General features: G+C 32.7%; 2 protein-coding genes, 2 long non-coding RNA genes and 2 pseudogenes across 8 annotated transcripts; 3 read left to right on the plus strand and 3 right to left on the minus strand.

Annotated features, from left to right (window-relative positions):
• Nucleotides 1-194,282: 194,282 nt before the first annotated feature.
• SLC25A44 (solute carrier family 25 member 44) lies at nucleotides 194,283-195,876 on the minus strand. Its single transcript, XM_074268495.1, is given in 2 exon segments — nucleotides 194,283-195,549; nucleotides 195,551-195,876. Coding segments are annotated over 2 exon segments (912 nt in total). The 5' UTR covers nucleotides 195,808-195,876; the 3' UTR covers nucleotides 194,283-194,894.
• Nucleotides 195,817-208,522, plus strand: LOC141543906 (cap-specific mRNA (nucleoside-2'-O-)-methyltransferase 1-like; annotated as a pseudogene).
• A 35,116-nt stretch (nucleotides 208,523-243,638) lies between these two features.
• CACNA2D1 (calcium voltage-gated channel auxiliary subunit alpha2delta 1) lies at nucleotides 243,639-887,295 on the minus strand. Of its 4 annotated transcripts, none has more exons than XM_074268500.1 (39): nucleotides 886,640-887,295; nucleotides 771,847-771,928; nucleotides 741,159-741,275; nucleotides 560,358-560,417; nucleotides 498,172-498,216; nucleotides 462,859-462,988; nucleotides 388,509-388,640; nucleotides 372,819-372,888; nucleotides 370,996-371,046; nucleotides 368,724-368,823; nucleotides 352,085-352,243; nucleotides 347,792-347,896; nucleotides 326,243-326,321; nucleotides 324,649-324,698; nucleotides 321,110-321,199; nucleotides 314,318-314,395; nucleotides 313,021-313,095; nucleotides 310,640-310,714; nucleotides 300,533-300,589; nucleotides 298,239-298,310; nucleotides 292,250-292,311; nucleotides 285,820-285,896; nucleotides 284,497-284,517; nucleotides 283,714-283,774; nucleotides 279,487-279,584; nucleotides 273,264-273,351; nucleotides 272,900-272,962; nucleotides 271,745-271,848; nucleotides 271,090-271,176; nucleotides 269,653-269,720; nucleotides 268,914-268,952; nucleotides 266,637-266,708; nucleotides 265,690-265,842; nucleotides 265,480-265,532; nucleotides 262,889-262,944; nucleotides 261,929-262,058; nucleotides 257,439-257,548; nucleotides 256,286-256,368; nucleotides 243,639-247,933 (listed from the first exon to the last, which is right to left on the minus strand). In XM_074268500.1, the coding sequence occupies exons 1-39, from the start codon at nucleotides 886,732-886,734 to the stop codon at nucleotides 247,817-247,819; spliced, it is 3,264 nt and encodes a 1,087-aa protein (XP_074124601.1). In that variant the 5' UTR covers nucleotides 886,735-887,295; the 3' UTR covers nucleotides 243,639-247,816. The 4 variants fall into 4 exon arrangements, with proteins under 4 accessions (XP_074124601.1, XP_074124600.1, XP_074124603.1 ...); XM_074268499.1 differs by having other exon boundaries at nucleotides 300,533-300,604; nucleotides 886,640-887,294; XM_074268502.1 differs by lacking the exon at nucleotides 284,497-284,517.
• LOC141543386 (uncharacterized) lies at nucleotides 300,558-319,811 on the plus strand. Of its 2 annotated transcripts, XR_012482436.1 has the most exons (4): nucleotides 300,558-300,619; nucleotides 309,618-309,683; nucleotides 317,193-317,466; nucleotides 319,295-319,811. It is a non-coding gene; the product is annotated as an uncharacterized LOC141543386 (long non-coding RNA). The 2 variants fall into 2 exon arrangements; XR_012482435.1 differs by having other exon boundaries at nucleotides 317,193-319,811.
• Nucleotides 682,756-687,828, minus strand: LOC141543382 (trafficking protein particle complex subunit 2-like; annotated as a pseudogene).
• LOC141543384 (uncharacterized) lies at nucleotides 816,770-820,243 on the plus strand. Its single transcript, XR_012482434.1, has 4 exons — nucleotides 816,770-817,087; nucleotides 817,242-817,308; nucleotides 819,411-819,471; nucleotides 819,878-820,243. It is a non-coding gene; the product is annotated as an uncharacterized LOC141543384 (long non-coding RNA).
• Nucleotides 887,296-1,153,433: the final 266,138 nt, after the last annotated feature.

A 1,153,433-nucleotide genomic window follows, 5' to 3' on the forward strand; every position in this document is an offset into this window, starting at 1 on the left:
ATAGGAAATATCAAAAAAAAAAGTTGGAGGACAATTGATCTATGTGTTCTTAAAATCAAAACAAATTTTAAATAGATGATTTAGAATTTGGAAAACAAATTAGATCTATTATCTGGCCTATTGTATCATTTGTGCAAAACAACCATCATGGAGATAGCCAAATTAAATTATTTAGCCTAGCAGTTATATCTTCTATGTTTTGAGACCAAACCTTTTCAGAATCATTTTAAGTAGTGCTTCTCCAGGCTCAGAGAATGTGGATGTTCTGATGACACCCCCCTCCCCATATGTACAATCTTTGTATCTTTTTCTAATGTTATTTACTAAGCTTGGCATAATGTGTTACCCACTTCACTTCTCCAACAAAATTATTATTCATTCTTTTAAAGCACAATTCAAAACAGAAAGTCTTTTCTGATTCCAGCCACCTTTAAGTTTCATCTAACATAGCACTTTGTATCTTAGATATTTTCATTTATTATTTTACCTTAAAATTTTGAGTGCATACCTCAATCAACTGCAAGAGGATATTTCTTAATCAGGTATTTTCCCTGGTCATTTCCCTCTGGACTCAGTAGACTCTTAATGAAAGTCTACTTGAATTGAAACCAGATTAAGTGACTTTATATTCACAACCAGATTTTGCCACATATCCCAAAGAATGACTGTTATGGAACATTGTGGAATTTGTGGTGAGTTCTCTACACTTCTGAAGCAATACTGGGGGGGAAAGAACAGTAACTAATAAGAGAGAATAAAACAAGGAAGAGATTTATTTGTATTTCAAAATAGCAAAATTGAATTTTGTCACAAAATGAAGTCATGCCTATTTAAGCAGAAAGTCACTTCCTTGTATGCATTCTCTGATGTCAGTAAAATAAGAAAGTACTGACTCTTCAGAAAGTCCTTCTGAAGCTTCCTAAGAATAGACATTTAATCACCAAAGAACTGTTCTCTGATTTTTTTCTCTTCCCTTTCCCTTCTCTTCCCTCTCCCTTCTCTTCCCTCCCTCACCTCTTTCCCCTCCCTCTCTCCCTCCCTTACCTCTCTCTCTCCCCCTCACCTCTCTCCTTCCCCTCCCCTTCCCTTTCCACTCCCCTCCTCTCATCTTCTGTCTCTCTGTGCCCACCCCCCCTCGCCCCTTCTTTGTGCCCACCCCCCTCTTCCCCTTCTCTGTGTCTCTCCCCCCCATGTCTCTCTCCCCCCCATCTCTCTCCCCCCTCGTCTCCCCCTTTTTTCTCCCCCCCTCTTACCGTCTCTCCCCTCCCTCTCCCCTTTGTCTCTCTGTTTCTCTGTGTCTCTATTTTTCTGTGAGTGTGTCTCTTTATAGGTCTCTCTGTCTCTGTGTGTGTGTCTCTTTATAGGTCTCTCTGTCTCTGTGTGTGTGTCTCTGTCTCTGTGTATGTGTCTCTCTGTCTCTATGTGTCTGTATGTGTATCTCTATCTGCTTCTCTGTGTGTGTGTGTCTGTCTGTCTGTCTCTCCATGCATGTCTGTGTGTGTGTGTGTGCGTGCGTGCGTGCATTTCTGTATGTCTGTCTCTCTCTGTGTCTCTGTCTCTCCTTCTCTGTGCTTGTGTATGTCTGTCTATCTCTCTGTGTGTCTCTTTCTCCTCTCTCTGTCTTTCTCTCTCTTTTTCTTCTCTCCTTCCTCCCTTCTTGTGAGCATAAAAAAGATACATGTTGAAAAGTAATAAACAAATCTAGGAAATTCTAGGTATAACTGAACTCTATCATGCTGAATTTTCACTTTAATTTCAGTATTCTTTCCTGAGCCACAAGTGGCCTGTCTCTAAATCCAGGAGGGCCTAGTTAACTAACACTCATCACTCTGCACTTAAAACATAGCTTTTATGTATTTCCAGGTGTTAGCTGCTTTGTTAAAGCTGGAGTGCCCCCAGAGTTATAAAGCCCAAACACTCCACACCTGGTCTGTTAGGCACTGACATATTAGGGGAAAAGGCAAGAAGTTGGGTTAATCTAGGAATTTTCCTGAATCTAGAAATCAGCACTGAGAGTAAAAATAATAATAATAATAATAATAAATAATAATAGCAGAAAGTTGAAGAAATGTTTATCTTGAGGTATGTTTTTTTTTTTCCAAGTGACTGTTTAACCCATTTATTTTGCATCTTAAAAGCTATGTAATAAAGCTGGGTATTCCCTTTTAATGTATGTACATGTCCTGTGTTTATTGTGGTCTTGGGGATATCACAAGGGCAACTTCTTTTGCCAGATGGTAATCAATGACAGGGATTAAATTTCAGACTTACTTTTTAAAAGTTTCACCTGGGTACCCTCATTTAAAAAAAAAGTAGTATATAAATATTTAGAAAATGCCTGATACTCCCTCTTTATGAGAATATATAATTTAAAGTTCTTTTTGATGATCATTTTATCCCATATAAAACATAAATCTTGGTCAATTGAAAGTAAATTTTTTTCTTTTGCTTTGATGAGGCCCTATCATCTGTCCTTCATAAGAAGCTTACACTAAAGTTTCTAATCTATGACCTGATTCTTCTGATCCCAAATTACTCCATGATAATGTGGCTTCTTTAGAAGCCTCATTAACTCTTCCAGAACCATAGGCATAGGAATCTTGGTTTCCTAGCAAGTTAACACAAATCTTCACTCTGAAGTTTTTATTTTGTGATCAAACAAGTAGAGGAGCCAGTTTTATTGTCCTTTAAAGCAATGATTCTCAACTTTTCTTCTCAGTATGCCTATGTCCTTTGAAAAATTATTGAGGATCTGTCTGAGAGTTTTTGTTTATGTGAGTTATATTTATAGATATTTACCATATTAGAAATAATTCGTAGGCCCTCTAAAAGGGTTTCAGAGATGCCAAAGATTCTTGACCACATTTTGACCACACTGTTTTAAAGTACCTAAATGATAGCCCTGGGTATTTGCTTCATTTGTACAAGTATTTTGTAAATAATCATAATAATATTGTGAAATAGAAACAACAAAAAGCACAAAGTTACAAGGAATAAGCAGGAGTGGGAGACAGATGGAGCACCTTGTTCAATCTGTTCATCTGCTTCTAAATGGAGGGAGAAAAAACTAACAGTAGAGTGAGCCAAAATTTCTCCACCATATAATTCTACAAGAGAATTAGACTTACTGTATTGACTATGTGATGACATTCTGCAGAACACCCACTATGTAGAACATCAATCTACAGCTGTTCTTAAGCTACATTTTTTTGAGTTTTAAAAGTAAAAGTTAATAACCATTTTCTTAAAATTCAGCCTTTCTTATAAATAGGGTAAGTTAGTTAAAGTTTTAAAGCATGAAACCATCAAAGAATGTTACTTTATCGACTTTAGTTAAGTGGAGTATTTATTCTAACAACTGTTAGCCTTCAAAGAGGGTTGGTTTTGGTCCTGCCCCATCCATCTTTTTTCATTGAGATGAATGATCTATACATTTTTACTTCTAAGTTTACTCTGCATTGCTAGAATGAGTTACTCAAGTTTTTTTTTATTATTCTTTAAATTTTGAACATCATCAAATATTTATAGCCTTCAATATCTAAAAACACAAAACAAGGAAAATTTAAATGTTATACTTTTAGGAACAAGTTCATCAAAAAGGCAGAAACCTTTAAGCCACTAATTTAATTGAGAGAATATTAAAATTTAAAAGGTAGTGTTGTCCTTTCATTTATATCAGAGGTGTCAAATACCTGTAGTCATGCAACACTCAGCATATAGCCTGAGTAATTCTAGAACCAAATTAAATGTAATTGGGAAATATCTAACAACATAAATGAAAATATACTAAAACATAGATGACATTAATATTTGGCCATATCAATACATAGCTCTAAAGGATTCTTATGTACATTTAGTGTCCCCTTTTCTATTTGAGTTTGACACCACTGATTTATATAATAATATCAAGGAGCTATTCTGAGTATCCCTTGACAGCTTTCTAATAAACTCCATGCATATTGGGTAAGCTGATCATCCTGTTCAAGGAAGAAAAAGGCTTCAGTAATGTGTCGCCACGTTATAATTTTTTTTTTAGAGAAAATGAAGCATACCTGACTAAAAACAAAGAAAAAAAGGAGGTAGAGAATTGAAACCAGAGTCAATGCTTTCTCTTATGTTCTTTTTAGTTTTACAGTGATTTGTATGTAATTGTCTCTCTTCATTCTATATTTTAGGGACTAGAAGAGAGAGCAAAAAAGGAAAAAAGTGATTCCTTAGAACTATAGTCATCAATTAGATTATCTCAAAGAAGATGAATCTAAACTGAGAACAAAACACTCTGACATATCCAATACATTGATTAAAGAACATCCAAAGGAGCCCTCAAAAAGACAATATATAGCTTACTAAGTATACAACATACAGAAGCAAATAATTCTATGAGAGACCAAATACAAAGACTCAACTGCTAGGGTAAATATTCACTATTCACTAAAAACTGTTGGAAAAACTGGAAAGAAGTATTGCAAAAATTAGATTTAAACCAACAATCACATATTATAACAAATTTATTTTTTAAAAGTCTTTAGAGTCAGGGTGTGTAGGTTCAAATTTCTCACCAGATGACCTTGGGCAAAGTACTTAATATTTGCAGAGTTCATTTTCCTAATCTGCAAAATGAAGGTGTTGGATTAACTTTAAAATGACATGAAAATGGTTTCCAGGCCTAGGAAGCAAAAAACAGATTGTGGTAGTTTGTAAATCTGTCAGTTGATCTGATGGAAGCCATACCAGAAAGCTAGCCCAGCTCTAGGCAAAGGAGACAGACTGTGAAGGAGATAATAAAGACTTTGGGCTTTATTCCTGACTATTCTTGTGGTGATTATTCTGCTGAAACCAAGTCTCATTAAGAGGACCTCCAGAAAGCTAATCAGAACATTACATTTTGGCACCCAATGTGGGGCTAAGGACTCAGCAGTTCAACTGACACAATGGTGAGTTCAGTGGAGAAGTCCCATGATCCAGAAATAGGGTGAGTACAAAAATAGACAAGTAAAAAATTTCGGTAAGAGCTAAACTTATGTTTCAGCTGAAATGGGACAAATGCTTAGAAAAGAATCTTCCCCGCCCCAAGGGAAGTATGTAGAAAACATAGTTAGGTTAATAAAATAGCAAGGTTTGATTGTAACTTGGGAACAGATTGGTAGACTCTTAGAAACATTAGAATGCATGTCCCCTTGGTTCTCCAAGGAAGAAGAATTAGAGACATATATATGGAAACTAGTGGGGAGAGCAATTAATTGAATATTACAATGATAATGGTCCTGATTCAATTCCTAAAGAAACATTCTATATATACAACATAATACAATTGGCTTTAAGGAATTACATAAACATTAGAATAAAGAAAAAGTAGAAAGATCAGAAAATAGATGAAAAGCATGAAGAATTAGACAAGAAAAGAGTTAAGTACAGTACTGATGAAATTTAAAAGATGGATGACAAAGTAGCTGAAAAGTATGAAGAATTAGACAAGGAAGGAGGTAAGTATAGTGATACTTCACAGCAGGAGCCATTAGGGCATTTCCCATCTCATCACCCTCCCCCCTCAATTTCCCCTTTGTGAGTGGAGGGGGGAAGAGAGGGGAGGGACAGTGACACAATCAGCACTGCCCATGCAACAGTTTTGTCCATCCCCTATGACAAGATTACAAAAGGCACTAGTTAAAGCTAAAAAATGACAGGATATATCTGATTTAAGAATAAAAGCATAACTTGTGATTGAAGAATTTGATCTTCAGGTCAAGCCAGGAGAAGATACACTCCTTTTGATCTGGAAATCATCAAAGATCTGAAAAAGGATTGCACTCTTTATGGGGCTACATCGTCTTATGTTAAGATGGTATTAGAGAATTTGGCTTTTTGAAATTTTAACCCATAGTGACTGGAAATCTATAGCAAGGACATGTTTAGAACCTGGACAAAACTTGTTGTGGCTTTTGGAGTATAGTGAACTCCGTAGAACACAAGACCAACAAAATAGGCAAACTGGAGTTAATATACCAATCACCTTTGATCAACTAGCAGGTATAGGTCTTTATGCAGACACTTTAGCACAGATTAATTACCCTTTGACAGCATATGAGCAAACTGCTGCTGCTGCTATTAAAGCATGGGGCACCCTCCTAGGAAAACAAGATAGAAGGGAAGCCTTCATGAAAATAGAGCAAGGTCCAAATGAACCCTTTGCTGATTTTGTGTCATACAAACTATTGGTGAAAATGCAGCACCGGAATAATGATAAAACAACTTGCTAGAGAAAATGCTAATGAGGTTTGTAGAAGAATTATACTAAGACTACAAAAAGATGCAAAAATGCTCCTTTAGAGTAGTTCATAAGATACTTTGCCACAGTGGGCACAAATGCTTATTTATACCCAGGCTATGATGCAGAACAGGGGAATATAGGGTCCCTCTTGGCAAAGATTTCCAGAAAGACTCATCACTGCTTTCAATGTGGTAAAGGAGGGCATCTGAAAGCTCAATGTTAGCATAGAGATAGAGTGAGAAGACAGGGTGAGAGAACAAGACCCAAAAGCCTATGTCCAAAATGTAACAGAGGCTTCCATTGGGCATTAGAATGTAGATTGACTCAGGGAAATGGAAATTGAGACCCAGTTCTAGGGCCCCAGGGAAAAAACAGGTGGGTCATGATGGCAGCCAAAGTTACACCCAAAGAGTCTTTAGAAGTTCTATACTCAGACGTAATTAATCAGCCAAAAAGAAACCTGATGAGAAAAAAAATTCTCCCCAATTATAATTGGGGAGAATACAGGTTTAATAACCCAACAGAAGGGCAGTGTCCAGTGAAAGCAGCTCCAATATAATCTCCAGGTGATGAGGAGAGATCCCAAAAGTGGTGAATGGAAGGGACCAGATGGGTTAACTGGGGGAGAGGGTTTGCTTAAATCTCCACAGAGAAGGAATCAAATGGGTGCCATCAAGCCGTATTTGCCTTGTCCATTAAAGAGAGACAGAAAAAGAGAAAAAAATCTCAAAACAAAGGGGAAAACTCAAGAAATATTGGGTGGTTCCATCTCTGACTACATGTGCCACTGAAAAAACATGACTGTTAACCCAATGTGTATAATAATTGACTCATGACCATCAAAAATTGTTGATAAGACAGTTATAGAATTTCAAAATCTGCAGGAATCATTGGATTCCCTAATACATGATGAGACTATTGCAGGACTTCAAAACTTGCAGGAATCATTGAATACATACATATATATTTAATACTTAGCATGGTGATGTAATGGTTCTCTTAAGTTCACACATAATCAGTATGCTGTAATGATGTAATTACAATAAAGTATATAGGAGCCAAAAAGGACTAGAAGAGAAAGATACCATCTTCCATCATCCTTGTAGCTCTCCTGTCTCCTGCATTCCTCCTCTAAGACCAAGGCCCATCTGAAGGTCCCTCAGAAAGCTAACCCAGCCCTAAGCAAAGGAGACATATGAAGGAGATAGTAAAGACCCTGGACTTTATTCCTGACTATTCTTATGGTGATTATTCTGCTGAAACCAAGGTCCATTTGGAGACTTCCAGAAAGCTAGTCAGAACATTACAGAGCAAATCATTGTAGATTAAAACTTTACTGCTGGATAGTATTGGATTGTGGGTGAATGCTCATAATCTCTGATCCTGACATCTGGGTCCTGGTGGGAGAGGGGTTGTGCTTTAGGGCAGGTAGAAAGGAAGGCAAATGATGTATATATCCCTTATCCTATTGTCCTGATTCTGAGGAATGTAGCTGATGAGGAAGAAGAGGAGGAAGGAGAGAATTTAGGAAAGATAAAGAAAAGGAATCTCCTATAATTTCTACAAAATTACCAAACTGGTCATTCTGAGACCACTGTAGAACTGGGGAGATATGTAGAAACAGCCAGTAGGCCAGAAATTACCAATAATCTCTGAAGCGTTTAGATTTATTGATCTCCTAGAACTTCTATCAGTTTTTTTCTGAAATTACTATCTTTTGGTTTTCCTGCCTACCTGAATTTTCCTTTGTTGTTTCTTTATTCAAATCATACCCTACTTACTTCCTTGGTTTGTTTTGAAGCTCAGAAAAGTCAATGCATATATAAATTCTATGGAAACTATTAAGAATAGAGAAATAATTAGCCATGACTTTCAAGCTTTTAATCCAGAAATTGATGCAGGAATACAAATATACAAATATAATAATACTTTTCTCATTCTCAGCCATTTCTTATCAATATTTTATTTTAATTGTCCTGTTATTGTTAATCTTAATATAGGTGAATAAATGAAGAATATTGGGTCTGACAAAAAAGAATAATAAAGGATAGTACAATAATTCACTAGAGTTTAAAGCTAGGAAGTGAGTGAAAACCAAACATATAACATAGGATAATTAGATCAATGCCCAGAAGATGATTAGTTTTGTTTAAAGTGAACTTGGAATTTCAATACAAAGAGGTAAATAAAACTTTATAGATATAATTAAGACTTAAATAGTCTGGGACTCACAAATGAAATAAAGTAATGAAAATAATACAAAATGAAAGAAAAAAGCAAATAAATGTGTATATAGGTATATATATTATATATGTAATATATGTATACATATTTTATAGATCTGTATATGTGTTTATAAATATATTTCATTTTATATATTTATATACACCAGTGTGGAACTTCAAAAAAATATTTATAAAATAGCTAGTAAGTAGAGAATGACCAGCACAAAGATAAATATGAAACAGTCATTGCCTTTGGGGAGCTTATATTCTTTTGGGGAAAGGAATAATTGTGGAAAAGAGCATTTACATGAGGACAAGGAAAAAGAACTAGAAGTAATAATATTGTGAAAGTGTATTAGGGACTACCTTACCAACTAAAGGAAATAGAAATTATTTTCTTATTATAAAACTGAATTGTTGACAAGATAGAGAGGAGAGACTTTAACTAGAATTTTGTGAGAACTCATATTTTTGAGCCATAAAATCTGAGAAATCCTTGCTTCACTTTGCTGATAATTTTATTTTTTCAGTAAGAGAAAGTGATGAAAGACAGTGATCATCTGAATTTAAATTGAAGCACATGTAGTCATTTATTTTCAATATGGAAGATGTGAGATACTTGAGAGAAAGTGATCATATCATTATAAAATTTATGATTGACAAAGAGGGAAATTCTGGCCATATGTCAAATTCAAATAAAAACAATGGCCACTAAACCACACAAAAAGATCACTACAAGCCAAATATTTTCTTAGATAATCACATATCAATATTATCTATATATATAATATTATTATGTTCTTATTTGTTTTGTTAAATATTTCTCATTGAATTTTAATCAGTTCAGACCTCAGTTGAGAGTATTATGGACTACATGCTGCCCATGGACCACATGTTTGACAATTCTGGTCCAGAATATAACAAATATAAGAATATAAGAAAACAAATTTTTAAAGCTCAGAGAAAAACTAAATATGATGCCCTGATTTGAAATTCTGAAAGAGATTATAAACTAAGAGAGCTAAGTCTCTCTGAAATGATATTTGGATAGTACAATATCATCAGATTCCTATAGAGGAAAAAAGAGGAAGTATCTAAAATGATATGTACTTTCACAGAAGTAGAAATGACTTCAACTTAAGCCTTTCTTTGATGACCATTCATTCTATCAAATCCAATCCTTAAACATTTTTAAAAATACCTCCTGTATGTAAGGCATTTCTATTGGTAAAAAGAAAAAATAAAATAATCTCTTTCCTAATGGAGCTTACACTCTAATGTTCTGCTAGGGTTATCCAATATGTAAAAAAAAAAAAAGTAAGTATATGTGGAATAACATAAGAATAAAGGAAAAACCATTAACACGTAAGAGTATCAAGGAATCAGAGCATATCTTATCTATGGAAAACAACATCTAGACTAAGCCTTGAAGGACTATGGATTCTAAAAGAATGAGGTGGAAGAAGGAGTACATTCTAGGCATCAGTAACATAAGGAGGCAGAAAATAGCAGAACAATTTTTCTAGGATGTAGAGTGTGTAAAGGGGAATAATTTACAATAAGCCTAGAAATGTAGGCTGGAGCTTTTTTGTAAGTTTTAAATGAAGTCAAATAAATAAAAATTTATGAAGTGTCTCCTAATTTTGTTATTATTTCTTCAGTCATGTCTCACTTTTCATTAACCCCATGGATCATAGTATGCCAGGTCTTTCTTTCTTCCACTCTATCTTGAAGGCTGCCCAAATTATACATGTTGCTTCCATGATAGTATTTATCCATCTCAACCTCTGCCATTCTCTTTTCCTTTTGCCTTCAATCCTTCCCATCATCTTCTTATTGTGTGGTTAAAGTGGTTAAAATTTAGTTTCAGTATTAGACTTTCCAGTGACTAGTCTGAATTAATTCCTTTAAGTATTGACTGATTTGATCTCCTTGCTCTCAGAAGCCTTCTTCAGCATAATAAATCAATAGTGTTGATTCTGTGATGCTCAGTTTTTCTCACAGTCTGAGCCTTATGGCTATAATTTGCTACCAGAAAAGCCCTATCTCTGACTGTAAGAACCTCTATCATCAAGGTCATGTTTCTGCTTTTTAGTATGCTGTCCAAATTTGCCATAACTTTCTTTTCAGCAACAAGCATCTTAATTTCATGGTCTTTAAACCCAAGATTATTTCTTCCCCCTTCTATTTGCCAGGAAATAATTGGACTACTTGCCAGGATCTTAGCTTTGTTTTTGTTTTTGTTTGTTTGTTTGATGTTAAGCTTCAAGTCAGGTTTTCTGCTCTCCTCTTTTTATCCTCATCAACAGGATACTTCTTCACTCTCTGTGATTTGGGTGTTATTATCAGCATATCCTGAGATTGTTGATATTTCTTCCACCAACCTTAATTCTGGCATCTAAGGCATGGCATTTTGCATGATCTATACATGTACGTTAAATAAGATGACAGTATATAACCTTGTCATACTCATTTTCCTATTTCAAACTAATTACTAAATTCTAACTGTTGCTTATACAGATTCCTCAACAGACAAGATGATCTCGTATTCCCGTCTCTCTGAGGACTTGCCACATTATGTTGTGATTCACACAGTTGAAAATTTAATGTAGTCAATAAAAAAATGTTTGTTTGTTTGTTTTTTCCAAAACTCCTTTGCTTTTTCCATAATCCAGTGAGTATAGGCAATTTGGTCTCTAGTTCCTATACCTCTTCAAAAACCAGTTCCGCTTCTGGTAATTCTCACTTAACATATTGCTGAAGCCTAGTTTTCAGAAATTTAAGATTAATCTAACCAACATGTGAAATGAGTGCAATTGTTTGGTAATTTGAATATTTTAGGATCTTGCCCTTCTTTAGAGTTGCGATGCAACCTGACCTTTTCCAATCTGGTTGCCTCTATTGAGTTTTCCAAATTTATTATTGTATTGATTATAGAACTTTAGTAGCATTAACTTTTAGGATTTAAAATAGTTTAGCTGAAATTCCATAATCTCCACTAGTCTTATTGTTAGCAATGCTTCTTAAGGCCCACTTGATTTCATTCTCTATCATGTCTGGCTCTAGATTAATAGCTGCCATAGTGGTTATTAATGATGTTAAGACCATTCTTGCACAGTTCTTTTGTGTACTTTTGTCACTACTTAATCTCTTTTGCTTCTGTCAAGTCCACATCATTTTTGTGCCCATTTTTATCATGCCCATTTTTACATAAAATATTCTTTTGATGTCTGATTTTCTTGGAGAAATCTCTTGGTTTTCCCATGCTATTTTCTATTTCTTTGCATTGCTCATTTAAGAAAAACCTAGCTCTTATTATTATTCTCTGGAATTTGCATTGAAGTATGTCTTTCCCTTTCTCTTTCCCTTTTATTTTCCTGATTTCTTCAGCTATTTGTAAAGCCTCATCAGACAACCATTTTGTTTCCTTACTTTTTTTTGGAATTTTTTTGTTGTGCTTCCTGCACAATATTGCCAATGAGTCTCCATTGTTTTTCAAACACTCTACTAGATCTATTCCTTCAAATCTATTTATTGCCTCTACCTCATATTCACAAGAGGTATTTATTTAGGTCATACCTATATGGCCTAATAGTTTTCCCTTCTTCCTCCAATTTGTCTGCATTTTGTAATAAGAAACTCATAATTTGTGCCATAGTGAACGCCAGGTCTTGTTTTAACTAACTATATAGAGCTTCTGCATCATTAGCTGTAAATTACATCAGACTGATTTAGATTTTTACCATTTGGTGATGTCTATGTATAGAGTTTCCTTTTGGATTATTGAACAAGAGGCAATTACTAGGACAAATGAGTTAACTTGTCTAAATTAAACTTGTTTTGACTAAATTCCATTAATCTTTGACCTTGTTCATTTTGTATTTCAGAGCCTAACTTGTCTGTTATTCCAATTATCTTTTAATTTCTTACTTTAGCATTTCAATCTTTTAAAAATCTTATTTCTAGAAGATGTTATGGAACTGATCAACTCTGACCTCATGGGGAGCAGTGATTAGAGCACAGATTTGTGTTATTGTAACATTGTGTGGTTTGCCTTGATTAAAACAGTTTTCATTCTGTCATTTTTGAGACTATATTCTAGTACTGCTTTTCTCACCATTTTATTGATTATGAGGGCTATTCCTTTTCTTCTAAGGGATTCTTGCCTACAGTGGCACATGTAATGATCTGAATTAAATTCACCCATTCCCAATAAGATGTCAACATTTAATCTTTCCATCTCCTGTTTGACCACATCTAGCTTAGGTTCAGAGATCTTGCATTTCAGGTTCCTATGCAGTATTTTCTTTATAACATTGGACTTTACTTTCCTTACTGAGCTTCCTTCAGTTTTAATTCAGTTGTTTCATTAGTACTAGAGCTACCTCTAGTTTTCCTCTTCTCCAGTATCATATTGGACACTTTTAAATCTGATGGATTCATATTAAAATGTAATCTCTTTTATGATTGAGTTTTATCCATGAGGTTTTCTTGGAAAAGATAATGGATTAGTTTGCCATTTCCTTCTCCAGTGGATCCACTTTTTTTGGGGAAAAAAAAAAAAACTTCACTAAGACCTGGTCATCTTGGGTAACACTGCACATAAAGCTCATAGTTTCAGTGAGCTACATAAATCCTCTACCACAACAAGACAGTGATGAGGAAGAGGGAGGTAGGGGTTCTCTCTGTTTATTATCTCCCATTTATCCTGTATATAGTAGTATATTCATTTGTATGTCATCTTCCTCATTAGACTGTAAGTTTCTTGAAGGCAAGGACTGTCTTTTACCTCTTTTTGTGTCCCTAATAGTTAGAAATGAACAATTAGATGGTTCAGTGGATAGAGTGCTGCACTTGAAATCAGAAAGACATAAGTTCAAAGCTGACTTCAGACATTGCTAGCTCTATGATCCTGGACAAGTCATTTAACCCTGCTTACCTCAATTTCCTCTCTATAAATTGATATCTTTGCCTGAGAGAACCCAAATAGGGATTACAAAGAGTTGAACATGACTGAAATAATTGAACAACAAAAAACACAGTACAGTCCTTGGCACATAGTAGGCATTCAATAAATATTTATTGATTGATATGGCAGAGAAGCAATTACAAATAGTACAAATGGATATATAAAATTTCAAAAATGCTAATGTATTATTTGCTCATGTCTTTTTGTCTCTTTCCCAGATGCTTTCTTATTTCTACTTTTCTTCATGAACTCTGACTCAGAGCCACTGATTTCCTTGCTGTTCCTCAAACACTATATTCCATCTCTTGATTCCAAGAATTTTTAATGTAATGCCTGAAATGCTTTTCCTCCTCATCTCCCTCTGCTACCTTCCATTCCTTCTTTTGGGTCTAAAATCTCATCTTCTGAAAAAAGCCTAGTTTTCTTTAATCTCAGTGCCTTCCCCCTAAAACTACCCCAAATTAATCCTATGTGTGTCTTGGTGATACCTAATTTTTTGACTATAAGCACATTGGTAACAGAGATTATTTACAGGGTGGAGGTAGGAAGTGTCATTTTGTATACTCAGAACCTAGTATAATGTCTGGTTCCTGAGAAGGGTTTAGTAAATGCTAGTGTTAACAGTAATGCTACATGGTCTGATTAGGTTGTTACATGGGAGAGATTCAATGTGGGGTGAGTTAGTGAATTGGCAGTAATTTTTAAAAATAGTTGTCAGAGGAAAGCGCAAAAAGAAGGGAATATAAATAGGGCAATTCTGTTTGTATCTTGTTAAGATGCTTTAATTGTAATAATTTATTACAAGTATTGTCTTTTTTGATTTGACCTGAGTTCCAGTACCTTTTAGCATTGTTTTCACATGAAAATTGTTATAGCCATCACTTATATTATCCTTTTGGGATTGCTTTTTCTAGTATGCAAATTTCATGTGCTGGTTCCCCATGTTTCTTCAAATTCTTCATTTTCATCATTCCTTATGATGAAATAATTTGTTGCAAGATTCACCCCAATTACTGTTTAGATATGCAATATGAATGAAGAATAAAGAGTTAAGTATAATGCCAAGTTTATGAGCTAGGGAAATTGAAAGAAGGATTGAACCACTGACAGAGAGAAAGAATTCTGTTTAGAAGGGGGAAGATGGGGCAAAGAGAAATAATGAGCTCAGTTTGGGATTTATTTAGTTTAATATGCTTCTGAAATGCCCTGTTTGAAATGTCCACGTGGCAATTAACAAAAACTAAAATTCAGGAGAGAAATTGGGTTTGGACATGAATACCTGATGAATATATCCAGATATATAGATAGAGAAATAATCATAGAAATAGATGATATAAATGCCATCAACATAGAAGTGACAGTTAAATTCATGGGATCTAAGATTAGTAAGAAAAAGAGTTCAGGGCAAGAAGAGAAAAATGGACAGAACCCTTTGAGGTCACCCAATTAGAAAGTGTGATATGAATGAAGAACCCACAAAGGAGGCTGAAATCGAACCTTTCATGTAGAAAAAAAAAAGGACTAAGATAAAGCATATTTAAGGAAAAATGAATAACCATTTCAAATGCAACCTATAAGTTGAGAAACCTGGTCAAATAAGGAATGAGCAAATATTTGGCAATTAAAGAAATTATTATCTTTGGAGAGAGCAGCTTTGATTGCATGAGGAGGTCAAGAACCAGATATCAAGGTCTGATGAGAGAGTTAAAGGAAAGAAAGTAGATTCGATGAGAACAGGCAGTCTTTTCAAGGAGTTTGTCTGAAAAAAAGGAAGAGAGATAGAGAACTATATCTAAAGTGAGGAGCAAGGTCTAATGGAGGCTTTTAAAATTATTATTATTTCTTTTTTATTTTGGAACTATCTGGGCATTGTACAGTAGGGAAGAAACTAGTAGGCAGGGAAAAGTTGAAGTTTAGAGACAACAAAGAGGGAAAAATCAGTTGGAGAAAATGGGAGGGGATCAAGGATATTTAGAGAGGAAGTTACTAAGTAAAAGAGTTAGGCTAGCTCATTGTAAGAGACTAGGGGAAAGTTGGAGAGAGTGAGAAATGATGTCAAGTGATATTGAAATGAAGACAAAGAAAAGGGAGCATATGTTTAATGCTCTCAGTTTTTTTTTTTGTTTGTTTGTTTGTTTGTTTTGTTTTGTTTTGTTTTTTTCAGAAAGGTCAGAGGTAAAGTCCTCAACTGTGGAAGAGGAGAGGGAAAAAAAAGCAGATGGCAGAAAAGGACGCCAGTGCTATTGTCAGGGTTCTTAGGCTCTATCATCTTGAGCTGTCAAGGTCTGAAGAGAGATGATTGTTGAAATAGTAGTAGTTCTTTGATTGGCACATTAGCTCCTGTTTCTCATTGATGGTACCTTGATCCTATAGTTGGTCTTGCTTTTCTGATTGTTTGCATTAATTGTGTGTGTTTTTTTGTTTGTTTTGGGGTTTTTTGAGGATTCTGGAGGGAGGAGGGATGATTGGCCCATTCTCTCTAAGGATTTCTTTCCTGGTGATAAGAAACAGGGTAGAAATGGGATGAACAGAGTTGTAGCGGGTGCTATTCCTGGGGTTCTAGCTTACCTTGCTTTGGGAAGGACTGAATTCAAAAGCATCCTTAGAAACTTCCTAGCTGTGTCACTATAAAAATGGGGATTCTTGTAAAAAAAAATGGGGACACACATTATGTGCTTAACGCAGTGTCTGCCACATGGTAAGCACCATATAGATGTTAGCTATTAACTTGGTTGTGGTTGTAACTATCTCCCCATCTATAACAGTTGGTCAGTTATTGGTACTGAAGGAACTAAGGAGGGGTTAGTCCCATTCCCTATATGGATTGCTCCCCTCCATTATAGCTGTGGGGGTCAGAGTAGAAGCAAGACTGGGCATCAGAATATACCACTATTTTCAGGAGTCTTGGGCTTATATTGATGAGGTCCTGAGTAACTAAGTGTAGTTGGCAGAGGACTAAAATATTGATGTAATTACTCTTCAAAAAACTCTCTGAGGAAGGATACTGATGGGAATCAGTTTATCTCATAGTCCTACCTTCTGTGGAGGTTATAGATAGTTCCACTTTGCTATGTCTGGTCTGAAATCCAAGTTATGTCAAACCCCTAAGGTTAAATTTCCCCTATAAATCTGTCCATGGCTCATGCCATCTTTTTTGAATCCCTTTGGGTTATCCCCACCACAGTACTCTTTATTTTCCTCCTTCCCTTATGCCATAGGATGTCTGTCCTCTCATCCCCCACCATGAGTCTATTCTTTCTTCTACGGTGCTAAATCACTTTTTGGTTTTAGCCTGCCAGCTAAGGGCATACTCCAGCCTCATAGGGTGTTCTCTTTTTTTCTGGTTAATTGTGAGTTCTGCCAAAGAACATGTCTTTTCCATCATTAATTGTTAAAATCCCTTTCCTTGCTAATTAATGCTCTCCCAATACTATTTCATATTTATCATTTCTGGTGTCTGTTGAATCTCTTCATTTTGAACCTCTTCAAAATAAACCTACTTTTTTTTTTCTTTTTTTTTCCCCCCCTGAGGCTGGGGTTAAGTGACTTGCCCAGGGTCACACAGCTAGGAAGTGTTAAGTGTCTGAGATCATATTTGAACTCGGATCTCCCTGAATTCAAGGCTGGTGCTCTATCCACTGTGCCGCCTAGCTGCCCCTAAACCTACTTTTTTTCAAAGAGAATAGCCATTGTGAATTCTTCACATGATCAAACCCCAATATTTGGTGCCTATAATCTTATCATTTGGTGCAAGCTCCAAACACATTATTTGGAACTAGAAATTGTTCTCCTAAATCATATCAATGTGTCTGATTAGAGTTGCTGTTTGAGGTTGGCATATGTCATGGTAAATTTTCTCACACACACTTGTATGTATGCATGTATGTATATAAAACTCTTCTCTAGAATGTAAGATCTCTGAAAACAAGAACTTTTCCTTATACATTTTTTAGTTCTTTATAACAATGCGTTGCTTTGTATGTTTTAAGCATTCAAAAATCTTTTATCATTGAAAATTTCAGTCCTGTTTGTTTTTAATTTTGAAAATGTATTAAACATGATGTTTATGTTCTTTAACTATATAATGAAATTTGCCTCACCTTATATGAGTCTGGTTATCTTGACCAAATTATTTTTCTAAAAGATTTTTTTTGTACTTATTAACTTATTCAAGGAATCAGGAAAGAATACAGAAATTACACTTGACTGTACAGGAAGATTAACAAACAATAGTATTGTTTTGAAAGATAGAGAGATCAGTATCTTTCAAAGGGGAAGTTGCATAACTCTATAACTTTATCTCCTCAAATTCTACAATGGTAACAAGCTTGGCATTGCTCCAGAATGAAATTCATTTTATGCCCTAAAGCTACAAGGAGACTCCTCTGGGAAGCAGATGCCATGAAAAAATTGTTTATGACCAAAAAAGCTTTTACAAAATGAACAGAGCAATGCAGAAAATTGCCAAGTCATTTATTAAAAGAGGAACAAAGGGAACAGAAAAATACTAAGAGTAGTTGCAAAAAGTCTGACAAACACAGATGTCTTCTGCTGAAAACTCAGGCCACATCCTCTACATCTTGGGGGTGAAGAGTGGGTTTTAGTAAGTCTCTTTTTTTCCCTATGCCTCACTATGCTTTAGATGATTGCCTTATATACATGTTCCCTTATAAATATTAATTACATATATTACCCTAGTCTTGCACCTGTAATTGTCTAAATGGCATTTATTTTCATTTGCTTCTTCTCTGAGAGCGATGAAGTCTGAAAAAAACAGAAGAAATAATGATTTTCTAGTCATTGATTACTATTTACTTCAGATGTTGACTGGTGTAGTACCAGTAGCTTGGCAAAAGGAGATGTTAATGGTACTGTAGTACCAACCACTTGATTTGTTTGTAATGAAGTTTTTAAAATAATACCTTTCTGTGTTTTTTTTAACTGACATATGCTCCTAGTATGGTTATATTTTTTGTGAATATCTTCATCAGTAGAGCCTATCTTTCCTATAATGGAAAACTTTATACTTGATAGATATAATACCTATTAGATATATTTGCATTATAATAAAAAAAGTTTTCATTTTGTAATTAAACTCAATATATCTATATTACTAGTGCAATGTGGATATATTCACTGGGCCCAATTCAACCCATGAAAAGACATTTAATACTGACTTTCTATTAGGCATTAAGATCTTTTAATTTTCCCTTTCCTACTCCCCAGAGTGTGGGCATGTATAAATAAAAATCTCAGTTCAACTTAACATTAAAGTACTGTTCCACCTCCACACTAGCAGCCTTGTATACCTCTACATGCATCCACAAACTACGTTTATAACAACAGAATTAAACAACGTGTATTAACTACTCTTCCTTATCTTTACTTTCTTTTGATATTTTTCTTATTTTGAGAAAATTAGAATTGCATAATCAAAAGGTAATAAAAATTATTCATACTGAAAATAAAGAAAATGGCAAATTAACAAATATCTTTCAAGAATTGAATATATATAATATATCTATATGTGTATTTATATTTGTGTGTATATGTGTAATGCATGTGTAGACATATATACATATAAATATACATACATACATATATAAATGCTCAAATGGTGACTAGTGACACTTTTTCAGAATGAAAATAGTCCTACTGAATCAAGATGAAAATTAGAAACATGTATACTACATCATATTTTTTAAATTTTCTAATTTTCCCATTGTGACGTATTCTTTGATTTATAGCTTTATGCTTATATTAGCTCATAAATCCATACATTGAGAATGATAGTTTTACTTGATTTCTAAATTAAATTTTCACAATAACTGTTTTTCTAAGTTGAAATCCATTTATAAATTTAAGAAAAAAATTAAATATGTTATATACTGGAGAAAATATTTTGTGGTTGTGAAAAAAAACAAATGTGACAGAAGCTGCTGTGCCTCACACAAAGAAATCTTTGAAAGACAAATACACACCAAAAATTTAATTTTTAACAGGAGTAAGATTTAATCATGATATCTTTCATATCAAGAATGATTCCCAAATAATGTGTTTTATATTAACCAAATGACACCTTACACTTTTTTAAAAGCAGTCCAGCAACCCCTGATATTCATAATTCAAAAAATATAAGCAGACCTTTCAGACTTCACTGAATTTATTAAAATTTGGCAGAATGCCTGAAAAAAGTTTCAAAATGAAGTTTAAAATTGGAAAGAAAAATAACCTCTTAAAATGAACCAGCAGAACATATGTAGGTTGTGTCTATACTGGCGAAATAAAGCCCTTTTTGTGTTTATCTATCATCTAATACTTCTTCCTTTTTAAAATAAAATTTCTTTAAAGCAAATCTTCAAAATAGATTTATAGCACTATGTTTCTCTTCATTCTAGTAGATTTACCAAATTGTATACTCAATAGATACCAGGGAATTTTAGAATGAAGATAGTTGTCTGACGTTTAACAATATGATGCTCTTTAATGTTTTGATAGATTTTTTTTTATTATCCATAAGGTTAAATCCAAAACGTGATTGCTTATTTTACCATTTATCATGCTGACTTCCTTTAGCAAGACTCTCTTCTGTGTTTGATTAGAATGTGGAGGTGGCCCTGGATTCTTAGAGATTATGTAAGAATACTAGCTCTCTTAGGGCCTACCAAGTTGGAAAGATTTCTAGTACAGGCCCAGGAACAGACCATATCTGTTTTCCATGGGCCACCCTAAGTTCAGAAAGCTTCATCATCAGGCTGTCTACTGAGTGATGAAATTTTTTGGCTACTTTGACTTTCAAATATCATCTTCTACATCGTAGAATGGCTCTTAAAATGGGTTTGTGGAGTCAGTATCCACACTGATGAAATCATATGTTCTTTAACTATTAGATTATAGTTTAAATATAATTCATTCTAAAAATAAAAGGAAATGATAAATTTTAAGATATCTTTCATATATTAAGTTGGAATCTTATTATCACCTAGTTTTGCTCACTCATACTTCTATTTCATTTCATTTCAAAAAAGATTTATTGTGTACTGTTTGCAAGACAACATTCTTGATGCTACTGCTATAAAAATAAATATAAAACATATAAAGGACATCTGGAACATACATAGAACCCATCAACACTACCAGATGATGCAGTTGCCCACATGGCAAGAACTGAGATATCTACATTCTGAGCAGTTTTGGAATGAAATGGCCTTGCGGAAACTAGAACATGTGTAGAAATTCTATAACTTGTCTACTAACTACATGATAGATAGCTGTCTCCTTGACTGGCTGAAATTGTGGAACCAATAAATGGTGTTATTGGTTTTTAGTAAGCTTCAGCCTATCTCATCTCATTGGTCTGATCCAGGGCAAAGTTTTATGGCTTCCCCTCCTGCACCCCACTCCTAATCTGGGTCTCTGTCTGAGCAATAGTAGATGATACTAGGTGAAGCCCTTATCAGCCAACTAAAAGCTCTGTTAGTTCATATGATGGAACTATATGCTCCCCTTTGCTCTCAGATTCCTGCCATGGTTATTTTTTGCAGTCTGATAGATACTGGAACTTAACCCCATTCTTTTCTTGGGGCCAGAGACATACCTCTATTTTTTCTTCCAAATGCTCTCCTCAGAATGTTATCAAGAGTTTTCCTAACAAGTAACAGTACCTCTATATGCAGATCCATTTCTCAGTGTGCCCTGGATTTGTGACCCAGGATTGTAGAGTGAACCACAAAGCTATTACTTGGACCTTTTCCCTTCATGGTTTCCTGAGATAATTCTATTGGTCCTTACCATAGCTTTAGGATTTAAGTGTATCAAGACAAGAATCCACTTGTCCTGGTTCACAGCCTCTCTTTGGTCATTGGAGTGCTATACATGGCATACTCCTGACCTAACAGTTCCCCAGTATCCAATATCTATCTCCTTTTGCTCAGCTAGGATTGACAGTGACTTTTTTTCTGGTTTTCTCAAACAAAATTAGGTCTTATGCATTTTCTATATCTGTTTGAAGGGATTTGGTGGAGGATAGTTTAGTTATACTGCTTTGTCCACTTTACCTATCTTGGTTCTACCGGAAGCAAATTTTGGAGAGTCTTTAATGCTTTCAATTTTCATTCAAGTATCAGAAATAGATACTTTACTCAAAAAGAAATAGCAAGAAACTAATGATTTATAAGTAAAGGGGGGCTATAATCAGAAAAATTAATATGTGCAAAGACAGGATGTATTACAAAAAGTAAATACAAAGACTATAGAATGAAAACTGGGACATAAGAAGTCAAACATATAAGTCTGGATGAAGAGAAATAATATTCTGAAATAAAGTGATTACAACAAGAATAGGAATCAAAATATAGATATAGAATTGGATATAGATTTAAATTTTATTTTATTTTTAATTTATGAAAAAGCAAGCATTTCCATAACATAGAATAATAAAAATGATGATTGGACATGAAACTGCAAATGTATTCAATATAACTTGCTATTTGTTTAAATTATATAATAAAGTTAACCTATAAATTTCTTTTTTTTCCCTTTCTCCTTCCTACCCTAGAGATGACTATCATTAGACACAAATACGTGTGTATATACATACATATATACACATGTATATGTATATGTATGTATATTCATTTGCATATAGATATAAAAATTTGCTTCTATTTCTCAGTTATTTCTTTGAATGCAGATTTGTCTTTCTTCATGTGTACTTTATACTTAAATTTGGGTATTTACAATTGTCAAAATTACCTATTCCCTCAAAGTTGTTCTTAAAACAATGTTTCTTTTACTACATACAATGTTTTCTTGGTTCTGCTGATTTTACTCTGTTAATTTGTGCAAATTTTCCTATCTTTTCATGAGGTTAATGATCTCATCATTTTTAATTTTTCTTGCTATCTTTGTGCAAAGTTCTATGGCTTCTATTAAAGAAGTTTAAGTGATATTTTCTTAAATTTTGGTTCCCAATGCTCCAGATGCCCCATACTATTTATAGCTCCAGATGCTGTGATGGAGACTAGAGGACAGGAATTTTTAGAGATGTCAGACATAAATACAATTTAACAAAATATTTGTGTGACAAGGAAAACAGAATCCTAAATATTGGATATAATGTTTATTTCAACTCATTCATTTGTAAGTCCTTCTCCTAATGACCCTATGATAAAAAAAATTTTACTTAAAACATACTAGAAAAAAAATTAAAAATACATGAGGTCTATGTTAAATATTAGGATATCTTTTTACACTAGCAGATATGTTGAACATGAATTATAATTATATAAGCAACAAATAGAAAATTTTATCATAAAGAAAATTATTTTTGTCCTTGCTACTGAAAAAAAAAAAAACTAACTTCAAAATGACCTGTTTCTGTGAGATTTTGGAAAATAAATATATTGGCCAAAGACTATGATCCACAGTTTTATTTAAATATTAGTTTTATATGTTAATATGTGTATATACATATGTGTTGTGTTATATTTTTAGCTTGTAAATAAAGAGAAACCAGCAACATTATTTTTTTGGTCACTACAAATTTTTCCAAAATAATTTTGGCAAGGAAATTATTCCTACTTTTAAAAAATCTATATTACAAATACTTCAGAATAAAATCTAGTGAAATAAAAATTAATAATTAACAACACTTAAATAATATCCATTAAAATATGTATAAATTAAAGAAAAATAACAAATCTGTTTTTTTCTTCTCCTGAGATCTTCTCTGTCCAAATTATAGCATTGGAACTTGGGCTGTCCATAGGGATAGAGTAGATGATAGGTGATGGAGACAAGGAAGACTCACTTGTCTGCAGAACAAGCAACTCCAGAAGACATGGTTACTAATGACAAGTCTGTATACTTAATAGGGATATAAAGGCAACATAACAGCAAGCTTAAATGGGAATCTTGTCAATCAAGGGAGTGGCTTCACAGACTTCAATGGTGGGAAGCAGGTGTATGGAGAATGAGATCTGGGTTATCTGTCAATGGAAGTAGGCAGAGTTCCGTCAAGCAGGTAGCAGATGACAAATTTTAGAAGTTACAATTAATTACAATTAATGATACCTCAGTCATAAGAGAGAATGTAAGCTATACTGACTTCCCAGGAGAATTGATGGAAGTATTAAACAGAACATAGCACCAGTAGACATAGGTGAATAACCCTAAAACTTAGATATGATATAAACTGGATATGAGATTTTATAAGAGGACAGCAGCCAAGGTAACTTGTTAACAAGACATCATATGGATGTATGATTTCTATTATTATGCACTAATAAGTAGATTAACTTGCAGGGACTAAAGGTGGTTAAATAGCATTGAGGGGAAGAATACGAAGTAGGATGCCAAGTCAATCAGGACAATAACATCTTTTTCATTAAGTTTTATTCCTTTGTCTTACCATCCTATGTAAGCATTTCTCTTTACTCTAATTCAATGGATTTCATTTAGTCTAGGACATACATAAAGCTTAGTCTTTCAACTATCTCCCTTGGCCAAACCATACTAATCCAGTACTTCCTACACATGACAGCCCTTTAAATTATGAGGACATCTATTATGTCCACTCTAAATCTTCTCTTTTCCAGGCCAATCATAACTATTTCCTTTAACCAAACCTCTTAGGACATGGACTTAAGACCCTTCTCACTATGATAGTTACCCTCTGAAAATTCATCAAATAAATAATCTTCCTAAATTGCAGCACCCAGAAATTAACATAAAAGATCCAACAAGGGTAGTATATGTGGTATGATAGCTTCCTTATTCCTAGAAATGATACCCCTCTTAATGAAGCCCAAGATTGCTTTAGATTTTTTTTCAGTCACCTCATCACACATCTTTAATAAAGCTTGAATTCTATTAAAACACCCAGATTTTTTGTAGAGCAATTGCTTTCTACACGATTCTCACATCTTATAATTATGAATTGATTTTTTTTGTCTCAAAATACAAAGACTTGGGGCAGTTAGGTGGCACAGTGTATAGAGCATCAGCCTTGAATTCAGGAGGACCCGAGTTCAAATCTAGTCTCGGACACTTAACACTTCCTACCTGTGTGACCCTGGGCAAGTCACTTAACCCCAGCCTCAGCAAAAATAAATAAATATATAAATAAAAAGAATACAGAGACTTTAAATCTGTATTTGTTGAATTTCATAACTTCAGCCCAAATCTTTAGTCCAAACATGATAATCTCATGACCCTATGGTAGAATATGAATCACAAAACTCCAGTCTGGATCCTGAATTAGATTAAGATGTAACTGGGAAATATATAGCAAAATGAATAAAAATCCAGTGCAATATAATGTGTAGTTTTTTAAATCAATATGTGGCTACAAGGATGACCTGTTTCTATTTGAGTTTGACACCACTGCTCTAACTTAATAAAATTTTCTGATTATTGACTCAGTCATTCAGAATTTAGGCCAATCTTCCTATATTAAGAACTTTGTGGAGAGACTTACATGAACTGATGCTGAGTGAAATGAGCAGGAACAAGAGATCATTGTATACTTCAATAACAATACTATATGATGATCAATTCTGATGAATATGGCCATTTTCAACAATGAGATGAACCAAATCAGTTCCAATAGAGCAGTAATGAACTGAACCAGCTACACCCAGAGGAAGAACTCTGGGAGATGACTATGAACCACTACATAGAATTCCCAGTCCTTCTATTTTTGTTTGCCTGCATTTTGGATTTCCTTCACAAGCTAATTGTACACTATTTCAAAGTCTAATTCTTTTTGTATAGCAAAACAATTGTCTGAACATGTATACATATGTTGTATTTAATTTATACTTTAACATATTTAACATGTATTGGTCAACCTGCCATCTGGGGGAGGGAGGAGGGGAAAAATTGGAACAAAAGGTTTAGCATTATCAATGTTGTAAAATTACCCATGCATATATCTGGTAAATAAAAATTATTAAATAAAAAAAAAAGAACTTTGTGTTTTCTGCAAGTTTTATGAGCATACAATACATATCTTTATCTTGGTCATTGATTTAAAAAAAAAAAAAAAAAGTTAAACAGCACAGAGATAAACAGAACTATCCAGAATGTACTACTACATATCTCTTGCTGTATAAACATTGATCCAGCAACTGCTCTTTAAGTCTGACCATTCAAGCACTTCTGAATCTATCTGATTACATTATTTTCTGATCCATATTTCTCCAGCTGTTCCATAAGAATAGTTTGAGCTAATTTTATTAAGTCTTACTGAAATCTATCCACAACATTCTTATTACCTACTAGTTTAGTAATCCTGTCCAAAATGGAAATGAGATTAGTCCAGAATTACGATTATTGATCATGCCATTTTGATTCTTTATCTTCCCTGTCTTAATGTCCTCCAACTATCTCTTTCAATGAGCTATTCTAGAATTTTTTCAGGGAAATAAGTCAAGCTCACTAGCCTACATGTTTTTTGTTTATTTTTTGTTTGTTTTTTCCTGGTTATATATGTATATTCATTTTTTAAATATACACATTTCTTCATGAATCATGCTGGGAGAGAAATATCAAGACAAAAGGGGAAAACCACAAGAGAAAAACAACAGAAGAAAGAGGGGGAAAAAAGTGAACATAGTGTGTGTTGATTTACATTCATTCTCCATAGTTCTTTCTCTGGATGCAGATGATGTTTTCTATCCAAAGTCTATTGGGATTGCTTTGGATCACTAAATCACTGAGAAGAATCAAGTCTTTCATAATTGATCATATTGAGCATCACACAATCTTGCTGTTACTATGGAAAATGTATTCTTGGTTCTGCTTGTTTCATTCAGTTCGTGTAAACTTTCTATAGCCTATAGCTTTAAAATTTTTCTTTTTGGGTGTGTGTGTGTGTGTGTGTGTGTGTGTGTGTGTGTGTGTGTGTGTGTGTGTGTGTTTTAATAAAGATACTTTTCTTTTTTTCCAATTTTCTGGTATATCCTGATTTTATGTGATCTCTCAGATAGTATTTGGTATGACTCAACAGTCACAGTTCTTTAACAAGACAAAAAGACTCAACTCATTATTTTACATGAATTGAATTTATCAAGGTCTGCTAGATGTTTTCTTATTTGTGTCATCATACTTTCCACAAGGACTATGGAAACCCTTATTGGGGAACTTGTAGTTTCCTTGAGAAGACAAAATGTGTCTTATTCTATTCTCTACAGTATTGAGCATCTAATTAATCCTTAATAAATATTTACTGAATTTTCCTGTTGAATTAAAAATATAGTTAGTTTGTATCTTGTGCTATTAAGTAAAATATAGATTTAGAGCTTATTAGAAATAACTTTAGCCCATTGTTATTTGCCTATCATCTTGCTACATAGGAGGGAATTTGAAATCCTGTGCTTAACTCGATTCGGAAAGGACTTTAGATTCCAATAACAAAATGGGAGATATAAGGAGCAAAATAAAAGCATCTGATCTGAAGTCATTCTGTCACAAGCGTAGTCAAGCTGGAAGAGCTGGCTAGTGATGTAGACCATCTGTTTTCCTCCCTCTGCTCCTTTCATGTTATAAAAGAAGATTTAAAAAAAAAAGAATAATAAATACATTTAGTTGAACTATTTCACTATTACATTTTCTTTCTTGATTAAACCATTTTCTACATTCATTTTTATAAAGTCAATCCCAGTAAGAAGAATTGTATTGGTCAACAAACACACAATTAACTTGGTTTGTAGGAGCTTAGTTGCTCATGCCTCTTCTAAAAATCAGCTTGCCAATTTACCCATCATGTATTTTAATTTACCCAAAGAATGGTGAGCCTTGAAAGGATGAGCAATGCTTTGTATTTCTACCCGAGCTGAGAACATTGTGACATTTTTAACAAGACAAAATATATCTTTAGTTTGAAGCATAATGAAGTAACTTAAAAGTAATTTAATGTTTAATTTTTAATCACTGTTAAATACTGATTTTTTTCCCCTTTCAAAGAAACTTACACATTTTTTTTCTCTCTTCCCCTTCCTCCATTCTCCTCTTCTCCTTCTCTCTCTCTTTCTTTCCCCTCTTTGTCTATCTGTCTCTCTCTCTTACCTGCATCATTCTTATTATAATGTCATTGTTATCAGTTTAAAATTAGTATTATTTTGGACACAAGCAGCTAGATTAGTAGTAATAGTAATAAGAAGGATAAGACTAAAATTTATTTTACCTGGATAAAGAATTCCCAGATGAAGAAGCCAATTTCTTCTTTGTAATTTATAATCTTAGAGAGCTGCCTGGAATGTTAAGAGAGTAAGTGACTTGCCAAGTACCACATCCAGTCCCAGAGGTAAAACTTGAACACAGATCTTTATTTAAGGTTACTTCTCTACTCACTATATGACACTGCCTTTCATGATGATATGACATTGAGAAATAACACTAATACATTGCATATATGAAGGGTGTCCCAAAAGTCCTAGTTTAATCTTAGGCTACTGGAGCTTAAAACTGAACTGAATTGGAACACACTGTACATAATTTATATTTTTATTGCTTTCACACATGATGATCTTTGACTGCAACATTTCTATTTGTGATATGCAGACAACTTTACAATAGTAATATTTTATTAATAAAACCCTGTAAGGTAGAGAAGGTAAGATTTATACTTAAGATTTAAATATGCTGAAACTAAGCAAAAGAAAAAGTATGTGGATTAGTCAGTTACAAAATTGCAAAGCCATAACTAAAATCCAGTTGTTCTGATGTTTTCCCTAGTATTCTTCCCATTCTCCTGTACTGTCCCATTTGTACTAAGTGATATCATTGTCACCAAATCATTATTTCAAATGCACCTCTTGAGAAATTTGCACTTGGGGAAGATCTACTTATTGTCTAAGTGATATATTGTTGATTTCTGATTGCAATTTACCAAACTCATATTCCTCATAATGAGCTACTCTTCCAGAGGCCTAGGTTTATATAGCCAGGCTGTCAGACTAGATATTCTGTTATGTGACCATCAATCACAGTTCATTCCTAATTTTATTATGAATAATTTGGAATGAAAGATCTGACCTACTAAAATTTATCCTCTATTCTTTTCTTTTACAAATATGAGGTATGCACATGTAAATTTATTATCTATAGATACTCATAAAATATAGGCTGAAAATTTTGCTTGAATATAAATTATCTGTTCAGTTTTATTCTAAAGCTAACTTTACCTAAGTAACATTTCATTGCTACTACCTCAAGGGATCTATGCTGTGAAATTCTAATTTACTACTGGCAGAATGAGATTCCTCACTCCTTCACGTCTTGAAATTCATAGAGGGTTTTTTTAAATTAGATGCTCAGAGAAAAAGATGAATGGAATTTTCTTTAATGATTAAAGCTATGAAGAATATATATAGGAGAAGGATGGGGATGGTGAGAGGGACTGAACTTATTTCATTGATATAGTTAAAAAATTAGAGGATGAAAATACTTCTTCTACCAATGCAAACATTCACATTCTCAGAAATGAATGCTGATTTTTGGAAAAGTACCAGAAACACTGGGAGTTTTTGATGTTAGACGGCTACTTATTATACAATATTTATATTATGCCATAATATTATACAATATTTTCCCAAATCCAACAATATATAAAAAACATTGAGAAATATAATGATGTAAATCCCATGTTTTATCAGAATTTATATTCTCTGCCTAAGTTCATGAAGTATAGGAGCTTTAAAAAATTGTTGTGCTTAGTTTAATCAATCTTCTTTCCACTACATAAAGTTTTTTTTTAATGCAATTTTCATCTTAATTCCTTTCCAGTGAATCTCTCTCCTTTTAAACGAATTGTCTACTTCAAATAATTTCTTGGTTTTATAATGTCGCTTTCAAGGTGTTAAAATAACCAACATTCTTCTTTTAGTATTCCTTTAAGAAGACAACTTGGAAAGAGGTATAAAATGTACAACATTGAAATGGAAACTTTATATCTAATGATGTTAAATGCATAAAGAATATATTTGCAACTGTTTCATGCTTTTTGTGCAGCTTGTGAATGAGGGGCATGTGGCTTTTATTTGTATCTTTGTGCTTATGCTGCTATCAGGAAAAGCTAATAATATAAATCCCCATCAATTAAATAGTACCTAAAGGAGACCTTTGTGTTGAATTTGAAATCCACTTAAATATTCTAGGTTAGAAAATCTCTACCAGTACCAAATCATGAAATCAAAATGTAAGTAAAAGATCAAAGACTTTACACAGCTGGGAGTGGTGGCTGCTCAATTGACACCAGGCTTCTGAACTGAATGGTTAGCAAAACCATGTTTAATAATGGTGTTGAGTGTTGGTATCACCCTGAATAGTGTGGCTTTGGAAATTTTAAAAGAAAGACACAGAGAGGACAAAGGGGGAAAAGGAATAGAGAGAGGGAGAGGGGGAAGAGAACCACTCTGTGGAAAACATTTGTCTTTCAAAAATATTAATAATCATTTTATCAAGGAAAAAATAAAGCTCCTATAGCCAACAGATGAATTTTGCAGGAGTTTTCCAAATCTTTCCATAAAGTAAGACTTTTTGATTTTTGAGCACAATTACTGGGTACTATCAAGTAACCCTCAAATGACATCTTGACATGATATATATCATTAGCTCCTGTCTTTAAATCAGGTAGACAAGTTCCAAATCACTTCTCAAGGATCAAGAGTGAATCATGTCATAGTTATATAAGGTTGTTTTCTGCCTGGATTCTCCATTCATGGAAACATTTCAAAGAATATAGTGATATGTGTGAATAAAATTTCCTAGAATGAAAATATTATACAAAATAATAGTGTATTGGTCTCATATTTTTAAATTGTAGATTGTTCCCCCCTTTTCTTTATAGTGCCCTTTAGAGTCTGTCTAGAATACATCTGGTGTTTGTTCTCTTGAACTAAAAATAACTAGTAGACCACCAGTAATTTAAATTGTACCCTGTTCCAAGGATGTCTGACGTGTGGTCCCTTTGGAAGAACTAATGCAACAAACTGACTCTAAACCTGGAAATAAGGTTATGTAGACCAACAGAAGGATGCAATTAGCCAATATCAAGAATGTTACCTGCAAATTTCTTTCACAAATACTTGCTAATTACACTGGCAAACCACTCTCATGCAGTTGCACACAGTGAAATAATAATGGTTATGGTGTTTAATTTTCAATTTGATCTCTTATTTTCTGGAATTATAGGGGAAGGAAATGTCACATTATGCTAATGGTTACCAGGCTACTAAAGAACACACACATTCAAATTGTTTATTTCTTAAGGCTTCTTTCTTAACCATCATGATGCAGATTTCAGTATTCTTCATAATAAAGAAACATTTTAAAGATGTGAGGGTTTTTTTTTTTTTTTACCTTTCTCAAATTCCCATAGCTTATTTACTATTGCTAGTTTTATAAAATAACTTTTATTTTATAAAGTTGCAAAGTAGTTTTATAAAATACCCAGTAAAAATAAGAAAATATATAATGAAATCAAAGAATCATAGAAACGAAAGGCATTTTGGAAGTCATCAGATCTTGTACTGTCCCTTATCAACAAGGAAACTGAAACTCAATGAAACAAAGTAACTTAAATTGATGATTTATGAAAACTAAAAAAGATCACCCAATCCATTGTTTTTATTTTGTACATAAGGAAATTACATTTTAGACAGAGTTTAAGTGGCTTGCTCTAACTACACAGTTAGTTACAGCAAAGCTGGGAAAGTACAAGGTCACAACTAAAGAGCTAGCTGCAACAAATATACCCTGACCAATGCTCTTTCTTCTCCCATATGAAGTCTATTCAATGAAATGATCTTGAAATGTAAGATCTGTGCAATGGATAGGGTACCACTCCTGGAATCAGGAAGACCTGAGTTCAAATGTAACCACAGACACTAGTGATTCTGGGCAAGTCATTTACTCTCTTTGGTTCAGCATGCTTAACTATCTAAAAAATAAAGATAACAATAGCACCTATCTCTTAGGGCTGTTGTAAGTATCAATCAGATATTTGTAAATCACTTGGAATAGTGCTTGGAATATAATGGCTATTTAATAAATAATTGGTCCCTTCCCTTTTCCTATATCATCTGAAAATAAAAATTTAAAACCAAAACAATTAGAAGATCAAATTATGTCATGTTGATTTTATTTGTAAACTTTATTGCAGTCTTGCTTAGGGAAATGTAACCTTTATTAAATGGTTAAGATAGAAAAAATTAAATAAAACAAAAAACCTCTGCTAATTACATACTCTGAAGAGTATGTAATAATGATTTGTTGTATCTTGAAGGATTACATTTTTTGCTTTTAGTCCATCATAGTTTGTGATAAAAGGTTATAAATTAGAAAACTATGAAGATTTATTCATGTTTAACATCCTATTATATTTGATTCCACTAAGTTACATTTATGCAACTTTCTAATTCAACCTAGTGTCAGGAAAGAAAAAATTCTTAGTTGGAGATCCAATGACCTGCTTTCATATTCCAGTTATGACAGTATTTTGTGTAATCTTTGGTAGGAAGTACTCTTTTCTAGATCTCTTTCAACCCTATTTCCTATTCTCTAAAATAGGACCAATAATATTTACCCTACTTTCTTCTTAAAGGATTTCCTTTTATTATAGGGAAAGTTCTTAGTAACCTTTAAGTGCTATAGATAAATGAATTTGAGGTCAACTAAGTTTACAAAAATAATTTCATGACAAGAAAATAATTAACTTGGTCCATGGATAATGACTACACATTTTTTTTTTTTTGGATTTGTAAATCAAAGACTATTTGTGATACATAAGAAAATGAAGAAGTATGTTTTGGGCAGCAGTGTACTATAGTGGAAATATCATAATATTAAGACTCCACAACTAGTATATAAGAGTTGTGAGACCCTGGGCAAGTTATCTAAATTCCCTTTGTCCTTTGCAATTCTTTAACTAGAGGTGTTTAAACTTTTGTATGTCATGAACAATCTGTTCATTGGCAGTCATTTGCCAGTCTGGTGACACCTATGCATACCTCAAAAGTTTTAAATGCATAAAATAAAATAAATAGAATTAAAAGGAAAGTACAAGGGGCAGCTAGGTGGTGCAGTGGATAGAGCACCAGCCCTGAATTCAGGAGGACCCGAGTTCAAATGTGGTCTCAGACACTTAATACTTCCTAGCTGTGGGACCCTGGGCAAGTCACTTAACCCCAGCCTCAGGGGGAAAAAAAAAAAAAAAAAAAAAAAGGAAACTACATATTTTAATATGCAAAAGGCAGTTGTGTATGTAGAGAGACCTTATTTAGATGTTTGTGTATATGAATAAGAGTCAAGTGCTTTCAAAAGATCAAGGGAAATGACCTTTGAGAAAAGAACAAGAGATTTGATAATTAACAAGTTTTTGGTAACTTCAGAAAACAAAGTGTCTATTGAATTATGAAGTCAAAAGCCAGTTTTCAGATTGAAGAGATTGAAAAAGAAAGTGGAACCACCTAATATGCATGGTTTTCTCAACATGTTGAACTGAGGAGAGAAGAAATGTTGGACAATAGATAGTGAGGATGGTTAGATCAAATATGTTTTTTGGTTTTGTTTTGTTGTGGGTTTTTTTTTTTTTTTTTTTTTTTTTTTTTTAATATTGGGCATTTTCATAGGCATCAGAGAAGCACCCAGCATACTGGGTAGGTTGAAGATAATAATGGAAGCAATCTACTAGAGAAGGTAGTAGGAGATGAGATCAAGAATAAATATACACTATAACCATCAATTAGAAAATGGCTGGATAAGTTGTGGTATATGAATGTTATGGAATATTATTGTTCTATGAGAAATGACCAGGAGGATGAGTACAGAGAAGCTTGGAGAGACCTACATGAACTGATACTGAGTGAAATGAGCAGAACTAGGAGATCATTATACATTTCAACAACAATACTGTATGAGGATATATTCTGATGGAAATGGCTATTTTTGGCAATTGAGAGGATCCAATTCAGTTTCAATCGATCAGTGATGAACAGGACCAGCTACACCCAGAGAAAGATCACTGGGAAATGAATATGGACTGCTTGCATTTTTGTTTTTCTTCTCAAGTTATTTTTACCTTTTTAAATCTGATTTTTCTTGTTCAACAAGAGATCTGTATAAATATATAACATATATTGTATTTAAGATATACTTTAGCATGTTTCACATGTATGAGACTGCCTGTCATCTAGGGGAGGGCGTGGAGAGAAAGAAGGGAAAAGTTGGAACATAAGTAATTGCAAGAGTCAATGTTGAAAAATTACCCATGCTATAACAAATAAAAGCTATATTAAAAAAAAGAATAAATATATACTGACTGGTCTTGACAAAAAGAAGGGCCACCTCTTCATCTGAGACAGGAATGGAAAAAGACATAGTGGGGAAGTTATCTGATTGATGTGAGATGAGGAGGGGAAGAGAAGGAGCTCTTGTTGAATGGCTTAAATTTTTTCACTGAAATCTGAGGTGAAGGTCTTGGCTGACCTGAAATCATGGAGAAGAAAGTACTCCAAGAGACTTGAGGAGTCTCTTGTTGGATAACTTGTTAAGAAAATGGTATGCCAAATATACAGGGGAGAGGGCAAAGGGAAGGAAGACAAACTGAAAAATTGTCTTGTTGCACTGAAAGTCCAGTTTTGGATAACATGATTTTGTCATAGACCAAATCAGTATAGTTTGGTGATAAGAACACTGAAAAATAGTAGAAGTAATCCAAGATTAGGATTTGGGAAGAGCTGATTATCAATAGAAAAGAAGGGCAAGAAGGGATTGAGATTGGGGAAGGCAAGAAATGGCCTGGGGGGAAAGAAGGGGAATGAAGTATGGAAGGAATGGAAGGCACATTAAAGAACAAAGGAAAAGAATGGCACTAGAAAAGATAAGACATCAACAAAGATAAAATTATAAAAATATTATGATCAGATAAGGGAATTTCAAAATTCATGAACATGGTAGTAAAGAACTTGTGGTAATACGATCAAAGTTTTCATTGTGTCCTTAAGAAATATAAGAATGAATATGTAAGGAACTGGGAATTGAGTATTTGAGAGACCTTCAATATCTAATTTAAATACCCTCATGTAAAAACAGAAATTGGGGTATAAATTATGAACCAGGCCCAGAGGAAGAAAGGAAAATGTAGGTTGGTAATGACTGCCAAGATCTGGATTCAATAAATATTTGGATAATATTAACTTTAAAACAGAATATGTTACCGAATTATGGTGGTAGAAGGAGACTATGGAAATGACAACAGGGAGGAAGCAATAATCTGCTTCTCCTATTCTGACCATTAAATTTGAGGAATAAGAGTAAAGGGTGGCAAGGCAAGCACTTTGATCAAGAGAGCCCTAGATCTTAGTCAGATTTGGAAAATAGGAGTGAAAAAGGAAGTTTTATAGTTTGTTTGTTTGGTTTTTTTAAGTGTATTAATTATGGAGCAGGTATTTCAAAAGGTACTATTGGAGGTTTAGGTTGTGGGACTTTGGGAGCAAGGGTTTGAAATGGATGAAAGTAAGGGAGTGGATACTTAAAGATGACCTGTGGCATTTGTGCATCAGCTGCCCAGGATTCAGGATCAATAGAATGGGAAGTGATTGAGTAATAAAAGCACAGTATCACATATAGAGCGAGAGTAGTCCATTGAAGGAGGAAGGTAGTTAAATTATTTGAAGATCTCCTTCACGGTTCATCTCTGTACCCTGGTTTGTGATAATGTTCTGTGAGAGCTCAGGAAACTATATAATATAGACACCTGATAAATGCTTATGCAGAATAGAAAGAATCCAGCAGAACTATGGTCTAAGGAAACAGGAACCCATTATAGTGGTACAGTCTGGTGATAGTGTAAGGAAGGCCTATTGTTAGAGAAGGCACTAAAGACCAACAGAAGTCATGAGTAGAGGGGGTTGGGCCTGGGCCCAAATACCAAGAAACTGATAGAAATCATAAGATAGGTTCTATGATCTTGTCTCTGACTGGGCTGACAAGAAAGCTATATGAATTCATGTTAACTTAAAGAAAGGAGAAAGCCCAATCTTCTTTAGTTCTGCTTTTTAAGGAGCAGATAAAAAAAAATTATTAATAATGTTGGTAAAAGATTCCCTCTCAGTTTGTCTCTGTTCCCAGCTAGGAGAAAGCTTGGCACTTTTAACCAGGACTTGAACCCCAATGCTTCCTGTATCTCTGTATACAAAAAACCAAACAGTTTATCCCTTTTGCAGGCCCTGTTTGTAATTAAGAGGATAGATAGAGCATTTTTTTAAAGTTAAAATAGGCTAGATATTATCTATTATTAGATCTTTGTCCTGACTTTTAAAGGTATTGCTTAAAACAACAAATAAACAACTTGAGGGTGTGTGTGTGTGTGTGTGTGTGTGTGTGTGTGTGTGTGTGTGTGTGTGTGTCCATCCACTAAAACATATGTTAAACCACTCAAATTAAAATTTTCACCCTCAATCTAAGGGCCACTCCTTCAAAATTTCCCAAATGTCTTCCAGGAAAGACCCAAAGCAATGCTATCGCACTTCCAGATCACAAAATTCACAAGAGAACAAACTAGAGATTTTCACATTTCATTAACTTGCCAAAAAATTCTCTATAAAATAGGGATTATACTCCAGCCATAGAATAATTACAATTGAATCCACAGAACAGAAAAAAAAGAGAATATTGCCAAGGTAAGATCCTTGCACAGTAATAGTAGTGAAGACTTATTTGGGTATTTTTATTCTAAAGTTGGTAATCTTATTTTTACTTCCTTTGATAAACTACCATGGTAGTTTTTTTTTTTTTCTTTTTTCTGAGTCTGGGGTTAAGTGACTTGCCCGGGGTCACACAGCTAGGAAGTGTTAAGGTCTGAGACCACATTTGAACTCGGGTCCTCCTGAATTCAAGGCTGGTGCTCTATCCACTGCACCACCTAGCTGCCCCCAGTTTTTTCTACTATGGTAATTGAGTTTATTTATGCATGGAGAGTTATAAATTGTCATATATTCATTTTTTTCTGTCATGGATTTAATCCTTAAAATATTCACTCAGCACCATTCCTGTAATAACCTCCATGATTATGGAAAGGATTTACTAAATGATCCATGAGTTTGTACCTGAGATCTCTACTAAAATACCCTTTAGTTGCAGAGTTTACTGATATACTTCACTCCTGCCTCACCATTACCATTAATTCTTCCTAGCCACAGAAAGTTGGAGAGAAGAATTTATATTGCTTTCTACCAAGTTAAGACCTAAGTTAAGGACTCTTAAAGACATAGAGACTCTGCCTAGACTACACTTCAAATCATCCCCACTAAATATAGACAACTAAGTCAATATTAAATCTTGTAATTTATAGTGTTGCCCCAGGAGGAAGAGTCAGAAAGAAAATGGTATTAAAAAAAAAAAAATAGAAATTCCAAAGATTTCCAGAAGAAAGTTCAGAAAAAAATTCAGACTTTAAGGATGGAAATCAGGAGAGAGAGTTCAAATCTTCAAAAGAAAGATATATACTGAATCTTCAAAATAAAATTTTTAAATCTCTTAAAAATAGTATCAAGACAAAAAAAAAGAATCAAACATTATTGGATTATATATATATATATATGTGTGTGTGTGTGTGTGTGTGTATATATATATATGTGTATATATATATATATATATATATATATATATATATATATACACATATATATATATATTCATATATATATATATATGAAACAACAAGAAAAAATTCCAGAATGGGTCAAAAGAGAAATGAAATCCATGAGAGAAAAAAAAAATAAATATATGACAATTTATAACTCTCCATGCATAAAAAACTTAATTAGCATAATAGAAAAAAAGTGAATCCATGGCAGAGTTTATCAAAAGAATTAAAAATAGGATTACCAAATTTAGAATAAAAATCTCAAAATGAGGGGAAAAAATTAGTCAAAGGAAACCATAAGGCAACAGTATTAAAGGAATGGAAGAATGTATGATAAAGCATTTATTAAGCATGAATTATATTCTAGACACAACTATATCTCTAAATGTATAAATGCAAGCAAGATAATACATGGCACTAGAAGGACTTATATTCTCATAGGAAAAGGGAACACATAAAGGGAAGCTAAAAGTAGGAACAGCAAGGCCAGCATCTTGGGAAATAGCAAGAAAATGGAATAGAAATTTGGTTCTGGGAAAGGTAATGTGAAAGATTACCTATCAGTAATCAGGGGTTCCTGGTTTCTGTAGAAAATGGATGAGGGAAAGAAGCAGATTACACTGGAAATACACAGGAGGCGTGGTTTGTTAAGTGGGCAGGAAGTGATATGAAGGCCTTAATCCAGACAAGATAAGGCAAATCTCCATGGTCTTTATATAAGCCAAAGCCATGTGCTACAAAAATGTTTTTAATGTTCATTTATGGATCATAAGTTTACCTGAAGATCATGACAAATCTAATAGCATAAAAAAATTATATAAGAAAACCATCTAAGACTTCTGAATGGGAGAGCAGAAAGGAAGAACATTATTAGAGAATTTACAGATAATTTTCAGAATTTTTTTTTAAATGCTACAAACAAGACACATAAAAGTAAGTTTGACAATTCCATGACAACAAATTTAGTAACAGGCAAGAGATTTACAGAAATAGAATAAAGGAAATTAAGCTAAACTAAAGCTTTTCTTCACTCATTACTAGAAATCTCAGGAGGGAAAAAAAATAGTACATTTCAAAAAGCAATGAAGCTCAAACTGCAGCCCAAATGATATAATTTGCAAACCTGATTTAAATCAGAAAGGGGAAAAATGGTTATTCAACCATTAATAATTTTAGACAAAGGGAAAACAAACACAAGTTGAATATTTTACTACACATAGGACAAACAAAAACACCAGGTAATTTATTCAAAAATTAAGTAAAGAAATAAATTATCTAGTGTTTAAAGGGTTTTTTGTTTTGTTTTGTTTTGTTTTTTAAGAGAAAGAGAAAGGCTGCCCTATGGGTAAAAATAAGATCATCAAGAGGTTATGAATGTTGACCAAGTGCTAAAAATGTAAGGAAAACTTAAACAAATGGAAATAGGATGAAGGAATAAAACTGAAGTACCATGAATTAAGTCCTTCAATTTCTTTACAGGGGTTATATTCTGCTGGACAAAACTGTATTTTCAAAAATATGTTTAAAGGTTGAGATTGGAAGTAGAAGCCAGAATAGAAAGTTCAATCTTATCAAGTTCATGGGGGAAAAGTCCCATAGTTTCTCAGTAAAAAGATGGGATACTTAAATATGAGAGAAGGGGGTAGAAGGAAGAGATTAAATTTGAGTGAATAAAATTGTCTCTAACTCAAAGGAGGAATCCTCAGTGAAGAATATTCTCACAATAAAACATGTATATTCCTACATTGAGGGATGAAAACTTATGGTGAGAGCAGGAGGAAAGTGGTGATGGGGAAGTTTGACCCATCTTCTCTTTGAAAATGCTCTGCTGTCAACAACATTATTCTGGCTCAAAAAACTCAGGTGATCAGATTGAGGAAGGTCCAGAGTGCTGGATGAAAGAGACATAAAATTTGGGACACATTAATTTCTACCATGGAGCAATATGCTTGTAATAATGAGGAATTGCAAAAAAATAAATGATGAGAAAATATAAAAACATTAAGAGAAATTTGTCAAAAGAATGAGTTCAAAATCCATGTTTCATAAGCATTTAAGGATATAGCTCATAATCAGAGAACAAAATTTTAGTGGGGAAAAATAAAAGAAAATAAGTGAAGCACAAAAAAACCAAGCACTGAAAAAAACAAACAAACAAACAAACAAAAAAAAAACTACAAGGGGCAACTAGGTGGCTCAATGGATAGAGCACCAGCCCAGAAGTCGGGAATACCTGAGTTTAAATCTGGCCTCAGACACTTAACACTTCCTACCTGTGTGACCCTGGGCAAGTCACTTAACTCCAATTGCCTCAGGGAAAAAATAAAAAACCCCTACAAACCAAGAGGAAAGAATGCATAAGAGAAGGGATTTTAAACTAAACATTTGAAAAAGTAATCCTATTCTAAATTATCTTCAACAGATTGCCTCCTTTATCTTACCCTCATATTCATTCTCTCTTTGTCTCCTAGCTGTTTCTCTACTGCCTACAAATATGCCTATATATGCTTCATCCTAAAACAAAGCAAAACAACTTACTGGATCCATCCACCTCTAGTAGCTACTGTGCTATATATTTTCTCTCTCTCTCTTTTTTTTTTTTTTTTTTTTTTTTTTTTTTTTTTGGCTTAACTAACTCCTTGAAAAGACTTTTTTATAATTGTTGCCTCTAGTTACTTTCTAATTAAAAAAAACAACAGAACAACTCTCTACAGTCTGACTGACTTGTATCATTTAATTGAAACAGTTCTCTCCAAAGTTATCCGTGATCTTGTTATTGTCAGATCTAATGCCCTTGTTTCAATTTTCATTCTCACCTCTCTGTTACCTTTGACATTGTATATCACCCTCTCTTCCTTGATACTATCTTCTCTCTAGGTTTCTATGACATTCTATCCTACTTCCCATTCTACTTTTCTGACTACTAATCAGTCTCTTTTGCTTAATCTTCATTCATTTCACTCCCCCATCATCAGTTTCCTGCAGGACTCTGCTGTGGGGCCAATCTCCCTTTATACGATTTCAATTAGGTATCTCATAGTTTCAGTCATCTTTATGCTAGTGATTCTCAAATCTGCTTATCCAACCCTAAATTCCAGTCACTTTTCCAGTGCCTTATTGGATATCTCATATTGCATGTCCTTCAGACATCTTAAACTCATCATGCCCAAAACTAAACGCATTCTCTCTCCCCCCCACCCCAAAACAAAACAAAACAAAACAGCACTACTTCTAAACTTAATTTCAAGATATAGACAGTTTCCTAGTCACTAAAGTTTGCAAACTAGGTTTCATACACACCACCTTCCCTTGGTCCCCTCCTTCCCACCATGTCCAATCTATTGCCAAGTCCTGTCAATTTTACTTTGTTATCTTTCTGTATACTTCTTTTCTCTCCTTTGACATTGCCATAGCCAGGTGCAGGATCTCATTACCGCATGCCTGGACTACTGCAATGGCCTGATGATTGGCCTCCCTGCCACAAGTCTTTCCCTGCTTCATTTCATCATCCCCTCAACTGTCAAAATGATTTTTGTAAACATAGGTAATATCATATCACCCTCCTCCACAAAATCCACTGGCTGCCTATTGCTTCTGAGGTCAAAAATAAGACACTTATTTGACAAATATAAAACTTTATTCCACAAATTATACCTTCCCTACCCTTCCAGTTTTCTTATATCCTATTCTTTCTAAATAGTCTGTGAAACTGGCTTCCTTTGTTGTTCAGTTTCATCCCATTCTTCATGATCCCATTTAGGGTTTTTTTGGGAAAGATACTGGAATGGTTTGTCATTTCCTTTTCTAGACACATGAGGAAACAAGGTTAAGTGACTTGCCAAAGGTCACACAGCTAGTAAGTCTCTGAGTCTGGATTTGAATTTGGATCTCCCTGATTCCAGCCACAGTTCCTTATCCATTGTGATACCCAACTGCTTCCTTGATGTTCTTCAAACAATGCACATCATCTTCAGACTTTGGGCATTTTTGCTTGCTTTTCCCCATGCTTGAAATACTTTGGTAGCTTCTCCTCTGCTTTTGGCCTCCTTGGATTTCAAGTCCCAGCTAAAATCTCATTTTTTTAATGAGAAGCCATTAATGTTACTGCCTTCCTCTATTGATTATCTCCAATTTATTCTGTATATAACTTGTCTGATGCATTGTTTTTACCTATTAAACTCTGAACTCAATAAGAACACATAGTAGATATTTAATAAATATTTATAGACTGACAAAGAAAAGAGGGGAAAGGGGAAGAAATAAATAAAGAAAATAACAAGTCAAACACTAAAACCAGGAAAATAGCTCATAAATGAGAAGTGGGATGTAGGTCCCCCTCCAAAAAAAAAGCCTATAGAAATAGGGATGCATCAAAGTAGCTTAAACAAAACTAATTATAAAGACAAAGTAACATTCTTAAAAAATAAAGGAATTTTTTTTTAAATAACTAAAGCATTATTAAATAGACAAAAGCAAAAAACCTTCCATAAATGTAAATGTCAAAATGTTTAATAGGAATGAATAAATTAAATATGGGCAGAATGGATAATAAAACAAACCCCCACAATTTGATATTTATGAGAAACACATCTAATGAAGCAAAGATGGTGCATTGAATAGAGCACAGACCCTGAAATCAGGAGGACCTGAGTTCAAATGTGGCCTCAGATATTTAATATTCCCTAGTTGTGTGACCCTGGGCAAGTTACTTAAACCCAATTGCCTTAGTAAACACACACACACACACATAAAGCAAAGAACATAAGTAGAATTAAAATCAGAGGCTATAAAAAATGTATTCTCCATCAGGTAAATTCAATAATCTTGAGTTATAATAATACTATTATACAAAGCAAAAATAAAAATTGACAAAATTAATAGAAGTATCAGATGCAAAATGTTATTATTTTAAAATCAATATATTGTGTATCAAAATTCTTAAGGGAAAAAGAACTAAATTGGAAAAAAAAAATATATTTCAAACAGTGTAACAATAGACTTCATGTTCTTTTCTCAGAGTTGGATAATTCTAACAAAAAGATAAACCAAAAGGAAAGTGTTGAGCTGGACAAATTATTGGAGAATTTAGAGCCAACAGCTTTATGACATCTTCTGAATGGAACTATTAGAGATTATACATTATCAAAAAGTTTATTTATGAAGATAGATTATGTTTTAGGGTACAGATTATAGATGTGTTAAAAAGCATAAATACTGAATGCATAATTTAAAAACTATAATTCAATATAAACAGTAATAGAAAGTAAAAGATATAAAATAGGTACTCACTAATGAAATCCTAAACAGTATCTGGCAAAGAATAGATTATAGAAATAAACAAGATGAAGCTGAAGCAACTCTCACAGGCAAAATTATGTTGCTAGAATGTAGAGGAAGAAAACAGAAAAAAAATCAACTATGTAATTTAAAAATCAGAAAGTAAATACATAAACACCAAATAAACATAACAAAGGATATTCTGAAAATCAGAAAAAAAAAACATAATTTAAGATTGATAAAACCAAGAGGAATTTTTTTAAAAAACTAATAAAAATATAAATATTTAATCAATATGATTAAAAATAGAAAAGATATACTGTGTAGGGAAGGAGTGGGAAGAAGAGAGGGAGAAAATTTTGGAACACTTGGTTTTTCAAAGATGAATGTTGAAAACTATCTTTGCATATATTTTGTCACCATCTTTGCATTTTTTTGAAAATAAACAGCTATTATTTAAATAAAGAAATAATAGAAAAGGTAAAAGTCACACCAGCCTTTGAAGAAATAAAAAGAATTATTAGACACTACTATAATTGATAAAATGTCAACAAAATTGAGAATTCAAAAGTCATGAGGATTACCTACAAAAAATAAAAGAGTCAAATTAACAGAATATAAAACAATAATTTTAAATAATCTAATCGCAGAAAATATTGAATTAGCTATAAAGGAATTTTCAAAGAAAAAACTCTTTGTTTAAATAGCTTTACACAATTCTATCCATTTTTAAAGCACAATATATAAATTATACAATGTATTTTTTAAAAAAATAATATCATATTGCTTTAAAAACATTTTTTAATTTTTAATTTTAATTTTAATTTAATTCTAACTTCTCTCTCTTCACTCTCCCTTCCCTAAAACAGTTAACAAATGTATGTAGATTACACACATGTGGTAATGCAAAATATATTTCCATATTAGCTTAACAGCAGCTAGACAACAGCAAAAAAAAGAAAGTTAAAAGTATTACATTTCAATCTACATTCAGACTCCAACAGTTTTGTCTCTGGATGTGGATAACAATTTTCATCAGAAGTCCTTTGGAACTGTCTTGGATCAATGTATTTCTAAAAATAACTAAGTTATTCACAATTGATCATCATATAATATTACTATTATTATTATATTGTTCTCCTGATAACTGCATCAGTTTGTATAAATCTTTTCACGTTTTCATAGTTTGTTATGGCATTAAAGTATTTTGTCCCAATTACAAATCACAATATATAAAACTTATTCTTAAAAATTGAGACTGTTAGCATTTTGCTTAACTCTTTTTATGTGGTCCCAATACCTAATCAAGGAAGGAAAAAAAAAAAAAAAAAAAAAAAATCTATTGACCAATATTATCAGTACATCAGGATTTAAAAAAAAAAATTAAATTCTTAAGGGAAAGGCTATTTATTCTTTTAAAATATCATACATATTAGATTTAAATCAGGAATATAAGGATGTTTGGAAATTAGAGAAATAATTACCATAATTATTCATAATAAAAAACAAATATCAAAATATGTGACCATTTCAGTAGATAAAGAAAAAATCTTTTGAAAAAGTTCATCATTACTAAAGTTCTATGGGTAGAGCCAAGATGGTGGAGTAAAGCTAAAAAGTAACTCAAGTCTCCCAGTTTCCCTTGAAAACTCCATGAAATCAAGCCCCTGAACAGTCTGACAGAATGAAACCACTTTATATCTCAAAATAGATTGCAAAAATATCAAGAAAGATCAGTCTCACTGGGGTGAAAAGAGTGTTAAGCCCAGCTCAGATAGACCCTGGGAAAGCTGGTAAGATGGTCTTAATCACAGCAAATCAACAATTAATACCCTTAGTCCTGGCTCAGTAGAGGAGCAAATCAGTAGGGCAGCTTCCATTCCTAACTCAAGCAAACTCTAGGAAACCAACTAGTTTCCTGAAAAGAACAGGCAAAGGCTCTGCAAACCCCCCTGCAAACAGGTGGCCATTGTGCTTAAAGCCAAGGCTCAGAGCTGCACAGGAAGCTTTGGACAGTGTCTCATTTATCCCAGGAGCAGAGCTCAACCATAAAAGTAAAAAAAAGAGAGAGAGAGAGGAAATACCAAAAAAGAAAAGGAAAGAAAATGAGCAAGAAACAAAAAAGAACCTTGACCATAGAAAACTACATAGTGACAGGGCAGACCAAAATACAAACACAAACAATGTCTAAGAAAAAATCTCAGAGAGTGATATGAATTGATCTTAAGCCCTAAGAGGCTTCTTGGACATACTCATAAAAGGCTTCAGAAGGCAAATAAGAAAGAGAAAAGAAGAAATGAGAAAGGAAAAGAGGTATGCATGAAAGAGTCAATAGTTTGGAAAAGAAAGGAAAAAAATTGTTTGAAGAAAACAGCTAAAAAGTAGAATTAACCAAATGGAAAAAAGATACAAAAGTTAACTGAAAAAAATCACACATTAAAAACTAAAGCAGGACAAATGGAAGCTAATGATTCTGTGAGATACCAAAAATCAGTCAAACAAACTAAAAAATGAAAAAAAAAAAAATAGAAGAAAATGTGAAATACCTCATTAGAAAAAGAGCTGACCTGGAAAATAGATCCAGAAGAGACAATTTAAAATTTATTAGCCTACTTGAAGGCCATTACCAAAAAACTGTGCCTGGATAACATTCTACGTGTGATCATGAAGGAAAACTGCTCCGATATTCTAGAAACAGAGAAGGGAATACTTATTGAAAGAATCCATCAATCACTTTAAGAAAGAGATTCCCCAACACAAACATTGTTGTGAAACTCCAGAACAATCTCAAGAGAAAAATACTGTAAACTACCAGACAAGAACAATACAAATATCAAGGAATAATAGTCAGAATTACCTAAGACAGAGTCTATAATAAAGAATAGGAGGGCCTGCATACAATATTCCAGAAGGCAAAGGACATGGAGCTACAACCAAAAATTAACTACCCAGAGAGACTCAGCATCATCTTTTAGGGGAGTCAATAAAGTTTCAATGGAGTAAGAGACTTTCAATAATTTTTATTGGAAAAAAAAAACCCAGAACTAAACAAAAAATTTAATCTACAAACACAGGACTCAAGAGAACCATAGAAGCATAAACAGGGAAAAAATATTCATTATTTAAAGGTTAAACTGTTTACCTCACTGGATGAAAAAACAATATCTGTAACTTGAGAACTGTATCTGTCACAGAGGCAGACAGAGGGGAGTATCACATGGACTGAGGGTATAGTTATGAATGGACTCTGATGTGATAACATCAAAGAAAAAAGACATTAAGTAGTGGAAAAGGGTTTGTACTTAAAAAAGAGGAACTGGGAGGTATAATGGGACAATTAGTTCACATAAAAAGTGCAAAAGACTATTACAATGTAGAGAAAGCTGGGAGGGGGATGAGCATTGACTAAAGCTTGATCTCATCAGTTTTGACTTAGAGGGAATAACTTAATCATTCAGTTGGGTGTGGAAATCTATTTAACATTATAAAGAAATGGAAAGAGAAAGAAAAGGGAGGGACAGGATAGAAGAAAGGACAGAAACACTAGGGACAAAGGTAAGAGAAATGGGGAAAGGATGATAGAAGTTAAGGTAGTGAGTGGAGCAGGTTAAAAAATATATTAGTAAGAGAAAGGAGGAGGGATAATAGGAAATAAGGTAGTGGGAAGAGTGTAAAAAAACATAACTAAGAAGAAGGTGGAAAGGGAGAATACAAGTATATACATGGAAGAAAATAGGATGGAAAGAAATACAGAGCTGGTAATTATAACTGTGTATGTAAATGGGATGAACTCTATATAAATTATAAAATGGAAGTGAATAGCAGAGTGGATTAAAAAAACAGAATCCAAAAACACATTGTTTACAATAAACATATCTGACAAAGAGAAACACATACAGAGTAAAGGTACAAGGCTGGATCAAAATTGATTATGCTTCAGCAAAGTAAAAAAAAAAAAAAAAAATAGCAGGGGTAGCAATTCTGATCTCAGATAAAGCAAAAGTAAAAATAGACCTTATTAAAAGAGATAAGGAGGGGGCATCTAGGTGGTGCAGTGGATAGAGCACCAGCCTTGAATTTAGGAGGACCCAAGTTCAAATCTGGTCTCAGACACTTAACACTTTCTAGCTGTGTGACCCTGGGCAAGTCACTTAACCCCAGCCTCAGGAAAAAAAAAAAAAAGAGAGAGAGAGAGAGAGAGAGAGATAAGGAAGAAAAGTATAACTTGATAAAGAGTACTTTACATAATGAAGCAGTAATGATGCTAAATGAATATGCACCAAGTGGTAGAGTAGGCAAATTCCTAGAGAAAATTTTAAGCCAGTTACAGAAATAGATAGCAAAATTATACTAATGGGGGACTTCAACCTTCCCCTCTCCGAACCAGACAAATCTAAGCACAAAATAAATAAAACACAAACTAGGAAGGTTAATAAGATCTTAGAAAACCTAGATACAATAGATTTCTAAAGAAAATTGAATGAGAACAGAAAGGAGTGCACCATTTTTTGGCAGTACATGGCACCTACGCAAAAACTGTCTATGTATTAGAGCATAAAAACCTCTCAATCAAATGCAGAAAGGCAGAAATAGTAAATGCTTCCTTTTCAGACCACAATGCAATAAAAATTATATTTAATAAAGGGCCAGGGAAAGATAAACTAACAACGAATTGGAAATTAAGCTAATTCTAAAGAATACATGGGTTGAACAACAAATCACAGAAATAATTCATAATTTCATCCAAGACAATGACAATAATGAGACAACATATCAAAACTTACGTATTCAGTCAAAGTTCTTTGGGGAAATTTTCTATCTCTTTATAGCCACATGAATAAAACAAAGAAAGAGGAGATTGTTGAATTAGGCATACAACTAAAAAAGCTAGAAAAAAGCAAATTACAAAACCTCAATTAAATACCAAATTAGAAATTCTGAAACTCAAAGATTAATAAAATAGAAACTAAGAAAACTATTGAGCTAATAAATAAAACTAAGAGTTGGTTTTATGAAAAAAAAAAAAATAGATAAACCTTTGGTTAATTTGATCAGAAAAAGGAAAGGAAAAATCCAAATCACCAGCACCTAAAATGAAAAGGGTGAACTTATCGCCAATGAAAAAGCAATTAAAGCAATATTTAGGAGCTATTTTGCTCAGCTGTATGTCAGCAAGTCTGAAAATCTAACTGAAATGGGTGAATATTTATAAAAAAATATAAATTGTCCAGGTTACTAGAAGAGGAAATAAATTACTTAAATAGTCTCATTTTTAAAAAGGAAATTGAAGAAGTCATTACTGAACTCCCTAATTAAAAATCTCCAGGCCAGATGGATTCATAAGTGAATTCTATCAAATATTTAAACAATTAATTCCAATACTATGTAAACTACTTGGAAAAATAGGTAAAGAAGGACTCCTGCCAAATCCCTTCTATGACACAAATATGGCACTGATACCTAAACAAGGAAGAGCCAAAACAGAAAAAGAAAATTACAAATCAATCTTCTTAATGAATATTGATGCAAAAATTTAAAATAAAATATTAGTAAAGAAATTACAGCAATTTATCAGCAAGATAATACACTATAACCAAGTGAGATTTATACCAAGAATACAGGAAAATTATTACAATAATTAACCATATCAATAACAAAATCAACAAAAATCATATGATAATCTCAATAGATGCAGAAAAAGCTTTTTCAGTAACTTGGTACTTTATAAACTGTATAAATTGTCAGCATGTGAGTATGCACAATTGAGACAAATTATGGAACTAATATACTATTGTCATTGCAAAGGCATAATTGGAGATAAAAAAAAAAAAGAGGCAAGCAATCTGAGAATAAAAGATAGTACAGAGTTGTTGGTTACACAATAGATAGGAAGATAGGGAAAGGAGGACATTGTAGGAAATATAGAAGGGATGGCTGTGCTTAGAAGTGAATTTGTGGGAGGAATGTTCTATGAATTCTAGCTTAAATTTTAGCCCACTCTCCTCTCCCTCAACTCTGTATATTCCTCTATGAGTCACTACAATATTTGTGTCCCCTGAGATTTTAATGTGTCACAGATTTTCAGAGGATAGAGGGTAACTACAAAGCATTCCTCCCACTGAGTTCATTTCTGGCCACAGCATAGCCAGTGAGCAAATCATTCCCTTGCTTTCAGAATGGTAATTTGGAAATTGGGTCAATTCACTGTTGGTCCATGTCAAGCAAGTAACTAATCAGAGATATCCTTCCTCACCAAGCTCCACTGCTGAAGTTTTTGTAGACTGCTATAGAATCCCATCTCTTGGACTAAAGTTTTCTCTGACCTGAAACTCCTGAGATCATTCTATGATGTTCCTTCACCTAGGATTAAGGAATAAGAAACATAAAGTGGACAATTAAAAGTAACTATGCTTTCATGTCCACATATTGGACTGGGGGTGGGAGGTAGATGAGATGAGACTACCAGAAATATAGTCTGTTGCCTCTCTCTCTCCTACTGAGAGGCTTAGCATTTTTTGATCACTCACCACATGGGAATAGAGAATGAATTCCTTTGTTGAAGAATTTTGTATACACAATAAATTCTGGCTTAGCAACCAATTAAAAAAGATGGTTGATCAGCACACACAAAAATAGCAGGAAACAAATACACAATACCTCCATGGGCTCAAAATCAGGATTGCCTCTCCATTTCATGTGTCTAAAAGGCTTATAAAAAGAACAAGTACAGCAGGCATATTCAAAGAACTCAGCTTTTACTGAATGCTTCTCTCCCCTCACCAACATTCACCAACTAGCAATTTTTATTTGAGTAGAAATTAATAGAATCTTGAGGACAAGTCAAGTGATAATACTCCTAGACTTTGTGACAGGAAAAAAATGAGGAAAGTCAAAAGTCAGTCTCACATGCAATCAATTGATTTGAAGATAACAAGTTGCAAAGGATTTATCAGGGTTTCTTAATCTTTTCACATCTTGGAACCCTCTGGTTTTCTGATGAACCCCTACTCAAACTAAATGTTTTTACATAATCATAGATAATGCTAAATTTCAGTTAGAGTTTTGTGAAGAAAAAGTTGTATTTTTTTCCCCATCCATGTTTATGGCTCCTCACAAATCTATAGATTTGTGATACATAGGCTCCTATGGGTACTCTTGATTTTAGATTAAGCATACCTGGTTCAGGTAAGGAAAAGTGAGAAGCCACATATTAAAATTCTACAATATAAATATAACCAAGAGGGATGCAAATAATCAAAACTGTAATTTCAAAGATATAATGGGAAATAATTCTGATGTAAAAATATATTTCTTGAGAAAAAGGATTGCTCTGTTCATTTTATATTTATAGCCCCTAGCAGAGTGCCCAGAACCTAGAAGTCACTTAAAGGCTAATTAAAAATTGTATTGATTAGGAATTAGAAATAAACTTGTCCAAAGAGGCCATTATGAATGTATAGGAAGTATACCAAACAACTCTGACTTTAATAAAATATGCACAAATGATAGAAAGCAAGAGCAGATAATAGAAAAATATGTACAAATAGTACATTGCTGTTAAAATATTATTCTAAATCCTAGCATTCAGATTAAAAATTTTAGCTGATAAAGGTAAGAATAACAAAAAATTAGTTATGTGTATATATGTGTGTATGCACGTGCAAAGGAAAAGAGGAAGTTCAAAGAAGATTTTGCTATATAATACAATATAACTGACAGAAGAAGAATGGATCCAGATGCTTAATTCTAATTTTGCTTCTGTTTTCTCTGTCAAGAAGAACAAACTTTATATTGAAAAAAAGCAAACAAAAATTGTTAACAATGATTTGATACCTGAGATAAGTAAGAGCACCAAATGTTCCTGATTAATTCAAATCACTTACTGAAAGTCCTAGAAGATATCTATCTGTGATAACTATAACATAATGGAAAAATGGGAAATAGGCCACAGAATTGGAGGTGAGCAATGATACAATTTTCTAAAAAAGAATGATGAGAATGGAATATGCAAACTATAGCATAGTGAGCTTGGCTTACAATCTTGACAAAATTTTACATTGTATTGTTGAAAAGATAGTTACTTAATATTTTTTTGAATGGAGTGATCACAAAAAAGCCAATATAACCTCATCAAAAACCGATCATGCCAGACTAAAGTTTATTTCAATTTTTGGTAGGTTTTTATAAATTAGTATATCAAGAAAATTCTGTAGATAACTTAGCTGAATGTTAGCAAATAATTAAAAAAAAGACTTTTGTGTTATTCTCATGTTGAAAATGAAGAAATATAGGTTAGATAATAGCACAATTAAATTAATTAGATTTAGTTGAAGGGTCAAATCAGAAAAATAAGTTAATCATTGCTGAAGAGCAGTTTGGAAGAGGGTACCCAAGAGAATGCCTCAGGGATCTGTGGTTGATGCTGTGTTATTTAACATTCTTATCATCTACTTAGACAACGACATAAATGTCATTCTTGTCAAATTTGCAGATGACATAAAGCTGAGAGGGATATTTAATACAACAAAAAACAAAGTCAAGATTCAAAAATATCTTAACAGAGCATGGGATTGAATCTCATTAAACTCATGAGGCAAAAATATATTCTTACATTTGAGTCCAGAAATTCAAGATGGAGGAGGAAAAGTTACAAGACGATATAAAACAGATCTGTGAGTTTTATTGCCATGCAGGTTCATTGTAACTTGACAGTGTGATATGGTAATAGGGGAAATAATTGTGAGATTGTGTTATATTTAAGAAAGCATAGATATCAGAAATGAGGAAGTGATATTCCCTTTGTACTCTTCTTTGTTCATACCATAGGTATGTTTATTTTGAGGCACTTCAGATATATTATACACAAATTATTAGCAAGCTGGAGAATATCCAAGGGAAGGGATTCACCATGGTAATGGTCCTTATGTCCGTATGGTTAGCATGGTTGAAGGATGTTTAGCCTCTGAAGATAGAAACTGGTTCATTCTTTGCCTTTGTATTCCTATTGCCAAGCAGAATGGCTAGGACAAAGTAATTATTTAATAAATGCTTGCTGATTGATTGGTTAACATGATGGCTATTTTCTAATACATGAGTAGCTGTCATGGGAGAAAAACAGATTAGATTTATTCTGCTCCAGAGGATAGAATAAAGTGGGAGTTGGGGGTGAGGGAAATTTAGTCTTAATATTGGATGGGAGAGGAAACAAGTCCCTAACTATTAGAACTATGCAAAAATAGAATAAGATGTGTTGGCAAGTTATGGGTCTCTCCTCATTAGAGTTTGTTTTATTTTGTTGTTTTGTTTTGTTTGTTTGTTTGTTTTTTTTTAGCAGAGATTGAATGGCATTTGTCTTTTATGTTACATCGGATTTTTGTTTAGAGAACAGATTGAATTAGTGCTCTATATGGTTCCTTTTACCTCTAAAATTCTGTGATTTTGAAAAATTGTTTCCTGATATTCTGTTACTAGTAAGAAACAAAACCTCTGGGAGCAACAGCTGCTATTCCTTTTTTCTTCTAGTGGTCCCAGAGAGTAACACACCTTAGGCCCTAAACCTTTTGCCTTCCTAGTTGGCCATGAATGAATTGTTTGCCTTGTCCTTTCTTTCATTCCTGGATGTTTTCAAATCTAGAAATGAATAGAAATCTGCTTTTATCCTATTTTGCCCCATCTCCTCTCTCTCTAAAAGTTGGGAAGTCCATGGGTCCTGCTATTAAGGCAGATCCTGTTGGAATAAAAAAAATTAATCTATAATATATAATTATATATTTTTTAATGTTCATTCTATAATATATAATTATATATTTTTAATGTTCATTATAGTTGTTGATTCCATTTTCATTATTGTATATGACATAATTTTGATAGATTGATAAATATGTGAATTAATAATTCAAATGATAATCTATGTTCTGGGTAGGTCACTTTATACTCAATGTATATGTTTTGATCACAGAACTAATAACAAAATGTTCATATTCTCTTCTCATGCTGAATTTCAACTGCCTTTTGTAAACTGACAGCCAAACCCATAACAGATCATTTGAATTTGATTTGATTGTTAAGCCAATGGAATAAGACTGATGAAGAAAGAAGTCAGGAAGGAAAGAGAGGTGGAAATGTAATGAAAATAAATTAAATCAACAAGTTCAGTAAACAAGATGCTATTTCAGGGATCTGTTGGCAAGCTAGAGAAGGTTCTATTTTCTTGTCTCCACAACTTCTCTTGAACTGTGCTTCTCCCTAGAATACTTTTTTGGCTTACTGTGTATAGGCCCTCCCTTCCTCATTCCTTCTCTGTTGGGTCTGTTGGGATGGGTTTGTTGAGTAAACTGAGACAAGTCAAAATCTGTTTGATCTCCACCTGTCCATCTATTGTTCAGGTGATAAAAATGCTGAAAATATATATGCCTGCATAAGGAAAGGTGAATAAAACAGTGTTAATTTTATTTTCAATCAATTAATCAGCAGTTATTAAGAGCCTACTGTGTGCTGAACTCTACACTAGCACCTTCTGTCAGGTGTTTTAAAATGGGAGAATTTGTGTCTTATAAATGGTTTGCTTTCTATAAGGATATATATAAGATATAGGTGTGATTCTTTAGATGCTTGTAAATCTGTTCACCATAAAAGATTTTCACAATTCTGTTTCCCCCCCCACTCCTGTCTTCTTATATTTAAGGTCCTCTTACCCTTTTCTTTGTATTATAACTCTTCAGTGACACTCACTAATGATTAATGACTCACTGGCTCGTGCTGCCTTAGAACATGAAAGTCAGTGAAATACCTTTTCCCTGGGGGACAATTATTTCATGGAACAATATCCCATACCTGGTGTATTAAAATCTCAAAGGTTGCCTGTTAAAGCTGCAGTTGTAATTTGTGAAAAAGTCCAGAATGCCCAGTTTCAAACTGCTGGGATTTTTATGCCACAGTTTCAATTTACTCGAAAGAAATTGTTCTGCTTTTGTTTGCAGGACAGCATTTCCAAGAAATGGCAACAATTACAAACAGTTCAAATCCAGGCTGGACATAAGTTCCTGCTAAATCTGACTATGCCCAAATGGAAGCCATATGCTTTCTCCAAATTTTTTCTTAAAAATTTTGGGTGCAATTTGTCTGATTTATGACATATGAAAAATAAATGCAGAAAGAATCATGTAAAAAAAGCCCAACACTCAATTGATGGCCCTATGGGGACCAGATACAATTAAGAAAAGCATGCAGTGAATTTCTTAGGTCTATAATTACAAGACAATTTAGAAGCCTAAGGTATAATAAGTACTGTTACATGTAAATTGCCAGTTCCTAAAGAACTGGTTTTCTTTCCCCATATTTTGATACCTTCCTTTCCTACAACATATTTAGCACAGTTTTAAAAATTAAGAAAGAAAAAATTTAAACCAAATAATATTAAATGCATAAGTAAATTCACAGAAAGCTCTTAGCTTTGATGCTGGCTAAATGTTTTCTAACTACTTTATGTAAAGCTTAATAGAGAAAAGCAATTACTAAATCAATCTATCAATCAAGTATTTAGTGACAGGCTACTATGAATCCGACAATATATTGAAAGGAATACAGAATAAGTTGAAAGCACAGGCCTTACCACTGAGGTATTTACAAAGTTCTTTTTGTAATGACATAGTTTTAAGTAGGAGAAAGAATTCTGGACTTAGAATCAGGAGATATGTGAATTTTAATTTTGCATCTATTAATAGTTAATAGTGGTATGACCTTAGCCAAGTCATTTAATCTGCTTAAGCCTCAATTTCTTCATAAGGAAATCAGCTACATGGCATAGTGATAATGTTGGACTTGGAGTCAGGAAAACTCAAGTTCAATTTGATCTGGAACACTATACAGCTATGTGACCCTGGACAAATTATTTAATCTCTTCTATTTCCTCAACTGTAAAATTGGCATAATAATAGAAACCTAGCTGATGTGGTTATTGTGAGGGTCAAATAAGATAAATAGCATTCATAAATCTCTTAGTACTGTGATTGACAGACAGTAAGTACTTTAAAAATCTTTAGTCCATTTCGATTCCCCTCAGCTATAAAAGAGAATAGCAGTAGTAGCTATCTGCTTACATAAACCATGCAAGTAAACCCCTTTTCAAACTTTTAAAGTTATAAATGTCAGTTTTAATTAATTTAATTAACATAGTACAATTAATTCCTATAATTTTAAATATAGAATGAAAAACACACATAATAATAAAATGAAAATTAAATGCTAAATAGTCTTTTTTTTTTTTTTTTTTTTTTTTTAATTTAAAAGCCCCTTTCTACTATGTTAGCATTTGAAGCAGATGAGATCACTTCCCTTGGGTAGTTGGGATAGAGGATGGGATCAGAGATGGCTTTATGGAGGAGCTGAGATTTGAAGAAACAAAAATATTTGAAAAAATTGAGATGATGAAATAAATTGTTCCAAGAATATATGGCAACCAAGATAGAGTATAGTTCAGTTTAGTGTGAATGTAGTTTGTATGAAAGCAAGTATCCTCCAAAAAAACTTGTATAATCTTCACCCCCCATTCAGCTTCCATCTATTTTTCAGCCAATAGTTTCTGTCCCTACCAATGGCTCAAAAATAGGAATTTCTATTCTGGCATGCTGTTTGAAATGAATGGGATAGGGATCTGCAGTCCCCATGCTTGTTTAGTTCTGAAGGAAGAGTTAAGGACTACATGGTTTTGTTTGCCCCTTGAAGACAAAATCAGCAGCAGTGTATGGAAGTTTTAGAGATGTGACCTTTGTTTCATATGAAGAAAAACTTTGTAATAGAGCTATATCAAATGAGAAGGGAGGGCAGCTAGGTGCTACAGTAGATAGAGTACCTGGCCTGCTTAAGTTCAGATTTGGCCTCAGATGCTTAGTAGCTGGGAAAGTCATCTCACTCTGTCTCGGTTTCCTCATCTGTAAAATGAGATGGCAAAGGAAATGGGCAACAACTCCAATATCCCTTCCAAGAAAACCCCAAATGGGGACAGAAAAAGTCAGACTTCACTGAAAAAACAACAACAACGACAACAACAACAATAACTAAAAATCAATGAGAAGGGTTGCTCCATAGTTTTCAAGCAAAGGCTATATGATCATATAGTAGACATATTTCCTATTTAGATATAAGCTGCACTAAGTGAACTCTGTTGTCTGTCCTAATTTATTTTCCCATAAAATCCTGATGATAAATCATGTGAGGTTCTACAGTCCTATTAATTTCACACTTCAGGTAGATTTATTTTTAATAAAAAAAAAATGACAACAACAACAACAAAAAAATTATGTACTTGAAAATGAGTCTAATCAATATTTTGTTTCTATGGGAAAATGCATTCCAAGTTCCAAACAGCTATTCAGGCAATCTCCTACAGGATAACCTATTCAAATTTTGGTAATTGTCTGCACTTCTTTTAATTTGTCCTAAAACTTCTAAAGATTTTAGGTAGAATCTACCTCTAGGTCCAATGATTTTTGGATTTGTTAAACAAGTCAGTGTCATGTCTGGGCTAGCTCTCTGGAGGATCTGAGGAACAGCCTTGGTCTTAGTGGAGGAGTGAAATAGGTAGACCTCCAACAGCAGCCCTGCCTAAAAAAACAAAGTACTCAATTGTAATCCTAACTGTTGTAAGATATCTCTTCCCCATAGATTGATGGTGATTTTTTTTTTCAACTACAAAAGGAGTAAAACCTCTTGTTTCGCCTTCAAATATTCATCTCAAGGGGTAGTACTAACTTAAGCTGCTATTGATCCTCCTACACCAAACATGTAGGTGACTGCTATAATCTTTGGCCAGTGACTGGGCCAGTAAGCACCTCTAATGATTGTACGATCTTCACCTGTGTCTATGAACCCTTCCAATGGTACACCATTTACATAGATAATGAGCATAGGTCAATCAGCTGTAACACCTGCAGTCCAGAATATTCCTGGATTCTGTTGTTGGGAGTCAAAAATCTGAGCAAATATCACCAAATTGCCTATTAAGAGCCTGTATCAGTAAACTTGATGCTACTATTTCTTCTGGGTGAAAAGTCACATATTGTCTACTAGTATTAGTGACTGTGATATTATCTATACATTCCGCAGTTTCCCAAATCAGTGTGTGGATATACATTGTTTTGTAACACTCTCAGGAGGTGAAATGGTCAGTCTTTCTGTGCCTGGAGGGAAAGGATCCATAGGCCAGACAAGGACAAATTTTACCTCTCCAGGGCATATCTAGTAGTCCCAGCTGCATACAACTCTATTCTCCCCAGTTGAAATCCCTTCCCCTCAGGTTTTCTCCTCTGATTGATCATATTGGAGTACTGAACTTCTAGAGATTCTCTGGGTATAACGTCAGCTGCCAACATGCCCCAAGTGTTTTTTGCCTGGGGCTCTAGAGCTGAGCCCCCCTTTCCTGTTTCCCTGAGTCAATGTACATTCTGAGGCCCAGTGGAAGTCTCTCTTGCATTTTGGACATGGGGTTTTGGGTCTTGTTCTCCCATCCTGTTTTCTCACTCTGTCTCAATGCCAACACTGAGATTTCAAATGCCCTACTTTACCACATTGAAAGCATTGACAAGTCTCTCTTGAAGTCCTTTACCAAAAGGGACCCTGTCTTCCCATGTTCAGATCTTGAAAAGTCTACATCATGGCCTGGGTATAAAAGGTACCTGTGCCCAATGTGGCACAGAGTCTTATGATCTTCTCCAATGGAGAATCCTTGTATAGTCCTAGTATAATTCTTCTACAAACCTCATTAGCATTTTCTTTAACAAGTTGTCTTATCATAATTTCTGTTGTTACATTTTCACCAATAGTTCATATGACAGCTGTTTGCAAACGTCCCATGAAATCAGCAAAGGGTTCATTTGGATCTTGTGCTATTTTCATAAAGGCTTCCCCTCTATCTTGTCTTCCTGGGAAGGTGCCCCATGCTTTAATAGCAGCAGCAGCAGCAGCAATTTGCTCATATGCTATCAAAGGGTAATTAATCTGTGCTACAGTTCTGCATAAAGACCTACACATGTTAGTTGGTCAAAGGTGACAGATATATTAACTCCAGGTTCCTATTTTGTTGGTATTGTATTCTACAGACTTCACTATATTCAGAAAGCCACAACAAGTTTTGTCCAGTTGTAAACATGTCCTTGCTATATATTTCCAATTATTAGGGGTTAAAATTTCAAAAGCCAAATTCTCTAATATCATCTTACCATAAGACAATGTGCAAGCCTTTTTCAGATCTTTGATAATTTCCAAAATAAATAAAGTGTATTTTCTTTTTTCTTGACCTAAGGATCAAACTCTTCAATCACAGAGTATGCTTCTATTCTCAAATCAGATGTATCCTGTCCTTCCTCTTTAGCTTTAATTAGTTCCTTTTGTAATCTTGTCATAGGGGGTGCACAAAGCTGCTGCATAGGTGATGCTGATGGTGTCACTGCCCTTCCTCCTCCTCCTCCTCCTCCTCCCTCTACCCACAAAGACAAAATTGAGGGGGAAAGGTCAGGAGATAGGGAATGAATGCCCTAAAGGTACCTACTGGGGTATAACTGACCTATGAAAGTCTTTAAACTTATCCACATGATACTTAAGATCCAACTCTCTATGCCTTTCAGCTTCTTTATCAATACCATCCCCCTCCTCCTCTTTCTCCTCACACTTCCTTGTCTGGCTGTTCTCCTTAGAACTTTTCCTTTTTTTTAGAACTTGTGTGATTCTTTAAAGCCCATTGTATTATATTGTACATAAGGAATGTTTCTTTAGGAATTGAATCAGTATCCTTAGCTTCATAATATTTAATTAGTTGCTCTCCCACTAGTCCCCACATATCTGGTTCTAATTTTTCTTCCTTAGATAGCCAAGGAGACATACATTCTAACATATTTAAGAATCCAGGGGCAGCTAGGTGGCCCAGTGGATAGAGCACCAGCCCTGAATTCAGGAGGACCTGAGTTCAAATATGGTCTCAGACACTTAACACTTCCTAGCTGTGTGATCCTAGGCAAGTCACTTAACCCCAGCCTCAGGAAAAAAAAAAAAAAAAAAAAAAAAAAAAAAGAATCCAGTGATCTGCTTCTAAGTTAACAACAAATCTTGCTTCTATATTAACTTAACTATACATTCTGCATACTTCCCTTGGGGTGGAGGAGGCTCTTTTCTTAGTATTTGCCCCATTTGAGCTAAAAAAAAGAAAGTGACTAATTTAGCCCTTACCAAAGTTTCCTGCTTATCTGTTTTTATACTTACCTATTTCTGGGTCACAGGGACTTCTCCACTGAGCTTTACTATCCCATCAGTCAATCTGCTTTGTACCCTGTTTTGCAAGGCCCTGCATTTCTAGGGCCCTCTATTTGGCCACCAAAATGTAATGTCTTGGCTAGCTCTCTGCAGAATCTCAGGACCAGCCTTGGTCTTAGTGGAAGAATGAAGTAGGCAAAAGAGCCATCAGGAGGATGCTCAAAGATGGAGTGTGGTATCTGAAGTTTGGAGCCTGAAGTCTTCTCTGTATCTGTGGCTGAGAGCTGTGTCTGAGAGAGCCTTATGTATCTGAGACTCCCTTAAATACCTCACTATGATTATATCTCTACAGCACACTGAGCACACACAACCATTACATCACCATAAGTATCATACTGTCCTAGATTCAAGTATACCTCTTCAGAGTTCTGGCCCTCTACAAATAAGTCTTCTCCTTTCTATATTATTTGGTATATAGCTAAGTCCTGATTAGTACACATAATGAATCCCATAAAGTGCTGTATTTGATTTTTCATTATTCAAAGTTCTAATTATATGTAAAACATGGTATTTGTTCCAGCCCAATGGAACTATGCAATGAAAAGTCAAATAATTAGACTGCTTTACAGGATTCATTTTTCATATTTTGCATCTTCTTATACTTGTGTTCCTAAATTAAAGTTTCAATATTTCTAATTTATCTGCACACAGAATGCGACCCCTTTCTGTATTCACTTCTGTTCCCTAGTTTTTCTCTTTCCCCCCCAAAAAACCTCATAATATTCAACTTCTAGTGCTATAGATATTTTTCAGCTTTATCATATCATCATTATTAGTTATGAGGTATAACGACTGTAAGTGTCAAGAAAACAGGGCTGTTATTATTATTTGTTGTTGTGTCACTTTAGTCATATATCAATCTTCACCTTTTGGGGGATTTTCTTTTTTTCTTTTATTTTTTTAATAGTTTTTATTTACCAGATATATGTATGGATAAATTTTACAAGATTGACAATTGCCAAACCTTTTGTTCTAATTTTTCCCTCCTCCCCCCCCCTTCAGATGACAGGTTGACCAATACATGTTAAATATGATAGAGTATAAATTAAATACAATATATGTATACATGACCAAACAATTGTTTTGCTGTACAAAAAGAATCAGACTTTGAAATAGTGTACAATTAACCTGTGAAGGAAATCCAAAATGCAGGCGGACAAAATAAGAGGGATTGGGAATTCTATGTAGTGGTTCACAGTCATCTCCCAGAGTTCTTTCACTGGGTGTAGCTGGTTCGGTTCATTACTGCTCTATCGGAACTGATTTGGTTCATCTCATTGTTGAAAATGACCACATCCATCAGAATTGATCATCATACAGTATTGTTGTTGAAGTATACAATGATTTCCTGGTCCTGCTCATTTCACTCAGCATCAGTTCATGTAAGTCTCTCCAGGCCTTTCTGAAATCATCCTGTTGGTCATTTCTTACAGAACAATAACATTCTATAACATTCATATACCACATTTTATTCAGCCATTCTCCAATTGATGGGCATCCACATAGTTTCCAGTTTCTGGCCAACACAAAGAGGGCTGCCAAAAACATTCTTGCACATATAGGTTCCTTTCCCTTCTTTAAGATCTCTTTGAGATACAAACCCACTAGTAACACTGCTGGGTCAAAAGGTATGCACAGTTTGATTATTTTTTGAACATAGTTCCAAATTGCTCTCCAGAATGGCTGGATGTATTCACACTTCCACCAACAATGTATCAGTGTCCCTGTTTTCTTGGAGGATTTTCTTGGCCATATTCTTTTCCAACACATTTTACAGATGAGCAAACTGAGGCAGCCAGGATGAAGTGATTTGTCCAGAGTCACAAGCTAGTTAAGTGTCTGAAACCAGATTTGAACTGAAGTCCTCTACAACCAGTGGCTCTGTTCACTGAGACTCTATTCCAAAGGCAGTGGTCATATCTTATTTAAATTTGATATTTCTTTAAGTATTCAGAGGTATACTACATACAATAGATGTTTAATAAATCATTGTTATTGCTGTCATGTGTCAACCAGCATTGTAAACAGAATTTTACCATGTTTTGTATATCAAGATATTAAGGGGGCAGCTAGGTGGTGTAGTGAATAAAGCACCAGTCCTGAAGTCAGGGGTACCTGAGTTTAAATCTGGCCTCAGACATGTAACACTTTCTGGGCAAGTCACTTAACCCCAATTGCCTCATCAGTAAAAACAAAAACAAAACAAAGCAAAACAAACAAACAAACAAACAAACAAACAAACAAAAACAAACAAAAACAAACAAACAAACAACAACAAAAAAAAAAAACAACATGAAAGGTTATGGTTCAGTTTCTGTTTTCTTTTTCTGATAGTTCTTGGCCTTTCTTGGCCTTTAGGACCTCAGGAGTATGTTGGACCAGAATTATCAGGGAACAGTTATGGTAACTTCTCATCCTCTTTCCTGAATCATCATTGCCTTTTGGTTCAATGAAGATTAAAGGATTTTAAGTGTATAAATAGGCTTTTTGGCATGAAATTCAATGCTTTCTTTTTCTTGCCATGCAGATAAATGAGATCTTCTACAACTAAACTGAGTAATTAATATTTTGTAACCATTAAAGAGTATAGCGTTCCCTGAAAATAGATATTTCTATTTTCTCCTGTATCACTTAATTTTTGAATTTATTTATTTTGAATTTCTTTTTTTATTAACGGTTTTTATTTTCAAAACATATGAAGAGAGTTTTCAACATTCATCCTTGCAAAAACTTGAATTTTCCAAAATTTTCCCTCTCTTCCCTCTACTCTCTCCCCAGACAGCAAATAATCCAATGTAAATTAAGCATGTGCAATTCTATACATATTAACACAGTTATCATGCTGTCAGAGAAAAATCAAATCAAAAAGCAAAAAAAATGAGAAAAAATGCAAGCAAATAACAATAAAAAAGAGAAAATACTATATTGTGAGCTATACTCAGTCCTCACAGTCCTCTCTTTGGGTACAAATAGCTCTCTTCATCACAAGTCCACTGGAACTGACCTAGTTATCTTATAGTTGAAAAAAGCCACATCCATCAGAATTGAACATCCTATAATCTTGCCATTATTGTGTACAATGATCTCCTGGTTGTACTCACTTCTTTTAGAATCAGTTCATGTAACTCTCTCCAGCCTTTCTGAAATCATCCTGCTGATCGTTTCTTATAAAATAATATTCCATAACATTCATATAGCATAACTTATTCAACCATTCTCCAACTCATAGATATCTACTCAGTTTCCAGTTTCTTGCCACAAGAAGGGCTGCTACAAACATTTTTGCACATGTGGGTCCTTTTTCCTTTTGTATGATCTCTTTGTCATATAGGTCCAATAGAGATACTGCTGGATCAAAGGGTAGGCACAGTTTGATAGCACTTTGATCACAGTTCTAAATTGCTCTCTAAAATGATTGGATCAGAATTCTACCAACAATGTATTAGTGTCCCAGTTTTCTTACATCCCTTCCAACATACTTCATTATCTTTTCTTATTTCATTATCTTAGCCAGTCTAAAAGATGTATAGTGGTACCTCATAGTTGTCTTAATTTGCATTTCTCTGATCAATAGTCCCACATCACTTATAAAAAAAGTCCTGAGACTAATTTTTTGAGTTTCCCTATTTATGGTGCTTGACAAGAAGTTTACTTACTTTTACAAGTCCTTGAAAGTAGCACTAGTACTAAAGGAGAAAGTAAAAACTTAGAAGAGTGGGTGGATCAGACCAATTATTCACAGAAGTTGTTTGTCCTTCATTTTCAAAGAGGACCAATGAGGGTACTGTCTCTAGTAAACTGGATTTAAGAAAGGTAAAGGTCTTTGCAGAAAGCAAGGCAGTTCTAAGAAGACTGAGCAATTGATAATTGTAGATAATAGATCTTAATTCTCTTGGACTTTCCCCCTTTATATTACTTTTCATCCATCTGTCTGGCTACCTATCAGTTTATCTAACACACACATATATTTTTTTATATATACCCATATATACATTTACATAGATACACACATAAATGTACATATATGTGCATATGTGTATCTCTTTCTCTTTACTTCTTTCTGAAAGAAAGGATGACACAAACTGGGAAGGGGAAGGGATTACAGATAATATTACTTCATGCTTATAAGTAGATATTCAGGTCAGAGTCAAAATGGAAGAATAATTCCCTACAGTGAGGTCCTCCAAATATTCCTGTTTGCTGATAAAAGTATACTATTTATGTCAAATTCTAGATCACTGGAGAGTCTCCTAAATGTGATCCATAATATTAATATTATTTTAGTCTAATTATCTCCACAAGAAATCAGGAATAATTTATGAAATGCTTACTCTATGCTAAACTCTAGGGATATATAAGACAAAAAAGGTCTGTGCCCTCAAGAAGCATACTTTATAACGAAAGAGACGTTACATAAGTAGGTGTTCCCTCCAAATATATATATATATATATATATAGAGAGAGAGAGAGAGATGCACATATATGTATATTTGTGTATATACGTGTATATATGGGTATATACACATATGTATGTGTGTAGATAAATAGATTTATAGGTAGCCAGATAGATGGATGAAAAGTAATTTGAAGGGGGAAAGTCCAAGAGGATTAAGATCTATTATGTACATTATGCAATTGTTTGGATATCCTGTGAGCTCAGCCCAACAGAATATATAATATAAAATTGGACATTTAATAAAAATGGATATTGAAGTAGGCTAAAAAATAAATTTGAGGAAGTGAGGGGGCTGAATAGCAGTTAGGAAATTGTGTAATGCTTTTGATGACTAAAGGTTCTCTCTCAATTGAAAACAAATCTTTTTAATACCAATATTATTCTGACAATGCTTTGCGTCTGTGACTTGTGGAATATCATAATCTATGAAAAATAAAAGTTGTAGGCTACCTAATGGAGAAACATTGGAGGTCTAAATGTTGTTGCTCAAGCTGTGTTGATTCTCTGTGATCCCATTTAGGATTTTCTTGGCAGAGATATTGAAGTTGTCTGCCATTTCTTTCTGCAGCTCATTTTACAATTGAGGAAATTGAGTCAAACAGGGTTATGTGACTTGCCCAGAGTCCCATAGATAGTAAGTATGTAAAACCATATTTGAACTCAGGAAGATGAGTCTTCTTAACAACAAGCCCAGCACTTTACTGCAGCACCTATATAACAGTGGGTCTCAAAAAGATGCAACAAATGACCTGGGAAGAACTACCTATAAGCAGCATGATAGATATCATCAAAAAAGTTGTTTTAGGATTAATACCCTAACCCATTCCATCATGCATAGAAGGTTAGTTTTCCCTTAAAAGATATTGAGACATGATTTTAGACAAGGTTGACTCAGGGAATTAAGGGATTGTTGATGTAACTTCCTTGTTGTCTTTAGTACAAAAGCAGCAACAAGGAAAAGCAGGAAAAGCATCTTGAAGGAAACTTCAATCATTTGAATCAACTTGAGGTGTCCTTAATGCATATCCCTATTTGTTATTCTTCCATTGTTGTGGCTAAGTAAATCTCTTTTTGTTATGACCTATAAGTGTCCATCTTGTTTTAGTATCAGACCTAAACTACTAGGGGACTGGTCTATGTCAGACTAGAATAGAATTATATAAAAGTCAAATAGGGGTAGGACAGTCAAGTATATAAATAGTGAAAGATAACAGCTCCACAGCCTATATATTTCACTGGTTTTGACCTAAATTCAAGAAGCAGTTCTAGAAGCAATATGCTAATATGATGGGTAGACCCCCTGTTAAAAATTTATAGGAGTATATGAACTACAGTGCCATTTCTAAGTTGGGGCTAATGAGACTTTCCTGCCCCATCTCCAACATTTATCAACTAATGTTCTCTAAATAAATAGTTATGTAGTAAATATAATCCCCACATTACTAAAATCTAAAAACAAAATTCAACACATGATTGATGTATATTCCAATGAGATTTACTGAAGTATTTGAGTTACTGCAAAGATAAATTATAGCTCTCTGGATCTGAGATTGATAGTGCATGCTGGGAGTGGGAAAGCTTCCAATGACCCACTTGAGTATTTTACATGAAGAGCATACATTTTCAGTCCAATAGATTTTTCTATATACCAAGCTTTTTCCATGATGATACAAGTACCAAAAATCTTGTGATCTTCACACAATGACTTTAGCAACCATATGATATGAATTAGGAGTACTTCTGCTAATTAATCTAATTAATTAGCTCTACTAATGACTTAAGTTCTTATCAGTGAGCCATTCCCCACTCCTATCTCAACAAGTGTTCTTAAAATTCTAAGAACCATAATTGATCAAGTGTCTTGTCCCTGAATTTGTGTAAATGTGAATTTTTATTTTGGAAGAATAAATAGCTTACAAAAGAAACTGGTAAACCTATGCAACAAAATCTTTGCAAACTAGGATAGAACCTACAGAAACACATATCTTAATGAGATGACAAGAAATATTAGAACAATATAGAAGAAAATATAAGATTTTAAATATCAAAATAAACGATATTGTGATACAAGTCAAGAAGAAGGAATTTAAGAATCAATAGATTTAAGGAAGCTAGGTGCAGTGGAAAGAATACCATCCCTAAAGTTAGGAGAACCAGAGTTCAAATCTGGTATCAAACACTTACTAGGTATGCGATTTGGTACAAATCACATAACAAGAAGAGAAAAGAAGAGAAATAGTGTATATTCTAAAGTTCAATTTATTATAAAAATCCTGAATACTATTGTTCATAGAAATCATCAAGGAAAATGAACTATATCTATAGTACTAGAAAAAAAAAGTAGGAACAAAATCCATTTATCACATTTTAAAGGAACTTTCCAAAAGGAAAAGTTCCCAGAAAATTACAGACAAAATCCAGAACTTCCACATGAAAGATAAAAATACTTCAAGAATCCAAAAAGGAGTTAAAATCCCAATTAAAGTCACATAAGTCACAGTTGTTATATGAAATAAAAGGACATCTTGGAATAAAATAAATAAAAATAAAATAAAGAATAAAGTTTTCCAAAAGGAAAAACATATAGGCTTGCAAGCAAGAATAACATATCCTAAGAAGCTGAATATAAACGTTGAGAGGGAAATGAACTTTTAAAGCAATAAAGGCATTTCTGCTAAAAGCCCAAACCTGATATGAACTCTGAAGTACAAACACAAGAGTCTAGAAAAACCTGGAAGGTAAATTTATTTGAACAATAGGGAAAAGGCCATATGATGGAACAGATCAAATTTCCCTTCAAAACCTTTATGTTTTTAAAAGGTCTTGAGGGAGTTAAGTGGGAGGTCCTTCTCTGAAGGGCTTAGAATGATTTGAATGAAACTTTTTTTCTTTTTTTTTTTCATTTTTTACATCTTGCTTCATTTCTCTTAGGTTTGCCATTTGTTCAAGACATCCAGCAGTCTTATATAAAGGTACCAATAACTTGGGAGAAAAAAAATCTAAGATGTATTGTTTTACATAATTATCTTAATGATACTATAAAGCTGATGATTTCTAATGATTATCCTAAAATAATCTACTCAGCTTAAATGTTTATGACTGACCAGGAAATAATTTTGAAAGGAGCTACTATTTTCTTAAAACGGGAGGACAAATCTTTTTGCTGATATTAAAAGTAAAATTTAAAAAATCATTGTTGCATTTTTGATAAGTGAATGTATGAAGATACAAGTACCTATCCTTCAAAGAATACTATTAATTATTGACCAAAAAAAAGGAGTCAGAATAAGCAATACTTAATATAAATATTTCTTTTGATTAGGAAAAGAGTCTCCAAATATAAGGGTTTGACTTGCATTTTCAAAGACAATAAATAATAACAAAAACCACAATAATAACAAAGCTGATTTAATCCATCACTTAATATAAAAAAAAAAAAAAAAAAAAAAAAAAAAAGTAGTTCATACACCTAAAAGAGTCCCATCTATAAAAAAAATGTAATTTGTTTCCAGATGATACATCAGGGAACATATTATCCTTACAAATGTTTTTGTTTTATAATAACTATTTTTTGTAAATGACTAAAAACTACATGCTTAAGCAATAGCAATCAATTAGGACATGACTAAACAAATTATGTTATATAAATGTAATCAATTCATTGTGAATGAGAAAATCCTCATAAAGTTATCTTTTTTTTTCCCCTGAGGCAATTGGGGTTAAGTGACTTGCCCAGGGTCACACAGCTAGGAATTGTACACCACCTAGCTGCCCCTAAAGTTATTATTTTAACAATTTCACAAGTAGTGGGTATATTCACAGAAAGGGAGAGTAAATAAACTACATTTAAGATTAAACATTCTTGAATTTCACATTCAGTCAATCAACAATCAATCAACAAGCATTTATTAAGTACTTATTTATGTGGCAGTCATTGTACTAAGTTCTAGTAATATAAGGAAAGGCAAAATCAATTCTTTGCTCTCAAGGAGCTGTTGTTCTGTCAACTTTTAAACCACTGCAGACAAGAGGTATACAGAGCATTTGGAAAGAAATTTTAGAAAGAAGACATTAGTATCTAGGAAGACCAGGAAAAAGCCTATTACAAAAGCATATTTAAAAAAAAAAAAAAAAAAGGCCTACCTACTAAGAAGGTCAGGGAAAATAAGACAGATGAGGAAGGAAAAATATTCCAGATAATGCATTGGTTTTGTAAAATGATCTTTTTTTTATACAAAAAAGATCAATTCTCAGCTTAAATATATGTTGAATCAACTGGTCTATTGTCTTTTCTATTGGGCTAATCAAACTGTGATCAAGCAGATCTACTCTTTGGCAGTTTTATATAATTATTCAGCATCTGATTGTTATAACAGCTGCAAAGCCTAATCAATCTCCAAATGGTCAATTTGTTGGCAATAAATATACTTTAAAACTCATTTATTTTAAATTCCATAGGTGGAAAACTGCAAATGAGCCATTGCTAAGTAACACTATTCAAAAAAATAATAATAATAACATGTAGAATGTGCAGAGAGGCAGATTACTCTAAGGGAAAATCTAAGGGAAAAGTTAACAAAAGGTAGTTGAGGAAAGTAAGGTAACAAAAACATTACCTGTTCTAATCCACTGTCAGGGTGCCACAGGGACCATATTTAGTTTTTAGTTTCTCAACTGCCTCAATATAACTTCTCAGCTTTCTCTATATTTAAGAGCTATTTCATTTCACAGTAGAATCATTAATTTAAAATCAAGAGAATATATATAGATGACCGAGCACCCAAATACATAGTTATATAAGTATGTATATGAGGCTATTGAAAAATATTTTTTGCTAAATATCAAGTACATTTGTAGAAATTATCTTGTTAAATTATTTGAAAAAAATGTTCTTAAATAGAATTTGATTAAAATAAGCACTTTCTATTTACATATACAGTTCCATCTTTCTTTTTTTTTATATTTTTATGTTTATAAAATTTACTTAAAGATTTAGATTTAAAATATATATCTAGGAAGCATTTTATTATTTTGTTTTTTAGTTGAATTTTACGGAAGTATTTTTAAAATATAGAAAAGAAAAAAAAATTCCATTTTGGAAGAAAAATATCTTCTTTCTCAAAGGATATGAACAGACAATTCTCAGAGGAAGAAATTGAAACTATATCCACTCACATGAAAGAGTGTTCCAAATCACTACTGATCAGAGAAATGCAAATTAAGACCACTCTGAGATACCACTACACACCTGTCAGATTGGCTAAGATGACAGGAACAAATAATGATAAATGTTGGAGGGGATGTGGGGAAATTGGGACACTAATACATTGCTGGTGGAGTTGCGAAAGAATCCAGCCATTCTGGAGAGCAATCTGGAATTATGCCCAAAAAGTTATCAAACTGTGCATACCCTTTGACCCAGCAGTGCTACTACTGGGATTATATCCCAAAGAAATACTAAAGAGCGGAAAGAGACATATATGTGCCAAAATGTTTGTGGCAGCTCTTTTTGTTGTAGCTAGAAACTGGAAGATGAATGGATGTCCATCAGTTGGAGAATGGTTGGGTAAATTGTGGTATATGAAGGTTATGGAATATTATTGCTCTGTAAGAAATGACCAGCAGGAGGAATACAGAGAGGCCTGGAGAGACTTAAATCAACTGATGCTGAGTGAAATGAGCAGAACCAGAAGATCACTGTACACTTCAACAACAATACTGTATGAGAATGTATTCTGATGGAAGTGGAAATCTTCAACATAAAGAAGATCCAACTCACTTCCAGTTGATCAATGATGGACAGAGGTAGCTACACCCAGAGAAGAAACACTGGGAAGTGAATGTAAATTGTTAGCACTAATATCTGTCTGCCCAGGTTGCATGTACCTTAGGATTCTAATGTTTTATTGCGCAACAAGAAAATGATATTCACACACATGTATTGTACCTAGACTATATTGTAACACATATAAAATGTATGGGATTGCCTGTCATCGGGGGGAGGGAATAGAGGGAGGGGGGGTAATTTGGAAAAATAAATACAAGGGATAATATTATAAAAAAAATATATATATATAATAAAAAAAATTAAAAAAAAAAAAAAGAAAAATATCTTCTTTCTTTCAAGGAGCTACAGTTTATTGATGTGTTTATCACCTCCACAGCTGTATATTATCTGTCTAGGTCATATATTATGTCATATAATATATATATTATGTCATATAATATATAATATAGACATACAATATATGTCTATATTATCTGTCTAGGTCATATTTTCATCCTGTCCTCCATGTAATTTAATAAATACTTCATAAAGAATTTACCCAATTTTCTGGCAATCTTTGTCTAGTTCTCTTAATAGTGGATTCCAGTTCAATGTCAATATTTGACATTGGTCACCAGATAAATATCTCTTACATCACCAGCAGAAGGAAGCACCTGTATCTTAGAGATAGAGAATAATGCAATATATTTTTTTAAAAACACACACAATTATGAAGATGAATAGTTAGAAACAATTGAAAGATGGAAGTAACCCTGTATATTCTTTATTTCATTGCCTTTTATACTGTAAAATGTATATTATAAATGTTCATTTTAATCACCATATTGTCCATATATTTACTTAATACATTTATTTAAATTGACAAGATACTTTCAGAAGTATATTTCAGATTCAGTGATAAATTCCCTACTGTACCTACATATAGATGTTCACACAATTAGGAATTGGTACCAACTTCTTGCCCTTGCTATACAACAAGGCGACCACTTTGTCTAATTATACAGATTGTGGATGATGTCCATTGTACTACTTTTTACCCATGAATCATCATTTACTATACATTGTATCTACTTAAACCCACCAAACATCCCTCCATTTTACTTTTTCACACATGAAGTTCTATTCTCTAGAAAATTTAGTGGTGAATGATTTGCACACAAGTAGAATCACTCAAATGTTATTAGTGTTTCATTTATAAAGAATGATTTCACTTAGCTGGATTTCATGCCAAATTCTTTGAAGCCTTATTTTTCTTTCCTAGTAATTTTGCTGGTTTATTAAGTCACAGTGTTTTTTAACCATTTTTCATCTTTCTCTTTCCATTGTTCTTCACACCTTCCCATTTGCCACTTTTTCTGATCAGTGAAAATCTGGCCCAAACTATCATTTCATAAGTTACTAAAGCCATACTCAGTTCACTCCAGTCTCCACTCCTCATTCTCTAGATTTTTCCCACTTTATTATCACCAAACTTCTTACTCTGTGGATGATTCTATTCCTTGGCCCTCCATTCTTATCACTAGGTATCTAATCTGGATTACCATTTCAAAAAGGGCCTTTGATATACTCACTTCAATCCAGGCTCCAATCCTTACTTTTCAGGCTTTTCTACTACCTCTCTAGAAGCCTTGCTTTTAGACAGTTACTATTCTGACTTTTTTACCGTACCCCCAAATTCCCAGTTCTGTTTTATGTATTGTCTTTCCCCATTAGATTGCAAGCTCTTTGAAAATATGCACTCTATTTTTTTGCTTATATTTCTATCTTCAGAATTTATCCCAGTCCCTGGCACATAGCAGATTTGCAGTAAATACTTTATTTACCTATGTCTCCTCCTGCTTGAGTATGTCTGACAAATGGACTTATATTCTAAACAGGTGCTAAACTTTCCTGTCATGTCTTTGATGCCTGGAAGGAAATTGTTTGATAGCTAAGAAAATTTCTGATCATATTTTTGCCTCTTCTTTGTGGTAGTTTCATACTGGTCAAAATTTTATTAAAAAATATTTAAAAAATTGGATTATTATAAAATTATTTTATCCATTTCCAATTCTGTAGAATCAACAATTGCTTTAATTCAATTAGATTGGAGTCATTTTAATTTTATATATATATATTCTTTTATTCTTCTAATTTAATGTCATTTTCTCTAAGGAGTTTGACAGAAAGTTCAATCTGTAGAGACTCATTCCAGTAGTTATTTTCTGAAGAAAAAAAAAAAGTGTGATTTTTATTTGCTGCATATCATGTCCAATACTTTCTAACTCTCTTCTAAAAGAAAATAATCATTATCTGTGCTTGCTCCTGTATTTTGTAACATTTTTTATTAATGATGTGGATAAGGGTATCAATTGTGTCCTTATCAAATTTGTCTATGATATAAAGCTGGGGAGAATAACTAACACAATAAATGAAAGTATTCAAATTATGCCCATAGGCTGGAATAGTGGAAATATAAAAAGAACAAGATAAAAATTAATAGGAATATACAGAAAGACTTCCGGGTGGGTTAAAAAATAGAGGTAGCTATATATTAAGTAACTTGTTTGAAAAAGACCTGAGGGTCTTAGAGAAATGCAAATTCAATATGAGTGAGCAGCAGTGTCACATGGCTGGAAAAGCAGGAATAAAATCAATCTTATTATCTTAATGCTGTCCTTATCTGCTCATGTTTTCACCTCTAAACGAAAATAGTAAAAGCCTTGGTGTTTTGGGAAGTGGTGGTGGAGAGATAGGAAATGTTTTGGGACAAACATTATCAAGCTAGAGAGTGGCCAGATGAGAGTAAAAAAGAATGCTGAATTCCTTGAATTCATGCTATATCAGGATTGAAAATGGTTAAAGGAACTATGGATATTCACTCTAGGGGAAAAAAAGTCATTACTGGGGATTGGGAAATAGACTAGGATAGCCAAATCCAAATTTCTTATGTGGAAGAGAGATTAGATTTATTCTATTTAACCCTAGAAAGCAGAACTATGAGCAATAAATGGAATTTGCAATGGGACAAATTAAGTTTGATGTCAGTAAAAACTCCTTCAAAACTAGAGCACTTCAAAAGAGTTACCTTGAGTGATAGTTACTCTTCTCATATTGCAATGCTTGATATAAGAGTTGTTTGACAGCCTTTAGGTCAGTTAAGTTGTTGAGGATATTTTTATTCAAGTATGAACTGGCTTCTGAAATCCATTCTAAACCTGAGATTCTGTGACCCCACATTTTGTAGATATGAAGCTTCTCTTGATGAAGGAAGAAAGAACTCTTGATGACCAGAGATCTTAGCTTTAATCTCAATTCTATTAGCTTGGATGTATCACCTTAACTCTATTTTCTTATAAGGAAGTTTATTTTGATGGTCTCCATGGTTTCTTCCACGACTAACATTCTATGCATATTCAAAATAACCTGAAGATAATGTCATGACGTCATTGTTTGACCAAAATGGGAGAGTCCTGAACTTAATTTACAGTTGTTGAACAAAATTCCTGTTCTCCCTTCTTAGTGGAAAAAAAAAAAAATTATAGATGCTCTCACAAGAGTAAATCTAGTCTGTACAAACTAAAAAAGTCCTAAACTTAATTTATATTTAGTGAATACTCTTTGTAGAATAAAAGGAAAAACTACTAATATCATTAAAAGGAGGAAATTTAATCTATTGAGGAGTCAGTTTTGTTAGGAGAAAAGATCTTTCTTGAGAAACATTTAAAGTGAACTAGTAGGGCTCTGAATTCACTCTGGGCAGTCTGGAGAAATCATGTGATTAACAAGTTGAAAGTCTAAGCAGTGCATCATGGTGATTGCTTGCTGATGCAGCAGAGTTATTTTTAAGTGATATTTAATGGTTTGGGGTAGTCTATGGAAATAAAAATATAAAGAGAATTCCTCTTTTGATGACTAGTGAGGTTGCACTATCACAGAAGCATCATAAGATAACCTATACTTTTCAGATTTTAAACTTGTAGCTGTATGCCAGATATACTTTAAAACCCAGTTTATTAAGTCAATTTTTACACTGCCTGATTTTGTCTTTACTTTTTATTCAATTGAGTTGAAAAAGACCAGATTCATATTCAGAACTGTTAAGATGATAGCAATTAATAGAAAATTCTACCCAATCTTGATGCTAAGAATCATGGGAATTTATCTCAGCTAGCTAAATATTACTATGAGATGCTTTAAAAACAAAAAAACAAAAACAAAAAAAAAAAAAAACCTTACCTTAGCCCAGCAAAAGCAGAGTTATACTTAATTTTTAACACTCCCAAACATGTCCTCGGATAAAGATGCATAGAACCCAAGTATCTAATTGAAATATGGGTTCTTAACTGCTTGTGCCCCATTTATTGGCATGACTTACAAGTTTTATTCTCCTAAAACACACAGGAGAAAGTCTATCTCCTATACCTGAAAGGGAAAAAAAAAGAAGTAACATATTTTAAGATATTAATATGTTATCTTATTTTTATAATGAAGTGATGGCAATAAGTGAATAACAGGAAAATTTATTTTAGTGTATTTAGCAATTAGAATTTTAAAGTGGCCACAGAATATTTGTAACTATTTTGATCAAATATGCAGAATGATTTGAGAATGACATAATATTAAAGAAAATCAAAATTGGTTCCTTAATTGCCCAGATAACCCATATATATATACTATACATTTTTATCTTGAAAGGAATTCCTCCTTCTGTCAAATTGAAAATAATCATACTAAAATTAAAAGACTTTTAAGATTTAAAAATTGCTCCTATTCTGTCTCTTTTCTTCCTCTATGGTACACATGCAATATATAATCTGCTGCTGGACACTTAAAATTTTTCACAATATGGTGCCAAACCACCTCTCTAAACTTCATTATACACTGATTCCCTTCGTATCTCTATAATCCAGAAAAACTGGTCTTCTTACTGCTCCCACACATGGCATTTCATCTATATCTCCGTTCTTTTTTTTTTTCCTGAGGCAACTGGGGACAACTTAAGGGGTTAAGTGATCCTGACTTGCCCAAGGTCACAAAGCTAGAAAGTGTTAAGTATCTGAAACTGAATTTGAACTCAGGTCTTCCCGGATTTCAGGGCTGGTGTTCTATCCTGTGCACCACTTAGCCACCCCCAACTCTGTTCTTTTACAAAGGCTGTCTCCCATTTTGGAATATGCTCTTTTTTTAACCCCATTTTTTGGAAAATGTAAGGCAGTTCAAATGCCATTTCTTATGCTTCTTTTTCCTCATCTATTACTTCCTGACATTTTCTAATATTTAGTTACATGTACTTATATGTGCACATGTTATCTCACTTGATAAAATATAAATTCAGGACAGATACAGTTTATTTTTTGTCTTTGTATGCTCAGTAACTAACACAATTCTTGGAATATAACTGCTTAATAAATACTCTCTGATTGGGAAAAAAATCACACAGGAGAAATATTCATCCTCCACTCATTTCTTGATTCATTACTTGACTCTTCTCATTTCAAGACAAACAATTCTCAGCTATTGATTATAGACAACTGCATCAACAATGCAGTTGATAGAGTCTCCTGGTTTTATTTTCAGTATTTAAGAGAATGAATCCCAATTCTGTCATCTTCTAACTTTATGACCCCAAGCAAGTTTCTCCATCTGCAACTGGGATAATAATATTTTTTGATCTTCTTTGTAAGCAAAATGCTTTAGAAATTTTAAAGTGTAAAATCAATGAGAGGCATTAATATCTGTGTAATAAAGATAATACTTGTGTTACCTGTCTCATTGGTGTATTATTAAAAAACTGCTTGGTAAATTATAAAGCATCAAATAATTATGAATGTTATTTTCGTCTTCTAGCAGGCTGCTGTATCTTTGCAAAGTACTTAGGAAAGTATCAGAATAAGGCTGGTACAGAACAGAGGCTCAAATATGATCTGAACAGGATGAAAGAATGAACAAATGAATGAATAAAAAAAAATTTGAAGCATTTATTTTGGGCAAATATTTCTCAGAGAATACTAGGAAAAACTCACTCTAGCCTCCAAGTCCCTCCAATCATGATATTTCTAGCTAAAACAACCACAATATAAAATACAACAAAAACTCCATATAATTACAATGGAAGCCTAACATAGACACAGATATTTGAATTTCCACAATATATCATTTTATCTTAATAGAAGAGAGGCAGAGAGGCAAAGTAGACAGAGCAGTGGCTTGGAGGCCTAATATACTTGAGTTCAAATTCTTTCATTTATATTGATTGTGAGACTGTGTCTGAATCAATTAATTTTCAATGCTAAATCAACATGCCGACTTGCAGAAGTGTTTTTATACATTGGTAGAGAGCTTTTTCCTCATCTGGGCATTCCCTATTCCAGAAAAATTACAGATCTGGTCCCTATTCTTATAATGGGAGATCATATTATTGACTAATCCTATACATACACATAAATTTAGGGTAGCTGTTCCTGATAGGTAGTTAGCACAGTGAATAGAGATCTGGTCATTAAGTTGGGAAAACCTGAGTTCAAATGGAGACTCAGATGCTTATTAGTTCTATGACCCTGTATAAGTCATATAAACCTGGTTTCCTTAACCTATAAAATGTGGATAATAAATAGCAACTGTCTCCCAGGGTGGATATGAGGACCAGATAAGACAATATTTGTAAAGTGTTTAAAGTAGCGCCTGGTATATAGTAGGTATTTAATAAGTGCTTGTTTCTTTTCTTTCTTCCTTTTTTGCTTTCTTCATTGTTTGTGGATTTAATCAGTGGCAGATAAAATTCATTTGGTTATATGGATAATATATTCTAACACTTGAGAATATTTTCCAGCTTCTCTCATTAGTTTAGATTAGTCATGGGATAGTGTCTCTGTCAGTTTTCTAGGAAACATATTTCATGGTCTAATCAAACTCACCATTAACAATCTTCCCCTGGTCAGAAAGAGAGCTAATATAGTGTGATGAGAGAATGGTGGCTGGTGGCTAAACATAATTCCACAAGTCCACACATGTGGATTCTATTTTCAGTCCTTTGATTGATTGACTTTTGACTATGGGCAAGTCATTTTATCTTGCCATAACACTTTAGTCATCAACAAAATGGTGCCTGTCTCTAAAATACCTTGAAAAGATTCTGAAACATTTCAGAAATGCTGAAAGCAAGACAAGAAAAAAGTATTATCAGTCAACTCATAACTTTAAACTCTAATGTGAAAAACAACTTCTGGGGCATCTAGATGGCCCAGTGTATACAGCACTGGCCTTGGAGTCAGGAGGACCTGAATTCAAATCTGGCCTCAGATACTTCACTTACTACCCAATTATCTCACCAAAAAAAAAAAAAATAAATAATGACTTCTCATTTTGACTTGACAGCTATGTATTCTGAGATATACTATCCTCTCACAAGTTATGGTTATTATTTGGCAATTATATTCACATTTAATTAAGTTTGCGATTCTTTCTATACAAAGTCTCTCCATTATATGAGGAGATATTTGGTTCTTTCCTTTCTCTGAATTCCTACAAAGCTGTTATCATTTCTATAATGCAACATTTGATTAGACACAGCATTTAGGAGTAGAAAAAGCCTGGAGATAGAAGTTCTAGTTGTAACTATTTCAGAGTCAGCTTTGTGACTTCCGAGAAGTCCCTAGTTCTCTAGGTATCCATTGTCTGGCATTTAAAATGAGGGAGCTAGATTACCTATACAGTTTCTGTGGTCCTTTACAACTCTACAACCCTAAGAATGTTTTTTCCATTTTATAGATAAGAAAATGAGGCATTTGATTATTTGTTCTATTAATTGAGGGAAGGAAGATGAGCCAAAGTTTATAACAATAGCTCTTCACCTCAAATCAAATCAATTCAAACCCAATTCAATAGCACTTATTTAGTTCCTATTATATGCTGAACATTGTGCTTAAATGGTAAGTCTCTACCCTCATGGAGCTTATATTCTAATTAACAAGTTGGCACAGTAAGTAGATGTGTCACCTAGAATCAGGAGGACCTAAATTTAAATCCAGCCTCAGGGGCTTACTAGCTGTGTGATCCTGGGTGAATCAAGTCACTTGACTTTTGTGTGATTAACTCAGTTTCCTCATCTGCAAAATGGGAATAATAATACTATCTACTTCCCATAGTTGTTGTGAAAAATGAATTAAGTAATAATCATACAACACTTAGCACCAGTGCCTGGCACATGGTAAGTGTTATATGTTATTAATTATGGTAAGTGTTATATGTTATTAATTGTTATTAATGTTATTTTATTATTATTACTTCCTCTCTACCCCTTGATTACTTCATGTACAATAAGAATTAGCTTGACATAGTGACTATAGAGCTGTCCTCAAATCCAGGAATATTTGACTTCAAGTCTTTTCTCTAACACATTGTATTGTATGATTGTATAATTGTATGATTCTGGGCAAGTTATGTAATATCTTGGCACTTCAGGGAATTTTCTTATGGTTATAAAACCTAAGGCTCTTAGTGTAGTCTTAAACTGTAATAACTTAAATAGAGCCCTGAGAAATTACATAAGTACTTTTGGGAGCTTAAAATTGCACTCAGAATTTTGGTACACCCTGGGAAAGCTTCAGAAAAGACAACCACATTGGCAAAGGGAGTTTCTACATTTACAAGCTCCCTATTCCAGTGTGATCATAGGTTAAGTTCCTACTCCACATAGACAGAAATAGATTGATAGATTGATCAATATCTACAAATTTATATATAGATATAGATATGGTCCTTATTTTTATATATGTATATATACATATACATTATGTATGTGCATTGCATTATCCCAGCTAGATTATAAGTAGCTCCTCAAAGATAAGAACTGTTTCACCTTTTCCTTGGTATCCCTAGAGCTAGCAGAATGCCTAGTACATAGCTGGTATTTATGTGATTGAGAACAAGGAGATGTCCCAGGAAAAAACTGAAAAGAAGGGCATCATTTGCCATGATTTTTATATGACTCAGCTATGAGATACATGACTAGCTGTTATTCTTAATGCCTTACAATTTTGCTACCCCACTTTCGACCCATGTTCAAGTATTTTCATTTCTACCTTTGTAATGTCTCTTGTAAATATCCCCTCTCTCCTCTGATGTTATAGGCCCTCATTCCAATAAAGGCCCTCATCAGCTCTTGTATAGGCTCTTGCAGTAGCCTGCTGGATGTTCTCTGTGACTCAAGTCTCTCTCCACTCCAGTCCATCCATCACTCAGTTATCAAATTGACTTTTCTAAAACATAGAAATTACCATATTACATCCATTGCCATTAAGTGTAGCCCAGTGACTCTTTATTACCTTCAGGATCAAATAGAAAGTCCTCTATCTGACTTTCAAAGTCATATACAACCTGACCTTTTTTTACATTTCCTGTTTTCTTATGCCTTACTCCTATCCAGGTATTGTGTTGATCCAGTGACATTGACTTCCTTGCCTTTCTTGTCTGACACTCCATTTCATAATTCTGTGAATTTTTGTTGACTGTCTCTCAACCCTAGAATCTGATCCATCAAGTCATTCCCCAATTAATAAATGGTCAAAGGATATGAATAAACAATTTTCAGACCACAAAGTTAAAGCCATCTATAGTCATATGAAAAAATGCTCTAAATTATTATTGATTACAGAAATACAAATTCAAACAACTCTGAGGTACCACCTCACACCTCTCAGATTGGCTAAGGTGACAGGAAAAGATAACGATAAATATTGGAGAAAATGTGGGAACAAAGAGCCATCAAACTATGTATGCCCTTTGACATGTGCCCTTTGAGCAGTGCCATTACTGGGTCTGTATCCCAAGGAAATTATAAAGAAGGTAAAGAAGACCCACAAGTGCAAAAATGTAGCAGCTCTTTTCAAGGAAGCAAAGAATTGGAAAATGCCCATCAGTTAGGGAATAGCTGAATAAGTTGTGGTGTATAGAGATAATGGAATATTATTGTTCTGTAAGAAAAGATGAATAAGCTGATTTTAAAAAAGGGCTGGAAAAATTTACATAAACTGATGCTGAGCAAAATAAGCAGAATCAGAAATACATTGTACACAATAACAGCAAGAATGTGTGATGATCAACTATGAAAGACTTGATTCTTCTCAGTGGTTCAGTGATCCAAAGCAATCCCAATAGATTTTGGGCAGAAAATATCATCTGCATCCAGAAAAAAAGAATTATGAAAATTGAATGTAAATCAATACATGCTATGTTCACTTCTTTGTTCCTTTTGCTCTGATTTTCTCTCCCAACTTGATTCATACAGCAATATGTATTTTTTAAAAAGTTTATCCTGCCTCATCTCCATTTCTTTGTGACTTCTTTGGCAGCTTTAAATCTCACCTTGTGTAGGAATTTTTTCCGGTTTTCTTTACTCTTAGTGAATTCCCTCTGAGATTGCTCCCAACTTATCCTGTTTGCATTAAACTATGAGTTCCTTGAGAATAGGATCAGTTTTTTTTTCATCTTTCTTCATATTCCCAGCCCTTAGAACAAATCCTTGCACATAAGAGATCCTTAATGAGTGCTCATTGAATGACTAATAGGTTTTATAGGTCTGCTGTATCTCAGATTGTTTCCATTGACTATTTACTTAATCTGTCTTTATCATTTTCCCCTTCTGTAGAACTTATAGGCCCCTATCTCTCCTGAAGCATTTGAGAAATAATTTTATGTTAAGAGAAAGAGCATGATGGAAAATGAAAAACTGCAGGGATTGAGGAGGGAAGAATAGATTATTTCAAAGAAAAGTTTTAGTTCTAAGATTCCTTGATTCTATGATATTTGGATACAATGACAATATCTAAATTATACTTGGTCTTCTAGGTCAAAAGTGCCCCCCCAAAAATATCAATTATATGTCTTCTATTGATACTAACTCTTTAAAGATTTGTATTTGTTCCAGTACTTTCTATCACAAAAAAAAGTAATGCTTATGAATGTTAAAAGACTAAACAAAGCCTTGTCCAAATGATATTCTCAAGTACTCTGATTGTGAAAAATGGGGCAACATCAAGTATTCAAAGTCTTTAAGGATGTATAAAATATTTAAGGTTCAGGAAGTTCTTTGTAATCACTGGAGACTATGATGTAAAGAAGTCATGCTCCTAATATTTAAGTAAACTCAGGTTTAACAAAGTACTGAGGGTCCAGAAAGACCATTGAAATCAAAGCTTCTCAGCTTACCTAAGAATCTAACAAAAATTCTGGAATTTTTCACTTAACTGGGTATTTCTAGCTAGGTTCCATGACATCTTCTTTCTTAGAATGTTGTATGTGAGATTACAGTTTTCTAGGACAAATCTAACAAACTTGAGATGTTATTGTTTTAATTAAGAATAACAACAATCCGGGGGCGGAGCCAAGATGGCGGAGAAGAAACACGCTACTCAGTGAACGTCCTCACTCCCTCACAACCAATTAGATAAATTAAGTCTCAAAATTAGCTCAGGACTGATAGATACCACAAGGACTGGAAGCACGACTTACCAGCTGAAGAGAATCTGGAGTTTCAACAGGAAAGGTCAGTTCTCAGGGGAGGAATAAGAAAGACCAGCACAGACGGTGGGGTAGGGGCACACTGCGCCCATTGCGCTGGGAGGGGCTCTGGGATCAGAGAAGCCACTGAGGTAAAGGAATCTGGCACAGGCTGTTAGCTCTTCTCTGCTAATTATTTAGCAGTTCAGAAGAGAAAGCCAAAATATTTTAAAACTCAGATTAGATTCCCCCCCCCCCCACCCTGGGGCAGACTCGGCACCAGGGGGTGTGGCCTCAGCTACCTCCTGAGAATAGTTAAGAGACTGACAAGTGGGTGGATACGGCCCAAGGCAACACACACTGCCTAGCTTAGCTGGAGGGAGTGGAACTCAGCTCCAGGAAGTCCCAGAGAAGCGGAACCTTTGAACTAGGGACCGCGGTTTCTGGCAGACACTTCCAGTTTGAGCGCAGGGGCTTCTTACGTCACCTGCTGCAGACACCCACTCCCCACCCGGACACATAGCCTGGGCTTCCTGCAGTCTTCACTATTCTACGCCCTCGAAGCACAGCAGTGCTAATCACCTCTGAGGCACTTCCGGGGAGGGGGTGGGGAACTCTCTCCCAGAGCTCTCTCTTAGCGCGGGCGCAGGGGCCGCTGCATCCATCCGGTCTGGGAGGAAGCTGGTAAAGAAGTAAATAATTTCCTACCCCAGGGACAGACCCCAAAACATTTTTTAAGTATGAGCAAAAAAGCTAGAAAAACTATAGATTCCTTCTATACAGAGAAAGAGCGGGTATCCAACCCCGAGGAAGTTAACAGCAAAGATTCAGAAGATAACAACCTAAAGGGGAACGATTCCTGCCCCCCATCACATAACTCTCTCCTAGAAGAAGCTCTTAAGAAATTGAGGGAGATTGAAGAAAAATGGGGCAAGGAAAGGGAAGTTATGATAGAAAATAACAACGTCCTGAAATTGGAGTTGGAAAAAATAAAGAATTCACAGGAGATGCAGGGAAACAAAATTAGTGAATTAGAAAAGGTTAAAAAAACACAGGAAAGTAGGATTTCTGAATTGGAAAAGATAAAAAAGTCTCAAGAAAATAGAATTTCTGAATTGGAAAAAGAAAATAATTCTCATAAAAAAAAAATTAGGGAAATGGAAAAAAATTCAATAGAGCAAAATAATTCATTTAAAAACGAAATTGGGCATTTACAAAAAGAACTAAAAACTGTGAAAGAAGAAAATAACTCCTTAAAAGTCAGGATGGAACAAATAGAAATGAATGATTCACAGAGAACCCAAGAATCAGTCAAACAAAACAAAAAAAATGAGAAGCTGGAGAACAACGTCAAATACTTACTGGGAAAATCTATAGACCTGGAAAATAGATCTAGGAGAGATAATCTGCGGATTATTGGACTTCCAGAAAACTATGACCAAAAAAAGAGCCTAGATTCTATTTTACAGGAAATTATCAAAGAGAACTGTCCAGAGATAATAGAAACAGAAGGGAAAGTAGATGTGGAAAGAATTCATCGAACTCCTTCTGAAATAGACCCTAAAAAAAGAACACCACGGAATATTGTGGCTAAGCTGCAGAATTACCACACAAAGGAGAAAATCCTGCAAGCAGCTAGAAAAAAACAATTTAAATACCAAGGTGCCACAATAAGGGTCACCCAAGATCTGGCTGCCTCCACATTAAAAGATAGAAGGGCCTGGAACCTGATATTCCGTAAGGCAAAAGATCAAGGACTGCAACCAAGAATGAACTACCCAGCTAAGTTTAGCATCTTTTTCCACGGAAGAAGATGGTCATTCAATGAAACAGAGGAATTCTATATGTTTCTAAGAAAAAAACCAGACTTAAACAAAAAATTTGATCTACATCCACAAGACTGAAGAGAAACAGAAAAAGGTACACAGAACCCTTGAGAACTGTAACTCTGTTGTGGGTATATAAAAAATACTCAAGGATAATTTGATTTTACTGATATAAAAGAAAAAAAGGGGGGTGTAGTAAAGGGAAGGAGGTCGGTTCAGAAAAAGGGGAAGGAGTGATAAAAAGAGGGAAACTACATCCCAGGAAGAGACATAGAAAATACACCATATCTGAGGGAACTTAGTGAGGGGGAGAATCATTGTGTGAATCTTACTCTCATCAGAAGAGGCTCAAAGAGTAAATAATTAACATATTTGTTTTTCAGAGAATTTTCTCTCACCTCATTAAAAGGGGGGAGAGGAAAAGGGAAAAGGAAAAGGGGAATAAGTGAAGGGACTTGGAGGGAGGGGGGAGGGATCCTAAAAAAAAAAAAAAGAGGGAGGGTTGCGCGTCACAAGGGGGGTCTGTAAATTAAATATCGGGGAGGGGGATCAGGGGGGTCAAGGGAAAAAAGCATAATCTGGGGATAATACGATGGCAGGAAATACAGAATTAGTAATTTTAACTGTAAATGTAAATGGGATGAACGATCCCATCAAACGGAGACGGATAGTAGATTGGATCAAAAAGCAGAACCCTACAATATGTTGCCTACAGGAAACACACTTAAAGCAGGGAGATACATACAGAGTAAAGGTAAAAGGTTGGAACAGAGCTTATTATGCTTCAGGTAAAGCCAAAAAAGCAGGGGTAGCTATCCTTATCTCAGATCAAGCAAAAGCAGAAGTAGATCTCGTTAAAAAAGATAAGGAAGGAAACTATATCCTGCTGAAAGGTAGCATAAATAATGAAGCCATATCAATACTAAACATATATGCACCAAGTGGTATAGCATCTAACTTTCTAAAGGAAAAGTTAAGAGAACTGCAAGAAGAAATAGACAGTAAAACTATAATAGTGGGAGATCTCAACCTTGCACTCTCAGATTTAGACAAATCAAACCACAAAACAAACAAGAAAGAAATTAAAAAAGTAAATAGAACATTAGAAAAACTAGGTATGATAGACCTTTGGAGAAAACTGAATGGCAATAGGAAGGAATATACTTTCTTCTCAGCAGTTCATGGATCCTATACAAAAATTGACCATATACTAGGACATAAAGATCTCAAAATTAAATGTAGGAAGGCAGAAATAATAAATGCCTTCTTCTCAGATCACAATGCAATAAAAGCTACATTCAGTAAAAAGTTAGGGGTAAATAGACCAAAAAGTAATTGGAAACTGAATAATCTCATCTTAAAGAATGACTGGGTGAAAGAGCAAATTATAGAAACAATTAACAATTTCACCCAAGATAATGATAATGATGAGACATCATATCAAAATCTTTGGGATGCAGCTAAAGCGGTAATAAGGGGAAATTTTATATCTTTAGAGGCTTATTTGAAGAAAATTGAGAAAGAGAAGATTAACGAATTGGGCTTACAACTTAAAAGGCTAGAAAAAGACCAAATTATAAACCCCCAACCAAAAATTAAACTCGAAATACAAAAATTAAAAGGAGAAATCAATAAAATTGAAAGTAAAAAAACTATTGAATTAATAAATAAAACCAAGAGTTGGTTTTATGAAAAAGCCAATAAAATAGATAAACCTTTGGTAAATTTGATCAAAAAAAAGAAAGAGGAAAATCAAATTGATAGTCTTACAAATGAAAAGGGGGATCTTTCCACCAATGAAGAGGAAATTAGAGAAATAATAAGGAGTTACTTTGCCCAACTTTATGCCAATAAATTTGATAACTTAAGTGAAATGGATGACTTCCTCCAAAAATATAGGCTCCCTAGATTAACAGAGGAGGAGATAAATTGCTTAAATAGTCCCATTTCAGAAAAAGAAATAGAACAAGCTATTAATCAACTCCCCAGGAAAAAATCCCCAGGGCCAGATGGATTCACATGTGAATTCTACCAAACATTTAAAGAACAATTAGCCCCAATGTTATATAAATTATTTGAAAAAATAGGGGATGAAGGAGTCCTACCAAATTCCTTTTATGACACAGACATGGTACTGATACCTAAACCTGGTAGATCGAAAACTGAGAAAGAAAATTATAGACCAATCTCCTTAATGAATATTGATGCTAAAATCTTAAATAAGATATTAGCAAAAAGACTTCAGAAAATCATCTCCAAGATAATACACTATGATCAAGTAGGATTTATTCCAGGAATGCAGGGCTGGTTTAATATTAGGAAAACTATTAATATAATTGACCATATTAATAATCAAATTAATAAGAACCATATGATCATCTCAATAGATGCAGAAAAAGCATTTGACAAAATCCAACATCCATTCCTACTAAAAACTCTTGAGAGTATAGGAATAAACGGATTATTCCTTAGAATAATCAGGAGTATATATTTAAGACCGTCAGTAAGCATAATATGCAATAGAAATAAACTGCAACCTTTCCCAGTAAGATCAGGAGTGAAACAAGGTTGCCCACTATCACCATTACTATTCAATATAGTACTAGAAACGCTAGCCTCGGCAATAAGAGCCGAGAAAGAGATTCAAGGAATTAGAGTAGGAAATGAGGAAATTAAACTATCACTTTTTGCAGATGACATGATGGTATACTTAGAGAACCCCAAAGACTCTGCTAAAAAGCTACTAGAAATAATTCAAAATTTCAGCAAAGTGGCAGGATACAAAATAAATCCACATAAATCCTCGGCATTTTTATATATCACTAACAAAATGCAACAGCAAGAGATACAAAGAGAAATTCCATTCCAAACAAATGTTGATAGTATAAAATATTTGGGAATCCATCTACCAAAGAAAAGTCAGGAATTATATGAGAAAAATTACAAAACACTTGCCACAAAAATAAAATTAGATTTAAATAATTGGAAAGACATTCAGTGCTCTTGGATAGGCCGAGCGAATATAATAAAGATGACAATACTCCCCAAACTAATCTATTTATTTAGTGCTATACCAATCAGACTCCCAAGAAACTATTTTAATGACCTAGAAAAAATAACAACAAAATTCATATGGAAGAATAAAAGGTCAAGAATTGCAAGGGAACTAATGAAAAAAAACTCAGAGGAAGGTGGTCTAAGTGTACCTGATCTAAAGCTATATTATATAGCAGCAGTCACCAAAACCATTTGGTATTGGCTACGAAATAGACCGGTAGATCAGTGGAACAGATTAGATACAAAGGACAAAAAAGGGTACATCTATAGCAATCTAATCTTTGACAAACCCAAAGATTCCAGCATTAGGGATAAAAATTCATTATTCGGAAAAAACTGTTGGGAAAACTGGAAATTAGTATGGCAGAAATTAGATATGGATCCACACTTAACACCATATACCAAGATAAGATCAAAATGGGTCCATGATTTAGGCATAAAGAGGGAGATAATAAATAGATTAGAGGAACAGAGGATAATCTACCTCTCAGACTTGTGGAGGAGGAAGGAATTTATGACCAGAGGAGAACTAGAGATCATTATTGATCACAAAATAGAAGATTTTGATTACATCAAACTAAAAAGTTTCTGTACAAATAATACTAATGCAAACAAGATTAGAAGGGAAGTAACAAATTGGGAAAATATTTTTAAAAACAAAGGTTCTGACAAAGGTCTCATTTCCAAAATATATAGAGAACTGACCATAATTTATAAGAAACCAAACCATTCTCCAATTGATAAATGGTCAAAGGATATGAACAGACAATTCTCAGAGGAAGAAATTGAAACTATATCCACTCACATGAAAGAGTGTTCCAAATCACTACTGATCAGAGAAATGCAAATTAAGACCACTCTGAGATACCACTACACACCTGTCAGATTGGCTAAGATGACAGGAACAAATAATGACAAATGTTGGAGGGGATGTGGGGAAATTGGGACACTAATGCATTGCTGGTGGAGTTGTGAAAGAATCCAGCCATTCTGGAGAGCAATCTGGAATTATGCCCAAAAAGTTATCAAACTGTGCATACCCTTTGACCCAGCAGCGCTACTACTGGGATTATATCCCAAAGAAATACTAAAGAGCGGAAAGAGACATATATGTGCCAAAATGTTTGTGGCAGCTCTTTTTGTTGTAGCTAGAAACTGGAAGATGAATGGATGTCCATCAGTTGGAGAATGGTTGGGTAAATTGTGGTATATGAAAGTTATGGAATATTATTGCTCAGTAAGAAATGACCAGCAGGAGGAATACAGAGAGGGTTGGAGAGACTTAAATCAACTGATGCTGAGTGAAATGAGCAGAACCAGAAGATCACTGTATACTTCAACAACGATACTGTATGAGGATGTATTCTGATGGAAGTGGAAATCTTCAACATAAAGAAGATCCAACTCACTTCCAGTTGATCAATGATGGACAGAGGTAGATACACCCAGAGAAGAAACACTGGGAGGGGAATGTAAATTGTTAGCACTAATATCTGTCTGCCCAGGTTGCATATACCTTCGGATTCTAATGTTTATTGTGCAACAAGAAAATGATATTCACACACATGTATTTTACTTAGACTATATTGTAACACATGTAAAATGTATGGTATTGCCTGTCGTCGGGGGGAGGGAATAAGGGAGGGGGGGTAATTTGGAAAAATGAATACAAGGGATAATATTATAAAATATATATATATATAATAAAAAAAATTAAAAAAAAAAAAAAAAAAAAAAAAAAAAAGAATAACAACAATCCTCATCTCTGCCCCAAACTGCTAAAAACCATAATCATTGCTATTTTCCTCATTTTGTAAGGCTAGTTTTGCTAGTGAGGCAAAAATATAATTTTTGTTCATATGGCACTTAATTGTGAACAGCAATGGCTAAAGGATTTTAAAGGTCAACAGGTCCAGATGTTTGGTCATTAGTCACCACCATCTAAACCACCTTCAATATAATAAATATGGATAAAATAAGGAAACACTTCAGCCGTCAACAAGATTAGTGTTTGGGACTAATAAGACCCTGATTCTGCTTTTTAACTTTGTTAATGTTTAACCCTTCCAGGGCAGAGGATTTCACTTGAAGTAAATCTCTTCTCCCACATTGCTCTTATTTTCTGAAGTTTATATACATTCATTAATAGCACTTCCATTCACCAAAGAAGGGCAGCCAAGCTTTTAAGTATTTTAATACTTCGCATCACACTTCATATCTTTTTTTTTTTTTTTTTTTTTCCCCAAAACAACATCTTGGAATGTTTAAGAAGGTGGCTTTGTTGGATAGTCAAGTAATTGTCTGATAAAGTAGCCCATGTCTGTAGCTGTGAAACAACACATTTGAAGGAATTTATTAAGCCAATTATTGACCTATTCTGTAGGCCTCTGAATAGTAAGAAAATTATTTCAAGAATTTTTTCTCTCTTTTTTCTTTGTTTTGTTTTTGTTTTTCTGCTTAGTTTCTACATTGGCTGAAAATGAAACAACAAATAAAGAGATAGATTTCTAAAACTTGATGTCTCTAATCTGATAGGTTTCACAGTTAGGCTGTCTAACATTCCAACACAACTGATGGAAAAGTGAAATAATCAATCAGATAAGTGGGTGTATTGTTTAGCTAAAAGATGCCAAATAACCAGTTTGATTCTTTTTAACAGAATTCAACAGTTGCCTTGTCATTATGTAAACCCAGTCCAAGTCTAATCTACAATATCTGTTATTCCATATGTGCATAGAGGGAAGAGATTAGGTAGAGAGGACATAAATACTTGTGTTTTAATTTTGGATATGCAAAAAAACATATTTTTCTATTTTAGAATATTAATTCTTTGTCAGTTTTAAAAGGTAATGATTCCTTACTTGCTTCAGTAATTCAAAGGTTGAACCTGAAAGCATTAAAAAACAAAACAAACAAACAAACAAAAAAAAAAACCTTATAAATGTGTCACAAATCAACAGAAGTTAATTAGCAGCTCTGCCTATCTATTGCCCTATTTGGGAACCGATTCTCATATTTTGAATTTTCAGAAGACTTAATAAATATCTCCTTGATTTTCATATCTTTCATTATATCTCTCAGCTACAATATAATCTCTCTATTTCATACTGAAAGATTATTTTGATTGATAGAAGCCTGTAAAATGGAGGCTACCAAATTGCAGAAAACCCATTCTACTATGTTTATTTTTCTTCTGTTCAACATTATAGTTGAATAATACTATATTCAATCCCTCTGAGATTACTCCCAATTTATCTTATTTGTATTAAACTATGATCTTGAGAACAGGGTCATTTTTTCCATCTTTCTTCATATCCCCAGTCTTTAGAACACTAATTTGGAAGCAAAGTATTAAGTTTGAGGCTCGTATGGGTCACTTATTTTCACTGTATTTTACGGCCACAGACTATACCCGTGCCTTGTACAAATTTAAGCATAGGAACACATCAGCACAATGACCTCACTGCTATGAGGAAAAAAAAGTTTAAAAAAATAACTTAAACATTATGGGGATCTATAGAATCTAAACAGTAAGTAGGAATATCATAATATAACAAGGTAGCATTTTGACATTTTTCAGCTATTTTAAAGGCCCAACCTAGACAATACTAATTACAATCATTTATAGAAAAAAAAAAAAAAGTCTCTGAGATATTCGTCATCAATGGTAATTTGGTGATTCTCTTTTTTTCTTTGTAACATGTAGTTTCCTGTTTTTACAAAAAATAGGGATCTCATTATGGGCTGTGTCTCATGGCACTGTGCCTTCAGATGAAAAGCAATAAATTAAGTCAGTCATCTGGATGTTGTCTACATGATGCTAAACATCCAAATACTCACAAACATCCAGATAATTAACTACATTTTTCACTTTCAATCCAGATGTTTTGGTGTTGTATAACAAAAAGTTGTTGATCTCCTAAAATTCAGAAACCATATCCTATATTTTTTTCAGAGCTATTTCCCAAATGACATAAACAATACTTGTGTATAATATATGCATGTTATATGCACATTTCATGCAGCATATCATATTACACATAGACATATCCACATTTCAATTCAGATAAGGTTATCAGTGGTATTCATTTGCTATAGTTATAAATCTAAAAACAAGCTTTCCAAAGCTTGCATCTATCCTCATTTAATCTGGGAACATTGTCACAATTTATGTAATGTGCTGCTCTAAAGGTTAACAAGAAAACATCCAATTTCTTTTTTCAAATGTCAGCCAAACACTTTATAGATTTTTCCTCCGTCCCCTTCTGTAGCCCCCTTTAGTTAAATTAGTACAGCTGTCTGAAAGATCAGATTTAAAGCCTTCAAATGTTCTCTTGGTCTTAGAACAGATGCCTCAGGAGACTTGCCAGCTGAAAGGTAAGTTGGATTAGAGTAGCCTGTTTTCCAAGTACTTTGTATAAACAGAGCTGACAGGCACCAAAGCGAGGGCACAATTTGTCTATTAGAGGATCTATGGAACCTGAAGAGAGTACAAATTTTTACCCTCCAAGCATGAAATGGATTGACCAAGAAGCAATTCCAGACTTCACCAATGAACAAGGAAAAAAAAAAAAAAAGATACTTTACAGGGTGGCAGGTTTCTAACTGATGTGATTGAAGCATATGAAATAGGGTAAAGGTGTGAGGTTGAAAGCAATTAATGCATCAGTCTAAGAAGGACATCAGCCCGGGCCCAGCTCCCCAGTGGGAATATTTAGCAAATACTAAATCTCAGCACATGAAGGCTGGGATCTGGTTTCAGTTCACCACAAAAGCATTAATATCAATGGAAGCCGTCCTCATTGGTCAAGTAATGACTAGACATTGTGAAATCTGAGGCAGAGTAGTCTGCTTAGAGCATTTGAAGTAAGAACCGGCTTATAGAGTAATACTGCACCTGTTTATTTTTACCAAGTGAGAGTTTGGCAATTTTTTATTCCTTTCCAAGGACAACTGAATCTTTACTGTCATTTTCACAGAGTTGGACAGCACAAGTCCAATTTGTTAGGTATTACTCTATGGTTAACACACATGGAAAGTCCATATTGGCATTAGGCCTAGGTAAGCAAATACATTAAAAAATATGAACAAGGTGGGGGGAAAGTTAAATTTCTATTGTTCTAGTTTGGGGAGTATACTTTTAAAAAAGAGAGAAGAATAAGAAAAGGGAAAAATATCTTTTTAACACTTCTGAATTTTTGAACTTCTTTCATTTGGCACTCTCTATAATGTGTTTTTTAACAGTGTATTACACATAGCTGGAATTGAAAAAATGTTTCTTGAATAGAAAGTTTGAGAATCCAATGAACTTCTATATGAATAGTCTGAGTATGGATTTTTACTCCCATTTCTGGTGTGTGTGTTTTTTGGTTACATTTTGAGTTCTGAGCTGTCTCCTTCCTTCCTTCCCAACACCAAATTAGAGAAGACCAACATTTGAGAAGGATATATGAAACCAAGTAATATATATTTTGGTATATCTGTTCTTTCTTTAGAGGTAGATAGCATCTCCTACCATACTAGGTGCTTTGTAGTTAATTTAAATAGTCATATTATTTAGAATAATTTAGTCATTCATTTACTCCTCAAAGAAAATCACTGTTGTTATGTACAGGATTCCCTTGGTTCTATTCATTTTACTTTTAATTACTTCATGCAAATCTTTCCTTGTTTTTCTAAAATCAACCTGCTTGTTGTTTCTTATAGCATAGTAGTATTTCAGTGTATTTTTTTAATTTTTAGTTTTTCATACAGCTTGCAAATATTTGGACAATTAGGAGCTCTATCTTGACCATCATTTTATTTTCCTTTTAAATTACACCATAAGATTTTTGTATTAGCTACTTCTTCAAAAAGGATCATTTTATTTGAGTCAATACAAATATGATAATATTGGATGTATCATTCAAATGAAAGGAGTTTTGGGAACTTCTCTCCTTCATCATAAGACTTTCCATTCTTAAGTTATCCTATGCCTCATTCAAAGAGATAACAAATCTAAAGAGCTAGCCAAAGAAGCCCAATACACTTATCCATGAGTTTTAGTTTGTTTTTATCCTTCGTGGAATAACTATGATAAAACAAATTGGAAATATATTTGTATACTATCACAACCATACCTCATACCTACATTAAAAGCTTGACCAATATGGAAAATTAATAAAAACATTAAAAATCATTGACTTTCACATTCTTGGACTTATATGAATATTTGTAAATTAATTATTTTTATCATTTTCATTAAATATACTAAATTGTTATGTTTTTGTTAGGTTAAAATGGTAGGTATGAATTTTGCTATATTTTTATGGTCCTTAAGGATTACTTACTTCTTGGAGAAATGGAGACATGAAAAGTGATCTTCAACATTTATTAGCCAAGTCCAGAATCAATTAACAACTTATTTGAATTTCAGTATCTTTTTCTTTAAGAACGATATATAGAGAGGTAACCTTAAAATCACTAATATTGAGTATCTGAACACAGAACAATATCTTCAAATAAATAATTTTCTAAACTAATTTAGCCATGGGCTACATTTGTGCTTGAAATATGTCCATAGAACATAAAAATGCTTGCCTAGAGTTATGGAAATGTGGGATAACCTTAGGGTAAAGGAAGTTAATAAAATTTGGGAATAAGATAAAATTGTATCTTTCTTAACTAGAAGAAAAATGCATATATGATATATATAATGATACCAAAAATAGCTTTATATTTAATACTTTAGGGAGAACTATCACTAAAATGACAATTTTCTTAAAGAATTCCTATTTGTGTGTCATGAAATACCCCTCACAGAATACTATGAAGTTATAATTGCTTTCTTCTATTAGAAAATTAGCTCTCTGAGGGGTAACTAGATGGCACTGTCTATAGAGTACCAGCTCTGAAGTCAGGAGAACCTGAATTCAAATCTGTTCTCAAATAGTTAACATTTCCTAGCTGTGTGACCCTGGGCAAGTCATTTAACCCCAATTGCCTCAGTAGAAGGAAGGAAGGAAGGAAGGAAGGAAGGAAGGAAGGAAGGAAGGAAGGAAGGAAGGAAGGAAGGAAGGAAGGAAGGAAGGAAGGAAGGAAGGAAGGAAGGAAGGAAGAAAGGAAAGAAGGAAGGAAGGAAGAAAGGAAAGAAGGAAGGAAGGAAGGAAGGAAGGAAGGAAGGAAGGAAGGAAGGAAGGAAGGAAGGAAGGAAGGAAGGAAGGAAGGAAGAAAGGAAGGAAGGAAGGGAGGGAGGGAGGGAGGGAAAGGAGGGAGAAAGGAGTTCAGTAGGCATAAGATTTAAAAAATAATATTTGAGTGTGTAGAAAAAGAGTTTGAAAAATAATAGTTGATTTACTATTAATTTATTATTTGTTTATATTACTTAATTTACTATAGGTAAGTTTTACAGATAGGGATTAAAAATTATATTCTTCCTGAATCATATTACTACTTACCCACTTGTTGATAGTTTTGTGATTTTTTTTTTTCAATCAGGAAATAAGCAATATGCAGGAAAGGACAATTTGCCAGATAATTTCTCAATGATCTGAGAGATAATTTTAACAATCAATTAAAGAATAATATTTTTTGTCTGAAAAGATCTAGATAAGTTGAAGAGTATTTGAATGACTTTAAAGAAAAATTCATTTACTGAATATATTATAATACTATAAGAAGCATTGAAAAAATGAAAAAAGTGGAAAGTGGAAAAATGAAGAATTATGAAAATACTATTAAATGAATGGGCTCAAACATTTGACTTTTAAAAACAGATCAGTACACAGTTTCTATAAAGAAGTGATTGCCTCCTTTTTTGCATTCTGAGGGAAAAAAAAGAAAAAAAAATTAAATAGAATTTTAAAACTGTCAAAATGGAGGAAATAATAATTTATGTAAGAAACTAGCTGGTAGTTCCATGTGATTACAACAATTTATTCACCAAAATCTCTTCTCCATTAAAACCATGAAACTCCTTTGTTGCCATATGTAATTATCTGAAAAAAGAAAATTATTTAACAGATTGAAAGAAAACACAAAATTGTATTCAAGATTATTTGCCAACTTGAACATTTCTAGTATAGTCCCAGTCCAACTTTGAAAGATAAGAAAAAACACTGTACTACTGAAGATTTTGTTACTCATTTTTTACTACCTTATGGCTTCCTTTAATTTTGTCTCAGTTAAATAAAATAAATAAATAATTTAAGAATTATACAATATATAATTCTTGTTGTCTTTATCCAACACACAATCCATAGCACTTTTGTTTTCTTTCTACTTTGTAAATTAAATATATACCTCTGAGCTTAAAATGCAGTCTGGGTAATTAAAATAAAACTGACTAACTTCATATATAATGTGTGTGTATGTGTGTGTCTATATATACATATGCAGTTTTTGAATTCAATAAATTTCTTGAATGAGGATCAGACAAATTCAAGCTCCAGTATTAGTTAAGAAATCAATTGATATAATATGTATAAATCATTTTGCAAATCTTTAAACTATTTGCTATAACCATTAAAAATAATAAACTTGATCAAATTAGTAAAACAAAGAGAAAACTGAATCAACATGTCTTATTATGAAAAACTTATACCATTTATTTGGGTAATACTTATGTTGAAATGTATAATAATCCAGTCAGAGATAAGGTGAAACTTAATTTCTTGCTGTCTATAAAGGTGTACATATTTTGCATAAGTTTAATAATTTTAAAATTTCAAGAATGTTGACATTATTTAAGGGAATAAATTATTCCCTAATTTTTTCCCTTTTGTTCTTTTTTTCTTTAAAAACAATCTTATTTTTGAGGAGATCTGTGATTTAACTCACTTTATCCCTCTACTAATATGGATTCTAACTTCTATGTACTTTAATAAATAATCTGAGGTTACCTTAACCAGGATAGAGAAATCTCTGATATCCTATACCTGATAATGACTCTCTCCCAAAGTAGCTAGTCTGGTCCCCATGCCACAGACTTACAATCTGTTAACAAGCCTGGATATTCCTATCTGATGTAGCCACCAAAGTACAGAGCAATCTAAAGGGAGTCTGGAATCATCTAACTACTTTAAGTACTTTGTTGATGCTACTTGGTTCCAGTACAATGCTAAAAGAAATAAACTTGCCCTGCATGCATAGCTTGAGCTCGACTTCCACTCTGAATATATCTGAATTACTTATACATGTGACTTCCATCCTATTCTTCTGCATTGTCTCTATAGCTATCCCTTTAAAGTAAATGCTTTCCCCATTTTAAAGAAGAGAAAATGGAGGCACAGAAAGGGTAAGTGACTTGCCTGGAGTCACAAAGCTAAACTGTATCTGAGAAAGAATTTGAACTCAGATCTTCCTGATTCTAAGTTTTATACTCTATTTACTGAAACACCTACTTGCTCTTCAAGCAGTTAGCTACCTCACCTTAGTTATGTGGGACTCATATCAAGCCTTAAATAATCCCATACTCAGGATCCTGTTTCCCATTTATAATCTTCTTCCCTGGTAGTCATTCATCTTCTTCAATCAGAAAACATCAATGTCCTTATCTCTTATTCTTTTTGATAAGGATTTATTGATGCTGTTTGCTCTTACATATTCCCTATCATTTACCTCTACTTCTATACTGAGAAAAGGGTACCTCCATTAACCCTGAGATAACATACTTTCAATAATACAATATTAAAATAATACTTACAGAGCTTTTCCTTCTTTGGGTGGGGGAAGCCCACAGCATAATCCTTTTTATCCTAACTACCCCAAAGTATGCTAACAGAATTAAATAAAGTTGTGGGGAGCTTCTATATCATGTGTCTTGGGGATGAAAAGTCTATATATTAATATCTTCTACTAATGAAAGCAAATCAGCTTACTCCATACACCATTTCAAAACTTCTGCCTTATTTTCACAATATCATGACATCATAGATATAGAGCTGAAAGGAAACTTAGAGGCATCCTAACCCAAACTCTTACTTTGCAAATGAAGAAAGAAGTGAGATTTGAGTCTAAGTTCCCAGACTGTTTTTACTATGATGTTCCTTGTCCCCATCTGAAATCTTTCTAGCCTTTACATATCTTGTGATATATTTTCATAGCTTACAAGAACTCTCCCTCTATATCATAACAAAGTAATAAAATAGAATGTTTGTGAAGTCTCTATACAAAATAGTTTTAGCCATTGATTGGAATAATGTGAATTGTTTGAAAATATACATGGGAGCCATATTTTAAAAGGCTCAAATTTTAAACAACAAGTTGGAGCGTGTTATTTTGTCCTAGAGGCAGGAGTGTTTCATTGAACAGTCTTAAGTAGAAGAATACCTTAGACAAAGCCGTGTTCTGGAAAGATTATGTTGTCAACTGTGTGATAGATGTATTAGAGGGAGGAGAGAGTGTATCCATGAAGAACAATTACTGGAATAGCCCAAGGGAAAGGAGATTGGTTGATGATTATATGAGTGGAAAGAAGGGGATGATCTGATATATGTTATGTGTTGTATGAATAGAATGTATAAGATATGGCAACTTTATATTGAGGAGAAGGGAGAATCAGTTTCTGTTGATTTAGAAACTAAATATAGATAACAAAAAGAATGCTTTTAACTGATATGGAATTTAGAAGGAAGCAAGCTTAGGTTTTCACATGAGTTTGTACATATTAATTTTGAAAAGTCAGCCCATACATCTAAATAGAGGTGGTCAACAGGCAGTTGATTACAGACAATTAAAACTCAAAAAATGAATCTGAACTAAATATAGTTTTAGAAGCTATCTATTTAGAAATGATAAGTGAAATTAAAGCAATTTATCAGGCTGCCAAATTAGAGGGTGGAGAAAATTTTTTTAAATTGTCCCTTTGAGAGAAAAATATGAACCATGATCAATCCAAGGAGACTGTGTAATGGCAAAATGTCCAGGAAGAGAATATGAAAAGAAAGAAGTCATAAAAATCAAAGGAGATGAGATTTTCTGAAAGAAAGGGATGGACAGAAGTAATGAAGATTAAGAAGGATAGTACTGAGAAAAAAATTACCTTCACTAATGAAGAAATTGTTAACATTGATGAGAGTGATTTAATCAAGTATTGGGATCAGAAGAAAAATTGCAAGTAGCTGAGAAGTAAATGGGAGGTGAAGCAGCATCAGAAATAAGGATAGAATGTTGTTTTTTAAGAGTTTGGTGGGTAATAAGAAAACTTACTGCCACAGGGCATCCTTCTATCTTCCTCCTCTTGATTGCTCATATGGTTTGTCATATAGAAGTCTATAATGCTATTCCTCCCAATAACATGGAAACCATCAAATTTTACCAGATATGTAGCCTATTCTTTATCCTCTCATGTACCTTAGACCTTCCATCTCAATATTTTTTCCACATCTACACTTGATCTTACTATACATTCCTTCTGTACCATTCTCAACCCTTTGGTGAACCAGCTCAACTCTACACTGAATTCTAATCTTAAATTACTTGTTTCCTTGTTGTATTATCAATCACACCTTGCCAGATTTCAACCTTGGACTACTTCCAACATCTGCCACTTTATTCCTACTTTGTGCTACTGAACGGAGCTGGAAGAAGTCATGGAACCATGATGACTGATTCACTATGAATGTATGTTATCTCAACTGGGCTTTCTCTGTAGTAAAGGAATCTGTCAACAATCTAATCAATTCTCTTTTTCACTCACTATCCCAGCTGTTCCAAATCTTCCCATCTCTCCTCAAACTTCCCTGTGACCTCCTTTCATTCCCTGACATGACCCTCTCAGCCAAGGGTTTCACTTCATATAACATACTCTTTTCCAAGAGCCCATTTTTCCCTTTCTCCTCATCTGACATCTTCTTGATATCATCTTTGCTTTTACTCTCATTTCTAAAGAATGAGTCCCTTAGGAGATTTCTTCTCCTGTCTTCAACAGATTGCCTCAACTATTCTCCCTTCTTTTTCTCTAATTTTCTATCTCACCCTGTCTTTTAACTTCTCTACTATCCAAACACATATTCATGTTTCCCCTCATCCTTGAAAAGTCCTACTATTTCTTCTATATATGATAATATATACTCTCCCTTTCTCAGAGAAATTCTTGAAAGCTATTTACATTCAATGCTTCCATTTCCTTTTCTCCAATTTTCTTCTAAATTCTTTGCCATCTGTCTTACTCTATCTTCAGTCAACTTAAAAGTATTCCACCCTATTATTGTTCTGTAAGAAATGACCAACACAATGATTTCAGAAAGGCCTGGAGAGACTTACATGAGCTGATGCTGAGTGACATGAGCAGGACCAGGAGACTGTTATATACTTCAACAACAGTACTATATGATGATCAATTCTGATGGATGAGGTCCTTTCAACAATGAGATGAACCAAATCAATTCCAATAGAACAGTAATGAATTGAACCAACTACACCCAGCAAAAGAACTCTGGGAGATGACTATGAACCACTACATAGAATTCCCAATCCCTCTATTTTTGTCCGCCTGCATTTTGGACTTCCTTCACAAGCTAATTGTACACTATTTCAAAATCCGATTCTTTTTGTACAGCAAAACAAATGTTTGGACATGTATACATATATTGTATTTAATTTATCTACATTGCATATTATTCACTTTTTCCTCAAGATTACTGTCATCTCTTTGAGTTTTTGTGACACTACTGATTCTGATGATACTGTCTTGATTCTTTTCCCTGTCTCCTTTTTCTCATCTTGGTAATTCATCTTCTATATTCCAAACCCTGTTAGTATGCCCCTAAGGTTCTGTCCTGTACTCTCTCCTTTTTTTTTAAATCTAAGACTCTTATTCAGTCATTTCATTAGATCTCATGAGTTTAATTATCATGTCTATGCAAATTACCTTTACTAATGAAGAAATTGTTAACATTGATGAGAGTGATTTGTATGTATGATTTATATATTCAGCCTTAGTCTTGAGTTCTAGTCTCACATCAACTTCCTCTTGAACATTTTGTATTGGATGCCTCAAAATCAACATATTAAAAACATCTTATTATCTTTTTTACAACCCCCTCTTCTAGATTTCCTCTTTAATATATATATATATATATGTATATATATATATATTTCTAGTTTTACATTTACATTCTTTTTTTTTTTCTTTCTGAGGCTGGGGTTAAGTGACTTGCCCAGGGTCACGCAGCTAGTAAGTGTTAAGTGTCTGAGACCAGATTTGAACTCGGGTCCTCCTGAATTCAGGGCTGGTGCTCTATCCACTGTGCCACCTAGCTACCCCACATTCTTTTTTTTAAATACATTTTCTTATGAGTCATGTTGGAAGAGAAAAATAAGAACAAAAGGGAAAAATCATGAGAGAGAGAAAAAAAAAAAGAAAAAGAAAAAGAAAAACATAGCATATATTGATTTACATTCAGTATTCTATAGTTCTCTCTCCCTGGATGCAAATGGTGTTTTCCATCCAATGTTTATTGGGATTGCCTTGAATCATTTGAACCACAGAGAAGAACCAAGTATTTCTTGGTTGATCATCGCACATCTTTGTTATTGTGTACAATGTATTCCTGATTCTGCTTGTTTCACTCAATATCAGTTCATGTAAATCTTTCCAGGCCTTTCTAAAATCAACTTGTTCATAATTTTTTATAGAATAATAATATCCATTATTTCCATATACCATAGCATATTCAGCTATCCCTCAATTGATGGGTGTCGATCTTATAATTCTTTGCTACCACAAAAAGAGCTGCAACAAACATTTTTGCACATGTGGGTCCTTTTCCCTTTTTTATGAGCTCTTTGAGTTACAGACGTAGTAGTGGAATTGCTGGGTCAAGTTTAATATCCCTTTGGGCATAGTTTCAAATTGCCCTCCAGAATGGTAGGATCATTTCACAACTCCACCAGCAATGTATCAGTGTCCCAGTCATCCCACGTGCCCTCCAACTTTTATCATTATCTTTTCTTGTCATCTTAGCTAATCTGAGAGGTGTGAAGTAGTACCTCAGATTTATTTTAATTTTCATTTCTCTAATCAATAGTGATTTAAAATATTTTTTATTTGATTATAAATTGTTTAATCTCTTCATCTAAAAATTAGATTTTTTTTTTTTTTTTTTTACTATCTAGGGTCTTACCATCCTTCTGAGGTCAAACGTTTGTATAATCTGCATTCCTTACACTCATTCACCCCACATATCCCAGTCAATAGTTAAATCTTATTCTTTCTTTCTCTACAATATGTGTCAAATATGTGTGCCATATATGGCCCACTGAGGACATTTTATGCGGCCTGTCAGGTTATGGCAAATGGGCTGAAGGGCAGAGACAGAGTGTGAGGTTTTGTTTTAACTATAGTCCGGCTCTCCAACAGTCTGAGGGACAGTGAACTGGCACCCTATTTAAAAAGTTTGAGGACCACTGAGAATATTGCAAATGTCTCCTAATTGTTGTGTGTCAGATTTCTTCTTAATCCAATCTATTGTCCACACAGTCACCAAAATGATTTTGTTAAAATTCATATTTTACCATGTCAGTTTTCTCCCCCTCTCCACTATTCTTCCATGTTCAAAAAAAAAAAAAAAAAAAAAACCCTCTCCTGACTCCCTATGTCCTCTGGGATCAAATATAATCTTTTAAAGTCTCTTGTGATTAGTTCCCTTTCTATCTTGGAGTCTTCATATAAAATATTTTCTTCTACCAACCCTATAATCCAACTATTTTGTCCTGATTAACATTTCTTACCTGGGCTACTGTCTTTTTTGTTTCTGCCTTTCTCAATTCCATGCCTTATTCTCTAGACTTTTCCACCTTTTTATCAGTAGCATTCTCAACATGGAGATATATCTACACTGCAGTCCCCCTTTCTGATTGGTGAGTTCTTAGTTTAGACAGCCCATTTCATGAGGTCTCCAACCCATGCATTCTCAGTATAGATTTGGATCCATTCCCTGGACTTCTTCACCTTCTCACTAGCAGAATTGCCCCTGCTCCTCATTTTCTAGTTCTTTATGTATTATTTTTTTCCTTTTAGAATGTAAAGTCCTTGAGGGCATAGATCTTATTTTATCCTATTATTTGTATCCTTGACACAGTATAGTGTAACAGTAAGTGCTTAATAAATGCTCTACCATTCATCTCTCTATCTGTCTATCTATCTATCCATTTATATAATAATCCTTGATGATCTTCAAATTCAATTCATTTGCTGCCTTCTGAAGGAGGGTTTTTCTGCTGTCCACTTAATCTCATCATAGTTTCTTCCTTTCTAAGTTTATCTCTGATCTATTCTATGTATCTAATTATGTAAACCTGCTTTACCCATTAGAATATAAACTCATCAATCTATATAAACTTGAGATTTACTTTTTCTTTGAAGTCTCCCAAGTTTAATAAAATAAGGAAGGAGGGAGGGAACGGGTCTGTATTAAGTGCCATAAACATTTTACAGATATGTCATTTGATCATCACAATCCTTCTAATTGGATTAGGATTAGATTCTTGATATCAAGGTGGATAATATTTTGATCTACATTTCTGCTATGAGAAAATTGAGGCAGATGAAGATTAAGTGACTTGCCCAAAACAGCTATTTAGTGTTTGAGGAATTTCAAATTTCTTGAATCCAGGCTCAGTAGTCTATCCATTGGGCCAACGAGGGTCATGTTGTTAATATTTGGCTGTTTCAGTCCTGTTCAACTCTTTGTAACCCCATTTGGAGTTTTCTTGACAAAGATACTGGAGTGATTTGACATTTTCTTCTCCAGCTCATTTCACAGATGAGGAAACTGAAGTAAACAGCGTTAAGTGACTTGCCTAGAGTCATACAGCTAGTATCTGAGGCCAAATGAATCTTCCTAACATTTGGCCAGACACTCTATCCACTGCATTTTAATACATCTTGACTTATTGATTTTATTTGTTGATTGATTTGATAGTTGAAGATATGAAATCTCCAAGAAATAAAGTTTACATGTTTACATGTTTGCCATGAACATGGCAAAAAACATGTTCAAAGCCCATCATCCTCTGGTTCTTAAACTATGCTTCCAACTTTTTGGTTAAAAAGTGTTTGAGTAATTATCTTAATAACAACTAATATCAGTGAATCACAAAACTTAGGAGCTAGAAATGCCCTTGAAGTTTTTGAATTTTCATATTTACATTGTAGATTATCCATCATTTGAAATTCTAATTTTTTAGATTGTGAAAACTGAATTAGAAAGTGGAAGAAAAGTAGGAAGAGGAAAAGTTATAAAGAACTTTGAATGTCAAATGGGCTTTTTTTTTATTCTGCAAATAATAGGGAGCCACTGGAATTAATTCATTGACTTAATAATCATTCTTTTGAATGAATGCATTGTAAAAGTTTGATTCTGTCCCTTATTAGGTAGGCCTTGACTTCATATATAATTCAGAAACAAATTCATACATACATGTGTATGTATATGTGCATCTATATACATATACATGTATATATTTATCCATTTTTCTCAGTTATTTATATTCTCTCTTCAATTGTTTGAATAATTTTTGGTGATTAAGATTGATTTCATTTTCTATGTTTCAGACCCATTCCTTGATCTCACATTGTCATTGTCCACCTTTTTGTTTTAATATTTGGAATATATAGAGAAAAAAAAAAAAAAATCTTTTCCAGCATTTTTTTATCACAAAAAAATATATTCTGGCTTCCACAATAGATATTATTGCAAAAGATGTAGCTTTTGTTCAGAATGATATTTGGTGATGGAAACTTGTTCATAATTTATTCTCATCACTGAAAATATCTTTACCCCTTTAAGATCTTATAGTTAGATATTTTTGTTTGTTCTTCTGTGCCTTCAGTTTAAATTATTTCAAGATTTTTCAAATGTTCTTAAATAATGGTGTAATTTCCATTAAGGATGGAAATAAAAGTCATCTTGCTCATAAAAAAAAAAAAAATATTTGGAATATATAGTCCCCATTCCTCCATATTTGGAATACACATACATGCATACATATATATATGTATTTCCCTAATCTCTACCCATTACTAACACACAATCAAAGGTGCTACTTTCCTCTTTAAATACTCCTTAAGTACTTCGGATTAGTCCTTGTATTATTCAGATTTGTGTACTGGGTACATCACTCTTAGTAAAGTGAATCATTTCACATCAAGAGCTGTATTGTTCTTTCGATTTTTTTTGTCTCTAGTTCCACACATGGTAGCATGAACATAATAGGTACTTTATAAATTCTTTTGAAATAAGTGCACATAACCCAGTGAACAAAGAACAGAACATAAGATATCAAATAAACACAACAACAACAAAAAATAGATGTAAAGGGAAAACTGAATATGTGTCTCCTATGAACCAGGAAAACATCACAAAAGCAAGATATTAAAAATATCAATATGACATTTAGTTCAAAAAGTATTCATTAAATATCCATTATGGATAAGACACTGTATTAAATACTAGCTAGGCATTCACAGACTAAAAGGAAATGCTGCCTGCCTTCAAAACACTTATGTTCTGAAGGGGGCAGATAAATAAGTATAGAGTGATAACCAGATAAACAAATAAATAGATGAGACAGAAATAGTGAGACAGGAAAAAAAAAAAAAAAAAAAAAAAAAAGATCAAATGCTCTAGAAAAATCTGAATAGTGAAAAAACATTTTCAACTGACAGTCAAGAAAATCTATACAAAGGTGTCTATTTTGGGGGTCATTACATGAATGATATCACTAACTGAAGATTTTATGTTATTCTAATTCTGCAATTAAAAGAAAAAGGAAATATCTTTAGTGTGGAGTTAAAGTTTTCTATTTCAGTGTCTTACATAGAAATTTGGTAGACTTTAAAAAGAGAGATTTTAGTCTTTCATTACATTTCACTACACTAATAATCCAATGCATACTGAATAAGAACTTTATAAAAAATATGTAGCCTAATAACTTCATGGAGATTATAAATGACATAATGGAGATTATAAAGACATAATTCTATTTAATAATGAATTCATGGAGATTATAAATGGCATAATGGAGATTATAAAGACATAATTCTATTTAATAATGAATTCTAAGCTTGTGTCAAAAGAAAGCCACTGAATTGATTTTAGGAATGGCATTTTCTTTATTTATACACTTAATCAAATCAGTCATGCTATCATAATCATTCAGTAGCTAACTAATATAGACAGAAATCTAACATATAGATACTCATAAAAGTTAGAAATAGATCTTAGAGATCAACTGAACCAAACACCCCCCACCTCATTTTTAAACTACTGAAACAAAGAAATGGTTGCTAACCAAGATCACAGAACTAGATAATGAGATGGCTAGTCACAGAACCAGACCTCCTAACTTCTAGCCTGAAACCTTTTACTAAAAGTCTCACAAACACCTTCTTTAGGAACATTTGACTGTCCATTTTTCAATATGGCTTATTTTTTGTTTGTTTGTTTAGTTTTCATTGAAAAAATAGTGCTGGGTAACTCTAGATGAGTGATTTCAAATACAACTATACTATTCTGAAAAATTTGTGTCTGAATAGATTAAAATCAATTACAGCATTAATTTAATTTTAGAAAACTTCTTTTATTAAACAACTATTGGCTGGAGAGAATTGACTGTGAGCATTTATATCTTGGAAATCAACAAACAACAAATCAGGTCTTAATTTACTCTTTTGTAATTAATTAATTTTTGTCTGGGCTTAGAAAAATGGTGGAGGAAAATGTGAATCATTTGAATTAAACTTTACAGTGAGAACTAGGTAAATTTTTTTTTCCCTCCAGAAAGCTAGTTATTAAATAATTATCAGCATAGTGAACAAAAGCTTAGCTAGTAAAATGGAGATGGGAACAAAAATCACTTTTTTTTTTTTTTTTTTTTTTTTACATTTTAACATTTTTTTAACATTCAAACATATGATCAAAATGAAATTCTGTTCCCCACATCTGCATCTACAGGTTAGTCCCACCAAAAAAAATAAAAAATGCTTATTGCCATAGCACAACTTAATTGTAGCCAGATTTAATATTTTTAAACAAAACTTATTCTTATCTTTAATGGTTTGGGGATGGGCTGTTTATTTTTTCTGGAAATGGTTATAATAAATAAAAGGAAAGCCAAAGTTGTTAAAGATTATATGAAATGAATATGTGTTCTTAATTTTTTTTATCTTTGTGTCCTAAAGAACATGAAATGTTCCAGCACTCATGTTTACTGGAGTAGAGAATATTAAAATTCATATGCAAAGAAACTTTAAATCTATGTTACCCTAGTTGTATCTATAAGTGCAACAGAATCAGATAAAACAAAAAAATATCCACTGGGCTAGCATGGCATGGATTGTTTTTACAGCTGTCCTGTTACAGTAGATAAATTATAGAAACAGAGAGACAAATATTTGGTCCTAGTTTGATTCTTTATAGCTGAGCCTTCATTTCACACCCATACACACACACACACACACACACACACACACACACACACACACACACACACACATACACACCATATATATATATATATAAATAATATATATATATATATACACACATATATATGTGGTCATGTGATTCCCAAGATGATTATACAGAATTATACTGTTTATAATAATGTAATTACAGTATGTTGATATCATAAATTGTCATATTAGCATCACATAATAAATTAAATATATGGAGAGAAAGAGGGACTGTCCCTATAATTTCATGGCACAGGGAACTCCCAGCTGAGAAAGTCCCTCCTATTAATTAGACTTTTTCTTTGCCTAGAATATTTAGAAATAAAGTGAGTTGTCTAAGTTCACAAAGTCATTAGTCTCGGAAGTGGACCTTGGATACATATCTTCCTGATTTTGAATTCAGCTTTCTATCTACTATACCAAACTGGCTGTACATATTACATATGTGCATACACACACACACACACACACACACACACATACACACATGCACACACACAACCCCTCAGCACCTCAGGTTTTCATTATTGCAGTAGTTCACTGGCAGGTCTGTGTACCATCCTCCATTCAGCTACTAATGTGATTTTCCTAAAGTGCAAGTATCTTGTCAACAACACTCCCTCCCTGCCTCAGAAAACTCCAAGGGCTTCCTATTGCCTCCAGGAACAAATACAAAACACACTTTTTTGTTTCCTCTCAAAGCCGTTCATAATTTAGCTCCTTTCTACCTTTCCACTCTGCTTACACCTTACTCCCTGACACATCTTTGATCTAGTGATACTGCCTTCCTGATTGTCCTACAAACAGGACACTCCATCGCTCAGCTCTAGGCGTTTTCTCTGGCTGCTCCTCTTGCTGGTAAGACTCCTCTTCTCTGTTTTATTACTGACCTCCCTTTCATCCTTTTCTTGTTGTTATTGTTTGATCACATCCACTCTTCATGATCCCATTTAGAGTTTTCTTGGCAGACATACTGGAGTGGCTTGCCATTTCCTTCTCCAACTCATTTTACAGATGAGGAACTGAGGCAAACAGGGTTAAATGACTTACCCTGGTCCACAACTAGTAAGTGTGTGAGCCCAGATTTGAACTTAAAAAGATATGCTTCTTCTTGACTTCAGGTTGGGTACTTTATCCACTGCACTATTTAACTGTCCTCTGACTTTCTTTAAGCCCTGACTAAAAATCCCAATTTTAACAGGAAGCCTCTCCCAACTCCTCTTGATTCCACTGCCTTTCCTCTGTCAATTATTTCCTATTTGTCCTAAATACATCTTGTTTGCACATATTTGTTTCCTTGTTATCACCCCAGATAGAATAGACTGTAAGCTTCCTAAGAACAAGAAAGTCTTTTGTCTTTTTTTTTTTTTGTGCCCCCAGTTATTGGCACAGTGCCTGACCCATTGTTAGTACTTAATAAATGTTTACTGATTGATATGGGAATGCACATGGCTGGAAGAACTAGATTAAAATAGGTATAATACAGCTGAAATTGGATTCAGAATCTTCTTTCATATAACCTCTCTTTCTGTTCATCCTGCTTTTTCTTGTTATTTCCCCTCTTAGGAAATTGAGCTCCTTGAGAGCAGGAACTGTCTCATTTCTTTTTTTTAGGTATTCTTCCAGTTCTAGCATAGTGCTTGGCATATGTAAGCACTTAATAAATGATATTCCTTTTTCACTTATTCATTCATTAAAGGAGTTTATTCTGATGGAGAAACATTACATTTTGAAGAATGGTGCCTAGGTGGGATGAATGTTTTGGTACCAGAAGTCATAAAGTTGGTGAGTGATGTCACAGGGCAATTGATTGACAAGCTCTTTCTAGTGGTCTTGTCAGTATTGAATTGATCAATTGAACTTGTACTTGCAGGTTTGAGCATCCAAAGGGGAAACAGCTCTGTGGATGGCTATCCTGTGAATTATGGCTTGTAATTTCAGAAATGGGCTCTTCTTGAAGTCAGAGGCACTCTCTCTTTTCTCTATATATTCTCAACTTCAGATACAGTCAAGTTTTTGATCTCTATCTACTGACTTATCTAGGCAGCTATGTGGTAGAGTTGGATAGAGTGCCAGGCTTGGAGTCCAAAAGTTTCATCTTTTTGAGTCCAAATGTGGACTCAGATGATTACTAGCTGTTTGACCTGGGCAAGTCATTTAACTCTATCTCAGTTTCCTCATCTGTAAAATGAGTGGAGAACCATACCAGTATCTGCCAAGAAAACCCTAGCTCTTTCATAAGTATTTTTTAAGCTTCATAAAGTTTAAAACTAAAAGCATAATATGGTATAGAGAAAGAATTGGAATTGGATTTAGAGAAACTGAATTTGAAATCTGTTATTCAAGCAAATGTAGGCCCTCAAGCAAATGATTCAACTTTCTATTCTTTAATTTTCACATCAAAATGGAAGATGTTCGGCACTTAGTAAACACTCAACAAATGCTAGGGGCAGTTATATAGGAGAAGTCTCACACAGCTCAAAAAGGTATTGTTACCCATTCATTTGGACTCCCCCCCCCCCTTTTTCCACTTTTCTTCTTATGTCTTCTTCCTTGGTGAGATTTATTTGCTAATTGTTTTTTTAAGACTATAGTTTCTATTTTATTTGAATAAAATGAAGTCAGTTTGTTCTAAAGAGCATCTCTCTAAAACATCACTCTTAAAAGATTATCTCAGAGGCACCTCAATACCAGGAATTGTGAATTAAATGATATGCAAAACAAATGTATGGAAAAGCCCAAACATTATTTGTTAGAAGATTAGACAGAGTCTTAAGACTCTAATTTGGATTGTGGAAGTTTGTTTTCCTCCCACTGAAACAAAGATGATAACTAAAAGGAGATATAATAAATGTTTACACTTTAGTTTATCCTCTTTCTTTCTTCATTAACTTACTGTGGGTATTGCTCTTACAAGAGGCCAAAGTTCAGGGCTCTGTTTTTTAATTGCAGCTCACTCTTCTCTCCATCCAGGAGCATCAACTTTATCATTACTTGCAAGATTTATAGCTCTCCCTTCCTTCATCAGCTTGCTAATAGGCAGTTGTTGAATTCCCCTGAGTGTAACCTAGGAAATATGAGCATGGTGTAATTGCTACAGCTGGAATCGCATTCCACTTCAGAAGCTTCTTAACGGCATTCTCAGATGTGTGAATAATCCATTAGTGACCCAAGGGGATTACTCCCTGGCACCAATTTTACCTTTATGAGGAGGCCTGGGATGATGATACTTTCCCCTTCTCCAATTCAAGGGTGAGGAGAAACAAGGGGACCTGGAGTTGGTGAATTCCAAACCAGTAAAATTCTGAGAATAGAAAATGACTTTGTAAAGGAAGGATTTTAAAAGAAAAACTAGGGAATGTTGACTGAGGGGATATGTAAGTTTAATATTTGTAATCATTAAATAGCTGACTTTAAAAAAAATCACAAGCAATGAAGCTTAAGTAACATGATTTGATCTTCCTGTGTTTATGTGGATGACAATCGAGAGTAAGCAACACTGAACTTTCACTTCCTGTTCACTGTATCTAGGACAGACAATATTGTGAGGATGACTCAGTTGCTCCTGCAGCAACTGCTCTTTGAGGAAATTGCCTCCTGATTTCACCATCTCTCCCCTCTCTCTCCCTCTCTTTCTCCCTCTCTCTCTCTCCTTCTCCTTCTCTCTCCCCCTCCCCCCCCCTCTCTTCTTCTTCTTCTTCTTCTTCTTCTTCTTCTTCTTCTTCTTCTTCTTCTTCTTCTTCTTCTTCTTCTTCTTCTTCTTCTTCTTCTTCTTCTTCTTCTTCTTCTTCTTCTTCTTCTTCTTCTTCTTCTTCTTCTTCTCCTTCTCCTCCTCCTCCTCCTCCTCCTCCTCCTCCTCCTCCTCCTCCTCCTCCTCCTCCTCCTCCTCTCCTTCTTCTTTCCTCTCTCTTTCCTTCTCTTTCTCTTGTCTCTGCATGTGACTCTCTGTCTCTTCTGTATGTGTGTGTGTCTCTGTGTCTCTATTCCTTTCTGTCTCTTTCATCTCTCTCTGTCTGTCTCTATGTGTGTGACTCTCTGAGTTTCTCTCTCTCTCTCTGTGTCTGTTTGTCTGTCTTTCTCTTTCTCTTTCCCCCTTTCTTTCTGTCTATCCTAAGTCCTTACTGCTTTTCAACTTTGTTTTTGCAACTAACACCCTAAATAACTGTTCACCAAAAATTCCACAGAAAGAAATAATAAAAGTATTAACTTCACAACTTTGAAATATATGGAGAAAATATATGTATACATATTGCAGAAGGGAAACATCTGCCATAATGTTGATCACTTTTTAAACATAGGACCACAATTCTTTCATAAGCATTTTTTAAGCTTCACAAAGTTGAGAGCTAAAGGCATAATGTGGTATATATAGAGAAAAGAGAATTGGAATTTTGATACTTCTTGTAATATCTTACACAAATGATTTAACCTTCCTATTCTTTACTTTCTCATCTGTAAAATAGGGGAACAAGGGATTGAAGTGAATTTGGATTAGATGAAATACAAAATGCCTTCCATCACTTCTTTTACATAGACGGTGACTTAAAATTTTTTCTGCTTCTATTATTTCCAACATTGGACTCAAATCACTAAATCTTTTCAGTCTAATTTGGAAAATCATTACTCAACTGAAATCACTTTTTTCCAAAGATCAAATTGTTAGATGCTTTGGACTTATCTTAATCCTTGACATTCTTGAGCTCCATGAAGTCTTTGATACTAATGACCATTCTCTTTTTTTTCTTGCTTTTCAAGACACTTTTGTCTCTTAGTTCTCTTCCTGTCTGAATGGCTATTCTAAACCACTATCTTTCGATACTGAATCACACCACCTAATTGTGGCTATATCCCCAAACTCTGTCCTATCCATCTTTTCTTCTTTCTTGGTGACCTCATTACTTCTCATGACATTAATTATTATTTCTATAAATCACTTCCAGATCTGAACATCTATCACAAAACACTAAATGCCTTTGGACATTCCAAACTCAGTGTCCCATAGATATCTTATATTCAAAATATCCAAAATAGAATTCAGTATTTCCCCAAAAAATGCTTTCAAACTGCTCTATTATTGTTAAGGACATCCTTATCCTCATTCTAGTTATACATACCTTCAATCTCAGTGTTATCCTCAAATTCTTATATTTCTTCAGTCCACATATCTAATTAGTTGCCAAATCTTGTTATTTTGATGTCTACCATTCTATCTCTTCTGTCTCTACCAAAAGAATCACTATTCTGGTTCAGGCAAAAATCACCTTTTGACTAGACTATTGAAATAACCTAATAGTTTTAAGAGTCTAAGATATATTCTATGCTTCATACAGCTGCCAAAGAGATCTTCCTAAAACACAGATCCAACCATATCACACAGATATTCCAGTGACTTCCTATTACCAATAGGATCAAATACAAACTTCTCCTTTTGATATTTAGGGCATTTCACAATTTAATCCCAATCTATTATTCCAGACTGTATACTCATTACTGTCCTTTATGAACTCTACATTCCAATAATACTGAACATCTTCATATGCATATTCCAGTTCCATCTTAATGCCTTTTTGCTGGATTCTCTATTCCCATCCCCCCTCTGTCATATCTGAAAAGTATTCCTTCCTCATAGCCATCTCTTAAAATGCCTAGTTCAAGTGAAATGCTAACTTTTGTACTATAAACTTTTGTGTAAAGAAGCAACCAGAGTATTATTTATTAATGGATAGGTGTGCAGGGCAGCTAGTGGCACAGTGGATAGATCATCAGCTTTGAAATCAGGAGGATCTGAGTTCAAATCTGGTCTCAGACACTTAACACTTCCTGTGTGACTCTGAGCAAGTTACTTGGTTACCCCAATTGCCTCAGCAAAAAAAAAAAAAAAAAAGAAGGAAAAAAAGAAAGAAAGAAAGAAAGAAAGAAAGAAAGAAAGAAAGAAAGAGAAGGAAGGAAGGAAGGAAGGAAGGAAGGAAGGAAGGAAGGAAGGAAGGAAGGAAGGAAGGAAGGAAGGAAGGAAGGAAGGAAGGAAGGAAGGAAGGAAGGAAGGAAGGGAAAAAAGAATGAACAGGTGTGGGGAAAAGAAAATGAGAGAAAATTAATTCAGATTGAATATCACATTCTTGCTGCTAGGACACATAAGCAACAAGATTGAAGTGTATGTATTTTCTCTTGTCTGCACAACAAAAACATTAAGCAATCTAGAAAAAACAGAATGGCGAATATCACCAAAGAAACAAAAGAAAAAACAATACATTGGAAAAGTTTATATATATATATATATATATATATATATATATATATATATATATATATATATATATATTTATAAGTGGAAGACAGCCTACAGCAAGAAAATATGTTCAATATGCAAGCAAAATATACTGGTCTCAAAGACAAGATATAAAGAGATGAGTTAAGGATCTTAGGCCTTCCAGAAGAACATAGCAAGAGGAAAAAAACAAAATATCATGATGGAAGATTTAATAAAAGAACTGCCCAGTTGGATGCTGAAAATGAAATATCAAGGGAAAGAATTCATAAGTTGCCTTAAAAGAGAAAAAGAAAAAAAGATTGCAAATTCCAAGACACATAGTCAAATTTTAACAATCTCATTCAGAATCAAAGGCAGTATGAAATTAGGAAAAAATGTTTTCAAATACAAAAGAAATTAAAATAACACAAAACTATTCTATATCCAGGAAAAAATGTAGGAAGAAATGAAATAATGTGTTAGGAAAAGCAATAGAGCTTAGCATACAACTCATGATAATGTACATTGCAAATCTGAGTTTAACAATAAATGAAAAAAGATAAAAGTTTCAGTCATTAATAAAGATTTGAATCAATCTTAGAAAGAAAGGCAGAATCAAAGAAATTATTTGTTTCTTGAACATCCTCAAGGAAAAGAAATGAAGGTCTGAATAAGCTTAGTAGCTAAAGACAGCAACAACAGCAGAGTGAACGGACTGGTAAAGGGATGCTTGCTGATTGTACACAAAGAAACAGGGGTGAAAGTAGAACAGTGCATAGTTAATAAATAGCATGAAAAGGCAGGACTAGGGCTTCTGGAGAAAATCTGCCAATACCCCACCTCCGACAAATCAATATTTTGGAAAATGAAAGGAAGGAGAAGAGCAGGGAGGGTAGAGGGAAATGTGTTATGTGCCTGAGTCAAATTAAGGGCTAACAATAAGGAGAAGGGAATCCTGGTTGTAAGTAAGAGAAGGCCATATAAGGAAATGGATAAGAAGCAGGAAGGGAAGAAATAAAAAGTGGGAAGAAAAGAAGGAAGATACTAGAGTTTAGAGAGGTTAGAGAAGACTTCTTGTAGAAGGTGGGATTTAGTCTGGACATAAAGGAAAACAGAGAGCTCAGTAATCAAAGTAAAGAAGGGAGAATGTTCCATGAATAGGGAACCATCAGAGAAAATGGCTGGGGCAGAGAAACGGAGTGTCTTGTTAGTGGAATAGCCAGAAAGCAGTGTCACTGAATGGAAGCTGTGGTAAGGGATAAGAAGACTGGAAAGGTCGAAGGGGACTATATTATAAAGGGTTTTGAATCCTAAATAATGCATTTTGTATTTGCTCCTGGAAGCAATAGGAAGCTACTAGAGTTTATTGGGGGCAATTAGGTAATATAGTAAAGAGAGTGCTGGGCCTAAAGTCAGGAAGACTCATCTTCTTCAAATCTCTCTTCAATCACTTATTAGCTTGAGACTGGGCAAATCACTTAGCCCTGTTTGGCTCAGTCTCATCTGTAAAAATGAGCTAGAGGAGGAAATGACAAAGAACTCCACTATCTTTGTCCAAATGGGGTCATAAAAAGTCAGAAATGACTGCAATGATTGAACAATCTCAACAAGAGTTTATTGAGTAGGAGTGGGGTTGACATTATCACATCCAAACTTTATGAAAATCACTTTAATGGCTGAATGGATAATCGACTGGGGAGTCTGGAGGCAGGCAGACCTACCAGCAGACCACTGCAGCAATCAAAGTATAAGGTAAGGAGGGCTTATACTAGAATGTTGATAATGTCAAAGGAGAGAAAAGATTATACTTAAAAGATGTTGTAAAGGTGTAAAAAAAAAAAAAAAAAAAGTCAAAAAAAATTTAGGTACAGCCAAGATATTGACAATGTCATGAGAAATAATGAGAAATCCAGGATGACTTCTAGGTTGTGAGCCTGGTAGACTGGGAAAACAGTGCAATTGTATTGGCCTCTAAGGTAACAGGGAAGGTAAGAGGGATCAAGGACTTATAGGGAAATAAATATTCCTGTTTTAAACTTAATATATCTATTTTAAAATATCTATTGAGTTTAACATATCTATTGGACATCAGATTGAGATATCTGAAAGGCAGTTGGAGATGCAGTATTGGAAGTCAGCAGAAAGACTGGAGCCAGAAATGTAAATTTGAGAATCATCAATATAAAGGTGGCAATTACATTCATAGGAACTGATGAGATCACAAAGTAAAGTAATAAGAAGGCCCAGGACAGAATCCTGAGGGATACCTTCAGTTAAAGGGTATGATCTGAAGGAGAAGCCAGCAAAGGAAACCAAAAAGAAATAGTCAGGTAAAAAGAAAACTAGGAGAAAGTGATAAACCCAAAATCTATTGAGGGAGACTATCAAGGAAGAGTGATTGACAATGTTAAAAGTTGCAGATAATTAAAGACAATAAAGGTTGAGGGAAAAATCATTGAGTCTCATAGGTCATTAGATCATTAGAACCTTGGAGAGAGCAGTTTTACTGAAATGCTAAAATCAAGACAGATTATAAGTAATTAATAACAGAATGAGAGGAAAGAAAATAGGAAGAACCTACTGTAGATAGTTTTTTTTTTTCAAAATACAGAAAAGATGTGGGATGAGAGTTAGCAAAGAAGGAAGGATCAAATAAATTTCTTCAGGATATGCAAGACATGTACACATTTGAAGGCAGTAGGAAGGGAGACATTAGAGAAAGAGAGATTGAAAATAAGAGAGAATGGAGATGATGGATGGTGCAGTCTATTGAAAAAGGCAGTATAGAATGTAATTGCTTGAACAAATAGAGAGGTTAGCCTTGGTAAGAAATAAGGCTACTCCATCATGTGAAATAGGGGTGAGGGAGGAGAAAATGGAAGAAACTGCCTGTCTTAGGAAATGAGGAAGAAGAGAGAAAAGGAAGTTCATGGTGAATAGCCTTATTTTATTTTATTATTTTTTTTTCTGTAAAACAAGAGGCAAGGTTTTCAAATGAAAGTGGGGTGAGTAGGATTATAGAAGATTTGAAGAAAGACACAAAGGTTGGAAAATGGGATAGTAGGGTAATAAGGTAATTATTATAGGAATGCCAAGCAACAGTGAGGTTATGGAACCCATCGAGGTTATGTAACAAATTTGTGCTGGACCCAATTGGAATAGTTTAATGATTTTCTCTGCATTATTCAGCAGCACATGTTTAAATATATAGGTAATGAATGGTAGGAGTAATCCTAGGCTGACACACCACAATATAATAAAGGGGCTAGGGATTCAAGAGAAGAACACATGTAGAGTTGAATTGGTTCATTGAGGAATCAAAATAGGAAGAAGTAAATGATTACTTCAGGAGAAATGGAAGATAAGTGAAGGATTTAGGGAATGGAGGTCATGGTGAGAATAAAGACTAGAGTTATATAAGAGAAGGCAGAGTGAGGAGTGAATAGTCAATAGATTATGGTTGGATAAAGGGATTTCAAAATTCTTGAATATGGAGTTGTGATGGCAAATCAGAGGTATGAATATTTTTGTGTATTACTGAAATGGAATGGAGGAATAACTTATAGGAGGTAAGTAGGTTGAGGAATGAAGTGATTTTACATACACAGCACACATAGGTGGGTGTGTACACACACACATACCTCTCTGTATGTCTATTTATCTCTCTGAAGGAAATGGCAAACTCTTCCAGTATCTTTGCCAAGCAATCCCAAATAGTGTTATAGACACAACTAAAATGACTCAACAGCAATAATACACACACATATACACTAAAAAAAATAAAATAAAATAAAATTAACTCTACCTGTCTTTCAGGTAATATATAATATAATGTCTGTCTTCTAGTCCTTGTTGGTCTTTATATACTCTATTACAATTACATTATTACAGCACACTATGTCTGTGTGAACTTAGAGAACCATTACATCACCATGATAAGTACTAAGTATGTAAACTAAATAACCATTGTCTCATCAATTCCTCTGAGTTAACACCTTGTTTCAAGTATACTTCTCCAGAATTCTGGATCTCTACAATAATAAATACTTGTTTTTATTGGTAATTAAGTTCACAATAATTTTTTTCAATGTTTGAATTGGTTTTCACAATTGTACAATGCTTTAGCTGAAGCCATAGAAGGTTTGCTCTAGGTAACGACTATTATCAGATTTGTAGGATCTAGAGTAGAAAGGAACCTTAAAGCTTATCCAGTCTACCACCTTCATTTGATGAATAAGGAAAATAAGGTTCACAGATATTTAATGATTTGAGCCAGGTCATTCAGGAATTAAGTGACAGAGATAGGATCCCATCTGAGCTTACCTGAGTCAAATCCAGTGCTTGCTTCCTACTGCATTACAGTGTTATCTTGCTACTGTAGCCTGAGGAAAAAAAAATAATAAAATTGATTGTCATGACTTTTGCTACTTTCAGTTTTTTTAGTCATGTCTAACTCTGTATTACCCCATTTGGGGTATATGGTAGGTGTGGAAGAGGAATGAATTTATGACCAAAGAAGAACTAGAGACCATTATTGATCACAAAATTGAAAATTTTGATTATATCAAATTGAAAAGTTTTTGTATAAACAAAACTAATGCAGGCAAGATTAGAAGGGAAGCAATAAACTGGGAAAACATTTTTACAGTCAAAGGCTCTGATAAAGGCCTCATTTCCAAAATATATAGAGAATTGACTCTAATTTATAAGAAATTAAGCCATTCTCCAATTGATAAATGGTCAAAGGATATGAACAGACAATGAAGAAATTGAAACTATTTCTAGCCATATGAAAAGATGCTCCAAGTCCTTATTAATCAGAGAAATGCAAATTAAGACAACTCTGAGATACCACTACACACCTGTCATATTGGCTAGAATGACAGGGAAAGATAATGCGGAATGTTGGAGGGGATGTGGGAAAACTGGGACACTGATACATTGTTGGTGGAATCATGAACACATCCAGCCATTCCGGAGAGCAATTTGGAACTATGCTCAAAAAGTTATCAAACTGTGCATACCCTTTGATCTAGCAGTGTTACTACTGGGCTTATATCCCAAAGAGATTTTAAAGAAGGGAAAGGGACTTGTATGTGCAAGAATGTTTGTGGCAGCCCTCTTTGTAGTGGCCAGAAACTGGAAACTAAGTGGATGCCTGTCAATTGGAGAATGGCAGAATAAATTGTGGCATATGAATATTATGGAATATTATTGTTCTGTAAGAAATGACCATCAGGATGAGTACAGAAAGGCCTGGAGAGACTTACATGAACTGATGCTAAGTGAAGTGAGCAGGACCAGGAGATTATTATATACTTCAACAAGACTCAGAGAAAGGTTAAGTAACTTGACCATGATAAATAGGGTATATCTTTGCAATGGATTATGTTGACAAATACTGAAGTTTTTAGCAGTCAACAGATTCTTTGTTGTTTAGCAATTTCTTCAAAAATAATTTTATGTCATGTTTGCTATAATTATGTATTATGAGAAGACCAAAAGAGAATAAGGACAGTTTTACAACTTTTGTAAACTAAACAAAATTTTTAAAAAAATACATTACTGCCAAATAAAGGGTAAAGACAAATTTGTCTTCTTGTGAGAAAAATTTCATGACAGCTATTAATATTCTAATATATTTATGTACTCATTGATAAAAAGTATCTGACTTTATTGTTTTCTGTGGATCAATCTGAGGGGGGAAATATATTTACCTCTAAAGTTCTATTTCATTCTATCTTCTTGTTTTTTTAATTATTATTATTTGTTTTTAACACATTGCTTTATGAATCGTGTTGGGAGAGAAAAAATAGAGCAAAGGGAAAAACCATGGGAAAGGAAAAACAAACAAACAAAAAAGAAGGGAACAGAGCATGTGTTGGTTTACATTCAATCTTCATTGTTCTTTTTCTGAATGAAGATAATATTTTCTGTCCAAAGTCTTTGGGAATTGCTTTGAATCACTGAACCACTGAGAAGAACCAAGTATTTCATAGTTGATCATCATACATTCTTGGTATGGTATACAATATATTCCTGGTTCTGTTTGTTTCTCTCAGCATCAGTTCATGTAAATCTTTCCAGGGCTTTCTAAAATCAGCTTGTTCATCATTTTCATATAGAATTTATATAGAATAATAATATTCTTCATACACCACAGTTTATTCAGCCATTCTCCATTTGATAGGCATCTACTCATTTTCCAATTCTTTGCCATAACAAAAAGGGCTGCTGCAAATTTTTTTTTTTTTTTTTTTTTTCTGCACATGGGGGTCCTTTTTCTTCTTTTATGATTTCCTTGGGATACAGACTTAGTAGTGACACTGCTGGTTCAAAGGGTATGCAAAGTTTGAAAGCCCTTTGGGCATAGTTCCAGATTGCTCTCTAGAATAGTTGAATCATTTCATAACTTCACCAACAATGCATCAATATCCTAGTTTTCTCACATCCCTTCCAAAATTATCTTTTCCTGTTCATCTTAGCCAATCTGAAAGGTGTGAGATAGTACCTTAGATTTGTTTTAATTTACATTTCTCTCATACATAGTGATTTAGAGTATTTTTTCATATGATGAAATAGCCATTAATAGCCATTATAGATGACTTTAATGTTTTCATCTTAAAATTGTTCATATCCTTTGACCATATCAATTGTGAAATTATTTGTATTCTTATAAATTTGGCACAATACTTTATATCTTTTAGAAATAAGATCTTTATCAGAAACACCAGCTATAAAGAATTTTCCCCAATTTTGTACTTTCCCTTTTAATCTTGTTTTGTTAATTCAAAAACTTTTTATTTAATGTAATCAAAGTTGTCCATTTTGCCTTTCAAAATGTTCTCTAGTTCTTCTTTGGTCATAAATCCCTCCCTTCTCCAAAGATCTGATAGGTAAATTTTCCCTTGTTCTTCTAATTTGTTTATAGTATTATTTATGCCCAAATCAAGTACCTATTTTGAACTTATTTTGGTATGGGGTGTATTGCATCTTCTTATAAAAATATAAAAGCAAGATTACCAAATTTGTTTTTAAAATATTAAAATATTAGCAAAATATTGGCAAAATATTATTAAATTACTTCTCATTCTCATATAATAAATATCTTTTCCTGTCTTTGACAGGTTTCCATTAAATTTACCAGAATAAGATTGTCCTAAACTTATTTATGTAATGGACTATTAAATCCTTGCTGCTAGTGAAAGAAAATGTTTGACTGCCAACAAATTTCTCTGATAAGAGAATGATGTATTTCAGAGTCACTTCTCAAAGTGATTTTGTTAATTGATTTCTTTTAATTAGCTCCATCCTCACAGACTTTGTAAAGCAGCCTAAAGCATTTAGTTTTATCTTGAGGGAAAAAATTTCTATATCTTATGGGTAGCCACATTTACTATCAATTAAACATAGGTCCATTGTAAATATATAAGGCAATAAATCACAATATCCTCCTTAAATTTGTTCAGCTCATATTAATCTTCTCTTTCATCCGCAGTGGGAATTATGAACCTATAGTACTTTTAGACTACCCAGCTATTAGCCATAGCCTATGAAGAAAAAATAGAAAATTGATTTTTGAGGAATTATTCATATAGTATATCAATAAAATTTATAGCTATAAATGAATCACATGAATCTTGCTAAAAGAAGCATGTTGCTTATTTTTTTAAACTTCTGAAGATGTCTCTGTGCTTTGTTTATGCCTAAACTTTTAATTTCTAGTGCTCTTCTTGTATCATATTAGACATGTAGTGTTTATTAAAAAATATATATGAATATATATATTTTTGGGAAGGTGAGAAAGATGTTGAAATTTTCTATACCTTCAGTCCTGCAAAACTTATTGGACATTTAACATTGGATTTCATGTAGACATCTCCAACTCATCATGTCCCAGAACTGAAATTAATATATTTCCAAAAGAAAACCCAACCAAACAAACAAATCAAACCACTTTCCCCTTCCAATTTTCCCTTTTTCTGTGGAAGTCATCTATCATCCTTCCAGAATCCCAGATTCATAATCTCAGCATTATACTCAGCTCCTCATCCCTTACCCTATATATCTGATCACTTGTGATTAGTGATAGCTTCTTTTTTTTTTTATATTGTCAAGTTTTATGTTAAAAAAAAAAAAAAGTAGGCTCATATGATCCCAGACTCTTTAAGCTAGCTTTCTATACTGTTAAAATTTGGTTATATTGCATTCATCATTATTTCATGAATAGGAAAGATATAATTGTTGTAAAAGATGCTCAAAACAAACCCCTGAATTCTAGTTTTTCTTTTCTTTTTTTGTACTGATGCTATTTAACTATCCTTACATTAGGATCACAGATTTCATTTCTGTTGATGGGTTGAATAAACCTAAGCATATTTTAGATTCAGCAAATATCTCTATCTACTTTACAGACATTTTACATTAACCAGAATCCAGGTCACATTTTGCCACACCTCTTTTTCTTTTGATTCCCACTATCCAGACAAATATTTCCCTTTGCAGTAAAGTTCCCACTGAAGTCAAACAGAGCTCTTCATAGCAGAAGGAGAGACAGGCACTGAAAGAAATATACTATATGTTTCTCAACACATGCATATTTAAAAGGAAATGTAATCTGTGTGTCTCTGATCTCCTTACACGTAAACCATCAAAATTTTCTCTGGGGTGAGCTCCAAGAAATCTTTCCCCTCCCTTGGGAGTGGAGTCATTTTTAGCAGAGGGTATACCAACATTTATTCATAATCTTTTAACCAGTATATTTCATAGGCTGGGGAATTTTTTTGTTCCTAGTTTCTTGATAAACTCTGATTTTTTTTAAGGATGGGCATAAAATAGTGACTGATTTTGTCCCATTGTCAATTTTACTCTTTCATGTCCAATAAAGTATTTAATTCCATTGTAGAACTTAAGCAAAAAAAAAAAAAAATAGCATCATTGAGAGAAAAGTGTCTCTGAAATGACAAATTTATTTCAAAAACACTTGTAATACTCTCTTCTATCATTACATAGAGAAATGTATTTCATAGGCTTTATTAGTAGTGCTGTTATGTGAATACTTAGTCCTTTCTCGAAGCAAGGGAAACCATAGATACAAAGAAGTAGTAAAATTAATACTATTATGTAATCTATTATGTAGTTTAAAAGATATAAAAATTGTCTATGCAAAGTGCATTTGGGAAAAGAGGTTCTACTCTGAGGATAAGTAATTAAGAATGTGGATGGGGACAGACAAAGAAAGGAAGAGAAACAAAAGAAGGATATACAAATAAGGAACATATGGGAGCATAATATTACGGCAATGTTAGTGTTGTCCAGCAGATGTCACTACAGGGGAGGTTTGGATGAGGAGTACTTTTCTTCACCTGCTCTCCTCTTCTCCCCTCCTACCCACCCACTTTCTTGAAAAAGTCAGGAGAATTGACCTCACTTGTTAATCTACCCAACAGGGCAGGCTCAGGGTGTCATCTTCTATTGAGGTACCTATTCCTCCTAAACTTCACTCACCTCTAAGGGTGGAGGAAGATCCTGAATTCCCTTAAGGTAAAAACAATCATTTTGTTTGGACATTAGATTAATTCCTAAGGCTTTAGTTTGGGGGAAGAGGATCCAGTTCCCCATGCTTTTCTTTATTTTTTTTCTTTTTCTGCAAAGCCAAAAACACCTAAAGAAAAAAAACAGATTTTATATAAAATTCACAAAATATTCCACACCCCCAGGCAAGCTGTTCATTTCTATGCCAAGAAGGTGGTCTCCCAGCTAGTAGTTTAAATTTTAGCATCACTATTCACAGGCTCTCCCTCCCTGAACTCCTACTAATACACACATTTTATCACTCTAAAACAAAAACAAATTCAAGTATTCTTATCATTATAAAGTAAAGCTTTTTTTTTTTAAATGCAAGCAACTAGGAAGCAAAATTTAAAATAGCAAACAAACACTTTGTAATAAATCTTGCTACCTGTGGCATGTGTCAGTGAATCAGAAGAAGGAAATGAGTAAACATATGAGTAAAAAATTTCACAACTCATCCAGCAATTTCCCTGAGAAGCCATAATTTGGTCCTTCTGCTCTGTTCTTTTAATAGCCCAAGCTTGAAAGCCAAATAAAGAAAAAGACTAGAGTCATTGAGAAGTGACAAATTAGACTCATGGAAAGTTTCTCCCATTCACTGATATGCCTACTGCTACTCTTTCCTTCTGTAGCTTTTTTCTCTCACATCCTTCTATATTGAACAATCTGAAAAGTTAGCCTTTGAATTCCAATCCAATAGTAATATCTTCTCTTTCCAAACTTGAAAGAAATACAACTCCCAGGGTCCTTAACAAATTAGCTCCCACACAAGACCACCAATTCAAGTTTGAAAGGTCTATAACTTTTTGCTTAAGGGTTGAACACTTTGTTATAGGTTCTTTTCTTTTTCTTTTTTGCTTCCTGTTTTATATGGATCTCTTGAGAACAGTATGAAATAGAAAAATGTTTGTGAGCAATATCTTCCATGATGTCTCAGTCTGAAGAGCAATTGTTTTATGGCAGATTACATTTTCTATGAGATTAATTGCCATTCAATAGATATTTGGTAAGCATCTATTAGGGGCTTAGTTTTGTGCTAGGTACCTAAGATACAAAGACAAAATCAAAGTAAACCATTCTCTGAATTAGCTTATATATTATTGGATTAACAATTAACTATATATATTACAATAAAAATTGAGTCAAGAAAAAGCAGTCACAAGTGGAAAGATTCAGGAGATGAAGTTAATAGTTAAGTTTAGCCCTGAAAGATGACATTGATTCTGACAGGCCAAGATAAGGAAGGAAAGCATTCTATCTCATGTTTTGTTGTTGTTTGTTTGTTCTTAGTGAATTGGGTATATTCAGTCATTTCAAGCACATCCAACTCTTTCTTTGTGACCCCATTTGAGATTTTGTTAGCAAAGATTCTGGAGTGGTTTGCCATTTTCTTCTCCAGTTTATTCTCCAGATGAGGAAACTGATATAAATTGGATTAAGTGACTTGCCTAGAGTCACACAACAAGCATCTGAGGCCAAATTCAGACTCAAGAAGATGAATTTTATAACTCCAGGCCTGACTCTTTATCCAGTGTACATATCAGAAACAGACTATGGAAAATATATGGAGAAAGATCAGCAGTCAATCTTGATGAGAACAGTTTATGAAAGTGAATATTATATAACAGTAGATAGGAGCTACATTATTGAGTATCTTAAGTGTCAAGCTAAAGAATTTATATTTTATCTCAAACATGTTTTAGCTTTCATCCTTCCTACAAAGAAAAAAAGAAAGCTGTCATGATCTCATGAAATTTTATTTGCTATTATTTGCCTTATTAGTTTGTTGCAGATACTGTATAGCAATTTTCAAATGTTAGCATAGTAAGAATTACTTGACGAATAACAGGAAAAGAAAAAAAGATTTTGATTATATCCTATGACCTATTAGTTTGAAAATTGTTTTAAATACTGGTCTGAGGTAACAAATAGATACTGTTACATAATTCTATCATGCACAGTAGACCAATTCCCATGGACTTGAGTGGGCTGTCTGTAATGAATATACTTAATAAACATTGAAAACAAAGTTCATGATTGCTACATTTATTTCTCTATGTTTTTGTTATACTTTCAGATTAAATGTTGATATACTATTGGGAGATGCAAGATGGTGCAATGGAAAAATAACTAGCATCTCCACCAAGATGACTTAATTTCAAGTCTCATGGCTGACACCCATTGCATGTGTGATTCTGGAAAAATCAATTAACCTTTTGATGTACTGGCCAAAGGGTAAGATTAAAAATTGCAGTTACTTCAGTCACTTCAGTAATATCTAACTCTTTGTGATCCCATTTTGGTTTTCTTGGCAAAGACACTAGACTGGTTTGCCACTTCTTTCTCTAGCTCATTCAACAGATGTGAAAACTAAGGCAAACACAGATAAGTGACTTACCCAGGTTCACACATCTAATAAGTGTCTGAGATTGGATTTGACTTCATGAAGATGAATCGTCCTGATTTTAAAGGAACTCTATCCACTCCACTCTATCCACAGTGCTCTTATCTTCTATAGTACCTAGTTGTCCCTCAACCAAATTTGCAAAGAAGGTAGCTATTTGTATTGATAGATGAAATTCTTCAAGGTGTGCCTATGAAATCACAAGTGCAATTTATATCCCTTATGAAACTGTTTTGTGCGCAAGAGGTCAGGGAAATTTTATAAGCAGAGCAAATCACTGATGAGAAGGAGGTTGATGAGAACTGTGATATAAAATAGAACTGGTGATATTCATATGTTTGATTGGGTTTCTATAAACCTCAATGAGGCAGCTAATTGGTATAGTGGATAGAGCACCAGCCATGAAGTCAGGAGGACCTGAGTTCAAATGTAACCTCAGACACTTAATACTTAACACTTCCTGGCTGTGTGACCCTGGTCAAGTCAATTGCCTTAATTTAAAAAAAAAAAAAAAAAAAAAAAAAAGAATTCCTAAATAGTTATATGGAGCCACCAAATAGGAAAAAAAAAAAAAAAATTCTATTTCCTTATTTGGGAGAAAGGTTGGATTATATATATACTTCTCTCCTCCCCTGGAGCATAAGAATACACATAGCCTAGAGGAACAAAGAAAGCCCTTAATTCTGTTCCATGGCAGATATTCAAATATCAGTGATTCTAGAATAATTTTCTTATTGGCAAAAGTTAAAAATTAGAGTAAAGGATATTTTCTTATTGCTGATACTTCCTTATCTTTTTGATAAGGGAAAGAATATTTGGCAAACTGGAAAAGGTAAGACACATAAAATGATTAGGTGTAAGTTGAAACATTTCATCTAAATGTTAATTTTTTTTTTTCAGTTTTGCTGAATTTAATGCTTTTCTCCCCCTAATTATGATGGGAGGATTCTATAAAGAAAAATCTCCATGCAGTTCTAATTATCATCAATACTATGCATAGCAGATGTCATTAATTTTTCTCATAGGCTTCACTTGGATACACATAAGGATTGCATGTTTGGATGTTTCTTCATTATTTAAATGTTCTCTTTCTTCTGTCTGCACCTTAGAATGCTTGGTTTCTTCAGGATTCAGTTCAAATTCTACCTTCTGAAAGCTTGTCCCTTGTTCCCCCCGTTACTATCTCCACTCTAAAAGTATATTGTATTTACCTGATATGTTTCTATGTACATATACATTTTTATGGCTATATATAGTTTTATTTATTTTTTTATTAATAGTTTTTATTCACCAGATATATGCATGGATAATTTTACAACATTGACAATTGCCAACCCTTTTGTTCTAATTTTCCCCCTCCTTTCCCCCTCCCCCAGATGGCAGATTGACCAATACATGTTCAATAGTACATATAAATTTTAATCTTACTGAGGGCAGGGACTATTTAATTTGATCTTTATACTTCTCTCACTAAACACAGTGCCTTGCATTTTATAAGTCAAAGAGATGAGAATAAAATCACATATCTTCTGTCACCAAATTCAACACACTTTCCATCATACTGTGACCACAAGAACTAGATTAGCCCAAGTACTAAAACATAAAAGCCCCTATTTTTTAGACACAAGTTAAATTTGCTTTTCTGGACTACAAATAATCCTATTCAGTCTTAAAGCCTTGAAAGTTTCTGCTTCTATGAGGAACTGCTAACAATGCCTATATTAGCAGGCATTTACTACATATCTAATACAGGCTAAGTTACTCTTTATTAAGGCTCAATATTCTCATCTACAAATGAGAGTTTTGGACTAATACCTTTAAGCTCTCCATGGAGTCGTTAGAATGCTTTTGATGATTGACATGGAGTAAGAAAGATGTGACTTCAAGTACTGCCTCAAATCTGTTGAAATTCCCAGAATGCCTCTGGGGAGACAAATGATACAGAGAAGTATGTCCACATGCAAATGTAGTACAAGTTCTGGGAAGACCTGCCAAAGCAAAAATGCTTCAAGTACAGACCCAGGGATCAACTATGAGTTTGTTTTTCAAGAGCCAACCAATACAAATTCCAGAACTAAGGAGAATATATTTTGGCTATAGCTATTCATGAAAGTTCTCTAATATGACATAGAAGGGTTGTGCTCTGTGTAGATTAAAAGCATACCTCCTTAATTAAACCATATATCTTTTTTTTTTAACCATATATCTTTTAAAGTATTGACTTTTTTATTTCCAAAGGAATTGACAAGAAATACTTTTTGCATTGTGAATCTTCAATTCAATGTTACATTATCTCAAAGCCAAATATTTAATCTATCTCATTCTTGACAGTAATTTTATAATTCTGACAAATCTCCTTATTTACCTTCTAAAGATTCAAATATCCACCTGGCCCTAAGAACATTCCAGATGCAATGACCTCTTGGTGCTCTGTTTGCCTAGATTATATCTCTCCATCTGTTTTCCTTTTTTGCCTCCTGAATCGGAATCATGTGTTTCCTCAGGCTCTTTGGGTCAGCCACTATTTTTGTTTTTCATTTCCTACTGAAATAATAATGTGTGGTGCGTACTGACAGAAGTAAATAGAAAATTATGTAGAAATCCAACCACTTCAAAAAAAAAAAAATGTCTCATATCTCCCCACAAATATCGTCAGGCACTCACTTAGGCAGTAACTACCAGTCCAAATATCTGTAGTAAGAAGGTGTGATATACTTAATTACTAAGGACAACTCTTTTTTAAAATATCAACATTCTTCCAATGTTGATATATTGAATGCAAGTAATGGAATGCTTAAGCCTCTGAAGAATTGAAATTGATGATCACCCAAAGGGCAATAGAAAAGTAAGTTTTTGGCATGCACAAACTATAATACATTACTGACAAGGAATTATGAAGTAGGTGGAGTATAAAAAATGTCATCAAAGTAATATATGAGAGAAAAAAAGAGATAGAAGGTCCATAGAATGAGAGAAAAAGATAACATCATGATATCGAGAAAAAAAACAAAAAGATCCCATGATACTGTATGGAATCTTTTGATAACTTTGTGGGAAAACATAGACAAGAGTTGCATAAGTTGGGCAGACATAAGTGGTTATAGTTTTGAGGGTTAGGGAAACATTCTACAATAATTAGATCACAAATAATTTCAATAAAAATAACTGCAGGTGATATGGCTATAAGGTAGGTAGGTAACCAAAAAGTAAAGGATGAAGGAAAAACATGAATAAACTACAAATAAGCAAACAGGACATGAACAGATAAGAATATGTATATTTTATCTGCTATATCTGTATGTGTTTATACACACATACACACACACACACACACACACAAATAGAAGTAGTGCAGTGTATAGCACACAGAACCTGGATTCAGGAAGACCTGAGTTTAAATTTAGCCTCAGATACTTATTCTGTGATCCTCTAAAGGTGATATATTTCTATTTTCCTCATCTGTAAAATGAAGATAATAATAGAACTATTTCCCAGGATTGTTGTGAAAACCAAATGAGAAAATAATTGAGAGCTGCTTAGCACAGTGCCAGGGATGTTATAAATACTATATAAATGTTAGCTATTATTATCAAACATGTACACATTTTTATACATAGATACTAAAGTGCATACATATCAACGTATTATTTATTTACAGTAATATAGGCTTCATGTATTATATTTTGGATGTCCAATATAACCCTTCAGGCACTGCAATAATATAAGTAGCTTACACAGAACTGTGTCATGCCCTCTGTATACTTATGAAAAATCAGAATATCACTTTTCTATTAGACCCAAAGTGAGTATCCTTTATACTTTTGCTCTTTGGCTGGCACTTTACTCCAATCATCCCCTGGTTCCAACAAAGTCCCTATTGGTTGGGCCTGCATAAAAGCCAACCCCACCAAGTTTCTATCTTTAGAACAAACAAACATACAAAATAACTACCAGGAAAGAAATCTTTGCTGACCTGTGTTCCAAATAAACCTAATGGGTTTTATAAAGTTATTGTTCATTATTATAAAAATTAGTTCATTTATAATTCTAAAGCTTTCATCCTTTGGCTCAACCTTGATCCTCTCTATGTTGAGATTAGACAGGCAATAATTTTTTTTCTGAGTACATGATTTATTAAACATAGCAAAGTTATGATGAAACTTGAAAGTACTCTACTCTTGTAGAATACTAAGTCAATTGTAACTAATCCTATTCTTGATTACCTACTCTCATATTTGGAATTTGTGGGAAACATAACTAAGCCACCTGCTCCTTAAGGTTATGACTATAGGAGTTTCTGGGTTTAGGAGGAAACTCTGTCATCCAGGATCATAAGCACTGGAAAGTAGGAGAAGAGATAGCAAGACTGGAATAATTTCTCAATTTTCTCATTAGCCACTAATGTTTTCTAAAGCCAGGTCTTTCCAATGACTTTAAGTCTCTGAAAATTGGCTCCAATCAGCACCTCTGGTTTCCCCTTAATCAAGCTTTTCTGTTGCATTTCAGAGCTAGGTTGCTGCTATAGCTTTCCTACCTCTATGCCTCTATACCTAGCAAGACTCTCATGGGCTGAGCTGTTTATTTTCCAGGAATACCTGTGCTTAGAGAAAAAGGCAACTCATTCCCATTTCCTCTTTCATCCTTTACCATCCTTTACTTTCTCCCTCTTTGGGAACCAACATCGCCTCCTCCCAGAGTCTGTGGAAGCTTGGTCCACAGAAAGCTGATCAAAAGGTGAAAATATTTTACCTCCTACCATGCCTTAGTCATTCATAGTTCTATCTACAACCAACTGAGAAAGACACTTAGAAAAAAGTGACTCTTCACTGCTAAAGAGAGAACACTTAAATGGGCCACTAATGTTATGACAAAAATTCTGAAATAAGAATCATATGCATATAATTTTCTAATGCAGATATCCTACTTAGCCATATTTTTATGATGGCTTACCACTGATACTTACCTTGGTTTTACCAATGTAATGTAAACCTTGAGATATGGAAAATGTTGACGGTATGGGCCTGATGACAAACTATATAATTCATTTCTTAGAAAGATTATAACTGAATTTGTAGAGGCTTATCCTTGCTTCCTGGATTTTTGTTGTTGTCATTGTCATTGTGGTATTAGTGGTGGGATTTTCTTTTTGATGGAGAAACTCAGAAATTTGCAAAGAAACAAATCTTTATCTGTAGAATGGTAATGATCTCTATCCATGGAGGGTATACCTATAACCAATTAAAGTGATTTCTCTTTTGAAGTCATCCCAAATTCTTTTTAAAAAATTTAATGATAACTTTTTATTTTCAAAATATATGCAAAGATAGTTTTCAACATTCATCCTTTCAAAAGCTTGTATTTCAAATTTTTATTACCCCTTTTCCCAAGATAGCAAGTGATCCAATACAGATTAAACATGTGCAATTCTTCCAAACATATTTTACATTTATCATGCTGCACAAGAAAAATCAGATCAAAACAGGAAAAAAAATAAAAAAGCAAGCAAACAATAATTTAAAAAAAAGATGAAAATACTATGTTGTGGTCTGTTAGGATTATTACTAGGTGCTAAATTGGTTGTCTGGTACTTAACAATTCTCTAGCTCAAAGTTCATACCTTTAAAGGAGTTTAAAGGATTATTACTAGGTGCTAAGTAGGTTATCTCTAGATTGTAAACCAAACATACTCAAGCCACACCTCTAAAATGTACTGCACGATGCACTCAGGTGGGCATTAAAAGAAGTACCATAGTGGTGGTCATTCTGGGGACTAAGACTGAGGATGGGCCTTCCTCCCTGGCCTAGAAGCATCAGTTCACATGCTGAATTGTGGCCAAGAGCTGAGCAAAAGCTGCTTTAATGTGAGTCACTGTCTTCTGGCTTTGCAGGTTTCAGGTCACCTTCTTGGCCTCTAAGTCTTTCTTGGATTAGCTCAGAAATGGCTCTCTGTGTCTTCTCCAATTTTTCCAATTTTTTAGCTACATCTCTTTTTAAATCCCAATCTGGCTTTCTGGAAGCAAGGTTAGCCAAATCCACTTCCTCAATAATCGGCTCAGGCTTCGGGGCTTACTGGTCTTTGACTTTCTCTTCCACTGAGGCTGATTTAGCCTGAAGCACCTTCCTCTTTTGTTCCTCATCCTCAGGAACATAATTCTTCAGTTTGAGTTCCCTGTGTTTTTCACCTCCTCCTTCTTCTTTTAAAAGTTTACTTTTTGGTTCCTCATCTTCTTTATTCTTGCGCCCAGTCTTTTCTCTAAGCATGTTGAGCCACTCTTTCCACCGCAGAGCCTCTTCCTCCAGGTGTTCCACATCACGGATCGACACCACCATGTTGTTTTTCATTTAACTTCTGGTTGGGCACAGGATACCAAAGAGTGACCCCACATTGGGAGCCAAAATGTAATGTTCCATTTCTCTCTAGATTGTGATCATTCTCTGGGAGGAGATCTCTTGGGGAGCTTCTAGGGAAGCAGCCTTAGTTTTAGTTCCAGTACTAGTAATCCCCAAAATGCAGCCAGGAGTTAAAGTCCAGATCCTATATTGTGTCCTTCAAGTCTTGAATCTTTTCCTGTCAGAATGTCTACAGCCAGCTTCAGTCTCTAGCTCCCTCTGAATCCAATGTTTCCAGCCAGCTCAAAGGTAGATGTGGGAGTGAATCAGACTCTGCCTCCAAGAGAATAGGATTGTGGGTTTCCCAGAATTAAATCCTAGATGTGAATTTCCCGGAAGTCCATGAGCAGGATTTTCCTTTAGACTTGTAAATCTGCTGGACTTGCAAATCCACTGAATCCTGGCTCTCTGAATCTCCTTGAGTTTCCCTGAAGTTCTCCTGGGAAGTCTTCTCCTTGACCCAATCCAGATTGACTTCCCCACTTAATGTTGGCTCCTTACATTCTCCCAGAGAATGGGTTTGTGGGTACTGGGTACTCCATGGGCTTGTGGGAACTCTTTACAGAACCCATGAGCAAACTCCTTTAAAGGTGCCTTTAAAGGAGTTTGCTCATGGGTTCTGTAAGGAGTTTGAACTCCTTTAAAGGTGTGAACTCTGAGCTAGGGAATTGTTAAGTACCAGACAACCAACTTAGCAGTTAATTTGCATTTCTCTAATCAATAGTTATTTAGAGCCTTTTAAAAATATTTCTAGAAAAGTCATCCCAAAATTTAAGGTTTTTTTATAATTTTTCTCTCTAGGATCAAAGACAGAAAGCTAGGAGCAACCTCTAAAATCTAATCCAGTTTCTTCATTTTTATGAATGAGAAAATATCCCAAAAGATGATATGATTTATTATGAAAGTATAAAAATACAAGTATTCAACTATCTTTTTAAAATTTTAAAAGAATAACTTGTTTCTAGAATGTACATTTTCTAAAAAAATAATATATTGTTATTTTTTGATATATAGCTGATCACATAATTTGATAATTAGATATAACTATAGTCATCTATTGACGATTCCATTCAGAATTCACTTCCCTCTAAAAATGCATATCACAACCCATCTGTGCTTGCCTTTTCTGTGCACTTCTGATGCATGTTTTATATGTTTTAGTTTTTGTTTTGTTTTGTTTTTTATAAACTAGAGAATCTATACAATGTTCCCTCTTCAAGGAGATTTTCCATGTCTTCTCTCCCCCCCCCCCCCCATTATAATGAGACCAGTGGATCATTCTAACTATCTGCTGGTTGGATTCACAGAACAACCCATATGTTTGCAAAATTGAAACAACTTGAATTGTGGTTCTTGCACATCTGTTTTTGCACATTTCTTGCTTTTTTGATGTGATTGATGAAGGGAAACAAACTTGGATATAACCAGCCATTTACCTCTCTTCCTGAAACTTCTTCATAAAAATATTTGGAAAAAAATTACTGTATTTGCTACATTTCTGGTAATCTCCCAAAACATATTACTAAGGAACCATTTTTTTTTTTTTTAAATTCAGGGGAAACCGTTAAAGCACATACTAACATTTTCTTTAAACATGTGCTTATGTTATTAATGTCAAAATAATGGTGCATTCTCCTAAGAACAAGATGTTAACATTTTCAAATACGTCATAATCAAACTTTATTGCTTTTTTAGCAATGTTTTAATTTACAGTAATTTGAATCAGTTGCCTATTAAAGCACAATTTCAAACTCAACATTTATATACCCCAAATTTAAATAATGAATATTGTTATATCACTGTTAAAATAGCCTTTAAAGATTAGGTATTTTTGGAATATTAACTCAATGAGCAACAAATCATTAAAATTAATCATCTTTTTTTTTTTTTTTTTGGATCTGATCCTATGGTTTCACTGGTGTAGGGAATTCCTATTATGAGAGTTCCCTCTGCTAATATATACCTCCTACTTTTTTATAACAGTCTTAGAGAGATACTTGAGTCCACTGATCCACTTGCTCATTATTAGTGCAGATCAGAAGAAAGAGTTGAAACCAGATTTTCCTGAGTTTAAGGCCATGCTTCCTCTCTACTAAAGAAGACTCTGTATTTTGCATTTTTCTAGTTTACGTAATTCAATTTTACTACTATTTGTGGCTACAAGAGAAGAATTGGACCATGAACTCAGAAACAGATCTCATAGGCATATTTTCTAATCAAGCTGAATAAGGCTGGCCAATTCATATTGGACTGAGAAGGAAAATGATAAATTGAGGGTGGTACAGAGTTGAAAGACAAATAGGAGTAGTACAATGCTGGAAGAGGGATATGCAGAGTTAGGGAATAGACAGCTGTTGCTGTATAGATAGAAAAAAGACAAATAGATTGATAGATAAATGATATATCAAGAATTGGAAGGGATATCAGAGGTTATCTATTCCAGGTCTTAAATGTTTTCTACTTATGACTCCTTTTCCCCAGAGAAATTTTTACACAATACTGGGTATATAAAATATAAAATAGGTATATAAATCAAACATTTAATAATAATAGATCAATTTCATGATCTCTACCTTCAGTTATAAGATCTCACAGTTTTAGAAATTAGACTCTAGTCCATGCCTTTCATTTTAAGAAGAGGAAATTTAAGGAATTTAAATGACTTTCCCAAGGTGAAACAAATAGTAATTTTCAGAGGTGGGATTTGAATCAAGGTCCCATGATACTCCAAGTGCTGAGTCTGCTGTTTTTGTTAGACTGTGTTACCTCAGTGACATGCAAGTTGGTGGCTATAGTGACTTAGTTATGTTGGAAACATTCTAGGAACAAGTACTACAAATAGAACAGGAATTTTTCATTATTCTGACTAAAAAAGCATACTTTTCCATTGGAAAGAAAAATTCTCCTATACATATTTTCCAATAGCCAATTCTTCTGTTTCTTACAGTAAAATAAAGCTTTTTGCAAGTCAACAAAACAAGTCTAAGAGTGATTCTCTTTTAAAATCACATTTAATTTTATCATATGTCAGTTCTAAATTATTTACTTATAGTGTTTGTGGCAGTCCTCTTTGTGGTGGCCAGAAACTGGAAACTGAGTGGATGCCCATCAATTGGAGATTGACTGAATAAATTGTGGTATATGAATAGTATGGAATATTATTGTTCTGTAAGAAATGACCAACAGGATGATTTCAGAAAGGCCTGGAGAGACTTACATGAACTGATGCTGAGTGAAATGAGCAAGACCAGGAGATCATTACATACTTCAACAACAATACTGTATGATAATCAATTCTGATGGACGTGACCTTCTCCAACAATGAGATGAACCAAATCAGTTCCAATAGAGCAGTAATGAACTGAACCAGCTACACCCAGCAAAAGAGCTCTAGGAGATGACTATGAACCACTACATAGAATTTCCAATCCCTCTAATTTAGTCCACCTGCATTTTGGATTTCCTTCATAGGCTAAATGTATGCTATTTCAAAGTCCGATTCTCTTTGTTCAGCAAAACAAATGGTTGGTTGTGTATACATATATTGTATTTAATTTATACTCTAACATATTTAACATGTATTGGTCGACTTACTATCTGGGGGAGGGGGGGAAGGAGGGGAAAAATTGGAAAAAAAAAAAGTTTTGGCAATTGTCAACATTGTAAAATTACCCATGCAAATATCTGGTAAATAAAAACTATTATTATTATTTTAAAAAATAATAAAAAATAAAAATAAAAACAAACAAAAAAAACAAAATAAAATAAATTATTTACTTGTGCCTCATCATACAAGTATTCAAGTCAAATCCAAGTATGAAACAAATTAAATTGCTTTTCCCTATTACTTTCTTTTGATACCCTTATTTTTCTGTATCCTATTATTCTTATGTCACTCTCCAGTTATTTAAGATTTTCTATTGTGGTGCCCTACTAGGTTTGGAAAGTTCCTCCTATCTCTAAAATATTTTTTCTTCTTCTTTTCTGTCAAGAGTTGCATATCACATGCCACATTTCCTGATTAATTTGAACAATGGTGTTAATGAGAAAAAGCATTAGAATTTCATAATGCTTTAAGAAAAAATTGTACCAAAAATATATGCATGGATCCAAATAAGGAATGTTAAAAGACTGCCCCATCCCTTTCCTTTGCAGAAGTAGACTTATCAGTGAGGAATGTACATAGTTTTAGACTTCCTTCAATGTATTGATTGAAGTTTAATCCTGTAATTTATACTTAAGGAAACTTAACTAGAAGTAACTTGCTTCAAGGAAACCTAGCTATCTAGGTTTAGGAGTCTGAAATAGCCAGGAATCCACAAACCAACAATGATTCAAGGGAAAGGTGGCTTTTGGTTTTTTGTTTTCAAGTTTTATCCCACAGGAATGAGGGTTTTTAAAAATGTCTCAGAAATCAATTTGACTCTCACATAATTTTGTGGGCTCAAACTTAAGCTTTCTGTATCTCATCTAGGACACTATAATATAATACTGGAGTAAAATGTTAATCATTTGGATGAATTCAAAGAAAGGCAGATATAAATTATTTTTTTTAAAACCTAGATTGTAGAATATTTTAAAGAAATCAAATGTTATTGAGTACAAGTATTTGCAGAAATTGAAAATAATTACTAATATCTTTTTTTGGTCTAGAGCACTATTTTTATTGATGTAAGGAATATGTATTATGGAGACTTATTCCTATTTATATAGGCCAGGGTTTGCTCTGCAACAGACATCTAGAGTTCAAAAGGATCTTTGGGGATCATCTAAAACCCCTTCATTTTACACATGGGGAAACTAAGACCCAGAAATGTTTAGTACCTTAATCAAGAACATGTAAGTAGTAATTGACAGGGAAGAGTGCTCTGGGGATTCTTTCTTATTCTAGAGAGACTATTCTTTCCACTAAAACTCCCTGTCAAATCTTCATATTCTTGGAGTTTCTGGGGGCTCTGACTTAAGTGACTTGCTTATGGTCACACAGCTTATTTTGGTTGGAGGCAGGAATTAAACATTAGTCTTTTCTGCCTCTAAGGTTGGCCTTCTGTGCATTGTTATCCTGCTTCTTAGAGCTGTCCTAAAGAAACTTATTTCAAGAACTGAAAAAAAATATATACACAATACATAGATATGTGTGTATATATTCACACAAACACATGTGTATATTTAGATATAAGTAGCATGTCATTTTCTATATAAAGTAGATAGATTTACATTATTGATCAGAGAAATGCAAATTAAGACAACTGAGATACCACTATACACCTGTCAGATTGGCTAAGATGAGAGGAGAAAATAATGCTGAATGTTGGAGGGAATATGAGAAAACTGGGACACTGATATATTTTTGGTGGAATTGTGAATACATCCAGCCATTCTGGAGAGCAGTTTGGAACTATGCTCAAAAAGTTATCAGACTGTGCATACCCCTTGATCCAGCCGTGCTACTACCGGGCTTATATCCCAAAGAGATCTTAAAGAAGGTAAAGGGACCCATATGTGCAAAAATGTTTGTGGCAGCCCTCTTTGTAGTGGCTAGAAACTGGAAACTGAGTGGATGCCCATCAACTGGAGAATGGCTGAATAAATTTGGTATATGAATGTTATGGAATATTATTGTTCTGTAAGAAATGACCAGCAGGATGATTTCAGAGAGGCCTGGAGAGACTTACATGAACTGATGCTAAGTGAAACAAGCAGAATCAGATCATTATACACTTCAACAAGAATACTATATGATGGATGTGGCTCTCTTCCACAATGAGATGATCCAAATCAGTTCCAACTGTTCAGTAATGAAAAGAGCCAGCTATACCCAGCAAAAGAACTATGGGAAAATTGTGTGGACCACAACATAGCGTTTCCACTCTTTCTATTATTCCTGCTTACATTTTTGTTTTCCTTCTCAGATTATTTTTACCTTTTTTCTAAATCCGAATTTTCTTGTACATTAAGATAACTGTATAAATATGTGTATATATATATATATGTGTATATATACACATATATGTATGTATATATTATATTTAACATGTATTGGACTACCTGCTATCAAGGGGAGGGGATGGGGTGGAAGGAAAGTAAAAGTTGGAACAGAAGATTTTGTAAGAGTCAATGTTGAAAAATTATTCATGCATATGTTTTGTAAATAAAAAGCTATAATAAAAATAATAGATTTAACTTGACTGACAATGCTTAATTCTTTTCCAGGTTTTTACTATCAGCCCCATACCAATTTTCTTTTTATATTATTAATTTAAATGTAATTTTTTGTTCATCATCCTGATGTCATTAGTCCTCTTCAAGACCAATAATTTGCACTGCAAATAAACATTTACCTCAATGGTCCCTACTCGTGCAAAGGATAGAGTACTTGATCTGGAAGAACAGATTCCAAATCCATTTTCTAGAAAATATTAGTTTTGTGACCTTAAACAAGTTACTTAACCTCAATTTTCCTGTTTATTCCACCAAAATGGAGATACCATCTTTGGAGGATTTTTGCAAGGATCTGATGAGGTAATGTTTATAAAGCACTTACTATATGCTGGCATGAGGCTCTATAAAAGCTTACTACCTTCACTTTCCTTTCCATTCAATGTAACTCCAGTACAAAACAATAGATTTAATAGGTAAAGTTTACTGAACCACTGTAATCATTTTCACTGAGGGTATAGCACAATGGAAGGTAGGCTAAAAATTCAACATAACTATGGCAAGTCTATGGTGGTTTGTCAACACGTAAAAACATACATTCAAATGTGGCCTTAGTAGCTGTCTTCTAACTCAACCTCAATTCTGAAGTGTTTGAGAGTCATAGTTCATATTTGGTTTGAAAGAATTCAAAGAGATTCTCTTATAATCACAAAAAACTTTGTTAACATAAAAGCAAAATGGACCAAACTCTGAGAGACTCTAGTAATTAGTAAAAATTGGGAGAGCTTTAACTCCTGAAATTGTGGGCTTCAGTCAACAAGGCAGCCTAGTTGAAAAGAGCAAGGTACAGATAAGGTAGGAGCCAGGATGGATTTTGTTTTTGTTTTAGCAAAGTATTGTCTGTCAATCAGAGAAGGCGGCAGGATGTAATCAAGTGAAGAGACAAGATGGGGATCTCTCTCTCTCTCTCTCTCTCTCTCTCTCTCTCTCTCTCTCTCTCTCTCTCTGTCTGTCTCTCCTTTCTCTCTCTCTCTTAACTTTATAGGTGGGAACTTTTTCACTCCTAATTTTCTCAGTCGTAAGATCTTTTGCTCTTAGCACACTCTCCTATTTTTCTGGATTGGCATTATATGCCCCTGCCAACAATTAAAGATTTTTTTTCTAAGCTCCAACCCTTGCTAGGTTGCAGCTTCAAGTAAGACCTTTGGAATGATGGCTGGGGAATAAAATTCTGAATCAGGACATATTACATTGTTAAATTTCTTTTCTCTTATCAATTCCTGACTGTAGCAGGAAATGAGTTAAAATGAAAGATTGAACCTGTTTGAAAATTCCTTAACCACTTTAGAAGATCACTGCTCCTGATGTAATTTAGACTGATATTGGAGAATGGGAAAGTGGTTGAATTATTGTTAACATTTTTACTGTATTACTGCATCTAAATAATTTTACTGTTGCCTTTGCAGGTAGATTTGGTTATCTCTGAATGTAAGATCTTAAGAACTTATTGGGGTGAATTTCTGTTAATTTACTTGAAAGGGGTCATGTGTCTCCAATTAGAGTCTGACTTTCTAAAAGCTTCAACACCCCCACCCCCAACCCACTAAAGGTTGGGTGGGGTAGGATCACCCACTGATCTCTGCTAGCACCTAGTTAGCCTGGGATGAAGGTTAGCTGCCTTCCCTCCCCCCTGTCTCTTGGGAAATGAAGTGTGTGTGTGGGGGTAGGCCAGCCACGTGGAATCCCCACAAGCACTAAGTGGGTTCCAGCCTCCTTTCCACTGAGGCTTGGTTTAACAAAAGATTTCAAGAGATAGACCTGTCTTTAAGTTATTGGTCGATTTTTAAGATTTGTTAAAACTGGGATTCGTTAAAACTGTTTAACTATTGCTGTACATTTGAGGAAAACTTTAACTATTGCTGTATATTTGAAGGATTTTAGGAAATTTACTAGTCTGTTATGTATATTGATGTGGATTGTGATCCCTTTAAGAAACTAGTCCTTTTAGATGGATTTATTCCTTTCTGATTCCCAGCCCTTCCTAGCTATTGCATTATTAATTCAAGAAGCTAGGACCTTTGATTCACAAATCCTGGTCAAAAGCACCCTTTTGAATTCCAATAGGAGAACTGGGCTCTCCCAACCCCCATGGGATTGGAGCCAATTTGGGACTCCACCCACGGGTCCCTTTAACTAAATCTTTCATTATAAAAGAGCCAAGCTGGAGTCCTCTCTTTGCAGAGGTTCCAAACATGGCAATCTTACACCTAGCCTGCCAAGGATCTCTGCCCACTGGAACACTGTTTCCAGTGCCCTCTTTTCTCTACCTTCAACTTTACTAACTAGACTTTAACTTTACTTCCAAACTCCATAATAAACCTCTTTTATCAATCTAGGTTTTCAGGTCTGTAAATTCCTTGACAGGGGACTCTTGCACCACCACCAGACTTCATTTAACTCTGTATCCTTGTGCCGAATCCAAAGGGGTTACAGGGGAACTCTATTTGACTCCCACTATCCTGAACCTGCCACTAGATCTCAATTAAACCCTAATTTTATTTAGGTACCCCAATTCTAGATCTCATCATTTATGAATTTTGAGCATGGAATTGATACCCTAAAAGCATATTAGGGTTATGAGCCAGTGTCATGGGCTGTCTCAAAAGACATCAACCTCCAAATCAAGCGGCAAAGCTTTTTATTACACTAAGTTCTGATTAAATTCATAAAGAAGTTAGCTATAACAAGGGGAAATGCAAGTTCCCTAGAAGAGATGATAGTAACACTAGCCAAGTAGGGATTGCTGAGCAAATCCTAAAAGTGATTTAGCCTAAAGATGTTATTTTAGCAAGTAGACAAACCCCTAAAAAGAATATACTTATAAAAGTAGAGGCATTGATGACACACATATATATATATATATATATATATATATATATATATATATATATATATATGTAACAGGCTAACCATAAAAGGAGTTTAGTGAGAATGTACAGTATGAGTACATCTTTGTAGGGGAAATAAAACCTCAGGGGTTTGGTAACATAACTTGGTTTTCAAATTGAATACAGTCAACTGAGAGGTTATGATAATTTTGTTAATGCAAGGAATAAAAGGTTTATTTTAACAAAACATCCACTTAAAATAAAAAATCTTATCAGTTCTCCTCCTTGCTTTTCTCAAAGTATAGTTAATCTTCCAGATTATTTACAATGACTATTCAGATTTTCTCTTCTAAAGCCCACCTAGCAAGCTAGTATTTCATCATTCCCATCAACCACACATTTATAGTTCCTTTCTTGGAGTCCACTTTTCATCATCACTACTTATTACCTGTTTTGTCTCCTCCAATCCTTTCTACTCCTTCAAGTTGAAAGACAGTGACTACTGGACATATAAAAAATATAAATCAGACTCTCTAGGGTATAGATCTTACTTACACTGTCATTCCTGGATCTCTAGACCCAGAGCAGAATTTTCTCTTTACATTATTGTATCCATGAACTGATTTTCCCCCAGCATTCAAGAATTACTTTTTGAGTTTTGTCAGCATTCAGCCAGTTACTAGGTTTTATATTTTATACTATCTCAGGGCCCCTCCCTTCTGTTCCAACTGAAGCCAATTAAGTTCAAGCTTTCATTTTTTCCCAGTAATAATTTTTATAATGACCTCTGATCAGGTCTTCTTGACTTCATTCCATTTTCTTTTATTTGTTATTGTCTATTCTTGATACATAAGTATACTTCCCAAGATGATATTTCTCTTTTTTAAAAATTGTTTTGCTTGGTTTTTTTTTTTTTTTGTTGTTATACATGTACATTAATTTTTAAATACACATGTCTGTGAATTATGTTGAGGGAGACAGAACAAAAGGGGAAAACCACAAGACAAAAAAAATAGAAGAAAAAGAAAAAAAGTGAACATAGCAGATGTTGATTTATATTCATTCTCTATAGTTCTCTCTCTGGATGCATATGGAGTTTTCTATCCAATGTTTATTGGGATTATTTTGCATCACTCAACTGCTGAGAAGAATTAGGTCTTTCATAGTTGATCATAAAACAATCTTGCTATTACTGTGTACACTGTACTTCTGATTTTGCTTATTTCACTCGGGATCAGTTCGTGTAAATCTTTCCAGGCCTTTCTAAAATCAACTTGTTCATCATTTTTTATGGAACAATAATATTCCATTACTTTCATATATGGTAACTTATTTGGCCATACCCTAATTGATAGGCACAAGATGCTATTTTTCTTATTCATTTCCTACTGAATAAACTACTGACTGTAACGCAATCTACATGTCAAGCTTTTATCTTAATCTATTCTTCATACATTGTACATTCCAACCAAATTGGCTTATCTTCTCATCATTTTATCCATGGCAGAAATGGCTTTCTTTCACATTTTAGTCTATTGCTAACCTTTCATTCCTTCAAAGTCAAAATTGGATGCTAACTTTTCCTTGGAGCCTTTGATGACTCCCCAAGTGAAAGTAATTTCTTCCTCTTCATATATTTCATAGCATTTGTCTGAATCTCTTTTGGTACTTTTCATACTCTCCCTTACATTACAATTATGAATGTTCTTTCACCTCCACCTCCATACATACACACCATTACATTTATAATTGCCTTAAGTACAGAGAAAGTGTCATACTTATATCTCCAGAACTCAGCATAATGCTTTGCCTTTGGTATGTGCTTAATACATATTTCTTGAATTAATTGTTATAATGATTATACTTCAGTTTAATGCTATAGATATCAAATGTAAGCACATCTTAATCCCATAGTCTTTCCCATTAACTAGGAATTTTACCATGAAGTTGTCTGGAACCCAGGCCCCTAAGCATATTTGTTCTTTCTGCAAAGACTATAACTGACTACCCCAAAGCTGTTGTCTGAAAGGATTTATTAAACATTAATTCTAATTCACAATTTCCCTTTCGGCTGTAATTGACCTACAGGAAACTTGTAGGCACAGGTATTCCTTTGGGGATATATATTTCAAGAGTAAGTCAAGGGAGTGATTAAGCCACCTAAAAATAAAAGAATTAGTTTGTTTGAGAACCAGGAAATTGTAACCTAAAACTCTCTTGTGTCTTTGCTCTAATTTAATCCTAATTACATAGGTTATGTCCCTTTCAACAGCTTCTATATTTGACAAAATGCAAGGCCACCAAGGCTGGCTTCTTTGAAAGATGCAAATCTAGTTATGCTGCCAATGGCTTAATAGCAAGAAGCTTGCTTAAAGAAAAGGAAGGAATTTAAAAATACTTCAAAGGATCAAGCTACATCAATTAATGCAATAATATTTTTAATCCATAAGGCATAGTAAATATAGTAAAATGAAAATTTGTATATTGCAAAGTAAAATTTAAATCTGTTTATAATTGTTATTTGTATTTGAAATATATTTGCATGGACAAGAGAAATTATAGTGAATTATAATAATATTATGTTTAAAATATGTGCCAATTGACATATTGACCCTCATGTCAAAGTTCAAAAGTTTAATACATGTGAAGATAAGGGGATTGAAGAAGAAATAGAAGACTCAGGGTACCAGATTCGTAAGACTGTGATGATAATTGACACATTTCTTCACTTTCAAATTCACCTTCAAATTCTCCTGCCAGTCAATTAAAAGCAAATAAAGAAGAGAAAATTGTTGCACTTTGAGTCAGCAGAATGGGATTTAAATTCTGGTTCTAATATTGTCTTGATTACCCTAGACAAGTCCCTCACTTTCTAGAGGCAAGTTAGAGGACAGAAACATTTCTTTTTTTTTTTTAGAGAATTTTAAAATTTCTTTTTAGAGGCCAGAAACTATCTCTTGGCCTTGTTTCCTGGAAAACACTATATAAATCTGAGTTATTAGTCCTATTATATTATTATCACAGGAAATGCCACACATTGTTCTTATTCAATCTGAAATCATAATAAATAATTACTTATTCCTTAGTAGTTTGTATTCTACTCCTTCTAGCCATTCCAGATTCCAGATACCAAATGGGCTTTCAACATGCAAAATATAAATTTGGTTAAGTTCTTTAAGAATTATTTTGGATAATAGAATGCTGTAGTCAAAGAATTCATCAATTACTGCCAAAATTTTTGGAAATAGGAATTTCTCTTCTTGGTTAGGTTTTAGGTCTTAAAACAGCAAAGCCAGTCACCAGATGCACATTTAAAGGCTTTTCAAGATAGTAGAGGATCCAATATAAATTATAATCTGCCGGCATATCCTTTGAGAATTTAGGCTTACTTCCCCAATCCAGATTTTTAAAAAAATTCTAATTGCTGATTAGAGACTGGTTTCAATTATATGATCATAAGATAATAGATTTTGAGTTGGAAGAGACTTTCTAGTACAATGCCTTCATTTTAAAACTAAGGAAAATGAGGCTGAATAAAAGAAGTTAAATTACTTGTGTGGGATGATATAGCAAGTGTAAGAGTATATTGAATTCAGATCTTCTAAAATACAAACTTGACTTTATCCACTGTGCCACCTAGTTGTCTCATGGTGTACACAATTCTGTTCTATAACACATCCAAATGGCAATGATTATCTTTTACCTTCACTACCATTCCCTGCCTCTACTACACACATATAGCTTAGTAACATTTATTAAGGACCTACTATATGCCAAGTATCATGCTAAGTGCTGAGAAAACAAAAAAGAGGCAAAAGTATCTCAAGGAATACACAACCTAATGGGGAAGATAAAATTCAAACAATTATATACAGAGAAGTTACATACAAATAGGGCCATTAAGAGTTGGACATGACAGAAATGACTATACAACAAAAATTAAAGAGAGGAAAGTTTACTAGAAAAAAGTGGGGAAAGCTTCCTGTAGAATACAGGATTTTAGTTGGAAATTCAAGGAAAACAATTGTTCAGTTGTTTTCGGTCACGGCTGACTCTTCACAAACCCCCTTTTGGAGTTTTCTTGGCAAAGATACTAGCATGGTTTGCCATTTCTTTCTCCAGCTCATTTTATAGATGAGAAACAGAAGGAAACTGAGTTGTGACCAGCCTAGAGTCATATAGCTACTAAGGATCTGAGGCTAGATTTGAATTCAAGAAGAAGAAGAATCTTGGTTTCAAGATTCAGCACTTTATCCAATGGGCCATCTAGCTGCCCAGTTAAATCAGTAGGCATGGGTAAAGAGAAACTCAGCTATTTCTGTATCAGACACCACTACTTCAATAACCGTGGTAACAAATCTGAACATTATTTTCAACTCTCCACTCTGCAAGTTGTCAACTCTTATTGATTTAACCATTACAACTTCTCTTACATATCCTTTTCTCTTCACTCATAAACTGCCAAGCATTCAAACTCACAGAGTTTGCTACTACTACAGAGAGCACAATTCCAATTGGGCTGGTCATGTTGTTTGAAGGCTAAATGTATACTTATCTAAAAGGCTATTTTTAAGAAGAACTCACACAAGACAAGTGGTCAAATGGTGGTTAGAACAAGTGATACAAGGACACTCTTGTACTCTTGTTGAGTCATCAGGTATGAATTGTATCATCTCTGTAATATTCTGGCTTAGATAGTCTCTAATCCAAGCAAAGGAATTTTAATGAGATTTACATAAGGTGGGTCAAGCTCCCAGAAGGGTCATCAGTCCCACAAAGCAAGATAAGGATTTTTATAGAGTAAGTGGTGCTAACTACATCACAAGATGTTTAACATGGGGATGTTCTAAAGCCGGGGTTCTCAAACTATGGCCTTGGGCCAGATGCAGCTGGCTGAGGATGTTTATGCAGCCTACTGGGTTATGGCAAATGGGCTGAGGGGCGGAGACAGAGTGTGAATTTTTGTTTTTCTATAGTCTGGCCCTCCAATAGTCTGAGGGACAGTGAACTGGCCCCCTATTTAAAAAGTTTGAGGACCATTCTAAAGCCTTGGTGCAACTGCCCATATGGCTACCCAGAATGCACATAAAAAAGTCCATTTAGGGGGGCATCCATGTATATTAATGATATTATAAGTAGCATAAGTTCACCCAGGTTAACAAAGGGGAACTTCAGGCACAATGTAGGGGAAAAGACTTACAGAAGTTTATAGTCCAATGTCCTGTTCAGCATCCTATTGGTGCTTTCTTACTGGCTGGTTTCCATGGTAATCTAAACAAGATGATGTGATCACCAGGGCATGCTATCTGCTTGTTGCTACAGTGATTTCTGTAGGACTTAAAGCTGGGGGAAACAATAAAAATCAATTAAATCAATAAAACAATTTAAAAATTACTAACTCCCAAGGTCTCTCTGAAGAAGTATAGAACTGATTGCCTGACATGAAAGATCTGACAAAAGATATTCAGCATGGTGTGTTTGAATCAAAAAAATTCTAGGCTCTATGAACAAAATAGAATTGAAGTAATTCAAAAGGAAGATGAAATGCACAAATATGGAGAATTTACTCCATTGTTCACATAGACTATTTGTATCTTGGACTTTGATAGATCATTCTAAGCTCATATTGATCTGATCTGTCACAGTCAGACACAGAATAAATTGGCTTTTAGTGATGTCATTATGGTCTTTTTTGAGAATGGAAGACAACAATCAACCAAACAACTCCATAAAAATTCAGGTTCCTTTTACCTGGATTATTGCAGCAAACCCCTGTCTGCTGTCTTCCCCACACCAGTTCATCTCCTATTCATCTGTCAATTTGATATTTCTATCCTATCACTTCCCTGATCAAAAAGCTTCAGCATTGAAAATTCTAATCCAGATGTTTTCCAGAGATACCACATCAAGTAAAAAAATTCTACAAATATGCAAGAGGAAGCAGTTCAAATAGCAAGGAACCATAGACACAATTGAAAAGCAGTTTCTTCCATGAAGTATAAGAAATCATGGAATACAATATCCCAAAAGGCAAAAGAGACAAACCTAAAACAATTCTTGAAAAGATGAGTATAATCCTTCAGGGGAGAAATGATTCTGTAATAGATTTTCAAGCATTTCTGATAAAAAAAAAAAAAAAAAATAGACCAGAGATGAGTTGGGACTTTGAAATTAAAACACAAAATTCAAAAGAAACCTAGAAAGCTAAATTTATTTGGACAATTAAAAAGGCAAGTATGATGATAGCATATGAATGTTCTAAAATAAGGAAGAGAAAAATAATCCCTTTTGAAATTTATGTCTTCAAAGGGTAAAGGGTAAATTAAGCAAACAAATAAACAAACAATCTGAGTACATTGGTATTGTTTTGAGGATTTTATCTCTTAAATGGCAAAAGAAAAGAGAAAGTAAAAGGAATGCAGAATGGGGTAAAACTTGATTTTTCTTATAATTGTGGTATGTTAAGAGTTGTCATCATTGTTTGCCCTTCATTCTTGAAGATGACTGTGACATTAAGGAGATGATGCGAAAACATGCAAGTGAATTGGATCACTCTCACTTTATCCTCCTCCAGAGCCATGTGGATGTAGTAGCAAAATGTAGATCAGGGTGATTGGAGATGGCCCTGGATGCTTGGGAGACCTAAGCCTTTTTAAGGTAAAGTCTTTAACAAGTCTCAGTTTGACTAAGGCAACATCTAATCAGTGATGAGAGGTAGGTAAGAAATGACATATGGGAAGGGAAGGACCCTTAGGATTTCTGGCCAAAACAGAAGCAATTGCTAGGTGCATTTGCTCTGATCCAATAAGGGTCCAAACAATGGCCAAGTGGGGCTTAGTCTGGGAACTACTGTTGGCCAACCATGAAAAGCAGAGTGATTTGGGTTTAAAGCATGATCCTTAAAAAGAAATCTACAAAGAAAGAAAAATAGCTATGTTACCCAACTGGCAGAGCTTTCCTTCACTTATATAATGAGTGCAAACATCGAAAAGATTAGGGAAGAAGACATCAAATGAACCTCTTTTATTGAAACTGGACAGAAGACACTTAAACACACAGAAGTATACATGAACAGAGAAAGAAGTTGATGTAAAAATGCATCAAACTGAACTAGGAATCAAGTCGGTTGGAATGTGAAGAGGTAAGATAATACTGAGAATTTATAATTACAATTAGAACAAAATTCTTGACCTCAATTTTTTTTTTTCCTCAAATAGGTTTTAAAAGGAAAACAACATAAAAAGAAGTACAAAGAAGTAAAATCCTAGAGGTTCCAGGTCAGCTGGGAAAAAATAGAACTCATTGTGGCATGTGAAGGTAATGGAATTTGTTTTGCCAGGAAAAAGGTCAAAAGAAATATTTTCAGAGAATCTTAGGTAATATATAATAGTTTAGAATGAAATAAACAGACTCAGGAGAAAATTTATATGATCTCCACAACATAGTAAAGAAAAACAACTTAGATAAAAACTATGATCAATGCAATGATTTTTACCCCATGTCCAGAAGCACTAAGTTGAAGCATTTTACCCATCCATGGTCACATAATTTTCCATTCACAGTGTCACAGATTGACTCAAAGTGCAAAGAGAGATATAGCATTTTTGGTCATTGTATAGAGATATTTAATTTGATGATGCTTTTTTTTTTTTCTGAAACAATTGGGATTAAGTGATTTTCTCAGGGTCACACAGCTAGGAAGTATTAAGTGTCTGAGGTCATATTTGAACTTAGGTCCTCCTGACTTCAAGGCTGGTGCTCTATCCACTGCACCAACTAGCTGCCCCAGATGATGATTATTTTTTATAACTATTTGTTTGATTCTCTGTCTCTTTCTATCTCTATCTTTCTTTTTCTCTCTCTAAAGAAGATAGAGGAGGATGGTTAGGGGAAAGGAAGTCATTAATACTGCAATATCCATCCATTGAAACAGTTTTTAAATGCTATTTTTCTTTAATCCCCAGCATCTTCTAATACACTATCTTGCCTACATTACCAATGCTTATTAAATTGAACATTCTATAGTTATGTTCACATCTTACTTTAAACAACATAGAAGCAAAATGCATTAATTTTTGTTTTAAAATATGGAACATATGAAAGTTAAATGGAAGATATAATTTATAGCACAAGTGTACACACATTTCTCTCTGGCTCAGTCTCTACTTCTTTGTTTTATAACATCAATTATCAAGAAAAAATTATATTTTATAAAAATCACTTAAGAATTCTTTTGATATATTCTAAACAAATCCACATCAGTACCATAAGCAATGTGTGAACTACTTGTGGTTATCTTAAGAGATTAACTAAAATAACTGGAATAGATGAATATAATAGAATCTGAGTTCTTATTCATTATTGTTCTCTGAAAAGGAAGATAGAAGATTGGGATATTGTGATTTTATGGAGATAGGGGGCAGATTGTGCAATTTTAAGCTGGAAATAATCAACTTGCTACCAAAACATGGTACTAAAGTTACAAACTGAAATGTTGTTGGACATTCTTCCAACCCCTCTGAGGGGAACTGACTTTTTTTTTTCTTCCAACAAGGTAGCATGGAAATAATTGACAGAGCTGAAGAGTTATAAAACCATATTATGATCTCTTCAGTTCAATATTTCTTCCTGTGATTTGAAAATGCATACTTTTATGAGTGACTGCATGTGCATGCCTACAGATTATTTAATTCAGAGTAATATGACAGTTGTAAATGCTTATCATCTCAATTTGCAGTGACATAAAGCTGGGAGGGATAGTTAACATGTTGGATAACAGTAAGAATCCAAAAATATTTTGACTGGCTAGAGCATTGGTCCAAATATAATAAAAGTTGAGCTAAATAGAGCTAAATACAAATTCTATACTCTCTCTCTCCCTCCCTTCTTTCCTCCCTCCCTCTCTCCTTTCTCTCTTCCTCCTCCTCCTCCTCCTTTTTCTTCTTCTTCTTCTTCTTCTTCTTCTTCTTCTTCTTCTTCTTCTTCTTCTTCTTCTTCTTCTTCTTCTTCTTCTTCTTCTTCTTCTTCTTCTTCTTCTTCTTCTTCTTCTTCTTCTTCTTCTTCTTCTTCTTCTTCTTCTTCTTCTTCTTCTCTCTCTCTGTAAAAGCTGAGAGAGGTATGGTTTTAGTGGCTTGCAACATCAATATGGGTGTTCACTGTGATGTAGCAACCAAGAAAAAGCTCCTGCAATTTTAGGCTTCATTATGATATGCCAATGTCCAGGATCAGGGCAGTATCGGTCCTTTTATATTCTACCCTGCTCAGATGATGTGTGAAATATGATATTCAGTTTAAGAAATTACAGGAGTGGTAAGTGAAATCTTATGGGAATTAAATGAAATATCCTTTCTCTTAGAAATAGAACTATTATTTTGGTTAAATCTCCTAAAGCAAGCAATGGAATGAGAGTGGTGAAATCATGTTGTACCCATGTGGTGGCAGGTATTATGGCAGAAAGAAGTTGGGCCCCAGGACATGGTTTCTGGCAGACTAGAGATTTTAGTTAGATGCAGGTGCTTGAAGTTCTGTGAATAGTACTACAATCAGACCACCAGCCCCAGGTTTTAAATTGTACATTGGAGCCATAATTAAAGGGAGAAACTATTGGGAAGAAGGAGCCCATCTTCACTGCCAACACTCATAGCAATCGCTGACTATTTGCTATTGGGCAGATAAGATATTGAAACAATAGCACCCCAGGGAAGAATCTGGGAAGATGGTGGAGTACATCAGAAAATTCAAAGCTGTCCAGATTTCCCCCACAAACAAAATATAGACCCATGCATAACAAGTAAGACTTGGAGCAGAACAGGGGTTCTTCTGGAACAACCCAAAGAAAGATCCCAGGAATGAACCTTAGGTGGCATAAAACATAAACACTTCCAGATTAGATTTTCAGAAACAGCAAGGTGGGAGTACCTGGGTACTCAGGCCTCAGTCCTGAAACTAGAGGAATTTGGACCTACAGGACAGAATGGGGATTTAGGAATCTGATTCACACTGAAGGAACCACCCCTCTTAAGGAACACCAAGATCATTTTTGCTCCTGAAAAGTTGCCCTGGTGAGAAGGAACCAGTACTCCCAATGAGTTTAGAAGCAGTAAGGCAGGGATGCTTCTGGTTGTGGCAATTGAAGAAAGGTGGAGTTCTTGGTTTGATGTTCCTGGTCAGAGGGGAATACTGAAGTGAAGCTAGAGATATCATTATGTCCCTTTCTCTACCCCCCACACTTCTGCCCCCAGGATTAGAGGTGTTTACATTAATAAATTCTGAAAAAAAAGTGATCAGACAAAGAAAAAGGAACTCAATCATAGAAACTTACTATGGGAATAGGGAAGACTGGGGTTCATTTTCAGAGGTGGATATTAAAATTAAAAAAAAAAAAGCCTCTCCTCTTTCAAAAATAACTTTAAATAGCTATTTGCCCAGAAAAAAAAAAATTATAGAAGAACTCAAAAAAGACTTAAAAATCAAGTGAGAGTGGTACTAGCCCTGAAGTCAGGAGAACCTGAGTTCAAATCTGTCCTCAGACACTTAATACTTCCTAACTGTGTGACCTTGAACAAGTCTCTTAACCCCAATTGCCTTAGCAAAAAGAGAAAGGGAGAGAGAGAGAGAAAGAGATATTCAGGAAAAACTTTAAAAAAATAAAGAACCCTCCAAAAAAAAAAAAAAGAAAAACCCAAGAAGACTATGAAAAGAAAGTCAATCTACTAGAATAGGAGATATAAAATCTTAACAATAAAATAATTCTTTCAAAATTAGAAGCTAGTTGCAGAAAAAGCATTTGATAAAATCCAACATCCATTACTACTAAAAATGCTTGAGAGTATAGGAATAAATGGACTATTCCTTAAAATAATAAGGAGCATATATTTAAAACCTTCAGTAAACATCATATGTAATGGCGATAAACTAGAACCTTTCCCTATAAGATCAGGAGTGAAACAAGTTTGCCCACTATCACCATTACTATTCAATATAGTACTAGAAACTCTAGCCTCGGCAATAAGAGCCGTGAAAGAGATTCAAGGAATTAGAGTAGGAAATGAGGAAATCAAACTATCACTTTTTTCAGATGACATGATGATATACTTAGAGAACCCCAAAGACTCTGCTAAAAAGCTATTAGAAATAATTCAGAATTTTAGCAAAGTTGCGGGATACAAAATAAATCCACAGAAATCCTCAGGATTTTTATACATTACCAACACAATCCAACAGCAAGAGATACAAAGAGAAATTCCATTCAAAATAACGGTTGATAGTATAAAATATTTGGGAATATATCTACCAAAGGAGAGTCAGGAATTATATGAGCAAAATTACGAAACACTTGCCACAAAAATAAAGTCAGATTTAAATAATTGGAAAGACATTCAGTGCTCTTGGATAGGCCAAGCAAATATAATTAAGATGACAATATTCCCTAAACTAATCTATTTATTTAGTGCTATACCAATCAGGCTTCCAAGAAACTATTTAAATAACCTAGAAAAAATAACAACAGAATTCATATGGAACAACAAAAGGTCGAGAATTTCAAGGGAAGTAATGAAAAAAAAAATTAAATGAAGGTGGTCTAGCTGTACCTGATCTAGAACTATATTATAAAGCAACAGTCACCAAAACCATTTGGTATTGGCTAAGAAATAGACTAGTTGATCAGTGGCATAGGTTAGGTTCACAGGGCAAGATAGTGAATAAAAATAGCAATATAGTGTTTAACAAACCCAAAGATCCCAAATTTTGGGATAAGAATTCATTATTTAACAAAAACTGCTGGGAAAACTGGAAATTAGTATGGCAGAAACTAGTCATGGACCCACATTTAACACCACATACTAAGATTAGATCAAAATGGGTCCAAGATTTAGGCATAAAGAATGAAATCATAAATAAATTGGAGGAACATGGGATGGTTTACCTCTCAGACTTGTGGAGGAGGAAGGAGTTTGTGTCCAAGGGAGAACTAGAGACCATTATTGATCACAAAAATAGAACATTTTGATTACACCAAATTAAAAAGTTTCTGCACAAACAAAACTAATGCAAACAAGATTAGAAGGGAAGTAACAAATTGAGAAAACATTTTTACAGTTAAAGGTTCTGATAAAGGCCTCATCTCCAAAATATACAGAGAATTGACTTTAATTTATAAGAAATCAAGCCATTCTCCAATTGATAAATGGTCAAAGGATATGAACAGACAATTTTCAGATGATGAAATTAAAACTATTTCCGCTCATATGAAAGAGTGTTCCAAATCACTATTGATCAGAGAAATGCAAATTAAGACAACTCTGAGGTATCATTACACACCTGTCAGATTGGCTAAGATGACAGAAACAAATAACGATGAAGGTTGGAGGGGCTGTGGGAAAACTGGGACACTGATGCATTGTGGAGTTGTGAATGAATCCAACCATTCTGGAGAGCAATCTGGTATTATGCCCAAAAAGTTATCAAAATGTGCATACCCTTTGACCCAGCCATACTACTACTGGGCTTATATCCCAAGGAAATACTAAAGAAGGGAAAGGGACCTGTTATGTGCCAAAATGTTTGTGGCAGCCCTTTTCATAGTGGCTAGAAGCTGGAAGATGAATGGATGTCCATCAATTGGAGAATGGTTGGGTAAATTATGGTATATGAATGTTATGGAATATTATTGTTCTGTAAGAAACGACCAACAGGAGAAATACAGAGAGACTTGGAGAGACTTACATCAACTGATGCTAAGTGAAACGAGCAGAACCAGAAGATCATTATACACTTCAACAATGATACTGTAGGAGGATGTATGCTGATGGAAGTGGATATCTTCAACATAGAGAAGAGCTAATCCAATTCCAATTGATTAGTGATGGACAGAATCAGCTACATCCAGAAAAGGAACACTGGGAAATGAGTGTAAACTGTTATTTTTACCTTCTGAATCCAATTCTTCCTGGGCAACAAGAAATCCGGTTCTACACACATATATTGTATCTAGAATATACTGTAATATATTTAACATGTATAAGACTGCCTGCCATCTGGGGGAGGGGGTTGGGGGAGGAAGGGAAAAAATCTGAATAGAAGTAAGTGCAAGGGATAATGTTGTAAAAAAAGAAATGAGAGATGGAATGTATCTTATGTGCTTAGCAAATTATTTTGTATATAGTATATAATTAGAAATTATTTTAAATTCATCCATTTAAAATAAGATCCCTCCCCAATATGGAAGAAGGACAGTTTTTCCCTCTTTAGGGAAGTATGAGGGACTTCTGGGAGATGATATCATTCCAGTGCATTTGGTTGATTTCCCATTTCTAATTTTGTGGTTGGGAATAATAAGCTGGAGTTTGCCTGTTAGTAAAGTTCTAGATATTGGTTCTAGAGAAAGAGTAACACAGGGAACAACAAGAAAGAATATTACTAAAATGCTCATCTCTTTTGAACCAGAGATCCTGCTGCTATGTATACGACTTAAGGTCAAAGATAGTATAACAAGTGGCGGATAGATTTGTACTGCTTCCTTCCAACTCACTATAAATATGTTTAGTAAATATAGTAATTAAATATAAGTATAGATGAATCCTTGATTCTTTGGGGAATAGAAATAAACCCCTAGCTACTTCCCTCTGACCATGAGTGACTCAGTGACAAAGGACTGAGGTGTTTTGGAAATGAGGAAGTTTCAGTGTCCATTTGTGATACCTTTCTTGGCAAAGATACTTGAGGGGTTCACTATTTCTCTGCTTGTTTTATACATGAGGAAATAGAGGCAAACAGGATTCAGTTACTTGCCCAGAGTCATATAAATAGTAAGTTTGTAAGGTTGAATTTGAACTTAGGAAGATGAGTTTTCCTAACTCCAGGCCTACACTCTAACCATTATATCTCTTAGCCACCACAACATGTACATATGTATGTATATTCTCATACATATATTCTTAAATATTTCATAGTTTTGTCAGTTTTGTTGAATTGTTTCTCTATTTTCTTTTATGATTTTTTACAGGTTGGGACCCTCTGGGTAGGAGAGGGAGGAAGGATTTCAAGGAATAGTAGCAAATGAAAGTGATGAAAACCAAAGTATATCAATAATTTTAAAAAGTAAAATGAAAGGGTGTACTACTATAAAGGCTCCATCACATTCTTTCAGGCCTTAAATTCTGTGAAATGAGTCATTCTACATATTATGTCTCTTAGGCCTTTAACCATTTTGCAAAGTGCATTCAGTAAGAAATATTAAAAATTCTAGCCTGTTTATATTAATAAAAAATGCTGTTACCTATGAACTTCCATTGCTTGTGCAATCTTCAAAAAAATTATCCTTGGGGTGGAAATTTCTCATGCTTGATCACAGCCCAAAGATAATTTGGCCTTGGAAAATAAGAACAACATATCATTCATCTTTGAATAACTGTACGTAAAAATGAAAAAAAAAAATACACAGAGTTGAAATTTTCCATGTGTCTAATCCTCAATAAAGGAAGATTCTCCGGGTAATGGCCATTTGAAATATGTCCTGCAAACTACATTTTTAAGGAGGATGTGGATTCCTACTCTCTCCTCTTCTCAACCCCCCCACCGAAACAGACTCCACCTTTTCTTGCTAAACTTACACTTTCATCTTGCCAGAGGGGAAGACAATCAAGGTCACTCACTATTCCAAGTCTCATTTCCTGCTGAACAGAGCCCAGTAAATAACTTAACTCTACAAATTCTCAAAGTATAAGTGATGAGATCTAAGGGCCCAAACACACAATTATGTGTTTGTTATTGTGGTGTTATCTGGGCCTCTGCCACTGCCCTCTGGAACATAGAGGTCGCACCCCTTTTTGGACTTGAGAGCCAGAACTAAACACTGTGTAGGGGGACAATGTGGAATCCATTTCCCCTAAATTAAAGAAAGTCACAAAGATTGCTTGAGGGCATTAAATAAATTATTTACAGAAGGAAGTTTATGAAAATATAACTCTTTCCTTCTTCCACTAGAAGAGTGAGTAAAAAATAAAGGATATTTTAGAGTTGAGGAAACCATATAGCTTAATGAAACAGCATTAAACCTGGTATTAGTCTCTCTCTTCTACTTACTGGTTAGTGACCTTGGACAAATTACCATCTCTTTTTTCAAATTCCATAACTGTAAAGCTATATGATGGTATTTACACTACTTATTTCATAGATCTATTGTGTAATTGTGCATAAAAGCTATTGTATATAAAGTAAATAAAGTATATTGTCTATAAATTAAAGTGTTGTGTTGAGAGAAATTATTATTAATAACCAATGATTTGGGGAAATATAAAGTTCCTCTCTTTCTATAGTCCTTATTTCCTTCTCTTGAAGGACATTATTGATAATAAGATTGGATAAACTTGCTTAACAGTTTTGTTCAGACCCAATCCAAGTTAGGGAATCGTTGTACTCTATTAAAGTTTGGATGGGAACAAATTATTTGAATAGATTGCTCAAGGCTGGGGGTACCTTAGAAGTAAATGATGTAATGAAAGTCCATTATCTTAGATCCAGCACTTCATTAGACATTCATTGTCTTATTCATTTTTTTCTCAATAGTATTTTTTCTAATTACATTCCTTAAAATGCAATTTTTCCAATTGCTTTCCTTTGTATTACACTCCAATTCCAATTCCATTCATTTTTGTAAGATTTTGAGTTCCAGTTTTTTTTTCCGCCCTCCCTCATCAGCCCTCTCCCCAAGATAGAAAGCAATATGATATAGGTTATACATGTACAATCATTTTAAATATATTTCCATATTAGTCTTGCTGTGAAAGAACAATCAAGACAAAAAGGGAAAACCACATTTCTTTGTTAACCAATCAGAGTTGATTGCCATCCTCAGGAACACCCTTCTTCTAAGAACAGCTAACCTGTGAGCACAACTACTGTTTGTCCTTGGCATTCCAGTATGCCATTGACTTTTTATTAAAATTCTGGCATGATTAATAAAATGACTAATTACCCAGAAATTATGTCTCTTGTCATTTTTGAAATGTCATATTGTATAAAGCACTGTAGGTAAAGAATAGTAGTAGACAGAGAGCACAGAACACAGCAAGATCAAAAAGTGGCACTCACCTGGGGGGGGGGGTCCTAGAAGAAGAGTGTCTGGGAACTTCCTGTTTTAATTTAATATCCATGCTGACTAGTGATAAACACACTTATTATTCATCTATGTAGAGGAATAATCTAAATTATTTCTATATCATCACATAAGTAAAAAAAAAACAAAAAAACAAAAAAACAAAAAACAAAACTATTTTAGGGGCAGGTAGGTAGCACAGTGCAGGAAGACCTGAGTTAAAATCTGGCCTCAGACGCAACACTTTCTAGCTATGTGACCCTGGGCAAGTAACTTAACCCCAATTGCTTCAGCAAAAAAAACAAAAACAAAAACAAAAACAAAAAAAACACCACTATTGTATATAAGGTATTCTGTAAGTAACAACAACAACAAAACAATAAATGAAAGTAATAAAATCTCAGAGATGAAAAGATTTAAATTGCAAGCGGACAAATGTAGGCTAGTTGTCGAGTTTTTTGTTTGTTTGTTTGTTTGTTTGTTTGTTTTTCCTATTAGAAGCAGTTCAAAACAGGAATCCTCTACCTCTGCAAGTAGTAGACAATGTCTCCTTGGAAGGACAATTGGATAGTGCTGTGGCTGAGTTCAGGTCTATATGACCATATGAAGTCACTTAACCTCTGTTTGGCTCAGTCTCTTTTTCTGTAAAATGGGCATGATAATAGCATCTATCTTCCAAATTTTTTTTTTTTTTTTTTTTTTTTTGTGAAAGTCAAATGAAATAATAATTGTAAAGTATTAGTACAGTGCCTTGTAATATCGTGGGGGCTATCTAGCATTAGCTATGATGATGATGATGATGACTTCAAATACAATCTGAGTAAGCTCTTATAAAGTATGTTAAAATTAGGAATTCCTTTTGGCTTTTTTTTTTGGCTCAGAGGATCACGAGGTACCTTCCAAATATAAAAATAAAATAATTTTGTGGTGCAATGACATCCTGCTTAAGAAGTATAGATTGACGCAATTCTCAAAATTGAACCCTTGAGATGAAGTCACATTTGACCTGCATTTATTACAATTCTGTCAGTGTCTGATCTGTCTTGGAGACTGGTTATAATTCTCTTTGATACAGATCCTAGTACCCTAAATCTATCCTCTGCCACTAAACTAAAGAGAAAACAATGCTTCAACTTTCTATTGCCATTAAATATGTAGCTCTTACTTCCAGCTTCCTAAACTGTGGTTCTAAGTCTTATGTGTGGTTTTCATAACTGAATGTGGGGGTTGTGAAATTATTATATATTATCGGTAAATGTTTGATTTTTTGTCAATTTTATATCCATATACCTAGGGTCATGTAAAAATTTCTCATGCAAAAAGGATCATGAGTGGAAAAAGTTTATGAAGCCCTGCTCTAACTTAGAATCTTTTTTTTTTTTTTTTTTTTTTTTTTTTTTTTTTTTTTTTTAATATATATATCACCATTACCCCAAAGAACTGGATTTTAAAGCTTCCTCATCCCAGAACTGACGTTTACATGTCGGGCCCCAGGCCATGTTCTGTCAGCTATTGTCAAATTATTTGAGACCATTCCTTCATTCCTTCTGCAAGAACCAAGTAAAAGTAATAATAGTCTGCTAAGTTAAAAGAACAGACCATTTGGCTCCACATAGCCTCTAGTTTCTAAGAAGACTACAAAATTCTTTAGTTTTCTGCTAAATTCTACACATTCTTCATAGATGAGAAATCACTGCAAAAATCTAGGCTCTTTCCTTAGCAACTTCTCCAATTGTTATCCCAGAATCAAGGAATATAGGGCTATTAGATTTGAACTCTTATTAGAACTCTTTTTATTGAACTGTTATTAGATTTGAACTCTTCATAACTCTAAAACATATTATAATCATTTATCTGGAGTAGCATATATTGTAAAAACAAATATATACTTTTTATTTATTTCCTCTTCAGATTTTTTTTTTAACAGAAAGTCAAAAGTTAAAAAGTTAAATTACTAAATCCTGTTCATTAAGGTTAAATGCATGATTATGACTCTTTTTCAGTTAGTAAATTTTTTGTTCATATGAATAAATTACTTGTTCCATTCAAAATTTGTATTGTGCATACATTTTGAGATGATCCTAGCACCAAGAACCATAAATTAAATTATTCCAGGAGTGAGGGATAAGGACATTTAAAGGACCCTCCCACATGATGCAAAGTACATAGTTAAGTTTAGAGCCTCCAAAACATTGAGCTAACTCTGGCAATCTGTGCAGCAACTTTGTCATTTACATGGACATCCTTTCAAATTCAAATTCAAATCCCATTCAAAATTTCTCCACTTACTTTAGCCAATGGCTGAATGTAGTGCTAGTTGATATATATATGTATATCAGTCTTAGAGACTTCATTGATTGTATAGTCATCTGGAGGCAGTTAGGTGGTGCCATGGATAAAGCATCAGCCCTGAAGTCATGAGGACCTGAGTTCAAATCACTTACTACTCCCCAGCTGATCTTCATGTTAACTAGAATTAACTTTTTTTCTCCAAATTCTTTCTTTAAAGGATATTTATTGAATATATGTTTAATTGCATTGTAGTTGATAAATGATGCTCTTAATACTTTAGAGCTTTTGTATTTGTAAGATTTTTGCATATTATTATACAATCATTTTTCTGAAGATGTTATCAAGTGAGGAATACACATATTCTTTTCCATTTCCATCCATGAATCATTAGAATTCTAAGTTTCTTTTTCTACATTCCCTAGCATTTGGAGAATAGCTAAACCAGTTATGAATGTAAATATTCACTGTGCCATAAGATATAATCAATACAAAACAACATGGGAAGACATAAGAATGGAAGCAAAATGAAGTAAGGAAAACCAGGAAAACACCATGCACAATGACAAAAAAAATAAAATAAAATAAAAAAGAAAGAGCAGCTACAATAAAGCAATTTAAATAGAATGCTATAAATTTATAATGACCATGTTTATTCCACCCCAAAATAAGAGATGGGGATGCACCTCTGTCATTTTATAAAGAAGTAGATAAATAAATATGGGTATGAAGTTACCCATATAATATCACACATTTTCAAATTGCTGCTTAGCTTTGTTTTTTGGTTTGTTTTTGATTCTTTCTTATGAAGAATAGTTTTAGAGAAAGAGAATTTTGGTGGAATATATAGATTGTTTGAGGCCAGGCTTAACCTGATCTCAATATTAGGGCAAAATTACATACTTGCTAAATGATGTAAAATTGAATAAAGTATAAATTGATTTAACAATAGAGGATATTTGGCAAAAATGCAGAATTGATTCATTTGGGTGTAGCTGCTATACCTTATCATTTGCCATGGTGACATGACCGGTTATTGAAGTAAGTCAAGCAGTTTCTGATGTACTAGGCTTGATAACAATAGTGATTTGAATATTGGTCTTTTTTTTTTCTGAACTTTATTTTTTCCAACTAATAAGAATGTATTTTCTCTCTTTCTCACCTCACCCCATCTTTAGTTAAAAAAACAAAATCCTTGCACAGTCAAGCAAATATATAAATTAAGCAAAACAAATATCTATATTGGCTATGTCCAAAAATATGTTCATTTTAAATCTTGATTCTATCACCTCTCTGTCAGAATTTGGTTACCACGCTTTATCATCAGTTCTCCAGAGTTGTGGCTAATCATTCAAAGTTCCTGGTCTTTGTAATGCTGTTGCATAAATCTTTCTCCTGTTCAGCTCACTTCACTCTACATCAGTTTGTATAAATCCTTTTTCCTCTCTTCTTTGATATTTTATTTTTCTCAATTGCATGTAAAATATATTTTAAAAATATTTGTTTTTAAAACTTTGAGTTTCAGATTCTCTCCCTTCCTCCTCGTGAGAAAGCACATGTGAAATTATATTTCCACAAACATCATGTTGGGAAAGAAAACATAGATCTCTCCCTGCCCTCCCCCCCCACTCTCAAAAAATAAACTATACTTCAATCTGTATTCAGATACAATCAGTTCTTAATGTGGCCATAGCAAATATTTTGTTATAAATCTTTCAGAGTAGTCTCAGATCATTGTATTACTGAGAATAACGAAATCATTCACAACTGATCACCTCACAACATCTATACCAATTAATAGCTAACATAAAAATGAAAGCTAGCATTAATGTAGCATTTCCTGTGAGCCAGGTACATACTAAGTATTTTACAATTATTATCTCATTTGCTCCCCATAAAAATACTAATAAGTAGATGGTGAGTAAACTGAGGTAAATAAGGATAAAGTTAATAAATGTGTTAAGACTGAATTTGAAGTCAGGCCTTCCTTATTCCAGTCTTAGCACAGCCTAGTTGCCCCATTTAAGTTTCAAGGATGATTTTATTGCTACTTAAGGGAGAAATAGCCTACTTCAGTAGATTTTACTCCTACTGTATACCCTTATTCATTTATTTTTGCAGCACTTTGCAGATTAAGTGTATCCATTTAAGTGGATTTATAGATTACTTTTATCAAGTTTTAACTAAATTCAAATGCACAAAAAGGACTTTAAAAGATTCTTTCCAGGGGATAGCATTAAAAGTTAGTTGTCCCTGCCCTAGACCACTTAGTTGAAACTAATCAGGATACTCTAAGAAGAGCATACATATTTCTGTAAATCTTTGCATCAGTGTCCTAATCTAGTCAGCATATTGATAATGGAATTATTTTTGGCTGGTAGTTTTCTGTTGTGCATGTGTATAATTATTTCCCTTTAAAGCAGTCTATACTCCTTAAATAAATAAATAAAACCCTGAAGTCTTTCCAATATACATAGTAAAAGAGTTTTGTTTAATAAAATTCTGTAAGTCCTCCAATTGGTCTTTTCTCCATTATATAATTCTGTGAAATGTCCCTGTCAAAAAACAAACAAAAAACCAAAACTCTGGGATTTGAGGATAATAATAATAAATCAAGTACAAGTGATTTTCATAAAAATGGTAGAGCAGACATTTCTTCTATTTTTAATTCAAACTTTTTTTTTCCCAGACAAATTTTATATATACTTTAATGTGCATATTTTGTTTCTTACAATAGAATTTGAGGTCATTGAAAGAACAGATTTGGAGTAGATTTATTTATTTTTTTTTTATTTGTATTCAGAGTACCCAGAACATTGTCAGCCAAACATCAAGTACTAAATGAATACTTGGTTTTGGAGAGCATGATTAAAATGAAATATTCTCTGAATACTGAGAAAAAATAATGAAAATATATCTCAAGTAATATATGTATGGCTACACTTGTAAACATGTACACTTATAAACAAATTAATGCATTCATGCCTATACACACTATACACACATATATTCATATCATTTGTATGTATGTTTATATCAGGTATATTTACAGAAACATGTATCATGCTTGTTAAATTATTAATAGCAAACCAAAAATTTATTTTCCTTTCAATTAAAAAATACAAAAATGTCAATTCATTTAAATAGAGAAGAAAATAAAGAACTTATGCACTGATTTTCTTTCTGTTTCTCTCTCTCTGTCTCTGTCTCTTTCTCCCTCCTTCTATGTGTCTCTCTCCCTCCCTTCATTTTTTTTTTTTTATTATAGCTTTTTATTGACAGAACATATGCATGGGTAATTTTTCAACATTGTCCCTTGCAATCACTTCTGTTCCAACGTTTCCCTTCCTTCCCTCCCTCCAAACCCTCCCCTAGATGGCAGACAGTCTCTTACATGTTAAACATGTTAAAATATATCTTAAATACAATATATGTGTACACATCTATACAGTTCTCTTGTTTCACAAGAAAAATCATATTCAGAAAGGTAAAAATAACCTGGGAAGAAAAACAAAAATGCAAGTAGTCCACATGCATTTCCCAGTGTACTTTTTCTGAGTGTAGCTGGTTCTGTCCATCATTGATCAATTGGAACTGAATTGGATCTTCTCATTGTCAAAGATATCCACTTTAATCAGAATACATCCTCATACAGTATCATTGTTGAAGTTTATAATGATCTCCTAGTTCTGCTCATTTCACTTAGCATCAGTTTGTGTAAGTCTCTCCAAGCCTCTCTGTACTCATCCTGCTGGTCATTTTTTACAGAAAAATAATATTCTATAACATTCATATACTACAATTTACCCAACCATTCTTTAATTGATGAGTATTCATTCAACTTCCAGTTTCTAGCCACTACCAAAAAAAGGGCTGCTACAAACATTTTTGCACATACAGATACTTTTACATTCTTTAATATCTCTTTGGGATATAAGCCCAGTAGTAACATTGCTGGATCAAAGGGTATGCACAGTTTGATAACTTTTTGAGCATAGTTCCAAATTGTTCTCCAGAATGATTGGATCTGTTCACAACTCCACCAATAATGCATCAGTGTCCCAATTTTTCCACATCCCCTCCAACATTCACCATTATTTTTTACTGTCATCTTAGTCAATCTGACAGGTGTGTAGTGGTATCTCAGAGTTGTTTTAATTTGCATTTCTCTGATCAATAGTGATTTGGAGCACCCTTTCAAATGAGTAAAAATAGTTTCAATTTCATTATCTGAAAATTGTTTATATTCTTTCACCATTTTATCAGTTGGAGAATGGCTTGATTTTTTATAAATTAGAGTCAATTCTCTATGTTTTGGAAATGAGGCCTTTATCAGAACTTTTAACTGTAAAAATGTTTTCCCAGCTTATTGTTTCCCTTCTAATCTGGTTTGCATTAGTTTTGTTTGTACAAAAGCTTTTTTACTTGATATTATCAAAATTTTTAATTTTGTGATCAATAATGATCTCTAGTTCTTCTTTGGTCACAAAATCCTTCCTCCTCCAAAGACCTGAGAGCTAAACTATCTTATGTTCTTCTAATTTATTTATAATTTCATTCTTTATGCCTAAATCATGAACTCATTTTGATCTTATCTTTATGTACAGTGTAAAGTGTGGGTCCATGCATAGTTTCTGCCATACTAATTTCCAGTTTTCCCAGCAGTTTTTGTAAAATAGTGAATTCTTATCCCAAAATTTGGCATCTTTGGATTTGTCAAACACTAGATTGTTGTAGTTATTGACTCTTTTGTCCTGTGAACCTAACCTATTCCACTGATCAACTAGTCTGTTTCTTAGCCAATACCAAATGGTTTTGGTGACTGATGCTTTGTAATATAGTTTTAAATCAGGTACAGCTAGGTTTCCTTCGTTTGATTTTTTTTTTTTTCATTAGTTCCCTTGAAATTCTTGATCTTTTGTTCTTCCATATGAATTTTGTTGTTATTTTTTCTAGGTCATTAAAATAATTTCTTGGGAGTCTGATTGGTATAGCACTAAATAAATAGATTAGTTTAGGTAGTATTGCCATCTTTGTTATATTTGCTCAGCCTACCCAACAGCACTTAATATTTTTCCAATTGTTTAGATCTGACTTTATTTACATGGAAAGTGTTTTGTAGTTTTGTTCATAGAGCAGCTGGATTTCCTTTGGCAGATAGATTTCTCTTTGTATCTCTTGCTGTTGGATTTTGTTAGTGATATATAAAAATGCTGTGGATTTATGGGGATTTATTTTGTATCCTGCAACTTTGCTAAAGTTGTGAATTATTTCTAATAGCTTTTTAGTAGAATCTCTGGGGTTCTCTAAGTGTATTAACATATCATTTCCAAAGAGTGATAATTTGGTTTCCTCATTATCTACTCTAATTTTTAAAATTTCTTTTTCATCTCTTATTGCTAAAGCTAACATTTCTAAAACAATATTGAATAGTAAGTAATGATGATAGTGGGCAACCTTGTTTCATTCCTGATCTTATTGGGAATGGTTCCAGTTTATCCCCATTATATATGATGCTTACTGACAGTTTTGAATAGATGTTCCTGACTATTTTAAGGAAAATTCCATTAATTCCTATACTCTCAAGTGTTTTTAATAGGAATGGATGTTGGATTTTACCAAATGCTTTTTCTGCATCTATTGAGATGATCATATGGTTTTTGTTAATTTGGTTATTGATATAGTCAATTATGCTAATAGTTTTTCTAATATTGAACCAGCCCTGCATTCCTGGTATAAATCCTACTTGGTCATGGAGTATTATTCTGGAGATGATTTTCTGTAATCTTTTTGCTAATATTTTATTTAAGATTTTTGCATCAATATTCATTAGGGAGATGGATCCATAATTTTCTTTCTCTGTTTTCTGATTTAAGTATCAGTACCATGTCTATGTCATTAAAGGAATTTGGTAGGACTCCTTCAATCCTTATTTTTTCAAATAGTTTATATAGCATTGGAGTTAATTGGTCTTTAAATGTTTGGTAGAATTCACGTTTAAATCCATCTCATCCTGAGGATTTTTTCTTAGGAAGTTGATTAATAGCTTGTTCTATTTCTTTTTCTAAAATGGGACTGTTTAACCAATTTACTTCTTCCTCTATTAATCTGTGCAAGCTATATTTTTTAAGGTATTCTTCCATTTCATTTAAGTTATTGAATTTATTGGCATAAAGTTGGGCAAAGTAATTCCTATTTATTGTTCTAATTTCTTCTTCTCCCTTTTCATTTTTAAGACTAACAATTTTGTTTTCCTCTTTTCTTTTTCTGTCAAGTTCGATCATCTTTCAGTTGTAATCCTTCTCTGGGAGGAGGTTTCTTTTCTCTGTGAATCTTTTTCTCTGTCCTCTTCACTTGCGAATCCATGGGACGTCTTTTCCTTGATCCAATCCAGAACTCTCTTTCCAGATTCTAACTTCTTCTTTTATCCTCCCAGAGAATGGGCGTGGAATAATTCAGGGGCTTGTGGGAGAAATACTTCAACCAATGAACTTGCTCCTCTTAAACATTCCCCAGAAGTTCAAAGGGGTAAAACTCCCCTTAAAGGCCGGAACTAGAGAATTGTTAAGTACCGACTTAGCATTTAGTAAGAACCTAATATCTCGTTATCTCATTAGCACTTAGTAAGAACCTAACATGTTTCTAATCAAATTTAACAAGGGTTTATCTATTTTGTTGGTTTCTTCATAGAACCAACTCTTAGCTTTATTTATTAATTCAATAGTTTTGTTTGTTTGTTTGTTTTGTTTTGTTTTGTTTTTACTTTCAATTTTATTAATTTCTCTTTTTATTTTTAGAATTTCAAGTTTAGTGTTTAGGGGTTTTTAATTTGCTTTTTTTCTAGTTTTTTTTTTTTTTTTTTTTTTTTTTTTTAGTTGCAAGCCCAATTCATTGACCTCTTTCTCTATTTTATGCAAGTAGGCCTCTAGAGATATAAAATTTCCCCTTATTACTGTTTTGGCTGCATTCCACACATTTTGGTATGATATTTCATTATTGTCATTTTCTTGGGTGAAATTTTTAATTGTGCCTATGATTTATTGTTTCACCCAATCGTTCTTTAGGATGAGATTATTTAGTTTCCAATTATTTTTATTTTCCCCTGGCTTTTTATTGAATGTAATTTTCATTGCACTGTGATCTGAAAAGGATGCAATTGCTATTTCTGCCTTCTGCATTTGAATTTGAGGTTTTTATGTCCTAATATATGGTCAATTTTTGGGTAGGTTCCATGAACTGCTGAGAAGAAAGTGTACTCCTTTCTGTCTCCATTTAGTTTTCTCCAAAGATCTACCAGACCTAACTTTTCTAGTATTCTATTTACCTCTGATTTCTTTCTTATTTATTTTGTAGTTTGATTTATCTAATTCTGAGAGTGCAAGGTTGAGATCTCTCACTATTATAGTTTTGCTCTCCATTTCTTCTTGCAGTTCTCTTGAGTTCTCCTTTAAAAATTTAGGTGCTACACCACTTGTTGGATATATGTTTAATATTGATATTGCTTCATTATCTATGCTACTCTTTAGCAAGATATAGTGCCCTTCCTTATCTCTTTTAATTAGATTGATTTTTTGCTTTTGCTTGATCTGAGATCAGGATGGCTACCCCTGCTTTTCTGACTTCACCTGAAGCACAGTAGATTCTGCTCCAGTCTTTTACCTTTACTCTGTATGTATTGTCCTGCTTCAGGTGTGAACATCATACTGTAGGATTCTATCTTTTAATCCAGTCTGTTATCTGTTTCTGCTTTATGGGGGAATTTACCCTATTCACATTTATGGTTAAAATTATTAATTCTGGATTTACATGAACTGATTCTGAGTGAAATGAGCAGGACCAGAAGATCATTATATACTTCAACAGCAATACTATATGATGATCAATTCTAATGGACCTCTCCCTCTCCAACAATGAGATGAACCAAATCAGTTCCAATAGAGCAGTAATGAACTGAACCAGCTACACTCAGCAAAAGAACTCTGGGAGATGACTATGAACCACTATATAGAATTTCCAATCCCTCTAATTTTGTCTGCCTGCATTTTGGATTTCCTTCACTGGCTAAATGTACACTATTTCAAAGTTCGATTCTTTTTGTTCAGCAAAATAACTGTTTGGTCATGTATACAAATATTATATTTAATTTATACTGTAACATATTTAACATGTATCTACCTGCCATCGGGGGGGATAGGGGGAAGGAGGGGAAAAATTGCAGCAAATGGTTTGGCAATTGTCAATGTTGTAAAATTACCCATGCAAATATCTGGTAAATAAAAACTATTAAAAATTTTTAAAAAATTATTAATTCTGTATTTCCTGCCATCTTGTTAATCCCAGCTTATGCTTTTCTACTTTCCTTCCCCCTTCCCCTCCTCCCCAGTATTAAACTTGTGAGCACCACTTGCCTCACACAGCCCTCTATCTTTAGGATCCCTCTTCCCACCTTAGAGTTCCTCCCCTTTTCTTACCCCTTTTATTCACAATTTCTATATTTCCTTCTACTTAGCTTAGTCCTTCTCTTTTCACCTTTCCCGTCCTACTTTTCAATGAGATGGTAGAATTTTTCTGTAAATTGAATATGTCTAATGTTTTTCTCTTTAAGCCAATTCTGATGAGTGTAAGATGCATACTATCTTCATCCCCCTCCCTTCTTTCCCTCAAATATAATAGGTTTCCTTTGCCTCTTCATGAGATGTAGTACCCCCACTTTACCCTTTTTCTAGTATAATTTCCTTTCTACCTCTAGCTTCTTTTTTATATTATAACAGTAAAACCAAATTATACATGTATTCTTTATGTATACTCATGTCAGAAATATTGTTCCCAAGATTTATTTTTACCTTTTTATGTTTCTATTGAGTCCTATATTTGGAAATCAAACTTTTTGTTTAGTTCTGGTGTTTTCATCAGGAATCGATGAAATTTACCTGTTTCATTTAATGTCCATCTTCTTCTGTGGAAAAAAAATGCTAATTTTGGCTGGGTAAGTTATTCTTGACTGTACACCAAGTTCTTTAGCCTTCCAAAATATCAGATTCCAGGCCCTTCGATCCTTTAATGTGGACGCTGCTAGATTCTAAGTAATCCTTATTGTGGCTCCTCTGTATTTGAATTGTTTTGTTTTGTTTTGTTTTGTTTTGTTTTCCAGCTGCTTGTAGTATTTTCTCCTTGGTCTGAAATTACTGGAAGTTAGCCATAATATTTCTTGGAGTTTTGATTTTGTAATCTCTTTCACTAGGTGATCGATGAATTCTTTTAATGTCTATTTTACCCTCTGTTTCTATAACATCTGGACAGTTCTCTTTGATGACTTCCTGAAAAATATTGTCTAAGTTCTTTTTTTCATCATAATTTTTAGGAAGTCCAATAATTCTCAGATTATCTCTCCTAGATCTATTTTCCAGGTGTGTTGTTTTCCCAAGTAGGTATTTAACATTTTTTCAATTTTTTTTCATTTTTTTGGTTTTGCTTGACTGATTCTTGGTGTCTCCTAAAGTTATTCATTTCCATTTGTTCAATTCTGATTTTTAATGAATTATTTTTCTTTACTTTACTTCTTTTTGTAATTGTCCAATTGATTTTTTTAAATGAATTGTTTTTTCTATGGAATTTTTTTTTTTTTTTCATTTTGCCAATTTTATTTTTTAGAGAGCTATTTTCTTTTTTCCAGTTCACTAATTCTGTTTTTCAGGGAGTTGATTTCTTTATCCACTGTATCTTTTAAGGAGTAGGATAACTTATTCAGACCCTCTTGCCAAGCTTCCCTTTTCTTTCCCCATTTTTCTTCTAGTTCTCTTGTAAGAACTCTCTTGTAAGAGCCTTTTAAATTTCTTCTATGAGAGCCTTGTATGGTGGGGATCAGATCATCTCCCCCTTTAGGGTTTCATCTATAGATAATCTGTTTTTAGTCTCTTCAGGATTTGAAGTCTGCTCTCTCAGTATAGAAGCTATCTATCGTTAGAGCCTACATTAATTTTTTACTCATTTTGACAAAAAAGAAACAAGGAAAACAACAATAACAACAAAAAACAAAACCAAAAACACAAGTGTGGTCTGCTTTTTGGGCAGTATGGTATTACCAAGTTTCCTCTAAAGACAACAAGAAGTAGCAGTGAAACAGCAATGGGACAGCAATGACTGGGCTGAGTCTGCACAGTATTTGCTCTCTGAGAGTGTGCTGAGACACTCTGGGTGCTGGGTGGGTGTGGCCAGGTCTCAAAAGATTCTAGCATTTTGGGGTTATAGTCTTTACCCCCTGTGTTTATAGTTTCTCTGGTGATCTACTAGCTTGCTGCCAGAGCAAAGTAGCTCACACTGTGGTAAAGTTCTCCCAGCAAAATTTCTTCAGTGTTAGCTGCCTTCCATGCTCTTACTGCCTGCCTGAGGTTTCACCTAGTCTAATCATTCCCCACTCTCCCTCCCCCCAAGAAAAACAGACCTTTTCTGGCAAGTTTCCAGAATATCTTCTGTTGGTAATGTGTTGTACTCCCAATATTCATGGTTTTTTCTCAGTCAAGCACTAATTCCGAGGCTGTATCATGAAAGAAGTAACCTGAGGGAAAGGAAGAGCTTAGATAGATGGGTGTGGCCTCTCTGCCACTTTGGCTTTGCCCTTAGTTCAAACTCTTTGCCAGTCTCTTTCAAGTTGTCAAGCACCTACTATGTGTCAGGAATTATACTAAGTACCAATGATGAAAAGAAAGGTAAAAATAATTCTTTTTTCTCAAAGATATTCCAGTCAGGAGAGTGAAGTAAAAATAAGGATTGTCTAATCAGATGTATTATGAAGCTGGGCAGAAAAATGAAAATTATCAAAATTATTTGAAATATGGATTTAGCTACACTGCAATTACCTAAGCCCTTCATCCTAAATGTATATTGTATAGTAAGACACCTGCTAAAGATGTTTGGAAACCATCACTATTGGCTAGACAATAACAAATTAAGATTTTGTTGATGAAAAAAACTGTCATTTATAAAATTTCTTATATACGATATCCCAAAGTCTTTAGGAACTTTTAAGTAATAATAATTATGAAGGAAAAATGGTTTAATACTGTCTTAAGATTTTTAGAACATCCTGTATATGCATACTTTAACACTGAAACATTTTTCTAAAATATTAAAGTTTTTCTAAAGAAAACATTTCAGCTGGTCTTGAATCCATTTGTTAAAATATGTAAAAATAGAATGTAGCATTTTGTGAAAACATTTAATTGATTGAAAGGAAAATGAAAATTTGTTAGTCAAATTTTAACAAAAATCCTTCACAAATGATGGACAGCACTGAAAAATAAGATTCATGATTTAGTATAGCCAAGAAAGTATTAATTCCACTTGAATCTATCTATAGTTATAAGGCATCTTTTTAAGCTGACGGCCATTAAAACTAAACTAAAGTTAGAACTAGCCCTTTAAAATAATATGTCATAAAGTATTAAAACAAGAATTAAAAAAAAAAATAATGAAACATAGTCAGTCCCACTGCCCTTAGTAAAACATGTTATGATTTGTAGTTTATTTCATCTTTACCTCAAACTTTTAAATTTTAATGTGTCTTATATGGTATAAAATATTTTAGCATATGAACATAATTTGTAAATTAAAAAGCAAATTTATTGGAGAGTACATGCTCATTTTTTTGATCACAGTTGTTTGGAGATGTTTGGACCCATTTTGAGGTAGGGGCTTTAGTAACTGGAGTCATGCCAAATATGAATTGTTTGCCTTGTCTTCCTGGAAAAATGATCTCTTGAGAGAATGTCAAAGGAATCACCCTATTATATGAGTCTATAAAAAGGGTTTTCATCAAGGAAACAGGGCTCCTTCTCTACTTTTCTTACAGAGAGATTGGGAAAATGGGGCAGATAGGATTGGGGAGAATTATTGCCTTTGTGTAAAAAGAAGTAGTGAACTCTCTTGTTTACCTGGATGACTTGAGCAGAGAGCCTCTGCAAGCCTTAGAATCACTCAGAAGACAACCAACAAAAAACCTCAACTTCTCTGACTAGAAGGCTAGATTCCAGGATAATACTGCCCAGTATTTCCACTCTCTTTTAATTAAGAATTTGGGTTTCAGGAATGATTTTCATAAGAACATGTAGTTTCCATGTGCATACTCCACCATTGTATTAACTGTTGCCATTTCTTGGGCCAGAAATGTACACACTCTACCTTCTGAATTATTCTCAGAAAGGAGCAAACCAAAACCATCCTGGTTTAGACTTCTAATATCCAAACTTCTCTTCAGAAAAAGGGATTTTTCAGAGCATTGTGTCCCTTGGAAAGAGATGTGGCCCCTTAAAGCTAAGAGTGATGACATAGAGAAACAAAAGTCTCTGATACTTCTTCTTTTGCCCATCCCCATTACTATAGTAATTTGTATAGTTAGCTCCAAAGTATGTTTCTATTTAGGATGATATCTTGGGATATGTAGATTGTACATATGTAGAATGGGTGGCACTGCTTCTGGAGTGATGGGTAAGAGTGGGAGCTATGTAAAATACTGAGGAAAAGAAAGATTTGTGAGAATTTTAAGATTTCTATTTCAGGCACTCCAGAATTAAGTTCTTTTATGAAAGTTCTACACACCACAGTGCTGATTAGAGTTGGAGATTTCAAAATTTCAGGGGAAAAGATAGCTAGGTGGCACAGTACATGGTGTCAGTCCTGGAGTCAGGAATATTCATCTCCCTCAGTTCAAATCTGATTTCAGACAATTTTAGCTATGTTACTTTGTGCAAGTCATTTAACTGTTTGCCTCAATTTCTCATCTGTAAAATGAGCTGGAGAAGAAAATGGCAAATAATCCTAATATCTGCAAAGAAAATCCCAAACAGGGTCTGTATCTGACAGTCTCACATATAAATGACTGAAACAACTGAACAGGAGGCAGAAATTGAAATTATTGGAGAAGCTGAAAATTGTATCAATTGCTAACAGATTACTTAAAAGTCTTCTAATTTTTTCCTATATTTCTTTATGAAATCCTGTAACTCTTGCTTTTTGTTTTTTAGCATTTATTTTGATTGAGTGAATAAAGGTTGTCCTATACTGGGAAACATTTACTACTTTGTGTGTTTATATAGGACCTTAAAATCCTGTTACATTTATCAAATTTTACACATAAACTTTACATGGTAGAGTAAATGCTGGGCAGAGATAATAAAGGATCAAATAGAAAGTTAAGGTTCCCCCTTTAGATCAGATGTAGTCCACATGGGCCCAGAAACAGGCATAACCCTTACTTATTGAATGTATATATGATTCTTGAAATCTATTTTTGGAATTGTCCATCAACAAAACAGGCTATCTCCCAAAGCTCTCTAGCATTGAAAGTGTTCATTGAAAGTGAAGTCTGGGTGACTATTTAACAAAGATCTTGTAAGAAAAATCTTGCATGGTGTGAAAGATTGAATAAGAAGGACCTATATAAAAATCCTTCCAATTCTAAGATTCTGTGATTTTTATGAAATACTGTCAAAACAAGAAAAAAATCTGGCTGAATAAAATTCATAATTTGTACATATTGAAATCTAAGCCTAAGGCTATGTCTATATGACTGTGGGCAAATTGGATTAGATTTTTTTTTTTACCCCTTCTTAAATGAACTAGCTAGATTCCCTGTGGCTAATCTATAGAGCCGCACCATGTGGCTCGAAACAGGAAACACCTGTCTCACTGTAAGCACACAATGAACATGATCCTTGGCAAAACACATTTTTTTGGTCTAGATCCAATTTACCAAGAGGTCATTTAGATCGTGGATATTTCAACTTCTATTTCATGTCATCAATACTTAGCAATCATAGTGTACCTTGTATGAATTTGTCATTATATAGTCCCTGGAGGTTTTAAAACAATCATTGTTCCAAGGTCCTCTGGGAGCGAATTCTCAAATATCTGAAATTCAATGGAATCTAAAAACATAAAAATACCTTATTTTAACATGTTTTTTATAATCATAAGGATAATATAACTCAGCTTGAAAAATTAAGTGTGTCATTCTAGTTCTTTTTTTTTTTTTCTTTCAATATAATAACTAGGACCTTTCAAGCAGAGATTTTTGGCCACCCCTGTTGCCAAAGTCCCCAGGTAATTTTTAGTAGGAACCTGGTAAGGCCACCTTTACAATGAGAAAGCTCTATCTATGGCCACTAGAGAATTATCTCAGGAATTTTTCAAGATTGGAAGAATTTAAGGAAACCAGTGAGAAGGGAAAAATAACTTTTCATTTCCCATCTTAAAACTTTTGCAGTCTGATAGAGGAAGAAATGTGATGTTTTTGTTAAATGGTGATATATCAAGTCATTTAATTGGGTAAGTCATTTAAATTCTCTGGTCTTTTTTTTTTTTTTTTTTTTTTTTTTTTCATTTTAAAATCATGCCATTGTACTATGATCACTTAAAGTCTACTTCAGATCAAAAATAATATGATTCTGTGGAGAATTCAAACTCATATTTTCTTTGTGTCTGACCTTTTTCATAACCCCAAAATGGGTTGTCTTAAATTTAATATCATAATCAAGTCTCCATTTTTGAGTTATACAATTTTAAACACCATTCCACAAAGTCCTATTTATTATCTTGAGGTGTTGAGGAAGCCTTGGTTTCTTGAAAGCAATATTATCAAAGGTGGAAGCTTTGTCAGCTTACCACTATTATGAATGCTCACCAACTTTATCCTCCAAGAGCAAGGTCAGATACATTGCTTTTTGGAGTAAAGAAAAATAGGCCAGAAGGAGGGGACTTACCAGTTTTTCCAGGCTTGTATATTCTGTTGAGAATAATATATAGTCCCTCTTTGAGACTATAACTTTGTTCTCTAACCCAAAGTTTGAAGGAGATGGAGAAGTTGGAAAGAAAATAGGAGAGCCTGGAGAAGGAGAAGTAGTGATGATAAGTAAAGAGGAAATTGAATTTGGGAGCTTTTATTTGGGACTCATAAAGACTTCGTCACCTCTTAGGATGTTCCTTTTATGACAAAAGAATGCTGCTTGGTGGGGTTCATAAGAAGTTAATTCTTTAATTAATGAGTTGTCATTCATGTTTGCTATTTTATCATGACTTCTTCACATAAATATACATGGTTCATCTCAGACAATATTATAATTTACATTTATATATAAAATTTTAAATGCATTCAGAATATTTCACAGTGGGGGAAGGAGGGTGAGGAAGGTGATGATTCTAAAGGATTTTATTGCTGGAAACCTCTTTTCTCAGGCCCTTATGATTCATTAAAAAAAAAAAAAGTTCATCTGGCACAATATCATAAATTTTATAGATTTTATTTTACTTCTATTAACAATGTAGCTGAGCTCACTATATATATATATGTAAAAGAAAAACAAAAAAAAACAAACAAAAAAAACAACCAAACAACAAAAAACCCAAAACAGAGATTCTTAAAATTGCCCTTAGGAACTCCTTTTCTAGATAGACATATCTCTATTTTGGTGGAGTTGTATGAATACTTCTTTCCTGCCTGAGGCAGAGAGGTGGAGGTAAAGTCTAAGCATTTATATTCTGTGCTTCAGGCACAATATTGGGATTACAAATGAAAACAAATCAAAACTTTGGCTTTAAAATACAAATAGAAACCAAAAAAAAAAAAAAAAAAAAAAGTCCCTCCCCTCGAGAAGCTTACATTCTAATTGAGGAAGCCTATACGGAAAAAGAAGCTGGAATGAAGGCCTCAGCTAGTTGGGGGTGAAAAGATAGGATTGCTGCTATGGGGAAACCCGGAGATTGCTGGTCTTTGCTCTCCTTGGAAGTATGGAAGTAACCAATCTATTAGAAGGAGGAGCTTCAGTTGTGGAAAGCACTTCCACTCTGAATTGCGGCTCTCAAAAGCTCTTGCTGGATGAACTGTCTTCTGAGTCAAGATGGAGAGTCTAAAATGCACTCGGCTGATAAATGAAGTGGACAGAAAGGAGTGAGGTGAGCGGACTAGAGGACACAGTCCAGTCCCCATCTGGTTTTGGAGGAGAAAGGGTGGTCCAGGATTTTCTCACTGCCCTTTTCTAGTGTTTGAAAGAGAGAATGTTTGTCTACAGTCACTCAGCAAGCATTTTAAGCTTTATTTTATGTCAATGTATATGTGTTAAGTGTTGGAGATAAAATAGAACTTCTGTGAGTTGGATTTATATTATTTATATTATCTTAAATTTTATAATTCAATAATAACGCTACCTGTCTATGCATTTATATTTTTTAAAGCGTTTCCCCCATCCCCTTTTCATTGTTTATAGCAGACATTGCGGTCCATACATAGGCTACAAGGACAAAATTCAAATTGTCCTTAGCTTCAGGAAATGAAGTTTTCTTGGGGAAGTTAGCGTCTGTCCATATTAGTTCATACACGATATATTCAAAATGAATACAAGGTAAAAGTGAGACAAAGGCTGGGAGAATGTGGTAGTCAGCTGAACCGAATTATTACATTCAGTGTGTTCACCCCTAAGAAGTCAGCAAATACTACAAATCAGGCTCGATTTATTGTTTTGTTGATTGTCTATTTTTTTTTTTAATAAGATGGAAAATTTTTGACAACAGGACGCAGGTTAAATTTAGATGTGTATTCTATATGTGTAGAAACGAAAATAAATTTGTAGAGATCGTGAATTGTGGAGGGTAGCAGGACTAGGAGTGCTAAGGTCTTCCAGGTCTTAAAAAGTTTGAAAAGACTGAATTACCACCACTCTTGTTTTCTGCTCTCTCCATCCTAAGCCTCTAGTTAAACATTTATAGTCGTGACCCTTAAGGCAGGGCAGTCCTTTGGGAAGGCTTGAAGGATTAATAAAAGGTTTTGGCTGAGTTTTGAAGGTAAACCTTGAAGTCAGGCTGGATTGAGCTAAACTGCTTTGCCATTCCCCCTGGCAAGAGAGAAACAAATATTAAATTATTTTTCCCTTCTTGGTTTGCATTGCCAAAAAAAGATATTTGGGGCGGGATAAATCGAAACGGATAACTTTTAGGAAAAAAAAAAAAAAGCTCTTTATTTGTAATTAATCACTAAAAATGAATTACTGCAAGTATTGCACCTCTGAATTTTCTGTGAATATATAAATTCTTTATCGTCTGCATGATTTTAGTAAAGAAAAATTTATCTAGTAAAGGAATCCTATCTCTGACACTGGTTATCTTTGTGCTCCAGGCAATACTTTTTTTTTTTTTTTTTTTAATATAAATTAAATAACAGTTGCCAACTTTTGTTCAGTGCTTTCAGGAAACCAGGGCAGTTAGGGGACACTGGATTAAATGAAGTCAAGAAGCCCCAGATACTTATTAGCTCTGTTACCCTGGGCAAGTCACTTAATCCTTTTTGCCTCAATTTCCCCATCTGTAAAATAAGCTGGAGAAGGAAATGGCAAAACATGCTAGAAGAAAATGCCAGATGGGAACACAAAATCAATACAAGTGAACAACTTCCTGACTATCCACTTCGCCACCTAGCTCCCTTGATGGAATTTCCTACAATAAAGAGATCGCCTATCTCAATGGTATGTATACTCATCTGAATATAAGTTGATAGTTAAATCTGTCTTGCCTTTTACTACACAACTTACACTAAACAGAAAAATTAAAGTAGTGATTTTTGTCTAACTCATGGTTACTCATTCTTGCTATTTTAACCAGTAATTTAATATTTTACATGTCTTCATTCTCTTATAAAAGCCATCTGTGCTCCATTAAATGAGAATCCTCTTTCAGTGGAAGCTTCTAAAGGATTTTTTGTTTTGTTCCTCCTTCCTACCCTCCAAACAGAAAGGTTGAGAGTCAGAGATTGTTGAGGTGTGAATACCAAGGATAATGCTTTCTGTTGGGATGAAGTTTCCTGATATGTTCAAAGATAACCTCTAAATCATTCTTGACTCTTCCCTTCACCCCCATATCTAATCAGTTGTCAAGTTTACTTCTATAATTTTTTTTTCAATCCTGTCTTTATTCTTTTGCAACTACAAACCCAGTTTTGACCTTCAACATCTCTCAAATCAATCAATCAGTGAGCATTTGAATGTGTGTGTTCTAGGTTCCAGGGAAGTTGAGAAGAATGGGGTAATAAATCAGAAAAGACTTCATGTAAAAGATGGCATTTGAGTTTTGAAGGAAACAGAAAATTTTAAGAGATATAAATTAGTAGTTAAGGAGGGCTTCTAGAACTATGCTAAAGGGCCTTCTTGTCTCTAGCCTTTGTCCTCTGCCATCCATCTTCTAAGTAGCTGTTAATGAAATCTTTATAAGGTGCATATTTGACCATGTTGCTACACTGCTTTAATTTTCTACCTAGAGGCTCCATATTTTTTCTAGCATAAAGTTGGAAGTGTGGAGGGTGACAAAAATTTGGGTTGGACAATAAAGTTCACATGGCATCCTTAGAGAAGATGTCAATCCAGGGTATTTAAGGATATTCACAACCTGAGTACAACCAACTTTTCTTACTTTTTCATATTACTCCTTTTCATGAATTCTGTATTGTAGCCAAAATTCTATATTGTTCCTGAATTCAACATTCTATTTCCTTCTGCCACTATATGCTTGCTGAAGGTATATGCCAATCATTCATATGCAGGGATTTCCATTGGCTATTCCCCATTCTGACTTCCTTGCCTTTAACTCTTAGCTAAAATCCCTCCTCCAATCTTCCTTTTAAAAAAATACATTTTCTTGACCTGCTTAATGATATATCTTCCTTCTGTTCCAGAACTCCTATAGATTATATATAGTTGTCTGCAAGTTGTCTCTCCCCCATTAGACTGAGCAATTTGAGAACTGCAACTAAACTTTTTTTTTACCTTTCTTTGTATCCTGTTCTTAGCATAATGCATGGCACAGAGGTATTCAGCCATTTTTCAGTCATGTCCACCTCTTCATGACCCCATTTAGGATTTTCTTGGCAAATATATGGAAGTGGTTTTCCATTTCCTTCAGTTCTTTTTTCAGATGAGGATATTGAGGCAAACAAGATTAAATTACCCAGGGTCACACAGCTAGTAAGTGTCTGAGGTCGAATTTGAATTTGGGCAGATGAATTTGACTTGAGATTTTGCATTCTATCCACTACTCCATCTAGCTGTTCTTGGCATATAGTAGATATTTGATAAATGTTTATTGACTGATCTAGGTTTGTAATTTCACATTCATCTTTGATCTTTCCTTTCCCCCATATCTAATCAGTTGCCAAATCCTGTTGATTTGTACTCTATATCTTTTGATTTTGTCCATTTCTCTCAATCTCTAGTTTACCAGGTGCTGTGCGCCTAAGACCTGAACTATTGTAATATCATCCTACTTTTTCTTCCTTCCTCTTATCTTTTTCATCTCTAATCTGCCTTCCAATTGCCAAAATAACCTTCCAAAGGTATGTTTAACCCATCATGCTTCTACTCAAAAACTCGCAGGATTATTGTCTCTTGTAAATAAATATCAATATCCTCATTCTAGCATTTAAGGCTTTATACAATGTGACTGCAATCTAACTTTCCAAATTAATTTGACTTCAATTCCTTTGTGCATTCTGTTTTCCTGCCAAACTGGCCAACTAGCTGTTCCCTGAATTTAGAATTCCATTCTTCATTTTCTTGCATTTACCCAATTCATCTTCCATACTTGGAATTCAGTTTCTCTTCATCCTCAGATTAATTTTCCTACAAGGCTAATAAGCTGCAGTTCTTCTTTCTCAAAATAGCTTTTCCTAATCCTTGCTGCTGCTAATGATCTAGTTCTCCTTCAAACCAGAACACTTTGATCTCTCTCTTTTCTAGTCTTATCCTGAATAGGCTGTGGCTACCCAATAGAATATAAACTTATTTAGGAAAAGAACAATTTCAATTTTTTCTTTTTATTTTTATTTCCTTATATGTTAATGTTCTCAACAAATGCTTGTTAAATTCAATTCAATTGCATTCATATCCAGTTAAGTATACTGCTCCATTTTTTGAAGCCTGGACTCTTGACAATTTTGATATTCAGTAACACTAAACCAAGTGTTTCTTTGTAATTTTCCTTTCACTTAAGTCAGACAACTCTCAACAAATTTTCTCTCCCAACAATAGACCATAATCAATCTACTCTTTTTCCTCTTCTTCCAAGAGGATGGATTAGGCATGATGGGAAAGCAAATGTAATAATCCTGATCTAATGTTCTGCTGCTGTAGCATCATCTGTCTATAAGACATCTGGCCATTAGAAAATAAATTCTCACAGGCTCAAGGCTTAAGGCTTTTTTTTTTTTTTTTTTTTTTTTTTTTTAAATTCACTCATTCATGGCAAAATAAATTTGGAGGAGACAAGAGTAGGCTAGCATTAAAAATCAAGAGGATTTGATTTAACATTACATGATCAGTTTCCTCTGTAAAACTTTCCCCAGTTACCCAGCTGGAAATTTGGTCTGCCTTCTCAAATCTCACTTACTTTTTATTTATACCTCTCCTATCCACTTTTCCAATTCCAATATTATATTCTTATTTTATATCCAATCATATTCAAGGGATTTACTATATCATGAGCCCCTTGAGAGAAGAAACTATCTTATTTCATCTTTGCATCTCTCACAGTACATAGTAGGCATTTAATAAATGCCTATTTGATGAAGTGATTAGTTTATGAGCTAAGTGGTCCATAGGAATAGCTCATATTTTTCCCATTTCTTGATCATTTCTCCTGATAAGGCCAATTAATTATGACATCTGATAATCTACACATTAACTCCTTGGATGTGAGATAGCAATTTTATAATTTTTGCAATTCTTCCTTGTTAAAGACCATATTTATCATTGTAAAAAAAAATTAATACAAAGTGCCCTTAAGTCTCATAGAATTTTAGTGAGGCTTCCCAGAGGGATTGCAGAATCTTTGGACAGATTGATTTTTGTTGACACTTTTTTAATGGAAGAATCAAAATCACTATGGCTTTGAAGCCAAGAAAGTGGTATTAATCTTTGTGTAAATCTCTAATTTGTCCTACACCTGGAATACTGTGTTTTACATAGTTACTACACTTCAGGCAAAGTTAATGAAACTAGAGAACATTAGGGAGGCAACCAAAATGTAAATAGGAAGGGGGAGCTTCTGTGTGAAAGCTGATAAGAAAATGCTGCATTCTTGTATCTGGAACTGTAAGGTAAGCATAACCCCAGAATACTTGGAATCTAATTTGCCAAATATCCCAATTCTAGCACTATTGTGTCCAAAAGACCCAATGGGAATTATAACCATCTCCTGGCCAGCTCCTCCAAAGTAGCAAGCTGGAACCCTGGGACTAGCTGCAACTGACCATGTTGAAGGACCAGGAAAAGGCTTCTCTTTATTGTACTTGCTTAATAAGCCTCTTGCATATAAGCTGATACACCCGAACAGAATTAAAACCTCATTAACAGAAGCAGGGATGGGAACATGTTTAGGAGTAGCATGCAAGAGATGATATAACCCTAAGGAGAACTAACCAATACATTCTTTGGAATTAAGCATAAGTTTGCCTGCTTCTGTACCTTGTTCTGCCTTTTCCCACTAAACCTACTTCTGGCCAGATCCAATTCCTCTGAACTTTCTTCCAATAAAATTTTTTTCTAATCTAGCTTTTGAAGTCAGCTTGTTTCTAACAAACAGAAAAACAGTTCAAATATGCTGGAGCTGTAGTTAGAATCAATACAGAATTTATTAGCAGTTATTATAAAAGACCACAGGCCCTGCAATATTATATATTGACAATCAAAAAAAACTAGGTCTATGGCCAAAAATAATGTATCTAGCAAAATTAAGCCTAATATTGAAAGAAAAAAAGGAAATTCAGTGAACTCACAGATTTTCAAGATTTTTTCTCAAATCGGAATTCAATAGAAAATTTAATATATAAGAGCCAACATCAAAGACTAATTTCAAGAGACTCAGTAGGGACAAACTGTTTATGTTTATATTGTTTAAATATGTTTATACATGAAAATGTAAACTGTTTGTTTAAGATTGACATCAATAATTGTGTTGTCCAAGACAGATCGGGGCAGAGTTGAGTATGATCTGACTAAAAAGCAAAATTTCTAGGAAAAGGTAAAAATAGAAAAAATAGAAATTATACTCAATGAATGAGATGTAAAAGAACTGACCGAAGTATTAGCTGGGGGGGAAGGAGGGCAGGTGGTTCAGAAAATCTACTCGCATTAGGAATGGGTTAAATAGAAAACAATACACATGCCTGTAAGCACACACATACATACACACACACATTCACACACACACCCGCAGAAGGACTTAGCATCTTCCAAAATCTGTTAAAAAAAAAAACAGGGGAAGGAATAGGACAAAATGGGATATAGAAAAGGGTGTAGAGTTATGACAGTGAGACAAGGTATGTAGATTAATAGGGAAGGGCTAAAGAGGGAGAGAAAGAATGGCATAGGATAAGATGGAGTTTAGAAGATTAAAAATGGGAGTGGGATAAGATGTGTGGGTGAAAGGGAGGAAGAAGATAAGGGAGAATGAGGAAGAGGTTAAGTAATAGCAAGGCAAGTTGAGGAGTAGAACTAAAGTAGATGAATTAGCAAGATTAGGAAATATTCTTATTTCCTATAACATTTCTATAACAATGATAAGGAATAAAATTTATAAGGAAATAATAAGACTAGTAATCACTGCTCTTAGCAAAGTCAAACTTAAAGATTCAATCAAAAGAGAAATTGCATTGTTATTCATATTAATATTATTTTTGATGCATATCTGCATACAAGTATATGTGTATGTATATATGTTTAGATGTATATATCAATATATTTGTACATATGTGCATATAGATATATGTATGTGGGCAGGTGTGTATATGTATCTATCTATAAATATATCCTTATTTAACTATAGCCTGGGAATAAAAGAAAAAAAAAGACTAAAAAAGTACACAGCAAAGAACAAAAGAATAATGTACAAGAAAACAAAGATGGATAGTTATAAATGTCTTCTGTTATATCTGCTCTCTTAAATTGAAAATGTGTTTACAAATTTTGAATCCTTTCTGTCCTGTTGGGTGAGTGGTGTTTTTCCCCCCATATGTCTTTTTCAATTTTGTTTTTTCTTATTTTCTTATTTAAGTTTTAAATAATTTAAAATAGAAGGTAATTGGAAATTTTTAGTAAAATAAGTAAAAAATACAACATAATATAGATAATGTTTATTTGTTCTTGTTTTAAGTCAAAATACAGCCCGTAGGGATCCATTTGAGTTTGACACCACTAGTTTAGTTTGTTAAGCATATCCTTCGATAGGAATGTAAACCTGTTTTGATTCCTAGAGGGGTCATGGATTTTCTAGATGAGACTGCTATTAAAGATAGGCTTATAGGCCATCAATCTGGATTTATGAAAATTGGCTCAAAGCTATACAATTAGGCTTCACTAATGGCATGCTATCTGTAAGAAGGCAAATCCTTGATAGTACTTTCATAGGCATGCAAAGGCATAGAACATCTTCATCCCTTCCATGGAAGTTAATTTTCTGGCTTAATGTAACAAAACAAAATCTAATTAATTTTCCTTCCAACTCCAGTATTGCATGCTGAAGTCATAGTAGGTCATGTCGCTGAGACACCTTGCATAGTCTGAATCACTGTTTTCTCTCTTGGTCCTCCTCTTATTGATATGAAATCCAGGTATGGGCCTTCTTACCACCAAAAGCACTGAAATATTTTTCTCAGATTCAAATGGAAATTCTTCCAGGGCTGCTTTTATCCTAGGGAAGGTATTCTTAATCTAAAGCCTGGGAAACTTTATTTTTTTTCTTCAATAAATTTTTTCCCCCAATTAGATGTTAAAACAATTTAAAAACTTTTTTGAAGTTTTGAGTTCAAAATATTATTCCTCCCTTCTTTTTCCCTTAGATGGGAAAGCAACTTGATATAGTATATACATGTACAATCATGTAAAAACATTTCCATATTAGTCACTTTGTACAAGGTGACTCTCTACTAAGACAACGTCTAATCAAAAGTATGAAGGCCCATAATTATCTATTTCTTTGGTACTGTTTATCATTTTGCTGCAAGGATAAGGGAATATGAGTTGCTCTTTCACTAGTAGAATCAATACTTGCCAAAATATAGGTCATCAAATCACCAGAAAATTTATTGTTTTGGAGACTGGTATGACATATATACTTATTGTCATCACTGGAACAATCCTGATGGGCTTTTGAGATTGCAAACAACTTTACATCATTTAAAAGCAACATCATTTTCCAAGTGATAATGACCTATATATACATTGAGTAGCATGTTTGTATGTATGCTACTCGAAAACTACTGACCTAAAGGGCCTTAGTATATTTTGTTGTTCTACTTCTCACTTCTGAATCATCACTTAGATGATCTAGAAGTTTCAGTATTTGACATTCCTCTAGCTCGTAGGATAGCCTTCAACTCTCCTTACAAGCATCTGGGTTCACAAGACTCAAAAGCAGAACTGATTTATTTACAGGTCAAAGGAGAATTCATATTTGGTGTCATAAAAAATTTCAGCACCTGCCAGTAAGCAAACCTTTTTTGTAGGCCTGTAATGGTTTCAGTCACAATAGTTCCCTGAGTAGGTCTCCAGGAGGGCTCCTGACAGTTACTTTTTCATGTTGATATAAAATGCCATAACTCCTCTGGGTACCTGTACTTTGTCACTTCTCCACTAGCATTCAGCAGATTTCATAACTCCCTCCTTCCTTTTCTTCTTTGTTATTGTTGCTCTTTTTTTTTTTAAACCTTTATTGTCGGTACATTAGGTTATATAGTTTTCAGCTCTTTCTCGAGATAACACTTTTCACTTCTCCCAATCTCAGTATCCTGGTCCTTCTTATTGTCCTGCTTATCTAGATTTGCAGGACTCATGTTTTGCCATTCCCCTCAGTTCCCACCAGATGGTAATCATTACTTTTCTGTTTCTTTTTATTATCCAGCAGAGAGGGGAAAAATCAGAGTGATTTTATTTACTTGGAATTTTAATATAGTACATGACTAGAAACATGAAGAAAGAGTTCTGAGGCTTATAAAACAGCTTAGGTGAATGACTATGAGCTCAGTGGATTGAGAGGTGTGGCGTTACTAAAGGTAAGAGGACAAATATAATCTTTTTGATCATATTTTTGAAAGTACTACTTCAAAATTTAAATTTAAACACTTTTGTTTTATCTCACATTCATAATATTGGCAGAGATGATAAAACATATCAATAATAATTGTTGGAAAGATTATGGAAAGATAATACCACAGCAATACTGGTGGAATAGTAAATTAGTCCAATCATTCTAGAAACAATTGGACTTATGCCAAGGAAATTAAACTGACCCACTAGACAGCTACTAGACATATACTTCAAAGAGGTAAATTATATTTTAAAAAATGTTTCCTTTGTACCTAATTTGTTAAGAATAACCCTTTTTGAAGAAGCAAAGTCCTAGAAATGAAATCTATACTCATCAATCAGAAAATAAAAGTGAAAGTTGAGACTGAGAAATATGATTGCACACTTATAAATTGTGAGCAAGATTAGAGAATCTAGAGAAGCAATGGAAGACATATGAACTATTACATACTGAGGAAAATAAAACCAGTAAAACAGTATGCACAATGATTACACAATGTGAAAGTTTAACAACAAAAAAAATTGGAATTGATCACTCATGATAATGACCATATTTGGTTCATGGAAGAGATATGAGAAGCCATCTCTTTTTCTGTGTTCTTCAATTCTTTAAAGAGGTAGAAAGATATGGGTAGAGAATACTATATAATTATTTTTTTTTTCTGTGTATTTTTCTGAAATTTTTATCTCCCTTCTGTTCTTATGAAAGCTAACTCTTAGGGACACTGAAGAAAAATTGTTGGTATATGTAGCTTGGTATGAATGAGGATTAATTCAGATTAGGCCAATAGTTCAGGCCCAGATTGGAAGAAAATAAGATACTCACATACCATTTAACATTTAACAAAAAGAAGTGAGCCTAATATATCCTGGTAAGAATATTGAGCAAGAATTCAGCATCAATTCACTTAGGTAAACTGCCTATGAATTTACCATGGTGGTGGGTTCAGTCAACAAGGTGTGTCAAGATTGACTCTATTCCAATTCCTACAAATTTCTTGTTTGCTAGACTTTTACATTTAAGCAACCAGGAAGCTCCTTAAATGGTTTGTGCCTTAATAACTTGGGAAAATTGAATTTTGATTACAGTTTCATAGGGGGGAAATTGCTTAGTCTAAATGGAACAGATGTTATCAATCTAGAGATGTTATGAAAGCTACAGATATCAACAAAAATACATTTATATTTTACAAAAAAGAAACCTCATGTATACAATTTATTCTCATTGACTTGTACAAATATAGTGCTAGATATGGAAAATACAATGCTTAATGAAACAAAATGGGTCTGTTTGTTTTGAATGAATAAAAAGATTAATATTGATGAAATTAATCATTGTGCTAAATGCAGGGGCTAAGAATAGAAAAGGAAAGACAACTAATGTGGTGAATGCTTATCTATGGAGGGTCCCTTTGGTCTTGAAAAGTATTAAAGTGGTAAGTGGGAGTCAGATCCCATTGGCTTGAGACTGATTTGGCTCATGAAGGGCAAGACATCTTTAGCAAATAAGAATGTCCAAATAATAGGAACATGAATCATGCTCAACAAAAATCCTGGGTGTGAGTATTGTTTTGTTTTTGTTTCTACTTAATAGTGGTTTTTCTCAATTACATGTAAAGATAGTTTTCAAAATTAATTTTGAATGAGATTTTGAGTTTCAAATTTTTCTCCTTCTTTCCTCCCACCTCTCCAAGACAGGGAGAAATCTGATATAGGTTTTATATATATATATATATACACATATAAATATGTGTGTATATATATATATATATATATATATATATATATATGTATGTATGTATGTATGTATGTATGTATGTATTTGTATGTATCAATAATCAGTTTTGTTTTGAAAGAAGAATCAGGAAAAAAAGGAAAAACTGTAAGGAAGAAAAAAAATGAAAATAGGATACTTTGATCTGTATTCAGTCTCCATAGTTATTTCTCTGGACATAGATGGTATTTCCATCACAAGTCTTTTGGAATTCTCTTTGATCTCTATTTTGCTGAGATCTAAGTCTAACATAATTGTTCATTGTAGAGGGCTGGAACTCTGGAAAAGTATACCTGAAACTAGGATACTTACAACAGGGTGTTTACTCAGTGTGATTGATGAGATGTTTCTTTAGTTTACGTATGATTAGTATTTAGTATGGTGATGTAATGGTTCTATAGTTGACACATGCTCAGTGTGCTATAGTGGTGCAATTGTACTAAGGTATATAAAAGCTGAGAAGACTTGAAATAAGCAGACTTGAGAGAGATTCGAGTGATAGTATGCTTGAGCTTGATCTCAAACTCCAAAATCCAAAAAAAATCCTCAAGAAAACTAGTCCGGACATTATAGTTCATTACACAATGCTGCTGTTATTGTGTACAATTTTCTCCTGGTTCTTCTCACTTCACTCAACTTAAGTTCATTTAAATCTTTCCAGATTTTTCTGCCCACTCATCATTTCTTACAGAACAATAGTATTTCATTACATTCATATATACAACTTATTCCCAAATTGATGAATTTCCACTCAATTTCCAATTTTTTACTGCCACAAAAATAACTGCTACAGACATTTAGACATTTGAGCAATGTATAAAAATGAAAATAAAAAGAAGACAATTAAAAGGAGGGAAATATAATGGCTATGAAATGATCTTCAGTGGGAGGAAAAAACAAAAACCTTTTCATCATCAATGACTGTAGAGCCTCAACATTTAGACAATGCACAAGTGGGCCCTATTCCTTTTTTAAATCTCTTTGGAATACAGACCTTGTAGTGGCACCCGCTGGATCAAAGGATATGCACAGTTTGATAGTCCTTTGAACATAGTTCCAAATTGCTCTTTAGAGTAGTTGGATCAGTTCATAATTCCACCAATCATGTATTAGTGTCTGAATGAGTCCTGGAGAAATCAATAACTATCTATTCCTTGTTTTTTTTTGTTTTTTGTTTTTTTTCCCTGAGGCTGGGGTTAAGTGACTTGCCCAGGGTCACACAGCTAGGAGTGTTAAGTGTCTGAGACCAGATTTGAACTCAGGTCCTCCTGAATTCAAGGCTGGTGCTCTATCCACTGTGCCACCTAGCTGCCCCTATTCCTTGTTTAATAGTATTTTGTAGGAAGAATTTTGATACTAATATACAACATGTTGAGTTATCTGTGTAGTGCAACAGTCATTATCAAAAGATGTGAAATAATTCTAATGCATTTCTTGATTCTTTTGCATATTTAAATTTAAATTTTAATACTGGGTAGAATGATAACTCATCAACATTTATTGAATTCTTGCTGCATTTTTTCTCAGATACATAATCTTTGTTGTTTTTAAAATTTTATTGATGCTTTTTAATTTTTATGTCTTAATTGCTTTAGATTATCATTTAGATCTTCTGTCTGACCAGGGATGTTGACACATATGTATGATCTCTGCTACTGGAGACGATCACTTAAGTACTGCAACACATTAGAGTCAAAGTCAATAGAACAGCTTTGTTATGTTGAACACCAATATAATGACTGGTGGTGGAGCTGGATTGTAGTGGCAATAGTGGTGGTATATTTTCAGATCACCTAAGGAGAGATAGACTGCACTAGGTCTAAAACAGCATGTTAAAATTTCTATGCCGACCATCAGTGGATTGGGCTTCTGAATGGTTGTTGTACTTCCATCTTGGCTAGGAAAGGGAGGCCCAGTCTCAAAGATAAAAGAAAGAGGAAAATAAATAAAGAAAAACCCTCAAAAATGATATCTAACTTATTACCTCACTCTCAGTAATTCCCTTAAAGAAAAATAATCAAAGCCAATGAACACAATGATCATACATAATAGTACATTCAGGATTTTACAATCATACTTTCTCTTATCTCCAAGGAAAGAAGTTATGAGCATTTCCTTTTGAGCTAAGATTAGTTAGTCTTTAGCATCACACCATTTTGGGGGTTTATTTTACTATTCATCTAAATTATTGTAATAATTTAACATTTTCTTAGTCCTGCTTGTTTCATTCAGTATCAGTTTCTGTGTCTTTTCTTTTCTCATTTTTACTTTTTTTGTTGCAAATATTTCATCATAATTATTTTAATTTGGCCAACCATCTTTTATGTTAAGATTTGTAATTTTTTTCTTGAAAACTGTTGGTTCATATCCTTTGATCACTTGTCTTTTGGAGAATAACTCATAAAACAGTGAAATGTAAAGCTAAAGAAATCTTGACAAGAGACCCAACTAAGCAAGATATCTGAGTAATGTATGAAGATGAAAATAAAAAGAAGACAATTAAAAGGAGGGAAATATAATGGCTTTGAAAAGATCTTCATTGGGAAGAAAAAAACAAAACCTTTTCATCATCAATGACAGTAGAGCCTCAATATTTGGACATTGCAATCATAGTCCCAGAAGTGTTTGTGATGAAACTAGACATGGTATCAAAGAGAATAAAACATGGAAAAGCACCAGATTAGGTCAAGTAGATATATATGTTAGAGATTACAAATAGATGATATGTGTTTAGAGATTACACAGTTGAAGAACACTGAGGCATAAATTTACAAAGTATTTGAAGAAGGGGAAAACATAAAGGGTATGACACAATACCTTACACATTTATTCTCCCACACTATAATAAGATAATTGTGGGGAGTTAGTAACATACTAGGTCCTCCACAAACACTCTGTTGAGACACAGAAATATAGACCTTTTCCAGTGACATAAAGAAGCCCCTCTGGACTCCTTGACCCAAACAGGGAGTCCACAAAGAGGTGATGCAGCAAAACTAGTACATCAAAGTGACTTTGGGACATTCCAGGCATACAATTCAGTACTCCTTGATTGAGTCAAATGGAGCCAACTCAGGCTGAGTGTCTGAGCCCAACTTCAGAGTATCCTCAGGATTCTCTGGGCAAGTCCATCTCAGTAGATAGTAGAACTAATAAAGTATGTGGCCCAGTCACATGAGTACCTAAAATCACTACTAACCTAGCAGAGAGAGTAGCTTTGAAGCTTTGTATACAGGTTGTAGCTAGCATTGAGTTGTAGAAGAAAGATCCTGGACAAATTACAGTCTGAACAATCCTTAGATTTGTGATAAGAATCCAGCAAGGGAATGATCTCTAATGTCAGCACCAGAGGAGAGGGAGGATCTACTCCTAAGGTACAGCAAGGACCATTCTTGGGTTCTTGTGACGAAGAAAGGACTCTTAGAGCCTAGTGCTGAAGGAATTTCATCTGGCCCTGCCTACACCATTTATTTGCTGGACAGAGACCCAAACCTAAATCCTGACTTAGGAAAAATGCCAAACATCTTGTCCAAATACCTTGGTTTGAATGTAAGTAGGAGGGAAGGAAGGGAAATAAATCCATTTAAAGAGAACATATCCACCACAAATACAGATAAAGCCTCAGTAGGAAAAAAAAATGCCCTGGACATAGGGATTGCAGAAGTATCTATAATAAATGAAAGAAATATAGAATGATAATTTTCCCTTGCTTTTCTTTTTACCCAAGCTTTAATTCTTTTGCCTAATTTGAGGAGTAAAAAAAGAGAGTAGTAATTATAATTCAGATAATGTCTAGTAAATATAAACATTAAATAAAAGAATAAGTAGAATTATATTATCCTTAAAGGTGCCATAGGTGATGAATTAATGTCAATATAAATACATATTTATAAACCTATACATATATTGTGTATATTTATCTAATATATGCCCTCTTAAAAGAAAAAAAAAAATGGATTAACAGGAGGAATAGGGAATAAAACTATAGTAATGGGTATTCTTGATACTTCCCTTGTAGAGCTAGACAAATCAAACCAAAACATGAAAAACAAAAGTATCTAAATAGAATTTTAGAAGACTTAGTTATGATAGACCTTTACTATTTACTGAATGAGAGAAAAGCAGAAAAAAAATTACCATATCTTTTACTGATAATAATTCAACAAATAAGATGTTGGGTAATCCCCTAAAGGAGGAGTTTAAATGAAATTGAAGATCAAATTACATAGGACTAAGAATTGGTGGATCAATGAACAAACTATAGAAAGAAGAGAAAATGTCACCAAAAAATGTCATTAATGAGACAACACAGCAAAACTTAAGGGGATGCAGCTCAAGGAGTTCTAGAAGGAAAATTTATATTTATGAACAGTTCCATCCATGGTTAAAAAAAAAAAAAAAAAAAAAAAAAGGAGACATCAATGAATTGGTCATGCAATTAAAACACTTGAAAAACAAATAACAAATCTCCAAATATAACAGAATAGAATTTATGAAAATTATATAATTGAAATCAAAATGCTATTGAATTGATAATAAAATTTCAGGAAATTAAAAAAAAAATTATGACTACACCAGACAGCTTATTTTATTTTTAAAAAGAGATCATTGTATCAAAAAAGGAAAAAGCAAAACTTACAATTGAAAAGGAAATTAAGAAAGTTTTCAGAAACCATTTGCAAAATTACAGCTAACAAAACTGATGTCAAAGGAAAAAAAATGTAATGTGTATATAAATATAACATAATTATATAATAAAATTAATATATATAATATAAAATAATTATATAATAATATATAATGATAAATTAATATAGTATAATATAATATAATATAATATAAAAATGAAATGTGTATATAAATCATATATAAAATACTAAGGATAACAAAAAAGACATTGTTTTCAGTAACTAAATGTTAAAATACTTGTTACTTGAAAAATAAAAAAAATAATAAACTATTTTTAAAGGTAACTGAAAGAGTATTGAAAACTATAAACTTATCTGTTTACTTTTATTATAATACAAAATTAATATTAAACTCCTCAATCCACAAATTAAAATTACCTTAGTGATGGTTTTTTTAAGAAATCGGTGGACTTTCACTAGCTGTAATTTTTAGGAAACTTACCCAATTAGAGATATAGTTAGTACAAGATTCCAATCTATTCATTTAAAAATATTTTTACTATTTTAAAAATTTATTTAAAACAAATACAAAATAGAAAAAAATGTGCACAGCAGAACATAGGAGAGGATTCAAAATGTGAAACAAATTTTTACTTCAAAAATGCCTATATAATAATTATTATGAATTGTGTTCTGAGCTGTATCTTTTTTGGCTTCTTTATAGGTTATCTTTTGTTCTCTGGCATGAACTTTTTACTTTATTCTTTTTTTCCCCCTTTCTCCCCTCTCTCCCCAATTTCCACAAGAAGACTAAAACTAAGCACAGATATATTTATATAACACACACATTCACATACATCCACATACATATATAAGCATATATATCTAGAATCATATAATTATATTCACATATATTCATATACATTTATGTAAGGTCATATTATACTTATTTGTCCTTTGTTTTTCTGAAAGTAAATAACATCCTTCACAATTCCAAGTCTTTTCTTATTTTCTTAACTCTATCAACTCATCATTTACTCTAATGCAGCAATATTCCAACATTATGCTGTCTAGTTATTTTAAATAGCCCAAAACAATATTGATCAATATTATTGTAATCTAGAATAGTTTCCCTATTTTTCTCTTTTGATCAAATTTATTTTAGCTTTAACTTTGATATCACTGATTATTGCCCCTGATTTTTGTGTGTGTGTGTGTGTATGTGTGTGTGTGTGTGTGTGTGTGTGTGAGACAAATTCTATTCCTGATGATGATAATGGAATATGTCTCTTATTTCCTATTCTTGCTGACTCTTCTACTTTACTTTCTATCTTCTGCCTTCCCTTGCTATTACTTTACCAATTCCTCCCCCAAGAATCTCTCCTTATCATTCCTCCCTTTTCCTCCTATTGTATCCCATTCTGCTTAATTTATACAACCTTCTATTTTCCCTTTTTTATCCTGTTCTTTCCCCTTCTTTTTTTTACATTTAGAAGAATTTTATACCTTTCTTGATTATATATGTATTTTTCTTTTTCTTAACCCAACAGCCTTGATGTGAGGGTTCCAGAACTATCAGTCTTCTTTTCCCCAGTCTAATTCAATTTGTCAGTTCTTTTGCTTGCATTTCATTTGTAAAACATAATTATTCTTTTTACCTTTTTTCTGTAGTTTTGCTTTTTAGAATCACATCATATTTAGCTCTACTCCAATTTTTCTAACTACTCAGTCACTAATGACAGTTGTAAGCATATGGTTTATATTTCTAAATATAAAACATAAAAGGTTTGAAATTATTGACTCTCTTGTAATTAATCTTTGATATTTATGTTTTATTTCTCTTCGAGCTTATATATCATATTTTCTATTAAGTTAAGGTCTTATTTGCAACAAAATCCTAAAAGTTTGGCAATTCATTGATTGTCCCTTTTTGTTTTTTTTTCATTTGGATTATGTGTAACTTTATTAGGTATCATATTTTTGGCTGCAAATCCGGTTATTTTGCTCTTCAGTATATATATATATATATATATATATATATATATATATATATATATACGCATATATATTGTGTTCCAATACTTAATGGTCTTTAAACGTAGCTGCTGTCAGGTCTTGTATGATTTAATTGTGGCTATATTTGAATTGCTTTTTACTTGTTCTTATAGTGTTTTCTCCTTCACCTGGGGATTTTGGCTATAATGTTCCTGCAGGTTTTTTTTATAGGTTCTCTTTTAAGTGATCAGTGGTTTTGTTTTGCTTGTTTATTTATTTATTTTTAAATTTCTACTTCCTCTTCTTGTTCTAACACTCAGGACAATTATCTTTAATTATTTCTTGTGTTATTTTATAAAGATTCTTTTATTGATCAAAGCTTTCATATAGTATAATTATTCTTAGTTTTCTCTTGATCAGTCATTTTGCTTTTGAAATGTCTTACAATCTCCTAAAAAATTTTTTTTTCATTTTCTTATTGTTAGAAATAACACTTTTGATACTGAAAATCAGACACCAAGGAGAATTTATTAAAAAGAAGAATCTTAAGGAATCATCTTAACATTTCTAGTCAGAAGTGACGCCACTCCTCTTCAGAAAGAGAGAATATCACTTAATACTTCTGTGAATCCTAATCTTCCTTAATCTCTCACATTCTGAAAATCTCTTCTTCAGTATTATCCACTATCCTACACTACCTCAAAGCTTGCAACACTGTGGAAACTAAACTTTTCAGCATTTCTCATATTATATTTTGTTTTATTATTTATTGGTCTCATAATTTCATTGACTTCACTTTGACCAATTCTAATTTTATGGGAGTCATTTTCTTAAAATTCTGGACCTCTTTTTCTAATTGGTTGGCTTTTTTTATTATCTTGTTTTTCTTAGGTATTGATCTTATTATTTTTTAGCTTTTCTCCAATCTTTCTCATTTGATTTTTAAAGCCCTTTTTGAATTTTTCTATGAATTCTTTTGAGGTAGATAGCCATTTATAAATGTTATTCTTTGGGGAAGGAGAGGTATTTTTTATTTTGGTTCAATATCTTACTTTGAATAGCCTAGTTTTCTCTCGTCCCATAGTATTGGAAATACACTTATTATTGAAAATCAGATATCGAGGAAAATTTATTAAAGAAGAATCTTAAGGAATCATTTTAACAATTCTGGACAGAAATGGGTTCCACTCTTTGGGAAGAGAGAATGTTGAGCACAGAAGTAGGAGAAGCTTTATACGTGTTAGTTTGGCTCAGTTCCTTCAGAGACCAGACTGATCCATTTCCTTCATTATGACAATCTTTATAATATGGCCACTATGTGTTTCTCCTAAATATGTATAGACATGTTCCCTCTCTCTCATCATATATCCCATGTTTAAAAATGATGGACATCAATTGGAGAATGGTTGGGTAAACTATGGTATATGAATGTTATGGAATATTATTGTTCTATAAGAAATGACCAACAGGAGAAATACAGAGAGGCTTGGAGAGACTTACATCAACTGATGCTGAGTGAAACGAGCAGAACCAGAAGATCATTATACACTTCAACAATGATACTGTACGAGGATGTATGCTGATGGAAGTGGATTTCTTCAACATAGAGAAGAGCTAATCCAATTCCAATTGATTAATGATGGACAGAACCAGCTACATCCAGAAAAGGAACACTGGGAAATGAATGTAAACTGTTATTTCTACCTTCTGAATCCAATTCTTCCTGTGCAACAAAAAATTCGGTTCTACACACATATATTGTATCTAAATTATACTGTAATATATTTAACATATATAAGACTGCTTGCCATCTGGGGGAGGGGGTTGGGGGAGGAAGGGAAAAAATCTGAATAGAAGTAAGTGCAAGGGATAATGTAAAAAATTATCCATGCATATGTACTGTCAAAACTGTTATAATTATAAAATAAAATAAAAAATTAAAAAAAAAAATGATGGACATCTCCTAGTTAACCTATTAACTAGGTGCAATAGTGATCTGGTTAAATCTTATTGATCCCAACTAGTTTGGGCTGGATAGGTTATTATTTTAAGTTTATGATTTTCTCAAAACTACAAGACTGTCTGAATCCCCCTGTGCCTTTCTAGCTCCCAATTTGATTAACACTTCTATTGATCACTTAGTTGTTTTGTGGAATCTTTACCTTTCTTAACCTCTCATATTCTGAAAAACCTCTTGGTCAGTGGTACCCAGTATTCTAAACTACCTCATACGCTATGGAAATACTTTATAGAAATCCAACTTTTCAGTATTTCTCACAATAACTTTTTTTTTTTCAAACAATAAAAATGTTTAATTATATGACAAAGACTTCTTACAGTGCAACAGTGAAACCTGTTTTGAATAGTCACATTACATATCAGTATTAAATGGTCAAAGAGCAGTCTGAGTGCTGCTGTATCTTCTCGGCCCAGGCCCTCACAACAGGGCCACACGGTTCTCTGCCCTCCTCCCTTGAGAACTTTGCTAGAACAGATGAGTCAACCCCAAAACATTCCAGCCTTCCCCCCCACGCTACTCTGGAGGACATAAGCCAATAAGTCCCCTTCTCCCCTCCCACTGCTGGACTCTGGGTCTCAGTCCCTTTAATACACTGCCTTATCCTTTAAAAGTCAGGAACAGCAGTGTAGGACAAGAGGAAGTGAGGGGGAGGGGAGGACAAAAAAACAGCAAGACACAAGGCGCTTGTAGGGAGGGATGCACAAAAGAGGTGTGAGGGCAGCATGAACACCTCATGTTTTCATGGCATTTCTGCTCAGCTACACAGAGGAAGGGGCCTGAAATCAGTCTTTGCGGGACAGAGGCCTGCAAGGGCTTTATACTGATGATAAAGAACATGAAGTAATTCTTTTTCTATTGTGTGGGTCACTCCAAGCCTAAAGGTCCTATGGGTCAGAATGGGGGTGAGGGAGTGTTTTAAAGATGGAGTAAAGAGCCAGAGAAGAAAGCCCTCAACAAAGCATCGAAGAGGGAGGAATAAGAGAGTCTGACGTGAACAAGACAAACTTGTGAGGAAGACACAGCCACAGATATTGAAACCAGAGGTGATACAGAGAAAGTTAAATAGATGTTGTTTCCAGGGTACCTGGGTGGGGGGTGGGAAGGTATAGAGGACAAATATCAAAGTTGTTGTGAAGCTAGCACCCTTCAATAGAAAGGCATCCAAGTCTTTCCTGGGTGGGGAGAAGCAAGAGGTCCTACACAAAGCATCTATGCCAGGAATCAACTCAGTAGCCCCACTGGAAAATCAGCAAGGTTGAATCTAATTATTATTCACTATGTGTGAGTTGCAATGGGAAATGAAATAGTTCAATTTCCCAGGTTTTCAAAGGGTTTCAATAGGAAATCTTGGCAGTATCATGCTGGTAAAATGGTAAAATGGCTCTGAATGGAGATAAAGGAAAGATGCACCCTCTCCCCTTTTGAGAACCCCTTCCTGCTCCTCACTACCATTATCATACTTCTAGATTTAGTATCTGTGCTAACTTTTAATATTACAGGATAAGAGAAGATATTGGCTCAATGCCTTGTAAACATTCCTATCCTTCATCTGAGGTGTCAGTGGGAGACAGATCGAATCATTGATGGAAGAAATATATTGATGGCTGGAGATGTTCAGAGCTGAATGACCTGCCATGACAAGCTTTCCCCTCCTTTGTCTCAGCAAGTTTCTTCACTGTTTTCAAACCTTCTACATGATCAATCTAACTTTTCAGGGTGCTACTTTAGGCCTGTTCAGTTATGCAGGCATAGTACCCATTACAAAAAATACATGGGAAGCCAGGGGGAAAAACCAGTAGTCAAAGATGCTGCCTAAGACCTATTGGGGACTGAACTAAGGGAATACAAAGATCATAAGGAGCCAAAAGTGAGGTAAAATCTACATATTCCAACTGCTATGACAGATATGGATGGGGCTCTAGCTGCAGGAATGGTGTTCTAGCAGACTTAAAAAACAACAGGCTGGTTCACAATTTTTAACAAAAATAAAATTAATCCATATAGATTTTCTTCCCATTTTCTCATCCCAAACTATCAACTTCCCCAGAGAAAGAGGGAAGAATTCTCCAGACAATTAGAGGTTCTCTGCTGCTCCCTCCTTAGTGAGATGGGCACTCCCCCAATGGTGGAGGGAAAGATATTAGAGATTTTTGGCAGCGCCATCCTAAAAGAATTAAGAATCAACTGGCTTAAGAAAGGGGGCAAGGGCAGGAAATGACCGTGGTCCCTTGAAGGCTGTAAAAGCAGTCAAAGGGGAAAGAAGAGTGAAAAGCAATCTATGTACAGCCTAAGGATGGTGTTGGAAGGAGGCTGAGAAAGGTTCCCTAACTAGTCCCTTTTTAAAAAGGGATTGGCTAAGGATTAGAAAAGGAAGCCTGGATGAGGGGGTTCAGTTTGGCCAGAAAATTAAAAACAGCATGAGCTAAAGATCCAAGCTCAAAGGTTATTCGATTAGAGCAGTTTGATGTCCCTTTTCCAGGCAGCCAGTCCAACTGAGGACTGTGTGCATGGCCAGTGGAAGGTGTTGTCCCCTTTCTCTCCGTCTGTCTCTTCAGGGCATGGCAGGCTTCTCTCCCCACCACCCATTACCAGTGTCCGGAGCCCACCAGTTCTGGCCTAAGACTGAACTTCTTAAGACTCTCATAGCCTATTACTACAACCATGGTGGAGGGTGTGGCTGCAATGATTCTGGCTGAGAGAACTTTCATGAAGCCCCAGGGCCCCTCCTTTGCCAACAGCTGCTTTAAAGTCAAGATGATTGAGCTCTTGCCCTCCACCTGTACTCTGGCTCGGACAATGTCCATTGGGTTGGTGATGACTGAGGCGGAGGCTGCAGCCAGGGGCCCAGAAATGGCTTGGAAGATTATGTGGGGGCAGTCGTTAGGACAGATATGGGAAAGCTGTTCTGCATAAAAGTGGTAGAAGGGCCACCATAAAGCACTATTGGATATGTAGGTGAGTAGAAAAGCCACATAACCTCGGTAGAAGCCCCATATTTCATCAGCTCACAGGATCTGCTGAATGATATACTTGGTTTGGCCAAAGGCCACTATTCCCCTGCCCTCTGCACTCTGATACACCTGGAAGTGGCCCATGGTCTCGCCCTTGTGCTGCATCATCAGTTGCTGGGAGACCACATCAATGGGCACTGTTATGCTCTGGGCCACCTATGAGGCTGAGCTACCAGCCACTAGGAACTTCACTGTGTTGCTCTGGCTGTACTTTGACACAAACCTTCGGGCCAGAGACCAGGATGAGTGTGTTGACCAAGAAGCCCTGATAGAAGCCCAACACCCCATCTGTCTGCAGAATCTTCACAAAGGCATCAAAGGTTCCTTGATACAGACTCTTGCCCTTCTGTACCTGGAGCCATGTGCCGATGAGGGCAAAGGGGTAGACGCTGATTCGGATCATCATGGTCATCGCCAAACCAAAGACATAGAACTTCTTGTCCAGATGTTCCCACTCAATGATTGGGATGTTGCGTTTATCCTCCATAGTGCTGTAATGCCTTCCGAGCCCCAAATGGCCCTGTGGACAATACCGGCACTCCGCGCGGGCCGGGGCTCCTACAGTGCTGATCCTGCCCTAGCTTCAGTTCTCGGTGAGCGGATTTCAGTGGCATCTTCCTCCATATGGGTCCGGCTCCCCAAGCTACTGGAGCTGGAAGTCCACAATAACTTTTTGTGGTTAAGTTTTCTCCTTTGCCTGCTCACTTATTTATTATCTTATTTATTTATTTATTTGTTTGTTTGTTTGTTTGTTTGTTTGTTTGCTTGTTTGTTTGTTTGTTTTTAATAGCAGATGGTTAGTATAATTATCTGTAGTCATGAAGTATGGAGGATAGGGCCTCTGAACTCAAGTCTTCTTTCACTTCTTCCCTCTGTCTTCCTGTAAATGGTCTACTATTCTGCATCCCTGCCCCATTGTTCATAAATGCCAAGCAATATTTAAAACAGGGGAGATATGTGCTTGGCATTTATTGGCATTTAATTATCTGAAGAAACTGCTTTGCAGATCATAACTAACCAATAAACTATAGGCTCAACATTTATAAATATGCCCAGGTATCTAAGTTTTCCTTTTCAGAGTGAATTATTTGAGAAATACTTTCTTAGACCAAAGTCTTACTTTAAACTTGAAGGGAAAATGTACTTTGAATATAGTTCTGTTTTTTTTTTTTTTAATTTGTTTTGTTTTGTTTTGCTGAGGCAGTTGGGGTTAAGTGACTTGCCCAGGGTCACACAGCTAGAAGTGTTAAGTGTTTGAAACCAGACTTGAACTCGGGTCCACCTAATTTCAGGATTGGTGCTCTATGCACTGTGCCATCTAGCTGCCCCAATAGTTCTGTTTTTTGACTAAGGTTTGTTAGGCTACATTTGGATTGGAATCTAAGGAACCAAAAAATTTAATTTGGAATCTAATTTCAAAACAAGAATAAGAAACCACTTGCAATTCCAGTTATTTTCTTTATTTTATTCCTCAGTAACAATAATTCCCTATAGACTTGCCTGAATCAATCTCTCCTATTAGTTAAATAATTAATTGATTTAAGTGGGAAGAAATCAGAAAAATAAATACATACATATGTGTTAGTGCTTCCCCATTATTAGTTTTCATTATTTCATTATTTTAATATATAAATATAAAATAATATATAATATTAAATATTAAAAAAATATATTACATATGTTGTTCAATCATGTCTGACTTTGCTCCCATTTAGGATTTTTCTTGGCAAAGGAACTGGAGTGGTTTGCTATTCTCTTCAGCCTATTTTATAGATGAGGAACTGAGGCAATCAAGTTTAAATGTTTTGCCCAGAATCACATGGCTATTAAGTAAATGAGACCAGATTTGAGCTCATGAAGATTAGTATTCCTTATTCCAAGACCAGTGTACTATACACTATACCACTTAGCTATTAATAATATATAAACATATATTAATTAAACAATACATAATTAGTTTTTATATATTCATATATATGTAGCATATACTGTATTTGTGTATATATCTATGTATATTGAATTTGCCATAGGTTTTGTCTAAAGTTATAGCTTTATGTTAAAATGACCATATACTGTATGAGAGTAACATGCTCAGCATTTTTTATCATTTGGTTCCCAATATAGCATAAGAAATTGATTGATTTCACTAACATGTTTGTAAATTTTTTCCATCATGTTAAAGTTCATCTTTTCAATATTCTTCAGGATGATTAGACAATTACCCATATGTTTTCTTTTTCTTTTTTTCTTTTTTTTATTATAGCTTTTTATTTACAAGATGTGTATGGGTAATTTTTCAGCATTGACAATTGCAAAATCTTTTGTTCCAATTTTTCCCCTCCTTCCCCCCACCCCTTTCCCCAGATGGCAGGTTGACCAATACATGTTAAATATGTTAAAGTATAAATTAAATACAATATATGTATACATATCCATACAGTTATTTTGCTGAACAAAAAGAATTGGACTTTGAAATAGTGTACAATTAGCCTGTGAAGGAAATAAAAAATGCAAGTGGACAAAAATGGAGGGATTGGGAATTCTATGTAGTGGTTCCTAGTCATCTCCCAGAGTTCTTTAGCTGGTTCAATTCATTACTGCTCTATTGGAACTGATTTGGTTCATTTCATTGTTAAAGAGGGCCACATTCATCAGAATTTATTATCATATAGTATTGTTTTTGAAGTATACTCTGATGTTTTCAAGCATGTCTGGAAAAGATATGAAGCAATCTGAATTCCCTTGATTATACTAAATTATATTACTAATTTCTTAGTATGATATTTGGGGAATTATACACATATATACAAATATACAAACATACGTGCATGCACATACATATATTTATGTATATACATATGAAAAAAAGTGAATTTTTACATGTTATTTAAAGATAGCTTAGGCAGTTAGGTGGTTCAGTGGATAGAGAGGTAGGCCTGGAGTCTGAAAGATGCATTTTCAAATCTGACATCATATATTTACTAATTATATGGACAAGTCACATAATATCTATTTGTCCCGTTATCCTCTGTAGAGGGGTACAGTCAGTGGGGAAACTCTGGGTAAGATATAAGACTCTTCAGCCCGGAGGGAACATGCTAACAATGGTATGACAACCTGTGTTGAGATTGAAGCAGAGTGATACCAGGTGGCAAACTACATACAATAGCAAGTTGTTTATGTGGTTCCACGTGCTCATTATTGTGAGGAGCCCCCAACTTGGGGGCTCTAGAAAGCAGGACTCAACAGTCTTCTTCTGTAACATGGTAATAATAATAAAATCAACTTCCCAGGGCTGTTAAATGAGATAATACTTGTAAAGCACTTGGCTTCTTAGACATTTTCTAAAATGTTTAAAAGAGAGTAGCCATACTCCTTGAATTTTCCAGTTTGATCTCTCTGCTTCTAGTCTTAAAAATTCCTTCCTTGAGTGGTCTATCCATGGAATATGTTAATTCCATGAATTAATACTTTTTAAAAAAAATTCAAGTGAAGTGATTTTAAAATTTGTTTTATTAATACAAATAAAATTATTAATTATTATATTATTTTTAGTTTTTGATTTTCAAAACATGCATAGATAATTTTCAATATTGACCCTGTGTTCCAAATTTTTTCTCTCCCTACCCTCCACCTCTCCTTAGATGGCAAGTAATCCAATATATGCTAAACATATACAATTCTTCTTTACATATTTCCCTTTACATATTTACCATGCTGCACAAGAAAAATCAGATCAAAAGGAAAAAAAAATGAGAAAGAAAACAAAATGCAAGCAAATAACAGCAAAAAGAGTGACAATACTCTGTTGTGATCTATACTCAGTTCCCACAGTTCTTTCTCTTGGGTGTAGATGGCTCTCTTCATCACAAGATCATTGGAACTGGCCTGCATCATCTCATTGTTGAAAACAGTAAGGCTTAATTCTTTAAGGCTGTTTTCTATCCCTACCTCTTACTGTACTGTAAGAGATTGCCTTTTCTTTACAAGTCCTCCTTCTAACATATATTCCCTTGGTTGTATGCTTCTCTTTTATGGCAACTGAATATGAAATATGTTCATAGGTGAAAAAGAAACTTCAAAATAAAAACAAAATACAATTCTGTCAATATTTCATGGTTAACTCATATGTAAACGCTATAAACAGAGTATGAGACTCTAAAACATAAAAAAGAGTCTGTAATATAAATTAAATATTTTCCTGTATTCTAGTAGAAATCAATCTCCTTACTTAAAATTCATTTTAAAGTGAACATGGGCAATAAATTGACTTCATCCTGTTAGAGGCTGGTAAATAAATGGCTTCATGTGATACCATATGAAAGCAAAACTGAGTGTGACATACTGATGTATTGTTAACTTAAACATTTTACAAGTAATTTTCCAAACTGCGTTGGTGGCCTAGAGCCAAATTCTGTACTTTAGGCAAACAAAAATCTCGTCCATTTCAATGGATGCTCTGGATTTGGTGGTTTGTCCGCTGGAGAAAAGTTTAATGTGTTTTCATTTCTTTAACCATTAATATGCTATAGGACAGCTAGAAAATGTAAAAAGACCTCTTTTGTGAATAACAGGCTTACTCTACCTCCTCTATCAAGACAAATGCAGTTTATACTAGCCACAAATAATAAAATCCAATTTTTCAGCTAAAATGTACACATCAGTCATAGAAAGTCAGCCATCTGGTTGAAAAGCTAGGGGCAAAACATTGGCCAAAAATATGTTTTTTGGTAAAAGGGGAAAAATGAGTGTTTTTATTTTCTTATTTAAAATATTGCTCTTCCAAATGATAATTTCCCCAAAGCCCATGAATATACCATACATCTAAAATAACACAAGTGAATTATGTCTCTGTGAATAATTCCATTTTCAATAAATTAAGGATGAAAATGGAAATAGTTGTTAGAATCCATACTACAAACAGAGAACTATTAATTTTTTAGATAAAATGAGAATATTGCACTAAGAAGGAATCTTCTTATGTCTGTGATTTATAGTCAATTACAGATTAGTTCAAAGATGTTTGAAGAAAAACCTTTGCCTTCCCTCTGGTCATTTTATTTTATTTTATTTTATTTTTTATTAAAGTTTTTTATTTACACACATATGCATGGGTAATTTTTCAACATTGATCCTTGCAAAACCTTTTGTTCCAATTTTCCCCCTCCTTCCACCACCCCTCTCCCTTAGCTCATAGATAGCCTAATACATAGCTTAAATATGTTAAAATATATGTTAAATCCAATATATGTATACATATTTATATGGTTATCTTGCTGCACAAGAAGAATTATATCCAGAAGGGAAAAAAAAAAACTGGGAAAGAAAACAAAAATGCAAGCAAACAATAACAGAAAGAATGAAAATACTATGTGGTGGTCTACACTCAACTCCCATGGTCCTTTCTTTCTTTGGGTGTAGATAGCTCTCTTCAACAATTAACAATTGGAATTGGTTTGAATCATCTCATTGTTGAAAAGAACCTCATCCATCAGAATTGATCATCATATAGTCTTGTTGCAGTGTGTAATGTAATCTCTTGGCTCCATTCATTTCACTTAGCATCAGTTCATGTAAGTCTCTCCATGCCTCTCTGAAATCATCCTGTTGGTCTTTTCTTATACAATAATATTCCATAACATTCATATATCTGGTCATTTTTAAAAATCCATTTCCTGTAAAATTTTTTTCTATAGGTCCATGTCCATCCCACACTTTTGTGTATATCATTTGCCCCCAGGAACAGTTTCCCCTTCTGAGGCAAAATGAGTATAATTTTTAAGCACTAAAACTCACTGGGTCCTTTTATAGAGTATCTCTCCCCTGCCTCATTTCACCACCAAAACAAGATTTTTCTCCCTTTCTTTTTCCTCATTTCAGTCCCTCTGCCTCCTTGTCCTGTCTCCTATAAGCTATCTTCTTCCTCAAGAAACTACTGAAGATATGTTCACTTCATAATTATTGATCTGATTAGATTATATAACGTTTTCCTTTTTTCCCTCCCTTCTCCTCTCTTTTGTGCACATTTCCATGCCACAGTTCATTCTTGCAAAAACAAATGAACAAAATTCACTGATTTACCTATAGGTGGAGTGTTTTGATTTAGTACATTACTTCAGATGGATTTCTCTACCATGACTAATGGATGACTTTTTATTTCACCAGTTGTTTTCTCATGTACATTTCAAAAGAATTTTGAGGCAATTGGAGTTAAGTGACTTGCCCACAGTCACACAACTAGAAAGTATTAAGTGTGTAAGGCCAGATTTGAACTCAGGTACTTCTGACTTCAGGGCTGGTGCTCCAACCACTGTGCCACCTAACTTCCCCTAAAAAGAAATTTCTTAACAGTTTCTGTTGTTATTTTCTTCATATTGTTTTTCTTGGTTGCTATTTTTGTTTATCTTTCTGGTATTTCTGTTGTATAGGATGTTAGAGAGGCAAATAATAGTGACTTGGTGCAGCCCTTAGGAATATTGTAATAATTACCTTCAGGCTACCTTGTCCTGTGGAAAATGCAATAGAAACTCCAATAGTTGTAGAATCCCCAGTACTCAGAGGTGGAGTGGATAAAGCACTAGACCTGGAGTTAGGTGAATCTGAGTTCAAATCCAGTTTCAGGCACTAGTTGTATGATACTGGGTAAGTCATTTTTCCCTTTTGCCTCAGTTTCTTTATTTGTAAAATGAGCAGGAGAAGAAAATAGCAAACAATTCCAGTGTTTCTGTCAAGAAAACACCAAATAGGGTCATGGAGATGTTGAAATGACAATACCAACACCCTGGCCATTTGTAAAACTCTTATTACTCAGTGGAATTGTTAAATGTAAACATTATTTGTTTGGAGTTGACAACCTTGAGTTTTTGTTTTTGTTATTTTTTTGTTTGTTTGTTTGTTTTGTTTTGTTTTCTTTTTCCTGAAGGAAATCTATGGGATTAAAAAAAAATTATGGCCATTTTGTTTTCTGTGTTTTGAAGTTATTCAACTTAGTTTCTATCCAGAAGTCCTGATCTAATTACTCCAGAAGCAGGTTGGTCCTAGGGTATGTATGGCAGGGGGTGGGCAATGACAAAATGATTAAATCTACTAAACCCATTTCCTTTAGGAATTTCCCCTCTTCCTTACAGATCCACATGGGGAGCTGACTACAAGTACAATTCCTATTTTAACTTCCTTTAAAGGGACAAAAGTTTGTCTCTATGTGGACTTAATAACATTCAATTTGGACCTTAAAATTAAATCATCTAAATCTCCCCAGCTTATGGAATTCTGTTTCAGAGGGAGTTCTGCAGTGATTCTTTGTACCATGCTCTTAGCACTCCCATCCCCTATTCCAGTGACTTACTAGGTTCTTGTTAGAATTTCTCTTGAACCCTCTCCAGTTTCTTGGTGATCATATCCCACTCACCTGCTGCTACCTCAGTGGAAGAAATCATACTGTAAAGAGCAGTGATAGGCTAAGCTTGACTTTTCTTGCCATAGAGCCTCTTGATTCCTGCTCTTGTTCTTTCTCAGACTTATTAGAAATACACTCTTGAGATTGAAAATCAGATATCCAGGAAAATTTACTCAAGAAGAATCCTAAGGAATTATCTTAAAGTTTCTGGCCAGAAGTGAGCCTCATTTCTCTTCAGGAAGAGGACATGCTGAGTACAGAAGTGGGAGAACCTTTATATCTGTTGGTGGGGCGCAGCTTCTCTTTTAAGAGATTGGGCCATTTTCTTCTGGGTTACAATCTTTCTGGTACACCCATGTTTCCCCTTAATATGTAAAAATATATTCAAAATGACAAGATTCTTTTTGATTAGCTGAATCCACCTGTGCCTTCCTAGCCCCCCAGTTCTTTATTTGCTCGAGGACTTCTATTGATCACTTAATTGTTTTGTGAATCCTAACATTCCTTAACCTCTCACATTCTGAAAGCCTTTTGGTTAGTGGTATCCTCAAAGCTTGCAACACTGTAGAAACCCAACTTTTCAGTATTTCTCACAGACTTTCTCAGATTTCTCACATTACAGCAAAATATAGCTGAATGTCTTAAAGACCATGCTTCCCTGTTCCAGGGTGTTGTGTCTTCATATCCACTCCTTTCACCGTAACCTTTTTTAAGTGCTGTTATGAGTTCCATTAGCTGCCCCTCAGATTTCACAGTCCATAAAAGAAGAGTTCTGTGTCTCAGTGCTAAATTTATTTGGCCAATTTACTTTCAGTCTGCTGGCAATCCAACTTCTGCATTATAACTATGTAATGTTCCAAGTACTTTATTTACTATCCCTTGCTCAGCACTTACTGAGCAAATTGTCATTCTTTATCATTGGGGAGTGGGGAAGGGTTACTCTGTTCCTTTGAGACTACTCTCCATATAAAAATGAAAAAGTACTTTTCACAGGGTACCTTTGTTCTCTCTTAGGCCTTTTAGTTACTCCATGCTTTGTATTTACTCCCACCTTTCACCACTTCATGATTCCAATTTCCACTATTGTTTGTCTTTCCATTTTGAAGAGGACACTGACATCACTAAGGATGTCTTGACTTTCAGGTGAACTGGATTAGTCTCTCTCTCTTTTTCAGAGTCTTTGCAGTTCAGAGGCAAGACAAAAGTTAAGATAACTGGAGAGGTTTCTAGGAAAATGGTGGATTAGGTTAGAAATTTCCTGGCTCTCCAAATTTTTTCCACAGAAAAAGACAGAAAATTGCCTCAGAGTGAAATGTAGAGCAGTGGAAATAAACAAAAATCAAGCTAATGCAGTTGTTTTTGAACTAAGACAATCTAAGAAGATCTCAGGAAAGACTTGAACTCCTGGGGCAGAGGTTAGGCCTACAAACACTTATAGGCCAATTCTGTGGAATCAACAAATAAGCCTTGGCAACTGGAGTTGGGAGTCCTCCTCGACCTTAGAAACTTCCATCTCTGGACACTGCTAGTGAGGGGGAGTGTGATCTGATAGCTGAATAAGAGAAGAGTGAAGGACCTTCTGCTGTTGAAGGATGCCAAGTGTATCTGTGCTAACTTGTCTGGGCTGCCATTGCTAGAGAAGGAGCTAGGACTTGATTGTACCAGTAGCTGCTAAAAATAAAAGAAAAAAATTTAGGAAACAGAGGAGAAAGAACCAGTCCATAGATAGCTACTATGACAATAGAGATCAAGTGAAATGAAATGAGATAATCATCAGTCATGTAATAATTAAAACTTAGGATAACATATAGGATATTCAACAAGTAAACATCAGCTTAGGTAGATAGCGTGCGCACAGGCACACACACATACACACACACACACACACACACACACACACACACACACACACACACACACACCATTCCTGCCATGTATTAATGTAAGGTCAACAGAGTAGGGCAAAACTAATTTTTTTGGTCCTCTGAATCTGATAGGCACAACTTCTCATTAGTGGTTCCTTATATGCCATTAGGTATATAGGAGTAATAATAGAGTAAGTGCTTAAAAATTTTTGTGACTCACTGGTTATTAGCTGACCAGGATCCTTGGTGATATAGTTTGAGTACATAAAGAAACTGTCCAAGAGAGAAGCAGCCTGTACATTAACTCTCTGGACCATTTAAGTCCCAGGATAGCTTTGATGCCTTTCAGGGCAAAATTGGCCTAACCTATCTGGGAGGTCTTTTCTTATACCATGAGAAGTAACAAATGCAAGGAATTCAGAGTAATATAAAGAGATTATTTTTTTTTAACATAAATGAAAATAAAAAGATGTACAAAAATATATGATGTATTAGAAAACAGTATTTAAATGCAACTACATATGGATTAATTACTGTAATTGATCTTGGTCAGTGAGAACAGATAGTGATCCTTATTATTAGCAAGATAGAATAATATGGGTATGGGATATTGCTTACAGTGTCACACATGAGTGTTGTAGTCAGTTTTCCAAGGGTTTTTTTTTTTTTTTTTTTTTGGTTGTTGGTGTTGGTGTTGTTCATACAAGAGAGGAAGAGTTCAATCCGGGGAGCTAATTGGGAAATGATTGTGGGGGGGAAAAAAAAAAAGTAAAAAGTATTAATACAATAAAAAAAAAAAAAAACAAAGAAGCCAAGTCACAGAGACTTTGTGGCTTTCTCAAAATAACAAATTTAATTAGTGAAATTTCCCTCATTTCTAGAGATGTCTCCTCACCTTTCTTTCAGAAAAAAATATTTTCTTTAAGACTATTTAGTTAGATGGGAACGGTTTTTGTGAGGAAATAAAACTGAGGGCAAATTATGGTGTCAGTGGCAGCTGTAGTGGCAGTGGTGTGATCTGGTAGCTTGATGCACCTTCTTCCTCCCTTCACCCTGCAGCTAGCCCCTACCTTGCAACTAACAATGAAAAGAGAGGAGTCTAAGTTCCAATGATCTTGTGATGATGAGAGCTTCTACATCCAGAGAGGGGATTGTGGGAGTTGAGTGTAGATCACAAAAAAGCATTTTTACTTCTTTTATTATAGTTTGCTTGAATTTTATTTTCTTTCTAATTTTTTCCCCTTTTGATCTGATTCTTTTTGTACAAGAAGATAATTGTATAAATATGTATGCCTATATTGGATTTACATATATTTTTACCATGTTTTACATACATTGGATTACTTGCTATCTAAGAGAGGGGTTGGGGGAAAAGGGAGGAAATTTGAACACAAGGTTTTGCAAGGGTCAGTGGTGAAAAATTATCTTTGCATATGTTTTGAAAATAAAAAGCTTCAATTAAAAAAAATGAATGTTGGGGGGGAAAAAAAGAAGAGGCTATGGGGAATTAAGCAACACCTAGAAGAAACAGAAGAAAAGAGCTGCTGAGCTGAGCTTGATCTTTAGTTTCACATCTGATGAGGAAATCTCTCCTTCTGGCAATCATGACCCACAATAATCTTCCACAAGAATGAATGTGACAGTGAAAATGAAGAGAAAAGAACTGTGTCAAACTCCTTCAGCCATTGACTTGAAAGGTATCCTCTCTTGTGGAAGGCACCTCCTCTAGTTATTCTATGTACAACAATGATGGCAAAATTGGGCTTATGAGAATGTAAAGGTCTAGGCAAACATAGCCAAGGTAAGAAAAACATTGTTGAAGACTTTAATAAGAAAGACTGAAGAGATGTAGGGCTGAAAGGCTCTTGACCAGGGACTCGATGTGGACTGAAGAGATGAGCCAGAGCCAAATGTCTTTGAATAGGGTATCATTATTTCCAGAATATACCTCTGAAATTCCTGATACATAGTAGATGTGTGAGTGGATGACTGTAGGAAAGAGGAAGATGAAAATTGAAAATGAAACTGAATTTTATAAAGAAGAGCTTCTACAATGCAAAACTCTGATGACTTGGACAGAGAGGAGATGCATCAAGCTCAAACCAGGTCCAATTCCTATGAAATGATCCAGAGAATCTTCTCCCTAAACAGAGCAATAATGCAAATGTCCGATATTGACGTTGTATTTGATATGTTTACAAATTCAAAAACTTCACATTGGAGTGCTTCCTGTTAAAGGACAGATGTCCAGAGCTTTCTACTTTGTTGAAGTGTGTGCAGGCTCTGAATATGTACTTTGGAGGAAGACATGGCATGCAAAGGGTTTTGGAATGATTTTTGAAAGGATCCAGTGACTTCAAGCTGGAGGATTTCCATGAAGCTTCCAGTCAACTCTTCAAACCCTACTCCTATGGCGAGAGTGCGATTGATGGAGATAACTAACCAGATAACATTACAGCTTTTCAAAATTTTATTCTGGATAGCATCATTGCTAGGGTATGCATTTCAAGATGACTAGGGTTTCTCTGTGGAGAAACAGGAAAACCTGCAAGAAATCCTTTGTAAGCAGCTATTGCTAAGCTATTTTTTTCACATGCCTGTCTCTTATCCCTACAGGAGGCCACTTTGTCTGTAAAACCTTTTCATGCCATTCAGCTTGGGAACTTATCTATTTGCTGCATATCTGCTTTGAATACATATCTCTTTTTACGCCTGTCACCATCCTGGCTGGCAACTCAGAGACATATGTGTTATATAAGAGCTTGAAGTCTGGAATCCATGACTTGTGGAAATATCTCTTCAAGGTAAACAACAGGTTCTGAATTAACTCCAGAAGAGTAAACTGGATGTCAACATTATGGTCTCCCTAGATGTGATCAAGGGAGACTCTGCATTTTCGGTCTATATGATCTGATCTATTGAGAGTCACCACAGTTTGCAGATCAAAATCCTGGCTAAAATTTATGACTTTGTCCAAGACTCCACTCTTAATGAACCATGCCAGGCAGAAATCTGAAAAGAGAATTCCAGATCAAGTCAAAGTTGCTCTTTCTTCTTCAGAGACAAAGTCTTAAGTTCTTTAAATTGATAAAGAACACTGATACTGATATCTTCAAATACAAATCTACTCCATTCAAATTCAAAATCCTGGATAAAATTCACTCTCTTCTGAACTGCTGTTGCGTGGTATCTGGGAGTGAGTCAATGTCTCTCTTTGGTTTAGGAATGTAAAGATCCTAGATCTACACATAGAATGCCCATCAGACTATTGGTAAAAGTTGACCTTAAAACAGAGCTGCCCCAGGACACACTGCTGTCAGTGGAGATTGTTCATGAACTGAAAGGTGAGAGAAAGGCTCAGTGGAAGGTAGAGCAGTCCACATTCTTGATTCACCAGTGCTAAATGTCCACAATATCTGGAAGCAGCACTTTAACCAACAGATTCACCTTGCTGAGAACTTTGTGAAAGCTGTTTCTAAACTCAACAGGCCTGACATGAACCTCATCAGAGTAAAGGAGGTATACAGATTGGAAGACATGAAGAACATAGTTGTCAGGTTACAAATGAAGGTCAGGAGGACTCACATAATAATAATAATAATAATAATAATAATAATAATAATAATAATAATAATAAATAATAATAAAGTCCAGCTACACTGGACAGGATGATTGAAACTGGCCTCTATGTTGTCAAGGCTACAAATGAATGCTGGACCATGGCATTCAGTAAATGTTGTAAGAGCATACTTTTCTTCAATAAGACAATAGGCTTTTGTATCTATTGAATGCCTCCAGATACCATTGTTCTAATTCATATCTTCTATTATGGGTGGCTTTTCTGGAAGTGGGGTGGTGGTATCTAATACATGACTCAGAATTGCCAGAATCCTGAGGAATTGGCTAAGGATGACATCCTTTTGTGTGGAATGGAGAGATAAAGTGAAGAACTTAAAGGAATGTTTAAATTATTTTTCTGTATTTTTTATTATTTCTATGTCTCTGTGACCTGCATAAGTGTGATGTGTGCAAGCCAATATTTACTTAAAACTTTAGATATATTTACTTAACCAGAAATGATGGCATTTATCCTTGTTCAATGTTATCAATATTTAGATTATTAAATGCTGTCAGCTCAGTAATCTGAAGTTTGAAGGTCTTGTAATGTTCTTTTTCTTTAAATTATAATCATTCTCTTGGGGGCAGGTTTCTTCGGGAGCTTTTGGAGGCAGCCTTAGTTTCAGTTCAGTTCAATAGTCCCAAATGCAGCCAGCAGTTAAAGTCCAACTCCTTTATTGTCTCTTCCAAAATCTTATTTCCTTCACTTGGGGCTCAGCTAGTTTTCTGGATGCTCTCTTTGGTTCCCGGGAATTCTTGTCCAAATGTCTCCAGCCAGCACAAAGGTGGAAGTGGGAATGAATCTTGACTCTGAATCTCCTGGAGCTTCCAGTGGGCTTGTCCTTTTATATGCTCTTTTAAAGGTATGAAAGGTGTGAACTCTGAACTAGAGAACTGTTATGTACCATGCTAAATTAGACAACCGACTTATCATCTTGTAAGAATCCTAACAGGTCTGACTGATGATTCCTCTAAGAATCAGGGAAACAAAGCATTTTGTTCTAATCTGTCTTTGGCACCAATGTTTAACATTCAATTAGGGGAGAGGGCACCTAGTTCTCAATGGTCCCCAATTTATGATGTAAGAGAAAGAAACCTTCCATTCCAATCTCTCCAAATAGCAACAACCAATTAGATGCCTCCTCCTCCTCTCCTCAATGCTCTTTTACTTGTGATGTAATCCCTTGTATAAAAGTTGTGCATCTTTACTACTACTTTAGCCCTCCTAGCTTTCTCTTTCTTATCTCTTGATGGGATGGTTCATTTCTACTGAGTGATCTCTTGAGTAGTCATTTTGGGTAAGGGTCTTCTACATCTTTCACACTTTCCTTCATTCTGGTATAGAGTGTCTGAGGAACTAGCCCAGGAAATCATGGCCACTCCTGAGGATAGTTGGGGAGGAGATAGAGGGGAGGAGACTGATGATTGTTCTGTTTGGAGCAAAATAACAATAGATAAGTCATTTCCTCCTTAGAGGAAAAAGGATGGCACTCAGTGCACATCAAGAACAGGGCTTATGACCCTCTCACCCCTGTTTATCCGGGGTTATGTCCTTCCCTTCCCCATGGAATATTTTGAATATTTGGAAGGAGCTAAGGAAGTTGGCACTGCTTTTGCTCCAGGTAGCGTTTTTTTCAATTCTATCCTCAAAAGGAACTGATGGACACTTTTTCCTTTGGGAGTATGGCCAAGAATGAAGCTGCTCCCCTTACTTAGATCATTAGAGAGTCATTTCCTTAGATCATTAGAGAATATGTTGGTTGGCTTGGGAATAGGGGCACATTTTAGAATGTGAGGAAATATTGCTAAAGGATCAGAGCTCCTACATTTCTTGCACTTGTCCTACCCTGATTCTGACTTCTTGTTTGGACTTTTTTGGGAGTCCTTCCCTTCAACCAAATAGCTACTTGGGCAGGGTGATGGGCAGAGAAAGAAAGATTGTGACTTGTTACACAGTATTTCTGTCTATTCCTTGGCCTTGATGGCCCCTAGAACCTGACCTTTGACATCCTCTCCCCCTTCCTCCCTCCCCCCCTCCCATGTGAATATCCTTATAATACTCCATCCTTGTTTCTGGTCCAAGCATGGGAAAGGCAGAGAGTTCCAAAAGTTGAGGAAGTAATTGCCAAATGTTGTCCAGACTTATTATCCAAGAAACAATGGCCTTGCCTGTACCCTGGAGGAGGCATAACTTTTAAAGTGGGTTCCCATAGGAGTCCTTGTGGGATACTTTAGTGACATAGTATGATGCCCAGAATGGAAGTCTGGCCTGGATCTCTGTGTGTTTGCTAAAGATAAGATGATGAGAAGTTTGAGGGGAGTTTCTCAGACCTGAGATTATCCCCCTCCCCTCTTTTTCCCTAACAAAAGCTACAACTTGATTCCATATTTTTTCATAGTGTCTTCAATTCTTACTTCTTCTATGCACACAGAGGGACTTGGGTCCTCAGTGGAGTCAGGAAGCATGTCTGATGAGAAACAAATCAATGCTCAGAAGTAATAATACCTTTTACCTTCCTGGAAGGCCAGAAGTAAACATTCCCTTTGCTAGGCTTGCTTCCAAGGTGACAGGCAGAGGGTTGGGGAGGGTTGAGGATGATTTTTTTTTTTTTGGGGGGGGGAGGAGGGAGAAAAAGCATGTCTCCATTCTATCCATAAGGTGAACTAATAGCCTTTCTCTATTCTGCGTTTGTAATAGTAGCCCTGCCTACAAAGGTAGCTTATTTCCACTCAATACTGGGTTTAGGGGCTGTGTTTATATATCTTATGGCGCATTGGATCACTAAAGGACAAAGATATTTTATAAAAAGATTCAGTTTACTTGCTCTGTTCTGAATATGACCATTCCTGCTGTGTTCAATTAAATATATTCTCTCTTTACTCAATACATTTTTTAATTAAATATTTGTTTCTTTCCTTGATGCTGTTGTTTTCTTTTTTTTTTTTATTATATATATATATATATATATATATTTTATAATATTATCCCTTGTATTCATTTTTCCAATTTGCCCCCCCTCCCTCTATTCCCTCCCCCCGACGACAGGCAATACCATACATTTTACATGTGTTACAATATAGTCTAGGTACAATACATGTGTGCGAATATCATTTTCTTGTTGCACAATAAACATTAGAATCCGAAGGTACATGCAACCTGGGTAGACAGATATTAGTGCTAACAATTTTCATTCCCCTCCCAGTGTTTCTTCTCTGGGTGCAGCTACCTCTGTCCATCATTGATCAACTGGAAGTGAGTTGGATCTTCTTTATGTTGAAGATTTCCACCTCCATCAGAATACATCCTCATACAGTATTGTTGTTGAAGTGTACAGTGATCTTCTGGTTCTGCTCATTTCACTCAGCATCAGTTGATTTAAGTCTCTCCAGGCCTCTCTATATTCCTCCTGCTGGTCATTTCTTACCGGATGCTGTTGTTTTCTTATACCAATGCCTCTCTAAGTGTTGTACCTCCCTTCACCCCTTTTAGGATAATGTGAGCTCAATTAGCATAAAGGGACACTTATTTTTTGTCGCATGTTCAGCACCAAGAACAGCATCTTTTTGCATAGTAGGGAATTAATAAAAGTACTTTGTATTAAAGTCTGATGACATCTGGTTTTTTCCAATTAGACTTTACTACCATGTACCTGGAAGGTCTGTCTTAATTAGATTGTAGTCAGTTTTCTATGTTCCAGATCCTTCTTCCTTTCATAATTGCAATTATTATGTAGCCTGTAGACACTCAATAAATATAAATTGATGATTATTTATTTTTATGTGATGTTTCTTTTCTTTCGGTGCATGTATTTTATTTTAGCTGTACAATGTTGAAATTATTATAATGCACATAGTGACTAACAGCTGGAGTCAATTAAAAAGCAAGTCTAATAATACATAAACCACATGGCATGGAAGTTAGATGAAGTTTCTATTGAACATGGACATTGGTAATATAATACATTACTAATATTTATGCTCTCTATCACATTTCATCCTTCAAGTCTTTGGATTTAGATGTTATGGGAAAAGAACATAATTCAATGTTGAAAACTTATTGTGACTATATCTATTTTCCTGAAAAAGAAGAAAAAAAAATGATTTTTCTCCTTCCTTTTGGCCCCACCACCAATAGATCCAAGATGAATCTTGTTCAAATAGTTAATGCTTCAAGGACCATTGACTTTCTCAATGTAGGTACTTCCTTTACAGATGCAGATCAAAATCCCTTGACAGGGTTTTTTGTGTTGTTTCAGTGGAAAAATTTTTTTTTTTTTTTTAACCTGGTAGGTAATCTTTTGGTGATGAGATTCTCTAAACTAAGCTAGTTGACTACTCAGACATAAAATATGTATAATTCATTTATTAATTCAATACTAACATCCTTTCCAGCTTGGTAGAAATGACTAGACCTTTTCCCCCCCATAGCTTTTGAGAATCTAAGAGCTTTTCTACGTACATAGAAGTCATATGGTAATAGATGTAAGATGATTCAATGAAAGAAAAAAAATTTTGCTACTTAATGTAAGATTTTAAGAAAATGTTATTTAAATAGGAATTTTATCTAATGTTTCATTCCAGAAATTGCAATGACCATAGTTTTCTTTTAGTTAAACTAACAGCAAGAAGTAATGAATACTTGATTTTGACAGAAAGATGTTCATTATGTTCTTTTGCATTTTTAAAAATAACTTTTTTCAATAGGGAGAAAGGCAGGTCTATATTTCAAATAGGATAGCTGAATTGACCACCAAAGATCAGCTTTCTGTAAATTAATCTGTAATTAGATGCCAGTCATACATTTCAGGTTTCATGATATTCTGCTTTGATCACATACAACAACTAAATGGGTTGAACATTGCTTTTCCTGATAACCAATAATACTGTTAAAGGAAGTATTGTATAATTCAATACTATCAAACAGTCTATAATGTGAAAATCAACCTACTTATCAAAATATTAAATTATTTATGTTTAAATCACAAGAAACCACATTCAAATGACATTAACAAGTATAAATCCCAGAGAGAATCTTAATTCTCAACTCTAAAAATGCAACCTTTACTAACCCTATTGTACAGGTATCATATCACATTAAGAACTAAATTTGGCTCTTGGCTTCTTGCTGAGTTCATCAGATATTGGACCTAAGTATATTAGAAGGATGTTAACCCGTAAAATGTAACCTGGCAAGGAGATATAGATGTTAGACTAAGAAGTAAATATAATACAGATTTTCTTGGGAAATAAAATTTCCTCAGTTTATTGGTTTAATGATATTTAAGTATAGATTACTATGATTTTGTTCTTAGATTCCTTTTTTGCAAAATACTAGTTAAATATGTTTCTCTGAAAAATAATCATAATTCTACTACACTGATGTCTTTCTGTTATTGTAGTGAAATAATACCCTGGATTTGGAGTCAGCAGATTTAGCTTCAAAACTTAAATTGTTGTTAATTGTATTAGTTTTTCTAAGGTTCAGTTTTTTTACTCTAAAATGGGAACAACAGTAATTTTCTCTCTAAAACTCATGAATTTTGCTCTGAAAGATTTAAAGTAGCATAGAAATGTGGATAGTATGCTCCCTTAAGGGACTATTTCTTTAAAAATAGTCTAACTTTTTCAAAATAATAATGGCCTTTTAATTTTCAAAATACATGCATAGATAGTATTTCACAATACATGCAAAGATAGGTGAAATATATTCACCTTTGCAAAATTTTGTGTTTCAAATTTTTCTCCCTTTCTCTTCACTTCCCCCCCCCCCCCTTTAGACAGGAAGTAATCCAATATAGGTTAAAATGTGCAATTCTTCTAAACGTATTTCCACAAAAAATGCTCTAAATTTTGAAAAAAGGTAAAGAGGGCTTTATTATTTAGAAATGATTTATTTTGAAATAACCTTAGGAAGCTAGAAAGATAAGGAAAATATTCTACAGAAATTGACAGCTAGACAAGATACAGTATTATTTTGTTGAATCTCAGAGGCTGGCTACTAAAGTACCTTTTCTTTTTCATTTCATAGCTGAAGAAATAGGTACACCTGGATGAAGCAAATAACAACCTCATCTTCTTTATCATAGTATTTGCATATTGAAGGATTCATTCTCCTTAATTATCCCCTTAGATGCTTCATTTCTTTGACTAATCCTGAAGGCAGGGTTTATAGACCTTTCAATTAAGTAAAAAGCTTTCATTGCTATCCCACTAGCAGATACTGTACCAGGTGCTGGAGATAGGGACATAAATAATATACTCTCTTTATTTTCAATGTACTTGCAATCAATTTGGAGAGAGAACATAGATTTAATTATTATTTATGTGGGGGTGGTGCAATGGGGGGGGGATGTAAGTGTGTGTACAATAAAAGCAAAATAATTTAAGGCCATATAAGGAGACTTCCTGCCAAAGTAGGGATTTGAACAGAATCTTAAGGAAGTTTGGGAAGCCAAGAAATGGAAACATGGAAGAATGAAAGTTATAGATGAAGGGAAAAAACAGTGAAAAGAAATATAGAAAGGAAATTGAGTATTGTGTTCATAGAATAGTAAGAAGGCTAGTGTTAAAGACAGCTAAATGGTGCAGTGGATAGAATACTGTCCTGAAGTCAGGAGGAACTGAGTTCAAATTCAGCCTTAGACATTTAGCACTTACCATCCTGGGCAAATCACTTAACTCCAATTGCCTTGCAAAAGAAAATAAGAAGGAGGTCAATGTTTTTGGATCAAAGAATATATGCAAGGGATCAGAGAGTAAGAGGACTAAAAGGGTGAAGAGGAACAAATGACTTTAAAATCCAAATGGAGTATTATAAATATATGATGCTGGGATAATGGGGAGCCACTGAAGTTAAGTAGGAAAGTGGTATAATAGCCCTTTTATTTAGGAATATGGTTTGAAGCAATTTGATTTGATAATCCCCACAGGAAAAACTATGTGAAGGAAGATATTTCTGTTGTTTAGTTTCTTAAAAATAGCACCCCTCATTCAAGTGATCCATCAATACACATATTTTAGAAGTCAAGTCAAAGTCAATAAGCATTTATTAAGTGCCAACCAAGTGCTAACTAATGTGCACTTGGATACAAAGAAAGGCTTAAACCAACAAATAAACAAAATAGACCCTACTTTCAGAGTTTAGTTGGGGTAATCGTATGTGAACAACTATGTGTAACTAATATTTGTAGGAGAAATTGGAAGTAAGCTCAGAGGGAAGATTCTAGATTTAAAGAAGGGAGGGTCAGGAAAGACTTCTTGCACAATGGGATATTTTAGCTGTAGCCTCAAAGAAATCAGAAAAGCCAGGAGAAAGAGAAGAGGAGGGAAAGACTTACAAGCATAGAAGACTGTCAGTAAAAATACATGAGAGATATGAGTGTGTAACAGCAAGGAGACCAATGTCATTGTACTTAGAATTCATAGAGAAGAAAGTGTAATAATATTGCAAAGATAGGAAAGGGCCAGAATTATGAAGAAAGGTCTTTTTAAAAGAGGAAAGTAGAAAGAGTGAAGAGATTGGGAGAAAAGAGCAATTGTTTTTTATGCATGTTAAATTTAAGATAGCTATGGGGCATTCAGTTTGAGATGTCAAATAGGCATTTTGAGTTGAAATCTGGAATTGATGTCATATTGTACAAAGTTTAGAGTAATTGAGAAGAAAGGAAGTGGGAGTACCACTTGTAGATAGCCTTCTCAAGGTTAGCCATAAAAGGAAGGAGAAATATAGGGCAAAAATATAAGGCATAGAGGAATCAAGTCATTTTTCTTTTGTTTTTGAATAAGGTTGGTAAATCATAGGAGTTGTTCATAGACAATTGGCACAGCAGTCAGTAGAAAGGAAAAGATTAAAAATTAATAAAATAATGGGGATAATAGAGAGGGCAGTCTTCTGTAGAAAAAAGATGGAATGGTATTGTTTCTGCATATCGGGGATTTGCCTTGAAAAGAAGGGCCTGCTCTTGTGAAACAAAATGAAGGCGATAAAAGTATTTGAGTGATGAAAGATAAGGAAGTAAAATGAAGAAGCTTTTTCTGCTTATGACCTTTTTTTTTTTTTTTTTTAAGTGCACTATGAGAGAATGTTTTCAACTAGGAGAGGTTTAGGAAAAGGGAAGCCTTTTTTTGAAGATGTTTTGAGGAGGCATAAAATGGTTTAGAAAGAAACCCAATTTGATGAGTGCATGCATTAATTAAAGATGTAAACATTTCTTTGTTTCAGTGAACGCCAGTTGAGAATAAGTAGTAGATTCAGCACAATCTTTTCATTTCTTCAGTTTCAGGCAGCAGAGAGTGTGAACAATCTTGGATTTGGGCATTGGAAAGCCAAAGTCTCCAATAAGATATAGGGACAAGGGAGTTGAGGGATAATGCTAGTATAGAGTTAAATTGGTTTCTTTAAAGGATTAAGTTGGAGAAGGGAAAGGACCATAGCCAGTACAGTGGTTATTGCTTAGGGGAAAATTGAGCGCAAAAGGAAATGGATATCATGATGAAGTTGAAGAATAAGTTCAGGCTTGCAAGACAGAGCAGGAGGCAAAATGTTAGCAATTATTATTAGATAAGTTAAGTGACTTAGAAGTGGAATATATTTGTGAGCTAAAATAAAGTTTAAGGGTATGACCACTATGGGAAGTTGAGGTAGGATGGAAGAATAGATCATAGGAACTGGAAGTTCTGCATGTTTGAGAGAGTATCAGTATATTCTGAAAGCTTTAGTGTGAGGGCAGAACTTGGGGAAGAATGAAAAATTGTGCCAGGTACAGAATTCATGGAAGGAAAAAAAGGTTCATAGATAACAGTTACTAGATTCTGGATTGGGTGATAAATATGGGTTGAATGAATCACAAAAGAAGAGAAGTTAGTGTTTGATGGTGACAGATTATATGGAAAAATATTTTTTAAATTTTTTTATTTTTTAATTAATTTTAATAATTATAACATGTTCTTTGACAGTACATATGCATAGGTAATTTTTTTTTTTTTTTTTACAACATTATCCCTTGTACTCCTTTCTGTTCCAAGTTTTTTCCCCTCCTTCCCTCCACCCCCTCCCCTAGATGGCAGGCATTCCCATAATATTAAATATCTTATAGTATATCCTAGGTACAATATATATGTGCAGAACCGAATTTTTTTTTTTGTTGTTGTTGCAAAGAAAGGATTGTATTCGGAAGGTAAAAATAATCTGGGAAGAGAAACAAAACAAAACAAAACAAAAAAATGCTCACAGTTTACACTCATTTCCCAGTGTTCCTTTTCTGGATGTAGCTGATTCTGTCTATCATTGATCAATTGGAATTGGATTAACTCTTCTCTATGTTGAAGATATCCACTTCCATCAGAATACATCCTCATACAGTATCATTGTTGAAGTGTATAATGATCCCCTAGTTCTGTTCGTTTCACTCAGCATCAGTTGATGTAAGTCTCTCCAAGCCTCTCTGTATTCCTCCTGTTGGTCATTTCTTACAGAACAATAATATTCCATAACATTCATATACCATAATTTACCCAACCATTCTCCAATTGATGGACATCCATTCATTTTCCAGTTTCTAGCCACTATGAAAAGGGTTGCCACAAACATTTTGGCACATAACAGGTCCCTTTCCCTTCTTTAGTATTTCCTGGGGATATAAGCCCAGTAGTAGTATGGCTGGGTCAAAGGGTATGCACATTTTGATAACTTTTTGGGCATAATTCCAGATTGCTCTCCAGAATGGTTGGATTCTTTCACAACTCCACCAACAATGCATCAGTGTCCCAGTTTTCCCACAGCCCCTATAACCTTAATCGTTATTTGTTCCTGTCATCTTAGCCAATCTGACAGGTGTGTAATGATACCTCAGAGTTGTCTTAATTTGCATTTCTCTGATCAATAGTGATTTGGAACACTTTCATATGAGTGGAAATACTTTTAATTTCATCATCTGAAAATTGTCTGTTCATATCCTTTGACCATTTATCAATTGGAGAATGGCTTGATTTCTTATAAATTAAAGTCAATTCTCTGTATATTTTGGAGATGAGGCCTTTATCAGAACCTTTAACTGTAAAAATGTTGTTACTTCGCTTCTAATCTTGTTTGCATTAGTTTTGTTTGTGCAGAAACTTTTTAATTTGGTGTAATCAAAATTTTCTATTTTGTAATCAATAATGGTCTCTAGTTCTCCCTTGGACACACTCCACCCTCCTCCACAAGTCCTAGAGGTAAACCATCCCATGTCATTTATTTATGATTTCGTTCTTTATGCCTAAATCTTGGACCCATTTTGATCTTATCTTAATATATAGTGTTAAATGTGGGTCCACGCCTAGTTTCTGCCATACTAATTTCCAGTTTTCCCAGCAGTTTTTGTCAAATAATGAATTCTTATCCCAAAAGTTGGGATCTTTAGGTTTGTCAAACACTAGATTGCTATTTTTATTCACTATCTTGCCCTGTGAACCTAACCTATGCCACTGATCAACTAGTCTATTTCTTAGCCAATTCCAAATGGTTTTGGTGACTATTGCTTTATAATATAGTTCTAGATCAGGTATAGCTAGACCACCTTCATTTAATTTTTTTTTTTCATTATTTCCCTTGAAATTCTCGACCTTTTGTTGTTCCATATGAATTCTGTTGTTATTTTTTCTAGGTTATTTAAATAGTTTCTTGGAAGTCTGATTGGTATAGCACTAAATAAATAGATTAGTTTAGGGAGTATTGTCATCTTAATTATATTTGCTTGGCCTATCCAAGAGCACTGAATGTCTTTCCAATGATTTAAATCTGACTTTATTTTTGTGGCAAATGTTTTGTAATTTTGCTCATATAATTCCTGACTTTCCTTTGGTAGATATATTCCCAAATATTTTATACTATCGACAGTTATTTTGAATGGAATTTCTCTTTGTATCTCTTGCTGTTGGATTGTGTTGGTAATGTATAAAAATGCTGAGGATTTATGTGGATTTATTTTGTATCCTGCAACTTTGCTAAAATTCTGAATTATTTCTATTAGCTTTTTAGCAGAGTCTTTGGGGTTCTCTAAGTATACCATCATGTCATCTGCAAAGAGTGATAGTTTCATTTCCTCATTTCCTATTCTAATTCCTTGAATCTCTTTCTCGAGAGCTAATCCAATTCCAACTGAGACCAATGATAGACAGAATCAACTACACCCAGAAAAGGGACACTGGGAAATGAGTGTAAATTGAGAGCATTGTTTTTTTGTTCTGTTTTGTTTTGTTTTGTTTTGTTTCTCTTCCCAGATTATTTTTACCTTGCAAATACAATCCTTCCTTTGCAACAACAAAAACAAAATTCGGTTCTGCACATATATATTGTACCTAAGATATACTATAAGATATTTAATATGTATGGGAATGCCTGCCATCTAGGGAAGGGGGTAGAGGGAAGGAGGGGAAAAACTCGGAACAGAAGGGAGTACAAGGAATAATGTTGTAAAAAAAAAAAAAAAAAAAAAAAAAAAAACTACCTATACATATGTACTGTCAAAGAAAATGTTATAATTACAAAAATTAATAAAAAAAAAAAAAGAATCTCTTTCTCGGCTCTTATTGACGAGGCTAGCATTTCTAGTACTATATTGAATAGTAATGGTGATAGTGGGCAACCTTGTTTCACTCCTGATCTTACAGGGAAAGGTTCCAGTTTATCGCCTATACATATGATGTTTACTGAAGGCTTTAAATATATGCTCGTTATTATTTTAAGGAATAGTCCATTTATTTCTATACTCTCAAGTGTTTTTAATAGGAATGGATGATGGATTTTATCAAATGCTTTTTCTGCATCTATTGAGATGATCATATGGTTTTTATTAATTTGATTATTATTATGGTCAATTATACTAATAGTTTTCCTGGTATAAATCCCACTTGGTCATAGTGTATTATCCTGGGGATGATTTTCTGAAGTCTTTTTGCTAATATCTTATTTAAGATTTTAGCATCAATATTCATTAAGGAGATTGGTCTATAGTTTTCTTTCTCAGTTTTCAATCTACCTGGTTTAGGTATCAGTACCATGTCTGTGTCATAAGGAATTTGGTAGGACTCCTTCAATCCCTATTTTTTCAAATAGTTTATATAGCATTGGAGTTAGTTGCTCTTTAAATGTTTGGTAGAATTCACATGTAAATCCATCTGGTCTTGGGGATTTTTTCTTAGGGAGTTGGTTAATAGCTTGTTCTATTTCTTTTTCTCAGATGGGACTATTTAGACTACTTATTTCTTCCTCTGTTAATCTGGGCAAGCTATATTTTTGAAAGTATTCTTCCATTTCATTTAAGTTATCAAATGAATTTATTGGCATAAAGTTGAGCAAAGTAGCTCCTAACTATTGTTCTAATTTCCTCTTCATTAGTGGTGAGTTCTCCCTTTTCATTTTCAAGACTAACAATTTGCTTTTTCTCTTTCCTTTTTTTAATCAGGTTTACTAAGGGTTTGTCTATTTTGTTGTTTTTTTCATAGAACCAACTCTTAGTTTTATTAATTAATTCAATAGTTTTTTTTTTTTTTTTTTTTTTACTTTCAATTTTATTAATCTCCCCTTTTATTTTTAGAACTTCAAGTTTTGTGTTTGTCTGGGGGTTTTTAATTTCCTTTTCTAGCAATTTTAGTTGTAAGCCCAATTTTTTGGCCCTCTCTTTCTTTATTTTATGCAAGTAGACCTGTAGAGATATAAAACTTCCCCTGATTACTGCTTTGGCTGTTTCCCAGACATTTTGGTATGATGTCTCATTATTTTCATTTTCTTGGGTGAAGTTATTAATTGTCTATGATTTGCTGTTTTACCCAATCATTTTTAGTATAAGATTATTTATTTTCCAATTATTTTTTCATCTATTTTCCTCTGGCTTGTTATTAAATGTAATTTTAATTGCATTGTGGTCTGAAAAGGATGCATTTAACTATTTCTGCCTTACTGCATTTGATTTTGAGGTTTTTATGCCCTACTATATGATCAATTTTTGTATAGGTTCCATGAACTGCTGAGAAGAAAGTATACTCCTTTCTGTCTCCATTTAGCTTTCGCCAAAGATCTATCATATCAAACTTTTCTAGTATTCTATTTACCTCTTTGACTTCTTTCTTATTTATTTTGTGGTTTGATTTATCTAATTCTGAGAGTGCAAGGTTGAGATCTCCTACTATTATAGTTTTGCTGTCTATTTCTTCTTGCAGCTCTCTTAATTTCTCTTTTAAGAATTTAGATGCTGCACCACTTGGTGCCTATATGGTTAATATTGATACTGCTTCATTATTGATGCTACCCTTTAGCAGGATATAATTCCCTTCCTTATCTCTTTTAATTAGATCAATTTTTGTTTTTGCTTGATCTGAGATGAGGATGGCTACACCTGCTTTTTTGGCTTTGCCTGAAGCATAGTAGATTCTGCTCCACCCTTTTACTTTTAGTTTGAATGTATCACCCTGTTTTAGGTGTGTTTCCTATAAACAATATATAGTAGGATTCTGACTTTTAATCCAGTCTGCTAACTGCTTCCTCTTTATGAGGGAGTTTATCCCATTCACATTTATGGTTAGAATGACTTATTCTATATTGCTTGCCATCCTGTTAACCCCTGCTTATGCTTTTCTCCTTTCCTTTCCTCTTACCCCTCTACCCAGTATTAAACTTGTGAACACCACTTGTCTTTCACAGCCCTCCCTTTTTAGTATCCCTCCCCCACCTTAAAGTTCCTCCCCTTATTTTACCCCTTTTCCTCACAATTTCTGTATTCCCTTCCCTTAGCTTACTCCTTCCCTCTCACTTTTCAGTGAAGTGGAAGAAGTTTCACCATAAATGGAATATGTCTATTGATATACACTATGTTCATCTCCCTCCTTTCTTTCTCTCAGATATAATAGGTTACCTTTGCCTCTTCATGAGATGTAGTACCACCACTTTACACTTTTTTATGATATAATTTCCTTTCCACCTCTAGTTTCTAGGACAAATTATACATATATTCTTTACAAATTTTTATGGCAGAAGTATAGTTCTCAAGATTTCTTTTTACCTTTTTAGAAATCTCTTGAGTTCTGTATTTGAAGATCAAACATTTTGTGTAGATCTGTTTTTTTCATCAAGAATAGATGGAATTCATTCATTTCATTAAATGTCCATCTTCTTCCCTGGAAATCGATGCTCATTTTTGCTGGGTAAGTTATTCTTGGCTGCATACCAAGTTCCTTAGCCTTTCAGAATATCATGTTCCAGGCCCTTCATTCTTTTAATGTGGATGCTGCTAGATCCTGGGTTATCCTTATTGTGGCTCCTCCATATCTGAATTGCTTTTTTCTGGCAGCTTCCAGTATTTTTTCCTTTGTCTGATGGTTCTTAAACTTGGCCACTATATTTCTTGGCGTTTTGATTTTAGGGTCCCTTTCAGTAGGTGATTGATGAATTTTTTCAATGTCTATTTTACCCTCTGTTTCCAAAACGTTTGGGCAGTTCTCTTTGATAATTTCCTCAAAAATAGTGTCCAAGCTCTTTTTTTCCTCACATTTTTCAGGGAGTCCGATTATTCTCAAATTGTCTCTTCTGGATCTGTTTTCCAGGTCTGTTGCCTTTCTAATAAGGTACTTGACATTCTTTTCAATTGTTTCATTTCTCTGGTTTTGTTTGAATACTTCTTGGTTTCTCTTTGATTCATTCATTTCTACTTGTTCAAGTCTTAATTTTCAATGATGTATTTTCTTCACTCACTTTTTTTACATCTTTTTGTAATTGTCCAATTGTGTTTTTAAGTGAGTTTTTTTCTTCTATGGAATTTTTTTCCAATTTATCCATTTTATTTTTTAGAGAGCTATTTTCTTTTTCCAGCTCACTAATCCTGTTTTCCTTGGAGTTGTTTACCTTTTCCAATTCACTAATCCTGTTTTCCTTGGAGTTGTTTACCTTTTCCAATTCACTAATTTTGTTTCTCAAAGATTTGTTTTCTTTATCCACTCTGTCTTTAAATGAGTGCAATGACTTCTCCAGGCTCTCCTGGGAAGCTTCCCTTTCTTTTTCCCATTTCTCTTCTAGCTCTCTTGTGAGAGCCTTTTTGATTTCCTCTATGAGATTCTTTTGTAGTGAGGAGCAGATCATATCCCCCTTAGGGGATCCCTCTGGGGATAGTCTGTCTTTAGCCTCCTCAGTATTTGAAGTCTGCTCTCTCTCCATACAGAAATTGTCAATGGTTAGAGCCCTTTTGAATTTTTTGTTCATTTTGTGAGATTGGGAATTGAAGAAAACAAATTGACAAGAGAAACAATTGGTCTGTTTTGGGGGGATGGGGCTGGATGGTGTTAATGGGCTTCCTCTACAGACTGGGGGTAAGGGCAGCAGCGAGCCACTAATAGGACAGCGATGGCTGCGCTGTGTCTGGTCTCTGAGACTCTAAGAAAGAGCTGAGTCACTCTAGGTGGGGGTTAAGGGTGGCGTGGTCCCAAGAGACTCTGGCTTTCCGGGGTTTTATTCTTCACCTCTGGTGTTTACACCCTTCTTGCTGCTCCTGGCTTTCTGTCAAGATGGAATATCCACACTGGGATCAAAGTCTTTTTGCAGAAACGGCAGAGATCATACCCCTCCCCCCTCAGGTCTGAGCTGTGTGAGCTGCCTGTCTCGCTCTTGCTTGCTTGCCCTCAGTCTGTGCCCAGTGTGTTTGACCCTCCCCCAAGCAAACACAGACCTTCTGTGGTGAATTTCAAGGATGTCTTCTGTTGGTGAATATTTGTGGGTTTCCTTTCCAGTCAAGCATTAATTCCGAGGCTTGTCATGAAGTAAGTCCTGAGAGAAAACACAGAGCTCAAGCAGCTGTCTGCCTCCAAGCCGCCATCTTGATAACACCTATTAAAATAATTAGTTTATATAATGATACAGTACTTTTAGCCTTCCTCTAGCTATTCTGGAATATATTAATTTAAATCATATGATTCTAAAAAATACTACCATTTAAAACTATAATCAGTATTTTATTCTTAAAAAAGCCAAACACAATTTTTATAATCTTATATTTGTCTTAATTCCTATCTAATTAGCCTGTCATTCTCTAATTATCTCTTTCTTTTCCCTTAGGCCAATCCTCTCTCATTGCTCAATTAATTACTTATTTCTTGTCCTCTTACTTCTCCAAGGCAGGTGTTCTGATATATGAATATCTCTGGCCCCAAATCACAAATTAAATAATGGACATTTTTTTAAGAGAAATTTATAAAACGTTCCAGGCATAATAAAACATTGCTTCCATTCAGGCAATGGAGGATCTGTTTTTAAAAAGACTAAGCTGCAGGGAGGGGGGAGTGAAAAGGGGGGATTGAAGCTTGAAATGAAGTATTGTTTTACAATTATCTGAGTACAGTGATTTCTAATCCCATTTAGTCTAAGAGAATGTGGGCTAATATGAAAAGTACCTCACCCTCTTCTATTTTTCATGATCCTGGTTCCTCTAGCAGTCATTTCAAAAATTCTTAAGTTTTAAGAGAAGAATTTAAAATGAAGTATTATAGGGGAAACATATAAAGGGTGGAAAACTGTTCTCTGAAGAAGTTATATTTTCATCATTTCTTAACAAGCTGTGACTTCATACCTTCAGTGAACAAAGTAGTTTCTCAGTTCTAACCAATTTTGATTTGCTATATTGTCATCTTCAAAATGGGGAGCTGGGATCAGATGATCTATATGTTTCCTTGGGGCTACTATTGTTCTTAAGATCTAAGTTACAAGGATCTGAATGGTAAGGTACCAACTACTGGAACTGAAGATCTCCTATTAGGACTCTTTCATGATGCTTGGGTTTTGATCTTGGTTTTCACTCAGTTCTATTTCTTTTGTTATGAATTTGTCTGACTAGGATATTGTGTTTCAGTATTTGACAACTAGTTTCTGTTGAAAGCATGGCTTATGATACTGATTTAGCTTGCAGCATCTGCATACGTGTAACATGACTATGTTGTCTGATATTTATTTATTTCAGTTGTGTCCTACTTTTTGTCCACCTCCATTTGGGGTTTTCTTAGCAAAATTAATAGAGTGGTTTGTGGTTTCCTTCTCTAGCCCATTTTGCAGATGAGAAAACTGAAGTAAACAGAGTTAAGTGACTTGCATAATCACACAACTAGGAGGTGTTTGTTTTGCCTGCTCTTTTCAGGAAATAGCCTGCTTTCCCAGAGTTTGCCTTCTGAGCTGACACTGGAAGATGGCTCCCTGATTTGCTCCTCTACTGAGCCAAGCCTGAGGGTCTTAGTTGTTGATTTGCTTTGGTTAAGATCTTCTCACCTGCTTTTCCAGTCTGTCTGTACAGGCCTTAAAACTCTTAATCCCAGTGAGACTGACCTTTCTTGATGTTTTCCCAATCTATGTTGAGTTGGAGAGTGGTTTCATTCTGTCAGACTCTGTTCAGAGGCTTGATTTCATGTGTTTTTCCAGGGAAACTGGGAGAGCTAGGGCAGCTTCCTGTCTTCATTCAGCCATCTTTGCTCCACCCCTGGAATACCCATTATATCAAAAATAGTAATAAATAAAAATGTATGACCACAGGTCAGTTGGTAAGATCAAGTGTGCTTTCCAGGTAGTAAGGCAAATTTAAGTTTTTTAAAAGCTATATAATTTAATACATTGGATGGAACAATTTAGTTAGAAAATACAATTCAAATGGCTATATTAAATTTGATAAATTTTGCCTTTTATGTCACCTTTATTTCTAAATATTTCTCTTTCCTCCCATACACAACTAATCATCCTTAATCAAAATTTAAAAATAATAATAGAACAAGGAAGGAGGGAAAAAGCAAATTAACAAAACTAACATACTAACCTAGTTTGATTATAAATGTGAGATTCTATACTCTTAGGTTAAGATACCATTCCATTCTCAGAGTCCATGTTAATTAAACATGTTAAATAAATGTGTTAAAATTAAACTTATATTAAATAAAATGTCAATATGCTTTAAAAATAAACAAATAAGCTATATTAAAGTCTCTTCAGAATTCAAAATTTGTTTGTTGGGAAATAAATATTTGGCAAGAAATTATGTAATAATTACATAATAATAACCAAGTCCTTGGTTTCCAAGCTCTGTTTTCTCACTCTCTGATATATTATCTGTTATGATCAGGCCTTTTAAATACTATTAAAAAAGGACTTTAATGAACACTTAGATCAACACCTTCATTTTAGAAAGTAGGAAGTAAAGATCTAAAGAGATTGTGACTTATATGGGACTAAATATATGTAAACATCAGAGATATGTTTTGACCTGAAGATCCTGTTACTGTAGAGCCCATGACCAAATTTTATATATTGCTTTAGTTTTTCAACTCTTTTTTTTCAGTTCCTCAAAATTTCTCAACATCAATACTCATTCCATTTGCCTTCTATTTATTAAAAAGAAGAAATGAGCTTAATCACAATTTCCATTTCTATTATTGCTTGGCTTGTCCATGAACAATTATTATTTTTCCACTTTTCTAAGAGTATAAAACTCCAAAATTTATAAAGAAAGTAGAAGAGAGGGGAATAGGACAATGTGCAGAATATAGAAGAATGTGCAGATTAAGAGGAATGAGATAAAGAACGAAAGAAGTTGTGAGGGTAAAGGATAAGGGAGGAATCCTTAGGGAGGGCAAGCTGGTGAGCAGAAGTAAATTAAAAGTTAGTAGAGATAGGAAACATGCACACAAACACAATAACAATGGTCAGGAATAACCATTGTAAAAGTAGGGGTAATAATTATTAATCTTAGAAAAAGTCAAAATTTTAAAAGATTCAATCAAATGAGAAATCTACATTATATCAGTTATTAACACTGTTTCAGATGTATGTGTACATCTACATATATGCATACATATATAGATACATGTGTATATATGTGTATGTATGTGTATACTTATAAATATAAATATAAATATAAATATAAATATATATATATATACACACACAAATTTATCTGGGCCAGGTGAGGAGGGAAGAAGGGGAACAACCACAACCAAAAAAGAACCTACAAGGAAACAAAGATGGATAATTCCGAATAAATGTTTTTTAATTATTATATATGCTTTTTTTGAAATGGAATTTTATTGTTATATATTTTGAATCTTTTCAGCTTTTGCTCTATACAAGATGATGTTTTTTTTTCCTTTTTTCCATCGTTTTTCTCCTATTTTTTTTCTATTTTGTACTTAAATTTTAAGTAAATATATTTAAAAATACTAAATATATATATATGCTGAGTAGTATCCAGATACTTAATGAAATAAATACCTAAAGAAAAAGTTAAATAAGTTATATGAGGAAAATAATGATTTTTAAAAAATAAAAAAATAAATAAATTTACAAGAAAAAACAATGAATTTTTTTTTTTTAACCTATTCTGGATGTTAGTAGGATTTCAGAACTACCAACTGTCTTCTTCCATGTAATTTCTCAGTCTGTTATTGTTTTACCTTTTTCAACATGGTTTTACTTTTTAGAATAACATCATACTTAGTTCTACCCCAATCTTTCTTTTGAACTACTCAGTTCAGTTACTAAAGACAATCTTTGTCAGATGGTTTATATTAGCATGTATAAACCATAAGCAATTTGTCCTTTTCAAGTCCCTTGAAATTAGTCTTTGATGTTGACTTGTATGTCAAATTTTCTTTTAAGTTCAGGTTTGTTTGCTACAAAATCCTGAAAATCTGGCAATTCACTGAATGTCTAGTTTTTTTATTCATTATGATCTTTTTGGCTGCAATCCAAGTTCTTTAGATTTTCTGTATATAGTATTCCAAGACCTGCTGTCTTTTATAGTAGTTGTTGATAGGTCTTGTATTGATTCTAATTGTGCCTCAGGAGTATTTAAAATTTTTCTCTTTTTTTGGTAGTGGTAGTTTTTGTTGCTTATAAAATTTTCTCTTTCATATGGGAGTTAAGAAACGTAGTAATAATGTTCCTGTAGCTTTTCCTTGTGTGATCTCTTTCAGGTGGTGACCAGTGGAATTTTTTTTTTTCTATTTCTACTTTTTCTTCTTGTTCTAATACTTAAGGACAATTTTCTTTAATTATTTCTTGTATTATTGTATCTAGATTCTTTTTTTTTTTTTTTTTGTCTCAGCTTTCAGGTAGTTTTATTATTATGTGTTCTTGTTCTTATGTTTTGTTCTCCAGAGTTGTCATTTTTCTTATGAAATGTTTCAACTTTTCTTCTATTTTTCATTCTTAATATTTTGTTTTATTATTATTTGCTTTTGTTTTCTTTTTTTTTTTTTTCCCCTGAGGCTGGGGTTAAATGACTTGCCCAGGGTCATACAGCTAGACCAGATTTGAACTCAAGTCTTCCTGAATTCAGGGCTGGTGCTCTATCCACTGCACCACCTACCTGCCCCCTGCTTTTGTTTTCTCATAACTTCACTTGCCCAGTTCTTATTTTTAAAGAGTAATTTATTTTTTTTCCTTAACACTCTGGATATCCTTTTTTAATTGGTTGATTTTTCTTTTCATAATCTTGTTTTTCTTAGATTGTTCTTTTTTAAAAGTTTTTTTTTTTTTTTTCTCACATTTGATTTTTAAAGTATTTTCTTAAGTTCTTTTATAAATTCTGGGCAGGTAAACTTTTTTTTTTTTTTTTTTTAATTCAATATCCTCTGAAAATGAATCTCAGTCTTTTCTATTCTTATAGTAACTTTTAAAAGACTGGGTTCTTTTTCCTTTGTCTTCTCATTTTTTCAAAAATATAAACCAAACGATTAGTCACATCTGTAGTACTTGGGATATGGAGGGTGGTGTCTTTGGCCTAAAGTTCTCCTTTAATTCTTTCCTCTGGCCTGGAACCATCATTTTATAAGGGCCTGCAGCTAGCAGTTCTCTTGCCTTACTTGTTCTGTTCTCACTGGATATGTGCTGATTCCTTCTCACTTAGTGCTGTGTCTCAACAGCATACTGAGTCTGGCATTCCTTTCAGCAGAGGTTTCCTCAACTTTCCCCAATTTAGACAGTTGACTTCTTACACTATCTAGGAAATGAAAATTCCTGTGGCTGGGACCAAGCCTATTTCTCAGGTTAGCTAACCCCAGGGCTTTCTGCTTCTGCTTGTTGTTTCAGAGGAATTAGCCTGAAAATGTTTACACTTTACTGGGGTCAAACCTAATTCCTGATATCTTCCTTTGGATCTTCTCTGATTGTTTCAGGAAGATCATTGTTCTACCCCAACTCCTGTTTGTTTTTGACTGCTCTGTTTCCCCCTGACAATTTTGTCTTTTTTTTTTTTTTTTTTTTTGGGGGGGGGGAGAAAACTCTGACCTACTCTATCTTTCCAGAATCCTCATCTCTATATTTAGTATTAATATTACTTTATTGTCTGTGGAATCTTTTAACAAAATTTTGTTTACCAAGTATCTTTTCTAATTAGATCTGTTCTTGGTTTTGCTTTATCTGAAATCATGATAGTTGATCCTCCTATTTTTTACTTCAGCTGAAGCATAATAGATTCTCTTCCAGCCCTTTATTTTAATTCTGGTTGTGTATCTCTATTTTAAATTTGTTTTTTGTAAACAACATATTATGGGATTCTGCTTTCTAATCCATTCTGCTATTATCTTCCATTTTATAGGTGAGTTCATCACATTCACAGTTATGATTATTAATTGTATGTTTTCTTCCATTCTAATTCCTTCTCCCTCTTTTTATCCTGTCCCTCTGTTAAAGTCTATTTTGCTTCTGCTACCTGCCACCATTTTATCACCATCACCTTTTCTTATTCCCTTTCTCTCCTACTGTCCTAATGGTGTGTGTGTGTGTATGTGTGTGTTCCTCTCTTTGAAACAGTTTTGATGAGAGCAAGTTTCAGGTTGTCTTCCCCTGACCCCCATTTACCTTTCTTATTTATTTATTTTTTTTGGCAAGACATGGGGTTAAGTAATTTATTTAGGATTATACAGCTATCAAGTGGCAGAGTGTCAAGTGTCAAGTGGCAGAGACCACATTTGAATTCATCTTCCTGATTCCAGGGGTGCCCCAATATTTTCAAAATCTCCTTTTATGTGAGATAATTTTCCACATTCTTCTTCTACTTTTTCCCTTTTGCTAGGGCATCCCTCTTTCTCAAGCCTTCATTCTCCCCCTCCCCAGATCATCCCAATATAATCAATTCACACAATCAATGCACTCTATCTGAGCAGTATCTTTCTGATTGCTTTATTCATGATAAAATTCTTATGTGTTATGGGTATCATCTTATTATATGAGATTGTAAATAGTTAATTTATTGTTGTTTTTTTTTATGATTTCTCTTTCATGTTTACCTTTTTATTTTTCTTTTAAGTTTTGTACTTGAAAGACATTTTCTATGCAGCTCTGGTCTTTTTATCAGGAATGCTTAAAAGTGCTCCATTTCATTAAATTTCTACTCTTCCCTTGCATGATTTTCATCAGTTTTGCTGAGTAGTTTTTCCTTGGTTGTAATCCTAGTCAATATCATATAATAAGCCCTCTAACACTTTAATGTGGTAGCTGCTAAATTTTGTGTGATTCTGACTATTGCTTTATGTTATTTGAATGCTTTCTTTGAGTTGGGAGCTCAGGAATTTGACTATAATATTCCTGGGAGTTTTCATTTATAGGGATCTCTTTTAGGTAGTGATTGATAAATTAATTCTATTTTTATTTTGCTCTCTGCTTCTAGAATATTTGATAATTTTCTTGATACTTTAAAAAACTATGATGCCTAAAATAATTCTTTGTTCGTGAATTGCACATACATAAATAATTCTGAAATTATCTCTTGTTCTATTTTCTACATTAGTTGTTTTTATTGAGAAGTATTTCATATATTCATTTATTTTTTTCATTCTTTTGATTGTTTTTTTTTTTTTTTTTTTTTTTTTTTTTTTTTTTTGATGTTTCATGGAGTCATTAGCTTCCTCTTATACAATTCTATTTTTAAATAATGGTTTTCTTCTGCAGGCTTTTCTATCTCTTTTTCCATTTAGCCACTTCTGGTTTTTAAGGTGTTATTTTTGTCAGGTTTTTTATTTTTATTTTTTTACTTTTTAAACAAGTTGTTATTTATCTTTTCATAATTTTCTTTCTTTGCTCTCATTTTTTAAAGCCATTTTCCCCTTTTTACTACTTTCATTTGATTTTTAAAATCCTTGCTTATCTTTTTCTAAGAAACCTCATTTGCTTGTGTCCAATTCACTTTGTTTCCCCTTAAGGCTTTGCTTGTAGCTATTTTGCCATCCTTGTCTTCTTCTGAGTTTGTCTCAATCCTTTCCGCTACCTTTGGTCAGATTCTCTTTATGGTGGTTGTTTGTTCTTTTTTTAATAGCTTATTTCTTGACTTTCAACCTTATATTAAAATTGGACTCTGCTCACCTTGTTGGGGGAAGGGTGCTGTTTCAGGTTTCAGTTTTTTTTGTTTGTTTTTTTTTCCCCCAGCACTGTTCAGGAAGTTTGGAAGTTGTAGATCTTCCAAGGTGGTGTGATGAAGTGTGATCACTGCAATCTTGGTCTACTCTATACTCTTGTCTTCCTTACTGAGGAAGAGCCCAAGATCCTTTGGGGTTGCAAGTGGTATTATTCCTTAGAGTGTCTTTTCTCTTGAGACCAAAATTGATACTGTTCCTTAAGGCCCTACTCCCTTGGGCCTGGAATTGATAACTCTCCTCAGAATGTTTGTTCCATCATAACTGGATATACTCCTTCCTATCCTTGTTCTATGACCCAGCAGTGGATTTAGACAATAAATGTGACATACAACATCCAGTCCTGCATCTAGAACTATCACTGAATAATATCTTTTTGACCACTTGGCAGATCTCTTTATATCTATGGCTTAAGAGCTCCTGAAATTATACAACTTCTGTCTTTGCCACTAATACTTATCACTGGAGTTGTACCCATGTTGGCTCTGGGACAGCCTCAAGCCCCATGTCACAGATTTCTTCTTCCCTCAAAGTTGTCTTACACTTGGGTTAAAAAAAAAAGTCTCCCCCAGAGAATCTACTAAAAAGCTATTAGAAATAATCCACAACTTTAGCAAAGTTGCAGGATACAAGATAAATCTACATAAATCATCAGCATTTTTATATATCACTACAAAATCCAATAGCAAGAGATACAAAGAGAAATTCCATTTAAAATAACTGTTGATAGAATAAAATATTTAGGAATCTATCTGCCAAGAGAAAGCCAGGAACTATATGAGCAAAACTACAAAACACTTTCCACACAAAGTCACATCTAAACAACTGGAAAAATATTAAGTGCACTTGGATAGGTTGAGCAAATATACTAAAGATGACAATACTATCTAGTTTATTTATTTATTTAGAGCTATACCAGCCAAAGTCCCAAGAAGCTATTTTACTGACCTAAAAAAAAAAAAAAAAAAAAAAAATTCATCTAGAAGAACAAAAGGGCAAGAATTTCAAGGGAACTAATGAAAAAAGAACTCAAATGAAGGTAGCCTAGCTGTACCAGATCTAAAACTATATTATAAAGCAGCTGTCATCAGAACCATTTGGTATTGGCTAAGAAACATATTAGTTGATCAGTGGAATAGGTTAGGTTCATAGGACAAAAGTCAATAACTACAACAATCTAGTGTTTGACAAACCCAAAGACTCCAGCTTTTGGGATAATAATTCACTATTTGACAAAAACTGCTGGGAAAATTGGTCAAACTAATATGGCAGAAACTAGGCATTGACCTACACTTAACACTGTATATCAAGATAAGGTCAAAATGGGTTCCTGATTTAGGCATAAAGAATGAGATTATAACCACATTAGAAGAACATAACATAGTTTACCTCTCAGACCTTTGGAGGAGGAAGGAATTTGTGAACAAAGAAGAACTAGAGATCATTATTAATCACAAAATAGAAAATTTTGATTATATTAAGTTAAAAAGTTTTTGTACAAACAAAACTAATGCAGACAAGATTAAAGGAAATCAATAAATTGGGAAAATATTTTTACAGTCAAAGGTTCTGATAAAGGCCTTATTTCCAAAATATATAGAGAATTGACTCAAATTTATAAGAAATCAAGCCATTATCCAACTGATAAAATGTTGAAAAGAAAAGAACAGACAATTTTCAGATGAAGAAATTGAAACTATTTCTAGTCATATGAAAAGGTGCTCCAAACCCTTATTGATCAGAGAAATTCAAATTAAGACAACTCTAAGATACCACCTTAAGTATCTGAAGTACAGCCTTTCAGATTGTCTAAGATGTCAGGAAAAAATAATGATAAATTTTGGAGTGGATGTGGGAAAACTGGGACACTGATGCATTGTTGGTGGAGTTGTAAATGGATCCAACCATTCTGGAGAGCAATTTGGAACTATGCTCAAAAAGTTATCAAACTCTGCATACCCTTTAATGCAGCAGTGTTACTATTGGACTTACATGCCAAAGATATCTTAAAGAAGGGAAAGGGTATGTGCAAAAATGTTTGTGGCAGTCATTTTTATAGTGGCTAGAAACTGGAAATTGAATGGATGCCCATCAATTGGAGAATGGTGGGGTAAATTGTGATATCTGAATGTTATGGAATATTATTGTTCTGTAAGAAATACCAGCAGTATGGTTTCAGAAAGGCCTGGAGAGACTTACACAAATCGAGTGAAATGAGCAGGACTAGGACATCATTATATATTTCAACAACAATACTATATGATGATCAGTTCTGATGGACGTAGCTATCTTTGGCAGTGAGATAAAAACAAATCAGTTCCAATTGTTCGGTAATGAAGAGAACCAGCTACACCCAGTGAAAGAACTATGGGAAATGAGTATGGACTACAATATATCATTTCTGCTCTTTCTGTTATTGTTTGCTTGCATTTTTGTTTTCCTTCTCAGGTTTTTTTTTTTTTTTAACCTTCTTTCTAGATCTCATCTTTCTTGTGCAGCAAGATAACTTTATAAATATGTATTCATATATTGTATTTAACATATACTTTAACATATTTAACATGTATTGGACTACCTGTCATCTATGGGAGGGGTGGGGGAAAGGAGGGGAAAAGTTGGAATAGAAGGTTTTGCAAGTGTCAGTGCTGAAAAATTACCCATGAATATGTTTTGTAAATAAAAAGGTATAATAAAAAAAAGAGTAAATCAAAATCAACAAATTCAATACTTTGAATATATATATACATATATATGTATATATGTATGTATGTGTGTGTATATATATATATATATATATATATATATATATATATGTAAAATCTTACCCTGAACTTTTGTTGACTCTGCCTTTCTAGAACTCAATTTGAGGCATTATTTTAAATTTGTTTGGGAGGGCTTGAGTGATTGCTTTTTTTTCTCTGCCATCTTGACTTTACCCCCACAAGTTTCGTATTGATTTTTTCACAAACTTATTTCACCTCACCTTGTTGCAATTTGATATCTTTCTCCACTGTTATACTTAAACTGTCATCCCAAATGTTAGTAATTACAGCATTTTTAATGTTAGAAAGTGTCTTCTATAGCCATCTAACTCAGTCAAAACTGGAACAAAAAATCCTTTCTGTAATATACCTAGTAAATAGACTTTAACCTTGGCATGATGACTTCCAGCTGGTCTACAAAAGGAAGGCTAAATCCATTTCAGTGTTCATTGAATCATCTCAGTAATACATTTTGATGAACTGATTAAATAAGATAATATTTATAAAGTATTTAGTACAATGTCTGGCACATGGTAAGTGCTATATAAATTCTTATTCTTTTCTCTCATTTCCTCCAGAAGCAGCCTAATCCTCTTCGGAGTAGTTCTAAATATTATGGTCATATTTATTTATATCAAATCTAAATTTGTCTTTTCTCAACTTCCATTCATTGCTATTATAGTTGTTTCTAAAGATTAATAACTAGTCTATTCTTCCATATGATAAGCCTTTTACTGCTTGAAGATAAATGTATATGTGTATGTATGTGCATGCGTGGGTGTACACATATATCTTGATTTCATTTATCCAACATTTTGGTTATGGAAGTTCTCTGAATGTTGTTCATTTATCGATATCCTTAAGAAAATATGCCAGAATTAAACCCAGTACTCCAAATATGGTATGATTAGGCAGAGTAAAATAAATTAATTTGTCTTAAGGTTCCCTTCTTTTTTTCCTGAGGCTGGGGTTAAGTGACTTGCCCAGGGTCACATAGCTAAAAAGTATTAAGTATCTGAGATCAGATTTGAACTCAAGTCCTCCTGAATTCAAGGTGGTGCTCTATCCACTGTGCCACCTAGCTGCCCCAAGGTTCTTTTCTTATGGAAATCATCACCTCCCTTTCTCTTCATTTTCTTGAATTCCCTGCAACATTTAAGCATTCTGATTATAGGGATAGTCTGTCCTCCCATTATTATGATTCTTTTTAATCTTTTCTTTAAGAATTAATATTCTGACTTTAGCCACCTTCTTATCTCTATATATTCTCTCCCTTGGCTTTCTCTTTACCATCTTCCCTGAGCAAAATTAAACAAAACAAAACAAAACAAACAAAAAAAAAAAATGTGCCTGGCATACAAAACTGCTTCATCAGATTTCATTATGGCTTCTTTGCCTTATTTCATGTTATTCTCTTTTATGTACCATATTCCAACCAAACTATGCTCATTACCCTGAATTCCTTTTGTGTTTGCACAAATTCTTGCCTTTGTAAATGTTCTTTGTGACTATTATGTCTTTCATCATGACCCGTTAAATTCTAAGATATCCCCTTCCTCCATAGAAACAAAATTTTCCCCTTTTTCATTTCCTTCCATTTCAGTCCCTCCTTTCCTCTGCCTCCTGGATCTTTCTCCTATACTGTCTCTAATTCCTGACAAACTACAGAAATTATTTACCTTACAATGTTAGCCTTTGATTTGATTTAGATACATTATATAATGCATCTTCAAATAAAAAAAAATCATTGATTCATTTATAAATAGATGTTGTGAAGTTTAGTTCATGATATTTCTTTTTTCTCCTTTTATTTCTACCTTCAAATATTGATAATTTCATTTATTCCATTTTATGAACCTTTTACTTTGGTCTCTTGTGTGAGATGTGTAGATTTTCCTTTAAAAAATTTTAAGATAGAAATGTCCATTTTATGCTAATTGCAGTTCATTTTGTGTCATATTGAATTGTCATATTGAATATTTTGCATAGTAAACTTGTAAGAGAAAAAAGTTCTTAATTGTTTATCCATTATTTTTTGTTGTTGTCTTTGGTTGCTGCTGTATTTAATCTTTCTTATATATCTATTGTCTGAGATGTTTGAAAAGCAAATCATTTTTACATGTCTGCTTTTATTTGCAGAATTATTTTAAACTTTTTTTGTATTAAATACTTTTTTTTTTCCATTAATGGTTAGACTCTGCTTTATAGGGTAGGTCACTGTGAGTGCCTTTAGGTACATTGTTGTTTAGAACATTGTTCTGTTGCTTACTGTAGTTTCTGGTGGGTGCATAATGGTCTTGTGTTATGATTTGTTTTCCTTTATGTCTTAAAGACTTCTGATTGTTAGCAGGGTTTTATGCTTGTTTGTAGAATTGTTAATTTAGCCATTATTTGTGTTTAAGCTTACAGCTTTGGGGTTTTTCACCCTTTTCTTTTTCTATAGGCAATCTGAATTCTTTTGATCACTTTCTTTTCTATATACAGAAATTCTTGACAGTTTTATTCTATATTCATTATATTATGGTCTTTAGGTTTTTTTGATTTGCATTCTGAGAGACTTATAATTCTTATATTTTCTTTGTGAATTTCTTTTTTAAATTTTCTGGTTACAAATGCACATTTTAAAAAACATTTCCTTATGAATCATGTTAGGAGAGAAAAATCAGAGCAAAAGGGAAAAACCATGAGAGAAAAAAACAGAAGAAAAAGAAAAAAAGTGAACATAGCATGTGTTGATTTACATTTAGTCTCCATCATTCCCTCTCTGGATGCATATGGCATTTTCCATCCAAAGTTTATTAGGATTGCCTTTGATCACTGAACTGCTGACAAGAATCAATTTTTTTTTTATACTTGATTGTCCAACAATCTTGCTGTTGATTTGTACAATGTATTCCTGGTTCTGCTTGTTTGCTCAGCATTAGTTTGTGCAAATTTTTCCAGGCCTTTCTAATATCAGCTTGTTCATCATTTATTATACAACAGTAATATTTCATTACTTTCATATACCATAACTTAATATCCCTTCCCCAATTGATGGGTATCCATTTTCCAATTCTTTGGCAGAACAAAAAGAGTGGCTACAAAATAATAGACACAGTAATAGCCCTGCTGGATTAAAGAGTAGGCAGTTTAATAGCTCGTAGGGCATAGTTCCAGATTTTTCTCCAGGATGGTTGGATCCATTCACAGTTCCACCAACAATATATTAGTGTCCCAGTTTTTGCATATCCCTTGCAATATTTATCATTATCTTTTCCTGTCATTTTAGCCAATCTGAGAGATATGAGGTGGTACTTCAGAGCTATTTTAATTTGTATTTCTCTAATCAATAGTGATTTTAGAACATTTTTTCATATGACTTCAAATTCAAATTTATATATTTCAGAAGATATCTTTCAAGTATATAGCCTTCAAAAGAGTTTACGTTTTTTTTAAAACCATAGTATCTGTATCAAATTTGTTTCTTTATCCCCATAAAATGACACAATCCCTTGTTATAGTAAGCTGTAAATGAATTTATATTGGACTATATTGAATTCAGTTTCTGTTGCTGCAGAGAAAATATCCACAAAGATCAGATTTTTCAGGGAGAAAATTTTTACTGATTACTGGAGATAAAGTTGCTAATTATGAAAGACCCAAGGAGATCTTGAATATTCAAATTAATCTGGGGAAAACTCATGTATTTTATTTAAAGCCAGTTTTGAAAGAAAAGAGATTTTGTGCTCAATATTTAGCATCTGATCAACTCTTTTCAGATTTGAATTAGTTTTTCTGCTGAATTGGTTGTCATTCACTTTTTAAAAAATCTTTACTAAGGCTCACCTGCAATATAAAATCAGATAATCCATTTGTGCATTCATTTGCTACATGTGGCATTTTATTAATAATGAATCTTTTTTTTTATATTTTATCCACTTACTGAATGGATGCTATTACAATTATCTTGTTGAGATATATTTTCCAGTTTTCATTAGCTTATAAAATGATCATTTACTAATCATTACTGCTACTTAAGTCATTGTAATTTTGCATTTTATTTCAGTAAATGTGAAGCATATGTACTGAAATTTTGTAATAATATAAATAATAGTAAAAGAAAAATAATTCTCTCTATAGAAGAATTTTGCCTTATAAATAGATAAATTAAGTTATGCAAGATAAAGTGATGATGTGTTTTTACTATTCCAGTCATCATATTTCTTTTTATTTCTACCTTCAAATATTGATAATTTCATTTATTCCATTTTATGAACCTTTTACTTTGGTCTTTTGTGTGAGACTTGTAGATTTTCCTTTAAAAAAAATTAAGATAGAAATGTCCATTTTATGCTAATTGCAGTTCATTTTTGTCTTATTGAATTGTCTTATTGAATATTTTACATTGTAAACTGTAATCATTGAGATATCCTGGGTTAATTATCTGTTGCTTTTTTTTTTTTTCTTCTGTACTTTGCTACCTATGTTTTGGCTATTCTATTTAATATTTTCTATGACAGAAAATATGGGCACAAAGGGAGGGGGAAGGGAAATCACAGAATTTCATGTGAAAATGACTTCAAAGCCCAGATAATATAAGCCATACAGTCCCCTTGACAAAAAGATTAAAGTAATAACTAGCTTTTACATGGAGCTGTACAGTGAGAGGAGCAATTCACTAATTCCCAAGACAATCATTTATCTTTTGGATGCCTATGGTTGTTGAAAATTGTTTTTGGTAATATATATTGAAGTTTGCCTCTTAGAATTGTCATACAACAATTTTATGACCTTTTTACTTTTTTTTTTTTTTTTTTTTTGCTTTTTGTTTAGAAATTTCAAATCATGAATAATGAAATAAAAGGAACTTAGAGGCTATCTGGTATAATCATCTCATTTTATTTTAACCTACTGCTTCTAGCAATGACCTTTGGAGCCACATAATACATGTCTACTTCTTCTTCCACATGACATCCCTTTATATACTTGAGATGAGATATCAGAAAAACAATGCAAAAAGTTGCTAAAATGTCCCCACCCTTTGATGCAGAGATTCTATTACGAGGTGTATACTCCAAAGAGGCCTTTAATAAAAAGAAAATTCCCACATAAACAAAAAGATTTATAGCTACATATTTTTGTGGTAAGCAAGGATTAAAAATGGTATATTAATCTCTTAGATTCTTAGAAATGATAAATGTGATGAATATAGAGCATCATGGAAAGACATGAACTGATTCAAAATGAACATATTTTACTCTGTATTAGTTTCACTCTGAACTCCATAGAAACAGACAATGACTACAAGATAAATGGAAAGAACAACCACAAAACAATTTTGCAAAATTTAAATGAACAATTATAACTCTAAGGAAGAAATGTGAGAAGACATTTACTCCCAAAAATATGCAGATGTAGGAGATCCATGAATGTGGAATATTGTATATATTCTAAGATGTTTTTAAATGTATCGATCAATTTTGTTGATTGCTTTTTTTTTAATCTTCTTGAAAACTTTTCTTGTTATGGGTTAGCATTCTGAGAGGGAAGAGAAAGGGAAGAATTCAATGGAAAATTAAGGTCATGGAAAAATAAAAGATATCAGTTTTTAAAAAATATAATAAAAAATTAACTTCCACCTTAGTTTTCTTTTCTCTTACATAAACATTTCTATTTTTTTTTTCCTTCAGACTTATATGGCATTCTCTTGAGATCTTTGACCATTCTGATCATCTTCCTTTCATCAGTCCTTATTGGATTCTTTCCTAAGATGTGTTTTATTGGGTAGCAATGTTCTAGACATGATCTGACCAAAATAGAATTACAGAAGGAGTATTACCTTCCTCACTTGAAACATTATAGATATAGATATTTTGATAGGACCTAAGATTTCATTAGTTTTCTTGGCTTTCATTATTGCTTCATTGATTCATTTTGAGCATGTAGTACATAAAAAATTTCTAGATATTTTTGAGATGATTTATTGTGTAGTCATAGTCATACATCTCCATACTGAAAAACAAAAGGACTTTGTTTTTGACCATCTTTCAGTGTAAGAGATAGGAATATGAGAGACGGGGGAAGAATGGAAGAAATTCAGAGGAAAGGAACTAGCTTGAGAGTGTGTGTGTACACATACACATATACATGCTAAGAGGACCAGATTTCTTGCAGAAGTTGCATTTCAGGTGAATCTTGAAGGTAAGTTAGGAAGATTTTTCCTGGTATAAAGGCAATATTGGAAGGCTAAATGTGATCAAAGAGCTGCAACAATGGCAATGGATCTTTGAAGTATATGAAAGGGAGTAAATTAGCCAAAGGTTTTCAAAACCAAATAGAAGATTTTATGTTTGATCCTGAAGCCATTAGAGAGGCATTAAAATATTCATTGGGTAGCCATGTGATTGATTTCAGACTGAATGCTGGAAGACCACTTGGGAAAGCAATAATTGAAGTAACACGTGATGAGGGCTTGAACAAAGAACATACTTGAGAGTAGAGAAAGGACTGATTTGAGATTTGCAGTGAACTTAGAATTCACTAGACTGTACAACTGATTGCATGTGAACTGTATAAAAGAAGAAAGGTTTGAAAATGAGACTAGAACAAAGGATAAAAGGGTAAAGGATTAGGGTGATTTTGAGTGGAATTTGTAGAAGTTGTTTGTCAAGAGGGAGAAAAGGCATACAAGAAAATACCCACTTATATGAGTGATGTAAACTAAAAACAATAGGAGTGCTATTGAATGAGGTATGGCTCTCACCTGGAGAAAATAAAACAAGTTGTAAGGACCCTGTGGAAAATATTGCATTTGTTTTGTCTTAAGAGATGAAGAGGATTTCTAAAAGCCTAGATAGCTATTCTAAGTCAGTTAAACAAGCATTTATTAAACATTGAGTATTTATAATACAGAAAAGCAAGAGCTGATGTAAGGTTGCCAGAGCAAACATATCAATGACCTAGTGGCCAGACGACTAACTATGCATTGCCTCTTTGTGTAGCTAAGCTGGTTTGTGAAGGCAAATAATACTGACTATAGCTTTTCATCAAAAAAATGATGGAAGTCTCTTCAACTTAGTTTACATCAAGACCTTGGCTTACCATTATGTCACCCTTAAGCATATAGAGAAAGATTTTCAAATTGAGAAAATTATGGAGTTCACAAACAATCCAAATAGGCCGTAGTATGGACCTTGTATTAAGGAAGGATGGGATAGAAGAACACAAATTGGAGAGATCCTGAAATGACAGTTTAAGGAGTTTGGACTTGCCATTATATGATTTTGAATGGGAAATGATTGAAGTGATCCAAATGATGCTTGAAGAAGCTAACCAGGACCCAGTGTGTAGAATGTGTTTGAGGGGAAAGAGACTAAATCCAAAGAACCTAGAATTAATCTACATGTGGAATAATAAAAGATAAAAGTAATGGTTGGAATGGAAAACAATGATGACTGTGGGAGGCATTTTAAAGTGGCATCTTTGCAATAAGGCAGGAGAAAACATTACTCAAATTCTGAACTTGTATGACTAGGAGAAAGTAGTAGAACTGGCATAGGAAATTCAGTTTTAAGAAAAAGTTAGGGGAGACTTGTAGAAAACATGGCAAGATAAGCTTTAAACATATTAAATCTGAGGTAAGAAGCAAGAAGTTGGTAATACAGTGAAGGCTTGAAGGTAAATGCAATTTCTGAGTCTTTTTGCTAGAGGTAGTAATTGAAACCTTGAGGGAGAAAATGAAGACAGGCCAAGGCTAGAATGACAAATGCCAATATTTAATAGGTGAAAGGAGAAAGTGAATAAAAAAGCAGTGAAGTAACCCTGAAATTATGGGAGAAGCTAATTCATGGAAATAAAATAAAATTTAGAAGTTAATTTATGGAAAAAAAAATAAAAGAAATTTATGGAGAAATAAAACTTTCAAGGCAGTTTTAAAAAGAGAGTGACTGAAAAAAGGTCTCTGATGATCTTAGTGTGAATTTGTAATTATGATGGCATGGAGAGCCTGATTTGAAGGAATTGGGTAACTGGATGGTAGAGAGGGAAGTGGATATGGGGCATTTTTCCCGACTTCTATTATGAGAGGAAGGAGATGGAATGGATACTTTCTAGCTTGGGGTAAGGGAAGTATCAAGATCAAAGGAAGGTGTTTTTTTTTTTTGTTTTTTTTTTTTTTTTTTTTAGTGGACACTACTGAAACTAAAGAATGTTTACAAAGTAGGAAAGAAAGACTATAGACATAAATGTTTATTTGGGAAGAAGTAATTGATGAAGAAAGAAACTCCACCTCCTAGTCCCATCACCCAGATGAGTAGGGCCAAAACAATGATAGAAGGATACTGAAAAGACTAGAAAAGAATCTCTTAAAATGAGGGAGGAATGCAGAGCCGGGAATCTGTTTGCCAAAAATCCATTTTATAGTTTTTGATTGTATCAGAAACTATATGCTAGGTTTCTAAATCATATTTAACAACTACTTGAGGACCTTCTATGAAAATAATGATGATGGTTATTAAATGGTGAATCTTTTTATTATCCTTTAAGAAGAACTACTACTGCTCACAACTTGAAAATTCCTCTGAAGCAAGAGAAAAGAAAGCTAGATTACCTGAATTGTAAGTGTCAAACTCAGGAATATTCTAGAGGACAAAGCCTAAGGCAGATGCAAACTGTTAAACTAGGAAGAAGATATGCATACAAATACTTAGAAAAAAAATAAAATATAGCAGAGGGAGGAGTGCGTTACAGAGGAATTTTGGTGAGGTGTACATTTTTGAAGTCTAAAATTGTTTACTGTTCATATTTTTAAAGGTTCACAAAGCACTGATTTCTGCCTTTTTTCTTTTTCATAACACAGCTCAATATATTAAGTAAATTGGGACATACCATATATAATATGAGCAATGAAACTCAAGTAAAACAAGTAGAGATTTCTCTATTATACTAGTATGTGTGTTAAAGAGTGTGTGTGTGTGTGTGTGTTGTTGCTAAGTCATTTTCTGTTCTGTCTGACTTCCCATGAAATCATTTAGGGATTTTCTTGGCAAAGATATTTATATGTATATATATGTATTTATATATATATACATATATATGTATGTATTTATATGTGTGTATCATATACACTTCTATAAATACTTGTATATGATTATATATATATCCTCATCCATATATATTTATGTACTTTTGTAGCATAGAGTTTTCTTTTGATGGTTCAAGTCTCCAGATAAGAGCCCCATCTCACTAACACAATCATGCACATGATTAATAAATTCATGCTGTATAGTGGTTTCAAATGATAAATTTTTATTCTGAATATACTGTTGTTGCTTTTTTTTTTTGCACAAGAATTAACACAACATTTCTATGATTATAAACTTTTTATAACAGTATTATACAAATTTTTACAAAAATTTTTTTCAGGCTTGTCAAGTTCCACAAAAGTGTCAAGAGAACACAATAAAAGGGAGAAAAGTCCTGTTGCCCAACAAGAGCAAGCCAGAGCCTTTTTTTTTTTTAAATGGATGCACACTGAGCATTTCAATAAAAACATCCCCAAAAGCATGATCCAGACATACCATAGAACACAACAGAGAAGACAACTTAGTTCACATTGTAAGTTCAGTTGGCATCTAAATAAGACAGTATATTCCTTAAGCCTCAGTGAAATTTGTTTGAGATGATTTTTTAAACAAGAAACAATGCAAAAATAAGTTCTTGTTGAAAATAGATTAATGCTATTGGAACTCCGGATTTGATTTTCAGACACTTGTCTTTTTTCTTGTTTGTTTGTTTACAATAGTGTACACTGACTATTAACAATATTAACATTCTAATATTGGGGTAAAAATAAAGCTTGGCCTTTATTTGGGGACTGAATAGAAGATGGAGGTGGGAGCAAACTTGGGTTGCTAGTCCTTCTAGTATCCTTTATAAAAGCATCACGGACATTCTCTAGTGGCCCACTATGTCAATTCTCTATAATTCTAGCAAGTTGAGCTTCTTATGGGTAAGAATTTGATATTAAGACAAAAGTTAAGCTTTGGTGTACGGGGACAAAAGTTTGAATGTTATTTATAACATACTGAAAGCATCAAACAGCAAGTAACACTTGGGTTGCAAAGGTCACTTAAAAGGGATACTGCCTATTTGAATCCAGTAAGGCCAGTTTAGAGTTAATAAAAGGAATATTATAGGAAAACTTACAAATGGCAGCAACACTGTGGTGTTTTTTTTTTCTCCAAGTTGAGCAATAAAGCCTCAAGCGTTAGAAACATGAAAAAGGTCATACTAAAATCTCTTAAGTCCAGAACCTAAAAATCTCTTCAGTCAAACTTGCTAACTATGTCATGTTAAAAACCTGTTACAAATATGGACCACGATTGGTGTTTTGGCAGTAATGCTGGTTGTTCAAATGAAGAAACTAGAGAGGAGCCATTTACATTAAATCCTTTACTGATTACTTAACACCAATGCTGTTTTAATTTTGGCTTAATGAAGAATCTATAGGATGTTGCATGAGTAAGGTTTAAATTAAATATATTCAAAGCTTTTCTTCATCTCTTGTATTTTTTAAATGCTTTGGAAACAAATATTTATAGGATACATCTATTAAATCATTGCCAACAGTCAAAACTCACAGGAAAATAATCAGTTTTACACATTGCAGTTTGAAGAAATGGGTTTTTTTTTTCCTTAGAAAAGTATGCTAGGAGATTTAAAACTAACAGCAGTCACAAGGACATTTTTCAGTCAGAGAAACTTTGCTTATGAAATTTATCACCATGCATGTGGTTTACAGATTATATACTTTTTTTCCTAACAGAAATGAGCTTTTCATGCACTAAAATGTTTTTATGCCAATAGAAATGGAATAGGATACCAAGTTTAATTGTAATTAGTTCAATAAAGAATGAATCCCATGAAAAAGATTCCATTACTCACTGATAATGGTATTTTAAAATGTTTTTCAAGAGAGTATTCTATGTTGGAAGTAATTATATGATTTTAATATTTATTATTTAAATATATCATCTAGGGGAGTCCTTGCTATAATTTCCCAATATTGAAACTTGCCACTGACTTGACAGAGTTTAGCAAAGATTCAACACCAGTATTTCTATATTTTAATAACCTAAAATATATAACTTAAACAGTTTAAGCATGTTGGTTTAGCATTGTATATTTTGACATTCTCCAAACAAGAAAACCAATAGAGAAACAAATTAGTTTTACCTGAGGGTTTTAGAATCAATCATAAAATATATTTAATACATTTGAGTAATCAATTCCACCTAGAATATAACATTCCATATATTTATCATTTTGGTAGGATTTCCTTTTGCTGTAATGTTGTTGGTAGTGGTATGTGTGTATTTTATCATCATTGTCATTAAAGTAAGAAAGGTAATACTTTGTTGCACTCAGGTATAAATGGGTTCGCCACTATCAAAAAGATGAATTTGAAGTATAAGTTAATGTCAGTTGTGACAACCAAAGCTAGAAGTTTCCCTTTTTTGAAAATAAATAAATAAGGAAAGAGACACATTGGAACCAAGGGTATATTGGAGAGCCACTAGTGATATTGGATACTACCAAAAAGGAAAAACAAACAAACCACTTTTAAGCCATGCCATAGAGTTGGTTTTGCTCTTTGTTATGTGTTATGATAATCAAACATGCTATACAACTTCAGTAAAATTTTGATATTGGTTAAAAAAAAATACAGGAATGCCTTTCCAACATATATTGGTATATACATATATAAACATATATGTATATGTATACACACATACAGATATTTTGCATGGTGTTTTTCTGCTTTTATGAATTAATAAACTTTATATAAACATTTGAAGATTGTAGCTTTTAGCTAAATTACAGATTACTAGAGTTGTACATTCATTGATTTGTCTCTCACAATACTGTTTACTTTTGATAATCAGAAACAAAACACACTTCTACTGCTATCCTATACTACAGTGCATTATCATGATTTCCTGCACCAATCTGTTTTACCAATGAAGTTGTATAAAAAAAAATAATTCACAATCAAGTATTATGTACATACACATAATTTAAGGTTTTCCTGTTTGTTCAATTTATTTTAATATGTCATTCAATTGGTTGGAAATTTTGCTTAGTTGAACTGGCCATTTTTAATGAAAAACAGCAAGAAAATTTTTTAAAACTGCAGAAGCTAATATTTAATTGAACAAAGAGGAAACCTGGTATGAATCTTCATAGAGAACATATATGTGATCTTTAAAAATAAATGTGTCAAATTTGATTTATATACTTAAAATATCTATATACAGGTTTTCAAGCAAAAGCACTAATCTATATAAAATTCCATGTCTCCCTATTCTTACTCAGTCCAGTCTTTCAGCATTTTTCATTTCACAGTATATTCAGATATCTTTATTTAACCAGATCATGTAAGATTATTTAAGTGCATTATAACTGCAAATTTCGGATTACCTTAATAATACCACTCAATTACCTTAAAAATAAATTACACTCTACAGCTGAAGAAAAGAAACAAGCAAAAAATAGCAGCAGCAGCATGCAAAATACCCTTGGTAGCCAAAGTTCAATGATCACAAAAAAATTTTTCCCTTCCCATCCCACCCACCATTCCACCATCTCTTAAAGGACTTTTTTTTAAAGATTTGGCTAGGATTACACAACTATACTGTGAACAAAGGGAACATTAATTTGAACTGTGTTTTTTAAAGGGCTGATATTTATCAAGAAAATATGTTTGATGAATAAAATAGCAAACCCTCAAGCACCTTTAGTTTAGTAGTTGTTTTACTTAAACCAACAGTTAAAATCTACCAACATCCCACCCCCCAAAAAACTTAGCTGGTCACCCATTTTTAAAATATATTTTTGGCAGAATAAGCCACTCTTCATAAGGCATTTCAATCATGATGAACTTTTGACAAAGACTAGCCAGTTTTAATATTTACATCATTTAGAATTCATCTCTGATTTTGTTTTTAATACAATTATTATTGTATTAAAACTTTTAATGGAATCAAATATCAAAGCAAAATAAAATTGATTCCTGGAAATCTTGATTAAAAAAAAAGGAGCAAAATGAATTGATTTTTAGGTCAAAATATAGAGAACTGATATGATTAAGAAGCTACTTTAAAGGGGGAGCCCTTTTACATGAAGTCATCAATGATCCAACAACAAAAATATCAGATTCCTCAGTAAAGTACATATAGGATTCTGCTTTGACAGAATAGATGATGCAGCATTCACACAAGTTTAAGGGTCTGACACTCCAACATGCAGCCATTGTGGGTGCCTAATGAGTCTTTCACATAGTTAAACCTTGTTGTTTTGAGAAAGGTGATTTTCTGCCGTCTAAATAATTGACCCTTTTGTACTTAAATAGGGCTCATGTTTTGGCAGGGTCTTCAGATCAGTTATGTAGATTTTGGTTTCATAACATCATAACTGGCAATGTCTACTGCCAGATAACAGCCAAAGCAGTGCAAACTGGATTCCTATCATAGACCACAACGATGGGTTCAATCCAGAAACCCCACCACAATCTGAATAATCTTCCTATTGGAGAAAAAAAAAAAAAAGACAAATTAATTCCCTTTAAAATATTCATCAAGACAGTCTATACATTGTTAATTCTTACCCAGATCTTGAATTTATCTTAACAATTTGCTTTCTATAGAATTGAAATTCCATTCTTTAAGTACCATTATATTTTGGAGTTATTTTACAAAGTTATAGTGACTATCACCCTTTGTCAATTAGTGAGTTTGGTAACTACTTAAAATGATTATGCACCTTTAGCATTGGTTGTCCTGTTGACTGAGACATTAAATTTTGATGGAGAATATTTGAATTCATGTTAACATGAGATAAAGTTTAGAAAGCATTACTGTCAACGTGCATCAACCAGTAGGAAGAATAGGAGGAGGAATATGAGGAACAGTAATCTCAGGATCAGGAGAAACACAGCAAAGATGTATATACAAAGATGTATGCAAAAAACAACAAAAATATAACTCGGATAGTGCCCCAGTACAAAATATTTGAATGCTTTAATATAATTTAATATCAACTGTTATTTGCATATTATTGAAAATGGTTAAACAGATGATTTCTTTTAAAAGTGGATGTCCAATACCAGTTACTGATAATCAACATGAATGTTCCATATTACATGAATGCCTCCCACATTCCTTTCATTACAGATAATCATAGAAGTTTGTAAAAAAATAAGACATGAAAGTGAAAATTTGACTCATGAATGCTGAGATAAAAATCTCATAGCATATAAATTCCAAGTTTGCCACAGTGAACAGTTGCTTTCTGACTATCTTGAAGACTAGTAATCTTGTAGTATTGTAGTACTACAACCTTGTAATACTATAGTCAAAAGCTAATCATCCTTTAAATTTGACATCTAGGAGGGGCAGCTAGGTGGTGCAGTGGATAGAGCACCAGCCCTAAAGCCAGGACAACCTGAGTTCAAATCTAGTCTCAGTCACTTCCTAGCTATGTGACCCTGGGCAAGTCACTTAACCCAATTGTCTCATCAAATAAATAAGTAAATTTGATATCTGAGTTCTGTATGTCAATATCTTAAATTGTTCTGGGTTCTTTTTATAGTTCCCCTAAAACTGCAGAATTTACACATTTCCCAGTATATTTGCTAAGACTTTAAATCCTGTCTAATCTGCCCCTGATTTTTTTTTTTTGTCATATTGAATTTCTTTTTAAAATATATTTTATTCAAACTGTTATATTTTCCAAGACTCAACAGTTAGCTTACTGCATAATTTTAGGTTTGGGAGACTGAAAAGAATTTCCTGAGTTTTAGAACCCTTTAACATTAAGACTTACTGAAGTGCTATCCCACTAGAAAATTTGTTATCTACAATATACTACTGTACCATAGTCTGCCCAATAATAAGTCAATGAAATGATTCTTAATTTTTTAAAGTATTAACTTTTTAAGAGACTTCAAAATTTCTCTTTGTTTTTTTTTTTTTTTTTCTTACAAGTTGCCCCAAATGTATGAGACCACTTAGAATTTTGGATCTTAGGGTTTTATTTAACTATAAGTATAATCAGAAAAATAATGAACACTCCCAATGTTTTATGCTTATTATATTGTAACAAGTGAAAAAAGTAACTTTCAGACCAGGGTTACCATGTTAAATTCTACTTAGTGAGTTATTAGCAAATGAATGTTTACTAATTTGTAATACCAGATGTCTGAAAAACACTTTGAAAATTATCACATAGCTTGCGTAGATATATACTTTTATTATTTCTTACACAAATGCCCTACTTCTTTCTTCACTATCATCATATAGAAGTGACTTCTCAAATGAAGTGTTTTTAGCTAATTTTCCCATAATTGAATTCAATCACTTAATGATATGACTAAGCTTAGTTAAGCTGGAAAGTCTTTGAGTATGGTCCCAGCAGATTGTCTCTCCAATATGTGAACTGGCTTAGTTTTGCATGAATATAATCAATGCTAGATGTTTAGTCAATAGATGATGAATTCTGGGGTCACGATGACCCATGTGTTATGTTTTATACAAGAATTTACATTTGTGTTCATGTTAACATTCCTGAATTTTGGTCTTGAAGAGGGACTCTTTCTTCATAGAATATTTCATACCATACTTTCTTCATACTGTATGCTGAGCATAAATGTGATAAAGTGGCATGGTGTCATGGAAAAACACAATTTTTTTTTTTTTTTTTTTAATCAGAGTACTGAATTTCAAATGCTAGCCCTTTCATTAGATATCTCTTAGTGATTTTAATCTTTCTGGGCCTTGCTAACTAAATGAGCTCTGAATTGTTTTCTAGCCCTAAAACTGTGATAGTTTGAACTCTTACTGTTTTGGTTTGAGAGTTCATATTTTAGGTAAGTCCCCATTTGAGGATCTGTGACTTCTATATTGATTCATGCCAAGACATCTGTCTACTGAGTTTCCTGGTAGTATTTTCTTATATGTCTTACACATTATAGCAACATGTACTGAGATTGGCAATAGTTACCTGACATATATGGTTTTACTGGGAGGAGTGAGCAAAGCACATTAAATCATGAATGTATAGACCTGGAAGGGGCCCTCAGAGGTTATAAAGTCTGTCATTGAGTCTCACCCATGCAGAACACTTATACCTTCACCAGGCAGATCTCTCTCATTTGAAAAGATGACAAAGGCAGGAAATACCAAAACCCCTTGTGTTAACTGACTTGATTGCAACAGTCTAAAATTAAAAAAAAAAAAAAGTGCCCCCCAAACTACCTCTCTCTCTATTTATCTTGCCAATATGCTGAAAAAAATAATTTTATTAGTCCTTCCTCTCTGGAGAGAAGAACAACACTTCTGGAATTTCCTCTGAACTTGTCTCTGAAGATTCTACATGTCATTCTTTATTATAAAGCACACCTCAGTACTCTTGCTTCCATATCCCAAAGGAAAAACATGTAGTTCATAGTTGTATCCATATATTTTTTCAAAGGTTTATTTTATGAGCTCATGTTTATATAGATGGCTAATTCCCTCTTTCCTTGACTTCAGCTGAAAAATAAGATCATTAACTTTTGAAGAAAATGGATTTCCCCAAGGATTATTCAGTGAATCATTCTGAGACTAAATTATTTAGTCTTTTTAATGCATTTTCTTTTCAATGTTACATTTTTTTATATGATTTAAATTTGGTTTAAAAAAATACTAAGGTAGTTGGCTAAGCCAAATCCATAATTCAGTTATGTATTTGAATTATACCAGGAAGTTTCAGAAGTATTATCTATGTAAAACTATCTAGATTAAAAAAACAACAACAACATAGTAGCCTTTTCTAATAATCCTTTCCAATGTCAATCATCTTTTCAAGAATTAATGGAGAGAGTTCTCCCAAAGCACATTCACGTTTTAAGTTGCATATATGACACTTTTGCTTCAGATAATTTGTTTTTAAAGTTTTTATTTCATTTGTCCAACAGATTTTTATATTCTACATGGAAGTATTTTGTTTTCAGAAATAATTTTTCCTTAATTTGCTCTGATTACTCAATGATAATAGCAAGACTATTATTTCCACTTCTCTAAAGCTATAGGTAATAGGTATTATGATAGCTATATTCACTCACTCAGTCTCAGTACATTAAAGAACTTTCTATAATATTGTTTTTCACTCAGATGTTTACCTGAATTGCTTTATTTGTAAGAATTATTTATAAATAATTCTTTATTTTTTTTTCATTATGTAGATTTGGTCAAAAAACTTTGGTAAATAGCTTAATTGAGGCACAATGATTAGCAAAAGTTATAATCATAGGATTAGGCAAGTTTCCAGCAGTGGTTAGAGAACTGTTAGGTCAGTTCTAGGAGGACCTAGATCCAAATCTTGCCTTTGACATATAATGACTGTGTTGACTTTTAGAAAGTTATATAAACTATCACTGTAGTTCCTGAGGCCCTAAGATTATGAAATTCTACAGCAGGTGGTACTCTGCATTAATAGAGGAAATTTCCTTACCAAAAATTCATTACACCAAGGAAATTATGGGTTCAAAAAATGGAATGTGAGTATCAAGTTTTATAGTTATACTTCACAATCTGTTAACTTTGTAGGGATGTTAAGTGACTTATCTTCAGAAAGGATTAATTATATCTCTAACTTCTAAGAGAACCTAAGTTGAAAACTTTATAGCATTTGAGAGAATTTTTGTGGGCAGTCCGTCATTGTGTTCAGCAACCTGATGTGCAAAAGTTAATTTCCTCCCCCCCCCCCTCATATCTATTCATATACTGAGACCTAACCTAGTTCATCTTTGACTATCTTCAAGTAACATGTCTGCTATTTTTATAGTAATCAGACTGGCTGGAGTCCCCAAAGCATCAGGATATTTTCTTTTGTTCTCATCTCATAAACAATTAAACCCTTTAGATGTATGTCCATGACCTGGTAATATTTTATTTTATGTGTAGGAATGTCATGTAGGGCAAAGCACAAAACTATGCTAATGTAAATGTGTAAATCCCCTGATCCCTTACCAGGGCTTAGTAATCTGAACATTCTCTTATATATCCTCTGCACAGGTGGTTTCATCAATATAAGGATGATAGCCTATGCTGTTCATTGCCATTTTGAATTGAAAGTGGAGACTTTAACAATAAAGGAAATTTATAATTGTGTTTCTATGAGAAAGAACAAATTGACACTCAACTCCTAAGACTCAGATTTTAAAATAAGTACTTTGTTAATCATATGATGTTATTTGGGCCTCCAAAATAATTTTTTTTCCTCTTTCATTATAGTTTAACTAGTGGGGCTATTAAAAGCACTTTTGAGGAAATTTGTGATGACTTTGGTAAGAAGTAAATTAGTAGTAAATCTGTAAATTATATTGAGAAAGATTCCATTAATATGGTGGAAACTATATGAACAAAAGTTAAAAAAAAAAAAAAGCTTAAACTTATTGAAATGTTGGTTATACATCCTCTAATCATAAATGTCAACTTCGTAATTTGGCTATACACTCACTTGTGCCTCATTTTTTCATCTTTAAAATAAGGTATTGATATAGCAGTGATGAAGTAAAGCTTTGCAAAGATGTATTTTGTATGTGGTGCATTTAAAAGTTTTTGTGAGATAATATATCAACAAAATTCTGTTTTACAAAATCTTTAGAGTTCCCTAGGAAAAGGAATTCAACTTATCTTTTGTATGACCTTGCATTGAGGAAAGTTGAGTTTATTACACTGGCCAGTTTGAATACTAAAACTTTATTTCATAGAACAAACATTTTCTGTTTGTGTTTTCAATTGTCTTTTCCCTCTTACCCCACCCTCTATCTCCCATTCCAATTCTTTCTGATGAAGTCACCGTTTTCATGTTAATGGTCATATCTCCATCTAGTGGTTTACCAAAATGAAATACCAAACAAACAGTTTTCATAAGCAGGAATGGAAACACAGCATAGCAGTATTGTTCCAGGAACAACAACAAAAATCATAGTTTAACTTGGTCAAGGGTCATAATTTTGGACAAGTTATTTGGCAAACTAGTAACACAATGTTGAATACACAAGCAAGCCCTTAAAACATCTAAAATGAATAAGCCTGATAGTGATGCATTCTATATTTTTCAAACTAGATACATATAAAGAAGGCTTCAGTTTATAAACTAAGTGATATTTAAGATTGTTGGGTAACCATGAACTTAAGAAGTTGGGATATCTCTACAAAAACTTTTCCTCAAGAATGTTATTTTGTTAAGTAAAACATGAAGAGATGGACAAGCAACATGCCTACAACTAGAAAGATGTAAAAGTTTGCCTTGTTTCACTCTGTGAATTGGGGAATATAAATTATTTGCTAAAGTCTTAAGCCAATAACAACAACAACAAAAATTAGAGAAAGTAACTGACCATCCACACCACAAGAAAACTTGCAGTAAAATGAAGATAGGAGCTGACATCATGGTAGTGGCCCGACTCCTTGTACATATAAGTTGATCCTATTAATGACGGACAAAGTAGCAAGTGCAGAAAAAGGAAAGAAAACACAGAAAAAAAGACATACAAGATGAAATTTCATGCAACTTGCAAGCAGTTAGCAGAGTGAATGTGAGCATCCATGGAGAGCAAATTCACAGTGATTATTGCAAATAAACTAAATTAAAATATTTAATTATTAAAGAAATGCACAACTGAAACACTGACACATGTAGAGAGTGAGCAAGAATTGTATTTTCATACACAATCCTAAATATAATTGTTTAGAAATTTGTTTTTAGAAATCCTTGTCTCAGTCAAATGTTGGTCATTTTTTTTTTTTTTTTTTTGTGTGTGTGTGTGTGTGTGTGTGTGAAAAAGTTATGGAATTTCTTAAAGGGTTAGATCCTTCTGCCCTCCCCCAATTTGTTTTCTTAATAGTGCTTTCTTATGTTTTTGAGGTACATTTTTGTGATGTTCTAAAATGTAATTTAATGCCAAGCCTCATCCAGACGAAAGCAGATGCCTGCTGAACTGATAAGTGAAGTTGCATTAACAAGTAGCATCTTTCACACAGCATTCAGCATGCATTGAGAACTCATTTTAAGTAGGTAAAAACTCCCAATAGTGAAATGAAATGTGGGGTCTAGACTTCTAGGGGTATAATTGGGAGAATGTGACCCAGCTCACTCAGTCATGCCTTCCTCTAACTATCCCAAAAGAATGACAATATCTTCAATAAGAGTAGCTGGGATTCACTGGATAAATCATTTGTAGAAATGATATAAATTAGAGATGAAGTGGTATAATTCCAAGTATTTGAGTGAAAGCTTTTAAGACAAATTCTTTTATTCTTGTCACTTAACTATTTAAATTTCATCAGCTTCAATTTCTTCATCTTTAAAATGGGAATAATAATACATTTAACAGTGGATAGAATTGTTATGAGGCTTAAAAAAGAGAAACTTTAAAAATATCTTTATGGAGACTAAAACAAAATAAAATGATGTGAAATCCTAAGAAAAAATAGTCATGTACCTTTTATTGACTATATCGTTTGTGATCATGATTCCCTTGATTTTTTTCAGTTTAGTGCTAAATGTTCACTTTATCAAGAAAGTATTAAAGTCTGTGGATAGGAAATTTGAAAGAAAGGTAATATAAATATATATATTTTAAAAATATTGACAGTTTTTATTTTTAAAAACAACAAATCTAAATTTTCTTAGGAGAAAAACCACAACAAAACCCAAAGCAAGGAGAGAGGGTGTTTTTTGTGTTGTATCTTGTAATCAATTTTGCCAATTTAGGTCAACAAATCACCTTTAACTTACAGTCCTAAAGAGTTGCTTAGTTTAAGAGGAAAAAATATAGATTGTTAATTGCCCATGTTTGTATAAAAGTATGTGTAGAGTCACAATTTGTTTTCAATTTGTTTTATTTTATTTTTATTTTTTTGATCAGGCAATTGGGTTTAATTGGCTTGCCAGGGCTAATGTTCTATCTATTGCATCATCTATCTGCCCCTTAAAGGCAGAATTTAAACCTAGTACTTACTGAATTCCAGACCAGGCCTACATTTTGCAGATTGCAATGAATTTATCATACATTATCATACATATCATTCATTTGAGAGAATTTTTACAAATGGGTTTTTTCAATTATATTGGCCATCTCTGGTTAGCAGTATTTAATTACTCATAAAATCAAGGACAGCTATTCTCCTATAGATCCCTTTTTTCAAATAATAAAAAAGATATTTAAGGATAAACTAAAGAAGTAACTAAAAACCAACAAACAAAACCCTCAAACAAAACAAACTTAGATTCAGGGTAACAAAAATATATTCTTCATAAAAATATTAATAACTGTAGCTTATCAAAATTTTTTAGATATATGTTGAAATAACACAGAGATAAAAATGAAAGCATTCTATATTTTCAGTCATCAAAAATATAATTCATCCTGAAGTCAGGAGTACCTGGGTTCAAATCTGGTCTCAGACACTTAACACTTCCTAGCTGGGTCACCCTGTGCAAGTCATTTAACCCCAATTGCCTCAGTAAAGCAAAAACAAAAAATATATAATTCATTGTAGATAGTGACATTTTTTCCTATGAGCCATTAGTTAAATAGAAAAATAAATTTCTTTCATCCATCAATAGCAAATTAGTAGGATTTGTGTATGAAACTACAATTTTTATAGAAAATGTAGATAAAAGAGGCAAGTGTTAATTTTTTTTTTTTTTGGTTGTTAACTCTGGAACACTTTGAAATGAAAAGTCAACATTCTCACCAAGTATATAGCATGTTCAATGGGAAAAATAATGGTTGAGACAGTAAAGGATTTATTGAAACATCACATTTATTCTTGGTAGTTACTGATCATTGTCTTGTAATATTTTAGTTTTAAAGTTTATGCTTACCATTTTATTGTCATCGAAGCATACATCAGGTCCCTTTCTATATCTAGGTTGCTTAACCATAACACAAGGATTCGGCCCGTCAGCTAAACAAAACTTGTTAAGGAACATGAAAGTATTCTTTTAAAGAAACAGAAATGTAATTGATCAGAAACACTGTAAAAGTAATTTTTCTGAAAAAAAAAAAGTCGCTAAGGAATAATGAGAGTGAGTACAAATGTTGAAGCTTAATCAGTCCTATCACCACTATATATTAAGAACCTATGATTTCCAAGACATTATATTGCTGGTGAGTGAGGTTAGGGCTCTGGGATTTCAAAGCTCAAGTCTAAATAATCCCTGCCTTCAAATAGGTTACATACTATTAGAGGGGACAATGGTACCAATATAATACAAATTAAATAGATATAAAATAAAAGTACAATTTCTTTGCAGAAGAGGAGAGGCATCACACACAGGAAAAATCAGGAAAAAGTTTCACATGAGGCCTGGACTTAGAAAGAAACTAGGTATTTTAAGAAGAAAAAATGAAGAGGGAGTATACTACAGACTATGGATTGGATTCATGAGATCAGATCCAGCCTCAGACATTTATTAGCTCTGTGACACTAGGTAAGTCACTTAACCCTATTTGCCTCAGTTCCTCATCTGTAAAAGGAGCTGGAGAGGAAAATGGCAAACCACTCCAGTATCTTTGCCAAAAAAATCCCAAAAGAGGTTTATGAGGAGTTGGACATGATTTAAATGACTTGACAATAACAAAACAACTTTTAGAAGGACAAGATCACAGTTAGTTTCAAGGGACCTTAGAATTCATTAGTTCCAACCCTTTCATTTTAGAAAAGAGGAACTAAGTAAGGCTAAAAGAAGTGATAGGACTTGATGAGATTTTACATAGTTATTAAATGTCTTGGTGGATCTGAATCAAGGTCTTCCTCTGACCTTGTCTTTCTCAATAGCATTTAGAGCTGGAGGAAAATTAGGGCCTACAGATAATAACACAGTCTAAAAGGAGTGACATGGGGAGAGCTGAATCCAGATCCTTTTCACACCAAATCTAATTATTTTATAACATCAAAGCGAATACAAACAACAAATAGTGCTTGCCTTGTAACTAACTATACAAGATGATTTGAAGTCTGCTGCTTAAGGATACAAGTCTGTTCTGCTTGAATTAGTACCCGGGAATCACAAGGACATGTCCCCTTGCCATCAACAATTATGAATATTAAATTGGTATTCATAAGCTTTTCTACATGAAATATTCTGGAACATAAATAAACATTTAAAACATCATGGAGAAAGAGCACAATAATTTGAAGTTAAATAACATTAAAAACTTTCCACTTATAAAACCATAAAACTTTGAATTATGAAACTTACATAATTACATATTATGAAAATTATGTAATATCCAGAATAACACTCATTTATTAGAGTAGAAAAAGTACCTTTTCTTAATTTCACTGATATTTACATGCTACTGTTTCAAATCAAGTACTATAAAATGGAAACAAAAGACAAACATAAACTAGAATGTTACTAGGACCTGGTAAGTTAGCTATAAATTTATCTTAATTACAATGAATTTTAAAATTAAAAAGATGTGATTTATGATTAAAAAATCTTTCTGCCTTTATAAAATTAAAGCAGATTTTATGCTAATTATTTGTTAGCTTTTTTTAAAAAATGAACTATCTTCTTTTTTCTAGTGACCACTGTACATAATTACCATTTGTCTTCTGATTGTCCACTGAATAACATTAACAACAAATATATTACAATTAAATTAAAAATTCCATTCACAATTAAAGAGGATTTATTTAAATGTCAAACTATTACTACCTAGTATCGCTTCATTATGAAGAAAAAGCAACACTCTGGACTTTATATTATATCCAAAGGCTCCAAAGCTCCCTTCATGCAGATTTCAGGTGATTCATTGGTTTTCTAAAAAGAAGCATGGTATAGTGGATAGAGAGCTAGCCTCAGAACCAGAAAGATGGGAGTTCAAATCCTGCCTTTAAAACATTGGTTGGGTGACTGAGCAGTTGCTTAATTTTTTCTTGCTCTGGGCATTTCTCTTAAGATTTTGAGTTGGAGAGAATGTGCTGGCCTGCATTTATAGATGAAATTTCTTCACTGGGCGGGCCTTCCTTCCTTCCTTCCTTCCTTCCTTCCTTCCTTCCTTCCTTCCTTCCTTCCTTCCTTCCTTCCTTCCTCCCTCCCTCCCTCCCTCCCTTCCTCCCTTCCTCCCTCCCTCCCTTCCTCCTTCCTTCCCTCCTTCTTTCCTTCCTCCTTCCTTCTCTCCCTCCTTTCCTTCCTTCCTTCCTTCCTTCCTTCCTTCCTTCCTTCCTTCCTTCCTTCCTTCCTTCCTTCCTTCCTTCCTTCCTTCCTTCCTTCCTTCCTTCCTTCCTTCCTTCCTTCCTTCCTTCCTTTCCTTCCTTCCTTCCTTCCCTCCCTCCCTTCCTTCCTTCCTTCCTTCCTTCCTTCCTTCCTTCCTTCCTTCCTTCCTTCCTTCCTTCCTTCCTTCCTTCCTTCCTTCCTTCCTTCCTTCCTTCCTTCCTTCCTTCCTTCCTTCCTTCCTTCCTTCCTAAATTTTTAAGTTTTATAGCTGTGTATCCTAAAATGAAATGCAAATTACTTATTGAATACAGAGAAGTTAGAATCGTTTTTTTTAACCTAAAAATAATGAAAAAAAAAAAAGCTTTCTTTTGTGGATGTTTTGTGTATTATGTGTTTCAGGAGGAGAAGGAAGAGAGGACATTGTTGTTCAGGCAAAGAAAAATAGTAAAATGATGCTTAAAGTTAAGCAGAAAATTTTGGGGTTTCTGGAATAAAGCAAAGGTAGAAATAGCAGTATGGATTAATGGCTAGAGCTGGATTTGTAGTCAGATTTAAATTGGAATTGTGCCTCATCTTTCAAATGATGGGGAAGGCCTTAATGACCCCAAGATATCTTCTTCCTGAAAGTCTATTATCCAACAGAGTCATAGGACAATGGTTTTAGAAATGTAATAAATGTCCAACATCATTGAGTATATGATGAGGAAATTGAGGAATAGAGAGGTCGTGTTACTTGCTCAGAATCACTCAGTTAATAAATGTTTGAGATGAGGTCTGAATTCAAATCTTTCAGAGCTTTCTCCATTATGTTGCCTCTCAATGATTGACCCAGAAAGAAAAAAAAAAAAAAGTTTTAGTGAAAATACCTCCTAAACTCAATAACTGTAATTTCCTAGTGATTTATAATAAAATTGTACTCCCTAAAGTGACTCATCATATATATTCTAAGTTCTTTTTTTAATACCTCGTCTACTTAGTTCTCTATAGAGAAGAAAAGTGACAAAGTGAAAAACTTTGTTTCCCAACTGAACTTCGTCGTTGTTGAATTGTGTCAGATGTGTCAGTCTGTCACCCCATTTGGCAAAAATACTGGAGTGGTTTGTCATTTGCTTCTCCAGCTTACTTTATAAAGGAGGAACTATATTTAGGGGTTAAATGACTTGCCTATAGGCAAATAGCTAAGGGGTATCAAGACTTCTTGACTCTAGGACAGTGCTCCATTCACATACTGCATTTCTGAAAATTTAGCCTGTTCACTGTTCTCTATATTCAGTAGTCTATCCCTGTCATTCATTTGAGCCTTGGGACAGACTTATCTTTCAGGCCTTGTGTTGCTCTCCTTCTTCAACCCTGCTTCTTGGAACTTCTCATACTTTCCAAGGCTTAGCTAACCTTATCAAAATATGTCTTGATTTTCTCTTAGAATCCCATCCCATACTCATTTTGTATCTTTTGCATTTATTTTTCTGAGTGCATGTTTAAATCTTTCCATCAGAATGTAAGTTTAAGGAACTCAGGTTATGTCATTTTTATTTTTGGACCCTGTACCTAGCACAAAGACATAAATACCATTCAATAAATTCTTATTGAATTCATTTGATTTGAATGGTGAATATATGTATCCAAGACAACTGTTTAAGATTACAAGCTATAGAATCATATCTATTAAGGGAATTTCTACCTGGAAAGGTGGGATGATGAAGGGAAAAACCTACAGTGATAAAATCATGTATTAGATTTTACCAGAAGCTTATGCATCCACAGATTAAATGGATGCATCATAATTTGTCATAATTTAAAGGAGATATATTTAGGAAGGGAATAGGGAAGTTGTGTTAACTGATCAATACAAAAAATATAGTTCATCTGATTTGGTATGTGACTAGAAGGCCAAAGTTATACATTTTGAGCAAGGAGAATAATTTTATCTTTTAACTTCTCTATATGTAAGGTTTGATTAAATTTTCTGTGCTTTAGGATAATTATTTGTAACAACTATGAACTGATTAAAATGTGATTGTATCATGTTGGGGAACTCTCTAATGATGGAACTTTCCCAAGGAAGGCAATCTGCCTCTGACTTAGTTGATGAGTCTTAGCTTAAACTAAATCCTTAAATTTATTGACATAGCTATTAAATATGAGGAAGGATTTGAACTCCGGGTTTTCCTTGTTCCATAATTAGGACTCTTTCTAGTTTGTTAACCTTCCTCTGTTATTAAAAAAAGAAAAGAAAAATAAATGCTTGGGACCCACACTTGATAACTAACCATTTATTTGGCTAGAGGTCCCTAATTGCTATTTTGTTTGGCACACTCCCACTCCACCCCCACAATAATGTCATAAAACAGGATGAAATATCAATGGTTGTGAAATAGGAAACATTATCCACCTCTTCTGTGTTCTGTCTATGTGGTTAAAAGGATTACACTTTAATTTATTTTTCTATGCTATTATTTCAGAAGATACGAGTTGACAAATCTTACATTAATGGATGTAGATTAGAATGTTTATTTGACATTGGTATCATGTATACAGCAAGTTCTGAGAAATGTCGGAGAATTTTTTTGTGCTTAATATTTAGTATTACAACCGAGAGTTACTTTTAATTTTTTTTATTAGCTGAAAATCTAATTAAGTAGGATGTTCTTTATTTCTTTAGATTTAGAGAGCTGAGCTGAAATGAACATTTTCTAAAATGCTTGTCTCCTTTCACGGTTCAGTTTATGGCTACTTCCTCTGTACAATAACCTCCTTAAATTGCCCTCAACTTCCTCTCCCTTACCCCAAATGAATATGTTTTCCTTGTTCTAAGCGTCTGGAAAAAAACTTTGCCTGACTCTCCTCTTCTTTGGCTCTAATCACTTCCCATTTTTTGGTATCCTATCTGTATATATTCTTGCAACCTGTGGTGGAGTTTTCTGAGCTCCTATTGGTATGATCAGCCACAGTTTGATACGTCAATGTAGTGATGTTTTTTGGTCCCCTTTGAGTAGAAAGAATAACAATCAACTAGTATAAGTCTGACCTCCTATCTATTTGGAAGAAAGTTGCCTGAAGGCAAGTTTGAGTCATTTAAAATTTTACATATCCAGTGTCTACTGAGGTGTTTTACACATAGAAGGTTATTTTAATATATCCTTTGAATTGATGTCAGTTAACTTTCTCAATTACAAGTTTCCCAAAACAGAGCTGCCTGTTTCCATTATTTTCTACAGCAGAATAAAGTGATCTGATGGATAGACAAGAATTTTCAGAAAATGAGTATTAATCCAGCAGTATATAAAGAAAAAAAAATACCTGGAACAGTTTCCACAGTCCAATACCCCACTAAATGATTTACTATCATTGTCAAAGAAATACTGAGTTTGTTCAGTAATGCAGCTCTGCTTTGATAGCACAGCAGAAAAATCATCATCATCCACATCCACTGTGAAAAAAAATCATGAAAGGAAAAGTTTTGGTCAGTTTTCTGAATTCTTCACAGAATCTCAGGGTTTCATAGGCCCTCATGTGAAAACTATCTGAATGAGAATCTGGTTTATAATAACTTGTAAGTAAGAGATAATCATCCAGCTTTCACTTATAGACCTCTAGAAAAGGAGAACCCAATGCTCCCTTTAAGCAATCCATTTTTTACTTTTGTATTGTTTTGTTGATGGTTTTTTCCTTATATGAGACAAAACTCTTCCCTTTTACATACTCCATTTAACTTTGTGATCAAGTAGAATAAATCTATTCCCACTTCCACATGAAAACTATTCTTTAATTTAGCTATCATGTTCCTGCAAGTCTTCTCTAAATAAACATATCCGAGATTCTTCAAAGTTCCTACTATATAAATGGTATCAAGCATCTCACTATCCTATTTACTATTTTCCTAATGTTATTTGTTATTGTCATTTTCTTTTCTGATCAAGGTAAAATGTAGCAAAAGTTTATATTAATTTTTTTTATTTTGTTTGCTTCTTCTTGTTTTTTTTATGTCTTTTACTGCAGACTCTTAAAGTTGCAGTTCAAATAAGTAATCAGATTTTTCATATGAATGTAAATATAGAGCAAAATAAATTCATTGAAATAGAGGCACTCTTTTCTAACCCACAGAACAGAGACAAAAGTAGGTCCAAGAAGTTTGATTTAGTATCAATAAGGAAAAATTCAGGATTCTTGCCTATAAAAGTGCTATCCTACCACCCTTTAAGTCGCACACCTTGTAAAAGAAAAGAATTTCCTATAATAGGATTTAGGTATTGGCATTACCTGCCTCAAGAAGTCGTGGAAAAGTTAGACTCAAAATCAACTGCTGTAGGATAGACCTGTATAATAAAAGAGTAAACATTTTCATAATAGATTTTTTTTTGTTATATCTAATATTTAGAAGGATCTGTGAGCTTATACTAGTATGACTATTCTTTCCAGATAACAATCTATTCATGTTTACCTTTATATTACTCTAGTCCATTCCTTCCTTAAGTTTATTGAAAGGAATACCACTAATATACTGAGATCAGTATTTTATTCTTCTTCATGTCAAAGACACAAGTAGCAGCATGCCAACTTTTCAATTTTTTTCCTTTACTCTTGCCATGTGACCAGCTCATCTTTTTTGCTCATATAATTTTCATGACCTTCACAATTCCTTGTTCACAATGTTTTGTAGCAATATTTTTACAAATAGTCATCCAGTGAGGGACAGATCAGTATCATGAAAACAACAAAGATGAATTTGGACAGCATTTGGGAGGTAATAGATAATAGGAGGGTCTCATATGTTACGGTCCATTGAGCCATGACGAGTTAGATGTGATTGAATAACAACAATGATATGCTATTTTGTGCTCAGTGTTATATATTACCACCAATAGACTATCGGGAGAACATCCAGAACTTAGCTGTGCCGAGAACATAGTAGATATTTAATAAATGCTTCTTGATTTAATAATGACTTAAGTGTATGAAAATATTGATTTAGATTTTAATGATTTAACAAATTTTATAGTTCCACAACAACTTTCATGACACATGACACAGAGACACTATTGTATGACCATTGATGTCATATATCTTTCTACTAATTTTTGTTGAGAAGGCAAGCAAAAAAAAAATGCCTTTTTGTATTTTTATTGAAATGTTATTCTCATACAAATTTTGGAGAAATATGACCTGAGAATTCTTATTGACTATAAAACTATTTGTGGTATCTAGATCAGCCAAAGTTTAAATTAAAATTTATAATTCAATTTATAAAGTATATGTACTAAATGTGAATTTAGTTCATCAAAACTTGCACATTTTAATAGCATTCAAATTGAACAATACCATTGCATTCATAAAAAGCTTTGCCTCTGCTATTCTTGGTCTATTTCACTTTTGATTCTTTTATGATTTTAGTGTTAATGAAGCTGTATATAGCATCTTTGGAAGAATATTAGTGATTAGAAGATGGGCTACCTTTTATTTTAAGGAACAGTTTGAAATTATGGAAAGTACAGCACATTTCCCTAATGTCAATCCTGATCACTCATTTCTTCATTTGGGTTCATTGTCCATATATAGTGTCTATCTTTCCAAGATTTTATATATATATATATGAACTAATTTTGATATACTGGTCTCGGCATTAGTGTACCTTATCTACCCATTTTTCCTCTGTAGTTCCTTAAACTGAACTGCTTTGAGAAGTGCTAGATTAATTTAGAAGCCACTATAATGTACTAGTGGCTGGATAAAATAAGCAGGATGCTATCTGCAAACAAGAGCACTTGACAGATCTCAGGATCTACAGAGAATCCTTCCATCTGGACTCTGTACCTGTTCATCTTGCAAGACCATGGCAAACACCTTTGGCCACTATATATCTTGTTTCAGAGTGATAATGATAGGAATGTCAAAAAAATGTTTTTAGTTGTTGTAAATTTGCTTCTTGATTTAATAATGATGTAAGTGTATGAAAATATTGATTTAGATTTTAATGATTTAACAAATTTTATAGTTCCACAACAACTATGTATCATCTTATCACATTCTCAAAAGATACCTTGTTGGAAAATAGCCAACAAAGTTAGTCATGGTTGCTATATTAAATAAAATATATCTAACAAAAAAGACAGCAGTAAGCAACTTTTTATCATTTATGTGTGACTATACCTTTTAAATAGTTTCTATAAGCATTATGATGATTTGTAAGAATTATTTTTTGTGTAGCCCAAATTATGGTTTACTATTAATAACTATTATACTGTATGATTGTTATTATAGTTTATAAGATCTAAACAATCAGGCAAAGACTTAATTATCTAGAGTTGTAAGAGCCCTTTGAAGTTATTATTCTCCTTTTCTTATAGATAAATACACTGAGGTCCAAAAGATTTAGTAAAGTCCTATTTCTACTATGCCATAATGTTTTTTTATAAATACAACTATTTATGTGATCATTACAGTACCCTTACCTATTAAATATATATACATATATGTATATATATATTTTCAAATGGTACAAACGAAAGTTATATCTTGGAACTAGCCTTCACCAATCACAGAAAATTTTGTGGGCAATAGTGATGGGAACTGTCCAAATGTAGCAGGTTTGGGGGCAAAAGTTCAGTGAGATAAAACAGAATTAATGTTCCTGCAGAACACTTAGTGAATAAATGGATTGTTTGGGAGGGAAGAATATATGCAATTTGCAGGAAGGTGTTTCAGGGACACCACTTCTTGGTAATGATAGATAACAAAGACAAAAAAATCAGAGAATTATCATCATAAATAAAACATTTTAAAGCATATTGCTTTGTCATCATACCCTCTTGTATTACTAGTTGAAGTTTCCAACCAATGAAGTTTCCACTTACCATGCAGCAGCAGTGGCCCACCAACCTATATGCAAAATATCTGCTATTGATGGCTTAAAAAAAAATAGAAGAAAAAGACATTTGATTATTCTAAGATTTCTCCAAGGCATTTAGTAATAATGAAGAGATTACTTCTCAAAGAATTCTAGTTGCTTTTGATAGTATATACATTTTATTTTAAAATTTTATTTTCATTCTGATATTACTCACCACATATGATGAACGATTTCCTGCTCCTTGTTTTGGTGAACTACCAGGGTCACAAACAGATTGATAATCATAAGATTTATTAAAGGCATATACAGACACATTGATGAGGTGTCTCATCAAGCTTGGATCAATCTCTCCAAAGAATCTCCCAATCTAGGTCAGAAGAAGGATAAAATTAAGTTCAAACTACTTAGCCAAACTATGACATCTGAACTAGTACCAGTAAATGAAATAATAATTTAAAAGTCAAAGGAAACTAGTGAGTTTTCTTTGAAAGCAATTAGCAGTTTTGACAAATGGGGATTAACTTCTATCATGAAAAGAAAACTACACCTATTTTTCCCCTTTCAATTGCTAGCTATCTATCTTCAAAACATTTTTTAAAAATTGAATATAAAAAACCATAAAGAAGTAGAAAAATATAGACATGGTGTCTGTATTGTTAGGAAAAATATAGATAAACATGGTTTGTTAACAAAGAAGACAAGTTTAAAATCAAGGGGTGAGGAGCCCCTTAATAGGCTTTTGATAATATGTGAAATGTTCAATTTCAGTATTAATTTTTTACTGTGATAACAAAATTACATATTTCATGTCTTAATATTAGTGGAATTATTGGTATAAAATATATGAATACATTTAGATTAAATATAACTAAATCATATACAATGAAGTATATTTAAGTTGACTAGACAGTCTAAAAAACTTTCTCCTTCCATCTAGGAAGCTATTATAAATCTAGTTGCTTCTGGAATAGAAGTTTCAAATGAATAAATAGTAATTAAGAGGTAGATTTTATATTTACTTCTCAAGTGATGATCATTCTAATCATTTATGACAAAAAAATTGACAAACAGAAATATTGTCCAATCTTTTAAATCAGCATTTTAAATTTTAAGCAAAGAAGCATTGGGTCAGTCTGCTTATCATCTACATTTCATACATACCTGGTTAGTATCTTCATCATGATTTGACATTAAAAGGAATCCACCGTCATCTAAAATTACACAATCCATTACCTAAAAAAAAAAAAAAATACAAGCAATAGTGAACTTTTAGAAGTGCTCCAAAATTTGATATAATTCATTTTAAGAAATAAGAAAAATTAAAGACAATAGAAATAGGAAGAAAATCATAAGTAACTAGCTTTTGTCTTTGTTTTAAATGATTTTGATCTACATACAGAGTTTTGCTGACATGTAAAGAATCTTATTATTGGATGGCAAACTCTTGTCTAGACCATTCTTTGGCAATTTGGAAAGTAAGTTTATATATACACATATAAAGTCTCAAAGTTACACAGGATACCAGAAGTTTAATCTATATATGACAGGTACAGTTGCAATATCTTTAACAAATAATCATTCGGAGTCCATTTAAAGACTAATAGTGATACTACCTCTCAAAGTATCCCATTCTGCTTTGAGATGGCTTTTTTATTGTATTCAAAATAAATTGTATTTTAATTTCCATGGGCTGGTATTTTCCCATACGTGACAATACAACTTTAACAAAAATACCAAAAACAAAAGTCTACCACTCAGCTATTAGCTTGTGGGACACTGCTCTCTCCTGCTTCTCCTATCTCTTACTCTTCCTTTTAGACTTTTTTTTGATACTTTTCTATCAATTGGAAATACACTGTTAGTATTTGTCCGAGTTATCTTCTGTGGGCTCTCCCTTGGGGATCTCAGCAAATCCTAAAGATTCAGTTGTTATCCCTGTGCAGCTGACTCTTAAATGTAGATGGTGCTACCCTCTCTTTTTCATTTACAAAGGTCCTAAACTACAGACTGTCCCTCAGGCATCTGTACCCATACATCCTGTAAGGATCTTAAAGTCAACATGTACAACATACAATCTTTTACTCTCTTCCACACTTTTCCATTTTTCTTGTTAGTATCCTTCAAATTACAAATTTTGCAACCTTCATTCTTTAATTTTTCTTCTTGATAACTCACTATCAAACTAATCTTATGGTTCAACTAATTCACTGAAGTCTCACATTTGTTTAAATCTTTTTGCTTACACACTCTCTGCCATAATATAGACCTGCATCACTTCTGAACGAGACTTTTGCAATAGGTTTTTAAATTCATCTTACTTCATCTATCCTTCTTAGTTGATGGTTCTCTGATTATTAGATAATTAGAAAAGTTTTTCATGTGAATAATAATGCATACAATTACGTTTTTTATTTTATTTACATCATTGAAACTTTTAAAAGTTATCGCTGAAAAAAAATCTGGTGACAATTACTCTTCTTAAAACTGTTTTTTCTTTATTTTGAATTGTACTTCACATGCTTTTAGTTCTAATGTATCACTTTGGTTACTACTTCCTTTCCTTTAGTCTAAAACCTACAGTTAAATAATCTAATGAGATATTTTAGGGTTAAGATGACCATTATTAATCCTTCATTAATTCATTCATTCATTCATTCATTCGGTTGTACATACTTGGTTAATCCTGGATTTTCTTTCCTCCCTTGGCTCCCCTGGCCATTTCCTGATTTTCTTCCTTCTCTTGATGATCTTTTTTAGTTCTTTTTTCTGGTTTATCAACTTCTTGACCTCTCCAAAGTATGGGTGTTCTCCCTATTCATTTCCTACCTTTGGAGACCATCTATTCCTATAAGTTCCTTGATCCCAAATGTTAGCCTTATTTATCATTTAAGGTCTAGTTCAACATCAACACTTAGAGGACCCATAGGTTTCTCAAATGCAATAGGTACAAAATAAAACTTCTTTCCCCGTGCCTTTATGTTCCCCTTCTTCAAACTTATCTATTTCTGTTGAGATTATCATCATTTAATATGATATCCTTTTCCCAATTGTGATAACTGATATGACCTAGACAGGCACAGTTTCCACAAAAATAGAAATTATTTAGATTTATTCTTCTGTAAAAATTTTTGGGTTACATTTTGAGGGAGGCTGTACTAAATGATATATGAAAGGTTCATTCCAAATCTGAACTTCCTTTTTAATTCTCAGGTTATGCTTTGAAATTTAGTTTTAGTTAAAAATGTTTTTATATATAGTATGTTTAAAATAGTTAAAAAAAACAAAACAATAGCTTTTCAACCCAGCTGAGTTTAAAGATCACAGTAAAGTCTGACTACAATGATTTGATTCTATGGGTAATAAATCTATCTTAAAGTTGATAACAATGTTTAGCAGGTTATATGTTAGAAAGATAATTATTTTTCAAAATATTCTTACGTCACTGTTTCTTTTGCAGTCGCAAACTTGACCAGCACACTGAAAAAAGAGAAATAATATCATTATCACTTCACACTGGTCTTTTAAAAAATTCTGAATTCTTTTCACCATTAATAGTGTATTGTAATAAGCAAGCATTTTAGATTCCAAATGAATCTGAGTTTTTTTTAGTACAAAATGAAAAAAATAATTTGAAACTAGAAAATCTTATGGTAGTTCTGTCTAATGGGTAAGACAAGCTTATATTTTTAGATTTTAATAATAAAAGCATTTAGATTAAATGAACATCAGCAGATAAGACCAGGGTAAGCTAGACTGCACAGTGAGTGAAGAGTGCATCTGGCCTAGAGTAAAGAAGACCTGAATTCAAGATGATTATTAGTTGTGTCACACTAAGTAAATCCCTTAACCCTGTTTGCCTTCGTTGTCTCATTTGTAAAATGAACTGGAGAAGCATATGGCAAACCACTCCAGTATCTTCACCAAGATAACCCCAATTGAGGTCAGGAAGAGTCAGACATGATTGAAATGATTGAACAATAACAAAATAAGGTCAAAGACATTCTAGATGTTATCACCATCGGAAACTTAAAAAAAAAAAAATGTCTTTTATCCTTTTGCCTAGTTAAAATAATGAGAGAAAAAGCTTAGCTGTTAATTATAAACTAATCATTTCCCCCATGTTCTTTAAAGATTGATAAGCATCCTGAAAAGCACATTAAACAAATTAACTTCTTACCGGATCCCTTATTGAGGCCTTGGTGAAATTCTCTATCCAGGTACCAACATCTATTTTTATTCCAACAACTGAAAAATTATAAACATATGTCCAAACATTAATTTTTAGATCCTCCTTGTCCTTTTAGTTTATTCTAACTTAAAAATATTACTCTGTCCATCTTCACTCTGAAATTCTCTCAGATAAGCAAATAAGAATCATATTGATTTTAGATAAACTTTGGAATTTTCATTTTACTTTATTTAAAAGGACTTATGTGCTTTGGAGTCAAGAACACCTGGTTTCCAATCATCCCTCTTAATTTATGCTCATGCTCCTAGGCAGTTCCACTAAGGCTGGAAGTTATAGATTGAGTTGGTGATTTTCATTGGTGTTTAAATTTTCCACACCAAGAGTTCCCCCCAATACAAATTACATCCAGATGAGATCTTCATCTCCCAAAGGAGAAGCAATAACAACATACCACTATTTATTATTGGAATATATGTGACTGTCAAATGCATAAGAATATTTTCATACATTTTAACTTATTGGGCCAATAAGGAAATACTTTAAATAAGTTGATGAAAAGAGAATTGGCCTTAGAGTCCGAAGACCTGATTATTAAGCCTTGCCTCTGACAAATAAGACTTGGTTACCCTGGGCCACTCATTGTACCTTAATAGCCTTAGGTCACTCTATAAGGTTAAGCTGTTGGGCAGCTGCAGATCTGGATCTATATTGATAAAGAATTCCCTGCCTCCCAACTCTCTAAAACAATGGAGTCACAGTTTTCTGTCCCACATACCCTGCTCTCCTTCCAATATATACATAGGGTCGCCACTTGGAAAACAAAAGTTAAAAAATAGTTTTTGATTGAATTGGTTCATTAGCCATTGGGAATAAATTCTAATTTATGTTACTGTATTAATAGTGAACTAAAAACATAATCAATGAAAACTCATTTATGGTCAGGAGTAGTCCTCAGTAGAGAATCACCAGTCTGAAGTGATTCTAGAGGTGTTTTTCCCATTGACTAGAAAATGATTAAAATTCCCTAATTGGAGATTAGGTGATTGTCTCAAATAGAAGTAACACATTAATTATGAACGTTTATTAGATCTTCTCCTGAGAAGAAAGTTTGATTGGAGGAAGAAAATATGTGGAAGAAAAACCATCATGGTTTGTACTAGGTGGCAGAAATAATTGGGGTGGACATACTACAGGGTACAGAAATGGGAATCTCAAATTTTGCTTTCTTTGTAGATTCACTTATAATGTACTATGATGGCAGGGTGACATTTAAAGAGCAGTGGTCTCATAATACTTCCCAATTTAGGAAATTTAATATATGTGATGACTTGCCCTTTCATGCTGGACAGAGAATTACCAATTATAATTTTACTTCCTATTTAACTTTGGTGACATTGTATAAATTTAAAATATATTTAGGCTTACCTGCAGGTTTGAGGAGTTTTCCATCAATGTATATCTCCACAGCCTTGCTTACCATAATCCCTGATTCATAGGAACTTGATCCACTTCCTAAAAGTCAAAGGATTGTGGCATAGAAAAAAAATCATAATTAATATGGCCAATTGTGATAATGATAGATATATTTAAATCTTTCAATATGAATTCAGTGGCTAGTTATAGATAATGTCTTTCTACAGTCCTGTGGTGAATACATGTAGAAATAATTATATTAAGGATTCAGCAAATATATTTATCTCAGTTCACTGAGACCTGAATTATCCTGTTTAATTGCTTATGACAGTTAATAATGTAAATGTCAGATCTGTCCTTCACCTTGTTAACTAAAGTGCCACTTAATTTTTCACTACATTTAACTCTTCAGAAATTCTTAAGTTGGAATATTTTGTGACATATCAGTCCTTCAGTATATAGATATGTGAAGTACAGGTCAGCAAAATGAAGGAATCAAGAAAACTAGTTTTTAAAACTAGCTTTGATACATATTACCTATGTATGGATTCCTGGACAAGCTACTTAGACTTTTTGTGCCTCAATTTCCTCATCTGTAAAATACTGTGGCACCAGATAATCCCTATGTTTTTTTCTTGCTTTAATGATCTTTGTTTCCAATACATACTGTTAAAGTAGGGAGCAGTAAATATGTAGTTGTCATTATCCAGACTCCGTTTATAGAAACTATCTTCATATGTTTCTGGATTTTCTTGCCAATCTTCTCCAGCCCTAAAGAGAAAAAAAGTTGCCTTAGTAACTGGGTTTTGTTTTGTTTTTTTCTTTTCTTTTCTTTTCTTTTTTTTATTAGTCTCTCCCTCTCTTACTCAGGTTGCAAGTATAGGGGCTACTCCTTGGCCCAGTTCTATTCTAATCTATAGAGAAACATCGACCTGTTCCATTTCTATCCTGACTCATTTATCTATCCTTAATTGTCTTCATTCCTTGGGGGCCATGGTGATGGAAATATAGTTCCATTGGCCTTACCCTCCCTAATAGCAAGAATTATAGAAATGAGTTGCTGTGCTTGACTACCTTAACTATTTTAATCTGCTTCATACAATTTTCAGTCTGTTTATACAAATAGGAAAAGAATAAACCCTCTGTAATAGGAAGTCAGGAAGACCTGAATTCAAAATGATTATTAGTTGTATTACACTGAGTAAATCCCTTAACCCTATTTGCCTTAGTTATCTCATCTGTAATAGTGGACTGTAATAGTGGATTTACTGTAATAGTGGACAACTACATGGTACAGTCAATTGAGTACCTGGCTTGGAGTCAGGAAGATCTGAGTTCAAATCTTGTCTCAGATACTTCTTAGTTGTGTGACCCTGGGCAAGTCACTTTCCCCTGTTGCCTTAATTTCCTCATCTGTAAAATGAGCTGGAGAAGGAAATGGCAAACTACTCCATTATCTTTGCCAGGAAAACCCCAAGTGGGATCATGGAGAGTTAGATGTGAGTGAAATGATGAAATGAAAGTGTGCTAGTTATATTCTACTAATACAACCCAGACATGCATAGTCTTCATGTAAAACTAATTTCAGGATCTTTCTACTCAAGAATAAATTCTACTAGGAAATACAAACATTCCTAGGAAAGGTCTTGCATTGTATGTTCTCAGAAAGATAAGTTAATTTGATTATGAAAAGACATAAAACAACGATTTTAGGAGACCTTAGGTATTCCTTTACTAAAATATGATGGTCTTTTCAATAATATTGCTTGTATACTTAGTACCTTTATTATATTTCATTATAATAGATAACATACTGACTTACTCTTTAGGATATACTCTGGTAATTCCACCATCGGTCACAACAAAGCGAGCTTTTACTCCCTTGCTACAGTAAGGGACAAAGAGGAAAAAAGAGATTTGAGAGAGAATTATATATTTAACATAATTCTGCTTGGCATAATTGTATGTATACATGTACCCACTTTACATAACAAAGAAAATGGGCCTGTTTAAACAAATACAAATGTTAAATAAATGCCTGTTGTTACTTCTGTTTTTCTTGGACTATACACAGCAGTCCAGAAGTCCAGCCCTAAAATTTATATGGCTTTACTGCCAAGAATTTCATAGCAGAAGTCACATGGAAGAGAAGAATGAAATTTTATATAAAAAAGAAATATACTTACAGGTTTTTCTGCTTACTCCAATGATTTTGGACAAGTTCATTTGTAAAACCAGCATCCAGCAATACTCTATTGATCATATCCACATTACCTAACAAAGAATATGAAGAACTCATCTAAGATGACCTGACTTTGAGTTATGGTACTTATGAAACATCAAATATTATCTTCTGTAAAAATTAAGTGATACAACATACTTGTGAAATATTTTAAATTGCATTTACACACTGCTATTTTTTGTTTTATAGTATACTTACTTTTAATTTATATGAGTTATCTCACTATCATATATTATCTACAAAGAATCACTTTTTAAAAGTAAATAATACTAGTGTTTAATGTAAATTATTTTGTCATTTGCAGTTCCATTAATAGAATTACTTATAAAAAGCTTTGACAATGACATTTCATAAAAGTAAAATATTAAAAATAATCAGCTAAGTATAATGCAAATTCAAGCATAATAAATGTAAACTAACAATTTCTCCATTATTTAATTATTTTTGCTAGGCAATTGGGTTTAAGTTATTTGCCCAGGGTCATACACTAGAAAATGCTAAGTGTCTGAAGCTGGATTTGAACTTCCTCCCAACTCCCAGAGTCACTGTTCTATTCAACAAACCATATAGCTGCTGCTTGTTTATTAAAGAAAGTATGACTGTTTTTGTTCAATTGTTTTTCAGGCATGCCTGACTCTTTGTGACCCCATTTGGAGTTTTCTCAGCAAAAATACTGAAGAGGTTTGCCATTTTAAATGCAGTTCATTTTACAGATGAGGAAAATCAAGGCAATCAGGGTTATACTGTCGACTATTACAGTAAATCCACTATTACAGTCCACTATTACAAATGAGATAACTAAGGCAAACAGGGTTAAGGGATTTACTCAGTGTGATACAACTAATTCAGACATTTTGAAAGTGTCCAAAGCTGGATTTGAACTCAGGAAGAGGAGTCTTCTGGCTCCTAGGCTCAGCTTCAGCTACCCATGACTCCTTAGAGTGATAGTAAAGAAATCCCAAATTTGTCAAAGTATTAAAATGTTTGTGATTTATTCATTTTTTTTTTTACTTAGTCAAATGCTTTTTCAAATCTTTAAAAAGTAATAGATAATAATATAAAAAAACATGGCCAGTGAACCAAAATAACAACAAACTCAAAACACATTATATCATTCAAGAATTCTTCATTGCTCACATTCCCATGAGAATTACCGTAAGTTTTTGTCCCATTTTCTTTCTTTCATTTCTCACTACAATATTAAATTTCAAATGGAGTAAGAATTTTTGACATATATACTAATGTTCATTGTATGATTCTCTATTTATAGTTGTTTTGGGGGGATGAAGAATATAGTTAAACAAAAACAGAAATAATAATAAAAATCAAACAAGCATATTCAGAATGCCATATTGAGGAAGGAAAGGGGGAAAATGATTGACTATCTCTTCTTTCTTATCCCTTTTCTTCAGTTGTAAGTGAGCCACAAAGAAATAGTTATTCTCCCAGAGTTGAATGATTTATATCACAGAAACTGAATTATATTACTTATGAAATTTTCAATGGATAAGTAGATTTATTGTTAGAATGGATATTGAGTCTAATAACTTCATATTACAGATGAGGAAATAGCCTAAGTAATTTGCCTGGGGTCACACCCCTAATAATAGTTGTATCTGAGGTAGGATATGAATGTAATGTTTTCTTATTATAAGTCCAGAACAATAACATACCTATAAAAACTATTTAGTATAATACTGAATGGTCACAAGTACACAGCCACTGACTAAATAATTTGGTCAGTTTTCCAACCCAGATGAGGTTTCATTCAACTCAATTCACAAGTAGAATATTTATTCGTATTTATTTCTAGACAAGAAGCTGAGGCCCTATTTGCAGAGGAAAATCAATATTTAAAAAAAAATTATTATCTAATTTTCTCCAGTAGAGAAATAATCTCAATTTGATTACTAAAAGTTAAACTTTAAAGCAACCATTTTTGTTTATTTTCAGAAACATATCTTTGACATTGTGTTTTCTCCAGAGAATTAAAAAGTAGCCAACTGTCTTGCCACTCAAGAAAGCCTTTTCACTTTAGGAAAGACTCTATTTAGAAAATCATTGATAATATATGATGTAAATAAAATTAGCAGTAATTTAAGTTTGCTTTTTTGCTTTAATTATTCTCCAGGCCTAGAACATTCCATTCATTATAATACTAAATGGGACCACTGCAGTTGCTAACTCACACCCACGCACATAGAGATTTAGAATTGTGTTATTTATTGGAACTTTACTTATCCAGCACATTTCACATAAATAACATAATTTTTACCCTGGTTCTGGGAATTGAGGCATTCTTTAAGTCATTCATTCTAAACCATAAATATCTGATATGGCAATAATGGAGACATTTTCATAGGTCAATAAATTAACTTTAATAATAAATAAGTAGTGTGAGAATTCTACACCCACTGATAAGGTTATTCCTGTAAAATGATTTAATATAGCAAAATAAAAATTTACAGCAATTTTTAAAAAGTCTTGCTCATCTATTTTGGTTGACTATTATTGCTGTCAGTGATTTCTTTTTTTAATAAAGTCATAGCTTTACTTGTTTTGTTGATCAATAAGGTAAGACATTATTTACAAGAAAATGTAAAAGATCACCAGTATTGTCAAATCACTAATAAAAATCCATAATTTATTTTTTAAAACAATTATATGTAAATATTTTACTTATCATCTATGGCTGGCTGGCCACAAGTGATTTTTGTTCTATGTTATTGAATTATCAGTATCTCAGAGAGAAGGGATAGGTAATTGTAATGTGGAGACTTGGAGCTCTTTGTCTCTGTCTAATGGGCCTCTTCTCTCAAAGTTTAGGTTTTTAACTTAGGTTTAAGACCATAGAGTTTGTTAGTCCCTGATGTTTGGTTAAAAAAAAAAATAAATAAACAACATAATCTTATCTTAGAGGGATTTAACCAGTCATCTACTCAATGGAAGGAAATCTTGCCCTTAAATAAATTGTTTATCAAAACAGAAGAAGTTGTCCTGTATGAATATGAGGTGAAAAATGCAAAACAAAAGTTTTTTGTTTTTGTTTTTGTTTTTGCTTTTGTTTTTTTACAAAGGCTATTAATTTTTAACTTATTTTATTAATCATCTCTGAGTTAACCTGATAACTTTTTAAATCTCTATTTAAGACATTCCTAATAAGAATCTAGCCTACTTTTCTCCCCTTATTTTAAACAGAGTTAAGCTAACGAATGGTGTAAAGTAAAATATTTTTATCACAGGTGGACAGATTAAAAGTACAAAATCTAAATATGGATAAAGGTCCATTATATAAAATTAATTCCAAATGAGTTTTTCATGTGAACTATGTAATTGCTTTCTTTAAAGTGTTTATGTTCATTGAAATATCTACATTTTCAATATAACAGACTATCTAAAAATGACATTCTGTCATTTATATGTCATCTTGGGTAACAAAAGTTTCTTCACAATTCATTGCCTTTGTTGATGCACTTTAAAAATAGACAGTGAGTCTTTCTTACCTTGGTTTTAAGTGATTTTGAGGTCATTAGGAACTAGGATAAGCTCCAATATATAAATATATATATATTAGTGCTGATCATAGAATTTATGAAAGCAGATTAACAGGTTACAATTAAATCTACTTAATTGTAATTTTGGTTGAAGATACCTAAATATTCCTGCCCTTTTCACAATGGAAGTTATTTTCTGTGGGTGTTTGGCTGACTTTGTAAAACTTGAAAAAAGCTATAAATTGAATTATTTTTGTCTTTCTGTTTCTAGAACAAATGAAGAAGAGTAGCCACAATCTGTATAGAAAACTTTGTAAGACGTGACTGTGAGAGCTGAAATGAGGGGACTGTTTTTCACTTATCTGAACTGAACTAAGATGCCAGCTTGTGTCTAATTTCCTAGTAATTTTTTTCCCACAGAAAGGATATTATATGCCTCACTTTTTAAGGCCAATATTTAGATTACATCTCTGATGAAAGCAAGATGAAAATACAATAAAATATATGCAACCTAAGAGCATAAAATATCTCCTTTTTGCACTTATATAACTGGCCCCCTAACAGTAGTGCCTGTTACACAGAGAACACTTAATAAATACTTGATGATTATTTAAGTGAGGTTTATAAATAACCAAACCAGATATCATCAACAATCTCAGTTATCAGAATTTTGATTAAAGTTTTTTTTTTTTTTTTTTTTTTTTTTTTTTTTTTTTTCTACTCTAAGTCAATATATCAAGGACTGGCAATATCATCATTATGGGAATTCTTTTAACCAATGCAAGTTACAACCCATCTATCATCACTTAATAAGTCATTGAGAATCACAAAAGCCTTAGAAAACTAAAATGACTTGCCCAGGGTCACATAAAGTATTCAAGACTCAATTTAAAATAAAGAAGAACACTTTAACAGAGCACCTAAGGGGAATGGTGGATAGAATGCCAAGAAAGAAGTTAGGAAAGTAAGCATTCCTTTCCTGAACTCAAATCTAGCCTTAGATATTTACTAGCTATGTAATCCTGGGCAAGTCATTTGCCCGTTTGCCTCAATTTCTTCATCTATTAAATGAATTAGAGAAGGAAATGGCAAACCACTCCAGTTTCTTTATCAAGAAAACCCTAGTTAGAGTCACAAGCAGGTGGCCATTACTAAAATGATGAAAAACAGCAGAGCTTTTTATGCATCAGTAGGGGTTAGTAAATAACAGCCTGAAGATCAATCCTGTTCACCGTCTCCTTTTTCTAAGCACTTAAGTTATTTAGCTCACAGATTACAAATTACAGGTGGCTGGGGTGGGATTTCATGTTTGAGCCATAGACATGAAACCACTGTACTACAGAATGCTGCTTCTCTAATACTGATACATTTCCAGGAAATAAATAATGGAACAAATGATATTAAAAAAAAACTGGCATAGTAATATGGATTAACTTAAGGAGAAGAAAGGAGAAGGATATTTGTTATATATAAGCATTGTTGCCACACTATAGAGGCCCTTTCTATAATTAATCTGAACCCTCCTATTGGTTGTCTTTCTGGTTAGAATGTAAGGTCTTTGAGAGTCTGTCTTTTCCATTTGTATTCTCAAGGCTTAGCACAGTACTCATATTTGCTAAGTCTCTTTTTTCCTCCATTGAAAGTATTAAAGTATTAAAAGGATGCTATATTGCTAACCCTGGTATATTTCTGTAGTCTTAGATATGAGCTTAAGCCAGGCTTAAGGATCAGGTAAAGTATTACTCAGACACTCAATATAAAGATGAAGGAACTAAGAGCAGTATTAAAAAGCATATTCTTATTTGGACTGATAATTTCTTTTTATTCACTGAAAAGGTGCAGGTTATCTACAAAAACAAAATACCCACAATGAATAATGAGATCACAGATCCACAAATGTATATGTGTTGCCTTTTTTATCTTTCTTTTTTAATATATACCTCTCTGGTTTCTGCTGAACTTTACTCTAATAGTTTATTAGACTTCTTTAAAGAGAATTGTAGATTTAAAAATTTCTTTTAAGCAATAAAAATGTACATATATTCTAGGAGTTTTAAAGTACACCCTATGATTCAAAGGGTTAATCCTCTGAAAATACAAGATATAATGGTATTAAACTAAAGTCTGTTTTTCTCTGAAACAGTTTGAAGGCAAATAATTATCCTTCAAATGCAAAGTTGCTGAAGCATATTTTTTTAGATACATGTTCAGTTGTTATCAATAAGGTAAAAGATAAGATTCTTTATAGATATCTTCTTTGGGATGTTCTTTTCTACTACTGTATTGAAACTGATTTTAGAATCTAATTTATATTGGAGGGGGGTATTCTTTTTTTTTTTAATTATGAATATCACTTGAGTAGACTAAAAAATTAGATACTGAAAATATAAGCCTAAACCATAATATATGAGATTTGAGAATAATTCAAATGGTTTTGATAGTTTCATTTAAAAAATTTGGATCCAGTTGATTTTTTTTAATTACTAAAATTACCATAACTTACCATAAATATATCTGCTATTAAATTTCACATTAAGTATACAGTAAACAAAACTCCATTCTTTATACAGGCCCATTAAAAATGAATAAATCAAAATAAATATCAGAATTTAATGGGAATAGGAAAAAAAAAATTTTCTCCCAGTATTTTCTACAAAAGGCACAAACACTTACATGATGGGTTGTTTGGAGTTTTTCGATCAATAAACTCATTGAAATTTAAGAGAAATTCAGTGTTGTTTTCTGATGGTTTTAAGTCATTACAGTATTCTCTGAAAAATAACAATGAAAAAAAGACCGGTTAGGCTTATTTAACAAAGATACAAGTGGTTACTTGATTAAATATTTATTAGGAGAACCTACTCTTTACTAGGTACTCTGAAAATTTATAAGGTATATGACACCTTTACTGCCTTTAAACACTTTATATTTGAGTAAGGGTGACATGAAGATACTAAGAAGTTTATGTAAGCATTTTAGATTCTAAAATGTACCCCTGATAACAATTTGTCTAGTGCTCACTTTCCTCTTAAATCTGTTGAATAGTCTTTTGTCTTTTGAGTTCCTTATCCTTCATACCCATCAACAATGTTTTGGTTGCACCTTGTTGACATTTCAGTGATGGATTCTGTTTCATCTCAGAATTCCTCAGTTCACTAATCTAGAACCTCCCTTTCTTCAGTATTTGCACACTCTTTCTGGAGGATATTGTAAGGGCATGCTTCCACTGAAAATTTATGTTAAGGAGGTGACCAAAAATTGTATTTTATTGACAGGATTGAAATGATCACATTTCATCTCCTAATTCCCTTTCTCTTCACCCCTAGGTTCTTTATATATTCACCAATTTTCTTCTCAATCCCTTTTATTCTAGACGATGAACTTTTCCTTTGTCCAAGCTAATAACCATTCTTTCTGTTTTATTAATTGTAATTACCCATATCTTTGAAAAACTTCTATTTTCAGTCTTCCCCTTTTTCCTGGTTCAAGCCTCTTTTCCAACCACAATTATGTTCAGGTCTCTCTTAAAAAATATCTTTCATTGACTTTGAAGGAGAAGTAACTGTCATTTTCCTGCTTCCCTCCATCAACAAATTTATTATATAGTATTTTACACTTAAAACTGCATTTTTCTTTATTTACCCCAGTAGTGTGTCTTCTGTATACACTTCTCTTTTAAGACCATTTCCAACTGACTTTTATGCTTTTCCTATACTACTCTTCCTCAGTTTCTATCTTCCTTATCTTTTGACAGTATCAGAGAAACAACATGGCATAGTGGGAAACAGGAGTCAGAAAAACTAACTGGTTTAAAAGTTTGGGTGTGTGATTGTGGCCAAAGTCACTTAAACTTTCCAGATTTTATTTTTCTCAATTATAAAATGTGTGTGAGGCAACATTCAGTACTTAGCTTATAGGGTTGAATGACAATTAAAATGCCTTATAAACCTTAAATATATATGTATGTATGTATATACTTATTGATCTTCCTTAATATTGTCTTCATTTTTGGTTTCATGAAATATTTACAGGTATATTGTTAACAATTTGTCCCCTCTAATGTCACTTTTTCCTGCTCTGATACTCTCAACACAAGGATCTCTAAGCCTTTGTTCTTGGTTATCTTTTATCAGCCTCTAATCTTTAAATATCATCTTATTCTATGGTCTTTGTGACCATTTGATGCAGCTTGAGTGCCAGTCTACATCTTCAGCCTTAATAGGCTTCTGTCTCATTTATAATTGTTCACTGAATGTCACTGGATAGATGTCTCTCTTTGGCACCACAAAATCAATACATTCAAACTGAACAGACTTCTCCAAATCTATACTCATTACATTAACTCTCCTATTTTTTCTGTTTGCCCTAATTCCAAACTCAAAATTCTCATTGACTTTTATTTTTCTCCTATCACCTACATTCAACTAGTCTCAAATCCTTTCAGTTTCAAGATTCAATAATAATATAGAGCTGGTAGCTGATTGATATACCTAAGAGATCATTTAATCCAACATCTACATTCCACAAATGAGAAAAAGGAGGCCCAGAGAAGCAGAATTACTAGCACAGATTAATAGTTTTTTGAATTTGAACCTAGGCTATCTGCAAATTCTTTCCATTATAGTCTCTGAAATGTCTTTCAAATATGCCTTCTTTCTCATGGTACATAAAAAAGAGCTGCCACACTACTTTAAAACTCTTATCATGTCCAATCTAAATAGTTGTAAGTTTCTTATCCAATACTGAGGTTTCTCTCTGCCTTCAGTCTCTTCAGTTCATCCTCCACATACCTGCCAAATTAAACTTTGTAAAAGAGGTTTGACCATACTTCTCACTCTCCTACCCTAAACCTTCAGTAATGTTCCATTGCCTACCTAATAAAAGAGAGATTTCATAGTCTGACATTAGAATTTGGTCAGTTTGGCAGCAACATAACTTTTTTTTTTTTTTTTTCTTTTGAGGCAATTGGGGTTAAGTGACTTGTCCAGGGTCACACAGTTAGAAAGTGTTAAGTGTCTGAGGTCAAATTTGAACTCAGGTCTTCCTGACTTCAGGTTGGTGCTCTATTTATCCATTGTACCATAGCTGCCCCATAATTTTTTTTCTTTAAAAATATTGCAATATTTTCTTGTTCTATTACTCTTATTTTACCAATATATCTCTTTCCTTCCTTAACTTCAACAATCCATCTGTTATAACAAAAGATAGAAAGCAAACAAAAATAACCAATACAACTTAGCTTTGTTTACTCTCCAGTTTTCACTTTTATATTTTAGCCACACTGTCCTGTCAACTTGGCCTTTTTTTTCTCTTTGTGCCTGGTTATCCCTTGTGCCCAAGCCTAGAAAGATTTCTCCCTCCATTTGTTCTCTTTCCTTAAGTATCCAGCTCAAATCTTTCTCTCATTCTCTCATGTGAAAGTGAGATTTATTAAAATCTCTCAGTATTTATTGAACTTTATTTTTCCACTTACTATATTCTAATCTTCATTATATTTGTGGTTATTTTATCTCCTACTGAATTGTTAGGTCCTCCCTCCCTTCCTTTCTTCCCACCCTCTCCTCCCTTCCCTCCCCTCTTCTGCTTTCCTCCCTGCTTTTCTTCCTCCCTCCCTCCATGTCATACAATTAATAAGTCTAATGTAGATCCTTTATCCACTGAGCTATTTAGCTGTTCTGTGAATTATTAGATTCTTGACAGAATGTTCTGTCTTGTTTTTCATTGCATTCATAATGCCTAGTACAGTAATTTACACATAGAAAGATTACAATCAAGGCTTATTGAATTTTATTTGTTCAATGAGGAAATAAGACTAATTTGTAGAAGCAATTGGGGGAAATTGCAGAATGGTATTTCATTGTTTTTACGTTTTAAACTGTGTGGTACTGTTTTTGACAAAAGTGTGTAGAATAATTGATCAGGACTAAGGTTTTTGTATATATAGTCTTAATTGCTTCCAAGATTCACATTTTATCAAAATGAGAGCTTAGATGAATTTCAAATTACCCTAATTCAGATTTACATATAAAAATTTTAAGTAATCTCATGTTTAAAGTGAAATCTGAATAATTTTGATTGGAGTTTCTTGTGCATCATTCATTATTATTCATTATTTTAAATAGGAATGGATTAAATGAAATTTTGTTGAGTGAAAAATAGGTTAATAATAATCAGTGCAAAGAGTAGTTGGAATGCAGCTCTTCTTTAAAGCGGGTAAAATTTCCAGTCTTCATGAATATGATCTATAAAAGTGAGTCCCACCGAAGTGCTAAATTAAGATTTAGAAGTTCTGGTCTTAAATTCTTCTTCAGAAACTTAGAAGATCTATAGTTATTCACAAGATATGAAATTGTTCTGAGCTTCAGTTTGCTTTTCTACACAGTGGAGGTTGTCATACTTTTGCTGCTTACTTTACAGAATCATTCCGGTAAAGTGTTTTTAAAACTTTAAGGTGCTACTGGTATATAAATTGTTAGAGTAGCTGATGTTACAACAGGAATGAACTGTGGTTGGCATTGTGTCTGTGAGTTTATGCATAAAAAATGAAGGAAATGTTTTAGGACATAATATGCATTACTCAGGGAAAAAAGGGTAATGTAAGAAGCATCTATTTCCTACAAGCTATATAACTATACAAAGTAAAATGAATTGCAGAATGAAGAGGATGATTCTGAATTCATAGGATTAGGCTTTTCTGGCCTTTACTAACTTTAATTTATGTAGTACTTTTTGTTACTTAAATACATTATCTCTTGATGCTTTGAAAAATAATTGTTCTTATAACATAGCTAAATCAAGTATTAAAAAAATTAAACATATTATGATATTGAAATTTGCTCTACATACAAATTTATAATATTATTTAATTACATTATGTCTATGATTAGGAAATTGACTCACCTTGGTGCTATAAAAGTGTATCCAGATTCTTCGAAATGCTCAGGTTTCAGTGTTTCTGAATCTGCAGATATGAAGTTTCAATGTTAGAAAAAACAACCTAAGCTCAACTAGAGTGCATAGCTAAAGAACATGACACTTTAAAATTATTACCGAGTAAGCAATGGAACATATTGAAAGATTAATCTACTAAAGTAATATATTGGAAGATTAATCTACTTACCTTCTTATATTTTAGTTACATCAGTGATTACATCAGTTAGTTTCAAAATGCAAGAAAAAAGTGCTTATACTTTAAAAAGAGTCATAATGAAAGCATCCATATTTTAATATATTCCTAAAACTTAATGGTTTGCCATTAAAGAAATATAAATAAGTTCTCATAGACATGAAATCTATAAAAATCCTAAAATTGTACTTTTAAGGTGTCATAAAATTTAATTATTACTTTAATTTTTAAAGAAGGCTTTCATTCATAAATTAATATGACCAGTGAATTCATAACATACTTTAACAATTACATTTAGCCAGAACATGGAGAATCAGAAAACCCCAACAGATTGGAAATTAATGACAATGTCAATGTAAAATAGATCATTTAGGAAGACAAAAGCCTGTCCATTCCACCCCACCCCCCCCTTTTGCTACATCAAATATGCAGTGTTCATGTGGGAAAATCTAACAAGTGAGGAACACAGAGGAAAGTATCCAATAGGAATGGAGATATAATTGGGAAATTTCAACTGCACTAAACGGAAAGAAATTGAGCAACAAGAAGATACTTGCCCTTCACTTTGACTTTTTTTGCTGAGAAAATCCATCAGAAAGAGAAAGCCAGGAAACAAAAAAAAAGAGGGTAAAGCAAAGGGGGTCACAAACAATATTTTATTCAATGAGCTTTTTGAATAAAAATATTGTGCATAGATCAAAGGTTCATTTATGTACAGCTGTAGTCTGGAAAAAAGACAAACATCTTTGAAGACTGGAATGTACTGTCACTTATTACTAAAGTACCCTCTATGTACTGTGGCTATTTCAAGGGTCTGTTTTTGCAATTTATTAGATGCAAGTGCAACACTAAGGAATATAAGTCTATTATAGAAGTATTTATTAATGACTAAAATTTCAGTAATTACTTCCACTTTCATCAAGTTAAGAAATAACTCATGCAAAATTGCTGTGTAAAAGACCATCATATCTAGTACCCATCAAGTGGCTATAGGAGATGTAGTTTTTTCTGAATAATAGAATAAAGGACAAGAGCAGGGAAAGGCAGGACAGAATGGGATGCTGACTAGAGAAGTGGTAGAAATTAGAGCTTGTTTGTTTGAAGTAATTTGTAACCAGTTTTTTGTTTTGTTTTGTTTTGTTTTTAACCTTCTCTGAACACACATTCTATGAGTTAATGTTGATACTTGAAACAGGCTAAGAGGATATGATGGCCATTTTTTACTTAACTAAATGTAATTGCAATCAAAACAAAAATTTAAAAAGAAGTATAAATAAGAATATAGCATAGGCATAAGTACCATTAATTAACACTTCATTCTAAAAGCTGCACAAACAATTATTGGAGATACTCATATATATCATAATTTAGAAGACATGACAGCAAAGCTTATCTACAAACCAAAGCCAAAGGCCATTACTATTTTAACTATTCAAGCAAAATATAAAATTTGAAGCACAATATTATCATTGCCAAATGCAAAATCAAACCAAAAAAAAAAAAGCTTTACTATGTTACTACAAATAGAATTTGTTAATATTTAGCATGTGAAACATTTAATGCCATAAGCAGACCCTTAAAATGACAGCAACAGAGGATACAGCAAGGCAATGATTCTATAAGCACATAGCAAGGCGGGGAAGGGTAGTAAGGGTTACCAGTGAAACTGGAATACCTGCTCATATTCTATCTATGTAGAATATTTCTTGTTCCTTGCATGTTTGGAATGGGTTAGAATCATTGCTATAGATTTGGTAATAACACCTACTGAAATGTATAAGCTTAATGTATTCCATATGTATTATATACACTAAATGTGTTTCAAAATCTGATATTAGGAGATAATGATCAGACCCTGAAGTCTCTTTCACAGTACTTACATCTGGCCTGAGTTATTGTCTCTTCTATTTTGGCTTTTATATAGTAAAAACTGTAGGTTGGTAATACCAAGGCCAAACTGCAATAGAAACAAGAGAAGCATAAACAAAAGAAAACAAAACAAAGAGACACAGTGGACTGAGTGGAGAATCCAAAGATCTGCTACCACTCCTTCCTTGTTGGAATAAAGATTAAACATTCATTCAACAAGCATTTATTAAACACCTATTATGTGTCAGGCATTATGATAGGCACCAGGCGGGGATACAAAGACAAAAATAAACCAATTCCTGACCCAAGAGCTTACATTCTATAAATATTAAGCACTTTTACAATGAAACCAGAGATAAAAAACTACAAAATAGTAGTCAGCAAATATAATATTTAATTAATTTTTCCCTCTTGGTACCATATGATACAGTGTGAGAAATGGACATTAGGAGGATTGGAATAAACGTGCCTTTTTTTCTTTTTTTTCTTTTTTAAGTCTTACTTCAATTGATATTTCTGTTTACAGTATTATATTTCCAAAAAAGTCAGACTAGGATGAGTGTACATTCTAGATCATTATAGAACTTAGCCTTAAGGTATCTTGGTTTTTGTAATCACAAAGATTAACATTCATAGATTTTTTTTTCCTATACAAAATAGAAATTAATTTGCTATTGACCAAAAAAGTTTTTTTCCCATAATTTTCTCAGGTATAATTCACAGGAAGTTTAACAGAATAAAATAGTAGCTCAAAATCCTATCTTGCTAAAATGTCATCTATCTGGGGATTTCAAAAAGCTACTTTTTTTCCCCAAAGAGAGGCTCAGTGTTGTCTTATAGATGGTAATTGAAGGTACTTTAGGATGGGTTTTTTTTTCAAATATTAGGATTTTATGTGATTTTCAATGCACACTTATAGAAGCAATTCTCCTACTGCATCTACTAGTGAACTTTTGTTGATCATGTATACCCTAAACACCACTTCTAACACCAAAAACCATATGTCAGAAAACAAATGTGGATCCCTCTAAAATTCTGTGGACAATCAATTTCAAGCAGAAATAATTGCTATTTCTTTCAAATGTCCCTCTTGTCCTGAGCTTTACAAATTTCCTATTTAAAATCCCTTAAATTCTTTGATTTATTTCCCCTGTGAATAAATTATCTTAGCCTTATTTAGAAACACACAATTCAATGATGTAGAATATGAGAAAGAATGCTGTAGTAGTAATCAGGGAATCTGGGATTTAAATATGGCTCTGTAATAAGTAGTTGTGACACTTTAGTAGAAATTACTTACCTTACTTTAAGTTTGTTTCATGATCCATAAAATGAAGAGTTTGAACCAAATATCCTCTAAGATGACTTCTAGCTCTAAAATTTGGAGATAGGTACATGTCCAGGCCATAAATGCCTGGATAGTCTTTAGTAGACTATTTTCCTCCTCACTCTATATTAGTAAACTGTCTTGAGGGTATTTCCACTGGTGTGCCCACTTACTTGGTACTAAGCTAAATAGATTTTGCTTTTCTGTCATACAATGCCAAATTGTAAATTTTGGATCAGGACCTTACTCATATGAAAAGGGTACATAAACTTCTTTCATAAGACCCCAAATGCTGGTCAAATCTCTTATCTCTAATTTTAACTACACATAATCATATTGTAGTTGTAAAAACATAGAAAACAACTGAAATTTTAAATTTAATTCTTTCTTTGGGTAATTTCTAGTATTATATATAGAATCTCATGTTTGCCAACATAGAGATTGGAAATATTGAGGTTATTTGTATTCTAAACTCCAACTAAGAGTCCTGGCAATCACTTACTTATTACAGTATAATTAGATGGGCAAGATATTATCATGAGTACATGCTCACTCTAATTCCTAAACTGTTCTTAATCACTAAATGATTTCATAAACCTTCCTTGAGGAAAAAGGTCAGTGGAATAAAACATTAATGAAAATCCTCCCTCTGCTTCATTTTTATACGTAAGTTCCTCCTATATGTAGCAGCAGAAATTAAAATGAAAATAAGCATTGCAATCAGTTTGGAAGCAAGATGACCCTTAATGATTCATTTGCCATTTATAAAGTACAGAGAAGAATTACTGATTATTTGCTCATAATCTCCCACCAATTCCTCTCTAGGGAAATTAGGACAATTTGACTTGCTTATTACCATATATTGCTTATAGAAGCTACTAATTAAAACTATAACCTTATGTCTGAGAGTGCTGCTACAATGTGACTCTTGTGGATTTAGCTTATATTTCATCAACTACAGGCAATATTATGAAGGCCCATGAGAAGAACTATTAAAGTTTCAAATAGACATGCTAAGAATAAATCTTTGTTGGTATTTGGAGCTCATGTAATACAATCTCTTTCTTCATTGGTCAGTTAAGATGTGACATTTAGAAAAGTGTCATAAAATTTAAATCTTTCCATTTCAGTTCAAATGTCGATCTGGGAGGAAACACAATGGCTAAAAAACCCTGTAGTCAGTTATATTATTGTCTTATATTCACCTTCACTGTAAAGATTTGTGCTTGTAATACTTGCAGTTCAGAGGCTCCATATGTGTGAGTGTGTGTATGTGTATATAATATGTCTATGTGTGTATATGTGTATGTGTGTGTGTCACACACACAGAGACACTCTGCCTGTAATTTAGATAAGATGCCAACAGAGAAAGCATTTTGCTTAGGCTATGTTCTTGTGATCTAAATATTGTAGTCTGATCCTCCTCCCCACCTCCACCTCCACTCCCATCCCCCCAACCCCCCCCCCCCCGGCATTTTTAACTAAAATAAACAGAATAGAGGATGCTTTTCTGCTTCACAATGCTTTCTTCATAATAGGAATATTACATAAACAGCTGGGTGTTAACAACTGCTGACTGCTATGACATTTTAAAAATACCTTTTCTTATTTATGCCAGTATTTCCTAAGTGCTAGGACAGTATATCAGACTTTATAAGTACTAAATATATATTGTTTAATGGAAGAGAAAGGCTGTACACCTTTAGGGCAAGATATGAAGAAATGCAAACTCTTAGGCATAGTTAAATAGTCTATCTCAATAAACTTTTATCTGCTTGAACTGCAATTTTTTTTCCCCTTAAGTAGAATATCTTCTTGTTATTCATACTAAAGCCTGTGACATGGTTTTAACATATTATCATGAACACAGCTTCCATAAAAAATCCTTGTATATGTTCTTGTGTGCTTTGTTGTTTTTATCCTTCTAAATGGTCTTTGATGGGTGATACCTTTAACTTTTTGGTTACAATATTTTTTGTGAAAAGTGAAATTTGCTTTTTTCCATGGTTATGTTTAAGGCTCTTGAGCATGGAAGCAGCATTTCAGTAGCTAGAATTTCCAGGTCTGTTTCCCTGGTAATTAATTTATAAGTTTCTTGAAGACAACCCCATGTCACTAGCTCTCCAGAACTAAGCATGCAATTAATCCTCTTAATAACAGTGGTAAATTCACTGCACTTTTCACAGTTTGACAATTTGTCAGAAATTAGAAGGTACCCAAATTACAGTTTATACCCGAATTAATTTTCATTCATGCAATACATATTTATCAAGCAACCACTATATGCAATTCACTGTGATAGCTACTGTTAATAATAGAAACATTTAAAATATACTTTTTTGTTCTTATGTAATAGTGTGGGGTAGCATGCTGGGCCTGAATTCAAGAAAACCTGAGTTAAAATTTGACCTTAGACAGCTTATTAACTGTGTTACCTCAAGAAGTCATTCAACTTGTTTACCTTAATTTCTTCAGCTATAAAATGGGGATAATATCACTTACTTCACAGAGTTGTTATAAAGATTAAATGAGATAAAAATTATAAGGCACTTAGCATAATGGCTGGCACATATTATTACCACAGTGCTATGGGCATTCATAAACCTCATTTAGGGTGAGGGATATGGAATGACAGTTGACATCATGAAGAAGGTGACTTGTGAACGAAGGCTTGAAGGATGGGAAGGACTGGCAAAAAAAATTATGGAAATAGAGAAGGAAGTAGCAGTTCTAAAGATAGATAGTTGTGTCTGATTTTTCATAACCTTACTTTGAGATTTTCTTGGCAAAGATACTGGAGTAATTTGCCATTTCTTTCTCCAACTTATTTTATGAAAAAAGAAACTTAAGCAAAGAGGGTTAAATAACTTGCCCAGAGTTACCTAGCTAATAAGTCTCTAAAATCATGATTTGAACTCAGGATGATATAAATCTTTTAACTCTAGGCCTAGAATCCTCTCCACTAGTATATGTTGAATATTCCAGTTTGATTGGATTATAGCATCATACAGGTAGTAGTGGGATATAAGTATAGAAAGGTAGATTTGGGCCAACAGAGAGGATTGGAAGTGCTATGCTATGACTATTCATTTAATTCAAAAAGTATTTAGAGTCACTGAAAGTTTTTGAATAGAGCATCAAAATGTTCAGAGCTGTGCTTTAAGAAAGTTACCCTGGAAAGTGTAGGATCAGAAGATCACAGAATTGGAGCTAGAAAGAAAGGGTAAGTCACCTAATTCAACTAAAGTTAAACTAATCTAAACTGAGGTCCAGTGAGTTTGATAGAATTGCCCAAATGGCAAATCTGTGATCTAAAATCTGTGGCAAATCTTTTGGCTCCAAATTACTCATTTATTTGATAACACTGTGCTGGTAGTAAATACTACTGATTACTGTCTTGATCATTAAGGAAAGTCTGTTACCAATAACTTTACTTTATTAATCTATAAAGGGACATGAATATATTCCAAACTAAAGCTTCATGGTATCTAACTTTAGAACAAAAAGCATCTTTGATATATATCCTAAGTTTTATCATCTCTTTTTTTCCAATTAGCTAAGACAGCAGTGAATATAAGGAACTGCAAACTCTCATGAAAGAAAGAATTAGTTGCTAATAACCATGTACATACATGTGCACGCGCACGCACACACACACACACACACACGCAGTTTTTTTTAAGAGATAGAGCAATACGTGAAAGGGAAGAAGGAAAAAAGTATCTGTCAAATGTCTACTATGTGACAGATACTGTTCTGTTTTGTAAATATTATTTCATTGACTATTACAACTTTGAGAGGGAGATGCTATTATTCTCATTTTATAATTGAATAAAGTGAAGTAGAGAAGAATTGACTTGCCTAAAGTCACACTGTCAGTAAACTTCTGGGGCCACCTTTGAATTCCAGGTCTTCCTGACACATAGATCATTGCACATTGTGGTAGTATTTTGGACACAAGGGAATTGATCACCCATTTTTTTTTCTTACAAATTTATAGGTTTTGTGAAAAGATAGAATTTGACACCATATATTAACTTCATAGTGAATTGATTTTCTGCAATCATATTTTATTCTATTCTTAGAAGAGTCAAATTGAGACTTACTTTGCCACTAAAGTTGTGATCAGTGTGGTGTCAAAACACTGATAAACTATTTTTTAGATATTTACTTTAAAAGGTGTATAATAGGTAAGGAATAATGTAAAGATATAATAATTTTATGGACAGAGCTGCTCGTAATTTGTACACATCAGAGTTTTTTGTTAGTTTCTTTCTGAAATACAAGTGGAGGTTGATTCAATTATAGTTTATATTATCATAAAAGATATAATTTGCGTGATTTTCAATTTAGTTTTAAATAAGAACTACTCATATTTAATTGCAGGAGAATTAGATATGTTGAAAGTAGTATAGTTGTCCAGAGCCCATGTGCATCAACTACCCTTTAAGTGAGAAAATAATAAAAGTAGTGTTACTAATAATAGAGAGTGAATGAGTGGTTTTTTGTTTGTTTGTTTGTTTTGTTTTGTTTTTTTTGTCTTTCATGATTTGATTCTATCTTGAGTTGGTTTTAATGTTCATTGCAACCATTATTTAATAAATCCAAAGGAAAATTTAAAAGCAGAAAATCCTGTGTAGAAAAATCAGAGAATCATAGTTTGATTCTCAACTTATTTTTTACTACCAATCAAACTTAAAATAGGGATATCATACTATTTTATCTCTTAAGTAGAAAATTACCCTTTATGTCTACACATTTATGTGAATTTACAATTGATAATACTACTACTAATCCTAGTAACTGGTATTTATAATTGTATTATATAGATTTATATCAGTTGGCAAAGTTCTATAGGTATGCCATTTCATTTTTTTTCTTCACAATAACCTTATAAAACAGGTATAATTATTATCATCTCCAATTCTTGTAGAGGTATTAGAAGGTACAATTTCCTCTTTCAGTTTACATTGAGGGAACCCCCCCCCACAACATTCTTAAGATACAGAGATAGAATTAGATAAGTTTGAGAGATCTTTTCAAGTCAAAAAAAAATTATGAAAAGTCTGTATTTGAAGATATTTCTTTCAATAAAACTTAAAAAAATTAATTACCTGTAATCTGTGCCATTGACAGGAGTCCATGTATATGTTCTATTTCCTTTGTCAATATAGCGCTAGAAAAAGTTTAACAAAATTATTAAAGCCCAATACTGAGATGTCTTGAGAGAAGAATACCCGATATATATATTTTTTTAATTCTTAAAATATATTTTTGTTTAGGTGTGACTTGATTCAGTCTACATTTGTTCATGGTCTCTCAAGAAATAGTGACTGAGGACTACTAGGTATTAATAGAAAAAAGTAAAATGTACATGATTTATAACTTTCACATTAGAAAGTAATAGCCCTACTTCTCTTTCTGAACAAAGTTTTTGTGAATCTTAGAAATTTTTGTTTGTTTGTTTGTTTTGAGGTAAACAAGCAGATTATCTTGTTGAAATCTTTCATCAATTTCAAAATAACAAGTGTTATAAGGAGAAGAAATGGCAAATGATAATTTTGAGATTTCATATAAAGAAGGGCTTCTGTAAAGCCACATGTAAAAGCATTGAAATATTGGCACCATCATTGGAGTATTTGAAATCTTGATCATGCTAGAGTATTTTTAGGAATAGGCTTGATATATAAGTCAAATGATTGATGGCTAGGGAGTAGGCATTCCCAATCTTTGGTGATTGCCTTTCTATTTTGGTGATAATAATAATGCCAATGTGCTAATGGTAAAGGCACCCCGAAATACAATGGTTATTAACAGAAATATATAGAAAGTTTTATTTTTAATGCAACTAATAAAGAATAAAGAGTAGGTTATTTAACCTAAATTCAGCAAAATCATAACATCTCCCAGCCTTTAAAGAATAAAGGCTTTGGATGGTGAGGTTAAGAAATTTTGCCTATTACAAAACCAATAAAACCTTCCAAAAATTCAGTTTCAAGCTACAAGTAGCTGAAGGGAAAGCCCTTGCAAACCAATATTTCTTGTAAGATAAAAAAAAAAATATATATATATATAGACTTAAAAATAGGCTACAGTTTATGTCGGTTCCCAAATAATGTGCAATATATACATATATCCATATTTATAGGGTGTATTAATATATGTATATGCTGATAGACTGGGCTTTACTGTCTTTGGGAAAGTTCAATAATTTTGTACAGTGCTTAGGTGCTAACAAAACAGAATGGTAGTTAAGCCCTCTATGTTATCTGCTATTTCAATTTAGAAACCACTAGGTTTTTAAATTGCTAGACTTTGAATATATCCTAGCCTTGATGTTCTTAAGAAATGATAAACAGAGATAATGCTCCTCACTGGACCAATTTTAGTTATACTCTGCTTGAAATATTGTAATTGAGCTCCATTTGTGGCATATTAATAACATTATAGACATAGAGAAATCAAAAGGGGTACCTACAATAAAGACAAACAGTCTGCTAGATTTCCTCTGTTGACATTCAATTGTATTAAGATAAGATGTTTAAAGTCTCATGACACATGTGCTCATCTCAGAATAAATATAAAATCCATTAAAAGCAGCATAATAAAAAATGATGATCTGTAATCCAATATGATTTTTATTATATATTCATAAATCTTTATCCCACACATGTTTCTCTTGCACAGCAGGTAAGTGTGACTAAAATGCTCAAACACAAACTTCTATTTTTTTTTTTCCTTGCAAAAGCTTGTGTTTGGAAATGTTACAAATCTACTTGAACCTAGGGAGATAGTTTTAAGATACATATGTAATAATCATCTCACAAGTAAAAATGTTTCCAAGTATTCATTGCTTAACACATAAACACTGAGAGAGGAAATAAGATTATAATTTTCTCTTAAAGAGAAAAATTGTATAGATAGATACCGAATGACTTGTTCATATACAAATCAGAGACAATGCTGATATTCACCTTTGGAGTCCCATAAGTGAGCCCAAAAGACCTTGCAAATTTTGGGGAATACTCTAGTGTATAGTGTCAGACAAATTATATAAAACAGAACTTCAAACATTGTTGCCAACTTCTTGGCTTACTCACATTGAAAGCTGTATATTCAACCCATGAAAATGTGGCATTTTTTGGTGGAATATGGTTTTGAGAAGATATAACTCAAAATATTAATGACATAGAAATAATGTTGAAATTGCTCTGCTACATATATAACTTTGATTAAATTGCTTCTTAGTTGGAGAGAGAAGATGGGAGATTTGGGTGTAAATCAAAATTTTAAAAAATGAATGTTAAAATGTTTTTAACATGTAATTGAGAGGAAATAAAATATTAAAATATTTTTTAAAAAGAAATTATTCCCTGATACATGACAGAAAAGAAAATAGGTAACGCTGATGATATCAATAATGCCATCATTAAGAGAGCCCTCTACACCCAGAGGGAGGATCATGGGAAGTGAGTGTGGATCACAATACAACATTCTCAGTCTTTTTATTGTTATTTGCTTGCCTTTTGTTTTCTTATTCATTTTCTTGCCTTTTTGTTCTGATTTTTCTTGTGCAGCAAAGTAATTGCATAAATATGTTTACATATATTGGATTTAACATATATTTTAACATGTATAATATATATTGGATTGCTTGCCATCTAGGGGAGGGGGAAAATTTGAAACACAAGGCTATGTAAGGGTCAATGTTGAAAAATTATCTGTGCATATATTTTGAAAATAAAAAGCTTTAACCAAAAAAAAAAAAAAATGCTATCATTTCCAAGAGTCAATCTTTAGAAATGAAAACTAAAATCAAGAACTATGTCCAGTTGTGAAGTGGTATGTAAAATGGTATGTTTATAAGAAAAGAGCACATTACTTTAAAGTTCACTTATTTCAAACTCTTTATTACAGATTAGGAAACAGGCTTATAAAAAACTCTACCTTGTCCAAAGCAATGCAACTATGTAGAGGAAGAATTGGAATCAGGTCTATGATCGTTAGTATATACTATATTGTCTCTTCCAGGTCTGTGTCCTCCTTCTGTCCTTACTAGGGCATAATTTCAGGTAGGTCACCTAATAGCTCTGGCTTTATTTTCTTTCACTATAAAATGATAACTAAATAAGCTGTGAGGTTATTCCCAGTATGAAAATGCATAATTCTATAAATTCTTTAGAAATTCTTAGAAATAAGTGTTTTCACAAATAGTACAATTTGCCAGTTATAATGAGCATGTACAACATGCCTAGGATATTTTTAGATATGATAGGTGTTTTCTCAATTAACCGTAATTTGGCTCATCTATCTTCTAATAAAGTTTACAAATTCAGATTTTATCAAACGAATATATATTCTTTTCGAGAGTTGGGACTTTCTTCCAATAAATTTTTAACTAAGACAAAGAAAAAAACATAATGACACTGTATACTTACTTCACAAGGACTTTGTGAAGGAAGTACTTTGTAAATTTTAAATGTAAGGTTAGATGTGGTTTCCAACACTCTCCCTTTTGCACAGGCTGTTTATTGTTGCAATTGATCATGCCAAAGAAGCCATGTGGCTGAAAAGAGAGCCAGGCAGGAAAGGGAAGAGCAGAACATGTCAGGCCTGGCTAAGAGAGCGAGCAATAGCCTCTCAACCTTAGAATCTCTAATAGTGAATTTCTGCAAAGTAGCCTTAAAAGAGTTATGAGTTTCTTTTCAACTTCATTCAGTGGGTAGATGGAGGAATATAAAATAATTCAAGAATTTATAAAAGTAAAATTTTAAGATGCATGCTTATTAACTGCTTATATATTTTGGATAGCAATTCTCTGTGATTCAGAAAGAATTTTTCCTGTTAAGTAAGTCTCATTACAAAGTATATAAATCACTTAGAGCCAAAGTCCAAGTACAACTGCGGTCACAAATCTTTCAACATGGCCACTCTAAAATAGGTTTCTTCACAATCTTATAACTTGGACTTAAAAAGTTATACTTGGCTGAAGTTTTGAATGGGCAGGGGTGCCTTTTATTACTTTGTTGATAGGATAAAAGATTATCTAACATTTTTAATTTTAAACTTGACAAAAGAAAATGAAAGCAAATTAAGGAATTTGCCGGTCTTGAAATGGAGGTTAAAGAGAAGTTCGACAAACAAAGAGGACTCTATCCAAAAAGAGTTACTATGGTGGTTTCTGGGGATAAGGAGTAATTTAATGTCTCTCAAGGGCGAACCAGACACTAAAATGAATTCTGCTTATAGGACTCACTTGGGGGAGAGGGGAATGTAGTTTGATTCCATTAACTGAACTTGCTCCTATTTTTTTTTAAAAGCTTAATTTAATTTTAAAGTGATGAATATAAATAGTGTAGAAATGAATTTATCTTCACATGGGAATCTTTTGTTGCTTCCAAAGCGTTTCCTGACCCATGTTAATTCCTGCCTGTACTTAGGGAAATGAACTTTCAAAATTTCTCATCATATTGGTTGGACCATGCCTGATAACTAGGATAGTAAGAGTAAGATGTACTTGAAAGGAATGAGAAGTAGGAAATTTAATATTCCACCCATATTGAGCTATTTCGGTTATTTCCCTTTAAAAGGCATTTATTTTGATGTAAGTAGAGCATCTTCCAAGACGTACTTAATAAAAATATTCTCCCACCATAGTGTAAAGAATCAGAAAATTTCAAACAGTCAAAAAAAATCTTTTTAAGAGCTTTAATGAATTGAATTAGCTTCTATGTGTCTGCTGATGAGATAAATTTAATAATTGTCACATCTCAGTTTCAAGATTTTGCTTTGTAAGCATAGACTTAAAATGACATTTGAAAGTCAAAAAACAATGTTCAGCTTTCTGTGCTACCACTTATTATTTCTTTGTCATTGGTCATGTCATATAACTTCTCAGAGCTCCTGTTTTGTTCATAGATAACATGGCATTAATGATATGGGCATTTCCTACAGCAAACAATTTTAAGAATTAAATGAAAAAAAGAGTATGATTTTTTTTTTTTTTATGTAACTGCAGATCACCAAATCAAAACAAGGTTGTTGGATGTTTTTCCTTTTCCCCCCTCCCAACTTAATAGTATTTTTTCCCAATTACATGTCAAGATACTTTTCAGAGTTCACTTATTATAAGATTTTGAGTTCCAATTTTTTTTTCTCCCTCTTTCCCCCTTTTCCAAGACAGCAAGCAATTTGATACAGGTTAATGCATGTACAATCATATTAAACATATTTTCACATTAATCATGTTGCAGAAGAAGAATCAGAACAAAAGAGAAAAAAAATGTGAGAAAGGGTAAAAACATTAAAAATGGAAATAGTATGTTTTTATTTACATTCTTCACAGTTTGTTCTCTGGATAGCATTTTCCATTATGAGTCTTTTGGAGTTTTCTTGAATCATTGTATTGCTGATAAGAGCTAAGATTATCAGTTGATCATTGAACAGTGTTGATCTTACTATGTACACTATTCTGGTTCTGTTCACTTTACTCAACATTAGTTCATTTTAGTCTTTCTGAAATATACCTGCTCATCATTTCTTATAGAAAAAAAGTATTCCATGACATTTATATACCACAGTTTATTCAACTATTCCTCAGTAGATAGGTCTCCTTTCAATTTACAATTCTTTGCTAAAACTAAAAGAACTGTTATAAATATTTCAAGATAAGATCTTATCAAATGTTATGTTTCTTAAGGACACAGAATTATGTGATTGTGTGTGTAATCATTTTTTAAAGGAGATGCTATTTGAGGAAGGCATTTAAAAACACAAACAACCAAAGCAAAAAAACATGGATATTTCAACTCATTAAAAAAAATACTCCATGAAAAATAACTCAAGTTAATTTATAGATCTTAAAAGGAATTTTTTCATGAAAATATTAACTATGATATTCTATTTGCTTTATAGTGTACTTTATTATAGTATGCTTTAAGCATATATATTTAAAGTGTATTTTAATAATACATAAATAATTTTAAAAATTATGTTTACAAATCTGAAATATATCAATAATGAACTCTGCATGCATAATTTATATACAAATAACTGATTTTCATTATGTTTACATATTATTTAATTTTAAAAAATAGGTCTTACCTCATCTTGAGATTTAACCAGTGTCCTAAATGTCTTTTCTCCACTCTCTCCATCTATCATTTTATTTCTAATCTATAAAGAAAAGCATAGAATAATCTGTGATACCATACTGTCAACAAATAATGTTTATTTATTAAAAAGTCTTTGCAAGTCTGTTGATTGTATTTAGAATAAATAAAACAATTTCTCATAGCTGATCCAGTACCAGCAATTGTTTCTGGGAGACTGATCTATGAAAAATAATCATGATACATTAACATTTTAAACTATTGAAAGAAGACAAAAAGTCTATTTGTTCATTCATTAAATGTAACTAGCAGAGATTTAACTCATGATATTTTATTGACATGACTATTTCATGCCATTATTTATAAATCATATTTAGCTAGAAGGGTAACGAGAAATAGGGCAGCTAGATGACACAGTAGATATAGCACTGGGCATGGGACCAGAAAGATATATCTTCTTGATTTCAAATTTGACATAAAGCTATGTAACTAACCCTGGGTAAGTCACTTTACCCCATTTGCCTGAGTACCTCATCTGAAAAATGAACAGGAGGAGGAAATGGTAAAATCTACCAGTATCATTGCAAAGAAAACCCCCAAAGGGGTCACAAAGAATTGAATACAGATAAAACAACTGAAAAATACATTTTTCTGTTATGGAGATAAACAATTTCATTAACATATTCTCTATGGCTAGCTTATTATAGAATTATTTTCTCCAAAAATATTATTTTGATGAATTTATATTCACTTTTATATTTTTTAAATATTAAAATTGGCATAACAGTAGAGACAAAAAATTCTCTTAAGGTTGGAGAAATATTAAAAGGACAAATTGGAATTGCCACAAGATTTTTTTGCTTCTCTCAAAACATATCATTAAGTTTTCAAAATAACCAAGACAATATGTAAAATTGTCATTTAAAACTTCATTGTTCTTCTGATGGTAATGTATATTTGGTTTTTGGAATGCATAGATTGAAGAGTTAAAATTGTGGTTCCTTAAAGGACAGTGGAAAATATCATAGCCAACATCTGTAGGCAACAAAATATTTTCAAACTATCAAGAAAAGTAGTGCAAAGGATTACATAAACCATAGGACTAGAAAAAGAGATGTACTAGTCAGGAGTAAGAGATAACCCAGCCATTTAGGTAGCCTGCATATTTCATGGACATCTGTACAATGTTAGAAATCTAAAATTAACTATTTAATATGTTTCAGGGTTAGTTTATGGAGATTGTGATCTACATTACAAGAGATGTCAGTGGGATCCAAACAACACAGTGATCCAAAAAAGCACAAAAATATATTCAAATAAAATTATCTGTTTTTACCAGGGGGAAAACCAATTAGTTTTGCTCTTTTAGGAATGGATCTTTCTTCAGTTTTAAAAATTCTAACAATTAAAAAAAAAGAACCTTGCATTTATAATATCTGTTAAATCTCTGTTCACAAAACAGTGAAGTATTCTCCAAGAGGCAAACCCTGTCCTCAAGGAGTTTCTAATTTGATACCAAAGCTATAACAGCCCTACAAATCAGGTGATAAAAGTGACATGTCACCAAAGCACCTGCCTTTTGCTGTGTAAGGAACAAGCAGTGGTGCCAGCAATACATTTTTGATGCTACATTGGCATTCTTGATTTTTCTTGCCTCTAGAAGGAAAGAGAAACTTTCTAAAGTAAGACTTGAGAAGCAAAAGGAATCTGGAAGTCAGAATGAAAGACCTATTTCAAAACCATATTCTTGGCACTGTTGCCAAGGACTATTTCTGATGGATAAATATAAGTAGTGTCATAAGATAGAGACTAAATATTAGAGTACAGAGGAGTGAAGCATCATTATCATTATCAAAGCATCACAAATTCAGTTAGAAGAAATTCTTCAGGTCAACTACTCCAAACTTGTCATTTTACAGATGAGGAAACTAAAGCTAGAGAGGTGACACAGTTCCTAACTAACATAGATTTGAACTCATATTCTGATCCCACAATTCACACTCTTTCTACTATATCACATAGATATAGTATTTTGTATGTATAACTATTCATAAACAAGAATGGGAGAAATTAAAAAAATTAAAGTCACTTTAGGAAAGGATGAGAAGATAAAAATATCTCTTCTCTCCCCCCCCCCTTCTTGAGAAGGTATGTTCCTTATTTTGGAAAGTCATACTTGAATGGGCACAACTTTTTGGAAGGAAAAGCATAAACTAAGGATTATTTAATACTGTAATTTTGGGCATCAAATCTGAATGTTCATTCTTAACTATTAGTTCAAGTTACCTCCACTTTGATGTCATTCTCCAGTTCGGCATCCAGGAAATCCAAGGTGACAGGCTCCTGAGATTTAGGATTCTACAGTAGAAAATAGTAAGTACTAAACATATATCATTTTGGTATAATTACATACTGGATATTGTGTATTAATTTGAGAAGTTAATCAAATTGAATTTAAATGTATTAAAATGTCTGGCATAATAAATACCTAAACAAATCTCTTTTCATATGATAGGAATTTGTAAGTGATCATTGCTAGTGATTCTGAGATTTAAATATGGCACACTTTAAATTTATCATACCCTGAAAAGGAAACATTTTTAGTATTTTTCTAATATTTTATTCATGATATTCAGAGTCTGAGTCAGCTAAGTATGATGGGCAAATGGGACAGAGATAGCTACTCAGATAATTCACACAATGGAGTGGGTATTTTCTCTCATAAATCAACCAAAACTTATGTTAGGGATTCAGGGCAGAATTGGGACCTACTATGAGAAATGAACAAAAAATAAATTGAAATTCAAAGGGAGGTAAAAGAATCTATGAACAAGTAAAGGAGCAAGGAATCCCATTGCTTTTAAAGGATAAAGAGTCTCATTTCCTGAAAAAAAGTACAAACATTTTAAATTGGCATAATTCACTTATTGTCATTGGCTTTAAAAAAAAAATTCCATGTCTGCTAATATTTGTCTATTCAGATTTCATATACTGTCAATAATTCATTGTAACAATATTCACATAATCTTGGGGGGCATAATTTTAGATGTATATATTTTTTCTATGATTTACTTTTCTATCTACTTACCATATCCACAATACAGAATAATATTGTCTATAACTATATATTGAAAACTTAAATGCTTAATAAATAGGCATTCAGCAAATATTTACTGATGGTGGAGCTGGTGATGGTGATGATGATAGTGATGACTCATATGTGGCATTTTTTTCAACTTAATTTTCATTAAACAATTTGTAGCATATTTTGGATAAAACAAATATGCATGTGTATATATATATATATATATATATGCAACAAAGAGGAAAATAAAAATATAAAATAACCTTTTTCTTTATTTATGAGAATAACTTTAGTTTTAAATGATTTTTTAAAAAAGATGTAGAACCTCAAAAGAGATAACAAATATGTGCTCAGAGTGTAGTTTAAGGCAAGGGAAATAATTTTATATGGCAATGGAATCAATCAAATTAATTTAACATTATATTTCACATATGTGAGAATATATACACGCGGGCAAACATGTCATCTTTATGTATCTATACAGAGAGAGAGGAAGAGCAAAACAGAGAAAAATAGAGAAGGATAAAGACATTTACAAAATGACTAAAGACAAAATGTTGAATAATATATATGGTAAGAGACAGGAAATAGAAAATAATTTTTTGCTTTTATAAAAGCAGTTTCATTTTTATTATAATTATAAAGCCTGATTCCTAGTTTGTGTGTCTATGGAAGATTTTACATGGATTAGATACCTTAATGGTCATTAATAATAAAACAATATATTATTTGATAATCATTGCGCATTCATTAAAAACTTGTTATGTCATTAAAAACTATGATAGGGCCTGCAGATACAATAAAGAAGGAAAACAGTCTACATTCAGGAAGTTTGGCACAAAAAATATGTGTGTGCATGCACACAAATAGTATGTATAACAACATTATTTAGGGTCTTACCAACCATATAACTAGAGATGGTTTCTTAAAAATATTAACAAGTATAAATTTTCCATTTTTGTAACAAAATTGGTACTAATTTGAATAATGTTAAACTACAGTGGACTTAATTAAGAGGATAGGGCTTTTTTGAAGTTGAAAAATAAACTAGAGTTCTAGCTGATACAGACTTCCCAAAGAGTAGTATTTTATAAGTGTGTATCACAGCCTTTTCAATCACTTATAGCAGGGATGTTTTTGAGCCAGCTTGAATTGACTCAAGAGTTGATTGTTAAATTTTCGGTGTAACATTAACCTCTAGAAAAACAACAAATGCTGCAGACCAGGGCTTTATACATTTGTTTTATATTTGTTGTCTGTCTATACTTAAAGTAGTAGAGAGAAAATATTAATGTAGGTAAAAATGTGTCATGCATATTTTAAAAAAAAGTTTTAAATAGGAAATCTTTTATTAAACCTTTACCAGTGTTGTTATGGCTCTTTCTGGAGAGATAAAAATAGTAACTTTTTTTGTTGGGGAAAAACCAACAAACAAAATAAGGTGTGTTTTTAATAAAATACATCCTTTTATCCCATAACAGCTTTCTAGGTAAGAATATATTTTACTTATGGGATAAACTCTTTTGATATTTGCATGACTAGTTCTAGCCTAATAAACAAACACATCTACAAATAAATAGACTATTGGATAAATATGGATTTTTGTGGAGGATAATTTATGTTGTTGAAAAGAAAGCAGATAGTCTTTTTCATGAATCACTAACAAATTTGCTGTTTTATCAAAAAGTGGACTGTGTTATGCACACAATATATGCATCTTCAGTCAATAAACAAAATTGGAGAAAACAAAATAGGTGATAGATGGATATGTTGTTTTTAGCTCTCATGATAGTAATATGTTGCTTTGAAAACCTATTTCCTTAAAAGAATTACAATGTATTTAGTCTCATAAATGGGAATGTTGGAAAGCCCAGGCATTGCCATAAATAGATGAGTCAAACTGTTGTCAATTTTTTTTTTTATATTGTCACAAGAAATCAATCATCTTCATCACACAGACACCACCATATCAGCATAAAGGTTTTTTAATGTTTGGTCCAAAATATTAAAAATGGCAACAATGTAAACAGAAGTAAAATCATTGTCTTACATGCAATGGATAATGCATAGCATGACCAGACCCAAACAGCATGCATGGAGGCATTGTCATGGAAGAATTGTCATTATGATGTTCACGTCCCATTCCAACATACAAAGATAGAAGAAAATGAAATGGTAAAAAAAGAAAAAGAAGAGAAAGAAAAAAAAAACAAAGAGAAAAAAACACCACAAATCTTTAAGTCAAAGAATTAAATTCATTTAAAATGGCAATCTGGCAAACCATATTTATTGGACCCAACAATAGAAAAGGTCAAAGACAACAGGATGTCCTTATAAATATAATAATAATAGTAGCTCATATTGACATAATGTTTTAAATTTTACAAAGTGTTTTATTCCCATTTTTACAGATTAGGAAATTTAAGTTAAGAGAAGTTAATGACTTATTATATAGCTACTAAGTATCTGATGTAGTATATGATTTGTACTTAAGACTTCTTAGGTTCAAAGTCCATTGATTTATATACTGTACTACCCAACTGCCCCCCCAAGACACTGATTCTAGGTCTCTTCTCTTGCCATTAGAAAACAGTTGGAATTGCTGAACCCAGAATCTTGGTTTTTAAAAATTTCTCACCTATAAAATTAAATTTGAATATGTAACTTCCCCATTCCTCAGGGTTATTATGGAGAAAAAGTTATGTGGAATGCCATATTTCTATTTAAAATGAAAGTTGATATTATGATTAGCATTAATTAGTGGCAATACAAATATACATGGCTCCTCATAAATTTATTTTTCCCCATAAACCTCTTGAAGGATATTATTCTAAAAATAATAAGGTAGTTGCTAGTTTGCCATTTTGAATTTTTGCTAAAGGAACAAAAATTCTCTCAATTTTTTTTAAACATTCTACTTTCTACATGCAATTGAATTTACCACTGGAATGGAGAGTCACTAAAATTCCCATGATCATAAAAAAACACAAGCAAATATTAAAAAAAAAAAACTGAAACATGCCAAAAGATTAGAATTAAATAATTTCATGTCAATGTAATATAGAGAAAAGAGATTTAAACTGGCTTAAAAAAAAAAACACACAAAAGATAAAAGTCTTAAGCAAAAAAAAAAAAGCCATATAGAATTACAAAGATGAAAAGGGTCTCAGAGATAATATAGTTCATCCACTTCATTTATAGATGAAAAAAAACAAAACAAAACACTGAAGAACATGGAGGATGAATGACTTGCCATGGTCTAGCTAACAATTGATAGAGAGCATTGGAATTAGTATGTCTCATATACCTTTGAAATCATCTCCCTGCACTATACTGCCTCACCATTAAACAACACAAAAAACTGCTCTAGGCAAATGCCTAGCTTTCAGTCATAGTACCATTTGGAGTATAGATTTAAAGCTCTAAGAGATTTTAAGGATGATCCAGTTCAATTTTCTTATTTGTAGGAGAAGAAAGTGTTAAGTAAAGCCCAGAGAGGTTAAGTAAATTGTGTAAAGTCATTTAGCATAGTCACATTTTGAATTGTGAGTGTTCTAACTCACTCCTATATTACTTTCCTACTACTCTTCCTTATTCCATAAAAATCGTATTAAGAATGATAGTAAACGTCTTTAAACTTGTCAGATTTCCTTTTCTTTCCTCTCCTTCTCTCTATAAATAGCTTTTTAAAAAAAATTGGAGCTACAAAAATCATTTACTAGGTTTAGTACAATATAAATAATATTCTCCTTAATGGTAAAAATATTTTTAGATGTGTCTAAACAGTTTCTTTTTTTCTCTTACAGTTAATAAACATACAAGGATAATTAATTAAATATTCATACATATCAAAACCTTATTCTACTAATGAGTCCTACAAACAAGATGGCAAAAGGCATATAATATTTCCTTGGTATTTCAATGTATACAAATTCCCAATTGTATTATGGACTTTTGGTTATTTTCAGAAGTTACTTTGGACATATTTCACAGCTGATGGAGCAGAAATACTTAATTTATTTCTTCCCATTAAACTTCTAGAAATATGGAATATAGTTTTGTTGAGAACCAGTGTTTTGTAAAACGTGGACTGCTCACATTATATTGACTTCAATTTTGAAAGCTATTTAACCAATATTGGAAAGGAAAATTTAATGAAACATTATAATCATAATGTATAATGTTTAAAAAAACCTATAAATTTATTAATATTATTATCGCATTACTTTTACTAGCAGCAATTAGTCAATGTACATCCATTACTGTCATTAATGACAGCTTTGCTTCATTTTAATAAAGGATGCACATTTCATGCTTTGGAAGCCATATATTTAAAAGAAAAAAAAGAAAAACAGCCTTCTCATTCAACACTTGAAAGCTTTTGTGAATAAAAGCTTAATTTTTGCTGGAGTTTAGCATAGCTTAAAGCACTAATAACTACCTTCAATCACAGTTACCTGAACATTGGGCCTTCTTTTTCTTAAATTAACTGTTGGTATACCTACACCAATAGGCTGAAGCAACAAAAAGTAGCGATTTATAATTTAATGCTTTAACAAATGAAGGACTTGCATTCTTTTGCTGAAATTTAACTTTTCCTCCTAATGACATTTTCCTAAGAGTGAGAAATTACTTTTGAACTTATTTATATTTGTGAGTATTTTGTAACCAAATAAAGCTTAAGCTGGACAAGTGAAAACTTAAAAAAAAAAATGTCCTTAGTCGAAGGGGGATAATATTACTAGAAAAATGCAGAATTCTAATTCTTTCTATACAAAATTGTCAGATTTATGTTTTGCTTGGCAAAATACATGCATATTGAAAGATAGTGGTTTCTTTTAAAGATATTTTTTTATGGCTACAATTCTCAAATTAAATATGAAATTACTTATAGCTAGAGTTTACATGATCCATGAAAATTTATATTTTAGGATTCTAAAAAATGTATAAATCAGTGGAAATTTGAGAGTCTTATTTATTCTTCCAATAGAAGATACAATATTATACTTCCATAGAAAAGTAATGAGAAAATAAGAACTTGGTTTCATGTATTTTAATTCCTGAATTCCTTTGTAGAAGTGATTAAACCCAGATAATACTACTAGATTCGATTCAAAGCTTAATGAAATCATTGTAATTAAAGAAACCCTTGAGATGTTGATGGCCAAAATGCAAAAGATAAAAAGTGTGATAATTCACATTTTTGTTTATTTTTAAAATTCAGATTATATCTTTTCAGAAAGAAAACAGAAATAACACAAAATTAAACATCCTTTAAAATATAATACAACCATACCCATAGAAGTTATATATTGACTCTATTTTGCTTTATTTCTATTGATGAATTTCTGAGAAAGGTTCAGATTAGGTGAATTAGTTTGTTAGATGATATGACATTATCTACCTAGGTTTAATAATAGATTTGATTAAATTGAAATTGTCTATTTAGATGTCTTACACTAGGTTTAAGAAGTTTCTTGTATCAATCTGTTTAGCATGCACAAAATGGCAACCATAAAATCTGACCTGTTAATAAAAAATTCAAAAGCATACTTAATGGTTATTTTAGAAAGATATCTTAGGAAAAAAGAACACATTCAGAACAGTTCTATGCTCCTGTGTCTTCATAGTACCTTTTTATTTAAAATTATCTAAATATAGTGCCCTGAAATACTGCTTCAAAAATAGTAGGAAAAATGGCTTCTTATTTTTTAAGGATATGAAAAATATAGAATAAATTATGCTAATTTAAATAAATGAAATAAATGAAATGTCATTGTGCAACTATAATACATACTAAAAAATTGCAAACAATGATATATTTTTACATATTATCATGTGACGTATATATATATACATGTCACATGATAATATGTAAAACAGATATATCATTACTGAAACAGAAAGGTGGTGATATTTAAATGATTTCATTAATTAGGACAACTGCTTGGATTTTTTTTTTTTTTTTTTTTTTTTTTTGGTACCATCGGATAAATAGAGTGATTAACCTAATGCACACGCAAGGCAAGGGCTCTAGTGACATTTTGATTTTGGTATTTCAATCTTCATTTTGTCAAGGCCTGAAGGGATCTGGAATTTTTAGATACATTTTTCCCCCATAAACTCATTTCTAAATTTCATTTGTCTTAAACCATTTTAGTTTGAAATGAGTATGTGACACTTAATCTTGATAAACAGTCACTTAATAGTTACAGACTACTATCAATCACATACGCAAAAAACTAAGTTATACAATTTGTGACAAGAACATTAAATATTAACATTATTATAATAGGTAAACAGATTAAAATGAATTCTTGCTCATTTATTCATATAAGTCCCAAAGCAGATGATACCAACATGCTAAAAATATTTCACTAGGTTGTTTGAGATTTCTATATTTGATGGAAAGATATGAATGGGACTTGACTACAGTGTTGAAAGGAATATCTACAATAATAAGATGAGAGATAACCTGCATTACTTTAGGATTGCAGGTTATCTCTCATCTTATTATTGTAATTATGTAAGAACTGTGCCACCTTGTTGGTACTATAAATAAAAACATAGCCCAGGTTACAATTCATTGCAATTTATCAATATATTTTAAATGATTCATTAGCAAAATAATTTGTATTTATTCGGCATAATTTGTTGCTTTAGCAAATATTATAAATTGCTAAAATAATCATAAAACTAGTCACCTTTACCATAGAAATAATCATAATCTAAGTCAGTTTTTAAAGGGGTATTTTTGCATTATAACATATTTACAAATAGAAATTATTAGTTAATAAGCATTATTTTAAAAGGTGTTATAATAGATCTTTGCTTTCAGTGATACAGGGAACTCCCAAATGAGGAAACTTCCTATAACAATGCAATTCAGCTCCTCTGCAATTTTCAGTCTTAAGAGATTTGCCTAGAGCACTGAAAATTTATAGGACTCTCCCAGGGTCAACCTAATTTCAACCTAATTGACAATAATTATTAAAATTTTTAAGAATATGCTTATGTATCACTGAGTTGAAGGTTTGCTGACTGCCTGGTTAACAATATTATCTTTTGAGAATTTATAAAAAGTTTCATTTGGATGCAAGAATTTTTCTACTTTATCTGTCTGGTCTGGCCTTGCCCTACTTCTCTGGCAGAGAGGGCATGGAAAGTCATGGCCCAAAGGTGGTTCAGGAGCAACTTCATAAACTGCCATCACACTGGGCCTTTCCTATAATGCCATACATTATCTAAAACAACTTTGACATCTGGAAGTATGCTCTCATTCCAAGTCTGTAAAATAGTCTCCTGAGCAGTATTGAATAAAAAACTTTCTGAGCCAAAACTTTATTTCTAAGTAGCTTGTTCTTCTAACTCTTTAGGTCAATAAAAGAGCATTTCTTCTCCAGGCCCCATGGTTCATGCCCTGAGAGAAGGAAATAAATAGCTTGATGCTGGATACCAGGATAAATTTCATCTACTAGTGAACTAGCAATTATAAATTTAGACTCCTATGCTATTAAGGGAAACAAATATAGACAAGTATTTTTCTAAATGGAATATTTTCCTACAAAAGCCTATTTTTATTCTCTGCCTCTAAAAAGTAAAATGCCCTTTTTTTTTTTAAATGATACACTCTTGTTTCTCTCTTATAAACTGTTAAAAAAAATCAGAGATTACATGGTACCCTATTTTGGCAGTTAGAGAGGATTGAGAGTAAGAGTCTAGCAGGAATTAGCATCTGTTCTGAGTTCATAATTTCCTGTGCTTGTATTCTATCAGTGCCCTACAGAAAATGATGCAAAATTACTTTCTAAAACTATCTTGAAAGGAAAGTTTATATTTCATTTAAAATTGTAAAGTGATATTATGCAATGGTTAAATGTTGCATCATTTTATTCCAAACTATTACACTACTAATATATACTATAACAATACTAATAATATAAATTGAAAATAGGACAAAAGAAGGACACTTAAAGGATGAACATAAATGCAAATGGGGCGGGGGATAAAATATTGAATTCACATGGAAGATTTCAGCTAGAAAAATAAAGTATAAAATGTCAACTAGTAAAAAAATTCTAACTATGTCAGCAGTTTTGTTTGCTATAAAAATAAATAAAAAGATTTGGAATAGAAGAACTAAGGTTTAGTAAATGTACTATGTTCAATTAATTCCCTTTCCGAGACTATCTACTTTGAGAAGCAATTGGACTGAATCATAAACTTTAGTCACTCCTCCATCTTGCCCTAATAGTTTTAATAATTGAATTCTACTTCTATTTTAAGGATGCCTGAGAAGACAATGACAAAAAAAAATCAGGAGATGGATTGAACAATTCTCTGAATAACAAAGTATGGGAAGTATTGAAGAAACCAAGGAAAAACATTATTAATATTTATGAAGATGTTACTTTTCTTCTATAATAATTTTCCTGTAATAGAGTCCTACTCAGAGACTGAGATAAGCCAAAGGAATTTGAAAGAGAATCAGAATTAATAGGCATGAAAGATAAGGTGTTTACTAATTTGTGAGGAAAATGAAAATACAGAATTTTCTTTCATATTTATAGGGTACTCCAAAAATCTTGGTTCAGATTTCAGCTTTAATAAACCCAGAAATATTAATAATACAAATGTACAAAAATATTAACTGGAATTTGTTATTTAAGTTGGTTGTTTAGTTTTATGAATTTTGAATAAATTTTCTATTTCAATTTTAAGAAGAACAGCCACCCTGTCTTTGTGCATTGTATATTTGACAGTTTTTGTAAGACACTTTCCTAATATGGTGAAATGGAAAAGGGGACTTTTGCTTGGCCACCTCAACTCACCTGGTCTGGATAGACATTTCTTTAATCCCCATATATGTATCGAAATCTAATTTGTAATGTTAGCTTCAAGATCAGTCCTTTTAGTTCTTGAGCAATGCTTGATGAAAATTTTTACAAAATTAAAAACTGATTAGTGTGACAGAGCACAAGATAGTAATTGGATTGAATTTTTATGAGAATCCTATTACTATTTTGAAAGAGTAAACTTTTCAAATGTTGCATTCTCTAAGTTTGGAGCATTTGTACTTCTGAACTTATTAAAACTTAAAACTACACTAATAATTTTGGGATCTCTATATTTTGCAAGATAATTTTCCTTAATCGTGAAATGAAGCCAACTAACATAAGTTGTGCTTTTTGTTATTGTTTCTTTTAACTTATATTTAGGTCAATATGATAAACATATAGATATGATATTAGATTTAGTGATTATTCTAAGACAATTATTTAATTTCTGAACAAATAATATTTTCATACCTTTGGCTGAAGATTAGGATGTAGCAACACGTAGCCATTAGGATCGATTGCAAAATAGTAACCATTTGGACAGAGCTGAAAAAAGAAAATTATGTAAATGCAATATTCAATGATAGATATTTGGAAATATAAGTCATTCCTTTTAAGATAATCTAATAGATTCCTAAGTGTTTATGCCATAGCGAATGGCAACTCAAGTATCATCCTTATTTATCAACAAGCAATACTGTTTTATTCTTGGCAGTTTTAAGAGTGAAACAAAGAGCCATAGATGCTTAACTTTTTCTATCACAGGCCACTTTCAATAATCTAATAAAGCCTAAAAATTTTAAATATATAAAAAAATATTTAGGATTATGAATGAAACCAATTATATTGAAATATTGATATCTGATCTAAAATATTTCAGAGACCAAGATTGCAATGCAAGAAATACATTATTATTAAGTGTGTTAGTTTTAATCCCTTGATATAAAAAGTCTTTACAGTTTTGATTTATGTTTTGTTCTTAGTACTTTTTGATAAATGCCTACAGTAAAGGGAATTTCTATGGAAATGAGTCAAATTAATTAGCAAAAAAAGAGATACATAGATTTCTGCATAGTTTTCTCTGACCATGAAGATGGTATTTGGTATCCATAGACTTTTTTCCAGTATTGATACAATTTACTACAGCCCTAATGCTATTTAAATTTTGTTGCTCCTTAGCAAATTTTTTGTTTCTTAAATCTCCACAATTGCTTTTCCAAATAGTGCCAATCTCTTCAAGTTTGTATATTCCAAGTATCTTACATCAGTTTTAGAAGATAACCTTAATGATTAATGAGAAAAGTCAGACTATGTGCCAGAAGTATACACAGCCTCTCAAATCTTACTTCTTTAATTTTCCTCTATACTGTCACATTAAATGAAAGAACCTTTTTGTCCTTCATTCCATAGTCTCTTCTATACTGAAACTGCTCTCTGGAAGATTATCAATTTTTCCAAGCAACTTCCCTTTTCTCATTCCTCACTTTCCTTGACTGTTCTTATAGCATTTCTGGTTGAGAATGTCCCATTTCTCAAAACTGTTTCTCCTTTTGGCTTTATTTTACTGTATTTTCTTGAATCCTTCAAATTTATTCTTAACTTCTGACTCTAATTCGTTTCCCATTCTTTAAATAAAAAGCATTTCCCCCTCCCCCAAATCTGCTCTCAGACTTCTTTGGTCAGTAGTCATATTTCTCTCTACTTCCCTCTTTGTTGATCTTATCTATTCCCAAAGATTCATTTATCACATCTATGCAAAAACTACTATATCTTAAATTTCAGGGCCTAACCTTTCTTCTGAGTATCCAATCTAGGATAGGATACAGATAGAATCGAAAAAAATCATCTAGTTCTGTTTTTTTTTTTTTTTTCCAATATCCTCTATAAAAATCTTTTAAAATTGACATGTGTTAATCTCTTGAACTGAAAGGAAAATGCAGTACATGTAAGACAAATAATTATAGTTTTGGATGGTTTTAATGCTTAGATATTCTTATCAATCTGCTAGATGAATATTCCTAATGCACAGTAGTGATCATCTTTTTTTTTTTAGAAAAACCTTCACTAGCTCTCCCATTGCCTGATTTTAGTCCAAACTTCTAACATCAACAACCAAGGTATTTACTTTTCTAAACTTTTAGCTTCAATCAAACCAGATGATTGACTCTTTCCTACTTCCATTACTTGCTTCTATTAATTTTTTCAGGTAGAATATCCTGGGAATTCCAGATTTGCTCATTGAAATCTAAACTGCCCTTTAAAGTTCAACTCAAATGATGAATGAAACTATTTTTGATCCTTCTATCCAGAACATTTTTCCTTTTCCTTGAATTTTCATAGTGTTTTGTATGTTTCACACATTTATATTTTTATTTAAAAAAGGGCTTATCAATTATGTTGTGGTCATTTCAATTGTCTCTGATTCTTTGTGACTCCATTTGGGGTTTGTTTTTTTTGGCAAAAATATAGGAATGCTTTGCCATTTCCTTCTCCAGCTCATTGTACAGATGAGGAACTGAGGTAAACAGGGTTATGTGACTTGCCTAGTGTTATACAGTTAAGTAAGTGATTGAGGCTGAATTTGAACTTAGAAGATGAGTCTTCCACTCTCCAGGGCCAGCACTCTATCCACTGTATCACTTAGCTACTGTACTAAATTATAAAGTATTTAAGGGTAAGAGGTCATTATCTTTCTTGTTGTTATTATAACTCATAGTATTTAGCAAACTGCCCTTTGCACATAATAAGCATACATGTTGATTCAAATGCCCTGAATGATTATAAATTAGGTTTGAGTATAGCGCTGAATTGCATCATGGTAAGCCTAGCCAAAAGGAGAAACTGAAACTTACCGTAAATCGTGGTGTAAGTCTTTTGATATCTTCTAAAGACACATCAACTCCCATTACACCAAGAATCAATTGGTTCTAGTAGAAAATTTCAGAAATTTAATTTATTTAATTTTTGTTTAATTTAATTTTTTAAAAAACATATTAGATATTTCAACTTTGTTGCTTATATGAGCCAATCTTATTAAATTACAAAGGTTCTCATAGGGATAGCAGGACATGTCTATATAATGAGTCTTTTAAATAGCAGTTTATAATTTTTTTAAAGCTAATTTCATTATGGGTATACATGGTTTACTATCATGAAAACTTTTTCATAAGTTATATAGCATCTGACATGTGGAAAAATATTCTGTTATATTTTTTTAGTTTAGTGACTATGATCAGCTATCACATTCTTTTTACCATCACATAAAAATGCAAATCTTTTTGATAATTAATATCATTATCATTAATCACATGATTACTATCTCTCTGACATGATTATAAATGATGGGATATAATTTCCTAAAATAAAATTATAAAAAAGTCTTCTTTGTAGACTAAAAATATTCAGACAACTATTGAGAGAGACTAGACTTATGATCTCATTGGTATAAGGAACTCTTAAGGGAAGAAATCCCCTCTACCAATGCAGGTCAGCACTTTTTCTACAACTTCTATTTTTAACAGAAAGTTAATAGGAATACCAAGGATTAAATGCCTAGTTCTGTGTCACAAGGCTGGTATGTGTCAAAGGCAGAACCTGAAAGTGGTCAAATGGCCTGTTGGAGATCATACATTCAGTTTGTATTTTTCCATGGTCAGATCCTTGACAATCTATAAGGTTACAAAAATTATTGTTGAAACCCTAAACTTATATGATTTACTAATTAAACTGACTTTTTAGAATTACAAATGAATGATTTAAAAAAAATTAAATTACTTTATCTGATATTAGTTTAGACTATATATAGCACAAATTTGCTATCATCTCTGGTCATGGATGCTTCTTGGATTCCTTTTGCAAACTCCTATATACTATCTGTCAAAATGTCATGCCAAGATTTTCCCCAAAAATCTGAAATCTGGCTCTTATTGTTTGCATTTAGTTATAGCAACATAAGAGAGTGACTTTTAGAATAATATGCCAATCTTCCATTTTGCAGACATAACAACTTTAACCTTTTTTTCAGTCTTCAGAAAATGGTTATAATGTGGGTATTTCCTTAATCAAGTATCTTAAACATAGAGATCTTAAGTGTCACACTTTCACCAGTTACTATCATTAAAATAATAATAATCTGAATTAATTTTAAACCTTAATGTTGCCTTTATTTTCCTCTTGGCCTGTTAAGTTGAAGACGGGAAGTGTTCCAGTAATCACAAGACCCAGTTCCTTTAAAAAAAAAAAAAAAAAAAAAAGAAAAAGAAAAAGAAAGAAGATAAAAAGAATACATTAAATTGTAGCATGGCGACTAACTAAGAGGTTGGAATTATACATTAAAGGACTATATTCAAATTCAGTATAATAAAAATGCATTAGCCTTTGATTCTTTTTGACAGGTATTTTATTCTTGGTTTATAAAGAGTGAAAATAAAAACTATCACATTTTGGAAGATGCATTGTAATCCTATGTTCTGAGAAAGTTCCATTGTAATTTTGACAGTTTATGGGAAGAAATCAGGAAATTTTAGACAGTTGTTAAAACATGCAATATTAACCAATACTATAAGAGCATCACAAAGAGCTTTTATTAAGCCACAGAAATGATCATCAACCTATAAATGTTTCAGCAACCCAGCTCATACTTTCACTGACATAGCAACAATTCATCTGATAGCAGGGCCACCTGCAATCAACAACTTTACAATTTTCATTTTTCATTCTATTAAAATCTTGACTTGTCTTCACCTAATTTAATTCAATTCTAGTCTCTTTCATGCTCTGGACTTATGACCTTATGCCAACTTAGAAGATTACAATAATAATTCCTTATTAATATAGATTATCATACTTCTGACCCTTTAACTTTCTCATATTATATTTAGTCCTATCTTTCAAGAAATGTACATTCTAAAGACTATCTCAAGAGTAAAATTATGCATTTGATGGTAAAGTAGAAAATGGAGCATACAACCAATAAACTTCTTTTAAAAACCAAACAATTGTAAATTTCCAGAAATTTCAGCAAACAATAATGCATTCTGAATCAGTACATAAAAGGCAATTAATCTGAAATTTAAAATGATTGGATTATGAATTGTTACATAAACATCCATGGGTTAGCCACCTAAAAATGGATGTACCAAAAGGAACAATAAGTTTGTGATTCTGCTGATCTCTTACCCAAACCATGTTTGACACTTTGAAATCTGAAAGTGGTATTTTCAAAAGAACACTATTAAAATAATTTATTCTAAGAATATAAATTTACCAGTGTGGATATTTTTTATTTTAGGATTACAGGTCTTAAAGTATATTTAGAACTTGGAGAATGCTCCATGATCATCTGGTCTATGCCTTCCTTCTTTTATAATTGATTGGAAACTGAGATGTAGAGCCCTAATAAGTCTTGCTTTTTGGTCACACAGGTAATAAGTAGCTGGCATGAACCAACCATTCATTCTAAACGCAGAGATTAAGGCTGCAGACTACAACTGGTAACATGTAATAATATATAACCTCAAGATTTCTTTGAAAGGACCACAACCAATCTGTTCTTTAAAATCAATTTACTTAGTTTACTATGGTTTAAATCTACACATGTAATTGAACCTAAAATCAATTCAAGCTGGTAGGAATGAGAATTGTGGAAAGAAGAGAGATTTGGGGAGAGCTGTAACATGGAGAAACAATTTCTTTACTCTGTCCCAAGTTTCCCTTCCTTTCAACTACCCCATGACCCTCTGTTGTCTCCTCTATAGTGTTGCCTTTCATAAATAAAAAAAAATACCTATATATTAATGATTGCATATACACATTTTTAAAATAAAATGATTCAAGTAAGGACCCTCCTTTTCATGAACTCCGTCCAATAGGGTTTAAAATATATATTCAGTTTTCATAATTATGAAAGATAAATTGCAAACACATATGTTATATTTAATTTTAGGCTTTTAACCAAAGTTTTCTTCTGAATTTTCATTGTATTCTTGAAGTACTCACCTAGAAATTCATTGTAAATCTAAATGGTTTCAGCTTTCTAGTCAATCTTATGACTTGGTTATGAATATTTCTAATGCAGAGACCTGATAATGTTATTTCCTTTCTCTAAAATACTTTAATAGCTCTGTATAGGGTAAGTGAATAAAATCCCAACTCCTTACTAAATTTCCTTATTCAGTCAGTGATCTCATGAATGTCCATACTTTCTATGATAAAACAAGCCATAATCCATCCATACCTGCCCTTCTTGTATTAACCTTTGTCCATGTTCTCCATTGATCTACCACAGGGACATATTACCATAAAACTCTTTCTGATCTAACTTTGTGACCTTATTTTCCATTTTTTAGCTTACTATATTGGGGTCTAGCCAGATCAAATTATCTTTGTTAGTTTTGGGAGGATCCTTTTTTGACTCTTCCTTTAGTTATAAATGTTCTCTCAATTAGAATATCCATCCTCATCTTCTTCCCCCAAACCATATCAATCCCATCCCACAAATGCTAGGTCATATAGCCTATTATTTGTGGTTCTTTTCTTGATTTACTTTCACCCTACTACTGCACCACTTATCCCAAAAGCTAATACTGATCTCTTCCTCCTGAATTTCTGTAATATTTCTTATACTTTTCTTATGCCACTTATTCAATTTAACTTTGCTAGTATAATTATTTTTATTTTCATTCATCACACAAAAACATATTGAGCATCTCCTGTGTAACCCTTTAGCTATTTAGTGCCTTCCATATGTACCCTGTTTGATAGTAAACTTCTTGAGGTTAGGAATGGTCTCTTATTCTTTTAGGTATGTGTCATAGCATTTAGCACCATTCAACATAGATTAATCACTTAAATGTTTGTTAAATGAAGTGTAGAAGTCTGTGACATCTCTGTAATTGTGCCCTAAGATTTTATAAGACAGTTTATGGATATTCTTCAGGGTCTGCTGAATAAAACAATTCAATACACCCAGCATCCAGTGTTTTGGCTTCATTAAAATCCTTTTTTTTTTTTTTTTTTTTTTCAGGTTGAAAGGACATACTTAGAGACCACATGAACTTTGTCTTAACATCACTTAGACTATCAGTTGGAACTTCAACAGAAAACCAGACGTTCTGGTCAATGAACTTATGGCCATAGGAAATACAGCAAGGCACAATAATTGTTTTTCTAAGTCACACAGTGTCCCATGATAGTCTTACAGAAATTGAAACACTATGACCAAAGCACAACTTTTGTTGATCATGTGAACTATGGGAGGTTGAGATGAAGGTTCAGCAGTATTTTTAGCATGGATTGAGGTAAGCAAGCCTCCCTTTATCTATATCAGAAGACATGACTGCGTCTAATAGTGCTTATTTTTTGTCCAACTTCCTGTATCTGTTTATTTTACAAGAACCAACGGATAAGTAGTCAGAAGAGAAGAGTATCTTGCTCTTCGTGTTCTGTATCATATTCAGCAAAATAAGGGCAACTAACTGGGGGAAAGGTTATTGAATCAGCATTTTATTTCCAGGATATTCATGCTAATTTTGATAAAGTCCCTAAGCACTAAGAATTACCAACAAGGATAATAGTATCACAACTTTAGTGTTTTGAAAAGAAAAATTAACATTTGACCCAGGAAAATAAATTATATAGTTTTAGTAATTTCATTAACTTTTACAATCCCTGGCATAGGCCTTAATGTAAGTTAGCATAGCCATTTAAGGCAGTTCATGTTAGTAAAAAATGACCCTGTAGGTAATGAGAACTTCCAGGAATTACTAAAACTCTTTCCCTGACTCTTAGGTAATCTAATTTCAAAACTGATTTAATCAAATTTAAGGCTGCATCATCATAATACAATCACTACATATAATAACTGTTCTTTTTTTTTTTTAAACTAGCAAAAAAAAAGCATGTGTAAGTTTAAAAGTATAAATAAGCATTAAATAAGACAGTCTGGAATAGTAGATATTTGTCCCTAGTTTTAGGAAGACCTGGATTTAAGTCTTGCCTCTGACACATTAACCATATGAATGTGGCTAAGATGCTTAGCTTAACTTTTTAATTTCCAAGGTAAATGTTCAAAATTATAAATTACAGATGAATTCCCATTCCATATCAGCAAAGATAAGAACAACACAGAAAGGCCCAAATACTGATAAAGTCACAGATCTGGAGCAGTATGTATAAATTAAAACCTATTTTTATTTGTTATTTTTATATGATCTTACAACTTGCTTCCTTAATTTGGAAACCATGGCAATTTGAGAGGAATATGTGACAGATGAATGGAGATATTAGAAAATTTCACCTGACCAGAATGATAGAATAAAACTTTGAAGATGAAACTAAAATACCCATTAAGTAATGTATTTAGATTAAAAAAAATAGCAACTTACATAAGTGTGAGAAAAGGCAATTATTATGTCATAACTCAAAAAGAAAAAAAAACACACCAAAATTAAGAGTTCTCATAGACTATGACTTTCATACAAGTCCACAGGATGAGGAAAAAGAATGTGAAGTAAATGAGAAATTAAACTATATTAACATAACTATAGTACCTATCAATAAAGGATGGATGAGATTCCTTTAGGAATCCTACAGTTTCTTTTACTAGATTTGTTTTTAATTATAGGCATTCTTCAAGGTATAATCCTGAGGTCTTAATTCTTTCTTTACACTCTATAAGGTACACAGAAAGTAAACTAGACAGCATGGTATTCTGAATGCCAGATTTGAACTCAGGAAGGCATGAGATCATATCTTGCTTCAAACAGTTGCTAGTTGTATCATTCCAGACAAACCACTTTTCTCTTGTATAAAACAAGAATAATATTAACATGTAAAGTGCATTATAAATCTTATAGTGCATTTCTTGTTGTTATTACATTTCTTAGATACAAATATCACCAAAACTCATACAGAGCTTATATGTAGGGCTTTGTGTTTTAATTCTGGCAATGGCATTTATTCTGGACCAGGACCAATTCATGCTATCTCAGTGATGAATTCAAACATAATTAAACATGTGTGACTCATAAAATTTAATTAAGATGATATGTTAGGAATTAGAGTTGTGGTTTTATTGATATTTCCTGGTAAGGAAACTCTAACAATGCTGCAACTTATATTCTTAAGGATTTGCCTAAAGCATGGAGAGATTAAGTGACTTGACCAGGATCACACAGCCAGGTCTTCATGAGGCCTGATCTCTTTTACTCAAGAAAAATATTAAAACAGAAACTTCACAATTGCTAAGAAAAAATGCATGTTGCTATATCTTCCTTCAACATATTTACCATGGCAGCAAAGATGGAACAGAAAGACATGCTACACAGCAACAGGAATACCACTCAAACTGCCAGGACCCCAGCTTACCCATATATAAAACTTTTCCCAAATGACAAGGAAGCAAAAGCCCAGTTCAAGTCTTAATCCTCCAGTCCAATTGGATGGGTTCCCTGTCCTTTTTATTGAAAACCTTCCCAATTTATGTAAAATGGATACCATTTCTACCATGTTATTTTAATATGAACTTTGCCAAGGAGCTTATCTCAAGAGGCTGACTGATGATGAAGAGGCTAGAAGCACTGTCATAAGGATCAATTGAAAAAAAAACTACAGATGTTTGAGTCTGGGCAAGATATTACCTAGAGAGGCCAAAATAGCTATATTTGGATAGTTAGATACTTGAAAGACTGCCATTTTTGAAGAGGCAGATTTGTTCTGCTTGGCCTTGGAAATAAAAACTAGGAAATTCAAAACTGTTGAAGTAAAAAAAGCCAATTTCAATTCAACTTAAAGAAAAATTTTCCGAATAAGATCTTTGCAAAAATGCACCATATTGCTTCAGATGATGGTGAATTTTAAAAAGTAGGAGTTAGCTATATCAAAATTACAGTAGTCAAGGATCTGGAAACATATTAGGGTATACAGAATTGTACAAAACTGACAATAAAGGAAAGACTATCCTAATTGAAAATAAATAGGAATATAGTAAAAGGGACTTATTCATTGCTAAACTTTGTTATTAGGACAAGATTGGCAGTACTTTTATAAATTTGGCACTTTTATGAGGTAGGAATCACCAGAATAAATGTAAAAAGGAATGTAGTCTAGGCTGAGAAGGAAAAGAACTGCTGAACAGTTATTTATAGTTATAATTATGATGATATGCATCATCAGTCTTCATCTAAGGATATGCTACTATCTATATACCACCATACTACTCATTCTAAGAGTGAATTACATAATGATTTTCAACAATAGAAGTGAGCATTATACAGATTTTTTATCTTGCATGTACATTTGGGTTTAATTAATAAACAAGTATGTTTTAAATATTTATATACTAACTAATAATGAACTCTTTAGTCTTTAAAATTATATAGAACTTCATACCTTTCCTATAATTCTTTATAATTGCATAGTATTTCCTATCTATTCCACTGCTAATACATTCAATTAAACTTAATAAGTATTTGTAGTCATTTTATATTGTCCTGTGTTTTACTACAAACTAAAAGTTCAGAATCTATGTCTTATTTCATCTTTGTAAATCAAACTCCATGCTTTTAACATATTTGTGCTTAACAGTTGTTAAATCCATGCAAATATTTGAAAGATAAAATTATTTCATGTTAATATTTGTCAATACTGTTTTAGTAACATATACTAAATGTGAATATAAAAATTCACAATTCATATAAAATAGTTATATTTTCCCCATAGTTATAATTAACTTGAGAATTCTGATATAATTTAATTTAAAAAAATGAAAAAATGCTTGGCACATTGTGAATTACAAACCAAAGACATAACAGCATATTCTACAAGTCATATTTATGGGGAAGTGGTGGAGAGAGAGGAATGCCAACAAAGAAATAGGTATAAATCATTAGTATGCCAGAATTATGACATCTATTTCTGCATAAACCACAGAAAAAATCTTACCAGTGCATCCAAGTATACATTGGTCCATTGCACTTGCTTGGCTTTATCGCCTGCCAAAACCATTGGTCTTCCCAGCACATCCAAATATTCCTATTCAAACGATATAAAAGTCATTCACTTGACAAATGATAACAAAAATATATACATATAAACATATCAAAATGAAGAAAAATTGATATAAAATCAAATGGGGAATTAACATCTTAATGATCACTTTATTCTTACCATGGACTATGTAAAGTGATATTTCTAATTCTATCATGCTTTGAGTCAATAATGTGTGGCTTGTTCTATTTATGTGGCATAATCCATCCTATTTCTCATCCTGGAACAATCAATCAGGCTATTTTCTTCAGGCATAAATAGAAGATAGTTTTAATTTTTTTTTTAAATTTTTGTTTGTCTTCTAAAAGGAACTATTGAAAACCATGGTTTACATGGTGGAGTGCTGATCTTAAAAATAAACAAATAAAGCAAGCCCAAGTTTTCTTTCATATCAAAGATGGGCTGAAATTCATAATTGTATTTAAACATATAAACAAATAAATGAAACCCTGAGTCAAATCTTCACAGTAGACTGAAATACAGTTGCTGTTTTACTTCAGTACTGAATGTATTCATTGTTTACATCTTAAACAAATTGCATGTTTTTTTTTTTTAATGTGGACCCTATAATGTTGATTATGATTTTTTAGGCAATAGCTATATGAGCAGTCAATTTTTTTTTCAAAAATAACATATAATTATTTAATTACACTATGGTTGTCTTCCATCATCTTTGTTATAAGTAAATAAGTTGATGCCAGGGTTTTGTTATACAAATGTGAGACGTTGGTTTGTTTGCTTTTTTTTTTTTTTTTTTTTTAAACCTAATTGTCTTTTAAAGTAAACTCTCACCCATAATCTTCCTTTGGAAAGCTTCTTACTGCAAATCTGTAGGTGTTCACCATGTCTTGAATTATTTTTTGATCATTTTGCTACCAAATTGATTGTGCATGCATTTTTATTATATTGATGGTTGGAGTTAAATTTGATCTAATGCAAAAGTTAGAATTAAACAAATTTGGAACTGGAATGGATACTACAGTTTATCTAATCCAGGAATTCCTAATCTTTTTTTGGTCATAGATCCCTTTGGAAAATTGGTAAAACCTAGAATTATGTTCTTAAAGGGAAAAAAAAAAAGAAAGTAAAAAGGATGGCAAATTAATCAGTTGGCATGTAGTTACCAAATTATATAAAGAACCAAGTACACAGAACCCACATTAAAAACTCCTAAACTATTCTAATCATCTCCTCTTACATGTAATACAAACGAATCCCAGAGATATATGATTTGATTTAAAAATACATTAAAATATCAATTTTTTTCTTACTAATTTAGACACAGAAGACATTGACTTCATTTTTTTTTTCAATTTCTATACTTGGTCTACTGTATTCTAAAGAATAACAGCCACAGTTGAAATCTATTTAATTACATAGTAGTTTGAACAACAGGTAACATTTATATAGGAATCCAAGGTTTGCCAAGTGTTTTACATTTATGTTATTTCAATCGATCCTTACAACAACCCTGTAATGTGTGTTATTATATCCTCCCATCTTTAATCTGAGAAAACCAATTCTGAGAGAGATTAAAGGATTTATTCAGCGTCACCCAGCTCTAGTATAAGTGTATATGCTTCAAGTCTAACACTCTTTCCATTCTGCCAACTAGCTGCTTCGATAAACATAAATAAACAACATATAAAACCTCAATTAAAAAATAATATCTAGCAGTTCTTTTGGTTTGATAGCTACATATATATGTATGTATATATGTATATGTGTATATTGCATATACATACATGTGCATTTCCGATATAGTATGTATATATATGCATGTAAACATGTATACATGTGTGAATATATATACAAAGATATCACATATGCATAAAACACTCCTATATATAGATGTGTTTGTGTTTAGGTGCTCTTGTATATATGTATACTATGTATGTGTTTCATATTAATATTGCAGAAAATAATGAAACAATGCTTTTTCTTCTCTACCACAAAGAACCTATTCTTTAAAACAAAAAGCCCTCTATGACAGAACTTGAAGCCAGTAGTTGGAACATGACAGACACTCTCTACTACCATGTGTCCTATTTCCATGAGACACATAAGGGACAATTAGAGCAGTGGAGAACCATTAGAGACTAGCACAGATCAAGCACAGTAGGAGCAATACAATGGTACTACCAGAGAAAACTGGTAACTTAACAACATAGAAGGAGTGAGTTTCTTCTCTACGTGTTTTCTAGTCTCACGAGATTCCAATGTTCACACCCCTTCTTGTTTTCCTCTTATATACCTTGATGGTATCTGTATTTGTGGAATGGTATGCCACTGGTTTATGGGGAGATATGTTCAACTTGCTTTCTTCTTACTATGCTATTTTGTTAAAAGGCCTTTGTCTTGAATTGATTGGGTTCCTTAGCTGCCTAGAAAATAAACACATTAACGGAATTTGTGACTTAGACTGGGAGTAGATCCGGCCATAGAGAGTAATATAAACTTGGGAGAACATTTATAGAAGCTGTGAACATGAGAGAGAAGGCTGCATAGTGTATCATAGATATCTGGGAAATTCTTATATTAATCACAGACAGCCAGAACCATTGTGAGTTGTCACAGACAACTATAAGAAGGAAATTTTGAAAGAGTAGCTGCTCAAGATATCCTATAGTGACTCTAGGGTAGGTCAGAGTTGCTGTATTATATGCTGCAAAGGGAAAAACAATAATATTATCAGAGGAAAAAAAAAGACTAATTCTCTTCAAAATTTTAATTTTTCTTGTTATGGAATGAGTTTTGTCCCATAGGAAGTTTTCAAAAAAGGCTACATGATTAATTGTCAAATATCACGTATGTCACTGTAAGGATTCCTTTTGGATATGGCTTCTACTTGATCTCAGATGAGGTCTTTTCTGTGTCTAAAATTCTATGACAGCATTGTGTCATAGTGTGAGGAAGACCTTCATTCATTTGTATCTCAAACTTGATATCTATGTACAATGTGTAATTGAGCAAGAAAAATTAATACCTTTGTGTATAAACATTAACCTACATGAACACATCTGTGTACATATACATGTATATACACACATATATCATAATCATTTTATATATACACATATAATTTCATATCATTCAAAATTATAATACATGTCTTTACAAAAAAATTAGGTTAAAATTGTAGAGCTGAAATTTCAGTAAAATTCCATTGGATTTATTTTCTATTATAGCCATCTATTATGAAGATAAAAGGACATTTACATTGTTTTGCTTGGGTTTTGAGATATGTAGTAAATATTGAAACTGAAAAAATAATGATCACATAAATTTAAAAATACTCATAACTTTAAGTGTATTTTTCTACATCATGGTAAACATCATTTTCTAATTTGTTTTCTTCATTTGATGCTTTTTAAAGTTTTATATAAAATTAACAACTTGCTCTTCTGTAAATCAGTTTAAGGTTACAATCCTACCTGAGTATTGATCCTTATAGCTCCAATGGAAGGAATTTCATAATAGTAACCTGAAATGAACAAAAGATATAAACTCTATTACCCAAAATTAAGAAAATATGTTTCTTATATTTATAGGCTAATTTCTGGTTTGTGGAGTACCCTATTTTTTTTTTTTTTAAAGCAATGAACTATCACTAAAATAAAATGATGGTAAAATGCAAATAATGGACATTATGACAGACCTCTTAATTACTTTTAAAGAGAAATAAAATGAATTTTCATATAATGAATTTTAATATATGTGTATAAAGCAACAGGAAACTAATATTAATCCAAATGAGTGCTGCCAGAGAAGAAACAAAATCATGTGATTGATATTTAAGTGTCAACCTGAATAGTAAATACATGTTTATATTTCTCATTAAGGATTAAATAAAAAATTAAGACTAATCACATGTTTCTGGAAAACATGGGTTCAAATCTTTCTGATATAGTCCACCATAGAAGGGTCACCCTGAAGCTTCCAAGACAGTTTTACTTATCACTGAAGCACAGGGTAATATTGTCTATTTACGTATTTACATATATCTTGGATTTAACTTTTGTTTAAATAAAGTAATAATTTCAAGAAAAAAATTATAATTAATGGTTTCAGGAAAAAATGTAAAGTAGCAATATTAAAATTTCTTCTAGTTGAAGGACTAATCAATTTTTTTAACTTACCTTATGCTACTAGTGAAATTTTTTTTAAAATTATTTTTACTGGCTAATATTCTCATTTCAGTTCAATTCACATTTCTTAAGAATTCTCTTGATATTGGTATTGCATGGTAATTTTGTATTTTTAATTTAGACAAGGTTTTAATTAAAAAATGCATTTTAAAATGAAAATTATACTGATATTTTAAGTAAAAGAGAAGGATTTGGGATTCAATTATCCCTATGTTTGCTTCAACTGCTATTATTGTAGCCATGATCTAATTTTTGATTTCTTAAAGGATGCATATACTTAGTGTTAAATATATCTCAATAATTGTTCAAGGTATACATAACATGAATTTGTTCCAAAATTAGAGAATACAGAACCCAGCAAACCTTCCATTGTACCATTGTAGAAGGTACCTTCTAATGAAATACTTTATAAGGCAGTATGGTATAATGGAAATAACATTGACTTTAGAAGAGAAAAGAGTTCTTAATCTAATGGGCTATAGACCAACAAGCAGCCAGTAGATTTTTTTTTGGGTGGGGGAAGGAAAGGGAAGGTCATTAAATTTAGTTGGAGAAATATGATATTTTAATTTTCATTAAACCCTAGCTAAAATTTATCATTTTCTTCAGTTACTTAAACACTTTAATGTCAGAAGAGGTCTGTCCTTCAGCTTCTTCAGGCTGCCAAAGTAGAACAAATAAAATTGGAAACCTTTCCTTACAGAGATACAAATTCTGTCTATGGTGTTAAGTTCCTGTGTAAAATTGTATGTCAAAAATATCTCTGGGCTTCAATTTCCTTATCTCTTAAAGTGAAGGTCCTGGACTAGATACCCTCTGAGAGTCCCATATAATCAGTTTTATCATATATTTGTACACTATACATACTCAGAATAGTTACCTTTGTTTTCACAGGCCATCCACTGTATTGGTCCTCTGTCATAATTATGCTGACCAACTGAAAATGTGAATACACGTACCTAAATGAATTAAAACAAACACAAAACAAGTTAAAGGGACTATTAACATGACTAAAAAAATTTTAAAGAGTTCTAGAAGGCATTTCTTTTCTAAACATGAACATGAATTAATAATATTCCAAGAACACTGTTAAGTATTTAGTGAAAAATACAAAGGTTTAAATTCCAATCTCTTCACCTTCTGGTCTGTTAAATAAGAAGTAGGATGGAATTTTTTTTTCATCCAACCCAATTTACAAGCTCTTTGAGGACTCCCCAAAGTAAACAAATATGTAAAAAATGCAACTTATTGTGACAGAATATGTTAATAAAAGTACATAAACTTATGACATTATTTTCTCTAGGATGAATTAAAAAATATTTTGTATGTCTTTTCAAACCCTTCAAAACATGTTCCTTTTGGATCCTTTCTTCTTAGTCAAAACTCTCTGGGACTTAGGCTATAATTCAGTGACATTGGCCTTCTGGTTGTTCCTAACATAAGATACTCCATTTCTTAACCTTAGGCATTTTTCACTGGCTATCTTCCATGCCTGAAATCCTTTCCTCCTTCATCTCTATCAGCTAAATTACTTCAAATCTTAGCTATTTTCTGTAAGAAGCCTTTCCCAGTCCTTAATCTTAGAATCTTTCCTTTGTGACTACCTCTGAATTACTTGGCATGTATTTTGCTAACACATTCTTATGTACATATTGTCTCCCCATTAGATTGTGAATACTCCTTAAGCTAAGAGATTCTCTCCCCTCATCTCCTGCCCCTATCTTTCTTTGTATCTCCAGTGCCTGATTCATAGTAGATAATTGTTAAATACCTGGTGATTTGAGTTATTGGTGATTTACACAAATATGCCACAGACACCTACACTCAGGGTTTTACTTTAGTAATTCATTGTTTTATTAAATATATTCTGGGCCCCTGAAAACTACGCTAAGCACAAGCTTTTTCCAGATTGAGTAGACTTCTTCTTCTTCTTTTTTTTAATGCTGCAACCTTTTTTTTTTTTTTTTTTTTTTCCTATTTTAAATGCTATGAGTAGACTTCAAATGTAGCCCTAGGCCTTCATCATCAGTAGAGTAGTTTGGGCATTTTTTGACCCCAACATAATGAAGTCATTTGGTCCTCTCCAGCATAACAGATAACAACTAACAAGATTTGTAAATTAGGAGAGACTCATTTTGAGAAGATAAGCTGTCAGTTGATTTTTTTTGAGAGGGATGGCAATTCATAAATAATATCTAGTCAGAGAATAAAGGAAGATGCAGAAATACATGGCAGCACTAAGAAACCCATGGATCTTTTTTTTAATTTTATTTTGTAGAGTTTTGACTTAGTTTTATAGACACTTTATGAACATAGAAATTATTGTCTCTTCTTGATTCCATTATTTAATTTATCATGCAGATATGTTGGTATGACCCATCAGAATGATGTTCAGTGATATTTTTAAGTGACAATTTTAAAACCATAAACATTTTTATAGAGAATGTTAACAGTTATAATTTTAAAATGTATGTTGAAACATTCACTTTACATTTGTTAATATTCTAATACTGTCAGATACTTTCAATAGTTCAATAAAGATAACATTGAAATTATAATTACATGACAATACATTAAAAAAATAAATACATGGGGCAGTTAGGTGGTGCAGTGGATAGAGCACCAATCCCTGAAGTCAGGAGGACCTGAGTTCAAATCTGGTCTCAGACACTTAATACTTCCTAGCTGTATGACCCTGGACAAGTCACTTAACCCCAATTGCCTCAGGAAAAAAAAAAAAAAAAAAAACCCAAAAACAAAAATAAAAACAAACAAAATCAAAAACAAATAAATAAATACATGAAACAACTTATCTTTTAAAATTGCAAATAAAATCTTATTTTTAAAGTATAAAACATTTTTATGTACTAATTTTTTAGTGCATTATCTTTGGAGCTCTTCAGAATTGCTTCATATATATGTCTTGTGTTTTTCTAGTACTTAGTTAACTCTGAATGTGTATTCCTTTTAGTAGAATGTAAGTTCACTGATCATAGGGACTTAGTCATTTTAGCTGTGTAATTTCATTGTCCAGCACTGATTGGTATTGAAGTGAATTGAATGGACTCCATTCAGAACAAATTCATAGGGGGAAAATACATTTATTTAATATGTGTCCTACTGGACAGGAAATGCTGGAGCTCACCAGAACTAATTATCAAATAATCAGTGTAACAAGAAATTAGGGCTTGATTTACTTTCTTTTTGATTTCTACACTTTAAGAAGTTATGAGAAAAATGACAATGAAGATTAAACTGAAAAGTGTATTATCTGTCTTTTTTCCCCTGAGTGATTTACTTAAACATTTACCAAAATGCCCCTTCTTATTGGGATTGAATTTCCAGGTTTGGTCTGGCCAACTGAGTATTAAGCCACTTGGCAGGGAATATTCAAGATCAGAGTATAAGTTACCAAGAGGATAATTTTGTTAATTTTTCAGTCTGACAGAAAAACAACCTTTTATGACTTTTAAATCTCACCGTCTCCCCTGATTCTAGTTAGGAGACTCTCTCTCATTCTGGAAACAATATTGGTTTTCCTTTCTGTCACTCAAGCATTAATCTTTCTTCTATACTGAGGACACTTTTCTAGGATAAGGTTACTTCTTATATAATTTAGATTAAAGCAATAAAGACAACTTATTCTTAAACAATTTTGCCACCTTTAACTGAAAATTCAATTTAAATTTAATATCTAGCAAAATTCCCATGAATATGAGGTAAAGAAGAAATGTCATTGCTTTAGGAATTATTTGTCCCTCTTTTTCACAAGTGATGATTTTGCATATATTTTTCTTTGACATAATTATGGTTTTTCTGAATTTTCTCTTGCTGTTATTGTGAACATTTAAGCGATATAATTTTATTAATGAATTTCCTCATGTTGCTTTGTTAGAGAATTCTCCAATTCAAACTAAAATGGTGACAATATAGATCATTATTCCTATAAATCAATTTCAGTAAAAGAAATTTCTAAGAAATATTTAATTTAATTGGATTTATAATAAAGTATATTACTACAAATTAAGCACTTTCAGTTTGTTAGTCTTATAAGTATATTTTCTTGTCAGAAAAAATGGAATGAAAATTGTGAACCTTTTACAATAAATGCATGAAAGGCAGACAAAATTATGCTTAGTGGGATTATTCTTTCTAGAACTATGAAAATATGCATTTTCAACATTAAAAACATGCATTGTCTACAACTAACTCAACTTGGATGTTTAAATGATATTATCAGTCAAATAGTCCACATAGTGAAGGCCATCTAAAACAAAACAAAGCAAAAAAAAAAAAAAAAAGTACAGTCAAAACAGCCAATCTGTTTTATATACATATGTTTTATCTCAAATGCATTGCTTCTTTTCCATGTGTTTGTCTACATCAAACTAGCAGAGGATATTATAGATAAGGAAGGGCAGGAACTTGGCTAGCCATAGAAGTATACACCCTGTCATATTTAATTCTGGTTGTTTTAACTTGTTTTTCAAACATCCCAAAGGGGACAGAACTTAGTCCAATGTTTTTTAATCTGTTATTTTATTCACTAGTTACACGTGACCCTCTGACTTCCCATCAAAATTGATTTTTCTCGAGTAATTGTAGTTAACCATATGTATTATTTTCCACCTCATCTCCCAATTTTCATTTGTCATTATGTAAAAGTTTCCTAGGAAGTATTCCCCCCAAAAAATTTTTCTCCAGACACAAGTTCAATTAATAGCTATATATAATTAACAAATGTACTTCCTTTGAATGAATTATTAACTCTTGGGATTGCTTTATTATATAAATAAGGAACATCTTATAGCTGAAATTTTTACAAAGTCAGATGCAGGCAATGTAGTTCAATGGAAGGAGAACTGTGCTGTTTTCAGAGAATCTGTGTTCAAGTCCTTACTACTTGTATGATATTGGGCAAATATTAAAATCTCCTTGAGAGTCATTATCCTTATCTTTTGATGTCTGATCTATGATCCAAGAGTTCTATCATTGATTTTACAAATAGAAGGAACTAGAGATCAAAAAGAACAGTCCCCATGATCATACAGCCATAATGGTTAAATGACTTGTTCAAATGCTCTCTTCTACTTCAAGGATAAGCTACATATTCCTTTTCAGAAGTTAAGTTCAATAATGGTTTTATTTAAGAGTACTTTCTGTTCATATTCAAGCTGAGATCTTTAGAATATCCTATACTACCATCACATATTTATTAATTATGTATCACAAAGACAGAAATTAACCAGTCTTTTCATTTCAGCATATTCTTTTTTAAAAAAAAAGTGTAGTTAAAAATTTAAATGCTCTTTAAAAGTTAAAAGATTCATTTTTGATTTATTCTATTGTAAATTGGTGGAGATTGTAGTTAATTGGCATATTAGAGCCAGTTCTCTGCTCTTTCCTTTTTTACTACATTGTAGCTATGGAGTTTTAATTCAAATGTTCTATATTATATTACTGCCACCCTGTGGAAGTTAATGAACTAGCTGAAAGCTGTATTTGTCTAAAATTTAATTAAAGAATGTTTTGCTGGGATTATTTTCATGAAATAATTTACTAGTATATTATAGTTCTTTGCACAAGTTTTAGAGAAAAAAGTGTAAATGAAATCTATCTCTTGTAAAGTATACATGATTTAGCATTTAAATGATTTGTGAATGCCAAATGTTTCATATTTTTAAATTTTTTTATTTTTACAAAATCTTATATAGATGTAATATTTGTATTTATTTAATATATTAGCAACATGTGTATATGTAACACACATTTCTAGCTATTTGATAACTCTAAATATGGAATAAAGCCTTTAAAATTAAATTTAATTCAGTTATTTTAGACTATATTTACTTAAAGATAATAAATATTTTTTAGAGGAGAAAACCCCTACACAGATGTGTGGATAAAATTTATTAAACATAAGCTTGGTGATGATAGTTTCAGATAGGATATATATATATATATATATATATATATATATATATATATATATATATATATATATATATATTTATACATATATATATAAACTTTAAAAATTATTACAAAAATTCAATTTCATCCAAAATTTGAGCTTTGAGTTTTTACAATTTTGATGTTATAATCCTCAGAAGATGCCTCATAAGTCACCACTCATTCATTAGGATTTCAAGTTATATTGATTTGCTGATTATAATTATGAATTAGGGTTTAGTTAGTATTTATAGCATGGACTATTTTTTCTGGAGGTAGATTTTTATTAAAAATAAAATGGACTACCTTCTCAAAAGATTATTATGCCCACCCCTGCCTTTATCTTGTAATACTTTTTTTTTTCTTTTTTCTTCTGATTCTCCTAACATGAAGTAGTTGCATGCAATAGAGCATTTTTTCCCAAACCCCAAGGTCAACCTGGAAAAAAAATTAAGGCCATAGGAACTCATTTCCCAGCAGATACCAGTTACTGGAAATTATCACCTCTGCAATTATCAGCTATGCAAAGTTCAAGTTTAATTTTGTAACAGGCAAATCTCCAAAGAACAAATGGAACTATGATTATAAAGTAATGAAAGCAGTAAAACTGAAATAAAAAATATCAGATCAAAACATACTGGAAGACATGAAGACAGAGATGGGTTTTTGTCATTTTACTGTGCTTAGTATAATTTAATAACATTGGCATCGATCCTACAACAACACTATTTTGGACTTTTTAGAAGAAAAATTTCCAGAAATTTATAGAATTTGCAATTGTTCTATAATCCATATCTTTTGTATACTCATGATTTGTTAGAGCTCTGACATAAATAAAAACAGTCTAAATTTTTCTTTTGCTCTTTTAATGCTTTTAATTGATTTTAGAAGATCTGAAAATTTAGAACTTTGATTCTTTTCTTCTGCTTAGGACTACAAAATACAAGCTCATCAGCATTTATAGATTTAATTATCATCTCTATACTGATGTTTGGGTAGCTAGGTAGCACAGTGGATAGAGCTCTTGACCTGTAACCAGCAAAACTCATCATCTTGAGTTCAAATCTGGCCTTGGACAAGCTGTGTGACTTTGGGCAAGTGACTTAGTGCTGTTTGTCTTAATTTCTCATCTGTAAAATGAGCTATAGGAGGAAATGGCAAACCACTCTAGTATCTTTGCCATGAAAACCCAAAAGAGATCAGAAAGAGCAGATCATGAGTGAAACAACTCAACAAAATGCTAATGACTCTCAGTTCTACCTTTTCCATCCCTTTCTGTCTGTTGACGTCCAACCCAGCATTTTCAACTGCTTTTCAGACATCTCTAAGTAAAAATCTAGTAGACACCTTAAATTGAATATGTCCAAAACATAACTGATTATCTTTCTTCCTAAACCTCACCCTCCTTGGATCAGGAGGGTCCAATACTGAAATTTGTTCACATGTTGTTCCCATAGGATTGTAAACTCCTTTAGGGCATAGACTGTCTTTGCCTCTTTTTGTATCCCTAGCATTTAATAGAGGATCTGGCACTTAAGTGCTTTATAAATATTTATTGATCCGTTCTATAATATTAGTATTACTGTATATGGGGTGAGGGTAGCACAAGGACCCAGAAGAAAGCCCAAACATTTGTGCTTACAGATCCTTGTACCATATTCTTCATATGTTCCATGGCTATAGATCCAAATTGTAGCTATCTGATGGTATGCATTTCCTCAGTCATACAAGTACTATCTCAATTTAGTTCCATTCTGCCTCTGTCTCTCTTATACATACAATTCCTACTGTCTACCCTCTACTTAAAGATAGTCATAGGTAAACTCCTACTCAACACATTCATAATTGACTTAAAGAGATTCTGCATATAGATGATTGGCAGTTGTGGAAAGATGTATCCCTCTTAAGAGTTTTGGGGATCTTTTTGCCAGTGTCCTTCAAGGCTGGTACATAAAGAGTACTGAATGAAGAGAAGAGAATTTTTCTCATTTTATCTCGTGGCAATAAAAGGTTAATGCTATTTCTAAGTGATGATCAACACTAGAACTGAACGTTTTCCATTGCTGACTTAAATACTTGTCTTAGCAAAATATAGACAGGGTCTTAATGATGAATAAATTGGCTCCTTGATTCTTACTAACTTCAATTCCATAGGGAAATTTAAAATTATAAGTAATATGAATCATAAGAAAGAGACATAATACAATATGTTTTTCCTCCTAAAAGTAAGGGAAATTTATAGTAATGATACATAAAATTTAGTGCTTAAAAGAGAATTATGTGTGTTCAAGGAAGAGTGTGTCAAATGACCTTATTTCTTAGGCCAGATCTCTTCCTGTAAAGATAATTTGAAAATAAATTTAGCATAAAATTTGGAGGGAAGAACGCAATCACATTGATTTCTCAAATTTATCCAATTATGTATGGGACCAAAAATACTACAATGTATTCAATACCTTTGTTATTAATAGAGCTGACCTGAGTTCCTGATATATTTCATCTGCAGTAAAATGTCTGGACATTAAGATTTCATTTTAAAAATATAGGAATCAATGAAATAAAAAAAGGGAGGAAACAAATTAAAACCCAAATATGACTATCCAGATATATTGTTCACTTGGGCTTCTAGAACTTCCTTAATAAACTCAGCTTTAGAATTCAGTATCATCTGCTCATTGTCTATAGTATTAAAAATGCTGTGAAATTCTAGCTATATTTAAAAGCAAATTAATATGTAACTATTTTAACACAAAAACTAGTTTTTTTTAAAGTCTAGTAAGTTACTATGCTATACTTTTCCTATATACATCATAAGAAATAAAATTCATTACACTGTTATTGGGAAAATAATCTCACAATATGATAGTGACAGCACCAAAAAGCATGTTGCTAAATTTGTTGTAAAGAATATGGTATCATCAATGATGGACAGAAATAACCATACCCAGAGAAGGAACACTGGGAAGCGAATGTAAATTGTTAGCACTACTGTCTATTTACCCAGGTTACTTATACCTTCGGAAGCTAATAATTAATGTGCAACAAGAAAATGGTATTTACACACATATATTGTATCTAAGTTATATTGTGACACATGTAAAATGTATGGGATTACCTGCCATCGGGGGGGAGGGAGCGGAGGGAGGGAGGGGATAATTTGGAAAAATGAATAAAAAAAAAATTCTCTTAAAAAAAAAAAAAGAATATGGCATCATGATCTGGTATTTAAATTTATGAAGAAATTTATTATCATATCAGTCATTTTACTTAAAATAGTCATAATAAATAGCTTCCATATTTTAAGATAAGAAAAGTTTCCATCCCCATTTCCATTTCTGTTTTTATATATTTACAGTACTTGACAAAGAAGTGATAAAATTTGGGCACACTATTTCTAAACAATAAGCAACATTGATATTAAGCCCAAAGCATCATCAGCTGAGAGGTGATTGGCTTGGAGAGGTCAGTAAACAATCAGCAGAATGATTTATTTCAGATGCCCTTCTTGGGTAATTCCAAATATTTCACTGTCAGTGATACTGAGAAGATTCATTTTAAAAAGACGGGTTCTTCTATTTGGGGTCAAGGGGAAGAGGCCATCTACACAACTTCCCACAACATATATTTCACTTCACTCCATTTTCATGTACCAAATGGACATGGTTGCTCTGCTCAGGATATGACAAAATTAAAATTTCAACCCCAAATCCTAACTAAATAAAAAAAAAATAGATAATAAAAAAGGTTGAATAGAAATAGACATTTATTTTAATATTTCTTTTTTGTCAGAATCACAAAACTGTTGAGGTTTTGAACAAATTGAATATATAATGTTTCAGATAATTGAAACCACCTGAATTTCCATAAGAAAATTTAAAGTATATTTTATATTCTCTATTTTATAATTCATTTTGTGTAATTTGTATTTAATATCACATTTGAAAAACTTATGTGCTCTTTAATTTTGGTAAATTCGGTTTTTCCATAACATATTTAAGTCACCAAAAGTTTATGGTGAATTTGTAAAGGATTTATGCTGTACCTCTCATGAATCTGAAGCACTTTTTATCAGCTTTTCCTGTCACAATTTATCTAGGTAAGGAAAGCAATGTCATTTTTTGTTGTTTTTGAGGGGGGAAAAGGATAAGGACATAATGATACAAATAATTTCCCAGATGTTTATTACATTAATGCATATTTCAAATACATTGATTTGGGGTGAGTCAACAAGGTTAACAATTATTAATTAAATGCTTTCTAAATACTATGTACTGTGCTAAGAAAGGAGAATATAAGGAAGACAAAAACAGTTTGTCTTCAAGAAGTTCACAATTGTAAGAGGATAACAATATATAAACATTCATATCTATCATCTGTATTCACACACAGGTGTGTATATATATGTATACTTACACACACGTGTGTGTGTTTGTGTGGGTATATATATCTGACCCCTTTCTGTCTTTACAATTTTCGTATACCTTACTTTTTCTCTTTCTGTTCCCAGTTCTATGACTAACTTGCATGGGCCTCATATGTAGGAAACTCCGTCAAATGATTCCATAAATTTTCACTGGCTCACATCTCTGAGATATATAACAAACACATATAGCATGTGTACTGTATGCATATATTATATGTGTTTACACACAAAACTACAATACACATACAGATTTTTGCAGAAGGTAGGGATTTAGTTCAACCTTGAGAAAAGCCAAGAGGAGAAGAAAAGTACTTGAAGAGTTTAAAGGACTATTTATTTTATATTTGAACTTCAAGGTAATAGGGAACAACTAGAGTATTCAATGACAGAGAGCAGACTTACATGATCACTTTAGGAAGATCACTTTGGTAGCTGGAGCGAATATTTTACAAATGATATAAGACATATACTCTATTTTATAGAGGCAGAAAAAGATGGACTAAAGTGGGACATCCTGGAGCCAAGGAAAATAATGAGAAGTCACTGTAGTAGTCTAGGTGAGAGGTGATAAAGTCCCGTACAAGGGTGGTGGCAATGTCAGTCATGAGAATGGTGATTACACAAGAGATGTTAACAAGGTAAAAATCAAAGGATTTGGTCGATAGGAAATTATGAGAATGAGGAGTTAAGGATGACAGTAATTATATATTTTGGTATAGCTAAAAAGCCAAGGAGCATCATAATGCCCCTTGGAATGACTATTCATAGAGATATTTGAAACATTCAAATCTTTTAAATACTTTTAATAAAAATACTTAAAACTGGATACAGAAACAGCATTGGATATCTTGGCTTAGCTTTTCAAAAAACAAACAAACTAAGTAGGAAAGAATTGTGATAGTTAAATTGCTTTTCCCCCCATGGTTTTGCTGTTGCCTGTTCTGGAAGATTGGCAGAGAAAACAGATGTTTGGTGGATAGTTTCCCACGAGTATTATGTTCTTCACCAACTCTTGAAAAATAATTGTTAAATATTCCTTTACACTATATACAAAAAACAAAACAAAACAAAACAAAACTAGTTTTCTGAAAGTTACTTTGAAAGGATTTGTTACTGCTTTCTATTTCCCATCTGGCACTCTTAATTTGAGAGAATTGTGTATGTTGCTTCTACATATTCTTGTAAGTAAATACTAGTAACCTTTAAAATAAATAATATGCTGCTTCTTGGAGGACAATTCTTTTTGCAATCAATTGTTGCACTGAAAACAATAATAATGATGGCTATTATTCCCTATATGTCTTCTTTTCCTCAATTCCATCAGTTTTATTGATAATTCTAAACATTTATTTATTTATTTTTTAAGAATTTGAGTGTTTCAGGGGCAGTTAGTTTGTGCAGTGGATAGAGCACCAGCCCTGAAGTCAGGAGGACCTGAGTTCAACTATGACCTCAGACACTTAACACTTCCTAGCTGTGTGACCCTGGGCAAGTCACAAAGCCAATTGCCTCAGGGGAAAAAAAGGATTTAAATGTTTCTCTTCGAGTACATGTCCAGTTTTAATTATAAATCTACTCAATACATGCAATACATCCTTAGACTAAAGTGACAAGCCTTTATATTCTGAACAGGCATTTGGAATGTTCTAAGCCAAGTAAAATGCTTTTTACTTTTTCACTGATCTTGGGAATTATCTTCATCAGTTATCTCTGGTACTAATTTTCTTTCTTTCACCTGTTTGGACTTGATTATATTGTTCATCTCAGTTTGACAATATTTGTAAGGAATTCCTGCTCATGAGTGAGTCTGTGAGAAGTGGAAATATAGGTAAAAATGGGGAGGAAAATATTTTCTAATTTGACACAGCTGTGTCAGGAGAATAGCAGAGACTTAATCTTAAAGTGATACCTAGTTGTAATTAGAATAGCAGTTCTCACGCAAAAAATAATCAGATTTTTAAATACTCTATTTCTTGAACTTTTCACCCTTGTTTTATAAAGTGTGTCATACATCAGCTGTCCTCATTTATTCATTTATACTGATGAATCCCAGTTGCCATGCTTTGGAATGCTCTGAATTATTTCTAATATGATGTGGTTAACAACATATATAAAATATTCAATAGCCATCATGTTGCCAAGTAGAAAGCAATAGGAACCAAAAATAGATTCATAAAAAAATGGCATGCTGTCAAGAAGGAATTTTCCCCACATTTTACAATGATTTTGAAATAGTGATTTTTCAAAAAATTAAAAATGTACAATAGTTTTAATGAGGATAGCAATGTAAAGACCTTGTTCTATGATGAAATTATGTTCATATACATCTGGTTTATATTTAGTCATTGGAGGCAGCCAGGTTGCTCAATGGATAGAACACTGGGCCTATAGCCAAGAAGATGAGTTCAAATATGGCTTCATTTACTAGCTGGGTAAACTGGGCAAATCACTTAACCTCTATTTGCCTTAATCTACTGAAGGAGGAAATGACAAACCATTGCACTACCTTTGCCAAGAAAACCTAATGGGCAGTGGGATCATAAAGAATTAGTTGACATGACTTAAGAACATCAATGAATTTGTCTTATTTGCCTTAACAGAATGTAAACTCCATGAAGACAGAGATTTTTTTTGTCTTCTCCATGGTCTCATTTTGCAAACTTTAAAGCACTTTAAGTATGGTACTATTTATTTTTTATATTATTATTTATTATTGATCTCAGAGTAGATGCTTAATATATGTTTGAATTAAATTGAATAGAGCAAGTGAATATCTACCAAACATTTCAAAAATTTTAAGACAATGAATACTTTAGAAATGAAAATTTAGTATTTTGAAAATTCTAAATAAGTTAGTCGACAGATGTAACTTTGCAGTTATATCCAAGAATTGTGCTGACATCCCAAGAATTTTCATGACTGGTTTTGAATCAGTTAAATTGCAAAACAATCATATATTAACAATATGCCGTAGATTATAGAAAACACAATCATATGTGAAATGGGTACAAAAGAATGAATAAGTTAGGTGAGGTGGCCTTAATTATTTTTATTATTTGTTGTTGGTTTTAAAGTGAATATTTTACTAATGTTTTTAAAGACAACATTTATTGTTTTCTGGGGAGGTAGAAAGGAAATACATGTTCCTTTGTATTTAATACTGCAATGGTTTAACTTTCTCAAATATTTTAGCTTTCATTAAATAACAGTATACTGGCATTATTTAATTAATATCTGTAAAGAGTGACTATCTGAACTTTTAGTAACTAAGACAATGTACTATGTAATAAACTAAGAGTTTAAATAGGATATTGAACATTTTTTTTAAACTGGGAGAGACTTCAAAACTAAATGAAAGGACTGTAGGAATGAATTAAAGAATAAATGATTTTAGAAGTAGCATGGCATCATGTAAGGAACACTTAAGTTAAAGCCAAACTGTGCTTCTGTTACTTATGAGCTAGACAATTTGAAGGCCAATTACTTTGCTCTTCTGGGATTAAATTTCCTCACCTAGGAAATGGTATTTAACCTTGTTTCTATTTTCTTATCTTCCACACATTTTTCAATTTTTTGCAATTTGGCTTTTAAATACGCTATCCAATGGTCTTATATCAATTCACATTTCTAATTCTCTACAACCTTTGACACTAACTCATTCACTTTTTCCTTTCGTAAAAATCTCTCTCTCTCTCTCCGTTCTTCTCTCTTTCCCCTTTCCTCCTCTCCAGTCTGTCTTCTGTTCTGTCCCTGTCTCTCATGCTTTCAATCACTAAATGTGGTTATCCTCAAGGTTCTCTTTTCTTTTCCACTCTGCTTAGTGATTTCATCAGGTCCAGTGTTTATCATCTCTGTGCAAATTACTCTAAGATTTATAACAGCTCTTCTCACTCATGAATTTCAGTAACATTAAAAATTGTTGAAATTTTTACCTGATTGTCCTGCAGGCACTTTAAAGCCAACATTTATTTCATTTCATTTCTTTTTTTTTTTTAAATTTTATTTATAAGGTTTTTTTTTGACAGTACATATGCGTGAGTAATTTTTTTTTTTAAATAACATTATCCCTTGTATTCATTTTTCCAAATTATCCCCTCCCTCTCTCTACTCCCTCCCCTAGATGACAGGCAAGCCCATATATTTTACATGTGTTACAATATAACCTAGATAAAATATATGTGTGTAAATCCCATTTTCTTGTTGCACATTAAGTATTAGATTCCGAAGGTGTAAGTAACCTGGGTAGATAGACAGTAGTGCTAACAATTTACATTCACTTCCAAATGTTCCTTCTCTGGGTGTAGTTATTTCTGTCCATCATTGATTGATTAACTGGAAGTGAGTTGGATCTTCTTTATGTTGAAGATATCCACTTCCATCAGACTATATCTTCATACAACATTGAAGTGTACAGCAATCTTCTGGTTCTATTCATTTCACTCAGCATCAGTTGATGTAAGTCTTTCCAGGCCTCTCTGTATTCGTCCTGCTGGTCATTTCTTACAGAACAATAATATTCCATAACCTTCATATACCATAATTTACCCAACCATTCCCCAATTGATGGACATCCATTCATTTTCCAGTTTCTAGCCACTACGAAAAGAGCTGCCACAAACATTTTGGCACATACAGGTCCCTTTCCCCTCCTCAGTATTTCTTTGGGATATAAGCCCAATAGCAGCAATGCTGGATCAAAGGGTATGCACAATTTGATAACTTTTTGGGCATAGTTCCAAATTGCTCTCCAGAATGGTTGGATTCTTTCACAACTCCACCAACAATGTATCAGTGTCCCAGTTTTCCCACATTCCCTTCAACATTCATCATTATTTGTTCCTGTCATCTTAGCCAATCTGACAGGTGTGTAGTGGTATCTCAGAGTTGTCTTAATTTGCATTTCTCTGATCAGTAGTGATTTGGAACATTCTTTCATATGAGTGGATATAATTTCAATTTCATCATCTGAGAATTGTCTGTTCATATCCTTTGACCATTTATCAATTGGAGAATGGTTTGATTTCTTATAAATTAAAGTCAATTCTCTGTATATTTTGGAGATGAGGCCTTTATCAGAACCTCTAACTGTAAAAATATTTTCCCAATTTGTTACTTCCCTTCTAATCTAATTGTTTGCATTAGTATTGTTTGTACAGAAACTTTTTAGTTTGATGTAATCAAAATTTTCTATTTTGTGATCAATAATGATCTCTAGTTCTCCTCTGGTCATAAATTCCTTCTTCCTCCAGAGGTCTGAGAGGTAGACTATTCTCTGTTCCTCTAATCTATTTATTATCTCATTCTTTATGCCTAAATCATGGACCCATTTTGATCTTATCTTGGTATATGGTGTTAAGTGTGGATCCATATCTAATTTCTGCCATACTATTTTCCAGTTTTCCCAACAGTTTTTTTTTTCAAATAATGAATTTTTATCCCTAATGTTGGTATCTTTGGGTTTGTCAAAGACTAGATTGCTATAGATGTACCCTTTTTTGTCCTTTGTACCTAATCTGTTCCACTGATCGACTGGTCTATTTCTTAACCAATACCAAATGGTTTTGGTGACTACTGCTATATGATATAGCTTTAGATCAGGTACACCTAGATCACCTTCATCTGAGTTTTTTTTTTTTTTTTCATTACTTCCCTTGCAATTCTCGACCTTTTATTCTTCCATATGAATTTTGTTATTTTTTCTAGGTCATTAAAATAGTTTCTTGGGAGTCTGATTGGTATAGCACTAAATAAATAGATTAGTTTGGGGAGTATTGTCATCTTGATTATATTTGCTCGGCCTATCCAAGAGCACTGAATGTCTTTCCAATTATTTAAATCTGACTTTATTTTTGTGGCAAGTGTTTCATAATTTTGCTCATATAATTCCTGACTATTCTTTGGTAGATGGATTCCCAAATATTTTATACTCTCAACATTTGTTTGGAATGGAATTTCTCTTTGTATCTCTTGCTGTTGCATTTTGTTGGTGATATATAAAAATGCTGGGGATTTATGTGGATTTATTTTATATCCAGCAACTTTGCTAAAATTCTGAATTATTTCTAATAGCTTTTTAGCAGAGTCTTTGGGGTTCTCTAAGTATACCATCATGTCATCTGGAAAGAGTGATAGTTTGATTTCCTCATTTCCTACTCTAATTCCTTGAATCTCTTTCTCAGCTCTTATTGCTGAGGCTAGCATTTCTAGTACTATATTGAATAGTAATGGTGATAGTGGGCAACCTTGTTTCACTCCTGATCTTAGTGGGAAAGGTTCCAGTTTATCTCTATTGCATATTATGCTTACTGACGGTCATAAATATATGCTCCTGATTATTCTAAGGAATAGTCCATTTATTCCTATACTCTCAAGCGTTTTTAGTAGGAATGGATGTTGGATTTTATCAAATGCTTTTTCTGCATCTATTGAGATGATCATATGGTTTTTATTAATATGATTATTAATATGGTCAATTATACTAATAGTTTTCCTAATATTAAACCAGCCCTGCATTCCTGGTATAAATCCTACTTGATCATAGTGTATTATCCTGGGGATGATTTTCTGAATTCTTTTTGCTAATATCTTATTTAAAATTTTAGCATCAATATTCATTAAGGAAATTGGTCTATAATTTTCTTTCTCAGTTTTCAATCTACCTGGTTTAGGTATCAGTACTACCAGCATTTATTTCTAAAGCAAAAGTCATCATATTTCCTTTCAAATCTATCTCTTTATCAAACAAGCCTACTACTCTTCCAACATTTCAATATTCCTGGTTTATGACACTGGAGTTACACTTGATTCTTCCTTCTCCCTTATGCTCCATATTAAATCATTCAAACTAAGACCTGTTAAAGACATTAGCTTAAAAAGGCAAAGGTCTCCCACTGCATCCAGGACTATCTCCTATCATCTTAATCTATATTTTGCCACTGGACCCAAATGGCTCTGGAGGGGAAAGTGAGTAAAGTGACCTTGCTCACTTAAATCCAATTCATTTGTACATCATAGCATCAACTCCCTGATGTCATGGCCCTCATCGAGAAGGAAGGATTAAGAATCATGATTATTAGTTGTGTCACTTTTGGCAAAGCACCAAAAACTTCAGGGCTCTTAATTTCTTCAAATATAAAATGATTTGTAATTTAAAATGTAAAATACATTTTAAAGTGTATATCACCACATTAAAGTGAGTTATTTATTTCCAGCTTGCTTAGATCAAGTTTGAGGACAAGATGAGAGAGAGAGAAATAGAGAGAGAGAGAGAGAGAGAGAGAGAGAGAGAGAGAGAGAGAGAGAGAGAGAGAGAGAGAGAGTAATTGAATGCCAGGCACTTATAAAATTATTCTCCTCTACTGACATTAAATGATATCTTGGCATTAAAAAGGGCATGTGTAGCTTTGTAAAACAGCTGTCAGAAATATAATCAAACAGCAGGAAAGGACAATCTTTCTATGACTTGATTGGTTAGATTTTTTAAAGGCATAAGATGATTAATTTAGTTGTTAATCACATTCACAAATGCACAATCTTTTAATAAATTTGCACAGTAAAGTGAATGGGATGGGAAAAATTAATCTTTTAGAATAACAATAATATTTTAGAAGCCTTACTTCCAAAAGAGTATGTAAAATAAAATAAAAACACCAATTCATACTCATTTCACTTCAGTTTATTGTGTATGCTCATACAGGGGTTTGTACATACACATTCAGCATAGTATGGTAAACAGAGAATTAGCCAGGAAGGCCTGGCTTCAAGTACTATCACCTCTGACTTGCTCTTTGTATGACCCTGTTTAGGCAAGCATCTAAGCATCTCTCCAAGCACAAACATTTTAGAGAAGATAAATAATAGGGACAATGTCTCATCTAAAGTTCTCTATATCAATGTAAGTCTAGTCATAGATACATATATATGTATACATATGTGTATATACATGTGTATCTTCTTGGCTCCAATGTAAACTCTTTAACATATACATGTGTAAAGATATAGGTTTGCATGCATGCCAGCTTTTTATCCTAATTTGAATCATACTTCCCTCTCAGATCACTCTAGAATGTGCAATGTCTAGAATGTGCCTTTGCATTTGTTTTTGTATCTGTATCATTTAGCAGAGCATCTGGCACATAATAATGGCTTGATAAATGTTTTTACTTTTCTTTGAATTAGCTTCTATTTTGATTCTTCTGAGATCATGATATCCCATAATTCATAGCCATATGAGATTCCTGGTAGAATGCAGTTATTAAAATTAATGAACAAATCAGTTATAAAATATCTATGTAGAAAATAATTTTATTTGCATATAATGTCCCATCAGCTTGAAAAACTTTGTCATTTAACTATATTCTCCACTCTTGTGGATAATAATAATAATAATTATTATTATTATTAAATCAATTGCCAAATTCTGTCATTTCTACTTAGACAACATGCCCCTTTATCTCCATTCATATCACAACCAGCTCAGGTCCTTATTACCTCTCCCCCACTAGAAAACTACCTTGCTGGGTTTCTCTGAGACCAGATTCTCCCCTCTCCAATTCAACCTTCACACACTTGATGGATTGGTATACCTAAGGTGTAGTTGCTGTGATGTTACTCCATTGCTCAATGATTTTCTATCACCTCTTTGATAAAAAGCATTTTAAAAAGCCTTTTATATCTGGCTCTAACCTTGCACATTTCTTGCTCCTATGGACTCTATACTTCAGTTTGCCACATCTACTTGTGGCTCTCTAGATGTGACATTATATCATCGTACTCTTATTGTTACCAACTCCTCTCCCTCCCTCCCCTCAATTCCCCATGCCTGGAATGGTCTCTCCTCCCATCCATCTGTTAGAAACTCCAACTCCAACTAAAACTCATAATAATGAGCCCATAATAAATGTTTGCTGGTTTATTGATTCTCTTGATTCCCCAGTTATTAGTGAAATTTTGAAAAAAATTTATTTAATTTAAATATATCTTTACTTATTTGTAACAAAAAAGTAGAAAGTTCAATTGGAGAAGGAAGGGACTGTTTCATTTTATTTTTGTAGCCTAAGCTCCTGGCATGTGGTAAGGCACTTAACAAAAGCCTATTGAATTTAATAAGTTATTTTCTTTTAAGGCAACAAAATGTTCACATAAATTTTGATGACATCATTGAATTTGATCAGTGGAAGGAACCTTAGAAGTCATGTGGTCTAATTTCCTTATTTCACAGATAAAAATACAGAGTTTCAGTTACTTGTCTGAGGTCACATAGAACAAATGGTAGAACAGAGACTTCTGAAGCCAGCCCAAAGTCATTCAACATTTATGAAGTACATTAAGCCTGGATTATGCTTGAGGCGTGACAGTTGTCTCAGGGGACAGAGACAAAAAAATGGCCTTGTCCTTGCTTAACTGTGATTAGAAGGATATGTCAGAGACATCAGTACAAGATAGAAGTCCTTAGTGCTCGGTTTTTAGTCTTAGATAGTATAAGAGAGAGGCAAAGGAAAATATCAGAAAAAAATATTGCAGTAAAATAGGAGAAGGAAAAAAAATCTCTCTGGTGTAGAGGAGAATCCGAGAAGGCCTCAAGGAGATTGGGGAAGTTATGGAGGGCATTCTAGGCATGGCTGTACATGTGTGTGTATGTGGGGGTGGTATTGTGCCAATGTACAGAGGCAAAGTCAAAAAGGGAACAGCTATTTATTCAGTTTTGCTAAACTGCAGAATGCATGAAGGGCAATGGAGTGAATCAAGGTTTGAAATGAAAGAGTGTTCAATGATTTACTGCTGATCCTTTCACATACCTCTAATTAGAACAATATACTCTTTATACTTTGTTCTTTTGTTTATGCAAAAGATGTTCCCCTCTCCAGAAAATTAAGATATTTCAAAGGGAGCAAATTCAGACCCGAAAAACATAGCTATAGCATTCAATGCTGTTTTAAAAAGGAAAGTTCTTGAATTTGAACAATATTCCCACCATAACATTTAATGGAACATAAAATTAGCTTGTTGGAGGGCATCAAAATGTAATAAACAGTACCTAGCATTTTTTCTCACTGAAAATTTCTATGACCCAGCATTTAGCACACAGCTAGGATATGTAATTTATTTTTACAGTGGTGATCTGAAACCACTCTAAGCTCAAGTATCTTCTCATTTACCAGAGGAAGATTAAATTGTGTTCAATATAATGAGCTTTACTATATTTGAATTCTTTGAAAACTGTTAATCCATGAATGGCATAACTATCTATTGACCTCTTAGAAAAGTTGATTGAGAAGATTACTCTGTGCTCTTATTAGGACAGATAATTCAACAATAATTATTAAAGAGTTAATGCTTCTATTTTAATAAATAAGATTAAAAACCCACAACTAAATCCTAAATTCATTTAAGTGTATCTATATTGGGCAAACCTAATACTGTCATTTGATTCTGGTATTCTTTTAAAAAAAAATCATCCTTTTTGATTACCTCGTAAAAGTGCCAGTTGATATTTTTAATAAGAAATGGCAATTGTGAAGGGCAAGTGTTTGCAATTGGGATTCATTTGTTTTGAATGTTGCTTTACTGCAGATGGGATGCATATGTTGGTAGATGGTAGAAAGATAGAATGCTTTACAAGTCCACCCAATGTATTAGAATGATTGCCAGTGTGGACAATGCCAGCATACCATTAATCACACTTGCAACTGATTTTCAAACACTTCAACTTTCACAGTGTTTCAATATTACTGCTGACCTCTGTGCTCTTAAAAGGGGAAAGAGCTGGATCTGAGGTCTGGATTCAAAGGGAAATTGGTTACAATTGCAGACAGCTTCTCAGTGGTCATGTACAATTTAAATCCAAAAAATGAATGTAGTTTAAATGACTCTATATAATTTAGCATGAAGTTGCTTTTTTCGGATTTTTTTTTTTTTTGGAATGTAATACATTATAATTTTCCTTTTAAGGAAAGTCTGTTTTAAATTTCTTTTCATTCTCTTATGTTATCTCTATCTCCCCTTCTCTGGGTCTGTGCAACTATTATGTTTCTGTTTCTCCATGTTTTCTGCCTTTTCATGTTTTCATGAGTCTTTGTCTCTATCTCTGATCATTCCTTCTTGTTGGAGCCTGTAGAAATCTGGATAGGTACTGGATCTCTGCAGCCTCTTCTCTTGGTACCATCAAAATAGAAGGCCATATTTTATGGCTGTTTTATTAAATTATTGGAACCAATGAAATGCCAAGAGAAACAAAGAAATTTTTTAGTATCTCATGCCATGTAACTTGGTTTATGAAAACATGTGAATAAGAATTGAACAAATGGCCGAACTAATAAAAGGTATGAATAAAATGATTTTACTTACACACACACACATTTGTATGTAATAATAGCCATGTTGGTGGGAGTGGGGGGAAAGGGAAAAATAAATTTACATGATAACTAAAAAGTATAGCATTTTACATAATAAGTTTGCAGTTTCATAAGCAATCAGTTTATTAAATAGAATGTGATGGAAATCTTTCTTTTACCCCATAAATTAAAAATTAAATAGATTAAAAATTTTTTAAATGTAAATAGAATTGAACAAGATGAAAAAGCAAATCGCAGCTGATACTGCTTTTCCCTCTAAAGACATTTTGCACCTACTCTTTATAACAAACACATTAGTGAATATTCATAAATATGCTATATTTTATAATATGATACATACTATATACAATGTAATTTATTTATCTTGAGCTATGCATACTTATTTATATTTTGTTTCCTAGTTACACTTTCAGCTTCTTGGAGTCTATAACTTATATTTTTGTGTCCCCACTATATATATTGAGTGTTTAATAAATACATGTAGAGTCATTAATATGGGTGGTCTGAAAATTATCAGAGTCATTGATCCCTCAAGAATGTGAGGAAGGTAATGCTGAACTCTGCTAGATCATACTACTAGATATATCTGAAATAACATCTATATGTTGGTGACTAGTCATTTCCCAACCTATTCTTCATCTCTACTTCCAACCAAAAAGAATTAGAAGAACTTAAAATAAAGTAATAAAATGTTTCTTACTTTTTTGTCTTTGTTGTATTTGGTAAAAATCTCTTGTGCTCTCTCTTCACCTCCATCCGTAAATAGCATGATGATCTTATTACAATTGGCTCTGGAAACGTTGTACTGTAAAAACACACACACACACACACACACACATATATAAACCATTATTCAAAATTTTGTTTAGAATTCAAAAGAGCATATAATGGAAGCAACTAGGAAATAAAAATACTATATATCTAATTGTAACTGTAAAAATGGTGGGGAGGGATTACCCAAACATTGTAAGAAATGACTTTTAGAGCAATTTTAGTAATTTAAAATTCAATAAAAGTGAATCAATTGAAGATACTGCTTAATAGAAGTTGTTTGTGATGTTTTAAACCACCTAGAAATATTGGAAATTGCTACTTATTTTGACTATACCAAAAAGAGCTTCCTAAAAGTTTCCTCACTGTAAAATAGGAATAATAGCCACACCTACTTTCCTATTGTGAGATCAAATAAGTTAGCATTTATAAGGCTCTTTGAGAACTTTAGAAAGTAATATTATACATGATACTTGCTCGCCAATTGCTAACTTATTTGAAGCAACTTTAAGAAGCAAATTAATTCAAACAAGAAATTCAGGAAAAAAAAAAAAAAACAAACCCAAGATAAAACACCTAAGAATAGATGGCTATCAAGGTCCTTATCACTTCTCAAATTCTATAATTATATGAAGTACTGTGTATAAGAACTTCAAAACCTTTGTGAATAGCACATCATTGCTATTGGTATTCATTAATTTGCAATTCACACATTTATTTCTTCATTCATGTGATTAACATCTTCTCTAAGTAACCAAAAGTGAGACAACAAAAATTAATTTTAAAATGTTACAAAAATTTTATCTCCAGGGCCTGAAGGAATAAAAATGTTCCCTTAGAAGTAAACTTAGGTAAAAAAAAAAAACTATATGAAAAAGATTACATATCTTTTTTATTTTCCAAAATACTAAGTAGAAAAGAGAAAATCAGTATATTCTGATCTTTTTTAAAAAGTTCAATATTCTAGTTTGTAAATATGCATAATCATTATTATGGTTTATTTAAATCCTTACCTAAAACCTAAAACATGCTTTTGGGGGGTTCACTCCCTCCCCCCCTACACATGTTGAAGGGATAAATGAACCTTACGTTCTTCTATGAAAAAAGAACTATGTGGAACTGCTTTTAACTAAACAAAACATTTTCTTTTCATTAAGTAATATTACTATAAGCTAGAAGTTTAGAATTTGTAGGAATTAATTTTAAGATAATATTTCAAAGGTATTTTGCTTAAAAGAAAGTTTATCACTTTCAATAGATGTGTTATTTTTTGGTGAATGACCTTTTTGGGTGTAAAAGAATTGTGATTCCACGTTCATAGATTTGTTGATAGAATTCTACCATTCATTTCCTCAGTTTTAAGCTTTGTTATCTGTGAAATTATTTAAGTCTGTCACTAATAGTGTTATGAACATTATTAGATCCCTTCCTGAAAAGAGAGTTACAGGAAAAAGAAGTACTAGGTACTTGGATATTAGGGGAAGTGATAAGCACACACTGAAGTGATGACCTTCAGATTAGTACCATTCATACTTATTGAACACAGTACATTATAGTAAAATTATGGTGTATTTTCATCAAGTTACAAGAACCATGTGAAATATATGTGGAAGGCTTACAGAGAATTGGAGAGAAATTATTATTTGAATAAAACTAAAATGAACAGGTCAATGAATTTTTTTTTTATATTAGGGTAGACCATTACATTTTCAAAACAGTAGCATTTCAGGGAGTACTACTTGTAGAATTAATTCAAAGTGTTATCCAAGATGGTGTCATGGGATTCAGTGATCCGTCTAATTCTATGTAACACCTTCATCACTGATATGGAAGAGTGGATGATCTGTGCTATAATGCAATTCCCAAACTGCAAGAAATTAAAAAATGGCTCAGAGACCAGTGAGGATTATAGAAATTCTTTCTTACAATGTGAAATGTTAGAAGCATTTGAAAAAACATCATAATGTTATCTGGAAAAAAAAAACAAACAAGCCATTAAGATTGAGAGAAATTTAAAAAAAAGGTATTGCACACTGAAGAATGGAAAACAGAAATTCTAAAAGAGACTTTGGGAATAACTGAGCACATATTACAAAAGCATTTGCAAATGTTGTGTGTTGGCACAAAAGGGCAATATGATTTGGATCCTATATTCAGAGGCAGGTAATGAATCTGGGACTTACTATTTCCTCTCTAGTGAGATTGCTTCTGAAATACTACATTTGGTTTCAGGCACCTCATTACCAGGCTATTATAAGCTAAACTAGAGGGAATGTAAAAAGGCAAACCAAAATAATTAAAAGGCTATGACCCAGAAAACTTGATTACTGTTTCAGGGCCAAAAATAACTACATTTTAAAATACTGTTCTCTCTCACTCCTGAAAATGAAATATTTCTAAATCTACTGATAGCTAAACTAAATGATACTACATTTCTCTCATTTTTTTTAAAGACTAAAATGAATTTAATATTTAAAATTCAAAATACATGTAATGTTTGCCAATGTTTTTACCCTAATAAAAATAATGTAGAGCTAAAAACTGTTTTTACCCTAATAAAAATAATGTAGAGCTAAAATAAACTGTAAGGTAATTGGTCAATCCCCAAAACCAACAATTAAAAAAAGTTCTATCAATATAACTTTATGCTATATTGAATAATAATAATTGAATACCTCTAGTTTGATTGAGTACCCATGTTTAGTTTTTTTTTTTTCTTTTGGGGGAGATATAGAGAAAGGTCAAAGAAAAGATGATAATACCATTTTCATCAATACTCAATAGGATGATGATAATGCAGTACACATAAAATAGAACTATTCTTTTTTTTTTCTCTATGAAAGATAATGAACTTTCAATTTGAAATGGCTAACAGGGAAGTAGAATAAGAATAAGGGAAGGCATAATAAGAGAGCATCCAGTTACTCTTAAATGGAAAAAATATGAGGGTTAGAGGCACAGCATACTAAAACAAATGGCCCCAGAGAGCAAAATGAAGGTATAGAATAATAGATTTTAGTTAAGAAAAAAAAAAGAATTATCTAGAGCTATCCAAAAATGAAATGGGTTTGTTGAGTAGATAGGCTCTTCCTATTAGCAGCTTCTTTAAGAAGAGGCTGGTTGATGATTTGTTGGTATTTTAGTACAGGTGATCCTTCCACATAGAGAATGAGCTAATTGACCCCTGATATTTCTTCTAATTGGTAGATTCTGTGATGGTATTCAAGGAGCAATATATAGTGCTCATGTATGTCTTTAACAACTATAAGCAATTTTTGTTCCTGCTGATGTTACTCCAAAGCCACTATGGGACTTGAAATCCTTTTTCTATTGAGAACTCAGTTTCTCTTCTTTTATACTGGTAGTAGCCATAATATATAAAGTGTAAATATAGATTCACAAAGTATTGATTGGGATTCTTAAAAATAAGTCAACTCTGTAGTACCTAATGATTGAAAGTAAACATCACTAGAAACATACTAGAGAAATTGTCAAAAGGTTTCTTCTATTCAATATTTGAATAATATACAGTGTATGTACAATGTGTATATACAATATAATATACATTTTGAAAAGTTTGTTAAGAATAACTGAAAAAATCATTGCTTTTCTAGATAGGTTTATATATAATTTATTCATGGGATCATAGATTCTGATCTATAAGGGACATTAATTTAAACCCATTGTTTTACAGATGGAGGTATCTGAGTATCCATTTTTGCTCACCATTGACAATCTCTGGAATCTTCCACTTTGCCTGTTCTTATAGATCTAGATGGGCTCACTTGTCCTGTTATTTGATTGTTCTAGAGTTAAGGATCATGCCCAAATTGGTACCAGTTATTGGAAACATCCATGAGGACCTGAGAGGTTATGACTTTCTATGGTTTCACAGCTAATAAGTGGCAAAAGTAAGATTTGAATCCTGATCTTCCTGATTTGATTTTCAACACACTATTCAATATTCACCAAATATTACTAAACATATACTAACTTGATTTTTAATGAAGTTCTAATCTGATTGGGATGGGGGACAATTTCTAAATGGAGAGAAAAAATGGCTGTTTTTCATGACCATGATCTCAAAGCAAAGCAAAGGAAAATGTCTACAAAATAGATGAAATGTTTTGGCTTTTGCTTCAATGTCCTACTGAAAATCTGGACATTTTGCCCTTCTGTTTCTATGATTTAAATGTCATATGGAAGTGTTATGGATACTTACATTTAGCAGCTGCTCAAAAGCAAAACTAAAACCCTTTTTATAATCTGTGATGCCTTTAGCAGAGATATTGTTCACAGCATCTTTCAGCACTTTCTTGTTTCTTACGTTAGCTTGGACAAGATGTTCAAAGCAGCTTACATCCTGGGCATTGCTGTTAAACTGAAAAACAAAATAATACATATATTAAAAATGAATTAACAGTTTCTTTTCCATTTTTCCTTTTTTACATTTCTAAGCAATAGGTTCTAGACTGATAATCTTATCTTTTAAAAGGAAATTTAAGTGCATGCGCACATGACAAATAGGTAGATTGGGTTAAATAATGAATTTAAGCAATCCTTTATCTAAGCTCAGGATTCTCATGTAAGTTCCTTCTTCATCTAAGTTCTTATTCAATTCACTATTGTATAAAGTCTGTGATTCTGTAAAAGCTTGGAAAAGGAAGAACTGTAATCAAGGTATTTAACTATGTGGAACAATATAGGAAAAATTCAACATTTCATTGCCCAAATAGAAGGTTTGTTGAGAGAATTTTGCTCTGAACAACAGGTACAGATCTAACGGATCTAAAGATGGATGTTTCCAATAACTGGTGCCAGTTTGGGCATGATCCTTAACTCTAGAACAATCAAGTAACAGGACAAGTGAGCCCATCTAGATTTATAAGAACAGACAAAATGGAAAACCCCAGAGATTGTCAGTGGTGAGCAAACACTGATACTCAGTTGATAACAAATGCCTATGGATTAGAAAAATGCCAGATCCAAAGAGGTTTTGGATTTACATAAAGGAGGTCTCAGTGACAACAACATAGAATTTTAAGAGAAATAGAATAAAATTATAAAATGTAAAAGGATCTCAAATTGTGAAAAGTAAATTGAAGAAGTTTCTTTAACAAGCTAAATAAGATATAAACAGTGAAAACTATATGAAAACATTAGGGAAGCTTTGGTCTGAGGACTGACAAACAAAGCAATCCATTTGCCTCAGGTTGCTTGTTAGCAAAGGGGGCAAAACTGATTTGTTGGAAGTCATATGTCATTTATGTCCTGGAGTTTTGCATGTACAAAGGGCAGCTCCAAGTGGTGAACTGATCTTTTTGCTTGAATGAGTTTGAAGAAAAGCATCTTCTCATGAGAGGGGACTCCAGTGACCTGTGTTACATGTCTACACATAAGGGCAACCTGATTCATAGAAGCATAGGAGAATCATGATTATAAGAGGGGAGACTCTTTTAGAAATCTATTTATTCTTTAATTAACAAAAGAGAAAATGAATCCTTTTAGAACTTTTGTTTTCAGAATTTTATTTTACATACATTGCATTAGAGTCTCTCTATATATAATGATCTAGGAAGGAGGAAAATGTGCTCACCTCACTTATTTAGCAGATGAAGGAACTGAGCTTAGAAAAGAAAACATGACTTCAAGGGTCACACAATGAATAGGAATCCATAAAGAATGATTTAGAGGAGAAGAAAATTAATGTTCAAAGACCACCTGAACTAAAGTATAAACTAAGGCAAGGATTGCATAGGCAAGATAACAGATTCTTATTGTTTCTTGATATTCAACTACATTTGAAAGAAGATTAAATAGATGTTCTACAATAATTTGATAAAGAAAAAGATTTTTTTTCTCCATTGGAGATATTTAAGAAATCTTAAATCTTTAAGAAACAGCATATTCTAGTAGTTGTTTATGCAATAAACTAATATATAAATAAATATAAATTGATTCCTTTGTCTTTTTTTATTTATGCTAATTTATTATAGAAATAGGCAATATGTCAGTAGCATAAAATAATGTTTTTGATCTCTTGACCCTCACTCCTACAAGTGCTAGCCTAAAACGATTTTCTTAAATATGTAAGTTATTGTAAATAGCATGAAACAATTTGAAATCAATTAAATTTGCATTTGTAACTCTTAAAAGGCCTTTGACATAAGCTAGATATAGCAATTACTACTTTCCTCTGTTTTCTTTCACCAGGGGATGAGTGTATATTCATTCTCAGTCTCTCTTTTTTTCTCTTCCTCTCCTTCTCTATTGGCATTGTATATTATGGTAATCTGGTTCTGTTTTCTTCATGTAACATTATTTTATATATACTTTTCTCAGTTTTCTTTATCATCTATATTTTCATTAGCTACAATAAAATATTTTATTTTATCAACAGATGTTGATATCTGTTGTTTTTTCCCATTTAGTGTTTCTCTTGGTTTCTGTTATATAGCTCAGCCATTCTAAAATTATTTTGTGTCTAGAGGTTGCCTTTCTAAAAGTCTTTGAAAATCTAATAGTTCATACCTAAGAAGATCCACACCAAAATATTGTACTTCTTTAACCAAAATGAGGCTTGTACTCATAGCTGGTGTGAAAATAAAACAAAACAAAAGAACTAATAGGAGATAGCCATAAAATCTGAAAATTGATTATATTCATCCCCAAATTGCCTCTATTTTTCATTACAGGAAGATCAAAATAGAATTAAAAGTAACATATATTAAAACTGAGGACTAGAAATGCTATGGATGACATTGTAGCAAAGGCCTTATATTATTTGTGTCTACATTTGACTTTCATAAACTAGAAACAGAGATTATATTCAATAAGTCTCTGTCTCCACATAGAATTATATAAACCCAAAATGTGTTTGCTTTTATAGAATAATGATATAATATAATTTAATTTTCCCGAATTAATAAAATTTTTGAACATTGGAAGCTTTTGTCTCATGCTAAAATTACATTGGGTGATAAAGAGTTTTCAATTACAGCAAGTTCTTCCTCAGAGTGGGATTTTAAAGCCATGATCAGAAAAAAATTAGGCAGTATTAGAAATAATTAAGAAGTATTACTTGGTATGGTACAAAGATAAGAAAGACAGGACTTATGAATTTATTTATAAAGGAATTTTCAGAAAAATAAACTTTTACAAATTCCAGCTGGCATCTTCTCTGCAAATTATAATCTTAGAGAGTTGCCCAGCATCTTGAAATGCTAAGTGACTTGACCAGAGTCACATGGATAGTCCATATCAGAGAAGAAACATCTTTCTGGTTTCAAGGCCAGCTTTCTTTCCACTTGGCCCCATTTTTCAGGACATGGTATAAAGACACATTTGAAAAAAAAAAAGTTTATTTGATAAAATACCATAATTTAACATGGATCTGAAGTCAGATTCATCTTTCTGAGTTAAAATCTGACCTCAGACATTTACTAGCTATATGACCCTAGACTTATGCATTAAGTAAGCTGGAGAAGGAAGTGACAAACCACTCCAGTATCTTTGCCAAGAAAAATCCAAATGAGATTATCTCTTCCTCTTGTCACATAGCTAGAAAGTATTAAGTGTCTGAAGACAGATTTGAACTCAGGTCCTCCTCCATTCAGGGCTGGTACTCAGTATTAAAATTTTCTTGGCTTCTCAATAGATATCTAGGACTAAATAACAAATTTTCAGTTGGGCAAGTGGGCATTAGAAAATTTCAGAAGGACCAGGCTAAGTCGCTTTAAAAAATGAGAAGGAAAGTCCAGGTCTGTTTTTAAAAATTGCTTTTCCAAGTAATTAAAGATAATGCCAATTTAATATTTGAGCTATAGCATTTTTGCAGGAAGCTTCAGGAAAGATTTTTTTTAAAAGTATCTATGTGTTTGTGTGTGTGTACACACACATATATGTATATATCAACAAGAGTGTTTTGTTAAAGAAGGGTGATATAATGTAGCTGATAATGCAATTGTGTATTTAGATTTAGAAGGAATTTTAGAAACCAACTAATTCAATCTCATTAATAACAATCCAAAATCAAGGCAGTTAGGTGGCTTATTAGATAGAGCATTGTATTTGGAAACATCTGATTTCAAATCTGGCCTCAGATACTTACTAGCTGTGCATCTCTGTGTAAATCCCTTAACTCTGTTTGCCTCAGTTTCCTCAGCTATAAAATAAGTTGGAGATGGACGGGGCAAACCATTCCAGTGTCTCTGCTAAGAAAATCCCAATGGGATTATGAAGAGTAATATATAACTGAACAACAATACAATCTAATCTCATAATTTCAAGATGAAGAAATGGAGTTTCAGATAATCAAGTGACTTGCCCAAATTAAATGACAGCCAGAATAGAAAGAAAAGTCTTCTGACTCCAAATCATTTATTACTTTCCATTGTATCAAGCTCCTTCCTAGTTTTAATAATCAAAATCAATAAATCAGAAAATAAAAATGAATCGAGAAGTTTAAAATTGGCAGAGGACCATAAAAAGCATTGTTTGTTAGAATTAAAGCTATGTACAGATTTGAAGGCTAAGTTATAAATAAATTCAATTATATTGCTTTGCATTATAGATCAAAGAGATTTTTTTGAAAAGTTATTCTCCTATCTAGAAAATGGAACAAGGGGAAATAAGTAGGACATTAAGCTACAAGTCAGTTTTACAGCAACCCCTAAGGAGTTTGATGCCATTATTAAATACTCTAAGTCATAAGTCTATGAATTTAAAAAAATTTATTAACTCATTCCAGTTCCAGTTTACTTCCTTTGTAATCCTTTGTACCTTACTCTATTAATTTTGAAAAATCATTCTTGAAAGGGACAATAACTTCCCCAGATTTCCAAAGAGGTCTATGATACAAAAAAGTTAAGTTATATTTCAATTTACCATTACATCTTAACTGAAAATGAAAAAAGATCAATTTTGAATGTTATTGTCATATTTTCATTGCGTTTTAATTAATTTTGCAATCTTTTATTTCCTCCACCAGCTTTAAAACATGGATTAGATATGCTTTATTTAGATGTAACTTTATGGTAACTTAAATATGTTCTTATTTATTGAGGAAAAAGTTGATCCATAGCTAAATTTATCTGATTGAAAGGTGTCCAAATTGTTTCATTTTTCTTTTCTGAATCTTTGCCTTGTCCATAGTGAGTACATTGAACCCAAGAGAAATGGTATATAAGACTAAAAAATACATATGTTGAAATGAAACCCTGTATCTGCCAAAATATTAGATAGATAAAACAGATGCCAAAATATTAGAGAGATCATTGAAAAGTGCCAATTAATTCATTATAATAGAGTCGAGTAGAAGGAATCATAAATACCAAGCTTCGACCACAGGGTGGCACTGCAGGAAAAAGCAAAATATAGGAGGTATATAACTACTGCAGCCCTATGCTGAAGATGTATATAATTTTCTAGGGTTGCCCATTTTCCAATGAAAATGTCAAGCAATGTAAATTTTTATGGATGTCAAACATTTTTCATTAAACTCAGATTACTTTTTTGAATGCCTCTTTTTATGCCTTATCTAAATTGAAAATAATATAGAATATTTCTACCATAAACTCAAAGGTTAAGAAAAAAATTTTATGTTGCTGTAGAAAATATATGTATATTATAAAACATTTGCATCCTTATGTGACCACATTAGCAGTCAGAAAATAGTCAAATTACCCTTTTGAAATACTGATATGACTTTTGAAGTTTAGTCTAAGGCTTGTGATTTTAATCACTGGAAGTTTTACAAAATAGAACCTTACTCCAAAAGTTCAGTTGGATGATTGAAAGATAAATTCATTTAAATCTGTTTGGGAGTTCTGAACTTGCGTCCTCCTGACTCTTCGTTCTATAAGCATTTCACCATGCTTTCTTTCCTCAGTTAAAAACATAATTGTTCTTATGCCTTGTAGTTGGAAGTATCTTAATGTGGAATCTTATACTACAAGTACTATTGAAATAGATTGAATCTGTTGAATACTTAAGACAAAACACATTACAAGATTAAATAATAGACAAGAAAGACAGATTTTTTTTTTTAAAGCTAGCAAATGCAAACCATATATGGATATAATTGTAGTTGAATTTTCAACGAAGAATTGTTGCTATTAATTTAACCTCAAAACTAAAACAACTTGAATAATTGGTTCTGCCTATGTATTATTAAAATAGATTTTCTTTGTGGTACTATGCCCAGTTAGAGATAACCTTATGAAATACCATGGATAACAAATGCATATAGAAAGTTATTTTTGTGAGATGGGGAGAATTCTAACAACTAGGGAAACTGGGAAAGATCTCATGTAGGAAAGGACACAAACTGAGTGGAATTAATGATACAAAGAAGAAGAAGTGAGAAGGGCAAGCATTCTACAAATAAGGACAGCGTGGGTGAAAACACAGATGTGGAAAATGAGTTATATCTAGAGACCAGCAAATAGGCCGGCTTATCAAGTACGTGAAATTTGTAAGGGAGAATAATATGAATTCAGCCTAGAAGGATCTTTTTTAGCCAGATAATGAAGGCCTTTAAATGTCAAACAAAGGCAGTTTTATTTTATCTTCCATTGGCCTTAGAAAATCAGCTACCAAAGTTTCTGGAGGAGAATGATGTAGTTAAACTCATGCTTTTAGAATGTCAATTATATATTTTTGGAAGATTAATAGGATGAATTGTCCATGGAGGCAAATTAAGAAGCTATTGCAATAGTCTCAAGGACAGTGATAAAAATTAGATTAGGGAGAAAGAAAGGTAGTAAATATTGCAAGGGTAAAATCAACAAGAATGGGCAATTGAATGAATGTGGGAGGTAAATGAGAGGAATCAGAGATTAGTTCCTCATGTACTTCAGTGATTGAGATAATGATGCTACCCTGAGTAGAAATAGAGAAGTTAGAAGGAGGGTTGGAGGAAAGATAAATTCAATTTCGGATATGTTGAGTGGAAGATGTTTATGGAAAGATTGGATGCAGATATTTTATGTGCAGTTAAAAATGCAGGACTGAAGTGTAAGGGAAAATTAAGGGGTAAATATAGGAGATTCTGGAAGCATCTGCAAAGACCTGATAGAGGAATGAATTGGAGCAATTGACATTGTTAAGAAAAAGGGAATATAAAGAGGAAAGTGGAGAAATTCCAAGTCAGAGCCTTGATGTAGACTCATGAATATGAAGCAAGAATGGGTGATGATGGGGGCAGCTAAGTGGTGCAGTGGATAGAGCACCAACCTTGAATTTAGGAGGACCCGAGTTCAAATGTGGTCTCAGACACTTAAATGTCCTTGCTGTGTGACCCTGGGCAAGTCACTTAATCCCAGTTTCAGGAAAAAAAAAAAAAAAAAAAAAAAAAAACAACCACAACAACAACAAAAAAAAAACCGAATGGGTGATGATGTGCAAAAAATATTGAGATTTAAATCAGACAAATAGAAAAAAAAAACATGATGGAATATAATTTCTGATATATCATTCTATAAAACAAAATTATAATAAATCAAATGGGTAACTAGACACAAATAATGCATAAGGAGATATTCAATAGCCAAAAAGGAAAGAGAGAAGGTTTTAGGAATGTGAAACTGTGAGAACAAAGGCACTAAAGTGGGAAATCTAAGGACATATTCAGTTGTCTGACACTGGTACAATTTGACTGGAATACACTGCACCGAGACTTTTAAAGCACAATAGGGACATGATGAGGACAGCATATTTAAAAAACAACAACAACAACAACAACATTTTTTTCAGCAGAGGCACGGACTACAGGGAAGATAGAGTGAAAGCAGCAAGATTTATAAGGTTACTGAAGAAGTATGGGTGAATGGTAATAAGAGCTTGGATTTATTGGGGAAGGGGCAAACTTAAGATATGTTGAGACATAGCAAGAAGACCTTGGTAACTAACTGATAATGTACAGAGAAAGCAAGTTATAGTAAAAAAAAAAAATAAAGGATGGGAGAATGGGAGAGATTGGATGAATAAAGTTCTGAATAGTGCATTTAAAAGGGAATTAAGCTCAATGTGCAGTATTAGACTGAGACAGTAATGGGAAACCCAAATAGAAACATCCCAAAGCCAGTTGGAAGTTGGGGCCAAGAGCACTGAAGAAACTAAAGAGATGGGAAATTAGAGATTTGGGAGCCATTTGAATAAAGGAGACAACTGAAATCATGAAGTAAATACAATTCTTAAAGGAGCAAGTAAAGGGTTAAGGATAGACTGATATTAGGATGCCAAGAAGAAGAGATGGACTTAATTTATCTGATCATAGTTATGTATGCCTTATGATCCTAAACCTGTTCTTTGTCTTCATCATGACTTTAAATCTTCAGTTCTTTCTCTGACCATTTTTACTAGCTACTTTCCTTTTCCTTCCTTATCTCAATCCCTTGGTTAATCAGTTCATTCTATACTATCCTACACATTCAAATCCCTTTTCCTCCTGTCTTATCACTGATTGATACTTTGTAAAGCCCAACCTTGGATTTCTCCCACAATCTATTTCCTTAATTCCTATTTGTTAATATCCCTGGATATAAGGAATGGAATATGTCTTTAAGAATCATCTGAAAATGTGATCTGGACTTTTGCATTAAGTTTTAATACAGAATAATGTTTAGTTCTTGGACAAAGATGGAATGGATCTAATAAAAGTCAATAAAATTTATTTAGAGATATGCCAAATAAGATGAAGAATGTTTTAAATTGGAATGGAGGAGAAGAGAAAAAAATTCTGGTAGGTATGACATAGGAAGAGGGATGGTAGACATAGGAAGAGGGATGGTAGGTCAAACATATATGTGAAATGCATTGAGTATTGAGGAGAAACAAAATCAATTTAAGATCATAATGCAAGGTTAGTAAACTTTACTTCATAGACATGACTGAGATTTTGTGGATAAATGCTCAAAACCCCACCACCATCATAGGTAATAAAAGTATTTCTATTCTCTTAAAAACTACCATGAATATTTCACAGATTTCCAAAATTTAATTTAGTAAGTATTGTAAAAATATTTACCATGCTTGTCAACACCTTCTTATTAAATTTTTTTTGTTATGTATTTGGACAGTTATGAAGTTACCATCTAAACATTTCTTCTCTAAGTTAAATACCCCCCATCATCACAGTTCATATAATTTATTCCTTTCAGATAATTTATAATATCTTCTTATCTCTTTTAAAATGCACAGAATAAGAATTTACTAAACTCAGAAAGGGGAAGAAGTTCTCTCTGGGTAACTTCAATTATTTGCACTTCTCTTTCTTTCTCAGCCTTAAGTGGGGCATGGTTCCAAGTTGGGTAGGCTTAATGAAGGAAACTACTTCATTAAAAAAAAAAAATCTTATATTTGTCAGTAATAATCAACTCTCATTTATCTGTATAATGGAAGGGTAAAACATGATAGATGATAATAATTAGCCACAATAACTAGCCACAAAGTATTCATACTTGCAAGTCAAGATATCCTCCAGATGTCATTGGTCCTCTTTGAGAATGAAGGAAGCATAATAATGTGAGCTTAATATCCTGAAGAACCCATTCATATAAATGATTCAAGGAAAGTATTTAACATACATTGTAAAGAATGCTTTAGAATGAGCTGGAGAGATCTAATTTTTAGATCATATCTAGTTTTTAGATCTTCTTTCTCCAATCTTCCCCATTCTACCCAGAAATGCTTCTCCAGCTGAAAAAATATACATTTTGAATTTGTTTTTCATTCCTAGTAAAAACAATTATTTTCATTTAAAAGTCTTCTGGGCAGGCTACATAATAAGTTACCAGCAGGGTACTAATAGTATTGACTTTATAACCCACATAGCTTAATCATGTCTATAATTTTGGAATTTTTAGTCATTTGTAAGTGATATTTACTGAGGTTAATCTTTAATTCTAATGATAATATTTAATGAGAAAATTACTTAGATGTCATTTTATGATGACAAAGTGAATAAGCAATGGGTTTAGAATTAGGAAGATCTGAATTTGAATTCTGAGTGAAACTTCTGAGTCATGTTTTCATGGGTAAGTAGTTTACCCTCTCTCAGTCTGTTTCCTCATCTGAAAAACAAGAAGGTTGGACTGAATGGCCCTTGAAGTCCCTTCTAAATCTATGTTCTTATGAATGGTGATGAATTTTAGAAGAACTAAGAATGGCCCTCAATGGCTGCTGGCTTTTAAGCTTACTATGATCTTAAGATCATTTTTGCTCATGTTGCTTATTCAACTACTTCTGAGTGTAGTCTATTTGTATGTTTAGGAGTGAAATCTGCCTCCTGATTTTACTGAAATTAATCTTAGGTTTTCTGTGTGTTTGAAACTTTGTCTTTACCTAGACACTATATGCTATAGAAGGAAATGGCAAACTATTCCAAGATATTTGTCAAGAAAACCCCAAATTTGGTAAGTAAGAATTGGACACGACTAAAAATGAGTCAACAACAACAATATTCTTTCTGTCTCCTCCTCATTCAACATAGAGTCATCTTATAAAGCAAGAGCTGCACAGCACCTTGGTAGGGATGCTGTTGAGAAGACTTGTGTACACATTGGACTAGATGTCCTCTAAGTGTCTATGAACCAGTCAACCATGTTTTAGCAAGAAAGCTGAAATGAAAGGAACTTGAAAACAGATCATAACAAGATGGTTGTTTTTTGTTTTAGTACTTTGCTACTCAAGTACACAACACTTTCTTGATGCAATGATTAGAGGGTGAAAAAGAAACTGAAAAGGAGCAAATAAGTCCTTTAAAAGTACATTTTATACTTTTAAATAGATTTGACATTTGGGCTTAGAAAAGGTGGATAATATCAATGGATACTGCATGCTATTTCATTGCTACTTTTTATGTTTATTTTATAAGCTTTCATGTCTCTAGATAATTCTATATTTGCACATGATAGGAATCTATAATTTTGTCATCTGATGAAGTCATTTAAATAGCAAAATAATACATTTTCAGTTAGACATATGGATATGCTTGGGTGAGGCAGACTGGGCTACAAAGGACTTTGGAACAAGAATGTCTCTTTCTTACCCTGGCTATGTGTAGGAATGTCAAAGAAAGGATTCAGGTCTATAAAGAAGATAGGAGGGACTCTCTTTCTTTAGGAATACATATAGCCCCAATGGATTTTATCATTTACCTACTTTACTACTACTATGAAAAATTGGACTTTGACCTAATTGTCTATAGGATGGGGGAATATATTTCTTTTTTTTTTTTTTTTCAAAGTATAATTAAAAAAGATAGCATCTCTGACTTGTCACTATTGTATCTGTTGCTTAGCAGCCTGGCATCTGGAGAAATACCTGGGGACAGCAAGTTGTAAAGGTAGCTTCATTCTAATATGTCAATGGTATTTTCTATGACATTATAGATATGACATTTTTCATCTGCCACTATTTCTGGGCAGCCTTTAGAAGTTGTATATTGCAGTGACATCAAAATTCCCTGGCACTAAATTGCTCCTAAAATACCTGGAGAAGCCATAATATTTCACATTTATTTCCTAGGTAAGAAATCAATGATTTTATTGGGTCTTTTCAGATATTGTATAATATTAGAATGAATGACTAAAAAGCCCTACAGTGTTGACCTCTGACATAATGATTTTAACAAGTTCATATTTGCCTTTCATCTTCCACAGGTTTGAAACAGAACTCCCCTAAACCCTGAGCCTACACACAATCATAAAAAAATTATGCTCCCTGTATCAACATTTGAAACCTCGTCTGTAAATCAGGGCATGCTGGTATTGAATTGCTACTTCTATCATCTACTATTTACTATTATCAAAGCATATAAGTGGATTAGTAGAAAAACAGCTATATTACTCATATATTTAAGCTTTCTTGAACAGCGGGCTCTCTTTCAGCAACAAAGCACAGCTTTGGAGATAGCAGAAAAGCATATGCAGAAGGAGAATGATAGAGTGGTAACCCTGACAGCACTTACGGGGTTTATATAGAGCTTGGCAATCATTCTCCTTAGAATAAATGAGAAATTTAAAAATACGAAACCAGAAGCACATAGCCAATTGGTATGTCTGCCTATGGTTCATAAGAATCTCTAGGTGAGCTTTTTTATGACTGATTAAATTGTACTGTCACTTCTTAGGGATGATTGACAGGAGTTTAAATCCCTATATCTCAGGTATGAGTAGTAAGAGTTTTACATGAGGGCTTTGCAGGACAGCTTGCTGGAAGAGCTAAGTGGAAGAAAAACCCTCAGGTTAATTCAGCACCTCATTACCAGGCACTGCTGCATCGTAAGAAACTTGAAACTTGAAGCCATATTGTTGGTTTCTTGGCATACCAAATTCTGAGGAGAATGGATAAAATCACATTTTACAACTTTAAGTTTTAAATCTCCAGTTTCATAAAATTTTATTCTAGCAGAGACTACTGTGATCATTAAACAATGGGAATTATACCACTCCAAAATGTAAAGGCATCCAGAATTCTTTGTTGGAGACAGTGTTTTACCTTTTAGAATGATTTCAAATGTTTCTTCAATATATGTAAAAACATCAACCTACTGTAATTCCTGATTAAAGCAAAGAATGTTATGTGCGAAAGCCTTTGGGTTTATTTTTAAAATTTAAAATAATGAACAGCAAACATTATAAAAAGAATGTTTTTTGTTGGTTTTTTAGCATGCTCAATTATTTAAATATATTAATCTACCTCACTTCCAAAGCAGTGATATATGGTAATAAAAGAAACAAATATCAGTAAGTAAAAAAGCAATGACTGCCTGCTAGATTGACTTGATGTTGCCTAAGCCCTTTGAAAATACACTAGTGGTTATTTTAGTGCTTTAGTGTACCTTGCATTGAACATGAATATGTTATATTAGTTCAATGTCAGTGTCTTAATAATAACTGTTTCTTGATTACTGACTCAGAATCACAGAAAACTCAGAATTGTCAGAGATTTCAGATATCATCTAGTCTAACTCATACCTGACCAAAAACAATCTCTTCTACACCATCCTTGGTAGATATCCTTCCAGTATACTATCATCTTAATAGACATTAGAGAGCAAGATCTATAAGGCATTAAGAATTCATATACTTCTGACCTTTTATTTATTTATTCCCTATAACTCCACACCATGTCTTTCCAATTTAAAGTGATTCCCCTACCCTCCTTTTGCATACAAAAAGAAAAAAAACTAAATTAGAAATATATTAATAACTTCAAAGAAAGAAGAATTTTTTCTAAAAATGTTCAATGATCTTAGAAAAAAACTTTTTACAGATTTGGGAAATTCTTCATAAATAATGAATGGGGAAATACATTATTTTTAATTTGCAGTATTTGGCTGAAGTATCCCAATTCAGATGAATTCTCACTTCTTCTTGCAAGTAACAAATTAAATGTATTTGTTCATTTTCAATGAACAGACATAGTCAAGCTAAATCAAATAGTTAAGGGAGTCAAGTGTTAAGGCTTTGTGAACTGTTAGCCAAAAAATAAAGTTGAGAATGTCTTACCAATGCAGAATTCTTTTCATTTAGTTAAGGAAAACTCCAAGAAATGTCTAATAGTTGGATTGCTGATTCATATTTCCAACAAAACTATTTTCCCTTTAAAAGTACATTTTGGAGAAATACAACAGCTTTTATATCATTACAAATCCCAATATTCTTTCTAAAGTTATCTGACTTTTTATATGGGAAAGTATGAATAAAAATGAATTACTAGCTATTGTGGGGGCCTGCCCAGTAGTGTCTCTAAACCTCCATTTCCTCATCTGTAAATAGGAAAATCACTGATCATAATAAAAAGGAGCTTTAATATCACATAATTTTCTCTTCATTTGAAATATGACAAAAAAGTGAGATGCAGATAGAAATGACTTTACCAGGGTCACAGAAATAATGAATAATAATAATAAAATAATTCACATCTTAATAATATGATTAAAAATTTAATCTATTCCCTTCCCCATTAAATGACTCTGCCCCTCTACTATTGTAATACCTCACTGCAGTATGGGATTCTTCATACTTGCTTTTGAATTACCAGCAACTAGCTGGATTTGGCACTTAGTAGGTGCTCATGACTGCCCACATAGCATTAAAGATCATAGAATAAGAATTTGAGGATACATTAGAGGTCACCCAGTCCATTTTCTTAATTGAGAAGTTAATTGATTTGCCCATATACATGGGAAATGGCAGAGATGGCATCTGAGCCCAGTGAGCCCAGGTTGTTGGACTTCAAAGTCAGCAGCCCTCTTTGCATTCTACTTTGGATTCTGGTGAAAAGGATAATTTATAAACCTTATCGTGTGTGTGTGTGTGTGTGTGTGTGTGTGTGTGTGTGTGTGTGTGTGTGTGTGTGTGAAAGAGAGAGGCATAAAAAGAGAGAAAGAAAAGGAGGAAGAGACAGACAGATAGAGATGTGATGCATCCCTTTGACAGTTCAGTGAAGCAGATAGAGTCTTTCAGAATATTTTAAAGGCAAAAATATATATTACAAGAGAAAAATATTATATTTAAATATAATTATAATAAGTACTGCTATCACCACCACTACCACTACTACTATCATCATCATCATAATCTCAGATTAAAAAACTAAATATCTTTTTTTGGGAGACATTTGGGGATAAATGACTTGCCCAGGATCACACAGCTTGGAAGTTTTAGGTGTTTGAGTCCAGAATTGGAACTCAGATCCTCCTGACTCCAGGATCAGTACTTTATTCACTGGGTCACCTAGTTTGCCTAGGAATCCATATCTTAAAGAATGATATAGATGTTAACTTTTATTTGTGTTAGCAACAAAACGATGATAATAATGATAAACATTAACATTGTTTTTAAAAAATTTTTGGATAGTTTTACTCATACCTTATTTTTATAGTCTAACTGAAGCATGATTTTGGAAATTAAAACCATCTTTGTTAATTTCATAGCCTCCCCCCCCCTTTTTTTTTTTTTTTTTGGTTTCATACAATATCTCCTGGCATATAAGATAGGTCATTTTATAAAAAAGTTTATATAAAGACCTAGTGCAATTTTGAACTTAAAAGCTTAAATAGATTAAAACTAAACTAAGACTTCTGGAACATGATGAAAGGGCTCATTATCAGGGATATTTAACAATCTAACTCAGTAATAGTGTACAACTATTCTAAACAGAAATATTTCCTCTAGTTCAGAAAATTCAAAAACATTACCAAAGACATTCTTAAGTGCAGTCAGAACCAAATTAAAATGTCTTGGGCAAATAATTAACAAAATAAAGCTTAGATAATGCCAATATGTGGTTTTCTAAGTCAATATGTGGCCTATAGGGATACCTATTAGTGTCTTCTATTTCTATTTCAGTTTGATATTATCCTTAAGTTAACACCTATTTCAACAGTGCTAGGACATTGCCAGTTATCTTGACTTATTTCTTTCTACTGGACTTTGGAGGAAAGAGTGATGTTTATGACTGCTTAGGTCTACCTCACTTAAATCCAATTTATCCAAAAGTCAGCACATTACCTTCATGATTTTATTGGTGGTCTTCAAGAAAGAACCAATAACAATAATTTCAACAGCAAAATCTGATATCACACACATATAAAATGTACTGGGTTCAAAGTTGCTCATTTTAGATTTGAATCCCAGCTTCCAAACTTATGAAATGTGTGATACTAAACAAGTGACTTGGCTTTTTCTGAAGAAGAGAATATTTGCTCTATTTAGTCAACAAGGTTTTTTGTTTTTTTCTTCTAGATGAAGCACTTTATAAACTTTAATATGCCATAGTAACACAAGCTATTATACTATTAAAATTAAGTAATTGCTTTTCTAACATGATTTCAGAGGTGAAACATTGAGAAACTACTTCACTTTCTGAACAAGTATTTTCAGTAAAAGATTAATTTAGAGCTTTTAGCTTGCACTAAAATAAAAAAAAAGCTAATTGTATCAAGAAATAGATTTTAGGTGATTTCTTCATGTTGTTAAAATGTTCTAAAGAAAATCAGTACATGAGCAAAAATATTTCAGTTTTTCTTAGCATTTTCTTTTTACTGACTCCCTACATTTTCGTAACTAAATCCTTTTAACAACAATTCTAGATCAATAAAAATCCATAAAATACAAGTTTTTCAGGCATTCCCATCTATCCTTACAACTTTCCCATTTATCCTTTTGCAAGACGCAATGACATATCATATATAACATGTATATCTGTAACAGAAAATTTATGTATAATGGGTATTTAACATATTTAAGTGTAACAGATTCAAATATTAATGGGATCCTAGATGAGTAATGTTTTCCATTAGAAAACTAAAACAGAATTATCTAAATTGGATTTTGGAAAAAGTCAGTGTATTGCAATCTTTTAATGTTACTGTGTTAATGGACTAAACTGTACATTTTAAGTGCTAGTATCCTGTAAATAAATAATATGCTCAAACATGGCCATGGTACTACTAAGTGATCCTTTTGACTAAAGGTAGTTTAGGTGCAAGAGTGACAGTAGAACTTGGTGATATGAAGAGGAGTGTTATTGGAGTTGACATTATACCTGGTTTAGGGTATCTTGACATTTAGGCGATTTCTTCAGAACCCTCAATAATTTTACTAAAAGTTTAAGCTTTATCAATTTAAAAAACTATAATAAAAAGATCCTTAGAAATTTGATCAGGATACTTAGTATGGCAGAATAGAGAAGTTATATTGAGAAAGATTTCTGGCAAAGGGTCAAAAAGATTTTGGACTTTTATGTGATACCATATCATAAAAATGTTCTGAGTTTACAATTGTCATAGATAATATAAGCAGAAACCATTTTGTTTTTAAATGGAGAAAAAATAATTAGTTGATACTTACTGAAGCTACATTCACAAAATCATCATCAGAAAGAGTTTCCAACATTTCAGAGACAGATGTACGAATTAGCCTCAGAGTTAATCCACTGACACTTCCACTCCTAAACAAATAAGTGAACCATTTCATGAATGTTATTAAAACATAATTCATATATTTATATTGTATAACATATTTACATTATAGATATTTATTTATATTATAAATATTGATGCATATTAAATCAAATCTATATCAAGTTACAAATCAACTTTTTATATAAGCATAATTATTCATTTTTAAAAAAAAAGAATGATTGTAAAGAAATATTTAACAGAAAGAAAAATCATAATAAACAAACTAATTTTATTTATCTTTTGTTCTACATTAAAAAATTAGAACATAAAGATATTTTAAAATTTCCAAGTGCTATTACCCAAACTATATGTCAAATAGGATTACAAGGATTCATTATGACATATAAATGCTTATTTATTTTGTGTACTTATATATGCAATACATTGTTGTTAATTCAATCAAATTATTGGGGGAAAGCATATTTACATTAATTTTATTTCTTAAAATTAATTTTTTTAATAATTACAATATTCTTACAGCTATTTATTTTAATAATATAACTGTCTCCCCCCACTTAAAGCATCATTTAGTTTACATTGTCATTTTAGTTTAAATTACCATTCAGAATGTATATGCTGAATAAAACATTAACATAATTTAATTTACTCTCTGATACATCAAATAATAACTTCTGACTTGATCCTCTTTGGGGTTTTTTCTGACATTTTATTCTACCTTTTTGGTATTTCTTTTTTTTTTTTTCCTTTTTTTTTTTCTTTCACTGACTCTTTTATCCTGCCCTTTCCCATGCCCACTCACTGGTTACCCAAATGTAATCCTCCCCCAAATGTTCCCTCTAGGTTCTTTTCTTTTCTCTCAACACTGACCAACAACCTAAACCACAATATCTAGTTCCAATATTACATGTTAGAATACTTATACTATATGTTTTTATGTATTTTCTTTTTTTGGAAGATTGAATTCAGTACCTAACACTATACTTGATTGCTCAAAATCTAATACAAATGTATTTCTAAAACCATTCTCTCCAGAGAGAATATATTTCATCAGCATTTAGATGTATTCTTAAAGAGTAGCCACTATTGTTTAAGGATTTGAACTAGGATACTGATAGAATGAAAAGAACAATTTAGACAAAACATCATATTACTTCATTTTCACAAGAGACTTTGAAAATTCACATTCTAGTTATTTTCCCCCCTTATTCATTACTCTCCTTTATCTTTTTCAGCCTGGTTTATAAGCTTTTAGAGAGATAAATTGGACTAGTTTGCTTCAGGGCATAACTTAAGTTGGGGAGAATTACAAATGTTCTCAAAACCGGTATGTGCCATTTGCTTGCATTTATAACATCAAATGCTGTCTCTTCTAATGAGGCAAAATGAGCTACAGAACAGCTTCCTTTTTCTCCAAGGTAAATTAATTTGAAGTTTTTCAAACTCATTTTCCTGATCCTTTAATGTTCTTTGGATAAAGCAAGTCTCTACTGTAAGAGAGATGGTTTTATTCAGAATCTGACTCTTTCATTTCATAGGATAATGAAAAAACAAAAACAAAGATACTCTCAACATGAATCTTAATTTCAGCTTCTGTAACTTCCATAATAAGAAGGCTATATTTAAAAATCCCTTAGCTTCTGAAATTTATTTTATTGTTTTATGAAATTCTCAGTATTTAACATTTGTTTATTTAACATTTTTCAATTTTTGCTCTAAAATCTATCCAAATGGAATAATGGTAGATTATATTTTATGGCATTTTAGGTATTTTTAGTATTTAGGTTTTTTTTTTTTTTTTTTTAGGTTTCTTTTATTTTTAACTGAAGCAATATGGTACCATGTATGTCTATAATAAAACACATTTTACCTATTTTCAGAAATAAGTACTTATATAACAGAGTAATTCAAGATATAGAATGAAAATTGAAAATACAATTGTGGCTCATAGAAAGTTCACCTCTGAGCCATAAACTAAAATCTTTGATTCAAAAGCAAATTATTTCAGCCTTTGTAGGTTTTTTTTGGTTTGTTTGTTTGTTTGTTTGTTTGTTTTGTAGTATGCATTCTTTCCCTCTATAGCTTTAAAAAATCACTTTAAATACTGATTCTTTTCCAATCTACCATTTTTCCAGTTTTTAATACAATAGGAACAGGGTTTTCATTCCTCCAGAAATACATATGAAATATTAAAAACTTACACATCAACGAGAATAAGCATATCTTTGGGAGATGCAGCTCCTTGGATATACCTGCAAAACATTTTTTAAAAATGAAGGGGTAGAAAAAGTTTTACTGAATATTGATTGAAGGTATAATCTTTGACCATTCAACTTTGTACATTCAAATTTATATAATTTACTTCAATGCAATTCATTTTGATTCCATTAAAATATTTATTACACACTTGCTTTATGTAAGGCATTGTAGTAAGTCAGTGATTAAGAGGTAAAAAAAAAGTCTGCCAAATTGGAGGAGAAGGAAAACAAATGTGAAATTAAGTAAATAAAAACTACACATGAAGTACAAAATAGTTTTTAAAATCTTTACAAATTAATATGTCATAATTTATGTGTATTATTCTCAATTCAGAAACTCCAGAATCAGTGTTACAGAGGCACTTATGTGGCCATTCTTCCAACAAAGAAGCATCCATTTAATTTGTTTTTATTTTTGTTTTTTATTTGTATCCACCTGAGAAAAAAAAAATAAGATGCAATCCTTCAAATCCATTTAATCAGACACAGCACAAAATTGAAGATAACTTTTGTTTTTAAATAATTGAAATTTTAAATTACTTTGAAGGACCAAGCTACATCAATTAATGCAATACATTTGCAAATACTAGAGACAGAAGGATGACATGTTACATTTCCAAGTAAAATTATAGTATCTCCTTGAATTTTTTTGCACTTAACATGCATTTATATAGACAGCAAAAATTAAAGTTAATTATCACAAAGTTGTAATAAAAATTTCATCACTTGACACAATTTACTTAATTATTCTTATGTTGCATTTATTAAGTAATTATCAATATGCTTGTTGAATTGAATTGAATCAAATAGCAAAGGATGACACTTGGGGTTAATTGAGACCAGCTTCAGAAATTCAGGGTTAGAGGTGACTTCTCTCCTCCCCATATCAAGTCACATTCTCCTATATCCTCTTCTCTGAGGGGAGATCAACATAGAGATTGCTATGATTTAAAAAGTAATACTAGCACTGCATATGATCATTTAAATTAGAGTTTCTGGTGTTAAATAGAAAGAATTAATAATCCTGTTTGGCAGGATTAGTTTTACCTCAATTTTCTTTACTGAACATAATTTATCAAATCTTTCACTGAACTTATATTAAAAAACTACTCAAATTATTTACCAAATAATCATTCTGCTTATCAAGAAACAAAGCAAAACAAAACAGGGATAGGGATTGGGGCCTGCACCTATGATTTTAATGGTACAGGATATATGATTTCAGGTAAGGAAACTCTATCTCATCAATGCTGGTAAGTACTTTCTCTGTAAATTACAGTTTTGAAGATACACTTCAAAAGTTGAGAATTTGAGTGATTTATCCAAGGTCATAGAGCTGACAGTCAGAGACAAAACTTGAAGCCAGGTCTTTCTGATTTTTAGTTTTCTATATGCAATGCCATATGATCTCTACATCAAAGAAATAATAACACACATATATGTATATGCATATATACATATAATACATATATCTACATAAATACATATAAATTATAGCTCTTCAATCTATCTAAAATACTTTCTAAACTATAACCCAATTTACATATAAGAAAAAGGATTAGAAAGGTAAAATTAGAGCAGGTCATTTTATTGCTAAGAAATAGAGTAATTAAATTTAAGTTATCTTGATACTATGGGACTGGTGTTCTCACTATGTTATATTATCTTTTATTATAGGAGGAAAAAGTAACCTTTTTTTTTTTCAACAAAAATAGTTTATTTCTTCTGTTTTTTTTTTTTTTTTTTTTAAATGCATGTTATCTTACCATGGCCTTCTGCGTACATCATAGAGATCTATTTTGTTTGGTGTTCGAGTTTTATCAACCCATGGGGAAGCTAAAAAAGAAAACAAGGCATTATTAAATTATATATATATATATATATATATATATACATATATATATATATATATATATATATTATACACATACACACACACATACATACATACACATATTTCAGAGGAAGTCTGTCTGCTGATCTAGACTTCAAAAACAGACTGAAAAGCTTAAGTCCATAATTCACAAAGAAAACATCTACATTTTCAAGGAAAACCACAAACCTGTCCCAAAAGAAATCAATGAGAAGCATTTTTTTTTCCCCCATAAGAAACTGAAATGAGCATTTAGACAGTTCTTTTTCTTGGCATTTCCCAAAGGCTAATTTCCTATAAATGCCTAAGAAGCTTGTCATTTTTTATGCTTATACAGACACCAGAAATTAAGAGAAACTATTTTACCCCTCATAGTAGCTGTGTTTTCTTTTTATCTTTATCAGATTTATCCTTTCAGAAACATTTTATGTCTGTTTTTAAGCGAGATCTGCTTTTTAGCCCAGTATTAACTATCTGAAAAATCATTTCACCTTGACTATTAGAACCAGAAAATAAGAATTAATTTATAAATTAAACTGTTGTTTAAAACTAGTACAGTCCAACTTTAAACAATTTTAAAATGTTTAATGAAAATAAATAGTGGGAACATGAATGATGAGTTATTGAATAAATATATATATATATTTCTATATGCATATAGATATAGATATATGTCTTGTAAAATCTGTAACAATAAAATCATTTCCATATCATTTACAAACTGGAGAACCTAAAATTTGTCACTTTTAGGAATTATTTTTTTCAATCTGGACCCCATATTAAGATATACTGCAGAACAACAGAACATATATTTGCAAGACATGCATAGGCCTCTTAAATGTCATGAACCAGTCACTATTTTAGATTACATCTTCTTAGTTGCCATTTTATTCTTTTTTCATAAAGGATATTAGAAATTGAATGTTGCAATCTGAATGTGTTGGTCCAAAGTAATCAATGAAAATCAATGAAAAAAATGTTATACTGTATGGACATGTATACATATATTGTATTTGGCTTATACTTTAACATATTTAACATATATTGGTCAACCTGCCATTTGGGAGAGGAGATGGGGGGAAGGAGGGGAAAATTGGGGGAAAAAAAGGTTTTGTAATTGTCAATGCTGAAATTGACATGCATTTATCTTGTAAGTAAAAAGCAAAAAAAAAAAAAAAAAAAAAAGGCCTAACCATTAATGTAGAAAAATGAGTATTAAATGTAAAAGAGAAATTTGAAGTATTTCTCAAAAAGAAAAAAAAAAAATTATAGAATTGCTGACACATCAGTTCCATTTTCTATTTTGTTGTCCTGATATCAAACTGAAATTTAAATGTTCTAGGGAGTGAGTCAGTTACTTTTCACAACAGGATTTCTGCAAAATTGCCTTCATTTTCTCAGGGTTTTTTTTGTGTTTTGTTTTGTTTTGTTTTTGCTTAGTTATAATGTGACATTACTCATATCTTTCATGACTATCCATATAAAAATGTTTATTTTAACTGACATTACAGTTGGCAAACACATTTCTTTGATTGGCAAAATCAAGTGTTTTCTGAGTTAGTTTTTTAGAAATTTTGTCCTCTTTAATATAGCTACTATTTTCTAACAGTGAACCTTTTATAGTACATGGCTATAATCAAGGTTAATAGTTTTAACTTTTCCAATTTTTTATTTTAAAAAATTGTTCATTTGTTCATTAATTTGAATAGATCAGTGTGAAGTTTTTGCAACTGTATTCAATATCATTTCATTCATATCAATTCTTCTAATTTGAATTTGGCATTGACACTTGTAAATTGATGGTATGAATTCATACAGACTATTGATTCTTATATGACTCTTGATGATTATGAATTTTATAACATCATTATATCTGAGGAATCATAGTGTCATATGACCCAAAATCAATGGAAGGACACACAGTAGATAAAAGTACACTACAACATATTTTCAGTAATGATATATATCCAAGGTATGGGGCAAAGCATCTCATCAAAGATAAATATGAACAGAAAATATTAAGAAGTATGGAAGAATTATCCCTCAGATGTACTTGTACTGGGTCAATAACCTAAGTACCAGACCGATGCCTATGATGTATAAAATGACCTAAAGGAAGGATTTCAGTATATTGGACACACTCTCAAGAGAAATACTGTATGAGAACATAGTCACAAGTCATGCTCAGGAGGAGGTATAAATGGATTATCATCTACATAAATCTAAATATCACAGAACTTCTTAACTATTGAAATATTAAAGGAATGAATCTTTTTGGTAGAGGGGAAGAAAAAAAAGAGAAACATTCATAGAAATTATGTGTAGAGGACATTCTTCCCTTTTTTCTTAAGAACTTAAAAGAATTAGAAATAAATTTGCCTAGAGTTTAGATTTAATTGGATGATTGAATAATACTCTAACCACTATTTAGGATATTTAAAATTCCAGGGCTTAAAAAATAGTCACTGGAAATGGTTCAACATATAAATAAGTTGTGAAAGAATGTCTTTATTTTTAATTGTTTTAATTGTAATTTAATATTTGATGGATAAAACAATTAAAGCTTTAGGTAAATTACTGGTTTCTACTACTATTCATTATTAAAGTTGATATATTTGACCTGTATTACTTTAATATTTCTTTTGAAGGATCAAAATTGAATACCCTTAATCTAAAATTTAAATTACAGTAAACAATATATATATTAAGATTATGAAGTGCAACTTCATCATGTTTCTACTGACCATAGGTAGGGCTTATATTCTTAGGGGAAAGTTGGTTTGCAGTTTTGATAAATGGTTCAGTGAAAGAAGAGTTTCTAAATAATGACTCAAATGAGATTTTTAAATGGTTATCAGTTTCATTTATCCAAGATATTTCTGTCTAGATTTTAAATCAATAGCCAATTTCAATTTTGACTTTCTATGTTAAATAAAATCCAAAATTCTTAAGACATGCAAATGTTAGATATAATACTATTTAGGACGTTTAAGACTAAAACATTTTCCATAGCATAAGACCTTAGGAATTCACATAATAGATTACCACAAGATTAATAAGTAGTTTTTTGCCATTATTGAGAAATCTCTAATTAATTCTCCAGTCATTATTTTTAACCATTGACTGTTCCATAATATTGCCTTTATAAGTTTTAAGTGATCTTTAATTTATGTTAAAATTGAAATGTAATTGGATCATCAATTTACTTAAAACAAAGTTCCAATGAGGGAGGGATATTGCTGACTATTATATAGATGCTAAAATAATAATAGATAATAATGCTTGCCTATTATTCTAGGCTCTAGTCATTCATTCAGTTGTACCTGGAATCAGTTTGTCAGTGCAAAATAAAAGCTATTGAATAAAACACAAAATCTGATTTTTAAAAAAAATTTCTACAAAACAACAGCAACAAAGAGTATGGCCATTTTGGGTGTTCAAATTATTATTAATTTTTTTTTTAAATATGAGTTTTGGGTGACTGGAGTTCATCCTAAAATTTGTCCAGCCACAAGATATCATACTTACTTCTGATTGTCATCAGTTGAAGTGCTTGTAAAAATTACTTTTTTTTTTTTCCCCTTTTGTCATAAAAATACTGTTTAGTTTAGTTACAGATAAATCTATCAGGTTAGCATTGTCTTTTATGTGGCATCTACAAATGAGCAACAGCCACAATATTTTCCTAACCATGCTACAGTTGGGTTTGATTTCTAAACATTTGTTTATAGAAAGTAGTCTGTCAGATAAAAATAGTTACTTTATTATAAAGCGCAGAAATTATCAAGACTAACATTAAATAGCATTTTAGAGAGTTTCTCTAGTTAACACAGCTAACAGTTTTTTTTAAAAAAAGATATAATTATTTGTTGTTTAGAAATTATAAAGATGCACTGAAGATGTTTTTCTAAAATGAAAATTAATTGCATTAGTAATTAACAAAGTCAATTGATTCATAACTATCATTCCTAAAGAATTTAAAGAAAAAATTTGCTAAGAGAACAGAAATATCAAATAAATATGTAGAGACTCTTCTTTTGCTTCTTTTATTCATATGTGCATTTTGAGTTTTCATTTGTTTGGCTCAGTAATGTATTAGAGTGACAATTATCTACTACAAATTCAAAAGTATTGGAAAAGGGAACAAACTTCTAGTTCATATTTCTATATACTTTATACCAGTAATGACCTTCATTTAACAAGTTTCTACTTCCAAATAGTTAACTATTTTAAGTCTGTTTTCATATTGATTTGGATATGTAGCTGTACTTTTAAAATTCAATTAACCCTGGTTTGTTAGAGACTAGATTAAAAAATTTAACAGAATTTGCTAACAAAATCATCTCCATAAGCACCAGCTAAAGATTATCATTGTAGTGATTTTGTACTATTAACTTATGAAAAAAAAATTATGTTGACCCTGCAGAAACTTTGTAACATACACAAAATTCCTTATCCCCAGTACAGTCTCCTAAAACACCTAAGAAAAATCAACTAATATAGTGGTTACTATTTACAATACAAGGTACTTTGTTTCCTCTTGTAGCTTTCTAATTTCTATTATCGCAATCATTTTGCATGTTGTTCTTTTTAATATATAATTCAATAAAGTCACCACTTATTTCAATAAAATCTTATATTCTTTCTTACTCATTGTCTAGTAACATTCTATTCCATTATATGAAGAGCAAGAAGATGGCCAAACCAGGTTCTCCAGCAAATCTCAGCCTGCCCCACTCACCTCATTTAAAAATATATATGTAACTTATGAGGCTTATTTGTAGGAAACCTGAATAAAAAGTTTTAAAAGGGCTATATGTCTTATCTGAAACACACAATAATAATTCATGACAGGGCATATGTAGGCAATAATAAGGAATTGAATAGTATCCATCTTAAGAAGCCATAATTCAAACTGTTCCATTATAATTCATATGTCCTGGTAGAAGTACCTAGTTTTTCTTCTTTGTGAAGTCTATTGCCTTCAGAAAGACTCACCACAAACTTAGTTTTATAACATAGTAAACAATGTATTTTTGTGATCTATTCTTGTCAAATAAAGATTAGTTTTTTCCTACTAGTTCATATCCCTTATTTTATTAAACACTTGATTATGATATAAATCGAATTATGTGTGTGTATTTCCTATAATGGATAGTTTTTCTGAATTTCTTTACTATAATTTGAGTTTTGTAAAGTGTAACTTTTATTTCTGATTGTATACCCTGTCAACAATCTATAAATTCAATGCTACTATCTTTAACACATGTCATAGGGCCCTTTAATTATATGCAAGGACTATTAGGATTATCAATTTAAGTAAGTGTGCCCCTTTTAAAAGTTGCAATAAAAAGGCCCATGCATATAATTTTAGTGATGGCACCAATGAACTGATATGACACAAAATGAATTAATTCAAAAGTTCAAGGATATTGTCTTTTTTGCCATTCAATATTAATGAAGCCAAATAATTTTCACATTTCTGTCTTTTGGACAGAAAAGATCTATAAGTCAACCAAGAAGGGCAGCTGAAATTCACTGTAAAAGCCTCCTCCTTGACTACTAATGAATTTTATTCTCATCTGAGTTTGTCTTTAATACCCCACTCTAATTCCTTATAGACAAAAAATAAGAGCAACCACATACTCATGTATTTCATAATTACTAATTATATGTTGCATCATTTATAAAGCAGTCTTAACTACAAAATGATTTGCTATGAATTCAGCAGATGGTAGTTAATCCACATAAAACATTTTCTTTGACATAAAAGAGTTACTGTCTGTCAGCAGGAGGGGCAGACAAAATAGATAAGTAGATGGGTTAAGTGGAATATTATGAAAGTGAAAGGCAGAAAGTTAAACAGAGATTTAATTATTTATATGGTCAATATGTAGACTTTTCAGCAGAAATCAGGGACAGATAAAATCACTGAGACAATGTGATTTTTGATGAAGTGGCATTGCTTAATATGTTTTACAGATAGTCATGTGCTATTACATAAATAGAAAATATTCTCAGAGGTTAAAAAATCCTTTTTGAGAATAATAAATACTTTTCTAGAAGCATTGGAAACATTAAAAAAAAAAAAAAACTATGTAAATATAGAAAGCATCTTGAGATACTAAACTTTAAAGCCTAGATAGGGACTGTACTTGTTTTTCATTTTGTGTAGAAATTCCTTCAATCAATGCAAACACCTTTTGTTTGAGGAGTTTACAAAATGTTCTCTAAGGGATTCAGCATATAAACATCTATGTAAATGGAAGGTGAGATAAGGAAAGGAGTGATAGCACAGACAGCTGGGGGAATTAGAAAAAACTTAAGATCCAACTTAAGTCTAAGAGTCTCAGTCATTCAGAGGTTAAGCGATTTGTTAAGTGACTTCATTTATATAAAAACAATAAGTAAAACACTACAACATTGGGCTTTCATTTTAGAGAAGTTTAGTGAGTCATTTTTTTGTTTCATCAAGTTCCTTAATAGCATTTTTCCTATACATAGTTGGTCACAATAATGCCTCTGCTAATCAATCATATAAACTCAAATTTTGTCAAAATCTTATTTATTAGTTTGTGTAGCTTAACCCAAAGCAAAGCACTGAAAATGCTTAGACTTTAATCAGTTCCACAAGCAAAAAGGTTCAGTCCTAGCCTTACTGTTAATTTTTATTAGACCTACACATGCAAGTTTCTGCAGCTTTACTATTACTGCTTGTGAGATATAATAGTAAAAAAGTATGTTAGTTTTTACATAAACTTGAAGATATCCTAGATGTGCACATTATAATGAATTGGGATGGTATTCTATTAAATTCCATATCATCATTCTTTCCAAGGATTACTCTTCAGAGCTTTTAAAAGTTTGTCATTGTTGTACTCCTTAAACATAGATGCAATGGAAAAAAAAAAAAAAAAGCAGTGTAGATGTGCTTGAACTCATTTATTCAGGTGATTTCCAGATAAGAAAATTCAATCTCTAAATTTAAATGTTTGTAAATAAATTAGTTCATCAGGGAAAGATAGTTGGTGTAGTAGATAGAGCACCAGCCCTGAAATCAAGAGGACCTGAGTTCACATTTGGCTTCAGACACTAAACATTTCTTGGTGACCTTGGGCAAGTTACTTAACCCCAATTGCCTCAGCAAAAATAAAAAGTAAAAAAAAATAAAAAAAAAAATACATTTGTTCATCATTGCAACCTTACCATCATCTAAAACATAAAAAGTAAAATATGAAGTCCATCGCTTCCAGCCCAAATGTTTCCTCTTTTGGCTTTCCTATTTCTTTCAAAGTCAAGATACTATCATTCTTGCACTTAGGCTTAAACTTCTTCATCTTGATTTCTCCTTTTTTCTAAGCCCCAATCATCACATCAGTTATTATTCCTTATAGACACATCTCTTGAATTCTTCTCTTTCTTTCTTCTCCCAGTATCACTACTTCAGTCTAGGTATAGATCTTATTCTAAATAATGTTAGCTATCTCATAGCTTGATTCATGAAGTAATTAGTAAGGGTAAGAAATGGTATGCTGGGGTACAGAGGGTTTAGAGTTGATTAAGCTGGATAAAAGGGACCCATGGGAACAAATTTGTAACTAATTTGTTTTGGGAATAGCCACAGTGTTTTTGGATGTCCAGATTTCCCATCATTCACATGAAAATGTTTTTTGTGCTTCCCCGGAGGTGTGTTTGTTGGAAGGAGGAACAGTTGGCTAATTAATATCCATGAGATATGGCCAGTCCTGTGTTCCTCATAATATATAAGAGTGAAATGTTGCCACAAGTTTTCTCTATTAGGGACTGAGGAAATGGCTAGCTAACTATTATCTCCAAAGAAAATTGGTGATGCAATCTGTCATACAAAAATATATGTATACTTAACTGTCTGTTGCTTTTGTGAATACACTCTTCAAAATCTACCTCTAGTTTAATTTTCTGGACATTTTTTACATTACTTTCCTTCAAGCATTCCATATTCCAGTCAAATTGGATTAATTCTTATTCCCAAAACTTGGTATTACATATGTGACATCTATGCATCTGTCCAGGCTATAATTCCTTCCTAAAGGGCATTGTCTCCACCCCCATATTTCCATTTTTTAAAAATTCTTAGTTTTCTTTAAGACTGGCCCTGGTATCACTTTCTTTGGGAAGTTTTTTCTAATCCCTCAAGCTATCTGTGCTCTCTCTCCTTTCCTTATCTCACCTTCCATGTACATAGACTTTTACATGTTGTACCCTTTGGAGAACATTTTGTTTATATATATATATATTTATAATATTATCCCTTGTATTCATTTTTCCAAATTATCTCCCCCTCCCTCTATTCCCTCCCCCCGATGACAGGCAATCCCATACATTTTACATGTGTTACAATATAGTCTAGGTACAATACATGTGTGTGAATATCATTTTCTTGTTGCACAATAAACATTAGAATCCGAAGGTACATGCAACCTGGGCAGACAGATATTAGTGCTAACAATTTACATTCACTTCCCAGTGTTTCTTCTCTGGGTGTAGCTACCTCTGTCCATCATTGATCAACTGGAAGTGAGTTGGATCTTCTTTATGTTGAAGATTTCCACCTCCATCAGAATACATCCTCATACAGTATTGTTGTTGAAGTGTACAGTGATCTTCTGGTTCTGCTCATTTCACTCAGCATCAGTTGATTTAAGTCTCTCCAGGCCTCTCTGTATTCCTCCTGCTGGTCATTTCTTACAGAGCAATAATATTCCATAACCTTCATATACCACAATTTACCCAACCATTCTCCAACTGATGGACATCCATTCATCTTCCAGTTTGGAGAACATTTTGTTAACTCCTCAAGGATAGATATAGCTTTTCATTATTTTCTCTATACTCTAGCACCTTGCATATAATAAATACCTATAAATATTTAATTTAACTGAATTGTAAATAGAAGATAGAAGCCTTGGGCACTTGAAAGATCACTGAAATGAAATCTTAATTGAATTTCTCCACTTAATTATAGTTTATGCTATATAAAATTATTGGCCTAATAGTACTTTTAACATTTCATCGTTGAAAAAATCTTCTATAGTTCATTTCCTACAAAAATACCCCTTAAATTTCTATTTCTACTCATTGCTAAAGCTAAAATTTCTAGTACAATATTGAATAGTGGTGGTAATAATGGACAACCTTGTTTTACCCCTGATCATATTAGGAATGCACCTAACTTCTCTCCATTATATATAATGCTTGCTGCCAGTTTTAGATAGATGCTGCTTATCATTTTAAGGAAAACTTAATTTATTCTTATTCTCTCTGGGTTTTTTTGCAGAGGCAATTGGGATTAAGTGACTTAACCAGGATCACACAGCCAGGAAGTATTAAGTTCCTGAGGTCAAATTCAAACTCAGGTCCTCTTGACTTCAGGGCTGGTATTTGCTTTCTGGTATTTTTTTAAATAGGAATGAATGCTGTATTTTGTCAAAAGCTTTTTCTGCATATATTGAAATTATCATATGATTTCTATTAGTTTTATTATTGATATAATCAATTATGCTAATAGTTTTCTCAATAATACTGAACCAGCCATGCATTCCCGGTATAAATCTCACTTGGTCATAATGTATTATTCTGCTAAATTGTTGTAATCTCTTAGCTAGTATTTTATTTTAAAAATTTGCATCAATATTCATTAGGGACTTTGGATTATAATTTTCTTTCTCTTCCTGGTTTCTATGAAACAAACTATATTTGTTTCATAGAAGGAATTTGGCAAGACTCCTTTCCTTATTTTTCCAGATAGTTTACATATTGGAATTAATTGTTCTTAAATGTTTGATAGAATTCACTTGTAAATTCATCTGGCCCAGGAGACTTTCTCATAAGGCATTTATTGATGAGGTGCTCAATTTATTTTTCTAAATGGGGTTATCTAAGTAATTTATTCCCTCTTCTGTTAATCTGGGCAGCTTATATATTTCTAAATATTCATCCATTTCAATTGAATTGCTAGATTTGTTAGTATACAGTTGGGCTCCTAATTATTGCTTTAATTTCTTCTTCATTGGTGGTAAGTTCACTCTTTTCATTTTTGATGCTAGAATTTTTTTTCTTTCTTTTTTTTTTGTTAAATCAAATTAATCATAGGTTTATCTATTTTGTTGTTTTCATAGTATCAACTCTTAGTTGTTTTTTTTTTTGCTTGTTTGTTTGTTTTGTTTACTTTCTTTCTTTTTTTTAATATTATAATGTTTTATTGACAGAACATATGCCTGGGTAATTTTTTACAACATTATCCCTTGCACTCACTTCTGTTCTGACTTTTCCCTTCCTTCCCTCCGCCCCCTCCCCTAGATGGCAAGCAGTGTTATACATGTTAAACATGTTACAGTATATCCTAGATATATTATATGTGTGCAGAACCAAACAGTTCTCTTGTTGCACAGAAAGAATTGGATTCAGAAGGTAAAAATAATCTGGGAAGAACAACAAAAATGCAAAAAGTTTACATTCATTTCCCAGTGTTCCTTCTCTGGGTGTAGCTGCTTCTGTACATCATTGATCAATTGGAACTCAATTAGATCTCCTCTGTGTCAAAGATATCCATTTCCATCAGAATACATCCTTATACAGTATTGTTGTTGAAGTGTATAGTGATCTCCTGGTTCTGCTCATTTCACTCAGCATCAGTTCATGTAAGTATCTCCAAGCCTCTCTGCATTCATCTTGCTGGTCATTTCTTACAGAACAATAATATTCCATAACATTCATATAGCACAATTTACCCAGCCATTCTCCAATTGATGGGCATCCATTCATTTTCCAGTTTCTAGCCATTACAAAAAGGAATGCCACAAACGTACAGGTCCCTTTCCCTTCTTTAATATTTCTTTGGGATATAAGCCCAGTAATAGCACTGCTGGATCAAAGGGTATGCACAGTTTGATAACTTTTTGGCAATAATTCTAGATTGCTCTCCAGAATGGCTGGATTCTTTCACAATTTCACCAACAATGTATCAATGTCCTAGTTTTCCCACATCCCCTCCAACATTCATCATTATTTGTTCTTGTCATCTTAGCCAATCTGACAGGTGTGAAGTGGTATCTCAGAGTTGTCTTAATTTGCATTTCTCTGATCAATAGTGATTTGAAACACTCTTTCATATGAGTGGAAATAGTTTCAATTTCATTATCTGAAAATTGTCTGTTCATATCCTTTGACCATTTTTCAATTGGAGAATGATTTGATTTCTTATAAATTAGAGTCAATTCTCTATATATTTTAAAAATGAGGCCTTTATCAGAACCGTTAACTGTAAAAATGTTTTCCCGGTTTGTTGCTTCCCTTCTAATTTTATTTGCATTAGTTTTGTTTGTACAAAGGCCTTTTACTTTGATGTAATTAAAATTTTTTATTTTGTGATAAGTAATGATCTCTAGTTCTTCTTTGGTCATAAATTCCTTCCTTCTCCACAAGTCTGAGAGGTAAACTATCCTATGTTCCTCTAATTTATTTATGATCTTGTTCTTTAAGCCTAAATCATGGACACATTTTGATCTGATCTTGGTATATGGTGTGAAGTGTGGATCCATGCCTAATTTCTGCCATACTAATTTCCAGTTTTCCCAGCAGTTTTTGTCAAATAATGTATTCTTATCCCCAAAATTGGGATCTTTGGACTTGTCAAACACTAGGTTGCTATAGTTTTACACTATTTTGTCCTGTGAATCTAATCTATTTCACTGATCAACTAGTTATTTTTTAGCCAATACCAAATGGTTTTGGTGACTGCTGCTTTATAATATAGTTTTAAATCAGATATAGCTAGGCCACCTTCATTTGATTTTTTTTTTTCATTAACTCCCTTGAAATTCTCGACCTTTTGTTCTTCCATATGAATTTTGTTGTTATTTTTTCTAGGTCATTAAAATAGTTTCTTGGGAGTCTGATTAGTATAGTACTAAATAAATAGATTGGTTTAGGGAGTATTGTCATCTTGATTATAATTGCTCGGCCTATCCAAGAGCACTTAATATTTTTCCAATTATTTAAATCTGACCTTATTTGTGTGGAAAGTGTTTTGTAATTTTTCTCATATAATTCTGACTTTCCTTTGGTAGATAGGTTCTCAAATATTTTATGCTATCGACAGTTATTTTGAATGGAATTTCTCTTGGTATCTCTTGCTGTTGGATTTTGTTGGTGATGTATAAAACTGCTGAGGATTTTGTGGATTCATTTTGTATCCTGCAATTTTGCTAAAGTTGTGGATTATTTTGAATAGCTTTTTAACTCTGGGGTTCTCTAAGTATACCATCATATCATCTGCAAAGAGTGACAGTTTGATTTCCTAATTACCTACTCTTATTCCTTTAATCTCTTTCTCGACTTTTATTGCCGAGGCTAGCATTTCTAATACAATATTGAATAGTAATGATGATAGTGGGCAACCTTGTTTCACCTCTGATCTTACTGGTAAAGGTTTTAGTTTACCCCCATTACATATGATGCTTAGTGATCATGTTAAATATGTGCTCCTGACTATTTTAAGGAAAAGTCCATTTATTCTTATACTCTCAAGTGTTTTTTATTAGAAATGGATGTTGGATTTTGTCAAATGCTTCTGCATTTATTGAGATGATCATATGTTTTTTGTTAATTTGGCTATTGATATAGTCAATTATGCTAACAGTGTTCCTAATATTGAATCAACCCTGCATTCCTGGTATAAATCCTACTTGGTCATAGTGTATTATCCTGGGGATGATTTTATGTAATCTTTTTGCTAATATTTTATTTAAGATTTTAACATCAATATTCATTAGGGAGATTAGTCTATAATTTTCTTTCTCTGTTTTCAACCTACCTGTTTTAGGTATCAGTGCCATGTCTGTGACATAAAAGGAATTTGGTAGGACTCCTTCAATCCCTATTCTTTCAAATAGTTTATATAGCATTGGAGTTAATTGTGCTTTAAATGTTTGGTAAACTTCACATGTAAATCCATCTGGTCCTGGGGATTTTTTCTTAGGGAATTGTTAATAGCTTGTTCTATTTCTTTTTCTAAAATGAGACTGTTTAGCCTACTTACTTCTTCCTCTATTAATGTGGGCAAGCTATATTTTTGAAGGTATTCTTCCATTTAATTTAAGTTATTGAATTTATCGGCATAAAGTTGGGCAAATTAACTCCTAATTATTGCTCTAATTTCCTCTTCATTAGTGGCGAGTTCTCCCTTTTCATTTTTAAAACTAAAAATTTTATTTTCCTCTTTCCTTTTTAAAATCAGATTTACTAAAGGTTTATCTATTTTGTTGTTTTTTTCATAGAACCAACTCTTAGTTTTATTAATTAATTCAATAGTTTTTTTTTTCTTTTTTCTTTCAACTTTATGGATCTCTCCTTTTATTTTTAAAATTTCAAGTTTAGTGTTTGACTGGGAGTTTTTAATTTGTTCCTTTTCTAGTATTTTTAGTTGCAAGCCCAATTCATTGACCTTCTCTTTCTCTATTTTATGCAAGTAAACCTCTAGAGATGTGAAATTTCCCCTTTATACCACTTTGGCTGCATCCCCACACATTTTGGTATGACATCTCATTATTGTCATTCTCTTAGGTGAAGTTATTAATAATGTCTATGATTTGCTGTTTCACCCAATCATTCTTTAATATGAGATTATTTAGTTTCCAATTATTTTTATTTTTATATGGATTATGAATATGTGGTCATGAAAAATATTTCCATACTAATCATACTGTAAAATAAATATTGGTCTGTATATTTTACATTTACTTATGAAAGTAAGTAAAACTGAGACTCTCATATGGTTAGATATGTTATTTCTTTTGGTGATGTACAATCTCTGCTTTCAAAAGCCCATTTTTGTTGTTTCTTTACTCAAAATTCAGCTAATTATTACATTCCATCATTCTGATTAGGTATTGATTTCTATCAAAATGATCTGCATTTAATATAGACACAAATATCCAAAAGCTTTCAAGACTGAAAGGCAAGAATCTTTAAAAGTAAAATTTCAGGTAATGCTTCAGAACAAGCAGTAGTTTGGAGTTGATAATCTTATAAAGACTCCTAATATGAAAGGGCAGCTGCTACCTATTCCTGAATTTAGTCCTATGTCCCCCATGTAAATCACACTAAACAAATTTCATAATCAGCATTAACCAGCAAGAGAAGCATGGTCTTTTGGCAATAGGACTACCTAAAATCTATCTATTTATCTACATCTCTATATCTCTTATTTCCTCCCTCTCTTCCTCCCTCCTTCCTTCCCTCCCTCCCTCCCTTCTTCCTTCCATCTATACCTATCACATAGACTTCACCTAAATGAGGAGTGTTGGATAAGGTGTGGAAGTCTCCCTTAAATGTAATTTTTTTTTTAATTTTTGCTGAGGTAATTGGGGTTAAGTGACTTGCCTAGAGTCACACAGCTAGGAAGTGTTAAGTGTCTGAGACAAATTTGAACTCAGGTCTTCCTGACTTCAGGGCTGATACTCTATCCACTGCACCACCTAATTGCCCCAAATGTAAATTTTAAGATGTTCCTAGACGTCTTTTATTCTTTTCTTCCCCTTCTGACTTTTTTTTTTTTTAAGAGCAAACATCATTTTATTAGTGTAAGAGCTTCTGTAGTGGGAACTCCTTCAACTAATGCAAAGAGGCACGATTCCCTAATGTCTTTTGATAAGGGAGTTGCCTAGGCCATTGAGAGATTAAGTGATTTATCCAGTATCATATTCAGTGATGTATCAGAAGCAGCTCTTGGGTTTCCTGATCCTAAGACAGAGCTGGGGAATTTTTTTCTTTTTTCTTTCTTTTTTTGCCAAGGGCCATTTGGATATTTATAACATTATTTGTGGACCATGCAAAATTGTCAACAAAAAAAAAATCAACAAAATTGTAGAACTTAAGCAGTAGTAGGCTGTGGTACCTTGTTTTCAGTTCATCATCATCTGTGGGTTGCCTTAGCAAACAATTTTGTGGGCCTTATACAGTCCCTGGGCCAGTTGTTCTCCACCTCCATCTCTAAGGTCTACTCTCTAGCCAATATCACACATTGTTTCTGTGAAAAGCTACTGGTCAAATTCTATTTTCTTCCCCATTTTTCATACGTGGTCATATGCAGACACTAAGTCTGTTTTTGTTACCAAATGGTTTTGGTAACAAAAATGCTTAATTCATAATTGGCTTGGATCTCTGGTCTGCTATCCTAATTCTGCAGTTCATCTGTTCTCTCTAGTCTGGCCCAATGCTTAAAATGCTGATTTCACACTCTGGGCTTACTTTCATGATAGGCTCTCATCCTTCTACATCTCACCTACCTATATACCATGGCATATCTCTGACCCATTTGTTCCCATTGGGTCTCTGTCACCTAAAATTGATAATGTCACTAAATCTGTTCAGTCTAAAAGACTTCACAGAACTGTTCATGTAAAGGAAACCTATTTTTAAAAAATCTATTAACAATCTTTTTGGCCAAAAGTTGGAGAGTAAAATAATCCCTACCCAGAGAAATCAGAGGTCCAAGTTGAATTAGATTGGTGAAATATGTCATCACTTAAGAGAATTAATTTACCTGGATAATATCTAGCAAGGCCTGTGGCACTGCCAAACACTTGCCACAACAAGGTAGGATCTTCATCTCGATTTTTTTTGAAAACTTCATCTAAGGCACTTGTCCAGTTGAGTTCATTTAACACAATTGTTGCTGTAAAAGAGTCAAAAAAGAAAAAAATTATTTGAATTAAGCGTTTTTTTTGGGGGGAATCAAATTACTGAACAATTTTACCTTCTGTTTTTAAAAAAAATTCCATATATATGTAATTATGTATGTGTAGAAGGGTATATGTGTTTTTAAGTTCCATATATATGTATCTATGTAGTGTGAGCATATACAAACACACAGCATATACATGTGTATGTATATCTGTACATGTATATATAGACACACACACATATATGTATACATTTTGTTTACATAAAAGTCTGGATACAAAGTGAAAAAAATCCAAAGTTATCCAGGTGCTTCCAGATAATCATCAATAGACATAGGTTGCAATTGTGTTTACACACTTTTGTTGAACACTAGGACATTGGGGTCTGATAAGAATGAGATTTGCTAAAGATGTATGTATGGATACTTCATTGTAAATCTTTTAGCATTGCTGAATTTGATTCAAAGCAGAAACCCTATTAGAAGTTAGCCTTTACCACTTCTTCAGACAAATAAAGCACATTATTTATCCTATTTTTTCCCCCAGAACATTACCCTTCAAATTCAAACCTGGCTAAGAATTTGAAAATACTTTTGGAAAAAAAAAATATAGTATACTTTCTAAGCATTTATTATCTGTAGATGTAGACTTATGAACCTAGTTAAAAACTACCTTTAAATTGGCCAAATCTGCACTAAAAGGGATTACAATGAATAACACAGTTGTGATATTTCTCTTTAATTTATTGTACATGTCTCATATAATAAAATTAGGTGACTAATGTTCATGATCTGAAAAGAAATTATCAGATCAGGCATTTCTAAATTATTTTAAGGACTGGATAGTGACTTCAGTGTAAGCATAAAGACAGGTGATTCGGTGCAGCAATAAAGTTCTGTATTCAGCAAATAGGATTAAAGTTTTAAAATACATACATATATATATACATATATATAGGTAAGTTTTTATTCTTGAGAGAAGTAGGGAAGTGTTTTAAGAAAAGTGTTAAACACAGTCATTTAAATGCTACTGGAATAAAAGAAAACATTGAGCTAAATACATGAGAATTGTAAAACAGGGTTGGGACCAGCATCCTAAAGCAGGGCTCATTATTACAGGATAACAAGATTTTCATCTTTATGGATGCGATTGCTTGCAAAGAGATCAGTTGTGTGCATGTTAATATTCATGAGTTGGGTCAGTTCCATAGTGCTTTGGAGGTAGTAGAAAATTCATATTCGTAAGCATGATCTGAAGAACACTAAGTGACCAGTTATATAGAAATTCATATTCACGGAGATGACCTGAATGGATACTTCTTATTCGTGGGTATTTACATTAATATGCAACATAGCATATAAAAGGGGAGCAATCAAGCTTTTCTTTAAACATTTATGAATGTTACACTACTATTCAACTGAACAAACAATGGAGTTTATTTATGATATAGATAAACTTCATTATCCCCCAATCTGTCCTGAATATCTGCTTAATTTCCCCAAGTCTCTCAATTCACCCTAGGCAGCAGCTGGCATTCAATTAATGTGAACATGGTAAGGTTTTATTTGTTAGTTGAGCTGCTGTAGTTCCCCTTTGTCTTTTTTTTTTTTTTTTTTTTTTTTTTTAATGGTTAGGTAAGCTGTGAGCTTAGCTCCTTGAATCAAAAATAGACCAGGATGGAAATATGTAGTAGAAAAAAAAAATAAATTCTGAAATATGCTTTCATTCATAATTTGCTATTGAAATTAATTTGTTTTGTAATATAAAAAACTAACAAACTAGCAAATGTCTTTATTACATTATTTTCAAAATGTTTTTCCTAAAAATTAACTACTCTAATCATGTTGAACCATGAAAATAAAATTTAATTTCTTCTTGACTGTTTCTTTTGACTTCATGTTATACACAATGAGATATTCTGCTGCTAACAGATACTTCATCATATAAACATGTGTGTATGTATGCCTAACATAATAGCTCATATTTTTACACTTAAATCTATTTTACAGTTTTCAAAGTGCTTTCCTTAAAACAACTTTGTGATATATAACTAGTCCCAATGTTGTTCCAATATTAGAGTAACTGAGGGAAAAAAAAAAGGAGTTGGGAAAGTTTAATTGACTCATTCTGGCTCACACATGAAGCTTCCAATTGCAGAGCTGTAACTTTTACTCAAATATTCTAACTCTTAGTCAAATATACTTTTTTCATTTTTAGATTATTAATATGCTCCCCCCATTGTTTATTCCCTATCCCATAGAATCTTCTCCTATAATGAAAACAAACAAATAAATAAATAAATCAGGTTAAACAAAATAAGCTAATAATGCCTTTTCCATTATCTCAGTGCCTCTCTCAGAGACTGACAATTTTATACATTCACAATCAATGCAAAGTACGAAAAATATATTTCAATTAATATTTTTCTTTACTGCATTAATTTTGAGAGCTATAAATGCATTTAAAAACTATAACAATTAACTTTTTTTATAGGTAACTAGGTGACTTAATGGATAAAGGTATCATTGGACCTGCAGATAGGAAGGCCAGATTTGAAATCCAGCCTCAAATATTTACTATCTTTGTGAGGTTAGGCAAATTACTTAACCTCTATTTCCTCATTTATAAAATGGGGATAATGGCACCTACCTTTCAGGACTGTTATGAGGAACAAATGAGAATAGTTGTAAAGCAGAAAAATACTGAGTACATTGTAGGTAAAATGCTATTTTTTAGTATTCCATGTAGAATAATATGATAGCATTTGTATTTTAGCAAATCAAAGGGTACTAACATATATCTTTAGCTTTAAGAAGACGTGGGCTATTTGAATATCATTTTAATGTTGTACTCCACAAGTGTTATGTAATGTAGTCACTTTCTATTTTCATATATGTACATACAAACAAAAATATTAAAAAATTAGGATAGCAATATTATTTCTAACATGTGTAATGTCATGTACACATAACACATAATTTGTATAGAGTCAATTCTAATAGATAATTACATTATAAAGAAGCAGCTTTGGTAAAAATGATTATCATGATAATTCCATGAAAAATGTATTATAATAACTTTTCTTGAGCTTGACATATCTAAACATTAATTCATGTTGAGGTTATCACAGCATAACTGAGATACAGTTAAATTATCCAAATAAAATATGTTCAAATATTTCCTCTGTCTCTTTAAATTAAAATCTAACTCAATTTTTTTTGGAGGGATACCAAAATATGTGTGCAAAAATGGCAAATATAATTTGTGCAAAAAGAAAGCAGGATAGATAAAATGCTGGTTTGGGAGTGAGGAAAATCTGGATTTAAATTTATGACCCAAGACAAGGTACTTCTCAGTGCCTCAGAACTTATCAAGATATACCCAAATTACTAGAGGAATTTTCTATGATTGATGAGTTAGCTATACTGATGGCAGATAATAAATCCATAATTCATAGTGTATAAGTGAGCGAATGTTTGATCTGAAAAAATGGTTCTACACACAGAGTTCCCAATACTAGTGAAATCATAGGTTAATGGATAGATAGATAGATAGATAGATAGATAGATAGATAGATAGATAGAAAAAGATCATTAATAGGGGATATAGCTATACCTGTCTATAAATACATATACACATATGTAAGTGTCTATATTTATATGCACATGCAGTGTGTGTGTGTGTGTGTGTGTGTGTGTGTGTATATATATGACAATGTTTGAGACAATGTAGTTTCATGGATAAGAAATAAGTTATTTTGTGATGTGGAAATTCTTGGATATAGGTAGTATCCATGACAGAATGATAGATAGATAGATAGATAGATACATAGATCACACTTTGCTTTACTAGTACTAGACTTAAGATTTTCTTGAGGTAAATTATAAATTCCTTTTTTAAAATTATAACTTTGTGGTGGGCAAAGTACCATATAATGTTGATTTTACTTTCATATTGTGAGTTTCCTTGAAGGAAAATTAGATAACAGCTCCTTCAAAGATTGTTCTGTAATCTTTCTATGTAATTATGGTTTTATTTGCTATTTTTGCTTCTTTTATATGATTGAAGTCTTATCCAGCATGATTTTTAAAACTGTACTATTCTTGCTTTTGAAAAATAATTTGGGAAAACTTAGGCAATGGACTTTTGTGTAGCTACTCATTTTCTTTTCTACTTCAATGTCATGATATATGACAAAGGATACACTGTTTTTATTGTTTGTGGGGGTTTTGTTTGTTTCTAGAATTTAAAAGCCACCTAGTCTAATCAATTGAATTTTAAATATATATTTTAAATTAACAGAGGAGTTGCTGGCAAATCAGAAGAGAGAGTTCCTTATGTTTTTGAAATAAAAGATTCTGAACATACACATCCTTCCACCTCCCCCCAAAACAAACAAAAACTATGTACTTAAGAGAAGAAAGATAATGAAGGGCAAAAGGGAAAAAAGTAAAAAACAGAATAGCCTTATAGTTGGCAAAATAGTTTGCTTCTGATATATACTGGAACTCTTTACCTTAGGGTTTAGAGCTAGGAAAAAACCTTAGAACTAAGGAGCTTCAGAACTACTGTTGGGTTCAATTCTCATTCAATAATGAAATAGAAATAATAATAATCACTGATTATTATTGAAAATAATCACTGATCTTTCACTTGAATTGTATGATTCTTTTAGAATTTTTCCTTGATAGATTTGTCTTTTATACAACTAGATTTTGGCTTTTACTTAGATAGATAAAATGGTCTTTAAGTTATTTTCCTAAGTATGTATTTTTCTCTTTAGGTATAATTTTAATTAATATAACTTGAAGAAATCTGATCAGCTTATTTCTTCAGAAATATGAAATACTGCCCAAGCTCACACATTCAACTAATTAAACTCCCTCCAAAGTAAGGCTGGAGTTCATATCGTTCAAATTCATGAGTTAATGTCACCATTCAGAAAAAAAGATTTTAAAAGATTCATAAAATCAGTTTTAAAACCTCAGATTTTCCTTAGATTGTATGTAGATTATATATTACGATAAACAATTAAATCAATGAGCTTATCATTGTGTTGAAAACAAATTTCATTTTAGGTCTTCAGTTTATCCTTCCTTCTATACCATAAGCCTTTATACCCTCCATCACCAATTAGGCCACAAACTGAGGACAAGACCTACAATTTTTGCATTCCTTCAGCTTTGCATCATGTCTTACAAATAGCTTTGGTCTGGATAGGTGATTTCAACTCACATATGGATCTCCTGGTGAAAATATTCCTTTACCAATAATGATAAGTAATTCCTTTACAAATTATATATTTTGCAACTAACTATTCAAAATTCCAGCAAAATATTTTTGGCTATTCATATCCACTTTACATTTTGTATACATATATTACTAAGCTGAAATGAATGCATTTCTCTCTCCTTAGCTCACTTAACTGAAATATCCCATTTAAGATAAATTCAATTCTACAAACATGAAATGCCTAGCATATTGAATGTGTTATGGTAGGTGCTGAAAATATGCATATGAACAAGGCATCATTTCTTCCTTTACAAGATTTTCAAATAAAGAGGATTATCTATATATACAGACACTGATACAATAACAAGTTGTCATATTTTAGAATAGTTGAAATATGAGACTCTTCTTCACCACAGAATTTTTGGGGAAAATACATAAAATATAAATCCAGTTTCAATAATAGCACCCAGAAATTTTATTTTTGAGTAAAGGAAGATGGAATTATGTCTTACAGTGGTACAAAGACTACCTATGACAAAATGAACTTCAGGATTTGGATTTGTGGACAGTAGTAAAAGCTAGCATTTTATATAATGGTTTAAGATTTGCGAAATATTTTGGAAGTTATGCAATTTTATCCTCCCAATAACACCCAGGAGTAGGTGCTGATATTATCTTCAATTTGCAAATAAGGTAATTGAGGTAAATACAGAAGTGATTTGTCCCAGTGTCCAGAACTAGTAAGTATCAAAGGCAAAATTTGAACTTGGTGTTTCTTGGTTCCAGGTCTAGGGCTTTATTCTCTGTCACTTAAGTTGCTGCAGAAAGAGTTTCAGAATTAGCTTGTGTGTATTCACATCACAGTTTGGACATTTGCTACTTTTTTTTTAACTTTGCTTAAATCTCAACTTCCAGAATCTCAGTTTTCTCAGATGTGACTGAAATGAATGGATAAGGACAAGAAACAAAGAAATGACAAGGTTGAAACTGAGATGAGGATCTCAGGTCTTATAGCTCTGGATCAATGGCTATGTAGTTCTAAATCTTCAAGACTATAGGGTTGAACTGATTTGTCAAACAGCACATGAGTGGGGTTCATATAAGAGTTGGATTCTGAATTCAGACATTCTTACCCAAATCAAGTGTTCTTTTTGCTGCCTGCCTCATGGTGTCTAAAATGAAAAGCAATTTCCTCAATCTAGCTACCTCCATGTATACACACACACACACACACACACACACACCCTCTCCCCACACACACACACATCCCACCACCAAAATGGGCATAATGTTCTGGGCATTTTCACCTTGTACAGGAAAGTGTGTATGTGGGCATTTATGAAAAAAGGCAGATCTTCTGCTCTTTAGTGAACTGCTCTCACTCCAGTCAGACATAAAATCAGCAATGTATGCTTCTTTTGTCTTCATTAACAAAGAGTTTACAGTTGCTATTCTGATCCTTGGCCAAATTAATCAGGAAGTATTTCTGAGTGTTTGCTTATTATCTAGAACTTTTCTAGGTTCTGATCAGAGGAGCAAAAATATCAGACATGGTCTTAAAAGAAGGAGACAAGATGGCTCCACAACACAATACACATTTTTTAGACACATACATTAATATCACCTTTACAATACAGACAGACATACATATAACCATACTTCTTTCAGTTTTCCTAATTACTACAATTTGATTGTGAAGATGTGATTTTCTGCTCTAGTCAAGGGAAATTACAACCTCTCTGTGCAGATAAATTTTCTTTGAGAGTCGCTTTGATTTAAGAATTTGTTGTGATTAAAATGAGAGCTACCTATTCAAAAGCACTGAGGCTGGTCCTCAGACAACAGATAAAAATCATAATTATAAGCCAGGCCCAAAAGAAATAGTGCAATAAAATTATCAACTTTTCATTGAACATATGTAACTAATTTAAAAAGAATGGACAAAAGATTTAGTTGTCTGCTAACTCAGCCACATTAATTGCATTATTTTTGATATACAAATATAGTTTTACAATCATTGGACATAGGATTTGATGCTTTGGGTTAGCCTTTTATAGGACAATAGCATCATAAAGGACCTAAAAGTGATTGAGTTCTTCATTTTCTCATATGAGAAGAATTAAGGCTCAGAGGTTAAGTGACTTTCCCACCTTCAGACAGTTAAAGTTAAGTGTCTAATACAAGATTTGGAATTGGGTCTTCCTAATTTAAAGTCCAGTACTCTATACCACAATGTTGTCTTGCATAGTGTAACCATACTTTGCACTGAATCATTCAAACTCTTCTTTACCAGTTCTCACATTTGACCAACTCCCTTCACCCTCAGGGCAGCAGGCTGAGGTCAGTCATATATGAATGACCATGTGGACATTTTTGATTATATGAAACTTACTGAGATCTAATCTTCATCTATACCAGGTCCTTAAAAACTTACACAAGTGTATTATAACAACTTTCAAAAGTGAAATTTACGTGGGCTTTTATGAGCTTTTAAAGACATGAATAATAACTCTTCTTTCTTAAAACAGCAGATTTCGCTAAAGTGAATCTTTTATGAATTGCCAAGGCCAAGTCTACTGCAAGCATCTAAAGCTGGAATAGCATACCTTGACTTTTAAGCCTCAACTCTGAATAGCATAAGAGGATTTTGACTGATAATTGAGTCAAAACATCATATACACAACTCTATTATGCTTACTCTCAGTTTTCAAAAACTGGCCTTGGGCTTTGGAGAGCATCTTTTTACAAAATTCTCCCATTATTCAGTGAAGCCTGTCATCAGAACAAAGGAAAACCTAAATTCATCTTCACACAAAAGAAGCATCTTTCTTGTCTGCTAATTCCATGAAAACACACAGGTTTTATTTCTCTCCTTTGTTTATGACATGGAGAGAAACCTTGACAAGCTCTGAATTCAATTTTTTTTTTCTCTACAAGTTTAATCAATAAAACACTGCACTATTGCTCCCTTTTAAATAAAGCTGGCATATACTTTTGATGATTTATTCAGTGTATAGGGCCCACTATTCCGCTGAAGGCAATGTATAACTTTATTTGAAAAGCCTTAAAGCTATTTATAATCTCTGAACAAATGTCAGCAATGGTTCCCTAATGAAGAAGATATGCTCTCAGCAAAGAGGAGAAAGCGAAGAAAGTACTTTAGTTACAGTTAATTTATAACATAAATGTGGCTTTGTTGAGATTCTAAGATTTTGACTAACAGCTTTTTTTTTTGTAAAGTTAGTTTAATTTTAAAGAAATTCTTAGTTAAAATTATTGCCATTTTCAAATATCTAAACAAATAGGAGAACAATCTAATTTATAGGAAGTATGTTTTATTCTTTGGGTAACAAATACATTTTACAATAATGTAATTTAAATTATGATAAAATAAGATTCTATGTTTCCAAACCAAAGAAGCAGGACAAATCAAATTATTTTGTAAACAGGGCTGATAATCATTATTAATATTAACTAATAAAAAAGAATGAATAATCATAAATTTCAGTTTTATGGAGATTGTAAATAATTGTGTAGTCATTGATCTACTTTCCAAATTCTTTAATCATTTCTCAATTAACAATTTAAATAAAAAAGTTTTAATATATTTTTCTATAAAAATGCAAAGGTAAATTTAATCAAACTGATAATAAAAATGTTTTATAAATTACAGTTTTTGCTGTTAATATTACTATCACAGTTTCCCTCAACATTTTTGTTCCCTTGGCTCAGGGATTGGGAATCAGATGGAAGAATGTAAAGAGGAAAACAAGAAATACAAAGGAAATATTACATATTTTATGAATGAGTTGGTTTAAAAATCTTTCTTGATTAGAAAATATAAAAGGGAGCAATTCACTTGAAATCACAGTTAAGCAATATTTTTATTTTTATTTTTCCCCTAGGACTGGAGACTTTTAAAGCCAGAAGAGAGCTCCTTAGAAATCATTTAGTTCAGTCCCCTCATTGAAAAACTTGAAAGTCAAAAAGATTGGATGGCCTATCCTAAGTCATAAAGGTTGTAGATAATAGAAAATAGATTCAGTTCCAGGTTATCGGATTCTAAATCTAGTTTCTTTCTCTGCTGATTAGATTCTAGGAAAAACTTTCATCACTTTTATCTCAGCATGATGTTGATCAAAAGAAGACCATTGATGGTTGAGTTGCTTATAATACCTTGGACTTTTCTTGGCACAAAATATAAAAAAAATAACTATAGAAGATATTGACCATAATTAGATTGGATAATTTAATATTATTTTAGATGTAGGAAAATATTATCACATTTAATTCCTTCTTTCATTAATCACTCTTTTTTCCTCTTATTAGAAGGCCTCAAAGTAGAATACCAAAGTCTTACTTTATAGAAAGCAGAAATTGAACTTCCAGATCACTTTACTTTGTTATACCAGGTACCACTGCTATACCCATCCCCTTGGTGCCCACCACACTTTCCAGCTTCCTTCTGTGTGTTGTCTTTCCCTATGAGATTCCCCTTAAAGAGAGAGATTGTTTTGCTTTTTTTCTTATTTTTATCCTCAATGCTTAGCACAATAAGGCACGTAGTAGGTGTTTAATACATTTTATTGAATTGAATAAAAGTAATAATTTATAAATTATCAACTCAAATATTAATACAATATATATATTGATATTTTTTTTCTTTATCAAATATTCTCTGATATATGAATGCAATGGTCAGTGTAGTAATTCAAAAAAAGAAGAAATATTTGTGAAAGGAATTGTGAGGTCCTCAATTTGAATATATTTTGTTTTTTTAACACTATTTTCTAATGCAGAAATCTCAAATTGACATTTTTAATTCATGGAATATAAATTTTGGGGGCTCATAATGACTAGATGAACTTGTTGCAAGCCAGTTTATTTTTTCCATCTACCTTTTGTAATAAGGATCATTTTCTTATTAGGGTAGAAAAAATGACAATTAAAATAGGTGAATTTAAAATATGAACAAAGACATGTCTTATTTTGTTCAGTGCCACTAATCTCTAGAAAGGAAAATTTTAACAACAACAACAACAACAAAAAGAATCCACTGATCTAATTAAGAGTCCAGACAGTAAGAATCCACTTTAAGAACTGGAGTGTTCATAAATATTAAAATGAACAGACACTTTTCAGTGGATTTGACTAATGGAATCTAATCTAATCTCAATGTAAATGAAAGATTAATAAGGTATAGGGGGATAGACAGGCCAGATCTAATCTATCTAATCGCATCTCAGGCAATAGAAATCCAACTCATACTGTGGATGGGGAGAACAGAATGCACCAGAGTACGTGAGAAAACTAATAATGAGATAAGCCTTATTCCTACAGTTAATTTAGCATAAATATTAAAAGGCTCTTGTCCTTGTCTATTCCCCAATACCTGTAAAACTGAGTTTTCTGGCCCTATTCCCTATTCCTTTAGCTTCCTGTAGAGTCACCACCTGGATAAAGCCTGTAACACAGCTGTCCTTAATGACACCTGCTGACCATGGAACAAGCAAGGAGTGAAATGAAAGAAAACCACTTCATGATCTAATAGGAGAAATCTCCTTCAAGAAGAAAAATCAGATTTAATATGGTAGTTTGTGTCTGTTAATAGAAAGATTTAAAGGTGTCAATAGGGGATTATTGGAATTTTGGGAGATTTTGAGATATAGCTGCTAGAAAATTCATATGTATAACAGAAGACTGGAAAACAGCTTAAAGTAATTTATCCTCTAAAACTTTAACTTTTATTATGTCTAAAATTGGAAATTTTAAATCTTCTGGTTCTATAATTATCTATAATGCCATGCTTTAGAACCTTGTGGTTATATGCAATGACAAAGCAATGAAATATTTGGCTCTGAGAGTTCTAGCACTACTCATAGTTCTGAATCACTATTTTGAAACCAGACAAATAAATTCCTTGAGTCTCAAACATCTCTTTATAATATGAAAATTATAAGATACTAAGATAAATTGAAATAATGTTTAAATGATTATTAAATACCACTAAAAATTTAGGGTATTTTATTTTCACTAACAAAAACAGATGACTTTTTCCATTCACTGAAATCACAAGAATTTGTCACTTTTGTGTCTTATTAAATAAATTCCTAAAGAAATGAAGGTCTATACTATTTATTTACTATGTATGACATAATAAATAATAGTATGGTATCCTTATCCTTCACTTGTCTTCTATGATGTTAAGACTAATTTTAACCTTTTAATCAGAGAAAAAATATGGAGGAAATATCTGGGTCTTTTTGTTGAAATGGAGTCTAGATGGAATTGAGGATATCAAAAAACATAATATTGATATCTCTCCAACTTCAAACTGAGCCTTTAGGGAAAAAAAAAGCAAATGGTTGAGATAGATTATTTAGTGAATATTTCTGCCCTTTTTAGATAGAAAGGGAAGCTAGTTACATAGTAAATCAAATGATGGTCTTGAAAACATGAGGATCCAAGTAGGAATCCTCACTCAAACACATCCTAGGATGATACCGCTCCCCACAACAACCCAGACAGTTACTTAACCACTCGCACTCAGTTTCCTCAACTGTAAGATGGAGATAATAATAACACTGATTATGGGGATAATAACATTAATTTTATAGTAAAATAAAATGTCTACTTCAAGCTTCAACCCCCTAAAAGGATTTTGTGGTGACACAAAAGATATATATATATATATATATGTCTATATATGTATGTATATATATATATGTAATTCTTTGCAAACTTTAAAGTATTATTTATGTTAATTAGTAGTAATAGTAATAATTTTATTTATTCCATTGGATTATAATCACTTTGACAGCAGAGATGATGCCGGACACTGTTGGAAACCTCATAGAATATAGCATTCAGATGTGCATGAATAGGCGTTTAGCATACATACATAGAAATAAATAAACAAATAAATGATATATGCACACAAACACACACACATGCACAGAGAAAGAAAGAGAGAGAGACAGAGACAGAGAAAGAAGTTAATCATCATAATCCACTATCATTCATTTAAGACTTAGAGAACTAGAAGAAATTTTGATAGAAGAGTGTAATAAAGTGGAAAAAGCAATGTAGTTAGTTACAGAATACCTGGATTTAAATCCTAATCCCTAATTATTAGCTGTGTGTATGAAAATAAACAACTAATATTTTACTTCTTTTGGGCCTTTAATTTCCTCCTCTCGAAAACAAATACATTGAATCTGGTGATCTCCAGCATCATTTTAAGTTCTAAATCCCATGATAATCTAATTTTATCTAGCTTGCTTTCTTTAGACATGTAAATATATAAGTTATTTAAAACAACAAATGATCCATTTTTTGGATGATTCTTAGGGTGATGTTCTTTAGGAATAAAGATTTGGCATCCTCTTTTAGACAGCCAATTCCAGGATTAAACACCTTTTATTCACAAAGGATTTTCACATAACTTTTCAAATTTTCAAATAACTTTCTTTTAATGTAATCTCATTCCTTGGGACTATGACATTTTTATAGAACAATGGTTGTTGTTTTTTTGGGTTGGGGGACAGCAATGAGTTCTCACTTATTCAAATCCCATTTCATTTTTTTTATGAAGCTTTCAGAAATCACACAATTAGGCTGGAATTAAAATAAGACTTATTTCATGGGTCTTTTATACACACACATATCTTTTCTTGAAATCTTGGGGGAGAAGTCCAACTAAGAAACAGAGATTTAATCAGATGTGAGAAATCTATCTTTGCCTTAGTTCTGAGAATGCATTAAAGCACACTGAGATTGGAGGCCCCAAATACATCTGGCTTGGTGAATTAACAATGAAGGATCAAAATACATTGAAACCAACTAATTGGATTCAACAGAAGGAGGGGATAACAAGTCTCCTGGGGACTTGAGTGGTACTGTCAAAGAACTATATCCACTGACTAGTACTTAAGGGTGTACATCAACTAATTTTTAAATAGAGAATTGCCTGGTAATTTTAAAAAGCACGGATCAGGTGTTCTAGTGTTATACATATTAATCTGTTTAAATCAAGAGCAGTTGCCACTTGCCCTAAGCACCTTGTGATCTTGGAGGGAAGGAAGTAAATAAATTTTCTCACAAGCATAGTAGACTTTGATTTTAAAAAAAGTTTTAAGATAATAACATTTATCTCATTATTCAAAGTTGGGTTCCTCAGATTATTTTCTCAACACATTTCTGGAAAGGTCTATCATTGTGACACAGAACAGATATGCAGCTATTTTAACTAATTTCCTTAGAATTTTAGTATTGTTCCAGAAAAGGTGTTGTTTTTCTTTGTTCTCAAAGAGGACCTATGATATCAGAGATGTGTGATGGATTTAAGTGAGAGAGGGCTGTGCAAAGTCATCAGCCTCACTTTCTCTTCTTGAGCCATCTGGTTCCAGTAGAAAAATATATAAATTAGGAAAACTGGCCCTGGATGCAGTGGGAGATGCTGGTCTTTTTAAACTAAAATTTTTCCTAGATCTAAGTTTAATAGAGGCAGTACTAAATCAGTGAATAAGAAATGAGACAGAGAATGGCTTCTATTACTTAGTGAAAAAAAAGCATCAATCTGGGAGGGGAAGAACCTCAGGCTTTCTGGTCAAAAAAGAAAGATATGTATTTACCTTCACTCTGAGCCAATCAGGGCCCAAAACATAAAGATATTTTTAAAAATTAATGTGATTCTTAAGCTATAAATGAAGCTAATTCACCAATGAATCAATCTATGTATATTTGTATTTCTGCTTCTAGAAGATCATATATTTTAGAAAAGGAAGGGGCCTTAAGTGGGTATCTTCAAGCCAGTTCCCTCATTTTACATGGAGCAAAACAAGGCTCAGAAAAGTGAAAAGATTTGCCCAAGATCATTCAAATGATAATGAAAGGTATGAGGTAAGATCGGATTCCAGAATTTTGTTTGTCAAGGATTTAATCTGCTTGCTACAATAATTTAAAAACAGGAAATTTTAAAATGTGAATAGATTTTCTTTGGATTCTCTCCAAAATCAGTTTACATAAGACTCCAGCAATCTCAGATGAGGTCAAAACAAGCAAATATCAATAAACTTCCTCTTCCCCCCCTCCTCTTCTTCCTTCTCCTCTCTCTTATTTTTAAAATAGGTGTTCTTAACTTAGGGCCCATGAACTTAAAATCTGTGTGCGTGCACGGATTTTATTTCATTGTAAATGGTCCCTTTTCTAATCTTTTGTATTTTATTGTATGTTTTTAAAAAACATCATTCTGAGAAAGGGGCCATACATTCCCCCAGACATTGTGTGTCCATGACACACATAAAATATTAAAAGCCCCAGCTCTATATTCTGGATACTTTAAACAAAAAGAATTTTAAACATCTAGATCTATTAGGAGAGAGAAAATAAGCAAGCATCTAATCTATATACATCCTTATGCATATACAAATATATTCATTTAAATTATAGTTTAGCATGCACAAGGTAAATCCACTAGCAGTGAGAAAACAGAGACAGTTGAAGCAAAACAAATCAGCACATTTGCAAATAAAAAGACTTTCACAAAATTAGAGAATTCACCAAATATCAAGAGATACACAGTTCTTATAAATATGTCAATGTAATGTTATGTCTCTTTCACATTCTATCACCCTTATATTTATTCTAAGTAGTAATCTAGCCAATTCAGATGAATTTCAAGTAATTAGCCACACCACAATAGGAATATATAGGAAGCTCTTTAAATAAAAAACAACGACAACAAAAACCCCACCACCACAGCAACAATCAAAAATTTTATGAGACCCAAAAGCTATAATCCAGTAGCTACAAAATCAGTTTCACTTCTGACTTTTTTTTAATCTAATAGTACATGCATATAAGGATATTGAAACCAATAACAATATACTGTTTCTTAATGACTTAACATTTTGCCTTTATTCAAATAGTTGTCTGAATTTACACATGCAGATAAAAAAAGTCACACAATGACTTATGCTTTACAACCCCTGACTCTAATATCAGTTCTATTTGTGAATTAGATAATAGGCAATATTCTCTCCTCCACTTCCCCAAAGGGAATGAAAAAATATGTTTCACTTTCAAGGTCCTAAAAAGAAATGACCTCAATAATCATTTCTTAAAATTTATTATATTTAGATAGGCATATTATAAACTCCTTTCTATTCCTGATAGACTCTTCAAATCTTTATTACCTTGGCTCCCTTTCCAAGTTTACCTAAATGTGTGAAATTCAGACATGACTACAAATGATTATGCTTAAATCTCAGAACATGTTGCATGACATAAATTATACCACCTTCATCAAGAAAAAATTGCCATGGTTTAATTCCTTAGGAAACAACCCCATTTTTCGTTAAAAAGGACTGTTTTCTTTTAACATATTCAATTTATAAATATATTCAAATATCTAGAATTAACATTTTTTTCAAATTATATAATGTAACTGTATAAGTTTAATTTCAAAATGAGCAATATATCTTTTAATTTGATTCTCTTTATTAAAAAAAAGATTATCAATTTGTCATATCACTTTTTCTTTGAAATGAGTTTTACTCTCTTTTCCAAAATATATTTCCTTTCATATTACTCTTATTTGATTTAAAAAAAAACAATATTTTCTTGTTGATCTCTATTGCATATCATATTGATGGAAGCAAAGATTTTAGACATAACTTGTCAGTTTTTGTTCTTCCATTTTACCTATATTTTTTCAAATAAGGTTCTTTTATTTTTTTCCTAATATTTTCAATCTTTCAATATTGAGCTGAAGTATTAGACTTTCCTTTCATTAAGCTTTTCATCAATGGTTCATCTGCCATTCTATTGCCAAATTCTATTAAAAGTTCATGGTTACATATGCTGGTCTAAAATTGGTAATCTTTCCAACTTTTATTTCTTATATGGTTTATTCATGTTTTTCATTGTTCTGGTACTTGACATTAACACATGTTTTTGTTATACTATTTTGTTTGATTAGTTTTATAAATTATTTTATAATTTATTTATAATTTATAATTTATAAATTTATAAATTAGATATTCACTAGCAGATTTGAACTACCATGTTATAGAAAAAGATAGGTTTAAATCATGAGAAAAGTGAAATCATATTATCCTATTCCTAAGACAGTACACCTATTTCTATTATATGTGAAGAACACACATATTAAAATTACTTTTATGTATATGTTATTGTTATAACCTTACGGTTTAGTTTAACTACCAAATATTCTCACATGCTTACATATTTTGAAGCCATAAAAAGTATTTCTTTTTTAAAAAAGAAAAAAAATTCCCAGAATTCTATCCAAAATTCTATTTATTATACTGTGATTGGATCAAATTTATTGCTTTTGTTTAATATTTCAGTTCATTTTGCTGTGAGTGTGCCTGTCCTTTTACACATTTTAAAGGCAATTCCCATCACAGAGAACCAATCTCTGTCTAATTCATCACTTTTGGGGAAAACTCTTATTGCTCTGAATCCAAAGTTCACAAATCTAATCTGCTGGATGAAAACCTATGATATTATTACTGCTTAGTAAATATTTCATAAGTATTATTAATTTTAGGTAGTTTAAAGAGGTTTTCATTAAATGTAAGCTTTTTTTCATTAAATTTAAGCTTTTATGATATTCCCACACATTTTATCTGAAGTAATTCCAAAATAAGGAATTATTCTATGAATAATACTACTCTTTAGTACAAATGTGATTTCAAAAAATTAATACTGATCTCAAAAGTATGGACATTTTGCATGTTAATTTTTTTCACAGATAATATTTAGAACTAGTATATGTTCTACTCTAAATTTTTTTTCTCTAATATTTGAAGCCTAACAGGTTGTTAAACTGTTTCTTCCACAAGTAGGTCATAGATACATGCATATATATTTAATTTCACAATAAAAGTAAATTAGGTCTTTATTTCAAAGTTACAAAATTCTATGCATAATTAAAATTAAAGTTCTTGCATCATTATTTTGCAAAAATAAGACAAAATCTAAAAAGCTTAGTAATCATAAAATAGATAATGATGAATGTGAAACTGAATGAGAATTTGTCAATGCTATAAAACACGATAAAAGTTTCATTTGAAAATGTAACAGTTTTCTACTTTACACTTGATTACAAATTTAATAACATACATGAAAAACTTAAAATTTTGAGTTTTTTGACATTGCATACTTATTTTCAAGTGAACTAAGGAATTAAAACAATTATCTGTATGATGAAACCCAAAAAGTTTATTATCTTAATATTTGAAGTAAACATAACTGATTTTGTTTTGGGCTGCCTCATGTTCCCTGAATAAATAATTTCTCTAGTCATGAAATCACATTAAAACCACATAGGTTTGAAATTAGATGAATAAGATAAACTTAAAAGGAATTAACTGGGTAAAATAAACAAAAAATTTTCTCTTCCTGTTGAATTCTCACAGCTTCTGTCAGGGAATATCTGTAGCCAATATACACAAAACCAAATAGGTCCACTGGGGAGATATGGCTCCATTTATTCAGGAGATGACCTAGCATTTTATTAAATTTTATGGTATGTTCAAAGTGTATGTGTGAAGTAATGCAAATTATTCATATATACTTTCTGTGCAATGAAAGTAAATTAAATAAATATACCATCCTTACAATCAATTACACCCAAAAGTTAGAATTTAAATAGTCTCCAACTACATGGAATACTTAGGAGGAAAAAAAAAGTGTAAATATTCCTAACTCTTCTATACCCCTTGCAAACTTAACTAGGTAAATTGGGAAATGCCTCTTATTTTTGTATGTATGGCTCATTTCCTTACATAGTTAAGATATGAGACCCATATACAATATTTTAAAACCTCTGTGATGAATGTATCTTTGAACCAGTATCAATCTTCACTTCCACAGGATGAAACAGAAAATCAATGAGTCACACTGATAGAATAGACTCAATTACAATAGGCCAAAAGTGGAACAGTGGGGTAGCATGTACTGCAGCTCAGAAAAGAAGATATAAATAAGTTACAAAATATCAGAATTAAGATCCATATGATTTAGAATAAAATTAGCAAGTGATAATCTGCTTGTTGATTCAATAAATTATTAATTTAATTTGGTTTCACCCATTCCTGAAACTTTTAATTTATTCAGTTTACTTTAGCAAATGTTTATTGGAAATAAAGCATTACACTAGTCTCCAAGGAAGAGTTCAAAGCATGATCTTGTAGAATACATTACGTGCATAGATAAATTTAAAATAAAATTACACAAGAAATTTGTCCTTTCAAGAAAAAGAAGGAATGAGACATTAAGTGGAGTAAAACAAAAGATATGTTTTTGTGTCTCCTATTAATAGAAAGAGACAGCTAGCTGGAGAAATAGATAAAGCTCTGAGATTTAAGTTAGAAAGACTGAGTTCTAATATAAGTTTCAGATGCATACTACTATGTGATTCTGGGCAAGTCACTTCACCTATTTGCCTCAGTTCCTCATCTGTAAAAGGCCAAAGTCTCTCATTGCATCCAGGGCCATCTCCAGTCATCCTTATCTATATTTAGCCACTAGACCCAGATGACTGTAGAGAATGAAGTCAGGCAGGTGACCTTACACAGACCTCCCTCACTTAAGTCAAAGTCACTTGCATGTCATAGAATCACCTGCCTGATATCTAGGCCCTCTTTCAGAAGGAAGGACAAACAACAACATTTGTAAAATGAGCTGAAGAAAGAAACCACTTAAGCATCACTGCCAGGAATACCCTAAATGACATCATGAAGGATCAGACTAAACAACAACAACAAATATTAATAGGGGATAATAGCGCCTTTACTGGAAATCTTCTGATTTAAGATTTTGAATTTAAAAAATTGAGCATAGATACTCGATTCTGAATGTTCTAATGTTCTATGTGAGAAAACAATATATGAAATTCAAATAAATGATATATGTCTTTATACACACATGTTATTTATTTTCCCTTTCCATTTCACTACATGCTAACATTTTCAAAGACTTTATAATTCCCGGGTCAATGATACATTATCCCCTCTTTTGTGTTGGACAGTATTTCTCTGCTTCTTCAGTCATACTCTAGTTATTGAATTATGTACTATATTAATCTTTGCATATATCAGTTTTAAGATTTTATTAAGTTAACAGACCAAAAGAACAGAGAACATTACAAAATCCTATATTCAAAAGTATCAAATTATAACTGACTAGACATTCTCCTTCTTTAAAATAATAATCAAATAACAGTGTTACCTCAAATTTTTATATTGCTTTTGAATTTCTATTTTCTTTTACACAAATGAAGCATAACTTAACACATAGGTATATAACTGCCTTGTTTTGATTCAACAAAGCATTATCTACAAGCAAAGCATTCTTCCTTTGATTCAGGAATTACATATCCCACAGGCATGCTTGCAAGCAATCTCAGTATATTAAAACTTCATTATGTCCCCAGTGTTTGGATTTGCAGAGACTAAGTCAGCTTCTTGTGCTAAATAGGGCCTACTCAGTATAGTACTTTCTACAGGAAATAATATGTTGCATATTTTTAAAATTAAGAAATAAGTATATCAATATATAGAAGTATGACTGCTGTATTAATGCTCAACACATTAAATTCTTGCCATAATTTTAAGTAATTTAAAAATTTTAATTTTGGTTATGGTGTTACAAGGAGAGACTGAGCTGGGTAAATCAGTTATCTATGGAATTCTAAGTTACAATAGAAATAAAGTCAATCAGGTATTTACACTGGCCCCAGCAGTAATATGATGAAACCCTAATAGCAGAGGGTCCTCAGGCTACTTGAAAAGGGTTAATTGATGGCAAGTTAAAAAAAAAAGAGAGAAAAAAAGGAAAGTGGTTTAAAGCTTCATTGCTGATCAATATTCAGATGGAATCATTGAGACACCAATCTAATTCCAACTCTATCTCAAAAAAAAAAAAGACAAAACAAATTATGACAACTTTTATGTTACTAATAAAATTACTATTTCTCTAAAAATGAAGTTTTCCAACATTTTTGTTAGTTGAGATCTTTTGGAGGTGTTTTGGTTTTTAATTTATTTGTTTTAGGGAATAAATCAATTGCATCTGATTGGTTCTTTACCTCTTGTCATACACAGGGAAATGGTAGTGAGACCTCTTTTGTCCATGGAGTATTTCCAAAATGGAAAATTCTAGCATAAATGTTTGCAGATATTTAAGACAGCAGAAAAGAGGCATTACAGGAGGCACCAAAAAAGTTTACTGGTCTACAATATGGTTTGATCAATACTTTAAATGATTTTTACAATTGGTACAATTGGGTTGGTAGCCTTTATGAATTCTGCCAGTTTTGTTTTAGCTATAATGAATTTTTTTTTAAACTTAATTAAAACTGATCTTTCTACCATTTTAAATTGAAGGTCTTACTTCAAAATTACAGGCTATTCTTTTTTTCCTAAATATAAATTAAATATGCTTATTCATTTTCATTTTATCTTTATATATCTATAAATTATTTTTCTTAAGAGAATTTTCTTGCCTTTGTTAATTAAGGTTGCCTGAAATTCCTTTTCACTAATATTCCACAGTCAAGGTTCTATTTTCCTCCTTAACCACATATCATTGTAGTGAATGGAGGGAGGTATCTTTTTTCAAAATATATACAAAGATAGTTTTTTGACATTAACTCTTGCAAAACTTTGTGTTCCAAATCTTTCTCCTTCCCTTCCCTCCATCCCTTCCCAAGACATCAAGTAATGCAATATATGTTAAACATGTACATTTATTCTATACATATTTCCACATTTATCATGCTGCGCAAGGAAAATTAGATCAAAAAGGAAAAAAAATGAGAAAGAAAACAAAAAGTGAGCAAACAGCAACAAAAAAGGTGAAAAAACTATGTTGTGATCCACGTTCAGTCCCTATAGTTTTCTTTGTGGATGCAGATGGCTCTCTCCATTGTAAGTCTATTAGAATTAGCTTAAATCAGAGGGAGATATCTTTTTTATATTTCTCTGTGGCCAATGCTTTTTTTGTAATTTTGCAATATTCATTTTAAAATCTTTTAAAGTTGTTTTTATTTACATTTTCATAGTTATGTTTACTGTGAATATTAATAGTCTTCTTTGATTCTGCTTACTTTACTTCATACGTCTTTTCCATGTTTCTCTTTATTTGTAATATTTGTCACTTCTAGTCAAATAACAAAAATTGTTTAGTTTTTTTCCTAGTAGGCATCTCCTTTGTTTCAAATATTTCTATTAAAGTAAGTATGCAGATTTTCTTTATGTGAATATTACCTAAGTAGCAAAAACTTAAAGTGGGTCTTCTTATCTCTAAACACTTCCTTTTCCAAACCATGTCCCCCCCCCCATTCCATTCTAATATATTTATTTTCTTTATTTGTAATCAGATTTTGTTAGTATGTCAACTCTAAAAGGTTCAGTGGTCTGCTTTTTTTACCTGAAATTCAAATTCCTCAATCCTATATTCAAGGTCTAGATGTACACAGGCATCATCTCATATTTATTACTATTCCCTTCTGCATAATTCATATTCTAGTTTCATTTATCCATTTGACCTTCTTATGTACTTTATATTTTCTTCTTTATACCTTTGTTTAAATTGTTGTTTAGAATGGTATTTCCCTAATCTTCTTTCCATCTCTGTTTTTTCTTCACATATTAAATTACTAATGATTGTTGGATACATTCAAAGTCACCTCAAAAGTCAGATATACTTTTTCTAATAAAGTATGCCACAAGGTAGCAAGTTTTCCTCTTTGAAGCTCATAGGACACTTTTTAACCTTTTTTATTCAGTCATAAAATTTGTGTGTAGGAATAAGTTATTTATATTTGTGATATATATCATTAACTAGATTGTAAGCTTTCTGAGGGCAGGGACTATGTTTTATTTGAATTTTGAATTTTCTCCACAGTGTAGCATAGTATTCTATAAATTATAAATGCTTAGTAAGTATGGTTTAAATTGAATCATAAGATCAATTAGTAGCTGTATATGTGTAATTATATATATGTAATTATAAGAACAGGCACTGGACCTATGGTTTCACTAGTCCTGACAAATCCCAATAAAGAAACTCCCTCCAGCCATACAAATCTCTACCTCACACCCTCCTACTTATTTTAGAGATTTGTCTAATGTGGAGAAGGATTAAATAATTTTGCACAGGTTCACCCAGCCCACATGTGTCAGAAGAATTTGAACTGTGGTCATTCTGGCTTAGATGCTAACCTGCCTCTTATAATAATACTTGGCATTTAAATATCACTTTAAGCATTTTATGTAACTTAGCTCATATGATCTTGGAGATCAGTGCTGTAAGGTAGTTAGAGGGCTCAGTGGGTAGCTACTGTGTCTGAAATCAGAAAGACTCATTTTTCTGAATTCAAATACGGCTTCAGATTTTTAGTAGTTATGTGACCAGGGACAAGTCACTTAACTGTTTACTTCAGCTTCCTCATGTATAAAATGAACTGGAGAGAAAATGGCAAACCTCATCAGTATCTCTGCCAAAAACAACACCCCCCCCCAAAAAAAAAAAATGTGATTGATAAGAAACCACTTAACTTGTGATGTGGGTGTGATAGTATTGTTTATGCTGTCTTAGAGATGAGAAAATTGAGACTTGTATCTCTACGAGCTGTGTAATTCTGGAAGACTGTTTGAAAAGAGCTAGCTTTGAAGCCAGGAAAAACAAGGTTTAAGTCTCACTTATTATACATACTGAGCAAGTGTTGCTGGCACTCCTTTTTCTTTCTGGGACACACGTGATATATTTTTTTAAGTTAGTCCATAAGTATTTAATTATGCACTTTCTGTGTGTTACGCACTGTGCTAATTAGTGCCCCTGCTCTCATTGATCTAATGGTCACTAGGAGAAGAAAATATATAACCATAATATATAAATGATAAATTTGAGATAAATAACTAGAGAAGACAGAAGCCTTCTTGGATTAGTTATGTCTACTTGTAGAAGATCACATCTCTGAGATGATGTAGGGATAATATTGTGTATATATATACAAAGGAATGAATGCATCAAAATGTCTTTTAAATTCATCATATATCAAAAACATTAATTTTGCATAAATAAAATTTTGAAACTCATAAAAAGGAGTTTACTACACAAATATTCCTAAAAAAGATCCCGATAAGGAAAGGAGTTTTATTTGTTAGTTTATATAGTTTTACAGCCATGAACCCTTTATAGAAATAGATTCTTTAAGATGGATGTTATTTTAAAGGCATTTTGACTTTCATTGCTTTGATGGTAGCAGAAATTAGTTTCAAAGTCATCATTTACTATATACTGATGTTTAAGTGTAGTTTTAAGATGTGTACTGTTTATAAATATTTAATTGGTGCATGACATATGTAGAACACATTTTACTCCATCTCATACACAATTTGCTTCAAATGTACTATAAGAATGAAAATAAGGTTATTAATATATTTAAGCACAATTTACTGAGCTTCAAAATCAAATATTTGAATGCTTATAAAACTGTTAGTTTTAGTCTTTAACCATTAAAGATAGAGCACATGCTAATAAGATTCTAGAGTTGAAAGGTCATTAAAGCAAATATGATTCAATATTCAAATACTTAGGTTCATGAGATAGATAAATTATAATGAAATATATGTTGGATTACATATTTTCGTGTCATATAAGGTATTACAAAAGTCTTCTATATATTAAAGCTAAAAACCTCTAAAACTTGCATGACAATTTATATATGTATGTAAAAGTACACATGTGTACACATATTTAAATTATTGATCCTCTTACCTAAATACTATGTATGGAAAAACATGATTTTTCTCATATCTTTATACTTAAGCATATCTGTTATAATGTATATATACATATATATATATATATAATTATTTATAGCTAAATGTTCTATATACTTCTTACATATGGAAAGAACATTTATGAAGCCTTTGGCTTTTCATTTCATCAACTAGTCAAAAGAAATAGTTATTGGAAATATCAATATTATCAATATTTTTTCCCTGGAGGAATATTTGATGCAATCCATTCTTTCGACTTTCTTTACTAAATGATCCTATAATCTTATTTTTCCCACCAAGATTTAGAATTTTTCTCTTGGAATCTCAAAATTATTAACATTATCACCATATAATATTACATACTCTTGAGAACTTCAGCTTTAGAAGTAACATGGCAACTGAAAATTTTATCTCATTGAGAATTTTCTTATATATAAAATGTGGTCAACTGAACCCATATTTTGCAGGGAGTTTTGAGTATCAAATGAGATTTTGTGAAACACTATATAAATATCAATTATTATCTCATTATTATCTTCTTTTGCAGCACAATTAAGATAAAAAGGCAGGTGGACTATCAGACTAAAATACTTGCTCTTTGATAATAAATAATCTTGAAATCAGGAGGACCAAAGTTCAAATCCTGTCTCAGACAGCTGTGTGACCTGGGCAAGTTACTTAACCCTTATTGCTTCCTCCCTACTCTCACCCCCCCAAAACAAACAAAAAATAAAGTTAGTAGATGTATTGGGATGTGTTTTCCTTTTGTAGTATCACTGAAAATACCTTTGAGGCAATTGCAATAGCATGTGGCATATAATTCCACTTATTTTCAAGTAGTTTTGATCTCTTCTGATATACATTTTGTAACCTTTTAATTCCATGTAGTTAGGAGGTGTTTTTTTTTAATATTCATGTGACAAAATATATTAAAACATTTATTTTTATTTTAATGGAACAATTAGGGAATTGTTGAAAATCAGCTATCTCCATGATAATGCTTTGATAATAGTATAGTTAGTTCATTGAAATCTCGAGAATGTTTTGAGACACATTTATATTAATGAAAATTTACCTTTGTTAGCATAAAAATGAAAAGACCTCCCAATGCATATTCCTAGGCACCATATTAAGTTAGGTATCTGTTCGTAAATTTTTGGAATCTAAAATGATTAGATTGTTATCATCATTACCACCAGATATAATAATGATGATGCCATCCTTCCCAATTTTTTTTGGATGGGATGTAAACAGAATCTTGGGATGAACTATTATATTGCTGCTATTTTCTTATATTTAAAACTTCATGAATTATTAAACAAATGGATAAAATAGCTCCTCTTTATATCTGAATTAAAATGTAATTATTTATTGGGCTTGCTGAAAGCAGTCTTAATACAACCCCACTAACAATCAAGCAAATAAAAATAATATTTACCTCATTCTATTTACATATTATTTGGAATTTTTATTAGACCTTTATTTTTTAAAAAAATAAATTCTTTGGAGCTTGGAGATTATACATATTTGGAATTTTATTAAAATGTTGTTTTTATATTTTTATGGATCAATGTATTGAGGAAATTCTGGTCAATTATGCAATTAGTGACAATGGTCTTAGTATGATACAATTTTTTGGTTGAATTATCTAGGGTTTTGAGTTGTTTTTATTTTTATTTTCTGAAATGTAGAGAAATATTTTCTTTCAGTCTATGAAACATAGGATGATTCTGATATGGAATTCTAGCCATAAGGCCATATCATATTATCAATATGATACATTTTTAGAGTTTCCTATGATATGTTATGTAGTTTACACTTGGTTTCTTGCATAATACACATTGATCACTAAGTTTTGGCTCTTTAAGAATAACTACTCAATGGAGTACTCTACTTTATGGAATGTCTCTTTGCTGACATGCCAAAGGCAAAGATCATACAGATGCCATCCATGAAGGGTATTTTGATTGCATTCTTGGATCTAATTTATTTTGCAAGCTCCATCCAGAGATAATATATTTCTGGTTACATTTGACAATTCCAATGACTTGTGTGTATTATCAGTTTTTACTAAGCATCAGTTCATGTAAGTCTCTCCAGGCCTCTCTAGAAATCATCTTGCTGAGATCATGTTTAAAACAATAAATGCCTATACAACACCACTGAACATATAATTTAAGAACATGGACCATATTTGGAAAGTATACTAACAAAAGCTATGAAATATTATTTAAGTGTGATTAAGTCACCCCAAGGTGATGACAATTATAGACATATTAACACTTCTGCATGAACTTAGAAAAAAAAAGATCTGAAGGACATCCTTAGAGCATATAATAAACAGTTCATAATCCTAAGGAAGTAATTTTAAAGAAATAAAATTGCTAAGTGAAATGAGCAGAATCAGGAGAACACTACACACAGCAAGATTATATGATGATCAATTCCAATGGATGTGGCTCTTTTTGATAGTGAGGTGCTTCAAGCCAATTCCAATGATCTTGTGAGGAAAAGAGCAATCTGCACTCAGAGAGAGGACTGTGAGGACTGAGTGTGGATGACAATGTGATATTTTCCCCTTTTTTGTTTGCCTGCATTTTGTTTTGTTTTTCATTTTTTTCCTTTTTGATCTGATTTTTCTTATGCAGCATGATAATTCTGGAAATATGTGTAGAAGAATTGCACATGTTTAACACATACTGGATTACTTGCCATCTAGGGAAGGGAATGTGGAAAGGGAGGGAAAAATTTGGAACACAAGGTTTTACAAGGGTGAATGCTAAAAATTATTTATACAAAATCTTTGAAAATAAAATGCTTTAATAAAAAGACATGATCTTCACATATAGTTTTGATTTTAAGAAGTGATGATTATTGCCTGAGTAGTGATAATAATTATACCTAAGCCTTCAGTACAAACCTGTAAATTTATCATTTCTTCTTAAACTTCTATAACATTTAACCTCTCCTGAAACTTTAGGAGGAAACTTTGGGGGAGGAGCATGAGAGGTAGAATTATAAATCAAATTATGGTTGGCAAAATTAAAAAAAATGTATTCTAAATTTAAGAAAATTCCTAAATAACTCTAAATCACTATATGGTAGGTAAAATGATTTTATATGAGAGCTTATCATGTCTGCCTAGTAACATGTTAGATAGCTGTGGAAATATCCAGAGAGAAAATGACATTGTTTCAAAGGCAAATATAAAATCTCATCATGACATGAGCAACTAAGGCATCAGCTAGTCAAAATTCTAGGGCTCTGAGTATCTAACTTCCCTGTTTTGAATCTCTAGACATAACACTTCTGCACTTCTTTCTTTTTGTTTATACTTTCATGACTACAGGTTGCAAGCTTTCTCTTCTACCCACAAGCCAGAAAGTCAATTTCACTATTATGAACATTGATAAGGTAGTATGGATACAAAGAGTGGGAAATGGATTGGCAATCACCTTTGTCACATACAACCCCATCTGTTATTTAGGATGGTTAGTAATTATACTTAATAAAGCATAATTTTCTCCCTTTCCCTTACTTTTGGGAGGAACATTTTCCAGTCTACCTAGATTTATTACCTGTCTAGAAGGGAAAAAAAAGAGTTTAAAAAAACTTTGAATAGTAAGCACTCCTATGTTTGCTACTTAAGTAGGAGACAATAATGCCCAGTGATTTCTTGGGGCAAATATTTATTTTTTATTTATATTCATCATTATTGCCTTGTGATGTCTCTTAAAACAAGCATATTACAGAACCATCTCCATTGAAGCCAGAACTAATGAGCAGTGTCTTGTTTGGATTGATGGATGTGCTCCAGTCAGTGTTTTCACACCAAAATCCATCTTATATTTCTACAGTGATTCTATCAATACTTATTGATCTTTTAGTCACTCTGTGGAAGTGCAAAGTTATATATCTGATTTAAAATGAAAGCTGCTAATGAAGAGATATTCCTTTCTCCAATTCATCCTATTAAGTAGGTAGGTAAATTGTAACAAATATTTGTAGGTCCAGAGAGCAAACTGCAAAAGTAGATTAACAGTGAAGTCTGTTACAACATGGGGATATAATTCAGTTTCTCATGTCTACATTTTTATAAGCTTAAATGGCTACTGCAGGAATTATTAAGTATATGATGTTAATAAAAACCCACATGTTCATAGAAAATAAGATTAAAAACACTCTTTGCAGTTAGATTTTCCTCTGCTTTCTCTGTAGGACATCAAATGAACAGAGAAATTGTGTTTGCAATTTGGACTGTATGGTCATTGTTAAGTGTTTCTTAGAGATAGATATTATAGTCCATACAAGTTTATAGCTCTCAGAAGAAAAATTACTTAACATAGATAGGAATATTATTTTTTATAACTGCTCACAAGATATGCAAGAATACAGAAAGACTTTTTAGATGAAGAATAAACTATGCCATAAAAATTCATTATGATGATAAGTTTATTAATGGAGGAATAGTGATGATAATGTTATTACAAATGTCAATGAAAAGTTACCTGAAGCTTGAGTTGGATGACCTGGATTGAATCTTAGACTACCTATATGAGATAATTTACTTTTAGCCTTAGTTTCTTTATCTATGAAATGATGGTATTGTATAAAATGACATTGATAATCTCTTTGGTCTATTATAATCAAAAGTGCAATTATTTCTAGAAGCAAGTTCTTGATATAAGGGGCAGTTCATAGCCAGGATATTTGTTATGTTCAAAGTTATATCAGTATTTCAGTAGAGTATTTTTTAAAGAACTAAACTTAGCAAAAGGGAGGGGAAAAATTAGTTTTTTAATGGCTTTCATTATTTTCCTCTCCCTCATCAGTCTCAATATCAGCTTTTCACTAGTTTATTATTGTCCATTATCCAGGAAAACACTTTTAGTATTTGTTCTTTTTCGTGTGCATAAATTTTTTATCATCATCTAATGTACACTTTTAACTACTGATTTATCAAGTCATAAAATATTACAGGATAATAGACTTAAGACTGAATGGGGCCTTGAGGCCATTCTAGTTATATCTCCTCATTTTATAGAAAAAGAAAATTGAGGCTCAGAGAGGATAGTGATCTCCCTAAATCAAGCAGGGAATAAAAGGCATAACTAAATTTTAACTCAGATCTTCTGAATCCAAATCAGTTAGTTAATAAAACAACAGGCACTTATTAATCATCTGTTTTGAAAGAACTTTACTAGGCATCAGTGATACAAAGGCTAAACTTTGTGTCTATCTTTTATAAGAGCTCCTATTCTACTAAAAACATGGCAGTATGGTACAGTTGTCAACATATTACTTTGGCCAAGAAAGAGTTTTGTTATGGTTTTATTTGTCCAAAACATGTTTGTTCTCTAAGGCTCTGTCCTAAATTGTCTTCTCATCTTACTCTTGCTTCATTCTCATCTTGCTTGCTGATCTCATCATTTCCCGAATAAGCTCTATTACTGTCCTTATGCAAATGATTTCTATGTCTGTAAAATGAGAACTCCTTTCTCTCCTAAGCCCAAGTCTTGCATAACCAAACTGCTTTTTAGAGATCTCTAATTTAATGTCTTATAAGCATCCCAAACTTAAAATCTCCAAAACTTAATGCATAATTCTTTAACCATTCCATACATTTTTTACTCTCAATAGTACTACTGTGTCCTTAGTCTTTACAAGGTCAATATTTTCATTGGCTCTTCATTCACTTTCAACCCTTATATACAATCATTTGTTACCTACTCCAAATCTCTGGCATATATCCACATTTCTGTACTGACATAGCCAATGCTCTAGTATAGGCTTTTATAATTTCAAGACAAGATTATTATTGTGCATACCCATTGATCCAGTAGTGTATCTCCTGGATCTGTATCTCCAAAAGATCATAAAAGAAGAAAAAGACCCACATGTGGAAAAACGTTTGTAGCAATTCCTTTTTGTAATGGCAAGAAACTGGAAACTGAGTGGATGCCCATCAGTTGAGGAATGGATGAATGAGTTATATGTGAATGTAATTAAATATTATTGTTCTATAAGAAAAGATGAATGGGCTAATCTCAGAAAAGCCTGGAAAGACTTTCATGAATTGATCCTAAGTGAAGGGAATAGAACCAAGAGATCATTGTACACAGTAACAAGATCATGTGATGATCAACTGTGATGGACTTGGATTTTTTCATTAATGAGGCAAGTCAAGGCAATATAATAGACTTGTGATGGAATACTTTTTTTTTTTAATAATAGCTTTTTCTTTTCAAATATATGCAAAGGCAGTTTTCAACATTCATCTTTGTAAAACTGTGTTCCAAAAGTTTCTCTCTCTCTTCTCCCTCTCCCCTCCTCTATTCATTCACCCTTGCAAAATCTTGTGTTCCAAATTTTTTTCTGCCTCCCTTCCCCTCATGTTCTTCCCCAGACAGCTAGTAATCTAATATATGTTATACATTGTACAATTCTTCTGTATATATATTTCCACATTGATCATGCTGCACAAGAAAGATTAGATCAAAAAGAAAAAAATGAGAAAAATGATATATGAATATAATATAATATTATTATTTTATAAGAAATGATCAGCAGAATGCCTGGAAAGACTGATGCTAAGTGAAGTGAGTAGAACCAAGAGAACAATGTATACAGCAACAGCAAGATTATGTGATGATCATGTCTGATGGACATGGCTCTTTTCAACAATGAGGTCATTTAGGCTAATTCCAATAGATATGTGATAGTGAGAGCCATCTACATCCAGAGATGCATATCTTTAGATATTGAGATCACAGAGATAGTGAGTTTAGGATGCTTATAGGACATCAAATTAGAGGTCTCTAAAAAAGTTTGGTAATGCAAGATCACAAGATAATATTTTCACCTTTTTTGTTGATCATATAATATTGTTGTTGCTGTGTATTTGTACTATAACTTGTTCAGCCATTCCTCAATTGATAGATATCCCTCCAACATTTATCTTATCTTTTCCTGTCATCTTAGCCCATCTGAGAGGTATGTAGTTTTACCTCAGAGTAATCTTAATTTGCATTTCTCTGATCAATAGTGATTTAGAGCATTTAGAAAACACTATCTAAAAAAGAGATGAAATTATTGTGATAGCAATAGCTTTCTAGTTGGTCTCACTGTCTCAAATCTCTCCCTGTTCCAATAAATTTTCCACTTAGCTGCAATGGTCATTTTCTAAAAGCATATATCAGATATGACCATGTTACCCCCACTCATCAATATATTCAATTGGATCTCTATTATCTATAGGATCAAAAAAAATCCTCTATTTGGCATTTAAGGTTTTTCAACTGCCCTTTTGTATTATGCAATCATGTGATTCTATCCACAATTCCTTGCACAAGATACTCCATATCTTGACTCCATGTCTTTTTTAGTGGTCATTCCTCATACCTACAATGATTTCCTTTTCTCTCTGCCTCCTCTCTTCCCTAGCTCTCATGTTGTGAAACTTTACCAAGTGCTCCTCTGCACTAATGCCAGTGCCTTCCCGCTGATGTAACCTTCCATTCATACTGTGCATACACTGTTAATGGACATTATTTTTGCATGTTCTATTCCTCATTTTAATGTAAGCTGTTTGAGGATTGCTACTATTTTTATTTTCATTATATCCTCACTATCCCCAGCCGCTATGGTAGCACAGTGCCAGACACAAAGTATATGTTTAATAAGTATTTGTTGTCCAACTGAATGTGATAGCATTGGTCATATGAATATATATCCATTGATGTTAAGCTGATTTTGAGAGCTGACTTTGATCAGATGGAAACAATTTATCTATTCCATTTCCCTCTAGTTAGTGCCTTGTTAACTGATTGCTATATTTCATTCTACACACCCATTTCATTCCTTTATTGTTATGTTTTAAACAAATGGATCTCCCTGCAAGGGATTATGTAAATTGTAGCTTTCAAATTGCATGTTTTAAATAGCTGTTAGAGATATTGCAAATAACTTTGGAGTTGACTTAATAAATTTTCCATGTGATCAAGTCAGGAATTTAATGATATGATCACAATACAACAGAATCACTTTGACCAAAATGCAAAATAAAATGTAGTTGAACAAAAAAATTATAATAATACATGCCAAAAATTGACAAGTTATCATTATGAAGCATCATAATTAATCTTCAGATAATAAGCAAGACCTTAAGAAAGATCTGACAGATAGACGTAGTATTATTGATTATTTCTAAGCAAATGTAGACTTTTTTGAAATGGAAAAGGCAACAATAAGACAGTTAACTGCTGTTATGAAGGAAAAAAAAAAACATTTGTCTTAAGATCTTCAAAAGAGGAGAGAAGCAAAAGTTAGAATAAAGATAATTCTTATGGCTGAAACCCATCTTTTTAAATTCAAGGCCATGCCAAAGCTATTTTCAGGAATTCAGGTGAGCTTGTAAAATATGAATATCATAATCAAACAATAAAAATATCCATTGATAATATTCTAGGAATTAAAAAAATTTCCAGCGGGTTTGGATGTCTTTTCCTTACTGAGGGAATGATAAGACTTGACAGATATACTGATTGACTAAGAAGTAGAGTTTTTCCTGCATTACAGAAATCCCCAAATGAAAATGGAATTCTATAACAGTCTTACAACAGGCAGCACACCATGGAAGGTTGCAAAATTTGTACAAAAGATAAACAGGTAAAAAGAGTTTGAGAATTTATCTGACTTAAGATTGTTTGAAAACTTATGGTGTATAATTAAGGCTAGACCTGGGAAAATGACTGTTCATCAAGGATATAGCTTAAGTCTGATGTAATATAATACACATTTCCATGATGAAAAATTTTCAAAACTCACACATTAATGTAAACTCAATATCAAAGTATGTAAAACATAGAAGATAGTTGCATCATAAAAGATTTTCCTTTCAAATGAAAAAAAATGTAAAATCTATTTTATAATAATGCATTCATTTATTTTGCTTTGTCCACATTATTGTCAATACATTGTTGTATGCTTAATAACATTCCAACATAGATATTGGATGTTATTGTGTCTATAGGAGGGAAAGAATACACTCTTCAAAGTTTCCAACTGTAATCATAATTCTAAAGAGAGTTAACTATCATGGTGAAAAAGATTATGTGAGGCACAGAAAGGAAAAGAACTAAGTGTTCTTCTTGTATGAGAAATTGAGTTAATTGTTAAGGAAAAAATCTTAAGGGATATTTTGAGTAAACTACCTTTGGTTTAGATTTTGGAAGAGACAATATATGAAAAGAACCCTTTAGTGACTTAAATTACCACTCTAAAATAATTGTTTTCAAAAGTTGAAGAAAAGTTGTGGCAGTATCATGTCTCCCCTTACTTTAGAAGATCACTGAGGTGAATCTATCTCTGAATCTTATCACCATACTGCAAACATTTATTTATTTTTTTATAATTACTTGCTATTAAGATAAATTATATAGAGTAAAACTTATGTTTAAATCTATGGGACTGGGAGATTTGAACATGTTTATGAGAGAAAAGGCAGTGAATATTTATAGACAAATGAGTTTGCTCTGTTTTATTTACAAACTAGGAAGGGACTTAGAGATAATTGATCAATTAATGAATATATAAACATTTGTAACAATTTTAAAGGAAATATTAGAACATATCCTTTGACTCCCTTTTTACTTGGTTGTAAGAACCGATAAAGAGAAGAGCCAAAAGTCAACAATAAAAAGAGATAAGGCATCTTATGATTCTCACAAAATTCAGAGAACAGTCATCCTCCACTCCATTGATGTTATAAATGGGCTATCCTCCTCCAAATCCCATTTTATAGATATAAACATGCATACAAAATAATCCATGATGATTTGTCTGATGGGAGTAGGGAGGAAAGCAGTGGCAGCTGGAAAGACATTACACATAGGTGGCTTTTGATGAATACTAAAGAAGAATAAGAATTCTAGGGATGAGAGGTAAGAATAAAGTATATTATAGGCAGAAGGGACACACCATGCAGAGGCACAGAGATAAGAATGGAGAATAGAAAATGAAGAATAATATGGCCCATTCCACAGAATATGCAAAAGTGACTCTTATGTAATGAAGTTGCAAAGGTAAGTTGAAGCTAGGTTGTAAAAGCCTTAAAATGCTGAGCAAGGGTTTATTTTGAAACTTTATTAAGACACTAAGAAACTATTTTGAAACTAGAAAGCCATGGCATTTTCTTTGAAAAGGAGGAGTCATATAAGTACAATATTTTGGGAAAATTACTTCAGCAGTTATGTGGAAAATGGACATTAGTAGGAAGAGACTTGACTTAGAAAAGTCATTCAAGAAGCAATTTTTTAGGAAAGGTGGTTGAGGACTTGAACTAGGATAGTAGTTGAGTGTGTGTGAATAGAAGGGGAGAAACATAAGTAATAGACTCTTTCCACTGAATCATATGGCTCCTAATTTTCCTGAGAAGTGAGATTTAACTCTTTGGGAATTATTATTTCAACATTTCTACTCATATCACTCAAATGTTAATGAGCTGAAATTGTAAACAAAATAAATAAGGAAAACAATGTTAGGTTTTGTTTGAATGTCTAACCTCTAACCATTAACAACCTTTAGGAATCAAAAAACAAACAAAAAAAAAAAGTATCTATAATCTGAAGATAATAGTTTCATTTTAATGTGAACACAAACACATATTTTAGAGTTTATAAAAGTTTTATAAATCTAGGAGATCTTTGATATTCATGGGCTTTCCATTAGAAAAGAAAAAAGATCCTAAGATTCATAGCTAGAAGGGATCAGCGTTGACATTAATGAAGTCCAGCTCCTATATTTTATCCATTAGAAAATTGTGGCCCAGAAAGGTAAAACCACTGGGCCAAGATCACACAGCTCATAAGTAACACATGGGAAATAGATTCTCCTAATCCAATTTCAGAGTTCTTTTGCCATTCCATATATTTAACTAAATGCATAATATTTTCACACACACACACACACATCCACACATACTTCATTTCCCTTCCTGCTGCTACATTCTTTGGAGGAAGGAATAAAGGTCTATCTACATCACCTTTTTCTGATCACAGCTTATATAGAGACCAATGGGAAGTCTAAAATATTTTTATCTTTCAAAATTCCCTGCTTTTCCCAGGAGGTCTTTCCTTGCCAAAGCAAACTTGAGTGTAAGGATTTGATAAGCCCCAACTAACTAAAGTTATTCATATTGTTATTCATGTTCAGATGTGTATGCTACACTCTCTTCACATGCTTTTGTGAAAATGATGGGTGAGACTGGACTTTTTTTTCTCCCAAAAGAAAGAAATCAAATTGTTCCTTACCAGCTCAAAGAGAGGGTTGGCTTGCTCGATAACTCATAAAAAATTAAACAGAAGCTACATCTTCTTGCTTTCATTTAATTTTATTTATTTTAAAAATCAACTATTGCAGCTATTCAAAAAAACACTATGATGTAATTGAACTGGAAAATCAACAATCAATTCATAACAAAAGAAAAAAGACCAAAAACTGTGTGGCATAAAACATAGTTGGGTGAAGCAGAAAACCTGATAAATAGTCTTACAATGAAATTTTTTTTTTTTACAAAAATGGATGTTTATGGGTTATTGCTACAGATGGAAAAGATGTACCATGCAGAACTTTCACTAATGTGTGAAATCTGGATAGTATATCAACAAATAAGATTAATATGGTATTTCATTTATATAGGCCATGCCAAGATTATAAAGAATTTGATTAAAATTTTACTTAAACTTTTTAAATGCTCTCTTGATCCTTTATTTTATTATTGTCCAATATCATAAAAGGATTTGCTAAAGGGATTTGTCATTTAGTTTGAATAGAAGCCTTGTACATTTGAAATGCCATTGTATAGGAAAAATATTAGACTTATTATTCTATGTAGTTTTTGCTGACAGAATTGGGTGGAGGGAAGAGGAATAGGAGGAAAAGGAGGAGGAAAGAGTGGTGACAGGAAGGAGAGAGGGAGAGAGGAAGAGAGTTGGGGAGAGTGGGAAAGAGAAAGTTTGGGGGGCAAAGATTTGACATTTGAAAATATCAAATTTTATATTTCCCAAACAAATTACATAATTTTCTTCAAAATGCCTCTGTTCCTAACTTCCTGATATATGTTGATGATATCAACATTTTTCTCCTAATCTGCAATCACTAAACCATTTCTTAGCATTATGTAATCCAGTTTGCTTTTTTACACATGAGAACAAGCTGGTAATAGAAAAAAGACATTTGTGCCTCTCAGGATGCTCCTGTAGAACAATGAGGAATAATATGTAGCCATTCTGACAGTTCAAGAGAAAGAGTGAATCAGATAATGCACATTTCACCAAAATTCAAGACTTTCTGTAGTCTAACTTTATTCTAATTTTCTAATCTCTTACTACTTCCCTTTAACTCTGTTAATGTTCCATTTTACTGGACTACTGATCCTCCAGTTTCATCCTGCCTTTAAGCATGTATGCATATTTGCTCAATTCCAGAAATGCAATTACACTTCATCTCTTTGTGTTGTAATCCTTTATTCAAGGTTCAGTTCAACTGCCACCTCCTCCTATGAGTGTTTCTCCTACCCTTCAGAAGCAATGCTACCCTTTACATTTTTCATACCATATTGTTTTCTTCTGGGTACTTAATCAAAGGAAGCTAGGATAAATGCTGGTCTTTGAATCAAGAACTCCTGAATTCAAATCTTGCCTCAGATATTTAGACATTAAACATTAGACAAGTCACTTAACCTGCATATATCTTAATTCACTGGAGAAGAAAATGGCATACCACTTCACTGTCAAGAAAACCTCATGGATAGCAAGGTCCATGGGATCATAATGATTCAGACATGACTGAATGACTAAACAACAACAAATACTTAATGATATAATGATCAAACTTAATTACCTTTAACTTTTATTATGGTTTTCCATGAGTGTTCATTTTCTCTATAACTAATAGTATATAAGTAATATAGCAAGAGAATAGCTTCTTATAAACAACTGTCCATTTTCATTTTCTTATTCCCTAGTCTTCTATCTTCTAATGACAAAATTCTTCAGTTGGAGGGTTTATAAGATCAGAGATTTGGAGTTGGAAGAAATAGAAGTCCATTTATCTCATTTTACAGATGAGGAAACTAAAGCCAAGGGAAGTTAAATGAATTACTGAAAATTACACAAATAAGAAGTGTCATAGTTAGGACTGGAACCCAGGTCCTTTGACGTCATAATCAGGATTCTGAAAACTTATTTTGATAAACTTGTTGCATCTTGTTGGGCTTCTCAAGCCCTATGACTTGTGCCTCAATATTTCTCTCTGGATTTTATTATTTTAATATTCTAATTATTATAATATTAAATACATTGCATTATATTCATATATTATATATATATATATTATATTCATATATTAATATTACAGTATAATAATATTATAATAAAATTTTACCAAAGGCCAAAGGCATAACAACAAAATATTTAATTAAAATACATTAAAGATGACAATAATTATAATCATGGCATATAAATAGAAAAAAAATGTCTTTTTAACAGATTTTTTTCTCCAAATACTGCAAATCAGATTTCATGCATATATACTTTAATTCACCGAATTCAGCACCCCTCACCAAGCATGCATTAAATACTGCATCAGAGAAACAAAGATGAAATGTGTAAATCCCTGTAATGAGGGAGCTTTTTGTTACATTTGATACAAAGCAATTCGACACCAGTAAACTCCTGCTATGTACAAGGAATGTTGCAATCTAGGAGGGAAATGAGATGTGTATTGCAATAAAAATAACATAAGAGGCTCTTCATTATCTCTACAACGTGAACATTGTAGATGAAAGTACTATGAGTCTTGATCTAAATAAACACATTGCTCAATTGGATTTCCTGACTCTATATACCATATGTAGCATGGTGATCTTTCTGGGCCTATTCTGCTGTTCTAAAATAACCTATTATAAATCATCCAACATGTTCAGATTTTTTCACATAAATCTGAAAAAAAATTCAGTAGGGTTCATATTTGTAGAAAATGACATTTGAGAAAAATGTGCTATTTTTTGAACACCAACAAAAAATTTTTCCCTTGAGGAATGAAAAATCCAACATGTTTTTACTTTCTCCTACTGAAGAGTAGAATACATTTCTTAGAATTTGATATAGGGTGTCCCAACAATCTCAATACAATTTTAAGCTTCAATAACTTAAAAACACGCTAAGACTGTTTGTGACATCTTGTATTTCAATGATTAATAAAAGTTAAAGTTCATGTTTGCAGGAGCATGGAAGAGCTAATGTCCCTAAACATTGCAGGTATATTTCATTTCAATTTGATCTTTGTCCTATTTCATGGCACTGTCTTTGGAATACACAAACACACACACATATGCATATGTATGTATATGTATATCAAGTCTATATATTATTATACATGTATGCATATATATGTGAATGTAAGATGTGTATTCCTGAGAAGTTCCACTTTTAAATTGGAAAACACAAAGTTAAAATTCTTTTAGGAATTAAAAATGAGGTAATTTTCAAAGTGCTAATTTTAAATAATCAATTATTGCTATATTAATATTCTCTTATTTAAAAAAACTTTCCTTTCAATGATATATTGTCTAGGTTAATTTTGTTTTTCAGAATAGAAATATTGATTGCTCTTCCTACAATTTTTACTATTGCTATTATTGCTACTGCTGCTGAGTTCAGTTTTTAATTCCTCAAACCCAAGAGCTTCACTATTATTTGATGACACTCATCCATTTTCATACTGGTAGCATTGGTGCTCTTTTTTGAAGTATTGGGAAAAGAAAAATCTGGAAGACTGTTATTGAATTACAAGAGTGTTTGGATTATAAACTAAATTAGAATTAGCTTTTCATTATAAATTAGTTGCAGCTACTTTTAATATGTGAAACTGAAATAATATCTAAAGATATTATTAGCTTGGTTCTCTTAACATTTTTTGGATTCTAAAAGCACAACTTTAATACTTCAGTAGCTTTAGATAAAAGAGAAACCTCTACGTGTGAGATGAATAATTCCTCCCAATTCATTCTCTTTTCTTTCTTCCCTATCTTAACCAATTTTGGTTAGCCAGTTCAACTTGAAATTAAATACTTCTCCTTATCCAGACTCCTGATCACATTATCCACTGACATTTTACTAAGTCTCATTGCATGATTCCCAATATCTTTTGCTTCACTCCTACATATATACTATGTACTGAAAAGAGTTAAGAAAATCATGCAACTATTCCAACTGGACATATTACAAAGTTATTTTACACAACTTTTATTGATTCCTCACTACTGCTAGGCAATCTTTCTACAACTTCCCTATAAATTTTATTTCCCTTTCCCTTTTCTTCTCTTTCCCCTTCTCTCTCTCATCCCTTGCCCTTCTCCTTTCCTTTTTATTTCTTCATTGTTCCCTCACTCCCCCTCCCCTCCCCTCTCTTCTCTTCCCTTTTCTTCTCTGCTCTCTTCTCCACTCCTTCCATCCTTCACTAGAGATCTTTTGGAAGAGAATGTATGACTAATTATTGGGGATGCTAGAGAAGAATAAAGTATTCTTTGATTAATTCGCATCTTGTCCTTTCCTTCTTTTAAGAGCCTGTGATTTGTTCTATTTTTTTAAGTCAGAGCTAATAATTATAAAGGGCCTGTATGTATCTCTCTTTGCAAATTGCCTATTTATACTATGATGTATGTATATTCATATTTCCACATTAAGGGAACAGATATTACCTATGCCTAAGTCTATAAATGACACTAGAGGCACTTTAGAGGCTCTGAAATGTCTGTTAGAAAAAGAATATTTCATCTATCTTATATTTGTAGTCATAGAATTATAGAATTGTAGAGCTGGAGGAGACCTTAGAGGTTACTTTTAAGTGATTTCACTAAATAAATGTGAATTATTTTTTGTCTGCAGTAGTTAACACACAACCTCTATCCAGGAAGACCCAATTAAGATTCAAATGCATCAACCCCTTAGTGTGGATTAGTTTATGGCATTAATTGCATACCAGCAACCAGGACCTTGAAGGAACAAATATTACATAAAATTATTAACTCTTTCCAGGTAAAGTTTAGAATTTAGAAGAACTCAACTATGATAAGGGAAGGTAGGGAAGAGTAATTGGAACACTGGGTGCTCAAGGAAATTATATACACCAAAATTCTTGCTAGGATTAGAACTGTAAACAAATATGGAAGAAAGAAGGATGAAAATAAAATATCACTTTGATGGGGTAACAAAAAATAATTGTACTTGTTCACTCCCTAGTTCAGTATATTTATGTCAATTTTTAAAATGTAATATTAAGCATAACTTTCTACATTTTGTACACTTCTACATCTATTTGCTTGAAATAGTCAGTACATTTATTCTCTAAGCTGGGTACATGGAGCAAATTAAATTAATTCTGGGAGACAGAATTTGGGGGACAATCCCCTTCTCACAAACATGGTCAGTCAGGTTCTGTCATTTAATGATATTATTATTGTAATGACAACAGTATTTTTTGTTAAATTTCATTTCAAAATTTAGCTAGTGCCAATATGGCATAATCACATGGTTTTCTGTAATAACATCCCTCTTTATAGACAGACTGTATCTACTCAGGGACAACAGTTTAATGACTATCATAAAGAAATCATATTGTATTTACACATAAAGAACCATAACTAGTATGGGGATCAATTGGGCATTGCAACAGTGTTAGCATGAGGGTAGGGTTGGGAAGATGCATCTTCCACATGGCAACCAGCATCCTCATTCCCCCATCATCTTCTGGGTCCTAATACCAGGTATGAAAGCTTGATTGCTCCATTTTCTGCTACTTCTAACTCATAAATACATACATTTTGCACAGGTGAAAAATATCTTAATATGGCTAAATGCAAATTTGAAATGTCCTGTTCTATGCCTCACGGTAAAAGCTGAAGGTGGTTATAGCAGTGAAGAGATCATAGACAGATACTCTATGATATAAAATTCAACCTTGGATCAAGTCATTGAGACTTTCCTCAATTTTATGACTGATAAAATTAGGTTTGAGGAAACTGAAGACCAGACCTCTCTGCATACCCTTCCATCTATATGTCAATTATTCCATACATCTAGCAATATATTGACAGGAGATATGATCTTTAAATGGCATGTGTGATCTATTTTATTTCTATATAAAAACACTTTATGTACTGGAGTATTTTGTACTTGGTGAGAGAAATGATTATTAATAACCAATGATTTGGGAAGATTCAGATTTTTTCCTTTTTAGAAAATTCTTTTTTCAAGATCACCATTTCTGAGGATTAAGCTAATCTCTTTTAGGCAGAACCTAATCAGTCACTGCCATTGTGTTCTGCTCAAGTTTAGGTGATTTTGAATAGATTGCCCAAGGCTGAGGGAAATTGAGAAGTGGATGACACAATCAAAATTCAGGCCCAGCCCCTCATTGTAATATTTATTCTCTCATTAATTATTAACCAGAGTTGATTATCATCTTTTTGATGCCTTTGTTCTAAGAGAGAGAATGGCCAAATGATCATTCTTTTATTAAAATGCTGATATTATTTATAAAAATGGTTAAATTAGCCAGAAATTATGTCTTTTGAATCTTTTAAACTGTCATACTTGGCAATAGATTTGCTTTATACTTACAAAATACCTTTTTATCTGTTATATAAATGAAAGGAAACAAGAGGAAACTACACATTATATACCATTATATACCAATATCACCATTTCCTTAGGACATTTGTAATATAATGAAATCGCAGACCAAGAATCTCAACTTATTGTGCTATCTACCTCATGGGGGCATTAGAAGAAAGGCATTTTACAAACCTTAAAGCTTTATATAAATGGGAGCTTTGTGAGTTTTAAAGATGCATACAGGCACTTATTTTGAAACAGTTTAGTTTGTCTTTCCAGCTATACTCTTCCTGTGAATCATGGATAAGGATTGTGGATATAATCATTATATGAAGCCTCATCATCATAAAAAATCTTTTTTATAGCTCAACCTCAAACATTTTTTCCTCTTTCTTCCATTTGGGCTTCAGGCTTTGGGCAGTGTGAAAATAAATGAACCTTATCTGATGAAAAAAATTTAAATAAATTACAAAACCAATAATTGTGCCTTGGATATATGTCTGAATTAATGAATGAATTGAGTAAAGTAAAAATCTCTTATAATAGCTCAAAATCCAAATTCAAGTCCACGAAGACAAGGTAAGCTCAGTTGCGATTATTGGACTAAGCTTTGTAGCTAGTTTCTTTTTGTTTTATTGCAAACTAATGAATCTCTTTAAGTCCTGTAATATTCACATTTAATTTTAATTTCTTCAGTGGTGCTTGATCAGAATTGGAACTGATTACATGAAGGCAAAATCTTCATGAGACAGAAAAGCTGAATTAAAGACAAATGATCTTTATAAAACTGAGTTTGCTTTGGCTCAGCAAAATGTAGAGATCACAAAAATGAAAAATTTTAAAAAACAAGTGCTATTGATTTAGCACTTAAAAGCTTATAAATCTCTTTAGATAAATCATCTCAGAGCCACCCTTTCCATGGTCTTGTGATGCAAATTTTATAGGTGTATTAAGCCCATGTATATAAGGACACTGAAACTCAGATGTATGAAAATCATAGTTAACAATGCAAAGAGTTTGAGCTCCAAGTTCAATATTCAATCCATTATACTATACTGAATCTTTTGTTTGAAGTATATATATTCCCAGCTTAGATCCACTATACAATAGTATTTGCTCATTACTAGGCATATGACACTTTGTAGGATATTTTTTTGGTTCTTGTTTAGTTATTTTAGTCTTGTCTAACTCTTTATGAATTCATTTGGGTTTTTCTTGGCAAAAATAGTGGTTTCCTTTTCTAGTTTATTTTACAGAAGATGAAATTGAGGCAAACAGGGTCAAGTGACTTGCTCATGGTGACACATGTCCTTTTCTTTATTACACTACTTTTTCTTTTTTTAAAATTTAAAATATTTAAAAATTAAATGAAGCTTTTTGTTTTCAAAACATAATTTGACATTAACCCTTGCATAGCCTTGTGTTTCAGATTTTCTCCTTCCCCCCATCGCCTCCCCTAGATGGCAAGCAATTCAACATATTTTAAACATCTTAAAATATATATTAAATCCAATAGGTATGAACAAATTTATGCAATTCTCTTGATGCACGAGAGAAATCAGATTTTTAAAAAAGAAAGTAAACGAGTAAGAAAATAAAATGCAAACGAACAACAACAAAAAGAGTAAGAATGTTATGTTGTGATCTACATTCAGTTCCTATAGTTCTCTCTCTAGCTGTAGATGGTTCTCTTCATCACGAGATCATTGGAACTGTCATCAATCATCTCATTGTTGAAAAGAGTCGCATTCATCAGAATTGATCATCATATAATATTGATATTGTCATGTACAATGATCTTCTGGTTCTGCTCATTTCACTTAGCATCAGTTCATATAAGCCTCTCCAGGCCTTTCTAAAATCATCCTCCTGATCATTTCTTATAGAACAATAATATCCCATAACATTCAAATACCATAACTTATTCAGTCATTCTCTAACTGATGGCCACCCACTCAGTTTCCAGTTTCTTGCCACTACAAAAAGGGCTGCCACAAACATTTTTGTGCATGTGGGTTCCTTTCCTTCTTTAAGAACTCTACTGGATCAAAGGGTATACACAGCTTGATAACTTTTTGAGCATAATTCCAAATTGCTCTCCAGAATGGCTGTATCCATTCACAATTTCACTAACAATGAATTAGTGTCCCAGTTTTCACACATCCCTTTCAACATTTATCATTACTTTACTTGTCATTTTAGCCAATCCGAGAACTGTGTAGTGGTACTTCCAAGTTGTCTTAATTTGCATTTCTCTGATCAATATTGATTTAGAGTATCTTCTTATATGATTAGATATAGTTTTAATTTCTTCATCTGAAAATTGTCTGTTCATATCCTTTGACCTTTTATCAATTGGAGAATGGTTAGATTCTTATAAATTTGAATCAATTTTCTATATATTTTAGAAATAAGGCTTTTAATAGAACCCTTAGATGTAAAAATAATTTCCCAATTTACTGCTTCCCTTCTGATCTTATCTGCATTAGTTTTGTTTGTACAAAAAATTTTAACTTAATATAATCAAAATTGTCTATCTGGTATTCAATTATGAATTCCAGTTCTTCTTTGGACACAGATTCCTTCCTTCTCCACAGATCTGAGAGGTAAACTATCCTATGTTCCTCTAATTTGCTTTTAATATTACTCTTTACATCTAAATCAAGAATCCATTTAGATCTCATCTTGGAATGTGGTGCTAGGTGTGGATCGAGTCCTAATTTCTTCCATAACAGTTTCCAATTTTCCCAGAAGTTTTTGTCATATAGTGAATTCTTATTCCAATAGCTGGGGTCTTTGGGTTTGTCAAATACTACATTGCTGTAGTCATTGCCTATTTTGTCCTATTCCACTGACTGACTACTCTGTTTCTAAACCAGTATCAAATGGTTTTGATGACTGCTGTTTTATAATATAGTTTTAGATATAGACCAGCTTCATTAGCATTTTTTTTCATTAATTCCTTTGAAATTTTTGATCTTTGTTCTTCCAGGTGAACTTTGTTACTATTTTTTCTAGATCTGTAAAATAGCTTTTTGGAAGTTTGATCGGTATGGCATGAAATTAGATTAATTTGGGTAGTATTGTCATTTTTATTATATTCACTCGGCCTAACCTTGAGCATTTGATAGTTTTCCAACTGATTAGGTCTGACTTTAATTATGTAGAAAGTGTTTTATAGTTGGGTTTGTATAATTCCTGACTTTCCCTTGGCAGATAGATTCCCAAATATTTTATACTATCAACAGTTATTTTGAATGGAATATCTTTTTGTATCCTTGCTGCTGGACTTTGTTGGTAATATATAAATATGCTGGATATATTTTGTATCCTGCAATTTTGCTAAGGTTGTGAATTGTTTCTAGTGGTTTTTTAATTGATTTCTTAGAGTTCTAAGAATATCATGATATCATCTGCAAAGAGTTGAAATTTGATGTCCTCATGATACACTCTAATTCTTTTAATCTTATTCCCAAAGCTAACATTTCTGATACAATATTGAATAGTAGTGGTGATAGTGGACAGCCTTGTTTCACTCCTGATCTTATTGGGAATGGTTCTAGTTTGTTCCTATTACATATGATGCTTGCTCATGGCTTTAAATAGATGTTACTGATCATTTTAAGGAAAAGTCCATTTATTCCTATACTCTAAAGTGTTTTTAATAGGAATGGGTGTTGGATTTTATCAAATGCATTTTCTGCATCTATTGAGATACTAATATGATTTTTGTTAGTTTGGTTATTGATATAGTTGACTATGCTGATAGTTTTCCAAATATTGAGCCAGCCCTGCATTCCTGATATAAATCCTACTTGGTCATAGTGTATTATCCTGGGGATGACTTTCTGTAATCTTGTTGCTAGTATTTTATTTAAGATTTTCACATAAGTATTCATTAGGGAAATTGGTCTATAATTTTTTTTTTCTGTTTTCATCCTATCTGGTTTAGTTATCAGCATCATATCTATGTCATAAAAGGAGTATGGTAGGACTCTTTTCCCTATTTTTTCAAATAGTTTATATATATGTTGCACAACAATATATATGACCAGATTTTAATTCAGTAATAGGAGTCCTCCAGACTTCAGGACACCACAGTGTCACCTAGCTGCTCCTCTGTTTGAGAGGGACACTAGAATATGACTGAAAATGACTGAACAAAAATATTTCAGAATAAAGGTAAGAGGTTAAGAGCTACTTTTGGTTTATGTCACTAGAAATTATCATATAAATCAAGATTTCTATTTCTATTTCGGTAGTGATACCACTGCTTTGAAACTTCTGATGTTTCAGAAATATGAGACATTCATCAACACTACAGCCAAAAAAATCTATACCATGGTAAATTTATATTGACCATGCCAAAATTTTCTCCAATACATAGAGTTTATGAAATGTACATGATAGTCATTTGGAGAAAAGCAAAAATTCATGCAAAGAGTTGGCTTTGGGAAGAATAAAAGATATTGAGAACCAGTATGTAGTGTAGTATATGAGGTATTTAATTTGGAGTCAGGAAGACCTAGGTTTGAATCTATTTTATATACCCATGGCAAGTCATTTAGATTCTAGGTCTCAATTTCTTTATCTGTAAGCTTCTGATAGCTTCTAAAGTAACATTTAAAATTCCTATTATCTAAAGTCATTTGAAAATGTGTAGCTTGAAAGAGGAGGTATGCAATTTGAGGATGACAAGCAATTCAATCTAAGTAGAATTGAAAGCAAACAAACAAGGGGCAACTATGTGGTATAATAGATAGAGTACTGGCCCTGAAATCAGAAGGACCTCAGTTCAAATCTAGCCTTAGAGAATTGACACAATAGCTGTGTAGCCCTGAGAAAATTACTTAACTGTGATTGCCTTACCAAAGGAAAAAGAAAATAGACAAATGAGAGGAAGGGAAGGGGGTAGAGAGAGAGACAGACAGATAGACATTTGTTCTTTTTAAACTATATTTTTCAGAGTGCAACATGGAGAAAAATCAATCAACTACAAATTCAATTGGAAACATCATTATTAAAAATTTATTATGCTATATGGGGCCAAGTATTGTTCTGGGTACTAATATATATGTATGAGAAACATAAATAACAATAAGAGCATAAAAGGAAACCTGTGAAAAATGTCAAATAAGGAAAAAAAAAGAAAAATGTCAAATGGGTAGTATAGGAAAATTTTTTTTTACAGTTATTTAGAAAAGGATGGCATTACTATTGGCAAAATGACTGAAAAAACAAGATTTTCATGGAATGGTATAGTTTTTTGACATAAAACATGCTGGAGAATAATGCATTATAAATCAGAAAACTTCAGTGAAAGCTGTGTGACCTTAGGCAAGTCACTTAATCCCTATAATCCTCAGTTCTCTTGGCAATAAATTTAGGGATAATAATATTGTATCAGCTTATATTACAAGATTATTTTGAGGTTCAACTGGAAAAATTCATTTGAAAGAACTTAGAAAACTGAAAGTGCAACATAAAAAGAAAATATTAATAGGATTTAGATAAGCACAGTAAAAATCATAGAGGCATATCAGTTTGAACAAAAGAATGGCTTATTGGGAAGAACCTGTGAAATAAATGCCATATGAGGTATTATTAGAGATAGACAAAATTATGCATTGATGTTTGATCCAGATGGGCTTGAATCACAAGATACGGAATTTAATTTTTATCAATAGATAAAGCATGATGTGTTTAATAAAAATTTACTGATTGGCTGACTATTCTAGCTATTCAAACTTTATGACATGGGAATGGTATATAGAACTATGTCTAGGATGCAACAGTGTAGTAAGAATTTCCAATCATTTTGAATCACTCAACTTATCAGCATCTTTGATGCATTGCAATATATGAATCAATTGATAAACATTTATTTAGTGCTTATTATATGCCAGGAACTACATAATATGTTTATATATTCATATATATGTGCATATATATATATGTGAGCATGTTTATATAAAATGTAATAATGTACTAACATATTGTACACATTATTAAATATGCATAAAATAAAAATTATGGAGGAAATATAAAGAAATGAATATCTAAAATTAATATTATTTATTAACAAGACATCTCTGGTCATTAGAATTATCATTATTATTAATTGTAATAATCATAGTGCAATCAATGTGATTGAGTATGTTTCATTATTTTTTTTAACATATCCCAGAGGATATGGCATACTTGTATGCAATGTAAGTAATCATTGTTTTAGTAATTAATTATTCAGTTAGTTTGATGATTGTAGTCAAGCAAATGAATTTCAAAACTGAAAAATTATTTCCTTCCATTAAAAAAATACAAAATTCAGGTAGATAGGGCATTTACTCATCTATTGCTGCCTCAGGATACAAAGCAAACCAAAAAGAATCTGTCACTGTAGCCAGGTTGTCTGGGGTACAAGATATATCTACATTTGGAGGTATTGGCTACAAAGATGACTTCAGCTACCTGTGATCTACTTATAACCATTTGGTTATTACCTCCCCCAAAATCCCCATCTCCTCATCCTAATGCAGAAAGAGATAGGTTAGAAACTTGCACAATAATTTAGGACTGGTTAGAGTATGGGGAAGTGGGGGAAGAACTATAAGATAATAAGGCTGATGATGGGAGGGTTTGTGCTATGCCTTCAAATTTGTCATGACAGGGAGAGATGGGATTCATCTTCTTATTTGTCAGTCTCATGCTCAGAGGCTCACTAGTTACTTCCCTGGGATGGGAGGCACCATATCACTCTGGAGACCACTGGTCTAGAGGCAGGGAGATTTAAAGCAATGTAGTAAATGTGATGAGGATCTGAAGTATAGTAATAGTACTATAAATGGAAAAGTAGGATGTAAATTTAAAAATAAATGTCACAAAGAAAGCTTCCACTGTGACTGGACTTGAGTGAGAAGGAGAATTCAGAAATAATGTAAGGTGTGAGTCTTAAAGAAAGTTCAATAATCCTAAAATTCAAAGTACAAATAACATTTAATACTACAAATTTTTTAAATGAGAGCCACTCAAGACTCACAGGTTTCAAATCTTCTTACTAATGAAAGTAACTAAAAAGGCAATATAAAGAGTAATAAAAAAAGATTTAAGAGTTATAGTGAGCAAGAGATCATGTTATTTCTAAACATAGGGTGAGTTCTTTATAAGAATTCTCTTTATTTACTTATTCAGCCAAGCTGAAATCAGAGATACTACCTTTTCCAGAACAAAAATTCTGTTTACAAATTTATAAGATGATAAATGGGAGTCATTTTATTTCCAAATAATTTTGTTTTTTATAGAAATGAAAAGATTTACAATATTTATTTTTTCTGAATGCACACTAAAATATGTGAATATATATATATATATTATATACAACTTGATGACAATTATAATTTAACACTTGAAAAATAAAAGATTGGAGAAAAGACTAAAAGTCAAAGAGGTATTTTCTTTGTGGTCACAGTCAGTTTAAAAATAAATTTAAAAAAGCAAAGGAAAAACTCCATAATCTTTGCTTGAAATTAGAAATTCTTGAAAAAATAAGTTTCTTTTGGCCATGAAATTCTATCAGTAAAAGTAGGCTGCAGGTAAAACCTGAATGTCTCAGAGACATGGAGAAATACATGGCAGAAGGTGAAATCCTGCAGCTCAAAACAAAAACTCTGGGATTTGGATAGTGAAGATATCTGGATGGTGAAAATGATTTTTATACTGCTGAGGGAAGGCTGAGAAACTCTGTCTTAATTTTTTTCCAGAAAGAAGACTCTGGAATAAAAGTTTGTATGACTGATTTTCTTTTTTTGTGGAAGACTTGTTCTGAAATACTAAGGCAGAAGAAGGACATTCTCTTTGCTATCTCCCTGCACTTAAACTCCCTAAAGGAAGAGGCCTGGTTGGAGTAAAATGAAGTTGAGATGAACAAAAGGATAACTAAGTCAGACATTTTCTGTGATTTCACTATTCATTATGATATTGTGAATTCCTGATTTTTTTTTTTTACATAAAACTATTACATTTTATAACTGTTCTATTTATGAGGGTTGGGGTCCCTTTGACCAAGATTTGTGAATCAAGGTCAGTCACGGGTTGGACAATTAGGAATCTTAAAGGGACCCCAACCCTCATCACTATGACTGATGTTATCAATAATATTTGGAGGGACTAAAATGGAGGAGGCCAGTGACTAACTGGGATTTAGTATAAAAAGTAGATAAAAGGGATCTCACCTCTAAGCTTAAATAGTTAGGATCTTTAAAAAAGCCTAACTTGGGTGTTCTGAACATATCAGAAATTGTTGTGATTTGCACAGTCATTTTTGATAAGTTTTTCTGAAGCAGAATTAATTTTGTATCAAGGCTAGTAGCTAGGGTAGCACAATGAGAGAGATACATAGAAGTGAAACAAGTTATCTCCCCTTACTGTTGTTGTTGTTTTTTTTTTTTTTAACTTCTATCATGCTCAATAGAGAGAGGCAATGACTCACAAATATAGTTAATGGGAGGAGGAAAGCCCAGTCCTAAAAGTTCACAGGTGTGTGGGGAGAGGAGGGAAGAAGAAAGAGCTCATCTCTGACTTTGAGTTTCCTTGTAAACTTCCAATCTTTGCTAGATAGTGACACCTGCTGGTTATATGCGTGTCAAAAGCCAATCTAAACAGGAAGGTAAGATTAAGTAGGAAAGAAAATCACTGAGTGCTACTTTCCATTTTGCGTAGCCAGTGGATAGTTTGTTTTCATATGATATTAAGATGATGTCAGAATTGATCATATAGGGTTTCAGATCTATTGTATTCATGTTATCAGGAGTCTTTAACAGGGAATAAAGAAAAGTGATTCATGATTTCTTCAATTAAAAAAAATACAAAAACATATCAAAAATATAATTCATCCTGAAGTCAGGAGTACCCGAGTTCAAATGTGACCTCAGATACTTAACACTTCCAAGTTGTGTAACCCTGGAGAAATCACTTTATCCCAATTGCCTCAGCCAAAAAACAAAACAACAACAACAATAACAAAAAAAAAAAAACAAAAAAAAACACAAAAAAACCATACTTTTTATTTCTAAATAGTAATATTTATCTTTAAAATCAGCACTAATCAGTGAATTCTGCAAAAAGCCATTACATTTTTTCTGTTTCTCTGAGGGTAAATCAGAATAATAATTGTATCCTTGAATTAAAGTGTCATATTATTGTTAAGGGCACAATAGATACAGTGCTTTCCCAGAAGTCAGAAAGACCCATCTTAAATTCAAATCCCCTTCTTCAGATATTTACTAGCACCATAATCCTGGATAAGTCACTTAACCCTAATTGCCTTAGTGTCTCATCTGTAAAAAAAAAAAAAAAAAAATGACCTAGAGAAGGAAATGATAAACCACTCTAGTACCTTTACCAAGAAAACCCCAAATTGGGTCACGAAGAGTCAGGCATAATGGAAAATAACTTAATAAGAACTATTGTTAAAAGACCTATCATTTCTTCATCACTTCCCACCCCCTCCCCATCACCAGGTTACTTTCTCTGTGAATTCTTTATTTTTTTATTTTTTATGAACAATGCTGTCAGCTTGCTTTGAAGGTTATTCTAATTTGAGATTTCATTATCTTCTTACCTTCAACCTCTGAATGGCCTGTTACTTGATATATTAATAATTTTGAACTAGTCAAATACATTTCTGATTTACAACAATCAAATCAGTCAATTAAATTTAACCATTTCTTTGAAGATAATTTTTTAAAAACAGGCCAAGTTTACAGACTACCATTTGTGCTATGATTCCCTCAGTGTTAAGTGATGTGCAGTACTTCTTAGGTATGACATAGTAGAAATTCAAAAGCAATATAAACCCCAAGATTTTTCAAGAAACCCCCAGGCTACTTTACCTTAGGATGGATATAATCACCTTAGAATTGCATAGATTGATATATTGAAAATCACAAATCATTTACTTTTCAAGTACTATATCCTTTGAGAAAAATCTGATTCTTCCTGTCAAAAATATTATATCACTCATCAAATAATTTAATATTTGTCCAGACACATCCTTCTTACTGAGATAAAAGCTCCTTGAGGGCAGGAATTGTGTCACTTTTCCATATTCTATCCCCATTTGTGAGCACAGGGCTTTGCTTGGTAGGAGTGTAGGACATTTTTGTTTAATTGAACAGAATCATTATCAATTCATTATTTGTCTACATGAAACAAGAAATTAGATTAAATTGTTATCTTCTAGAAACTTAAGAATATTAACATGGGACAATATGTATTCCATGTCAGAAAATATAGGACAGCATCTGAAAGTTTCTATTGCAGAGAATTACTTAATCATACTGTCTTAGGGTAAAGTGTCCATGTGTGTATGTATTAAATAATAAAATGTTATTCTATGGAAGAAAAGTAACAGTACTAAGCCAGAGAATAAAATGGATAGGTATCATATTCCTTGAAGCTTAATCATTAGGGGCATTCACCTCATTTTTATAACCTCATTATCTTTTCACACTTTTTAGTCACCTAAAAAGATAAAGATTATCCTTCATTCAACAGAAAGGATAATTAGTTTAGATCTAGTTTGAAATGCCTAAAAATATAACTACTTTTGAAGGCCAGCACATATACTTATATCTCTAATCACCAGTCTGCCATCCAATGTTATTGTTATAAAATAATTTATAGTACAGAAAGCTTTTATGGCAAGGCATTGGACATTTATATCCTGTATTTAATAGCAAAACAGAATAATAGGCATTGACAGCTATTAGCACATTTTGAAAACTTGACTTTAATTAAGGCAACATGGCCAAATTCACTGTATACTGACATAGATGACTACATGTCTAGAAATGTATCAAATATATTAATTGCTCGTGAAGCCAAATGTCATATATATTTTCATATATTTGTATGAGTGTGTTCAAAATATCTGAATATATATAACAACTAAAAATTTCTAATCAGTTTGCTTAAAAATAGAAGACAATTTAACTATGCAGTGATTAACTTGTATGCTTAAGTATGTGCTTTTATAACCAAAACAGAAAAGTGTTCACCAGATATGTATTAATTCAGTGCTACATGGCATCTGATTTTGTTTATTAAAAAAATCAAATAAAATTCATAATAGTAAACAAGTATTATCAAAATAATGAAAACTTTTTATAATAAGACCAGTTTATTAAACAAATGTGTGTGTGTGTGTGTGTGTGTGTGTGTGTGTGTGTGTGTGTGTGTGTGTGTGTGTGTAGAGGGCTGGAACTCTGGAAAGTATACTTGAATCAAGGACAACAGGGTGCTTATAGTTAAATACCTATTCAGTGTGATTGATGGGATAATGGTTCTATAGTTAAACATATACTTAATGTGACGTAATGATGTAATCACTCTAGTTGGCATATACTTAGTGTGACAGTTGGTACATGCTCAGTTGCTGTAGTAATGTAATTGTACTGAAGTATTTAAGGGCTGAGAGGACTAGGAATTGAGAGTCTCAGATACAGACACAAAGATTCTAGACTCCGGACTCCATCTTTCACCAATCTCATGGTGGCTCTCCTGCCTTCATAATTTCTCCATCTAAAGATCAAAGTTCATCCAGAGATCCTCAGGAAAGCTAGCTTGGGCATTACAGGGGTGTCTTTTTGAAGATTAAAAGAGGAGATACCAAGCAAAATGTATATTTCAAATAATTTTTTTCAGAATCAAAATTACATTTTTACATAAGACATTTTGGTATGGCAAACCCAAATAGCAGAATAATGCAGACTATAGTTACAAATGAAATAAGACATTAGAGTATACAGATTTTTTCACTGACTTTCAACTATGGGATCTAGCAATGTCAAGGGAATAAGAGTATCACATTTCTAAGAACATATTTTCATTTGTGGATCTGTATTAATTCTTCAGTGCAATTAGCAATTTATATGTTCTTTTCCTATTTAATTTGAATTGTTTAAATTCTAATGGAATGTGGGAGAAACTGAGGTAAGATAGAGATTAGAGTTTTTAACATTTTATTAATTGGAGAGTTTAATTGCCTGGACAGAACTCTCATCTCAAAGTATCCAGTGGTGAATGAGAGAATGTCAAACCCTTTTATATCTTTCAAACAAAGAAAAAAAAAGTGGGAAAGATTTTTACAGAACCTTTTAATTCTGTCAGGATGGAGAGAGGCAATAAAGTCTTACTAAAAAGCCAGAGTCAGGATGTTTGAATAAACAGAAGTAAAAATATCAATTGAAGTATCCAGGATGGTATTATCTCTTGAAATATTTTAGAAGGACAGTGTCATAAATTCTTTGAGGGCAGAAGAAGCTAGGAGTCAGGAAGTCTGATCTGCCCCTCATCTCCCATGGACAATTTTATAACCTTAGAGCAAATGATCCTCAGTCTTAATGAATCAGAGGGGTTTTACAGCTAGGAGATTGAGGCAGAACAGTTAAGGAAACTGAGATAGAACAATTCAGGGAAACTCAGAACAATAAGGGAAAACTAGTACAGGGAAACTAAGGTAGAACAGTTCAAGGAGACTGTGGCATAACACTAGGAGCATTACACAATATGGAAAACACTATTTTCTTCAATATGCCAAATCACTAGAGGAAGTTGATTGTTAATCACATTTATCTGCCACTTTAGCAAGTATGAACTAGAATTTCTTTAATTAATCTATTCAGCCATTTTTAGTACTGGATTATTGACCATTTCCCTCACTATCTATTAAGTTTATTCATTCATTCATTCAACAAGTATTTATTGATTACCTATTATGTGTAAGCCATCATGGTAATTTCTGAAAAATATCTTTGAGGGGGTAGTTGTGAGAACAAAACAAGTACACAAAATAAATTTACTATAAGGCATACTATATTCAAAGAATTTAAGGTTTGGAAGAAACTTTAGAGGTTATAAACTTCTGCTGTAAATTATTGATCTCATATTCAACATTTCTAATTCCCAGTATCCAGTAATGGTAAAACTGACTATACTCCTTGATTACAGTCATTGAATTTTTAGATTACTATTATAATTATTATTTTATGAAATTTTCTTCTTATATTGCCCTCAGATCTTTTTCTAGGTAACCTTTACACATTTAGAGTCAAATAGAACAAATCAATTTCCTCCTGCAGATAAGAACTCTATAAATACTTGAAGTTTTCTTATGTTCTAATTAAGACTTCTCTTTTCCAGGATAAACACCTACAGTTTATTAAATCTGTCCTCATGATGCAGTTCTCAGCTCCATCACAATGCTGGTTGTATTCTCCTTTCTGTGAGAATCTTAGCCACCTATGTTCTTTCCATGTATGCTTTTATATTTCTCTTGGGTGATGCTGAGTATACTCAGCATATTCAGTATATTCCAGGTTTACAGAGTTGTTGTGGCTATTTTTTAAACAAACTTTTCTTCCTTTATCTTTCACTAAATAAATGTCTTTGCTATGTATTTCAAATAAAAGATACTATACTATTACACAATCATAGTAGATAATAATAGCTATCAACTTTATATTGCTTTTGAGGTTTAAAAAACACTGCAAATATTGTTTTATTTTCTAGAGGTAGGTCTTATTATCAGCCCATTAATACAGACAAGGAAACTGAAGTAGAAAAAGTTTAGGTGATTTGCTCAAGGTCACATAGTTAAGGGTGGCTAAGGTAAAAGTTGAACTTAGAACTTCGTGATTCTAAGTTCAATGCTCTATCCATTGTATTTCCTACCAGTGCAAAACCTAACACAACTAATTAGAGGCCTGGACCTTAAGCCAGGAAGATGGAAATCTACATTGTAGAAGGAAACTTTCTTGTTGGACATTCCCAAGAATGAAGAAATATTCACAACTCCAGATTTTTTATGAAAAAGAGAAAGTACTATCTTGAATTCTGGAGGTGATAAAAGACATTAAAGTAGCTACTCTTTACTTGCAAAAAAAAAAAAAAAAATTAGCAAGTTCTAGATTTTAAAGATGGATAAGAAAGAAAAGATTACGACTTCCAACCAAGATGGCAGAGAGAACACACACATCTATATAAGCTCTTTTTTGCCTTCAGGATACTTTTTTCATGATATGGCCTCGGAATTAGTGCTTGACTGAAAAAACCCACAAATACATTATCAACAGAAGATATCCTCAAAATTTGCCAGAAAAGGTCTAGTTTTGCTCGTAGGTGGGGATGGTTAGACCAGGTGCAGACTGCAGGCAGGCATAGAGAGCATAGAAGGCAGCTCACACTGAACAGACCGGAGGAGGAGGGGGCGTAGTTGTGGGGACAACTTTACCCAGTGTGAACTTCTTTGCCCTGGCAGGAAGCCAGATAAGCAGAGAAATTACAAACACAGAGGGTAAAGACTTCAATCCTGAAACGCTGGGGTCTCTAAGGATCTGACTACACCCACCCAACACCCAGAGTGACTCAGCATGCTCTCATCTCAGAGCGTGGCCTCTGTGCAGCCATTACTGTTCCACTGCTGCCTCCTTTCTGTAGTTTGGAGAGGACGCTTGGTAACACCACCCTGCCCAAAAAGCAGACCGCATTTGCTTTGTTGTTTGTTGTTCCCCACTACACAAGGATTTCATAGAAGAAATTAAAAAGGCTCTTACAAGAGAGCTAGAAGAAAAATAGGGAAAGGAAAGGGAAGCTTGGCAAGAGAGTCTGGATAAGTCATCCCACTCATTTAAAGATAGAGTGGATAAAGAAATCAAATCCCTGAAAAACAGAATTAGTGAATTGGAAAAGATTAACAATTCTAAGGAAAACAGAATTAGTGAATTGGAAAAAGAAAATAGCTCTCCATGCGAAAGGGGAAAAAATTCCATAGAACAAAACAGCTCACTTAAACACTTAATTGGACAATTACAAAAAGAAATTTAAAAAGTAAGTGAAGAAAATAATTCATTGAAAATCAGAATTGAACAAATGGAAATGAAAAACTCCAGGAGACACCAAGAATCTTCAACAAAGAGAAGATCCAATTCAGTTCCAATTGATCAATGATAGAATCAGTTACACCTACAGAAGGACACTGGGGAAAAAAAAAAAAAAGTGGACTACTTGCATTTTTGTTTTCCTTCCCAGGCTATTTTTACCTTCTGAATCCATTTTTTCTTGTACAACAAGATCTGCATATATGGATCTGCACCCACATATTGTAAATAAGATATACTTTAACATGTTTAAGATATATGAAACTGCCTGCCATCTAGGGGAGGGGATGGAAGGAGGGAAGGGAAAAGTTGGAACAGAAGTGAGTGCAAGGGATGATGTTGTAAAAATTACCCATGCATATGTTCTGTCAATAAAAAGCTATAATAAAAAAAGAAAATATGCCCCTTTAGAAATTATAACTTACATTTATATAGTGCTTAAGGTGTAGTGAACATTTTGTTTGTTGTATTATTAGGATGCCCCCAAATTCTTAGGAGGTAGATGATTTACTCTTTCTATTTCAGATGATGAAACTCACTCTTAATGGAGTGAAATAACTTGTATTGTGATTGGTGATGCTGAAACTCAAATCCAAGGCTTTTGACTTGATGATCAATATTCTTACTACTGTACCCCATGGCTTTAATTGCAAAAAGGACAATCAAGTCCTCTCTCTTTACCCTCTCCCTCCTATATTCTTTGTGATTCCTTGGATGAGACAGTTAGTTTCAAAAAGTTCTTGTTTGAATGTCACTATTACATCTGACAAGGGATACATGTGGAAATGGCAACAAGAGTTCCCAAAAGGGTTGGGAAACTGACTTTCTGGCTAGTATTTTCTCTACAGCTAGATGAGTTAGTTTCGGCATTTGAAAAACAAAACTTGTAAATAATTTCTGGGGCAACAGAATAATCTCTCATCTATAAAGCTTTATACTTTAAAAAATATACTTCTACATCTGTTTTATTGTTTGAGCCTCACAACAACCCAAGAAGACTAGAAGAGGAGGAATTATTGTCATCATTTCAGAGGAAACAACTAAAGCAAAAATGGTAGAGGTGACATTCAAGGTCACAATTTTTTTTTGATAAAATGGAAATGAAAAATCCAATCTTTATCTATAAAGAGGGCATTTATTTAATTTTTTTAATGAAATAAATGCTTTATTGATTTTTTTTTTTTTTTTTTTTAAGGAGTTCATTTCTCCAAACTATAGGTAGCAACCATGGAAAGGTCAGTAAAGTCTGCATAATCCTTTGTCCTACCAGGAGGCAAAGAATGTGTTCCTCAAAAAATAAACCAACTCAAATGCAATTTACATTTATAATAATAAGCAATATGTAATATGCAAACAGACAAAAATGATTCATGGGGCCATTTTCTCAATAGTGCCCTGCACATAATAACTGTATTTTAAGCACTCAACCCAAAATGATAAAGCATAGCCACAGTCCTCATAAGAGATGTTCTGTTAGTATCAATTCTAAATCTCTCAGGGAATTTCAATGGCTCAGTCAGTCCTACAAAAATTTCAGCAGCTTGGGAGCTAAAGTATCTTAGTACTAACTAATTAGCTATGCAACTTTTGGGTAAGTTACATCTCCTCTCTGGATCCACACAATCTAGAAAATAAATTAGTTCAATTTCTTAATTAAAAAAAAAAATAAGAAGAAAGAAAAGATTAGCCCAGATGAAGGAAAAAGCAGAAAAGTTCAGAAGTAGAAAAATATGAGATAGGTTCAAAAAACAAATAGTTGTTCAGTTTCACTAGCACATAGGGGAATGATGAGAAGTAAAGTTGCATACTTGTCTAGGAATTTATTGTCATTGAGTCATTTTAATCATGTCTGACTTTTCCTAACCCCATTTGGGGTTTTCTCAGAGAAAACAGTGGAGCAGTTTAACATTTCCTTCTCCAATTCATTTTTATAGATGTAGAAATTGAGGCAAAAAGCATTGAGTAATTTGCCCATGACCATACAGCTAGTTAATGTTTGAAGGCAGATGTGAATTCAGGTCCTCCTCATTCCAGAATTAGAATCCTATCCGTATGCCACTACATGGGAAAAAAAACAAAAAACAAAAAACAAACTAATACCAGGCTAAAGAATTAAGACTTCATGAGGCAGCTAATTGGTGTAGTAGAGCACCATTCCTGAAGTCAGGAGAACCTGAGTTCAAATTTGAACTCGGACATTTAACACTTCTTGGCTGTGTGACCCTGGGCAAGTCACTTAACCCCAATTGCCTCAGGAAAAAAAAGAAAAAAGATTTCATTTAACCAGCACATTAGTCAACAAGTTAGTACTTGGATGTTTCTTAGAAAGTAAGGATGGGATAGTTCTTTTGAAAAATTAATATAGCACTAATGCTTAGACTATCTTATAGGGAAATGATTTGAGTATAATCAAGAAACTACTTCAATAATCCAAGTAAGGCATAATGCTATCTCAAACCAATGACACTGGAAAAGACAAAGGAGAGGATAGAAGTAGAGATAAAAGTTCATGGTAGAGGATTTGACACCTGTTTTTGATGTGGAATGAAGAAGCAAAAATAATGACACGATTATGATTCTGAGCTACTTTACAATTTATTAATTGTGCTATTTTTAGGAAAATAGGAAAATCAGTAGGGAGAAACTGGATTACAGAAGAGAATAATAGGTTTCTGACTTGGTGAATTTCAAGTGCTATCAAATCATTCAGGTTGAAATGTTCAGTAGATAATCAGAAATCCAAGATCAGACTTTGGAATGGAAATTAGGCAAAACTGGGGAGTCTTCATCATTATATTTGTGGCACATATATATTAGCTTTGTAATAATCCTTGAATGTTTACAGAATGCTCTCTTTAAAACAATCAATGGGGTGTGTACTCTCAATCTCCATGTCCAGCTAATATTAGGAGGAAATTGACACTCAGATTAAGTGGTGAAACCTAAGGCTAGGAAGTTTTGGCACTGGGATCTGAAGCTTACTATTCTGTATCTTAATGTAATCAGTACAGTTCTCAATAAAACTATTTGTAAGTCAAATCAGGTCAAGTCAACTTTCTAAACAAAGAAGTTTTGAAAAAAAAAAAAACATATCCAAGAGGAGAAATTAAATATTCCACTTATAGTTTAATGCTTTTGGTGCAAACTTCAATTCCAATAATATTGATGCAGTGGGAATTGTCCTGGTCACTGATTTGCTCCTTATTAGTGCATTTGCCTGTCTCAGGTATCTTACCTATAATTAATAAGGGAATAATGATTCCTGATACCTATGGTATTTACTTCATAATAAAGCTATGAGTTTCAAATGAAAGAATGCATATGTATTGCTAGGGTATATGGGTCTGACTATATTATTTTCCCATGAAGGTAAAAAAAAATTATCTTACCCAGAAAATGAAAAGTTGATGACAAATCATTTAAATGCATGCTGTAATTTCCAAATAAAGTTCACATCTTTAACAAGTGTCTGAAAAAAAGTGATTTAAAAAAAATCAACTTCTGTGTCAAAATGAAAATTAAGAGGGAAGTTCTTCAAAAATCTTAGTTTCAACACCTACAAGCTGAAGATCATTCATTGCAAACAATCTTGTGCCACCATCATGATATATGCCCCAGAAATGATGGCTTGTGACTGGCACATCAGCAGCTTCTGCAGGCAAAAATGGATCAGAGAGCCAGCATGACCTTTCATCAAATGAACTACAGCCAGGTCCAAATCACAAACAAAAATGATCTAGAAATCATTTTGGAACTCTTCAAATATTCTAATTAAAGCTATTAAAGGTCACAAACCTGGGGATTTCAGCCTTTTTCAAGAAATCAGCTATAATTTAGCATCGTTGAATTTAATCCCCTTTCCAATTTAAAAGTGAAAAAGCTAATTACAGCAACCAAGACTTGGTCTTTTTTTCGTTTGATACTCAGGAAAAGCCTAACATTTTGGTCTGAAAGGAAAGCTGAAGACTCTCATTTTGCAACTTAGGTTTTTCACTTTCATGACATAAGATAAATTTCTTTTACACGACAGACATCTTGCGAACTTTAAGATAAAGTCCATTTTCTCTATGTTGAATTATTTTTTTATAGTGTCAGGAATGATTTTTTGATTCTTGTGTGCTGAAATCTTTAAACACAGATTTCTATATACTTTTCTTCTGACAACATGGTTTCTACTAATGAAATTTTAGCATGAAATAAGCATCATTTTTGTTGTATTTAGTCAGAACAAATGATTTAATCATTTTGGGGATTAAGATATTCCCCAGTTAGAAAGCACCCTCTAGTGTTGCAGAAGCACCTTATATTTATAGCCAAATTTCTTAGGCTTGTGGGGGAAAAGGGAGCACTAAAAAGAATTAATAACCTGCCCAACATTATATAGTGATGAGGTCTTTATTGTTAGGTATGGTTAGCAGAAGATTTGATCCCTGAAGCAAGGAGATAGAAGTCTTTGATAGAGATCAGTTTAGCTCCATGGTCCTATCCTCTATAAAGATCTTAAGCAGTCTCTCCTTGCCTTATCCTGTCATGAATCCCAGCTATGTCCCTGAGGCTAAATTTTCCCTATAAAATCCACTCATGGGCAGCATAACTGCTGCCTTCTTTTGGGTCAGTTGGCCAGGGCACTCTTTTCCCTTCTTCCATGGTATGTGGTATATCTTCTAACTCCACTCTGCTTCCCAACCCCACTTCTCTTTCTTATAGCTACCTAACTCTTTTGGGATACTATGTCCCTTTTAGTAAAACCCCTCTCCCAATTCTATTTCTTATTTACCATTCCCAGTGTCTATTGTATCCCTAACCTATTCTCCTAAATTAATCTACCTTTTGCCAAAGAGAATGGCTGTTGTGAATTCATCATATGACCAAACACAATTTTTAGTGCTAAACCCCATATACTAGGTCACATCATACAACATGGATCAGAAGCAGAATTCAAATTCATACCATTCTAATTCTGAGGTCAAGCCATTTCTGTTGTGCTATGCTATCTGGGTATTACTGGCTTCCTATTTTGATTAAGAAAAGACTTGCACATTCCTCCCTCCCCCTCAGAAACTTTGATTTTTACCTTTATGATCAGTGACATGTACATTGATTTTGATGCTTGGTGTTGAGCCAAACAATTCATTTATTCAGATTTGGGAACTAACAGACTTTACAATTATTCATTTCCTTTTAGGAAATTCTAAAAATTCTAAAAATAAATATGTTCAATCAGATGCTATTGAAAATATGAAAGAAAAACATTGAGCAATATGAATTATTCTAATTTTTGAAAGGTATTTTCATGGTTTTTGCATTATTCTTTTTGCCTAGATTTGCATTTTCATCCCATTTCAGGGACTCACAGTAAGAAGCTCCCCATACCAATGTAGAACTTTTTGGAACTTCTTGTCTTAAGAGAGTAGACTAGGGAACTGGAGATTCAGTGATTTGTCCAAGCTCTCCCAGCCTATAGAAGTTCAGTAGCAAAAACTGAACTCAATCCTTTTCACTTCAAAATCTGTTTTCTAATCACTATGCTATCCTTCTTGTGTTCATGAAACCAAACTAAAAAACAGGATATCTCCGATATTTTAGAGGGCATGCTAACTCAACAAAAGATTAAAGGGAAATTATTATTAAAGAAAATCATGGGTTAGATGGCAAAATGGATAAAACACTGGCCCTGGAGTCAGAAAATCTGAGTTCAAATCTGGCCTCAGATACTTAGTAGCTGTGTGATGTTGGGAAAGTCACTTAATACTGTTTGCCTCAGTTTCCTAATCTGCAAAATGAGCTACAGAAGGACAATATCAAATCACTATTATCTCTGCTAAGAAAACCCCAAATGGCATCAAGAAGACTCAATCACAACTGAAATAACTTAACCTTCACAACAAGAATCATAGGATGTAAGGGCTCAGGTGGATAGTCAATGAAGTAAGTACTCAGGTGATTATTTCATCAGTGGTCTTATATTCACTCCAAGATTCTTCTGTTAAATGTTACTTAAGGATAATTTTTTCAGTCTTCACTTTTTTTTTTTTTAAACAACTGAAACTGTTACCCATTCTCTCCCTTTCTTTCTCTTCTTTCTGGACACTATAATAGCTGCTTACTTTTGCTGCATTATAATAGCTGACCAGTCTAATTCAGCTTTCTTCCTACTTTCATTTGGATAATCATAGCTAAATTCATCTCTTTATTCTCACTCTTCAATTACAAGCAATTCCATTCCATAAATGTGGAAATAAAGTACTAGATGAGGAGTCTAAACCAATCAGAGGTCTTTCGACCCGAAGGTTAGCATTTTATCAGCTACACATTGATTAGGATCTGAATTGGCCACTAATTAGAACTGTGATCCTGGACAAAGCACTTCACCTCAAAGGTCCTTGCCTTTCACTTCTTTAAAATGTAATTGGATGGGGTACATGGGACACAGGGTGAGAGAGAGATGACTAGGTGCTCTCCAAGCTCTCTTACAATTCACATTTTATAGGTCCATATTATCTGTTTCTATCAAAATATGACACTTTGTATCTAATTACATTTTCTATAACTTTTGCAAGAATTGATTAATAATGTTCAAATATGTTAATAATACATAGTCAAAGTTTGACTTCCTGTCATAAAAGAAAACTAAGCTGAATTTAAATTGGTATTTTTTAATAAAATTTTTAAAGATTTTAAGAAAATTGAGATTTGTAAAGATTTTAGAACTATCATGACAATTCACACTATGACGTGTTTCTGTAAACTCTTTCATTCAATTAAAAATACAAAGAGAACATATTCCCCCATATTAGTAAAAAAATATTTTAATCTCTAAATAAATTCTATGTGATCTTGATGTGTCTTAGAAATATAAACTAAACCTATCATTTTCTTGGTATAGGAAATTCTCAGATGAGGATATGCCTTATAAAAATTCAGGTCAGTGCCTTTTCAAATTCTAGACTTAGAGAATAACCTAGAGCATTGAGAGGTCAAGTGATTAGAGAAAAAATAGTATAAAAATATATTAAGACAAAAAATATTCAGCTTTCCCCCCCACACACACACAAACTCTCTCTCTCACTCTTTATACTCTATGAATGAATTCTTTACTACTTTAAAATAAAATGTGATCTCTAAAACAATTCTATATGATTTCAGTATATCTTAAGAGGGATGGGGACTGGACTTAGTATTTGCTAGAACAAGGAATCCCTAAGTAAGGAAATTACTGTAAGTCATCTTTCTCTTTCTCTTTCTCTTTCTTTTTCTTTTCTTTTTTCAACTTTCTCTTAAGAGAATGGCCTAGAGTAGAAGTGTGCATTGCAACGCTTATGGGCCTCCCAAGTGTGGTATGAAATGTAATTGGGAAATACTTAACAAAATAAATAAAAGTACAATTGAATATAAAAAGTATTACATTTTAAAATTAAACCAGTATGTGCAGGCAGGGATCCTTATATAAGGATTAGTGCTCTCCTTTCTTATTTGAATTTGTCACCTTTGGCCTAAAGCATTCAAGAATTTTAAATGACTTATCTAGTTTCACAAAACCAATAAATATCAAAGATATGACTTGAAATTAGGTATAGTTAGATGGCTCAGTTCTTAGAGTGCTGGGTCCGGAGTTCGGAAGACTTGTAGCCCAAGTTCAAATTGAGCTTCAGACATTTACAATTATAGATTCCTTGTCAAATCATTAACCCTGTTTGCCTCAGTTTCTTCATCTGGAAAATGAGCTGGAGAAAGAAATGTCAAACCACTCCAGTATCTTTACCAAGAAAACCCCAGATGGGGTCATAAAAAAGTAGGACACTAATGAAATGACTGAACAAAAATTGAAAAACAGGCTTTCTTAGCTTTGAGACCATTTCTCTAATCACCTTACCACATTGTTTTTTTTTAATAATGTCTTAAAGAACTGGGCCATAATTCTGAAAATATGTTTTGTCAGGAATTTGCATTTCAATTGAAAGAGAATAACTAGATGTATTAATTATTACTGTTATTACTTGATTAAAATTCTGATCTGGAAAAAAGGATCATTTATAATAATGCTAAGTAAAATTTGTAGCTAATGAGTGTGTTTTGAATTTGTCACCTCTGAACATATCATTACATAATCATTATGATTATTATATTATATATAATAATATATTAATTAAAATATTAATATTAATATTATATATAATATATAATACATATATATTATATTATTATAATTTTAATCTCCTGTTTTAATCCCAGAAACTAAGATATTTAAATATAACTAATTAAAAAATAACAAAGCTGTGTTCTTTAAGGATTTAGAAAAAGTATATCATATACTGATGTATGTAGATTAATTTCTGGGTTCAAAGAAAAGAAATTATATGAAATAGAAAGTGCATCATCTGATATATCCCACAAGGATCAGTACTCAAATTTTATGTACCACTCAGGGGAAATTAGACTTAATTAGGTATGAGGATAGGCATCTTGCTCCCAAGAAAGAAGAAGTTGGCAACTTTTCAATCAATGTTTTTCATAGCAATTTGGTAGAAACAGCAATTTTCATTGCAATGGATTGGACATTCCATAACAGAGATGTTATTTTCGTGAAAATTATAATAATGAAAGAAAGAGCTCAGCATTTCAAATATCTATGATTTCATCAAGATGGTCTTTTTCTTTATTGATATAGATTACAACCCTTCTATAACTGGAAGAAACACCTTAAGAATTAATATTACCTTTCATCCAACCCAATAATCTCTCTGACTTTTGGTAGATAAGTTTTCTGAAAACAGATTTAGGCCATAATGAAAGCCTTTTCCAATTTGGTAGGAATTATTAGACCTTGCACTCAGCTATCAGATTCCTGGGGAACTTGGATTGACTTTCATTTCATGCTGAGGCATACATAGTAAGAAGGTTGGAAAGGCAGCTGATAGAGTACTATAAATTAATCCAATTGTTCACTTTTTTTAATTGTACAAACTTCTATAAACCTAGAGATCCCAAGATAGCCTTATCATATGAATGTAACTAAATTGATTATATTTAATTATGTTAAAAATATTTCAAGGTTCTAAGTGTGATAGGAATATCCATTAGAAGGAGTTAATGTCTTAAACTCCTTGTAATACTGTTTTCATTTGAAAAAGTTCTCTCCCTCCAAAAACAAAAATTAAAAGAGATTTTTTTAAAATAACAAAATCAACAGTATTTTGCAAAGAGGGAAGGATATGCCATTGTGATAGCAACTGAGATACATACTAAAAAACATTTTGGACATTCACATAAAAATTAATTTCTACCTCATAGGATCAGAAATTTAGAAGGATAGAATAAAGTTTGATCTTTGTGCATTGTTTCTCAAAAGACTTCTTCCTTTCAAATTTTTTTTTTTTTAGTTCAGAAGTAAAATGTCCCTTTTGTAACACATATATGGGTTATCTGAGGTATGAAAAAACTTTTAAATGATATTCCTTGAGCTAGAAATGTTTAAACAGCATCTATTAAACTAGAAAGTAGCTTTTCTTTAATTGTCTTTATTTTTGCTATTATGAGTATTATCTTAGCATTCCTGCATGTTACATTTTAGAACAAAAGGAACTGAGAGAAAAAGAAAAAAAGTTGTCAGTTAAAAAGGAATTTTGAAGAGAATGTGGAAAGATCATTTTTTAAAAAGTAAAATCAATTTTAAAGCCTCTGTAACATTATCTTATCAGTGCTGACTTAACCCTTCAACTATCAACCATTTGTTTTAGAGGGGGTCTGATTTTATGGTCTTATAAATTGTAAGTGGGAACTTAATATTATGAAACTAAGTATTTTCTCCCTAGAACTTACATTTTACTCACTTAAAATTATCTGTTACCAAAAAGCTTATTTTTTATTGGAGGAATAAATTTACAAAATCTATGAAAATGAAAATGAAGTATACAAAAATATTCACTTTCATCATTTAAACATATGAAAGATAAACATTTACAAGCTCAAAAAATGCAACATACTCATTTTTATATTAAAATTTTATATGTAAGATGACACACATATTTAAAATAAAACATTATTCATTGTTAAATATAAGCACATTACATAATTATCAATATAGAAATATAATGAGCAGAAATGAAGTATTTTGCTCCTCAATTGTTTCTCTTCCATTCCATATTTATTAATCATAGTCAGATAATACTAGTAGTAGGAAGCAATTTGTAGAGTAGACTCAATATCTCCTGCTAATCATATTACTAATTTTTTCTCCATCTAATCATAAGCAATAGTAATTACTTTCCCCAGTCAGATACTGCTTGTTTAAATGGACAGTAAAACGTTAAATGGGGAGGTTGTAATGAAGCAATTCTTTTTAACCTTTTATGAATTTTCTTTTTATTTGAAAACTTTAGCCCTTAAGCTTCATCTTTTTCTCTCCTGAACCTTAATAATGCTATTTGAAAGAAACATTACATATCTAATTCAGTCCTTCAAAATCAACATTTTGTGCTTGAAGTAGTATCTTAAAATTATTATATAAATTCAAAAGATCAGATTAATCCAAAGGGAGAAAAAGGTCAATTCTGTGAAGAACTGGAATCATGATTAGCATACTAATAATACTTCATAATAATATTTACTTCCTTCCCACCCTTCTTTTTTTTTCCAGTCACAGATCATTCAACAGGAGATAATTAGGAGTGAAAGAAAAGGGGGGGATTTAACAACATTCCTGATTAATTATATAAAGTACAAAACTAAGAAGTATACTTGGTTTACATTCCCTGTGGCACTTTCCATTTGAGGGACCTAAACATGTTATATCATTTGGTCCTCAATTTCTTCATATGTAAAATGGAAAACTTGCACTAGATCTAAAGATCTTACTCTTTTTGTGTTTTTCATATCAGTTTGCCAATTAGGAGAAGGCTCTTGGAAGAAGTGTCCCTTCAGTAGAAGCTATTTAATTATGTTGTTTTTTTTTTTTTTTTTTTTGAGGAACTTACTAAAATGTAAAATTTGCCATTTAAATTTTTTTTGATGTTATTATTATTAGAGACTTAAAAATAGAAAGTAATTCAGTTTTTTTCTAACTCTCTGCTAGATTTAACATTTATTTTACAATTTATTTTAATACAAATATTTTAATAATTTACAATTATTTTAATAAATTTATTTTAAATTAATATTTAACTAACTTTAACATTAAAATGGATTAATTTAATAATATTTTACATTTAATTTAATAATTTATTTAATGGCTATTTTCATAGCCATTGTATTTTTAGTGAAATGTAAGTAAGCAGCATTTTAGTTATCTTTGACAGCAATATTCAATCTGGGATAAATACCTAACTTGATCATTAGCTGTGTTTGACATGATATAATATATTAAAATATATATGAAGTCTGGAACATTACGAATAAGTATGCTACTTTTACCAGACTTTCAGTTAATAAAATGTATTATAGTGAAAATCATGACAATTTAAATATATTTGGAATTTTAATTCAAAGACCATAATAATTCTTTTCTGTCACTTAGAATAATAATATTTCTATAGCTGAAAATATGGTAGGAAATAATTGGTATTAATGAAATAGTATATTACATTAATTTTATTTCTTTAGCACAATGCTTGGCACAGACTGAGCCCTTAAAATTGATTCAACTATCTCCATTCCAAATTTTCTCCCTATAAATTCTTTTAAAAACAAGTAGTAGAGGATATCTTTTTTAAAATGATGTAATATGTCAAATAAAAATGGAAAATATGACACATTGGCCCAAGAGCTCTAATTCAAATATGTGCCACAGTTAACAAAAAGCAAATCACTCAACAAAACAAGAAAGGGAGAAATAAAGTACTCTTGGAGTATAATATTTTTGAATAAAGGAGTTCATAAATACAGCTGATATTTTATGCTTTTTTCTGAAAAAAGTATATTTCATAAAGAAGACTCTTTGGTTATAAGGTAAAAAAAAAACCTCACCATTAAAGTAATTCACCTCACTAACATCAAATGTGACAGGTAACCTCAAAAGAATTATGAATTTCTTATGACCAACATGTCTTTCAAATAAGTTTTTATCTGGATAATTAGGAATTTTCAATCTTCAAATTTCATTTCTGTAGTATCACATTCCTTTAGCTCCATGGTAAATTAACATTTAAAAGAATAAGATAACCCACTGGAAAGGAGAGATTTCCCCATGAATATAAAACTTTTTTTTTCTCCCTTTCAAATAAATATAGTGAGGGAGATGGAAAGTCAGTACTGAAATCTACCACAAGATTGGAATATTTCAACAGATATATGTGAACACAGAGTCTGACACATAGTAGGTAGCAAATAAGTTTTTTTTGATTGAATGAATAATTAGTGAATCATTGAAGAATGAATATAATGATAAAATACTTAAAATATTTTTATGCCCATAACAATTAATTTTAATTATAAATTTGATGTAAAATTTTATTAATTTTAATAATTTGGAAAATTTATTCTTAAAAATTGTTTAAATTAATTTTATAATTATAATTTTTTGATGGTACATATGCATGGGAAAATTTTTTTTCTCCTCCTTCCCTCCACCCCCCCCCATGGCAGGCAGTCCCATACATGTTAAATGTGTTTTAGTATATCCTAGATACAATATATGTGGGCAGAACTGAATTTCTTGTTGCACAGAAAGAATTGGATTCAGAAGGTAAAAATAACCTGGGAAGAAAGACAAAAATGCAAACAGTTTACACTCATTTCCCAGTGTTCCTTCTCTGGGTGTAGCTGATTCTGTCCATCATTGATCAATTGGAACTGAAATAGATCTTCTAATCAAAGGCAAGATTTACAATTAAGCAATGGTTTAACTTTTTTTTGTATATGTCATATAAACAAAAAAAATCTTCTTTGGAAACTTAATCACAAATAACCATGTATTAATTATATTGTTATTCCAATATTTTCTAAATAATGGTATATTAAAAGTGTAATTATAATTGTCTTTTGCCCATTTCAAAGACAAAATTTATTTTATTAATATTATTATCCAATATTATTTACCTCAAATTTTATGAAATAATTGTTAGTAATATGGTAACAATAAAATACCATTGATTTGTTTGATTTATATATATATTTGTAACAGTATAATTTTTTTTTAACCTACCATATTGGGATAATATTTTTGTTTTACACCGGCTCTGAAATCATATACTATTTCTGAGCATTGATTTCAAAATCAATTTTAAACCGAAAAAAAAGTTGAAAGAAAACTACAGAACACAAGTCATGTTGTTAATATTTTAAATTACTCAATTATAAATTTTTATGATATAAGCTTACATGAAGTTCACCATATTTCTAAATATTTTCTTTATTTACATTCAAGTGGAAATGTTAGAACCCTGAAATAGCAGATGAACCATAAGAGCTTAAATTTAAATATATTTGTCAATAAAATTCCCCGAAATCCACAATCCAATATCTTAAGAATGTACATATTTTTCAATTCAATAAAATATTCAAATACTTTAAAAATGGCTATGCTTGAAAATGACATTCCAAATCATAGAATTTTTTTTCTTTTAATAGCCTTCCAGAACATTAGATTTTCTATAATAATTTTACTGCTGAACTATAGCTGCTCCTAGAACTAAAGGAGGAAGCTGTTTTCTTCACTTTAATCCTTCAATTAAAGTGCACTTTCACATTTATTAAAGTCAGAATCCCCGAATAATCCTTTAAACCTGAATTGTTCTATTGGCATGCCTGAAGAATATCAATAATTATGAAATCTGACTGATTCTATTGACATTTCTGATTTCATTCCTGTGTCATTTGCAGATGCAGCACATAACATTGCATGTGAATTTTTAAGGACTACAGGTCAGCCAAGGGTTTCCTTTTGCTGATGAGATTTCAGGAGAATAGGAAGAATTCAGAATTAAGATAAATGGGACTAAAGAGAATGTCTACAACATTGCCTTCCTTCCCAGTCCCTATTCCTACAACTGTAGACATTTCTAAGTGGGTTTCATGTTTCCTTTAGGACATCGTGAAATTTACCCAATTCTTATCAAGTTTTATTGCACATTTTTATTCTGTCAAATAATTTAAAACTGTTTTCTTGAAATGCAATGATGCTCTTCAAACTTGAAGGATTATTAATTCCCCAACTAACTTGGTTTGAAATAAAGTAGACTTTCAATAAATGATGAATGGTATCAGTTGCAATAATTTTATCGAGCATCCTTATTATTGAAAAGGTCATATTTTTTACATTACTTCAAGAGTTTTGGCGTTTTATTACTGCCCCAGGCTAAAAGTAAAAACAAAGCTTTCTCCAAAATATTTTTGTTAGGAATCAAATAGTTATTATATTATTACTCAGGATCCAGCTATCACTAGATTAGTATGTATGTTCTACTGGAGTTAAAGTTACTAAGCACAAGGTTCAGAGAGATATAGGAACAATGGGAATATGTCAATCAGGCACTAATCTATAATTTGAAAACAAGACAAAATGCCTTTCCCTCATTAGTGCATATCTAATATATTTATATCAATATTCAAATACCTGAATAAGAATCTCCTCTGCAACATGTTTGAGAAGTGGCCATCTAGCTTTTGTTTGAAGATCTCTTATGAAGGAGGTGTCATCTCCATTATAGTCTGGAATAGATCTAATTATTTAAATGTTGTTCTTGACACTGATCTTCAATTTGTCATTTCCCCCTACTCTTCTAGCTCTGCTATCTAATACCAAACAAAATAAATCTATTATCTCTTTCTCATGGCAGAGCTATAAATACATAAAGATATATGTCACACTTGTTCTAAATTTTCTCTTTTTCAGCTTTTCTTGTTTAGTAATTTAAGTTATATCCAACTTTATATAGCCCAATTAGGATTTCCTTGGCAATGGTATAATAGTGGTTTGTTCTTTCCTTCTCCAACTCATTTTATACATGAGAAAACTCAAGTAACATGGTCACACAACCAGTAAGTGGCTGAATTTGAAGAAAATTAGTCTTCTTGACTCTTAAGCTAAGCACATTATTCATTGTGCCACCTAGCTATCCCTCTTTTAGATGATACACCTCCAACTTCTACAGGTGATTCTGATAGAATATGAATTTTAGGCTCTTCACATTCCTCATCAAATGCCCATAGGCGCTCACCAGACCTTTCAGACAATGACCTTTCAGAAATGTGGCACCCAAAACTAAATGCAATATTTCAAATATGGCCCAAAGAGATCATAATGCAACAGAACTATAACCTCCTTAGGCCTTGATGTCATGACTTGCTTAAAGATCTTAAAAAGCACAAGTTGTTTTTTTTTTCTTTTTTTTTTTAAATACAGCTAATTTTATAAAACACTTTAAAGTTTATGAAGTGATATATGTGGATAGATGTTTAAAATGTTGTGATTTTCACAAAATTCTTTGAGATATGTTTTAGTTGTATACTCAGATACACAAACAGAAGCTGAAAAGGGTTAAGTGAACTGGTAAAGGTTACATTTCTATCAAGCAGCTGAGACATAATTTGAATAAGGTTTTGGCTTCAAGTTTGGGACTCTAATCCTCTGTGCTATTGTTGCATCTCACAATGTACCTCACAAATGAATCACAATTGAGTTTTCAGTCCATTAAAATAATAAGCTCTTCCTTGAAACAAACTGCTATCTTACCATGCCTTCCCTATGTTGTTCTTGATCTTTTGAAGAAAATTTTTGGCATGTGTGCATAAGACTTGGATCGTATTAAATTTCATCTTATAAATGAGTCCCTGTTTCTAGCTTATCAAGATATCTTTGAATGTGTTCAATTGAGATAATATGTAAAACATTAAAATACAATATAAACTCTATAAATTATTAATATTCAAAACAATCGTCATCCCTTCTATTTTGTGTAATCTGAAAATTTGATAAATATGTCTTGTGTGCCTTTATTCAGGTCAGATATAAAGATGCTAAGCAGGATGGGACCAAAATTCTTAAGATATAGTATTGAAATTTTTCTTCCAAGCTGATTTAGAGTCATTAATATTTGCTAAATCCAGTCATTTAAAAAGTTCTCAATTTAGCTAAATGTATTACAATCTAGCTCATCTTTCTTCTGACTGGCACTCACTGAATACCAACTTTAACTGCCCACCATGAACTTTCCCTCCCCTTTCCCCTTCTCCTTTCCTGGTCAAACTCTGAATCCCTATTTCTTCATCAGTCAAAAGAAACCCCAAATCTTTTGTTTGACTTGTAGACCTCCTGTTCATTACTGATAGTGTTATGGTAGGTCCCTCCAGTGAGGCAGCGCCCCATTGCATTCAAAGAACTCTACAATCTTGTCATTTGACATATTTCTGAACTATTTGAACCAGTAAGCCTTTCTATTTTCCCTTTATATTAACTCTCCTTCATGTGTCTTCCTCAGATCCTATGTTCCTTAAAATAATAGTATATATAATTTGTATGTTTGTATTCCCAGTAATTAGTATGGTGCTTGACATATTCATCTTTTCCCACCAAAATAGCATGATATATTTGATTAAATATTATGCCAAAGTCAATGTAAATTATATTAGCACAATGTGGATGCTTAAGTTTTTATAGACTACAATATTGGTTGGACAATAAATAGTGTAGTACAAACACAATATAGAGGCAGGCACAGTTTATAATAAGTGACTTGTTTCTGTGGAGACACAAAATCAAACCGAAATAAAGCAAAAAAAAAAATTCTCATACCAGTCAAATAGTCTTGAAATGAATAATAAGAACTCAGTTTTTCCATGGTTAAAGAACAAATATATAAGCATTTTTGGCTTAACTTTCAAGAGGACTTCTAAGAAATTATAGAAAAAGTCTTATTATTTCTCTACGGTATTTTACAGGATGACATTTGGGGCAGCTAAAAACCCTGAGTATCAAAGCTTGAATATAGGCCTAATGGTTATTGGTACAGTGTCTTCTAATAAAATGAAGAGAGATAGTTCCTTCATTATTTATGAAGTACTGAAACAAAACAAAAATACTTAAAGCTTCATAGCACAAAATGCCTAAATGATTTTAGGAAAAGACCGTTCACTATTGAGGGAAATCAGATTAACAAAAAGAAGTTTAAAGAAATATTGAAGGAAATCTCAGCAAAAAAGTGAAATGATCCCAGAATGTACAAATACAACAAAATAATCTTTTTTATATTTAATTTGAATTTTTCATCAGCTACCATGTTAGGTAGATCTTGTGGAGCAAGAAGACAAAAACAATTTTGGTTTAAATGAGGAAGTAGTACAACAAATAAATAAATGGGAAAATGAAGTGATAACAATGACCACATTTCCTATATGATATTTTATATAACAAGTAATATGTCTAAGGTAGATAATTTACCTTTTAATTATAAATTCAGACCACACGAATTCTGTAATGGTCAAGAATATAGCAACAATTTGTGTACATTTAGCATGTCTTTCATGTAATGTCACAGAATTTAATGTATATTCCTTTAAAATATGGATCATACAATAGACACAATATAATTAATCAATGAATGTTTATATCATTTTACTTACAGCCCTCATATATGTCTGTGGGAATGTGGACAGCAGCATGCTGGTAGGATGTTTGGCGTCGGAAGACAGCATCTTCAACAAAAACAGGTCTGATCCTTTGACTGTTTGGGTCACTCTCATTTTTTTCAAACTTTATGAAGAAAGACAGGCAAAGAAGCAGCATTACAACTCAAACTATTCACATGATTTCATATTCTATAATGTATAACACATTTTAATGTTCTATAGAAATATTACATAATGAAGATTCATGAGTAAAACTGACTATGCATATCTTTCTTCAGGAATAGTAATAACTCATACAGATTTTCTCAACTTTATATTCTTTATATCACACAGATACTCATTATATCCCATCACAAATAAATGTGTAAATCAAATCTTTCTCACATTCAATGGAAAGAATGAGTGTATAAATGTGTGTATTTTTATGTCATGAAAGGGACCTTGGGTTTTCTCAGGCTTTGCCAGTGAAATCCAAGTTCTGGAAGGGTTTTACTGAACTAGAAAATATTCAAATATGTTTAAACACTAGTTTTGTTAATTTCAAAGAAATTCACCATCAGCCATGGTTGGCTACAGGTGATTTTTGTTTTATTTTATTTTTTGCCACACCACCTTATTAACATTATCTACTAAGTCACTAGGAGCTGTTATTTTTTTTCAAAGCATGGAGTAGTAACATGAGTGAAATGCCATATCTTTTGAAATATTTGTATGTATTAATATTTAACCTGGAGTAACAAGATTTAGAGAGAATACAATAGGAGCAATCAACATTTTGAACCCAGAGAGATCCCTACATATATATATATATATATAGTATATATATACTATATATATATACATAATATATATATATATATATATAATGTAGAAAATTAATGCAATAATTTAAGTGTTTAGGTTTCAAGTTTTCTTAACAGTATGCTACATATACTTATTTCTAGCTGTTGAGTAAACTGCAAAATATAAAAAGAATATAAGGTTTTGCCAATTAAATACACCATTTAAAAAGTTTCATTTTAGGTATTTTTATGCAGGTAAAAAGGAACTATATTAACTTCCAACAGTAGTAAAACCATACTAATGCAGAAACAACCCCCAGGTCTAGATGGCATTATATATTGGTAAAATCCTTAGGAAAGTAACCCCCTACTGTATACCTCAATCTATTCGATTTCACATAATAACATGAGTCCCAGTAAGCTCAGTGGAAACTGAGTGCTTATGAGAGTGGGTCCTTAAAATGTATTTCTTTTATAAAAAGGTGTTCTTTCCCCTTTCCCCCTGCATCATTTCTTTTGAAGTAGAACAATTTGATCTGTCCTAATCTCTATTTTCTAACTACGACATCCATCTAAAGCCAAAATGTTGTTTCATTTTAAATGAAATGAAAGAAAATATATTAGTTTCTTCTTCTTAATAATATTTAGGCAAGAAATTAAAAAAAATTACTGGTCTGAAGTGTATTTAGTTAGAAGATAATGAAATAATATTTATACAAGAAGATATGTCTATATCCTTTTTCAAGCACTCACCAATCCCAACATTATTTGTATTTGGTGGAGAATATTAAACAAAGAAGTCATTTTTACTTTTTAATGAAGATTGGCTGATACACTAAGAAAACATATAAGGTAATTATTTTCTATTTCCCCTCTCTTAATTTAAGAAATTAATCTTAGAATTAATTACTAGATAATATTAGAACACTATTTACTCTCTATTTGCTCTGCCACACTACCTCAAATAGGAAGATAATAATGTGAACCATTTTAGAAACATTTTTTAAAAAACAAAAAAACTTTTCAGCAGCCCTCCCAAGATAACTTTGGATATCTCCTAAGCCTCATCACATTCTACTTTGTATTATACTTATTACTAAAATTGATAACATAATAATTATAACACACACACATATCACATGCTACCAGATAGCCTACTATATACCCAAGTTCATATTGATTTCCCTCTATTACAAAGTAAGTTTCTTGAAGGCAAGGAATTGTTCAATAACATGTTCATTATATTTATCAGTGTTTAGAAATGTTTATTGAACTGAATAGATATATATCCTAATGAGTTATCATGAAAAAATATAATCCAAGACTTTCAACTTCATATCTGATACAACCAAGCCTCGACAAGTGACTAAATCTAGTCTCTGTACTTCATTTGCCACATTAAATAAAAGGTAACTGTTGCCAGTCAGGTATCATTATATAGATGACAAAAACAAATCTTTTAATTTCTTAATGGTCTTATAGCTTTAATATAAATATACCCTCCACTTATATCACAATATTTCTATTAATCATTACAATATAGGGTAGTTTCCTTGTACAGTAAACAATACACTTATGTAACTTAAAAAGGAAAAACTGAAATGAATCATGTTGAGATCATGATAAAGAAATTTTCAAATGAAAAAAATTCCCTTTTCCTTTTTGAATTAGCTAGTTAAAAATTCTTGAGAGAAGGTGGAAGGGGGGAAGGGCTAAAGAGAGAATAGCAAAAAATAAATAGCAATTATTATTTATTTTTAAGATACTTCTGTGACTAACTTCAAACAATTAGGTATTTTTCTTTTAAAATGACAAGAAAAACTAAACATGAGATTCCTGTATGGATTTTTTTTTTACTCATTAACTAGAAAAATCAATAAGGTACTACTAGAAATTCCAATTGCACAATACTCCTATTAAGCAATATATTGAACATAACCATTGTCCATTATATATAGATGTATGACATGAATTATAATCAATAACTATGTGACATCCTACCATGAGAGTACATTTTATTCATACTAAAGCTATTAAATTAAAAATTATAAGGAAACATTTTCAAAGTTTTTGTTCTCTCCAATCACAGAAACAATGACAACATAGTCTTTTGGAGTTTTAAGAATCTCTTAATTCCATATAGCCTTAAGGTTCTTACCACAAAGGTCCATATATATATATATATATGTATATATGTCTCTCTCTCTCTCTACATATATATATATATACATATATATATATATATGTATATGTATATATATATGTATTTAAAGGCTTCTTCCAATTTTTTCCCCCTCTTTTGGCCTTCCCAGCTTGCTTGCTTTTTTTCCTGCCCCTTTACTTTCTCTTCCTTTTTTCCCCCAGGAGGGAAACAACTTTTAACTTTACTTAGTCCAAAGAGGGATTTCATGTATTTCCTGGAAAATAATTTCAGTATATGTGTTCAAGGTCCTTTTTAATTCTGAGAGGTTGGTATTAAACTTCCATATCACATAATAGGAGAATATGTGATATGCAATTACATAGGAATCAAAAGCATCTTCAACAGAATTAAAAACTAGACAGTAACCATCACAGGAGAATTGATGTGAGGTACCAATTCCCAGAAGCAATTACAACAGGTTAGAGAATAGTTTTATAGCAGTTTATGTGGAATCAAAAATAAGAGGCTCTCCAAATCTAAGCACATTTTCAGCAAATGTTCCAGGAGAACTTCAAGTGAATATAATATATCCTTGAAATCTGCACCACTACAAATACATTAGGAAATATAATATGACATGTAAGTATTTTCTGTAGTTCTAACAATGCAAAGGGAAAAAAAGTTAAATAATATATGTAATATAAGTATCATGCTTACAGAAAGCAAAATTTGACAAGAGACAATAGATACTAAAATATATAAATTTTAAAAAAATCTTAACTTGAGTATGAATACTCAAAGTTTCTGGTAAATTGAAAGTCTAGGTTGAAATCTTTCAATTAATCAGAAAATTCACTGATATAATTGAAAGTCTGAAAGACTTATCTTCCTGAGTTCAAATCCGATCTCAGACATTTGATATGTGATCCTGGAGCAGTCACTTAATGCTGTTTGTCTCAATTTCCTCATCTATAAAGTGAACAAGAGGAGAAAATGGCAAACTACTCCTATATCTTTGCCAAGAAAAACCCAAATGGCATCATAAACAGTTGGACAAGACTGAAAAATGTTTGAATGAGTTTTCAAACCCTATTCTTTCTTCATTTATTCTCTTCCTGATAAAACGATAGTCCATTTTCTCACTAAGGTCAACTTTACCTGGATTTTATTCCTTACATTTTCTGCAGATTGATTCCATAATCACTCCTACCCTAATTCCCATGAAGCAGAGTAGATTTAATCCTGATCCTGCCCATTAAGAAGATTTTCCTTAGACATGTATTATCTATGTAACCCTAGACAAATTACTTAAATTATTTTAGCCTCAACTTTTGCACCTGTAAAATGGGGATATAACACCAATCATGAAGGGCTGTTATAATAATTAAACAAGATAATATTTGCAAAAAACAACATTTACCACAGTGTCTGGAATATTGTAGGCGTTATATAAAAGCTTATTCTTTTCTTTTCCCTTCCCCCTTCTCTAATATTCAGTCTCTCCCTAATTATAAATACATCTCTCTGCTTCCTACAAATTGGTCTAGGGTTTCCTATTTTTAACAACCGTCCATTAAACCTTACCATTTCCTAAAGCAATCATTAAATATTTTCCTTCTTTGAACAGCCTGACTCCTAGAAGAAACTACTTCTTTTGTCTCTCCTTCCTCTCTGCTCATTCAATTTTCATATACTATCAGTTTGATTTTTGACTTCATCATTTAACTGTGTGACCCTGGGTAAGTCATTTAATTCTGTTTGCCTCAGTTTTCCTATCTGTACAATGAGCTGGAGAAGTAAATGGCAAATCAATTCAGTATGTTTGCTCAAAAACCTCCAATGGGATTATGAAAAGTCAGACACAAGTGAACAACAACAACATTATCCATAATGTATTCTCTGGTCTAGTCAAACTGGTTGCCTTGTTGTTTTGCTCACATGATATTCCATCTCCCATCTGTCCCTAAAACATGACATCCTTTCTCTAAATTTCATGTATTTTCAAGGGTTGTAACTTCCCTAACCTTGGAATCTATCATTTCCCTCCACCCCCTGCCATCCTTGTTTCTTGGAGATTCTTTCAAAGATTAGCTCAAATACCATCTTTTACTTTAAATCAATCTATACCACTAGCCAAACCTAGATTACCCTATAAATTCCCTCCCATTTGTTTTGTGTATATTTTTCAGGAGAGGCAGTACGATGTATTGCATGAAGCTGGACTCAAAATTTACATTCCACCTCTGAAAAATGTTAGCTATTACCTTAGGAAAATTCCTTATCTCTTAGTGTTCTAGAAAATTCTCTAAGAATGTTAGTTTACAGAAATGAGGGTGATCTGCATTAGTAAAGGTAGTTTCCAGATCTAGTGTCTTTCACTATATTTTGTAAAAATGTATTCTGTATATACTTATGTATGTAAACATTTCTCCTAATAGAATTTAAGCTGTGTGAGAACAAAGTTATCTTTGTCTTTCTATCTCAGAATGACATATGGGCTCTAGCACATTGCTGTTTTTGGTTTTTTTTTTTCATTATTTCAGTCATGTTCAATTCTTCATGATACCTTTTGGAGTTTTCTTGCCAAAGATGCTGAAGTGGTTTGGCACTTCCCTCTGGCTCATCTTATAGATGAGAAAACTGAGGCAAATAAGATTAAGTGACTTGTTCAGACTCACATAGGTGGTTAAGTGTTTGAGGCCATATTTGAACTCAGGAAGATGAGTCTTCCTGTCTCAAGCCTGGTACTTTATCTACTGTGCCACCTCATTGCCCTGGTAAATAAATAGGGGTTTAATAAATGTCATTGGATTCACCTTCATTGGAGGTCCTCAGATAAAGACTAGATGACGACTTCTTGAAGATAAAATGGAGGGGAATCTTGGTCACATACAATCTCGACAAGATTGCTTCAAAGATTCTTAGAACTATGATAATCTTTGAATTAATGTTTTTTCCCAGGTCAAAGTGATTTTCTTTTCTTCTCAGTTTTAGCATCTTTATTATGTTTTTAATTCTTTGTTATAATCTCCTTCATGTTACAATTATTTGTTTCATATCTTTTCTGCTTTTTTAAAAAAATTATAAACTTATTGAGGGCAGAGTTTATGTTTCATTCACCTTAGTTTTTAATGTAGCTCTTACTTATGTGGTAGGCCATTAGATTTTAATGCTTTTGAAAAGAGTTGAAGAATATATTTTAACTGAATTGAAAAATAATAAAAAATGTACAATGGCCACAACATTGGCAATAAATTTAAAGAAGAAAATAATATTCATTAAAATGTTAAAACTTCAAATATATCATACAAGTTTAATGAATCATTTTCTTCTTAGTTCTGTTTCTTATTTCTCAAACTGGGCTTTAAACCACCTCCAATGGAACAGTTTAATTACTCAAAGATGCTAATTATTTTACCCTGTAAGCTTTGCTATACAAGAGCATTTTTTCTTAAGCATTTTAAAATCAACACCAGTGATTGGATTTTTGTCCTCCCCCCAAAAAAAACAACAGACAGCCTGGAATATAATTCAGAATGAATTACTGAAATGGGGGCAATGGGCAGAATGACAGATTTGGAATCATAAGATTTGTGTTTAGATCCATGGTGTATTATTTACTAATTATGTGGCTTGAGCAAAATACTTGAGATTTCTGGGCATTGGGTTCCTTTTCTATAAAAATGAAGTGGTTGGATTTTGAGCAGGAGAGTGACCTGGGCAGATCTGTACATAAGGAAGTTGAATATGTTAACAGATAGAAACATGGCACTCCAAATTCTCATTACCTCCTCAATGTTTCCATTATTCACTAGTTGAAATTTCTAATTCCTTTAATAAGGACCAAAGTACTTAATTCAATAATTAGATATTAGGCTATGAAAATGAAAATGAAAACAGGGCTGGTAACTAATAAACTAAATGACAAAAATTGAAATTGCAAATCCATCTCCTTTCTACCTACATAAGTAGTTTACATTCCCCCAACTAATATAGAAATATAGTATAATACTACCCTTATCACAACCCTGTTTTATGGTAAAATCTACTTATTAGGAGGTGCAGTAAAGAAAATACCTGTTTAAATGCCTTACATTTTATATTAAATTCACCTTACAGTGAAAATCTACAAAATAATTATGTATACCACAATACTACTACCAACAGCTGTTTTCCTTGTCCTGTTAATTCTGGTTTTAATTGATGTATGCCAATTGCAGTGCATATGGTTAAAATTCTAGTTGAAAAATAGAACATTTCAAATAAATTGAATTTTAAGTCTCAAGGGTATGGAGCTGATAGATCATTATCCTAACATCACTAGGAGTGTAAGAAAAGTTCAGTTAAAAATAATAACTGAAATGACTGTAAAACAAAATCATTATGGGACAAAAGTAAATGGCATTTACAGTTTTAAAGTTTATAAAGCATTTTGTCTACACTACCTAATAAGAGCCTCACAATAATAATGTGAGATAAATATTAAAGACATTATTATCTCTATTTTATAAATGAGGTCATGTTGCTCAACAAGTTTAAATGATTTCCCTAAGTTCATATGGCTAGATAATATCAGAAGCAAGATTTGAACCCCAGTTTATCTGGCTCAAAGTCTGATTCATCTGAAAATAAATGTAAGTCCTATGTAAATAGGAACAATTAATTTTTAATGGACTATGAGATCATCAAAGCCAATTTTGCCAAAATCCATTAATGTGCTTAAAGTCACAGGGAAACTGTAAGCCAGTATGGATCAAAAAGATTGTGCCCACTTTGAAGGCAGGAAAATATAACTGTAATGAGGGGGATTACTTGAGCAAATATATGCTAAATAAACTTTCATTGTTCTTTAAATAAAATGTATTTTATTTCTCTCCTACCTTTTCACCATGTGAAATGTTATATGTGCTTGCAAATAATGTCACTCTATTGTTTTATTTAACTCTTTATTTGCTACAAACTTCTTTAATGAAGTGAGTAATTTCTACTTCACAAAAACAAAATATATCAATAAACTTTAATGAAACTGTATGTTATATTAATAAAGTATCATAATACAATCAACTCAAAGACTATGTGAGATGCTGTCTAATTTGTTATTTCTGTGGGAAACCCAGAGAATTCTAAAAATGAAGTAAAAGCAAAGTAGATTTTGAAGACCCCTTTACCAGCCACACTGAATAAGGACCACCCATCCCTAGCCCAAAACAAAAGCATATCTCTCTTTTTTAAAACAGATATGACTTGAATGCAAAGCACAATATTCCTTAGGACACACTCAACTGAATAATTTTCAGTGGAGAATTAGCAGAAATCATAGAAGAAAAAAATTTAAAACATAAAGAAAATAGTTTAAAACAAATATTTTCTAGAGTATAAATAATTACATGACTATCTATGATTAATATGCTTATGTATAACACACATAAAGGTATATCTGTATTAGATAAATAGATCAATAGACATATAGATAGATATATGCTGGAGAATTTTACTAGTCTAAATATTAGTAGCACAAATATGTAAAAATAACCTCCTATTTATAAATACTTGTAACATTTAAATTCCAATGCACTATTTATTTGAACATAAAATTTAATTGAAAAATTTAAAAGTATATATGCACTTCTCATGTGTGATCTAGATTTAACTAAATATAATAATTGTCCATTACTTGCATGATTTAATATTACAGAGAAAAATGTCAGTTGTCAATGATTCTTCCATTGTATTTACCATTGTGTTAATTTCATGAAAAGAATGAAATCTTAAATGTCCTCTCCACCAAACTTAAAACATTTGGAATTTATGGTTCCCACTAAGCTCATAACCTATTCTTCTCTTTACCTGAAATATATTACGAAATAGTTTACTATAACTGAAAATGCAACACGTTCACAGCATTAAAGAATCAATTGAATGCTTAAGGGACTCTAAAATTTAAATTTCTTGACTTGTGGGAGATTTTAAAATCTCAAATAATTCTACTGTTGTGTTAATATTTTTCTAGTTCATTGTCTATGTTCTTTTTGTTTACCAAAATAATTTCCTTTTACTCCATATGCAAACCAAACTAATTTATCATAATATAAAAGCAAGTTTTCTGCTTTAGACACATTGTTTCTAAATAGGATTCCCAAAGTATTGTGTTACCAGATCTTCTGTGTACAGGAAAATAAAAAACAAATGTAGCATTTTGCAGTTCGTTTAAGCTTTTTAAAATCATTTATGAATTAATACTATGAATCAAAAACAGAAGAATGAATTCCACCTTTAAACCACATTCATCACCAGTAATTCACTTTGTAAGCTTGGTTTCATGATATTTGAGGGTCTAGTGGAGACAAAACATACTTTTTCAAGAAGCAAATATAAATGTTGGAGGATAAACTTAGGGAGGATCAAGATGGATTAAAAAAGATAGAAAGGATACAGATTATGAAAATGAAGATGTTTTGATTTCTAGAATCTCAGGTCTGCCATCAAACAGTTGTTGACTTTCCTGAATTATTTCATCTCTTTGGATCTTAGTTATCTCACTTTTAGCATAAAGAGGTAGGAATAAATAAATCCCCAAAGAATCCTTCTATATCTGAAATCTAAGAGCATCATCAAAATATATGACCTGTTGGTTTAGAGATATCTAGCAACTTCCTTATCTGAGGCAACGCCCAAAGAAAGACACTCAATAATTTGAATAAGATTATAGAGCAATATAGGATCAAGATTCCCTATTTTCACAAAACAAGAATTAATTTTCCCTAAAAGACACCAAGCTGTTCCTGGTAACAGCCTTCCTTGATTTAGCTTCCTAATTACCTATAAAGATATAAAAATTACCAGGCCCCTCCATCTTGACACATGTCTAAAGAGTAATTGAGTCACCATTTTCTGATATGTTTGCCAAACCTAGTTCCATATGGAGACTGGAGATGAGGGTCTATAGCTGGTGAAATTAAGTGTCCCATAGTATCTTTGATATATATCCTTGCTGTATTGTTGGAAAATAAAGATCTTTTTAAAAACTGTTCAATTATTTCTGAGTGCCTCTTTTCATCTCATCAGTGAACATAAGTAGGACATTCATATTAGGGCCTTCCTAATATACTGGATGCATCTGATAGATTCAATCTCAAGTTTTCGGAGAGCAAATCCAATATTCATTTTTTCACACTGAAGAGATTTAATGTGTATTTCTAGGATTCTAGAATTTTTAAATAGCAACTATATAAAGAGAAAAAGTTAAAATGGTTAGAATTAGAATTAGAAAAAGACAATAATTATGGAAGCAACACTGAAGTGGGAGGCAGGAGACCCCTATTGTGATCCTTTCTCTACCACTAGGTAGCTGTGTCATCTTGGAATTATTAAGCTTTTGTGAATAGACATAAGCAATACATTAAAGTATTAGGATCAATGGCCTATTATTAATATGATGGCCCTGATTTCCTAAGAAATGATATATTATATTGAACAAGCTAGTATAAGTACCATTGTTCCATTTTCTATGTGGGAAAGTGAAGCTAAGAAATATTAGATTAATTTGTCATAATCCCATCATTAAGAAAACATGAGAAAAAGGATGCAAACCTAAGTCTCCTTACTCTGAGTTAAAGGCTCTTTCCCTTATATTATCCTATTCCTAGAGATTAATTTATCTTTAAAATTTCACACACACACACACACACACACACACACACACACACACACACACACACACACAGTCAGCCAATCAACCAACAGATTTTAACAATGTGTAGAGCATTATGTTATATGTAAGAATTATATATAAAAGCAAAAAAAAAAAAAAAAAAATCCTTACTTCCTGAAGCTCACATTCTAATGACTGACTCACTCTTACAATCTCCCCCATACCCACATATAAATGTATATATGTACATAAATGTGTGTATATCTTTATGTCTAGATGCATATACATACAAGTGTATATGTACTGTTTATACATATCTATATATGTATGAGACAAAGAGAAGCAAGGAGGGAGAGAGGAAGAGAGCAAGAGAGAGAAGGGGGAAGGGAGAAAGAGACACACAGAGAGAGAATATACATACATATATGCACATGTGTGGATGTATATATATATATATACATCCACACAGGGAGAGGGCAAGAGAGTGGGTGAGAGAGAAAAAAAGAGGGGGAAGGAGAGGGGAATGGAGGAAGAGAGAAATGGAGGAGAGAGAGGGAGAGAGACAGAGGAGGGGAAGGAACACAGAGAGACAGAGAAAGAGAGACAAAGGTGGGGATTGAAGGAGGATAGATGGGAGGTAACTAATGTTATTGTACTTAATCTTATTAGTTAGAGCTTAAAACAAAAGGTGTAGATGACAAGGAAGATATGTTTTCATTAGACACATGGAAAAATTATCTAATCATTAGAGCTGTCCTAATATAAAGGTAAAATATTTTGAGATGAGGCTGAATAAAATACATTTGGTTCCTGTCATTTGTGATGGTCGTTCAATCACTTCAATTGTGTCTGACTCTTTATAATCCCATTTGGGGTTTTGTTGGCAAAGAAAGTGGAATGGTTTTCCATATCTTTCTCAGCTTATTTTATAGATGAGATGGAGTTAAATGACTTGCCTAAGGTCACACAGACTAAGGTCAGATTTGAATTTAGGAAGATAAGTCTTTGTTACTCCAGGCCTAGGGCTTTATACACAGTACCACCTAGTGCCCCCTCCTTGTCAGAGATCTTCAAATATCTTATTGAGGATGTTCGAAATGAGATCTCTTTTCAGGTATGGATCAGAAGAAGTCATGTTGATGTCCCTCCTAATTCTAAAATTCTGCGATTCTATGATTTACTTGGCTCAGTTTAGCCATAAACTAGAGAATCCCTGATGGCCATGGCTTTATACCATTTTCCTGTAGCTTGTACTGAAGTATAGTCAATTATTACAATGTGTGAGCCTGAAAGTTCTATATAATAGAAAACTTTATTATTTTTATAACTATAGCTAATGGCTTATTAGGTAAGATACTATTTATAACAATCCACCAAAGGGATTGTCAAATTTACATTAAATTGTAGATAGAGTGATGTCAGTTAGCTAAAAGGGCTTTAATAATTGTTTAACATCTTTCTTATTTATCTTTAATAACAGAAAAATTACTTGTCAGCATGAGATAAGAAGGTAAAAATTCATAATTGCCTAGATGTTAGTATATCTTACAGATAAATCCTAGCCAAGTTGTACTCCAATTTTATTAATTTATTTTTAATGTAAGAATGAGGCAGTCTCTGCAGCAAAATTCAGGTACAATAAGCAGGTAGGGTGGGCAGCTTAGTGAATCAGTGGATAAAATGGTGGGCCTAAAATCAGAAAGATATCTTCTTGAGATCAAATCTGGCCTCAGACACTTACTAGCTGTATGACCTTGGGCAAATCACTTGTTCCTGTCTGCCGCAGTTTCCTCACCTGTAAAATGATCTGGAGAAGAAAATAACAAACCACTCCACTGTCTTTGCCAAGAAAACCCCAAATGTCGTCACAAAGAGTTGGACATGACAAAGATCACTGAACAATAGCAAGAACAATTAGTTTCTTCATCCAATGTAATATGCAACTTGAACTTGTTAAAATGACACCTAATTCTAAAAGATAAAAATACTCTTTTTAGATGTTTATATAATCTCTCAGTATAACATACCCATGTCAACATTTTATATGTTTTGGCATAAGATTTTAGCCACAAATCAAAAACCATTCCTAATATGTCAAACTGAAGTTTGGATTTCACAAAGAATAAGATTCTGAGACCTAGAGCATGCTAATTTCAGATCAGTTTTAATGAACACAAGTTTATTCTATGGCTAACTATTAGCACACAATAAGAATTTACCCTTAAACAGTGATGTTTCATCATCCATGACTGGTTGACAGTATTAAAGCACTGAAGGAAATCCTCTCTTGTCCTCAATCACTTGTGCCAATTAGAAATGAGGCTATAGATAGAAGAAGCTGCAGTTGACTGTTCCCAATTAAGGCTTAATGAATGGAAGGCAAAGGGTGTTGGAAATCATCTGGCAGTCCTAGATGTTTTTCTTTAAGGTTAAGCTGAAAGTTAAATAATGAGGCCAGCATAAAGGTAAAGAGAATAATGGCTGTGTCCTTTGATTTAATTAGCCTAAAGCTATTTTTCCTATTTCTCCCATAAAGGATGATATGACTCCTGGAAGATGGAATTCAACAGAGGATGAAAAGGAAATGGTGACTGCTTGATATTCTATGCAGTATACAATGAAGAACATAGTATTAACATCCGCATTTGTGCTATACAGTCAAGTGTTCTGACAGGTAAAGGCTTAGACCAGTCACAGCTAATTTGCCATAGTGAAATTAATGGGTTTGTAGATAATAATAGTCTTTGCAGAGAGTTTAGAAAACATAAGTATAGCTGTAATTTTTCTCATTCACTGAGATTCTTTTAAAATGTTAACACTTTAGTCCTATCTACTCATTGCTAAAATTACAACTTGGTATTTTAAAGTATAAATTTATTTATTCATTATGTTAAGATAAAATATATTTCTTAAAAAAATTAACTTGAAAACTATATTTAGATCATTCCTGAGAAAAATTTCCAGGAAGGCCTGGTAGAATGAAAAGATTAGAATTAATGTCTATACATTTTAAGCGTCTGTATCTCCTGTTGCTACTAATTATGATATATGAATGTCTGCTGAATATGTGTGTTCTGGGATAAATAGGCTTCAGGGAAACAAGAGAAGGTGAAACAGAAAATAAAGAAAATAAATATTGTTCCCTAATGTATAAAGACAAAGGAAACCACAATAACAACAACAAAAACCTGCACAGAAGTAAAAATGGAAGGAAATCAGAATGAACTGTCTTCTAGAAGTGACAGAGTTGATGAGGGAAAGGCAATTGTGACTATGCAAAATCACGTAGTGGTACTAAAATTCCACAAAGGAGGGCTTTGCTTAGAATAACACATTGTTTATAAAGATAATTTCAGAATGTTGTAACAGGCAGACTTCCAAATGAAAACAAAAGCATTGATTCTAAGTATACCAATGAAGGAACATCCTGAGAGATAATTAGGAGGACAGGGAGAAAGTTCACTGAAGGAAGACCAAGGAATATGAGAAGCTCCTAGTGTGAACATTGATTTTCAGTTTGAAGCATTAGCCATTATAGGCCAAGAACAAGGCATTGGGAGTAGGTGAAATGACATTAAGTAATTTAGATTTAGCAGCTGTTCAAGAGGTTGAATGTTATGTAGAAGAAAGACAAAGAAAAGGAAAGTAAGAAAGTAGGGATAATCAAAAATATTCCTTTAGATACTGGGAGGTGCTAGAAAAAAAAAATGTTTCTTTATACTCTTCTCATCCCAAAAGGGAAAGAATGTAAAAAATAGTTTCAGCATGTGAAAAATACTTATTAAGAAATTTGAAAAACAACTCAAATCACATAATATAGGATTGTATATAAGACATATTATGTGGGATTCATTGTTTTCCTGCTAAATTATGAGAATTATTTTGTATATATGTGTATATGTTTGTATGTGTGTACATGGCCATGCACACATATGTATATAATGTATATCATATAATGTATATCATTTCTGAATACTAGGAAAGTGCTAATAACTGGGGTGTGGTATAGGAAGGAAAGGTGGGGATTAAAACTGACTTCCTTTTTGAAGAATAAAGGGATTCTTAGATCAAGTCATTTAAATCCTGTTTTCTTCAATATCTTCAGCTCTAAACTGAGCTGAAGAAGGAAATAATAAACCACTTTAGTATCTCTGCCAAGAAAACTTCAAATGGGGACATAAAGTGTTGGATACCACTGAAATGACTGAACAACAAGGTATTCCAAAAGAGAGAAGAGAAGAAATGTGTGTTCCAGGCATGAAGAACAATATGTTCAAAGACACACTGACAGGAGATTATATATTATTTGTGAGGAATAGCAAACAGGTCAGATTAGCTAGACTGTAGAATGTATGGTGGAGATGAACATAAAATAAACTTGAAAAGGAGAAGTAAAGCCAGAAAGCAAAAGGCTTTAAAAAGCTACTTGACAACAAAAGTTTGTATTTGATCTTTGAGACAAGAGATGCATTAGGCTTACTGAACTGTGCTTTAAAGATCACTCTACTCTGAGTGGTAGATATTTTGGAGAGAGAGATAAGGAATTCAGGGAGGGTTGTTACTATAATTCTCCAGGCAAAAATTGAGAAGGAAGTGAAGCAGATATAAGTGAAAAATAAATACAGAGGAGGTATTTTTGTTTTTCTAAACTCATCCTTCTTCCTAACTTTTCTTTATATTTTGAAGGCATCATCCTGATAGTCATCCAAGTTATCAAATAAAAAAAAGTCATCATGGACTCCTCCATTCTTTTTCACTCCTATATGCGGTTAGTTGCCAAATTCCTGTAAATTAAATTCATCCATCCTCTAATCTCTATTCATCCACTGTCTATCAGCATGTACTTCTAGCTTAAATAACATCCTTATGAATCTAATCTTCTCAAGTATTTTCCTTCTCCAATATATCATTCATACAGATGTCAAAATCATGTTTCTAGTGCAGCATTCTGACTATTCCATAAAGCTCCAAAGGCTACTTATTGTCATTGGAATTGAATATAATCTCCTTTATTGGTATTTACAAAATCTGTCTGTGAATCTTTCTCAGTTTATGCCTTAGTTCTCTTAGCACATGCCATCATCCATCCATATAACTGTTGATTCCTCCTTTCATGTCATTTCCTTTATGCCATTGAATCTATATGCCATTGAAGAAGCTTCTTGACTTTCATTCTTAGAAGGCACACTTTCCTCACCTCTGCCTCTTAAAAAATCCCTAAGTTCCTTTTGTGTATTCACAATTTCTAGTAAGGATGTTCTGATGCCCCAACTCCTAATGGATTCCTCTCTTCACAAAATGATTTTGCATTTCTTTTTCATTCATTTAATACTTATATATCCATATAGTGCTTGATTCAGTTGAATGTAAGCTCTTTGAGAATGATTGGCTTCTCTTCCCCTAATATGAAGCACATTGCCTGACTCACAGAAGTTTAATAAATGTTGATGATTTAGTGATTTATAACTATGTGACTATCTATAGAAAGTATCTGTTATCCTGTTTGGACATGTATATATATATATATATTATATTTAACTTATACTTTAACATATTTAACATGTATTGGTCAACCTGCCATCTGGGGAAAGGAGGAGAAAAAAACAAAAGGTTTTGCAATTGTCAATGCTGAAAAATTACCTAAGCATATATCTTGTAACTAAAAAGTTATAATAATAATAAAAAAAAAAGTATCTGTTATCTGAGCCTCAATGTTCTTATCTTTAAAATATGTATGGTAATATTTGTGTGGTCTTTATTATAGGGTTATTGTATGGAAAGCATATTTAAGACAAAGTATTACCTAAATTTGAGTCATTAACATTTCTACTGGACAAATCATGAAGTCTGTGTCTCTACACCAGAACAATATAAACATTTCCATTGAATTTGCCTTTTAATTTCCTAAAAGAGTGACTTAGTTTAAGGACAAAGAAAATCAAATAATGGGCTTGGTTAATTGCCTTGGTTATCAGTTCAGTCGCATAAGATGAAACACTTGGATATATAGGAATAGATTGAATTCATCACCAGAATACCTGTTCCTTGATCTCAAGAGGAGTTAAAAAAAAAAAGTCAGTCCTTCCTCTTTTTGCAGAGATGAGGGACTAGGGTTGTAGAATGTTAAATGTATCATTTGGAAATGGTTGATATGCTGGTTGATTTTGCCATGGTGCTTCTATTCCTTTCTTTTTCATTCATTCATCTATTCATCTTTTGATTTATTTTTATTCCCCCTGGGTAGGAGGGAGAAAACTATATTTAGGGGATTTGGAGTGATCATTATATCACCTTTACTAAAAACTCACTCATGTGCTTGTGTTCTATTTCCTGAGAAAAATGGCAGAAATGGCACTTAAATGTGGATCCTTCTTTCATTAAATTGATTATAAATATATGAACTATAACATCTTATGATCAGTTTTATCTATATCTAACATAAAATAGAAATACGTGAAAACTCCACAAATTACTCAGGATACATTGTATATTACATTTGGAGTTCCTTTTATATTTTAGTATTTATACTGACATGAATCTACTAGGGGGAAAATTTGAAGAAAATTAAAAAAAAAAATAAAGGGAATCCAAAAGATTAGTTTAAAGTCCCAGACAAGTGCACATATGTAACAATCAATAAAATCAAATGTTGCAAATAAATCAAGTAAGCTCAAAGACCATGGGAGTTCTAGGGTAAATAGAGTTCATTTGGTCTTTAGTCAGAGACATAGATCTTAGAATTAGGTTAATAAGAGTGTGTAATTATCCTTTTGCTTCTTGCTTACACCAGGATTTTTTTTTTTTTAATAGTATGAGAGCATTCTAGGGAAATTTCTGTTTGCTGATCTTTGGGGAGTTTCACAGACCCCTTAAATGTATATCTTAAAGCAATTAAATGAAAAACAAAATTTCAACTTTAAGGGCAATTTTGATTTAAACTTCAAGGAAGTGGACATTTCCTATTAAATCTACTCATTTGTTTTATCCAGATTTCCATATATATGCAATGTTCTTTCATTATGTTTTTTTATTCTCCTGAGGTTTTTTTTGAAAAACATTTTAATCTGTCCTTATAACATTTGTATGTGTGTTATAATAAATATTCCATAAGCTAATGGGAAATGTATTACTGTAACACTAAAAGGAAATGTATCCAAAATCACTTTATGCTGAAATGTAGTAACATTCTTTTACATATATTAAACACATTCATACCTTTAGACAGAGTTAAATTAATCCTAAAGCTTAATAAAACATACTGAAGTCAATCAGAAGTCATAAATAGAAATATATTTGCTAATTCTAAAATACTTTCCATTGTAGTATGGAAACAATAATTGTTACTCATTCTGGCTTATCTACAGAACTAAAGAGGAAATCTAATTTTGGGTGGAGTAGCTAAAAGTTTTTAAATGATTTTATCTTTCAGATGTATTAAGAGTAGCCTAGATGTCAGATCTATACAAACTTCAACCCAGATAATCAACTATGAATTCTCATTTCATCTAATTTTAAACAAGTGTTTCTATTCTCTTTCCATATATTGCTTCTTGAATCTGCAATGGCCCTTCTGTTATTCATGTACTGAGATGTACATATTAAATGAATGATAAGGAGCTGACTAACGTAATGAGGCTAGTAGCTGGTGGAACTAGAAATGACAGCCACCCTTACCAGTTGATATCCCTTCTTCCACTAATGCATCACCTGCTCCAGGTAAACAAAAGGAAATAAATTCAATATTACATTTGAAAATAATTTACAAAGATACATAGTTTTCCTACTTACCCCGCGAATTCCTCTCATCTATCTGCTGGTGAAGAAAAGATATTATTATTTTAAATCAGTTCATTGCCTAGCTTGCGGATAATAGCACCAAATCAGCCATGTCTTTTTTTCTAACATTTTGTTGAGAACATGACAATGTGCTTGCAGTTACCTGATGAAATTCCAAGAAAACACAAATAAGTTGAAAAATCACTCTTCTTGTGCATTAATTATTAGTGAGTATCTTTTATTTCAAGCTGATGTTTACATCCAGAAACCTGGCCAGTTCCTTGAGTAAACACAATCTTCCTAAAGGAATAAACAAATATTCTCCTTGGTGGGTTTCTTGTGATGGAACATCCTGTACCTAAGGAACTGCTACATCTTAAAAGTCACATATCAAATGAAAATGTTTAGCATAGTGGCTTTTTCATTTTCAGCCTATAAAAACCCCTTCATGGAAAAGGACTTTGAGGATTTGGGTTAAGAAGTCTTGTACAAATTTGGCTAGCACTGACTCCCATTTGAGACTCTGAATAATTGTGACCATGAGTCCTTCAATACAAGGAATTCAGATGTTGGTGCTTTCTTGGAGTTGTGATCATGTATGTTGTTGTTTATTTGTTATAGTGCTCACTGTGTTTGTTAATTGTGTATTACTTTTGTGCTGAACTTTCTCTTCTCTTATGACTTCTTTAAATCAAGGTTCTGAGCAATATTGAATTTGTACCCTAAGGCTATGCCTGTTGAAATGTGAATTCTAATATTAATCTTACATTGTAGCAACTGTTAACATATATATATGTGTATATATATATATTCTTTAAACAATAATGAATAAATATTTCAATGATAAATACTTGAATAATAAATAGTTCTAAAATATATTTGACATTGAAAATCAATGAATTGATTTATTCAATCAATGATTGAGACTAATGGGATATGAGGAATAAGGGAGAAAAGGAAATCAAAGATGTCCCAATTTACAATTGTTATATCCAACAAATCTTTAATTATTAAAATATTTTTGATAATATCTGGTCCCTGTAGCTCTATTATTTATAAGGTGTATGAAGATGTGATTTTTCTTCTTATAGTTTTAAATTTACAAGTAATCTTCCTGGCTCTGGAGAATGTAAATGAATTGTTCTTATTCAAAACAGAATATATGTTTGCACAAATATATTTATATTTAACTATTGTTGGAGAACTTCTCCACTTGGAATCCAGGTGAACTAAAGGAAAATATTATTCATCACTTGGTCCATTGACTAAAGTTCAACAGTTTCAGAGATTGGCTAAAAAAGAAATACTATTTACTTAAATCTTTTTAAAAAGAGCCCACTTGCTGAAAAATAACTCACAGAAGAAAAAAAAATCAATCTTGCTTTAAGTAGAACTTGTATTGAGATTTCCAGATTCCTTACAAAGGCTACACAGCTAATAAACAACACTGCAGAAATTTAGGTCTAATGGATGGTATTTTTCAAATGAAATGGAATAATACATAAAAAGAAAGTCAACTGGGAAGAAAAGCAGGTTTGGAATGGCATTTGCAATGCAGTTTACAGGTCTTATAAGGTGCTCAAGGAGAGAAAAAGGGAGATGATTATGAACTTATTTTTTATAATTGTTGCATGGGCTTATTTGAAGACAAAATAGAAGAGAAATAATCATTATGGAATGTTTTATAATTGTTTCTGTTACCTTTTGTCCATGGACATCAAAGTTGTTTTACAATAATGACTTGAGGTCTTCTATCATATGGAATACTTGTATAGTTTTTGTCCTTTACTATATTAATAAGTAAGACTTTTCTTTTTACAACCTTTGAGCAATGGGAAGTTTATTCCTCTTCCTTGAAAGAATCTACCTTAGGATGTCATGTGTTGAATGCCCAGGGTAAGGTAGAGTGGGGAGAACCTCAAATATTGTATACAACTTAAAGTCAGATAGTTAGCATGTGTTAATTGTACATTATTTCTTGCTTCACTCTTAAAACCAGTTAATTCTCTCTCTCTCTCTCTCTCTCTCTCTCTCTCTCTCTCTCTCTCTCTCTCACTCTCTCTCTCTCTCTCTCTCACATACACACACACACACACATTGTCTTTATCAACATTCACTCTCTCTTGTACTCTCTCTCTCAGATGTCTTCATTTATTCCTTCTTAATCAATGCTGAGTAAGTCAGAAACAATATTTATATTCCCTTTCTATTTTATTAACAAATATGATTAATTACCTCAAAATGTGGACTATAGGTGATGGTGAAATGATACTTTGCTTTGTACATATTAAATGCTTAATAAACATGCTATCTGATTGACCAACCAATCACAATCGTGGAATTTTTCCAAAAGGAGGGAGCAACTTGAATACACATAATTTTTTTTTTCCTATACAGAAAAGCAAAAATGTGAAGCTATCTTTAGAATTGTCATTCCATTGCAATCTGGAGAGCTGATTTACTGCAGTATCATAACTCTTATTTCCAACTGTTCACAAAGAATATTGTTTATCAAATCTCCTTTGGATATGTGATTTTTTTTTTTCTTTTCCTTGGTACAAAGAATCAGGTTTGCTATCACTCATTTGCAAAGAAATTTGCCATTAAATGAAGAAAATAAAATGTACAGGAGAAATGGATTGTTTCTATCTCATTTTCAAATTCTTTGAAATTAAGGAATTCTTGTTCCATTTCCTATGGTGAGTAACCATTTACATCATTTCTAGGGAAGGTCACAAACTCAGTTTTAGACACATTAATCTTGATGTGCCATTGGGCTACTCAGATGGATATATGCAATGAAAAAGTAGAACTATGTAATCATGTATTGTAGAGGGCCATAGATAGTGGGGGAACTCTGGATGAGGCATAAGACCCTTCAGTTCAGAGGGAATCTCCTGACAATGTTTAGTTCAGCTCCCCATCTGTTTGGGGCATCTCACCCTTCCTGAGAAGTCATAATTAAATTGTAATTAAAGCAGAGTGATAGCAATTGGCAAAGAGTCATCTACATACAATAGCAAATTGATTATATAATTAGCACATGCACAGTGTTGCTTTGGTTATATAAGGCTATTAGGGTATATAACATTGAAAGAATTTGGAATAAGTAGATTCCATGTTTGACCATTCACTTGGTCAAAGAGGAGTTACCCTTCTTCAATCCTTTTCTAAGACCAAGGTATCGGGATGATATCAAGATCCTCCAGAGATCTAATCCAGACAAAACATTTGTTGTTCAACACGACAAAACAGGGCACAAAGCAGTCCAATTGACATAATTGGTGAGTTCAATTGAGAAGTCCCCATGATCCACATAGGATAAGTATAAAGACAGGCAACATGGAAGATTCAGTAAAGCTAATCTAGTCACTTTTATTTTTCAGCTGAAATGAGGCAAGTGATGATAACAGAGCCTCCCTCCCAAGGGAAGTATAAAGCATGCTTAATTAAGTTAATAGAGAAACAAGGTTTATTGGTAACTCAGAAGCAGATGCTCTGGAGTGCACATCTTCATGGCTTTGTAAGAAGGAAGAGTTTGGAACTAGAGATGTGTAAGGTAGTGGGAGAACAACTTATTGAACTGAATATAAGAAAAAGAAAAATAAAGTTTTTAGTGTGGAGTATCAAACAAGGAAGTATCTGGAGAAAAACAAGCAGAGGATTGGTGCCCATAGCCATGGAAGGCACAGCACATGGGAAGGAGCTAAGGAAGTTTTTTTTAGTATTTTGTTGATTTATATTGTTTCTTACTGCTCTAAGAGGTTTGAGGGCATAGTGGGAAGGGAGATAATGACAGCCCTGGGAGATTGAAGGGGCATGGCACTTCTCCATTTCTCAGTGTTTCACTTCTGCCTATATGAAGCATGCGCCTTTGGGGTATCCTCTGCTTCCTGATCCTTCTCCCAGCTCTCCAGCACAGTTTTGCCCTCCTATGTCCTGAGGCAAAGCAAAAGAAAAGAGACATTTTACTGCAGTTAGAATAACTATTGAGCACTTTGGCTTTTTAGGCAGAGCTGAAGTTGAAGGCCTGCCAGCACTCTCACCTGTTCCTATTTAATGGAAAAGTAATACACCAGTGTGTGTGGAACAATGTTCCTTAACTAGTGAAAATTCAGGCCTTATTAGATATAGTACAGAAGCAACTTGACAAAGGACACTTACACCATTCTCTACGTCCTTGGAACTCCCCTGTATGTGCTGTAAAAAAGAAATGTGGAAAATGGAGGATATTGACTGATTTGAGAAAAGTAAATGAACAAATGGAGTCAATGGGAGCTCTTCAGCCTAGATTTTCATCTCCTACTCAATTGCCTAGGGAATGGCCTATTTGGATTATAGACATTAAGGATTGTTTCTATTCTGTCCCTCTGGATAAGGAGGATATGAAAAGATTTGCCTTTTTAGTGCTCAGCATTAATTTAGCTGAGCCCTCTAAAAGATTTGAATGGACAGTTTTGCCACAGGGAATGAAAAATAGCCCTAGCATGTGTCAAATGTATGTGGCTGTTGCTCTTTCTCAAGTAAGAAAAACATTTCCAAAAGTTATGTTATTATACTACATGAATGATATCTTGGGATGTGCACTGAGGAGTAAATGTTTGAAGCATATCTACAAAAGACATAGAAACACTAAGGAACTACCAATTATATATATATATATATATATATATCTCCAGAAAAAAATTCAAAGGCATGCTCCTTTTCAATATTTAGGATATGAAGTATATCCCAGGGTACTTCCAGTACTAAAACTTTAAGAACAGAGAAGTTGAACACCTTAAATGACTTTTAAAAATTGATAAGTGATATCCAATGGATGTGCCCAGTGTTAGGCTTAACTACTTATCAATTACAACCACTATATGACATTTTAAGGGGTGATACTGCTTTAGATTCACCATTCCAGCTTACAAAAGAAGCCCAAGAGGCTGTGAGGGAGGTTGAACTGGTTTTATCCAATGTGGTTGAAAGAGTCACTCCAAAAACCCTTGGAAATACCAATTTTTGCTACAAAATAGGCACCCACAGCAGTCCTTCATCAAGTACACAGTGTGATAGAGTGGGTGAACCTCCCTGCACAACCAGAACAAAGCTTTATTCCTTACCCAATACTTGTGGCTGTGGCTAGAATCTTATTAAAGGCCATTAAAGGAGTAATACAATTATCTGGGATAAGACCTAATAAGATATATGCTTTCTATACCAATGCACATATTAATGTATGCTGTGAATCCATCCCAGAGTGGCAAATTTTATTGGCCACAGCTCCAAATTTTACAAATGGGTCCGCCTTATGGATAATCCAACTATTATATAATTGTCCAGGGATTTTTGAAGAAAAAGTTTCTAAAGTTCCTCTTAAAGGACCAACCATCTTTACAGATGCATCCAAACCTTTGTGCTATATATTCTCCGATTTAGCTATAAAAAGAGTAGTCAGAACTTCCTTTTAGTTTATTCAACAAAATGAGTTGTATGCAAGTATGCTAGCTCTTATTATCCAGATGTAAATATAATATATGATTCGACTTATTTTTCAATAGGTGTTGTACAAAGTATTGCCACAGCCCAAATAAAATTTGTAGCCTTAACATATATCAGCTTTTTAAAGAACCTCAGGAATAAGTAAGAAAACATCCAGTTAAGTATTACCTCTTACATGTCTACTCTCATAATGGTATTTTAGGCGTTTTTCATGAAAACTCAAAGGCAGATCACCTTCTCACCATATTAGCCAACACTTCTATTTCAGGTAGCCCAAGAATCTCATTATAAATATCATCAGGCTACATAAGCTTTATGTCTGCAGTTTGGGGATAACAAAAGAGGAAGCTAGGTGCATAATAAAAGTCTGTATAACTTGCCTCCCTTTCCACACTCCTAGGCTCCCTCCAGGGAGGGAAATCTCCCTTGTGGTTTAAGACCCAAAGAAATTTGACAAATAGATGTGATCCATTATAAATCTTTTGGTTGTCTAAATTTTTCTATGCAGTTGTGGACACCTTTTCAGAATATATCTTTGCAGTATCAGCAACAAAAGAGACAGCCTAAGTGGTCACTGAATTCCTTATATAGACTTTTGCAATTATGGGCATAACATGAGCAATAAAAACAGATAATGGACCTGCATATATTTCTAAACATTTTGCACACTTTTGTTCACAGTATCAGATTTCATATACCACTGGCATACCTTTTAATCCTCAAGGACAGGCAATAATAGTAAAGAGGAGAAACAGACATCAAGATGCTCCTCCAGAAACAAAAGAAAGGAAGAGCCACAAATAACCCTAGAGAACTTCTAAATTTAACCCTTTATGCTATTAATTTTTTTTTTATTTTTGATGAAAATGCACTGGCTCCAGCAGACAGGTTTCATAACCTGAAAGGGCAGTGAGCTACTCCAGTATATTTAGATAATCACCAGGTGATGTGGAGAGATCCAGAAAGTAGTGAATGGAAGGGAGCAGATAAGTTAACTGCTTGGGGCAGAGGGTTTGCTTGTGTCTCTACAGATGCAGAAGGAATCTGATTGGTGCCAACGAGCCATATTTGCCTTGTCAATCACAGAGAGATAGAAAAATTGAAGATCCTTGAAATGAAGGAGAAGACCCAAGAAACATTGGATGGTTCCATCTCTGACTACATCCACCACTGAAAGAGCATGGGAGTTAATCCTATGTATATGGCAATTGACTCATGAACATTACCATGACCATAAAAATAATTGTCAATGAGACTGATGCAGGACTTTAAAACTTGCAGGAATCACAGGAATTCTTGACACATGAAGTGATGGACAATAGATTGGCTTTGGACTATCTTGGTTGCTGAAGGAGGTATATGTATGGTTGTGAATTGATAGTTATTTTCTACACTTTCCTTTTGGGACTCATGGAAATTTTTAATAGCATCTTTTTTATTCATATTGTTTGTTATGTTACTAATTGCTTGTGTTATTCTTCCCACACTGATGAATTTAACCACTGAAGTATACCTACTTCAATTAAAACAAAAGAAAGGAAGAGATGTAGAGTGCCACAGATAGTGGGGGAACTCTGGGTGAGGTATAAGACACTTCAGCCCAGAGGGAACCTGCTGACAATGTCTGTTTTGGCTCCCCATCTCCCCACCTAAGGGCTCTCAGCCTTTCTGAGAAGTCAGGGGGCAGAGACAACTTGTATTGTAATTAAAGCAGAGTGATACCAAGTGGCAAAGAGTCATCTACATACAAAGGTTTTACACAAACAAATTCAATGTATCTAGGATAAGAAAAGAACTGGTCAATAGGGGAAAATATTTTTACCACATATCTCTAATGAGCATTTACTATTCAATACAGTAACCAACTCAAAGAAATGTATAAAATCAAAGTCCATTCCCTAATAGCTAAATGATAAAATGATATGACAAAGAGTTCTCAAAGAACTGAAAACAAATTAAAAAAAAAAAAAACATTTTAAAAGTTCCAGATAACAAGTTATAAGAAACACAAATATAAATGCAAAAATAACCTAAAGGTTTCACATCAACCACTAGCAAATGATAAAGATAAAAAAAGGATAAAAATTGTCAATGTTAGAAAGGTTGTAGAAAGATAAGCATACTAATGTATAATTGGTAGAGCTGAGGATTAGCATAATTCTGGAAAACATTTTGGAATAATTCCACTAAAGAAGTTAAAATATATAACTTTAGGTCCAAAGATTCTACTGCTATGTATAGTTCCAAGGAAGTAATTCACCAAAAGAAAAGTCTCCATCAAATCAAAAGAAATTATATCAGCATTTTTTATGGTATCCAAGAATGGCAAACAAAAAATCTGCTCAATATTGGAGAAAAGTAATTTCCACTATTTTGAAAATCAAATCTGTCTTGGTACTATCTAAACATCTAAAATCTAAACATTCCATTTAAAGAGGGAAATGTCTTTAATATATACATACATATATAATATACATTTCTATATCCCCATTGCTTAGCATGGTGCCAAAGACTTAGTAGGTGCTTAATAAATGTCTATTCATTTACTACTTGTAAGGGTCCTTTAAATGGGCAGACACAGTGCATGGAGAGATTGAGGCCCAGAAGTAATTTCTGTGGATATTAGGACTCCTTGTAGGTGGGATCTTGGCCACGATGAGATAGCTTCGTAATGGGTGACTCTCTCGCTGATTGGCTGTGTGTGTGACCTCACAGGCCCTATGTAAGCCCACTGCAGGCAGCAATCGCTCTCTTTAACTTGGCGCTCTTCACCCTGGCTCCCTAGCCTGGGTGGCCAAGCCAAGATGGGTAGCCAAAAGAGGTAAGGATTTTGGTAGTGAACACGTGGGTCTTCTGACCAGGTGTTCACTTGGGAACCAACAAGTCAGGGCATCAGTCAGGGCATTATGTGAGTAGGTATAATAAAGTCTTTTAAGATTACAGGTGGCTGTTCTTAAGTGCGCTACCTGTTATTAAGCTATAGATTCAAGAGATCATGGCCAGAGACCTTTGAAGGCCTCAGGAGGCGAGCCAGGTAGAGTTCACACTGCAAAGGTCAGTGGTCAAAGGTGCTCTGTTGGGCCTAGGACAGACTAGTAATAGTAACTGCCAGGAGAGCACATTACAACTACTGAATAATGAAAAACAACCATGCTATAAGAATTGATAGAAATTTTAACTATGGAGAAACATATAATGAATTACATGAATTTGTTAATAAGCAGAATCAGGAAAATAATGTAAACAATGGCAATATCAACATAAATAGAAAGAATTGCCACAAGCAAATTAAAAATAAATTATGTATAATTATAAATAAGCTTAACTTTATCCCAAATGGGACATATAAAGATATGACACATTGGTTTTTTGCATATGTGAATACACAGGAATATAATGTGACATAAGTTCAGATATTTTTGTTGAAGTATTGAAAAATTTAACCTCTTTTAAAAAAAATGTTGGGAGGGGTAGAGGAGAAAGAAAACTACAGATAAAAATCCAAGTAACATAAAAATAAAACATATCAATCTATTTTAAATTAATTTAATCATATAGATTTAATTTTTGAAAGAGGTAGTTTCATAATATAATTCTGTTAAGATAAATTTTGCTCATTTGCATCATAAGAAATTTTTTTTAGTATGTATCCCATTATCTTTATATTAATGATTTAGAAAGCATCTGAACTACTGGAATAATGATTATGCTCACTATAAAATTTATATAAAATAGAAACCTAAAGGAACAAGATAGAAATGAAATATTTTGTGATTAATATTTTACTGATCAATGGCATATCCTAATTACTACATTACAAATAATATTTTAGTGAAACCAAAATGATAGAATATTTCCAATTATCAACTTTCTTAACATTTTAAGATTTAATAGTTCAATTATGTTTTTTCATTGAAATCCTGCTAGTAAATGATTCATCTCTCTCTTATGTCAATCAGTTATTCTTGCAAACTAATGGAAAGGTGTCAAATTTTTATAGATTTAAAATGAATACAAAGTCCACTGAAAATCATTTGGGAAGTCTTAAATAGGTTAGGAGACTATCAACTGTATTTCCAAATTATGTACTCATATAAGCTATGCAGATATGAAGGTTTTTATAAGTAACAAACATTGTTTTGTTTTTTGTTTTTTTTTTGTAATTTATAGAGAAAAGAAGTATTTAGAAACAAGAGACAGTGACATGTCAAATTATATAGTGAACACAAGAAGTTTTAGAATTTTGAAAAGGTCAAAAGATTTAACAATTGAAATTTTATCAATAGTACTCAGTGAGGAGACAAGGAAAGAGAAGATTAAGAATCAATAGCACTGGAAAGACAGTGACAACCTTAGCATGGAACATGGAAGTTCAGAAAAGGGATGAGTTAGGAGACATGGACCACAATTCATCCATGTCTGCTGCTCGAGCCTCTGGAGCTTCCTCACTGCCCCAGAATATATAGTTCAGTTTAACAATGGAAAGTTGTTACTATGACTAGGTGATTTGGGGTGGGGTATGAATAAGTTGAGAGTGGGGATTTTCTCATTGGTACCCAAGTTTTAGGCTGCTGTAAGAGATTGATGACCATCAAAGAAGTAAAAAGAAGAGGTTTGTAACTTAAATGGCCATATAGGGAGAGGAGTATTATCTTGGTTCTTTATCTTTATCTCTTATAATCTTATAATTCTCTTATAAATCTCTTATAATCTTATAATACTAGATAGTTTATATATAATGTGTCTCTTGAAGGATGGCATATATTTGGAATACTAAAAGTTGTAATTACGTAAAATACAGTGATTGGGTCTAATATATAAATATATTGTAAAAATTCTAATAATGAAATCACTCCACAGGATATATTATTCACAATAATTGAGACCTAGATATATAGAACACAATAAAAATTGACATTATATATAAACTATCTAGTTTAAAAGCTGAAAAGAATTATATATATATTGATGAATGGAAATAAATAAAATGATACATTGGACACTATTTTCAATACCTATAAACCAGGAATCAGTAAATATCTGATGTTATTCAACATAGTCTGATAACCGAGTACTTGTGCTTGTAAGTGTGAGATCAATAGCAATTAATGAGGCAGAACCTTTGTTGAGGAAGGACATGTAAAACATTTATTGGCAATTTGGTGAAAACTTTCCTAGAAAGAAAAAACAAGTTTAGATAGTTAAGAAACAACTGCAAATTTGGAAGAAATGCTTGATCAAAACACATTAAAATGGATTATTTTCACTTGGATAAGCATTTAATTGACAGAGTATCAGACTCACTTTTTTTTTGGGGGGGGGAGAGAAGGGAAGGAGAGATAGATTTATTTTTCAGTCATTTTTCAGTCACGTCAGACACTTTGTGACCCCAAGTGGGATTTTCTTGGCAAAGATACTGGAGTGGTTTGCCACTTCCTTCTCCAGCTCATGTTACAGATGGGGAAACTGAGGCAAATAGAGTGACCACACACTAGTGACCACACTTGCTACCCAACAATAACAACAACAGCAACAACTTTTAGATACTTCTTATTGCTCCCAATTCTCAGACTCACTTTTAATTGAAAGTTGAATTGAAAACATTTACAACTATTTACAAATATGTTATACTGTAATAGACTACTGATCTCAAAGATATGGAATAGACCACTACTTAAAGTAACTAAATTAGTTGTGAACACATACATAAAACGCATGTATTTTAAAATATTGCTTTATTTCCATTTAGCTATTTGGCCATTTTTTCCTTCAATTCCAGATGGACTAATTTGACTTTAATATAATATTTAATAGTATATGGTAGATATCAGGCAGATATCTATTTTGAGCTTGCAGATTATGGTTGGCTTCCCCACACACTAGAGTCAGACTATAAAGATATGAATTCCTCTCATTATTTCACAGATTAATATTACTACTCATAAGGAAACAATTCCAAAAAAAAAAAATGATTTGTCTAAAATCACAAGGCTTCATAAAGACAAATTTGGCTTTCAAATTTCCAGACTCTTCAAATCATAACTTCATTTCCTCATCATTGGTAAATTATTTCTAAGATAGTTGTATTAATCTGCAGTTTACTAAAAAACAAAAACGAATAAAAAACCTTAATTTTTTTCTAGAGTTATTTTTAACTCGTCTTATAAGCCCATGTCTTAATTAAATACTTTCTCTGTTTAACCAGTTACTGTTTGAATGCATCCTGATGGCATATAAGAGAGAATGTAGTTTTCCAAAGCTGCCCAATGCAAAAACCATGGGGAATTTAGGCATAGGAAAATCTGACTCATTGTGTATCTGATTCTATACCAACACTAACATACAGTCCATGCTAAATGTCATTTCCCTAATAAAATTTAGTTATCAAAGTTCCAATAAAATTATATTTTAAGGCAGAAAATAATCATGATCTTGTATATCAACATGAATATATTCCTTTCACTACATATGTCTTTGTCATTTATCTATCATCTATATCATCTATCAAGTCACTACTTATTCTAATACTTGAACTTTCTTTTTGAACATTTCAAAAAGTAGGTATTAGTGCTTATCACTCCTTCTAAACTGATTTTTCATGACACTTTTTCCTATTTGTTCTCCTGTTTATTTCTTTTTCCAGTATCCTTTGCTGAAAAACCATCCTAATCCCTATGCACAACTGCATCCCACAGATACTCTTTCCTCTTTCTTTACCCTTTCTTTTAATAGTTTCATTACTTCCCATGATTCAATGATCACATCTATTCTATTGATTCTCATATCGACACATACAGCCCTCATCACTGTCTTGAGCTCTAGATAGGTTTTGCTGAACTGGATAAAGTACTGGATCTGGATTCCAGAAGAGCTATGTTCCAATATTATCTCATACTTTCTAGCCGTGTGACTCTCAGTAAGTCATCTGATCTATTTATTTCAGTTTCCTCAACTGTAAAATGGAAATAATAGCAGCACCTATTCTGGAATTATCCTGAAGATCAATTTCTATTTCATTTTGTTTTGTATTCCTGTGTATAAAAAATGACTTAGCACAGTGCCTGGTACACAGTAAACACTATATACATGCCTATTTTCTTTCTTTCCCTTCCTACTTCCTTTCCTTCTCCAGTGCAATGACACCATCTTCCTCTCTGGATATTTCCCCCTAGATGTGATGGGTAGTTTAACCAAAGCATGCCTCACAGAAAACTAATCACCTACCGAATGAAATTTATGAAAACTACCCATTTTCCTAATTTTCTTCTTTATGTAAGGGGAAACACTGACCTCTCAGGTACCCAGGTTTGAATTCTCATGTATTTGCAACTCATTATTTTCCCTCCCTACCATGCCATTCATTTCAAAACAGTTTTCAACTCTTACAGATTCTGTTTCCACACTACCTCTTGATTCTGTCTCCTCTCATTCACATAGCTGCTGGCCTTCAATATACCTGCTTAGACTACTGAGGGAAATCAATAGCCTCCCAAGTGATTTCTCCCTTTTTTAATTCATTTTACACTCTGCTACCTAAGTGACATTCCTAAAATGCATTACTATTCTAACTGAAATGCTTCAATGGCTCCTTATTCACCCCAAGATAAAACAAACTATTCTGCATTCAATTTGAAATCCATCATAATTTGATTCTAACCTAACCTTCCAGAATAATTTTAAACTCTTTTTTCAGGCCAAATTAGCTTAAGCCATGATACAAGAAGGTATTTTGTATAGATAGTTTCCTATATCCAGAATGCTGACTCTTCTCACCTCAAAGTGCAGCTCAGGTACATCTCTTAAATAAAGTCCTTCCTCATCCCTTCAGTTATTAGTCTTCTCCCCATCAAAACATTCCCTACTAAAATATAAGTGTTTTAAGGGCAGAGACATTTCTTTCTTTGTATTCTGAATGCTTAAGATAGTTCCTATGATATATTTGACATTCAACAGATTCCTGTTGAATTGAATTGAGTGCAAGGACACTCAGGTTTTAACCAGCAAGAGTTTATCACCAATCAGCATAAGACACCTTCATACTCAAGAATCCAATAGAAAATTTTCATGAGTAACTGATGAGCATAAACATTTTTAAAAGGCATAGATTTGCCATTATAATTGGGCTTGCTAAATAAAATCTAAATCTACCTCTATATCTAGAAACTAGCAAAACACAGAGCTGAGCAATCTGGTATTTTTCTACATATTGATTTTTTTTTGCTTCTTCATTTAATATGCAAAACCAATTAACTAATTTAAATTGTTTTGCTCTGCATGATCTATGCATCTATTTTAATTAATTTACAGAAAAATATGTTACAATATTAATGTGATCAGTTTATGCAATATTTTATTGTGGCATATAAATGCAGAATATTTGTGCAAGTGCCTTATATATCTTCAATATTTTTGGTATAATTGTATAAATTAAATTTTTATTAATTAATTATTTTTTATTAATTTTATTAATTAAATTAAAATTTTAATCTAAAAAGGCAATTTGGACATTGCTGAAATGTTTGAAAGTTTCACTCCATCTTTTAAAGTAAAGAAAACATTATTTTAAAATATTTCTGAATGGTGTGAATGAAAATTTTTCTTTCTTTTATTTCCTTTTTTAGGAGGAGAATCTGGATCTGTGAAACAAATCACAGAGTAATTTCTAACATGAAAATGATATATTTATTCTTGTTAAATTACTCTCTTACTAATTTTTTTATTAAGACTGATTGAAAATTACGTTAACCAAAAAGAAATTATCTCTTGTCTTAAGATCTCTAAAATTACATGTATACATCTGAAAGTTATGCTAATCAAAGAGAATAATAGGTGGAGTGTATCTTTTCTTTAAGATATATTTTTTTTGGTAGCCTAACTAATATAATATTATCTCAACTATTTTAGCGTAAAATATGTTAATACATTTATTATGGAATTACCCTGGAAATATATGTTTAAAGCATATATAGGATGATTCTCAAAATCTAAAAGAATTCTGGTGTTATCACAGATCAATTTCTTTTATTCATTTCAAGTGATAACCAAATAAATCTCCATAAATCAATCAGGAGCATACAAAAATGTTAAACCTTTTGCAAATTAAATATGCTCTCCTAAGGGGATATTCTTTTTGCAGTATCTGGGTAGCAATCATACAAAGTGCTTTTTCTGATATTAATTACATATTTCATACATGACAGTCTATTTACAATAAGGAATAATAAACAGCAAGTTTAAAACAAAAGGAATTTCAGTCTTTCATTCCTTTTGCTTTCTTTATAAGTAGTTGAAAGAATTCATATTTCTTGATATACTAGAATGGGATTTGGTACACTGAATACTACTCCATGAGAATAGTCTTGTAAATAGTCATTTGCAAAATACTTTGATAGGTACAAGTAAATTATTTTTTTACCACAATACAACTACACATATGCATAGGCATACTATGTAGGCTTCTGCTTATATAATGTCTGCCATGTATAAACAGTAGTAACAGTCTAGAGTAGCCACAAAAACAAAGATATGAAGATTTCTCAAGACTAAGATTCTTTTCCCCCAGCAGCTATTAAAAGAAAATCCTAAGGCTGTTTTGATAAAAAGCAGTCAAATTGGATCATGGCAAAGACTACCCATTAATTTCATCCATGTACGTAATCAATACCAATTAGACCAGGGAAATTGATCATGAGGCATTCCATATGGATGGTTAATATAACTAAAATAGTGATGCAGAAGTACATTTATTTTTATCAAGTTCCACTTAGCTCTTATACAAGACTTTGTCCGTCACCACCATCATCCTTCTTCTGAATAAGGTACAGATTAAATTTCGTATTGATCACAGTGCTCTACTCACTACAACAATTTGTGGGAATTTGTCCCTCCACAGCAATCTTTTTGCCTGGACAGTTGCTTACCGATGAGTGTTGAATAAGAAACATAAAACCATTAGTTTTTTGGTCTTTACTGCTTATTAGACCTCTTCAGATGATTATAATCATAAAATCTTAGAGTTAGATTCTCTAGAGTTAGATTCTATAATCTAGAATATACATGGTCTAACTCTAACCTTTTATAAAATGGATAATTTTATTTTAGATTATACCTATCATAAACTTTTTTTTTTCTTTTTCTGAGGCTGGGGTTAAGTGACTTGCCCAGGGTCACACAGCTAGGAAGTGTTAAGTGTCTGAGACCAAATTTGAACTGGGGTCCTCCTGAATTCAGGGCTAGTGCTCTATCCACTGTGCCACCTAGCTGCCCCTATCATAAACTTTTAACTGGAGTTAGGTATTCTCAAATTCTAGTCCAAGGAGCCCTAGGAATCTCTGAGACTCTTTAATTTGGTCTTTAAAATCAAAATAATTTTCATTATAATACTAAAATTTTATTTGCTTCTTAAAATATGATTATATCCTAAAACTACTTAACTAGATTTTCCCATATACTTTATTTTTAAAAAAATCACAATAGATTAAATACAAAAGTACATATAAGAATCCAGCTGTTTCCTATTGTCAGACAATAAAGGGACTGCAAATACAGATAAAACAATGTTATTTTGTTTTATTTTGAAAAAAAATCAATTAAAATAATATCACTTGTATTGACAAGTATAGGTTCTTTATTTTAAATGATTTAATAATACATATTGAAATTTATGTTATAATTACTATTACAGTCAATAGACAACCCACAAAATAGAAATTTCTTTAATGTCATTAATAATTTTTAAGTTTGTAAAGGGGCCCTAAGACCAAAATGTTTGAGAATTACTTTCATGGACCATATGAAGAAAATGATGTAGACTGGGTTAGATGGTGACAATTTTGTACTTCTGCATATAGCTAGAGAAATTCTGAACCTATTTTCCCCGTGAAATCTTTTAACTAAATTAGAGAGCCTGAATTTAACATTTCTTTCTATTAAAAGGCTACTGTGCATCCATTCTACATGTATCTGTTTTTATATGTTGCCCCTTACCCTGCGGGAATGTAAAATCCTTAGGAATAGACATTGTTTCTGCCTTTTACCCATAAAGCTTAGCACAGTGTCCAGTACACAGTAAGGTTTATTAAATGTCCCCCGTTATTAATTATGATTTTGTCTCTTATTCTACATGAACAAAATGCTTTTGTAAAAGAAAAAGTTACATATATTTTTAATGAAGGTATGGATTTAATCTTGATATTTAATGCTATAAAATATATAAGTTGTATCATTTGAGCATGACTATTTATTGAAGTGACAACTGCACATAATTTACATTAAAACTGAAATTTTTATCCTTGCTATAGTCTCACTAGTGTGGATTTGCTTGTAGTATCTTATAGTTCCTGACCTAATAAAATGCCTAATTAAAAATGGCTATTAGTACTCCCAATTTGTCCTGCAGAACAAATCTAAGAAACAAAATGTTTATTTTCAAATTGTAACAAATTTCATATTAAATAGATAATACTTACATCATTGAAATCATCTTTTGCATTGTAGTAGACAACTTCATTATTCTAAAAAGGAAAGAAAAATTTTATTTGAAAAATGAAATAAAATAAAATCATTTGCTTAATAATAGTGTATGTGCTATATCTATTTTTATAATGTAGTCTGTCATTTTTCCCACCCAATAATCTATAGAGCTCCATATAGACTTTGTTCATTTTTCCTAAGAACATTAAAATCCTATATCAATAAGTAGGAATGTGCATTTTACTAGTGATAAAATTACATGAACCCCAAAACCAATTTTTTAATGAAAAATGAAGAAGTCATAATGAAAATAGTAATATTTATTTCACGAGTTATCAAATAATCAATTTGAAAGTCAAAAGATTTATAAAATAAGCTTGTTAAATCCTTCCTTGAAGAAACTGGGAATTTTAAAACACAGAAGTTAGGAGGGAAAGCATTCTTCTAATGGGAGACAGTTAATAAAAAGAGATGAAATATAACAAAAAATATCAGGTACAAGGGAACAGCAACTGACCAGTTATAGGTGAATTATAGAATATGTGAGGGGGGTAATATGTATGAAGAATTATGAGAGGATGAAAACAGGTGTATGAGGACTTTTAAATGTTCATTACTGTAGTTGACATTTGATGCTAGAAATAAGAAGCTGAATTCAGCCACAGTTCAATAGATGTTGGAGAAAATGGGAGTGGGTAATTACTTAATGTTATAGGGCAGAACTCTAAACTTGAAACAAGGATTCTTATAAAGTGCTAACTCAGTGGAATTGATGAGACAATGGTTATCTAGTTTATCATGGTGATTAATAGTTCTCTAAATTCTGTATGATTGATTTAATCTTACAACAAATAATGGTTTCCTAGTGATATAATGATTGGTTTATACTCAGTGTAGAGCATATAAACTGGGACTCAGACTCAGAACCAGAGAATACTAGAGGACTGGAAGCAGGAGCTCATGCTCTCAGAGTCAAGGAGAGAGACATTCCTTCTTTGGTCAGGCTCCTGGTGGCTGTCCTGCATTTCCCCCACTGAGACCAAGGCTGGTCTGAAAGGCTCTCCAGAAAGCTGCCCAGACCCAAGCAAGGAGACAATAAAAAATTTGGCCTTTGGACTTTAACACCTGGCTATTCTTGTGGTGATTACTGACTGAAAGGAAGGCTACTCCCAAGACCTCCAGAAAACCCAATGAGAACCTCACAACATAATAGGAAAATAATTTTGTCAGTGTGTGCAGGAAAAGAACGAAATGGGGGAAAACTTGAGTTAGGGAGATCAATTAGGAAGTTATTACAATAGTTCAGGGGGAAAATAAAGAGAGATTTCACTAGATAGTGTAGATAGAAGAGACAAGAATTGGAAACTTTTGGAAAGGAAGTGAGAAATACTAGAGATGTGAAGACAATACTAGGGTTATCAACCTGAGTGAACAAAAGGTTGGTGTTGCTTTCAACAATGAGGCTAGCTTTTCAATTCCTTGTAGTAATTTATTGCTAAGGTCACTTTATCTCATGATTTCAGGATATACTTTACAGTTGTATTATCTAGATAACCTCTCATTTCCATCCACAGGGACTTTAATATCCACAATATTTTTCCTTCTTCAGCTTCCTTAATTTGTAGCACATCCATCTCCACCTTCCTTACATTAGGAAACACTGTCATGGACATACCTTAAACATTTTTGGTAGGCTCAATCTGTGACCTTCATCTTTTCCTCCCTAAATCTCATAATGATCACTTTTCTCCCTTGTATCTTTAATATGTCTTTCTATACAGCCCTCTTTTCTTCTTCCTATTGGTAAATCCAAGTCTTCTGATTTTAACAATAAATAACAACAAAGACCAACTCTAATTGGTCTTTCTTCTCTCTTAAATTACCATATTCTCTCTTCTTATTTACATTGCCAAATTTTTTCTTGAAAATGAGTGTAAATACTTATTCCCCTATTTTCTTTTCACCTGCTCACTTTTCAATGCACTTTAATCTACTCATTCTCTCCACCACTATACTGAAATTACTCTCCTGAAGTCAAAGTACTCAGTAATTTCAACATTAAATGCTTGTTTCCTACTTTGCATATTCTTTCTCCTCCTCCCCCCCTCCTCCTCCTTTTCCTCCTCATCTTCCTCTTTTCACAGAACATGATACTGTATCTTTTTTCCAAAGGATGATAGTCTTTTGTTTTTCTCATCTACTAATTCCCTTCCCACTTCTCTCTAGAAGCAGCAACTCAACATTTTAAATGACTTTCTCTCCCTATGAGTTGACTGGCAATATATTTCATCCCTGTTTCTTTAAAATTTTTAGTCTTTACATGAACTGATGCTGAGTGAAATGAACATAACCAGAAGATCATTATACACTTCAAAAACAATACCATATGAGGATGTATTCTGATGGAAGTGGATATCTTTGACAAAGAGAAGATCTAGTTCAGTTCCAATTGATCAATGATGGACAGAATCAGCTATACCCAGAGAAGGAACACTGGGAAGTGAATGTGGACTACTTGCATTTTTGTTTTCCTTCCCAGGTTATTTTTACCCTCTGAATCCAATTTTTCTTGTGCAACAAGAGAACTGTATGGATCTGCACACATTTTTTGTATCTAGGATACACTTTAACATATATAAGATTGCTTGCTATCTAGGGGAGGAAAAGAGGGAAGGGAAAAGTTGGAACAGAAGTGAGTGCAAGGGATAATGTTATAGGGATTACCCATGCATATGTTCTGTCAATAAAAAGCTATAATTAAAAAATAATAATAAATAAATTTTAAAAAATTAGTCTTTAGAAAATAGAAATTATTCAAAATGGGTTACTTGTTTTGTACACCCTAAAACACCAAGAATAATTTCTGTGAATATTTCTAGGCAACTTCATTTCAAATTTTTATAACACATAGATATCATAATAAAAACAAATAGTTCAAAGATATAATCTACAAGGAAGATAACTGGCAAAAATGAAGAATTTTTTATTTTCATTATTAAAAATACATCCACTTTAAAATATTTCACCTATACACATTACTTCCAAAAACATGTATTTTTTTGGTTTTTCCAAGAATTAGGGAAGAATGCTTACAGAATCAAAAGATGCATAAATATTCTAGATTGTAATAGTTTTTAATTAGCTTGGGTTTTATGTTAAAGAAGAAATATGACATCAGTGGTTATTACATGCACAAAAAGATACCAAGAGAATACATTTTTCCATCTGAGACCAAACCTAATTGTTAGTTCATTGATCTGTCTATGTAACATTGATTTGTACCTAGGAGATAATTTCTAATTTTAAAATGGGTTGCAGGGGGAAAATAAAATGATGATTTCATTTTGTTTTATATTTTTCAACTACCTTTTTAAATAGAAAAGGGAAAAATGGAAAAAAAAAGATTTAATTCTTTTCCAGTTTATTTAAGCTTATTATTGTTATTCCTGAACTACCTATTAGAATATATCCAATATTTCCATGAACAAATTAATATACTATTTTCATCTTCATAAAGCTAAAAACCAGTGCAGGTGTATTAAAATGAACCAACAAGTAAAATACATTCTGTATATGACTACTAGAACAATATCTCAGGTTGGTTGAGTTGGTAGTTTCTTATGAGATATCAAATTCAATATCAATTGGATGTTTAGTACTTTATAAAATAATGATAGAAAGACATAAATTACTGGCATTTTAAAAATAAGATCACTTTCAATAAACACTTTTCTTTGATGGATGCCTGGTGGCATGGAGTTTATCATGGAGTATCAAAGAATACATTGACAGAGTAAAAATTATTGTAACTTCTACCAATCTAGAAAATTGGCAAGGACACAATGATATATTGTCTGATCTGTGGACTTAGTTAGCTAAGTATGGGTAGAGACATAACCAGAAAACTGGCTATAGGGTAGTACATTTTTCTTAGCAATGGAAGCTTTTAAGGTGTTGCAATCCATTAGTGGGAGTGTCTAAACTCATAAAAACACAAGTCTTTGTACATAAAATCATAAGACCAAAGATGTTATAGTTACTTGAGAGCACATGTCAAGATGTGTCAAATAATAAAAAAATAATTGTCATCTTGATCCTAGTCACTGGATCAATAAGTTAGAAAATAGGCATGCTACATCACTTACTCCTAGCAATGTGCCTTGCCCAGAAGTAGACATTCAATAAATATTTGTTGAACTTGATTTGAACTGAAGCATCACTCCTTAAGCTGTGCTAGAGGTGGAAATAAAAATAGAAATAGAACAACTTCATTCTCATTTGAGGATTTGTAAAAGCTACTTGCATCCATAATTTATAGAATTTAATCTCTCTTACAAATTGTCATATTGCTAAAGCATTCTCCAATCTCACTTGAAAATAAAAGAAAATATTTTTATTTCCTAATCTGATATATGTGTATATTTATACATATTACAAATAAATATTATGGTATATTATATTAAAATGTTATATTATAATAATATAAAAGTGATAAGTATAACTAAAATACATATCATGTTTATATATACTATGTTATATATACTTTAGCTTCTATATTATATATACATAGGTATATATATGTACATACATATATACTAATATAAATATATATTTACATTTTTCCTAAGGCTTTTAAAATATTGTATTATCTTTAATTCAAATTAGTGCTTCATTCATATATGTAAAGTAGAAAAATTCACTAGAAATAAATATTGATGATTATGGAGCTTTCTCAGAGTCTAATATTTTGAATGAGATTTAATTTTAATAATTCATTTTATATAAGCTCTTGCTTACAAGACTGCCAAAATCTAAGCAAAGAAATGAAATGGTATTTATAATGTCCAAAACTGCAAAAAGTTTCTTTATCCATTTATTTAAATTTATATATGTAGGGAATAAAGTATATAAGGTAGGAGCTGTTTTAATTATTTATGTTTTGTTTTGTTTTGTTTTTGCTTTTTTTTGTATTCTTAGAGCTTAACATACTGATTGTTACAAAATCAAATAAATGTCGGTCAATGAATTCCTTAATAGATAATACACAGCTCTGTTAACAATATAAATAAAATAGATTTGCTCTCTTTAAATAAGAAGCAATAGGTAGTTATTTGGGTAAACAGTGAAACAAATAATGTCTAGTGAGCTGTGATAGTGGCAGATTTTCCCATATATGCTGAAGTTCTTTAAGCAAAGGTTCAAAGTCTAAATGTATGGCAGAAAGGATTCCTGTTTGGATGTCAGACCCAGATGGAATTGGAATTTCCTTCAAATTCTATAATGCTATGAAATATAAATTTTTTCATAGTATAAATGTTGAACAAAGAGGAAGGTATTTCTTGTTTCTCCCTCCATTTTCCTTCAATATTTTCTTAATAATTATTTTTATTAATAAGAAAGTGAAAAAAGAAGGGTTATATTACAACAATTTGGAGATGTCACAAAGGATAATAATATATATTCTATAAGTATGAGGCCTACTGCCAGGTAGCCAGCTACAATTAGCATCTGACTTCTTTCTTTTCTCCCATCCCCTTGATTGTAGGGATATGTAGATGTCTCAGGATAGATGGATGGACAGATAAATAAATGTAGCTATATGGATAAATGTGCATGCACACACGCGTGTGTGTGTGTATATACATAGAGAGATAAAAGAAAAAGAAACAATAATAAAAATATATAGTTATCAATATATAGGCATTGGTATAGATATAGACAAATATAGATATATGTATATATTTACTATATTTCTATATCAGATCTTTTAGGAAGAAAAGGAGAAACACCCATCATCATGATTTGACACATCCTAGGAAAACCTTCTTGCAATATCATAGCTTGCAATTACTCTTCCACATGTCTCCATGTAACATTTTATTACAGTCTTCAAAAGGAGGCAAGTCATTCTTCATACTGCATAACTTTTACTTCTATTTTTTCTATTCTTTTATTTGGATTGATTTTCTTATTCCACTCAGTCTTTGTGAGAAAGGAATTAGTTTATCTGGTAAATTTCAATAAGTAAAATTTTAAACTATTGTGTGTACACAAAACTAACATGATTGGGGGAGAGGAATCGTGTCATCTGATTTTGTTATAGTATGGCTTTGTTACGCCATTATCCTTCCAGTAAAATATGCAAATACAAATCATAAACCAATATCAACTTTTAAAGATATATTTCACTATCCTTGATATAGGAAAAATGGCTTTTCAATGCATCATGATCCAAGAAAGTCTGCAAAAGCCACTAATGCAATTCATAGATCAGTTAGGCCTTCAGAGGGCTATTTTTCATAATTTAACCACCACCATCTGACAAGAATAAATTGTTTTATTTCTGATTTTCAGCCAAGTAGTTTAGTTATTTATTAACTCTTTGACACAAATTTATCCAAATGTTCTAACCTAATATAATATTGTATCTTCTGAAAGTTGAAAACATTTCCAAGCAAGTCAAAAGACAAATTATTTTTGCCTCAGTGTCTCTTGGGAGTAAAAAATTAAGTCTAGGCAAAATAAGACTATCTATCATAAAACTATATATTGTGAATTATAGTACTCTGTACTCACTTTCCTATGGAAGCTCTGTGCTCTGATAGATAATTTATATGGAAAATTTGTAGCATATGTACAAGATATCATCTGGTAGTGGGGTTTAGCCAGGGACAATACCATAACATCTAATCTGTGAATTACCATTTCACAGCCAGCTATTTAAATATATTACAAACATAAAATGCAAGGGGAGATTAACTTCAGCACCAATTTACTAATTTTTCTTTTTTGGCTGTGCAGAGATCCTTAGCTTGCCAACTTTTTGGCGACTGGATTGTCTGCTGAAGTCACATTGTTTGATCTTTATCTTACTGTCAGTCTTTTTTTGTTCCACAGCTCTGGCCATGAAGCAAATCCCATGAGCATTGAAAGCAGTATTCATTGCAAAATGAGTTATGTTAATATGTCCTACCTGCCAAGATTCAAGCCAAGATTTAACCCAAATCATTCAAACACTATAGTTTCTGATTAACATATCTAGACAGAGATCTGGACAACCATACAGATGTTCAAGTCATAAATGAAAACACTGTTCACATTTTCACAAATCAATATAAGTTAAAAGGTGTTATTATCCTAGAGCTTTTTTCCCTTTTTATAAGGAAAATTAAAGATTAATAAATAGTAGATATATTACTTAGAAATCAAATTTAGTTGTAATTATCTACAGAACCAATAAAATTTGTATATGTAGTGGCTAGATTAGGTTCTTAGTGTGGATTAATGGTAAACAATGAAAAATGGTAAATAGTAAGTGTAAGGTTTCTGAAAGTTGTATGCACATATACTTTGAGAATAAAACACAGTATGTTTGATTTACCTGCCCATTTTCAGTCACCTAGATGGCCACTCTATACAATAGAGCAATGAGAACATGGAAATACTGATCCTCTCTCCTAAAGATCACAAATTAATCATGAGAACTAGATGCTGGTAATTTTTTTTTAACCTCTCTCTCTCTCTCTCTCTCTCTCTCTCTCTCTCTCTCTCTCTCTCTCTCTCTCTCTCTCTGATGATCCTGTCCATTTACAGAAATGTCATAGAAATGAAAGGGAACACATAAAAATGTCCATACCTGCTCTTCAATCTACTATCAAAATCCAAAATTCTAACTGACTAGAATAGATGATGGGGATTACAATTAAGCAAATCTTGAGAAGGAAATTAAGTTCTTTTGATTCAAATGATTGCTCATTATTTTTATATTCAGTTCTAATAGGATATACCTTTTAACTTTATTTTTATTTAATGCCCCAAACTCCCTATTTCTTCCAAGGCAAATTAACACCCTCTTGGCTAAACAGCCTATCAATCTGGTTGTCAATTTTAGGTCTTCATATTCTTACTCTGCTTCCCCACCCCATCATCCAATCAGTTGACAAGTCCTATCAATTTTATCCTTACTTTATCTTTTGAGGATGCATCCTCTCTTTTCTAGCAGTGGTAACTGGCAGTTCTTTCATACCTAAATTATGGCAATAGACTTCTGGTTTGCCTTTCAACCTCAATTCTCTCCCCACAATGGTCTTCTATCACAAAGGTCTCATGTTTAATGTTATTTTCCCATTCAACAAACCACACCCTATTGTCTCTAGGGTAAAACAACATTTCCTAGCTTTTGAATCCCTTCATAATTTAAACTTTCCTACCTTTTAAGTCATTTTGAACTTACTTTTCTCCATGTATCCAGCGATTATGTCAATAATATTATTAATCATCATCATAATAATAGCTGTCTTGTTCCTCTTCAAACAAGTAATTCCATTTTCCAACTAGGCCTACTTTCATTGGCTATCCTCTTGCCTAGAATTCTTTCTTTCCTCACTTCCACTTTCTAACTTCCCTTTACTCAGCTAAAATCTTTTTCTAGTCCTACATTTTAGTATCTTCTTTCTAAGATTACCTGTAATTGTTCACTATCTATCTTTTAAGCATACCTTTGTTTTTACCTTATCTTACTCTTCCCCATGAGAATATAAACTCCTTGAAGATAGGGACTGTTTTTTTCTTTCTTTATATTCTTAAGCTTGGCATAGGCCTGACACACAGCAAATATATCATTATTTTTCCTGTCTTGTATAACTATCAGACTAAGACCATCTTTTTAAGGGTGGATCATAATTGTTGGAAAAATTTTATTCACAATCTTTTTTTCTTCATTATGTCTATACTAACTTAGGAAAGTAACCAAAATAATAACTGTCATCATATTCATAATCTCCTCCAGGAAAGACTAGGTAAAGAGCAGGAATTTCAGAGTAAGAGAATGATAGCTAGGATAATGTTTTACAGGGTCTTTGAGTACCCTGAGACTACTACAACATATATAAAGCCTTGGAAAAAAATTGAAGAAAAATTGAAACTTGGAATAACTGGGATCTTAAAATACAACTTTTGGGGTTAACACTCTTATCAATGTCATGAAACCATTCCTAAGAATCTTCAAAACAAATAGGTGGCATAAAGATACAGGCTGTGTTCAAAAATATCTTGAATGAGCAGCTTAATGGAAAGGTTCAAAAGACAGTGATACTCCTTCAAGTTCAATTATCAAAAGAAGGAGAAATAGTTCATTTTAACAAATCAGAAATACCATTACCTTATACATGCTGGAAATGTTTTGGTGCAACTAGCTCTTTTCACTGAAACCAAATTACAAAGATGCATGAATACTTTCATTATACTCCAACAAAATGAGAAATGTATCTTTTCAGGTTCATAAGTAAGGACTTTATACTGTTTTTACCAAAGGTATGTGCAGGCCTAAGTCACACAACAATGCATTAGTAAAAAGGAGGACAATCTCTACCCTTGAACTAAGATCAGAGGAAATAAGAGATGATATCAAAAAGTTATTAAAATTTGAGGAAGGAAAAGTTGAAAACTCTGAGGTTCACTTATATTAATTCCAGAAATTATATCAAATAATGAAGTAAATGATCAAAGTGTATCAATATCTCAAGTGATCTTTAAAAGAAAGCAGCATCTCTAGCCTGAGATTCCAAAAAGTCATTTTTGAATATGTTCAGAAGTATCTAAGGAATAGAACAGTAGCATTAACAATAGTTAAATTAGACCAAAACAGACTAATTCAATAAAAGGTGATCTAACTATGTGAAACCAACACATTTATCTAAAGTATTTAACCCAAAGCATGAAAAAATATTTCAGGGCAAGCATATAGTAGCACGTATTCAGGAGTTACCATGCATATATTAAGAAACATGAAAAAACAGTGAAATTATAAGGAAACAAGTCTAAATGAAAAGGATGTAAAGGATAAGTGGAAAGTCACTGGCAGATCATATCATTATGTTGATTGTATATTTACATACACATATCTTGAATTACATATAGCCAATTTTCAATACTATAGGGAAAGGAATCTGAAAATATATCCAAATTAAGAAAATATAAAATGGACAAAAGGAGAAATAGAATTCCTGAACATCTTGATATCCTGAACATTAAGGAAGGTAACAAATTTTAGGTTCTCTGTGGTATTAGAAAAGGATAAGACCAGATGAAATTTATGATTATTGGCTGAAATGCTTCAAAATGATACAGGAATTACTAGCTCTTTATGAGCTTCCGCTGACACACAAGGAATATTCTAACCATATACCAGAAAGAATTGTATATCTATTAGCAGAAATAAAATCCACAGGATTACATCCAAATATAGGACATTGACATGTTTATGTATGATGCATATTAAATTCACATTTTATATATCTTTAAGCATCTATAAACATTTGACTGAGAAACAAACGGACTCCCTAAAAATCCAGGGGTGGGAAATGGTTATAAAAGTAAACTTTTTATCAATTTTATTATTATTGAACAATAATTGAAATAGTTTTTTTTTTTTTTAACATTTATATTGCCTTTGTTGATAACTCTATTCCCTTCAATCAGTTTTATTCTCACGAGATTTCAATACCTTGCAAATATACAAAAAAGACCTAAGTATAGTAAAGATCCTAGAGTACATTGCTGGAAAGTCTAAGATTCAAGAATTGAATCAAAAGAATTCTGTCAAGAATATCAAGAAATAAGCATCTATATAGAGAATTTATAAGAAATTTATAGAGAATTTATAAGAAATCAAGCTATTCTCCAGTTGATAAATGGTCAAAGGATATGAACAGACAATTCTCAGATGAAAAAATTGAAACTATTTCCAGCCATATGAAAAGATGCTCCAAGTCTTTATTAATCAGAGAAATACAAATTAAGACAACTCAGATATCACTATACATCTGTCAGGTTGGCTAGAATGACAGGGAAAGATAATGCAGAATGTTGGAGGGGATGTGGGGAAACTGGGACACTGATACATAGTTGGTGAAATTGTGAATACATCCAGCCATTGTGGAGAGTGATTTGGAACTCTGCTCAAAAAGTTATCAAACTATGCATACTCTTTGATCCAGCAGTGTTACTACTGGGCTTATATCCCAAAGAGATCTTAAAGAAGGAAAAGGGACCTGTATGTGTCAAAATGTTTGTGGCAACCCTCTTTGTAGTGGCTAGAAACTGGAAAATGAATGGATACCCATCAATTGGAGAATGGTGGGGTAAATTATGGTATATAAATGTTATGGAATATTATTGTTCTGTAAGAAATGACCAGCAGTATGGTTTCAGAAAGGCCTGGAGAGACTTACATGAACTGATGTTGAGTGAAATGAGCAAGACCAGGAGATCATTAAATATATCAATACTATATGATGATCAATTCTGATGGACATGACCCTCTTCAATAATGAGATGAAACAAATCAGTTTCAATAGAACAGTAATGAATTGAACCAGCTATACCCAAGTGAAAGAACTCTGGGATATGAGTGTGAACCACTACAGAGAATTCTCAATCCCTTTATTTTTGTTGGCCTGCATTTTTTATTTCCTTCACAGGTTAATTGTACACTATTTCAAAGTCCGATTCTTCTTATGCGGCAAAATAAATATATGGAGATGTATACATATATTGTATTTAATTTATACTTTAACATATTTAACATGTATTGGTCTACCTGCCATCTGGGGGAGGGGGTGGGAGGAAGGAGGGGAAAAATTGGAACAAAAGGTTTTGCAACTGTCAATGCTGAAAAATTATTCATGCATATATGTTGTAAATAAAAAGCTATAATAAAAAATAATAAAAAAAGAAACAAGCATCAATTAAATGGTTGTCATGTGGAATTATTTGTGGAAAAGGGACTTTATGGTCACAGTTTAGAAACAAAATATTACTAACAAAAATTATCCATTTTTCATGAGGATTTTAGACTTTGCAATCAATGCAGATTAAGAGAGGAAATAATAGAATTTGTTGAATGCTGTCATTAAGTCTATAAAAATTTAGCACCTAATTAAATATCCAGTATATGACTTAGTGACCAAAATTGTATATGTATGCTAATTATCTTTCATGATAAATTCCCATATTAAATATATCTTGGATTTCAAAATTGTGAAGGATACAAAACCATTCAAGACAAAAAAGGGTAGAGATATCATAGAAGGTAACAGGCAATTTTGATAATAATAATAAAAATTTTTTTAACAATTTTGCAAAATAAAAATAACAGATAATATTTAGAGAAAAAAAAGACAATTGGGAAAAATCTTTTCAATGAGTGTCTAATTATTATATTTTTTCAAGATTTAATGTGCATATTTATACAGTTTAAAAATATAAAAATCATTCCCTAATTGACAGAAACTAAAAAGCTATGAAGAGGCTATTTTGAATGAAAGAAATCTTGGCTCCAAACCATTATTAACTAGAGAAATGCAAATTAAAGCATTGATGAGGTTCCTCATAATACACATCAGATTAGCAGTGCTGACAAAAAAAAAAAAAAAAAAAAAAAAAAAAAAAAGAACAAATGATAATTTCTGTAGGACATATAGAAAAAAAAAACCCAAGTATATAAATGAATTATTGGTGAATCTTTGGATTAGATTGTGGTAAGTGATTTTGAACTACATCCAGAAATGTTGCAAATCTATGTAATGTTGTTTATGGTAGCAATATTATTAGTACATTTATACTTCAAAGAGATCAGAGGAACAATATGCATTTACAATGTCAATAGTAATTCTTTTTGGTGGTGGTAAGGAACTAAAAATAAGAAGATGCCTGTTAGTTGGACAATAACTGATTGTAATCTAGGGATGCAATGAAATACTAAATTTCTATAAGAAATGATAAAAAGTTATTTCAGAAAAAAATCTGGAAAGACTTGTATGAACTGATGCAGAGAGAAATGAGCAAAAGCAAGAAAGAGTAATGAAAAACAACAATACTCTGAAGATAACTGACTTTGAAAAACTTAAGAATTCTGGTTATTTCCAAGTCACATTTTAATTTGGTTCTTCAGATGAAACTTCAGACCTCCCAGGATTTCAACCTTACTATTATCATTGTTTCCTCATTTTCTTTTATCCCATATATCAATTCAGGTTTCAAAACTAATATCTCTTAGAACTAATGTATCTTCCCTCACATAATTACCACACAATTCTTCAGTTCCTTGGCATCTCCCTCCTAGAAGAGGACTTTTTTTTTTTTTTTTACTAGATCCATAACTCCTCTTATTTAATCTCCTTGCCTCATTTCTTTTACCTCTTCAACTCATTATTGGCGCAAATACTTTTCTTAAAGTACTGGCATGATGATATCACTTCTATGATCAATAATCTCTAATAATTCCTTATGCTCCCTAAGATAAAATAGAAACTCCGTTGGCATTTAAAGGCCTTATGATCTGACCTCCAACAATTCCAACCCTATATATTATTACTCTTTTTAACCTAGTCAAATCATCCTTCTTGCTCTTCCTCACACAAGGTACTGCACATCTTTTGTATGACATTGCATAGGCCACTTCCCAGGCATAAAATGCACAAATTCTGAATATATTCTTCAAGACTGAACTTAAGCAATACCTCCTACACAATTGCTTTTCTGAATTACCCCACTTTCTAGTGCTCTACCTCTTCAAACTATTGTAGTGATTTTATATTCATTCTGTGTGCAATTACTATGCAAAAATGACAATTACAAATCTATACACAGTAAAAATAATCAGAGAATACATTAAAAGTTCAATCAATTCAGTTGTAAATATATTATTCAAATCATTTGCATTTGTACATGTCTATATACAAAATAACAAATAAAAGCAAATACCAGTTCTATAGAAAAGAAACAAATATTTTAGAAGTTATAAATGCAGTTAATTTTATATTAAACATAACACTTTCACTAATAATTTTTTTTAAAAGTTAGTAAATGAATACTAAGATGGAATTTGTTTAGTTCATCAATTTCAAAGGATTATTATTTTCTTGCTAGCACTTAGATATTACCAACAATTTACTGCTTTTTCATGGAAAAAATTTTAGAAACTCTTGTAGGAGTTTCTAAATGTATCTTCTAAATATAATCTTTAAATTTCAAGTCAGAAGAAAAAGTAGGATATTTCAAAATACATTATTATTATTATTATTTTAATAGAAACTAAATCCACCAGGAAATACTGTTAGGAATTAAACACCTCCATAATGGTGAAGAACACAACTTTATTCAGTGCCATAGTGAATCTCTTCACATTTGTTGTAACATATTAAAATTTAATCCAACAGTTTACAGTCTCTTTTTCCCCATCTAAGAGATCTTTATATTTCTATACCACATGATTAAATGTTAATATTCTTTAACATAACAAGAATTCATAGAGTTATAGAGGCTTCTTGATTTGCCCAAAGGCAATACTTGTATTGCCCTTCCAACTTTATTCTGAATTCTAGCCAAATGTCTTATTAAACATAAAAATGTAGGCAAGTTTCTTGTGGGGCGGGGGATCAAAGTGTAAAATTATCTGAATTAAAGATTAAAAAAGGCTTTGTACAAGAACATTGTAGAAAAAGATTCTAGAAATATTTATAGGGAATTTTGTTAAGGAGAAAAAAGCATTAGGCAAGACAAAATCATGAAAAATGGAAATAACAAACATATTTTTCAAAGGACAGATTACTTATAATCTTAAATCTTGCTGGTCACTGAGAGCCCAGATATTCATTTTTAATTTTGAACATGTGGAAACACATATTCTTGATGATAAATACATTATTTAACCTCTATAGACATCAAGTTCCTCATCCTTAAAGTGACTGAGCTTGCCTAAATATTTTTAAATATGTTTTTCCCCCAGATCTGAAGTATAACTCTTCTATTGACCTCATCATTTTAGTTATTTGAAGATAGTTTTCATTCAACTAAAGTTTATTTAAAATGATCCTATAATTCTTTACAAGCTTGTTATTCTGTGAATCCATAATGCCATTGAACATCTATTCACAAAAATGCAAGACACAGCAATTTTTCAATTCTCAGAAGTAGAAGCTCTGTACATATTTTTTTAAAAAAATATATAAAACCATCTGCTATGTTCCTATGTAGCTTTGTAGCTCAAAATCAATGAATGAAAATTCTTTGTTTAGGAGGGTACATTTACAAATATGTTCAATTCATCCTAAAAATAAAATTGATGTAGATAAAGAAAGTTCTTAGATAATATCAGTCTCAAACAAAATTGTATTGATTCCATCACATTAATCATGACTTTAAAAATCTGTTTTATTGACTCATAAAAATTCCCATGATAAACTATTCTTATCTTTCACTTCTACAGGAATGCCTCATGAATATAACAATTGTAATCCATTTTAAATAGAAGATTGCCTATCGTTTATTATTGACATTTTAATGAAAAGTTTTCTAATTATTGCAAATTCAACATGTAACCATATGAAAGAATAAAAAGGTAATCCCTTTTAAAAATATTTTAACCACTGTCTATTTTTATGGAATCAATGCAAGTGAAAATTCACCAAAAATAACACTCATTAATAAGCTTATAATGCAACTTCTAAATATTATTAAAGATTTAATAAAATGTCACTCATACTAATGTTATCACTCTAATTCTTTAATTATGTAATTGAAAGAAAACTTATTTTAAAATATTATAAAAATGAAGATTTTCAATAATTTGAATTATCCTTGTCTCTAAGTTATAGATACAGAACTATATGCTTTGTATGAATCTTTTGTAACCCAAAATGGCTTTAAATTGGGCTTCTAGTTTTCTCTCTCAATCAGACATAAGGCAAAATAGAAAATTTTGTATATTGTGATGAGAGATAAGGGAAGCCTTTTAAAATATATAATCAGTACTTTTAAATTCTTCAGCAGCAAAAATAGAGCTATTTCTCCTTGAAACATTTTAGGTAGATATTTAGTGATCTTCAAATAGAATGATTATTTGTTAAATTTTATTCCATCAGAATATATTTTTCTATATAAAAAAATAAAGATGGATAACATTGAACTTAAAATTGAATTGAGGTAGGAAATTACTCTTTTGTTAATTAGATGAGGCTTTCAATAATTACAAGGTGATACTCTGACACAAAAACTTTTTGTCAATATCAATGGTCTCTTGAAAATATGAAGGATGAATTCTGGGTATCAAAATTATGAATAGCTTAAGGAGAAATGGATACACATTCAGTGTAAATAAACAGGCTACAGCACATCGGTGATAACTTATTTGCAAGAAGCAGAACCTTCACAATATGCCTGACCCAGAAATGAAGAAGACTTGTCATGTATGCATGAACAACAAATAATAGATAAAGACTTTATGGCTTAAATGGATTTCACTGAATATAAAAAGAACTAGGGAAAAGGTCCAGCAAGCTGAAGAAATCTGTGAAAGATTAATGGGCATTCACAATCAAAACTATTATGAAAAGGAATCCATAGCTGATCATATTCACTGAGAGGACTGAGGTTAAACTACATCCATGAAATCACAAATCATTGAAATAGCATAGTATTTCTAGGATTTAAATGACAGATTATAGTTACATGATATTTCATGTTTATAAATTACATTCATATACTTCTCCAGCTGAAGAGAGAAGTATCAATAAAATAATGAGAATGCAAGCCAGATTTACAAAAAAAAAAAAAAAAAAAAAAAAAAAAAAAAAAAAGAAGGGGGTAATGGAAGAGACTGATATATGGCCCAACATTGGATCTTAAAATTGTAAGGAACTTGAAGAGTTATAATGTGAAAAATGTTAAAAATTAGGAGATTCAAATTTGAGATCGATAGGACCATTTAAAAAAATGGTAAGGTGGTAAGACCAGTAATATTGGATTAATGGGACACAAGTTCATATTCTGTAACAGAATTCTGTGGAGAGGTTGGAGCAGAGATACAGATTTGGAAACCATATAACTAAGAGTTATAGTTAAAGATATATAAAGTCCATGAAAATCCTTTTTAGAGCTATCTTAAAATTTATTTTTATGTTTTAATAATGTATTCATCTTAGAACAGGATATGAAAAGAGAATGGGGATAGGATTAATGATTTAGAAGAACATATAACTTTATCAGACCATAAGATTCCCTCCAAAACTCAAGACTAAATATTATCCATGACTTCTCCTCTAGGCAGACTCTTGTTCAAAGCCGATTTCTGAATCAAGATGCAAATACAAACCTTCCTTACTCCATATCCAGTGTTAACCACTTATTCATCTAACTCATTACTAGGTAATTTTTATTATTAACTATATAGAAGAGAATATATTAGGGAAAATGGTCTCCATAAATTTGGGTATTAGTAAAGGATGCCTTTTATTGAATAGTAACTATCAGATAAGGCCTTGAAGGAGTAGAACAACGGATAAGCTGAGATGCAATCAAGGCAGAAAAGAGGGCTTGAAATGTAAAAGGTAGGATGCTAATCTACATCAATATTAAAGCATTTGTTCCTTTGGTTCTGATGACCTGATAGATTCTGTGGAAAAAAAAAAAATCTAAGCTGTGGCTGATGTCAGATAAGGGGAATGAGATTTGAGAGAGGAGATTGAATTATCAAAAATGACTTGCTAGTATAAATTTCTTATTTTGCAGTTGAGGAAACTAAGTCCCATAGAAGAAGAATGAAAAATAAATGATCTTGAGTAAAGTGAAGGAAGGGAACACACAGAGTTATTTGGGTATTTTTGAATGATTAATGAAATCACCTTGAATGAAGTAATTTAATACAAGACAGCTTGGTGTCACTTCAGGAGAAAGTGAAAATATCCCAGAGATGCTGTATTGTTTATAGATTATTTCTCTTTTAAAAAGATGCTTTAAGAGGTGTTGCTACACAAAGAAATGCTATAAAAATTCTCATCTTTTGATCACATTCACTTTCTTAGCACATAACTTGTTCAGGATGACAAACTTTATTTTGAAAAAAAAAAGTGATTTCAAAATTAATAACCAGGTGAGAAGAATGAAGAAAATGCATTAACAACTAATTAACCTTTATTGTCACCACTTCCTATATCCCAATTAAAGCACATTTTGCCTTTGCTGTCATACAGTTTATTCTAATTTCATATATTCTGCACTGAAGTAAAAGAGTAGAAAAATTGAGAGAAAACTAATAGGAGTAAACATAATTAAAACACATCAAGTGGTAGTTTCATCTGGATTTTCTAATGAAACTATGTAGAATTTCAAACTCTAAATCTTCAGAACAGGAAATTAATTAAATAACTGAAAATGACTATTATTTTGGTAAATTTTGTTTTTGTAAAATGTAAAGATAATCCTAAAGTTCAAATCTAGTTGATTTATCTGTTTGGAATATCTGGAGAGGTTCTGAAAAGATTTAAGAAGTTAGGCATGGATAAATTAAAAAAAAAAAGTAATTCCTTTTAAAAATATTTAATTTTTTATTAATAGTTTTTATTTATCTGATATATGCATGGGTAATTTTATAACATTGACAATTGCCAAATCTTTTGTTCTAATTTTTTTTCTCTTTCCCTCCCCCCCAGATGGCAGGTTGACCAATACATGTTAAATATGTTAAAGAATAAATTAAATACAATATATGTATACATGTCCAAACAGTTGTTTTGCTATATAAAAAGAGTCAGACTTTGAAATAGTGTACAATTAGCCTGTGAAGGAAATCCAAAATGCAACCACTGTCTATTTTTAAGGAATCAATGCAAGTGCAAACTCACCAAAAATAACACTCACTAATAAGCTCTTAATGTAACTTCAAAATATTATTAAAAATTCAATAAAATGTCATTCATACTAGATAATATGTTGTCACCCTAATTCTTTAATTATGTAATTGAAGAAAAACTTAATTTATTTTAAAACATTATAAAAGTGAAGATTTTCAATAATTTGAATATCCTTGTCTCTAAGTTACAGAAGCAGAACCTATATGCTTTGTATGATTCTTTGGTAACCCAAAGTGGTTTTAAATTGGGCTTCTAGTTTTCTCTCTCAATCAGACAAGGCAAAATGGAAAATTTTGTGTATAATGGAGAGAGATAAGGAAAGCCTTTTTTAATATATAATCAGGACTTTAAAATTCTTTGGCAGCAAAAATAGAGCTATTTCTCATTGAAACATTTTAGGTAAACATTTAGTGATTTTCAGATAGAATGATTATTTGTTAAAAGTAAGATTGTGATAAATAGGCAAGTGGAGAATGAGGCTAGGAATTAAAAAAAAAAGAAAGTTATATTATTTACAAGAGCAAATTATATAATTATCAATTAATGATTTAACAAACAGATAATTAGCAAATAATTAGAACAAATGATATTACATTTTAAAAGTTTTATACCCTAAGACAGTTAGTGGTTTAGTAGACCTGGAATCAAGGGTTTTAGTTTTTTTTTTTTTTTTTTTTTTTCTCAGTCATGTCTGATTCTTCATGATCCCACTTAGGGTTTTCCTGGCAAAGATAATGAAGTAGTATGTTATTTCCTTCTCCAGATCATTTTACAGATGAGAAAACTGAAGTAAACAGAGTTAGATGACTTGTCCAAGATTATACAGCTATTGTCTAAGGACAATTGTGAATACAGGAAGATGAGTTTTTGACTTTAGGTCCAGCACTCTACAACTCATTGTGTCACACAGCTGCCCTGTAATGATTAAGACCTGACTTCAAATGTTGCCTCAGATTCTTACTAGTTGGGGGACCCTCAGCAAGTCATTTAACCACTTTTTTGCCTCAGTTTCCTTATCAGTAAATGGGGATATTAGCAGCTCCTACCTCACTAAATTCTTGTGAAGATAAAAATGAGACAACATTTGTAAAACTGCTTAGTAAAGCAAATCATATAAATGTTTTCCTCCCTGCATTTCTTAATGTTGAATTATAGTTCTGGCATTTTAAAAAATCTGAACAAAAAGTAATAAAGATCATAGGTTATTATAGACCTTGTGGTAGGCTTAACTTATATCAGGCCATATCACAAAACAAGTAAAAATGATTTTAAAAAAATTATCAGCTTTATAATAATGGTATGTCCAAATATACTACATTAGTATATAAATACATATATATATGTATATATATATATGTGAAAAGTGAACCTTTTATTTATGATAGCATATACTGTTAATTGTAAATTTTTGAAAGGAATTAACTTTCCAGTTATTTATATGTTCCATATGGACTCTGAGTCATGAAAGAACTTTTCATTTTGAATATAATAATGCCTCATTTATTTTATTTATTTTTAATACACATTGCTTTATGAATCATGGTGGGAGAGAAAAATCAGAACAAAAGGGGAAAACCATGGAAGAGAAAAAAAACAATAAAAAAGAGAAGTGAACATAGCATATGTTTATTTACATTTACTCTCTGTAGGTCTTTTTCTGGATGCAGATAACATTTTCTATCCACACTCTACTGGACTGCCTTGATCAGTGAACCACTGAGAAGAATCAAGTTTTTTTTTAATAGTTGATCATTACATATTCTTGCTGTGACTGTGGACAATGTATTCCTGGTTCTGCTTGTTTGATCCAGCATCAATTCATATAAATATTTCCAAATCTTTCTAAAATTGTTCATCATTTTTTATAGAACATTAATATTCCAAATACCACAACTTGTTCAGCCATTCCCCAATTGATGGCTATTTACTCATTTTCCAATTCTTTGCTATCACAAAAAGAACTGCTACATACATTTTTCCACATGTGGGTCTTTTCCCCTCCTTTAAGATTTCCTTGAGATACAGACCCGATAATGGCACTATTGGGCATAGTTCCAAATTGCTCTTCAGAATGCTTGGATCAATAATGCCTCATTTAACTGGCAAGTTGGCTATGAAGATGTAACAGCTACACTGGCTTGAAGAATATGAGGTGATTTTTATTTTTTGTCTATTTATGATTTCATCTCTAGGGGGAATTCTCTCTTGATACATTCTTGTATTTTTTTTTTTTTGCATTTTCCAGAATTAAAGATCTTCCAGGGCACTGAAAATTTAAGAGATTTGGTCAATATTCCAGAAGTCATCATATATTAAAAGATTTGAAAATACTTCTCCCTAATTCTGAAGCAGCCTCGCTAACCTTGACATGAGTCACATGAATTTTCTAAATAAATAGTTATACTATTATTATATTGTTATTATACATTATTATATTGTTAATTTGTTTTTTCATTCTTTTGAGTTATGTCTGATTTATTGTAGCTCCATTTGGCGTTTTCTAAGCAAATATACTAGTTCCCTATTTCCTTCTCCATCTCATTTTACACAAGAAGAAACAGGCAAATGGGCTTAAGTGACTTGCCCTAGGGCAAATAACATGTAAGTGTGTGAAGTCAGAATTAAACTCAGTAAGATGATGCTGTCTGACTCCTGGCCCATACTCTATCCATGTGCCACCTAGTTTATTTTTCCTATTAATTATCACTGTTACTATTATCACTTGCTGAACTTTTACTTGTATTAAACATTTAATTAAATGGGCATAATCATGTATCTAATAGATGAGAAAATGAAAACTATCAAGTCAACAAGGATTAATTTAGTACTTCCTATATGCCAAGCATTGTTCTGAACTTTAGGAGTACAAAAAAAAAACTTTAAAAACAGTTCCTGACACTCAAAGAACTCACAGTCTGGGGAGACAAAATGCAAAGACAAAAATCCTAGGTATAAACAAGTTATATGTAGGAAAACCAAGAAATAATCCATAGAAAAGACATTACTAAGAGGGAGCTAGATAAAGCTTCTTGAAGATGATAAGAGAAGATAACACAGCTGAGATATTGTAGATTTAGAACCCCCATGATTTGACTGTATGCTTGGGGTCAGTGAAAATGAGCAATTAGTGATGGCACTAAGCTTGCAAAACTGGTAAATGCAAAGAGAGGAAGACTATTATAGCAAATGAAAATAAAATGTCTAAGAAAAGCAATTAATAAGTACTTGCTACATGCCACTCTTTGCTAGCCAATGGGTATGCAATTAGAAAAGTTAGAAAAGGTGAACCATAAGGAGTTCACCTTCTAATTATGGGATCTTACACATAAAGGATGGTCTGATTTCATTAATTAACCAACAGTCATTTCTAAAGTACTTAATATGTATCAGGAATTGGGCAGAGTTCTGGAAATAAAAAAGAATTTTTACAAAATATCCCTGACAAAATACCCCTGTGCTCAATGAGCTTATAGTTGTAAGGGGAAAGACATCAAAAAACACATAAGCATAAATAAGATACATACAGAATAGACAGAAAGAGCTTTAGAGGGGAATTCTATGACAGTTGGAACATCAGGAAAAGCTTCCTGCAAAATTGGTGCTTTATTCTAGTATTAGTAAAAAGCCTGGAAATCCAAACCTGGATATGAAGAAGAGAAACAGGTATGGAGACATTCAGTGCATAGTCGGGAGATGAAATACAGTGGGATTTTTAAAAGTATAAGAACATGGAGATTTTTATAGGCAGAATGGAATGATTCATTAAACAGACAATTAAAATTAGAGAAAAAAATTGATATGATAGATAGTAAGGACAATCTATTGTAGCTGAAGGGAGAATATGGGATCAAGGAAATATTACACTATAGAAGACATGAAAAAGGGATTTAAGATGAAAGGAAATTATTTATGGAACAGGAATTCCAGTGCAGGTAGCTCTGGAGAAGGTAGTATTATGATAGATAATAATAAGGGATCAGGAAGTTGGGGGTGGGAAACTAGATTTGTACATAGCTGATTTGGAATCCCAGAGACAATATAAATGGATGGTTATCAATAAGGAATGATTCTCACTAAAGTACCAGTGAAAAGAAAAAAGTACAATGAACAGAGGTGATTAAATGAATTAAGGTTCCTGTGCATTTCAGGGGGCCTGCCTCAATACAGGTGTAAGTAGGAAGTAGTCCTCAACTTCCCAAGAGTGATTGAGGCTGATTATCCCTTGGTGTCCTTCAGACCTGTGGGTTGCCTACAGTGAGAAAGGAGAAAGTCCCTGGATTTCTTCAGCAGAAACCCTGACTAGTTATACCACTTCCTTAATTCTTATATTGATAGGCTGGTCCAAAAGAAAGGGAGATCTTTGAGAAATGAAGAAGACTGATTCTGGAGATTAGTTTGTTAAAATAGCAAGACAGGGTGACAAACAAAATGACTCAAAAGTGGGAAAAGTTACAGAATTATAGAGACTAACTTTAAAGAGTTGTAAAGAAACTTACTAGAATTAGGAATATGGAGTAAAGATCAGGTCAACATTAAGTCTAGATACATTAAACTACAATAACACATGATTTTGCCAAGGATGCAGTGCTTTGCAGAGAATATCCAGAGACATAAACAAGCAAAAATATATTAACTGGAGATTCTCTGCTTCTAATCAAAAGAGAGGTGTTTGAACTCATTTAACTTCTCTAAGTAACAACATGCATAAAGGGATCTGGAACACACACAGACTGGGAAGAAGAGACTTAATGTAAGCCTTGATGAAAGACAGAAGAAAGCTATCATGAAAAAAATTAAGAATAGAGATAAATGTCCAGCTTGAAGAGCCCCTTAGGTCATACCGCCAGTGCAGTACTGCTGTGTATGTGTGAAATCTCCTTGTCAATTTATTGTTCAATTGATTTGCCTCAAGTATTATCTACCTATCTAACTATATGGGATATTTTTTTAAAATTTTATTTAGAATTTTTTCCACAGTATATATGCATGAATAATTTTTTAAATAATATTATCCCTTGTATTCATTTTTCCAAATTATCCCCCCCTCCCTCTACTCCCTCCCCTTGATGACAGGCAATCCCGTACATTTTACATATGTTACAATATAACCTAGATTCAATATATGTGTGTAAATACCATTTTCTTGTTGCACATTAAGTATTAGATTCCGAAGGTATAAGTAACCTGGGTAGATAGACAGTAGTGCTAACAATTTACATTCACTTCCCAGTGTTCCTTCTCTGGGTGTAGTTATTTCTGTCCATCATTGATCAACTGGAAGTGAGTTGGATCTTCTTTATGTTGAAGATATCCACTTCCATCAGAATACATCTTCATACAACATTGAAGTGTACAGAGATCTTCTGGTTCTATTCATTTCACTCAGCATCAGTTGATGTAAGTCTCTCCAGGCCTCTCTGTATTCATCCTGCTGGTCATTTCTTACAGAGCAATAATATTCCATAACCTTCATATACCATAAATTACCCAACCATTCTCCAATTGATGGACATCCATTCATTTTCCAGTTTCTAGCCACTACGAAAAGAGCTGCCACAATCATTTTGGCACATACAGGTCCCTTTCCCCTCATCAATATTTCTTTGGGATATAAGCCCAATAGCAGCAATGCTGGATCAAAGGGTATGCACAGTTTGATAACTTTTTGGGGATAGTTCCAAATTGCTCTCCAGAATGTTTGGATTCTTTCACAACTCCACCAACAATGTATCAGTGTCCCAGTTTTCCCACATCCCCTCCAACATTCATCATTTTTGTTCCTGTCATCTTAGCCAATCTGACAGGTGTGTAGTGGTATCTCAGAGTTGTCTTAATTTGCATTTCTCTGATCAGTAGTGATTTGGAACACTCTTTCATATAAGTGGATATAGTTTCAATTTCATCATCTGAGAATTGTCTGTTCATATCCTTTGACCATTTATCAATTGGAGAATGGTTTGATTTCTTATAAATTATGGTCAGTTCTCTATATATTTTGGAAATGAGACCTTTGTCAGAACCTTTAACTGTAAAAATGTTTTCCCAATTTGTTACTTCCCTTCTAATCTTGTTTGAATTAGTATTGTTTGTACAGAAACTTTTTAGTTTGGTGTAATCAAAATCTTCTATTTTGTGATTAATAATAATCTCTAGTTCTCCTCTGGTCATAAATTCCTTCCTCCTCCACAGGTCTGAGAGGTAGACTATTTTCTGTTTCTCTAATCTATTTATTATCTCATTCTTTATGCCTAAATCATGGACCCATTTTGATCTTATCTTGGTATATGGTGTTAAGTGTGGATCCATATCTAATTTCTGCCAAACTAATTTCCAGTTTTCCCAACAGTTTTTTCCAAATAATGAATTTTTATCCCTAATGTTGGTATCTTTGGGTTTGTCAAAGATTAGATTGCTTTAGATGTACTCTTTTTTTGTCCTTTGTATGTAACCTGTGCCATTGATCTACCGGTCTATTTCTTAGCCAATACCAAATGGTTTTGGTGACTGCTACTATATAATATAGCTTTAGATCAGGTACACTTAGACCACCTTCCTCTGACTTTTTTTTCATTAGTTCCCTTGCAATTCTCGACCTTTTATTCTTCCATATGAATTTTGTTGTTATTTTTTCTAGGTCATTAAAATAGTTTCTTGGGAATCTGATTGGTATAGCACTAAATAAATAGATTAGTTTGGGGAGTATTGTCATCTTTATTATATTCACTCGGCCTATCTAAGAGCACTGAATGTCTTTCCAAATCTGACTTTATTTTTGTGGCAAGTGTTTTGTAATTTTTCTCATATAATTCCTGACTATTCTTTGGTAGATGGATTCCCAAATACTTTATACTCTCAACATTTGTTTGGAATGGAATTTCTCTTTGTATCTCTTGCTGTTGCATTTTGTTGGTGATATATAAAAATGCTGAGGATTTATGTGGATTTATTTTGTATCCTGCCACTTTGCTAAAATTCTGAATTATTTCTAATAGCTTTTTAGCAGAGTCTTTGGGGTTCTCTAAGTATACCATCATGTCATCTGCAAAGAGTGATAGTTTGATTTCCTCATTCCCTACTCTAATTCCTTGAATCTCTTTCTCGGTTCTTATCGCCAAGGCTAGCGTTTCTAGTACTATATTGAATAGTAATGGTGATAGTGGGCAACCTTGTTTCACTCCTGATCTTACTGGGAAAGGTTGCAGTTTATTCTATTGCATATTATGCTTACTGACGGTCGCAGATATATGCTCCTGATTATTCTAAGGAATAGTCCATTTATTCCTATACTCTCAAGCGTTTTTAGTAGGAATGGATGTTGGATTTTGTCAAATGCTTTTTCTGCATCTATTGAGATGATCATATGTTTTTTATTAATTTGATTATTAATATGGTCAATTATACTAATAGTTTTCCTAATATTAAACCAGCCCTGTATTCCTGGTATAAATCCTACTTGATCATAGTATATTATACTGGAGATGATTTTCTGAAGTCTTTTTGCTAATATCTTATTTAAGATTTTAGCATCAATATTCATTAAGGAAATTGGTCTATAATTTTCTTTCTCAGTTTTCGATATACCTAGTTTAGGTATTAGTACCATGTCTGTGTCATAAAAGGAGTTTGGTAGGACTCCTTCATCCCCTATTTTTTGAAATAGTTTATATAACATTGGGGCTAATTGTTCTTTAAATGTTTGGTAGAATTCACATGTAAATCCATCTGGTCCTGGGGATTTTTTCTTGGGGAGTTGATTAATAGCTTGTTCTATTTCTTTTTCTGAAATGGGACTATTTAAGCAATTTGTCTCCTCCTCTGTTAATCTAGGAAGCCTATATTTTTGGAGAAAGTCACCCATTTCACTTAAGTTTTTTAATTTATTGGCATAAAGTTGGGCAAAGTAACTCCTTATTATTTCTCTAATTTCCTCTTCATTGGTGGAAAGATCCCCCTTTTCATTTGTAAGACTAACAATTTGATTTTCCTCTTTCCTTTTTCTGATCAGATTTAACCAAAGGTTTATCTATTTTATTGGCTTTTTCATAAAACCAACTCTTGGTTTTATTTATTAATTCAATAGTTTTTTTTTATTTTCAATATTATTGATTTCTCCTTTTAATTTTTGTATTTCAAGTTTGATTTTTGGTTGGGGGTTTTTAATTTGGTCTTTTTCTAGCTTTTTAAGTTGCAGGCCCAATTCATTAATCTTCTCTTTCTCTATTTTGTTCAAATAAGCCTCTAAAGATATAAAATTTCCCCTTATTACCACTTTTGCTGCATCCCACAGATTTTGGTATGATGTCTCATCATTGTCATTATCTTGAGTGAAATTATTAATTGTTTCTATAATTTGCTGTTTCACCCAGTCATTCTTTAAGATGAGATTATTCAGTTTCCAATTTACTTTTTGGTCTATTTACCCCTATCTTCTTATTGAATGTAGCTTTTATTGCATTGTGATCTGAGAAGAAGGCATTTATTATTTCTGCCTTCCTGATTTAATTTTGAGATCTTTATGTCCTAATATATGGTCAATTTTTGTATAGGATCCATGAACTGCTGAGAAGAAAGTATATTCCTTTCTATTGCCATTCAGTTTTCTCCAAAGGTCTATCATACCTAGTTTTTCTGATATTCTACTTACTTTTTTAATTTCTTTCTTATTTGTTTTGTGGTTTGATTTGTCTAAATCTGAGAGTGCAAGGTTGAGATCTCCCACTATTATAGTTTTACTATCTATTTCTTCTTGCAATTCTCTTAACTTTTCCTTTAGAAAGTTAGATGCTATACCACTTGGTGCATATATGTTTAGTATTGATATGGCTTTATTATTTATGCTACCTTTTAGCAGGATATAGTTTCCTTCCTTATCTCTTTTAATTAGATCAACTTCTGCTTTTGCTTGATCTGAGATAAGGATAGCTACCCCTGCTTTTTTGGCTTTACCTGAAGCATAATAGATTATGCTCCAACCTTTTACCTTTACTCTGTATGTATCTCCCTACTTTAAGTGTGTTTTCTGTAAACAACATATTGTAGGGTTCTGATTTTTGATCCAGTCTGCTATCCATCTCCATTTGATGGGAATGTTCATCCCATTCACATTTACAGTTAAAATTACTAATTCTGTATTTCCTGCCATCATATTATCCCCAGATTATGCTTTTTCCCTTGACCCCCTGAACCCCTTCCCTGATATTTAATTTATAGACCCCACTTGTGATGCACAGCCCTCCCTTTTTTAGTATCCCTCCCCCCTTCCTCCAAGTCCCTTCCCTTATTCCCCTTTTCCTTTTCCCTTTTCCTCTCCCCCTTTTAATGAGGTGAAAGAGAATTTTCTGAAAAACAAATATCTCAATTGTTTACTCTTTGAGCCTCTTCTGATGAGAGTAAGATTCACACAATGTTTCTCCCCCTCTCTAAATTCCCTCAGATATGGTATATTTTCTATGCCTCTTCCTGGCATGTAGTTTCCCTCTTTTTATCACTCCTTCCCCTTTTTCTAATACTATGCCCGTCCCTTTACTACACCCCCTTTTTTTATATCAGTAAAATCAAATTATCCATGCGGACTTTCTATATATCCACAACAGAGATACAGTTCTCAAGGGTTCTGTGTACCTTTTTCTGTTTCTCTTCAGTCTTATGGATGTAGATCAAATTTTTAGTTTAAGTCTGTTTTTTTTCTTAGAAACATATGGAATTCCTCTATTTCATTGAATGACCAAATTCTTCCATGGAAAAAAAATGCTAAACTTAGCTAGGTAGTTTATTCTTGGTTGCAATCCTTGATCTTTTGCCTATATGGGATATTTCGTAATAAAAAATAGAAGACAAAAGCCTTCATAGCAATACTTATAAATACCATCTTAAGGTAGATTAACAATCTAGTCCGATACATGCCCCCAAAATATTTATAATTAAAGCAATCAATGTAGAAATGAGTGATGTATACTCCTCTTGTTATGCCTAATTACCATTGAGGCATAGCTCCACAAAAAAGTCCTTGAAGACTTCTAGGAAGTAAATAAATAGTAAAAGCCAGGAGACAGCCCATTACACTTATTAAGATTATTAGGAAGAGTTTCCTCCTAGCTAACCTAAATTTGTGCTACAATTTCCTCCCAATTCTCCTGGTTTTGTATACTGGAACCAATCAGAATAAGTCTAATAATTTTACTGTATGACATCTTTTTAAATATTTGGGTAACTACCACACTATCATAAGGATTTTGCTCTAGAAAAGAGAAGAATTTCCATAATTGTCAAGGGACATATAAGTACATTATACATGTTAAAAAGAATCTTATCTGATGCCTTTTTGACTTGAATACTTGCAGAGAACCAAAAATTCTTAATTAGCTATAATTAAAATTTATATTCCCAGAAGAAATGCTAATTGTGGGTAAAACAACAGTAGATACTACTGAGAAATCAGTGACAGTGTTATGGTTAGTTTCTTGGGTATTATTTGGGATTAATATTGATTTTGTGACTATACTGATATCAGTTATAAACAGGATTAAAATGAGTAACATATTAGAGAGTACTTTATCTTCTTTCTTCTATAAAAGGGTATGTAACCACTTGGAAAACAGCAATAACAAGTTTTTTAGCAATAACTATGAAGTTTCATCTATCAATAATCTACCAATTTAGTCATTATGTAAAAGGATTTGAAACATACCATTTTACTTGCATCAAATACAAGTCATTCTGACATATCATCAATAGATATTTGTTTTTGATTCTTTTACCAATAACCATTATGGACTTATTCACAACTATCAATCTATTTCTTATTTCCACCAATAAGGTAGGAACTACCATATATTTAGGAATCAGTTTGGAATTAGAAATTTGGTCTGTTACCATGCAGTGAAATGTTAAATGCATTGTTACAGGATTAAATCTATGACCTTATCCTCATTAGAATCTTTTTTCTCTCTAATCAATTGAAGGAAAGGCTATAGATCCTCTTACAAATTAGACTTCTTGCATTTCTAATCACTTATTTCCTTTGATCTATTGTAAGGGTGTTATCAGCTTTAATTAGATAATGGCTGCCTAGAACTAATGGAAAAACAGTCTGAGCACATTTCTAAATTCTGAAAAATTACTAGTTTAAATAGAAAATTAAAATAGGGTTTCTAGCCATGTATTTCAATAGTAGTCCAGGCTAACCTCATCATGTAATCATGTAATTTTAGTCATATAACATTAGCCATGACAATGATGAAATATTTTAATATGTAAGCAGAAAGAAATTATCAATATTGATACTCTCTGATAGAGGGATCCATACATCCTCATTCCAAGACATTTTTATCTAAGTCTTTCCCTAAATTCTCCATCAAGGAGTTACTCAATGCACTGAAGATCTATTCTACCCACTCCATTCTCACTGGTATTGCAGATGTAGCAGAACATTCAGTTATGACATAGAAAGCCTAGTTCTGCACAAAATATCTCTAGAAAAGCTATAAAAATGTACAAGAAGGAAAAATGATAAAGGAATCACCCCTAAGTAATGCTATCCACTCCATATTTCCAAAAAATTTTCTAAGCTAGAATTTTGCAGAATGGAGAAAATCCTGTGCAGTGAAGGATTACAGATCTTTTGTAGGAGGCTCTGCAGTGATTTGGATCTTGATGAAAATAGTACAACATCATTTGTAAACCAAAGCATCTGGAAGACCTCAATATGCACAGGAAATCCTTCCTAATATTAGGCTCCACACTGGGTTTTCCTTCTCAGAGTGATAAAATATTTGATGACAAAATATCTGTGTGTATGTGTATGTGAGCAAGTGTGTGTAAGAAAGAGATTTAATATTTATTCAGAGAAAGTTCTTTATCTATGGTCTTTCTGTTCTAGCTTCCAAAGGGTCTAGAATAATCTTGATATATAGATGAGAGAAAATACGCTTATGCTCTAGGGTCATCAAAGGCTATCCCATAAGATCACAAGCTCTAGCAGGTGCCACCATATTAGAAAATATTCAAGTCTGGGAAACATAGTTATCCTCTTCCAAGAACCAACCTAACTAAGAATGGGGTCACATTACTACTAAACTGGCCACTTGGTAATAAAACTTTTTTTTTTTTTTTTTTTTTTTTTGGCCATGAAAGGCAATCTGTCATCTTGTAGAAACATTGCATAGAAATGAGAATTTAATCTGTTCTTGAAAACAAGCAAAAAAAATCCCAACTTATTCTTATTGGACTAAGGTTTCTTCAGCCTTTGAAAATAAAGAATCATGGGATTACGAAGGTTATTTAGTCTTATTTTATCTGAAAAAGAATTCCTTCTTCAATATATTCAACAAGATATCACTCTCAGCGATGTTGCACTAGAAGAGCTATATTTTCTTCTCAAAGAGCCTATTATGAGTAGTTCTAATTATTTTTTAAGTGTTTTTCTCATATACCTCAAACACACGGATATGGACATTCTCCCTAACGTTCTTCATACTGTTTTCTGGGACTAAAACAACACTAATCCCTCTTCCAGGCTCTTCAAATATTTAAAGAGAGATGATATATTTCTTTCTGCCCAACCCTATCCCTAAGTCTTTTTTTCTCCAGGCTAAACAGCCTCAGGTTTTTCACATGATTCTCATAGACATGAATGCTAGTGTCCTTCACCATTCATCTGGATGTCCTTCTGCTTATTCATGTCCTTCCTAAAAGTATGAAGACTAAGATCAGATTTGGTATGACAACAATAGACTGCAAAAGGATTACCACCTTCCTCTTTTTGGAATGCTAAATCTTTTCACTCATGATCTACTCTTCATATCTTCATTAGGGATTTTCTTGACAAAGAAACTGGAGGGGATTGAGATTTTCTAATCCAACTCTTTTTACACATGAAGAAACTGAGGCAAACAGTTAAGTGACTTGCCCCAGGTCATACAGCTGGTAAATATCTGAGGTCACATTTGATTTCAAAACATGAGTCATCCTGACTTTAGGCCCAGCACTCTATTCACTGCACCATCTAGCTGCCCAATATACATGTGTGTGTGTATATGAATGTATTGTATGTATAGCATACACACATGTGCATATATCAGTGTAGAAAACATCTTAAGAATTTATATTTGATTGACAAGTTAAATTTTTGACTCAAATTGAGCATAGTTCACTGCCTACTTTTTACCACCATTCCTGGCCTTGATCTTTAAAAAACAAAACAAAACTTTCCCCTAATACACCCTTATCAAGTATTTGTGATGAAATGTGCTGGATTTTTTTAAGCTCAATTGTACAACTTTGTTTTTATCTCTAGTGAATTCCATATGCTTGGATTTAACTCATCATTCTAACCCATCTAGTTCTTTTTATTACCTATCTTGATTAGCCAAAAGTGTAAACTCTGTCCTCCCTTCATAGCACCTAGACTAGAGACTGTTAAATATATCATTTTTAGCTTTATCAATGATAATAACAAAAAATATTAACACTATCAAAGTTAAATAAAGATCCCTGGATAAACAGTTACCCATTCTCCTGATGATGACTTTTCTTATATTTTCTGATATTTTCTTATGCCATAATTTTTGGATATTCACAAACCGTTTTATTAGGATACTAGAATTCTGACAGGAATCGAAGTGAAACTCACCAGAATCTCTCCTCTTTCAGTGATCTTTTAAAGATATTGTTGATAATGCAGTAGTCATTTTGCAGGTCTTTTAGTACCCTGAGGTGTATCTGGACCTGGCTTGAGATTATCAAAGATAAATTGGAGTTCTATTTTTGAATTTATCTTAGCTATTACGAAGGAAAAATAAGAACAGGAAGACCTGAATTCAAATTGGGCCTCGGACATTTACTAGTTGTATGATCCTAAACAAGTCACTTAATTTTTGTCTTTTGTATTTCCTCCTATGTAAAATGGAATAGCACCTACATGCTTGGGTTGTTATATCAAATGAGTTAATAATGGTAAAATGCTTAGAACAGTGTTTAGAACATATTAATTACTAGTCAAGACATCACCTAAGGCATCACTAGACCTCTATGAAAAAGAATAACAAACAATAGTAAGTAGTATGTGTGTTAGCTGTTATTAAAATTGACCATAGTCTTCTTAAAATATTCAGACATATCTTTGCATTTAGTTTCACCTTCTATATCTAAACCACAAACATCAAACTCCCAAGTATGTCTCTCCCAAAAGATCCTATTCCTTTTGGTCTAGAGAATTCCCTGAGGGAGCTAAGATGGCAGAGCAAAATCAGAACCACATGAAACCAAGCTTCTGAACAGTCTGGCAGAATGAAACTACTCTCCAGCTCAAGATAGACTGAAAAAAACTTCAAGAAAGCTCAGTTTCATTGGGACAAAAAGGGTGTTCAGCCCAGGTCAGATAGACTCCGGGAAAGCCTGTGAGAGGGTTTTAATCATAGCAAATTAACAACTAAGACCCTCAGTCCTGGCTCAGTAGAGAGTAAATCAGAGGGACATCCCCCAGTACCAGCTCAGAACACAAATTTGGGGAAACCAGGCTGTTTCCTGGAAAGAGCAACCAAGCTACTACCTACAAACACAAGGGGCCCCTATGCTCAAAGCTAAGGCTCAGAGATACACAGGAAGTTTGGGACAGAGCCACCTTTATCCCAAGCATAGAGTCCACCTTAAAAGTTTAAAAAAAAAAAAAAAAGATGAAATATCAAAGAAAAGGAAAGAAAATGAGCAAGAAACAGAAAATAACTTTGACTACAAAAAGCTACTATGTTGACATCAAAGAAAAAGACATTAAGGAGTAGAAAAGATCTGTACTGGAGAAAAGAGGAAAGGGGAGGTATAATGGAAAAAAAATTAGTTCATATAAAGAGATACAAAAGACCTATTTCAATCTAGGGAAAGAATGGGGGGGGGGGGGGAGATGAGAATTGTCTGAAGCTTGATCTCATCAGTTTGGTGCTAAGAGGTAATAATTTAATCATTCAGTTGGGTATAGAAATTTATCTAACCATATAGAGAAGTAGGAGGAGAAAGAGAAAAAGAAAAGGGAGGGACAGAATAGAAAGGAGGTTAGAAACACTAAGGAAAAAGGTAACAGAAGAGGGGAAGAATTGATAGAAGATAGAAGATAAGGTAGTGAGCTGGGTAGATTAAAAAAAAAAATACTACTAAGAGAAGGGGGAAGGAGTGATAGGAGATAAGGTGGGATGGGTTAAAAAAAAAAAAAAACTACTAAGAAGAGGGTGGAAAGAGAGAACAAAAGCATATGAATGAGATGAATTCTCCCATAAAATGGAAGGAAATAGCAGAATGGATTAAAAAGAAAAAGAATCCTACAATATACTATCTATAAAAAACACATTTGGCACAGAGATATACATACAGAGTAAAAGTAAAAAAAAAACAAAAAACAAAAACAAAACAAAACAAAAAAAAACAACTAAACAGCAGGGGTAGCAATTCTGATTTCAGATAAAACAAAAATAAAAAATTGATCATACTAAAAGAGATAAGGAGGAATGATACATCTTGATAAAGGGTACCATAAATAATGTGGTAGTAATGATACTAAATGTGTATGCACAAGTGATAGAGTAGGCAAATTCCTAAAGAAGATTTTAAGCTACTTACAAGAAGAAATACCAAAACTATTCTAGTGAAGAACCTCAACCTTCCACTCTCAGAATCAGACAAATCTAACCACAAAATAAAAAATAAACTAGGGAGGTTAATAGGATCCTAGAAATCCTAGATATGATAGACTTCTGGAGGAAACTAAATGGACAGAAAGGAATACATCTTTTTCTTAGCATACATTGCACTTATCCAAAATTGACCATGTGTTAGCACATAAAAGTCTCCTAATCAAATGTGAAAAGGCAGAAATATCAAATACTTCCTTTCCAGACCACAATGCAATAAAAAAATGTTATTCAATAAATGTAGAGGACTGGAATTCTGGAGAAGCATACTTGAAACAAGGATATTTACAATAAGGTGTTAACTCAGTGAAATTTATTAGATGATGATTCTTTAGTATACATATATTTAGTACTTAGCATGGTGATATAATGGTTCTCTAGTTCACACATACATAGTATGTTGTAATGATGTAATCATACCAAGGTATTTAAGGGCTGAGAAGGACTGAAAATGAGACATTCCATTTTTGACCAACCTCTTGGTGGCTCTCCTGCCTCCTGCACTCCTCCACTAAGATCAAGACTGGGCTAGAATAAAGACTCTAGACTCTATTCCTGAACATTCTCATGTTGTCTATATTGCTGAGACCTGTCTGAAGCACTTCCAGAAAGCTAGCCCGAATATTACAAATAAAGGGCCAGGTAAAGATAGACTAAAAACCAATTGCAAATTAAATAATCTAATTCTAGATTAGATCTAGATGGATCAAACAACAATCACAGAAATAATCCATAATATCATCCAAGAAAATGACAATAATGAGGCAACATAGAAAAACCTATGGGATACAGCCAAAGGAATTTTTAGAGGAAATTTTATATCTCTAAAAAGTTACATAAATAAAATAGAGAAAGAGGAAACTGAAACAGCTAGAAAAAAACCACCCCCCCCATTAAATACCAAATTAGAAATTTTGAACTCAAAGGAGAAATTAATAAATGAAAAATTAAGAAAACTATTGAACTAATAAACAAAACTAATAATTGCTTTTATGAAAAAACTAACAAAATAAACCTTTGATTAATTTGATCAGAAAAAGAAAAGATAAAAACCAAATCACCAGCATCAAAAATGAAAGGGGTGAACTTACCACCAATGAAAAGGAAATTAAAATAATAATTAGGAGCTATTTTACCCACTTATTGCAACAAGTCTTACAATACTGCAGTGGATGAATATTTACAAAAACATCAATTGCTCATGTTAACAGAAGAGGAAATAAAATATTTAAATAGTCCCATAAAAAAAAAAAAAAAAAAAAAAATTGAACAAGTTATTAATGAGCTCCCTAAGAAAAATTCTCCAGGGCCAGATGGATTCACAACTGAATTCTATCAAACATTTAAAGAACAATTAATTCCAATACTATGTAAACTATTTGGAAAAATAGGTAAAGAAGTAATATTGCCAAATTCTTTCTGACACAAATGTGGCACTGATTTCTAAAGCAGAATAGGCCAAAACAGAAAAATTATAGACCAATATTCTTAATTTCTATTGAAGCAAAAATTGTAAATAAAATATTAGCAAAGAGATTATAACAATTCATCAGCAGGATAATACACTCTGACAAGTGGGATTAATATACCAGGATTCCAGGGTTGGTTCAATATCAAGAAAACTATTAGCATAATCAACCACATCAATAACAAAACCAACAGAAATCGTATGATAATCTCAATAAATGCAGACAAAGCTTTCAACAAAATACAGCACTGATTCTTACTAGAAACATTAAAAGAGCATAGGAATAAATGAAGCTTTCCTTAAAATAATAAGCAGTATACATGCAAAACCAACAGCAAGCATTATTTGTAATAGAAACTGAATGCATTCCCAATAAGATTCAAGGGTGAAATAAGGATGCCCATTATCACCATTATTATTCATCATTGTGCTAGAAATGGTGTCTTAATAAGAAAGGAAAAAGAAATTATAGAATTAGAATTGGCAATGAGGAAATAAAACTATTGCTCTTTAAAGATGATATGATGACATTTAGAAAGTCCTAAAAAATCATCTAAAAACTTGCTGGAAAAATATATAGCTTTTGCAAAGTTGCAAGATATAAAATAAAGCCACACAAATCATCAGCATTTCTATATATTACTGACAAAGCCCATCAGTAAGAGATAGAGAAATTCCATTGAAAATTACTGTACACAAGCAAAACAATTGTTTGGACATATATGCCTATATTGTATTTAATTTATACTTTAACATATTTAACATGTATTGGTCAACCTGCCATCTGGGGGGAGGGGAAAAATTAGAACAAAAGGTTTGGCAATTGTCAATGTTGCAAAATTACCCATGCATATATGCTTGTAAATAAAAGCTATTTAAAAAAAAAAAAAAAAAGAAAATTATTGTACACAAAATAAAATATTTTGGGGGGGTCTACCTGCCGAGATAAACCCAAGAATCATATGAACAAAGTTATAAAACACTTCTCATACAAATAAAATCAGTTGTAAACAACTGGAAAAACATAAATTGTTTATGGTTAGGCCAAGCTAATAAAAATTACAATTCTGTCGAAATTGATCTACTTGTTTAGTAGTATAATACCAAAGTGCCAAAACATTATTTTATAGAACTAAAAAAAAATAACAAAATTTATATGAAAGAACAAAACATCAAGAATATCAAGGAAATTAATGAAAAAAATTACAAAGGATGATGGCTTAGCAATACCAAACCTAAAACTGTTTTATAATAACAGCAGTCATCAAAACCATTTCACATTGGCTAAGAAATAGAGGGCTGGATCAATAGAATAGATTAGATACACACAAGGCAATAACAATGCCTATAGTAATCTAGTGTTTGTTAAACCCCCAACTCCAACTTCTGGAATAAGAAATCATTATTTGACAAAAATTGCTGGGAAAACTGGAAAATAATATGTCAGTGTAAAGGGCTGAAACAATTTAAAAGGTATGCTTGAATCAGACAATGGAGCACTTAAGGCTAATTACCTATACAATAATGACTATTAGCATATGTTTGGGAAAATGGTCCTTCTTACTAGTTGGGTGGCTCAATGTTTGGTGTATACAGATAGTAGTCAAGGATTAGAGGGTGGGGTGAAACAAGTCAGACTTCACTTGGCCTCCGGAGGAGGAGAAGAAAGGTTGGTGACTTTGGACTTGAGAATCCAGGAGCCTTGTGGCAGTTTTGTCTGCCTCCAAAATTTCTCCCGCTAAAGACCAAGGGCTTTTACTTGTCCTGACTCGGGCTGTTCCTGAGGCCTCCGGACTTTATATGTCAGAAACTCAGCACAGACCTCACACTTCATATCAAAATAAGGATACATGATTTGGCTTAAAGGATGATACCATAAACAAATTAGAAAAACAAAGGATAATTTACCTATAATAATTACCTATCTGATTTTTGGAGAATGGAGGAATTTATGACCAAAGAAATACTAGAGAAAATTATGAAAGGCAAAATGGACAATTTTGATTATATTAAATTAAAAAGGTTTGCACAAACAAAACAAACAAAAACAAGATAAAAAGGGAAGAACAAAGCTGGGAAAAAATCTTTACAGCCAGTATTTCTGATAAAAGTCTCATTTCTAAAATACATAAAGAACTATGTCAAATTTATAAGAATATAAAAGTCATTCTTCAAATAATAAATGGTCAAAGGATATGAACAGACAATTTTCAGATGATAAACTTAAAGCCATTTTTAGTTATATGAAAAAAAAAATGCTGTAAATCACAGTTGATTAGAGAAATGCAGGTTAAAACAACTCTGAGGTACCACTATAAACCTCTCAGAATAGCTAAGATGACAGGAAAAGACAATGATAAATGTTGGAGGACATATGAGAAAACTGGGACACTAATGCGTTATTGGTAGATTTGTGGAATAATCCCATGAGTCTGGAGAACAATCTGGAACTATGCCCAAAAGGCTATAAAACTGTGCATACCCTTTGATCCAGCAGTAGCATTACTGGGTCTATGTCCCAAAGAAATCATAAGGAAAAAGGACCTAAGTATGCAAAAATATTTATAGCAGCTCTTTTTGTGGTAGCAAAGAACTGGAAAAGGTATGGATGCTCAGCAATTGGGGAATAACTGAACAAAGTGTGGTACATGAAGGTAATGGTATATTATTGTTCTATAAAAAACGATGAACAAATTGATTACAGAAATGCCTTGAAAGATTTACATTTATTGATGCTGAGCAAAACAAGCTGAACCAGGAATATATTGTACACAATCACAGAATGTGTGATGATCAACTATGAAAGGTTTCAATCTCAATAGACTTTGGACAGAAAATGCAATTTACATACAGAAAAAGAACTAAAGAGACTGAATGTAAATCAACACATGCTATGTTTGCTTCTTTTTTTTTTTTTTTTTCTGTTTTTATAATTTCTCCCATGGTTTTTCTCTTTTGCTCCGGTTTTTCTCTCCCAATATGATTCATAAAGCAATGTATATTAAAAATATTATTAAAATAAGAAAAGAGAATTCCCTGACACTTTCAACTCCTAATTAATAGTTTTGCTCTTTTCTTTTCCAGGCCAGTAAATCCTTGGGAACACATAGATACTTAAATAAGAGTTGAGTATTTCCATATCTCTGTGAGCCCTTCTCCATTGTTTCATTTACTATGAGTGGCAAATTTATCTCTTCTTTGATCTGATTTTTGTTTTTTATTTATTTTTTTACCCTTTAGAGAATTTACAAGCTAAGATTGTAAATTTCAAAACAGTTGCTCAGCTGCATGCAAAGAGAACATTCTCTTACTTAGAGTCCCTCCAAAATTACCAATGAATTTTAAACCCAAATCTCCACCACCCCCCCCCCCCAAAAAAAAATAAAAAACTTTATGGCTTGTCTAATTTAGCATTTCTGATATGGACTACATCAATCATATTATAAAAAGTTAACATCAAGCAATGTTGATGTCCAATCAAATGCTTATTTGCAATTCTGAAAGATTTTTATACCCCTTAAAACCTTCATTTACAATCAATTCCTACTTTGTTAAATTTATTTATTTTAAATAATATAATAAATAATAAAATATTGTTATACTGATGTTTTTATTTTTTTCCTGACTCATCTTCCAATAAGAAAGCCAAAATATCAAATTATTTTCCATACCTTTCTGAAAGGCTTAAAAGAAGGTAATATTACTTATGTTGTTCCTTTGACTAAGACTAATTGCAGCATCAAATTGATTGTTGGTAATTTATTAGTGAAATTTGACTTATATTCATAATATATTGTTTTCTTTATTTTATTAGTAATCATAAAACCAAAATATTATATACTTAGACCTGGAAGGTACCTTAAGAGGTCACCTGGCCAATTCCCCTCGGTTTATAGATGAACAAATGGAGGTATAAAGAGAGATTAAGGAATTTGCCCGATGTCATACAGGGAGACAAGGCTGAGATTAGAACTCGTACTTTAGCTCCAAATTCAAAATTCTTTCCACAGTAAAAGATTGCCTTCCCCTTTGGGAACAATATATATTTCACACACTCATATATAAATATTTTTTCTTCTTGGGTTATTTGTGCTTCTTCATTTTCTTAATGAAGGGGAGTTGATTTACAATTAATCATGGGTCAAATCTCAATTTTTCTCCTAAAACTATATTATGAAAAAAATGAATTTTATCAAAGAATGTATATGGAATCACATAGTAGAAAGATCAGAATACTTGATATATGAACACCAGAGTTTAAGTCCTACTCCATTTACTAAGTGAAAATGCTGTGTGGCTTCACTATTCTTAGACTTAGTTGCTTCATTTGTTAAACTGAGATAATCACATATATTACCATATAGTGTTGTTGCAAGTATAGTAGCTTAAAATGATGAGAGTTAGGGAAGGGGAACCCCCTTTTGGGTAGGCACAAAGATAGTTGCATGATGGCTCAGAGTCCCCTGTAAAAGGACCGAAAACCTAGATTGATAAAAAAGTTAATTGTAGGGATTTGGAAGTAAAGTTAAAGATAGAAAGACGCCAGGGCCAGAGGTGGTCCCTGGGCAGGCAGGAATCCTTACATGGCCAGAAGGATACCATGTTTGTGGAGGAAAGGGCTCCTGCAAAGAGAGAGCTCCAGTTTAGCTTTTATATCTAAAGGGGCTTGTGAATGGTGTCCCAAGTTGGCTCAGATCCAGTGGGAGTTGGGACAGGCCCCATGACCAGGATTTGTAAATCAAAGGTCAGCCATGGGGAGGAAGGGTTCTTAAAGGGACCTCAACCCCCATCAGAAATGTTGTGTAAATACTATTATCATTCACATAGTTTATATTAACTCTGAAATAGTCAGTCACAGATACCCAAGTTCATCTGCCTACACTATTTCACTTAATCATGCTTGGATCCTGGCTATCCAATGTTGTTCTAATGTCAGCTACCAAGGAAGGAGAAAGGGAAAAGATAAGCCACTTCTGAAAAATGGAGTAATAATATTCCGTAATCAAAAAAAAGCTAAAACCAAAGAGTGGCTCCCTATTGAATCTATCCTGAATATGATAAATACCAGCCTTTGGAAATGGTAGACTAGATACAACCCAAGGCAATTTGCTTTGGATTTTCTGTTGCAGATCACTTAACTCATTAAACTGTAGTTCTCCTTCTCAAACTTTTACCAGGACCAGACTAGGTATCATTTGATAGCTTTCATAAATCACAATGGTCTAGATGCTATAGTCTAATTCCCTTTCAAGAGTGGCAGATTCCCAACTCCATATGTAAAAATAAAAACAAAAAAACAAAAAAATCCACACACTTAAAACTTGATCCAGTTGTCATCTATGGAACATGACTTAAGCATGAAAAAAAAAAAAAACATCACTGATAATTAAAGTCACAATAATTAATGGAGAGGCAAATTCCTATAGGAGAAAGAACACAGAATGTGCAGTTAAAAAGCCTCAATTTGAAACCACCTTATGTTCTCTGTGACCTTGGGCAACTTTTACTTACTTTGGGGGTAAGAGGGTGTTCAGCTTTCTAATCTATAAAATGAAGAGTTGATTAAATGAATTTCAAGTAGACTTAGAAGCCTTAAATCTATTATTCCTATTTTATATGTATTTAGTAAATTGGAGTGGAGGAGAACTATATTCCATTGTAAAAATTTTGGAGGTAGAAAAATATTTCCCCACACAAATTATTTAAAGAAGCACATTTGAAGATATCAGTCATGCTAACTTGTTTTTATGCTAAATATATCAAGACACATAACCAAAGTTATAAATCATCTTTCTTGGAAGACATATCAATATCAGTTAGGTACTATACATAGATGTATAATAGTCTGTCTTGAAGCTTTTTGTATTTGTGTTTTATAGCTAACCAGACTGTAATTTCCACAAAAAGTAGCTGGTTAAATGTTCTTCAGAACCTACATCAATATTCTATTCTTCTAATAGTAGCTGTTTAATACATTTAAAAAAATAAAATTAGTCTACCTTATACAGGTCAATGTCTTCGCAACTCTGGATTGAATACATAAAAGTTAAAGCCTTGCCTTCCAAAACTTTTTACCATCTTTTTTTCAAAGGCAGGACAATATGCTGAAGAAAATTCTATTCATTCTTATAATGTCCTGTCATCTCTAAATTATAATCCTTCTCTGGGAGGAGGTTTCTTTTCTGTATAATCTTTTCCTCTGTGAGTAGGTTTCTTGGGAGGCTTCTGGAGCCTTCCCCTCTAAAAGTGTGGGATTGCTGGATTTGCGAATCCACAGGACGTCTTCTCTTTGACTCAATCCAGACTGTCTCCATCCAGACTGCCCTCCAAACTCAATCTCCCAATCTAGACTGTTCTTCAGACTCAATGTTGCCTCTTTTTATCCTCCCAAAGAATGGGCTTGTGGGAACTCCTTCAATCAATGAACTTGCTTCTTTAAAGTATTCCTTCAAGGTGAAAACTCAAAGGTTTGAACTAAAGGTGTGAATTCTGAGCTAGAGAATTGTTAAGTACCAATGTAGCACTTAGTAAGAACCTAACACATTCTGCCACCTGCATGTCAAGACATATTGATATTATATACCATATGATACATTAGTAAAGGCAAAAAAATCTTTAGAAACAAAATTTCAAGTATAAATGTTACCAATATGGAAAGAAGTACAGTAGGAACAGTGAACATTTCAGTATTTCTGTAGGGAAATCTGCTTGTATTTGGAGCTAAAAGACCCGAGTTGAAATTCTGTCCTACTAGTTATATGAAAATGGAGAAATTGATGTAGGTTAAGATTCCTTTCTAATTCCCAGCCCCCATGAATTCCAATGGGAGATATCCAGGGTTCTCCCAGCCCCCATCGGATCTGAACTAACTTGGGCTGTCCCAGCCCCCATTCTAATAATCTGCTCAGGTTTCCCCAACCCCCACCCCCAGCACAAACAGTTCCTTATCTAAAAACCCATTGAATTCTATTCAAATTCTAACACTGGCTGAAACCATCCAGGAGCCAACCTGGGACTCCACCTACGGGCACCTTTCAAAATTACCAAAAGCCCCCCTGTTATAAAAAGGGGCAAAACTGGAGTCCACTTTTGGCAGGAGCCCGAAACATGGCATCCTTATGCTGGCTATGTTAAGGGTTCCTGGTCCTGGCATCTTTCCACCTTTAACCTTACTTCCAAACCCTAAAATAAACCTTTTTTTAATCAAAAATCTAGGTTTTCGGGTCTGTAAATTCCTTTACAGGACTCTTGCGCCACTACCAGACCTCATTTAACTCTGTATCCTTGCGCCAAATCCAAAGGGGTTGCAGGGGAGCTCTAGTTGACTCTCTGTACCAGGAACCTGCAACTAGACCTCAATTAACCCTAATTTCATTTAGGTACCCCTTACCTAATTCTCATCAAAATCACTTAACCTCTTTTAGATCAAGTCAAGACTACAAGAAAGTATTCAAAGTTTAGTCTGTGCCAAACACTTAGCACTGTGCTAAATTCTGGGGATCCATAGAAAGGGGTAAAATAGGTCCTGATCTTAAGAAGTTCACAGTCTAGTTGAGCAGACAACAAGAAAACAACTAGGTACCAACTACTAGACATAAGATCAATTGGGGGTAATCTCAGAGGAAAGGCAAAATAAATAAGGTGGGGTATGGAAAAGATTCTTGAAAAAGTGGGATTTTAGCGGAGACTTGTTCAAAGCTTGGCAAGCCAGGATGATCAAGTGAAGAAGGAGAGCATTACGGCAATGGAAGATAATAAAAACAGAGTTAAGAGAGTTTTGTGCAAAGAATACAGCATCTTTGGCTGCAGGAAGTGCCATAGTTATAACATGGTATAATCAATTTCCTTAATTTTGATTTCAAAATATTTTCCAATATGACAGGACAAACAGGATGTAGACTTTTGTTTCTTTGTTGTTTTTCTTCTATTGCACAAAATCACAATGTCCTGAAATATTTCATGTTCTTCTGGAAGTAACATAGAAATTATAAAGACTTCAGAGAAAGGGAAGTTAAAAAAAAGCCTTTAGGACTTTAAGTGGAGCTTTTAAAAATGCTTAGTGACTGATTGCTATAGAATCAAAAGAAGACAAATAGTGTATAAGGAGAAGGTTGGTAATTCAACTATGCCTTTGTTTGAGTATGAGTTTGAGTATTGAGGTTTTCAGAGAGACTGAAAACAAGAATAAATGAGTTAACTCCTTGTGTTCACTATGAATGATCTCCCCCAGAAGTAATAGCATTGTCTTAGCATCCTAGAATTCATTTCATAGCAATTACTAAATTTATGAAAATAGGAAGGAATATAGCTTATGGAACTTCTCAATGGCTAAACATCTAATAAATCAGGACTTCTTAAACTTTTTCCCCTTTTCCATCTGTGACCCCTTTTTGCCTGAGAAATTTTTACATGACTCTGAGTTTACAAATATACAAAATAGGTATACAAATCAAACTTTTACTGATAATAAATAATAATCTCACAATTCCCATTTTCAGTTACACAACCTTTTATGGGTTGTGTGATTCACAGTTTAAGAAGCTTAATAAAAATCGACATTAGCATCATTTATTACAAAGTATAATGCTTCCATTCCTGAGGTGATATTAAAGACATCAAGTTATTATAACCCTCAAAGGGTATTTAATGTCCTGCTTAACTTATTATTTGGCAAGTCAAAGAAATTAACATCTTGGATTTTTTTTTTTTTTTTTTTTTTATTCTAACTCCTGTAAATCTGTGGCAAAATGTTGGGATAAAGACTACAGGTAGGTCTAGAAAGTTCTCCAGATATTCCTTTAAAATCTGCCTTAATGTTAAAGAATAAAATCATGATGATAAAAACCTGTCTGGCATCATGGGTCATGGGATATAGGTCTGGAGATGACCTTCTAGTACCCATAATATCATCTTGGGCTATGCTTGGGAGTTATGTATGGCACAGGGTATAATGCCAACATACTAGGAACCTAGTCCACAAATATAAAGGCTAAGTGTTAAAACAATTTTCATCTTCTTGTAAGGAGGGGTTCTTGTTTGTTATTTGGTTGTTTTTTTCTATTGTATGTAAATCTTTGTTGAGGGCCAGAACATGAAACAAGGTACTAAGTGGAATTGAGAAGACAGTGGTTAAATCTAGTTTATCATTGATTTAATCCTGCAACAAATAATGATTACCTAGTGATATGATTGGCTTGTACTCAGACTGAGAGCCATAGAGGAGAAGCTCTCAGGGCCAGAGAAGACAAGCACTAGAAGTTCTTGGAGGTTGAGACAGATTCATTCCATCATCCACCTCTGTGGTGGCTGGAGGCTGAAGCACAAACCTTTGGATTCTGGGAGATTCAAGCTCCCAGAACCAAGGAGAGAGATAGGCCTCTAAGAAAACTGGCCTGGCCCCCAAGCAAGGAGACAATAAAGAATTTGGACTTTGGATTTTAACACCTGGCTGTACTTGTGATGATTACTGCCTGATAGGAAGGCTGCTCCTAGAGACCTCCAGGAAACTGAAATAGAGAATATTACACTTTGCGATCCTATTTAGGATGTTCTTGGGTAAAGATTCTGGAATGGTTTGCCATTTCCTTTTCTAGCACATTTACAGATGAGTAAACTAGGGCAGACAGTGTTAACTTGGCCAGGGTCACACAACTGGTAAGTGTTTGATGTTGGATTTGAATGCAGGAAGATGAATCTTACTGACTCCAGGTTCAATACTCTATGCACTTAGCTACCCTGTATTTAGTCATTCTCATTAAATTCTATAAACTTACTTCCTTATATTGCTTCATAAATACAATAATAAACATTGGTTTATAAATGTAGTTAAAGGAAACTCTGAAATGTTGCTATTGCATTTTATAAATATATTGAAAGGAACTTTTATTCATGTAAAGATGGAGCTGAAGCCATCTCATTTAGCTCTAGTTGACTTGGTGAGAATTCTTTTTGATTGAATAGAACTGTCAGAATTGAGTGTGAAAAAAGGTCTCACAATTCAATTAGAAGCAAGTGTCAATATTTTCCAATTATAGGATTTTGGTACATGTTTCAGTGTCATGTTGTTAAATAGCAATCTTTGTTATTTCATTGATAGATTTCCCAGAGACAGAAATAGACTTTAGAATGCATTTTTGATACAAGGGTGAAAAACAAATCTTTTTAAAGGAGAATAAAAAGAATAGTACTTGGATTACAATTATTTATTAAAGTTATCAAATTATACATACCCCGGCCCTATTAAAAACTGATGAAAATTGTAGTTAAACTTGTGAGTGACTTGTAAAACTTCTATCCAAATCAAATTGGCAAAAGGAAACTATCTAAGGTTATATTTGTTGTGGCAGTTCCATTTAATATTTGTTATCTGCAATTTTGGTAGGAAACCACTGCCTGCTAAAGGGTCTCTATTTTCTGAAGAGTTTAATATGGTAAAATGGCAATTATGTGGGAAATGTAGCCAATACTAACATAATATTCACATAAAAAAGCAAAGATATTCTTTACCTGATTTCCCTCTCACTTTTAAACACTATTTTGAGGTGTACTATTCATATGACAGGAAGACTTGAGTTGGAGTTGAGAGATATAGGTTCTATGACTTTGGTATGTCATTTAAGCTTTCTAGATTTCAGTTTCCAAAGTTATAAAATTAGAGTGTTAAGACTAGCTGTCTCTAATGTCCATTAATTGCTTTAAAATCTGTTATTCATGATAGAAAATAATAACTTTAGCTTTATAATAATATAGGGTGTAAAACAAGATTGTCTTTATTTAGGAAGGTTTTCAAAAATGGTAACAGAAATTAATACTACCACAATAAAAGTTATGGCACATCCCATAAGACTGGAAAAGCTTCTAGTGTGGACTTAGTGATGTGATGTCTGTTGTCCAAGGACTAGGCAGCTTGGAAAGGCTAGTTGCCAGAGAGTTGGCGACCAGTGAGAAATATTTTTATTCCCAACAACTTTTAAGAGACAGAGAAAATGCATTGGTTGAGATAGTATGTAACTAGGCAGATGAAATAACTTGTTGTAAAGGTAGAAAATAGTTACAAATATATGAGCTAATAAAAGACATTCCTTAAACATAAGAATGATATAGGAATGTTTTGAAAAACACTACACATTTTAAGTAGCCACAAGTACAATTTGGTGAAACATTATGACTGGAGAAAAGAATAACTTATGTAACACATAAAGAAACTTGGGGCAAATAAAATTTATTTCTGTTAATGTAATTTTAGTACTTATGATGCATTTTCTAAAAAAATTCTAATTCTAATCCTCAAAGGAAAAAAATTAAAAATCTTTAAATCTTTACTTGTTACTATTTCTTTTTTGAAATGGGATAAGTAAAAAAAATAGCAAGACTAATATTAGGAAAGGATGTACTGAATTGACCTGAAAAGACAAAAAGTACCCACATCATCTTGGGTGAGTCACATCTCAAAAGATTAAAATTTTTTATTTCTAAAATTGGAGATTGGAAGGTTGACTTTAAAAGGTCTTCTTAGCTCTAGATCTATTATTCTTGAGACAAAAAAAAATTAACTTTTGTCTTTGTGTTCTCATGCCTTACCTCAAATAGATCCTTAATAAAAACTGAACTGAATTTAGTTGCTTTCTGAGCTTCATTTTTATCAGTTTTAAAGTGGGAACAGTGTTATTGTAAGGAAAACATTTCAAATACATTAAAGCACTACAAAATGTGAGATGTTAATAGTATATTCATCTTTAATCCTTATTTGCTTAAATCATCTCAAACATAGCAGGTCTAGATGGTTATAGGTTTCTTTTATACTAATTATTTAGTGTTATTTTTTAATTCAGAGGGATTACATTCATGAACATAAATTGTCCTCCCATTATTTGTGTGCACTTATAATGATATACTTTAAGTTCAACATATAATTATAAAATTACTGAGATTTTAAAAAAGCTTAATAAAACTGAGTTCTAGAATTGGCATATAAATTCAAATAATTATGTAAGACAACAACTTGTATCACATTTATCCTTTCATTTTAATGTAAAACTATAAACTACATTATTCATGAATCTCTATTTTGCCTAAAGTGTTCAGGACAAACAGAAAATTTAGTCTTTGAAATATTTATTTCTTTAATTCAAAATTTCAGCAAAGTGGCAGGATACAAAATAAATCCACATAAATCCTCGGCATTTTTATATATCACTAACAAAATGCAACAGCAAGAGATACAAAGAGAAATTCCATTCCAAACAAATGTTGAGAGTATAAAATATTTGGGAATCCATCTACCAAAGAAAAGTCAGGAATTATATGAGAAAAATTACAAAACACTTGCCACAAAAATAAAATCAGATTTAAATAATTGGAAAGACATTCAGTGCTCTTGGATAGGCCGAGCGAATATAATAAAGATGACAATACTCCCCAAACTAATCTATTTATTTAGTGCTATACCAATCAGACTCCCAAGAAACTATTTTAATGACCTAGAAAAAATAACAACAAAATTCATATGGAAGAATAAAAGGTCAAGAATTGCAAGGGAACTAATGAAAAAAAACTCAGAGGAAGGTGGTCTAAGTGTACCTGATCTAAAGCTATATTATATAGCAGCAGTCACCAAAACCATTTGGTATTGGCTAAGAAATAGACCGGTAGATCAGTGGAACAGATTAGATACAAAGGACAAAAAAGGGTACATCTATAGCAATCTAATCTTTGACAAACCCAAAGATTCCAACATTAGGGATAAAAATTCATTATTCGGAAAAAACTGTTGGGAAAACTGGAAATTAATATGGCAGAAATTAGATATAGATCCACACTTAACACCATATACCAAGATAAGATCAAAATGGGTCCATGATTTAGGCATAAAGAGGGAGATAATAAATAGATTAGAGGAACAGAGGATAATCTACCTCTCAGACTTGTGGAGGAGGAAGGAATTTATGACCAGAGGAGAACTAGAGATCATTATTGATCACAAAATAGAAGATTTTGATTACATCAAACTAAAAAGTTTCTGTACAAATAATACTAATGCAAACAAGATTAGAAGGGAAGTAACAAATTGGGAAAATATTTTTAAAAACAAAGGTTCTGACAAAGGTCTCATTTCCAAAATATATAGAGAACTGACCATAATTTATAAGAAACCGAACCATTCTCCAATTGATAAATGGTCAAAGGATATGAACAGACAATTCTCAGAGGAAGAAATTGAAACTATATCCACTCACATGAAAGAGTGTTCCAAATCACTACTGATCAGAGAAATGCAAATTAAGACCACTCTGAGATACCACTACACACCTGTCAGATTGGCTAAGATGACAGGAACAAATAATGACAAATGTTGGAGGGGATGTGGGGAAATTGGGACACTAATACATTGCTGGTGGAGTTGTGAAAGAATCCAGCCATTCTGGAGAGCAATCTGGAATTATGCCCAAAAAGTTATCAAACTGTGCATACCCTTTGACCCAGCAGCGCTACTACTGGGATTATATCCCAAAGAAATACTAAAGAGCGGAAAGAAACATATATGTGCCAAAATGTTTGTGGCAGCTCTTTTTGTTGTAGCTAGAAACTGGAAGATGAATGGATGTCCATCAGTTGGAGAATGGTTGGGTAAATTGTGGTATATGAAGGTTATGGAATATTATTGCTCGGTAAGAAATGACCAGCAGGAGGAATATAGAGAGGCCTGGAGAGACTTAAATCAACTGATGCTGAGTGAAATGAGCAGAACCAGAAGATCACTGTACACTTCAACAACAATACTGTATGAGGATGTATTCTGATGGAAGTGGAAATCTTCAACATAAAGAAGATCCAACTCACTTCCAGTTGATCAATGATGGACAGAGGTAGCTACACCCAGAGAAGAAACACTGGGAGGGGAATGTAAATTGTTAGCACTAATATCTGTCTGCCCAGGTTGCATGTACCTTCGGATTCTAATGTTTATTGTGCAACAAGAAAATGATATTCACACACATGTATTGTACCTAGACTATATTGTAACACATGTAAAATGTATGGTATTGCCTGTCGTCGGGGGGAGGGAATAGAGGGAGGGAGGGTAATTTGGAAAAATGAATACAAGGGATAATATTATAAAATATATATATATATATATATACATATATATATATAAAAAAAAGAAATATTTATTTCTTTTTCTGTTTTGAATGACTAGTTCATTCCTTGACAAATACTTCCTTGCTGAAGAAAGGAAAATAATGTTAATTGGCCTATCTGTATTCTAGCTTAAAAGCAAAGAATTGCAGGGATACTCTTACAAACTATAAACTTCTTTTTGAATTCATAACAGGATGGACAATATAAAGTATTTGGGAGTCTACTGTCAAAACAAACCCAGGGACTTCATCAACATGGTTACTAAACATTTTTTACACAAATAAAGTTAGAACTAAATAATTGGGAAAATATCAACTGCTCATGAGTAGGCCGAGCTAATATAATCAAAATGATAATTTTACCTAACAATCTACTTATTCAGTGCCATATCAATAAAACTGCCAAAATTATTTTATAGAGCTAGAAAGAAAGAATAACAAAATTCATGTGGAAAAACAAAAAGTCAAGAAGTTGAAAGGAATTTAAAAAAACAAAACAAAACAAACAAAAAAAAAGGTAGCCTAGCAGTACCAAACATAAAGCTACATTATAAAGTAACATTCATCAAAACCACTTGATACTAGCTAAGAAATAAAAAATAGATCGGTGGAATAGGTTAGGTACACAAGACACAATAGGCAATGACTATAATAATTTAGTGTTTTCATAAACTTAAAAACTCCAGCTTCTGGGATAAGAACTCACTATTTGACAAAAATTGTTGGGGAAACTGGAAAATAGTATGGCAGAAATTAAGCATAGACCAACATTTCATACTTTATACTTTTATATCAATTTTAAGGTCAAAATAGGTTCACAATTTAGAAATAAAAAATTATAGTATAAGGAAATTAGGAGAACAAGAGATAGTCCACCTCTTAGATCTATGGAGAAGGAAGAAATTTATGTTCAAAGAAAAACTAGAGAACATTATGAAATGCAAAATGGATAATTCTAATTATATTAAATAAAAAAAAACTTGCATATCAGTCAAGATCAGAAAGAAAGCAGAAAGGTGAGGGAAAAAATGGAGTCAAATTATAATACAAATCATTCCCTAATTGATTAATGTTCAAAGAATATGAACAAATAATTTTCAGGTGAAGAAAGTAAAGCCATCTATAGTCATATAAAAAAATGCTGTAAACCCCTACTGATTAGAGGAATGCAAATTAAAATAATTCTAAGGTACCACCTCACACCTATTAGATTGACTAAAAGGACAGAAAAAAAATAAAAATGAGTGTTGGAGGAGATGCTAGAAAACTGAAACAACACTGTGTTGGTGGAATTGTGAACAGATCCAAACATTCTGGAAAGAAATTTGGAACTGTGCCAAAAGGGCTACAAAACTGGTGCATATCCTTTGACCCAGCAGGGTCACTACTGCTGCTCTTTTTGTAATGTCAAGGAAGTAAAACTAGTGGATGCCCATCAATTGGGGGATGGCAGAATAAGTTATGTTATATGAATGTAATGGAATATTATTTTTCCAGAAGGAATGATAAGTAGGCTGATTTCAGAAAAGGCTAGAAAGTTACATGAACTGATGCTGAGTGAAGTGAACAAAATCAGAAACCATTATACACAGTGTCAAGAAAATGTTGGGACAATCAACTATGACATACCTAGCTCTTCTCAAAAATCATGGGATCCAAGACTTGGGATAGAAAATGTTATCTGTATCCAGAGAGAGCACTTTGCAAATTCAATGTGGATTGGAGCATTCTATTTTCATCTCTTTTTCGTTTGCTTCCTTCTCCTTCTATTCTGATTTTACATGATTCATACTAATATGAATATGTTAGTATGAATAATATGTTCAAAATTATGCTACATATATAATTTAGATCAGATTGCTTGTTGAATTGGGGAGGGAGTAGATAAGGAAGCAAGAAAGAAAAATTCGGAACTCAAAACATTACAAAAATGAATTTTGAAAGCTATCTTTACATGTAATTGAAAAAATAAAATAAAACTATTTACTTTAAGAATTTTTTTAATTACTCTTAAAGATCTCTGATTTCACATCAGAGTACTTCTTCACATAAATAAGATTGTAAACACTCAATGACTTGCTATGTTCTCAGGCAGTTTTTATAATTAAAATTTTCTTGGCCATGTAGCCAAATTAATATGATCTATCTTTTTAAAAATTTAATTATAGTTTTTATTTACCAGATATATGCATGGGTAATTTTATAGCATTGACAACTGCCAAACCCTTTGTTCCAAATTTTCCCCTCCTCGCCCCCCCCCCCCCCAGATGGCACGTTGACCAATACATGCTAAATATGTTAAAGTATAAATTAAGTATATGTATACTTGTCCAAACAGTTGTTTTGCTGTACAAAAAGAATTGGACTTTGAGATAGTGTACAATTAGCCTGTGAAGGAAATAAAAAATGCAGGTGGACAAAAATAGAAGGATTGGGAATTATATGTAGCAGTTCATAGTCATCTCCCAGAGTTCTTTCTCTGGGTATAGCTGATTCAGTTCATTGCTGCTCTATTAGAACTGATCTGGCCCTTCCCATTGTTGAAGATGGCCACATCCATCAGAATTGATCTTCACATAGTATTGTTGTTGAAGTATATAATGATGTCTTGGTCCTGCTCATTTCACTCAGCATCAGTTCATGTAAATCTTTCCAGGTCTTTCTGAAATCATCCTGTTGGTCATTTTTTACAGAGCAATAATATTCCATAATATTTATATACCATAGTTTATTCAGCCACTCTCCAATTGATAGGCATCCACATAGTTTCCAGTTTCTGGCCACCACAAAGAGGGCTGCCACAAACATTCTTGCACATACAGGTCCCTTTCCCTTTTATAAGATCTCTTTGGGATATAAGCCTAGTAGTAACATTGCTGGATCAAAAGGTATGCACAGTTTGATAACATTTTTAGCATAGTTCCAAATTGCTCTCCAGAATGGCTGGATGTATTCACAATTCCACCAACAATGTATCAGTGTATGACGTATCTTTTTATAGGACATGGCAGGATAGAAGACTATAACATTTCTTTGGTCATGGTAGAACTAAAACCTATACTATCACTACACTTGAAATGGTAATGTACTCTCTTGATTTTAATTCAAGGATGGCGGATTCCTTTTTTTTTTTTTTTTTTTTTTTGATCATCATTCTTTATTGTACTAGCATACATTTACATACTTTGACTCATTATTATAAGGGACCGATCTGTTAAATGACAATTCCTCTGAAACCTCTTATTTTGTGATGTTAATTTTGTCTTTTGTTAACAGGTTTTCTTTCACCATTGTCAGCTTCCAACTGGCAATAGTTTATTCCCTTAATTTGGTTAACTTGGATGTTATATGAAAATATGCTAGTACATAATTTGTGTACCTTAGTTTTCTTCTAGAAAGCTTCAAAATAGCAGCTCATCTTATCCTTGCATATTTACTTTTTCAGTTATATATATATATATATATATATATATATATATGTATATATATATATATATATATATATATATATTTGAATATTGTCTTTTTGTTGGACATCTCAATACTTTACCAAATGCTATTTGGATATATGGAACTGGGAGTTAAAGAAATAATCAAAATCCTTATTGTCCTTATCTTTATCTATCTCAACATTCCTCTTAAACATTTTTCCTGTAGTTCTTTTGGTAATTATATGACTGAGACAGATTACATTTATAAATTTTACAGTATTATCAATAATTATCAAATTATTGTCTTCATGATAGGTAAAATAATTTAATGAATAAAAATAATTTTATAAAATTATGAAAATAAAATTTCATATAAGAATCAGAAAAAATCATTAATTTTTTCTAAATTTTCCATGTAGGTAAATATATATATGCAAAATGCATAATGTTTTATTAATGTGATTAATAACTTCTTTATCTCATTTCACAGAAACTCAGTGAAAATAAGAGATTTCCGTTTATTAAAAGTCACCTGAAAGATTTCATTTTTGTTAATTGTTTGTAAATGTCATGGGCAAAAATAAACATTCATCCATGTAAGGATTAATTTTCATTGAATCCAAAGTATATTTGAAAGAGCAAAATTTCCAGGGGGGGTGGTGGGAATATATATATATATTTTAAAGCAAAATAAGCCACATATGATCTGTGGATAGTACCATTTTAAAGAATATTTGGACAGCATTTCTTTTTTCATAATAATCATTGTTTTACACAGAATTAATAATAATCTATCCCAGTTCTACTTTGGAATTGAATCTATCTTTATCTGCTATGACCAAATTAGGCACAATGTGATTAATATGACATATTGAGACATTCACAATTGTGGTGTCACAATCAATAGGACAGACCATGAAGCAATTAAATTTATTTAATAAGGTTGAAATAACTCAATGGATTATGGTTGGAGTCACATAAACAGAGCCAAGGATGAAATTTACAACTTTTTAAGAAATCTTTTTAACAATGTATATGAGGAAAATATTTAAAGAATTCAAAAATAAAATGGATTCCTCAGAAGCAATGATACTTTGAAGAGCATAGTGATAAGCATGAGGGTAAGGAGAGACCTAAATTTTCCTAATTAGTCATCTGCAGTTTTCAACTTCACTGGAGAATTGCTCATGTTTTAATTCACTTTGCCTGTGAAGATAAAGCTGACGTGTTCTTTCAAATGTTTTATTTATGGACCAATTTCTCAAAGTCTGTGCTTTAGTTTTCATAGTAACAAGCGGATACTAATAACCCATGCATTAAGATTCTACTTATTGAAATACAAATTAGGCACCCCTTATGTTTATACATGTGTAAGTACAATTAATGTTATAGGCTTAGTTAGAAACAAAATTACTTTAGTTAACCAACCATTGCAAAGCAATCAAATGAGATTTCAAATGCAATTGGAAAAGATCTGTTTGGGGAAATCACAGCAATTATTCCATGCAGAGCAATTATGTTTCCACTCTTTTTTTCCCTGCCACCTGCCCCCCAATAAAATAATTTGTCCCTAATAACTGACACAAAATGTCACCTTTAACACTTTCCAGTTACATGGAGACCTCAAAGGCAGCTGGCAGACTTGATCTATTTACAAATATTGGTTTGAACTTTTAATGCATCTCTGCATAAATCTCCATCTACTTAGAAATATGGTCTTTGTTCCCTCAATCATATATTCACTTGGGAGTTGAGTTGGAGCTGTGGGAGACTGCGAATTACATGATCACTTTCTTGATGCCAGCAATTTAGGGTTTTTCCTTTTGTTCTCCATGGTCATGAAGTTTCTTAGAAAACACAGGAAGGCATAAGAATACATTTTACTTAAATAATATCAATGAAACTTTCTTTCTCATCCTTTGCCAAAAACTCAAACATTTTATTCTTCTTTTAAATGTTAATGCAATTTTAACACAGTTATTTTTATTATGGTGCATTATATATGCTTAGAATGAAAAGTGTGACATTAATCTAATATGTTATTATATTTAAAAACTAAACATGTTATAATAATTTAAAAATAATGGAGAAACCACTAAAATAGTGCTAGTATCATTTCTAAAATTCCATAAATTGTGAAATTCCTTTATGATATTCTTAAAATTGTTTTCTGTGGATAATATTAAGATTAATAAATTCAAAATTCCAATCACAGCTTTGAATATGAATTTTCTAGGTTTCAGAGTTCTTCAAATCACTTCATTTATTTTTTTTTCAGGATCTATTTGAGTCAAGAATGACCAAAAAAAGCTACAGATGTTATTCCTGGCCTTGTAAAAAAAATTACAAGATGGCTTTTTAAGATTTCCTAAAATTTTTATTGCCATAGCAAATTAGAATCATGACATACACATACGAATATGTATGTATATAGAGATGATGGTAACTATTATTTTTATTGTTTTGCTCTTCATAATCTTAAAGAAGACCTATCAGTAGAAAAGTCTTCTACAATCTGTAGCAAAACCTAGCCAGTAAGATACTTTTTAATTGCTGAGAGCACTGGATAGCTCCTTTATCAAAACTACTGGACTGAAAACTTGAAGGGCTGTGGGGTGTGTGTGTGTGTGTGTGTGTGTGTGTGTGTGTGTGTGATTCTACTCCTCCTGGGGGAAAATTTCACAGGAAAGGGATATTAGGAAGTCCTTGTGTATCCATACATAGTAGGAAACAGAAAACATGCTTCCATCCATAAATAGCATAGATTTGTACCTTAAATAATCTACTTTCCTAGGTCCTATAGAAGGGAACATAGCATAGTTGAAAGAACACTAAAGTTGGAATGAAAAGAGACATAAGATCAAATCCCATCTCTAATACTACTATTTGAGTATATTTCTTCATCTGAAAGAGCTAATCACTTGACTAGTTCTTATTTCACAGGACCGTTCTGAAGATTAAATAAGGTAATATATGTGAGGCATTCTGCAAATCTTGAAGAATTATATCATTGCCAGTTATTGTTGTGGTTGTTTATTATTACCCAAAGGAGATACTTTAACCTTATTTGTCTTTCCTCTCTAGTATTCTATGTGGTAACATGTTGGCTGATACAGGACCTCTTTGGAACCACTACTATTTGAAAGACAACAAGAAAAATGGAGTCTGGAAGCCATGGCAGAGCTTTACAATTTGTAGCACAACTAATTGGTGGCTTATTAGGAAGTTTAGATACCTTCTCCATTCCTCTGATGACACTTTCATTTATTTGGCCACCATATTCCCTTCTCTTCTTCTGGCCCATTGTAGATGGTGAGAAATGTAATCAGTATAGGAAGAAGGGGAGTTTTGGTTTTTAATTAAAGGTTTACTTTCATGTCTCTATTATTTAACACCAATCTCTTTGACTATTATGGTGCATGCATAGAGGGTCACAGTCAGTGGGGAAATTCTGGGTGAAGTATAAGACCCTTCAACTCAGAGTGAACCTGTTAATACTATCTGATTTTGCTCCCTATCTCCTTTAACAGCTCTTGGCCTTCCTGAGAAGTCAGGGCAGTGATAATCAGTGTTGTGATTGAAGCAGAGTGATTCCATTTTTCCACTATCCTTGGGAGTCCTGCCTCATCACTTCTCTACTAGGAAGTTATATCTTAATCACCTGAGTGTGGAGGCTCTAGAAAGCAGGACATAACATGCATGAATCTGGGGCTCAAGGGAAAATTGAAATCTTCCCTTAAATAAGTGACAACTTTTCCAGTACAGAGCTAAGCAAAGGGGTCTGGGAAGAGAACACATTGTTTTGGTTTGTTTTTCTCTTTATAATCTTATAGTATACATTATCAGTAGAGAAGCCTTCAAATATCTGTATAAACACCTAGCCAGTGAGATCCTTTTTAATTGCTAAGAGCACTTGCTAGCCAGTTTACCAGGACTGTTAGCCTGAAAACATGAAAGCCTAATTGAGGAAGAATATGATTAATATTCTACATGAATATATATATATATATATATATATATATATATATATATATATATATATATATATACATATATATGTATGTAATATATTCAGGTAGACCTTACTTGGGAAGCTGTCAGTGCTTGAGGTAGGAAGATTTCTTGTTTGCACCTGATATTGTCATGTAATAGTGAGACTTGTCTTACCTAAGTAAAGTGCCCAAAGAAAGAAATAAAAGGTATCATGTCAAAGGAGTCATATCAGTGCTATTCCTTCACATCAAACCCTCCAGGATTCTGAATCAGGCAATTGGACCAAGAACATAGAGCTTTATTAGGAATTTGAAAGGTTTTCAATTTGAACTACTCAATTAGTTAATAAATTAAGGAATAATTATTTATTAAGTGCTTACTATGGGCTATGCACTGTGCTAAGTGCTGGGGTTATACAAAGATAAAAATATAATAGTCTCTGTCATCCTAACAGAGGACACATATGTTTATGTATATTTGTATGAACATGTATACGTATGTATATCTGATATATATATATACATATACATGTGTATATATATATATATATGTATATATATATATACATATACATGTGTATATATATATATATATATGTATATATATATATATATATATATATATATATATATATATATATATATATATATATATATATATATATATATATATATATATATATATAAAAACTTAATTTCAAGGACTCAGAGGGAGAAACAACTGTAGCAAAACCCTACTGGAATAAGGGGATGAGCTAAAAGAGTAGAAGAAGACTATTGAACAAATTAAAGGAGAAGGGGTCAATGAACCACCTTCTATACGTGGGAGTACTTTTATGTCATAAAGTTAATATTAGGTTAGTCAATGAGCATTGATTAAGTTCCTACTGCCTACCAGACATTGTGTAGTATTAGAAAAAAAACAGAAAAATTATATAACTAGTGGAAGACTAATCATGGAGAGAGGCAAGGCCAAGTCGCACAGTTATCAAATATCAAGGATGATATTTTATAAGACCTTATGAGGACTGATAAATATACAATCTCTCTCTTTGTATATGTTCAACTGCTATATTTTAAGATAGATTGCATAGATGATGATAAGTAGGTAGATAAAAGCCTATCAAATACTTATATTTAAAATGTTCAGTTTATTATTTCTATGTCTGACTAGGTGAAATATGAGACATTTACATCTAGGATCAGAGTTTCAGAGCAAAAGGGAGCGGTGCTTTGAGTTCATTGAATCTAATTCCCAATTTATTAAAAAAAAAAAAACCTCAAGTACTGAATATTTAAGTATCTTGCCCAGGGACATATTACTTATAAATTTCTGAGATGGGATGAAAGCTCATTTCTTCCTTACTCTAAGTTCACTTTATCCACTATACTCTGCTGCCTCTCAGAAAATCATGTCTACTGGAAAGAATTTACAGATAGAGAAAAAAAAACCCAAAGAGATTCATAAAAATGAATCTTTCTTGACACCATTTATAAAACATTACTATTATTTCCTCATTGTGGCTTCAATATATCGTAGGTCAGCATAAGAAATTAAATGGGAATGGCAGAGGCTTCAAAAACTGCAGATGACATTCAAAGGCTAACAACACAGAAAAAGTTTAGAAGTTATAGAAATATATAACATATATATATATATATATGTATATATATATATATATATATATATATATATATAGAGAGAGAGAGAGAGAGAGAGAGAGAGAGAGAGAGAGAGAGAGAGCGAGAGAGAGAGAGAGAGAGAGAGAGTATTATATAATATCACCCCCAATTTTACAATAAGGTACTGTAAATATCTCATAAAAGAAAAAAAAATCAGACTTCTCTGGTACAAAGGGAAGACCAAATTTTTTAATGTGGATTTTCTAGATTGAGGCACTGTACTCCTAAAAAAGGGATGTAATGCCGGACAAACTGAAGCAAGATAGAAATTAGAGAGTATTTAATACTTTATTTAAAAGGGAGAGATTTACTGGGACCAAATGGATCCATGGTTTGGTCCCAGGGTTGAATGAGACTATCGTCTCCAAGAATCCAACAAACAATGTGAGTTCTCAATGATCTATATACATGTGGCTCAGACAGGGGTAAAGTGAGGCGGGGGTGGAGTCAGGGTGCTGAAGTAGGAAAAAGGGACTACCAATGGGTTCTGACAGGGTGAGGGGAGGAATGGGGGATATCTGATAATTGGGATTACAGAATGGGGAAAGGCACCCAACATTCTGATGATGCTTAAGATACAAGGTCTTTCTCCTTATATGGATCATCATGATTAGGAGGGAGGAGTGGTTGAGCAGAACAATTATAAACTGAGGCAGAACAATTAGGGAAACCAAGTCAGCATGATTTAGGGAAACTTAGGATAATTAGGGAAACTGAGTCAGGATAATTAAAAGAGAACTATGGCATAACAGGGAGTGATAGAAAGGGATGAATGTTTGACTATCTAAAATGCTATTGGATTTTATTTTTATGTTTGTGTTGTGACGAAATCAAAGTAAAAAAAATGATCATGAACAAAGATAGGTGAATTGTAAAGACTGACAATATAACTATTGCCTTTAGCAAAGGTAGGAGGACCAATATATCAGCATTTCCTCACCCTTTACTTGATAGAGAATGTGAAAGGTGTGTGAGCTACTGCATAAGTGCAATTATTGCTGGTAAAGGGAGGGTTGTCATGCAATGGAAAAAGAAATGGACTGAAAAAAAACTAAAGAGTACTGCAACTGCTAAGAGATAAAGGAAGGAAGATTTCAGAAAGAGTGAGGTTAAATTCAAAATAAATTCTATAAACTCTAAGGCTTAATGAGATCACTTGCAGGGGTGAAGCTGAGCAGGGGGTAAACTGAGCCCTTGGGATGTGCTGTCAAGGCTTCTAAATGACCGACTCTGGGACAACCCACTAATCTCCTCCCACTATTTATGTCTTCATTCAACCACTAAAGTGGCCCTGGCCCCACAGTGCTGGTCAGAAGCTAGAAGGCACTGCTAACAATTCCTAACACAATTGATGATATTCTATTGAAAAATAACTTCCTATGTGTTAAATTCCACATTTTCATCTTACAAAACAATCCTAGTTAATCACTTTGCTCCAGCTGTCTAATTCATTTCTATTACTATACTGAATAAAGAGAAACAAGCTGTGCTTTGAAAAGTGCTTTATTTTTCCCTCTGAAAGTCTTCTATGATTGAAACTGAGATTTTTGCTGAAAAAAATTAAAGTGTTTTCAAATTTCTTAATTGAAATTTTTCATTGCTTCTTAATGAGGGAAAATTTAGTCACTGTTTCTTGATGTAAGATGAATATAATCAGTGCCTAGCATATGAGGAAAATCCACTTTTCTAATCAGTCTTGAGTGGAAGAATTCTTGCTTTGCAAAACAAGTTTATCAAAGACATATGCAAAAGTTAGTGAGGATTGACTTTTTTTTCCAAAGTGAGCCAGAAAAGGAAAAAAAAAAAAAAGAGGATTGCTCGTGGCTAAAGTAGAACAAATTAAATTATAAGAAACTTAATACATTTATTCTAAGTATAATTGCATGTCAATGTCAAGATTGTCATAACCTGTATGGTGTTTTCTTAATTCAAAATAGTATGACACAAGTTTGATTTTCTTTTTTTTTACATTTTTAAAAATTAATTTTATAATTATAAATTTTTTTTGACAGTACATATGCATGGGTAATTTTTTACAACATTATCCCTTGCACTCACTTCTATTCTGAATTTTCCCTCCTTCCCTCCAACCCCTCCCCTAGGTGGCAGGCAGTCCCATACATGTTAAATGTGTCATAGTATATATTAGATACAATATATGTGTGCAGAACCGAATTTCTTGTTGCACAGGAAGAATTGGATTCAGAAGGTAAAAATAACCTGGGAAGAAAAACAAAAATGCAGAGTTTACACTCATTTCGCAGTGTTCCTTCTCTGGGTGTAGCTGATTTTCAATAGCCATATTCCAAATCAATCTGCTGATTGTTTCAGAACTTATACCTAATACTAGGTACAGTCCTAATTCAATAAACAACTAGTTGCTTGAATAGTGGGACTTTGTTTCAAATAACTTATGTATTTTCTTCACAACACTTATGGCATTTGAGACAATTTTTCATCTATTGAGATAACCATATTTTTTTGTTGTTTCATATGGTCAATCATGTCCAGGGACTTGCCCACACTGATGTACTGTACATCTCTGCATTCTTAGTATAAATCCCAGCTGGTCAGAATGTCTGATCTTGGTCATAGAATGCTATAATCTCCTTAGTAATATTTTATTTGGAATTTTCACATCAATATTCATTAGAAAAACTAGCCTACAGTTTTCTTTCTTTGATTTTTGTTTTTCTGGTTTAGGTATCAAAATCATATTTGTGTCATGAATTCCTTCTATACTTACTTTCCCAAAAAAGTTTATATAATATTAGAATTAATTGTTAAATATTTGGTAGAATTCATTTGCAAAATCCATCTGGTATTGGGGATGTTTTTCTTAGGGAGCTCATTTATTGCTCATCCTATTTCTTTTTCTAAGATAGGGTTATTTAAGGATTCTCTGTACTTGAGTCAATTTTTATTTCCCTCTTCTTTTATCTTTTCCACTTTTGTGGAAAAAGCAAAACAACCACCACCACAAAACTAAAGAAACTGTAATTCTTTTTTATAACATGACAAAAATGAGATTATCAGAGATTACAATGGAATTATCCAAGAGAAAAAGGTCAAACGAATAATGAAGAGGGAGAAATGTTTCTTACCCCAAAATCATCCCTCCATTGATGGGCTGCTTGAAATTTTTCTGCTTTGGTAGCCAGACGCTGGAAAAAACAAACAAACAAAGGATAAATGTTTAAATTCCTTACATAAAATGACTGTCTTGGATATATTACTTTTGATTTTCTGAGCAACCATCATATTACAGAGAGCCCAAATAATTTGCTACTGCTGCCTAATGGATACTTAGGCTTAAAGTATTCTTAACAGCTTCAAGTCATCCTATCTGAAAGTATCATTATTCCTGTAACTAAACATTCCTGAATGCAGTTTAGTTTACAACTACCATGATCATCATCAGCAGTATTCACCATGATTTATGTTTGTCACCTGGCCTTGCTTAATTTCATACAAAACTCTGCCAAATCATTTTAGAAAGTTAGTATTTCTTCTCATGTTGACATCATTTATTTCTGTACAAGTCAGACAAAATAAATTCTGCCAAGCAAAACTATTATATATTTAGTAATCAGTTAATTTAGTTGCGCCAGGGACATCAAGATGGCCTTTGTTATTGTAAGGACAACAGAGTATAGAAGAAAAGTGCTAGAAGTAAAATGCTATTAGGAAAACTGAGTTATAAATCCCATCTGGCTTTTACTAGCAATATGGTCCCTGACAAATTCCCTTAATAAATGAAGATAATGAAAGATACATCTGAATCTCAACTTTTTCTTCTGTGATATGGAAAGAGTAGTGCCCATTTAACAGTATTGCTTGACAGTTTCACCGATGAGATGTTACATAAAGTCCTTCAAAAACTTTAAAATTCTAAAGCCTTATATAACTAATTTAAAATTTTCTAAATTATTATATAGATTATATTACTATATAGTGATATAATTTAAATTACTATTTAGAAGTCCACTAACTATTCTTAATAAATTGGCAATATTTACCTGACTTTTTGGGGGGGGATGGGGGTCGAGGCAATTTGGATTAAGTGGCTCGCCCAGGTCACACAACTAAGTGTTGTGTATGAGACTGGATTTGAACTCAGGTCTCCTAACTTCAAGGCCAGTGCTTTATCCACTGCACCATCTAGCTGCCCCCAAATTGGTTAATATTTAAAAAAATATATTTGCAATACTTTTGCTTATTTAATTCCTGTTTAAAGCACTCAATATTATTTAAATTACATATATAAAATACTTCTATAAAGTATGAGATATTGATACAAGGTTTAAAGGATTCTTTAAGATTTCTGAAAGACAGCTTAGAAATGTTAACAATCCTTTTAAACTAAGCATCAATACTTTGTGAATTATTTAAATAAGAAATGAATAAACAAAAGCATTACAAACATATTCATTCATACTATATATGTATATATCTATGTACCTACCTACATATCTACCTATCTATTTACTTATTATCTATATTTCCCCTTAAGGTATCTTTGAGTAGATGATGTAGCTAATAGAGCATCAGGCCTGAGGTCAGGAAGACCTGATTTCAAATCTGGCTACCCCCCACAAACATATGCACTTACTAGTTGTGTGTGCCTGGCCAAGTCATTTTACCCTATTTGCCTGTTTCCTCAACTATAAAATGATTTGGAAAAGAAAATGACAAACCATTGCAGTATCTTAATCAAGAAAACAACAAATGGGACTACTAAAAGTTGTACACAATTGAAACCACTGAACATCATGAACAAAATTTGTCTTCCTGATAAAATAATTTATGAATCTCTGGTTCTAAGACATTACTGCATGATTGCTTTTTGGATCTCTCAGATCATGTTATGTAAAAACCTTTCTGAAATATCTGCAAATTCTATTAATTATACTCTAAAAATAAGATAGTAATTTAACTTATAAGAACTTTAATACAGTTAATGAAGAAACCTGTAGTAGTCAAAGGCCTATCTCAATATTAAGCTTATTATTTTCTCATATGATCCCTAGTTCCCAAAGCATCAATCTTCTCTTGTTTTTCTAAGATTCAGTATTAGTTCTAATGAAAAAAATATTATAAAACCACAAAACAAAAATGAACTAAGCATTTTGTCTTAGATGATAGCAATAGATAGAAATAAAAGTTATGATTCTTCTGAAAGCTTTACATTCTTTTAAGGCTTTTTCCATTATCCACTCATGCCTTGCCATTCTATGCATTACTGAATCTCTAAGGTCCCTTCCAGACTTAAAGGCTTATGCTTCAATTCAAGAAGTCAACAAACATTTATTAAATCCCTATGATATGCAATGCTGTGGGTTAGGTGCCTGGGGATATTCAAACAAAATGAAACTATCTCTGCTTTGACAGAAATTTCCCTCTACTTAATCTATGCTATGTTTTTCTACCACACATTAAAAAAGAAATGATTAATTAAAACTTTTGTTTTTATATTATAATAATTACAGGGTTCATCAGCCTTCCTCACTACCATTGCACACAGCACGAGCACACACACCAAATAGAAATGCATGTCACAATTCCCAACTTCGTTGAGCTGGGAGAATTTTTTGATTGAATTACTAGAACTAATCAATCAAATAAGCAAATGATATGTGAATGATTCCTAAGAATTCCTATGGAATCAATAAAAGCCATAAACTAAGTGAAAAGAATATAATTAGTTAATCAGCTTGGGAAGGAATAAAGTGCTAAAAAGAAATGTAATAGGACTAGTTTGAAAGAACTAAACATAACCCTAGATCTATATATTAGAGAATGAAGTTCCAGGAGAATTTCAGCAACTGCTCAAGAATTAGGAAGCATTTTGAGGACTCAAAGCATTTAACTGATGATGGAGAGAACAAGTAAGCATTGGGAGAGTCTTAAGGGAGACTCCCAACTTAATATGTCAGACCGGTAACATTCTGATGTTAAAAGGAACAAGATGCCAGTCACTGAATTGCATGGTACATGAAAGTTTTCATGAAAGCTTCCATAGAAAATAAGAAATGGAGGGAGGGTTAAGCAAAAGAAAGGGGGTGGGAGAATATTTTTCAAATAGAAACAACATACTGTGAGAAGGGCTACCCCCACAAACATATATATATATATATATATATATGCAGTATATGTTACTACCTTATATTTTTAAATTCACATTTGAAGTTTCATTAGTAATAAGAAGTTTAACATCAATGCAGAATAATAATTCCTCAAAAAAAAACCCTTTTACCTCATTTCAAAAATATGCTCTACCTATCACATGTGCAATTCTTTTCCCATCCAACCATTTGTACCAAAAGCTCCTAAAAGGCAGAGACTAACATTAAACTTTATACAATGGGAATATGAGACCACTATTCATATATATGAATATTATGATATTGTTTCATAATCATGAATACTATGATATATTATCATAATCATGAATACCATAATATACACATATGAATATATGAAATTACTATTCATATAAATTTACTGTTTATCCATATGGATAGAATTAAACAGAAATGATGATGATAATCTTATTTTATAAGAAAAACAAAATGTTTAGGAAAGCCATATAATTTGTTTTTTGCTTCTATTAACAGATTAAACATTCACCTAAAAAATGTTTTAGGGACAACAGAAATATGCTTTCATTATAAGAGTTTGAATGAATGCTTTATCAAAGCTAATTTGCTATGATTTCTAAATTAAATTTCAAAGTCAGCAGAAAGATCATGAGAGATTATCTACCACTGATGCCATTTTTATATTTCAATAATTTTAGTGAAAAGTTTAAAATTAGGGAAATTTCTGCATAATTGTGCTTCAGATTTCAATGGCTCCTTCTAGGTGTTTTTGCCAAAACAACATGGTGAATGCTGTTCTTGTTAGCAAATGCCAACTGCTCCTGGCTAATAGAAAATTACTATGTCTCATGGACATTTCAAGTCCCTAATTAACTTCTAAACTGGCCAAGTGCCATCTTATTTTAAAGGCCAAACAACCTGCAATTAAATTCTGCAGGCAATTTGTACAAGGACAGAGCCTAGACCTAATAAAATATGAACATTAAAGCATCTCTGCTTTAATATTTTCCTGTACAGGAAGACCCTGCTATGGCACATTATGCTGTATTTCAAGGAAATCATAAAATTTTATTTTTCTCATTTGATGATTTATTGTGACATACTATGGTACTAGACAACAAAATGAGGCTAAACATGAGTATAATATGCTTTTACTTAATTCAGCATAAATACTAGAGGATTTGTTGTTTAATTTTGCACACTCAAGAGGATAGTTTAGGGGAAATGCCATGAGATATACTAATATATTTATTTTTAGGCTATGAAAAAATTGCACATACACATACCTATAAATGTACATATTGGGAGACAGCTTGGTTGAACAAATAGAAAAGCAGTTTCAGCATCAGGCAGACCTGACTGAGAGCAGATGTGAAGCCAGATACATTCTAAGTCTCTAAGTTACAAAAGAATTATGAATATGCATTTGGAAAGGGAGTTTAATCACTAGAGTATCCCTTATATCAATGAAATCATAAGTATATAATATTTATATTGTATTTGGCATGAACATATATATATGTGTGTGTATGTATATATGTACATATGTACACACACACACACACACACACATATATATCTTTAACCTCTAGAAGCAAATATAAAACCCTATGTTCACAATTCAAAACCCTTCACAATGTGCTCCCCTCCTACCTTTCCATTCTCCTTATAGCTTTCTCCCTTCCACAAATTCTGCAATCCACTAAAATTAGTTTTTTTTTTGATATTTTTGGCTCAAGTTATTCTACCTCTAAACCCTGCATTTTCACTGATTTTCTCTTATTCCTGAAATGTTCTCCCTCCTCATATGTCCCTCTTTGACTTCCTTTAAGACTCAGGTAAAATCTCATCTTCCAGAAGTCTCTCAGTCCCTTCAGTGTAAGTGTTTTTCCTCTGAGATTACCACTGATTTATTCTTCTTTGTACATAGTTTACTCACCCCCCACCCTCCAATACTGTCTTTCCCATTTGATTATAGTCTTGGAAGACCAGGTACTTTTTTGTCTTTCTTTGTATCACTGATTCTGAGCACAGTTCCTGATACAGAATAGGTATTCAATAAATACTTTTATACATACACACACACACAGTTTGCAATATTATAGTTTCTATAGTATTTATGTGTAAATATATACCCATAATATACCATATCTATATATAGACATATTATGTGTGAGTTAAAATATGGCAGATTTGCTAATAATAAATGAGAAAATACACCTACTTACATAGGAATTTATAAGTACTCATTTCCATATCATCATTTATAAAGAAGAAAATACCCAAAGGAACAGAATAAATGAATATCTAACTCTAGTTTCTTATTTCTTAGCTCCATATTGACATGAATAAACACAGGGACTATATCTAGAATTTCTTTGTTAGAAGTAAGGAAACTCTCTGAATTATATCATGTCAATTCCCCAGAGCATGGAGAAATTAGTCCCAGAGTCAATATTTGTTCTTCAAGGGCTTCAAAACCAGCTCTCTATCCACTATGGCATACTATAACCCATAAAGTCTTTAAGTTTAATGACTAAGAGATCATTCAACTTCATATAATTCAACAAGAGCTTGTAAATATCTTTTTTCTATAAAAAGCATTATGCAAGGTACTGGGAAATCAAATAAGAAAATATCACTTTACACCCCAACCCACTACACACACACACACACGTGTGTGTGTGCAAGGACCTCCATCATTAATACTATAATACTTCATATGATTTATATCCACTGATTCCAACTGTATTCTTTTAAAGACTTTAGGGAATGTAATGTTTATTGGGGGGGGATTCTTACTGTACAATATACTCTTCCAAAAGTGCTTTTTGAAAATGATGATACATAAAATTTACCTTGAATGGGAAGATAACATTATTGGTAAATACTGGGTTACACAAACAGGATCCTTGCCCTGATCAGTTCAAATTTAAACATGGCTCATGAGCAGCAAGACAATACTAAAAGGGAGAGGTAGAATTGATATATTTCCTAGAATTGCCAATAAAGCCAATTGAAAGAGGTAGGCCAGCTTTAGAGTTATGGAAAGTTAGGAATTTATTTCAGAACATTTCTAAACTTCCTAATGACTTTTCAGGGCATAGCAAGAGATTACAAAAATAAATGATTCCTTCTATCTGTCAGTCCTGGAACTGTCTTTTCAAAGGTCTTGTCTTCAAATTCTAAGTGTGTATTGCTAATCGGTGAAAAAGCTTTTGATCTACAGCAGTCTGCAGGAAAAAGACCTAGCAAGGCATTATCAGATCAATAAAAGATCAGCTCCCAGGAAAGGTCCATTCATTTCCAACCTTCACTTTTTTGTCATATCTTTATCTCTCCCCCTAGCATTGAATTCTGTCAGAAGATATGACAGCCTCATAAAAGAAGCAAGGCTCTCTGCAGAGAAAGAAAAGCATTCTATTATCACTTCCCTTGCGATCCCTAAATATATTTTATCCTGAAAAATAAAATGAGACTGCTTTTCAATATTGAAAATGTCTCACTTATTAGACTATCAGTTAATCTAAGCTGAAAGACAGCATTGGTTGTCAAAAACATTTAGTTCTGAGTAATTTTCTTTGTGTATCTTTGAAAGGAAATCTATGACATATATGACAATTTAGCTTGGTTTCAACAATGCAAATATTCAAGTTGAATTTTCAAGAGTTGGCTTGGACAGAACACAAAAGAAAATTTTCTTATACTCAGTAACATGCAAAACAACTATGCTTTGATATATGCTAAAATTATAAAAGATACATAAAAATTTAAAATAAAATTAACAATTGGAATGTTATTCTTATCATCCAAACATCTAGACAAAATTATGTATGGTTAATGCTTATCCTTGTATGAGTGTGTATATAAGTATAAATATTCACATTTATATATACAAATACATATGTATATATAACTATATATTTCTATATAGGGAGTGATATCTTACATTAATAAACTGACAACAATCAAGGAATTTATTATTATTTTCATAATCCAGTTTTTAATGTGCTATTTAGTTATTTACATTAATTTTCTTAACATATCAAAAATTTTAATAAAATAAAAATTTTTGGTGAGAGTTAGGAAAGGCCTCTTTGATGTCCTCCAAGTTCCAAATGAAATCAATTCAATAGAAAATCAGCTTTGGAACTGAACAGGAAACACAGGAAATGGATAATAATATGCTAACCCTTGCTGAACCCTAGTTATTTGAAAGTTATAAGGGAATTCACTTGAATGAGAATAGGACCTCCTAGGAGAGACATACTTATCAGAAATGGTCTGATGACTGTGGGTCAAATATAGAAGGCCACTCTAACAGCAAAGAAATAGATTAGCATGCTAAGAAAGACTGCTAATAGAAGCTTCAACTTCTCAGAGCATAGGTTTTGTTTTTTAATAGCGTTTGGGGTACCATTTAGCATACATAGCCAATCAGCATTTTGTGGCAACTCAATCATAGGTAAATACTATAGAAGAAGGGATAGACAAAGGGGTAATCATTCAAGAGCGGCAAAGGAGGCCTCTTAGAGTAGAGTTTGCCATGCAGCTGGCAGGGTTTGTAATTGTAATAATAACAATAACAACGAACATAGCATCTATGAGATCACACCCTTTATAAATATATCTATTTTAAATATCCATTTTTTTTCTGTCACAGATTTAGAGTGGGGAAGAGTATTTAAAGACAAAATCTGACCTCCACATTTTGGAGGAGAAATTTTAAATTGGAAGACTGAAGTTCAAAAAAAGGAAGAGACTGATAGAGAATTACATAGATAATGTTCTATTATATCGCAGATAAAACAATGTCATGTTCTTCTCATGATCAAAGTGAATAGTTAAGATAAGAGGTATCAAATGTAGGGCCCATGAGTCCCTTTGGGCCTTCAACATTCCCATAATTCCTATATGGTTATGTTTAATAAAATAAATAAAAATACAATAAAAGATAATGTGAAGTTTTTGAAGTCAACATGTATTCTATGGGGACCTATGTGTACAATTTAATAGTTTCCTTTCTATTTGAATTTGACACTTCTAGTTAAGATAAAAGAACAGAAGAACCTGTCATAGTTTTCTCCTGAAATGAGGTGAAAATGTGAAAAATTCTAAAAAATGTGAAAGATTCTAAAAGTTGATATCATATTTCTACCTGAATTACAGAAGAAGCTGAAGGATCCAGAAGTTTAAAAAAACAATAAATTGGTGATCTAACCTAGTAACATATGAGAAAGGTTTTGAGAACTTTGGAGAACATGCCTTTTTTTTTTTTTTTTCTTTTTTTTGGACATAATTTGATGTTTCACAGTCAACTCTGTAACTCCTTTATAGAGATCTTACTGAATTAGAATTAAACAGTATAAAAATTTAAAGATAGTGGCCACACAGATGGAATCATGAAGCATCAAGTTTAGCTATAGAAAGTCATCTTAAAAGGCAGGAATGGTATTTTTAGAGCAAGCTTCAATATGACATTTTTAGTGATTAGTTTAACAATGCTCTCATGTCTTAGTTCAAACATCATTTAATATATACTATATAGTTATGATGAGGTTTAGGTTTTGGGGTTCCCTTTTTTCAGGGAACCAAATAATGAGGTCTAGATTTAGGGAAACAAAATGAGATTAGGGTCTTGGTGGTCAGGGAGTTAAATGATAAGGTCTGGTAACAGGTTCGGGGTTCAGGGAACCAAATGGAGAGTTTTGGCTCCTCTACACCCCCTTGGGATTTGGCACAAGAGGAGGGCTGCACATGTTTAGCATATATTGGTACACCCCTTTTGGTGGCGCAGAGATTCTTTGTAAAGGAATTTATAGATCTGAAAATCTAGATTGATAAAAGAGGTTTATAATAGGCATTGGGAAGTCAGCCTTTGCTATGTAAGAATAGAAAGGCTGACTTCCTTAGTGGCAAAATCTGACAGAGAGCTAAAGTCTAGAGAAATCCCAACAGAGAGGGATAACATCTTATTAGGGAAATAGGTGAGGATAAAGAGCGGATAGTGCTGGGAGAGAATATTAAACCAGCGGGTAGAGGTTTCCTTGTCTTAGCATGGCATAGCCTAGCATGGGATAGCATGACATGGCATATCAGGTCCTCTGCAAAGAAATGAGTTTTTAATTGCCATTTTTATTAGGAAGTCTTTGGTTAAATTCCAAGGCCTTCTCCAGATGAAGCTGGTGGATGGAGTTGGAATTGAATATAAAATTTTCAATTGAATAGGGTTGGTATCTCCAGCTCTGAACTCAACCAGCCCTACCCGCATAACAGAATGAAGCTGCTTGTCCTCAGGTGGGGTCCCCACAGTGGCAGGATTCAAGGAGAATTGGTCCTTCAAGGAGTTTTAGAGTTTCAGAGTCCCTTCAGTTACAACATGTAAAAATGATCAGAGGCAGTTGTGGCTCACTAGGTAAAGAAATGTCATTACAGTCAGAAAGTTCTGAGTTTGAATCTGGTATGTTCTGGCAATGTGATCAAAGGCAAATCATTTTTTCTTCTCCTTATTCTCAAGCAACTCTCTAAAACTAGAAACTACAGAGCTATTGCCATATCCATTTTAGTAGAGGGAGCATACACACTGGAAGTCCTCCCTACTGTTAAAATGAAAGGTCCAATTCAGTAGTGATAAAACAAAACAAAACAAAACAAAAAAAAGAATAGATCCCAGCCCCAAACAAAGCTATTTTTTTTTTATCATTTCTTTTTATAGTGAATAGGGAAGACAAAACCCCTGTCACTTTTTCTTATCTAAAATTATTAACTAACAGCTTCCTTCCTAACTAAACATTGTACCTTTATCTTATCCTTTCTGACCCTTCTTTTACATTGAAATACAAATAACCTTTCCAAAACAAAGCTATAATTATATCCCAATTCTATCTGAAATATGGGGGATAACAAATGATCACTTATTTTCCTTCTCTAATGACTGTTGAATTTAATTAAATTTACAAAACTCCCTTATATAATTACAGTTTAAGACCAATGGTAGGTGGACCAATGGATTTTTCAGTTTCCTTTGAGAAAGTAACTCAACAAAAGAACAAAGGTTTCATATGTATAGATATCCACATGCATATTTATGTGGATGTATGTATGAGTATGTGTATACACACATGTATATTAGTAAGAGTTAACTATATTTTTGTCAAACTCAATTGAATTTTCGCAACAATTCTATGAATTAACAAGGTCATTCTCACCAAAATGCCTACAATTGTTTTAAAGATTTTATTTATATTTGGCTAAAATAGGCTTTTCAGAAAGTTTTTTTTTTTTTTTTTTTTTTTTAACTTTTATTTAATTATATCTGGCCTCTGGAAGGGAGACAGTGGCACCATCACACAATTATAGCTGTTCTCTCTAGAAATCTTTTAAAAATCACACTTCCTAAAAGGGTGGCTCCAATTTTGATTTCACACATGATTTCTTTCTTTATAAAAAGACAAAAAACAGATATACAACTTCTTTGTCTCTCTATCTCTGTCTCTCTCTCTTTGTGTGTATGTATTTTCTACTATTAAGTCAAAAAATTTCTACTTATTAAAGAAATGAAAAATTAGAAGCAGCTGGGTAGTTAGCGCATTAGACCTAAAGTCAAGAAATCCTAGGTTCAAATGGAGTCTCACACATTTAAGATATGTGAGGGCAAAGTACTTCTCTCCACTTAAATGTTCATATCTTCAAAACAGAAATAACAATGGGACCTATCTACTTCTGGATGCTATGGTACGGCTGAAATGAAGTAATATTTGCAAAACGTAAACACTATATAAATGCTAGCTTTTATTATTATTATTATTAACCCCAATCCTTCTCCCTTAAGATTATATATAGAGAATAAACAAATTTGCTCAGTATTAATATTATCAGTAATTTTCAGGACTGGATTAAAAACCAGGATATGAGGCAAAATTTTATGTTTTCATTCTGCTCCAAACCCTGCCTCTGACAGTTAAATAATGTTTAGAAAGTCACAACTTTCCTAGGACTCATTTTCCTACTCTTTGAAAAAAAGGATTAGCCTATATGACTTATGGGGAAATGTTCAGCTCTAGTTAATTCATCCTATGTATACTAAATGTATATTCCAAAATAAGATCAAAACAAGGAGTATCTGTAAAATCACAAGATGAACTTTAACAAAATTTAGCATGGTAATTTTCTTATCATCACTTCCTCAATTAGATATTTTTCTTTCTGAGAGATATGAAATTAAAAACAAATTCATAATAAAAGACCCATTTTTAAAGTTACAGAGACTTAATATTTGAAATAAGATGCTGAAATCACATTGCTTGTCAATTATTGGTCATTTTATTTGATGTCAGGAGACTAGCAAAACTTAAGAAACATGGTGTCTGCACTACTTTATGTTCAGATGTCATTGTCTGTCATGCCCATAAAATGAAATAACTTTGAAATACATCAGAAAGCTTAAAATCTAATCTTGTGACATGTAATTAACTCTTAGGCAACAGATGATTGTAATAGAAAAACTATTTGTTTTTAAAAAATAAAACAGAAAAAATTCTATTAGTAACAATGGAAGCAATATCTAAGAAATACAACTAGTAATATTTTTCTGCCTCCTAGGAAGAAAAAAAAAGAGGAAGAAGGTTGTGATTGTCAAACAGATATATGTCATACTGTCCCTAGGAATTTCCATTTCTGTAGGAGGAAGGATCTTGCTGAAAACAGAATAGCAATATTAACATTGTAAATTAGTCATGCTCCATTTTTTGTGACCTTTTTTGGGGATTATCTTGTCAAAAATATACTGGAGTGGTTTGCCATGTCCTTCTCCAGCCCATTTAACAGATGAGGAATCTGAGACAAATGACTTGCCCAGAGTCACAAAGTAAATGTCTGAGACTGAATTTGAATTCAGGTTTCTCCCTATTGTAGGATTATTACTCTATACACTGCACTATCTAGCTGCCCAATAACAAAGCAGTGTTCTTTCTGGAGCAACATCCTTTCACTGAATAGTCTATAAATTTCAAGATAATCTACACAGTGTCAATGCTACAGATATTAAAGAAGTTAGAATGATTACAACCTGGGGAAATAACTATTACCATGATAGGTAATACCTATTGACATTCTAGACAACAAAGCATGGTTCCTTAGCTAAAAGGCATAATAAATAGCATGGCCTGGTGCTTCATTTTTACTAGTAGTCAGAAGTGCCAAAAGAGGATTTAGATGGAATTTGTGTCATTTTAATCTCTACTCATTTGACAAAGTTAGGTTCTCTAGAAACATCTTGGGTAAATAGGAAAGAATGGGCCAGTCAGATCCAAATAACCTGTCCTAATCTTAGCTAACCTGATGGGCTAATCTGTGTTTGAAGAAAGTTGAAAACCCATCCCTCATCATCGTAGGACACCTATAGATATAATTCTTTCTACAGGGAAGTAAAAACAAAATGACAGTGAATACTATAGCTTCCTAGGATCTTTTCTTTTCCATTAGAATGTCAACTTCTTGAGATCAGAGACTTTTGCCTTTGTAGCTCCATTGGTTAGCAACTAGAAGACACAATAAATATTTATTTAATAGTTTGCTCATTGCATAAGAAGTCTAGAGCTATTTACTAAGTTAAAAATTGAGTAGATTTTAACGTAGCAAATAAATATCATGATTTAGATCTGATTTCTAGTTTATTCAACTCCTTTCCTCATAAAGTTATTGTAATTTTAATGCCTTTAATATGTAGTTTTATTATCTTAGCTAGTAGTCTCTATTCATATTAGGCAGTCAATAAGCTTTTAGGCCTTCTGTCAGACACTGTGCTAAGGGTAGGGGATACAAAGAAAGGTAAACAATAGTTCTAGCTTTCCAAAAAGCTTGACAATTGTCAATGCTGTAAAATTACCCATGCATATATCTTGTAAATAAAAAGCTATAATAAAAAAAATAAATTTTTTTTTAAAAGGCAAAAATAATTCTAGCTTTCTAGGACTTTCCAAACTATTGGGATAGATAATGTGCAAATAACTATGTACAGACAAGCTATATAAAGTAGATAAAGATAGATACTTCGGATAAACTAGAATTGACAATGGGAAGGCACTAGAATTAAGGGGGATTAAGAACAGCTTTCTGTGGTAAGTAGGATTCTGATTGGGTCTTATAGGAAGCCAAGGTACCCAGAAAAGGAAAAACATTTCAAGAATATCCAATGAAAATGCCTGGGATACAGATGGATTGTCTTGGACCAGCAAGGAGGCCAGTGACATTGAAGTAGATGGAAAATTGTATGTATAGAGAAGATTGTAAAGGGGAGTGAGAACAAGTTATAGCTTTAATTTCATCCCCTATCTTTATTTGAAAGACTTATGTTCAACCAGAATTTTTTGTATGTTTCTGCTTCATATTTTTTATTAGATTCAGTAAACATAAAAGCATATATAAGATGAAAAAGAACGTAATATTACCACAGTTAAATGAGAAATTTTCTAATCTCTCAAGAACTGAAATACATAATTACTTCAAGAAAAAGGCCTTGAAAGGTTATTTTCTCATTTGTCTCACATAATCTAAAAGCTATACTATCTGCAATTAAAATTTGATGACCTCTCAAGGTCTTTTTCAGTTTATTTATGCTACCTTACCAGTCCAAGCCACCAAGTTTGAAATTAACAAAATGATTAAAATTTGAAAGACAAATATAATGTGCTAAAATAAGAGAAGAATGCCATCCCTACTTGAAATTGTTAATGTACTTCATCCTGAAACACATTATCATTTATATTCTTAATTTTTTTTAATTCCTTTGGTGATCTTTTCTAACATGAAAAAAATCAGATAGAAAATAAGATATGAATCTGAAATACCTTAAAAACTTCAGAAAATGTCTCTACTGCCAAATAGATAAAAATTAAGGGTAGAAGAGTGAGAATGAAGATAAATGTAAGAAGAAAAATGAGCAAAAAGAGAAATTAAGAAGTATTTACTAAATTTAGCTTGACATAGCAGAATTTAATTTAAGGAATTTACGCAATCAGTAAAAGACTATTCATCTTAATGGAATTTATTATTTTCATTTTCTACCTCCTCAGGAGTTGAACCCAATTTTCCCACATGCCTACAACATTCATTATTATTATCTTTTCCTCTTATCTTAGCCACTTTGAAAGATCTGTAATGGTACCTCAGAGTTGTCTTAATTTGCATTTCTCTTATCAATAGTGATTTAGAGCACTTTTTCATAAGGACTAGAAATGGTTTTAATTTCTTCATCTGAAAAATGTCTAGTCATATCCTTTGAAGTATTTACTTTTGTTTTTTATTATTACTATCTTTTTTTTTTTTTTTCTGAGGCAATTGGAGTTGTGATTTTGTCTAACATCACACAGCTAGGAAGTGTTAAGTATCTGAGATCAGATTTGAACTCAAGTCCTACTGATTTCAGGGCTGGTGTTCTATCCACTGCACCACCTATTTTCCCTATAGTCACAATCTTTGATCATTTATCAATTAGAGAATGGCTTGAATTCTTATAAATTTGAGTCAATTTTCTATATATTTAGAAATGTAACCTTTTAAACAAAAATGATAGCAATGGAAATCTGACAGGATGATTCCTAGAAACCTCTGGAAACTTGGTGTATGCCATGGTGAAGGAAAAATGTTATGATAGAAACTGAGATTGTTTAAAATAAGTATAAATGGAGAATGTGGAATCCAACCTAGTCTGTGTGCTTATTATGTTGAATAGATCATTGTTATGAAAACTACCTCAAGAGATAAGAGTCTCCTCCTTTAAGGTCACCAAGATATAAGATAGTTGAGAATTTGTAGAGTACATTCTTGTTCATATTCTCTGAGATAGACAGAGTCTCCTTCTGCTTCTGATAGTATGTGAAACATACACAGCCACTATTCAATTTTCCCCATACCCCAATCAATTCCACCCTAAATCTCTAACTTTTAATTCAGGAAATTACCTTTAATTTTTTTTTTCTTCCTAAATTGCAATTTGTTTGTTGGGCCTTGTTGCCAACTCTCTTTATATTCCATTAAGATACATGTAGAATTGTATTTATTTAAATACCATCTTGCAGTAAATACCAAATTTGGGGAAAAAAAGAGTTAAGAGGAGAAGAGAGAGGATTTTTTTTTTTCCTTTTGTGGCAAATGAAAGGAAGAAGACATAAATGATTTGCATTTATTTTTCAAATCCACATCTCAGCTCCAAACTGTTCAGAGTATATCCTCATAATTTTCACAATATTGATTTTACTAGTTTCCTTACCTCTTTTACCATGCAAATCCTAGTCTCTCTGATGTTCATGTTCTCCCTTTTAACCTCTCCCCCTTCTCACACTCTCACTCTTCCCCACCGCTTCTGTCTCTTAAATCAGAGATGATAAATAAAAACTTCTTTCTGAAAGATGGATAACTCTTATCATTCAGGTCATGTCTTTATTTTTCCATATCTTTAAACTATCCATTGGACTTAATTAACTTACACAGTGCTGCCAATTTGGTGAGTGGGAAGCAAAAGGGGGGAGAAGTGTGATTTTTAGGCACCAGGCAAGTTCTATGTGTTGATGTTGTTGCTATAGAAACACCCACCCCCCATCTTATTTGTGCATAAATGTACCACATTGCAAGATAGGTAATTGTTCATATGCTTCTCCTTTTTAAAGTTTTCTCCTTAGTAATTGAAAGATCACTATGATAAGTAAATTGTTCCATCACACTTGAATGTAAAATAAACAACAGGCAAATTTTTATAGCATTCATATTGCCCCTTAGGACGGAAATGAAAAAAGAAAAAATACCATGTTTCTCTATCTCCATTACTTACATATGTTTTTTTTTTTTTTTTTAATTTAAGCTCTACAAATCCCTGACCAGTTCTTTAGTCTTTATTTAATTAAATCACAATTCTTTGTGATTTATGTAATATACTTACTTAAGATCTACCTGTGTAAATAGAGTTTCTTATAAGATGCAAATAATACAGTTCTTCACATTCATATTATGGGTACTCTCTACTACCCAAACCTATTTATTTAAAAGCTAGTTGATATCCACATAATTGTTACAAATCTTACTAGTACTTACAGTACCATTAAAATATCATAATCTTTGGTTTGCTTTTCAAAGAATCATAGAGCTGGATGTAGCCAAGTGTGTTAAACTCTGGGCTGCCAAGATAAAATTTTGTAAATGACTTTGTTCTTTAATGATCACAAAATAAGTTTTCTAATAGTAATGTTGCTATCTTTTAGGAATCATTATGACTTTTTGCTCAAAAATTAGTCTTAATTTTTTTATTTTACATTTATTCTTTTAAAAATATTTGTTTTCTTCTATTATATTTCAAAACAATTTAACACTCATTATTCTAGTTATTTTTTAAAATTTTGAGTGACAAATTCTAATCTTTCCTTTCCTCTGACATGTAAGCAATGAGTCATAGATGTGCAAATTATGTAAAACAAAAAATGAATCTTTTCTTAAAACAGCTAAATATAATTACAGACTTAAGCAGTAAGGTAGATAAGCTTCACAGAACAAACTTTTAAAAGATAAACATATAAGTATAATTTGTAACTTTCTTTTCATATGCAATTTGTATTTAATCAGTATGGGGAATACCTAAGGAAATTTGCTTTATCAATGACAACTGGCACCTTCTCTGTCCTGGAGCTCCAGAAACACTGAGAAATTAAAGTGATTTAAACCTATTATTACATATAAATGTTGACTAGAGTATTCTTCACTCTGTGCACTGTGAAAAAGACTTTCTTAAGGTGTGTTCATGGCTTATTGTCAGGTTACTAACAACATCCATCTGGAGCATTTTCTTCTACCACCTTTGCTTTCTCTGCTGAAAATGGATGCTTTCCAATATTAACAAAGTTTTGCCTTTGCACATATTAGGAAAGGTATAAGATTCTAGGTCTTCTTGATGACAAATGAAGTGATTTACTGTATCATACACATCAGCTAATAGAAAAATGCAAATTATCCAATTAAAATTGGGGAACTTAAAGTAAAAATTCCACATATTAAAAAAATGTTTACAAGTGAAGGCTTGATGATTTCTTCACTACACTATTGCAAACCACAAATACTCTTGACTTACTAAGTAAGTTCCAGGAGGTCGAACAAAACACAGCAATTTGTATTTAATCAATATGGGGAATGCCTGAGGAAATTCAGATGACTTGCCCAGAATTATAGAATATTAAAAAGTGTCAGAGAAATTTTGAAATCCAGTCTTCTTGATTTCAAATCTCATATTACTTTCACTATGAATGCCATTATTTAATATCTATATTCAAAATAAGCTTTTATTTTTAATAAATTACAACTTCATTGTGTTACAAAAGATGAAGGTAATGCAAAAATTTAATGTAAATTTACACTGTAATTTTATTTTAATTCTAAATCCTGATACGTGCAATCACCTTCCTCAATAAAACAAAAAGTTAAAATTAAACATATTAATGCAATAAAGTTTCTAAAAAAAATTATACACATACCATGTTTCTAGCTTTAATAAATCCCTAAGGCTATAAGAAGGTACCTTAATAATAGATTAATATAGCCTTCAAAGACTTTAAAGTTGTTAAATGGGAAAGGAAAATTAAGAATTAATTCATTTTAAGCATCATCAAATCACTAATAAAAGATTACCTCAAAGTATCCTGCAACAGCCCAAAAAATCCTTAAGCTCTTGATGTGGGCTGTGATACCTTTTAAGATTCCTTTCTGATTCCCAGCCCCCATGGGATCTGAGCTAACTTGGGCTGACCCAGCCCCCATTCTAATGATCTGCTCAGATTTCCCAACCCCCACCCCAAGCACAAACAGCTTCCTCCTTATCTAAAAACCCATTGAATGCTATTCAACTTCTAGCCCAGGCTGAAGCTCAAGCCAGAGGCCAACCTGGGACTCCACCCACAAACCCCTTCAGATTACCAAAAGCCACCCCCCCATTATAAAACGGGGCAAAACTGGAGTCCACTCTTTGCAGAAGTCGCAAACATGGCATCCTTACACCGGCCATGTCAAATATTTCTGCCCACTGGTGCCAGCCCTGGCTTTGGTGTCTTTCTACCTTTTAACTTTACTTCCAAATCCCACAATAAATCTCTTTTATCAATCTAGGTTTTCAGGTCTGTAAATTCCTTTACAGAGGACTCGCCACTACTAGACCTCATTTAACTCTGTATCCTTGCGCCAAATCCAAAGGCGTTGCAGGGGAGCTGTATTTGACTCCCTGTACCCTGAACCTGCCACTAGACCTCAATTAAACCTAATTTCATTTAGATACTCCTTATCTAATTCTCATTACTCTCAGAATTTTACAGGACCCATGAAGCCATCCATTCTAGTCTATATACAAAAGATCAAACATCCCCTTTATAACAAATCAATAAGTAGCCTCTTCAATACCTCCTTTGAAGAGGAATGAACCTGCTACCTCTTAACACATGCAGATTTACCAATGGATAATTTCAATTATTAGGAAGTTTTTCCTTAAATCGTACTCAAATTGAGAAGCTACTTTTCAGCTTCCACCTATCCACTGCTCTTGGCTGTGGCCTTTGGGGATAAGCAAAACATGGTTATTGGCTCTTCAATATGAACGATAACTCCTTCCATGCTGATATTAAATCACTGGTTAGAGAAGACAGCACTTAAGTCTTTATTGATCTGAAAAAACATTTACAGTATAAGGGAGGACAAAGTATTTATGCTACATGGTACATCAAAAATACATTTCCTAGCATTTACATTCATAAATTCAAGGGTCAATTAAGAAATAATTTGAAATAGCGATAGGAAGTGAAGAAAAACGTTAAAGTTGAAGACTGAAATCAAGAAAGAATGCCTTTTGAAAACTAGCCAAATCAAAACAGTTAATATTTATTCAAATCCCCTACTATTTACAAATAAGCTGTAGGCCATAGTTATGGATAGAAAATACACAAATTATAAAACATGGTTCTTGCCTCCTAGGATCTCGAATTCTTGTGAAATGGGAGAACATAACTAACAATGACTTAAAATATGAATACTATAATACCACTCAACCCAATAAATCATTAGTGACCTCGATCACTAATATTTTAATTTGAGACATTCATAGCATTTTCGGTGTTTTGCCTGGGACTAGTCCTGGTTAAAAGAATGATGTAGCTGTAGCACAGATTTAATTTAACAAATACTCATTTTGTTTGTTTGTTTTTCATTTTTATTTTAATAATATCTTATTTTTCCAAATACATGCAAAGATAGTTTTCAATATTCACCTCATGTTCCAAATTTTTCTTTCTTCCCCTTTCCCTTTTCCAAAACAGCAAATAATCCAATATCAGGTAAACACATGCAATTCTTCTAAATGCTTTCCCATATTCATCATTCAATAAGTATTCTTTAAGAGCCTACCATGACCCAGCCATTCTGCAGAGCAATTTGGAATTATGCTAAAAAATTATCAAATTGTTCTTTGAACCAGCAATGTTTCTTTTTCTTTTTTAATTAGTTAAATTAAATTTTACAAAAATTTTATGCATAGGTAATTTTCCAGCATTGAAAATTGCAAAACCTTTTGTTTCAACTTTTCCCATCCTTCCCCCTACCCCTTCCCCAAGATGGCAGGTTGACAAATACATGTTAAATATGTTAAAGTATAAGTTAAATACAATATATGTATACATGTCCAAACAGTTATTTTGCTGTACAAAAAGAATCGGACTTTGCAACAGTGTACAATTAGCCTGTGAAGGAAATAAAAAATGTAGGCAGATAAAATTAGAGGGATTGGGAATTCTATGTTGTGGTTCAGAGTTATCTCCCAGAGTTCTTTTGCTGGGTGTAGCTGGTTCAGTTCATTACTGCTCTATTGGAACTGATTTGGTTCATCTCATTGTTGGAGAGGGCCACGTCCATCAGAATTGATCATCATATATTGTTAGGTTCTTACTAGGTGGTAAGTTAGTACTTAGCAATTCTCTAGCTCAGAATTCACACCTTTAGTTCACATCTTTAAAAGGAGTTTACACCTTTAGTTTTCTGAAAGGAGTTTACACCTTTAAAGGAGTTTATACTTTTGGAATACCCACAAGCCCATTCTCTGGGAGGATATAAGGAGCCACCAAGGCTGCCTCCGAGGAGATTGAGTTTAGACGGCAGTCTGGAAGGAGAGAGTTTAGACTGGGAGAAGAACAAGACTTCCCGGGAGAACTTCAGGGACTCTTGAGGAGATTCAGAGCCAGAATTCAGGAAGAAAAGGATTCGATATTCTACCTTTGCTCTGGCTAGAGGCTCCAGAAGCCTCCCAAGAAACCTGCTCACAGAGGAAAAGATTTTTACAGAAAAGAAACCTCCTCCCAGAGAAGGATTACAATTGAGAGATCAACAGGACTTTACAATATATTATTGTTGTTGCTGTATATAATGATCTCCTGGTTCTGCTCATTTCACTCAGCATCAGTTCCTGTAAGTCTCTCCAGGCCTTTCTGAAATCATCATGTGAACCAGCAATGTTTCTACTAGGCTTATTTCCCCAAAGAGATCTTAAAGGAGGGAAAGGGACTCACATGTGCAAGAATGTTTGTGGCAGCCCTTTTTTAGTGGCAAGAAACTGGAAACTGAGTGGATGCTCATCAATTGGAGAATGGATGAATAAGTTACGGTATATGAATGTCATGCAATACTATTGCTGTATAAGAAACAATAAGTAGGATGATTTTAGAGAAGCCTGTTGAGACTTACATGAACTGATGTTAATTGAAATGAGCAGAACCACGAGATCATTATACACAACAACAAGATTTTACAATGATCAATTCTGATGAATGTGACTCTTTCCAACAATGAGATAGATGATTGAGGCCAGTTCCAATGATCTTGTGATGAAGAGAGCTATCTACAACCAGAGAGAGGATAGTGGGTACTGAATGTGGATTACAATGCAACATTTTCACTCTTGTTGTTGCTTGCTTGCATTTTGTTTGCTTTCTCATTTTTTTCCCTTTTTGATCTGATTTTTCTTGTGCAGCAAGATTATTGTATAAATTGTATATTGGATTTACATATATTTTTAACATGTTTAACATAAATTGAATTACTTGCCATCTAGGAGAGAGGGTGGAGGAAGAAGGGGAAATTGGAACATAAGGTTTTATAAAGGTCAATCTTGAAAAATTATCCATTCATATGTTTTGAAAATAAAAAGCTTTAATTAAAAAAAAAAAAGCGCCTATCATGAAAATTTCTAAGGAAGTCAAAGGTGAAAAACCGCACAGTCCTTGTTTTCAAGGATCTTATAATTTAATAGAGGAGAAGGGAAATAAAATGTGTCACATGAGGCAAAATGTAATAAAGACCCCAAAAAAGGTCCAGAGAAGTTAAAGAGGGTACACAGAATACTGAAGGCATTGATAGGAAACGTGAGGTAAGAAACTGAAGGTTAGGATCATACAAGCAAAAAACAAAACAAAACAAAACAAAACAAAAACCTTAAAATGCAGAGAGACATTTAATCTTGTTTGCCTCACTGTAAAATAAGCTGAAGAAGAAAATGGCCAACTGCTTCAGTATATCTGTCAAGAAAATCCCCAAAGGACTCAGAGTTAAACACAACTGAAAACAACTAAACAACAACAATAAGGCATGGTCATACTACAAAAAGTATGAGGGAAGTTGGCCAACAGGATTGGGATGATAAATTCAGCTTCAGATATAGAGTCTGATAGAACATTCTTGTGGATGTTACAGCAGTCAATTGGGAACACGGATCTGAAGTTTTGGGGATAGATCTGCTACATGGGTGATAATGGAAGTCATTCTAGTGCATTCTAGTGCATCTAGTGGATGCAATCAGCAAAAGAAGAAAATATGGTAAAAGAGGAAGACCAAGGACAAAGTGCTGGAGAATGTTCACATTTAGGTAATGACTTTGTATGTCTTCTTTGTCCTTAGGACAAAAAGAGGGACCAGGAAAAAAATCAGGTAAAGTGAAGAGGAAAAATTAGAAGTTAACTAAATGAAGAAGGTACATCTCAAGATTTCATTATAGTTATCATGAAAAAGGTATTATAATAATCAACTATCCTATCAATAAGTATGAAGACAAAAATGAAAGTTTTTATCCTAGGGTTCTTGGTAAAATAACCTCAATGTATGCAAGACACACAGATATTGTTCTAATGAGGAAATTGAGTTACAAAGGGGTTATATGATTTGTCCAAGATCACCAATAACAGGGACTCAAACCCAGGGTTTTTTAAAGTTTAGTTTTTTTCCACCAAAATATCCTTTATCTTAGCCTTACAAACTTTCTTGCTGTAGTTTTCAGTGTAAGTAGATAGTACCTAATTAAGAGAAATTAAGAGAATTTGTAATTTCTGGGCTTTTTTCTGAAGACTGTTTTGAGAATTAAAGAAGATCAAATATATGAGATGAAAGTAAACAATGCCTAGTGACTCATTTTTACAACATGATTTCACTGCTCTTGTTTCAGGTAGGAAGAGATCATTTTATCTTTTTTTTTTTTTTTTTTTACACTTAATGTGAGTCAGTGGGTAATTGCTTCATATCCATAATTGTATTTATGATAAATAAATCGCTTTACTTCCAAAAAATCTATTCTGTGGCATAAAAAAAGATTAATTACTAAAAGACAATAATAATCTTTGGCTATCAATCACACATGCAGAAAACTGTAGCTATCTAATCAGGATTAAACTTCATTAACTTTACAAAATCTCTTTTGTAATATCAAACACCATTTTGTGTGTGTGTGTGTGTGTGTGTGTTTGTGTGTGTGTGTGTGTGTGTGTGTGTGTGTGTTCAATTCCCTGAAAGATGAATTTAATCAACCTAGTTATTTGTGGATTTGTTTACAGTACCCTTATTCCTTAGCTAGAAAAGATCTTTGGGTTTCTTTTAGGGTTAGTTTTTCTCAATCTATTAATAGGATAGCTAGGTGGCACAGAGAATAAAGTTCAGGCTTTAGAGTCAGGAAAACTTGAGTTCAAATTTGACCTTAGACATTTACTGGTTTAACCTTGCTGGCTTCAATTTCCTTATCTGTAAAATGAGCTAGAGAAGAAAATGGCAAACCACTCCAATATCTTTACTACTATATATATATATAGTATATATATATATATATATATAGTCACAAAGTCTCTTATACCACTTACTGTGCTCTAATGAGCCACAGCCTCCTCTTTTCCCTAAGACAACTGCTATGCTATTAGGACATGTGAAACACAGATAACAAAACTTTAGAGCTATACAGTCCTTAGAGAGGATTTTGTACAGACCTACCTAAACCAAATACCTGTAAAATTTAACGTAAAACTTATACAAGATCTGTTCATTTAAGCACTAATATGTCTTTAAAGGCAACTTTAAAACTTGGGAGAAAAATGTCCAGTAAATTAATTATCATGTAAAATTTTGATTTTCAATTTTAATGAAATTTTGATTTCTAATTTAAAAAAAAAATCACTGTCAAAAGAAAAAGCAGCAGCTATACTTGATCACAACCACTCTTCTCTTCCCCCAGCCACATAATGCTTATATAGACTAATAAATAGAAAGCCTAGAAAGAACATGAAAGAAATCCAAAAATAATTCCTAACATAACTCCCCTCTGCTTCTTTTAGGAAATGAACAGTTGCCAAACACTAAATGAATACATATTTCCTATGCCTTAAAATTACATTCTTTAGGGTAAAGAGCTTAACATATATGTCTGTTTAAATATTACATTGTAATTTACTTTCAGCATAAAAACATTTTTTTCAAAACCATTATTTTTAAGCCTTTCATAACATTAGCTTAGGATAAAAAATCAGAAAGCCAGCAAAACAATCTGGCTTTATCAAAACTGCTTTTTAGTAAAGAGGTGTTTAATTAGGATGTCTCACACTTTCTTAAAGCTGAAAATCTAATCACCACCTTCTAACTCAAAAGAACTCAATCAAGTAGCACTATATTATCTCCTAAAACCTTTGGTTTCACCCTCTTCTGTTCACCACCTTGAAGCTGGAAATACTTTTCCTTAAAGAGGTTTTTTTCTTATATAAAAGAAAAACTAAAATAAACACACAAGACAAAAACCTCAATGAATTTGTTTTTTCTTCCATTTTTGAAAGAACTTCCTATAAGTAAAACTGTAAAAAGAATGGAAAAGGAGAGAGTAATTTAAAAGTATTTGGAAGAGTGTGGGAAGAAGGAAATAATCACAATATTCTATAAATATCTTCTTGGAAAAAAACTATATAGTTATGAGCTATTGATGAATATATAAAATGTCCTAAAAGTCTTAGTGTAGTTTCAAACTTCAAATTTGGCTTTTTAACTGATATTATATATATATATATATAACATAATATAACTGATATTATATATATAATATAACTGATAATATATATATAATAAATATATATAATAAAACCCAACATAGATTGGTTTGGACAGCTATTAGAAGAGGCTGATATATAGGTTCAAACTAACTCCTGGAGATGTAGGAATGCCCTTGGTTCAATAAATTGAAAGAGGTGGGGAGAGAGAATTACTCATGTACTTTAATCAATTAAATTCAAGTCTAATAATTGCAGCATCCAGATTTGACAAATGCTAAGCAAATGTTGTGATCTTTGTTAGACATTATCTACTGGCTGCTTAGAGGGCCTATTTAAGTACTAAGAAAGACTCAACGATAAAGAAGTCAGCCAGGTAAAACAGATATCAGTTTGTGGATGGAATGTTTAAATAAATATTTATTAGACTTTGAATATAATCTCAAAATTCTTCAAATAATTTCCATGCACTTTAAACCATTTCTCATACATCAGAACTCATTATGTGAAAAACATTCACAGTGGAAATGGAGTCTTAAGAATGTGTACATTATATATTTGGGTGGTGCAGTAGATAGAGCACCAGGTTCAGTCAGAAAGTACTGAATTCAAATTTGACCTCAGATACTTAATAGCTATGTAACATTGAGCAAGTCATTTTACCATGTTCATATCAGATTCCTCATTTGCAAATTTAACTAGAAAAGGAAATGGAAAGCTACTCCAGTGTCTTTGCCAAGAAAACTCCAAACGGGGTCTTGGGAGACTTGAACATGACAGAAAAAAATTGAACAACAACAATGGCATTATGAACAGCACTTTGAGGTATATATATATATATATATATATATATATATATATATATATATATATATATATATATATATATATTTGTGTGTGTGTGTGTGTGTGTGTGCATGCTAGGCAAAGTGATCATTTAAAATCATAGAGATGATTGCACTTTAGAACTAGAAGAGCCAATCCAATCTATTTCTTTTTTTATTATTATAGCTTTTTATTTACAAGATATATGCATGAGTAATTTTACAGCATTGACAATTGCCAAGCCTTTTGTTCCAATTTTTCCCCTCCTTCCCTCCACCCCCCCTCCCCCAGATGGCAGGCTGACTAATACATATTAAATATGTTAAAGTATAAATTAAATACAACATATGTATACATATCCAAACAGTTATTTTACTGTACAAAAAGAATTGGACTTTGAAATAGTGTACAATTAGCCTGTGAAGGAAATCCAAAATGCAGGTGGACAAAAATAGAGGGATTGAGAATTCTATGTAGTGGTTCATAGTCATCTCCCAGAGTTCTTTCACTGGGTGTAACTGATTCAGTTCATTACTGCTCTACTGTAACTGATTTGGTTCATCTCATTGCTGAAGATGACCATGTCCATCAGAACTGATCATCATATATAATTGCTGTTGAAGTGTATAATGAGCTCCTGGTTCTGCTCATTTCACTCAGCATCAGTTCATGTAAGTCTCTCCAGGCCTTTCTGAAATCATCCTGCTGGTCATTTCTTATAGAACAATAATATTCCATAATATTCATGTATTAAAATTTATTCAACCATTCTCCAATTGATGGGCATCCACTCAGTTTCCAGTTTCTGGCTACTACAAAGAGGGCTGCCACAAACATTCTTGCACATACAGGTCCCTTTCCCTTCTGTAAAATCTCTTTGGGATATAAGTCCAGTAGTAACACTGCTGGATCAAAGGGTATGCACAGTTTGATAACTTTTTGAGCATAGTTCCAAATTATACTCCAGAATGGCTGGATGTATTCACAATTCCACCAACAATGTATCAGTGTCTCTGTTTTCCCAGAACCCCTCCAACATTCTGCATTATCTTTCCCTGTCATTCTAGCCAATCTGACAGGTGTGTAGTGGTATCTTAGAGTTGTCTTGATTTGCATTTCTCTGCCAATCTATTTCTTTTACAAATGAGGAAATCTAGGCTCAAAAAGGTCTAGGGAGATTTGTATAAGATTATGTGGCTAAAGATATAACTGAAATGAGAACCTAACTCTTCACATGTCTAGTACAGTGTTCATTGCTACACTACTAACGAGAGGAGAGAAGATAATAGCTATTCTTTCTAAAGAACTATCAAAATGATTTTTGAAAGATGTTCCAGATTGATTTAGCTTTTTAAATAATGGAAAGAGTCTGGTTTTGATGACTTTTTTCTGACTCTGAGCCAGAGAAAGTTTTACTTAATCAATCCAATATCAATATTATAACAATGAACAATTTTTGAGTATTTTTATAAACTTATGAAGAATGAAATTATCAGAACCAGGAGAACAATTAATATCAAGGCAATGATACTATAAGAACAAATAACTCTGAAAACTGTAAGAGTTATGATCAATACAAGAACTCAGAATTTATAAGGATATATATATATATATAATATAAAGTATAAGTATATATCATCTAAGCATTCATACACATTTATATCTGTTGTAAATGTACACATATTACTTAGGCCTCAGAATTTAATTTCTATCTTCCACATCCAAAATAACTTTGTACAAATTTGACAAATATTGGAGATATTTCAGCAGGCTTTGGAATTCACAACAGTTTTATTATTGTTGCTTTTTTTTGTCTTGAGATGTACAGGAAACACTTTTGTGAAATGCAGAGATAAAAAAAAATGGAGATTCCCACTTAGGATGTGCCATGGATATTCTTCTATGAGATAAGTAAAAGAAAAGGAAGGCTTGAGAGTCATCTTCCCCTCTGTTTATGTCCTATAGGCTTTAGAAATAGGCTTGCATTGTAGGGCTTGTTTAATTTATACTTTCCAGATGTGAGAAATAGAGTATTGGGATCTGGGATCTTGAGTCATAGGGACTGTGGAGCCAGGTCAAATGTTATAATAAACCCATTAGGAAAGGCTTGAGAAATTACATGCAAGTCGAGGGAATGCTTTGTACTTGGAATTTTTTTGTGGGACTAAAACTATGTATAAACTGAGTTAATCTTTAAAACTCATTTTTTTTCCTTGATATGTCTCTGGGGTATTCTGGAAAATGTTTATCATTTGTTCTTCTATGTCTATGACAAAAATGTTTCTTTGTAAAAAATAATATAAGGGTTATAAATGAGGTGTTTTAAGGCTAAATGAAGAACTTGGGGTATTTGGATCCTTGAGAGAACACAATTATTGGAGGTTTGAGAAAATAGCGTGGATGAGAATCATTCTCTCCAAATTCTAAGGGTGCCAAAGAATCAGAGCATAATTACATATAATACCTTCAGACAGTGGTAAGTAGAGAGTCATTTGTAAAGTAAGAAAATAATTAACATGAAACAAAATCTCATACACGAATTTTTTGTGCATATTAAAATGAATTAAAATTTGTCATGCAATGTGGATGTATACATATGGACATTATGATGCCATTAAATAAGCTATATATTTGGCTGCATCTCATGAAACAAAAGTCTTGGGTTTTCAAAGATTTGATAATTATTATTTATTAATGTTGCAATTAGATCCATAGCAATTCAGGAACTGCCTGATCATAATGGAGACCTGAAAGAGGAATTAACTGAGAAAGTTAAGCATTATGGAAAAGGCTGGATATAGGAAACTTTTTCTTAAAATTTTTTGAAAGCTACTCTAAAAACAGTGATGCTAACAGGTGAAAACCATTTACCCCATCATTGATTCTGATAATTTTCTTTGCTTGGCCTCTAATAGAGACATTTAAATAAAAAATACATTTTTATTTTGGAAGAAATGACAATAAATACAATTTAATGGATTCAAAACAACTTAAATGTTTGGATTCAAAGAATAATTAGTAACAGTTCAGTATCATCATGATAGGAGATCTCCAGGGGAATATTCAAGGATCTCTTGCTTTAGATATCATGTGACCCTGGAAAAATGACATAACCTATGATCTCTGTGTCTCAATTTTTTCAATTGAAAAATGAATGGACTAGATTTAATATCTTTTCTAATAATTTTTAGCTCTAAACATATGATTATTTAACTCAAACTTCTGTTTTGTTTTTATTTATTTATTTTTGTTTGTTTGTTTGTTTTTTGAGAAATCAAGTTTTCAATAGACCCAGGTAAGGGTACACACAGAGCATATAAAGAGTATGAAGGAGATTGTACATTTGTAGGATTGAGCAATTGTTAAAATTTTAAAAATTTTACAAAAAAGATAGAAATCTAAAAGTCCATAATGTAGGTATTTAATACATAAAATTTAAAAAGCTAATGATGACTTCTCTCTGTGTGCAGCTAGAGTAAAAAGGGAGAAACATTAACCTTCCCACTTACTAATGGTACAAGCTCTCAAATTATCATTACATGAACTAAAGTACCTCCAGCTACCTTTTTCTTTTTTGTGAAAGATAAAGATTTCCATGTATGTGGGGAATCAGTGCCTAACAACAAAGATTGTCAGGACCTCATAAACATCCTTTCATCCTTAACAATCTTTATGTTATATTAGAGGCGTTGGGATATGAATTCACTTTTTCTTACTTTTATGAGTAGGCAGAATGAATGAAGCTTCTGTATAAATCTGGAGAATGAATCTCTTCTAATAGGGAATTCTCCAGAAAAGATGAAGCATGATTTTGGTCAGAATTATTAATAGCTTGGAGGAAAAATTTGGGGGATTAAAATGGTCTATGGTACCATCTGCTGATGTTACCAAGAGGAAAGAGAGACATCTGTTCTTCTGGTAAGCTAGGCTACAGTCTCCAAGCAATGTTATTAATTAAGCAGTGTCCAATAATTAGAATCACTATGTAAACAAAATTCTAATGTTAATATGATCAGATTATTTTAATCTGGGAAAGGGAGGCCATCCAATGAAATATATTGGTTATTCTAGTTAAGTATGTAATTATAAAGAAAAAATATATAAAAATAATTGGGATAAAACAGAATATTTGGGGCACATCTCTTAAATTGTTTAGTCAGCCTTTGTCAAATAAATGAAGAGATGTCTGCTTTATCCTAACCTTAGTCCCATAGGGACACATTATCTTTTCCATTTAGTTTGTGGATTAACCACAAGCATAATCTTTTCACAGAGAAATTCAGAAGATCTTCTAAGATGGGCCTGCATTTCAAAGGGAGCTATGTATCAAAATTGTGAAAGAAATCACTATTTTAGCTTTAAAATTCTTCTTTCCTCAGAAGACTATATTTAAACCAATGTCTCAGTCTCACAATATGTAAATCTTTTACCTAGAACTGTTTTGAAACTGTATAGTGACTATCACTATTGTTTTCTCATTTACCATTGAGTTCTTAACCATATCTATGGGGATCCAATATTTTTTTTTCTTTTCATTTCCCCCACAGAAAATACTCTATTAGTAATAAATGTATTCCCATACAAATAAATTATTCTTTTGGAAATGATGAAAACAAATGTAATTTGATAGATTCAGAACTTGTTGGATGCTTAGATTCAAAGAGTATTAATGGCTCAGTGTCATAATGGCACAAGTTCTTCAGGGGTGTATATGAAAGATCTTTTCTCAGCCATATGCAATGTAAATAATTTTTATCAATAACCTGAATGAATTTATCAATTCTTTTTTGTTTTGCTCAGTGGCTCAATCATGTGTGATTTTTTGATGCAGTGGACTAAAGCACACCAACACTGTCCTAAGATTTTCTTGGCATGATACTTGAATGGTTGGCCCTTTTATTTTCTAGTGGAAAAGAAAGATTAGTGACTTGTTCAAGTCACCAGCTAGTAAGTGTCTGAAGTTGTATTTGAACTTAGGTCTTCCTCAGTGGAAGCCCAGCAGTCTATCTATTGAGCATCTAGCTGCATCAATATTGGATTCATCTAATTTGCAGGTGACAGAAACTAGAAAGAGAAGCTAATACATTAGATGGCAAAAATAAAGATGCAAAAGGATTGGGTTGAATCTAATAAGATGAAATTTAATAGAGATAAATGTAAATATTCCTATTTGGGTACAAAAAATCAACTCAACAAATATGAGTGAAGAATGGATGGAGAGGGTTTGTTCTGAGAAGAAATTAGAGATTTAGTAAACTGCCAGGGGAATTTGATAGGGCAACCAACAAGGCTAATATAATCTTGGACATTGTGAGGATGGACAGGTTCCAGGAAAATAGAGATTCAAAGTACTGTGATTGGAGTATCATGTTTTGTTTAAGAGGCACAAAAATGTCCAGAGGCAAGCAATGATGATGATACAGAGCTTTGAGTTCATGATGTGAGCATAGGTTAAAGGAATTAACCATATTTATCTATGAGAAGGAAGTTTCTGGGGCATACAAGTGGGAGGAGGACAAGGACACAATATCTTTATTCAGCTGTTTTAAGAATTATCATTTGGAGGAGACATTAGATTTGTTCTCTTTGGCACCACATGGTAGAATGAGTAGAAACAGGTGGAAATGGCAAAGAAGAAAATGTATGCTTATGTCAGGCAAAACTTGCTAAAAACCAGTGGTATCTAAAAGTAGAATGCCTTGTCTCTAAAAGCAATGAGTCCTCCCACCTGCAAATCTTTAAGCACAGATTAGATGAATATATTATACTGGGAATTCTTTTATGTATAAATGGGAATAGATGGTATCTGAAATCCCTTCCAACTCTTCAGTTCTGTGGCATGTGATTTACAAATTTATGAGTTACAGTACTATTGATTAAATAGCATACCATATTAACATGATGATTCATACAGAATTTGCATTCTCAAATATGTTTTTGCTTCTGTTCTAAGAATGAATATTCCAAGATTCCTTACTAATGTCAAAAAAACCTAAAAAAAGAACAAAATACATTCAAGTATATATATACATATATGTGTGTGTGTTTCTGTGCACATACTACAAATATTTATATATGCCACCAATACAATATATTATATAATTTCTAATTACCTATAATGTGTTATACATACTATTTCATATAATTATGACTATATAACAAATATTTGTGGTATATTTGTATATATAAATACATAATACATATTATATATGTAATATTGTTCTATTTCTATTTAGATTAGAAAACATTCATTAATTCCTTGAGATTATTTTATGTTGTATTATCTATTTTTAATAAAGTAGTTGGAATCTCATTATCAAAGCCAGGAAACTCGTGTTTAAATCCTAACTTGACAGATATTGTTAGTGTCACTCTAGGCATCTTCTCAAAGTCCTGGAGAATTTTCTGAAACTATAAGTTAACATTGAAAGTGACACGAATGGGTAGAAGGATTTTCTTCACCTCGGAGTTTCCTATACATATGAAATGCCATGTTCAGTACTTATTTCCAGTTCTCTTTAATCATGAGAAATAAATTCTTCTGAATGTACAACTTAGAATTTTTCATTGAGCTGAATATTATTTTTAACTAAAAGTAATTGTCTAACTATTATTATCTATATATATGTTACATTATCTATATTATGTATATATATGTTACAGATAAGGAAACAGGTTTAGAGAGGTAGCTAGATTCTTAGTCCAAGTACGGGACCTTTTTAATTACATTACTATTCAATTTCTTGACCTTAGAAAATTGTAATCTATTTAGGAAGTCCAACTAGGAATAAGACAGAACTAAATACAATGTTTAAAGAGAAAAATACAAAGGATTACTGATGCTTAATGTAATGATGCTAAAAGTAAAGAATAGTTTAGTTTTGAACTCTATCCATTTTAAAAAAGTAAAAATTTGTGGTATGGTTGAAAGAGAAGAGAATGACCAGCCTATCTGAGGCACAAGATTGAAAAAGAGCAATGTGAAGTAAGAAATACTTTTTTTAAGGAACAGGAAGGAATTTAATTGGAAAGATACCTTGAATAAACTATCATGGAAAAGAGACAAGGCTTACAATTTAGAATATAGGTAAGTAAAAACCATTGTTTTATCCAGAATTGCAAGCCAGGGCTTGGAGAAAGAGTGATCATAGATGAGAGAAATATCTTTCAGGCAAAAAAGACTTGTAAGTGTGATTTATTTATCAGAAATATATTTAGAATATTCACAAAGCATATAGTCATGCGGAATGCACAAATGGTTTGCCACCAGCACTGAGAGACTTCCTTATGTACTAGTCTGTCATTGATCTCCCAATATGAAGAAAGAAAGACTATTTTCACTGGCTTTGCACAAGGATCAGAATTGAGTAAAACAAAAATCATGTCAGTCATCTATTTATAATGAAATGGTGGGTTATTCTAAAAAGGAGTTACTCATGTGAAGGAAATTAATTTTTTACATAGTTTAAACATAATTTAATTTATTTAATTAAATATTCCTAAATACATGTAAAAAATAACATTTGTTTTTCAAAATGCTAACTCAAATTCTCTCTCCTCTCTCTCTCTCTCTCTCTCTCTCTCTCTCTCTCTCTCTCTCTCTCTCTCTCTCCTCCCCTACCCAATGAGAAGGCATGTTATTAATTATATATATAAGATTATGAAAAACATATTTCCATATTAATCATGTTGAAAAAGAAAACAACAGAAAAAGAATACAAGAAAAATTTAAAAAAAGTTTTTTTTTTAAAGTATGCTCAGTTACATTGGTTCTCCTCCAGAAGATAAATAATATTTTGCATTATTGGTTCATTGGAATTATTCCAACAATTAAATTTTCTTTTTTAATAGCTTTTGATTTTCAAAATATATGGAAAGATAGTTTTCAACATCCACTTTTGCAAAACTTGTGTTCCAAATTTTTCTCCCTCCTTTCCCCTTCCCTTTAGACAACAAATAATCCAATATAGGTTAAACATGTGCAATTCTTCTAAATGTTTCCATATTTATCACACTGCACAAGAAAAATCAGATCAAAAAGGGAAAAGATGAGAAAGAAAAAAAGGTGAAAATATTATGTTGTAATTCACATTCAGTCCTCATAGTGTTCTTTCTGGAGGCACATGACTCTATCACAAATCTATTGGAATTGGCCTAAATCACAATTCAATTTTCAAAGATATTTACTAAGTAGCTACTATATGGAAAGGGATGAGGCTAGAAAGGCAAGAAAAAAAAGAGGCTTTGTTCTCAAACAAAGATGTGTAGTTAGGTGGTGCAAAAAATCCACAAATAAATAAAAATAAGTAATCCAAAGAAAAAGAGATCATTAATAGCTGAAGACATCAAACAAAACTGCAATAAATGAAACAAGAAACAATTATGAAGAACCTTCTATGTATTCTACTGGAGCAGTTAGGTGAGACAGTAGATGATGGCTTTGAAGTCAAGAAAACTTGAGTTTAAGTCTGGCCTCAGATACTAGCTGTCTGACCCTGGGAAAATCACTTGTCCCTGTCTGCCTCAGTTTCCCCCCCAAAAAAAAAATGAGCTGGAAAAGGAAATGGCAAACCACTCTAGTATCTTTGCCAAAAAAAAAAAAAAAAAAAAAAAAAAAAAAAACACAACTGAAAACTGAATAATACTAAGCCCCAAAGTTATTAAAAAGGCAAAAGACAGTACCCCTACTTTTAAGGAAAGAAGTGAAACTTCAATTGAATGAAGAAGAAAAGGTGACTCATGTCTTTTTAGAAAAAAAAAAAGATTCATCAGGATTTGGGGGATAAAGAAAGTATGCATTCCAGACTTAGGTGAAGGGTGACCTGCTTGAAAAGAGAAATGAGGAAGAAAATGCCAGATTTGGGGAACAGCTAATAGTCTAATGTAGCTGAAACAGAAAAAAATAAAATGAGTTATATGCAGTAAGGATGGAAAAGTATGTTAGAATCAGATTATGAAGAGCCATAAAAGCCAGTCTGAGAATAATACATCAAATATTCTCAGTTATTAGATTGAGTAGAAAGCATAATTAATTGTTGATACATTGCTTATATTTTGAAATAGAGAGGGATAAAAGAGACCCTCTCCCAAGCTCCAAGTTATTAAAAATCTTCAACTCTAGTACTTAACATATGTCCAGAAGTAAATCTTACATAAGAAAATGAACCAAGTTAAATTGATTTTCTTCACTTATTTCAGCCTTATTATATATGCCCTACTTAATGCTCTCCATTTTGATAGATGTGAAACATTAAAAATTCTAGTGAATAATTCACTGTGAAAAAAGTCAGCTAATTAAAAGTTAAAAGCAAAAAGAAAGCAAACACGCAAACTGGGATTCTATTTGGTAAGGCTTCTATAAAAGGCTGAAGGATCAATTTGTTTCTCAGGGACATGGGGCTATCTGTTAATTATGATTTTAAAACATATAATTAATGAAATGTGACATGAACTTTTTTTTTTCAACCTAAGAAACTAGACTCTGATCACTTTGTTTCTGGAGGCATTAACAAGCTAAAAAGGCAATCAATTAATAGCTATACTCAGGCCATACAAGTCAGCATTAAATAATTATTTCCATCAAAACACCATTTTTTAAAAACATAGAGCAATGGGATGTTACCATCTTTAATCTCTTTTCAAGAATGAGAGAGGCAGAATACTAATTGTATGACAAAACACAGAAGATTGAATAGTTATGAAATTTAAGACAAGTTTAATCATCAGTTTTTAAGTTCTTCCTCAAGAAGTTACAGCTATGAATTGACTTCCTTGCAAAATGGCAATAGTAATACAATTATGAAAGCATATGCAGTACACTGTGTTGGATAAAGAGGCAATAAAATAATTAAGATATTTTAGTAAATTGTATGAGGAAACTGTGTGCAACCAAAAGAAACACATTTGATTACCCCCAAAGTTTTGATACAACTTTTCTTGCTACGTTTCCTCAGGCAAAGACATTAATATACATGCTTCAGTCTTGTTATCTCTTCCCCTTATGGCTCAGAATAATAAGTAATAACAAATGAGTTTGGTGAGATAGAAAAAAGAACAAGATACCAAATTTAACTAATATAAAATGAAATTTTGCTCCAAATTATGTTGATGAGTCAAAAAAATGGCAGCTTCACTAGACATAAGAAAACTAATTTTCCTATGTATGTGTCATAGCAAAAGAATAAAAGTCTAATGAATAAAAGTCAGGAAATATAATTAGTGCATTTATTAGCTTCTTGTTATAATTATACATTCAGGATCATTATGTATTACCTTAAAGGATGATTTTGCTTGATTTAAGGTGTTAACATGTGATAATCATGACTAAGTCAGAGGTGTGAAATTTAAAATTAAATTCAAACACCTTTTACTGATCAGCACTCTAGAGGTGAATGAACACTGTAAGTCCTAGGTTTTTACCATGCACATATAAAGAAAGAAATGATTAAAACAAATATCAAGAAAAGAACAGGAGACCAGGTCAGCAAGTACTAAGTGCTATTACTGAAGCTAATCAAAATCTGAAAAGTAGATATGGTGTTAGGTGTTCATATGAAAATCTTCATCACCAAAGTAACTCATTCTAATCTGGAAAAAAAATATTGGTTTATAAATTTAAAAGCAGCACCCAAATGGTAGTTATAAGACACCCACATAAGGTAACTAGAGTTTTTGTTTCACTAAATACTAGTTCCATGTGGAACAAGTTTCATTAATTATAAAGTGGAGATATAATTAATTTATATATCATTCTTTAAATAGAATATATATTTTGTAAAGTGTATGTACACAACTTAGATTGAATATTACTGATATTTTAAAGACAAGCTCTGATCCATCCTAGTTTTGTGATCCTAGGTAAATCAGTTAAGTTCAAAGAGGCTTTTTCTAGCCTATAATATGGACTATAATAATACTTGCATTCATTTTGTGATAGCAAAAATCTTGGAGAGGGTGTAGAAGAGAATATCCATCAATTGTAGAATAATTGAATATATCTTACACAGATATAATGGTATATTACTCTTCCCTAAGAAATATCAAATGATAATTCAGAGGATAAGATCTATGAACTGATGTAGAACAAAGAAATAAGAACTGGGAAGAAGAGTATATTTAATGACTACAATAACAAACTAAATACCAAAAGGCAAATCCAATGAAATGACCTACCTTGATCCCTGAGAAAGAGAGAGGCAGCACACTCCCCCCCCCCTTTAAGCAGAAACAGTAGGGGGATGAAATTCTGTTTATGTTAACAAATAGCAATTTATATTTTATAAAGCAAGGGTTCTATAAAGGAGAACATATAAGAAAATGATCATATTATAAAAAAAAATTAAAGTGGCAATAAAACTTGACCAGTACTCCCCTACATCTTAGTCACAAGGAAGGAAATTCATTTCAGTATCTTTAACTTCAGGTCCTTCACTGATTCTTCTGTTACTCAAAGATTACGTTACAAAGAACCCATAAAAAGCAAATGCTCTTATGGTAATTAGAAGGAGTAAAACAAGGACATTCTTGTGGTCTCTTTGAAGAATTTAGGAATTGATTATGTGACATGGGAGATGCTGGGACAGGATAGGCCAGCGTGACATAAACACATCAAAGAAGGTACTGTACTCTATGAGCAAAGCAGCATTGAAGTAGTTTAAAAGAAACACAATATGTGCAAATTTAGGGTCTCCATTACATATGTTAATATGGACTATTTGTGGTGGTCCTGTGGAAGCACATACTAACCTTATATTGGTCTGATCAGATACAGCTAGACTCTAGCATAGTAATGTCATTTTAGTCCCCTTCAAGAATGAAGGACAACAACCAACCATTAAGAATTCAAATTTCATGTGAACTTTTCATTTACATAATTACAATATACATATATATATATATATACATAAATAATACATATATGCATATGTCCAAGTATATATATATATGTATATGCATATTTGTGCATAATATGTGTTTATATTCACATATAAAGAATGCAAGAAGCTGATATAACCTTGACATACATGTATATATGTATGTATATGTATTTAATAACTGTATTTTAATATAACTGCTTTCCTTTGTATTCCTATGTATTTTATTTAAAACATTTAAAAATATTCATTTTAGAAGGGATCCATAGTTATCACCATAATGTCAAATAAGTGTATGGTTAAAAAGATTTAAGAATTCCTGCTCTATGATATTTTCTGAAATTCTAACCTTTCCTATGTAATATAAACATCATAGTAAAAAAGTTCTAATTAAGCAGTAGGAATAATTAGGAAAAACCTACCACTTGATGTGACCCTCCCCAAGATTTCTAATATTGTCCCATATAACTTCATAATAAGATACAGATATATCATTGTAGAATCCTTGATTGAATATTAAATACAAGAACAGAAATATGGCAATGGTATTCATTCCTTTTCTCCAATACCAAGGAAATGGAAGGTATTTTGCTGTTTTTCTAAGATCATGGAATTGTTTTGCCATTTTACTGGCAGATAATGCTATGTGACATTATGACTTTAATTTTTCAATGTGTTTCCATATATCTAAGAAGCAAGGAAAGATGCCAAATGACTTCTGTTATTTGGAAAAGAGCTGCCTGATAGCTTAATTAATTAATTAGTGGTACCTACCATTTAATGGGAAGAATTTGCTTTCTGCAAAATAATTTAAAATTAAATGTGATAACAGAGCTTATTTGAAAACACCTAGAGATGACTAGATTTCAGCTTTATACAAGTTAGCTCTAAACTACTGAAAATTACTTGTTGAATTTATTCATAAAGAAATATATGTGGAAGTGGATATCTTCAACAAAGAAAATATATAATTCAGTTCTAATTGATGGACAGAATCAGTTACTCCCAGAGAAGGAACACTGGGAAATGTGTAAACTGTTTGCATTTTTGTTTTTCTTCCCAGATTATTTTTACCTTCTGAATCCAATTCTTCCTGTGCAACAAGAAATTCAGTTCTGCACATATATATTATATCTAGGATATACTATAACACATTTAGCATGTATGGGACTGCCTGCCATATAGGGGAGGGGGTGGAGGGAAGGAGAGAAAATTCGGAATAGAAGTGAGTGCAAGGAATAATGTTGTAAAAAATTTACCCATGCATATGTACTGTCAAAAAAAGTTATAATTATAAAATTAATAAAAAATGTAAAAAAAAAAAGAAATATATGCAGTACAGCAGTTGGTCTCTTCTAATTGATACACATTCCAGGTTCATAGACAGCTTGATTTCAAATTTCATATCCTTTATCCCAAACTATATGGGATTCATTAAAAGCTGCAGATTGATCATAGAACCAATTATGTTATGAAGTCATCACTGGTGATGTTATTGTTAGTGAAGGGTTGGGTTAAAGTAGTACATTTTTGTAAAGAGTCTCCATTTATTTTTCTTGATATGGCTAGTACTTCAATTCTATTTCAAAATGGGATTGACAATAACCCTCTTAATTTTTTTCATTGTACTGTTTTAACCATTAAAAAAACAGAATATTTACTTATGGAAACAATTTTCAGAGTAATGTTGACCATTTTTATGGCTATAAAATTCTATTATTTTAGTTTTAGGAAAGATGGCAATCAGATTTGAAAACCGACTCCCAATAACTGGCTTTACAAAGTAATTTGCAATATTTTTCACTAAGAAGCAGCTATGTATAAACAAAAGAAGCTAGGAAAAACATATCCTGCAGAGAACATCACAAACAAATAAATTCAGTGAAAATTAAACTGGGAAATAGAAGCTGTTCAAGGATACTTAGAGCCACACCGAACTCTCTTGCTGCCACATTTCTTTCACTGAGAGCTGTCATAAATCTACATCCCCCGAACCACTTGCATTTGGCATAGGGTCTTGTAGATTATTTATTGAAAAGATTTCTGTCAGTCTGGGATTAAGATGTCCTAAAATTCCCAAGTGGGCAATTCATCATAACACAATTTAAAGAGTGAAAAGCAAGCCACAATAGATGTCACTGCTAAAGCAGAACTGAATGATAGCTGAACTAAAATTTCAAGCTTGATCTAAAGACAGGGGACAATGTATACCAAAGGTGTCAGTCAAATTACCACAAGTAGAAATTTCATGAATATGAAATAGGAAACAAATTGGTTTTTGTTTCCTTGTTCCCAATAACTAAAAGAAAATAGATTCCCAAGCTAATGACCATGCTTCTGTATTATTGGCCAGGAAAGTTCCTCTTTTAAAAAAAAAAAAGTGGCAAAATGTGCCATTTTAAAAATAACAAGGACTGTAAAAATGTTTTTTTGTTGGCAACTTGCTTATAGCCATACAATTTTCCATTTTTTCCTGCTGGGTAAAATAGATAAAGCTTATGCTTTTGTTTCTAAAAATTAATAGAATAATGGGTAGTTATGGTACTGAATTTTAGCCTCAACAAACCCAAAAACCTATGCTTCTGAATTTAACTCCCTTTGTCAAACCAGAATTACAAACAAAAGCTTTGCTATACCCAGCAATAATTCTTAAAATATATTGCAGGTACCTTTATAAATGAAGGATTCTCAAGTGGTAAAAATTCTTACACAGACTAGAAGCTCTAAGATAGGGATATAGATAGACTTTAGACAAACTATTTCAAGGAGAGAAAATTCTGGGAATTTCTTAAAGGATATGGCAAGAAAAAAAGATGACTTTCCCTTTTTTAATGATACAGTAATCCTGTTCCAAGCAGAAATGAACTTCCAGGAGGGATTAGGAAACAGGGTAAAGCAAAAAACCTTTTCAATTTCTGTCTCAGCTTTCACGAGAAGCAACAGTGAAATAGAAAATCAATAGATTGCAGAGTCTCAAGTCAATTCTCTCTAGAATCTGTTAGTTGTGGATAATAATGTCCTCCTCAAAATAAAAACAAAACAAAACCAAAAAAGAAGTGCTGATGAGAAATGGGAGAGTAGTTAGGAGTAGGGGTGAGAGTGGCTAAAATAACTCATTTAATACCCTAGGAATAGGTGTAAAGAAAGATAAACTAAGTTGCTTGGTGTCATTTGAAAACTTTTGTCATTTATCTTCCATTAATGAGTATTATCACATATGAAAAAAAAATTAAGTTTTAAATGGTATGTGTGGAAGGTGAAAATGTTTTCTTAGAATCTTCAGTTGAAAGGTGCCACATTGCCAGGTCAGATATGTAAATAAATACATTTAATAAACACGTGGTTGAGATACATAAGGGAAGCCCATACAATTTGGTACCATATAGGAAGCTTGTTAAGACACTGGTCAGAACACTCAAAATGACATTATTTAATACTGAATATCTTACAAGTACTCTTTAATTAGTCAGTTTTAGTTTACTAAATTTAGGTGAAGATATACTGATTGTGAAGGACTGTACTAATGTTCTTCTAAAGGTCTTTATAATTGACTTTGTTACACTAATCTTACTCTTTTTTTGTTGTTATTGTTATTTGTCCTTGACCAATGAAGGTAATGTCTTATCTTGGGCATGAACTGGATTTAAGTGAATCCCAGTTATGCAACATCATCAAGCCTCACTCTTCCAGAAACATGAAAATCTAGTAGCAAGAAAAAAAGTCAAGAGGGATTGATGATGATCTGGGATGCAGTGGATATCTTATTTTGACTAATCTAAATTAATATATTTCCCTTAGTTTATCTGAAGCAATGCCCATTCAATGAGGAAAGGTTAAGTAAGAATTGAAACAAAAAAATGGCGCAAAAATGTCAATCTGGGAGAACAAAACCATCAAAGCTTTTTAAGAGAATAGAACAAGTATTATTTATATTCTTTCCTGTTGTACTTATTGACCAAGGTGATTTTTAGGGCACTTGATGATGTACTTTTATGTTATAATTTCATAGCTATGGGCTTTCTCTTCTCTTACAGAGTAGAGAACCTTGGGGCAGTGGGGAGTATTTTTATACTTTTTCGAAATCTACCACTATCTGTACTATAGGCTTACAAAGCAATGAATGGCTAGGTAAACAATAATTAAATAAACACAGACACAGATGTTTTCCAGATTCAGCTAGCTATATCTGGCCATGGGAGGATTACATTAATTCAATTCAATACTTTTTTTTTTAATTAAGTCCCCTCTTTGTACAAGGACTCTATAATTTTTCATTACTATGAGAATCCCTCCCATTTCCACAGATCACAACTGCACTGTAACTCAAAAGCTTATATGATAATGAAATTAGAGATATATGTGGCAGAATATGGAAAACACCATGACAGTTATTAGGAATAAAAGAAATGATAAGTACAGAATCTTGATCTTCAAGGAGTTTACAATCTAATAGGGAGGATAAGGTATGTGCACAATTAAATGTTATAAGAAAGATATGGCAAGTTTAAAAGACAGACCTTGGATGCAGCAATTACTTAATCAAGCAAGCAAAAGTATATTAAGCACTTATACTGTGAAGTGCTGTACTAGGCCCTGGAGATACAAAGAAAAATAGGAAATGGTCCCTGCCCTGTTGCAATTTAATTCTATGTTGGACACAAATTAAGTACACAGTCCCTCAGAAACAAAAGGAAGTAAGAGGTCTTCTATTCTAACTTACATGAATAATTTATTCTAAAATACTTAACAAATAGTCATTCACTGTTCCCTTAAAAGTTTTTAGTGATTTTTATTTTATTTTATTTAACTATTAGTAGAAAGACAGTAGACTAGGGTTATACAACAATCATACGATGTTAGATGTGACCATAGTGTGCTTTTCTTAACTGTGTTCTTTGTAAAAGGAAGTATTATTTTGTTGGTTATTGGGAAGTCAAAATGATGTAAATCTCAAGAAATCAATTACAGTAAAGATTGTGGGGAAAATACTTCATTATTTATTAATATTTTTGAAACTTATTTTATGTGGCTAAACTTTGTTCAATCCAGTGCTTGTAGTAGAGCTGATCTCAGAGATGTGTCAGCTCACACAGATCTCATTTTGTTCCACCCAAAGCTTGTGTTTTGGGTTCCTCACTAGCTTTTCTTTTTATTTTGATTTTGGCAAAATTATATTGAATGTTTATCCTTATCTACTGATATACATCATAAGCAACCTTACTTGCAAACTGTCCTTTTCTGGAAATTGTCTACATGCAGTAGGCATGTTTGAAATTTTTTTGATGCAAGCCTCACAGAAACTTGAAAGTGAGTCACACCATTTACTAGCTCTCTCCTCTGCCAAATCTTTGTAAAACTTTATCTGGTTTGGTTGACTGTCAAGTCACTTTCTTAGGTAGGTCATTCAATTTTTAGTTCACCCTAATTATTAATAAATTTTCTGCAAAATCTAAAACCTAAATCTCTTTATAACCACCTCCCATTATTATTAATCTTGCCCTCAGAATAAAAAAAATTTACAAGATTTCTTTATTGGTAAAATACACAGGAAAAAAATAATAAGATGGTCAGTTAATCAAAATAAAGTATACTTTTTCTTAATAAATTATTTTCTTATGATCTTCTTGATTTCCATACAAGGAATTTTATAAAATATAGGTGTTTTGAGTAAAGAAATTAGTGAATAGAATTTTTGTGATAAACAAATAAATAAAATTAAATATCAATGCTATTTATTTCTTTGACTCTTTTCTCATTCATGCAATAGTCATTTCCTTACTGGTCCAGTGTCTAGCCCAGTGCCGGGCACAGAGTCAGAATTTAAGAAATATTTAACTTTGAATGTCTGATCCAAATTGTGTTTCCATAGCTGCTGACTTGGTTCTGTTGATATTTCTAAGTAATAGTCCTCAGCTATCACATAATTGGAAATATCGATACACTCTATGATATGCCAACTTTCAATACAAATTTCTTTCTGTTCTATATATCTGTTTCCATAGCTGCTGACTTGGTTCTGTTGATACTTCTAAGTAATAGTCCTCAGCAATCACATAATTAATGGAAATATCGATACACTCTATGACATGCCAACTTTCAATACAAATTTCTTTCTGTTCTATATATTCCTTTATGATTATCCAGTGACTGATATTTATAAATATCTCTAATCAATGGCTTTTTACCAAGATACAGCAATACTAATTGGGCTATTAGAAAAGAGATTGTATAAAACTATATTGAAATTGCCTCCATTATTTCTTCAAATCCATCAGAGTGGAGGAAAAACAGTTTTTTACTGGATTATATGAACCTTTACAATAAGCTTTACTGCAAGACTCTTTAACACAAATTTTTAATTTCTTCTGTGACTGAAATTTTGCAAATGACAGACTCGAAATACAAGAAATTTAACTTTTTTTGTGGGGAAATCCTGTAGTACAATCAGAAAAAAAAAATTCTCATTGGAGCAGAATCCACTTTATATTTTTAAAAGATGCTCATTTAACAAAAGAAGATAAGAGAGTCTAAATTTAAAAAAGTTAACCAACATTGGAAGCTCATAAAGGCAGGGAGTGCATATCATTGGGACAAAGTTCATTCCATGAACATGAACATGAATATTAGTACCCAAATAAATACTTGTTGTTGACTTGGTCTTTAATGATTTGTAGTTCTAGACTTGAATTAGAATGTAAAATAAACTAAGAATAAACTCAAAGAACTTTATCTCAATAGAAGTTATAACTTTAAGTAGTTTATCTAATCTAAATGCTTTATTTTAAAACTGAGGAATGTGTTACTCAATGCAAACAAATTATCTGTTCAAAGTTACAAAGCCAGGATCTAAATGCTGGTCAATTTTTCCACTCCTCCATATAATTCAGCCACCTAATTTTCTTATAGAATTTATATTTAATATCCTAATTGGCAGAAATAGCAAATGAGATTGAAGTATGTTATCTTTCAGTAACAAACCAACAAACTATTTTAGTTATCGATAATCATGAAGGGAATTTTGAAGGCATCCATTTAAAATGAAACAGTCTAAACACAGCAATTAAGCTTTCCTATACAAAATGGGTTTTATATATATATGTACATATATATATAAATATAAAATACTTATGTGACTCTATTAAAGTTAAATGTAAAACATGTGTATTATTTCTTTTATGCAGCATTAATGATCTCATAAAACAATAAGGAACTTTTAGTTGAACAGCCTCCCCAAATATCTAAGTTTTCAATGAGTAATATTTTTTGTTATTGTTTAATTGTTTTTCAATGATGTCTGACTTTGTGATTCCTTTTGAGGTTTTTTTCCTGAGAAAAACACTGAAGTAGTTTGCTCTTTCCTTCCCCAGCTCATTTTATACTTGAGGAAACTGAGGCAAACATGGTAAAGTGAATGGCCCAGGGTCAAACAAGTAATAATTATCTGAGAAAATTTGAACTCAGGAGGGTGAGTCTTTCTGATGCAAAGCCTGGGATTCTACTATTGCACCACCTAGCTACCCAGTGAGTAACATACAAGAAAGAAAAAACAAAGTAGATCTATTCTTGCCAAAAGTTTTATTCTTTGCTAGACTGGTCCACTATTATAAGGACATTGATCTAAAACTGATATCATCTATATATATTAAATGTAAAAAAAAAAAGTCTTTACTCCACCTGCATTTAACACTGTAATAGCTACAATTAGTGCACTGAGAAATTTTAGGTTACAATAGCATCATAAATAAATTAAACAAATTCAACAAACAGTCAAAGAAAAGCTACTTTGTACCAAGTATTCTGACAGAAGATAAATCATAGCTACATAGCAAAAGGAAAGTCTAAAACATTCAACTTTAAGAAAGTTTCCTTTTATTTCTTTGTAAAACTTCAAACATGATATAAAAAGGAATTTTTATGTCTTCTATGAAAAAAATACTCACTGCAGAAGGAATTTGAAAAAAAATGAAATTAGCAACAAATGACTGATGGTTCATTATACAAATAATTAAATCCTAGAATAATTCATGTATAATCTATTTCCACAATTGTAATTATTTCTTCTGTATTTTGTCATAATTCGCCTTGGGTTATAGTTTTTGAGTTCCTGTTGATGTTTTTTGTTTAATATGAGTTAAATTAATAAGAACTATATGAGTAATAAGTGAGATGGTGAAAATATATTCTGATTAATTAATAGGAAATATGGAACAGTTAGCTAATTATATCTTTTCAACACCTAAGATTTTCCTTCTTGTTGCCAAAATTGCTTTGATAATACAACTATTTTTCATATTAATTTTAGAGGTTCAAATTTTTCTTCTACAAAGATTTGTAATAGACATTTAATTTAAATACAATTCCCACAAAATATAACATTTAAGAAGTGATTAATCACTGATCTATTGATGCGAAGTCAATTCAACATGGAATAATTTTTCCAATCCATCTTGCTATCAGCAACACAAATACTAACCTCTTCACTTCACACAATTTAATTATTGTACATTAACATAGATAAGGCATTGGGTTAGATAATAAGATAATGAACTCACAAGGGCCTCCAAGTTTAGTAACAACCCCTTTACTTTTACCCATAACTTCCTATATGTTAAATTGTTTAAGAATGTTTCCTCATCCATAAAAAAAGAGAAAACCAGTGGAGGGTCAAACGAACTTACATATGACAAACCTCAAAGACTATATAACTGCTGGTTGTTGTTACAAATATACCAGACCTTTTTCTTGGTAGGATGGCCAAAATAAAAAAAAAATAAAAAATAAAAACAACAAAAAAAAAAACCCCTTTCTAGTCTTACTCATTATTGCTTAGACTTCTCTTTTCTTTGTTTTCAATGTCTTGAAATTTGGTCTCTCTCAATTTACAGTTCTCTTTTTAATGTTACCAACCAGTGGTGTCACTTGACAAAGCCAATGGCCTTTTCTCAGTCATGCTTTCTGATCCCTTTGCTTTTAACACTCTGAACCATTCTGTATATATGCAAATCTGTTTTGCTTTTATTTTTTGAAACCGTGCTCTAGCTTAGGTTTCTCTTGTATTCATTCAGCTATTTTTTTCTCAGTCTCTTTTGCTTGACCCCCCTATTTATCTTTGGCTCAGACTGAGTAAGTATACTCAGTCTATTACAGGCTTTCTTCTGTTTTCTCTCTATACTTTCTCTTACTTGGTGATCCCACCAGCTCTCATAGGTTCAGTGATAATCTCTATGAAGAAAATTCCCAGATCTAGAATTATTTCTAATTCTAGGTTCTCTCATCTAATTCAATCCAACTTTACCAACTGACAATTGGATTTCATCCAGTGTGTAGGCATCTGAAACTTAAAATCTCTAAAACAAGATGTATTATTTTCCCTAGGCCCAAGCCGACTCTTTTACTAATATCTCTATTTTTCTTGTTCATTACTATCCTTCCACTTATACATGCTTGCAATGTCAAAAGTAATCCTCAATTCTTTATTTTTTTCTTCATTCCCATATATCCAATTAGTTGTCAATTCTTGATCATATTACTCCTATAAAATCTGTACCATCTATTTGCTTCTCTCACATGGTCTCTACCCTTCTTCAAGCCCTTATCACATCTCACCTGTACTAATGAATTTGCCCCTATCAGTATTCTTGCTTCAGGTTTCTCTCCTCTCTTATCCATTATCCATATAGCTGTCAAAGTGATGTTCCTAAATCATAGATCTGAGCATAACATTTCCCTGCTCAAAAAGCTCCTAGGGCTCCCTATTGTCTCCATCATATAAAGCTTTTCACAATCTGTCTCTAATCTATCTTTCAAGACTAATTACATCATTCCTCTTTATATGTACTTCATTTAAATCAAAATGCCATATTTACTATTCCTCGGAAATAACATTTCATTTTTCATTTGTGTCCCTTTACACAGAATAAACTGCCCTCATGTCTGGAATCCCCTTCATCCTATCTATTTCTTCAGTTTCTTCAAATTTCAGCTTAAAGTGTAGCTCTCATCAGTGAGACAATTCCTGATTGCTCTATTGCTAACACCCTTCATATAGCTGTATGTACTTTGTTAGTATTATGTAATTACTTACCCATGTGTTATTGCTTCCCTCAAAAGGATTTATTTATGTATTTCTTCCCATGGCAGAAACTGGAATTTCTTTCATTATTTTATTCTCTCACAAAAAACCTTTCCTAGGGTTGTGCTGCCTAATGGCATGTCCCCCAAGTCTCAAGATAATGGGAAGAAGAAACATTTCCATACATAATTCTCCTCCCAAAAAATCAGAAAGAGATCACATCTTAGTCAAAGTATGACCCTATGAATTTTATCATTCCATTTTAAGATTTAGGGGACAGGAAATGGGAGTCAGAATGGTTAATATGGGACTACAACTACAGGCGCCATTTTGAATGACTTTTAGCAAGATTCAGGAAGAACAAAACATTGCTTTTTAACTTATTTCCATTTTTTTGGTATCACATTTCTTATTCAATTTTTAAAAATTCTCATCACACAAAGTTTTTTTTCTGAGTGGAATAATAATAGTAGACTATGAAGTTTATCAAAATCAATTTATTTTACTACATATTCATGAGATATTTTATCAGAAATATCCTGAACTTCCCCCTCCCCCAAATTACAAATGCTGATTTATTCTGCCTTCCATGCAAGATCCTGGTGCTTAAAAATTTGCATGGATATGGCTTCTTTGATCACAAAATGATCATATTTTTGCCAAATCTTTCTGTTATCATTTTAAGAGAGAGTTAGTTTTCAGTTTTCTGAAGAATAGCTTTCTAGCAATCTTAAACATTAGAACCAGTGCCAAAATGGAAAGTTAATCATTTTTAAGTGATACCCTTATCCATTAAAAAGCTGAGCAGCAAGCATAACACTGAGTCAACAGAATAAATAGCAGCCAAAAATACTATTTTTTTCCTTTGAAAGTGATTTTTAAGGTGCATAAATATAACAAAGTGTTCAGAATGAGGAAGTCATAACTCTTGCATAGATCACATATAGGATTATAATATTCATTTATCACTGTCAAAATTTGGGAAGAGCCTTAACAAATGTTTTCATATGAATTTCAGCAATAAAACACTACATTGTTGTTTTTGAGTTGTTTTTAGTCTTGTCCAACTCTTCCTGACCCTATGTAAGCTTTTCTTGGTAAATATATTGTAATGGTTTGCTATTTCTTTTTCCAGTTCATTTTTATGGATGAGTAATGCAAGGGTGCAAGGATGGTTAAATAACTTGTCAAGGGCCATATTGCTAAGAGTTTGAGACTGGATTTGTGCTCAAGAAGGATGAGCCTTTCAGATTTTAAGTCTGGTGATTTATTCATTGCATCACTTAACTGCCCAAATTGCAGGTGGATGGGTATGAGAAGAAGGTCAGAGGAGAGAAACTATTTACTGGCATCCCTTGGCAAGCTAAGTCATTCTTTTGCATGGCATTATAATTAGTACAGTTTTGTATATCTTTAGACAGGAGAAAAGAGATAATTGTGCCAGAAGTCATACTATGGCTTTCAAATATATTTACTAAAAAGATCAGAAAGTATTCTTATATTTGGTAAAGTGCTAAAAGCAAATGATGCTAAAGGTATATTATTTTTCTGATCCAATGCAGTTAAGTGAGCAACTTAGTCATTAGATTTTTGATGGGTGACTTTGCCAGTTCAAAGTGAGAACACAAAATTAGAAGCCTAGATGTACTATTAGAAAAAAAGAATTAGCAAACCATGATTTTGTAAAACAATACTGCAACTTCATCAATTAATGCAGTAGAAAATTAAATTTAACCTTTAAATGGAATTACAACCTTAGTGAAGCTAGTCTATTTTGACAAAGTCTGCTGATAATCTGCAGTATAGTATGGATAGGAATTAAGAAGACCTGTTTTTAAGTCCTCCTTTTGATACATTCTGGCTACATGGCTATGATAAATGATTTAATCTCTCAGTGTTCCAGACATATATCCAGTTATAATCCAGCTGTTTAGCTGCATCAGTGGAAGGAGTTTCCATACAAGGAATTCTCAATGTTGATTGAAAAAAAATTAGCGAGGGTGCAGAGTGGATAGAACACTGGGCCTGGAACAAGGAAGACAGACATTAGCTAACTTGTCTGGCTCAATTCCTTATCTGGAAAAATTAGCTGGAAAAGGGCATAGCAAATCATGCCAGTATCTTTGCTAAGAAAACTTCATATGGGGTCACAGAGAGTTAGACATGACTGAAAAGACTCAACAACAGGGATCACAGATACTACTGAATCAAATGCCTTAGAGTTCAATCAAAACAAGTGTAGGTAGGAGAGGCAGCATAGTATGATTAGGAAGTTAAGAAGACCTGTTTTTACTTCCTCTTTTTGATACAGTCTGGCTGTATGGCTATGGTAAATGACAATCTCCCAATGTCTCAGACAAATATCCAGCTCTACAAATTATAGTCAGTTGTATAGTTGCATCAGTGGAAGGAGCTTCTTTACAAGAAATTCTCAATATGGATTGAAAAAAAAGGCCTCAAAATCAAACATAAAGGAAAGATAGACTATTATCTGGGACTCTGATAAAATAAATTGCATTGTTATACTACTTCAAAAATGTCTCTCCTTTTTGTATTGCCTCCCTTTTCCCCATATACTTATTACTTATGGAATGTAAGAAATTTCATGACTGGACACATGTTCTATATATCTATCCTGAAAAATCATTTGTAAACCACAAGAGTAGAGGAGAAAACATAGTGAAGTAAGAAACACAGAACTGGGAGCACATAACCTGTTTGAATTTTGGCTTGCATACTATAGCAATTGACTTCACTCCTTTTATTTTTTTCCAATAAAAATAGCATTTTATTTTTTTCCAATTACATATATAGTTTTCAACATTCCCTTTTGTAAGATTTTGAGTTCCAATTATTATTACTAGATTGTAAGCTCCATGAGGCAATAAACTGTATATTTCATTCTTGCATCTCTCTTCTGAATCTACATTGTAGATTGTTGCAATTTAAAATGAGAAAACTTATTCAGAAGCACCATAAACATGACCAAGAGCTACTATTTTATATGATTTATTTATAAAATTGTGTTAATTATCTAACATAGAGGGATTTAAAAACATCATAGCTCAGTGTTTAGTATGAAGGAATTTTTTATGATATTGATCCATAATGTTAAGCTTTTAAGGAAGCCCTCTCCACTTTCTTACTATCTTTCCTCACTCTTTCTGTGGTTGCAAATACAATAGCCAATCCTAGCTTGATACCAATATTAATTGGTATGAAAGCTTTAACTTGATCTGTTTTTCTTTTTTCTTTTTTTGACCTGGGCTTTTTTTCTCTTTCTAGGCAACCCGATGGCCCCGGACTCCTTGAGGCTCACTATATTTATATCAGACTTAGTAAGGAAAGCAAGCTAACTCTAGCACTGCTGAAGCTTACAACTCCTTACAGCCCCTTGGGGAGACTGAGCATAAACTATAGACAAGCACCACCATTCCTGGCCATAGTTTCTTAAAATATCAAACAACATTCCTTTCTTCCTGCCTGCCTCAAGAGTAAATTTCCTCAAAGATAAAAAGAGGACTCTGAAAGAATTAGTGCCTGAGGTCCATTGAATTACTAATATAGAAATAATAATATTTTGAAGACTGATGACAAGTTACAGGATATAGAATCATGAAGAGAGTTTTCTCAAGATCAAACAAATCACTAGGGGATGATTATTTTATCTCTGATTTAAATAATAATTTTACAGAAAATCATCCATGTTATGCTTCCCTGGAGGTTCTCAAAAACTATTTTTCCGCTCTTCTCTATTTCAGTTAGTTGAATATATGTGCCCAACAATGGGTGTGATTTTACCCACCCTCTGACCTAGATTCTAGGACTGCTTCATAAAAGTTGTATAGTTAAGTGCCTATTTAGTGCTATGATCCTGTCCTTTTACTGAAGGGATATAATTTTATTAACTTACTGAATAAATTAAACTTTTAAGTTTAAACTAATAAATGAACACACTTTATAAGTTCCAAACTCAATGTTAAGAGTTGGCTTTCTGTTGTGAGTAGTAGCAGTACTACTGTTGAGAGGGGTATGGGATATGAGGATGATGTCAACTTAATATACTAGGCTGAGCATAAAGATACTAATAGAACCACAATTAAGACAAAGAAAGGTGTCCATTGCTTACTAGTTTCAGGGTATACATTTTTCCTGACCTGGAACTATGGGATGAGAGGTAAAGGACAAAATAATAACTTATTTAATATATTATTATGTATTATAATGTATAATGTTTTTATATAATAAATTAGGTTTACCAGAATCTCCCAGGTTTTTTTTTTTTAACAAATAAAAGCTTGTCATTCTGAGAATCCTATGTCAAGAAAAAGTTCTGAAGATTCAAAATTCATGCAAGAGATCATGCTAGTTTAATTTACTTAATACTATGTTACTTGGCTACCCTTCTAAAGAAAAAAAAAAACAGGTTAGAACATCTCTTAAAGAAAAATTATAACTAAAATTTACTAAAGGAAAAGTGAAAATCAGGACAAAGGAGATCACTCACTAAGTCATGATGAGATTTTTCTAGTCAATAGCTATTTAGATCTCCAAGAAATGACAGAGATGCTTATGATTTTATTGAAAGCCTAAAGCCCAGAGAAGAAATGTTTAGAGACCAGTTAAGGAAGGCTCTTTGTCATTCTAGAAGTCAGAGGACATGACAGAATCTTAACTAATCAACAATTCTTCATTCTAGGGCAGGCTCTCTTGTAAGCAAAGTTAACAGGAAGAACTGTCATAGTTCTGGGGTCCCTCCTACTACTGTGGAGAAAGATCCCTGAAGTAATGAAAGACCATTTTTTTCCAAACTAAGTCCACTTATGTTAGATCAAACATCTAACCTATGGCAGCTAAAAACAAAATCTGAAAAAGAAGATTCATTTAGACTTGAAAAGTGAAGTTAAAAAAGGTTAAGATAAATTTTATTGTATTTTTCTACTTAAGATTAGCAAATTGCATGGACCCACATTTAACACCACATACTAAGATAAGATCAAAATGGGTCCATGATTTAGGCATAAAGAACGAGATCATAAATAAATTAGAGGAACATAGGATAGTTTACCTCTCAGACTTGTGGAGGAGGAAGGAATTTGTGACCAAAGAAGAACTAGAGACCATTATTGATCACAAAATAGAAAATTTTGATTACATCAAATTAAAAAGCTTTTGTACAAACAAAACTAATGCAAACAAGATTAGAAGGGAAGTAACAAATTGGGAAAACATTTTTACAGTTAAAGGTTCTGATAAAGGCCTCATCTTCAAAATATACAGAGAATTGACTCTAATTTATAAGAAATCAAGCTATTCTCCAATTGATAAATAGCCAAAGGATATGAACAGACAATTTTCAGAGGATGAAATTGAAACTATTTCCAGTCATATGAAAGAGTGTTCCAAATCACTATTGATCAGAGAAATGCAAATTAAGACAACTGAGATATCACTACACACCTGTCAGATTGGCTAAGATGACAGGAACAAATAATGATGAATGTTGGAGGGGATGTGGGAAAACTGGGACACTGATGCATTGTTGGTGGGGTTGTGAAAGAATCCAACCATTCTGGAGAGCAATCTGGAATTACGCCTCAAAAATTATCAAACTGTGCATACCCTTTGATCCAGCAGTGCTACTACTGGGCTTATATCCCAAGGAAATATTAAAGAAGGAAAAGGGACCTGTATGTGCCAAAATGTTTGAGGCAGCCCTTTTTGTAGTGGCTAGAAACTGGAAAATGATGGGATGCCCATCAATTAGAGAATGGTTGGGTAAATTATGGTTTATGAATATTATGGAATATTATTGTTTTGTAAGAAATTACCCACAGGATGAATACAGAGAGGCTTGGAGAGATTTACATCAACTGATGCTGAGTGAAACGAGCAGAACTAGGAGATCATTATACACTTCAACAATGATACTCTTTGAGGATGTATTCTGATGGAAGTGGATATCTTCAACATAGAGAAGAGCTAATCCAATTTGATCAATGATGGACAGAATCAGCTACACCCAGAAAAGGAACACTGGGAAATGAGTATAACTGTGAGCATTTTTTGTTTTTCTCCCCAGATTATTTTTACCTTCCGAATCCAATTCTTCCTTTGCAACAACAACAATAAAATTCGGTTCTGCACATATATACATATATATATATATATATATATATATGTATATATGTATATATATATTGTACCTAGGATATACTATAACATATTTAATATGTATGGGAATGTCTGCCATCTAGGGGAGGGGGTGGAGGGAAAGAGGGGAAAAATTTGGAACAGAAGGGAGTACAAGGGATAATGTTGTAAAAAATTACCTATGCATATGTACTATCAAAAATGTTATAATTATAAAATTAATAATAAAAAAAGAATCCTAACAATATTACATACTTAGGGATGCGGAATTACCAAAAAAAAAAAAAAAAAAAAAAAAGATTAGCAAATCACTGCTTCTAGTATATTTCTGTTGCTGCCGCCAACACTGCCACCATTGCTGCTCCACCACCATTAGCACCACTACTACTAGAATACTACTACTACTTCTATTATTACTACTGCTGCTACTACTAACACTACTACTGTTATACTATCACAATGATAACAAAAAATCACATTTTGGATTTTAAGGAAATTAAATATAAAAATTTAATTTTGTAAATTAACTTTGTTAATTTTGTTAACTTTGTTAACTTTGTAAAAACAAAGAAAAAACAACTTATTTCTATAGCCCTTTCTCCCTGTTTTCTTCAGCCTGAAGTGCTGCCTGGAAAATGAGACATTATAGCTTACTTATTTTTAACCTTTCAATGGCCTTTGGCTAAAAGTAATAAAAGCTGATATTTCTACTTTTTTCTAATTGAAAAAAAAGTCTAATAATATGACTAAATTGTTTCTTACCTATTGGCTAACTGGAAATATTCTAAGCCCTCTGGTAACAGACATTAAAGTGCTTAATAAAAATTAATGGAAGGCAGATTCAAGCTGAAAGATGAATTTAAAGGGAAGTGAACTGTGCTTAACTAATGACTTTAGGAGTACCTTAAATACTTTTCTTAAGTCAAAGGATTTAAAAGCCAAGTGCATTAAATTATCTCACCCTAACCATGTTTAACTACTGGTAAGTTAAAAGATTCTTCACTTTAATAGAAAGCGAAGGAACTGAGTAGAGGCAACTGAGCCTGAAGGTAGGTGTTCAAAGACTGAACAACCACAAAAGATCATGGAGAAAATATAATTTTAGGTCCATATAAGTTAAAATATTCACAATAGCAAAATGTAAATAAAATAGTACCCTTTACTGAAGAATGGTTTAATAAATTGCGGTATATGAATGTCACAGAATATTATTATAAATGAGAAATTCAGGAAAATTTGGGATGGTTTATTTGACCAGATAAGATCAAAGAGAATAACACACACACATTGGTTGCAGTAATGTAAAGGAAAATAGTATTAAAAGATGTCAAAACTGAGATAAGTACAAAAATCAATCTTGACTCAAGAGGGCTTTTGAGGAAACATGCTTAGTTCCTCTTGGTATATATGTGGAAAGATATATACAATGTTAAACAAGATAATGTATTTGTTCTATTGAATTTTGTTTCTTTATTGTAAGACAAGGCTGTATTTTGCCTGGGAGGTGCTCAGAATTATAAGTGATGTTAAAAAATTTTTTTTTTAAATCCTGAAATAAAAAGATGATGCTTTTCAGACTACTTTTAGTGCTCTCCATGTACTAAGGACAAATTGCTTTCAAATAAACAAAAAAACTTTAGTAGGTTTGATTTCTTTGGCTAGAAAATCTCCTTCTAGAGGGTTGTAATTTTTCATTTCTTTTTTCCTCATACCTCTTCTATTCCATTTCCTCTCCCATTCCTCACTCTTTAATATTACTGAAGCCTCTCCTACCGCCTCATGATTTCAACAAGCCAGTGAATGATATTAGGTAAAGAATCCCATTCTTCAAAAAAGAAGAAAAAGAAAAAAAAAAGCTAACGTTAAAAATCCCACTATAAATAAACTGATCAGCAGGAGTTATTATTTATACAACTCAAGAAAAGAGAATATCTACCTGAACAACTGAACCATCCCCCAAAACTGAATCTTTGCATTTCAATTAGGTCAATACAAAATACTGAAATAAAAATATTAAATATAAATAATATGGATACAAAACCCCAAAACATTCATTCCTACATTCTGTCCCTGCATGAGCCAATTGGTTCCAGTGGCTCATGTATTCAAACAACAATAGCACAGACTTATTTTTTTTATTAAAGATTTTTATTTTCAAAATATATGCATGGATAATTTTTCAACATTAACCCTTGCAGAACCTTGTATTCCAATTTTCCCTTCTCTTCTCCCACTCCTTCCTTTAAATGGCAAGTAATCCAATATATGTTCAATGTAGTGGAAATATATAGCATAAATTTATACAGGATGGTGCAGGCCTTTGAGATCTAAAAGATAGGCGCAAAATTTGTTCCCAAAGGTGGCCTTTCTGTATATTCATGTAAATAAACACAAGTCATATGTGATCTTGCACTAGGACTAATGAAATGTTGAAAGACCTATAGGAAGGCCTCTATCTTGTTGAGTAAATCTTCCCTGAAGGATCAATGGGATAACATGGATGAGAAAGACAGATAAGAAGGGATGACTGGATTGCAGCTTTCAAGGATGGAAGCAATGTCCATATCAAAAAGATCCAAGACTCATAGACAAGCTTAAGAAACTATAGACATAAAATTTAGGAAGTCTGTACTAATTCTTCTGGAATTTTGCATAACTGATTTTGGTTATTTGGTTACCATCACAACAGATGTAAAGAATTAATATAAAATGTACTCAAATTCCTCCATTGTTTGATATGAGTCTCATTCAATGGCAGAGACTTACTACGTATCAGCATTTGCATTTATGACTTGTAATTACAAATAACAAATGCTCATTTTCAATCCCAATTTAAGCAAAAAACATTGATGGAAGCAAACACCAAGTTCTTAGGTCACAATAGGCAGATTATTTTTAAAAAGTTATCTGTGTTTACTTTCTTCCAATTAAAAATTAAATGTTAACAAATAGGAATAAATTCAAAGTGTTTTTTTCTCTTAACATCATAGAGAAATTGTTAATTTCTCCATGACTACTCTATATTTCAGATATACTTTCTAATGTTATCTATGGTCAGGCTACAACCAAAGAGAAATTCCTGGAAGTGATTTTGATCTAACTAAAAAGTAAAATTGTTCAATTTTGCACTGTATTAATTTCTGGTGGTAATTTACTCAGCATTAAACAACTATCTTGGACATGGCTACTTGATAGCTATTTATAAAAAAAAATTCACACTAGTAACTGTAAGAGAACATAATGTGTTTTGATATTTATGCAAAATTGTTTCCAAATTCATCTACTTTGAAATACTCCACGTCCACAAAAGAAAACAAAACATGTTGTAAAAAGCTGATTTAAAAAAAAAACTCAATTATCAATGCTGCTTTAAAGTGACCCTACTCACCAAAATTTGGGAACTTTATAGATTATGAATGTAAGCCAAGTGCCTCAGAGACAGGAAAAAATGTATGATGGGCATTAAAAGTGCAAGGGATATAATGGACTCTGAAATTTATAGAAAAAAGGAGACAAGGCTTGTGAAGGAGTGAGTGTGATGGTGGTAGCAGGGTTGGGAGAGGAGAGGAAAAATGGTGAATAGAGCTGAGAACCCAGGCAATGGCTATTAGAAAAGAGTTAGACAGCAGTGAGCATGTCTCATAGGCCTGTGCTCTTATCTTCAGTATATATAGAGATGTCCAGTGGCATTCAAAATTACAGAGCGATAAGGAGATGCTTCATTTTCTCTTCCCCCTATCCTCCCCATTTCTTTCCTTCCCTAATTCCCTAATTCATTATTCTCTTTCTCTCCTTGTCTCTTCAAGTTTACCCAAAGGAGGGGTACAGGTGTGCCAGCCTGAGGTTGAGATAAACAAAAGATAATAAAGATAGATTCTCACAACCAACCCTGCTTGCAGCCAGTCCATTTTCTCTATTGCATTCAACTGTTCTTAATTTCTAATTTTTATATGACTATAAGATTTTATATGATTGTGATCAGTCACAAAACTATGTGGTCTGTCTATTCTTAATGATGAACAGAGGATTACAACAGAGGAGATTTGGTATAGAAAGAAGACTGGAGGATGACTTCTCAAGCTATAATAGATACTCATTTTAAAAAACCCTGGTCTGTAGGCTCTTAACTAAAATATTTTGCTTGTTAATAACTTTTTATAAGTTTCTCAAAAGCAGAATAACAATCAGATTTGAGGTATTCCTTCTACCCTTCATGCTAAAATTCTAAACCAAATAACCAAGGTGATCTAGTAGGGGGATAGATGAGTGCCTTAGGTGGTCTTTCCCCATTTTGGGAGGGAGAGACAGAAAGAGAGAGACAGAGTCAGAGGTGACTAAAGAGTAAATTGGGCCAGTGGAAGAAGAGGATTTGTCTGGGAAAACTAGCAATGCCCACCAAATTTCACAAAGGGGGCTGAAGGGAAGGAGAAAAAGGACTAATTATCTGTGATTTCTTCTTTTCTTATCAACTTCTAAACCTTACTAGACAGCAACACATTCTGGTTACAGAAAAGTAATTAAATTAATTCAACCTGATTACAACACTTTATAAATCAAATTATTGAACTTGTTATCCTTAAATGGCCTACAAATAAATACAAGAGTATCCTGCTACTCTGCTTTTTCTTCTAGATGTAATAAAAATGTACCTTCATTAAAAATATACTTTAAGAAATACTTTTAAACTTTCCTAGTTTTCCTGATTACTGAAGCCTTTTCTAAAGTGAAACGCAAAGCCCATTGAGAATAGCTGGACTTAGAAATATTAATAAGAAATGTGTATGACATAATGGTGAATAATACTTGGTTCCTCTGTACAACAGGGGACAGCCAGCTAACCTAAATCTTGTCAATACATTTTAGCACTTGGGAAAAATTCCAGGGATTTTCTTTCTGATCAATACTTAGGAAGGGCTGAAAGTAAATACGAGAGAGAACTTCATTATTCTACTCTGATTGAAATCAATAGAATAGGATGTTTATGAAAAAGACAGAGAAATCACCAGCCTGCAGCTTCTGTATTCAAATTCCAATTAGGAAAGCTTTTCCCCCATAAACAAAACAACAACAAAAAAACTACAGCTGTCTACATTCAGCATTATCTTCCTCATGTTTTGTTCAAAGTCAAATAACATCTCATGGGCAATGATTTTATGAAAAAGTTCTGACAATAAATTTGAAAAGATTGTTACTAAAACACTGATGCTCTTGCATAAATAACATATAAATATCATTCTTCCAGAATGAATACTAATTTAAGTATTTTCTCACTGTAATTCTCAAGTAGTCTCAGAGTTTATCAGAGTTATAAATTTGAAAACATTCATAAGGGGATTTCTAACCAAGGTATGGATCAGTCAATTTTTGTGTTGTTGGTATTCAGTCATTTTAGTCAAGTCCAACTCTAAGTGATTCCATTTGTGTGGGAGTTTTTTGGCAAAATTATTACAATGATTTGTCATTTTCTTCTTAAGCTCATTTTAAAGATGAGGAAACTAAGGCAAACAGATTTGAACATCTTTCTTAAGATCATACAGCAAGGAAGTGCGTAAGGTCAGATTTGAATCCAGAGTTTCCAAATTCCAGGTCCAATGCTCTTTCCTCTGCATCATTTAGCTGGCAAAATATTAGATTAATATGATTGCTCATAACTCATTTACATATTTCCAATATAGGGGAAGATTTCTTTTTATAAGTCTTAGTTAATAAAGTAGAAGAGTAATGTCTATTGGGTCAGAGTTCCAAGGTTCAAACTCTGCTTTTAATATTTATTAGTTGTATGAAACTAGGTTGTTCATTAAATCTTCCTCTCTCAAAACTTCCTTGACATTAAAAATGAAGGTGTTGAACAAGATGGCCTCTCAGGTATGCCTTCTAAATTTATGATCTTAAACTTTTTAATTAAATAATAAAGAATCTCTACTGTGCCTACTTACCTGAATTATCTTTGTGACAAGAATTCTGCATTTCAAGAATCCAAAACACAGTCATTTCATTTTCCCCAGTTTTTATGCACTTTTCCTCATCCACGCCAATGTAAAATAATTACCTCATAGTAAATGGGGGAAAAAGTATTAAAGGCAAAGAATTATGATCTAGTGAAAAGAACTCTGAAACTGATGTCCTAAGTTCAAATCCTAACTCAGATAAGTACACGAGTGTGGCTATTTATATCTTTTGTTGGAAGGTCATTATTTATTAAACATCTATTATGGGATATCTTCATATGTCATACTGGATAATTATAGTTAATAATAAAAATGGAAGTTACTTTTATGTCAGCAAATCCTGTTCTCCACAATCCCATTTCCCTTATTGAAGAAATTGAAGCACAGAGATTAAGCAATTTGCCCAGATTCACCAGGTCATAATAAATGACAGATGTAGAAGACAAAGCTCCTGCTTCTAAGGAACTTAAAGTCTAATGTAGGCAGTATATATATATATATATATATATATATATATATACATATATATATATGTGTGTGTGTGTGTATGTGTATGTATGTGTATATATATATATACACATATATATGTGTGTGTGTGTATGTGTATGTATGTTTATATATATACATACACATACATATGATATATGTGCATACATCCCCCCATATATACAGAAAATATGATAAAACAGAGTACAAACAGAAACTACAGGTCATACAAATAAATTGCTTACTATAATCAACCAAGTTCAGATTCTTAAACCTGTTCTCTAAAGCTAAATTGAAATTTCTCTTTCTTATGAGACACTTCATCTGTATGTCTTATGTTATCACATTATACATCCTATGACATGTATACAATTATTTCTTTTTTATTAGACAATAAGCTTAAAAATCAAGATTCCAAGATATTAATTTTCAACAATTTTCAACAATATGTGTTATGGGACAATACATGGAAATCAGAAGAAAAGATGCACTTGACCAAACAAATTTAAAAGAAAACTGCATTAGAAGTAAAAAACTTTGAAGGTAATCAATAATCAATTGTCAACATGTCTCAAATAAGATTCTGAAAGGATAAAAAAAAACCCTACAGACTTGGCTTTGATATGGAAAAAGGGGTAAAACAAAAAGGGAAGAGTAACTATCAGCCCATATACTTGCTTTCTCATCTCTATAAAATGGTTCTATGACTAGTCTATGGAGGCCTCAAGGGGATCTTTGCTGAAAAGAGATGAGAAGAGAACAAACAGGTTTTCACAAATAATTTTCTATAGCAGACTACATCTTTGTGGTCAAACATTTGATTAAAGAAAGTATAGAAAACATATTTTTCCAAAAGCCTTTGGCTTGGCATATCAACATGAAATTTTGCAGGGTCTTTTCACATAATGTGTCTCCAAGCACATAATAAAATCATAAAACAATCTGTGAAAAGTATGGCTATGAAAATAACTTTATTCAATGATCTTCCAAGAATGAAAATCACTTGCTATAAAGCAGAAGTATTTCATCTTAAAATTGATGTGATATAAAAGTGTGGTAGACTTTGTTTCAAATTCTGCTTCTGAAATTTACCTGATGATTGACAATGGACAAATCATCCTGAGTGTCAGGTTCCTTACTGGCAATAATAATGATATTTAGAATACCTACTCCCACAAGATACATTGAGAATGAAATAAAAATTATTATTTTGGCAAAATTTTAATGGAACAAAAAAACTTTATATGTAGTCTAAATCAGGGCTTCTTAAACTTTTTCCACTCAAAACGCCTTTTCATCCAAGAAGCGTTTATACTACTCTAAGTATAGAGGCATGTAAAATAGGTATAAAAGTCAAACATTTAGTGATAATAAATCATAATTTTGTGACCTCCACAATCAATTATAATATACCATATGGGGTTGTGGTCCACAATTTAAGAAGCTGAGTCTAAACCAAAGAAAGGTATTCTATTAATGGCAACTCTTTATAAATAATGATGAAGCAATTGGATTGAGTACCAGAATACTACAAAGCCAAGGATGTAAAAATCATAGCAATACAAATGAGATTGGTCTAACCAGATACATATGAAAAACAGGATAGATCAAATGTACAAATTGCCTAGATTATGTTGTGCAGCTACCTGGAGACTGTTAAATATATAGCAACATATCTGTCTTAACAGGGCAAAATGATAAAAGGAACAAACAGGATTGAATAGCTTTTGGGAAGATGCTTTCAGTCGTTTCACAAGCCCATCTCATTTAATATTCCTATATTGCTAGTAATGTTTTATTTGTGAAAGGGGAAAAAATCAGCAAAAAAATTTAAATCAGAAATGACTTAAAAGGCAATGAAAAGCTAAATGGTGAATTAAAGTAGAGAAGAATATATAATTTGAGCCCAAGAAATAGCATGAAGATTCTACATCATATTATAGACAAAACGGTAAAGTTAATGAAGTCAGAGGACCTGAATTCAAATGGTGCCTCTCATGCTTAATAACTCTCAGAATTATAGGCGAGTAATTTAACACTCCTTCACCAAATTTTCCTCATCTATGAAATGACAGAGAAGGAATAAAAGGCCTCCAGATGTCCTTACAACTCTAAATGTATGATTATATAATCTCTGAAGTCTTAAATGAGTCAATGACCAGAAAAGAGATTGGATGATCATGTAAGAAGAAAAGAAAGAGTGGCAAAAAAATGGGATAAGAACAATAACAACGAACCCTGTTGTTTCTCTAATGAAGTAATTATGAGAAAACTTGGAGGAGAATCTTAAAAGAAGAAAACATATGTAGGGATGCAAATCTATGTCACTGATTCAGTAACCATTACTTAAGTATGCAGTATGTGCCAGATACTATGTTAAGTGCTGGATTAGGGAAGCAACAAACACCTGGTGAACTCAGACCATTTGAAGTAACAAAATGAAATCAAGAAATGATTAAACTGGTATGGATAACAGCTGTATAGCAAATGGTAAAACTAATATCAAGTATACAAATTTATTCAGCCATGTTAACAGCAATCAATACATTAAAAGTTCTTATGCTATAATTTCAACAGCTACAGAAAAATTCAAACGTGGTACAAATTTGGGGTAGTAATTTTATTTCTTTAAAGAAGATCTCTAAAAATGTAAGTAATTAAAACATTTTGTAGTTGATTTTATTAAGGATATGCTAAAATAATATAATGATATAGCACATTTAAGACTAAAACTGGAAACTGGATGAATTTATCATGTCAAGAAAAGCAAAAACAAAAAAATCCCCAAGAATGCTAGTTGATATACTTTTTTTCTTTGTGAAAAGCCCACTCTGATTTATATTGTTTATTTTTTTAAATTAAAGGTCTTAGTTTTTTTGCAAATGATTCGTAATGCCACATGTGAGTTGATTATAATACAATCTATGAAAGTGGCAGAACAGTTTTCAAGTTTTTAAATGTTCATTTAAAACAAATTGATCTTGGAAGGCTAATAACATTTTTCCTTAGAATGACAGAGTTAATAAATTATAATTTATACCAAAGCAGCTACAAAGAAATTCATTAAAATGCTTCTGTATAGTAACCCAACCAATACCAAGGCTGCCAATGGGCCCTTTATGCCAGGTAAGGTTATGATTACTCCTTTTTAAATTGGAGCTATGATTTCATTATTATACATAATTATGAATAAGGAAATTCTCTACTAGCAGGGATTAGTATTTGTTCTGAGTGGGTCACTGAAAGATTATGAGGGCTGTCTAACATAATATAGATACAGAACCTGATCAGATATCCCTACCTCTGCAGCTAGCTCTCTTCATTTTTCCAGCTCTACAGTCCAGATTATTTTTTAGAGAAACAAAAAAAATAACTTTCAAGTTGACTTCTACTTTTCCCAATACTCCCAATCACATACTAAAATTAAAAAATTGTATTTTTACAAAGTAATAAAATATTAAATAACATACATTTAAAAAATATACCCTGAAAGAACATTATCACTAAAAAAAATCAGATATGATTCAGAGACAAAGGCTTAGGAATAATATGAAATCTTCAGATGTCAGAATATTGGGTTCAAGTGAGATTTAATATGAAAAAAAATCCCATAACAATAAATTCCTATTTTTCCTTTATTTTTTCTCTTCACCAGTAAAGGGGTAGTCCAATACTTCATTAAGGTGACCCTGATTTCTTGAAAATTAAGCTAACAACACAGCCATTCTGGAAGGTCCCATATAGCTGGAGAGACATAGAGTACAGGACCAGTGAGGGAATATCTGTTGTCTATCAATCAATATAGTACAAAAAGACTGTATGTTTTTACTTCAGTACAAAACAGTTCATCCACATTTCTCAGATCTGGCCTGAGGTTGATGAATTTTTCAAACTGAGAAGATTACATTCATTCCATATCATTATATTGATTTGTATTGATTTTTTTCACCCTGTAACCGCCAAAGTCATTGTTCTTTGTTTCTGAACTTAAAGCAGAAATTTGTTTGGCTTATAATAAGTTAAGTGCATTAATTAATTAACATCTGAAGATTTCAACCTTCCATTGATTTCTGAGTCATATTTCATTGTTTTATAAAAGGTCTTAAAGAATGAAATTTTTAAATGATCAAGTTTTCACCTTTATTGCTTGTTTTTGTGTATATGTATGGGTAAAAGGCAACTCTTTTCAAAATAATGTTGCAATTGTTCAGTTGTTTCAGTTGTGTCTCACTCAAGGATGATCCTCTTTTAGAGGTTTCTTGGCATAGATACTGGAAAGGTTTGCTGTATTTTTTTTTTTCCTCCAGGTCATTTTACAGATGAGGAACTTAAGGCAAATGGGGTTAAGTGACTTATTCAGGATTACAAAACTAGTAAGTATCTGAGACTAGATTTCATCTCAGGAAGATGAATCTTTCTGACTCTAGGAGCAGCAATCTATGCACTATGCTACAACATCAAACAAAACAAAACAAAACAAAACAATAAAACGAATAAAAGACATTTTACTTCATAAAACTTTAGAATCTCAAAGAAATTAGACTAAAACAAATGTTTTTTTTTTTTTTTCATTTATCTTTGGGTTTTATTTCTGAAATGAATGTCAAGATTAAAACAAAGCAAATAAAATCCTTGAACAATTAAGATCCATAATTTCCAATAACTTCCTTTTGGAGGTTGAGATGTTATGTATAAGATGATCACAAACTCTAGAGATAGTCCAAGGAGAATAACAAAAGTTGACATAGAAATCATAATGAGCAAAGCAAACATCATTTTGCTCATTATTCCTTCTCTATGCAATCAATATCAATGGATATCATCAGTAATGGCCTCAGGCCTATAACTACCAGCAGGATCATTTATCATGTAATACTAGTCCAAAAATAAAGTGAAATAATTACCAAGTGATAAAACACATGGTGCTATCCCAATTAACTCCAGTATCTAACCAACTAAATGAGCATAATTATTATCAAATAATTCAAGAACTAAATATGAGCAGATTTTGATGACCTTATGCTGAAACCTTAAGGCTAATAAGTTACTATAAAATATTATCACTATAGAATGTCTATTGAGTTCCATAGATAGAAGGTATTTTTTATAAAGCTTTGCAGATCTGGAAGTACTCTATAAAAATGTGGCTTAATTAGCTTGTTATTGCACATGGAGAACGAACACACAATAACTCTTCCCAAATTCAATGAGTCACAAGTAGGTGCAACTGTTTTTACTTATTAAAAAAAACTTACCCCAGTCCTCAATTTATCCCTTTATTCTATTTACTATGAAAAATACTGTGAGAATTTTCATTTTTAAATTTATTATTGAAAATGTTTTGGGATTTCCAATCTAGATGTGCTTTAACAGGGAGCTACTTGACTTTAGTACAGATCATTTGGCTTTCTCTTTCTTTTTTTTATAGCAAATTATGTTTACCTAGATCCCTCAAATACTTTTAAAATTGTGATATCAGTTTATTATATGTATAATTAATTTCTTTATTTTCACTAAACGTTTTTTGAAACTAATTAAGGCTGAATTAAAATGCAAACTCAGAGGGGAAAAAAAGAAAAGAAAATAGTGGTTAAAGTGGAAAAAAGGAAAAGATAAAACTTCAGTACTTGGAAAGGTGATAAATTTTATAGAAATTGATACTTTTTCCACAAAGACAAATCTCTGGCCCCGAACAAAGAATTTCATGGATTGCTGATATCTAGATATCTGATATCTTTTCCTTTTTTCCTTTTTTATTCCTCTGTAGATCATAGCTCCAGAACAGAGATTTTTATCCTGCCTCCATGACTTTTAAGAATTTTTGATGATTCTATTTCATTATAATGGGTTTCCTTTTTCACTTCATGCATTTTTTCATAGCTTTTATTCTGAGGAGTCCTTGGTCTGACAGATTAGCAGAGAAGTCAGTGATATACAAAAAATTTCAGAATTCTAGAATCTCACTGAACATTTACTACTCATTTTTTTTAGTTAATGAAAGAATTTAAGAAGATTTAAGAGATGGCCCAGGTCATCCACATAATTTGTGTTAGGGGTGGGGTTTCTATTCATATCTTTTGGCTTCAGAACCATTGTTCTTTCCACTTCCAATTACTTCACAATGGTTCATTTAAAATGTCTTGATGAGACTGAGGGTGGGCTAAATTTTGGTACTTTATTAAGGTGAATATTTTTTCTCAGAAAATACACGAGGTAAATAAGATTTGGGAGAATGTCTAATATTTTAGAAACATTTAATTTTGCAGCTAGTAGTTTGTTTGGAGATGTAGTCCTTAGAAATCCTTTATCAATTTTTATGTCACTGGAGAATGAGTCCTTAACCCCAGGACTTTGGAAATGTCATCTATCTCAGCTGATGGGTCATTCTTCCTTCTGGAAATGAAAAAGGGATTCCGAATAGGAGTGAATTTCAGGCCTCCATTTTTCCACTGATTCTGAGTCTAGATATCTTAGAAACAATCAGAAAACCTGTATAAAGTAGCACTTATATTCTAGATGCTGTGCTAGGTATGGAGATACAAATACAAAAAAATGATAATTCTTATACATAGTGAACATGCAATCTTACAGGAGACAGGTACATGTCTAACAAGTGTATAGAATATAAATATAGAGTGAATATACAAATACAAAGTAGCCAAATACAAGGTAATTTGGGAGAGAGAACACTATTATTGGCAGAAAGAAGATAGTATTTGAGCTGAGTGAAAGAAAAAGAGACTTTATGAAATAGAAGCTAATAGGTATTTCATGTTAGTCAGGAAAAAAGAACAGGAAAAATGGAGTTTCCTAGGTGAGGAAAAGAGAGAAGACCAGTTTAGTTGGCTTAGAAAGTACATAAAGAGAATTAAAGTTCAATGAGGCTGCCAAGTTGAATGGGGCTATATTGCTTATGGTAAATAATTAAAAAAAAATTCTATTCTATCCTAGAGATAATAGTAAGAGTCTGGAATAGGCTGAATATGGAAATTATGTTGTCAATTTTTTTATTAAAGAGAAATTATTTTTACAGTACTGTGTAGGATGGATTACAGTGGGGAAAGATTTGAGGCAGGAAGATTAATTCAGAGGCCATTACAATAACCTACTTCAGAAGTGACAAAGGCCTGAACTATAGTGGTAGTTGGGAAGGAAAGGAGGCATTTGATGGACAAGCTATATTAAAAGCAAAACACAACAAAATTTAGCAACTGCTTAGGTAAGGAGTGAGCATCAAATTAATGCTGAGGTTACAAATCAAGGAAAAAGACTTCAGCACCTCCCACTGATATAATGACATTAGGAAGAGGTTTTGAGGATGTTGAATTTAAGATGTCTCTGGGATATCCAGTTTGAAATGTCAGAAAAGCAATTGGTAATATACAAATTAGGGACAAAGCTATGTATATATATATATGTATATATATATATATATATATACACACATATACATATATATACATATATATGCATATATTAAAAAAAAGAATTGGAGAAAAATAAAAGATTGTTTGAAATTAAGAGGACATTGATATCAGACTATGTCCAAATTAGTTGAACAAAAAAGCTAAACCTAAAAAGGTTTTCTGAAAAATCCTATCCCCTACTTGGGAATGGCAGGCTACAGAACAGGGGCCTCAAAGGAACACACTGGAAAATTATTCTGACTCAAGGATAAGATCTCTGCTCTTTGCAAAAGAACACAGAGATACTTCACTATAGGAATGCAAATAAATCTGGAGCTAAGGAGGAATGGAAAAAAGATGCCTAAGTTAATATGTAGTCTAAAAAAAGATAAAATTTTAAACAGTGAGAATTTAACTCCATTTGATTTTAAATAATTGTGATTCTTCAAAGAATGGAGTACAGAAAGTGAATTCTTCAGGCAAGGAAAATTTGATAAAAATATCAAATTCCATTTTCTCTGAATCCAACTAGTCTTTTTGCATATCACATGTTTTCTTGAATAGAACTACTAGACAGTAAGTTCCTCTTGCATGATGTCATTGTCAGGTCTAAAGTTGGGAATATTATCCTTCCATAAATATATAAACTGTCTGCCTATTATTAATAAATTCTAAATTAACTAACTGTAGCATAAGCCAAAGTTCTCAGAGCCTTATCATTCTAGAAAATTAAATTAGAATATACACCATGTATATATATATATATATATTGTGTTTAAATTCAGATTTTTTTCTTTATGAAATCATCATGCTTGTCATTTCTTACAGAACAATAATATTCCATAAGAGAAGAAATTAATGTAGAATTTGGAAAATGCCTCTAAAGTAATATTACTAGTTATCTATATAGTTAGAATATTTCCATAGTATCTACTCAGCTCCCAGTTCAAATATTTCTTTGGCAGACAAAGAAAAAGAAAGGCAAATGGAAAAATATTTTAAACAAAACAGAAATTCAATTTAGAAAAGAAATGAAAAAAAAGCATTACAACTAAACACAGGAAGTATTGAAAAGGTTTGTTTTTGCTAGATCAGTATTTTTAAAAATCCATACTGATGTAGAAATATTATACTTAAATCTTATAATGTATGTGTAATAATGATAAAAGTACTGAGGCAAGTTATTTCATATAATGCTATTCCTTTCTAAGAAAATTCATTCTGCAAATCAACTTCACTTAACCCATTGGGCCTTATGAAGCAGTAAGATTAAATCTCTAGTGGCCAGTTAGATACAATTACAAACTGGAAGAAGTATCTTTTAATTTTTATGTAAAACATTAAAAAACATAAGAGACCTTAGAGACATTTAGGTGATATAAAGCAACTTATATTGTTTATAATTATAGTTTTAAGAAATTGCAAATAACTTATGAGCAGAAAGATACTAATGTTACATTCTATTGTTAACTTCATTTTTTTTTGTTCCTTTCCTTCTTTTCTTATTTCTTCCCTTCTTCTTTCTATCTTTCTTTCTTCCTTCTACTTACTGTAAACCAGCCTGCTTGCTTCACTGGCTAAATAGGAAATAGTAATTTGCACTTTTAGGCAGCTTTAGAAGACCAGTTTTATATGAATTTTAGGTATGTTTATGCACTTATGTTGTCTCAACAACTGTTTTCTATTTCCTTAATTCCAAATATAACTTTATATGTTTTTATATAAAACATGTCAAACTTCTGTTACAAAATTTCTTTATAGGACCATGGTAACTGGGATCACTTATCTCATTTGGCCCAAAAAAGATAAGCCTTATAAGGCTTATATATTTCTGTGATAAATTATTTTTTTTAAATTTAATTTTAATTAATATATTTCTGTGATAAATTAAATTTTTTTGTATAATACAATTAAGAATATGGATTGAAGACAGTGGCTTTGTTTCTTCACTTATCTCTTTTTCTTGCTAAAGTTCATGTGCACCCTTTAGTGAGTTAGTGTGGTGTCTCTCCCAGACATGTAAAGTTGGTGGAATGAACAGATGAGAGCAATTTGTTCCAATGGCCATGAAGGCAGGTAAAACAGATGTTGTGGAGCACTTACAGCTTGGTTGGACATCAAAGACACCAAAGTCATCCACTGCATCTTGAGTTGTCACTAGTCCTGCCACTGTCCTGCCACTGACTTTGTGTGACCCTCTCACTGAAATCTAACTTACACACAAGTCAAAACATATCAGCAAATTGTTTTACCATTTCTATCTATCTCAAAGCCCTGTGGTGATAAGTGAGTGATAAAGGAGCAAGTGAAGGTACACTGGGAGCAATAATCACACTTCCATGTGTGAGGAAGGGGCTAGAAAAGGGACCCTAAAAATTGACTGTTTACCACCCCTGGCCTGATTATTGAGGCAGGTAGGGATCATACTCTGTGGTTGAGACACTAAAAATGTCCAAAAGCTTCTGAAAAGTGGACTCAAAGGAAACACAAGACGAGTAAATGTCTATATGGACTATTTGTGTCTGATCTGTGACAGAACATTCCGAGCTTGTATTGTTCTGAGCAGTCACAATCAGACACACTGTAAATCAACTTTAAGACAGTGATGTCATTTTGGTCCTCTTCAGGAACAAAGGACAACAACCAACCAACTAACTGCTAAAGTTCATGTGTACCAGTAATGGAGGATCTTGGGAATGAAGTAGGTTTCTTAAAGCCAATCATTAGGTAGCAATCTCTTAGCAAATCTCTCAGTTTCCTAAACTGTAAAATAAGTGTGTTGGTCTAGATGTACTCTGACATTGTAGTTTTCAACCTATAATCCTACCTATGAACCTAAAAGTTAAAAGATTTTATGTTTTGTGCTTCTCTGTGTTTTAATAATACCCCAAATGGGTTTTGTATACCAACTAATTTAGGTGTTGTTGTTTTTTTTGTTGTTGTTGTTGTTGTTTGTTTGTTGTTGTTTTTTTTTTAATTGTAATGTATGACCAATATGTGTCAACACTATAATGTCGCACTTTAAAAAGCTAATGTAATCTTGAGCTGCTACCAAAAGAGAGTTTCTAGGAATTAAGAAGAAAAAGTACAACATTAAGTTCTGGATTCTTAAATAAGGTGCAGTGATCACTGGAAAGCAACCAAGATGATGAAAGATTTTGAATTATTATCATAGGAAAGACAGTTGAAAAAAAAGAGTTTTTCTTCCAGAAAGAACACTCAGAGGATTAAAACTGTCTTCAAGAACTTGAAGGTCTGTGATGGGAGAGGGGTCTAGTCTTCTGCTTGGTGCCAAAGACAGCACCAGCAGTAGTGAGTGGAAGCTGAAAAGAGCCCAATTTAGGATGGATGTCAAGGGTGGAAAAAACAATATACTAATAATTATGACTCTTACAACATAGAATGGGCCAACAACAATGTTAATGACCTCCCACCATGAATATTCTCCCAGTAAAGTATGAATGGCCACTTGTTTGACATATGACATATGACAATCTAATGACTAAGGATTCTTTTGAGAAAGCATTTGACCTAGATCAGTCATTTTCAAATTCTTCCATACTGGCAGAACCCTTTAGTTTAAATAATATTTTGACAGAACTTTTAAGAGTAAAATCCTTTAAAATACTATTTTAATGCTTATTAACAAACATAAAATACATTTAAAAAATAGGATATTTCAGGATGCCACAGTTTGATAAATGCTGAATTACATAATCTGTACCATTTCAGACAGTTGATACTTGTGCTGACTTTTGTTGGCAATACTCAGTTGAAATGTGCCCCTTTTATGCATATTTCCTAGGCACATGCAGTCTCTATTTGTATGCTCCCTCAATGAGTTCCTTTGTCATGTATATTCTTTTCATATATGCTCTCCCTCAAAAACGATGCAATAAGTCACAGGAGAATCTACCCTAATCTACTTGGTGAATCTACCCATACAAAGGGGAAGAGGGGGGATTTTTTCTGGACCTTTTATTTGATGGGCTAATTAAATGTCTTTTGCTTTAAACTAGTGAGACCATGCTGGCTGGTAAAAATGAATACAGTGGTGGGGAAAGGTGAGGGTGTCTGTGAACTATGATATCAAATGCAGCTGCTGCTTCACAGAACTCTTTGAATTTTGGATTGCTGTTGAGGGGGCCAGCCTGTGAAGGATGCTACATGTAGATAAGGAAACTGAGTTCCTTAGAGGGAAAGGGGGCAAGATCACAAGATCTAAAACCTTTTTTCCATTGCAAAATGTTAGACCTATAAGGAACTTAGAAATTAAGTCCAACCCCTTCACTTAACAGAGGGGGAATGGGGATCTCAAGATAGTAAATAATGTGCACAATTCTTGAATGTCATAGACAGGATTCAATATCATAAGTTTCCATTCTATATCTAATGTGCTTTCAATATACAATGCTGCTTCTGTATAGCATGATTGTGTGCAGTAAATAGGAAGGAGAGCTTGAAAGCAGGAAAATCTGGGTCAAAATCTCTTAACTTTTCTGTGCCTTAGTTTCTGTAAAATGAGGCATTTGATAGAAATCTGTGATCTTATGAAATGTTCACATTTTCCATAAGATCACTAAAAATCTCTGAGTTGTTATTTCCTTTACTTTGGCTTCATATTTCCCAGAACAAGGTTTTGAATTTTTAAATAGAAAGGTAAATTAGCAAGGGTATTCTGAATTTCAAGCTAAAAAGATTAAAAAAATCACACCTAACTTCAAAAGCCACTGCTATTGCCTCACTCGTCATCCCTTACACGCATTTTGCCTTGTCTTAGGTCAGGACCATAATGTCGTACTTTATATATACTGTAACTACAATATGTCATTTGTTATAACAGAGATCAAAAATCAAACATTCCTCCTAGATCAAACAGCATCCTTCTAGATCCCTTTATGGCCATTCATGCCAGAATCCAAATAGAATGTGTTCAATTGTTTCATCTACATTATTTAGTCACACATTTATAAAAGATAATCCTCATTGTTTATGGGAACCATATACAATTTTTATTTTAATGATGAAAATAGATTGTCCTAAAGAAGTATCTGGCCTTAGGGCTTCCCTTACTGTATTGAAAATATCTCCTAAAATTAAATTCATTTATATTATTAGTTGATCATATATGCTAGGCACAAGAATATGAACATAAAAGAACAATCTCCACTAGTAAGAAACATATCTTCCTCAGAAGAGATGTAGGATAAACACAAACAAATAAAGTGACGATCATCTTATTTTGGATTCCTCATTTGTTTTAGTGACATTGTTCTTAGGCTCTCCTCATTGCCCTTTAGTAGATTGTCATATACCTTCTGCCCTACTGAAATGGTGGCTCTCATTCTCTCTGTCTCTATGACTGTCTCTTTGTCTATCTGTCTTTCTCTGTGTGTCTCTCTGTTTCTTCCCATCTCTGTTACAGTGCAACATTTACTTTAGTAACTTTTGGGACAGTCTCACATTCAGTCATTTTGTTAATTATGTCCAACTCTTTGTGACCCTTTTTCTGGTTTTCTTGGTAAAGATAGTGGAACTGTTTGCCATTTCCTTCTCCAGCTCAATTTACAGATGAAGAAACTGATACAAACAGGGTGAACTGATTTGCTCAGGGTACAGGCCTGGTGTCATATATAATAATAATATAATAATAACTTACCATACCTTAGCTGTTCTATGGAAGAATTGTTAAATTTCTTCTTTCTTTTTCTGGATATGAATGTATTTTAGTGAATAGGAAAATTTGCAAACATGGAATTCACAAATGAATGCTTAGAAATAGACAAACTGTGTGGTCCCTTCCAAGTGTAAATTCTGATCCTTTAAATCACAATTCTGACATTTTTCAAACAAGCTCTTAAAAACTTTTCATTGAATTCCATTGAAACTTGTTTTTTTTTTCTTATTTTTAAAGGTATAAGAATAAATTTCTTTAAAAAAAATAGAATGAAAACAAGTGGTCACCTTAAGAAGTAAAATAACTAACTGGCACTAATAAAATCATAGACTCTATATATATGCTTCAAAACCAAACACGTTTACATTAATATATTTGAAATTTTTTTCTTATGAACTAAAGGAAAGAATAGGAGCATAATTACAAATTAACATAGTTTTATGAGAAAGAAAAAATGAAATACCCAGAAAATTAAAAGGAGTATTTTGAAAGATAAATTTAATTGTAAGATTTCATAAAATTATAAAAACTGTGATCTATGATGGGGAGGATGAGTTTAAAATTTTGATTTTTATAGGAGATAGTGCACTCTCTCTTCTCACAGCTCTTTAAAAAAATTAATCAGCCTGCTATTTTCTCTGCTTTGCAAGCAAACTTTCACAAAGACTAATCAAAGGATTAGATAACTCCTTAAGGTTCTTTCTAGCCCTATAATTCAATTAACTTGGGGAGAAAAAGTCCAACACAAATTTCATTATAAGCATACTCTACATGCTTATTATAATGTCCATTAGAACTACATGGTCTACATGTTAATGTGATAAAGTACTTCACATGGACATTATAATAACTATTCTAAATGGAAAGTTCAATGAACATTATTATGAGATTTTACAACAATAAAATTAAAATTGCTATACAATTTATTTTTTTTCCATTCAGACTCCGATCACTTCTTTCTCTAGAAGTGGATAGCATTAAAAAAATATTATAGCTTTTTATTTACAAAATAAATGCATGGATAATTTTTCAGCATTGACAACTGCAAAACTTTTTGTTCCAATTTTTCCTGTCCTTCTCCCTACCCTTCCCTTAGATGGTAGGCTGACTAATACATGTTAAAAATGTTAAAGTATAAGTTAAATACAATATATGTAAACATGTCCAAACAGTTATTTTGCTGTACAAAAAGAATCAGACTTTGAAATAGTGTACAATTAACCTGTGAAGGAAATAAAAAATGCAGGCAGATAAAAATAGAGGGATTGGGAATTATATGTAGTGGTTCATACTCATCTCCCAGAGTTCTTTCGCTGGGTGTGCTCTATTGAAACTGATTTGGTTCATCTCATTGTTGAAGAGGGCCACGTCCATCAGAATTGATCATCATATAGTATTGTTGTTGAAGTATATAATGATCTCCTGCTCCTGTTCATTTCACTCAGCATCAGTTCATGTAAGTCTCTCCAGGCCTTTCTGAAATCAACCTGCTGGTCATTTCTTACAGAACAATTCTATAATATTCTATAATATTTAATACATATTTAAATATTAATAAATATTTAATATTTAATAATATAAAATTCTACAATATTCATATACCACAATTTATTCAGCCATTCTCCAATTGATGGGCATACATTCAGTTTCTAGTTTCTGGCCACTACAAAGGGCTGCCACAAACATTCTTGCTCATACAGGTCCCTTTCACTTCTTTAAGATCTCTTTGGGATATAAACCCAGTAGAAACACTGCTGGATGAAAGGGTATGCACAGTTTGATAGTTTTTTGAGCATAGTTCCAAATCGCTCTCCAGAATGGCTGGATGTATTCACAATTCCACCAACAATGTATTAGTGTCCCAGTTTTCCTACATCCCTTCCAGCATTCTGCATATAATTTATTTTTTTAAGGCAAGGAGATTATCTATACAATGAAAGAATTGATAATTGATGTGGATTTTTGCATAACCTCACATGTATAATGGATATCATATTACTTGCCTTCTCAATAAGTAGGGAAGCAGGATGAAAAGAAGGAGAGAATCTGGAAGTCAAAAAAAAAAAGAACAAGAGACAAGTGTGTGTGTGTGTGTGTGTGTGTGTGTGTGTGTGTGTGAATGTGTACACAAATATATGTGGGGGGGGAAGATAACTTCTATGATATAAGGTACTTTACTGGGAGAGGGTTATGTTTTGTCATACTGATTATTATTTTAATAATCAACAAACAATATGTGCAACTACATCTTTTAAATTTTATACTTTTGGTAGTTGTGTCTATGATATATTGTAAGGAATAGTTCATGAATGACTGCCTAATATTTTTGGATATTTTTTTTTGACAAGGATATTCCTGATCTATCTCATAGACCACTCTCATTAAGATTTGAAATCAGGCTAGAAAACTGATGCAAACACATTATTTTTCTATTTTATCCTTTCCTAAAATTTCATATTGCACTGATTTTTTACTTGCCAGTTATGATTAATCATTTATGATTATCTGATCTTATTATCTGTAATATGCAGAAGTTGAAAGAAATAATCTTTATGCTTTCTTATAATTCTGATTCTATGATTATTTTTCATTTTAAAAATCAAATCATATTTTACAACATTTTTCATCACTTAAAAAAAAAGTTGAGCAATTAGACTAGATATTTTCTACAGGCCCTTTCTAGCCACAGGTCTGTGACCCTATGAACGTACTATTCAGAAACATACATGTATTTTCAAAACTACGATTGTTACATGAAACTGTTAAAGACAGTAAGAGGTAACAGACAAAATTTATTTTTAAAATTTAATTTAATTAATTTAAATACATTAATGACATATTAATTAATTTAATACATTATTCATTATTACTAAATTACCAAAGTTCTAGGTCTTTTTTTTTTTTTTTTTTTTTACAAAGTAACTTACATTTCTGTGTCTTTAACACTGACTTTTCATTTAGAACTTTAGGAGTAATCTATTTCCTTGGTTATTAGCATTGCTAAATATGACATGACATTTTCTTTGTTTTACCTCTTTTCCTATGAATGACTGATACCTTCCCTGAATCATAAGATGGCAAACCCAAAGCTAGAAGAGATGGTCTTGCCAAACTAATTAATTTATTCAAAAAAGTAACCTAAGGTTTAGAAATATAGGATAACATATCCAAGTTTAAATTTTTAGTTAAAAGCAGCAGAGACAAATATTTAATTCAACTGCTCTGATTTAAAAGTCAACTCTTCTTTAGTCATTTCAGCTGCCTTTGACACTTCATGACCCTATTTGGATTCTTCTTGGTAAAGATACTTCCTTCTCCAGTCCATTTTATAGATAAGGAAACTAAAGCAAACTGGAGTAAGTGACTTGCCCAGAGTCAAGCAGCTAGCAAATGTGTGAGGTCATATTTGAATTTTAAAAGATGAGTGTTTCTGTCTTTGGACTCAGTATTCTATCCATTATACCACCAATTCAATATATCTTTTGATATATGACGTATCCCTGTTAGCTTGTTTAGAAAATCATCAATATATTTTTGAGCCACAAGCAATAAAAATAGAAATAATGGATTTTATTTCCTTATTGATTCATTGACTAACTCACTCATTCAATAATGTTGAGCAGTTGTACTGGTAACCTCAGGGCAGGGGAGATGATGCACCATGGATAGAATTCTGTCCAGAAGGGGAGAAAGGACTTGAGTCAATGAAATAGCCATGGAATAAACATAAAAGTTGGAGTTGAGAGGGATTTCTGATCTAAAAGCAAAAGTCATAATGGCAATCAAGAGTTCAGCTCTAATTATCATTGGTTTTCTTTGTAGTAAATACATAAATAAAAGAGACTTTCTGTCAGTCATCATATTCAGAGAGAGAAGAATTATACACTAGTCCATGACTATGCCTTTCCTTTGGGATTTTACAGATGAGGAAGACAGTAAGAATTACTATGTGTTTAAGGGCCTGCTGTCAAAACAGGTGGAATGTAGTCTGTCAGACTCCAATTTTCTACTTCCAAATTCATTATTGTTTTCATACCACTGTGCTAGCTTCAGGTCCCTGAGCTGGAAGCCATCTCTGAACTCAAATTGAACAGAATTCTCCATTCCATAATGGAAACAAAAAGGCAAATGACACTAGTAAATTGCAAAGTAAATGATTATCATCCTCAATATCCTAAACCAGATATTTTTTTAGAGGTAGGAATGGGGATTTAAAAATGCCAACTCCTAGTTCTAAAATCTAATATGTCTAGGAGACTTGAAATCAAATTTCTCATAATTAATGCCTTTATTATTTTATTTTATTTATTAGGCATGTAATTGCATCAGTGTGATGAGCTCCCAGTGAGGAACTTCTTCTACCAATAAAAATCAAAACTTATAACATTATGGAATTTCCAGAGGGGGGATTAAGGAGTTATGTGACTTGGTAAAAGTCACACAAACAACATACCTCACAGGAAAGATTTGAACCCAAGCTCATCTCTCTATCCATTACGATGCCCTTTTTATATAATAATATTATAATATAATATACAATATCTGTCCCAATGGTGGAAACAAGCTTGGAAACTTTTTATTTCTTTTTTTTTTTTTTTTTTGGTAAATAATAGCCTTTTATTTTCAAAATATATGCAAAGATAGTTATCAACATTTACTCTTGCAAACCTTTTGTTCCAAATTTCTTCCTCCCTTCCCAACACTCCTCAGCTAGACAGTACATAATCTAGGTTAAACATGTGCAATTCTTCTATACATACTTCCACATTTATCATGCTGCATAAGAAAAATCAGATCAAAAAAGGAAAAAAATGAGAAAGAAAAAACAATCGAGCAAACAATAACAAAAGGTGAAAATACTATGTTATATCCCACAGTCCTCCTGGATGCAGATGGTTCTTTTCATCACAAGTCTATTGGTATTGATCTAAATGACCTCATTAAAAACAGCCAGGTTCTTCAGAATTGAAGATTATATATCTTCACATAATCTTGTTACTTCGGTGTATAATGTTATCTTGGTTCTACTGACTTCACTTAGCATCAGTTCATGTCAGTCTCTCTAGGACTTTCTAAATCATTCTACTGATCTTTTCTTATAGAATAATGTTCCACAACATACATATGCTATTACTTATTCAGTTATTCCTCATCTGATGGATTCAGTTCCCAATTCCTTTCCACTACAAAAAAAGAGCTGCTACAAACATTTTTGCACATGGGGGTCCTTTTCCCTCCTTTATGATTTCCTTGTGATATAGACCCATTAAGGGCACTGCTGAGTCAAAAGGTGTGCACAGTTTTATAGCCTTTTGGGCATAGTTACAGATGGCTCTCCAGAATGGTTGAATAAATTCACAACTCAGCACCTTCTTTGTAGTGGCCAGAAACTGGAAACTAAGTGGATGCCCATCAATTGGAGAATGGCTGAATAAATTGTGGTATATGAATATTATGGAATATTATTGTTCTGTAAGAAATGACCAACAGGATGATTTCAGAAAGGCCTGGAGAGACTTACATGAACTGATGCGGAGTGAAATGAGCAGAACCAGGAGATCGTTGTATACTTCAACAACAGTACTATATGATGATCAATTCTGATGGTTGAGGCCATTTTCAGCAGTGAGATGAACCAAATCAGTTCCAATAGAGCAACAATGTACTGAACCAGCTACACCCAGCAAAAGAACTCTGGGAGATAACGATGAACCACAACATAGAATTCCCAATCTTTCTATTTTTGTCCACTTGTATTTTGGATTTCCTTCATAGGCTTATTGTACACTATTTCAAAGTCTGATTCTTTTTGTACAGCAAAACAACTGTTTGGACATGTATACATATATTGTTTTTAATTTATACTTTAACATATTTAACATGTATTGGTCAGCCTGCCATGGGGGGGGGGGAGAAGGCGAAAAATTAGAACAAAAGTTTTGGCAATTGTCAATGTGTAAAATTTCCCATGCATATATCTGGTAAATAAAAACCATTAAAAAATAAGTTCACAACTCCACCAACAACTAATTATTTGTAGTGCTTAGCTAATTGGTACAGTGGTCATAGCATTGGGCCTACAGTCAATAAAATTCATCTGAGCTCTAATGTGACCTCAGACATAAACTAGCTATGTGATCCTAATCAAGTCATTTAATCCTATTTGCCTCAGTTTCCTCATCTGTAAAATGAGATGAAGAAGGAAATGGAAAACTACTCCAGAGTCTTTGTCAAAAAAAACCTAAATGAGGTCATGAAGACTTGGCCACCACTGAGATAATTCATCAACAACTAAGCCTAAAATATAAGTCTTTTCACATTCCACTCTCAGCATCATTATTTAGGCTTCCTAAAGTCAATACTGAGGTAAAGCAACTCCAGAAAAAGCTCATATTTTCTCAAAAAGAATCCTTTTTGAGTCCAGCACAATCTATTTTCATATTTTAAGTGGACAGGATTCTATTTAATTTTATATAACTTGAAATAACATATAAAAAGGGACAGCTAAATATTGCAATGGATAGAATGACAGGCCTAGATTCAGAAAGATGCATCTACCTGAATTAAAATCTGATTTTGGACACTCACTACTTGTTTTATCCTATGCAACTCCCATAAGTCTATTTGTCTCCAAATACTTTTTTTCCATTACGAAGAATATAAATTCTAGATGATGTCAAACTGCTTATGGTAATAAGACTATGCTGCCAGAATAGTGAAAACATGCTATCCTACAAAAGATACAACTAAAACATACAATATACACTAAAGTGTAGTAAAACAAATCAAGGAGAACTAATATGTTAAGGTATTAAGAAAAATATGTTAAATGGCTATAAATGTGTAATAGATGTGTTACTTTGCTTTTCAAAAGGGGAAATTCTCTATTTAGAATCTAGTTATTATTTCACCAAGAAAAAGTAATAAAGTATTGAAAAAATTTCAACGCAAAACCACATTTCTATTAATGTTTATTCTATATAAAATGCTTCCCTTTGGGCAATGCTTTATTCAATTTTATAAGGCACTCATTACATGCCTCTAGTCAAATGAAAATGCTAGGATTATAAAAATTGAAATATATGTGTGCATTTGACTATTTATCCCTTTGGAAGTGCAATAATAAATCAAATTTCACTTATTCTGGTTTTAATAGGTTTTTAAGTAATGTTGTAGCTTAACTCTATTTCACTGAAATTCAATATGTAACACTTAGACTGTGTAAATATAATATCAATACTTCATGCTGAAATTTGAAAACAAAATACAGTGATATTTTGTTTCTAGAGTGGTAAATATCTGGATATTTAAAAACTCTTAGATAACTAAACTGACACAGACAATATGAGATTTAATTTTTATCATTTGATGTTATGTAGATGCAGATTTAGTACTTTGCCATAGTCTCAAATATTGAATTAAAAAGTCATCACTGCAGTCACTTAACCAACTTTAATGATACACTATTTGACCACAAGAGGGCCATAAACTTCTTTGAGTTCCAAGGTCTGAACAACAGCTAAACTAGTTAATCCAGAATTCTAAAAGGAATCAATTAATCAATTTACTGAAATTAAACAGATGATATAAAGCTATCATTTATTGCTAGTTAATGTGTCAACACTGCATGCATATTAAAACAATCCAAATATATTTGCCCTGACGCTTTCTCTAAAATACAACACATATATCCATACACATTTGATATCATAAAGAAGGGGGGAAAAATCTCTTTTTTTAGATGCTTGATAGTTTTCAATAAATAAATTTGAAAAGGACTTTTTGGAGTTGATAATGATGTCCCTGAAGTAAGTGACTCTTAACAACTATTAAGTAGTTCTTAGAAACTTCATAGAGGAAGTGATCTCTATATACATCTTACTTCAATAGTCTTCAAGTCCAGATACATGGTTTCCTATCCTTCAATTGTTTCTATTGTTCTATATACATCGAAAATCTACTTGCCAACTTCATCTAACATGTTATAATTTTTGAGAGGAGAGGAAGAGATCTGTGTTTGGAATTTAACTATGCAGGGAACTCCCAGAATGAAAATTCCTTTTATCAAGGCAGAGAAGTAACCCATTGATATAATGAGGTTAAGTGGCTTGCTATAAATCATAGACAAGGATTGTACCAAAGCCTTTCTGATTGTAAGGCCAGTTAGGCTAACTCTCTTATTATTATAAATATCTTATTGGAGTCAAAAACTTAAACACCAACTACAAAATGCTATTAGAAATAGCACCTGAAATCTGAAAGAGTAATCAAAATGCACTTACTAGTATAAACACTAAACTAATATAAGTAGAAAAAAATGTTAATCAGCTAAACATTCTTACAGATAGAATGGTATACTCTCTGCTCTCTCATTGTTTCTCTATATGTTTCTATCTCCATTTCTCTCTCAAACTCTTTCAAATTCTCTCTCCCCATCTTGTCTTTGTCTCTCCCCACTCCTTCTCCTTTCCCTCTCCCTTCTCCTTCCTCCCTCCTCTCTCCCCTTTCCTTCTCCTTTCTCTTTTCTCCCCTTCTGTCCTCCTCTCCCTTCCTCCCTCCCCATCTCCACTTCTATATTCCCACTGATATAGGGAATGCCCTATGACAAATTGTCTACAAATTGTTGCAGATTACGGATAAGGGGTGGGGAGAGATGTTAAGTGACCTGTCTATAATCACTGAGATAGTAAATGGGTCTTCCTCACTCTTTAGCCAATTATTTATTCAGTCACATTTCTGCTAAGAATACTATATAAGATCACAAACTTTAAAAAAATATATTCTTTATGATATACTTAAAGTAATCAGCTTCTCCTTCATGGGACAAATATACCATAACATTTATCTCTTGTAGAAATGTTTATCTAGATTACAGTTAATAGAAACTCAAAACGAGCCAGTTATATCTTTTATGACCTTGCTATAATGCATGTTTTTAAGTGCGCTTACGTCATAGAGTTCAACATGTGAGCCAAAGGCAATTTAGTCTCAGCAGACATCACTCACCTCTAAAACAGCAGGGTTAGCAGGATCAATGTGTCAGGACCCTGAAAATGCTTTCAATTGCCAGACATTGAGTCCCTCCCCCATATGTTAATTTAAAAGTTGTTGCATGCAGAAAATGCATCAGCCTTCTAGTTAAATGAATGAGGAAGAGGGTGGGATGCTTAGAAAGAATTATTTTTATTAAAGTTCCATAAACTAGGATGGTATACAAGTTTTTTGGCTTAATGGGGATTTCACATAATATGTTATTTACACAACTAGAACTTCCTGGATTTAGCTAATTTTTAGGTCTGCCTCAAATGCCAACATAAAAATTATTTAACTGGTGGCTGAAACTATTGATGTTAATCCAAAACAATCAACTCACCAAAAATGTTGTTTTGACTTTTGAAAAAAAAAGTTTTAGAATTACAGTTCACTTAAACTATTTTTAAAAAATTCAATCCTAGGATTTAAATGGATATTGAGACTGATTGTCCAAGGTCAAAGTAGATAAAAACACAAAATTTAGGTATTTGTGCAAATAATCCAAACATTGGGTTATTAAAATCAGTTTTTAAAAGTGCCTTTGCTTTTCTCAGCATAGGAAGCCCCTGGTGAAAACTCTTTTTATTAGTGAAGATAGGCATATTCTTTTAAAGCTATACTATATATTGCTGTTTAGGGCACTTAGAGGATAAATGATTGCCTAGGGGGACACAGCTGGTATATGTCAAAGGTGGGATATGAATCTAGATCTTTCTACCATTAAGTCAATTCACTTTCCACTATATTTCACTCTCTTTGGATAAAAAAAAATCATTAGTTGCATAAGAACAATAATTGTTATTATTTTTAATCAAACAATAACAGCATGATTGGCATATATTTAAAACAATATAGTTAAAAGAATGTACATAATTTTATTTGATCTTTACAAAAAGCTTGTAAAGACAGATGATATAAATATTATCACTCTCTTTTAACAATCTGAATCTTGTCTTAAGTTCACACATCTAAAAGTAAACAGTGGAGACTCAACCCAAATAGTCTGATTTCAAGTCCTCTCTGTACCACACCAAAATTAAAAATCTAAAAAAACTATAACCAGACAACATAAAACTAACAGGGTTACCATAAATTGGGGGAATGGCTGAGCAAATTATGGCATAAGAATGGAGTGGAATTTATTTCACTATAAGAAATCATAAAAAGGCATGGTTTTCCAAAAACCTGGGAAGACATATATGAACTGATGGGAAGTAAACAATGAAAAGAAAAATTTTGATAGACTTATGGTGATTCAGGAGGACAGATAAATTATGCTACCCAGCTGCAGACAGAGAGAATAAGACATAGATTTTTGATCATGGTAAATATGAAATGCCTGCCCTCCCCATGAATATGTATATTTTTTACAAGTGACTTTTCTCCTTTTTTTTCTTTCCAGTTTAGAAAGAATGTGAGAGAGGAGAAAATAAACATGATCTTCTTCAGAAAAGAGATAAATAGAAATACAATCTATCATTTCTACCATATTCTGAAGTAAAAAGACTGAGACCCCTAGGTCTCATCATCAGCTAGAGTGATGGACATGTAGTCTGGGAGATATGAGTTCAAATCCATCCTCAAACACGCTTAAGTTTCATGTCACTTAAATTCCCTTTTGCCTCAGTTTCTTCATCTGTAAAATAAGGATAATAACATTACCTACCTCCCAAGATTTTTGTGGTAATCAAATTATATAAGAACTGAGAAACTTGTAAATCTCAGCGTGGTACAAAAATGCTAGCTAATGAATTAGTAAACTTTTAAGAAAGAATAATTCATTTATATGTATATATATATATTAAATACATATGTGTGTATGTATACATTTTATATACATATATAGTATGTATATTTTATATACTTGTATAGTATGTATATTTTATATACATATATATGTGTGTACATATACAAACACATATACCTTAAGATTTACATAATACTTTACTTATCACAATCCTAAGAAACAGGTATATATCCTCTCCCACCTCTCATATACAAATAAATATTAAATTTCTATTCTAATTCATTATCATGGGATAGGCGGCAAGAGGTGGGTTCTCTCAGGTAATGAAGCACAAACATCAACAGTTCCATATAAGCTGGAGAGAGAGCATCCATGCATGGGGCTAACTAAAAAACATGCATCTCTTGCCTTAGCATACTAAGATTTACCTCTAGTGAATTGGGGAGATAAATGTTTTAGGGCACAGCAACATTCAAAATCATATATTCTGGCACAGGTGGATTATGGTTTTCATTTATGGAGGGGAATATCTGTAGAAAATAAATCAGATTCTTTGAAGTATTTAAATATATACACACATATACACATATTACATATATCCATATATATATACATTTATATAAATACATATGTACATATATATACAAATATATGATTATTCATATCATTGTTCCTCTTCGACAGTGGTAATATGGAAATAATAGTTGAAGTGGGCAGCTGTATGAGCTTGACATAGTGACAATTAAATTATTTGTATTAGGCTTGCTTGATTCACCTTAATTTTCATCTGTTTTTATAACCATGACCTTTTCTTAGAGAGATGAAAGACTTCATTTAATACCTCTTCTATTTTACAGTGTAAACAAGTAAAGGGAAGATGAATCTACTACAGCATACAATTGTGTACTTCACTTCATCCAGTTTTTTGGGCGGGGTTCCCCCAGACTTGCTGGAATCCCTTTATCATTTAGAATTTAATTTTCCCATAAAACTTATTTCTGACCATGATCTTCTTTTGCTCAAGAAATTTCAGTGGCTCCTTACAAAATATAAATTATGTGTTTGTACTTTTAAGACTAATGCTATCAAATGGCTTAGACTCTTTCTGGAAGATCTGGTTTCAAATCTAGTTTCATATATTAGCCATGTGACCCTGGGCAAGTCTTTTGATTCAAGCAGTTTCCACATCTATAAAATGAGTATAAGATTAGCACCTACTTCACAATGCTTTTGTAAGGATCAAATCAAATCTTAGGGTATTTGCAAAGTACTTTATAAAACTTAAAGAGATACACATAAACCCAAGATAATTTTCATAATAGCTATTAGTAGGATGCTGCTACATTATTTGCCTTCACATATTACCTACTCCAAACAAGCTACTTGCTACTTCCCCTTTATAACAAATATTCCACCTGCTGCTAGTTTGCCTTTCTTCAGAATGTTCGTCCTCCTAAAATTGTTACTTTCAATCCCCAGATGCCTTCAAGATTTAGCTCAAGTGCCTTCCTCTTTCAAGCAACCTTTTCTGATTTTTCCAATTATTAGTACCCACCCCTAAATAACTGAGCTTTTATTCTGCATATGTCCTGTATTTATTTCTCTGTGAACTCCCATTCTCTATCTATGGCAGAATACAATCTCCTTAAAGACAATAACTATCTCACTTTTGAATCTATATCCCTAGGACCTAAAACAGTATCTAGCACATAGTAAGTGCTCAATAAATGTTTGTTGATCTACTGATATGTAAACTCACTTGACTAAAGGATGTCTAAAATTTCTTCCCAATCTAGAAATCTAATCTTCAGACATTGAAAAATCATGTCATTCCTCTTCTCCCTCAACCCCTTTAAAAAAATCTTGCATCCATTTACAGAGGATATGCAGAGACACAATTGAAATTTTTCTTTCCTTTATCCTGAGGATAACAGAAACAATGGCATACCAAAAATTAACTATATTAATGCATACGATAATAATAGACAACAATAGTTTGCATTTGCATTCTAAATTAGCAAATACTCCAGGCATTTTTTTGTCTGGATATGGAATCTTTTAATTTTGATTTTCAAAGTACCTCCAAGAAGTTACATTTGACATTCTCAAAAGAAGAATTTCCCCTGTTGATACATTTCCCCCTTTAACTTTAAATTAAATGTGACATGTCCACTAACAATAGCTTATTAGCAAAAAATTAAGTGGCTGTATAGCTTGATGGAGGATTTTTTTTCTTTTCTGATTTAAGTTAAAGCAAAGAATTAATTCAAAGTTTGCCATCAAAAGGAATATCATTCTTTATTTAAACAGTTTTCTTCTTGTCTCACAGTTACATATAGGGCTGGATGTGGTTTTCTTATCTAAATACTGGCTCAAGAATAAGACATTGTTGTTCAGTCATTTTTCAGCCATGTTTGACTCTTGGTGACCCCATTTGGGATTTTCTTGGAAAAAATGCTGAAGTGCTTTGCCATTTTCTTCTTTAGCTCATTTTCCAGTTGAGGAAACTGAGGTAAATAAGGGCAAAAACTTGTCCAGTGTCATATAACTAGTAAATGTCTGAGGTCGTATTTGAATCCAAGGAGATGAGTTTTCCTAATGACAGGTCAGTTAGTCTATCTACAGTGTCCCAAGAATCAGAAAATTTAGGTTCAAATCTTTTTTTTTATTTTCTATCTGTGTGACATAGGCAAGTAATTTGACATCTCCAGGTCTCAGTTTCCTCATAGGTAAATTAAAGGGTTTGGTTTTGATTGTTCTGTGCTCCCTTCTAGTTCTCAATATATGATCCTTTTTTCCTAAGTACCATATGGCACATTCTTCTTGCATGAAACATGTTTTGTTTTGTGTTGTTTTTCCTGGTCAGAAGGATTTCAGGGCTTGAGGCCTCAAAAAAGAGACTTCCAGGCTTTAAGGAAGCCTAACTCTAAAACTTTGCCATACTATGCCTCAATTTCTTTTTTTTTTTTTTTTTTTGTAAAATGCCATATAATAAGAACATTTATCACACAGGATTGTTGCAAGGATAAAATATTTGTAAAGCATTTTGCAAAATTTAGAGAACTGTATACATGCCATTATTATTAATATTATTTTTGATGGCGCAAAATGAAAAAAAACATAAACAAAAGAGAGGCAAGATGGCATAAATTAATTTGGATATGGTTCCTATTGAGACTATCATCTGGCTTAAAGTATAGCATAGAACATTGAGAGCTGTATCAATAAGTCCACTCACTCAAATAGAAACTACAGGGTATATCTATTTCACACGCACATGCTCACATAATACTCTAGTGCCACTAAAAAGGTACAGATGTATCCATACTCTTGGACTCTGTATACATACACACACACACATATATTGTACAGACATATACACATGTAAGTATACATAGAGGAAGTCCTCCTTTACTACTTTTTACATCTTCAAATAGAGATTCCTTTTTTAATTTTGTCTATTAGAAAATTATTTAGCAAACATAAAACCAAATGTTTTAATATTTCATTATTTCATTAAAAATAATTTTTGTTTTAATTTTTAGATTGACTATTGAATTAGAGCTAAGACTTGGCTACACTTTAATTCCACTATAAGCAGTATCTTAAATCTTCATAAAATAATTACCCACAAAATATGTTTACAAAAATTATATATATTTAACCTATATTAGATTACTTATTGTCTAGAAGAGGGGAGATAGGGAGTTAGAAAAATATGGAACACAAAGTTTTGCAAGGGTGAATGTTAAAAACTACCTTTGCATATATTTAGAAAAATAAAAATATATTATAAAAAATAAACATAATAATATTCCCCCTCAACCCTCCAAAAAACATTCAAAGTGTAAGTGATTTGCCTCAAACAAGTCTCTTAGATAGTAAAATGCTGAGATGTAGTCTCGTCTTGATAAAGGGAACTTAATCACTCAAGGATTTCTCATACTAATGAAACCAAAGGTTTCTTTATAAAACAATTCATTAAAACTTGTAGCCACTTGTAGAAACAAGGAAATGGAGAAAATCCCACATAATTCATTTACAGCCCAGTGGCTGATTTAATTCTACCTTGAGAAACAATGGATTACAATGATAAGGCTCTACCATTAATTTTTTGGGGGAAGGCAATATCTCTACAAGCAAATAATTCTAAAAAAGATCCATTAAACAAAACAAATTATTATACTAAAGAGATCTTTCAAGTCACTCCTGAGTTAAATAAAATGCTACATATTTTAATGGCTCAGTTTAATCATATGCCAATGAAAACATAAGCCACCTATATAAAAACACATTGTAATGTCTTGGTTGACATACTGCTTATAATTTATCAAAATCAGAAAGTTATCGCTTATTAATAGCCACCACTCATCTAGATGCTTATTCAGTGGTCAAACATAAGATATTTCTATATGTGTTGTACCTTCTAAATTAAGCTTTAATGTTCCCAAAACTAGCTAGTTGAATGTTCTTCCGACTCCCAGATGATGCAAATACAGAAAACTGAAGGACCAAACTTTCCCACAGGATTTTTTCCACTCCTTGGTCAGGTCAGGACTTTGTGGAGGAAATAAATAGAAAAGAAAACAAAACTTATCTCAATTATTGCTCTCAAGCTGCTCAAGTTAGTACGAATATATATATATATATATATATATATATATATATATATATATATATATATATATATATATATATATATATAAATATATATCTTACAATAAGGACATATAGGGAATTTTATATATATATATGTAGTTCCCTATATGTCCTTATTGTAAGAGAAAAATCTATATAAGAAATATTTGGATGTCTCTGGGGACATTTCTAAATGAATCTATTTTATTCTGTAGGATACTTGGATAGATATAGATATAGATAGATAGAGAATAAGAAACAGAGACACAGAGAGACACATAACACATAAAGACAGAAAGAGACAGAAAGACAGAGAGTCCCTATGAACATTATTTAAACTACTGATGCCAATTAATTAGAGACTAAGTAATGAGTAATGTATATTTTCACAATAATATTTTGAAATTTAAATTTGAATATTTCTGTAGATATCGTGACAGTATGGGGAAAACCTGTGAACAGAAAAACTAAGATTAAAAAAATGTAAGAAAGTTATAGTACTCTAATTTAACTAGGCTGTCATTGCAACATGGAAATCTGTCTTGTATTGACTTTGTATCTTGTTCTAAATTCTTAGAGTTGTTTTTGATCTCTCTTCCCTAGGCCCAGATTTCCTTCTCTCAGTCAATAACTTCACATGTTTTACTGGAAAAAAAAATGAAGACCATGAACTCTCTCAACTCTGTACAATACACCAAATCTTCACCTAACCTCAAGCTGTCCTGATTTGTTTCTTCTAGTATCAGAGAAAACCTTTACTATTGTCACTATTAGCCACTTTGCTTGAATCTGTGATCTTATCTCTTTGTATGTCCTCTGGGAACATGCACCTGCAATCAATCTTTCTAACATGCCATTTGTTTTTCACTTGTTTTTCAGTCTTGTCTGACCCTTTATGACCCCATTTCATTTGTTTTTTGTGTTATTTTTCCTCCTTCCCTCCCTCCTTCCTTTCTCCCTCCTTTTTTCCCTTCCTCCATCCCTTCTTTCCTTCCTTCCTCAGAGAGTCTAGTGATTTGTCATTTCTTTCTTCAGCTCATTTTGTATATGAATAAACTGAGGGAAAAGGAGTTAAGTGACTTGCCTAGGATCACAAAGCTAAAGATAAGACTGGAAACCAGGAAGATGAGTCTTTGTGACTCTGGGTCCAACTCTCTAACTGCTGAGTCACTTAGCTGACCCCCAATGTACCATGTGGTTTCTCTAATCAGTTAGAACTTTACACTTTCTCCAAATTGCCTTTTGTACTGTTCCAAATTTGTTTTTCTTCCAAATTTCCTGTTATTGGTAGGTAAAGGTTTTGGGGGGCACCACCATACTCTTACATACCCAAGTTTGTTAACTTCATAATCATACTTGACTCTTCCCTCTTTCTCAGACTGACAGTGAGCATTTATCAGGTCCATTGACATATTACTTAAGCTCTCTGCTTATGTGATCCACCCCTTAGCAGCAGAAGCATTCCATTAGTACTTTGTAACTTCAAAAATGATTTATGGACACCACTCAACTCTTGAATCACAATTTTTCATTTGTAACATGGGAAAAATAATTCTTTTGCTGGGTATATCATAATGCTTTCGTGAGGATCAAATGAGTATATGCAATGTGCTTTATAAAGTTTAAAGTGCTGTACAAATGAAAGGTATTATCATCACTGCCATTATTATTGGGTATGAACCCAAGTCCCTTGACCATAATCAGTATTCTTTTCCACTGTACTTTACCATCATTCAGCTTTATCACACATCTACGGAATCTCAGCCAATCTAGTGATGGATCCAATCAAAACTGAAAGTCAATGAGGCCTAAAATTGCACTATCAAATGAACATTTATAGACTTATTACAGCAACTCCCTATTTCAATGTGTAAACGAGCAGAATTAGACATGAGGTTAACAGGTCCTGGAACAAGAGTACCTTGCCTCAATTTAATAATGGAGTAGTATGATTCACCTGTTTATGGACAGTCTTTTCAACACAGAGTGATTAAAAAAAAAAAAAAAAACTACTCACCATATGAACATAACAGAAGCACTTATTAATTCAGGAAGTCAGAATCTATTTTTATCTACTCATATTAGTTAACATATTATTCTGGTAATATATAAATGCAAGTTTCCCTATACTCAACAAAAAGGTGACATTTCACTAAATTTTAAATCTCTGAAACACACATACACATTTTTATATTAAAAAGCCCCAAAACACATAGCAGTAATGTAATACACTATGGCAGCTTCTTTTTACTATGTAAAAAAAAAATCATTAAGTACAATCATGAATAACTAATGTAACTGTCACTTATTTGGCAAAGATTTGACATTCTAAAAATAGTCATATACTTCATCCAATATTTCATTTGAATATTTATGAATATTTTTGAAGTTTCTTAAGATTAAAAAGATGGTTTATAATCCTATATCCTTCAAGCTGAGAAGAAAATAGTATTTTAGTATATATTGCTATTTATCTTAAGATAATTCAAAGAGATATTATATTACATTGCACAATGTAATATTGTACAATATGTGGAGAGAAGTTCCTTTTCCCAAACACTTCCCCAAAATGACTGTGCCTTCTTTCTCCATACTTTCATTACTCCATATATTTTGATACATGTTACGAAAACAACCATCAAGATGCAACAAAAACCTCTTTTTTGGGGAAGAAATACTTTATAAAATGTAAAATCTCAGCAGTACACTTCAGTCACATTTTTAAAAGTATTTTTTCTTTTTCTTTTCTTTTTTTTTTTTTCCCTTGAGGCATTTGGGGTTAAGTGACTTGCCCAGGGTCACACAGTTAAGAAATGTTAAGTGTCTGAGATTTGAACTCAGGTTCTTCTGACTTCAGGGCTGGTGCTCTATCCAAGGTTCCATCTAGCTGCCTCTAGTCACATTATTTTTAATAATTTAAATGCTAGCCTCCTCTTCTTCATTCAAGCTTGATTTTATCTTTAGTTCAACTTTAGAACACAGGTCCTTGCCTTAGTAAATAAACACACTCTATAGTTTCATAGTCATTATCTTAGTTTCATGTTCTAGATATTTCAAATTTGGGGCTTTATCATTATCAAGTCCAATGATTTATTAAAATATATCTTCCTCGCCACTATGAATTCCAAAATTGTTTGGAAAAAAATACTGGTCATTTTCATTTCTAAAGACAAATTAATAGTGATGAAATTAACCAGTCCAATGCTCTCATTTCACAGATGAACAAACTGATTTTCAGGGAAGTAAGTTACTTGCATAAAGCCATTTGGAATTCAAATAAAAACCCTCCACTTCCTCTACAATAATTCTTATTAAAAACAGATAACATCAAAGAAGGTCATTAGTATTTTGCTTAAGTTGTATTCTTTCCTTCTTTCGTAACAATTAATCAATGGGCCTACAGGCAGTATTCTTGATACAGGTTTGAATTGAATTAAATTTGCTTAACAGAAATGAATTAACTATACTCATTTAGAATAAACATGGTAGAGTTGGAAGGAATGTAGGGGACTTCTATTCCAGTATTTCTCCAAAACCTTGACCCAATCACTGTAGCCTTAACTAATGGTAATTCAATCTGTGTTCAAATACCTCCCTATGGAGGGTTATCTCCTAATGTAGCCAATTTCATTTTTTGCTTTTTTCGTTACTGATTATTTGTCTTATGTAGAGCTGGATGTGGCCCCAATTCTATCTCTAAACTATGGTTCATTTGTACCAACCTGCCTTTTGCACCATTCAGTGTTTCCCAGAGAGTCATCACTATCTAAGTGTGAATCTCTCCATATTTTATCTGAGAAAGTGTGTTTCTTTACAAATAGATTTTAACTATTTTGCATGCAAAAAGTTTTTTTCTTTCAAAAAAGCAATTATTGACATCTGAACAGTAACATATTTTTATTAACTCAAAATATACTTTGAGAGAACTTTGTAAATCACATCCATTGTTCCTAGTCTGCCTTCTAAAAACATGTGGAACAGGTTTAATCTTTCTTGTCTATGATAATCTTTCATAAAAGTTAATAAGTGTGCTCTTAATCTTTTCTTTTTCAAACTAAACTAACAAAGTTATTTCAACCTATTCTCATAGGACTTGTCCCCTTTTCTTCCTGGGCTGAACCATTCTCTTCATCACAGAGGCACCTAGGTATCATAGTAGACATACTACTGAACTGAGAGTTAAGAAGACTTGAAATCAAATGCAGATGTGACCCTGGGCAAATCACAAATGAAATCTTTGTCTGTCTTAAGTTTTCTCATCTGAAAAAAGGGATAATAATAGTAATTACCTCTCAGTGTTGTTGAAAGTATTAAATGAGGTGTGTTTCAAGTGCTTTGTAAACTTTAAAGAACAATACACATTTTAATTATTAATTATTATTAAGTAAAGGCACACTGGATGAAAGCAGATTAATAGGATAAATAGATCCTGAAATGGCTGTGACATAAAAACAAAAGGCATCAAATACACAATATATAAATTAAAGTAAAATATGTCAAACAAAAAACTTATGGGTGTGATGGTTAAATTAATAGCCATTTCTTAAGGAATCCTGGATACCAAAAAGTTAGTTAAGAATTAGAAACTGATAATTTTTGGAAAAGGAAGAAAAGAAAAGTTGGCTATTTCAAATTATAAGTCAGTGAATTTTCTATGGATTCCAACAGATTTTTTTTTGTTTTTGCTAAAACAACAGAGTAAGACTGCATAAAGATGATGATGATATTAATGTCATAGTAGAATAACTTTACTTTTTCTGACATGGATTGGGAGGCAAATAGGTTAGAATATGTAAATTTCATCACATATGTCCAAGTCTCTCACAAAGCTCTTATGGACCAAATGAAGACACATGATCTGTAAAATAATACATTTAGGCACTAATGGACCAGACCCAAAAAGTATTGATTGAGGCTAAACTGCATGAAAGTATCTAGAAGATTGCCAGAGCACTCTTACCTTGGTCCAGTTGATTCAAAATGTTTTATCAATAAATTGGATGAAGACATAAAATTTCATGTTATTCAAATAATCAATCGACATGAAATAGTAAGATATGCATGGAAAGCAGACTATATGAAAAAGACCTTGTACATGTCAGTGTACTGTAAAATCAATATATGTCAGCAGTTTGATTGGGAAACCTAAAAAGCTAATGTGATCTTCAATTGCATTAATAAAACCACATTATTCAGAAACATTCAGCAATAATGCTGCTGTATTATACCCTCAACAAATCATATCTGGTGTCTTATGTCCAATCTTTGTACCAGATTTTGCAAGGAGCACTGATCTCAGATTATCTCAAGAGAAATATAATCAAAATGTTGATTCACTAAGCATTTTTATATTTTCTTTATTCCCAGCACTGAACTAGGCACTGATACTGAGACAAAAAAAAAGTTCCTACTCTCAGGGTACTTACATCTTACCACACAGAAACAGCATGTACATGAGTAAGTAAATTTAGCAAAAAACACATGTATTAATTTTTCATCTATGTGACTTAAAGAGTAGCAGTACCCTTAACTAAACTAGAGAAGTTAAGAGATCATTGGTAATCTTGGAGAAAGCAGTTTCAATAGACTAGAAGCTGGTGAAAAGTGACTGAAGGATATATCTAGTAAGCATCAAAGAGCTAACAGTCACATTACTGTAGCTTACTTGCTACAATGTGTAGCACTGCCCAATGTGTAGAAAAATTTGAAAGAGACTACTCCCTGAATATCATGTTCCCTATAAACAAATATATTCAACTTTATCAGCATCAAGTTTTTGTTTAATTTAATTGCACATAGTCATATGTAGACCAAATCTATTTCACAAACTACATTTGATCAAAACAAAAAAAGTCTATTTCCACTCAGATTTTACTAAATTTAAGAATGTTTAAATCCCTGGGAATTTATTTTTTAAAGAAGTAAAGGTTAAAACCTTGCAACATTTACTACAGTTAATAAAGATGCCAGGAGATAATTAATGAGGGAAATTTCTGCAACCTTGTAGTGTGAGGTATTTTTTTTAAATCATTTTCATCAAAAAACTTAAAACTCTTCAAAAACATGAACCTACAACTCTCTAGAGCTATGCCACCAAGACCTTTTGAGATTTTTTTCAAAGTTAACTTAGAATTTTGTTTTAATTCCGAATCAGAAGGCCTTTAATCTCCTGCTGTAGTTTTCTTTTTCTCTCAAAAGCCCATAAAATTTTTAATAGGGTAGCTTCAAATGCATTGTTCTTTAATACTTTACCGCTGTTGAGTTTCAAGCCCTTCTACCCCTTTCAAGGACCATCACCACAGGCCTTTAACTAACAATGTGCCACATGCAAGGAGAAAAATGACTCTTTGCCTGGCATTAGTATAAAATCATTTCTAGCCATTTTTAAATAAATTTTGAGCCCTAGCAAATTCTTCTCTGAAAACAAACAACCCTAATATCTTATCTCTGATAAGAAAATACAATATATTGTCAGATGGAAAATCAAATCTCCAAATTACAATTCAACAAATGTTTATCAAGACCAGCAGTAAATTGATAACTGCCTTTGGAGTCATTAAGACCTGAATTCAAATTCTACCTGAAATTCTTACTAGCTGTATGAGCATGTGTAAGTCTCAGACCCAGTTTCCTAATATGTTTTTGGGGTTTTTTTTTTGGTATGTCTATATTTTTATTTTTTATTTTTTTAATTATAGTTTTTTATTTACAAGATATATGCATGGGTAATTTTTCAGCATTGATCCTTGCAAAACACTTTTTCAACTTTTCCCCTCCTTTCCCCATCCCTTCCCCTAGATGGCAGGCAGACCCATACATGTTAAATATGTTAAAGTTTATGTTAAATACAATATAAGTGTACATATCCGTACACACATTTTTCTGCACAAGAAGGAAATAAAAAAAAATTCAAGTGGACAATAACAGAGGGAGTTGAAATGCTATGTTGTGGTTCACCAATATGTTTTTTTTTTTTTAAAGATAATAGTAGTATACCTATCTCTCAGAGTTGTGAGGATCAAGTAAGCTAACATATGTAAAGTGCTTTGTATGCCTTAAAGTTTTATTTTAATGCATCACCACCACCACCACCACCACCACCACCACCACCACCACCACCACCACCACCACCATCACCACCATCACCACCACCACCACCACCACCACCACCACTACTACTACTACTACTACTACTACTACTACTACTACTACTACTACTATTTCTACTAGATCTTGAGGGAATATTAAAAAGATTCAGAACTTGCTCTAAAGGAATTTAAAATCAATTAAAGTATAATGCAAACATGCATACAAGGAAATATAACACAAAGAAATACTATGAAAATTCATGAAAGAGTGGAAGGGAAGCTCATAGAAAAGAGACTGCTTAATATTAGGGGCCTCAGACAGGGAAGGCTAAATAGTGGAAGAGTCAAGAGATGGCCTAAACCTTAAAGGAAGGGTAGGATCAATATTATGTAAGATGGAAAGAAGCAGTAATTTTCATTCATATATATATATATATATATATATGTACATATATATATACATATATATGGAAGATTTTAATCAAATTTAAATTTAAATCAAATTCAAACTTTTATCTGCCTCTTGAAGTTCAGCTTTTGATGATTTTTTTTTTTTTTTTTTTAAGATTATCAATTCAACTTTTATGGTTACCAAGAGGGCACTAAAGTCTTTCAATCAGAGTTCAGGGAAGGATTAGGGAATATAAGGAATACATAGAGCTTAATATAATTTTTGTACTTATTTATTGTTTTTGCATTATCTTTGCATTTCCCATATGCCTCTTTTTTCACCCTATCAGAGAACAATCTCAAAGAAAAATAATTTTTAAAAGATAGAAAGGAAAAAAGAAAAAATACTGAAAAAATTCTGACAAATATGTGGTAGGAATTGAGTCCAGTTTATAATAATAAGAACTGTTTTCCAGTTGATAACTAGCTAAGGGATATGTACAGGCAGTGTTCAGGAGGAAAAAAAACTATTTATAGTAGTATGAAAATCCTCTAAATCACTATTAATGAAAGAAAAGTAAACTAATACAAGTCTGGAGCACCATTTATACCCCTTAGATTGTCTAAGAAGACAGGGGGAAAAATCAAATACTCAAGGGAATGTAAGAAAATAAGTAAATTAATGCATTATTAGTATAGCTGTGAACTAGACCCACTATGCTAAAAGGAATTTGAACCCAAAGTACAATTTATATAGTAACAGCAGTAACAAAGATAACCAACTCTGAAAAACTTAGTAACTACAATGAACATGGGCAACTAGGTGGCACAGTGGATAGAATGTGAGCCTGAAGTAGGAAAGACTCATATTCCAGAGTTCAAATCTTGCCTCAGACACTTCCTAGCTGTATGACCTGGGCAAGTCATTAAACCTGTTTGCTTCAGTTTTACTTCTGTAAAATTAATTGGATTAAAAAATGGCAAACCATTTTAAGTATGTTTGCTAAGAAAACTATAATCTAGGGTCACAAAGGGTTGGACATGAATGAAATGACTGAACAAAAAAACAACGATGAATAAAATGATTCATCATATTTCCAAGGACTCCAGATGAAAAATGCTATCCACCTCTAGGGAGAAAATTGATGGATTCAGAATACATACAAAATACAGAAGCATATTTTTTTCTTTCTTTTTTTTTGAAAGGGGGTGGGTATGTGACTTCATATCTGTAATGGATTTTATTTTCTTTCCTTCTCAATGGGAGGGAAATTATGGAGAAGGTAGACCCAAATTTGGAAATAAAACTAAAATGAAAATTGAACTGGAAATTAATTTTAATTGATTTTTCTAATATCCATTTATAACAGCAATCTCCTACAACTCTATGTAAAGCTGCAGTAACAGAAAACTTCAAATGTGCCTTCCTTATTTTAACTTCAAATGAAAATAAAAATACAGAAGAAAAATCAAAGACCCAAAGAACCATTACAGAATGATATGTAAGAAAAGAGATTAGGAATGGATTTTTTAGTATTGAAAAATAAAATAACAGGAAATGCAAAAAGCCTGTCAGTAGCCTTTATTCTTAACTAAAATAGACAGGATATTGTTCTTACCTATTGTTATTATTGGCATGTACTGTTGAAGGGCAGTCATTAAGTAAAGAGTTTTAAGCATGGTAAACAAGAAAAATAATGAGAGATGATTTCAGATTTTAAGGCACTTGTAACAGCATTTCCTAGAATCACTTTAAGTGATCTATTTGTTTGCTTTTATAGATCATTAACAATTTGATAGGAAAGCTGTGGGGAACAGATAATTGAAATGAAAATCAAAGTACTTATTATCAAAGCTAATCCAAAAGATAAAGAATTTTTGAAAGTATTAGGTAAATTAATGGAAGACTTATTAATTTACAAACTCCTTGATTCCAGAAATACATTTAGTATATAAAGTAATACTACATCAATTATCATGTGTGTATTATATATCATGTATATATGATGAGTGAAGTATGAGTTACATTAAGGAGTAGATGATATTTCAGAAAAGTCCAAAAAGATTAATTCCCAAACAATAAGAGGTTATTTGTTGGAGCAATACTATAAGACTCAACCAATCATAGGTATCAATGATAAAATTCACAGGTCATCTACTAATGGACTGATAAAGTAACCCTAGAGACATTTAAGAGTGTACAGATTCCCTTGAAACTGTAAGACTTACTGAATCATCAAGAAATTATTGCTTTTTGAAAACTATGTGTGCAAAATTATATCATAATATTCTTGATTTGGCCCTTTCTTCATACCACAATGAATACCAAGTATGGGATTATTTTAAAGATTACAATTGTAGGTAAATGCTAGATTCTATTCCAGAAACAGATGAAATCATTTTCCCAACATGCTCATATGAATTATAAATTAGGATGAAAGAGAAAATCTTTGATCATTACTAACTCTAACACTTAGAAAAGGATTAATAAAATACAGAGCATAGCAAATGCTCTAGAATGATTTTTTAAACCGATGCATAAAGCATTTGGTATCATATACAATAATTCATGTGGAACAGTCCTAATATCAAATGATATGAAAATATATGATTAATAATAAACATTATTTCTTTTTTATGTTTGTATTAGACACCAAGCACTAGTAAGGTAAAGATTGACAATGATGCTTATTACTATTAAGCTAGAATCATCACCACTAGAGGTAAGGCAAAATTTGATGCATTACCCTTGGGCTTGAAGCTTGTTCAGTTCAGCACAAGAGAATAATTTGTTTTTGTTTTCAATAAAACCCTTGGTAATTGTCAAGCACTGTAAAAATCTCTACTCCACAATTGAAATTCCCTTTTAATGGCTTCCAAAGGGATTAGAACTCTGCATTCTGCTGTTCCCAAGATGCAAGGGAACTCTAGTAACTAGATAATAAAAAAATTTTAAAACATTTAAAAAACTACTCACAAATATTATGCGAGTATGCATACACATTGGAGAAAAATCTTAATTATTAATCCAGTTTAGTCTTTTAGAATTATTAAAAGAAATATATATTTTTTTCTTATAATGTGTCCTTAAATATCCGAAGATTTCACTAGTAATGCAAAAACAAATCATTTTGCAAAATTAGCTTATTAATATGAAACAACAAATACTTCTTATGCACTTATCATAGTGTCTGGCATATAACAGGTGTTGAATAAATGTTTTTCAACTAAATACCCACATATGACATAATATTTTTCTATAGAAAACCTTACCTTTATCTGTCTGCTTTGGTGTATGTGTATGTGCGTGTGTATGTTAATTCAAATGTATAAAGCTTCTAAAGAAAGATTCTCTCTATTAATGCATTTGAGCACTTTCTAGGCAATTCTGTCTTAAATTGCTTTGTACATTGAGAAATTTAGTGACTTGTAATGGTTCATAAAGCCAACGGGTTTTAGGGGAAGGACTTGAATTCAGGCTTTGCTTACTATAATAGTTGACTGTTCATTAATAGTTCCTAAAGTCTGCCTGGACAGCTTTTGGGAGATAATAAAGGATCTACCACATATTCTAAGGTTCTCCTAGTTAAAAATCTTACCATCTGAAGATGTGTAACTTGGTTATATTCCATACTTATTTTCTACATATTTGTAGCACATGGCTGAGAATTAGATGAGCTCCTGGTGCTAATCTTTTTCTCCTCTCAGATGACTGAGTGGCTACTATATTGTACAACTCATAAGTTCTTTGAAATTGCTAGTATAATGAACTATATTAACACTTTTTCTCCTAAAGGCCAACTTCCTGTTTCTCTACCTTCCCTTTCTGTAGATAAGATATATTCCTGTCCAGTTTCATTTTTCTTTGTTCAGTCTTTTCCTATGCATTTTGCTCATTATAACATACATTAGATTTATTTGTTTATTGTTGTTTATTACATCTATTATGTTGTTTATTATGTTGTTTATTACACCTATTAAACTCTAAGTTCTTTGAATAAATAAAGTTTCTCAAGGCTGCCCACTATCGCTATTATTATTCAATATTGTATTAGAAACGCTAGCTTAGGCAATAAGAGTTGAAAAAGAGATTAAAGGAATAAGAGTAGGTAGTGAAGAAACTAAATTATCACTCTTTGCAGATGATATGATGGTATACTTAGAGAATCCCAGAGATACTACTAAAACACTATTAGAAATAATTCACAACTTTAGCAAAGTTGCAGGATACAAAATAAATCCACATGAATTCTCAGCATTTTTATACATCACCAACAAAATCCAACAGCAAGAAATACAAAGAGAAATTCCATTCAAAATAACTGTCAATAGTATAAAATATTTGGAAATCTATCTGCCAAGGGAAAGTCAGGAACTATATGAGCAAAACTACAAAACACTTTCCACACAAATAAAGTCAGATTTAAACAATTGGAAAAACATTAAGTGCTTCAGATGATGAAATTGAAACTATTTCCACTCATATGAAAGGGTGTTCCAAATCACTTATGATCAGAGAAATGCAAATTAAGACAACTCTGAGATACCACTATACACCTGTCAGATTGGTTAAGATGACAGGAACAAATAATGCTGAATGTTGGAGGGGATGTGGAAAAACTGGGACACTGATGCATTGTTAGTGGAGTTGTGAATGGATCCAACCATTCTGGAGAGCAATCTGGAATTATGCCCCAAAAGTTATCAAACTGTGCATACCCTTGATCCAGCAGTGCTACTACTGGGCTTATATCCCGAAGAGATATTAAAGAAGGGAAAGGAACCTGTTTGTGCCAAAATGTTTGTGGCAACCCTTTTTTTAGTCACTAGAAATTGGAAATTTCATCAACTGGAGAACGGTTGAGTAAATTGTGGTACATGTATGTTATAGAATATTATTGCTCTGTAAGAAATGACCAGCAGGATGAATACAGAGAGGCTTGGAGAGAATTACATGAACTGATGCTACGTGAAACGAGCAGAACCAGAAGATCATTATACACTTCAACAACAATACTGTATGAGGAACAATACTATGAAGATGTATTCTAATGGAAGTGGATATCTTCAACAAAGAGAAGATCCAATTCAGTTCCAATTGATCAATGATGGACAGAATCAGCTATACCCAGAGAAGGAACACTGAGAAATGAAGGTGGACTACTTGCATTTTTGTTTGTCTTCCCAGGTTATTTTTACTTTCTGAATCCAATTTTTCTTGTGCAACAAGAGAACTGAACATATCTGCACACATATATTGTATCTAAGATATGCTTTAATATGTTTAACATGTATGAGACTGCCTGCCATCTAGGGGAGGGGGTGGAAGAAGGGAAGGAAAAAGTTGGAACAGAAGTGAGTGAAAGGGACAATGTTGTAAAAATTACCCATGCATACATTCTGCTACTAAAAAGCTATAATAAAAAAATACTATAGCAGAAAAAAAAGGAAAAAAATGTTTCTTATTTTTAATTTTTGATGCAGGAATTTTAACTTTTTTATGACATGGATTCTTTTGGAATCTGGTAAAATCTATGGATTCCTCTGAATATTTTGAGGAGATGATATATAAGGGAGATATATATATATATATATATATATATATATATATATATATATATATATATATATATATATATATAAATATATATATATGTATAATTTGTGTTATTCAGTAGTATCTGATTCTTCATGATCCCATTTGGGGTTTTCTTTGCAGAAATAGTAGCATAGTTTGCCATTTCCTTTTCTTGCTAATTTTGCAGATGAGGAGATTAAGGAAAACAGTTTAAGTGACATGTCCACAGTCAAACATTTAATAAGTGTGTGAAGTCATATTTGAACTCAGGAAGATGAATTTGCTTGATTCCAAGCAAGTTAAATGAAATCAGGATGCCCCTCAGCACAGGAAGCTAAACTAAAACAAAACAAAACAAAACCTTCTAACATCCTTTTCTATACTCATTGTCTCAGATTATTGGGGGATAAAACACTTTTTTTTTTTTTTGCTGAGACAACTGGGGTTAAGTGACTTGTCTAGGGTCACATAGCTAGGAAGTGTTAAATGTTTGAAGCCAAATTTGAACTCAGGTCCTCCTGACTTCAGGTACTGGTGCTCTACCCACTGTGCCACCTAGCTGCCCCCAGACTTCATTTTTGAGAGAGAATATATCATCCTATCTTGCCTGGATTTTTCTAGTAAGTATTTTTTCTCTTTGTAACTCTTCTATATTTTTACTTATGAAATAATCAGCTATTTGAAAACTCATTATTAATTTTTAACAAAATAAATTAGAATTTCAATTTTTAATAATAAATGAAGTTTCATAAATAGCATAAATTCTACTCTCTAAAACATATTAAGATATAGCTATTAATAAAGTGGAAGGAAGAAATATTTTTGGAAAGTAATATTTTATATGGATGGCATGTATAAATAGAAAAGTATCTGAATAAAATATAGAATATGAATAGTATAGAATATTACTGTACTATAAGAAACTGGGAATATGAGAAAGTCAGAGAAAGAAAGAAAACATACTAACTTCTGAAAAATAATAAAATCACAGTGATTACAAACATGTAAAAAAAGTATATGATACTTGCATTTGTAATGAAAGTAATAAACAATATTAGTTTCAGAAAACAATGGAGGGAACATGCCTTTTTCCTAGTCCTATGGAGAATGAATACCACAGATGACAAGTTTATTCATACTCTCAAAGGAGGTCACTATGGCAAATGATTATGTGTAACTGATTTTTCTTTGGTATGTGACAGAAGGGGTTTCTGAGGATGAAGGTGTGGTATATATAGAAATATGTTTAATGTTAGAAAACTATCAATATCATTTTTAAAAGAAAAAAAAAACTGATGGAAGGAAATGCTGAATTCACTGTGGCTGGCACATAATAAGAACCTGATAAATCCTGTTTACTTCCTCCTATTATTAGCGTATCATGACTTCTCCAATCATGCAACCTTCATATATCAAAACTTGCTATGTTCACCCATTCTCTCCTCATTTGTTTCAATCTCAGAAGATAAAAGAAACTCTCTCCTTGCCAAAATCAATCCCATGTCCTTCTTCTTGCCCTCTTTTTTCTCATCAGGAATCTTATTTATTGCTATTTCCATCTATTCTTCATCTCCAATTTCTCTCTCTCTCTCTCTCTCTCTCTCTCTCTCTCTCTCTCTCTCTCTCTCTCTCTCTCTCTCTCTCTCTCTCTCTCTCTCTCTCCTGATTCTTCTTCACATTAGTGCCTACAAATTTAGTTATTTGGCCATATTTCTATGGCCAAAAAATGCATTACTTCATAGTTAGTCTTCTATCAGTACCCTAATCCTAGCTAGGTGAGGAGGTATTATCATCAGGTCAGCACTTAAAACTTTTCCAACATGATAGAATCTTGCATTCTATTGTCATAGACATTGAAACGAATATGAATGTAAGAAATAGTCAGAAGAACAAGCATTTTCTGGATCAATTATAATAGAACCACTATATTAGAGATCTAACATCTCAGTCTGGAATATATGGAGAAGTGAAAGTGATACTAAAAACAACAACACATGTGCACACAAATTGAAATGTAATACATAAAAAAATGGGAAAAGCAGTGAATCTAGATAGAATAGAAATAAAGAAAACTGGCAACAACAGTAAAAGGAATTTATGGGTATTAAGGAACTGATCCTTATGATATCTGAATGAAGATCAGATACCATGTGAAGCAAAAAACTCACAGATGGTATTAAAAACTGAAAAAAAGGTGAGAAGAAATTAATGATAATAATAATAATAATGTCTATATAGCACTATTATATTCTGGGCACTGGGTTCAGTGCTTTAAAAATATTATCATTGGAGTGAGGAGGAAGATACTACTATTATAATCATTTTATAAATGAGGAATTTGAAGCAAACAAGGTCACAAAGCTAATATGAGTCTGAGATCAAATTTGAACTAGATTTTTCTCATTCCCAGCCCAATATGCCAGCTATTGTGCCACCTGGAAGTCTCTTAAAAAAAAGCAGTAATTAATAACTCGGATATTTACTTTTTATACAAAGTTTTATTAAATTAATATTATTACATACTGAAGATATTCTTTATGAAAATATTATAAGGAACAAATAATATTAAGGCAGACTATATAAAATTCAGTTACATATCTGGCTGAAATGCCAAAAGAAATATTTAATCAATTGCTTATTTGACAGATTAAAATTTATATTAATTAAAATTTGAAAGTAATTGTTCAACAAGATATTCCCCATCCATAAGTGAACACATATTTAACTAATTATGAAAAAAAGAAGATTCAAATGATGAAATTACTTGAAACCAGAAAATGCAAAGTTAAGTTGAAGGCCTAGGAATAATTTTTATCCTCAATTTAAAAAGTGGAAGGGTAGATTATGGTAATAGGCTCAGTTAGTTGTCTGAGATTATTGGGTTTGCAATTATTAGAATCAGGACAATCTGTTTTTTAATCTAAATTCAGAGTTTTCTCCAATCTATTATACTGATATGCAAATGAAGTTATTTTTGTGGTGAATGGAGGAAAACAGTTTTAAAAACAAATAGATGTTTTTGTTAAATGAAATGAAATCAATACTTCCAAAGAGTATTTTTTAAATTCTATATATGTATGTAGTTTATTTATATTTTATGGCAATTCTATAATCAAATTGAAAAATATACATAGAAAGTTACGTCATTGTTCAGTCATTTCAGTTGTATCCAATTCTTTGTCCAATCCCATTTGGGATTTTTCTTTGCAAAGATACTGGAGTGGTTTGCCTTTTCCTTCTCCAGCTCATTTTATGGTTGAGAAATTGAGAAGTGACTTGCCCAGGATCACAAAGTTAGTGTCTGAGGATAGATTTGAATTCAGAAAAAAATAAGTCTTCTTTATTTTAGATTTAACACACTATACACTGCACCATATAGCTGCCTTACAAAATTTTGTGTTAATAATAACAGTAAACATACTAACTGGTGTTAGAGGTATTTTTAAACTTGTTCTTTAGTCACCTATCAACTTATTTTTCTACCATGGAGGATTTATTCTTTTAATTAAGCCAAATGATTGCTAATAGATATTAAAGTGGTCCAAAAACTCAACAAAGATCATGAAATAAGATTTAAAATATTATAGACTGATGCACTATATTGGAGAACATAGGAAAGAGAAAGAGAGAAGAGAAAGTCAGAGAGAGAGACATTTTAAATTTCTAAAGATAGCCACAATTCAGAGAAGTGTTACACTTTACAATTATTATTTAAATATTATTTTTACCTATAACACAATTGAATTTTTTAAAAAATATATTTTTTTAATTTGTTACATAATCAGAATTTTTTAAAAATCAGTTTTATTTGATATATTTGGGTTTTTTCACATAGCACTCTACAAAGCAATCTTCCTTCCAGGAAAGAACCTCTCAAATATTGTCCAAATATTTCTGATGAATAAGAGTGTATATTATCATTTTTATAGAGCTTGAAATTTTAATAGTCAGTCCAAAGAATTGTTTCAAAGCAGATATTTCTGTCTGCATTTTAAAATGTTCATTAGAGTAGAGAGTATAATGAAATGTGTGTATCTCTTATCTATCAATGGGGTGGCATAATGAGAAGTTTCAAAGAATATTCAATAAAGTCAGAAATACCTCCTCCACTTTCCACTTGCAAATTATTTGTCTTATTTTTGAGTGGCCTTATATAATTGCTCCCTACTAACTAAAATAGGTTTCTATGGCGATATCAGAAGATAATGAGATTTCAAATCTTATAATTTAAAAAATAGGCTTATTAATCCAATAAAAATAATATATCATTATGCATGAGTTAATATTGGATCATTACTCAGCAAAACAATGCACAGCTGCTTCAGTCCTTGATGAAAAGGATTAGGTAGCAAGACCAATTTCATTTTTATTTAAATGGATTAATGTGATTAAATTCCAAAGTCCTAACCTAACCATATTTTCTAAGAACATGGACAACAAATGATTAATTAATAAACTTTTAGTTTAATTGTTTGAGGCTGTATATGAGATAAAGAAATAAAATCTGAGACATCATAATTATATTTTTGTTTATAATGTTATAATTTAACAAACTCAATAAATTAGATTTTCACATTATTTCAGAGAAGAAATACCCACAAGTTTCTTGTGTTTTAAGCTATATGGTACTTATCAAACCTAGCAACAATCAAATTGAACATATTCCATAATTCTCCACCAATTCCCCTACTACTTCTGAATTTTAGAAGGGGGTAGGTTAATAAGGAAAACATAGAATAAATTGGGCCTGGAATTATCTGCCAATATTGGAAACCTTCAAAAATCTTTGAAACCCTTAGTTCTATTTCACAAGTCACATGATGAGAGGACAATGGAATTGTAAAAGCTGACTGAAATCTAAACTTTCTCCTATTAGGTAAAGTACCATATTTAGGAAAATAGTAGGATTGGAAGTTGCATGAGTTTCTGAGTAGTAGGTAGATAAATGGCATTGTTTCATAACTTACTGAAAGGTGAGGTTTAACTTTGGGATTTTAAATCTTTTTAAAATTAAGAAATGGAGTTTCAGAATCTTGAATTGTTCAGAAGAATGAAAGAGGAAGTTAATTTCATTAATATAGAGAGGGAAGAAGGAAGAGATACCATGAGTAATATGGGACTATGACATAATTCACCCTATTGATATTCTCCTTTTCCCCAAAATCTAGTTATTGACAAGGAGATGACTACTTCTTCTAAGTAAATATTTTACTTTGAGAATCCAGTAGTGGTAGTACTTTTTATTTTTGTACTATAAGGACTTATCAAAGGCATAGTTTTCAGAGCAAACTTGTTTATATGAATTGATTCAGAGTTAAGTGAGTATTGCAAAATGAACAACTTTGAAAGACTTAAGTGCTTTGATCAATATAATGACCAAACATGATTCCAGAGGATCAGTATTGATCCTCATCTTTATATAAAGCAGTGATACATGCAAAGTGAAGAATGAAATAAGAATTTCTTTTACTTGCCTCTGAATATTTGTTAGAAAGTTGTTTTGTTTTTTTTCTGCCATGGGAGAGAGGTAAAATGGAGAACAAAAGCCATTATTAATTTTTTTAAATGACAATAAGAGAGATTGTGAAAAAAAACAAAGTATATAGGGAAGACTATTTGGGAAAGAGATATAAGTGGATGAAGATGTAGAAAATGAAAAAATAATTTTCTTTTCAAAATATACAAAATTAAGGATAATTAGGACAAAAACATATTTAAAAAGTAGCTATGATACTGCAATATTTTGCATAGTACTTGAGAATTTTTCTAATTTATATTTGCCATTACAGTGGAAATTGGTAAAATAATTTAAAGAATTCCAGAAGATACTGACATTAACATACATTTATAAGCAGGGACATATAAAGAACAAAATTAAGATTTGCAAATAATTAAGGTACTAGTATACTTTGAACTAATTTTTGATTCACTGAAAACTGTCAACTCTTATCATCACTCTATGTTTACTAACTCTAATACATCAAATAAATTTGATGGATCTAAGAAATAAATTTTTATTATATGATTTCTATAACCTAAAGTAGATGTGCTTATTGTTTCTTCTTTATAACCTTGTAAGGTTTTACTGTCCCCTCCCTGAGGCTTTTTAACCTTGAAGTTATTATGTGTGGATAAAGTCAAGAAATCTCCCATTAACCATAAAGTTAAAATGTTCCAAAATGGAAGAAATTTGGTGAACAACACATTAGTCTCTCCTTGAAAATGAAGTTTCATATGTATTTTTTTCTCTTTGATATTAAAATGTTTTATGAATGTCTTAGGTTGGTAACTAAAACTTTTAAAACTGATGAAATGGATGTGGGAGGGGTGGAAAGAAGAAAAAATAATCTTTATCATATTTTGTTATTGCAATTCATTTGTTAGCAATTGCTTTCCTATATAGTAAAATAGAGAATACAGGACCATGAAAGGTGGGAAAGGTTATATTTCTACACACAATCTCCTATTTCTTAGTAAATGTTTTCTCTAGCTTGTAAGGAAAGCTACTTTGTATTTATTAGAAGCATAGATTCTAAGGCTGAAAGATAGCTTTAAAATGATAATTCTAATGAAAAAATTATTTTTGTCAATTAGAAAGTTGAGGTTTGAGAAGTTAAGTACCTGTGAAGGAAGAAGGGACAAATCTATAAAGTCTTTAATCAAAATTATTTTTTTCATGGGGTCAATTTACATTAAATACAACCCCAGTCTTCAAATATCCTAAGTACTATATTGAATTTAAAGCTTGCATATAACAAAGTGAATCACCACTTTTGGTATGTCTACACTTTTGTCTTCTGTGTTATTCCTTTCATGTGTTTTTGTATCTATATGCATAACTATACTTTATTAACATTTGCTAGACCATCATTCATAAGCTTCCCTCTAAGTATCCTTGAGTCTCTGAATCCTCTTCTTTTTCTTGTACATCAAAGAAATCCAGTCAATCTCCAGAATTCAAGTCCTATGTATCTTCCTAATGTACATATCTACCTGTATTTCTCATCAGCATCTCAAATTCAACATTTCCAAAACAGAACTCATCTTCTTTCCTGCATTCAAGCTTTCTTCTTTACTTTCCTTTTGCTCAAATATACCACTTCCCTCCTCAAATTACTTTTTGCAAAAAAATCAGAACATATACAGAACAACTTAGAGAATAAACATGTTATAGGTGGCATATGATTTATTTCTGTACACAAGGCATCTTTCTGTAGAATGTAAGCTGCCTGAAGGCAAGTCATTTGTTTTTTACATTACAAAAACCTAACACACTCTACTACAAATAAATGCCCCTTCTTTTTAACAATGAGGTGATTTAGGGCAATTCCAATAGACTTGTAAGGGAGACAGCCATCTACATCCAGAGAGAGAATTATGGGACTGAATGTGGATCACAAAATTATTTGTTGTTATTGTTGTGTTTGCTTGTTTTTTCTTCTTTCTCATTTTTTAAACTTTTTGATTTGATTTTTCTTGTGTAGCATGATAAATGGGGAAATATGTTTAGAAAAATTGCACATGTTTAATCTATATTGGATTACTTGCTGTCTAGGGGAGACCTGGGGATAGAGGTAGAAACATTTGGAACACAAGGTTTTGCAAGGATGAATATTGAAAACTATACCTTTGAATGTATTTTGAAAAAATAAAAAGTGATTAATATTTTTTAAATGATTGACATCTTAAAAAAGTAGTAGTCTTAATATTTGGTTGCTAAAGTGAATTAAATTTACCTTAAGATTTGGTCCTTGTCCTTGAGGGAGGTGCAACAGCAAACTAGAATGTATGATGGAATCATGGTAAAAGCAATTCTCAGATACATTCCTTCGTTTCTGGTCTCTCCCCGATGTACCTATTGGTTGCACAATTTTATGGCTCCTTTTATTGATATTTTGACATTTTATTTTCAATATGATTTGTAACCTTTGCTTCAAATGTTAATGGTTAATTTAATAGAGTACATAAAGTTCTGGACATAATTTAACAGCATGGTGGATCTCGTATCAGGTATATCTGAGTTCAAATCCAATCTCAGATATATAGTATCTGGGTAACTTTGGGCAAGTCACTTCTGCCTGCTGAACTTTTCTCAACTGTAAAATGAGGAAATTAATAATATATAGACTTTAGGATGATTGTGAGGATCCAATGAAATAGTGTTTGTAAAGTGCTTTCAAATAAATCTTAAAGCATTATATAAATGTTATTATGATTATTTTAAAAGTGTTCTTTATTTTTTCTAAATTATCTTTTTTTTTAGAAGCTTAATCCTTCCCAAGCATTTTCTCCTAAACTTTGTTTTCCCCTAAGCTTTGCCACATGTCTACAGTGGTAAAGCTCATTCAATCATTGCTTCCAATTTCAAATAGTACCTTCAGTTTTTCTTACCCTATTGGAGAGAAAGTTCTTTCTTTAGTTAGTAAAGTTAGGAAAAACCATAATACTTGTCATTATTTTGAAACAAATTCACCTCAATTTAAAAAAAATTACTGTGGCTTTACTTTTTTTTTTTTTTTTACTTTTACTTAAAGGCTTACTTTTTATATGGCCCACTGATACACAAAACCTCAAAAGCCAGAGATATTTGAGACTAGACAGAAGCTTCTTCTTTGTTAGTTATAAAGTGGCCTACACTAAAATGTTCTTTTACCATACATGACAATGCTTTTTCTCTATCATTTTTCTTGCTGTGATAAATTGCATTTGGCATCAGTTAGTAATGAAAGTGTAAATAATTTACCTGATAGGAAAATATATAAACAAATATAGTATAAGAACTGAAAAGGAGATGGGGGAACATAAAGGAAATAATTGAATATTTAGGAAGTATTTTATAATAGCCTTATGACAGTTTTGAAATCTTTTAACATGCATTCTGAATTTCTAGTTTGAAAATCTTAAAATGCACAGTAATCTAAAGGGATGGAAGGATTTTTAAGAAATACTTACTCTGTTCCTCCATTCATAAGACCTTGAATTTCAAGACAATTTGAAGTCGTGCATATAGCAATATACATTTGAAATTCTCCAGCACACTTAATAGTATCCTGCATGAGTACTAAATAAATTTATATTGGATTATTTTTTTAAGTAAGATGATGAACCACCAAGATGGTAAACTAATCAGTAAACTTTTGCAACTCTCCTATATCCAATCATAAAATAGCTCAAGACAAATTCAGCAGAACCTGAAAGGAGGTGGGATGAAAACTTTTAGCCCAAAAAACTTGGAAGATTGACAGGAAAGATATGTCTTCCTATATAAAAGGGGAGAATAGGAAGCAGCCAGTAAGCTAGCAGCAAAGACCGCCTCAGCAAACGATTTGAAGATCCTAAGTTCCATTGTAGTGGAACAGATAAATGCCAACACCAGCAGCCCCCACATGCCTCAGCAAAGCCAGGAGTCTCAGGAACTTCAACCAGCCTTAGGCAAACAGGCAACCTCCATGGCCAGATCTACAGGTACTTTAATGTGGCTTCAAGGAAATGCAGGAATATCCCATTAATCTTAGCACATGTCAGACATCAGCACCAGAACTCTAAATCAGCACCAGGACTCTGAATCAGTACCAGGTGAACTGCCAAACCATGAAAGTCAAACCAGCCACTCCTACTCCACCCCCTCTTTTCAGTGGGTCTCAGAGCATCATCAGTGCAAAACTAGGCAAACAGTCAGGTCCTGAAGGCCCTGATATGAGAAACTTCAAAGAACATTATAGTTAAATTTCAACAGGTCAAAAAAATATTGCAAGTGTCCAGAAAGAAACAATTCAAATATCAGGACTACATTGAATTTAGCAATTGCAACAGTAAAAGCCTGGAAGTCATGGAACATGATATTCTAGAAGACAAAGGATCTAGGACTATAATAGAGAATCACTACCAAGTGAAATTAAGGATAATAGTTCAATGATCATTTAACAAAACAGAAAGATTTCAAAGTTTTATAAAGAGAAGACCAGAACTGAACAAAAAAAAATGATCTCTAATATCAAAACCAAGGAGAAATCTAAAAAGGCAAAAAAGGGAAAAAAATATAAGGGATTCAATAGAGCTGGATTGTTTATATTCCTACAGGAGAAGATGATATTTGTAACTCTTAAAAATTGTACCACTAATAATACAGCTAATACTAAACACACATGTACCAAGTGGTATAGCATCCAATCTCAAAGAGAAATTTTGATTATATTAAATTGAAAAGGTTTTGCACAAACAAAACCAATGCATCCAACATTAGAAATAAAGCAGAAACCGTGGGAACAATCTACATGAAGTGTCTCTGATAAAGGCCTCATTTCTCATATATAGAACTGAATCAAATTTATAAGAATATAAGCCACACCCAATTAAAAAAATAGTCAAATGATAGTTTCCAGATAAATAAATCAAAGCAATCTATATGTATATGAAGAAGTGCTCTAAATTATTTTTAGAGAAATTTAAATTGCAACAGCTCTGAGATATCACCTCACAGCTATCAGACTGATCAAGATGACAAAAAGAAAAATAATAAATGTTGAAGAGGATATGAAAATTGGGAAAGAACAATTTGAAATTATGCTCAAATGGCAATCAAACTGCACTGCATACACTTTGATTCAGCAATACCACTACTAGGTCTGTATCCCAAATAGGTCATAAAAAATGAAAATAATTTACATATCCAAAAATATTAATAGCAACCCTTTTCATGGTGGCAAAATATTGGAAATTGAGGGAATGCCCATCAATTGGAAAATGGCTGAACATACTGTGGAATGTAAATGTAGTAGAAAATTATTGTACAGTAAGAAATGATGAGTAGGCAGATTTCAAAAAAACCTAAAAAAATACAACCTAGAACTGATACAAAGGCAAGTGAGAAGAATCAGGAAAACTTTGTAGTGTAGTAAAGATTAATATGATAATGTTTTATATGATAGCATATATATACACAAAATATATATATATATATATATATATATATATATATATATATATATAACCTATATTGCACTGTCTACATTTTAAGAAGAGGGGAGGGAGACAAATTTGTTATTCAAAATCTTGTAAAAAATAAATGTAATTGGGAAAACAAAACACTATTTAAAAATAACATGTAGAAATGCATTATATATGTTTTAGATTTTTGGTACATGGAAACTCTTTTCTAGGAACAAATTAGGTACAAAATTATCCTATTTGGGTATTTTTTAAAAAGGTTAATCACCACAAAGAAGAAATATTAAATATTTAAGCCATTATTGTGTCAAGTAAGTGAATGCCATTTTTTAAAAAGTGAGTATGATTAACATTCAGTACTCAATTATTTCTAAACATTGAACATGAAAGTCCAAACATTAACTCCACAAGTATTGGACATGAAAAAGTCACTTTTTGGAGCAAATATGAATGGGCCAGTTTATGCCTCAAATCCCAGGCTACTGGTTAGGGTTAAAGCAATTTATTAAGTGACTATTATGAGCCAGATACTGTCCTAAGCATACAAAGGAGAAAAGGAAAATTTATCTCCCTTCAAGAAAATTACAATTTAGTGAAGGTAGACAACTATATCTATCCATCTATTTATACATACACACATATATGTACATACATATGTACAAAACACACACACATATATATATATATATTTATGATACATCTATATTAATATATTTATAAATAAATGTGTGTTTACTGTAATATACCTTACATACACATATATGTATCATAATAAAAATAGTTGTGGAAAAGTAGCTTTGGTAGCTGAGTAATCAGTAAAGTTTTCATGAAGAAGGTGATCCTTGGGCTGGGCCCCAAAAGAAACTAGAGATTCTGTGAGACAGAGGTGAGAAAGGGTACATCCCAGGGATGTGGCATAGCTAGAGCAAAGGCATTAAGTCAGAAGAACTGTTATTTTATAAAATAGTAAAAAGGTCATTTAGCCAGACTATATATGAGGAAGACTGAAAAAGTAGAGTGGGAGCAGGTTGGGAAAGGCTGGAAATGTTAGTCAGGAGTTGATACATGTTGATTCCAGAGACAAAAGTGAGCCACAACAATTCACAGAAGAGGGACTATTAGTCCTTCACTTTAGGAAAACCACTTGGGTAGGTGAATGGAAGATAAATTGAGACTTGAAGCACAAAGGCCAATGGGGAAGTAACTATAAGAATTATGGCTAAACATCATAAAAACCTGAACCAGAGGTAAGTGTCTAAGTGGAAAAAAAGTGAAGAGAGATGAGAAAGGCTGTCATAAAGACAAAAATGACAAGATGAAGATACTGCCTGATTATGCCTGACAAGTGATAGTAAGGGGTTGAGGATGATGCAAGGTTGTGAACCTGTGTGATAAGAAAGATCATGGTAGTCTTGACAAAAATAGGGTCATCTGGGGGAGAGGGAGAGATCTGAATTCTATCTGGGACTGAGATGCCCACAGAATATGTAGTTTAAAATGTCTAAATATCTAATATTACTTCTTAAAGTGTGACTGCAACAGGAGAGAGATGTGTGCTCTCTTTTTCTCTCGGTGTGTCTGTCTCTGTCTTTCTGTCTCTCTCTCTGTCTGTGTCCCTGTATCTATCTGTCTCTGTTACTTTGTGTCTCTCCAACCTTCTCTCCCTCCCTTCCTTCCTTTCTATCCCTCTTCTACACATACACAGACACATAACACACACGTGTATTAATACATACATATATATGTGAGATACACAAATAAGCATAATCAAACCACTTTGAGTTGATAAAATCACCAAAAGAAGAGTATTCAAGAGAAATTCCTGGAATATACATACAGAATACAGAATATGAATCAGCAAAGGAGAATGAAGAGTGGTCAGAAAAGCAGAAGAACCTAGTTAGTGCTTACAGTAAAACATTACTAATAAAATTTGAATGTGCTTCTTTTGAACATAAAGTGATTCAACAATATTGAGTTTGTGCTGCCACAAGGTTTTGAGGATCCAGCAAGTTTCTCGGTGCTCTTCTATACAGAAAAATAACACACAGATGATTTATTTTAACAACTCAAAGTATTTCCTTCTCCTCCCCCCACCATCTCACCCTGCATGATAGCTTGCAAAAGCTATTTCTGCTGAGCAAACCAGCTGTGGCCCTTGCTATTCTCCCAGAAGGGATTGCCAACTGAATATGAGACAGGACTCTGGCACACATCCCAAACCAGACTATGTTTTACAACTAATGATATACATTACAATAGCCTTGCCATGGAAAACACAAACCCATTGCCAATTACCTTGTTTCGGGCCAAAAGCATATCCATCTCAGGAGAATTTCTATCTACAGCTGGCATCCTCAATATAGTAAATGATGTCACTCTATCTAATTTCAAAGCCAATGGAAGCCATGCCTAAAATGATAGTAGGCCCTGGAATGCAATCAAGGGCCAAAGAGTAGAGAAACAAGAACAATAAAATAATAGAATTGTTGAAAACAGGAATTTACCTGAAGCATTAAGTGAAAAAAGTCATGAAAAGAAATGATTATAAAAATAATGTATTGCTATATTAATAGATTGCCTTGTATTTCTAGGTCAAAACCAATCTTCTATTAATTATTGTACTAAGTTCTGAGGGTACAAAAACAAGCAAAAAAAAAAGATATTCTGTCTTCAAGAAGCTTACCTTCTAAGAAAAAGGCAACATAAATGGGGAGCTGAAAAAATGAAGATGGAAGAAAAAGAAGAGACAAAGCATTTATTAAGTACCTATGTGGCATTTATTAAGTAAATACTGTGATGAAAAAGCCAAGAGAAGATTTTACACAGCAACAAGATGATGTAATGATTAACTCTGATGGACATTGCTTTTTTCAACAATGAGATGAATCAGGCCAATTCCAATAGATTTGTGATGGAGAGAGTGTTCTGCCTCCAGAAAGAGGACTGTAGGGACTGAATGTGGATCACAACATAGTATTTTCACCTTTTTGGTCATTGGTTGTTTTCTTTTCTTTTCTTTTTTTTCTTTCTTCTTTCTTAATTTTTTTCCTTGTTGATCTGATTTTTCTTGTGCAGCTTGATAAATATGGAAATATGTATAGAAGAATTGCATGTTTAATATATTGGATTACTTGCTGTATAGAGAAGGTGAGTAGGAAAAAGGGAGGGAGAAAAATTTTAAACACAAGATTTTACAAGGGTGAATGTTAAAAATTAACTTTGAATGTATTTTGAAAATAAAAACCTATTATTAAAAATTCCCTAGAAAAAATAAAATAAAGCTATAGTGTCACTAAAAAAAGTAAATATTTTGTAATTATTATCTCAAATGATCTTTACAATCATCCTTAGAAATAAAATCTATTATTGCCATTTTAGTTGGAAAAACTGAGACAGACTTTTAGTATACTGTTGCATTGTAGCATCATTTTTATTGTGGTTTAGGAGGAAGAAATCATTCTCTTTCTTATAAATATTTGTTAGAGTTCTAAATTTCATAGGTACTTTTCAGTCCAAAAAGAACTAAAATAGTAGATTTTGCCTTAAATGTTCATGGCAGCAAACAGATTATGAAAAGGATTTATTCAAACTGTTCACCTTTCTACTACATATTAGTACAATTGGAAGAGACTTAGAATTTCATAGGATCATCATGGATCAAGAGGTAGGAGACTTAGAAGTCACCTAGTCCAAAACTTTAATTTTATAGATGAGGAAACTGGGTAGATTAAAGGAGTTTGCTCAAGTTTATTTCCTAAATTAAGATATCACTAATTTCTGCATCTAAGATGATTTTTCATTTCTTTATAGTCCTGCAATAATTATCATCAATAATAATACATAGTCTTCCATAAATGATTCTAGGATCATCTGAATTAGGTATTATTCTAATTACATATTAATTATTATTAAATATGAATTACATATAAATTATTATATATAAGATTAAGAATGGGCTTGTATAATGTGATTTTAGGGTTAGTTGTGTATTAAAGATTTAGTATCATAAATCCCCATTGACATAAACAGCGTTTAGCCTATGTTTGACATCTCATATGAGGATTTTAAAAATACAAAATAAAATAAAATTCAAAGACCTGATATATGTGTACATTTTATTTTTGTGGGCTTTTTTGAGTATTTTTAAACTTTGTTTTCAATTAAAATTCATCTATTCTTCCCCCTCCCAAATCTTTTTCTTAACATAATATGCATAGTCAAACAATAAAGCATTATTCATGTCCAAAAATACATGTCTTTTTCTAGACCCTGAGTTCAACATCATGTTGTGAGTTTTCTTCATCAATATCAGTCCTTTGCAATCAAAATTGATCATTATAGGGATAAAGTTTTTTTAAGTCAAAAGTGATAATTTCAGGGAAACCTGAGAAGATTTCTACAAACTGGTACAAAATGAGCAGTCAGGAAATCTATTTAGGACTGATTTAATAATCAGATCTGGCTGATTTTCAACACAAGTAAGCCTATATCCTGAAGATTAATACTAAAACTGATGAAAAACTCAAGGAAAACTATTCATTCAGGGTCTATATAACATGTTATAAATGAAATAAAGTATATAAAGCTCTTTGCAAGCTATTTAAGGTCATTATTGAATAAATCATTATATAAATATGAGCTATATTTGTGTAGCTATTAAGCAACTATATATATACATATATATATTTCCTTGTATTTATATATATATATATATTTATATATATATATATATATATTTCCTTGTATTCATATATACATATGAATACAAGGAGAAAAATGGAAAGTGACTTTGTGGGACATAAAATATACCATACTTCAATGTTTCTACATAAGAGCAGACAAGGATATAAACACACCCATCTCCTAACTATTTTTAAACAAATTTGCTTCTAATTTTGAAGACTATGCTCTCTTGATATCATTATATCAATTCCCACTGTTTTCAAAAATTGCATTAAGCTCACAGACTCACTTTAATTGGCAGATTTAAAAATGATGTTGATGTTTACACATAGAAAAACAAGCTTATCCAAAGGAAAAGAAGAGGGATGGGGGTAGGGATTAGCATTTAGGTTTCTTTTGCCTACATGTCTCATCACACTGGTGACAGATGTTTCTGAACTGCTGTCATGCCACTGGTCAAACATAAAACAAACCAATCATTCACACATGTTTGTATAAAACATAGACAGATCTTTATGTATCTGCACAAAAATGAGATCCCCAAGGTAATTATCTTTCTCCTCAATATCACTGAATTATTGTTGAGGTTTTTTGTTTTTTTTTTACATTTTTTACATATCTGTGCACATATAAAATGTTCAACCTTTGGTTTGTGTAAGCACTGGACACACATATTTTCATCTAATATTTTTTCTTAAATTTAAAGATTGGACTGTTTCAGCTACAATGCATTTTCAATGCTTTAGCTTCATGTGGTTGTTTTTAAGACATCATTTACAATGAGAGAAAAGGGAAAATGCAGCTTAGTGTCAGCTCTGCTGTCTTTGACTAATCTGTAAGCCACCCACTTTAATGCCTCTTCATAAATAATTCAAATTTTAATTATGTTACCAGCCTCTGACCTGAAGAGAAATGGAGAATAGAAAGGGGGAGGGGTAGAATAGGGGAAAGCCTATCAGTTGAATCAAATTTTGCCTCCAATAAATGAACTGTTCTTTCAAACCTCCACTTCTCTACTCTAGGTGCACCTGCTTCCTCATCCATGATTTTATTTTGAAATAAAATTGAAAGCCTCACAAATACAGGGGAAATGGTGGAGGAAAGCTGAAATATTTTTTTTTCTTGTGTACATTAAGTTTCTCATTATAATGTCTTATAAATATAAGTGAATGTCTAAATTACAACAGATTCTCCTAAGTAGATATTTAATTATATATTTATGGGCAAGATTTCCCTTGTTTCTAAGCCTTTCCTCTAATCTTTTTCTTAGAGAGGCAGAGAGAAAGATAGATGCCTTCTTGACAGATCAAAATGCTGATTTACGTAGCAGGCCAATCGAGACAATCATTTTACTGTACGTCCATGCATTAGTTCAGTAGGGAAAAAAAATATTTAAAGCCTTCCTTCTCCTATACTCAGATCTCATACGTAGCTGTTGAAAGTCCTGCTGCCAATTTTACCCTGACTGGGTAGACTTCACAAAATATGACTGCATCTGTCATACAGAAAGCTGGCCAAAGTAGATCTGTCAGCATATACATGGGTGAATGATCTCCTACCACCTACATCCATCTCTTAATTGCACTAGGTCTTTCAATTCACAGTTGAACATCTGCTCATTAACATTAAGGCACCATTTCTCAAATTGAAAAGCTAAATTGTGCCATATATGTATGTACATATATACACACATATATATTTTCTCCCAAAATATTGCCTTACAATTTTTCCTGAAAACAAATATCAGTTATTTTAAAACTCAGGCATCTGGGGCCAAATTTGATCCATGTATCGTTAATCTATATTTTTTCAATCTGTGTCTTATCAGTATTTTTTTCATGTATTAATAAAATAATTTTATTTTTATTCTAGAAAATAGAAAAATCAATTCCTAAAAATCACTTTTTTCAAGGAAAATCATATTTTCTCTAAAGACCTGACTTTCTAAAGCAATGCTCTTGCTGAAAAATTTTCCAAGTATTATATGAAAATTAGGAGGGTCTCTCATATGTGTATGCTTAATAAATATTCTATTTCCAAAAGCCAGAAGGGTTTAAAAATAATGTTTCACTTAAATTATGCTTAGAAATTAAAGCATTTTCTCAGTTTTATATTTTACCTCCTATTTAAAAAAAAGAATGTGAGCCAGATATTGAGAAAAAGGATCATTGAAATCCTTTGCCCATCATAATTTGGATAATACAGCACTAAGGACTTCAGAGATGTCTGCTCACTGCCAAAATAAACAAGAGGAAGGTAGGAAAAATAAAACAATCACTCACCAATTTTAAGACATAAATTTATTTTGTTGTAAAACTGACTACTTGTTTTAGCATTAATAAATATCAGTAAGTAGAAATAATACTTTGGACATAAAATGGATTCTTAATAATACACTCTTGCAAAAAAAAAAGTAGATCCCTATTCAATCACTCCTTTTGGAAAATTTAGGTGGGATTCATCAATCCTGAGGAGTCTATCTGGTTGGTTTTCTCTTTACTCTGATTCATAATTGACAATGGACCCAGTGCTCTAAATCATCATAAAGCAACAACATCTTCAAAGATAACAGCAGATATGACTTGCCTTTCTTAAGAGAAATAATTGTCTTGCAAATAGTTTTTAGATGATTTAAAACTCAATTAAATGAACACTGGTGTTGATATTTATCTGATGCAAATACGTAATTTACCATTAGGTCAACTATAGAAACATTCAGAAAGAAACACTTTACAAAGTCTGAAATTATTCTAAGAACCTTTTTTTAAGTTCATTTCCTAGAGAATAAAAGGGCAGTATACTCAACTAAAATACATTTGACATTCTCCTGTATCTATAAATACTGTGAATATTTTTAAAAAGCCTTTTTAAAACCCATTTTAATTCTTTCCTAATCACTTGGAAATTTTAATGCCCTAAAAATAAAAGAAACAGAATTTGGAGTCATAATTTTATATGCACAGATTCAGCAAAACATTTTTATAAAGATGAAATTCAATGATACTATATAACATTATACTGAAGGAAAACAGCTACATTGCTGGTAGAATTGAATGCCTAGGTAATCTCATTAAAATACATTTGGCAATTTCAACTGAGATTCAGAAAACTGGGTATGTCACTAAGAAGATTATATTTTAAAATTTTCTTTTAGAGGAAGGGTATCAAAGAAGGAAGAGATCTAGGTTGTCATTGGTATAGGGAATTCCTCACACAAATCATGCAAATGCCTATAAAGATGCAGTTCTATGGCTATTCTGTAAATTGTAATATTGGAGACTTACACGAAGGCATTAAAAGTTAAGGGACTTGCCTAGGATCACAAAGCTAGTAAAGGCAAGTAGTTCTTGAATCCAGATCATTCTGATTCAGAAGTCCACTCGTTAAGGACCATTTTACATTCCTGTTCTTATAGAAGAGGAAAAGTGTCTCTATCCAAAAATACCCTACTTTACTTGCAATACTTAGGTGGGAAATAGAATGATTCTCTATACCCAGCAAATGAGAAATGATTGAAGAAATTTCAACATAGCAATGTAAAGGAATAAATGCAGACACATACACATACAAAATAAACACTGCAAGACATAAATAGAAAATGATTAATAAGATGACAAATTTAGATAGCACTGATTTAAAAATAAGAATACAAGATTATAAGTAAACAAAGAGAAAAGAAATCTGAAGAAGGTCACAGTACACATATTGTTTTTGTTTTTTGTTTTGTTTTGTTTTGTTTTTTTGGCAAGATGCTTTTACCAAAGGATTATTGGGCAGCTCAGTGATACAGCAGAGTTTCAAGTCAGGATTCAGAAAGATCTGAGTTCAAATGTAGCCTCAGACTCTTGCCAGCAGTAAGACTCTGGGCATATTGCTTAGCTTCATTTGCCTTGGTTTTTTCATTGGTAACATGAGCCAGAGGAGGAAATAGTAAACTACTCCAGTATCTTTGCCAAGAATACTCCTAAGAGGGTTCATGAAGAGCGAGACATAACCAAAATGTCTGAGCATCATAGGATTATCAATTTCAAGTTGGAAGATACCTTCAAAGCCATCTGATGGAACTCCCTCCTTTCACAAATGAGAAAACACAACTCTATAGGTTAAATAAGTAATTTGTTCAAGTTCACAAGGGTAACAAAATAGCAGCATCAATATTTGAACCAAGATCCTTAGTTCCCATCAGTTTCCTTTCCACATTGCAAAATTTTAGTGTGCACCATGTTGTTTCTGTCATTATTTTATCTTTAATAATATATTCATTATATTCATGTAAATTACATAGATTCATGTAAAGTATCATTACATATTATGTTTGCTTCTATTTGTAGAGATTATTTAAATGATTTATTTCAAACATTTAAGTATTATTTTAAAATGGATATTGATAATCAACTTTATAAGTAAATTAACACATAAAAAATAGGAGATGCTCTCTCAAATTCTTCAGATGAAATCTCTAAGCCAATTTAGCTAAATTCAACCAAGCCTTTACACTTCATCTACTTTATTCAAGGCAGTTGCAAAGTAGGATTAAACATCATTCTCAATAACATTTTGGATACAAATTTTAAAATGTTTCACTTGTGTAGCTTCTTAGCACCAATCCTGTTAAAATCCCACTCAGATTGTTTGCAAATAGTACTCAATGTGCTTAGCATTTATTTTTAGAATTTTTCTACACTATTTTAATGTATAAAATCATGCATAGGCAGAAGTTATTATTAAGGTTTTATCATTTCTGTTTCTTTAAAATTCAATAAAAGAAATTATCATAACTAAAGAGGGGGCTGAAGATACAATTTCACATATATAAATACATATTTATATGTACATATATAGGGAGAAAACTAATATAATTTTATAGATTTTTTAATTTCTATAATTTTCATTGTTTTAAAAGAAAACATTGAGTTTGGCAAGCCTTGCCTTGATCAAAAGAAATTCACAATTGTAATTTATAAATATGCATTTTTTAAAAGTAAACCTGTTTTGTAAATAGACAATACCAAACACTTCTTTATAGTATCTCATTTCCTACATTGAAGAAAATGCTGGCCAGAAGATTCACCAAAGGACCTATTCACATCTATCATCCCAGTAATAAAGGGAAAATAATTTTCAAACTTTGGCTTTGAGAATTCTACTCTACCTTTTAGACTGTTACCCATTATTCATCATGTGTCGCAGGAATATTCATACCTTGTCAACTTTTTAAAAATATGCAAAATAATATATATTGGCACATTTCCATAGGACAAGAAATCTCTGCTGCATATATACACATATAATATACATATATACACATGTACAGAATACAGATATATATATATGAGAGATTTATTAACATATACATATATATATAATACATATATACATATACACATATACATATATACATATATATATATACACACAAATATACTTTCAGGTTAGTGTGTATATACAATAAGTACTTTAAAATTTTATGAATATGATATATATGTATATAATACCATATATGACACGCAAATATCATTAATGTAAATTACTTATGAGTTTTCTTATATCTACAATAATAGTAATAATGGCTAGCCATTTACAAAATAGTTTAAGGCTTTCAAAGCACTTTATTAGCATTGTTGCATTTGATTTTTACAACAATCAAATAAGGCAGATGTTATAATCTTCATTTTACTACTAATGAAACTGATTCTCAGAAAGATAGAGTTAAAAAGTCAGTTAAGTATCTGAATTTGTATTTGCATTCAAGTCTGTCTGACTGCAGATCTAAAGCTCAATATACTGCATCACCAAATTTCTAATGGATTATTAAATGCAAACCTCTGTACCAGGTGCTAGGGATAGAAACTAAGAGGGTCCCAGTTTTCAGGATGCTCATATTCTAATGTGAGAAACAAAATATATTAATGACTTCAGCTGCAAATTAAATAGAAAATCTTAGAGATCTTTATGGTACTGAAGCAAAGCAGATGATAATTTAACTCCATTAACATATTTTCCATTAATAAAATCATATCACTTTTTGATATTAAATCATTTGATAGCATCAAAGATTTGGCCAGACTTTCTTTTCTTAATTTTCAGTAGCTATGGCTGCTGCTGAAGTAGAATCTATATCAACTAAATATTTATTTATCTCTACACACGTTTAAGTAACTTGTTTGTTTTTTTTTTTTAACTTACAAGTTCCCTTTTATTATACTGAGTGAAACAATACTTTTCTAGACGTCTGCAGTTTTCCTGTATTTTAGAAGTTTTTTATGTTCAGCTTATACTTTTTGGTCAAATGTATTAGATTGAATTGGTGAATTTAGTTCATAAAATGAATTCATTACAAAATTAACATGTAAATTGTAGACATCACTAAAGAAATTTTTTATTCCATCTTCTTATATCATAAAGCATAATGAATCTCATATGGTCTGCAGTTACAAAAGCAGAAGTAAATCATTTGTTGAATTTATTCACAGTTTTCAGGTATATGGTTATAAGACAGCCACATATTTTCAACTATTAGGTCAAGAGCTGTATGAGCTATGAACTGGTTCAAATGATGATGATCATTCTTAGATTCACTTACAGCTGTTAAAAATTCCATCTGAAAAACTCAATTACCATGATGGCATACAATTACAAAGTAGAACCTTCCAGACATTGTCTCCAAAGCACAGGTCCTATGGGCAGGAGATGGCATCTGCACTGACTACCCCAGCCAGCCTCCTTACTCAAGACAGTTAGTCTCCTGTAGCTTAACTTTTCATTACCACTTTCTATATTGGCTGCATCTTTGTTTCACCAGTCTTTGAAATAGTCATTATGGAAAGTGATAGTGAAAAGTAGGCAAATGTTTTATATATATATATATATATATATATATATATATATCTTCACAGTGTCTTTAAAGTATACAGATATCTTTACAGTAAAACATTTCTATTTATAATTAATTTCTATATTCCCGAAAATAAAAGTCAGAATTAAACTTACCAATCATTTTAATCTGAAAAAATACTTATTCAATGATAGAGGTAGCATTTAAGATTATGAGCTATTAATTAACCCAGCCCAAGTGAAAAACTCCCTCAGAAAAATACACCAATTTCCAACCTTCTTGTAATATTGTAGTCAACTAACTCTTAAGTCATTCCCTTCCCATCCCTTCATTAATACCATGGTTTCATGTCTGGAAATGGAACTACCTCTGGATTTGTATCGACCCTGTACATTAGATTCCATGATGCTTATAAGTAATTTTAAAAAGCTGTATCTAGGTTTATTTTTTTTAAAGTAGAAAAGTCAGGAAGAACACCAGTTTCAAATCAGGGGGAAATATTTGACGAGTTCATTTGGCATTCATAAGTTTCCTTGGTTCTCTATTTCAAGTATATAATGCCAATTGGAACTACTCTCAATTTTACCTTGGCACTATTGTAGGAAATTTTTAGTATAATCAATTTTTTTCTTTTGGCATTGGCAAGAAAATCTTGATATATTCTTTAAATCTCTCTTTCAAATTGTCTTCACCAATAATAAAAACCATACAATTCTGAATTTAGTTGGAAGGGATCTCAATAGCTACCTAATCCAAGACATGCATAAAAAAGAAGAGCCAATATAACTTACTGAATAAGTGGACATCCATTTTGGCTTGAAGACCTGCAATTATAGGAAAAACCACCACCTCCCAGCCAATTAAGCTGTTACTGTGAGGGAGTTTTTCCTGTCATGAAGTCTAAATTTGCTTTTGCAAATTCCACTAATTCTTCCTTTTTCACTCCTCTGGTGCCAAAAGGAACAAAACAAAATCCTCTTCCATGTGAAGGTTCTTCCTGTATTTAAAGATGCTCATCATGTTCTTCCCCCTTACCTCAAGTCTTCTTTTCTCTAAACATGCTCAGTTTTAAATTCATTCTAATATACTTTGGAATCAAACCCCTTTTCAAACCTACTTTCCCTCCCCTTCTCCTGGGCTATCTAAAACTTATAGATATCTTTCTCAAAAAGTGGAACCTAGAACAGAATACAAAGATCCAAATGTGCTTTTAACGGAGAAGAATAGAGAAAGACTATCACACATTTATTCCTAGAAGTTATACATCTCAATACAACCTAGTATTGTGTTGATTATTAAGACTCACCACACTATTGATTCAGATTTTCTATGTAGAATCCCAAGGGGAAAACAAGTCATAAGTACCAGTGTAAGGTCTTTCATTCTCTCTTTGAGATAACCCAAGGTCATTCATTCTCCTAGCATCTGTCAAGGACTGCAAAAGGTAGAACTGCTTTTGCATATCAATTGGCTAGTGTCTGTATTGACTGTTTCTAGCTTTCTTTTCATTTCACTACTAAATATCATACAATCCCTTTCTCTATTCCCTCAATTAGAATTTCAACTACATGTCCATCTGGGCCCAAACAGCCCACAAAACATAATAGAAGAGATAAGATCCATTGCCTTGTCCATGTTCACTAACTCTGAAGAGACTACAAAATATTGCAATATTATACCTTCACTGTCATCAATGAACTACTATACTAAGATCCTCAAAATAAATATTTGAATGAAGAATTTATAAGTAGCCCCTTGTTTCCCATTAATCCCCACCATGAAACTCCTGAAAAGGAGGGAACATCTAGTCATAGTTAGAAAGGAGGGAGGGGAATAAAATGTAATTAAAAGGGCGGGGGCTGGCAAACCACATTTGAAGCTGTCATACCAGCTTTCTAAACTGGAAAATGACCATATCATCACACAATTTCAGATCCAAATGTGCAGCCTCCAATATCAAGAAAATAATATCCCTTAATATTTGACATAAAGAAAATAATATCCTAAAGCTTTTTTTGCATGTTAGTCTTATGCATTGGTTTCATCCTTTCCCACTTTCTAGGGTGAAGTTGAATTACCCCATAATCATTTTTTTTAAAAAGTCATCAAATTAAGAAACTGAATTACTTCAGAGAAACTGATCAAGTCTCTGTTTGATTTTTCTAGCAAATGCAGAAAAAAATCATTTCAATTGCTTTAATGAGTGATCCTAATTGATTGCCTTCTTGAAATTCTTCCTTTCTTTGCTTTCTATGATGTTTTGTTGACCCATGTCTCTTTTTGACTCTAGAATCTGTTCTCTACATTTACTTTCCCTCATTCTTCCATACTTATATACTAAGGCCTAGTCTTCACTTCTTTGGTCTTTTTACTCTATCCTTCACTGTTCATTGATCTTATTCACGTGACACAAAAAAGAGAAGATGAGTAGAGAAATCAAGTAGTTACAAGTTGTGGAAAAGTGAATTTAAGAGAAGTCAAGTATAAAGTCTTCATATTTGTCAGAAAAGCAGAAGGGAAGTTCTGGTACTAAGTATCTTTTATATCACTGTACAAATGCTTTTCAGATTGAAATGATTTGACAATTTCTTTTTTACAAAAAAGAAATGAGAAATTAGATATAAATAAAAATATGTTTATCCAGTTGTAGAGGATCACAGTCAGTGGAGAAACTCTGGATGAGGTATAAGACCATTCAGCCCACAGGGAACCTGTAACAATGTCTGGTTTGGTTCCCCATCTCCCCTAAGCGCTCTTAGCCTTCCTGAGAAGTCAAGGGGTGGTGACAACATGTGTTGAGATTGAAGCAGAGTGATACCAGGTGGCAAACTACATACAATAGCAAGTTGTTTATGTGGTCCCACATGTTTGCTGTTGCTTTTGTTACATTATAAAAAGGGGAAATCCCTTGAAATAAAAGGACTCCAATTTTCCACCATCCTCAGGAGTCCCACCTCATCACTTCTCCACTAGGAAGGTATATTTTAATCACTCCAGTGTGGGGGGCTCTAGAAAGCAGGGCGCAACATCAAGCAAAGACTGGGCCTTGACAAGATTATAAAAAAGGGAGAGTATCACCAAAAGAACCAAATGAACCAAATCAGTTCAATTTGTTTAATAATAAATAAAACCAGCTACACCCAGTGAATGAACTCTGGGAAATGAGGGTGAATCACAAAGTAGCCTTTCCAAGTTTCTATCTGCTTGCATTTTTGATTTCCTTCTCAGGTTAATTTTACCTTATTTCAAAGTCTGATTCTTCTTGTGCAGCAAAATAATCGTATAAATATGTATACATAGATTGTATTTAACATATACTTTAACATATTTTACATGTATTGGTCTATCTGCCATCTGGGGGAAAAGTAAGGGGAAGGAGGAGAAAATTTGGAACAGAAGGTTTTGCAAGGGTCAATGTTGAAAAATTACCTGTGCATATATCTTGTAAATAAAAATCTATAAAACATGTTTTTTTCAATTAAAATTTTCTCCCTCTCCCACTGAAAAAAAAGGAACAGGTGACCAAAACACACACATCCCATAAATACACAAAAAGCAAAACAAATCCCCACAGAAGCTTTTCATGAAACCATTTTGAAAAAAGAGATGTGGCACAGATGTAGAGTATGATTATATTTAACTTAAATCTAAGTAATACCAAATCCTATTTGAGCAGGACACTGGACAAAAACAAGGAACAGAATGCTTAATTCGTAAAAAAACAAACAACAACAAAAAAAAAAAAAAAAAAAAAAAAACCCTACAAAACTCCCCCATGCTGAAACATTTATTTTACATATAAACACAATCCCTCAAAATTAAATGAAAAACTACCCATTGGAAACTTGAGTTAGAGAGATTAATCATTAATTGACTTTTATAGAAATCTTAAAACTCATTCTTGAAGAATGTGGCAAACTATTTTAGCAACTTTGCCAAAACAAATGGGATTGAAGAGTCAGATATAACAACAATAACAACAACAAAATCTCATCTTAACAATAAACCATAAATTTTAATTTATGATTAAATCTAAATATGCACAATAAAATAATTTCTTTAATGGACCAATCTAATATTTTTTAAGGTTCATTTTATATGTCTTCTGAGGACCATGAAAGAGCAATTAAATAACAAAACAAAAGACCTGGCTTGTTTGTAACTATAATCAGAGAAATTGAATATTCCTTTGTATTTAGCCAAGAGAGCTTGATACCTTTACCTGTGGCTAACTGGAAATAGTTATTTAAAATTTTGTTTGTCCTTTCATATTGAACAAAATGGCTTATCAATAATTCAAAGAGCAGAGCTTGCTGAGCATTCTGTTTCAACCAAAACAACAAACTGGCAGTGAAGCTTGGCATAGCAGACTGATACTATACCAGCCAACAGTTCACATTTCAGTTTTCTACTGACTGTTTGCTTTAATCACAAGATACCTTTATGTGCTCTACACAGATTAACACAAGAAGCTATGGACTCCAAATGCCTCACTCTTTTGCTGTAAGGACAATTATCAGGATAACAGAATGTAAATGTTTTTCTCCCATCAGTCCTTCATCAAACAAAATTAGCCATGTAGAAATGTCTTAATTTATATTCTAGCATAAAATAGAATTATATAGCATCAATTTTCTTAGTGCTCTTGGACAATCTTATATAATAGACACTAGCCAGATAGATACCTTGATAGACAGACAGATAAATAAATATGGTATAATGAAATATCATGAACTGGGTGAGATAAAAAGATAAAAATAGACTAACAGATAAAAGGGCATTCACTAATTACTAGGAGCCCTCAAGAAGCATACATGCTACTGAAATAAGAAAACACAAATGAGGTAATGCAAGGGAATTATGAAAAAAAGAGTCAATGGAATGGAAAAATAAACAAAAATTTTCTAAGAAAAATAATCCCCCCCAAAAAAAACAAAAAACAAAAACAGAATTGGTCAAATGGGGAAAAGTACAAAATTAGAATCGAAGAAATGAAATCATAACTCTATGATAAAACAAAATTTAAAAAAAAAACTATGAAAGAACAGGAAAAAAGTGTAATTTCTCATTGGAAAAACAAGTGACCTAGAAAATAGAACTGTAAAATGCAGGAAATTGGACCAATTGACTTTTCAGTACCATTTCTAAATGTCATGGTTCTCTAAGTTTCTATATATATGAATATTATGGAATATTATTGTTCTATAAAAAATGACCAACAGGATGATTTCAGAAAGGCCTGGAGAAACTTACATGAACTGATGCTGAGTGAAATGAGCAGGACCAGGAGATCATTATACACTTCAACAACAATACTATATGATGATCAATTCTGATGAATGAGGCCCTCTAATAACTTGTCACTATAGTTCTTTTCTTTCTTCCAAAATTTTCATCATTCTTTTTACTCTCTTCATACCTTCTCTACATGCTATATCCAGATGACTAGAATTTCCGTATAGCAATATCTCTTCCCAATTTTTCCCATACCATTCCTGGCAGAGTCTAATTTTACTTGTCATTATTTCCTTTTTCCTTGTTATTGTTGTTTTCAGTTGTGCCTCATTCCATCTGACTCCATTTGGGGTTCTCTTGGCAGAGATATCAAAGTAGTCTGCCATTTACTTCTCCTGGTCATTTTACAGATGAGGAAATATAGGGAACAGATTAAGTGACTTGCCCAGAAATATTTGAGTTCAGGGCTTCGTAACTTCAGGCCTTGCACTCTATCCACTGTACCACCAAGCTGCTTGTGCTACAGATGGTACTACATATGCAAAAATAACCATGACATGGATTCCTATCTGTTAGGATTACAAGGTGAGAACTCAGGTTGTCTGGGCAATTCTCTTGCTCAGAATTCACACCTTTAGTTCCAGCCTTTAGGGGGGGTTGACACCTTTGAACTTCTGAGGAGGAGTTTACATATTTAAAGGAGATTACACCTTTAAAAGGAGTTCTGAAAAGCAGTTTACACAACCTTTAAAAGGAGTAAGTTCATTGGTTGAAGTATTTTCTCACAAACCCCATTGAGTTCTCACCACAATCTCTGCTAGGATAAAAGAGGAGGGCAGGAAGGCAAGGAGTTAGTCTAGTCTGGGACAGAGTTGGGACGTCAGGCTGGAAGGAGAGAATCTGGCTGGGAGATTGAGTTGAAACAGCGGTCCCCAAGGATAACTTTGAGAAGACTGGACCTTTACAATTCTGGACCTTTACAGCTATCAAGTTCTTAAAAACCTAATGGAAGTAAATGGAATCTAATGGAACTTTGTAAAGAGGCATATATAACTATGATGACTGCAAAGGTATAAGTAAAGACCTATGAAAATTTGAAAAAGGGTAATTTGAACTAGAGGCAGAGTTGGCTATAGTGTTCAGAGAAAAGTCACTAGTTTATCAGAAAATGCCACAGATATAGAATAATTAGATTTCACTAAAGTCTTTCATGATATCCTTGTAGAAGAGACAGAGAAATGTGAATGTAATCTCCTAAAGGGTAGAAACTATTTTTTCATTTTCTGTTGTCTTTCTTTTTATATTCCTGCTGTTCTTCAGTAATGTATGGTAAGCAATAAGTGTTCATTGATTGGTTGAGTGATAAAACAGATAGTTGGATTAGTAACTGATCCCATCTAAAGGACATTGATTTGTAAATCAATATCAATCTTAAGGAAGGCATCTAAGGGAATGTTGCTGGCAATAACAGGCTGAGTTTCAGTAGACTAGGCTAGCTAAAGTCAACTATTAAATTTTCAGTGTGAGCAATTCATACTTTAGGAATCAGGGCTTGATTTACTAGTTTGGTGATTGTATAGCTAAAGAAGGGAATGGAGAAAACCTTAACAATGTAAATTAAAATTAAGGGTGTGTACTGTGAATGTTTTGCATTAGCTTGTTTTCAGAGAAGCTATTAAATATTTCCAGCATATCCTAGACTGCAGGATTCTGACCTCAGCCTTATCAACCTACAATGTAAGATTGTTGTAATAGCTCCTTGTAAATATTACATTACTGTATAAACATGACTTACTCTACTGCTGTCTTATCCTTTCTACCTACACAAATTTTATGAGTTTTTACATTTTAGTTGTTATTGTTTAGTCACATCTGACTCTTTGTGATCCCATTTGGAATTTTCATAACAAAGAGAGATATGCCATTCCTCTTCTCAGCTTATTTTAGAAGAGGAAATTGAATTAAACAGAGTTAAATGACTTGCCCAGGATCACATAGCTAATAAGTGTATGAAACCAGAGTTGAACTTAGGAAAATGATCCTTCCTGGCTTCAGGCCTGGCACTGTGCAATGTTCCACCTAACTTACTTTTTAGAACTCTAGTCACTTCCATTATTCCTTTCTTGAATACAATCCACCTTTATTTCTTCCTTTTTCAGCTTATGCTTATTTGTCCACAAAATGGAATTTTAACTTTGTTATGCATTGTGTTTTGTCTTATAAAAATTCATTTTATTGTACATTATGATCCCAACTAGATGATAAGCTTTTTTTATTGTATTTTTTTTTCTATTCCATGGTATCTGGCATGCAGGAGGACCTATTTTAGGTAGATAGCAAAGTTGTTGCTTATTTTTTGCTGTATTATATATATGCCCATTAAATTGTGAAAAGACCATAGGAAAAAATTAAATTTATTACATCCAATGTAGGGAGATATTTTGGCTCTGGTCAAAATAATAATGTATACAATTAGTGAAACAATAAGAGACAATAGAAAAAGGTAACAAAACTCTTGTCAAATACAATGGTCAATGCCTGTTATAGTATTCTTTTCCCACAAGCCAAAATTGAGTACCAACTTTAGGATACCACCCTATGGATATCCTGAGAGAGGAGATGAGAGTAGAAGTAATTGTAGTATACCCAATGGAAAACTGGGAGTCAGTCTTAAGAGATGAAAGGAAGGAGAATTTAAGTTTGCGCCAGAAAAAAAATTAGGGCTGTACCAGAAAATATTATATGAGGAAGGAAAGAAAAATAGTATCTGTGCATTGAGCTTCAGCATTCCTTCGTGTCCTTCATGATAATGGTGACAAATAGCACTTTGAAGACCTGTCTGGGAATTCAGGAAGGCTGCAACTGCTGCTCTTTGAGAAGCCACTGCTTTTCTAGTCTGCTACAGTACAGAGAGGTTCAATTCTCTCCAATACTGCTATTCTTAGAAATCACTGGTCCCAAGATTTTTGCTGTTGAGATAAGGTCAGTAGGAAAGTAATTAGTTAGACTTTCCCAGCACTTCTTTAACACCTGTTTGTGTGTGATTTATTGTATACAAAGCCTACTCTTGAGTAAAAAAAGTAGTTTAGGGAAGAGGGTTCTGAGATCATTGATTATTTACTTTTTTGTTGTTTACCTCGCTTTCAATTTTAAGAGAAAGTTTTTTTGCTTTATCGTGATGTTAACTGGTTAAATTCTGTCTGGTGAGAAGGAAAACAGGGTCTTCTTAATAATGGTTTTGATAAACAATTACCATAAACAGATAAGAATGTAAATAAGCTTGGGAATACCATATATTCACTGCCAAAGACAAGATACAGCTGCACTTTCTACTAATTATCAGAAACTATTTTTTTCAGGGAAACTATTAAAAACTTCATTTATTTGGCACTTTTAAGAAGGTACTTACTGTGTCATAATGAAATATAAAACTTAATTTACATAAACATAAATAAAATATTAAAATTCATTGAATATAAGTTAAGATAACATCAATGAATCCTATCCAACAAGTAATATTGTCAGTCAAACAATCTTAGTAAAATATTAAAGCTTTCAATGTTTCCATACCATTAAATAGAAATGTCCTATGTAATTTCTGGGAATATAAATAAGCTAATAAATGAGCTAATAACTAAGAAATTTGGAGAACAAAATAATCTTGAATTTTTTAATGAAAAACTATGAACTCTTCAGCTCAAACTGGCAGCTTGATATAATTATCTCCATTCCTTCACACAAACTCATATCCATCCTAGATATGCATTTTCACCTCTTTGCTTTCTAATAGAATCCTTAAGCTTTTTTCAAGCTCATCTGAGATGCCCTTTCTATGACAAGTCTTTTGCTGATTCCATTGGTACTCTAGTCTCAAAATTTTAAAAATTCACTTAATGAACGTTCATGTTGTATCTTCTCCAAACAAACTGTCCTCCCCCACCTAAAGTAAAATGTAATATCATTAGGACAGGGGCCGTTTTGTGTTTTTGTCTTTGAATCTCTAGAGTTGAGACTGGCACAGAATAAGCATTTAATAAATGCTTGTTGACTAATTGGCTTGTTGGCTAATAGACTCAGTAAATATTTATTAAATTAAAATTTATTGAAGGCAAATCCAAGCCAAGTGAAATCGAGGATTGTCTAATTTGTAGTCTAATTTAAAGTGGGATTTAGAAGAATCATTTATCATGAAATTATTTAAGGACATTTCCTTATAAAAAACTGATCCTTCTAAGATGTTTTTAAAGTTTTGGAAAGATGAAAACTAACACTGATCCTAAAGTATTAATGTCCTTTTCAATGTGCTATATTATCATTAATTGAAATCTCATACTTTGATCATTCCTTGCTAGCATTTTGATTCTGATAGTGCTGTGACAGTCACTGTGCTAAGTGCTGAGAATATAAATTTAAGCAAAGCCTACCCTCTAAGAGCTTACCTTAGTATAGGTAAGACGATCCAATAAGTAAAACTACAATCCCCTTTTATATACAATCTTCCTGCTAATAACTGTAAACAACATATAATTCCCTCAAGAAGTATTCATTAGAACTACTGGGAAATTATATATCATTTAGAGATATTATGGCCCAGACTCAGTTTACACAACCATAATCCCACCAAGGCACTGCTCAGCCACAAATTTCCCTTTTTTTCTTAATTGAAGCTGATTCCCATGGCCAAATCAGTGCAGCAATCTGTATAAAGTATCTACCTAGACTAAAAAAAGAGATTGGATCTTTTGCTTGCAGTACAGAATGGCAATCTTCATTTGTAGCTACTGAATTTACATTCCTTAAGAAAATGAGAGATGCAAACATTGTACATAGAACTCTCACTGTGTCCTTCACAGTTCAACCATAAAAGTTTATTAAATGAAAATCACTTGCCAATAAGCTGAGCTCACAAGCAAGTATTAAGCAAATTTGATATAAAGGCCTCTCACAGCTGTAAACTCACAGCTTCTGCCATTACATAGACAGATCATTGGTTCTGCCAATTAAATTGCAGTGTAAACCTTATTACTTTAATTAAACACCAGAATTTACTTACAATCTCTAGAAAGAAACTTGGCTTTGTAGAGTGACTCCCTGAAAAGTAGTAGATTAAAAACTATGTATAATTGCTGTCCCAAATAACTGGAAAGTCAATAAGCCCCATTTCCTTTTTCCCCACTGTTATTTTAAATTGAGAGCCCTGCTCAGGATGGGGACTCCGCAATGTTTATCCACTGTTTAACACTTTCTCTTTACTGTCTCTGCTCTTCTTGAATAGCTCTCACAGCTGTTCACCTAAGGTGAAAGCAGCACCCCCTATCAGGTTGCTATCTGATTCTATCAGTCTCTGAAAGCTGGTCTATCATTATCTCCAGAAGGGGTCTTTCTGTAGAAAACCCAGGACCTTCTGTATGCTTTTTCTATTGTTGCTAGTATGACAAGTACCATGTAGCAGGCTTTATACTGTCATTTCCATTAAGAACCTGTAATTACTTTCCACAAGCAGTATTTTATCCTGTTTAACAGATTAGAGCCCACATATGCTACATGCTAAAGCACAATGATTCGGAGAAATCAGTTAATATCTTATCAGTAATACCTAGTCCTAGAGACATAGAAGGTCCTCATTAGTTTTTATAATGATACCTATTAGTAGACACTAATTAACAGAATTTTCTCTCTTGATAAAATTGAATTTTTTATTTTCAGAATAAATTTTACAGAATGGACTAGATATTTACAATTAAATTTTAAGCCAGTAAATGATATCATCATACTTCTATCCCCTTTTCTCTCCCCAAACCAAGATTATATTACATGAGGTATTTGTTTTGAGTGTCTAGACAGACTTAATATGCTCAGTCACTTTCACTAGTTTGCCAATTTCTTTTACTGACTGTTCTGTTATTTTTGGTTTGTTTGGGTTTTGCCAACTTGATTAAATTCACCTAACAAGTGGGTAACTTCAATATTGTAAGATTTCAAGAGGACATGCTTCCAAAATTCTTTAGACATTAATACAAGTTGGGTAGGAGATGGAAAACATTTTTCATATATATAGGAAGACGTCTGAGAGCCTTAGCTGAATGACATCACAGAACAAAAGACACAAATATAATTCCTCTTTTATGTGGACCTCAGAAGAAAAAAAATAATATATTTTAATATAAATTTATTAACATATTTAATATATATTTTAATAAATAGCCATCTCCCTATGGGAATGTTCAGAACTAAAATGTACTCTTTATTGTCTTCTAAGACAAACTATCATTATATGAGTATAGATTTATAAAATAAATAACAATTCAAAGTGAATATTCAATATATGATCTGGCTGCCACAATTAGTAATCTCTTTTTTCTGTGTTTGCTTGATTTTGATTTTTGCTTGGAGAGCCTGATATCCAATTAGAAATGGAGCCAATCTTTTAAAAGCATATAATAATAGCTGACATATATGCAGTATGATTTACAAAATACTTCCCTCACTAAATGTTTGAGGTGATCAGTACAATTATTATATTTTCCATTTTGCATATGACAAAATTAAGAGTCAGAAAAATTGAGTACTTTGCCAAATATCACTAAGTAAGTGACCAAATTATTACTTATTTCTTCTGCTTTTCTGTCTATAGCTCAATTATAACTACTGAGACATTATGCAGGACATTGGAAGTTACAGGACAGTGATATTTATATTCCTTGAATCTTAATACCTGAGCTTAATAACACCTAATCAATAAGCATAACTTGTTTAAAAAAATAGGGAGCTGTCCTTATCAGTAACCAATGAAGTACCTTGGGAAAAAAAAAAAAAAAAAAACAGAAGTAAAATATGACACCAGGGAAATATATGATAGAAAGAAAAGATGAACTGGCCAAAAGTTAAGGTGAAGTATGGTAGAACAAAATGAGGATATTTGTAGTTCATTCAATAAGCAACAAAAGGAGATTTACTTAGCCTAGCCAAGAGGAGTCATCTAACAAAAATACTAGAGTACTTAGCTTCTGCTGCTTCATTCCCTGTCACTTTCTTATGAAGTTATTATCTACAGAGCCAGATGCAATGATTCAATACACCCCAAGTTTGAAGGCCCTCTTACCTCCACATGACTAGACGATCTTATGTTCTTAGTTGACCAAAAAAATCACATCCATATAGCCAGAGGGAGGTATAACTTGAGCTTTAGCTTCTCTAGGGTAATTAAAACTACCTTAATCCAGCAGGTAGAGGTTAGAAAGAGGGTTCCTGGAAGATAGTGATCTATCAAAGTGAGAAAGGTACCTAAGGCATTTCCTGGGAACTGATGGGCAGGAAATGGACAAGTAATTCAAAATACACTTGAAATGAATGGGTTTTATATACATGGTAGAAAGATTATCCTTCTATCTCATATATCTATTAGTATATAGAATTGAGCTAACAAATAATTTACTTCCTCTCCTATATTGGCCCCATATGCATGGTAGGAGGACTATATATACATCTCATACCTATATCATTGAATCTATTATTACCTATCAAATTTATCAGTATAAAAGGAATGACCTAACAGATGACTCACTTCCTCTGCTATAGTAGCTCTAGCACAGTTAGGGTTCTCTTCACAATTCTCACACACAACAACAGTAGTCAATAAACATTTGTTAAGTGCTAACTATGTGCCAGGCACTATGCTAAAGGCTGGACATATGAATAAGAAAAAGAGTAAGATGGTCTTTGCCTTCAAAAAGTTTATACTTATATAATCTCTTGAGAGAAAGTTAAATGTAATGCCACCTCCTAGTGACAAATCTAATAGTAATCATTTTGTCATTTAGTGTGGATATTAGACATATGAAAGATGTTATGAGAGTAAAATTGACATTTTTTCTAAGAACAGGTATACTATTGCAATCCTTGAAAGCTCCATCAATTCTACAGTGGGCAATAATACATCCTGTTCTTTATTATTCTTTTTTATTTTTATTTTAAAATAAAAGTGTCATTTTTTTAAATGTTGTCACTAAAAAACTACCTGAAAGAAATTCAGGATTTAAGTGCCAGAACTCAGCTAACAAAGACTTCAATTTGAATCTAGTTGTGGTTTCCATGTAAACAGTGTTTATTTTCAGACCACGTCAAGTGTTCAGAGAGCCCAAAAAGAGCCTTAATTAAGGTCTTATAACAAAGTGCGATCTTTTGTTTTCTTCTTTCTGCATAATACTTTCATAGAAACATGGCCCAGTAATTGTGTTTTGACCTCCCTGAAGGGAACCAATATACTTAGAACTATGAAAAATATATAGATATACACACATACTTTATTTCAGGCACTGAAGAAGGCATTGCACATTAGCCATTACTAGTCTCTGCTCCACAATTCAACACTATATCAAAAATTTTTTCATGATATATTTTTTAATAAAATAATAGCTTCATGCAAAGATAGTTTTCAACATTCACCCCTGTAAAACCTTGGTTCCAAATTCTTCTCTCTCTCTTCCCTCATCCCCTTCCCCTAGATGGAAAGTAATCCAATATAGGTTAAACCTGTGTAATTCTTCTAAACATATTTCTGCATCAGAAAAACTCATGATACATTTTCAAAACTTCCCCCCAAAAAACTTAACCATTAATATGATTAAGAAAGAAGAGTAAAAGAACAAATTTCTAATTATAGCACTCTGTTTTGGCATCAGAGGGTATGGAGACATATTTTAAGTCTGTTATTTATTTACTAGCTGTATCACTTTGAACAAATCACTTCATTTCTCTGAATCCAAGGTGCTCTTCTGTTAAATGGCTTAGATGATTTTTAAAGTCTCTTTCACCTGTACATCTACTGTAAGGAAAGACTTTGGTTGAATTCATGCTGCTAATTAATAAGAAGATGTGTGACCCACCTGTCAGATTGGCTAAGATATCAGGCAAAAATAATGATGAATGTTGGAGGGGCGGTGGGGAAAACTGGGACACTGATACATTGTTGGTATTGTGAATATAATTGTGAAATAATCCAACCATTATGGAGAGCAATCTGGAATTATGCCCAAAAAGTTATCAAACTGTGGATATCCTTTGATCCAGCCGTGCTACTACTGGGCTTATATCCTAAAAAAAATACTATAGAAGGGAAAGGGACCTCTATGTGCTAAAATGTTTGTGGCAGCCCTTTTTGCTAGTGGCTAGAAACTGGAAAATGAACGGATGCCCATCAATTGGAGAATGGTTGGGTAAATTATGGCATATGGATGTTATGGAATATTATTGTTCTGTAAGAAATGGCCAGCAGGATGAATACAGAGAGGATTGGAGAAACTTACATGAACTGATGCTGAGTGAAATGAGCAGAACCAGGAGATCATTATACACTTCAACAATGATACTGTATGAGGATATATTCTGATGGAAGTGGATATTTCCAACAAAGACATGATCTAATTCAGTTCCAATTGATCAATGATGGACAGAAGAATCAGCTACGCCCAGAGAATGAACACTGGGAAATGAGTGTAAATTGTTTGCACTTTTGTTTTTCTTCCCAGGTTATTTTTACCTTCTGAATCCAATTCTTCCTGTGCAACAAGAAATTCGGTTCTGTACACATATATTGTACCTAGGATATACTATAACACATTTAACATGTATGGGACTGTGTGTCATCTAGGGAAGGGGGTGGAGGGAAGGGGGGGGAAATTCGGAATAGAAGTGAGTGCAAGAGATAATGTTGTAAAAAATTCCCATGCACATGTACTGTCAAAAAAAAGTTATGATTATAAAATTAATAAAAAATAAAGTATAATAAAAAAGACATGTGACCACTGACCTTATTATTCAAGCTCCCTGTAAATCTCAGCTTTCTCAGTGTAAGATGTGAGAGAATCTGTACTGTAAGATCTTATCTCACAGAAGGGTATGGCAACAGTTAAGGGAGAGATAGATTTACTTATCCATCCATCTATCTATTTTTTTGATTGATCTATTGATTTCTCACAACACTGCACAGGATTATAGAGTATTTTATAGACTTGTTTTATATATGTCTGTGTTTATATTTGTGTATATATATATATATATATACATTTGCATATGTGCATGTGAATACATGTGTACTTAATAGTTATATATTAAAGTTATATACAATATGCACATTTATGTATAAGGTTAGATATGTTTATATAATAGACAGTTTTACAAAGTATTTTGCATGCAATCATGATAAATGTATAAAAGTAGCATATATGTAATTATTAATTATGCATAAGGTGATGTGTGTATAGTTATGTATATAAAGATACATATATATATAAAATACCTCTAACATACATCTATTGTAAATAGTTACATATAATTCATATGTAATATACACATGCCATATATAAAGTTATATGTGTTTGCTATTTATAACCAGGTATATTTTTGTAAAGTATTTTGCATATAGTTTATAGATATATATATAGATATACACACAATAATATATGCATACTTACTGGGTATAAAGCATTCAATCTTAACTGCCATGGAAAGTGCTAAATAGTGATAAGGGCTTATTGAGTACTATGTTAAGGAACTTGGCAATGCAAACACACATAAATATAAATCCAAATGTGAGTAAGCAAAGAAAATGAGAAAAATTCAAATTAGTCTTAAAATACAAATTTTAAAACTCTCCTTATTAGTTTTAATTCAAGTAAAATTCAATCTCCTTGAGGATTCGGAGCATTTTATCTTCCAGATATTTTGATATTTATTTGACACACTGCCTTATACCATATCAAGCATTCATGCAATGTTTGTTCAATCAGAATAAATGCTGATTAAACATTGTAGAAAGCCAGAACTCTGGAAAAGTATACTTGAAACAAGGTGTTAACTCAGAGGAATTGATGAGACAATGGTTATCTAGTTTACATATATACTTAGTAGTTAGCATGGTGATGTAATGGTTCTCTAAATTCACACAAAATCAGTATGCTGTAATGATGTAATTATAAGGTATATAAGAGCCAACAAGGACTGAAAGAGAAATATTCCATCTCCCACCATCCTGGTGCCTCTCCTGCCTTCTGCCTTTCTCCACTGAGACCAAGGTCCATCCGAAGGTCCCTCAGAAAGTTAGCCAGTCCCAGGTGAAGGAGACAATCAAGACTTTGGACTTTATTCCTGACTATTCTTGTGGTAATTATTCAGCTGAAACCAAGGCCCATTTGGAGGACCTCCAGAAAACTAGCTGGAACATTACAAAAATTTTTATGAAGTTGGGGAAATAAAAACTGAAGGTGCTCTCTACAAAGTTATCAGTGATCTTTGAATCGAATCTAATCTAATAGATTAGATTACAAATCTAATGGTCGCATGGCAATCCTCATATATCTTGATCTTACAGAAGTTTTTGACTGTAATTTACTCTAATCTCCTAGATACTCTCTTATCTTCAGATTTTCATGGTCCTATTTACTCCAAGTAACCCTACCTATTTGACTTCCCTTTCTTAACCTATTTTGATGGATCTTCATCTAGGTCATGTCCACTAACTAGGTCTTCCTCAAGCATCTTCTGAAGACTTTCCTCTCATCCCTCTCTACCATCTCATCAGCTCCCAAAGATTTAATAATCATTTCTCAATTCTCAATTCTATTATCTTCAGTCTTTTAATCTCCAAATGTATATTAAACATCTAAAACTGGAACTACTACCCATATCATAGCATAAACATCTTAAATTCAACTGATCCAAACTTGAATTTATCTTTCCCTTACCCCAAATTCTTCCTTTTACTTCATTTTTCTCTTACTCTTTAAGGGAAAACCATCCTCCAAATCTCCTTGCCTTGTCTAGAAGACTTCCCACCTGAATTTTCTTTCATATCACATATCCAGTTCTTATTGCTAAGTGTTTTCACTTCTATTTTTGCAATATCTCTCATATATACTCTCTCCTCTTCTCTGATACAGTCAGTATTTTCGGTCAGACTTTCATTACCTCATACCTGAATTATTAGCGATTTGTTTCCCTGCCTCAAATCTCTCCCCATTTCAATACATTTTTAGCTATTAAAATGATCTAAGTCATAAAACTAATCTTGTTTGTTCCCTGCTCAATAAACTGAATGGCTCCCAATTAGATCCAGATCAAGTGTAAAACTTTCTGCTTGCACTTCACAACCTGGCTCTTGCTACTTTTTCCAGTGTGACAATTTCCCCTCCTCACACAATTATGAAGTAGTAACACTGGCCTTCTTGCCAAATCTTGAATCTGAGACACCATTCTCTAATTCTGTGCCTTTTCAAAGACTATCATTTGTGTCTGAAATATTCTCTGTATTTCGTTTTTCTGGCTTCCTTTAAGAATCAGCTCAGATCACATACTCCAAGAAATGTTCTTGATTACCCCCATATCTTATATGTATATAATTACTTGCATATTGTCTTTCCCCATTAATATGTGAGTCCCTTGAGGACATGGACTATTTTTTGCCTTCCTTTGTATATCTGGCACTTGGGAAGGTTCTTGGCATAAAGTGAGGGCTCAATAAATTATTTTTGTCTGAATGACTAGAAACTAACTTGTAACTGTAATACAAATTGATAATAAGTATTTTGCATGCAACTGAGAGGGCAGCAAGGGGGTACATTGAATAGAGTTCTGGGCCTGGAGCTAGGAAGGCCTGAGTTCAAAATTGACCTCAGTACTAATAGCTATATGAACCTGAATGTCACTAAATCCTGTTTGCCTCAATTTCCTCATCTGTAAAATGACCTGGAAAATGAAATGACAAACCATTCTAGTATCTTTATCAAGAGATCCCCATGTGGGGTTTCATGAAGAGTTGGACATAACTAAAAAACAACAAATAAACTACGACATCAAACTTTAAAGTAAAACGAATTGTTCATAATGATGTAATCTAGTTAGACCCTCTTATTTCTTTTTTTTTTAATTATAGCTTTTTTTATTTAAAAAACATATGCTTGGGTAATTTTTCAACACTGACTCTTGCAAAGGGTCTTGCAAAACCTGTTCCAAATTTTCCGCCCCTTTCCCCCCACCTCTTCCCCCAGATGGCAGGTATTCTAATACATGTTAAACTATATGTTAAATCGAATATATGTATGCATATCCATAGTTATCTTGTTGCACAAGAAAAATTGGATCTAGAAAAAAAAACTGAGAAGGAAAAACAAAAATGCAAGAAAACAACAACAGAAACAGTGAAAATGCTATGTTGAGGTCCACACTCAGTTCCCACAGTCCTCTTCCTGGGTGTAGTTGGCTCTCTTCATTACTGAACAATTGGAACTGATCTGAATCAATTCACTGTTGAAGAGAGTCACATCATCAGTATTGATTATTGTATAGTCTTCTTGTTGCCATGTATAATGATCTCCTGGTTCTGCTCATTTCACTCAGCATCAATTCATGTAAGTCTCTCCAAGCCTTTCTGAAATCATCCCGTTGGTCATTTCTTACAGAGCAATAATATTCCATAACATTCATATACCATAATGTATTCAGCCATTCTCCAATTGATGCCATTAGACCCTCATTTCAAAAGGAAGGAGGAACATTTGGGCAGGGAAAAAAATGAACCATCACCTCTGCCAAAGAAATGATACAAAGTCCAGTTTTCTGTCCTTACCTGCTCTATCCAAAAGTTGTCCATCCAAAAATGCTTACTCTATCTTGGTGTATCTAAAAAAGATTTCAGCTTCCTTTGAAAAATCAGAATAAAACTCTCCAGACCCTAACTTCTCGGGGTCATTTAAAATCATCTGTATTATAACTTGTGGAAGTGTGGTTGCATGAATATATCACAAATGCTGCTTCTTTGGCTCAGAACTAGAACCTCTAACAAGAGCCAGGATATGAATGATGTGGTTGGAAATAAAAATTCTCATATACTTTCCTAAATTGATTTCTAATCTATCAATAAACCTTATTATTAATATTAACAGAATATTATCCCTGTCTCACTCTTTATCTTGAAATAAGAATCTCTCTCTCTCTCATATGAGATCATATTAAAAATAAACATGCAATTTAACACTATACACTCTTCTATTCTCTTCCTTAATTTAAACAAGTTTTCCAGGACATAATAAGCTACAATATCATTTTTAATTCTAGAGCATTATTCATTATACTGTTCATAATTAAATACTGAATTTTTTTATTTCCTGTCTTGGTTGCCCCTACAAACCATTCAGTTGCAGAGAACATGTATGAGAGCATGCACATTCATTCCTTTGTTTGAAAAAAAAGACATTAAAATAAAATAAAACTTAAAAAAATGAAATTCAGTGTATATTTATGAGAGATGGTTAGAGTTATTGCAAATCACTTAACAAAAATATAGTGAGAAACCATGATTTGAAAAGAAACACTTTCAAATTTTTATCTAGTAACATACCCTGCCCTTGTCACTGCTACCTGTGTCTACATGGGCAAATCAATCTTTGAAAAACAATTTTCTCATATATATAATAAAGGGGTTAGAGCAGAAGTTCTTTGAGCTTGCTTCTACCTCTAAACTTATGCTACTTGATTTATGCTATGAGACTTATGGTAAAATATTTGTGTGCTCTCATACTTTTCTGAAAATGCATTCCCTCCAGGTTGTTATTATGGAGTAAGATGCAGTGAATTGGGAATGGAGTCTATGGTACTGGCTTTATTACTGGATAAAAATTCAAAAGTGTTTCTTATCAAATCATGGTTTCTCACTATATAAAGACATTACATAAAGATGTATCTACATGTCATTGACAATTATTGTGTCTAATGGATTTTTATTATATTGCTTATCCCAATTACCCTTCTTCCATTGGTGAACTCCTTTTGGAGTCTTTCTTTTGAGTACTGGCCCTGGACCAGCCATGCTTCATCATCTGCCCAGGTGTACTTTTGTTAGTTAGAATTTTGCCACCATGTCTCTTTACAAGTACCCATTATTGTGCATCATATTTTTTGTTGTTTTCCTCTATTCGAATGTAAGCTCCATGAGGACAAGCATTGTCTTTCTTTTTTGCTTCTTTATTATGTCCTCAGAGTTTAGCATAGTCCCTGACACATAATAAGCATTTTATAATAGTATAAGTAGGTTACTTTACTGAAAGTCTTTCTTAAAAAGGACAAAATGAATTGGGTCCTCTTGTAATATGAGCTTAGAGTACTTGTCAAGGATAAGAATATGTTTATGACCAACAAATTGTCTTTCATCCTAGACTTCTTACGTCCATATTTTTTTTTTATCTCTGCATGTTCATTAAACCTGGTTCTGTCCTTAAAACAAAAAATCAATCCCTTGCTATCTTCTGTAGTATTAACCATTCCTGTTTTTGACAAGCAGAGAATTTATATCACAAACTGATTTAAGACACATGCTCTGATACCAAGAATTAGATGTATCTCTTTCTCTGGAGTTAATTTATTTGATTTTACATTACTTTGTCCATATTCTAGTTATTATCGTGTGTTGTCCTCCAGGTCATTTGCTTTTATTACTCAATAAGTTCATTATTTGGCTCATGAAATTCCTTTCCTTTCCAACTTCAGCCCATTTGAAGACTTAAATTTTCAAATTAATAATATGACAGCACTCAGTTCAGAGACCCTGTTTATATCTCAGAAACATTCAGTGGTCCCCTATTGTCTCTAAAATAAAAGAAAAATCTTTAGACTACCAAAATCTGGCTGACATGTTTCTAATCTTATTTCAAGTTTTTTTTCTCCTTCATACAACTTATATTTATGCTAAACTGGACTTTACTAGTTGTTCCTCAAGTTCAATATGTCATTTCCTTTCCATTTACAAAAGCCATCTGCCATCCCTGAAATAAATTCTCTTCTCATATCTACCTTTCATATTCTTTATCCTTCTGAAAGGTTCAGTTTAGATGCCATGTCCTCCATAAGGCTCTTCTTTTATTCCTCAGAATGAAAATGTTCTTTAACTCCTCAAATATTTTAGAATCTTTTGTTTCTGTTACCTCCTGACATGTTTTATTATTTACATTCATATCATATTCCCCAATCCCAGAAGAATACAATTTCCTTGAATATAAGATATGCCTTATTTTTATCTTTGTTTCCCAAAAAATAAGCTCACTGATTTGCATGTAGTAGGTGTTTAATTAATGTTCTGCCAAAGTGATAAATCTTCTACTTCAGATGGTGTGAAAATACATGATCATTGTGGCTAGATTGGCTAGATGTACAGAGACTCATCATATAAGTTGTGTCAGTAGCCAACAAATTATTTGACCATGGCAACTAATTATATGACATCACACATACACACACACACAAATACACACACACACAAACATAAACACATGCACACCCCCTTTTAACAAATGCTACAAGTGAAAAAAATGTATAAATGGAAAATGGTCCTAGTCCTAAGCAATCTTTTTCCATGATCATTGTGGATAAGTGGCCAAATAAGAGAAGGGGGATAGGATGCAAAACACGTTAAGAAGCACATACTTCTTTGTTCTTAGGCTTTCTATGAAAGCTGATGTTATTTGCTTGTTTTTTTAAACAAAAAAGAAACACCATACCCGTATACACACACACACACACAAATACATACTAACATTCTAGCTCATAATAAAATTGTAAGAAATTTGAGCATAAATTGTTTTTCAGTCATTTTATTCATGTCTGACTCTGATCCTATTTGGAATTTTCTTGTCAAAGATAAGGAGTAATTTGCCATTTCCATCTCCTACTTCTTTTACAGCTGAGAAAACTGAGGCAAGTTAAATTACTTGCTAACTATTTGCTAAGTTACTACTTAAGTGACTTGCCTAAGATCATACAACTATAAATATCTAGGGCTATATTTGAACTCAGATCTTCCAGACTCCAGGTCTTTCACTCTATCCACTATATTACATAGCTGCCCTAACCATGAAGATGAAATTAAAGTGCATGCTAATATCATTTATAGAAGATAGATTAGAGAAATTCAATGAAAGATTTAACAAGATGTCAAAATAAAGAGTGAAAATGATCTTAACAACAAGCTAATTTACAAGACAAAAATAAAAAAAAGATGAAAAATATTACACATAGCATCACCATATAAAGAAGTAAGACACAGATGAGGGGAAAATGAGGTGACAAAGGTTTTTTTTTTTTTTTTTTTAAATGAAAATCAGCTAAATTACATCCTCTTGAGATGCTTTGGAGGAGAAACAAGGACACATAGAAAATAAGAAAAATACACTGGCACTTTTATAGTGATTTAATTTCCAAGGTAACAAGAATGTAACTACCATATTTGGATTCTTTCATCTCAGCATTTGATGTGAAGAAGTAGTAAAGGTGAAGAAGTTAGGAAAAATACTGGACCTCACCAAATTCATAGAGAAAAAAATTTGTGCTAGAGACAACATTTTTAAGGATGCTTGAGAAACTTTTTTCAACATAACTCAAAAAGAAAAATATTCTAAAAGATCAGAAAAAGATGCATCTATATTTTCTACCTGCTCCACCCCACACAGAGTAACCAAGAATATATGAATATTCCTGTAGTTTTGCCTTGTTTTCTCAAAGAAATCCATAATCATTTAAAAGAGGAAATCAATACTGGTTATTTGTGAACACTAGATTTATATACATACACACATGTGCACACACAAACATATATAGACTTTATCCAAGGTATATGGATGGTGAGTTGGACTGAGAATATACCAAGAGGCAAAATTAATACTCTATAATATTTGGGAAACACAGCATTTTCAGTGAACATAAGTGTCTGATCAATTAAAAAACTCACAAATCAAACATTTCACTCAGTGAAGAAAATAGAAAGTTAGCCAGATAGATGTAAGTAGGTTGTAATATATTATCATTATTTATGTTTAGGCAATGACTTAAAAGGCTTTTTCAGTAAGAACATTTATGACCAACATAAGAGGTAGGTCACTCATATAATAAAAGTGACAGATATTTGGAAGACTAAATATAAAGGAAATACTTAATATTTAAGTCTTATACTTTATGCTTACCATCCAAAGCTTTGAGCCTTATTTACAAAGGTATTCTAGTAAAACTCAGTCATGTTTAGTCTTACACATTCACAGTGTAGTCGTCAGCTAAATGGTATAGTTTATAGGGATATACACTGTCCAACCATTATATTTTTCTTCTCCTTCCTCCCAATAACAAATATTTTCTTAATATTCCAAAAACTTCTCTTTCTTTTAAAAGGCTAATTTCTTCTACCACAATCATTCTTCTGATATTGCAATGGTTGTCTTTTATCCACATGATTACTGTTAAAAGTGAGCTATGTAGCGCAGTGAATGATATGCTGGAACTAGAATCAAGACGGGCTCTGTAATCTCAAGCAAGCTGCTTAATCCCTATTTACATCTGTATGCCCAACAATAAAATGGGGATAATGACAGTAACATCTCTCAGTACTATTATGAGATTTTAACAGGCTATTTATAAGGAGCTTAGCATAATGCTTGACATATAGAAGGTGCTTAATAAATATTTTCTTCTTTCATTCCTTAAAATGAAGATAGAAAGTAGTCTAATTTAAAGAACCTTCTAACATTATCCTGTTAGTGGATCATTCTACAAGATTCATTAGGTGGCTTATTGGAAGGGCTTATTTGAAGCAATGAAAAGAGCCAGTAAACTTTGATGAAGACAACATGTCCTTAACAAATCTTAATTTTTGAGTGTTTTGTCCACTTTTTATAGTTAGTCTATTTTGATACGATTCTATATTCCTGATTGCTTACTTCTATTGTTAATGAAGTACAGTCTAGTAGGGAAAGAGCTATATTAGACATCATCTATCTTTAAAAAAAAATAATGAATTTTTATAACAAAGGGGAATAGTTAAGAAAAAGAAAAATTGGGGTATAAAACAAAATGTCTTTACAATTGTTTTTTTCTCACACCACAAGTCAAGGTAATTCAAACCCTTTGCCTGTTTCAGCTTAGGGAACACATCTCACATATCTATGGGTTACAAAAGGTCATGGAAGAGATATACAGGTGCCACTGCATGTACCATGGATTATTTAATAAGCACATGCAGTCAAAAATGTAATATCTCCTTTTCATCATCTTCTGATCTAATTTATGGCTCATTTATTATTTATTGGGCTTGTCCTTTGAACACTTTTTTTTTTCTTTTTTTTTTTTTTTTTTATTAACATATCGCCTTCAACAGAGGGCATTGACAATTAGCACAGAGAATTTTCGGTTTCTAGAACATGGCCTCATGAGCAATTCCTCAACCCCAACATACAAATCAATTAGTGTGTAGTAGCTGGCCTAACCCTCCCATCTCCTCTCCCCCTCTGCATCAAATAGCCTATGGCATATTTCCAAAGACCAGTCTTATTTATCCAAATTCCTTTAAAGCAGATAGTTTTACCATTCATACCCTTTTCTCACCCTTTTAAGAACAACTAGTTAAAATAATTATCATATGTTTCTACATTTATTGCCCCCACCTAGAGAAGTGTAAAGTTGTTTTTGTTTTTCCTTTTCCCATTCACATCTGTCCTATATGCTTCACTGCACTGTCTTTTCAGTGAAGAAAAGGCAGCTCAGAGAGGAAATGAAAATCAAATTCAGAGTTCCCAGGAGAGCTGACCCAAATTCTCAAATGATAGAATAAAAATGCTATCTCTAGTGAAAGTGATTGGAAATATCATAATATGATTCAGTAATGAATTCAATGTCACACCTCTTAGCAGGAAATCTTTGAAACACCTTTAAGAAGGGATGTGGACAATTAAAATAAGGAACAAAACCAACCATCTCCTAGATGTTAAACCAAGGATAGGAAGTGGGCTTTGTTTAATCATATCTTCAATGAATATTATGATTTGTCTCCTTTTTGGGTTTTTAATACAAGCACATGTACAGAACAGCAGCAAGTCTTCACCAATGTTATTTGTCTGCTACTATAGGAAGTCTCATCCCTAAATAATGGTGCATTTCAAGATAAATTTCAAGATAAAACTTCAAAAACCACAAAGTGCCATATACTTCTCAAAGCTATTACTTGACATATTTTTCACTATTAGTACTTTATTTTCACCCCAAAACATTCAAATTATGGATTTTTAAAATACTTACCTTCCTTCCTGCCCCATCCCCAGAAGAAAAAATACTCAAGTTTTCTTCATTAAGATATAGTTGAGATAGAATTTGTTAGGGTAAAAGATAGGTGGGAGACTCACTTTAGCTTAGAAAATTAACTTCTCCAAGTGAGAGTTTTCAGATAGTTCTTATACTCTCCAATCACTCTGTCTTTCAATTAAGAAGAAAAAAAGAGAGAAAGGGAATTTTTAAAAAATAAATGCCTGAATACCTAACTAAAGAGATATTTAATTAATATATTTTGCCATCTAATAGCTGCAAATTAAGAAGAATTCTTAAGTATATATATTTGAACAGTTGGCCACTGTGCCTCTTTCATAGTCCCTAATTGCACAACCAGCCATGAGGTAAGCACTGCTAATTGCGCAGGTTTTTTGTTGGTATTAACTATAATTTTACATAGCAGCAGGAAGCGCTTCATAATTTCCCACCTGACAACTGAGAACCCAGAGAACAGCTGCCTATGGCTTTATGATCCTATGAACAAATTGGATATCAGAGAGAAAATAGGCTTAAAAACAAATTCTCTTTGCATAGTGTGGAAGTGATGAAAATGGTTCCTTTAAGAGGAGTTTAGAAGCAACCAACAACCTGGAATGATGTCCAAGCCACTGTGCAATAGTATTATGACATCCATAGATCTCAAAGGAACTACAGGAAGAAAGGGCCCCCTGCTGCAATGAACAGAGCACAGAGTTAAATAATAAATCACAGTCATGCAGCCAACCAGCCTGCAAAAGCCAACCACATATCAGGGAGCCACCCTGCCCACACAGAAGAAAGATCTAATTCCACAACAGTTGCATTTCCTGATGGGAGCCAGCTGAGGAAGCTGGCTATTTGTCCTTATTAAACTGCAGAAGATGAATGTATTTATTTTTGGCAAAACCTGGATTGAAACATTGTGATTTGAATTCAGGCATCAAAGTATAAAGAAATCTAGTTATTGTGTTCCCAAATACTTAAATACCTCTCCAGATATAACAGAATGAAAAGATTTATAAAAATATAATTTTGACACAGAACATTTGAATTTCCTAGAAGAACCTAAATAATAAAATTAACTACAGTTGTAATTGACACAAAAGCCATTGAACAGAAAGAACCCTACACCTGGAGATAAGACACTGAGAATTCTAGATTTGTAAGGAATTTCAGGAACTGTCTAGGATGAACCCTAGCATGAAAATCTCCTCTATAATGACAGAAGAGTAGTAATTCCTCCTTTGTGTGAAATCTTCCAGAGAGGGGAAACCCATTGTCTTAAGGAGACTATTTCAATCTTGAATAGTTCTAATCACTAGGAAATCAGTTTTGTTTAGGGTTTTTTCATCTCCTTACATCAAGCTAAATTTGCCTCTTTTCAACTTCTACCCAGTATCTCGCTAGTGGAAAAGTCTAATCTCTTCTCCACATAACAGTTTTTCAGATACTTGAAGACAATTGATATATCTCTCATAACTATTCTCTTCTCCAAGATAAACTGCCTGATTTTTTCAAATGATCTTCAATAATTGTAATCAAAGGTCCTTTATCATCTTTATCCTCATCTGTGTAGTCAACAATTTATCAATATTCTTCTAAAATGCAATACCAAAAATTAAGCATAATATTCTAAATGTGACCTGACAAGAACAAAGTAGAGGGAGTATTATTACCTCTTCCAAAAATAATGGCTGCCAATACAGCCTAGGATAGAAAAAAATCTTTTTTTTTTTTTTTTGGAGGGGGAGAGAGAAGTGGGGATTGTTTATTACATTACATCACACACTAATAAGCAAAGCAAGAAGAACAATTTTGATAAGGAAATCTTTGGTGTGAAAGTCTCCTTCCCTTTTATCTTCCTTTTCTCTCCTCCCTCCTTCCTTCCTGAAATGTAATGTCTCAAAATTGCAGTGGATGTTATTAGGCTAACCTTAATTTTCAAACACCACTTTCTAATTACCTTATACTTGGGAAACTGTTTTTACTCAAGTTTTAAGATTTTACATTTATTGCTATTACTTTCTTTTTCTAATTTTAATTTTATCCATGGTCTTGGGTTACAAGAATTTTAGGGTTGGAAGTATGATAGGTTCTAACTTTGGTGGCCTTGAGTTATCTGCAAATAAGACATGAATATTTTTAGGCCTATAGGCAACTTACTATGAAGAGTTTTACATAGCACATAGTTATGTTTGAATAGCTAGGCTAATGAGAAAAAAATCTGAAATTACTCAAAGCTGTCAGAAAAAGTAAATACATAGCAAAGTATATAGATCATAAATTATAGGATTGGAAAGATTTGAGTTTGAATCTTGCCTAAGATACTACTTGTGATATTGGGCAAGCCACAACCTTTTTCAGCCAAGGTTTTTTCAACTATTAAATGAAGTTAATAACAAAACCTACCTTAAAAACTGTTGTTGTTTTAAGTCAAAGAAACATATTCCTTTACACATAACTTCAAAAACACATATAATTATAGGCATACATATATGCATATATATATGTATGTATATGTAAAGATGTGCATATGACAGGGTTGAGTTCACTTGAACTTTTCTATGGAAAAAAAAATTTGAGTAAACAATGGACAGAGTGCTAGGCTTGTAGTCAAAAAGACCTAATTTAAAATATGACTTCAGTCTAGCTTTTTGACCCTGTGTCAGCCACTGTTTGCCTTCATCCACTGAAGAAGGAAAAGGAAAATGATTCTTTGCCAAGAAAATCTAATGGACAGTATGATTTACAGGATCATGAAGAGTTGGACATGATCGATTGATTAAACAACAACCATAAAGGTACTGGCACTGCTATTGAATTGTAGAAGACACTTCCAGGTTAGAAAACTCCATTAGCAACTACCTTCTCTGCAATGTATAGTCTTAAAAAGTTGACTTACTGGGATTTTAAGTCACTTACTCAAGATTACTAATTGTCCATGTGAGTCCTAGATATGATTTGAACTCTAGCCTCTCTAGCTTCTAGATTCTGTCTATAATGTCTCTTAAGACAGCTGCTCACAAATAGTATCTATTATTAATGTACCATATTTAAAGGAATGAGTCAATCTCAAATAAAAGCTCATGGAATAGTATCTAAGTATAGGAAAGTACCTCATATCTTAAGGTTAATATCTTTTTAAAAATAGTTTATGTGTATTTAAAATGTTGTGTTTTTGTCATGTTCAGGTAGATCTAACTTACCCAATTGTTTCTTGAATTATCTTAAGCATGTTTGTAGTTCCAAAACATTTTTCAATCTTTTGTAAGTATCTAAAACTCCTATAGTCTCTCCTGCCCCATTACTATTTTAGGGAACTCAACAATATTTTGAATTATATATTTTCTCTTACTAATCCCAGAAACACAAATATCACCATAAGCTTTCTTTTTGACTGTTCTTAACAAATCAGAAGATTCTATTCTCCAAGTAAAATTTTATCCAAGGCTAGGTTTATATCCACTTCTATTTTACATCAAATAATCATTTAAAAACCATTAGGAGGCCAAAATTAGATGCGAACTGCTTTATTAAAGGTCTTGTAGTTATATACATAACTTTTAAAAAACACAGTTAACAAGAATTTGACAAGGCTATTAAAGATATAAAATAGTTTCTCCACAGGTGCCAATTATTGTATTTGCACTTCTAACCCTTAGTTATGAGAAGGCAACATATTAAATAGTAACTTTAATCCAGCTCAGATATAAAAAATATGTGAAATAAAAATGAGTTCATCTGCTTGAATATTGAAATTTTTTGAAATTCCTTTCCAATTACACAAGAGAAGAAAGAACATAAGCCAAAAGACGAAGGATTACACATTTAGAACTGGAAGTTACCTTAGAATTCATCTAATCCAAATCTTCCATTTTACAGATGAAGAAACAGAAGGTTAAGTTATGTATCAAAGTTAGAATGGTAATAAGTAGAAGAATCATAATTTGAACCTATGTCTTCAGAGCTTAATAGCATGCAATGCAACTTTGAGACACTCTATGTCTCAGGAAGGAAGGAGGGAGGACAAAAGAAGATAAAGGGGAAGGAGAGATTCATGCCAAAGATTTCCAGATCAGAATTGTTCCTTTTGCTTTGCTTGTTGACTATGTACTCTTTTGGCTTTCGTGCTCCAAATTTAATCTTTTATTTTTCTGTGACAATTTGTAAATGAATGAATTTCTTGCCATGGCTTGCTTACTTATAAAGAGATAGATTATTCAGTAAGGGGAAAATATCATTATAGAGTACTAGGATATGTGCCTATTGGTGGAAATGCAATATCAGAAAGGTGAACAATTATTATAAGAATAGATCATAATTCAAGATCAAATCAATGATATTATGTAAAAATGGACGTAAAGTACATACTGTATTGAGAAGGGGAATCAGAAACAAAGAGACAATGTTGAGAAGAAATAGCAATAATATTTGTCACTTGCTATTATGTAAGAAATATGGTAATAAATAGAGGAATAAACACAACACTTCAATTAAAATATATAGTAGGTGGATTTTAAAATGTCTCCTCTCTAAATTAAATTAGGTTGAAAATATCCAACCGGTAACAGTTTGCTGAGTTGACTAAAAATGAAAAAGTGTCTTTTAAAAAACAAACAAGAAAGATCTTTTTGGTCTCATGAAGCTAGATGCAAAATTTTAGGCATGCTACCAGTTTTAGCTCAATGCCAAATCAGTTTATCACAATCCTCTTTCTCTTGTTCATTATTCCAGGAATTAAAAAAAAATTCACAATTATCTTTTCCATATCTATGTGAGTCATCAATGACTTTTACTATAACTAATGAGAATGCAGTTGTAAGAGAAATTTAGATTTTTTTAAAATTTGGATCTTCTATTCTCAAATCTATTTTCTACTTCAAAGCATGTGCAACAGAAGGAAAAGGGAAAAGAATAAGATATACTCTACAAGAATTAATAGAAACATTGCAATATACATCTATGATGTTAACATGTTTTTTAGAAGTCTGTGAATATTATAAGCTTAAAAGAAGCATCATATAATGCAGAATGTTGGAGGAGATGAGGGAAAATTGGGACACTGATACATAGTTGGTGGAATTGTGAATACATATAGCCATTCTGGAGAGCAATTTGGAACTATGCTCAAAGATTTATTAAACTGTGCATACCCTTTGATCCAGCAGCATTACTACTGGGCTTATATCCCAAAGAGATTTTAAAGAAGGGAAAGGGATCTGTATGTGCAAGAATGTTTGTGGCAACCTTCTTTGTAGTGGCTAGAAACTGGAATTGAACGGATTTCCATCAATTGGAGAATGGCTGAATAAATTGTGGTATATGAATGTTATGGAATATTATTGTTCTGTAAGAAATGACCAACAGGATGATTTCAGAAAGGCCTGGAGAGACTTACATGAACTGATGCTGAGGGAAATGAGTAAGACCAGGAGATCATTGTATACTTCAACAACAATACTATATGATGATCAATTCTGATGGATGAGGCCCTCTCCAACAATGAGATAGAAATAGCATCCAAATCAGCTCCAATACAGCAGTAATGAACTGAACCAGCTAGCTACATCCAGCAAAAGAACTCTGGGAGTTGACTATGAACCACTACATAGAATTCCCAATCCCTATATTTTTGTCTGCCTACATTTTGATTTCCTTCACAGCCTAATTATACACTGCTTCAAAGTCCGATTCTTTTGTACAGCAAAATAACTGTATGGACATGTATACATATACTGTATTTAACTTATACTTTAACATATTTAACATGTATTGGTCAATCTGCCGTCTGGGGGAAGTAGGGAAAAAGTTGAAACAAAAGGTTTTGCAATTGTCAGTGCTGGAAAATTACCTATGCATAAAATTTTTGTAAAAATTCATTAAAGTAATTAATTTAAAAAAGAAAAATCATAAAACACATGTAACATATTACATTAATTTTGAAATAATTACTTCCCTACTTTTAAACATTGTAAAACATAAAAAATGTTTACCTGTAAGGGAATATTAGTTTTGTTGAACAACAAAATCTTTACAAGGATGTTCTGTGATAGTATTCATTTTCAATTTATATAAAAAGACAGTCCATTATATCACTATGTTGTGGAGTTAGTCCTGGGCTCTGCCAATAACCTAAACCCTGGCAAACCCTACTCTAACAAAAAGGTTTCAGCTGTTTTTACAAGCACAACATAGCTGAAGTGGGAAAGCCTCATCCCTAAGTTGGATAAATCATGATGAATTTTCTAGCTGCAGAAACTAGAAGATTGTATAAGGATTAGTGTCTATATCAGGGAAGTGAGTACCCATCCTTAAAAGTTACAGCTAATTTATATCATCCAATGCAGTGTTGAGTTGAAATGTTAAAGTCTCTAACTTTTTATGACATATCCTCTTCAGAACTGCCAAAATAATATTTTAAAGAGATAGATCTGATCATTCCACTCTTCAGTTAAGAAAAATTCAGGGGCTACTTGATATGTTTGGAATACACTTCCTTCTTCTTTTCATTTACCCAGTAATCACTTTATTTATGGCACAATTCAAGTGCTACTTGTTAACAGAATGATGACTAATTGCAAATGCTCTTCTTCTCTCAAATTAAATACAATGATTAATTTGGTGTACCTGTGATATCCCCCAAGAAAATGTAAATACTAAGAGGGCAGGTATATCTCATTTTAGTTCTATATGCTTTTGGATATGTATGCATTTCAGCATTGTTTTTTGTTTTGTTTTGTTTTGTTTTTTTGCCCATAGTATATGCTAAAATAAGGTATATTGAATTAAACTCTATTAATTTGGCTTTCATATCATCCCCCTTTTTTACCTTCTTCAATTTTTTTCCAACTTCATTCAAATCAATTCAATTTAAACATTAACTAATATATAAAGCAAATCTAACGTCCTTTTTTTTCTTCCTTTTGCTACACTCACATCTACTTGTCAAGTTATATATCACTCATATTTCTCTCTCCTCAAATAAAACAAAGTACTGGTCACATCAGCATCTTTAGGTAATCTTAGTTAAAGGGCAGGAAAAAATTGCTATACAGAAAATAAAGACAGGATAACATGTCATACAAAATCACCAGAGATCATAAGATAGAAATAGCATTTATAAAAATCACTATTGGCAATATACCTCTGAAGATTAAACTGCTCTGAAAATGACTATAGATAATAAACTATTGTGATTTCAGTTAGACCCGATTGGTTGCCTTTCAGGAATATAAGCATGTTAGTCTGATTTTTCCAATTTTTTCTCATTTATACTTTTTTTTTTTGGCAGTAAATAGATGTTGACAACTTTAAAGTTATTTCCTTTCACAGGAAAACTTACAAATGCATGGGAAGGGAGGGAATGTTCACTTGGACATTTGGTATGAAAAGAATTTTAGGACGACCCACTCTTGTAACATCATCCCAAACATGTCCAGCAAAACCAAATTATCTTTCAATAGTGTTCTTAGTCAGACAATGTACTTGGGAAATAGTTCTGGAATTTAACAGTAGAGATTTTTTAGTTCTTTACACTGTGTGAGCATTAATGAGTCACCACTACTTATAACCCAGATCTCTTTGACAGCATAAAAGAGTCAGATAGAAGGGGGGAGGGGAATGAGAGCCTATTCTGTTAATAAGGAAATTTTAGTAAAAGGTATTATATAAGTACTCTTTTTTATTATGTGAGCTGAAGTCTGCCAAAAGTTTTCTGAACAATCTCTCATCATCTAGTGTTGTGGGCCAGAACTTGAAACAAGGTACTAAGTGGAATTGAGGAAACAATGATTAAATCTAGTTTAGCACTGATTTAATCCTATAACAAATAATGGTTTCCTAGTGATATAATGATTGGTTTATACTCAGTGTAGAGCATACAAGCTAGGAGCCTCAGTCTGGATTGATTCCAGGAGATTCAGAAGCCAGAGAAGAAAGTCAGGAGCTCAAGCTCTCAGAGCCAAGGAGAGAGATAGGCCTCTAAGAAAACTAGCCGAGTCCAAAGAGAAGGACACAGGACTTTGAAGGAGACAATAAAGGATTTGGACTTTAACACCTGGCTGCATGGGTGGGCTTACTGAACTGAAATGAAGGCTGCCTCCAGAGACCCCAAGAAAACCTCAATAGAGAACATTACATTTTAGAGAGAACATTACAACCTAGATCATTTAATACATCAGACCAAGACTTTAGACTACTGCTGTTGTCAAATATGAAAATTTCAGTAAGTATCAGGATAGAAATAGCAGAAATAAAGTCCATTGAAAATAATTATTTGCTACAGCAAGGATGAATTTAGAACTTTTTTTCAATATCAATCCATATTTCAGAGGACTGGATTTGAAGTCAAGATTTGGGTTCAGATCATCTTCAAGCACTTTTAGTCTTAATTTCTTCATCTATAAAATGACATGGCTGGACTAGAATAACTTGTCATAGTTCTGAAGCTTTGATTTTATGATTTCATCATTACAAGTAGCTCTTGATTATCAATCATTTAGTCTACTATGTGCCAGCACTATGGTAAACTCAGGAGATACAAATAAAGACAAAAGACAGTTCCTGCCCTCAAAGAGCTCACAATATGTTAAGACAGACAACATATTAATGCATGATAAATTGGAGATAATAAACAAAGTAGAAGGCTTCTCCCTGTAAAAGGTGAGATTTTACCTAGGACTGATACAAAGACTGGAACTCATCTGTATTTTAGTCATTAGATAGTTGCCTATGGAACTTAGAGGTTAACTGATTTACCCACTGTCACACAGACAGTATGAGTTAAAAATAAAATCTGTCTGCTGACAGCTCTGCTAACTCCATAGATGAACCATTGTCCACTATGCCACACTGCTTCTCAAATTTAAGCTGTCAACAATAAAATGTATTAATATTAGAACACTTTAATATTTTCTCATTTATTCATTAGTTGTCTATAGAGGAAGTAAATGATACATGTGTTTTTAAAACACTAGAAATCTTCAGCTTAAGAAAACCTCTTTATTAAAATTAAATCTCTTATTGGATTATATATAAATGATCCAGATAATTTTAAACATATAGAAATAAAAGTACTGATACAAGTAATGCTGATTACAGATGGAACCTACTCATTTCTTTTTTCCTTTTTCTTAAGACATTGCCTCCATTTGCTTTGGATATTTTCTAGGTCACTTCATCTAATTAAAGCTATGTTTCTTCTACTCCCTGTTTAGAACCAGGAGAATAAAAAAATTATCACATTTCACAATTTAACAAACCTCAAAATGGACCATTTTTTTCAAAAAATTCTATTTTTTATTAATATTCAAAATGTATCATGGGCCTGAAGTTTTTAGGCCTTTTTGATTACTGAGAAAGCGGAGTTCTTTTAAAAGGGGGGGTGGAAGAGGAGGAGAAGATTGCCAGATCTCAGTGATACATTTATTATTGGGATTACATTTTCCTCTATGCAGTTCAACTTTTTAATCTAACTATGGCCTTCACCAATATCCTTATGCCTCTTGGCATTCTAGAGTTCATTTTCTAGCACATTCTTGCAAGTGCATTACATTTAAAGTGCTGGAAGACAGAATAAAGAATTTTCATATGAAGAAGTAAGAATAATCCATCTTAAAGATAATTATTAATTTACTCACCTTCATAACCAACCTTATTGCCTAATAAGAATTAATGATACATGAATACTTAGATTTACCATAATTACTCATGTTGTATATACAGGAATAAAATGTCTTGCCTAAAGGGGGCTTTAATTACAATGGAGAAGAGTGCAATTGAAGTTTTTAATAAGAAACCTTTCACTTAAAATATATTCAAAACAAAGTCATTATGAAAATGGCTCACTGATAAGTGAAATCCACTAAGAATATTGGGAACAAGCAATCTAATGCAAAGAGGTGTTTGCAAGTATGGCAGAGCTTTAAATCTTAGTTAGACCCACTTCATGAACAGTGATCACTTGTGCTAAGACTGAATATTTGAAATGTCTCAAGTAATAAAAAACTGTAAATATCAGATTCTTATTGATGAGATTTTTAGGTGAGAGGGCTTGGGACAAATGCAATAATATATATGCTAGATGTTTTTTAAATTCCTTTCAAATTATCATGATTATTAACCTTGTTAATTAATATTTAATAATTAACCTTGTTAACAAGTTGCCTTGTTCTTTTATTTTGATTGTACATGAAGTACAAGGGAATAAAGTATTTCCTCCTTTATTATGGAGAGCAGCAGATACTTTATGCAGCTAATGAAATGAACAAATGAAGTATTATGATTTCTTTTTCTTGCTCTTCTCTAAGTCTTTATATTGTGGTTTGTTGCCTTGATCTAACACTTTTTGCTTTTCATTCTTTGACAGTTTGACACATTCTTTGACACAGAGATAGCCTTTTATTTCCATGCTATCTATTCTATGTAATCTCATTATTTTTTTAAAAAAAATTTTGTTCATTTGATTAATCTAGACACTAAAATTAGTTTAATCTTTTGGAAAAGGCCATGATCTTTCATTGCATCCAAGGCCATCCCCAGTTATCCTGATCTATATTTGGCCATTGAGCTCAGATGGCTTCGAGGGAAAAATGAGAACAAAGGACAAACAATAACAGTTTAAGCTATGACTGTATGAGATGTAATTTAAATGTCAAATGAGTTGTTTGACTGAAAAAATAAATTCAATTCCTCTAACTTTAACACACAAACTTTGGTTGGAGAATTGAAGAATTAGTATATATAGGTATCTTTATGTGTCTAAAAACATACATACCGATACGCTTTTGTTAAAGAAATTCCTAGAATGGGAATTCCTTCCATCAATGTAGATCAAGGAGATCTATAATTCAGTAGATAGTCTGGACAGCTAGCAGAAGTATAGAGAGATGAAGTTAATTCTCCTGGGTCACACAGTTAGTATGATTTGGATCCAGGTCTTCCTGACTTCACATTCTGTATTTTATCCACTAAATCACTTTGTAGTTATTAGCCATGTATAGATAAACATGTATGTCATAATACATGTACATGATGTAATATCTTCAATATAGGGAGTTCCAAAGCAACACATTTCAGCAACAGCTTTGTAACTTTTTGTCATGGAGTTGCCTGGGATATTCAAAAAAGTGGCTTATCCAAGGTCACATGACTAGTATATATTAAGGTGGGAATTAAACCCTTGTCATCCTGAATCCAGTTTATCTGTTCATCTACTGGACCAGGCTATCTCCCTACTTCATATATACAAAACATAATCATTATACGAGTGAACATGTACACATGAAATGTTGGGAATTAGATTGTATAATTTTGTATACATGTATAAATATGTGTAAAATATTTTCTATTTTTCTGTATTCTCATTTGTCCCACTACCCCACTCATTTATCTCAAAGTCATCATGCCACAAAGAGATGGCCAAAGTCATGTCTCTTCATAATTTCCACATTTCTATCTAGGGAACCATCATTCTAGTTACCCAAGTTCTCAACTTTAGCAACATCCCTAACATTAATTTCACTCACCTCATGTTTCTAAACAATTGATAAGGGTTGGCAATTCTTTCTTCAAAACATCTTTTGCATTAATTTCTTGCCTTCCAGTCATAAAACAACAATCTTAATTCAGGTCCCCATTACCTCTCCCTTGAATAATGCCAATATCTACCTCATTAAACTCCCTGTGTCATGTGTCACCCTTTGGCACACCTATCTCTCAAGAGTTAGTCTGACTCTCTCCCATTCCCTCACTCAAATTTTAGGGGCTCCTTCTTAGATAAAATACAAATTCCTGTTTGCCAGTAAAAACCCCAGCCTAACTTTCAGATATTATTTAAAATACTGCTCCATAATCACTATATGGTCCAAGTAAACAAATGTTTATTAATCCCATTCTATGTGCAAGTCTTCACTAAGTACTGGGGAAATAAATAGAGGTAAAAACAATCCCTACTTTCACACAACTTACATTCTAACAACTTTTGCACAGATAGCATATGTAAAGGATAAGTGGTTTTGTACTATTCCTTCTGCACAATATGAAGTAGACTGTAAATTCAGTTTCAATAGCACACATGGCCTGGGGTTTTTCCTAGTTTTCCCGGCAGAGTCTTAAAACTACTCCTCCCCTAAAGTTATATATTTTTTTAAAATCAACTTTTCAATATATATTATTATAATATATTTTTTTATTTTGAATTTTATTATATATATGTATATATATATATATATATATATATATATACATATATGTATATATGTGGAGTTTTTTTTTTCCTTTTAGAATCTAGTTCCTTAAGTAGAAAAACTACAGCTATTCCTTCCATATCATGGAGGTTAGGTGCCCCTGAGATCTGGAAAATCCACATAAATTTTTTTGGCCTTCCCTTCATACCAGAGATGAAATCTGAATTACTATGGCATTAAAAGATAAAATCTGCTAATATCATACAATACTATACACATATTTTAATAATTTCTCAGTTTTTAAACTTTTTGTACCATCTTCTGAACTTCATGTGTTGTCTGTAAAACTTTCCCCAAATTCCTATTTAATTTCTTATGCCAACCCACATTATATCAAAAGCACAATGAGGAAAGTTGCAATGTAGAAGAGATATTCTATTTTTCTCTTGTATCTCCAGTGCTAAATAAAGGGCTTACTTAACATGGAGTAAGGGCTTAACAAGTTCTTGCTGATTAAATTGTACAAAATAAAACTGATATTTACCTTTTAAACTGCACAGTGTAGGGGAAAGAGTGTGGATCATGAGATTCATTTGGCTCCATGATTTGCTAGCTGTGACTTTGGGCAACTCATTTAACCTCTTCTTAAAATCTTCATGTTGTAATTTATAAAATAAAACTTGTATTGCTCACCCTTGGTTTATTACAAGAATGCTACTTTGTAAATCTGAGAGCACTATAGAAACATCCAAGGTCAGATATGTCCTTTGTTCCCTTTGATTTCCCACTTCTGAGGATCTGATAATTTTAAAGTCTTTTTTGAAATTTTATCTGCTTTTGGCTCCTGATTATTGAGTATCACTAGGGATCTATTGCAAAATCCTGCTTTCACCCACTATGCTTTAATATATAATTTTTTTTTCATTTTCGTTTTTATTGATTTTTATACCTCTTATTCCAGAGATATTACTTTAATTATGTTTGTCTCTTCTTGTCACTATTTCCAAATCTCAATCTCTCCCTCTCTCACTTCTCCTCCCCCTCCTTTTTTCCATTTCCCCAGCAGTTGAGATTTCTTTCAAATTTATTAACCTCCCTTCTTCTGGATTCCTTATCTATAAAATGAAATTTCCAGTAGGTCAACTGTAGGCTATCTCTCATTTCTACAACTACAATTAACAAATCTATAACTATGGAAAATAACATTCATCCACAACAGCTTTAAACAAATAAAAATATCAACTACTATTCAAGATGCTTTCATCTTTATATTCTTGAAACCATTGGATGTTTGAACATCTGCATTCCAAAAAATGAAAGATTTCCTATACCTAAGAGAAAATCAGGGCAAATTACAAAATCTTTATATTTAATCTAAAAAAGATTTGTTTCTTTATCATTATGTAGTTCAGGTAAAATTTTCTTTTTAAAAAAAAGCAGTGAAAATTTTGTTTGTTCTCATTAAAGTTTTATCATGATTTAGAGTCCTGGATTTTTTGCTAAAATAAACAAAAATATTTTTTAACCTTGAACTAGCTATATATATGATGGGTCATTCAAGAATCTGAAGGTACAAAAAACAACTTTGCATCATACTCTTTTCAAATATAAGAATAATGAGGATTTCTGTTTAAAATTTTTTTTGTTCTATAGTCGGCCCAAAAGGACTAGATAAAATATCTCATATACTAATGACATGCAAGGAACAAATGGGAGGAAAAGTAGGTGGGAAATTGCAGAATTATTGAGTAATGTTAAGGACTGGAAAACTTTCACTGTGACCTAATTTCATAAACCTAAAGCTGTTACTTTTTTACTTCAAAAGTGTGAACATCAATGAATTGTTGTCCAAGGGGTACCTGTCTCACCTTACTAAACTGGAAAGGGAACAGATATGAGTCAGGGGTCTTAAAAGATTCTGGTGAAGATCAGAGGGTAGTATAAGAGATCATATATAAAGTGATGCAAAGAGTCTGCTTTCCTGTTCCTCAGAGAAGAATAGGTAGTACCAAAAAAGGGGGAAAAAAAAGAGAAAAAGAAAAACTTTACTTTGTTTTACTTCCTCTTTTGTAAGAAATCTTTAAAACATTTTAAAAAAAATATTCTAAATTAAGGTTAGGAAAATTTTTATTTTTCTACTTTAAGTTAGGTACTATATATAACCACAGGGAACTCATAGCTCCTTTGTAAGCTGTGGTGCCCAAAATATATTTGAGTATTTGATGTTTTCAGCAAGTCAAAGAACATGTATAATTTCATTAAAATTTCAAAGATACCTCCAAGAGCAAAAAAAATGTGTAACTATCAGTTGGAATTTGGTAAATATATTTTGTAAACACTTTAGGAAAAAAAATCTCACAAAATTTGCAATGGGATTTATTGCATTTCGAAAAAGTAACCTAGCACTAGAGATAATAGCACTCACTTAGACATGTCACTCAAAGGAAGTGAAATTTACCATCACACTGTGAAAACTTGATATGAAAACTAAGATTTTCTTCTTTTTCTTTTTTGGACTGACATTTTCTACCAGTAGATAGTATTTTTTTCAATTATATGTAAAGATAATTTTTTAAATGCATTTTATACACATTTTTGAGTTCTGAATTTTCTCCCTCTCTCCCCCCAGGTGGTAATTTGACATATGGTAAATTGTACAATCATGTAAAACACATATCTATTTTAGTCATTTTGTAAAAGAAGAAACAGAAAAAAAGGGAAAACATGAAAAATAAAGTGAAAATCGCATGCTTTGATCTGTAATCAGACTTGACTTTATTAGTGCTTTCTCTGGATGTGAGTACCATTTGCTATCTTAAGTCTTTTGGAATTTTTTTGGATCATTGTATTGCTGAGAAGAACTAAGGCAATTGTAGTTAATCATAGATACAAAGTTACTGACATTGTAAACAATGTTTTCTTGATTTTGCTCATTTTACTTTGCATCACTTCATGTAAGTCTTCACAGGTTTTCTGAAATTTTACTGCTTGTCATTTCTTATAGAACATTAGTATTCCATTACATTTATATACCACAACTTGTTCAGCTATTCCTCAATACATACATACATATATATATGTATATATGTATACATATATACATATATATAGTGATGATTTTCATTTTTATTCACATCTTTATTTCCTATGGTACCATACTTTTACAGCAACGAGCTGAACATTACAGGGGGTGGTTGTGACATATGGGGAATTCTAAGAAGAGGTAAGAAAGGGGAGCATTCAGGAATCGAGCACACAGTCTGTGCAAGATCATTGATGAACAAGACAAAGTTACACATATGGAATACAAGTGGACCAATTTAGAATATGAAGTATATAATAGAATGTACTTTATGGGAGAGAAGGGGGATATGAAATAAATTTGAAGAGGTAGATTACAATGAAAATGAAAAGGATTTTTAATACCAAACTAAGTTGTGTGCTTGTTTTTTAATCCTAAAAGCTAATATCAGGGGTCAGGCCTGAGCCCAAGGGATATTTCTGGGAACATTAATAAAACTAGATCATGAGCACAGCATCATTTGATATGTGCAATTGGACTTAGGAAATTCAAATTTTAATGTTAATCTCCTGTGAAATATATCTTAAAGATAATGATTATTATAAATATAGATACATTATTGTCACCATTACTGATCCTATAGTTAACATAATGCTAATGTGATCCCTATTCAGTTAAAATTTAGTCTTAGTTTTGGGTCTACCTAATTATGACATTATATGACCATCTGGAGTTTTTGAAAGCTCTAAGGTCATACTTAGGGTTAAAATAGTTTTATATTGAGGTTTTATAGTTATGGGTTTTTGCACACTTAGACATGTTATTTAATCCTTATAATGGGTTAATTTAACCCTTATAAGTCATACATATAGGAAAAAATGAGTCCTAACATTTAATCTAAAATCTAATTTTCTTTCTTATGATAAATAACTCACATAAACAAAATAAAATTGCAGAAAAGTAAAAGTAATTTATGCCCAATAGTTTATTAATATTTAATTATTCCCTTTAACAAAATGATTACTTTTGATTTAAATACTCCACTTGTAATGCCTTCTTGAAAATATTTTTATTTTATTAGAACTATTTAATTAATATAATGATATGCTCTTCCTTATTAGTTCTGACTCTTAACTATTATTTCTCACATAATTGCTGTCATCCTGTTCCTTGTTACTTATACAACTATTGCATTGTGCCCATTTTCTTTATTTTCTAATATGTTGTACCAAATTTGATAACAAAAGCAACTGTTCCCATTCAAATAGATAAGTAGTTAGAAGATATGAAAAAACATTTCTCAGAAGAATTTCTGAACTCTTCATAACTATAATAAATCCACTCCAAAATCCTAATAATAAAAACAAAACAAAACAAAACAAACTCACATCCAGTAAATTGCCAAAAAGACCAAAAGACAGAAAGTATGAACAAGAGGTTGAATAAAAAGGTATGTGCACACATACATTTTGGGTGAAGTTGTAATTGGTTCAAGTTATCTGCTAAGCAATTTGAAATTATGCTTATAATATTATGAAAATATTCATCCTCTGTAGGTGTCATAGATAGAGAGTTGACCTCAAAACCAATGAGATATAGATTCAAGTTCTGTTCTGATATATGCCCATGTGACTCACAGTCAAATTACTCAATATTAACAGTGCTCCAGACAAAACTCTAATATTATAAATTGCAAATGAAACTTCAATCATTGAGATAGTATTATTTCCTTAACCAGGAATTCCCTTTCTAATGAAATCATAGGTCCAAGTTCTATCCCTATCCTGTTCTTGGACCTAGAGATCTTAAGGCTAGGTATAGACATGACCCCAAAGAGATGAAAAGAAAAAAAAAGTTTCATCTTAATGGGAGGGAGAAAGATAAAGGGAAGAGAAATCTGTTGTTGTTATTGTTATTGTTCTTGTTTACTGTAAAATTTTAATTATATAATTAAAAAAAATCTAAAATGCACAGCTATTCACATATAAACTGAGGGTTTTTTGTTTTTGTTTTGTTTTGTTTTGTTTTTAAGGTAGTGGAATGAATTCATGTGAACTCTCAAGGTCACAATGGCACTTACAACTTTTAGGTTATTTTCTTCTTTCTCTAGTGGCACTAAATGGAGAAGTAGGGAATTACGACTGTCATACAAACAGAAGAGAAAAGGTCCACTGCTAGTATCCTCTGTAATGGACGCCTACTCATGTGACAATAAAATGCTGGTAGACCACAGGGATAGTTCTCCTGTGTGCATGCTCTTGAAAAGAAAAGTATGGCCTGCCTTGATGGTAGCTGCTTTTAAGTCTTTAAAACTGTCCTCCTTCCAGTATTTATTCCAAGTGTGCATTCTGTGCAGCTGGGAAATGTTTCTCATCAGTGAACATGTCTAAAATACTTAGGGGAGAGCAGCTGAAAGTCTTTGAGGTAACTAAAAACGCAGTCACTTTTCTCAGAGCCAGTGTCAGGTGCCACTTGCTGATTCTTAATATGCTGATTTAGCTTCCCACTGTGATAGGAGTAAGTACTGAGAAATGTCAGATGAGGACAAGGGACTAATATTTAGCAAAGAGAAATCTGATAATGCTATCCCAACAACACTGAGCAGTCCAGACTTTTCTGGCCTAGTCTTTCATATGGCTTCTATGAATACTGACCAGTTGTGCCTGTACCTAGGATCAATTAAATAATTCCTCAAATGGGTAAAATCTCCAAAGATTGACTGACTTTGCTTTCCATAATTAATAACATCTGATAAATAATTCTTCTTGAAATGGGCAGGATGGCAAATGAATTTAGATACCATAGACTTTAGGAAGAGACAAAATGTTAAGATTTCCTGCCAACTTCTTTATTGACTCCTATTAAATATAAATTTAGCTGCCCTCCATGCTTCACCTTCTCCTATCTTATAATGAATTACTAGTGTGTTTATAGTAGTATTTATAATTAGACATTTCTTCTTTCTCTTTGATTTATTTAAGGGTCTGGTATCTTATTATATTCTATGCCCTGAATTTCTTACTATTTTTAATTGTTTGGTTTTAGTTAAGCTTTCTGTATGCTTCTGAACAGAACAATTGTGACTGACCCAAATAGTTCCACACTCCTGCCTGCAAGTAATGTTTAAGAGAGAGGTGAAATTCAGGTCTTGAAGGCAGATAACTGAACAATAACTATTGTCAATGGTTCTTTTTCTAAAGTATCACCCCCACACACATTATCTGTAGCACAGAATATCATCAGTCTCCAAAATTAAGTTTAGAACTAGTGAGGGCTACCTAAATCAATGTTGTGTTTTTCTTCTTATTGTAGTATGAGTCAATAAATATGTAGGTCCTGGATTTTCTAATTTAAAATAAAATAGACAACAGTCATTTCTATCAGATCCTATTGCCTATTGCATATACTCAAATCCAAATCCTTACATCAATATATTGAATAAATAATTGGGCTTCATGGTCTCAATAGTGACCCTTTCTTACTTAGTAAGGATGTGTAAGAGAATGGGAGTCACCAATGCTAATCAAATATATTTCTAAATACAGGCAAGGCAGGCCATGTCCAGAGAAGCTAATTATTACTGTGTTCTTGTTGCAAATTCTAACTAGTTAGGATAAAGACAACCTCCTCCTTTGTTAAATTGCTCAATGGCTTCTGAGCATCTCATTTCATCCCACCATCAAACCTGAACTAAGAAGGTGCTGGCTTTTGTGCACTAGTGAAAGTCATCTACAATTGTCATTCAGAAAGCTAGAAACTTTAATAGACATCTATGATTTCCCAGGTCAAAAGAGTGAAATCCTATGATATCTCAAAGGTCAGTAATTCTGTCCCCCCAAAAGCAAAAATCTTCAGATAAAAGAAAGAAGCTTTGGCATTATTTTTGAAAGAATTTAAAATTACACCCTATAACTATGGAAAAGTCATAAAGCTCACAATTTTACCTTGAATCTAACTTAACTCAAGCTAAAAATATTAAGAATGACCCTCAAATATATCACTCTATACCTCGATATTCTCTTAGCTTTAAAAAAAAGAAAATAAACTTTAAAAATCATGTTGAACTAAAAGCAAACTAATTGACACTTATAGAAGAATTATATTATTTGCTCAATTACCAATCTTATTCTTTATAAAAGGTCTTGTGAGAAAGAGGTTTATTAAGTCTATTAGCTTTATTGGAAAACTAAAGAATCTTAGATTTTTTAAAGGGTAAAGTTTGCCAAAATATGTTTTTTTATTAATTTTATAATTAACATTTTTTGACAGTATAGATGCATAGGTAATTTTTTACAACATTATCCCTTGTACTCCCTTCTGTCGCAAATTTTTCCCCTCCTTCCGTCCACCCCCTCCCCTAGATGGCAGGAATTCCCATACATATTAAATATGTTATAGTATATCCTAGGTACAATATATATGTGCAGAACTGAATTTTGTTGTTATTGTTGCAAAGGAAGAATTGGATTCGAAAAGTAAAAATAATCTGGGAAGAAAAACAAAAAATGCTAACAGTTTACACTCATTTCCCAGTGTTCCTTTTCTGGGTGTAACTGATTCTGTCCATCATTGATCAACTGGAATTGGATTAGTTCTTCCCTATGTTGAAGATATCCACTTCCATCAGAATACATCCTCATACAGTATCATTGTTGAAGTGTATAATGATCTCCTAGTTCTGCTCGTTTCACTCAGCATCAGTTGATGTAAGTTTCTCCAAGCCTCTCTGTATTTCTCCTGTTGGTCATTTCTTACAGCACAATAATATTCCATAACATTCATGTACCATAATTTACCCAACCATTCTCCAATTGATGGGCATCCGTTCATTTTCCAGTTTCTAGCTACAACAAAAAGGGCTGCCACAAACATTTTGGCACATACAGGTCCCTTTTCCTTCTTTAATATTTCCTTGGAATATAAGCCCAGTAGTAGCACTGCTGGATCAAAGGGTATGCACAGTTTGGTAACTTTTTGGGCATAATTCCAGATTGCTCTCCAGAATGGTTGGATTCTTTCACAACTCCACCAACAATGCATCAATGTCCCAGTTTTCCCACAGACCCTCCAACATTCATCATTATTTTTTCCTGTCATCTTAGCCAATCTGACAGGTGTGTATCTCAGAGTTGTCTTAATTTGCATTTCTCTGATCAATAGTGATTTGGAACACTTTCATATGAGTGGAAATAGTTTCAATTTCATCATCTGAAAATTGTCTGTTCATATCCTTTGATCATTTATCAATTGGAGAATGGCTTGATTTCTTATAAATTAGAGTCAATTCTCTGTATATTTTGGAAATGAGGCCTTTATCAGAATCTTTAACTGTAAAAATGTTTTCCCAATGTGTTACTTCCCTTCTAATCTTGTTTGCATTAGTTTTATTTGTACAAAAGCCTTTTAATTTGATCAAATTTTTCTATTTTGTGATCAGTAATGATCTCTAGTCCTCCTTTGGTCACAAATTCCTTCCTCCTCCACAAGTCTGAGAGGTAAACTATCCTATGTTCCTCTAATTTATTTATGATCTCGTTCTTTATGCCTAAATCATGGACCCATTTTGAGCTTATCTTAGTATGTGGTGTTAAATGTGGGTCCATGCCTAGTTAATTTCCAGTTTTCCCAGCAGTTTTTGTCAAATAATGAATTCTTGTCCCAAAAGTTGGGATCTTTGGGTTTGTCAAACACTAGATTGCTATTTTTATTCACTATCTTGCCCTGTGACCCTACCTATTCCACTGATTGACAAAATATGTTACATAGCATGCTAAAATCTTACTTTTTAAGGTCAAAAGCACAGACATTCACAAAATCTATTATTATTTTGCTCTTAAAGATCAAGTTTAATGGTCATGGGATATGATCTTGTAGAAGGCAATATCTACTTATATGGGAAAATATTTCATCCAGACAATTTTAATACTATTACTGATGGTGTTTTGCTACAATGCTATCAAATATCAGCTTAGATATTTGTCCTTCAGTAAATTAGAAAAATAAACTCATTAGCCTATCTCAGTTCTTTGAGAATTCTGGTTAATAGAGGATTGTAAATCAACAAATATGGCATGTATTAAACATTTACATTGTGGAATGTTAAATATTCATGAGTATAAATATAAAGATTATTGGACCAAGAAAGAGAAAGCACATTGAAGACAATTTTCAAACACCTGATTTGAAGAAATTATTCATTTTAGATTGTTATACTTCAGTGAATAGTTCAGTGAATAAACTCTAAAATTTGCTGAGGAAGAACTCACTAAGAATATTTTTAGCCAAGAAGAACAGTAATGAAACAAAACTATTGCTGAATGATCAGTGTTCCCTTTTTTGGATCCATCATATATTAAGAGCTATTATGTCTAAAAAATGTCTGAAAAAAAGATTCTAATGAAACTAATAAGTAAAATGTTGGAGAAGGAGATTTTCTTACAAATGTAAATCAAAGAATAATAGCTAAAATGGACACTGGATTATACTTCATCCAAACTCCTTTACAATAGAACAATTCTTTCTATAATACAGGAGAATCGTGACATCAGGGAATGCTTAGAACTTTAAAAGGTAAAGCCTTATGAAAGTCAATTCAATTCAAAAAACATGTGTGCAAAGCACCAATTCTAAAACATCAAATATACAAAAGTGAAAACCAGCACATTACAGGACTTACTGCTCAAGGAGCTTAACCCAAATGGGGATATGAAATATAAGTATTTTAAATTCTAGAAGCTTATAATGCAAAGTGTTAAAACAGCACAGCCCTAGATAAGTGAGCAGTTACTAGTCCAGCTGGGATGAAAGAAAGTATAGCTAATAATCCACTTTGGCATAGGAAAAACTTTTCCTACTATCTCTTTTTCTACTCCACCTTCCACCTTAATTTGAAGATTCTATTAATTCTATCTTTACAGTATATTCTTCATCCATCTACCCTAAATTCATGCTACTTCTTGCATTGTAGTCTAACTCTTCATTACTATTCCCGTGGACAATCTTAATATTCTCAATAATTCATCTTCTTTCTTTCAATTCATTTATCTTCAACATATTCTGATGAAATACACACAAATCTGTTTTTTTTTTTTTTTTTTTTTTTTTTTTTTTTTTACTTTCCTACTCAAAACTCTCTTCATCTTACTCCCCAACTCTTTTCTGGTGGGAATTTAAGGTCTTTTATCTATTAGTAACAGCCCATCCTCTCAAGTTTATTTTAGATTACTCCCTTGCATATACTTGCAGCCAAACTGTATAGGGAGCTTATTCCAAATTTTATCTGGAGTACTCCCACTCAATAAGATTAATTATGTTTCCCCAAAATAAGTTTTTTGGATATCTGAAAACAGCTATACCTTCTCATGAATCTTGTTCCAGGTTAATGTTTACATGTATTTTAACCTTTTTTGAGACATTATTTTTCAGATTCTTCACAATTATAGTCACTTTTTGCTATAACTACATTAATTTGATAGTATCCCTCCTAAAATAAGGGGGCCAGAGAATCCCAGATGTGCTTTCATTAACAAACACTAGAATAGAACTGAATTTTTCTTGAAATTAAATCTGTCTTCTATTACATTTTTCTTACCTTCCATAGAATCTCTGATAAATAACTGACTTATGTTGAATTTGGAATAAGCAAAAACCCCAGGTCTTTCTCATATATTAAAACCATCTCTTCCCTGTTTTGGATAAATATGAAGTTTTTAGCCTGAATACATGACTGTGCCTTTTACCACAATTAATTTCATCTGCCTGCTTTGGGCCGTCAGTTCATCCAAATAGATTTTTTTGAACCTGGAATCATCTACTAATTCACTGCTTTAGCTATCTCCCTTGGATTTCTGCAATCTGATAATTTGATATTATTTCTATATTACTATCCAAATTATTGATAGAATGTTGAAAATGTGGTCAGTTACAGTGGCAATTTTGCCATTAAGCTTTGGAGCTAAACTGATTGTTTTGGACAAGATTTCTATCTCATTTTGTGAAACCATATGTATTATAAGGAAAGTTTTTAAATTGTATAGAAATGAGGCATTATGAAGTGGTATAATGGTCTTAATCACATTTTATAGATAGTGCTATCACTGTTTGCCCTCACAAGTAGAATTGAAGACAATGTGTTTATGTGTAAGGCAAAATTGTCCTATTTCTAATATTCAAAAAGCCAAAGGCAGTTGAGAACTGTCATATCAGCTGCTTAATTTTTTAATCTCAGAAAGAGGAAAAAAATCCCTCCTTATAAAGAATTTCTGAGGATAGATTATATTTTTAAAACTCTAAAGATTACTTAACTACATAAGTTCTTTGTAAAATTACTGGTAAATATAATCAAATAAGATCAAGTTCACTACTCAAAGCCCCAGGAACTACTACTGTATTACACATCATTTAGCACTACCACCACAACAAAAAATGTTCTAATTTATGATATAACATTGCATTACAAAATACATATCCACATGAAATCTATGCAATGAATATTTTGTATCATGGTCAAATTCTTTACGAAATCCTAACAAAAGTATCCAAAACATTGATATCTTGTAAGAAACCACTCTGAGAACAATCACATCGTGTTGGCCAGATGAGTGATGATAACTTATTTACTGGCCTTCTTTTTCTATTCAAGCAAACACTTATTATGCTGTTGTATCACTAAAAAAAAATGACACAAGCCATGATATAGATGGCAGTAAATCCTCTCTCTATATATACATCTTCTTGTTGAATGAGTCATCATTATTTATTATTTGACATCTGAGCCTGACTTTTCTGAGAAAAGACAGGATAAACAATCAAAGCATTAAAATCTGTTGCTTGAATATTCCCCTCATGCCATATTATAAAACAAACAGCTTTAATTTTTCAAAGAAAGAACTAAAGAGTTAATAAACTCATAGAATGCCTGGTTATTCCAAATTCACTTTGAAAAAATGATAAGGCTGTGAAATCCTGCTGTTGAGGTAGCAATTCTACCTCTTCTTTGGTGATTTTTAACAGGGTCTTGATGGTCTCACTTAACCATTAATATAAGGGACTAGAGGCAATGGAGACATTCAGCAACTGAGTAGTATTTCAGCATTTTGATGATAGCTGTGAGTATTCCTGACAGATAAGATGGATGATTTGGCACTTGTAAACTGTAACTGCATCTCCTTGTAACTTTTTTCAAGTGTTTAAGGAAGCAACATTCAATCTATAGCTTTTTCCAACATAAACCTGAACTTATTATATTGCTGGAAATTACTAAGAACTTCTTAGATTTTCCATATGATTCTGGGTTTGGTTTTGTTTGGGGAGAGGTTATGGGAGTTGGAATTATTTTAAACATAACCATTTAATATACAACTGTTATTTTTAAAAAAAATCCTTAAATGCAAAATGGAAACACTGATTCTCCTCCATGACTCTTGGTCAGATGTTTATCAAAGTAGCTTAACCAAAGTAGCCTGGTCAACATGCTGTAAAAAAGATTTAGAAAAATATTAAGAAAAAACTAAAATATTAGAAATAAAAATAGGTCTATGATGAAAGATTCTTTTTCTTTTTTAATCTAGATCTTTGATTCCAAGTTTTTATGAATTCCTTTATGAAAACAATGTATTTGGTCTTATAAAATTGTCAAAGACATTGGGATGTTGCATGATTTGCCATGATCTCATGACTGGTCAGTATAAGTAAGAGACTTGAACACAAAATTACCTGCCTTCAACAATAATAATTTTTACTACAACATTTTCTCCCTCTACAAGAAAGATCATCAGTTTTTCATTCTAGAGCAAAATTTAAGGTGTGCTTTGTAACTAGATTAAAAATAAAACAAAACAAAACAACAAAAAAAATAACTTTTTCAAAAAAAAGTATAAGGACAAAAGATGGGTTTAAGTTAAAATAGGGTAAGTTGGATGAAACATAATACTTGACTGTAAATATCATAAAAAGCAAGAATGAACTGCTCCATCTTTAAAGATTTTAGGAGAATATGTATTGATTTTTCTGAATAGTTTGGAAATGTATATCCCTAACAGAAAGATATTCGTTCTCCTTCCCTCCCTCCCCCCTCCCTCCCTCCTTCCCCCCTCCTTCCCCCTCCACCCTCCTCCCCCTCCCTCTCCCCTCCCCCCCCCCTCTCTCTCTCTCACACACACACACACACACACACACACACACACACACTCACACACAAATAAATAAATGCTAGCTTAAGATCTTAAGGTTCCTTCTAGCTTTATGATTTCACCATGCTTTAATTATGTTGGCCAAATAGTCATTGAAAATCTGGGTTTTGAATTACAAAGCATAGTTTATGTTGTATAATCGGGCTACATCTTCAGTTTATATGACCAAAAGTTAGATAAGAAATAAAGGCAAAAGAATTACTAGTCTGTCATTCATACTAACCTATAGAACACTTTGTATAATTCCCAAACATTTGGAAAAGGACTACCTTACTCTTTCTGTATTCTAGATAGTCCCTAACTAGAAGTAGAAGTTAAAGTTGCAATTCAGGGAGAATTTGGTGTTTTTCTTCTGTCAAGGAAGTTAGGGGTCATAGTACCAAATTTGCAGTCTGGAAGTCTTGACCTTGAATTCCATTTGAAATACTTATTAATTAGTCAAATAACTTTACCATTCACTTTCAGTTTCATCTGTAAAGTAGGAATCAAAATAGTATCTGCCTCACAGAGTTGTTATAAGGGTCAAATAAAATAATATAAATAAGTGTAATGTTATATAAGGGACATGCCAATATGATTTATATATAATACCACATACTTCCAATTAATTAAAATTATGGAACTGAATATCTGGTGCTTTTAAAATTCAGCATTCTTTTCTTTTTGATGGGCAAAATGGTTAAGGAGGAGTTAAATGTGTCATGGAGAAAAAAGGCAATATCAATACATGCAAGCAAAAAAAAAAATAATGTGGTAGGATAAAATGGTATCTATTTTCTCCACTTCCCTCCTTACTCTTCCTACTCTTAATTTAAAATAAATTTATTTTATTTATTTACCTTGTTTACATGATCTCATTTTTCTGGTCAGAGACTATACTTCCTTTCCATCAAACCAACAACTAATTCCAAGGGCCTAATCATTTTAGATAGTTTGGTGTTTTCCTTGCTTTCAAATGTGTACATGAGGTTTCTACCATCCCTATCTACATCATTCAAAGAATGATGTGACAATCTGTTGATCTATGGTTTTATACTTAATCTTTTGAATTCCTCTTACCAAAATTCTATTACCTGGCCACTACACTCCCCTATATTCACCGAATTTTCTTTTTTGAATATAAATTTCTTTAAGATAAGGGCAGCCTTATTTTTGTATTTGAAACTCTAGTTCTTAGTATAGTGTCAACTATACTGTAGATGATTAAATATTTATAGCTTAATGGACATACAAATGTGCATATCTAATATATATCCAGATGCCATTGTGGAAATGACATTTCCTATTTAAAGGAGGTATTTGATATTTCCATCATAAGCAGTATATATGTATACAATGTACATATATATTACAGGATATTATATGTAAATATGTATAAAAAAAGCATATTCTATATATAAATACAACCATCTATATACATATATATATATATATACATGTATATAGATGTTCCTAATCCATACTTATGATGAAAAAATGTGTCTTCCATTTTAATGAAGAGTGTACACTTAAATAATATGAAATTGATTTTTACCCCAAAAGAAAGAATCAATTTAAAGGGGGATTTCATTTTGGAAGAAAAGTCTGTGCATATTGAAATTATATTAAACTAGAAAGGAATAATTTTTAAAATCTTTACATTAAGTATTCTTAATCTGAGGTCTGTAATTTATTTTTGTTCCTGTAATTTATTTCCTTTGTAATCATTTGTATTTTATCATATGCTTTAAAAAATATATCATCCTGAAAAGAAGTCCATAGGTTTTACCAGATTGCCATGAAACAAAAAAGACCCCCCCCAAAAAAAAAAAAGGAAACAAAAAAGAACTGTGTTAGAGAAAGTAGGTGGGAAAATACCAAAAACAAGCAATCTAGATGATCAATACAAACATTAAATGCTTATAAAATGGTTTCAGTTTTTGTTTTTTGTTTTGTTTTGTTTTTTTTACCTTTACATCCTGCAAATAGGTGAGCAATGATATTGAAGTAAAAAAGCAAGGGTGTATGAAAATTTTCAAAGCTTCATAATGGATGCATTAATTTTTAATTAAAGCTACCCTTGCAACCTGAGGGAAACAAGTAAAGCTATAATTGGAAAAAGTCACCACCAGTATTTGTTTATGATAACCTTCCCCCAATTTTGCTTCAGCAAAGCGCCTAGAGACCTTCATTTACTCAGTGCAGTCCCTTAGCTAGGCTGATATGTGAACAATGAGGCGCCTGATGTCATTCACTGCTGTCTCACAGGAGCCATCGCTAGAGGACCAGTGGTTTTATTGCATCAGTCTCCCTTCTGGAATTGTTCATTAATACTTGCAGACATTTCAGCCTAGCTTGGCAGTGTCTGGTAATATATGTGAAGAAGTCAAAGTTCCTTTTCTCTGACCACAGAGACTTTGAAAGTCAGCTGTAACTTCTAAAGGAAGATCGTACATGGGTGATACAATATTTAAACTGAGAAGACTTTTCAGAAATGAGACAGATTTTGAAAACTATGCCAGATTCAATCAATCAGTCAATCAATAAGTAAACATTTATTAAGAGCCCATGGTATGCCAGACACTATTTTATTCTTAGGATCTGTAGGAGAGGCTGCTTAGTTTGAGTAATGGAAAGCCAACCCTGGCATAATGAAGATATGGGCACAAATCCTAACAATTTCTCCGTGACCCCTGGCAGTTTTCCAAGCCCTTAAATTGTGGAAATATAAAAAGAGTTCCTTGTGCAAAGTTCCCTGCAAGAATAAATTCCTCCATATTTTGGGTGCCCCAATAGTTTTAGTGAAGATTTAAGTTTTAATAACTTTATTTAATAACAGCATCAATAAAACTTTTAAAAAGCAAAAAAAATAAAATAAAATAAAAATGCCTGTTAAGTGAAAGGCACCATTCTGAGTACTATATAATTATTATCTTATATAAATCAAACAACAACCCTGGGAGGTGAGCATCATTATCATACCCCTTTTATAGAGAAGGAAACTGAAGCAAATTAGAGATAGGATGATTTGCAGAGGAATCATACAAGTAATAAGGCCAAATAATTCAGATATTTCTGACTCCAGGTATGGTGTTATTTTTATTCATTATTATTATTTTGCCAGACAATTGGGATTAAGTTACTTGCCCAAAGTTTTACAGCTAGTTAGTGTTAAGTGTCTGAGGCTGCATTTGAACTCAGATTCTCCTGACTCGAGGGCAGGTGTCCAGCTATCTACTGTGCCATCTGGCTGCCCCCAGGTCTGTTCTATCCACTGTTTCATTTCTACTCAAATATCTATTTAATTCTGAAATGGAAAATTTTAGTATAAAATAATATGCAGCAGAATTTTACAGTATTTCCATTGAATCTCCTTCTGAAGATAGTTGACAAGGCAGATAAATATAGTAAGACACAAAAGTGTATGTAGAAAATATCAAGATACATGTTGAAGTAGGCATATTAAATGTTTTTAGTAAAGGGAAGAGGGTCAAGTTCAAGCAGATAAATAAGGAAAATCACAGATATGAGATAATTTAAGGATTTTTTTTTGCATAGTAAATAAAAATGCTGCTCAAAAGGGAAACAATGTTGAAATATATGTGTTTATATCTATATCTATATATATATATATGTGCCTCTATCGGTATCCATCTTGATATGTCTGTGACAAGCATAAATTTAGAGAAGTCTCCACTTCAAATGTTCATATGGACTATTTGTGCCCAATCTGTGGTAGAGCCTTCAATGCTTATATTGGTCTAATCAGCCATAGTTGAGTAATGTCATTTTGGCTCTTTTCAGGAATTAATTGAGACTACTGCACTGAGATTTCTAGCTGGTCTAATTTAGTAGCACTTTTTTTTAAAGTAGAACTTAGTTCACTTCCTCAATAAATAGTAAGGTTTAACCCAGTCTCTTATATCCACTTTATTTGTAGCACTATTTAAGATGGGAACAATCCTAGGGTCACAGAATTGAAGACTTCAGGATATGTAGGTCTAGTTCCCAGTTCTATTATCTATCAGCTTCATGCCCATCAGCAATCACAAAACCACTCTTGAGTTCTTTAAAAATAGGATAATAATACATTTCTTAACTCAGGACTGTTGTGAAGAAAGCCTCTGTAAGCTTTAAAATACTATATAAATGTGAGCTATTACTATAGCACTGCAGAGGCACTGCAAGAGCTTTAATTTCCTCCTGCATCAAAGGAAGATTAAATCGTTTTGAGCATAGCTTAAGTTCATTTTTATTCTTAGAAAATGAGTAATCCTAATATAGTGTTTAGATTGTAAGAGTACTTAATCTGAAATCCACAAGAAATGTGTAAAGATTGGAGGGGGTAGAAATGTCCTGTGAATTTTGATGTAGGAAAAAAGTGCATTTTTATTTCTATTAATCTTTGACTGAAATAAGCATTTCCTTTGATATAAAATTTTAAAATATATATGATTAGAAGGAGTCTATAGGGTTCACTAATCTCAAAGGACCTATGACAGAACAATGATTAAAAACGACTTTTTAAGGGGAACTTTATGTTAACCAGAATATTTAATAACCCCACTGACAAACTGATTTATATAAACCAAATTCATTGTAAACTGTTCATTTTTTAATTCTATATTACACCTCCCCTCCTCATCCTGCCCCAAACTCACTGAAGGCAAGAATTATATTTAGTTTTTAATATGTAGCACCAGGCTATACACGCTTTGGGTGCTCAATAATATTTGTTTCTCTCTTAAGTTATATTCAGAGAAATTGAGGGTTTGTTTTTTTTTTTTTTTTAATTTCACCCAACCTCTCCTATTTGTGTATGATTAAAAATACCATCTTGTAATTAATTAAAATAGAGCACCAGTAATTCAGTTCATTAAAGTGTCCCTTGTCTTTGTGACCTTTTTTTTTTTTTTTTCTATTTTCATTCTTTGAACTGGCTTTAACATCCAATAATTCTCTCTCCCTTCCTCCTTCCCCCTCTTTCACACACACACACACACACACACACACAAACACACACACATGCATACATACCGGGAAATGTGTGTATGTGTGTTCACACAAACACAATGTGGCACATAACATTTAAATCAATTACTGTACTTTTGACAAAAATAACCATCACCTATTATTTAATATATATTTTGACTCTCTTCAAACTCCCTTCCCCAAGAGGTTTCATGTAGGTTCAGTGTTTTCAGAATTTAGGTTTTAGAGAATAGGAATGAGCAATGTCTCCCCTTGATGGGATTATTTTCTAATTCAAACACATAAATTTATGTTATATTCTTTTCTCATTATACTATATAACTTGACTACTAATTATTATATCCCCCAAAAGGTTACCACCTTAATATAGGAAATGCTATATTGAGAGGTAACAACTTAAATTGCCATTTTTACTTAAATAATCAAAAATACTTGAACAACTATTTGTTTTAGACAAATAAACTTTCATTCATGTAATAAACATTGTAGAGGGCCACAGATAGTGGAGGAACTCTGGGTAAGCTATAAGACCCTTCAGCCCAGAAGGAACCAGATGACAATGTCTAGTTTGGCTCCCCATCTCCCTTTGGTGAGTCTCATCCTTCCTGAGAAGTCAAGGAGGGTGTGACCATCTGTGTTCTACTTGAAGCAAGGGATACTTACAGTAAAGAAGCATTTACATATCAATAGCAAGGTTCTTATAGTTAGCACATGCTCAGTGTGCTACAATGATGTAATTGTACTAAGGTATTTAGGGGCTGAGAGGACTTGAAATAAAGGGACTCTATCTTTGACCATTCTCTTGGGTCTCCTGCCTCATCATTCCTCCATTAAAAGGAAGGACTTGGGCTGATCCTGAGATCCTCCTGAGAGTTAGTCAGGATGGTATATTTTGGCACCCCAGCATGGGGATTCTAGAAAGCATAGTACATTTTGGCACCCCAATTTGGGGGCTGTAGAAGGCATACTACAAAACGTATATAAATCTTTAAAAGGAAGTTAAACTCAAACTTTCAAGTTTTATTTATTTACATTTTCCAAGTCATGAGCAATAACGATTGACCTACTTTAGTCATGATTGTTCATAGGTTTGTTTGTTTTTTTTTTAATTGGTCTCCCCCCATCTTCTTTTAAAAATTACATCATGAATAACCCATATAACATACAGATAAGTAAATCAACTCATGAGTCTATGTCCAATATATATCCATAGGAAAAAAAATTAATATACTACATAGTAAATACCTTAAAAATTTACAAAGTTGAATATACCCCTTTTGATCTTCTGATTAATGTGAAAAATTTTAAATATATCAAAACCAGGAAAAAACAAATCAATTCAATTTAAACTCACCACCAGGGCTTTGGATCTGTTGCTAAGTAGTTTTTCAATGTCCCTGGCTGCAATTTCCACCAGCTGACGTGCATTGTTGGGTTCCACAGTATACAAGTCTTTGTATTTCACATAAATCTGGGTAAAGGTAAAATAAAGAGAATTGAGAAAAATAATATCACAGATGTGCTCATTTAGTTAATAGACTAATAATTTTGGCAAGTGAAGGCAATCTTTATTGTAATGCTCACTTTCTTCTGTTACCTAACTTTAACTTTGATTTAAATCAAGGACAATTTTTTTTAAGTAAAACAATGAAGATTTAAACTACTATACCCTCAATCAAAATGTATGTTTCTTTTATTGTTGCTGTTGTTTTCTTTTCTTTAAACTAGATGTATTCAAAGTTGTTCTGGAGAGAAGCTAGATTCTCAATGTGTGAGGAAAAGGAAATCCCTCATGTCTCCAACAGATGGCTTGCACATGCATGGCTAAATCTGCTTTTTGAGCCAATGCCTGGTAGTGCTTTTACCGTCTTGTGCAAAATGAATCTAGGCACACATACAGGAATGGGTCCAACACCCTCTCTGGGCAGAATTCCAATGTTCTGTTTTCCTGCTACCAGTCTTTCCACTCTGATCTTGACTGGGTTTTGAGATTATGAGGGGATTTCTTTAAAATAAAAGGACATGGTGATGATAAAGCAAATTTTTATATGATTTGTTATCAGATTGATAAATCTATGTTTTGATTTTTTCCAATAGTTTATTCTACTCTTAATGTTAAGATTATTAGACTCAGTCATATTATGAATTAACATACTCTGATTTTAAATTTAAGTCTAAATTTTCTAATGTAGACTAGTTAATTTCAGGTTCATTACATCAGTCACACAAATTCAATACATTCATTATTTTTTCAAAAAAATTTGCATGCTATTGAATTGGGTCATGTAGCCTTATAAAATTCAAAAAAAGGAGATGGTTAAGTGATTTAATCTTAATCTATCCCAAAAGTTCTCCATCTGTTTTAGTCTGACTTTTGAAGAATCTTACTCCAAACTTAAAGGACTCACAGAAGTACCAAGTATTTTCTAGATATTTCCATGCAAAAGGCATGACATGGTCACTTAGAACACTAGGTCATGCTCAAATAAGAAGGAATACTGGCATATATTGACTTAGAAAATCACAGATTCACATTATCGTGTTTTCCAATTACATTTTAATCTGCTTCAGATCTCACATTGGACTTCTGTGATTGCAGGGCTGTGAGTTGATAATCTCTCAGATGACAAGAAACATAACTGTCACCTTAAGAGAATGCTGCCAAGAAGGGTGTACCCAGGTAATTTCTTGTACATGTCTGACACTTCTCAAGCTCGCTTCATCTTTCTTCACTGCTGAGGAAATATAGCCAACATGGGCTTCTAATGTTTATTTCAAGTATTTTCAAGGTTGAGAACTTAACTGCACAAAGCTAAACAGTGCAATGCCAACAACTTTCATTTACTGTGAACTATTCGAGAGGAACAAATGTAGAAGGGTATGTGCATATAATACATACTATTTAAATATACCAGATAAAAATGGCTCCATCCTCTGATAGGGTCTGAAGAAAATGACAGTAACATTTAAGTTAACTATCAGTTCAAAGCATTAAGGCTAATGTTGAGGAAAAGATTTCTGGTTGCTTCAGCTGCTTTAGATACCCCCAAAATCAATTTCACTTAATTTTATTCTACTTTTGCAACATGAAATAGTTGGCCTATGGGTTTTCTCCCCTTTATTTTTCTCCTGTGTTGTGATACAGGAGCTACCTGCCAGTGGCTCCTAGAGATCTAACTCAGACCTGTGGAATGGATCTCTTCATGTGAGAGGATGATGATGATACAAAAGGAGACTGAGAGGCAGTTGCTGTTCTCTGATCTCTCTCCTGAGAGGATGTTGCATTGTCTGACCTCTCTCCTCTTCTCTTTTGCCTCCAATTTATTTCATTCCCAGTCCACAAGGAACATCTGCAAAAGTAAAGGCTGCTTTGCAACTCCTTCAAGTGTTATGATTCATAGCTGTGGAGGCTCTCAGAGAATTGACCTGACCTTTCACCCAGGCATGGTCCTTAACACTCCTGTACCTGTTTTTTGTGTTTTGATAATACAATGATATTTAGTAATTTTTTTATATTTTTCTTTTAAAGTGGATGTTTATTTAAAATAATACAGTGGCACATATTATACTTTTCTGAGATAATAAATGTTTTCAACTCTGTAATCTCATCATTATCTGTTATATTAGGTTAAGCCATCAATACCTTTGAAGAGATGGGTTAGTGAGATTGCAGATCTGTTCAAGTTCTGATTCTAGTGTGAAGCACTGGAATCATATTTCTTCTCAGTTATGCATGAGGGCAAATTATTTTTATATTAATATCATTACCCAAATATGTTTGCAATTGCTACCTACTTGTTTTCTAAATCACAGATATTTCTCCACCACCATCCAGTTTTCTCAGTAGCCAAAAGTATTTTCATTACGCACTATTATCACATTTCTCATACACACTCTCTCTCCCTCCTTCTCCCCCTCCCTCTCCCCCTCCCTGTCCCTCTCCCCCTCCCTCCCTCCCTTCCTTCCTTTCCTTCCTTCCCCCCTTCCCTTCCCTTTCCTCCCTTCCTTCCCTTCCCTTCCATTTCTTTCCTCCCTTCCCTCCCTCCCATTTCTTTCCTCCCTCCCTCCCTCCCTCCCTCCCTCCCTCCCTCCCTCCCTCCCTTCCTTCCTTCCTTCCTTCCTTCCTTCCTTCCTTCCTTCCTTCCTTCCTTCCTTCCTTCCTTCCTTCCTTCCTTCCTCCCTCCGTCCCTTCCTGTCTTTCTCTGTTTCTTTCTCTCAGATTCAATGGATCCCTGTGACAATTTGGATAAAATATAAAGTTCCTCTATGTGGCTTATAAAGCCCTTTACAACCTTGCCCTGACCCATATTTCTAGGTACTGTATATTTCTTTCCTTCTCATACTTTGCAGAAATTGTTTTTCCAGTTCCCAGGATTCTTTCTTCTGAACTACCTTGTATTTAGTTATTTTGTCTTTATATTTTCTTTGCATTTTGTTCATATTTGCTTATTTAGGTACTTGATTCACTGAAATGCAAACTCTTTGGGATTAGAGAATATTTCATCCCTTACATTTAAATAAGTGAATGAATGAAGCATTTATTCAGTGCTTTTTATATTCAAAGACTAGTGATTCTAATATGAAAATAAGACAGTCTCTACACTTAAGAACACAAATGGAAAGTTTCAGCTGCAAATAAGATGGAAAAATCCCATGGTTCTTAGATCCTCATATCAACTGAGATATATGTAAAAGGAAGGAGCACAGTTTCTAGTACATTATAAGCACTAAATAAGTGTGTATTTCCTTTCCCTTTCCTTCCTTGGGTACAGTACCAAAGCCTCTTATCTAATGTTATTTGCACTGAAAAATGATAGTTTCTGATGGTAAGCCATATTTTAAACCATTTGATGATAAGAATTTTCTTTTCTAAGTCTTCAGTAATTATGGTTATAGTGCTCACAGGAACAACTGTCATAGTGCACCTTCATAGGTTTTGCTTCGTAGGATCATATTTGTATTCCTAGTACAGTGTCAAGCACATAATAAGAGCTTAATAAGTGCTTTTTGAGAGACTGATTCAAGAAACTCTAAATTCTATACCTATCATAAAACATGAGATGTTTAGGGCAAAGCTTTGTGTTGTCTTAAAGGACACTTAAACATATTTCCATTCCTTGACAATCACCATATAAAATGAATTACTTGGGCTGAATAATTTTTAACGTCCCTTAGCCTCAGTTTTCTCATTTATAAAATGAGAGTTTTAGACTTGAGCTTTAGCTTTTGATGTCCCTTGCAGTTTCAGATCAATGATCCTATGAGCTAAGATAAGCCTAAAATGGAAATATTAATTGTACTTCAATATGTAAAAGATATGTAATTTCATTGGTGTGACCATCTTTTGCAATAATAGTTGGGAATATAATACAGTGGGGAGAGAATTAGATTTTGAGATCCAGGCTTTATCTTTGAATCCTGGCTATGCTATTTCCTACCTCCCTCACCTTGGGCAGACATTGAACCTTTCTGAGCTATAGTTTCTCACCATATATTGAGGATAATAGATGAACTTGATGATTCCTTCCAGCTCAAAATCTGTAATATGATCAAATTTCTTCCTTTAATTTTTTAATTTACACAAAACTATTTATATACTTATTTTACTCTTTTTAACTGATAAATTTTCTCAACTGCAACTAATAAAACTGACAAACCTGATTTCCTACTCTAGTCAAAATCGCAAAACAATGAAATTTCCTGAGCAGTTAATTTTTCAAAATGTCTTACCAGGATTTGGTAGCTTTAAAATGGTTTTATTGGTGAATTATATGAGGTCAATATACTTATAGTACTCTCTCATATAGCAGAGCCTGTCGATACCATCTAACTCATAGTGCTGAACCCCCAGATCATGTTTCCCAGATACAAAACACTTTGAAGATCTATAACTTTAAAATTACAGTTCATAGTCCTCGATTAATTTTTTGGGGCTTATTGCCAAAATATAATCAGTATCAGTGGAGAAAAAGGATACATAGAGAGGTCAAAGACGGAAGTATGCATATGGGGAAATGTATAGAGGTGTGGCTAAGGTACCTATGAGGAGGAGGTATTTATGGCTCCAATATTATCTAGCTAAAAGATTGCTGAATTCTGTAGGCTGACCTTGTTAACACTGCTTTGCCATAAGAAACAAGAGCCTTTATTATTGAAAAAGTTTGACACAAATTGAAAAAGGTACGATGGGAGTCTGGAAGGTCAGAGTTTTCCCAAAAGAAATAACTTTCCCAACTTACAAATGGGATATGAATTTTTATGCCTGAAATTTATGTATATTATGTATACTCCAGAGAGTATAGAGAATGGGGAGATTAAGTTTGCCAAATTCATAGAATTTCATTAGAGCTACAGAAATTGCATTGCACCATCTGCATTTTTATTTTATACAGCCTCTATTCTTTTCTTTTCTCAATATTTGGTTTAAGAAGATAAGGAAATAATCTTTGATATTTCTGTACTTTTAGAAGCAACACCACACACACACACACACACACACACACACAAAAAAAAAAAAAAAAAAAAAACTTCACTTAATGATATGATTTAAATCATCAACATTTGAGGTGGAATTGAATACTGGTTGTATAAAAATATAAAATATTTGTTTATACCTTAAAACTATGGAGTAGTTTAATAATTAAAAATCATTATTGAATAAGTATTATTGTAAGCCTCTAAGCTAGGCATTATGTGAAAGACCAAACAAAAGAAGGAAAGTAAGTGTAGCTGAGTAGCAAACATCATGGTTCAGTGGGTAGAATATGAAACCTAAAATTAGAAGATCTAAATTCAAATCTGAGTTCATTTGCTAGCTTACACGACTGCATGAGACATTCTCTCTGCCTCTATTTCTTTAACTGTAAACTATAGATAATAACAGCTTCCATCTCTAGGTTGATATGAAGATAAAATGAGTTAAACCCCCCTCCACTACAATCTGACATACAAAAATGCATGCAAAAAAAAATCACTTACTATCCTTCTCTTTTCTCATTTCCTGGCTTTTAAGAAATCTGATCATGCATTTAGAATTGGAAGGAAATTTTGAGGCCATCTAGCCTGACCTCTCTTTTTAATTTTATTTGAACAGGTGATTAAAAATAGAATTCCAGAGAAATTAAATGAATTACCTCCATGGATGTAGACATAGGTTCTCTGTATCCAGAGCAAAGACCTTTCTATAATACTGCATAGGAGAAATATTTTGAGCTTTCTGGTTTTACAATGTCCACGGTTTGATACCTCTGCCACTGAATTTTACAATCACACTACAATTTTTTCTTCATGTAGTACTACTTTGATTTATTTTCTCATAGATGTTCTAGACAAAACAAACTAATAGCCTGTATATAAGAGTTACAATCATCATTTTCTGCAGGTCTTCCATTGATGTGTCTTCCTCTATTTCTTCTATAATATGATGTATTACAACCCTAAAAACATGACTTTGAATGAATAAATTATTTTGTCTGCTATAAATACCTAAATTAGCTATAAAGAACATGTGAAAAGAGACACTATCTGCATTCAGAGAACTAATAGATGTATGTATAGAATAATATACATTTACTTGTGTATATGCTTATATATACATACATATGTATACATATACATAAATAGGTGATGATTTTGTTGTATATTTAAAAAGAATAGCAAGTTGTACATAATAGAGTTGCAATTTCATGTACAACCATCTTTTTATTATACTATGTTATAGAAATGCTTGTTTTATTACATAATTTAAAAATAAAATTAAAAAGAGAGAAATGTCCCACTGACATGAATAATATTTGAGATCATGGTTGTTCTTATAAAAATAGAATAAAGAAATTGATCATCTCTGCCATAAATTTGTATGCCAAGGATGAAATAGCATACTCTATCTGTAGAATGTCCATTATTTTCTTTCTGCTGTTGGGGTGCAATGACCTCTTCCAGTCCTGGTCACCAGAGCTAACCGGGCCAATCCCTGCCAATTGAGGAGGGGTGATATAAGTGGAGGTAACAGCTATGGGGTCAGTTCCTCTGATCCTCTTAAATAGTCCATTCTGACCACTTGAAATAAGGTCAAGGGAAGGACCACAGTGACTGAGAAAGTCCAGGGCTGCCTAGCTGTACTTTGAGAAAGTAGAAGTAGAAGACTACATTCTCAAAGTACAGCTAGGCAGCCCTGGACTTTCCAAGTACCTAGTAAGAGGGATCTGCTGAAAATGTTTGGCAAAAGGCCAGTTGTCTTCCTCAAAAAACAGATTTAGTGAAAATTAATATGCTTATAATTTTATAATAGTAAGAAAATTATCTTGTAATGATAAATTATATTAGGGAATTAAATATTTTTTTCTCCCTCCAAATATCTATTCTTAGGATTCTCCTAATATGATTTTGGAAAGAAATCCTGAATTCAAATATTGCCTTAGACTAGACACTTACTGGGCGTGTGACCCTCAACAAGCCATTTCAGCTCCATTTTCCTTAAAGCATTGGAGAAAGAGATTAGCAAACCATACTAGTGACTTTGACAAGAAAATCCCATGGACAGCATTAGTACACTATGATCCATAGGATCACAAAGAGATGGACACAACAGAAAAACAATTCAGTATGGTTTACTAGCATTCTTTTTGCCACTATAATGGCAAGAAAAATTCTGATCACTTAAATTAATTACAAATATCCTGCCTCTATATTTTCTGTCAAACTCTCTTAAGGGAAAAAAATATTAATTAAAGGCTTGATCAGGAATACCTGTTCATAATATATCCTTTGTGACTGGGAGTAATTAATAATTATCAATTGCTCTTTGTCATATGTTGACAACAGATATTTAGATATAGATATATAGTTCTTGTTGGTCAGTCATTTCAATTATATCATAGTCTGTGATTCCTTTCTTTTGGATAAAGATACCAGAGTGGCTTGCTACTTCCTTTTCCAGCTCATTTTAGGAATGATGAGGAAACTGAGGCAAACAAGATTGACTTGGCCAGGGTCACACAACTGGTATCTTTGCTGATTTGAGTTCAAATATCCTTGAGTCCAGGCCCAGCACTCTATCCATTGTGTCACCTAGCAGTCATATATAATTACATTTAATTCCCCTACAAACTGATCCCAGAGCATGTTTCTAATAAACTGTTTCCCCAAGGATGGGACCTGAATAATGATTCATCAACTTGAACACTGATACCTAAGTGGAACAAGCATCTGGGACACACAAATGTGGCAATTGATTATTGGCTCCAGGCTTAGTTTGTTTCAATTCTTTGGGGAGCTGGAGAAATCCTGGAGAGGGGAATTTGGTGGGAGGTCCTGTGACTAGTTTTTAAACCAAAAAGCAAAGGGGAAAAGTGGATGAGATTTGTGCTAGGAGCAGCTTGAGAACATAAGGTTCACGTATTGATCATAGAGGCTGAGACTAATGTTCTTGGGCCTTATCCCTTCTAGAACAGAGGGAGCCTGGACCCTAACTTGAGATTCAAAGAATAGATCTGTGGATCATGGACAGAGGATTTGTCAGAGAAGAAAACACACACACACACACACACACACACACACACACACACTTTATATTATACATACATAATATAAAATGTTGGTAGCTTTGGTTTTCTTTGTACTCCTGTATAATTTATTTTATACATTTAAAAACACTATTATGCAAACCTACCATAAGAAAAAGATTGGTCAAAAAACTGAGAAAAGACTTCCATTCCCATATCCCTAGGAAGATAAAGGAAAAAAAAGGATAACTGCCACTGAATTTGAGGAGAAAGTCTGAAGTCACAAAGATAAATTAAGGGTCAGGAAAAGGCCTTGTACACACACACATACATACATATATGCATTGACTTCTGGTTTAACACTCAATCCAAAAGGCTTTTTTCTTCATTACTCATAAAGCAAAGAGAGCCTGCCACAGACAGAATAACTAGCCATGCTCCTCTACTTTGTAGCTTCCTAGTACTTTTAGAAAAGACTTAGTAAACGCCAAGGTAAGCTGCCAGCAAGTAGAGTCTGTTACACACTTGTGTGACAGGGCCTTCACTGACCAGTTCCCCTATTTAATAATATGACAAATTATTCTATCTCTCTCCTTCTGTTTCTATATTTCTGTGTGAGTCTCTTTCTCCTCCCTCCCTCTCTCTGTCTCTGTGTCTTTCTCTGCATCTCTCTCTGTTTCCCTCTCTATTTTTACATATACATACATACATACACACACACACCTCAAACGGCTAAAGGAACAATGTATTTTTTGGCAATGAGCTATAGCCAAGAAGCACAAAAGTCAAGAAAACAGCTTCAAGTTTCCCAAAGGTTTGGAGCCCAGGAGACTTACTGAAAGTTGCAGAGAACAAGGTGCCAGTCACCTTTACAGTAATATTCATTCAGAGATATGGATTGAGGAAGCATATTTTGAAAGGAGTAAAATATCTTGTTAAGGTGAATCTATGCAAGTCATCAGTATAGCGTGCAGCTCAGACAAGAGTAAAGTGAAAAAAAATCTTGCTGAAAATAAAGAAATATCCAGAAGGCACAGTTCTGTAAGGGATAATATGAGACTAAAAAAGGCTTAAAAGGCTTTTTTTCTATTTACATTTATATGTAGGGTCAGTATGAACTAAATATTTTCTAAAGTTACATAAGTACTTTAGAATTTTTTAATCCTCTGAATATTTTCCAATATACTTAGTTACAAAATTCAGCAATATGCTGTTAAAAAAATAAAATCCTAGACAGATATGTGATGTTTTCAGAAACCAAGATACAGAAAGGAGAATCAATTGCATCTTTTTTCTATGAGCAAAGTTCTATAGATCTGACCAATTCACCTCCCCATCTAATTCCATATCATTACTCTGGCTTTTAAAACCTATTCCTCCCTATTAGAACTGACCTTCTAGCTACTCCTTGCACAAAACACTTCAACTTCCAACTCAGCATTTGCATATGAGGTTTTCATGCCCAGAAGCTCTCCTTCCTCATCTCTGCCTGCTCAATTCTCTAGAATCTTTTAAATCTCAGCTAAAATTCCCCATTCTGTAAGAAGTCTTTCCCAGTCTCCTTTAATATTAGAGTCTTCTCTCTGTGATTGGCTTTGATTCAATCTATTTTTATCTTGTAAATACATGCTTTTCCCATCTATTTGGAAACTATTTTCCCAGCTCTTTGGAGCAAGGATTATTTTTGTCTTTGTATGCTCAGTGTTTAACACAGTGTCAGAAACATAGTAAGTACTTAATAAATGCTTAACTGAATAATAATTTACTATGAAGAACTTAGGCCCAAAGAAAAAGTATTAGTCTGAAAAAACAAGAGTGCTATTTTGACAATTTGGTTCATTAAATAAATTTTATGCTGTTATTACTATATGGGTACTATTTGGTTTTACTTCTTTTAGGTCCACCTATTATATTATATTCCTCAAGGCATTTTGCTATGGACTGGAAATACAAAGATCAGACCTGTGAGTAGAAATTCTTTCACCTGGGCCAAATTCAGTTGAGTGATAATGGTCAGAAAGGGAATTTATAAACTGAAGCCAAACCTGTCCAATAGAATGTTTCACAGTATAAATCCGAACCACATATTATTTAATATCCCAATTAAAAACACAAAATAACACTATTAGTGTTAATTGGCCAATAGATAGGATGTCCAATTAATGAGACGCCTATGTGCCAATCTCTGAAAAAACACACATAGAAAGAATTATGCCATGAAATAGGTTGTTTACCGACCTTACCTGCCTATGTCACCTATTTCATTGAATTTGTTCCATGTGCAATAATAGAAAAAGGTGGTGGGGAAGACATGACTGATGAAACCCTTAAGAGGCAAAGGGAGGAGGTACACCAGAGGTGACAGGTAGTCAAAGGACCGTAAGTCATAGAGACTGATTGCCACAAAGAAAAATGAAGTCAGACACCTGAGATCAAACAGGCCCCATTCCTGTTATATAACTCTGAGAAAAAGATATCACACAAGCTCTGCTGAAATAATTTATAGTCTAGAACATGGCCATGAGCAATGGATGTTAGGGAGACAAGAGAGGAAGGGAACAAACACAAAACAACTAGGATTCAAGGCCAAGTGATAACAGGACAATGGAGAGGTCCAGGAAAAGGCAAAGATATATTACAACTCTATGAAGGAGAGATTTTTTTCCTAAAGAGAAATTGGCCACAGTTTCATGAAAATGATGGTAACTGAGTTGGATATACTTAAATCTTTCTTTTCCCTATCTAGAACTTTGCTTCATATTTTACATTGAAAATATTGTTATTAATCATAAGCTACTTCTCCTTTGCTCATATCCCTCATAAGTCTTCTGCCACATCTCTACCTTAACCATAATCTCACATGAAGAGATGGCCATATCCCTTTCAACAGAACTACTCTGTTATCCTACTCTATCAATTATTTTAAGTGTCTCCCTATTGCTCTTTCTTATGATATATGCTGACCATGTCATCACCCTAAGAAAGAAACTCTATTAACTCCCTATCGCCTCCAGGATTAAATATGAAATTATCTGTTTGGTAATGTCAAGTGGACTAGAAATAATCTAACTTGTAGATGGTTGCAGTCAAACAAAGCAAGCTAGAGATGGGGGATTCAGAAATTTAATTTCAAAGTGAGAAAAATGCTTGTGAATGGAAGTCCTCCTGAGAAGAGGGTCTTTTATGGCTTATGGAAGGGGTAGGATTTTTATGCATGTAAACCATAAAAAGTGAAACATAAGAATCATTCTTAGGTCTTGAGTGAATAGTTTCTTGTGGTAAATGTAGAGGGCTGAAACTCTGAAAAGGTATGCTTGAATTAGACAGCAAAACACTTAAGGCTAATTACCTATTTGATGTGATATACATATATTTAGATGAGATGGTGATGTAATGACTCTCTTCACCATAGGTGCTTGCTGAATGTTTGGTAGTGAGATAATCATAGGCAAGGATTGGAGGGTTGGGGGAAAGAAGTCAGAGTCACTTGGCTGTAAGACAAGGAGGAGAGAAGCTGGAGACTCTGAACTCCAGAATCTAGGATACATTTTTGGCAACCGCGTGACAGTTTGCCTGCCTCCTTCACTTTTCCACCTAAAGACCAAGAACTTTGATTAATCCTGACTCTGACTGATCCTGAGGCCCTCCAGGGAGCTAGTCCAGACATTATAGTAAAATACAGGTTTTACTGGGTTCTGTGGCAGAAGTATCTAAGTTATTTGAATTATTGAACCTTTTGATTGTTCAGTAGGGTACAAAACCAGAATTAGTGTGATGGAATAGGAATAAAACCTTTTGTTCAGTTCACTTAGCAGTTAAAAACACAGGATTAGTTTAGCTTGTCATGAGGTATGAATGATTGCTTTTTGCTTTTTGCTTCAGCATGTTGGCTGTAGCTCCATCTCTCAAGCTCAGTATTTCCTGGAAAAAAGGGCTACATGGTTAAAATTATAAAATCCTAATTCTGGGATTTTGCTGTGGCTGAGATCATTCAGAGGACTGTTGTTATGTATGCTTCCAGCTTACTGGGCCTTAGCGCTAGAAAACAGTGTCTCCTAAATAGCTTGACAGCATTCAAAGCCTTTTATAATTTACTCTGTAACCCCCTACTTTTACATTCTTCTTATACCTCATTCCTCACCACATAGTCTTCAGGCCACTGATGTATTCCTCGCTATTTGATTAACAAGATATTCAGTCTCTCAGTTCTGGGGCATTTCATGAATAGATGGCTCTCCTTCCTCATCTAGGTTTATACTATACTAGGTTTTTCAAGTTCTAACAAGATACTGTCTTTCCCATCTTCTCTTAATTTTAGTGCCTCCCCCTTTTAATTATTTTTTCTTGTAAATAGGTTTGCACATATTTGTTATCGCTTCTCCCCCAAAAATTAAAGCATGAACTCTTTGAGAGCAGGATTTTCTTTTCTCTTTTTCTATTCCCAGGAATCAGCACAGTGCCTGGCACATAATAGGTGTTTAATACATGTTTAATGATTTATTAAAGTAGAAGAAAGAATAAAACTTCAACAAAATAAAGGAAAAGTAACATTAGTAGATTGGCTCTGAATCCCACTTGTTCTTGTTCTAGATCACAAAAATCCCAGAATTTTATAAAAGCAAATTCATTTCCAAAAAATAGATATAATTCTTTTGACTTTCTTTTGTCAATCCATTCCAGTTATAGATAATACCTAGAACATTGTCATAATACTTACCAAGCAAGTCTAAGAAGAAAACAGAGGAGGAAGGATTCACAGTTTTCTTTAAACTATCAGAAGCTTTATTTTAGCCTTTTCTTAGTATCTAGATAGCTTTTAACTAGGACTACCTCACTTATTTCAGCCCTGTAGATTATGTACTTGTGTTCTTGGGTGGGGGTTCAGGATGGGAGGGGGAAGAAGAAAAAGCAGAGAGGTTTGTTATTCCATTTCAAGCTATGGTTCTGTTTAAAAACTAATTAACTCTGGCTAATTAATTGATATCAAGTAGCTCACTGGATGGGTGCATATGAACAAGAATAATAGAAACCATCTCCAAAGCCCATGGATTACCTTTGGAACCCTAAGAGGAAAAGTAGTTAGCCACTCTTTAGGAATTGAATCCACAAAGTGACTGGCAATTTGGAGGGGGTTCTATAGATACATTCTCAATGGTTCATTTCTTTTCTCCATTCTATATCATTTACTACTTTAAGAAAAAAAAAATTGACTTTTTTATCATCTCCTTCTCCCTACTGAGGCTTCATAGTATAAGAGGGATAGATGGAGAGTCCCAAAGCCATGAAGACCTGAATGCTACTGACACACACTAGCTGTATAACCATTGGCAATTCACTTAACCTCTTAATACCTCAGGTTAGTCTTTAAGACTAAACATTGCAAATATATATTCTTTTATATATCAGGAATAGTCTACACTAATAAAAACATAGATCCTGACCAAAAGTCATAACAGTCTCATTCTGCCTCTCCTTCTCCTTCTCTGTCACACACACACACACACACACACACACACACACACACACACACACACGCTTCCTTTTCATCTTCAGAAGACACACCAGCATTGGGAGAGCAATCCTGATACTGAATTTCCCACATCAAGAGATTTAGTGTCCAAGACTTTAAGCAATCTGCTGCAGAAACAGATGACAGAAATGGACACATGAAGGAGAACTTGGCTTTACAAGTTCAATGATTAGACCTTCTAGAGACAGATGATGATTTCCCATTATTTCAATGTACTCTTTTAAGAAAAGCATCATTCACACAGATCCTGAGCAATATCCAATTTGCAAAGTCAAGCCAATAGTTTAGAAAGTACAGATCTCATGGAAAAAATATGTTCAGAAACCCTAAAAGTATATTTCCCTTCTGTGGCTAAGTATAAACTATAAACTTGAAAGAGAAGGATAGTGGTGGTGGTGGTTGTTATACCTTATCTGACTCTTTATGACCCCAAGGACACAGTATGTGTGCGTTTTTTTTGGCAAAGATACTGTAGTCTTTTGCCACTTCCCTCTCCAATGCTCAAGTGGAACAGAGGTTAATGACTTGCTCAGGATCACTGAGAAGCTACATTTGAACTCATGTCTCTATCTTCAAGCCTAGTGCTCTATCCACTAAGTTACCTAGTGCAAAGAATGGGATCTCTCCTCAACTCCATTTTTTATAATCACTAGTTTCCTTCAAGGTTCTACTTCAATATTTCTTTCTTCAAGAAACCTTTTCTAATTCCCTTCCTTTGTTCTCCCTCCATCACTGTGTATTTATTTGAATATATACAATATTTATTAATCTTTAAACAAATTTTATCTAATGTCAGTAAAATATAAGTATCTTGAGGGGAAGAAATGTCTCACGTTTATCTTTATATCCAGGGATGTGCTGCTAAACATTTAACAATTGGCTCTCAAACTCCTCCCCTCCAAAAAAAAAATTATACTCAACATACTTTTAAGTCTAATCTGAATTATTAGCATTTAAGTTTATTAACATTTAAATTTAATCTAAATTACTAGCATAAAATATGAAAATTAACAGCTGTCACTTTCTTAAGTCTAGACTAGTGGATGAAATTCAAATAGAAATAGTAGTCATTAATCTGTTCATTGGGCAGCTGGGTACAGAGCACTAATGTCAAGAAGGCATCTTCCTAAATACAAATCAGGCCTCAGATATTTACTATCTGAGTGATGCTAGGAAAGTCATTCAACCCTATCTATCTCCATTTCCTCATCTGTAAAATGAACTGGAGAAGGAAATGGTAAACCACTCCTGTATTTTTGCCAAGAACACCCAACACCCAAAAGGGGGCACAAATTGTCGCAGAATTTACTAGCTAAATGTTTTATGATTATAAGGATATATACTTTTTGTGATTAGGATTGGTTCATTCTTTATGGATGAACTCATACTGCCAATTATACAAAACATGTCAAATAAAAATCCATGGACTGAATATAACAGCAAATAATAGAAATTGAAATAATTTTAAGTTATAATCATTTTCTATATCTTTCTCATGGGCATATATTCATTATATTCATGTGCCTAATATGTGCAAAGCATTGTGGGATGATTTTTTGAGTAAAGGGTTAGTAATACAGAAGCTCTCTCTCTCTCTCTATATATATATATATATGTATATATATATATATATATATATATATATATATATACATATATATATATATATATATATATATATATATATACATATATATATATATATATATATACACACGTGTGTGTGTGTGTGTGTGTGTGTGTGTATAAATCCCATTTTATTGTTACTCCCAAAGTAATATTCTTATCTGGTCTTCTGTTGATCTTTTATTTTTGATGTTATATAAAGGTTAAGTTTTAAGCATATATTTTGATCACAAAATGTACTTTCAATTAAAATAGGAAGAAATCATACTAGATCCTATTAAAAACACATGAAAAATAATCATTAAACTGACTGTATAATATTCCCAATCTCAAATAGCCTGAATTTTTTTAGTTGTCCACAACAGAATTTTTAAAGCAATCTCATTTTAAGTGACCTTTATCTTTATGCTCTATTAACAGAGAATTTTTCCAAAGCATAAGAGGCTACCTAGTAATTCTGATAATTTTTCTAATGAAAGTAAATTTATAAAATTATCATAAGATCACTTTGTAGTGGCCTCTTCAGACTCTCTGAATATAACAGATATAAAAGAAAGGGGGGGAAGATAAAGAATATATATCCCCTGTAGCTAGACCGTAGTGTAGCAAACAATGTCTTGGATCTTTTATGACATTCATCTTCATTCTAGGGAAGAAGCCGCTTACCAATGGCTACATTTATGAGCTATCTGGTCTCTTCCCACTTGTGAAGATAATAGACACAATAGACTGAGACAACTATCTGTCACTCTATCTGTCAGCTAAGTCTGCTAAACTATTCTAGTGATATATGGAGAAACGATAAATAATCATTTATCCTTTCTCCAATTCTAACATAGTCCAAACAATTTTGAATACAAAAAGGTCACTAGCAGAGTGGTAATACAGAGAGGCTCAGATAATAGACTGTCTCTCTTTGTTAATGTCTCCTGTTCGGTGGTAACAATATATTTTCTAGTGAGTTCCTAAGATTCTGATCCAGTTCTTTGTCACAAATCTGTCACTACATATATTGCTAGAGGTGATTGCTAAAGTTTAGTCTCTTGCCTATAAATGTGAAATGGGTTTATACCCACTTGATTGTATATGAATCTACTTCAGAAAAATGCTAGACTTTCTAGTTACCAGGGAGAATGACCCTAAGACCTCTAATGAAAATGCATTCTACCTTCTAACTGGACTCTTATCTATCAAATATAAATAATGAACTTAAGTTTTCTACAAGCTCTATTCAGTCAATCAGTCTATCAATTATTATGTGGTAAGTCCTGTACTAAGTATGACTTTTATTTTTATATCTCCATATCTAGAAAGGTATCATGTTAAAGAGAATAATAGGTTGCCCTTATAAAGTGTGGGGTTCAAGAACCTTTTCTGACACATTTTCCTACAGGATCATTGGGGGTTATTTAATTGTCTGATACCTGTGTAACTAACGTTTGCAAATCAGCATTGGCAGTGGAAGTTTCCTCACTGGGAGTTACTCAGAGAAATCACAGATTTGCACAGGTTTCCTCCCCACACTTTATAAAACTGGGGACATTTTAGTTATAATATTCTATGCCCGAATTTAAAAAAAAACATACATAAAACAGGAAAATGAAAAAATAGTACTTAAGTTTATATTCCTAGCTTTCAAAACAGAAAACATATTCCCAAGTTTTAATCTTATTTTTGTACTCAAAACACACCTGTTCTTACAAATAGTCATCTATTGTTATCCCAACTTGCCTGGTGAGAAACAGGAATATAGCTTAAAATATCCAATATCAATAAAGATATTGCTGCAGCATTACTGAGCTCAGAAGTTAATTCTCCTGATCAGAGTCATAATTTAAATGGAATAGCCAGAATTTTATAGAGTGAACCAAATTTTGAGAATATATACTATCTTATTAGTACTCCATACAGATTTTAATGCCTAGTCCCTCAAATAATTAATTAAAATGAAAGTCATGAATGTAGGATGTAAAAGAGAGCTCATCCCTAACCCTTTTATTATCCTTCAATTTCAACAAACTCCACCACCCCAATAGAAGCCTTGTGACGTGCTTCTTACATCTGTTTCTTTTTTTTTTTTAATTTTAAACTTAAATACAAAAAGGAAAAGGGGGAAAAATGTCATGTACACAACAAAACATGAGAGGATTCAATATATAAAGCAATAAATTCATGTACTATTTCTACAGGTAATAAGCATATTATACTTTTGCCAGCCTGGAAATTGAATGGTGGAATATTATATTTGCATAAAACTAAACACATAATGTTTATGCAAAATAGACTCATTCTAACCTACTAATCTCATGAGTCACTAGTGGAAAATAATTGTTTATCCAAAACAACTTATATAAACAGCAACTTAAAATGCTGTTGAGAATTATTGAGTAACTTTTCATATCTTTAACTCATGCTAAAAAGCAGCAGTATCCATTTAATGAAAATGGAAGAAAAATATAGTGATGAGATGTTTTTCCAGCAAAATTGTAATAATAATCCTTTCTTTAAAAAAAAAAAAACTTTCAGGCAAAGTAGTGCCTTAATATTTTACTGAATTTTTCTAATCTTAAATAAAAAGCAATAATTTTGTTTCTATCTTGACAACACATTGGAAGATGAACATTTACAATAAAAATAAAAAGCTGAACTATGATATGGTAATGCATGACATCTCAAATAAAAAATCAACTTAGTGGGACAGAATAATATCTTTACTAACAAAAATAATGTTTCCATTGTAGAATTTCTTTGTTAGAGTCTAGAGTTTGTTTTTTTTTTGTTTGTTTTTTATACCTTTATAGGTATAAATATATCCTCCCTTTAAAAAACAGGCTTCAGTTATTAAAAAATTTTAATTTATTGGTTTATTAGAAATAATAAACAGACCTGCTTAATGTTCTTTTCTGCTTCCTACTTTTTCTTCCAAAGACCCTTAGCAAACTATAGATTTGGGTATAGAAAAATTTCCATATTATCACTCTACCTAGATTTTGACCTGAATATATAATGCAAAATATGTGGGAAAATGAGAAGAATTTTTGAATCCCATATTCCCATCCACATTTTGGCCCCCTTTTTTTTCTTTTTGTTAGATCAGGAATCAGGGACTCAAGAGTAGACTTTTCTAGCATAAGAAATGGCAGCAGATGGTCATTAATTATAGAGCATGGAGTTCTTAAAGAAGTAATGGCTAGGGCAAACATATTCTCAACCAAATAACCCATGGAAATACTTTTCTGGGTAGTGTGGTCTAAGAACCCATCAAGACAAAGGAATTTTTTGGTTAGAAGGCCTCTTATAAAAAGAAAACTTTCATGTTTATAGATTCTAATGTAGGAAAAATTAAGGACAAACAGAAGAAAATGTAATATGGGAGAAAAACTGAATTTTGTTATCTACTATTATTAGGAGTTATCCAAATGATAGGAAAGATTGTTTGTCCAGGAAGTTTTCAACTATGTTTCTCACTAGGGTAAGTGAGTGGGAAGAGGGGGTGAGTATGTGTGTGTGTGTGTGTGTATATATATATGTATGTATGTATGTATATATATATATGTATGTATATATGTACATATATAGTATGTATGTATGTATGTATATACACACATATATATGTATGTATATTATATCATTAATATAGATATGCCATATAGGGATGTATGTATGTGTATGTGTTCAATTCCCTTGAGTTTTATGCATCATCATCGGGATAAAGGCTATCCAATTATCACTAAATGCATTGTTATCTTCTGTTGCGAGCTGTCGTCTCTAGAAGCTGCTATTGTTGCGAGCTGTCGTCTCTAGAAGCTGCTGGATCGCTCTCTGGGAAGAGATCTGCTGTGTCTACTCAAATCTCTCAGACAGATTCTTCTTCCTCTAGTGAACCGTTGTCTCCATGTAGTTGCTGTTAACTCTTGTCCAAAGAAGTGACTTCCCTTCCTGCAGAGAGCCCCGTCAAGCTTGATGCAATGCAGAGTCCTTCTTCTTGAATCCTGGCTCTGAATCTCCTCCAGCTCTTATCCTTCTCCAGGCCGATCTGCTCTCTGCACCCATTGCTGTCTCTTTTTATCCTCCCAGAGAATGGGCGTGGGATAATGCAAGGGCTTCTGGGAAGAACCACCCCAGCCAATGGGCTTGCTCCTTCTACCAAGTCAACCTGAGTTCTCACCTTGTAACTATCCAGACAACCTCAGTTCTCACTTAGTAATCCTAACAATCTTCAATGCTTATAAATAATACAAAATGTCCTTTCACCATCATCTATAGAGATTATTTTTAGATTTTTCCAGAGTACACTTGGGACAGAGACAACATAAACCCCAAAGTTATATTTTGTGTCATTCTGCAGATTAGACTCAATCCTAGATAAATTTAGAGTTTGGTTGCACATAAAATATCAAATAAATATCTGAATGCCAATAGGAAGAGGGATTATGACAGAGAAAGGCCTGAATCCTGCTCAGACAGGGAAGATTAAGGGGACTGGAAGAGAATCTAGAGAGAAGACCTGTCTATCAAGTTTCAGATCTTGAAGTGTTATTAATAAAGCACACAAGCTCCTTAGTCCCTAGAAGCCATAAAAATAGGCTTCTAGTTGCCAAAAGCTAAGTCCTTGAGGGCCAGTGGAGAAGACTACCAATTGAGGAAGGAAAGGAAGAAAAAAGAGAAAAAGGCAGCAGATAACTGTTGTTAATTTCTACCCTTTTTTCTCTATTTTTATCAAGGATGAGGGAAGAGGCATAGTGGGGAAAATTTAGGTGATATAATGACAAAATGTATCAATAAAATCTGCTAAAATAACAAAAAAGAGGATACCAGATAACACAGACTTTTAATTTTGCTATTAGAATTTAATCAAAATACAAATTATGCCATTAGAGTAGTGATCATTCTGTCAATATGTGTAAATGAGTAAAATCAGATTAATTATTTTAACAAAAGGAAGAAAGTAAGAAAATAGTAAATGTAATAAGAAGAGAATGAGAATGGCTTGGGACAAAGGAAATAATACAAAAATAAGAGAAAGACAAAATGTTCCAAATTTTGTATAGAAATAATAGATCTGTTAACATTTAACTACTATGAGTACAAATGGAGAAAACTATATGGAGAGGTATTTTTGATATCATTGTCTAAGGTGTGTGTGTGTGTGTGTGTGTGTGTGTGTGTGTGTGTGTGTGTGTGTGTTTTACATAAAAGAGATTTGCATGTGTATGTGGTTGTGGGGGGAGTTTTCATTTGTTTTAAATAAAGGTTTGCAATAGAATGTTTCATTTCATTTTATAAGGATTTTGCTACATTTTTTTAAGAACATAGATTTAGCCCTGGAAGGGTCATTAACTGACATTAAGTTTAACTCCCTCCTGTAACAAAGGAGAAAACTGAGGCACAGAGATATTAAAAGACATTCTTGGGATAACAAAATTTGTGGCAAAGGCTGTATTTGTACTCAGTTCCTTCTAAGTGAAACAGCCAATATCCACTACACTACACTACTGAGATTCCCACTGATACATTTCTAATACATATATACAAATACCTAGAGGTAAATAGATCCTCAAAAGAGGAGAAGGAGGAGGAGAGAAGAGGGAGAAGAGAAGGAGGGGGGAGAAAGGGAGAAGGGGGAGAGAGGGAAGATGGGCAGAGAGGGAGAAAGGGGAGGAAGAAGAGGAGAGGGAGGAAGAAAAGCAGGAAAAAAGAGAGGAAGGAGGAGAGAGGGAAGAGGGGGAGAGAGGGATGAGGGGAAAGGAGGAAGGAGGGGGAGAGAAGGAAGAGGAGAAGGATGAAGAGGATAAGGAGAAAAAAGAGGAAAAGGAAAAAGTAGGAAGAGAAGAGGAGGAAAAGAGAAGGAGGAAGAAAATGAGGAGGGGAAAGAAGAAGAGGATGAAAAGGAGGAGGAGAGAGAAGAAGCGGAGGAGGAGAAAGAAAAAGCGGAGGAAGAAGAGGAGAAAGGAGGAGGAAGAAGAAAAGTAATAGCAGAAGCAAAGATAAAGATGAAGGGGAAGATGAAAAAAGTAGCAGTAGCTCTTATTTGCTTGTTTTACATATGAAGACTCTGAGATTAAAGATGAAGGGACTACTCCATATTCATACCTTTGAACTCACAGTCTTTGACTCTGGAGCCAGTTCTCCCCACCCTTCCCCACCTATACACTACATCTTGTGCTTTTAAACCTACTTCTAATGCTCCATGTGCTAGTATGAAGTTATTTGGAACATTCATGAAAATACAGAAAAGTGTGTGGAAGAAGTGAGATAGACAACCCAAAGAAAGCTGGCTTTTTTTCAGTAAGTAAACCACAGACATTCAGAAGAACTGAGAATAAGGCTCATTATGTTAGTGAATTATTAATAAGAAATTTATAAAGAAACCCCCAAAGAGCGATAATATTGTGGGAGATTCTATACCAGGGTTTTAAAAGCAAAGTCCCTCAATTACTCAGATTCAGTGTCCTGGATTGGTTTCACTTTTGAAAAATAAGATTATTCTTCAGTCTTAATAACTACATAGCATAATTGAAGAAGAAAAAACAGACAGATTTGTCCTTAATGTCCCAAATATATTGAGTTGATTGTTATATAGGATATTTTGGTCACAGCATTATTAGCAACTCTCATTCATTCTGCCAAATCTTCAAAAATGAAATTTTGGATTTTCAATAACAGATTTTATCCATGTCATTCCCCATAGATACAAAACTTTATTATATTATTCTCTCACGCCTTTCTCTGCTCAGCCCTTTGAGAGTTTCTCTTTCTTTTAGGATAGCTTTTCAAGAAATAGTAATAACATTTAGGACAAGAAAACCTACTGAAGTAATTTTTAAATTCTGAAAATTACTTAATTCTTTTATGCTACATGTCTTTGTCTCAAGGCCAATTAAATAGCAGGATTTTATTTGCTTTCCTTTTTATTTTTTTGGTGGTAGACCATTTTTGGTAGATAATTTTTGAAAATTAAATTCTTTTATCTGTTATTTTTATTACTTTCCTTTCTTAATATACACCACCACTCCTTCTCCCCCCCCCCAAAATTGATTATGACAAATTATTTGGAAGAAGAAAAAATGTTTTACCTATAATAACCCACATATTAGACAGGTCTGACACTGTGTTAAATGCCCCCCACCCATTCTATGCCACTTCTGCAAACAAAAGATGTAGAAGAATTTTCATATATGTTTTCTTAGGTTAAGCTTATTCTGTACTTAATTTTATTAAAAAACCAAAATTTAAAATAATTGGGCAAAATGAAAAAAGTATAGGAAGTATAGACAGCAATTCCTGAACTTAATAACTGTCTTCTTGAATAAACCATGTTTTCTTTCAGAGTGTCAGTTTATTCATCTGTTAAATGAAGCTAACAAGTCAACTGTTAGTCCCTTTCTAGCACATAAGTGTCATGTGATTTTAGGCTATTAATCAATTTCTTAAATTCAAAGGCTCTATATGAACTCAGGTATTGAATAATAGGCAGACAGGATTGCTAAAAAGGAGAAGGGAGATATAACATAGAATGGTAAAATAAATAAATATAAAAAATAAAAGGAAGGGAATCAAGTTTGTATACAATAAGTCAATGCACTGAATATTTATTTTTTTGATAAAATTCTATGCAAGATATATTAAATACCTAGAAAATGAAAAAGGGACACAAAGAACCAGCTTCAATTCAAAAATAACTCATCAAGAATCTTTCCTTATATTATGGAATATTATTGTTCTGTAAGAAATGATCAACAGGATGGTTTCAGAAAAGGCTGGAGACACTTACATGAACTGATGCTGAGTGAAATGAGCAGGACCAGGAAATCATTATATACTTCAACAACAATACTATGTGATGATCAATTTTGATGGATGTGGCCCTCTCCAACAATGAGATGAACCAAATCAGCTCCAATACAGCAGTAATGAACTGAACCAGCTACACCCAGCAAAAGAACTCTGGGATTTGACTATTAACCACTATAAAGAATTCCCAATCCTTATATTTTTGTCTGCCTGTATTTTTGATTTCCTTCACAGGCTAATTGTATACTGTTTCAAAGTCTGATTCTTTTTGTACAGCAAAATAAATATTTAACATATATTAGTCAACCTACCATCTGGGGGAAGGGGTGGGGGGAAGGAGGGGAAAAGTTGAAACAAAAGATTTTGCAATTGTCAATGCTGGAAAATTACCTATGCATAAATTTTTTTGCAAAAATTAATTAAATATAATTAATTAATTATTAAAAATTTATCTTTCCTTAATGGATAGTCTAATACTATCCAATACTACACACACACACACACACACACACACACACAAACATTATTAACAACCAAATGGAACTCTGTTATTTAGGGGCTAACAGAAATTCAAACCAACATACCACTGAGGTCTCAAGTGCTTAGCACTTGCCTGACATAGAGTAGTTTTAATAAAAGTTTAATAATTGATTGAAATATGATATATGAAAAATCTTATAGACATAATTTCTGGGTAACTAATCATTTTATTAATTAGCTAGGAGATAATAAAAGGTTAATCATTTGACTTTCTCTCATAAATGAAAGACCCTTTATGGAAGCCTCCTAATGCTGTGATCAATTCTGATTGGTTAACAATTAATGAAAAAATCAATATTATAATGAAGATGGGTCTATTCTAATGAGGGACTGTATAATCAGTAATAGACAAAAAGACTTTCCCAGACAACTCCAGCTTGGGGGATGGGGAGGTGGGAATCTTAAATAAAAGATTCTATCCTTCACTCAGTCAGTGAACAATAAATGATGGTGGTTTATAAATTCCATGTAGATTAGATTATCTATGTAATGTCTTCTAGTTGGGTGAAGTCCTAATGAGATAAAAAAAAAATTATCTCAAGGATTTGGGCAATCTCAAATTTCAAAAATGTGTTTCAAATAATGAGCAAATAACCTGTAGATGAGAGTGATTTCCAAATGAGGAAATTGATAAAAAAGAAAATCTTCATTTTATATATGAGGAAATAGACTGAGAAAGTTTAAATTACTGCCCAAGATAATAACATTGTTAGAGTCTGTGGCAGGATTCTAACTTGCTGATATCAAATCCAGCATTATATTCACTAGATCTCTTTTTTTAAACTGAAATAAATAGCATAATAAAGGTACTATTAATTAATTTGTTTCGGGGTGCAGGCACTATGATAAGCATCATGAATATAAAGGTAAAAAACCCAGTTTATCATAATACTTATGCCTACATATTTATATAAATATGAAATATTCACATAATTATATATGTATATTACCTATATATATACACATACTGTAAAAATTCTTTGAAATCTTAAATTTCCTTTGAAAACATTTTAAAACTTTCAACTTATTTCCTACAATTTGAGCAATCTACAAGAAAAAAAAATCACCTAAAATTTGTTGGCAAGTTTTTTATCTTTCCAATACATGTATAACAATATATTAAATGAAGATGTACATAAAGTATTTTTCTGTACAATAACAAGAATGTAACTCCTTAAATTATTCTTTCCAAGTGACTCATCTTGGACTTTCCCCATGCTTCTAGTTAGAAAACAATATGAATCAAACTATGAAATTTTCATGAATTGAATCTGCATAATTGGTGACAAGGCTTTAACTTATTTATAGCTTTCACTGAAATGATAATAGTACCATCAAAGAAAGCAACCTTGTATTTACTTTCACCTTTTCAAAACATAGAAAAGAAAAACTTCAGGAAATTAAAACAAAATGAGAAAGGTATTATAAGGAACTAAAAAGATATCAACAAATAAAATTCACAAAACTATGTAGTCATACTTTCAATATTTTAAATTAATATTGTTCAAATGGTAATGCAACATTTCTATTTACTATCAATGTAATTTGCATTCATTGATTTATCTACTTAAAATCATTATTTGATAATAAGATATACAAAATGTTCAGAGGACATAGTTCCTGGGTAAACAATAATTTCATTAATTGTACTAGTAATAATTAATAAAAGGGCTCAATGACATTCTCAAATCCATCATAGAACTTAACTATTACATGCCCTTAGAAGAATGGATGTTCCTGAGAATGGCAATCAATTCTGATTGGTTATTAACAAGTAATGAAAAAATGAATATTATAAGAGGCAAACTTGTTGAATCTGGGAGACTTAAATAATCACTCATTCTTTATCAAAGAGACTTATCTATACCTATAACACCTTGCTTAGAGTATCTAAATAAAAGGAAAATCTGCTTTTAGCCAAGTCCAGAATCTATCAATTTTCACACACACACACACACACACACACACACACACACACACACACCCCTTTACTTTTTAAAATAGATGAGTTTTCCTGCTAGATCAGTTCTACCCAAAATTTCATCTCATTATGAGTCCTGCAATTCAAAGGTTGCCTAAGTAACCTATAGGAGTTTATTTCTAAATCACTCTGGACAAGACCCTTAATCCTGTTTGCCTCAATTGCTCATTTATGAAACAAGAAATTGAGAACTACTCAAATAACTTTGCCAAGAAAACCCCAAATGAGGTCATATAGAGTGGGATGAGACTGAATGACAAAAGTATCAGTGTGAGAAATGCTATGGAAACAGAATATATAAGATGTGGCAACAGATTCTATTTGAAGAGTAAAAAAAGAATGGAAATTCAAAGATGACTCATAAACTTAAAGCTTAAGTAACCAGGCAGACATTTATACAAAAAAATTAATAAATCAAAATAGCAAGCTGGTAGGATACAATGGTTTAGGTGGTGTATATCTAGAGGCACTGTGAAATAATGGAAAAGAGAGCTAGCCTTCGAGTCAGGATGTACAGGATTCAAGATTCTCTTTTGATGTATACTATATTAACACAGGAGTCAGGCAGTTCTCTAAGACTAACTTGCAAAAAACTCATCTACATTTGTAGAAGCCTCAGTGAAAGCAGAAGTTCAATTAAAAAAAAAGCCCTATCTATATCAAGGTAGCATCTTAATGATGAGTTATAGGTCATATAGAAAAGACCAATCTAATCTCAGAAGCTTTGGAGGGTAATAAGAAGTTTGGAAAGATGAGATGAGGCTAATTGTCCCCTTGCACTCAACACTTATCACCTACAACAAATACACACTGGGAAATATAGGCAGGCATTGGTATTTCTTTAGATATTATTCACTAAACATAATAACAATATTTGAAATTACATCAATGGAGTTTCAGCATAGTGATAGCTAGATGGTCCTGGTCCTGAGATCAAAAACAACTTCACACACTAACCAGCTGTGTGAGTCTGAGCAAGTCCCTTAACCTTGATTTGCCTCAATTTCCTCATTTGTAAAATTGGAATGATAATAACAGCACCCATTTTCCACTGTAAAGATAAAATGAGATAATATGTGAAGCACTTTGTAAACCTTAAAGTACTAGATAAATATTAGACATTAAAATTGAAAGAAGGATATAGGCCACTATATAAAAGAATTGGTGAACTATAAATTCTATATTTCAGGAAATCACAACATTTATTTGATACAAAATTATCCTGGCCTAAAGTGACACAGACTCAGTTGAATGCCATAAGACTATATCCTTTTACTACTACCCCTACAAGAGGATGTCTCAGGCAAAGAATATTCATGAGACAAATGGTCATAAGGTTAATTCCTTAGGTTCCTCTATACATAGAATTTTTCTGGCTATCCTCCTGCCTAACTCTCTAGCCTAATCATATTTCTAAAACCTTTTGGGCTGAGACTTCTGTTCCTTCTCTCAGTTCCTGCCCTTTTTTCTACCAGGCATGTTTCCTCCTTCTAGGGCAAATCTTTAATAATTGGCACAGGGTCCACATTCAACAATAATCAAAACATCATAATCTTTCTTACTTTAATTTCAAGCAAATTTTAATAATTATTATGGAAGAAACTTGCAACAAATAAATTGCTCCATGAATAACAAATAACGTTACAAAACTAAAGCTTATAACCAACTCAGCAAATCACAAAAACTAAATTCGGAGGGACCTCAGAAACCAACTTTTACTCCTTTAGTTATAACATCACTTAAGCTGGGGAAGAAAGAACAAACACACTTAATCTTCTCATGCTCTTTTCTCCAAATGCTCTGCTTTATCAACATCCTTTCTAAAAATGATTCCCTGAAAACAAAACACAATATTTCAGGTGTGGTTTGATCTAGACAGAATTGTTTTTCTTTCATTTCAATTGTATATAACTCTGACTCCACTTGGGTTCTGGTGACAAAGATACCAGGATCCTTTACAATTTCCTTTTCCAGCTCATTATACAGATAAGAAAATTGAGGCAAACAAAGTTAAATGATTTGTCCAGGATCACACAACTAGTAAATATATGAGGCTTGATTTGAAATTAGGACCTCTTGGTCCTAGAGCTCTGTTCCTCTGATACAGTAGAACTATCACTTTTTGCATTAGGAATGATAACCTGCTCAATGCAGCCTGGGAAAGGTTAATTTATTCCAGACTACCATGTCACACTATTCAAACACATTGAACTGGCAGTCAACTGAAACCCCCAAATTGTTTCATAGGCATTACTGAATACGTCTATCTCAATCTAACACTGAGGTTGATTTTGGCCTTTTAATTAATCTCTACCAAATTCCATTCTTTTAGATTTAATCAATAATTATATACTATTGAAATCTTCTGTATGACCTATCATCTAAAATATAAATTATACTTCTTAATCTTGTATCATTCATACATTTGATAAAATTAATTTCTGTTGAATTATACATGTTTAATCTATATTGGATTACTTGCTAGCTAGGAGAGAGGGAAGGGGGAAAAGGAGAAAAATTTGGAACACAAGGTTGTGCAAGGGTGAAAGTTGAAAACTATCTTTGTGTATATTTTGAAAAATAAAAAGCTATTATTATTATTTTTAAAAAGTGACTATTATTTTATCCAAATCATTGTTGAATGGCAGAAAACCAAGGACAGATGCCTCTGACACTTAAAATCTCCTTCATTGGATGCTAACATATTAACACATTTTCATTCCAAACATTCAACCAGTTTCAAGTTGACCTAGGTGTATTGTCAATTAGCCTTGTTTTCGCTACCTTGACCCAAGAATAATATGAGTAATCTCTTGGAACCCTAAGTGTGTGCATCCATACTGTTGGTCTAATCTATTAATAACATGACCCTGTTAAACAAAAACAATTTCTGAGGGAAAATATTTGTAAAATATATTTATAAAAGGCTCACAATTAAGCTACATAAAGAAATAAAGAACTAACACAAGTGCATAGTATTGAAACATATTTCACCAATATATAAATAGCAAAGACATGACTGATTTTTAAAAGAATTGTAACATATTAACATTATAAAAGACAAATCATTAGTATTAAGAAAGTCAAGTATAAAATCACTGTGAAGTTTAAATTCATACCCAGGAAATAGGAATATGATTAAAAGGGGGAAAAAAGTAAATGTTAGAGAAAGGCTGGCTAAAAGAAGACAGATATATTTGCTTGCATGTTGTCATTCCATTTGATTGTGATATCCTTGGAGGTAAGGAATGCCTTTCGCATCTTTTTGTATCCTAACAACTTAGCATAGTACTTTTGTACATAGTAGGTACTTAATAAATGCTTATTGACTTACTACTTCTACATGCACACTGTGCTAATAACTCAATTACTGGGAACTCCCAAACAAGCCAATATATTTTAGTATAACATTTGTTTTTTGTCTTAAAACAATGATCCAATCTGCTCAGTCACTATATTTAATGGAGATTCCCCCCATGCCCTAACAGAGAGAAACAAATAGAAGATCATCACAATCATAATTCCATATATGTAATTAGATGATTCCTTTGTCTTTTTTGCCATTGATCTCAAGATTTCTCTCTGCATTTCCCCACCCATTAGGCTCTCCACTTAGCAGCATAGCATGGGACAATAAACATTTCAGTTTTGCTTATTGCTAAAGTAATTTGTCTGAGAAATATATAACTGTAATGTGCCATTGATGCATGCATTCCTTTTGAAAATATGTATTCCCTAAATTGACACTTCATATTTTCCAATTTTGTCTTTATGGATAGCAACAACTTGTGTATGTGATCTAATGATAATTATACATTCACCTATTATTGACCCATCCATAAAAAGTCCTTTCAAATTTTTGCATTTATTTAATTTAGCCAAAAATCACTATATAAACTTCATCATGTACACTGGTATTTCTGGATTTTGATACTTAGGATTCATGACATTTTGAGATGACCTCTTCAAAGATGACCAACAAAATTCCTAGGATATTGTATTTTACACTTTCATATTTTCTAAAAAGAAATATATATATATATAATTCTTGTTTCTTCTTATAAGTGCTATAATTCCCTAGTTAATTGACATTTTTTGCCATGTACTTATAATTTTTTGGGGGAAATTTTTCCTTTCCAGTGTTTCATCCTCTTATTGTTTTTGAATATAGGTGTGTTAAATAAAATAATGTCAGAAATTCTAATATATACTTTGCAAGACAATCTGGAATTTTTATTCTGGCTAGTTTGCTAAATAAAACGTGTGTGTGTGTGTGTGTGTGTGTGTGTGTGTGTGTGTGTGTGTGTGTATGCACATGCACTTTGTATTCCCATATGCAAACATTCATCTGTATACCATGTCACCTTTTTATTTAGGCACATTCTCAGAAAAGCAAGATTTCATGGCATATGAGAATGCATTTTTATGAATTCTGACAAATCACTGAAAATTTATTTGAAAGTGCCCTGTGAGATACTAAAACAGAAGACAAAAAGTAAAACAGCATCAGCATCATCATTCAAGATGATTACTTTGTAGGCAATTATAATATTTGAATATAGGAATTAATTTGTAGTATATTCTTTCCAAATATTATGTTTTCATCATTCCTCACACTTCTGAAGAACTGTGTAACTGTGAAGTTAGGATAAGATGACATATAACATATAAAATTTGTCTTCCTAATGTACACGTCTGATCATGTCACCCTTCCCCCACTCTCATTTAATAAATTCCAGTTGTTCTATTACCTCTAGGATTAAATGTAACATTATCTGTTTAGTTTTTAAACCCTTATTAATGTAGTTCCTGTCTACCCCATTCCATTCTTCCTACAGCTTCATCCCTGCCCCTGTACCCTTAAAACTGTACCCTTAGATATAAGCAAATACACAAAACAAAAGTTTCCTATATTTAGATACTAAAATAAACATTTTAATATAGACTTTAGATCACATAGAACTCACTCAGCTGTCAGAACAACTAACTGATATATCCAGATGAAGCACGCCATCAATTTTGCCCATTTCAGTTCTCCCTGTGAGTTAGTCTTTTGATTGTAACTTACATCTCGGAGCTGAGTCACTCCACTTGCTGTTCTTGCCAGTGTGACAAGTTCATCTTGCATTTTATCCACCCATGACTTGATGCTGTGAAGATGAGAAAAGAGAAAGAATGTCCTATAAGATCAATGGCAATTGACTGTGAAGATTGCAAACACAAATAGAAGTTGACAGTCCCCTTGATAAAGGAAGGAATCTATTTTCAATAGACTCTTTTCCCTCTTTTTTCCTTTACCATCCCCTCTAATTACCTGTTTGTTTATTTGTTTGTTTGTAGGTTATCCTGTGAAGATTCAAAAATAGCTCAGATCAATGAGGTCTGGGGAATAGCTTAGAATCATAAAATCAAAGGATTTGAAGAGAGAAAGGGATCTTAGACCAACCTAGTAGATAGAACCTTGGGCTTGGAGATCAAAGTTAAAATCTGACACTTAGGAGCTATGTGACTCTGTGTAAGTCATTTCATCCTGTTTGCCTCAGTTTCCTCTTCTGTAACAGGAGCCAAAAAAAAAAAAAAAAAAAAAAGAAATGGCAAATCACTGCAATATTTCTGCTAAGAAAACCTCAAATGGGGTCATAAAGAAATAACTGAACAACAACAGAGATATTATGAGGATCAAACAATAAAATGTATTTTTAATATGTTTAGTATAGTGCCTGGAATGTAATAGGTATTCAACAAATGCTTCTTTCCTTCTCTCTTAATTTTCCAGCTGAGAAACTAGGGCTATTTTAATAGATTTGGCCAAGGTCATATAGCAAATGTGAAAATTGGAGATGCAGAACTTAAATCTAGTGATTCTAAGACACACAGAAAAAGAAAACAAATTCTTATATACTTAATATTTACTATGAGTCCACAATGTTCTAGCCATTGCACAAAATTTATCAAATGACCATTCATTTTCTTTCAGCTAAAATTTAAAAGCAAACAATTTGATAGGTATATTAATCTGTACTTAGTACTTAGCCTCCTAAATCAAAGCACTATAAGAATCTAAGTCACAGTCATTGCTCTTCGATGAAGGGGAAGTATTATCTTGTTGTACAAGCTTCTTATCTTTTTCTAACCTTGCTGACTTTCTAGCTCATTAATCTATCTCTAAGATGGGAACAATAATGTCTATCTCACAGAACTGTCATGAGAATGCAATTATAAAATATGCTATATGAAACTTCTTTGAGAAATGAATTAAATGTTACAAAAAATATGAAGTACTGCTATAATTATTACTATTACAAATTTACATGTCTGCAAGTATTGTATTTGTGAGATATGTAACATTGGGCTTACAATACACCTATATTTAAGAAAAATGTTCAATAATCTATAGAAATTAATTTCCCAATATCAAGACATTTTTCTTCTTCAAACTTTATGTATTTTAGGGGAAAACTAGCAATTGCATTGGTGTTACTGATATCAGTGGTTCTATGAGTTTTCTCACTCAAATATACAGAATATTAGATTTTCATGTCCATTTTCTCCCTAAAATGCAGTATTATTGCTGAATTTGAAATTAATTCTACATTTATATCAATGTAATTAATTCTATATTTTATATCAATTTATATCAATTTTATATCAACATCAATATCTTTTCTTTTTATTTCAAGAAATTATAGCTAAAATTTTACTTTCACTCCCAAGTACATCGTAGCTGATATGTGGTAAGATAACAAAAGGCAAGGGAATGAATTATGCAATTAAATATATTTTGTGCATGATCCACATATAGATAAATAAGCATAAAAATACAAAGACAATACTAGCCCTCTCTTCAAACAGGTAAAAGTTTTAAGGGGAAAAAAAGAATTCCTGGAGAAATTAACCACTTAGAAAATTACAGTAAAAATTTAAAAACAAATACCTCCCCAAATTTTAAAAGCCAATAGAAAAGAACATAAGAGTGAAATTAGGAAAGAAAAAAATTCCTGAAAATAAGCACAAATTAAGTAAAGCATAAAAACAGTAAAACTTGGAGATTAATTAACAAAATTAGGAAAAGGAACATGATTATCAGTGACAATGATACATAAATATATTAGCAGAAAAGCAGATGGAAATCAAAGAAACCAAAGTTAACTACATTGCAGGATGAAAAGATTATGAAAAAAAGAAAAGTAAAATGAAAAAGTTGGAAGAATTAAAAAGAAGTATGTTCATAATTTTAATATGCTACAATAGTATTCATGATGATTGATATAGTTTATCCCAAACATGTTATAAGCATAAATCCAAAGGTCTAGCACACTTTTCTTAAGAAAATTTGCCTATTTTTAACCAAAATCAATGTAATTCATAAATCTATAAAATGAAAGAGAGATAGAGATAAAAGTTGGAGTCATCTCAGATTAGATTCATAAAGGCACCATATTCCTGTGTACCCACTTAAAATTCTTATGACAAAAAATTATATAGCATGCTTAAACATGGGCATGTAATCTTGTTTCTCCAGATCCAATATATTTGGTCAGAGAATAACCTCAAGTTGATTAAGCTCTTATGCACTTCCCAGGATTATGAAGGAAGGAAGAATTTTTGAAATTCATTTAGTTAGAAAATCAAGACACTAAATAGGTTTGTAGAGAAATAAATTTGAATGGGGTTTAAATTTTGATCAATACAAAATTTGATCTATCATCTGTTATCTTGATTTTTGTCTTGTTGTTGGATTCAATGAAGAGTAAGGCTGAAGGCTTTGTGCAACTCTGCCTCATTTAAATCCAATTCATATGCCAGTCAAAACATCACCTGTAATGTTACTGGTCCCTCTTCAAAAATGAAGGATGAGTAACAATACAAAAGTAATCAATATAAGGCCTAATAAAAATATTTTATCTGAAACTTACTTAGTTCTTACTTAGAAATCTATCACTACTAACATTCATTGAAGTGTCATTATTTTGCCTGAAAAGCAATTCAGGAACCTTCTTGGTCAAAAATTTCCTTTGAAAAAAGGAAATATGATTACAAAATAATGGTAGCAAACACATTGTAAAGGAATATAATAGGGATCATCTGAGTTCAAAAATCCACACTAGTTCTAACTTTCATTCAGAAATACCCATCATAGAAGAGCATCATACGTATAAATTCAAGACTACTCTGCAGCAAGTAAAATAAGTGACCTTTAACACAACATATTTTATTTCTCTGAGAATTTCTGAATTTTGTAAAAACAAGAGCTTTTGACTATATTGGGTATCATCACAAGCTTTAATATTCCTTAATATAATTTTATTTTATTTTATCTATATTCATAATTGTTATGCATACATATATACATATATAGATAAATATAGACCATATATAGATAACCTCATCCTCAAAAATTGAAATAGTGCAAGGGTAGAAGTCATTTTAAATAAAATGGCTTTTAGGATCACTGTGAACCATATTTTAAGACCTACTGATTCTATATAACAAAAATTTGCATAAATTCTTAATCTCATTGGTTTTTATACTGTAATATAAATATAATATAAAGTATAATAGAAAACATGTAATGATTTCACTCTCCATGCTTTTCATATAAAATAATAATCCTTCAAAAATTCCTAGGGAAATTTTTTAAATTCTGCATAAACTTTAATTATTTCAAAATTTTAAAAAATGTATACAAATCCCAAGGTTATCTTTCAGAATTAAAAGATGATAGAGAATTATATTGATTTCACAACTATTCCCAAAATATTTTTTGTGATGCCACATAAAGAAGCAAATACATATGTACACATTACCATTATCTCCCTCCTAACATTATTTTATACTACCTTGTATATAATTCATATTTACTTGTACACATGTTATGTATACATGTATACATAAAAACCCCATCCCCTTTTGAGTGGAAGTATTTGAGTCCATAGAGAGCTAGGAGCTATTTTAGTTTTGTCTTTATATTCACAGCAAACAGCACAGTGCCTTATACATCAAAAGTACATAACTATATCTATTATTACATATACTGTACATAATATAAATTATGTATTTATTTGTAGATATTTATATACATTGACACTTTTTAATGAATAGTATAAAAATTTTGTGACAAAGTATTTTCATATACCTAATATCTTTACAGGGAAGTTTGTGAATAATAGGTTTGATCTCTAACTCCTAAAAACTCAATATTACCTATCACTGATATCAGTAATTAGTTTCTATTCCTGACATCTTTGATTAACAAAGGGAAACTTCAAAACATGAACTATATCTTATTCCTTGAAAGCCATCTCTCATAGAAGAGATGTATACTGAAGTCAACATTGTTTTCTTCATTCAGAAATATCTGAAGGAAGTCTTAATCTATGACATATATAATCACAGATTCTTGCAGTTCATATGTTTGACACATAGTGGTTGTATAGAAGAAGACTGAAAGAAATGCAGAATATGTATATTCCTGACCTTTGAAAATAGAACTTAAGAGTCAGGGATGAATAAAGAAGATAGGAAAAAATTAGGTGTCTTTGTTCATCTGAAATAGAGGGCAGGGCCCTCCAATAAAAATTCTCAGAATCAGGCTTACCAAGCCTTCTGCCTGTGGCAGGCATTATGTTACTCATTTTTTAAGGTTATTGTTTAATTATTGTGACAACAATGGATAGTAGCCTGCTAGGCCCTTCTCCACTATTTCTTAAAATCTAAGTTTATGTTCCTCATTTCTATGATCCTATCTATCCATCCCATCCTCTGCTATTTCCTTTTTCTTTTATCTTCAATCTTTCCCATCATGAGTCTTTTCCAATTAATTCTGTCTTCTCATTAAGTGGCCAAAGTAGTTAAGCTTCAGCTTTAGAGTTTGATCTTCCAGTGACTAATGTGATTTAATTTTTTAAGGTATTGAGTAATTTGAACTCTTTGAAGTCCAAAAACTTCTTCTCTAAAACCATAATTTGAAAGTATCAATTCTGTAGCTCTCAGTTTTCCTTGTAGTCCAACTCTCAACAGTCATACATTGCTACTGGAAGAGCCAGAGTTTTAAATATACAGATGTTTGTTGGCTAGGTAGCGTCTGATTTTTAGCCTGCTGTCCAAATTTGCCATAGCTTTCCTTCCAAGGAGCAAGTATCTTAATTTCAAGGCTGAAGTTGGATTCAGCAGTAACATTTGAACCCAAGAATATAAAATCTGACACTGCTTCCATTTCTATTCTCTATTTGCCATGAAGTAATGGGATCAGTTGCCAAAATTTTAGTTTTATTTTTTTATGTTAAGCTTCAAGCCGGCTTTTACACTTATTTGACCCTCATCAAGAGACTTTATAATTTTTAATTACTCTTTACCTTCAGCTATCAGAGTGGTATGGTTTGAATATCAGATTATTGGTATTTCTCCTGGCATCCTTAATTCCAGCTCTGGATTCATCTGATCTGGCATTTTGTATGATGAGCTCTACATATAAGTTAAATAGATAAGTAACAATATATAGTTTTATATTACTCCTTTTCCAGTCTTAAACCAATCAGTTGTTCAATGTTCAATTCTGACTTGCTCCTTGACCCCACATACAGGTTCCTCAGGTCACAAGTAAGATGATCTGGTATTCCATCTTTTTGAGGACTTATTACATTTTGTTGTGATCCACAAAGTCAAAGCCTTTCTTGTAGTCAACAAAACAGAAGTAGATTTTTCCCCCTGAAATTCCCTTTCTTTTCCATATTCTAGTGGATGCTGACAATTTATTCCCTAGTTCCTCTGTCTGAAAAATCAACCTGCTCTTCTGGTAATTCTTAGTTCACATATTGCTGCAGTAAAGTCTGCAACTTTCTGGTATGTGAAATGTGTGCAACTGTGATGATTTGAACATTCTTTGGCATTGCTATTTTTTAGAATTTTTCTAGAATTGGAACATAATTGATCTTTTCCAATCCAGTGGCAGCCAATGATTTTTCCAAATTTGCTGGCATCTTGAGTATAGCACTTTAAAAGCACCATGTTTTAGGATTTTAAATAGCTTAGCTAGAATTCTTGAAGGACTAGGTCCCTATTAATCTGTTCTCTATTACAACATCTTCAGATCACAAAGGCATTCTGTGATTGCTTCCTGTTACCAGTCTAGTGATATAAAGCCTTTCAATTAAGAGGTGTAGAAGATGATAAGGAAGGAAGTACTGGAGACCAAGAGCAGTGATTAATGGATAGAAAGAAGAATATCCAATGATTGGGTATAATTGTATACATGTTATATAATTTCATTATGTGGTGCTATTTATTACTATATGTAACAAGTAGTAAAATATTTCATATGACTGCATATTCTGCCTAAATGCTTTCTAAAATGTATCTAATCTGCTGCATGCAACTATATAGTAGCTATTACGTACTTTGTATCTCAACATACACTGTGATTTTGCCTTATTACCTGTAACTACCCTATATGAAAAACTGCTGAGTATTACCTTGTGCACTTAGAGAGGAGAAAAGACCTAAATAGAGTGCATTTTTGGGGGGGGTTGATATAAAAAAGAATATAAAGACCACTTTTACTTTTTTGACCATTTTTACAGTGAACATTTTATTAAACATAGGACTTTACATCCTTCTCCCTTTTCTATGTCCTTATTTCAGGATGAAGAAAATATTCCAATTAATATTCCAATAGTTAAACTATTACTTCCCACATTGTTTGAGGCATTTTCATTGAGGGGACATCTCTGGATTATATAATTTTAGAATACTGTGAGCTGGCCTAGTAATAATGATAACAACCCAAAATTCCATGTCTCACAATCCTTGGGGATTAAGAAAGTCTTGTGGAACAAAAGAAATTCTCTAGGCTATACATCATAAAAGACTGTGTAAAAAGGCAAAAGACTTTGACAGCACTTTACTAGGCAGGCACTATGCTAAGTACTAGAAAGAAAGAATGACAAAAATCATGATCCATGCTCTAAAGGAAACTCTCATCATAATGGGGGGCACATCATGTTAATAACTATACAGGATACATATAAGATATTTCTTATGAAAATTGAAGACAATTTCAGAGAGAAGGCACTGAGATTAGAGGTGAGAAGTAGCAACTAGAAAGCTTGAACTACTGGACCCTATTCAGCCCAAATATCTAAAGCTTGAAAAGGTAAAAAGAGATCTGTCTTGAAGGGCTTTAAAAACAAAACCTAAACATTTCATTGCTTTGATGTTTCTAAGAATGTGGCTTCTTAAGTCTACTGGATTTATTTTTTAAAAATACAAAAATACAAAATCAATTTTCACCTAGGCTAAAGTAAGAGTCAACACTGTGACCTACAAAAGGAATAGGAGAATGGTACTGGCGTCACTGCTTTGGACAGGCAAAGGGAATAATAAAAGTAGTTTGTTTTTTTCTTCCCATATTGACTCATATTTTAGTTTCTATGAACTCTGATTAGGATGATAAAGAGACTAGGACATGCATTCAAAAGAAAAATGGAAAAAGGTAGACTTTCTGACAAATAAGGAGACCAAGAATGTTGTTCTCCAAACTTATAACTAAAAATGATGAGTGCATTCTTTTGCTTTGCATTTTGCTTTTTTGAAGGAGATGGAAAAGCACCTCCAGATGAAAGGTAGTATGCAAAATATAAATGCATTTATAAATACCCTGTTCTGAAATGTGAAAGATAAACAATCATCATATCTAGTTTCAAAAGGCAAATGTCCACTAAAGCCATCAAACTATTTATTGCTTGACTCATAAGCAAACTATGATTTTATGTATATAGTGGGTATCATGATGTCAGCCTTTTCAACAGGTAAGGGCAGGAAAGAGGAAGGCAACTGGAAAAAAATTTTTAAATATTAAAAATAAATAACATGTAAGCAAACCTATCTGTGCATCATTAGTTCAATTTAATTACAAAAACATTCCTGGGCATGCACAGATGAAAACAGGAATTTTTATTTTATCTTATGTGCAATATATACGTTTTAAAGTTCCTTAAAGAGGGGATATGGCCAGATTTTTTCTATTAATATAATGATGATGATTTTTAAAACATTTTATGTTGCCCAGTGACATGTAAAACAATTTTTTTCATTTGCTTTTAAAATTTTGAATTCCAGATTATCTTCTTGCTTCCTCCCTCTCCCCCAATTGAGCAGGCACATGTGATACTATGCAAAAATTTCCATAAAAGTCCTGTTGCAAAAGAAAGCATAGATCCTGTTACTCCCCAAAAAGGAAACCTTAAGAAAAATAAAGTTCAAAAGAAATATGCTTCAATCTATATTCAGTTAATTCTTTTTTTTTGGGGGGGTATCATTATAAACCTTTCAGAGTAGTCTTAGATCATTATATCCCTGAGAATAACAAAGTCATTCATAGCTGATCATAAGATTATTATTTTGGAAGAATATATCAAGAATATCTTGGAAGGACCTAGACAATAGTACAGTTACAGACATGTAAAATGAATTATATGATTGGATAAAATGAGTAGTCACTAATTGAAAAATTTCAACTTGAAGAGAAAAAAATCATTAGAATATGGCAGGGGTATCTACCTACTATTTTGTACTATTCAACTTTTAAAAATACATTGAATTATATGAAGGCAAATATAAGTAAGAGTGGGGTTGATTTAGTCCTTCAATTAACATTCAGCTCCACACAATAATGTCTTTATCAGATGAGAATACTCTCAATTGAGTCAATCAATCTTAAGTGAACAAGGTCTTAATATTCTCAACACTACTTGGTAATAGAGGAAGTCCATTCATTGGTCGAGGGATTTAGTCATGCCCTATGAAGAGGTAAAACCATTGATATAGTTTGAAATACAGGGTCTGGAGGTCTAACAGCTTAGGTTAGAAACCTCCATTAAATATCTGAGAGGGAATCAACTGGCAGTTATTGGAAAAAGCACAGTAGTTGGGGCTCATAAGCTATAGCATTAGAAAGACATTCCTCCAATCCCTTTGGCTTACTTTTAAACCTGAATGGTAATGAATAGCATCAGAGATCTAGGATTCAATCTACAAAAATGAATAAAATTTGAAAGACAAATATTAAAGCAGGTACAAATAAATGTAATATTTCTCCAAACTGAAAAATCACAAAAATTAGTGTTACATAATCCATCAGTTGAAAGATTCTGAATTAAAAAAAAAAATCTCATTGGGCTAGAAAGATAGACCAAATTTAGTACAATGAAATATAATAGGAAAAATATAAGATTTTCTTCTAAAAACAAACGAACAACAACTTCACAAATACAAGATAAAATTGGAGAAGGAAGGAACCTTAAATAAGAAACATTTCCTATTTAAAATGCTACAGGAAGTTCAATAGGCTACTCATTCAATATGAGTTAATAAGACATAGAAGGCATAAAAATCCATGCTGATCCAGAATATTTTAAAAAGGACAAAGTATTGAGAAAGAGGGAGGCAATGGTTCTACTAAACTCTGCTTTGATCAACCATATTAAGAATATTGTGATCTGTTTGGGATATCATCTTTTACAAAATACTGAGAAGTCAAGATATGTCTAAACTAAGACAACTGGAAGTAGAAAAGATTAAAGAATGTGTCATACAATTACCAAATGTAGAAAATTGGAATATTTCAATTTAAAAGAGATTTAAAGGGAACCCAATAAGCAATATTGATATATCTTAAAGTCTAATATGTAGAAAAAGGATGATGTGTGTTCACCTTGCCTCTATAAGTAAAAACTGGAGTAACAGATGAAAATTATAAAAGGCTGCTGAGTAAGGCTTGAATTAAACAAACATTTCCTAAAGTTACTACTGCTAAAAATGAAATAAGCTATCTTGAAGAAAGAGGGTGAATTCATACTTTTCAGAGATCTTTGTACAAAAGCCAAATGATGACTTTGAGGGGATTTCTTCCTTTTCCATGTATAAGTTTGACTATAGAAGACCTCTCCAGCACTTACATTATGGAAGAATAGTGACAGACAAGCAATTAAGAGGCTATAAATAGTCCAGGTGAGAAGGAGTGATACTTTGAATAAAGATGGTGACAGGATGGCTGAACAGTATCGGCAAAGAAATTGTCAATATATATAATTGACACGACAGCATGAGTGGGGATTATGGGGAGTTTGAGTCTGAGTAATTGAAAGAACAGTGAGACCATTAACTGAACAGTCTAAAAATGAAGGGTCAGACTGAATAAGATAAAATGTTGACTAAGATGAAAAAGGAAATTTGGGAGGAGTGATTAAGAAGGGAATAAATGTCATAAGTTCATTTTCTGACACATTGATTTATTAGTGTAAAATTCTTGTGGAGATTCTCAGCATACACTGAAATTTGGTAGTTAGAACAACAATGAGTGATTTTTAAAAATTAAGTAATTTAGCTTCAAATGTTACTATTTGAAAGTATACTGAAAGAAGATTTTAGTCTTCTTTTACACGGATAAGTATTTGATAAAAAAAAAAGAATCTTGGGTTATACATTTGTCATGCAAATATCTAGAGATAAGCAATACCCATATAAAATAAATGGCACTTTACTTAGCATGATAGATATTCTTCTCAATCTCAACCATTCTCTGTCATGGTAATAGCCCAGATTTTAAAAATAAACTTTCAGGATGTAAAATGTTTTAAGGATTTAATTTTAGTTTGGAAAAATCACATAGAAATACAAGAATATAATAAATCCATGCTAATCAAAGCAGTAAGATGGTTTTCTTGAAAACAGGGAACAAAGTTTGTACTAAATGTTTGTATCTTAATTGAATAATACTTATGTTTAATAGCTTGAATAAACATAATTATTATTTTAATTTACTTTTTGTTCTCTCTATTTTGTTGCTTTTGTTTATTTGAAGTACACCAGAAAATGTTCTTGTTTTATATTTTACCACAACTAAGTAATCATCCCTTTTTAAGATTTGATACCACTCTCTTGAATTCATTCTTACTCCAACTAGCTACTTATGTTTTAGTTAATTAACCTTTTATGCCCCAGCTGTAGAAATTTGCTTTCAATCTTTTTAAAATAACAAGCAAGCAATTCTGTTTAGGGCTGATGCCGTTTTATGGTATATCTTTAGTGAGAGTGAAGAAGCAACAATGTACCCAGGGGCAGCTAGGTGGATAGAACACCAGCCTTAAATTCAGGAGGACCCCAGTTCAAATATGGTCTCAGACACTTAACACTTTCTAGCTGTGTGACCCTGGGCAAGTCACTTAACCCCAGCCTCAGAAGAAAAACAAACAAACAAACAAACAAACAAACAAAACAAAACAAAACAAAAAAAAAAAAAAAAAAAAAAAAAAAAAAACAATGAGTACCCAGAGGGCAAGAGCTACTTTTCTCTTCAAAGCTAGTAAAAACTACTAGATTAGTCTCCAAGTCCCCAGCAAACCTGCATCTCCTACAGAGCATCATAATATGATGTCATTATTTCTTCATGTTTTCATGAAATTTGGATCTTCAATTGGTTAATATTATTAGAAAACTTTGAGTCTTGTTTTAGCTTTCTAGCTATTTTACCTATTCCTCAGCCAGATCAGAATAATATAGATTACCCAGGTCAAATACAAATTTAATTCAACCTTTAACACTGTAATAATTATTTTTTCCTTCTGATTTTAGACTACAAGAACTAATTTCACCATATACACAGGAAAAAGCAAAAAAGATGAATAATGTTATGTAATGCAATCTAAGGTCACTGGAATGGATATAATTATCTAATTTAGCATGGTACTTAACAATTCCCTAGTTCAGAGTTCATACCTCTTACACCTTTAAGAGAGCATACTTTTAAGAAGCTCCCACAAGCCCAGGGAGTACCCACAAGCCCATTCTTTGGGAGGATATAAGGAGCCAGGATTCAGGGAGGAGGAGTCAAGATGTCATTCCCACTTCCACCTTCATGCTAGCTGGAGTCTTTGAATTCAGAGGGAGCTAGAGACTGAAACTGGCTGGAGACATTCTGACAAGAGCTCATCCGGGAACCAAGGAGAGAGATAGCTGGACTCCAGAAAGATTCAAGACTTTGAAGGACACAATAAAGGATCCGGATTTTAACTCTTGGCTGCCTTTAAGAAAGCTAGCCGAGCCCCAAGTGAAGGAGATAAGACTTGAAGGAGAAAATAAATGATCTGGAGTTAAGATTTGGAAAGAGACAGAAAAGAACTTTAACTCCTGGCTGCATTTTGGGATTACTGAACTGGAACTAAAACTAAGGTTGCCTCCAGACGCTCCCCAAGAATCCTGTTCCCAGGGAACGATTACATCTTAGAGAAAGAGAACATCACAGAGAATTATACCAACAGCACTGGAATCTTGGTCACACAATACAACATTAAAAAATAAACTGGAGGCAAAATTGCTATGCTATATTAGAAATAATATAGCACATTCCTTACACAAACATGAAATGTTTCATTTTTGTCTTGTATCCCCAGAACCTAGTATAATTCTGCAAAAATAGATGATTATTAAATGCAATTTCATTCATCTATTAATAAGTATTTGCCAATTAAGTATTCAACTGGTGAGATAATATGGTAGTTAAATCAAAGAATGCCACAATCTCAAGTAATTAATATCTTGTATTACTGAAAGAATAATGGAGAGACCCAGAGATGGCATAAATAGAATGAAACAGATTGAAAAGGCTGATGTGTGTACATCATCCAAAAAATGTGCAATTGAAACAATAGGCTGCCCAGTCATGTAAAGAAAATGAATGATAGGAGAGGCATCCTGAGGGACAAATTGAAAAGAAGGACTTTTGGAATGTTTTATAAATCTTATATGGAGGACTTTTGGGCATAAACTTTGAATAATCACCTCCCTTGATGTTCTGAGTTATTCATACGTTTGAGACTGCTAAGTGGCACAACAGATAAAACATTAGACCTGAATGTGATTTCTGATATTTAATAATTGTATGTCCCCAGCAACTCACTTAACTATCACCTTAGTTTGCTCATTTCCTAAAAAGGCAAGAGAGTAACCGGTTTCAGAGTTCACATTAATATTTGTAAAGAACTTTGCAAGCTTTAGAGTGACAAAGACTAGCTCATAATATAACAAAGTGCTGAAGTATTTATAGATAATTAAAGTCTCTAGGATTCCTGTGATGAAGCATTTATTTTCTGGACAATTAGCTGAACATATTTTAAAATATACAAAATGCCTAAATACTATCTCTCATTGGACCCCTTCAAGCAAGGATTGGCTAGGACCAGTTCAAACTGGCTTCTTTGAGCTGATTATTAAATTTCCACTTTTATTCTGAGGAAGGACACAGATATTGATAATCAGGACTTGATTGTTTTGTAGATGGTCTAAACTAAGGAAAATGATGGAGAAAGCTTTACTTATTGCTACTTCTCCAAAGGCACCCTTTTCCTTCACTAATCAGATTAGCTTCTCTAATTTTCCTTATATTGCTCTCTTCCTTGGAATAAACTCCAATCTTTTTTTTGCTTATTCAAATTCTATTAATCCTTTTGTGCCTTCCTCTAAGTTTCAGAACCTTTATGTGTCTTTACTAATATCTGATAAAATTTATTTATCTCCCTATTCTCTGAACTACAGCAACATTTTTTAAAGTTAGCACCAGATAGTTTTATATGGTTCTCTAATTCTTTCACATTTATTAGTTTTGTTTCCCCAATTAGATTAAACTCCTACAGGGCAGGGTCTTGTGCTTATAGTTCCCTATTCCCACAGGCAAATTGGTATTTATTGAGCAACCACAAAGTAATCACTATGCTAGACCTTGAGGGTATAAGAAAATGCAGGCACACAAATTGCGTTCACAATCAGTGCTTCCTGACTGCTAATGATCAGATTTTTAACCAGTCTGCAAACTATTGTTAACCCATCTAGGTGGGTTTAAATTCCAGTTCCCACAAAAAATAATAATGAAACAAAAAGAATTGACAGCTTCTTTGAACTTCATTTCCTCCTTTGTTAACAACCAGAATAATAATTGCACAAAGTACATCATAGGATTGTCGGGAGTAACAATTTCTGAAGCTTATGTGAAGAGGAGGATTCAAGATTTCTGTCAGTATTTGGCAGACTCCTAGAGTAGAAACTCTGCCTACCAAAACAGATCACAATTCTTTGTTTGCCCAGGGTCATACAGATGGCAAAACTCAAAAGTGAAATTTGAAACAGTTTTTTTTTTTCCCCCTGAATTCATTATTCCATTTTTATATGCATTTTATAGCTTTAAAGAGGTATGTGAATATATTGTTGCTTACTAGCTAGTATAATGCTTGACACATAGTAAATGTTTGTAGATTTTTTTGTGTGTGTGTGTGTGAACTTGATATGACTTCCTAAAAAGTAAGGAAAAGTCCAATCCAATATGTAAGGAAAATGTATTTAATGTGAATGAGATTTATCTATTGATCAGTTTCTTGGGTGGAAGGTAATTCTAGTTATGCACATGGGCAAAAAGAAACACTCGAAGTCTGGGCATAAAACATACACACACATGCACACACACGGAATGGGGGGGAGGAAAGAGGGAAAAGGAGAGGAAGAAGGAGAGGGAGAGAAAGAAATTAATGATCATGATCTTTTGCTTATATGTGTTCCACTGATCATCCTAAATAGTAAAAAAAGCATAATGGTGATCCCAAAGTATTTGGAAAAGCATATGATGGATACTGCTTAGTTTTCATCACAGGACTAAGTGAATAACAAAACTACTGTTATACCACAATTCTCTTTTATTATCCTCAGTTTCCCTAATTACCCTGACAGTTTCCCTAAATTGTCCTGTCTCAATTTCCCTGAATTGTTCTGCCTCAATTCCTAATTGTTCTGGTCAATCCTGCAATACCATCTCTCCCTCTAAAATCATTTTTTTAGGCATCATCAGAATGTTGGGTACCTCTCCCCATTCTGAAATCCCAATTTATCAGATGTCCCCCATGCCTTCCCCCATCCTGTCAGAACCAGATTGATAGTCCCTTCTGGCTCTCAGTGGTGTGACTCCACCCCAGTCTCTGTCTACTCCCTGTATCTGAGCCGTGTGTGTGTGTGTGTGTGTGTGTGTATGTGTGTGTGTAAGTGTGATTGAGAACTCACATTGTTTGCTGGATTCTTGGAGACAATTGTCTCATCTAACTCTGGAACCAAATGATGGATCCATTTGGTCCCAGTAAATCTCTCCCTTTCAAATAAATAATTAAAAAACTCTCTAATCTCTATCTTCCCTTAGCTCCTCCAGCATTACACTTCTGATTTTCCTGTTCCTGGCAAAAAAAAAAAAAAAAAAATTAAAAATGGTTTAAAATTTATTTGCCTGAAAAGATTTTCTTTTTTTTTTTTTTCCCCAGAAATACAACCAATTAAAGAAAACTGGGTTTATTGTTTGGGCTGGATAGAGTGAAAGTTTATCAAGACTACAATGTATCTTTAATGCAGATGGTTAGTCAAAGACAAATATGAATCCCTAAAGCTATCTTCACTGAAAATCACTGATTTAGAATTCAAAAATAAAAACAATCATTTCTTTTTTTAAGAAAATTTCAATAAAAGAAAATGATTTTTGCATTTTTTAAATATGTTCATTAGTTTAAAAGTTCTCTGGGTAAGTTCTATATTTAGATGATATTTGAATTGCTTTCAGAGAAAAAAATACTAAATAATAAAATCAAAGCAAAAAAATTTATTCGTATCTCACCCTGCTCTACAGGCCTCTCAGTAATTCTCAGGACAGAAAAAAAATTAGAGAATGTGAAGAACAATCACACAAATCATTTTTAAGATAACATAATTCACATTACATTCTCCTATGTCAACATTAATACAGATTTGTAAAGTAATTCAGTGATGAATAAAATAACAAATGAATATAAATGTTTACACTACTAAAGAATGACATATATATATACATACATATTTATTCTATGTATGTATGTATGAATATGTGCAACATTGTGTGGTAGCACATCTTTAACAATCAACTCTCCATGATGAATGTGGAAATATGTTTAGAAGAATTGCATATATTTAACCTGTATTGGATTATATGATGTCCATGGGAGTGGGAAGGGGAGGAGAAAGGAAGAAAAATCTAGAAGGCAAGATTTTGCAAGGGGAAATGTTTAAAACTAGCTTTGCATGTATATTGAAAAATAAAAAACACTTTTTAAAATCAATTCTCAAAAATTGCACTCACTGCATACTTTGTAAACTGCATTACTAACTTTTTTCTGCATTACTATCCCCATGAGGCAATCAACAAAACTACAAATCAAAACTTGATTAGTAGCATTTGCTAATTCCCAATGCATAAATGTTCACCCTGAAAATTTAAAAATCACTTCTTGCGAGACTGTGTGTTGTATGTGTATATGTATGTAATGTGGATAATGTAAATATACATACATATATGTATAACTATATTGTATATATGTATCTGCATTTATGTGTGTACATATGTGTGTATACAAATATATGCAACAAAGTATCATAGATCCAAACCTAGTCTGTGAAAAAGGAAGCCTCTATTTAAATTTCACTTCTGATATTGGCTATATGAATGGACAAATCATTGAAGCTGAGTGTCCCAGGTCACTCTATAACCCAACAAGTTGCAGAAGAGATGCTCATATGTGCTGATAGAGAAACTTTCTTTATGTCCTCAATGGACATTCACTATAACAATGAAATCACAGAGCAAGAAAAAAAAATGATATAGAGACGTATATAGATACATAGATACATGCATACCTATTTAATTTTAATAGCTTATGGCAGAGGATTTGGTTATCATATATTCTGAATTTAGAACTACTGCTTTGGATCACAACTGATATTCTCATTATTAAACATCCAAATATAATAGAAACACTAGAAAGCAAACTGTTTCTTAATCTGCCCCATTTATATATGAAAATCATTGTACAGAAGAAATTTATCTAGGAAAATAATTTTTTTCTTTCTCAATTAAAACAATATTGCTTTTATGTGTGAAAAATCAAGTCATACTTAAACTGATAGTTGAGAAAAGGAAGCAAGGTATGGTCTTTCATGAAAATCTCTTTTGAATTGTAAGAAAAAGAACACAAAAGTTCTGATTTGCTCTAAATGTTCATATTGTAAATTATTTTCTCTTCAAAATTAATGAAACAAAATACAAAATACTACAACTTCAAGTGCTAATATAAATTTTATATTATTACTGAGTCACACACATGCACATTTAATTAATTAATAAATTGATTCACCATTTTATATGCTATTTCTGTACTAAGAACGAATATGATAAATTTAAAATACTTTAAATTTATTTAAATGGATTCTGTGCTATTGTTAAAATCTATTCTTATAGATACATAATTATTATTTTGTGGCAGTATGTCACCATACAAGTGTTTTTGTATTTATGTGTATGTGTGTGTGCATATATATTATGCATATTTTTCTTCTCCTTAAGGAAGCTTTGTCTGATGTTTCTTTTAACTATAGCCCATGGTGTAATATCTATTTGACAGCTGCTCTCAGTCAAAGTTTATTTAACAATCAGGAAGCTGTCACAACAAACATATTAGCCTACAACTTAAAGAGACAGTAACTCTATTTGAAAGTAATCAGTAGCCTTACAGAGGAGAAAGTTATTTTTACTCCCTCTTATTTTTATTACTTGACTCTGAAACAGCTATTAAAATAGAAATAGAAATGGGAGTTTTAAAGAAGATGAAATAGTAAATATATTCCCAGCCCAGAAAAACATATTACAATTTCCTTTTTCTCAACATTTTTGGTGTGTTATTTTTTTCTTTTTTAGTATTTCCTGGTTAGAAAATACATGGCAATATAGTGGTGTTCAGCTTTGTTAGGTGTGTTTTAAATTAGTATGATCAGTTTTTATCACCAGAGAAGAAAGTCCACTGTCATGATGTTCCACTCTAATATTGTGGAAGTTTTCCAATGTTGGGCAAAAAATAAAAGTGATAAAGTGAAGGAGGGGTTACAGGAAGAGAGATACAATGATGAACTTTTGGTTGAGCTATGAACTAGTATAGCCAATCTAAATGTAATTTAGAACTTTCCTCAATGATACAAAAATATACTTAACTGTTGACCCAACAATCCCAATTCTAGGCTAATACTCCAAAGAGATCAAAGAAAGAAGAAAAGGATCAATATGTACAAAAATGTATAGTGGGGGAAAACATTATTTCTCATTATTAAGAGTGATCCCCACCAATCAGAGAATGACTGATCAAATCATTGCATATGAATATAAAGAAATTCTACTCTATCATAAGAAAGGATGAAATGATGATTTCAGAGAAAACTGGAAAGACATATGAACTGATACAGAGTGAAATGAGCAAAACTAAGAAAATGTACAAAATAACAAATTTGTAAATACAAATATCTTTGAGAAACTTAAGGATTATAATCAATTAAAAATAAATTGAATAATCTTTATCTTGAATCAGTCACCTTTCTGTCAGGCAGGTGGTAGCAAATTTTATTTTGCATATCTTTATCTTATGATGAATTCAACACATTACCTTCAAAGTTATTTTGTTTCTCTAGGTTTCTTTTTAAATTTGTCTCTATTCTGTTTTGTGCATTTTATAAATTATTTAATGGCTCACTGGTCTTCACTGGTCTTCCTTCTCTTTTTATTTTTGGAAACTATTATTAGCTTCTATCTCTCCCCACAAAATGAAAAAGACAAAAAAAAATGAGAATTCCTGCAAGAAATAATCTTAAGTCAAGAAAAAAATATTTAAAAAAATCAAGGCAAAATGAAATATTAAATTGTTTTTTTTGTTTTGTTTTGTTTTGTTTTTTGGTCCAGTCCTGCTTTTCCCTGCAAGGCAGCTCTCATTTTGAGAATTGACTGTATTAAGATAGATTGGCAACTCTTCTATAACCAATACTCTCAGAAAGTTTCTTGGAACTTCCATTCATAGCCACTCAAAGTATGCCATCATGCCCCACCCATATGTCACCTTTTTGTATCTTATCTCTAAAACTATAATCTATCAGTATTGCATGCATTACATGTGATGGAAAAGATAAGTTCTGTAAGAATGAGGTGTTTCAGATAGGCAAAGCAAAATATAGAAACATTATTTCTTCAAATTTCATACATAAGGTTTTTTATTTCTACTTTGAATGGACTTTAGAATTAGATGATTTGTGAGAAGTTAAAAGAAAACTAAATGAAAAGTTGAATATATATACATATATATTACATATATAAAGATTTCCTTTATTCAAAACTGAATAAGGACAAATGATTTCTGGTTTTTAAGAAATGTAAAGGCTCAATATGAAGATAAAATATTAAAATTCTTTGATCAATTTCCTTTTAGAAATTACTAAGCCTGCTAGGTTTTGACAGGAGTATGCTAGTAAATGTTTAACACCCAGTTGTCTCCAAAAAAGTATTTACAGAATACACTTTTAAGTTCAATCTTCATTAGTAACATTTTACCTATCACTTTCTTAGCATTATTCATTCATTTTTGGTAAGTTTAGAAAGATTAGCTAACCAGAAACCACAGAAACAAGATTCATGTATGTAAATGGACAGGTAGAAAGCACATGAGAAGAACTGGTCAAGTGAGAAAGAAGCTACAATTCGAAATCTTCAGAAAAGTCAACTTTGGTAACATCATCTTTAAGAAATATGGGGAAAAAATATTTCCAGTGCTAAGATAGTATAGTGAGGAAGGAACTCTCTGAATTCCTCCCAAATTACCCTACAAACAAGTAGAACACTGCCTCAGAATCGATCTAGAAGTGGGGAGCAGCTTATCAGCACAGCAGGAGAGGTTTATTTCACTGGAGTAGGAAGGAATGAGATCCATGAGAAGCAGTAAGGCTCTGACCCTAGAACAATTAACCAATCAGGTCCTGCCCTCATGTAAACCAGAAGCCTCCTAAGCAAGTAAGCAGTTTGTGCAAGTCAGCAAAGTCCCATCCTAACCACCTCAGCATAAGTGATTAGCAAGGTCTTGACCTCATTGCTGATCAGTGATAAAGTCCCACTCAGGGTCTGACCTATCATAAAGACCTTGTTTCCATAGCAACCCACTAGTAGGGTCCTACACTTGGGGCAAACCAGCAAAAAGATCTTTCTTCCAGGACTAGCTACTAGAAAGGCACTGTTACTATAGTAACCTAGCAGCAAAGTCCCTCTCTTGCGTTAGCCATCAGCTAAACTCCACACCCAGGGGAGAACAACAGAGAAACTCTACCTCACCTGCAGCAATAACCAGAAGAGAAGCCTGCCTTCTGGAGAAAGCAAACAGCTATGCCCTGAAGCCCAGTGAAAGTGAACAGTAAGATGCAGAGCCCTAGCACAAAAGGCTTGGGACTGGTTAGGTCTCCCATAAAAACACCAAGTGTGTCTCTGTGTCTCTGTGTCTCTCTCTCTCTCTCTCTCTCTCTCTCTCTCTCTCTATGTCTCTATGTCTCTATGTCTCTATGTCTCTATGTCTCTATCTCTCTCTCTCTCTCTCTCTCTCTCTCTCTCTCTCTCTCTCTCTCTCTCTCTCTCTCTCTCTCTCAGACACAGTTAGGAAAAATGAGCAAACACAAGGAACTTGACCTCAGAAATTTACTATGGTGATAGGGAGGATCAAGAGAAACCTAAAACAGGACAATAATGTCAAAATGGCTACATATGAAACCTCAGAGAAAAATGTAACTGTCTCAGGTCCAAAAAAGAATTCCTATAAGAGTTTAAAAAGGATTTTAGAAAGCATAAGATAGGTAGAAGAAAAATTAGGAAAAGAAAGGACACTAATGCAAGAGAATCATGGTGGGGGAGGAAGAGTCAAAACATCGGAGAAAGATAGACAAAAATTTCCATAGAAAAACATCTCATTATAAAATAGAATTGGCCAAATGAAAAAGGAAATACAAAAACTCACTGAAGAAAATTCCTTAAAAATTAGAATTGGACAAATGGAAATTAATAACTCTATGAGACATCAAGATATGATAAAATAAGATTTAAAAAGCAAAAAGAAAAAAATAGAATAAAATACCAAATTTCTAATTGAAAGAATAACTGGCCAAGAAAATAGGTTCAAGACATAATATATGAATTATTGGACTACCTGATCCCTTCTTCCCCTCAAAAAAAGGCCTTAACATTTTTCAAGAAATTATCAAAGACAACTGCCCTAATATAGAAGAGGCAGAAGGGCAAATAGAAATTGAATGAATCTACTGATCACCACCTGAAAGAGGTCCCAAAATAAAAACTCCCTCAAACATCAATCAAAAATAAAGGAGAATGTATTGCAAGTGTCCAAAAAGAAACAATTCAAATATTATGGAAATATAATTGGAGTACACAAGATTTGGCACCTTCCACATGAAATAATAGTTTGGAATATGATATACCAGAAGGCAAAGGAGTTAGTTAGGATTATAGTCAAGAACACTTATGAGGAGATGTGGTAAGAGAGAAGGGAAGGATAAACAAATGAAAAATAATATGGAGGTTAAATAGTTCTCATAACTATAAATGAACTCACTCCAAAACTGGATGTGAATAGCAGACTGGATTAAAAAAACGAATATTATAATATATTAACAATAAACACATTAGAACAAAGAGATACAATCATGGTAAAGATAAGGGGCTGGAGTAGAATCTATTATGCTTCAGCCAAACCGAAAAAAAGCAAGGGTAGCAATCACGATATCAGACAATGCAAAAGCAACATTAGATTTAATTAAAAGATATGAAGAAAGAAACTATATTTTGCTGAAAGGTAGCATAGACAATGAAATCATATCAATACAAAACATATATGCCCAAAGTGATATAACATTTAAATTTTTGAAGGAAAAGTTGAATGAGTAGGAAGAAATAGGTAATAAAACTATGATGGTAAGGAACCTCAACTCCTCCCCCTCCTCACCTCAAAACTAGATTAATCTAACAAAAAAACAAAAAATAAAAATAAACAAGAAAGGAGTTAAAAACTAGAAGCTTTCCCAATACAATCAGGGTTGAAACAAAGATACCATTATCACCTCTATTGTTTAATATTGTACTAGAAGCATTGACTATAACAAGAAAAGAAAAAAAAAATTGGAAGAATTAAATTAGATAATGAGGAAACAAAATATCACACTAGTCAAAACATTTATATCTTGAAGATGATAAGATATTATACTTAATTTTTTTCTCAAGTAATTTTTTAGTTGATTCTATGGGATTCCTTAACAACTTTAGCAGTTACTTAATATAAAATAAACCTACATAAACCATAAGTATTTATATATATATATATATATATATATATATATATATATATATATATATATATATATATATATATATATTGTCAACAATATCAAGCAGCAAGAGATGGGAGAAAGTCCATTTAAAATAACTGTAGTGAATATAAATATTTCAGGGTCTACCTGCCAAGAGAAACCCAGGGAATATATGTGAAAAGAACTATAAAATACTTTTCACACAAATAAAATCAGATCTAAATAATTGGAAAAATCTTAATTGTTTATGGGTAGGTCAAGCCAATATAACAAAAAAATGACAACTCTACCTAAATTTATCTATTTATTCAGTGTCATGCCAAAGTATCAAAACATTATTTTATATAGTTCAAAAAAATAACAAAATTCATCTGGAAGAACAAAAATTCAAGGATATCAAGAGAATAAATGAAAAAAAAGTGTGAAAGAAGGTGGTCAAGCTGTACCTGATCTCAAATTGTATTATAAAATGGTAATTATCAAAGCGACCCAGTATTGGCTAAGAAATAGAATGGTAGATCAGTGGAATAAATGAGGTACAAATTGCATAATAGTAAATAACTATAGTAATCTTACATATAATAAATCCAAAGATCTACACTTTGGGAACAAAACTTTATTTGACAAAAATTGTGTACATGACTTACAAATACAGGATGATAACATCAGCAAATTAAGTGAACATGGAATGGTTTAACTGTTAGATTTTGGATACAGGAAGGATTTAAGACCAAAGAAAATATGAGCAGTATTACAAATTTTAAATGGATAATTTTGATCATGTTAAAAACTTTTGCACAAACAAAAATTATACAACCAAAATTATGAGAAAAGAAGAAAACTGAGGGAAATTTTTTTGTCATAAGTATCTCTTATAAAGGCCTCATTTCTCAAATATATAAAAACTGAATTAAATTTTAAAATACAAGTCATTTCCCAATTGATAAACGATCAAAGGATATGAGCAGGCAGTTTTCAGACAAAAAAAAAAAAAAAAAAAAAAAAAAAAAAAGAAAGATATCTATGATCATATGGAAAAAATATGCTAAATCATTATTGATTATAGAAACACAAATTTAACAACTTTGAGGTACCACCTCACACCTATCACAGTGGGATGCTAGATGGGACATGGAAAAACTGGGACACTGATGTATTGTGGTGGAGTATTAACCTATCCAACCATTCTGAAGAACAATTGGGAACTATGCCCAAAGGGTTAACAAACTGTGCATAACATTTTATTCTGAAATACCACTGCTAGGTCTATATTCCAAAGACATCCAAAAAGGGGGCAAAGGACCAATTTGTATAAACATCTACAACAGCTTCTTTTTAGTGGCTAAGAATTAGAAATCAAAGGGATGCTCATAACTTGGGAAATGATCAAACAAGCTATGGTATACAATTATAATAGAATATCATTTAAGAAATGAGAAGCAGAATGACTTCAGGAAAAAAAAACATGAAAAAATCACATAAACTGATACATAATAAAGTGAACAGAACCCAAAGAATATTGTACATAGTAATGGTAATATTATTCAATGAAGAACTATGAATGATAGCTATTCTCAATAATACAATGATTCAAGACAATTCCAAAAGATTAATGATGAACCATGTTCTCCAATTTCAGAGAAAGAACTGATATTAGCTGAATACAGTTGAAGCATGCTAATTTTCACTTTCTTTTCTTTCTTTTTTTTTTCTTTTTTTTTCATGTTTTATTATACAAAATGACAACTATGGAAATACTTTGCATAACTGTACATGTGTATTGTATACCTGATTGCTTACCATTTCAGGGATGGGAAGAAGAGAAAGAAAGAAGGGATAGGATTTGCAACTCAAAACTTTAAATAAAAATATTCAAAAATGGGGGGGGGGAAGAAATATGAAAGAATCATGAAGTAGTGGGTAAAACATGAATTAATCATCATTGTTCTGAATGAATTAAAAAAGACTTTCATACCCCCTCCCATTATTAGTCATTTTTTTCACTGTTCTTGGTAATCCATGTAGAACATATCTCAATAAGAATTTAAATAAGATTGTTTTTAAATGAGCCACTCACTGTGACTTGAAAGCTTAAAGACGATTGAGTTAAATCTGTTACTCAGAGATGACTTAGCAACCTCCCACAGTTCTGGCAGATTCCTTATTCTTTCTCACATTTTTCTTACTTTGCAAAGTAAGCACAGATTGATTTCCTTATTCAGGAAACTGGAGGACTTGAGGACATTCAAACCAAATGAATTCACCCTACCTGTGTCAGGTAGGACAGAGTAATCAAAAGTTTTTTAATGTAACTGTCCATATTCCTGTAACAGGAATACTAACTTTTATGTGTAACTTATCTTTTTTTCAGAATTCCTAAAATACCTTTAAGTGATGAAATAAGAATCAGAATTGTTTGGGTCACAGTTTTGCCACATATTAGGTAGGACCTTAAATACATCACTTTCACTTTCTGAATCCCAGTTTCCTCATCTTTAAAATGAGAAGCTTTGACTACATGAAATTAGATCTTAAATTTTTTGTGTAATGATTGCCTTTGACAGTATGATTAAGTATATGAACCCCTTCCCAGAATAATTTTTTAATGTATAGAATAAAATACAAAAGGTTACAAAGGAAATCACTTAAACTGAAATGTGGCTATCAAGTATTTCAAAAACAACTTCATGGAACCCAGATTAAGAACTCAAGGTCTCAAAGTCAGTTTCACTTCTACTCTGATTCTGAATCTTCTAGTAGGCATCTGCTGTTCTCCTTTTAATTTCTCTCATCTCATTCACCAAAGATATTTTTTTCCTTACAACAAAGTACTAAATTTTTAAATTTTCAATTTAATTACATTTTTTTTTGAGGCTGGGGTTAAGTGACTTGCCCAGGGTCACACAGCTAGAAAGTCTTAAGTGTCTGAGACCAGATTTGAACTCTGGTCCTCCTGAATTCAAAGCTAGTGCTCTATCCACTGTGCCACCTAGCTGCCCCCTACATTTTAAAATTTAATCTTCTTCACAATGGATGAAAACTGAATCTGAATGATATTGGTTCTCTTATGGAGTCTTTACATGCAGAAAATTTAATGCACTATTAGAATCATAGAAATAGAATTTACATTCTCATAGAAATGATCTGGTTAAATCTCTTATTTAACATGCATAAACAGTAGCAGTGATGGGAAGTTTTCTATTTGATGGTAATGATACTTCTTGTTATTATTCTTGTTCTGTTATTTCAGTCATGTTCAACTCTTAGTGACTCCATTTGGGGTTTTCTTGGCAAAGATAATGCAGTGGTTTGGCATTTCCTTCTTGTCTATGTGGTACTAATACAGAAAGGATTAAATGACTTGCCCAGAATCACATAACTAGTAAATATCAGGCCAGACTTGAACTCACAGAGATGAGGCTTTTTGACTTTTTGATTTCAGACCCACACTCAAATCACTGCACAACTTAGTTTTCCCTGGTAAGGATATTACTAGGAAGAAATATTAACCTAGCATTAATATGTTGATATTATGCCTTCTGGTTTAAAAAGTGCTTTGAAATCTTTCCTCATTTGTTATAACATTATTATGCCACAGTCTCCTTGAACTGTTCTACCTCAGTTTCCCTGCACTAGTTTCCCTTATTGTCTTGACTGAGTTTCCCTGAATTGTTCTACCTCAGTTTCCTTAACTGTTCTGCCTCAATCCCCTTAGTTGTAAACCCTACTCTGGTCCATTAAGACTGAGGACCATTTGCTCTAAGATTGTAAATTGTCAATGTGAGGCTCAAGATGAGGGGGAGATCAGACTTCCTGGCTCCTAACTCCTTCTGCCTTCAAGAATTTATGACACTGTCCCTCTAAAATATTCCAAAAGATAAGATTATCCTGGAAACCTCATTGACATCTTTACTTCTGTTTATTCAAACATCCTGACTCTGGCTTTTAGTAAGAATTTATAGCCTCCCCCCATCCTGACAGAACCAAATGATTCTGTAAAAAAAAAAAACTTTCCCACTCTTCTCTTTCTTTGTTCAAAAATGGATCAATAATACTTTCTACTGGGAGAAACCAAGGACCTTTCCCTTCTCTGCTCACCCCTCATTGTCCAACTGGCCCACCGAAGGCAGGATGCTCACAAATAGGCTTTTTGCCTATTTCACATCCTCACCTATCCTGGATATATTCTGGATTCCCTCTCCATTCTAACCTTGGGACCCACTGTCCTTTTTAATGTGCACCATCTGACTTATACTTGCTCATTAATGTTGTCAATGATACTTTGATATCCTGATCCTTTGCCTATGAGAACAGAAGTACTATTGGCATTTCCATTTTATATAAAACTGAATGGAATCATGAATGCCTCTTGATATGATGTTTTCCCCAATTACAATCTAATCTCACTGAGAATAGGAATTACTTTGACTTTATATTTATATGTCTAGCACTTGTTGTTTGTACTTCATTCTTGAAGATGACCATGACATAGGGAGGTGATGCCATGACATGGAAATGGATTGGATTCAGGTGAAAGAGAGCTGTGTAATGTCACTGGGCTTACTTTATCCTCCAAAACTATTTGGTTCCAGTGGCAAAATATAAATCAAGACAACTGGAGTTGGTCCAGTCTAGCCTTAGTATAGGGTTTGGTATATACTAAGTACTTAATAAAATGCTTTTCAATTCCCCTTCCCCTCTTTTCAGATGAAAAAATAAATGTTTCAGAGTATCAGTCTCAGAGAGGTCATATGACTTGCCCAAATTTATAGTTTTATGTGATGAGGTCAGGATTTTTCTGATTACAAGTCTAAGGTTGTTTCAGTTATATATTATACTGCTTCCTGATAGTTCCACTGATGGACAACTATAAGTATTAGAAAAATATGCTTCATGTGAAGTCAACTTCTGTCAACCTATAATTTCCATCTACCCATTTTAGTTCTTCCTTCAGGAACAATAACGATCAAATGAACTCCCTTTCACTGACAGTATTTGAAATATCTGAAGACAGTTATCACATCATCCCTTTTCATTGTTTGCTGTTTTCTTCTCCGGGATCAACATCTCTAACATTTGCTTTAATTGATTCTCCATGTGACATATTATATACACTGTAACTTCCCTTGTTGCCTCACTGGAATTAGAAATTCTGATCTGGAAGGGATATTATATATCATCTCAAAGGTATACATTAGCTCATAAGCATACCAAGTTAAATTTCCAGAAATTCACTAAAATTGAATCTCAGGGCCTTAGAGCTTCCATATATGCTAATTGTAGTTCATCAACACAGAAAACACTAAAGGCTCCAATTTGGTCCAGGAATGGTCATGGCTGCAAATGGCCACTGCTGCCTGCAAACAGCAAGTCTGATGTTACATAAATAAACACTAGGGATTTTTCAGCACTGGTGATTCCAATTAGCCTTTTTCTGTCCTTGCTTATGTCACAATGAAGAGTGAATGTAAGAATGTATAGTGAAGTATAGAAAGTAAGGAAGCTTATGTATAATTTAACAACTTGAAGAAAAATACCTCTGCAGTGGTCAATGACGAACATCATTTGAGCCTTATGGATAAATATATTTTCCTCTAAATTGGCATCTTGGACAATGATCTAATAGAAAATGTTTTCTGCTCCTAAGAGGTCAGACATACTGGGGAACTAACACTCTTGAGCTAATCAAAAAATGATTTTCATGGACATTCATAAAAATAAACAAAGAAAGAATAAAACATGTTTGTAAGTAAGGAATTAAGTTCCAACTTTGTCTGGATTTTTTTTAAAAAAGGTTTTTCTTCAAATAAAAAGAATATTGTTAATATTCTAAAGCTCAATTTTTAATCAATTTAATGGAGATAATACAGTATCTTCTTTATTGACTCATTTGCCTATAGTGTAAAGATCTTAGAACCAAGGTGTTATTTACACATGACAAAAGAGGATGCTTGAAATAGACCAAATACTAATTTGCCTTTGATGGGTATGAGAGGAAAAGCAAGAGACTGACCATATGATCAGTTATAAGAACAGAAACATCTATTAAGGCCTGAACATGGAGTAGTTTGGATAAAGTCGTAGAAATATATTGAGAAATGCAAAGCACTTTTTGTATTTATGGTTGAATCATTTCCGTCATGTCTGACCTTTTTTCGGGATTTTCTTTATAATGTCAGAGTGATTTGAGACAAATAGATTTAGGTAATTGATTTTCTCTGAATCACACAAGGATACTTCTGAGGTAAGATTTGAACTCATGGAGAGGAATCTTCTTGATTCCAAGCCCAGTTCTCTGTCCACCATACCACTCAGATATCTGATGAAATATTCTAGAAGTCTTCTAATTCATTCCTGTAATTTTACTGATGAAGAAACTCAAACTCCAAGATGGCTAAGTGTTTTCCCCCAACACAAAGAATTACTATGTCTCTGTCAGTATTTTAGTGTAGAACATATGAACCTGCATCTTACAGATGGGAAACTGAAAGACTAAAAATAAATAAATAGATAAACAGTTTGCCTAATATTAGCCTAATAGTGTTAGAAGGAGGAATGAAACTGAGTTTTCCTGACTCCAAATCCAGCACTATTTCTACTATACCAATACTTTTCCACCTTAACATCTACAATAGCAAATCAAACACACCATCCTGTATCTTTGGCATGTGTATATAATGCTTTTTACAAGAATCAATACAGGGGACAATATAATATCGCCATTGAATTGATATGAAAATTGAACTTTAGAATGCTAATAATGTTCTTTTTTGATGAAGAAAAATGTTTAATATGCTCAAGGCAGGATTAGAATGTAATTTCTTACTTGCCAACTAGTACTACTCTTCTCTGTTTCTCCTGACTGTTCTTGGAAATCACTTTTTGGTTAGATCAAGAATGTTACACGTCTTCAGAAAATATTCCTCTTAAAAAAACAGCAGTAGTAATTGTAAAAGTTATGCAGTCTGGACTCCTATTAGAGATAATTTTGTTTCTTATCTTAGTTCACTACCATAGGTCTAGGAGAGTAGAAGGATGAGCAAATGGAAGAGAGATTATTACATAGCATCACAAACTAATTTGTTCTGCATTAGCAATAGCATGGCTAATCCCAGAACAGGAAAGCCTCAGGGAAATTATCACTCCTCGATTAACCAACTCACTCTACTACTGGGGCTTTATTTTCACACAAACACCTTATATAGAATAAAGAAGGGGAAAGAAATAAGAATAAATTGGTAAACAAAAAGGATTCAGAGAAACCTGGGGAGAGAGTGACTTGGATTAGCATAGGGAAAGAAACCCAGATGAAATGAAAGATGAATACTCAAAATCATGTCACTTAGTCAAAAATAAGTTACTGCACTATAGTAAAGGCTAACACAACATGTACATGGCATTGAACTGAGAAAATAATATAATGTCGTATTGGCCTTTGCCAATATAGTCATATAAATCATCTATGGAATACTGGAAAAGTATACATAAAAAGGAAGTTTATGATAACAATTTAGGACCAAATTGTTATCACTGGAAGTTAGTGAAGGGATACTTACTGTCAATTAACTAGATTCACAAGAGCAATGGGGCTGCTAAGCCCCCTTGTAGAAAGAGTACCAGGCCTTAATTCAGGGAGACTCCTCTTCCTGAGTTTAAGTCTACCTTCAGACTGTGTGATCCTGCATAAGTCAATTAACCCTATTTGTCTCAGTTTCCTCATCTGTAAAATGAGGTGAAGGAAACAAAAAAAAATTTAGTATTTCTGCCAAAAAAAAACCCCAAATAAGAGCACAAAGGGTCAGACACAACTAATCAACAATAATCAACAAGTGAAGATTCTGTGAGGAAATTGGAAAACTTATGTAACATATAACTTCAAGCTGCAAAAATTTAGCACCTGCTGAATATATGACAACTATTGAGACAAGGTAATAATTATAAACCCATGATCTTTCATGGATAAACAGAAAACAAATGGCCACACAACAAATGCAAATATCAAAATATTTGGAGAATATAGTCAGTAAACTGAAGGAAAGCACCAGTATTACAGAGTCCAATAATATGTTCCTTACTATCATCTAATTATTACATTGATTCATGAAAATATAAAAACAATGATTTAAGAGAAATCATAGAATCATAAGAATCATAATGTCCAAGGGATATAGAAAACAAGGAAATCTTTCAAATGCAGTGACCTAATAGTGACCTAAAAATCATGTGGGTACAGGATAAGGTACATATTATCCCTATCATATGCTACAGGAATCATTATAAATTTGCTTTCAGTAAACCTACAGAAGCTAAAATTACAGACAAGCATATTTATTCAACTAAAAGTTATTTTATATATCTGTGCAACAGACTGCATAATATTAAATATAAAAGAATCACTGCAGGATTAAAAACTTGTCCCACGACAATTTCTATCAACTCCATTAAACAGAATAAAATGATTTTCTCCTATAATAATAACCATAAGAGTTCACATAAGAGCTCTTTATGATTTATAAAGCACTTTATATAGATTATCTCATTTCACCTTCATAACAACCCTGTGAGGTAGAGCTATTATTATCCAATTTCACAAATGCGGAAATATAGACTCAGAAAAGTTAAATGACTGGCCTAAGATCACAGCACCAACTAGAGCTTGAAGTGAGATTTCCAAGATAGCTATATCCAACTTCAATGCCTGTTGTCTTTATCATATATCAAGTTGTCTCTTAATAGCAGTCAAGTAATCACAAAGCTATGAAGCAAAGAATGAATAAGAAAGATGAGAAAGTATAATTTAATTAGACAAGTCTTCACAAGATGCTAAAACCCAGCATCTTTCTATTATGGACTCAGAGAGGATTAAAAAAAAAAGAAAAACAACAACAACAACAAAAAAAAAACAAAAACAAAAAAAAAACAAAAAAAAAACATGAGTACTCTAAAGTCAATTGAAGTTCTGATATATTGTTCATAGTGTCCTTTACCCCAAATATTTTTCCAAGTGTCTGCATTATTTTTTATAGAAGGTGTTCTGAAAATCCTACAATAACATTCTGACCATTTTAGAGATAAATGCCTTCTGAAGATCAATTCAAAAGAAAAGAAAAGAAAAATCTGTTTATTCTTCCATTGGCTTAAAAAATTGCATTTGTTACCTATGTGAAAGGAGAGGAGGGAAAATCCACAAAGCTAGGACCTGCTGCATAAGCAATTGAGATGTAATGAGAGAGCAATGGTTTCTGGCCACTGGCTGCCTATATAAGATTTGATCCAGTGACCTACTTATATGAAATTCTGCTCTAATGCCAGTTCTCTAAGTCAGAGGTATCAAACATGTGGCCTATGGGTCATTGCAGTAATCTCAAGTGTAGCCCAAAACCAGATTAAATGTAATCAAGAAATACTTGACAAAATGAATAAAAACACAATAAAACAGAGGTAATAATGCATTTTAAAACTAAGTCCATATGCTGTTAACAAAAATGTTTATGTACAGATTTGTGACTTCCTCTATTTCAGTTTGAAACCACTACTCTAAGTTATTATGATAGTGATTGCAGGTTTTAGGTGTGTGGTTGTGGGATTTTTTTTGTCTTGATTATGACAATATTTCTTATTACTTATAGCTCCTCTGACACAAGGAGAGGACTTGGTATACAGAGGTAAATGTTTAGTTTCCTCAGAGAAAAGCAGCTACACAAATCCTCTACAAATATAATGATGATACTACTTACTTAGTATTATGTGATTTTGCCAATCCCTATTTTTTTTAAAGCTCATTAAATCCTTCAAGACAGGAAATTAAGGTTACTATAGTTGATCTCTAATCTAAAAGCATGAACGGAGCTTGTGATTAAAATGGAATTAGAATTCCTCCATTTTTGACATCTCTCTTAGACTTAAAAAATCAATGTGAGATCACTTCTAAATTATATTGAATTTTCTGAATATTCCAAGCAATATGCATTCATTTAGCCTAAAAACTTTGCAAAGTAGGTAAGGGACAGTTATTATCTCCATTCAATAAATAAGGAAACAATAGCCCTGAGAAGCTTCTACTTGTCTAGGTAATACATTTTTTAATCAATGGTATTTCTCCACATACTATACAATTTCTGTCTCCCAGTTCCTTCATTTGAAATGAATGTCTGTTTCATCTAAAGCCATCCCAGGGGATAATTTGTAAACCTGCTGCTGAGAGACACTATCCTAGAAGGCACTGTGTCGTTTGCAAAATGCCCTTTTGAGGAATAATATTTTTGTTAAAGAATTGGGGAAAAGTTTAAGCAGTCACATTTCTAGAATACATCTGATCTTCTGTACTAATAAATTAAATTTTAACTTGGGAATGTGTCATGGCATACCAGGTAAATAAACAGAATCTGTCACAAAGTAAAACTTAATGACATCAAATTTAACTGTCAGAATTTCTGAGATATTTGTTTCATCTGAGCAGAGTTTCTTAAACTTTTTGTACTTGAGACCCCTTTTCACCTAAGAAATTTTCACATGACTCTGGGTATATAAGAATTTGTGGGACAGTATAGACCACAAGAACAATCAGAGACTCTCACAGTAAAAAAAAAAAAAAAAAGCAAAAAGGGGTTTATTACTATCTCTCGAGAAATGGCATCTCTCATCTGACAAGGTGTTTATCAGTAAAGAAGTGCAAAGTAAAAAACTGCAAAGCTCAAGATTAAATAGCCCAAATGCACAAGCTCTCCTGGTCTTTTCTCCCATTGTTTGGGGGGAATCCGGGCTTACATTCTGTGAGGGAAATCTAACCCAGAAATAAGAGAATAAAATGCCTTTAAAAGAGGTACTTAAATGCTAATTTAGAGATGGTGGGAAAGAGGAGGGGGTAAACACCTGCAATTTGTTTTTTTTTTTTTGTTTGTTTGTTTTATTTTTCCTTTTTTAGGTTATAGCTCTATTTGTTTTTTATAAAGTCTCAAGTTATAATTAAGGTATAGCTTAAGGCTATATTCCCATGAGTGTGTCTTCATTCAATTAATTCCACACAAGTATATACAATAGACATACAAAACAAACATTTACTAATAATAAATCATAATTTTGTGATCTCCCCATTTAGCTACATGACCCGACCCATAGTTTAAGAAGCTTTGCATTAGACTTCTCGTATATGTACAATTCCCCATAAGACTTTTAAAACTGTTATTTAAAAGATGCTCACTGGGGCATATAGTTATCATTTTTGCTACACTAAAAATGAAAACTCTACATTGCAAAATAAGTGATTCTAATTTGTATTGCATCTTTTTGGAGATGGATTATTTTTATAGATTAAAAATACCATGTCAGTCCTTGGAGAGGTAAAAAAATAAAAACCTGCTGTTAAATATGTGACTGATAAATTGCACTACAAAATCATTCTATTATGGCTTCTATGTTCAGTAAAGATAAATAAGCTAGGTATAAATCATTTTATTAATTTTTGTTTAACATATTATGTTCCTATTTTCAAGTATAGCTCATTTTAGTCTTCTTTTTTTTTTTAATTAGTAAGTATTCTATCCTTAGAAAAAGGAAAATTATATTAAAAGATTACAAATTTTCTAAATACTAGCATGCATGTTAACGACTAATATAACTGGCTTACATAAATGATCACAATTAGAATGACTTTACACATATCTACTTCTTATTCAGATTTCTTGTTCAAGAAAGTGATGTATTATAGCTTCTAGGGAGTAGCAATAACCTTAGAGTGACTCTGCCTTGGGAGTGCCACAAACAATGCAGCGTGTTGGTCTGTAATAAAATTTCTGAGATAAATTTAAGCCATAGAATTCAACAATCTGTACAACTTCACCTCTAAACCCTAGAATTCAATACTTCTCAACTATACCTCTAAGAGCACCCCTCTAGTATACCTCTATGTCATAAAATTAGTATATCAGTCATTTGAAGCACCTAATCTTTCTTTTTCCTATAAATGTATCTTCCTCTTTTTGGTTCTTTGCTAAATTATTTTGGAATTTAGCCCACTATTAGCAGCCCAATAAATCTTTGCCCCTTAACTTGGAGACAAAGGGAGTTTGTGAATTTCTTTTGTCATACTTGTGACACCAATCTGGGAACCTTAAAAATATTGGGGTGTCTTCTGCCTCAACAAAAGAATTTTTAAAGAAAAAAAATTATGATGTACCATTGTCTTACAGCTTCTATTTCAGAATTACCTTTCTAAAAACTGTCAAGGGAAAACTTCATACTTGTGTATTTAAACACACACACACACACACACTGAGTTCCAAGAAGCCTAAATACTGCTGTGTGCATATGTATGTGTGAGTTGGAATACTCTCTGCATTATTTAACAATTCTCTCTGGGTGTAATAAATCTGGCTAGATTCACATGGCTTTGAAAATAAAAAGAAATTCACATTGATAAGGTGCTTTAGGGCTTATAAAGCCCTGTCCTCAAAATAACCATGGAATAAGTTATAAAAAGCACTATCACCTGTTTTTCCAGATGAGCAAAGTCAAATTCAAACAAGTAAAATTACTTGAGACATATTACATAAAGATAATCATAACTCTAAACTCAAGACTCCTAAAACAGTAAATAGGAGAAAATTCTTACTGAATATTGTACATACATACTCCAAAAAAAAATGCTTCTGAATTGAAAGGAATATTCCAAATTAGAATACGTTGAATCTAATGAAAAACAAAAGGGTGAGGCATTTTTTTGGGTAAATCTAGTCAAAATATTTTTAAATGCTTTTTTTTAAACTTCTGCACCTATTATGTTATTTTTTTAAGTACAACTTATCGTGATTTTATCTAAATTGTGTATGTATACACACAAACACAAATATTTTTTTCTGATAGCCAAAAAATAATTTGGACTGATATCAATTATATAAATGCTTCCTTAAAATGAGTTGACAGTCATCCTTCACCAGAGGGCTCAGAAAAAAAAATCTATTAGTTTGAAAAAATAGGAATAGAAAAAAAGACCCATATGAAGTTTCAGATAATTTATTCTGCTGTTTTCAGACATAGTGACCAGGGAGAGAAGTGATTAATGAAAGGAATGATAATGTGGAATTTTAGGCTGATGAGTTGTGGGCTTTTATATTTTCTGAACTTCTCATCCTCAACTCCTGCTAGGCTTTTTGCTAAGAGGACTATATTTGAAGAAACCACTAGAAGCAAGTCCAGTTGATTCATTTTACATGTGCCATTGTGAGGTCTTTCTTGATATAAAAGAGGAAACATTCAGCCTAAAGCACTGGTATGCTTAGAGCTAAAGTAGGTAAGCATCATAGGTATAGAAATAATAACTCATGTCCATTGTGGAACATAAAGACTTGTTATCAAGGCTTAATTTTCTGTGCTGTCAATTCCTCCTTTTTAATTGTCACAGTATCTCATAAATAAAACATCTTTCATTGGAATATGGAGTACTGCCACACGACGTAATTATGTGTCGTCAGGCACAATATAACATCTTTGGCCTCACCTCACGTAATGTCATTCATGAAAAATTACTATTAATAATGTAAGTTGATTTCTGGCATATATTTTTCCACAATATTCTTTGTTTCTATGCCAGAGTCAAACATATTAATCTGCACTTTTTCAAATATATCCCTATTAGTTCTATTGTTTTCAAGGTTTGTCTGTATTTAAGAAAAATCATACTTTATCCACAAAGCAAATGAATATTTGGATGCTTTACCCTGCAAATAACTTGGCACTATGCCCTATACTTTTTCAATAGGAACTTTATATATGTTTCAGATTAAATTGTTGAATTTTTAAAAGTAATAACTAGGTCATATGGAAAGATAAATCTATACATGTATTTTAGCTGGGAATTAGGGTGTCTATAACTAGGAATACTATACCTACTGTGAGTAGAATGATGCTCAAATGTAATACAATTATTTATAGGTAGGACGTTTGTATGGTACTTTTAGCAGACTCTAAATTTTGGCACCTAGAGGCAAAGTTATAGCTGGATTGCCCCAGTTAAAGCCTTGCAAATTAAGTAAGATTAATGTAAAGAAAAGGGCAAATTGTTCAAATATACAAAATACTATAACCTGAAAAAGTACTGAACCAAAAAATATATGGTTCTTATGCTACTTATTTCTCACTCCGTATGCTACTTCTTTATATTAAATTGGATTTCTCACTCTTGATGTATGAGCATTCACTTAGAAATGGATGTATCCAGAAGAAAAAAATGATTTAACTTAAATACTACAATAAATTCCAAAGGAAATCCTTCATAAGAAAAGGGCATTTAACATAAAACATATTACACATGGGATGAGAAGCCCTGCTTCTACAATTGACTAAAAGTTGTCAAGGGTCACTTCACAATGACATCAGACATGAGTGACATTAAAGGTAAACCAGTTTCAAAACAGCTTATTTCTAGAGAGCCTTCACTGTCTTTCCTTAAGTCAATGTAAATGTTTTAAGGTCAGGCACTCTCAATGACTGTCAAATGCTGGTTCGATGTATGTTGAAAAGACAAATAATTTAGGAATAGGCTTTCTCATTTTAAAAGCAAGTCATCCTTTTCCTTTCTCCCCTTCCTCCATCTTGACACCCAATTAAGCATCAATACAACACAATGTAATTGAACAGATGTAGTAGTCATTAACAGGAATTACCCATTCTCCTATCAAATCAAAGCATACAGAGAGGGTTCTATTTGTAATAGGTGAACTTAATTGCCTGAGAGTCCCCCAGAGAGTCATACAAATAGATCAAGACATCAGACACGCATAAGTTATCTCAGCTTTGACCCACGCTTTTTTGTCACTCCTGCATTCATCTTTGCAAAAATGGTTATTGGTGGCTGGAGTCTGTGCCAGAAGATTAAATGAATGAATGACACTAAATGAGTAAATAAATGCTATAGGATATGGTGCAAATGAACAAGAAGAGAATTTAGCGGGTAGCAACATTTTGATTAAAGGTCAGTATAGCGGAAACTTTTATGAGACAGCTGATTAAAAGATCATATATCTGAGTAAAAAGATTCTAGAATAACTAGTAACTCCCAGAAAATTTGCTTTGAAACACTTGTTTGTACCACATGGATATGATTCACAAGTTATTGCAGCTGCATGGTTTGCTGATTAAATCAGCCCATATAGATATCATTAAAGTTGAGTACAAGAACCCTGAAATTGCCTACTAATTTTTCTCTTACTATTACACAAAACAGAGAAATTACAAGATGAATGGGGCATAATATGTTCCTTTTCTCCAGTTTTAATTTGTTCTTTTATATATGTATAACTTGTGATAACTGATTACAACTTCTATTACTCACTTTCTTGAATCTGCTAACAGAAGTTCTGAAAGCAGGAATGAAGGTACTGTGATACTTAGTGGATCTTGCCCAAGTCTTTCTATAAATTCTCACATGACTTCTCCCCCCTCCTAAATGTTTGGATCTTTCCCATAGATTTCCTGTCACTGATAATTTTTTTTATTATTTTTAACACATTGAGATTTTTATTATTTAACACATATCCTAATAGGATATAAGAATCATTGAAATTAAATAAGATACCTTTGCTATACATCTACATTTAGGTTACAGAGAGTCACATCTATCACTTGCTGAGGTCACTTCTCACCCTAGTATTCTATGTTAATTTCTGGCCTTTGGGCACAAGTGATACCCCATGACCATAATATGCTTCCTCCTTATCTCTACTTTATAGAATCTCTAGCTTTTTTCAAAGCCCAGTTCTGTTATCATCTTGTCCATGAGTCCTCTCATGTGATTTCCCCAATTAGTAGCACTCTCTTCCTCTAAAAATTACTTTGCCTACATTTTTTAGTTAGTTAATTGTATTGGCATTATCATTAATATGTAAACGTGCTGAGGATGAAAACTTTTGTCTTTGGATATCAAGTTTCTAGCACAGTGCCCTACATATAGTAAGTGTTTAATAAATGCTTGACAGAACACTTTTAATAATAACTCAAAGGGCCAAATTGTGTCAATTGACAATGTTTTTTTTTTTAAATTCCATAAGGGAAAGAAAACAAATAGGATGAATATTTTTACTTCAAAGTAAAATTGCATTTAAAATTTTGTGTCAATTGGCTCAGCTGGATTAATGTGAACCAGCAAATTTAAGATGTAAATAATTCCTATACACAGAATTATCTTATAGTCTCTTTTACTTTTTGACTACTCTCCTTACTTTTAGGGTACAACTTAGGACTAACCTGGAACCTACTATGTCTAGGTGCTGTAGCCCACATTGAAGTTAGCAACAAGGAATCCCTACAATGCTAAAGGTCACTTTTTGGGATCTTCTGGGGAAAAAAAAAAAAGATCTAATATAAAGAGGTCTTTGGGAGCATGAATTCCTCCAAATGACCAAACAGGTAGAGCTCCTATAAACATTTTTAGGTAGCTGGTACATTTTCAGTAGCTATTCTGGGTTTCTATAGGGTCAATAATGCAGTTCTCCAGATTATGTGGGTGCCCAAAATAATTTCCCCAGCCCTTTTCCAATGCAAAATGGGAGTCTATGATTCAGCTTAGTCCCTCTTCCACTAGGAAACCTTTAAATTACTTCAGCCCATAGATCAGAATCCTCAAAATCTGAAAACATATTTGCTAATTTAGTTAAGAATTGCTTTGTAATATGTTAGTTTTTGTTGATTTTTTAAACATAAAATGTATATGTCTATTTTCCCAAATTTAATTATTAGCTCTCTGTAGGAAGGAAATATTCCTCATACTTCTGTGTACTTCTCACAGTGCATAGAGAGTGACTTTCATGGAGTATGCATTCAAAACTAATTGATTATGGAGTACAACTCCCTTAATTGCCTGAACAATCATTAAAGATACCTATGAGAGTATTGAGATAAGTGTCAGTTTCTAACTCACTGATGTAAACCACGCTGTTGGCTCCACAAGAGTGGCAAATGTTTGAAAATGCACCACAAGGCAATGCCAGATTAACATAACTATGATATAGGAGTCATTTTATATCTAAGAACCCACAAAATTGTATGTAAGGGAAGCTAAAAAAATGGGTTCCAGATTTAATGAGGGAAGGAATTTATTTCACATCTCATCTACTTCAATCCTCTTAGTTTTGTTTATGAAGAACCTGAGAGTTTCAGAGGTAGAGTGACTCATAAGAGTGAGCAGAATTGGTATTGGAACTTCTATTTTTCAATGACAAATTCACTATTCTTTTCCACTGAGACAGTGCTTCTGTCTTCCAGAAACCATTTTCATGCAGTGATATTTACAGTCATTAGCTGGAACTATTGATCAAGCATTTTTGACTTGTTTTTTTTTTTTTTTTTTGATGAGAGAAAAAAAATTAGCCAAAATTTATAAATACATTTTTTAAAATCTAACATCATGGGGGGGTAAAGTCAATAGAGTACCTAAACTAGTCAGGAAATCGGTCTCAGACACTTAATGGTTATGTGACCCTGGGTAAATCTTTTAACTTCAATTTGCCTCTGTATTTTTACCTGTGGAATGGGGATAATAATGTCATCTACCTCCTAGGATTGTTGTAAAAATTCAGATGACATAATGTCTGTAAAGAATCTAGCATACTGGAAAGAAGAAAATTAAGCAAGGGAGGGAGAAAAAATTTGGAACTCAAAATCTTACAAAAATGAATGTTGAAAACTATTCTTACATGTAATTGGAAAAAGAAAATACTTTATTTCTCAATAAAATTGAGAGGGGAGAGTGCCTGGCATATAGTATGTATTATATAAATGATAATAATAATAATAATATGACTTTTATCATTATATGACTATTATCTTGGGGAAACACCTAACAAAAATGAAGTCCTTACCTTGAAAAATCTTATAATCCATTAATAGGGAAAAAATTTAGATATAGATATAGATAAATACACACACATACACACATAATAACATAAAACACGTATCTAGCACAATGCAGTTTAGGAGAGGAAGACACAAGTAGCTGGAAAAGTAAGGAAGGAACTCATGATTCTTGAGCTGAATTTTTGGGATACATTTAGATTCCCAAAACTAATAAATCCTCTGAGTAAACTGAATGTGTTCTCACATTATAAAAAAGAAAATTTGAAACTACTGTTTTTTTTTATCATTTGTGAGTATCAAAGTTGACAGCCAACAAACAGCTTGATAAATACTTATCATTCACATTATATATATATATATATATATATATATATATATATATATTTTATATCCAAGTCGTAGATTCCACTGTTTTATTATCACAATAATAAAACAGCTGAAAAGCAGGAGTTGGCAGAACACACTTTTTTGGAAATATATTCATAGACTCAACACCTCTAGCAACCTATAACAAAACATAACATTCTATAACATTCTCTTTAAAGAGAAACAGGAAGAGATAAGGAATAACCTTTGCCCACCAACAAAGTAATCTCTTTTTCTGTGAATCAATAATAGTATGCTGAAACAGCAGGTGTCTTATTAATTCGCTGGGGTTGGTAATGGTTAAACACTCCTTATTTGGAAAGAACAGTACTGTACTATCCTTCTTTTAAGGATAAACATTTTAGCATCTAACTTGGTATAATGGTTCAATAGACCATTAAACTCTTATTTCTTTATACACACATTCTTTCCAAGCAAAATCTAGAAATCATACCTTGATGCCAGCTTCCTTGCATACTGACAAGTAAAATATTTGCTTTTCAGCAGCATTTCACCTTACTGTAAAAATGAAAATAAGCATGTTAAGCTGCATCAGATATTTATATTTTTAAAGAATCTTCTCAGGCATTAGAGAAAAATAGCCCCAGAAACCAACAATGGTCTAGAATAAAATGCTGAACCATGAAGATAATTATGAATTCTCTGCCACTTTAAGATTTTTTTACCACCCTCAGGCATGCTGAGATAATTATATACACATGACACCATAGAGTACAAGTTGTTTGCCTACTTCAAACATGTTTTCTAATACAGAGGTGTCTGTAAATTCTATCGATTGAAGCTTCTTATGCCAAGTGTTCAAGACACATAATGACTTAATTTCCACAAGTTAATACATTATCCAAATTTTCTCAGTGATATTCATCTTGAATATCATCATATGTAAAGAGTGTGTGCCAGTTTCCACTCCTAATAAAAATTGATTGCCCTTATTGGGGTCATAAAGTCAGTTTGAAAAACCCACACCTATCCTTTTGCCAAGATCTTACATTCAGGTTATTGATTAAAGTTTCAGAGTTGCTTTAAGAAGTATTAGATTTTCTTTTCTCTTTAGATCAGGCTTACTATATTTGATCAATGTGACCATGGCAATCCTTTTGCGTTCAGCCCAATTCGAATGCAGGTGCTGTTTGTCATTGTCTCGGCCTCCATTTTCCCCAGGCAGAATGAATGGCTTGCAGCAATTTAGGGGAGATTTTCAGAGAGGTTGGCAGAAAAATCCCCTAAGGATTAACTCCAGAAATCCTTTAGTTGCAAGATTGAACCAGTCTTCCAGCCCTAATAGCATCAGGCAATATGCCCTGGCCCTCAGGATGACTGTAACTCCAGCTCCATACAAAGCTGTTGATCTGATGGAATTACAAAATCTTAGAGCTAGAATTCATCTTAAAGGTCATTGAGTCCAATATCTCAACAGTGGCATAGTTCCTGCTATAAGATCCCTGATAGGTGGTCATCGAGATTGCTGGAAAACCTCATCAATGACATCCCTTTCTCACATTATTTTTTTTTCTGAACATTTCTGTTATCCAAGTCTTCCTTCTATGGAGCCCTTATTTGGATTCTATCTTTTAACTTTTATTTACTTTAAGACAGATTTCATTCTTTTAATCATTCCTCACATGACACTGTTTTAGAATCCTCCCAAATCTGCCTCAACCTCTGTATCAGAAGTGTCAAACTCCCCAGAGCTAGATTAAAATGTAAAGGTGAAATGTTTAACAAAATAAATACAATAAAGATCTTGTTAATTTATGATTTTCTAATCAATTGGATGCCCACAGAAATCTGTTTCTATTTGAGACTGACACTTCTTCTCTGGATATACCTCAATTTGTCAATGACTCTTTTGAAAATCAAATGCCCCAAAGTGAATTCAATATGCCATATGTGATCTAACTTGTACAGAGTAAGACATACAATATTACCTCACTTGTTCAAACTTAAACTACTCTCATGTTCACTCTCCTTCCAACATCCTGTGCTTTTCTACCTCCTTGTTTTTGCTCGTTTTCTCTCTGATTAGAATGCTTTTCCCCCCATTTATCTCTCTGTTGAATGCCTATCCATCAATTAAAGTACAAGGCAAAAAATACCTCCTTCAAGAAGTCTAACTATCCACAGCCAATAATAACTTTCTCTCTAAGAGCAGTTATACACACATGTACTTGAATAGTGTCTGGAACAGACAAGGAACTTAATAAATACTTCTTGACTGATTGGTATTATAATTATCTGTGTATGTATCACTTCCTATTACTATAATAACTGATCAAAAATACATACCTCTTCCTCTACCTGGCATGACCCTCTACTTAGCAGGTGTTTAACAAATCTAATTAACATTTATCAAAGAGGGATATTATATTTGTAATGTTGTCTAAGACTGAATTAGCTTTAAATAATATCCACATCAACCTTGCTGTGTCTTTTTCCAATTATAATAAATTGAAATCCCCTAGATGGTTTCAGTGAACTATTTTTAAGCCACATCTTTCCTAGCTCCTACTTGTACAGTTGATATTTTAAACCTAAATGTAGGATTCTGCATTTTCCCTTGACAAGCTATATTTGTATAGTTTGTTTCTCGGTACTCCCATGCCCTCTTCTTTACTTCATTTCCTTATTTATCCCTGTCCAGCCCTCCCAGAGACATATAACTCACTTTTGAAATGACAGCATGACACTGACCTTACAACCTACAAGGAAGAACAACTATTCTAGTAGTTTCAGAAAGCAATCAAATTTCAAGGACAATCATGTAAGAACTGCCACAAACTGTTCTACCCAAACTCCACATCATATTGAAATCTTTACCTTTTCTTGAACCAGGGTAGCATCTTTGGAAAGAGCATGGGATATATCAAATTCTGACTCTGATGTTAACTACATATATGACCCCTGGCAATTCGGTCTTTCTGAGCTTCAATAACTTATTTTAAAAATAACTGATTAGTGTAGATATTCACTAAGGTCCTTTCCAATCCTAAATCCATTTTTCTAATATCCTATTCCTAAATCTAAATTTTCTTAGCTACAGAATAAACTCTCATCATAACAGAGATGATTTCTTGGGCTCTTCAAAGGTATTCTAGAGGACTACAAACCCTAGCAGATTAAAACAATGTGGAAAGGCTATAAAATATGGTGCTCATAATTGAAGGGCCAGTCTAGTTAAACTTGGGTAACAAAAAGTTGGCCTTGAAGTAGAGAATTAATAATGAAACAGATAAAAGTCCAAAATGATACTTAGTCTGTGTGTGCATCTACTTTCAGATTATTTAATAATTGTAATAGACTGGCAAAAAGGGAAGGGGGGAAAATTATACTAAGAATCAAATACAAAAAATATAATGCTTAGTTATATTTACAGTTTCATGATTAAAAAAAAAAAACTCATTTGGCTAAACTGCCTGTTGGAACAAAATTAAACCTTATTTACTCTTCTCCAAAATGGTGTTGCTCATACACATGAGATCATAGAAGATTATATGAGTGATGTAAATTTGAGATTAGCTTGCCAAAAGATTCACTTGTCATCATTAAGCAAAACATTAAAAAATTCAGATATCAGGAAAGGTCTTTATGTGAAGCAAATTATCCAGCATAAAGTGCAATTGAAGAAGGAATTTCCTATAAATGATCAGCTTCGATATACTCTTTTTTGGGCATTACAATGTGCTGAGATTTTAAGTCTTAAAACTTGTTTTTTGGACACACACTATATAAAGCAATTTTGGTTAATTATTTTGTAAGACAAAAACCAAATAAGCTTAATTAAAAACATTTACAGACTGTGAATTTCAAAGAAAAAGGACTAAGTTGGAAATTGGAGTGGTCCACATTTTGCAGTCATGTAATTTACTAACACTAGAATAGTGTTTAATAATCACTAGATTATACTTTAGTGTAAGAATTTAATTTTCAAAAAGGATCTTTATCCCATCTCCCATTTTACTCTTATCCCACCTTTAAATTTCACTAAAAGTTGATTACTGAAATAAACTGAAAATATTTCACAGTTCTGCTTATGTCGCTACTCCTCTTCCCTCCCTATTAAGTAGATAATTTTGTTCTTAAAGTGTTTTTTCTTCCCCTTATCTGGAACCCCTCCCAGATTAGCTTGCATCTTACATTCAAAGGTCTTCCAGCAGAGCTCCCTTGGGATCTCATTCACTTCTGACCTGCACCTGCTCTTTTCAAGTGCTACACCAAAAGTAACTTGAGGCCCTCCACAGAAAGCTTGCTGGTCCATTCACAAAGACTATTCAGATCACTATTAGGGGAGGGGCAATGGGCGGATGGTAGTACTCCAAGCAAGAAAGGGAAGTGACCTCTTAAATCAGAAAGTGACCTTTCATTTGTCATCAGTTGTCTAAGTAAATGTAAGAGGACCGCCTCCCTCATAATACCCTTTGTGATTCCATGAATGTGACATGACTCAAAGTGATCTTTTTGAAAAGTTTAGATGAATCACTGCTATTTAGGACTAATTAGGATGCATATTAGGTTTAGGAAACATGACACCTCATATACTGCTGGTGACTATACATACTTACTATCTGCCCAAAAGCAAAGGTAGCATGTGTAAGCAGTGGAGATATAATGGGAAAACATGGAAATGAAGGATCAATAACATGATTTAACAGCTTTAGCTATGTAAAGTCTGTAGACTTTACAAATCCACTACTGTGGATACTTATCTGCATGGAAGATGCCCTCTTTCAAGTTAACAGAGGCACAGCAGTAAAGAGAAGGAACTCATGAAAAAGGCCTGCAAATAATCACTGAAGGTATTTCTATTTTTGCCACTTTGAATAGTGTTCCATAGAGAAGACAGATCACAATCCATACTCCACTGTCCTCCTTCATCTGAGTACTTTGGAATAAACAACAAATGAGAATCTGTGAATGGAGATATTTATTACTGTTCTCAATCCTTTACAGACTTAGAGCTTGTATACATTATCAACCTGATTATTCAAGGGTCTTTGGAGATAGAAATCATCAAGAGGTAGGAGTGTATGTGTTTGTGTGTGTGTATGGTGTGTAATTTGCATCATTGGGGGTACATCATAAAGTCTGTCTGCCATAGTGCTTAAGTTGAAAAGTAAGAAAGGTGATGATGATATTAACAAATCATCAACTTCACCAATTTGCTTTCATAATGAATGAAACTGAGGCCCACAAAAATTAAACTATTTTTTTTCAGGTAATATAGGTTGAAAGGATCAGGACAGAGATGATCATAAGGTCCTCTTATTTCTTATTTCAAGTCAGTGCTTCCTAGTGACCTAAAGGGAGACAAGACTACTTTACAAATCTTCATTGCAAATGGAAGAGCTCTGTTAATATCAAAAGCTAGCATTTCTAAGGGGCAGATAGGTGGCCCAATGGATAGAGCACTGTGCCTAGATACTTACTAGCTGTGTGGCCTTTGGCAAATCATTCAGTCCTTGCCTGGATAAAACTGGAGCAGGAAATAGCAAATATCCCAGTATTTTTACCAAGAAAACAAGAGTCAGACATGACTGAATAGGGGAAAAAAAAAAAAAAAAGAAAGAAAACAGACATTTATATAGCCCATCCAAGTTTGCAAAGCACTGTGTGCTTTTATTTATTTATTTATTTGTTTTGGTGAAGTGATTAAAGTTAAGTGATTTGCTTAAGGTCACACTGCTAATAAGTGTTGAGTGTCTGAATCCAGAATTGAACTCAGCCCCTCCTGACTTCAGTGCCAGTGCTTTATCCACTGTGCCATCTTGCTGCCCCACATTATATACTTTTAGCCCAATGGCTGGTTGGCTATGACATCAAGTTACAGTATTGTCCAACTATGGTGGATCAGACTAATATAAACTCAGAAAACTATCCTACCACAGACTGGGCCACAAATAGTCTATATGAACATTTAAAGTGGAAATATCTATAAATCTGCACATTTCACATTTCTTTTAAGCTACTGCAGTTCTGCTTTGCCCAAAAAGTGCAGTATCTTCTTTGATATGGGCACAATATGCTGGGCAATCATATAAATATCTCCAATGTCTCACAATCAATGACAAAATTCTTCAGAAAGTTCTTAAAAGTATTCTTGTATTCTTTTTCTTCTGGTCTCCATGTGAATACTTACATTTTATGAATATTCATATACCTATGAGTACTACATTGAAGGAATATATTCTATATTCTGACATTCCTATGATATAAATTTCTATAGTATTATATAGCAGTTTCTACATATCAGATCTGTACATATGCCATATATATTTCTCTCTATATAAATTTTTCTTCACATAAATAGATACACATGTCTATATTTATAAAATTTTTATATATAAATGCCCTTCTCTCCAGGCCTTGTAAACCACAGAATTCTCTTTACTTCCCTGTTGTTCCTTTCTGAAGTTTCTCTACTTTTCTTCCTCTGTTAGGCTATTTCCTTTAATTACCTCTAGCCTTACACCTTGCCAAACTATTGGCTTCTTACACAACAGGCCAATCCTATACTATACAACTAGATTGATTGTCTCTAATAAAAAAAAAAATCACATTAGCAAGAAAGATGAATGATTAAAAAAAAAAAACATAAACTATATTTGTCCTCAATCTAAAAACCCTTAATTTAAGATCAAACTACAGGTAGAAATGAGCAGTGAGGACAATTCCAAAAGACTAATGATGAAAAAAGCTATTTCCCTCTAGAAATAAAATAGATGAATTTAGACTGAATTAAAATATTTTTCTCTTTCTTTTCTTTTTGTAATATATGTGTAAATGTTTTGCATGATTTCATAATTATAATGGGTATTGTATTCTATGCCTTCTAAGTGAGTAGTAGAGCAGGTAGATCTACGAAAGGAGAAAATTTGGATAAGAAAATTACCAAAAAAAAAAAAAAAAAAAGAGGAAAGGATAGTGGAATATATAACCTCCAAAGTTTTTCCTTTGAAGTTTCATCATAATGGTCTTTGGTCCTCAGTTCAAACTTCTTTTATTTAAATATTGAGACATAATTTAAGGATGTTGGCTTATAAGTATCTACCATTTCTGGATGCTATTGGGTTTTCAGATGCCCCATTAAAGATGTTGATTCTGGGAACTCTTTTCTCATAGAGCCTGAGGACATACCAGATCTTATTACCAAAAAAGGGGGAACTTACATTCAGCTCTGCAGGTAATAAATTCATTTTTCTGTAGAATTTTTGCTATAAATGGTGGCAAGGTATAAATGAAATAGTAAAATAGTTACTTAGCTTCAGGGATATCATAAGTTAGTTTTGTGAGTTGGACTAGGAATCATTTAAAATATTGCTTTTAGGGGAAAAATTTTTGGAGTACTCAATAATTAACTTGAAAACTTCTGGTTTTGAGAAAACTACCCTTACTGGCTGGGGACCACCTTTACTGAAGAGTCTATAATAACCTATATCACTTGGGATAATATGGCATTTATTTGTATATTCAAGGTTCTCAATATATTTTGAAAAACATTATTAGAATCTATTTGGTTGGTCGAAACAATAATTCTCATGTTCATGCAGTCTGATGTACAATTTTATGAATTTCCCTTATCCCTCCAGCTACCATTATTTGATCTGAAGATTCTATTTACTTGGAATGTTAATAACAATTTTACTAAGTGCCCTGAGAACATGGGATTCCCCTTTTCAAACAGCTACAGAAGCTTCTCTCTTATTACTTACTAGTCCTCTTGTGGAAACTTGCATTTATATCAGAGGGAGTTCTACACTATCAAGAAGTGCAGAATGTGCATTACAATGGAGAGATAAGCAGAAGACATTAGAGTGAAGAAATTAGCTCTTGTTCTAAATTGCTTTTTAGAAAACCAATCCACCTGAAATCAGGATAGTGCCAATTTGACACTGGAGCACTGCTGTAATATTCAGCACAGATGTAAGTAGTGAAATAAAATCAAATTTCTTGGACATTTAAGAACTATGTATGCTAAGGTATCAAAATCATAGTAAATGCTTTGGTTATCAAAATAAAGAAAGATCATTTAGGATTTAATAATCTGACTATTTATACATATGTATATATATATATATATTTGTATTTATATATGTATTATGCACACATACACACACACACACACACACACACACACACACACACACACACACACACACCCTAAGGAAATTAAGATGGTTCCAAAATGAATATGGAATTTATGGACAATGATGCAACGCTCAATTACAAAAAGCATAGGTGATGTGCTGAAGAGACAGATTGTTTATTATCAACTATTTCCTCAAACAACAACAACAAAAATGTCAGGAGCCCTAAGTGATCCAAAATTATTAGCATATAATTACATATTCAAGGAAAGCAAAGATAGAGAATATAGAGAACTAGACTCATAGGAATATGTTGGTTCACTTATATAGTCTCTGCCACATACTAGTTGTGTATTTGGGGCTGTATGGTGTCCTAAGCAATATTCTAATTCCATGAGAGGCAGAGTAAATGCCTATCCTAATTGATAAATCAAGTTTCCTAATCAAATCATAGGCAGGATAAAAAAAGAAAAAGCAAACCTTGTTATAATATCCAGTTTTGAATTAGAATTTATGCAACCTATATTTGTATATTATCAAAACACATGATTTGATAATGTCTAGTTTTTCTTACTCTTCAAGAGTCTGGACTGTTTCACATGAATTATATAGGGATTTATTTCTTGATAATTTATAATTTTCAAAACCAAGAATTCAGTAATAGATGAGATTATTCTAAATAAATTGATAACTTCATATTCAAATATGAAACCTCTTTAATCACCAACTTAAACTAAGTCTTGCTGATTTAAGCAAGCAACTAAATAGAGTAGAAAGTATTGGACTTGACATAAAGAAGAGTTGAAATTCTGCCTCAGATGCTAATTATGTGACCAAGATCTTTCTCAATATCAATTTCTTCATCTGCAAATAATGGCACCTATTGACAGGCACAACAGGCTTATTGTAAAGGTAAAATAAGACAAGATATAAAAAATATTCATTTAAAAGAAAAACTGTGCAGTAAGAACTTGATTAACAACACTAAAATTTTACAAATTGCCTATCATCCTAAAAGATACCTTAGTTGGCACCATGGGATTGAGAAATAATTATGATTTCAATAGTATAAAGTACTCCTTCAGCCAACTCAAATATAAACTTTAAATAACTTGGCTTATGAATCCTAGGGAGATCTGTGATCTTACCCAAGTAAGTGATTTGGATAGTCATATAATTAGTGTCAGAGGGAGCCATGGAACTCAAATTTTCTTGATATCAAGGCTCACATTCTCTTCACTAGGTCACACATGCTTTAGTAATTTGTTCTTAAACTTCAATAGGAATGAGGGATAAAGTTTAGGGAATGGACCTGAAATTCATTTGGTAGAGGAAAATGCTACAACACCTTACGGCCTTAGAAAGCTTAATAGAGACCTAAAAGATTAAGGGATTTGCCCAGAAACACAGAGCGAACATTTATTGAACCCAGGTCTTCCCAGCTTTCAAGCTGAATATTATGTCAAACAGCTACAATAATCTGACTGATAAATCAGAGAAGATAAATCTTTGCTTAATCTTGAGGACTTTTTCCAGGGAAACAAACTGAAATTCTTCATGTGATATCTCAGAAATGTATAAACACATGTGTGTGTGTACACATACATTGTACACACACATATACAAAATTTTAAATATTCAAGGACACAGGGTAATTGTAGTCCTGTTCCCCCCCCCAATATCTTTACTAAACCAGATAAATGGGCAAGAAATAAATCATCATGGATTCAAGTTAAAATATGTTGTAGTCTTATAAATGTTTCAAGTTGACTTTCACCTTTTCTTGGTTCTCATTTTAACCTGAGCTGATTTTCTCATTTCTAATCAGGAATTCCCAATGTCAAGATCACTTTTCTTAAAAGCTTATGCAGACAACATGACTTTGTATTTGTAAATTACCTTTCACCCAAGAATTATAAATTGCTTTACCTTCATTTTACTTCACAGCCTCCATAAATAAGTACGCAAATACGCAAATAAATGTACACAATTAGTTTTGTCTTTTTTTTTAATGTAAACTTAGGTCTAAGTTAACTTATGAAGCAAAATCCAGAAGGAGAGATGAAGCATATCAGTCAATGCAGAGAATAAAATCCCAGAAGTACAACTTCCTCAATTGTGAAAGTTGGCTCTCATTTTCAATTTCCTTTCCTTATTCTCTCTCCCCTCCCCATCTTTTCCCCTTTCTCTCCTTCTCTCAGTTACTCTCTCTCTCTCTCTCTCTCTCTCTCTCTCTCTCTCTCTCTCTCTCTCTCTCTCTCACACACACACTGTCTCTCACACATGCACACACAGTCTCTTATATACACATACAAATGCACACACACACTCTTGCCTTCACACTCGCACTCACAGTCTCTTGCACACACACAAATGCACATAGTCTTGTACACATAGTCTCTTGCACACACAAACACATACACAGTCTCACACATACACAAATGATCTCTCAAGCACACACAAATGTGCACACACAGAGTCTCACACACAGTCTCTGTCTCTCACAAACATATAGTCTCTTTCTCTCTCACACACACACACACACACACACACACACAATCTCTCTTACACACACACACAGAGTCTCTCACACACAGTTTCTCTCTCACACACACAGTCTCTCTCTCACACATACAGTCACACACACATAGTCTCTCTCTCTCACACAAACACACAGTCTCTCTCACACACACAGTTTCACACACACACACAGTCTCTCTCTCTCTCTCTCACACACACACACACACATACAATCAGTCTCTCTCCCTCTCTCTCTCTCTCACACACACACACAGTCTCTCTCACACACAGTCTCTCACATACACACACACACAGTCTCTCCAGTCTCTCACATGCACACAGTCTCACACACACACACACACACACACACACAGTCTCTCTCTCACACAAAGTCTCTCACACACACACAGTCTCTCACACATACACAGGTCTCTCTCACACACACATCTCTTTCTCACAAACATATACACACACAATCTCTCTCTGTGTGTCTCTGTCTCTCTGCCTCTCTCTCTCACACACACACACACACACACACACACACACACAAATACAGTCTCTCTCTCTATGTTGGTCTCTCTCGGTCCTCACCTTATCCCATTCCCCTCTCTCTTTCCAGATCCTAAAAGGATAGGTGTCCTCAATGACATGCCATATAGGATTGACAGTCAAGACAAGTTGAGGGGTAAAAGGCATCTAAAACCAATACAAGTTCTGCCCCTCATAGACAACCAGGCTCTCCTCCCACTTTACATTTCCTTTGTTGCAATGATTTTCTGGAAAAAGAGTTGCCTGAAACTACATATTCTTATACAGTATTCACCTTTCAGAGAGATGATCATGTGTACAGTCATTCCCAAAGGCACTATATTAAAGAAAGACTCTCAAGTTTTGTTCCTCCAAAGAAGGTATATTTTTAGGTATATTAGATCCATAAGGCAATAGCATATAAATATTCTAAAGTAACACTAAATGTAATAGAGCTTTAACGGTCTTCAGAAAGAAATACAGAAAGATATACAAACATATCTTTTGTTTGTTTTTGGTTTGTTAATTTACTTGGTCTACTTTGTTAAAAATATAAAGTATTTTTTTTGGGGGGGGTTGTATGATTAAATTCAAAAGGTATTTAAATGCTGAACTTGAGCAAAGTGGCTGTGCAAGGCACTGGGAATTTGTAGACAAAAAAAAAAAAAAAAGGCCTTGCCCACAAGAACTTTATGCATATGGCTAACTAATCCTATATATATATACACACACATATATATGTATATATGTATGTGTATATATATATATATATATATATATATATAATGTATGTATATTATATATATATATATATATTCATTTGTTTTTTTTTTATTTTATTGGTTAAATTTACAATAAAAGTAATTTTAAATAAAGCAAAACTATTTTAGCCCTTCCAGTCACAAGTCTTCCAGATAATGCCCCAAATGTCAGTTAGTATTTGTTAATTGATTATTTTATGTTAAATACTGTGCTAAGCACTAGGAATATGGAAAAAATTTTAAAAAATAGTCCTTCATGTTTGCATATATTGTATTTAATTTATTCTTTAACATATTTAACATGTATTGGTCAACCTGCCATCTGGGGGTGGGGGAAGAGGGGAAAAATTAGAACAAAAGGTTTGGCAATTGTCAATGTTGTAAAATTATCTATGCATATATCTGGTAAATAAAAACTATTAAAAAAATAGTCCTTGCTCTTTACCCTGAAAACATTCAATTGGGGAGACAGCACATAACAAATATGCACAAAATATGCACACAGGACAATCTTAGAAGGAAGATACTAAAAATAAGCAGGTAAGGGAAAGGCCTCTTGAAGAAGATAGGATTTTAGCTAACAGCTGAAGGAAGCAAGGGAATTTAGGAAATAGAAATGAGGAAGAAGAACATCCTAGGCATGGGGGCAGCCAGAGAAAATCCTGAATTGAGAAATAGAGTGTTGTAAGCTGAGGAATATCAATGATGTAGGTTAAGATTCCTTTCTAATTCCCAGCCTCCATGAATTCCAATGGGAGATATCCAGGCTTTCCCAACCCCTATTGGATCTGACCTAACCTGGGCTGTCCCAGCCCCCATTCTAATGATCTGCTCAGATTTCTCAACCCTCACAAACAGCTTCCTCCTTATCTAAAAACCCATTTAATTCTATTCAAATTCTAACCCTGGCTAAAGCTCAAGCCAGAGGCCAACCTGGGACTTCACCCAGGAGCCCCTTTAGATTATAAAAAAGGGAACCCTGGAGTCCACCCTTTGCAGGAGTCCCAAACATGGTATCCTTACACCAGTCATGTCAAGGGTTCCTGCCCACCAGTGCCAGCCCTGGCCCTGGTGTCTTTCTACCTTTACCCTTACTTCCAAACCCCACAATAAACCTCTTTTATCAATCTAGGTTTTCAGGTCTGTAAATTCTTTTACAGGGGACTCTGTGCTGCTACTAGACCTTATTTAACTTTGTATCCTTGCGCCGAATCCAAAGGGGTTGCAAGGGAGCTCTTTTTGACTCCCTGTATCCAGAACCTGCTACTAGACCTCAATTAATCCTAATTTCATTTAGATACTCCTTACCTAATTCTCATCATCAAGATGTGCATGACTCTTCTGTAAACTTCTGGAGAAAACAAAACAAAACAAAACAAAAAAAAACTCTTGGGAAAGATTGAGCACTTTTTCTATCCTCAAGTGATCATGAGTAGCAGGAATGAAGGTATAAAGTATTGAGCAATTGAGGCAAGTGTCCTCTGGGAGTTCTGAAAGCAGTTTCTAAGTTCATTAGCAAAACAAAATGGCCTATTAGCCAAAAAAGTGAACATAAACAAAAAATACAAATGCAATCATTTAGTTCCTCAACAAGGATTCAGAGAAGACTGTGTTCTAAATCTGTCATCAATATTTACACTCTATAGCACTCCGGGAAACTCAGCTTCCATTTGCTTCCTGAAATTCACTAAGACTTATATACTAATTCATAGACGGACCATCATCTGTATTGCTGAAGATATCGTAATGCTGGAGAAACTGAGACAAGATAGAGATTAGAAAGTATTTAATATTTTATTTGAAAGGGATTTACTGGGACCAAATGGATCCATAGTTTGGTCCTAGGGCTGAATGAGACTATCGTCTCCAAGAATCCAGTAATAATGTGAGTTCTTAATGACCTATATACACATGACTCAGACACAGGAGGTAGGGGTGGAGTCAGGATGCTGAGGGACTCTGACAGGGTGGGGAGAGCCACTGGAGATGGGAATGACATAATGGGGGGAGGCAGCCCAGAGTTGAGGAGAGGCATCTTGATAAGATGATATCTGATATCCCCTTGGGATGGGGAGATATTCTGATGCATTGTGATATTCTAAAATATAAGATCTTTTATCCTTATCAAATACTCTGATTAGGAAGGAGGGGTGGTTTTGCAGGATTGAGCAAAACAATTATAAACTGAGGCAGAACAATTAGGGAAACAGAGGCAGGATAATTTAAGGAGGCAGTCAGGATAATTAGGGAAACTGAGTAAGGACAATAAAAGAGAACTGTGACATAACACCATATTATAAGTTTCCAAAGGTGATTAAATTACAATTACTTCAATCGCATATCATTTATAGTTACATACTGCTAGTTACAGACATTGACACAGATATGGATAGACACTTATACCTATCTATCTATAAATAAAGATAATATCTAAGTTTACTTTACATCCATAATTTCATTGGTATGGATACATCTTCAAGGAACACAACTTCTCCACAGTTTCATACTCTTCATGAGTTAACAAAGCTGGGGGGGGGGGGGAATCATCAGTTTTTAGCCAACATTTTGTTAATAGCATCTTTTAATTAAATCAGTCCTCAGATAAGAGGCCCTTGTTAGGCCCACACCCCTTAAAATCTTTCTGTAATGAAAGCCTTTAAAAGAGAGACTTACATGATAAATATTTAAGCTTGCATGCTTTTTATTATTGTTATTGTTGTTTTTGCAAGGCAATTGGGGTTACCTGACTTGCCCAGGTTAACAAAACTAGTAAGTGTTAAGTGTCTACCATCAGATTTGTATTCAGGTCCTCTTTACAGCCTGGCTAGTTTTCTATTTGCTGTGCTATCTAGCTGCCCCAAGAGTCCTTTTTTTTTAATGTTATGAAAACTTTTGGCTTTTGGGTGAAATTTATAGATCCCTTCTCAGAATAATGTTTTCATATGTAGAGAGTATAATATGCAGAATTACAAAGTAAAATAATGGCACTGAAATAGATTTCAAAATCTATTTTTAATTCCATGGATTTTAATCCACAAATAGTATATTAGACAAAGCAACATAAGTAAAGATTGTTCAAGAATAATGAAGAGATTATTATTTAGTAGAGATTGGACCTCTGAGATTAATTCAATTATTTGAATCATGAATTCTGTGATTCTTGGTACCTTTGGATCTTCTCTTCATATAGTACTCATAATTAATTGTGTTTAACAAAGATGACTTGCTCTAAGAAACTTGGTGCTTCTAAAAGTAATGATACATAAAAAAGAGAGAAAGAAAAAATAGCTGTTACTTTATGGATATTGTTCCATTAAGTTTCATCCTGAAAACATTCACCAAGCATGGTTTTTGTTCCTCCCTAGTGATGTTCTTAGAAGTGATGTCAATTTTATTTGATTATAACTAATTTGTCAATCATACTGTAAGTATGAGGCCAGATGCATTTTCTGGTTCAGTCTAAGGAGATTTGACAACATTAAAAAATTTAACAATGGGTAAAAAAAAATACATGAATTAAATTGACTGAGGCAGTATATGAATTTTTTTTACCATTTGCAGACATGTACTAATTTAAATGAAGTGATGGAAAAGAAGGTCACACTTTGGCAGGAGAATTGGAGCCACTGGGTACTCAGGAGGGGGGGGAGGAATGAAAATAAACAGTAGATAAATATTTGAATCCCAAGATTTTGTTAGCTCTGTGTTTATAACCACAGCAAGGTACAAGGTCCAACATTAGCATTTCTGAAGTCATCAGGATATGGCCAAATGATCACAGAAATTGATAGCATATAAATAAAAATGGAAAATGAGATTGAAAGTGAATTGTTTAGCACTTGGGTCCACTTTCTGTTGAAGGGCAAATAGTGAAGATTACTGTTTTCTTCTATCTCTAAAATGAAGAATATTATAGCTGCTCTAATTTAGAATGTCTGCCATACAATGGGAGGTTTGGCCAACAACTGTAACAGTTTATATTCCTACCCTCTGGTGAGAATTTAGATACTATTTTCTGTATTGGTTCTGAAGAAGCTTTTTAATTTTGAGATAAATCAAAGATCAGATAAGCAGAAAGAAGGCTTAAATCTTGAGTTTCTTTGAAAAACAAGGGAAAGGGACAGCTAGGTGGTGCAGTGGATAGAGCACCAGCCCTGAATTCAGGAGGACCCGAGTTCAAATCTAGTCTTAACACTTCCTAGCTGTGTGACCCTGGGCAAGTCACTTAACCCTAGCCTCAAAAAAAAAAAAAAAAAAAAAAAAAAAGGGAAATTAATAGGATTTGGAGTTGGAATAAATTGTTTTATCCAAAATGGAATTTACCATCTCCCATCCATAAACATGCTTCAGATTTTCCCTATTTTTATTGAGAGCACCTTATTTGAAAACTTATGGTCATCTAAGGGTCTTCTTTAATTCCTCACTTTTCTATATCCCTAATCCCTACATATAACCAGTTGCCAAGTCTTGTTTTTTGTTTTTTGTTTTTGTTTTTTGGTTTGCTTGTTTTACCCACAAAACATTTCAGATATTTTATCACATCCTCTCTAATTTGGCCACTACCTTAGTTCAGGCCTTGACTTGTTGCCTTAACTATTATTATAATCTTTGAATCAGCCTCTCTGCCTCAAGTGTTTCCCCTTTCTGATTAGTCCTCCATGAGTTTCCAAAGTAGTTTTGTTAAACATTGGGCATACATCTATGTCCATTTCACTTCTCCATAAACTTTGGTGAATCCCAATTACAGCCGAGGAAAAAAATAAAAACTCTTCTCTTTGGCACTTAAAACTGTATATGGTCCAGGTCTAATGAACTTTTTCTTTTTGTTATTTAGTCATTTTTAAGTCCGTTCTGTATCTTCATGACCCTTTTGTGGTTTACTTGGCAAAGATACTGGAGTGGCATCTAATTTCTTTCTCCAGTTCATTTTCCAGATGAGGAAACTGAGGCAAACAGAATTAAGTGACCTGCTCAAAGTAATACAACTAACAAGTGTCTGAAACCAGACTTGAACTCAAGAAGATGAATCTTCTTGACTCTAGTTCTGGCATTCTACCCTTGTGCCATCCAGCTGCTTCTATATATTACTTCCACTTCTTGACTCTATAGTTCTTCCAGAATGGCCTTCTTACTTCTTTCATAGAGCTCTCTCTCTTTGTTTGCTTGCCTGCATTGTGCCCATGGCCTAAATGGAACTCCAACCCTTACCTCCACATTTTACAATCCCTGATTTCAAAGCTTTATTCAAATATAGCCTTCTGGGGCAGCTAGGTGGCATAGTGGATAGAGCACCAGCCTTGAATTCAGGAGGACCTGAGTTCAAATCTGGTCTCAGACACTTAACACTTCCTAGCTGTGTGACCCTGGGCAAGTCACTTAACCCCAGCCTCAGGAAAAACAAAACAAAACAAAACAAAAAAAAAAAAAAAAAAAAAAAAGAAGAAGGTGGTAAACCCCATGTGGTTAATATTTGTTAAATTTTTATTTATTGAATTATTTCCACTCTAAATATTGACTAATTTTTTTTTTTTTTAAACACACGAATAAAGAAAGAACTAAAGAGTTTCGCTGATGAGCCTGGTACCAATGATTAGGTCCCAGTACCTCCAAATCTAGATTTAATTCCCTATCCAGAACCCAATCACTACACAGAAGAGAACTATCATTGCTGTTATAATTAATGGAGAATAAATACATTCCCGAATTGACAAATCTATTTCTGAATTAAAAACCCATTCTAAATTGTTGTTTGGGTCATTTCTCCCAAACTCTGGATTTCAAATAATTTCTACTCAATTAATTTACAAGTTTTTATTAAGCTACTATTAATTGCTGTTTTGAACAGTTTCCCCAAACTCTACACTTCAAATAATTTCTTGCTCATCAATTGATTTACAAGTTTGTATTAAATGACTACTATGTGCATGGTATTGTGCTTGATTCTGGGGTTATAATGACATAAAGGGAGTATGCCCTGCCAATCCAGCATGACATTCAATTGTGAGAGCAAACACACACACACACACCCATACACACACACACACACACATACATACACATAAACATACATTATAGACATACACACACACAGAGAAGATATTTGAGGGAAAGGGAGGCCCTAGGAGCTGAGGGGATTAGGGAGGGAGACACTTGGCAATATGTTTTCATGTCTAGCAGCTTAGAAAAGTTCTGAAGGAAACTAAAAAGTATCATATAATTTATTTTTCCCATTTTATGTAAGATTTTCTATATATACACACATTCACATATATTTCTAATGTTTCTGCATTTCTCTCTAAACTAGCTATGCAGAATTCTAAGCGTAATCAAACCAACCCCAAGAATACTTATACAACTGTATGTATATATATAATATATATGTGCATATACACATACATGTACTTTAGACACACATCCATGCTTACATGTATTTTCTGTGTTTGTGATCATATGTGTGCAAATGTGGACATGTGTATGTATATAATCATACTTGTATAACCAGGAAGATAATCCAAAGTCAATTATTTTCTAAAACTACTGATGTTTTCTCAGAACAGCCATAGTATTTCTCAAAGCTATATGTCACCAAGTTAACTAAGCATCTGTCCTATATATTGTTACCCTGAGAAGCCTATTTACATAATGTATTTTTGGCTACTTAGAAATGGTTGTTCCCCCAATTTTATTATTGCAATTCTTTCCCATCAGTAAATACTGCTTCACTAATTGTGACTATTTAATTCCATGTTAGTGCACGAATTCTACAGTCTTAATATCTCCAGGGCATTCTATTCATAACCAACATATATACAGAGTTTAATATTTGAAAAATGAGCTAATTATCACACATGCTTCAGAACAACCATGAAGGTATTATTTTACCCATTTTGCAGATGAAGAAACTGAGGCTCAGAAATTTTAAGTTGCTTGTTCATATTCATCATATGACTAAAAAACTAGGACTGTATTTGCAATATCATTTTCTTTTTTCAAAACAAACAATGGCCCTTTTTGCTCTTACTTCATTTCTGATATAAATAAAAGAACAAATATAAGCTTGGCTCAATTCCATCTAACATTAATTAATGAAGAAATCAGGTACTATGGACCAAAAAAAAAAAAAAAAAAAAAAAAAAAAGAAAAAGAAAAAAAATCTCTGCCTTTAAGAACCTTATGTGGAGAGAAGTAAATAGGAAACATGGCAACATAAATACATATACATACTGTAAGTGTGTATATATCTATGTGTATCTATATAACAAATTATTTATGGAGTCAGGGGTACTAACAAATGGGTGAATTAAGAAAAGTCTTATGGCAATATGGCAATTGAGCCAAGCCTTAAATGTAACTAATATTATTATGATCACTCTTGTTTCAATAAACATTTGTATAATGCTGACTATATGCCAAATACTGTGCTACACACTTAACAATTTTTATCTCATTTGTTCCTCATAACCACCTATTATTGTCCCCATTATGCCAATGAGAAAGCTGAGGCAAACAGCAGATAAATGACTTGTCCAGGATCACATAGGCAGTAAATGTCTCAGACCAGATTTGAATTCAGGTCTTCGTGATGCTAGGTTCTCTCTCCATGCTTCATCTAGATCTAAGAGATTGAGAAAAGAAGGAGAACTTTCCAGGCTAGGGTAGGAGGTCATTTCCTCTGCAAAGACAAGTGATACCCTACATTAAGATGATGAAGCAAACCATCTTGCCTATAATGGAGAGGGTGCAGGGGTAAGGTAGAGAAATCAGTCTGGAAAGATCAGATAAAAACAGAGTGGGGAGGATTTTAGATGCTAAACACTCTTATTGTATAGGCTGCACTGAAGCTTCATGGGCATGGAAGTGATGTGGCCAGATCTGCACCTGGAAGATGGATTAAAGAGAGAAGACACAGAAGGTATAAAGATGGATTAGGCCATTACAAGAGCCCAGGTCAGAGGTTTTAACAAGAATGTGATGACTCAAATTATTAACTGAAACATTAAAATATGTAGTTGTTTATATCTTTACTCCTGAGATTAATAAAATAACTTTAACATATAACAAGTACTATTGTCAAAGAACTAAAAAGTAAGGCTATAAAGATAAATCAAACATATATTTCTTTTAGTTTCTATTTTTTAACTAGAAACAAAAAATTATGTAACAAGAAATCATTTCCTGGATAGCTTCCAAACAAGCAGCTAGAAATCTTTACAAATGTTTCCAATTTATTTCTGATCAGTTGAAAATTGGAATATAATCTTTGAGACAGCAACTCTAGATGCTTCTATCAAGTCTTGTTTGCTAATCTCCCATGTCTATATATTTCAGACTCATAAATATTTCCCCTTCCTCCAACTTGAAACCACACCGGAGGTGGTTTGGCCAAGGAACTAGAGCTCGTATGGGAAAGGTTATTGCTTCACTTAATCATTTGCCCCCAGAAGTTCCTTTGAAATCCTTTGTTTACTACTGGCAATTGGATATCCAATTATGGCCTCTAACAATTCTTCAGTTCCTACATAGGCTTCTCATTGTTAATCTTTATTTAATTGAAAATAAGACAAAAAAGTGCTATTAAGAATTCTCCTAATTTAGAATTCTCATGAACCCCCTTTTTTTCTTCCACTGCCATTCTTTTGTTTTGAATTACCAGCTCCCATTATTTTTTCTGATATACATTGTAAAAATACATTTATATTTCTAGAAATATTTTAGGATTTCAACAGTATTGTTTCATTTTGTGTCTCAAAGGTTTACATAGGGTTTCATGTTAAACCGTGTCAAATTTTCTTTCTCAACATGACTTCCACATAGGTTAAAGGAGCTGAAAAAATGTCACTTCTCAAAATCTTTATCTGGTGAGATTTGAATCAATCATTCAAGAAGTGTGGATTAGAAGCTAGTTTAGAATTGGGTATTCAAGAATCTAAGATCTTGAGAAGGTATTATTTGGTGTAGTGGATAAAGAAAGCATTTACATTTTGGTTTCTTCTCTCCGTGTACTACCCTCCCTATCTTTTCTGAAGGAGGATCTCATGAACTTTAAAGATCCAGAGAATTATGGAGTTTCTGTTAATCAACCTACTAGCAGCATGCCCAGAACAATTGACAACAGTGTTTGCTCAGGATACAAGGAGAGGCTGGATAAAATTAGGAAAGGAAGATTTAAGATTCTATAAATGATCTTATCAAAAAAGAAATAAAAGAAAAAAGTACAACATAAGTCTTGGGAACTTCAACAAAAATATTGTGAGAAATATTGTGATGAAAGGAGATAATTGCTTGCTCTGGGGATTGGAAGAGTGAGGGATTGCACATATATAGGCCAACATATTCTGATTTTTCCTGTTCTGGCAATACAGACTTGTTAAAATATTATTAGAACTCTTATTATTAACATTTGTGGACAAATTCTTTACCTTTTCTGAAGTTTTATTCTCAAGATCATTGAATCTACATCTGAAACGTTGTCAATAATTACATCCTAGATACCAAATGTTGAAAAATTGAAGACATTTTGCTAGCAAGTCTCTTTCTTTAGCATCTTATCCAAAACATAGGCTAACATTAAAAAGAGAAAGAAAGGAAGGGAGGGATGGAGGGAAGGAGCAAAAAAGGGAGGGAGCAAAAAAAAAAAAAAGAAACACTCTTGTTCTCTCTTCTGAGAGAAGAAGGAATAGAGGAAGAAGGGGAAAAAAAAGGAAAACAAGAAGGAAGGAAGATAATGAGGGAGGAAGGAAATAAGCATCTAATTCCAAATGTAACCATAAAATGCAAATGCATTTTGAAAATAATACAAAATTACTAAGAAAAAAATATATCAACATATCTTTATGCACTAAATTAGTACAAAAGTCTTAATATTAAACATGTAAGGAATTTTTGAGGCAGCCAAGTGGTTCCATGGATAAAAGATTAGGCCTGGAATCAGGGAGATCTGAATTAAAATGTGATCTTCAGAAATGTACAACTTGTATGACCGTAGGCAAATCATTTAACCTCTCCTTTAAACAAGTGGAAAATGAAATGGAAGACCAAAAAGAGAATTTTTCCACAATTTTACATCACTATTCTGAAATATTTTTAAATATTTAGGGTACCTAAGTTGTGAGCTTTCTTATATGTAAAAGATTTTGTTTTTGTTTTTGTTTTTTGTTTTTTAGTATTCATAATAGCTTTATTTTCTTCTTCCATTAGAGACATTGTCAGTGTGTTCACACAAACCCAGGTCAACTCTGCCTATCCTTCCAGGCACTTACATTACAATGAATATCATCCCCAATTACAAGCAAATCCTTTCATGCTTTCATCTATACCAATGTCTCATTGTCTCAGTTAATTCTGGCTAGATTCAATTTTCTTTTTCAAATTTTTTTAATAATAGATTTTTTATTTTCAAAATACACGCACAGATCACCACATTCACCCTTGCAAAACTTTGTGTTCCAAATTTTTGTCCCTCTCTTCCCCACATTCTCCTCTCCTAGACAGAAAATAATCCAATATATGTTAAACATGTGCAATTCTTCTAAACATATTTCCACATTTGCCATGCTATGCAAGGAAAATTGGATCAAAGAGGGAAAAAATGAGAAAGACCAAAAGAAAAAAATTAGCAAACTACAACAACAAAAAGGTGAAAATACTATTTTGTGATTCTTATTCAGTCCCCATAGTCCTCTTTTGGGATGCAGATGGCTCTGTCCATCACAAGTCTATTGGAATTGGACTGAACCAACTCATTGTTGAAAAGAGCCACTTCCATCACAGTTAATGGATCATCACATAATCTTGTTTCTGTATATAGTATAGCATCAGTTCATGTAAGTTTCTCCAGGCCTTTCTGATCATTTCTTATAAAACAATAATATTCCACTACATTCATATATTATAACTTTTTTTGCTTTTTTCAAATGTAATTTCATTTTTTATTTATTTTTAACACACATTGCTTTGTGAATTATGTTGAGAGAGAAAAATCAGAACAAAAAGGAAAAACCATGGGATTAAAAAAAAAAAGGAAGTGAACACAGAATTTATTGATTTACATTAAGTCCCCTTAGTTCTTTTTTCTGCATGTAGATGGCATTTTCTGTTCAAAGTATATTAGAATTGCTTTGGATCACTGAACCACTGAGAAGAACCAAGCCTTTCATAATTGATTATTAAATATTCTTGCTGTTATTGTGTATGATGTGTTCCTAGTTCTGCTTGTTTTACTCAGCATCAATTCGAGTAAATCTTTCTAGGCCTTTCTAGAATCAGCTTGTTCATCATTTTTTAATAGAACATTAATATTCCATTGCCTACATATACCACAACTTGTTCAACCATTCCCCAATTGATGGGCATCTACACATTTTCCAATTCTTTGCTATAAACATTTTATGGGTCCTTTTCCTCTCTGTGATTTCCTAGGAATACAGACTCAGGAATGGCACTTCTAGATCAAAAGGTATGCACAGTTTTGTAGTATACCTTTGGGTATACTTCCAGATTGTTTTCCAGAATGCTCGGATCATTTCATAACTCCACCAACAATGCATTAATGTCCCACATTCTTTCCAATTTACTATATTTTTTCCTATTATCTTAGCCAATCTGAGAGGTGTGAGATGGTACCTCAGAGTTATTTTAATTGGCATTTCTCTAATTAGTAGTGATTTAGAACACTTTTTCATATGATTATAGATGGCTTTAATATTATCATCTGAAAATTGTATGTTCATATCCTTTGACCATTTATCAAATAAGGAATGATTTAAATTCTTATAAATTTGACACAGTTCTTTATATATTTTAGAAATGAGGCCTTTATTAAAAATACTGGCTATAAAGATTTCCCCCAGCTTTGTATTTTTCTGTTGGTTTTGTTTCTGCAAAAACTTTTTTAACTTAATGAAATCAAAGTTGTCCATTTTACCTGTCCCAATATTCTCTAATTCTTCTTTAGTCATAGATTCCTCCCTTCTCCAAAGAGCTGATAGGTAAATTACCCCTTGTTCTCCTAATTTGCTTATGATGATATATCATAACTTACTTAGCTGTTCCCCAACTGATAGGTATCCACTCAGTTTCCAGCTCCTTGCCACTACAAAGAAGGGATGTATAAACATTTTTGTACATGGGGGTTCTACAAAAGGGTTTTAAATATAATTATCCTTTTATCAAAATTTTCAGCATTTGAGATTTTCCTTAAGTTAGTGTTTTTCCACAGAAGTTACAAGTTAAAATGTGCTACATAGAGAATAAGCATTTCAAAACATTGTTGCCAATTAATATTTTGATTTAAACTAATTGATCAGATTAGAAAGCTGGAGACAAGGACATAAAAATGAAAGGGGGGAGGAAGATCTGGGGTAGACATATTTTAATGGCAGAGGAAAGCCAAGAATATAGCATCAGTAGAAGAAAAACAATTTTTTTAAGGGAGGACAACAAAGGAGAATTCTGCAGAAAGAGCTGAGAACTAATCACACAAAAGAATAATATGCAGGGCAGAGTCAAAAGTGAGAAATATCTTCAGTAGTTACCTAGTCAAATGGAACACAACTAAGCCTCAGTAAATGTGGAAGTGACATGCAAGCCTCTTTCTTCCTCGATTCACAATTATCCCTCCTAATTTTCCTTTCTAGTCTTTTCCTCTCATCAGATTTACAGTGTATCTAAAAGTAGAATACATCTTCGATAGATGGACAAAAGTTAAAATAAGAACTAACACATATATACAATTTTAAAGTTTTTAAAGTGGTGTTTACATAGACTTTTTTCATATGACCTTCATAAGAACACCAGAAGATAAGTCCTTAGAAAGAATAACTCCTCTCCCACAAAAGGACCCACTTAAGAAAGTGGTGGGTCAAGGAGAAAAAGAGATAAAGATAGAAAATTATGGGGGAAAATGTGAGATGGGTAGAAGGAATTTGCTTATCCAAAAATTCTCAATGATGATTAAATTATAAGTTTAGTACTAGATAAATCTCACTTCTGGTACCTCTTTCTTTACCTTACTCTATTTCCTCAATCTCTCTGTACTTAACTATTTCCAATTCCCATATATTATTTCATGATGATATAAGGGGTTAATGAAAGAGGAACATTAGAAAGGGACTAAACAAGGAAGAACATAGTGAAGATAAATTTTGCCTTTTTCATCATTTTGTCTAACAAATCCCCCTATTTTCTCTCATTTCAACTTCTGGTACATGGACAATACCACAATTTGTTCAACCAATTTCCTCCCCTTTTCCCTGGTTTTTATTCCTTCTAAATATGGTATGGAATGAAAAAGTGGAAATTATTCAAGCATCTGGATTCTAGCCCATAGCTATCCAGTATTATATGGCAATCAATGGGAAAGATAATTAGAATTTAAATCTACCAAAATTCCTTCTTATATTTAGTGATTCTCTACTACTTAGAGTGAAAGACTGATTTAAGCTTGCTTGTAAGAAGAGGTAAAGAATGGAAATTAATTAATTAATCAACAAGCACTTATTAAGTGCCTACTGTGGTAATGCTAAGCACTGGGGATACAAAGACAGCAATGAAAGTCTTGAAAATGATGTAAGAAGAAACTGAATGTTCATGTTATACATTTAGAATTTCATTTTGTTTCCAATTTTAGATCAGATATCTTTGAGGAGCCAGGAAATATTACAGGTATAACCCCTAAAGGTTGAATTTTTTTTCTGAAAACAAAGTCATATAAGGAAGATAATCAGAACCAATTCATATAGTTTTTATTATTCCAGTGAAGTCATGTTCCAGTGCTGTATCATCGTGTAAATTCATGGATTCTTGGAGCACAGGAGTACAAGCTCCCACTACTTAACTAAGAAGGTTGAAGGAGGTTAAACCTGGCAAAGAATTCTGCCTCCCAGAATAACAGCTAAATCTGGAAATAGTTGTCATCAGACTGGCTTCAGGGTAATGGGACTTTTGGCCCATTGCTAAGTCTTGAACATCAAATGAGATAACATATGTAAAACACTGTAAACTTCAAAGTATGGTATAAATGGTATCATTATAATTACCACCAAACTTTGCACTGGTGAAGATAGTACCCACACAATTGAAAACAATGGACGGAAAATCCAAGGAGAAAGTATGGGATTATTAAAAAAAAAAAAAAAAGCAAGGGCAGGGAGATTAAAGGTCACTCTGGAAGCTGACAGCTTTATCTTTGGATCTACTCAAGGGAGGAAGAAGAAGAAAAGATTTAAAATGAGAAGAAATTGAGATGCAGTCTCCTCTTCCACTTCTACTGAAGCAAGTTGCTAGTTACATCTTTAAATTAACCATGTCTACCCTAAAAACCATAAAACCCAGCCACTTAGAAAAAAGTTTTTCCAATAGTATGATTTTTTTTTCCAGAACAGGGAGATATAAATAGTTTGGGAAAGGCATTGTGTATTTTTTTTCCCCTTTTGTACATATGCAATAAAGAAAACAAGTAAATATAATCTCCCTGAGGGCATGGGCCTCCTTCTTTATATTTCCTTTAGCACATAGCCTGGCACAAAAAAAGAGCTTCATAAATGTGTTGGACAAATGAGTAAGGAGAACTTTAAAATCACAATAAAAGCAGTGCAAAGAAATAAGAAACTAGGTCAAATTCCTCTTGCAGACAGCAAAAAAAAATTTTTTTAAGTGTGCATAAACTTTAAAATTCCCATTGTGTGGTGAGCCACCATTTTCAAATAATAACTATTACAACTGAGCTATATAGTTTTCATTTTCAGAACCTTGAGCCTAGAGTTTCTTTGCCTTTGGGGAATCGATAATGAGAAATGGAAGCTTTTACACATCTAAGGTCACCAGTTCAAATTTGGCCCATGGATGGAATGATTAAAAGTCTTACCAACTGAGAGTTGTTTAGTAGCTCATATGAAATTGGCTCAGATTTCCAATCTCATTCCACAGTAAAGTAACAATCAACAGCGCCTGGAATCCCTGTCAGTCATCACAACACAGGAAAGAAAGATCAAGGAGAGAAAAAGACTACCAAATGTTCCTTTTAAATGGGAGAAAATCATGTATGACCTAACCACTCTCTCTTTGAGGAAAAAAAAAAGGTGGAAACATTTCATAATAATTTTTTTAAAATTATGCAATCATTCATTGATAGCCAGAAGAGACAGTATAGATAATCTAGTCCAATATCTCTTCCGTTTACAGATGATGAATCTGAGGTTCCCCAGGGACGAAATGACTTGTCCAAGATCATATAAGTAATAATTACCTGTCCTTTGATTCCAATTCAATGCTCTTTCCATTGTATCTTATTATTTTTATGTTACTAAGATTTGTCTCTTTTTTTGATAGCTATTAGTCAGACAGAGACAGACAGATATAGATATGAGACAGAGATATGAGACAAAGACAGAATTATCACTACATAACATATGGTTGTTGTCTTCTTCTCTAGAGTTAGCTCTATTCTTCCAGAACATGTAAGACTGTAAGAATCTGCAAGACCACATAGAAATGGGTCATGGAATCTCTTATGTTGGAGATAAACCTTAATCCTCATGGCATTTGAAACATATTTTTAACCAGGACAAAAACCAGCTCAGGGACATGATTCAGAGAACAAGCAGGAGAAACAAATATTTATAGAATTCCATGTGAGGGTTTATATAGGCCATGCTAAGAAGCCACATTCAAATAGTCTGAGCTAGGGGGAATATGATCATTCAGTGCAGTGCATTCATACATTCAATTGTACAATGAAAACTGACTTTTGACTAAAATATATTCTCTTTTTAATTAAAACACAGAAACAGGACTTACTTATTGTAAGTTCTCTGGAAGCAAAGACCATTTTTTTTATTTGATTCAGATTTCTAGTGCCTGATAAATAGACTTTTGATTAACTTCAAAGAATATAAACTCCTTGAGATCTGAATTGGCTGTCATATTTTTTGTCTTTTCCATTCCTAGCAAATAGTAGGCATTACATAAAGGGCTTAAAGTAAACTGAATTGGAATATTGAATAGTTATAGCAGAAATTTAAAATATGATGTCTGCCTTTAGATGTTTATAATCCAATGTGATCAACGTGTCTGTTTCTTACTTTCATGTTTAAAGGAAGTCTACCTAGAGACATTAGCCTATGTTGTTCAGTTAGGAACTATAATTCTCTCTAAGAAGGCATCCCTCAGAAGATGACCAACTAAATGTTAGCATATAAGAGCCCTCACTGCCTTCCTATTCTCTCTTATTTTTTAAAACTATCTATTCCTTTTCCTCTCAATCACTTTATTTGACTTATGGAAAGGGCAAGAAAAAAACTTTAAATCCTAATCCTTTAAAGGAAAGGATATGTCTCTCTACTCATTCCTGATGTGAACTTTTCTATTGTCTACTTTGAATTTAAAAATATTCCATTTATAAATTTATAGCATATCTTCTTTTTAATACTGTGCTGGGAATATCATAAATGAAAAATAACAAAACAAAATGTTTTATCAATTATAATAAATAAAATTCTAGAGTTTTAAACCAAGCTAACATCTTTCTTACTAATGATTAATAGTGATAATAGTAACAATATGGTTATCAGAGACACTGGAGTAATAATAACTATAGAATAATAAATAGAAAATAGAAAATTTTCTCACCATGCCTTTCCCAAGCCATTTATGTCTCCCTGTTCTGAAAAAAAGTCATACCATTAGAAGAACTTTTTTCTAAATGGACTGGGTTTTATGCTTTTTAGGGTAGGCATGGTTAATTTAAAGATATAGCTAGCAACTTGCTTTGGTAGAAAAAAGAAAAATAAATAAAATAATAAAAATAGGAAAATTTTGAATTTATAGAGTTGCTATTACTGATAATTAGAGAAAATACTGCAGATCTTACCTGGACTATGATAAAATTTTAGGTAATAAACTTTTGTTCCTGAATACTACCTTTGTTTCTATCTCTAACTCAGTGTTTGATAATCAAATCAATATTTATATGATTACCATGAACAATATGACAATATACAGCCCTAAAATTACATTTATAAGCCCCATGACTCAGAACTCCCCTTTACTGGTTAGTCTACCATACCATCTTGCCAATGTATGCCAGGCCTATGGTTCATAAGTTCCTATTTCATATATTCCTTCATATATTCCACTCTTCCCTGTCTTTCCATTGACCCTGAGCCTATCTCCATTCTTTTTTCTAGTAAGCTATCCTTCTTATGATGTATATTTTTAAAATGTATTTTGTATTTAATTTCACACAGATACAGGGTTTATTTACAGGACATCATAAGTTTTCTGGAAGCAAGGACCACTTTTATTTGATTCAGATTTCTGGTGTCTGATAAATAATAGATACTTAATAATATTTGTGAAATTCAACTAAAATAGACTATATTTTCACCCCAAAAGACAATTGAGGATATATGTCAGACCATATAGTTATTTTATTTTAAAAAGCAACACTTGTACTATGGACATTCTTGTTTTAAAAATGAAAATAAAACAGACATTCAATAACAATGATTAACAGAAAACAACTTTATTATTACACATTTAATGAAACATTTCAGAGAACACAAAAATATTCACATGTTTGCTGACTCCAAAAAAAATCATTTGATTTGATAAAGTAAAATATAGCCTAAAATATTATTCTTCCACAAAATGTCTCCCAAGCATACATAATTCTATATAGAGTACCATGATTAATTTATCAATAGAGATAACTTTAGTCAAAAGTCTTCTGATTATCAGTATCAAATGAAGCATAAGGAAAGCATATGCTTGTCAAAAGATGTTTGCCATTGTCCTGGCAAACCATATAGAAACAGAGAGAATGTCCTACTCAGTAGAAATAGGAGGATTAGTAAAGAAGAATGAATGCTGTCTTCCAGATATTCTTGATTGTGGATGGCATTGTGCTGACTGAATCAAATTCCAGATTATACTACAGTCTCTTAAAAGAGATTCATAATCACTCAAGAGTTTAATTTAATAATATATCAAGGAAAATAATGAATCAAAATTTCCTAAATTATTAAAATTAAATTAACTAAACAGTTGGATGGATAGCTGGTCAATCAGTAGCTAGCTAGACCTATATATTTATATCTATACTTATGTATATATCTATATCTTAAATAGACACTACAGAAGGACAATGAGCTAGATCTAGAATTAAATGGGAGGAAAACAAATCTAGGTTGTACAACTCTTTCATATTCCAACATTCTCCCTTAAACAAAACACCCCATCTTTATAACATCAAAAATCTTCAAGACAATATATGATTATATATTATGGAATACAATTACCCTCAAAATAATAAAAATTATGGATTCCCTTGAAAGACAACAAAGATAAATGGAGGCATTAATAAGCTATAGCATACCAATTATGTGTTTCATATAAGAAGTGGGGTCAAGTTTTGGTGTCGAACTCAAATAGAAAAGGGGGTCATTAAACTATATACAAGGATTTCTTTAGGTTGCATATTGATTTATTTTTTAAAGTAATACCTATAGAAAAATTAGTGATAGTTGTCTTCATACTTGGCAATGTTGTTGGGATGTAAACCTTATTTACAAATGGGGAATGAAGGATATCATAATGGAAATGCAAACAAGTTAGTGGGCCAGTCATATGGCAAAAGGGAGAGATTAAAAAATAAAAACATGTATGTGGCACTGGCACCTAGATAATGAATTCAATCAATAAAAATTTAATAAGCACATACAAGCTAGGCACTGTGCTAAGTGTTAATGTTCTTGCCCTCCAGGATTTTGCATTCTAATGAATAAAATGTAATATCAAAAAAACTGATGAAGTGTAGTTTTACATATATGTATACACCTCCCTTTGTGTGTGTGTGTGTGTGTGTGTGTGTGTGTGTGTGTGTTTTGTGAAATGATAGCCTTCTCTAGTATTAGTTGGGGAGGAAGGGAAATAGTCTGGAATTTAAAATGTAAAAATAAATAAAAATAAAAGAACTGAAAGAAGACTCACAACATGTTAAATGGATATTATGTGACAGATTAATGGAAAGACATAACCACAGATGGTCAAAAAAAAAAAAATGAGACAGTGTAGTTCTACTGCAATCAGTTTGTTGGACAGTATACCAACACTAATGATATCACAAAGCTAGTATTTAACCACAGCTCAATTCCTTTCAGGCTCTGTATCTATATTCCTTTGGTAATTGTTTTGGTCCATCTATTATTTAATCTTCATAGTCTATTCATGAGCAAGGTAAATATAATTACATTTATCCTACAGAGATGATAATTGGGATAAGTATGCCCAATTTTTAATATCCTTTTGCTCTCAACAGGAAAGATATTTGTGAGGGAAATGAAGTCCAGAGATCAGTGATTTGCCTAAGATGAGACAGCACATTACTCAGAAGCTAGGATTTGATTTCAGCATTTGTTGATGTCTATCAAATTCTCAGACTAAACCAAGGAACACCAAATCAGGGAATTAAATGTGAGGATTCTAAATTTCCAGATTATTTTCCCTGACATGATATATTTAAAAAAAATTGACAATCCAAGCATTTTGAGAGCGACATGCTGTAAGATCTTTTTGGATTACTATAAAATTTTAATGTGGGTTTTTAAAAATAATTATTACATTTTTACCATGTCTATAAATATTCTAATTTTTCAGTTTAGAAAAAAAATACTTGTCTACATTTTTTGCAAATATGACTGTCAGTTCAAATATAATATCAGTATTTTTATTTGAAAATACTGCCTATATTTGAATATAGATTAATTAGTGCATGTCTGTTTCATTTCATTTGTGAGAGGGAATCTCTGATATCATTGGTATTGAAAAACACTTAGTGTAGATATTACCTCCTCCAGAGCACCCCACATCTATTCTAGATGGATCTAGAAAAAAATCAAATTTGTACACACTTTGTGAATGCAAAAGACATAAAATTCCATACCCCAATTCCTATGATTAAGACAAAACTTCTTTGCTTAGCTATCACTGCCCTACATACATTACTTTCTCCTGTTGAAATATAAACTTCCTGAAGGGAAGGGATAATTTATTTTTGTATATATACACAACATTAAATATATACATATATATAAAATACATAATAAGCTATGCATATGCATATATACACACATATATACATAAACAATATATATATTTTGTATATGTGTATATGCATATACACACATATATGTATATATAGAGAGACATACATATACACACACACATATTTAAAGCTCCTATCACACAGGCCTGGGACAAAAGTAGGTACTTGATTTACTCATAATTTAAAACTCCCTCTACCTGTGTATAGCAGCAACTAATTTCTCAATAACTTAGTCATCAAGAGTTGTTCAGAACATTGAAAGACTAAGGAAAGCACAGTTTTCCCACAGTCAAACAACTAGCAGATGTCAGAGGCAAGAATTGAACCTAGATCTTTCTGCTTCCAAGCCTGGCCATTTACCATGCTATGTTGCTTCTTTAAATTTTCATGAATTTACACGTATATTCATACATGCAGGTTTACAGAATCATAGATGGGGCTGGAGAATTGTTGATAATGCTGATACCTAAAAAATGCTTAAATGACTTATTTAAAATCACAAAGATTGAACCTCAAGTCAAGAAGACTTGGTATCTGCTCTAAAGGCTATTGATTAGAGAAATACAAATTTAAACAACTCTGAGGTACCATCTCATACATCTCTGAATACCTAAGATGATAGGAAAAATTAGTGACAAATGTTGGATAAAATGTGGGAAAATTGGGACATTAATGCACTGTTGGTGGGGTTGTGAATTGATTAATCAATTCTGGAGAATAATTTGGAACTATGCCCAAAGGGCAATCAAACTGTGCATACCTTTTTTGATTCAGCAGTAGCACCACTATTATCTCAAAGAGATCATAAAAAAGGGAAAAGGGCTCATATACACAAAAATATTTATGACAGCTCTTTTTGGGGTAGCAAAGAATTAGAAATTGACTCATCAGCTGAGGAATGACTGAACAAGTTGTTGTATATGAATTTAATAGAATGTTATTGTACTGAAAGAAATGATGAGCAGGAAGATTTCAGAAAAACCTGGAAAGATTCACATAAACTGATGCAAAGGGAAGTGAGTAGAACCAGGAGAACATTGTTCACAGTAGCAGCATCGTTATGTGGTGATCAGCTGTGACTAATTTAATTCTTCTTAAGCAATACAATGATCTAAGACAATTGCAAAAAACTTATAATAAAAAAAAAATTCTGTCAATATCCATAGAAAGATCTTATGGAGTCTGAACGCTGAATGAAGCATATCATTTTCACTTTTTTTATGTGTTTTTTTCCTTTTTGTTCTGTCCTTTCACAATATGACTAATATGAAAATATTATTGCACATTTACAACTTATTTCAAATTGCAAACCTCCTTTGGGACATAAGAGGGGGAGGAGAAAAAAAGCAAATTTGAAACGCAAAATGTTATAGAAAATGAATGCTAAAATGTCTTTATATGTAATTGGAAAAATAAAATACTATTTAGAAAAGAAACTGAATACAAATCTCGTCTTACACATTTACAAGATATATCAACCTGAGCAAATCACACAACTTGTTTCAGCCTCAGTTCCTCATAGAGTTTTTTTGAAGAGAGGATTTATAATTTTTTTCAAACCTTAAAGCACTATATAAGTATTGTTATTATTATTTGATTTTGATGGAATTGTTATGATTATTATATAGCAGAGCTAAAATTTAAATCACAGATTCTGTGACTGGATTAAATACTTTCCCCATTGTATTATGTTCTCTCCTATATAGTAATATATCTTCTATTCTGAATTCTTATTATTAGTATACCAGTTTCATAAATGTATAACTTTTAGAAAGATTTGATTTTTAAATTAAAGAAATAAAATGTAAGAACTCAATTCATATATTAACAACTGAGAAAATAAGAGCCTAGCATTATATTTTAAAAATAAACACTTTTAATACTCAGGGACTTCTGATTTCAATATTTCAGGTGCTCCAACTAACTGGTATATATCACAATCTCTGTACAACTTGGTAGATGATCTTTGAGAATTTATGTGGTTTAAAAAAATAATCATTATCCTATGGCTGCCTACTACAAAGTTTCTCTAAACTTAGATTAGTTCTTGGGGGGAAAAAAGATATACAACCCATCATCAGGTTTGCAATAGAAGCCTTTCCAGACATATTTTAGACCCTGTCAGAGCTGGCACTAATAATACAGGCTTGAAGAATCTTGGATTATCACAGAACAAAGAAACCTTAAATGAGAACATAATAGAGGGTTGATTGTCCTTTTACTTCTACAATCTATATCATGCATATTTTATATCTACATGTCCACATAGATATAGATATTATATATATACGTATGTAAACATATACACATACTTTATTACCAAGTTTAAAAATATTGTGAGATATTTTTAAGTATGGGGGTCAGATATTCTATTCTGTTCAAAATCTCTGCACTTGACCCAAAGAATCCAAGAGGGCTATAGCCCAGCTTAAGCAAACAGCTGTTCCTCAGTTATATCCAAGTAATGCTCATGTGATTCCCTAAGAGATCAGCTTACTACCATAATCCTTATTACCACATGAAAGCACATGTGCTAAGGGTATGAGCCCTATTTGCCACAGCTAAGGAAATATATGAAAATTTCCTATGCAATTAATAAACTATGTGAAATCATATCCTCATATAAGTGAAAAGCATAGCAAAAATATTTTCCTGCATTATTTCATTCCATCACTCTGTGACTTTAGAGCATGCTGAAATCTCTGTTTCAATTTCCATATGTAGAATAAGAATTTGGAATATTAGAGAAACTAGAAGATTTAAACAGTGCAGAATCAGCATGGAATGTCAAGAATTTCAAGGGACTGCAATAGCTTTCTCTTGTTCATACTTGAACAAGAATTCTCTTCTATTTCATCCCAAAGGTGTAGTTAACTAATTTTACTGTCATTGTTCCTAATTCTGTTTTCTGGAAACAAACAGAACAAATCTTCCTTTCCCATAACTCAGTCCCTCAAATACTTGAAAAATGCAATCTTGCCCTCTTCTGTTGTTTGTCCAGAGCCTAGTTTTGACTAACCTTTTGTGGCATGACCTTAGTTCATTATTATAGAAATCCTCTTCTAGATATTATCCAGATTATCAAGTATTTCCTAAAATTACATCTAGAATTGAACATGATTACAAAAGAGGCCTGAGGAATACAGAGAAAAGGAGAAATCACCTGTTTTTAGATCTCGTTTCTCTCTTAATTCATTATAAAACTGATTTCACTTAGCTCCCAGAAAACATTGTTGACATATATGGAGAACTTCTCCCTGAGCATATTTCCCACATGCATTTAGAATCCATAGGCTCCTATCTTTTCTCTCCTTTTATTCTTATAAAACTACCCTTTTAAAATCTGAGGCATGTTAGACTACATCTGACTTTTCTTTATCATGAATAAAATGATAACTCTTAAGATAGAGTGGTAAATTATTCCCAAAGTTTCCATTATTTTTATTAAGTAGTAACTCCATACTTAATTGCCTCTTGCCTAAACTATTCCAATAGCCTTCTAATTAGAGATTTTGCTTCACTTCAATCTTTCATCCATTTAGCTTCCAAAGTAATTTTCTTAAAGCATAGCTGTCACCCACATCAACAAACTCCATTGACTACCAACCTCTAAGATAAGTCAGTCAACATTTATTAAACACTGTGTACTGGAGGAAATACTAAGAAAGCCAAATATCAACTCAAGAGAGCATATTATGTAGCTCTCCATATAACCTGCCTTTTTCCTATATCTCCAAGTACTTAATACATTGCTTCCCTTCATACGCTCAATGGTACAGTCATATTGATTTTCCTCACTCGTGTTCCACTTCCCATTTCCTTGTCTTTTGCACTCCAAGTTTGAAATGTTCTTCCTCGTAACTGATGTTAGGTTGCCTTTAAGAATCAGCTCAAGAGCCACTCCTGCACAAGCCTTTCTTGTTCTCCATAGTTGCTAGTACCTTCTCTCTAAAAGTACCTTTCATCCACTCAGCAATTTTCATTTATATATTGATGTCTTTCTCATTAAAATGTAAGCTCCTCAAGGACAGAAAGTATTTTTAGTTTCTTTATACCCCTATAACATAACAAAGTCTATAAGCATATAGAAAATGTTTTAAAAATGCTTTCTGAGTGACTGTTAATATAAATCAAATCTAGAAGTTCCTTTCATTGGTTCTCTCGTCTGTAGAAGAGATGAGAAGAAAGGGGAAAGAGAAAGAAAAGAGGAAGGACAAGTTTCTTCCTTCTCCTTTTTCTATATAAAAATTGTCAGAAAAAATGAGAATTTAAAAACTCATGTTTATTATATTGTTTTTCATTTTAGTAAGTATATAATAGCATTATGTTGATAAAGTTTTGTGCTAAAGAAACATTTGTTATTGAATTATTAAATGGGTTAATTATTTTTGTCCTGCTACATGGCCATAGGTTAAACCCATAAACCAATTTGAGTTATTTCCTCAGAGAATGCTAGCTATTATATAGGAAACTAGTCAACGGATCAACAAAAATTCAACACCTGAGAAGGAAAACCAAGTCAAAAAATAAACGCATTAGCAGCTATCTTAGTAACATTAAACATTTCAGACAACACATTTATGGATCATTGCCAGCATATTCTTGCTTTCCAATCATCAAAAATTTTTCAAATCCTCTTATAATCAAGATATTAATTTCTTTTGTGTGTACATTAAAAACAAAAGGAATAGGAAAAGGAAGATTAATGATTGAAATGCCACATAGCAGAAAAGGATATGGAAAGTAATGATTTTGCCTTAGCATTTTCATGGGTTTTGATGATGACAATTCTACTGAAGTGAAGGCCATAAACCCTGGTCAGATCTGGTATCTGTGATAGGAAGTTCTAAATCTCAGAAGGATCCAGAGTAAATAGATATTGCTCAGGAATAACAGTAGACAATCTTGAATTTAACAAGTGTTAGAATTTAGTGTGCATTGTCATGCATGGTTTATGCATAGTTTGTTAACACAAGTACAAAATGAAACAAATTGAGTAAGATAATAAGCAGCTTAAAAAAAAAAAACCAAGAGCTATTTATCATTAAAAACATATAATTTTAGTTATCAGCTATATCCCCATAGTAAGGCGTTTATAAAATTATTTTTTACCCATCTATTCAAATCAATAAGTACTTATTAAATGCTCATCATGTGCCAGGAACTGTGTTAAATGCTAGAGAGACAAAGAATGGTTAAAAACACTACCCACTCTGAAAAAGCTTAGAGTCTAATAACAGGAGTGACAAAATATAAGGTATCAGGTAGAAACAAAATGCATATATAGGATAAACAAGTTAGAAATAAATTCATAAGGCATTTTCATTCATTCATTGCTTTCTTAGGGACCCCATTGTGTGGTTGTGAGGCATCTATTTTTTTTTTTTAGCTCAAAGCATTTCAAAATATTTATTTATTTAATACAGCTTGCCCACTTATTTTGCATTAACTCATTGGTTTGTTATTTTTACTATTTGCATCTATTTCTTGCACACTCATTTAATCCTTGGCTTGACATTCAAAAAGAATTGAGATATGTTACTAGAAACATTTTGGCTCTTTAGAACCCGATAGGCTATAGAGAGTACTCAATCAGGGTCCATTGGAGCCAACTGACTGAAGTGGTTATATTTAGGAGTCGCCTTACACCTGTCAAGACAGACAGAGAACAGCAGCAAAGGAGGTTCTTGTCACCAAGCAAGCACACACTAGCAAACAATACTTGCAACTGCTGTTGTCAGAGCTCTAAAAATAAAGCCACAGGAGCTAGCAGGAGGGCGGGATGGAGTTTTTCTATTAATGTCTGATATATAACAGGTGACCCTAGTGGAGATTACAGAAGGAACCTTTCATTTTCAGTAACCCCAACTATCTTCCTCTCCCCCCTCAAAAAGATAGCTGGATTATCAACAATCCATTTCAGCTATCCCAAATTCAGAACTCTTTGGTGAGCATTTTTTAATTATGTAAAGTTATCCTGGCTTATGGGCAAAAAACTGGCTTATGGGAATATATGTTTTATATTCATCTTCTGATTAAAATTTCCTCTCACACAAGCTATTCTGAAAAATGGGATCATCATGATCATTTCATAAAGCTCCTTGCTTTTTTCTTGTTGAAATTCCCTTTGGACTTCAACTTCAGTTTCAGTATTAATACCAAGAGTTGATGGATTACTTTTTAGATTCCATAACAGAAAGGATGACTTAAAGGATAAAAATAGAGTCATCATTCAAGGATAAGAGAGATTATTCATTAATTTATCTGAGAAAGAGAGAAGTTTAACTGTCTATTCTTTTCTTTAAACCTATAGAGAAAAAATAACCTACAATGTCCTGATAAAATGTGCCAATGTCTCCCTAAATGATTACCAAATTCATAACAAAGAATTCCAATTTTCAGGGCAAGTTGTACAAATTCTCAGTTTAGAGATAAGTCAGTCAAAAAGTGTTTTCTTGAGGTTTTTTTTTATTATTATGGTCCAGATTCATGTTAAGGAGCATAAAAAAATACACAGAAAGGAAGGGAAGAGAGTGAGGACAGAGAGTGGATGAATGGAGAGTGGACGGATGGGAGAAAGAGAGAGAAAGGAAGGAAGGAAGCAAGGAAGAAAAGGATGGAGGAAGAAAGGAAGGAAGGAAGCAAGGAATGAAGGAAGGAAAGACCTTAAAATTATTTTCAGACATGCTTATGAAAATCATGAATTTCAAATTTCTTGACTCATTCTATTTTTTCTCCAGACAAGTAAAGGCAGAGGACTTAGAGGAATTTTTTAAAATGCCCTATTTATCTATATCTATCTACACATACATACACACACACACATGCACACATAATATATATATGTATATATTTTTTTTTATAATCCTTGCTGTTTTTCAGTTGTGCCTGCCTCTTTATGATTTCATTTGAAGTTTTCTTGGAAAAGATATGGAAGTAATTTACCATCTCTTCTCTTGATCATTTGAAGCAACAGAGGCAGAGTTAAGTGACTTGCCCAGGTTCACATAGCTACTAAGTTGTGTGAGTTCAGATCTGAACTTAGGAACATGATTCTTCCTAACTCCAGGCCCAATGTTCTATGCACTATGATGTCAGCCAGGTGACATCATATAATAAGCTTAAATTGACTGAATTATTGTTCATTCTTCAAGCATTTAAGCATAATAATCACAAAGTTGGGAAGGATTCCAAGAATTTAAGTCATTTTGTTCTAACTCTCCTCCTACAACCAATAGTTGCATTTATCATGCCTATTTTATGTCAAATCCATATCTTTTGCTCTGCAATTTAGTTACCAACCACTTGGAATACATTAAACATAGTATGAAAAAGGAAAGGATCACCTAAAACCTTAGAATAATCTTTGATCAAAAATATTTATTTTACTAATCTTCATTAAAATACCAATATTTAAGTTTTCATTTTTTTTCACTGATATTTGAGACTATATTAGCATATGCTAGCACCCTTACTTAAAATATTTCTTCTAGTTTGATCATTTTTGGAGATGTATGCCAGGCAATTTCTCATAACAAGATTTTGTATATTTAAAATCATCATTATCTTTGAGTACTTTTTTTCTAATCAAGACCTCTTTCCATGTAGAATGAATATTACAAATCACTTGTCTGAATCTGAGGCATATAAATACATTAATATGAACAAAAACAGATATGACAGTCCAAATTGTTTCAAGAAAAAGAGAAAAATGATTTGCTCTAAACTTTATTAGGCCCCACCAGAATACTAGCTATTTGCTAAGATTAAAGTATTAAGTCTGCTAAACTTATAAATCCAATTGTAATCAATCTTTTCTCTCCTTACAGAATTAAAAACCAACTGTAAACTTTTGATATTTAAATTAATGATCTTTATAATATTAAACCATTTTTATAATTAAAAAGGAAATAAGTTCATAAAAAAGAATCTCTTGTGATTCTCAAGTTAATAGCTTTATCTTGTAGTTCCTAATGACAAATTTGTAGTCAATTTCTTCTTCATTTGCATATTTTGAAGGTTTATTACAGTATTGACCCTAAATGTATTTTTTTAATTTCTTAAGTTTTTCCTTTCTATTATCTACTTATCCAAAAGAAAATGTGTCATCAGCAAGTATATTTCTGCTCATGCCCTGATTTCTGGGCAGGAAAAAAAAAAAAAAAAAAAAAAGATTTCTCTGCATTTTCTCGCCTGCCTAGTCCTCTTAAGAGGTGTTCCCATTTTGGCATGGCTACACGTGCATTGTCCTTATTAAGAGCAATTCCCTAAGGAGCTATATGACAATGGTTCATATTTATGTCTGGTCTCAGGTCACATTCTATTATAATGAACCAAAATGTATATATATATGTATGTATATGAGTTGAACATGTTGACCTGTCACCAATTTTCCCCAAATAATATCTATTGAAAAAGCATACACTGCTGCCAAACAATTCACTCAACTAGATTCAGAATAAAATAAATAAATGAAGGAGGAAGAGGAGGAGGAGGAAGAGAAAGAAGAGAAGGAGGAGGAGGAGGATGGTGGTGGTGGAGGGTAGAGGAAGGAGGGAAGAGGGAGGATAAGAAGAAACTAATACTTCTTTGTACCATACTCGTACCATTCCATCTTTAGTGTTATCAACTCTGTTTAGGGGTTTTGTTTCCCTCAAATAAGTCTCATGAAGTATAACAGAACAATAATGTGTTGATACATGATCCTTTTATTTATACAAAGTCAAAGGGTTATACTTATTGCACCCTGATGTGTCATATCTGACAAATAATTAGGTTTGCTACAACACATTGATTCTGATTGCTTGGAAACTGCTTATCATGCCAATTATGTTAACCACCTACTAGAATCTGACATGAAGATACATTGATTGACTTTCACAATGGGCCATACTTAACTTAAATGCTGTATTAAATTGTGAGTTCCACATAAATCCAAGGGTGATGTGAAATTACAAGGTTTCAAATTCTTATCAATTGGTTCCTAAAATATGAGATCAGTTATTAATTAGACTTCCATAGGAACATGGATTAGTGACAGGAATAGAACTCAGAAGTCTTTTTTTTTTTTTTTTTTTTTTTTTTTTTTTTTAAGTTATCTAGGTGATCAGGAACCTGTGGTCAAAAAGTGAAATGACTCAAAGTTACAAAAATAATAAGAGATAGAGTCAGTATTTAAAGCCATGTTCTTTGATTCTAAGTCTTGGTTACATATTTACTGATTAAATATTGGGTCTTCCCAATGCACCAAAGCTGATTCTCAGGTAGAGTGTTTATCAATACATGAAAACTCAGTAAAACACTTTCTCTTCCGGCAATTATCAATCGAGTATTTCATTGAAATACAAGAAGAGAATAGCAAAAGGGGATTCATCCTGATGATATTTTCTTTAAACACATTATATGGGTTTCATCTTTCTTCTCTGCTTATTAATGTAAGCTTCATGAAAACAGAGGCTATAGCTCCTTACTAAGTATTACTCACCTTGTACCTAGCTTTACATGAAACATAATAATAATGAAGATAATGACTTTCTCACTTTAGAATCTTCCTTAGTGAAATGTTATGGTTATCTCAGTTTTAGAACCTTATTTCTAAAGAGCTATTCCAAAATGATTCTAAAAACTTTGGCAGCTAGTATTCTTAAATAATCTATAGTCCCTCTGTGAAAGTGAATATTAGAAACTAAGATGGGAAAGGACTTGTGATATCAACAGTATAAGGAATTCCCAATGAAGAAACTTACTCTACCAACATAGGCTGGCATATTTTCTGCAACTTATACTTTTAGAGAGCTGCCTAGAACATAAGTTTCAAATATGTAGCCAATAATTCAAACCAAATTAAGATATAACTGGTATTAAACCACTTTTAAATACCATCTTTCACCTATTAGATTGATTAAAATAATAGATGCTCTTCAATGGCTGAATGACTGAACAAGTTGTAATATGATTGTGATAGAACGTTAGTATGCTATAAGAAATGACGAACTAGCTCATTTTAGATAAACTGGAGAGACTTGCATAAAATAACAAAAAGTCAAATGAGCAGTATCAAGTGAATATTATATAGAGCAGCAGAAATATTGTCTTAAGAACAAATTTGATTGGCCAATTCTTCATAAGTATCATAAATACACAAACCAACTACAAAGAACCTATGAAGGAACTTCAGAGAAAACTGATAAATAGAATTGTGCATATTATAGTTTTATACATATATGCAGATTTATGAATGTATAGATTCACTTGTAGCCTTCTCTAGGAATGGAGAAAAAAATACAGAGCAAAAAAAAAAAAAGAAAAGAAAAGAAAAAAGAAAACTCAAAAGGAAGCTCAGAAAGGCAAGATAGCTTTGAAAACAAAGTGTAATATGTATTATATAGTTTTTTTTTTTTTTTAATAAATAGTCTGATCTGGAAATTCATGATTTTATACTGAATCCTTTATGTTTTGTTGTGTACATGGAAATGTTTTTTCCCTTTCTGTTTTCAAGTTCAAAATGAATTTTAATTTTTTTTAAAGATTTAATCAGTAAATATGTAACAAAATAATTTTTAAAACATAAACATCACATTTTAAAACTGTCAATTTGTTCCCCATAGAGACCTTTATGTATTCTTTAGTGGGCCCTGTTTCTATTTGAGTTCAAAATAACTGGCAGAGAGCTTTAAGAAGTTAACATTTGCCCAAAGTTAGTATATGACAAAGAAGCAATTTGAACACAGACTTTTCTTTTTTAAGATCAACTTTCTATTCTGGATATAAAATTATAATTGTTTAGTTTTTTCATATTCCAAACAATAAAAGAATGGGAAGTACTTGGCCAGACATCAGTACTATTCAACTACAGAAAGCCATTATTGTGACATGCAAATAATTAAATGATGACATGTGAAAAGTAGCACAAACCTTAAAATGTCATATATATAGCCTTACATGTATATATGTTGTTATTGTTGTTGCTTCACGATGCCATTACATATGATGTTTTACTTTAGAGAATTTTCATAGGAAACAAAGATGAAAGACTTTCAGGATTATTATTTGAATTCAGACACAGGTAATAGAAGACTTAATAAACCACGGTATTTCCCATTTTAACAATCTATCTTGTCATATTTTTGTCTAGTAAAACTATTTCTGACATAACATTGCTCCCTATCTTTTATCTATGCACTACTGTACAGTAACAAACAAAAAATAAATCAAATTGAGAATCATAACACTTTAAGAGAGTAGATAAAGTAAGCCCAGAATCAATTTCCAGACCAAAGAAGTTATATTGATCCAAGGCACTTGACATTTCAAATGCAAAGATGGGTTCAGAAACAGCAAAGTCCTGGACAAGAACTTGTTTAGCACTACTGTTGTGGAGCTCAAAGCCACATAATTCCAAGAATCTAGATATGTGAGAAAGATGAATAACAGCAGGATTCTTAAACAGTGATTACATGGTGAGATGAGATGGGAAAGCTTCAGAGAAGCTACATATGTATATATATTAAAGCCATTATAAGAATACACAAGCACAGTTGAAAGCAAGGAATTATGAACAGCTGACTGCTGAGAGGCAAGAGTAAGAGTTCAGGATACATGTGGTGGTCAAGGATTGGATCATGATCACATGATATAAAGACATGGATAAAAACAGTGACAAACTACAATAGAAGGAAAACGAACAGTTAGTATTTCTCAAGACATGAAAAACCCAAACTACTTTGTTAGCATCTAATGGTTGATGCAAAATATTTTGCCCCATTTTAGAGAGACGTGTATCCTCCTTTTAGGAGGATAGATTTTTTTAAAAGTCTGATGCATTTATTCTAAACATTTCTGTTTATTACAAATCTTGTCTTTAACTCACTCATTAAATATGCAGTACAATGAAGTCTAATCACCAGTATAAGATGTAAAACAGATCTTGTGTTGGTTATTACTTTAAGATTATTTACAATTACATATTTATTATTCTTAAAACATACTTTTTAAAGAACTTCAAACTTTCTTTTATTAAAGAATCGATCATAATATAAAATGTTATCATCACATCATTCTATTTTAGAAGAAATACTTCCAAATTAGTCTTTATTATTTGCTAAAAACAAGCTCTGAAAGCCCAAGGGTTTCCTGTTTCCTGGTAAATCTGTCTGGCAAGTACTATCTGTTTTTCATCCATCACACTTTCCCCAAATGTGACTCAGATTTGTTGGCTAAATTCCAGGGAGGGAAGTGCAAGAAGGCAGGATGGCTATGGTTTACAATTCCCATTAAGTCTATATACAAGTCATGGTTGGAGCAGTCACACATACAACACACACACACACACACACACACACACACACACACACACACACACACTCATACTCATACTCATACTCTCTCTCTCTCTCTCTCTCTCTCTCTCCCCTCTCCCTCCTTCCCTCCTCCCCCTCCTCCTCCTTGTTCTTCCTCTTCTCCTCTCTCTCTCTCTCTCTCTCTCTCTCTCTCTCTCTCTCTCTCTCTCTCTCTCTCTCTCTCTCTCTCTCTCCCCTATATACATATATGTATATATTATATGTATATATAGATATACATACATATATACACACACACACATACAGAGATAGAGAAAAATTACCAGCTTTTACCAAAACCATTTTATTTCTATCACCAAGTTGAGTTTTATATGACATAGGAATTTAATTCATAAGCATTAGAATCCTGAAGTCATATTATCAATGTCTCTATGCTGGTCCACCATGGCATGTCTGGGGTGATACCCATAGTATGTTGTAAATCTTCTCCCTTTCTGGTTTGGGAGTACAAATGACACTAAAGGATAGGCCTTTGAAGGAAGAACATAACTTAAGATCAATTATAGCAATGTATTCTCCATGTAGTTTTTGCTATATTTTCTACTTGCTTTCATTTCAGAAAAAAATAATATGAGGGAAAGAAAAGCTCATGCATTAATATAAATGTAGCCTGTGCCCAAGTACTTTTATTTCTGTTATCACATGACCAGGTCACATCTGGGAAACATGTCACCAAAATTACTTTCCTTAGCTCATTTTGCTAAAACACAGAGTTGCTTCTGGGAAATTTCATAATAAATCTGAATATAGCATGTCTAAGTCTCCACAGTTGTAAGCAAAAGGATTTTCAGATATTGTTTAAGCATTCAAGGTAACTGTATATGTCAGGCACAAAACACCTTTTATCATACTAAACTAAAATGGCATAAAACTTATAAAGAACTCACAGTAGTGCTTTAGCAATAAAATTCTCATTTTTCTCTAGTGAGACCTATCTCTCCCCAGGACCCTATAGTCTTTGTTTCTCAGAGTACTAACCAGTGATTTGGACTCATCTCAGAATGTAAATTAACTTGGAGTTGCTTACAGAGATAGTTAAGCTCATGGTATTACTTGAAAGGTTGGGGTATTGAGAAAAGAACCTGAGCTTGTTAGAGAAGCAGCCACATTTCCCATCATTCCTCTATCATTCAAATAACTCATAATAGTAGAAAAGAACAAAATCCAGATATTTTTCTCTAATGTCATGGTTTTAATCTCTTGTTCTTCTTCCATCTCCTGAGGCCGTTTGTATGATGCTCTTTTCTATGTAAGGCTGGTGCTTGCCCAAGACCTCTCACATCACTAAAAATCTGGATTTCATTAGTCTTTAATTTGAAGTTGCTAGAACTGAACCCCACAGGCTAGAACTGCCTATTCCTCTAAAAGATTGGCTTTCTGCACTTAACATTCAGGAAGCTCCTAGTCTTCAGACCACAAGTATAGAAAGCATACATTGTTACTATATTCCTATTTCCTTGGGGACTCATTAGAAATTCTTGGGTGGAAGGAATTCTCCTCAAATCCCTTCTCCAGGACTCTCAAGTTTTACTTAACACTATGGTTTATTTTTCAAGAAGATAAAAAAGATTGAGGCAGTTAAATGGCACATTTGCTAGAGTCAGGATGACCTGAGTTCAAATGTGGTCTCAGATGCTTACTTACTTAATGTGTGACCCTGGACAAGTCACTCAATCCTGATTGCCTTAAAAAAAAAAAAAAAAAAAAAAAAAGTAAAATAGTTTAAATGGTTAAAAGGGCAAGAGAGCCAAGTCTTCAATTAAGACTCATTTATGGGCTGGAGAAAAAGAGTGGCTCCTCTTAATCAAGTCAAGCCTCAAGTATTCCACACTGAATGTTGAATGAGTCAAATGGGAATGTTCAGCCATTGAATACTGAAGCACAATCGAAGCCAAAAAAGACTCCTACTTTGGCAAGCTCATCAAGTTGATCAGAGATTTGGGCTTCTGCTTCTTGATTTAGAAAATGAAGGCATGCAGACCAGATGACTTCTAAATTCCCTCCAGTTGTAGATGTGATTTCCTAAGTTATTATAGCTGGGTTAGAATTTGTAATAGAAGCAGTCTTCATTTTAAAGAAATTACAGAAAATTAATAAAATCATATATTCTCCTAAATATGATTTTATAATCTAAGTCAAAGTGAAAGTTTCAATACTAGTTTATATGGCTAAAATGTGTTGGAGAAATTGGAGAAAAGTTGACTTATAAGGCTGAGGTGGCCTTGGCTGAGATGGAGTCATTTTATGATTTTTGAGATATTGGCAACATATAGTTTAAAATAGAATATAAGACATGAAGAACATGCTATATTATAGAGGACTTTTGATACAATGGCACTAAATATATGCTCTTTAAATGACAAAAGCATTCATGAAAGGATTATCAATGGGACTACTGAAAAAGGAGGCTGCTAAGCAAATAAAGCTATATTTCATTCAATACATCAACAAGCATTTATTAAACACTTATTAAATGCCAGGAACCATGTTAGGCACTGGGAATTTTTTAGTCAAAAATGCATTTAGCCCTCAAGGAGCTAATGCATATTCTATTGGAAGGGGCTTTTTTTGTTTAAATCATTCCTTGTATTCTTCAGAATTTAGCATAATTCCTAGCACAAAGTAAACACATAGCAATAAATGCATGTTGACTGAAATAACATGGATATATAAATACACAGAAGAAAAATGATGGCTACAAAATAAATTTGAAATAATTGGGAAGAAGTTGCAACTCACATTTGGGTGGAGAAAAGTGAAGAAAGTACAGTGATGCTGAGCTATTCAAAGAAACTAAGGATTATTAATTAGCCTTCACTAAGGAGGGAGTTCTTTCCACATAATGTAAAGATACAGACATTGGGAGAGAGACTTAAAATTTATCTTAGCCAGAGGTAATAATGAGCTCCTGACTCCATCGAGCAGAATAAAGATACTGTCAAGACCTGTGCTTTAGGAAAATCACTTTGGTAACTGTGGGAGGTTGGATTAAAGGAAAGGGTAGAAATCTGAGTCAGGAAAACCAATGAAGAGAGGTTTTCCAATTTCTCCTCTTCCCTATACTAATCACAATAGGACACAGATTGGCATTCTGCAGAATCTCCACTCCTACACACTATGATCACCCAACAGAAGGAGATAATATGTTTTTGTTTTTTATTGTTGTTTTTATGGAAAGAGAAATAGAATCAGAATAACTAACATGTTCTTTGGACCACAGTCTAAAGCCTAAAGCCAATTCTGGAACATAAGATTCTAGGTTTTCATTTCTCAGTCAGCATCTGATTTTTATGTAATAAAATTCCTGTTCAGACCAGAGTATCTTGCATTTCACAGGCTCACTCTACCTGCATTTTTAATCACACCTCACTTTGTGCTTTCCTTCCTGTAAATAACATGCAAGTCACTGGGCTAAGTACTGCAGGGACATACACACACATGGCACACATTTCTGTTTGAGACAGTCCTATAAAATGCCCAAATCAAATACACAGTGCAGAACAATATGCTGCCACAAGTAAGGACTGCTGGCCTGATGGTTTTGTCTCAATCATCCTCTGATGCTATCATTGTTCCTTTTGGAAAATATACAACGCCTTCAATCAAGAAAATCCTCATTAGTGTATTATGCAGCTTTCCCAGGTGAAATAAATGTCACATGCAGGAGCGCGCCTGTATTTGTATGTGTGTCTGTGTTAATTACAGATTGCCACAGGCCAAACTGATAGCTGGCCAAAGTTTCTGGTAGGCCAAAAAGACTCTTACATTAGTAGGCATAAGAAAAGGGTAGACTGTCCCATTTCTTCTCCCCATCACAAAAGTACATAACTAGCACCTTCTTGATAAAGGCATATTTCAGCACTCCATTTTGCTTTAGCAAATTCACTGATCTCCAGGAATGCCACTTCCCCCACCCCCAGATCAGAGCCCATATAATAGTAATAGATTATAATTAAACTTACTCATCCACAAAACTTTTATTTTAGCTTCTTTGAGGAAAAAAAAGTCATTCAATATATTTGATTTTATGACCAAATTTATTCTTAAAGATTCCTGAAAAAAAAAAAAAAAGTCATTTGTGACAAAATAGTATGAAAATCCTGATATCTTTTTTAGCAATTATGGGAATGAGCCAGAAACAGGCCAGTTGTTGGCAATAGGCACATTTTTTTTAATGAGTAAATTTATTATTCACTCTCTGCTGGATACTTGCATTTAAATAATGCCTTAGTTTTGTAGGGAAGTAGGTTGTTTTTGTTTTTTATTTCATGCCCCATATGCACATGATAATGATATTTTCTTACATGTAAATGTATTAGATAGGAGTATCCTAATATTCCATAACTAATGACAATGTAATTACAAAGGATTATCAATCATTCTGAAATTCAAATAAAATATCACAACATTTTTCAAGCTGAGTCAGTTCAAAAAAGGTCAAAGATTGGTATAAAATGAGAATGAACCAAACTAAATTGGATTAAAATATTTAAGTTTTTATTTACTCCCTTTTGACAAAAACAATGTTAAATTCTACTATATTTTGAATATTTGTACATAGACTTACTTATTACCTACCAGACCTGTGAAATAACTGCTGTAAGGAACATTTACTCTGTATCTTAGAGTCTTAGATATCTAATGCACTGATAATTTAAATGAGATGTCTAGGGTCACACAACTAGCATATGACAAATAGGAAATTAACTAAATCTTAAATTCAGGACAGCTTTCGATCACTCTTATGCTAGTAATAACTAATATTTACAGGTAGCAAAGTTAGCAAGATTCTTCACACACATCAATCCTCACCATCCTTAGTTATGCTCATTTTTCAGATATGAAACTGAGGGTAAGACTTGCCTAAAACAAAGTTTCACAGTTAGTATTGGAAATTAAGTCATTCTGACTCCAGGTTCATCATTCTAGGACACAGTGAAGCCTCTCATATTACTTTTCTAAAGTTACACTTCTTGGAGACATTGACTTCCTCATATCCATGTATTGAATTAACAGCAGAGTCAGGGATGGGACCTTGCTTAGTCTTCTGGGTTTTACTGTTATCTAAGGTTCTTTCCACTTAATCTAACCTTAATCACTAAATGGTTGTAGCATCAATCAAATTGGGAACCTGATGAAGACCTTACCTTAAAAAACAAACAAACAAACAAACAAACAAACAAAAAAAAAAAAAAAAAAAAAAAAAAAAAACAAGGTCTCCCACTGCATTCAGGGCCATCTCCAGTCCTCTTGATTATCTCTGACCACTGGACCCAGATGGCCCTGGAGGGGAAAGTAAGGCAGGTGACCTTGCACAGCTCTCACTATATATCTATATATCTATCTATATATTTATATATCTATATATATATTATATATGTATGTATTTAAATTGCAACCAATTATTTATTGCCCGTCAGTTAAGTGCCATAAAAAAGTGCAGATCAGAGAGGACAGTATGATTTTTAGGTTTTGATTTCTGCTAGCCTTGATCCTACCACTTCCCTTGTCTTATAATTAAGATCTATCCCTTCTTCCATACTACCAGTGAGATAGCCATCCCTTTCTAATATGTTTGTTGCTACTATCTCAACATTCTATCCCTCTTTATATAGAATGCAAGTATTTTTACTTTCCATAATTCTGAAAAGAATTGTTTTCCCTAAAAGATCATGGAATGGTTCTTTTCTATCCATGTTTTGTTTATCTTAGCCATTTTTTCATAAACTACCAAAATACCTCTGATGTCTAAGGTTCTCTTATAACAGTATATCATTAAGAGAAACAGGCTAAGTCATATCTAAGAGCCAAAACCTACTGTGTACGTTTCCTGTCATGGAAAACTAAGAAAAGTGCTTCAGGAATGATGGAGCAGTACATATATGTGGGCTATTATTGTTAATATTCACAATAAATGCTTTGTCTTTTTATTTTTTCCCAGTTATATGTAAAAATAATATTCTTTTTTGTTATGCAAGTACATTTTTTACATATTTCTTTATGAAATGGTGGGAGAGAGAAATGAGAACAAAAGGGAAAAACCACAAGAGAAAAATAAAACAGAAGGAAAAGGAAAAAAAAAAGTGAACATAGCATGTTTTGATTTGCATTCAGCTTTATAATTCTCTCTCTCTGGTTGTGGATGACATTTTCCATCAAAAATTTATTAAGATTCCCTTGGATCACTGAACCACTGAGAAGATCCAAGTCTGTCAGAGGTGGTTATCATACAATCTTGCTATTACTGTGTAGAATGTATTCCTGATTCTGTTTGTTTCACTCGGCATCAGTTTATATAAAACTTTCCAGGCCTTTCTAAAACCAGCTTGTTCATCATTTTTATAGAAAAATAATATTTCATTACTAACATATACCATAACTTACTTAGCCATTTCCCAGTTGATGGGAATCTAGCATTTCTAGGAATAAATATATTGTGAAAGATCTAGTTCAAAAATTACTCCAAGAAAGGCAACTTGCATAAATGCAATGCCAAGCTGGTAATTTCTACTCATTTTGCATGGAGTAGGACATAGGAATGGGCTTGAAATCTGGAGCAATGAGGCAATAAAGGCATCAAGAAGAGACACTTCCTCTTAAATATATGCTCATCTGTGTTAGGATGCTTTCTTTTAACCCACTAAATTTAATTTTATGCATTTATATTGGGATGGGGGAAAGAAGAGGATCCTTTAAAAAACAAGAAGAGTCCACAGGCTAATGGCCAAACTACACTTATTCCTGGTGACATCTTGACATACTGAGCACTGATGGAAGTACTAGAAGATGGGATAATAATCTAGGAAGAAAGGCAGGTGAATTATATTACACGTGAGTTTACAGCTTGTAACTTTATCACAGAATATCACCTACTATGTAACCATCAGGTAAGAAACAACAAAGTCCACAAAATTGCCATACATTAAAGAAAACAACAACCCCAATATTCTAATGGATCTGTGATCTCCTAAATGCAGTCATTCCTTTAATGATGCAAGTTGTAAGCATTTATGAAATGCCTATTGTATGTCAAACATTGAAAAAACATCAGCAAAGGTAAACACTCTGTCCTCTCAGGGAGCTTACATTCTACTGAGGGAAACAAACTGTAGTGTTCTGTGATGTGTGGCTATTCAACATCAAAGTAAGATTGTTGGTACAATAAAATAGGCCTTTCTTTCAGGGAAAAAGAGGAATGTTAAACTGAACTTTGCAATTTTTCAAAGAGAATACAGCCTGTTTTTCTTTTCCTTTCATTTCCTTCGCCACTTCATTGTCTATTTGTAGTATTAACCCAAGATATATTTGCTAATAGATGTGTCTGTAGGTTGCCATCCAGATATAGATATAAATATAGATATAGATATATCATAGTCTTCATTATCACAAATGTTCAACTAACTTTATAGATTCAATTTTTAACAAACATGTATTAAGTGCCTAATGTGTGCATATCCCTTTTTAAGTGAAATGCAATATTTAGATGATAAATCATTCCTAAATGTGTTGGAGAAACACAAGATAATATTTGAGGTGCAAAAGAAAGGACACAGAAGGCAGTCAGCACTTAAATCATAGGCTTCAAAGTAGAAATATAATTTAAAAAGGCAAATAGAGAGGACATTTCAGAGCCAGGCAACAATGTGAACAGTAATGATGCACAGTAGAAGAAAAAGCTATATTCAAGAAACAGGAAAAATTAAACCTCCCTAGTGCAAAGAGTATATGGAAGCACATAGTAAGAAATAAAGCTTGAAAGGGTTTTGTAGATCCAGATTGTGAAGGGCTTTGACTAAATGAAAAGGAGTTTAAACTTTAAACTTTGGTAGGCAATGGGGAGTCACAGAAGATTCTGGAGCAAAAAAGCAATTTAACTTTATCTAAGGAAATACGCTGCAGAAAGTATTTGATAGTCTATCAAATAGATGAAGGATGCATTGATGTAGGGGAAAGAATATAGTTGGGATAACTTTCTATAAGGTTATTTTAATAGAATAGGTATCAGTAAATCGAGCCTATATATAAGGTTAATAACAAGAATATGTCATTCTTCATAAATATAAAGATAATTAGAGGAAGGAAAAAGACAGTTGAGAGATACTTCACAGATCTTCCAGGCCAAAGATTCTTAACCTAGGGGCCATGGATTGTTTTTTAGATAACTATTTCAACATATTGATTTCCTTTTAGTCCCACATATGTTTAATGCATTTTAAAACATTATTTTGAGTACACTATAGACTTCATCAGATTGTTAATGAGCTCTAATTCTAGAACAACCTTATGCCCTCCACAGAAGGAGATTTCTGCATCACATTTGTCCTTTTGTTATTATGTGAATAGTTCCAATTACAGACCATATTTCATTCCATTTATTCATCCACTTGGACAATTTGGCCTAGACACTATGAGCATCTTATCACCTATACTTACAACGTACATACAGCCTTCCTCTCTTACTCCTTCTTCCAATGTGAGCTAGACTCAGGTAACAATAATCAAATCAACATTACTATTGTTACTGGAAACAGTGTGACAATATACTGCCTTTATGTCTCCTCTCAAAACTACTGTGGCCATCTAACTCATAGCTATTTTCTCTGGCCATTGCCTTATCAATTTTCCTATTGCAATGTACCCCTTGAGGACATGGAGAGTACAACATCCTTATTTTGCATCCTTAGTGCTTAGCAATAAATATTTATTCATTTATAGGATATTTTTCTTACCTCATCAACTCCTACTTCCCCCCATCTTCTTTACCTTTTTAAGATCCATTCCTATTGCTATTTAAATTGCCAACAAGAGAAGAAACAGAACTAGCATTAACACACCTTACTCAAATGATGGGATAATATCAAGGTAGGTGCCAAGTTACAAGCTAAATGTATGGAATGTGATATTTCATAGTTTCTTTGCTGCCTGCAATCTTCACTTTAGTCCTTACATATCTTTACAATCTTATTGATATGAGTATTTTCTCTATTGTTACAGATTCAGCCAATACTTTTTCATCCTTTGAAATTGTTATTCATACTCTTCCATAAATCTATTATATAGGATCTTCCCAATGAGTCTAGAGCTCTAATATTTTGTAGATATCAATCTAAAACCTTGACTGACAACAACACTCCCTCTTGCAATATCATTGGTGTACTTTTATAGTCATAAATGTCGTTTCTGATAACTTTTTTTGATCCTTGGGCAATATTGGTTCACATACACCCACTATATATCTCTCTGTATCCTTTTAGTCAACTTTAATTTTGATTCTTCTGAGATTACAGTATTCCATAATTTATAACATTATATCACCTGTAAAATACTGAAATTAAAAATATGTATTTGATAGCAATGAGAAAGCAGCTTGAGACCATAAAAAGTATACCCACAATTTACCAAATTAAATCCATCCAGTACTTCACCTTTTATTTAATTCTAGACCAAAGTCATTGTCTTTCTGCAGAAGCTGCTTATGATATGCATATTAAAAGACTAATTCAATGCATCAAGTTTTATTTTATAGTCTGGGAAACATGTATTCTTTATCAGCAGAGTTTTGCCTCTGTTGGATTAATGAGAACATCTCTGTTCAATGACTATGGATCTAAATGAAAAGGCCCTTTACTGCTCTGGGGTTCACTTTACACAAAAAGCAGAATGTCATTCCCAAATATAAGCATCTAGTGAGTCATCATCTACAGAAAATCCCTCTTCTCTTTGGACTTTGTAAAAGAATCCTCTGTGATCTTTGGGTGACATAGATATCTCTGTTTTAATACTGCAGAAGTTTTGTTATGAGTTCCAGCTAAGCTATATCTTCCAAAGAAGATTTGTAGATGAAATTTGAAAAAAAAAAAAAAGATGTAAAAACAATGCAGATTTAATAATTTTCCAACACCTAACAAAATGCCTGGCACATAATGCATGTTTCATAATGACTGATCCCTCCTGTATTCTCATCAAATACAGAAAAGCAATAACCTTTGAATGTTAGGTCTAATTTCTGAAGGCTTTAAGAGAAACAAAAGTTGGAAATGGTGCTTGAGACAATGACGCCAGGAGGAATGGCTAGACACAATCAGAGAAAATCCCTAAAGGGAGCAGAATTTTGAAGGCACTTTATCATTAATTTTCAAGATAACTTAAAGTGTGAATAGTTCTAAACAAGAATGGAAAAGTTTATGTTTGGTATTATTTTCAAGGTTATCTAAAAGTGAAGAGATAAAATATTTTATTATGGCAATTAGCAAAATATCTTTGTTTCCCATTTCTCAATCCTTTCTAAATATATAGTCACATCTTGCTTTAAATGGAGCATTCCACTAATCACAGGGGGCATTCAGATCACAAGATCAATATAGTTACCATCATTTTTGTGCCAGGTAATATTCAGGAAAAGTAGAAAAAACTGTATTACCAAGAGAGTTCATTAAGAAGGTTCTGAAAATCACTTAGCAAGTATAACTGGCCTGAGGAGTTGAATAAGAATATGGTCAGTCATGTCTGTCTGATTTGCATTCTGTCCATTGCCAAGGAGGAGGAGAGTCTATAGAAAAGTTTCAATATAATTCAATTAATTGTCAGACACTTTGCTGAAATATGAAACAAATACTTTAGAAGTCATTTTTGGGGCTCATACATTTGAAATTTCACTAAGATTAAGAGTCATTGTAAAAATTTTGAAATCAATGTTTAGCATAGGTGTACAGAGAGCAAAATTTTCATAAGAACACTTAACAGTAATGCACAAGTACTGTTGCAGTATCAGGATTATGATATGTCTTAATTTCTATTATCCTGCAATAGTTAGACATACTCTACATGTTAAGATCTTGGTTGGCAAAACAGAGATGAAGGTTACCCCTAAAATCATCTCCCAAATCAAGGAAAAAATGAACTACTACAGTAAGATTTTCAGAAAAATTTAAAAAAATTCAGCAATATGTTTTGTGAAATCATTGTTCATGTTAGACTGTAATCTACAAAAGGACAGAATCTGTTTTGAGGGGTCTTAAACTGTAGTTAAAGGGTACACACAACTCCTTGACATGTTTTATTGATTACAGATACTTACTATTGACCATAAATTTAAGTGAAGAAGATATCAATTTCCATCCCTTTTTAGCATTACACATTAAGTAGATTTAAACATAAAAACAGTAAGGTCCTGCAAAAGATAGACTGCTGAACATGGACCAAAGATTCGTATGCCATCTTGATATTTGTTAAATGACAAAGAGTGATTTAGCCCTTGAAAGCTTTTAGACTTCTCTCTGAAACTTAATAAATTGTAGATAATGGTCACCATTTTTGTCAGTAGATAGAAGAACTTTCACATCAACAAAATCACAGGTTATTTGATATATATTTAAACACATTAAATGTTCTTAGATGGTATATAGGTAGTTTTATGGTTTGCCTAGCATTTAATCCACCACACACTCTTTCATCAGATTTTCACATTAATCTTGTAAAGTCGTTAAATAGATCACTAAGACAAATAGCTATTTTCCCATTTTACAGATTGAAAAATTTGAATTGACTTTCCATGTTACAAAACAAATGATAAAGATGGGATCCCAAACTAGGTTTTCTAATGCAAATCTGGTGCTTCATTTATTTTGTAATTTAAAAGTTCTTTTAAAAAAATACTGGGCAAAATTCATTAATTTGGTAGTTAATAAAAATTCATAATTTTTATTTTTGACCAAAACAAGCAATTGCAAGAGTTTTTCCAAAATTAAAAACATTTCACTTCCCTTGAGGAAAGCAAAGCAATTGACTTATTACCTATGGTTTTTCCCAGGATAGTAGCTGTAGCTGAGTACAGGTAAAATGTTGCCAATACTATAGGTAAAGTTTTCACCTGGAAAAAAAAAATTTAATGGAAAGTTACTTATATGCCAAAGATTGGGGACATTGGGGAGTTCCCTTTACAAAATAATATAATCACCTTTTGCATAGTTGGTGATAATAATTAAATCTTTGAACAAATCACAAGTTCTTTGGTGTTCAGTATACTCATCTTTAGATTGAGGTGATTATACTAGACCTAGGTTTAAACAGGGGTAATACTTGAAGCTTTTATTGGTCATTGATACTATAGTGCAAAGGAAGGATCTAAGAAGATTTTGATCAAGGAAATGGTGAAAAGAATATTGCAGAGGCTGTTTGTGGCAGCCCTCTTTGTGGTGTCCAGAAACTGGAAACTACGTGGATGCCCATCAATAGGAGAATGGCTGAATAGATTGTGGTATATGAATATTATGGAATATTATTGTTCTGTAAGAAATGACCAGTAGGATGATTTCAGAAAGGCCTGAAGAGACTTACATGAACTAATGCTGAGAGAAATGAGCAGGACCAGGAGATAGTTGTATACTTCAACAACAGTACTGTATGATGATCAATTCTGATGGACATGGCCCTCTCCCACAATGGGAAGAACCAAATCAGTTCCAATAGAACAGTAATGAACTAAATCAGCTACATCCAGTGAAAGAACTCTGTGAGATGACTATGAATCACTACATAGAATTTCCAATCCCTCTAATTTTGTCTGCCTGCATTTTGGATTTCCTTCACAGGCTAAATGTACACTATTTCAAAGTCCAATTCTTTTTGTTCAGCAAATCAACTGTTTTATCATGTATACATATATTGTATTTAATTTATACTCTAACATATTTAACATGTATTAGTCCACCTGACATCTGAAGGGTAGGGGAAGGAGAGGAAAAATTGGAACAAAAGGTTTGGCAATTGTCAATGTTGTAAAATTACCCATACAAATATCTGGTAAATAAAAACTATTATTTAAAAAAAAAAAAAAAAGAATATTGTAGGCAATTGAAAATAGAGGGATAAAATGACCAGAGAAAATGTGGTGAAAGTAAGGCCCACTTTCAAATCTGGAAAAGTTGGCCCTAATATTTCAATACTTATCTATATCTTCATAATTTGAGGGATTTTTAGTCTTTTTCCTTCTTCAGAAAAAGATTACCTTTTAGGATATTATAGGCCAATCTTATCACAACTCCTTTCATGCCTGAGCCAAGTTGCCTTTTCCTCCATTTTTGGGAAGTCCCAAAACTACAATTGTTTCAATTAATTCAAGATATATGAATACTAGTTGGCTTGTATATATGAGAGATGAAAAAGGATTTGAAAGATGTTCTTGGAATAAAGGGAAAAGATCTAGAAAATCCCTATTAAATGAATAGGAATTTTAATTTGGAAACATTTACGTTTTCCAGGTATTAGATTGCTATGAATCATTTCGTATGTGTTCTATTTTTCTATAGAAAGCAGAAGGAAAAAACTGCATTGGTGAACTTTCTAACTGACATGAGAGCAAGCATTGAAATGGAAAATTAGGAGAAATACATGAATCTACTTTTTAAAGCATGGTTATATGGTTTAAGTGTAATCTTGTCTGGAAAGAGGGAAATGGGCTAAATATTTTGTTTTTAGATTTTCATGCCATGCAGAAGACTCATGAATTAGTAATAGTCTTATTTTCTATTCCTGCACACAAAAGTCACTGTATCAATAACAGTTACTTCAAGAATCAGGAAGAATAAAGCCCAGCCCTTAATTTTGAACTCTTAAATCATTCTGCCTGCTGATGTTTGGGAGGAAGTACCACTGGGCTTGGACTTAAAAGGACATGGCTTCAAATTCTGATTCAAATTAGACTTTCATTTTCTTATCTGTAAAATGAAAAACTTAAATTGTCTTTAGAGTTTTGTCTGACTGATTCTCATTGTCTTTATTACAGCTATTATATTCATTTAATGTTGACCTACATGACTAAGCTAGTGGCCTCTTCCCTCTCTTCTTTGTATATCATAGCTCACAATTGCCAACAGGTTTTTGAAAAACTTAGCAGTTTTTCCAGATATTTTCAGATGAACATTTGTAAATCCTGCCTTTTGCACTATTATAGTGAGGATCACTACATAATAGATGAGTCTGCAATTCTCTTGTATTCTTGAAATGTGCTGAGTTTTAGAATTACTTCTTCCAAATTAACATAAATATATTTTTAAAAGTCAAATATAATTTTAGATCACTTTACAATAGTACCTAACTATATGTGGAAGAAAGATATTGTTCTAGGGAAGAATTTGGAGGGGGCAAATGGAGGTAGAGAGGCAGATGCATTTGATGCCCATCTAAAAGAAAACATCCTTGTAGAACACACATGGGACAATGATTAGCAATCACAGGATGTTAAAGTATTCTTCCCCATAAAACTTTACTAAAAACACTAAACATTTCTCAACTCTCATAAGGAAATGTTTTATTTCTCCATATTTTCCAAACTACCTTTAATCAAGGACAGTTGAGACTTCTGTCAGAAGGCCAAACTGATCATATGACATTGGATCATTGAGAAGAATTCCACTACACTCAGAGAAACTACAACTCAGTGGCTTCTCTAGAAATATGTCAATATGATCTTGGTCAGACAGCAGGAAATAGTTAAGTGATAGGACTGCACAATAGACCTGCCATATTATATTTGAGCTCTTTCTGCCTATGGGAGAATTTTTTTTTTTTTTTTTTTTTTTTTTAGTTCAGAATTTACACTTTCTAGTTTCTACTTTCAAGGGCTTAAAATGAAAATACTAATTTATAAACAAAATCAAATCTCAATTTCTTATGAGTATGTTCAAATTAACAAGACCAAAATCTTCAAGTATCTAGGAAACAATGAACCAGGATTTATTATAGGCTACAAAGTTACAGGATAGTTTAATGGCAATTTCAAATTGCTTAAAAAACAATTTTAAAATTTAATCTCCAAACTCCAAGCAACCTATATAGAAGCTAAAAAGTTATAAACATGTTCCCCTTCTCTCTTTTTTGTATCCTCAGCCCATATTTTTTGGTAATACAAGGAATAGAGTACATGGCACTTAGTTAACTTCCAGTTCCCACCATTGTCACCTCTCAGGTAATTATGCATTCTGAAAAAAGTTGGAGATTATCACATTAAGGCTTATTACCATACTCTTTTTCTCCTTGGGAGGAACCTTGTCAATTTAATTACATTCTACAAGCATTTATGAAGTCTCTACATATTATTTTCTAGGTATTATATAACATGTAACTAAAATATAACATCCCTTTAATGTTAAGAATAATTTAAAATTTAAAAATCTGTAAAATACAATTCTAGGTCTTAGTGACCACTTCACATATGTCCCAATGGCTTGTAGCCAGTGCAGAATGTCAACTAGTACCAACAAAGCAGAGGACATTTAGTCTGGTCCATATCATCTAAAACTGTAAGAATAAAATAGAGATTCACAGTAAATTAGCATTGGTTCTAATGTAATACTCTGGATAGAAGTTGTCCCAGGAGATCAGCTGCGACCAAAGACCCATATTAAATATAAAAATATTTACAAATGTCTTCCTAGGAACATGGCCTTCATGAAAAGAGAGTCATGGGACTAGTTAACAGACTCTTTGTAAGCAAATTAGAAATGCTTAAATAGAACACCAGCATATAAGGATTCTCTCAAGTATTCTAGACCAGAGGTGTCAAACTTAAAACACAAAGCTCCCCAAAAGAGGTCGGAACCAAATTAATATGCAAATGGGAAATCAGTAACAAATAAATAAAAATATAGTATGTTTTGTTATTTCATTTCAGTCATGCCCAACACATTGGGGGTTTTCTTGGCAGAGATAGTAGATTTGACATTTCCTTCTCCCACTTATTTTATAGATGAGGAAACTGAGGCAAACAGGATTAAGTGACTTGTCTACAGTCCCATAGATAGTATCTGATGTTTTATTTGCACTCAGACTTGATTCCAAGTCTATCACTCTATCCACTGCACCACCCACCTGGCCCCTCATAATATAATATTGTTAATGTTAAGTTATAGTTTCATAGGTCAATATGCAGCTGCAGGGATTCATTTCTATTTGATTTTGGCACTGCTGCTGTAGACTTCCAAATAAGACTTTAGTAGGGTTTTGACCTTATTTCAGTCTTGGCCAATACACTCTCTGTTTTAGGGATGAAGAGGACAGCAAAGTAGTTTGAAGCCATGAGACATAAAGATCCCTTGCACAATTTTGGTATCATCAATTCAGTTCAGGTGATCTTTTATTAAATATATCTACTATTTGCTAGGTATTGTCTATATCTGGCACATCCCCATGACACAAAGACATAAAAAAAAAAAAATACTCCTTACTTTTGACCATATCTCTATGTGGGTACCTTTTATTCCCTTTACATACATATATATATATATATATATATATGCACATATGTATATGTATATATATATATATATATATATATATGTATATGCTTTTGATGTCCCTCTTATATGTTGTTTTCTTCCATTAAAACATATGCCCCTTGAGGGCAGGAACTTTCTTGTTGGACTATTTTGTATCCCCAGTGCTTAGCACAGAGTCTGACAAATAAAAATTGCTCCTAAATGCTTGTCACCAATCTATGGAGGGACTTTGACATGAACACAATAAATAGATACAAATTTAACATAATTTAAAGGAAGAGAGCTAATAACTGTATTATATCTGTATTATGTTTCAAAGGAAGATAAGAAGGTGGAGATGAAGAGAGTATATTTCAGAGTTACATAAATACTTGTGAAAGGGCACAGAGACAAAAGACAGAAGATCATATAGGAGGAACAGCTAGGAGTCCAGTTTTACTGGAATGGAGAATATGAGTAGAATATGAACAAATATTTGAAAAATAGGTGGAAACTTGGTTGTGAAAGGCTTGTAATACCAAACTGAGGAGTATGTATTTTGTTCATTTAAAAAAAAAAAGGAAATCATTGAAGAGTTTTGAATCAAGTAGTAATATGGCCAAATATATGATTTATGGATATTTATATTAAAGAAAAGAGGCAAGACCAAAAGACGAATTAAGAGGCTACTTCAATGGGAATACAGAGGGAAGAGAATAACCATTTAATATAGAAAATACTATGTACCGAGCACTGTGTTAGTGCTTTTTAATATATATTTCACTTGATTTTCATGACGACCCTGAGATGTCCATTTTTAAAATGGAGGAAACAAAGGCAAACTGAAGTTTGTCCATGGTCATACAGCTAGTGTCTGAGGCTAGTTTTAAATTCAGTAGTTTAGGTGAAAAATGATGAGGACCTGAAGAGAGAAACTATAGGAATGGAGAAAGGGCCATTCAACGGACTCCCTTCTGAATGTACTATATGGTTTGGCAGCATATAATCTTGAAGAAGGAATACAATTATCCCTTCTATACATTGCCAGGGTTTGGGTTATAGCATACCTGAAATATGAAAAATCTACATATAATTTTTTAGATCTCCCTTAATACCAGAGAAGTCTAAATTATTATTATAGTATTAAAAGATAAAATATATGGATATTATACAATTATAATATGTTTTATACATTTCTGAGTTTCTATTGTTTCTATGTTGTCTGCTGGCCTTTGCATGTTGTCAGCAGCTCCTGCAAAACTCCCCATAAATTTTCTTCAATTTCTTATGCTAAACCTTCATATGCTGAAACTGGGATGGGTAAAATCACCATATGGAAGGGATAACTACAGTCTTTGATTATTTAAAGTACTTTCTGAGAAGCAGGGGAAGGGTTTAGATTTAAAGCAATACCAACAATTAGAAGCTTTAGAGAGAGATTAAAGTTTGGTGTAATCAAACAAAAATATTTATTAAGCACTTAGTACACACCAGGCATTTTGCTAAGCACCCAGTATACAACTGAGGATAATAACTGAGAAGGCAGCTAGGTGAGGCAGTGGATAGAACAGCAAGACTGGAGTGAGAAAGATCAAAGTTCATATCCATCCCAGCTATGAAACCCTCAATAAGTTACTTAACACCTACTTGCCTCAGTTGTACATATGTAAAATGGGACCATAATGGAGAAGGAAATGAAAAATCCCTACAACATCTTTGCCATGAAAACTTCATGTCTATAGAGTCACATAGAGTTGGTCACCACTGAACAACAACCCTGATGAAGCAAGAATGTGTACATGAAAAAAATTTTGCTAGGAATTAGTGCTATCCAAAGTAGAATGGATTGTCTTGTTGGGACAGAGCAGATTCCCTCTCACTAAACCTATAAACCATGACAAGATTACCACGTATCAGGAGGATTGAAGATGAAATTCTTGTCTAAGTACTGATTGGACTAGATAGCCCTAAAATTGATTCTCCTCTCCCCCCCCCAATTCTGTGAAATATTGAAAAACACAGGAGGACAGATTTGAAAATTGGAAGGAGCCTTAAAAATCACATAGCTCCCAGTAATCCCAGAAGGAAGATATAATATCCCTTCCCCTATAACACACATTTTCTTATTATTAGTTCTAAGTAATTAGATCTCTGAGTAAGTAGCAGGGAGTAGATGAAGCAGCTACTCATTGACCCTAGAATACCAAATTCTGTTTAACGTCTCACATAGTTCCAAAGAACAGAATGAGAAAGGACAATTCACTTGCCAAAGGCTGAAGAAGGAACCCACAATCAAGGAGCCCAAAGCAAGGCTTGCTAAACTCCAGTGACACCTTTGTCATGGTCACTTCCTTTCACAGACCCAGCTGGCTCCTAGACACCAGACAGACAAATTGTGTCAAAGTTAATAACTCAAGGAGATGAATGACCTTGTCTAATTATCATGCATGGTTTGCTCTGTGATATGTGACCATTCCCCTATGTATATTCTCTTACTACCAGGCATTAATATAAATTTTATTTTATACAATTATCCAGGCAGGCAAGGCCTTGACACTAATGTCTCAATCCCCAGGGACTGAGGCATTGAGTATACACACAAGCACACATAGCAATAAAGAATTGCTCCATGTGAATTAATTCTGATCTCTACATTTATATCGACAGGAAAATCAGGTGTTTCCACTGACAACCATGCATCCAGGATGTTTAATTTAAAGCAATCTCTGCACGCTTCATTGTGCACATGCTCCTGAGGCTTCACACAGCCCACTCTCTTTGAATATCCTCACACTTCTGCAGAAGCAAATTAAAACCAACTCTAATATAATGCCTTGGCAAGGAAGAGTAGCTTTTTAAAGTGACAGCATCATAAAGATTTTACACATTTCCTTCTGTGGAGAATGTCAAAATGATTGCCATGGAGAAGCTTATTTCTGGCACTTGAAAACTAGCTCTTTCACTCCTTATCATCAAAAAATACTTATTAGTCATGGTATTAATTTATAGTCTGAAATACCTCTTCCTCCAACCCCCAAGCTAAGTACTTAAGACAATTTTATTAAACTATGGCATGCCCACCCTGAGTGAATAGTGTTTATCAAAAGCTAGGTTGCCTTGATGTTATAGATCAAAAAGAATGAGTTAAATGAATGCGACTCATATTCTAAAAGGAAATGAGAACCTCATCCTTCTCTAGCCACTATTGGTAGGTGGGTTTTTTGTTTTGTTTTGTTTTTAAAACTAACTTCAGTTCATTTTTTTAATCTATTGGTTTTACTATTCAGTATACTGAATATTCTGATGATCACCCTTTTGGATCATTGTAGTCAACAGGAAACTTTATTAATTTTTAAATAATTTTCAAATCAAGAAATAAATTCTCATTTAGGGAATAAAAATTGCAAGTATTTGGGTTATGACTTTTTAAAAATAAAATTAAGTACTTTGCTGTATGCTATCAGCCACACAAACTTGGGAAGGACCTAAACTGAAATCTGTTAAAGATTATTTTTTCCCCTTTCCTTTTAGACTATTGTCCTGGATTTAGAGATCAAGGCTTATTCTAGCACCTACAATAATATATGTCTTCATTTCTTTTTATTCTCTCAGTAGAATGGCTAAATATACTCTTTAAAGATTCTTTCAGAAATGCTTGGCCTTCTCCTCTCCTATCTTTCCAGTTGCTAAATTAGTTGTATGGAGTTTAATATTTCAGCTTACAGAGCTAAGGTCATCAGTTTGATCTTCATATGTGCAAAAATATCATATCCTTCTCCAGTGTAACATATGAATTCTGCTCTATTCCAGACTTTGTGGCTAACACCTATTTCCTTGTATCTATACACATTTTTTTTTTTGTTAAAGCAAAAGAAATGAGAGGTTATGGATTCAACAACAAATATGAAGCATCTACTACAGCTACATTGTGGTGGGCACTAGGAGCAATAAAAATAATGAAATCATTCCTGCCCTCATTAAGCTTACATTCTATTAGACTTGGAGTGAGATAAAACACTGTGTACATAGGTAAATATAAAACATTCTAATTTATCTTCATTACTAGAACAACTCAATGCATGTATCCTGTTGATGATCAGTACATAATATCTTCATATATGAAAGACATTATAAATGCTCTTGCTATTAACAATGTTAATCTCTGTAAAGGATAAATGTGGAAAGTACTGGGCTTATTGTAATATATGGATTTCAACTATGGTCACCTCTGAGCTTTATAATAAAAGACAAGTTATCAGTTAATTTCTTAAAACTTTATTTTCCTCACCTGTAGAATGGGGTAATGATATCTGTACTACATAAATTATCATTTGTAATGTATTATATAAATAAAAGCTAATAGTTATGACTGTGATAATGCATATATTGGTGTGACAATAAGGTCGATGGAGTGCTGTGTCTGGAGTTAGGATGATTTATCTTCTGGCCTCAAATACTTACTAATTGTGAGAGTCCCAGCAAACCATAGATTCTGTTTGCTTCAGATTCTTCTTTTGTAATATGACCTGGAGAAGCCAGTATCTTTGCCAAGAAAGCCCTAAACAGAGTTATGAAGAGTTGGAAAAGATTGAAAACAACTAAACAGTAGAGTCAATTTTCACTACTCACAATGTTTTGGAATACTTAAAGTAGCATATAATACAGGAAGAAAGTGGGTAAAAACCAAGCCAAAAAAAAAAAAGGGGGGGGGTGTTTTACCTTTTCTTTCTCAACTATTTCAAGCCACAAATCTAATTTTAATATACCTACCTGAACCAATTTCTGGGGATACCAAAGAGACCAATATTATTTTTCAGGTCTATTGTCTGGTGCAATAACAATCATTCATGCAAACAACCTTGAAATTCTTGGAATGCCAAAATAGCAGAAATAATAAGTCATTGATACCAAAGCCTTGATCTTTCAAAAGATTCACAGACTTTAATTTCCAGACTAACCAGAGGACTCTACTTACTACAAGTTAATCCTTCCTACTTATTGGTGTGTATTCTTCCATTCAAAAGATTTATGTATTAATTCGTTCTCTTTATTAATTTATTTTGGGCCTATAGTTATCCCTTTACTAAAGGGAGATTATATTAAGATAGTGTTAAATCACACAACTATCAGATTTGTTTGCTTTACTGTATCTTTCTAATAATTATGCACTGTTTTTGTTCTTACTGTAACAGCTTTCTACAAAACATACTCATCATACTAACCATTCTTCAATCATACCCATTTCGTGGTTAATCTCCATTACAAAAATAGGAAAGAATAAAAGCTACATGAAAAGGATTATAACTAGACAAAAGTCAATAATAAACCTTAGTCGTCTTATTTGTCAGATTTATTTATCTTTTGAATTCTTGATTTCAAATCATTGGATTTCATAGAGAAGCTTTTCTTGTAGCTCCCAGAAGCAGAAAGCCTTATCTAATTAAGACAGAGACATAGAGATAGACACCCTGAGAGAAACACAAAACAGATTCAGAGGAAACAGACAGAAAGTAAGAACAAAAAATACTATGACAGAGATTAGAGAGAGGCCACAAGTCTTCCCAAACTGATACAGAGAAGAGATATGAAAAGCTGAAGAGAAAGGTAAAAGGATTAAGATAAGATAGATAACTCTTCTGGGATCTCTCCTTCATTTTTTAACTCTTGGAGTGCCAGAGATTTCCCAATCTCACCAATTAGCATTTTCCATTTTGAGTTCTACTAAAATCTTATTTAAGAGTATGGCTCAGTATTCGGAGGGCTCTTCAGAAAATATCTGGCAAATTACATGATTTATTATATGCCAAATCCTACTATATCAGGCTGCTCTACTTGTGGATTCTTTCCTTATGTTTCAGGTTTTGTTTTTTTAAGATTTATTTGTATTCGTTGTTGTGAGGCATTTGAAGGTGGGGAATTTATTTTAAAAAATAAACATGAGGTCATCTTGTTTTTAGAACTTCTCAAATTGAATATAGTTGGCATGATTTTGAGATTGTTTCCCAGGGTTCCATTTGCCTCAAAAGTATTGGCTTTAGAAATATTTCATGAAATATAGAAGAGAAAATTTCCCACCACAGCATTTTTTTTTCTTTCTGAACTTCTAGTGCTTTATCTAGCTTTTGATGATAAATTTTCCTAATATTTTTTTCTAACAAATCACTTTCCCAGGAGTTTGTAAAAATTGTAATAGATAATTCCTTTGTGTATTCTGGAATTGGAACTATTTTATCATCTTTGTTTTCCAAAATGAATTTCCAGAGAACTAGAACCTTAGGAAATGTTTCTTTTTAAATTGGACACAACACCAACTTCATGGGCAAATCACTATCCCTATCTTAAGATGACAAGTTAAATGAAATATTTTCCTATAATATCTATAAAGGGTTGTTTTGAGCATGACATAAGAGATAAATATACAGTGCTGTGAAAACCTCAAAATATTATTTAAATATCAGCTATTGTAAATGTCTTTCATATTGGTGTTATTTTCTCTGGCACTCCCTCACACTCAAAATTTCCCTTTACCTTTAAGAAAATTTTAATTTATTTTTCAAAGGAAGAAATTTGCTCAGGATTCATGTAGATTTTAATTTTATTTTCCTATTTCCCCATAATTTTACAAAATAACTTATCTCTCCTCTGATCATCAGTATATGGACTTTTAATATATGGTAAGAAAAATTTCATTGGTCTTTCTAACCTTTTTTAGTACTTCTCTCCCTAAATCCAGATGTTATATCTGAGGATCTTCAGTCTTATCGGTATCATTTATTTTTTCCTTATAGAGCACTGATTTACTTATCAATGAAAAATCACCTATATATGGATTTCAATATAGGTCAAAGGCTTAAGTAATACTGGATAAGTCTTTGAAAAAGAAGTAGGTAGAATTAAATAAGAAAATCTTAAAAATCAAGATCCATGAACATGTAATTAGAAAAAAAAAAATATTCTTTCTCTAGCCTTCTAGCTCACATCAATAAATAACGTTTCAAAAGAATAAGAGGACAAGTGCATCCTGATGTATCATTTTTAGCAATGACTGGAAGGCCAATGTGTTATTCCTATTTAGGTGTTTAAAGAGAATACCTCAAAGTGGTTCATAAATGACCACATTTAAAAAATAAGGTATTTTTCTCAAATACATTTCAGGTTCTGAAATAGTAAATATCCATTAACTTTCAGTATTCTTATTTTAATGCTTAACTGGTTCTGTATTTTAGAGTTGTACAATTAAAAATGCAAACTGATGATAAAATTCAACAGAAGCATATGGTAGCAGAAAAATTCAGCAGTAGCAATAACATTTAACCAGAAATATTCCACATCCATATTCAACGAGTATTTCAAGCACTGCTTCATATAGAACAGCCTGATTTTGAATTACTGTAATTAAGTGTAAAAGTGTGCTGATTTGTTGGTCCCACAATGTCAATCTTTTCCATAAACTTGTTAGCCTCTCTATAAATAAATAAGAAAAAAAAAATGAAAGCAGTAATCATAAAATTATTTTATCCTTTAACAACTGGTGACAGGATAGGTTATATATATTTATATATGTATATGAAAGTATATATACACAATGCATTTATGTTAAGTTATCTAAATATATTTAAAGCATAAATTATAATTGCATACAATATATTAAAAGGACTGGAATGTACAAAAAATACATTTTTCTTGTGTTAATCTTTTGTTGTTAAAATGCTACAATACATTGCCAATTTTTTGTCTTTTGAAAATAAAAGTAAATATTTCAACTGGATTACGTTTATTTATCACAGTAATCTTAAAACAAAAACAAAAACAAAAACAACCCAGCATGAACATTTCAAGAGCAAAAGTTTTTTTTTTCTTTTGTTTTTCCTAAAAGGATGACAGTTATCTTTAGTATATATTTTCCCTATACCAATAATGAGTCATTTTAATATTTAAGACTTGTAAATATTTCATTAGAGAAAATTTTAAAAACTATTTAAATTTCTTTATATAAAACCATCATATAACATATAAGCATATAACTATTAAAAAACTAAAGTACATACACATCTTATAAGCCAAAAAAACCTACCTACCAATATTTGCATTCTACAAAAAAAGACCCTTTTAGAAATGAATGATAATTATCAGATGCACAAGCAATAATACATATACAAATAAATATAAATTTGAATACAATAAACTCAGAGTTATTTAATTTACTAATTGGGTTTTATCTCAATAGAGCCATGTCATTAATATTTAAAATTTCTGGAAGAAAGATGGTAAAAACCTGAATTGAAATTAACTGCACATATCAATTCCCATTAAAACCTGTGCCTTTCTGCTATACCCTAGGGAGCATCTAACATATATACTAGGGCACAACTGTGATATAATTCATCATGGCACTGCATGTTATAAGAAATATCTACAACATATTTAGGTATTTGAAGATAATTGAAGAACTTAAAATTATACATATGCACAAATAAACATATTCAGTTTCACATTAATTAAATCAAATTTCCATTTATAAAGGAAGAGAACAATTTCAATGGAAAACTCCTAAATCAAAGACTTGGGAACAGCTTGGATTCTGTGCACAGAATCCTAAGAAGTATTATAAAGTTAGAAGAATAAAAATAGTTCTCTGTATGTGTGTTTAAAAGGGTGGGGGTTTTTTTTGTTTGCTTTTAATAAAGATAATAACAAATCCTTATTACAAATAACAAGAAGACATCATTACTGAAAGTCAGAAGCTGTTTACTAAGAGATGAAACACAAAATTTGTGCTTTCAAAATACTTCAGAGGTAGAATGTATATATTTAATATATATTTACTTATATATATATATAACCTATGCTGTATTACATACAACATATATTCTATGTATTTTATATTGTATTTGTACAATTCATATGTATGTGTCTGTAAGCATGTGGATATATTCCTGCAAATCTAATAAATAAGTAACATTTATGACCATGTTATTTTAACCTACTGAGGTATTTTAAAAATCTAGACATGTTCAAATAATAAATGAATTTTTTTAAAAAGAAAATGCTTAACTAACCTTTTCTGACTGAATTAAAAACGAATGCCATTTCAAATTATGTATGCATAAGTTAGGTAAATGTCATACTTTGTGTGCAAAATGTAACTTGCACATGTAACAACTTGGCCATATCTCAGAAAGACAAGTAGGACATTTTTATTATTTCATTTATTTTTTTTTTTAGTGAAAAGTTTGGGGAATATCATCAACAAAAGATGTTGAGCAAAAGCTACATTTCACTTAAACAGAAAAGAGTTAATTGTCCTTCCTGATTATAGTATAAAATATCTGTTCTGCTATCAAGTCTTACATTAAATATTTAACAAAGAATAAGAATTAATTTATATATATATTATATATATATCTGTGTTTCCATGAATAATGTCAGTGTGCTCCCAACACACTCTAATGCAGAGGTAGATCTATAGAAGTACCTATGTATTTGTTAAAATTGACATGGCTATTTTTAAAGAAAATCAAATCTCCTGCAAGTTTTAATCACCTGTAGCTTTATACATTTTGGAGAACAGTTGATGGGAAAGCCAAGTGGCAAAAGAAATTTAGGAATATAGTATATCATCATCTTTCCTCTTCTTCATTTTGCCTAAAACCATACGAAGCACAATTTAATACATACCATATGAGAACAGTCATTCCTAAACATTAATGAAAATTGAGTAGCCATATCAGGAATGATATGGAAACAATACTTTTGCAATGCCAATGAAAATTGTCCTACCCTTTTCAAATATTTGTTTTTTAATGCAGAAATTGAGTTATTATTTTATAGAATTCCACTTAGAGGGGCTAATTTGTAATTTTCTTCATATTGGATTCAGGCACAGACAATCCCCAAATAACAAGAGCTATGTCATGAATGTTATTTGACTCCCTGGCATTTTTGAAGGACTGCATACAAAATAAGGCATGATGTAGGAGGAAAGGCTTTACATGACATTGAGCCATAAATATAAAAGGAAAGCTTTTGAGAAACATATAGAGTGGTAGCTAAAATATCACACTAAGAAATCAAAGAGAGGCCTTTACTTAAGTGCATTAGTATAATGGGGTGTGTTGATATTTTGCATTTTAAATCTAGCTTGTTGGAGCAGATGCTCTAACAAACTGTTTCTAAAACTAAGAGATGGCTCCTTACTCTGAAAGCTGCTTTAAAAAAAAAAAAAAAAAGTAAGATACTAGCAAAGGCCAAGTATGTAATCATTGCATTTCACATTTCATTCTAAGACAATTCCTAGTAGATTATTGTTAAGATATTTAGGCTAACCTTATTTTGGCAAAAAATAATGATAATAATAATAATAATAATAAAGTTATTAAATACTAAATGAAAACATCAGAATTCCTTATTGTCTGCAATAGAGCACTAATTTTAATGTTAATTCTTAGTAACAGAACATAAATGTAATTTTAATGAGGTTAGATCTCTTTTACTACAGTGAAAATGCAGTGCTTTAAGGTAGGTTAAGATAGAAACAGATTTTAAGGTTGTATTTAGCCTGTTTTATATTTCTTCTGTATCAGAATAATATTATATTAAATTAAAAGACATAAAAAATATCTTATTTTAATTTTGAATGGCCGCTTCTAGCTTAGGTTACAATTAAATCACTATGTTATGGTGCTTCAAAAATGTCTGATAATGGGAGTATTTTGTTCCCTTTTATGATCACTTAAAGTTTCTTTCTAACTCTAAAATGCTTTAATTTCTGAAATGACAAAAGGACCAAAGAGAAAACTATAGAAAAGAAGTATTTTAATAATTGATTTTAGAATATGAAAACATTTTACTTGCACTCAAAGTTGCAACATTTAAATTAAATTTTAAAAGAGACAACATATACACTAGATTTTGAGCTTACACAAATAACCTATCCTAATTATAGTTTTTAATGCCAACAGAAGATTTAAGAAAAAACAAGTGGATGAAATATATATTATAGAAGCTCATTCCTTATTCTCTGTTTCTTATAGTCTGATCATAAATTGAGCCTGAGTTATGGGGAGAGTGGGAGGAGGGGAAGATCTATAATATTCTAGCTTCCTTTCAAACATAGGTAACATCAACTTTTCAAATAAATATCTGTCAAAAACAGTGTAAATATCACCTGCTGAGGACCATTCCCTTTCTTCATCTAGTCAATACAAAACCTTGCATATAATTTTATTTCTGAAGTAATTTATTCTAAAATCCTATCTTTGGATAAATTGTAAATTGTATCCCCTAGTCAGTACAAGTCACTGCTTATTATCTTGCTCCTGACATAATTCATTCTGAAATCTCATATTTGGACAATTATAAATTGTATCATTTATTTGTATGTTTTCTCTACAGGTAGAGAAAAAGAAAATAATTGAACTCTATTTAAAATAAATGAAAAGAAACATCTCTTTTTATGTCTATATCGGCTATATTTTATGAGGCTACCCCAAGTCTTAGTGAACAGGTAGTTGTGCCTGTTTCAGTTTCGGAGCATTAAAAAAAAAAAAATCAATGAGTTACTTCAGTGTAAGAAAAACATTTATTATAAATTATTTGGATGAATGAAGGATTTACAATTTAATATTTGTCTATGGATACATTTTCAAGAAGTTGATGCTATAACTTTTTTCAAAGGGACACTTTTTCAATTGAATTTTCAAAAAAAAATTTTTTATAACTAGGAAGGTTATGATGCATTTATATTAAAAATGTTTTCAACAACTATAAATGAACATTGCCAGTTTCAAAAGTCAGAGGCACAAAACGCTGCTCAAGTAAAAGTAAAGTTAAAGCATTTTGAAGATTACTACACTTGGAAGAATCATAACTTTATATGGGACAAGAGCTTAGAATTTGTAAACTGTAAGCAATTTATTTAAGTACTCATTTTATGGGTCACCCTCCTGATAGCACTTAGAAATGAGAATCTGAATCTGATGTAAATAGTTTGGCATCATTATTTGGCTAACTGCCTTTCCTTAACATGCAGTGTCACCACCTGGATATCTTGCCAATTATCACACTTTATTTATTTATTTCCTCTACATTAAGTGTGCAGAAGCAATTCTTATTACAGAAGATATTCTAGGAATAGACATCTTTTAAAAAATAAACATTATTTGCTAAAAGAAAAAACAAACAGTATTGGTGTTATACTCTCATTCTTTAGTGTGCAAATTCTCTATGTTCCTCCACCGATATCTAACGCAACAAAGACTGGGAACTGAATCTATGAATAACTCTTCCAAAGAGTCCTAATTGGTGAAAATGCAGGGCTTGAATTCACTAAAAAAAAAAAAAAAAAAAAAAAAAAAAGAAAAAATTTAGACCTCAAATCTTCAGCCAGAAAAGGACAGCAAATCCTTTATAACACAAAATACCAGGAAAGAGAAGGCTACCTTAGGCTTTGTTTTTGTTATGTAAAATGCATTAAAGTGAGTCATCCACTTAAAATTACCTACTGGTGGTAGCTGTAACCCAGTTTCAGGAACTAAAATAAATGCTTCCCAAAATGCCTGTTAGGTTATTCAGTGCACTTAAACATAAATGTGAATGATTATATGTAGGTGCACATATATGTATAACTATTTGTATGTAAGGACACGAAATTATCTCCCTAAGATTTTAGGTTTCTTGTGAAAGTAGAGGAAATTATTCTTCATTCCTACATTTTCCAAGAGAAGCTGCCTACTTCTACAAGTCATAGCACCACAATAAATGGTAGGCTTATTATTTACAAGCCGTGTCAGTTTTGTGACAATGAAGGGAAAAAAAATCCGAACGGCCCTCATAACTCCTTAGTTTTTTCTTCAGAAACCAGATTTAGTGACAGCCCCCAGTTCCTTATTGTTTATTTAAACTACAGAAATTGAATAGTTCAGCTTTGCTAACATAGTTCAGCTAAAGAGAATCGGAAGGAAAGGATAACGCGTTTCTAGGACCCCCAGCAAGCCCACTACAAGCGACAAAACATTCGGGAGTCCTGGAGGGAGGTACACTTCACATAAGAATAGCTGTCAAGTGCAACCAGTCAATTGTCAACTAAACAAGTTTGGTTAACTAGGCAATTACAATAGAATCTGAGGCCAAGAACAGGAAGTGTTAGTCCTCTAAGAATTGAAAGGGGGGCGGAAGGGGGGGGGGGAGATATATCTATATAAAACTCAAAGGAGGTATCTATTACATCTTAAGAAAATCAAAGCTTTTCAGAGGGCCTGGTTACATGTGAACATGTGTCCGGCTAGAAACTTTTCTCTCAGTGCAGCTAAACTGTAAAGAGGGCAATTGAGAATTGGGCTAACATAGTGGGAAAACCCCTGGTTTTTTCAAAGTCGCTCATTTTCTAAGAGGATGTTTTCTTTCTGGAGACCGCCTGGCCCTGAATCCGCTACCCGATGCGGGAGATTTCGGATTTCATGTTTATTTTCTAAGTGCAAAACCTGCAAATACCTCATTTGTCATTTTCATCTTAGATTCTGGTATTTCTTCCTCCTCCTCTCTCACCCCTTCCCCCACATGTAAGAGAGCCAGGAACTCCTGGTAATTTACAATCCCCCGCCCCCAACTCTCTCCAGCTCGCTCTTTCTCCCTCTGCCTTTCTTGCTCCCTCTGACACACACATACACACACACACACACGCACACACACATACAGACGTTGTCCACATCCCTCGCCAGCCCCAACTCCGCGGATGGACTTACGTGACTGCCGAAGGGAAAGGCTCTTCCGATGAAGGGTTGATCAGTAAAGATTGGAAAAGTGTCAGACTAAAGACTAGCAGCCAGCCAGCAGCCATCTTCGGGATAGAAGATCGATTCTCCCTCTCCCCCCCGCTTCTCACTCCTTCTCCAACTCAGGGGGGAAAAAAAATAAAAAATGATAATGGAACCAACCGGGAAGGAGAGAGGGAGAAATGGCAAAACACCAATGTACACACTGCAAAGAAAGACGCCTGGAGATAACGCAAGCAAGGTGCCAGAGATGGGGAGGGGCACGATGGGGGAGGTAGGGAGATAAAAATCGAGATCTAGAATGAGGGACGGTGGAGAGAGAAAAACCCACTAGAAGCTCACTGCAACTCCCCACAGCAGCTTCATCTGATCAGCCGCCATCAGGGTTACTTTTGTAACAGATCTCGGCAAGCACTCTCTTTTCTGTCTCCTCTTTCCCTTTCTCTGTTTCCTTCCCTGATTTATTCCCGATTGCAGAGTAGAAGGAGGAGGCGAAGGCGGGGGCGGAGGAGGGGTGACGGTAATGGGGAGGGGGAAGTAAGGAGGGGGAGTGGAGAGGCAGAGACTTGTGGAAAAGCGAGGTTTCTTCTTGCTTCTTCTCTGCAATGAGCAGACGGGCTCTGGGAAAGTCACAGGGTGGTGGTTGGGGGTGGGAGGTAGGAGGGGAGTGTGTCAGATGAGTCTAGAGGAGCCCGACCGTGAGCAGCTCTCCATAGAAGGAAAGCATAAAAGGAACTCCCAAAGTCAGCATCTGAGCTCTCTCCTGAGTCCCAGGGGTAGAGGAATGGTACCTAATCCCCTGGGGCTGTCAGGGGAAATGCAACCACCATATCCCAGAAGGCATCCGAAGACAGTATTATACTCCAACAAAAGTGTTTGGCATACTCTGAGATTCAGATCTTTGTGAGTTATTTTTGAACACGCTTGCAACGTTCTCCCACCCCTCTTCGGAGGCACCAGAATAAACTGCCTGCCTAGGAAACGTGGAGAACCGATTTGACAACAGAAGTAGGAGGGCATTTAAAAAAAAAAAAAAAAAAAAAATTTTTTTTTTTTTTTTTTTTTTGAACCACTAATGATTTTCTACCAGGTGGCACTATTTGCCTCCGAGTGTCTGGGTCCTTTTCTCCGTGGCAGCTCGGCTCCAGGCATATATCTGGTATCTCGGCTTTCACTAATTACTGGGTTTGCTGCCTTGCAACGAGGCTAGTTGAGGAACAGGCAGGAAGAGTTAGGTGATGGAGGGGGGGAATAGCATAGTCCTGCTGTAAAATTCTCTTTTATAAAACTTTCCTGTATAGCCGGTAATTTTCACCAACCTAGAAGATTCATGGAAAGGCTCAGATTTTTCCTCCAATATTTTCAAGGGAAAAACCTTCAACAAGGAGTCTACTTTGTCCAGTAATCATATTTGTGAAAGAAGAGATAGGTGCAACAGGCACCCGTACTCAAGTGATTGAAACTGAAACAGGTGGGATGGATGAAGCTGGAGGAAAAAACAAAAAACAAAAATCACGAAGGTCAGGCAACCCTAATCAGCTGTTTCGGGCATCCTCCTAATGAGTCACTTATATTTTGGAATTACTGATATAGGTGAGAAGCAATAAATATAAATAATTCCTTGAGCAACAGGCTTAGTTTATGGCACTGTTGGGGGGGGGGAAGGGATATCAAATAAAATAACACATAAAATGCTTCGAAAACCTCAGCGTGCTCTATGAATGCTAGTTATTCTTATCTTCATTATTTTATTTGGTGTTACCTCTCTGCATTCCCACATCCCTGGAAAGGATTGGAGCAGGTTGTCGAGCTAAAAGCTTTTAAGAAATCTCAAACTGCTGGTTGTAGAGATGTTTACAATGAACCAGAGGTAGAGTTTACTTTTAATATGGATAACACTAAATTGCCTTCCTTAGTAATATCACCACTGACTTAGATGCGTGGGAGGCAGAAGAAAGTGGCAGTATTTTAGCAAATGTTCTCCGTATTTATATACCATATTTCTAAATAAGCTGTATAAGAGCTGTGCTATTTGGAGGTGACTAGAAAGTTTATAATTCTTAAGATGAACTTAATGAACCAAGGCTCTGGAGTGCCCTTCTACTAAAAACACTTCATAAACCAAAACCAATACTTTCTGGACTGTATATTGAGGCAGTACCTCTAAAATTAATTAATGGAAAGAGCTTTTGCTTTGAAGTCCAGGATCTGGGTTCAAATTCCTGTCTTGCTACTTTAAACTTGAAATTGAACAAAATCAATTAGCATTTGTTACCTTCTAGGTTTGTTTACTTATCTCCAAATGCGATTTTTAAGATTCCTGCAGTTTTCAGTCTATGATCCTATGAATTTTGCCAAGAGAAAAAAAAATATATATATAGAAAAGAATAATCCATAAATCATGATTGTTCTTCAATTTAGTACATGTATTTTTTCATCAAAAATATTCTTTTACATTTCTATTTTTTTATTTTTCCAATATTTTCCTTTTGTGTATCTTATTCTTAAATTTTCCCTTGCAAAGTATTCTTCCTACCCCACCCCCAATGATTTAACTTAGGTTTATTTTATGTAAGGCATAAGGTGGTGAGGCAGTAGAAGCTCTATAAATGAGGAATGGAGTGGGATGTGATGGAATTGAACACGAGAGCATAGAAAATATATTTTATACAATTGAAGATGATGTTTATTTTCTTCCTCCCCCCCCCCCCGAATTGGATTACCAAATAGAACAGAAAATTTTTTCAACTGATGATCATTCAAAAATAAAGATTTCTGTTCTTTTTGTTTTTTAAAAAATGACATTATACCTGCATTAGCAAAGCCAAAATTTAGGTTTATATTATTGTCAGTGATATGTTGCTTATTGAACAACCTTGTCACACACACACAATTATTGTAGCCTTATATTCTGTCAATTATTTCAATAATAAATTTAACTTCCTACTGTGACTTATTATGCTCCAGTCTTTCATCTTTCTAAATAGTGAATTACAAATGAAAGTACATAATAAACTTTCAGAAAACTTAGATCTTATGTTATAATTACTTTATCTGGGCTTGAGTCAAATCTCTGTGTCTTTGTATTCCTCTGATGAAACACTGTATATTTTTAATATCCAATTCTATAATATAAAGTCTTGCTTATGCAATTCTAACTGAAGTTATTTGATTCACAATTGTGAGTTTAAATCACAGTTGGCATTCTTTTATGAGATTTGTTATTAATTACTTAAAAATAAGTCTTTTAATTAGGCATGGATTAAATGTGGCTTTCATATTTTATAAAGAGCAAATGAAACAAGGTCATTTTAAAAGTATTATCTTTCTATTTGGTGTTCCATAACATTCTATATTGTCCAAGTTAGTTCTTTTATATCAGAAAACATGCCCTTGATTTTAATAAGATTTTGCTTAGCAAAAGTAACATAAGTAGATATAGTTCCTGAGTCACATACATTTTAATCACTAAAGTTGTCACTTTAGAATGAACTTTCATTGTTCTTTTCATCATGATTTATGGATATAGTGTTTATATATTCAAGGGAAGGAAGAAGAGCAGATGAAATAGTTTTAGAATTATCAAGTGATGCTTTAAGTATGACAAAGTAAATATCAAGATGAGTTAAAGTTTGGTAGCTAGAGATTTTACTTTTAAATGGTCACTTGAGGAAGCAAGTATCAAGAAAATGTGGTGTATAGAAGTGATCTTTTTAAATATAAGCCTATAGCAGTAACATTTTAAGGAAGCCTACTAAGGCAGGAAGATGACACAGTAGATAATGTTGGTTGAAGTAAAAAAAAAGAACTGAATTTAAATCTTGCCTCAGATCCTGGGATTAGTGACTTCTCTTACTCTCAGTTTCTTCATCTATAAAATGAGGATAATAAAAACACCTACCTCACAAGACTATTGGAAAGATCAAATGAAATAATATAAGTTCAATATGTCACAAATCTCAAAGTGCCATATAAGTCCACTCTACCTATGATTCTCATGCTTATTTATATAGCTTTAGAACAGTCACATATTTACTAGTTCTTTTTCACTTAGAACATTGACAAGTACCAGTAGCCTGAAATTCTAATAATGTAACAGTTTTGTGAATAGTATTGATTTGCAGAATTTTTGTTGTGTTTAATCTAATTTAGTTAAGACCTTGCTCTATGGGTCTATGATAAGCAGCCTATCTAATTTGCATATGTTCAATACATCTTAGATTTTCCCTTTGATAATACTGAAAGAGTGTGTTATAGAATGAAAAATGGATTTAACCTCAGAAGGCCTGGATTTGAACACTTAATCTGCTCCTAGCTGTATGACCTTGAACAAGTCACTATAGAGCCTCAGAGAATCTCATCAGTTTAGAGTTGTAAATATCTTAGAGGTCTTCTAGTCCAATCTTCTTATTTTACACATTAACAAATCAAATCTCAGGAAGGTTTAAAGACTTGCACAGAATTATACACTTAAATTTCTGAGATGGAATTTGAATCCAGGTTTTCTTTAATCAAGTGTCCTATTTGCTATATCATGTTATCTTTCTTGGTCTCATTTTCCTCAAGGGTAAAGTGAAAGGATTCTTTTAGAGTATAACATCTTTATAAATCTAATATTCTGAAATTTTATTTTGTGAGGTGGGAGAATATTAATTGTCAATATTCTTGAAAAAAATGATATTCAGTACTTTTAGAAATTCAATGGAACCACAATAAAACCAGATTTTATACATAAGGATTAAATATACATGAATATTTCTGGCACATAATAGAAATGCTTGTTGCTTGATGCATAAAATAATATCCTCTGAAATATAACTGGAATCAAAGGCTATTAGGCAGATGTTAATGCTACTGTCCTCCAACCACATTAAAAGGTATTCCACTGTACATGAAAGATATATAAATATACACAAAGAGATATGTTATATATGTATATGTGTAATATATACTGTGTTGTATGTATGTTGCATATATGCATAAGTATACCCAATTGCAATAAATTAGAGCTGTAAAAGTCTTTAGAGGTCTGCTAGTTAAGTTCTTTCATTGTGAAGATGGAGAAATTGACTCCTGGTTGTATCATGTGACTCCTTCCTGCAACATCACAAAGCTAGTAAATGGCTGAGTTCCAACCCTATCCTCCTGTCTCCCAAGCCAATTATGGTTCCATTATAACAAAGTTCCATCTCCGTATATTGGTGTGTGTGTGTGTGTGTGTGTGTGTGTGTGTGTGTGTGGTATTTGGAAAGGATAACATGTATTTTAGATAGATAAATCATTAAACAGTCAAGGCTTATCATTTTATTGCTATAGAAAATTCTAGTAAGGAAAGCTTGCTTTATTATGGTAGATGAACAAAATAATTACAGCAGTTTATTATGGTGAAGTTTTCTTTATGGTACTGAGAGAAGAAATATCTTTCTCAAGATTATACAAGTTTGTATAAGAAGCAAAATGAAATTACTGTCATCCTTCCAAGACCTTTTTGACACTCTTCTATGTTACATATATATGTTACATATTTATGGTATAAACACACACACATACATATACATACACAAATATATGGACATACATATATTTGTGTATGTATATGTATGTGTGTGTGTATATTTGTTATTGTTATTGGGTCTTTTTAGTTCTGTCTGATTCTTTGTGACCCATTCAGGGTTTTCTTGGTAGAGATACTGGAAGGTTTGCTACTTCCTTCCTTCTCCAGCTCATTTTACAGATGAGGAAATTGAGGCAAACAGGGTAAAATGATGAGTTAGCATCCAAGTTAGCAGGATTTGAACTCAGGAGGATATCTTTCTGATTCCAAGTCTACTGCTCTCTCCATTGTCATACACACATATATGCATACATTCACATATATCTAATGATTATGTTCAGGTACTTAATAATAGACATACTTTTTAAAAATTAAATTGGCATATGATTTCATTAGTTTAGCCAATTCTAAATGTTGAATTTTCACTAATGCAGATCTGTACCTGCTCTGCAAGTTACCATCTGCCCAGTGCCTAGGTTACTTGTCTAATATCATACAGTCAGAATATTTCAGGAGCAAGAACACACATACACACGTGTTGAAATCAATGAATACCACCAGCTCTTCTACTCTGTGAATTATTATCCTCCTGCCACAAATTCATCAAGTGAAAAATGAGTTGGATTTTTTGAAGGTTTCTTCTCATTCTGATCCCTAAAACATGAATGCATGTTTTATTTAGAAAAGTCATCCATTAAACTATTATGCTGAACATTTTTACAATATGTTACAGGAACAAAGGTTTTCTTAGAGTCCTTAACTTTTTTTCAAGGATCAAATCAGTATTACCCTGTCAAGAAACTCTTCCTGATCTCTTCTTCCCAATCCCACCTTGTCCTCTATTCTTCCTCAAATTATACTTAATTGTATATAGTCTTTCTTCAGGTCCATTCAAATGAAAGCTCCTTGAATACAAACCCTGTTATTTCTTTGTCTCCGAACTCAGTACAACAACAACAAAAATCAGTGCTTTAATAAATTCTTGCTACATTGAATAAAATTGAAAAATATTTCTGATTAGACCAGTAAACTAGAAGTAAACACTCCAGTTTCTTTTAATAACTAAGTACAATAACTAGGTTACATTCATTTGATAAACATGAAAGGTTTTCAGGGATGTGTTTTTATCATGAAAAATTTGAAAATAAGCATGCAAAGAATTCCAAAAGCTTATGTTGTATATAATTGTGCCAGTAGAAGGGGTATTTGAGAGATGTATTCCCCTCTTCTTTTCCTCCCAGCTCTAGAATCTTGAGTTTTTAGAGAAATAATCCTTCTTTCCCCAATTGTCCCTTATGGGGGAATTATGTTTTATCAAGCCATTACTATCACCAACATATAATAGCTATCAGCTCTTTGGATGTAGTTTTATAAGTATTGCCTAGAAAATCTTTGTGTTGTAGAACGTAGAATTTTTTTTAAAAAGTTTTTAAAATTATATGAGTTGTGTGAAGTTGTGTGATATTTTATGTCATGCATTGATTTTGTTGTTCTTTAACATTTTCAAATGAATTTTTATCTATCATTAGGAAATTAGGTTATCTCATTGGGGACACTGAGGAGGGGGAATTGATTGAATAAATTTGCCTGCATTTGTAAAGACCTTTAGTAAAGCATTAAACCTAATGTTTGAATCTCAAACTATCTGCTTATTCCTTTTGCATGGATACTGACTTTAAAAAGAAATATTAGTTACTGGAGACTTGGTCTGCCCCGTCATTTAAGGGTCAAATTAGTTATTTTACTATAAATTATTTTTAAATGAATTTAATTCTTTGAGACTTTATTTCAAGTACAAAAGTATTTTAAAATTCAAATGAGTGCTTAAATTATCTGCACTATTTAACTCATTTCCCTTTTTATTGTATATTTATGCCATCCTGCCTTGATGTAATAGCTCTGACTGGTGATGCTGATTCTTCCTTGGTTCTCTCATATTACTTGCAGGGTCAGAATTACTAATTACTGAAAGCAATGTTGATAGTTATGCTATGTTTAAGTCTATCTGTCTCTCTACATATCTATTTTCCTAGCTATCTGTCTCTATAATCTAATTCAAAAGGTCAAAATTATAGCTTAAAAAAAAAAAAAAAAAAGATAAAGATAAACATAACAGCATTGTCCTTACAATTCCATCACAAAAATCACTTTCATTCTCATAAGTAACCCACAATGCTCCCATTAGAGAAAGTTGACAAGGCACAATAAACTTGACTAGACTTTAATTAATGCCACAGCAAATACACATGGCTCATCAATGTTCAGGGAACAGATACCAAGTTCAGCATGTTTTCCCTTTCTTCTTCTGTTGGAGAGCCCAGCCCAACTCCACCCCTTCTCCACCCCTTCTTTTGATCTTGTCACCCTACTAGACAATTGCAAAGAATCTTTAACTGATTCCAAAAGAAAGGGAAAGTTTGAAAAGTAATGGGAGAAGGAAGGGAAAAGAACAGAACAGAAAATCAAAGAGGTCAAAGAGATTATGGTGCAAATAAGAAATATAAAAAGAGTAACAAATGAAGAAAATAAGAGTTTTGAAAAGATATGAACAAGGGAGGAATGAAAAGGATTGAAGATAAAAGTTAATAAAATAAACTTGAAATTATGCAAAAGTGTCATAAGAATGTCAGAATAAGTTACTTTTTAAAATCATTAAACAATTATACTTTTATTGCTGATAGGAAGCCACAATAGATATACTCTTCACCATTTACTTATTCAGATTCTTAGCTCTTATTTTTATTAAATACTTATTTTTAGTATCATAATACTGAATGAAACTTTTCTATTGCATATTTGAAAGATATTATATTTTTTACATAGGATCATAAAATTAACCTTCAATACAGTCTTTATTTTATAAAAAGTAGCTGAAAACACAATAGTCAATTTTATATGTGTGTGTGTGTGTGTGTGTGTGTGTGTGTGTGTGTGTGTAGTATTGTTTTTTGGTTTTTATTATGTCAGTAGATATTGCTAATTTGTCCTTGCCAATTAAAGCATTGCTTTCATGGAAAAAAATCAAAATTGTAGACCTTAGGTCTACAAACTTCTTCTACCATTTCCCTTATAAAATAACTTACTAGTTAGAGAAAGTATATTGGTGGCAGTAGGGAGGGACAGAGCTAGAAAAGGTCTGTTAATACCTTTTCTTTTTCTGTGCTGTACTATGACAACAACCTTGGTCACCATACTCTTGAGTTAAAAAAAGCCTGATCTCTTTATAATTATGTAGATACTATGTGTGTTTTTTCCTCTTCTATTTATTGATTATCCTTCAACTAATTGCTTATCTTTCAAAACTCTTAATTTTTGCTCCATAGGTTTAACAATATAATGTTTCATTTCAAAGTCCTCCTAATCACCGATTCATCCATTTTGAATTGGAAGTGGATTTTGAAATATAATCTAATTTCTTCATTTTATGGATTAGGAAAATGATATCAAATGATTTATTCAAGGTCATATAAGTTATCAGTGCAGAACTACTATTCTACTCAGGCTCTCCCAATCTAAATCCACCACCTTTTCTGACTTGATTGCAATACCTCTTCTAGATCCTTTATAATAAAAATGAAGAAACTGAGGGCCCAAGGTTAAGGTGTTTGGTAGATCTCCTTATCACCAGGGTAGTACTCTCCATACTATTCTACAAATGCCATCTGAAATCAGACCACCTGCACATGAGAAAATATTTTGTGGTTTTGAGATTTTAAATTTTTCATCACAAAAAGTTCTCATAAAGAAAATTAATTTCTTCTATAAATTAGTTTACATAACCCATTAATGTATGGAATAGACAAAGCATTTGAAAGAGAAAAAGCAGACTGAGAAAATATAGAACATCTGAAAAATTAGAATAAGTAGAATTTGGACTGAAGGAAGAAAATATGTGAACAGGTTCAAATTTAATCAAGAGGTATTTTAAACAGTTTCTATAGATTCATTGTAGACATTTAAAAAAAAAGAAATTTCATAAAAAGGTTTTTTTGTTCCGACATAATGTATTTGTACCATTATTATAAAAGACAAAAGTAGCCTGAAGTGACTAAGTAAATTTTGGGGGTTTCCCTACTTCTATGATCATAGTAACCATCTAGAAAACTCTTGGGAAAATGTGCTTGAGCTACCCTGCTCCCTTATGCTGACCAGGTATATGTAAATTCAAATTCTACCTTTAAGCATTTATTTCACAATGTTAAATTTCATAATGCCAAGTTCTGGCCTGAAAAAAAAAAATGTGTGTCTGGGAAGAATATCTTCATCAGTCTCCAACTTCAAAAAAAAAATCCTCATGCCAAGCATAAATACACCTTTTTATAACTTTTATTCACTGTCCCTGATTCTGGGACCAAACAGGTCAAATCTAATCTCTTTTCCACAAATACTAAATAAAATATTAAATAATTGATTTTAGACTCCTGTACACTCAGAATATTAAACATATAAAAACAATTGAAGGGTAGTGTCTTTTCTCAGGATTATTTTATCTTTTAACTCTGTCGAATATAGGATGAAAATAATCCCACAATCTTCCTGTCACAAGGTGAAAAGAAGCAATAGCCAACTTGTGCAACACCAGTGAAGGAGATGTATATTAATAACTCTGAATGTCCTGGAGTTTCTTATGATAGCTGTGAAGATCTATCAGGAACCCTGAAATGTTGGCTGTTGGCTATTTACATTTTGTCACTGACTGACTTAATATCCTGGTCACTATGATTCTGAGAGTCAACAAAATAAGATGGATGGATGGATGGATGGATGGATAGATCAATTGATGGAAAATAGCTAAGTACTTAGCAACATCCTTGAATGCGTTAGTGACTTGGTTAAGGGCACTACAACTACGTCTAAACATCAAGGAAATAAGCAAATAATGGCTAATATTTATGTAGCAATTTTAGATTTTGCAAAGCATATTGCAAGTATTATCTCATTTTATTTTTACACTGAGAGAGAGATGTTATTATTTTCCTCATTTTCTTGAAGAGTTAAGTGACTTTTCTAGAATCTCAAGTCTAATAACTATCTGAGGCAGATTTTGAATTCATGTTTCTCCAACTCCAGGTCTAGCATTCAATTCATAGAACCACCTAGCTGCTAGGCAATAGATGGTGTAGCATAAGAATTCAGAGAGGTACTACCCAAGATTATTGTGAAACCATCAGTTTAATTCTGAGGACTACAGGACAAGTGGTGTGTTCTACTACCATAAGAAGGCAAAAATAAAGATATAGCAGAACAAAACTAATACATTTACCTTCTGGAAATGCTTCAGTGGAAGATGACATTGACCACTAAAGCAGGAAACTCACAAGTATATATGAAATGGGCTGAAGATATGACTTATATAGTATTCTATTATAATAAAACTGCCAACATCTTTCTAGTTATTGATAATAGCTTTATATTGGTTTGTTTTTTCATTATATTTTCAGATGCAAGACACACAACAATCTATTACAAATAATTACAGAGTAATCATAAAACAAGGTCATTCTTAAACCCAAATTTGATGAAATTAGAACATGAATTGAATAGTTGCTTATCTGAAGACATCTAAAATTTACAAAACACTAGCTCTAGAAGTGCTTGCAATTGGATAAATGGATAGAAAAGGTATATGATCACTCAAATGCTTTTGAAAAAGTAAGCATGAAATTGCATCTTATGTAATTTTTTTAGTTTGATAAGATGAATTTAACTCATAGACTGTACCAAAATTTAAAAGTTAATATCTGCAAAAAAAAAAAAGACAGCATGTACATGTCATTGAATTTGTCAAATGAAACTAAAAATGATTTATCTTTATGTTGACAATCCATAACATCGCTGTTATTCAAGAACAAAATCAAAAAGTACTCTATATGTGACAGGTGTAAAGAGCATGTCATTATTGATTTGGTGATCACTGAACTAGCCATATGAAAGTACTGTTAACATTTGCCTTGTCTTAGTTGCTTATCACAAAATCTTTGACTCAGTTCTGCACTCATATGCAGTGAGTGCAGAAATAGATCCAAGAACTGAATTTTGCTTTTTTTGTCTACATAGAAATAGAAGAATTTATAATAGTAATATAGGACTAAATAATTGTCATAAATCACAAATCAACTTATGTGAATTGAAAAGTTTTCAAAATATAGACTTAGCAGAAGAAATGTAAAATGTGGAGGACCAGGACTAAGTATATCTTATTATTGACATCTTCTCTCTGCTTTAGAAGTTGTCTCTAGTATGTTTTCAGTCAGTTAGAAGATAGGTATACATTATTGATATCTGTGGATGGAATGGAGATAGGAATCTGGATATCTATAATTAAAAGTGGGTAGTTATAGTTATTAAGTATTGGAGAAATTAGGTTTAATCAATAAAAGTAGGTACTTTTTATCTGACTTATTGCCAGCCATTGGTAAATTGGGTTGGGAGAGGAAAAGGCTATAATTTGCCTGTTCTGGGGGTGAGTGGAGATGATTGGTTCTGATTGACAGCTTAGAGATTATTGGATTATATAGTTAAGTAACAAGAGCAGGCAACCATCATCATAGGTATAGTCACAAATAAGAACCCCAAACCTGATTTTTCAGAGCAAAGAGAGCTTTTAATCCCTGAAGAAGATGAAGCACCAGGAAGGATAAGGCTCATCATGGACTGCCTTGATAGCATGGTTTAATAGGGGAAAATTGCCAAGATGAAATATGAAGCATGGATAAACCTAATAGCTTTGTGATACATGCTCCCAAATAGGCAATGTTGAATTTTTTTTTTCAAATAAGAGAAAGAGATTCCTAGAAAGGTAAAGCAGCAGGGCAAAAAGGAAGATCCATAGATTTGGACAGTTTGGATGCATGGTATGGGGTGTGATAGGCTGGATGTGGGAAAATGGTTAGGGTGGAATTAGAAGTATTACTGGAGATTTTTAGATATTGTGAGACAAAGGAACATTTATGAATCTGGAGGTCATGGACAAAAAATGGATTTCTGGAGATGAAATGGTTAAATATACCAGGAGGTATATTTAACCATTTCATCTCCAGAGGGTTCTGTTTCAAGACTTAGGGATCTTTTGGTATGCCAGCAACTTTGATTACAATGGCCATTTAATCTGGAGGCTGTCAGCAAAGCAGAAAGCAAGGCCCATTTGACCTTGACACAATGGGATGTCAGCTGCTAAGACCTGATGTTCCTTCATATCACCACAAAAATTATGGAGATGGGTACTCCATGGTCACCCAAATAGAATGAATAGTTATGTCCAAATGACAAAGAATGAGTAGAGTATGGAAAGGCCCTGTCCAATAGAATTGTAAAGTGAGGAGAAGGCTTAAGGGTTAGTTAAAAGCAGAGAGTTGGTTCCCTCACAGAGGGATATAAGTGGGGAAGGGAAAGAGAGCATTAAGACTTGATTAGGGGAAAGAACATCCTGTGGTATTTCTTTTTTCTGTTTTTGAGCCAGTCAGGTAGGTTGGATAGAGAAGCAAACCTTATAGCCCTTGCTATTTATTTTGAAACAACAATAATAAAAAATATATGATCAGATAAAGGAATTTCAAAAGTCAAACATAAAAGTAAAATAGTTGTGTATGGTGGCAAGGAACAAGATAGGAAGATGTCTAAAATGAAAGGAAACTTGTTAATTATAGAACAGCATTCAGAGAACACAATAGAATGGATGAATGAGTGAATGGATGAATGAAAAAGTATGTAGTAAGCACTGAAAATACAAATGGAAAAATCAATGTTTTCTCTGATCTCAAGAAGCTCACAATTTTACATGTAAAAGTACTCTTGAGAGTCAGCTTCAGGATAGATGGCAAGGCCCCAGGGTCCTTAGGTTATAGCAGTAGTTCAAGTATTATTACCAGGGTTAGAAGGTATAAAGGCAGGACAAATAGTAAGGACCAGTGACCTTTTATCTCTTTGAAAGGATTGGTAGTTCCCATCTCATCTTGCTATGTACATTATAAAAGTTCAAGCTTGTTGATAATTGGGGAAAGGGATAAAGGAAAGAAAACAAGGTAGGGACCTCTGGTGATGGTTGTGTCCTTCCTACTTGGTTGACCCAAAAGACTTTCAGTGGGTAATGACCAGAATAGAAACAATTAAGTACCTAAATAAATAGATTTCATTCATTATCATTGAGAAGAGGATAATTAGGAATGGCAGTAGGCTTGGAATCAGGAAGACTCATGTTCAGTTCAAAATTGAGTCACTGTTTGCCTCATCTGTAAAATGAGCTAAGAAGGAAATGGCAAACCACTCTTTGTCAACGAAACCCCAATCAAAGTCATGAAGAATCAGCTATGATTAAAACAACTAAAAACAAAATCTGAAAATATAAATAGAAAACTGAGATATAGTTTCAGCTTTTGAAGAATTCACATTCTAAATTGAGGAAATAATAAAGAAGAGTTTTACTGCATGAAAGATGGAAAAGCTCCTTATGGTGCAGTTGTAAAGTATCTGGCCATGCTCAGAGATCAGGATGGCTCAATGGAAGGAAAAATAACACTTAATGGTACTTCCCTCATCAAAGCAATGAGGAAAGTCATGTTTCTTAAATAGCTAAGGGCAGATCTATGATCATTCAGAAATAAAGATACTTGGTATAAGGTAGATTGGCAGGTATCAAGTTAGGTTCACTGGGGGAAAGGCTCCAATATAGGACAGTTGGCTTTGACTTCCAGAGATAGAAGTAGTGACCAAAAATAGAATGGCATATAGGGAAGGAGATAGAGCTTAAGCAAGATGGAAATGAGTGCTCAAAGTGCATGTCTTGGAGTGGAGATTTATTTGTTTTTATCAATTGGGCATTTTATATCACACAGATATAGAAGATTAGAGGGAGCTGAAGTTTTTTCCTCATAAAATGATTAATCTAGGAAGAATAGGAATTCTATGGATGAAGTCAGGTAGTCAAAAGTTTCAAAATCTAGGAGTAGCCTTCGTGGTCTTTGAAACATGGTCCTTGGGGTAATGCTGTGTTCAGGGAGCTACAGAAACTTATTCTTTAACTCATATTTTACTAAAAAAATTAAAAGTGAGACTATGTGAAAATGGTCTTTTGTATCATCCTACTCTCACTAATCTTTATTTTTTCCCTTTCTATTGGTTTCTTTTATATTGTCTAAAATATGACCATGTAATTATTATATATCTCTCATGGCTAAAGACCTTGAAAAGACTAACTACAACTATGCCTCTAACTTTTTTTTTCTCTCACTTTCTTCATAACTGTAGAGATGGACTTTCACTTTCATCAACTGAAACTTCATCTCTGTGATTTCTTCATTGCCAAATCTACAAGTCTTATCTAAATTTTCATATCTCTTGATCTCTCAGAAGATCATATTTTTTTTTTTCTTCTTCCTTCTGTGTCCTGGAATCCCTGGTCTCCTTTGGTTCCCAGATAAAGTTCTAACTTCTACAAGAAGACTTTCTTGATCTCCTTCAATGTTGGGGCTTTTTCTCTATAGATTATCTTCAATTTATTTTTTCTATATCTTATTTTTATGTAGTTATTTTTATATTGTCTTCTCAAATTCATTGTGAGATCTTTGAGATAAGGTGTTGTCTTTTGTCTGTCTTTGTACTCTCAGTGTCTGGCATATGGTGCTTAATAAATGTTTGTTGACCTGACTTGACTAAACCATAATTTATTGGTACACAAATGGGAAGCAGTAAAGGAAGTTGTCTGGAAATCTGCTGCCTCTTCATGGCAAGCACAACTAGCCCTGATGAGGATATGTTCCAGAAAGTCTGCTTAAGAACTCTGGCAATCACAAGCAGAATAATTGTATTGTGAGGCAGGATTGTCCCAACATTTGGCCTCAACAAGGAGTAAGTGTAAGTGAATCTGATTGTATTGCATATAAGATCGAAATAGTGATCTCTCCCCTGGGAGGTATAATACAAACAAACTTCCAATTCTCAGATTAGTCTTCTCTAGGGATTAAGTCAGGGCCTTCTGTAAGTATAAATTCCCTTCTTTGGAGACTATAGAATAGATCTAAACTTGAGAAAACAAAGAGTTAATATTCTATTTTTTTTCCTATTTTTTTTTTCTGTTTTCCATTCTGTGTATCTTGGTCTTGAAGTCACTGAGTATTAAAGTATAAATTGATTTAATTTGGAGGACTATATATAGAGTTTGCCACAGAATTTATCTAATTTCACCTTCTGCAACAGATTGCATAAATTGAAATCATCTTCATTATATTCATTTTAAATATGCATCTCACTAGTACTGATACATAAGCAGGGATTTACAAATAAATAAATGAAATAAAGCCTTGATAAAGGGATGGGGAAGTGACAGTGAATATGCCAGCATTAAGGGAAATGATGGGTAATAACTTCAGTTTTATCAAAGAAAAATGACTTTCTCCCCTCCCCCAAAATTCTAACTTATACCATCTTGGAAGTTGGAGAAAAGGAATCTAAGGCAAGGGTACCAGGGTAATGAAGCTTTGGGATGGTGGCCTGGGATCAGATAAAAAGAAAAGGGTTGTATTATGAGTCATGCACAAGAGACAGTCATAGGGGTAATGGACTAGACCACTTAGAGGACAAAGTTATCTTCCCAATAATTGTCATTCTGGGGCAAATCTGGTGATTTGAAGTACAAAACAATAAAATTAATTGAATATGAATTATTAATTCATTCACTTCATTTAATCAAATGACACATAAAAGTTTCCTTTGGAATATTGCATTGATTATCCAACAAAGTGATGGGATTACAAATACAATAAAAATAAGAACACATACTTGAAGTTAGGATGGCTTGCTTCCTTAGCTATCACTAACTAGCTGTGTGATCTTGGTAATTTGCTTAATTATTCTATGCCTTAATTTCTTCATTTGTAAAATGGGGATAATATAGCAGTAACCTCATGTAAAGTTGTGAGTATCAAATGAAAAAAAAATATGCAAAAGCTTAAAGTGCTATACATGCTAGCTTTTATTATTTTTATTAATATGTAGATCCTCCTCTTAAAAATGTCAACAAATTGCTCAGCAATACTAAAGTTATTATCTTTTCCATACACAGAATGCTTTTCAAACAATTATTCTTTCATTTTACAATCTAATTCCCAAAATTGCTCACATAAAAATAAATTACCTAAGGAGAAAAAGTTAAATTTTAAAGAAATTTAATATTTGAGCCTGATATGATAACTACAGAGTTCTATGGAAAGAAATTTATATTCAGTTTGGCACTGGACCCTCTACTATTATTTACTTTATTTAGACATGCACAGCTAAGTTGATTTTATGCTGTCATTTGTTGAATTGTCTTTTGTCTTATATTGAAATATTTATGGTAACAAAGACCATGAGGTTGTAAATGGCATTTTCAGTCATCACATAAACTATGTATCTGTATTTAAACCACCAAGTATTATTTATTGCTTTGCCTACCTTAAGGGATATTAATACTTAAACAGAACATCTTCACAATTGTTGGGCTTAAACCCCTTCAATTCATGAATGGAATTGTGTTTTCATTTAGTGAAACTTTTTATATTGAAAACAAAATTCCCATCTTGATCAGGTAAGCAGTAAGCTTTAGAAAACTAATATGCATATTGTAAATAGGTTATCATTACGCGCCACTAGGTGGTGTGCCCAAGCTCTGAGGAAGATGGCCCTTCTAATAAACAAGTAAATTAATACCTGTGACCTCTGACTTTCATATTTTAATATCTGAAAGAGTTTTTAACCCCTTTCTCTCCTGATTTCTAGAAATAGGGCATGTTGTGTTGGAATTCTGGGTTAAACAAAAGCAATTTTCTACCAATTATTCCTTTTTTTAAAAAATTGCTGTTAATTACACCTTTAGCCAGGGTAGAAGCAAGAGAATAATTCTTTTAGCAGCAACAGGTATGTTTCATTTCTTTAGTACATGAGGTTTCTTTACTTTTATCTGTGCATCATGGAAGGCTTTGGAAGTTTAATGGAGTTTAATCCTATTTGTCACCAATATTCATAATTGCAGGGGTTAATAAAAATAAAAGTAAGGTTTTTTGCCATCCTAGTTTACAGACCCCCCTGAAATCTATCTAGAGCCCCTTTGGAATATCTGTGGACCCCAAATTAGGAGCCCTTATTTAGAATGTCTCTATGGAAAGGTTATTATTGCTTTAGAGAGAACAATGGATTTGAGACAAAAGATTTAAATTTGAATTTAAGCTCCAACTGGCATCTAGGTCACTGTACTAGATAGAGCACTGAATTTGGAATCAGGAAGACTTATCTTCCTGAGTTCAAATATGACCTTGGATACTTATTAGCTGTGTGACCCTGGGCAAGCCATTAATCCTATTTGCCTCAGTTTCCAAATCTGAAAATGAGCTGGAGAAGGAAATGGCAAACCACTCTAGTATCTTTGCCAAGAAAATTCAGATGAAGTCATAAGGATTTGGACATCACTGAAAAACAACAATAATTCATCTCCAACCAGGGCTATACTAATAAATGTTCAACAACCAATTCTTTAGGGGGGAAATGTAACAGGACACACTTTTAAGATTAATCTGCATTATTAACATTCCATCACTTCCTTAGGTCTAGATAATTGGCAAAACAATAAATCAACTCCTGATTTATAACATTTGCCAATTTCCAAAGGCAAAATGCTCAGAGTAAAAACTTTACATGATTCTCATGAACTGGAGAAAGCTATTTCAAACACAACATTGACTCTGACACCTACTAGCCAAAAAACTCCCCAAATTCAGGATTTGAATTTCCCACTTTTAGTTTCCTCATTTAAAAAATGGAGACATTGCCTTCAATTTCTAAAGCTAATTTTTCTATCTTTGCTTTATGTCTAGTTGATCTAAGTGAAATGATTTAAGACTCAAATGGTTTTCAAAAGAAATTTGGTCTAAATCTTAAGTTATATAAAGTTCAAGTTTTAGATTTCTTCATCCTTTGATTGGTAACCTTTGGTCCAAAACCCCTTTGGGAAGCTTCATGGCTTTTGTAAAGTATCTATTAAACTATACATGGAAGTTCATAGCCAATGTCTTGTCAACATAATAAATAATACATCATGCAAATTTTAATTTTTCAAATGTATATATAAATATTGCTTAGTAAAATTCATCTAAAAGTCTTTTTCTCATTTTGCATATCCTCAATCTAAAGATGTCAATGAGAACCCCTAATATTGTGGTTATAAAGCTAGCCTTTGAAACAACTCTGAGGAGGTGAAAGGTAATTTTAGAAGGGAAAACAATAGCAGCTGGAGGATTAGGAAAGGACCTCTGTATTTTATCAACAAGTTATTTATGAAGCACCTATTAAATCTCAGACATTGTGATAGAGACTGGACCAAGAAGTCTTAAAGGAAGCCAGAAAATCTAAGAAGGGGAAATGAGCAAGGAGAACATTTTAGATGAAAGGCAGAATAAGTATAAGAAATAAAGAAAAGAGATGATATATCATGCATGAAGAAAAGGAAGTACACCAGAATTTTTAGACATAGAATAAGAGGAGAGGAGTAAAATAAAGAATACTGGAAACATATGGAAGAATCAAAAAATGAAGAGATTTCTTCACCAAATATAGAATTTTGTATGTGACTGTGGGGTCAAAGGGCCTCAGAATTCATTTTAGAGGCAACTTTAAGTTAAATAACCTTTTGTGGACTGCCCTGGAAAACTAAATATCATTTATTGATTCCCCTAACGTCTGTTTGAAAGGTTTTCCCCCTAATATAACATGAGGAGAACAGGACATTTTGGAAACTGTCACATATCAATCCATCCATCCATCAACAAGGATTAGTTAAGCACTTACTACAAGTTGTTGAGGTTAAATATATAAATCAGGAAACAAGTCTTATAGCAAGGGACTTACATTCTGATGGAGAAGGCAGTGAGGATATACACACACACACAGACATACATATGTATATACATATACATATATATACATGTGTAGCACAAATATAAAATTAATAAATAAAAATCCATTAATCAGCAGTTAAATCTAAGATAGTTTAGGAAGGAAGGAATAGGCAGTTGTGACAATCAGAAAAGATTTCATATAGAAATAATGCTTGAATTATGTCTTAAAGGAAAAGAAATATTCTAAGAGACTGAAATGTGATATTATGAGTAAGGAAAAGAAAGAAGGCCAGTTGGATCTAAGGAAGAATGGGATTGGGAGTTTACTCTCTTTGACAACTTCAGAAGGGAAAGTACTAGCAGCTGGGAGATAAGAAAAGGCCCCCAGTAATTTATTAACAAGTTATTCCCAATTAATAGGTAATTTGAAGTACAAATTAATAAAAAATTGTTGGGTTGAAAGCCATTCATTCATTCCTATTTGTTCATCAACACAGAAAAGTTTTATTTGTAAAATGAATACAATAAAGTAGTTTCTGATTTTTCAAGTATAATGACTTCTTGTGTTCTGGTTTGTTTTGGTCTAGAGGGGAAGGGGGAAAACTGCCTTTGGAAATATACATCAATAGATGTTCTACAAATTACAGTTTTATTTTCAGGTTCATCTCCCTCATTAGCATATGAGCTCTTAGGAAACAGGAATTGTTTTGGCTTTTTTTTTTTTTTTTTTTTTTTTTTTTTGCTATCTCCAGTATTTAGCCCATTAAATTTGTCTTTTAAGTGCTTGTTGAACATCTAAGCCCAGATTCCCTCTGAGTTCTGATATGGGTTGGAGAAAACAATGAAAGGTAGGGAATGGAAGGAGGTCTAGTGACTGATGATGCATATGAATGGAAAAGTGGAAGTACTAATTGGCAGAGAGGTAGGAATACTTTGAATTCCCTGTGTTCATATATAAACCATTTTGAAGTGTAAAGAAAGAAGAGAGTATGATGGAAAATAGTACCAGAAAATTGCATGCGATTAGGGAGCACCCCTTTAATCAGCAAAAAAGAAAAGCTTTGTCTGTTTAACAACTGTGACTACAGCTGGTCCTGTTGCTTCCTGCCCATTTGCCTACATTCTGCCTGGCTAAGCATTAGAAAATGTCAAGACAGGCTCTCAAGGGAGGAAGGTAGGGGTTAGAGGAGGGATGATTTCTCTTTAAAAAAAAAAAAGTATGTCTGCATGAGAGGGAGAGATCAGAAAATATACATTGTCCTAATGTATAAGGACATCAATCTGTTTGGAAATATGACTTTAAGTTCTACCTTTCAATTAATAATTACATGTTATCTATCAATCTTTCCGTCAAAGTTTCCCTCAGAGGAATTAAAAATGGATAAAATGAATCTAAATGATTAGTTTCCTGGTGTGAGCATAACATTATAAAGCATAGTAATCTACAAGAAAGTTTATTAAACAAAAAATTGCTTTGAAAATAGCTGGTTGCTGTTTCTCAAATCTAATTGAATTACAGGGTTTGGTGTGACCGTGAAAGGTCATTTGATCCATTTTTCATCTTTTAGCTCTAGACCATTATGTTTCACAGACTCTTTAAAGAAAAAAAAAGTTTCTATTTTAGCCATAAAAATTAGTCCCCAAAAAGAGAATCTGAGTTACCTTACAGAAAAGCCAACAATGGACATGTAGAAAATGAAAGAATACGCTAACAGAACTGTAATTCATCCTGCTTCTTCTCATTCCATTATTTTGAGATCCCAAAGCAATCTAGGTGCTATTCAAACCAATATTTGTATAATATTATTCTTTTTCATAAGGATCTTCAAGGAGAGGTAGATATAGCCAGGGGAAAGAAGGGAGATCATTAACAAGATGCCTCTACAGTATTCATCTTCAACTAATATGTTGAATCTGAAGTCAGATCAAGGTTCATATTTCAACTCTGTTGCTTATCAGGGTGACCTTGACCTAGCTTCTCTGGTATTCAGTGAGCTTTGAGATTCCTTTGAGCATGAAATTTATGAGATTATGAAAATATTCACAAGTGGTTAAGTGTTCATGATGGGGCCTGATCTGCTTGTACAGTTATCCATCCCTTCTACATCACAATTTACCCCACTGAGATTTTGATATGTCACAGGTTAGCATAAGAAATTAAATGGGAATTTCTAAGGAGTTTTGTGGAAGTTTCAGGACACCTGAAGAGTAGGAGATAACACAGAGAAAGTTTAGAAACTCAGAAATGAAGAAATTATATGCATAGAATTGTATAATATCAAAATAGCTTATCTTTTATTACCCTAACAATCCAGGCTTCTTCTCTGGTTCAAAGGGAGAGCCAAAATATTTTATGTGGATTTTCCAGATTAAGTCCCTAACTTCCTGTGATATGGAAGGGATAAGTGTAGTTTTATCTAACTATTAAATTTTATCTATTTTCTCACAAATGTAAACATTTTGAAGATACCATCTATTAGTTCTATTATTTAAAATAAAAGTATATTAATGCTAAATTAATATTAATTAAAGTAAATTAATACTTTCACTTGACCTCCCTACCCCTCACTTATAGCATGGAAACACAGGCAAATAAAACAAATTGATACATTGGCCATGTCTGATGGCTCATGCCTATTGTTTCCTGACTATCTGTAAAGTGGGTGAGACATCTTTACCTCAATGTCCACCAGGAATTCTTATCACAGCCTCCCAGACCACAATAGGCAGTAGAGTATGCCCTATTGGCTACAATAATAGGCCTTGGGCTAGGTAAAGGGGAAGTACTTGTAAGGGGTTGTATACATCTTTTCAGACACACAATTCTTAATATAGCAGCATATCTATATCTATATCTATATCTATATCTATATCTATATCTATATATATATAGAGAGAGAGGTATTACATATACTACAAAATTCTATCTTTACACCTTTCTACCTGTATGATTGGGGCAAGCCATGTTACCCCCATGTTACCTTTCCAGGCATCCATTTCCCTTGTTTTTAAATTAAAAGAATTGGACTATATGAACTCTAATTCTCTTTCATTTCTATATCTTTATCTGTAATATAAAAGGAAAACACATACAGGGTTCTCAATTCTCAGTTCAGCCTTAGCCATCTTCATTATAGGGATATATATATTTCTCCCACTAGAACCACTTGAGTATAACATAGTGATAGATGCCCAATCATTTTGCATACCTGTGGAAATGACAATGTGTGAATAAGTACTTAGTCACACAGATTTCAAATATCTAAAGAATCTATCTATATAGACAACAATCCATTAGATATCTGTAGAGTCCAGATAACCTGACTTTGCCTCTTAGCCCTCTGGGGAATCTAATTGGCAAATAATCCAGACTTTTTCTTTTCTATGATGTATATGCCAGGGCAGATGCAATTAAAGAGTGATTTATAGATTTTGGAAGGTTTTCAAGGCTATTGGTCAATTTGGCATTGTTGTCTCTGTGCTGTTAGGAGATACTCAGTTTTCTTTGTCCAATCTTTAGGAAGATCCTTGCCCAGAATAAGTTGAGTTGGCTGATTGCCAGTGGCAGGGATCCCTGGGGAATTTCTGCCAAGACAGTGGCTGTAGAGCTGTCCAACAGCTGTTATGGATTGAAATTCTGAAGGGTATCTGAAGAAAGGGGAGCTGGAATGTTAAAGACATGACAAATGACCCTTTATGCTCTTGGGAGAGTGAGTAAAGACAAAGCTAGGAGGGAGGGGATCAAAGTGTAACACACACACACACACACAAGTGTGAAACAAGACAAGATGCAAGTAAGTCTCCTATGGGAATAGATGAACAGAGTCAGCTGGTGGAAAGTCAACAAGGGCAGAGTTAGTAAACCTCATTGTGGTCAGGTACTTCGCACCTCTATAATTCTCCTGAAGGAGATTAAACAGCAGTGCATTATTTAGAGGTCTAAAGGATAATAGCCAGAAACTCTGAGCAGAGGTGAGTTGTGTTGAGAGGTGCTTAGGGAAATGTGGCTATTTAACTAGATACAACCTGCCCTTAAAGTGGGTAAAATACTCTGCCCTTAAAGGAATAATATCTACCGACTAGGAGCTCACTGGTAAATCCCAGGTCTATCTAGGCATGTCTAGTTTGTTTTGGCATGAAGGTAGCCTTGAAAGGACTTTGGAGCAGATTACCTATCATGAAGGCTTCAATTTCCCCTATTAGTAGCCTCCTTTGATAGACTTTAAAACTTAATTGGCTTTGATTATCTTTAAAACTAGAGAGATTGAGTTTATTGTCCCCCTCCCCACTTTTTGCTATATCCAGAAGGTGAAGATCTCAATTTACCCATAGTTAGAATGCCATGAACTGACTTGGTCAGAGAAGGACTACATCACATCTGAAGGATTTTATCAGAATTCTTTTAAATGCATTACGTGTGTGTGTGTGTGTGTGTGTGTGTGTGTGTGTGTGTATTTAATATATTTAACCATTTTTAGGTCAAATGTATCTTTCTTTAGATTAGCAAATAAATTGGTGCTGCCAGAGGCCAGCCTGGACATGAGAGGTTCTTAAACTGAGGTCTACCTACAACTGACCTTGGATAAGAAAAAAATATTAATTTCAATTTTCACTAAGGTCTAATTTGGATTTAATATTTTTTTTTTCATTTTTGAATTTTATTTTTTTAAATCACCACTTATTCTTTTTTTAAATTTTATTTATAAATTTTTTTAACATTATATATGCATGGGTAATTTTAATTTTTTATAACATTATCCCTAGTATTCATTTTTCCAAATTATCCCCTCCCTCCCTCTACTCCCTCCCCTTGAAGACAGGCAAACCCATATATTTTACATGTGTTACAATATAACCTAGATACAGTATATGTGTGTAAATACCATTTTCTTGTTGCACATTAAGTATTAGATTCCAAAGGTATAATTAACCTGGGTAGATAGACAGTAGTGCTAACAGTTTACATTCACTTCCCAGTGTTCATTCTCTGGGTGTAGTTGTTTCTGTCCATCATTGATCAGCTGGAAGTGAGTTGGATCTTCTTTATGTTGAAGATATCCACTTCCATCAGAATACATCTTCATACAACATTGAAGTGTACAGCGATCTTCTGGTTCAATTCATTTCACTCAGCATCAGTTCCTGTAAGTCTCTCCAAGCCTCTCTGTATTCCTCCTGCTGGTCATTTCTTACAGAGCAATAATATTCCATAACCTTCATATACCATAATTTACCCAACCATTCTCCAATTGATGAACATCCATTCATCTTCCAGTTTCTAGCTACAACAAAAAGAGCTGCCACAAACATTTTGGCACATATAGGTCCCTTTCCCCTCCTCAGTATTTCTTTGGGATATAAGGCCAATAGCAGCAATGCTGGATCAAAGGGTATGCACAGTTTGTTAACTTTTTGGGCATAGTTCCAAATCGCTCTCCAGAATGGCTGGATTCTTTCACAACTCCACCAACAATGCATCAGTGTCCCAGTTTTCCCACATCCACTCCAACATTCATCATTATTTGTTCCTGTCATCTTAGCCAATCTGACAGGTGTGTAGTGGTATCTCAGAGTTGTCTTAATTTGCATTTCTCTGATCAGTAGTAATTTGGAACACTCTTTCATACGAGTGGATATAATTTCAATAGCATCATCTGAGAATTGTCTGTTCATATCCTTTGACCATTTATCAATTGGAGAATGGTTTGATTTTTTATAAATTAGGGTCAGTTCTCTATATATTTTGGAAATGAGAGCTTTATCGGAACCTTTAACTGTAAAAATATTTTCCCAATTTGTTACTTCCCTTCTAATCTTGTTTGCATTAGTATTGTTTGTACAGAAACTTTTTAGTTTGATGTAATCAAAATCTTCTATTTTGAATCACCACTTATTCTTAAGAATTCATAACATTCACCAAACTGTAATGGATGATTAATTGGACCACTATTTTATTCTAATCTATTAATCACTGTGATATGATTCCACAGAGAATTGATTATAAATTCTGGATATTAGGCCCCAGAGGTGTAAACTGCAAATGATAAATTCACTTGTTTTATCACAGGAAGCTAACTAGAGGGCCTCCACCCTAGTTTTTTGCCTTGTTAAAATGATCAGTTCTAGCATGGCCATGGTGACTCAGTGACATGGGAAATCCTCACAATATTTTTGTTGCTCCTTTAGTCTTCATAATCCCTTTATTGCTCAACTTGTGAAGATGGCCATGAATACTTGAACAAGAAGTAGGCCTGTTTGCTAGTCTGTGGCCTGCTTGTTTACTAGTCCATATAGATGTTTTAACATCTATTTATCAGCCAGCACACCCGTGTGCTTGTCTGTTCAGTAGGACCTCCTGCTGAAAGGTCAAAATAGGTCTGTATGCAGATTGAAAGAAATCATCTGTCCTCAATGAGCTTACACCTAATAAGTGGCAAAGAAGCTAAGTGACAAACTAAACAGATTGCTGTAGGAAGGTTTGAGAGAGAAAATACTAGCTTTTAGAGCATGGGAAATGTTTTCACAGAGAACCTGAACTATATCTTCAAGGAAAAAAAAAGAAATCCAAAAGGGAAAGGAGGAAGAAATGAATGATAGATTATCTGAGTCAATATACAGGGTTGGGAGATGAAATGTTTCATTTGGAGAATAGATAGTAATCCAATGTATGTGAAGTGTAAAAAAGAAATAATATGAAATAAGGTTGGAAAAGAAAGTTAAATCTAGATTTTAGAATACCTTAAATGTCAAACTAAGAAAATTTTAGCTAATATGAGAAGCCATAAGAAACTAATTAAGGTTTCTGAACAATGATCAGAGATTGGATGGGTGCCTTAGGAAGATTATTTTGGCAGCTTTTGAAAGGATAGATTGTAGAATGAAAACAAAAAAAATAAAGGCATAAAGACCATAAATGGGATGCTATTTTAATAGGCAAAGAAAGAGATGATGAGAACTTGAACTAGGCTGGTGGTTACATCAGTGAGGAGAAATTGACAGATATGAGCTGTGTTCTAGAAATAAATTCAGTTGACTTTGGAGAGGCTGATTGGCAGGGAAGAATGAAAGATGATTCTAGTAGTTGTGAACTTATCCAATCATTCTGGAGAATAATTTGGAACTACGGCCAAAGGCTATAAAACTGTACATATCCTCCAACCCAGCAGTATTTCTACTGGATCTGTATCCCAAAAGATCATAAATGAGGGAAAGGACCCATATGTAAGCAAATGTTTGTAGCAAGCCCTTTTTTTAGTGGCAAGGAATTGAAAACTGAGTGGATGCCCATCAGTTGAAGAACAGCTGAATAAGATATGGTATATGAATATTATGGAATACTATTGTTCTATAAGACGTGATCAGAGGATGATTTCAGAAAGGCCTGGAGACACTTACATGAACTAATGCTAAAGTGAGTAGAATCAAAAGAATATTATACATAACAAAAACCAGATTATGTGATGACAATTCTGTTGTGACTCTTTTCAACCATGTGGTGATTCAGGCCAGTTCTAATAGATTTGGGATGGAAAGAGCCATTTGCATCCAGAAAGAAGACTGTAGGAACTGAATTTGGATCACAACCTAATATTTTTCAGCTGTTTTGTCTTTTGTCGTTTGCTTACTTGTTTTTTGCTTTCTTTATAATTTTGATGGAACAATGTCCAAAAGGCTATAAAACTGTGCCTACCTTTTGACTCAGCAGTGCCAATACTGGGTCTATATCCTAAGGAAATAATAAAGAAGGGAAAAGGTCCTACACGTGCAGAAAGGTTTGTAGCAGCTCTTTTTGTGGTGGCAAAGAATTGGAAAATGAATAGATGCCCATCAATTGAGGAATACCTGAATAAATTATGATGTATGAAAATAATATATTATTGTTTTATTACAATGATAAACAAGCTGATTTTAGAAAGGATTGGAAGAATTTACATGAATTGATGCTGAATGAAACAAGCAGAACCAGAAAAAAACATTGCACACAATAACAGCAGGGTGAAATCAACTATGAAAGACTTGGTTCATCTCAGTGATTCAATAATCAAAGGCAATCCTTAATAAACTTTGGGTTGAAAATTCCATCTGCATCCACAAAAAGAACTATGGAGATTGAATGTAAATCAATATGTGCTATGTTCATTTCTTTTTTCTGTTTATTTTTCCTCCTGTGTTATTTTCTCTTTTGTTCCAATTTTTTTCTCTCAACCTGATTCATAAAGAAATGTATATTTAAAAAGTTAATATACACGTGTAATCAAAAAATACAAAAAATGTTAAAAAAGAAAAAAGAAAAGAAAACTATCTTTGCATATATTTTGAAAATAAAAAGCTACTATCCATTAAAAAAAAAAAAGATGACTCCAATACTTCAAAATAGGATAATTGGGAAAGTGATTAGAAACTGGAAATTGGAAGGACAGGGAAGTTTAAGAAATCATGACTTAAATGTGGTCCATATTGGCTTTAAAGCACTTGTGGAAAAATATAAGTAATCTGTGCAATATGTAATCTAAGCAAGGAGTTGGAGATGTAAAACGAAGTTAGGAGACAGATAAGTATTCAATATCTAACTGAGAATCATATACAAATAGATGATAATTGAATCCATAGAAACAAATGAGATCATGGAGGAGGGGAATGTAGAGAAAAATAAAGAGCCCAAAAGAGAACTTTGGGGGGCACCCAAAACCTGGGAGCAGAAGATGAATAATGTTCTTGGAAGAAAAAAAAAAGACTGAGGATCAGCCAGAAAAATAGGAAGGGAGGGAAACATCAAACTGTAACATTACAGAAACAGAAAGAAAAAAATATCTTGTAAAAAGAGGCAGTTAACAATGTCAAAAGTTGAAGAATAGGATAAGGATGAAGAGGAAAAAAAGGATAAGGGACAAGGATAAGGAAGAATAGATAAGGATGAAGGTAGAAAAAGATGGAATTTAGCACTTCTTTTTTGTTGTTTATTCAGAGAGGTTTAAGTCAAGTGGTTGGTTCAGGAGCCAAATTACAATAGGCTGAGAAGTGAGTGGGTGATAAGGAAGCATTGATATTCTGCACATAACATTTTCCCCTATGGTTTTGATAGTGAAAAAAAAAAAAGAAATATAGTTTAATAAGTGTAGGGGATGACATTAAGTGACTTTTTAAGGTTGTAGGAGATGATTATGTTTGTGGTCAGAGTGGAGGCAGCTTCTAGATAAAAAGAAAATAAAGATGAGTAAGAGAGGAAATAAACAAAGGGGTGGTTTGCCAGAAGACATTGTTGGAAGGGCAGGTCAAAGGGCACAAATAACAAAGAAAGAGAAGGGCTACTTCCCCCTCAGAGACTGGAGAAAAGAATTGTAATGAAAAAAGGTTTTGAAGAATGGAGTAAGGAGATAAGAATAGTCTCAATTTTCTCAGTAAAGTAGGTGAGATAATTTCCCGAAATGGAAAGGAGTTGACTAGTAAAATGTAATGATTTGTAAAAGGAAAAAGGTAAGGGTGATAGTTTGGTAGCTTTAATGGGATATTGGTAGAGTTGGATTGCATAGGAAGGGAATAATTTCATATATATATATATATATATATATATATATATATATATATATATATATATATAAAAATTCATATATATATATATAAATTCCTTGGGAACAAAAGAAAGGTTGCTTAGGGAGAAGAGGAATCAGGAGGCAACTGCTGTGGAGTATTGGTGTTCAGAGAGTATGCACAGAGTCCCAATGTTGGAATTAGGGGAAGACTGGAGATATGATTATAATAGGACAAGGGAAAAAAAGCTGTATAATTGAACTGGTTCATTAAAGTATCAAGGTGGGGAAGAGAGGAGAAAGTTACAAGGATTATGTACAGGGAAAGTAAAGAGAATTTGGAGGGATTAGCAAACATAGTAATCATGAAAACCAGGTTTCCGAAGCTAGATGGGTAGACTAAGTGTTTATTAAGTGCTTCCTATATAACAACCTATATCTTTATCTATACATATATGTATAGATAGATAGATAGATGGATGGATAGATAGATGGATGTGAGCAAACAAAACTCTGCTATCAAGGTGCTTGTATTCTAATGGAAAATACAGAATAAAAAGGATAAGAGGATAGATAGGAAGATAAGAAGAAAGCTCCAAAGTGTTTGGGAAAAAAGATGAAAGATGAGATTCAGATCTGAGCCTGAATTTCACTTTACTTACCATTCTAGTATATTTCTCCTAGAATTCTCCACAAAAAAAGTCTCAAAATTGCTCCTAATTTTATATAAATACTTGTTGATTCTGGAAAGTAACTTTTATCTCTGTAACAATTTGGTACAGGATTTTAGGAACACTTACTATGGACATATCAGTGTGCTAGGAGATAGAGAAACACACAGACAAAGAAAATATTATGTGCTCTCAAGAAATTCATACTTCAGAAAAAATAGTACATATAGGGGAGTTGTAACTTATATATAAAAGCTCAGAAATCCTAAGGGTATAGCTATAGGATAGATTAAAACTAGGGAGATGTCAGTATTAGATCATAAAATAATCCCATTTGATGACCCGCACCATACAACATTGATAGTGTGTTACCCAGGTGCCTACAAAGTGTAATACAAATACTCCTATAAAGTCACACTTGGAGTGTAATGCCTGAGAAACTGAGGCAAGATAGAGATTAGAGAGTATTTAATAATTAATTTAAAGGAAGAGATTTACTGGGATTAAATGGATCCATGGTCTGGTCCCAGGGCTAAATGAGACTATTGTCTCCATGAACCTAGCAAACAATGTGAGTTCGTAATGACCTATATACACATGGCTCAGACTCAGGGGGTAGATTGAGGCAGGGATAGAATTCAAGTGCTGAGAGCAGGAACTGGACTCTGACAGGGTGGGGTGAGCCACTGGAGATGAGGGGGAGGGGAGACATCTTGATATTCTAAAACATAAGATCTTTTATCCTTATCAAATATAAATATTCTGATAAAGACGGAGGGAAGGTTTTGCAGGACTGAACTTTGACAAGCAGAGAAACTGAGTCAGGACTGGATGAGGATAATTAGGGAAATAGAACTGTGGCATATCAGGGGCTTTACACTTCTTACCCAGGAGTGTGAAATCTTTGACTCCCTTTGATTTGGATCATTCATCTATTTTTAGAAGATTATACACACACACACACACACACACACACACACACACATACATACACACATACACACATACATATATATATATATATATATATGTATGTATACACACACATATAGATAGATACTTTCAGGACCCTAGAGGTACTAGAATCTTATTTGGAAGGCTTCGTATTTATTGTTGTTACAGATAATTCATGCTCTTCATTTTAGATAGATACTACTTATTATTTTAAACTCCTATGTTTTCCCTATTCAATGCCTTAGTTCTTGAGCCCCCATCCAATGTGTTTTCTATCTATACAATTGGTCATTTGGAAAGTTACTCATCCACATAATAAATGATATTTACACAGACATTCACAATAATGACATTTTTAGATCTTAAATAACCAGTTATTTAGTAAGAGAAAAATAAACATTATATGATTATGGATGTTAACATATTAACATGAATATATACCTAATAAAATCAAAATATATATGTAAATCCAAATCATACTCTTCCATTAATACATTTGTTGGCTTTGGTGAAGTTATAGTAATGGAAGGATGTGTTGAGGATAACTCCAAATGATAAACTGTAGATTTCAATGTTATCTGACCATTGACTATTAATTCTTACTGCTAAAGCTGGGGAAATCTCAGTCCTACTTAAACTTAGCTTTTAAAAACTTTAAAAATTACTATCACCTTTAAAATAGAGTTTTAGAAAATATTGGTTCTAATGGGGATGACAGTGTTTTTCAAGACAGACAAATACCAAGCTCAACAAATTGGTTATCTCTAGGCTGTATAAACCAGTCCAGCCAATTATTCATTCATCTGGTTCTGTTTGCTTTCATTCTAAGGTGGCAGCAAAGGATACCACAGGTACAAAGTCCCCCTCTGCTTTTCCTTTTCAAGTCAAAGGTGGCAGCAGAGAGCAATAAGCATTTAATAGGAAATCTGAAATCTAGGTGATTCTAAAGCACCAAGGGTGTCACTGGATCTTTTGACCAGTGATCAATCAAAATTAATTTATCTGGTTTCTTCTCTCAGTTTTCTGTTTTTATTTTCCATAATGCCAAATGGGGAGTTTTTAACCTTCTTATAATGACTTCAACTTTTCTCCTCCGTTTCCTCTCACCTTGATCATATATTACCACTGCCCTTGTGTTCAGCACTTTAAATCAGTCTCAACTTTGATATTCAGTTCTTTCTTGAAAAGATTACAATTCCCCAATTTCCCCTAGCATTACAATAATTCTTCACATGTTCATATAAATTCTCATGTCCTTAGTTTTATTCTCTTTAATTATAGTATATGTATATGCAAATTAGGAGTTACTCATTGATTTTTAAATATATTTTTACTTACTTGTTAAGCCTTTACTAATTATATGCAAACATTTTTAACAATCATTTAAAAAAAAACTTAATTCCAAATTCTCTTTCATCTGTTCTACCACTCTACTTGAGAAGGGAAGCAATTTGATATGAAATCATGTAAAACATAAATCCATAGTAGCTATGTTGCAAAAGAAAACACAAGGAAAACAAGAAAAATTTTGAAAAGCTGTTTTAAGTATGCATTCAGAATTTATCAGTTCTCTTTGGAAGTGAATAGCACTTTTCATCATGATTCCTTTGAAATTGTCTTGAATCATTATCTTGATCAAAGTAATAAAGTCTTTCACAAATTTAATTGTTACATTATTGCTGTCACTGTGTATATTGTTTTCCTAGAAATGTTTATTTTACTTTGCTTGAGTTCATATAAGTTATCAGGATTTTCTGACACCACTCTGTTTACAATTTCTTATAGCACAATAGTGTCTGCAAAGATCATATACAATCACTAATTCAGCTATTCCTGAATTGATGGTCACCCCTTCCATTTCCATTTCTTTGCTATAAATGTTTTTATACAAATAAGACTTTTTCCTTTTTCTTTAATTTCTCTAGGAAACAGACCTATTGGTAATATTTCTGGGTGAAAGATTATTCTTGGTTTTATAGCCCTTTGGGTATAGTTGCAAACTATTCTCCAGAATGATGAAAGTAGTTCACAACTTCACTAATAGTGCATTAATGTCACAGTTTGCTTTTTGCTTTTGCATTTCTCTAATCAGTAGTGATTTAGAGCATTTTTAATGTGATTATTCAGAGTCCCGATTTCTTATGAAAACTACTTGTTCATATTCTTTGACTATATATGAAGTGGAGAATGACTCTTATTTTTATAAACTTGGTTAATTTCTTATATATTTGAGAAACAAAGTCTTTTTCAGAGAAATTTATTATAAAATGCCCCCTCCCTAGTTTCTCTTTTTTTTTCTTCTAATTTTGGCTACATTAGTTTCGGTTGTACAAAAACCTTTTAATTTCACAAAATAAAAATGATCTATTTTCCTTTCTGTAATCCTCTCTATCTCTTGTTTAGTCATAAACTCTTCCTTATCCAAAGATCTGAGAGCTACATTCTTCCATGCTCAATTTATTTATAAATATCACTTTTTAAAAAATAGTTTTCATTTTCAAATATATGCATGGGTAATTTTACAACATTGACAATTGCCAAACTTTTTGTTCTAATTTTTCCCCTCCTTCCCCCTCCCCCAGATGGCAGGTTGACCAATACATGTTAAATATGTTAAAGTATAAATTAAATACAATATATGTATACATGTCCAAAACAGTTGTTTTGCTGTATAAAAAGAATCGGATTTTGAAATAGTGTACAATTAGCCTGTGAAAGAAATCCAAAATGCAGGTGGACAAAAATAGAAGGATTGGGAATTCTATGTAGTGGTTCATAGTTATCTCCCAGAGTTCTTTTGCTGGGTGTAGCTGGTTCAGTTTATTACTGCTCTAGTGGAACTGATTTGGTTCATCTCATTGTTGAAAATGGCCACATCTATCAGAATTGATCATCATATAGTATTGCTGTTAAAGTATACAACAATCTCCTGGTCCTATTCATCTCACTCAGCATCAGTTCATATAAGTCTCTCCAGGCCTTTCTGAAATCATCCTGTTTGTCATTTCTTATAGAAAAATAATATTCCATAATATATAATATCACTTTTTATGTCTAAATCATGGATCCATTTTGACCTTGTTGATATATGGTGTGAGATGCTGATCTATATCTAGTTTATACTCCCAAAGACTTAGACTGAGAGCTAACCACATCTTTTATGCCTTGATGTGTCTTCCTTCTGATTGGCCTGATAGTACATTCATTTGAATCTCCTCTGGTAATCATAATTGGTGGATACTTCCAATAAGGAGTTGGATCAAAAGTTCTTGACTCTTCCTCATTACTTCCTCACTGGAAGGGAGAAGACTGATTTCTTCAGATTAGCTAAGGAAAATGACTTTCAAATGTGCCTGACTCACCCCACTCTTTTAATTAAAGAATGGAATGTTAGCTAGTTTATGAAACCCAGATTGCTTCTAGAAAACTTGGCTAAGTAAAAACATTGGCCATCTCAATTAGGTTTTACTGACTTGGTCTCTTTCTTTAGATCATTCTCAAATCTTGATGAAGGGAATAGTAAGGACAAAGTGATTTGTCCCTGTGGAACAGTAATGGTCCCTGCTCAGGATCTAAGTGTGATCACCTTAATTGGGTCATATTCTTCAGAAACTGCCTGAAGCAGGTCTTTAAAAAAAATTGGAGGAAAAACAATGGATTACAAATTAATAATTAATAATTGATTATTAATATGATAAAATATTAATTTCAATCAGGGCTCTTATAGCTACCTGAATGACTATTTCTACAAGAGAGATAATTTGTCTTTTGATGAAATTTTTTCAACTATCAAATATCAATTTTTTTCTCCTTCCCATTTTCCCAACTAAACAAAGAAAAAGAATGAAAGAATATTCTTTTCATATAATAAAAGCTCCATTCAGGAAAAAAATGACAATAATAATAATAAGCATTTGCATATTGACTACTTGCAAAGTATGTATTTCTCATTAATCCATCTATTAGTCATTCAACTATAATTTATTAGTAATATAAATGCAAAGTGTTATGCTATATATATATATATATATATATATATATATATATATATATATATATATACAGAAAAGCAAAAAAAATGTTTCTGATCTCAAGTGCTCCATATAAGAGATAGAGAGGATCACAAGAAATGAAAATGATAATTTTGATTACATAAAATTTAAAAATATCAGAGCAGAAAAGAGGGCATATTTGAGAAATTCTACAATGATGAAATAACAGGCTTTGGCAACAGATTGGATATAAGATGAGAGATAATGAGGAGTTCAGGATTTCACCTAAGTTGCAAGCTTGAGGAACTAGAAGTGTCTTTAGTTTAGAAATTTAGAAATTGGAGAAGGTTTTGGGAAGGAAGATAATGAGTTTAATTTTGTATCTTGTATCTAGTGGTATTAAATAAGAATAGAGAACAGGGAGATCATGACATATGATCTCATGCTTTTCGATAAAGTAAGAGGCAAAGTTATCAATTAAGAGAGAGGGAAGAGGGTAACCTTGGGAGAATTGAGAAAGAAGGAAAATATTTGGAAGAGTGACTATGGAAAGAAAGTAAGATAGTGAAATAATTAGAGAGGGGTGGAAAGATTGCTTTATAATAGTTAAGAACCAGTTGGGGTCATGTTACACAACATTGTAATGGAGCTAGTCAGAAGAGTTATTTCTCTTTCATTTTTTTCCCCTTTCACTCAGCAGCATTTGTGTGGGATTAGAGGCAGTGGATGATGGAAATAATCTCTGACTGAGATTTGGCAAGGCACAAATGGCAATATGATAATGGAGTAAGGGACTGGAGAGGAGGATATTGTAGAGTTGAACTATGAGTGTGTCTAGTGCAGGAGTAATGGGGATATTTCCATCCCCCCAAAACAAGCTGGTAAACATTTTAAAACTTTCTTAGCTCTCAGAGTCAAGCCTATGCTATCATTCTTAGTAATGCAACAATTTCAACAATCACTTTGATTTCCTTTGAAGGGATTGCTTCCTACAGGCAATATGAGCTCAGTAGCTAGCAAAGCTTTGAGTTCCAGAAATTCAAAAAAAGAGCCCAGTAGTCCCCACTGGAAAAAACAAGCAATATTTTTTTTTTCTTTTAAGAAAACACAAAAACCCCATCATTTTTATTTAAAGTTTGAGTTTCAAAATTCCATCCTTCCTTCTTTTCTTTCCCATCCTCCCTTAGACAGTAAGCTATCAGATGTGGGTTATGCATGTACTATTATATAAAACATTACTATATTAGTCATTTTGTACAAGAAGGCTTGAATTAAAAAAATCAAAGAAAGAAAAATAGCCTACTTCAATCTATATCTGGTCTATACCAGCTCTTTTTCTGGAGGTAGATAGCATTTTTAATCATTAGTCTTTTGGGATGTTGTGGATCATTATATTGTTAAGAATAGCTAAGTCATTCACAATTCTTCATCGAAAAATATTGCTGTTACTGAATACAATGTTCTCTGGGTTCTGCTCACTTTACTATCTATTGGTTCATCTAATTTTTTCTAGGCTTTTCTGAAATCATTCTGCTTGTCATTTCTTATAGCACAATACTATTCCATTGCAGCTTGTTTAATCACTAACCAGGTGATGGTCATGCTTTTGATTTACAATTATTAGCTACCACAATAAGAACTGCTATAAAATGTTTGCACAAATAGTTACTTTTCCTTTTTTTAAATTTTATTTTGGATATAGACTTAGCAGTGATATTGATGGATCGAAGGGTATGTGTATTCTGATAGCCCATAGTTTGATAAGCATAGTTCCAAACTACTCTCCAGAATCGTTGGATCAGTTCATAATTCCAACAACATTACATTAGTGCCCAAGGTTTTCCCACATCCCCTCCAACATTCAACATTTTCCTTTTTGTCACAGTAGCCACTCTGATGGCTGTGATATGGCTCTTTGGAGTTGTTTTAATTTGCATTTCTATGTTCAGTAGTGACTTAAACAGTTATTTTATATGATTATTGATAGCTTTGGGTTTTTACCTGAAAACTGGAATGTATTTTTATAAATTTGATTCGGTTCTTTATATAAGTGAGAAATTAGGCCTTTTTTTCACCCCCACCCCCAGTTTTCTGCTTTCCTTATAATTTTTTTTCACTGGTTTTAACAAACACCCTCTTAAAAGGCCAGCCTAGTTCAAAAAGAAGATCAAGAAGGGAGAAGAAAGGAACATGATAAAGCCCTCATCAGTGAGGAAGCAGTCTCTTTCCTCCTCAGCTTCAGGCCCTCAGAGCCTGATTGACCCTTTACACAAAAACAGATAAGTCTCCTAATTAGTCTCTGATAAATGTACAAGAACTAATGTCCAAGAAGCCCTTTAAAAGTCTTTGGATGGACAAGTGTTTCTGTCTCCTCACAGTGAGTACTCACTCCATGCTAAGGTGTTATTGCTATTCATTGAAGAGGTCCAAAATGATATCATGATGTCAGGGTCAAAGTATAAGTCCAATATGAGCTTGAATGGTTCTGCCATAGACCAGGCACAAATTGTCCATACAAACATTTGAGAGGAAATTGTCCTTGGATTTGCTCATCTCACATTTCCTTTGTGCTATTGTGATTCTGCTTTGCTCATGAAGTATAATATCAGTGGCAAACTTTCTGGATCCCAGACATGTGTGCTAGAGGCAGTTGAAATGAGCTCTCAAATTTTCCTGAGCCTCATCATCAAATGCTAAAAATCAAAATTTGATTTATTGCCTTCTTGATGGTCTCAACTTAAGAAAATGTAAAAATGTTAATAATACATATTAAACTTAAAAATGCATGCATTATTATCATTTACATAATTTTTTTTTTCAAAAGTAACCACAATAACCACAAGTCCAACTTTCATGGACACTAGGATTTCCACAAACAGTTCTTTGTCCACCAAGAGTTTTAAAGAGATTCTTTCATCTATATAGAATAAAATAGTATGAGATTCTTTCTTGAGCTGACCCACCAAGCATTCAAATTCTACAACAAAGAGTACAACTCTGATGGACTGGCCAGTTAGACCAAATGCCAAACAAACATTATAGATAAGGCTTAGAAATATTTGAGAGCCCATTTCAACTGCCTCTAGCATACCTGTCTGTGACCCAAAAAGTTTGGCACTTCTGAAATTCATTTTAAGTTTCAAGCATAGGGATATCCTTAAACTGTATTATCCTGTTAATTTCAAGACACCAGAATTAATGGGCAGATATTTTGTTTAAAAAAAAAAAACACATACACACAACACAACAGAATTTGGAAACTTGTGGATTGTAATGGAGCCTCCTATAAAATCTTCATCTTTGTGTGCTTCTGTTCTCTTGGGATGTGTGTGGTTGGGGGGGTGCTGTCCCCAATAGAGTAAATATAGCAATAATCAGTCAAATGTGAATTCCTGGAATGGTCAATTCCTCCTATGGAATTAAAGGAAAGTCTCCAAAAAGAAGTTTTATGATCATTGTGTCAAAACTGCAATTTTTTAAAAATAATTTTTTAGAACTTAAAACTCCAAAAAGAACATTTCCATATACACAGCAGAACACAAAAACGATTTCTCTATGAAACCATAAATCTCCATTTCATGCCACTTGCTTAAAAAAAGTATATAATGTATTCCACACATTACTTTCAAAATCATCCAATTTGTGCTGCCTTCTGAATTTCCTTCTGTTCTTTTCTGTGAATATCTTAAATTGTTTCATTTTAAAAAATATTCTCTTTTGTTTGACAATCTATTACTAACTTCTCCCCATATCAACCATTAAGAACTAAGAAAAAATCCAGCTCTTATAATAAGTATAATCAAACAAAAGAGATCAAAATAGTGGCCATATCCCAAAGTATTCCTCTTTCTTCACCTTGTGTCCTCCCCATCTCTTTCAGCAAGTAAATATCAACTTTCATCACAGGACCTCTGAAGATATAGTTGGTCATTGAAGTAATCAGAGTTCTCATATTTTTCAGAATTTTTTTTTCTTAAGCATTGTTTGAGTAGTATAAATCATTTTCCTGGTTATGATCTCTTCACTACTTAGAAATCTCTGAAGTAATTTCTTTTTATTTATTTTACAAACACAATAATATTCCATTATGTTAATACACTACAATTTATTTAGTCATCCCCTAGCTGTCTAAGAAGCTATTTTAGATTATATATTTAAATTTTAGATTCAACCCCTTCTAGTTCTTTGATTTTTTTTTTCCTTCCTTACTTTTTGATTTCCCCCTTCAGGATAAGAAAGTTTGGTTTGTTGAAAGGTATTCTCTCTTCTTTATCTTCTGCTCCTCCCCCATGTTTCCTCTTGAGTTTATTTTTTACACCAAATTATGTCTATGTGTATGAGTATGTATATGTTCAATCTTTCTTTTCACATAAGACTGAGATTAATTCAATGCTCTCTTCCTCCTCTTCCAATCTGTATACTCTTCTCACACACCACAATAATGATGTAGAATAAGTTCTAGTCACTTCTTCCTTTAGATACTGTAATAACATTTATATGATACTTTAAGGTTTTCATGGCTTCCTTGTTTCAAGTACAGTACTCTATCTACTATGTAGCAGAGTAGCCTCATTATATACTGGCTTTCCCCCATGATTATTTTCAATTTACCTTTTGCATATTATATTTGAATATAGTTATTTGAACATTCTTTCTCCCCACTAGATTGTGATCTCTTCTAAAGAAAGGACTATTTATTTTGCCCTTTTTTGTTTTAGTGTCTGACATATAGTAGGTGCTTAATAAATAATTGGTAAACTTGGGGGAGGGAGAGGAAACGTATGAATAACCAGCCTAATGTTCAATTTATTGATTTCCTTGAAATGTAGAAAGGTTATCAATGTTTGCCATTCTTGACTCAATATTTTATGAACCATGTAGATGTCACTCTCTACTAATACATAATTTACTAGATAATCTCATAACTGTTGTAGACAAAAAGATTAATCACTTGTTGGTTGACTATTCGGTGACAAGTCTCTCCAAATGCTTCAGGGAAAAGCTTCATCTATGAGCCTGGAAACTGTTTTGTCTGAGGACCCACTTTATGCTTAGGGACATTCATGCATAACAGAGTTTTGTGAGAAATTGGATTTCCTTTAGGTAGGGAAATTTATTAATCTCTAAACCTCAAAAAAATCTTATATGGAAAGATTATCCCCTTCAGCTGGGTTGAATTGACTGGACATTACTGGAAAATTCAGTTTTGAAAACTAACTCTATTTGAGGACTTAACTGTCCTCTATGTAAATGTTAGTTGCTATTATCATTTTTGATTAACAAAATCCAACAAACATTATTAACAGTAAATAACATGAATTATTCATTATTATTTTGGATCAAATGAGTTATTATATGTAGGGACCAGATATAAAATATATTATTGCAAGTTGAAACTTTGAATATGGAACGCTGACTTGACAGTTCATATGATACTTTTTTTCCTGTCTTCTATACTTTAAGCTTTCCATTCTGGTCAAACTTTTTATTCTACTTCTTATTTTTTCTTTGGCAGAGTATTATGTTCCTTTATTCTACTATACACAATTCCATTACCTCTGACATCTCTTTGTTTTCAGCAACCTTGAGTGAAAGATAAAAAGGAAAGCTTACTTGACATTCAGGTCATGAGAGTGGACCACCTTCTTGTGAGGGGACAAAAGATATATCTTAGTATACCTTAGTCAGTGCTAAGCTTCCATACTCAGAGCCAAAACTGATTACTCTTTATCATAATATACCAACCTCTTCACTTTTAAACCTTTTATTCTCCTTTTGGTTGCTTTGTTAGAAGATAAAAATGAAGGGAAATTTGTTTTGTTTTTTTGAAGCAAGACATTTTCTAAGTGAAACCTCAGTAGTTTTCACTGTCAGAAAGATATCAAGGAAGGAATGAAGCAGGGGAAATGTCTTACAAGGTGGCAGAATGTAGTGTCATGCCTTAACAACTCAGTCTAGTAGAGTAATTGACAAGTTAGAGGTGAAAGATCAAATGAATGCAGAGATCAAATTCCTTGACCCTAAACTACAGGTTTCCTTTTTCTTGGCAACAGTACTGAGTCATGCTGGCTGAACAATGTGTAAAGCTTGACATGAAATTTGCATTTTGTGGATATAAAATTTCAAACCCAAGTACCTATAAAAGTTCATTAAAATATGAAAAATTTCCCCAAGAAATATTCCCCCAATATTCCACTCAAAGGAAAAATTGGAAAAATGTACCTGCCCTTATATTCAACATCCTTTGACAGCTATCAGTAAATTGCAATAACATATCCTTGAATTCTTGGACTTTGAAAACAAAAATGCAGTACCCACTGCCCAAAGTGCTTGGTACATAGTAGGTGCTTGATAAATGCTCACTCATTAATTACTATTTGATAATTGTGATATAAACAAAATTCCTGTTGGGTGATACCCCTCTTCTGTTGGGTCTTAGTTTCAAGAAAGTGGTGGGTAGGAGAGCATTTAGACCTATGGAGACTTGCAAATAGTTTGGAGCAATCATTAGACCCACAGAAATTCCACTTAGGCTGCCAACTTTGCATTGGTCCCACCCACATTTTGAAATATCACTCCCACCCTCTCTTTGCCATCTGCACATCCTCCTACTACTTCCTGTGTCTCTAGGCTTTGAGAACAGAAGCATCTGCCTAGAGCAAGCACACTCAGATTTGCCCCCCAAACTTAGCCTCCCAGGAAAAGCAGAGGAAAAGGTAAGATCAAGTAGAATCTGAGAATTTTATTCCCATTAGAGTACACTAGTTGATTCTCTTCAGAACTCTGACCTGATTGTCATTTCTTTATTTTCTTACAACCCTTCAGCCCACAAGCAAATCCATAGGTAGAAAGTGCCTGAGTACGCCTTAATATATTTTAATTTTTCTTAACATTAACTTGTTAATATTATTATTTAGATTGTTCTTTTTCTAAAATCTGTATGACCACTTCTTTGGATTTTTAATTTAACTTTTGTTATTTTATTCTTGGATAATAAATAATCTGAAACAAATGATGGAACTAGTCATTCTTATGTCAATATGCTGATTACCAATGTATGTATATCAATGGTCTAAGTTTAAGAAAATTAAATATTTTAAAAAATTATTCAAACTCAAAAATGATTTATGCTTTTGAAAGAGAATTTTTTCCTAAAGATTTTCATTTGGAAACATCCTGTCTAGCCTGAACTTTCAAATTATATTTCAAATACTCTGTTTATTTCTACTAACCAAAGGCCATTGTTTATAAACAATTGAGAGAAGATGGTGCTTTATTTACAGACATAGGATTCAAAATATGATTCAAAATATGATTGGATTTCTACTAGTAATCCTAAGTTTAAAATGCCAGACACTTAGGGTTTATAATATTTTTCCCTTTGCCAATGTACACCTGAGAGCAGGACTGTGAATTAGAACTTTATTTTTAAAAATATTAATTCAGAATGAAAATTAAAACTGCCTTGACTTTGTTGTGATATATTGAAAATTATTAACAATTTTGCTGTAAAAAACAGTTATTAATTTATTCCATTATGTCTCACATTTAGAAGATTATTAAAGATCAGAGAGAGCATTTAGTTTAAGCCTCTCACTTCACAAATGAACAATCAAAAACTTCAAGAGGTCAAGGGAATTTGTCTTACATAAAGAAACAGAATGGTGCGTCTGAGTTGGCCTTTGGATCAGAAAACCTGAATGGTATCCACTTTAGCAGATTATTTATGTGTGATCTCTTTATACCGTAGCTTCCCTGTTTGTTAAGAATCATATTTCCACCACCTAATGGAGTTATTGTAAAGAAAGTACTATGTACATGAGATATTATTACAATTATATGTATTATATTTGTGTGGGAGACCAGTCTCTCTAATAAATTGTAGTAAGAATGGTGAGGGTAAACAGCTATTATTTTCACTATCCATTTAATAGATAGAGTTGTGGAGACAATACAACTTTTCCATCATTCTTAGTACCTTGCATGCTGTGCTGATGATGCCAGATACGGAACTCATATTAGGCATTTGTCTTCCATCTTAAAAATTTTTTTTTCTCCTCCTCCAAATATCTTTTTTCCTGTTGAGAGCATAACCATCCATTTATAGTCATCATTGCTCTGCACTCTGTCCTCATGCTTGTTTATAATAACATAGTTTTAATGCTCATATCAGGTGACAAGTGTTTGCATATCTTCTCTGACTTGCCAGTTGTTAGATTTTTTTTTCCCCTTCTCAATTCATTTTTTTCTTGAATATATTTATGTATATGTTATTTTTTCCTTTCAAATGTAAACTCCTTGATGGTAGAGACTGTTTCATTTTTGTTCTTTGTGTTCTCATACCTAACCATATCTTAACAAGTAGTATTTGATGAAATGTTTGTTGGAAGTGGAGAAAGGGCAGATGGTAGGAGGAAGAGAAAATAGATGCTTATTAAATGAAAAAATGGATTTTAAAAACAAATAATAAATCAGAGTTGACAGTTCAAGTAAAAACTGTTAAACTTAATTGCTGAATATGTATTAGTTGAGTGAAATTGAATTCCCAAATAGCCATTTAGTCACAAAGTTAAGGTAAGGACCTAGACTCCTTGGCTATAGGTCTACCATATAACTGGTGGCAGATAAAGTACTGGCCTTGGAATCAGGAAGTCCCTATGCTCCATCCACTGTACCACCTAATTGTTTATTTATTTTCTATCGGCCTGATTTCTGGGGGGGGAAAAAAAAAAGATAATTCCTTCACTTCCAAATTGTTTATTTCCTTATAACAAAAAAGACAATTTCACTAAAATATCCTTTAATGAAATAATGTCTGACCATATAATATATTTCAGTATTAGACATCCCCTATCTCTTTGTTGGGTAGAAAGCAGCACATTTCATCATTGCTCTCTATGTTTATCAGTGGCTTTTCAGGTTCTCAAAAAATCTAGTTTAATTATCTTTCTATTTGCATGATTGTAGTCCTTTTGCACATAATTCTGTTGTCTCTGTACTCTTGTGCACTCTTTGTGGATTCTGACAAAACCTCCCCATGTCTCTGAATTCCTCATAGTATCCTTTATTATTGCTTAATAATAACCTTTTATATTCACATTATATTGATTTTCAGCTTTTTAACTAACTGATGTTCACCCACTTTTGTTTCCAGATCTTTGTTACCAGAAAATTATCCTCTATTTTTATGTATACTAGGTCTGAGTTTATGTTTTCACTACCTTGAGGAATATACTTAGTAGTAGGATCACTTCATCAAAGGGCATGAATTTAATAATTTTTTTGGCTTTACTGGAATTGAAATCTGGGATTATTAGAATGTCATAGCACTACCACAAAAAATTTTTTTGTTTTCTTTTTGTTTGTGCTGATCTTCTCATAGCCCCTCTAATATTAGCCATTCTTATATTCATCAATTTGCAATAAAAGAGGTAAAAATTCAGTTTGTTTTTTTTAATTAAAGCTTTATACCTTCAAAACACATGCATGGATAATTTTGTAATACTGATCATTGGAAAATCTTGTGTTCCAATTCCCTCCCCTTCCCTTACCCCTTCCCTTAGATGGCAAATAGTCCAATATATGTTAAACATGATAAAAAATGTTAAATCAAATATATACATATATTATTTATACAATTATCTTGCTGCACAAGAAAAATCAGATCAAAAAGGAAAAAAATGAGAAAGAAAATAAAATGTAAGCAAACAACAACAAAAAGAGTGAAAATGCCACACTCATTTCCCATAGTCCTTTCTCTGGGTATAGATGGCTCTCTTCATCACAATATCATTAGAACTAGTCTGAATCATTTCATTGTTGAAGAGAGCCATCTCCATTAGAATTGATCTTTATATAATTTTCTTGTTGCCAAGTCTAATGATCTCCTGGTTCTGCTCATTTCACTTGGCATCAGTTCATCTAAGTCTCTCTAGACCTCTCTGAAATCATCCTGCTGATCGTTTCTTATAGAAAAATAATGTTCCATGTTATGGGCCAGAACTCTGAACTTGAAACAAGGATTCTTATGAGATGTTAAGTCAGTGGAATTAATAAAGACAATAGTTGTCTAGTTTAGCATAGTGCTTAATAGTTCTCTAAGTTTAGTATGATTGATTTAATATTACAACAAATAATGGTTTTCTAGTGATATAATGATTGGTTTGTACTCAGTGTCGAACATATAAGGTGGGAGCCTCAGAGAGATTCATTCAGAGCTAGAGAAGACAAGCGGGCTAGAGGCTGAAGCACAAGCCCTTGGACTCAGATTCATTCATCCCATCTCACAGCATCTTGGTGGCAGACCTGTCCTCCTGCATTTTCTCCACTGAAACCAAAACTTCAGAAGGCCTTTAAGAAAGCTAACCAGGCCCCAGGAAAGGAGACAAGACTTTGAAAGAGATAATAAAGGATTTGGACTTTAATCCCTGGCTACTATTGTGGTGATTATTTTGACTTAAAAGAAGGCTGCCCCAAAGACCTCCAGAAAAACAAGAAGAACATTACAATTCCATTACATTCATATACCATAACTTATTCAGGCATTCTCCAACTGATAGACATCCACTCACTTTCAAAAGGGACTTCAAAAAGGACTGCTACAAACATTTTTGCACATGCAAGTCCCTTTCCCTCCTATAACATCTCTTTGGGATATAAACCCAATAGAAACACTGGATCATAAGGTATGCGCATTTTGATAGCAGTTTGGGCATAAAACTGCAGTTTTAAGGTTTATTTCTTTTATTATTAGTGATATAGAGCATACTTTTTAATGATTATTTATAATTTGCAATCTTTTAAAAAAACTGCTTGTATCCTTTGATAATGCATGTATTATATTGGAGAATATTTCTTGGTATTGTAAAATTATGTTAATTCTCTATACTATTAAATATAAGACTTTTCATTGAAGAATTTTCATAAAATAAAGTTTCTTTATTGTACTTTCATTGATGTTATCCATATAAAATTTTTATAATTTTATGTAATAGAAATTGTCCTTTTTTTTTTTTTTCATTTGTGATCTGGGTTCAAATTTTGCTTTTGATATTGGGCAGAGTCTGTGCTTAAGCTCCTTGAGCCTCAGTTTTTTTATATGTAAAAGAAGTTGATTGAACTAGATATCCTCTGAAGTTCCTTCCAATTATAGACTTATATCTTATAGTACTTCTTTGTCCCATGTTTGAATAAGAATTCTTTCCTCTCCTTCCTCCCTATATCATCAGTAGTTGAAAAAATATGCTCTTTCTTATTCTTTTTTAATTTTATTTTTAAAAATTATTTAATATTTTATTTTCCTCCAGTTACATTAAACTCTTTCTAATATTTGTTTTTAAAACTTTGAGTTCCAGATTCTTTCCCTTCCTCTTCATCTTACCCACATATTGAGAAGGCACATTCTCTTCTAATTAAAAAAAGATGATGTGGCCTTTTAAAAATACAGATTGTATCCATATTGAGCTTATAGTGATATATATATATATATATACATGTACATGTATATATATATATATACATATATATATACATGTACATGTATATATATATATATATATATATACATATATATATATATACATATTATAAGATTTTTGTTTAAACATGATTTTGGTCAGATAATTTTCTGGTTTTGTCATAATTACATAATTTATAAAAATAATCATTTTCTAATAGTTTATGTTATATACTCTGTCAAATACTTACTTCTGTATTTGATTACTTTGGTGTTTACTTGCTGAAGTAGTTTGTTTCATTTATTTATTTTTTTAAAATCACTTCCAATTATTGTTGATGACTACTGCTTTATAACATATGCTTTAAAATCTGATAGTGCCCTTTCAGTCATAATTTTTCTTATCATTTCCCTTGAGATTCAAGATTACATGTTCCTCATAATTAACTATATTATTGTTTTGTAAAGTTTATTAACAATCTCCTAGGCAATTTGATATCTATTATGTTAAATATGTAAATTATTTTACAAAATATTATCATTTGATTTACAGAGATTGAGAGCACTAGTTTTCTAATTGTCTTTTTTTCTTCCTGTAAAGATCATTGTATTTATCCAAATATTGCAACTGCCTGAATAAGTTGATAGGTTAATGGCACAGTAGAAAGAGCACTGTGCTTGGAGTCAGGAAGATCTTAGTAAAGTCTGTTCACCCTATTTGTCTTAGTTCTTCATCTTTAAACAAGCTAGAGAATGAAATGGCAAATCATTCTAATGTCTTTGCCAAGAAAATCCAAAATGGGGTCATGAAGAGTTGGACATGACTGAAAAATGACTAAACAACAATATAAATTTCATAAGTTAAATCTCCTACATTTTGTGTGTTTTATTTTCAAAGTAGTTGCTCTTATCAATTCTTCCTAGATTATATTAACATCATATAGAAAACTTATGAGTTCTATGAATTTATTTTGCATCCAGCTATTTTACTGAAACTATTAATCTCAGTTTCTTTGCTGATTCTTCCTGGTTTTCTAAGTACACTATAATATTATCACTAAAGAGGCATTTTTTTCCTTATAAGCTCAATTATGTTGTCATAAAACTATATAGGAACTTGTGATAATTGTCTTAATTTCCAATCTGCAAATTGTAAATTCACTCTATTCAATTTTAAAAATTATATTTTCCTCTTTTTAAGACACATTTTATAAAGTTATAATGATCATTAGTACAAATGTAATTTCTTTTATTTGAATTCTAAGTAATTTATTATTCATGTTTTAATTACTTAGTATTTATTTAGGTTTATACTTTTGCAAATATTTATTAGTTTTTTATTGTATGCTGAGTTATAAAAGACATATTTATCACCGGACCTTTTAATATTTTCAGGATTCCTTTATTTCCTAGTACATCATCATTTTTTTGGTAAAGATATTGTGAAATGTTAAGCAAAGTATATTCTTCCCTTTTAGAAGTGATCCTAACTCAATAAAATTCCATTTTTTTCAAAATAAATCTGTTTATATCTACATTTTCCCCATTTTTTCTTTTTATTGGATTTATCTACTTCCATGAGAAGTAGAATAAAATAAATAAAATAAAATTTCATTATTATTACCACTTTTTACACTTGGTTATAGATGTTATATCAATTGATGCATATGTCAATTTTTTTTAAAAGAATTGTTGTATTATAGATTTTGTATCATCCCCTTTCCCCCTACTCTGTATCTATCTATTGGAGGTATTATTTATTATATACAGTTGTTTATATTATATATTTTTCCATTATCTTTCTTTGAAGGATGGTTTTTTCCAGTCATATATTATTTACATTTAGGATTACATTTGTTAAGTTTGTGTTTTCTTCCATTAAATACATTTATGTAAATAGATATGTTTTTATATAGTTATGTCTATGTAGATATAGAAAGTGATTTTCCTTAAGTGCATATCCACTCAGATCATTTCCCTACTCAGTATATTCTAAGAGCTCCCCATTATCTCTAGGATCAAATACATTTTTTTCTCTGTTTAGCTTTTTAAAAGCTTAAAAAAAAAAGCCTTTAAAAATATTTTAAAAAAGAACCTTCAAAACTTGGCCCAAATCTATCTTTCCAGTCTTATTGTGTATTTCATTTCCCCCTCTGACAATACTCTGTAATAGTCTGTGTAGCGAGCTGTCGTCTCCAGAAGCTGCCGGATCGCTCTCTGGGAAGAGATCTGCTGTGTCTACTCAAATCTTTAAGACAGATTCTTCTTCCTGTAGTGAACCGTTGTCTCCAGGCAGTTGCTGTTAACTCTTGTCCTTAGAAGTGACTTCCCTTCCTGCAGAGAGCCCCGTCAAGCCTGATGCAATGCAGAGTCTTTCTTCTTGAATCCTGGCTCTGAATCTCCTCCAGCTCTTATCCTTCTCCAGGCCGATCTGCCCTCTGCGCCCATTGCTGTCTCTTTTTATCCTCCCAGAGAATGGGCGTGGGATAATGCAAGGGCTTCTGGGAAGAACCACCCCAGCCAATGAGCTTGCCCCCTCTATCAAGTCAACCTGAGTTCTCACCTTGTAATTGTCCAGAAAACCTGAATTCTCACCTTGTCACCATCCAGACGACCTCAGTTCTCACCTAGTAATCCCAACAAGTCTGGATTATCTTTCTCTCTATTTCTTGCATGTCACATCCTACCTCTTCAAGACTTTGTAATTGATGGCTATCATGTCTAGTATCCATGTGTACTGTCCTCAACTTTCTTTCTTAAAACCTCTTTCTTTTCCCCCCAAGACACAATTCAAACCTCACTTTCTAAATAAAGCCTTTCTTGACAACCTCTCTATCTAATAGTTCCTTCCCTTCCAAATTATCTTGTCTTTAGCTACTTTGTATTTATATTTATTCAGTATGCCAGTGTATCATATCTATATGTATATTTTTACATATATGTACTTTTTCTCACTTTAGAATATAAGTTCCTTTAAAGTAGGAATTATTTAATTCTTTGTATTTATAGTCTTGGTACCCAGAACATCATGCCTGGCACATAATAAGTGCTTAATAAATGCTTTTTTGACTAATTGTTTGATTAAGGTAACTTGGATACAATGATAACTAATTCTGGCTTACAATCAACTTTCTCTATTTTTTCATGTTGAAAATCACAAACTATTTATTCCACAACTTGTAGATAAACTAATATTATGCAACTAGTGACAGAAGTTGCCTCCCCACTACCATCCCCCACCAAATTCTCTCTGATACTTTTTTTTTTCCTCTGATACTTTTAAAATATCATCTTAATGTTGGATGATTTCAGAAAAAAATCCAAGAAATGCTTACAGGAGCTGATGCAAAGTAAATCGAACAGAACCAGATAAATACTGTATACAATAAGAGCAATACTGTATGATAAAGAACTGCGAATAACTATTCTCAGCAATAAAAGATCCAAGAGAACCCCAAAGAACTCATGATACTCATGATGAAACATGCTCTCTCTAGAGGAAGAACTGATGTCTAAAGAAAACACAAACTGAAGCATACTATTTCTTTCTCTGACTCTGTATCTCTGTCTCTCTGTTTCTTCTTGTATAAAATGAATAAAATGGTAATGTTTAACATGATTGCACATGTAAAATCTATATCAAATTGCTCACTCTTTCAGAGAGGAAATAGAATTTGAAATGCAAAACTTTGAAAAAAAGTTTAAATTTTTAAAATATGTAATCATAAAATAAAATAAAATGCTATTTTAAAATAAAACTAAACTTATTTGTGGTAAAAATAAATAAAATATTTTAAGGTTCATAAAGCACACCTTGCATAAGAATTATATAACATATAGCAGCATATGGTAGATGCTTTTTTTTATCTTGACTTTTATAAGAAAGGAAACTGAGACTCGGAGTGGTTAAATAAGTTTCCTATGGTCACATATGTGTTAAGTGACATAGCTAGGATTCAAATTGACTTCTTTGGACTTCAAGTTCAGTGCCCTCTTCATCACATGCTGCTGCCTACCCAAATAGCTGCAGCTAATTTTAGATATTTGACTACCTGTTGAGTTTTTTCTTATCATGTAAGACGTGAAAAATGATTTTTACTGATACTGGTCATGCTCTTTTTTTAAATGAGTATCAGTAGTGTTGAGAGTCTGAGCACAGCAGTCAGCATTTGGTATGAGAGTTTTCTTTTAAATTAGCATTGCACAATTGACAGGAATAATTTCTGATATGTCCTGAAAAACCAGCTAACATTCATAAAAGAGGGTCATGAAAAGCAGTGGGATAGAGTATAGAATGAGTCATGATATGCCCCAGATTCTTGGAATTTGGGGTGAAATTGAAGTCAGGAAAACTGGAATTTAGTCTTAATTCTGAGACTTACAATTTCTAAACCTTAAAGAAGTAATTTCCTCTCTCTGGAGCTGTATTTCCTTAACTAAATTTTGAAAAAACTGGAATGCTCAGAGATGAGCTTCCTTCCCACTTTAAGATTCTCTGTCTAATTTAAATGATTGGTTAATAAAGGAAAATATTCAAGGTGCATATGAAAATATAATACAAAATTTTCCCGATGTTTAAATATCCCAAATGAGGTCATGATTGGAAAACAACTAAATACAGAGGAGGAGCAGCTAGGTGTTGTAGAAGATAGAATACTGGGCCAGGTCTGAAAGAGCTAAGTTCAAAAGTGCCTCAGATGCTTACTAATTTTATAACACATGGAAAGTCATACCTCCAGTAGCCTCAATTTGCTCACATATAAAATGAACTGGAAAAGGAAAGAACAAACCACTTCAGTATCTTTGCCAAAATCCCAAATGGGGTCACAAAAGTTGAACACAACTGAACCACAACAATAAATAAAAGGATCATATAGAACTTTTGGTCTTTAAGATTGTTTTTTCTCTATGTTTTGGTTTTATCTTCTTACTTGATTCAGGATATTCAATGTCATGGTCAAGCTGTAATTAGATATACTTTCACAGCACAGACACAAGCCAAGCAATGCATTTCTTATTTAGGGTTAGCCAGTTGTCCTGGGTCTCTGTAAGATCATTGCTATTTTCTTTGATTTTTTTTTTTTAATCTAGGACACACAGTACATAGTATTTTATCTGAAGTGGATTGTGATACTAATTCAAAGGCTTGCTCTGTCTTGTTGTTCTTGTAATATGTCTTCCTTCCCTCTTGATTGGTATCCCCTTGCTTTTCTTTGAGATATTTTTTCCAGTGTGTCATTTTTTTGCAGCCTGATTATAGTTAAAGGGAAAAAAAGTTTAAAATAGTTTCTTCAAGATTTCTTCAGGAATAATCTGCTGTCTTATTATTATATGCATTAGTTCACTCTCATCAGTATTAGTCCTCTTCCAGTATTAATCAAGCAATGTCAGTAGCATCTTAAATTATAAGAATATTTACAAAATATGTTTAAAAATGAAACAAAATTTCTCAATAAAGTCTTAAAGTCCAACTTACAATTTGATTAGAAATTTGTTTACAAAATAATTGTTTTGTGTTTTCATCGGACTCTATCTGCAGATATAAAAGTTTGTGTTTTTTTTTTTTTAACAAAGCTTTACAACTATCTTGTTTTTATGATTTTGTACTTAATGTATATTTTTGTTTTATTCTACTGACCCCAACCTTGGACAATCCCTGTCACCTCCCCTTTTAACCCCTATTCCTGTGCTACTGAACTTTGTTAGACAAGACACACGACTGTGCTGAATGTATCCAATATAGTTTGTGTTAGCTGATCTTAACTGGACCCTCACTGCTATGCACTAATCCTTTGACTCTTTTCTGATTGAACACACCTCACAGCATCTGTTCCAAGCCTTATCCTTTCATCAATATACCTGTCACCTCCTCTCCCCTCCCTTCCAGAAGAGGATTTTGTCTCACAATTCATAGTGAACAAAGAAGCCACACATCAGGTATTCCTTTCTGTACATCTTAATTACTTTTAAATCATATTCCTCTCTTTTCCTTCGTCTTGCCAAAGCTAACTTCTCTATCTTTTCCCTTTATCTTATATTTCTTTCTATTTCCTCCAGGGATTTGATCCTTAATCATCCCTTTCTTTTTTATAATTTCTAATCTTTTTTTTTACATTATATCCTACTCATATTGTCTACAAAAATGACAGGTTTCCCCCATCCCTTAGAAAACAAAAGTTTAAGTTTTTATATCTCTCCTCCTTTTTAGGTGCCAAATTCCTAGCAAAAAAAAGATATATTTTGTTTACTCTTCCTTATCAAACATTCACATCTTATTTTTTTCTAATATGACTTCCAACTCTACCACTCACAGTCTCCGCAGAAACCAATTCTTAATTTTAATCACTTATTTTCAATTCTTATCCTGATTGATCTCTCTTTAGCTTTTTACATTCTTGACCACCATTTGCTCTTAAACATGTTAGGCACTTTTCTCACCAATCAGTCATGGTTTCATAAATATATATATATATATATATATATATATATATATATATATATATATATATATATATATATGAATTGGATGGTACTTTCTCATTTTAAAGATCAGGAAACAGGCAAGGCAGAGAGAGGTTAAGTGATTTTTTTTTCTGTAGTCACACAACTGGTAAATGTCTGAGGTAGGATTTGAACTTAAAGACTTTTTGTGTTTTTTCCAGCACCCTATCTATTACTTGTAGACAATCTGTAGTCCTTAAGTTTTCATAACTCTGTTTACCTGGTTCTCCTCTTGGGCCTGATTGATTCTCAGGCACTCTCCTTCACTGATTACTCATTTATGTTCAATATCCTTTTTTATTTTTTAAAGAGATTGAAGTCTTTATTGGAAAAACTTGCTTTAAATCCCCCCCCCCATTTTTTGATTTTGTTCTAGTTTTGGTTATATTGATTTTGTTTGTAGGAATCCTTTTGTAATTCGATGTAATCAAAATTATCCATTGTATATCCCAAAAAAACAAAATGCAAATGAAGCTTAGAGAGATGCAGGATTCTTGGCTCAGCAAAAAGGAAGATATTCAATTATGTAGTGACAGTAATAATCCCAAACTCTTCTATGATGCCCTAACGACTATTTAAGGACTAAAAACTTTAAGCATATTTCAACTCTCATCACTACTCTAACTACTTCTCACTAATAAATAACAAAATCATGAAAATGGGCTTTCTTGGAGAGATGAGCTAAACACTTCCATAGTGTTCATATCCAACCACCAGCAATCAATGCTGATCATATACTTTAGGTCATAATCAGTTTCTTTTCAACTGAACCTCCATCAGAAGAAAAGATATTGAATGGTATCAAACTTCCCTTAAATGACAAAGCACTTGGTACTGATTCCATCCCAGAAGAGATCTACAAAACAGGGGGTTTATGGTTTATACAAAAGTTAGTCTGGTCTTCTTTGAATGATTATGTACTCTGTTCTAGGCTCTCCTCCCTACATTTTCTTGGTGATGTTATCTGCTTTTTCATTATTCTCTCTTTTCCTAACCTGTCTTTTGGATATCTTTATCTAGATGACCCTTAGAAACTAATCTTTCTTCCCCCCTCCCATAATTTACTCTCTTTCTTTAGTTTATATTTTTACAAGGGATACTAAGTAATCTTTGGTTCACTAATTGTAGTTATCACTCTTCACTCTTTCATCCTATACAAATAATTCGCTCTCACTATCTCTTCATGTGTCAACTAGAGTTTGCCTCAAAAGTGACCTTTACTTCTGGTCTCTTTCATCATAAGTTGCTTTGGGATATTTTTTCCATATATCTATAAGTATCTGAAACTCCACATTATAAAAAGAACTCATTTTATCCTTCTTGAAGCTTCTCTATTTCTTAGTATACATTACTGTCCTTATCATCCTGTTATAATTTCTAAATCATTCTTGACTTTTGCTTTCCTTCAGCCCCATATACAATTAGTTGACAAGTTTTATTGATTTTACATCTGCATTTATCCTATTCTAACCATCATACAGCCACCATCCTAGATCAAGTCTTTATTCTGAACCTTTATTAGAATCTCCACTTAATTTCCCAGTTCTCTTCTTCAACTTATTTTCTAAATTATTGAAAAAATAATCTTACTAAAGTACAGATGCAACCATTTCAGTCTATAGCTTAAAAAGTCTTCACTGGTTTTTATAGATGAATCACTGGACATGGAGTCAGACGAACTAGGTTAAAACCCTTTTTCTTCTACTTGATAATGTATATGACCTTGGACAAATATCTCTGTATTATAGTCTTCTCATCTATAAAGTGATAGGACTGAACAAGATGATTTACATGTTCACTTCCATCTTCAAATTTGTGATCTGATTATTAAAAACAAATTTCTCATCCTGAGATTTAAAGATGTCTATAATATGGCTCCAACATACCTTTTCAGACTTCTTTTCCTATCTAGTCCCTTTGCAAACTATATTGAGGTTTGTTCACAATGATCTTTAAAAAATTTATATATTTTTAAAATTATTCTGCTTTATTATAGTTGATTTGCTTTCCATATTTATACCATCAAACTCAAAAAAAGGTTTTTTTTTAATAAATTTCAGTCCAAGTGTAATTTTCAAAATAATTTGATATATTAATATTAGCTTTAGAACCCATTTTGTTTTTAGATAAGATTTTTGAATTTATATTAAGTAATAATGTTTACCAGCCTCAGGTTCTTCAACTTTTTCCCCTGCAGATTTTGGTAAATATTGGATATCAGCTCTTATTTTACCTAATTTGTGTATAAGAATGTTATTTCTTAGGAGTACCTTGAATTGGTTAGTATCATTTTGATATTTATCATAATCATTTTGCCTTTCTCTTGTCTCATAAATGGATAAAGAATGCAAATATCTTTGCTTATAAGCTTGTTATTTTCAGTATCTTGCTAATATCTTTAAAAATATTGTAGTTCTCCAAAGACAAGAAACCAGTGCTATACAAATTAAATATTTCTAATATTTCTAGATATTCTGCCTAAACTTGTGTTAGGTGAAATTCCAAACTTTGTTTCCTATTTCTTATTGGTTATTACCAACTTAAAAAAGAATTTGTCCTTGTAGAGTTGGTACCTTGTAAATTAACAAAGATAAACATTGATATTAAAAAATAAAGCAGTGTTAAAGCATAGTATGATATATTTGAATTTTGATAAATTTGTATATTTGCAAAGAAAACACAATATTCTGATCACTTAGTATTTCATAACGGTCTCAGAAAATCAGGCTTGTAATGCAGTTATTTAGGAATAACCTTCTCTTTAAAAATATTCTTCATTTTACTCATTAAATCCTTGAGTCTTCATGTTTTGCCTGAGAGAATCCTAGAGTTTTTACACATATATCCATGTATAGAAATAAATTTAAGTTTGTCTTTTCTACCTGAACATAAAATATGCAAATTATTTAAGAAGTACCTACAGTATATTCTTTCAGTTATAATACTTTAATCTGTTGCTAATTTGTCATATGACATTTAAATAGAATAACTTAATTCTTGTCATTGGGTACTCTTTTGCATCCTTTGTGAAGCCTTCTGCTTACAGGGTCTCTTTAGATGCAATTCTTTGCATGATGAGCAGCACACCTACCCTGTGGAGTCTCATAGCCTCTGTTAAACCTGTGGGAATTTTCAAAGAGTCACTAGGGATGCCACTATCTCAAACTGTCTTTCTCCTCCTCTGTTTGTCCATGGTGTTTCTTTACTCCTGGTGCAGATCTTGCCATCAGTTATTGTTGAAATCCTTAGCTACTATTCAGGTGTCACTACAAGTGGTATGTGTAATGATACCTTTAACCTCACAAACTTGTGAGGTCTCTTGGGCACTCAGATCTCTGAATCCTAGTTAGCATAATACCAATCAAAAACAGTCACAAAAGAAAGATTGGGCCAGTTCTGTATAGGGTGGCTTTAAATTTGAGTTCCAGACTACTAATAAGATTAGAGGACTGGGTACCTGCTCTTCTTTACATCTAGGTCTTGGAATTAAACATATTTTTCCTTGGAGAAGAGAGTAGGTAGAAGGAGAGATGATTTGTACTTTTTGTATGCACATTCAGTTCTAGTTCAGCAGACCTGAGTCATTAGTTCTTCAGGTTTCATAGTCAATTAGAGAATGATTGATTATCACAAAGTACAGATCCCTGAGTCATCATGTCTTGTATTAGGTTCACACTTGACCTAGGTAAGGAATATCTGTAAATGCTCCAAGGATTGTCCACTTCCCATTGGTACTGTCTATCCCATCACACTCTGATGTGTACTTGTACTGAGATTTCTACCTACAGATATGAGTTGATTCTCCATCAGAATAACTAAAAGTCACAAAAACTATCATGTGTAATTTCAGCATGTCTTTTACAGAAGAATTTTTTTTTGGTATATAAACAGCTGACTCATTGCTGTAATGGGGTAAAATTCATGTCCCCATGACTAGCAGCTGAGATTTCATATTGCATTTCATCTTCTCTATTAGATTTTTCAAAGTTATTTGTTTTGTGCCTTCTGATTCTCAGATTTAGTTGTCCTAGATAGTCTTCAGACTCAGATTTGGGGGAAATAACAGAAATTGAAAAGTTGTTGTTTTAGAATTTTGTTTCTTAAAAGAATTGACTGAAAGTCAAATAAATCTTCCTTATCAAAGTAATCCCCAAAAGTTCATCCATTGTTGGTTTCTTTACTATAAGAGAACTAAATAAGTATGAATCAGCAATGATTTTTTGATTTATTTCAAGCCCCCAGCTGGTAAAACCCAAGTAATTTAGAGGAGAATTACCTTCTCATTCCCTGAGTAGATATATATATATCTTTTTTCTTGGCTTTATATCCTCTCCTCAAGGCCATTCATATAGACACACAGACCCTTACACAAACACACACACACACACACATAATAAATTATAAAGACTAGTTTCTTTTGGAAATGTACACCAAATATAGAAAACAACATCTTAATGGAAACAAAGTTTGGGTGAGGGTAAGGGGGAAACAAAGCAGATGATCTTTCTGCTTGTTTCCTTTCTACAGAAGGAGAAAGAGAAATAAAATAAGGGAAGGATAGACACAGATATATACACAGAGATGGAGAGACAGATATAGAGACAGAGAGACAGAGACGGAAGGAAGGAAGGAAGGAAGGAAGGAAGGAAGGAAGGAAGGAAGGAAGGAAGGAAGGAAGGAAGGAAGGAAGGAAGGAAGGAAGGAAGGAAGGAAGGAAGGAAGGAAGGAAGGAAGGAAGGAAGAAAAGAAGGGAGGGAGGGAGGAAAGGAAGAAAAGAAGGGTGGGAGGGAGAGAAGGAGGAAGAGAGAAAGGGAGGGAAGGAGGGAAAGAAAGAAGGAAGGAAGGAAGGAAGGAAAGAAGAGAAGAAGGGAGGGAAAAAAGAAGGGAGGGAGGGAGGAAAGGAAACAAAGAAGGGAGGGAGGGAGAGAAGGAGGAAGAGAGAAAGGGAGGGAAGGAGGGAAAGAAAGAAGGAAGGAAGGAAGGAAAGAAGGAAGGAAGGAAGGAAGGAAGGAAAGAAAAGAGGGAGGGAGGAAAGGAAGAAAAGAAGGGAGGGAGGAAGAGAAGGAGGAAGAGAGAAAGGGAGGGAAGGAAAGAAGGAAGGAAGGAAGGAAGAGAAGGAGGGAGGGAAAAAGAAGGGAGGGAGGGAGAGAAGGAGAAAGAGAGAAATGGAGGGAGGGAGGGAAGGAAAGAAGGAAGGAAGGAAGGAAGGAAGAGAAGGAGGGAAGGAAGAAAAGAAGGAAGGAAGGAAAGAAGGAAGGAAGGAAGGAAAGAAGGAAGGAAGGAAGAAGGAGGAAGGGAGGAAGAAAGAAAGAAAGAAAAGGAAAGAAAGACAGAAATAAAGAAAGAAAGACAGACAGAAAGAAAGAAAGACAGAAAGAAAGAAAGAAGAAAGAAAGAAAGGAAAGAAAGAAAGAAAGAAAGAAAGAAAGAAAGAAAGAAAGAAAGAAAGACAGAAATAAGGAAAGAAAGACAGACAGAAAGAAAGAAAGACAGAAAGAAAGAAAGACAGAAAGAAAGAAAGAAAGAAAGAAAGAAAGAAAGAAAGAAAGAAAGAAAGAAAGAAAGAAAGAAAGAAAGAAAGAAAGAAAGAAAGAAAGAAAGAAAGAAAGAAAGAAAGAAAGAAAGAAAGAAAGAAAGAAAGAAAGAAAGAAAGAAAGAAAGAAAGAAAGAAAGAAAGAAAGAAAGAAAGAAAGAAAGAAAGAAAGAAAGGAAGGAAGGAAGGAAGAAAAAGAAAAACTATATGAAAGGAAGAAGGAAGAGAATACTAGCATAATAATTATTAGTTTTGTCTTTGACACATATTGGGCATAAGTCCATGAATCAGTTTAGTCTGGTAGCTGAAAGAACTCTCTTATCTTGTAGTTCAGTAGCATTTGGTGGTTTCATTCATGATATATATTGACGGCCATATCTCTAGCATAAGCCATGGTCTGCAACCACTTTACCTTTTCACACTATTGGAGCCATAATTTCTTATGGTTACAATAGCTACACTCTTCATAATATTCTTGGTCTTTCAAATCTCTACAATTCACTTCTACTTTCTCTGATATCCTTACTTAGTATCACCTATGTATGATGTTCCCTTTTTCTTTAGTCACCATGTTCACCACTGTTCAATTGCATTAGTTTAGTCATCCCTGTAGTTATACATTTGAATTAATAGTGCCTCTGAAATCAAGGGAGTAAAGAATATTCAAAAGGGAGTGAATAACAGTATCAAATGTTACAGGAAAATAAGGATTGAAAGTAGGCCTCTTTTTTGGTAATCAAGTGCTTATTAGTTATCTTGATAAGACTATTTTAATAGAATAGAAAAGGTAGAAGCTAAATTTCAAGTCAATGACACAATCAATGAATGATGACAGGTGAAAACATCTGGCATTTTGACGTTTTCAAGAAGTTTAGCTGTGAAATGGAAGAGGGTGAAAGAAAAGTGCTAGAAGGGAAGGGAAGATCAAAGGAAACATTTTTTTTAATTGAGCATAACTGTGTATTATTTATATGTAGAAGAAGTCAAGAGAAGGGAGAAGTAGAAGGAAGAGAACATAATTTTTCTGTTCTTTTCCTTTGATAGAAAATGCATATTTAAAGTTATTATTGGTATTTTTGGTTGTATATCACTTTCATATCTGAATATATCTTTCCTCCCCAACCTAGACAGCCATTCCTTATAATAAGAAATACTAAAAAAAAAAAAAAAAAAAAAAAACAGGAAAAAACCCAGTTCAGCAAAATTAACCAATACATGAACCACATCTGATAAAACACACACACATACACACAGTATAACCCTCACTGTTGCAGAGAGATCTTTTCCTTTCTTCTCTACAACCAAGATTATTTACTATATAAGCACAATATTCAAGTTAGGTTTTCTTTTTTTTTTTTAATTTATAATGTTCTGGGCATTATGATTATTGTTTCCTGGGTTTACTGATATCCTCTGTGAAATATAAAATTTCTTCAGTTTCTTACCATATCTATCCCCCAAACAAACATACACTTAAGAGGTATCCATAGACTTTGAGGAAAAAAAATATATTTGTATAAGGAGATTTATAGTATCAACCCCACAACAAGGTATTTGTTACACATGTAATAATGTAATGCTGGAGAAACTGAGGCAAGACAAAGATTAGAGGTTTTTAACAGTTTATTAATGGAGAGCTTTGACTGTTCACCTGGATGGGACTCTTGTCTCAAAGCACCCAGCATCTAGTAATTAATTCCAGAGACTTTTATAGGGCTCCAACTATCAAGGAAACAAACACAAGGGAGAAGAAACATCTAGTAAGTAATAATTTCAGAAAGGACCATAAATTCTGATAAATTGGGAGTGAAGAAGATGGTCAACCAGGAGATGGGAAGTCTGGACCAGGAGAGATAGAGGGTGCCATCTAGTTATTTGAGATAAACTATCTAGAGTTTTATGACTCTTTGGAATGCCAGAATGGCCAGAGCTCAGCAGCCCTAATTATTTCAGTCCTAATGGTCAGGAGCAGGTGAGGGGGGAGAAGAACATAGCAAACTAACTCAGGGAAACTGAATATTATAATTCAGGGAAACTAATGCAGGGAAGCTGAGGCATTACAATTTAGGGAAACTGAGACAGGGAAACAAGTATTAAAATTCATGGAGGTATTATAATTTAGGGAAACAGGCATTTCAATAGGAGCTTTATTGGTTTGGTTAAACACTTCCCTTTCAGCCTCAACTTAAGCTAAATTTTTTCTTTAAAGATATTGAAACTACTTTCAAGATATAATCGCCTCAAAGGATTAAGGCTCAAGACTTTGACATAAGTTCCTGGAATCCTGGATACTAGGACAACTAAATGTCCAGAGGATAGAACACTAGGCTCAGAATCAGGAAGACTCCTCTTGTTCAGTTCAAACCTAATCTTGTAATGCTGGAACAACTGAGGCAAGATAGAGATTAGAGAGCATTCAGCAGCTAATGTGTGCTTCCCATGAAGTATATATACATGTAGCTCCAAACTACTGGGGCTTTTCCTTCAAACTTGGGATCCTCAATCATGAACAACACTGAGAAGCTATGCTCAACTCATTCAGTGCTTTCTATGGATGAAATCACTTCCTTGCTTTCCATGTTCTTTCTTTTCAGTGCTGAATGATCCTTTTGTTGACAAATGGATTTCTAATGTCTCATTGTCTTCTATATAGCCAGCCAGGAAACTCTCCTGTAATAAACTTAAGTAGTCATCCTGTAACTTCAATAAGAAGCTTATGTAGAGCAAAGATCTTGTTTGCCTCTATATTCTAACACACCTATTATCCCACCACTGCATTCAAATATCATAGCCTTTGCTTGAACTATTACGAAATAGTGTACTTTTCATGATTTCAAGGAAAACTTGGTATGTGACAATTTTATTTTCTGTTGGAGCAATAAAAATATTAAAAAAAACCAAACTCATCTATAGTTTTCAATTCATTAAACCTTTCATTCTCTGGAATGAGTGAGGAGAGCTGAATGGTCTAGAAATGTTCTCTTAATATAAAATTATGAGGATCAGTCTCTCAGTCAAATTTTGCACAAGGTTATAATACAGAAAATGCCCAGTTATTAGAATTCAATTTTCCTAGCTTATGAAGACCTTCATGTCTTGATTTTTAACATGTATTTTTAAATGTCCATTTCATGTCACTTTTGCATATCTTACCCTTAAATAAAAGAAAAGAGACATGAAAAAAAAATCTGACAAATGGCATTTCTAAGCAAATAGACTCATTATTATTCAGTTGATCTTGCTCCTAGGGGACTGTTTTGATTCACGAATAGAAAAACCCAATACATAAATTAAAGTGTTTAAAACAAGTATGGGATCAGTAAATAATTCCTTAACAGATATTCAGGTACTTGCTATAGCTTCCTATTGCAAAATAAATCTTTCACTTAGGCAAGTTTTCTACTCCTGGCCCAAATATATTGAAGAAGGGACCCCAAAACTCTAAAAATTCTTGATGGAGAAAATATCCTTCAACTCTGCTTCAGTGAGGGACCCCACCCAAGAGCTTTCTTTTAAGACCTCATCATATTTAGTTCCCTGACCAGGAATTGAACCCCGGGCCATGGTGGTGAGACCACTAGACCATGATGAGATTTAGGTTTTATAGTTCCCTAAATAATAAGGTCTAGATTTAGGGAACCAAAATGAGATTAGGGGTTTTGGTGGTCAGGGAGTTAAATGATAAGGTCTAGCGGCAGGTTTGGGGTTCAGGGAACCAAATGGAGAGGTTTGGCTCCCCTGTACCCCCTTGGGATTTGGCTCAAGAGTAGGGAGTTTTGGGAAATTCCCTTCTGGTGGTGCAGAGATTCTCTGTAAAGGAATTTATAGACCCAAAAATCTTGATTGATAAAAAAAAAAAAAAAAAAAAGTTTAACTATAGGGATTGGGAAGTAAGGTTAGAAATCCTGACAGAGAAACATAAAGTCTCGTTAGGGAAATAGATGAGAGTAAAGAGAGGGTAACACTGGAAAGGAATATTATTCCAGTGGGCAGAGGTTTCAATGGCATAGCTTAGCATGGCATAGCATGGCATGTTTGGAACCTCTGCAAAGAGAGGATTTTAGTTTGGCTCTTTTAGAATAGGAACTTTGGGTACAAGCTGAAGGGAACTAGTGGGTGAAGTCCCAAGTTGGCTCATCTACTCTCTGGGTTTCAGCTTGAGCTGGAATTCAATGAGTTTCTTCAACCCCATAGAATAGAATAAAATTCTGTTGCTAGATAACAGAATGAAACTGTCTTTGAAGTTTTCCCTTGGGTGGGGTCCCTCACTGAGGCAGAGTTGAAAGAGATTTTCTCCTTTAAGGATTTTTAGAGTTTCAGGGTCCCTTCTTCATCACTTCAGCCTATTTGCCCACTTAGATAAACCACTCTTCAGTTGTCAAACTGACTCACTGATTTCTAAAATGCCATGTTTTTTTTTTTTTTTTTTTTTTTTTTTGTTTTTGTTTTTGTTTTGTTTTGTTTTGTTTTGTTTTGTTTTTTCTTCATTTGAATTGGATTTCTTGATTGAAACTTCAACTGGACATAATTGTACATGAGGCAAATTAATTTGGGGTTCATGGTAGGGAAGTGTTCGTGAGACAATGCTACCACAAGTGAAAAAGAGAGAGCAGAAGTTTATCCTACAGTGTCTCAGATCTCACTCCCACAATCTCACAATCTTGGTGGGGGGAGGTGGAGAATGTCAGGTCCTTGGCATGAGAACCAGGAAAAATTGTGCCTTTTACCTCCAGAAGGCCTTGAGGTGGAACATAGAACAGTGGTCTATAAGAAGGAAGTATAACCTTGGTACTTTCAGGCAAACAAATTCAACCCATGATTATTATTTCTCTGCCTTTGCTTATTTTTCCCTTTCTCATTTTCCTACTCCAGCATGCTTTCTCTAATTCAGCCCATTTATAAAAAAAAATATATCTAGTCTTTTAAGTACTAGTGCAAAGTTCTACCTTACCTGCAAAACCTTCTTTGATTCTATTTTTTTTTTGCATTCATTTGCAGGAATAAATTCATATTTAACACTTGTTCTTTGTTTAAGCTCTTCATGCAAGTATATGTTTTATATCCCCAAATGGTCTTTAAGCTCCTTAAGAATAAGCTCTTTGAAGACAGGAATTATCTCACTTAATTAATTTATTTTTTTTTAATCTTCTGTGCTTAGGAGGCATTTAATAAATTAGGGGCAGGGAGTTAATACATATTTATAGGATAATGTGATCTATAAGTAATCTTGTCCAACTGTCCCCATTTTGTAAACATCTTTATATTCCTGACAGTGTTTTGAACATAGTATAAAATTTATATTTGCTGACTGACTGAATACTAGTTAATATTTTGTACTATAAATAACAGTGTTCCTTTTTTTCTTTATGAAACTAATTGCAGCCTTCTACTATCAGTAAATATATGGACCCTTTCACTGTCTTTAATATTCTTATGTTAAGTTACTCTTAATTTTTCCAGTCTATAAGTGGTTATTTTCTATCTCCTAATATATTATTTTGTTATGTGAATCAGAATGATGTTATTTAAAATTTAACTTGCCCTAAAAAAATAATTTAGAAACAGAGAACGCTTTTACTCAAATTAATTTTATGGTATTTGCATTAGGCATATTGCAAACTGTATACTGTATACCATCATTCATTTTCAGATGATTGATAGTTGCTTAGAAGTGATCAAACTTTTGAATGATTTTATATAAATCTTTGAAAATCTAGCCAAGGTAAGAAATATTTCTTTATTAAAAGTCTCTTTCTGCCTAAAAATTGTTTCTGTACTTATTGCCATGGTATCCTTATGTTCTAGAGAAGAAAAAAACCTGCTAAAGAAAAATATTAACTGAACTCTCATGATTATTATTCAGTTTTATAAAACTAATATAGATTTTTCCCTCCAAGTAGCTGAAATTCTTTTTCTATTTTCTTGGTACAAAATATTTGATTATTCTCCAAGGAAATGAGGATCCAATGATTTAATTAAACTGGTATTATTTAATGTGATTTATAACATGTTTGCAGCCTTCAAAGACCTTCACTGCTCAGTCTAAATTCTTAGTTCTTTTCTCAGCTTAATAATAATTTTATGTAATATTCATGTTGGTGTTTTAGTTTGTTTTAATACATTGATGGATCTGTCATCTTATTGATATATTTATGTCTTTCAGTCATGGAGATATAACCTGTTTTTTGCTTGCTTATCTTGGAGGACTATTGTGTATAATTCTTCATTATCATAGATATATAAATAAATAGATAGAAAACATACATACATACATATCATTTACATAGCATCTACTTATCTGCTATATGCTATGTTAAATAATTGACAAGGATGTCATTTAATACAATAATTCTAGGAGGGAGGTGTCTTTATTGAACTCATTTTACAGTTGAGGATACAGCCATAACAATTAAATGATTTACCCATGGTTATACAACTTCTTAGTGTCTGAAGTTGAATTTGAACTCAGATCTTTCTGACTCCATGTCTCTCCCCTTGCCACCTCATTGCCCTATAAACTGAAAGCCTTTCCTTTAACCTCTTGTCATTGTCTGAAATCTTATAGAGCATTTTACTATGGCTATATGATCAGTCCATTAAAAAAAAATCATACCTTTCTTTGATAATACTTCTTATACCACATTTAAAAAGTTCTTGTTAGTAATGCCAAAGGTAGATGGAAATGGCTCAGAAGGTCTAAGACAGCTAAAACTGGATGGATGGCAAGGGCCAGGGCCATTACATTAGTAAGTAGTTCAGATATTTGTGTTGTGATTGGAAGAGTGTAGATTCAGGAAAAATAATAAAGACTGGAGATCTTTAGGAGGAAGTTGCAGGTCAGTTGGTAAAATCTAGTGATCTTCCAACTCACTGGAAGAAATAGATAGAGGTAATGACTTCCATCTCATCTAAGATGTGGGAATAATCAATCAGCATATTTGAATTCTAGGTGACTAGGACCAGGAAAAGGGAAATGGTGCTTAGGAAAGGATGCCCCTAGGACAAGCTTAGGGTCACTAAAAATCACTGTGCTATTTCCCAAGGGCTATTTAATGGTAGCTAGATAGAGGCTTTTTACTTGCTTTAGAAAAGAGAATTAATTTAGCATTGATATTATATAGAACTGACATTCAAAGTATGTAAATAGTTTTTAAACAATCCTTAATAGAATGGTAATAGTACATATTTGTCAACAGTATCTTCTGTTTTGCATATATCTTTGGCTAAGTGGCAAAAATGGTCAGGCTACTGCCTGATATCTCTCAAATCAAATTAGATCTCCAGGTAAAATAATTAGTCTGACTTTGCTATAAACACCCAGAACCATAAGTAATAGTTATAAGTAAAAATAATAAATGTATAATATTATATAAATATTAAGTATAAATAAGTAATAGGTTCCATGTCCTAACTTTTTTATATTGTCTTTCTTTATATCTAGGTCATGTGATCATTTTGACATTTATCTTGGTAAATGGTAAGATATTGGTCTATGCCCAGTTTCTGTCATACTGCTTTTCAGTTTTCTCAACAATTTTCCTTTACCAAAGAATGAATGCCTATCCCCAAATCCTAAGTCTTTATACTTGTCAAATAAAAAAATATTATATTTATTTTGCTGCTGTAAATTGTATTCTATTGATCTACCTATTTCTTAGTGCCAGAGAGTTTTGATAAGTGCTGCCTCATAATATAGTTAAAGATTTGGTACTGCTAAACTTCCTTCCTTTACATTTTTTTTTTTTCATTAGTTCCTTTGATTTTCTTGACTTCTTGTTCTTCACAAATGAATTTTATTGTTATTTTTTCCTAATCAGTAAAATTATTTTTGCTAATTTAATTAGGATGGTATTGAATATATAAATTAGTTAAATTGTCATTTTTTAAAATTGGCCCTACTTATTGATGAACAATTATTTAAATCTGAAAAAGAAAGGATATATGAAGGAAGAAGTCATCTGCATCTAGAAAAAGAAAAAATGAAATATATATATACATACATATATACACAAAGAGAATGATTTTACATATAAATATATATACAGATATATACATATTTGTGTCTAAGGTGGGAGAGAGAGGAAAAAAAAGAGAAATAATTTACATAACTTGAACATAATAGATTTGAAGTTTTATGTACATTTTTTATTTTACAATATTATGGAAATTATTGTTTTATCCCATAAAATATAAATAACTTTAATTTTTTAAATTTAAAAATACTACAATCTAATTTGAATTGATAACTTAAATCTTGGGGGTTGGGAGGCGAAGGTTAGGAGAGATTAGTGCAAACTTACCACTACCAATGGACAGACAATTCAAGCTCATATTCTACTGGTGGTTAGTTAATAATCATCTTTCCATGGAATAATATTTTTTATATGTTCCTTATATACATGCAGAATTAAAAAAAAAAAAAAAAAGTTCTCTACCTATTTCACTATTTCTCACTCTCCTTTCTATATTGTGCTTGTCATTGTCCAGGCAAAGTTGGTTAAATTAAAAGAACCCGAGAAGCTTCATCTCCTTATTTTTCTGGAAGTAAGAGCAACATGGAAACCAGGAAATGAAACTCTTTCAGTTTAGATTATTCTGGGAGCAATGACACAGAGCTCAGAGAAAATTTGCTTAGCTAAATTCTGTGTAGCTCTCAGTAAAGGTCCATGCTTATCTGATTTATAGGCTGTCTTACCTATCAGCTGCTTTTGTTGACACCACACTAACTAACATGTTTTCCCTGGAGAATCTATTCACTTCAAAGAGCTAGAGTGATGAGATTTAAAGGGAAAGGGCTAGTGACAATAGAAATGTGGTACTGGTGTTGTTACTGAACACAGTCCTTTCAGTACAAATTCATTGAGGAAAATTGTTAACTTTACAAAAACATTTTTCTTATACATTAATTTCTTTTTTTCCCTATTCCTTTGAATGTCTTTTATTTCATTTTATTTTTACATATATTTCACCTCCTCAGCTACCCAGGGAGACATAGCTTGCAATAAACAAAAGAGAGAGATAGAGGAAAAAAAAATATATTTTTAAGGATTCCACAAGAGACTACATATCAGCTGAGTATGACTGCATACTCATGGGTTCCTATAGTATTCTACTTCAATTAAGTAATAGAGACATATTTTCTAATCTCTTGTGAAAACAATTTTGGTCATATATTTACATAGTTTCCTGCTCTTTTTCATGTTCTTTTCCATTTATATTGTAGTTGTAATTGTTTACATGATGTTCCTAGTTCTACTTACTTTATTTTAGATCAATTTATAGAATTTCAATGCTTCTATTTAAAAAATATTCAGTGTTTCTTATGGCAAAGTAATATTCCATTATATTGATTCATTATATGACTTTCTAAGGACACATCTTATGTAAAAAATAAAACTCAGTTCCTTACATGCACATATCCATTCCGGTAACATGACTATAGAAAATTTGGCCTAATATTCTTAAATAAGAAAAAGCTATTAGAAAATGTATTAATTAGGATTATGGCAGTAATCTTGCTCAGTATAACTATTTATAAACTTAATCTAAGACTTCTTCATTTTACAGCAGTTATTTCTCATTATAACAAGAAACATACTTGAATTTGACAATCATCAAATATTAACTTCTTTTCACATTCTAAGAATTATGAATATAAAATAATAAAACAAACAAATGAAAAAAAAGACAAAATCTCAGGTCAAAACAAGGATGTAGGAATTTCCACAGTTTCAGGGGATCAATGATAATATTACCTACCTCTTGAAATAGAGGGGACAAATTTAAGGATCAGAATAAGATATTTTCTGATATGGCCAATGTAAGAAACCTGTGCTCTGAGCCTACTTAAGAGACCAGGATCCAGTGCTAGTATGACCCAGGAATAACATTGGAAATCAATCAGAATATAGACAGTGATATATTCTGTTGGGATTCAGTTTGAAATATATTATAGTCATGATGAAATTCCCAATAGTCTGATGATGTGGGATTAGAGCATAGGAGAGAGACTGGAGAGCATATAGATCTAGGAGTCATTTGCATCCACATTATTATTGACTTTTTGAGAGCTGGTTAGATAACATAGAAAGAAAGAAAAAAAGTGGTCAAATGGCAAAAATTGAGCCCCTGAACTAAAGTGGTGACTGTGTAAATAGGGAAAAAAGAAGAATAAGAGAGATGCTATAAAGGTTGAATTGACAAGAAGAAAAATGCTTATTACAAAGTAAAAATCTAGAGAAGTAAGAAAATAGTGAGAGAGCACCAAGCCTCCTTCAGGGAATTCAAGATTTCAAAATTTGTTGAACTACATATAAGTGTACTGAAAAAATTGTTGATATTATCACTAAGCTATTGTCACTTATTTTTGAAAGATCATTGAAAATAACAAGTGATCTTCATGATTAGAGGACAAATATTCTCCCAATATCTTTCAAAAAAGGTAGTTAGTATAAATTACACACAAATGGGCTTGACTTTAATCCTTGGGGGGAAAAATTATGATGCATTTATTTTTATTGATCTCTTTTGTTTTTACATTATTCATATTTATAAATATATACTTTCACTCCCCCTTCCCCATCCAGTATATGGATCCAAATATATCTAGATATAAAGAATGAAGTAAAATTAACTGCCCATGAGTTAAGTCTAATATTGAATGAAACCTTTTATTAATATGAATACCAACTTCTTCAAAAGAAGAGGAAAGATAAAATCTCTCAAGTGTTCTAGTGTGTCTTCCCTCTGTTAATTACTTTTTATCTATTTTATATATAGCCTGCTTTGTATATAATTGTTTGCAAATTGTCTCTTCTATTAGATCGTAATCTCTGGAAGACCAGAGACTGTCTTTTGACTCTTTTTTCTATCACCAGTGTCTACTACAGTACTTGGTTACATAGTAGATGCTAAATTGATGTTTATTGATTGATGGAACACTGACATCTAATATGGCTCATTATGATGAGACCAGACTGTTTCAGTCATTAACAGGGTTATTAAAACTTTAGATCTGTTAATGTTGTTTACCTACATTTTGGTAAATAATTTCAAAAATAGTTTATCTTATCATTATAAACAAAGTATAAAGATGTGGGCTATCTCTGGAAAATCAAACTCAGATAGAAATCTCAATGGCAAAAACTATCCATAAGGATCCCTGTGAGCCACATATTGATTTAGAAAACCACATATTGACATTATTTCTGTTCTATTGTATTTTTTAAATTTTGTTCAATATTTCTCAATTACATTTTAATATGGCTCAGATGCATTCATGGCATTTGATAGTTCTGTATGAGACAATAATATTGTTAGATGTATTCACTTTTAAGATGGAAGAGTTTTTATTAATGAGGACACAAATTGGAAGTCTCTAGTGGAATCCTCCAATAATTTATCTTTGACCTTATGTTTTTTAATATTTTTCCATTATTTTGGATAAAAAAATAGGTTTCTTCACAGCAATCTTGAAATATAGGTGTTCTTATTATCTCCCTTTTATAGATGAGGAAATTGAGTCAGATTGAGATTAAGTGATTTGCTTAGGATCACACAGCTATTAAGAGTTCATGGTCAAATTGAACTTTTAAATTCAAATTATTTGCTCTCTCTACTGCATCACCTAGCTGTCCCACTGCTAAGCCTGTACCCTAAAGAGAGAAAATTAGAAAAGAAGAAGAAAAGGAATAGGTTCCATATGTACAAAAATATTTATAGCAGCTTTTTTTTTAATAGTGGCAAAGAACTGAGAACTAAGGGATTGTCCATCTTTTGGGGAACATCTAAGGAAATTATGGTATATGCATAAGGAATATCATTGTGCTGTAAAAAATGAAGGGAAAGCGCCATAGAAATTTGAGACTAAAGTAAATTAAAGTGAGCAGAATCAGAAAACAATAACTAAATGTTTATTATTTGATTAAACACTGAGATCCAATATAGCCTCATCATGAGGAGGCCAGACTGTTTCAGTTATTAAACTGGTCTGAACGATCAACACAATTATCAACTATTATTTTAGAGAACTGATGAAGAATGCTGTCCAACCTTATGATAGAAAAGTGATGGACTAATATGCAGAATTAGAAATATATTTTTCCATGTGGCTAATATAGGATATGGTTGGTTGAGGTAGGCTTAATTTAATTCAATGATTTTATATTTCCCTGGGAATTGAGAATGAGAATGGAGAGGAAGGAGAAAAAGTGGGGGAGGAAGAGCTTGATAATTTTTTTTAAAAAATGCCTCAAACTGAGGAGTTTCTCTTGGTGGCAATAATGAGTCAATAGAATTCACTGAATTAGGAACACCATGGTCATAACTATGCTTAAGAAAGATCATTCATACAGCTGTGTGGAAAATAGAGGGGAATAGACAGACAGTTGAGGTAGGGAAATGAATTAGGAGTTTCTTATAATAGTTCAGGCAAGAAATGATGAGGGAATAAACAAGAGTGGTAATTGTGTGAGTAGAAGAAAGGGATAGATATAAATATAATGTCAAATAGAGTCCTGAGGTTTTAAACCTGGGACACTGGAAGGAACATTTTATGCAATATTTACAAAATGTATAACATAACTAAGACATGTATGTTATATAAATGTTATGTTTCCTTACCATTTCATTATATATTTTAATAATAAGCAATTATAAGCAATAAAGCTTAATAAATCATTGATAATAATATTCTTATGCTAAGACTTTGTATGCATTGATTCTAGTGGCTTCCAAATATTTACCATAGCATTTAGATAATAGACTTCCATTTTTTGTTTTTGTTTTGAGGTTTTAAAATGGTCATTATATTCTTGATGAATTGTGCTGTAAAAATTAGCAAGCATTTCTAATGACCTAAGAAAGAATATATAACTTGATATTATTATATGTGTGGTTGATAATAATCAATTATCATATTTAACTCTTGTGTTATCTTCCACCTAGCATAGAGGCCATGATACTGTTTTAGCCCTGCTTAGTTTAATCATACATTTCCTTATTCCTCAAAAAATCCTGAGATACCACTCTGCTTTAATGTGTACTATGCAACTGTGTGTGTGTGTGTGTGTGTGTGTGTGTGTGTGTATTTGCATATAGATGTGTACTTTTGGAAAAGGTTATTTGCTAAAAATCTTTTTAGACTGCATTTAATGTGGATCACACTCTTCTGTGTTGTAAAAATATTGTCATGGTTACCTGGAAAACAGCAAGAAACAGTTGGGGAAAGTGAAAGTCCAAATATTTTTTGAATGGAATTGTTAATAGAAATTAAAGATTATAGACAAAGGGAAGAAGGAAAGTTGGGGTGGGTAGAGAGTAAAAAGAAAGAAGTTAGAAGAGAATTAATAATTGTACCTGCTTTAAAATAAAACATTGCCAAGTCATTTTTTCTTGTATGCAGTTTCATAGTTATTGGTCTTAACTTGCTGAATCTTGGAGAACTACTTTATTTAAGTAGCTCCTCATCGTTTCAGAATAAATCCAAAGGGAGTGAAATTGTGCTCTCTTACTTAGCTCCTTTTCAACAAGAAATAAAATGAGAACATGATTCTATGTCAGAAGGGATACTATACGAATGCACTTATTTGTTTATTTTTCTTGAATATTTGCCTATTGCTTCATGGGAAACTGCTGATTTCATTTGATTGTTCACTTTCATGCTCATTAAATTTAGTGCATTCTACTCTTGTTAAATATCTTTTCTCCTCAATTTAGCATTGAGATCAATGGAGATGGTTGAATTCCATTTGTTTTATTCCTAGTTAAAGCAAATAATCACTAATAAATTATAAGCTTTGACTTTTAAATGTATAGGTAACTGCTGTGAAGTCCCCAAATAAGAAACTGATATTGCTTAACTGGAAGGAGCAACCTGTAATATTCAGATTGTAGTAAATTTTTTTCTCTGAAAAGTTAGGAAAAAAAAGATGGAAAGAGGATTAAATAAGTTAGCAATTAATTTCAAATAAATTATTTACCACTATAACAGTGAGTGTGATTAGATAAAAATGGGAAGCTTTTTTTTTTTTTAACCTCTACTTCTAATCACCATGGAGATTGTCTATGACTGATTTCTCGATAGTAACCTTCACAATTGTTTTTCTAGATCTATGATGGTTATTCATGCTTTATTAGCAAATCTGTTCTCTAGGGAACAATGCAATGTCTGTCCTGTTCATATCATGGAAGATAAATGGAACAGATTTGATCACAATCCAAACTAGATTAAAATGTAATTGGGAAATCTTTAACAAAATGAAAAACACAATAAAATATAGATACTTTTAATATATAGTTTCCTAAGTCAATATGTGGTCCTTATATATGGCTTAGTGGCCCTATTGCTGTTAAAGTTTGATACCACTAGACCATATAAAGAAAAATCAGAAATAATCTTCAATAACCCTATGTTGTTATAAACCTGAGAATTAAAGTCACATGGAAGAAGGGATCACCATTTTGCATTAATTACTAAGAAACTCTAAAAGCAGTTTGAAAGAAATTAGATTTAGAGCAATGCCAGTTATTTTTTTAAGTGAGAAAAGAGGTCAGTAATATAAACAACCAAGGCTATAATGAGAATTTTCAGTCACATGAATAATTGCAAGGAGAGACAGAGAGAGAAGGAAAGAGGAGATAGAGAGACAGAAAGACAGAGGAAAGACAGACAAAGAGAGACTGAGGAGGAAGACTGTGTGTGTGTGTGTGTGTGTGCGTGTGTGTGTGAGAGAGAGAGAGAGAGAGAGAGAGAGAGAGAGAGAGAGAGAGAGAGAGAGAGAGAGGGAGGGAGGGAGGGAGGGAGGGAGGGAGAGAGAGAGAGAGAGAGAGAGAGAGAGAGAGAGAGAGAGAGAGAGAGAGAGAGAGAGAGAGAGAGAGAGAGAGAGAGAGAGAGAGAGAGAGAGAGAGAGAGAGAGAGATTCTCTCTTCATCAGAACCCTCAGTTGCCTTGGTCCCTCTGATTGGAAGACTGAAGGATAGGGTAAAAACCCTTTCCAAGAGGCTCCTTTTGTTGTGAGGATTCAGAATTCTCAGCTATTCATCCATTTCCCACCAGTTGTTTTATTATCTATTCCACTATCATCATGCCCCAGTGCTGGGTGTCCTCTGGAAACTCCTTTGCACCATTTTTAGTTTTCTCTGATTTATTATCATTCCCTATTAGATTGTGGACTCCTTAAAGGCAGGAACTATCTTTTTTTTTTTTTTTTTTTTTTTTTTTTTGATATGAGCATCTTGTTGCATTGGTGTATAGTATGCATATAATGTGTACTGTTTTGTATTGTTGTATTGTACAGATAGACACAGAGGTACAGATCACATAAGAGAAAATAAATTATTACATAAGTATTTTTCATATAAAATCATAGATATAAAATAAAGAAAAATATCAATTGAAAAAAATAAAAAAATTTTGTATTAAACAAGTGACTGTTACCAAATATGTATATATACATATATATGTGTATATGTCACAAATATGGAAAACCAAGAAATAAAAGGTAATAGATAATAGGAATCAATAGATAAGTGTTCAAAGAGTAGAAGCAAACAATTCTGAAAATAGGAACATCAAACTACTAATAAACATGTGAAAAAGTTTCTAGAATATTAATAATGAGAAAAATACACATTAAAATAACTCTGATGTTTCATCTCATAACTAGCAAATGGGTAAAATAACAAAAGATGGAAAAAGTCATTATTGGAGGAGTTGCTTAAAGTCAGGCAAAACTGAAGTGTTCTGTAAAGTTACAACTATTTCCAACACTTTAGGGCTGTTCCACTTGATTCTAAACAGTTTGATATAGTAAATAGAACACTGGACTTGAAATTAAGAAAATTTTCTTTTGCCCCAGACATCTGTTAGCTGTAGAACACTGTGTAACTTGATAATAATTTGTATTCATATAGTACTTTACATGTTAACTCACTTAATTTGTTTTTGTAATCTCTTCCAAGTTCAGTTTTCTCATCTGTAATATGGGGATAGTAATAGCATTTGCCCCAGAGGTTGTAGTGATCATTAAATGAAATAATAGATATAAAACACTTTGCAAACTTTGACTTGCTATATAAATATTTGCTTTTATTATGACTTCTTACCTCCAATTCTTACTGAATTGGAGCTTTTCTCTTGAAACCTGGATAATCCATTTTCCCCTCAGTAGTAATTGAACTAGAAGACTCCATTGCCCCTTCCATACTATCCTTCCATGACACTTTAAGATTTTCTTTTTTAGAGAGGTCAAGTAAGGAAAGAAGATATTTTAAGCATTCTTTCATTCTCTTTTTCAAATGTATTTTTTGTAGCCATTACAATTACAACTCACCTGGCAATGATTAAATTTGAGACACATTTGTTTCTTATAATCATCCATAATTCTTAGTTTGTGGCCCATAGTACCCTATGGTTTTCACTCCAAAGAGTGAAATATTATTTATTATATAATATTATATTATAGGTAAAAATATTTACCTATATGTACATCCTATGAAGAGGTTAATGCTTCTTCTCATGATAATTAGTAGTGTTTCTCGAAGGCATATTTTTTTAATTTAAATTTTCTTTTCTTAACCCTGAAGTCAGGAGAACCTGAATTCAAATCTGATCTCAGAAACTTAACACGTCCAGCTGTGTGACCCTGGGCAAGTCACTTAACCCCAATTGCCTCAGGAAAAAAAATTCTTTCCTTTTTATTTTAATAGTACATTATTTGTCAAATTACATATAGAGATAATTTTCAACATTCATTATGGTAAGATTTTGAGCTCCAATTTTTTTTCTTCCTTATTTCCTCCCCGCTCAAGACAGCAAGCAATCTAATATGGATTATGCATATATAATAATTTTAACATATTTTCATATGAATCATGTGGGGAAACAAAACAAAACGAAACAAAATGAAAATAATATGCTTTGATCTGCATTCAGTTTTCATAGTACTTTCTCTGGATTTGGATATTATTTTCCATCACAAGTTTATTGGAATTGTTTTGGATCACTTTATTGCTGAGAAGAGTTATCTACCTTAGTTAATCATCAACATGGTATTCTAAATGTAAGCTAGATGGCAGAATTTCTATGTGATCCTAGAATATTGGGGAACCACTGAAGTTTGAGAGTGAGATCCTTAGATGAGAATCTGAACAAAGGTGATGGCTTTTCATTATTTATTCTGTGGTCCATCTAAATTTAACTTAGCCTCCTACATAATTTCTCAATCTCATTCTACTCTTTTACACCTTTGCAACAGTTGTCCCTCAATCCTAAAGTGATATTTTTTTCACATTTCTCGACATTTCTCTTCCTCCCAGGGCTAATTTAGCTACTGTTGTTCCCAAGTCTTCCCTCATCTTAGTTCTGCCTACAATAAATTAGTTCTCCCTCTTTCAATCTCTCATATCACTGCAACCTGTTCTTTCTATATATATGGTATTATCATGTGTTATCATGTTACATTATTATATGTTACTGATCTGTTAAGACTTCAAACTCCATGAAGGAAGAGGCTATTTACCTTCATCTTCATATCTCCAAAGCATAGTAGTGATGAGGTCCTGGCTAATCAGGTGAACTTCAGCCGAGAAAGTCTGAATCACTTGAAGAAATCTGGAAGCCTAGCTGTCTCTGAGGCAAGCAGGGAGGAGCACTGATAGGATCACCTTAGCCTTAAGTGGACCTTTTGCTCTTAAGTAGGCCTTTTATTGCTTGCATTGACAACATCATCATGACCCCACAATTTATTGTATCCTATCAGACAGTGAAGTTGTGATGTCAAATCCCTGAGGTATTTTCTCCTACAAAAAATTTGCTCATACTGCAGAGCTTCCATAACTCCTTTTTAGGGCCAGCTCACTAGTCATAGCTATACTCTGCTTCATAGTTTATTTCTCCTTGTTACACCTATCTTCTCCTCCATTATGGGGTTAATCCACTTGCTAAATGTAACAATGAGTAACTTCTCTATGAGTTTAACCTGTGAATCAATGGTGTACTCCTTATTGTAGCTAACTCCTTTTAGGGTTAGTCAGCTAAATTCTTTTGCAATTTAGCCCACTCTTAGCAATGTAATAAAAGTTTTGACTCTTCATTCTGAAAATATCTAAGATGTCTGCAAATTCTTTTGAGATAACTTACAACACTGACCCATAACCTCAAATATATTTTGGGGTGTCACCATTTTGATGGCTAACCCTATCATTTGTTGACTCAGTGGGGAAGTCTGAGTGCATCTCATAACCTCAAAAAAAGCAGTTTAAAGTATTTACAGAATGAACAAGAGGCATGATATTCTCAAGCCTTTAATAAGATAATTTTTTTTTTGCTTTATCAACTATATCTCAAATACTATAACATACTTAGAAGTAAACTATAATAGTTAATACCCTGGTCTCCACTTTTAAGTCAAGGTATATCACATTTTTTTCTGTCCCTCAGACTTTTCTAATATCCTGAAGGATTTTCCAGATTCCATGTCATTTGATTCCAGGACCCTTTGATGTTGTTCCCTCAACTTTAGGGAGCATCTTGTATGGCAGTTCCATTTGCCACTTAACAGTTGCATTTGGTTTTCTAAAGGGATATTTACTTTAAATGAAAAGAAAGAATAAATTTATAAACATCTCATTCTTTAATATCTTGGAAGTCATAATCTCCCTTCATACACATGAGGCATCTCAGTCTGTGAAGAAATAAAGTAATTACTGTTACAATTTAACTCAATTCTTAGATAGCAAGTACAAAATTAAAATCCACCTTGAGCTTGAGTTCCAGGCACTATGGCCTGGAATTTTGTTTCTAAGTTTTCCATGGTATAATTCTAGGTGCAGGGATTCTATCACCTATGTTTCAAAGTGAAAGATGCAAAGGAAATAGACCAGAACACAACCCCAAATCCATTTATAAGAACCATGGGGCCTAAAATGTGGGAGGCAAGGTAGTTCTTTCCTTTACCAGTTCAATTAGTACTATTTGTACTGGGGGTGAACTTGGCCTTTTACTGCCATAGGGAAAGAAGAAGGCATCAGAGAGACAGAGACAAAGACAAAAAGGAAAAATTTGTCTGTGAAAGAGGAATAGGTTATTTTGCTAAATTATCTGCATCCTCATATTTGGAACTCCCTATCTCTATAGTTTAAAACAAAACAAAATGAAACAAATGAAAGAATTTTACCCCCTTGAAACTTGATTCTTGCTTAAGCTAGGAGACTAGGAGGATACCTCTTTTGAATACTCTTTCCCTAACAAAAGAACTGACAGGATTTAAGGGGAAAAACTAAAACAAAAGAACAAGTCAATGAAGGAGTAATCAGATGCTTAGGAAAATGATGAGTTTGTTTATAAGAAAGTAACCTATTCACTTTACTGCAGGCAGTTTGGAATTATTGAAACATTAAATAATCCTGCTTACAATCATTAATAAATTTGCCCAGAATTCTTAGGCAGTTTAGTGTTAGAAGTAATATAGTATGAAAAGTTGTTCTGTATTAAAGCATCTCATGAGAAAGTACAATTTCATTTTTAGTTATTAAAAAATCTCTGAGTTATTGCTAACGTTTACTTGCCAAGGCTTTTTTATTTGTTATTCATAACAATTTACTATACTTATATTTATTACCTTTTGTCAACTTGGTTAGAGCACAATGCCCTTTTACTCTTTATGATATTGGATGTATATATTAGAAGAAACAGAGAGTTGCCTTTGTAAAATGAATTAAATTTTTTAAACTTGAAAAGAAAACATGGTTTTATTAAATATAAACAGTTAGGATACTAATATTATTTTATTTTTTCCATGAGCTGATATTGAATTTTGATAGTTTTTTGACCTTCTTAGTTCATTAGCAACCCCCCAAAAAAACCTAAAACCCCAAAACCAAATAAACCCCAAACCAATGCACATTGGTGTCATCTGAACATGAATAAATCCTGCTATTTTTTGCAATTAGAAATCTCAATTCAATTATCATAGAGTGTAAATGCCTCATAACAGAACAAAGCTCAGATAATTAATCTATTCAATCAGTTAACTAATCTAATAAATTCAAATGAAGTTTCATACTCATAAAAACAAGTCCTTACCCTTGTGTTTAGGTTTGAAACCATTCAAGATAATGTATATTGAACATCAAGGATCAATGACTTCATGGACATGACCATTTGTGATTTTGCCAACTGTCAAAAATATAGATTGTAGGACATCTTACCCAACTACCTCATTTAATGATGGTGATGATATTTATACAGTGCTAATTTGAAAAGTCCTGAACAAATAGTACCTCTTTTATTGTCACAATGACTCTGGAATATGATTCTATTATTATTCTCATTTTACAGATGAGGAAATTGAGGCAGAGATTAAGTGATTTGTCTATGATCATATTGCTCTCAAGATAGCTAGATGACATAGTGAATAAAATGCTGGGCCTCAACCAGGAAGACTCAGCTTCCTGAGTTCAAATCTGACTTCAGACACTTATTAGCTGTATGACTCTGATCAAGTCACTTAATCTTGTTTGTCTCAATTATTCATCTGTAAAATGAACTGGAGAAGGATATTTCACTCAAGTATCTTTACCATTAAAACTCCAAGTGCAGTCACAAAGAGACTGGTACAACTCAACAATAACAAAACATTACAATTAAGTGTCTGGGGCTGAATTCAGATCTTTTTAACTCTCATCCCAGTGCTCTCTCCACTGCAAAATTAATGTCATAATTTTAAAGATGTAGAAACTAATGCCCAGGCAGATAAAGATGTGCCCATATAGATCATAAGTAATTTTAAACTCTTTTCTGTGGCAGAGACTTGAATCCAGGTCTTCCTGATTTTATGTCTAGAATATAATTCTCTCATATACACTATAGTGAACATGTTTTTAAAACATAAACTAATTGAATCAAAATACCTGTCATGTTTAAGACTAAATTCATTAAGAAATGATTCTTAGAGTGCATAATTAAATGTATTTCCAAAAATATATATTTTTCAGTTTCATCATTTTTACGTGCTGGTTGAAACTGATGCTAAAGATAAGTAGAAATGTATTTTAGGTGTCATGGTTTTCCTGTTCCCACAAGAAGAGCCTCAAGCTATAACATGCAGCTTTTCTCCCTGGTCCAATTATAACAGGGCACCTATGTTGTGGTGATGTATTTATACATCCTCAAAATGATCCACATAGCCACAGAACAAGAGTCTGCACATACATAGGTTTGCACTTACTAATGAGTTTTTCAACTGTTATACCAATCTATCTGACAGAATTTTCTCTCTAGAGGTCAATTATATGAGGGGAAAGGGCAAAAAGAACACATTTTAGCAGTCATGCTAATAACTTCAATTTTACCCTTCTGTCAAAGAATAGGTAACTGAATGGATCTGGAAAACTATCCTCAAAGAAACACTGTGCATGCAATTAGATTTTTCAACTAGTGGAAGTTTTGGCTTATCAAGAATGTTACCAGAGCTTTCTTTTCTCCAGAAGTATTAAAAATCTAAGAATGGAAGTTAGGACTTCTATATAGTGAATTGACCCTATTCCCATCAAGTACCTTTCAAAGCCTTTTAGAAGAACTATAAATCCCATTATATATGGATATACTTTCTGATGCTCACAAATAGTAGAAAGTTCAGAGATGAGCATGAAAATTTCCAAGAGAATATCTGATTTTGAGTTTTCTGTGCTATTTGTTGTGAATGGAACTGTCATTCATTGTCTTACAAATAAAGCTATCCTGTTTTAATGCCAGTTGGAATTTTTTCCTACTATATATAGAGAAAAAGGGATTTTCTTCATTTTGTTGTTTTGTTGGAGGCCAAAATCTGATTTGTGGTTTGGCTTCCCAGGTTTACTAAAAGAATCAAGTTTTGTGACTACTATATTATATGAATATGAGTTATATTTATCATTGCTTCTGCTGGATACCAGCTTTATGAACTTGAGAAAGTCACTTGAAATTTTTTAATGCTCCAGAAGAGAAAAACAAGTTCTTGATTTACATCAGAAAAGGGAGCCTTCACATTAATAAACGGACCAATAAAGTAATAGGTACACAGAAATTATCCAGTTTAGCTCCAAAATTTTCCATTTGCATAAACAAGAGCCTATAAGGAGATTTGTCTAAAGAATTGTCAAGTTAATGACAAGGTAGGCCTAGAACTCTAATCTTCTATGAATTAAGTATTTAAAATTATAATGTAAAAATTGGATAGAATTAAATAAAACTTTCAGTTTTAGTTTTTAGTTTAGTTTTAGTTGTCGCTAAAATTTTCATTCTTTTCCCCTATATTTCCAAAATCATTGGATTTAGATTTGACTTTAGGCCCAGAAAATATTTAGAGATAAAGTAGCCATAGATATTGTAGATGAAGAGCTTAGTCCTTAAAGGAGAAGAGATTTATATAAGATCATACAGTTAATTAGAGGCAGAACTAGAATAGAACTCAGATCTCCTTAAAGATCTTTTTTTTTTTTTTTTTTTTTTTTTTTTTTTTTAAGCTAGTTATATCTGAAAAATCAGCCAAGTGAAATGTCATTAAAGTAATTTTTTTTAGTAAACACCTTGAAAATGAGTTTCAGTGAAAGTATTTTATTGAAGACATACTTAATGCATTTCAGATTATTTTCTTCTACAAATCTAGCACCAGATAGTATGTCCAATGAAATCCAGTTTGCTAAAAATGATTAGGATGAAAAAGCTATTTTCCTTAAGAATTTTACAGGACTCCTATATACAACTATTGTCATCACCATATTAAAAAAGAAATGAGAACCTTGATTATGAAAAATATTGAGGGATCTCATTAATTCCTATGTCATTGAAGATTTTCAGTGAGATACTGAATTAGCATTTGTCAGGGCTATTCTATTCACTCATTCATTATTTATTCATTTCATCAAATATTTATTGAGTATTTAATATGTTCTACATTCTGGGGGAAATAACAGAGGTCAATGGAAAGACTTTTGAACTTGTCACCTTAGGACCTGAGTTCTAATCTTAGGTTGTTATATTTATTATTACCTGTGTGACCTTGGACTAGCCAATCAATGTCTTTGAATTTTCTTACTTGTAAAATAAGTGGATTGGATTGACCTCTAAAGTCCTCTAACTTCAAAGAATTTTTATAGATATAGCAGAAGGAGGTAGAAAACAACACAAATAGAAGCAAAGAAAAGGCATATATAGCATTGTGCTACCAGATGATTCTATATTTCATTATTGGCAAACTTTTGATCCATGCCACCTAATGTGCCCACAGAATACTCTAAGATTTTAATTCACAATCTGTGATCTCACAGCAGGGTAAATCAGACATAGGAAACAACATCAACAACATTATTTTCCTTTTTGCATAATATTTTTTTCTTTATACCCCAAACAGATTTGGATTACTAGTCTTTTAAGATCATATTCATTGCATTTATCTTGTGTGTTATAAATTACTCGAGGACAGGGATTTTTTGCTTTTTCTTTTTATTTCTAGGGCTTGCCATAGGGCCTGGATCATAGAAAGAAAGCTATCTTGGTCTTTAATAGCTAGATTTCTATTTTAAGGACTATGCCTTAAAACAAAATTACTCTGATTCTTATTGATTGGTCACCAATAGGTCCCAGGCCAAGTTCCATATAGTCATTTGAGTCCTTACTCTAAAAGAAGACTTTTCCACTCCCTCTTAATTTATAATTTCCTTTGAAGATTATTTCCAATTTATCTTATGTATAATAAATATACAACTAATTGTACATATTTGTTTGTAAATTTTCTTGCTCCCCCATTGGATTGCAAGCTCCTTGAGAACAGAATCTGTCTTTTGCCTTTCTTTGTATTCCTAGTGCTTAATTTAGTATCAGATACATAACTGATGCTTATTAAATATTTATGGACTCTTCTAGGCTCTGTGGTGGCACAATATTATTAGGTTTGTTCACTCTCCATCTGCAAAGAACCTTACCTTGTAGCTAAGAAAAAGTATGTCAAATGAACATTCATTATTCTTAATCATTTTTTTCCTAGTTAGATCCACCTACCTAGGAGATTACAAACAAAACATTTTTTAAAAGTGGAATAACATAAAAATTGTTTTAATTTCTTGGTACAACTCATTCCTTTATAAAGGCTTCCTTTGATACTCATTTGGACATGACACAGACTAATTTCTTGAAAAGTATGTCACCAAAATACAAGATCTAGCAGCAGATTGTACCAAATAATTTAAGCTTTGAATATGGGTTGGATTTTTGTCACTTGAATACTAGAAGACCAGAACTCAGTGAAGTTCATCACTGGAAAACTGACTACTAGGTAATTTTTTTTTTTATTATAGCTTTTTATTTACAAGATATATGCATGGGTAATTTTTCAGCATTGACAATTGCAAAACCTTTTGTTCCAATTTTTCCCTCCTTCCCCTCTCCCGCTCCCCCAGGTGGCAGGTCGACCAATACACGTTAAATATGTTAAAGTATATGTTAAGTACAATATATGTATACATGTACATACAGTTATTTTGCTGCACAAGAAGAATTGGATTTTGAAATAATGTACAATTAGCCTGTGAAGAAAATAAAAAAATGCAAGCAGACAAAAATAGAGGGATTAGAAATGTTATGTAGTGGTTCACACTCAATTCCCAGAGTTCTTTCACTGGGTGTAGCTGGTTCTTTTCATTATTGAACAAATGGAACTGGTTTGGTTCATCTCATTGTTGAAGAAAGCCACGTCCATCAGAATTGATCATCATATAGTATTGTTGTTGAAGTATATAATGATTTCTTGCTCCTACTCATTTCACTCAGCATCAGTTCATGTAAGTCTCTCCAGGCCTTTCTGAAATCATCCTGCTGGTCATTACTTACCGAACACTAATATCCCATAACATTCATATATACTACAATTTATTCAGCCATTCTCCAATTGATGAGCATCCACTCAGTTTCCAGTTCTACCCACTATAAAAAGGGCTGCCACAAACATTTTTGCACATGTGAGTCCCTTTCCTTTCTTTTAAGATCTCTTTGGGATATAAGCCCAGTAGTAGCACTACTGGATCAAAAGGTATGCACAGTTTGATAACTTTTTGAGTATTGTTCCAAATTGCTCTCCAGAATGGCTGGATGTATTCACAACCCCACCAACAATGCGTTAGTGTCCCAATTTTTCAGAACCTTTGACTGTAAAAAATGTTTTCCCAGTTTCTTGTTTCCCTTCTAATCTTGCCTGTATTAGTTTTGTTTGTACAAAAGCTTTTCAATTTGAATAATCAAAATTTTCTATTTTGTGATCAATAATGACCTCTAGTTCTTCTTTGAGCACAAATTCCTTCCTCCTCCACAGGTCTGAGAGGTAAACTATCCTATGTTCTTCTAATTTATTTATAATCTCATTCTTTATACATAGATCATGAACCCATTTTGACCTTATCTTGGTGTACAGTGTTAAGTGTAGGTCAATGCCTAGTTTCTGTCATACTAATTTCCAATTTTTCCAGCAATTTTTTGTCAAAGAGTGAATTCTTATCCCCAAAGCTGGGGTATTTGGATTTCTCAAAGACTAGATTATTTAAGTTATTGACTATTTTGTCCTTTGAACCTCACCTATTCCACTGATCATACTAGATAATTTTTTAAAATTTACATTTTTTTTTCTTCTAGAGCAAATTTTGACAATTGTTTGTGAAGACACATAAAATTTAAACTAGTGGAAGATGTACCAATAAAATTATCTTTGGTCTTTCGACAAATGGAAATCAAATTGCATTGATGAATGCCATTCTGAGAAGGGTTCCATAGGTTTCACCAAACTACTAATGGAAGCCATGAAGAAGGATAAGTACTCTGGCTCTAATTAAGTGATTTTACAAAAGTGTGGTTGAAAAAAGGGAAAAGACCTTAAGTTTGTATTCTAATATCTGCTCATATTAAAACTGAAAAGAATTCTTATGAAGCTATGCATCCAGCTAAATATTATTTTAGAACTTTAAATAATGGCAGAATAGTAGTTTTGGGGTGTCACTTGGAGATATATATTCTTATCCTAATCAACATACTAGTAGCCTATAATTAGTAAAGGACTAAATTTTTTCTTCTTCTTAAAATATAATTTATTCTTTTATCTTATCTTTAATTTTAATCTTGCCTTTTTATCTTATTTTGCATATAAAATCTCCGTGAAATAACTGAAAAACATACTCTGAATTTGCATATTTGGTACACCATAAAATTCCTTATGAAAGCCAAGACATCTTAACCTAGACCCCATGAATAGGGGTGGGGGGAATTACATTTTTATTTACTTTATATTTTTTCTTTCATAATCCTATGTATTTTATTTTATGCACCCAAAACATCATTATGAAAAAAGTTACATAATGTTCACTAGACTGCCAATAAGGAACGTGATAGTAAAAAAAGGAAAGAATGCCTGTTCTAAGTGCAGATTATATAGTGTATCTAGTCAAAATATCAGTGTTTTGTTTCTGTTTAACATGATTTTATTAGTGGAGGATTGGAAAGCACCAGATCATATATAATAGATATCATATATGCATAAATACTAGTGTTTTGACAAGAAGGAAGACATAGAATCATATGACATTGAATTTAGAAAATTAACTCCAAATTTGAGTATGTCACATGGAAGGAAAATCTGCTGATGGATTGCAAACATAGGTTAATGATCAAACTGAAATGTATCCAGAGAATGAAGGTGATGGTTGGCATGCCTTAGGGATTACTGCTCATCCTGCTTTTGCTTGACATCTTCATTGAAGTCTCTAAGAGAATAATCAACATGCTAATGAAATTCATAGCTGATACTAAAGCAAGTAAAATAGAGATGGGTGGGGAGGGGAAGAAAAGGCAGAAAAGAGAGAATAAAAAGATTCAATTAGACTTTCTTTCCTTTTAGCTAAATAGTTTTCTCTAATTATATATATATATATATATATATATATATATATATATATATATATATATGGTGTCTATTAATGCTTTATTAATGTCTTTTGCTTTTACAATGCTATTGCCTCCCCAGAGAATCCTCTCTTGAAAATAACTTAAAAATAAAATAAATCATCACAGCCACATGTTGTGATATGAGAGCCACCTGCCAGTGGCTGCTGGAGGGCTAACTCAGACCTATAGAATGCATCTTCTTCATGTGAGAGGAGAAGGAAGAGGATGATGATGATGATGATACAAGGAGACTGAGAGGCAGTTGCTGTTTTCTAAGCTCTCCACTGAGAGACAGTTGCATTGTCTGACCTCTCTCCTCTTCCCTCTTGCCTATAATTTATTTCATTTCCAATACACAAGGAACATCTGTGAAGGCTGCTTTGCAACTCCCTCAAGTGTTATAATTCACAGCTGTGAAGACTGTTGGAGAATTGACCTGCCCCTTCACCTAGGAATGGTCCTTAACAGCCATAGCCTATGACCTATAATCCTAATTGTGTATCACTTATTTTGGGATTATAAATTTGAACTTGGAAAGGATCTTAGAAAATACTGAATCAAAATCCTTCATGTTATAGATGAGAAACTAAAGCCAAAAGGGAAAGTTACTTTTCCAATTTCCCGCAGTACTAAGTGTGTGAAACTGAATTTGAATTTAGTTCTTCCGTCTTCAAGTCCAACATTGTATCCCATTCTACAGCCAAGATGCCAGTGTGATGCTCTGTTATTTTATATTTCATTTTCTTGATTCTACTTTATTTCTACAGCAGTTCATTTAAATCTTTCCATATTTATGTCAATTCCTCACAGTCATTTCTTGTGGTTTTCTGATATTCCATTATGTTCATATGTTGTCATTTGTTCCAGTATTCTCCAATCAATGGGCACCAACTGATCTGATCTTTTTTTTTTTTTTCCGGTTATTTTGTTGCCATCCAAAGTGCTGTTATGCATATTTGAATGGATATTTGAGACCATTCTTTATCACTGACCTCCTTCAGTTATATACACAACAGTGGAATAACTGGGACAAAAGATATGAATGGTATAATGATTTTTTTTTCTTACATGATTCTAAATTATTTTCCAGAATTGTTTTCCAGAATTGTCAGCCCAATTCACAATTTTACCAGCAAAGCATTAAAGTATGTCTTGCATTAGCCCCTCCAACATCGACTATTTCTTACTTTTGTTACCTTCTCAATCTGTTGTTTATGAGGTCAAATTTCAGAGTTGTTTTAATTTGCATTTATCTTGTTTATGATCTAGAACATTTATTCTTATACCTTTTTGTTCTTTGCATTTCTTCCTTTTAAAATTGTTTTAAATGACTTCCATCAAAGCTTAATATAACACATAAATTCTTCATTTTTTACATTTAAAATAATAGAAATTTTGCATTTATTTTTTCTTTTATAATAATAAGTTTAGATGAAGTGAGTAGAATTAGGACGTTATACAAAGTAACAGCAATATTGTAGGATGATCAACTTTGAAAAGCAACTCTTCTCAGAAATACAATGACCCAAGACAATTCCAAAGGACTGACTCATGATAGAAAATGCTATCCACAACTGGAAAAAGAACTGATTGAATCTGAATGCAGATTGAAGCACACTATTTTCATTTTTGTTGTTGTTTTTCCATTTAATCTGCTTCTGCTTTCATAGTGTGACAAATAAGGAAATGTTTTACATGATTGCACATAACTGATATCCAGTTGCTTACTTGTATTGAGTGAGGAGAGGAGAGAGAGGAAGATATGCAATTCAAATTAAAAAAAAAAAGAATGTCAAAACTTTCTTTACATGTAATAAGAAAAAAATGAAATACTATTAAAAATTAACTTTGGCCTCAACATGAATGCAAACATTACAGATACAAAGAGTAATGACCTGAAACAATTATCAGTTACATTTTCACAAAACTTTCAATAATGTTGCCACTGTTAGCAGGTAACTAATAAGATCAGTATTTGGAGTTATATTTTTTAACTTAAAAGAAATCTCATTTGACTTCTGATTCTTTTTGCCCTAAATTTCTTTTAGATATTAGACCTAAATATGATCCATGTTAAATTGCATGAATGGATGAGAGAGAGTAAGCTGGAGAAAATGATGATGCATTGGAAGCAGGAAATTATAATGAAAGCTCTAACATCAGCCTTGCAATATATTACATCTTAATATCTAGTCATTAGAGCACTGTGCCTCAAACAAGTAAGGAATAATGCTTGAAGGTTATTCATCACTCAATTTTCACAGCAGTGTATCAGCAGGAATTTATTTAGCACAGCCACTTGCATTATTTTGACACATTGAGAAAATTCGTTCCATTTAATTGGCCTTCAAACTCCCACTTCCACCAGTATGGTGTATTCATTTATTATTAGCTCACAAGATAAGGAGTGTGTGGCACACAGCAATTACAGTACAACTCTAGATCTGCAAAAATGCTTTCACCTTGCCTGCTTTATTCCATCTTTATTTCAAACCTTTTGCAGGAATAAGGAAAAGTCAACATTCTCAGAAAGTAGAAAGCCATTTCTGATGCAAATTTAGTCTAGACAACTTCACCTTCCCTGAAGAACAAAAAAATATACCAATGTGTCTTCTAGGAGAAAGAAAAAGGGAATAAGCATATATTAAGCATCTATTATGAACCATCTACTTTACAAATACTACTTAATTTGATCCTCATCACAATATTGGAAAGTAGGTACTACTGTTATATCCATTTTAAAACTGAGGAGACTGAGGCAGAGTGTAAGTGACTTCTAGCATTAGTAAGTGTCTTATATTGAATTTGAACTCAAGTTTTCTTGCCTCCAAGTTGTGTTGGATTCATGAGTCACATAGCTGCCTATCATCTCAGCAGCTGAAAATGATCTTTTGTGTGTGAGGTAACAGTGATAGAGTACAGTGCAAAAAACACTGGACCTGGAGCTAAGGCATATCAAGATTTGAATCCTATCTGTGACCCTTGCTAGTTCTGTCACCAGGGCAAGTCAAATAATATTTCCAAGCTTCAGCTTTCTCCTCTGCAAGATGGGACTCAGGATGGTAATGAGAATTAAATGAACTCATATGCATAAAATCTTCTGTGATTACAAATATTTCATAGTTTAGATTTTCTTTTGGGAAACATAATATAGTACTTTGCACAAAGAATACACTTAATACACATTTATTATTAGGAAGAAACAAGAAAACTTTAAAAAAATATTTGCTTTTCATCATACTTTTAATACATGTAATGACTATAAAGATTTTCACTTTTCTTTCACTATCCTACATCCATATGATAATTCAACAAGGAAACAAAATAGCCAACTATGGAGTGCTTTAGAGTGGATAACAGAAATCTGTGTTTTAGTTCTAGTCATAGATTTTACTAGATAAAAAGATCAGATCACCTGCAGGTACTTGAATGTTCTTTTCAGAATTTCTCTTTTTCTCTTTACTGATAAAGATGGACTACTTGACATAGTCCATAGCATATTAGACATAGAATAAAGAAGACTTGAACTCAGACCACTTCCATCTGACTTCCTTTAAAAAAATGAAAATAATGAAAATAATTACAATATTAGAATTCCCATTTCTATATTGCCTTACCATTTACAATCTTAAAGTAGATAATGCAATTATCATTATTCCCATTTTACAGAAAAGGAAATGGAGTCTCAAAGATGATAAGAGACTTACTTATCATCACAGAGGTGACCATACTCTTTCCCCTAACCTATGCATCATGTAATTAAAAAGAGAATTTTTGCAAACAAAAAACCCAGATACAATTCTCATGGTTCATTAGTTAATTGCCACATTTAAACAACTGCATTGTCTTTTATGAATTACCTGTTATTCTATAAAGTATTTTTAAATTCTGCTGATTAATAATATATATGATATATGATACTCCCTATTTTGAAGGATATAATACATTTCTACTATAGAGTTATGTAGAGATAGAACTTACAACCCCCTAGTCCTTTATGTTGTTTTTTTCTCTCTTCCCCTCCATTCCTCCCTTTCTCCCTGTCTCTGTCTCTCTGTTTCTCTGTCTCTCTCTGTCTCTCTGTCTCTCTGTCTGTCTCTCTCTCTCTAACACACACACACACACACACACACACACACACACACACAGAATTATAAGCAAAAGATGAATCAAATCAGTAAAATTGACTCATCAAAATGAAGTTGAACATTATAGACTGTTCTCAACCACAGTCTCCACATCTGTAAATAAAATAGAAAGGAGCATCTTCTCATTTCTTTATTGGGGACAAATTTGGTTATTATAATTTGACAGAATTCTGTTCCAATTGTTTTGTTGTTGCTCTTCTTTCCAAATTCTATTCCCCACTACACACTTGACCTACATCTTCACTTTCTCTACTTCAACCGCTCACAGATCTTGAAATCATTCTTACTGCATGTTTTATTCATATATGGAAGATTTCATTAGACAGTTTGATTGATAAGATTTTTCTAGTCATCATGTATATTCTTATTTTAGTTCTGATCACTTTACTTTGCATCTGTGTATATCTTCTAATACTTATTGATATTTATCATGTTGTTTCTCATGGTGCAATAATATGTACATGTTTATGTCACATTGTTGAGACTCTCTAGTCAATAACCTTTTTTATTTCTACTTCTGTGCTACAAAAATTGTTACTATAAATATTTTGGTGAATGTGGGATATTTATTTTTATCATTGCCATATATATACACCTGGCTAATGAATTTCACTATGTAAGTATAAAGGAAAAGTAGCATTCCTTCAAAATAAGAGAAATTATGACATCAGTAGAGTATAAATTCCTTGAGAATAAAAATTGTTTCATTTCTTTAAAAAATGTGTATGCTCTGCTTAGCATAGTACAAGGCATGTAGTGTTTAGTAAATGATTGATTGAATTCCTTTTTTAAAAAATTGCATATAATAGTAGGTATTTATATTATTAAATATAATTCTTTAGATGAAGTAGTCAATAGTAGAACCCCTCAAATTCTAGAATTATATATGACAGAAAATAGAACTTTATCTTTCTTTGATTTGTTCTACCTCCAAAGCCCAGTGATTGTTTAGTCCTCAACTCTCTTTGAGTGTTGTGATTATCATGAATAATACTATAAACAATAAACCCTGCTATCTCAAACATAGAGCTACTACATTTTTGGCCTACATGTTCACTTTCTCTCTTTTGACCTCTCATAGATCTTTAAATCATTCTTATTGTCTGTCTCAATCAGAAGAGGAAGATATTTAATCAGGTAGTTGATTGAGTAGGATTAAAGAGTTGTAGAATGGAGATTATGTGTGTGTATGATATTAAAGCCTATACCTACAGACAGTGGTGGATACATATATATGTCCACTGCATTTAAAACCTTTTTTTTTGAGGGATTGAACCAAAATTATTGTCTACCATAATTTAAGAAAGCATAAAACAGTTTACAAGATTTTTTTTAATTATACTTAAACCCCTGAGGAATTAATTAAATAGGATTTAGACAAATGAACACCAAAGCCAGAAGGTCATCTTGGATAAGCCATTTTTATTTTATAGCAATTGGCAGCCATAATTATAATTCTCTTATTTAGAATCTCCTGAATCTCAATGGAAGTGTTCATGTATTTAATTATGCATATGTTTAAAAAAAAAGCAGAAAAAAAGCACTTGTGTTGAGAATTCTTTTGCTTGTTAAAAATGTTGAGTGAAAATGATCATTAAAAATAAATTTAGGTGGAAAAGGTTTCTTTTTTTTTCTTTCTTTTTAAAAAATGTGACTACTCTAAGCTATATCACTAAGGAAGTTATAATTACTGAATTACTTTTAGTATATAGTTGGAAACATTTCAGTTTGTCTAAGCTAATAGAATTCTCCATCAAAGAATATCCTAGACATATGTATTTTCTTTGAGCAAATATAAATTTGAAATGAAAAGAGCACAACATTTGGTATGGTCAAATCCCAATCAGTAGGAAAATCTGCTAAAAAATGAAGCAATAATGGCGTTTTCTTGAAGAAATATATATTTAATCATGAAATATTTGATTTGGTTCCCAAAAGATCAGATAGTTGCTGAAGCTTACATTTATCAATAAAATTTAATACATATATAAATATTTTACTTATTTGTATCAATAAAATTAATCAATAACCACATAAATATTTGGATTCAATAAAATTACATATCTGGTGTTATAAAGATGTCTTCTAAGTAGCATTCCTGCAAACTGGACATCCAGCTTCTATGTGAATACCTCTCTGGTAACAGGAAACTCACTACTTCACAGGTAGTCCAGCATTATCTGGATTTATACAATTTATACAATTGAATTTATAGGAACTTCTCTTTCTTTAAAAAACAACAACAACAACAAAAAGTGTACTTTTCCCCTTTAAGCTGAACATCAATGAATGTGATCATTTCAAATCACCAAGAAGAACAATAAAAGATTATATCTGAAATTTAATGCCTGGCTTTCTTTTTTACTCTTTTCATTGTTGTCTTCCAGAAAGAGATCCTTTAGTTTTCACATGTTCTGTCACTGTTAGCATAATGCATAATATAATTCCCTTTAGATGTCTCAACAAAAGAAAGGCCTGATGATAGCAATCCTTGGTTTAAACCACAAGATTTTTCTAACTGTAAATGCTCAGAATCATTTTGGAGTTATAAATACTCATTAGCCCAGTAATGACTGCATGTTTTTTCTTGAACTTTTTGAAGCAGTTTTAAATTAAGCACTTTGGATTGATATTCAGCCTTCCTGGACTAAGTTATTAACAGTACTATGAATGCCAAGTAATAAAATTTAGCAATGTACTCCTTAATTCCTTTCACCTCCCAGGCATATGAGAATAGCAATTTATTTTTTAAATAAGGAAAATGCTTGAAAAAGGAAAAATAAACTTATAGAGGAAAGAGGAAATAAGAAGGGCAATATAAAGTGTTAGAAAGAAACTGGATTTCTCAGTGGAGAAGTGAGGGTTTAAAGAAAGGCATTGCCAATTACTGAACTACCTCAGTCTTTTGTCCTCCCTGTGCTTCAAATTCCTCATCTGTAAAAAGAAAAAAAAAAGTGGATTATGACCTCTAAATTCCTTAAGTTATAAATTCTATGACGGAAAAGAGGATATTGGCATAAACAAAATGTTCTCCTGCAAAAACATTATATTTACTTTAATAATATTCATTGTCTTTTGAGCTCCCAGGGCCAATATATCATTAAGGCACTTTGGGAAGGAAAACCCCCCATCAGTAAGACAGGGATTCATTAAAGGCTTTAAGTACTATGGCCAGAATATCTCTACTTTCACAAGTCATAACTGAATTCTAAATTTGGCTTTGGAAGGAAGGAAACAAACGTTAAGGTCTGTCATGTGCTAGGAATTTTGTTATGTGCTTTACAAATATTATTTCATTTGCTCCATATGCCCTTTAGAAATAATTTGCTAATAGTATCCCCTATTTTACATACGAGGGAAATAAGACTCTCAAGTTAAATGACTTACCTAGGGTAACATGGTTAGTTAGTATCTGAAGTTCAATTGAATTTAGTTCTTCCTGACTCCTGGCCCAGTGCTTAATTTACTGTACCACATGACTGTGTCACTTAAATTGTATAATCTCATCTACTCATGTTATTCCCTCTAGATCTTTGCTCTTCTATAAAGTGAAGAAATTAGAAATGCTGATCACTAAGCTCTTTTATAGCTTTAATAGTCTTAGTTTTGCTCACAAATAAAATCTAAAACATTTATTAAATGCCTCATCTATGTCAGGAACTAAGCTTGCCATTGTTTTCTTTATGATAACTCTTTGAAATAGGTGGCACAATTATTATATGAGATATGATTATAATGTAATGAGATGGATCCCATAAGACATATCATCAATCTTATGTGTTTATTATTATATTCACTTGGTGGAGTGTGCAGGGAGCCTATGCTAATCTTCTAAACAGGATCCCATTGAATGTCCACTTCCACATGTTGTTTTTACCATTTGTTAATTCATTTATTTTTTCATTCCTCATGTACTCATAAGGTGTTCCTTACACAAATTGAAACAGCAACCATCTTCATGACTTAGCAGATGATCTATATGTGCCTTCTTGGCAAAGAGGAAAAAAAATTAGATCCTTTCTTGGACACATTCTCATGATGTGATTCTGAGACTTTAGCCTGTCTGAGCTTTGAACAATAGGTGTATAATTTGTTCTGACTAAAAGAAGTTTGCCCATATTTGTTTTTCATTGGCATAACCTTTGAAAGCCCACAGTAATTCATTCAGTCAATAAATATTTACTTTGTTAAATTCTTACTATCTAGAAAGCATTCAATTGAACTGAATTTGATAATATTTATTATCCTCAAAGCTTTTTGTAAGATATCGTCCTATGTGGTGAGGATACACACAGCTACTAGTGTGCAGAAATAAAAAAATATATATACATAATATAAGCTAATTTAAAGAAAGAAATAGCATTCATAACTTATCAGATCAAGTTTGGATTTTCAGAGAGAGAGAGAGCTTAAGCTGGGTCTTGAAGGAAGATATGAGAAAAAAAGGGAGTGCATTCTAGAGTTAGAATATACGGGGATGGCTACAATGATGATCTTACCAAACAGCTAGTAGTCTAGCTTGACTTCCAGAGAAGGGAAAGTTGGAAAGGTATCTTAATGCCAAATCCTAGAGAGTTTAGATACCACAAAATTTGCATGTGATCTCATGAACAATAGAGTGCAACTAATGACTTTTAAAATAGAAGAGTGACATGGTGACTCTGCCTTTGAAAGATTATTTTGGCAGGTATGTGAAAAATGATTTGGGATGAATAAGACTGTAAATAATGGGAATAATTAAGATTTTTAAAAAATAGTTCAGGTAAGAAGCAAGAAAGGATTCCAACAGGGTGTTAGCTAAATGAAGAATGAAATATGAGTGAAAAGAAGAATAAACGTCTGTAATATTATGGAAGAGGGAATAGACTTTATGAAACTTGGCTACTTATCAAATGAGACAAGGGAAAGGAAATAGTAAGGGGTGATTGAAGCCTTGAGTTGGGATCTCTGGTAGTATAGAGATATCCTTGAAAGAAATAGGAATCTTGAGAGGAACATTTGATTTTTTGAGGAAAGAATCAATGAGAAAGATTAAAACACTCATTTATTTGAAAGGTATTCTGGTATAATGCAAGGCATGCTTTATCAACATTAAAAAGGACTTGGGTTCAAACATTGCTCTGTGGTTTACTTTCAATATGTTCTTGGATGAGTAACTTAGTTTCTGGCCTTTAATTTCTCAAATACAAAAGAAAGGGGTTAAAATAGGTGACCTTTAAATTCTCACCCAATTTTAAATGATCCTTATCTCACCCAATTGAGATAATCTTGGTCTTTCTCAACTCTAAATCTCTAATAAGCTGAGTTATCTCATATCTGAATTATTTTCATAATTCAAATTATGAAGTTGATTTGAGGGCTATTTTTTTTTTCTTTTATGTGTCCTAAGCATCAAAATGACTAGTAATAACTCTAGGATGATATCTTCTTTAGAGACAAAAAAGATCATTTTCTAGAAGAAACTCCAAGATAGACATTTAAAAAAAATTAATAGAGTATGTTATAGTAAATTTACTTTACCACAATTATATATTTAAAATATTTGATTAAGAAAAAATATAGATCCTATCCTCAAGAATGTTATCATCTAAAAAAATTAGATAAAATATTGTATCTAAACAAACCTTGTAAAGATAAATATATTAACAATCTAGTGAGATATTTTCTCTTAGTAAACTGAACATATCAGATATGTTGATTCCAAAAATTACAAACAAAATTGTTTTTTTCATAATTTCCAAGTATTTCCAACTTAAACAACATTACTTAAAGTACGAGGAACCTAGATTTTTAGAAGTTTAGAATAAACAAGTATTTATTTTTTCTCCTCCAATTTAAAAGCTAAACAAACAAAAAATTAATAACAAATATGCATAGAAATAAAGCAAATTGCAACAGGTATGAAACATAGAAAATATAATGATAAGGTAAAGATAAGAAGAAAAAAGAAGAAACTAGGAGGAGAAGTTAACGTTTTATATGGTGCTTTGCAAAATGTTTTACATTTGCAAAAGGTGAGATTGATACTGTTACTATTCCCATTTTACAGATTCATACATTGAGGTTTGCTCAGTATTACTAGCTAACATCTTAAGCAAGATTAGACATTTACTCATCTTGATTCCCTATAAAGTACTATAACTGCATCAACTTATCTACCAACCTATAGAAAGAGAAGATGAAAGAAAGGGCTGAAGAAAGAGTTGGGGAAATTTCTATTCAAAGAGCACAGGAGGAAACTAGCTAAACAGATTGAGAGGAAGCATCTGAGAGGAAAATCAGTTTCACAAAAGGCAGAGAAGAAGATAGTCTCAAATACTGCAGAGAATTCTGGGGACCCTAAAAGTGATTTCAGATCTTGGCTTTGGGGAAATCATTGGTAAGCTTGCAGGGAGATGTTTTAGTGATTTGCTGGATAGAAGTTATTCCCAAATTATAGGGAAGTGAGGAATAACTGAGTAGTGGGACAATAAGAGCCATCAAATGTAAACCAACCTTTCTAGATAATAAGAATCACATTAGACTGTAGGTCTCCTAATATCCAGTTGCCTGAAACATTGCTTAAAATACTTAGTTCCATTCTTTTAATTTGATATTCTTTTTCTTCTTCTTTTTATTTAGTGTATTTTCAGTGAATAAGCTACCTCTGCTCAGGCAATTTATATATCACTAAAAGAAAGGTAATTCTAGGTTTTTAATACTTTTTGTTGCCATTAGTGATACCATGCATTAAATTATTTAAAAGAGCCCCATTCTTGGCTGTAGTAGTTGCTGAACCAATTAGTAAAATGCTCAGGTTTTGAAATCCCTCTTTCAAAGTCCATTCCTTATAGATATTAAAAATAAGTCTGTCATGCAATCACAGCTGAGACCTTCCCTCTCTCCACCCTTCCCCCTTTGCAAAACACTTATTGGATATAGTTGTTCCCAAGAGGAAAGGGGGAGTCTGAATTGATATCTGAATGACAGGGCACTGTTGACATATATTTAAGCAGTGCCAAGATTTCCCTTATTTTTAAAGGAAGTTTCAATGGCAGGTCTCTCTCTCTCTCTCTCTCTCTCTCTCTCTCTCTCTCTCTCTCTCTCTCTCTCTCTCTCTCTCTTTTAACAGGAAGAGAAATATTATTAGGTAGAAATAAAATGAAAAGAAAGTGGTAATAAAGATATTTTGCTTCACTTTAAAGAGAGACAAAATGTTTATTCTACATAAACAGCTTTCTTTCAAGATCACTTATCAATAGTAAATACATGAAAACAGTGTTTTCTTTGTGTTGCAGATGACAATATATTATCACCAGAATAATCATCTGTCATCTTGTGAAAGGACTGTATACCTTTGGAATATTTATAAAATGAAAAACATACCTGACAGATTGCATTCAATTTTTTTGCACATGCAAGTAGATTACATTTTTACTTCACTTCAGCATGCTGTTGCAAAGTCAGAAAAAGTAAGTGTAGTAGTTCAAGATGCCTTTGGCTTGCAATAAATAGTAAATGAAAACAATATGGGTAAGTTATTTAATACAGTTGTAATCGATTGTCGCTGTTGCCTTTCCGGTCAGGTTATTTTGCAGGAGCAGATTTTTAATTAAATAAATAGCTGGGTCTGCAGGCAGGTGTGCTCTGGCAAGCAACCTGCCCTGGGATTTGGTTTTCAGTAGTTGCTTGGCAACACAACACAGACAGGCTCTACACAACAGCTGGACCCTCTGTTTGCAGCCAGCAGATGCTCATACCTCAGAGAATGGTATCAGCAATAATGGTCTGAGAATAATGGCTTGGGAAGCTCCCTAATAAACCAAAAACAAGTCTGTATGATAAAGATCAAAAGCATTTCAGACTTATATATTGGCTTTAATTTGTCTTTAATTCTACTACCAAAATCAAGAAAATGGAATGAAGATTCCAAAGACACTAAATTATCACTTTGTCTTGAAAAATAATAATAATAACTTGCTAGTATTAATATAGTTCTTTAAGGTTTATAAAGTTATATAAAACATATTTACATGCATTGTGTATGCATATACATGTGTAAAATTTATAAACATGTGAAACATTTCTTGTGTATATTTATGTGTATTTATTGTATATAACACATGTCTACACACATAATTTATATTCCAAACATATATCACACACATGTACATTGTACTCATGTATACATATATGTATGTTGTTTACTGTGTGTATATCATTTAGTATTTGGGTTATGCATTATATGTATATATATATATATGATAAATTTAATATACTATATATATACATATACAATGCATAATATTCATAACAACCCAATCATTATTTTTATTTTTTAGAGATAGAAGAAATACAATGAGGTCCAATGACTTGCCTAGTATCATACAGCTGCTTATGTATTAAGGGCTGGGTTTGAATTCAGGAGCTCAGGTTTTTCTAAATCTATATTCAGCTCTCTGTTCATTGTACCACCTGACTGTCTATTATGATTTCATTATGATTCCAGGGAGTTATTTAACAAATATTTTGAAGCTTTAGGATTTTACTCTATTGCTATTGTTGTCCATGTCTTTTTATGACTGAATTTCTTAAACTAAGATCACAGGAATAAGCTGGAAAAGGGCACTGCACAAAAGTGTAGCTAGAGTTGGTCTGGTGTCCTGCAGGTAGTGAAGATGGTCCACTGTGGCAAGAATAATACTTGTATATCCTCTCTACAAACTGAAAATAATAAGATAATAGATGTAGAAATTATGAAATTTTAGAACTGGCCAGGTCCTCAGATATCATCTTGTCCAATTTTTTACTTTATATAGTAAGAAACTGAAGCATAGAGAAGTTAATTGATTTGCTCAAGATTACACAAGTAGCAAATGACTGAAGTTTTAAATGAGCAAGATTAAAAACAGCATGGTGTAGAGAAAGAAAAGTTACATTTGGCATTAGTAATAACTCTAAATATAGATATTGATTTGGATTTTTAAAATGATTCAATAATTTCTTTAGTTTACTTCATATGAGAAACCAATGCTACCCACAAAGATTGGTGCCTTCTCTGTATTATAGTCTTAGAGAGTTGACTGGGAACACTGAGAAGTTAAGTAGCTTGCTCAGGGTCACACAGTTGGTATGTGGCAATAGTAGGACTTGCAACTGAGTTTTACTGACACTGAGGTTAACTTACTGTCCACTGTACTCTTTAATGTTAATAATAACTTGCATTTGTAGAACTTTGATATTTGTATTTTGCATTCACCATTTTAATTTGATCCTCACAACAATCTTATAAGTACTAATATCTCCACTTTACAGGTGAGGAAGTTGATTAAGATAGGTGAAGTGACATATTCAGGTCTATACATCTAGTAATCACCTTGTATAAGGTCCTGTATAGAACTCAAATGCAGGTCTTTCTGACTCCAAGGATGTTCAAGAACAAGCTCTGCCACTTGCTACCTGTCCTAACTTTGGTAAATCCCTTGATATCCTGTGTGTCAGTTGTTTTCTCTGTAAAATGAAAGGGTTGAAATTAATCATTTCTAGGGTCTTTTCAGCTCTAAAGGTATGATCCTAGAGCAAAAATCAGGCCTTTTGACTCCAGGATCAGTACTATTTCTTCCATAACACATCATATTTTTTGTTTCTATTTGACTAAGTCATTCTCATCTAGGTACCAATTTAGTCTCACCTTCAGCTTGATGTCTGGGGTCAAATAGCAATAATGCATAAAATATATCATCAAAGACATGTAGAAAATGAAAAAAGGCAGTTCCATGTTTAATAAGGAGAGATGACATATGGGTAATCTGAATGATACACTACTTTCTATGAAATATCTAAGGAAACAGAAAGATCCTCCCAACATGGTAGATGGATCTTCTGTGAAAGATAGAGATAAGACCTGCAGAGAAGGAGACCCAGAGATCAAAGATGATGCATCAATGTATAGTTGATTCTTTCTAAAGAAAATTGGAAGGAAAGCCAAATGCTATTTAGTGCTCTCTCTCTCTCCCTATCTCTCTCTCTTTGTCTCTCTCCATCTCTCCCTGTCTCTCTCTCTCTCTCTCTCTCTCTCTCTCTCTCTCTCTCTCTCTCTCTCTCTCTCTCTCTCTCTCTGTCTCTCTCTCTCATCTCTCTCTTTCTGTCTCTACCTCTCTCTATTCCTCCCTCTCTTTTCTCCCTCCACTCTCTCTGTCTCTGTCTTTCTCTGTTTGCTTTTGTCTCTCTCCCTCCCTCCTTCCCTTTCTTTATTTCCTTAAAAAATGAGGAAACTGAGTTTAAGGTCACGTAGTTAATGAAATATTAGAATCAAGATTTGAATATAGCTCTTTATATCATACCAGTTAACTCCTTTAAAATTGTGAATTTTATATTCAATTTCAAATGTCAATTTTGTCAAGAGTGGTATTTTTTTAAAGTCACTTTATGTAGTATTGCCCTATTTTCAGCTATTATTTAAGCTACATGGAGTATGACTTAAAAAGTAAGAATTCAGAAGTCATATATAAAATGACTCATTATTTTACATTTAGCTATACTTTTAAAAAGAGATATCATTTGTTTTTTCTATATCTAGGTAACAGATAACAGAGTTATAATCAAAGAAGCTTAAATGATTCAACAATGTTCTATCTTACCTGTTGCAGACCTAATATTTTGACTGAAAAGGTTTAGAAAAAAATGCACTACTATTTTTGATGCATTCTTTTATTCTTTTAAGGGAACTTTAAATGTTGAAATATTTTTAATATGTTTATCTGCCAACAATTTTAACTATGATATTTTATTTTTCAATTCTATGTTCATATTATATTAGAGATGAAATGCCTTTATTGCATTTTTATTTCATTAATTAAAAAGAGACTTGAATTCTAGTTTTATATTATTAACTGCCTACTGAATATTTCTACTAGAATGTCCAAAATGGAATTCATTCTTTTTTCTCCAAAACTCATTTCTCTTCCAAGCTTTCTTATTTATATGGAGGGAACACTATTTTTTCATTTATTATCATTCTCTACCTTGGAATCATTTTTCACTTTTCCCCTCTACTTTACCTTTGCTCCCCCTTCATTAAGATCACATATCCTATTAGTTGCTAAGTCTTTTTAGTTTAACCTTTATAAAATCTCTATAATCCACAACCTTTTCTTCATTCATATAATTCAGGGTATCATCACCTCTTGGCCAGACAATTGCAATAATCTTGAAATTCATCTCCCTGCTTAATGGGAATGAAAAGTTTATCCACCAATATGTATATCCAGGACAGACAATACCAAAAGATCACAAGTTGAGTCCAGAATTAAACAATAAAAATAAGGAAGATTGGATTGCTTTCAGGAAATTGCAAAGCTTCTTTAATTATATCAAACCCTGATTTTTTCCCCCAAGAACAGCTATTTATTGAATATCCATATTCTATCATTTTATATATATGCATATATATATGTATAAGATATGAACACATCAGTTTTTAAAACATGAAAAATGTTTATCAAAGAGAAGGCACATGATCCAGTCACATGATCAGTGTAAACAGACAAGAAAATATAAACATTTAAGGACTTTTGAAGAATAGAACTAAAAGATGAAATTGGGAAATTGTATAAAAGGGTTAGCCATGTTGTAAAGATGAAGGATGGCAAGAGGACTTCCAGAATGCTTCCCTGGAATCATAGTCAAATGAGGAGAAAGCAAGGAGGTTTTCTAACATGTTGGGTTGACCCCTGTGGTGAAAATACAGAAGATACCATATAAGATAAAAAGGCCAATATATGGGCTAAAATTTGTATTATTTGAGGATCGGTCAAAATTGATGTGATTACAGTTCCATTTATACATTTTATGGGGAGTTTTTTTCCAAATGGAATGAGTTTGTAAACTGGGGCAGTCTAAGGTTTTCTTTGTATTCACAACATCTGATAGGTATTTATTGGTTTTTATGATCTTTGATAGCATTATATCTGTAATTTTATTTGCTGAATGAACAACTATTAATAGTTTAAAAGAAAAAAATCCCAACAAATTAAAATGCATATTATAATATAAGGTAGGTAAAATATGAAATCCAGTCTTTTGTGTTTCTCTAGTTTTATTGCATTTTAGTAAAATAATACAGCAAAAGAAAACAAATTTATGCCTGGTGATATATGAATATAAATGTTGCAAATAATTTGAACAGTAATTTCAGGAAATTGTCTTTATAATTTTTATGTCATAATAAGATAAGCAAACCTACATACTTCTGAAGTAGCTGTCTTAATAAACCTGCTACTTGCTTTGAAGGATTCAGTTATTAGTAAAACATATTTTCTTTACCAGCACAATCTAGTTAAAGAGAGTTATATATATCCATTATAAGGCATGGTAGAATATGAAAGTGCAGGAAGATAGTTCAAAGTGCAAAGGGAGTTTACAAGAGGAAGAAATCATATCTCCCCGGTAGCTGTATTCAGGATATGCATTTGAACTGGGGGTTTAAGAACTAGTTTTACAGGATGCCCTAAAGTTCAGTCTTTTCACTGTCCATCAAACTTCTCAAAAAATAAGTCCTTATAGGGCAGTGTGTCCATGATTTCTAAAATAAATCTAATTTCTTTCAGTAAGCATTTAAACACCTACTATGTGTAAGCCTCCAATGCCTACATTGTACTAGGGGACTAAGGGAAGTAAGACAACACATGTACCTTTCAAAAGGTATAAAAACCAACCAGAAGTCAGTTATTTTTGGACCTGGTTCTTTATAAAGACTTCAGAAATTAATTTTTTTTTAACAAGGAAAGTGTCCTAGAAGTCATACAAAGCTGTAAAGGCAACAGGAAGGCAAGATACATTTATTAAGCATCATGTGTAAAGCACTGGGCTGAGTGCTAGGGATAGCATTTTGCTTATAAATATAAGCAAAGACTGAGGTAGTCCCTGCCCTCAAGGAATTCACATACTTAGAGGGTGACAACATACCAAAAAAAAAAAAAAAAGCTGAACAATGGTTGAGGAATTGGAAAGGGAAAGAGAGTATTGAAATCTAGAGAGTCAGAAGTCAAGCTAGGAAGGGATTAAAGGCAGACTAGCCTAGTCTATACCCAAAATGGAGATCTGAGGAAGAATTAACCAATGGCAAAAAAAGTAATTTGAAGGTGGGAAGGGCTCAGGGATAGAAGGATGTTCCAGATTGAGGACCCTCCAGAGACTTAGGGAAGCTCCAGAATAAGATGGTAGCTGAAGACTTGTGGTATAATCTTGAAAGCAGAAGTGTAGCTTAGAGGGGAAATTTTATTTAAGGATGAAATTCAGAAGACACAAAGATAAATAATACCTATGAGGAAAAAAGATAGAGTTATCTAAAGAGAATCATTTGAATGTAAAGGGAACTAGCTTTGATTTAAAAAAGACATAAACTAAAAGTTTAATTAGCAATATAGGGGGAGAGGAGTAAGAGGGAGAGAGAGAGAAAAACAGAAACAAAGAGAAAGAGAGAGACTATGTCTATCAATAGATTTATCTATGTCTAATATAAAAAGAACTTGTTTTAATGTCTATTGACATAATCAAATAGTTTGAGCCATTTTTAATTTAGTATGATAAATTATGTTACCTGTTTTCCTAAAATTGGCATGATTTTTTCATTGATATAAATCTTTTATTATGATGAAAAAATGGAGAGAGAGATTCCTGTCTCTATAAAACCTAGTGTCAGATTAAAATACTGATTTGATTTTAAAAACTTATGAAGAAAAAACCTACTTATATTTAATATCATGGAAAAATTATCTAAAACAAAAAAGCTATTATTATTCGCAAAAGATAAATACTAGAAGTTTTCCCAATACATGACATAATAAAGCAAGATGCCACTTTCTTTACTGTTATGTGACACAAGTTTGCATATGTTATTCATAGCAATAATACAACAAAAGGAATTAAAGGCATAGATACAAGCAAAGAAGAAACAGATTCTTCTCTTCCCTTGACTTATTAGGGATATAAATTCCTACCATTTAGTTATGTGGAATCAAGACTATCCTTATTTCTAAAAGCTTTTAGAGTACTTTGCAAAATGAAATATATTTTAAAAAAGAATACCTTAACCAAAATTCAATCTAAGATTAATTTCTTTTGGAAATAAAAAGCTTGTTAGTTCTGCGTATTTTGTTGGGGGAGGGTGGAGAGGAAGCAAATGTGACTTAAAGAGAAGTAATAAATTTTAACATGTATTTGTTTCCAAACCATTTAATATTATCTTAGTGTAATCTTATGGTTTCAATAACTTTACTTTATCATAGCTACATGGAATCTTATAGGAGAGGTAGAGTGTCATATTTAAAGTATAGGCACTGTTCAGGGAGAAGAGTAACTGGGTTTGGATATTTTAGTAGGGTGCTCTAAGAAACCACAGAGGGAGAATAGGAAGCTGGGAACTTGAGTCCAAGGCTGCTTAAAACATGGAATAGGAAAGAGGGAAAAATTGAATTGTGCTGAAAATAACCATTCTATAATATAGCTTTGTCTCAACAAATCTGTATGGATTTATAGCAAATCTAAAGATCAAAGGAAAGTAATGGTATGACTGAACAACCTGACTAGACTGAGGAAAACCCAGAAATGCCTATTGTTAAAAGCTGACTTTCAGTATCCATGCAATAGAAGTGTAACCAGGGATTATTGAATGGTAAAACTATTCTACAAGCAATCTAATTGTTCAATGTGCCACCTGGTGGTACAAATCAGAAAATCATTAGATCTCACACTGGTTCCTAAATTCTCTCATCTCACAGTGATAACAGAAGTCTCTCAGCAATCAATAAAGCATTACATTCAAAATTCAGTGATTTGACAAATAGCTTATCAAATGCTGAAAGACCTCAATTTAGAGGAAGCATTTTATTTTAAATAATAGGGAAATTATGTATGTATGTATGTATGTATGTATGTATGCATACAAGCATTCTGTACAAGCATTCAAAATTGATGTTCAGGAAGAATCAGACACTCTCCAGTCATTAAGTCACTGACATAAATGTTGCTTATGTTTCCCAAACACAGCAAAGACTTGTAACATGTCTATCATAGCTGTTCGTATGTTTGGATTCAGAGCCCTTCTATATAGGGAAAGCCATGATTATCTGGATATGGTGAAGAATATATAATTTTAATAGTTTTCAGAAATTCACCAAATTTAAGGGACCTAGATTCCACGTGGCTGCGACGTTTTTTGTTCTTAGATATCTAGGAAGCTATCTCAGGAAGAAAGAGCAATAAGATGTGTATATTTTAAAATCTATCCTTGTGTTCTCAAAGCCTTGCATGCCATTCTGAATAAAGTGGATGTTAAAGGCTTATTGGATTGGATTGGTCTGAATTGAATTAACACAAATGTAGATCATGTTATTCCTATGGTGTATGGTTTTGCTCCCCAATTTAATTCATGATTGCTCAGAATAGAAATTCTTGATATCAAGAAGAGTATTAAAAAAGGTATTCAATTGTATTTTGACACTGTAACATTTCTTCTTTTCCTAAACACTGTCTCAACTGACTAGGCACCCACCTTTTAACTAAGGAGAATAGATTGTATAAAAAGTAAAACAAATATAATTTGGGAAGAATTAAAGAGGAAAATATGCCTACAATAATGATTTTAGAAAAAAAATTCCGGAACAAACCTGCAAATTCATCAATGGGGGAATTTTGAACAAGATGTAGATCATATCATCTATGAGTTCTAATATGAGGAGTTTCTGCACATGGAGGGGTTAAGTGACTTGTCTATGAAAACATAGTAAGTAGAAATGACCTCATTTAAATTAAGGCATCCTATTTCTAAGATAAGCCCTCTACTCAGAATGCCAAATGGATTATTTTATTTAAATTTTATTTTAATGAATCAAAAATCACTGATTTAGTAAAATTCAATAAAAATATCATAGGGTCATATTTTTACTTACATCTTATTCATAAAAAAAGCAGAAAATATATACATTATATAGAATGGGATCAGGATAATTTGGGCATAAAAAGGCAAATAACCTTTTGATTAGATTGCTACAGATACTTGTTCAGCTATTAATTTTTAAAAAAAAATTTTCCTTTCAAATGGAGTGAAAGTGATAGTCAGTTACTTAGTACATAAATATTGATATTCAGTGGATAGAATACCTACTCAACATTACAAACTAGTGAACTTTAGACTATTTTGGAAGTGAGTTCAATGGAAATACCCTAGGACAATAATTACTCCAGAAGGGGCATGGAGATGTAGAACAAATTATGAGTTCCTAATAAGAGGGGTTTAAACTTAAGTCTCCAAATAATAATAAAAGAAATTTACATAATGCTTTAAAGTTTGTAAAGTCTTTTGTATAGATTTGAATCTCAAAGCAAATCTATAAGGTAATTTCTATAAATATTATTATCCCCCTTTTATAAAGGAAACTGAAGTTAAGAGGTTGGCTGCAAAATGTGTCTTTTTGACTCAGTCAAGCAAAACATCCAGAGTTCCCTATTGTTTCTAAAATAGTCCAGGATATTTTTTAGTCACTTTCTTACTACTATAGGTTAATACAATTTAGAGCGGCAAGGAACCACAGGGATTATGAAGTCCAATCGCCTCTTTTTTATAGATGAAGAAATGGAGGCCTAGAAAAATCTGAGTGGTTTTCCCCAAATCACAAAGATAAGTGGCAAAACCAGGGCTGAATCTTTGACTATTGACCTTGGTTTCCTCTAAATCCCAATCAAAATCCCACCTTCTACAAGAAGCCTTCTTTAATTCCTATTAATTATTTTCTATTTAACCTATATATAGTTTGATTTATATATATATATTTGTTTTTAGATTGTCTCCCTTAATAGATTATAAGCTTCTTGAAGGAAGGAGCTGCCTCATGTCTCTTTTTGTACATCTGATGCTTAACATAGTGCCTGGCACTTGCTAGGGTGCAATTGATCAATATTGGCTGATTTATAATATATTACTATTAGTATAATTCTAACTCCTTTTTCCTCCATAATTATCAGAAAGTAAAGTAAATGTGAGGCCTGATCAAAGAAGAAAATTAGATCTGGAGATCCTTGATTTAGAGCTTGAAGTGTATTTATATTTCATCTATTTTTATTTCTTTCTGTTATAGATGAACTTGATCACCAGGGAGTTTAAATGACCTACAAAGAATCATAGGAGTGATAAGTCACAGAGCTAAAATATGAACACTGGTCCTCTGGCTTACTTTGACTATGCCAGGATAAAGACACAAAGTCTTTTCTATTCTTTTGCTTGCTCTTACACACTAAAGAGAGAATCCATAGGGAAATGTGAGTGAGTGTTCTTTGGAGGAAAAAAAAAAAAGAATGTGTAAATATATTATAATGTCATTATAGCTTATCTGGACTAGGTATACTCCATTAAGGCAAAATTTTTATTGTGTTAAATCTCAATGAATCAAGAAAAAGTATAACAATTTTAATATGTAGGCCTATGTTGGTTCTGACATTTAGTTTACACTTCAAAATTAGATTATGGATATGATAATATGTGATCTAGAAATATAGGGAAAGTAAGTGAGGGTGAAAGAGAATCAGAGAAAAACAGAGACAACGGGGAGAAGAAGGAGGGGAGTAGAGGGACAAAGAGAAGTAGAAGGTATAGGAGTATTATGTAATGGACAGAGGGTTGATGTTGGAAGCACAAGAACTGGATACAGGTACTATATCTGACACATACTGATACTGACCAAATCCTTTAAACTCTAAGTTTTCCAGTTAACTTTCCAATACTAAAATTTGAAGAGAAAGTACTAACATTTATTATTAAAGGGAATTTTCTCTCATCCAGATGCTCCCTGCACCAGTGAAATAATAAGTTGTTTGTCTGTCCATCCATCTATGTATCATTTAATGAAGTTTATTAAGCTGGAGAAAAATCAGAAACGAACTGGTGAAAAGCCTTCTCTTAGAAAGGTCAATGGGAGGAAGTGGTTATGTTTAGTCTCAGAGGAGACAAAAGTTATCTTCAAGTACTGGAAGGGTTGTCATATGGAAAAGGTTAAACTTGTTCTCTTTGGCCTAGAGGACAAAGACAGAAGCATTGAATAGAAGTTGCAAAAAAGCAAAATTTAGGCTTGAAGCAAGGGATATATATATTTTTTAAACAATTAGAGATATCTAAAAATGGAATGAAAATTCAATAGATGAATTAGCAAAGATGCATTAAGTGACTATTATGTTATTAAACTTCACACTACACATTAGCAATATAGAAAGAAAGGTGAAAGAGTTCCTGCTGCAAAACATTTATATTCTGCTGTGAAGGATGCATCATGTTCACAGATAAATACTGGATATTTATAGGTAAAATGCAAAATGACTGGCAAAGAACACACATAATGGGAGAAATGAAAAATCTCTAGAAGGAAGTCACACCTCAGCTAATACTTGAAGTAAACTAAGTGGAACTAAATTATCTTCATCATGCTTTGAGAAAAATTTATATTTCAACTTAGAAGCAATGAGAATATACTACCGTTTCTTTTAAATTTTTTATCTATTTCTTTACTAAAATTTCTTATGTCAAGGAGTGACATTGTTAGACCTGTATTTTAGGATCTCATTTGACATCTGTGTAGATGGCGGGTTATAATAGGGAGAAACTGTGTGGGGATACAATTCAATCAATAAATTTTTATTAGGTGCCTACTATGTGCCAGGCATTTTGCTAAGAGATCCTAAGACAGGCCCTTAAATACTTGGAAATACATTGATGAGGAGACAGCACTGTTTTGACCTAGTAATTGATTACTCTGACTTTTTAACAGGAAATAAAATTCCCATATGAAGAAAATAAAGTGCTGTTCCTCCACACTTTAAGAGTAATATCTCATGAATATTATGGATCTTCTACAGTAAAAGTATAGGTTAAACATCAATCCTGTAGATAATTCTAGCAGATATTCCTTTCTATGGAGATGATAGTCATCAATTAGTGTGACTCATCTAATAGTTCAAGTATTCTGCCTAAGATGAATGAGCAGGTAACCTACGTTCCATTGATAAGTAACTTCTAGGACTATAACTTCTGGGTAATTATTATTGGAAGCTATAGTCCTATAGATTTCTGTTTCAGCAGCAACAAAATGATTGATGGAGATGTGACTCTAAGTTTTGTACTTATCCAGCTGATCCCATAAATTACTATATTAATGGAAGAAGGATTCAATTCCTTTGAATTCTATTCAATCCAATGTTTGGATTAAAATACATACTAATTTATGTAAATGACTGACTTTTGGATATTCTCTCAAAAGAAAAGTATGTTTTGGGGACACATCAAAAATAAAGCATAGGGAGAGTGAGAGGGTAGAAAAATAGTGTGTTTTATATTGTTGGCTTGTCCTAGCCCTGTCCATTTGAATAGTTAGATTTTTAAGCAATGTCATCTCAATATATTCAATACTGACATCCTATTTTATGAAATATAATTCACAGCTTCATAATCAACCTGAAGTGCCTTTATATCAGAATAAATTTGTGATTGTGCCAAACATCTTGTTTGGGTTGCTACAAAAAGGCTACATCATCCTAGTGCCAAAATACTTAATCAATTCTGTGCATGCATTGGATGTCTGGCACTGTGAAGATGAAACAACTTGGTGATTGAATTTTTTTTACCGGTTGGTTTTTGGCATCAAATAGACAAATCCTTAGTATTTCTAATTTTATTATTCTTTGATGGCATTGCTCTTGTCATATTATATGCTTATATCTCATCTTCATATACTATGAAGGACTAGACATTGGTAAGTTTGATTCTAATCCCAACTCTATAGATAATTAAATAAAGATTTTAAATATCACTTGCTGTGCCTCATGACTAAATGTTTCAGTGTTTTTAAACTTTTTTTTTTTTGCTTATTCTTTACCATAAAGAATCACAGGACATTGAACATTTAAGTTGGTAAAAAGAAAGGTGTGAAGATAGTTGAGACTCCAAGTCTATTACTAGAGATTGGATTTCTCTGCTCTTCTTTCCCCTCTTCCAACCCTTTATTCTCTCCTTTCTTCACTTTACTCATATTAGAAGCAGAGGCAATTTGGAGTCTGTGTAGATTGAGTTGATATTTTGGCCTACTGGAGACCAGGCTGGGAAGATCAGGCAGCAGGCTGCAGTTGAGGCTGAAAGATCTATCTAAGGAATGTGGAAATCTGGAATGTGAGGAGTAGTTTATGTCAGACTTGGTGAAATACACAGAAGTAAGGAACACATCCTTTGAGAACCACTAGATTAGTGATTTTTATGTTTTATTACTACTCTTCTATTCTGCTTCAATATTCAATGATACCTTCATTTCTAGAACATTTGATGTGATTTAGAACCTTCCAGCAAAGAAAAGTAAAATGTAGAATTCACAAGGCCAATAATGTATTTATTCCAGTTATATAAGAAGGAATCACTATCATGCAAACAATCTAGTGTGTAGATGCAGATTGAAGTTAACAATATGTCAGGAAGAAAATACCTTAATTATCTCCAAATCAGAGCAAGGTAATAGTTCTCTAGTTAAAGTTTTTGTGGCATATTGATATTTGAACAGTATTCCCCACTTAGAATATCTCCAACAAGTGTTCATCCAACTTTTTTCACAATTATGTCTAGAAATGAGAAACTTATTACCTTCTAAGATAAGCCATTCTGTTTTTAATTGTTAGGTAGCTTAAAAACCAATAACATCAATAACAACAGAGTCATAAAATCAGAGAACTTGAAAGACCTAAAATGTATTAACTAGGTGGAGTAGTTCAAAGAGAACTGAGCCTGGAGATAGGAAGACCTAAGTTGAAATCTGGCTTCCAAGACTATATGATCTTGGGCAAATCACTTAAACTTGATTGCCTCAGTTTCATCATCTGTAAAATGATCTAGAGAAGGAAATGGCTAACCATTCCAGAATCTTTGCCAAGAAAATGCCCAATGGAGTTGCAAACGATCAGACATGATTCCATTTCTGAATAATTTTAACTACTAGAAACTTTTTCTTCACATGAAATTTAAATTTTTCCCTCCATGACATCCACTCATTATTCTTAGTCTTGCCTTTATGGTCAAACTAATTCCTCTTCTAAGCAATAGTCTTTTAAATTCTTCAGGACTGTTAAAATGTCCCTATATAGTCTTAGTAATGCAACCTAAGATCCCTTTACCTTTTGGGTCCATGTCACACTATCTCAACTCATATTGATCTAGCAATTCACTAAAAACCCCAGATCTCTTCATGTCAAACACCACCTCTCCCATCCCTATTGAGTGCTTGTGACTGTTGTTGTTGTTTTAAACCAAACTGTGGGGCTTTTCATTTACTTTTATTACATTATAGTATTACTTAAAGTCCCCAAATCATTTTTCAAATATGCTATTGTACTGTTAAAAACAATAAATATGAAGAATTCAGACAAACAAGGGAAGACATAAATTAACACAGAGTAATCAGAGCCATGAGAACAATATAGGCAGTAGTTGTATTAATATAAATGAAAGTAATAATAAAAGGCAGCTGAGCTCAGATTAATTGCAATGACTATTATTGGCTTCAGAAAACAGATTATGAAATATATTTTTCTCTTCTTAGAGATGTGTGGTAGATGTATAATGTCAGATATATTGTCAGACATTTTATTGATCACTTCTATATAACTTTGTTTGCTAGGGCAAGGTTTAGAAGAATGAAATCTAATAGAAAATGGTTATGGTGCAAAAAAGGCTTTAAAAGCAGTTTAAATTAATATTCACTTAAAATAATTGTGCAATTTAGAATTTATTTGGAAATTATATTTGCTATGTATTTTCACAACTATAGAGAGGTCATTGCTCCACATATACTATGACTAATATTGTTAAGATTTCCTTTCTTCAGGAGTGAAAAAAGAGCTATATTGAAAAATGCTTAGCATTTGGGGTAAGAGGACTTGGTTTCTCATAACAGCTTTGCTTCTGATTACCTGTGTGACCTTGTTACTTAATCATATACATATATAGTTAAGTTACTTAATCATGTACATAGATATGCTTCTGCATATGTAAAATTGGAAGATTATATATGATTTCCCTGTAAAAGTCTTTCCTTTTTAAATCCTGTAATCCTTGTAAAAATGCATTTAAGAACTAAGGACACAATATAATAATACTGATAATGGCTGATTTAAAAAGTAGATGAAATGGAAATAGTAGTAACACTTTGATGCAAACAAAAATACACATAATTTGAAATTTCACATTCACTCACTGAACAATTATTGAATACATATTATGTGGAAGACAATGGGCTAGACTTATAGGGAAGAGGGGAAAGTATAACCTGTATATTCCAAGAATTACCTAGAGCTAGACTCAGGTGTAAAATGACTTCCACATGTAGAAGATATAGAAGTCCCTACTTGTAAGGAAGTAGATATGTAGAAAATGATATCCCCACATATGAAAAGACTCTTAAACTGCAACTCACTTGTAATATGACAGCACATGAAATAGAATGGAACAGTATTTATTAAGGGCTAATTTTGTTCCAAGAACTAGAGAAACAAACTAAAACAAAACAAAAACCAAAAAAAAAAAAAAAAAAAAAAAAAACCAACCTTTTAACACCTGTAATCAAGAAGTTCACGTTCTGATTGGGCAAGATAACATACTGAAGGAGTTCAATCTCATGACATATGAAAAGGTCAGGTGGAACTCAGATCACATACAATCAGGGTAAATGCAAGTCTACAAGGATATTATAGAGAAGTGTCAGGCCATGAGGTCCACTAAATAAATAAACCAATAAACAAACAAACAAATAAATAAATAAATAACAATTGGGAAAAGGGATAGTGCATCTGAAGATCAGAGTGGAGTATTTGCCTTAAGTTACTTTAATCGGAATTGGGATGGGGAATAGGGAAGCCCTTGTCCCCAGGAAAGATTGGTTGTGGAACTTTTGTTAGTAACTGGACAGTGGGGATATAATGGCTACTAGTGCTGGTCTGAATTTAGGTTGTCTGTTGGTATGCTAGGAAGTGTGAGGAAAAACCCTTTTAAATATATTAAAAAGATGTTTACATATATTAACAATGATTTTGAATATAATAATATGATGTAAATGGTGTCATTAATGTCTCTTACTAGGTTTAGGGGACACCAATGATTTTTATGCTTTCATTCTGTTATGAATTCCAGGATTCCTCCCTTTTCCAGCTCAGGTTTTGCTGGAGTGAAAGAATGCTTCCTAGTGCTTCAAGGGTAAAACCTTCTCTTCTCCTGATATTGCACAAAAAAAAAGGATAACAAACATTTGCTAGAGGTCAATGAATTTTGATGGCCACTGTTTTCTTTTTTTTTGTTTTGTTTTGTTTTTAATCAGACATGAAAAGTATAAGAATTCAAAGAGATAACAGAGAATAAAAGTACAAATACCCTGGCCAAGAGAAAGAAATTGTTTCTCTTTCTCCATCTTTATCTTCATCTTCTCACTAAAAGGAAAGAAACAAAAAGAATTGCCCTATGATTCAGCTAGGGATAGGAGTTAAAAACTAAGCACCCTTAAGTGCATATAGGAGGAGGAAAGAATAATGGCTGCCTGAACAGTTAAATTTCATGGGATTTGCCCATTAGCTTTAGAAAGATTCTTTTCTGTATCTTTAGATTCATCTCTCCATCCTCTATATCAGTAACTCACAGTGTCTTAGGGGTTAGGAGTAGGTGCTGACTTCAGTCCATCTTGCTCTCTGTTCAACCACATGGCTTAGCAGAGGTGGATTCACTATAACTTCCCCACTTTCCTTTTCTAATGCCAAGTTCAAATGTCACTAGCCCTATGTAATCTGAGTAAAAGTTAGCTGAGTTGCTATGGTTACTTCCAAGATCTTATTTTCCCTTGGCAATGCACACTAAACTAACAATCCAAGAGATGTTGCACATGTTAATATAATGCCCTTTGCCTCTCTTCTTTATGGACCCTCTGCAAACTATCCCAACTTTAAGAGACTTTATTACTCAATTCCCACTCAGAACCATAGCTCTTATGTTATTTTTTTTCCTCCTAGTACATCAACCTAGAGGATACCTCCAGAACAGCAACCATATAAATCAAATAACATAGCAATATAAAAAAATGAAGATTCCTCATACACAAAATGATGAGATCTTGGATGGGGAACCATGATATTACTGGTGTGAAGGGAACAAATAAACCAAAGTTACATATAGGGACATACGTGAAGAGAACAAGTGGCTAGGTCAGAACACATCACTGATATTGCAGAATGGTCATAAGTCTTCAGAAGATATCACTGAGGAAGTTGTTTGTGTACAATGATGTGGCATCCTTTGCTGCTGAGAAATCTCCTATACAACTGCTGAGCAGTTAGTCATTCAACAAAGTATTTATATAGGCATTTATCATTTGCCAAGTACTATGCTAAGAAGTAGGGATATAAATAAAGGCAGAAAACAACTCATATTCAAGGTGCTAACATTCTAGTGGAAAAAACAAGTAAATAACTTTTTGTTGTTCAGTCATTTCAGTCATGTCCTATTCTTTGTGAGCCCACTTGAGGATTTTTTTTCAGCCAAAGATCTTGGAGTGATTTGCCATTTCCTTCTCTAGCTATTTTATAGATAAGTGTAAATAACTAGGAATATATAAGTTACATACAGAGCAGATGGAAGGATATCTGAAATGGGAATTGTTACTAGCTGGAAGAAGGGAGGGCTATTAGTGTACTGGGAAAAGCCTACTATAGATGGTTATATTTTAGTTGCATCTTGATTGAAGTGAGAGAGAAAAATAGGCAGAAGTAAAAATACAAAGCATTCTATAAATTGGGAGAGTTAATAAAGAGCCATGGAGATGGGTGATGGCATGGAAATGGAGGAAAACGAGTGAAGCTACCTCATGGAGTTTGTGGAACGGACTAAGGTATAAGAAGACTGGGAGATAAAGAGTTAGGTTATAAATAGCTTTAAATGTCATACAGAGGAGTTTATAATAAAGAGAATAGAAAGTTGAAAAGAGAAAAAGTCTAAGACAGGATCTTGAGGGATATCCAACATGAAGGATATGACAGATAAAGTACCAACAAAGACTGAGAAAGAGAAGTCTGAAAGATAGGAAAGAAATAGGAGAGAACTGAGAGAGTTCTAGATCTGGAAAATCTTGGAAAGAATGACTAGGAGGAGAAAGTGACCATCAGTATGCAGAGAGTCAGGAAGAATCAGAATTGAGAAAAAGTCAGCAGATTTGACCATCAAGATCACCAATAACTTCTGGAGAGGGCAGTTGCTGTTGAAAGGAGAGAACCCAAAGCCAGAATACAGAAGCAAGTGAGCAAACAGTGAGAGGCAGTGAAGGCATCTAGTATAGATGAATTTCTCACAAAATTTAACAGGAAATTCAATAGGAGAGCCAGCAGGGAGCAGAGGCTCAAGTTAAGTGTTTTGTTTTTGGTTTTGTTTTTAAGAATGGGGGAAATTGGGGCATATCTATAGATAGGAGAAAATCTCTTATGATGGTCTTTGGTACCATCAGTTGGTCTTCATCAGTAGTAGGCTTACTTACCTGCAGAAGGAAAGTTTTGCCAGTTCTTTTTCTTTTATTTTGGGATGATTCTTACGTTGTTTTGATATAAATGCAACCAAATAGTTAAGCTTTCAGCACTTTCATCTTTTCAGCCTTTTTCTTCTTGGCTGTTATTCCAGTTATGATTTGTTTTTATTTTCCTTTTTTATTCTTATCATCCATTTGATTTAAGCAATATATTCCCAAAAGGCTCCCTTTAGCAAGACTACTATGAAGTTTCGGTAAGGAATTTTCATCTTAAATCTCAATCTCACTATTAGTTATCCTTTCAAATCACAATAGTTGAACTGGGTGGAAAAGGCTTGAAGTGATTCTCCCCTTTCTTCTTCTTCTCTCTCTCTTTTTTTTTGCAATAAAATTGCTTCCTTTCAACAAACACAAGTTATAAATACACAAGAGAAATATAAGGTACTGTGAGATTTCAGAGAATGGAAAGGTCAAGGCCAGCTAAGGAAGATCAGGTGATTCTCTATGGAATAGGTGACTTTTCACGAACAGACTTTGAAGTTTGGACATGATTTCAGAAGATGAGATTAGGGTGGGATATTACTGATACAGAATGATGTGAACAAAAGAACGAAAGAATAAAGTACAGACCATCTGGATGACAGCAAGAATTCTTGTTTTAGTAGGTTATGTCTAATAGGAACAAAAATAGCATGAGATCAGGTTGAGACTATAGGCAGATTGTAGAGCTCTCAAATATCAGGCTAAAGGCTTTGGCCTTTATTAATTCAACCCTGAGAAACTGTACTTTGGGGAAATTACTGTGGTAGAGATCTGAAGGAAAGATTGGAAAGGGTATGGATTGGAGTCAGGGAAATTAGTTAAGAGACTATTACAATACTCCAGGTGACAGACAAATAATGGGCTTAAAGGGACAGTCCTAGTGGAAAAGATAAGTAGTGGGCAGATATGAGTGATATTTGATAAAAAAAAAAAACTAACTCAAGAACCTGGAAAGCTTACCTATATAAAATTTATTAATGTTAAATTAAAGACTACATAGAATACAACATTTGACTTCAATATAGTGATGTCATTTTGATCCTCTCAAAAACAAAGTACAAGAAACAACTACAACAAAATAAATGCAAGGAACAATGAAAGTTGTATAATGATGAGTATAGATCTTAGTTTTGAAGAACAGATGAGAAAATGCATGTCTCCCTTTTCACTGAAGAGTTGGGGGAACATTGGTATGAAATTTGCATATATTATCAGACACGATTGATTAGTTGGTTTTGATGTACTTTTTTGAATTTTTTTTAAACCTTACACATTGTGGCTTTCCTTCTTCATCCTTACACAAGATACATGCATCTCCCAAATCCATCCATATTTTTGACAGATTATACTCCATGCCTGGAATATACTTCTTTTGTCTCTGTTTCTCAGAATCTCTAATTTCCTACAAAGTTCACCTTGAATGTCATCTCCTCCATGATCTTTTTCCTGTGATTGCTCCCCCTCCAGCCCTAAACACTTTAAAACTTTTCCTGCTTTTTATTGGATGAATGAATATTTTTAAGATGTATTTATTAACTGCTTTGTTGTTATTCAGTCATTTCAGCCATGTCTGATTCTTCATGATCACATTTAGATGTTTTATTGGTAAAAATACTGAAGTGATTGGACATTTCTTTCTCCAGTTCAATTTACAGATGAGAAAATTGAGGCAAATGGGAATGGATGATTTGTCTAGGGTTACACAGTTAGTAAGTAACTGCAACCAGTTTTGAATTCAGGAAGAGAGTCTTCCTGACCTCAAGCCTTGCTCTCTATCCACTGTGCCTCCTTGAACATTTACTCTGCTAAATGCTAAACACTGAGCAAAGGTCTTGGAATACAAATACAAAAAATGAAGACAATTCCTGGCCTAAAGGAATCTTCATTCTGATAAAGGGACACAATATACATAGAGGAATGGCACATCAGGAGTGGATTTTGAATAGTTTGTTTCAGAAACTTTTGGGGACCTGTCCTTTCCAGAAACCATTCTAGTCTAGGGCTTGTTTTTTGGATCTAATAACATGGTTATTATTGAAAAGTTCATTATTGTTGAAACCTTGGACGTCTGAAAACCTGGTTCTACTAGGAATTACGAATATGTCAGGGCTAAGAGTTTTTTTAGGATCCCAAGCCTAAAAGTAATGGATAATAGAGCTGATCACCAATTAGGAAAGGAAGATCTCAAGGTAAGAGTTCCTGGCAAAATAATGTTATATTTATATAGGTACTTTTCCCCCCAGAAGAATATGTTTCTGGAGGGTAAGATTTACTTAATTTTTGCTTTTGTACCCAAACATAACATAAAACTAGCCCTTTTTTTTTTTCTTTTCCTTTTTTTGGGGGGTAGAAGTGGGAGATTTGATCTATGATTTCACTGGTATAGGAAATTTTTGGTGAAGAAATTCCCCTTACCAGTGAATATCAAAAGATGTTCTATAATACAATTTTAGGAGGCTGACTGGAACATATATATATATATATATATATATATATATATATATATATATATATATATATATATATATATATATATATATATACCTCTGATAACCTTTAGGCATTTATGAGCTCATTATTTAGACTGCTGTCCTTTGTAATCCCAAATAGTTTCTCCTTCATGTGTTTGAAAAAAAAAGCAAAAAACAAAACAAAACAAAACGACCAAACAAGTCATAGTAGAATAACTAGAAAGCACTGTGACTGAGCTAAAATATAATGCCCTGATAGAAAAAAAAGGATGTCACTTATATAGTATATAGGTGTTTTCTAGGATAGAGCAGGCAGCCCCCTGAGGAGTATGACAAGTACATAATAAAGTACAGAGAAAAAGCTACAATATATGAATTTACTGTCTGAGCTTTTTATTTCATAAACTTACTGTTTGTCAGAATATTTATATGAATATCACATTGCATCTAGTAAAATTTATAGGAATTGCAATTTTTTTTACTACGGGGAAAAATGTAACTTGTAATCAATTATTTTTTCATGTTCTCATTTCAAAAGAAATGGTATTATCTGAAGGAATACATGTTGGGCGATTTAAGGAATTTTTGACTTTGTCTACTTGCTTCATAGGTCATTTGAATAATCTTATAAATAGTTGACTAATTTTTTTTCAATAAGTAGCTAAGAAATAAATAGCTCAAAATTGTTGGTGCTTGATGGGCACCCTGATACATAAGAAATGCTCCCTCAGGGGAGATACCTCTCTATGTAATAAGAAGGAGAAAAAACATCAAGGTGTCTGGTTATTATAATTGAACCTGAAGTTAGTAACAGTGATTCTCTTGAAATTGAAGACCAACAAAATAATTGATGCTGATTCAGTTTTGATGAGGTCAGAGAATGGATATAGTTGGTAGCATTAAACAGTGTCTAATTCAACTAATTAGAAGTCATAGAGGACATCAAGAGAAAGCCAGAAGAAATTAACTACATGAATAGCCATCTAGAGAGTAATGCCTGATGGTCCTTGTTAATAACCACAAAAACCAAAGGATAATCCTGAGCAATCATTGCCAATATTTTTTGTAGCTTCTTATGAGCTCTACAAAAGTATAGGAAGATATAATGGGAAATTTCAGGAGAAGCCATGCTATGAGATTCAGGGAGAGGAATCTGGCAATAGAAGACTGCAATTGGCTGAGAGAATTCTAATTAGATAAAGAGTTGAATATTCTGCATTATTTATATTTTGCATCTCTCAATAAAATACAAAAATTTGTATTGACAAATAAATTTAATTTTTAAAACTGTAAATTATACAGTTGCAAGAAATATCAGTGTTAATAACATGAAATAAGTATAAAGCAATGATTTTCTTATATCTTTTGGCTAGGGATTATTACTTTTTAAGACTTAAATGTTTCTTGAGAAATGAACTAATTCAACATTTCTTGTGGCTACTTCTTCATTATTTTCCTTGCAATCCTAATTCTAGTGAACATCAGGGAATCAGAAGACTCACTCATTTTCTTGAGTTTAAATCTGGCTACATATACTTACTAGTTATGGTTCTGGACAAGTCACTTAATCCTATTTGCCTACATTTTTTTAAATTTATAAAATGAACTCAAGAAGGAAATGGCAAACTATTCTAATATCTTCACCTAGAAAATCCCAAATAGATAATGAAGAGTTGGACACAACTAGAAAAAGAAATTGATTGAAAATCTCAAAGAAGCAGTCTTGAGTTGTAGATAAGAGGGCTAAGACTATGAGGTAGGAGGAACATTTCCCCATAGTTCTCCAGTATGTGGGCTGAGTTACTTTTTTTTTTCCTTATAAAGACACTGGAATTATTAATTGGCTCAAAGAGCTAAAATCTGGGGCCATTGATATCTTTTCCTAGTTGCCTAAATGATTCTTCTTGGTTGTCTCTTCCTGCTTTCCTTGCCTCTCATGCTATATTATTCACAGTTTTTCCTTTGGTTCTTGACAAAATTTAAGTATAAATAGACATCAAAAACTCCAACTCCTCTTTGATCCATAATCTGTGGCAATCTATAAGCAAGGAAGCTGCAAATATATTTGTTGACTAACTATCCTGTGCTAAGTAAATGCTAAATAAAACCTTTTGTTGACTGTTAGACTAAGTATGAGTGTCTCATTTAAACCCAAACTGGATCCTAAATTATAAGGGCACTAGCCTGAGTCAGTTCTTTCCTTCCACAGACTAAATAAATGTGTGAGCAGATGCTGATGCTGATCTTCATGGGTAGAGAAAATTCTGTGCTAATGACTTCTTATTGCCATGAAACCAAGTCTTTTACCCACCTTCAAAAGATCTGAATCAAAAATAACTTTTTTGGGGAAAGAATAAACTGGCTCACTAGCTTGTATCTTATCTATAGATAAAGAAGAATTACAATATAAATGGAAAAATAATCGAAGCAACTTGTGCAACCAACTCATCTCTATATTTTGATACATCTCTTTGACAATGTTGTTTAAGAAAACATTTTCTCTTGGCTAAAGATGATATGTAATTATGAATATTGTTCATTACTATTATGAGACAATCAATATTTATGAAAAACTTAAAAGGACTGAAAAAAGACTACTCAGAAATAAAATAAAATCCCAAAATTCTGGACAAGTAAATGCCCCTATGGATCTCATCTTACCTGAGATAGGTAATATATTAGAATTTGTTATTATATCAGTGCCTTGCTGTTGGCAATAATTTGTTGTAGTTTGTTCTTCATTTTCAAAGAGGACGAATATCAACAGGAAGGTGATATCTTGACTTTTAAGTACACTAAATTCATTTATTTATTTATTTTATTTTTATTAATTTTATAATTATAACATTTTTTTATTATATATATATATTTTATAATATTATCCCTTGTATTCATTTTTCCAAATTACCCCCCTTCCCTCTATTCCCTCCCCCCGACGACAGGCAATACCATACATTTTACATGTGTTACAATATAGTCTAGGTACAATACATGTGTGTGAATATCATTTTCTTGTTGCACAATAAACATTAGAATCCGAAGGTACATGCAACCTGGGCAGACAGATATTAGTGCTAACAATTTACATTCACTTCCCAGTGTTTCTTCTCTGGGTGTAGCTACCTCTGTCCATCATTGATCAACTGGAAGTGAGTTGGATCTTCTTTATGTTGAAGATTTCCACTTCCATCAGAATACATCCTCATACAGTATTGTTGTTGAAGTGTACAGTGATCTTCTGGTTCTGCTCATTTCACTCAGCATCAGTTGATTTAAGTCTCTCCAGGCCTCTCTATATTCCTCCTGCTGGTCATTTCTTACCGAGCAATAATATTCCATAACCTTCATATACCACAATTTACCCAACCATTCTCCAACTGATGGACATCCATTCATCTTCCAGTTTCTAGCTACAACAAAAAGAGCTGCCACAAACATTTTGGCACATATATGTTTCTTTCCGCTCTTTAGTATTTCTTTGGGATATAATCCCAGTAGTAGCGCTGCTGGGTCAAAGGGTATGCACAGTTTGATAACTTTTTGGGCATAATTCCAGATTGCTCTCCAGAATGGCTGGATTCTTTCGCAACTCCACCAGCAATGTATTAGTGTCCCAATTTCCCCACATCCCCTCCAACATTTGTCATTATTTGTTCCTGTCATCTTAGCCAATCTGACAGGTGTGTAGTGGTATCTCAGAGTGGTCTTAATTTGCATTTCTCTGATCAGTAGTGATTTGGAACACTCTTTCATGTGAGTGGATATAGTTTCAATTTCTTCCTCTGAGAATTGTCTGTTCATATCCTTTGACCATTTATCAATTGGAGAATGGTTCGGTTTCTTATAAATTATGGTCAGTTCTCTATATATTTTGGAAATGAGACCTTTGTCAGAACCTTTGTTTTTAAAAATATTTTCCCAATTTGTTACTTCCCTTCTAATCTTGTTTGCATTAGTATTATTTGTACAGAAACTTTTTATATAACATTTTTTTTTGACAGTACATATGTATAGGTAATTTTTTTTTTTTACAACATTATCCCTTGTACTCGCTTCTGTTCCGAATTTTTCCCCTCCTTCCCTTCACCCCCTCCCCTAGATGGCAGGCATTCCCATACATATTAAATATCTGATAGTATATCCTAGGTACAATATATATGTGCAGAACCGAACTTTGTTATTGTTGTTGTTGTTGCAAAGGAAGAATTGTATTCGGAAGGTAAAAATAATCTGGGAAGAAAAAAAATGCTCATAGTTTACACTCATTTCCCAGTGTTCTTTTTCTGTATGTAGCTTATTCTGTCCATCATTGATCAATTGGAATTGGATTCGCTCTTCTCTATGTTGAAGATATCCACTTCCATCAGAATACATCCTCATACAGTATCATTGTTGAAGTGTATAATGATCTTCTAGTTCTGCTCGTTTCACTCAGCATCAGTTGATGTAAGTCTCTCCAAGCCTCTCTGTATTCCTCCTGTTGGTCATTTCTTACAGAACAATAATATTCCATAACATTCATATATCATAATTTATCCAACCATTCTCCAATTAATGGGACATCCATTCATTTTCCAGTTTCCAGCCACTACAAAAAGGGCTGCCACAAACATTTTGGCACATACAGGTCCCTTTCCCTTCTTTAGTAGTTCCTTGGGATGTAAGCACTGCTGGATCAAAGGGTATGCACATTTTTGATAACTTTTTGGGCATCATTCCATATTGCTCGGCAGAATGGTTGGATTCTTTCATAACTCCACCAACAATGCATCAGTGTCCCAGTTTTCCCACAGCCCCTCCAACATTCATCATTATTTGTTCCTGTCATCTTAGCCAATCTGACAGGTGTGTAGTGGTATCTCAGAATTGTCTTAATTTGCATTTCTCTGATCAATAGTTATTTGGAACACTCTTTCATATGAGTGGAAATAGTTTTAATTTCATCATCTGAAAATTGTCTGTTCATATCCTTTGACCATTTTCAATTGGAGAATGGCTTGATTTCTTATAAATTAAAGTCAATTCTCTGTATATTTTGGAGATGAGGCCTTTATCAGAACCTTTAACTGTAAAAATGTTTTCCCAATTTGTTACTTCCCTTCTAATCTTGTTTGTATTAGTTTTGTTTGTGCAAAAACTTTTTAATTTGATGTAATCAAAATTTTCTATTTTGTGATCAATAATGATCTCTAGTTCTCCTTTGGACACAAATTCCTTCCTCCTCCACAAGTCTGAGAGGTAAACTATCATATGTTCCTCTAATTTATTTATGATCTTGTTCTTTATGCCAAAATCTTGGACCCATTTTGATCTTATCTTGGTATGTGGTGTTAAATGTGGGTCCATGCCTAGATTCTGCCATATTCATTTCCAGTTTTCCCAGCAGTTTTTGTCAAATAATGAATTCTTATCCCAAAAGTTGGGATCTTTGGGTTTGTCAAACACTAGATTGTTATTTTTAGTCACTATCTTGCCATGTGAACCTAACCTATTCCACTGATCAACTAGTCTATTTCTTAGCCAATACCAAATGGTTTCGGTGACTGTTGCTTTATAATATAGTTCTATATCAGGTATAGCTAGACCACCTTCATTTAATTTTTTTTTTTCATTACTTCCCTTGAAATTCTTGACCTTTTGTTGTTCCATATGAATTCTGTTGTTATTTTTTTCTAGGTCATTAAAATAGTTTCTTGGGAGTCTGATTGGTATAGCACTAAATAAATAGATTAGTTTAGGGAGTATTGTCATCTTAATTATATTTGCATGGCCTATCCAAGAGCACTTAATGTCTTTCCAATTATTTAAATCTGACTTTATTTTTGTGGCAAGTGTTTCGTAATTTTGCTCATATAATTCCTGGCTTTCCTTTGGTAGATATATTCCCAAATATTTTATACTATCAACAGTTATTTTGAATGGAATTTCTTTTTGTATCTCTTGCTCTTGGAGTTGGTACTGTATAAATGTATAATGTATAAAAATGCTGAGGATTTATATGGATTTATTTTGTATCCTGCAACTTTGTTAAAGTTCTGAATTATTTCTAATAGCTTTTTAGCAGAGGCTTTGGGCTTCTCTAAGTATGCCATCATGTCATCTGCAAAGAGTGATAGTTTGATTTCCTCATTTCCTACTCTAATTCCTTGAATCTCTTTCTCGGCTCTTATTTCCGAGGCTAGCATTTCTAGTACTATATTGAATAGAAATGGTGATAGTGGACAACCTTGTTTCACTCCTGATCTTGCAGGGAAAGGTTCCAGTTTATCACCATTACATATAATGTTCACTGAAAGTTTTAAATATATGCTCCTTATTATTTTAAGGAATAGTCCATTTATTCCTATACTCTCATGCATTTTTAGTAGGAATGGATTTTGGATTTTATCAAATGCTTTTTCTGCATCTATTGAGATGATCATATGGTTCTTTATTAATTTGATTATTAATATGGTCAATTATACTAATAGTTTTCCTAATATTAAACCATCCCTGCATTCATGGTATAAATCCTACTTGATCTTGTATTATCCTGGGGATGATTTTCCGAAGTCTTTTTGCTAATATCTTATTTAAGATTTTAGCATCAATATTCATTAAGGAGATTGGTCTATGGTTTTCTTTCTCAGTTTTCAATCTACCTGGTTTAGGTATCAGTACCATGTCTGTGTCATAAAAGGAATTTGGTAGGACTCCTTCAATCCCTATTTTTTCAAATAGTTTATATAGCATTGGAGTTAGTTGTTCTTTAAATGTTTGGTAGAATTCACATGTAAATCCATCTGGTCCTGGGGATTTTTTCTTAGGGAGTTGGTTGATAGCTTGTTCTATTTCTTTTTCTGAAATGGGACTATTTAGCCTACTTACTTCTTCCTCTGTTAATCTGGGCAAGCTATATTTTTGAAGGTATTCTTCCATTTCATTTAATTTATAGAATTTATTGGCATAAAGTTGAGCAAAGTAGCTCCTAACTATTGTTCTAATTTCCTCTTCATTAGTAGTGAGTTCTCCCTTTTCATTTTCAAGACTAACAATTTGCTTTTCCTCTTTCCTTTTTTTAATCAGATTTACTAAGGGTTTGTCTATTTTGTTGGTTTTTTCAAAGAACCAACTCTTAGTTTTATTAATTAATTCAATATTTTTTTTTACTTTCAATTTTATTATTCTCACCTTTTATTTTTAGAATTTCAAGTTTCATGTTTGTCTGGGGGGTTTTAATTTGTTCCTTTTCTAGCAATTTTAGTTGTAAGCCCAATTCGTTGACCCTCTCTTTCTCTATTTTATGCAAGTAGGCCAAAACTTCCCCTTATTACTGCTTTGGCTGTCTCCCACACATTTTGCTATGGTGTCTTCTTATTGTCATTTTCTTGGGTGAAGTTATTAATTATGTCTATTATTTGCTCATATCATTTTACTCAATCATTCTTTAGTATAAGATTATTTAGTTTACAATTATTTTTTGGCTTTTTATTAAATGTAATTTTCATTGCATTATGGTCTGAAAAGGATGTATTTATTATTTCTGCCTTACTGCATTTGATTTTGAGGTTTTTATGTCCTAGTATATGATCAGTTTTGGTATATGTTCCATGAACTGCTGAGAAGAAAGTATACTCCTTTCTATCTCCATTTAGCTTTTGCCAAAGATCTATCATATCAAACTTTTTTAGTATTCTGTTTACCTCATTGACTTCTTTCTTATTTATTTTGTAGTTTGATTTATCTAATTCTGAGAGTGCAAGGTTGAGATCCCCCACTATTATAGTTTTGCTGTCTATTTCTTTTTGCAGCTCTCTTAATTTCTTTTTTTAAGAATTTAGATGCTGCACCACTTGGTGTGTATATGTTTAATATCGATACTGCTTCATTATTGATGCTACCCTTTAGCAGGATATAATTCCTTTCCTTATCTCTTTTAATTAGATCAATTTTTGTTTTTGCTTGATCTGAGATGAGGTTGGCTACCCCTGCTTTTTTAGCTTTGCCTGAAGCATAGTAGATTCTGCTCCACCCTTTTAGTTTGAATGTATCACCCTGTTTCAGGTGTGTTTCCTGTAAACAACATATAGTAGGATTCTGACTTTTAATCCAGTCTGCTAACTGCTTCCTCTTTATGAGCTAGTTTACCCCATTCACATTTATGGTTAGAATGATTAATTCTATATTGCTTGCCATCCTGTTAACCCCTGCTTATGCTTTTCTCCTTTCCTTCCCTCTTACCCCTCTCCCCAGTATTAAACTTGTGAACACCACTTGCTTTTCACAGCCCTCCCTTTTTAGTTTCCCTCCCCCCCTTAAAGATTCTCCCCTTATTTTACCCCTTTTCCTCACAATTTCTGTATTCCCTTCCCCTTAGCTTACTCCTTCCCTATCACTTTTCAATGAAGTGAAAGAAGTTTCACCATAAATTGAATATGTCTATTGATATACACTATGTTCATCTCCCTCCTTTCTTTCTCTCAGATCTAATAGGTTACCTTTGCCTCTTCATGAGATGTAGTACCACCACTTTACCTTTTTTTATGATATAATTTCCTTTCCACCTATAGTTTCTAGGACAAATTATACATGTGTTCTTTACATATCTTTATGGCAGAAATATAGTTATCAAGATTTATTTTTACCTTTTTAGAAATTTCTTGAGTTCTGTATTTGAAGATCAAACATTTTGTGTAGGTCTGGTTTTTTCATCAAGAATAGATGGAATTCATTTATTTTGTTAAATGTCCATCTTCTTCCCTGAAAAACGATGCTCATTTTTGCTGGGTAAGTTATTCTTGGCTGCATACCAAGTTCCTTAGCCTTTTGGAATATCATGTTCCAGGCCCTGCGTTCTTTTAATGCGGATGCTGCTAGATCCTGGGTTATTCTTATTGTGGTCATCCATATCTGAATTGCTTTTTTTCTAGCAGCTTCCAGTATTTTTTCCTTTGTCTGATGTTCTTGAACTTGGCCACTATATTTCTTGGTATTTTGATTTTAGGGTCCCTTTCAGTAGGTGATTGATGAATTGACAGTCTTTTCAATTGTTCCGTTTTTCTGGTTTTGCTTGACTATTTCTTGGTTTCTCCTTGAGTCATTCATTTCTACTTGTTTGCGTCTAATTTTCAATGATGTATTTTCTTCACTCACTTTTTTTATAACTTTTTGTAATTGTCCAATTTAAATGAAGCTAGGCTGTCAAAAATCCACCAGCCTTATTCTCTCCTCCAAAGTCATCTGGGTTCAGTGGCAAAACTTAGTAGATCAGTATGACTTGAAGATGGCTCTGGATGCAGAGGGAGACCATGGTCCTTTTAAGTTAGGTCTTTCCCAGGTTTCAGTTTTATCATTTAAAAAAAATAAATTGACGGCAGGTTAATAATTTAAGGCAAACTATATTAGCCAAGAAGGAGCTTGGCTATTAATACTCTGAATTCCTTCTTCCTTCCTCCCTTCCTTCATTCCTTTCTTCCTCCCTCCCTTCCTCCCTACCAACCTTCCTCCTCCCTCCCAACCTTCCTTCTTCCTTCCTTCCTTCCTTCCTTCCTTCCTTCCTTCCTTCCTCTTCCTTCCTTCCTTCCTTCCTTCCTTCCTTCCTTTCTTTCTTTCTTTCTGTCTTCTTCCTTCCTTCCTTCCTTCTTCCTTCCTTTCTTTCTTTCTTTCTTTCTTTCTTTCTTTCTTTCTTCTTTCTTTCTTTTCTTTCTTTCTTTCTTTCTTCTTTCTTTTCTTTCTTTCTTCTTTCTTTTCTTTCTTTCTTCTCTTTCTTTCTTTCTTTCTTTCTTTCTTTCTTTTTTCTTTTCTTTCTTTCTTTCTTTCTTTCTTTCTCTATGTCTTTTTCTTTCTTTCCTTCTTTCTTATTTTCTTAGTCTCTTTCTTTTTGTTTCTTTCTTTAGTTCTCTGTTTCTTTTATTCTTTCTTTCTTTCTTTCTCTATCCCAATTTTGTACTTTTCTCAAAAGTGTTGGACTAAATATGCAGAAGACTTGTTATTTCTGCTCATATCATCATGTAGCTGTGCTGTCATCCCAGCAAGAGCAGGGGTAATTAATGCACATCATCTCTGTATTATTGCATTCTTTTGGCAATAAGTAGATTACTTAGGGTTTTATTTTGCTCTTTCTCTTTTATTGATGCACAATTTCTAAGAAGGTAAAATGGAAGAGGTAAATATTTTGGATGAAATTATATAATAAAATATCTTTGGGTATGCTTATCTCATATATCTGAACTCTGGGAGGAAGATTCTGAAAGATATAAAGGGAGGGTAGAACTCACAGGTTTTTAGACGATTGATGAATTATGCTCAAACTGCTGTTGACCTTGAGCATAATGGACACTAGGAAGCATAGAGCCTATTTGACTAAATGAAGTTCCCAACTGTGTGAAACCCAAGCCGTAGAAAGTCAGGTGTTGGGAGGAAAAGAAAAACTGTGTCAACAAATATTTGTTGTATGTTCTGTAGCATAAACGAATCAGTTCTTTTTTGTTGTTGTTGTTATTCCTTGTAATCCTACAATTTCAAAACTAAATAGTCTAAAAAATATGATCATTAGAGTCTTACAGATGGAGAAATTGGCTTTGAGAGAGCTTGATTTTTATAAAGGTAACAGAAGCAGGCTGGGTAAAAAAGGATTTTATATTTGGAAACCTGAAGGAGAAGTCTAGAAGATTAATAAACTTTCATATCTCAATGTGGCCATGAGGAGGTAGTAATGTGATGTGTGGGGAGTCCGCACAATTTGAAGTCAGAGACTAGAATTCCAAATCCAGCTGAAGTCATTACAGATTTTGTCACTGGGCTGTGCATACACACTTTACCACTCTAACTCATTTTTCTGCATGAAGGAATCATTAGACCACAAATTTAGAGTTGTCAGAGATCTTATAAACTATTGAATACAACCCTTTTATTTTACTGCTGAGGAAACTAAGACTCAGTGAGGTAATGATTTGCTTAAGGAAACAACTCATAAGTGACAGAAGCAAGAATAGGTTAGATCTCTTCTAAAGTCCCTTTTAGCTATAAATATGAACTTCCATGAACTAACAATGCAAAGACTGATTGGCTAGGAGTAATGGGGAAGAGGAAAGTCACTATTATAATGTAGGCATTTCCTATGTCATGTTCACTGCAAAAATCCTGGAAGATTTATGGTAATTTTCTTCTCTATGTTATCAATATGAAAACTCTAGTAATAATGAATAGGGAGAGAAAATTATATAAAAAGTATTTCTATTGTATATGACCTCAATTAGGGAATAGTTGACCAGGTTGCGGTATATGGTTAGATGGAATAGTACTGTGCTATAAGAAATGATGAACTTGATGGTTTTAGAAAAACGTTGATAGACCTGAATAAAATAATGAGTGAAATGATCAGAACCAAGGAAATATTACATACAGTAATAGCAATATAAAGAATAACATTGAGTGACTAAGTTTTATAAGTACCTAAATTATTGTTCTGTAAGAAATGACCAACAGGATGATTTCAGAAAGGCCTGGAGAGATTTACATGAACTGATGCTGAGTGAAATGAGCAGGACCAGGAGATCATTATATACCATATGATGATAAATTCTGATTGATGTGGCCCTCTTCAACAATGAGATGAACCAAATCAGTTCCAATAGAGCAGTAATGAACTGAACCAGTTATACCCAGTGAAATAATTCTGGTAGATGACTATTGACCACTACATAAAATTTCCAGTCCCTCTAATTTTTTCTGCCTGCATTTTTTTTTTATTTCCTTCACAGGCTTATTGTACACTATTTCAAAGTCCAATTCTTTTTGTACAGCAAAACAACTGTTTGGACATGTACACATATGTTGTATTTAATTTATACTTTAACATATGTAACATATATTTGTAAACCTGCCATCTGGGGGAGGAGGGTGGGGAGAAGGAGGGGGAAAATTGGAACAAAAGGCTTGGCAATTGTCAATGCTATAAAATTACCCATGCATATATCTTGTAAATAAAAAGATATAATTTTAAAAAATAAATACCTAAATTAAATATAAAGACCTATGAAGGAAGATGTTATTTGCATCCAGAGAAAGAACTGATGAATAGAAGTATATAATGAATATTTATATATGTATGTGTATCTACATCTATACGTTGAGAGAGAGACATAGATATATACATACAAATACACATATTTGTGTCTAATTGTAAATTTCCATAGAATGGAGGTAGAGGGAAGAAAAAGGCGGGGAATTACATGAGAATGTTATTACATATTTAAAAGGAATAACAAGTTATATATAATAGATTTGTAAATTTCATGTGTAATCTTTAAAAAATACACTTTTACCATGCTATGGAAATGTTTGCTTTATTTCATAAATTTAATAAATATTTTAAAGAGTATTTACAGAAAAATTATGGGTGAGAACTAGACCTATGACTCTAATGATAGAGGAGACTTCCAAATGAGGATTCTCTTTCTAGTTCTCAGCAACTTGTAGTCTTAGAGAGTAGTCTAGAGCATTGAGAGGTTAAATGACTTGCCCAAGATCACACAGTCAGTAATTAGTAGAGGCAGTACTAGATCCCAGGTCTTTAAGGTTCTATGGCTAGCTTTCTATATACTAGGTCACATGATTGACTCTCTAGAAGAAATAGTAATGATAATAAAAGAAAAATAAGATCAAAGAAGAACTAGAGAACATTGTGAAAGATAAAATGGACAACTCTGATTACATTAAATTAAAAAAAAGTTTTGCACAAACCAAACCAACAGAAAAAAGATTGAAAGGGAAGTTCAAAGCTGGGACAAAATATTCAAAACCAGAATTTGTGATAAAGGTCTTATTTCTAAAATATATGAAAAACTGTGTCAAATTTATGAGAATAAAAGTCATTCTACAATTGATAAATCGTCAAAAGATATGAACAAACAATTTTGAAATGATGAAATTAAAGTCACCTATAGTCTATGAAAAAATGCTCTAAATCCCTATGGATTAAAGAAATGCAAACTAAAATAACTATGAGGTACCACCTCTCATCTCTCACATTGGCTAAGATGACAGGAAAAGATAATGACAAATATTGGAGGATATGTGGGAAAACTAGAACACTGATGCATTATTGATGGAGTTGTAGGAATAATCCAGCGAGTCTGAAGAGTAATCTGGAACTATGTTCAAAGGGCCATAAAACCGTGCAAAAAATGTTTATAGCAGCTCTTTTTGTGGTAGTAAAGAATTGAAAAAATGAGTATATGTTCATCAATTGAGGAATAGTTGAACGAGTTGTAGTACATTAAGATAATGGAATATTTTGTTCTACAAAAAATGATGAACAAGCTGATTTTTAGAAAGACCTGGAAAGATTTACTTGAACTGACACTGAATGAAACAAGCAGAACCAGAAATACATTGTATACAGTAACAGGAAGAATGTGTAATGATCAACTATGAAAGACTTCATTCTTCTTAGTGGTTCAGTGACCTAAAGCAACCCCAAAAGACTTTGGACAGAAAATATCAGTTGCATCCAGAAAAAGAACCAAGGAGCTTAAATGTAAATCAACACATTTTTATCTCTCCCATGTTTTTTCCCTCTTGCTCTGATTTTTCTCTCCTAACATGATTCATAAATGTGTTAAAAATAAATAAAAATAAAAATAAATTTATTTTTACAAGATTAAAATAAAGGTAATAGAGGAGATACTGGTAATGAGAAGCAACTGAAAATGTGTATTTAGATAGTATTTAAGCATTGATGTCTTATTTTAAATGATAATTAGTAAACTTTTCTATTACTTAAATACAAAATATAACTATGTAATTATATTCATACACTGCAAAGTTTGTTTGTTTGTTTGTTTGTTTAAATCAAGGCACCAAATCAAGAAAACTCATCTTCCTGACTTCAAATCTGGCCTTAGACACTTACTAGTTGGGTGACCCTGGGCAATTCACTTAACTCTTTTGTCTCAGTTTCCTCATCTATAAAATGAGCTGAAGAAAGAAATGGAAAAAATAACTCTAGTATTTTTGCCAAGAAAATCCCAATTAGGATCACAGATAGTCAGACACAACTGAAAAATGACTGGGTAAAAACAACTGTACCCAAAGGTATATCATTCATATAACAGACTAAATAGCTTTCAAGGGGCCATTAATTGGCTGGAAAATGTATTTATGAGGAGTATATTATGGAGTACATAGATAATTTACCAACTGAGACTATTCAAAGGAGAGAAAAGATAATGAATATCTGTGCAATTGCAAGTCTGAAACCAAAAAATTATTCACTTTAATTCTTTGAAGGATGAAAGATGTATACACTTTTCATGAAACACCCCTCATCTTTCTTTTAGGAATCACTTATTCCTTGACTTATACTTTATCATATTTTATGTGTGATACATGGACATTTTAGTGTTACAATTTTTCATATGCCTAGAAGAGCATCTCTACCAGAGATATTTATATTTAAAAGTCAACTGCATTGCATGTGAATGTGTTTAATTTTTGGTTTGAGGTGTTTTTTTTTGTTTTGTTTTTTTTTTGCCAAGACATGTACATGTGTATCTGTGTGTGTGTGTCCATTCAAGCATTTATTAAATGCCTACTATGTGCTAGGTGCAAGATTAATTTGTGTGTATTTATCTAGCATATCTTAAACCCTTGACAAATAGTAATCATAGCTCACCTTTATATTCTGCTTCTATTTAGAAAACCTTCTTCAGAACAATCCTGTTCTAAAAGCATTATCTCCATTTTATATATGAAAAAAATGAAAGTCAGAAAGGTTGACATTTTTCCTTCACATTACTACAGGAGGCAAAGCTATATTCTTTCTACTATAGAATAATCTCTCTCACCAAAATATTCACAAAAAATTTAATTTAATTTAGTTTTTTTTTAATTAACAAAATTTTATTTTCTTTGCTTCCTGCCCCTCACCATTAAGAAAAATAAACCCTTGCAAAAAATACATATACTCATGCATAACAAGTAGCCTCATATGTCATGTCTACACATGGATATCTTATTCTATATCTTTAATCCATTCTCTCTTTTTCAAGAATAGCATACTTTGGATTTGAGACCGATCATTATGTTCATCGGTTAACAAGGCTATACTAATTTTTGTATGTACTTTTTAAATAAGTAAAATTTGTCCTTTTCCCAGAGTTCAATATTTCAAATATTTTACTTAATATTGTTTATCACTTAGGCAATTGTGTATTTTTATGGCTATTCCAAAGGGATAATCTTCAAAAATGGAGCTCCAAGAAAGGCAAGGGTTCTCATATTGATCCATGAACAACAGCTCATCTCTTGAAAATTTGACTTTATAATAAGTGATTAAACAGAAACTGGAATCTCTAGAGGTTTGGGTACAGAGTGAGGGTGACAGGGAAGAAGGCTTAGATAAAAGAAAAATTATATTGACTCCCTGGTGTATTCACTAAAATAACTTCCTACATCCATAAAAATGTAAAGATCCAAGGTAGTATAAAAGTATAGTAGATATCATAAGTTGCAGATCATAATTCATCAGTTTATGGAACAGAGCCCTCAAAAGAACAATGAGATTGTGGTTTTGCCCCTTGTGCAGCGGCATAGGAAAAATTGCTTCCTCCATGCTATTATCTTGAAATGCACAAGATTTCCAAATTCTTGTATATAACAACAACTATCCCCACAGTCTCCTCAATAAGGGGTTCATCTCCTAAGCCTAACTTTAATGGAGATAAAGGTCTTAGAGAGACAATAACCCAAAATTGAATGTTTTCTGAGCCAAAAATTCCCTTTCCCCCTTATTTAACTAATTTTTTTCCCATCTCTATCATCACCTCTATCTCAATTTCTATATCATTCTGGGCCTATGCCATTATGATAACTATTAAATCTAGTTATAATTTTCCCTTTGTTTCAATATTATTAGTTAGAATAAAAAACACATAGATTTGTATTTATATTATACTAAAGTACAGGAAAAATTATTTGTATCATTTGTGCTGGACATTGTGTCATATGGCTGCAATTCCTGAAAACAGGGAGTCTGTGGTGGATCATTTAAGTTCATGAGTCTTAACTATGCTTCATTGGGATTTAATTGATCAGTGATCTCTTCCATTTCTGTTGATGACAATGTATTTAGTCTCTAATGATAGAAAAAAAGAGCCTTCACTTTCTCTGCTCCACCTTAAAATCCCTAGATTAAATCTTTATAGATCTTTGATAATGATTCAATATGATTACATGTACATATTGGTTATTAGGACTCTAAGAGCTGAAACTGGTAGTTTTGTATTTGGATAGCAAATTATACATACACACACATAGGTATATATATATATATATATATATATATATATATATATATATATATATATATATATATATATATATATATATATATGGATATCTCCTTTTTGCTAAAAGATTTTAATTTGAATAAATATTAAGTACTTTATGACTTTCTTTTCTTCTTAACCCCTTCTGCTTCTGCTGAGTCCTGAATTTGGAAATCAAATTTTCCATTCTGCATTGCTCTTTTCATTACAAAAGTTTGAAAATCCTCTATTTCACTGAATGATCACCTTTTCCTCTGAAGGATTATCTCAGTTTTGCTGGGTAGATGATTCTTGGTTGTAATTGCTCTTTAGAATATCGTGTTCCAAGCCTATTGTTCCTTTAATGTAGAAGCTACTAAATCCTGGCTTATCCTGACTGTGGCTCCATTATACTTGAATTGTTTCTTTCTGGATGCTTACAATATTTTCCCCTTGACCTGAGAGTTCCAGAATTTGGTTATAATATTCCTGGGAGTTTTCACTTGGGGATTTCTTTCAGATGATGAGATTCTTTCAATTTCTCTTTTCCTCTCTGGTTCTAGAATATTAGGACAGTTTTCCTTGATAATTTCTCAGAAGATGATGTCCAGGTGCTTTTTTGATCGTGACTTTCAGGTAGACCAATAATTTTTAAAATCTCTCCTGGATCTATTTTTCAAGTCAGTTGTTTTTCCAATGAGATATTTCACTTTTTTCATTTTTTCATTTTTGCTTTATTAAATTTTGATTTCTCATAAAGGCATTAACTTCCATTTGCTCCATTCTATTTTTCTTTTATTTATTTATTTATCCATTCACCCATTTACTTATTTATTTATTTTTAAAAGTTAATTTGTGGTTTTCTTTTTCTTTTTTTTTTAAATTACTTTTATAATTATACATTTGACAGTATATATGCATAAATAATTTTTAATAACATTATCCCTTGTATTTATTTTTCCAGATTTTCCCCTCCCTCCCTCTACTCCCCAGGCGATGTTACAGTTTAACCTAGATATAATATAAGTGTGTAAATCCAATTTTCTTGTTGCACATTAAGTATTGGATTCCGAAGGTATAAGTAACCTGGGTAGATAGACAGTAATGCTAATATTTTACATTCAATTCCCAGTATTCCTTCTCTGGGTGTAGCTGATTCTGTCCATCATTGATCAGCTGGAAGTGAGTTGGATCTTCTTTATGTTGAACATATCCACTTCCATCAGAATACATCTTCATACAGTATTGTTGTTGAAGTGTATAGTGATCTTCTGGTTCTGCTCATTTCACTCAGCATCAGTTCATGCAAGTCTCTGCAAGCCTTTCTGAATTCATCCTGCTGGTCATTTCTTACAGAGCAATAATATTCCATAGCCTTCATATACCATACTTTACCCAACCATTCTCAAATTGATGGGCATCCATTCATTTTCCAGTTTCTAGCCACTACAAAAAGGGCTGCCACAAACATTTTGGCACATACAGGTCCCTTTCCCTTCTTTAGAATTTCTTTGGGATATAAGCCCAGTAGTAGCACTGCTGGATCAAAGGGTATGCACAGTTTGATAACTTTTTGCTCCATTCTATTTTTCAAGGAATTATTTTCTTCAGTGAATTTTTGTACTTCCTCTCCCAATTGTCCAATTTTGCTTTTTAAACAATTTTTCTCCTCATTAGCAGTTTGTATCAAACTCCCTTTTGAGCTCTTACATGGCCTGAGCCCAATTCTTATTTGTCTTGGAGGATTTAGATATAGGAACTTTGACATTGTTAACATCTTCTGCGTATGTGTTTTGATCTTCCTTGTCACCATAATAATTTTAAATGGTCAGAAACTTTTTTTTGTTTTGTTTTCTGCTCATTCTCCTAGTTTATTATTTGGCTTTTAACTTTTTGTTAAAGTAGAGATCTGTTTCCAAGGTGGAGAGTGCACTGTCCCAAGCTTCAGAGGTTTTGTGCAGCTATTTTCAGAAATCCTTCTAGGAACCTGATGACAAGCCCTCTTTTCTACTCTGAAACTATTGTGCTCCCACCTCTCTATTGCTATAAAATCTAGTATGCTAATTTAATAGAATTCTTTACTGATGCTCTGGCCAAGTGTAGGAGCCAGGTCTGTGCTGGTGCACCCTGGGCTGGGACTGCACAAAGGACTCTCACATGTCGCCACAGACTCACTCCATTGACCTTTAGAGGTCCTATCTCACTGACATTGGGATCTGGGCTGGAGCCAGGATTGCCTTGGCACAGCTTGTGGTGGGAATGCATGCTGGGCTCCTGACTTGTTCCACAGACCTTTTCTGCTGACCTTCCAAGTTCTATTTGATGTCTCTGGCTATAGAGATCTGGAAGCCATAAGTATTGCGGCTGATTCAGAGGATGAGTGGAGTCAGGATCTGGGACTATGGCTGAGACTGCATGCTGGACTACCACCCTAGCATTACAGACCTTTTTCCTTATCTTCTGACTTTCCTTTGGTTAGAGAATATTCTACTCCATCTTTTGGTGGTGTTATGATTAATTAAAATTTGTTTCGAGTCATTATTTAAAGGAATTTGGAGCAGTTTGGGGGAGAAATTGAGTGACTTTGTGACCTTCTCCACCATCTTGGTTCCACTTCCCCACCAAATATTTTTTATGCATTTTCTGTGTGAAGTCTTATAATGGGTTCCAAAGGTTGTTTGAAACTTGGTCTTTGCTCTGATGAACCTTAAAGTTTCATAGAAAATAGGATGAGAATGTGCTCTTTAGAAAGGCATTTCACTGGTAAATTAAAATTTACTTTACTTTTTCATAAACTTCCCCTGACAACACCAACTCCCACGAGCATAACAAGGCAACGAATATGTGGCATAGTGGCTATTTATGTCCTGTCCTCTTTGTTGCCAGGGTAATAGCAGGAGAACTGAAGATACTGGAGGTGTTATGATCAGTGAGGATGCTTCCAAATGGAAAAACTGTAAAAAGCAAAATGTAGGCTGGCATGTGGGCAGCCATACAGTGAAAGGGATAAGAGATATGCATAAATTAGATGAATGGATTTTTCCTTGTTAGCCAAACATGATATTAATCTTGGAAATATGACTTGTATAGGCTATCTTTCCAGTAATGGTATAAAAATGTATCATCAACCCAGCCACATGAAATGTTAATGAAGAATAACTTCTGAGAGTGATTTCATTGGCAAATCCCAGTCCAATCATCTTACACTATAAAGAATAAATGTTTCCCCTCTATCCTTCCTTTGTTCTTCTTTTGCTCTTCTACAAGAAAGAAAAATCATATTTTAAAAAAAATCAGTATTTTCTTTAGGGGTGGTAGAATAAAATTAAATTCCTCTCTAGAGATAAATGGAGCAATATTTCTCCTTTCCATCCCTGAATTATATCCCTATACCTAAAGGAAAATAAACCAAAACAACCACATAAGAAAAAAAATCAATGTGTTTGGTAAAATTTGGAAGAAGTAGTCTTATATATTGGAAAAATAACATTTTTTGCTATTGAATATTACCTTATTTTATCCTTACAACACCTATGGGAGGTAAATGCTTCTATTCCCATTTTATGGATGATAAAAATAGGATAAATAGAGATTATCTATTTACCTTGAGGTTACACAGCTGGTGAGCATCTGAGATCAGATTTGAACTCAGGTTTTCCTAACTCCAAGGGCAACTAGGTGGTTCAGTGCATAGAAAACTTAGCCTATTGTCTAGGTAGATCTAAATTCAATTCTGGCCTCAAAAATACTTAACTAGTTGTGTGCTTCTAGGCAAGTCACTTAACTCTGTTTGTCTCAGCGGTTTTTTTTTTTATTTGTAAAATATCACTCCAGTATCTTTGCAAAAAAAACCCCCCAAATGGATTCATCCAAAGTCAGGCAAAGCTGAAACCGACAGACAACTTCCTAATTCCAAGTCCAATGTTCCTAATTACTGCACCATCTATTTCAAAGGATTTATGTGAGGATCAAAAATAAAAATGCTTATAAAATATTCAAAAACCCTAAAGTACCATATAAATGGCAAAGATTAATATTTTTATCTGTCAAATAAGGATGAGATTATCTTTAAATTCTCTATCAAATCTAAAATTATATGAATCTTATAAATCAAAATGTGGAATCATTAGTGATCAAATGATCTCCTTTAATTTGTGTAAGTTATGCAGTTGCTAGGAGAAAAGAAAAAACAACAAAGACAAATTTTTGTCCTCCTTCTAGCCTATGTTCTATTAGCTTTTCAGAAGAGTAGGACCAGCTGTCATCCTTAATCAGGTTATTTAAATTTTCCTAACCCTAGTTTTTCAACTGTAAAATGAATGATTAGATGATTTCTAAGTTTCTTTAAACTTCTGTGATTTAAAAAAATGTTTGTAGCCAGCTTTCCCTCAAAATTGATGCAGCCAAAAGAAACTTTACTTTACTTTTTCATAAACTTCCCTGACAACACTCATTCCCACGAGCATAATGAGGCAATGAATACGTGGCATAGTGGCTATTTATGTCCTGTCATCTTTGACCTCTTCCTTTTCCTCTTCCTCCAAGTATAACCAATCACTTATTTTTGTTGATTCTACTGCTCATTATTTCTCAGGAGAAAGAGAAAGAGAAAGAGAGAGGGAGAGGGAGAGGGAGAGGGGGAGAAGGAAAGGGACAGGGGGAGGGGGAAGGGAGGGGGAGGAGGAGGGAGAATTTTGAGGGTAGCCAGTGTGATGGGTTGAATTTTGATCATTAAGTTATTTAAGACTCTTTTATTGACTTTGTTTCCCTCTTGCAGATGAGAGGGAATGTTAGGAAATGTAATATTATAAAATCATGTTTTCCCTGAAAAAAAGAGGGAACAATAGAAATGTAGTAATTTTCCTCTATTTGGAGATAGTGTAATGAGATTAAATTCCTTTAGAGAGTGTAAGGGAGATGGTATACCCCATTCTATCCATATCACTTAGTCATTGAAAGTTTCATGATTAGCTGGGGATGAACCTCAAATTGAAAGCACAGACCAATAAATTTTAGTCAGAGAGTCCAGCAATGAGTGACTTCTAAATTTTTCTTGAGTGTGTTCTGATACCATTCTTATTTTTAGCAAAGAGGGGAGCAGGACAGAATGGCCAGTGTTTCCTAGGTTTCACAGGATTGTGGATGAGATCATGCCTAGGGAAATTTAATTAAGTATTTAGTTAAAAAGATTAGGGACCATGTAGTCTGGAATTTGGTAGATTTGTTTTAAGCAGAATTCTAATCACCTTCCTCTTCTGAATAATTTTGAAAATTTTCTATTTCTTGAGTCATTTGTGAATAAGCACTGCAAATATATTCTTTTGATTATGAGTGGGCAGACAAAAGAAGGATAGAAAGAAAAACAAGAAGGAAATGCCAGAAATTATATCCAGATGTGTTGACAGATCACTAGGAATTAGGTATGACAATTCAGATTTCTGATTTCAACAAGGTAATCAAAGTAGCTCTATTTAATTCAGTTCAACTCAACAGACGTTTATTATTTTTGTAAGGCTTTATTTTCTCCATTTCCATAGAATAGAAAAAACTAACCTTTTTTTTTTTAAATAAAAATTACAATCTTGACCTGTAATGTCTGGGTTAGCTTTCTGGAAGATCTCTGGACGGGCTTGGTGTTTAGGTGGAGAAGTGATGAAGGCAGGAGAGCTACCAGGAGGCTGGTCAAAGATGGAGTCCGGAGTCTGGGGTCTGGATTCTGGAGTCTTCTTTTGTGTCTGTGTCTGCGATTCTCAGATCCTAGTCTTCTTAGCTCTTAAATACCTCAGTATGATTATATCACTACGGCAACTGAGCATGTGCCAACTAGAGTGATTACATCATTACATCACACTGAGTAGTTGCTTAACTATAAGCACCCTGCTGTCCTTGATTCAAGTATACCTTTCCAGAGTTCAGGCCCTACACATTGATCCTATTCATTCAAGGAGTCTAAATTCTTTGGAGATTTTTGGACTATTCACCAGCATCAGTGCCAAGTATTGGCAATTTTCAAGGGAGACTGAATCCAAAATAAATATATAATTTTGATGTTGGTGCAGTAGATAGAGTATTGGTCCTGAAGTCCAATTTCAATTCCAGTGCCAGACACTTACTAGCTGTGTGACTCTGGGCAATAATTTAACCCTGCTTTCTTCAGTTTCCTCATCTGTAAAAGTTGCCGAGAAAAAAAAATGGCCAACCATTGCATATCTTTGCCAAAAAAAAAAAAATCCCAAAAGAAGTTACAAAGAATTGAGAATGATGAATGAACAAAACAAAAACAAATTTTTGAGGGAGCACTAATAAAAAAGAATCCAGAACTGACTGCTTTTATTTGTTTCTCCAACACTGGGTATAATAACATACCCAGTATGTTGTCATTCTTCTTTTATTAGAAAATCTCCTTTGAGGGGAAAGCCACCACTTCTAGAAAACGTGTGAGTAGCTATAATTATTAGATTTTCCCTTATATCAAGCCTACATTTATTTACCTTCTTGCAAACTGCATCCAATGTGATGTCATATAGGTTGGCCCTTGATTGCAAAAACTTGATAAAGATCATTTCTACAGACAAGAATGAACATCCTATGGCTTTGTATTCTCCATGTCAGCTCCATGCCTTAATAAAAATAATTCACTTAAGGTGTATAGCCCTGAGTTGCTCTGCTTTTTTGTAAATCCCTTCATCATGCCTTGTGTTTTACTTACTACCAGAACATTACATTCTGAGGGAGAGGTGTACCAAGTTTGCTTTATGTATTTGATATATGTTTATATAAAAACACATCTGTGTAGATGCAAATACATTCCTATATATGGGTGTGATATGTGCATATATGTAAGATACATCTATTCTTGTGTGTATATAATGCACATGGTATTTACATGTGCATGCAGAGAGTGTGTATTCATGAATCCTATTCTGATCTCCCACTTCCTTTACTAACAAAATTTCTATTAGCTTATTACCATTTGTGTATGTACCAAGACTGGGATCAATGAATCATAGGATTGGCAAGGACTTTGAGAAGTCATCTTGTCCATCTTCTTCTCTAATTGATCAAGTGTCAGCAATTAGTCAAATGCCAGTGACATTTATCAAGTATGAGGCAGATGCAAGACACTAGAGACATAAACAAAAAGTTGTCTCCCTGTGAAAGATTTTAGAATTTTGCAAATTTAACAAATGTTTCTTAATGAAAGAGTAGTTAAATCAGTGTGTGTGTGTGTGTGTGTGTGTGTGTGTGTGTGTGTGTGTGTGTGTGTGTGTGTGTGTGAGAGAGAGAGAGAGAGAGAGAGAGAGAGAGAGAGAGAGAGAGAGAGAGAGAGAGAGAGAGAGAGAGAAATATCCTGGAGGAGTCATTCTTTCATTCTAGTTATTTTGTCTTATCAATAATGATTTTGAAAATTGATTTTGGAATCTTTATATTTAAATTTTGTTAACTTTAAATGAAGCTTTCATTGTGCCTCATTTAACCTAAAACATCAAATATTAAAAGTCAGTTTTTTATGCATCACTTTGAAAAGTTGAAGTGTACAATTTGGAATTAAAAGCTATTAAAATGCAATCTTTTCAGATCTAAAAATTATGCAAATTAATGTAATAATATTTTAACACTGGATAGAAAAAGACTAGCAACAGAGATAATGAAAATTTTTGTCATAACTGTTCCTCTTAAATAAAACCGAATATGGGAGTGGAGCCAAAATGGCAGAATAAAGGAGGAACTTGTCTGAACTTTTCCAAATTTACTTCTTAAAAGAAAACTTAAAATAATCCCTAAAAATGAATTCTAGAGAAGCAGAAGCAACAAAAAGACAGGGTGAAATGATTTTCAGCCCAAGCAAAGTTAGAGGGTTGGGAAGAAAGATCTGTCTCATTTGGATAGAAAGGAAATACAATTTAGTGCAGGTAGCTTTCAGGCAAGTCAACAGCAGGGTATGCCTCAGAAAGCAAGCAGGAGGCCCTGAGCTCTGACACAGATCAGTGATGAGAACCCCTGGCCTTAGCACTGCCAACATCAAGCCAACAGCACAGTAAGTCAGTGATTAGACCCTATAACTATGATGCAGTGGGCCAGAGGAGGGACCCCAGGCTCTAAGCAAAAGAAGTTTAAGACAGCACATCCTTAATGTCTGAAACAGAGCCCGAATTTAAAAGTTGTGAAATAGACTAGAAAAAAAAAATAAAAAAGAACCTGATCATGGAAAGTTACTATAGTACATGCAAAATCAAAGCACAAATTCGGAAGAGGATAAAATGCAATATATCTATATATAAAGCCTCAAAAAAAAAAAAAAAAAGGTAAATTTTTCTCAGGATCCAAAGGAGCTCTAGGAAGAGCTGAAAAAAGAATTTTAAAAATCAAATAAGAAAAATAGAAGAAAATTGGGGAAAAATAAAGTGTTTCAAAATTATCATGAAAAAAAAGAGCTAATAGTAAAGAAAGCACAAAAATTGGAAAAGGATGCACAAAAATTCACTGAAGAAAATAACTCCTTAAAATCTACAATTGGCTAATTGAGGTACAAAAGCTAACTGAGGAAAATAATTCCTTAAAAATTAGATTTGGAAAAGTGAAAGTTAATGTCTTCATGAGACACCAAGAATTAACAAAATCAAAGGAATAAAAAAAAATTGAAGAAAATATAAACTATGACCTGTAAAATAGATTCAGAAGAGATAATTTTAAAGTCATTGGACCACCTGAAAACACAAAATTTTAAAAAAGCATGGCTATCACATTTCAAAAAATTATCAAGGAAAATGCTCTGATATTCTAGAACCAGAGGGTATAATAAATAATTAATAATATATATATATCATATATATATATAATATATATATATATATATATATAAAATAAATAATTAAATCTCTAATTAAACATAAAATTGGAAACCCTGAAAAATCAAAGGAGAAAATAATAAGAAAACCATTGAGAACTAATAAAACTAGGAGGTGATTTTATGGGAAGGCAACAATATTGCAGATTAAACCATTGACAAATTTGGTTTTTAAAAAGAAAAAAAATACCAATATCAAAAATGAAAAGGATACGTTCACTCCTATTGAAAAGGAAATTAAATCAATTATTAGAAGCATTTTGCACAATTGTATGCTAATAAATCTTATAAGTTAAGTGAAATTGATGAGTATTTATAAAGCTATAAATTGTCTAGATTAACAGAAGGGGAAAAAGAGCACCTAAATAAAACCATCCTAGAAAAATAAATTGAACAAACCATCACTAAACTCTCCAAGAAAAAATCTCTACAGTCAGATGAATTCACAAATAAATTATACAAAACATTTGAAAAACGATTAATTCTAATACCACACAAATTATTTGGGAAAAAAAACTAGGCAAAAAAGTTCTACAAAATTTCAAAAACAACAGCTATAGACCAATTTCCCTAATGAATATTGATAGAAAGTTTTAAAAATAAAATACTAGCAAGGAAATTACAATAATATATTACTTGAATCATACACTATGACCAGATTGGGATTTATACCAGAAATTCAGGCTAGTTTAACATTAAAAACCTATCAGCATAATTTGCCATATCAATAACAAAACCAACAGAAATTATATGATTATTTCAATAGGTACAGAAAACCTGTGACAAAATGCAATATCTTTTCCTATTAAAAACTCTAGATGACATAGGAATAAATGCAGCTTTTCTTAAAGCATGAAATAATATTGATCTAAAACCATTATCAGGCATTATCTGTAATGGAAATAATCTAGAAGATTTTATAATAAGATCATAGGTAAAACAAGAATGCCATTATCACTACAATTAATTTTCAATCAAATTTAATTTATTTAAAAAAAAAAACCACATTGCTTTAAGAATTATGTTGGGAGATAAAAATCAGAACAAAAGGGAAAAAAATCATGGGAGAGAAAAAAACAGAAAAAAGAAGTGAACATAACATGTGTTGATTTACATTCATTCCTCATAATTCTTTTTCTAGATGCAGATGGCATTTTCTATCCAAAGTTTATTGTGATTGCACTCACTGAGAAAAACCAAGTCTTTCATAGTTGATCATCATACATTCTTTCTATTACTGCATGCAATTTATTCCTGGTTCTGCTTGTTTTACTCAGCATCAGTTCATGTAAGTCTTTCCAGGTCTTTCTAAAATGGCTTGTTCCTAAATTTTTTTTATAGACAAATGATATTCCATTACTTTCATACACCACAACTTATTTAGCCATTCCCCAATTGATGGACTTCTACTCATTTTCCAGTTCTTTGCTACCACAAAAAGAGCTGCTACAAACATTTTTACACACGTGGGTCCTTCTCTCAGTAGTGGAGCTGTTAGGTCAAAGAGTATGCACAGTTTTATAGCCCTTTGGGCATAGTTCCAAAATGCTCTCTATAATGATTAGATTGTTTAACAACTCCACTAACAATGCATTAATATCAACATTCTTATTAAATATCATACCAGACATGTTTTAATAAATACATATATATATATGTTTAGAGAGATAGAGAGAGAAGAGAAGAAAAACAAACTGAAGGAATTAAAATTTGCAATGAAGAATCAAAACTATCACTCTCTGCAGGTAATATGATGGTATATTTACAGAATCCTAGAAAATCAGCTAAAAATCTAGTTGAAACCATTTAGCAAAATATACCCATATAAATGATCAGTATTACTGACAAAGTCCAGTGGCAAGAGAGAAAAAAAATTCCATTTAAAATAACTGAAAATAATATAAAATACTTAAGGATAAAACCCAGAACTATATGAACATAATTACAAAATAGTTTTTACACAAATAAAGTCAAATGTAAACAATTGGAAATATCTCAAGTGCTCATGGGTAATTTGAGGTAATACAATAAAAATGATGATTCTATGTAAATTAATTTACTTATTGAGTACCATATCAATTAAACTACCAAAAAACATTTTGTAGAGATAGAAAAATAATTACAAAATTCATCTGGAATAACAAAAAGTCAAAAATATCCCAGTAATTAATTTTAAAAAAATAAAGGAAGATGGCCTTACTATACCAGATCTCAAACTCTGTCATAAAGTGGTAAACATCAAAAAAATCTACAAAAATAGTGGTAAAAAAATAGTGGTAGAGCAATGAAACATATTAGATACATAAGGCACAGTAAATAATGACCAAAGTAACCTAATATTTAATAAATCCAGAGGTCCAAGATTTTGGGACAAGAGCTCCTTGTTGTTGTTACTGTTGCTGTTTATTCAATTCAGTCACGTGCAATTCATTGCAATCCTGTCTGGGGTTTTCTTGGCAAAGATATTGGAGTGACTTGCCATTTCCATTCTCTAGCTCATTATAGATGACAAACTGAGGAAAAAAAGAATCTAATGACTTGCCCAGGGTCACACAGCTAGTAAGTTTTTGAGGTTGAATTTTAACTCAGATCCTCCTGACTCCAGGCTCAGCACTGTGTCTATTATGGCACATAGTCATCCCTGTGACAAGAGTGGGTTATTTGACAAAAATTGCTGGGAAAATTGGAAAACAGTATGGTAGAATAAGGTATATACCAATATTTTACATGTGTATATAAATTAGATAATTAAGCTAACAAGAAATAGTTTACTTGTCAAATCTATGCAAAAAGGAATAATTTATGACCCACAAAATATAAACAATATTACAAAATGTAAAATGGATAGTATTGACTATATTATAGTACCCAAGATTAAAAGGAAAACAAAAAGCTACAAAACAATTTTTATAGCAAATGTCTCAGATAAAGGCCTTATTTCTTACATTCATAGAGAACTCAGAGCAGCTCTATTTGTAGTGACTAAAAATTGGAAGTTGATTGGATGTCCATCAATTGGGGAATGGTTGAACAAATTGAGGTATATCATTATAATGGAATACTATTGTGATATAAGAAAAGATGAGCAGGATGCTCTAAGAAAAACCTAAGGAACATCTATCTATATATAGTAGATAGAGCACTGGCACTGCCCCAGACACATGACACTTATTATCTGTGTGACCTGGGCAGGAAATTTAATCCTGATTACCTCACAAAAAAGGGGGAAAAAAGAAAAAAGAAAAATGTAGAAAGATTTATATGAACTGATGCAAACAGATGCAAAGCTAGATATTGTTCAGAGTAAATAGAAAGATAAGATGATTGACAAAACTATTTTCAGTAATACTAATAATACAAGATCATTTCAAAGGACTCATGATGAACAATTCTATCCATATCCAGAGGAAAAAAAATTGATGGAACCTGGATGCAGATCAAAGTATACTATTTTCCACTTCATTTTTTGGTATTTTTTTTTCTTTTGGGGGGAGGTAGTCTATGTCTTCTTTCACAACCAAGAATAATAAGGAAACATGTTTGCTTGCATAAACTATATCAAATTGCTTGCCATGTCAGGAGGGAAGGAAGGAAGGGAGAGAAACAGAGAAATTTTGGAAATTGAAATTTTTAAAAGGTGTTAAAATTTTTCTTTGCTTGTAGTTGGGGGAAAAATAAAGTATTATTTGAAAAAAAGTAAAATACAGGGTGGAACCAAGATGATGGAGTAAAGGTTAGAATTTATGCAACCTCTCATCCAAATTACTCCAAATTCCGTTAAATTATTCTAAACAAATTTTAGAGTATCAGAATACCTAAAAAGGCAGAGTAGAACATTTTCCATCCAAACACACTTTAAAAGGTCAGCAGAAAAGGACTATGGAACCAGAATGGGAGCCTAGTGCACAGTTCCACTGCAAAAAGACCCTATCTCTCACTCCATGCCAGTAAAGTAGGAATGGGTCTAGGGACTTCTGAATCAATGTCAATACTGACAATTTCTAGACCTCTCAACTCAAAGATACCAAAGAAAACTTTAAAGGTTCAGCAGGCATCCCATGCAGGCTGTGCCACAGCAGTCCCAGTCCTAGCTCCTGTTCCAGTTTTGGTCCTGACCCTGATCTGAGCACCAGCTAAACAAGACTATATTGCTTTAGAATACTAGATCTTATAGATACACTGGAGGGTTTGGAGGTGGGTGGGGAGATACATTTTTTCCTTTTCCAGTGCAGAAAAGAGGGCTTGTGATCAAGTTCCTAGAAGGAACTCTGAAAACAGCTTGGAACAATGCACCCTCTACCCTCAAAACAGAGTTTTCTTAATAAAAAAGAGCCCATATTTAAGGAAATTGTCAAGGAAAATTGTTCTGATATTTTAGAACCAGAAGGTAAAATAGAAATTGAAAGCATTCAAAAATCACCTTTTGAAAGAGATCCCAAAATGAAAATTCCCAAGAATATTATGACCAAATTCCAGAACTCCCAGGTGAAGGAGAAAAGATTGCAAGCATCCAGAAAGAAACAGTTCAAGTATAATGAAGACACAGTCAAGATAACCAAAGATTTAGCAGCTTCTACATTAGACAATCAGAGGGCTTGAATGATATTTTGTAGAGCAACACAATTAGGACTGTAACCAAGAATCACCTATCCAGCAAAGCTGAATGTAATTTTTCACAGGAAAATGTAATCATTCAATGAAATAGAGGATTTTTAAGCATTCATGATGAGAAGATCAGAGTGGAAGGAAAAAACTGATTTTTAAATACAGGTCTCTGGAGAAACATAAGGAGGTAATCAGGAAAGTGATATCATAAGAACTTAATAAGGTTTATGTGTTTACATTCCTATATAAGAGGATGATACTTGTAACTCAGAACTTTATCATTATTATGGCATTTAGGAATATATATAGATAGAGGACACAGGAGTGAATTGAATATAAAGGAATAACACCTAAAATAAATGATAAAATTAAAGGCTAAGAGAGGAATGTTCTGGGAGAAAGGGAAAAAGAAGTACAATGTGTAAATTATCTGCCATAAAAAAGAGACAAGAAAAAGCTTTTATAGAATAGGGGAAAAAGAGGAGAGGGAGAGGGAGTGAACCTTACTCTCATCAGAATTGGTTCAGAGGAAATAACATATACATTCAATATGGGTATAGTAATCTATCTTACCCTAAAGAAAATTGGAGAAGAATGGAATATGGGAAATGGGGAAGGTGATAAAAGAATGGGCATACTGGGAGAGGAAGTGGTCAGTAGCAAAACACTTTTGAAAATGGGCAGAACAAAAGGAAAGAAAGAACAGAATAAATTGAGAACAAAATAAGCAATTTCAGTTAGCATTAGAAATTGTAAAAAAAAAATTTGGAAGTTTCTCTAAGGTCTCATTTTTCAAACATAAGAGGGAAATGAGTTAAATTTATAAAAAATAAGAGCCATGCCCCAATTGATAAATGATTACAACATATGATCTATGTCCAAAAGACCATAAATTCATGCATATCCTTTGACCTAACAACACACTACTAGGCATGGATACCAAAAAAATATGTTTTTAAAAGGAAATATCTATGGTAGCTCTGTTCTCAGGACAAAAACTTGAAAATTAAGAAGATGCTCATCAGTTGTGGAATGGCTGAATAAACTGTGGCAGGTGTTTATAATGGAATATTATTATTCTATGGGAAATGTTGAGCAGGATACTCTCAGAAAAAAAATAAAATCTAGAAAGTCCTCCATTGAACTCAAGCAGAGTGAAATGTGATATAAATATTGTTTGAAGCGGGGAGAGTCAAAGTTGCATAGGACTTGCAATCAGGGAGAGGTAAATTCAACTCTCACCTTAGCCACTTAATAGCTATAGTAATTAGGAGATACTTCTGTGAATCATTTTCCTTGGGGTAAAAAGAAAATCAATACTTCACAGAATGATTATGTAGATCAGATGAGATAATGTATGTTGAGCTTTATAAACCATGAAGTGCTATGTAAAGGAGACCTATTTTTCATATTATGAAATAAAACATGTTTAGGAATAGAATCTCCCAAGGAAAAAAAGCAATAAAGAGACACAGATTTCAAAGCCAAAACAGAAATAGTTTTTGGTTTGCTTGGTGTTTAATTATTCTATGCCATTGTTAACCTCTATTAGTTTGTATAATTGAGAATTCATTGAACTGACATGGCAATAAATAGAAATAGTTACCATTTCTTTAACAGGGAACTTCCCAGGAGCATGTGCATATTTACTTGCACAGATGTTTACATACACACACACACACACACACACACACCACACACACACACACACACACACACCACACACACACACACACACACACACACACACACACACACACACACACCACACACACACACACACACACACACACACAGAGTGAGACAGAGAGACAGAGAGGGGGGTAGGAGGGTAGAGATTGTCCTTTGATTGCCATAGCTATCTTTGTGTTTTTTTAGGGAGGGCTCCTCTTTTTCCACATTGCTCCCTTTAAAAAAAATGTCTTGTCTTTAGCCTTTTGCTCAGTCCCTTTGACTTAATCCTTCATTCTTCTGATAACTCATCCTAGGCTGTGAATCATGAGTCAAATGCTTTTGGTTCTTTCCTATGCCTGAACTTTCTGAATATAACCTTATATCAATGGAAACTTGAGCCAATATTAAGGAAGACCCTTAAATTTTATCTCATAGCAAGTTTCAGGCCTGGACTTCTGCAGGAAAAATAGGAAAAACATGACCTGCTAACATTTAAAGAATGTATCATCTATCTACTACTGGAGAGGTGATATATAACAATCCACTATATGAAAAGTATAGAAGGCACAATGTATAAAATTAACAGTGTTTCACACTATAAAAAGAAAATGTTCTATGAGTGTGAAGACCATTACAGGAATCTCACAGATGCTCACTTCAATCCATAAGACAAATATGCTACAAAGACAGACTAGATAACCTATGATAACAGCATTGATTTGTATGTTCATTGCTTAAATTAAATCAAGAGGAGCCTAAAAGAAATTGAAATAAATTTATAGGGAAAAGTAAAATGGAAAAGGTCTAATCTTACACATATAAATCTATATATGAAAGCTAAAAATCATATTGTAAAAGGCATCTACAACAGCCTTCTCATGAGGACAAATCCTAGATTAAAAAATGAAATAAAATGTCATATTAATATTCATAGAACATTGGGATATATTATACTTTGACTGACCAGTATAATGAGACTGGATTGGACATGTAACCAAATAGGAGATCTAAAAAGCCAGATAAAGTAGTAGAATAATAAAAATAATGAATTAAGATTTAGAAGGAAATTCAAGATCATCCTGCTTATGTGTGTTTTGTACAACCATAAGCTAAAAAAAAAAAAAAAAAAAAAAAAAAAAAAAAAAGGTTGCTTTATTTATTTATTTATTTTTACATTTTAAAACAAAGTTTTATCGTATTGACAATCTTCGTTGACTACTTCATTCAGAAGTAGGCAGCAAGCCAGATTAGCCCGCTAGCAATTTGCAATCTCTGATCTAGTCAATGAAATGGCATGAGTTAGAATTCAAAAATTGTGCCTCCATAACCATTTATGTTATAAATATAAATGTGGGGAGAAAACTAAACATTGCTTTCCCATTTTAATTCAAGGCACTATCTCAGTCTTCCAGTCTCAAAAACTCAGTAATCTTTGATTCATCCTTTTTCCTCAGTCCCTAACCTCATTCAGAAGACAAATATTGTTTCTTCTACCTCCTTAATAATTCTATACCTTCCCTTTATTCATGCTAATACTTCTTTAAACAAGTTCCTGAAAGTCTTGTGCTGTTCTGTGACTATCTTTTGCCTAAAAAAAGTATGTTTGAATCTCTTGAGTTTTGTGATGAAAACTAGTTTCCTTTTCTATAAAATATGTTTTTAAAAAAATTGTTCTATCTCTAAATCTGGAAATGCATGAACTGATGCAGAGTGAAATTGAGCAAAACCAACAGACTATTGTACACAGTAACAGCAACATTGTGCAACGATTAACTTTGATAGACAGCTCTTGTCAGCAAAACAGTGATCTAAGACAATTTTCTTTTTTTTTTTTTGTATTTTTCCCTTTTTTTTTTTTTTTGATTCTTCTTTCACAGAATGACTAAAGTGGAAATAGTTTAATATAATTGTACATGTATAACTTATCAGATTGTTTGTCTTCTGGGGAAGAATGGAAGGTAGTGAAAGGGAAGAAAAAATTAGAATTCAAAATCTTATAAAAGTGAATTTTCAAAACTATCTTTACACATAAAAAATTTTAAATGCTATTAAGTATGTGTGAGGGGAATTATTCTAGCTCTCCTTGCTGTTAGCTCTTTTAGGAGGACATAAATTCCAACTTGTATTTCTGATTTCAGCTATGTGATTTTTGTCTTTGTTTTAAAGTTTTATTTAAAATATTTATTTTGAAAATTTATTCAGAAATCAACTTCATGAGTATAAGAGACAGGAGGTATTGGTGAGTAGAAAGAGCATGTGAAAAAAGTCAGTAATTTTATTCAACTAAAAAAAATTCAATGTAAGTCTGCTATAAGATCTACAAAAACAAAAACAAAAACATAAGAGCAATATTGTTGTTCAGTTGTGTCTGACTCTTTGTGACCCCATTTGGGATTTTCTTGGCAAAGATACTGAAATAGATTGCTATTCCCTTCTCCAGCTTATTTTACAGATGCAAAAATTGAGGCAAATAAGGTTAAATGATTTGCCTAGGATCACACAACTAGTATCTAAAACTGAATTTTGTTTTCCTGACTCCAATTTCAGTTCTCTACCCACTGCATCATTTAGATATCCTAAACAGCTTCTTCCTAGGATGAGTTTCTCTGGAATGTATAAACATCAACATGAAGAAATGCTAGTATGTTGTTGTTATTTAGTCATTTCACTTGTGTCCACCTCTTCATGACCCCACTTTGTGATTTTCTTGGCAAAGATACTGGAATGTTTTGCTATTTCTCTCTCTACCTCATTTTGCAAATAGGTTCAAGTGTCTTGCCCAGAGTCATATAAAGATTGAAATCACTGTTTCCTGACTCTACTCCATTCCTGGCAAACTATCCATTGCTCTACTGGTGGTAATATTAGATAATATTAATAATGAAATATTAAAGTAAAGTCTCATAAGACCCAGAACTGATTGCTGGGGTGATAATCCTCCTGTTCTTTTTACTTTTCAGATCACACCTAACCAGGAGTACTAGTTTCAGTTTGACATACCAATTTTTTCCCAATTTGATTTCATTCTATTTTCAAATCTTCCTCCCTCCCCCATCACAAGCAAGAAAAACAAAGCTCCAGTTATAGACACATAATCAACAAAACAAATTCCTGCATTGACTTTATCAAAAAAAAAAAAAAAGACAGACATAAAGAAAGAAAGAAAATGAAGATACATTTCAATATAAAGGTATACATAACAAAGATATGTGTGCATGTAATTATATTTACTTATAATTACACACAATATGTACACATGTACATGTACATATGTGTGAAGGTCCGGGCTAGCTCCTCTGAAGGGCTCAGAATAAGTCCTTGCCAGGATAAGCAAAAGTCCTTGCCCCATGTTATGGGCGCCAAATTGTGAAGGTCCGGATTTGTAAAGGTCCGGTCGTCTCTAAGTTATCCTTTGGGACTGCCATCTCAACTCAATCTCCCAGCTAGACTCTTCCTCCTCCAGAGTGCTGTCCCAACTCTGTCCCAGAGTAGACTACTCCTCCGAGCCCAATGTTGTCTTCTTTTATCCTCACAGACATTGTAGTGAGAACTCCACGGGGCTTGTGAGAAACACTTCAACCAATGAACTTGCTTCCTCAGAATTCTAAAGGTGTAAACTCCCTTTAAAGGCCCAAACCAAAGGTGTGAATTCTGAGCCAGAGAACTGTCCAGACAACCTGAGTTCTCACCTTGTAATCCTAACATCAGAGAACTCTCCAGACAACCTGAGTTCTCACCTTTTGCACACATATAAAAATATAATATGTGTGCATCCACACATACCTCATTCTCTATGTCTATCATCTCTATATCTGGAGCTAGCGTATTTCATGTGTACTGAGTCTTCTCAAATTATGATGGATCCTTGTATTAATCAGGGTTCCTAAGCCTTTCAAAGTTATTTATCTTTTCAATATTGTTGTTATTGTATAAAGTCCTCTCCTGAATATTGTTCATTCCTTCTTCATCAATTCATATAAATTTCCTCAAAAAAAAAACTGTTCCCATTTTCTTTTCTTACAGCACAGTGGTATTATATCATATTCACACATCATAGCTTGATCAGTCATTCCCCAACTGACAGATACTCCCTGATTATTAATAAAGGATTTCAAATTCTTTGCCACCAAAAACTTGATACTATATAAATGATTTTGTAAATATGAGTGGTTTTCTTCTTTCTCTAATGTTTTGTGGAGTATATAAACCTAATAGTAGTAGTATTCCTGGGTCAATGAGTATTCAGAGTTTAATAATTGGGGATGGAACATAGTCCTAAATCATCTTCCAGTGTGGTTGTACCAATTCTAGGTGTCAAATTTGAAAGAAGTATCTTAGTTAGAGTTAGGTTCAAGTTCTGCTTCCCAGACATGTAGCTGAATAACCTGAACAAATCATTTAAATTTTCTGAGTCTTAGCTTCTTATTTTTGTAGAGAATAAGACCTACTAGTTTAGGGTTGTTATGAAAATTCAATGAGGTAATGTATTTGAAACATTTGAATATTATTTATTTTATTGCCATTATTTTTGTTTATTATTATTATTGTTATTAATCACAGAATTGGAAAAGGTAACCAAATGGTATTCATGCCACTAGAGGCCCATAGGCTAGAAAAGAGACATGAGAGAAACACAATAGCAATTTTCAAGTATTTGAAGTATTGTTCAGAGGTAGAAGAATCAGACTTGTTTTCTTTGGTCCTAAAGGACTGAACCAAAGATAGTAAGAGAGGGAGTTGCCAATGGCTATCATGTCAGCTCAAAAGTTTCCTTTATAAGCAATGTGTTTCATTTCACTGGAAATGTTCATGCAATGCCTGGATGATTGTTTTCAGTTATATTTTAGAGTGGATTCTTTTTGAGGTATGGGTTTGGTTTGGAGCTCTTTTGAGCTCTCATCCACTTTTTTTTTGTGATTTTATTACAATACATATCTGGTCCCTTTTGACTTAATTTTTGGAGGAAACTGTCATTTGTGGTAGGATTCTCTCTATATAGTCATTTAGCCTAGTGAGGGGGTTAAAAAAATTAAACAGCCAGGAGGGAAAGAGATTAAAAATTCCTTTTTGAGCTATAACCATTGTAAGCCAATTGGAAGTTTTGCAAGTCTAATGATTTTGGAAAACTATTTCAAGGGTGAAACATCTATAATCAAAAAGAAGTTTGATGTTTTTCAAAAGATTGACTTTCAAAAGACTCCTATTAGTTGGGTCTCCCAGTAGCAGGATGATTATTATGGAATGCCCTGATTAATGATAGCCTACACAGCACACAGAGTTATTATGCATTCTGAATGGTTACTAGGTTAAAAGGCCAGCTGATAATCATGCTGGTTGGCTTTAGAGATTTTCCCATTGTCTGCAAATTGACCTAAGTAATAATAACACAAACAATAAAATTGAAGGTGAAACAGAAACAATGTCATTTACTATATAAAATAAAAATAACAGTTTCATAGTAATATTATTCCTCCAAGTGAAGCCAATGGCAGGCTTAAAAAAAAACACAGAAATTCTTATAATGACCTTTTGGAACCATATTTGGACTTTCAAAGTACCTTGAAGTTCATTGTTATGTCCTAACCTAATCACTTCATGAAAAAAAAATTCTCTGTTCTCTCCTAAAGGAGTGTAATTTATTTTAATTTGACAAACATTTTACATATGCCTACCATGAGCTGATTTAATAAATTCTGATGAAACCAAGACCAAAAAAGAAATCCAGTCACTGATTCTAGGAGCTTATATCCTTCTTGGGATATAATATAATATAACATAACATAAAAAGATAAGTAAATATCAAATAATTTGAAGAGGAAAAGAAAACTGAAAAATAGGGGAATCAAGATAAGTTTCCAGGTGTCTGAGCCTTTAAAGCATCCAAGAATAGTGAGAGGCAAGAGTACATTTTGAGAATGGGAGACAGACTGTGGAAATACAGGGAGTAAGAAATAGAATCCTTAAATGTTCAGAAGAGCAAGTAGAACCCATTTGTCTATAATAAAAAATGTGTAAAGGAAAATATCATGAAATAAGTCTGGAAATATAGGTAGGAGCCAGATTGTGATAATGTTTAAGATTAAACCGAGGAATTTCTATTTTATCATACATGTAAAAAAAATACTGAGGTGGGTATAGATAGGGGAATGACATGGGTAGAACTGTTTTGATTTGGTTTTAGCAGATATTTACAGGATGGATTGGAAAGTGGAGATCAATTAGGATGTTAGCATAGTGATTTAAGAAATGATAATGACCTCAAGTGTGGTGGTAGCTTGTGAAAGAGAGAGATGTGAGTGATGTTATTAAAACAAGAGCTGATGACCCTTCTACTTTAGTTAGAAGGGAATAAGGAGGAAGGAGAGAAGGAAAAAAAATCCTCTATTAAGCACCTACTAAGTGCCAGGCATTGTACTAAGTGCTTTGCAAATATTATCTTATTTGATTTTTGTATTAATTCTGTGTTAGGTGTAATTTATTCCCTTTTTAAAATTGAGGAAATTGAGGCAGATAGTTTAAATGAATTAATCAAAGTAATGTAACTAATAAGTGCCTTAAGTTGGATTTGAATTCAGGCCTTCCTGACTTCATACCTAGCACTATGCCACCTAACTAGTTAGCTATGGATTTTAAATCCATAGAAGAACTGTTACTGGCGATGGGTAGGTGGGGTAAGTGGATGAATTGTGACAAATATGTGATTTCATTGGTTCAGGAAATTCCAAAATTGAAAGTTCTATTCATTGATGTAAAACAGAAAGTCATCTGCATTTTGTATTCTTGGAGAATTATCTCTTCAAATCAATTTTTAGCAGCAGTTTGACAAAATGAAGAGTGATGATTCAAAATTTCATTTTATCTTCAACTATTTTAACAAGTAAATAATAAACTGAAATTCCCAGAGAACAAATGATTTTGTTAAATCTAAAATCTGTGCTTGAAGATAAATCATTGTACTATATGAGTATGTCCAAAAAGCAATACAAAATGATGAATGTCATTGAAGCTAATTATTTTTGAAAGTAAAATCTAGAAGTTCAGCAAATGCAAATAAGAATTTAAATATTTTATCAGCTAATAATATTTCTTGAAACTTTCCCACCAAGAATAAATTCTGGAAGGACTTTTCATCATATACAAAACAATAGTCACTTCTTACCAAAACTTTAGGAAAGCAAAGTAAGAATAGATAGTCTTCCTACATAAACTCTCAAATTTTTTTTTCCTTAGGAGAGGAATGAAATGGAAGAGATATGATTGCTGTTTCAAATGAAAGACAGAATGAATGGAACTTCTGGAAAAAAGTATTAGACTCAATGTATAAAATTAAACAGGTATAGATGACCAGTTTGTCCTACCACTTTGTAGGAATTATGGTTATCCTGAAATTGAATAAACTAACTTGCTAAAGAGCTCTTCATCTCTTTATGTTCATAAAGAGGGTGGATGACCACATGGCAAAGATCTTATAAAGATTCTTGTTTTGGACAGTAATTTGCACTTTAAGAATTCTTTCTAATGTAAAACATGATGCTACAAACTCAGGTAGTCATTAACAGTGACATGCTTACCTTATAAAAGAGTGAGAAAATCTTAAGATACAGTGGTTTGCTGGCAAATGTTTAACAGTTTAAGAGGTGGAGTCAAGAGAAATGTATGGAGGATACAATTCTAAGTTTGAACTGCAGTATTGATACTATCTCTGTCATTTTCTTAGGTCTAGTCAATCAATATAACAATAAATTAAGCTGGTGATTTATAGCAGCAGTTTTCAGGGTGTTAATGCTTACACTGATAAAAAAAATATTTTGTTCCAGATAAAGCTGTGTCCAATACCTCCTTGGTATATAAGCTAATAATTAAATACAGACCTTAACCTTAAATACACACTTTAATATTTTAATTGACTTTGTATATTCCTTTGCTACTTGATAATTTCAATCTGTTTCTCCCTTAAACTAGCCAAGATTCTCTTACTTGGTCTCAGGAAAACTCAATTCATTATTGTATACCTTCAAGTCCACCCCTTGAATCTGAGTAAAAACTCAGCAACAAAATGAGCAGTTTGCTTGCTCTTCTGAATTGCTTCTTAGCATCTCTGAATTAACTGTCTTTTCACTTAGACCCCCCCTCCCTATTTATCCACCAAAGGCTTATTCTCCCTCACTAACCTCTCATTTCTCAATTCCTTCCCTCTGCTAATTTCCTCTATCTCATTTTTGACTAATCTTTTACAGCTGCTGTTCTAACACTTCAAATGCTTTCTGGAAGAGGGCAGAATGCAAGCAAACAAACAAAGTGCTGTTCTTTTGGCTACTAGAGCCATGCTTTAGTTCAAGTCATTGCTTTATATTGATTCCTGTTTTTTTAAACATTTTTTTTTGGCTCAAATATAACCTTTGAACAATTCCTATCCTAAAAGTACTCTAATAAAATTAACATAGATAATTCTATAAATTTACAAAGAAATATATATGCATATGTATGTGTGTATATACATATGTCTGTCTACAGATAAAATGTTACTAAAACAGACAAAAATGTTACATGTATGTAAAATGTGATCCTCACCACAATTCCAAGGAAGGAGCTACTAAAAATATTAATCCTATTTTACAAATGAAGAAACTGGCCTCTGAAATGTTGAGTGACTTTTTCATGGCTCTTATAAATGAGATAAATTTTGACCCCATGTCTTCTTGACACAAAATCTAGCAATATAACTATTATACTTTTACCCTGTTCTAACCTCTGCCAATTATTTCTGTCCTGTGGTGGAATAAGGGTTCTCAAGGTTTTCAAAGTCATGTTTCTTTTAAAATGTTTAAGAATCTATTTTGTTGATATAGAAAGAGGAAAGAGGAAGAGTTATAAGTGAAGGTGATTTGAAATTTTCCCCAAGATGCTATAATGTAAAAGGAGATGAAAACAATTTATTCTGATGGCAATGACGGCAGGTGAAGCAGGCACTGTGGGATCCTTACAGCTTGGTCAGCTACTGAAGACACCAAGGTCATCCACTACAGCCCAGGCTATCTCCTGTTGTCTTGGCTTTCATTCTACCACTGGCTCTGGAAGAAAATGACTATGGAAGACCCAATGTAGCTGCCAACTTTATGCAACTTTGCCTCCCTTAAAACCCAGTTCATGTGCAAATCATGACATCACCCTATGATGTCATGTTCCTATAACACTGATGGTCCTCTTCAGAATATAAAAGACAAACAATAATTTAAAAGGCACGAAGAATCCTTTAACTCTCCCGACATCATGAGAACATAGGAATTTAGCTCCTAGCAAAAATAATTTAGTTACATTAGGAAGAAAAATAATAAGTTAAAATAGGAAGTCCTCAAATGACATCTAGGTGATCCAATAAAGTGTGTGTAAAGTAATCATGACTAGGGAGTTAATATAACAGTATGTCTATCTTTTCTCCTATCTCCTGCAGCTAAATTAGTCTTAAAAATTGATTTGAGAATTCTTTTCAGGCTTTTATACCTAGTGGCATTTTGTGTAAAGTTTTCCCAGGCCTGAAAAATGAGAGATATCATTTTAGGAATTATAGTTATAATATGAATTTGATTTAGAAAATACAAAGGTTCTTCATACCAAGTTAATTCAAAAAGTTGAGGGTTTTAATGATTTCTCATGCATTCTCCCAGGAACTTTAAGGCTCGCTCTTATGAAAACTCACAAGATATTTTTAATTTAAAAGCAGAAAAGAAGTTCTTGAACCCCTATCAATATAATAAATCAAATGGAACTTGATTTATATATTTCACAAAACAGAAAAGATTAGTTCACTCTAGGGCTTAAATTGGATGTGTCCTTAGAGAACAAAATCTCATACCTTTATTTATTTTGTGTTTGTTTATTTATTTTATGAGTGTAAAGCAGAAAAGAAAAAAAAGTTCAATTTCTACAGTCATGAGGAAAATTATGACTGCAAATGATGAATATTTTTAAGCCAAAATTTCAATTTCTATGGTCATAAGGAAAATGATTATTCCAAATGATGAATATTTTTTAGCCATTAAAAATTCCAGTTTATCTTAGAGACATATAAAATTGTGCGATCACAAAACAGCTATTGCCCTAAAGGAAAAACAAGACAATTTGCTAATGAATAGAAAATGTTTTGCTAAAGAAAGGATGAATGAAATTAACTGTCTACTGATTCCTATCCTATGGACATCTCTGTGATCATGACTTTTTTTAATCAGCAAATTCAAATTATTATTTTTAGCAGAGTCTGTGACTTCCAGATCCAGATAGATACACTGAACCATTATGCTGATTAAAATAAAAGAGCCTTTTCACTTTTAAATGCTAACAATAATGAGACCATGATAATTGATTTTTTTCTAGCCAGATCTTCAGATGTATTTCTCTATATTTCAATATTTTAAAATTCTTCCTTAATGGTTACTTTTTTATCTACTTCCTAGTAAGAAGAGATATTTATGTTTGAGTATGTGTTTTAGTTATTTCAAATAAAGAAACATAAAAGGGGATATAATTGAATAAAGAATTTCAGTCTTTTGTGAGAAATATTCAGTAACATAAGTAGATTCCTTTTCCTGTCAGTCAAAGGTTGTTGTTTCCCACCCATGATGGCACCTCAGCACAGACCATCTGTTTTGCACTGTTCTAGGCAGCTGGAAATGACAGTTTCCTACAACTAATATTCCCAGCATTCCAAATTCAAATTCTCAGATGTAGAGGTATCACTAAAAGACTACAATGATGCCCCAAATACTATAAATGTCCTTGGGAATGTCTTAAGATTTTAAATATTGACTTAAATAGAAATGAATTAAGACAAACATTTTAGCAGCTAGCATTTAGTGTATTCTAGCCTCAAATACAGAGTCATTGTAGTATGGGATCTATTTTTCTATTCCCAATCAGGAACAATTGTTGTCCAATTTTTCCTGCTTCCAGAGCAGCTCTCACAACCATCATCTGGGGAAAAGGGGACAACCATTCCTACTAACTGCTAATCAACCACCATACACAAGGAAAGCAATCCGGACCAGGAGAAATCCAAAGTAACCTAAAGAAAGGCACAGGTCAGACAAGCCAAACAATCGCCACCACCCTGATTACCATCTACACTGATGGAGATAGCCAGACCCTTGAAAACAAGAACCTTGAAAAGAGAGATGCTTTCCCAACTGAGTGTCCTCAATAAAAGTAACCTTTGTGGAGATATAACCTATAATTTTTGCTGCAGGTACCACCATCATAGCTACTGAAAAACAGAAAGCATTTTCCACCTGAGTCCATGACACTATCAAATGGTCCAACATCAGACACTCACAGCATTTTTTCTTTTGCACTATTAATGATGCTAAAGAAGTCATTGACTTCATTTTTGCTAATGCAACCTAAGGACTATAAGACTTTTCTGTCTTACTTGAAACTAAAACTTACCATGTATGATATCTTCCCTACCATCATGTGAGTTTCTTGAGAGTAAGGGCTCTCCTATGTTTCTATTTGTATTCTGAAGACAGTATAGTTCTTTGCACACAAGTAAAGCCTTAATGAATGCTTTATTCATTCATTCATTAAATGAAGATGTTGCTGCCTCTATTGATGTTGATACCTCCCCTGTATAAACTAAATTGGATAAGAATACATATGGGACCCTTAATTTCATTGCTATTGGGAACTTTCAGGTATGGAAATTCTCTCTACCATTGCAATCTGACTCTGTCTCTACAATTTATAATCTTAGAGTTTTGCTTAGACCACGGAGAAGTTAAATGAATGGCCCAAGGACTATAAATTAAATGTTATTGATTACAATTGAACAGTTATTTATTCTTGTACAACTATATTTCAATTTGGAATTGTCTCTTCCCCATCCCAGTCACAAAATTGTGAATTTTCTTCTGAACTAGAAATATTTCTACTAGACACATACCCCAATGAGATTAAGGGAAGAGAAAAAAGATTTTCCTTTACAAAAAAAATACATATATATATATATTAAAATATCTTTTTTATAACAAAGAAGTGGAAACTCATGAGATAATCAGCAGTGAGGGAATGGCTGAACAAATTATGGAATATAAATAGAATAAAATATTAGTTTATTAATAGAAGTTATAAAAGGGATAGTTTCAGAAAAATTTGGAAAGACATGTGTGAGCTGTTATCAAATAAAATAAAGGGAAATCCACTTATACAATAATAGCATTTTAAAATAATAACTTTGAAACATTATGGAATTCTGATCCATGCATTGATCAACTATGAGTTCTGGATTAATGCTATTCATTTATTTACAGAGGTGATGGATTTAAGAAATAGAACATATATTTTCATTTTTTAAATTTATATATATGTGTGTATATATATATATGTATATGTATATTATTTAATTTCCCCATTACACATCAACAATTTTTTAACCTTTAAAAAAATTTCAATTCCAAATTCTATCCATTCCTCCTTTCCTTAATTCTTTATCTCCCTGAAATGCTAAGCAATAAGATAAATTAGATTATAAATGTGCAATCATATTATACATCCCTGTATTAGTTATTTTGTACATGGAGACTCAAATTAAAAAAAAAGAATAAAAAAAAAGAAAATATCATGTGGCAGTCTATATTCAGACAATGCCAGTTCTTTTTTTGGCAGCAGAAAGCATGCTTCATTATGTCTTGCATAATTGAAACAGATAATAGCTAAGCAATTCATAATTCTTCATCATACAAAATTGCTGTTACTCTGTACAATATTCTTCTAGTTCTGCTCACTTTACTTTGCATCAGTTCATAACACATTTATTTTCTGACATGGTCAATATAAGAATTTATTTTGCTTGGCTATTCCTATTTATAACAAAGCTGTTGGGATTTTTTTCATAGTAGTGATGAGGGGAACTTGAAGTAATAAAGGGCTAGACTAAAAGGTGGCATAAAACATGAAAAGAAAATGGGGGGTTCATTAAAACATTAAGCAAAATCATGAACAGGAAAGAATACAAAGAAAGCCAAAAGAAAAACAAAGACAGACAGGGCAGTTTTGAAAATTATATTTTGAGTTAATTATGTATTTAAAAGGAAAAGCAAGTTGTACATAGTACAATGTTGTAGCTTCATGCTCAATCCTCTTTTTTCTATTCCACTTTGTAAATGGAAATGCCCATTTTATTTGGTGTTTGTTAAATTTAGAATTTAGAGAAAAGCCAGGCTAGAGACAAAATAGTGAAAGAGATGTTCATCCTTGAAACCTTCCTTTGAAGGCAACCCTTTTCTGAATCCTTTTCTCTACATTCAGCAACCCAAACACTTCCACCCCCACACTGTAAACTTGCTTTCAGGTACTTTTATCAGCAAATTCCCATTGAGAATTTTGTGACAGTGCATTTTCCTTCATAAGGACATTTATTAGCATTTTGGAAAGTCAGAAAAAGAAGGTAATGATCAGAAAAACAATGACCTGTTTTAATGGTGCCATTTTAGGTACTTTCACTGAGAAGATAATTGTTTCTTCTGGAGCTCTGAAATCACATATCCATGATTGCTCATATTACATAATATAAAACAAGTGTGCAGGGCCTGAAGTCAAAAGACTTAAGAAGGAATTCTGGCTCTACTGCTTGCCTTGTTTTCTGACATTGTAGAAGGACTTCAGCCTTTCTGGGGCTTAAGTTTTCTATATGATCCAATTTGAACATATCACTTTGCTGCTTTCTGGACAATGCCTCATATTATTTTATAGCTTCCTAGAAGACTCTTGAAACCAGATAAAGCTATATCATGTCCTAAAGAATCTTCATTTAAGTCAATAGATTTGGCTTTATTCTTAAAACATTTCCTAGGAGGCAGCTAGGTGGCACAGTGGATAGAGCACCAGCCTTGAATTCAGGAGGACCAGAGTTCAAATCTGGTCTCAGACACTTAACACTAAGTAGCTGTGTGACCCTGGGCAAGTCATAAAAAAAAATCCTAGAATGACATTCCTAACTAGAAAGAGCAATTTTTATAATGTAGAAGGAAAGAAACAAGGATTTATCAAGTACCTGCTATGTGCTAGGCTCTCTGCTAAGTGCTTAACAAATATTTTATTTAATCCTTCTAAGAAACCTGTGAGGTAGGTACTATTATTATTATTATCCCTGTTTTACAGCTTGGAAAACTGAGCTATATAGGGTTAAGTGATTTGTGCAGAGCCATATGGGTAGGTAATTATATGAGGCAATTTTTAAATTTGTGTTCCTAATTCCAGGCCAATCAGCTTCATTTTCCAGTTTCCAGTTTCCTAGAAAGTTGTGATTTGTTTGGGATTACATAGGAAATATGTGACAAAACCCAGATTTAAACTTTAGTCTGGATATTCCAAATTGATCAGTCCAACTTGCATACTCTTTTCCTTGAACTATATTGCTTCCCTTGATGTTCTTTAAGTAATTCTAATTGATTTTAGATTTTCAGAGTTAGTCAAAACTTACTCTGAATATAAGGAAACCCACAGAGAAACTTCAAGTACAATGTAGATGAATTTCATTTTGTGAGATTTGCCTGTATTGAGTGCTACTCATCATAATTAATAATCTAATTAGTTCTAAATTGGTGGTTAATGGATACATCTTGCTACCTATTTTGTTAAGACAAATTAATTAGAATGATCTAAAAATCAGATACAGGCACTGATGAAATATGAAAATGATACATTTCAATGCAAGGGCAAATGTCAACTTTTGCATTTTATATTATTACAATTCATCAGTGCTATCATAAATCCCAAATAACAGGGGACATCCATTTTGGGAAATTATCAGGACCATATGGAACCTTCAGGTATTTTTATGACAAATGGCCATTTAGAGGCCAAAGTGAAATTTCAGCTTTGTTCCTAGTCAACATATGTTCACAATATATAAACTGCTACCTCTGTCTGAGTGATTTTTCATAGACTTGTTGGGAGTCCCTAAGGAGATTAGGAATTGAGTTGGTCACAGATATTAAATGACCTCTCATCCCAAAGATATGGACATTAAAAACTCAGAAACAATGATGGGTCTGTCTAAAAGTTTCAGAATTGGTGAGTTCTTTCCATACAGACTGAATTTTGACACATAAAAGATCTGGGAACCCACTTCTGTGTGTGTGTGTGTGTATGTGTGTGTGATATATATATATATATATATATATATATATATATATATATATATATATATATATATATATATATATATATATATATATATATATATATATATATATACATACATACATACATGCGTGTTTTTAAGACTTAGAAAATTTTGGAAAGCCATAAATTTCTAAGAGTGGGAAGTTATCAGAGATAGAAGGCCTATGGAGGTGAGCCTGATATATTATATTAAATATATTAAATATTAAAATACTTTGCTAACTTCATGATGGAGTTCTTAGTAGTTTTAAAAAATTAGATAATAGTTTTAGTGTTTTAAGTGACATTAAGAGTCAATCACAATCCTCTCGTTTTACATATGAAGAAAATGAAGGAAAACAAAGATAATTGACTAGCTTTGGATCCCATAGCTACAAAGCATCTGAGATGAAATTTAAGTTCACATCTTTCTTACTCCATGTCCAGGACTCTGCCCTTTATGTCATGTCATTGAACCTTAACAATCGATCTGTGAGGCAGCCTGAACAGATATTAACTATATTTTAGTGACCAACATTCTGAGGCACAAAGTGATTAATTAAATGGTTTGTCCAAGATCAGTTACAAAGCAAGTTAAATGACAAGAGAAACCTGGGAGCTAAAATTTAGGGTTTCTTTTCCCTCTGCTCTTTTCACTATGGATAATAATAAATTAATAATAATTATTATAATAGTAACTATAGAAACACAGCATTTTAAAGTTTGCAAACATGACTTCATTTGAGAATCACAACAACATGTGATCTATAAGTATTATTATTCTCATTTTGGAGATGAAGAAACTGAATCTCAGAAAATTTAAATGGCTTGCATATGCATATAGCATATAGCAAAAGTAGGATCCAATTTAAATCTTCTGGGTACAAGTCCAGCACTTTATCCAGCAGGCCAATCTGACTCTCAAAATAAACATTTATATAATCATTTATGTGAATTATAAACTATAGATATATATTCAAACACAAGAAAGGAATGAAATGTAAAATAGGGAACTATTATTCAGAAATTGTGGTGAAAAAGATTTAAATTAAACTCCCTAATTGCTCTAAACAGGTCTAGAATAGATAGCCCAGATTTCAAAAACAGATATAGTGATTTATTTTTTCTCTTCTCTGAACTTAACCCAAAGGATATATATTGACTTCCTAAAACAAGTGGGGTCAGCCCAAAATGGAGTGAAAATCCCTCCCCAGAAGCAAGAGAAGGAAAACAGACAACGTGCTGTGGTCATTGCTGTGGTGTTCTATTCCCTGTAATATTGAGTTTAGAGAAAGCTGACCAGCTTTTGTTTCAACTCCACTGGATCCCACTCGCACAAAGCTTTCAATATCTGGATAACCTTGGGGATTCTACTTCTAACATTTCCTTCAGGCTCATTCTTCAAAACTGAGCCAGCTAGTTTATATTTAGGTTGGAACAGCGAGGGTACCAGGTGAATAGCAGGAAAAAAAGAGAGAATGGAGAGCTAGATTGTTTGAATCTTATGGTAAATAGAACAGTTCTCAGCTGTATCACCTTCTAGTCAATGATGTTGATAATATATAGACAATCCTGTGGTATCCCTTACCCCAAATAAATTAATTTTAAGATATTTTTGCAAATATTTAGCCCAGACAGAAGTCCTGTAACTAAATCAAAGGTTATATGTGAAGAAAATATGTAAGGCTTTTCAAATCATCTCTGTGCTGGATAAAAGAAGTTTAAAAATGTGAGAAATGATGCTGAATAAGGTCAAGTAGACAGGGAGGCTGTTTATCAAATTAGCACTTTCTCCTTCATCTATCAGGTTTGGACTTCTTTCAAAGCAACAAATTAGATCAGTCTGACAGGGAAGTTTAGAAAATCGATTTGGCTGATTACGTAATCACCTCTATTTCTCTATGTGGTGAAGATTAGATTTTTACTTGGCTTCTTCCTTTTACTTTCCAGGTCAAGAATTAATTGTAATTTACATCCATTATCAGAATAATCCACAGTCAACAGTGATCACAGGAGTTCTTTGGTCATTTTCCTGGAACTATAATTTAACTTGTACAAAACAGGATTTTGTTTCCATGTGCTCATCTGTCTACAATTTTTATGGTTGTCTACATTCAGAAGTGATTGTCATTAAATACTCACTTGAATATCAAAACACATTTGATATTTTATATCATCCTTTTTCCTGACAGAAGTAGTTCAGGGAATTTTGATGATAGCTTGATATTTCAGCTATTATTAATTTTTACTACTATTCAACAGTTCATGTGTACCTATAATATCTTAGGCTATAAAAAGGTGTTGTATAGATTTCAGTTCCTTTTGCAACATAGGTTCTATTTTAAACTATGCTGAAATTTTCTAAACATTAGCATTGTTGGAATTATGAAGACTGATACACAGATAGGTTTTAGGGTTGGGAGAGGCTGTAGAGACCATATTGTTCATTCTCTCATTTTCCAAATTAGGAAACTGAGGTCCAAAGAGGTTAACAGAGTTGGCCATAATTGTATTGATAATGAGATGTCCTAACTTCAGAGCCAGCATATTTTTCATTGGTCAATTCTGCTTAGTGTGAAACCTATAGTAATGGAGTTAGAAATAAGTGAGTTATACTATGCTCCATTCCCTTACCTTTATTCAGGAATATACTTTTCCCATGTCAGAAAGATAGAAACATAGTTTACTTTTTTTAGATTTCTGAGGGAGATCTCACAAGTTTCTTTACTTATATCTTTCAAATTCTAACTATTATTTCCAAGATCTAAGATCTATTGCAATTCTTCCATGCCCACCCATCTTTGCCATATCTTGTCATAAGTTTACCCAAAGTGCTTGGACCTTCTTGCTTTTTTTTTTTTTTCTGACACTATGGAATACCCAGGAGCAATAATGGCCTATTCATTGATTATCTTTTATTCTCATCCTTTGACTGACTAATGTTCTTTTTCAATTATAGATTGCTTTGATGACCCCCTTTACTTGATTCTTCTTTATAATTCATTTTGTTTTGTGTGAGTAATATGTCTGACACATTGTTCACACAAAATATGCCCTCTATTATAACCACATAGAATGATATTTACTTTTCAATGTTTTGGAGATTTCAATGTTCCGTGACTTATAATTCACAACACTAATCCCATTGGCTCATGTCAAAGACTTTTTTTTTTCTTTAACAAGATTTACTCACTACTGTTTTTAAATTTTCACCATAAGCCTTTCTTTTTTCTGGCTGACACTTCTAAATCTATGAATTCTCCTGTAGATAAGGAGCCCTAAAATGTACTCAAGTAAGCATCCAATCAAAACAAATAATTTGTATTTATATAACTGTTTAAGATATATAATGTATAATGTATAATTCTCACAAATATCCTGCAAATCATATAAGCATGACTATGTCCATTTAAATGCATAATTAGGATAATATCTAGTATTAATATAATGCTTTATGATTTAAATGCAAAACTCTTTACAAATATTCATTTTCCCCTTATCACAACTCTGGGAGGTATATGTTAATATTGGTTCCATTTTACAGATGAGGAAACTGTGGCAAATGTAGAATAAATAACTTGCATAGGTTCACACAAATAACAAATTTCTGAAAACTGACTTAGAATACAGATCTTTGTGAAGCCACATTCAGAATGTTATCTACCACCCTACCTTGCTGAATAATGAAACTGATATTGAAATTGGTAATGAAATATAGGACTTCTGATTCTAAGATTAATAATGCTTGCTCCTGAATTTCAATACTATATATACACTAGTTTAATTTCTTTATATCTGAGTTGAACTAATATTTATTAATCAACTGTTGCATACAGACTTTTTCTTGTTCTATTATTGGATAGGATATGACAAACATCTCAAACAACTGTAAAACAAGTACACAAAAAGTGAAGTTTGTTTGACAGGGACAATGTCTTGAATGACAGGGAGGATATATTTCCTGTAGTTACAACATTTGACCTGAGTTTTAGAGGATGGACAGTAACTCATTAGGGATAAATCATGGAGCATATCCTAGGTAAAAGAAAGAATGTTGACAAAGATGATAAGATAGAAACAGAGATTATGTAAAGGGATACTATATAGTTCAATGTGAAAAGAAGTAAACATAAGTAGTATAAGATAAATACCTTTGTTGGTAGCATGACATCAGATTATATAAGGACTTGAATACCAGTCTAAGGAATCAGAACTTTATATTTTAGTTATCAGGAGTGACTGTAGGGTTTTAAGACTGTAGAGTATGATAAGATGACAGAGTATGATAAGAAAGAAGCACACACAGTGTTGTAAAGAAAACAAATGTCCCACAAAGCCAGGAAGACTTTCTGCCTTTGCCACACATACTGTGTGATTCTGGGTAAAACTTAACCTCTCAGCATTCAGCATTCTAGGAAATTTTTTTAGATTATAAGCTGCAGAGAAGTGTTAACTTGAATTGCTAGAGAGGCTTTTCTCACCTGGGAATTCCCTATCTCAGCATATCACATCTCATAAGTCTAATGCCTATCCATATGAAAATTCTTTGAAGTATAATTTAAAGAGGGAAAGAGTGAAGATAGGACTACTTATTACAAAGCTATTAGAACAGCTCAGACTGAAGCATGATGTGAGCAGAAGCAGGGGAACATTGGATACAGTTAAAGCAATATTAGAAGAGTGATCAATTGTGAAAAATTCCGCTACTCTGATCAAGATAATAATGTAAGATAATTTCAAAGGACACATAGAAAAAATGCTATCTACCTCCATAGAGATTATTTTGAATACAGATTAAAACATACTTTAAATAGTTTGTTTTTCTTGATTTTTCATGTATTTTCTTTTGCAACATGGCTAATATAGAAATGTTTTCCTGACTATGTGTATATATATATATATATATATATATATATATATATATATACATATGTATATATATATATATATATACATAACATATATTATATATATATATATAAATATATTATATTATATATAATATATATATACATAACATATATTATATATATATATAAATATATTATATTATATATAATATATATATAATCAATATCCTATTGCTTGCCTTGTTAATGGGATGGGGAGGGGCAGGAGGGATGGAGAAAATTGGGATTTCAAAATTTAAAAAAATAATGTTAAAAATTTTCTATATGTAATTGGAGAATATTTAGTGAGATAAAATATATTTTTAAAAGATAAGACAGATAAAATATAAGACAAGTGAAATGGAGTTCTAGACTAAGTGGTTATATAAGAATGGAAAAGAGAAATGGAAGCTAGCAATGTTATGGAAGGTGAACCAACAAGACTTGGTGGATGATTGGATATATGAGGTAAGGGATAAGAAATGTCAAATATAACAAGATTTCAGACATGGGAGACAGAGTAATGGTGATGTCATTGACATAAATAGAGAAGGCTAAAGCATCAGCAGATTGAAAGACAAAGATAATGAGCTCAGTTTGAGACATGTTGACTTTGAGATGCTGGTTTGACATTCAGAGTCTTATAGGAAGTTATTTTTTATTCAATACCACACTGCTGTCAAGTTTAGTGGATCTTTTAAAAATTGTTTATACATAGTAATTTACAATCTTGATTGTACATTTTGACTTTCCTTACAGAGTATTTTTTTTTCCTGACTCTATCTCCTATTTACAAATGTCACTTGAGTGATGATCTTATCCTCTAAGGAACTGGCAACATAGCTCAGAGATGTCTAATACCTCCATATAATCAATAGCATTTTCCTAAAATTCTAATAGTATATTTGTATTGTTTGTATCAACTATATATCTCTTCCCATTACTGTAATATTTGTTGCCTTCCATAAAGATTTGCTTATCTGATTATAAAATTCAATAGGCTTTTCTTTCCTGAAATAATTGTTTGCAAGCCTGACTTTGGAATGGTGACAGTGAGAAGCTATAAATAACTCAAAGTCCAAAAGTTATAGATTTGAGATCCCTAATATATAAAATAGATTACTATCTTAACAGCGAATCTAAATTTTAGGTATCTCATGTGTATCTTTACGAATTCATTTCCTCTTTGCCTCATTTTAATCACAAACTCTTTATTCATTCTATTGTTCAGTTGTATCTGATTCATTTTGAGCCTATTTGGGGTTTTCTTTGCAAAGTAACTACAGTATTTTACCATTTCCTTCTCCAGCTCATTTTATAGATGAGAAGCCTAAGATAAACAGAATTAAATAACTTGTCCAAGGTCACATAGTTAGTATCAAAGGATAGATTTGAATACAAAATGAATCTTCCTGACTCCAGACCCAGAACTCTTTCTATTGTACCACTTAATTTCACAGATTGACTAGGTCTTACAAATCTATGATAGATAGCCTAGATGTACTAGGGTTCCAAAAATAAAGTCTCCCAAAACTCCAGATCCAGGTGATAGGAGCTTTCAAATCTAATTCCACTTTTCCCAGATTTTAATGATCTTGTAGGTTCATCCCATTTTTTAAGGTTAAATGTATGCAGTTCTTCTAAACGTATTTCCATATTTGTCATATTGCATAAGAAAAGTCAGATCAAAAGGGAAAAGAAAACCACAAGGAAGAAAAACCAAACCAAATAAACAGCAACAAAATGTACAGATACTATACTTTGATCCACATTCAGTCTTCGTAGTTCTCTTTCTGGATGAAGATGGCACTTTCCATCATAAGTCTATTGGTATTGCCTTAGATCACCTTATTGTTGAAAAGAGACGAGCCCATCATAGTTACATAATCTTGTTGTTATGGTGCACAATGTTCTCTTGATTCTACTCATTTCACTGATGCTAACATCAGCTCATATAAGTTTTTCCAGACCACTCTAAAATCACCCTGTTCATCATTTCTTATAGAAGAATAATATTCTATTAAATTCATATACCTTAACTTATTCAACCTTTCTCCAATTGATGAGCATCCACTCAATTTCCAGTCCCTTGACACCACAAAAAGGTATGCAACAAAAATTTTTGCACATGTGAGTCCTTTTCTCTCTTTTATGATCTTTTTGGGATACAGGCCCAGTAGAAACACTGCTGGATCAAAGAGTATATATAGTTTGATAGCCTTTGGGACATACTTCCAAATTGCTCTCCAGAATGGTTGAATCAGTTCACAACTCCACCAACAATGTATCAGTGTCCCAGTTTTCCCACATTTCCTCCAATATTTATCATTATCTTTTCCTGACATTTTTGCCAATCTGAGAGGTGTGTAGTTGTACCTCAGAGTTATCTTAATTTGCATTCTTCTAATCAATAATGACTTAGGGCCTTTTTACATGATTAGAAAAGACTTTAATTTCTTCATCTGAAAATTGTCTCTTTATATCCTTTGACCATTTATTATTTGACCATTATTTTTATCTCTTAACCTGATATTACTATTTCTCTTCCAGAAAATGGAAACAGATTGTTCCAGCCACTAACCTTTAATGGAAACATTGTGAAATCCTCTGCTCAGAAAACATTAGGGGCTCCTCAATGCCAGTAAGATAAGTAAAAAAAAAATCATTACTTGACTTTTTGAAGACTTTCATAATCTGGCTCTAAGTTCAGCTTCAGACAGTTACCAGCTGCACATGTCTCTTATCACTATTTGCCTCAGTTTTATTGGACAAAGAAATTGCAAACAACCCTAGCATTTTTGCTAAGAAAACTCTAAAATTTGTTTATAAAGAGTCAGAACTGACTGAAACATTACTGAATAACAATAACAACCTGCCAGAGTCAGCATCTTCCGTTCCATGATGAAATATTAAGGTAGGGCTTCTGAAAACGAAAACATTTAGAGACTTTTAATATTTTTTCAGAAAGAAAAAACATTTTAAATGAACTCCAATAGAATTTTAAAATTACAAAGAGAACCAAAAGACATCACTCCAGCTTCACTGTTTGAACAAAGTGAATGCCAAATCTATGGAAGAGAAGCATATCTTTTCAAGAAAATTAGTTTGTCACTCTCAACTCTTTCCACATGATATATCCAATGCCATATTGTGCTGCTATTGACAGTAAAATGAATTTTATTTAAGTTTTATTTTTGTAAATTTGTAAATTTGTAGTGGCTTGGCTGTCACAGGCAAAGGAGTAATTCTCAAGGACTGATTAACCAAGATTTGGTTAGGGTGAAAATGAGGATTCCCTATCTGTTAATTCAATTAGTCCTCCTGAAAATCAAGATTGAAAATATTTCTCTCTCTTTTCTCTCTCTTCTCTCTTCTCCTCCCCTTCTTCCTCCTCCCCTTCTTCTTCCTAGTCTTCATTCTTCTCTCTCTCTCTCTCTCTCTCTCTCTCTCTCTCTCTCTTCTCTCTCTCTCTCTCTCTCTCTCTCTCTCTCTCTCTCTCTCTCTCTCTCTGTGTGTGTGTGTGTGTGTTTGTGTGTCTCATTGTCTCTTCCTGTCTGTCTCTCTCCTTCAATTTCTTTGCCTGTGATTCTCTTACTCTCTTATAACTATTAGAAAATAAATCGGATATGCCATCTATGTCTATATAACTGGTGACAACAAAAACAAAGGCTGTCAGTTGAACTACATGACCTACTGGGATGGAATCCTTTATTCATTAAGTTGATTGAGTGACTGAGAAGAACCTGTCACCTAATATCAGTCCACTCATTCACTTAGGATGACTACAGATTAATGAGAGAAGCTCATAGGTGTGTTAGTGAAAATATGCTATTGATCAGGTTGAGCCACTCATGGGATGAATGCTTATAACCCCAATAGTAGGGAACCTCTTTTTATTTCTCTCTACTCTCTCCCCAGGCTTCATGGAAAAATCTTTGTCTTATATTGTACTTAGTGTTCATAGATTCTGTTACTTTGGAAGATTTCTAAAGGGAAAAGAGAGCCAGTCATAAAGATTGCTGCATTAAAAAAATATAATCAGAGAGTTTAGAATGCTAGAGAAGATTAATGAAGTTTAGATTTTTGAAAGGGGAAAAAAACCTTAAAGATACTTTCTCTCTGTCATTTCAGTTCTAGTCAGGTTGGAATTACAGAGATCAAGCCAGACAAGCAAAGAAAGAAAGAACACCTCCCACTTTCCCCCGGTTTTGCAGAAATCCATTGCATTCTAAGCTAGTTAGAAACTAAATTTGTAACTTATACTATCTTTTCTGTCAATTTTCCAAATTTTGATTTGAAGATTTCTGTAAACGCTGAAGTATTTTTAAGAAGACAAGGTGAGATTGTTATTTTAAATCTTTGGAATGGAACTAACTGAAAATAGTAGACTTTGTGATTTAAGTTGGTGGCATGTAATTGTGCTTGAGAAAACTGAGATTTGGAAGATACCATTTATAAGTTCAGATTGAGTTTGTTCTAAAACTAAATTATGATGTAGTCCCATTCAAAGTGAGGTAATTGTAATGTTTGATCCTCTTTGTGTATTTTGTTACTGTTCAGTTATTTCAGTCATATCCTAACTTTTTGTGACCCTATTTGGAGTTTTCTTTGTGAGGACATAGTATTGATTTGTCATTTCCTTCTCCAGTTCATCTTAAAGATGAAGTAACAGAGACAAACAGATAAGTGACTTCCCAGGATTACATAGCTAGAAAGAGTCTAAGACTGAATTTGAACTCAGATGTTCCTGATTTCAGGCCCAGCACTTTCTCCACTTAACTTCTTTTACAGATATATCAGGCTTAGATGGAAATTTCATTAATAAAATTTAATAGTATAATTATTCATACTGACATTTTGAATGCCATCAATAAAAATTGCTGTTTTGATGGATGGATGAAATAATTTTACCAATAAGAGGAATCAGACACACATTCAATTAAATTATGATTTCATTGAAAAAAAAAGTTGTATGCTTTAAAAGTGGTTAGGCTTCTAATTTTCTTGTATTATGATTTTGTGGAAATCATTGTATAAGAAATATTGTTCTTTGAAAATGGATATTCTGAAGTGTTACAATTGTATTATTGGACAATTAATTCATTTTTGATAGCAACTGTCATCCTTGTGCTTAAGAAATTATCAAGCATTTAATTGTGCATATTTTTCTTAAAATGAGTTTGGGAAAAGTATCAAATTGTAAATATTTGAGAAATTGTGGGGACCTTGCCAGATTTTCAACCCCCTGGAAAATCCCTAGGACATTCAGCCTTAGCAAGGTAATAAATCTTATTAACTCTGTGAGAAAATTTGCTGAAAGAATAGTATAAAATCCTAAAATAATGAAGTGGTTTAATGAAAAAAAAAACCTAGGATATTTTACCACTAAAATAACAGGGCTTACAACATTATTTTATTTAAAAAATAATTTTTACTTGACAGACTTTATTATTTATTAAGATTATTAAGGTTCTCTTAAGACTATTGTTAAAATTGCATTTGAGTCAACTTATTATTGCTAGATCCCATTTAGAAATTTTATTTTTGTTTTAGAAGTTAACATGAAATTCTTTCTGATATGGATATATGTCTGATTCAAGGCTTACAGTGACCAGTGTCTTTCTGGGTTTGAGTAAACAATCGTATGTTCATTATATGTATATAATCATAGGATACAATTATTTTCTTAAATCCTAATGACTAACATCTGCTCAGGAATGGATTTAAATTTAAAAAATGGTAAACAAGATAGTTCAATTAGGTGGTGCAAATGATGGGGTGCCTAGCCTGGAATCAGAAAGATCTGAATTCAAATCCTGTCTCAGATAGTTATTGGCTATGTGATCAAGGAAAGCCACTTGCCCTGTTAGCTTTTTGTTTTGTTTTGTTTTGTTTTGTTTTGTTTTATCTGTAAATTGATCTGGAAAATGACGGTAAACGTAAGCAAAAATGATAATAGATATACCTAAGTTGCAATTGGTGATTTGAAATAAACATTGAAAGTAAAAGAATTCTTCACAGTCCTCTGAAGCATGGCATTTATATTCAAATGAAAAAAGTATTGCTTGTAAATTATGCTTATCTGTTTGTTAAAGTGCTTGTGAAATTATTTAGGGACCTTCTTCAACTATTTCTTTATGCTGTATTACTATAAGATCTATTCTTAAAATTCATTATTTGACAAAAAACTGCTGGGAAAACTGGAAATTAGTATGGCAGAAATTAGGCATGGACCCACACATAACACTGTACACCAAGATAAGATCAAAATGGGTACATGATTTAAGCATAAAGAACAAGATTACAAATAAAGTAGAGGAACATAGGCTAGTTACCTCTCAGACTTGTGAAGGAGGAAGGAATTTGTGACCAAAGATGAACTAGAGATCATTATTGATCACAAAATAGAACACTTTGATTATATCAAACTAAAAAGCCTTTGTACAAACAAAACTAATGCAAACAAGATTAAAAGGAAGCCACAAACTGGGAAAACATTTTTACAGTTAAAAGTTCTGATAAAGGCCTCATTTCTAAAATATATAGAGAATTGACTCTCATTTACAAGAAATCAAGCCATTCTCCAATTGATAAATGGTCAAAGGATATGAACAATTTTCAGATGATGAAATTGAAACTATTTCCACTCATATGAGTGTTCCAAATCACTATTGATCAGAGAAATGCAAATTAAGACAACTCTGAGATACCACTACATACCTGTCAGATTGGCTAAGATGACAGGAAAAAATAATGATGAATGTTGGAGGGGCTGTGGGAAAACTGGGACAGTGATGCATTATTGGTGGAATTGTGAACGAATCCAACCATTCTAGAGAACAATCTGGAATTATGCCCAAAAAGTTATCAAACTGTGCATACCCTTTGACCCAGCAGCGCTACTACTGGGCTTATATCCCAAAACGATACTGAAGAAGGGAAAGAGACCTATATGTGCCAAAATGTTTGTGGCAGCCCTTTTCATAGTGGCTAGAAACTGGAAAATGAATGGATGTCCATCAATTGAAGAATGGTTTGGTAAATTATGGTATATGAATGTTAAGGAATATTATTGTTCTGTAAGAAATGACCAGCAGGATGAATACAGAGAGGCTTGGAAAGACTTATACGAACTGATGCTGAGTGAAATGAGCAGAACCAGGAGATCATTATATACTTCAACAACAATAGTGTAGGAGGATGTATTCTGATGGAAGTGGATATCTTCAACAAAGAGAAGATCTAATTCAGTTCCAATTGATCAATGATAGACAGAATCAGCTACATCCAGAGAAGGAACACTGGGAAATGCATGTGAACTGTTTGCATTTTTGTTTTTCTTCTCAGGTTATTTTTACCTTCTTGAATCCAATTCTCCCTGTGCAACAAGAGAACTGTTCGGTTCTGCATGCATATATTGTATCTAGGATATACTATAACATATTTAACATGTATAAGACTGCTTGCCAACGAGGGGAAAGGGTAGAGTGAAGGAAGGGAAAAGTCAAAATAAAAGTGAGTGTAAGGGATAATGTAAAAAATTACCCATGCTGTTAATAAATGTTAATAAATACCATGTACTGTTAATAAAAAGTTATTTTGTTTTTAAAAAGTAAAATCTGTCCTTAGTGTATGCTAAATCAGGTTTAGGTGATTTTGCCAACTGGTGATTAAAAAAAAAAAAAGCAAACCTGAGAGACATGTATGTATATGGGTATATATGCATACATACATACACACATACATACATACATATATAATGTATATATGCATATAATCACAAACATGCAATGCTCTAAAACCCCAATCCTTTTTTCAGATATGTTTTATTAGTTAACCATGTCATCTCATACTTGTTCTGGATATAAATATCTGGCAATCATAAACATAGAGATAATATTCAAACCCATGGGAACTGATGAAGTACATGAGAGATGGTATGAAGAATAAAAGAGAGAATATTTAGTAACATTTTTGTTAAGCATTATATTATATGAATAACAGTGTAAATTGCTATATTTAGATGTTGTTTTGTAAATATATATTTCTTTAACATTATAATTTATAAAAACAATAAATGTTATTATAATTTTCTTCTCTCTATACCTCTTCTAAATATATTAAATGTGAAATTATAAATGTTTATATATATATTCAAATACATATATGTACACATACAATTTTATATATATATTGCATTGTGTATATGCATCCATACATATACATATATCCACACACAGAACTTTGCACTTCATCACATATGAAATTCTATCCTTAGACTTTCTACAAGTTTTTCTCCCATGTCTAGGATGCATTCCTTATTCATGCAAATACTATAGCTATGCTAGGAAAAAATATGTGTGTTATTTATGTTAAACTAGTCCAGCAAATATGTACATAAGTGAACATATATACATATAATACATATAAATGCATGTGTATGTATACTATGATGGATGATTGTAAGGGAATTTCTTTAATTAGTTCAGGTCAGCTACTTGTTTTTCTTTTTTGATGTTTGTTTTGTTTTTATTCTGAAAGTTGACCAGAGTACCAAAATATCAAATGATTTATCCATGTCATATTAGAGGTCCTAGAAAGGAACTGACTCCAGGGATTCTTGATGAGAAAGGCCTGGAGCCCAGACTCAATTTCATCAACAGCTACTACTCTGACTTCATAAATACATCGAGCAGTTAAGAGGGGATGAAGTTGGAGGATAAACTATAATATGATTTGCTCTTTATTCCCCACCATTCTCTCAGAAAGATCCTGATCCTGACAATCCACTAGAGGTAAGTCTTGACAGCATAAGATTGAGAGTAATAAAATTTCATCACTTTTAAAAGATTTTATGATTTAAATATTTTAAAAATCCAGACTGACCTTTCTCCAATATATATGAAAACTTAAGTTTAACTATGACAGTGCTGTGCTTTTGCAATTGGGTAAGATATTTTATTAAGATTGCATAAGATCTATAGTCAGGTTAATTTCTTTAGTTTGTTTAGTTTAGGTTTCTGAAATTGGCTTTTAAATATGGTTTTGAAACAGTATCATCACACTAATAATCCTATTTGAACATTAAACATTAAAGTGAAAGAAAAATTTAATAGGTAAGTTCTTAGGCACTGAAGTTTAATTTTCCCAAATTTGGGAAATAATACTGAATATAGGGGCCTACTGCCTCTTTGTGGTCACTTGTATTATTGCAGCCATGATGAAATTTTTACTGTTTGTAAGAATTAAGAATTAATTCTTAATTAATTAAGAATTCTTAATTAAGAATTAAGAAACATTCTAAGAATGTTTCTAACCTTAGATATGACAGAAGTCATAGGCATCTAAGAAAAAAATTCACATGCATAATTCCCCCAATATATGTATATATCCATATGTATTAATTTTCTTCTTTCTATTTATTTTTAAAGATATTTTTTAGATATTGAATCAGTTATCCAATGAGTTAGTTCTTAGCAATGTGCCATCTGCAGTCATTGAGTAAAATGTTGAATAGTACCAGGACCAAGTGGCATAGCACTAGAGAAATAGCTCTAAATTTGACATTGACACATTAATTTCTTGAGTTTGGTTATTTACTGAATTATGAAACCATCTGGCCATGCTATCATCAGGCCTACCTTTCACCATGTTGTCTACAAAACTAGCATGAAATATTTAGTTAAAAGTCAAACTATTGGATTTAATGAGGAAAGAAGAGTGGCCTGGAATTTACTAGATGATAGCAACAAAAACTAGATCCAATGACAAATTTGGATAGATTGAAATTCAGAGGAAGACAGATCAGCAGCAAGCAGCATACTTCTTCCTGGCTGAGGGGGAATGTGATAAAAAGAGTAACCAGCATGGAAGATTCTCTCACACACACACACACACACAAAGAAAACAAGAAAAGTTGTCTTCAGGATAAAAATCAGTTTCCAGTGAATGTCACAACATGCAAATGCTGTGAAAAAAAAAAAAACAAAAATAAAAAGAGGTTTTTAATGATTGGAAGGGATCTTCCAATGCAGAATGCGTTACATTTTTTTTTTGGCATAGCTAATATGGGAATAATTTTGATGCAATGGCTATGTTTTCTTTTAAGTTAAGTTCTTTTAAGTTTAAATTCTTTTAAAGATGAATAGGAGGAAGGGAAAATAAATGCTTGATAATTGAAAAATAAGATTATACTAAGAAAGGCAAGAGGTGGCAGAAAGCATAGTGAAATGGAATTGGGGAGGGGTAGCTTTAATAGAAAAAAATCCATGAAAGTTCAGGGATAGATAACTGTACAAAGAGATTTTTACTTGGACTTTTGATATTCTGAATCAAAAGGATTCCATCAGCAAGAGATAGAAACTTCTTGCCTTTGAGCAGAAAGAGTACCAAATATGCAGAAACTTGAAGACTAAACTAGGCTAGGTTGGCTGAGAATTATGATAGCCAGGTGGGTATTGAAAAGATGAGCAGACAATGGGTGGAATTTTAGGAATATCAAACCATTGACTTAGACCATTTGTTCATATTCCAAAAGCATTGCACCTGCCATAATTTAAAGACACTGTCTTTTCTCTTTTTCTCAGTATAGTTATTTGATCTATAATGAGTCATAATGAATAAACTTGGGTCTGGGAGAACAGCAGGATAAAAAAAACTTTACTCTGTGTTCAGGGAACACAGACATTCCCTGACATTAAGAGAACAATAAAACAAAATTGTGAAAAATTATTTTTTCAGTGTGTTTATAAAAATCACATTGAATTTAGGCTATAAGTGTTTATTACTCCTTACAATCCTTATTTTTCTTGTATGCAGCTCCTACCTATTTAAACATTTTCTTTAATTATTAAAATGGACCTGAACTATTAAATGATTATGAGATATACTATTCTAATGAAAACCTGTGCCTTTTTCTTTTGATAAACTATGAGATTATCATCTTACCATTAAAGAGGTAGGCTAATAAGCCACTATCACTAAGGCATAGGCATTAAAAGTTTTTTGGTTTTTTTTCCCCTAGTTATGTTGATAAGATTTCATTCACATTCTTGGGAGAATGATGGTCTGTAGTTATAAAATAAACTCACACAAATCATTGTACATATCAAAAAAATCTAGTAGGAAGAAATAGAAATAAAAATTCCACTTAAAATAAAAAGAGAGTAATATATACCTGGTAGTCTACTAGCCAAAGAACACATAAGAGCTACATTAGCTAAAATGCAAAGCTCTTTTTACATAGAGGTAGATCTAAATAAATGAAAAATATTAATTGCTCATAAGTAGACTAAGCCAACATAATAAAAATGACAATGCAAACTCAATTTGTTTATTCAGTGCCATTCCAATTAAACTACCAAAGTTTTACTTTATAGAATTAGAAAAAATAATAACAAAATTCATCTGGAGGAAAAAGGTCAAAAACATCATATGAGTCAATGTGGGGAAATGAGAAAAAGGGGGCCTAGAAGTACCTGCATTCAAAGCAATAATAATCAAAATAACTTGGTACTAGGTAAAAAAATAGAAAGGTTGATCAAAAAGATTATGCACATGAGGATAGTAACCTTATTCTTATTCAATCCAAGGATTTCAGCTATTGGGACAAATATTGAGAATTCAACAAACTGTTGAGAAAACTGGAAAACAGTCTGGCAGAAACTGAGTATAGATCTAATATCATATACCTAGATAATTTCTGAATGCACACATCATTTAGACATAAAGGATGATATAAGGAAATAAGAGGAGCATGGAAGAAATCACCTTCAGATCTATAGGAAAGAATTTATTATCAAACAAGTGATGGAGAAATTATCAGAAGATGGACAATTTTTATTACATAAAATTAAAAAGTTTTTGTGAAAAAAAATAAATCCAGATAAAATTTGAGGGAAAGCAGGAAATTGGGGAGAAATTCTGTGTTGGTTTCTCTGAAAAAAAAGGTTTCATTTCTGACATATATAGGGAGGAACTAAATTAAATCTATAAAAATAGGAGTCATTCCCCAATCAATAAATCATCAAAATATTTAAATAGGCAGCTTCTGGAGGAATATATCCAAGCTATCTATAGCCATATTTTTGAAATGCTCTAAATTACTGATTAGAGAAAAGCAAAATAAAACAACTCTGAGATACCTCTATATACTCATCAAACTGGCTAAGTTGAGGGAAAGTAAGACAACAAGTACTCTAATATACTTTTGAAGGGATTGTGCAGTGGTCTAAACATTTTGGGGGGAAAAGTGGGAAATATGCCCCCCCAACTACTATTAAACTATACATATTCTTTTATTCAATGATATTGTTACTGCATCTATGTACCAAAGTAATCAAAGAAATGAGAAAGGGACTTTCATATGAACACAATATTTGTAATAGCTCTTTCTTTGTGATAGCAAAGAATTGGAAAGTGAGGAGGATTGGGGAATGACTGAATAAGTTATGGTAAATGAATGTGATCGTCCTATTATACTATAAGAAATGATGGAAGGGAGTGGTTTCAGAAAAATCTGGAGAGATTTATATGAAATGATATAAAGTGAAGGGAAAAGAATCAGGAGAACAATGTATACAATAACAATATTGTAAACATAATCAACTTTGAAAAATTTAGGAACTCTGATCAATGACGAACCATGATTTTGAAGGATTCATAATGAAATAGGCTATTTTCTTCCACATGGAGAGCTGATAGACTCAGAGGGCTGATTAAAGTTTATACACATACAATGCATAACTACATACATATTTTTACTCCTTGTTTTTTGATATAGCTAAGGTGGGAATTTGTTTTGCCTAATTATATGTATTTGTAATGGGCTTTATTTTTCTTAACTTTTCAATGGGTAGAAGGATGGTAGAGGGAGGAAAAGAGTTCAGAATTTAAAACAAAATGAACTTAAAATTTTAAAGTATTAATTTCTAAGATTTAAAAAATCATTGAATAGAAACAGGCCTATTTGGTCTTTTTCAGTACAAGACTGGAAAAAAAAAAGATTTAATAGATCGTTTCTGTCATTTCTTTTACCTCCAATAAAGAATGGGGTTCTTAAGTTAATGTTTGTGTCATGAATTTCTTTGATACTTTGTTAAAGTTAATAAACAACAAAAAAAATGATGGAAAAGATAAATTTCAATTAGATGTTAATTAAAATAAAGACATAATCTCCCTACTCTATCCAAGTTAATAATCCCTTGACATCAGTCCAGACATTTCAGGACTTACCTTGCATTAAGATAAAAGAGTAATTAATTCTTTGGAAGCAGGGAACAATTCATTTTATATAATGGTTATAATCTATAGTATATAACATACTAATAATATATAATAGCATACTAATAATATAATATGTGATGAACTTTTATAGTGAATTTGTTTTATGTAAATCTATAGTTGTAGGGACTTGGATCCTTAGTTCAGCTGATATAACCACAGGAGGCATATATGTATAACATATATGCAAAATATGACCATCTCTTCAATTGAATCAGAAAGAAGTAAAGCCATTGGAAGATGAACCATGTACAGAGAAACTCTTAAATGTCACAGCCTAGTCATTTTGGATTAGTTGAGTCAGGATACAAAATTATGGATAGAATCCAAAATCTTTCAATAGAAAAGAGAATATTTTCTTTCTTTTTGTCCCACACTGGCTATGATTTCTAAGGCAGAGCTACTTACTCAGAAGAAGACATTCTACTCAGCAGTTTGAGAGTTTGTTGGTTCAGGTGAGTTTAGGTAAGAGCCAATAGTTGAATAGAGATGCACACTCCAAATATGTAGATACAGAGAGTCAGTCACTTAAGCTGGAAACAACTTCAGAAGGTATGATACTTAATAGCAGAGAAAAGAAGCAACTACTGACTTAAGAGAGAACTATCACTAGCAATTGAGAGCTTACTGACAGAACATTCTACAAAGAAAGATTTTAAAGATATGAGCCGTAGAGAGCCTTAGAGGGGTGATTGCCTTGCTATTTTTAAATGTATACTTTTGTACTTTAAATTTGTGTCCAATTTTCCTATGTACTCTTGTGTGCATTTGTAGTTAAGTAAGCACCACAGTAAAGAAATGAGGGGGTGGGTGAGGAAAGAGATGTTTTGTAGCAACTGTTATTGCTATACTGTGTTAATAAGTGACTTTGATTTGACTTAATTGTATCTATATATTGACTTTTAGACTTTGTTTTTTTTTTAATTTTATTTATTTATTTTTAATTTATTGAATAATACAAAGATTTCTAGAATATAATACAACAAAAAAGATTGCCCTTGGTATTCCATTTAAATAAATCATATAGATTTTTTTTCTTTTTTCCCCCCTTCCCTTCCCACACCATCTGCCCTAAAAAGACTACCATTAGATACACATACATATGTATGCATGTATGTACCTATCTATCTACCTAAAATCATTCTATACATAGTTTTTTCTCTGGATGCAGACAGTGTCTCCCTTCATATGTACTTTGTAGTTAATTTGGCTATTTATAATAATTAAAATGATAGTGAATAAAATTTAAAATAACATTTTATTGATATCTTTTATCCATATTCCCTTTTGTATCTTTTCTTTTTTCTCTAAGGGGATTATCCCTTTGTTTTTAATTAATTTGATTTTTTTGATATTAGGGTTCAAAACTAAGCAATCATTAAATCTTTTACTCAGTCTTCAAAGCCATCAATTACATCTCTAGAGAGAATGCCAATGATGTTGAAGTCTTATGACTACTAGTCTTTGCCCGCAGCCTTTCTTTGACTGAGGCCTAATGAACTGCATTGGCTGCTGCCATAGCAGTTGATGTGACCTTACTGGAGTTTTCTCTAGGGAATTTCCACTCTTACTGTCTCAGGACACAGACCCTACAGGCTACATCTGGACTATTTCTGTTCCAATAGGGGGCTATTGTCTTGCTTGCTGTGCTATCATCAACTTTAGTGGAAGACCCCTTTCCTATTTTCTCTTGATAATTTTTTTTTGCTGATAATTCATGAAGTTCTAGGGTCAAATAATTTGAAATGTGGTTTTGCATTAGATGTCTTGATTATTAATGTCTGATGAAAATTTCAGTTTTATGACAGAGGAGTATATAGAAGCTATATGATCTATCTTCTTTCACCAGGTATCATGGATGGACATCTATAGACGCTTTTATTCATAAAAAGTTTTGTAGTAGATAAAATGATAATCCTGGAGTCAGGAAAACCTGAGTTCAAATCTGTGTCTGATACCTATTAGTTGCATGATCTTGAGCAAGTCATTTAACCCTCTTTGCCTCAGTTTCCTCATCTGTAAAATGAGTTAGAAAGGGAAAGGGTAAATTACTCCAGTATCTTTGCCAAGAAAATTCCAAAAAAGGTCACAAAAAGTCAGATATGACTGAATGGCTGAATAGCCACAACAAAACATTTTTACTAGTGTCATAGAGGAGATATAATGTAAAGTGTAAGTAATAGATGAATTTCTTATGTAAGAGGAGCATTATAGACTGTTCTATGTGAATATTTCTTGGCTGGGTCTAGTTGCCTTACTATTATACTGCTGAGAGTGGATACCATGAGAGTATCTCTTACATATTCTAGTAGTTGAATCTCTGAGTACCCGAACTATGAAATATATTCTCTTATGTTTCTAGGCATAACAAAAATTTATTGGCTGATTTGGAAGATTGTCTTAGAAAGAGATGATCAGCAAGAACATTTTGGAAAAGTAGAAAAATCCTTTAAAACTTTAGTTGGGATGGAAAATGCCATCTGCATCCTGAGAGAGAAGTATGGATACTGAATGTGAATTTAAGCATAGCATTATTTGTTTGGTTTTTTGTTTGTTTGTTTGCTTGCTTTTTCTTTTTTGAATTTTCCCTCCTTTTATTTGATTTGTCTTGTACTACGCAACAAATATGAAAATATGTTTAAGAGGGATTTTACATGCTTGCTGCCCTGGAGAGAGGGAAAAAGAGGGAGAAAAATAATTGGAAATCAAAATCTTACCAAAAAAAAAAAAAAAAGAAAAAACCTACTTTACTGCAAAGAGATAGGGAAAGATCTGAGACTTATGGTGGCTAGGAGAAATCTGAATATAGCATTAAGGGTAAATAGATAGATAGATAGATAGATAGATAGAACCCTGATTTGATTCAGTTTCCTAATAATTAGAGATATTAGAAATGAAATGACCTCCCTTAGTGAATACTATATTCCCATTCATTAAGTCTTTAACTAAAGGCTGGTCGAAGGTGGTTTTGTTCAGGTTGAGTCATCTAGATGGTTTCTGAGGCTCCTTACTATTTTGAGATTCTATCTTTTCTAAGACATATTTTATAAATTTCCTTAGCAACTCATCCTAATTTTAAGTAAAATTATAAGCATATAAAAGTGAGTCATAGGTCAGATCCTACTACCCAGACTGTTTCTTTCTTCTACACTGTTTGGAGAGAGCAGACCTGGGCTCTTCCTAATAACCTTTACCTTTGACCCTACCTTTTTTACACTCACCAGCTCGACTTCCCACAAACTCCTAGGACTGGCCTTTCTCTAGGTCAAACTGCTTCTTTTGTCACTCCTCCTACCCCCTGCTCTACCTCCCAGATATACCAATACTCATGGCTTTTTCCAATGGCCTCTTCCTCCCCCAAATGAGGTTGCCATCAACCATGTGACCATTCCTTATTTGCAGACCTCCTACCTGTTTCCTGTTTTGACCAGGACAATGTTGCCATCCCCAGAGGATCACATTTTTCCTGTGGTGACAGTAAAGGCAAAGGCAAAGGAGTCTACTGAGTGCCTTTTGCAGTTCCTGATGGCCCTCCTCTGACCTAAGCAGAAGCTTGCCAGAGATGAATGGGGCCACATCCTAGATGCCATGAAGGCTGCTATTATCCTAGAGAATACCTGACTCCTGTAGTTGCATTCTCTAGGCTGCAGCCACAAAAGACACATCTCTGATATCTGCAGACATTGTGAGAAGTAGGTAGTTGAAGCTGCTGAATATTCTGGGTAACCAGAAAGTCCTACAACACCTGCAAATGCCTTGCCCCCTCAGCCTGTGTAGGGTGAGTTCCCATTAGTGAGGATAAGCCTCAAATGGATCGAGATGCTGGGTCTTCCTTGTCATCTGATCTGATTCCTTCTGATATTATGGCACCTCCCCCACCCCAACCATGAAACAAAATAATCACAACAAGGCTTTCTTGAAAAAAAAAGGGGGGGGGGGAAGAACCTACAATATATTGAGTAATACTGTACCTATGACATTCTTAGTGAAATGCTAAACCTTTTTGGCCGGGAGGTAGAGGGTTCAGCATATCATCTCATAGGATAAGGTTATTTCTCCTTGCATTGTTCTCAATTATATAATTTTATATATTTGCAGAATACTATTGAATTGAAGTGAATTCTCAGTTCTCAATGAATTGAAATCTCATTAAGCTAGAGACCTAATTTTTTCCCTTAAGCTATAATAATTTAATAACTACTCAATTGTCTCTCAAGATCTTACCTAAATTTTTAGAATCATAGATCCTTCAGAGTGAGGAAGGGAATTTGAAGAACCATAGACCTCAGACTATTACATCTGAAAGAAAAACAGACTCAGGGACTTGCCAAAAAAAAAAAAAAATCAAAGGACAAATTAGTGTAGAACCTTGATTTTAACTTCGGGTTCCTGACTCCCAGTTGGTCACCGAACAGAGCTCTCTTCTGAAACTTAGCCAATAAGTAGTCATATGATTGAAAATTACTATTGATGAGGAAATAATTTCCTCCTAAAGTAACTTTTGCGAGAACACTGTTGGAAAATCTTTCAAAATATTGAACCAAAAATATTTATTGCCATTTCTACTTCCTCCAGTCTCCTTAGTTTTAACATCTTGAGTTCTAGTTAAGAAGGAAGGAAGGAAGGAAGGAAGGAGGGAAGGAGGGAAGGAAGGAAGGAAAGAAGGAAGGAAGGAAGGAAAGGAGGGAAGGAAGGAAGAGAAAAATAAACCTATTCAAATTCATTTTTATTAAATAATTTTATAAATACTACATTTTACCTTAATGTACTCTGATTTATGTCTCTTTAAAATACTCTCTTATAGAGTGTTTGGTTAGCCTCTACTCTTTCTCCATCACTATCTTTGTCTGTGGCAAACAATTGCATTTTGTACAGGGATTTTAACATTTTAGAAATGCTTTCCTCTGAATTTTATGAAAAAAGTAATGTTGAACATTTTTTAGCTCCATTTTGGAGATTAGGAAAGTGAGGCTCACTTAGATTGAAAAACTTTCCCACCCCCAACCAAAAATTAAACTCGAAATACAAAAATTAAAAGGAGAAATCAATAAAATTGAAAGTAAAAAAACTATTGAATTAATAAATAAAACCAAGAGTTGGTTTTATGAAAAAGCCAATAAAATAGATAAACCTTTGGTAAATTTGATCAAAAAAAAGAAAGAGGAAAATCAAATTGATAGTCTTACAAATGAAAAGGGGGATCTTTCCACCAATGAAGAGGAAATTAGAGAAATAATAAGGAGTTACTTTGCCCAACTTTATGCCAATAAATTTGATAACTTAAGTGAAATGGATGACTTCCTCCAAAAATATAGGCACCCTAGATTAACAGAGGAGGAGATAAATTGCTTAAATAGTCCCATTTCAGAAAAAGAAATAGAACAAGCTATTAATCAACTCCCCAGGAAAAAATCCCCAGGGCCAGATGGATTCACATGTGAATTCTACCAAACATTTAAAGAACAATTAGCCCCAATGTTATATAAATTATTTGAAAAAATAGGGGATGAAGGAGTCCTACCAAATTCCTTTTATGACACAGACATGGTACTGATACCTAAACCTGGTAGATCGAAAACTGAGAAAGAAAATTATAGACCAATCTCCTTAATGAATATTGATGCTAAAATCTTAAATAAGATATTAGCAAAAAGACTTCAGAAAATCATCTCCAAGATAATACACTATGATCAAGTAGGATTTATTCCAGGAATGCAGGGCTGGTTTAATATTAGGAAAACTATTAATATAATTGACCATATTAATAATCAAATTAATAAGAACCATATGATCATCTCAATAGATGCAGAAAAAGCATTTGACAAAATCCAACATCCATTCCTACTAAAAACTCTTGAGAGTATAGGAATAAATGGATTATTCCTTAGAATAATCAGGAGTATATATTTAAGACCGTCAGTAAGCATAATATGCAATAGAAATAAACTGCAACCTTTCCCAGTAAGATCAGGAGTGAAACAAGGTTGCCCACTATCACCATTACTATTCAATATAGTACTAGAAACGCTAGCCTCGGCAATAAGAGCCGAGAAAGAGATTCAAGGAATTAGAGTAGGAAATGAGGAAATTAAACTATCACTTTTTGCAGATGACATGATGGTATACTTAGAGAACCCCAAAGACTCTGCTAAAAAGCTACTAGAAATAATTCAAAATTTCAGCAAAGTGGCAGGATACAAAATAAATCCACATAAATCCTCGGCATTTTTATATATCACTAACAAAATGCAACAGCAAGAGATACAAAGAGAAATTCCATTCCAAACAAATGTTGATAGTATAAAATATTTGGGAATCCATCTACCAAAGAAAAGTCAGGAATTATATGAGAAAAATTACAAAACACTTGCCACAAAAATAAAATCAGATTTAAATAATTGGAAAGACATTCAGTGCTCTTGGATAGGCCGAGCGAATATAATAAAGATGACAATACTCCCCAAACTAATCTATTTATTTAGTGCTATACCAATCAGACTCCCAAGAAACTATTTTAATGACCTAGAAAAAATAACAACAAAATTCATATGGAAGAATAAAAGGTCAAGAATTGCAAGGGAACTAATGAAAAAAAACTCAGAGGAAGGTGGTCTAAGTGTACCTGATCTAAAGCTATATTATATAGCAGCAGTCACCAAAACCATTTGGTATTGGCTACGAAATAGACCGGTAGATCAGTGGAACAGATTAGATACAAAGGACAAAAAAGGGTACATCTATAGCAATCTAATCTTTGACAAACCCAAAGATTCCAACATTAGGGATAAAAATTCATTATTCGGAAAAAACTGTTGGGAAAACTGGAAATTAGTATGGCAGAAATTAGATATGGATCCACACTTAACACCATATACCAAGATAAGATCAAAATGGGTCCATGATTTAGGCATAAAGAGGGAGATAATAAATAGATTAGAGGAACAGAGGATAATCTACCTCTCAGACTTGTGGAGGAGGAAGGAATTTATGACCAGAGGAGAACTAGAGATCATTATTGATCACAAAATAGAATATTTTGATTACATCAAACTAAAAAGTTTCTGTACAAATAATACTAATGCAAACAAGATTAGAAGGGAAGTAACAAATTGGGAAAATATTTTTAAAAACAAAGGTTCTGATAAAGGTCTCATTTCCAAAATATATAGAGAACTGACCATAATTTATAAGAAACCAAACCATTCTCCAATTGATAAATGGGCAAAGGATATGAACAGACAATTCTCAGAGGAAGAAATTGAAACTATATCCACTCACATGAAAGAGTGTTCCAAATCACTACTGATCAGAGAAATGCAAATTAAGACCACTCTGAGATACCACTACACACCTGTCAGATTGGCTAAGATGACAGGAACAAATAATGACAAATGTTGGAGGGGATGTGGGGAAATTGGGACACTAATACATTGCTGGTGGAGTTGTGAAAGAATCCAGCCATTCTGGAGAGCAATCTGGAATTATGCCCAAAAAGTTATCAAACTGTGCATACCCTTTGACCCAGCAGCGCTACTACTGGGATTATATCCCAAAGAAATACTAAAGAGCGGAAAGAGACATATATGTGCCAAAATGTTTGTGGCAGCTCTTTTTGTTGTAGCTAGAAACTGGAAGATGAATGGATGTCCATCAGTTGGAGAATGGTTGGGTAAATTGTGGTATATGAAAGTTATGGAATATTATTGCTCAGTAAGAAATGACCAGCAGGAGGAATACAGAGAGGGTTGGAGAGACTTAAATCAACTGATGCTGAGTGAAATGAGCAGAACCAGAAGATCACTGTATACTTCAACAACGATACTGTATGAGGATGTATTCTGATGGAAGTGGAAATCTTCAACATAAAGAAGATCCAACTCACTTCCAGTTGATCAATGATGGACAGAGGTAGATACACCCAGAGAAGAAACACTGGGAGGGGAATGTAAATTGTTAGCACTAATATCTGTCTTCCCAGGTTGCATGTACCTTCGGATTCTAATGTTTATTGTGCAACAAGAAAATGATATTCACACACATGTATTGTACTTAGACTATATTGTAACACATGTAAAATGTATGGTATTGCCTGTCGTCGGGGGGAGGGAATAAGGGAGGGGGGGTAATTTGGAAAAATGAATACAAGGGATAATATTATAAAATATATATATATATATAATAAAAAAAAAAAAAAAAAAAAAAAAAAAAAAGTTAAAGGTCTTAATTAAATAATAGCAATATATGAAGAAAAAACTATTTCTAGCTCTTTGGATATTAGCTATAGAGTATGCTACTTTCTATGGTCTATAAAGTATTGTATATGTATATTTAGGGGGTGATCTTTATGAAAATATTTGAAACTTTAAATATATATATATATATTTTTACTCTGTGGAATTTGTAAACTACCTTTAAGATTTTAGGTCCCAGTCTAAGATTCGTTACAAAAAATCTTGTTGAAATTAGGATTTGGAAAAAATTATTTCTTTAGTTTTTGGTTGTTCAAAGAAAAGAACTTATTGTTCTTTGACTATTAAAAATTTTCCATAAAGTCGGAATGAGAAGTAAGGTTTAAGATTTTGGCATTTCCTCTCTAAAATCCTTGACTCTGCTTTCTGACGTGACTCTCACTAAAATATTGATACACATCAATAACTTATCAATAAAGTAAAATGAAAAAAATGTCCTTTCCTTCACAATTATCTTACTGTCAGAAACAAGCACCAACCACAACAGGAAGGGCACCAGTATTACCAGGATATAGGAAAATTATTAGTAGGCTATATATAATCCTTAATAAAAAATTGGAAGAAAGCACAAAAGCTCCTGGATAACAGAAAAAATTAAGAGAAGACAAATAATACATACCTAGCAATTACCTGAAACTGACTTCTATTTGAGTGGGAATAAGCACACCCCCGTTTCTTTGGTTTCTTGATTCATGAGTGAAGTTGAGAAGTGAAATATATTTGGAAGGGTCCTGTCCAAAATAGTCAACTTCACTTAACAAAACACAATTTCAATTAACCAAAAATGAAGAGATTTCAGCATACAAAACAGAATCTGAAATTATGGTAAATTTATTTTATAGAAATAAAATAGGGGCTGGGGTGTGGGAAGAAGACATTGAGCCCATCTCTCTTATATCTTCATTACTTGCCAATTAATTTCTTCCTATATTGGGATTTGATTAGTGTGCAGGTCAGGTAGAGCCAGCTCTTATGCTAGCACGTAGCGATTTCTGAGAGAGACCACAGAAAATAGACACTTCCATTAAGAAACCAAAGAAACGGGGGTGTGCTTATTCCCACTCAAATAGAAGTCAGTTTCAGGTAATTGCTAGGTATGTATTATTTGTCTTCTCTTAATTTTTTCTGTTATCCAGAAGCTTTTGTGCTTTCTTCCAATTTTTTATTAAGGATTATATATAGCCTACTAATAATTTTCCTATATCCTGGTAATACTGGTGCCCTTCCTGTTGTGGTTGGTGCTTGTTTCTGACAGTAAGATAATTGTGAAGGAAAGGATATTTTTTCATTAGTAGAGTATTTTTCCCAGTTTCCTTATTGTTAAAAGCTGAATCTCTTGGGAAGAATTGTGTCTGTTTAAGAGACATCAGCTAGAGATGGAATAACTCCTTTTCCTTTTTTTTTTTTTTCTCTACCCCAACTGCTACCCCCAAAGCCCAGCTAAGTGACTAAACTGACAGCCAGACAGAAAATACCTCAACCCTTGCTCTGCTAGTATGTCAGGGAGATACATGGAAAATACATCTGAGACTTCTGGGTATAGGGTGAACTTGGGTGGCTGCATTTCCCTGCATTTATTTTTAGTCAAATTAATTTTGAAAGGAAAAGTTATTTCCTTGACAGCTCAGGGGGTAAACAGTACACAGTAGGTTGTTACTTAGAAAAGCTCATATTTAGTGAAATAAAAAAAATGAATCCATGATTGCACAACTAACCTAATTATCTTTGTTATTTTTTTTTTTACACTTTCACCTACTGGAATATTCCCATAAGCAAATATGAATCTGCATGAATTATTCTTTAAGATAAATTTTAAGTAGCAACTGGTAGTGAAAGAAATGGTATTCTTTAATTTAGTACTAACCTATATTTGTTTATTTTTTTAATCTACAAGAGTCCTATAGCCTTCATTATCTATCTCAATACAGACATATACATGTTACTGCCTTGTATTGTTGGTTTCCTTTTTATGTTATATGTGTAACATATCTTCATTTAGTTATTAAACTTCTGGAGGGGGGGACATCATAATGGCATAGTATATTCAAAACTATAAGCAATTATAGAAATCAGCTAATCTACCATTTCTTAAACTTTTGTGTTTCAAGGATGCCTTATATTCTTCCTACCCTTGCCCCAGGTTTTTTTTATTTATTTTTCAAAACAAAATATTATTTTTTATTTTGAATATAATATTTCCCCCGATTACACATCAAGACAAATTTTGGCATTCATTTTTATAAAATTTTGAGTTTCAAACTATTTTTTCTCTTTGACTCTCTCTCCTCCATTCTACTGAAGATATAAGCCATTTGATAGAGGTTATACACATTGCTTTTACTTTAAAAATATTGAGAATTCCAGAGAACTTTTACTTATATAGTTTATGCCTATTTGTATTTACTTTATTAGAAAATAAAATGTCATTATTATAATGAAAATGGGCCTTCGGGACTTTCAGTGGTCCTCAGAGCACACTTTGAAAAAGGTTGATCTAATTAAGGCCCTTGTCATGAAGCCCCAAATATGAAATATGAAATGACAATATTTAAGGAGTGTTCAACTTGGAATCACAAATCCTGTAAAATTCTGTCTTAGGAACTTACTAGTTATATGATCAATTCACTCAACATCCTTTATTTCCTTATCTGTGAAATGAGGATAATAATACTAGTTACCTCACAAAGCTATTTGGAAGAAAGAGATGGCCATCTTAATTAAGTCTGTATGCAGCCTTATGATAATTGTAAATTATTATTATCATCTAAAATCACAGAAATTGAAGTAGAGACAGAGCTATTAGAACTTATAATTGTATGTTCCATTGTGGAGTTCTGTACATAATAGGGGCTTAAATACTTACTGATTGATTTTTGCAGCTGTGTGGGACAGTGAGCATTAATAAGTAATCTTTAAAAACAGTCAAATCCTTTAGGAATAGTATCCCAAAAGGGAAGAAAAACATTTCCATACTGCATCAAAAAATTTTGCCTAAAAAAGAGTAAGGAGGGAGATCAATGAACATTTATTCCAAATCATAGTCATTCTTTCTTTCTTTTTCTTTTTTTTTAACCTAAATGATTTGCCTGTTAGTGCCAATAACATATACATAAATATGTAAATCATTATGCTTTTTCAAAGTTCTTTCACTTAATTTCACATTGAATATACTCAATCTATGAGATAGCATTTCAGGTATTATTATTGCCATAGGAGACATATGTAGTGTTATAATAAAATTATTATTAAATTGCTTACTATGAGCCAGTTATGGGATTAAAACACAATAAAATTTAGTGACTTGCTTGAGATTAAATAATGAAAATAATTATTCACAAATTTGGTAACATTAATCTAAATTTCCTTGGACTCCATCCAAACCTCTTTTCACTAAATTTTCCTGCTATTTTTGAAATTAGCTGGTTGTTGAATAGTCTCAATATGAATGAGAAAGCTACAACATCTAGAAGTGGTTATCCCATATTTTCATATGGCAGGAAAAAAATTGAACCAGTGAAAATGCCATATTAATATGCATCCTAACTCTAATCAAATCAATCAATTGACTTAGGAGAATAGCTCAAGAAGTGATCTAGTCTAATCTCACTGTACAGTAAACTGAGGTCCAGGGAGGATAAATAAATCCCATAAAGTCAGAGAGTTAGAAACAAGTGGAAATGAAATTTGAACCCATGTTCTCTGACTCCAAACTCACTGCTTTCCTTTGTGCTTTGAAAATTAATTTTTAACAACATGCTTGTGCTGCAGCTACCCTGAACTGACTCTGGTAAGCCAAATTTTTGATGTAAGCATTTACACTTCAAAAGTTATCAAATAAAGGCTTGTTTTTAGGTTTTCTTTACTGAATAGATGTAAAGCAATGATGAAAATAATAAAATGGATTAAACTTCAAAGAGTATTATTCATGCAATTTTATTTTATTTATTGGATAGTTGTAAATGTGTATCAGCATATTCCTTTCACCAGGCATTCCACATAATGAACATTAAATAAATATCATTTAATAGTTTGACAGAACAAATAAGAATATACTCCTACTAACAATCCTACCTTTTGATTCTAATGCAAAAAGTGTAGTCTTGAAATCCTGTTTCCAACATAAAATGTTCCACTGTCTGGAATTTAAGGTCATTTCAGAAAAGGAGCCAATTGTCAGAAATACGCAAAATGTTCAAGTCAACCTTTGGCTCTGTTTCCATGCAAAATCAGTCTTGAATGCACTATTCTTTATAAAACTGAGTTTTGAGACAGAGGCCAAGCATTCTGTAGTACCCACTAAAATGATTTCCAGTTACATCTGGCATCTGATGGTCAGGAATCAACATAGTCTTAACCATACTCACTAAGCAGAATTGAAAGCCTGTCTTAGGTCGGTGAAAATTAAGAGAAAAAAAAAAAAAAACTAAAACAAAAAAGAAATAACTTTCAAATGTATGACAAGGACAATCAATGGGGACAAAAGAAAACACTTCCTCTAATACTTATAGTTCAATTGTAATCTAGAAAGAATGTTTGCAATTGAAAAATATTTAGAAACTATACTTACCTTTCCACTCCGGACTCCTCTAAATATGACCGTAGCGTCTAAAATATTTATTACAGAAAAATGGAGACTCTTCCAGGCTCTATTTTATGATGTATCACATCTACCCTGCTTTTGGAAGGCACCTAAGGAAGTCTGAATATCTATAGCATTAGTAATCATAGCATTTATGTAGTACTATCAGGTTTGCAAAACATTTTACAAATATCTTATTTTCTTTTCACAATAATCCTGTGACATTATTATAGTGTCCATTTTATAAATGAGGAAACTGAGGCTGACAAAGGTTTTGATGACCAAAATCACTCAGTAAATATCTGAGAACATATTAAAATTCATGACTTTCTAACTCCAGGTTTAAGCACTCTATTTTCTTCCCCTGAGAATTCTCTATTAGAATATAGCTTAGTGCCTTTATGGACCTTTCAGGTGAAGAATTGGGGAAATAAACAACTATGTCTCAATTAATGTGAATAATGAATTCCATGGAGTTTGTAATACAATTTGAAGTCTTACTGCATATTTACATTGAATTGGAGATGCATTTCACATAACAATATCTTTGAATAGTATCCAATATAGGAATTCTGTTGCTTGATTAAAAATGTTTATAACAGGGATTTCATTTTCATTTAGCAGGAGGAAAGATTTTCATTGATTAAAAAGATAAACTTAATTAGTTAAATTTAAAATTAATTTATTAACTTAAAAACTATTATCTCAACAAAAGAAGTGATAAAATGGACACTTTTGATCACATAAAATTGGAAAGCTTTTATATGAAACAAATGAGTGCAGCAGAAAATTGAAGGAAAATCTTTGAAAAAATATCTTTGATAAAAGTTCAATATTGAAGATACATAGCAAATTTATGAGTATTGAAAGCAAGAATCATTTCTAAATGAGCAAAGTAAAAAAAATAATGAGCAGTTTTTGTAAAAAAAAATTATCTTCAAGTATATGATAAATTGCTCCATTTTTTAATATTAAGAAAAATGCAAATTAAAACAATCTGAGGGTTCAGGTCATTTTGCCAAAAAATAATAAAAGGCCAAAAGGATAATGCTAGAGGTGCTGTGAAAAGAAAGGCACATTAATATGCTGCTGGAAGAGCTGTGATTTGCTCCAGCTAGTCGAGAAAACAATTTGGAATTATACTTCAAAAAATAATAAAATTGTACATGACTCTTCTGAGTATGTCTAGTTGTAGATATATATTACCAGGAATTCCAAGACAAAGGAATGGTCTTTATAATACAAAAACATTTTGCAACATTTTTTTGCAGTCGCAAAAATTGGAAGAAATTAGTCATCAATTGGGGAATAGCTGAATGTAGTGTTCATTGTTCAGTTTTCTGGAGGTCTTTGGGCAGCCTTCTTTGCAGTAGAGTAATCACCACAAGAATAGCCAGGTATTAAAGTCCAAATCCTTTATTATCTTATGAGTCTTTATTATCTTTGAGTCTTGTCTCCTTGCGTGGGGCTTCAGCTAGTTTTCTTAGAGGGCTTCCAGAGTCTTGGCCTGTTACCACAGTGCTGATGAAGATGAAATGAATCTCCCTCCTTGGGCCCAAGAACTTATGCTCCCACCTCCTGTCCTTTGTCTTCTCTGTCCTCTCTCTGGCTGAGACTCCCAGCTTATATGCTCTACACTGAGTATAAACTAATCATTATGTCACTAGGAAACCATTATTTATTATAAGATTAAATCAATCATACTCAGTTTAGAGAACTATTAATCGCTATGCTACACTAGATAACCATTGTTTCATCAATTCCACTGAATTACCACTTTGTAAGAATCCTTGTTTCAAGTTCAAAGTTCTGGCCCATAGCAGCTGAACACATGCATTACATGAATGTAATGTAATATCAACATGAGAAATGACAAATTTGAAGAATTCAGGGGGGAAGCTTAAGAAAATTTTATGAACTAATGTTGAGATAATGAGAACCAGGACAGCACTTCACATGGCAATCCTAGTTATATAAAGAAAAACTACTTTGAAATACCTCAGAACTCTGATCAATGCAATGATCAATCATGATTGCACAGTATTGACACTGAAGCATACCTTCTTTCTTATGGCAGATTGATGGGAAACTACTTAGCGAGAATCCTACATACATTGTTAGACATAAAAATAATGTGGGATATTTTATGCTTATCTTTTTAAAAAATTAAAAGAGAGCATTCAATTTGGAATGAATGAAAGGAGGTCCAGGAGTGGAGAACTTCTAAAAATGACAGATTTAGAAACAAAAAGTATTAATAAAATATTTTCTTAAAAAAAAAAAAAGGAAAATTCTTGCATTTATCCTCCTCAAAATGTATTCCTCTTTCCTCAAAATTTATGAGTTTTGTTTGTTTGTTCACTTTATGATTTCAGGAGCTTTTATGCACTGTATTATGCTTTATTTCCTCTTAATCTCCAGATTCATTGATGTGCTGCATTTGATCTTCCTGGTTTCTTTCTAGCCCTTTAATTATGTATTATTTTTCCTGTTGTTGCCATCTTAATAGTCTATTTTACTTCATTTGAAAAGCCTGCAAATATATTTGGTTCACAGTTATTTCCTTAGTAGCATGTCTTCTTAATTGCAGTTCCTACAGCCAAATTTACTCCAATACTAATTTCTTTTGATTTTAATTTGTGTCAGGGTTTGAATGTATTTTCCTTTCATCATGTTGATCTACATTTGCCTTTTTTGTAAGTTAGACAAAAACAAATACTCTCTCTCTCTCACACACACACAAACACAAATACACATACACACACACACACATATACATTTACACACCAACATATGATTTGTTAAAATATTCTCAAGAAATTGTTTATTATCCAACATAATTAATTAAGTAGATTTTCTGATTAATAAAGAAATTGTTGATCATTATATCCAAATAGAGATCATAAGTTTTCAATGGTAAAAAAATAATAAAGAATAAGCTAAATTGCCTTTAGTATATGTACAGTGTTCTTAATGACCTCAAGCTTCTTCCTGAAAGCTTTTTTTAAAAAAAGATGACCATAGTCATCTGATGATGATATTTGATTTTGAATTATGAAATGCATAGTTTATGAGAAACTAAAGTTATAGATTATTCAAAAAACAAGAGAAAGAGATACATGGGAGTGAGGAGGTAGAAATTATTCAGGACAAGCATTAAAAAGGATATCATCAGATAAGTATGACTGCAAATAAGTTAGACCAGACATCTAGTAGAGAAATAACTAATGAACAAACAATCCAGCTCCTCAGTTATTATCAATAAAATATTAAGAAATCTAATAGAAGACACTGTTTGTTTGGTAGGTTCATTATGAAAGTTTTGTTTGGTTTTATTATCTCAAACACTTAGCACAGTCCTTGGCATAATGAAAAAGCTTAATAAATACTTCTTGATTGATTGATTGATTGATTGATATGGACAAGCGGTATAGATTGATTGTGTTCTGCATCACTGGAGAGAGTACCCTTTTCAAAGAAATTACAATTTCATCTAAGTGTGATCATCTATTTTTTAAATGTATTTTTTACATTTTATTCATATCTTTTATTTTTCCATCAGCTTTACTTCCCAATGTTTCCCCCTCCTTCTTCCAGAGAATCATCTGTTGTAATAAAGAATGAAAAGATTAAAAGTTCAGCAAAGCTCAGTAATATATAAAAAATCTAAAATGATATAGAATGCTCCGCATCCATAGACCTCCACTTCTGCAAGAAGCAGACAGAAGTGCCTCAAAGTGTATTTTAATGCACTGTAAGCAAAAAAGAAATGTTTTCATTCAAACTGACAATATTTTGATATTATTTTCATGTCACATTTTTTCTTCTTATGTAAATGAATTACATAAACAGAATCATTTTATATGTATATTATGCAATCAGGTCACCTCTAAACAAATATTGCAAATACTACAGAGACAAATCTAACTTTGAGATTTAAGGGAAAAATACTAAATGTGCCAACACTTGCAAGTCCCCAAATGCTTTAAGCTCTATCTTGTTCCTCTCTACTGAGAGAATTCAGATGACAATAACAAGGAAAGTGTTTATCTACTTGGGTAGGATTCCTTTCCTTGGGCACTGTTTGACATAAAAAAAAAAACCCCACAGATGTACCTCTGTCACTTTTTTGACCCCTCTGGAAAGATGAATAGCTAGCCTAATGCATTTATTGATTAGAACAAGCATTAGCTCATGAGAAAATAAACAGTAGATGCTTTACTGTATAAATGTGGATTTTTCATCTACACCATGCAAATTGGTTATAAATCTGAGATTTTAACACTATAGTTATTTTGTTGGATATACTTATTCTGGAAACACAGATAAGGGAATTTACTGGATTATTCCAGAGGTAATATTTTATGAGACTGGATAGTTGCATATGTACTTCCTAAATCAGATATGTCATATTCAGCCTGCAATTTTAATTATGTTGATTATTGGATATGTTCATCATTTTGTAATTAACTCTCTTGTCTCTCTTTTAGCAATGTGACAAGGAAAATTCCAAAATGACAGTAGATGTTAATATGCAGCTTCCTCTACTAAACCCTTTTTGGAAAGCTTTTCAAAATAGTTGCTTTAAAAATGCAAAACAAGTTTTTATGGAACTTTTTGCATAAAACTAATAAAATGATTGTCATGCAGCAAAAAACTATTTGTGGAGTAATTTATTTCTTTGGTGTTATTCCTAGAAGTATAGATAGAAGTGATCCAAAAGACCATCTATTCCAACTCTTCTCAAGTACTATCAAGTATTACATCAAGCCTGAGTTACTTATGAAATCAAATGTGCTTCTTTGCATTAAGATTTTTTATTTCCTGTTCTTGTTACCTGTCCTTTGACTTTTAAAACAGATATTTGAGACCATAATGTATGCATGTTAGTGTATATTTTTGTAGATACTTTATCTTTTCTGGAATTTTGTCTCTTTTGAGATTTCAACATCTATGCTCATCCTTTTTCCTACATTTTATCTTTTGTAAATGGTACATAGTTTGGTTGAATGCATAGGACAGGAAAAAGAAGATTGAAAGGGATTTCAGAGGCCATTTAATCTAGCTCCCTCATTTTAAAATAAAGAAACTAAGGTCTGGGGAGATTAAGTAATTTTGAATCCCATCTTCTGATTCCAAAGATAGTGTTTTGTTTTGTTTTGTTTTGTTTTCACTTTTAGCATGCTAAAGTTTACTCCTATCTTCATTTTCATTTTAAAGCTCTTTGGATTAGATTTTGCATATCTCTAGGCAACTACATTGTTGTATGTAGCTGTACTCTTTCATTGGTCAGAAGACTGTAATATCTGTATTTTAAGTCATGCTCCAGAAATTTAAATCCCATTTGCAGATGCTATCTTGACCAACTGTTCACTTCCTAAATCTGTCTCTTTTCTAGAACACTTGCCTGTGATAGTGAGCAGTAATGAAAACACCACCTGCACTGTTAAGGTCTTCAGATTTGTGCTCAAGATTTTAGCATGCTTTCTAGATTCCTTCTGGCAATAAAACTGTTGCCCATGGAAATTATAAGGATTTAGTAGTCATCATTCAATTTGATAAATATTGGAAGCTTTTCTCACACCCTGAACATGTATTCAAGGCATGTGTGTACACATACACACACATTCACACACACACACACACACACACACACACACACACACACACACACACACACACATATATATATATATATATATATATATATATATATATATATGTGGTTATATAAATATAAAAATGGTGGTGCTTTAACCTTTGCTGGATAATCTCTCACCTGAAAACTCCTATGTATATACAGAATTAATTCTTGGAAAACAAATAACTTCAAATATTTCTGTATATTCTGCTAATAACTACTTTTTACTCAAACTATTGCTTTTTCTTTTTCTTCCTTTTCCTCAGTGATATCCTCCTTCTTTGGAAGACTCTCATATTGTTTCTTTCTAAAGAATTTTTTTCTAAATGATCTTTCTAAAGAACTATTTTCAGTCCTTCTCTTTTCCCTTTGTGTGATATTTTCCTACCCCATCCTCCCAGCCTCTTGATATATATATATATATATATACATGGTTTATCCTCTGCCTCTTTAAATCCCTTTTCTTCATTTCACAATGAAAACTTCTTCCTTTTTTAACACTAAAAATATTGTTGCCCAATTGTATAATTTTCTTCAAAGACAAGGATCAGATATTGATAATTGCATGCTTATAGTTGTATTCTCCTCCATAATAGAAGACATTCTGGGATAAAGGTCTTTGTGGGTCTCAGAAAGTGAACTACATCTTACTTTCCCCTTTCTCTGCTACTATTTGTGGATGGAAAAACCAATATATTTTGCTAAGTATTTAGGGTGTGTGTGTGTGTGTGTGTGTGTGTGTGTGTGTGTAGACTCTCTAAATAGGGATTTAGATCTAGTCATTTAGATCTAGTCCTTTTTATTTTCTCTGTTTCCATTTGTTTTCTCTCCTCACTGCCAACTTTCTTTGCCTTTGTTTCTTCAAATTCCCTGACAAGGAGGAGATTGCTGGATTATATTGTAATTGATATGAAAAGCATAAAGATCCTCTGCACTTCCTTTACTCCCTCCAGGCAACAGATATTTTATGTGATTTTTCTATTTCATTAGCCAGTTCTTAATTCCAGGTCTAGATACGAAACTAAGATTTTTTTTTTTAATAACATCTCTAATATTGAAGCTTGTCACTAAGTACAATGAGAAATCAATGGAGGTCTGTAAATACATGATACTTATAAAAAGACAAAAGACATAGATCCTATTCCTCTGTCCAAAATAGCTAATGCTTCTTCTTTTTTTAAATTTAGCTTGCAAATTCTGAGCATAATAGAAAATATTACATATTTTACAATTATTGACAGTGTTTGATAGACTTCTGACAACAGAATAAACTTGGATCTGGATTTTTCTTGTTATTCCTCAAACTAAAAAAAAAAAAAAAAAAGAAACAATAATAAGAATGATTTGTTGAGGGAGGATGGGTGGGTATTGCCTTCTTATCTCCCCTTCATTGTTTTCTTCTCAAGCATGTCCTATAGACAGAGAAAAAGTAGTGTCTAAAGAATAGCTCCACATAATATGAGGAAAAGAGTATGGTTTGGGCAGAGAGATGATACCCCAAATTCTAAAAGAGGATATTCAGTAGGAGTTAGTTATAAACTCTTACTTTCAAACTAGTCACAACTTCTCATTTATTGATGGAAACTAAGACCCAGAAAAGTTAATCAACTTCATATCACACAGATAGTAAATAGCAGAATTTTGATTCAAACTTAGTTCCCAAGATTCCAAGTTCAGCACTAATTCAACTACATTGTTCTAGTTCCAAATCTTTTTTTAAAATTTATTTGATTTTTAAAAAATATTTCTCATTTCATATGATATTTTATTAATATGTGATGATTTATTGAGACATTTGAAGAACATATTATTTTTTTTCATTTTTACTATTAAAAATAATGCTATGGTGAATATCTTTGAGTACTTCTTTGTCCTTTCCAATCTCCCAATAAGTCTTAGGTTTTAGTCACTCTGAGGCACATATATATGTATATGATAGAGAAACTCAACCCCTTGGATCATTTCAGGGTGATAAATGTTATATCTACAATACTGCATTCGTTTTTTCTCTCATTAGTTTACTTGACAGACACAAATTCATCCATGTTCCAAGTTTAAACTCATTACCTCTGCTAAATCATAAAATGTCAGGGCTTGAAGGAACTATTAACACAGTGGTAAATACCATTAGCCATTCCTTTTCAACTTAGTCAATTTATTTGTCACTGAACCTATACTGTTTCAATAAACTTCAAAAGCTTAATTCAATCATCATACTGTACCTATTGGACAGCGTGTTTTTCTTTCATACCAACACTATTGAAAGCAGCTGAATTTCAGAGTCTGCTTCATAGAAATGATCAGTGACATTCTTTGAAATGGAAATCATCCAAAGAGAAGGAAAAAGAGCTTAGAGCATGAAAGTTGATCATTCAGATTGAAACCTTCATGGGGAAAGGGCTGGTAAATCACTCAAAACACTCAATTTATAGGCAATTTCTCTCTCAATGTTCTCAAACATTCAATTAATTTCAAATTCTTTAAAGAGTATTAATTTGAAATCACAACATTTATTAGACGATAGAAACTAAACTTTTATATATAAAAAATACCCCCCCCCCGAAACAAACAAACAAACATGCCTTTTTATATTCAGGAAGAGAAGTTGAATATAGCTCAGCTTGATTTTTCCTATCTGCCATTTTCACTGTTACTTTCATTCATTAGTGCACATGCTATATAGATATTTTAGTGGATCTGAGAACTCATCAATATGGGTACTTCAATCATGATCCATGCACTCATTTTTATTCTATCCTATTGGTCCACAAGAGGACCACCTCAAAGGCATTAGATAATATTAGCTTTTATTGAATGTCTACTATGTGCCAAAAATTGTGGGGACTTTCAGATGGAATTTACCATTGGGAAAATGCACCAATATTACAAAGATATAATCCTGTAAGAAGTCAGCTGACTCTTAGTGATGATCTGAGAAAGTTTGGGAAGCCTTCCCTCAGATCCCTTAACATAATTTCAGTACTAGTGGGCATCATGGACTTATCCTTGATCATCTTTCCATCTGGAAGTGTCACTGGCGCACTTCCTTTTTTCATACATTTATTTGATATCATTCATATTGCTTCCCCTCTATAATTCATCAATGGTAATATGGTACATGTTATTCAGATCATAATATATTTCTGTCTTGTCAAAAGAGTGACTAATAACATTAAATAGTCAGAGTGCTAGACTACTAGACTACTAGACTACAGAGTGCTAATATCCTAGCATCTAGGATACTTAAGTCTTGAGTATACTGGGTGAAGTCATTTAACCTCTCTCACCTTGTTTCTTAATCTGTGAAATAAATAAACCAATAGAATGTACATCTGTTGTGAATAACAAAAGAGATTACATATATAGCATACCATTCAACCTTTGAAGTACAATATAAATGTTAGCTATCATTACAGTTCAAGTTCCAAAAGTGGAGGCAGTTATTATGAAGTTAATAGAAAGAAAATGACCAGGTTTGGAGTCAGAAAATTTAAGTCAGGTATGTTAATTTTGAGTTGCCTGACCTTGGGAAAGATATTTAACCCATCTAAATCTCAATTTCTAAGTAAAATTGTGAGGATTAGGGCAGCTATGTGACACAGTGGAAAGAGCACCATCCATGAATTCAGCATGACCCTAGTTCAAATCTGGCCTCAAATACTTAACATTTCCTAGCTGTGTGACCTTAAGCGATTCACTTAACCCCATATTCTTTAGCAAAAAAAAATCATCAGGATTATATAAGATCATATATGTTAGGATTTTATAAACTTTAAAGTGCTTTATCAATTTAAATTATTATTTAGGGAGTTTTTAAGGAGTTCAAAAGCTCCCCTAACCATGGACAACTTCAAGTTTTGAATAATATTCTTTCTTTATTTGACTAGTAAGAATGACAGAAGGAAGATTATGTTCAATGTAGACCATTTAAAAAAAACTACAAGACAGAATTTAAAGGACTCATTATTTTTAAATCTAGTCATGCACAGAAGAGAAAAGCAACATGAATAGCAGAGACTGTCTTTTGGCCTATAAAGTACTTTAAAAATTAGGATCATCTGTACGTTTTTGTTTGTTTTGTTCACTGAAAAAGCTTGAGTAATAATAGTAGTTGCATTGAAAATCAATATACTAGTTGACTTTATAGTTCAGGTCCAATCAACCTTATATGGAAGCTTAGCTTCTTAAGTTGTTGACCTATATAGTACAAGAATGTATGAACTGTCCTTAGTGAGCTATTTCTTCAGTGTGCGGGCCCTGTCCCTTCTGAATTAGTTGATTTCTCTTAGTTTTTACTACAAGTCTTCTAAGAAAAAAATGACTATAAAATCTGAGACTCAAGCATAGATATTTGCATTAGACTTTCCTCAATGGTCAAAAGAATGATTATCAATACCTGTGAAACATAAGGAGCAGAGTTTAGCTTCCAGAACTGAGATAAGACAAATATAGTTTCAGATCCTATAGAAAAGGTTAGCTTCCCTTTCTACTCTCTTACTAAAAATACAAGGATTAGAAGATTCATCTCTTATTGTAGGCCTTCCCACTCAAGAGGAGGGTATAACTCCAAATGTCTTATAACAAAACTATCTTGTCTCAAGGAACAATAACTGATGTCATTCAGTCATGTTTGATACCCTATTTGGGTTTTCTTGGCAAAAATATTGTAAAAGTTTATCATTTCCTTCTCTAACTCATTTTATAGATTAGGTAAACAGGGTTAAATGACTTAGAAACACATAGAAAGGGGAGGAGCCAAGATGGAGGAGAGGACATATGCTTCATTCTGAGCTCCCTTCTACTTTCACTTACTAATTACCTAATTCAGCCTCAGAAATAGTGCTTGACTGGTATTCATAAATATTGGGAGTACAATTGCCAGCCGAAGATAACTTGGAAGATTGCCAGAAAAGATCTGTCTTGATCAGGCAGGAGGAAGCCAGCATAGTCAGGGAGGCAGAACATGGAGGGTAGCCCATGCTGAGCAGACTGGGGGCAGGATATGGTCTCCACAGTGAAGAATTTGCAGGGAGGATCCTACCACAAGTTATCTGCTCTGCTTTGATTGCAAAGCAGTAGATCAGCAGAGAAGTTATACAAACACCAAAGCTAGAGTGTACCCTAATATGCCAGAGTATAACAGGACCTGGCCACACCTACCCAGCATCAGGAGTGACTCAGCACAACCACAGTGCAGCTGCACAGCCACATTCCACAGCTCAGGGCTCTGCCCAGGGCAGTCATACTTCCAGCAAGGAGGGGGGTACCCTCCTCTCAGGGCATGGCCACTTTTTGCAGCCCATTTGCAGGACAGCTGCTATCTATCTGTCCCTGTTCTGTAGAGGAAACTGAGAACCTCCTTGCCATGAAAGCATACCCTAAGGCATTTTTTAAAAATGAGTAAAAAAGCCAAGTGAGCTCTAGCTATAGATAGCTTCTATACAGAAAGAGAGCAGGTTTTCAATGCTGAGGAGACTAGTAGCAGACAGTCATCAGACAAAACCCCAAAGGGGGATATAACTTGGTCTCCATCACACAAGGCTCTACTAGAAGAAATTAGAAAATATTTTTTAAAAGAGCTAGAAGAAAAATGGAGAAAGGAAAGAGAAGTTCTGCAAGAAAATATGGAAAAGCCACATAACTCATTAAAAGAAAGATTTGATAAAGTGGGAAAAGAAAACAGCTTCCTGAAATGTGAAATAGAAAAGGTAAACAACTCCCAGGGAAACAGAATTTGTGAATTGGAAAAGATAAAGAACTCCTAGGAAAGTAGGATTTGTGAATTGGAAAAAGAAAATAATTCATTAAAAAAAAATTAGTGAAATGGAAAAAAAATTCCATAGAGCAAAACAATTCATTTAAAAACTCAATTGGACATAAAGAAATAAAAAAAAAAAGTTAATGAAGAAAATAACCTTTAAAAATCAGAACTGAACAAATAGAAATGAATAATTTGTTGAGACATCAAGAATCAATCAAGCAAAACTAAAAAAAAAATGAAAAAAATACATAAATAGCATGTGTATATTTTGATTTTATTGTTATCATATAAAAATGGAAGTATAAGTGGAAAGGGGATTGTATCAGAAAAAGGGAAAAGGGGAGATAAAAAGAGGGAAATTACATCCCATGAAGAAGCAAAGGAAACCTATCATATCTGATGAAATTAAAGGAGGGGGAGGAACATTTTGTGAATCTTATTCTCATCAGATTTGGCTCAAAGAAAAAATATTAGACATATTTGGTTAACAGAGAAACTTTTCTCACCTCATTAAAAAGTGGAAGAGGAAAAAGGAGAAGGAAAAGAGTAGGCTAAATAGAAGGGAATATAGAAAAAATAAGGGAAAGGTATAAGAAAGGAGGAAGGACTCAAAGGGGGCTGGAGGGATTCTAAAGAGGGAGAGCTATGTGAGGCAAGTGGTGGCCATAAGTTTAATACTGGGGAGGGGAGTAAGGAGAGAAAGGGAAAAAAAAAAGTATAATCTGTGGATAACAAAATGGCAGAAAATACAGAATTAGTCATTTTAACCATAAATATGAATGGGATGAACTCTCCCATAAAGCAGAGGCTGATAGCATATTGGATCAAAACTCAGAACCCTACCATATGTTGTTTACAGGAAACACGTTTAAAGCAAGGAGATACATACAGAGTAAAGGTAAAAAGCTGGAGCATAATCTATTATGCTTCAGGTGAGGTAAGAAAAAAGCAGGGGTAGCCATCCTTATCTCAGATCAAGCATAAGCAAACACTGATCTAATTAAAAGAGATAAGGAAGGAAACTATATCTTACTAAAGGGTAGCATAGACAATGAAGCAATATCAATACTAAACATATATGCACCAAGTGGTATAGCATCTAAATTCCTAAAGGAGAAGTTAAGAAAGTTGCAAGAAGATATAGACAGCAAAACTATAATAGTGGAAGATCTCAACCTTGCACTCTCAGAATTAGATAAATCAAACCACAAAACAAATAAGAAAAAAGTTAATGAGGTAAACAGAATATTAGAAAAGTTAGGTATGATAGATCTTTGGAGAAAACTGAATGGAGACAAAAAGGAGTACACTTTCTTCTCAGCAGTTCATAGAACCTAAACAAAAGGTGACCATATATTAGGACATAAAGACTTCAAAATTAACAGCAGAAAAGCAGAAATAATAAATGCATTCTTTTTAGATCATGTTGCAATAAAAACTACATTCAACAAAAACCTAGAGGTAAATAGACCAAAAAGTAATTTGAAACTAAATAATCTCATTCTAAAGAATGAATGGGTGAAATCATAGATACAATGAATAATTTCACCCAAGAGAATGACAACAATGAAAGAACATACCAAAATTTGTAGGATGCAGCAAGAGCAGTAATAAGGGGAAATTTTATATCTCTAGAGGCCTACTTGAATAAAATAGAGAAAGAGAAGATCAATGAATTGAACTTGCAACTTAAAACACTAGAAAAAGAGCAAATTAAAAACTCCTAATAAAATACTAAATTTGAAATTCTAAAAATCTAAGTCTACCTTGTGCTTGATTAGTATCTAAAATATCAAATAAATCAGCAAATATAGATTCTACTGGATGCCAAACATTATTCTAAGTCCTCCTTGAGAATACAAATCATGAAAGATGTTATCTTTTATAAAGGTAGAAAAACTATGAGAAGATATGGACTGCTTTGACTGTGCAAGGACACATGAGCATGCACAAATACACATACATGCATACACACACACAAACATACACACAGAAAACATGTATACTTTCAGTCAATTAGTGAATTATTTACTAAAGTGTCTGTTTAAGGTAAGCCCTAAGTGTGCTAAGCCTTAGAGAAACCAAAATAAATAAATATTTTTAAAAGGAAAAATGCCTACATTTAAAAAAAATGTTTTATTTTTTTCTGATTACACATGTACATTCATATATATATATCATATTGGAAGAGAAAAGTCAGAACAAAAGGGAAAAACCATGAGAGAGAGGGGGGAAAAAAAAGAAAAAGAAAGTAAAATAGCATGTGTTGATTTACATTCAATCTCCACAGTTTTCTCTGTGGATGCATATACCTTTTTCTATCCAAAGTTTGTTAGAATTTCCTTGGATCACTGAACTGCTGAGAAAAAAACAAAAACAAAAACAAAAAACAAAAAAACAAAAAAAAAGTCTTTCATAGATGATCATTGTATAATCTTTCTGTTACTGTATATAATGTATTCCTGGTTCTGCTTGTTTAGCTCAGCATCAATTTATGTAAATTTTTCCAAGCCTCTCTAAAATCAATTTGTTCATCAGTTTTTATAGAATAACAATATTCCATTACTTTCATATATCATAACTTATTTTATATACCATTCTCCAATTGATGACAATGTCTACTTTCAAAGAACTTGCATTCTAACATTTTATATGTTTTTCATATAATGAAAAGAACATAGACAAGATTAGATTTAAAATAGGTTTTGTTGAATTGTTGGAATTTGAGGGACAGCAAAAGGGGGCAGCTGGATGGCATAGCAGATGGAGCACTGGGCCTACAGTCAGTAAGGCCATATTTCAATTTTGATCTTAGATACTTTTTAGATTTGTGAGCCTGGGCAAGTTACTTAACTTTTGGCTGTATGAAACTGGAAGGAAATGCCAAACCACTCCAGTATCTTTTCCAAGAAAACCCTATGGACAGTATGGTCTACAGAGTCACAAATGACTGAATAACTGAATAACAAAAAGTTCACTTATACATAGAAAAATTATGAAAATGTAGTGCTGGTCAGCAGGAAAGTATTAGACAATCAGGGAAAGGAAGTAAAAATTAGTAGAGTCACAGAATCACAGAATGATAAGGCTAGACGGGAACTAAAAGATACTTTCATCAACTTTCTATGCTTTATTTTATAGATGAGGAAACTGACATTTAGAGGTATAATTACTTTCCAAAGTTCATGCAGGTTATCAATATGAGAATCTGTGGGTTATGGCATCAAGGAAACTAACAAGGAATATATGAATTAAATTGTTAGGGGAATGCCGAATCCGAGAAATGAAAATGAAAAATATATAACAGTTATTTATTCAATGTATGATTTTTACATAGTATCTTAGGTACTTGTAAGGAGGTTTACAGAATTTTAGAGGTTCATGGGGTCATTGAAAGTATTGTTCTTTTAATAGGCTTCTGTTCTATAGCATAAGCTACACACACCTTCTCTAACCTTATTCTGGACTTTTATACAATACAGTGTAGAATGAGTAGGAGTTTTGTTTGTTTTGCATCCTTTGGGAAGCAGCTGCTTGGAAATGAAACACCCTTTCCCTATATAAACTATTCAGTAAGTTGCATACTACCTACTCTCAAATCTACAGGGATATCCATAACATCATACTTCAGATCTACTAGCAAAGAAATAGAATGATATATCAAGCATGCATTTTGATACAGGCTCATGAGGTGGTTGGCAAAGACTAAAATAAATTAGTTCATATACATACCTATCTCTATGGTGAATTCTACATCAGACAACAAAAGTATCACTTTGGTACTGAGAGGGGAAGTTGAGAAAAAGCAGCAAAGAGAAACATTTCTGACTTTTCACATTTGCCTAGAGTTCTCCTTGAATAATAAAAGTAACAACAACTCATATTTATATAATACTTTAAACTTTGGCTGCTATGTCCTCACAAAAGAGAGAAGGTAGGTAGCACAATTATTTTTGAGAAAACTGAGTCTTAAAAAGGAATAATTTGCCCATTACTATATAGGAGTCATTTTCAAACAACTCACTATCTTTGGGTCCAATGCTCTTTTAATTATATAACAGTATTTACTAAGAATATAGTAATAAATATACCAAGAGAATATTGTACTTCTATACCCGGGGCACAATTTTTTTTTCATCACTATCAGAAGGAATATTAAATGCACATGGCAGGGCATGCATAAAGGACGACATCTGCCAGGGCACATGCATGGAGAGATACCCAGGTTGGGAATATATGTGCACTAGTCACTTGCATGGATAAGCAACATGTCTCTGATCTACAGAGCAAAGATATCTTCTGATGATGTAATCATGGCATTACTACTATGCTTGCTACTCATAGAGCATCATGTTGAGTTTTTGTTGAGCATTTGTAGCCTATGTCCAATGTAGTTTGTCTCTGGAATTGCTCCTAGCTGAATATGAGGGATTGTGACATCTTTGCTCTGTGTAGCTACTGAAAATACATAAACAAACAAATAAACAAAATAAATTATTTTTACATATAAATATAATTTTAAAAATATAAACATACACACATATTACATGTATCACTGAAAGAAAAAAAGGAAATAATTAGTCAAAGGACCTGGATTCAGGTCCCAGCTCAAACATTGAGTACCTGAGTAACCCTGAACCTTAGTTCTTTTATTTTCTACTTTTCTTTTCTTCATCTTCCTCTTTTCCTTTTCCATTCTACTATACTGCCTCTCTGAGACAGCAAGAGAAAAACATTTTTCATTTTGAAATGAGTGTGGCTTTATTTTTCATATGGGAGTCAGAACTTCAGGAATATGTACTTAGAAGAAATCATTATTATAAAGGGAGGACATCATCAAAGTACTTAGCAAAACATGAAAATAATGACATCAATGTTGCCTTCTGTTCTAAAGCTATACTGAAAATAGAACTTTTAGTTGTCTGTGGTTCATCTTGGAGTTTGTGAAAGAAAATTGAAAGAATAAAGGTGGAATGACAAGTGTCTTTTGACAAGAAGCCACAACATACTATTTTGGGGAATAAAATCTGTATAGGCAGAGACTCCATGATGTGATCATTGACATATGACTCATGAATCATCCATAAGGAATAGAAATCTATGCTTTGTTGTTTAACTTAAATTAGGAGGATCTTAATGAAATGGAGAATGAAATATATGTGTGTATGAATACATACATATATATATATATATATTTAATGAAGTGTCATGTAACATTAATGAGACATTTATTTGTAAGGTATAACTATATCAGTATTGCTGCTGAAATGTCTACCTTTCTTTTCATTTAAGTAGGGATATCTAAACTATGGTCTTTTAGGTATATGAATTAATTTCAAGGGTTCAAGGATTTTTGATGGGAAAATATATCATAATTATTACTAACTACAATTTGGCATTTCTTTCTTTATCAAAAAATATGATTTGAAAAAGGTATAAATGAAGGTTAAGAACTCCACACTCTGGTTAAGAGGTTCTTAAAGTCTCCCTTGTCCCTGAAAGAAAAAATAAAAACCCTGTAATGATCAAAACTGGAAAATTCCTTCCTATAAAGAATGAAAAAAGACAGCTTAAAATCATTTAATCTACATTTTATTAAAGTAATTTACTGCTCCTGGGAGTTGCTGCTCAGTTGCCTGCCCTAGGAATGAAATCCTCCCATTTATCTACCAAGGTTAAGCAGCTGGGGGACTGGCTGGCTAAAGGGCTTTATAATGGGAAATAGATGTTCCTTCTGTTACATTGCCAACTTAAATCTGGCCAAGGATTTGTAATACACTACAGGTGTAGTTTCTTCAAACCCAATACTGTAAATGAAAATCTTTGGAAATAGCTATTTGTTCTACAAAAAAGATTCTTTATAAAAGGATTATAAATTTAGAAGAGACCTTATTTAATCTATTTCCCTCATTTTATTAATGAGGGATCTAAGGCTCAGAAAAAGCAAATAACTTACTCAAAGTTACACCAGTGTGTGGTCTTATCTAACACTGTCTTTCTTTAGAAAATCTGTTTTTGAATCCAGACAAAAGGTCTGGAAGATTATAATTGTTCGCTGACAAAATATAATTCTTTATAAAAGTCCATGATCCAGAAGGGTGTTGGTTGGAACAAGGTAAAGAACATTTGAGACAAAATCAGTAGAAAAGGAAGTGATGTAAGGGTAGAAAGCTGCAACAGAAAAACAAGGTACATAATGATTACAACAGTGCAAACAACAACAACAAAAAATATCAAAGGAAACTAAAAGCTAACTAATTACAAAAATTTTTCATTAGCTTTTTATTTTTCAAAATACATGCTAAAATAATTTTTAACATTTAACTTTGCAAAACCTTGTATTGCAAAATTTTCTCCCTCCCTACTTCCCCCTTCCCTAGACAGCAAGCAATTCAATTTAGGCTAAACATGCAGTTCTTTTAAACATGTCATATTTATCATGTTATGCAAGAAAACTCAGATCAAAAGGGAGAAAATACAAAAGAAAAAAGCAAGCAAATAAACAACAAAGGTGAAAGTATTATGCTTTGATGCACATTCAGTAATTGTGTTCTGTCTCTGGATGCAGATGGCTCTCTCCATCACAAGCCTATTGGAAGTAATGCTAGGTAATTTTAAAGACTAAATTGCCCTGAAGAAAAGATAATTCATTTCCCTTCTTTTGTTTCATTTGTATTGATAGTTTTTATTTTATATTAGCCAATTAATAAACATTTATTGAGTATCTAGTCAGCACCAGGATGTTTTAAGTGATAGAAATATAAAAGGAGACAAAAAAGACAAACTTTACCTTCAAGGAGCTTACAATCTAATAGAAGAATCAACAAAGAAACTACATACAGAATAAAAAAGGAAATAATAAATAGAGGGAAAATATGAGATGTTGTGGAAATAGGAATAGGAAATAGCAAATAACTAACAGAGTGAAGATATTAGGGATTTTAGTAAAAAGAATTTCTAGGAAAGAATGGGATTTCATGTGATGTATTTTATTACCCAAAATAGTCATCCCTCTGAAAAACAAACAAATAAACAAACAACTTTCTTTATAATAAAAAACAAGGAAAGACAGGGAGTGGACCTGAAATTTCACTATCTGCTAGTCAATAAACATTTGGTAAATTGCTTCAGTGTATCATTCAAGTGCTAAGTGTTGGGGACACAAAAATTAAGAAAAAAAAAACAAAAAAGAAAAAAAAAAACAGTCCATTCTCAAGATGACAATATGAAAACAAATACATCCAAACAAGTTATATTCAAAATAAATAAAGATAATCCAGTGAGGAAAGGTAGTAGAATATGGGGGTAGACTTATTATAGAAGTTAGGATTGAAGCAGTGATTTGAGGTAGCCTCAATCAAGCACTAAAAGAGACTAATATATATAGATCACACAGACAGTATATCTGAAATAGAATTTGTAGCCAGTTCTGCCTGGTTCTGAGGAGAGTTCTCTAATGATTATACCACATGGATTCTCACACCAAAGAATAAAAAAAGAAAAAATAGAACAGTTTAGCAAAACTAACCAATATACATCATCCAGAAAAACTTGGATTCGCATATGGGCTTGAACATTTGTCATATGTGAGAATTTGGGCAATTCACTAAACTTTCTGATCCTTAGTTTCCCCACCTCTAAAATAAAGGGATTAGCCTGGATAGACTCTGAAGTTCCTTTCAGGTCTCACTCTATGGTACTATAATGTGTCTGACATTACACATAAGGATCTACATTGATGAAGAAGAGAGGTGGGGAACTACAAATAAGAAATATTTTATATACTTCTCAACATGGTACATATGTCACTTTTTTTCTTCCTTTATTACCAAAGAAGTTTCAAGAAGAAGAGAAGAATATATTTGGACATCACAGTCATATAAAAGCAAAAGGTATCAATAGTTTTTTTTTTTTTTTTTTTTTTTTTTTTTTTTTTTTTTGCTTGTTTCTTTGTTTGTTTCAAGGAAAGGTAGGATGGGCAGCTAGGTGGAGCAGTGGATAGAATCCCAGCCCTGAAGTCAGGAGGACCTGAGTTCAAGTCTGGCCTCAGATACTTAACATTGCCTACCAATTGCCTCAGAAAAAAAGAAAGGTAAAGCAGCTAGGTGATGCAGTGAATAAAAGTTCTGGGTTTGCAGTAGGAAAGATCTGAATTCAAATTGAATGTAATCCTGGGCAAATTACTTAATCCCATTTGCTTTAATAAATTTGACTATAAAATGAGCTGGAAAAGATAACGACAAAGTACTCCAAGAAGTCCCAAATGCTATAGAGAAAATCAGTCCAGTAGAGTTGGGAATTCTCTGAGAAAGAAATAGATAGATACATCTATCTAGATAGATAGATAGATATGATAATGACATGGAAGAAAATGAAGATTATTTTTCTTACTAAAGAAGTAAAACAATAATTGCTAGTATTTATATAAGGTTTACAAATTTTAAAGTTAGCATAACACGTTACAAAATTAATCTTATTTTATCAGTACAGCAACCTTGAGAATTAGATGCTATTATTTTAGCCCTATTTTATAAATTAAGGATCTGAGGTACATAGAAGTAAAGTGACTTACCTAGGAATTATCTGAGGTGATATTTGAACTCAGGTCTTCTGATTACTACTTTATTTTAACACTTAATGTCTCTATGGACATCACTGATGAATCCTTATCAGTAATCTCTGAAAAGTCATTGAAAATTGAAAGGGTATTCCAGGACTAGATATTGACAAATTTATTCAGTTCTCAGACTTTAGAAGATTTGAAAAGCTTGACTTTCATTCTTAGAATCTCTAGAATTCTTCTGTCAGTACTTAGCAAACAAAAAGAGCAACAAACCTAAATGAGTTTATCAAGAACTAATCAGATTAACTTCATTTTTTTTTTTGATAGGCTAGTCAGATGGATACACTAGAATACTATTATATAAACTATAGGCACAATGTATCTTGTTTTCTTCAAATTTTAGATAAGTGAGATCAGAGCTCCAATTTACTTTGCCAGACCACTTCTGTAGTAAAGGACGAAAGTCTGGCCACCATGTTTTAGGAAGGAAATTGGCTAGCAGGGAGATCTAAAGAAGGGTAGCTAAGAAAGCCAGTTGACATGAAACCATGCTGCCAAAGTGTCTCTGTCCAAATTGCCTCATATATGTTATTTATATACTTGTATGTGCACAGATCTTAGAGTTCAAACTCCTTGAGATTAAGGACTTTTATTTCTGTCTTTGTGTCCCTAGTGCCTATCACAATGCCTGCTGTATAGCAGATATTTTATAAATGTTTCTTAATTGATCCATAAAAAGAATTAAAGATTGGATCTAAAATTTCTTTTAATAGCAAGCTTCTATGCATTATTTGCTTAGATTTTATTTACATTCAACTTTTAATGATTGCATGTATTCCTTAAAACAATATGCAACTGCATCAACCACTGGCTAGTAGATGGAACATTTTGAAAGGTTTCTGAAATCAGGATCTTTTTCAGGTTTCAGCTCAAATTTCCAAACTGTATTAGTTGCTGCCTCCTAGAAATCTATTGAAATGATTAGATAAAAATGGTGCCATACTTCAAAAATTGTCCTCAGTGCTCTCTGACATATAACTTTCTGATGTCCTCTTATGAATCAATTTATTCTAGAAGTAGAAATTATAATTACTTTAGGTCATCTGTTAATTAGACTTCACAATGTCATATGTTTCATGAAATATGAACAAAAAGAAAAAAAAAACTCTGATAGGCAAGGATCAATTCAGGCAGGAATTAAATATAGGAAAAATCTGACTGAATATAGTGGGCACCCAGACAGGAGCTGTGCTTTAGAGTTGGTCTTCGATATCAGAAGATTGAAAGGAATAAAATAGGATTCTACCTCTTGTTGTAGGGGCTAATTAGAGACTTAGTTATTAGGATTAAGATACAGCATGGATTCTTTAGATGTTATAATAAATTGATCATCACACTAACCTGAAAAGGTTATTAAACTTGACACTTTCCCCCCTCCTGGGCAGTTTTATTGTATGAGACATCCTTTATTCTCAGTCCCATTGGTTTTAGTTATAGAGCTGATACTTTGATTTCCCTTGGCTAACCAAGGCAGGTCAACTAATTTCCCTATGCCTCAGTCTTCTCATCTGTAAAATGAGGGAGTTGGACTTAGTGACCTCCAGGATGACCTCCAATATTTCTTCTGATTCTAAATCTGTGATACTTGGACTTTGTCAGCCATCAAAGCAACTGCAAAAGCTAAAAACTCAATTGCAGCACTGTAGTTAATGATCCTAAGATCATAGCATTGTATATTCAAAGTTAAAAAAATTGTTAGAGACTAATTCAATCCAATCCCCTCTTTTTTACATATATAAATGTCTTGCTCAAAGTCATAAGGCTTTTAAGTGTCTAAGGAGAGATTTTTATCCCAAATACTAATACCACTCATCAAGATGTCCTCCATTAGCAACATAGCTCAACAAATTCACAATTGAAAATAATGACAACAGTAGCAAATCGGTTATTAAATCAAAAGCAATAAAAACTCAGTGATAATCTCCTAAAATGTGGTTCTTTATGACTTTTCTTCCAAAGACTGCTTCTAGAGATTGGGACAGGGCTGAAGTTTGCAAGTGGATTGAAGGGCAAAGACCAGACTGGTCATAAGAATTCATTTGCCTAGGATTATACATTAAGTATAACAGTAGAGGAAGCCAGATTGAACTTCCCAGCAGTTTGCTATGTCATTTAGCTCCTTAGCTGCTGAGTCACAAATGCCTCCTTAATAGTTTAACAGAAGGTGAGAAACTTTATTTCCAAGCCTCATCAATACAAAGAAGAAGAAAATGGAAGGCAGGAATGAGCAGCTCCTTTTAAATTTATTTATTGATATAGGACTAGGAAGAAATGAATGAAATGACCATTTAATACATTTCATAGAACCTTACAATTTAATGACCTCATTTGTTGTGAGCATTAAAGGAAAGATAGCATACATTTTTAAGGTGCCAGAAGAGAGAATTCCTATTTTCCCGACTCTGATAAGACCAGGGATATATTCATGGGAGACAGTAATGAATAATAGTTAGATTGCTGTACTAGAAGCTAGGAAGACCTGGGTTAAAAATCTCTCCTCAGACACTTAAAATTCTTTTGACTCTGAGCAAGTCACTTATATCTGTAAAAAAAAAAAAAAAAAAAAAAGGAGATTGAATTCAATTAGTCTCTAACAATTTTTCAACTTTGAATATATGCTATGATCTTAGGATCATTAATTTTCATACAGAGTAGGCAGATGAAGTCAGCACATCCTGAAGCAATTTTTAATCTTAAATTAGTATGCATTCTCTATGAGGAAAAAGGAAAGGGTCCATGAGAATGTTTCCCCATGAAGTAACAGTATATATAGCCCACTTGACCCAAGCTTTATTAATACCTGTGTTTATATCATCTATGTAACGAATATTTACATTCTCTGAGTTCTCATTGTCTTGTTATTTTGTATGTCATATTTGAATTGTATGTATTGTCCATGTAGGTTATGCATATTCATGTAGGTTTGTCTAAATGCAGTTCACCAGGTAGTTGATTAGATATTTCTAGAGTCCTTCAATCCCATTACACATTGATAGTTGAGAGGAAATAATTTTCAAATTCATGTAATATTTCTGAAAATTATCCCTTAAGGGAGCGATAATGCCTCAAGCAGTACCTTAAAGCTTGACTCCTTTTCCACCAAATGGCCACCATAAAGACTGTCACATGCAGTAGATATTTATTTATTCAAGCCAAGATTGAACAAAAATTAGAGAAGTTATGCATATGAGAATATGCTGGGCTATGCATAAAAGGAATAAGTTCTTCTACTAAGAGAAAACTATTTCAGCTCAACTGTGAGACAGAATTCTTCATCTTACCCTAGGAGAAATTCTCCAGTCTCCATAATAGCAAGCTAGAAATAGGGAAATGTTTGAGAATCCTGATCCTCTATCTGTCAGTTTTTTTCACAGGTCTTTCTATCCCCCCAGATAGAAACTGGAGCCATTCATGTTCTCCCTCCACATTGGAACTCCAAGGATCTCTCTTCTTCCAAGCTATTGTCAACTCTACTTTTCATACACCCATGAAAGGATTAGTTAACGATAAGAAGAAGCTGAAGTAAATTTCTAGTTTTAAATCCCAGACAACAAATATTTTTTTTACTGTAGTTGTTTATGTCCATCCCAAACTCTGGCAATTTTCAGAAACATTAAGTAGTAGAAAAAACACACATAAACATCCTCTTTCGATAGCACTCTGGATAATGCTTTATACACAGGAGATGATCAAGAACCCTATGATTAATTCCTAATGCCCTAAAAGCTAATTCCATCACACATCATTATCAGTTCTAATTTAAAGAGTCATTCATAATCTTCTATCTATGTCCAAGTTCAAGTCACCTTTACAATCTTAGCAGGCTAAAAGCTTATGCATACTCTACCCTACCTACCAGAATATACTCTTATCCTCAAACTAAACTTAATTTTAAAACTATTTTTTTATTTTCACTGTAACTTTGATTTCAACTACAAATGCCAGATTTGTTTTAGTTGTTGGAATACAAATCTCTTTTTTTTTCAGTTGCTGTCACCATATTCATTATTTAGAATTACATAATGTTTCAAAGAATGGTTAAAATCAAAGGTTGAAAATACTCAGTTTTCAATTCCAATCCCTGACTTGTAAAGAACTGTCCCTGTGGTATATTGTATGTTTCTCATAGTCTCAGAGAAAGGAAAGATGAGACATCTTTAATCAAGTTGTAAGAAGAAAGATAAAACATTTCTAAGAGTGCCAGCAGTTGGATATAAATGAGTTATGATTAAAACTATAATTAAGAAAGTTCAATCAAAAAGTCCCCAAGATGTTTCTTAAAATTAATTTATTTTTGGTTTCTTTCAAAGTGGAGGAACCTAGCTGTAGGAGTTTTGTTACATAAATTTCAACTATTCCCAAATAATTCATCAGAATTTATTTTACTTTAAAAAGTTTAGCATTTTGCCAACTGGAAAATTTTGTACATTTTAGGATAAAATGAGAACATTCTCTTTTATTTCTTTTATGAACATATTCAATGTGAAGATCTGATTTATTTATAACAATAGATATTTTATATGATGTCTTACATTTATGATGTCTCACAATAGCTCTTTGAGTAGGGCTATATATATATATACTTGTCATTTTATAGATGACAAAGAAAACTGAAGCTCAGAGATGTTAAATGTTTCATTAATGACAAATTATAGATGCCCACTAATGAAAAGTTTAATGAATTAGTTGGAATTATTCAGAAAAAAATATAGAAATTAAACTTACTGCCATTTAGCCATATTTCCTCCATATTCTCAGAGATGTGGCTAAAATTTTTCTTATACTAAATTAATGTTTGCATTAAGTTACTATAGAAAGTATCTTTAATTTCAACAATTTATGATTTAATAATTTAAGAAATAAGGACAAGATTAGTTGGTTTCCACAAATGTCCTTTTATAAAAAGTATTTGTGTGTTGGAATGGGGAGGAGAACAGGGCTGTTTATCTTTTATGCAATATATATGATGTCTATCTCTTAAAAGGGTTGCCAAAATTGATTTTTTAATTATATTTGGATTTTATCCTTAATTTGAAGAGTGCTCATCAGTACTTTATAAGTATAAGTATTTTTTTTTTCAGAAAGCAGAAAAAATAAGAATTCATTTATAATTCAATTTATGTTTTTTAAACTCCATTTCAGTCCAAGGAGAAAGCAATTCACAAAGTTCCTAGTAAACAGAATTCTTTATGTGAATGTTAGTAATGAACAAAAACAAATCCAGAAGATACATCCCTGGGCAAAATATCTCAGAAAAGCTCAGTTTTCTACATATGAAAGAAAAGAATAAGAGTAGTACATGGCACTCCTCTACTCAGGAAAATTCAGTAATTCCTTGGGATAAAATACACATTCCTATTTGACATCTAAAACTCTTCACAATTATGATCCAACCAAACTTTCCAAATTTAATTTGTATTACTTTCTCTCACATACTAAGGTCCAGCCAAACTTGTCCACTGGTTTTCTACTATATATAACATTTCACTTTTTACTTATAGGTCTTTGTACAAGATATCACTCATGCCTATAAACTCTCCCTCCTCATAGCCATCTTTTAAAATCTCTGTCTCTATTTAAAGGTCACCTCACATTTCATTCTTTGCCCCTCCAAAGGAATGAAGCATTTTCTCAAGGAGTTTACATGTTCTTGGAAAGAGAATTATTATATTTGAAAAATTAGAAAATGGCACAAAATTCAGAGTCCAAATAGATGTGAAATTTATGTGGAATTTAAAATGATCAATTAAGTCTTTATAGCTAAGGAAGAAGGTAGACATTAATTGAAATGAACATTTAATTGGAATTGATCACAGAGGTATAAATAAGATTTTAATCAAATGTGTAAATTTGTCTTTCCCACTACAGGGACATTTTTTATTGGTGAGCCTGATGTATTACATGCTTTTAGGATCATAGGTGTAGAATGGGAAGGGATTTTGACAATTTATAGATGAACAAAGCCCCTAAAACAATAACTGACTTGTATGCAGATTGTAAATAGAATAGTCAAAATTTAAATCCAGATTCTCAAATTCCAAATCCAATTTTCTTTTATCTACACCACTCACTTTTTAAAAGTCTTATTGATGTTGAAATTTCTCACTGTTGCAACTCCTTTCACTAATTCAAATCCTTTGCAGACTATAGTGGCCTAACTATTAGATACCCTAAGAGATTGAATGATTTGCCTGTGATTTTTCAGCTAACTTGAACCCAGGTATTTGGGTCTCCAAATCTCTTTCTCACTTTATCCTTCCATGGCACATCTCTAGTCCTAGGACATAGATCTATAAGTAGAAGGAGCCCTGGGAATGATATAGTTTAATCCCTTCATTTTACAGATGAAAAAACTAAGAGCAAAGAAATATTTTTTAAAATTGCTCAGTTAGAGGTAGGAATCTCATTTACGTATATTTGCACACATGCATACTCTATGTGCATAATTTTACATAAATATAAAATTTAGGTTGTACCTATAGCTTAATTTAATGTGACTAAGTCAGTTTTAAAAAATCTATTAAATCAATTTACAAATGCATCAATATTTGAATTTATCAGTTAGTTTAATAACCCAGCTTATTTCTCTTTATGCAGAGACATTTCTAAATAGAAGCAATGATCATCTTTTCAGTACTTAGGGGAAGCATTCAAAGGAGAGGGCTGAATTCTGAGTCTCTTTCTCCTACTTAGTTATCAATATTTCTTTGGAGCAGATGTCTGTGGCAGATTGTGCCAAGTGAGGCTGTTAATAGGTGGGTGCTATTGAATACAGGACGGCTATCTGTTTTGGCTGAAGAATATTGCCAGACCACAATGGCTGTTAATGGGCTGCTAAGCCCATTACAAACAGTTTAAAACCATAAAAATCTAAATGACTCTAAACAGCCTTAGAATTTACAACATATTGTTTTTTCACATAACTACATTTCCATGAAACTCTAACATTTTTATCTCAATTTCTGTTCTAGGATTTTGTATTTTTTGCATCATATCATATAAATTAACAGTATTCCAATTTTTAACTCCTTTAAACAGAATTTAATTGGACAATACTGTCTATATTTTTGTAAAGTATCTTCTCTTCTTCTCTCCCTCATTTTCAAAGAGAGAGAATAGAAAATTGTTACATACATTATTCTTTTTTTTACTTTCTGTAGTTTTGAATTAGAAGGCTCTTTTACATAGGTAAAATAGTGGTTTTTGAATTTAAATTGCCAATTAAAATAATTAAGCATTTATTAAACATTTAATATTTTTTTCAGATATTCTGCTAAATGCTGCAAATACAAAAAAGTGAACTATGCTCAAAGAATTAAAATTTTACATTATATTTTATGCTTATTTATATTTCAACTTAAAAAAAAAAGATTTCTGCTTTGTACTAGGAAAGTAAAAATAGAGTGTCAATATGACATGATTAATCAAAAACTTACTATGAGTCAATCATATGCCACAGCTTAAGCCAATGCACCAATTGATGGACCTCTCTCTCTCTCTCTCTCTCTCTCTCTCTCTCTCAATCTCTTCCTCTCTCTCTCTCTCTCTCTCTCTCTCTCTCTCTCTCTCTCTCTCTCTCTCTGTCTGTCTCTCTCTCTCTCTCTCTTTCTTTCTTTTTTAAATTTTTATTTACAAGATATATGCATGGATAATTTTTCAGCATTGACAATTGCAAAACTTTTTATTCTAATTTTTCCCCTCCTTCCCCTCACCCCTTCCCCTAGATGGCAGATTGACCAATACATGTTAAATATGTTAAAGTATAAATTAAATACAATATAGGTATACATGTCCAAACAGTTATTTTGCTGTACAAAAAGAATCGGACTTTGAAATAGTGTACAGTTAACCTGTGAAGGAAATCAAAAATGCAGGCAGACAAAAATAGAGGAATTGGGAATTCTATGAAGTGGTTCATACTCATTTCTCAGAGTTCTTTCACTGGGTATAGCTGGTTAAATTCATTACTGCTCTATTGGAACTGATTTGGTACATCTCATTGTTGAATAGGGCCACATCCATCAGAATTGATCATCATATAGTATTGTTGTTAAAGTATATATGATCTCCTGGTCCTGCTCATTTCACTCAGCATTAGTTCATGTAAATCTCTCCAACTTTCTGAAATCATACTGCTGCTCATTTCTTTTTTTTTTAATTTTTTATTAATTTTTATAATTATAACATTTTCTTTGACAGTACATATTCATAGATAATTTTTTTACAACATTATCCCTTGTACTCCCTTCTGTTCCAAATTTTTCCCCTCCTTCCTTCCACCCCCTCGCCTAGATGGCAGGCATTCCCATACATATTAAATATTTATAGTATATCCTAGGTACAATATATATGTGCAGAACTGAATTTTGTTGTTGTTGTTGTTGTTGCAAAGGAAGGATTGTATTCAGAAGCTAAAAATAATCTGGGAAGAAAACCAAAAGAAAACAAAACAAAACAGTGCTCACAGTTTATACTCATGTCACAGTGTTCCTTTTCTGGATGTAGCTGATTCTGTCCATCATTGATCAATTGGAATTGGATTAGCTCTTCTCTATGTTGAAGATATCCACTTCCATCAGAATACATCCTCATGCAGTATCATTGTTGAAGTGTATAATGATATCCTGGTTCTGCTCGTTTCACTTAGCATCAGTTGATGTAAGTCTCTGCAAGACTCTCTGTATTCCTCCTGTTGGTCATTTCTTACAGAACAATAATAATCCATAACATTCATATACCATAATTTACCCATCCATTCTCCAATTGATGGACATCCATTCAATTTCCAGTTTCTAGCCACTATGAAAAGAGCTGCCACAAACATTTTGGCACATACAGGTCCCTTTCTCTTTTTTAGTATTTCCTTGGGATATAAGCCCAATAGTAGTACGGCTGGGTCAAAGGGTATGCACATTTTGATAACTTTTTGGGCATCATTCCAGATTGCTCTCCAGAATGGTTGGATTCTTTCACAACTCCACCAACAATGCATCAGTGTCCCAGTTTTCCCACACCCCCTCCAACATTCATCGTTATTTGTTCCTGTCATCTTAGCCAATCTGACAGGTGTGTCATGATATCTCAGAGTTGTCTTAATTTGCATTTCTCTGATCAATAGTGATTTGGAACACTCTTCCATATGAGTGGAAATAGTTTTAATTTCATCATCTGAAAATTGTCTGTTCATATCCTTTGACCATTTATCAATTGGAGAATGGCTTGGTTTCTTATAAATTAAAGTCAATTCTCTGTATATTTTGGAGATAAGGCCTTTATCAGAACCTTTAACTATAAAAATGTTTTCCCAATTTGTTACTTCCCTTCTAATCTTGTTTGCATTAGTTTCGTTTGTGCAGAACCTTTTTAATTTGGTATAATCAAAATGTTCTATTATGTGATCAATAATGGTCTCTAGTTCTCCCTTGGAACAAACTCCTTCCTCCTCCACAAGTCCGAGAGGTAAACCATCCCATGTTCCTCCACTTTATTTATGATTTCATTCTTTATGCCTAAATCTTGGACCCATTTTGATCTTATCTTAGTATGTGGTGTTAAATGTGGGTCCATGCCTAGTTTCTGCCATACTAATTTCCAGTTTTCCCAGCAGTTTTTGTCAAATAATGAATTCTTATTCCAAAAGTTGGGATCTTTGGATTTGTCAAACACTAGATTATTATTTTTATTCACTATCTTGCCCTGTGAACCTAACCTATTCCACTGATCAACTAGTCTATTTCTTAGCCAATACCAAATTGTTTTGGTGACTGTTGCTTTATAATATAGTTTTAGATCAGGTACAGCTAGACCACCTTCATTTAATTTTTTTTTCATTACTTCCCTTGAAATTCTCGACCTTTTGTTGTTCCATATGAATTCTGTTGTTATTTTTTCTAGGTCATTAAAATAGTTTCTTGGGAGTCTGATTGGCATAGCACTAAATAAATAGATTAGGTTAGGGAGTATTGTCATCTTAATTATATTCGCTCGGCCTATCCAAGAACACTTAATGTCTTTCCAATTGTTTAAATCTGACTTTATTTTTGTGGCAAGAGTTTTGTAATTTTACTCATATAATTTCTGACTTTCCTTTGGTAGATATATTCCCAAATATTTTATACTATTGACCATTATTTTGAATGAAATTTCTCTTTGTATCTCTTGCTGTTGGACTGTGTTGGTAATGTATAAAAATGTTGAGGATTTATGTGGATTTATTTTGTATCCTGCAACTTTGCTGAAATTCTGAATTATTTCTGATAGCTTTTTAGCAGAGTCTTTGGGGTTCTCTAAGTATACCATCATGTCATCTGCAAAGAGTGATAATTTGATTTCCTCATTTCCTACTCTAATTCCTTGAATCCCTTTCTCGGCTCTTATTGCCAAGGCTAGAGTTTCTAGTACTATATTGAATAGTAATGGTGATAGTGGGCAACCTTGTTTCACTCCTGATTTTACAGGGAAAGGTCCTAGTTTATCACCATTACATATGATGTTTACTGATGGTTTTAAATATATGCTCATTATTATTTTAAGGAATAGTCCATTTATTCCTATACTCTCAAGCATTTTTAGTAGGAATGGATGTTGGATTTTATCAAATGTTTTTTTCTGCATCTATTGAGATGATCATGTGGTTTTTATTAATTTGATTATTAAGATGGTCAATTATACTAATAGTTTTCCTAATATTAATACCTGCATTCCTGGAATAAATCCTACTTGATCATAGTGTTTTATCCTGGAGATGATTTTCTGAAGTCTTCTTACTAATATCTTATTTAAGATTTTAGCATCAATATTCATTAAGGAGATTGGTCTATAGTTTTCTTTCTCAGTTTTCAATCTACCTGGTTTAGGTATCAGTACCATGTCTGTGTCATAGAAGGAATTTGGTAGGACTCCTTCAATCCATTTTTTTTTTCAAATAGTTTATACAGCATTGGAGTTAGTTGTTCTTTAAATGTTTGGTAGTATTCACATGTAAATCCATCTGGTCCTGGGAATGTTTTCTTGGGGAGTTGATTAATAGCTTGTTCTATTTCTTTTTCTGAGATGGGACTATTTAGACTACTTACTTCTTCCTCTGTTAATCTGGGCAAGCTATATTTTTGAAGGTATTCTTCCTTTCATTTAAGTTATCGAATTTATTGGCATAAAGTTGAGCAAAGTAGCTCCTAACTATTGTTCTAATTTCCTCTTCATTAGTGATGAGTTCTCCCTTTTCATTTTCAAGACTAACAATTTGCTTTTTCTCTTTCCTTTTTTTAATCAGGTTTACTAAGGGTTTGTCTATTTTGTTGGTTTTTTCATAGAACCAACTCTTAGTTTTATTAATTAATTCAATAGTTTTTACTTTCAATTTTATTAATCTCACCTTTTATTTTTAGAATTTCAAGTTTTGTGTTTGTCTGGGTTTTTTTTAATTTGTTCCTTTTCTAGCAATTTTAGTTGTAAGCCCAATTCGTTGGCCCTCTCTTTCTCTATTTTATGCAAGTAGGCTTGTAGAGATATAAAACTTCCCCTTATTACTGCTTTGGCTGTATTTCATACATTTTGGTATGATGTCTCATTATTGTCATTTTCTTGGGTGAAACTATTAATTATGTCTATGATTTGCTGTTTTACCCAATCATTCTTTAGTATAAGATTATTTAGTTTCCAATTATTTTTTGGTCTATTTTCACCTGGCTTTTTATTAAATGTAATTTTAATTGCATTGTGGTCTGAAAAGGATGCATTTACTATTTCTGCCTTACTGCATTTGATTTTGAGGTTTTTATGTCCTAGTATATGGTCAATTTTTGTATAGGTTCCATGAACTGCTGAGAAGAAAGTATACTCCTTTCTATATCCATTTAACTTTTGCCAAAGATCTATCATATCAAACTTTTCTAGTATTCTATTTACCTCTTTGACTTTCTTATTTATTTTGTGGTTTGATTTATCTAATTCTGAGAGTGCAAGGTTGAGATCTCCCACTATTATAGTTTTGCTGTCTATTTCTTCTTGCAGCTCTCTTAATTTCTCTTTTAAGAATTTAGATGCTGCACCACTTGGTGTGTATATGTTTAATATTGATACTGCTTCATTATTGATGCTACCCTTTAGCAGGATATAATTCCCTTCCTTATCTCTTTTAATTAGATCAATTTTTGTTTTTGCTTGATCTGAGATGAGGATGGCTACTCCTGCTTTTTTGGCTTTGCCTGAAGCATAGTAGATTCTGCTCCACCCTTTTACTTTTAGTTTGAATATATCACCCTGTTTCAGGTGTGTTTCCTGTAAACAACATATAGTAGGATTCTGACTTTTAATCCAGTCTGCTAACTGCTTCCTCTTTATGACTAGTTTACCCCATTCACATTTATGGTTAGAATGACTAATTCTATATTGCTTGCCATCCTCTTAACCCCTGCTTATGCTTTTCTTCTTTCCTTCCCTCATATCCCTCTACCCAGTATTAAACTTGTGAACACCACTTGTTTTTCACAGCCCTCCCTTTTTAGTATCCCTCCCCCACCTTAAAGTTGCTTCCCTTATTTTACCCCTTTTCCTCACAATTTCTGTATTCCCTTCCCCTTAGCTTACTCCTTCCCTCTCACTTTTCAATGAAGTGGAAGAAGTTTCACCATAAATCGAATATGTCTATTGATACACACTATGTTCATCTCCCTCCTTTCTTTCTCTCAGATATAATAGGTTACCTTTGCCTCTTCGTGAGATGTAGTACCATCACTTTACACATTTTTATGATATAATTTCCTTTCCACCTCTAGTTTCCAGTACAAATTATACATATGTTCTTTACATATTTTTATAACAGAAATATAGTTCTCAAGATTTCTTTTTACCTTTTTAGAAATCTCTTGAGTTCTGTATTTGAAGATCAAACATTTTATGTAGGTCTGGTTTTTTTCATCAAGAATAGATGGAATTCATTTATTTTGTTAAATGTCCATCTTCTTCCCTAGAAAACAATGCTCATTTTTGCTGGGTAAGTTATTCTTGGCTGCATACCAAGTTCCTTAGCCTTTTGGTATATCATGTTCCAGGTCCTGCGTTCTTTTAATGTGGACACTGTTAGATCCTGGGTTATCCTTATTGTGGCTCCTCAATATCTGAATTGCTTTTTTCTAGCAACTTCCAGTATTTTTTCCTTCATCTGATGGTCCTTGAACTTGGCCACTATATTTCTTGGCGTTTTGATTTTAGGGTCCCTTTCAGTAGGTGATCGATGAATTTTTTCAATGTCTATTTTACCCTCTGTTTCCAAAAGGTCTGGGTAGTTCTCTTTTATAATTTCTTCAAAAATAGTGTCCAAGCTCTTTTTTTCCTCACATTTTTCAGGGAGTCCGATTATTCTCAAATTGTCTCTCCTGGAGCTGTTTTCCAAGTCTGTTGTCTTTCTAATAAAGTACTTGACATTCTTTTCAATTGTTTCATTTCTCTGGTTTTGCTTGACTACCTCTTGGTTTCTCCTTGATTCATTCATTTCTACTTGTTCGAGTCTAATTTTCAATGATGTATTTTCTTCACTCACTTTTTAAATATCTTTTTGTAATTGTCCAATTGTGTTTTTAAGTGAGTTTTTTTCTTCTATGGAATTTTTTTTCCATTTTATCCATTTTATTTTTTAGAGAGCTATTTTCTTTTTCCAGCTCACTAATCCTATTTTCCTTGGAGTTGTTTTCCTTTTCCAATTCACTAATTTTGTTTCTCAATGATTTGATTTCTTTATCCATTCTGTCTTTAAATGTGTGGGATGACTTCTCCAGGCTCTCTTTCTAAGCTTCCCTTTCCTTTTCCCATTTTTCTTCTAGCTCTCTTGTGAGAGCCTTTTTGATTTCCTCTATGAGATTCTTTTATATTGAGGAGCAGCTCATATCCCCCTTAGGGGATTCCTCTGGGGACAGTCTGTTTTCAGTCTCCTCAGTATTTGAAGTCTGCTCTCTCTCTGTACAGAAGCTGTCAATGGTTAGAGCCCTTTTGAATTTTTTGTTCATTTTGTCAGAGAGGGAATTGAAGAAAACAAATTGACAAGAGAAACAATTGGTCTGTTTTTTGGGGGGGTGGGGCTGGATGGTGTTAATGGGCTTCCTCTACAGACTTGGGGGGGAGGGCAGCAGTGAGGCACTAACAGGACAGCAATGGCTGCACTGAGTCTGTGCTCTGAGGCTCTGAGAATACTCTGAGTCACTCCAGGTGGGGGTTGGGGGTGGCCGGGTCCCAAGAGATGCTAGCTTTCTGGGGTTTTATTCTTCACCTCTGGTGTTTACACCCTCTCTGCTGCTCCTGGCTTGCTGCCAAGATAGAATATTCACACTGGGGTAAAAGTCTTTTTGCAGAAACGGTAGAGATTGTTCCCCTCCCCCTCTGGTCTGAGCTGTGTGAGCTGCCTGTCTTGCTCTGGCTTGCCTGCCCTCAGTCTGTGCCCAGTCTGTTCGACCCTCCCCCGACCAAACACACACCTTTTCTGGCGAATTTCAAGGATGTCTTCTCTTGGTGATTATTTGTGGGTTTCTTTTCTAGTCAAGCATTAACTCCGAGGCTTGTCATGAAGTAATTTCTGAGAGAAAACACGGAGCTCAAGCAGCTGTGTGCCTCCACCCCGCCATCTTGGCCGGAAGTCCTGCTCCTCATTTCTTACAGAACAATAATACTCCATAATATTCATATACCACAATTTATTCAGCCATTCTCCAATTGATGAGTATCCACTCAGTTTCCAGTTTCTGGTCACTACAAAGAGGGCTGCCACAAACTTTTTGGCACATAAAGGTCCTTTCCCTTCTTTTAAGATCTCTTTGGGATATAAGCTTAATAGTAACACTGGTGGATCAAAGGCTATGCACAGTCTGATAACTTTTTGAACATAGTTCCAAATAGCTCTCCAGAATGGCTGGATGTATTCATAATTCCACCAACAATGTATCACTGTCCCAGTTTTCCCACGTCCCCTCCAACATTCAGCTTTATCTTTCCCTGTCATTCTAGCCAATCTGAAAAGTATGTGGTGGTATCACAGAGTTGTCTTAATTTGAATTTCTCTGATTAATAATGACTTGGAACATATTTTCATATGCCTAGAAATAGTTTCAATTTCTTCATCTGAAAATTGTCTATTCATATCCTTGATAGACATCTCTTTGATTTCTAATTTTTAGTCATCACAAAAAGAACTGCTATAAAGCTTATGACAAAAGAAAGTAATATCTTTGCTCCTTTGCCATTTTATTTGATCTCTTTAAGCTTCAGATTTAGCCATGGTATTGCTAAATCAAATGATATACACATTTTTATAGATTGATGGACATAGTTCCAAATTGTTCTCCAAAATGTTTGGACATTCACAGCTCAATTAATAGTTCATTAGTGTACCAATTTTTCCAAATCCCCTTAAGCAATTTTTCTCTCAGGTGTTAAGTGTTAGCTCAGAGTTGTTTTAATTTGCCTTTCTTTAATCTATAGTGATTTAGAACATTTTCTCCAAAATAACTATAAACATCTTTAGCTTTTTCATCTGAAAACTGCCTGTTCATATCCTTTACTCATTTATCACTTGGGAAAGGACACATTTAAAAAAAATTATTTAGTTGCCTATATATATAAAAAATGAGGTCTTTATTAGAGAAATTTGTTATAATTTTTTGTTATTATTTCATTGTTGATGGTCCTATTTGACAAAATGTAACTTCCCTGATTATTTTTTTTTGTTTTTGCTTTAACATCATGATTTCTATATCTGCCTGTTTTACTTGAATTGAAGCATAACAGATTCTGTTCCAGCCCCTTTTGAAAACTTTGTATCTTTTTATTTCAAGGGTATTTCATAAACAACAAAATTTAAAGTTCTAGCTTCTGTCCTAGCTGCTTCCATTTTATGAGTAAATTCATTACATCCACATTCCCAGTCAGGACTACTAAATATGTATTTCCCCCCATTACTCTTCTGTTAATACTTCTCTCCCTCTTTTCACCCTGTCTATCCTGTTTCTAAGGATGACTTCCCTAAATACATATTCCCTTTTTTTAATCTTCTCCAATTATCCTTATTCTGTTCCCCTTCTATTTTCCTATTGGATAAGATAAATTTTGATACCCAACTGAAGGTGAGTGTGGGAATAGTTCTTTAAACCATTTTGGATTAAATTGAGATTCATTTTGTCCTCCATTTTTCCCTTCCACTATAAAAGCTCTTTTTTTTATACAACTCTTTTTTGTGAGATACTTTCCCCTATTCTTCTTCTCCCTTTACCCTTCTCCCAATGCAATCCCTTTTTAGCCCTTTGTTTTTTTAAGATTATCTGAACATAATTCATTCTCATTCTCTCTCTCTTCTTCCCCCCTCTCTCATGTACCTTCTATTTGTGTACACTTCTTTTAACTGTCCTAATAATGTAACAGTTTTTAGGAATTATATGTATCATCTTCCCATACAGGAAAATAAACAGTCACTTTAACCTTATTGAGTCCTTTATGATTTCTCCTTCATGGTTGCCTTTTTATGTTTGTTGTGTCTCATGTTTAAATATTGTATTTTCTATTGAGTTTTAATTTTTTTCATCAGGAATATTTTAAAGTCATCTATCTCATTAAACATCTATTTTTCCTTGAAGAATTATATTCATTTTTTCTATTTGGGTTATTTTGGTTATAATCTTAATTCCTTTTTCTTCCAAAACCCTGGCTCCTTTACCAAGGAAACTGCTAAATCTTGTACTATTCTGATGATAGCTCCATGAATTTGAATTTTTCTTTATTAAAACTTACAATATTTTCTTTTTATATTTGGGGGCTCTGGAATCTGGAGTAATATTCTTAGATGATGTTTTCATTTTGAGAAATCTTCCAGGGGGATTCTTTCCATTTCTATTTTATCCTCTCAATCAAGGATATTTGGGCAGTTTTCCTTAATAATTTCTAGAAATATGTCTAGACTCTTTTTTTAATCATGGCTTTCAGGCAGTTCAATAATTAAAAAAATATTTTGCTACAATCTATCTTCCAGGTCAGTTGTTTTTTCCCCTAAATATCTATTTTGCATGTCTTTATATTTTTTTCCCATTCTTTGGGTTTTGTTTTAGTGTTTCCTGATATCTCATGAAGTTATTAACTTCCACTTTCCACCTTCCAAATTTTAAGGAATTATTTTCTTTTATCTTTCTTACTTTTTTTTTTGGAGGGGAGAAGGGAGGAATCAGGGTTAAGTGAGTTACTCAGAGACACACAGCTAGAATGTTTCTAACATCAGAATTGAACTCAGGTCCTTCTGACTACAGGACTGATACTCTATTCATTGTACCACTTAGCTATACCAATTATTTTCCTTAGTGAGATTTCATACCTTTTTTTTTTATTTGGTTAATTCTGCTTTTTAAGGTGTTCTTTAGTGAATTTTTGTTCCTCTTTTACCTAACTATTAATTGCCTTTTCATAATTTTCTGTCATTACTTTAATTTTTTCCCCAATTTTTCCTCTACAACTCTTTTATTTCTTTCTTTAACTCTTTCAGGCATTCTTCCTGGACTTGTCTCCAATTCACACTATTTTTGAAGTTTAGCTTGAAGATGTTTTCATATTGTTGTCTTCTGAGTTTGTCTTGTTCTTCCTTGCAACCATAGTAGCTTTTTATAGTCAAATTATTTTCTTTTTATGTTTGCTCATTTCCCCAAGATATTTCTGCAATTGGATCTTTTGTTAAAGTTGGACTCTGCTCATCTGGGAATGAGGTGGTACTGTCCCAAGCTTCCAGGACTTTTTTTGATGTCAGAGCTAGTTTTAGGAGTCTATAAGTTTTCAGTTAATCCAAGGTGGTGGTGGTGGTGGTTCTTATTGTTGCTGCTTATTCTTTTATCTTGACAAGAGCCATGACATCAAACAAGGGTGATGTGATATGCAAGTGAATTTGGATTTAAGCGAGGGAGGGCTGGGAAAAGCCAGAAACCTTGCTTTCTCCTCTGGAGCCATCTGGGTCCAGTGGCAAGATAAAGATTTTGATGACTGAAAATGTCCCTCTTTTCAAATTGATATGATCCAGGGAGAGGTGTGGTCACTGCTCTCTTGATCTGTACTCTAGTCTTTATCCAAGAAAGGTTGCTACTCTCCTGTAGCACAACTAGTAGCATTCCTGTCAGTCCTAGGACTAGGACCAGATTTCCTGTTCTCCCTTGTCTGCATGTGCTGCTGCTCCTTTCTTTCCTGGAATAGTGACCCCAGACCCTGGTACTTTGTGGTGAACTACTTTGTCCTGGAACTGCAGTCCAGAACTGTATATAAACAATAGAATTACCAAACAGTGCCACATTCAGTGTCAGCAAAGGCTCCTCTGTAATCTCTTACTGACCAGTTATTTCACACTTTTTTTTGCCTCTGTGCCGAGTGCTCTCAAAGTTGCTTCTATTGCCTCCAAGACCACTGCTAGTTCTGGCCATCTCCTTGAGGCCAGCTCCAAACAATATCACAGACCTCATCTGCTGACTTCCTAAATTGTCTATGTCTAGACAAATTGTCTCACTATGACCTTTTATTGTTGCTCCAGAATTTCACTTGAGGCATTTCTTTAAAGTTTTTTGGAGAACAATGTTGGAAGAGTTTTATTGGCTGACTTCCTCTCCTCTGCCATTTTGGCTGTATCCCCAGGACACTATCAATTGCAGAAAAAAGTATAGACTTTCAAAACATAGGTTTATTTCCTTTTTTAGGAAAGTATTTAAGTTCTTTATATCAAAATATTCTGTTCGATGATTTCAGAAAGGCCTGGAGAAATCTGGGACACTAATACATTGTTGGTGGAGTTGTGAAAGAATTGGGCCATTCTGGAGAGCAATTTGGAACTATGCCCAAAAAGTTATCAAATTGTGTATAGCCTTTGATCCAACAGTGCTACTATTAGGCTTATATCCCAAAGAAATACTAAAGAGGGGAAAGGGACCTGTATGTGCCAAAATGTACTGTATGAAGATATATTCTGATGGAAGTGGATATCTTCAACATAAAGAAGATCCAACTCATTTCCAGTTGATCAATGATGGACAGAAACAACTATACCCAGAGAAGGAACACTGGGAATTGAATGTAAAATATTAGCACTGCTGTCTATCTACCCAGGTTACTCATACCTTTGGAACCCAATTCTTAATGTGCAACAAGAAAATTGGATTTACACACATATATTGTATCTGTAACACATGTAAAATGTATGGGATTGCCATACAATTTTCATTGTCTAGGGGAGGGAGGGGAAAATTTAGAAAAATGAATATAAGGGATAATGTTATAAAAATTACTCATGCATATGTACTGTCAAAAATTATAATTATAAAATTAATTTTAAAAAAGTCACCCCCCCAAAAAAAAAGAAAGAAAGAAAGGCCTGGAGAGACTTACATGAACTGATGCTGAGTGAAATGAGCAGTACCAGGAGATCATTGTTTACTTCAACAACAATACTATATGATGATCAATTCTGATGGATGTGGCCATTTTCAGCAGTGAGATGAACCAAATCAGTTCCAATAGAGCAGTAATGAACTGAGCCAGCTACACGCAGCAAAAGAACTCTAGGAGATGATTATGAATCACTACATAGAATTCCCAATCCCTCTAATTTTGTCCGCCTGCATTTTGGATTTCCTTCACAGGCTAATTGTACATTATTTCAAAATCCAATTCTTTTTGTACAGCAAAACAAATGTTTTGTCATGTATACATATATTGTATTTAATTTATACTTTAACATATTTAACATATATTGGTCAACCTGCCATGGTGGGGGGGGAAGGAAGGGAAAATTTAGAACAAAAGGTTTGGCAATTGTCAATGTTGTAAAATTACCCATGCAAATATCTGGTAAATAAAAACTATTAAAATATTTTAAAAATATTCTGTTCTCTGATGCTATATCCTTGACATCTTGGAGGACAGAGACTAGGAGGCCAGGGACTGAACAAAGAATAAGATTATTGAAAGATTTAGAATTTGGCTATTATTTTTCTAGAGTTTTTTTTATTTTCTTAGGATATAAACAGTGATTTATTGGCATTTATACCTTGATCTTTGGGTCAAAGAGATCTGAACATTTTCTTTTCTTTTCTTTTCTTTTTTTTTGAAATATGATATTTAAATATTTTTTAGTCATGTCTTTCAGGTTTTAATTTCATCCTCCTTTATCTGTTTTCCAAGTCAGTTGTTTTTGTTATGAAATATTTTACATTTTCTTCTATATTGTTCAGTCTTTTCATGTTGTATTAATATTGCTTATTGTCTTATTGACATCTACTTGTCCATTTTAATTTTCAGAAAATTTGTATCTTTAGCAAGGTTTTGTGCCTTTTATACCAAGTTGTTAATTTTTTTTCAATTTTTTTCCTCCCATGGCTTTTATTCCTTTTCTAAATTTTTTCTCTATCACTCATTTCCATTAATAATATATATATATATATATGTATATATATATATATATATATTTGAACTCTTTAAACTTGTGTTTAAACACAAATCATCTATTCTAGAAATTCTAGTTAAATTTGTGTTTTGATTGAGACTTTATGGATGTTTTTATAATTATTCTTTTCTCCTAGGACTGTGTTTTGAACATCTTGGTAACCATAATAGCTTTTTATGGATGATTTTTTTGTTGTTGTTTACTTTTTCTACAACTTAATTCATGACTTTGACCTTTATGTCATAAATTTATAGTCCCTGGAAATAGGATAATAAAAACTATCTAACTTGTTCTCAGATTCCTTATCTTTTAAATGAGATGTTTATGATATTTAAGGTCCTTTTCAATTCTAAGAATCTGGAAATCTGTGATTCTATGATCCTATGACATTTCTTCTGCATGTTCTTAATACTCTCATATTTTGAGATTAGTTCTATAAATTATAACATCAAAGATGTTGGTGTTGCTTTGTTTCATGTTTCAAATCTTTCCATATATATACATATATAAAGAGAGAGAGAGAACAGAATAGTGATTCCTTTATATATTCTATAAATATAATTTCTCAACATCTTTATTACTTAAAAAGAATGAAGAGATAATGGGGAAATAATTCATAGAAAGCTAGCCTTGGAGTCAGGTTTGAGTTCCATTTCTGCTTCATATTGATTGGGTTAATCCAAGCAAGTTGTTTAACTTCTCAGGGATACATTCAAATCTCAAAGACTATAAGTTGCTAAACTTTATTAATAGAGAGAATTTTCTTACTAGGTATTCCCTACAGAGACAAAATACAACTGTGTATCAAAAAATAATTATTCTGTTTTTCCTCAGAAGATAATGTTTGTTCTTCATGTCTTGAACCTTATTATTAAAAGCAAATTAACTTAATTTTACTTTCTTTTGAAGTTATGTGCCTTCACATTACTGAGAAACGATAAAACTATGTCCATTTATTTAACAAAGGTTTTGGTATAGAGTGAAATTTTTGTTAGTAAACCACCTTAAATTTGACCACAGATAAAACATATCCCCTAGTGAAAATTAAGTGTAACTCCTTATAACATGGACAACTCATAAAACAGTTGTTCTTTCTCATCCTACTCTCTCACACCATCTTCACCACCTGCTCCCTACCCCACATCAGCATCATTATACTAAGAAAAAGAGGTATAGGGAAATCAAATTATTTGACAATGATCATAGTTAAAGTTGTAGAGAGCATTTCTTAGATAAGAGTTGGCACTGATAGCCTCTGAGGTAGTTTAACTTTAAGATTCTATGCTTAAATAATTGTATGTACATGTATACATATATTGTATTCATCTTATACTTTAACATATTTAACATGTATTAGTCAACCTGTTATCTGGGGGAGAAGGTGAGGGGAAGGAGGAGAAAAGTTGGAGCAAAAGGTTTTGCAGCTGTCAATGCTGAAAAATTACCCATGCATATATCTTGTAAATAAAAAGCTATAATAATAATAATAAGAAGAAGATCCTATGCTTTTGGGATTTTATGTGGCTTAGAGACCTATTTTTTTATTTTTTCAATTCAATGCTCTTATTTCTTTTGAATTGGAAAAGCAACTATTAAAAACTGCTAAAATATGAATAATATGTTAGTAAAATTTGTCTATTTTTAGTTTCCTACAAATTAATATATTGTTTTTAATAAACTTTACATTTAATTGTCAGTATAAATAATTATCTGCCAAAATCCATGTTTTCAAAAGAGTATATTAACAGCTATTACTATGCATGTTTCCATTAATATTTTATAGAATATCTGGCATAGAAAGTGACATTAAATCATTGAAAACCATTGCCTGGTTTATTTTATGCCTATAATTAAATATAATGGTGGAAAAAGGGGGTGGAGCATCATAGATAGGTCATTTAACTAGACATATAAAGAAAAATATTTTTAAGAATTCACCCATTAAGTTTATTTTCTTTCATTCTAAATGTCCCTAAATGTCTCATTCAGAGAGCAGAGAAAATTATATTAAACTGAGAAGAAAGAAGTAACTATTGATACTTTTTAAAAGCTTTTAAAAAATATGGTCAATATAGTCAACTGGCTTTTTTTCATATTTTCTATGTAAATGGCTTTGTGGCAGTGGCTGTGAATTGAGAATGAATAGCCTTTGTCCTCAAAAATGAAAAAATAAAATATCTGTAACAAATATGTACAGTCAAGTAAAACAAAATTTCACATTGTGTCTAGAAATATATCTTATTTTCTACCTGGTATCACCTCACTGTCAGGAGCTCAGTAATATGAAATCTCTCCATAGCCCTCTGTAGTTATGGCTCTGTAATTATGTAGTCATTGCATTGAAGGAGTTTACATTATAAAGACAATTTTTGCTTTCTATTCTTGTCTCTTATTGATTAGTGATCTGCTCTTTCCCTTAATGTCTGACTTTTTTATAAAACAACTGTCTTAAGTAACCTCTCAGGAAACTAAAAGGTTTTGATTAGGTGCCTGTAAGTCAAAGTGACTGTAGATTTTCTCCAACATGTGGGAAGGTGAACTTCATGTGTTCTTCAAAAGATACCTGTTATTATTCAATTGTGTAGCTAGATAGAGGTGGCAAACAGAAATGTTCAGAAACCTGAGGGGAGTTTCATAGCATAGCATTGGCTTGAATATAGTGGCAATCGATAGGCAAATTGGGCATGTGGTGCTGCTTAGAAATGGCAGGAATCAAAGAGAAAAATAAAGAATAAAGACAATCTATGGCATATGAATTATATGAAGGATGCAAGCAATATACAATTCTTGGGAAAAGAAAAGAGAAAAAAATTAATTAAAGTTAAATTTAATTCAATTCAAGTCTTTTACTTAGGACTCAGATAAGCAATATATTCAAATGGGTCACCTTTAAATATGAAAAGCATTATGATCTGGAGTTTAAAAAAAAAACAATCATTAAGACAAAACATATAAACTCAGATGTTTGCTAGTCATATTCTATCTCTATTAGGTTTCAATTTTGCCCCTGTAAACAACTCCTGAATTTTGTGTAATGTGGACATTAAAATCACCTGGCTTGTTAAGGAAAGAATCAAGATATAACATGCATATTTAACAGGGTGGTGTCCTGTGGAAAGCAAGGTGACATTTGGAAAGGTGACATTAAGCTCTGCAGGATAGGATAAGCAATCTAAGAGTAAAAAAGGAAGGAAGAACTGCTGAGAGATCAGGCTGTTCTGGGAGCTAAATCACTTTTCCACACACTCTAGTGACACTCTGCCTCTCTTATAATCCTGCAAAACACTTCACATCAATTACCTAAAGGATAAAGTATTTTAGAAAACTTTAGAAAAATGATCAGTACTACTCCACTTAACTCTTATGCACAAGAAGAATTTTTCATGCATTATAGGAGGTTCCATAATCTTTATTTTATATAAAGATATATATGTGCCCCATATTCTTACCCTTTGGGTCATTTCCAAGGGTCTTGGTATTATTACAGAAATTTAAACATTTTTAAAAAAACATCATTTTACAAATAATTTCAGCAAAATTTATGATATTTTCACTATAATTTGTTTTGCAAATTTAACTGAATCATGCTTTTAATGGAGTCATTCTAAATCAGCTTTTGTCAGGAGGACATTAGATTAGTCATAGGACTAGTAGTTTATGCTGGTGGTTAGATATAAAGCCTTTCAGTGTTCTATGTACTAGTTTGTGCAACCTGCTTCAACTCATTTTAGTTCTTTTTAGACTTTGTAAATGTCTAATCTTGAAAAAGTTTAGAAATGTTTTAATTGTAACATATATAAAAATGATAATTTACTAACACCTAATGACCTCAGAGATGCATTAGACAATTCATTAGTAGTCTTTTTAGAGAAGTTCATTTTTTAAAGAGGTAAACAACTAGGTATGTCTTATAAATGATACATTACATGACTCATTCCTGAATTTAATACATCCCAAAGTACCACCAGTTATCTCAGGAAAGTACAAATCCAAAATTTATCAGGAAAAAAAATTCATTCTATTATTCATCCATATTTCACATTCTTCAAAATAGTCGTGCAAAAAGACTAGATGTCAGGGGCAGCTAAGTGGGCAGTGCATAGAGCACCAACCTGAAGTCAGGAGGACCAGAGTTCATATTTGACCTCAGACACTTCCTAGCTGTGTGACCTTGGGAAAGTCATTTAACCCCAATTGCCTCAGCAAAGAAAAAGAAGAAAAAAAGAAAAAGATCAGATGTCAGAATTAATGTTTTTAATGTTTAGTTCTTTAGTTTCAACAAACTTGCTGCTAAAGACCATATTGAATTGGAAGAATAGGGAAATGACAGTCACTAACAATTGTATTATGCTTTGTGATTTACACAGATTATTGCATTTGAGCCTCAAACAGCCTTGTGAGAGAGGCAATGCAAAAATTCTTAATACCAGAATAGAGACCCCAGCTTCTTAAACTTTGGGTTGCTACTATATATGAAACCTTATAACTGAATGTGGAGAGGAATATCCAGAAAGGTCGCCTCACTTGTATTTTTGTTTCTAAGTCCTTTTGTGACTAATCAGTTTAGATAAAACAGTCAAAGTGGTTGTAGACAATTTCAAGATACAATTTTTCAGTGTCCTTCAGCATTCATTGCATCAAATATACTAACCAGAATCACCATCAAACATTTGCTAAGTTCCTAATTATGCAATTTGGTGTGCTAACTGATAGACAACAGGGATTTGAGAGATCCTGCCCTTCAGGTGCTATTAAACTAATGGATGTTACATTAAATATACTAATGAAAATCATGGTGTCACTGTTTTTTCTAGATTCACTTTAATATGTTGAAAAAATTTAATATGCTGAAAAAATGTTTTCCCCCAGGAGTAGTATTTACCACTAATGATCATCTCTTTTTATCTTCATTTTTTTAAAATAAAAGAAAGTCTCTTTATACTTGCCCTAGAAGTTTTCGTACATGATTTCATCCTTCTTTGGTGTTTTTGAAAATGGAAAGAAAAGTCAAACTATAACCTTAAGTTACACTGATGCTGTCACACTGAAGCCTGTGTTATTTTTTTCCAAGCATTCCTTTGTGGATCTCAGTATGTCAAGGATGACTAGTCACCACTATAAAATGCTATGACCTAGATATGAAAATCTGTACATGTTGCAAAGAATTTATCAATCTAGCTTAACTATTTTAGCATATCCTGCCAAGGAGTCTTTTAAAATAAAAATGAAATAAAGGGAAAAAAAGGTATCAAGATGATTTAATAAATGACATCTTCAATCAAAAAGAATTTCAGTATATTACCTTCCAAGGATTTTGCTAGAAACTGGCAATACAAATACAAAATATAAATACTCTAGAAACTTACATTCTGCTGGGGTAATATGAAATTATTAAGAAAATAAAGTACAGGATACATATGAAATAAATTCAAAGAAATCAAAGTAATTGGGAGGAGGCTCTAATGAGCAGGGAAATTAAAAAGGTCTCTTAAAGGAGGTGATAGCTCAGGTTATCAAAAGGCCAACATGAAGACAAAAAGTAATACAAACTTGGAAAGCAACTTGTGTATGTAGAAGATGGAATCAAGTGTGAAGAATAGCTAGTATATAAGTCTGGCTAAAGAATAGAGAGTATAAAGGAGAGAAATAGGTAATCAATCTTACAAGGTAAGCTCTACTCAAATCATGAGGGGAGGCTATAAATGAATTTCCACTTAACTTTACAGGGATAGAGAGCCTCTGAAGAATATTAAGTGAAGAATGGCAGTCTGATCTGTTGTTTTGAACTACTAATTTGGCATTTGTGAAGAGGCTAGATTGGAAAGGGAGAATAATTAAGAGAGTTTTATATAATCTTTCTGAGAAGTGATGAATGGTCTGAATCAGAGGTATAGCTATGTGTAAAGAGAGTAGTACACAGATGAGAGAGGTACTGAGAAGGGAAAAGGGCAAATATTTGTATATGGTAGTGTGAAAGATTACATACATATGGTAGTATCTAAATTGACTTCATGGCTATAAATCTGAATAACTAATGGACGTACCTTGTTAGGAATGTTTCTCCTTCTCTGAGAATTGCCATGTATGCCATGTCAGCTGGTAGGGTGAGCCCAGGAGGTAAAAAGGGGCTTGGCCTCCAAGGCAGGAGGCTGTGTCTTGGAGGTGTTAAAGGAACTGCTAATAGGTTCCTTGAAATGGCAGAGGTGTGCCCTCTTGGTCTATCTCCACCTAGAATGCAGCACTAACTCCAGGTGTCTCCCTTCTGCAGATCTACCTACACAGTGGGCTAGGCACGGGGTAATCTTAAAGGAGAGTAAATATAAGTAACCACCGTTGAGTCCATAGAGGGAGATACAGAGAGAGACAAGCAGGCACACACACTTGCTCTTGCACTCTCTTGCTTCCTGCTAACCCCTGCTGAGATTACTAATAAAGAAAGACTGTTTTGCACCTTAAGATCTGCTTGTCTTCATCTGTATCCGGGAATATTCCGAAACTGGCCCTGACAGTCTAGAATAGTGTACACATGGTCAGGTACAAATGGCACTCAACAAGAGGTAGGATTGGCCAAAGATCTCATGAGTTAGGCTGGTCTGATCATGGGAAGGGAGACCAGACCTCAAGACTTATAGTAGGTCTGGGATGGAAGATGGGACAGGTTTTTGTTAGGATCCGGGATCAAGAGGAACTGGGGAAAGAAGTTTATAGAATAGTAAAACAAGTGGAAAGTAAATGTGACCTCACAGGAAGAGGCAGTGGGAAAGAAGTAGGAAGTGGATAGATTTACAGACAGAATTAGGAAGTATGTTACAGAAAGCAGGGAATGAAGGGGACCAAGAAGCAAGGATTTGGCTAGACTCTTGTCCCTTGTTTGAAGGCCCTCAGGGAAGAACTTGGGCCCCATTAGAGTGGAAGAAATTTAAGAAACTGAAAGAGGCAGTTAACACTTATGGGGTTGATTTTTCCATAAGTTAAGGAGCTGTTGATTTTCCTAGCCTCCAGCAGTATACTAACTCGGAATGATTGGAAGACTATTGCTAAAGTCTGCCTTACATCTGGGGAGTCTTTGAAATGGATGACTCTGCTTGCAGACTTGTCAAAAAAAAACTTTATAAAAGCCAGGTAGAGCCATACCCCTCAAGATGATTTCCATAAAATAGTAGGAGGAGTATGAAGAAATGAGACCAAATGAAATATGATACAGCAGTGTATGCAGCTGTGTCCCAATGTGCCCAATGAGCATTTAGCAAAATTCAGGCTCCTGGAAAGCAGAGGCCCTCAGTGACTAAAATTAAACAGGGCCCAGATGAACCTTTCCCTAATTTTGTAGCTCACCTGAAGGTGGATGTTGAGAGGTTAGTAGGTAAAAGAGAAGCAACTGGTCTTATCAGGAAATTAGCTAGAGAAAATGCTGACACCCATAGCCAAAAAGCCTTGTTCTCTTTATATGTGGACCCAAGCCTTGAGGAGATTATAAAAAGATGTGAGAATGTTGACTACAGTGACTTTCAAATTAATGCTCTTGCAGCTGCTATTTCTTCTTTCTTTTACCTTTTTTTATTTATCACTTTTTATTTACAAGATATATGCATGAGTAATTTTTCAGCATTGATCCTTGCAAAACCTTCTGTTCCAATTTTTCCCCTCCTTCCCCCATCCCCTCCCCTAGATGGCAGGTAGAACAATACATGTTAAATATGTTAAAGTCTATATTAAACACAATATATGTATAGATATTTATACAGTTATTTTGCTGCACAAGAAAAATCCAACTTAGAAATAAGATAAAAATAACCTGAGAAGAAAAACAAAAATGCAAGCAGACAAAAACAGAAGGAGTGGAAATGGCTATGCTGTGGTCCACACTAATTTCCTATAGTTCTTTTGTTGGGTGTAGCTGGTTCTCTTCATTATTGAACAATTGGAACTGATTTAGTTGATCTCAGTGTTGAAGAGTGCCGCGTCCATCAGAACTGATCATCATATAATATTGTTGTTGAAGTGTATAATGATCTCTTGGTTCTGCTCATTTCACTTAGCATCAGTTCATGTAAGTCTCTCCAGGCCTTTCTGAAATCATCCTGCTGGTCATTTCTTATAGAGCAATAATATTCCATAACATTCATATACCATATTCAGCCATTCTCCAATTGATGGACATCCATTCATTTTCCAGTTTCTAGCCACTACAAAAAGGGCTGCCATAAACATTTTTGCACATACAAGTCCCTTTCCCTTCTTTAAGATCTCTTTGGGAAATAAGCCCAGTAGTAACACTGCTGGATCAAAGGGTATGCACAGTTTGACAACTTTTTGAGCATAATTCCAAATTGCTCTCCAGAATGGCTGGATCTGTCCACAATTCCACCAACAATGTATCAGTGTCCCAGTTTTCCCACATCCCGTCCAGCATTCATCATTAACTTTTCCTGTCATCCTAGCCAATCTGAAAGGTGTGTAGTGGTATCTCAGAGTTGTCTTAATTTGCATTTCTCTGATCAATAATGATTTGGAACATCTTTTCATATAGCTAGAAATAGTTTCCATTTCTTCATCTGAAAATTGTCTGTTCATATCCTTTGATCATTTATCAATTGGAGAATGGCTTGATTTCTTATAAATTAGAATCAATTCTCTATATATTTTGGAAATGAGGCCTTTATCAGAATCTTTGTAAAAATGTTTTCTCAGTTTATTGCTTCCCTTCTAATCTTGTCTGCATTAGTTTTGTTTGTACAAAAACTTTTTAATTTTATATAATCAAAATTTTCTATTTTGTGATCAATAATGATCTTTAGTTCTTCTTTGGTCACAAATTCCTTTCTCCTCCACAAGTCTGAGAGGTAAACTATCCTATGCTCTTCTAATTTATGTATAATCTAAAAAAATCAAATAAAAAAATCTAAAAATAAAAAATAATAATCTAAAAAAAATTATGCTTAGATCATGAACCCATTTTGACCTTATCTTGGTGTATGGTGTTAAGTTTGGGTCAATGCCTAGTTTCTGCCATACTAATTTCCAATTTTTCCAGCAGTTTTTATCAAACAGTGAATTCTTATCCCAAAAGCTGGGGTCTTTGGGTTTGTCAAACACTAGATTATTAAAGGGACATTTCTCCTCTGAGAATTGCTATATATGCCATGTTAGCTGATAGGATGGGCCCAGGAGGTATAAAGGGGCTTGGCCTCTGAGGCAGGAGGTTGCATCTTGGAGGTATTAAAGGAATTGTTAATAGGTTCCTTGAGATGGCAGGGATGTGCCCTCTTGCTCTATCTTCACCTAGGACACAGCATTAACTCCAAGTGTCTCCCTTCTGCAGATCCACCTACACAGTGGGCTAGACACAGGGAGTCTAAAATGTCTAAAAAGTCTCTAAAGGAGAGTAAATGTAAATAATCACCTTTGAGTCCATAGAAGGAGATGCAGAGAGAGACATGCAGGTCCACACACTTGCTTTTGCATTCTTTTGCTTCCTGCTATACCCTGTTGAGATTACTAATAAAGACTGTTTTGCACCTTAAAATCTGTTCACCTTCATGTGTATCCAGGAGTATTCCAAAGACTGATATATACATATATATATATATATATATATATATATATATATATATATATATATATATATATATATATATATATATATATATATATCCCTGACAGTCTAGAATAGTGTACACAGACACTCCAGTACAATACCTTCAACAAAAATTAGGAAAAAATAAGTGATAAAAGTTAATTGTATTAATGTATAACTATAAATGGCGTCTCTATTAACTTGAAAAGAGCACAAAACCATCCACTACAATTCTATTCTGATGGCTGATTGTAGTTCAGCAGCTCCTGGTATTCTGAAAGTTTTGTATGCTTGAAATTTGACCCAACCTGTAGAATTTTAATGTTTCCTTAGACAAATTTGGGTCAGTCACAAAAGATACAGAGTTCAAATTGAGGGAAAAGCCAACTTGTATTATGAACCACAACAAATGACTGAGGATCAAAATAGAAAAGGGAAGTGGAAAAAGGAGAGGAGATGATAGTGGGAGCAGGCTGCCCTGAGAGAGAGGGCAGATCTTTACATGTGGTACCACACAATATATATTACCAGAATTATGGAATACAGACCAGAAATTTATAATAGATCTGCAAACTTTTTTTTTTTCTGTAAAGAGCCAGATAGTATCTATTTTGGGCTCTGTGGGCCAAAAGGCAAAATTGAGGATATCATATGTAGATATTTATATAACATAATAAAAACCAAATTTCCACTATTGATGAAATCAAAATATAATGATAATAATTGAATATTTTATACAGTTTTACTAATGAGAAGACAATGATGGGGAAGGGGAAAATGTGTTTGTTATTCAAAGTTAGTGTTTCCTATCAGCAAAATTGATTACAAATGTTTGTTTATTAATGATGATATTTAATAAAATTGTTGATATTTCACCTTTGAAATTGTCCTTTCACACAAATAGGTGGTGCCAAATACTGATATCAACTCAAAAATATGTGCTTTTAGTTGACTTCAAAAATTATTTTAAATATATTTATTTTCTTTTTTCATCAGTAGCTACAATTAAATATGATTTATGATTTCATTAATTCACCATTGATAAATGCCTTTCCTTGTTTGACTAAGAAATGACTTGATTTAAACCTTGCTTTGTTTGAAGAATTATTTTTTAAACTTTCTTTCTATAAATTCTAATATAATAAATTTTATTTTAACATAATTTTCTAGCCATTTTTTCTGTGAGTTAAGAATATCGCAATGTCTTGTAACAGCTGTTCTGTGTGTTGTTTGTAGCTGTAGTATAATTGCATAATAAATGCAATGCTTTTGCATCTAAATTGATTACAAAATAATATACCTTTACTGTACCTTAAAACTATGGCATTCAAACTCCACTTTTTTTTTTTGACAGATGAAAATGCATTGATAATTAAAAAGAAATGTTGCATTATAGTGGTAGAGGTGGCACTTGAAATGTTGAATTATTTTGTCACTGTGATTTTTATTGTAATGAGTAGCAGCATTAAGTAATGAAAGAATGGCATATGAATGTGTTGCAACTTCTAAACTTTTCTATTACAGCACAAAATCAGTCATAGATAATATGTAAGTAAATGAAAGGGTATTGCTGTGTTTCTATAACTTAATTTATACATGTAATACTATCTTTTGATTTTTGCAACCATTTAAATATGTAAAAGAAAACAAACAATAACAAACTTCTTAGATACATAGAGGGTAAACTGGATTTGGTTTTAGTTTTCCAATCACTATTATATCACAATTAAAAAACATTGTCTGTTCTTATTGGCACTCTGAAAAAAAAAAAAGGCCATAAAATTTTACTTTAGTGGCACACCTCTAGATAGTTATTTTTGTATCTATTATATCTTAATTTATGCATATTAGATTGTAAACTCCATGAGGATAGAGTACCTATCCAAACTTTTTAACTCCTCTACCACCTTTTTTATCTGTGACTTCTTCTTATCTGTATTCTGCCTTAATTTGATAATGCACTTGACTATTCTTATTGCTTTGTGATTTGAACTATCAAATAAACTAAATACTTTTGAAAGCTTTAATTATTTAACTGGTTGTAATTAAACTAAGTAAAGATTTTTATACTTTTGACATTAATATAACATGATATTTTTCACATTTTATCAGTATCTAATTTTAGCTCCTATAACTATATTCTTCCCAATTATAAAATGATAAAATATAAATTCTTTCAGTTGGAACTAACCATAAACATCAACTAGTCCTTGCTACAACGATTCCAATAAGTAATTATCCAGCTTCTATTTAAATGCCTTTTGTAACTGAATCAGTTATGGAATATTTATTAAGCTCTTACAATGAATACACTCTTCTAAACTACAGGAATATAAAAAGAGCAAGATATATTCCCTGACTTCAAAGATCTCATAAGATCTAATGGAGGGGGGCAGCTAGGTGGCGCAGTGAGTAGAGCATCATCCCTGAATTCAGGAGGACCTGAGTTCAAATCTGATCTCAGACACTTAGCACTTCCTAGCTGTGTGACCCTGGGCAAGTCACTTAACCCCAGCCTCAAAAAAAAAAAAAAGATCTAATGGAGGACACAAAAAGCAAACAAATGTAAAATGTACAGATATGCTAGATAGAAAATAAATATGAAATATTCAACAAAGGGAAAACACTAGAATTAAGAAGGGTTGGAAAAATCTTATAGAAGAAGATGACATATTAGTTGGGACTTCAAGGAAGTAAGAAAGGTAAATATACAGAGTGCTATAGAACAGCCAGAGAAGATACCAGGAATTGAGAAATAGTTTATGAAATAATAAAGAGGCTAGTATCATAGCTCTACAGGTATATGTCAGAGGGCAAAGTATAAGGAGATTAGAGAGGTTGAAGGGGATTCAGTTATGAAGGGTTTTGAATGCCATACTGAGGGTTTTGTATTTAATCTTGGAAGTGATAGGGAAACACTGGAGTTTACTGAGTAGTTTATTCACTAGGCTTGAACTTTAGGGAAATCACTTTGGTGACCGAATGGAGGATAGAATGGAGTGGGGAGAATATAGAGACAGGCAAATCTATCAGCAGGCTATTGAAATAGTACAGATGTGAAGTGATGAGGGAATTCACCAGAGGGGAGGCAGTATCATAGGAGAGAAGGAGGCATAGTAGAGAAATACTACAAAGGAGAAATTGACATATCTTGGCTACATATTGCACATGGGATATGAGAGACAGTGAGGAATGGAGGATAATACCTAAATTGTGAAATTGAGAAACTGGGAGAATAGTGTTGCCCTCTATGACAACAGGGAGCTCATTGCTACATAAAGCAGAACATTTGGTTTTTTGACACCTCATTTTCAGGAATTTTTTCCTTAAATATGTGTCCCTATAGCTTCCATCCAGTGCTCATGATACTTCTCTTCAGGAGCCAAGAAAAGCAAGTTTAATTCCTCTAGCTCTTGATAAGCCTTCAAATATTTGAAGGCAGCTGTCATGTCTACTCCGAGTCTTTTCCTCATGCTGAAATCAAGCCCCTAGTTGCTTTCTTTTGTATATGCTCCATCTTGTCAATGTCTTTCCTGAAATAGAGCATTCAAAGCTGTGTGCAATATGGTCTGACCAGGAAAGAATATCATAAGACTATTGCTTCCCTCACTTAGGATATTATACTTCTATTAATATATCCCAAGATCATGTTAACTTATTTGGCTATAATGTAAAACTATTAATCCATATTGAATTACTATATCCCTTAGGATTTAGTTACTTTTTCCCAATAATTCATAATAGTTAATAATATTTAATTAATCATAGTAAGCTATATACTTTTCTAACTGATCTTTTGATGGATAATTTTATAACCCTTTTATTAATATCTTTAGGTATATTGAGTTGACTTATCTTCAGCTAATGAAATTCTTTATAACTTTTTCACATGAACCTATTTCTAAAGCTTAGTTTTCTACAATTAATTTAAAAACAACTAAGTTTATTTTAAAATAACTAATTTTACTTATATTTCATCTTACTAGAGTAGGCCTCTTGTACAATTGTTAAGGTATTTTTCTTTTGTATCCTGTTTTCTAGAGCCCCAACTTGGGGTGGTTAAAATATCCTGTTTTCTAGAGCCCCCAAGCTGGGGTGACAAAACATACCATTGCTTTCTAAAGCCCCCACACCAGGGTAATTAAAATATACCTTCCTAGTGGAGAAGTGATGAGGAGGGACTCCCAAGGATGATGGGAAAATGGAGCTCATTTATTTCAAGGACTTTCTCTTTTTATGATATAAACAACTTGCTATTGTATGTAATTTGCCACCTAGTATCACTCTTCCACTTGATATCACTCTGCCTCAATCTCCACACAGGTTGTCATCACCCACTGACTTCTCAGGAAGACCCAGACCCCTTAGCAGAAATGGGGAGCCCAACCAGATATTGTTAGTAGTTTCTCTGTGAGCTGAAGGGTCTTATACCTTACCCAAAGTTTCCCCACTGACTTTGACCCTCTACCTTTTTTGGATGATGATTCTTTTATCCAGTGCAATGCATCATAGGTTCATGTTATCTATAAGCTTGATAAATATGCCATCTGTGTCTTTATACAAGTTATTTTTAAAAAATAAAATGAAATGGAGACAAGAAAATAACATGATGGTATACCACTAGAATCTTTCCTCCAGATTAGAATTAATGTCATTGCCCTATTTGTGATTATTGTGACCAGGACACAATAGTTTTGATTGTCAGTAGATATGATTTCTAGACCTGTGGTCTTCTATTGCCCCAAACTGATCTATGAGTATTAGAATTCAGTTCATATCTTTCCACCTTGTCCATAAAATAACATAAGGCAACTCATGAAATCAATGCCTATGTCTCTTATGTTCATGACTCTTTTTTTCTAGAAACTTTAATCAAAACAGGAAAATAGATTAGTCTTGTATAATTTGTTGTGTCTCCTGGATTAGCACTTGCTCTTCAATTTGTAATCTTAAAATTTGTCTGGATTACTAATGGAAATCTTAAAAGTTTCTGGGACAATGACAATCCAGAGTTATATATCCAGTATGTGTCAGAGGAAGATTTGAACCTGTAGAGGGCTGAAAATCTGAAAAGGTGTTCTTGAATCAGACAGCAGAGCACTTAAGGCTAATTACCTATTACATGTGAGATAATGGCGCCATATACATATATTTATATGAGATGATGATGTGATGGCTCTCCTCACCATTGGTGCTTGCTGAATGTTTGGTGGTGAGGTAATCATAGGCAAGGATTGGAGGGCTGAGGAAGAGAAGTCAGAGTCACTTGGCTACAGGACTAGGAGGAGAGAGGCTGGAGAGGCTAGAGACTCTGGACTCCAGAATTCAGGATACATCTTTGGCAAGCCATGTGGAAGCTAGACTGCATCTTTTACTTCTTCCTCTAAAGACCAAGAAGTTTGATTGATCCTCACTCTAACTATCCTGAGGCCCTGCAGGGAGCTAGCCCACATATTATATGAACCTAAGGCTTCTTAACTCTCAATTAGCTGCCTATCTACTTTGTCATGTTGCCTATAAATGTGATTTCTCCTAACTGGCGTCAGCTTACCATCATCGCTTCCTTAATACTCACATATTATCCTTTTAATAATGTGTTGCTCTTTTTTTTTTTTTTTTTTTTTTTTGCAGAAAACATGATCAGTACACTATCTTAGAGTCTTAAATGTCCATCAAAAAAGAGACTAAACATAAAAAGGGAATATGATATCCCATCATTTATAAGACATGAAAAGAATTGGAGCTCCTATGTTGTCTGTTTCAGAATTTGGATGAACATAAACAGTATCTTTCGTTACTTCATAGGTAGGACTGTATGGTTAGCAAAGAATATCAATAATAGTTTTATATTTGAATTGTTTGTATAGATGGGAAAATAGACATACAATAAATTAATCCTTAATACATTCACAGTTGTGTTGCCTACAGCACAACTCTTCATTATTTATATGTGATCTATTTCAATGGCTCCTCTAAACTTTGTTCTTTTTAGTGCCATGTCTTATTACCTTTGTAAGCAAAATTAGGACAAGGACATTACAATCCAAGTACTCTGACTCTTTTGTCTCTGATGATGAGATTTTGTTACAAAAATCTTTTCATATATTTTCCAATTTTCTTTTTTACATCCTTGTCTTTATTCTTCCTTGATTCTAAAATATCCTTGGAATGAATTTGTTTAGTTGGACCTCTCAACAAGCTTTATTTAAAATGATTTTACCTTGCTTGCTTCTCTCTATTTCATTAGGTGATACTACTTGTAATTTTACATTATATTTATCTGAAGGATCTTGCAAATGGATTTATATTCTAAATGGATGTTGCCTTTGGTTGCCATTTCTCTTCAGCTGACAACTAAATCAAGTATTTGTTGATTAATATTTTAACCTCTTTTGATTCCTTTAACAATTAATTCATAGTAGAAAATGTCTCTATAATATTGTTGTACTCTATGTCCAAATTCCTCTGTCTGTTACTTAATTTTTTTGAAATTTGTTTTTCTTAAAAAACAAAATAATAGGAAAACAAAACAAAAGGAATAGAACATTGTCATGTGCCCAGAAAACATCAGGAAAAATTCAGAATATATAACAATAAATTACCAATTCAAGAAAGTTGTTCTTTGTTCTGTTTTGTGTACTTTTTTTTTACTTTATTCTTTTTTCTTCTTTCATGCTTCCTATCTCCCATAAGCAAGCCATAGTTAAGCAATATATATAGAAAAATAGATACACACACACACACACACACACACACACACACACACACACATCTTTCTCGTTGCTTTAATTCTGCTCCTTAAATTTCCTTGCTATTACTTACTTTCTCCTCAGTATTACTTAACTTCCGCTCACTCATGGATCCTTCCTTTGTCTTTTTCTTCCACTCTTTGCTTCCTCCTGCACCTATCCCTCCCCCCTTATTTCTTTATGATTTTGGAGAGTGCTATCATAGTATATATGTAATGTTGCCTATTTAACCTATTCTACATGTTAGTAGTTTTTCAAAACTATGAGCCCTTCTCACTCCTATTTTTCCTCTGCACCTCATTTGTATAACATAATGACTATTTCTACTTTAACTCTGTCCCAATCTTTCTTTTTACTTACCAGTTGCTGATTTGATCTTAAACATATGCTAAAAAACTTTGTCCATGTTAAGTTCCTTGAAACTGATCTTTGATATTGGCTCTTATATATTACATTTTCTATTGAGTTTGGGTTTGATTGAAAGAAAGGTCTTGAAGATCTGCAAATTTGTTGAATGTCATTTTTTAATTCAATATTATGGATAATTTTGCAAGATAGGATATTTTTGGCTATAGGCCTAGTTCTTTTGATTGTCAGTAGATATGATTTCTGGACCTGTGATCTTTTATTGTAGATCTATGGTTAAGTCCTGTACAACTCTAATTGTAGCTCCAGCATATTTGAATTGTTTTTTTCTTGTTTCTCTTTGATCTAGGAACTTCAAAAATTGGCAATAAGATTCTTTATGTCTTATGTATATATGTATATATCTTTGAGGTGGTGATGGGTAGATTTTTTTCTCTTTCTACATTTTCCTCATGTTCTAGCATTCCAGGACAATTTTCTTTGATTATTTCTTATATTGTTGTGTCAAGGTAGCCCAATTATTCTCATATTTTCTCTTCTTGCTTTGTTCTCCAAATCCATTGTTTTTCTTATGTTTTACATTCTCTTCTATTATTTTATACTTTATATTTTGTTTTGTTATTTCTTGGTCTCATAGTTTCACTGGCTTCCCCTTGCTTAATTCTAATTTAAGACTCTGTATCATGTATTGGACTATCTGCCATCCAATGGAGGGGATGGAGGGAAGGAGGGGAAAATTTGGAACAGAAGGTTTTTCAAGGATCAATGTTGAAAAATTACCCATGCATATGTTTTATAAATAAAAAAACTTTAATAAAATTTAAAATAAAATAAAAGACTCTGTTTCTTTTTCCAGTTGGTTAATTTTTTTCATAATCTTATTTTTCTTCAATGGTTTTTATTTTTTCTTTAATTTTTCCTCAATGTGTCTCATTTGATTTGTAAATTTGTTTTTGAGTTCTTCTATAAATTCTCTCTGTGCAAGGAGCTATTTCATCTTACTCTTTGGAGCAGAAGTGTTTTTACATCAGTGTCTCCCTTTGAAAATGAACCTCAGTTTTCCCTATTTCCCTAGTAAGTCTTTATAATTTGTCAGATTTCTTTGTTAGTTCATTTTTTAAAATGAAAAATATTAAGTGTAAGCACCTCTAATAATTGGGTGGATTTGTGGCGCCTCTGGCTTTACTTGAGTTCTTCCCTCTGATTTGGAACCCAAACATAAGAGCTCTACCTTCCTGAAAGTGTTGGCAGCCAGTCATATCCTTGCCCTACTGCCTCTGTACTCACTAGATATTTGTTCCCTTTCACCCGGGGCCATGGCTCGGCATAACATCTGGCCCTAGAATTCTTGATCAGTTGAGGTTCCCTCAGTCTTCTTAACTCAGATTCCTGACTTCTCACTGTATTCAGGAGGGGAAAATTTGTGTAGTTCCTGGAGAGGCTCCTTACAAACCCAGCTCATCCCAGCAGTCCCCAGTTGCTGTTTCTACAGAGTTTGCCCAGAGGTATTTGCACTTCACAAGGGTCTTTCTTTAGATCTTGGGTTTTACCAGTAGGACCCCTGTTCTATCCTGTCTTTTTGAATTTTCACAATCTATGTTCACCCTGAAGTGCAGATTTGTTTTGTTTGTGAGAGAAATCTGGAGAGCTTGAAGTATACTGAGCCATCTTCCCAGAATACTCCCATTTATTTTCAATTACAAATAACTTGTTTGAACAGAGTCTGGATTCTTTCTATTGCAAGACATATTTTTATCATTTTTTCTTCTAATTTTGAACTAATTTTAATCTTTGCTGTAGCAAGTCAGCAGACTGATTATACATAGACAGCTGATTCACAAATTACTCCATCAGTAATGAATCATTTCCTCTCCAGTAAATTATAATCAATTTAATATTTTCCTGACAGTATTTTTTGATGGCTAGATGATTCTGAAAAATAGAACATTGCATTTTCCAATTAATTCAAATTAGATTTTCCCATAGTAGATGATAGAGATACATGATGAGAAAGAACATATAACAAATAAGGAAATGTGTAGAACTAAAGGTGGGGGGTTATCCCTAAGGCAAATGAATGATTGAAATGAATAGGTGGACAGGTCTATATTATAGTGAGAGATGAGGTGGACAGCTTGAGTACTTCATGTCCATAGTAACAGTGTCAGAGCAAAGCATAAAGGAAATGCAATAGGCATAAAATAGAGAAGAAATGAAATAGATTGTCTGGATCTTCTCTGATGAATTTATGGGAAGACACACTTGTCAAATTGGATGTGTAAGGCATAAATATGTTGTGATTTCCACCACTAGTGGTAACATTTGTGTTAATAAGAATTTAAATTGTTTAGGCTTTCATTTTTTTCCATATATTTCCTGATATTCAATACTGATATTGATGAAGTACCCAGTTAGTGGTGGAAGAGTGGTTTGGAATGTGAAAAAAAAAACTCACAAAAAAGCATTATCATTGTCACAAGGGTCCTTTATTGTCATGGAAAAGCTCATAAGACAATCAGATGATTAAGTAGTGAACTGAGAAAGAAGGAGATATTTGAAAGTGAGTGGTGAAGAGAAAAGATGTGGCTTAGAGAGTTAGGGAAGAGTTAGGGAGGGTCCTAATCAAGTACAAACTCATATGCACATTATGACTGTGTCAGCAACTTTATTCACAAAGGGTATTTGTAGGGTGAGAATGTATCTAATGTACGTACTAGGTAAAGAGGAGTCCTTTATCTAATTTTGTAAGTTGAATATGCCTCAGTTATGTTGACAAGAGAGTCCCAGGAATTTGACCTCCTTTTGTAGGTATGATGGAAACAGGATGGACTAGATTAACTTGGTTAAAGTTTACATCTTTCCTGACAATTAAAGCACAACACCAAAATTATTGGAAAACTTTACTTGAGAAATTATATTTTCTATATTTTTCCTAGAATGATTTAGGATATGACATTGTATGGATATTTTAAAAATAGTAGTGAAGTACTTGATAACACACACATATTAGAAAAAATTCATTTGGACCCCTATGCTATTATGATCAGTATTACTCACTTTGGTATTTTGCATAAATCATATAAGTATAGTTAGGTTCTTATAGTGGGCTTCCAATTTTAGTGTAATATTCACTATTTGTTTGTGAAATTATGAGATTCATTTGCACACCCAGAAAAATATTGACAAAGATATCCTATTTTGCCCAAATTCCATTTCCAAAACCAAGACTTGATCCTTTGGAATGTCCTCTGACTTATTTTTGTGTTTTATATTCTCCCTCATTCAGTAGGAACTAGTGAACATTTTATTATTATCTTATGACTACTTAGTCAATGAAGATGTCTCATATTTCACCAGACCTGTCACTGCCTTATTGATAAATCATTTTTGCACCTGAAGAATAAGGTCTATCAGTCAATGAGATTCTATATTTCACCTTGTCTCTTTTGCATATTTAGGTATCAAATCATATAAAAACAAGTTTCTGGATTGAGGGGACATCATTAAAGGTGGCCATGGACTCAGAGCACTGCTTAGTCTAGTCTCTTTATTATAAGTAAAACAATTTTAATGTGTGTGTATGCAATTATGCACATGTTGGTAAGGATATTATATATTTAGTGAGACAACAGGAAAACAATTCATTTGGCTGATGATCAGGTACATAAGATAGATTCTATATTATAGTGCAATGTTCTCTTATTCGGTTTTCCTGGGAGTCTCTGGGGGTCTTTGGAAGCAGCCTTTGTTTCAATTCAATAATCACCACAAGAATAGCCAGGGATTAAAGTCCAAATCCTTTATTATCTCTTTCAAAGTCTTGTCTCTTTTTCTGGGGCCCAGTTAGCTTTCTTAATGGTCTTCTGGAGTCTTGGTTTCAGTGGAGAAATGCAGAAGAGCCTGTCCCCAGGAGCCTGACCAAAGATCAAAAGAATCTCTCTCTTTGGTTCTGAGAGCTTAGGCTCCTGCCTCCAGTTTTCTTGTCTTCTCTGCCCCTCAAAGAACCTAGCTGAGGCTCCTAGCTTATATGCTCTACACTAAGTATCATTATATCACTAGGAAACCATCATTTGTTGTAGGATTAAATCAATCATACTGAACTCAGAGAACTATTAAGTATCAAGCTAAACTAGATAACCATTGTCTCATCAATTCCACTTAGTACCTTGTAAGAAACCTTATTTCAAGTTCAGAGTTCTGGCCCATAACATTATAGCATGGTGCTTATTTTATAATGGATTTTATAATCAATGATGTTTCCAGCACAAGTATAGACTGGAATTTTATCAATCATTTACAAAATGACATTGTAGCAATCTATTACTTTCTTTTAAGATTAAAAAAAAAAAAAGATTAAGCACTCTATTCCCAGAACCATGTAGAATAAGCAAGAAATATAAACATTTCTACAAATTTCTACTCCATTATGAATTTTAAATTCTTTAAAACTATGCTAATGAATAATACCATTCTGATGCCTGGAGTGACTTACATGAACTGATGCTGAGTGAAATGAGCAGAACCAGGAGATCATTGTATACTTCAACAACAATATTATATGATGAATCAGTTCTGATGGATGTCCTCTTCAACAATGAGATGAACCAAATCAGTTAAAATAGAGCAGTAATGAATTGAACCAGCTACACACTGAAAAAAAAAAAAAAAAAAAAAAAAAAAAGAACCACTACATAGAATTCCAAATTCCTCTATTTTTGTCTGCCTGCATTTTTTATTTCCTTCACGGGTTAATTGTAACACTATTTCAAAGTCCAATTCTTTTTGTACAGCAAAATGACTGTATGTACATGTATACATATATTATATTTAACTTATACTTTAACATATTTAACATGTATTGGTCAACCTAACATCTGGGAGGGGGTGGGGGAAGGAGGGGAAAAGTTGGAACAAAAGGATTTGCAGCTATAAATGCTGAAAAATTACTCATGCATATATCTTGTAAATAAAAAGCTATTTAAAAAAAAAGAATTATACCATTCTGACAGGTTCTACCATACTAGAAGACATGAGCATAAACCCAAGAATGGATTGGGTTTCTTTCCCAAGGACTAGAAAGGAAGTGTGTGTGTGTGTGTATGTGTGTGTGTGTGTGTGTATGTGTGTGTGTGTGTTTGTGTTTATGTGTGATTGTGTTTCTGGCAGAATTATATAAAATGATTCTTGACATTCTCATTATAAACAAAGAGAATAGAGAAAAAGTTGCAGCTGGAATGAGAGTTATCAAGCTTGTGTTGGAGAAACAAGTGAGCAAATTGCTATTGCTTTTGCTATTGCTATTGCTGTTCTTTTTATATGCTCAAAGGCAACAAGAAATATCATTTCATCATTGTGTACTCTAATGCTCACAATATAGATGTTCAAATACAATTGCAGATTATGTATCAAAATTTGTTATGTACAATAAAGAGATAGATACATTCTACTAAGAATTCTGCAGGAACTTACAAACAAAGCAAGCAATTCCAAAGCAAGAAATGTATTGAAAAATATAGATGAAGTGTGTATTAATGTCCCAGTTTTTCCATATCTCCTCCAACATTTGTCATTTTCCTTATCTATCTTACCAGCCAATTTGATAGTTTAAGGTGGTATCTCATAGTTGATTTGTTTTTAATTTCTCTATTCAATAGTGATTTAAAGAATTTTTTCATGTGAAGGTTTAGATGAACTCATGCAATTTAAAATGAGCAGATATAAGAGATCATTGTCAACATTAACAACAACATTGTAAGGATAATGAACTTCTAAAAGACAGGTCTTCTTATCAATACAGTAATCTAAGACAGTTCCAACAGACCCATGATGGAGGATGTTGTCCATCTCCAGAGAGAGAAGTGATGAACTCTGAATTCAGAGTGAAGTATAGTTTTTTTCACTTTATTTTTATTGTTTTATTTTGTTTGTGTTTTCTTTCAAAACATGGCTAATTTGGAATATATTTTGTATGATTTCAAAAAAATAAATAAATGAACAATATATATGAAGAAAAGAATCAGTTCAATGGTTTGTAGACAACACAAAAATCACATATTGATATATCTTGAATATATTTTATTAAAAAAACATTTTGCTAACTGTTCTTTTAAACCATAATTTTCTCTAGTATCTTCTCCATGCTTTTCCCAAAAATAATTTTCTTTTAAAGAATTAAAAAGAGGAAAGGAGTAAAAAGGGGAAAAATTGACACTACAGTAAATATATAAGATAAGAATTAGATGCAATAAACTACATCTATGAATCTCTGTAAAGGAGTTGACTAACAACATCTTATCATGGCTCTTCTTTGGGACATCAATAGTACTTTGTAAAGAAAACATAAAGCAATTTCAGTAAATTGAATCAGAAAAACAAATTTATTATATCTTTACAAAGAAGAAATAAAGTGTTACTGAAATTTCAATCATAATTGACTCACTTTTCAGTAAGAGACTGTTTAATGTTTAGATATCATCAAAATTAGCACAAAGCTGGAAGGAAGAATAGAAATAAAATAAATACCTACCATTCAATTTAAACACTCAATATTCATCAATTTAGTAAGTTATTAATGATGGAAAGTGGAAAATGGATGTAAGAGGGAACATAGACCAAGACTTCAATAGTTTTATATAGAAGACTAATAAACATTAATCATCAAAATAATGAGATAAAAAGAGCCTAAAAAGTATCTCAGTCAAAAAAAAAAAGATATGTCTTGACAAGCTAGAGGATATATTAGTCAAAGATAGCATCAATTTTAGAATAAAATTTATTGGTGAAATTTTACAAAGAAGAATGATAAGTCATGGAATGTTCAAGTCTTTGAAGATTTTAAAATGAGTATCATACAAAGGGCAATAGAGAAGAATATGTCGGTATGAATAAAGTGTATCATGTAACAAATACAGGACTTTGAAAAAGAACCAGAGTAGAACATATCATGAAAGAAAAATATGAATGAAAGAGGAGCTGGGTTGGACATATTCCAGGAATAGAAAGATAACAGGTGGACAACCTATCAGATTCGCTGCTATTTTCATAGTGTCCACAAGAAGGTTTCCAACAAGTTGGATCAACTCTTTGTGGTTAATTTTATGACATGAACAGAAGTCATACTGGATAAACAAATACAAATAAGTACAATCTGTATCAGTAGAGGCAAAATCTGTACTGATGAGTTAACAAGTATATTGGAATGTGATTTAAGCAGACAAATGGATTGATTCTGCAATTGAGATTTTTTTTCTCAGGATACAACAGCATAGCCTTCTTCCCTTAACAAATGCTACTTAAAGTGTTCCTGTAAAAATCTAGTAAATAATTTCATAACTTCCTTGGACAGGTGGCTGGTTCTATGAAAATTGAGACTTCAAAAGAATTAGTTTAGCACTTTAACTATGGTTGCCTAGAACTCCTGTAGCCACTACAACCACCTGTTACTATAATTTATTTTAAAGTATTGGGTACAGTCACAATCAGGTCACACAAATATCCTGGAAATTCTAGGCAGCAACTATAAAGTCTATTTCCATCCCTGACAATAAAATTAGAAAAGATCTCAAAGCATAAATTCCAACCACCTTTCATATCATTTCATAAGAAGTGATCCGGCTTCTATTTAAATATTTCCAATGATAGTTATTTGACTATTTAATTTTTTTGAAATGTATATTGTTTGTTGTTAGTAACTTTTTATCTGTAAAGTGTAGAAGTAAATGTTAAGTAAATTGAATTCCTTTTTTAAAGGGAAATTTTTAAAAATTCCTTTTAAAAAAATGAATTGTCCTTCTCATTAGAATGTATACTCTTTACAATCGGGGACAGCAACCTAATTTTTAATATCTGTTCCCAAGTAATTTATGACACCATAGTATATCACATTAATACTTGTTAGTTAATTTAGCAAATAAGTATGATGCCAGTTATTCTCAAAAAGTATCTCAGAAAGTATATAATCAGTTATAATGTGTCAAAATAATTCAAATGGTTCTCTATGTTTCACCATATTTCATCACATAGATGGTTTGCCTTTGCTTTATCTTGGGCAATATATACAAAAATACACACATAAACATATATCTGAATATATATATATATATATATATATATCCCCAGTTTTTATGCATATCACATAATTGTCTGAGGTTACTAGAGACAACCTTTCAGACAAGGTTACTAAGATATTGTTTATTGGTTTATATGATTTAGTAGAAATTTCTTTTTTTATTAATTTTTATAATTATAACATTTTCTTTAACAGTACATATGCATAGGTAAATTTTTTTTTACAACATTATCCCTTGTACTCCCTTCTGTTCTGAGTTTTTCCCCTCCTTCTCTCCACCCCCTCTCCTAGATGGCATGCATTCCTATGTATATTAAATATTTTATAGTATATCCTAGCTACAATATATATATGCAGAACCAAATTTTGTTGTTATTGTTGTTGTTACAAAGAAAGGATTGTATTCGAAAGATAAAAATAATCTGGGAAGAGAAACAAAACAAAACAAAACAAAAAAACAAATAAACAACAACAACAACAACAACAAAAAAAAAAAAAACAATGCTCACAGTTTACACTAATTTCCTAGTGTTCCTTTTCTGGATGTAGCTGATTCTGTCCATCATTGATCAATTGGAATTGGATTAGATCTTCTCTATGTTGAAGATATCCACTTCAATCAGAATACATCTTCATAGAGTATGGTTGTTGAAATATATAATGATCCCCTAGTTCTGTTCATTTCACTCAGCATCAGTTGATGTAAGTCTCTCCAAGCCTCTCTGTATTCCTCCTGTTGGTCATTTCTTACAGAACAATAATATTCCATAACATTCATATACCATAATTTACCCATCCATTCTCCAATTGATGGACATCCATTCAATTTCCAGTTTCTAGCCCCTACGAAAAGGGCTGCCACAAACATTTTGGCACATACAGGTCCCTTTCTCTTTTTTAGTATTTCCTTGGGATATAAGCCCAATAGTAGTACGGCTGGGTCAAAGGGTATGCACATTTTGATAACTTTTTGGGCATCATTCCAGATTGCTCTCCAGAATGGTTGGATTCTTTCACCACTCCACCAGCAATGCATCAGTGTCCCAGTTTTCCCACAGCCCCTCCAACATTCATCATTATTAGTTCCTGTCATCTTAGCCAATCTGACAGGTTTGTCATGATATCTCAGAATTGTCTTAATTTGCATTTCTCTGATCAATAGTGATTTGGAACACTCTTTCATATGAGTGGAAATAGTTTTAATTTCATCATCTGAAAATTGTCTGTTCATATCCTTTGACCATTTATCAATTGGAGAATGGCTTGATTTCTTATAAATTAAAGTCAATTCTCTGTATATTTTGGAGATGAGGCCTTTATCAGAACCTTTAACTGTAAAAATGTTTTCCCAATTTGTTACTTCCCTTCTAATCTTGTTTGCATTAGTTTTCTTTGTGCAGAAACTTTTTAATTTGGTGTAATCAAAATTTTCTATTTTGTGATCAATAATGGTCTCTAGTTCTTCCTTGGACACAAACTCCTTCCTCCTCCACAAGTCCGAGAGGTAAATCATCCCATGTTCCTCCAATTTATTTATGATTTCGTTCTTTATGCCTAAATCTTGGAACCATTTTGATCTTATCTTAGTATGTGGTGTTAAATGTGGGTCCATGCCTAGTTTCTGCCATACTAATTTCTAGTTTTCCCAGCAGTTTTTGTCAAATAATGAATTCTTATCCCAAAAGTTGGGATCTTTAGGTTTGTCAAACACTAGATTGCTATTTTTATTCACTATCTTGCCCTGTGAACCTAACCTATGTCACTGATCAACTAGTCTATTTCTTAGCCAATACCAAATGGTTTTGGTGACTGTTGCTTTATAATATAGTTCTAGATCAGGTACAGCTAGACCACCTTCATTTAATTTTTTTTTCATTACTTCCCTTGAAATTCTCGACCTTTTGTTGTTCCATATGAATTCTGTTGTTATTTTTTCTAGGTCATTAAAATAGTTTCTTGGGAGTCTGACTGGTATAGCACTAAATAAATAGATTAGTTTAGGGAGTATTATCATCTTAATTATAATTGCTCAGCCTATCCAAGAGCACTGAATACCTTTCCAATTATTTAAATCTGACTTTATTTTTGTGGCAAGTGTTTCATAATTTTGCTCATATAATTCTTAACTATTCTTTGGTAGATGGATTCCCAAATACTTTATACTCTCAACATTTGTTTGGAATGAAATTTCTCTTTGTATCTCTTGCTGTTGCATTTTGTTGGTGATATATAAAAACGCTAAGGATTTATGTGCATTTATTTTGTATCCTGCAACTTTGCTAAAATTCTGAATTATTTCTAATAGCTTTTTAGCAGAGCCTTTGGGGTTCTCTAAGTATACCATCATGTCATGTGCAAAGAGTGATAGTTTGATTTCCTCATTTCCTACTCTAATTCCTTGAATCTCTTTCTCGGCTCTTATTGCCGAGGCTAGAGTTTCTAGTACTATATTGAATAGTAATGGTGATAGTGGGCAACCTTGTTTCACTCCTGATCTTACTGGGAAAGGTTGCAGTTTATTTCTATTGCATATTATGCTTACTGACGGTCTTAAATATATGCTCCTGATTATTCTAAGGAATAGTCCATTTATTCCTATACTCTCAAGAGTTTTTAGTAGGAATGGATGTTGGATTTTGTCAAATGCTTTTTCTGCATCATTGAGATGATCATATGGTTTTTATTAATTTGATTATTAATATGGTCAATTATACTAATAGTTTTCCTAATATTAAACCAGCCCTGCATTCCTGGGATTTATACCTACTTGATCATACTGTATTATCCTGGGGATGATTTTTTGAATTCTTTTTGCTAATATCTTATTTAAAATTTTAGCATAATATTCATTAAGGAAATTGGTCTATAATTTTCTTTCTCCATTTTCAATCTACCTGGTTTAGATATCAGTAGCATTTCTGTGTCATAAAAGGAGTTTAGTAGGACTCCTTCATCCCCTATTTTTTGAAATAGTTTATATAACATTGGGGCTAATTGTTCTTTAAATGTTTGGTAGAATTCACATGTAAATCCATCTGGTCCTGGGGATTTTTTCTTAGGGAGTTGGTTAATAGCTTGTTCTATTTCTTTTTCTGAAATGGGACTATTTAAGCAATTTATCTCCTCCTCTGTTAATCTAGGAAGCCTATATTTTTGGAGGAAGTCATCCATTTCACTTAAGTTATCAAAAGTAACTCCTTATTATTTCTCTAATTTCCTCTTCATTGGTGGGAAGATCCCCCTTGTCATTTGTAAGACTAACAATTTGATTTTCCTCTTTCTTTTTTCTGATCAAATTTACTAAAGGTTTATCTATTTTATTGGCTTTTTCATAAAACCAACTCTTGGTTTTATTTATTAATTCAATTGTTTTTTTTTTTTTTTACTTTCAATATTATTGATTTCTCCTTTTAATTTTTGTATTTCAAGTTTGATTTTTGGTTGGGGATTTTTAATTTGGTCTTTTTCTAGCTTTTTAAGTTGCAGGCCCAATCCATTAATCTTCTCTTTCTCTATTTTGTTCAAATAAGCCTCTAAAGATATAAATGTCCCCTTATTACTACTTTAGCTGCATCCCACAGATTTTGCTATGATGTCCCATCATTGTCATTATCTTGGGTGAAATTATTAATTGTTTCTATAATTTGCTTTTTCACCCAGTTATTCTTTAAGATGAGGTTATTCAGTTTCCAATTACTTTTTGGTCTATTTACCCCTAACTTCTTACTGAATGTAGCTTTTATTGCATTGTGATCTGAGAAAAAGGCATTTATTAGTTCTGCCTTCCTGCATTTAATTTTGAGATCTTTATGTCCTAACATATGGTCAATTTTTGTATAGGATCCATGAACTGCTGAGAAGAAAGTATATTCCTTTCTATTGCCATTCAGTTTTCTCCAAAAGTCTATCATACCTAGTTTTTCTAATGTTCTATTTACTTTTTAAATTTCTTTCTCATTTGTTTTGTGGTTTGATTTGTCTAAATCTGAGAGTGCAAGGTTGAGATCTCCCACTATTATAGTTTTACTGTCTATTTCTTCTTGCAACTCTCTTAACTTTTCCTTTAGAAAGTTATATGCTATACCACTTGGTAAATACATGTTTAGTATTGATATAGCTTCATTGTTTATGCTACCTTTTAGCAGGATATAGCTTCCTTTCTTATCTCTTTAAATTAGATCAACTTCTGTTTTTGCTTGATCTGAGATAAGGATGGCTACCCCTGCTTTTTTGGCTTTACCTGAAGCATAATAGAGTCTGCTCCAACCTTTTACCTTTACTCTGTATGTATCTCCCTGCTTTAAGTGTGTTTCCTGTAAGCAACATATTGTAGGGTTCTGACTTTTGATCCAGTCTGCTATCCGTCTCCGTTTGATGGGAGAGTTCATCCCATTCACATTTACAGTTAAAATTACTAATTCTGTATTTCCTGCCATCATATTATCCCCAGATTATGCTTTTTCCCTTGACCCCCCCCTGAACCTCTTCCACAATATTTAATTTATAGACCCACTTGTGACTCACAGCCCTCCCTTCTTTTAGTATTCCTCCCCCCTCCTTCCAAGTCCCTTCCCTTATTCCCCTCTTTCTTTTCCCTTTTCCTCTCCCCCTTTTAATGAGGTGAGAGAGAATTCTCTGAAAAATAAATATGACAATTATTTACTCTTTGAGCCTCTTCTGATGAGAGTAAGATTCACACAATATTTCTCCCCCTCTCTAAATTCCCTCAGATATGGTATATTTTCTATGCCTCTTCCTTGGATGTAGTTTCCCTCTTTTTATCACTCCTTCCCCTTTTTCTGATACTACCCCCTTCCCTTTACTGCTCCCTCCCTTTTTTATATCAGTAAAATCAAATTATCCATGCAGACTTTTCTATATATCCACAACAGAGATACAGTTCTCAAGAGTTCTTTTTACCTTTTTCTGTTTCTCTTCAGTCTTGTGGATGTAGATCAATTTTTTTTTGTTTCAATCTGTTTTTTTTTTCTTAGAAACAAATGGAATTCCTCTGTTTCATTGAATGACCATCTTCTTCCATGGAAGAAAATGCTAAACTTAGCTGGGTAGTTTATTCTTGATTGTAATCCTTAATCTTTTGCCTTTTGGAATATCAGGTTCCAGTCCGTTCAATCTTTTAATGTGGAGGCAGCCAGATCTTGAGTGACCCTTATTGTGGCCCCTTGATATTTGAATTGCTTTTTTTCTAGCTGTTTGCAATATTTTTCCTTTGTGTGGTAATTCTGCAGCTTAGCCACAATATTCCATGGAGTTCTTTTTTCAAGGTGTTTGATGAATTCTTTCAACTCGATGAATTTTTTCAATATCTATTTTACCCTCTATTTCCAAAACATCTGGGCAGTTCTCTTTGATAATTTCCTCAAAAATAGTGTCCAAGCTCTTTTATTCCTCATATTTTTCAGGGAGTCCAATTGTTCTCAAATTGTCTTTCCTGGATCTATTTTCCAGATCTGTTGTCTTTCTAATAAGTTACTTCACATTCTTTTCAATTGTTTCATTTCTCTGGTTTTGCTTGACTACTTCTTGGTTTCTCCTTGATTCATTCATTTCTACTTGTTTGAGTCTAATTTTCAATGATGTATTTTCTTCACTCACTTCTTTTATATCTTTTTATAATTGTCCACTTGTATTTTTAAGTGAGTTTTTTCTTCTATGGATTTTTTTTTCCCATTTTATCCATTTTATTTTTTGGAGAGCTGTTTTCTTTATCCAGCTCACTAATCCTGTTTTCCTTGGAATTGTTTACCTTTTCCAATTCACTAATTTTGTTTCTCAATGATTTGATTTCTTTATCCACTCTGTCTTTAAATGTGTGGGATGACTTCTCCAGGCTCTCTTGCCAAGCTTCCCTTTCCTTTTCCCATTTTTCTTCTAGCTCTCTTGTGACAGCCTTTTTGATTTCCTCTGTGATATTCTTTTGTATTGAGGAGCAGCTCATATCCCCCTTAGGGGATTCCTCTGGGGACAGTCTGTTTTCAGTCTCCTCAGTATTTGAAGTCTGCTCTCTCTCCTTACAGAAGCTGTCAATGGTTAGATCCCTTTTGAATTTTTTGTTCATTTTGTCAGAGAGGGAATTGAAGAAAACAAATTGACAAGAGAAACAATTGGTCTGTTTTTGGGGGGATGAGGCTGGATGGTGTTAATGGGCTTCCTCTACAGACTGGGGGTAGGGCAGCAGCGAGGCACTAACAGGACAGCAATGGCTGCACTGAGTCTGTGCTCTGAGGCTCTGAGAACACTCTGAGTCACTCCAGGTGGGGGTTGGGGTGGCCAGGTCCCAAGAGATGCTAGCTTTCCGGGGTTTTATTTTTCACCTCTGGTGTTTACACCCTCTCTGCTGCTCCTGGCTTGCTGCTAAGACAGAATATCCACACTGGGGTAAAAGCCTTTTTGCAGAAACGGCAGAGATTGTACCCCTCCCCCCTCTGATCTGAGCTGTGTGAGCTGCCTGTCTTGCTCTGGCTTGCCTGCCCTCAGTCTGTGCCCAGTCTGTTCGATCCTCCCCCGAGCAAACACAGACCTTCTCTGGTGAATTTCAAGGATGTCTCTGTTGGTGATTATTTGTGGGTTTCTTTTCTAGTCAAGCATTAACTCTGAGGCTTGTCATGAAGTAAGTCCTGAGAGAAAACACGGAGCTCAAGCAACTGTCTGTCTCCACACCACCATCTTGGCCGGAAGTACCGATTTAGTAGAAATTTCAAGTACAGTAGCAGATGG

The sequence above is a fragment of the Sminthopsis crassicaudata genome, chromosome 5, assembly GCF_048593235.1.
Source record: "Sminthopsis crassicaudata isolate SCR6 chromosome 5, ASM4859323v1, whole genome shotgun sequence".
Lineage (NCBI taxonomy): Eukaryota > Metazoa > Chordata > Mammalia > Dasyuromorphia > Dasyuridae > Sminthopsis > Sminthopsis crassicaudata.

Bases quoted from the DNA above. Each gene is read 5' to 3' on its own strand.
- CACNA2D1 (XM_074268499.1), bottom strand. From the start codon at position 886,734: ATGGCTGCTGGCTGGCTGCTAGTCTTTAGTCTGACACTTTTCCAATCT. The intron at 284,518-285,819 runs GTAAGTACTGTG...GGATTTTCTCAG, and splicing joins GACAATAACTCAGGCCAGAT to CAAAAAAAGTCAAAGTGAAG. The intron at 272,963-273,263 runs GTAAGTATATTT...CCCTTACTGTAG, and splicing joins TGGAGTAAGCAGAAAAACCT to CAAGGGAGTAAAAGCTCGCT.